Genomic DNA, 1,103,999 nt, shown 5'->3' on the forward strand with positions numbered 1-1,103,999 from the left:
GCTGAAATGTCACATCAAACTCTATTTACAGTCCCTCACTTTAGACTTTCCTATGACACTCTCAAAGTAATATCTGAATTTCCATTCCATCAATTCAAAGCAAAACAACCCCAAACGTTGAGTATATCAGATATGGGGATTAAAACTGCATATTGCTCATGTGCCTCCTAGTGATTTTGTCTAGAAGGGATTGGTCTGGTGCATGATTCTGACACATCTAATACCCAAGCTATAAAGTAACACTAACGGGTCTAAAGCATGCTCAGAAAAGTGTATCAAGGGTTTTTCGGTACGATATCTAACTACAGTCATGGCACTGCCCTTGCAAACTGTACTCCTTCCTGGTGTAAGTTATTCAGTAAGGCTGAAGTACTAACAGAAATGCTTTGTACCTCCTTCACACGAATGCCCAAGGTGCATACATTCATCACCTACAGCATTAACAGTGATTTAAGAAGTTATGAATCTCCTGGAAGCCCCCAGCTGTGCATATTCCTCCTCCCAGCTGCACTAACAGTTAGGTTATGGCAGTCATACGTGTTCTAAAGCAAATAAATGAAATTATCTGGGTTAAGAGCATTTTCAATAGCTTTTATTTAAAGTCTGATTGCTTCCCTGTTCCACGTTTGAGAACCAATCCCATATCCTGTAGCAGTAGGATATCTGCAAGGTGGCAAACTCTGGACTTCAAACTTTGAGTTGATACAGCCCTTGATGTCTGAGATAGTTACAGAAAGAAGCACAAAGGTTCCTGAGTAACGTTTTCCTTTGCAGAACATCGCTACTGCTCCTGGAATGACTGTTCAATCACAGTCCAATTGTGTCCAATTCTACACACTAATGTATGTCCAAACTTGTATCAGATGGAGTTAATCTGGTGGTCCGAGTATATTAAGTGATATAAGTAGCAATAAGAACTGCAAACTTGGATGAAGAGACTCAGTCTTGTGCTGCACCTTCCAGTGTATGCATGTAGGAAGTGAGGATGACATCAAGAAAACTGTAAAAAAGCTTGTGTCAACTGATATACCAATGGATTTTAAGTTACTCCAGACTGAGTTTATATTGCTGAATAGGGAGGACCAGGAAGGAATCAATACCCAGTTCTAACCTCAGATTTTCCTTACTGATTCGTACCCACACGGCCTATAGCCAGCCCTGTGTAAAGCAGCCTTATCTTAGAGGTTGCTGAAACGGTCCAGAGCACACAAATCAGCAATAAGGAATGTTCCCAGCTGCAGACACCACGGTTGGCATGTCGAGTTTTGTTATCAAACCTTTTCATCTTTCTAGGCTGGTAAATAGCTTCATTTCCAAGCTGCATTCAGGAATTACTGCAGAGAATCCAGAAAGAGGTGGGGTAAGAAAAGAAGAAGGCAAGTAGTTTTCTGTTAAGTAAGAGTGTTTTGAATTGACATTTTGAGTACAAAACCAAATGGCTTTCAGATGTAGCTTTATAAATTACCCAAAAGAGACCTAACAAAGCAATACAGACAACCAAGAGTCCTTGCTTGATTGTATTCCCTCATTTCCTGGTCCTCTTTTATTTAGCAGCACAGATGTAACAATAGTGTAGCTGTGGTACCACATTTCAGGTATGTGTCTGAACCAGGAATCAGCATCCAGCTCTTGCAGAGCAGCTTCTAGCCACTACTGGAAGATTGTATTGGGATTAATTTGGCTAGAGTAGAGTAATATCAAATCTCCAACACTAACCATCTTACACTGTCTTGTTACTGCTAAGTGTAAGCCATGCTGGCTGCAAGTATCTCAGGGTAGTGAAAATTCAAGTGTTATTTGCAAGTGCAAGAGTTTCAGAACAGGCAACGCAGTCACAAAGCAAACTCAGTGGGATTTAAAGTCCTGCCCTGAAGAGAAGAGTGTCCTGATTTCTTTCTTTGCTGATCATAGACTCCTTTTGTGACTTCTGGGCTTCCCTCATGGACTGAATGATCACACATCCTATTATGGATCCATTTATCTGTTCTTTCCTATATTTCGCTGTCATTTTTTATCCCATGGAAGGAAAGAAAGAGAGAGCAAAGCAGGGAAACTAGAAAGATCACTTCCTTACATTACTTGCAGTCCCTTCCTTTGCTTCTCTTCCCTTACCTCTGTTGGCACAAGGCTAAATTCTCCCTAGTGAAGAGTTAGGAGCCCTTTGGGGATCTACAAGGAGCTCTGCAGAGCTTGGAAGAAGATGTCGTCACAGCATCTTGCTGCATGTTCTTCATGTTCTTCATGCAGCAAGAAAATAAAATCAGAGGGAGCTGCCATAGTGCTGTACCTGGTTTGTCATTCTGCCTGGTGAAGTTTGCTCCTTCATGTCAAACCACAGAACTCCTATACAAGTCAGGACACGGTTTTATGTGGACACAGTGCTACAGAGGACAAACCTCTCCATACTGTTTCAGGTCAGCTCAGCCATCAAAGAGCTGCTTCTCATTGCAGACACATAGGACTGCTGCTTGACTATAAATGATGGGGTTTAAACCCCTTCCTGTTTCCCTCCTCTGCCTTCACCTCTGTGGTCTTATCTGGAACCATACAGTTGCACCACGCTGTGATAAAAGGTTACCATAATAAGAGACTGGCAAACCCCCATCACTGGCAGCATCACATGAGTGAGTCATTCTTGCTATAGGAGCCATTTCCTTTAAAGTGGAAAGAAAAAGAATACAATACAGAAATAAGGAACCAATCACTGAACTTGCCATAAATAACGTTTCCTCCTCCTTCTCTTTCAGCAGCTGACTTGCACTCTTTGCTTTCTCACTTTGCTGCCTAAGTTCCCAGCTCCTGATTCTAGCAATCTGTAAATGAACTGCAAAAGGAGCAGCGTGAGTCATACCAAGCCCAGACAAGCAGCAGCCTATGGGGAACCTTCTCTCACTCCAGAGAAGATTTTATTCCCTGGCTTTAAAAACTCAGTGCAATTAGAAGGGGAAAGGGAGAAAAAGCTCTTCCAAACACAATGTCAGTGTTTCCATTACTTCACAGGGAAACCATGTCTCCCTCTTATTTAAAAGATGATATATTAGTGCTTATTTTCCTGTCAGTCGTGTGTGAGAGAGGAAAGGGGAGGCAAAAGGGATAAGGATTTGCTGGCTTCTTTTGCCTACCTATGAAAATACCAAAAGCCTGCATCAGCTAAAAAGTGGGAAGCAGCTGGAATATATCTGGATAGAACATCTCAGCCAAGCAAACTCCATAATGGAAACTCCCTGCACTTAAGACATCCTGAGGTGGTTTAAAGTCCACAGCTCTGAAAGAGCCCTTCTGACTTCCTAAAGTGTGACATGAAATGGGTCTGTATTCAAAGGACAGTCAAAGGTTAAAAAGAAAGTTACCTGAGTGCAGAATGACTATCAGAACAGACTGTTCAACATTACAAAGAGCTATTTTCCATGCTCCCAAGCCTGATAAAAATAGCTGTCTAGAGTGCGGTGAGGATACAGGTTACATACCTACCTGCACTGATCAAATCTGAACGCCTTGTTTGTCAGTCACTAAGTATAACTTAAGGCTCTGGTTCTGTCCACTAATGAAAAGTGTTCTCTTACCCTTACTCCCCGTTACATGTGTATAACGTGCTGGAATATTTGGCACAAAACTATGGATGCAGATGTATGACAATATGTTGTCATACAACAAGTTTGTAGAGGATGCTGGTAAATAATACAGGCCCAGGTATACCAGAGCTCTGCAGCACCTTCAACCCCTCTTGGCTGCTAAGGCTCTGGAGAGCCACAAAAGTCAAGGCTGATGAACAAGAGGATCCAACAGGTCCACAAATATTTTCACACCAAATGTGAGGCTTCTCTTGAGTCTGAGGTTGCTGGTTATTTGTCCTTTTATTTCCAGAAGCATCTCTATTTGCCAAGAGAAAATGGTATAAATCTGAAATCTGAGTTGCAGCTTTATAAGTGACCCAATACCACCCCCTGTCACCACTGTCTTCAGCCACATGCTGCTATTTTCACCACTTCTCTCATCCCAGGTCTCCAGAGCAGCTTCCCTCACATCCCACTTTTGCGTGTGCTACTGCACATCCAAGGGGAAGCAGTTAGAGCCATAGATAATCCCCCCTGCGCTGTTTCTGTGTGGTGTGCCATGTGTAGCTGCAAATACACATTCATTACATTAGTGCCCAGGCAAAGGCAGAACTGCCTGCGAAGTTGTCACCTTTGTGAACATTTTCCTTCCCTTCTTTTATTAAACAGTGTAATGCTTAAATTCCCATCCCTATCTCTTCTCTCTCGTCATGTTCTGTTCAGCAAGAAATGTGGTTTTGTTTATAGATGCAAGGAATTAAATCCATGTCTCAAGCTTGACCCTGTCTGCCCCATTCCAGTAAATACCATTTCTCAGCCATTAGAAACAAAGAATGGAGAGATAAAGTCTTCCTCAAACAATGCTCAACAATCCTCTCTTTCATTCCCAAGTGGCTCCTGAAATCAGAGATGATGTCTCTCCTCTCAGGCCAGCAGCACCGGTGCCTTGTTCACTCTAGGAGGAGCAAGATTTTCACTCTCATGCTGTAAGTGATGTAGTCATGGAAGGGTGTCAGAGACTGAGACACACGTCCTTGCAATGTAATACTTCCTCCACAGCCATCCCAGTGGACACTATGCTATAGGAAAACACCTGGAAAGAGGGAAAAAATGCTTCTCATCAGCAGCTGGATTCAGACACTACCTGTGGCTCAATCTGCTGGCTGATTCAGCTTTCTTTTGTGGTTATAGTGAGGTAACCCTGGCTAAGACAGTGCACAGGGGGCTTTAAGCCATGTGCTCAGAAGAGTTAATCAGGCACAATATAAGCCATTGTACTCTGCTTACTTTAGATTAAGGAAAATCAAACTAGCTAATAGAAGAGGTTAAAGAATAGACATCGTGCTCATGAATGTGGCTATTGTCAGCACTCAACAAAATGTAACAGCCACATGGACAATGGCAGGGTAACTTTGGAAAATATTTGCCCTCCTATTCTTCTACTGAAGGGAAGGATCTGTATGTGGGATGCAGCACTTCTACATGCTGGGGTATCATGTCACTTCACCTTTCCAGGCTAAACCTGCCTCTAGGAAGAGATCCAAGCTTCTACTACCTGCACTAGTAGATCACCTCTACTCTCATTTCAACAGACATTCCAGGCCAAATACTGTAGTGCCACAGTTATCTTAAGGCAGTTTTCCAGGCCATGGGGACTACAATGGAAGTAGTAAAAAAGAGGATGATGAAGAAACAATAAAAGAAGAAGAGAATCTTAGAAAGGAAAGAACAAAGGAGGCACAGCATAGATAATGGAAATACTCAGTATTTCTGAGTATACTGAAACCTCTCCTGTTTTCTCTCTTCCAACAAATGAGCCAGAAATCATGTATTTCATAACCTTATGTTTACTGCACTCTCAATTTAAACTCCCAGTGATTTTTACTACAACTACATAGAGTCATCAGATGGAACATTACAGGAAACCTAGTTATTTTATTTTATACCATTTCTTATCCAGGACAAATTAGATGTTCTTTCCTTGTTGTTTTATTTCCAGAAGGTCTGCAGTTTTAAAGGAGAGCTTACAAAATATGGGAACTGGTATGGCACAAAAATGGGCATTAAAAGTCCGGAGGGTCTGAATGGTTATCCATGGGCTCAGCTCAAATCCTCTGGTGCTGGTGTGGGAACTATTGTATTCCCAGTTCCTCAGGAGCATTATTCAGATTTGTTTTCTTCAGGAAATGTATTTTCTTTCTTACACACACATATGCATATGTTTACTTGTGATGGCTGCCTCTTATCCTTTGTCCTTCCATTACTTTGTGTTACCTCCACCGTGTTCTTGAGAACACTCCAAGTCCCTGTGGCCCATTAAAGGCTGAAGTCTGCAAACTGATCTGTGGGAAGCTGTTCATGCTTAAGAGCAAACACATTCACTAGGAAATCTCTTGTTGAGCCATTAGCACCAGACCAGTTCCATGCAGAAATGTGTAATTAGTGCGGATAACTAATACTAGAAGCTGTTTCCCCGGCAGTTTGGGACGTTTTGAAAGGCATAACAAAGTTATAAAGCATGAAAAGACAAAGATGAAATGCTGTTTCAAATTACCAAATTCACTCTCCTTGAGGATGTGTACAAGGGAATAGCGACCCATTAAGAAACAAGAACCAGCTGAGTTTAAACACAACCCAAACATGTGAGTTTTCACTTAACAGTGGTGATTACACAATTATTGTTCTGTTGTATAAGTAGGCAAACTATGTTGCCTGCAAATAATCAAGTTAAAATCCTGAAGGTCCAGAGCTGTAAACATCATCCCCATTGGGAATCCAAAGTTCTTCCTGAAAGAAGCATGGATCTAATTAAAAATATCTAACATGATTAGGTTTTGTTACGGTAACATCTTTGCCAAATCTCCTTTATAAACCTTAGTTTTGTTTTTAATTAGAAACAAAAGCCCAAAATACCAAACTGCTCAACATTATTGCTGCCAGAAAGATGGGCATTATGGTGAAAGCCATTTTTTCCTGAATTAGGACAATTTCATTTTCACAGGGATTTGCTGCTTGAAATGGTAGACTTACAGTTAATTTGTATTTTTCCCAATCAAATGAACAAAACACATCCTGTCCGGTCTCATCTGACTCTTGTAAAGAGTAGCATGAATAAAGCAGATCAATTTTTGGTAGTTATAAGAAAACCTATTGTTTGCATCTCCTTTGTTACAGTCCATAAAGTTGTTCTAAGAACAAAGCCCTCGCTGAACATGGCATTCAGGGAGCCTTTATGTAGTGCAACCCCAGTGCGTTTACGTTCAGATGAATCTGGAGAGAACTAAAATGCACAATAGACATCAGAAGAAGTAGTATTTTGATTCCCCAGATGAAGAATTATTCTGCATATCACTGATATGCAAATAAAAGGTCTCCCAGTAACAACTGGCCTCGATTCAATAGCTTTTGCTTCAGAACAGTCAAAAAAATCCTTGAATGGTCTCGCTAATCCTAGTAGTAAAGCAGCACTTCATGATATTTAACAGTACTTTAGTGCATCAAAGTGATATAATATGCCTGCTGCATGCACATCTGAAGCAGAGAGGTGATACCTTATTTGGGCTTGAGTTCCCTTAACCTTATTCCTACAGCAGGAATCCAAAGCAAGCTACCAATGTCTCTTCAGAGAAGCAATGATGCAGACTGCAGACACTCTGTAGGATGGTCCCAGCAGGCTCAGCAGTTACACTTGGCAAAGAAGAGCTTCAACTCAGGCATTATCATAAAATCATCACTGACATCAGCTCAGAAAGCCGTGAGCTAACCCTCACCAGGTTCTCCTTACCTCTGATTAAAATCAACAGCAACTGGATACCTAAATAGCTTCTAGAAGTTACACAGACAGCTTAAAAATCAAAGCAGGCTGTGGGACAGCAAGAACTCACACAGCAGCATTCCCATTCCTCAATATTCTCTCTTCTCTAAACTGAGGAAAGGCAAGATTAAAATCCAACCTGGACTTGTCCAGTTTGTTAGACTCTCACTGACCTGGCCACTGATCCCAGGTTTGCTGCTGAAAGCAGAATCCAGGCTTTGGAGATTCAGACTGAATGATTTGCACAGTTCCCCTAAATATATCCATAAATAGAGCTTTAAAGAATCTGCAGTAGGACTCGTATAAGGAGTAAAGCCCAGGCTGACATAAATCTCAATGTGTTTCTTTCAGATGAGCCTAAAGAAGCTGGAGCATCGAGCCAAATCTGTTTAATCTGGAAATGATGCTGGAAATCTCATATAGTCAGGTTTCCTGAAAGATTTGTAGTACTTCCTTATTTTCATGTGGTCAGAAATTACTACAAGAAAAATGTCTTTTCATGCTATTTCAGTATTTCAGCTTTATATTTGGACCAAAATCAAAGCTGCTTTAATTTTATTTTCAACCAGCTCTAACCAGCCTGCAAGAAGAGGACTGCAATTAGATTTAGGTTGGTATGTCAGGAGTTGTTCCATAATCCTGAATATAATACTCATACGCTTTTTGACCTTTTTTCTTATTAATCAATCACATTTCCATTTTGCCAGCAAAGTTTTGAATCGGTATGGCCAAGGTAGTCCCCTCTTGTCAGGATATACACAAATATATTTTAGACTTCCAATTTAGCAGAGGAACCCTGCTTATGTGCTTCCTCCCATAGTTAACCATGTCCTTTGGCCATCTGAGGAGTCACCCTGGGCCTCCTGAGCTGCACACGACTAATAGCAACAGAGCAGTCTCTCTTCCTAGAGGGAACACAAAGCGTGAGTGCCTTGTGACTTGGAAGTAAATACTCTCCAATGCAGTTCTCTGGTGCCCATAGACTTCAGCAGGCCTTTTATCTGCCTGCTAATCAAAAGGGGTTGCTGCTTCTTCTGCTAAGTCCAAGAACTGAATGGCAGCAGTGACTTGCCAGTCCCGGATCTAACTCTAGGAAAGCTGCATTTTCCAACCCCACCAAAAGAAATGCTTGTCACATTATTCATACATGTGGTCTCTTACCATATGAGGAGGCAGGCTGAGAAAGGGAAAAGCCAATGTTAATATTTGCACAAACCAGCTCAGGCCAGAATCAGAACAAGTGAGACAGTGTGTCCTTGACTCTCACAGCAGAGACTGAGCAAGCAGAGCACACCCTTCAGCCAGCAGCTGAGGGGCTCCCAAGGATGAGTGCTCATGAGGCTCAATGGATATGTGAACCCTCAGTTCTGTGACCCTGCTGCAGAGACTATACAGAAAACGTGACATAAGGATGCCTCAGCAGTACCAGGATTCTGGCCCGTATCAGAAGCATGTTTCCCACTATCAAATATTGGAGGGAATCTCTTGGAGAAAAACTGAGAAAGTGCATGCTTTCTTGGAGTATCGTGTACAGTTCTGGTGTCCTCAACATAAAAAGGACATGGAGCTGTTGGAACAAGTCCAGAGGAGGCCACGAAGATGATCAGGGGACTGGAGCACCTCCTGTATGAAGACGGGCTGAGAAAGTTGGGGCTGTTCAGCCTGGAGAAGAGAAGGCTGCATGGAGACCTCAGAGCAGCCTTCCAGTATCTGAAGGGGGGCTGTAGGGATGCTGGGGAGGGACTCTTCATTAGGGACTGTAGTGATAGGACAAGGGGTAATGGGTTAAAACTTAAACAGGGGAAGTTTAGATTGGATATAAGGAGGAAATTATTTACTGTGAGGGTGGTGAGGCACTGGAATGGGTTGCCCAGGGAGGTTGTGAATGCTCCATCCCTGGCGGTGTTCAAGGCTAGGTTGGACAGAGCCTTGAGTTTCCTGGTTTAGTGTGAGGTGGATCACAAATAACATGGAATCACAGACTGGTACGGATTGGAAAGAACTTTACCATCTAGTTCCAACCCCTGCCATGGGCAGGAATGCAACACTAGGCCATGTTGCCCAAGGCTCTGTTCAACCTGGCCTTGAACACTGCCAGGGGTGGAGCATTTACCACTTCTTCAGGCAACCTGTTCCAGTGCCTCACCACCCTCACCCGAAACTAGAAACATCTGAAACTAGAAGCAATAGAGCAATTATCCCTCTGGCCTTGAGGAAAATGTACTACTCTATCTTGATTTAAGAGAGGGAAAAGGCTCTAGAAGTAAATCCATGGCAATGATAATCTAGAATTTGCCAAGATGCCCCAGAGAACATAGAATCACAGAATAGTTAGGGTTGGAAAGGACCTCTAAGATTATCAAGTTCCAACCACCCCTGCCATGGGCAGGGACACCTCGCACTAGATCATGTCACCCAAGGCTCTGTCCAACCTGATCTTGAGCACTGCCGGGGATGGAGCATTCACAACTTCCCTGGGCAACCCATTCCAGTGCCTCACCACCCTCACAGGAAAGAATTTTGAAGCCCAAGGAGTATTCACAGAATCACAGAATACCAGGTTGGAAGGGACCTCAAGGAACAGCTGGTCCAATCTTTCTTGTCAGAAGCATGACCTAGACTAGATGGCTCAGCACCCTGTCCAGCTGAATCTTGAAAGTGTCCAGAGTTGAGGAATCTACCTCTTCCCTGGGGAGATCATTCCAATGGCTAATTTTTCTTTTGTGACAAATTTTCCTCTTGGGAAAAATTCCCCAATCAGGACGTAGCCATCACCCCTTGCCTTTTCTATGTGCCTCCTTGGAAAAGGAGTTCCAGTTAATGAAGCACACAGCTTGGAAAAATCTGCTAGATTTTGTAAAAGATGTGTTGAAACAATTTGCCTTTCCTCGCAGTATTTCCAGTCAAAAAACTCTTTAGTGAGGAGGAGACCATTTTACAGTAGAAAGGCATTTGCCCATTCCGGAGGACTCCTGGAGATGAATCCAGAGAAGGGTGCAAACAAGTGACTCAGAACCAGGGGGAGTTTGGTCTGGCAAAGCAAGAGCTGAAAGAATGTGATAGTGATGCTTCACGTTCCAGCAAGGATGGACTGGAACAGATCATAAGCAGATGAGGAAAATATGGGTAAATAATATGAGGAAGAAGAAATTTAAGATTTAGGAAATCTTAGGAGAGGGTTAAGAAAAGATAGTGGAAGGGGGTTGTTTTCATATTAATCCGGTCCTCTAGCAGAGCAAGCCATTTGGCAATATGACATGGTGGCATAATATTTGGGGTAACATTCCTGAGTATAAATGTTAAGAAGGCAAAGAGCTTGGTTAAAAGAGGCTATTGGCACAAGAATTTAATCTTGATGAAATGGAGTTCAGCAGCCTTGCTCAAAGCTTTCAGTAATAAATGGCCATAAGCTGGGCAGTCATATGCTAAGGTTGGAAATAAGATGGATTTTAACCATCATAAAGTTCTGATGCAGCCTCCTCACAGGAGTAGTGGGACTCAGTCTTGACTTGAAAATCCACTTTGATGCATTTATGAATGCCATTAAGATACTGCTGACAGAGCCAGAAACTGGACACAACCTAGAAAGACCTTTTTATCCCTTTTCCCTAGTTCCTCCAACAGCATCATACCAGTCAGTCAACATCTATGTCCACTTCAGCACAGGGCTGCACTACACACATCCCAACTCCCCAGACTGAAGCAATTTCATAGCCACCAGCTAAATGAAAAGCAAAATGAGTTTTAGACGGAACACACTAGCTCTTCTTTGATGTTTGGGCTGTAGTGTCTAAAGGCCCATCATCCAACAGCCAGCACGGCTTTGTTTCAAACCTTCAATAAACCAAACTTTAGCAACACTTTGGAAACGTTTTACTGCAGGAAGGGCCAGTTGCAGATGTTACGCTGTTTCCACAGCTAGATTTCAATTGCTTCTTTCTCCAAAGGTCACAAATGTTTAGTTTCCCAGCCTTGTTCCTGCCCATCCCAGAAACTAGGATGATTTGTAAGATTTGGATCCATATACCCCTTTGGGCTCCAGCATTCCCCAGAAGGACTCTAGTGGAAGCTAAATGCTTCAAGACCATGCATAAACAAACCCTGCTTTTCTGGAGCGTGTTTACCATGGTCAGGCAGACTTCATTTTCCCTGAGATGAGCAGATTTTCTGCTGTCATCAAAGAGTTAATGAAAAGTGCCAGATTTCAGCTCCTAGCAGGGCCTTGTAGTTAATACTTCATGACACAAACGCTGGTCAAGCACATCTCTCATTTACACTGTGGCTAAGTCAGGAGCCAGATTTACTACCACAGGACATGCATTACAATAAAGTAAACTGCATCCAGGCTGAGATACATGGAAGCCAGCAAGAAGCAGAGGTAAAACACCATCCTCCTTACCTTAATCCTGGGGACAATTTCTCCTTTGCTGAACTGCTACCCAGGTCAGGCACAAACACCACATTCACTTGTCCCAACACAAGTGTGGGGTGTACCCAGAACAGGCTTAAGGACAAGGATTAAGAAAGCAGTGTCCTCATCAGGGTGAGCATAAAACATTAAAGGAGATGGCTATTTGAGATCATGCTATTTTTGTTTTATGTTCCCAGTGCTACACAACTGGCCTCGCTCTCTCTAGGCTTGTTCATGAGGAAGAGCCACAAAATTCTCTTCTTTGCTTTAAAGAACTTACACATGAGAACAACCCAGTAAGTCTCTGATTTTAGGAACATCAACAAATGAGTAACTTCCCAGCAAGGAGCTCCTGGGGCAGAGGGCTACCAGAACCCTGTTTCAAACACACCAGTAAGCCTCAGCTCAGAAGGGTTGAAAAGCTATCAATCAAGAGATAGAACACAGTGTTTTGCATGAAATCAAACAGCCCTGACCATAATCCTTTTTTTATGACCTGGAACACTTAACAGCTTTGCTCACTCTAGACACAGTTTGGGCGTGAGCCCGTTCTCAGTGCTTGCCCATCAAACAGCTCAGTCCTAAAGCCCACCAACCTCAGAGACTCACAGCCTGAGCACTTCTACACCTCAAAGCAGGCACTTGCCTCCTTCATGCATTTCAGGTGGGTCAGCCACAGACAGGGCTGAATCTGTTGTAGTCCAGTCCACAGCACTCCCAAAGTCTGTTCTTGCTAAGCCTGTCACCGATGCTTTTAGCCAGCACTGTCAGGTTAATAGCCAGTTATATATGGAGAAAGGAGGAGTCCTTTCTCCTTTTCTCCTGGTTCTGGAGGGCTTCAGCTCATCCCAAGCCAACTGATAGTTTGGTGAAACTTTTGTCAATAGCTCATACTAACCCTAACCCTAGCACTAACCCTAATCCTCAATTATTGGAGTTGCATGTGTAATCAAAGTCCCCTTAAGGCCTGAGGTTGGATTTGCTGCATGAAGGTTCTAATGCTGCTCTAAGCATGAAAAGATCTGGAAAGAAAATACTCATGTGCTTTCCTTATAGAAAAAGGGAATATTCTTGGGGATATAGGACCATCATCAATTTCAGAAAAAAAAAAAAAAAGGCAATTCAATTTTCATCAAAATCTGAAGAAAACATAAAACAATGTCTTTGCAAAACATGGGATATGGTACGTCAATATTTTAAAAGGCCTTTTCATGTTTTTATTATAACAAATTTTTCTGTTAGGAGGGGGATACTGAAAAGGAAACCCACCTAAGGATGTTTTTCATACTATCCCACTGATTTGAAAGGGTCAGATTTTCCCCCTACAGATTGGGTACTGGCATTAATTAAACTCCTTTCCAAGAAATACTGGACTCTTCTGTAGTTAGAGCTCTCAATTGACAGCAATTCCACACATCCCCAAGGCAATTCAGTGCCTCAGTCTCCTTAGGACATCTCTCACAACACATGCCCTAAAATTTCCTTTCCTGGGATTCAAATCATTCACTAGTATTCTTATTTATACTGCACATGGAGCACAGTTTAATCTCCTGCAGCTAACTTTTACGTATTTAAAGAACATTATGTCTCAGTTCTCCTTTCCACATTTAATAAACCGTTTATTTCAGTCTTACACCAAAGGTCATGGCTGTTTTTAAACCTTTGATCATTCTTGTTTTTCTCCCCCAGGGTTCCTCCAATTGCTCTTCATCTTCCTTCAAGTGCATTGCTATTTCTGAAGTCTTGCCCACCAGGAAGCAAGAAGCTCAGGATATGGGAAATCTGAAGACAGGGAGCAATGGGACAAATAAAAGCTCAGAACAAAACTGGATGAGGAGGATGTTTGCTCTTATTCTAGTACAACTTCAAAACCTCGGGAATATGAAGTAAAAGCTCAGGGTGCTTGTCTTATCTGAATATGTTTGCACATTCTTAGCACTGAGTTAACGCCTCTTTACCCAGAGTCCAGCTCTGTGAGTTTAAATTCTTTGAAGTCGACAGTAGACGAGGCCTGGCTAAGTCAAACTCTTACTTTTGGAAGCAAGTCTGTCCCCTTACTATTTCCCCTCCTCTCCACTTTCACTGGTTTAACAACGCAATTCATCTTTCCTGGTTTCTCATTCCTTACAAAAGTAGATGATGAGAGCAGGCATCACAGATTTTCTTTGCTGTAATGGGGTCAGGGGCAGTCAAGCAATGACACATAACATAGCATCAGGATTTATAAGCAAGCTGGATGAGTGTGACACAGATGAGACCCAAATAGAAAGGAATAGGGAACAACAGTAGGGCAAATGGTGTGATTATCTGGTTTTTACTCTCTTTTATAAGATACAAGCAATCCAGAAAAGCTTCAAGGTCAGAAACCTCTATCTAAAGCCAATATCATCATATTTCAGACTAGAAATAAAACACTAGGGCACTCCACTTTGGCCACAGAATGGGCTTCCTCTTGTTACTATTTGTTCCTCTTGTGAGAAGAGGAACCCCATTCTTCCTCCAAGGAGGCAGATAAATATTAGACAACAGAAAATGAAACCTTGTTTAAGGGTGAGGAAATTGCAGGCACCATTTCACAGCAGAGACTTACCCATTTACATGAGAAAAATTGTCAAACTGGATGACATTTCCACACAGCTACCATCCTGGGTCACAGGCACACTGAAGATCAAGCCCTGTTACATTTAAGCATCACATCGATCATACTGAGCTTGCACCACAGAAGAGGAAACAGGAAAACACACTTTTCACATCAAGTTCTGCTTTCCTTCTGCTAAAGCCATTTGCAGAGGCATCATTCACAGGCTTAGATCAGATTTTGTTTGGGTTTTAACGTAATCTAACATAACTATGACTGTTAAGTGTATGTATGCATACACACCCCTGCAGGAATGCTATTTACAGAGGAAGATTCATGTAAACAGTTATGCAGGCTCTAGTGATCTGGTTGTTCACCTTAACCAAGCAGCCTAAACACTTCTCCACCAGTCTGAGTTGTCTGAGCTCCTGATTTCTAAGTTTCCATTTGCTGTTCCCAAAATGTTGATTTAGTGACTGGAACTGCGAGAACTGATTCAGTTCTTCTGAGTCAGAGCAAAACTTGCCTTCAGACTAGCTTCTTGAGTCACCTTTCCTTTTCAGCTTCTCTGTGCCTGCACCCTGACCACACAAGTTCTTTCCAAGCTTTTCTCCTACTCATGTTTAACTCCAGTTTTAGTGGGCTCCTGTTCATCACGTCGAGCCAGGACCAGGTCACTCAAAGTGCTGTTCTTTTTCTCTCTGTGACTGTTTGCTTAAGCTGCCAAACCAAAAGGGCAGCCTAGTTTAACAACAGACTTACATTCAGCTGTTAAAAGCAACATGTTGACTTTCAGCTTTTGCTGAGCTAGCTGAAAGATAGATAGGTCAGGGGAAGAGCCAGGATTTGCTAGCCCTTGTGCCTGAGCTTTGTTCCCTAACTTCCCCATGTACCAGGGATTCACATTTTATGTAATAGAAAGTCAATGGACAGTTATTTTGTACAAGGAAAAATGAGATTAATTTCCATGTGGGTACCTGCAAATTAATACTTAGAGGCACACTGACATGGTCACGTTTCACACCCATTTGCACTTCTGCATAGGAAAAAGAAAATGGATACCAGACAGCAGAAAATTAAGCAGGTTATAGGTTATTTCTATGCATATTTATAAGATACACATTAGAAAAATGTAACTATCAATTATGACAAGTTGAACAGCAACAGTAATAAGGAAAACTTGCTTCTGTAAAATATTTGATGGGAATATGATAAGATTCATCAGTTCAAAATGAGATGCCATTTACATGAAAATGAAAGCAGCAGTATTTCTCACTAGGAAGCAGCATCTCTTACCTCCTTTCTTCTACACTACCATCATTAGCATTCATTACTTTTAGCTGTGCATCACAGACACAGAGGGAGCTCCACTGTTGAAACTCAGGTGAAGGAAATCATGCTTTTGCACAGTGTATCATTCCAAGTGCAACCACATAGCACGACACACATGAAAACTTCCCCTGCACCCCATCAAGTGGAGCCTGCTCTGCATTTTCCTCCTCCCAGAGGAAATACCAGTTCAATCCCAAAGAGCTCAGACATGAGGCAGCATTCAAGCAAGGCACAGCCTGTACCCCAGTAGCTCCAAGTGAACCCCTGTGGGTATCACCCCCTTATACCCCTTGGCACAGCAACAGCAAGGCAAAGCGCTTCCATACATAGACCAAGCATCAAATAAAAGGCTCCATAATGTTCTCTGCTGACAGCTATGTGCAAAAAGGCAGCCCATCATCCTTGCCCCGCCATCCTCCTGCAGCAGCTTCCCATGCAACCCTTGCATGTAGGACCCTCACGTGGGGATCCTGCCCATTCCCAGAATGCTCATGGCAGGTGGGGTGAGGTAACACCAGGGGAGCCTGGCATTTGAATATGGGTCCAGCTTATGTGTTCTGGTTGAGTTTGTTATGCTTTTCATGTATGGATAATGAAGTACTGTGTACCAGGGAGCTTGAGGCCAGGGAAAGTCCCAGGGATAAGCATTTACCCAAGTCACCCACACAGCTGGGAACAGTAGGAAAAGGGATTTTGGAAGAAGCAGGAGAGAAGCTGCCCTTCACATGTACTTTCTGTGGAAGAAAGAGCCACTTTGATTTATCTCTTAAGGTGTTCTAAGTCATGAAGTCAAGTGGGGACTGTGATGTGAAAGCTGAAGTGGAAGCACTAAGGAAAGCAAGCCTTGTGAGGGCACCCTGCTGTACTTTCTCCCATACTACTCCTGTATTTTGCCTTTAATCTTCCAAAACACAAGAATTTGAGGATTCTTTCTCTCAGTAGGCTGATGTATATCAGATCTTTAACACATAGTCATTTGACTGTGTCTCTGAAATAGAAGATTTCACATATGCAGGCATGCCTATTTCTGACATAGAAATCACATGCAAAGAGAAGATAGCCTCAGGTAAGAGTGCCTGTAGCTCCCAGTGACCCTGAAATCACTTCATCTGTGGAATAAGCTGCTGGAGCTCCTAGGACAGCACATCTGACAGGCATGAAATGCACCTCCAGACATTACACATTTAATCATTTACATTTCCTTGGGAAACTCCAAAGTATTTGGTTCTGAGCCTTTTGTGAAGGCAGCAGGACGTGGCATGAGTTTGGTCTGCACACAGGTCTGGTTATTATTGCTCAGGCCTGGCTGGTTGATGCTCTTTCTCCAGAAACTGCAGAAGCCTTGAAACTGTTCTACATTAGGAGAACTCCCTAGCTATATTTAAAGCTTTACTTATGATTTATACAGAATGTAATTAAACCTAAAGTGGAACCCTTCAGATAAATACAGGCCAAAAAACTGTTGCTATAAACATGCTGTGGGCTTTCTGCCTGCTAGTCTCTAGCCAAACTGCTTTGTTTGCACACTGGGATTCTTGAAAGCAGATGTACACTCACGATGCACATCCAACAGTCTTCACAGGGTGAACTGTGGATCCCTGTGGTATCAAACAGTGATCCTGAAACAGGGGTTTATCTTTATTTGTACATCCAAAAAGGGCAAGTTAAGCCACTGTGGCACTCCTCTACCCAAATTATTTCTTAGTGCTGCATATGCTATGGCAGAAGGTTTTTTGGTTCACTCCATGGCTACCTGAATGCCCTCTCTGCCCAGTAAGATCCCCACTGCCTACCCAAAGTAGTTGCTTAAGTTCAATGCAATAGATCAAAGTGTTTGTTTCTCATTGACTGTAACATAAGCCAGACTTAGACTAAATACCTACCTCCTAGATGAACAGGTTAATTCTACCTTGTGTGCCAAATATCTGCAGTTCGGGTCTCAAGCATTGGTAGAGAACCTATTTTGGGCTGAGGTGAGATGCACAGCCTATGCAAGATACAACCAGTGTGAAGCAAATGAACATGCAAACACGAACGAGCAATGCTAGAACAAATGCCAAAAATCTCACTGAATTTTGTAAAACTATCCATAAATGTATTTTGCATAATTGAAATAGTTGTAGAGATGCAATAACTTTTTATGATTACAAAGATTGTGCTTATCTTAGTTCCTCTACCTTCCTGTATGCATGGGGGACTTTTTAAGGGGAATGAATGAGGTAGATCTTTATCCTGAGCTGAAAGAGATGGAAACAGAGGCATTTGGACCTCCCGAAATACAGTGGACAACCCATCTTACAGCTTCTCCTCCTGACCTTTCCCAGTGAGTACCAAGACCACCCTGTAGACAGATGTGTTTTAAAAACGAAGACAGATGAGGTGGACGCAGATGAGACAGCACCTAGAAGTATTGGTAGATTTCACCTTTTAAAGTCCAGCCACCAATTTAAAAGGGCATTCTGTAGAACCCAATGTCAGAGACAAAGCTGGGGTCAGTCTTCCAGTCACAAGAGTCAGGCAGTTCTGTTGCATAAAAGCCTTGCTAAGACCTGGCTGCAAGTGGAATGAATATAAAGAGCATAAAAGTGGGGTGCCCCAAATATGCAAAACATGGATAACACCTTTTCTCTGAGATGTTCTGCCTTGGTCTTAGTGTTACAAGTAGAGCACAAATGAAAATTCTGCAACATGTTGCTAGTCTACATGGACAGAACAGTGAATTTCATAGATGTCCACAGGAGCACCTTGTGAAGAATACCTAATAGCACCCTTGTTTCCTTAGGATAGCCTTAGTTAACACAGGGGAGCTACAGACACAATTAAATGTACAGAAAGATTTCAGTCCTAAACGTTATCTTTGTTGTGAGCTGGTGGTGTTTAGCTCCTGCCCACAGTTGGTTTTGCTCACTTATTTTGAGGAATTTGGAGGAAAATCCCTTCAATCATTTTTCAGTTAGAAGAAACATCTTTATTGCCACATACTTCCTCCACACAAATGCCTCATAAACAGCTGGGACATGTAAGCAGAAATCTTGGCCAGGCAATAGCGTTGTCAGGGGTGTTTGGAGATGTTTGACATGGCTACAGTGAGTCAGTGTTTCTTTGCCCAAGCATTAAAAAGAAATTAATCACAAGACTGCCTTAAGTCACTAGATTTTTTTTCCCTTTAGCTTCTGGAATTGTAGGGTTTGCATGTTCAAGATTTTCTCTACATCTATAATGCCTAAAATCAGGAACAAAATGTTTGTGTTCAAATGCCATACGCCAACAGTTGAGTCTGTAAGGCAAAACCCAAATATTCAGTGTATGATAAAACATGGGAGCTGGGATCTTAAATACAGTTGGTAGAAGGCAAAATAAGTTAAATGAACTTCAGAATGCTATTCACACCCCATGCCCCCAAGTTTGAGTGCTTATTTAGTGGCTTAGTAATAAACTGTCACACCCATTCTGCCACACAGCCCATATTTAGAGACTATGAAAGACAGAGGGAAGAGTTACAGGAAATCCTTCTGCAGGGAAAACAGCATAGGGTTTATATCTGGCTGGGACAAGGACACTTGGCAACACCTTAAAGGATCCCCTAACTAGCGAGGGGAAAAATAGAGTAATAATGATGTTGACACAGTTGCAGTGTAGAGAAGCTTCCAGTGCAAATGACATTTTCATTATCATTCAGAGAAATGTTTTTTTTCTTGCTAGCTTTTACTAGTCAAACTCAACAGATTTTTCCCATCTTCCCTTCTAATCAGTGACTAGGAAGGTGCTTTGAGAGGGCTTAAAATTTCCATTTGCATTAAAAAAAGCTCTGAAAGATTTTTTTCTGCTAATAGCTGTGATATGAGTGTGAAGACCTAAGGATCTGGGGCATTTTACAGAGCCTCAGCTTCCGGGCCCGATAAGTGGCATGAAGAATTCAGCTGTTGTTACCACGAATCTGTGCTTCTTGGCCTATGTGCATCTGGAAGAAGAATCAGACATGTTGTCTGGGTGCATCCAAAAGGCAGAGTTATCAAAGTATAAAGTAAGCAGTTGTTCATTTTTAAAACAGTCTTATGATTTTTGGAACCTTCAGACTGGCAACATTTACATTTACGTTAAACCAATCTATTCTTTTTCCCTCTTTGTATTTTGCGATACTCCAGTATCAGAAACACTGCTCCAGTAGGTGCCAGGGACTAACACTGTTTGGGAATCTAAAAAATGCATTAAATTTGCATGACTGTGATTCCATTTATGTATAGGCTGTAGGATAAGCAGGTTTTCAGTATACAAAATTATAATAGCCTTCCCCTTTCCTACTCATGAAGATGCTGAGAAATATTGCCTTGGTCTTCCACTTTGGTTTTGTTAACAAGACTGATGTGTGGCATTTATTTGGGGAGTTTAGATTTGCTTATAGCCCAGCATATTTATGTCTTGCTTTAAAACTGCTTTCAATACACTGACCAAGTTTCCTTGTTAGTATATATATAACACCTGGAGTAAGACAGCTCTCGCTGAAAAGCCTTGTAATCATCAGACCCTTCATTAAGTTACCAGAGGATATGGCAAGTTCATAGGTGAAGATCTGAAGTCTTCACTCTTTTTAGGTACTCTAACCACTCTGTCTCTTATACTAGAGAAACACTACTTAAGTGAGGAAAGGGTTAATATGCTCATTTAAAGGCTAATTGGCCTCAGGCAATGGTATCAGAGGAAATTGTAGGAGTTTTACCTTTTTGATTTGCCAGTAGAGGACAAGGCTTAGCTTAAAAGGGAGTGGGAGAGCTGCCTCGTGGTTTGTGGTAAGAAAACTTACTGTGTAAGTTCAAGAAGAGCTGTATTATGGCATTCCTTCCCTGTAGACTAAAATGATGATTATGAATTTGGCTGGCTCCAGTTGACTGTGCCTTGGTTTACCCTATACCTTGTAGAAGTATGTCTATATGTTTTGTGCTGACATTTTAGTAGCCAGGAGGTGTAGAATGGCCTTCAGTCTGGAAAGTGCTGCTGGTTGAGAGGATGGTTGGGAGAGAAGAGGCTTTTCTGCTTCAGTTTGGAGTACTGGGAAGACCTTGGGTGCATCCTCAGTAGTTTTGTTGTCATGAAGCTGTCTTTTTTTGCCATTTTAGTAGGAGAAAAAGAATTAAAAGGAAGCAGGAGTCACAAATAGCATAATGATGTTAACTCTGGACTGCTGTGAAGAGGGGTAACTATGGGCAGTCTCATATCTGCAGCTCAAAAATAATGTAAGCTTGTGTATCTGTATATATCCTGTTTATATATGTCCTGATATGTCATATATGTCTAAACAGAAACACTGGCTGAGCTGTGATGAGTGTGTCAGAGCCCAGAGTCCACCATTAGGTTTTAACAGCCTTAACAAGCCTCAGCTGGGACACCTGGCAGGTACTCAGCCCAGGGCCCAGAAAGCCCATTTAAACTCAGGCCTGGACCCTCATATCTCCTGGAGTGAAGTTATAGATAGGTGTGCCTTCACCCTGTCTCTGGTTTTAGCTCCTCAATCGATTTTGGGTATAGAAAAGTAGGTTGGTCATCTCCTGGGGGTACTCTTTGTATGCATGTCTGTAGTTTATCTCCAGTCCTGGCTTTGGCTCTGCATCTTGGATGGACTTTGTGCCTATACTGTAGCTTTGTTTCCAGGTCTGTCTCTGCTTTTATTTCCTCTTGCTCCTGATGGGGCTCTATGGCATAACTGGTCCTTGTGTCCCTGATGAAGTGAAGGAAATGTGTGCTTTGTAGATGTATTCAGGGGACTTCTTGTCTAAGGTGATACGTTTAGTGTTTCATTATTTCGAAGCTATATAAGCTTTACAGTGTCTATCGTGGTGATGTAATGGTATATTTAATGTGGCTGCTCCTCACAGAAAACAACTCTTAGGCATTCTATTTTTCCTCTCTAGAGGCCTGAGGAAGCTGTTTTTATATGTTGCTCCTTTCTGCCTGTATTCTTCTTTTTCATTCTTTCCGCATTACATGAGACAGTAAGTGGGAATATAAAGCCAAATAATAGCAGTTTATTACTGATTTGTAACAGTTGTTCAGAAGCCTTTCCAGCTAGCACTGCAAACTGAGTATTTCTTTCCTTTAGTGATCTGAGAATGATTGAAGGAAAGCAATCTGATGTCTGAATTTCTTGCAAACATTCAAGTACTATGTACTGAAAGATGACATATGGAGAAGTATTTTTGTTCTTATCAGATAGGATTGGATTAATCAGTCATGTCTAGGTGATAATTATTGGTGCAAGCTTTTGCATTCTGCTTCCCTCAAAGCAAGTCTCTTTCCTTACTTTATGTTAGACTGTTTGTGATCCTTTTTTTCCTCCTACTTTGGGAAGATAGAGTAGAAATTTTGCTAGTCCTTACAGAAGAGAAGGGTTTGCTTTCTGTGCCTGCTACTTCTATTAGTATTTTGGATAAAATGAGTTGGGAACATCAGCTGTTACTATCCTTTCTAGAGTTATGATGCTGATAAGTTATCTTTTTTATGCTTTTGCAGGTATATCAGGGTATTGCTTATAGACAGGCTCAGATGGTGGTGTTAAAGGCTGGAAGATAATGTTATATATATTCATTTTAGACTTTGGAAGAGGAAATCCTGTGCTAACTTTAATTTTTGGGTCAGTCATAACTTGGCTTAGTCCTTTACCTCCTTTGGAGCCTCCACCAAACTACTGCTAGCTTGGTTAAGGGGTCGAGTGCATCCATCACAGTGATGTTGTAGGGTAGAGTGATGTATATGTGCCTTACTGCTCCAAGGTGTCATTTGAGGGATTTGTCTTTCCTCCCTCCAAAGCAACTCCTCCTACAAAGAAAGGAGGTGGCTACAGGGGGATGACAGCTTTCACTACATTTTTCTCATGGTAGAAAATGATGTGAAGTTTTCATCCGGAGTCAGAATCTCGTACTGAGTTTACATGTGCTGTGCATGAAGGTATCTATGCCTTTCTAGCAACCTATACAGGTGCAGAGTGTAAATCACCAAGTTCAGGTTATTCTTAACAGTTTCACTAGAACTGGTTGTGTTGAATCATGTTTCAATTGACTGGTGGTTCTACTGCTGTTGATGTGCATAAAATTAAGTACAGCAGTTCATTAAAGTGTGTGATTGTGATGTTGCCCTCTAAAACTATAGCACTATTGTTAATAAATGAAAAAGAAACTATGTCTGAACTTTTTTCTTTCAAAGAATATCTTTCCACAGTCTGTTTGACTCTCTGCTGACCTTAGCACAATGGATTAATTCAGCAGGTAAAGTGGCCGCTTTTCTTAGGCATGAATTTGCAACTGGTTTCAAAGCACAATAGTACATCAGCTTTCAGCTGTGCCATTTTGGGAGTATGAGCAACTCTCCCTGGGTTTGTATCAAAAGTCTCTAACCATTGAATTGCTTTTCACCTTTTGGTGCATTCTAAAGAGGTGGCAGAAGGCATAGCAGGCTGGTTGCTTTCTCTTGCTAGTCTGTCATCAAATATGTTCAAGTTAATGTTCTTCTGCTTGTTATCAGAAATTATCACCCAAGGTCACCTTTTAAATGATGACTTTTCAAGAAAGCATTGTGCTGTTAGAAATGTTCCCAGCTATAGCAGTAGCAGAGTGAAGGCTTGGAACTTTGGATTCCATATTTTTATAGTTCTCTGTTGGATAAAATGAAGTCTATATTAGACATCACTTAAAGGTATATATGCAATAAAATAAGGTACAATGACCATTCTCCTAGAGTTTAATTGAGCTTGAGGTAACACAGCTCTAAAGTTGAGCAGCTAACATCTAACATTTAGAACGTCAACTTTCACTGGAAGCCAGTCAGATTGCCCCTTAAGTGTTGCAGTCAAAACTCTTTGAAGAGTCTACAAAGCATCTGTGAGCCATGTGCTCCTTTCCATCTCTTCCTAGATGCTGTTTTACAAGGCAGCTGAATGTCAAGCAGCTATGCTTTATGATTTCAAGATCTTGGTGTCCGGAGCACTGGACTCAGGTGATAGATGTATCACAATGGGTAGTCAACACTGAATTTGGGAGAGGAAAATCAAGTGCTGTGTCGTGGCTGCCTGGGTTCATCTTTGCAGAGTCTTATTATCTAGCAGAAGTTGAAGGGTTGTGTGCTTTGCTTTATTATCAGTTGGAAAAACAGCCTGAGCACGTGCATTCCCTAAAGCATAAATATCTCCTTTCTGGTCTTTCTATTAGTCCTAAACCTTCAATGCCACAGCAGTTGCCAATTGGTCTTTCAAGTTCATGTTCTGATGACTCTTCAGCTCTGAATGAGGTTTGATTTCAGTTCAAAGAGTGATGTTCACTGCCATGAGGATTACTACTGTAAGCATTAAGCATTGAAAATAGTATTGGAATTATTTGAGGAGAGAACAGGATCCTCTTACACCTTTTACAACACTAGAAAGGAAGGATAGAGGCAAAAGGTTCTGCCTGGTAGCATTCTGCATAAGTGTTAAATGACAGCGTGTATGCAAGGTGACAGACTACAGCATCTGTCTTGTAAATGCACTGAAATTAAATGTTCTCTTTATTACAATACTACAGTTACTCTGACTGCAAAGAGTGAAATTAATATTCCTGGATGTGTAGTGACAGAACCAAACCAGAAATTGTTCTATTAACTTGGGCATTCAGTATTAATAAAGTACAGGCAACTGTCTCAAAAAGAGAGCACTGGCTTTGAATATAACTTTTATACCCCATGTTGTACCTTGTACATAAGTAAGATATATATGTATATATAATGTGCATATGTATCATGTATGTGTATATATACAATGTGCATTTTATATATATATATAGTTCTTGTTTTCTAGGGATGATGTGAAGGGGGTAGCATAACAGTAAATGTATTTTAACCTGGCAGCAGTGGCAGAAACCAAAGCTTTGATGCATCATTTAAAATGAACTTAATAAGCAGAATATGATGTAGTCTCATCCTACTGTGGTAAGAAGCTATGCTTACCATAGGATCTTATATGAAAGGGTGTGCATATCACACACTTGGAAAGTCCTGAATTTTATTACAAAGAGATGTGTGTGAGCAGTGGCTTATAACTCTTTCCAGGAGGAGCACAGTGTTTTCTATTGTTAATGTGCTGTGGTGGAGCCCTGTTATTTTGGCTGATATTTACTTTGTTTCTGTCATTATTTCAGTGGCAATTTTGGCACCACAAAGCCCATATGCAACTGATTATTATTTTTTAAATTATAAACATGAGAAGGTGAAAACGATTGTTTTTCAGGTTGTGGTTTCTCCTTCTCATCCAAGTATTTCTCGTTCAGGCTGCCCTCACAGGAATGCTCAAGGACACTCAATGCTGATGGCTGGAGTGCAGGAGGGTTCAGCCACATGCTGGCTTCCCTGCCTGTGAAAGATGCTCAGATAGGTTTGCTATCATCGCTCTCTGTTGAGAGGTTCCTGTGGCTACAGTTAGGGATACACATATGCTGCTAGAATCATGTGGGGTGAGAGGGGTTGCACATGTAAGATCTTTATTTATTTTTAAATGGCAGTTCAAAGACTGATGCTGGCAGCAAATCCACTCAGTTCTTTATGGACATACTAATAACAAGCTGTTTCCTGTGAAAACTCAAAGGCAAACTTGCCAGGAGGCAGTAGGGTGATGATCACCTAGAAGAAGACTCATAAGAAGTCTTTCAAATATGCTTGTCCATGTGAGATGAACACTTGTAATCTACCTGCCCAGGGGAACTGAAGAGACTTCTCAGAAGTTCAGAGACTTTCAAGGTTTATTCCAGAAAAGAGCAATCTCTAATCCCTGTGTCCCAGCTCTCTTGCCTGACACCTTTTCGTATACTTTTCCTCCTCCACATTGTCTCTTTTCCCCATGGCACATCTATATCCTCCCACAGCCTTGTGCACAAATTACTGTGTGCAGCTATGAGCTTACCTTCTGCCTTTGATTCACTGAGCTGCCACACAAATCACTCAAGAAGAGCTGTTTGGCTCAGGAAGCACTTTCCAGCACTCATCAGGTATTCATCCTGATATCTCAAAGAACATATTGCATCATCTAAGATGGCCTTGTAGAAATATGAAGGATAAGTCCAGTAGTTGAGGCTATTACTTGTAGGCTACTCTATGCTTTCCAGCTGCATGGTTTGGGAGGGTTTTGTGTAGGATTATGCCATAGAAGAGTTAGGGGGGTTTTGTAAAGACTAACTGTTGGCTCAGAATCATTACAAGTGCATAATTTCAGAGGGGGGGGGGGGAAATGGATACAATCAGGACTTAATAAAATTTATTTGACTTGAAAAATGTTGAATTTTGGATGGAAAAGCAGCCATGCTTCATGTGGTTTATGAAGATTCCTGTGCTACTTTGTCCCTGTTGAGTAATAGCTGAGATCTTGTTTTTGTAATTTGGTCTGGCCTATATACCTTTTGACCCACCAAACTCTGCCTTAAGATGCTCAATTTCTGTTAGCTTTCAGGCTAGAATCTGTTATAGCTCAGAACCCAATAACAACTGTGTGAATATTTGGAAAACTCAACTATGTTGTTATCATGCAAGGTTAGAACTATGTAAATGACTTTACTGGCTGCATAGGATTAGTGCATGTCTTGTTTTATGCGGTTACTGTAGAACGTCCCACCATAATAGATGGAGCATTGATTAAGGTCTGTCTGCTCTCCCTCTCATGCTATGAAAGGTTGCCTGAATTTCAGTGAAAGCTGAGGATATCTGGTGAGATTATGTGGTGGTTAAATAGAACTTCAGAAAAATGAGTGTCAGAGCATACCATCTGGTGAAGCGAAGTGCTGCTCTCCGTCCTTGCTGATATGAATTGCATTATGTGAATTGATGATGTGACTTCACTATTCCTTACTACATTAGTATGCTTGGGTTTTCATAGTAATTCAGAGTCACCTCAGTTTGGTGTCCATATCACCTTATGCTTTTTTTGTGATGTGCTCCTCCATACACACAGAATACCATGGGATGTCCCAGCCGTCTAGGCTTCCCTTTGACTCGTTTCTAAGTCAGGAATGTTAATGTGTGCTGTCTTCTCCTTTTTGGAAAGAAGATTCTATCTATCGCATGCCAAGTCTCCAGTTTTTACTGGCATGGATGAGGTATTTTCCATCTGCTATGATGCTTGTACTGATGTGAAAATGCGTTAATAGCTGCTGCTTCCACTGCTCACCGTTCAGATATTGTGAAGAACAAGGGCATATGCTTGTACTCAACAGGAAGTACTCCCTGGACTCCACCCCTGGCAAGTAATTAGAGGTGGTTAGTGGAAAAAAAGGATTGAACTATAAACTTTGGATTAGTGAGTGTTGAAAGACTTGTTTTTTCCATATGAAACCTGGCAGGATTTTCAGATGGACAATAATCACAAAAGAGTTCAGAGTTCCTGCATGTGGCAAGGGTCTCACTTCAGAAAGGTATCTTCCTCTGTTTTTCTCTGTTCAGCTGATGCTTCTTCCCTCTTTGAGATGGATAAACTGACATCCAACTGAATATGTTATCTACCCTAAGCTGGCTTATTTTTAGCAGCAGGTAGAGCCCTCAAAGGTGTCCAGACTTCCTACAGATAAACATTACCAAGGTTGGATTAATGTGAATTAGGTTAGTTTAAATTGAGTTTGAAACTGAGATTTGATGTTGAATGAGTGGTAGTTGGAATCAGCACCGAGGGTTTAAAGAGCTGTTTGCTAGGTTTCTGTTGTGAGTGATAGTCCTTAGTTCAGGTGTCATGTTGCGGCCAAATGATAAGCAAAACTGAGGAGAAAGAGGGGGATAATCAGAGAAGGGCTGTTCTTTATGGATCCCAAGTCAAAATATGAAGCAACAAATGTAAATGAAAGGATGTGACCCTGAGAACACCTGAGAATCTGAAGTCTGGATTGCAAGTATTCATGATTGGCACAGCCTTATTGGGAACTGGAGTTATGCTGGTGGCACATGAAACTGCTTGAAACTTGAGGGTTTTGGGGCCTCTTTTAATGGACAATCTTAAATGAGGGAGAAGTACCAATAAATGAGCTTCTTGCTTATGTGATGGGGACTATAGCTACTGGAGCTGGCTGTGCCAGTTTTGGTTCACTGGTGAATTCAGGGGCTTTTCATTTGTTTTGATTCTTGTGCACACTTAAATATGAGTCTATAAAACTAGGACTGTAAAACTTTTTGGACCACTGATTTGTTGTGAGGGAAATGGAAAGGCAGCTTTTTTAGGCAGCCTGATTTTCCTTTGTGTTATATCAGCTGTATAACAGTATGGTTCAGGTGAGCACCACAGAGGAATGGGGTTTTGGTGTTTTAGTGTGTTTCTAGGCCTAGCCCTGAATGGATGGAGGGATTGTGTCTGTACTTCAGTACCAGAAGAACAGGCTGGAGTTCTTAGGTGTGAAGGCTCAAGTTAGGTATTTCATACAAATTGGTGTAGTTAGCCATAATAATAACAGGCTTTTCCTACAGTTAGTGGAATAATGCCCAAAGCAATGCCTTATATATATTGTTCCAGACCAAGGGGAGGCATAACTCTGGTTCAGACTCCAGACTCCATATTTTGTTACTGGTTTTTCACACCCATATTTCCTTAGGAGGCAACGTAAATATAACTCAATCAATGCTTAATTTATTGCCCTTGAAACGGCGCTGGAGATCTGGCACTGAATCAAATGTGTGTGGAGGGACAGTGTTTTTATGCTTAACATGAGTGAAATAATACTTATATATGAAACAACAGGGAGAGAAGGGCTGGAGTTTCCATTAGCAACTTGATGATGTTTTTAAAAAGCTGTGCCTGGCAGATCCATCAGCTGCTGTTACAGCTTTCAGGAACTCTTAGTAGGAGTGCTAAAACATCCCAGTACTCTGACCCCAGAGCACACAGGGTAAGGAATTGGAGTTCCCTTGCTGTAATGAATAATTCATCCCCATCATCTTGCTGAGGGGAAAGTGGGAATAGCTGCAACAGCATGAAAGGATGCGTGGATATCAGTGTTTCTCGCTCTCCTGAATTTAGTGGAGGATGTTGATGGCAGTATGGAAGTAAGATTGGTTGAGAAATGTTTATATTCTCAGCATGTGACCAAGTCCTTCAGTTTCCAAAGGACAAAGCCACTAGTGACGAAGTCAAATGTGAGTAGGACCCTGTAACTATATTATGATTACTTATGAACTGATTGAAGTGCTCCTATGTGTCTCAAACTTCTGAAAAATCATCCCCGGATTCTTCACACCTACTTGTGTTAGAGAGAAAGCATTTATCACTACAGACATACTTCAATAGCAGCTTCAGAATCTGAGGACTGTTGGCATAACTCAGGTGGTCATTTTCAGATCTGGGGCAGAAACTGTAGTTGCATCCCTCTTGTTGCAATTTGGAACTACTGACTAGGAAGTGATGCAACACAAGTGTCTCATGGCTTAAAAGGAGCAAAGCCAGTAAATCAGCTTGGAATCTGGCCCTCGGATACTCAAAGTAATTAGTTGTGTCGAAGTGTATGGGCCTAGAAGCTGATCTTAACAAAACCGAAAATGATGCAGACTATTACACTAAAACAGGCATGGGTCCAAAACAAAGCTCTCTAATTGAGTTGCCTGAAGTTCTAAGTGTTAAAGCACTTAATTCTGATACAAGGTATATGTGTGCAGTCAGCCTCTCTACCTCCCATCTAGATCAAGACTTCCTCATTACTTTATATTTATGAAGTGTTTTGTGTAGAAGCCTTAACATCACCAAATCTCAACCAGTCATATGAAGCATTAAGAGCTTGATTTCTAACTCTTGGGTAGGAATCTTCTATGTACTCAACAGGTCCAACTAGGTTGGAGGACAACACCACCCAGGAGGAACAAGGATGCAGTCCAGTACCCAGGTAGAGATCCATAGTTTGCCTAGTTGGGTTAAATGTCTTGTGCTCCCCAGTGATCCAACTGGTAATTTTCACGTGTATTTCTTACTTGGTGAAACAACTGTGGGAACTTTCATATCCCCAGTATCCATCATAATCCTTGATTGTCAATGTGGGGAGCCTTGACCAGCAAAGACACACAGGTCTGCTTTGGTGAGATCTATACACTGGTACGTAAGCCAGGGTGTGTTTTTTAACTGCAAGAAACTCCAGGAAATGCTTGAACGTGTGTTTGAAGCACATATTTGAGCTGAAAACAAGGAAACAGGGAGTGAATTGATGCAAGCAGAAGCTAAAGAGAGAATTGATTTCCTTCTCTGTCTAGTTCTAGAGTAATCTGCCTTTGAAGTCTGTTGCAAAAATAAGCAAAGAGTTTACTGGAAAAATTGAATGCCAAAGAAAACAATGAGCAGTTCTCCTGAGCTGGGGATGAGCAGACTCTCTAAGGCTGCTGCTGTACAGTCTGAAGATTTAGGATTGGCACTACAGAATTAGTTTATCAGTTACTTGCTGATAACCATCACTACTGGTGGGACCCAAATGCCCCAGGCTAGTTCACACTTTCTAGAAGTAGCCTTAAAAGTTCAACCTGTGTGTGTGTGTCTTCAAGCAAAATGAGCTATGATCACAAAACATCTAATCAGAACAAACAAATACAGCTCAAAGGTCTTGGCCATCACATACGCAGTCTGAATTGCATGGCGGTTACAGGGAGTAGATAGCTGAAGTCCTTCCTGACAGACTTACTAAGATGTGTCTGGTTTTGGGAAAGGCATATGGGGTTTCTGATCAGAAGTGTATGAACAGGGAGAGATGTATTGAAACGAATAAGTCTTCTCACAAGTCTTTAGTATATTTTCTTCATGACAAATTAGTTCTGAGAGGGGAAAAAGCAGTGTCATTTATTTCTGCTTATGGGATTTGCAGTAGCTAGGAGAAGTATGCTAGTCCTTAGAGGAGTTATCCTGCTTTTCCCTGGGCCATCTCAATTATTTGGAATAGTGGATGCTGTGCAAGGAATTGCTGCATTATTTTCCAGATTTCCTTACTGCCCTTAAATCAGTTATGAAGCTTGCAGGTTACTCTTCTCTTTATTTAAATCTGGTTTATTATTTGTTTTAGGGAAGGGTAACTTATTCCTGTAATAGTCATTTAGAAAACTGATCCTTAGAGGTCAAAGAGCTCACCATGTCTCAGTATGGGTGTACTTAAGAGGTGCGTTTTGTGTGCCTGCTGAAGTGGTTGGTGATGCCAGGGCAAGGAGCCATCACCTGAGCAAGTGGAGTACCTTTAGGCTGTAAGAGAAACAGCACAAAATGGGAAGAGTCACATCTCTTGTTGCCAGTGAAGGCTGTGGAAGGCAGAAACAACTGCCTCTTATCTCACAATCAAACATTTTGAAGCACTTAAGGCAAAGTATTTATGCTACTGGACAGTTTGTTTAGTCAAGGGACCTTCTTTGATTCCTTTTCTCAAAAGAACTGGAGATGAGTGATGTGTATGTGCCTTAGCATAAATAAGAAACACATGACGACTCATGTCAGTTAGGATTAGCAATGCTTCATCCTGTTCTGAGCAATGTAAGGAAATATTGACGTGTGTGCACCAACAGAAAATAAACATCAATTAAAGGCAAAAACAAACTGCTTAACCTTACTTAGTTCAGTTTTATATAGGAAACCTCAAGAAAAGAAGACTCTATTTAAAGTCTGCAACTTGTGGTATTAAGGGTAATAACCTCCTCGAGGGGTAGACTAGCATGCGAACATCCATCTTCACTGGATTCTGAGAAGCAGTAGGAGTGACAGGAAAAATAAGTCTGTGGAAATCAGAATGTTTACAACGATTCCACTTCTAAGCAGTCTGCTTCCAGAACAGAAGTCACAGTAATCCAGCACCAGTATGAGACAGGGAGATTCAATAGCTGGATTAGCTATGGGATGGAGAAAGCAGGCTGCGCAGCTGGCTTGCGGTAGAACAGTGACAAATTGGGGAATTCCTAGAGGTGAAAACAGTTTGAATTTGGAGAGTATTGGAGGGAAATATTATATGAGCTTGTTTTACCTTTTTGTAGATGCTCGTGGCCTCAGCTGTGAGTGTGGTGGAGGGTTTTTAGCTAAACTCTGACTTCTACTTGTACAGAGGTCCCTATTCTGTGACCCTTCTGCCTCTGTTTCTTCAGCTGCGTTCACCAGCTCTAGCAGTACCTAATTGGGAATCTCTTGCAAACCACTTCCCATGAAAAATGCCTCTCAGGTGTTGAATTCAGGAATCCTTCCCCAAATTCAATCTCTTTGACTCAGTGCCTTCCCCAGTGAAGTTACTTCCAGTTACTTTGGGCTGAGGATCTTTCAAACAATGCAAATAATTTCTGGAAGGCTCTAGAAGATACTGGGCCAAGACAGTGAGGAAGTTATCCAAAAGGCCACCACCCAGGTTAGTCTGAAAGAGTGAACTCTCAGAAAGCTAAAGCTTTTACTGCTATCTCCTATGTCAGTTTATTAAGCACCCAGAACATTCTGTAACATGCTGCATGGGTACCAAACTAGTAAATGCATCTTTCATAAGCCATAGATGAAGTGACAGCTTTATCTTTGGCATCTTCTAAACACTAAATTCTTTCAGCTTTGAGGTTATTTCTTTTTATAACAGTCTTGATTTGTGTGTTTTACTTTTTGGAAGTGCCTTCAAAATATAAATGAAATATGTTAAATTTGGGGGTCAAACATTATTTTGGATTGACACAGTTTTAATCTGGCAAGAATGTGTTTGCTTTGCCAGACCACTTACTACTTTTATTCTCTGGAAATTCTACATTGATTCCTAAAATATACAAACCAATTTCGGTGTGCAAACTTTTCAGTCAATGCTGCAATTCTTGCTCTGATATTTAATACCTGAGATGTATTATGCTTTTATAGAGGTCTATTTTTCTTTACAGAAATTAGGCTTGAGCAATAGTCTAGTGTTCTTCCTCCAATGCTGCTAAGGCAATATGAAAACTTGTTCCCAAATTTTCTTGGGAGATGAGGTTGTTGTAAGTAAGCTGATGCTACAGTTTGAAAGCAGGATGGGTAGGGAGGATCTTTGGGTTGAAGTATGATTTCAGCCCTGCTCAGGTGGTTCATGTATGGTACTGTGTGGGTCTGTATTACTCAATAATGGCTTCCAATCCTATTGATTCACTAAAGCAAGCTGTAGTACTGAAGTATCTACAAGAACAACGAAGAGCAGGCAGAACTTGGTTCTGGTAGCAGTCCCCTGGGGCATGTGAGTGACCTGTTAGTTCCTAGCAGTACTGAAATCAGTAGAAGCTCTTTCTCTGGATTCAGCAGAAGCAGCGTATCTGGACAGTTTTGCATGAGATTTGGTGACTCAAGTGCATCCACATGTAGCACCCACCTCCTTTCTTCTGTCGGTGATTCTTGTTTGCCTGTTCCAAGTACTTTAGGCTTTCGTGCCTCTTCTTTTCCTTTGCTGTTAGGGGCATAGGAGCTCCTTGCAGGCTCTTGCAGAAATAATGTTTTACAAAGAAAAGGCAGCATCTGACACCACTAAAGGAGACAAAACAGACATGGTACTGATCAAAGAGGCCTTGCACTGTGTCAAGGACAAATACAAAGACAAATGCTGGTTTGTTCTAAAATAGAAAAATCCCCCAGCTCTGCAGAAGAGCTCTCATTTCTGCACCTTCCCAAGCTGTTTAGGATCTACAAGTGCTGAAGGCACCAAACACCCTTTCCATAGAGATCCTAGGAACTTTGCCTGACTGTGCTGCTCTCGCTTCTGAATGGCTTTTCTCCCTTTGCTTTCAGAGCATCTTCAGAACAGCTCTGCTTTGTTCACTGTGTAGAAGCTGGCTGTCTAAATTGTAGCTAAATCAAAAACATAGCTGATGATTTGGACAGATACAAGCTGTGTGGGATTCTTGCCAGCATTATGTTTGCTTTTGTGTTCATAAAAAGTAGTCCTGGGAGGCTTGCAAACCAGTAAGAATCTGACAAAGGCATGTGTTTTTATATAGGGTTTTCTTTTTTTAGCAAACTGATTTTTCCAGGCAGCCAGCTTCACGAGTTATTTCAGGCCATGTTCAGTTTCTTGCTTGTTGATCAGATGCACAACATGATAATGTCTTGAAAGAAAAAGGCTTATTTCTGGCCCCTGCAGATGGGTTGTAATTGGGTGCAAGTGATTACAACTGCAGTGTCCACCCTGGGCAATCCTTCCCTGTGTCTGCGTGGTGGATGTAAGTGCCCATGCTGGGAGCAGGCTGGGTGAATTGCTTAGGGTTTTGGTATGGGAGCAGTGACACTGGCAGTAGGACAAGTTGCTCCATGCCTTATTCACAAGAGTTCGTACATTGCTGAACACTGTTTTAAAGATGTATGTAATATTTTGATGGTCTCCTCTCAACAGCTTACTTTGAGCATATGGTTGATTTTAGGCACCTGAACACTCCTTCAGGGTTCAATATGATTGCATCTGAGCTTGGAGAAAGTAGGACTGTTACATGGGACTTAAACAACTTGAAGTTGAGTCATTATTTTATGTGTATTTCCCATGAGATTGTGGGCATGCAGCTTTTTCTCTGGCTCAGTTTTCTGGTGGTGAAAGTGGTGAGAGCATCTGATAGTTGCAACACACTAAATAGTGTATAAACCCAGCTTTCATAGGGGCTGCATGAAGGACGAACACAAATGGAACTGTGGGCAATCCCTGTGGTGTTGGGCCAAATTTAGTTCAAGTCTTGTAATGAGAAAGCAAACCTGGTATGCAAGATCCAACTTGCTGAGGCAGAGTAATGGATGGACTAACAGCTTTGGTAGAGACATCTTTGAACATATTGTGAACACAAGGTTGTAGTTCTTGGGGCCCTTGCATAAGGCGGCTGGCAAGGCAGGCAGTTGCATACTGGGAATTGAAGGTGGCAAGATGTTTCCTTGAAAGCACAGTAGGAGTAAAGTAAGGTGGATGCAGAAAAGAAAAGGAGGTGCATTTACCAGCAGCCCACTTTAACATTCTCTTGGAGGGGACTAGGTAATGAAGTTCCTTCTATATATGGATAGAATTTGGGGTTTTCTCCTGTGTGCCAAAGACCTGTAAAACCACCCTCATCACTAGCTCTCTTCTCAGTGACTTATTACCCATGCTGTTCCTGAGGGCTTTGAGTTTCCATGTGGACAACTAGAACTTCTGAGAGCAATTAATCCGTTCATTTAACAACTGTTCCCTTCTGCTTTCCTTTACCTTACAAGGCAAGGAGGCCTAAGCAGTATTAGGAAGATATGCTTCTCTGGGCAGATGGGCTCTAAAACTGCCATCTACCTTGGAGACTGATGGCATGCTCCAATAGGCAAGAAGGGTGATGTTAAAATTACATACTCAGTGCACCCAGGAGTTGATCGACAATGTCTGCTTTGATGTAATCCTTCACCCTCCAGTGGTCTTACTGTTCCCAGGATAGCAGATTGCTCTTACTTTTCATAATCATGAGGCATCTTGTCTATTCTGCCTGCTTGGTATGTTAGGAGTCACTGGTTTCTCTGCCTATGCCTAAGGCAGGTGCACAGGCAGAGTATCTCAGGTGCTTCACATTTGTACACCTGAGATAGTTTGTTATTTCAGGTTTAGTACTGCACTACTGTAGCTGTGTAGCTTTGGGATCAGAGCTAGTTTGGCTGGTGTGAAGCACAAGCATGATTGACAGGAAACTGGCTGGCTGAGGATGAAGACAGAGGCTTGTATAATAGTTATTGGCCAACAGCCACCAGGGATATGAGCAATATTATTTAAAGTTATGCTAGAGGTCCCTCCCATTAACTGGATTGAAGTATTTATAGGAGATAATATACTGAGATAGACAACATAAGTATTTGTCTTTATATCATATATCAGGTCAGTGGCAGAGTATGGAGAATTATTCTCCCCTGTGCTTCCACTCCTTCCCTATCAATGCTGAACTGCTGCTGACTGTGCTGCCTCCCAGCTAGATGTCTCTGCTCATCCAGTTCTGACAGTGAAAAGGGCAAGGAGTTGCAGGATGAAGCTCAGGCTACTAAGCTTGGTAGGGTGTGCTGCCCTGGGCAATTCCTCTCTGAATTTCCCTGTAAATTTGCTGTGCCTTTCAGCTGCGGAGCTAAAAACCCAGTGAAGGCACTTTCTTACTTGCATCAGTTTGACTTGAACCCTTCCAAAGCCTCACTCTTGTTTCCGAAGGCTACAATCTGCCTGAAGTTTGTATGCCTTCAATGTTGCACTTGTGAAGCTACAGCAAGGCTTTTACAGCAGTTCTGTTACTTCCCCAGCTGCTTCACTGTCCCAGCCCCCATGCCAGGTAATTCCATGTCTGCTGGCAGCACTCCTGGCTAGAGTTTATCTTTACTCCTACTTCCTCCCTTCTTCACTTCCTCCTTTTTAAAAGCAGTAATATTTGGATGGTAATTCCAGCCTCAAGGCTTGTATAAATTCATTAGAAGGCCTGCCTTTTGAAGTGGAATTAATACTTTGTTAAAGCTGTTTGTGTTCTGGGTCATGAACCATCTAATTGGAGGTCTGTGTACATCTGGGCTGTTCTAATTCAAGCTGATGCTGTGGAGCATGGAGGCAGAGGCATCAGCTCAGTGCACAGCACAGCCCCTCTCAGTGACCTCTAGCTTCTGTGCTCTATGCTGATTGCCGTCATCAGACCTCCAGAGAAGGAGCATGTGTCTGCTTGTATAGTCATTTCCTATACCCCAGTATCCTGTTAAGCCTCCTTGAGGCTTTTTCTGTTAAGACTTTTTTCTCTTAAGAGGCATGTTTTATAGGGTCTTTAATTTCTTGTCAGAAGCCTGTGTTAACAGTAACCCCCCATCTAGGGATGGAAGATGATCATCTTCCAGTGCTGTAGATCTTTGCCAGTTCCTTCAAATGCTATATTCCTGGCTCCTGATTGCATTCAGTAGGTACTATTGCACAGGATTTCTGCTTCTTAAGTACATGCTTCTGCTTTCCAAGCCTAAGTTCCCTGTTAATGCAAAAATGCAGCTGAATTTGAAGCTGCTTGTCTGGAGCTGATTCTGTGTTTTCCTGGTGAATCATGATCAGAAGTGAAGTGGGGACAATAGAGCTTTCCTTTATCTTACTGAAGCTAGAACCATGGACTTGCTATAGGTGTATTAGTTTGTTATTTCCAATTCTGACATCTGCTCTCAACCTCTTTAAACTCTAAAAACCTCACTATTAAGATGAGCTCCTTAAATGTCTTAGCACTGAAGGACTAAAGGGGTTTCTCCAAATTACCCAGCCTGTTATAGCCCCACAAATGGCAAGGCTTTACAAAATTATTCTGGATGCTAGAAAACATGTAGTAAATGCTCAAAAAAAGGCTCTGGATGGTTTTCTGGTAGTGCAGACATGGATATCTCAATTATGTGGCATGGATCTTTGTTTATTGCCACCATGTACGATGTGCTTCAAATATGAACTTGCTGTAATGCAACACAGTAAATAGGCAATAGGAGTAAACCTGGTTAGTTTATATTCCAATCCCTTATGCTAACCTGAGCTAAATAGATGCTTCTAATGAAAATTTATCTGAATTTTTAGAAGTCTGAACTCTGCAAAATGTAATTGTAGTGCTTTAGGGCAAGATCTTTCTACAGAAGCTGTTTGCGAGATGCTCAATGGCTGTGGCTGTAACTCCCAGCTCTGCAGTAGGCTTTTACATATCAGGTATGTAGCAAATAATATTTGGCTTTTTGGCATTGTTTTATATCCCCTTGAGATAGCCTAATGAATCAATTATTTTAGGGGAATGATTTTGGATTTCCTTCTTGTGGTAGCGTACCTTACCCAAGGCAGAAGATCATTCAATACACAAAGGACTTGTAGTACATCTGAACTTTTGTCCATAGTAGTAGAGCTGTTAGCAAGGCACTAGTAGCTGAACTTTTAGGTCTTAAACATTCAAAAGCATCTGATTTATGTGAGAAATCCAGAAATTCTGGAGAGAATGGAGAGCACTCAAGAGGAGGAAGATGTCTTTTAGGAGTGTCGCTTAGATATGAAAGAAGTAGAGGAGGTGGGTGCTAAAGTAAATCTGCTTTCCTGGCTCTTGATGTCTTGATGATGTGTTTGAGTTGTATGAATCACTTTTTTATGGCTTACTCCTGAACTAAAATGAAAATCCTTTGGGAAAAACTGTTCTTGATACTCATCTCAGGCTTTTATGAAATACTTCTGGGATTATTGCCCTTTAAAATTTAGGCAAACTGATGTTAGTATGCTCCCTTGTTTGGCTTCAGTTCTCAAACAGTAGAGCAGATCAACATTTTGAAGAAGAAAATGGAATTGACCGCAGCTACTCCCAGAGCTTGGCTTTAATCTACAAATAGTTCTGGTTGGCCTGGACTGCTTTTCTTTTTGCATGATTAAAAAACAATCCAGGTCTAGCTATCAACAGCAAAATCTACTATTCAAAATACAGAGGTATCTTAGGTCCCTATATAATGTGAGTCTTGGCAGTACCTTACTTTGATTAAATATGAATCAACCAGGAGGGTTTTTTCCCCTTTCTCAGCATCTCTCTTGGCAGAACCTCCATCTGTGGTTAGTGTTGGAGAGCCTGGCTGCTGTTCCAAGCTGAAAAGAATGCCCACCGCAGGTTATGGTGAATAGTTCTATTCATAAGTCATCTTGCCCTCCCCCTTCCTTCCTCCAGCAGTGCACTTTAAGTCCCCAGGATACTTGTGGAACCTTGGGCATAACATACTGAGTGGCGTGGAGAAGAGCACAGTACAGTCTGTCCTGAGGGATGGAAGCAGCACGTAGCTGCTGCTCATGGAGCACAGCAGGAAAGGAGTTCATGCATATCGTTCTTTATTTCCTTCTTGAGCATAACCCTGCTAGGTGCCTTCTCCAAAGTCTGATTCATTCAACTTAGGCAGTCCATTGGCCCAGCTTTTCTGCCCTAGCAGGCTGTGCAAGGAGCAGTCACATCCCCTTCTTCAGTCATGGAGCCTGTAGCTGAAGGAAATGCCTGCTGCGTGCCTCCTGTTACCTTGCTTGGGGCCCTATAAGAACTGCTGATCCTGGACCTGGGAAGGGGCTTCTCTAAGGACTTTTATATTGAAAAAGATTCTCTTTTTCTTCATACTGCCATGAAATGTAAATGTTGGAAGTCTTGGTAAACTCGCAAGCTGGTCTATTTTGTTTATTCTCATAGCAGAAGAGAAAATATGGGACATAGGAGGGAAAGCAAACAGGAGGTGGAGGGGAAAAGATACACAGGAGTAGAAAATACTTGTAAGAGGTGAAAATGGAAATAAAACTTCCTGAAACTAACTTTTATAGAGTTCTATAAGTAAACGTCAGTCCTGAAAAAGACTTTCATGGATTTTACTTTCTGACCAACCTTTTTTCACTGATGGAACAGCATTGTTGTACTGTGATGGAGGCCTTGTGCAGTCAGCTGCTACTCCATTCATACTGCTCTCATGTGTCCTTGTCCGGATCCACCAGGCTATGTTAACCTGTACCAGGGATTAGCTTTAGTCTGCCACACAGCTGCAGGCAGTATTTCAGTTCATTGCACTTCCTGCAGAGTGTAATCTTTCATGCTGGACACCTGAGTATCTTCTCAATTTGTGAGGCTTTGTCTATAACTTGTACCATCTTATGAATGATGGATACACTTAAAGTATCCATTGAGTGGAGTTTCTACAGAGCAAAACATCTACATTGAAGATAATTCTTCCCTTCCCTCTATTTAGAAGAAGAAAATATATTGTCATTAGTCAACAAGCAGCTGAGACCGACACTTGTACATGTGATCTTGGGGAATGCTGTAGTCTGCACTTTAGTAAGATGAACTGCTCTGAATTCTTTACTTGCAACTCATGAGTTTTTCTGTTTTCTGGGCACACAGAAGCCTGTTGTAATATTATTAGTGGATTTAAATGGTACTTCACTGGAAGTGCCATGTTTCTGTGCTACTCAACTTGTGTTTCAACAGGAAATAGTTCTAAACAAATCCCCAGAACTCCTTTCTAGGACAATGGAATTGGTGACTAAACTCATGTTATATTAGTTTGCTTCAATTAAAGAGTTCTTGTCAGAGGCTTGTCACTAACTGCAATGCTTTCTTATTTTTGTAGTTCAGAAGTGTGAATTAGGATTCATTAAGACCTTGATCAGTGGGTGTTGAACTCTTGCCCTCTAGGCTAGTTTTGGGGGTTGTATAAAAGTTGATCCAGTGGCAGTAACTGTTGCACACTGGGAAGCTAGATGTTGTCCTCCCCCTTGACTCTGAAGACAACCAGTTGATTTTATTCTTGTTGGCATCTCACTCTTTCACCTTAAACTAGGTAGATCAGCTGGTCTTGGGTACTTCACAGCTGCACATCTTAAATGCAAAGGGTGGTTATCCATGCTTTCCCAGATATTGCCTTGCTGCAATTACAATAAATGAAGCCAGAAGTAGTGAATGTGTCTGGAATCCAAAGTTGAGTTTATTTTAAAAGGTCTTACAGCTAAATGTGCCACCAAGATATGAAAAAAAAATCTGATACTAAACTTAAGGCTGGTGCCAAGGATTGCTTACCTCTGCACTGAACTTTAATCGCTGCTCGTCTGTCTGCTTTTGCCCTTTTCCAAGAGGTTCCTGGAAATGTGCAGCTAGTAAAATATCAGACTCCAGTTTTTTCTCTGCATGTGCACTGGACTGGTCTAATAAGGGACATGCTCTTCCTTTCAGTCCTCTGGAAGGATTCATTCTCTGATGGAAACTATCAAGGCTTTGAGCCTTGAGGTAGGTCCTGAAACATGTTGCTGAAGTCTCATGCCACTGACAGCTAGGCATGCTTGCTTGAAGGGCAGAATCTGTGCTGAACAGCCAGTTACTGGAGGAGAGAATTTCCTACATCACCTTGAGGAATCGCATTATACCTCATGGGTTGGGTTCTGGCTGCTTCTCCCTGTGCGGGCTGTCAAACACTGGAACAGGCTGTCCAGGGAAGCAGTGGAGTCACCACTCCTGGAGGTATTTAGCAGATGTGTAGATGGGGTGCTTAAAGACATGGTTTAGTGGTGGCCTTGGCAGTGCTGGGTTTATGGCTGCGTTCAACAATCTTAAAGGTCTTTTCCAACCTAAATGATTCTATGATTCTGTAACTAGGAACAATGGGGCTCTTACCTTGCAGTGTCATCCACCCTTTGTTCCTTCCAAAACTATTCCTTAGAAGAGAGATTGCTGTGTGTTGTTGCTGATTATGGGATTTGTTCCCCACTGGACATGAAGCACAGAAATCTTGAACCAGGAGCTGCCTAATTCTAAAGCAGGAGAAAGAAAAGCTAAGATGATAAAAATCAGTGTGGGCCAGAGCTTAAGCTGATTAGTTGGAGAGCTCTAAAGCAAGGATTCGTTGAGCTCATGTGGCCAAAGCTGGCAGAAGCAGTTGGGTACTGCTGAAAGAAATGTTGTTCTAGTTAGTGTAGTAGCAGCTTCATAAGTTGAAAGTCACTAAGGAAATAAGAAGCCTTGGCTCAAATGGGGAAGGCAGCATGTAAGGGTGCCTTTGTTCAGTCTCAATTTGTTTTCACTTGAGTTGCTGTTTCATCAGTGCTGTTCTTGAAACCTTGGCTGGTATCCAAGGAGGAAAGCTAAAAGTGATGGGGGAAGAGAGTCCTTCCAGAAAGCTTTGAAACAAAGCTGTTAGTAACCTAATGTTATGGCAGAGATAACAGGTTACCATAAGCAGTTTCCAGGTGTCTGGAATGTTGCATGTTAGGGCCTTTTTCATACATATTCCTAAACTTGCTTTGAGATGTCTCAAATCTTTAGTGTACAGTGTGGTCCCTTCAGGACTGCTTTAGGAGTGCAATGGTACTAAGCATATTTATGGCCAGTTATAAATCTCAGTGATTGTTTCTCCTAGAGCTGTAGAAGGAGAATAGAGATAAATGATTGCTCTTCCACAAAAGATCTCTTCTGCCAAAATTCTTGCTGTCAGCCTAGTCACCCTCTTATTTTGGGAAAACTACTTATCTGCATTACAGGAGCTTTCCATATATAGAGCTTTTCTTCAGCCCTGCTCTCTTACAGATCTATGTATTAGCTCTAACTCTGCTTAATACATCTGGGAGTAAAAAGAAGTATAGCTCATCTTAAAACAAAGCAAGGTTTTTAAGTTTGCATTGATCTGTGGATGCAGAGCACTTGGTGCTCTTAAATCTCTTGCAGACTATACTCATGTGGCTTGAGCCTGTATCTGTTTGTTCTCCAAGTGTAGATTTGGGCCACTTGGTTATCCAGGTTAGGGTCCAATCCAATGTAAACTGGTCATAGAAGGTCCCACTTCACTTTAACTGGGGATGAATCAGATCTCTGTTGCTTAGAGACACTCTTTAGAAGCAGGCGCTTGAGACAGCAGGCTTTGTAGGAGCTGAAAGACACTCCAGGCTTCAGATGAGAACTAAACTTTGCCTTTGCCTTCCTGATTTGATTTCTCAAACAGCTGCCTTTGTGCTGAGCAGGGGAAACTTTCAGATGCATCTTGGGTCTCTGGGTGGCCGAACACCCTTTTTCTGAATTGGAGTCAATTGCTTTTTCCATCCTTCCATTTATAGTCTGCAGATGGAGTGCTATCTCTCCTGAAGACTGACCCAGGTCCAGCCAGTTTCACAGCAGTAGGACTTCAGGTTCAGTCACCTGCACTTGAAAAACTTGCCCAGAGTTTCTGATAGATTCTGGGAATATTCGTTCTTGCAATAAGAACTTCTGTGGTTCTATTGCACGTTTCTGCTCTGCTCTTGGTCTCAACTTCCTGGCTATAATTTTTGAAGGAAAATCTGTCTTGTCAACTGCAGTAAGAAAAAGGGTTGTTCTTAAGCTAAAACTAAGCCTAAGATTTTTTTCCCATGTGCCAGCAGTACTGAGCCTGTCAGAGTTCAAGGGGTATCCAGATTACACTCTTAATTGTATAGTTTAGTCTTAGGCTGTCCTGCAAAGAGCAGGGAGTTGGACTTAATGATCCTTGGGGGTCCCTTTCAACTTGAGATACTATGATTCTGTTCTACAGGAATGTGTCCCCTGAGCCAAAAGAGGTCTTCACAACTTCCAATAATAAACTGTATGCACGGCTTGGTCTAAGGAAGCATGCAGTAGTCCTAGATAGATACTAGATTCAACTGGGCTGTGAAGCAATGTCCAAGGTAACTTACTTGCAAGAGACCACAGTAGCTTTTCCTATCCTATGCTCGCATGGTTGATGTAAGAATCTGAGCTTGGGTTTCAGGCAAGCATGAAGTTGTGTCTGCAGCTGTGATTCATTCTGCAATATATGTTTAGGCCACAGAGGGTAGCCCTTGTCTCTAAACAGAACACTGGAATTCTGTTTGTTCTCAGACCAGGTACAGAACAAATATCCATGTGCTATTCTGAAATGGAAAAGCCATGTAGTTTTGAGAAAAGAAAGCAAGTCCTGTTGCTCACCTTGAGTGAATGAAGAGGCAACATCTTGTCTACAGGCTGAAAGTGATGAGGGACTAAAGGAAGAAAAAAAGAAATTAAGTAAATGAATACTAACTGTTAATTTAAAATGCACTTAGAACAGCTCACTGGGACAGTGCCTACACAGAGTGCAAGTGTGGCAGCTCTAGTTCTGAAGCAGATTGAACATGGACAGAACTTGACTTGCCAGTCCAAGTTCCGCCTCTTGTAGGTAGTAATTTACACTACTTACACTTGTAAATAGTTATTTACAAGAGCAGAACTTGTCAATCCAAGTCAAGAATCAATACTGTCAGAATTAATAAAGCTACAAGAACTTATTGCTTTATTAATTCTAAATTAATAAAGCTAGGAGATGTAAGGCCATGTGTCCTTTATTCTTGTTATCTCAGAGTGACCTGTGCTGATGGTCACAGGAGTTTGTCATGGAATGAAGTGTAATGCACAGATCACTGGTTTAGGTACCTTGTGTGAGCCTCTGGAACTGGAGGCAACAATAAATTAACTCCATCAGCTTTCTGGTATACCAGAGCTGTGCTTTGTTCCCAAGTGCTGCACAGCTCAGAGGGCTACAGCTGGCTTTTCTTTGTTATTCCAGGATGCTTACTCAGTACAATTCAAGATAATTTTAACATCTGAAGTCACGTGTAGGCAGTCATGTCTATAAAACACCTCAATTTGGCCCAATGAAGTGTTCTCCTTTTTCACTATGGGTTTTTAAGAGGCCAGACAACACTGCTGCGTAACTGAACAAACTGTGCTATTGTAACTCAGCCTTATTTCTACTCTTCACCTTTAAAGCTGAGCAGTGAACTGCTTTCCCACCCTTCTGATCTCTTTGGTATCATGCTTGCCAATTGTGGGCATGCTGGAAACATGTGGGTAAGGACTTTTTAACCATACTGATGTGCAGAACATACATAGCACTTTACAGCTGGAATCCTGGCCAGCAAGGCAGTTGCTGATTGCTGTTGAAATAGAATTGCCAGTGAGAAGGTTATCATTAAGTCATGGCAAAAGAAATGGCATCAGACAATTGTGTGGCTTTGGGAGCTGCCCATGGAGAACACAGTGATGATTAAGAAAGTATAAATTGGCTAGCAAAGCCTGGGGAGGTGGATTAATACATAGTCTGGCCTTCCAAAGCTGACTAAAGCCTCAGGAAAACCATAATTGCTGCTGAGCACCAAGCAATAGTTCTTTAGTTTGGCCAAACCCATGTTTGTTCAAATTAGCACAACTCTGACTAGACACTGAGCAACTCTATGCTGTTCTTGCCTAGGCTTTTCTTTCCAGAGGCAAATGCCTGGGCTTGAAAGGAAGACAGAAGAGAGGCTTCACACAGTTTAAGCTCCAGGGAGCTCTTGTAAGAGGTCAGACAGAGATGGTACATATTGCAGGCTGTACATTTCCATGTATGGAACTTCATAACTTTTGTTAAAGCATTTTTTTAGCACAGTCCATCTCTATGTACTGAGGAAAAGGTGCTGACCTCTCCTCCTGGAGTATCCAGGGAGTGATCCTGCCACTTGTTTGGATGCTATGTTCTGAAGTTTATTTACTATCTCTGCAAAGAAACTGTCTCCTCCTTAGACTTTTCTTGCTCTGGTTTAATATGTAATTGTCACTTCTTAATAAGCTTTTACCTTATAATAACTCAAAAGCCGTTTAACACCGGGTTATGTTCCTTCACGAAGGTCCAGGCATTCAGTAACAAGAAGGACCTCAGTGCAGCATCAGTGCTGTCAGACAAAGGGTTTATTTCCAAGGGAGGATCTGAGGAAGAATCTTGCTTTTAGATTCAGTTTGAGTCCTGGTGTTGGGTGCATGTCTGGGCTTGGGAGGGACAGGGTATGGCAGGAAGGCATCTATGCTGTATTTCTTCACAAAATTGAGTGCAATAGGTGAAGAATTTGTTCAGAGGAGCTTGGATATTTCCTACTAACCTGAATTGTTGTGGAAAAATACTTATGGCTGCCAAACAGCTCCCACCCTAACAGGGGAAGAGAGAACTTGGTCTGCATTTAAGCTGTATCATGTTGTGATTTAAAGGAACATGGCTAAATAGCTGTCTCTCTTCAACCTGGCCTTGAACACTGTCAGGGGTGGAGCATTTACCACTTCTTCAGGAAACCTGTTCCAGTGCCTCACCACCCTCACCGTAAAGAACTTCTTCCAGCTTCTTCTAACTTCTTGGTAGATATAGCTCCTTTCTCTCCATTCCTGTCAATTTCTGTTCTTGCTGCAAGCTCTGCTTTTTAAACATAGATGAGTGTGACCTGTATTGTTTTTGAGGTGACATGGGCTGGAGTTAAGCCTAGTTATACCAGTCTAAAAATTATGGGAAGTACTTCCAAATTAATGAATCCAGGAAATATAAGACTAGATTTTGTGTGTGTGCAGAGAATAGCTGGATCTAAACTTGCCTTCAAGCAGTTTCATTGCTTCAGGTTAGAATTGCAGATGACAGTGTATGAGTGGGTAATAAGATAGATAAGGCAATCTGTTGGAAATGAAAGGGCCTGTACAGGTTGGTTCATAAGATTTCCACCATCATTTCCCTAATGTCACTCGCTCTACTCAGATGGCACTGATAGAAACCATGTAATACTGAGATCCCTTTTTTCCTGTTTTGCTATTTTTTCAGACCCAAATACCATATCCTAAGAAGGGCTCAGAGAGACAAAACTCCCCATCTGTGTGGATCAAACCAGTATTTGGCAACAACACTGACATACAGTGAAGGATTTCTTAAGAGCCAGGCTTCTGAAAAACAAGCTCCATTTCTGTTCAGTGCAGATACCTGCCTATGCTGTACACCGTGATGCACAATGGATGCAAACTGTTCCTGCCTGCTACTGAGTACTTTCTGCAACAAGAGCCAAATGGTCAGGATAAGTCACCAGTACCCTTATGTGTTCATGGCTAGTTGTTTGCTCAGGGTGCACGTCTTCAAACTAGCCTGCATTTATTTTGGGTTTTGCTTTTTCCTGTTGGGGTGAAAAATGAGGATGAGGGGCTTTGTTTTAGGGATAACAACCTCTTTAAAATAAGTCAAATATCTTCTTTTTGGTGCACTTTTACTTCTGTGGTGTTTAAACAGTGTCACTGCTTTACATGATTAATAACCATGAAATGACTTGCTCTTTCATCTTCTTCCCAGTGGTAGCACTATGTACACAGTGGAGTGTGTATTTTGGGAGTGTTTTCCACTCTGTTTGCTTTATTTAAAAGCAAATATGGTGCTACAAATAGAAGCTACAGAAGAAGGTAAGGAGTCTTTGCTTAGTTTCTGAGTGTGTCTGCTGGAGTTACTACTTTCTTCTGTGTGTGACAGTTTCACCCTTCTAACAAAACTAGGTTTTCACTTTCTCATAGGCATATGTCTGCCATAACAACATCCCTGTCATTAAGCTTCACCTTTTCCTTCTCTCTTCTTGCTATTTTACCTATGCTGACTGTAAATCAAAACCTACTACTTAAGTCAGGGAGTAATGCCATAACCCTCTAGATTTCTTTACTATTCCTACAAAGGAATATGAAACTAATTATTGTAAAATTGTGCAGATTTTCTCTTCCTAAGCAGGTTTTCTACTTCTATGCTCATTCTGTTATAGTTCTGTCACTGTTAATTTGTGTCTAAAAATCTGAGATGTAAAACATCAAATCTGATCCACACAATATGAGAACAAATGATGCTCCAGCTAGGAGAACCAGCCAGGAGAAAGTGGACCACTTGTCACTGGTTTTTCAGTGCTTTGCCTTGTGGCTATGAGCTTGCTTGAGTATTCAGTTCTTGCTCTACTGAGAAGAAATGAGAAACTGCACCCAGAAATGGACAAAGCTGTCACGTAATGTGTGGCTCTGTTCTCCAGTGGTGCACATTTGTCATATGTGAATGGCAGAGTTGAAAGCCTGGATTTCATCCCAAAAGACATCCTGTTTCCCCTTGTCTATGCTACTAATCTGATTATTATAGTGCCCTAATGACTTAGTTCCCATGCTCTGACTAGTTTAAGGTTGAAGAGAACTGTTCTCATAGCCTGAAGTCCACTCTGTTGCTACATGCAGTCTTCCAGTGACCAAAGACTCTAGCAATAACCAAGTATGAAGCAAGCATCAATTATAACCAGCCACAGAGCAGAAAAAAGATTTATTAAAGCAGATTCCTATGCTTACATGCTAAAGTATCCTAAAAGAAGGAGATATCCTAGAAAGAACTAGTCTGAGTGCAAGTGCTCCTTCACTGGGGCTGGTGCAGTTATATTTGTCTGTTAAAGTTTGCAAGTAGATAATTCATCCTTGCCTAGCCTCAGATATGGGGAGTTGCTACACAGAAGTGCCAACTGGGTAAAAATAATTACCTTTTTGCAGCTACCCTTTTGCACTGCAAAACTTTTCCATGGGGGAAACAAAGCTATCTTGGTGTTTTCCTTTAAGCAAACTCTATGGTCTGATCTCAAGCAGCATCCCACCAAAGAATAACACCTGCATCTTGCAGTGGCATGGTGGGAGGAGAGGTGGGGAGGCAGGATGAGGAAGAACAATGTTTAAAGAACTTGAGCTTCATTTCAGAGGGGGAAACAACCCATGTAACATGCAAAACCAATGAGTTTTAATATGTTTTTAAACATTTCCATCACCCCTTGATGTTTTCAGACATACCTTGGCAATAAAACAAAGCAAAAACAAACACAAACATCCAAGCTAGCCATTAGGCTGAAGCAGAAATTAATCACTAAAGGAGAAGGGTGGAAGTACAGAGTTTATATCAGTGAGGTTAAAGAACAGGCAGGCAGAACATGCAGCTGGAGGGGAATACATCCTGCTTTCACTCTGGCCTAATCACAAGCCAACACTAGCAATGGAAGCTTGTCAATGCCAGTAGCCAGCTACGGACAAGTGAGCTGCACAGATTCTATTGCGCCTCATGGGTGACAGCTGCTGGGAGGGGGGAGCTTAGGTGAGGTTTTAATGTCACCCTTCTCAAAGCTACTGCAGAAGTCACTTGCTGACTGAAGCTTCCTTCCACCCCTTGGTCGAAGGAGCAAGTACCAGTGTACTTTTTGATGTTTCTATTGTTTTGCTAGGCAGCAACTGATTCTAATTAGAACACATAAGGATATTATGTCCTTTGCACTGCTTTAGAAGAGGATTTTAGATCTGCGCTTGTCCCCTATTTCAGTTTAGTATAGAAGATAGCTGCATGTGGTCCTTTAAGATCAGCTATAATGCCTCAGGACAGAGAAACCATGAAAGCTGAAGTTACAGGGTGCATTCAGAAGGTTGAAACGTCACCCACTGTTAACTTTCTGCACACTTTCCTTGGGCTAAAAGCCTAATTTTTCTTTGATAACCACCTTAAACTTAGCTCATCCTCTTGATTTCAGTTAATAGCTTCTGGGTCTTCAGTAGCCTAATGGTCTTTTATGTCCTCAGAAGGTATTCCCCAAGCACAGATTCATGAATCAGCTCAATGTGCTTTCTCTTGCTTAGAAAAGTTGATAAGAGGAGGTGAAGAGGAACTCCTTAATCATCTATACCTTTATGGTTTTCTTTCAGCTATCTTATCAACCTCATGTCATGGTCTCCACTTTTAGAAGCAGTTTGAGGACAACATGGTGAGACAGTCCTGGTCACGATGTACTTACAGCCTAGACAGGATGGACAGAGTGTACAAGAAACTTCAGTAATTACTGAGGGCAATTCATTAGGCTAAGACTGGCCTAAGCCAGGTCATCAGAGCTCCTGTTCTATGTAGTTCTTAATACTGCATGCTGTTGGTGTGAGAGTCCACCTTGATCTGTTCTTAGAACACTGGCAGATTGAGCTCTAATAGATTCAGCAATGTTATTCTGCTCACGTTTTCTCTAGCTGTCCCTTAGCGAGAGATGTCCTGCCTTTCAAGAGCAGCTCAATATCCTTTGTCACTGCTGTCACAGTTAACAGACTGGCATCTTCATGCAAAGCTGTCTTCGGTAGGCTCAGAAGCCCTTCAGACTCCCTTCTAACAGCTGTGGATCTCCTTTAAAGCTTTCATCTGTAAGTGTCTGTGCTGAAACTTTACTGCTCAGCATCACCTGAGGCATTATTGGTAACACTAAGCGAAAGGCACTCCCTCAATTTTATTAGAACTGGAGTTCCAGGCTGATGAAAGCTTTATTTCCCAGATTGGAAAAAAACACCCATAGGATTTTCACCCACAGCCTGTGCTATATTTAGAATGTCTTAAATCACTCAAAGCTCTAGATTTGAAGGGGTTATTATAGAGTGTGTATGTATTTATACATGTGTTTGGTTTTTATTGTAGATGACTTAGTCAACAGGGGTTTTGTGGTTCTGTTTGGCAACGATGAAGTAATTGAAGTGCATTTTGAGGAATGATGGGGAAAGAATTGATGAGAGCCAACACTGAAAGAAATGGAGAAGGTTAGAGAGTTGCTGAGAATCACTTACTAATCTTTCTTCCTCTACTGCTCTTGTAAACCTCAGGCTTTACCTCACAAAGATGGAAGGCTTCCAAGGGAAAGAGAATCATTAGGATTACACCAAGCCCTATGGTCCTTACCGAAATACATTAAAAGCCAGAAGAATACCCAGACCGCCCAGGAAGGTTCTAAGCAGCTCCCACACTGACTCATCCAGAAAGATTCCCCCTTTGTCCTAAATTTTCCAGCCTGCCAGACAAATCGGTGCTTTGCAGGATATAAGTGTGTGTATCTCCATATGTATGTATGCCATAGCAACAGAATTCATAATGCTTTAAGGGTTTCCATGTCAGAAGGGTTTCCATCTAGATGAAGTGCAGTACTCCTTAGCAACAAAGAAATACAAGATCTTCACAGCATTGTCAACTCTCAATATTCAGTTTAATTCCCACAATATTGGAAATTTGGTTTCCTGAAGTCCTGGATGAGAATTTGTTTTTCTTTCCAGTCAAAAAATTTTTGTCAGCCAGGTTCTGTCCTGTGGGCATGAGGAACACGTAGTGACTTCCCTTTCTGCCAATGCCAGGTATTTGGGAGTGTACAATTCCCAGTTAGTATCTGCTTGTATGTGTATTTACAGTCTGCTTGATCAGCTTGGCAACTGGAAGTAAACCCACTGCTGTGACACATCTGTAACAGGCATGCGAAGTCTCTCCCAAGCTCTGCCAAGGAGAGAGTAGAACACCAGGTCACTAAGAAAGAACATGTGCTGCTATGGAGATCTGCAGTTGCTGGGCACAGTGGAGCAGCACGTAGGTGTTTGGGAAATAGGATTTTCCAGCAATAGGGAGGGTTGTAGGAAAACCAAGTGGAGTTCAAAATTCAGTTTGGATCTGACTCTGTTGTGATTAATTTACTACAAAAGCTGATGCTAGGGGTAGAAAGACTGGAGGAGCATTGTGCCAAACTCTTCCTTTTGAACTGCCATCAGGGAACCGATTGCATTTCAAAGTGCATCATTTTGCTTTCTATTAGCAGCCCAGAGCCAGTTCAGGACAGCCACTTTTAAATAACACCTTTCTTCAGGAGCACATGAGCATTAAAGGAGCTTCATGCACTGCTGGGGTGCAGAAGCTCTGCACAGAATTTATATGCCACTCACTATGCAGCCTAAACTTTGAGCACGCTGCAGTAAGTATGACTGAGAAGAAAGAACATGTAATTAAATTAAAGCTCTTATTCTGATGTGTGATAGGCAAGGCCTGTGTCCAAATATCAGTTTCAGGTTTTGAATTTTTGTGGTTTTTTGCCATGCAAGTTTTGTGTAATAACCCCGATATTTCGTATGTATAGCTACTGAGCTTGGCTTCTTGCATGGAAAACTGTGACAAACTCTTGCCTCAGACATACATAGTTAGACAATTAGTAGAAAGAAAGAAGGAGGGGAAGGTGGGGAAAGAAATAGGTGTGCTGAGCCCTGGAGCTTTCCTGTACTGGGTGTATAATATCTCCTTTCCTTAGCAACGGGGGACTTTACATACATAGATCCTTCTGAAATCTCCTTGTGTTTGTTAAGATATCACCTCTGCTCGAAGGGTTGTTTTTTAAATTAATAATTTGCTACTTTCTATTTATTCTGTGCATGCCAAAGGTTTGAGTCAGAGCTGTGCGGTCAGCTTCCCCTTAACTGGTTCTGATTAGAGGTTGAGTGATGGAGCAGGGAGTCTGGAACGGCTCCAACAGGATTCCATGATGTCTCGACTTTCAGGTAGTTAAAAATCCCAGACCTGAGGGTGTAGTTTATTGCAGTGGACTTCTACCTTGGCTTTGGAGCTGAGAAAGCAGAGTCTTCTGCATCCTTTTGATATTATATACTTAAAAGTAGAAAAGGTAAAACTAATTATAATTCTTTCTGGAGCTAATGGCATTATTTATCAGGAACACTATTACTAATCACAGTAGCACCACAAACTATAGCCATAATTTATATTAGTTTATGAATGGACACTGTCTGCCCTTTCATTTTTAAGATTACTCTCCCTCTATGACAGATTGTTTTATATCAGATGTTACCATAGTTCCCAGCGATGATCTGTTCTGGGAGGAAGTCTGGATGTGTTGAATAAGCTGATTGAATTATTGATTCCACTTAATTTCTCCCCTGAAATCACATATTTATTCTCGTGACTCTGCTTTTTATGCAGCTCATCACCTAACTCAGTGTGGCTGCAGACTGAAGGTTTGAAATGGAAAAACAGCAGAAAAGGAAAGTCTTCTGTATTTGTTCTGTCTAGAAGGTTGTATCCCTCTGTTTGTGTGTCTATATTTAATGTAAGTGGACTCAGGACCCTCTCCAGTGTTGAAAAGGCATTTTAGTAAAGAGGTTCATTGTTGTGAACGGATCATTAAGATTCAGATTTGATACTTTAAGGTTTAAAACTACCTCACTGTTAAAGTTTTGTTTAAAACAAAACTACAGAACAGTGCATGACAATTTGAGATCATAATTTTTCTTGCTGATGTTATTAACCATTTAAATTTTTTGATTTTACTGTTCAGCCAGTGCTCATCTACTCTTTGAATGTCACTAAGGAAAGTACTTTAGCACGTTCCCAGCTTTCAGCCTTTCATTTGAATTACTTCATGCTGAAATTAGACACGTGTTTCAAAGACTTGCTGAATTAGGACTCTAATCGGAACTTTATCTTCTCATACAAAAACTTTTCACTTCTGTGTAGATTTGTGTGCTGGCAAATCTAGCTGGAAGGGAATGGCCTAAATGTTAATGACTAAGGAGAATTCACAGGACCAAAGGCCATGTGTGGGATGTGTTCTGTAGAGTGAGACTGTCTGAAGGCTCTGAACATCCGATAGCTTTGGCTGCTACAAGTCTAAAAGCCTACAATTCTGGCCAAAGGCTTTAAATCGGTGAACTGATTTCAGGTTTTTACTTCACTTGATTTCAGCTCCCTGGGAGGGAATCACTGAATCTCACTTTTTATTCGTAGCAGTATTTTAGGTATTGATGTGCACAGCTTCTTAAAGCTAAGATGCACATATTTGTAAAGCTAAGCAGGACACTAATATCCATTCTTGTTACTGCATTTAAACACACAAAAAACTTTGTTTCTTAACAAGGACTGCCATGGCAGAACATGCTGGATACTTCCTCCATAGGCCCATTATAGATATTTACAAGGCCTGACCTGAAGACTGGGACCTCACAGTATTAAAGGCGTTTGACATGGAAATAACAGAGGTGGGCAGCTTATGGTATAGATGTATTCTAATAGTGCTTATGTTAAATGTTTGCATGACTATATTGATAATGTCTGATTGGAAATACACAAGTGGATTGCAACTCCAGAGCATTTTGGTGACAGTTTATACATTGCTCAAAAGAGCTTTCAGTACTTCATTCAGAACTTTCTACCTAGGGTGACCTAGGTAGAAACTGAAACTTGCCCATAATCATTATTTTGCTCATACCCTTAAAAGAGTTTAATTTCTGTTCTCCTTAATATTAGTTTGTAATTCAGCAGCTGTGCTGACATGTATGTGCTGGGAGAGCTTTGCTAGGTGGAGGGAGGTCTTTTTGGAGTCTGCTGTGCTGAGAATTCAGAACCACATCTGACCCAGCTGTGCCTCATACCCTGGGCAACAAGGAGAGGCAGAGCTGCTCCTTCTCCAGCCTCCTTGCAGAAAGAATGAAAGGCCCCTCTTTCCTTTTACTGATTGGAGAGAATTATGAGCTCATGGCCTGAGATGAAAAGGTATCTGCAGGCGATGCTGTGCCTGGACAGACCAGCATTTGAATAATGCCTTACTTGTTCGTAGTACATAACCCAGTTTGCATTCAATCTGGCTCTTTCACTGGAGCCAAAGAAGGTGGAACAAATATTCAGGGTCAGTCAACTATTGTGGCTTAAAAAATTCAGCTAAAGATCTGTGTCTAAAAACTCGCGTTCTCAAAATAAAACACATACTGGAACTCCTGCATAAAGTAAAAAGTACTTTGGAAGCCACAAGTCATTCACCCTCAGTGAAGCTGATGAATTTTCAAGGTCTTTTGCCTATGGATTCAAATTAAAATGGGAGACATTCAGGTTAGATGTAAGGAAGAAGTTCTTTACTGTGAGGGCTGTGAGGTGCTGGCACAGGTTGCACAGAGAAGTGGTAAATGCTCCATCCTTGGCAGTGTTCAAGGCCAGGTTGGACAGAGCCTCAGACAACATGATCTAGTGTGAGGTGTCCCTGCCCATAGCAGGAGGGTTGGAACTGTTTGACACTAAAGTCCTTTCCAACCCTAAGTATTCTATGTGGACATTTGCTGTTCTATTAAAATAATGTCTGAATCTGTCACTCCCAACCATCTGCCTGTCTGCGTTTATGTACAGGAAGGCCAGCATTAGTTTTAAAACTTGAGTTCTGTAACCTTGTGTAGTTACACCATCCTGACAAACTAGGAAACGTGTTCTCCAGCGCCTCAAGCATCAACATAAAATCCAACTGCTAAATATTTTGTAGCACTTAAATATTTGCCCCAGGCAACAAATATTTGGCAGACTTTTGGGGTTTTTGCCTTTTGTAGGCTACTCAGGCATTGCTCAGCTTCTGTATCAGGATAATATGCCAAACAATAATGAGTTTTTTCACTTTACAGAATTTATAGTGTGGCTGAAAGCCCTGCATAGAGCTTGCTAGCAATTACTTACTATCCATCACTGTTTCCTTTTTTTTTTTTTTCCTCCCCTGCCATCTTCTGTGGCTTAAATCAACTTGCATATTAAGAGAATCAAGCCTGGTCACCCTAATGGGTCTTTTATTAGGCACTGTTTTAGTGAGATGCGCTTCCAATAAGCTGGGATGAAGGTTGCCATTTACTGGCTTCTGGAAGCTGTGGCCCATGTCGGGCTTCCAAACAGGCATTAATTTTAGCAGAGAAATGAACACCGGACATTGGTTGTACAGAAATGTCTATCTCAGCTTGAGGCAGAGATAAAAGCAGGAGTTTGGGCATGGGAGATGATCTGAGGAGAAGAGTTCATAAAAAACCAGTCTTCGGTTTTCAGTTGTTTTGGTTTGCTTCATAAAGTCAGAAGCTATTATTTATAATGCATATGGATGTGCAGTTTCCAAGGGGAGTCATGACAGTGGAAGTTCTTAGTCAGGCATTTAGATGCTGTGGGGTCTTCTTGCAGGAGGTTTTCTACGGGAAATCAACAACCAAAAAGCAACCTTTCCCTCCAGCGCAGGAAGAGCTATTTATATAGATTGTTCTACCACCTTAAGCTTTGAAGGCCTATAAAAAGCACACAATATCAAGCTGATTATAGTTTTTTAACAGGTACTGTTGTTTGGCTATTTTATAGCCTTTGTGGCAAATGTAGCTTTACTTGCCTGAGCGGCATAAATACTGTCCAAGCTAGGAGTCAGACTGAGGACACATTGCTAAAGAGAAGCCCTGAGAGCTTTGTATGTGTGAGGTCCTAGAGAGTATGTGATTCTGACCACAAATGTTACTTTTAAAAGTTTAATTTTCTCAGTCAAAAATAATTTGGAATAAAGTAAATGGAATGATTTGCAGCAGTGTAGATAAAAATCCCATGGAACTCCTCTCTTCTGGATAAGAAGCTACTGATGCTTATCAAGAAATAATTAGCTTCATTTCCAGCTGGTATCTTTCCTGTTGAAAAACAATTACTATTGTTGACTTTCCAGCTTCTCTGTTGCTGCAGGGTAGCACACCCAGGATATAGTCTAGGAATCTGTTTGCCAGATTATCTGCTGGGTGATTGAAGTATTGTGGAAAACTGAATCAAGAAGGGGATGAAGAGAAATTAAAGAAATATCTATGTTTAGGGACAGGATAACACCTGAGAGGTATTGAAAAGCCTACTCAAAAAAACAGGGCATGAAAACTATTTAGGAGGTTTACAGGGAAGTAGATACTGCATGTGTTAAGAAAGAAAGTAGAGATACACTTGGAAAAAAAAACCTCTCTAAAAATACAGGATTTCTTTCTGGAAAAGACTTGTAGGGATAATTTTGATAATTCCATCAATTGTAATGCAGAAAACCAACCTCAGTTTGTAGCAGCAATTTAAAACGGGGCCAAGTTGTTGATTTGAGCAAGAGATCTTCAGTTCTTATCAAGCAAATGATCTGGGACACAGTCAGATGTGATGCTGAATATGATCTAAAGTAACCTGGTTAAGCACATTTGATAACAGCTTGTGTTTAGTTTGATACAGGGTCTTACTTGTACATGATGTCAAACAAGAGAAAATGAAGTGTAGATGGGGACAGTAGTGTAAGACTACAGCAAAACCTGCAGGTCTCTGGGCTCTGTTCTTAATGAATTGTCTCATTTCCAGTTTACAAATGGCAATCTAAAGCACAGATTTGAAATGATGTATAATGTCAGTCAAGTCAGTGGCATACCTGGATGAAAATCATCCTGTTGACTCCATGTACAATATGGTCTTCAGTAGGGCTTCATTTTTTCATAGCATATGCTATTCTGACCCCCAATCCTGAACAGAAATTATTGTTTAACACCATGTGCAGCTCTCAATATCCTCTGCTGCAATAATTCTCAACCTTTTGAAGTGTGTGGGATTATCTATGGTCTAGTGAGTAATTACTCTTCTTAAGACCTATCTTCTTTATCTCTGGGATGTGATTTTAGTTCTAAGGTTCAAATAAGGAAATTATCTACAGATTTAAGGATGTTCCACATCACAAGCATGTCAGACATGTGCCATAGTTACTTGTCACTTATTCTTCCTGATCTAAATATATATATAACTAGAAATACTGTTTGAACCTGAGAAGGTTTTATATTACAAAATGCTGTATTCTTGGACAGGGTTTGAACAGGTCTGTTCCAATAGCATTTCATAAGGAATTTTTCTTTCCTTGAAATATTTCTGGCAAGGTCTGTATGATGCTGGGAAGTTTTGCAACTGCCCTCTTTTCATGGCATTGCAAGAATTACTCATATGGAGACTGCTGTTCAGGTGGCACAGGAATGAGAAGATAAAATGCTAGAGAAAGAATTGAATAAAGGCAGGTGCAAATGTAATCTGTCAGATAACAGATGGCTTCATCACAGTTCTTAGCATGTGGTTACCACAGCAGGATATCAAGCTCTGCTCTCTTTGGAGAGGAAAAATCCATCAATTCCTACTCTGTTACTTCAGAGATTCTAATTTCAATGGCTTAAGTGTCTTGCGGAGTTGCAGTCTTTCAAGGTGTATTAATTGTGTTCTAAAGCTTCTGGAAGTGATACCAAAGAACCATGAGGAATAAGAAAAAGAAAAGAGGATCCTGTTTTGTGAAGTTGTTGGAAGTGTGTGATGATCTCATGGTGACAGCTTTTCTTAACCAAAGACTCATAAGCAACAGAAACCTACAAGCATGTGTAGTCTGGTACACATATACTCAGCTGGTTAAGTTAAATCTTATTGAAAACAGGCTCCTAGTACTTATGATATAAGAATATATATAATCCTGTTTAAAAGCAGAGTTGAGAGAAGTTATTTGAACTACAGAGGGTTTGGCTGGCAAACAGTAAAAGTCTAAGAACAAGCTGTTTCTTGCCTTTCTATTTTTATCACTGTTCACAGATGTGAATTTTCCATGAAAGGTTTTAATGAATCTTTCTCTTAAGCTACAGTTGCTGTAGTGTGAAAGCATTTGTGCTTGGTCAGCTTCACGCTGCTTACACTGGAGTGAATGTAAGGACATTTTAAAACTACACAGTACATCTGATTGATTTTAGACATTTATTTCTGACGTTTGCTGAGGTTTAGAACCACAGATGTTCCAACGGTAGAAAAAAACTTTAAATGTTTGTCTCAACCTGGAATAGAAACAGGTTGGGGGTTTAGGCCAATTAATAAATACGCTTGGTTTCAGTTAATTCTAGGTGCTTGTGATAAGCTTCATTAAGGCCTTTGGTAAACTGAGGAGCATACCTGTAACTTCTGCTACTAGTGTTATGGTATGAACCATATCAAAAAGGTGGACTGATTGGTAGTTTCTGCCTTTCCCATTTAAAGGTGTCTCAAGACATCTTTAGGTTTACAGAATTTTATGCCTTTACTGATGCTCCAAAGGCCCTAAAGCTTCATTTTGTGTCATCTGCTAAAGTGATACAGATAATTTTTATACTGAAGGTACATTCTGATACTGTGGCTGCTTCTCTGCTCTCAAAAATGTGCAGGACTGAGGCAAAATGGGAGTTGCAAATTCACTAGGTAGTTTAGGATACAGATGAAGTGCAGGTTTTTTGACTTCTGGTGATGATTCACAGGTATCTTGGTCTAGATATGAAGGGGGGAAGGGGAGAGATCTTAGCAGCCTCCTTTGTTGAAAAATACATGCTTACACTATGGAGAAGAACATGAAAACATTAGAAAGTTCAATGAAGACTAATATAAAGTCTTTCACCTGGATAAACATAATCCAAGAGTGCAGCACAGGCTGGGATCTACTAGGCTGGGGAGCAGCTGTGGAAAGGGACCTGAGCATCCTGGGGGACACTAGCTCAAGAGGAGTGAAGAGCGTGCAATTGCAGCAAGGGAAGCCAACAGGATGCTGGGGAACATCAACAAGGGCATCACCAGCAGAGATAAGTATGTCTCCATCACACTCTACTCAGCACTTGTCAGGCCAAACCTGGAATATGTGTTCAGTTTTGGTCTCTGTTATGCAAAAAACGGGGACAAACTGGAGAGTGTCCAGAGAAGGACCACAAAGATGATCCAAGCACTGACACCTGTGTGAGGAAAGACTGAGAAAGCTGGAACTGTTCAGCCTTGAGAAAAGAAAGCTCACGGGGGACCTTATTGCCATGTTCTAGGGTTTAAAGGCTACAAAGAAGATGAGCCTCTCTTTTGACAAGGAGTCACATGGAAAAGATGAGTTACTCCTGGGAAGATTACAGTTGAACACAGAAGGACAGCATTTCACAACGAGAACAGTCAGCCGCTGGAGCGATCTCTCTGAGGAAGTGGTGAACTCCCAGTGTCTGACACTGTTAACATTAGGCTGGAGAGGGTGTTGGGGCTTCTTGCCCATGCTGAGTTTTTATTGGAACAGACGGTGCTTGAGCTCCCTTCCAACCTGGTGTTCTGCGACGGCATGATGCAGCTACTGTACTAAGGTGGTGTGACCTCATGCTGCGCTGCCTGCCCGTGAGGACGGGTTTCAGCACCACGGGCGCGGACAGCGCCGGGCGGGGCGCGGGGCCCATCTCACCCCTCCTTTGCAGCTCTCACTAAAGGTGGATGTTGGATTAAACCTGGCCACAGGAGCTGTCCCCAAGAGCTCCATATGTGCAGCTCTGGAGTACCTGGGTTGTTCCTAGCTCAGTTATTCACTGCCTGCTTTCTGAATCGGCCCATGAGAAATTTAAGCTCCTTGTTTAAAAATACTGGTTGTAGGCCAAACCACCTCCTTCATCATAGGTGTGAATATGGGTCCGTGAGTCCAGCCTTTTCTTTGAAGCTCTTGCTTTGAATGAGAAGAATAAAGGACTTTTCTAAGGAAGAAAAGGACTGGTACTTGGAGCAACCTACTCTAGTGGAAGGTGTCGCTACTCGCAGCAGGAGGTTAGAACTGGATGAGCTTTAAGGTTCTTTCCAACTGACCTCTGGCTGTGATTCTGTGACTGAGATATGTAAAACTGTTTTGGCTAGGGGTGGAGAGACTCCAGCTTGCTCTTAGGACAAATCTTTGCAGCATTTTGCGGTACAGTTCTACTGTTCAGTGGCCTTGGGTAAAGTATGGCCACCTAGCTTGAAATGCAGTGATGTCTGAGGGCGGAGTAAGCAGTGCCTTCCATTAAGCAAGGGGAGTCTCAACAATCAGCTCTGTTTTTAATTATGAATTATCTTTTTTTCATGGGCTTCCCTATTTATGAAGGGCCTGGCACTACAAACAGGATTTTATATTGTTTCACTTTTGGACCTCACCAGGCCCAGCTGCAGAAGTTGTGTGATGTTCAGTGGTTTTGCCTCAGTGCAAAGTTCCAGCCCTCCTCTATGTCTCGTCCTTCCAATGCCTCCACTTCTTGCAGCACTGCAGTCCCGCTTTTGTGTGGTTGCTTCTTGTGTGGCCTCTCTTGCATAACAACTTAGTCAAAAGGTTGTAATTCACTTTTAGGTATAATTCCTATTTTGTACTGAGATTGCGGGCTTTAGGTTATTTTTCATTAGATCTGCTGTTTTCTGTCGTCTTTGGCAGAAGATGGGAGCTACGTGCTGTGCAAGTGAATCTTGAATTTTAGGTCTAAACTTTCTCTTGCATTCCAGGACACTCTGTTCCAAAATCATGAGGTTTTGGTTCTTTTTCGTTAATGTTAATTCTCAACATATGTCACTTTCTTCATGAAATCACAATAAAACATTGTAATGAGTTTGCTTTCCCATTTGATGGGGAATGAAACTAAACATGGCTGCTGGTTTCAACTGACAACTGTTGAAGAAAGACATTGTATTGGCTGTTCCCTGTAGCTGTAACGTCTGCAAACCTCTTAACTCTTAGTTGTATAGATAAGCTAATGAAACACACACCCAAACCAGTATGGGAATAGATTGTAACTGTCATTATGTCTCTGAGAGATGCTCTCTGAGCCTTACCCTTGGTTTGCCTTGTAAAAGTTAAGAAGCTGTATGTGAGAACAGAGAACATTCTTTCATTCTCTGCTCCTCTTTTAGAAGACGCTTATGGTTATTAGTGTATTCCAGTGGAGACATTTTTGTTTTCTTGAGTCCTGAACACCCTGTGACTGGTCAAACAGGAGGGTAACGCAGCCCTGGGATCTCATTCCAGCACAGTGAAAGCATGGGTAATTAACAACATGGTACTGAGATGGAAGTGTTTTGGTAATGCGCAGTGGTGCAGGTAAAGCTAAAGAATCTTGAAGTGGTAAACTGAGGCATTGACAGGAGATTTCAGGAACAGCCAGTGGTGGTATTCAAGACTATAATTCTTACAAAGCAGATTACATTTTGAATATGGTTTTGTGACTTAACCAAAATCATATGGTGGAGGGGTGTTTGTTTCTTAAACTTGTGAATGCAGATTTCTGGATTCCCATTCCTTTATGCCCTTCTGCTGATATGGAGAGCATCCTCTTTAGTCTGCTTTGACCCAAGAACACCAGCAGCCATGTTTCTCACCCTTCCCAGTCTAACAATTCCTGTTTTATGTGTGGTTCTACATGTCTGTAGGTTTTGTGTCTGTAGGTTCTAAAGCTGTGTTAGAAACCAAAATGGACTTGGCGCTGACGTGGTGCAGAAGAGGAGCTTTAATTAAAAAGCCTGAAGCAAAAATTCTTTGCTTGAGGAGGCTGGCAAGTGGGAAGGGAAATGAAATTAAGATTGAGTTTCATGGGGTTTCTTGTTTTTTCTACATAAAGGCAGGTTCAGGCCATTGAGCAGTGCCCTGGCAAGGGGATTTGCGACCAGGTAAGAAGGCCTGTGTCTGGCTGGATGCTAAGGAAGCATCTGTGTTGCAATTGGCCAAAGCAGCAGAACATGGAGTGTGCTTTTGAGGCAGAAGGGAAAAAAAGCTGACCAAACATCTTTTGGTGTAAGCGGATTGAAATCATAGGCATTGGGTACTTGAAGCAAATTTAGAGTATGTGAATTATTTGAGCTAGAACTTTCTGAACACTGAGCAAATGCTCCTGTGTCAGCCCAATTCCCTCTGACGGCAGGCAACTATTGTTTACTGTCTTCATTTCACTGACTGGAAAATTGAAATTTCAAGGGCTTCAACCTCAATAATCTTGCTATAAACTGGAACTAATTCTGGTTTTGTGGTGTTACTCCTCATTGGTGCTGATGTAGGTGAAATTTGACAGCAGCTTTCCTTTTTTTGCCAGAGAGAACTGGGACAGTTTACCCAAGCAGATGAATCTCCAAGAAACAATGGTGTGGTACCTGTTGATACTGGCAAATGTGCTCAAGTTGCATTCAAAATATGGACTCTTATTCTTTGAACTTACTCTGTACTTATTCTGCTGATGCAACCTCTGCCTGGGTGATTGCTGCTTGCTGGCTTCAGAAGTTAGCAGGGCTACAAAAGCATCTGTCAGCAAATAAAAAGCTGGGCTCTAAGGAAAGTGCTTTAAAACTACATCTGAAGCCTGCTGGAATTTGCATTAGATTCTTTTTTAGTTGCATCAGCTGGGACTATATTGTGATTGCTTGACACCATTTACTAATGCTGAATGGAATGCTAATTGAGAGGGGCTTTAATGGAGATGTCAGCTATTCAAAGGACAGCTTTGACAACTGCTGTCAAGTATTTTTGCAACAATTATTTCATGTGAATCTTTTAATGCAGACAAATTCCGAGGTGCTTTGCATTAATCTTTTTGGGGCAGGAAGAAAGAGTTGTGATTTGTTATTGCCTTCAATAATTTGAAACCTTCTAATGTTCTGTCTCTCATGATAAAAGTCCACTTTTGAGGTCTGCCAGGAGAAAGAAAAGCTCATCTTCTATGTGCAGGGAATTATGAAGCAATTGCTAATTCCATAATGCAGCCACTTAGTTTTTATTGAGTTCTTTTGCCCCTGTCACTGTTTAATATATTCTATCTGTGGTTAGAATTAGCAGCAGATAGGGGGTATGTGCACTTCTTTCATCAAGCATAATGTGAAATGAAATCTAGGGTACAACACATACTTAAATAAAGACATCAAGCACTAAAATCAATTTAACAAGTAGCTAATTGGAAATGGTGATAAAAATAGAAAACAAAATAACATCCACCACTCTCTGAACTTCCAATATCACTTCTAATGAGAAACACACTCAGAGCTTTGTAAAATTACAGTATTCAAGGACAACAAGTTAGCAAGTTTTTCTATGTAGAGCTGTGACTTGACCCGTAAAAAACTCCAGTTAACCCAGAGGCACTGGTTGAATAAGGTGTTGCTGAGTGCCTCTCTCTGAATGAAAATTCAGGGCCCTGAAGACATTTAGGAGTGTAATTTGCTCTTTTGAATGGTAAAAAAGGTGCTTAAGAATGCTGTCAGCTTCGGTTGTCATGCTGATGAAGACCTCAGTGACAAAAACAACAAAGGATCAGATGTAATCAGAGGGGAAACACTCAAGTAGTTTTTTACCTGTTTGCTCTAGTCCATGCTGTTCTTGCAGATATTTAATGTCCTTTTTATCATGGTTTACATAGTTATATCAGAGGATTTCAGTAGTATTAGATTCCTGCTTCCTATTATGGTTTAGTGGGAGGTGTCCCTGCCCATGGCAGGGTGGCTGGAACTAGACGATCTTAAGGTCCTTTCCAACCCTGACTGTTCTATGATTCTATAAGAGAAGTAAAAATTACTGTGAAGAAAACCCCAGGTTAGAGAATGAATGTTCTATCAGTATCAGCAGGAAGATGACTGTTCCTGTGCTTCTCCTGTGGGAATGAAAAGGTTAATACATTGGTACGTGGGGGTTGTTTATCACTTTAGTATTCATATAAAGGCAAAGCTTCGTTCTGGAAAGTGCTGTTTATTCAACATGCTCCAAGACATCAAATCATGGCTGTTCATTGGAGATCATTACTTTAAGTAGCAACTACTCCCCTATGTGGTGAACTTTCTTTTCCTGTCATGACAATGCAAAGCTTTTCCAGCAGAAAACTGCTAGCTCAGCATCTCCTATGTCATGCCAGTTACATACGTGTAATACTTCAGTCTCAATTTGTCTCAATTTTAGACTAAGACGTTTCTTCTCAGGAGTACCAAGAAAGTCCAGAAGATGAGCTCCTAAAACTTGCATTTTGTGTTTAAATTAGTATTCCAGTGCTTTATAATTAAAGGATGTATTTTGCAGACGGCATAGCCACAACCACCTTGGGCTCACATTCGATTTTTGGACAATCCCTATTCTTCCAGTGTATCCAGATCTAGTTCTGTTAAATCAGTGCAACGTTAGCTTAATTGACCTAACAAGGGGTACCCAGGGAAGCTGTGGCTGCCCCATCCCTGGCAGTGTTTAAGGCCAGTTTGGATGGGGCTTGGAGCAACCTGATCTAGTGGAAGATGCTCGTGCCCATGGCAGGCTCTTGGAACTGGATGAGCTTTAGGGTCCCTTCTTACTCAAACCAGGTTGGGATTCTGTGGTGTTGCAGGATTAGCTGAGGTGCTGTGAATTTGTCTTATGATTTCAGTAAGAACATGTTCTAGTAAGAGCAGTTGGAGGGCTGATATAATGGACTACTAGAAAACTGTTACTTCATGAACTGCTATTGCATGACAGCTTCTCTTGATTTGGATTGAGATACAGATAAGGCCCTTCCCTGTGATCTGGTGAAGCTGATGAGTCTTCTGGCCTCAAACACAACAGAAGACAAAATGGGAGAAATCCCTGCTTATTGCTTCACTTAAATGGAAGCGCAGTTATAAGCATTCAAGGAGCCATTATAGAGCTATATCCTTCATTGGCAAAGTTGAGCAAACCTTCTGTCATTAGCATTTGATCCTATAAGCATTTAAATGTCTTCCCTACTGGGAGGAACACAGTGCTGCTGTCTGGAATGGCATTATGCTAGGAAGATTTTATTTCCATTTTTGCCAGTGCTGGTTTTTTTTTCTTTTTATGCTGCAGTTTGGACTTTTTATGCCTCACTGATTAAATAGACTTTCTGTAAGAAAAATAGAAATTTATCCCCCATATCCTGAAAATCAAGTTTTTATAGCCACTTTTAATATATATCCAAATTAAATACTAGTGTTTAGAAGCTGTGAAGGTTTTTCACTGATGACTCCAGTGTCGCACAGTTTCACCAGGTCTGCAGCTACAGAATGCTTTCAGTATATGGGAAATGCTTTCTGATCAGCTCAGCTCCTCACCTCAGGGCTGAGATGTTGTAATGAGCCCAGAATCTTCTTTTCCCTGTTTATCTGTTCAGATGGGGAGAGCCAAAGGTCTTTGTGTAAATTCTGTTTCAGAAAACACTTGTTACTGTCAAAACAGTATTTTAAGACTTCAATTTATAATACAGCTTCAAAGAGAAAACTACACATTCTTAAAGGGAAAAAAACTTAGAGGTACTTACAAAACCAAGTCTTTGAGGTTAAGTGAAGATCTGTGATTTTAGTGTGCTGTATGCATTCTGACTACTGGCCTCGAAAGTCCTCAAGAATGGTTTAGTTGCAAAGACTTTTTTTCCCCTGCGTTTTCTCACTCTAAGAGGTCAGAGGATCAAATAAAAAGTTTACTGAAGTCCATTTCTCAGGAATTTGACTTCATTTTGTTTGTTCAACTTCTGTTCTTTGGCAATTCTTGAAGCTTTTTTTCTTATTTTTGTAGGCTTTTTTTTTTTTTTCTCTTGAGAAATGCAGGGGCTACAGTTGTGCTGAAATGGCAGCACAATAAAATAAAAGCTGGCTTTGACAATTCTCTTCATATGGTCAAAAGGCCTTTTCCTCCTTTCCTTATGGCCATATTTGGCTTGGAAGAACACAATTACTTCTTATTTTTCTGATTTGGGTGTTTTCTTGGTTGTGTGTTTGACCTTCTTTACTCTGAAAGGGGAAGAAAACCTCAGTAACTCTTCTCTGCTCATTTTGGATAGACAATAGCTTCTGTGTGTCAGGAATTCCAGATGAGGAGGACTGGCTGCGTTACTGACCTTCATACACTGCTGTAACTTTGTGAATTGCTGCCTATACAGTGTTGAGGCAACAGGGCTTTTCTTATTCCATTGTTTGAGTTTGGGAATGGAGGACTTAAAGGCTTTTATGCCTTCAGCAGAAAAGTTTCCAACCAATTTCATTTTCTCAGTGGCTTGGGATGTAATATAAGAAGCAAAAGCAAGTCTGAGCTGGTTTTAAGGGGAAGTGGGGAATGAAGTCGTGTGGCTGAGGAGCTCAAGGACTTCACAATGGAACAAGCTAGGAATTTATTGATGGTCAAAATGTTAAAGCTATCAGGACTATGTATCATCATACATGAAGGAGGTAAATGGATAAAGGGATACAGGGAGCTAGGAAAATAATAATGAATTCCAGAATGTAACCAGCAATAGTAGAGCCGTCTTCAATGACTGTAAGTGTAGAGTCCAAAAGGAGTGAGGAAAACCTACTACGGAGCTCAAGAAGTGTAACAGGAAAAAGACAAATGTGAAAAAATAAAGCTTCAACCAAGTTTGAAAGAAAGGGTGACGGGGGGGAAAGAGCAAAATATGAGAACAAAGACTAATAACTATGCAATGAGGGCTAATTACATGACCTGAAAATGTGAACGTAATTAACATTGAGTAGTAGACCCAAATTGTTGCTAAGGCATTGTGAATACTTATTACTAGGAGGAAATCACAAGTGGTCTGTAGTTGCAGAGGAAGAGCCATAGACTTGGTGTAGTATGCCTGTTAAAACACTCCCATTGAAGATGGGGGAATTGCCTCAGTACAGATTTGTAACATGCCTCTGACTTGCCAGTACAGCTGTTGATCTGCAAGTACACTAGTGATGGAGCTTTGAGAGTAACTTAACTACAAGAGCTTCCCATGGCTGTCTATGCCATCAGAGATGTCTGACCACTCTATGAAGATGGTGATTTCCATTCTGTTCCATTTATGGACTGGGATGCTGAATCAAAGGACAAAGCATTTTCAGAAATGTTACTGATTTTTAATGTCTTCAGGTTAGATTCTTATTTTAAGGTGAGTTTTCAAATTCAGTTATTTCTACTGAAGATGCTGAGCCAAGCAAACAGCCTGGAATTACTTCAGGCAGTGGGAGCTGAAGGCATACAATTCAGCCTTCCTGCCTGCTGTACCCCCCTCCAGTGGGGCTCTGTGGAGCTATTATACACTGTACTGCTTAAAGCGTTTCTCAGGCTTTTAATGTTCCTCAAGAAATACCAATCTGTCTCCAGCACTGCTCTCCCCTGGGGATTCTGACTGATGGAAGTGTCATATTTAGCAAGAAATCTAGTGTTTATTTCTGATGTTATTCAGCTGCTTTCTTTTCACTCTTTCACTTGTTTTCTGAACTGCTTTCCAACTACTCCACTTAATTAGGAGGATTAATACGTCCCAGTGACAGAGCCTTCTTTTCCTTGGGTTGTGTGCAATTAAAAATACACTGTCAAGAGGAAGGGTGGTCTTTATCGCTTAGACTGTAGGATTAGGCATTTGAAACACAATCTATTGTGTGACAAGTAACTTAGTGTCTTTGTTCCCCATCTATGAACACTGGATAATTATTCCCCTTTCCACCACTTTCTTTACTCCCTGGGAAGAGGTAGTCACTTTCCATGTGTTTAAGAGCTCTTGAGATGGATCTGCCATTTCAACAGTGCTGGGTCCTACTTTTGTAGGACACACTGAAAGCCATGAGCTGCTTGTTTTCTGCCTTTTGGGTTTCTTAATTTATGTTTCTTCTGTTTATTTTCCTTTTGTTGCCTTATTTAAGGAAACACATGGGTTGTCCCCACACACACCTCTTGTGCCAGGCAGATACTGAGCACTTTCAGCACCCCATAAGCCATTTCTCTAACATCGTTTTCCTTTGCTTTTCTGCATTCCTCAGTTTGTCACCTCTTCTTCTTTTAAAGTGTTTTCATCGTAGGAAGAGAGCCCTCCCCACTGTGATTGACACCTTTCTGTTTTGATTCAGCTTTTCCTTTTATAATCCTTTTTACACACCCTGATTGTGGCAGGGATTTTGGAGGTGGCACTGGCTTTAGTCTGCTCTTCACATTAATTTGCAACTTTTAAATGCTTTCTCCAATAGATCCAGGCTTAGATTCTGAATTAGGATTATGTGGGGCTGTTTTGTCAGTACCTTTAGCAAAACACTCATGACTGGATTAGGAAGGTTTAATTCTCCCTCACAAGTGCAGGCAAGTCTTCCCTGTATGCCTTCTACCCAAAGTTTGACTTCGCTGAAAACTCCTCAGCTTTTTGATGGCGAAAGGCATTACACTGAGTAAACTGTTCTGTGCATTTGAGATACAGAAACTGCAAAGCCATTGTACTGAAAAGGTTACCAGCACCGTAGGTGTTTTGCACAGCATTCAAGACTTGGGACTACACTGAAAATGCCATGTGTTTAAAGGAAAGAGTCTCCAGCAATATGTTAAATTTCTTACAAGAGCTGTGGAGGTCCTTTTTCCATTACAGCCCAGACGTGAGGGGAATAGATTATACAAGACCTCTAATTACCTTTCCTTAAGCTTCAGAAAGACCTGTAATGCCCTGGGGCAAAAAGCTTTCTCTTTCTCCTACTCAATGGGTTATTGTGCTGTTTCCCTCCAGCTGCTTGTCATTCTGGAGAAGTGCTGACTGGAAGGCGGCAGGTTTGCATTTGATAACTGACACTTATTGCTTGAGACAGACAAGGGGGTTAATTCTCCCTCCCTTGGGAAAGGTGATGTTTGTGAAAAAACACAGGCCAAGCTCCTGTCTGTCAGGGAGAGATGAGCTAATCTCTTCCCCCTGACACCCTGTGAAGCCGCAGGCTGTGCCACAACACCCCTGCTCTCTTGCCACCCGAAGTCGGAAGAGAACAACTGCAAAGATTGCTTTGGCACCCGTCCTGCCATCGCTTGCACTGATTTGCTCTGGTTCTTAGACTCCTTTGGGCTCATTTCTCAAGCTATGCTCTGTCTCTGTGGTCTCATGATGCTGAGCTAATGAGATTCACACCCCAGGACAAGCTGGGGGCAAGGGAATGTTCTTCACTAAATCCTCAGCGCTGGAAGAGATTTGAAATCAGCGCTTTAACTTCTTGATGTTCTCCTGCTGACTGGCCTCTGCTTTCCATAGAACTGAAGCAAGTTACAGTAGCTGCATGAAGTTGTTTAAAAACAACACCCCAAACCGAACTCATGCGGTTGGATTAGTTGTGTTTTACCTGTTTCTTTGGAGCAAGGTTCCTGGCTTCTGATCAAAGCCCTGTCACTCAGCCAGTGCTGTATGATGCATATCAATTTATTGTGACACAGGACAACAGCCTTTGGTATTGTGAGGTTTATTTTACTGCAAATGAAACCAACTTAAGGTATGATTAGTGCAGGTAAAATTAGGTATTGCCCTAAGACCATAGTGTGGTGGCTGGGAGTTCCCTTGAATTATAGCAATTTTTATTTCCTTTTATTTAATAGGAAATAAGGCAACTAAAAACTTGTTTTTCAGTGTGTGCCTGTAACAAATCTAGAGTATGGGTAGACCGTAATGAGCAGCTGTCTATGAAATCTCCTGATAAAGTCAAAAAGGTTCTTTAGAGATTCAGATACCGGTGCATCATCAGCACAGCAAGAGCTGCTGTTTACATCTCTTGATCTAGCTGGAATTGGTGTGCTTTCTGTGGGGTTTTTGTTCATACCTGGCTACTGTGTCTGTCACAAAGACTGTTTTTTCCTAAGCAGAAACAAGATGATGGTTATAAGGTGTTCTGCGTGGCAGACTGTGTGGTTACCAGCACTAGTCAGATACGGTTTTCCAGCAAAGCCTTTTACTCAAACACTTGATGAATCACTGAAAATACTTGTCTGAAGACGCATTTATTTTGAAGTAGAGCTTAAAATTAAGCATTTCAGTGGAAAGTCTTCAGGTTTCTCATTAAAGTTTCAACTTTGCTGAGGAAAGCCGATTTTTATGGAAAACAGTACAAAACGTTCACACTGAGCTTGGGTTAATTGTTGCATTTCTCATGTTTCTATGAAACAGTCAGAGCATAAATACTCACTCTTATTTCTGTGCCCTATTAATGAAAAGTATTTATTTTGCATGCCCACAACCCAGGACATAACACATGAAGCCTCTCAAAGTGACTTAGAACTTCAGGATAATTTCCAAGTAATAAGCTGGTTTTGAGATTACTCTCATAGAAAAGCTTGTGATAAAATCAGCTCCACACACTGCTAAATCTTGTCCTCACTTATATGGGATAACTTTCTGGGCATAGAGGTTTTCAAAACTAGATCAGCAAAACAATACAGGGATGTATGTGTCAGGAAGGGAATTACAAAGAGAAGTGGTATGGATTTATGCACCGGTACGTATACTAGGTCTGTTCACTGAAGATCACTTCACTGACCCAGTTTAAAGTATAGTCTAATGAGGAATTACATTACCACAAGTGAAGGTAAAAAACAAGCCCCAAGACTGCCTAGTACATTAGAAACAATGTACTGAGGGGGAGAAGAGGGTAACCCAAACTGAATTTACTAATGAAGAAATTGAACGCAGAGCTGCTCTCAAGCACTTTCTTCTTCTGATGAAAATAAATGGCCCATGAATCAACTTCGTTAGAACAGAATTAGGCATGAAGACTGTTGGGTTTCTGATGTGCTGGCGCTGTGGTGGAGTAGAGACTTCCCAGAATGTCTCCTGCTGGGAGAAAACTGGTTTAGTTGCCAAGGGGGGAAGAATGGCCCAGGAGGAAATGTAGTCCATGTGGATCTCATACGGAGATATATTTCTACAGAATGGGAGAACAGGCTTATGAAATGTGTTTAGTTCTGGTGCTTGTTTTTTTCTGTATTTCACAGCAAAGTTGGAATTAAACATTTTTCTTCAGGCCAGAGCTTAGAGACACAGTTTTCTTGTAAAATAAGGGACAAATCTTCAGAAAGCACTCACCTGCTGCTAGTAACGTCCTCATGTGTCACTCTTCACTGCAGCTCGCAAAAGAGATTAGTGCCATTGCCCACGTTTGTATAGGAGACACTGAGACTCCCACAAGCCCCTTGGTTGGTGTCTCTTCAACAGGCAACTGGAAAGCTGGGACTTAGGGAGTAAAGGGAGCTTATGCTTCCAGATGGACATGGAAAGCATAACAGGTAGAATTACAACCATCTAACTTCTTGAGAATGACTTTAACATTAGCTATGAGGGAAGGTGTAGGTGATTCCTGCTTTTGGATTCAAACTGTTTCATAACATTCCCATTCCAGAGCTCAGAGGGTATGCTAATTCTCATGCTATCCTGAGGCAGTGTTTAACCGCTGGACTCCTTTCAATTACATGTGATCCAGTAGTTGGTAAGTTTTAGGGTTTATGCCACAAAACAGGCTTAAGGACACCTTTTAGAGCAGTCTTTTTGACTGTCTTTTTCCAACTGGAGCGACTGAGGCTAAGAAGAATACACTGTTTTTATGTAGCAGATGGATGAGGCCAACTTGAAGATCTAATTACAAAGCAAAGGAAACAACTTCTGCTGTTCCCAAAGTACAACTGTTGTCTTTCCAATTGCCACATGTTCAAGCTGACATCAGTCCCTGTAAAAAAATACTGTGATGTCTCCTGAAATAGGAAGTTTCTGCTGCATTAATCCTGCCTTGCTTCAAGGAATCCAGCAGGTCAAGGCTTTGCATGAGTCCAGTAGATCTGTGAGGGTACCCTGAGATGTTAATGGCAAAGCAAGTTGCACCAAAGGTGGGGTACAGTTCATGGTTGCCAGCTGCAATGGCCTGGCCCAGCTCCCTGCGGAGAAAGCTGAAAGAATGAGAGGAAATCAGAAGGGAACTGGAAGAAGGGTGTGGAGAAAGAAACTAGGTTGGAAGTGGAAAGAAAACCAAAATGCCTTAATCAATGGATTGTCTGAGTAATTGTTTGCCTATTTATTCTTGGCCCTGGTTTAGATACCTACTTCAATTAAATTATATTTTCAGTATTTCTTATTTCTCTGTGGAGCAAAATCATCTTTTAAGAAACAAATTTTACTGCAAACATTTGCTGTGCTTGGAGTCTAAGAAAGGCAGAGAGGCATAAAGGTGGTGTTCCTCCCTTTACGCAGACCATAAGTTGGGCATTGACATAGGTGTAAGATTCTGGCTCAGTCTTCTCTTTTCCCTGAAAAGGTTCAAACCTGTATCTCCTGCATCCAAGCAGGTACGCAAATTCTTGGGCTTTAACTTATTTAAGTGGAAGAACCCAGTTTCTTCCTTGTGGAACAGGGAAGATCTGTTGAGCCTGTGAGTGTAGAAGCAGGTTACAACTGCCTTAAAAATGGGCAATGGACAGAGAAGGGCACTGAATCCCGATTGCTTCCTTGTGTGTTTGCTTTCCCTTCAGCTGGCTGTATACAAATATAAATGGGGAACAGGCTCTTTTATGTCCATGGGCATTTTTGTGGTTTTTCCCTTCAGTTGGCACCATTTGGTGAAGCTGACTAAATTCTGACTGATTTCTGAAGTTTTCAGTAGATGTAATGTTCACTAGGGATACAGTTTGCCATTGCTTACTTGCAGAAAGGAAAGAATAATTAAAGGCAGGTGGTGTCCAAATGGAAGACAGTCAAAAAAGACATTTCTGTAGGAAACTGGGACTTGGCAGGACAGGATCTGACTCCAGCTTTAGCAGGCTGGCTTCCTCCTGCATACCAGGGAACTTTGCTGTTGGCCCTGTAGTTGATCTACCTGATTGCATGCTACACACCTGATGGTGCGTATTTACTTATGAGGAGCCCCACAGCAGCTGACTAGCTTCTGAATGGATCCTGGTACACACTCTCTAGTCTGAGTGTGTGCCACGTAGTACTGTCAGATCAACAGGTTGGCTGTATGTGGCAATTGAGGATATGACACTGCACATCTGACCTATATGATGCAGCAGCAGGCCACTGAACCCGAAGTCCTTGTATTTAAGTGGCTACAGTATCGACAGATACAAGGATATGTATTTGGAACAGTTACCATTACCCAAACCAAGAGGTAAAAGCCACACGTACAAGACTGAACAAAGAACTGAGGAAGTAAGCAAGTAAGCAAAGTGTTTTCCAGGTCATCCCAGGTTCTGTGGTTGTGTGCATGTCCTCTACTGGTGTTTGGAAACAGGAGCTGTTTAAAATCAATGAAACTTCTTTTTGAAGGTGTGACACTTGTAGGGATGCTCTGCTAAAGTTATCTGTCTGTTCTCATCTCCAGGAGGGAGTGACTGATGGGATTTTATTGGTGATGCAGAGGATAGGTATGGAAACTACTCATCTCTTTCCAATTTTTTTTCCTTCAGTTGTTCTCAATGCTTTTTTTTAGTTTGAGCTGGCAGTCTGGGGGAAGGCATCAGAGAGCAGAGATACCTTAAAGGGAGCAAGAAACTCAGAGTTCAGCTGTTACTATCAGAAGGTCCTACAGAATTCATCACAGATTAAAATAATGGGATCAGAACAGTTGCAAAAGCTAAACACAGCAAGGTGTATGTGTGGCTTCTTGAACAAGCTCCCAGCAGTCTGCAGCCAGGTTATCCATTTCTATCAAATTCTCCTTAGAGGTGAATGCATCTAAGAGAGCCCTTAGGCTTCTGTTATTCTCCATTTTCACTGAAATAAGATCTGAAAATGAAAGGAAGTGAACTAGTGCAGAAGTACAGTTATGTTTTGGGTCACTGGGCACTCGGATGCTAGGAAAGACAAAGCATTTTCTTTGGAGAGGTTGGCAGAATGATTTACCTGTGTACAGCTCTGCTAGGGACAGAGGGGACAGTGGATCAGAAAACAAATGCAGATTTAATCTTCCTGGTTGGCACAGGCTGAGCCTGTCGGTACAGGAAGATGGAGGGGTACTTGGGGTTATTCTGGCTCATTCACAGCTACAAGGGGAATGTAAATAGTTCAAGCTCCTAAGAGAAATTGTTATCTCACCCTGAAATTAAATCTTCCATTCCAGCTTCCCAAGCCCTTGAACCTCTGGTGTATGTTTTTGCCACTGCAGCCCATGGGGAAATCCATTTTGCTGTTATTCTTTTCTGTCTTTCAGCCCTCTGAATTGTTTCTCCCATCTTACCCTGCCCTCTGCCTCTCTTCCAGCCTCTGCCAGCACCCTCAGGAAGACTAAGAGACTATTAAAGACACTGCTACAAAGAGCTCCCTGTGCAAACCCCCTCCAGCCACGTCTTATTACCAACCCCAGCACCACATTCATAGAGCAAGAACTGCTGCATCTGCTCTGCAGAGCCCCGTCAAAGGTCAGCTTCTAACAGGGGTGAACTCGTCTCCACCAGCACTTTTCTCTCCCCTCTGTGCTTCTGGCATTTCCTTCTGTCCCTGTTACCAAACACCTTTTCTTCCACCTCCCCTACCACACACCGTAAAACTGTTCTGTGTGTAGTCCCCATTCATTCATTGCCCCCTGGGGAATATGCTTCCCCATGAGGTCTCTGGAAACCTGCAGTAGAGCTTTGCTGCCTTTAAAACACTTTCTTTTCCATATTCCCCCCCCCTTCCTTCCTCTCCTCTTAAAGCCCATTGAAAAGATACATGTATGTATATTCCAGCTGTTTGAATCAAGTGTATGGCATGGTTTAGTTTTCACTTCATCCACAATTTATTAAATCATTCACTGGGCCCTTTGTTTTTTGAAAACTGCTTTTGCATTGGAAACAAAGGAAAATAAAAGGGGCAGAGGAGGAAATCTAAAGGGCTTCCAAGAGATCATATTCTGTCTCTTGAAGCTGTAGGCATCAACTGGGATGGTAATAGGGCCTTGTAGAGGTTTGGCAGTACCCCCAAGGGCGATGACCAGACTCAGGACTGTCTGAGGCTGAGCTCTGTGATGGGGAGGGCAGCAGCTAAGATAAGTCAGCTCAGGCTTCTCCTCCATTTCTCAAAGTAGTGTTGACCTTGGGTTTGAAACTATTGCATTTCATCTCTTCACTTTGAAACCTTTGGTATAACCTGTTTTATCTGGATTTTTAAGTCATCGTGCACGATCAGATACATTCAGTGCAAATTGAATAACATGTAATTGGATTGTTCTTCAAATAAAAAGCCAGGAATTGTGTTTATTTTGGCAGCAAGAAGGATGGTGGGCATACTTAGCCAAAAAGCCATAAAGAATGTTTGTGTGTATAGGAATGACAGATTTTCTGCTTCTCCTCAAGGGTTAGTGTGTTGAATTGGAACACACGGCAGCAAAGCCCTGCTTGCTGTGCATGCTGTTGCCCATTCAACATGATAGAATGGCTGAAGGCAGGAGTGGGTATTAGGGTGCTTAGCACTTTCCTAATCCCCACTAATTAAACTCCAGATGTCAAATAACAGCTGTTACCTTCAACTTACTCATTAGAAAGTTCAAGTTCAATTACTCTCATGTTTGCTCTTCCCTAGCTGCAATAAGGCTCAGTTTGGTATGTTGACATAATCCAACTTTTTAGCTTAGTACACTAAGAGATGTGCAGGTGTAGGGATAAAACTGAAACAGGGGTGGGTTGTTTATGAAGCTAATGGCCTGGTTTAGTCTCCATTGGCTATATAAAGACATCGGCTGAATAATTTTCTTGCAATTAAAATAAGCTTGTAATGTCTGGAAATCTAGAGCTTCCTTTGGGTATTTATGTCCCTGAGAGAGCAGCAGCCTTCAAGGGTCAAATGGAAATCACAGAACGTGCAATGGAAAGGGAAAAAGAAGTGTTTTGTTGTTGTTTCAGACTGAACTTTCTGACATGTCCTTATTTAAGCACTTAGAACCCATAAAGCTGTCTTTCAGTTTTAACTAGCCCAGCAGAGAGAGGAACCCGCTTTCTTTTACACTGGCAGCCAAATATTTTGGTGGCAGTTTAACCACTTTCCAGGAACAAACTTCTTCATCAGAGCTTGTTTCAGATGTGATTTGTTGTGTTTATGTATTGTACTTCCAGGCTGGAAACAAAAACCAAACAAGCTTGGAATTCAATCTGTTAGGAAGGGTATAAATAAAACTACATGCCTGGGGCCAGCTAAGAGATATCTAAGTGGCAGCGTCTATCTTTATCTAAAGGGGATATGTTCTACCCCACATAAGGGGACTTTACTAAAGAATTAAGGCTCTGTTTGGGGGCCAAGATTTGTCACTCCACCTGGCTTTAACACCTCCATACGTCCTTGTGCTGCCTCATCATTAACTGCTGTTTACAGCCAAATGCATGGGTGCTCTGCTCCCCTCCTGGTGCTGTCTCCCTCTAACTTGTCTCAGATGGGAATGCAAAGCACAGAGCTAAGTTTTGCTTCTTATAAAGCTACGTCAGCCTCCATATGGATCATGTCCTATATGAGCGTGTTTCCTATCTTGTGTGTGTCTGTCATTCTACTGCACTGGGGGGACCCCCAGGGAAGCTGGTTGCAGATGGGATGGATTGGTAGACATGGGTGTTTCTGATGAGATACGTGATCTTGGCAGTCCTGGGGTAATGATTCAACTTGATGATCTTACAGGTCTTTTCCAGCCTAGTTGATTCTATTCTATGATTCTATGAAAAGCTAGCATGGTAATTTCTTTAGAAGTTGTCAAAAGAAGCAATTTTCCACCATTTTTACTGCTGCCTTTAGCAGTAAATTCCACTGTATTCACTTTAAGTTTTGTCTAGACACAGATTTATGCCCTCTTGTTAAATCCTTGACCAACGTTTGCTGAACTCCCCTGTGGCTGTGCCTGAGATGCAGCAGTTCATTGATGCTGGGTATGATCATGGATGGTTACAGTGCAGCTCACTGGGATGTTTTGGCCTTTTTCTGTTCATACTTTGATTCAATTCACAGTGGATGTCTTGGGGAAGATTCTAATGTCCACTGGGAAGGAGGCATTCTTTCAATGACTTTCACTATATCAAAAAACCTCTAGCTTCTATAAGTTTACCTTCTGCTGTTAACACTAAGCAATATTCTGATTTGAGAGGACTAGTTGTTCATCTCTAAGCACTGATTGCAAGCTAAGGGAAAACATGCAACTGTTGAATTCAGCCACATCTGCTGAATGCTCTCAAATGATATATGGGATTATATAGCCCTTAAGAAGAAAAATTGCAAGTGTCCGTATAAAGGTTGTTTCCTTTCTGTGCCTTGAAGAGATTTTGCAACAGAGAAATAGATCTGTCTGAAGAAGTGCAGAACCTGGCTGTATGGTTTTATGTGTGTATTTAAGTGCCTGCTTGAGCCACCTATGTCTGAATCGGCCTTTGTCTAGAAGCTGTGTAGCAATGCAACAAGCCTGGGTCTTTGAGGGACCTGTAAGAGGGCCCATATGATTGTAAGCCCGAAGTAGGGTCATGTCTAACTGCTCTCAAATAGGGGCAGAAGCACATGGGTGCTTGCGAAGACCTTTGAGATGGGTCTTCAGTGGATGCAAGCAAAGAGGATGACCACTGGGCCTGTATACAGGGTGAGAGTCACAGTGATTCTGACTGCTTGGTGCTCCTTATCAACTGGGGAGAAACCAGACTGGAGCAGCTGCCTGAGATACAACTAGGGACATGAAAGGAAACCCTTTTGTTGTGCTCTGGATGCAACCTACTGGGATGAAAAGAAGGAAGTAGATAATCCCAAGTTTTGGCTATCTGTTAGTGAGGAGGTGTCTTAGTGTTTTAGTTCATATTTTAACTGACTGTGTTTTTAGCTTGGGAAGCTGTGGGTTTGCTCTATGGGGGAATAATTTAGATGGTGTTTCTTCAAGCAGCTGGCTGTGGGGAAATTTCTCCCCTGCAAAGGTGAAAACATGAACATGGCAAATACAACATACCAGGCCCTGCTGTAAAAATTGGGTACCACTGTTTACCCTCTGTTCCTCCATCCATGTCCTTGTGAGTAAGGGCTCCCATATTGGAAGTCAGACAGAAACGCTCCTGATTAACAGCTGACTAATCTTCAGCTGATAAAATCATTTAAACATAATCCCAAATGGCAAAGCTTATAAGTGATGGGTTCACGGCTTAGGTTCAAATGTTAAAGAAGGGGCCGGAAAAGGGGTTGTTGTTTTGATTCTGTTCTTCTCATTTGCTTTTAACTTCAGAAACGGTTGGCATGGAAAAAGAATTCTTCAAAGAACTGAAAATAGCAAATCTGAATAAGCAGAATATCTTGCAAATGAGATAGCACAAGCACACACAGTATCCTAGCAGTGGTGCCTCGAGAGGAGGAGCATCAGCAGTCACCTCCAAGGAATGAAGGCATTAATCTGGGGAGCAGAAAACAAAGAAAGAACATTGAAGCAGACACCTAAACATGACTCATTACACCATTTGTCTCAATTAGCACACTGAGACAAGGGCCTGATTATCTCGGTAACACTGGGTCATGTTATACCCTACAGCATGTGTCAAGGAGGAATTAGCCGGTCTGTAGTATCTAATGTCCTTCTTAGACAGTAGCTGAGTCATCACTGATGAAAGAGGAAATAAATCCTGAAGAGGAAAAGTGCTGAATTGATTAGGGCAAAGGAACAAGGCTCCCAGGCCAACCTCTGCCTTCAGAGTGACTCCCTGAAGCCCTGCGCAGGATGTTTAACCTCTGGGTGCCTCTGTTTCCACAAAATAAGATACACTATCTCTGCTTCACCCAAAAGGCTGCCTTTTGACTCTTGTTATTGAGCACAGTGTCTCATAGTCATCACTGGATATGTATCTCCCCATTCCAAAGAGGATCTGACATAAATTCTGAGTTAAAGCGGCAAAACTGACAGGAATTTAGTGGAAGCAAGGACAGGCGCCCTGGGAAGAGTACAGGGATGCTGTCCAGGAAGCTAGGGACCAGGTTAGGAAAGCTAAGGCCCGGTTAGAATTAAACTTGGCTAGGGATATTAAGGATAACAGGAAGGGATTCTACAGGTACATAGCAAATAAAAAACAGATTAGGGAGAATGTAAGCCCCCTCAGGAAGCTCTCAGGTGAACTAGCTACACAGGATTTGGAGAAGGCTGAGGTTCTGAATGACTTCTTTGCCTCAGTCTTCTCTGGCAAAGGCTCTGACCGCACCATCCAAGACTTGGAAGGCAGACGCAGGCACTATGAGAATGAAGACCTTGGGCCCACTGTAGGAGAGGAATTGGTTTGAGACCATCTTAAAAATCCGAACGTGCACAAGTCCATGGGTCCTGATGAAATCCATCCACGGGTCCTGAAGGAGCTGGGGAATGAAGTTGCTAAGCCAGGGCCATCATATTTGAAAAATCATGGCAGTCAGGTGAAGTTCCCGATGACTGGAAAAAGGGAAATATAACCCCCATTTTCAAGAAGGGGAAAATGGATGTCCTGGGGAATTACAGACCAGTCAGTCTCACCTCTGTGCCTGGCAAAATCTTCGAGCAGATTCTCCTGGAAGGCATGCTAAGGCACATGAAAAACAACAAGGTGCTTGGTGACAGCCAGCATGGCTTCACCAAGGGGAAATCCTGCCTGACCAATTTAGTGGCCTTCTATGATGGGGCTACAGAACTGATGGACAGCGGTAAAGCAGTTGATGTCATCTACCTGGACTTGTGTAAAGCGTTCGACACTGTCCCACACAACATCCTTGTCTCCAAATTGGAGAGACATCAATCTGATGAATGGACCACTTGGTGCATAAAGAACTGGCTGGATGGCCGCACACAAAGAGTTATGGACAATGGCTCAGTGTCCAGCTGGAGGTCAGTAACGAGTGGTGTCCCTTAGGGATCGGTGTTGGGACCGGTCTTGTTCAACATCTTCGTCGCTGCCATAGACAGTGGGATTGAGTGCGCCCTCAGCAAGTTTGCCGATGACACCAAGCTGTGTGGTTCGGTTGATCCACTGGAGGGAAGGAATGCCATCCAGAGGGACCTTGACACGCTGGTGAGGTGGGCTGATGCCAACCTCATGAAGTTTAACCATGGCAAGTGCAAGGTCCTACACCCGGGTTGGAGCAATCTCAGACACAGCTACAGGCTGGGCAGAGAAGAGATTCAGAGCAGCCCTGTGGAGAAGGACTTGGGGGTGCTGGTCAATGAGAAAATGAGCATGAGCCGGCTTCAGTGTGCGCTTGCAGCCCAGAAACCATCCGTATCCTGGGCTGCATCAAAAGGAGCGTGACCAGCATGTCGAAGGAGGTGATCCTGCCCCTTTATTCTGCTCTCGTAAGACCTCACTTGGAGTATTGTGTGCAGTTCTGGTGTCCTCAACATAAAAAGGACATGGAACTGTTGGAACAAGTCCAGAGGAGGCCACAAGGATGATCAGGGACTGGAGCACCTCCCGTATGAAGACAGGCTGAGAAAGTTCGGGCTGTTCAGCCTGGAGAAGAGAAGGCTGCATGGAGACCTCATAGCAGCCTTCCAGTATCTGAAGGGGGCATATAGGGATGCTGGGGATGAACTCTTCATTAGGGACTGTAGTGATAGGACAAGGGGTAATGGGTTAAAACTTAAACATGGGAAGTTTAGATTGGATATAAGGAAGAAGTTCTTTGCTGTAAGGGTGGTGAGGCACTGGAATAGGTTGCCCAGGGAGGTTGTGAATGCTCCATCCCTGGCAGTGTTTAAGGCCAGGTTGGACGAGGCCTTGGGTGATATGTTTTAGTGTGAGGTGTCCCTGCCCATGGCAGGGGGGTTGGAACTTGATGATCTTAAGGTGCTTTCCAACCCTAACTATTCTATGATTCTATGACTGGCCTTAGGTGCAAAGAAAGGATATGGGAAGAAGGCACAAATGACATCACTGGGGGTGGGGAGTACTAAAACCAGGAGGTTGTAAAAGTTTGACCATTAGACTATGAGACACTATGTTCAATAACAAGAGTCAAAGATCTTTGTTTCACAGTGATGGATCCAAAGGATGCTAAATGTGTACTACATGGGAACAGATGGCTCGTTTAATCCATGAGCCATTGATGTTGCAATACAATAATTAATGTTGTTGACCTGTGATTTGTATAAGAAACTTTGCCATTTCCAAGCCCTCTTCTGTGTCCTAGAATTGGTAGGGGCAGGGATATATGAGCTTTACTGGTTTTCTATTTAGTGGAGATCAATTTGTCTTTATGGAGGAGATTGAAAGGCGAGTTGTGCTTTTCAAGCTGAGAAGTGAGATGATGTTTCTTGTATAGCTAGGAAAAAATAAGTGATTGTATTTCAGCTGAGGCCAACGCTGATTTGGGAAAGGATTTTATTAGTGAGACAGACTTGCAGAGACAGCAAGGTGGCAGAAGCTGTGTTTGGTTTAGTACTTAAAGAAGGAGGGGCTGCTGTTGGTAGCGTTGCTTTTCTAGCATAGACTTTTAAAGACTCTGGTTTATCCTCTCTGTATCTATTCTCAGGGCCTTTTGGTCTGTGATAGCTTCAAGAGCTGGCAGAACCTTGCAGGCTGATTCACTGGTTACAATGAACAGAATGAAATGCTTTAAATTACAAGTTAGTTACTGGTGTTGGCATCAAAGTGATGTATCCATAAAAGTTAATATTTGCTTGCTGCATGCGTGGTGCAATTACAGATGTTGATGGCAGTTACAATGCAGCAGGGAGAAGAGAGCCACCTCTCCCGAAGCCCAGGCCTACCAACAGCCAGAAGAAAGGGAAGTAAGTATGAATGGAAATGCTAAAAGGGTAATTCAGCACCTCAACATGCCACTACTTTTCCCCCTGAGCCTTTTTCGCATGTAAGTTCCCTAAAAAGAGATTTAACAGCAAAGATTTGCTGTTGGCCTTTATACCATCTCTGTGATTCCCTCTTGAATCATTTTACTTCCGTCTTTCAGTGAGCAATGGTGATTCTGCCCCTCAGATTGTCTTACTAATGTCTGTTTGCAACACCTCATGTCTCACTTTTGAATTATTCCTTTTCCTTCTATAGTCCAGAATGTTTCCTCTTCCCTAAAAGACTCATCAGAAATCCTTTGTGTTTGCTTGCTTACCTGAGCCTTTGCCAGGTGTCCCCTCAAGATGCTGCTCTGTCCATTAAAGTTGCCACAATCTAGAAACAGGCCTGTCAGAAACTGTTCTCCAGTTATGTTTTCAGAGTATGCAAGCTCCTAAGGGGTCTTGCATCAGACCCAGACCTCACTCTCTTTGTGTAGTTTACTTTTCAATACAGCTTGTGTTTCTTCTGTTTCTTCCTTTTCTTTGCCCCAGCCTCTACCTTCCTTCCTCCTCCTCCTCTTCCTCAGCCTTGCCTTCCTTACACCTGAGAATACTTCTTTGGAACTCCTTTTGGAACTCCTTTACAAAGCAGTTATAGCTTGTTACAGGCTAAACAGGGAAAAGATTCCCCATAGCAGTGTGCAGTCAAGGGCACATGTTCAATGACCGCGCAAACAGACCCTATTTGCTCTTCTCGTGCTCCAAGAAAGACACGGAGCCAGTTCAGATCCACATCAGCAGAGAGGCAGAGCATAGCAACTTGTGCTCTGTGCCCTGTTACAACAGTTGCTATAACTCATACTCTTGAGTTGGAAACCGCCTCAGTCCATGCTGATGTGATAGTTCAACTATAAGGCAAGATTTTTAAATAGGGTTTGTTACACATATATTGTAACTTGGAATACATTGGCATTTCCCATTTCTGTGGTATATCCATAAAATTCTGGTCAAAGGCAACAAATCAGACTGGTGTGCCATCTTATTTCTTACTAAAGTGGTATAGTCAGAATATACCAAGACATACATAAGACAAGGTAAGTAATGGTTACACATCTGGATGAATGTTCATAGGCTTTGGATCTATCTGAAGTTTAGTCTGGTTTTTAGACTCTGTCTTGCTCTATATAAGAGACAGAATTGAGCTGATTACAGACTGTGATACTGTTATGGACATGCAGCTGCATCTTGCTCTGCAAATGTTCTCTACCACTCCCTTGCCAAAAAGTGACATAGGTAAGATGGGAAGCAGAAAGACCAGTGCTGGCAGAGACCGGCTGCACAGGCAACACATGTGGAACAAGCTGCTGTGCTGCTGCACAGGGTTCCATACGTGCCTGCAGGCTTTCTTTGTGGCTTCCTTCAGTTGATCTTTTTACACCACTGTTTCTATTCCTGCTGGGAAGGGGAATTTTCGTTGCTTACGGTGCAAACCCAAGGCAGCTTTCTGAATGAAATGGAGATGTTAGAAGGGAATCCAAAGGAACAGATCACAAAATGCTCTAATTTCCTCAGTAGTTGCCTGAAATGAAGAAGCCCTTTATTCAATGTTATTTTTAAAAGAAACAAGGCAGTTCCAGTGTGTTTTCCAGCTGATGACAAAGGGGGTGTCTCTGGGTGGTCAGCATGTGAGTAAGGTACTTTGCCTATACAAATAGCTAATGACCATCCCAGCTTAGGCATGGCTCTGAGTTTCCCTTTTGGTAGCAATGTGACCAAAAAGCCTGAGGTAGGTAGTGCATGCATGGAAGGTAATGATTTCCTGTGAGACAGTAATGTCTTTAACAGAAAAATATGTCAGGAGGGAGCAGATTGCTGCAGATAGCTGATAGATTTTGCAGGGATTACTGTTGTTAAAGCAAACACCTCAGACTGCTCCTTGGAAAAGGAGCTTCATGGTCAGAATCGTGCACTGTATACAAATGGATTCCGGGTACAACAATGCTGAGCACTTCCAGAAACTCCTGACTAATTTTTCCTTTAGGGAGGAAAATTTCTTAATGCCCAGATGTGACAAAGGGCAGGGAAGCCTGAACACATCTGCAGGGAATATAGCTGTAGCACAAAGCCAGCATGGTGCAGCAATGCTGAAGAGAAGCCCACTGATTCCTGAGTTTCAGGACACTGCTCTGGGAACATGGTGACAGTGAAACCCTGGTTTCTGACTGAATTTAGCTGCTCTTATTCTGCTTCAGCCCAAGCACAGCAGGTAGGGCAAGGCAAATTGCGAGCTGCTGCCTGGCTGTTGCTTTCTCACCAAATACAGCTGTGGAGCAAACTGAAAACAACCAACCAAAGGGTTAACTGAAGTTTATTACCCCTTAAGTTTCCTAGGAAAGAAATCTCCGCCTTAGCAACACCTAGATGTTGGAGGTTAGTAGGAAAGCTGTGCTTTCTTGCCTGTTTGCTCAGAGGGCAAGTGGGCTGGAAATTAAGAGCTGCTTTCTTCCAAAGCTGCCCTTGCACGCCTGGGTTGGTTGCTGCTTTCTGATTGTAAGTGGTCAACTACAGAAGAAACAGTGCTGAAGACTATGTGAGCTTCTGTCTTCTCTGCTCCTCCTTTTCATCCCCACCCTAACCCAGAGCTACAGATGGTTCTCCTGACACCTGCAACATTGCCTGCCTCAGTGCCTCTTCCTTGGAGCTCTTGATTAGCTGTAATGAGGCAATAGCTGAGAAATAATGAGAGAAATACTTTGTGGTGGTTGAGTTCCCCTCTCTTCCTCACAACACTCATAAAGCAGCTGCTGTGGCCGTTTGAGAAAGGGCAGTAAAGCCTTCAGCAAGGCAGTGAGGTTGTGGGTTTCCCGGGGGTAGCTCTGTGAGCATGGTGCCTTGTGTTGTCACTGCACAATGTCTTCAACAGAAGTAGCAGCAAACCAGCAGCATTAGTAATGAGTGAGACTTGAGAAGAGATAATGCTCTACCATCTGCCAGGGTATTCTTCAACTTAGTATGCTAAAGCAGTGCATCTTCTAGATAAGTGATCTGTTAAAAGCACCTAGGTAGGGCTTAAAGGTTCTAGTCGTAATAAGGATCAAAGCCTAAGACTTGAATCTTCTTTAATAATGTCTGTGCCTACAAGGATTTGCTGACACAGGAATTAATGACAGAGAGCATGGTTTTGAGTTCCCCTTTTCTTGTTTATGGTGTGAAGCCGAAAGGGTGAATATGGATCTACTTACATTTTTAGCAGTTTGTTTTGGAGCAGATGACTGCATTGATGCACTCATTTCTTCTACTGTAGTGCAAACAACTATAGTCTGAACTCACTGGTTTACAAATGGAAATGTTTGGGTAGCAGGCTTTCCTGGGAGACACTAAATCCAGGGTGGGAAAATATTGCGGCTTCAGGTTTCTTTTTTTAATGGAAAATAAGAAAATGAAACAAATCTGGCTGCACCCTGTGTCGGAGCTTGTAGCTGGCTTAGACATTCAGATCAACTTTGATCTGAGAACAAGATCAGACTCTTATTTCCTTCCCCAAAATAAATTAAAATGACAAGCAATGAAAAAATGGCGATTAGGAACACTGACTTCCAAAGGGAAGATGCTTTTGCTTTTTGAGGTCTTTTTAAAATTATTTCTATTTTGGTAATTAACAGTTTCAAAAATAGTTTTTATATTTTTATATTTTATTTTATATTATCTATATCTATTTTATGTTTATAATGTTTGTATTTATTTTTATTTATGTTTTATATATATTTATTACATGACAAATGAGGCTTGGTTCTTTTAAAGACACAAAATTAAAACAAACCTGAAATCATAATAAAAGAAGCTTAATAGCCTTCAGATGTGAAGCTTACAACAATTACTTTTTGGCCTCCTGAGACCAGGTTTCTCCCAGGGGTGATGTTGACTGGATATTCTGATCTGCACTGCTGGTGGGAATGCTGCCCTTTCTACCCTCACACACTGAAGACTGGGAATGAGCCACCAAAGCACCTCCAAACAAACCAAAAGCCCAAACCAGCAAAGGGAAATCACAAGCAAAATGGGGCTTCTCTTACTGTCAGTTGTGAAAATGGCCACAGTTCTTTGGCCTCCTGGAAGGGGGTTTTCCAAGTGGTTTCTTTTGTTTGACAGTTTCTTCCTGTTGGCAGCAACATCTTTCAAACTTACCCAGTCACCCGCTGCTGATGGTGTTTGCATGAAGTGCCAGTGCTTGGTTCTCAGAGCCAAGCTACAAATGCTGTCAGGACTTCTCTAATGAGCTGCACGCTCCACTTCATGCAAAGAGTCATTTTACTAACAGAAAAAGACTGATGGATGACTGGGACATCTTGATGAACTTGGTAGGTTTCCAAAGCTGCTCTTGGAAATGGAGCATTGTTGATTAAACCTATCTGGAAGAGTTCTCTCCCCTTGACTGGAATTGATGGGGAATGTCTGAGGAAGGGAAATGTCCCATTAACCTGTGGCTGCGTGGATGAAGTCAGACTCAAGTTATCCTCTTTTTACAAAACTGAATAGTGGTAACTCTGTCCCATTTAGGAGGGTGACCAAGTCACCAAATCTGTGTTCAGCTTTCTAGGTAGAGTCCATGCAGTTCTGATAGGAAAGACTTAATATCTTGGTAATTAAGATGCTTCCCTGAGATGTAACACTTTGAGCAGTAACTTGAACCTACTTCAGCACAATCCTTGGAGTGCAATAGACACTAATTTCTTAGCTGTTTCTTGGGGTTTATATTTTGTTATCTGAATGAAAATGTTTCTATTTCATCCTTACGTGGCATGAGAAGAGTCCCTCTGAAGTTTTACCTTTGCAATAAAATGCATTTAAACTTTCTTTTTCCAGTCAGCTTTTGTAATGAAATGTTCTGACGTTGCTGTAAGTTCCAGAACATGCTGCAGAGCACACGTGAGCAGGTGAGATGATGTGAATATGATGAGTAGTGCCCCATTGTCTGAATCAATGTCTTGCTAAGTCTGACACTCACTGCATTGACTGCAGGGGTAGTTCTTACCATGTTACTCTGATCTCTGATTTAGTTACTGGAACGCAAGCTCTTGTGCTTCTTTTCCATCTGTACTGGGACTGTCTCATATCCTGGGTTTGGAAGTTGGTGGCAGACATAAGTTATTCTGCTTCCAACGTCCCACTTGCATTCCCAGAGAAGTTTAAGTGTCAGTGAGATTTACATCCTCATTGCTGTAAGCAGCCTGCTGTCTTGTGCAGATGTGGCACTGACTTCTTTTAGCTCTGATGCTGTAATGTGTGAAGCATCTTCATGTTGGCCTGACTTTAGAACTGAGTAGGACTCTGAGAAATTTGCATTGACGTACATTGCCACTGCAAATAATTTCTGTTTGCCTCATGGAACAATGGCCCAAATCTGTGTCCTGTGCTAGAAATGAACAGAACATTTTGGAGGGTAACTTTGGGCTGACTTATTCTAAGTATTTGTAAGTTTTGGGATGTTTGGCAGGATAATTTTTGAGTGTTGCAACAGTATTGTTGGGTTTATCACCATTATTATGAAATAGGAAAAATTCTTAAGTATCTTACATAAAAGAAGTCAAAATAAATGGAGGTTTTCTGCTTAGACTTTTGCTGCTATAGTACAATCTATAACAAGTGAACAAGGGAACATCAGACTGCAAGGAGAAGAAAACTTAGAGAGAGAAAGATTCTTCCAGAAGTAAGAAAAGGATAACTAAATCAGGTCTGGAATATGGCTTAGGGTGCAAGATGCTCTTTCTGAACATATGGATCCAATTTAAATTGAGATGGAGTGAGCATCCCTTGCTGGAAAGTTGCATGTTCCTAATTGACTAACAGTGGAAATGGAGGTGAATGATTAAGGCAAGACTATTTTTTGCTTTAATAACTAAGAACATTCTGTTTGGGAGAAGAAGGTGTGCTGCACAGGCATGCCGGAGCATGCCTGCATTTCCGTTCTTGCAACATTTGGAGAAGGATTAGCAACCACAGGAGCCAGTATGGGGAAAGATGAAGTATTGTTGTCCCTTATAAAAGTATGTGGATTAGAAACCCAAAATAATCTTTTCTTGAGAAGTTTTAGGTTTGTTCCCCTCATATCCAAACAAGCGCATTATTTATGGGCAACGTAAATGGTTTAAGCTCTTGAACAGTATCAGCAATGAACAAGAAGAAAGATGAGTTCTGCTTCTCTGCGTTTGAATGGAGCCATTGTATAGGCATGACCCAACACCAGGCAGATCTCAGGCTCTGAGAGCTGCACTGCAAGTCATGGTAAGGGCAACCTTTGCTTAATCTTCACAAAAGTGACTGTGATAACCAGGACTTTTAAAGTAAAACTTCACTGGAAGTAATTTTTTCCATTTTTTACTCACTCCATTTTTGTGAGCACAAAACCTGGCTTAGTGTGCTCACTGCTGTACCCCTTGGGCTCAGCTCAATTTATGAACGAGAAAGATCACTTCATCTTTCTGTTTCCCAAAATGCATTATTTCGTCCATGTTTTTGCTCCATTCCCTGAAGTAGTTTGTTCTGCCTGATTACACTGGTGTCACAGCATGAGGTGGTAGGAAGTGCTGCAAAGAGCTGTGCTATCCATTTTCCCAATTGGAAGCTCACTCTAGTGTCACCGAGGTTTCCAGATGGCTTGTTTTACAACTTGTTCTGTTTGTCAGAGCTAACATTTCCTCCAGAATACACTGATTTTTCATTGCCAGCCTTTTGGTTTACAAGAAACTCAACTGGTTTTCACTGTCTCTCACGATGCTTTGCTGAGCCCTGTTACACAATTTGCAGACTCTTGTGCTTTACATTATACTATACTTGGTATAGTGCATCTCGCTGGTGAAGGCAGCTACCTGTATACATCTCAGTATAAATTCTGATGGTTTATCTTGCATCTTTGAGCAGATCTGCTGCAGCTCAGCCATACAGCTCAGGTGGCAGACCCAGTATTGATGGAGAAAACCCTTGCAGATTCTATGTAAGTCACTATTGCTACTTGAAACATAATGCTGTTTGCTCAGTGATACAGGGATTGGTGGCTGTGATACAGGGATTGGTGGCTGACACTAGCAAAGTGCCTGATCAAGTTGTTATTCAGTTTTTTTCTCTAACTGTGGAAGCAAACATGAGGCTGTGCAGCTTTTCTTCTTTTTGAAGTGGTTTACCCTGGCCAGCAGCTAAAGCCCACACAGCATTTGCTTGCTCTCCTTGAATGGGATGTAAGAGAGAATAAGACAAAAAAGTAAAACTTGTGGATTAAGACAGCTTCATAGGACAGAAAAGGAAGTGAAAATGACGCTAATGATTAAAGAATGCACAAAACTAGTGATACACAATGCAATGCTCACCTCCCACAAGCTGATGCCCAGCCAGTCCCCAGGCCAACTCTCCCCAGTTTTATTGTTCAGCACAATGCCAGATGGTCTGGAATATTCCTTGGATCAGTTGGGTTCAGCTGTCATGGCTGTGTCCCCCGCTCCATTTCCTTGTGCATCCCAGTCTAGTCATTGGTGGAGTGGTGTGAGGAGCAGAGAAGTCCTTGACTCTGTGTAAAATCTGCTCCGCAGCAATTGAAACATCCCTGGGATATCAACATTATTTTCATCCTAAATCCAAAACACAGCATGGTACCAGCTACCAGAAAATTATCTATCCCGGCCAAAAGCAGGACAATGAGATTTGTGGCTGCTGAGCGTAGAACTAGCTTGAGTAACATAACCAGTTCAATCAGAATCACCTCTTTAGTGTTGTCCTGATTTCAAATCAAATCTTGGCTTTTCATTTTTTCTGAAGTACGTACGGTGTGTATTCTATTTGTATGTTCTTGGCACACTTGTCATATGTTTGGGAAAAAGAAAACCCAGGCCTTAGACAAAACAACTTTCTTCTAAATGAAAACGGATCTCCTCTTCTTAATAAGCAAGCCACTGTTTAGTTTTGTGCACTTGATATTTGAATGACATGTAAAAGGAGATTGCACAACAAGCAGTGTTCTCAATTTGCAAATGAATCAACATCTTATTAAGAAATAAAACTTGTAAAAATCCAGTTAGTGTATTGATACACGCCAGTTTTTATTGCTGCAGTGTTGGTTTTGAGGAGCTGCTCGGACTAAAACCACAAGGAAAGTTCACTATTGTTTTCTATTTATGAGAAGCAACATAAGAGGAGGCTTCCTCATAGGAGAAATTCTCTGTTCTTTTTTTTTTACCTGCTCTGTCTTGGATGGTGTCAAAGACACTTTTCACACTTAGATTCTCACATGGAATAAGAATTAAAAAATATCTACTAGATGGATATGTCTTAGACTCTTGCTACAGTTAGAAATAGGATAAATTACTCCTCTCCTTTTATAACACATGAATTGTAATCTTGAGAAAGCTGACTTTGCATATCCAAGAGATCTTGATCTCACATTTGTAGGCAGGAGAGAAAGGATGGCCATAGGACCCTGGGGACTCTGCTGTCCCTTTCAACATGTAAATCTACAGCATAGGTCCTGCAGTTATTCTCAATGCTCTTAGTCAGCTTCCTACTTGTCTTGATTTACCCCAAATCTCTGACTCTTTCTACTCCTAAAATCAACAGTGACTAAATTTCTGCTAATCTGTGACAACAGCAACAAAGCTGGCAGCTCTTTCACAGCTAAGTATCTGCTTCACAGCTTCTCTATCTGATTCAGCAGCTGGACTTAAGAGTCCTTTACCTGCTGGGGAAAAACTTCAGGTGAAAGTGTTCCCTGTTCTACCCAGTACCTCTCTGTAAATTCTTCTGCCTGGCTTAAAGATTTGGATAGTCCTCTCTAGCAGCTCGTCTGTTGACCTCCCATTCCAAATGCTCCACTTGACATGGAATGTGATACAAATACGGGAACTGCTTCCTGTCCTTGCTCCAAGAAATATTTAGCTAGTGACACAAAGCAGAGCAAGACCATGAGGAGAAGCTGAGAGACTGCCAGCTGGTAATTAGTGACTGCTGTGGGAGCTTTGATTCCAGGGCTCCCATCCTTGTTCCCAATCCAAGAAAGCTGGGTCTTCATCCTAAGCCTTATTCACCACAAATGACTTGGGCTGTTGACTTCGACTTGGAGAGGCTGGCACTACCTGTTGCTGTCTGGGGTTTGTGTGAGATGGGATTCACCTGCATTGGTGTTCTCTAGGACACCATTCTGGAGATAAGGATCTCTTTTCAGTCCAGAATTAAACACTGGATTTTCTTCAGAGTCCACCTCTTTCCAAGTAATTTTGAATATCACCTGCTGTTCAACATACTGACTTCTTCCTGCCAAACACTGGGACCTCCTTTGTTACTGTAATAATTAATGAAGTGTTTGAATTTCTCAGTAATTCCTAATGGTTGGGCATAGGATCAAGAACCTGCCCTTATTTACCTAGTTCTTTGAGATTCTTGTTGTAACTGTGAAGGTTCTCGCATCAGCTGCAGCTAGAGACATGAATAGATTAGGGGTAAATTAAGTGTTGACATAAGTGGAATTGAAAAATTATAAATGAGTCAGAAGTGGGATTTAAAGTGATATTTTTCAGCTTGCTCAGAAGTTTGCCTGCTTTACTTGCTCTGAAATCCAGGTATAAGTCCCATTGGGTTTGATCCTAAAGAAGCATCTAATCTTGAATGCATTTTGCTTTGTGACACCCTTGTAAAGTAGGATTGATGCTGAGGTTTTCTGGGTGAGGAAGAGTGGCATGAAAAGACTGTGCATCACCTAAGATCACACAATTTCTGGTGGGGGATAAAATGTTGAATACCCATCTTTAGGTAGTACCTTAATCTTTAACCCCTTAATTTCTGGAGTCAAGCCTCTATATACGGGAGAAGAGTAATAAATGAAGGTTAAGAAAAGCTGAATGCTATACTAATGCCTTAGCTAAAGTTTTCCTCTGTTCCTATAGTCGTATTTAAATATTTCAAGTTGTTGTTGTGGTTTGGGTTTGGTTTTCTTCACAGTAATGTTTTTGTTAACAATTGGGATATCACTGGACTGATAACAAATACAAGCAACAAACATGTAACCAAGGTTGATGTTAAAATTCCATCTATCTCTACCCTGGTAAGAAAAGGTCTGTCTATGTCTTCAGTTATGCTTCATTACAATGAAGTGAGGTATTCCTATCTAACCTTCAGGGAAAACCTCCATCCTCTGCATCTGGGCAGTATCCCTGGGTCAGAGCTTGTGTATTCGCCCAGGCAGGATTACTCAGAGAGCCAGAGTGATTTATGGAGGCACAAGAGATTGCACTATTCTGAAAACCAGGTGCCACAAACTTGTTACCGGATGCACAGTCACACACAAACAATTGTTTAAATGCTAAATGAAACCTCATATCAAGGCCCAAAGCTCCCCATTTATGATCTGGCTGGAGCCCCAGCTGCATTTATGAGTGATTTCCTTGGCTTCACCATCCAGAAAGTGAATCTCCAGCTGTGTTTCTGGGGGAAAGATGTCCTGTATTGCCCCAGGAGTGCCATGCAGAGGTGGCAGGGGAGGAGGAAGCCATCCCAGCCTGGAGCACCAGGGACATGCAGAGGAAGTGGCTGCATACCACGTTTGAGGACATCATTTTAGAGGAGGAGCTGGCTAAAGCCCTGCAAGTATGAATTGGCCGAGGGCCACGCAGCAGCTAGGAATGACCTTAAATAGTAGTCTAGCTTGTGTTAGCCTGTGCTGCTGGAACGGGAGCTAAGAGCGTCCCGGCTGCTGACTCACCGGCTGCTGGGGTGAGAGCTGGCAAAGCCACGGCTTGCTCCGTGTGGAAGATGAATGCTGTGTTATTCATCACCATTCGGGATGTGATGTTGTAAGGTTTCTTGCAGGAATTGACATGTCCTGATTTCCATTGTATCAGAGCAAGGTGTTGTTGTTTCAGTGGAATAGAGGCCACTGGCTACTGACTTTAGCCAAAGCCAAATTCAGCTGAAATCTAGATCAGACTTTGGATGTGCTGCTAGGGTGTCTGATCTTCAGTGTGGATGTTGTCCTACCAACCGAGTGAGGGTTTAAACTTATACAGGGGAGATTTACATTAGATATAAGGAAGAAGCTCTTCCCTATGAGGGTGTTGAGGCGCTGGCACAGGGTGCCCAGAGAAGCTGTGGCTGCCCCATCCCTGGCAGTGTTCAAGGCCAGGTTGGACACAGGAGCTTGGAGCAAGCTGCTCCAGTGGAAGGGGTCCCTGCCCGTGGCAGGGGTTGGAGCTGGAGGAGCTTTAAAGTCCCTTCCAACCCAGACCAGGCTGGGATTCTATGACTCCCATTCATGCAGAAGGTTTGTGCTTTAGGGGCAGAGACTCATCTGTTTAAAAGGAAAGGGAAAAAAGCCTCATGTTTTGCAAAGTCCACAAACATGTGTCCTGGTTGTGGTGCTGGGAAGGCTGCCCCGGGCCGGCTCCAGCCACCTCCCTCAGGGCACAGCCAGGCATAAATGTGCATTGGCGGTGCTTCTATGGAAAGTGCTTTCAAAAGGGGCAAATCACCACCCCGGCAGTGAGGATGAGGGGAAGCGTGTGAGGAAGCAGCCCTGTGAACATCCAGCTCATTGAAGGAGGAGGTGGTATTTCCCTGCAGCCTAAGGAGACGACCCTGCGCTGGAGCAGGGGGATGCTTCCTGATAGAAACTTTGGGCCCACCACACTGACACAAGTGAAAAGCATAAGGAAGGAATAATGCCAGAGGGAGTCATTACAGACTGACCATCACCCTCTGTTCCCTGTCTCCCTGCATGGCTGGGACAGAAACAGGGGATTAAGAAGTGAAACTGAGCCTATAAAGAAGGGATGATGGGAGGATAAGGTGTTTTGATTTATTTCTTGCTTTCTAAACCTATTTTAATTGACAGTACCTTAAATTACTTTTTTCAAAAAGCCTGTTTTGCTTATGTCTGTAGTGGGGAAGCGATCTCACTCCCTTTATCTCGCCCCATAGGTTTTCTATCTTGTTTTCTTCTCCTGCCCTTTTGAGGAGAGGGAGTTTCTGTAGTCTCCTAACATTTAACCAGTATCTTTTCAGGAAGCACCAATGCCTCTGCATCAGCATCTCCATCAGAACAGCCACCTCTGCCCATGGTCTTGACAGCTGCTGCACCCCCCTGAGAGGTCTGTGAGAAGGTATGGTGCAGCTGGAAGCTGCGTAAGCGCAATTTACGCTTACTAATTCTAGATGGGAATATAATGTTACCTTAGGCTAATCATTTTAGAATAAATCATCTGAATCAGATACCTGCCTGGGTGGTCACCATAGTGATTTCAAAACAAACAATAGTAACCTGGAAATTATTGAGAGAACCTAAGGAAAATTAAGAGCTGGGTTGCAGTTTTGGAGAGCATTTAAGATTATGCCTACATGCTCTTTTGGGGGGAAACATGAGCTTGTTTATTGTAGCACCAAACTGACCAAAAGACACATGACTGTATCATAACCAAAAGTAGCAGACTATGATTTGTGCCTGATCTAATAGTTGCCACATCTCTGTAAAGCTCTTTGGTTAGGGCAAAAGTATGTACCTGCAAAAGCTCTGCCGCACCGCACTAGGTTCAAAGGGGCTTGTGGCTGCCTGCACCTGAACAACATAGAATAGTTAGGATTGGAAAGGACTTAAGACATCCAGTTCCAACCCCCCTGCCATGGGCAGGGACACCTCAATGCCTGACCATGTTGCCCAAGGCTCTGTCCAACCTGGCCTTGAACACCAACAGGGATGGATCATTCACAACTTCCTTGGACACTGTGCCCGTGCCTCATCACCCTCACAGTGAAGAACTTCTTCCTTATATCCAACCTGAACGTCACCTGTCTAATATAGGTAGAACAAACTCCTGCCTTCTGCTGGATACCATGTCAGCGTATCTAAAATGAATCCTGAGCTGCAGCTTATGGTTTGTCCCTGGGATGTCCTGGCATCCACATTGTTCAGTGGATGTTTAGCCCTCAAGCTGGTCAGGGAGCATCTTCCTAATTGGGTGTTTATGTATCTTTCATTCGAAAAGTCAGGCATGTCACTGACTGAGCTGCTTGAAATCATCATTTGGATTTAAGAGAAAAACAGTAAACATAATTAAATGGATATTAAAAGGAGTCTGAAGGAAGGAAAAGGACACAGGCATCTGTATAGCTCACTCTGCGGTATCTACGTCAACCAAGCCAGGAAAGCAGAGAGCTTTAAGTGATGATGTCTTTACATGAAGATGTGCAGTTAGCATCCTGTTGTGATAGCATAAGCAGCTGCTTCTAGCTTTGGCCATTCTCTGGAGTTCAGGCTCCACATGCAAACCAGCTGAACTCTGTCTGTGCACATCAAGGGGGGAACACTTGGACTGGCTTTCCTGCTCCAATCCGGAAAAATCAGCAAGTTCACAGTTCAGGAATGCTTCTAAGAAACCGCAACAAGAGAATATGAGGAACTGCAGACATGGAAAATCTGTGCACCACAGACCTAACTTCCCTGCAGAGAAGGGGAGAAAGGAGAAGGAGAGGGGAATGACCCAAAGAAGGAAAATCTCAGGGATCATCTCCCTTAAGGGCTCTTAAAGCAGCACATCATGTTGCTTCATATGGAGAGCATGGGATTTCCTGGTGGCACCTGGTGTAAGCTGGGACCATTCCCTCCCCTTGGTGTTTGTGAGCTGAGCTGAGTGTGATGCACATATGCGTGCAGTGCTGTAATGACTCTTGGGGCTCCATGACTGGTGATCTTCAGAGATGCAAGGCAAAATGGACTGTGTGCCGCAGACCTGACATTTTGTAAGGAGCTAGACCTTCAGTGTGTAATTTATTAAAACCCAAACAAACCCCAAAAGCAGAGACAAGAGGGAAAAACCTGCTGTTAAATTGTTGTATGTTGATATAACCATTTTTATGGGATCTCTTTCATCTTGCAAAGCAGATGGGTGTTATCATGAATGTGAGAAGATACGAGCTATAAAAGGCAATTAGCAGAAGAATGATTCGGGTTTTACAGATCCTGGATATGTGCTGGCTCTGAATGCTGCTTATGATTTTTCACTCCAGGTTTCTTTCCAAAATAGCCAGTGAGTTTGGATACTCAAAGGTGGGATGGTTGGTACGTATGTGCAGGTATATGCAGACAGAAAGCATGCTGTGCTTTAAAAAAAGAAAAATACAGATGTTTATACCTAGTGGGAAAGCTGCAATTCCTCAACATTTTACCAGATAAAGAACAGACCAAACAACAAAAGGAGCACCATAAAAGATTTTAAGAGCTATTTTTCTAATACCAGTCTCACTTAAACTTTGAATTATATCTTTATCCAGTCAGATGGTCCTAATAGAAAATTACACCATAGCATCAAACAACTCAGGGTTAATGGCTGTGAAGAGGATTTCTTACGTGACAAACGCATGGTTACAAAGGCTGATAATTGGTAACAAAAATTGTTGTGAAAATAATTTTTACTCTTTTCAGCATGGTGGTGTAAGTACCTACAAAGCACAGAGTCTTTCAGCTGGGATATGGGGAGGAATTCTCACCTGGGGCAAAATGATGCTTTGGGTTATAAAATGGCAAAATCTCATTTCATCAAGTGTTGTGTTTACATCGTGGCCTTTGAAAAGGGCTGTCCCAGCTTCGGCAATATTCTTTTCATAGCCCTCTTTCCCCAGCATTCCAAATAGCCCTGTATGCTTCCCAGAGCAACTTGGTATCTGCAAAATAGCATTGAGATTGATAGCCCTACTGGCTTCCTGTCTACAAAAGTAAACATGCAGGAGGTTCTTGCTCCCGCTAAAGAAGTCATGTTGCCTAGCTTAACAGTTTCACATGGTTGTATATCCAGACACCAGTACCCTAAAAGCCTGATTCTCCTGAAGAAAAGCATACTGCACATATTTGATTGTCTGACTCATAACACTGGTGCCAGGACAGCTTTTTGTTTCTATTTATTCACCATGGGAAACCTAAAGTACAAGTACATTGGATAAAGCCCGGCTCCAGTGAAGTCAAGGACAAGATTCTCATTGATTTCTGTAGGCAGAAAACTTCACTTCTGTGGTTTTGGTTGTACTTTAGCACTCATGGCTCAGGGCTAAAGTGACAAGCTGTTACCCACAGTGATGAGGAATTCCAGTGGCACTTCCTGACACAACTCATGTGTACAACAAACATCTGCTTCTATCCTGAAGAGCTTGTAGCAGATGAGGTAAGCTGGATTCAAAGGAGTGGGTAGTAAACAAACGTACTTGGACCCTGAGTCTGCTTGAAGCTCCCTTATGCCAGACCATAGGGGGCAAAAAGGTAAATGTGGCTGACCAGGGGTTGATTCGCTTTTAGCAGCACACAGAAGTTTGGTATCAACCAGTTTGGTAGAGCCATAGAATGGTTTGGATTGGAAGGGATGAAGCTGGTGCCCACCTGTCCCACAAGGAGAGGTCCTGTGCAGCAGCCCAGCTTTTGATGGTTCCTTCAGCGCTAAAATTGACCCTGGCTGGTGTAAGCTGCCCAGCACACACACTGCAGCAGCACCACTGTTACTCTAATTGTGCTATGGTACCTGATTTTCCTACTTGTCTACAGAAGTGAAAAGAATAATTTTGGGTTGTACTGTGGCGAGGGATCTGGATTTGGCTGTAGGTTTCTTATTAACACATTGCAAGGGATTGCTGGCTTTTCACGTGCTTTGTCAAGTACAAGTTCTGCTAAAGGAGCTTAAAAAAACCCCAAACCAAACCCCACAAAAAAAAAAACAAAACCAAAAAACAACCAAACCCAACACAAACTATTCATTTAGGAACATAAAATTTCAAGAAAAAAAGCTAAATATCTTGTAATGCTTAGCAACTGAGTTGAGAAATATCCACTGGTTAAAGAAAATAAGACTGACAGCTCCCCAGTGCACAACTAATCATTTGCTTTTAACAACAGAGGCTCCCAGGCAAACACAAAAGTGGAACAGGAAAGCAGGAGAAATGAAATGGTTCTTTGTCTTGTGGTTGATCTTGTTGCCCTTGCCGGGACACAGCAGTTCATCTGGGGAGAAAAACCCACTGGCCCACTTGGCATCCTGCAGCTCCTGGCATGTGTTAAACAGGTCGGTAGGTGGTCTGGCACAGCCCTCTTGGACGTGCTTTCTCACAAGGTTCCTTGCTTTGCAGGGAGAAAAACAGCTCACCAGAAGGGTCTTTTCCAGGGGGTTCAAACAGTTTCAGGGTACTTGCAGTGCTCTATTAAATACAAGCTGAACTTTAAGAATGGAAATGAGCTCTGTAAGGCTGCATAGTTATTTCAGTGCTGCGCCATGTAATTTCTATAGAAACTTTTGTGTTGTTTCAGTGATCTCTACAACCCCCTTAGTAGAGAAATTGTACATAAACCAAGATTTGTGAGTTCAGAAATTGTTAAATTTATCAGGTGAAATAATCTGCCTGAAGTTTGTAGCTGGGCTTATTAAGTATCACAGTGCTGCTCTCTGCCTTACAATCTATCAGTGTGTTTTGGCTCTGAAAGCTGTGACACCTTTCACTTGCTTGCTTCAAATCTCCTAGGGAATAGATTGTCCTGATAGTTAAAGCCTTTACTGCTTTGTTGTTTTTACTCTTATTATTGCAGGACTGTATTAATTTTTACATAAAGTATAGTTAAGTTCTTCACGATGGGGATGGTGAGGCGCTGGCACAGGGTGCCCAGAGAAGCTGTGGCTGCCCCATCCCTGGCAGTGCTCAAGGCCAGGTTGGACACAGGTACTTGGAGCAAGCTGCTCTAGTGGAAGGTGTCCCTGCCCGTGGCAGGGGTTGGAGCTGGATGAGCTTTAAGATCTCTTGCAACCCAAACTAGTGTATGAAAGTATGCCTGATTTACACTGATCTCTCGGAAGAACTTTCAGGTTTAAAGTGGAGAGTCAGATGGAAAAAGGTGGAAGGATGTGGAAAATTCAGGACATACTGGCCCAATTTGACACACTGTCATGATTTGAACATAGCCAGACAGCTTTCACTCACTCCCCCCCCAACTTCTTGCCCTCCCCCTACTCTCGGAGGGACAGAGGAGAATCAAAAAGAATGCAACTCCCACGGGTTGAGATAAGAACAGTTTAGTAACTAAGGTATAACACAAATCACTACTGCTGCCACCAATAATAGTAATGATAAAGGAAATACAAGGGAAGAGAATACACACCTCATCACCAGCGACGATAACTCCCCCCCCAGCCCGACCAAGCACCAACCAATACCTCCTCCAACCCTGCAGTCCCGCCCTTCCGGCTCTCCCAGTTACATCCGGGCATGACGTGCTGTGGTATGGAATACTCTTTGGTCACACCCCCTTCCTCCTGGCTTCCCCTCCTCCTTGGCAGAGCATGAGGCCCACAAAGTCCTTGGCCAAACCAAAACATCATTTTTATCAGCTTTGTTCCCAGCTGAAAGTCAAAACACAGCCCTGCACCAGCTACCAAGAAAGAGAAAAATGACTGCCACTGCTAAACCCAGGACACACACCTATTCTCTATCAGCTTAGTCTTATTTCTTAGTGTTTCTTTCTTTAGAAGTTGTTAGTATAAAAGCTGTTACTTGAAAGATAACAATTTTCTTCTACAATCTTTCACTAACATGCAGGGGAGGTGACACCAAGCCATGACTTCCGAGGTTGAGGCTGTGGGACATCATTGCAGTTGATAGTCACAACCTCAGCAGTGTTACTATTTATCAGCTGGATCAGCAAAAAAAGACCCAGGATGGAAGATTGTCCTACATTATGCTTAATCTGATGTGCATTTTCTTTCAACAGCTTACATTGCTGGAATTGCATGGAATACAGAGGGATTATGTGTGCCAATGATCTCATGACCTGGTACCTCTTTAAGTAGAAGTGATTCTATTTTGCTTGATAGAATTGTCCAGCTTTTTTTATTTTGAATATTTGAATTTACTTCAATTACCATCTAATTTGTAAAGTGCATAAACTATGTACACCCTTGCTGTGTCAACCCGGCCACTGCTGATTTTCTATGAACTGGCTTTAGACAGATTGTTCTCCTTCAGTGTTAAAGCGATCCATGGTTGAGGAGAGCCCTTCCCATTACGTGAGTTATATCAGCTGTTCTGTGAAATGAAGAAACAGGGCTTTAGATATCAAGGGAGCTTCACTGGGAAAAGTGTCAAGAACAACAAAGAGAAGCTTTTGAAGCTGTTGAGATGCCAAAATTCTGTCAACATCCCACTTCAAAATATCTAGACTTTAGTTTTCCCATGTCTCGTATCTTTGGAGAAGGCAATAACAGGTTGTCCAAGGAAGCTGTGAATGCTCCATCCCTGGCAGTGTTCAAGGCCAGGTTGGACAGAGTCTTGGGTAACATGGTCTAGTGTTGAAGTGTCCCTGCCCATGGCAGGGCGGCTGGAACTGAATGATCTTAAGGTCCTTTCCAACCCAAACCATTCTATGATTCTATGTGCTACTCACTAAGCTGAAAATGTCTAATTTGATAGTTTTTTAATAGAATGATGGTGCAGAGAATGAGCTTTGTGTCCCAATATCCAGCATAGTCATCTCCATGAAATCTGAAGGCCCAGACATTCATAGAATCATAGAATGCTTTGGGTGGGAAAGGACCTTAAGATCATGCAGTTCCAACCCCCTGCCATGGGCAGGGATGCCTCACAGTAGACCGTGTTGCCCAAGACTGTTCAATCTGGCCTTGAAAGCTGCCAGGGATGGAGCATTTACCACTTCTTTGGGCACCCTGTGCCAGCGCTTCACTACTCACAGTAAAGAACTTCCTCATATCTAACCTGAACATCCTTTATTTAATACCTTTACTACAGGTATTTTTAAACCATGGAAGTTTTCATGAGTTCCATCAATGAACATGAAGTCAAATCAACAGAATATTTTTGGAGATGTTCCCACTGCCTTTCCAGCCAAATGTACCCATTTTCCTGGTCTGGATCAGCCTCCTGATTCATAAAATGTTTGCGTCTGCTTGCCATTACTGCCTCCTTCTTCCTCGTGAATTCCATAGTGTCAGCGGCATGTCTGTCTGCCTGGTTTTTGTACAAGTAGATAACACGCTTCATTCCTTAAGAATCTGTTCCTAGGGAGGAAAGAAAAGTCACTCCCTTCCAAACAATTGTCAAGAGCTCCTAAGCCTTCTGGAGCATCACACAAAAGCAACTTAATCCTTCTCTCTGGAAATGTCATGTTGCCTTGATCCCTCTTAACAGGAATTTGTTAAGTTGTTGCTACAACATTTGCAACGATCATGCCCTATGTCATTGCCTCGTGCCACAAATCACATGCAGAGAGCTGTCGGGTGCAACAAAAACATATCCAGGATGAAATGGCTTAAGTGCTGCGTGAAAGATACAGTGCCATAATTCCACAATGTTCATTGGTTTTCCTCTGTGTGCTCCTGCTGGATCCTTTGAGACTGAATTAGGTCATGGATCTGTAGGGGGGGTGGAATTTGCTGTGTAGAGCAAAAAAGAAAAAGTAAGCAAAGTTTAGTGTAGTTTGGGCTTGATGCCTTCAGAAGGATTTGTTGAAAGCAGTTTTGCAGTGGGACCTTGTCTACAGCTGCAGAGCCAGCACTGCCTTGCTGCTGGGGCAGATCAGAAAACAAACTAAAGTCTTGTCTATCAGGGGATACATATTAAAGTTAAAGTCATTAAAGTTAATGCTCTTTTTTGCAGTGAATCCTCCTAAGGACATTCTCCTGAGTGCTTTCATGCAATTTCAGCTCATCTGCTTCCCAACTGGATAAGGTAAGCCTTATAATGGCTATGCAGAGCGGAGTAGACAGTCACGTACTTGTACAGCAGGAGCTCCAAGCTGGCAGATGCGCACCACCTCTGGTTGGTGTTAAAACAGCACTGAAACCCCAGGTGGTGCCAAGATGGATGTGTCAGCTTGGGTTTAGTGCTGAGCTGCCATAGCTGCAGATTTGCTGGCTTGTGTCCTGCCAGCATGGGTTGCAGGTGGAGGAGACATGTAGTTTGCTTGCACGAGACCTTGTATTTAAGCTGTTAGTAAAGCACAGGTTTTCTGTAGGAGAATAAAAGCAAAGAAGTAGTTCACTGAAGTTTTTGTGAACTTTTTCTTCCTCAAGGACAGTGGCTCTATCTCTTCCTTTGCTCAAGATGGGTGGTAGCTTACTTCCAAACATCCCTTTTCCCCCTGTGTTAGTAAAAACAGAAAGAGATGCAACTGAGAACCACTTCTCTCCATGGCACACGTATGTCACTGTGATAAGAGATCTTCCTTGAAGTGAACTATACTGATATAGACCCAGCTGAACAGCAGTGTTTGATTATAGGTTCATCTGAAGGTTCAGGTACCATTCAAGAGATGAAAAGTATTTTTGCCTCAACTGCATCATGTTCAGATACATTCTCCTAGAGTGAGAACCCTACTGAATACATCAGCTTTCCCCCAACAGCTTTTTCATTTAAGAAAGTGGTTTTCACATGTGCAACCCACTCACTTGTCAGTGGTGACTCTGTGACACCAGCTGTGTGACAATACGCATCCTATGGAGGGGACCACTGAAAATGGATGTAGAAGAAAGTGCTGCAGTTAGGTAGACAAGTGGTTTTGTACATGCACAGTTACAGATCATGAGTTGTCTCTCAGTGAGTTTATTCTGGAGGTGTATCTTCTCCACTAAAAGATACACAAAAGGTGCAAGAGCAGCCTTCATCTCTGTGCTGATGAACACATTCTTCATTAGAAGTGGTAAAGGAAACACATGTCCTTTATCACATTGCTGGGATGAGGTGGGAGGAGATCCAGTTCTTCTAACAGGGCTTTGAAGAAGAATTTGCTAAAGTGATTCCTCTGTCCATCCTGCCCATTGAGGACCTCTGGGATTTTCAGAGAGCTTGAGCCTTCTGTCAGAAGGACTTCTGCAGGGAATTAATATTGCTGTTTTCCATCTATACCTGCTAGATGCAGCAGCCACCATCACTGTGGGGAAAAACCCAAGCAACTTGTTTTTAAAGAGGATTACAGCAAAGAAGTTTATCCTTTCTCTTATAAAGTAACTGCTACTCAACCCTTTAAAGAGAGCTTTGTAGACAAGGAGTTCCCCATCTGGAGGAAAGATGTGGTGTGTGGATTCAGGTTTTCTGTTATAATAAGACAACCGTATATCTTCCGTTGTAGCTGACTTTTGCAGCTGAATCACAGAGCCAACTGTTTTGACTCAGAATCAAGATCTGATCAAGAATGGTGCATAATGTTCTTATAAATTTTCTCAAGGCTTTGTGGATAGATTATTGTGTCATCACAGAGAAAAGGCAGCCTGGAGGCCATATCTGCTATGGGAAACCCCAGGCAGTGCTTTCAAAATAGCAAGGGCAAATCAAAATGATGAACTAATGAGAGAAGGCTAGCTTGTTACTCAGCATGACTTCACCAAAATCAGCTGTGCTGTATCAGAGCAGAACTCTGGCCCTGAATACAGATACATTTGCAGCATACTTAGACTATAGGATGTCATACCCTTATAAAGTATAAATCCAAGCAGAGGTTTTTCTTGTAGATCTTCCACATATAAACAACCCATAAACACATGACTTCTCAATCTAATTCACCTAAGGAAAGATTAAGATCTGCCTCAGAGTTTCGTGTCTGTCTGTGCATTCACAGTCAGGCTCTGAGACATGAAAAGACTAAGTCTGTGTTTGGAAGCTGGAGTGTCTGTGCCTGAGAGCAGATGTTTCTGTGTGGATAATCACACAGCTTGGGAGAATTGTGTGTCCACTTCATTTGTCTCTGTGCTGTGTACACTACCAAACTGTGACATGAAAAAAGTGATTCCCTCATTTTCCATGAGGCCAGAATATGCATCCAGTGAGCAGTGCTCGATTAGCAGCATCTGGGTGTGTGATGCTTCAAGAAAAGCAGGACAGAAGGACACTTTAAAGCAAACAAAAGGTTGAAACAATCTGGCTCCAGGCAGCTACAAGGAGGAAGACTCAGGTTCCTGGTGTGGAAACACAGCCAACACATGCTCTAACCCTGGGCTGCATGACGTCGCACACCAGCTATGTAAAACAAGAACTCTTTCACACTTTAGTCCCCCCACAGCTATGGGGTGTTGCACTGGGCTAAGTGTTACTTGACTTTGATGTTCTCCAGACAGACCCCATATTTGTTCATGTTTACACATTTTGACAGGGAAGGAACAGCTCTGCTTAATATCCCCTGGGTTTCCTCACTGAGCTTTAAAGCACTGCACTGCAAATAATCAGCTCAGCAGGTCCTACGACAATTCGGTTCCTCCAGGCAGAGTCTGTGTCTGGCAGGGCGGTGGGTGAGAGCACAGATCCCTGACACAGAATGTTTCAGACCTACAGCCTCTCCTGGATGCAGATATTTGGAAAGCTCCCGTTCCCTCCAAATAGGGACAAGAAAGTGATGGAGAAGCTGTGATAGGCCAGTTTGTTTGCTCCCTCCTCCTCCTCCTTTCATTTACAACCTCTCTCCGCATGCTTCAGAAATACTTTTAACAGTAGCTGGACCCTGAGGAGCTTTCCCAACATACCAATAACAGGGATATACTGGAATCGCATGTACAGTCACTTGTATCCTGCCTTTGATAGTGTATGTGAATGTCACTAAACCCCAGGTTTGTGGAAAATTTGGTTTTCTGTAGTTGATGCTTTTTGACGCTGCACTTAATTCTGATTAGAGCCTTTGTACATAATAACTGGGATAGCGCTAATGTACTGAACAGCCTTGGTCTTATTTTGTCCTCAGTTGTATTGGTTTTGCTCAGTATTTGTCTTATTCTTACCCTGCTTTAATCTGTCATGTGCAGAAGACCTGGAAGATTGGGAGAAATCAAGGACTTGTAGATATCACTGATGAGGAAATGCAAGCAAAGAAAATTCAGTGATTTATCTATGTCTTGGGGGTAATCAGGACATTTATTACAAGTGTGTGTCCCTTCATCATTGTGATCATATTTAATATCCTATAACAAGGAGAAGCAAGAACCAAAAGTGAAACTGAAATTTTAAAAATCTGTATATGGAAAATGTATCATGCTTTCTTCTGGAGGACTTTCCATCTAAATCCTTGGAAGATGTGTTATCACTACAGGGAGTAGCAAAGAATTAGACAAGATAAGGCAAGGAATGTATCCACATGAAAAGGAGTGAAACTTTCCTCTTTCAAACAAGCAGTAAGCAGGCATATTTGAATCAGTGAATTCCAGCACTGGACTTCTCTTGAGCTTTCCAAGAACTTTGGGCTTTTCTTGATTTCTTCCCCTGAAGAACATTGGGTCACTTTAAACTGGAATCCAGCAAGTTGTAATTTTGTTTACATTCAGGATCAATGAGGTGAAATGCAGCAAGCCCAAACCTTCATTAAAAGGCAATTTCAGTGTCCAGTGTGCAGGAATGCAAAGAAGCAACTAGCATTGCTAGTGAATACACTGCAGAGCTGTTGGAATGACATGGGTCTACTTATGTCAAATAGTTGTATTCAAAAGAAGGCAATCTGTTCTTACTAGTATTTAGAAATACAGGACCAAGCTGAGAAGGGTAGAACCTTATTGCCTCTGAATAGGTATGGTAAGAAAGCAAACTGGCCTGCTGCTATGCAGTTCAATCAGTGTTTGGCTTTAAGGCCTGTTTTTTTGCTGTGAGGAAGATGAAATGAGAGTGCATTTTGAGCCTTCCTCTTCCCATCCCAAAGTTTGCTTCAGTCTGTTAATCAACTGTGATAAAAAACAAAGCCCAGGGCCAGAAAGCTAAATCCAGTACTTGTAGTGTTCTGTACTTGAACTGTGCATTTGGAGAAAGCCCCAATCTACTCAGTTCATGCGAGCATAGCGAATAAAGAGCTGACAGGCAGCTGAAACTCATTACACTCCATAACTGGGGTTGAATTTGACATGCACTGGGCATGAATGGACGAAAGAGCCTTCTCCCATCCTTTGGCATGAGATCAGAGGGTTGGATCAATCCTAAACAAGACACAAAGCACAGTGAGGCTAAGGGCTGCTGGGGAGCAGTGTGAGGAGGGTGTGCAGGCTATGTGTGAGAAGACACTGAAGTTCAGGAAGGACTTCTCGAGTAAACCATGAGAAACGAGGACACCACAGCGACTGGAGCAGACGAAACAGGTAGTCTGGATATCTCACAGTATACCAAGGAAATAAGTGGTGTTACAAGGTCCTGAACGTAGACTATATACAAAATGAGATCTTCAGCTGATGGAAATTGGCTGAACTCTATCTAAGCCAAGCTGAACTGTGTTGCTTTATATTTCATGAAGTTCTCTGTATTTGGCAGGGTAACAGTTTAGGCTCTCTGACTTAAGTGTGGATGGGTGGATGGAACAAAGTATGATTTCATTTAGTCAGTTGTTGTAAATATTTATGAACATAGCCATCATTGGTAGGGAATGCATGGTTACTCCGCATTAATAAGAATGAAAAGGGCAAACATGACTGAGGCTCACAAGGGCAGAACTGGGGCCAGTGAAATTTATATAAGGATCTGTTCTTTGCCAGATCTTAGTTGTCTTTCTGAAGCTCTAGATAGGTAGGTGAATAGCTCTGCAGAGGTGTAGATGTCCATTTCAAGATGAGAATTACTCCTGTGTTGATATTAATACTGAAACATCGAAGGAAGTGCTTTGGTTTGTTGAGGACAGAGGTTTGGTTTCAGTGATGTGTTTGTTCCCTGCTGGCTCTAATAACCCATATGCTTCATTCTGCCTTGTGCTTGGGGTCCCAGTGAGCCAGTATGTCGGTAATGAAATGGAGTTTGTGATGTGGGTTGTAGTCAGCTGAATGTGTGTCTGCAAGTTCAGGGTCTGACAGTTATCATGAGTCATAAGGAAAAAGTATCCTTTAACTTAAAGGCTGGGAAAGGTTGTTGGGTTTTTCCATTTTGAAAAGCTGAAACAATTTTTTTCCAGATATGTCCATTCCAAAGAAAGTTTCCTTCTACTTCTGCCTTGCCCAGGAGCCATGAATTCCATTGCAGACTAGCGAAGTGACGAGGGATTTGATTCGGATGAGACAACCTCCTGGGTGCAAGGAGATCTAGCTGCTTCTAGCTCTGTCACAGACACTATATGTAACCTTATTTGTGTCATCTGGTGTTTGTTTTGTTTTCTGTCTCTCACTGTACAAAATGCAATGTGGGTTTCAGGTAAAGAATTCTGGAAAAGCAATGAATAGTACTGATGTACGGTTCATTGTTTGTCAGGTTCAACTTTCAATCTTAGCCCTACCTTGTTCCAGAAAGGATTTTATTGTGCTTTGCTGTACTGGGGAGAATAAGGTGTGTATCATGGAATGATTTCTCCTTTATGAGACTATACAGGTATTTCCATCCTTCCCTCTGCTACTCTAATACTTTGATTATCTTACTGAAGGAAAAAAACTGCCACAAGAATCTGAGGTAGATAAAGCTCAAACCACATATCTTCACTTGCACAGTTCTAGCCTTAGCGACCTGATGTGTAGGCACAGATCCATTTATCAGACTCTTCTGGCTAGTACCTCTGCAAAACCAGATGTGTTCTGCTGTTTGGCTTGCTGTCCTCTGGCTTCCAAACTTGATTCTTGCAACAAGAGTCCAGAAAGAATGTCATCCCCACCTCCTTGTGCCCACCACCTTTTCCACAGCCATCTTCAAGCTTCCAGCCTGCCTTGATGGCACCTTCTTTAGCAGCATGTGCTTCCTGGAAATCTCTACTCATTGGTTATGCTTTAAGATGATGGGCTTGGCAAGGTCCTGGCCTGTGGAACTCAGTGGTAAACATTCTCACGAAAGGCTTACTGTCTGTCACAATAATTTGCTAATCTGTTTATAGCTGGGATTCTTCTGGAATGAAATCAGTCTCTCACATAGCCTTCGCATCCAAGTATCTCCAAGAAATAGACTTGATGCCTTTGATGACATCATTTTTCTTGCTGCTGCTGAAGTCAATGACATTGAGCAATACTCCTCCAGGACTTTTCCTACTTTGGAGCTCACAAAGTCTAAGAACAATTAAAAGGTTCTTACATCCCCCTTCATTATTGAATGGGAACCCTAAATTGAGGCTGGTTCAAGATTGTCTGTGGGAAACTGGTCTGTGATAGATGTTGACTGCATAGTGTAATTGAGAGCCAAAGCCATGTTTATAAAGTACCTTTGAAACCTCAGTGAGTTAGAGTCATTAAAGGGTGGCCATTAGCCCCTTAAATGATTGCACTGTTTCTGTTTTAGTGTGTTAAAAGTCCATGAAGACTCTGTAGTTAGAGAGCTTATGGATGTCATTTATGCCATAACTTTGGGGCTCTTCCAGCTGCTTTGAAAGGAGCCCACACTGAACTCATTGAGAATTCACTTCTCTGTCCTCATATATGCTAGCAAAACAAAGAACTAACTACTACATGTAGGCATAACTTCCAAGTAAGCTTCAAACTGGGCAGCATAAGTAGTGAGGACTATTAAAATACATGATAGAGTTTCATACTGGAGAGATACTGTGTTATGTTCCTACGGTCTCCAGCAGACTCTATCCCCCACTGCCACCTCTGCCTGCATTGTTAAGATGAAGGCAATATAACAAGTTGCACCCACATTTTGCTGTGCAGATGCATCACAAGAATACATTAGAGTGGATGAACAGTAGCCTTTTCAACAGAGATCATACAGCCGCAAAGCCAAAGATCATTGTTATTCTAGGGCAGGGCTAACTTAGAAGCCTCTATGAAGAAGTTCATGTTACAGGTCTCAAAAGAACTCAGTAACTGTCAATAGTTTCCCAGTCTTCGCTGTGGAAGGACTTTCAAAGTTTCTCATCAAAGTTATGCTACTTTGTTATATATATTTTTCACTGATATAAAGGGTTGAGTTTTGCAGATCTGAGCACAGCTTTTATAAATACATATTTATTAGGAGTCCCCAGGTCAACTGTCGTGTTCCTTTCTTGGTGTTTAAAGTCTGTTTGAATGTGCTCAGTAACTCCAGGGAAGTCACTACAGCCAATAAGGAATGATCATGGGAATGGAAAATCCCTCGTTGTCTTGGTGAGGGAACTCAGACAAGGCTGTGTAGTCGGCACAGAGCAGTTCTGCCTGCTCTGTGAAGGGACCTGCACAGAACACTTGTATCTGGCTCAGGTGCAGCCCAAAGCCCTAGCAAAAGGGGAAGCACAGGCCAAAAGTGACTTCAGAAAATACTTAATTTTCAAGGAATTTGGGGTATTTGGCAAGTATCTTTATCTTTTATTTCCTCTTTCTATTTGAAAGAGCCAGACATTTATACAGGACCTTTGGGTATGTCTGTACTGCAGGCCAGTGGTATAATACTAGTTTAACCTTGGCTCAGATATGTGCATATAAGCTCCTAGTTCTGGTAGCAGGACCTCTGTGGCACTCAAAGATGTCTTCAAAACTCCCCTGGGATTCTGAAACACACCTTCAGTCACATCTGTGTTGCGATAGAAACTTTATTTTCTATGCCTTCACGTTCATTGCTCCCTTTGCCATCTGGTCTGGATCTTGTTGGCACAAGCTTCTTTCACAGTTGTCAAACTGCAGTTTGTCTAGATTGCAAAACCACGTTGCATGTGTTTCAAAAGAGATACTCAAGAGGCTACAGCTGTGTGCAAAGCTGTATGTGATACATGGGTAGTTTATAAAGCAGGAGGAAAACATCTCTACAAGCTGTTTCTGAGCCTGTCCCTGGATTGTGAACTCAGGTTGAATGAGGAGACATGTGGCTTCACAGTACCTGGCTGGTGCAACAGCTGTACAGAGGGTCTGCTCCTCTACCTGTCATTTCCACTGCAGGGATGAGGAATGAAAGGATTTTGACTGCAAAGAGTGTAAAATGAATGAGGTAGGATGTTTCTCCAACTGATTTTTGCAGCAGTCTGCTGTCAATTGCACATGCTGAACAAGCTTATCCTGGACTTAAGGATCCAGGGGCTGCTGAGCGGGTTATGGTCCTGAGGATAAGAGAAACACTGAGCTCATTTCTTAGGTCTTCTTCCCTCTTTAATATTGTCATTTTGGATGTAATCCTTTGCTCCAAAGTAAACTTCTCCTGTAGCTGTTTCTCTGGATAATGCTTGTCATGATCTGGTGAGAGGGTTCGTCAGTTAAATCACAGTATGATCCTTCATGATTATCCAGGACTGGAAAGTCATAGTAAGAGCCAAGTGCTTTCTAATGTGGTGGTGTTCGCTGTCTCAGACTTGCATGGCATAGGTGATGTCATTTCATATCCTCTAACCACCTTGTCTGGAGAAATGGTTAGGTTTGCCTGATTGTTGTAATTGTCTTCACAATGGGTCTGTGATCAGGAACTTTCATCAGTTGTAAAACTAAATACATTACAGTCATTTTTACTAAGTCCTCAAAACCTCCTGTGCAGCTTGAATTTAGCAAGCAAAGGAAACCATTCAAATTATTCCCATAGTTTTCTGGGGAGAGCTGGGTCTCCTGCTGTGCTCAGCCTGGCTTCCAAAGCGAATTGACAGGGGGGCCTTTGGTGAAAGCTTGTAGAAGAGTCCAGACCATTGCTGTTTTCTCCAAGTAGACCTATTAACCTGTGAAGGAATCTGAGATTTGCACACCCTGAGTTAGGAGGGTCCCTGATGCGTGTTTTCAGTGATCGCATTGTTCATATTCTTGAGGTAAAACATACCCCGTTGACATATTGCGTCTCACCTTGTGTTTCCTGATACCGTATAGGAGGCTGCACTGATGTATTTCTGATGTCACATTCGACAACTCTTAGCAGCTTTCTTTCTCCAGGTGGAATGCAGTCTATTGAGACCATTGGCTTTTTACAGCGTGGCGAAACATTAACCTCTGCCTCTCCCCCAATCTAAGACATCAGACTTCTGACCTGCCAGTTAGGAGACATGGTCATTTACACCAGTCAAAACCTGAAAAAGCTATTTTGGACTTATACCCCTTTAAGAGCAGAATTTGCTCTTGAGCGCTCTCCTTCCTCTCAACCTTTTCCTGACTGGCTAAAACGTTGAAGTTTTGGTAGGCTCCCACATTAAATCCATATCAGCCTGGAGGGCAGGCAGTCCTGTACCACTGTGGTAAATATATCAACTCACTCTGAAATAGATATACCTTTTATCAGATTCTTCTTTAATGAGAGAAGAGATTTAATTTCATGGTTAAAAATTAAAATGAAATGAAAGACATGATACATGAGCAATGCCATTAGAATCTGTAGGAAAATGGGAATTTTCAGACCAGGTCTAGGCAGCAGTCTCTGAAATGGTTAATTATGGAACAGATAGCTCACTTTCAATGTTCCCCTGAGAAAAGGCTGACGAGCACAGTCTAGAACCTGGAGAGAAAATCCACTTTGTAGTAAGTGCATCACATACATTCTCACCTTGGCAAAGTCCATTGCACTTTAATGAAACATAAGGACTAGAACAAAAAGGGAAAGGGGAGAGCAGAGGTCTCTGTGCACCCTAATCAAGTACACACATTCATGTATGTAAGCCTGAACCACCACCAGTCCATGCAGAAGGATAATACCTGCTGTGTACCAGGCTGTGAGGTCGCCGCAGTGCAGGGAGGCTGAATCTGACCCTAGAAAACGCTGTTCAGGGACTCCCAGGCCTCTGCGAGCAAACCTTGTAGATTTAATTATCTTGGTCAACAAGAGTTTCTGGTGGTTTATTTTGCTTTGGTTTTCATATACAATGCAAGAAGTATCAATTCCCTGGACTGCTTTCACAAGAGAAACACAGAAGTCATCCATGGTCTGTTGGTCCCCTCAGTATAGTTTTTATACCCACTGAATCCTTTGCAGCCACTTTCTGCAAAGGACATGAGTGAAATTGGAAAACTCAGAACACTTTGTATGTTCCCTGCCCTTGTTACTGGGATGTTCAATTTTGTCTATGACGGCATGTAAAAAATGTATAATACTTTTTTTTCTCTTTTACTGAGGTTAATTTATTCATTTGTACCACAGTGTTGGAACAGGCACAGGTGCCAAGAGTGGCTTCCAGTATTATATCTGAGCAACTTCCTCAAGTGCCCATTAGCCTGGAGATGCAAATGGATTTACTGAGGCATTGCTTGGTATTCTGTCTGTACTACTTCTTTTTCTTCTGCATCTGAGATCCCCTCAGTCCATGTCTCTGCTGTCTGAGCCAGCTGTTGAAAATGGAGTCAAATATTGTAGTGTCCTTCCTGAACTATAACATGTCTTTAAACGTATATAGCTCATAACAGAGAGCCCCATAGAATAAAAAGGGCTTTTCTCCCAGTTCTCCCTAGTTCTCTTACTGTCACTGTCTGGCTGCCTGCTCAAGGGCTTCTTACCTTAATGTTTTTCAGTATTATAGGACTGTGACACCTCCTCTAAATAGAACATAGGGTTGCTTGTACCTACTCACACTCTTGACTAGTTAAAAATGCCTGCTAGGCCACCTAAACTGCATATTGAAATCAGTCATGTTGCACTCATGTTAGCATGGTGCTCTGTGTTAGTAGGAAAGTCCATGCTGCAAGGGTTAACAACCTGAGGTCTGGGAGCATGGATAGGAAGGTGGCACAAAGGGGAAAGAAGATTGCTGGCTTCATGAAGTCTTTTTCCTTGCATCCTCACCTAAAGGAAGAGCAGTCAGTGTTTTAAAAGGGTTGGTGTCATTCTCCAGTAGTATCCCAGTAAGGGCTGAGCATCCTCTGCCTACAGCAGGCAGTCTGTGGCTGCTTACAAAGAACTGAGATAATTCAGCTACCCTATGGGATACTCTAAATGCAAAGGAAGTTACTTGACAGCTTGTTTCAGCAGACAATATCACTGTTATTGCCAAATGTTTTCCTTCTGGCTTGCCTTAGATTGGGCAGATGGGGGAACACCCGCAGTGGATTAGAAACCAGTATTTGTCTGCAGGTACCACTGCCAGACAGAAACTCTTTTGCACCTCACAGAGTCCACACAATCTGCAGACTCTGAACAAGCCCAGTTGGGAAAGAGATGGATTTTTCACACTTGTTTCTCCAACTTTAATAATAATAAAAATATCCATGCAAGCTTGGGAAGGAAACATTCCAGTAACATTTTGCTTTTACTGACTGAAATTTCCCGTAAGATGGGCCTCTGGCTATAGAATGGAAAATGTGTCCTCACTCACTTCCCCCTCAGTACTGGGCGGACGTATAGAGTCTGGTTGCTTTGTGATTCTTGCCAGGGCTGCTGCAGTAGCTCTGTGCTGGTGAGTCCCGGGTGCCATGAAGTCAGAGCCACGAGGCTCCCCGTCACTGTAGGCGATGGAGTCGGTGGTTTGTTCCAGGCGATATTCCTAAGCCCTGTGTCACTTCATTACGCAGCAAATTGGGAGCAGACACTGGTAACAGAGGCAGAAGGAAACAAAAGGAAAGAAAAAGAGGAGTCATAACACTAACAGAGAAATATGTGTGAAGTCCCTAAGTGCTTCTGCACTGTGGCCAACTGCCAAGTTGAAACCTAAGATGCTTGATGTGTTGAATTCTGAGTTTTCCACCACAATGGCTTTTATATATATATATATATATATATGTTTTATTTTTATTTAGCAGCTGGTAGTGAGATACAAAGTTTATTGTGTAGCAGTTACCATGTTGAGGTTGTGGAAAACTACAGTAGGAGGACTGGCTATAATTGACTGGAATTCATGACACGAGTATCTTTTGTTGGCTTTACAAAATGGAATCACTTCCTAACTGTAATGAGAAGTCTTGGACATGAGTGTTTTGGGACACTAAAGCACTGGCTGTTACATGAGTACTGCTGATCCTCATTGCATAATGGTGGCTGTAAAAAGCTTTTAAAGAAGGAATAAAATATTTGGAATTTGATATGTATAGAGGTTGTGAGTCCTCTCACTGTTCTCTAGGCATCAGTTTCAGAATTTAGACTTGTGAGAAGCACTGCCTTTGTCAGAATAAATGCAGTTTAAAACAACAACAGTAGGAAAAACCCTCTCATAATGCAAATATTTGCCCTAAAAATTGCTTTATTTGAGAGAAACCTAACTACACTCTAATTAAACCAGGGCTGTTCTCGAGCTGACGGATTAAAGCAGAGGTTTACAGCAGGAAAGAGGCTTTTGTGTCTTGGCTGTTTTGAGAACAGGTACTAAATTATTGATACTGATGGTGCAAACCCCCTGAAATGTCTGGGTTTTGTGAATCATATATCCAGTTCACTTCAATTTTGTAAATTAAGTTTTGAAGGAGTATTTGCACAATACTGTCATGCAATACTCCAAAAATATGGTGATAAAAGAATTTTATTCAGAACAAAAACAGTATACTTGATTTCTATTGTTGTGTTGTCATATAAATAGCTTGCAAACAACCTTATTTCAATGTGGGATGATTTGTATTATTCTGCTGTGGCAGGTTTGCCTTGTTTGCTAGCTCTGAAAGGGAGATAACCTTAAATCTGAGCTAGGAAAGGTGGTTACAAGCAAGAGAGGAGGTTTAAACTGAGTTTATGCTTCTGTTGTTGACGTTAAGAGACCTCTGAACTCCTGAGGAAATAACAGGGTGCTCCTGTGCTTTAAAGAATGCAGGAAAGGCACTTGGTGTAAGGAGCAGTCAGTTACGCATTCTCCTGTCTAACCTGAGCATGTATTTTGCTTCTGTTGCGTTACCTGATGGACTCATTCTCAAGCTAGGGTTCACTATGCTGACCTACTGAAGATGTGAAGAATTGGTAAATAAGAAAGAATTGGTGTGAGCTCAGTTACAGACTTGCTTTTTTTTTTGTTAAATTTATGACTTGGATGCTGCTGACAAATCCACTCTGTCTTTTGGCTCCAACTGATTGCAAAGCTGGATTTCTAAAGACATAGAAGCAACGTAAGAAGTGAGCTAACCCATTTGAAGAAGCCTGGGATTCCAGCTGTGTTTAATAAAATCTGAGCTAGCTCTAGAGAATGTCAGTAAGCTAAATCCCATCTGCTTTGAGGTTTCCCTTTGGTCCCAGAAGAAGCCAAATGCAGGATATGAGGAGAGGTGCATAGGCTTCTACCGGAAATGCTGGGAAAAAGGCAAGGAAAAAGGCCTCCCCCTGCTCCTTTGGTCTGCTTTTATGATGTGAACTCACTAGTGACACAATGCAGCATGTTGAGCAATACATAAAGAGAGAGCAGGAAGAGCCTGTGTTCCCCTCACTGCCATCTAAATGGGACCATAGAATCATAGAGTAGTTAGAGTTGGAAAGGACCATAGGATCACCTAGTGCCAAACCCCTGCTACAGGCAGGAACACCTCACACTAGAGCAGGTTGCTCCAAGCCCCTGTGTCCAACCTGGCCTTGAACACTGCCAGGGATGGAACATTTACTACTTGTTTGGGCAACCAGTTCCAGTGCCTCACCACCCTCACAGTAAAGAACTTCTTCCCTATATCTAACCTGAATGATGAGCTCTGTGAAGAGGTAGCATCACCTCTCCCTTCTCCCATTGCTGTGCTATGTCCATAGACATTTCAGAATGGGCAGTGCCAGGAACTGGGCTGGTAGGTTAATGCTCCTGTCTCCTGTGCTTGGGTGCAAACTGGAGATGAGCAGCTACATCAGGCTGGACAACTCTGAAGACTCTTGTGTGTGAAGTAGGGTTAACCATGCAGATGGTCCCTGGCAGTCTTTACAACGTGGATATGATATCCCAGCTGATCAGGGGGCAATTCTGACCAACAACAGAGGAAAGGAACATGCTGACTAGCACTTTTCACTAAAAATCAGCAAGACTGGGGCTGGGGAGTGAAGAGGAAATTCTCACAAGTCTGTTTTTCCTCGACTGTATTTCCTTTTCTGCTATCAAGAACTGAGGGAATAATTACATAAATGTAGCTGTAAAAAACACTTTATGAGTACTTAAGAAAGCCAGAATTCTATTTCAAGTATGTGCATTTATCATGCCTATCAGCTCCCCTCCCCTCTGCTCCTGGGATACTGTTCTTGAACCTGAGGTTCAACATCCAAAGTTTGTTCTTCCTTGAAAATGAACATATTATTCCAACTCTCACACTCAAACACTTGGCTGGTCTGTCTGGCTTCTGTCTGTACTGTTCCACTGAACCTTTCACCTCTTCAGCTGATTGCGGAGGCTGGGAATCACAAAGCAAATGATGGGTTCTCCATCAGCCACATTCCTGACTTTCTTTAATGATTTTATCTGCTGCTCTTCCCCAAAAAGCTGGGTGGAGAAGTTACACATCCCTATTTGATAAGCTGTGACCACGATTTATTAGTTTAAAATGATTTTAGGATATGTTTTGAAGACCACAGAGACAAAAGTGTATAGAACCAACACAAACAGGTAGCTTTTAGTTGGTTTGGGATACTTCCTGTCCCCCCAGACACAGCTTGAAATTTCTAGTACTTGGACAGGCAGTGTTTCTCTGAAGTTTGGGGGATATTTTTGGTTTTGACTCCAAGGACAGTCACACAGGTCTCTTTCTCTCTTATGGGGGTGCTTTGGATAGAAATGGTTTCCCCCCCTCTCTCTTTTACGTCAGTGGAACAGGACTGTCTTCATAAAAACCAGACAAACTGTGCAAGATGGACACAGTCTATCTGCTTATCCTCAAGTGGGTCTTTTATGGATGCGTTTGATAGAACATTGATTACAATACTTATCATAAACACTAATCTGTCTATACGCTTGCTTACCTTCACTCAGAGGAATGCCAGTGATGATATACATGATAGGATGTTTATAAATGTGGCTGAACAGCAGCTTTATTTCATATCCAGAGGTACATCATTGAAGGTCCTTCTGCTGCATTTTCCTACAGTGTCTTCCTGTGTCAGAGTTTTACTTTAACATGAAGACAGCTTTCTGATTTAAGGTCAGACATGGTTACCTGGATAGCCAGTGAGTCTTGTCTCTCCAATAAGCAATTACTATTCACTCCACAGTGATTATCAAACCCACCACCTTCAACTCCATGGATCCAAATCCTTGTAAAGTTTCTCTTTTGTTTTGTGGGGGTGTATGTGTGTGTTTGCATGTGTACATTTGCTATGGGTTACCTGTTAACTAAACAGTCTGGGTACAGCTTTTAGAATGACTGCATTGCCTGAAGCATGAGTGACTAAACTGAGCTGTAATCTTCTTTCTTTGATTGTTTCCTCTCCTTAGAAATGAACTTTCCACTGCTTTCCTCAGAATAGAGACGTATTACAGCAGAACCAGGATGTTGTGTACTGTGTATTGATAGCTAAAAAATACCCTATTTGTCATGTAGGCTTCTGGCTGGGTATTAGAAAGGCTTGTGTGGAGACCTCATAGCAGCCTTCCAGTATCTGAAGGGGGCATATAGGGATGCTGGGGATGGACTCTTCATTAGGGACTGTAGTGATAAGACAAGGGGTAATGGCTTCAGACTTAAACAGGGGAAGTTTAGATTGGATATAAGGAGGAAATTCTTTCCTGTTAGGGTGGTGAGGCACTGGAATGGGTTGGTTGTGAATGCTCCATCCCTGGCAGTGTTCAAGGCCAGGTTGGACGAGGCCTTGGGTGATACGGTTTAGAGCGAGGTGTCCCTGTCCATGGCAGGGGGGTTTGAGCTTGATGATCTTAAGGTTCTTTCCAACCCTAACTACTCTATGATTTTATGACACTTGTGTTTGCTTTCTCATTCTGCTACTGCCATGTTTAATTTTGGTGTAGTTCCCTCTCAAAACAAGTGCTATACTCTTTGCCAAGCTTGTTTCATAAACTGAATTGGGTTTGGTATAGCTTATTGTGCCCTGGGGAAAGATTATATTAGTTGCAAGGTTCCATCTCATTCTTTTTCTGTGTAAGTGCTTTGACATTTTTGAATGAAACGTGCAGTTGGAACTAAAGATTGCTTGAACTCATGCAACCATTTCTCTGGCTTTTAGTTGTAGCATGACATGGCTCACACTGAATAGAGTCATTTAAGGAAGTAGTTAGCTTCCACAAGATCTTCTGGCTACATCTTCAGTCTCCTTTTTCCTAAGAAAGCAACTTTTATGTTTAGTAACAGCAGAGCTGTTGATGTGACAGTTGTACATTCCTGCACAGGGGTAGCCTCGTGCTTATGTGAGGTGAATGGTCCATTTCTGGTGGTCATTTGGCACCTCTTTTAATGACTGAACATGTTCTCTGGGAGCAACATCTCACCTGGGGAAGCTTATCTTCCAGGCACTTGTTACTACTTAGGGCTATTGCTGAGTTCAGGAGGGCACAGGAGATGAAGAACTGTCCACAGCTTCTTTGGTGGATGTGCAGGAGGTGCATGTGAGGTGTTAATGTGGCATAAATCATAACATTTGGGTAGCAAGTGCCATCAAATTCCTACCCAAAATTAAGTCACATTCTTATTAAACAAACCATACTTGATAGACCAAGCTAGAGACCAAGGGAACATTGCTATCACTCTGCAGATTGCTACCTTCTTCAGCTATCACATTCATTAGATGCCCCTATTTCTCTCTAAGGGAGTGAGGTAGAGAAGTCTTGTGGGTAATGTAGGTTGTCTTCCCCGTTTGTGATGACAGTTGAGTGAAATTGTACCATGTTTTCAAACAAAAGGTTACTTAGGTGTGCTCACTTCTGTTTGTGCTGTGTAACTACCCACTACCCTTCAGTCTTTATAAGCATTAGGAACCCACATCAGTGTAGGGCATATACTGACAATGGCTATGGTTATATTTGAACATGTTTCTGTAGACTGGATGAGTACTAAGGACTTTTGCTTTGCTGTTTTCATTACTTAAGCTGCAGTAGGGAAACTGTTCCTGAAAGACATTTAAGGATATGTTTAATATGATTAGCTGTAATTTTGACATTAATAATCTTAAAAACATGATTACAGTAAAGTGCATGGAAGTATTTAGGGATGGATAGAAGCATGTGCTTAAGTATTGTCATGCATGGAAGCACTTAGAGGATACAAACTGGTGTAGTACAGAATAAAACCTTTACAGCAGTTACTTTCCCTGTGTCATCTATGGATTAGCAACTTATGATTAATGGTAACATGCTGATAAATGCTTTATGCTATTCCACATAGGGACCTTGACTTTCGCAGTCCTCAGCAATTTGATATAGTCTTCCTTGTCACTCTTCCTACATAGTGAAAGCTATGTCTTGTCTCATAAACTTTTAATAAAGTCTACTGTAAGTATAATAAAACATGAAGGTGTTTATGAACATTGCAAGTCACTCTGTGTCACAAACATTCACATCAGCAATTTGAATGGAATATACTCATGTCCTACGTAGTTATTATTGTCTATTTACTTTTTTTTTCAGTGAAATTTTGATTTTTTTTTGGATAGAATTTTGAATCTGAATTATGTGTGGCATCACCAACAAATTCTTGTCTAGTGTGTATTATCAGTGTGTTGAAGTTTATCTTGTAAAGGACATTTATTTCATAGATCAGGAAGGGACATGATCAAGGTCACCTCTTCAGAGCAAGGCAGACCTTGCATTAGCACCCAGTTCAAATGGCTCCACTCTCAGGTATCCCTTAACAGGCACATCACTTCTTTTCATCAAAGTGATAAGAGACTTTGAAATAACTTTTTTAAACACCAACATCTGCTGCATTACCTCTTGTTTGTGATTAAGCCTGTGGCCTGTCCAGGTCATACAAATGCTGCCAGGGTACACTTAGCTCTTAAAAGAACAGTTAAAGAAGGGCTAAACGATATCTGTCACAAGTGTCTTCCTGTGTACAGGCTGTACGCAAAGTCAGTGGGTTTGCTCTCAAACAGCTGCTTCCTATTTCATTATTTAGGGAATGAATGCAACCCTGGGGAAATGGTCTGATAATAAGTTCAAATAATAGAGGAAATTTCCTTTTTGGAGATCATCTCTTAAAAATTCCAAAATTGACAAGTATGTTTTTGTAGTTTAGTGGTTGGTGTGGTACTTAATGAACATTTTTAATGGACATTATGGGGCTTCGACTTTACTATCTTTACATGTGCAGTTGATTCCACTGAAATTCTCAGTGGTGCTGATCTGTGCAGCAATTGCAAACTTGTACCTTCTGGTTCAAGCATTGGTCTATTTAGGTCAGACTTCCCCTGAGTTAAGAACAAGCTTCTTCATTCTCTGATACCAAAACACTGGACACTCTTCCTGCCTTTTTACATGGGTTGCAATTATGAGGATCAATCCAGCCTCAAAGCATGTCTTCAGCATGGTTGAACATGGTCATACCACTGCTCATAACGTTTGGGAAAGGATAGTCAATGTATGACTGTATAAATTAGATCTGAATAGAAGCACTGGACAAGTAGCCATAAGTGCTTGAAAACTCTTATTCTATTTGAGAGTTACCACATCAGGAAATGGAGGGTATTAGCACAGAGGCAACATGAATTGCTGCAAATAACAGATATTTAAAGCAAGAGTTTAGATATTTAGATATTTTCTGGGGAAGCTCAAGTGTCTTCTTATATTTTAGCATTGAGTGATTCTAAATAAATGTTCTCTTAGAAATCAAAGTCTGCTTGCATATGCTGGTCAAGTAAGAAGCGAAGAATGCACTGGGACAACGATTTGCTGCAAATTAATTGGAAATCAACTGAAAAGTAGCAGGTAAAATCATAGCCCAAGAGCCAAAGTTTTAGTAAGGTTGCCAGAATACTCAGTGTGAACTAAACTTAACTGACCTGTATCTGGCTACAGATGCAAAGGAATCAAGGCAATGCAGACGTAAAGACAAAAGTACTTGAACTCGATTCTGTGCCAGTGATGTCTGTTGAATACAGTCTCAAAAGACAGTAGATGGAAGTGTCATGGTTTAAGCCCAGCAGGTAACTCAGAACCACACAGCCGCTTGTTCACTTCCCTTCTTCCTCTTCCCGCTCCAGGAGGGATGGGGAGGAGAATAGAGAGAATTTAACTCCCACAGGTTGAGATAAGAGCAGTCCAGTAACTAAGGTATAACACAAAACCACTACTATTGCCACCAATAATAATAATGGTAAGGGAAATAACAAGGGAAGAGAGTACAACTGCTCACCACCCACCAACTGGTACCCAGCCCGAACTGAGCAGTGATCTGGGTATTCAGGATAACTCTTCCCAGTTTCTATCCTGGGCAAGACATGCTGCAGTATGGAATACTAATTTGGCTAGGTTGGTCAGGTGTCCTTTCTCTGCTTCCTCCCAGCTTCCCATGCCCCTCCTCACTGGCAGAGCATGAGACTAAAATGTCCTTGACCTGAGTAAGCATTACTTAGCAACAACTAAAAACATCAGTGTGTTATCAGTGTTGTTCTCAGGCTAAAGTCAAAAGCACAGCACTGCACCATTACTAATAAGGAGAAAAATGACTGCTACAGCTGAACCCAGGACAGTAGGGAAAGGATTAAATGATGTAGTAAAGAAGGATCAAATGTCTCTGGAAATTACTTGAGCCAAAAGCATCAGTTGTAAGAATGGAGCATGGAATGGGTTTTTAAAGTCATGTCTCTTTAAGGAGCAGTGCTGTGATATTATAGTTGCTGTTTCAGTCTTGATTTTTCTTCTTCCTCTCAACATTAAGTAAGAGAAGCTGTCCTCAGCAGGATACATTTCACTGGGTCTAAACTGGTGCTGTTTCTCAAGCTGGCTGGCTTGCTTGTCTCCACTCTGTGCTGCTTTTGAGCATTGTCCTACTCGATATTAGTTTCCTATGAGAAATTCTTTTCCTTCCAGCCACAGGCACTGAATACTTCTGGCTCCTAAAACTGTCCAAATCAAGTATCTGTTTCTCTGCCCCAAGGCAGTATCATCTGGCTGGCCATTTATGTCTCATATGTTATATTCCAGTGGCTCACTGCATTCCCAGCTGCATGTTATTGAAATCAGCTGCATTATGTGTGTACAAAGGACTTCTCAGGCTACACTACCAGTGGTGTGAATTCCCCCTCTGGTTCACGTCTTCACATTCAGGGCAGCTTCCACTCTCTCAAATATGCTGGTATGAAGCAGGTTATTCCTAGGACTGGGTGAACCAACACAGGTATGAAATGGGAACTAAGTCTGATTGCCTGTGGCATACAGTTTTGTCCCAAGATAATAATGAGCATAACTTTTCCTATTCATTATTTTCCAAAGTTGGTCTCTTTCATACTTTCATAAATAGCAAGATGCTCCTAGATTTGTCCATCTGTTATGATCTTCCATATATGTTTGAATTTTATCTCCAATATTATCTTAAAAGTGCATAAAACCACAGCAATAAATTCAAGAGCATGAAGTTTAGTGTTCATTTAATTTCTCTCTGTTCCTTTCATATAAAAAAATCAATTGCTACCTACATTTAGCTAATGAAAGATGATACCACAGGGCACAGAATCCAGCTTGTTAGAGACCACAACCTAAAGCTATCTTTCTGATTAAAATACATTTTCCTTGTTCTTTCATGTTATCATTTGCTTCTGAGTCAGTGTTTCGTTCAGTTGCAACAGAGGGTAATTAAAGATGGGTGAGCCCAAAAAGATAAAACAAGAACAGGCCTGAACTCTTACCTGAAGCTCACTTTATGTGGAATAATGTTTTTAAGTCAGGTAAGTGGGTGGAGAATTATTGGAGAAAAGAATTAGTTTAAATTTTGATTGAATAAACGTTGACAGAAAAGCTCCAAAACCAAATCCTGCAAGTGGCTTTCCACTATTCACACACAGTCTTGTTTTAGACTTGTAGGCATGGACAATGAAATAAAGTTTTTTGCAGATGTTTGTGGAAGGGCTGCTGAAGTAAGAGACAGTGAACAATTCAGTGCACAGGGAAGAGCTTTTTTTGAGGCAGATTTTGTTGCAAAACTTGTGTTATATCTCACATTAAATTTATGGCTTTGAGTTAATGTTTTAATTGAGTTTACCAGGACTACATAACTGGGGCAGAGCTCACCCAGACTGCTACCAGAACCACCTAGAGAGTATTCTGAGAATTACACATAAAAATGGGAGGCTTACAAGGGGCTATATACAGTAACCTCATTGTCTTTGAGACTGGTGGAGGTGCAGGTAATGATGGGACAAGGGGAATGAATTTAAGCTGAAAAAAAGGGAGATTGAGCTGAGCTCTTAGGCAGAAGCTCTTCCCTGTGAGGGTGCTGAGGCGCTGGCACAGGGTGCCCAGAGAAGCTGTGGCTGTCCCATCCCCGGCAGTGTTCAAGGCCAGGTTGGACACAGGGGCTTGGAGCAAGCTGTGGAAGGTGTCCCTGCCCATGGCAGGGGTTGGAGCTGGAGGAGCTTTAAGGTCCCTTCCAACACAAACCATTCTATGTACAGAACAAGATTTATTTTAAAGAATCATGGATCAAAGAGGATCCTATGCCTGTACCAGGGATTAGTTAACATTTCTGACCCTCTCTCCAAGAGAGGCTCGTTTCTTGTCCTGGGACATGCCTCTTATGAAACACAGCATGCAAAAAATAAACTCAGAGATTGGAAATGGGTGTTCGTGAATGGCTGATGCAGATACATCACTAATCTTAGTGAAACTCCTGCTCCCAGTGCTTCTTGAACCCTTCCGTAATCAGCTGGATGAGGGGATCTGTTTGGAAAAATAATTTGTAAAAACTTCAAAGAGTTTTTGTTTGGTTTTTGCTTGTTCTGTCAGTAACAGCTATTTGAAAATAACTAAAATCTGTGCCACGTGCTGTGGAAGAGCTCAGTGTGAGCTCAGTGATAGCACTAAACATGAGAGAATACACGTTATGTATGAAAGCCACAGCAAAGAAAGCTGAAGTAGCTCAGTGAACAGAGCAACTACTCTTTACGGTCTCAAGAATAATGATTCTCAAATGGTGATTCAGAATTTCAGGGTCAGGAATTCTCCTATCCTTGCCCCAGTGTGTTCCTGGCAGTGCTGTGCCTGTGAAGCAGCAAACAGTGATGTGTGAGTCCTGGAGCCTGAGAAAGGCCAGCTGGGTACAGAGACATTCAGAAAGAAACATCAGCAGCAAGGCCTGAGGTACCAGTTTTTATCTTTATGAGCATCCTTGCTTCTGAGAGAGATCCCTTTTCTTTCCTACTGGGCTGTCCCTTGGAAGCGGTGAGAAGCATTTTGTGTTCACTGTCTTTAGAAGTGTTTGGCTAACTCTTGCTTTCTTAATCTTCAAGCAGAAGGGTGATTTTATCCCTTATCCTAGAAGGCAGACATGAATGTTAAAGATTAATTTGCCTCTCTCACCCTGTGCCACCAACACCCCCAACAGAAAAAACCCAAATTAAACCCAAACCAATAGTGGGCTGAGGTACAGGCAAGAGAGAGGTAGGCTTTTAGTATCAGATAGGAGGGAAATGAGCGTTAATGGGTATCCTTTAACCTTTTTGCCACAAGCCTAGGTTCAAGGGTAGTCAGAGATAACAAACACCCTGAAAAGGTCCCAGATGAGCACTCTGGGTGTCACAGATAGCTCTGGCCTGGGAAGCAGGGAGAATGGGATGAAGGAGAGACCACAAGGCTCACAAAAGTGGTTGGATTATCTTGGCACACACGCAGCCACGTAATCTCTTTTTATCAGATCCAAGAAGAAAAGGAATCCCTCCTGTGCCATTTGCTTGGGCTTTTATATCCCCTGCTCTTTACAAAGAATCAGGCTAGGGCTCTGCTCATTAGACTTTCCTCTTGATTTCTCCACTCTTCTGCCTATGGCTTTTGAGAGAGCAGGAGTACAAAAGGAGGTGAAGGAGATCACAGGCTTGAAAATATGGGGATTTGCCAGTTCCTTATCTTGTGCACATCTGAATCCTTCAGCTGATCCAGTGGAATGAGGTCAATTTGCACCCACTGCATTTCAGCCCCATTATGTTTTGTAGGAGTTGAAATCCTGTGGGTGATTCCCCTGATTTTTATTGGAGTTTGCTACTCTTTCGCAATGTTAAAATAAAGGGGATGTGGGGATTAAAACTCCTGATAATTTACTTGCTGATGCCGTAAGGAAAATATTCTGCTTTCTGAGTCATTTGCCCTGAGCTGACTTTCTTCTTGAATGGTTCAGGGGTTTCCTTCTTTAGCCATAAATTGCATGCAAATTCTTAGTGTGTGTGTGCCTGGGGATGACAGTGTGTGTGTGTGTGAGTGTGCCTGTGTGTCTTTCAGAAGCGAAGCCAAAGAGAGGGGCTGTTCCTTTAAAGCAAAACTGGGGAAAAAAAAATGCCTTCAGGCGTCCTATTACAGTGGAATGAGCCAGGGATCGGGATTTGCAGCTCAGCTATATAAACCCAGCAGAATCTGGCTGATCTGACCAGTTTCCTTCACTGTCAAACGTTTCTGCCTCTCACACACTCACCTGCAAAATCAGAGCACGCAACTTCGCTGAGTTTTTGACAGGACAGCAGTGAAGTCAGAAGCCAGCAGCTGACTCTAACATCCTATTTATTTCATGGAGACTGCTCACAGCGGGATCTGAGCTCTGTCAGTCTGTAAGGTAAGTCCCTCCTGAATTAAACCCCCTTCTCCCACACAAGTTTGCAATGCCAGAGTGCTCTGTAATGACACTTATAGACACTGTCAGTCTGGATATGCATGGGTCTTATTAGGGGCTAGTTTTGAATTGGAGCACAGCTGTTTTTATTGTCTGGTGCAATAAGAAATGTCTCAGATCAATCTGATCCAATGAATGAATGAAGGATGAGTTAGTTGGATGCTGGACATTTACAGAAATAGAGGCAGAAACCTAGTTGACAGGAAAGGTAGAAAATCAGATTTGGGGTTTCCTCTTGGCTACTGAAGTGATGTAAACGTCTCCCTCATCCTTACCTCGTGTGCCAGACTAAATTCACTTGCAGTTCTTACACCTCCCAGGTAAACTCCTCTTCCTCTGCTGTTGTGTCTGACCCGAGAAGTCAGGCCCCTTCCCTTTGCAGTTCGCTGTCTGCACACTTCTTTGCGCTGGACCCTTTGTCACCTTCCTCCCTGCCCCCCTGCTGGGTTCCAGTTTCTTTTAGAGGTATAGTAACACCAGTCTGTAGTGGGGAGAAGACAAAGGAAGATTCAACTGGTATCTAATTACCACTGCTGAAACGGGAGGGGTCTGGGAGCCGGGTGGGTGCAATTCTCCATCCTCTTGGAAAAACGGAGACCCTTTATGATGTGCCTTAACTACTTGCTGCCTTGTGCACGGAGATTTTCTGCATGACTGTATCTGCACTTACCCGTTAGGCTCAAATTGGCTTAAAATAAAGAAGCGGATGGGGAGAAAGAAGGTGATCGCCCTCAGCTTCGTTTAGGAGTTAAGCACACTTACTCAAAACTTAATGTTACATCACCTCTGCAGGGCTGTCCCTGCCTGATTTGCTCTCTGGCTCCTAGAAGACAGAGGTCTGGGCAGCTATTCTAAACTTCGGAAAAGTATGTGTTATCCTATGCAAGAGAAGGTTGTGTTTAGATTGAAATGATGGGACATATCCTCCTGCACAGCTGAGACCTCATGAAATTAAGAAGTATGATAAAGATACTTATCAGATTTTCCTTCATGTAAAATATAGAAACCAGTGAGGTACATGTAACTGTGGACTGGGTAAAGCCTTATTTTCATGATGCTGTCTTTGGTTTTGTCTCCAAGTTAATTTTTTCTTTTAAAATCATATTAAGTAATGGGAATTCATTTTACACTCTCCCTGGTTATCATTATATGTGTTGGTGTTCTTTATTATGCTGGGGTTGTGCATTTGCTTTTCAAAGCTGTGAAATCTTAAAGGTGCTCTAGTCTGAAAATGAGTTTTCTTAATAGTTCAGGGACACTGGGGGCTTGTGACAGCCCTTTGAATCCCAGGGAAGACTGGCAGAAAAGTGTTGCGATGCCTTTTGGTTTCTTTTTTTTTACTTTTTTACTGCTATTGGGAACTTAAGAGGAAATGCTTGAGCAAATGAAATTGTTCAACCAAAATTGAATCCATCTCTCTGCAGTTCACCTTCTCTGGCAGTGAATTTTGAAGGTACTTGGAAGAGTTCTCAGGGTATTCCATTACAGCTATTGCACCTCTGCACCTTTACTCGAGAAAGGATGCACATCTAGGCTGAGCAGGACCACTGGCAGCTGGAAAGGGGCAGAATAAGGGGGCTGCTGTACAGGGAATGCTGTATGGGGGCTGCTTGCCCCCACCCTCACTGACCCTCTCACAGTCACTATCCTCAGCAAATTGTTACTTGTTTCCCATACTTTTTGCTCATTAATTTTAACCTCTGGCTCCTTTCAGCCCAGGGAAAATTCTTTGCAAGTTCCAGTCCTTAATCCTATGCCTACAATTACTTTATCAGTGTTTCCAAAGCTGTAAAAGAGCCAAAGGATCTGCTGAAAAGCATACAGCCTGCAGATGAGAATGTCATGTCTCATTTGGAGGGGAAGCTGATTTTCTGCTAAAGAAATCTCATCCAGGTACATTGGTGGTGATAGGCATGTGAAAAGAGAACCAGCCAGATCCAAACCTCCTTTTGAAATAACGATGCTTAATGAGGCTTAGAATTTACTTGGAATATCCCTAAACTCAGTTTAAAAGTCCACAAAATTATGAGTAACTGTGTTAGCTGGAGACTTTAGCTAATGCAAATTACATATGTATTTAATCCCAGTTCTTTAAGACTGGATCATTTCTCCTCAGTGTTCAGTTAAACTTAACTATTATGTTGCTAGAACAGCATTTCTGAAGGTGTTTGAAGTTCAGGTCAGGTGGCTTATTTTTCATATTACTACTTATTATAAAATATCTAAAAAAAACCCCAAACCTGCAAGGTATGAAGATGTTCTGACATGTTCTACTCTAAAGGGACTGTCAAAATCTGCTCTTGACTATTGTTTCACTTTTTGATAAGAAAATGAGACTAATGGCTGAGTCTGTGCTTCTTGGGACTTTTCTGTCCTTTTTAAGATTGAAGTAGAACTGAGAAGTGTGCATTTGAAACACTTGAGAAGTGATGTTGCTTTGGAGCCTGGGTTTTAACCCTTTCATCCTTTCTGGTGACACCATTTGAAATACTGGACTTCCTTGTACACTTCTCTGCTCCTTTCCTGGTACAACACAGCAGTACATCTGTTTGCCCAGCTTTGTAGGCTGTGTTCAGAGGTTTGGGTGGTGCTAACTGGCAGTGAAGTGTACTGGGGTGTATAATGATTGTCCGCTTTAAATTATGTCCCATATTAGCAAATCTATAAGGAAGAAACAGTGTTTATTCAGTTGTCTGCTTCCATTATTGAACCCTGGTACCTTCTACCTTGAATTTGGAATCTAGCTTGAATTTAGCATTTGGAAGTAAGTGTAAATGCAGAGGGTGGTGTCTGCTTTATCAGCAGTGACACACACATCTGTCCTACCCTATTTACTGAAACATGAGAAATGAGAGTGGTTAAAAATTACCCTAATTTTAAGCTTATGACTTGATATATTCATCCTTGGACACATGCCATCACAGTCTGCTAAGCTGAAGGACCATTGACAGTTTTAGGGTCCAGTTCCTCATAAAGCTCTAGTCCTAGGAATGGATGATTTACATCACTGGAACATAAGAAATCTCAGCTTTCCAATAATAACAAGGTATTTGTTTTGAATTGTGGCAGTTTGAGATATTGAGCTTTAAAACTGTGCTCTGGCTTACCAGTGTGCACTTTCTCAAGCTTCATTTCTGGCGTGAACTTAGCACACACTTCTCAAAGACTGCTCTCTGTTAGCAACCCCCACGGTTATAAACTATAGAAGCCTGAAACTACTGTAGAAGGTACTAGCTACCCTTGGTAGTTTTAAGGAAGTTGCTGATGTAATGTTGTGGAGGAATCTTTGTTATTGAAGAAGGAAACTATGGACGGTAGCAGCCACAGTGAATTAAGTTGAGTAGATATTGTCATCACCCAGGCTCAGAGATATGCAAAACTAGTGCAAGCAGTTGTAGGGCCAGTAAGTTCTGGACAGGAAACATTATAACTTGAAGTCAAGAGCTGAGAAATAAGGGATGTCATTAAGGAACTTATGCTGAATTTACATAAGATGTAATTTAATTCATTAAACTGTTTGATATCAAAGTGGACTTGCTGGCCATGACTTCTATTGGATTTCTGTAGGAGTTTATTAGAAGCTGATGATGTTGTTGCTATTGCAGCAGCATTTTAGGCCCTCATTGTATTAGAAACAGTGAATAGACATAATAAGCGATGCTCTCTGCCACAAACAACTTACAGTTGCTATTATTAGCTGTTCAAAACAGTTCTTTGTGTAGCGAAAAGAAAAAAGGAGGAGGAAGGCAGCTCATTGAGGAACAGGACTACTGGAGAGAAGGACAATGAACAACCCCAAGAGACAATCTTGAGCCATCCCCGTTTTCACTGAGCTGGGGGGTTTATACAAGTGTGAAACTTTCCCTAACTTGGCACTTACTGTCCACTCATGCGTTTGACCCTTTGTCCAAGCTGAGCTGAAGTTAAATGCCTTGCACATGTGGGAAAAGTTAAAACCTGGGCATTCTTCCAGGTAGTGAAATCTTTCTCTGTATGATGTAACTTACTGTGTGGAATGGTCAGGGTGGGGAGGAGGAGTCAGCATGGTGAGAGAACTGCCTGACAAGAGATGCTTCTTGATCCAACAGAAAGTGTTTGGGCATTGAAAGAAGGAATATAATATGGAGTCTTCTTCCTTTTCTGCCAAAAGGACAAAGTTTGAATAACTTAGTGTCTCCTTTTAACATTGACTGGAATGAAATACATGCCTTTATAACTAGGCATGGCCTTAATGTAATATTTTACTGGATTTCTATAAGCATCATTTATCTGTCTTCTATATACTGCACATCCTGTTGCTGACAAAACATCAACAGAAAAAAAATCTATAGCTTCAGTGACTATATCTGGATATAAACTTTAAGAAATACTAGTTAGTGTACATGATATCCCATAAAGTGCCCTTCACAAACAGAGGTCAGGTTTTGCTACTCAAGGGTCAATGAGAATAACTTTCCATTTCTGTTTTTGTTTGGCTTATGCATGAGTCAGTCATCAAAGATAAATTCATCGTGAGTAGCTCTTGTTGCAAGAAATGTCTCCAAATTCACATCCTTAATTGTCTTGCCACTGTAGTTTCAATTAAACTAAGGTGGGACGGTGCCAAGTTTTCAAAACCTCCAACTAGAGAGTGCCTGTATGCGAATAGCCTCTGGCATTTTGTATTCTTTGGGTAGCGGAGAACAACGTTGCCAAGTTTGCATTCAGTCATCCATCACATATTAGCCTACTGGAGGTCCATTCTTCCCTAGCAATAGGGGAGCTCTGCTTCCTACTTAGAAAGATTACTCACACAGAAAGCTCTTTCCCCATAAGCAGAACCACACAGGGAAGAGAAAGGAAGCTTTCTTCAGTTCACAGAAGTGCTCGGTTTCCAAACTCTCCACAAAAATGATATTGTTTCATGCCTAGAAAACATATTCTTTTTAGTAATTGAGTTGAAAGTGCAGGATGGTGGAACAGAAATCTTTAATACAGAATTTAAAAACAATTGCTTGAATCATAGGCACAACAAAGGGTTGTTGTAGCAGCCTGCCTCATCCCCATGCCAGGCTGTGGCATTGACTATATGTGTATAGATGTTGGCTGAAATTGGTGCCTGGGGAAATTTCACTGTAATGATTTTGCTTCAACTGCCTACTTGAGCATTTGCCTGTGCCTTATCCTCAGATGCACCAGAACATGATAAGCTCAGAAATCTAAAATTACAAAAGCTAATTTTCTCATGGGATTAAGATATTAACCATAATTTAATGTAAACTGTCTTGATTCTTCTTTAATTTTATGCTCTTTCATACCATTCAGTCAGCACAAAGCTAAAAAGGGACGTAAATATCTTCTTCAGAGCATACATAAAAGTTAAATTGAGATCGTTTCCCTGCTGGCCCATCAGAACAGGCTAAACAGTTATTTCCACCACTAAGGAACTCCTGCTAGAAAGGGATTAAAAAAAAATAAAATATTTATTTCCAGGAAAGGAGTTTTCACTTTTAGTTCCCAAGAAATCAAAAGAACTGGAAACAGATTTTGTCTACCAGTTTCAGGCTTGCCTCAAAGACAGGATGCTGAGCAAGCAGGTAAGTGCCAATTGCAAGCTCAATGCTCTTGTGACTGTGGTTTTCTGCCTTTTTGGTTTGATGAAAAGCCTTTAGTCAGACAGGAAGGTTTCACTTTCAGTATGTGTTGTACACTTCAGTACAAGTCCTTAGTGGTTATCCTCATTCTTGGCCTGGCATGATCTCATTTAGTCAGAAGTCAGTTTGTTAGGCTTTCAAAAGGAGCTCAGTGTCCACTTTGCACTGGCTCTTTGTTTTTACTGGTCCTTTTGGAAAGACAGCTTCTTTTGGATGTGCTGAATCCTCCTGAATAGTTTCCCTGTGCTGTGCGACAAAGGTCTATGCCAAGAAAGATATAAAGGTAGCTTATGATGTGTAGGCAATCCATTCCTCTTAGTAAGACACAGTGTAATGCATATTTTTCCTTTACTTGTGGCTTACACTTCCCTTCTGCATTGCTTGTACTACAGTAATTCACATCTGACTCAGAATGAATGCTGCATGCTGTAGCCTACAAGTCAAAAGAGAACAGGATGCATATTAAAGGAAAGGTCTCAGATGATTTTTCTTCCTGGCAATGTAAATAGCTTCCTGGAAAAAATGCTGGCATTTCCCATGGTGAGCACTCCTTACAAATGTCCTATCTATTTTCCCAGTTTGGTGGCCAAGTGCAATGTTTATAGGAGGATATACCATCTACAAGCCAGGGGATTTATATTTCCACTGCCAAGTGTTAATTATGATGTAGACTTATACACTTCATGGGTTAGCAAGTCAGTCACAGGGATCCAGCACTACCAGTGCTGCAGTTCCATGCTTGATGGAAAGAGTACAGGACCTAGAGAGAGCACTATTCTCGAATGCATTAACACGATTTGTACTTTGTCATTCTCAGGTGGTTATTTCATACACTGTTTATCTGCCTTAGCAGTACTACACTGGGATTTGTCAGGATTGCTGGTAGAAGTAAGGACATACAGTTTACTACCAGCCAGCCACGTGTCCCCTTTTCTATGCTTTCTCCAGCACTGGTCTGTAGGCTCTTGCATCTCAAGGTGCTCAGAGCCACTACCACATCTGTGCCAACGGAAACCCTATGCTTCTGGTGTTGTGATACGATGTCAGCACTGAGAAAGGTGACTTTGGACACAGAGTTCATTTGCTTTGGTTTGGATCCCTCTAGATTTGTAGGGGATTACATTTTCACATTACTAATCGTCCCTCTGTCACTATTCAAATGGGTGAAGTCTCCTCTGTAAGAACAGGGAATCGATCTTGAATTAATATAGTGCTTTCCAGGTTATGGCCTGACTCTCTCTTGTACTGTTTACGTTGCTCAGAACATGTGCAGGAATCCTTAAATGATGTTTGTTTCTGTGTGTATACGTAAACTTCACACTTGATGTAAGAGAAGTGCAACTTCTATAAACAGAAATATACCCGATAAACCCTATAATCCTATGAATTTGCCCTACGACACTCGTTAAAGTGGACCTTAGAGTAAATAAAAGTTGAGCCTATGTAGTCTAATTTCAGTGGTTTAACATGGGCAAAAAGCTTTTTCTGCTAACCCGAGCAATTATTTCACTTTGATACAGGGTGTTGAACATACTATAAGTAGAGCTGCTTGATGTTGTCTTAATTATATAGCAGAGAAATTCCTGTATGTAGAGGATGCTTTGTCCAGCTCCAATTTGGTTTGTGCTCATGTAGGTCAGGAGTATTGCTCATGGAGTAACATGAGGATAAAACCAGACTGGCAGAGAGGAAATTAGAACCCACCAAGCACTTTTCATGCATGGAGCAGCACTTCATTGTCTGCATTATTCCCTGTCTGCTTCACTCCAGCTTGCATTTCTGAGGGGATGGATTCTCCCATGCAGACTGCAAAGGCTGCCAGCCAAATTCTCATGTGACACAATTGCATTGATTTCACTGGAGATCTGTTGCTGGATAATTGAGCTCCACATCCCTTCTTGTATTCCATAGCTCAAATTGCTGCCAGCTAAGACTTTAGCTCAGACAGGTCTCAAGTCACTCTGGGTCAAGAGAAGGAGGTCAGAATGTTGTTGGTGGAGGTCTCTCAAGTCTCCCATTAGTGTAACAGTGCCCAATTTGTTGACATTTGAAGCAGCAGTGCAGATTTTTGTCTGAGTTCAGTCACCATCACAACTAATCACTTGCTCAGGGCTGTGTACATGCCTGTATTTTCCATTCCATTACATAAGTGCTTCTGCTTTACATCAGAGCACTGAGAAACACTTTTTAGGAACACTCTTCTCTCTTTTTCCACATGCCTTGCACTCAATTTGTTTCATATTTTGTGAATCTAATTTATCTTTTCCTTTGTCTTGCCAAGCCGTTGTTGATTTCAATCCATCTTCACTCTTCATTAGGTGTATTGTTCTACTATGAGTTTGCTACCCTACCCTAGGTTGCCAAAGATGCATACTGATGCTACCACATCTGACAGAACCAGGCCAAGCACATATCTAGCCTGGGGGCTATTACTGGAAGTCAGATTTCAAGGAACTCCTTCTGTGGTGTGGGGAGTTGGAAGAATGTGCACATTCCAGCACATTCCCAATGCTAGTACCAAGGACAGAGGAGCTCTGGAGGGGAGGAAAAGCCACCCAAGTAAACTAATAGTTGTTTTAAAAACAGAGAATTGCCTGGTGAAGGGTTACCCCTGTGCTTCCCCAGCTTCTTTTCAGATGATGACAAGACCGCTAATGACAGGAGGCAAGTAATAATATTTCTGGTTGTCAAGAACAGCACAGGCTTTTATGCCTGAGTTCTGAGATGATTTTAGAGATGTCATTTTTAGTGCTTGAATAGGTACATAGTTAAGTGAAATTAAAATTACAGACCATATGTAAATAGTCACAGTGAGTTCTGAAAGCATCCTGCTGACCAACATAATCTGTAGCAATTCATGATACTTAAACACTGTTATTCCAGATGAATATACATGTAAATTATTTGTGCTCTTAGTTGCAGCAAAGTCATTAAAACAGAAGAATTCCACATCACTTTTCTCTGTATGTGACTTTCATTCAGCTAAAATCACTTTAAATATGGAAAAATGTGATGTTGGATGTATGGAGCAGGGTTTTGGCTCACCTCTTCTTTCTGACCTTCAGAAGGAAATGTGAAAAACAGCTTCATGAGAGATGCTGTACAAAGCAATGTGGCCTCAGTGTGTTTAGCTTATTCACTTGTACACTATGTATTTGTTTAATATGTCAGTGTTTCATGGTTCTTTAAATACAAAGATCGTAATTTTTACTGCATAGTATTGACCAATATTTTTGTTAACCTTATTGATACGGCACCTATTCACGTATTCATATTGTATTTATTAAGAGCATTGGTGACTCTTTTCTTACATCTCATTATCTGTAGAATAGCTGGTATTTGTGAATCAGCTGTGAGACAAGTGAGACTATGGTCCTATTTCCAGAACTGGCTGCTGCTTTGTTCTCAGAAACTCTTGTTCAATATGAAAGGAGTAGGAAGTAAGCTCAGAACTCCTGAATTTCTGCTCTTCCCATCTCAGCACAAACCCATCTAGAACTTTATGAAATAGGCTTTGGAAAACCTATAGATGGTTTTGGAAGAAGCACTGTGGTGAAGGGTCTGGAAATGAAGCAGAACTTGCTTTGTGGCTTGAACGTAAGCTGTTGTGATTCATGCAAAAAAGCACCCAAACCTCATAGTTTGAAACTGCATCAGCAAATCCCTCAGACTAATTCAAAGTGAAGTCTCCAGTGTCTACCCAGAAAATAATGAGCTCCTGACAAAGTGTAACTTGGCAAAGAAACTTTCCAAAGACAAGTTTAGAAAACTGTAGCTCCTTTCCAGCCATAGAAGCTCTGTAGAACTTTTCCAGTCTTTGCTATGAGGAGGAAAAAGCCAAGAGACCAGGCGAATGCTTTTGCTATTAGGAAAGGCTTCATTAAAAGGGACAGTATGTACATAGGAGGCAAGAATGATTTCTGATGAGAGATTATGTGCAAAAGTGGCTTTTGCTGTGAAAGGGGATTTTTATATTGGAGAAGGCACTAATCTAGGTTTCAGTGTCTGTGGTAGCTCTGCTATGGACCTGATTCAATTCCACATTTAACAGTCCAAAGTTCTGCATGTGTCTTGAGAGACTAATGGGTAAAACTCACTTCTGAGCTGTAAATGTGAACAGGGGGGTTGGTGGGAAACTGTGCAAAAGGAAAGTGTGAACCTTTCTGCTTTCCATGGAGTCCTTCTGAGACAACCCATTTCTATAGTCCTGCTTCTGGATTTAGAACATGATGGTTTTTCTGAACCCATTGTCTTTGTTGCTGTTCACACCACTTGTGTCCTGCTGTTTCTAATCCAGTCTAGGCTGTATTTGCTAGTGGCTTTTTTCTTACAGCTCTATAAGCTACAGTAAGAGCAGAGGTTGCTTTGCAGATGGGAGGAAAAAAAGCACTTAGCAGATGCGTAGTCCTCTTTTTTCCTCTCAATTCTGCAGCAAATTGCTCTACTTGGCTGGCTGCTGTGCACCCTGCCATTAGTCTGAATGCAGCTCAAAAGCACCCCACTGACCTGCTTGTTTCATTCCTTTTTTCTGATTTCCCATTTCCAGAAATTGATGCTCAAGTGTCACAGCTCTTAAGAAAAAAACAAGCTCCAAGGACAGATTGAATCCCCTGTTCACTTGTACATCTCAGTCACTGGGAGCTGGACCAGATAGGATTGGTGCTAGATCTTCCATAGTTACCTCTTCTAATTCCATCTTTTCTAGTTTATATGTAACACATTTGAATAATGTGCCCCATGAAATAACTAGCTTGTTTTTTGTGGCTTCTATGAAACTCCATCTGTGGTTTGAGCTGGACGTAGTATTCTTTACATCCTGTCTGAAAGCATGAATCATTTCAATTGTATAACAGCAGAAGATGTTGCTACACAACGATGGATACAGCTCATCATGGAGGAATACTGTGTGTATGAATGATCCCTCTGAGTTCATAAAATGTCTGGAGACTGTTAGAGATGAAAGGGCATTCTGTAGATAGGAGACCATTAGCTGCACCCAGGAATTCTGTTTCAGTTGCACATTTTTCTCCAGTTTTCTGGTGTGTTTCTCTGTGGGTTTTGCTAACATTATCATTTATTTCCATGGATTCATTCCCATATTCCTGTGATTGGCTTGGCTGTGCTTTGGCTTCAGAATAAGTCTTCAATTTTCTAGTGTTACCCTAGCATTTCAGGCAGTCCTGTAGCTATCTGCATATTTGCTGCCCATCCCTGGTCAGACTTTCTTCTGCAGTGCAAAAGACATTTCCCTGTTGGTGAGTCTTTCTCCCTTACATTGCAGGAGAGACCAATTCAGTCCTTTGCTTTATACTTATGTATTTTCTAGCCTTTTTCTAGCACTCTTCAGGAAGACTTTTAATTCTAGAAACGAGGGTTTGACAATACTTTCTCTGTGAGCTCCTTGGAATACTGAATTCCCTGAGACGTGAGACGTACATTCTCCCTGTGAGGTTTTCCCAGTGGATAAACTGGGACACACCAAATGATTTATAAAATCATTTCAGTGCAGGATGTCTGACTTCCAGGCTTCAGTTCTAACCACAAGACCACACGATTAATCCTGAAGTTGTAAGCACTTTCTGGAGTCCCTGTTGAGAGTTTCTGTGGGAACTCCACAAGCCCAGCCCTAACAACACAGTTCTATTTAGCTTCATTTCTCTCATTATGGTTCAGAAGACTCAGAGATGACAGACTCTTGGTTGGGAAGCTTTTGTCTCAATTACTGCTGAGACGTAGTTGTTCTGGGCCTGGGGAATCCATTCACAGGGAGATCTCTTCATTTCTCACTTCCTGTAAGGTATCTTATGGTCTGCGCCTCACCGTTCCATTGAACAGATGAACATATTCTTTGTCTACACTATATACCAAACTTCATTTTGATTTTCCCATCAGTCAGCAGCAGTCTGACTCCCTACTAAATCCGTCTGGCAGTTTGTATTCCCAGTCTTTATGAAGGAGCCTACTGTCTAGAAAGATCCATCCTCACAGCACCACAACCCAAGGCTCTGGTAGAGCAGAAGTGAGCTGCATTGTTCCTTTGCCTGCCATCATCTTCCACATGTCCTTGCAGGACAAATCTGGAGGATATTGCTCCTTCTCTTATACTGCGGGAGTAGGAGGATCCAAATCAAACCAACATACAAGGCACTCTTGTAAATGTCACCTCATATATATATTAAAAACCTGACTCAAATGAACATTTATTTGGCTTTTTCAATTTAACATTCACAGACGAAAAGGAATAAGCCTAATATGTAAGAAACCCTGTGCATTTTATGCAGGATTTTAATTTCCCAGGCTTTGCACTTCTTAAGAAGCAGCACCATAATCCATGTGAGACATTACTTCAGCCAGCCTACTACCTCTTGCATCATTCCCTTGAACTAATTCAGCAGCATCCTTCTTACATGCTCTTATCCTTATTTTGCCTCACCCCAAAACTGTATTTTTTAAAAAGTAATACAGAGACATATTTTTAGCTGCTGTGAATCACTGGAGTGCCCCAGGTCAAATTCACCAGCTGGTCTAACATACTTTGTAGGAAAAGAGAATGTGGAGTTGGCTAATGCACCAGAGCAGTACAATCAGCAGTACTCGGTATCTGTCGTCTCTGCTCCCCCTCCCGGTCCCTCCTCAGCTCTTCTCTCTCTCTTTTCCCAGTCTTTCAAGCTATTTGTTTCCTTGCCAAGATGATTTCCAGCCAAACATGCTTGCAGAGTGTAGGGGGAGTGTTACTTATCTGTAGTTACGATACGTTTTTGTATTATAAGCAGAACTTGCCTTGCAAACAGAAGAACCAGTGTCCGCAAAGAAACTGGTAAGAAACAGGAAGGTAATTGGACAAGGAGTCAGATCTCAGTAAAACCCTCTTTGCCTCTTGGACTACTGTTTTGAAGTATTTTGCTACCAGAAAATTTAGTTTGGTGTATAACAGTGGTTTAAAATGCATTGGCATGTCTTCCTCATGGACACATCTCTACACTCTTACAAGTGTAAATGATCATAAGAGTCATTCTCTTCCTCCTTCTGTCCTGGGATGAAGGAGAGCATAAGCACTGTTGTTTCACTTTCATAAATGGAAGTCCAGCCTGGTCTGTGTTTTATCAGGAAAAGGAGGTTGAAGAAATGGTTGTGTGGGGTCTGTTTTCAAAAAGGCCGTTTTGCTCACAGCAAGCCCTAGCAGAGAAATCACTGGTTTCAAAGAGGTTTTCCTCAGAAGGTCTTTCAGGACAGGATGGATTTTTTTCTTGAGCAAAAGAACTCCTGAAACGCTGCTGACCATATTTTAGTTTTCTTCTTGCTGAGTGTTCAGACTTGAGCAAAGAATGGCATCTTTCAGTGGTAAAATGTGTTGGGAAAAAATCTTTCAGCCAGTTCTTGTCTGTTAATTTATCATCACCCAGTCACAGTTCTTTTGTGCTCTTTTTATAGAGCCAGCCTTTATATGTCTGTCTGGTTGTTTGGACATCCAGTGGAGAGGACAGAGAAACACTGAATGAAACAATGCAGAATGAGAGAAACTGAGTTAATTGTTTTTTCTAATATAGGGGATCACTGACACCACCAAGTAACTAATGTGAAATAATGTAATTCTGATCAGTACTGTTCTTTAACAACAGATACCTTAACGTTTATAAACATCTCTGAGTGCTTACAGATAAATCAGTGCAAACCAACTCAGGCTTTCCTGCTCTTAGACTTCCCAATATAAGCTGACCTTGGGTGTGTGTCCTGCAGGGGAAATTAGTAATGATGTAGTTATAACTCACTCTTTCCCTGCTGGTGTTCCTGCCACATCATAAGGGGTACTGCAAAGCATTACCAAAGTTGCTTGAGCTGCAGGGTGATAAATATTCTCAGCCTAAGGGCTAAATCAAATAAAACTTGTTTTATTTGGGGCACAGTTTACCTCCCCTGTAATGGCACAAAAGCCCAGTGTTTTGGTAGTGGATTTCACTCCTGCAGAATGTAGGTGCTGTGTGGTGAGAGGCAGAGGATGGCTTCTAGATGGCTTGTGCCACTGGGACAATGCACTGTGATACCTCAAGGTGCAATTTGCCCCGTGGATGTGTCTAACCAGTATCTGCCATGGTGCTGGGCTCTGTAGAAAATTTGAAAATAGACCAAGAAACTTTGTCGTGTCATGCGAGAACAATGAATCCCATTCTTGTGCCCCTTTCCCATCTTATTCCAAACTCCTTTTCCTGTCGGATAAAATGAAAAGAAAAAAACCCAACCCAAAACCCACCAATTTATTTATTCACTTCTCAAATCTGCCTCAGACTGTTTTTTAAAGGCCCTTCTTTTGTGAGTTTAATCAGATGCTTGATAACAGAAAAAGCGTTGCTAACTAACCCGGGGTACAAAAAGCCCCTTCAGAGGAACACATGACCTCACCCAGGATTACTCTATCACATGAATTCAGACTCCACCGCACACCCAAAATAAATGTTAAGCTCCATTTGCAGTGAAGTGCTTCATTCACCTCCATTCGCAGGGCATATGCTTTGCCAATGTCTTCTTCAGTCACTGGGATTAAACGTGTATGGAAATACAGCACAAGAGGCAGATTTTCCTGGTCACAAATAGCCTGCTGTGTGCTCAAAGGCTGCTGGCTGGACGGTGCCTTTGGGCCATTGCCCTCCTGGAACCAGTGAGCTCTGGCACAGGTTTGTAGTCATGGAGCAAATCTGGTTTTCACTCACAGCTCCTATTGTCTGTCTTGGTTTTGTTGGGTGCTGAGAGCCTTGGCAGCCAGGAGCTGCCTCTGGGAATGCTTGTGAACTTACACACAGCACTCCCCAAACTAACCCTTTGCCAGAAAGTGGCACGCAGCCCTCTAATACATACGAAGTGACACTAATATATTGCCTCTGTGCTGTCAGGGTCTCTAGCACCTAATAATGGGCAGCATCAACATCCTTAAGATATCATTTTTGTAGGCACTTTTCAGGAAGTGTGTGGATTTCCAGCCAGGTGCTTTGAAATCTCAGTCTGGGTGTAATAACAGCTTGTATTCTCTGTGAATGAAGAGGAAGACGTGGAGAGCAGTGCAGCTTCCCGCCCTGGCATGCTTTTGTTGGGCGAGGTGTAGCAACAAAAACTGTAGGGTGTCCAAGAAAAGTCAGAAAAGACAGGAAAGGCTGATGAAGCTTGCTGAAGTAAAATAAACTACAAAGGCAAGATCCTGCCAAGTCACAAGCTGGAGGCATATTTGGTATCAGCCACATTATCCATAGGCAGGAGCCCACAAGCATGCTGGAGGGCAACACATCTGCAGCTCAGGCTGAGATGTATCATTTGTTTCTAATTATGCACATTTAACAGTATATTACATGAGAGATTAAACACCCAGTTATGAGCATCGCCTGATTAATTCTGCATTACACATCAATGCTCTCAGCAATTATCTTAATTCATTTTGAACTCAGATCATTTTATTAATTCTGGTGGTATCAAATATGGGCTATTAAGAGCTTTTGATTCCTGTGTTTGGTAGGGGTCTCTTCCTGAGCCTGGTTGGCTCTATGTAACTTAAAGTAGTGCCACATTGGCTGCTTTTCCTATAAACAACTGTTTAAATAGCCTTTAAACTCTGATGCAGGCCAAGGGAAGCTGAAATACTCTAGGATTCAGCAGATGCCATTTCCTTCAGATCTGATCCTGTACATGTGAATTCTGCGTAACACTTGTGATACCTGTTGGTGGGACAACTGATGCTGCAAACCCTATTTTTTTGAGGTTTTCCAGTTGATATTTTGAGGGTTCAAGCATTTTGAGTGTATCACGTAACAATACATACTGTGCCTTTACATTTCTCCAAGGGACAGAAGGCTGCTTATAGCGTGACAGCCTGAATGTACAAGCTTGCGAAGCTTGCTGCAGGAAGCCACATGGAGGAGTTTGGTTTTTAATTTCCTCTGATGGTGGCTGGGCTCTGGAACAGCTCCAAAGGAAGCATTGAGTCTATTCTATAAATAATTGTGTAGGCATGGCCTTAACAAACGTATCTTAGACCCAGCAGCCCTAAACAGTATGGTAGTTGTTTCAGAGCAGCTCTGCTCTAGCCAGTTTGTATAATTTCCAAAGGCATCTCTTGTCCTTTTCACCATCAATCTTGTCTCCTGTCTATCTGTGGCTTATTTAGAAGGTGGCTGTGATTAAACCTTGTTAAGAACTTTAGCCACTTGGCCACTATTATTTAACACAATTAAGGCTTCCTCTAATGTGCGTAGTATATAGAAGCATTAAGAGACAACCTCTAGCATGAAGTTAGGCAGAAAAATTGATGGCAGAGAAGCTCTTTATAGGGGGAAACTGAAGAATCTCTCTTGAGGAACAATTGGAAACACAAAAAGAATGAAGTAATTAAGTTTAGTTACTTGCATTTTGTTTAGGGTGCAAATCTCCCTATTAGAAATCAGGATGATAATTCTCTTGGCTAAAGTCATGCCAGAAATTAGGAATGATCCTACTTCTCACAAGTCCCAGCACAGTGGCATTTCCACATACCTGGCTCTCCTCTGAGTTCATGCTCCTTTGCTCTTGATGGAATCAGGATAGCAGCAGCAGTGGGTTTAGAAAGAATTTCTTCACTTTTCTCCTTGCCCAGGTAACTACTAAAAAACATAAATCAAAAATGTCTTTAGGACTGCAACTGGAAGACACCTCTTGGTTGTTGAATTCCCTATCCTGTCAATGCAGACACCCCAAACATAATCTGTTTGGCACTTCTGATTGACTATCACATGTGTTCAGCAGCCGTTTTCTCCTAGCTGGCTTAATTTTTCCTTTAATTTATGAGATTTGTTCTTTGTATTCCATACTTTATTGATCAAAGGTGTTACTGCTACCAGAAGAACACCTCTTCTGATCTCTGAATTTTTGCTCTGCTTTGAAAAACAGCCAAACTTACTGTTTCATTGGGAAAGGTCTGTTCTCTCTCTGAGATCCTGAACAAGGATAGACCTAGAGAGATTTGCCATGGGTAAGAGTACAAAACTTTTGAGACAAAGTCGTTTATAATGGAATAATTATGCTAATTTAACTCAAAATAGTCACTGTGCAACAGAAGGTTTTGTCTCTCATGGGGCTCCTTTTTATGCTTATCATTCAGAATTTACCATAGCTCTTTCACATTTTTATGGATGTTGGCTTCAGTAGGTTATTTTTCCTTCTCCTTTTGTGGCACTGTCATGCTGATGGCTTTGAAATATGAGCCTTTGTTAATTCTAAATTGTACACAAAGCAATTAATTAAAATTCTTTCCAAACAGCCTTGGTAAAGCTTTGCTATGTTCAGTTTTTCAGCCAAGGTAGAATGGGCAGAGGCTAAAATGAAACCAGAGGGTTTTATTTAAAGGTGATTTGCAGTAGAATCTTGTGAACCAGTAACCAGACATCTTTCCTGAAACAAAAACATCATCTAAGAGCAGAAGCCAAAAATGATAACTGGAGTGAAGAGTTCGCCCTTAGCTGAGGGATGTTTAATGCAGGAACTCAGGGGCTAGATGGGGCAAAAAGTATCTATGTGTTTGTTTTAATTGCTGTTCTTTGAATCAGTCTGAGGTATAAATGTCATTGCAATTCTGGTGATCACCAGGATGCTGTAGGGTGCATCTATGGTAATCTGAAAGTTGTTTTGTGTTTATTGGTAATTCCAGTAGCATGGGCAAGGCCCTCAGAATGTGTGATGGGTGCATTCTGCACACGAAAACCCTGATTTGTGAGAGCTCAGAAATCAACTGTGAATTAACCATGCAAATCAGTGCCCTTCTCTGCATTTGGGTGCCTGTAGTTATAAGTGCTCTCCCTCCCATGAAGGGGGCTGCTATTAAACCTGCAGGGCAGGCACTAGATGAAACACAGGTGGCTTCAGGGTGTATACAGAGCTCTGAGTTGTGGGTGCTTATCCACATCAAGCATACACTGCCAGTTTGCCCTTAAATAAGAAGATTTTAAGTGTTAAAGGCAGACTTATGAAAAGGACAGTATGGTATCAGGGTCTGGTGCTGTAAGGTGCTAAAATGTCTCTGAGGGGTGTTTGTGTTTGAGCACCTCTGTGTTCAAACACTGTGATGGGACTCAACAGAGATGATCAGCTTAATAGGTCTTGCAGTGGGTAGAAAACTTAGGTCCAAATGCAGAGGCTCCTAGGAGCTTGAGTGTCTCCATGCCAGCTCTCTGTGTCTCAGTTTTCCATATTTAAAGTGGGGGAATGGCATTTGTCCATTATAATGACAAAATCCTTTTGGAGAAAAGGCTTTCTGCCACACCTACACCACACGTGGGTGTCATGGGGCCCTTGCTCTGGGGCTGTGGACATCACCAAATCACTTCCGTAACAGAAAGCGGATTTTATACGTGTACCAACTTGTATCTTTAGACATCACACTACTCTAGTTAGGAAAACATTGTTTAGAACTTCATTCCCAGTTGGTTCCTCTTTGCCTCCTTCTCCATGCATTTATACCAGACGGTACTTTCTCCTTCTTTTTTGCTGCTGTTGGATATCCACAGACAGCAAGATCTTTTTTGGTTAATGCTTTTCTTTCCTTTTAACTTCCAGCAAGAGGTTCAGTCGGCAAATCTGGAGCAGGGCAGGGTGGCAAAGGCCTTCAAATCAGTGCATGTGCATTTTGATGTTTATTAAGTGGGGCTGTCACTGAGTCTGGACTCGTTGCTGTTTATGGGTTTTCCAGACGTCGGATTTCTTACACAGAAAACTGCAGAGTGCATGCAGGATGCTTTCTCTTCATCAACTGGCCATAGAGGTAGAAACAAAGTTGTTTGAATATTAGAGGTAAGTCTCCACAGTGAAACTTGGAAGCTGGATGTGTTGCAGCTTGTCACACTGCATTTTAGCTGTTAGAAAGAGGGAATCAGTTTCTTTCTTTCTTCTTTGACAGTTACAACCCTCTTTTCCTCTCTTTATGAGGTCCATTAAAGACTATGAAGAAAAATTCTGAATTATGAGTATTTCCCTTTGGAGCTTCACATCTCAAGGACCTGTTTGCATCTGTGATGTCTAAGTGGTGTTGAAAGAATCACACTGTGCACATGTTCTCTGTGAACCTTGGGGAACACAATGGAGTTTTTGGAATTACTCTAGATTTGGCTGCCTTAAAATTCTTCTCCTTAGGATGAATACAATGTAAATAGAGAAGAAGAAAAAAAAAAAAGCAACAAGTTGGCTTTGATTATTTCTGCTGGAAAGAGTCAGTGCTGATGGTTTAGGACCGTTATGAATTTTTGCTCTCCACTGTGATTTAATCTAGTTTGACCTACACTGAGCATCCCTGCTGATTCCTTTTCCCTGTTGGAATTGGGAATGGAAAGAAAATGATTTTCTGTAGTTACGATTGTATGGAAATAGCAGTGAAAGATGAAGAGGTCAGAACTGTTTGTGTTTTTGCTTGCCATGTCAAAACTTTCACACTCCCTCAGTCTCATTGAGAACATTTCAATTTACTTCAGTCTTAATCCGTTTGTGTTTGAGAAGATGCCTGGAGGCTCAAGAGTCGCATGCTCTTGGCAAAGCTGCATTAGTGCTTTTCCTTTAAAAGGTTGCATCTTTTGAAAAGCCTTGTAAAAATGTGTTCTGACAGACAATTTCATTTTAGTAATCCTCTGTAAAAGCACTGCTTGTATTCCCTGTGGAAAATGCACATGTTCTCCCTGTCTGCAAAGAGGAAATATTCCAGGACAGAGCACATTCCTGACATCATTTATCTGTATGGCAATAGGTAAAGAGAAGAGCACCATGATGCCAGTGCCTACACAAGTGTGTTCCTGGGTACCATGGTCTTGAGGGAAGAGATGACCAGGTCATGTCTTGGTGGGAATTCTCAAACCATGAAGTTTCTTTACTCAACAGATCACACAAAACTCTTCTGGGATTTGCAATTAACAAACCTCAAAATGAACCTTTCTGTGGTTCCTGTAGAGGGCTGTGGCTCTCAGCCCTCTCTCTGGCAGTACCTGCTGCTTTAATGCAGATTTGAACAAGAGGTGCTTGAATCCAACAGATGCTGACAATAGTTGATCCCCTCCTGTAACGTTGGAAGTAACTGTTTAGAGAGGAATCGTTTCCTTTTTTATTTCCTGGTTTTCCTTCTCTGCCTTTTTAAAGTCTAATTTCCAAGTCATGACATGTATGGGGTGTCTGAGCAACTCCCATCAGCCTTCTGCCTGCTTTAAGAAGGACAGCTGAGATACTTTTTAGCACCTCCATTGCTCCATTGCTGCAATCTGCTTTGATTAAAATCGCAGGGTTCTTATCTGCATATTTATCACTCCACATACCCACAAATCACCTCACAGTTCTGCCACCTCTGAATTCGTGACAGAGACTTCAGTGGTTCACTAAGAATTTGTACTGTGCAAATATTAATTTAGTTTCTCACACCTGCTGCTTTACAACAAATGTGTCTTTAGGGGGGGAGGAAATTATTCCTATATTACCTTTGCTCAGTATTCCCCAGGAGTCAGGATTCCTGGGGGTTTTCAAGATGGATTGAAAATTTCTTATTAAGAAACACATTTCTAATTTAATGGAAATGTCCTGAAAAAGTTCTGATGTCTTGGGGTGGGAGGTGATGTCTAAACAAAAAAAAAATAACTAATACTTTTTCAGCTTTTGACAGCCAGACCGTGATGGGCTTTCAGGTCCTTGGATGAAAGGGCTGCAATGGAAGTGAAAATGATTCCTTTCCTTTGTGCTATTGACAGGCTATCTTATTTCTATCAGATAGTACCAAGAGCATTAGTAGCTAGTGATCAGGGTTTTAACAGGGTTTTTCTAGAAATGCTCTCTTTTCTTTTCTCTTTGGAAAAGTGTTTCTATAAAAGAAGGAAAATGTTTGTTTTTCTGATTCTGTATCAGCTTGTGCTGCATAGATGTTATAATTAGCTTCTCAAGTGATAGTCTCTAATTCTTGTAGCAGGCCAAAAACCTCTAAAGTGAATACTTATATGCTGTGAGCCAGCCAAGGTGGAGGAGTAGTGAGGATACAACAGTTCTGCCTGTGGCTAGGATGAAAAAACATGGATTATCTTCATACTCTTCTGACTGGAACTCAACTCTCCTTGCAAAGATCCCAAACTTTCAACACCACTGCTACCACACTGGCTGAGCCATTGCCAGATGCCCTTTTCCCATGTCACAATGATACAGAAAGCACATGTGTCAGAGACAGGGCCTGACACCTCTATCCTGAGCACCCAAACCAGTCGTTTCAGATACATCACTCATGAAGTTAACGTGCTGCAAGGAAGATCTTCCATAATTAAACAAACAAAAAGCGTTCTTAGGATGATAGCTGGTGCATCCAGTGTTAGTGGTCCAAGGTTTCATTACTCAGCCTGTACTTGCACAAGCTGTACTCAGGTTCTACTCAGATGGGTAAGGCTACCTAAGTGTTCTTGGAAACAAAGATAATGCACAGCAGACCTCAGATGACTCCAGGTGATATACTCTTGGATCTGTTTTTTGTCTGGTGCTGGCATGCAAGTCAGTAAGTGACAGGACTGCAAAATTCAGTCACTGCTGATCAAGGAAATTAAAGACATGTGAGAGGCCATAGCTCCTTCTGTTATCATTTATATAATAACAGGGATTATATAGGAACAAGAGAGAAGTAAAAGATAACTCTTGCCCAGTGAGGGTGATGGTTGTGGGAAGATGCCAGTGATCAGAATGGGAGAACATGAGCTCTAGACTTTATTGTTTTGCATAGAAAGAAGAGTATTTTGCAGATCAACCACCCAATCTCTCCAAGATTTTTGGAGCAGTCATGTTGTAGTCAGGACAGCAGGGGGGGCACAGTCCATTAACATGAGCAATATTCTGTATTATACAAACTGCTTGTCAAAACTGGACACATTCTGAGTCATACAAGGTTCCCAATCTACCTGAGAGATATGGTACAAACATCACCCATCTCCTTTCGCATGCATTACAGCAAGGTTAAACTCATTATAAGGGTAAACTTTTTCAAATTCCTGCTGCTAGACTTTTAGTTGCTTGTAAAGAGTCCAGGAGCTGATTCTGCAAAGCAGATATTGAGAGGATGTCTTCAGTTAGCAGGTTTAAAATACAACCTCCATGAACCATTCTGAGGGAAAGCAGAAGGAACAGTTGCTGTGGATCCCTTTTTTCTCTCTAACAACCTCTCCTGGGTGGTCCCTTGTGGTCTGAGCTGTTGTTTAGATACATTTGAGGAATGGGAGTTGGAGAGAAGGATGTCACCTTTGTTCTTCCAGCCAAAAATATGGCTAATGTACAAAATAATTGAAGGAAGGTGTCTCATTTTGTAGATCTCAGATCTAGGAATGGAGCTCAGCTAATCGGACAGGTCCTTGGCAGATCAGATGAGAATCTGGTCTGATTTAGCTCAGATATCACACTAGGTGTCAAAACACAGAGGTCAGATCAAATACTGGGGAATGCTTCTTCATAAATTTCAGCCAAGGTACATTAAGGCTTCTAGTATAATCCGTAGGCTGAGAGGTTTGGCTGACTCTAACGCAATGAGTTTCCAGTAGAAGTAATGGTGTTCATATTCCTTTCACCAATAGCGAAGGCAACAGTGACAGCAGCTCTTGTCAGAAGTAGGTTTTTCATTTTCCTGGCATAGTAACAAAACGACAGTTTGTACTGTCATGAAACGATGTGGAAACTAGCACCAGTCAGCAGAAAAACTACAATCAATTTTCTTGGTTTGGTCAAGGTCCAAGTTCTCGTAGGCTCGGATACTTAAAAAAGCCATGAGGAAATCGATGCTCGACTTCCACTAAAATTCAGTGAGAATTAGATGCAGATCTGCTTCCAGTTTGTTCCATTTTCCCTTGGTGGTGCATCTGTCAAGCAGACTGTCCCCTAAATAACTACTTGAGGATTAGGCACTGACTTTAGCTATGTGACCTCGTCTCAGAGCAATAAGTGGATAGCACATGGGATCTCATTGCATGGACAGCACTGAGCAAACCTCATGTGTGAGCTCGAGAGTAAAATCCCACTTCAGATACTGTCCTGAATATATTTCATGAACTTGAAACCTAATTTAGGGGTTGGCCTGAGTCACAGGTGAGACCTGGACCATGTCTGTCTCTGTTACTCTTTATTAGTGACCTTGTGATCTCTTCTGGTGCAGCCGAGGTTGATGCAGACATATTTGATCAAATGTGGTGTTAGAAATGGCTTAAAGCTGAATGCTTTTCCATGGCAAGAAAAAGCCTCCACTGCTGCTTGTTTACTCCTGATTTATTCCCCAATAAAAAGGGGTGAAGTTCACTTTTCATGAGCTCAGCATTGTCTAAAAAAAGCATTAACTTCAGTAAAGTGTCTGATGTATTATTGTCATCCTTTCACAAAGGCAGCTGGGGTAGCATGGAAAAATATTACCTCTGTGCTTTGGGGGAAGCAGAAGGGTGGAAGAAGCTGGTTTCTCATCTGACAAATTAATTATCATCAAAAGGGTGTTGTTTGGAGAACAAAAGTTTCCTGTATTACTGGCATATCACTAACTTACAACTAGTGAAAGCACAGTCACTGAGCTAATCGCTTAACTAAGCTGTTCTGGGAGTATAAGGGAAAACAAACACTAAGGTGACATTTATAAGGTGTGCTTGTTTAGCCAGTCCATTTGCTATTTCTGGTTCTCTACCTGCTGGAGGGTTGACCCTGAACACAAGTCAATAGCTGTCCTTCAGCTCCCCTGGTTCATATTTGAAAGGAACAGATACAGACTGAGGTGGAAGAGGAAGTATTGTAGCTAAGTGAAAGGAATGAGTTTCAGGAAGAGCTACTACAGTGCAGTCAGGTGCTTGTAGGCATAAGCAAACTATTGTATTATAGCTGACGAAATATCAGACAGTGGGAAATGCTGCCTAGTGAAAAGTTTGCTAAAAGGTGTTTTTACACCTGTATTGCTGTAAAGCTTCCTTGTCTGAAGGACTTAGATGATCAAATGATTTCTTTTCCTTCTCTTCCTCTCCCTTTTTTATGTATGAGTACACACTGCTGTTTCTTATAGTCTATCTCCTGTGTTGGAGTCTCCTGTTGTGTCTCACTACTTCTATGCTAAAATACTGGTACCTATGATATAAGCACTGACTGTAGACCCTTCAGCCAGCAGTGTTCTCCAGAGAACTCCATTTATCAATATGCTGTAGACAAATCATCAGTATACTGAAACTTGCTACTGGGCTACAAGCCCTGGAGCTCAGATTCCCAAGCAACTGGTGTAATTTAAAGCATATGGAAAAGGGCTGCAATGAGCTTTATGGTTGATATAACTTTTGACAATGTCTTGAACTTCTTTTGTTATCCAGCTTTCAATAACCTTCAAGCAGTGAACTAAGGAGTGAAGGAAATACAGACTTTTAATGTTATATACCTGAATTATGACAGAACACATTCATTTTACCTACCTCTGTCTGAAAATAGTTATTTTCAGTCGAGATGAGACTCAGAAAACTTCCATGCCCTAGTCTTCTGCTTGAGGCAGTTAAACCTTCCATAGTACACTATACTTGCTCTAAATGGGAAATAATAGTAGATTCCTTCCAGATTCATGTCTTGTGACATTTTGTTCGCAAGCACACTGAAATCCTGGAAAACAGGGTAATGTCTGTTGTTATAAATGAGAGCAAGCTTAGCAGCTCGGGTGAGGTGAAATGGTACGCTGAGTAACACCCCCATCCTTAAAGGTGTTCTTTAAGGGCACCAGCACGCATCGGTGTCATAGGCCTTTCAGTGTAGGGTGTAACTGTGGTTCATCCCTTACACTGCTCCTTCTTCTTCTAGGGAACAAGTCTGCCAGGAAAGGAAAGGATATCCAGTTTGGTTTGAACTGGCTCTCCAATTCCTGCTCCAGAATACAAAGGCCAAACATATATAGCACTCCACCAGCTTTGAAAAGGACCTAAACACTGCAATGGGACTCTCCACCCAGGTTTTAGCCTGTGCGATTTTGGCTTTGCTCTACCAGCATGCCAGTGGTGGACTCATCAAGCGAATTATCCGTCAGAAGAGGGAGACTGGGCTAAATGTGACCTTGCCAGAGGATAATCAGCCTGTGGTTTTTAACCACGTCTACAACATTAAGTTGCCTGTTGGCTCCCTTTGCTCTGTGGACCTGGATGCAGCGAGTGGCGACGCAGACCTGAAGGCGGAAATTGAGCCCGTCAAGAATTACGAGGAGCACACGGTGAATGAGGAGAACCAGATTGTCTTCACACACCGGATTAACATTCCCCGCCGAGCCTGCGGCTGTGCAGCTGCCCCAGACATTAAGGATCTGCTGAGCAGACTCGAGGAGCTGGAGGGGCTGGTCTCCTCCTTACGAGAGCAGTGTGCCAGCGGGGCTGGATGCTGTCCCAATTCCCAGGCAGTAGAAGGTAAGGCAGACTGGGGGGAGCTGCTCTTGGGGAAATTCTTGTGCTGGCTGTGAATCTTGTTTAGAGTAGATACTCAACTCTGTTTCAAGAATGAGCAAAAGTCAACCTGTTGAATTTGAAACGTAATCAAAATTAGGAACGTATTTGGCCAGCTTGCAAGATCCATTCATTCACAGTTTTGCTGGTTTATGAAACTGTGGGTCAGAAGTCTGCCTGGGCTGCTTTGTAGCTGTGGCATTGAGCATGTACAGTACTTGGGCATGGTGACAATCTGTGTTGGAGTTGAGATTAAAACTCATGCAGTTCAAGCTCTTGGCTCCACATTTTGTCCCCTTGAGTAAGCTGCCAAGGTAACTGTTCTCGTTTCCAAGTTTTCTTTAAGAGAGACTGATAAAAATACAGCTGGACATAAGGCAACAGACAAGCAGAAGTAGTCAGGGAAGCGGAAAAAAAGGTAAGGGCTTGGTCATACAAGAGAGAAACGTGGGTCTTCTCAGTATTAATTTGTCCCTCAGAGCACAGAGCTGGTCTCACAGCTTATGATACTGATGATACAATTGCTGCCTGGCTTTTTATATTCAGGAATGAGTTGGGGAATAATGATTCATGGTGCAAGCCCTAATGAAGCAGTCAGGAAAGCTGCTCAGTCAGTGGAAGAGGGATTTGGAGAAGGGCAGAGGAATCCAGCATCCTCATTTAACCAAGTAGTTGGCAGGGGCTCTTGCCTGGCATCAGTGTGAATTAAAACATCCCTGGTAAAGTGAATCTCACTGGAAAAAAAGGATTTATTGTCATTTAGAAGCTTTGGCAATACTGGAAATTATATCCTGTACAGAGCTAGGAGCATTAGGCCACTTTTAGGTGGTCTGTGCCACACTGGCCTAATGCATCCCAGAGCCAAGGGGAGTAACTGGTTTTCTGGATCATTGGTACAGGTCGCCTGGACACAACACCCTATTGCAGTGGACACGGCAACTACAGTATTGAGATCTGTGGCTGCGTTTGTGAGCCTGGCTGGAAAGGTCCCAACTGCTCTGAACCAGCCTGTCCACACAACTGCTTCAACCAGGGCCTCTGCATCCAGGGCAGATGCATCTGCAATGAAGGCTTCACGGGTGAGGACTGCAGCCAGGTCTCCTGCCCGGCTGACTGTAATGACCAAGGCAAGTGCATCGATGGCGTTTGTGTGTGCTTTGAGGGGTACACAGGCACAGACTGCAGCGAAGAGCTCTGCTCCCAGGGGTGCAGTGTGCATGGGAGGTGCGTGAACGGGCAATGCGTGTGCCATGAGGGCTTCTCAGGTGATGACTGCAGTGAGCCCCTCTGCCCCAACAACTGCCACAACCGCGGGCGCTGTGTGGATAGTGAATGCATCTGCGATGAGGGTTACACTGGTGAGGACTGCAGCGAGCTCATCTGCCCCAACGACTGCTTCGACCGCGGGCGCTGTGTCAATGGGACCTGCTTCTGTGAGGAGGGCTTCACCGGGGAGGACTGCGGCGAGCTGACCTGCCCCAACAACTGCAACGGCAACGGGCGCTGCGAGAACGGGCTGTGCGTCTGCTATGAGGGCTTTGTGGGGGATGACTGCAGCGAGAAGAGGTGTCCCAATGACTGCCACAACCGCGGGCGCTGCGTCAACGGGCGCTGTGTGTGCCATGAGGGGTACCTGGGTGAGGACTGCGGTGAGCTGCGGTGTCCCAACAACTGTCACAACCGCGGGCGCTGCATCAATGGGCAGTGCGTATGCAATGAAGGGTTCATTGGGGAGGACTGCGGGGAGCTGCGATGCCCCAGTGACTGCAACAACCGCGGGCGCTGCATCAACGGGCAGTGTGTGTGCCATGAAGGGTTCACTGGGGAGGACTGTGGCCAGCTGAGGTGCCCCAACGACTGCCACAAGAGAGGTCTCTGTGTCAATGGGCAGTGTGTGTGTGACGAAGGGTACACAGGGGAGGACTGTGGGGAGCTGCGGTGCCCTGAGGACTGCCACAACCGTGGACGCTGCGTGGAGGGGCGTTGTGAGTGTGACAATGGCTTCACAGGGGAGGACTGCGGCGAGCTGTCCTGCCCCAATGACTGCCACCAGCGCGGGCGCTGCATCAATGGGCGCTGCGTGTGCCATGAGGGCTTCAGGGGGGAGGACTGCCGAGAACAGTCCTGCCCCAATGACTGCAACAATGTGGGCCGCTGCGTCGACGGACGGTGTGTCTGTGAGGATGGTTACATGGGGGATGACTGCTCCGATGGTAGGTTGCAATGTCTCTTTTGAACTGCTTCCCCACAGTAATTCCCTGTGCCCTTCCAGCAGCTTTAGAAGCTCTATGAACCTTTTACATATAGCCAGGCCCTGTTGCCACTCTTATTTATCATCACCCAGGCAGCTGAATTGGAGAAATAACAACAGTAGCAAGATTTTAACTTCCTATATATAGTTTAGAGGTTACTGGTGATTTCTGGTGGTCAGCAAGCCAGCAGGCTGATAATGGTGATGCAGTTTGCTCCCATCACAATGCCACTGGAGCCAGCACTGGTTGTGGTTTGTCACCATGACCTTTCAATTCCTCATAGCACCTCTTGATGCTTAAAAAGCAAAATCATCTGAAAGAAACTGTTCTAGATGTGGAGAAAAGGAAGATGTATCCAGGGTCTTCTTACTAGGAATTCAGTCAAAAGAATATGGGCCCAATTTCAGCTAAAGAATAAGGTTTTGCAGGAATGAGATAATATAGACAATGGATGCCAGTGAAAAAGGAGCCTGGATATCAAACATCTCTTGCAGCCACATTCTGGTTCCCAGTCTCATGCTGGATGGATAAGAAAGAGGTTTTGATTTACAATGCCATCACTACTGTAGGCAGCTGAAAATGAAACACACAGCCCTGACAGCACTAACAGACCCACTCCAGGGGTTCAGTGACTTTGTTTTGAAGACAGATCTCTGAGCTGGAGCCCTGGTGGAGGCAGAGGGTGTAGTTAGTGGAGGCTGGGCACACATGGGAAATAATGTTGTCCCATCTGAGTGAACTCTGTGAGGCAACTATCATAATGGAACTGCCAGATGGTGCAAATATTGAAGTTCAGGCTTTCAGGATTATCACAGGGGCCTTGGCTGCCTCTCATTTTGGTCAGATAGATCTTTATAACGAAAGTAAATCTTGATTTTATATATATATAAACATATATATATGTGTGTGTGTGTGTGAATGTTAGACCCGATAAAAGCTTAGAGTAAAATCATCGAATCAGCTGGAGTGGAAACTTAGCTATGAAGCCACATGCTTCGTTTCCCAATACCACTGACTTTATGGAAATGAACAGAAAATTTTGGCAGCTAGATAATGACAGGCATTATGCTATAAATGAGGTAGTTTTCTTTAGTAGAGCCCAGGGGAGAAATTTTAGAACTAAGATCTTTGTAGAGTAATCAAAGAGTACTTTGGGGTTGGGAACATTATAAAAGACAATGAATACCCTTAAAAAGAAATCCCCATTTTTCATCTCCTCCTTCTGGAAGACTCCTAAGCCCCATTTTGTGCTCTTGCACTTGCAAACGTGGAGCATTCTATTGAAAGTATTTACAAAAATAATAATGTTTAACTTTACTTTGGAAAATCCATGCAAAACCCAGGACTTATAGCTATAAAACCATGTGTTGCTGGCAGTTAAATTGAACATCTGAATCCCTAGGGACCCAGCTATAGTCTTGTGCAGTAGCTATGAGAGGAGGAGCTGGAACACAGTCAGCCATAGGCTGTGTGCAAGTGTGAACATAGAAATTGGCCTTTTGGAAATGTCTGTAGTCTTCATCAGCTGAACATTCCTTTCTTCAAGCAGCTAATTTTTGGGACATGGCTTCCCTGTTTGCTAGATGATTCTCACAAACTGCTCCTGGGAAAATGGGGAACTGGGTAAGTCATTATTTTCTGAGCCTTGAAAACTTCTTATACGTTTGTTTTGGTTTTTCCCCTCCTTAGTGTCTCCTCCAACTGAGCTGACTGTGACGGACATAACAGATAAAACCGTCAATCTGGAATGGAAGCATGAGAATGTTGTCAATGAGTACCTCATCACCTATGTTCCTACTGGCAGTGGTGGCTTAGATATGCAGTTCACTGTGCCAGGAAACCAGACAGCTGCCACTATTCATGAACTGGAGCCGGGTGTGGAATACTTTATCCGTGTCTTTGCAATCCTTAAAAACAAGAAGAGTATTCCAGTCAGTGCCAGGGTAGCAACATGTGAGTTTTACACTCCCTGTATTCATTCTTTTGTCTATAATGTAATATGTATTTATTTGCATCTCTTTTGGGGGGTATTATTTCTTTTGTATTTTCCATTTTCAATTCATCTTCTGTTCTGGATAAAGCCAGCCTTCTACACTTTCATTTCCTATTATTTTCCAATGCCAATGACAGCATTCAAAGTTACAGCTCTCTCACTCTTTCACTGTCTGCGGTGCCTCCCAATAAATATCAGGGGGTCTTTGTAAATTAAGACCTTTGGCTCCTTCATAATTAGGTCCATTTTAAAAATCTGGTAATGCTTCCTTTAAAAACAGGAAAATGTAACAGTGTATAAAGAGGAATGTGAAATCACTTGATTCAAACTCTTTTGGTTGAAATGGAGGTTTTATTTGTTTTGTATCTCTGTGTGGTTTACCACAACTTACTTTCTATCTGCCTGTCCATTCATTTGTTGTTCATCTTCCTTATTGTACTGTGCACATCACAGTCATAGCTAAACACCCCAGCCTCAAAAGATGCTCTTTGACTTTTATCACTGTGCTCATTTCTAGAGATCTGGGACAGGATTCATGTCACCTGTCTTTTAATGCCCATACTAGACTTCCTTCAGGAGGGCAGAAAAAGAGATTTTTTAGGGCAAAATTCATTTTACTCTGACATCTAAACCAGGTCAGAGGAATGTCTCTCCAAAGACAGAACAACTGGCTATGAAGAGGGTTTAAACATCTCAGATGCAGATAAATATGAGGCAGATATTTATAGTCGTGGAAAGATGTTCCCCCTCCCAGGGTCCTCTTTAGGAGAATTTGTCACCAGGTAATGATATCCTTCTTTTCTGCCACAGATCTGCCGGCTCCAGAGGGTCTGAAATTCAAGTCTGTTAGAGAAACATCCGTCCAGGTGGAGTGGGATCCTCTAAACTTCTCATTTGATGGCTGGGAGCTCGTCTTCCGTAATATGGTAAGGCAGCATATGGTAAGAGGCCATATGAAGTGGAAGAGCCTGGATATTTTTGTGTTAATACTGAGTGTTCCATGTGTTACAGAAAAAGGATGATAATGGAGATATAACCAGCAGCTTGAAAAGGCCAGAGACATCTTATATGCAGCCAGGTTTGGCACCAGGACAACAGTATAATGTGTCCCTTCATATAGTGAAAAACAATACCAGGGGACCAGGACTATCCAAAGTGATAACCACAAGTAAGCACAACCTGTACTTGGTGTAGGGTCACCAATAAAACAACTGCTGTTTGCTGTAGGGAGTTTTTGTCAAAGAGAATGACAAGTTCTCTATACTGTAAATTGATAGACGGAAAAGAAGGAGTAGTGGAGCTGCTAATGAAGGATGCATGAAAGGAGATTAATTCCTTTCCAAATTACCTCTTTGAAGAGGAAATGATTTTTTTTTAGCTAGAAGGTAGTAAAGAGCATTTTTATTCTATTTCCCATTGTACATCAACCGCAAATAGAATTTCTTTCATCCTACTATTATTTGCATGGAGAAATTGGTTATAGGAGAGTCTCTATTGTGCAGGGGGAGAACCTCTTAGGTTCCTGCTTGTCTTTGCTTGGCAGCTTCTGATGTTAATGAATTTTGATGAACCTGCTTCTGATGAATTGATTCCATTTTGCATTTTCTTCTGCAGCTATGGAAAGTAAAGTGAGAAAGTAAATGAAGATAAGCTTCAGTTGGTAGAAACCACTCATTTTAATTTTGGATCAGAAATTGAAAGCACAAGAATGTGTAGGATTTTACTGGCAAGATTTCCTTAAAAACTACTTTTTTCTCTTTTTGTAACAGAGCTTGATGCCCCCAGCCAGATCGAGGCAAAAGATGTCACAGACACCACAGCTCTTATCACATGGTCCAAACCTTTGGCTGAAATTGAAGGCATAGAGCTCACTTATGGCCCCAAAGATATTCCAGGGGACAGGACAACCATTGACCTCTCTGAAGATGAAAACCAATATTCTATTGGAAACCTGAGGCCACACACAGAGTACGAAGTGACGCTCATCTCTCGTCGGGGGGACATGGAAAGCGATCCCGTGAAAGAAGTCTTTGTCACAGGTAAGAGTCTTGGATGCCAATTCCAACCTCTGGGAAGGTAATGTAATCACCATCAATCTTCCTGTGCCGTTTGTGTTGTGTTGCTTGAGTTGATGAGTTACTTCATCAATACAGAATCAGCAGTACTATTATGGAGGTATATGAAAGTGGAGAATGTTTTTCTGTGCCTTATATACCCTACTGGCTCAATGAAATATACTCCTCAAGTATCTAAATGTATTTTGAAAATGAGAATTATGCTATTAAGTCTCTTAAAAGCTTTTGCTCATCATACCCTGAATTTCCACTTCAGGAAAAAAATTCCTCTGGGTTACTTATCTTCTATGGTTTCTATTCCGTCTAAGACCTTATTTCTGTTTGTCTAAAGCATAACAGACTATCAGAAAACTGCTTTGTTTTCATACTACAGTTCTTCAAATGTTTTCTGTCATGCTTTTATAAATTTACTTTGCTCTTTAGTGATCCTGAGAATGATTTATGAAAGTGTGAATCCTTTAGCATGTCATCAAGGTCTGATGCATTAAGGGAGCTGAGTAAATGGTACATAGAAAATAACCTACCTTTTCATCCTGAAATGTAATTGTTCATCCAGAGCAGGATTTGAGTCTACTATAGGTGTGTACAGCAAAAGCCCATTGAAATTCTGTATAATATTCACCTTTTCTTTTAAGCTTTAGAGCTCCTTTCAGCTATGAATGCAAGATAATTACTGAACAGAAATCTAGAGATGATCAGCAGCCTTGATCCTTTTGAAAGCTGATGTATTTATGAGGAAGTATTTTCATCCAAATGTGTTTTTCCACAAGCCTATTTTGTAAAGAAAATAATTGCTAGAGTTGAAATTGTTATTTTTGTCTTAGGAGATAAAAGTTTAATTTCTTCCACTGATGTTTTCTCCACAGCCAGTGAGCTCTCCACTCCATGCTAAAAGAAATCTGGTTGATATAGTTAAGAATATAGTGGTATCATGTGAGATGGAACTTAACTTCAACTTGATGGATCATTCCACACTCTAAAAAGTACTGTTATAAAGGACTTCTGTCATAAGAGAATTATTCCTATTTATCTATTTATTGGTTTATTGATTACAGACTTGGATGCTCCAAAAAACCTGAAGCGGGTGTCACAGACAGACAGTAGCATTACTTTGGAGTGGAAGAACAGCCATGCAAATATTGATAACTACCGCATTAAGTTTGCTCCCATCTCTGGTGGAGACCATGCTGAGATCACAGTGCCAAAGGGCAACCAAGCAACAACCAGAGCTACACTCACAGGTAGGGGAATGGTGAGCTAGCCATTAATGTCATGCCACTGCCATAACCTAAGGCACAGTAGTGTAGTGCAAAAGTACCCTTTTGGTCACTATACATAAGAGGTACAAGCAGAGGTTGTGCATTTTGAGTACAGGCAAATATCACATGGATGTCTATGTGCTTTTCTTTGGCAAAAGTACCAAAAGTACCCAAGCTCTTGAAAATAAAAGCTATTTCTGATTATGCATTTGCACAGTGTCCAAAATATGATCTCAGTCATAATCTTTATATTTAAGCATGTACATGGAAAAAAATATATTAACATCAGGTCAGCTGGAGGGTCACCTGGAACCTCAATTCTCTGCATGCACAGGAAAGCATATATCTTAACTTGCATACATTCAGGCTTCTTTGTTTAAACAAATGCCTGTAGGCATATTCTGTGGACAGAAACTCATAGTTCTATTTCTCTTCACTTAGGGTTGAGGCCTGGAACTGAATATGGCATTGGTGTGACAGCAGTGAGACAGGACAGGGAAAGCGCTCCTGCTACTATTAATGCTGGCACTGGTGAGTAACTTGATCCCCTTTTGCTCTGGAGGGAGCAGCAAATCAAGTGGATAAGCCTCTGAGCTGTTGCTAGACACTCAGTATAGATGCTAATCTGTCAACTTTGCTTTTTTAACCTGTAGATCTTGATAACCCCAAGGACTTGGAAGTCAGTGACCCCACTGAAACAACCTTATCCCTTCGCTGGAGAAGACCAGTGGCCAAGTTTGATCGCTATCGCCTTATTTCTGTTAACCCCTCTGGAAAGAAGAGTGAAGTGGAGATTCCCGTGGACAGCACCTCTCATATCCTGCGAGGGCTGGATGCGGGGACAGAATACACCATCAGTCTGGTGGCGGAGAAAGGCAGACACAAAAGCAAACCCACAACTGTCAAGGGTTCTACTGGTGAGTGACAGCTTTTGATGAGTGCTGTGCACCAGGTCATTGGGCAATGACTAGCCCAAGTCTTTTTCACCTGATTTTGTAAGCCATGCCTGAGCAACTGCTTAGAAACATCAACTACCTACAGAGCAGACTTAGCTCTGTCTAACATGATAGGCTTAACTGAGGCATAGCTGTGCATTTCCCTGCCTACCATGTCTAGCTCCATGTTCTGAATGATTTCTTGCTTAACCTTTGGGAAGACTTGCAAAGAACACAGCTCTTTGTCCTGCATGAAATGCAGATGTTATCCTTTGTTTTAAATGAAGCTGTTCTTTGTGTATTATGTCTTGTAACTTGTTTTGTTTTCTACAGCCAAAACCAAAGAGGAAGAGCAACCAGAATGTATTTAACGTCACTTGTTTCTGCCTAATGAATTCTCTTCACAGCATGCCTCCACTCATCATGCTTCAGCAGGGTCAACAGGGCTCTGATTTTGCCTTTTTTCAGTTTTTGTCATCCAAAAGCTAGAAGGGCCTACAAATCTGGTCACAGTCACCATTTCCATGGAGACCATGACTGTTACGTTTGTCTACAAAGAAGGGGGCTATTTCTGTCATCTCCATTTGTACAAACCACTCCGACTAACCAGTATCAGTGGATTACTTACCGAACAAGGTTTTATTCTTTGTGAAGCATTTTAACCCAAAGTTTGTTGCACACAGAATTGTATCTTGGTGCAGAGCATAAATAAGTCCTGAATCTTTACATGCATTCGGGCTAAATTCTGTGAGGCGAAGCCTAAAGTGCTGCAAGTGAGCAGAGACAGTGAAATCAGGATCAGCTGACTGTTACTGTCCTTAGCAGGTATCAAAGTGTTCATCCTTTCTCCCAAAGACCATCTATGAGGTAAACATGTGACAGAAGTTATGGGCTTTACAAATTAATAACAGCTTAACAAATCAAAACTGGTTTCATATTCACTGGTGGTGTCCATGCAAGCACAACCTCCGAGCGCTTTATAGAGTCCACTTGTCCAGTACTGCAGAGAGGTTTATGGTAAGATGTAAACTACAGAAGACCATCAGTACTGAATTACTAGTTTGATGCAAGGCCTGTGTCCAGTGTTGGAAAAAATTAGGAAGCCTTGAGGTACACACATACAAAAGGAAGCTGAAGGTTTATGTGGCAAGAGTGAGGAGGCTTTGATTCTTCCCTAGTTACCAGACGTTTCCCTGTCTGTCTGAAGACTGAGTGGTATCGAAAGGAGTATGTATAGATGCTGAAATGGCAGAAACAACACGTTGTGGAATTTCACAGTCTGGCCTTTTCAGCACCAGCTTCCCAAGTCTCACAAGGTAGCTTCTTTTTTCTGATTTGATCTTGGAGTTCTTATAAATCCATTCATCTGGCCAGTGTATCTGTTTTACATCTTTACTCAGAGCAGTGGGTAGAAAGCTTCTTTCAGCCCCAGGGCTGAAGATCTTCTGTTGGTACCTTCTCTCCCCTCTTGCATTCTTCTCACTATCTTTTTTTTGTATATCAACCCTCCACACAGAGCTGAAATGTTCGGAGCTCATGAACAAGGAACATGTCCCAAAACCTTCCATAGTATAGGATGACAGCTTTCTGATGTTTCTGTCTTTTCTTATAGATGAAATGCAGCTCAAGTGACAAAGATTTTTGTAACTGATGTCAACAATTCTGTATTCAAGGGATGATAAGGATTATAAAGTGAACAGTTTGCTAAAGGTCATTTTATTGTACTGAAAAGGGAAGACTGAATATTTTGCACTGCCATTTGCTTGTCTCTTTCTTTGTAGCTTTATATTGTCAAACCCAAATGCAGTCAATGACTCCTTATCCAGAGGAGCTTCCTAGCTCTGGGAGCTTTCGTGCTCCAGAGGTCTCAGGGATGCAAGAGGATGCTCTGACGGACCTTGTGGTCTCAAGGATGACAGACCACAGCTTTAGTGTCTCCTGGTATGCAAATACAGGAGACACAATAAGTTCTGTGGTGGCATACAAGGATGTGCCACTGGCAGCTGAGCCCCCTGCAGAAACCTCCCTGCCCAGAGAATCCCTAGGTGCTTTGATTGATGGCCTCCAAGCTAACACTTCCTATAAAATCAAGGTATATGGACTGGCTGGAGAACAGCTCTCTTCTCTGGAAGCTGTAGCTACAACAGATACCTCCTTTCTGTTATTGACAAAAGTATCACAAACTAGGTTACTACCTGTTTGTTAGAGGTCCCACCCAGCATCGCACTAAGATTTTGGTTTAGAACTACTTCTGAAATCAAAGAACATGAGCCATTTTACTAGTCGGAGGGACTTTTCTGGCAGCATGTCTTGAGAATGTTTCATCAGATTAGTAACTAATTTGTAGGGTGAGCACGTAATCCTGCACTGAGGAAGCTGAGCAGCCAGAGTCCAGCTTTGTTCTTGCTCTGGTTTGGAACCCTGCCTTCATAGCACAATGTGAGTCCTGGAGGAGGATGGATGGTAATACATCAGCCATGAGAGGCCTGTGAAATAAATGAGTGGACATTAGAGAAACCAAGTGCCAACCTCAAATTCCTCTGCTGAAGGACCCAGATTGTGCAGCAATTGATGATGAATCATGGTTGTGATACTGTCTTGCATCTGGAAGTGAGCCGCACATAGGAGCATGGCTCGGAAAAGTAACTTTTCCATTCTGTTGAATGTTTTTAAGACAATTTATGCTGTTTACCAAAGAATGTTGTCTGCGCTGTGCTTCAGTCCCTCTTCCTCTCCTGGCTTCTACTCATCTTATATTGCGCCATCCATTCTTACGCAAACTCAAACATTAGGAAGAATGATTAGGTGAGGCAGTTCAATGGGAAACTGCAGTGCTGGCGACTGGCAAACTAAGTTTGCCAGTAAAGATTGTCCATTTATGCAGCTGATTCCTCTGCTGAAAATACCTGGAACCTGACTTTAGTTGGAGCTGCTGTAGTGTTTCTGGCTTATTACTTACTGCAATGCTTTCTTTATGAAGTTTAGAGGGGCAGAGGCACTTTAAGCCCACTTTAATCAGCTGCCTGGGAGAGGGGAAAGGTATTTAGCCAGAGAGATCTGAAAAGAACCAAAAAACTTTGATAAACCATCATATCTTACAGTGTGCTTGAGCTTATGAGAGACTCTGCAATGAAACTGGCTGACAGCTCCACTTGGAAAATAATATAAAATCCAAGAAGCAAGAAATAATACAGAATACTGTATTATGAATACTGAATCCCAAGGAACTGGGGAAATGTCCTGGCAGGACATTAGCATTCTTTTAAGTAAAATTGCCAGTGAAGCATTACAGTGGAATTCCTCAAAAGGCTATCAACAGCAGTACACATGTATTTAGGCCATATTCAGCTTGGAGATTTTAATAAGAGAATTAAACTAAGAAGTATACGAGTCTGAGAAAGAGCATATGTTTGTTGTCCATCCAGTTTCCCTTCTACATCGCTTTCAGCTCTTTGGCATCAATTATTCATTCATCTTGCCACCATGAATCACTCTATCTGGCTGTCATCCACTCACCTAGGGCTCCTAGAGCCCTCTTTTTCTACTCCCATGTATTCCCCTGGTTGTCAGTTCAAGTGTTTGAACTCCATTAGTCTTGTTATCCTACAGTTCAATGGTTTTACAGGTTTTCTGTTATCTGTTATAGTATTCCATGTGCTAAACAATGAACACTGATAATGTCTGTGGTATCAGAGAATTTTCTACGTATTCCTATAATTTTCATTTTCCTATCTGGTGTTTGTACAAAAAGCCACATATTCCTCTATTACACATGAACTTTATGTGGCGTACATGAGTGTTAGTACATGCATGTAGAGGGTAGACCACTCTCATCCACAAATTCATTTGTGGAGTCATTAAACCCAAGGTAATATTCAGAATGAGGTCTGAAATATAATCTGAGGTAATGTAGTTGCATATACTTAGATATGCTCCATGAGACAAGCTGTGCATGGCAACCTGCCATGTAGTTGGCAAAGGTGGCAGAATAAAATTAATCCACTTGTGACAGCAAACTTCAGAATTAAAGTGCCGTTTAGGTAGTTGGTACCTCAGTTTTTGTATAATACAGTTGAACAGCTTCTGTATTTTCCATTCACATTAGAGTAACCAAGTTCTTGTGTGGTTATACTACAACTGGATCTAGAAGAATGTCAGGAGGATGGTCTAGTAAAATGAGGGAAAATGGGAACCCGGTTTTGACTCTCACCGCACAGTTTTATGATAGATCCTCAGTATATCAGGAGTGTAATACCAGCCTTTTATTTTTGTATTCTATTTCTCTTGTATTCTTTGATGTTTTCCTTTTGTTTCCAAATCAGGGTGCATGCCAGTTTCCTAGTGGGACCATCCAGAGCATGAAGCTGTACCTACCAGGTACTGCTGCCCTGTCCTCCCCACTGGTCTGTTCACTCTACCTATGAATGCCTTCTGCAGAAACACTCCACAGTAAAGCCCAGCTGCCACTGTGAATGTCAAGTAGACAGCCTCAAGACTGAACAAGTACCAATGCACTTGCTTGATGCTTGATGGCTTTTAGCCTGTTCCCAGAATAGAAAAGAGCTGGTTGACATCTAATTGTGCACAAGCAGCTGAGAGTCTCAGGTGGCTAATGGTTCCTCACTGTGTCATCCTACTTCACTACATAAGCACAGTAACCCTAGTGCAGTCAGTTCTGACAGCTGGTTTACTGAGGAAGAGGGAATTACGCTAGTGGTTATATTGCAGGTAAGCTGGGGTGATGGTTTCTTCAGGTTACAGCATAGATAGGGCCTGTTTCAGATCATGTGCTGAGGTAATTTAAGGCAAGCCCTCACCTAAGTCAAGAATATCAATGATATATGTAAATATAAATCACTGCTTGCCTCACTCGCTTCTGCTTACCTTCCTGGAGGTGAGCAGAAAACGTTTTTACATCTGAATTTGACCTGAGAGTGTGCTTTCAAGGTAACATTTCTGCATTTAAGTTGACATACGTTTTTAATTGATCTTTCTCCTCTGAAAACTTCTTTTTTTTTCTGATACATGTGTGAATTTGGAGGCAGATATTGAATTCTGAGTATGTATTTGTGCTGATTTGATTGATGATGGAAGATGACTTCCTCTCTCTTAATTGAATGCAAGCGGAGCATGTAAGCAAGGAAGTCACTGAGGTGTGAAATTATGTGGTTTGCCACTAATGAGGAGATAATTCTGCATGTCAGAGAAATCACCTGCCTCTTGCCTTGCAGCTGTGATCAGGAGCACATTCTCTGTCACCTCCACTCTACTCAGATTCTCAGAATCTGACTGTGCTCCAGGATGTGCTCACAGACCATTCAGTATGCTGAAGGCCAAGCCTTTTTCCCTTCCATTCCTTTGGATCTCTTTAAAGAAAGATTGCTCATGTCCTTTCTGTCCTAGTGTTTAGGTAAGGATGAGTGTCCCCCTCCGTTTTATGAAAATCCTGTATATATTCAGATGAATCCCTCCTCCAAGACTATTTTTGCTTGGGTAGGATAAGATTTAGCATGCTTCTGCTGTGGCTGATTTCTCAGCCTGAACTTGGATCTGTTTGCAGTATTTGGCATGCATTCCACTTATGTTTTATATTAGAAGTAGCAACTTATGTGCTGTAGTAAAGATAAAAGGCATGTTTGAGAGGCTTAGTGTTCAAATCCTCACCAGTGTGAATTAGCAAAGTTCTTTAGAGGTAACCAGAGTGTACTGATTTACATCAACTGAGGGTGTGCCTGTTTCTCTGCTGGGACCCTTTCAGCTCACTGTGTAATGGTTGTTGCTCTGGATCTGCTAGTTAGTGTTATCGGGTGAGGATCACACTGTGCTTGGTGCTGCTACCTTTCCTTGTGGCTTGGATTCAGTCTCCAAAAAAGACAAACTCATCTGTGTTCTTAGAGCTATTTAACACAAAGCACACAAACTGTTTGTAGCAGATACTAGCTGGCTTTTGGTGTATTTGGGAGTTTATTATCAGGAAATTTTAACTTGTAATTTACCTGTGTTTAGCACTTCTAGTCACAACACCTGGAGAATCAATCAGCGAAACACCATTTAATCCCACCAGTCCTGTACCTACAGAGCTAAGCTATTTAACAAGCCCCAGCACTGATTCTCATGCTCTGCTTTTGGTGCCCACTGACCCTCCCATCTCAGAAGCCGCTGATGCTCTTCATGACCTTAACATAATACACAAGACTTTCAGTAGTCTCACCCTGTCTTGGGGAGCACAGGTTGAGGTTTGGATCAGTTCTTTATCACTCTGAAAGACCTGCCCAGTTTAAACAGAACACAGGAAATCTTTTTGCCCGGAAACCATTGTGAAACAGAATTTACCAGTCTCAGAGCAAGCACACAAAACCTCCATGGAAGCACTCAGAGTCAGCTCTCTTGGTCCCTGGAAACCCTAGCTACTACAGGTATTTTCTATGGATTTGTTAGCCAAATGTTTATTTTCTGCTTTGAAATACAGAACTTCATTTCATACTGCTGTCCCACTACAGAAATGCTGGGCTTTGTGAGTGATGCATCTTTCCTTAGTTGTTCTTTTCTTTCTTCCTTTTGCATGGGATAAACATCTTATTGCTATAGAATGAGAGCCTTGAGTGGTGCAGCATGGAAAATGCCTTTTAAGCTTTTAAGGTGATGTAGCATCAATTCTCTCCTTCAAATTGCATGTAACAAGAGATTTTGATGCATCTGCTATTTACAAGGCACATGGAAATAGCAAGATGCTGCAGGTTTTCTGCATTGTGGTTCAAGCACAAGAAAGATTGCAAGGATGTTGTGGATTGCAGCATTGGCATGGAAGTGGTGATGTCAGAGAAAAAAAAAGACTGTAACACATTGGGAGTATTCCTTTTATCCCTGTTACATAAATTTCATGAGGAAACAGGCCTATAGCTGTAGGGCTCACTTCAATAATAAAGTACCAGTGATTAAGGTCATATCTGGAGAACCTAGCTGGAGATTAATGACTTTACCTGCCCATCATCAAACCCAAATTCACAGCATGAGATAAAATATGTACATAGAAACACACAGATTATTTCACATGTACTGCAAGGCTAGAGCATCTAATTTCTCGTTGGTTGGTTCTCTCTTTTTTTCTTGTTTAAGCAAGAAACATCATCCCTTGATATTATTTGCCATGAAACAGTCATTGTTTCATCATCTATGTTGAATGCTTTATGGATGAGGCATTTGGAGGTTTCCAACAGTCCAAGTTGGTGCATGATCTTGTATGAGAATCACTTGTTCCCTAAAAAGCATGATGGGGTTGTGTGCACTTCCATTGCAGACATGCATGAGAAAGGAATGGGAGGAGAAGGGACTCTGCATCTTGGAGATGAATGAAACTGAGCACTCGTCAGAGTAATCTGAATTGCTTTTAAGCTGTAATGATTACTGCATTACTTATTATAATCAAGCTTTTACTTTTCATTTTCATTTGAAGGCAATGTGTTTGTTTGATTTGTTTCTATTGCCACCAATAGATCATTATTTCTGATATAGTTCTTTTCTGTCCTGCTTTCTTTTTTTCAGCTCAAGGCTGCTATTTCAGCAGGATGCATCTTTTACCTCTATGAGTATAATTTCTGTTCCTGATAAAGCAAACCAGCTCTGAATTCATGCTTGTATATTTTTGGTTGAACATCACTGTTATTTCATAAACAATTTCTTCTTTCCAACAGGATGGGAAAAGCTCATAAAAACTTTTGTGTTCCTGAGTAGCTATTTACAATAGCAAATTACTATACATTAGTGAATCTCACTGCAGATAACTGATTGTGATCTGTGAGTGCTCCACCTCTGAAAATACAGCCCCAGCTACATATATAAGGCTATGCAGCAGTCATACAATAAGCACTCTTTTTTTACAAGGGGGTAGTTTGTATGAGTAACGTTGCTGAGTCTAAATTTCACTTATTCCAGGGCCACTTTATCTTCTGCCTCAAAATAAGCATGAAGCTTAATGCTGCAGTTTACAACTGACAAATCAGATCCATTTCCCTCCATGCATTATCTTATAAATTGTTAGGCATTCAGATTGGGATGATTCAGATGGATTCTGTTCTTGTTATACAGCTGATGTGTCAACAGCACAAATAAATAACTGCTAAAATGTCATCGAAAACAAAGCCCAATGCTAGAACATATAGGAAGTTTTTCCATGCAGAAAAATCCAGGTGTTACTCTGTCATTTTCCCGTATGACTGCTAATTTGAAGGAATCAGTTGTATTTTCTAACAGAGGACTTTCTATTCTTGCTGAGAATATGACCTCAACTTTCAGCTTTAACAACATCAGAGTTAGCTCTGATGGTTCCCAACTTCCTCTGCCACCCTTGTGGTGGCTTATGAGAATGTTCATTTCTATGAATGCAGATTTCAGTTTTAGGTTAATATCAGTAACTCTGAAAATCCAAAGCGCTCTGCCCCAGGAAGGTCTTGTGGACAGAATACTGTAATAAAAGGAAGACAAATCCATTAAACAAAAGATATGCAGACATGGAAGAATTTTCCCCTTCTTTATACTTTTGGATTAGAAATAGTTTGCAAGAGTAAATAACATCCTTCATGTGGCCATAACTAAATCATAAACACTCGAATTCCAACTGTTAAACTCAACATCTTCCTACCTTTATAACTGGGTACAGTATTCACTTCATAATGACAAACACTGTGTTGTTACTTGTGCAGTACAGTAGTTATAGTAACACTTACTGGTCTCATAGTGAGTTCTAATTAATGTCGGCAAGACACTTGCAGCTGTAAGATGTTCTAAAAGCTGCTTTCTGTAAGCAGTCTTTCATCATTAATGTTGTTATTATTTATTCTTGCAGTTCTTTTCTTGCAGTTCTTTTCTTACAGTTCTTTTGTGCCATGTCTCTGAAGAGATTTTACAAGTTATCTGAGGCAGCTGAGAATGTAAATGTGTGTGTGCGGGTGCATCTTTATGTCACTGATTATAAGTGACATTCTTTAACGTGAACATCATTAAATAATATGTCATCACCACCAGTTTGTAATGTGAGTAACTGATTGACTCTCTGTCCTTATTCAGAGGAGGAACCTGAGCTTGGAAAATTATCAGTATCAGAGACTGGCTGGGATGGTTTCCAGCTCACCTGGACAGCAGATGACGGGGCATATGAGAACTTTATCATTCAGGTGCAGGAGTCTGAGAATCCCGAAGAAACCCGGAATATCACAGTCCCAGGTGGACTGCGCTTTATGAATGTCACAGGCCTCAAGGCCAACACACCTTATAACATCACACTTCACGGTGTGATTCGAGGCTACAGGACCAAACCCCTTTCTGTTGAGACCATGACAGGTATCTTTTCAAGTCACTCAGCCAGCCTGGTGGCTCCCTTTCTCTGCAGACAGGAATGGGAGCCAGAGCTATTGCAACTGCTTGGCAAAGCTTGCTCGCTTTGCATGGGGAGCACTGAACTCATTAAAGCTTGGCTGAACATCTCTGGCATGGAAGACTTTTCTGGCATTGGTCAGACTTTCCAATAAGAGTCTCAGTGCCCCCATGGAGCCTTTCACTTTTAGGAATGCTTTCCCCCCCACACCTCTGAATGGCTTGTTTTGTTCCCTTTACTTGCTTTTTGCTGGTTGACACTAACAGCAAACCCCAACTCACTGTTGTACATGCTTGCAAAAGCCCAGGTTGCCTTTTAAAATTGCAAAAATCCATTCATTACAGCCCAGAGAGTTAAAACCTAAGATCAGGTCTAGTTTTTACCCTTTGGAAGCTACCTGTGAAATGATGCACTAGTTTCCGTGTAAGGACAAACTTAGGTGTATAGTTTGTGCATCTAACTCAATGCAAGGCCAGACACCTTCTGTAAGTTCTCATATAAGAAAGAACACAAATTAAGTCCTACCAAAAGCAGTAGCATGTAATAAGCCATATAAGGTTGTTAAACAGCCTGGTTGGTCTGAAAAATTTACAATGCAAGAAGACCAAGTTCATCAGAACTGCCTTGGCATAAAACTGACCTGAGACAAGGAAGGTAAGCCCCACATTATGAAAAGGTTGCATGGAACTAATCATAAGCCACAAAAATCATTTTCTGGCTGATACTGTGAAAGATGTCAGTTTGAAATGAGGGCTTATCTTGAGCTTTGTGAGGGGTAAACACATACCTCTGTCTACCCTGTATGGCTCAGTGGCTCTTCCTACAAATAATTTTTGCTGGACAATATCTGATGCCTCTGGGCTTGCTTACAGACCTTTGCAGCCTCCTGTGATTGAGAGATAGCCAGATATGGCTCATATTTGATTTCTCCCAGCACAGAAGGGGACAAAAGTACACAATAAGAACCGAACAGAGTTAAAACATGAAACGCAGTAGAGCTTGCTTGTTTCAATAATGCTTTAAGCAGCCTGGCTTAGGTAGAAATGTGTCTGGCACAAGGCACTCCCCTTGGGCTGTGTCCTGCTGCAGAAGTCCTGTGCTTTGAGAGTCTTGAGTGTGAGCTGGTAGCAGATTGCCCATTGAAAACTGACAAATGCGGCTAGACAAAGGAGGGTACAGGGACAAACAAGAGAACAGACATCATGGGTGTCCTGCCTAACTATGCAATGTGCTCTCCTCTTATTAACTTCATAAAAGCCGCAGAAGATGCCCTGCTGATGTTTTCCCTTCCCTTTCTGGGTCATGCTCAGCACCCGGCTTTTCAAAACTGTCCCTTCTGGGGACTTCCAATTGTCAGAAATTTCAGAGTCTTCCTGTGACATCCGAGGGATGTCTGCAGAGAGGAAGAAACCCCAAGGCAGCAATCACTGTTCTGCATTTTGGCCCCAGCTCCAAAATTGCATGCCAGCTTTCATAGGCTTAAGCTAAAAGGGAAAATAAAAAAGCAAACAAAACACAACCTTTTCCTTTGGATAAAGAAAGAGCTCTAGGTTTAGCTTCTAAAACTGGAAGCTGACTTTTCCAAATGCCCTGGGGGCATTCAGAAAAGTTATTCTGCATCTGCTTTCATGCTCAGACCTCGAAGACACACGGCTGCTCCTGGAGAAAAAGGGAAATAGCCATAGCTATTTCCTTATTTAACATGTTGAGATGCTTTTTGATTTCTTCCCCTTAGTAACTGTCTGCTTGTAGCAAGCTTTTACCCAAACCCTGTTCTCCAGCGGCAGCTGGGAGTGCTGCCAGTGCGAGCAGAGAGAAGCACAGTGTTTCTGAGCAGGAGGAGGTCCAGGGCTGTTCCTTTCTGACCTATGTTGTTTCCCTTCTCAGGAGTGCACCCAGAAGTTGGTGAGCTAACAGTTTCCGACATTACTCCTGAAAGCTTCAACCTTTCCTGGACAACCACCCATGGGGACTTCGACGTCTTTACTATTGAAATTATTGATTCTAACAGGTTGCTGGAGCCCATGGAGCTCAACATCTCAGGCAACTCAAGAACTGCTCATATCTCAGGGCTTTCCCCCAGCACTGATTTCATTGTCTACCTCTATGGGATCTCTCATGATTTCCGCACACAGGCAATAAGCGCTGCAGCTACAACAGGTATACAAAACTACCTCAATGCTAACTCTAACTCTTCCTTACAGGTTGTGCCCCTTTCCCTGCCCTCAACTACCCCATCAGTCTACCCATTACCAAATCCTCTACCTCACTGTTTGAAACCTTCTACGGAAGACCTGCCGGAGATATTTTGAACTGTGAATGTTAATCCACTATCCCATCCAGCAAAGTCAGTCAATCACATTATGATGCAATTTCATTCACACAATAAGTTCAAACATTCAGGTTGGGGCAACCTCTGCCACAGCAAAATACATTTGCCGAGAGCCAAGTGGGAGATGACGCATTGTGTTAGCCTTGCATCATGTGTTTGCGTCTGTCACCCACTAGTCCTCTCAGATAAACTGATTTCTAGGTACAGCTTTTATCCTGATTCTTTAAATAGACTTCAGGCACATTTCAGACTGTGGCAGCAGAATCCTATAAGGTAGATGCATTGCCTGAATTCAGCCTCAGAATTCAGGTTGCATTGAGTGAGAGACTGAAAGAGCCCATTTGTCTTGATATTGGTGAAAGAAACAGGAAGGCATTTAGCTCTTGGCACACTGCACATCTTCAGGTTTTACAGTTGGCAGTTTTTCTAAAAAGGTGGGGACGTGAAACATTCAATGTGCTCTAGGTAGTAAGAGTATGAAAGTGGAAGGAGAAGAGTAAACTACAGGAACAGAAGGTGCATTCTCATAGTAGGTAGATGATAGTTCATGTTGTGATCATTTAAGTTTTGCCTGCTTCTATGACAGTTTTTCCTAAGATCATGTCAATTTATCATAGCAATGGATGAATGTGGCCTGTGACATTTAGCAGAATAGCAAATTTCAGTGATCAGCTAATACAGAGTTCCAGTTTCCAGCATCAGCAGATAGGTTACATGGGCAGGGCTGCTGGGGTAATGGTATGAACAACACTGAGAAACACAAAGCTAGATGATCTTTGTGACCCATAGCTCATGTGTATTCAGACTTCTATATTACTTCATTTTGTTGCTTTGGGTTTTAATGATTGCAATACATTTCCATTTGTTTTTCTTTCCATAGTAGAGGAACTTCTCCTTAGCAAACTCAGTGTATCAAATGCTACCTCAGACAGCATGTCACTGACGTGGGAAGCGCAGGACAATGCCTTTGACCATTTTATTCTAGAAGTCAGAAACTCTGACTTTCCTTTGGACTCCCTGGTGCACACAGTGCCAGGGGGCTCCCGACGCTATGTAGTCACCAACCTCAAAGCTGCCACTAATTACACTGTCCAACTCCATGGTGTAATTGATGGGCAAGGTGGTCAGACCTTGACAGCACTGGCAACCACAGGTATTTCACCTTCCAGGTTTGCTTTTTGCTCTTCTTTCTTTTGCTGTCCACCGAACTGCTCTAAAACATGGCTCCAACTCATCATCCTGCCTTTGGTAAATTATAGGGAGATCACTATGAGGGGAAGCTGATAAATGCTGGGCTTGAGGGTGCTTACAAAAAGATCTGAGACAATGGAAAAGGCTGAAGAAGTGCCCCCAGCATTAAGGGAGCCAGTAGTAAACCATGGTTGGTTTCCTTATATATACACTTACCTGCAAGTTCTGTGTATATATAATTGACTTGCTCCAGAAGGTCAATGTTTTTCACAGGGTATCTTTGCACTTGATCTGGAAAAAAGTTCTTGCTTATTCCATCCTCACATGCTTTGTTGTGGATGGGAAGCCTACATGTCTTTATCAGCCTGGAGAGGCACCTGCATGCCATTTTTAATCTTCATTCTTAAACCCAAATGTCTTCCATGACATTTGCATCTCTTGTTGGAGTTTCATGCAGCATGTTAAATGACCAACCAGAACTGCATGGAGTGGTCTGATGTTCTGATGTTCTTCTCTGCCTGATATTTTCATGTGTTCCCAGCAGAGAGCAGGGCTCAAGAAGCAGCTTCACCCTTTCTTGATGGTCAGTCCACCACTGTCACTTGCATTGTTGCCTTTGAGTCTCTAAGACCTGTCCTGTTTTGCTGGATGTCAGAGCTTTTCCTGTTGTGACGGTGATTCCAGGACAGCAGGAGGTCACTAGGACTTGCCTTTTGCATGTAGTGTTCTTTGGAGTCTGGGTGTCTTGATGTGAACGTGCCTGACGGTATGTAAGCAGCATGTGAAGGAATGTGGCCATTTCAAGATGAGATTGGAAAGGACTGGTTTGCCCTCTCTGACCTGCATGCAGGACTGATGGCTCCATGCTTGATTTCACTGGGTTTTGCACCCAAGCCTGTTTGCTTTGGGGATATTTTCTCATCTCCTCCCCTGTCTTCAGAAGTACCATGCTTACATGGTGACATCCTCACTGTCAGCCATGAAGGCATTGATGGTCACTGGTTGATAGCATGATGACAGCATGTGTCCTTAACTGGGGCCACTTGTATTCACCTGTTCCAAGTCAACCCCAGAGAAGAAGGTGGACTATTTGAAAGTCTTGCAATGAGGGATGGGAGTAAAAGTTGGAACATCTCGCAGCAGTTCATGTTTTAGTTAAGAAAAGGATTTCATTCTGTCACTGTTCTCTCTGTCAGTGGGATACAGCTTTCTTACTTTTCCCCCAGCATGAATCACTTGCATCATTATTTTCCTGTATCTCACTGCATTTCCCAAGGTGTTCTTGGTTCATACTTGATTGGCAACAGGAAAAAGAGAAAATCAGCCCAGAGAGCAGACATGGGATTCTCTGACCCCTGACTGCTGGGTTGTGTTTGTGCTCTCTCTGGGCTTTAATGAATCTTTAATGATTTTATGCTGAATGAAATAGCTTTAAAGCAGGATGGGCAAGCAGGTCTCCCCCTTCTATAGCCTGAAGGCCAAGTTTGTCTCCTGGCAGGGGGGATATGTGATTCTGAATCTCCTATAGCAGACAAAGAAAGTCTTTGTTTCTTAAGGAAGTGCTCTGACCACTGAACAGTCAGGAAGGAGAGCAACAGCAGTGTGGTGGAGTTATTTTTGGTCAGTCTATTAGATATTCTCTGATTGTGCCTAATCAGAGGATGAGGAACACCTTATCTGTGGAGTCCAGAGAGGTTTTGGCCTGAGATTAGTGCTGAGATAATAGCTGTTAGGATTAAAACCCCTCATAAACTTCAGGGTCCAAATAGAAAATGCATGTACAGCTCCAAGCAACAGAAATGCTAAACAGAAACTGAACTGGGATTTCAAGGATGCCTGGTTTGGACTCACCTAATTCCTGCCTGAATCCTACTTTATCTACTTTGGAGTTGTTGTGGGTTTGTATTCCCATCAAATTCCTCATGTGGAGTTTCTGCAATTTCTATGGTTTTACCATTTTATCATAGGACTATATATTGCTGGTGCTTCTGTAAATCAGGCCCACATTTCATTAGGAAAATTGAGTTTATTTAAGAAAATTAAATGAAAAAATCAAATTCAGCACTAATTTCGGTGGCTTCTTTCCAAAACCTTACGAAACAGCTCTTGCAATGCTCCTTTTTTTATTCTTCAACCACTGCAAAACAGAGCTGATACATTCAGCCTTAGCTTTAAGTTTCTATAGATCCCCACTGCTATCCCCCGGCCCCGCGGAGTAACGCTGTGTCTTCACCTATGTTCCTTTCTCCTTCAGAGGCTGAGCCACAGCTGGGCACACTCACCCTCACAAACGTTACCCCCGACAGCTTCAACCTCTCATGGACCACGAGAGATGGGCCTTTTGCCAAGTTTGTTATACACATTAGAGATTCCTATGCAGCACATGAACCCCAGGAGCTCACGGTGTCAGGAGGTGCTCGCAGCGCTCACATCTCAGGCCTGCTAGATTACACTGGCTATGACATTAACATTAAGGGGACCACCAGTGCAGGTGTTCACACAGAGCCCCTCACTGCTTTTGTCATGACAGGTACCTGCTTAAAGGTTTGGAGTCTATTCATTGGCCCATAAAAATAGATATTCCAGCATGGATAAAAAGAAAGACTCTCTACAGCACTGAATATCTTGTCCAGCAACAATGGTTTTATTTGCAAACTTATGCAAGGATGGGTCAGACCAGTCATGTTGACCTTAAAAAAAAATACCCAGGAGGAATACAAGTTTAAAGAGCCCTCTGGAGTCATAGAACCATAGAATCATGGAATGGTTTGGGTTGGAAAGGACCTTAAGATCATCTAGTTCCAACCCCCTGCCATGTCTAATAACCATTTCCCATGTTTAACACTTTAACTCCCGAAGTTTGAGGGGGCAGTTTACCTAATAATGCAGCATTTAAGTCTGAAGGATCCAGAGGGGACTGGGTTTTAGAACAGCTCCTGCCCTGTGATGTTATAGAATCACAGAATGCTCTGTGTTGGAAAGGACCTTCAGGTCATCCAGTTCCAACCCCCTGCCACAGACAGGGATGCCTCACACTAGACTGTGTTGCCCAAGGCTCTGTTCAACCTGGCCTTGAACACTGCCAGGGATGAAGCATTTACCACTTCTCTGGGCAACCTGTGCAAGGGCCTCACCAACCCCACAGTAAAGAACTTCTTCCTTATCTCCAACCTGTACTTCCCCTGTTTCAGTTTGAACCCATCACCCCTTGTCATATCGCTACAGTCCCTGATGAAGAGTCCCTCTCCAGCATCCTTGTCACCTCAACACACCCTTTATGTCTGAATATTTTGGTCAGATTTGAGTGGGATGGGCTGTACATCACATGCCTCCTAGATGACCAAATAAATGCCACAGAGTTCATCTCCTATATGTATTATGTGGCCAGTATGTGCTACGAGGGCTTGTCACATAGACATAAGGATGCCCTAAATAGGATTAATGGAGAAACTGAGGCCTTATTCACCTCTCTTCACTAACATGCAGTTGGAAACACCAGTTACAGCAGCAGCATCCTCACAGCATCTGGGTCGTGGCTTCCTGTGAAAGGCAATATCCAGGATCATTTTCCTTAAGGCAAATGGTTGTTTTACACCAGCTCCAATCTGCTCCCTCCTGACAGTCAGTCACATAGCCAGAAGGAAACAACTGCTTTCAACCCCCTGTTTTTTTGGTCCACCAGAGCCCAAATGCTTCCTTGCTGAAAATAAACCATGGACACTGGTATTTGGAGAGGAAGCTTCCCACAGCTAGGTAAACAGCAGAAGGATGTGCCAGCAGTTCACATAAATCTGCTGGGCTTAGAGTGTTGGTGTCACTCAACACCTATCCCAGGAAAGTAATTTCAGCTTACTATTTGTTTACCCACCCTCCCAAAGACCTAACCAAAATGTTGAATCTTTGGGACAGCTTGATTAGAAGTAAGTAAGCTGCACAAACGACTCCAAATTGAGTAAATTTGAGCTGAATCTCTGGCACCCAAATGTGTAAACATCAAAACATAAGGACTTCCAAATTATAAAGCTTCAGGAGGGAATTTTCATGCCAAGTTCTAACAGAGCATCAATTTCAGCTGTTATGAAATGTCAAAACCAAACCCAAAACCCTTTCCCAGTGAAAGTTCAGTGTTTAACCAACTGGTATTTTCTTAAGTGACTGAGATATGAATGACTGGGAGATGGGATGAGTTTAGCTCCTGAGCCAACACATCAAGGTTTGATTAATAATGTAGAGAAATACTAGTAATGCCTTGGATTCAGGATCATGACCAGGGCTTAGCAGCGCCACTTGATCTTCCTATCTATCTTACTTGTCAGACTTCGAGTGAGCAAAATGCATCTTGTGAGAATTTGGCCTCTTTCTTTAACTTGATGGGAAAGTTTTGAGGAGCTGATCCCCAGCTTTGACAAACACCATGCTGATGGGAAACACAAAAACACAGCTCACTGGAATTTCTTGAAGTTGTCAACAGACCCCACTAGCAGCTGCCTGGGAAGCTCTTTGGACACGTTAGCTCTGTTCTGCCATCGTTAGCCCCTGCCCTTTGCCAGTGCAAACCCTGGCTTCTCTCCCATCCCCAGCAAAACCCAAAATATTTAGTGCTTGCACTGGCTATGACCCTAACTGATTAATGTCCTGCTTCTGGCAACTCTGACCCTTCCACCACTGAAATGAAAAGCTGGAGATATTCATGTGAAGTAGAGAGTTAAAAAAGCAAAATATAGGAACCGTGAATGCCAAAGTTGAGGCTTTGTCCCTAAAACACCAATGGTAGAGACAAGTGGAAGGAAATGAAAGCTTTATGCATAGCATTTCTAAGCCAGTTTTGGTTATAACTGTCTTGCAGTGCATGTGTAACAGAAGAAATGAGCTTATACAGTGAGCTTGGAAGGAATTTCAATAGAGCTTGCGAATTAATGGTGCAGAGACACCCTTGATGAAAATTTAGCATCTAACTTCTGGAGGCTCCATTGAAAATCCTGGTCTTGTGGTCCTGGCTATGCACTTGTATTAAATCCATACTTTGGGGGAAAATGTGATTTATGTTTGGTGAAATCTGTGACACTTTCTAATTTGTAATGTTTTTCGCTTCTTGTGTGTGTGTGTTTTTGCACCTTCCCTTCTTTCAGAGGCCATGCCACAAGTGGAAAACCTAACTGTCTCTGACATTAACCCTTATGGGTTCACAGTGTCGTGGATGGCATCGGAGAATGCCTTTGACAACTTTCTAGTAGTCGTGGTGGATTCTGGCAAGCTGCTGGACCCACAGGAGTTCCTCCTTACGGGAGCCCAGCGGCAACTGAAGCTTAAAGGCCTTATAACTGGCATTGGCTATGAGGTTATGCTTTATGGTTTTGCCAAGGGGCACCAAACAAAGCCCCTAAGCACTGTGGCTGTTACAGGTATTTTAATGTGAACAAATCGTTCTCTTCCACCCTTTTTTTCTTGCTTTTCTTCTCACATGGAAGATGTCTCATGCAACCCATTTGCAAAGCAAACCTTGGCTTTTGCATCCTTTTCTGCATCATGGCTACACATAACTCCTTGTGATTGATAGGTTCACCAATGAAATTCTGTTCCTTTTAACTCGATGTTTCCCTTTTCCCTTTACGAGGTATCCTGTAGAGGCGCATGAAGTGGGTTGAGGGGTGAAAGTTCCCGGTGTGATCATGCAGGTTCTTCTAACTGGAGTCTTTAAAGATAAAGGGTTGCATGTGGGAGCTCGTCTTGTTAATAGCTACTGGGCACATCAGCATTCTCCTACTTGCAACCATCAGGACCTTCAGAAAGAGTCATGGATTTCTTGCCCGTGGCCTCCTTTCTATCACTCTCTGTGTGGGTTCCACCCAAAGACCATCAATGTGTGATCAGTGCCACCTTTAAGGTTGGCTGGCATTCTCTCTCCAGAAGCTCATGTGCTCACCTTCATCATAGCTGCTGTTTTCAGTAGCATTTGAGCTTTCTTGAACAATCATTTCAGACCTATTCTCTAGCCCCATAACCATCCAATCTCGTCTGCATGACACTGTCTATGCAGTAGTAAAGCTGGGGGTTACCTCATTGGAGGATCTTCTGTAGAAGAAAGAAGTGCTTTGGAGATGCTGTAAGACAGTAACGACTCCAGTAGCATTTATCTAGGTAATGATGCTTGACCATACCGCACTAAAGATATTTTGCAGGTAATGAATAGCTTACAGCTCCTGGGATCCTCTTGAATGGGTTCTTTCATTAGACAGTCTTGCATTTGGATTTAAGTGTGTGGTTTAAGGGATATGAGTTTTTGATTCCCCTTGCTGCTTCGGCATTTGTTTAATATTGAAGGGTCCATCTGCTCTGAAGCATCACAGATGCCAGAAGTGCATGAAAAAAGGGGTTTGCATGAAGCAAAAGACTCTTTGAAGTTGCTTCTGTATTGTCCTCCTAACAGAGAGAGATCTGACAACATTCAGACATGCCTTCTATAACAAGATCTTGGGTTTATTATACATGAAGGTTTCACAGAGGTAGCAAGGGAGAAATGCACCTGAAACTTACTATTAGCATGTGTAACTTTGCATGTCAGAGGCAAATGGTGTATGTCCATGCACTGGGTTTGCTGTTAGAGTGGAAGTTTGAATGAGCCTGCACACACTCACAAGTATCTTCTTCAGTATGTGTGTAACGCTAACAGTCTTTTTACTTGTTTTTTTTTTTCAATAGCTGGCAGATTGTTTCCCTTTCTTTGAGCTGTGGTTGGATTCTTGCAGTGTGCTACAGCCAGATCTTAAAGAGGTCTCTAATGAACTGATTAAAAAGTCATTTCTTTTCCCTACTGTTATCTTCTCCTTTTTTAGAAGCAGAACCCGAGGTCGACAACCTTCTGGTTTCAGATGCTACTCCAGATGGCTTCCGTCTGTCCTGGACTGCAGATGATGGGGTTTTCACCAGTTTTGTTCTCAAAATCAGGGATACCAAAAGGAAATCTGATCCACTGGAACTAATAGTACCAGGCCATGAGCGCACCCAGGATATAACAGGGCTGAAAGAGGGTACTGAATATGAGATTGAGCTCTATGGACTTAGCAGTGGACGACGTTCCCAACCCATAAATGCAGTAGCAACCACAGGTATTGTCTTTGTAGTAGGAAAAACATAACAAGTTCCTGCCTGTTTCTTTCAGCATCTCCTTTTCATAGCCTGCTTGAGCTGTTACAAATTGTCTCCTGCATGTCCCTTATCCAAGTTACTGGTTGAGTGTGGTGTAGTTAGTTGTAATCAGTCATCTCAGATTCCTTAGCTTCATCACTGTCTACTTAATGTGGTTTGATTTGATTACTTTTCAATATGGTTTGATTTAATTACTTTTATGATCTGGAATTAGGTAACAGATTATAGCAATTACAGCACAGGCTTTAAGGGACAAAAATATTGTCTCTGTATCAGCCTTTTTCTGTGATTCCTGACACTAATTACGTATCAGCACTGCACAACACTTTACGTCCTTAGAAAAGAGGTATTACAAAATGAATATACCAGAGCTATTAAGAAGTTTATTGATAGCTTGATCAGCAAAGGAGTAAGCACCATTAACTTAGATCTTAACAGGAGCAACATGTGCTTGATAATCCAGAATCAACTTGAGTTTCTTGCAGAATCAAAGCTTTGAACTCCCTCAGCAGAAGTTGCTATATATTCTCCTTCTTGTCTGTCAGAAACCCTGATGGGAATGAAGAAACATTGTAAACATAATTGTAAATGGCTTCTGTTTTAAGTTAGCCTAAGCCTATTTGTGCTCCTGAAAAACCTCCACCAGAGCAGAGCTTCATATTCTCAGTGTCAGGGAGAAGGATATTTTTGCTTTTGTAATGGGAATATTTTTTTCTTCCTTTATTTTTCTGTGAATACATGTGGATACTAGGCAAGTAAAAAGTTCTCAAGGCTTAGATTGAATTCTTTAGCTTAATTACACAAAATTCATAATTTGAAGCATTTGTTATTTTTGAACTAAGCTTTTCTTTTTGTTTCTCCCACCAAAATCGTGGTTTCATTTGGAAACATTTAAATCCAAAGCAAATGAAGCACATTCACTCTCTTAAAAATGCTCATCTGCTATGAAAGCACAGTAGTTTCAAGTCTACCTAATTTCATGGGGGGAATGAGAAAGGACCAGGTGAGTTCAGTGTGTGAGGAAGCCAAGAGAAATGCATAAAAGAGGCATTTGCCCAGTTGCAGCAGTGTACTCCAGACAACAGTAACTCAGCACTGAACAGCTTTTCCTGAAACACCATGGACTCATGATTCACTCTAATGTCTGTGGTGCCAGTTGTTAGCATGGAAAAGTGCATTTCTCACCAGCTCTACTGATTGCCATCACATCCCTTGAATAAACAACAAGGGCATGTTTAACCTCACCCGGACACTTACATGAAGCAGAACATGCATCCATCACAAGCCACCATTCTCCGGGCTCATGTGGGTTGTCTCATAATGGAGAGGGATGTTTAAAGTCAGCTGCACTTGTTAGCAACATGTCCCCATTTTCACTGACTTCCAGAATATTTATGGTAAACCACTAAGAGTTCCCATTTTCCTCATGACTACATTCTTCACTTCTTTCAGGGAGATTTAGCACACGTCACCTACTGAAACCAATAGCCCAGAAGATGTCTGTCAGATACAAATAGCCTGTGGATAATTGTTAATAGAGCTGGAGCCACAGAAATCCAGCTAAGTAATTTGAATCGCAGGTTACACCATGTTGGGAAGCTGGGACACTGAGACACCTAACTAATTTCTGTTCTTAGGAGTGGCTTATTACACAAATATATGTGTATTTATAGCATGTCCAGTCTGGTGGCAAATATTTCTGTCCCTGAAAGGTGTAGCTCACCCAGGCTTATATTCAGCCTTGCCTTATTCTTGCCTGTGTACAAGTTACAAAGAATCAATTGGTTAGAAAGTCTTCAGGTTTAGTAGAGGAGATAGTAAAATAACAGTTGGAACAAAGCTAGCAAATGGAGCAGCAAACCTAAACCAGACACTACCTGGAAATGAAGGCAGAAGCAGAATGTAGATTGAAAATCCTTCTCTGTACTTACCACTCCAGCTTCTCCATTTTTCCCCACCTGGGCATGTGCCCTTGTACACACAGATGTTGTCTTCAGGGATCAGGTTCAAGCAATCTTCCCACACCATCACAAGTAGTTCTTCCTCCATTGTTTACTTATATGTGAATACGCATACAAGTGAACAGGAGTTTCACCCCAGATCCTGATGACTACATTGTTAAAGGTTATCTTATTTGGGCTGATGATGGTACCCTACTCTGCATTTATCTGTTATTTTACCCTCATTGCTTCTGCTGTGGTTGAAATCATCAGTTATAAAAACACTATAGTGCAAGGCAGCATCATGCAGATCTGCCTGGCTCAAGGGAGTTTGTCCACTGCTGCTTTCAGAGGGACAGTCGATGTCTTTTGGAAATTCATGTGTATAATGTTTGCTAAGATGCAGTTCAGCCCTCACTGGGGACCCCAACCTGGCTATGTGCCACTTCGTGTCCTTGGTAGGAAATGTGGGTCTTATGCTGCTGCTTTCCTCTTCTTCTAATGGTGTTCTGCCACACCATGAAGTATTTTCCAGCTGAGAGGATCACCAAATACTCCACATGTTCTTTATACATGATAAAAGTCACCTGATGCTTCCTGTTGCTTAGGAGAACACACTCCTATAGCCTGTTAGGAATGGGAGAACAAGCTCCTGGAAAAAAATCCCCAAAGAATAGCAGCTACTCAGATTTCATGGGTGCTTCAGCAACCTCACAAGGAAGTTCTCTGTCTCTCATACAGCTGATGGGGAATGATGTTGGAGGGTAATACCCATTACCTGTGTCTGCCCAACAGATGAACTGGGGTTTTGTGAGTGACAAGACAGAAGCATGCTGGACATTTTTATGCCTGCTTAATTTTGGCTTTCAGGTACCTCCAGAAGATGGTTTCATTTGCTGATGTTTAACTTACCTGTGCTCAAAGCTACCGCTCATGTATCTCTGGCCCTCATTCCAGGACTGATGCTTGTTGTCATTGTCCACTGTACTTCCTTCGCTAGGTTTTCTTCCAGGAAAGTACCTGCAGTTGTGGCACTTGGGGATGTGGAACTCTCAAGTAGTCAAGGCTTTTCTTACTACTCTTTGTTATACAGTTTACCTGCTGCAGAAAACAAGTGTTAAGCACAAAGAAGTGTGCACAGCAGAATCCAAGTGGGATGGGTTGGGTACTTTATTTTCTGGGAAAGGCTGGAATTCTTCATATCTAAGAAAATTGAGTCCTGGTTCATCTCTTTGGTCTCCAGAGTCAACACTAGCACTTTTCACCAGTCACAAAGTGCACCTACAGTGTGAAGCGAAATCCATGCAATATTCACTTCTCTCTCCTTCCCAGTTTCTCTTTATGCTCCTCTGTTTCATTCAGACTGTATCTAAATCAGTAGCAATTTCATGTGCCGTGTACTTCTACCAACCCCACCCTACTTTCTTAGTTATCTTTAATTCTTTCCTTTTTTTGGCTTTTCCATGAGAGCAAACCCCTCAAACTCAACTTGCCTCATGAGCTCCAGATGAATAATTTACATTTCTCTTGAGAGCTCCGTTGTTTTTCTTTCCTTGCCTTTCACTTGATTTAGTGCCTTGCTGCTACAGCTTTGGGGACACATGGAACAAACAGCCTTTTGACTTCTTGCCCACAGGCACGTTCTTTCCAAGCTATTTCAAGCCCCGTCACTTTTTTTCTCCTCTTATCCCCTGCCCCTGCCCTCAACCTGCTCCACTGCTCTTAATGTGGCTCGATATCCCCTCTGTGCCTAATGGCCTACTGTGTGTGGGCTGTTGAATTTTTTTCACAACTGTCAGGGTTGTTCTGGTTACAGTCAAAAGAGCAGATTGGAAGTGAGATGCCCAAGGTGAACTTTGAAGTGGCAGGGCTCTTTACCGTGTCCTTCCAGAAGCACTTTCCATGCTTGTTTTACAGTAGCTGAATTAAGCCTTAAACTGGAATGTTTCACATTAAGCGTTGGTTTGCATATTAAGGTTGGGTCATTTTGGCAAAACTTGGGTTTTGTTTACCCAGCTTGCTGATCTAATTTGGATGGGCAATGTAGTGCTCAGGCTTATAAAAGGAGAGGATGTGTTGTATGACAAAGAGCTGCAGTGGAACCACAGAGTGCCTTCCTCATGATGGTTGTACTTGGGTGTCCCCTGGATGGATGTGCTTGAATGCACCTAAGAAAATCTTGGTCTCAGATAGAGATTCCAAGAAGAAAATCTTATCACTTCTGGTTTGAAGCCAACAGAAGTTACAGCCAGTCAGTGCTGGAGAGAATGGACCCTTGATGAACTCCTGCACCTGAGTCCTGGTCTTTTTTAGGCATCATATAGTAGAAACTTCATGCTCAAGCAGAGAGCTCTCCACTGCTAAGGGCTGCCATTTCTGTGCATCGCAGACAGGGCTCTGAGACCCAATGGAATGTCTAAAAATCATTCCAAGAAAACTGGGGTGGAAAAGTGCAATGACTCCTGGGTAATAGAAGGGCATTCCTGTAAGTATTCTTCCATACTCTTCTATCACATGGCAATCTCTGTTACTTCTATGTACGTGATATGTAAGCATACATCTGGCGTATTTTTAAGCTATGCATTACTGTAATGTTACTGAAAAAGGAGAACTTAGACCACATGGATAGTTGCTGTCAGCGTGTGATAAAACCATTAGCTGTTTGGTACTCCCTGCATTAGTGTTGTTCAGGACTGAATGTTGATAGCATCAGCTCTTGAAATAGAGGGCTAAGACAAATCAGTGTTCCAGCACTAAGGACTGATAAGCAAATGATTCAACTTTTCTTTCTATGTGGTGTGTTTGTTCTCTTCTCCACTGACAGTTGTTGGATCTCCCAAGGGAATTTCTTTCTCTGACGTCACGGAAAACTCGGCTACAGTCAGCTGGACACCCCCTCGCACCCGCGTAGAGAGCTACCGCATTTCCTATGTCCCTGTCACAGGAGGTGAGAAATGGGAGGAGGGACAGAGAGGGAAATGATAAAGGGAGAGCAGAAAGGGTTTCTTCTGTTGATATCCATCTCTCAGAGCAGCTCCAGATGATCTTAAATCTCTTTTTTCTTCAACTTGATGACCAGGACCATGGGTGTGCATGCACGGTCCCAATAGTCAACCTCTGTCTGAACATAGTCTCACATCCCATGGGCAAGACTTGTAAGTCTGCTCAGAGCTAGATGTTGGGTGATTGTACCCCTAATAGGGCCACATTCACAAAACTCTCTGTTCCTGCTGAGCCTCCTAAGTAAGGCTTTATTTCCAAATTGTCTCATTATTTTGCATGCACTTTATGAGCTAAGCGTATCTGAAAAGATGGCCCTTGGAAATAACAATCGTGATCCACGATTGTAAGTTTTCCAAGGCAGTGATTTTTCTTAGTACTCCCCAATGTTGTTTCATTCCAGCCATTATATCGCTGTTTTAGTGTTCAGCTTAAAAAACTTCCTATACTTAAACGGATTTTTAGCATAACTTAGGGACGTCTCTGAGAGGAAATAGCTAAGGAGCAAACACTGCAGACATCAGGACCATAAAAGACTTGCTGTTGACTCAGACAAGAAAACACATAAGCCTTTAGACAATGCAGTATGTAATCACACATGTAAATTTCAATATATAGTGATACCATCACAAAGGAAAAGGAGCAATCCACAAGCATAATGTTAGGCACCTAAGTGCCTTCCTGGAATAAATAGAGAATATGAAACAAATATATATTGTGTTCCCACCCACATACACAGCACCTCTTAAAATAACATATACTATATCTTGGTTTGAAATGAGGTGGGTGAAGAAGAAACTTCCAGCCCTTGCCAGAAACAAAGCAGATCTAAACAGCAAGGCCTGTCCTCAGAGGTGTAGGAACTTCCATGTACAAAGCGCTGTGTTTTCACCTTACATCTCATTTGTAAAATGAGATTTTTCTGAGCAGAAATGATGATTTTTTCTTACCATTGGCATACACTTGGAATGAATCAAACCAATGTCTTAGAGGTATGTGTTACAACAGCAATATTTTTTCCTGAGGCTGCCCTTTGACATTGGTGGTTGTAACCAAGTGGAGAAAATTCACCTCCTCCTGCACAAGTACATCCATGTTGGTCATAAGGTCTTTAACTTCGAACGCATCCTTCTAGCATTTACTGGATTACTGTGTCACTAATCCCTTGGCATTTGGCTTCCTCCTAGGTACTCCAAATGTTGTTACAGTCGACGGAAGCAAGACAAGGACCAAGTTGGTGAAGTTAGTCCCAGGTGTAGACTACAATGTTAGTATCATCTCTGTGAAAGGCTTTGAAGAGAGTGAACCCATCTCTGGCATTCTGAAAACAGGTAATATATAAGGAGGAAACTGGAGGTTTTCAAATCCATTGCCTGTGCTGTAGGAAAGACTCAGAAACTGGAGCTGTAGACCCACTGAGATCCCATTTTTGCTGTCCGCACAAACTAAAGGAAGATTTGTGGCCAGTGAGTCCAGAACCTGAAAGTTTGATCAGGATCCCATTTGATAACAGCTGAACCAACTTGCAGTGAGACAGAGACCATTCACGTATTTACAGTCCTAATACATCAGAAAGAAACAGTCTAATTAACACCATTTTACAGATGAGGTAGTGAAGGGCCAGCTCAGCTGACCAGTTCAGGCCGGTTTTGTTGTATACTCAAACTCCACATCTCCCACGTTCCAGACTGTTCTAAGCATAAAAGTAGTCTCTCTCATAATTTTTCTTCAAAACAGCTTTAAATATCCCTGCAGGAAATGAGGGTCCACCATGCTCCTGCTGACCCCATCCCACTGTCTCATTCATTCATTCTTTTTTGTGTGGGGGATAATAGATATTCAGAGAACTAAGGCAAGGAACAAGATGCTCAGTATTGGATAATATAGAATTATAGAATCATAGAATGGTTTGGGTTGGAAAGGACCTTAAGATCCTTAAATTTCAACTCCCTGCCATGGGCAGGGATGCCTCACACTAGATCATGTCACCCAAGACTCCATTCACACTGGTCTTGAGCACTGGCAGGGATGGAGCATTTATCACTTCTTTTGGGCAATCTGTTCCAGTGCCTCACCACCCTCACAGTAAAGAACTTCTTCCTCATATCTATCCTGAACTCCCCTATTTAAACCCATCATCCCCTATCATATCCCTTGATATAATGAAATTTGTAGCCCATTCCAGCTGTTCTGGAGGCAGATATCTATCCCAATTCAGGAAAAGCATAAACCTGTGTGCAAAATAGAGTCCCATAAGGAAGCAAAGCAAGATGTGTGGGGATTTTGGATGGTTGCTAGCTGTTTGATTGGTTTATTTTTACACATGAAGGGCAAGCTGGTGGAAGGTCACAGGGGCTATCAGTTATCACATTAGTTATTTTTCCCAGCTCTGTTTCCTGAGTTTACTTCAAAAAGCAGTCAGATTGCAGGGTGCTGAGAGAAATATGTCACCTCTGAGAGAGCCATTAAAATTGGTGATATCAAGACTGATCTGAGAACACAGTGATGTCTGTTCCCAGCGCTGATCTTTTCACACATTGACCTCCCTTTTCAGTGGAGGCATTTGACGTCTCTTTATAGGCACTGAAGTCTTTTCTGTGGAGCTCCACTATTCTGAAGGGGATTATAAAAGCTGCATCAAGCAGCACTGTTTGCACATTTTGTGCCATATATTTTCAACAGAGCATTGCACAGAGCTGAAGAGTGTTTGTCAAATTCCCTGAATCTGCTACTCTCTTTCTTGCAGCTTTGGACAGCCCATCAGGCCTAATAGTGGTGAACATCACAGACTCTGAGGCTCTGGCAACTTGGCAGCCAGCAATTGCTGCTGTGGATAATTACATTGTCTCCTATGCTTCTGAGGATGGTAAGAAGAGTTAGTGATGGGTCAGGGAGCTGACAGCATTACAGCCTTTGAGACCATCTCGTAAATGGGTGCAGCAGTGTGACACCAGGAAGATGGCATGAGGTGTTACTTGAAGGAGATGCTTCCTTGCTGGAAGCAGTTTAATAATGATGCTATTAGTTAAACATGCCTAATTGAGGCACAAACAGAGATAAGTGAATCTTGGAAAGAAAAGCTGGTGTTATTATTCATACGAACACTAGAGAGTGCTAATACTTTTAGATAAAGGACTCTAGTGTTAATTCACGTTCAGTATAGATACGACCAGAGAGATGTGCTCTGGGCTTTTACAGTTTTCACCTTGCTTGCAGCTAGTACGAAAAACATCAGAGTGGAGCAGGGGGCTGAGTACATCCTGACATGAGTGAACAATGCTGAGACCTCTTCTCTTTTGTGGTCTCTTCTTAGAACCAGAAGTTACTCAGATGGTATCAGGAAACACGGTGGAGTATGACCTGAAGGGCCTCCAACCTGCTACTGAGTATACGCTGAGTGTCCATGCGCTGAAGGACACACAGAAGAGCGAGACCCTCTCCACCCGGTTTACTACAGGTGCTGTGTCCCACCTCAGTGCAGGGAGACCTGCCGTCTCTTCTAGTCCCACTGGGCTTTCGTTTCTCGAATACCTGAAAGTCAACCAGCACATTGTGCCTTTTTTGTTAGAAAACTGGATTTTGATAGTATTTTCACCAACTTTTCTCTGGTGGAAGGCCGGTGTGATCCAGATGGAGGTTTTCTGTTGCTAGTTCTGCCGTGTCTCAAAGTAGGACTTCTTTGGGGTCCGAATGTTGGGGTACCAACGCTGAAGATATCCAGTTGGTTTCATACCGTGGCTTCCCATGAGCATCGATGAAATCATGGAGATTTCTCATTTTCTTGACTGGTCCCAGGGGGTTGACTAGAGAGCCAAGAACTAAGCCACACAAATTCAGTGTTATAATTCCAGTGGAGAAGGGAAGCTGTAGCCAGACCAAGTCTGAAAAGTTTTCCTATTCAAAAGAGGCATCATCAGAACCAGAGTTCTTTCCTGGGAATATGTAAATATTGATCTGTCTTGTAGGAAATAATAAAAGGCACAATATTGTTTCAAAAGACATTTCAATGCAGCTGCTTGCAAACTGAAGTGCTTGAGACAAGCCAATATTTTAACTTGGGTAAAGTGAATACCTTTATTTTAAAACCTTCAATGGGGAAATTACTTTTTTGTCACAAAATTTAGGTTGAAGTATTTTTCAACTTCGAATTTCTGTGGGGAAAAAGTTTGCTTTCCTGGCCTGTTTTAATATAGTGCCCTTAAAATAGCCTGTGTACTAAACTCCACATAGATGTGATTGTAATCAATCTGCTGTCTCCTTCAGGACTGGATGCTCCAAGAGATTTAAGTACTTCTGAGGTCCAGTCAGAAACAGCTGTGATAACCTGGAGGCCTCCACGTGCTCCTGTCACTGGTTATCTCCTGATCTACGAGTCCATTGATGGCAGAGTCAAGGTATAGCATTTGTAACCAAAGCAGAAGAACTGTGCCTCAAAACAGGGCAGTAAGGCTACTCTGAAGTGTCCAGCAATAGAATATAGTCATGTGCCTTAAGTTAAACGTGCTAAAATTCTAAGTACTTGTTTCAATGCTAGCTTGAACACAAATGCATTTAAAACCTGCTTAAGTACTTTCCTGTATTATATCCTGAAACAGAAGCTCAATTGCAGCCTGAGTTTTGACAGTTATCTCTCCACAGTACAGATAAAAGCACAAGCAACCATTTTGCCTCGTTCCAAACCAGTATCGTGGAATAAACCCATACCCCCCAGGGAATGCCATTCCTCTTTCTAGTCTCAGGAGAATCCATCCCTGTGGAAGCGAGATCTCTAAGGCAGGATGAATCACCTTTGAAAGTCCCTTGTGCTCTCCAATAATTGTATTATGTTTGTACATAACTAGATTACAGTGGATGCTTAAATAGAAATGAGGTGAACCCCAGCAAAATTGACAGACAATTCTGGTACATCAAGAAGGGTTCTGATTTTCAAGAAGGCAAATTGCTTAAGCAGACTTAAAGTCTTTTAAAGCTACAGAAAAACAGCCTTTCAAAGACTGGAGTATAATATTGCTTTGTTGTAAACAGTGATTCTTCTCTATTTTTTATGAGTTTCACAGGCATCTGTATAACGTATAGTTCAGGGCATGCAGACATTTATGCTAACTTGCTTTTAAACCACACAGCTTACACATTCTGATGGCCATGATAGTCATAAATATTTATTTCAAGTCAACTACTGAAGAAAGTGAGGTTGATACAAATCTTAGAGAAATAAAGCTTTTGTATTAAATAATTTAGATGGTTAAAATGACCCTAAATAATTACTACAAAAATAATGTGACAGACTAATCCATATAGCAGTACCAGTCATTCTAGTTTTCTCTCTGAGGTTTTCCTGCATTGTTTCTCCTCCCCATAGGAAGTCATCCTAAACCCTGAGACTACTTCCTACAGCCTGACAGAGCTGAGCCCATCTACCCAGTACACAGTGAGACTCCAGGCACTGAATGGATCCCTGAAGAGCAAAACGATCCAGACGATTTTCACCACAAGTAAGGACATTAAAGCCACTCACAGTGGAAATAATGCATGAGCTGAGCTCTGCAATAAGGAGACATAGACCTCATAGAAGATTTTCAATCCAATTGTCAGTATGCACTTCGTTTGCTTGTAGTGTCAGTGCAAAAGTCCCTGTTCCCCCCCAGCTGTGATCTGCTTTCCCCAGACTGGCAGGATGAAATTCTTTTCTTCGCATCCATCCACATTGCCTCTATTGTCCCCTCTCTGAGGAAACATCCTGTGTAAAACATCAAAGGGAACATTACTCTCAAATCCAAACTCACACTCTGATTTGCCTCTGTGTTGATGCATAGGAAGCTGTTAAAAAGATCAGTGTTTTGAGCTGAAAAGAAGCAAGCCACACACAGACACACACACGAATCAGTTCAGTCCAAGGAGATGAATTTTAGAGCAGGTTTTTTTTCTCCTTCCAAGATCAGTTTTCACAAAGCCACGTGGCATGTCTGTTCCAGCTCTGGCAGGACAGCTCTGCAGTGAGCTGAATGTAAGAATAGACTAGGTTCTCTGAAGGTCACTTTACAGCTGACATTCAAAGAGAGGTTGCTCAGTATTAACTGTGAAACCTTGCCTGTCATTAGTCACACTCTTCACAGTTTGCAGCCTTTCAGGAAGGACCTTCAGCCGTTTCCATTCTCCCTTCTGGTGCTTGTACCAACTTCAGCCCAAGGACGCACAGAAGTGCTAATAAAGATCACACAGCTCCAAGGCTGCTCACAGTCACTCCTTTGGTGGAACAGGATGAGCTCCACCAATAGGTGACAATCCACATCCAGACATAAGGGAAGAATTAAATCTGGGTTTATTTTAGTGATATTTAGCAGATTGACTATAAGCAGGACTGAATGGGGTGGCTTCACCCATGTGAACACAAGGCAGCCTCAGTCAGGTGGATATTTAAGCCTGGCCTTAATTCTAAACATACATTTGTGTGCTATTTAGTGAGAAGAAACACTGAAATAGCTCCCTGCAAAGTGATGCTTTTCTCCAAATCCCAAAGCTAATGCAACTTCTCTGTAGCTGAGCCACAGGCAGGGATCTGCATCATGCTGCAAAGGGAGCAACAGCCATTCTGTGGGCAGCCAGAGTCAAACACTCTACTGTGGACACATCACTTCATTAGACCATTGGCTGAAATAGTTAATGGCCTAAGTGAACTTGAAAAGAAAAGAAGAAAAGCTTTTTTGGGATTGATATTGTTCTGACTGCAATGATCCCACTGTAGTGGTTGTCAGAAAGAAATGATTAACAGTATTTCCCTGTACTTTCAACTGTTATTGTTTGCTTTCATTTTTAAAAGCCTCTATTTATAACATTTAATATTGTACTTGCTAGCAAAATATTCCCACTTTCTTTTAGGTTGTAGTCCTGTGTTTGTGTTTTCCCTTCCCATTTCTGTCATATAATGAGAAGTTGATAGATTTGGTTTTATCCAGAAGTTGCTCATGCCATTTAGATACTTAGCTGGAGGATGCAGAGGATGCATTCCCATCATAGCAGGAGTAGTTATCTGCATTCACAGCACTTCAAAAAGTGTAGGCAGATGTGCAAAATCATATTCAAAAGAAAAATTTCCATCATCTGCTGTTGACTGTGAATCTTTTCTATGTAGGAGGGGAATTACAAGCCCATTCCTGGGCTCTGTACCTGGCTGTGCCATTGACCTACGACAGATTTTCATGAGTCATCTGTATTCAACAAGTTCCTTGTAACTGCCGATTTCCTAAGGACTGCTTTCTCTCTTTCTGTGTGTGTGCAGCTGGTCTTCTCTATCCTTACCCTAAAGACTGCTCCCAGGCTCTCCTGAATGGAGAAACCTCCTCTGGGCTCTACACAATTTACCTGAATGGGGACAAGGCTCAGCCTCTGCAGGTCTTCTGTGACATGGGCGAGGATGGCGGTGGATGGATTGTGAGTAACAGGGAGAGGGCCCACACCACCTTTACATGCACCTGCCTGTGCTAAGAGCACCTGCTCATCTATGGGATCTCTCATAGTGCTCTACTGTCAGAGTAGGGCTGACTTGTCTATAAATTTGGGGAATTTAATCTTGGGTAGCACACGTGAGTGCCTAGAACAAGGTTACCAGATGTTCCTGTAGCTGGAGGAAAGAGAGGTGCTGCCACAGGATGGGTCACATCAGTGGTTTCAGTACTAGGAAAAGCACTGATCTCTATCCCCTGGCTATAAGGGGTGCTGAAATACCCAGCTTAGATCAGACAAATGCCTTCTAAAGAGCTAATTAGGTGACAGAAGGATAGACTGATTCTATTTGAATGAGGGAAGCAATGGAGGAGGTTAAAGCACAGGCCAGAGAAATATTGCTTCAGCAGCCTTGTGGTGTGATGGCCAGCCAGGCTTCCCAGGCCATTATACAAGGAACACAACCCACCCAGACAACAAATGAATGGAAATAAAAATGTCAGCTCTCTGTACTGACATCCTCAAATGTGAACATGCCAGAGGGACCTGAGGAACAGAAGGGAAGAAGGAGCTGGAGAAACACATGGCTAGAGGACTAGGGCATGTAGAAAGTCTTGGCTGAGAAATACAGAGATGCAATGGGCTGTTAAAAAAGCAGAAAGACCATATCATGAAGCCTGGGAACCCAACAGAGAAACTAGAGGCTTTAAAAAAACAAAGCAATCTTGGTACCATTCAGTAGCTGCAGTGAGACTGTTGCTTTGGTTGGTAAAGGCAGGGGAGCAGCAGTGCCAAGTTGTGCATTTGTAAAAGCCACATTCCTTTCTGTCAAAGGCAGTGTGTCCATAACACTTCTTGCATGTGGTGGTTGTAGGTGTTCCTGAGGCGTCAAAATGGGAAGGAAGATTTCTACAGGAACTGGAAGACTTACGTGGCTGGTTTTGGAGATCCTAAGGATGAATTCTGGATAGGTAAGTGGCAAGAATTTGTCGTTTTTAAAATAAAACATGAACACAGCCCAAAAGACCAGAAGCCACTTTGAACCCTGCATTTAGTTGTCAAAAGTCTGGGCAAAGGAGGTTAAGGAGAGCATGCTCTGAGTGAGATTGAAATTGCCAGGTCCATGCCAGTCCCTCTAGTCACAGCTCATAGATGTCATGGTTCTTGGCTCACTGTACATCCAAATCAGTGCTCACTGATGCTCTCTATAAGAAGTCAGAAGGTAATCTGAGAAGCAACTACAGACCTTCTTCTTCCTGTACTCCTAGGACACCCCAGCAGCAAAAGCATAAAACTCAAAGAAAAAAAGTGGGGAAAATAGCAGTAAAAAGCAATTTTTCAAAGCTTGTGCTACGTTGTTTTAGGTTGTAAGTGAATGACAGTAATGATCACACAGAGCAACTTTGCTTTTCCCAAAGGGCTACCTGCTACTGTGATCAGTCAGACTATTACCTATTTGGTTTTGTGCTGACATTACCCTATAGCAAAAATAGCTTTTCCCTCATTAGTGTTTATGCTCGGGCGTAACAGACCAGTGTAACTCTTTGATGGTACAGAAGTAAACACAGGGAGACAAATGAATTGTTCTTTTATGCCCACAGGTCTGGAGAACCTCCACAAAATCACTTCTCAGGGCCAGTATGAGCTGCGTGTGGATCTGCAGGACAAAGGTGAGACAGCTTATGCTGTCTATGACAGGTTCAGCGTTGGAGACTCCAAGACCAGATACCGCCTAAGAGTGGATGGCTACAGTGGCACAGCAGGTGAGGGGTATATTCTTGCCTTCTGATTTGCAATTTCCTCCCACTTGCCTCAAGATAACCGAATATTGCAGATCAGCATCACAGCAGGTACTTTATGTATGTTAGGTGCTTGAAAATAGGAACATATCAATATATTTTATGTTTCCATTCTAAATCCTCTAGTCATTTAGGTGTCACAGTTTATGGCATGCTTATGGCGGAATATAAACTAGTCTATTAAACAGCCATCTATCTCATTTGGTCAATGCTTGACTGTCATTTATACAGCTAATAATACTTGGCACAGCCTCCTGTCTTGTCAGTGGAATGTGCAGCAATGTCCTGCTATAACATGATTTGTAATCAAATTGTATGCCTTTTGTCATCATGCCGGGGCAAACCCTGCAGCCCTTATCAGGGCTTCAAAGGATTAAGGGATAAATTCAGCTTCACAGGATGTCTTAATAGGAGATAATTTCATGCTGCTAGGGGCATAAAACACCGCAGAGATATGTGTGTATGGGCTCTGCCCTGTGACCATCACACAGACTTTATGCACAGCCTATATGGATACAAAGTATATGCAGCAGTAGTAGAATTAATGTCTATTTGAGGCAAACACATTGGTGCAGAGCAGTAGTACTGCTACATCTAGTAAGATTCAGGCTTACTACTTCCTTTTCCTAAGCATTCAGGTCTAAGATTTATGGATAGAGCAACACAGATACTAAGACACGAATGAGAGCTCTGCTTCAGGCATACACTGAAAGCTGCTGCTGTGGCACCCACCTGTAAATGGGCACCCAGATCCTGGGAGTGGGAAGTCAGTGGCAGGCAGACAGCTCTCTGGCTGTGTTTCCAGCTAAGGAAAATGAGCAGTTTTATTGCATGGACCAGCTAAGTGAGGAGACTTCTTTGGTTGTGCGGATTCAGTCCTTTTGGAGGTCTCTTTGGCCCACACTGCCTTCTGTACAGAGCCAGAAGTGCAGAAACTGAGCTGCATAAAAATACTCCTAATAAGTTGAGGAGCATTGGCTGCAGAATTGTCACTCCCATGTCATCTAAAGTAGGCAAAATGCTGACCTTGCTTTCTTTTATCTTCCCCATCCAGGTGACTCCATGACGTACCATAATGGGAGGTCCTTCTCCACTTTTGACAAAGACAATGATTCTGCCATCACCAACTGTGCTTTGTCATACAAGGGAGCATTTTGGTACAAGAATTGTCACCGAGTCAATCTGATGGGCAGATACGGTGACAACAGCCACAGTCAGGTGAGTCTGGTGTTTAAAGTCTTCCATAATGCATTAAAAGAAGGGGTACTGCAATTACAGATATGTCTTCTTGTTCAGGTAGCAGGACATTAGAGCACCAACAAAGCCTTCTAGACCCAAGGATCATAGGGAAAGATATGGTCAGTTGCTCCCAAAACAGGAATTTAATGTCAACTGGTGAAACATGGGATGTTTTTGTATGATTTTCCAAGGGAATATCCCAAGTGTGGAGGGAGCAACTGTAGTTTTCAACTTGTGAAACAGAATGTTCTTCCTGCCACAAAAGTCAGGCAAAGAATTACAGCTCTGAGGGACAGAACATGGTTTGTTTATCCAGGCTGTGCATGCTGGTGGCCAGAGCCCTGTGCTTCCCTAAGCCCCTCCAATTTGTTGTACTTCTGTTCCCATTACAAAACAGCCCACAGTCTGAAACGAGAGCAGTAAAGGCTGACAACAGGAGAAGTGGATGTATAATCTCCCACACTCCATCTTTTCCTTTGCAGGGTGTTAACTGGTTCCACTGGAAGGGCCACGAATATTCCATCCAGTTTGCAGAGATGAAGCTGAGACCCTCCAGCTTCCGGAACCTGGAAGGAAGGAGAAAGAGAGCGTAAAACCCCAGAGGTGGCAATGGGGCTATGGGCATGGTGATGGGGGGAGGGATATTGAGTGTGGGTGTGGGCAGAGGTGTGGGGAGATCCTCTAGCATCACTGGGTGGTGGGGTGTGAGGAGCTGGTACTTGTACCAAAGCATCAGTGCCCCTTGGCCCAACAGAGGCTTCGGCAGCATTCCAAACAATAAGCCTTAAGCATCCCAGCTTTTCCAGCAGAGCGGCTCCAGTTGCCCACCAGTAATGTCCTCCACACCAAAGACAACGATCTCAAGGGTTGTCGGGTTGCTAATTCTTATCTTCTCAGAAAGCCTCTGGGATAAGGTTCTTCCACAGTCTGACTATCTCTTGGGTGGCCCAGGGGAGGGGAGGGAGAACAGCTTTGTACATTGGTAGTTTGTTTTAGAACCAGCCATACTTTACACACAGAAATGTGTACGATTAATTATCATTATTATTATTATTAGCTAGAATTGAAATTTGTTGGTCATTGGAAAGCCTGGTTTTATATATATATCAAGTACTAGAGAGAAGGAGGGGGTGGGAAGGGGAAAGCAGTATGGTTTTAAACTTAAGTGTAAGATTAATATTATTAATATAATGACAAAGTGATAATAATAATGATAATGATAATAATAAGCTAAATTTTGGTCATTTTGAAGAGAACCGTGCTTGGGAAACACAGCAGGACAGTGTCTGATTGTAAATTTTTTTTGTTTTTATAAATAAAAGCACAATTACTTCTAAATAAATTTCTACCTTTTTGTCATACATGTTGAGTTTGTGCATGGCCAGGGTATATTTGCTTAGATGGGGAAATAAAAGGAAGGCTGAGAGTGATGAGGCTGCTGTGCCGCTACTGAAATCTGTCCCTTTTGTGACTGATCGGTTGTAAGTATTCTGCTGGGTTTGTTACAGTGAAATGCTTGTAAGGAGTTGGTTTCTTAGAGAATATATTTCTTATTTTTCCTGCCCAAAAGCTTCTTACATGTTTTTTTTAAGCATTACTGACCAGTGCTTGCTCCATCTAGGTGGGAATAACTAACAAGAATACAAAGAAAATACAGATGTTGTTAGGTACCACTGGCAACTTTGAACACATGTAAATAAAGGGCTCTTTTTTTTTTTATATGAATGAAATCTATGTGTAGTTCCTCTGTATCATACTCTTCAGTTGAAGACAATAAAAGATCTGTTGTTTTAATCCAGTCTCTCTGCCCTACTTCAAGCTTGCACTTTTCAAACAGAACAAATGTTTCCACCTCCTCCTTGGGAGGTGGCTGGGAAAGAAGATGCTCTCAGTGAGAGCAGATGTGATCAGCTCTGTGAATAAGACTTACTGTGAAGTGGCAGCAATGAGGTAAGGTCAGACAGTGTTGATTCGACACAGGGTGTAAAAGGTGTGTGTGACTGGGAAACATCACTAAAAACCATCAAAATTATGAAGGAGGAAAGGAAAGAGGGAGGGAATTGCTTCCCCTCACCCTTAGCTCCTGCCTTCCTAATTATTTCTTGCTGTTATTAATTGTCATCCTTCCATTGGTGCAAATCTGAGCTTTAGCTGAGCAATAGCCCTTGGGAATGGTAATGTCCCAGGGCCACCTTGTTCATGGTCTTGACTCAGGTGTGCACTGGGACCAGCTTTACTGGGAGAGAGCCTCAGCGCAGCAGGAGTTGCTGTATGGAGACAGAGAAGGTGCTGAGGCAGGAGCACTAAAACCTGCTCTGCTTTATTAATGATCAGTCTCAGTAGATACATTTCATAAATGTCTCATTTCTGTAGGTATTTATAAAGCATCTCCAGGAACCATCTCACACAGTGTGCAGCTTTCATCACGAGGCAGACTTTAGGACCACAGAGTGAATGCTCAGGGATGGCACAGAGGATTTACTGTCTGAGAACAGAGAAGGCCATGCTGGGGAAGTGGGAGAAGTTCTTCTTCAGCCTGAGTAAAACATTGGAGGTTTTCTGTTCATGCAGTTTCTATTTCAGCATCTCTTTGGCAGTCCTGCTTGCTCTCCTCATCCACCACAAGCCAGGCTGCCGGCAGATGGCACAAGGAGCCTGTCTGCCTTGGTCAGTGCCTGCTCTGTTCGGCAGCGATTGGGAAGTCCTGTGGATATCCAGCATCTGCCATTCTTCACCATGGTCTTCTTGTGCACTGACATCCAACACTCTGAGCTTCCCAGCTGCTGTTGGCGTCCCTGCAGCAGTGGTCTTTGTTAGGAAAACTAACTGCAGGTCGTAAAGCATATCCCTGTGGTCTCACAGCAGGAACTTTGCAGGGACACTGTGAGAAGAAGCTTACTTTTGGCTTGCAAGAGCAGGAATAGGTTACGGCAAAAGCACATGTCAAAGGGGAACTTACTTCATCAGTATTATTCCATGTACTTTGAATTTCCTTCTCCTTTGCCACCCCTCCGAATGGAAGTTGTACTAGTGAATATTGTTCATTTTGCATAAGGAACACAAATGTCCCTTGACCTTCCAAAGCACTGGCAAGGGGCTGCAGCACTACATTAAAATTCATTCTCTGTAATTAATAGCCCTTCTTTGGTGTTTGGCAGTATAAAAGAGAGAAAATCCAGTAATGAAGAAATATGCTCCACTCTCAAGATGCTTTCAAAGTTATTAGGAAGTGGCACTAAATCTGTATAACTGGGTGCTTGAAAGCTCTTAGACTCTGTTTGCAGACATTCAGAGGAAGAATTGACATTTATGAAATCATTTCCCCATTCCAGTACCTTCACTAGGCTGAATGTGTCTGGCTGTGATGCCATTTAGCTTGGCAGAACCAAAGAGCGCTGCTGGAGAAGGGCTCAGCTTGGTACCTCACTCCAGAAAGGATGCAAGCACACTGCACAGAAGATGCTGTTTCCTGTAATTACTCACTGACAGATGCCCTGATTGATATCTTTCATGATTACTACTGCGGAAGAGAAACTGGCAACTCCTTGAAGTAACACACGCCAACCCTTGGGAGCTGACACAAGCTTGGTTCAGTACCAAGCAGCTCCACCGTGGGCCATTGTAAGGGATATTCACTTTCTGGTTTTTCTCTCCTCCCTTTCCTGATTATAACTTGTGAGAATAGCTCAAAAGCACTCCCAATTTTGAAATCTATTTATAAGCCTGCCAAGGGTGAATCAAATTGCTGACTGTTTGGTTATCCAACTTAAAAACCCAGAAGCCACCTTAGTACTGGTGTTAATATGATGAAGCAGTTTAGGAGAGGAAGGGTTTCCAAACTGTACAAACAGCAAGATTCAAGATTTTGAAGGCACTGAAGAAGTTATCTGGGGAAGTGAGTGGGATTTATGGGGTTAGGACTGTATCCATAAGAGGTATTTTTGAGACAAGTACATGGAAAGCATCTTATCCAGTGCCACAGTACCACTTCTCCTTCCTTTTGTCAGTGCACCAGCCAAGCCCTGCAGACCGTTATTCATACTGCAGTCCTAGCAAGATCTCAGACTTGAATTTCTTACTTAAGTTTCAGTGAGGTGAGTGCTTCAAGCTGGTTGGGCAAAAGACAGCTGAACAGATAGTATCAGAGCACTGAGGCTTAAGTTGATGGCTTTTAGGTTATTAAATTCTCTGGCTTTTTGTGGGATTTGGAGCACTAAATGATGTTTATTTCTGAATCCAGTTTTGAGTGTGCAGCCACCCTGACCAAATGGATCACTCCGGTATGATGTGGGAGATGAGAGATACTTGAAATTCTTCCATCTGCCTGAACCAGAGTAAGACCTTGATGTGGGCTCAGTTTGTTAATCAAGAGTCTAAATGGAACTATGATACCAGAGCATCGTGCCGAAGTGTTAGTGAATAAGTAGCCCAGATTGCTGCAGTGATTGAAGTGACAGAAGACACTTTCTATTTCCCATCTTTCCTGCACAAGGATGTCACTTCATTCAAAATCACAAGTTTAACTTGCTTTGCTTTAAGAGGAGTTGGCATAACTGGGGTTAAAGAGCATGTAAAACTAGGAATCCTTCATAAAGTGGTCCACTGGCTGGACCCATACCCATTTGGACTCAATCTTCAATAACTGAATCCAAAATTGCAGCCTTGAAAAACCTTCTCACAGCTGCCTTCTTTCTTTTTCCTTTTCCTTTCTTCCTTCCTTCTTTCTCCTTCCTCTTCTTAAAAATACAGAAGATATGAGCCCTTCAGCAGCTTTAATGCTCCAGTTGGGGTTCTCTGCTATTCCCCTGTATTGCCTTAGCATTTTCTTTGGAAAAAGTCTCCTTAGAAATCCTCCTGACTATAGCCTTTGTTTTATGTCTTTTTTTCCTGGGTATTTCCCCAGCACCATGTAAAGAAATCTCAACCTGGAGTATCTTAGCAACTTTGTATGGGTACAACATGTGTTTGCCTTGATAAACAAGGTGTGGTTTGTCCCCAAGAGACTGCAAGCAAATATCAGCAAATATGACTTCTGTTCATGGAAGGCTGACAGCCTCACTGTGAAAAAGCACATCTTAATCAGAGCTCCAATCTAGAGAATAACATGATCTCTCTGTGGTGAAGAAGCTGGTTTAGGCGAGAAGGAAAGACAGTTGATGATGTAAGAACACCTCTGGTTTTCTGGGTCATCCTCAGCTGCTCACAAACTGTTCCTGGCTCCAGCCCAAGAAGTTTAGGAGTAGTAACACTGATGATTGTATGGTTTTCACTTGACTGGCAACCTTGGTGAGGAATTTCCACTTGGTCGAGAATGAGTCTCCATCCGGGCTTATATCAATCATGTTCCTTCAGCAAAATGAATCAGTCCTATTTCATTTTGCAGTGGAAATGACATCCCAAGTGGAGGATGGAGCTGTAATACAACCACATGCAAGCATTTCAACACCCCTGCAATTTAAAGGAAGGTTTTCTAATAGTAGTAGGAGTTGGAAAAGAAATGCAGAGGAAGTTGTTGCATTATAGTTAAAAATGAGGCTGATATTCTACCCGAGTACATGATCTCTGTCTGTTTTTTATCCCTTTTACTCCTACGTTGAGACACATGCACACTGAAAAACCCACTGTCATTTTAGTCACCTTTAAATTATGGGGAACTCATGGTCTCACTGAGATATCTGATGGTATCCGATGAGTTACTCACTTGTGCCCTTTTAGCTGACATTGAGGATAGGGTAGGTTCCTTAGGGTAGAAGTCCCCCTTCAGGACCTCTGAAACTGCAAGTGTTTGGGCTCAGCTTTACAAAGGAGTCTTGCAATGTAGAAGGTCCAAGTCACATTCCTTAGTGCTGATACTTTGCTTCCCCAGCTTGGCTTCAGAAGAGGAATAGAGCAGATTTGGAACAGCAGCTATGGCTATGCCATACAGCATGAGATTGCAAACTGCCTCCCCGCTCCTGCTCTCCTCATTGCAGCTTTCAAGACTCAACCTCACACTTGTCCATCTCTGGGTATACAGAGGAGCCTCCAAAGCCCAGGTGCTGTGTGCAGAATGAACACTAGTCACAGTGTGTTGATGGTTTAGAGGTTTTTTGGTGTACAACATGTAACATAACTCAAAGGACTTCAGGACTTCCTGTGTTTGGGTTGCCGGAGGGAAAAATTCAAGCCTTGTGTGCCTCCAGCACTGGCAAAGCCACTTCAAAGGTGTCTCATTGCATGACACTGTCTCTGCCTGACACTGCTGAGGATGGATGCGTAGCGATGAAGTCAAAGGGCCTGATGATTTCACTCCTTCACCTCTTTGTCAGGTACTTTCCTCAGAGGAAATCATTCAGCTTCCTGTGTTTTTACTGTAAATTATGTGCTGCAAAGAGGAAAGACAGACAGATCAGGAGGGAAAAAAACCAAGAGACGGTGGTTTCAGTACAGATAACTCCTTTCACTGCCACTTTTGTGGCACCCTTTGCACCCCCCTTTTAACCTACAGAAAAGGTTAAACCTAACAGCTGAAAGTTTGTCTACTGCTTAAACTGAAACTACTTCAAGGACCCGAAGTGCCCATTTCCTCCCCACCCTCCCCCTGCCTCTTTACTTTTACTTTACTTAGTGCCTTGTCCTTCTATTTCTGTAACTGAGAGAGAGGAGAAATGATGTGGAAAGGACTGTTTGTTTGTCCTTTCTCCAAATGGAACACAAAAATATCCTGGCTCTATCATCAGAGATCACAACTGTTCAGATTTGTTCTCAAAGATAATTTCCACTCTTTCATCAAATCAATTGTAAAAATCTCAGCTTTAGGAAGAGTTGGGACTCTTTTATGAACAATATGTTCTAGGTTTCCATGCCAATAGGATGCTGCTTGTAAAGAAGGTGCTTAGCCAAAAAAGAAGCCATTTTCCCTAGAAAAAGGGTTTGATGGGGAGTTTTAAAGCAGCTTCCATGGAGATGTTTCAAGTGTGAGAGACCAAAGGAGTGCAACTAGCAGAGATAAACTGAAGTAAAACCTCCAACAAAACAACAAAATCCATCATACTCTGAGTATACGTACACCCTGAATGAGTAAAAATGAGATAGATCCCCCCCAGAGATGCCAATTTTTATGTATTTTAAGTGCAAACTCTGTGTGTCCTCTACCTTATAGTAACCAGACTACCTGGAAATAGCACACCCCATTGCAGTGCTGGCACATCAGCCTACTTAATTACAGATGCCTTTTTAATCAGTTCATCAGCCTAATGACACATGCAGCAGCTCTGTGTTTGACAGTCTCCCACTAAACCAAAGGAGTCTCCTCTGGAGCCTTGTGTGTGAGTTTATTCCAGCCATGGTTATACATGGATACCTGGGGTGTCTTAGAGGAGGGAATGGCTTTCACATTTGTGATTGCATCTGACCAGCCTGATCTTTGCTTTCCAAAAGGCTTTTCAAACACTCACAGCTCCAGTCACTGCTTTGAAATCTTCTCACTGAAATAATGGATTAAGGTCTCTCTGCTACAAAAGTGTCAGTGCCCCTGGGCAAAACTTCAGTTCCAAGCCCTGCTTCAATCCAAACCATCTCCCCTGTTGCAAACCTTTGTCATCTCACTTGGCTATGGAGCTGAAAAACAGCTCTTTGATAAGGATCTGCTTCCACGTGGTAGCAGGTGACCCTGTCTTTGCTGCAAGATGAAACAGGATTGCTCTGCATATGGAGCGCATCACTCACACGTACCGGTGCAGACAGAGGTGTGTCTGTGTTCGTGTCTCTGTGGTTTTGTAAGTGCAGTGGTTTTAGCTGTACTGCCTTACAATGGCCATCAGACCAAGGGAAGAATTCAGACAAGAAACTCCCCTTGTAAAATCCCATGTGCTGGAGAATGTAATAAGTCAATTTAGGTGACACATCCCTGGTCACTTCTGCACCTCCCACACTGCGGTGCTACAGGGTGCAGTCCCTTTAGCTTGTTTTCTTCCTGTTTGCCTTGCACAGGCTTGTGTGGGCTGCTGTGGGTTTGTAGAGGCCCTTGGGCTATGGCTCTGCAGGGCAGAAGTCTCTCCCCACCACTTCTGGTGCTGGGTTAACATCCTGCACCCTGCCAGCATGGGAGCTTCCAGATAGTTTCATCCTCCAGTGAGTCAGCTGTGCTCCTATAGAAAGTGAATAGATTGAGATGAGATATGCAGAAGATATGCTTCCCTGTGAGGGTGCTGAGGCGCTGGCACAGGGTGCCCAGAGAAGCTGTGGCTGCCCCATCCCTGGCAGTGTTCAAGGCCAGGTTGGACACAGGGGCTTGGAGCAAGCTGCTCCAGTGGAAGGGGTCCCTGCCCATGGCAGGGATTGGAGCTGGATGAGCTTTAAGGTCTCTTCCAACACAAACCATTCTAGGATTCTATGATACGTATGCATTTATGGGTATATGTATGCATATGTAGAAAATATCCATGTCTGTAGATGCATTTGCCCACAAATATTCATTTGTACTAAGATCTATTCATTGCACATTAAAGAGAGAGCAAGAAAGTGTGTGTGTACACATGAACAGCATGCACACACATAAACACACAGATTAGGCAAATATATAGATATAGATATAGATATAGATATAGATACAGATACAGATATAGATATAGATATAGATATAGATATAGATATAGATATAGATATAGATATAGATATAGATATAGATATAGATATAGGTATAGATTTAGATTTAGATATAGATACAGGTATAGGTATAGATTTAGATATATAGATAGAGATACAGATATAGAGATCTATAGATTAGATAAATATAGGTATAGAAATATATATATAGATTTAGATTTAGATATATAGAGATATATAGATACAGATTAAATTTAAATATAGATATATAGGTATAGACACAGATTACAGTTGTTTAAAGGCTGGGAGCATCACTGGTCCAGAGCCCTTGAAGTGCTATCGGCTCAGCATAATTGTCAGTACTTGCAGTTTACAAAGGGAACAGAAACCACTGAGTTTCAGGTGGCTGCAGGTACCAGGACCTCAGCATCAGCACTGGTGAGCTGGAAGCATCAGCCTGTTGCAGCCAAGTTGCACCAGCCCCACGCTACAGGCAAGCTCCAATGCTCCAGAACATTTTGATGGATCTCCCTTTCCACTGCTGTGTTAGGGTGTGATACAAGCACATTTGTTGCTCTTGTTACAGCATGTTTATGAGTAGGAGTGCCCTGATTCCTGTAGCAATTGGATCATTCACTTAGGTTCATGCTTCAAAGTGCGTTACAGAGAAAGAACCAGAGAAAGAACCAAAGAAAGAACCAAAGGGGTGCCTGGGAGGGATTCATCCCTAATCGGGGCTTGCTTCGTGTGCCTCAGGCCTGAGCAGGTGGGGAGGTAAGCAAAGCAAAGGAACAGTAACTGTGTACTTGCAGCTTTGTTTAATGTTCCTAGCAGGGAAGTTTCACCTCTCCCAGGGAAGGATTTTAACAGTCTGTTCTTTTATAGCTTCTCTCCTTGCTACAGTTCGACAATTCGCATCAAACTTCCCAGCTCAACAAAGCATTGATCTGGGAGGCTTTGCCACACAGCGGGTTCTGGAGAAGTCTCTTTGCTTTGTCTTAGTTGGACACTGAACAAACAGCACCTGATCATGTTACCTATGCAGGTACCCAGGGAACAGCAAAAGCAGAGACACGTGGCCCCTCTGAGATGAGAGACCAACTTTGCATCTAAATGGGAGGCAGTAAAAGTGAGTCTATCCCCTCAGCTCTATCACGAAGGCAACAAACCCAAAGGCACCTGCAACTGATGGGCTCTCTGGAGTTAGAACATGGCAAGAGTTGGCATGCTCAGCTATCTGCACAGTTAGTGCCCAAGTGAGAAGTGGTAACTTGTGTGTACATTTCATCAGACCATGGATCTGAAAGAGAAATAGCAAATAGGGTACACTTGGCTGCCAAGCGCCTTTTATTCCAACTGCAAAGCAAACAACACGTGACGAGAGTTTAAGGTTGCTGTGTCGAAGAAACCTCTGAGCTTTGCATATGTTATTGGCCAAAGAATCATCGGCTGCTGTATTTTCCAGTTAAAGGCTGCATGATCAGCTGCAAACCAGCTCTTGTGAGGGTCACATTTTCCAAAGGGCTGCAGGTACAGCAGGTTTTGGGGGCTCTGAGCTGCACCGAAGTGTTCTGGAAGAAAGATCACCTTGCCCTGGCCATCTAGAGATGTTAAAACCCTCACTGAGAATGCTATTTATCCAGTTTAGTCCTGAACTAAGTGTCTACATGTATACAGATTAGGAATCAGATGAAGAGTGTATGTAAAGTGAATATATGATAATAGTGTGAAAGTGAATATGTGACAACAGTGTGTGGTATTTCTGCTAGGAAATCACTTCTTTTTCAGATAAGTCAGTGTATAGTGATAGTTTTGAAGTCTTTTATTGATGATCTTTATATGTGAATGTATGTGGGTGTATCCCTTTTTTAATGTATATATACATATCACAGAAAGATGTTACCTATCTCCTGTAAACAGCTCAGCAAGAAATGTCCCATCAGCACAAATGTATCATGTGTGTGATCTTTCAGAGTTAGCAGCAGCGTCTAAAAGCAAGAACAGTCTGTGGAGTTTGATGTTTCAGTGCAAACATTTCACAGGAGACTCAGTTACTATTGCTGTTAATTCATAGAACCCCAGCTTGGTTTGGGTTGGAAGGGACCTTAAAGCTCCTCCAGCTCCAATCCCTGCCACAGGCAGAGACCCCTTCCACTGGAGCAGCTTGCTCCAAGCCCCTGTGTCCAACCTGGCCTTGAACACTGCCAGGGATGGGGCAGCCACAGCTTCTCTGGGCACTCTGTGCCAGCGCCTCAGCACCCTCACAGGGGAGAGCTTCTGCCTTGTATCTATTATGAACTTCCCCTGTTTAAGTTTGAACCCGTTAATCTTTTGCCATGCAGTACTTCCTAGATCATCTGGTTGAGAACATGCAGCTTTTTAGGGGGGACCATCGTGTGAGCATCCCATTTGTTGGAATAGGACCTTGGGACAATGAAGGCAGCGTACCCTGGTTACACCATCCCTTAGCACACGAGGGCATCTGCTTGCAGATGTTTTTGCACTGACAAATCAACTGAACGTCCAGGCTGCCTCGTTTCTCTGAAAAACAACCCCTCCTTCCTGGGAAGACAACTGATGTTGGGGCTCACACAGTCAGATAGGTCAACCCGCAGGAGTGGAGCTCTCTTTTGTGGTCCTCACAGCTTACCCCAGGAGAAGTCAATAGAGAAGCTGGAAGCTGGCAGACACTGGTGTTTGCAGTGGGCAAAGAGAGAAAATAATAAGGGCAGGCAGGCTGTCAAAGAGGATTTTTAGCAACCAGTACTTGTGTTAATACTCTGACCTAGTTTCTGAAAGACCTATATAAGGAAGAATATTCTCCACTGAGCAAGCAGCTAGTAAGCAATGCCAGCAATTAAGAGTTTGGAGTGCATCAGTTCTGAGATTCAGTTATCTCTTCCTGGAAAGAAATAAAGCACAGAAAACAAACACTCTTCAAAAAGCATTAATCCACTCCCCCTCCATTTCTAACAACAGCTTTGCACCTCAGCAGCGGTGTGAGTTGGCACTGTGAACCCAAAGACATTGCTGTGCTTGCCCACTTGTGGCTAAACTGCCAGATGAACTTCACGGGAAAGGAAAATTCCTCCCCTCAAGTTACCACAGCTTATTTTAATGGAGTTTCTGCAAACACACATCCCTTTGAACCACATGTAGCTACAACTGGTCTGGAGTGCAGCCTTGGCACCATGTTCTCTTTTTCTTTACCGTTTAAGCCTTAAGCCTACAACCTGTGTGGGTAGGTCCAAGTGGGGCAGAAAGGCCTCTTATGTCATCCAGGGTGCCTACTCTCTTGAAGCCACCCATGACTTTAAGAGCTTTTGTTTGCCCTTGGCCAGTGTGAGATGTTTCAAGGCTTCTTTCTTCAGTCAGGCTTACTTGCAGGGGCCTTCCCTTTGAATTCCAAGGGGGCTGAAGGTGCTCAGCAAATTATTAGGAAGTTTGTAAAGTCTGGATATCAGAAAGTAGGAAACCCAGAGCTGTTGCCCAAATCTGATCATTTGGGAGCAGTTCTCATATCTGGCAGAACTTGTTTCACTGCTTACATTGGTTTTAGCTGTGTGTACAACAATAAATGGTGTTATTTCTAATATGCTATGTTGAAGGCTACACAGTTAGTCCTCGTAAGAGGCACGAGATTATTTTGTATGTCACTATCCTTTCAAGAGATGCTTCATCTGTTGTAGTGTAAGAGATATTGTAGTGTTTCACTGATTCTTATAAAGAAATAAACATACCAGAAATTATACAGAAGTGCCTTCCCTTTTTGAGAGCACCAAGTGCTTTTCTATTGGTTGAAGTACATAAACATCAAAACAGCCTGCTCCTCAGCATGAGGATGCTTTTAAGACCACTGGGAGAAAGTAAAACCCCATTGTGGTTGGGAAGAGAGATGTTTTGTTTCATTAACCATGGAGTATCACTGATTCTATGACTTGCTTACTCTCTTAGGTGAATGCTTATGGAAGAAGACTTTCTTTTGCTTCCATAATTTCCTTTGTTTCTATAATTGGAAGAAAGCATAGCCAGATATAGATGTACTCCAGGGACATGTGAGGACTGGGGAGAGGGCAAAATAAGAGCTACTTACTGCTATTCTGTACTTTACATGTTTTCCTAATCTTACTTCTTCTTCTATTAAATATTTCTTCTTATTGAGAACTCTGCTATTAAACACTTCCCATTGGAATCTCTCAAACATACTGAGACAGCAGCCCCAAACAGACCTCCTCACTCCTGGGGATTTTCACTTTATCTGTGTCAAAACCCCATCACAGAGGCATGGAACACCCAATTCAATACATACAGCAAATCACTGCCAGAGCCAATAGCAACATCACCTTCCACTGCCATCCTCATTGCTTTAGCCATGCAAGCATCCGCTCTCGTCCTCAGCTCTCTCCTCCTTGAAGCATAGGGGTTGGAATGAGCTCAGCACGCAGACAGGGGACTGCCTGGATCCTTCCTATGATGCTGCTGTAATAGTTTCCACTGTGAAAAAAAGAAGAACGAGGATTCTAAAGCTTGCTTTTTTTTTCCCCAAAAATATATAAAATAGCAAGCCCCAGGGGAACATATGACACAAGCATCTCCCTCCTCCTATTCTTTCTGCATCATCTCGTACAACACATGCTGCCTGGTGGGAGGACTTCTGAGAGGAATTTGCCATAAGTGAAACTAACCACATTTATCATGCAGCTCCATAACCATTCACCTTATCAGTGTGTCAAGCCCCTCGGTGTAGCATGCTCACTGCTGTTACACACAGACAAGCTGTAGCACAGCAGTGCTACAACTGCCCCTTGCTAACCTTGCATAACATCTACCTGTTTATTAACTCTTTAAAGCCCTTGTGGGTTTCTGTAACAGTGCAAAACAAGAACTTGTTTTCCCTTGATTCTCAGAAAAACATAGAAAACCACAGAAAACCACACCAGGAGTCTGTCAGCCAGTTTCAAGTGTGTTCTCACTGCACCTGCCTCTATAGGGACTGGGGCACTGATGCAGATCAAAAGAAAAACTGACCTGGCACGAGCTGAAATGACACCAAAACCCATACCTCGGCTCTTTTAATGAGTAAATATTGTTTCATTTTAATTTTGCTTCATAATTTGCTGAAATTTCAATTAATCCACCAGATTTACTGCCATTCAAAGGCTGCATTCAAAGACACCTTGGGATTTCCTGCTTTTGGATAAGCCTCTTAAAGCAAAGCAGGGATGCTCAATGTCTCCCACAGGGTGTGGAGGGCTGCATCCTCCCCAGCTCTCCATGCTCTGGTCCGCCATGGGGACAGGCAGGGAGACCTATGCTACTTCCTCCCTGGAACTCCTGAAACAGATACATACAATAAGGCAGAAAAGTGTCCATTTCTCCGTCTTGACTGCAAAGTAAAGATGTAGGAAAGAGCACTATGAAATACTGAATGCTTGGAGGCAGCAAGCCAGAGAGGGATTTAGTTCTTTATCTAACAACTATAAGGGGCACCCCAGGAAAACAAACCTTTCAAAGCATTTAAGATAAATGAAAAGAACATTTGCTTTATACATAGTGGGATGAAATGATGGATCTCGTTGTCACAGTGCTCAAGTGTGCTCAGATAGGAATTAAATGATAACTTAGGTAATGCCCACTATATCTTGCCTGTTGCTTATACTTTCTCCCAAAGCATCTTTGACTTAATTACTGTGCTTGCAGGTGGTGTGTTGGGCTGGATGGAACTTGCTCTAACTCAGTACGGTGCTCTGACTCATTGCAGTGACCAGAGGCAGTGGGTGGTGACGTACCTGTTTCTTCATTAAACAGCTCTTGACAATCTGCATCCACCAGCTCCAGTTTTATTTTACACCTTTCTAGTGCCTAATTCTGCTGCTGCTGTTTCCAGCATATAAATGGAACTGCAGCTCTCTCCTTCTCCAGCTAATATGGAAAGGGCTGTTGAGCTCCTAATGAGCCCAGGTCATAAGTGATTGAATATCTGGTGGGTACTCCTCCTGTAAAAGTGAGACCCAGGGAGGGAATCTTAACTTGCAGTTTTCAGGAAATGGTTATCAGGTATTTTCCTACCCTTCCATTCGTTTTATGGTATTCTGGTTTGTGCGTACTATTTAATAATAATGATTTCTTGAGTACGGGAGAAGGTTGTTCAAATCTGTGGTCTGAATTACTCAGAGAGGGAGATCATATCTACACTCATTATGGTGTGCACTGTTACCTTAATCATACCTTAATGGATGAGGAAGGTCTCCATCACCTAGCTCAGGTTTTGGCATGAACAGAACCCATCAGAAGTTCAACGACTCTTGAATTGTCTAAACCGCTGTTTACCCTTGTCTAATTCCAGGGTTTCAGCACTCCAAAAATTTTTGGCATTTGTGGTTTTTGGAGTACAATTCATCTCAAATTCATGGTCTGGCTTGGCCAACCCAAAAGTGCCTTTTCCAATGAACTGATGACTCATTGAACAATTTTCTCCCACCTTTAGAGTCACACCATTTCATGGATGTGGATTCTTTGCTCAGAGAGATGGCTATCGCATCCGACTCCTCCATAGGAGTGTTGAAAGCTCAGGCTGTGGGCTGTGCAACTGTCTAGGACTAGCTTCTGTGGTAACTTGAGCACTTGTGCTACCTCCTCCTCTATTCTCTTTCAATTAATTTAGCAGATTTATTACCAGTCAAAGACTGCATTCGGCAAACTATTTCCCACGGTTAAGTTTACCAGATGTTGCAGTCGCCTTATGATTAGGATGTGCTTTGATTTGTGGGTCCATTATGTGCTTTGTCATTTCGCTTTCCACATGACTTACTTCCCTTCTGTTACACAGCTGTCAGGATAAACATTTAGATTTTAACATTATAAAAGAGGTAACACGTTTTCCCTTTGTGTGGAGAACCAGTGTCCAAACATCTTGTTTTAATAAGAAAAATGGTTCCCAAACCCAAAATTTCCCCATGAAATAAAGCACAGTCACCTGTGTCAGTCTGCTGCTCTGCTGGAGTGTTCACTGGAGGAGCTGCCTGACCTCTGCCTGCCTCCATCCCCAGTTGCCTGCAGAGATGGGTAGCTGCTCCTTGTGCCCATATCCTATGAAGCCTGCCCAGGATATGCGTTCAGCCATCTCCCCACACTGCTGCTTACTCTTCTTCAGAGGAGGTGTGAGCAGCAGCGCTGGGGCTGGGTCTTCCCCTCTCCTCCAAGCCATGCACCACATCCTCTGCCCACATAGTGTCTCACCACAGGTTGTACTGTCCAATGCCTGTGCATCACCCTGGCATAGGCTCTCCTGTCCCCACTGAGCTGCCTTTACCCCATTCATCTCTTATTCTCAGTTCCTCTTCTGTCCTGCAGTCATATGTGTGAATATCCTGCCCAGTTCTGGACCATATCCATACAGTCTCTTCATAGAATCATGGAATAGTTTGGGTTGCAAGGGACCTACAAAGGCCATCAAGTCCAGCACCCACTCCCTTACTCTGACATTCATCATGCACATTATGGCTATCCTATCTCCCCAGCAACCTCTTTCAGCCCTCTGTCACCCTCAAGCGCTTCATCAAGAAGGACTGAAAGCTTCTCCCTTGCTAGCAAGGCAGCCCAGTTTCTTGTTGCTTTAATACAGTCACTGACATTGCAGCAGCTCATCTGTGTGCCTGCATTGTGAATATTCATGACCCTCAGGTGGCCCTATACTGCTTTTCCAGGGCATTTGATGGTATTCCCAAGTGAGATGTAGCCATGGCAGAAGTATGGAGCCCTGCTCTAAGCCATGCCACGGCAGACTTGACTTCATGAAGAGCATCCTGTCCATTCCCATGGACAAACAATCTTTCAACCACCTAAGCCATCATCTATTTACAGCTCCTTACTTCTCCTACTTTTCCTATATTCTACCTACTTTACCTGCCCGTGAGGCCCTGATCCCTCTTCCCATGTCTTTATGCACCACCAACCAATCCTTATTGCAGAGGTGTCTCTTTGGGAAGCAACATAAATCGATCACTTTTCCAAGCATTATGAAATTCATCAGATTGGCAGCAAGGGAAACCTTCCTGAATTACTGAATGAAAGTGCTGACAGAGTTTGCTATCACTGGAGAACCACTGGTCATGCAAATATTACATCAGGAACTAGCTTCTGTGTCTGGGTTGTAATGCTGCCATTTAAGACTAACTTCTATTCAGAAACAAAAGTAATCCTAGAAAGTCCCTTTCCCCACCCCGAAGTGTAGCAAATGGAGATCAAAAGGCTATTTTTCCCCATAGTTTCAAGCTGAATAAATGCATTGAATAAATAAAATCATACCGAGTAGAGTGCTCCAAAACAAAATATCATTTAAATAGAAAAATAGTACCAAATCGCTGAACTTGTGGCTTTCAATGTTACTGAAGTGTAAGGATTGTTTTCATTTTCTGGGAAGTTGTATCAGAATGGTCATCTTTCTGAAAAATGGCTTTGCTTTTAAAGAAACAGTAGTTTTGAGACGAGGGGAATCCAATGGGATATTTCCAACTATCTGTGTGCTGTTTTGGACTCAAAAGAACAGAGCCCCTAAGTGGGAACTGACAGTATGACCTGCAGTATGACTGTTACAGTATGACCTGCAGTATGACAGCTCAGGTTGCTCTGAAGGTGGCTCTTAAGCCTGCACTGGCCAGATGCCACAGATTCATAGAATCACAGAACGGTTCAGATTGGAAAGGACCTCAAGATCATCCAGTTCCAACCGCCTGCCACGGGCAGGGACAACTCACATTAGACAGTGTCACCCAAGGCTCTGCCTAACCTGGCTTTGAAGAATATCCACAGTAAACCCCAAATATGCCACGGCACCCATAGGATCAAGGCTACCTTGTGCTTGGTGAGCACACTGGCATGTATGGAATCACAGAATAGTTAATGTTGGAAAGGGCCCTAAGATCATCCAGTTCCAACCCCCCTGCCATGGGCAGCGACACCTCACACTAAACCATATCATCCAAGGCTCTGTCCAACCTGACCTTGAACACTGCCAGGGATGGAGCATTCACAACTTCCCTTAGTAATCCATTCCAGTGCCTCATCACCCTAACAGGAAAGAATTTCCTCCTTATATCCAATCTAAACTTCCCCTGTTTAAGTTTCAACCCGTTACCCCTTGTCCTGTCACTACAGTCCCTAATGAAGAGTCCATCCCCAGCATCCCTATAGGCCCCCTTCAGACACTGGAAGGCTGCTATGAGGTCTCCAAGCAGCCTTCTCTTCTCCAGGCTGAACAGCCCCAACTTTCTCAGCCTCTCTTCATACAGCAGGTGCTTTAGCCCCTGATCATTCTCGTGGCCTCCTCTGGACTTGTTCCAACAGTTTCATGTCTTTTTTATGTTGAGGATGCCAGAACCGCATGCAATACTCCAAATGAGGTCTCACGAGAGTAGAGGGGCAGGATCAATCTATCTACTAGCAATCACTTGCTGAGACTCTCCCCCATATCTGGAGCACACCTGGGGATTCAGAAATGCTGTGGGTCCCCCAGAAGCCCCATCTCAGCGTCTCTGCTCCTGCTGGTCCTTCCTTTCCATCTCCCCAAAGCCAACTTGCTCCCTGAAGCACCATCCTTGATGCACCAGCACTTTAGAGCTTTGCTGCCCATCTCTGGGCTGCTCCAGGCAAGCGAGGGTAGGTAGTTCAACCACTTTTAGGCTGGAAGGCAGAGCCTTTAAAGATGAGAAAACCAGTGCTCCGAGCTTTTACTTCCTATCAGACTTTGCATCTCCTGTTCAGGCTGCACAAGACGGCTTTGTAATATGTAGAGCAACCAATACTGTGCGTTTCCATTGCTAGCTGTTACCACGACACAAGCAAGGCTCTGTCGAGGCTAAAAGGCTTCCTTAAATAAGTGCAATGATAATCCTGTCTAACTGCTTATTGCTGCTTTTATGTCTCGTTGCTAGTTTTTAGACTTTAAGGTCTTTGTGACTTTGCCTAATCTGATTTTTGGTAACAAAAACACTTATAGGAGTGTTGATAGTACAGCAAAGCAACGATAAACATGGCCACAGTATAGTGGCTTGGTTGTGCTGCCCCTCCTTCCCCCTAGATGAGTGGAAGACCTATATTTGGGTTGTGGCTAACCTATACCTGGGACGTCACAGCACAGCCCCTGCCCTTCTCACTTTATATTGACTAATAATAACAAAAACTACTTTGCGAGCTGTTTACCACCCACATGTATCAGTCCCCCCTAAAAAAGCCCCAGAGGAAATAACATGAACTAACAGGGTTTTTCTATTTATAAACAGAAAAAGAAACATGATTCCTAGTAGTAAAACAGGCAGATGTTTATCTGCTATGTCAGAAATGTTGAGTTGGTTTTTTGAAATTCCAGATGTGAAGTTTCCTCTGCTTGTGTCAAAGCTGTTTCACCTTCACTTGCAACCTACACCACTGCCTCCTCTATCTCATTATCTCCACCTCACTTCTTCCCTCATTCCTTACCTTGCCTAGCTACACACGAGAGGACTGTTCAGGCTCAACCAGCAGGACAGCAAAAACCCATTGACACAAGGGCTCATGGAGCTTTTTTGTTGGCCCATGAGGCTTCTGCAAAATGCTTAAGTTCATGGTAGAAACCCACTGCAGCTGCATGGATCTCACTTGTCTAGTGCATCTGGCAAATGCTTTGGAAAGAAACAGGGTCTCTGCTTTCTCCATCATCTGCCCCAAGTTGTCTGCCTGTAAAATGGTAGAAATCAGGTAGCCCTTTCTTGTAAAAGGTTTTGAGCTCTGGGGTGGAAGAAGTGTATTGAGCTCTGAGGTTCAGGTATTTTGCAATAGATGCAAAGGCATAAGCAGATTCTTTTGCTCAGCGCTGGCTTCAAACATTTCTCTTCCCAAAGCATTCACAGAAGGGGCAAACAAGTGCAGAGCAAGGGTTGGTGGCTTCCCTTGCAGAGCAGTCAACGGCTCCCCTCCCACCCTCTTTTTTTTGAGCTTTGGCCTAAGGAACTCCAGACAAAGTCATTATTGTCTCATCTAAAATCACCTTCCACTTTCAAGGGATGCTGACAGATGAGGTCAAAGGAGGTGATCCTGCCCCTCTACTCTGCTCTCGTGAGACCTCACCTGGAGTATTGTGTGCAGTTCTGGTGTCCTCAACATAAAAAGGACATGGAACTGTTGGAACAAGTCCAGAGGAGACCATGAGGATGATCAAGGGCTGGAGCACCTCCTGTATGAAGATAGGCTGAGAAAGTTGGGGCTGTTCAGCCTGGAGAAGAGAAGGCTGCTTCGAGACCTCATAGCAGCTTCCAGTATCTGAAGGGGGCATATAGGGATGCTGGGGATGGACTCTTCATTAGGGACTGTAGTGACAGGACAAGGGGTAATGGGTTAAAACTTAAACATGGGAAGTTTAGACTGGACATAAGGAGGAAGTTCTTCACTGTAAGGGTGGTGAGGCACTGGAATGGGTTACCAAGGAAAGCTGTGAATGCTCCATCCCTGGCGGTGTTCAAGGCCAGGTTGGACGAAGCCTTGGGTGACATGGTTTAGTGTGAGGTGTCGCTGCCCATGGCAGGGGGGTTGGAACTGGATGATCTTAACCCGAACTATTCTGTGATTCTATGATTCTATGGTGAGGCAGTATGTTCACACAGCTCCTACCCAGGTGAGTGTGCTGCTTCCCTCATGGAGCTGCTGGGAAAGTGGGACACAGCAGGTGCCATGGTCAGGCAGGATAGCTGCAGCAGAGACCAGACCTGAGACCTGATTTCCTTTCAGTCTGAGTTTTACCCACAGGCCAACCTCATCTGGAAAACAGGCAAAGCAAAACAAAACAAACCAGCATGTCGAGACATATCCTGAAACTGCCTCAGTACGTTTGACAGAGGCCACAGAGCAATAGGGCATTATTGCATCTGAGTGGGTGCCTCTAACTTTCTATTGTTTTCTGTGTTTCTATTCATTCGAAGCACTGTTTGAGGCTGCACTTTGCAGTTTCCCATCCTGCATGTTCTGAGAAACATCCTCTGTTGATCGTTTTCCTTGTTAAACCATAGCAGTGGCAGAGTAAGGAAATTATTTGGGCTCTAGAAAATAACTTTAAGATGAGAAATCGGAGGTATTTTGTTTATTTTCTTTATTAACTTTATATTATATATATTATGTATTATTGTATTTATTAGCTTTATTTATTCATTCGAACTGAACAAAGAAGAAAATTTGAACCTGCGTCCATATGGATTTAAGTGAAGAAAAGTTCTGACTAGTGGAAATGAGTTAATGACAGATGAGGTGAAAGAAAAAATCCCAGCACAAGGCTTTCCACTTTTCTATCTTTCTGTCCAATTCTCTGACAGGCCAGTAGAAACGAAAAGCGAATCCATGAGACTGAATTTAGTTAAACACTACCATGACACCTTGAAGGCAATGGCAGGTCCATCATGACTTGAAGTCTTTGAAATGAAAGCTAGCTGTCTTTTAAAATTAAATCTTCCAGTCTATTTGAATTTCTTTGTTCAGTAATGCTCAATAAGGTAATTTCTAAGGAATTCAGCAAGAGAATCAGTACTGATGTATCCTGGGTGACAGAATTGTCTCAGTAGGTGAGACACAGCCTTTGGTAATGTATCCAGCATAAATACATATATTTGCTTATATATCACTAAAAATGCATTAAGATTCAAGACAAACTGTCCACAGGATAATATGTCTGCAGTGCTACCCATTCTTCATCTTACTCCTATTTTAATTTATCTACTATTTGACTGTCATGAATTCAGGGCTGAAGCTATCTTTTATGTGCACAGCCCTTGCATAGCCTGAGCTACCAAGTGCTTGATGAGCTCCCTGTCCTGACTTAGAAATGATCCAAACTTTATTCTCTAGGGAATAAGCCACCTTTAATCAATGAGAACTAGACAAGAGTATCAGTATTTTCCCAGTCACTTTAAGCCCTGAGAAATAAAAGAGGTACACTTGTGTATGCTGTGCCTGCACCACAATTTCCCCCCATGACAAAGAAAAATCCTTGTTTTTCTTCTTCTGGGTATATGTTCAAGGCTGAAACTATACTAACACAACCAATACAAAGGCCAAAACCAAGCCCAAAGTTCAAGGGCAATAAACCAATCTATTTTCACTTAAAACAAACTGGGGATTCACACAGTGCAGAGAACTGTCTCACTGCAACCAAGTACCTGATAGCCAAGGCTGGTGTTGTCAACCATTATATTCCCAGTAGATAAAAGTGCATAGATAGCAATTCACAGTGCTTAAACTTCATGCTTATCTTTTTTTCAGACTCCATGAAACTTTCATAATGAAACCCCCCAAAACAAGGGGAAGTGTATGGTTTGGTCTGGAAACCGTGAGCAGTTCTGTGGTTTTGCTTAGGTTTAGACTGAAACTAGCCCAAAGTAGGTAGTTTCTTCTAGCTGAATTTCATCTAAAGATTTTGAATTCATTCATACCTGAAACTGAGAGCGAAATGTAGGGGGCATGAATCCACATACCTTAAAAGAAAGAAAAAGGGTGAAAACACAAGTCAGGTTTGCTGAGTTTAGCACGACTTCCAGTTGCTTTGCATGGTGTTGGCTGCTGACTTGTTAAACTGTGGACCCCATGACTCTTTGGCTATTTGTGAGTTGTCAACTTCTTGTATAGGTACCCATCTTTGAAGGCATGGCTAATGCTTGCCTTCTGGCATTCTTTCTGCTTTGCCCAAATAAGCTAGAAATCCACATGTAGGCTGGCAGGCCTCCAGCATGGAAAAATCTAAGGAAAAAGTATGGAGAAGTAGGATTGCTGGAACACCCCTTGCTATTTGCTACATGTTTGATGGTTTCTTTTGATTGTCATTTGGGCATTTCAGTGTCCAACTCTTCTATGTAGGGTGAAAAACCTGCTTTTCCAACAGGAAAACTGCTGTGTGTTGTATGCCCATGAAGGTACTAAGACATTTGCACAAAGACATCAAAGAAAGATATAAAGGAAATAGTGGGGGTGGGATTCAAGAACAGACAAAGTAAAATTTATCAGTTTGCATAAATTGAGACTGACATTGCTAAGATTCCTGGGTTACATTAATTCAAGAGAAGCTGAAGTAGAAATGATATGAATATCAATGGGGACTCTGATTGGAATTCAAGACAGAAACACCCAATTTAATTCCACGGAGAGCAAACAAAACAGGATCCATGGTGAGCAAGTCCTTCTTGTGGATAAGAAATGCAGCTTTGATAAAAACTTTGTGCGTTTTTAGGGTAACTGTTCTAGTGAAAATGCTGGCAGGTACAGTACTTTTCCAGACAGTTTTGTTTGTAAGGACAAAGAAGAACTGTCACTCAAGCCTGATGATACTGATTTTGCTTTTTCATTCTCCTGTCACTTCTACATCTTATCTGGGTTATGTAAATGAATAGGCAGTTTTTCCAGAGGTGATCATGCCCTGGCAGTCATAGCTGTTGTGACGCAGTGATGCCTTGATTTCCTTACCCTGCTGTTACCAGTCCTCCTGGATGCACCAAAATAAGATAGCTCTCAATCCCTGGATCATCTCTGGTTGACGATGGCCTTGTATAGTTTCACTCACAGACACGGTGCATTATGTTTATTTGGTGGCTGCTACCCTCGAAAGGGTGATACAAAAGGTAGGTGTGATCCTTCACATGAGCAACAATGATCAATCTCCCAGCCCTCTGCCTGCTAATGAGGGTCATAAATCACAAGCATGCCCAGTCACTTCCCTGCCTTCAGCTATCTGAAAGATATCTAGACCAAGCAAATTGTTTCTATAACATAGGCTGGGAACACAAACATTACCAAACTCATTCATCCCACTTGACTATTTTAAGCTAGACTGAATCACTTGCCAAGAAAGCACAGTCTAGTTAACAGTGATGCCTGCCTTAGAATTGGTCTGGGGAGCTGAGAAAGATTCCACCCAACACATTTATAAAGATCTTGCCCCTTTTCAGTGAGTAAAGCTTGTGAGAAGCCAAGCAGCTCTGAAAATCCACTGCAGAAAAATGCCCATGCTGAGCTGTATGTTCGCACAACTGTAGACCAGTGTAGCCATAAATTGCATAGGGCTGGGATCTTAACAGCTGTGTTTAGAGATGCTGATTGCAGCCAAGTGCTACCCAGCTCCAAAGAGGGAACTTGCGGTACTTCTATGGTGATTTTTGTCTTTAACTATGGTTGTGGGAGACTAGAAAGAAGCTACTGCTTGAAGGTGTTCCAACCCTGAAAGTTCAACACACTTCTTATGTACAGGGAACACAAATAATGTTGAAGCTTTTGATATATATCAGACCAACTAGCCTTTAGTTCAGGATTCCACTTCTTATTATGGCCAGTTATTTAAAGTTTCATATTCATACACAGAAAACCCCTTATTACTACAGCCTAACACTTCCAGAACAATGCCCCTATATCTATGTCCCCAAAGACAATTGAGCTCCCCTTTCCATTAAAGAGGCATTGCCATCCTTTCCAACACTATTGCTCATCAGCATCCCCCCATGCCTCACACTCGTCCTTAGATGGTGTGGGAGGGCCACACACAGATGCAGAAAGCTGCTCGAGTCTGATCCTATCCCACAGCTCAGACCCCACCTGATGTTTCTTTGCCTGGCTCATCACCATTATAATTTTCCAGGTTTTCTGGGTCAAAACATAGCCCCTTTTCCTGCATAGCAAGTCAGATCATACAACCTGAAGGCCCCTTTCAGACTTAAAACATGCAAATCTCCTACACCTATTAAACATAAGATCCTTTTCAGGATTGAACCTTGCTCAACCTACTGCATTTCTCTGTCAGCTCTGGCTATACCTGGATACAGCTGGATTCGGTGTGTCTCCTTCACACAACACATGGTCCTGGTGTGTTCTCTACGATGTTCATCCAAAGTCCAGCACAAGAAAATGGAGCCGTTCCCTTCCTTTCACTGGGTTTCGATGCTCATGGTTATTTTTTCCTGCTACCAAAATCCATTTATTAGAACTTGCTCCTGCTGACCCAAACCACCTCACAGATTTGCCAAGATATTCAGTTGTGTCCAGAGACTTCAAGAACCATATTCAGATGAGCAAATGCCCTTTTTCTCTCCCTTAATGAATTTGAAATTGATATAATCCTCTTATTTGTGATTGTAGACCCCAAAGTAGGCACCAGAGTCTGAATATGCTTCTAGGTGGCTCAGTTTTTTATTATGCTGCTTGAACCACACAGAAATAGCCTGGTTTTTGGTTCTCAAGAAATTATGAGAATATTATGAAAACAGAGTAACTGGAATTTCAGGTATCAGAAATCTCTGGATGTGCCTAAAAAATCATATGAATAACTGCTTTATTATTGAAGTTATTTAGCGATCCCGTTTCTTCCAGCTTTGTGATTCATGTGTCATCTTCTTCATCCTACTCCCAAGTCATTAATCAGAATACAAAGGGCTTTAATACCCAGAAAAGAGCTTTTCTATTTGGATTGACTCTTAGCAGCAAAGCTCCCTACTTTGAGAAGGATGCTGCATGGGAAGAGCAGTTACTGTTTGGGCAGACAACAACTCCTACTGAGCAAAAGCACTCTCTGACACATCTGTGGAAGTTACTGCACTTTTATTTGTACTGCTTTAATATTGCATTTTATTATCTGCCCTAATATCTCTGGTTTCTACCTGCTCTTCAAAAGAGATGGATGATGTATAACACCTACGGTAACAAAAGGTGATTTTCTCCCTATAGCAAATTTTCAGCTAATTTAATATAACTGTTTTTCTATTGACTTACAAGGCTGACTGATATAAATCTTTTGAACAAGGAAGATGGTTGCACAGCATGAATAAATGCTATTAGCTTCCCAAGGAGATACTACAGTGCAGCAGCAGCGGTAAGCTTTCCTTTTTCTTGTTTTGCTCCCATATGATATCTATTTTTATTCAATAATTTTATTTAAGAAACAAAATGAAAAAAAGAACATTGCTGTTTGTGGAACCTTTCCAATACGTTGCAGGAGCAGAAGGCTTGGATGGGAGATACACAGCATCTCAAAAGACTGTTTTGGGGTGACAGACATCATCACAACAGTGTTAGGAGTGTGATATCGGAATGTCATTTACTTCCTTCTGTGACCAAGTTTGGATTAGCACCACATTAGAATGCATTCTAATAAATGCAATTTAAAACAAACAATGTTGTCAGCTCTGGCCCAGGCACCCACCTCCCTTGGCTTGGGCTGAGATATGGAGTACCAACATCATGCTGAAGTGCAATAGGAGAGTGATTTATCTGAGGGAACTTAAAAGCCTCCAACAACAAGGTGATTCATGCTTTGAATGCTAATGGTTTTTTGCAGTAACTTCATTTTACTGATTTTGCATTTCCATATCAACTTCCATATCAACTGATTTACAAGCGTCTGCATGAGCTCACGTGTTTATATGTGAGCAATCAGGTGTGACTCAGCTGAAGTTAAATCAGCCTTTATGTAATGGGGTCTCTCTTTCAAGATAAGCTCAAGTCAACTTTCTAGATAAGACCCTTAAGTAGGATGGGACTACAAATCACTTGTTGTAATAAAATATAATGGTGCATCTTTGAGCTCTCTTAGGTCTTGAAAAGCTAAGGATGATGTTCTGGTAGCAAAGTAATGCATGTAAACATGGCTTTGATGAGAAAGGACCCAGTTTCCATCGAGGATAAAACCAGAAACTTCCAAAACTTCATTCCTGCACTTCACACCCCGGTGGCAGCTGGTACCTACGCATCTCTGAAGAACTGGCCATTAACCTCTTTCAGAAAGGTTTTCAGTTCTCACATACTTCAGCCAAGGATGAATTTCCACTGACTGTGTGGATGGGTTTTCAATTCTCAGCAAGTTTATTCAGAGCTTCCTTGCAGAAAAGGACTTGGGGGTGTTGGTCAATGAGAAACTGAACATGACCCAGCAGTATGTGCTTGCAGCCCAGAAACCAGCTATATCCTGGGCTGCATCAAAAGGAGCATGACCAGCAGGTCGAAGGAGGTGATCCTGCCCTCTGCTCTGCTTTTGTGGGACCTCACTTGCAGCACTGTGTGCGGTTCTGGGAGCATCAACTTAAGGACATGGAACTGTTGGAGCAAGTCCAGAGGGGGCCATGAGGGTGACCAGGGGCTAAAGCAACTCCTATATGAAGACAGGCTCAGAACATTGAGGCTGTTCAGCCTGGGAAAGCTGCGAGGAGACCTCATAGCAACCTTCCAGTATGTGAAGGGTGTCTACAAGGATGCTGGAAAGGGACTCTTCAATAGCAACTGTAGTGGTAGGACAAGGGGTGATGGTTTCAAACTGAAACAGCGAAAGTTCAGGTTAGGTGTAAGGAGCAAGTTCTTTACTGTGATGGTGGTGAAGCAGTGGCACAGAATATATCTTGCCTGTTTCCACGGTGATGAGAGATGCTCTGAAAAACACTACTTTGAAAATCTATAGAAGCCTTTGTAGTGCTGTGATTTTATTAAAGATAGCAGTAACAACAATAAAATCCCAAGACTCTGTAATGCCAGAGGTGTAAAGAAGAATTGGATTAAAATAGAAAGGTACTACCTCTGGTTTTGAAGTCCACAAGCCCAAATCAAAGGAAACTGGAGAATTACACCAACAAATACTTATTTTTCTGTTCTGATGTTCTTCTCAAGGCATCCCTAGTTACTCTCTACTGAAGGTAAGATGCTGAGCTAGATGAACCATGGCTAAAATCTTGTTTGGCCTCTCTGATGCCCTTTTATTACCAAAGCAAGAATAGCTGAGAAAAACGATGTTCCCAGTCATTTTGATCATGTTACACAAGAGGATACACATCTAATTGTCAAAGTTTTCAGAAACACCAGGAGTACCTTTCAAGTTTGACTGGCCAGAAGACAAGGAGTCATCTCACATCAAAAATGCAGGATTAGGAATGACTGCTCCTTCCATACTGGAAACAAGTAGGAATGTTTCCAGTTAAAGCAATCTCATTTCAGTTCTATGAGAAGTCCAGTGGCTGGATGATAGTCCCAGGCTAGGACAGAGGAGAGGCTTGTGAACAGGATAGAAATGAGCATTAATTTGCTAGCTGCAAATAAGCCAGGGCAGGAAGGTGAATACAGAGACCCTCTGCAGACACATCCTAACATCATCGCTTTTGGCCACTTTGATGTGGCCGCTTTCTTCCTATGCCTCTGCCTAGAAAATGCTTCCTACTTCAGAAACATCTTCCTGACACTCTTCTATGAAATTCTTCAAAGAAAATCCCACCTAACATCTCCAGACCTTCACAGGCACCAATCACTGAACTCAAAGCCTGGGTTACCTCTGAGCATAGAGCTCTGGAGATCACAGCTCTGGAACGCTGCTGGGAATAAGAAGAGATCACCCTGTGCAACAGAAAGGCAGAGCCCCAGCGTGATTCAGTGTACTGGACTGTAGCTGCACTGGGTAGAAAATGAAACAGGATTTGAACAGCTCTCTGTTTCACAGAAAGCCAGTGGTGGGGCGGGGGACGGCAGATCTGGGTAACTGTTCACCCTCTGACATCAGAAACCTCCAATGCAGCACTCGAGAACGCCGCTGATCAAGAACATGAAGCTCCTTCCCCTCTTCACAGCTGCATCCTGCTTCACGCCCCCAGGTCCCCCTTTTTTTGTACTACGAGCAATGAAGGTTTTTTTCCGGATCACATGAGCCAGGATGAAGGGGGAAAATCCTGCCAGGAAAAGAGATGGGCTGCAACTTGAACCTGATCAAGGGGAGATACAGAGCAGTACCCTGAGAGCTATATAAGAATGTGCTCGACGCGAGAGCAAACACCTTTTCAGGCGAAGGACTTGCATGAGTCAGCCATGCATGTGAAGGAAGACTCCGTTTCAAGGAGGCTTGGAGCCACTAACAGAACGTGTTTGTATTTCATCATTGCTACCCTTGCTGCGTTACTCATCTTTGCATTAGCCACCATCATGGTCTTAGTCGTTCAGAGGATGGTAAGATATTTCTTACTTTATTCATTCTCCCTTTCTACCCCTTTCTCTTTTTCCCCCCTCACCCATAGTGCCTTCCCAAAATTATCCTTTGGCCAGAAAACCAGCCACTGCCTCCTCTTATAAATGCACCCACATGAATTAGGAGAGGGGAAGACGAAACAAAGAGGGAAAGAAAAGAACTTTCAACTTTCTCCATGGGCAGTATTAATTTCTAGCACACAATTCCTCTTCTGTAAATGGAAGTAGAAAACTCACAGTCTGAGGTGCAAGCCACCCTCTATGCTGCCTAGTTAGGACAAGAGCTGGAGAGAAGATGTAGTGCCTCAGTGTTTGCTACCTGTTTCTACATGTGTCTCAGTTCACTTCTTTGGAGAATGACCACTTTTTGAGGTGGTCTGGTCTGGTTTCTAGAGTCTACATGCATTCCTTTGAAATACTGATGAATTTCAGTAATGGCTATTACAAGAGGCATCTCTGTGTGTGACACTGTGGATGCACCATGCTGTGGTGTGGCAGAACTCTCTTGAACTACCCAGGGCAGTGGATGTGGGCAAAGTAGCTCCCTTCTGCTCTCTTTTTTTGTAAGTGAGGCAAGATCTAACAGGGTCTCACAAAAACAGCTGTTATCTCTGCCTACAGACATCTTTTCCTTCTTAAAATGAGGAGAACGGCTCTCAAGTGCACCTGGGGTTGAATGAGGAATCAGTGAGAAGTTACAGCCAGAGAAGAGGCACAGGTGGTTGTGAATATAAAAAGCTCATTTCTAATCCTACCAGGAACATTGCCATGAACTTTACTGGGATGAAATGCCAGGTTAGACAATTTACAGGCTTTGAAATCTTACTGCAAATATCTAAGTGCTAAAGTACCATAACTATTCATAGAGTAAAAGCACCAGTGTGGGGCTGCTGGAGGAAGTTGGCCACAGAAAACAAAATATGATCTTTCAGCTCAGTGTTTTCTCTTACTAAATTAACTCTGTGCAATTTGTGTGCCTCTGTATGCACATTACCCAGAAATGAAACCATGAAGGCCTGACTGATATTTCTTTGTTGCACCTGAGAGGAGACATTTACCTGAAATCAGTGCTCTTCCAAAAGAGAAGCAGTTTGGGCACAGTGAAAATGAGACGTGAGGGTTTTCAAGTGACAAACAGTGGGACATTAAGGGAGATATTTAACATAACAGGCTGGATAATTACAGAATTGCCAAAGCTTCCCTATATAATGAGACTTTCATTTGTACTTATTATGAAGGTAAGCATTAAATTACCTTTCCATCAGGATAAACACAATTACACTATAGTTGCCAGAGGAACAATATTACTGAAAGAGTCAAGCTTTTCATTTAAAAGAGTAATGACATTATTGCAGCTGCTTTGGTAATGAGTTTGGCTGAAGGAGAAAGCAGGAAGCTGAGGTGTGGGAGGAACACAGTTAAATCAAGCATCAATTTTACACTGTGAGAGGAATTTGGCAGTAAAAGTATAACTTGTGTTCTTGCTCTCAGGGAGCTGAAAGACCCCCAGGTTCTCAAGCAGTATAGTCATTCTCCATCCATGACTGGTTTTAAACTTCCAGACCTGGGAGCAAGTGTTGGTTCTGTGAGACAGGTTCCTCAAGAAACTCCAGGGCTTACTCCAAAACTCCTTCAGCTCATGGTCACAATGTCAGTGTAAGGCTAGGCACAAACTCCTTTGGTAAATACAGTTGTGGCCGGGCTGAGCATTGTGCCATATTGACTTTAGTAGTTCCACGACATGGAGTCTGGATGGTTCTTGCACCTGGAGCCCTGTACACGTTGGGTCTTACTGATGTAGGGATTAGAACATCATCAATTGGCTTAATTTTCTTTGTAACTTCTAAAAAGAGGACCAACATTTTTTGTGATCAGTCTCTTGGGAAGATCTGTTTTACTGTCCAGATGTTGACAGCTGGATTATGTGAGTGGTTGACAGCTGGATTATGTGAGTGGTCCTTGACCACAGGGGCAATGGTGGCAACTTCATGCCCTCCCTATGCTGAGCTAGCAACTTTCCCTCTGTTCAAAGGAGTGTTAGGTTAATCGGTCTTAGAGACAATGCAGGCCCCTGTTACCCATGCCTCACGTACCACTGCATTAAGAGAAGGCTTCTGGTGGCAAGCAGTTCATACAGTCTCTTAGCCCCACTGCAGGTACATGCAAGTCAATGCTTGTCTTCCTTTTGATGAGTTTACATTTTCCTAGTTTAAGATGAAGGATGACGCATTAGAAAGGGAAAATCTAACCATGCAGAAACAAGGCAATGGCCTCATCCAATATCTGGGTGCTCTGAATAAAAGGAAATCCAACATGAAAGACCAAAACAAACAAAAAAAGCAACTATGATTCCAGAGCTGCTTCTCTGAATCAAACAGCACTGAAAATACACATTACCACCCTCACAAACACACCCCCATTTTCCAACACGCCAAGAACTTTCCTTTACGCCTTGTTTTCAGGACGGGTAGCACAGCACATTGATGTCAGACCTGGGAAGCGTCACTTTGGGGAAGTAAACTATGTTTCTTGAAACTACGTGCAGTGCTTAAATCAGTCCATTTCTTCAGCTTTCACCTGCAGAAATCCTTGGTCTCGGGCTATTCACTTGTCTAGATCTTTTACAAGTGACTATTTTTCTCTGGAATAAGAATAGCTGCTCTATGATGGTCAGTAGCCTTCATTTGGTTTCTTAACACTGTTATGAGAATGCTAATACATCCACCCTTCTGCCTGACGCATTTCACTGCTGCTGGATATAGGTATATATATGCACCTCTCTCTCTATATATACACACAGTATCACAGTATGTTAGAGATTGGAAGGGACCTCAAAAGATATGTGTAAATACATATACATGTATGTATATATACAGGTCTATGTATGTTTAATACATATATATGTATGTATATATACACATCTATGTATGTTTAATACATATACATGTATGTATATATACACATCTATGTATTTATACATATACACTTATATAGATATTTGTGTATAAAGAGGGATATATGCAAAATCAGTGAATAATTATGGGACAGAAAGCGCTAGACAAATGCCATTTTAAGATTCACAGACCTCAGCAAATCTTACACTGTGCTGCAAGGAATGCTCTATCAGACACTTAAGCCACCTACCTCTATGGACAAATTCTGTGTGAATGTCCAAAGTCTGCAATCTGGGACAGTCCATCACTGCTCTGGATCTTGTAGACTTCATATTTTTAACCTCCAAACTGAATGGGCAAATCTTTTCACCACCACTAAGGCACCAGGGTGGCAAATGCCAAGAGCCAGGGCAGTTACTTCCATTTGCTGATCTAGTTTTCAAAGATGCTGGAGTTAAAAATGTCAAACCGTTTTAGCAGTGGGACTGCTGTAACCAGAAATTGCTCCTACAGCACCTAGCACGATACAACCTATAGCACCTAGCGTGATAACAACGCTATCAGTGATTTATGTCTGCTGAAATATAACCTTGTCATGCACTGCCCCACTTGGTGCCTATTGGCCCCCTCTGGCGGGCAACCCTGACAAAAAGGAAAAGGTGAAAACCCCAAACACCAACTATCGCCCCGAAAGCAGATTTCCACTCACTGAACACCACAGGAAAACCACTGAGGCATTTTAGATAAGAAAATGCATTATTCCAACGCTTGCTGTTGGTGGTGTGTACAGTGACAGTCACCTGCTGCATGGAGGGGTGACTTTAATAGGGTTTGTCAGGACTGGAAAAACTGCATTTCACACAGGGCTCTGTTTCATAGAATCAGTGGGGTTGGAAAAGACCTTCAAGCCTATCAAGTCAAACTGTTCCCCAGCACTGCCAAGGCCACCACTAACCCATGGCACTGAGGCCTCGTCTCCACGCTGTGTGAACACTTGCAGGGAAGGTGCCTGCAGCCCTGCCCTGGGCAGCCTGTTCCAATGCCTGAGCACCCTCTGGGGAAGGAATTGCTCCTCAGCTCAATCTAAACCTGCCCTGGTGCAGCTTGAGGCCGTTTCCTCTTGTCCTATCCCTTGTTCCTTGCAAAAACATACCAGCCACTTCCAGTCTCCATCCTCTTGTGATGTGATGCTTGTTATGAGATCAGCTGTGGGGATGGTGCTCCACTTCCTGGCATTTTCAGTGTCAAGTTGCTACCTTTGCCTCTTGGACAACCACCTGAAGTGCCACCTCCTGCCTTCCCCCTCAGCCAGATGATGGTTGGAGGCTGAGCAAGAGACACAGGAGATCCTTGAGGCTCTTCAAGTAGCAAAACTTCCTTTGAGGGCAGCAGCCCAAAAAGCTTGTTCTCACAGAGCTGCTGAGTGGACATGCTCTTGGGAGAGCTCGGGACCTTGTTCAGCTGACCTCAGGCCAGTTTTTAGGGGGCTGTGATTTGGAGGTGTGTTTTCTTGGGCTTTCTAGAAGCAGATACATACTCCAGTATGTTAAATGGTTAAATGACTATTCAGGGTTCTAACACAGGACACGTCCCTTTAGCAGCACCAATCTGGCTCAGCCTAGGAAAAGTTCTTGTAAAATAAGGCAAAAGAAGAATGAAATAACTTTCACTGGCACCTGATTATAATTTTCTCTAACGAAGCAAACTCAAACTATGCTACTTGCTGAGAAAAGACTGAGATCCTTCAGCAGCAGCACCCAGCTCACTCCACACAGAGTGAAATTCATTGCCATGCCTGAGCTGGCACTGTAGAATTGACTTTCTCTGAGCTCCTGCTGCGTGCCACTTTGCATTCCAAATCACAGCATTACACGCAATATTTTTGCTGTCAGAAAAAGAAGAAATAGTGCCAGTAATCTTTCAAAGCAATCTGTAAAGCTCTATTTGAATATCTATTCAATTGTCACTAAAATATATTGCATTAGTATCTGCTGTTTCCACTCCCTGGGAGACTTCCCAGGTGAGAACACAATACATTAGTTCGTTTCTGTTGTCCTGACCCCAAAGCAAGCTGCGAGCCATCAGCCTTGTCCTGCAGGCCACCTCCAAGGGAGGTGCAAGATGAACACCTCATTGATGATAATGGTTCAATCAGTTTACCAAACACTTCTCTGCTGCCTGCTTTCATTTAGCGTAATGTACTTGGGGACAGTGTCTCCATGCAGAAATGCCTTCATCTCTCTGCAGAGGGCAGACATGCTCATACGTAGCATTGAGAAGCAAAGCTTCCCATTGCTGTGAGCGCATGTGAGAGGGACGTCCCAGTGCAAGAGTCCAAGACAGAAGCCGAGATGCTCCTTGGGAGCATTTTCAGCAGTCTGCTCTCAGTCCTACATTTGATGATATGTGTGCATAGGATCCATAAGAGTTTGCAAGGGAGGATGGCGTGTAAAGGACCAAAAAGCTTGGAAATGCCTGTTTTTCCAAACTGCAGCTTCAGGTTCTTATTCTTCTAACCCGAAGGCCTTCTTGCACAGTTTAGGAAGATAACCTGGAGAATTATTGTCTCAACAAATAACTTCTCCCCTGTCGTACATGGGTGTGGGGAGAGAAAATGAACAAATCATGTATTACAGATACCCACATCATGAAGCACCTATGCCATCTGTCTGCAGGACACAGCATTTTGGTATTAGACCAAAAGATAATGCTGCTTTGATGGAAGCAGATACAGCTTGACACTTCAGCCATGGTTAAAAACATAGCCATATTAGGCCAATGATTAATTAAAAGTATTCTTCAATACTGAAGGCTAGAACAATAACACAAATACACACAATTTGACTTCTCTCACTGTCCAGCCATCTTCCTTCTCTGTGTGTTATCCTATTTACACACAGAAATAGTGCTTATGAACCCCTATGAATTTGTCTCCCACCACATACATGGTGTGCCTCATTTCTCTAAGGAGATATTAATGTCCTGCTAAATCTGGTACCAGCTTCCCAAATTTCTTCATCTTGGGCATCTGTTCAGCCACTGAAACGGGCTCCCCAGGAGAGCGCTCACAGCACCAAGCTTGTCAGAGCTCAGGGAACATCTGGACAATGCTTTTAGTCATTTAGCTTAATTTTAGGTGGTCCTGTGAGGAGCAGAAAGTTGGACTGGGTGATCCTTCAGGGTCCCTTCCAACTTCAGATGTCATACGATTCCATGATTCCATGCTAAATAAGGCCTGGCCTCATTAGATTGCACAACTAGCCCAGGTAATTGGTATCCAGATAAGACAAGCTGGTTTAGGCTAGCCTGAGGAAAAACCTCTCCCTGATACTGAAGTCACCGTGGGACTGCCTGCATTAGTGAGTGCAGGAATATGACAGAGTTTCAAGCACTGAGGCACTCTCAGTATCTTTCCTCAGTATCTTTTCTTCCTGTTGGAAGAATTTCTTTGTTCCCTGAGGGCAATTGCAGGGTGTTTACAAGCTGTCAGTGACTTCACTGGTGTGGTGGTAATACGCAAGCGAGAGCAGGTTTCAGGGTTGTACGTTTGGATGGCAGAGAGGTGTGATGAAATAGAAGCAAGACCACAGATGAAGCCTACCGTATTTCTCACTTGGAGCTCATTTCCTGAGACGTTCTCAGTCCATGCTGACTGAGGACAACTGCCTATTCTGAATATTGGGTTTGCATCCCAGCAAGAAGTAGGAGGGAGGTGAAGCAGGACAACACCATCACTCTCCCACTTTGGGCTCTATCTACTTTCATCCAGCTACTGGCTTCCCGGGGGCAGATACTGACTTTCTAGGGTTACAAGTCCCATTCTGTTCTGCTCTCTCCAAGCTTTGCAAGCCACAGACTGAGGTTTTCAGGGCTTCAAAAACCCAACTGCACTGAGAGAATTGTTTTCTCTGTTAGAAATGTAGATTTTCTACATTAGAAAAAAGGGCTATGATGAGGTATGCCTGAGGGTGATCTTTGGAGGATCATCAGCGAGCTTCCCAGAGCTGTTTGCTCCACAGGAATCCCTCACTCACCTGTGAGGCTTTATAGGAGCCATAAGCTCTGTAGCAGCTGGCGCTGGCTCCCTGCACATCAGGCTCTGTATCGCCTACATGCCATGCAATAGGAACTATTACAATCCACTTTTAAAACAAGGTTGTACTTGAAGATGGATGCAACTCATGGAATAACCACCCCTTCCTTCTTCCTCTTTCAGGCAGCTGATCCTGCCACAGAGGGCATCGCAAAACCATTCAAGACAGGTAAGACACCTAAACAGTACATGTGATCTGTCTCATCTGTAAGGCAAATATTGCCCAGCATCCCAAATAAGCCAATTACTTACACCTTAACATTTCAGCCTTGGATAATCTTTTAATCTGAGACTCTTCTGTATTGGGCTTGTTTCATAGCTCACAAGTCTCAAGGCAGTCCCTATGTGTCCTTCCTGAGAACTTCACATTGTCCCTGACCATCATTTTTTTTCTGTTTTAAAATCCCTGTAACCTGGAGGGATTTTCTTTTCCCCAGGACATCCTAAGCACATGTTGCTTTCTCTCTATCAACTGAAGTAGCTCCTTACAACTTTATAAGTCTTTCTTAAGTTTTTTAGTGGTTTATATTGTATGCAAAGTTCCTCAGAAATAAAGTGGCTTCTGAGCACAGCCCTACTCTAATGCATCCCAAAAGGTGGAGCTTTGCAAATCCAGTGGGCTGCAAGGCATCAGCCTCTCTGCCCTTGGTCCCCCAAGATGGTGGGAAGTCACCAGTGCTGCAAGGTGGTACGGACCCCGGAGCAGATCCTCTCTCTTTAAACCAGTATAAACTCAGAGATGTCATCAGAACTGTGCTGGTTTTCATGGCTGTTTTACCACCTCTTAGGAGGAGATAGTGAAAGCTGTGGGTGTGGAGTCTACTCAGTGACAGAGGAGGGGTCACAGGTGCTGTATCTGTAGGTCAGTGTTTTTCAAAGCAAAGCACTGACCAGCGTTACTGGTATTCCCAGAACAGGGAGGAATGATCTCACAAATCCAAAAGTGCATTGCAATATGCATACATATATATGTATATATGTATGTATTTTATACCAGGCAACCTATGCCAATCGCTTTTTCTCCTCATCACTAACAGGCAAGTGTCAGGCAGGAGGAATGTGCTTTTCCCAGGAATGTACAAGATGCTGTTTTCATTAGCCATAAACCTTTCTATCTTCAGGTCAATATCAGTACAGACACCCTCTTGCTCTGAAAGCAGCTGTTAAATCTGAGACGATGCCATTAGTGAGAGACAAAGGAGGGAACTATAGAGAAACTCCACAAGACAGGAACAGCTGAAAGCCATTTGCAATGTGTATAAGGGCTCTATCAGCCTCCCCCTCGCTGCCTATCAGTCTTTATGTCTCTGGCAGGGTAATAGAGCACTGAAGAGTGAGGGAATTACAGCAGCCTTTTATTTTCCTCTTAAAATGTATCGAGCAGGGCTAATGGGTTAATATATCCCAGTGGGTAGTTTACTGAGGTCCCCTGGGCAGGGAGCTCTACCATGTGCTGCCAGGCACTGCTTGCTGACTTCTAAGCAAGAAGCTGGGGTGACCATTGCAAGTTCCCAACCAGCAGTTGTGGAATAGGAAGAAACAGAAGCATAAGAAATATTGCAGGGGACTGTGGTGAGGCTGAAGTTGCTGTAGATTTAGGTTTGGATTTGGGTCTGCCTCTCAGGCAGCCCTGATGCCTGCAGAGTGGTTTGGATGTATTTTGTACCTACCCTGCTCAAATCAGGACTTCCAAGCCCTGCACTGTAAAAACTGGCAAGCTAGCAAAGAGTTAGTGTTGCTGAGTTGCCAGCTGGGTGCTCAGCCTTGATCCAGGCCTGTGTTGGTACCTACTGGTGTGAAACATCTCAAAGATGCTAGTGGAGGATGCAGGACTGCGCTAGTGGGAACAGCCAGGGTTCACTAAGGCAGAGATTGCTTTGTAGCACAAAGGGATGGTGGTCCGAACACAGCTACATCTTGGAGTTAATTCTGTAATATTAAAGCAGGAAACCCACAATGACTTCATTTAGACCCCCAATGAGATTAAGTTGTATGAATAGCTAAATGCCAGTGGGCACTAAAGCAGATTTACAGGCTTACATTCCTGACTCATCAGTTAGTCCTCAATGGATGGGTTTGCAGGTATCCCCAAGCACGATGCAGCATCACCTAATTAAATGTCTATGTGAAAAACGGCACCAGTCTCCTCTGATCCTCTGTGCTGTTGTCAGTGGAGTACCTGAGCAACAGGGGGAAAGACTGAAAGTCATCAAGAATTCGTTTGCAAAATGTTCTTCCTGTGGAAAATATTTCTGTCATCCACATTTGGATGAGAGACAGAACTCATCCACATTTCATAAATATCAAATCATACATTAATATGGGCGAGACAGGTGTTACTGTTGGGTTCATTTTTTAGAGGGAAATCTAGGTCACAGAGAAATTTATGACCTGACAACATCTGGAGAGGTTCAGCCTTCATCAACTCCTCGCTGTCTTCTCCAAGCCTCATTTCCCTATAAATGTAATCCTGGCCTGATGGCTTTTCTTGTTATTTTGAGCTGCAAAGACAAAATACCAAGACATCTTCTTATTTATAAAAGGAAAACCCTGCAGCTACATAAACACACGCACACACACTGTTTATAGGTAATCCTTTTCTGGTGGTAAGGTCCATTGGCAGTTGGTGGGCAGAGCAGAAGGGAAACCCCACACCCCATTCACAGTTTCAATGGGAAATAGGTTCCCAAATGAAACTCTGGCTTTGAGAAAGTACTGCGATACAGTTGCTGTTCCCATCCTTGCTACCCTGGACAAAATCAGGCTAAAGCCAGTGAAGCAAACAAGCCCTTCCAGATTTCCAGCTCTATCTGAGTGCAGTTTGGCCTTCTGCAACTAAATCTGGTCTCTTGCAGCTTGGAATTGTCCCAGTGCAACACTAATGAAAATGGGGTTGTTAGTCACAAGTGCCATGATGGTGGGCTCTTCAGAAGTAGATATTTCATGTTTAGACTGTAGAGATTTTTGCCTTCTCAGCTTCAGTACACGTATGTGTTTATGTGCATATATGTGGAACTGTATGAGGTTCCGTCTGCTCTGAGGTGAGGGCAGATGAGCTGTTTCTCAGTTTGAAACATTTTGCCAAGCCTGGGCTTGCAGATGCTAGAAAGAGAGCACAGGCGACCTCTGGGGCCAGCATCCAGAGCAAACTGCAGCTAGGCAGATTCCAGGTAGTCATAAAAGGGGCTGTTTGCTTTCTTAATTCATAGTGAGATTATCAGCATTGCTACAAGATGCAGAATGTTAGATCTTCCATCTCTCCAATACTTAAAATGCAAGTTAGAGATTAATACATATATGGAGAGATTAACAGCTCATGAAATTATGTGGCCTTAGGCTACAGAAGCCTGAATAGTTTTGGCCTTTAACTCTACATGTTTTGCAGTATCGAGTGTGCAGTGATGAGATTGTGGGAGTGCTTCCTAAATTTGGAGGACAGAAAGGGATACTTTTAAAGTTTATGGTTTTTGGAAGAAGATAAAATTGGCAGTGAGTTCAGCTCCATTTCAATGCACAGGATCACAGTGACAGTCCTTGCGCTCTCAAGGACCAAAGGCACTTGGTACATATGTGACAGCATCACTCAGCTGGCACAGTCCATCGGTGCCAACAAGCAGCTGTTTGCAGAACACTGAACTGGAACGAGAGAGCTTAAGATAGCTACAGGGACTTCTTACAGCAGCTCCTGAGACATAGCATTAGGCAAGTTCTGCTAGCTCTAGCGTGCTGACAGAGATGTATGAAATCATCTTGCCTAATTTTACAAGCATTTAAATCAGTGGGGGGTATGGAGGAATTGAAAGCTGTTTGTTGCCAGCCCATAATTCTTTACTTCATAAAATAACTTCAGATTCTTGTTCTGCTTTTGTGCCTGCTCACACTCAGCCTCCAGCTAGATGTAACGTCACAGATACTGCAGAGGAATCCCATACTGAGAGATGACAGCTACTAAGACAAGCTTCGGAAATCTCATTTGAGGGGTTTTCCGTGTAAGGATAGCAAGTTTTTGCACTCTGGCCTGCCAGTTTCAGCTGCTGGTTTCACTGCCCTTTGTCTGTGCTCCCATTATACTCAACTGAAAGTTGGGAAAACTGATGCAGTGGGAAATTTCCCCAGGCATCACAGGGATGGTGGCATCAGGAGTGCAGCATCTCCTTGCACCTGGCTGGCAGTAGCCCATAGGTCCATGTGTCCCACAGACCTGGGGCTCCTCCTGGCTGGACAGGGTCCTGTTGTGTTTTGATGTTTCTTGTTCGTCTACAGGAAAGCTGGAGAGGGGCTTGGGACAAGGGCCTGTAGGGACAGGCCAAGGGGAATGGCTTGAACCTGCCCGAGGGGAGACTGAACTGAGCTCTTAGGCAGAAGCTCTTCCCTGTGAGGGTGCTGAGGCGCTGGCACAGGGTGCCCAGAGAAGCTGTGGCTGCCCCATCCCTGGCAGTGTTCAAGGCCAGGTTGGACACAGGGGCTTGGAGCAAGCTGCTCCAGTGGAAGGGGTCCCTGCCCGTGGCAGGGGTTGGAGCTGGAGGAGCTTTAAGGTCCCCTCAACCCTGTCCATTCCATGGTTCTATGATGAGGCTCCTTCTGTTTTGCACTGCAGCTGAGGCTGCAGCTCCTCTGAGTCCCATTTCAAAGTCCCCTTTGTCTCAGTGGGGAAAAGCTGCATTAAGCTCACAGAAATAGTCCGGGCCTTTTCCTCATGGTTGCACCCTCTGGATGCTCATCCTATTGTAAAGGGGTCAGGAAGACAAGAGTGAATTATCTCCTGGTACCTTCTTTAGGGCAAAAGAGTCTAAATGGCTTCCTACTAAGACTCCTTCCTTACTAGCAGGCTTCCTTAAAGCAGCCCGATCTACACTGTCAAACAACAAACCAGTGAGGTCTCCTTGGTATTTCATCCTAAATGTGGCTTTACTTTTCCTTTTTCTCTTGTTTTTTTTTTTTTTTAACCATATAATCCTATTGAGTTCAGTGGGATTACTTCAGATTTACAATTACTGATGCAAAGCAAATTAGAGGATGTGATTGAATACATGCATCAATCAGGCCTGAAACTGGAGTAATTTCAGTCTCTCCTGGCTGGTGCTGAAATGCTACTTTGCTACTTGAGAAATAAAACAAGACAATAGTTATTAGCTGCCTTAGCAAAGTGAGAGCAGGAAATGTCGCTATAAACCCATTTTTTCCCATAACTCGTCTTCTCAGAAACACAGCTGATGTCATCAAATAAATGCTTTAAACACACACACACAAAACTTGCTGACATCAATAAATGTAAGTACAGCTTTGGAAATGCAAAGCGCACCTAGCTCAGTGAGGGGTGAGTCTTGAGTGATGCCAAGACTCTCCCGAGACAGCTCATGACTGATGGAGCTCCTGGTTACATCAGGCTGCTGTAGAAGTTACTGTAATACAGGTGCTATTCCCATCCTTGCTACCCTGGAGTAAACCAGACTAAAGCCGACGAAACAAACAAGCCCTTCCAGATTTGCAGCTCTATCTGACTGCAGTTTGGCCTTCTGCAACTAAATCTGGTCTCTTGCAGCTTGGAATTGTCCCAGTGCAACACTAATGAAACTGGGGGTTGTTAGTCACAAGTGCCATGATGGTGGGCTCTTCAGAAGTAGATATTTCATATTTAGACTGTAGAGATTTTCCCCTTCTCAGCTTCAGTACACGTATGTAGAGCACTTTGCTTGCTTCATGAGACACTGCAAGGCTGCAGCTCCCAAAGGCTGCTTGAGCAGCAGGGGATTTTCTGCTTTATAGGGTGAACTCTCTAAATGCCACCGAGTTTCTGTCAAAGTACTCTCCCTTCTTGCAGGACACTTGTAGTGGGAGCGGGCTCAGGGCGCTGATTATGCATGACCAGAGACTGTCGTTACCACCCTAACAGCTTCAGTTGGAAATAAGGGACAGAAGGGTTTTCTCCTACCCTATGACATCTCTCCACATCACTACAACACTACATTGACATGACTAACATCAGGAAAGTAGGCTTTGGTTTTTCTCTGGGGATTTCCAGCATGGCCAAGGGACTTTGATATGTGACTTGCTCAATCTTGGAGTGCAGTGGGAACCTGTTTCCCTCTAAAGTGTTTAAACTGCTAAAAATAGAGACAGATTGCAATTCTTTCAAGGCATCCCCAGCCTTCTCCAACAGTGAGTGCAGAGGGTGCAACTTTACAAATCACCAACAAGGGGGACTTGAGGGGACCAGCTTCTCCCTGATCTATCCCTCCTGACCAAGAGCCTCTTAGAAATCTGGCCATGCAGATAATGCAAGCGTCTGGAGATCTGAATTATTTTTTTGACCCTTATTTTAAGGAATCCTTTGAAACTCAAGATCCTTGTCTCACTGCATTTAGTTGACTACTTCTCGTTCATGTAAGGAACATGAAATATGTTATCTGATGTCATGGAGTAGCACCAGGATATACTAGAACTTAGTTTGGTGTATTAACCCATCCTTCAGAAACGCTGAAGATGCGTGACTCTAATACTGATATTATCAACTGAGTCACAGGATCTCCACAGTCATTGTATACCATGGGAGAGAGAGCTGAAAGCACAGCCAGGAGATGTAAAGAAGAGCCAGAGCAATGAGAAATAACCATCCACCCTGTCTGGTTGCAAACACTGGGATATACACTGCTTTTCTGAGCCTGTAGCTTGTCCCTGTATCCATGTGCCTGTGGGCTGCACAGGACAGTGCAAACTGCTCTATACAATCACAAAATAACAGAGGAATAATCAGCTCTCCTGCATGCTATTCAAGCTGCTGTTGCTTGCTGCTTTGGAGCTGCTGCTGTGGGATTTGTCCATAGCACAGTTCTAGCAAATACATGAGATGCCAAATGCTGACAGCTTTTCACAGTACAAAACCAGCAGGAGTGGTCACTTAATCTGTTGTTTCCCTCAGGGAACACCTCCGAAGACTATTTAAGAATCCTACAGAATGTCCCGACCAAGGGAGCAGCTGCGTACATGAGAGGTCAGTGGGGAGCTCAGTGTTGGCAAGGAGAGGTCGCAGAGGTGGTTGAAGAGCAGGCTGTTTGCTATTCAAACTGGGCTTAGTGGCAAGCGGTTTTTTGACCAAATGGATAGGTAAAAACAGTCTTAGCGTTCCTGAAATGTGGGTGTCTTGGGTAAAGCCCCTGTGTGGCCACAGAAACTCCAGTTTTTAACTTGATAATGAAAAATCAATAAGTAGATACCTTCTGCACACAAACACATGAATACACCTCTGTTATTTCCATTCAAGTATTGCAGAAGGCCATTTTGACTGCATCTCCCTGGGTTTCCCAAGGGCTGTGTAGGTTCTTGGAACTCTCTAGCACCCCACTTCCATGTGTGAACTCCCAGTGGTCTGGCCAGGACCTTTTTTTTGGAGCTTCCTATGGGAAAACCACTGAATAGGTATCTGTTTATCAGGAAACACGCTGCTGCAGGTCACCTAAGGCTGAGTTCAGGTTAGTAGAGCTCAGCAGCTCATTTTAAAGTTTGTTTGCTTTCCTTTCTAGTGTCCAATCAAGTAAACAGTTCAAAACTGAGCTTGGTTGAGAAGGGCATTTGTGAAGACATCCAGTGCAAGAGAGAAGAGCTGGTGATAAAGAAACAAGGCCTCTACTTGATCTATTGCCACTTGAACTTTTATTTCCCCAGCTGGTCAAACAGTCCCACCGACCTCAAGATAGAGTTCCTTGTGAATGACCAAGTCAACAGGCAAACATTATCCACGTGGTGCGCCTCCGAAACGTGCCACAAAAAGACTTTTAAGACCTTGTTCCAGCTCCATTTGACACCCCTGAATGTGAAGGACCGAGTAGCAGTAACACTCAATCATCCTAAATTCTTGAATGAAGTTTTTCTTCCCAATGAAAACGTTCTTGGGGTCTTGAGGTACAGTGATGAAATGTGAGCAGCTCTCTGACTTCCCACTGCTGCCCAGATTGATCTTTCCCTGAACAACAGTAGTCTGCTTTTATTAGGCAACACCTTTAGGAACTTCGTGAGTATCCCAGGACAAACCCTAAAACACTGCAAAACCCACACCTGACAAATTCTTCTGGTGTGATCTGGGGTTGGATTGTTGTTGGACCACCCAGCATATAACCCACAATACCTGACAATGGTTCCTCAAAACAATACTGTGTAAACACAGATTTAAACATAACCAGATTATGGGAAGAATACACAATATTGAGACTTGTTGGCTAATGGACCATTGGCAAGGTGCCTGTGCTCAGGAGATGGGGGAATCTTTTTAACTGAATTTTATGATGTAGTATTTTGACATGGACTTACCAAAAAACTAACAATCAAAGCTTGTAATCTTTACAACAACCTTGCAACCATAACTCTGGAGTAGGTTTATGGATAGAATGTACAAAAGCAAAGACAATGATATTATTGACTTTCAAGCTAAAACTCTGGGACAAGACACAGAAGATAGGGGATTTACAGGATATTTCTGTGCTGCATCCTGCTATGGACTTTGTGCAATTTACTTCCAAGTGTCTTCCTTTTCACTATTTATCCATCTTTTCTATTTAAATATTAAGCTGTTTGGGCAGAGAGTTTGTATATGCACAATGCTCAGCCTCTGGTCTCCCCTGGGGTTGCTAGACCTTTTCATAACAAATATTAAAACAGTAATCTAGTTGCAGATCTAGCCACATAGCCAAGCTCATTACTGTATGTTTTCCTTGAATCCTGTCCTGCCTGTTTGACAGAACCCTGCATGACACCAGGCCACGCTGGTGTGGAAATACACCTCTAAAGCTTTCACCTTCTGAAAAGCCAAGATTTAGATCTGAGGTCCAGACTTTCCCAGAAACAATTTCAGGCCTGGCCCTCAGCCAGGAGCTGTGGAGTTTGTGCAGTCCAGAGGACAGATATTATCTGAGCTTCTTTGGCTTAGTGGAATCCTTAGATAATGAAGGATTAAAGAGTAATCTCAGGCTCTCTTAGTCTATGAATTGCAGTAACACAGGCGTGTATTTGAGATTTAATTTTTACAGTGTGAAGATAGGACCAAAAAGTTACAAAAGCTGGTACCAGTTCACTGTTTTCTCTTTTCCCTTCATCACTGAGATCTTAAGGCCTATTTTCACTAGTATGCAAGTTTTTCCCCTTGTGTTCTTGTATCTTCTTTCTGTGTCTAGAGCTCAGTGGACTGTTCACATCAAAACATTTAGTCACAGATTTAGTTTCTAGTTTCAGAAACACAGTGTCTTCTTATTCAAGCTTAGTTGATGCTGTCAACTGAGGTAATTTAGCTTGCATGAACACACTCAAAAATACTCCTAATAGCAGTAATCTGTTCATTGTGCTATGTCACCAGAAACTGATGGTACAGAGTGGTGAGATTTCATCCCATTGACCGGGTGACTTCAAAATACACAAGAAACTTTCAAAGGGTTCATTGCTAGAGACACTGGTTTTTGATACACATAGAATTCTAGAATGGTTAGGGTTGGAAAGGACAAAAATTCATTTTGCTATTAACATGCGGAAAAAAAGGAAACAAGAAAACTATATCAATGTTTTCTTTCTTGCTTTTCCCCTTACAGAAAAGGCTTATCTTGCCTATGACATTATAACCTCTACTGAGATCTTCTCACTTCCCTAGGCCCTATAAATTGTTCAAGTCTCTGAATAGGGTTTTTAACCTCTGTCTGCCTTCACCTCGATGCACACAATGGGTGCCCAGAGAAGTTTCAGCGAGCCCAGCAGCCAGGAATCATAACTCCTGAGTATAGAAAAGGCAGCTAATGAATGAAGGTATGCATTTACTCACATGCAACGACCTACTCCCTTTTCCTAACAGCTTGGAATTGAAAAAGAAAGACCATTCTTTAAAAAAAATAAAAATAAAAAAAGTCAGTGCTCTGGATAGGATGATTTTATTCTATTATTTTACCAGATGGAGAAAATCCTAACAAAGCAGTGCTAAGCTTCTCAGCCCCAGGCTTTTTAATAGCACAGGATAAAGCAACCTGGCCTCCACTCTGTTGTCTCTGAGAAATAAGAATAAATTATAGCCATAAAGAGAGACCATTAATAGTGTGCAATTTTGCCATCAGTTAGACAATGTTAAATTTCTTTCAGTGAAATAAGACCCTGAGCCAGCAGCAGCCTCCATGCTTCCTGGCAGGCTCCTCCAAGACACTTCACTCTTTCATCCTTTTGCCTTCTCTTACTTCCTAGTGTTTTGAAGCAGGTCATTTTGGACAAAAATCCTGTACTACAAAGGAGCCCAAGCTGACCCTTCACACACTGTGGGCCTTTCAGCAACATCAGCAGCAATTCACTTTGGGGAACAACCCATTTCCACGGTCTTATCTTTATATGCAGCTGATGAGCTTTTCTACAGGAGGGTCCTCACTCTTCTGAGGAGCACCTCAGCCTTAGAAACCCTGCTCTGGTTTCCCATCACAGGGCTCAGCCCATGAGAAAGGGGGCACTACTGAAAGCCCTGAAGTCATGGAAAAACTCTGAAAACCCCTCCCCTTGCCCTCAGATGTGGCAAACATGTGGCTTTCAGTGCGTATGCTCTATTGCTGACTTGACCAGAAACAGGAAGCATCGGCAATCTCTCAAGCTAGTCTGCTCTGCTGAGGTTTCTTGGCCCATTGCAGACACCAAAAAAGCTGCATTGTTAAATTGTTTTCTGCCTGGCTAAGGAGTATCTGTAGGTGTTAATGTATGCCATTATTTGGATATTGGTGAGTAGGAAAGAATGTGTGGTGTTGGCTTAATTCTGGCTGTTGTTAATTGCTATAGAATATTTTTCATAGGGACCTAAATGGAAGATAAGTCAATGCAGTTCACTTCCAGCCAAGCTCACCCGGGGGCAGCAAATCAAAATCAGATCTAGTTTAGTTTAGATGACAGAGTCGGATCCGAAGTTCACCCGAACTGTGAAGACTTTGAAACCAGGATTGCAATTAAAGTACACAAGGCTTGGTGACACCTCCCATGAAATTAGTCTGACCCCAAACTCCTCAAAGCTCAGATCTGAAAACCAGTCACAGCTTATCTGACACAGATTCATTATTTAGGCTGTGCAACTGCCTGCTGAGGGACTCGGGAGTTTTGCATTCACTTCAAGTCTGGTTTAGTTTCATTTCACTCTCTTCAGCACTTCCTACAGGCAGAAAATACCACAGCCACTGAGAGAGAAATCCTTCACTGTGCCATAGGCTAACCAGGGGCTCTGTGCTACCCAAAAAATGCACAGGAGCCCTATTTTAAAGATCCCATTCAGATCAATAGTGTATCAGCCTTCTTTTGCAAGGTAACTACCTGACTCAGCCGTCCTCTAATGCACTCAGATTCCTTTGGAGAGCAAACAGCATTCTGCAGAACCTTTGCCACTTGTTCATGCTCTTAAGTTACCATTATTATTCTTTGTAATGTAATAGCATTACAAAGATACAAAAATTACAAAGATACAAAAAATTTTTCTCTAAGTAAGAAAGAGAGCCCACAGCTCAACTAACCAACCAAAAAGTGAAATAAATAAGAAGCCTTTGCTTTTGGGGACCTCTAGCTGGACCTTACTCTCTCGTCTTCAAAGACTGGAAAAGGTACAACTTGTATTTGGTATGAATAGCAAGGAAAAAAACTCAAAGCAAATGCAGCTTCTGTCAGAGAAATAACTGTAAATTTTCAAAGTCTCACAAACAGTACTTGTGATACCAGGAATTGCTCTCAGTGACCTCAAAATGTCATCCAGCCTCTGCTTTTTATGCTTATAATAGGTTCAATTTCAAGAGACTATTATAGATTGTGAAGATACAGGGAAATATGTTTTGGAAGACAGCATTCTGCAGCCAGCCCCCCCAGCCCAGGAGCTCAGCTAAAGCAGTTTAAGTTCCGAGTTTCCCTTTTCACAACTAATCCCAGGAGCTTGAAGATTTGGGATGGAGGAAGTAGAGACGAAAGAAGTGATCCAGGTGCTTCCAAGGAGATTGGAAGTGGTGAGCACCCAGAGACCAACATTTGCATCAGGGCCACATGCAATCCCTCCACAACCAGCATCCCCTTTGGGCTGCAAAGAGCTCACTCCAGGAAGCAACCACCCTCCTCTGTTGTAAGATGAAGCTGTTGTACACCATGGGTAAAGTCATCAGTTCTTCCCAAGATGCTGTATTCCACAGTATTGGCACACACCATTTCCTTTCAACCATGTTGACAGAGCCTAAATTTAGTATCCCTATTTCTCTCTATAGCCTGTGTGACGCAAGAGCTTCCAGGAGATGAGTCAGAGAACCACAAATAGCTGTCTAGATAAAACAGTCAACTGCTGAATCTTTACACAGACCTGTCCTTGGAGTCCTCAGTTTTCATTCAGTTAACACAAAACCCCAAAACGGTTGGGGTTGGATGGGACCTCTTCAGATCCTGTAGTCCAACCCCCTTGCTAAAGCAGGTTCACCCAGAGTAGGTTTCACAAATCATGTCCAGGTGGGTTTTGAATACTTCCACAACCTCTCTGGGCAGCCCCGGATGCTCTAAGTACCCTGATCATCTTTGTAGCCCTCCACTGGACCTTCTCCTTGTCTCTCTTGTACTGAGGAGCCCAGAATTGGACACAGTGCTCCAGATGTGGCCTCACCAGGGCAGAGTAGAGGGTGAGGATAGAACAAGACAGGACCCAGTACTGACCCCAGAGGAACACTGGACTCCAACTAGATTGCACCATTGATCACAACCCTCTGAGCTCTGCCATTCAGCCAGTTCTCAATCCACTTCGCTGTGCACTCATCTAACTGACACTTCTGAGCTTACATCCATGAGGATGCTATGGGAGACAGTGTCAAAAGGCTTGCTGAAGTCAAGGTAGACAACATCCCCTGCTCTCTCTTGTCTAGCCAGCCAATCGATCCATCATACGCTATCAGATTGGTCAAGCAAAGATGATGAATTCAAGACAAATAAAAGATTATTTAATCTGTGGATTGATAATTTATGGACTCTTTCTACTAATAATTTATGGGCCCTTTCTACAGCTTCTCCAGCAAGATAAAACACAAATGGCAAGTAAAAAACTGATAATTTTAAGGATGTAAAAGGATAAGATTTGTTTGCTTAGGTTATTTTCGTTCCCAACTGCATCTATTGCTTTGCTTGGGCATGTCCAGACCTAACAGAGGGAAAGCAAGATTTTGGAATCAGGCACCAGTTCAGTACTTTGGGTTTGAAGTGACTGTTTTCTCACCTAAAACTGTTTAAATATTTGACAATTTAATTCCTTCCGCTTACGTATTTTTAATGTCCTTGGGTTTCTATGATTCTGCTTCTTCCTCCCTTTGCATCTATTTTTTAGGCTTTATTTCTGCATAAAAGCAGATAAGAAAAAGCAACCAAATTGTAAAGTAAAGGAGGGAAAAGGAAGGAAACCAAAGTAGCACGAAGAACTGGAAAAAAAACCTGAACCTGTTTCACAGTTAAATGAGCTCTACAGAAACTCTAACTCAAAGGGTGTTAGTGATGATTGGCATATGCAACAACCTGAAAATAGGTATTTCTACAGCTGACGCTTTAGAGAAAGAATAAGTTTAATGCTTAAAAATAAGAATTTTATGCGTTTTCTTAATACTTTCTATGAATGTAATTCCAGGGGCTTCAAGCAAGCTCCTGAAGCTTGACAGTGGTAGAAGAACATAGCTTTTGCCTCTGGCAAGCAGAATTGTGTGCAGTATAGCAGAACCTTTATATTTAAAGGGTATTTTTTCATGTATAAACCCGACTGTGTTGTGAGACAATTCACTGAGGGCTTTAGCAATGGACAATGAAAGGTTAAAATAATTATGTCATGTAAAATGAAATGTTTCTGTGTTAATTATTGCAGTTTAAATATGGGGGGCATCAGTTTTCCTCAATAAACACATCTGATTCATAACACAGTGGGGAGTGTGTCTTGTATTACCTACAGAGCATGTCTCCAGGTACATGTGTACAGAACTGATCCTGCAGCCTCGTCAAATCCAAACCTAATCCTTATGGGTGAGTTCACCTGGTGCTGGACCACAACAGCCCTTTCAACTGTGTGCTCAAGGCAGAGGTCTGTAGAGAGCATCCATCCTTCTTCAGCAGCAGGAGCCCCATAGCAGTTCCAGCAAACATGAACACATGGGTCTAGTTGACCTTTTACTTACTGAGGTCCTCAGGCTAGAGAAGTGGTTATGAAATTTGGCTGGGTTTTTCTTTTTTCTCAGATGAGAATGAAATGTCTGTACAGAGATATAGGAATTCCAACATTTTAGTTAAATGCTAATTTAAGTTTTGGAATTCAGTCCTGTAATGAGCTCAGTACTTTTGCTCTGACTCAGGGGAGCACTTCAGGGTAGACTTCACTTCAGTAGGTATTTAACTGCAACGAAGATGCTCTAAAAATACATGGCCACTTCAATACTTGAGTGTCTGTAAGCAGGAGCAGTCATAATGCATGAGTTTAAGTGTCTCAGTAATTCCGGGTCATGGCATTGTATGAACTATCAGTAATGTACGTTTATCTAGTGTCAACATTTTTAACAAGCACTTGAGCTTTTCCGCTTTTCCTTAGACTTTGATCCTTCATTACCTCATAGGTTTGGGGCTTTTGAAGCTCCAGATAACTTCAATTAAACTTAAAGGCTATAAAACGCAACAAGCAACAAGGACTTCAGTGCGCGTTTTGTTTAGGTATTGCATAGAGTCACTTAAAGCATAACAGGAATTTAAAGGCCAAAGATCAAAAAAAAAAAAAATTAAGCTGCCATTTTTTCCTCAAATTTTAAATAAAGTAAATAAAGGAAGCTATAGTAACTATAAGTTTGCATAAGAAAACGCAACAGATATGACTCATTTTACAACTTTTCCTCTGTTCTTTTATAAGCAGATAAGACAAAGTCACTTCCTTATTGTGAAAGATAAAGAAATTAGAAAATAGCTTTATAAATAATCCACCCCATGAGGTACATGCCATGTACAATTCTGAATGTCATTTTTCTTGCTTTACTGAAGTCTGAGATCTACCAGCAGTAGGACTCTAATGAAGCAAAATGATGATTTATTATAGCAGATTCACTAGGATGTTATTAATTGTCAAGAATTTTCATTAGCAGCACTGGCAGCTAGAAGACTGATTCTTTTGAAAAGGTGAAGTAAAGCCAGTTTATGTATTGCAGGGGAAAGCAGAACTGAGTCAAAACCAAGAGCCACTATCCTGATATCCACAGTGGCCAGCATCACTATGCCAGATAAAAGGGCAATATCTGTTCCTATAGAGTCACAAGTTAGGGTTGGAAAGGACCTTAAGATGATCCAGTTCCAACCCTGTGTCATGGGCAGGGATGCCTCACACTAGACCATGTTGCCCAAGGCCCTGTCCAACCTGGCCTTGAACACTGCCAGGGATGGGGCAGCCACAGCTTCTCTGGGCACCCTGTGCCAGAGCCTCAGCACCCTCACAGTAAAGAACTTCTTCCTTATCTCCAACCTGAACTTTGCCCTGTTTCAGTTTGAACCCATCACCCCTTGTTTTATCACTACAGTCTCTGAAGGAGAGTCTCTCTCTGGCATCCTTGTAAGCCCCCTTCAGATATTGGAAGGCTGCTGTGAGGTCCATATTATGCACCATCCCACCAGGAACTCCTGGAGACCACTGGGACCTCTGACTTTGGATTTTTCAGTTATTCTTAACATTCTGTACATATATGAGTACCCCATTGCTCTTAATGATCACATTAAAATCTTGTAACTCACAAACCTGCTTCAAGTGCTATAACCACAGACTGGTTATTCAGAAATATGAGGGGGAAATAAATCAGGGGTTTTAAATTTATACCCTCTACATCAGGGTAAGGCACTATTGACTGGTTTTCCTTAATGTGTTCCCAAAGTGGAAATTACTTACACATCCCCTCACTTGAGGTGTCATAGCTAATCTTGTTCAATCTACAGTCCATTTCACATGTTTTCTCTCCTGTTGCTATCAGAGCCACACACAAAAACAAAGTGGGTAAATACGGAGATGTGTAACTAAACTGAACACAGAGAAAACTAAAGAATGAAAGAGAAGAAAGTGTAACTAGGTGGGAATAAAATCACAACTTATACACTCCCCTACTGAATTTGTGAGCTAATTCAGGAAATCTGCTTTTATACACCTTAAAGCTTCCATAGAAACTATCTGGTTTTACCATACAAGCCAAGTCCTGTCGAATGGACATAATGAATGCATTGAACAACAGTAACAGCAACACATAATCCAAGAAATTAAACTCAAACCCACGCTTGTCCATTAACAAAAATTCTAGCTTTTATCAGGAAGGAAGATTTGGCCTTAATGGCTTTTAGATATTCTTATGCTACAGTTGATTTATCCTCCAAGATTATAAATATTCTGAGCCTTCTCAGATTGAATATGCATCCCTATTTGATGGGGACCTGTATCACTGAATACATAAGCTCACATCAGTCAAGATGCTATTGCTTTTAGGAAAGAAGTATGCTTCTCAACACTGCATCAGCATTTGCTCACCAGAGAATCAAAATGAATAGATTATGTTAAAGGCAAAGGCAATATGACATTAAAGAAATAGAAGTACATGTCGTTTTTCTCCTTTTTTTCACCAAAGCTTGCAGGGCTCAGCTCCACAAGGAAAACCAGTGTCCCAGAAAGTACAAGGCATACTTCTTTTAACAAAACCACATTTCTCCTCTCTTTTTTTTCCTCTGTGAAACACCAGTCTCACTGAAACATCCATCAGCAGAAGTTGCTAAAACCACAGTGGAATTTCTGGCCAAAACCACAGAAAGACCAAGACACTCTCACAAAATACCCATGGGATCTGGCTCTTCTCACAGGCAGGAGGACATCACAGCAAAGCCTTATGCCAGGTCCCTCTGATGGAGGAGTGCCCAGCAGACAGCCCCAGTCCCCAGTGCTATGCTCCCCGTTGCCACCACCACCACATATTTCTGTTAGTTAATACATGAAATTGATTGTGGCTCATAATATCCAGTTGTGGTATCCCTTGGCTGCAGAGTATACGGTTCATTGCTAATGACAAATTATGTCTGAAAATCCCCAAAGCATTAAACAAAGAGCTAAATACTGAAGATTGAATCTGGAAGCCAGGGCTCAGGATGGCCTAACACAACTCCCCTGCTGGAAGGGTTGGTAGTGCAAAAAGTACTAATTTCACCCAAGGCAACCAGAATGCCTTACCCCTGTATCAAAGGTCTAGTAAATGGGTTTCAGCTATTTGGTTTGGGATTTTGAAAGTAATGGGAGAAGCTCTCCATAGAGCCCTGGAGAACTGCAAATACTTGCAACACACTGGAGCAATTTTCAATCCAGATTCAGCATTTAGAGTCTACAGCTGCTGAGTCTTCTGGAAAATCCACCACTCTGTAAGTCTCCAAAGAATGCAGTACCCATCCCTTACAGATTTTGCATATCATCCCCTTGGAAGAACACCTGGAACAGCACTGAGAGTACCCACCCTCATTCAAATGCGTATTTTCCAGCTATGCCTCACTGTCTTCTTGACAGCAGGCTCTTACTGCTCTCTTAAAACAAAGAAATACCTGGAAAATATGTGCTAGGCCTTTTCTTTGCTATTTTCTTTCACCACACAGAAAGGCAGAAAGTACAAGGTATTGTCCAGCACTTCCTCTTTCCATGTCCTCAAGTACATTTCTCTCTATGCTGATTTGCTTTGTGCCAGTCACAGCCTTTGCTACCTTTCGCTCCAGCTTCTTATGTCAGGTAACTGAAAGGTATCCTGTCTCAATAACATAGGTAGACGAAACCCCTTGTGCAGAAGGGCACTGAGACACAGCTGCCTGCTTCCTACTAGGAGAAACTCTTTTGGGAGTTGAGGAAGGAAATAGTTTTGCATGTTGAAAAGAATAATCTATTCACTTGCCAGAGCTCAGGATGGAATCTGGCTGGGGTTTTCCAGGGAGTCCAAAAAAGTGAATGAACAGCTTGCTTAGAAATCCACTGACATTTGAATAGGAGCGTTTTAAAAACATCACATTCCTGTTTGTTCCCAGCACTTCCAATGACTCAGCAGAGCTATGCCTACACTGACCTGAGGGCAGGGTTTGTTTTGGGCTTGGTGATGGCATTGAGCAATCGAACTGTTGGATGCTGGTAGTACAACACTGTGGAAGGGTCAGGGTATGACAAATCCCACACCCCACAGGAGGCTGGGGCCATCCCAGGAAGGGACCAGTGATGCTGCTACAAGGCAGGCAGTGTGGCTGGCCAGGCTCACCTGTAGGCTGATGTTTTCCTGGCCCATGTTAAGGCTCACTTTTCCTTCTCACCCCTTAGCAGATCCCACACTGTATGCTGCTGCATGTTTCTGGGTTTTCTCAGTCCATGCACTGACAGCATAGGACAGCAAAGCTGGACTCAGGATCCAAGTGAAATCTACCTTCAGCTTGTAAATGCATACACTGCAATCTCTAGCGAGTCAAGGGCAACCATTTTAGGCCATCTCAATGTTCACAAGTCCTGCTTGAGGTATGTCCTTGCCCTCACCATCCTCCAAAAGCACTACAAAAAATGAACTACCATCTATGAGAACATTTGCCCATATCCTATCTGACGTTTATGTTTCCTGATCCACAATAAATTGTACCTAACATTACTTTAGTTCTGCATCATCAGATAGATGCTCCAAAATCACAGCCATGATGTCAACAGAGTAATGTATAACAATGACAGATGAATCTGTAGAAGACACAGAAGGCTTTAAAAGGCAAGTTTCCACTATTGTATATGTATGAACCACCCCCATGAGACACAGCCCCTGGGACTGAAGTGGTATAAGGCAGTTCCCACAGTAACATTGATCTGGATCCAAATACTATAGTACAAAAGCAGAACCAATTCAGAATGGCAGCTTAAACTTTGAATAGTTTGGAGAAATTTTAAACATCACATATCAGATTATGCTCTTCAACCACAAATGAAGAGATGTCCTCAAAGGACCAAATCATAAGGAAAAATTTTGGAAAGAAAGAAATTAAATTCTGTTAATCTCTGCTATTCTTCTTAGGCTGAAAGGTAAACAGCAGTGCATTCCTCTGCTCAGTGATGTTATTTAAACAGGATTTCTGATATACAGAATATTTCTATTTACTTGCAATAATTTGGTCTGGACATGTGGGGTAGCAGAAGTCAGGACTATATAATGAGATAGAAGGAATGGTCAAAAAAAATCTAACTTTATGCTGGGAAATAATTATCTGTATCATATAATGGAAAGTCTTTCAAACTCTCTTCTAGTTGTTCTCTAGAAAATAGTAATTAAAAACAGGTTTTAAGCAATCAGAAATGGTGAAAAGCTTCATAAGCTTCCCTTGGAACTCCTGGATGCCCTAAGCTTTGCAAACAACACCTATGCATTTATTCACATGCTCATTACAAACAGTACTCTCCTTGCCATTTGGTTTCCCTTTTTCTTCGCAGTTACCAAACATCAGGCAAAGTTGCCCAGCTCATACAATCATAGAATCATAGAATAGTTAGGGTTGGAGACTAACTTAAGGACACCTCACACTAAACCATGGCACTCAAGATTCCATCCAACTTGGCTTTGAGCACCGCCAGTGATTGAGCATTCACAGCTTCCTTGGGCAACCCATTCCAGTGCCTCGCCACCCTCACGGTAAAGAACTTCATCTGTTTCAGTTTGAACCCATCACCCCTTGTGATGCATATGTATTGAATTCTATACCTTGTCCTATCACTACAGTCCCTGATGAAGAGTCACCCTCCAGCATCCTTACAGCCTGGAAGCCTTCAGACACTGGAAGCTGCTCTGAGGTCTCCAAGCACCTTCTCTTCTCCAGCTGAACAGCCTCAGCTTTCTCAGCCTGTCTCCATATGGGAGGTGCTCCCTGCAACAGGAGGGCTGTGCTGTAGGGCTGCCCTGTAGGGCTTTATCCCATGGACCCTTACTACACAAGCTCCTGAAGAAGCCAAAGTCCAAAGCCTGCTCTCTTGAAGTTCAGGGCAGTGAGCTTGCTGCACGCTCTTCTCACTGTCCTGAGGATCTAGACCACAACCATCTCATGATCATTACAGCCAAGGCTGCCCTGGAGCGTCACGTTCCCAATCAGCCCCTGCCTGTTGGTGAGCATGAGGTCAAGCATGGCACCTCTCCTTGCTGGCTGCTCTATTACTTGCAGAAGGAAGTTGCCTTACACACAATCGAGGATCCTCCTGGATTGCTTGTGCCGGGCTGTACTGTCCCTCCAGCTGGTATCAGGATGGTTGAAGTCCCCCATGAGGACAAGGGCCTGTGAGCATGAGGCTATTCCTATCTGTTTATAGAGCACTTCATCCACAGAGTCCTCCTGATCAGGCGGTCTGTAACAGATCCTCACAGTAATGTCCCCCATTGCTGTTCTTCCTTGGACACTGACCCACAAATTCTCTGTTAAGTGCTCATGTGTCCTAAGACAGAGTTCCATACTCTCCAGCCTACCCCTAACATAAAAGGCAACTCCCCCTCCCTGCCTGCCTGACCTGTCTTTTCTAAAGAGCCTATAAACTTGTATTCCAACATTCCAGTCATAGGAACTGTGTTTCTGTGATTCCAGCAATGTAGTATTGAGCCATGCATGCACCTCTAATTCCTCTTGTTTATTCCCATACTATAGGCATTTGTACAGAGGCATCTGACCTGAGCTTCACACAAAGCCAACTCATTGGCTGGTGCAGCTGAAGTAGCTCTGCATCTCTCCAAGCATTTATTACAGGTGCTGGCAACTGACTGGGAGTGTTGGGGTGGATCGATGCTCCCCCTTTCCCAACGTATCTAGTTCAAAGCTGCTTTGACCAGCCTGGCAAGCCTCCTGCCAAAGGCTGGCCCCACCAGCCACCATTAGACCAGGCCTCCCAAGCTGAGTCCCATGATTAAAGTAACTAAACCCCTGCCTATGGTACCAGCACTCTGAACTCCAGAGCCCCTAATCACTCTCACAGGGCTCTGTAATCCTTCTTAATGACTCCCAGCTCAAGAACCACTTTGGTTTTACACCCTCACACAAAGTCCCCAGCCTCCCTGAGAGTCACAGTGCTGTGTGAAACCAACCCAATGCAACACATAATTGAATCTAGAAAACAGTTCTTTCCCAGACAACTCTTGGCTGCAACACAAGCTCAGCACATCTCTACTTTGTGGCAAGGCACTAATGAAGGCTTACAGTCTGACTTTCATTACAGTCAGGCCTGCATACACCAAGGACATGGAAAGGAGAGGAAAACCCCTAAATCTGCATCTTTCCCTTCACCTGATGAGCCAGATGCCACCACCCAGGGAATTTCTTTGGGACAGCTGGGATTTCTGTTATTAATAATGTTTATGGCTTTTCACAATTGCAAGGAAAGAACACTTTGCACCCTGTTGCCTGTACATGCTGACACAGTGAGTCAATTGGAGCCAGAAGGTTAAGTGGCAAATCTTAATATAGCAATGCAAGGCTCAAAAAGAGACCACGTAGGTTTCCTAATAAACCAACCAAAAACCAGGTTCATACAACAAATCATTTCAGTGAGGAATGGGAGGAAATCCCTCAAGGCAGACCACTGAGCAGTGATTTTATGGACATTTTATCAGGCACCAAGGTGTTGAAGCCTATCACAATTCAACAGCAAGGCTTTTCTGCCAACTTAAACACCATGCAGGAGAGGATACTGTGAATCTGTGATGGAAAGAGGCCTATGACCAAGTTTTCTGCAAGTGGAAGATGAAGAGCTGTGTAGTAACATTTGACGTTACTAGGTACTACTCTAAAGAAAAAGTGATGAGACAATGACTTCATATTATAAGATACAAACCAGCAATTGCTATTTACTCTGATAATAGGTGGTTCAAATATGTGGGTCAGTCTTTTTCAGGCTTTATTTTGTAACAGAAGAGACAATGATATAATCTTTACCAATTTCTTCTGAAACTGAGCAAGGAGCCCATTATGAAGAAAGTGGGGTGAGAAGCATCACAAGCCCAGGAGCTAAACCAATTTGTGTTACACTTTCCACACTCCTTTTGTATGCCTTGGCTTCTTGACAGGATCGACCAAAACAGCTTGCATAATCTAGCAGTAGAGTGACGTCCTCATGGTGCTGACGTTGCTTATTCCGTGTTCACATGTGTCTAAACATGCCTGTACAGCATGGAACGTCTGCTGCCTTCCACCATAGCCACAGTGCCCTGAAACAGCTTCTTCCCTTTTCAAAGGGCCCAATATATTAAATCAAGAAAAATCTTCACTTTTATTAAAGATGCAGAAGAATAGACAACAACTCACTTGACACTGCTTTTCATTAATATATTGTTTGTGCAAGACCTATTACATTTCCCATCATAGTTTCTTTCATTTGTGCCTGCACTGTGAACATTAAAGAGCCCTGCTCATGTTTCCTGCTACTCTTATTCTGCAGCACATAGATGTTGGGCTCTTTAATCAGAAAGAGAACTTTTGACAAAGCACTACCAGACGTTGCAACATGAATGGGGTCTTGCCAGGGATCTGAATCATCTGAGTCTTGGACCAATCCATCCTGGTTTTGGCAGGAAGGGAAGATTGGCTTTGAGAGAAAAAGCTTCAAGAAAAGAAATAACAAATATAGTAAAATAAATAATTTAGCACAGTCCTTGAGTCCAGATCTATGCTAAGCAGCTGAACATAGCTCAGCATGCCCCCACACTGCACATACCAAAAAGGAGGGTGAAAAAGCAAAAGGGTATTTCAGCTCTGGAGACACAGGTTTGCTGCCTTACCGGATCCTAGTGCCCCTTCTGAGCTGTCAGAAGAGGCTGGCCTTTTCCACGCTTGCTTTCCTGAGGAAGGGAGTTTGATCTGTGGGCAATCATGGATCTGGAAGCACTGCGGTAAGGACTGGGCTTCCCCTGCCCCAGTGAACACCCCAACCCACAGCACCTCAGCTCCACTATGCTGTTGGTGACAGTCCATTCCCACATCTTTCCTGGAAGCCTTCCAGGTCCTCACTCTCACGTGCCTGGGCTGCTGCCAGCCATATCTGGTATGTGGGTTCCTATGGCAGGGAAGTCCAATGGCCATCACACAGTTCACACGTTAGGTGAAGGCTTCTGCCTCCCTGGAGCTGTACCATCCTTGGGGAAGGCTGAGTGTGCGCTATGTGTGAATAACTCCCTTGACCCAAAAGAGGACTAAGTAACCCCCAGCCTTCTCAGCAGCTCTGCCCAACACACACTGCCAAAGGCGAGAAACCTCACTTGGTCTCTGGGGGTCCTCTGTGTGTGCCCATGGGTCTCTGCTAGCAAGCTATGCAGGCAAGTCTCCACTAAATCCATGCTTCAGGTGACTCACAACAGATGCTGTTACTCTTCCTTCTGCCTTCGCCATTTCTTCTCATGCTTGTCATATCATAATTAGAAAAATGAAATGATGACGTGTATAATGTTGCGTATTGCTGCCTACCCTGCGATCAGTATTGCTTCATTGTCATCCTTACTCTCTCTTTATGGCATGCGGCCATCTCTCCTCTTATGCTGAGCCAGAGTTAATCACTGCATCTTTATCTTAAAAGGACACCAAAATATCTCCCCAGAAAATCTCAGCTAAAGCAATTTATCTGGTATATAAACTCCTGTGCAATGATAACCAGACCCATCACAAACCAATAAACACAACTATGTGTTGAAAAAGTGAGTTTTGCTGGTCAATTCTCACAGTTAAGCAAAGCAAATCTGGAGGAAATTAACTCAGGAAATAGCAGGAATTTAGCACATTCCCCTTGTGCAATATCTGAGGAAAGAGAAACTTGATACTATAATTCTGCTATTTGAATTATAGAATCATAGACTGGTTTGTATTAGAAGGGACCTTAAAGCTCACCCAGCTCCAACCCCTGCCATGGGCAGGGACCCCTTCCACTGGAGCAGCTTGCTCCAAGCCCCTGTGTCCAACCTGGCCTTGAACACTGCCAGGGATGGGGCAGCCACAGCTTCTCTGGGCACCCTGTGCCAGCGCCTCAGCACCCTCACAGGGAAGATCTTCTGCCTAAGAGCTCAGCTCAGTCTCCCCTCGGGCAGGTTCAAGCCATTCCCCTTGCCCTGTCCCTACAGGCCCTTGTCCCAAGCCCCTCTCCAGGTTTCCTGCAGCCCCTTTAGGCACTGGAGCTGCTCTAAGGTCTCCCCTTCAGGAGCCTTCTCTTCTCCAGGCTGCCCCAGCCCAGCTCTCTCAGCCTGGCTCCAGAGCAGAGCTGTTCCAGCCCTCGCAGCATCTCCATGGCCTCCTCTGGTCTTGCTCCAACAGCTCCACATCCCTCTTGTGTTTCTGAATGTGGGACTGCTGGGGGGGTGGGGAGGGTTGTCTCATGATTTTTAACAACACCCCCTTCTTTAATTAATCTAAGTCCTTGTCTGAAAGAGCTGTATATGTATATGTGTGTTTTCCAGCTGAACTGGATCTTTGGGGAATCTAGCACTGGCCTGCTCAAATCAAGACTGTCACTAGCACTAGATCAGGCAGGCAGTGGCTTTCTCTAGCCAAGTTTCAACAGCTTGCCAGGGAAGGGATTCAGGCACCTCTCCAATGGCCCATTCCTGTGCTGGATCAAACGCTGAGTGAAAAAGGTCATCCAAACATCCAGCAACAAGTTTCTAAAATACAGTTGATGGCTGTGAATTACATCTGGCATTACCAAGGCTTTTTAGCTCCCTTTTGACAAACTAAACCAGCCCAGCTTTTTCAGGCTCTCCTCAGAGGTCATGTTGGTCAGGACCTTGAGCATCTTTGTGGACTGCATAAGAAGTAAAGAAGGAGGCAATGATCCCTTCTGTCTGGTATCCAGTGACAGGACACATGGGAATGGCTCAAAGTTGCACCAGGGGAGGTTTAGACTTGACATTAAGAAGCATTTCTTTACAGAGACTGTGAACACTGAACAGGCTTCCTGGAAGGTGATCAATGCCTCATGCCTATCAGTGTTTAAGAGGCATTTGGACAATGCCCTTAATAATAATTTGCTTTACTTTTCGATTAGTCCTGAAGCAGTCATGCAGTTGGACTAGATGATCCTTGTAAGGTCCCTTCCAAATGAAATGTCTATTCTATTCTAGTCTAATCTATCCTACCCTCCTGAGCCAAAAATGGACACCAGATGCATTCTCATAATGCCTCTTGGTCTGCTGGCCACTTTCCTCCTGACATTTCTCAAGATATAAAGAAACCATCTTGCTTTGCCTTCCATACCTAATTTGGTGTAACGAGGCCTGAGTCAAGTCTTCATCAAAAGCTGTAGAACACTCTTCATCACTGGATTGGGCACCTGGTTTATCAGCACTGCCACAAACCTGACATCACTGCCAGCTGCATGGGTTTGAATTTGTCTTCTCTGGATTCCGGTAGTTTCCTGTCCTTGAGACAAACGAAGAGAGCCACCCTACTGGGACTACGGAGAGCATTGTCTCCCACTGCATTCCTTTCAAGTGCCGGTATGCAGAAAGCAGCTCATTTTACATTCCTTTTGCCTTTGGCAGCTACAGAGCTCCCTGCAGCTGCAAAACCCACATCATTTGCCAAGGAGACGCAGAGGAGTTTCTCTGCATGGAGGTGGCCTCCTTGGCCGCCTCTGGACATGGTGGAGGAGGAGAGGAAACACTTTGCAGATAGTGTGTTGAGGCAGGCCATGGGACTTTCATCCTGCGTGGTCACATGTGTGGGATTCCCGGCTTTTACTCTTGGGTTTGTTCTTTTTTGGCAGCTTTGTAGTTGCCAAAGGAGAAAGGAATGTGAAATAAGCTCATTTCTACATACCTGCGCTTGAAAGGAATGCAGCAGGAAATCATTTTATGTTTTGTTGTTGCTTTTTGTTTCCCCCAGCTTCCTCTTCACACAAACAACATATATAGATAGAAGCAGGTATTTTTCACTGGAAATGTGAATAACAGTGCAGGAACATAAAGCTTTGACATATTTCTGGAACATTCCTGTCCTCCTTTACTATTCTTACATCATGGCTAAAGAACTTTATGAATCAAACAGGGTTGCTCCTCCTTCCAAGCGTCTGCTCCATCAACAATGTCAGCAAAATGAAAGTAGTCTTTCAACTAAAAGAAAAGATGAAATTGCAATATTTCCTATACATCTTCTGAGTTTATCCATGCTCTGATATGTGTTAATCATGGACTGCATCCTCACTGGACACCAGACAATGTCCTCGCACACTGTGCTCATTGGTTTGGTCTCCACAGCACTGCCCTCAGGAAATGTGAATGAGGAGCTGTCATGAAGTGTCCCCCCTGTAAAGTTCAGGTTGCTCACAGGGACATTTCTGAGGCACTGATGCTTCTGATTGAGTTTAAACATAACCCACCCTTTAGAGGGTGCTGAATGGTGGGCGACGAGTGTTGACACGGACTCGTGGCACTGTGAAGGCAGTTGAAGGGTGCTGTGACACTGACTTGAGACACCATACCATAGTCTCAAATGGTCTCAAAGCTAAAGTAACAAGATGCAACTTGCTTCAACACAAGATGGCAACCAAGAGGTCTTGGCACTCCTGGGCTCCCTCAGGAGCAGTGCAGGCTGCAGCTATGAAAGAAGGGAGCCAACACCATGCACAAGGCAGAAAAGGGCAGGTTTTTTTCTCAGATTTCTCAATAAAAGCCCTGTTGAGGACCACTACACAACAACCAGCACTTACTGGCATCAGCAGATGTACTGAGACAGTAAGCTGTGCAGCTCTCAAGGTGTAGACCTCACATCAAGAGGTTGTCCCCAGCTTTGCTTGCTGCAAGCACATACTGGAGGAGTCTTCATGCTGTTGCAGCATGCCAAGGGAAGCAGATCTGCTCCAAATGGTGTAGGGGAAAGTATAAAAGGTAAAGCAATCTAACTCTGCAAAATCTGATGTGTGTGGAGAACACCTGATCTCAGGCCTCAGCTTTCACAGATTAATATTCAGTAGTTTCTAATTTTGGCTTTTCTGAAACAAGGGAGGGGAGGCAAGAGGAGAGGTTAAGGATTAGAAGTCAGGGTGTTCACTGGGGTCTAGTCCAGTTCTCTCTGGCAACCTTAGAGAATATTCAGAATAGTTCAAAATTACAAATAGGAATTAAGATCCATAGAAAAGAACATCACAGGAGCATAAACATGACTGTACCATTGGGTTCATCTCACAAACATTCTGTTGGCTGCAACATATTCATTCTAAATTTATCATGGAAAAGCCTAAAATTCTGCTTCTATTTTTGGCACATCCCTTTTCTAAATGAATTAAATAAAGATACTGCACAGGAAAGTAATGCAACAACTCTTTGTGACCAGTGAAATCAAGCCAGAGCAGACAACTCCGGAAATGTGCATATTGTGAACAAAATACTTTTTGCATCACATCAAATGCTCTTTTTCTCATGGGAACTTTTCTCATGCTATGGCAGGCCTACTTTTTATTTCATCTCTGCTAAACAGAGAGGATGCTTGACATGTCCTTTCTGTGGGCAATATTCAAATGTTTCACTTTGTATTCTTCCAGCACAAACTGAAAAGCTGAAAGCTTTTTCCTGAATAGAATTCCTTAATTTGTGTAAGATTTAACTTCAGAGGAGTAGAGGTGTTTCTTTATAATTTTAACCAAAACAGAGAAAAGAACTTGATTAGATTTGTTTGAAATTAAGTCGAATTAAGTTGAAACAGGACCACCAAACATCATTAAAATGAACCTTATGGATGATTATCCTTGACAAAGGCAGTGCCATCCCTCCAAGAGCTTTTAGCTCGTTCACACAGAATTTCCTTCCAGAAGACAAATATTCCAGTCAGAAATAGTGTGGTCAGATCTGACACGGCTCGAAGTGAAGTGAAGTCAAGGGATGAATGTGCCGTGGGGCTGAAGTTTTGCATCTCACCCTCTTTGCACTAACCCAGTTCAGCTCTCTGAACTACCTAAGAGCAGGCTGTGCTGGGCCTCATTCTCTACTGCTCATTTTCTGTACCAGTTCCTGTTTTTCAGTTGGGTGTCAGATGAGCTGTACATTCCAGCACATGGCACAGGCAGCAAGTGTCCTGCCTGGAGCTAGGCACAATATTGACTCCAGTGAAGCTAACTCAGACTAACAGAAGGAATCATGAGCTAATTGATCTTAAGTTTCAAGTAAGTTCCCTTAACATTGCCAGCCTAATTTTCCTTTCAATTACTACCACCCCTCTGTCCTGGACAGTCCTCCTTCCTTTCCATCCTAGCACCTTGTTATTTCCATGTTATAACTGCACTGATATCAGTATAACCCTTCAGTGCTGAATGATTTGTGTGCACAGCATGAAACAACTGTTCGTCAAAAGCTCTTGCAATGGACCTGAGAGGCGATACATCCATTTTTTGAAGCTGGGTATTGAGGCAGAGACCACTGTGCAGCAAACAGATTTTAAACAGCATTTCAGCACTTAATTTCACTGTCAGGGGTCAAGCAGTTTTCAAAAGCAACTAAATATTCAACTTAAGAACCATTTTACATGAGTGTCACTGCATCAGCACCATGAGCAGCATCACATGAACATGGCTGGTTTCCCAATAACAATAAAAAAGAAGAATCCTCTAAAAAAGTTGTGTTGGTTCCTTTCTCTGCAATCATGTTAGACAGTGTAAGTTTTGTTATATGACCTAGGAAGACTTGGAAAGTATTCCCACACTACAGCAGCAACATTAAAAAGTGCAGAGATTAATCTAAGCAACACTGATATTATAGGTGAAAACAGTATTAGCAGTTAAGAAATGCTTATTACTGAAAAAAACCTACTTTAATAATAATGATAGCAATACTAGCAGTGATAGAAATACTAGACAGGCAGAGAGAGCTAAGCTGGTTCAGCCTGCAGAAGAAAACGCTCCTGAAGGGGAGACCTTAGAGCAGCTCCAGTGCCTAAAGGGGCTGCAGGAAACCTGGAGAGGGGCTTGGGACAAGGACCTGTAGGGACAGGCCAAGGGGAATGGCTTGAACCTGCCCGAGGGGAGACTGAGATGAGCTCTTAGGCAGAAGCTCTTCCCTGTGAGGGTGCTGAGGCGCTGGCACAGGGTGCCCAGAGAAGCTGTGGCTGCCCCATCCCTGGCAGTGTTCAAGGCCAGGTTGGACACAGGGGCTTGGAGCAAGCTGCTCCAGTGGAAGGGGTCCCAGCCCGTGGCAGGGGTTGGAGCTGGGTGAGCTTTAAGGTCCCTTCCAACCCAAACCAGTCTGATTCTATGATTCTATGATAATTGTAGTAATAATAATAAGTTCTGATGAATTCCTCGAGTGCTTCACAAATAATCCCAATACACATTTTTAAGCTGTATTTCATTCTCTGTCCTTTTCCTCCTCTGGAGAACATTTTTATATAGTATCAGTAGCAAGCTCTCAAAGAAGCCTAAAATCTTCTTTTAACCAGGCCCTACATCTGTGTTTATGCCTCATGCTGCTTGCATTCTCCACACTTCTTGTAATCATCACTGAGTTTTCCTAGAAAACCTCTAAATGGACATGCTGCTACAGAGATGCTGGAGGCACACATACATGACAGCACTTCATGCTGTTATTTCATGCAGTCTCTTCACTGGGAAGGGGGAATAAAAGCCCTTTGAGACCAAGTGCTCAGCAGCTTGAAGCACACAGAACTGTCTAGCCATTTCTGAAAGTCTTTGGAAAAGACCATGGTGCCTTACAAGACAATGCCCCAGCATGGAGGTGAATTGTGCACCCCAAGTGCATAAGCCAGCATTGGGCCTGCTAGGGACCCATAGTTATCCCAGCATGGGAGGGCTGCTCTTGGCTTCCAGGCTTGCTGCATAGCTGTGCCCTTGGCACTTCAGCAAGAGGTGGCTCATGGCACATCACTATGTGCGATGGGTGCCAGGGGTTGTGCAACCTCAGTGGTAGTGATTTCCAGGAGCAAGATTGACTTCCCTGCCATGACAGCAGCCACTACAATGAGAGCTATTCACCCTGTTTCTACTAGCAGGATGCTGTGAGCAGTCCAGCACAGTTCAAACCTATGAATGAGGAAAGAGATGGATGGCTTGGCACCTGTAAGAAGCCCTCTTTGCACTGCAGTTGAGACATGAGGCAGAACAGAGGTGCTGTAGCCTCCTGGATCATACCTATGGCAATTTCTCACCATTTGAGAAAAACATGGAGCAAAATGAAAGAACAAAGCAGACCTAGATGTGAGAGAAGTCCTTCTACCTTAGCTTGCTAATTTTCTCTCTACCAAAGGTCTGTAATTTCCATTAAATGCAATAGTTACTCATTCCTTGTACTGATATCATTTGACCACAAATGCCCTTTCATTACTCATTCTAAAAACCAGTGCTAGATAATTCATGAAGGGAGATTTTTCCCTTGAATCCCCAAGACTGGGTAGCTCCTGCAAAATCCAGAGGGCTCAGTGGTAAGACATCGTACCGGGAGTGACAGATTGAGGACTGAAGGATAGTGAAAGAACATTCAGCTGTCTAAAAAGATGTTACTGTAATGACCCAGAGGGTAGGAGGGAGGAACAGGAAAGTGAGGAATTTAGGAAGATGAGGGGAACGGTGTGACTTAAAAACCTGGTGGAACGCTCCAAGGAAAAACAAAATAGAAGAGCCTGCTAACCTAGGCAGGGAGGCAAGAATAGCTTCATGATGCAAGCTCATTCTTTTCTTGGTTCTATAGCAGATGTTAAAGCTTTCCATAAATATTCACCTACTATCAACTAAAGAGGAGAGTTTAAAGACTGATAATTACAAATAAATTACCATTAGTCCATCAGTTACAACCAGTATTATGCAAGTTGTACATGAGAAAGAGACTAGAACACAGGGCATCGTTATACTGAAAATTTAGGAGAAGCTATGGCATTCTTGCTTGATCCTCTTACGATAGCATAAAGGATAGAGAGAGGGTGTGTCAGTGCCAGTTCTCTCATTCAAAGTTGTTTTCAAAGTCTTGCACAACAAATCCTTTCCAAGTGCTTCAAACTGACTTCCTAAGCCTGTGTTGCTCAGATTTTCCAGGTATTTCTGAAAGTCCTGGTCTACATTCTTCAACTTGGTTGTTGTGAGACTGAAGGACAGAAAAGAGGAGGCTGGGGAAAAGAGGCTAAAATCCTTCTGCCCCCACCCTGTTTAATTTACCATGGCAGCTCTACAGCGCATTGGTAGTCCATCTGCACTTCCTTCCAACCACCCCTGGACCTGTCCCCTTCCCGCTTGAGGAGTTGGGTGCAATAGGGTCCACCACACAACTGAAAGGGTAATATATGTCCCTAGGAAGTCACTTCTGTGCCTGGAGGAGCAGGACATGCTTGGGTCTCGGGTGCCTTCCGGAAGGCAGCGTCACTGCTGTCTTATACTGTGGCCAGAATCCTTTTAAGTGTGTAAGTTAGAATCATAGAATGGTTAGGGTTGGAAAGGACCTTAAGATCACTGAGTTCCAACCCTCCTGCCATAGTCATATGTAGCAAGGGGCAATCGGATGAGCAACATAAAATATCTCAATCGTGTTTCTTCCCTCACACCCCAGGATGTTTTGGTGAATCAAATTATTTCCCCAAGCCTATAATCTTACCTTGCTTCTACTTTCAGATTACCAAAGCCAGAACTTTATTGATCAACATAAAACCAGAAGTGATTTGCCTTTAACAATAGAAGGGGAGGGAGTATCAGGAAACAGCCTTTCTTTATAAGAGACATGAACCCATGTGATATCCACCTCCGCTCTGGCATGCCTCCTGCAAGCCTACTTTCTCTACACTTAAAGACTCGGAAATGAAAGATTCTTCCTATTGTCAGTGGTAGTATGTTGATTTATAGGGCTCAAATTCCATAAGATTAGGTAATAAAACATTCCAGAGGCTGAACATTTTGGCAAGAATTATGTCATAATATTGATATGTAAGTAACAATGACTTTAAATGAAAGTATAAAAACAAGCTGGGAAATGATACGCGCTTATGGATAGGAGATGTATTACTAGATACAATTTTGTGATAAGGCACAGACTGTGTTATTTAGTTACTTCTCAGCATATTCCCCATATAATCCCCTTATAGAATCGTAGAATAGTTAGGGTTGAAAAGGACCTTAAAATCATCTAGTTCCACCCCCCTGCCATGGGCAGGGCTGCTTCACACTAGATCGAGGCTCAGTCCAACTATGTCAGAGAGGCCGCAAGTGGGAAAACCCAACAAACTGAATTTTGCTTTTCAGATAATTCTTTGATGTCAGTCTTTTAAAAAATGTGTCTTTTGTTGCTCGATTTCTGTATACGTCAACCTAGAACAACTTTTAGCAACGATAGATTACAGTTCATCTCTACAACAGCAGTGAGCTTATAATTAGTTCCAATCAGTCTTATCAGGTAGTCAAGGATTCAAAGTGTTAACTACGGTGTAGTCATATCCTGTGTGAAGAGATAGGGATCCTTCTAAAAGCCACCGCTGTAGTCCAGTAAACCCATTATTTCATCCACCGGAAATCTCAGCTCCAGTGCTCAGTGCAAATCATTTCAACTCTTTCCCAAAGGTCATTGACTCACTGGCTTTGCCCACACAACAGGACTGGGACATGAGGACTGTTGAATCACTCTTCCAGGCTCACGGACATACTGGCACACGATGGCTCTATCTCCCCATTTGCATGCCCACACTTGAACATCCCATCAGAGGATGGTGTGGTCTCAGCTCTTGCTCTGGCCTGCATGGTCATGGACTGAGAACACACCCACAAACCAGGAATGGTGTGTCTAGCAGAGGGCTCCTTATCCCACAAGTGAGATTCTGCCAGGAGATTCAAGAAGTGATGAGGGATATGGATCTGTTGACAAGTTTCAGGAATTGACTCATTAATTCCCTTGGCACTTGAGAAAGGCCCAATTAAGAAGCAGCAAACTTCTGACCTCAGAGAGCAGCCAGAAACATTAGCCTTACAGAGACTCCTAGCTGGAGCCTGCACATGAGGGTGGGCTGTTCCAACAAGTCTCCTTCCTCACCCACTCAAGATGTAATTCAACCCATGAAGCTGACAGAGCAATAATGTCTTTCAGAGAATTGCCTCATTAACCCCACCCCGGCAGCCTTTGCTTGTGCTGAGATGACTCCTCTCAATGTTCTTCCATCATCCCAAGCAGGCTTCAGGCTTCAGAGGTGCAACTTCATCTTAATTACACCACTACTTTTCCTAAAACCTGCCCAGTATCAAAGCACACTTTGTCTGGTGCATTCAAGCCTGCTGTAAGCTGGTTTCTTGAATGTGACAGACAATGTGACAGATCCACTTTTCCACCTAAGGCCCCCTAAACCTACATCCAAGTGGCTAACCAACTACAGGCCCTTCTGCAGACTGACCATGAGATGAGATTTGGCTATCATGTCTCCCACAGATCTAGTCTTCCCAGGCTGCTTTTGTTCTCCTGCCTCATCTACCCACAAAGCCAGATATGTTCATAGTTCAAGCCTATCTAGTGTCTACCTTAAGCACTCTTCCTCTTGTGATGGGAACCTCAGTGCTCAGTTTGTACCAGCACCAGGCTCATACAACCCCTCCACATAGTGACCTGGGAGTCAGGTGGTTCTGAAAGAGAGGTCCCATCTTATTATTACTCACTTTGTTAGTCTGCAGTTAGTTTTTGGAGCAGTTATTTTCTCCCTAGTCAGCATTTGGTGGTCAACCCTCTTCAAGAGCCATAAAGTTATGACTGTATGTAGTCCCAGGTTAATACATCTAGCCAGTGTAAGATGCAGGCATACTCTTGCTGTTTGATATACTTTTCCAACCAGTCATGGAGAGAACTAATTCCCAGTTCCCTAGAAAATTCCGATGATGAATCTCAAATCAAAACCTTAAATCAAAATACGAATCTCAGAGCAAACAACTGAAAGCAATTACATTGGAGGACATGCATGCAAACACATAACTGTCCTGATAGGAGACTTCCCTCTGTAAAAATGACACCTCAAAAAACCAGGGGGAATTTCACAGCTTTACTCAGGAATGCACCATTTTTTCCTTCGGGGAAGCTACAGCTTTGGTCAACTTTTTGGGGCATCACTCCAAGAAAAATAGACCTAATCTGTCCAGGAAAAATAGAATTGTTCCTGATACTTGTGTTTCACAGGTGTTAAGAGGCCCAGTGAGTTAATATTGACAGAGCACTTACTAGCCCTTCATAGTAAGAAGCCACATAAACACTCAAGGTAGATCACAGAATCCCAAAATCACCAGAGTTGAAGGCACCTCTGGAGATGATCCAGTGCAACCCACTGCCAAGGCAGGGCCACCCAGAGCAGGGCACATGGGAACGTGTCCATGGTGGGTTTGGGATGGCTCCAGAGAGGAAGACTCCACAGACCCCTGGGCAGCCTGTGCCAGGGCTCTGCCACCCTCACATGAAGTTCTTGCTCATGTTGAGGTGACACTTGTTGTGTGTTAGTTTATGGCCGTTGCTCCTCATCCTGTCGCTGGGCACCACTGGAAAGAGTCTAGCACCATCCTGCTGGCACCCTCCTTTGAGATACTGATCTGCATTGATGTGATCTGTTCTTTGGCTGCTCTTCTCCAGACTAACCAAGCCCAGCTCCCTCAATCTCTCCTTATCTGATTGATGCTCCAAGCCCCTGAGCATCCTTGCTGCATAAATCATAAATGCTGCATAAAGCTAATCTGAGTCTTATGGAAACTCTATAAAACTGTGATGATTTTGATCTTCTGTTCAGATTTTTCACAGATGTTTATGTTATCCCTTGAATGTGAATCTGTTCAGCACCAAATGCAACAAAACAAATGAAGGTTGTACCAGTCCCTCCTCGATCACATTCGTATCACTTCTGCATTTGAAGCCACAACAACGTTTTGCACAACATGAAACTAATATCCTCTCTCCCTCTGTAATTTCCCTTCTCCCACCTCAGCTCTCATCCTGCTATGAGATCGTGGTATAAGTATCATTCATCCACTGCCAGCGGAAGCTCATGAGTCCTTACAGACCTTACATAGTGTCTCTAGTTTTGATTTGCATCTTGAGTTCTAGGCTGAACCACCCTTATGAATCACAATGAAATTTATCATATATTAATTCAGCAAAGCAGCTTATATATTGTGGTTTCCAGGGACATAAAACAAGGTCAGCCCTTTATGGATAGATGGAAAACAACCTTAATGCTGTCTGACAACTAGTCTGAAATCGCCCATCAGATCATCTAGGCTAAACTAAAGAAGAGTTTTTGCAAAAGAGAAACATCGTCTTCCATGCATCCAAATACATCTCCACATACCAATCAAAAGGCCGACCCTGAGAGGTCAGTGTACCCCCAGCAATATCTGAACATCTCCTGTATGCCTGGAAACAGCCCTAGTGTTCTTTGATTGCCATTCAGTTAAAAGGGGGACAGACAAAAAGCTTTGAAACACAAAGAAATTTACTGTTTGGTGTATATTTAACATTCTCACCTTTACGAAGCAATATTTGGGCTCCAGTGCCATGAAATATTTGCTTTCATTAACAAATGTTTTTTACCAGAGCAGAATCTATAAACAATAAGGAATTACCGCACTGCAAGGCAAACACTATAAACTCAAGCCCGAGTGATATTTGTGCCTGCATCTTTTTGCAGTGTCAGCATAATAAGCTGCAATTGCTTGTCCATACTTCATATTTGACAGAAAAGTACTTGCAGTGGATTTGTAATCTCTGTGTCAATAGCAGGAAAATCCCTTTGGATTAATGAAAAGACCAATAAGATCATGCAGTCTCACACAAGGCTCCTGAAAGAGGGGGGGTTGAAATGTTGAGAGCACCCTAAAACCAACGTCATGTATAATCTTCATGCCTTTTCCAGCCTGCTTCCATCCTGAAACATGTATTTGCTTCACAGATTTAGAACTGTAAAACTGATCCGGGAGAACTTTCCTGTGCTATTTCTCACGATACATCCCATTTCTGAGAATATCAGTTTGAAGATCAGCTCCCAAAGAACAGACATGGAAAAGTGCATTTATTTCTTAATCCCTAATTTCATTTCAGGTAAGGTAAGAGTTTTGTGTGGGCAAGCAGGTTCTTCAGAACTGCAGCCAACAGAAAGGGTGCGTCGGAGGGAGGGGAAGAGCGATGCAAGCGAGGAGTCTCCCACGCCAAGCGCACGAGACGGCTGCCAGCAATCCATTTGAGGATACTCTTCCACAACCCACCTAGGGAAACCATAGAGGTATTACTCAAATGAAGAGACAAAGTGGGCTGAAAGACTCTCATCAGGAACTGTGTAATTAATACCAATCAAAATACGGAAGCAGGCTCAGCGTGGCCTCATTTGATGTGAGCACCCTTTCTCTGCTGGTCATAAAGGTGTATCCACGCCACCCTGCCGCTATAGCCTCCAGACCTGGCACAGTAACTCCACCTATTTCCTCCTGTTGGAGCCATGACAAGTCACCAGTATCAGGAAGTGATGGTGCAGTATTTCCAGAAGTGGCCCAGCACTGCCTGCTGTCTGCAGATGAAGATCTACCATGAGGCCATTTCCACAGGCATGGCCCAAATCTCCCTAACCCTGGTGCCAACGTACAGGGCAAACATATACAATTCTTCCCAAAACATTCCTTCAGTTTCCAGCAATTGGAGGCCCAGGACTTCCTGAGACACAAAGATCCTGAGTATTTAGATCCCACGGAGAACTCCTCTTCTATAAACCTATCTAACATGTGCTTGAATCAGTGGAAATTTTCAGCATCCACAATATCCTAAAGAAAGGAATTCTACAGCCAAAATGGGGTAGGGGGGTGTTGGTTTCTTTGGACCTCTCTTGCTGTTTTAGCTTTTTAGCAAGTGCTAGAACCATCCTATTAATAGGTTCAGGTGATGGTGGCCATAAAGACCTGTCAGTGAAAGCTAATCATAAAGTTTATGTTCTGGTTCCTGTGACATTCACAGCACCCGTTCTGAACCAAAGTGTAGAGGTTCACACCAGCAATACCACTTCTTGTACATTTGCTAATTACCTTCTCTCCATCCAAACAAATGCTTTTCAGTTGAGCCTTCAGCACCTCTCCAGGGATCCAAGGTGGTCAAGCATAGCCAAAGGCAAGTCTTGCCCCCAAGGTGCATGCTAAGGAGTCACGGCCCCATCACATGTATAACGTAAGGCTCTAAATGTTTCTCTTTTGCTCTCACACGTATCCTAGGAGAGCAGAGTCTGGCTCACTGGCTGGGGAAGGAGAGATCTGAAATAAGTGCAAGTGAAAGGTATTGTCCCTGTGGTTTATTTACCTTATGGGGCATAGCCCATAAAGACTCTGAACCGTAAAGCTACTAGAGAATGGCAGGAAGGACAAAATGTTTGACAACATAAGTGTGGGAGGAAGTGTTGTAAAGGAGGAATAAATACATCCCACTGTTCACTTCAAGAGAAAAGCAGAGCTGAATCAGCACTGGGAAATTGTCAGCGCATGCGGAGACACTGATTACTCTCAGATGCAAAAGCTAAAGTTCACTATCCACCACATGCACAAAGGGACACAGAGATCCTGAGGTCAATTTGGGCTGATGTCTCTTGTCTGTCTCTGCCCTAGGCCAGGACCTGATAGCTGGGATGTGGTTAAGTGTGACCATACTCACTTATGCAATGTGATACAAGTAGGGGTGATCCTTCCTTTTCACCACAGATAAAGTATCAGGATTAAAAGCATGGATTTAATTTGCTCTACCTTTTGTAGAGTTACCCCCTCTGTGGCTCCACATCCATCCCTCTGCTGCTGGACCACTGAGCCAAGTCTGGTATAGAACCTTTTCTTTGTGAACAGGTTTTTTAGCACTGGGGAAAGGCTGCATCTAAATCAAAAATACCTTGGAAAAGGTTTAGATCTAACACAAGCCTTCCAGCACAGAATCAATGAGGGTGGAGAAGCCCTTTAAGCTCATCCAGTCCAACCGTTCCCAGCACTGCCAAGGCCACCACTAACCCATGGCACTGAGGCCTCGTCTCCACGCTGTGTGAACACTTGCAGGGACGGTGACTGCAGCCCTGCCCTGGGCAGCCTGTTCCAATGCCTGAGCACCCTCTGGGGCAGGAATTGTCCCTCAGCTCCATCTAAACCTGCCCTGGTGCAGCTTGAGGCCGTTTCCTCTTGTCCCATCCCTCGTTCCTTGGGAGCAGAGCCCAGCCCCTCCTGGCTCCATCCTCCTGTCAGGCAGTTGGAGACAGCCATCAGGTCCCCCCTGAGCCTTCTCTTCTCCAGACTGAACCCCCCAGGTCCCTCAGCCTTTCCCCATCACACTTGTGCTCCAGGCCCTGCTCCAGCTCTGATGTCTGTCTCTGGACCTGCTCATAAACTTCCTTAGAGCACATCTGTAAGAGACCTCCCTAAAATCCTGCTTCATGATGCAAACAGCTCTTTCTCACTGAGCTTTTCTGAAACTCTCTGGCTTTTTCATCCTCGTTTTTCTTTCCTGTGAAAGTGTTCTTGCACCCTTTGGCGATGCTCCTGTGGCTAGGGGGAGCAGGAGCAAGGGCAGCATTGGAAATGGCACCCCAGTTCTGCTCAGCCCTGGCTCCCTTTGCCCTTCTGGCACACCAGCAGCATCCTGACCTTCCAGTTCAGCCACGGCTGGGGCTATGTTGGCAGACTCATTGTCTATGGGAGCAGAAAGCCTTGTCTGAAGAAACATGGGGCTTCCCTATAGGGGAAGAAGGTACTCCTACCCCCAGGTTTCTATGGCATGCGCTTCATCTGTCAGTGGCACCCCTAAACGTGAAGCCCTCTCTTAAACAAGAAACAGGTATTACTCACAAGCATGCCTTGGCAAGTCTGAGTCTTGAGGGTCTGAGAGTATCTTAAAGCAATACAGGCCAAGACCTTGAGCTGAAACTGTTTCACCTATGCTGGGAGAAATCTGGAGTCTGGAATAAGTGAGCTGCGGGGTCCCCTGATCCCATTGCTCACACCTGATAGCTTCTGGGCTGCATTGTTCCCAGAGAAGGCAACAAGAAAGGAAAAGACCAGCTGTGATGCACGAAGGGAATGACATGGTCATTCTTCCCCCAATCATTGCCATATAACCCTTTCCACAAAATAACCAGGAACTGCACTTTATAATCAGATTTTCTTCATTTGTTTGCCTTTGCCACATAGGAACAGGCATCACTGATGCTGCTGCATGTATCCTCAGCAACGTCTTAATGTTCAGACAGAGCTAACTGTGGTTTGCTTCCAATAGACTAACAGATAGAGCAGAGACATTGATGCAAAGCAGTCAACTGCTTCATTGGATCATTTGCTAGGGACTGTCAACAACAAGGAGAAAAACAAAGCCGTGGATCATGAAGGGAATACTATAGAGCCAGCTCCCTTGTATGCACTGATGGGAAAATGCCCAGCTAACCTGTCCCCACAACCCAAATGTATTCTTGCAAACCTTGAGCAAGGTGCCTCTCTGGAAACACATGGGAATGACCAGTGTCTCTATAAATACATCTTGTACTAGTCCAGGAGAAAAAACTTTTACATCTGACCTGACTGTAATTATTTCCTACTGATATTGCCTGTTCCCTGAACATCCTCATGAGTGAGAAGCAGAGTCCAGACTCTGCAACCATACACAGGTATGTTGTGTGCATCTCACTGGGGAAGCCCATCCTCAGCTGATGTGCACTGGTTTCATTCACAGATTTCAACTTACCTGTGCCAGTGCAGCCAAAAGGAGAGCATCTCTCTCTCTCAGTATCTTGTTTGAAGTTTGGCTAACAATACTTTTCTCAGCTCTCTGATGGGCCTAGGTTAGGCTATTACAAATGTAAATAATAAATGGTTTCTTTGGTTGAGCTTCCCTCCCTATCTCTGACTACTTCCTGATCCTGGGAAATTCACTGGAAGAAAACATAGGAGGAAAAGCAGAGAGCACTATGCCTAGGAAGGAATGAAGACAGTGAGGATTCCAGGTCACCAGGAATGGATTTCCAAGAGAACAACCTACATTGTGTTGCTGAGCTGAAACTTCACTCGTAAGTAAATGCTGAAAACACATCTGGTCAAATGTTGAGAGCTCTAGATGAGAGCTAGGGAGCCCTGTGCATGACCTCTTCTGCCTTCAAGAGAGATTTGAAGAGAGAGACTAAGGTGTTCTTAGCCTCTTGAAGACTAATGTAGACTAAGGTGATCTTCCCTTGTCAAGTGCCGCAAACTTATCCCTCAGTCTTCTAAAAGCTGTCCGTGTTACTCTATCCTGGGCTTGTCTTGGGCAAACCAGGTAGTTTCCCTGGTGAGAAATCTATCTACAGAGCAGAGGATGAGATCTTCCAGGGTATACATTCTGCAGGGACCATGCTGGATTTTGGTCTCTTTGCTCAATACATCGCATCAAAGTTCTTTTAGGAGACTTTGAACCCTTACGCTCCCCTTGTGCCATGCCACTTTACCCCGGTGCACTCCATACAAGAAGCCTGGTATAATGTAAAGCATCCTGTGTAACATTTACCTTTCTCTCAAAAACAGAGGGGTGAAGAAAGGTGACCTGAACACCACAAGAGACCAAAGCTCTGGTCTGTCTATATCTCACCTGGGGTCTTGCTGCTGGGAAAAGTCTCCCGGCAGCAGTAATAGGAGAAGCAGCTCAGCACAGCAACAAATGCGGTGCCCAGTGCATCTTAAAATTAGAGAAATTCCAGGTTGTCTATGATGTCGTTCTGAAAAGCACCATGGTTTGCAACAGCACACACAAGGGAATACACCAGGATTTGCCCTGGAAGGTTCTTCTGAAATCCCTAGCATGGTGCAGTTCCCATCCTGCAGTCCCTGCCTCCTCCACAGCCATGGGCTGGAGCCAAGGACATGGGAGCAGCATCGCTTTGGGCCATGACATTCCAGCAGCTTCTGACACCATCGGCTGGGAGTACCGCCCAGCTAATCATCTCACTCCATATGTGGAGGAGGGAAATGTGCTTACAGGACAGAGCCAAAGGAGGATTTCAGTACCAGATGTGGGAGGTCACAGCAGGGACACAGCGGCTGGAGGTGGGAACCGTCCTGCACACACCCACGCCTTCCCAGCATACGTCATCCCCTGGCAAGGGGCAACTTGAGGAGCTGGTCCCTGTCTCCTGATAGACCCAGCCCAACTGGGTAACATCTTCACGTAGCAACCAGCTATGTCCTACTTCTGATTATTGGTGGTCAGGAGTTGAGTAAGAGTCATGACTGACCTGAAAAGCCCCTCCTGACACATATCCATACCGACTATGCTAAGGCAAAACCCTCCCACAGCCCTTGTACACAAGGGAGGGAATAGTCTCTCTTCAAGGTGTTTCTGGTCATGCTAAGATGAGCCACTTATCCCTCTGCCTTCTCTCCAGCCCTGCTGTTCTCAGCAATCGCAGTCATCAGCATTTGAATTTATTGGATATCCATGTGGATATCCTGGTGTAGTAGAAATTTCCACACCACCAGCACCAGCTACAGTCTTTCCATGCCATATCTGAAAGACATGAGACTCCAGACACCCTAGCAAAACACCAAGCAAGAAGGATATGACAAAATCAAGAAGATCAACTTGCTGATTCCCCCTCTCCTCCCCATGGAAGGATGCTCTGTGCTTTGTCTTTCTAAGGAGAATCTCCCAGGATTCAGCTGGAAACAGTGAAGATGAAACATCAACCATCCTTAACAAAGTCAACAAAAATCACCTTGGAAACTCTTCAGAAATGTGTGAAATGGTCTTTCAATGCTCAATGACTTTTTCTCCATACTTACTGCAAGCTTAAAGTGTAAAATCACAGCTATAGCCTGATGTAGACAAAGAATGAATAAAAATGCAATATGCTAAGCATCTTCCGTGATAAAGACAGAAACGCCTGTAGTAACATCCTTGTGTACTTTATCCTTACTATATATATGATTCATCTTACTTGTCCTCAGACAAAAAGCCTTCATACACATCATACACAAGCATGCAGAAAGAACAAAGCAGAGAAAAGAAAGATAACTGCAGAAAGAAGAGAAACCTCAGCAGCACAGAGGTGGCATGCCCCAGCGATAACCTGCTTCTTTGGATGCTTAATTCCTTTCATGGATTTTCTTCTCTGTAGAAACATCTCAAAGTCCCACATATTTAACTTCACAGTAAATCATCTCCCCTCTTTAAAGCTTGTTAAAGTACAGAGGTGAGCTGGGTTGGTAACCCCTGCAGATGTCTCTAATAAATAGAAACTAGTCAAGGATCACAAGCTGGAACACATCTGATGTGAGCAGAAGAATGTACCCACCATTCAGGGCTGAAAACACCAGGGAGCCCAGGAGACATCTGAAAAGCACCATGACTGACAGCTCCATTCAAGGGGAAGATGAGACCTTTTTGGACACTGAAGATCATTCCCTGTTTTGCAGCCAGGGGATGGAAACATTCCAGGCAGGAGCACCCTGTGTGGTGCAGTGCAACCAAGGGGAGCAGAAGCCCAGTGCTGATCTGCAGACCTGGCTTTATTCTGGCTGCTCTGATTTATTCTGCTGAGCTGTCTTGGGCAAGTCACCTCCTGGCAAATAAAAGGCACGCTGTGCACAAGATACATTTACACTCTGTAGAGGAAAACCAGATTTTTTTCCTTCTTTTCTTGTGATTTTTAGGAACAAACTCTTCGTTTGGCTTCACAACCAGGCACATGGATCTGTTCCCATCACATCTCAGCTCCGAGCCCTCACTCCCCAAGGCTCCAGCTACCCATCATCTCCCAGCCAACGGTTTGCAGGTCATACACCACTGCAGGAAATCTCAGGCCAATGAAAGCTTTTTAAGAGCTCTTGAGCTGTTTTAACTCGGGATTCCACTGGAATTCCCTGGAAAATAAAACTCAATAAACCACAGGGGGGTTGCTAGTTTACAGATTGGAGATGTGTGGCTGGCTGCTTGTAAGCAATTAGACATTTGGTGGCACACACAACAAAGAGAAAATTAACTTTGACATTCATAGCCAAAATATTAGTATTAGGCTTTTTGGACTCTGCCCTAGAATAAACAACTGGGACCCCGGAGAGGGGGAGAAGTAAATTACATCTCTACACAGTACTTCCACAGAAATATGAGTTTTCTTTCTGCTTATCTTAGCAGCACCTTCCTGCTCATTATGGTTTTTAAACTGATGATGAACACAGCCATGGCTGCCCTGAAGTCAGGTCTGGGCACTGTAAAACCACACAGCAGTCCTTGTCCTGAAGGTTTTACAACCTCAATAAAAACAAACAAGGAATTAAAGAAGGAAAGAAATCAGTCACTAGCCTAAGGTCATGAAGGAGTTCTGCGGCTTGGCTCGGATTAGAGCACAAGTCCTTTGGTGCTTTAGCAGCTTTCTTGTCCTGCCTCCCTAAACCATATAGGGTTTCATTATTTCTTGCTTTCTCTTTCCTACTTTCTCTTCCCTTGACCTATTCCCAGTCCAATCTGCTGGCAAGGATTCCCATCCCCACTGCTGACAGCCATCCTTACTAACTAAATTATCCATTACTCAGAGCATGACTTTTAGCTTCCTAGCACATCAAGAGCAGCACTGGACTATTGTAAAGGATGACTTCCAGCAGCGTTATTGAAGTGTGAGTGATAAGAGGTGGCTGGAGTTTTATTGGGGGTTGGCGCAGACAGAATGGGATATGAGAAAGCATTTTTCTTTCTTTAATATTATTTTGCAATAACACGAATCTGAAATGTTTCTCATAGGGAGGTGGGGGAAACCTTGTTGCTTTTTCACTAAAAAACACGTAAGTTTCCACGCTGTTTCTCTACGCAGGGAAAAAGGAGAAGTTTCTGCACAGCAGTGTGTGCGTGCATTTATAAACCGAAGAAAGTTTCAGTTTTGGCAAGATCCATGTTTTCTTAGGGAAAAAAAAAATTACATTTCAACAATCTGGATAAGTCTGTATGTCACCATCTCCTCAGACAGCTCCTGCCAAGCCCTTCCTAAACCCTACCAAGGCCAAGGGATGGAGGGTGGGCTACTGCTGTGTGCCAGGGTGCGAGCATGCAACCAGCCTTTCCTGGCACAATGGAGCCCCTTCCTACTGGACATCGGCTGCTGCCGGAGCTTGTTTCCCCTACACCAGTTGCTGAGCAGCTCCTGAGGTTGCCGATAGGAAGCAGGTCCTTCAATCACAGATAGCAGCTACCAATAAACATGACATCACTTTTTTGCCAAGTGCAATAACGTCACAGCTTTTCCAAGACATGATAACAGGCTCCTTTGAAAGCACAGCTACAACAAGCTGGGAGATGATGAACCCCACAGCACCCTATTTTAGGCCTGACCCTGGATTGTTTGGTGCAAAAGGTACATTGACTGCAGCCTGCTGTGAATTCTGTTAAGACATAGGAATGAAGCAACTTTCCAGAGAACCAGACTCCTTCTTTGGGGTCCCTTGCGATACCCTCACACTCTCTATAAGTCCCTTCCTTTCTCTTCTTGGGGCTGTGCTGAAACTGCTGGGCTCCGGGACACCGCTCGCAATTGGCTGTTGCTCTCCCCCTACTTCTCACTTTCACTCCCATTGGTTTCATGTTCCCTTTGCCACGCGGAAAAGCTTTCAAGTTTATCCAGCCCAGCAGCAGGGCTTATCCTGGTTCCACCCACTGGGACTTTCCTAGCTTCCTTCTGCACAGAAGGGGGAAAAAAAGGCAGAGGGAGGCCAGCAGCAGGCATCTCGGGGAGCCCGGGGAGCCGCAGTGCTCCCTTTCCCTGAGCTAGGTTTCTATTGTAGGCGGTGCATTCCTTGGGAGGGAGGGTGTGTGTGTCGGTGCCTTCCCACACTCGGGGCAGCTCTTATTTAATGGGGGTCTCCATGCAGGGCAGACACCAGAGGAGATTTTGCCATGCCCAGTTCTCATCCAGGAGCAGCAGCAACTCACACACCGGGCACTGTCATGGACCGTGGGGCTGAGATAACCATGGAAGAAGCGGCTCCTGGGACCAACCCAGCTGCCAGGATGCACCTCCGGGAGGATTTGAGGAGGATACGGTGCGCAGTGCTGCTGTGCCTGCTCTCCGTGCTGGTCCTTGTGCTGCCCATCACCTACCTGCTGGTTGGACACCTCAGAGCACCCAGCTCCTGTGCTGGACAGGTAAGAGACTGACGGCTGATTTCTATCTTGCCACACTACGTCCCGCGTCTGCAGGGTTGGGTTTGTTTGGTTCTTTAATGCTCTTCATGAGTTTCTCATGTTTAAGGGAATGCAAGAAGCTCGCCGTTACATTCCTTCTTCCTTACTCAGAGCAAATCTGCCTGGGATGTTATTTTGGTTTGGTCTTTGTAGGCAGCGGTTTCTGTTCCTCTTAATTTCATTCAGGGCACAGCACAAGGCACAACTAAAAATCTTTCAGTGATGTGCTGTAGGAAACACTGAAGAAAAATGGCTAGTTGATGGAAATCAGTGCTTCTCCACTAATCTTAGCCAGATTTTGTCACTATGGCTCATCTTCTTCCCTTTTTTCATGTTAAGAAAGGATAATTCCCCTCCCAGTGTCCTATTTCAAGAAACATCTGCTGACTGTGTTGGTGATGTCAACGGGTCAGTGCTCATCATCCATCACTGGACATAGAGATACAGCTTTTGCTTATTATTAGTACAAACTCCTGCAGTGGCATGATTTGAGACAATTAGGGAGTCTAAATTTAATTTTCACATCCCAATTTTACTTCCATCAAAACTTTCTCTGGATCTAGGGATCTCCTCTGCTCATCTCCTTTGACAAACAGCTAAACTCACTTTGCTCCTATGCTGCTATGGTTGCCTCTAATGCTTTTCTATGCTGTCTGACTCCTCCTTGTGCCAGACTGCAAACAAGTGCCTATTTCCACAATAGGCTATGAATTTAGGAGGACTTCCCCATGCTAGTATGATGTGTATACACCTACAGGTCGGAAGAACTATGGTTTGAATTTCAGCTTCAGGTCTGAAATTCCCCCAGTAATTATCCTACTTGTTCTATGCTCACTTAGGAACCACAAAAAAGAAAGCTGTGTTAGTAAGTGGCCTTGAAGGCAGCTTTCTAACCTCACACACATTTAGCCTAAGGATGTTTGGAGAGCATGACAGCCTAACCCATGGCTGCACACATGCGCTCTGGGCTGCATGGGAATGAAGTCAAATGGGCTGGCACGAGCCTGCACAGCTTGCTTCTCGCACCCAAGTGATGCTGGCCTTAGGGTGCAGCATCTTCTGTGTTATTATTAAGCCTTTGTGCAGAGTTAAGAGGAGATGCATCAGGCCTGGGCAGTACCTAGGGCTGTTAAATCTGCCTATTTATTTCATGCATATGTGAAAGTGCACATTACTGCATTGACCCTCTTACTGCTACCACAAGGATGCTGGAAAGGGACTCTTCATCAGGGACTATAGTAATAGGACAAGGGGTGACGGGTTCAAAATGAAACAGGATAAGTTCAGGTTGGAGATAAGGAAGAAGTTCTTTACTGTGAGGGTGCTGAGGCGCTGGCACAGGGTGCCCAGAGAAGCTGTGGCTGCCCCATCCCTGGCAGTGCTCAAGGCCAGGTTGGACACAGGGGCTTGGAGCAAGCTGCTCCAGTGGAAGGGGTCCCTGCCCGTGGCAGGGGTTGGAGCTGGATGATCTTAAGGTCCTTTCCAAACCAAACCAATTTGTGATTCTGATTCAGGCCAGCTAGAGCAGGTGCACACAGAATGAAGAGGTGCTGCATTGCCCTGTGAGGTTGTACAGAGCAGAATAGTTCAGTTCCTGAAATGATCTTAGAGTGAAATAATAGCAAAATGTTAGCCTGTCTGATTGGACTAATGTGTTCCTGGCTCTTGACCTTGTTGGCAGAGTTACCAAAGTATTTCTGTGAGTGGGTTTGGCTCCTGCAGAGGAAAAGCACAATTTAAACCATTAGGTTTGCTCTAGACTGGGCTACAGCAGTGTGTTTTTCCATGCGGATGCACAGATTGTTAGTGCATAGTACTATCACAGTGATTCAAGGAGGTGATCAGATGATTTACAGCCTCTTGTGAGTCCCAGTGAGGAAGAGAATAATCACTGGGGCTGGCTGGCTGGCTGCCTGCTGCCTTCGTGCCAAGGCCGGAGGTGGAGCTGCAGTTCAGCTGGATCCTGCTTTCAGTTCACTGCTGGTGACTGTCACCAGGGCGGTCCAGCAGCAGAGTGCTGTGTCTGCCTATGAGACTTGCTGTTAATTCCCCATAGCGCTGTGTCATGCTAAGCCCAGGCACTCAGTCCTGCAGCTCAGCACAGCTGTAGGGAATTTCAGTCTATAGGAACACTTCCAGGCATAAAGGCTCATAGGAAGAAGACTTTTTGTATTTCATATTGCATCTTAAGTGTTACAACTGGATCGTTAAAGGATGCACTTTCCTCATGTGCCCCTTCGATAACTCAAATCAGAATGATAGAATCATATCATAGAATCATGGAACGGTTTGGGTTGAAGGGGCCTTAAGGCTCATCCAGCTCCAACTCCTGCCACGGGCAGGGACACCTTCCACTGGAGCAGCTTGCTCCAAGCCCCTGTGTCCAACCTGGCCTTGAACACTGCCAGGGATGGGGCAGCCACAGCTTCTCTGGGCACCCTGTGCCAGTGCCTCAGCACCTTCACAGGGAAGAGCTTCTGCCTAAGAGCTCAGCTCAGTCTCCTCTCTGATATCTAATATTTAATCTGATATTACTATTTGACCTAATACCTAATTATTCCAATCCTAATCCTACCTAGAAGGAGAAGATTGAGCCCAGGTGAATGTGTCAGAGCTCTCTGTGGCACTGGTTTTGTGGTGTGGATGCCCTGGGCATACTGGGAGCAAGTGGGCAGACCTAAATTTGCACCAGATGCATGTTCACCCACGGATCCTTGCATCAGCAACCTCACAAGAGTTCTCTTCTTGCCCAGGACCAAAGCTGAGCTCACACATGCCAGATTATCAACTTTGTGTTCATTGGGGCAGGGGGAAGGGGGGAACTCAGCAGAAGGTGAAAAGCAGAAGCCCATCCTCCCTGGAGCAAGGAGGAGTGGGAAGGGAGCTGGGAAAGGTTTCTACAATAGGGTTCTGCCTCTTGCATTTGCCTGCAGGGTGAGGCAGTTCATTCATCTCTGCCTCTGTGTGGGTGCACGTGGTGCCACGTTCTGCTTCCAAAGGGACACAAACTCACCTTTTCCTTGGGAAATGCCCCTTTCAGAAAAAAAGCAGGGCAAGTTATGTCATCACAGCAACACGGGTGAGCCGCTGGTTCTCTCTTTCTCATGGTATAATGCAACTTGCATGAATAATTGAAGTCTGCTGATGAGTTTCCTCCCTGGACACCTTCCAGGCTTACTATACTGCTTCCCTTTTGGAAAAAATAAATCACTTCATTTTGTTCTTCAGGGCAGAGCAAGGTGAGCAAATAGGGTGCTAGGGATCTTTAAGCAATGACACATGGCTGGTGTTATCAGCAGGAAATCTGTGAAAGGCTCTAATGATGCTTTTCCAGAGGAAGGTCTGGGAATGGTGTGTGTCCTTCCCCAAAGGGAAGCCAAGTTTCAGTCTGAGTGCACAGATCTACCATGGGAACAGCACAGAAGCCAGGAGAGCATCTTCTGGCTGTCTCAGTAACTCGCTCAGCTAGGCCAGCAAAGCAGAGCATCAAGTCCTGTGCTCTGGAGATGTTGGCAACTTGGGTTTATTTTCATGGCATCCTTGGCATGCCAGGATGACAAGGAGTGTAAAGGGAAATTCCAAAACCTGTTCAAAGGGTTGACAGGAACCTGTTGCCATGTCAGTCTTGCAATGGAGAAGGGAGCTGTTGCACTACAGGAGGGACTTTAAAGTCATAGAATAATAAAATCATAGACTGGTTTGTATTAGAAGAGACCTTAAAGCTCCTCCAGCTCCAATCCCTGCCACAGGCAGGGACCCCTTCCACTAGAGCAGCTTGCTCCAAGCCCCTGTGTCCAACCTGGCCTTGAACACTGCCAGGGATGGGGCAGCCACAGCTTCTCTGGGCACCCTGTGCCAGCGCCTCAGCACCCTCACAGGGAAGAGCTTCTGCCTAAGAGCTCAGCTCAGTCTCCCCTCGGGCAGGTTCAAGCCATTCCCCTTGGCCTGTCCCTACAGGCCCTTGAAGGGCATCAAAGAAAGTTCTTAGTGGCACAGGATGGGTCCCTACCAAAACTGCACAGCGCAGGCCATGCAGCATCTCTGGAGCTAGCAAAGCTCTGTGTGCATGTCCCACATATGACCTGTACAGACCCTGCCCGTAAAGCAATATTTTTTATCTAAAAAACAGATAGGATGGGGGCACTGGGGATATTTTGCTTATTAATCTCTCTGCCTGCAATACCAAGCTACTTTTCCCATGCAGTTCCCCACCGTATAGCCCCAGCCCTTCCTGGAGGTGCGAGAGGCAAAGCATGTGAGTGAGGATGTTCAGCCTTATTCTTATCAAATAGCACCATTAGAAAAGTAAGAACCCTAACTTTCCCAAGCAACAGAATGACTCCACACCTCGCAACACCCTGCTCTATCTACTGCACCATACTGCTCTTTAGCACCTCTGAATGCAGCTGTCTCCCCAGCTTTAAGTCAAAATCTTTTTCTTTATTAAAAAAAAGAACAAACCCAAAACCAAGAAAAACCCCAAAGTAACCCAGAATTCTTCCTGCTGTCATTCCCACTTTCCCATCATCTCTGTTTGTATTGCAACATCCAAGTTTATTTACAGTACTTCAGCGGAAGGTAGGCTTTACATATTTAAGCAGTCCCACTGAAGCTACATGATGAAGTGTAGGTTTGTGATTGATTTGCAGCTCATTGCGGTACTGAGCATCGTTAGAAAGTATGTCACTTCATAAATATGTAGGAAGTGTCACATAAATAATGGTGTAAATCAACTCATTCACATACACATCTGGCGAAAAGCAAGGGAGCAATGCTTCAGGGAAATCCTCCATGTATCTTGTGCTTCCCACCAAGGGAAGGACAAAGTCACCTGGCTATGACAGTGTCACATCACCTGGCTATGACTGTGTCCCATCTGAAGTAGTCATTTTTAAATGCCACAGCAAGCAGACAGGACCCTTGGTGGTGAAAGGGTTTAAAAGAGGATTTTCCCTGCTGTTTTCCTTCTCCATTTTATTCCATCACACTGGAATAACTGTTTGAGAAATGATGGTTTTCTGCAGGAGCACAGGGATGTTCCCTGCTAGTAAAACCTTAAAATATCTCTGGGCTTACCAGCGTGGCTGGCAGTCCCCAAACTTGGGCAGCCTGCGATTCTCCTCTCAAAACCAGTCTTCTTCCCCCAACCACTGTATATTGTCTATTTCCTACTTCTGTAGTACTTGAAGTTGTGCAAGATGCAGACACCAGGAGACAGCTTCATCATCCATGTGTTAATATTATTATATATGAAGTAATATGCATCAAATCATTGCCTGCAAGCTGAGCAGTGGCAGTTTGCTCTGTTTGATGTATTTATTGCAGCTGTTCATTAAACCCACTGTATCAGACCAATGTGCTGTTGACAAACATTGAGTAATGGGGTTCCTGACAGCCAACCCTGAGCTGGCTGCATATCCCAGACTGTGTTCTTTCTGCAGCCACACTGTTGACATAGACCTGCAATGAACTGTGCCCTGGGGAAAGGATAAGGGATGTTCCTCACACCTCAGGGAGTCCGGGTTCAGACTCAGCATCCCACAGCATCCTGCAGTTCAGAGCCATAAAAGAATTGGCACTTAGCAGGAAGGCACTGGCTGTGGCCAAGCATTACTCAGAAGGACCAGCCCTGTTAGGCATGCAGCAGACAGACAGCAGCTTCCCTTTGAACTGCTTGACCTAAACGTCAGAACCGCTTGGTGTGGTCCAGGGCCATGTCCTGCTGCTATGCAAATGCATGTTGGCACAGGGATGGGTTATGAGCAAACTGGGGCTCAGCTCTGGACCAAAATGTAAGAGGCAAGGAACTGTGAATCACCCTGCTGTCTCTTGGTAAAGCATCAGTGAGCTGCAGAGCTCACCCTCTGCCATCTGCACTCTCTGACAGGCTCAGCTCCTTTCCACCCTCCAAGGAGGCTGCCCAACATTCCAGACAGTCTTGAGACAGGGAGGAATTGCTCACATTGCTCTGCAGAGACTGAGGAGCAGGAGAGTCTCTAAGCAGCAGAGGTGCTCCAGCAGTGCTGGATGGAGTCACCATCCCAACGGAGGGCTAGCAATCACTAATTCACACCAGCCACTCTGCCAGACCTCTCCCAGTTGTGCCAAGGGCTCATCCAGCCTCTAAACAAGACTTGAGTTGAGCACAAGCATCACTACAGGAGCCCAGCTCCTGTCCCTGGCACCCTTTCAGAGACACGGGCAGCTTCAAACAGCAGAAAGCTCCTGCAATGAAGCAAAGCCTTGTCAGGGCTTGTCCTTCTACACAAAAACTCTAGCTGAACTCGGTAATGTTTCTGTAGCACATTCCATTTTCCGGGATAACACAAACAAGACGCTCTGCATCGGTGCTGTACACCCTGCAGCCTGGAACTAACAGTTGGAATCTCTTCTGCAGGTCACAGAAGAGAGGGGCTCTCGCTTTCTGAAGCAACGGGCAGTAGATACTGGTAAGTTTGCCTGTTCTTCCCCCCCCATCCTCAACACCTTTGTGTGCTGAGGTTTAGCAATCGCTGCCGCAGCACCCAAACCCCTCCCAAGCCAAACAAGCCAGGGCAGACAGAAACAACCCTTGGGACAAGATGCACGGAGATAACTGGGGCCATAGTGAAAGTGCGAGCCACTCCTAATCCCAGGATTGGGCAAGCTCTTTTTAATGCAGGCACAGATATCCCTGGCAGCTCTCTGGGATCAGCATAACATTTGGGAGCCCATGCACACAGCCCTCTGATCCATGGACACCACAGCTCCCCTCAGTTCACCCTCTAGAAAGATAGGTCTAACGAGCTCATCCATATGCATTTTATTACCTCAATGGTGTCAATAAACAACCTCAGCAAGTAACTCCTGACTCATATGCAGAAATGGAAAGGGGCTGCAAGGTTTCCTCAGCAGCACTGATCACCACTCACATCTCATTGACTTGAATAGCATCTAACATGCTTACTCACGACTTTTCCCTTTTTTCCCCTCAGTTACAGATACACTTTCCAGTGCTGAAAAGCCAAGAGCTCACCTGACAGGTAATGTTTGTTCAAAAATGAAGCATTTCCCATGAGTATTCCAGCAGATGTAACCTCAGTTTATATGGATCTGATAGGATCAGGTGTTACAAGGAAAACAACCATCAGCTCTGCTTTGCGGACCACAACAGATTGACTGCAGGCTGTGTTTGTAGGTAGTCGACAGGAGTGTTGTCGCATTTCCAAGGTGGAATGAGGCATCCCTGCCCATGGCAGAGGGTTTAGAACTAGATGATCTTAAGGTCCTTTCCAACACAAACCATTCTGTGATTCTATGTTTCTTCCACTGAAAGAACAGCTCTTGCAACTGTACTGAGATAAGTCCCTGGTATTTGAGTGATCTGCTGAATCCCTTAGAAAAGTCAGGGAAAGGAGCCCACATGGAGCAGTGAAGTGGGAAGAACTACCAGTTTTGGGAGAAAATCAGGTAAAATAAGATCAGTTTTAGACCTTATTTTTCTGCAAGATCTTTCTCAGGTCACACACACCATGTTGCCATCCAACCGCTCCTGTTTTCCACGGAAAAGGAAGGGTGAACACCTCCAAGCCCTTATCCTGTATTAGGAAGGTGCTGCTATGAAGCTCCATTGCAGGGTAGGCTGCAATATGTTTCTAAGGGGCTACTAGCACCTGCAAGGCCACCATCTCACCACCTCAGCTGTGAAGGTGTAGCTGTGACCGCACCAAGGACATTGTCCTGAGCCTTCTGTTGTCCTCACCAGCTCCCCCCATCTGGAAAATACAGGTATTATTTCCAGGAAAGAGCAAAAATTCATGGCTGGTTCCCATGTGATGGAGCGGAATGCTGAAAGGCTCTCCAGCTGCTCTGACTCAAAGCAACCTACAGCTCTCAAAACCTCACTACAGAAGCGACCCCAATGCCCTGTAGTTGTACCAAGGGAGCATGTTAGTAACTTGAAACGTGCAAGTGACATGATGCTTCACACAAGTTCACCTACGGGGTGAAATCAATCTGTATTCCAGAGGTGATTTCTTTCCCAGCGTAGTTTACTTTCCCTAATCCACAAGCTCCTTCCTTGATCCCATCCTCTTTCACATCCAGGTTGCTAGAGCTCCAAAACTGACCTGTCCTTATTCAGAATCATATCTTTGCTTAAGTACATGCTTGAAAGAGCAAAAGGACCATGTCTGCTAGTGTAAGTCTCTCCATTTCCCAACTCCCCCCATGCTAGGGAGAGGGGGCAGCCACATTTGGCCACACCAAGCATGAAAAGCAAAAGCTAAGGTGGTTCTGCATGAAGAGGCTGCAGTGCTATGTAGCCATCAGAGAACCTAATTTCCATGAACTTATCTTTGACCCTTTTTAGCCCAGTCTTATTACTAGTGCTGAATCCTGTGTCAATGAGCTCCCAAGCTTAGCAGTACATCGCAGTCAGGAAATACATCCTGTTGTTTCAGACTTGCTGCATGATGATTTCTTGAGTGCCCCCTTCTCTTCTCAGAAACTATGGCTCATGCATAGAAAGTGAAAAAGGAACTATTATACTTCAAGTTTATGGGACATTCCCCCACTGCAGGTATACTTTGCAAAGGGAAGGTGGAAGACTACAGACTCTCACTTGTAGGAAACCTCTTCCAGCTCTCTATTCCAACACATATATTCTGACACATATAGCTTTTTAGACATGTATAATCTGAAGGTGAGAAAAGGAGTGAGAGGAACAAGGACTAGACGCAGTACTTTCACAGCAATGCACCATTGAATTAACAATAGCAGAATGACTCAGTGTTTTCATTTCTGCTCTTTTATTATGAGCTTTTCACCTGCTTTTGGTCTTTTTAACACACACAGAGCATTTTGAACTTATCCAAACTGGCATCAAGATCTCTTCTTCCTGGGTAGCTATAGCTAGTGAAGAATACCTAGCTAGGACTTTTCTCATCCCCATTCTCTCCTGTGCAGTGACATGTATTTAGTGCTGACTGTGCTATGTCATCATCCCCTCTCTGACTTGTTTGGTTGCACTTTGGATCACAATACAGACCAATGCCTATTGCTTCTTGTCACCAGCCTGTGGCATGGTGCAGAAACCCCATTGAGGTACTTGGCTCCCACTTACTATGCTGCCAATGGCCCCCAGACGCTCCACTAAATCTGGTTACTTTCTGGTTCCAGTTATTAAACTCCCAGTGCACAACAGGAGACCCAGACTCTGGCCTCAGAGTCCAGTGTTCAGTATCAGTGAGAGCTTAGATACCCTGTGAGTTCAACAGTATGTCCCAAAACGTACCCAAAAGCTGCCAAGCAAAAGGGATTCTTCAGCAAGGGACTAAGCCAAAAGGGATTTGATGAATGGAGAAATAATTTCACATGTAAGAGATGCCAAAAGTTTATAGTGGATAGGAAAGTTGAAGGAACTATAGCAATGAGCCCCTTATTAAAAGCAGATTTCATTGAGTTCAAGAATTAGCATGATAGGAAGTATAGCTCCATCTATTTACAAAAGAAATGAAAACTACAAAGTACAAATGCTGCTAGAAAAGATGTGCTCTATTCAAAGGCATTTGAACAGGATTTTTTCCCCTGGATCAGGATTGAAAGCATAGGAAAAATTAATTAACTTGAAAATAGAGAGCATCAGTAGAGTGAAATTTATCCTAAAATGGAGGTTGTAGCTGTAAAACTTACAGTTGCCTAATTCAGAAGTTATGAAATCATGTACTTCACTTAAGCTGCCTGTTAGTTATAAAAGACATTGAAGAATTGGGTGTCACTCTACATGGAAAATAATATTTCACATGCATCTTCTTTTCGATTTCCCCTCAAAATTTCCAAGATGGAAAAGAGCCCAGGACATTTTCTGGGAATTTTCTGATCTTTTCTGATCCTTCCCATCTCAAACAATATTTCCTCTGCTACCAACAGATCTCTGAGATGTGTTACTCCAACCTCTTGTAAACCTTATAATGATCCAAATGCTACTTAAGCCTTTCCCAGGACTCAGACCTCTCTTTAGACACCCTGAGAAGTAGATGAGAATGGAGGCAGACCATTAGCACTTCCACTTTCTTTTATTCCTCTCTCTCTGTATCAGGAAAAGCTTCATTGCCTTTAACCCTTATAGTTCTTATAATACTGCTATAACTTAGCTTGGCTTGCTACCACAGTCCCTCCTACACAGAAATACTCCCCTCATGTACTTAGCCTGTTGGGGAAAGACCAGAAAGATTTGATACTCCAGCAGCACTGACAGGCAGGCTGAAAAACACCCATTATTCTGTTGTGCTACTCAGAGAATATGAAAGAAATCACACTCCTAACACCTTCTTGTCTCTTTAGGGATTACTGATTTCTAGAAGAGAGAGGGAAATAGATGCCACTGGGAGCTGAGCACGTTGCTTTTTCTGAATCTCATTTCACCCAGGATAAACCTAATGGTTATTGTCAAGAGAGTATCAGAGTAATCAGTATCCGCTTTCCATTTGCATCCCTGCCCATGCAAATGTGCCCCTTCCCCAAATACTAAATCAAAATAAACTTTAAACATTAACTCAAGCTCACGAAAAATGTCTCATTTCCTGGAAATCAGTTGCCTCAATCTTTCTCAGTGTTTAACTTTTCAGGTTCATTTTAATACCTGGCAGAACCTGAATGGTTTTTCTCCTCTTCCTGTCCAGTGCTTCAGCTGCTGTTTTATCACAATTATTTAATGTGGCAGAAAGTAAAGAGAAAACTCTACATTAAAAAATGAGTAAAAATAAGTCTAGGACTTATTCTCCTGGCTGTTGTGTGAGAGAAGCTGAAAGAGCGGAGGAGAGGCAAAGGAAATAGGGCAGCAGTTCCCCGATTCATCCTCTGAAACCCTTGCAACCAGGGGAGCAACCTCAGCCTGGATCAGACCGATGCTGAGGCCTGTCTTAGAGCTCTGCTTGTGATCAGCTAACCACAAGACTGGAAAAAGTCTGGAGAAGGCTGAGGCTGACAACAGCTTAGGGTTTTGTTCCAGCAAAGCATCAAAGGAAAGAAAGGAAAAGAAAGAAAGAGTTGAAAACAGTTCTAAATGTAATGGATTTGGGCCTCTTGAAGCACAGCAGGCTCTTACGAGCGCTTGACAAATTCAAATGACACCAGTAAACCAAAGGGAATTGTAAGCAAAATGTTTTGTTGAGAGCATTCATGAAGCTTGACACAAGGGCTAACAAAACCTAACATCCTTCAGAAGCAAAATGGCAGGAATAGAAGTGTCCCAGTGTTTGGTGACAGATCATGCTGATCATGGGGAAATATTTGCATGCACAGTAGTGTCTAAGAAACATAACTGCAATCCATAGCTACTGAAGAAAATGATGCTTTAATATTTCTTATTCCTGTCCTGAGCCATTAGCTACAGGCATGGTAACCATCTACAACTGCCCCAGCACTGGTTTCACTTAAATATAAGGTTTTTACTGTGTAAATAGGTAAGATAGCACCTTGGATGTGTAGGGTATTGCTCCAAAGTGCCATGAGACTCAGCCTTCAGGAAGGACAGTCTCATCATTCAGGATCTGCCCACAAGCAGGACATCCAGTCACAGCATAGTCCTTCAGGTAGCCTGTACTGGCCAAGATCTTCCAAAAGCATCCTTGACTTTAACTCCTGATTGCTCAGTCCGGATGCCGTATGAACACCCTCCAAAACCATCACTGGATAGGTGGCCTGCAGCCACTTCATCTCAGCTTTCAAGCTGTAAAATAAGAACATTTCTGTCCTAGCATTTTTATTACCCCATTTAAATAGTTCACCCTTTAAAGCAGACATCTCACATTGCGTCCTACAGCATATCCCTGGATAAAACAGACTAACCCACCCCTTCTTCATCTTTCTTCTTCCCACAGTGAAGAAACAAGACTTCACCACCACCACCACCACGGGAAACCATATGCCCATCCTGCAGTGGGAAGACAAGCGAGGCTTGGCCTTTACCAAGAACAACCTGAGTTACTCCAGCAACTCACTGGTGATACCTGTGTCTGGGGACTACTACGTCTATGCTCAGGTCACTTTCCGAGGGCCAATTGAAAATCACACTAAACCAATCTCTGTCACTCAGATCATCACCAAAGTCACTGACAGTTACCCTGTGCCCACCAATCTGCTGACTGGCACCAAGACCCTCAGTGAGAATGGAAATAACTGGTGCCAACCCATTTATCTGGGTGCTGTGGTCTCCTTAAAAGTAGGAGACAGACTAATGGTCAACGTTAGTGACATCAAGCTGGTGGATTACACCAAGGAGCATATAACATTCTTTGGTGCTTTTTTATTGTAGTCCCTGGCAGCAGCTGGTAGGGTCTTCCCATCAGGAAGATGGGAAGTGTGACCTTACTGAATCTTGGCTTTGTGGGTGTATGTTGGGGTGTGAACTCTGTGCTGTTATCCTTCTGTACTGTCACTTCTCTGCAGCTCTCTGCAGCCTTACATTAAGGGGGAGGGAAAGGTGAAGCTGTAGGCTGAATTGAAACAAGCAAAAATAGCTTAAAAAAAAAAAGGGAAAAAAAAAGCTAAAACAAAGTAGGATTGGTGGAAAAATACATGTTTTGAAAGTGAAAACTGAGAGCTCTTCAAAACTTTGTAAGATAAGAAGGAGCAGTCTGTATTTGTGGGTGGGATTATTGATTCAGAATATTGCCGCTAGGCTACATCACTAACTCCACCTCCAATGTATAAATTAAAACCACAGAAAAGTGGTTTTGAACTTTCTCCAGCACTTCCAGTATAGTTTTGCATGACAGTCTTCAGATTCTCAGTTCTAAAAGATAACTCCTTTCCATCATTTCCTTCTAGAACCATAGAGACAGATTGATATTTCTAAAAGGATTTGCTCAGTACTTTGCACTAACAAAGCTCAGATCATCCACTGCTTTATTAATCCCTTCAGTTTCCCTCTAAAGTGGATTTAAATTGTACCTTGTGCTTTGCAGAAGCTACTTTTGATTTCTTTTTCCCCCCAAGAACATTTTCTGTTTCAGCATGAAACCTATCCCTGCTGGGTCCTAACATTAGGAAAACAGAATAGACAAGGCACAGAGAGGCATGTAGCAAAAATTCCCACACTTTATAAATCAACCACTGAAATTCTGAGAGAAAACCTCTGCAACATTTTGCTTTCCCTTATGTTTTAATTCAAGGCAAGTGCAGCTAAAGAAATCACTGTCTTGGTGCTCCCCCTTGCAACCATTGCCAGTGCTGCGGCAGCCCCCTGACCACAGGAGACTCCCCAGCCTTTCCCTGAGTGAAAGCTGGCAACCAACAGTCAGTATACAAGGTTAGTTCCAAAGACACCATCATGGCATGCCATGGGCAGGTGTGGAGCTCAAGAATATTCACCTCCCCACCTCACGCTTTTCATAGACCCATTTTCACAAGCCTTGCTGTCTCTCAGGGAAATTCCCCAGCTTGTTTTCTCCCTCCACAATAAATAGATCACTGACAGCAACTCAAGTCATGTTCTCATAGACTTGGACTTGACACTCTAATCTGCTAAACGAGGTCTCACACGTGAGCATCTACAACCCAGTCATTCCTGCAATGACCAGATGCACTCTCTGCATCTTTTTTCTCTTTCCTTCCTCACCTCATTGGATTTCCTCCATTTCCCACTCTTTGGCCAGAAGCAACAACATGGTTTGATTGCCTCACTTTCACTCAAAGCCATGGTAGTGCCCACTGTTAGAGTCAAGGAGTCGCTGAGGTTGGGGAATACGTAGCACTGATTTGAGATGAAGAGCTTAAATGGGCAAAGAAGTTCTGTGATGGAGAGATCCCAGCTACAGAAAAGACCATGTGCAGCTGAAAGAGCAGAGAGACCAGGCTTCTTTGTCCACAGTGAGCCTCTTCCTAGCAGGAGTTAATGTATTGCTATAGAAAGACCTGTCTGAGCAGAAAAGTCAGTAGCACAGCTAAAGCACAGGGAAATAACAATGAAGGGGGAAGGAAAAATATGGTTTTGAAAGAAACTAAGAGCTCTTTAAAACCCCGTAAGCTAGGGAGGAACTTTGAGTGACTATAAAATCATGTGGTAAATCTCATAAATGGAGGATTAAAAACTGACCTGTCCGGGACAGGTGATTCTCAGCAACTAGATAGGAAAGCTTTTGTGAAGTATTACATAGGATGGATTTGGTTTAGATATTTGGGAAAAACTGAGGTGCAAATTCCATCTGGTTTGAGACAGTTACAGAAATTCAGAAATCTCTATTTCTACAAGTGAGATGAGACAGCATCCTTCTGAGGCCATAATGCTTGTACAGCAGATAACCACAAAAACTGTGTCTAAAGTCATCATCCCTTAATGTCTCATGCTCTGAATGATGGTAAATATGAGATCTGGGGGAGAGAAGAGGTGAACGCAGTATTTTGCAAATAGACTTCTATGGGGTATATACACACATATAGACATATATATGGAATATACATGTGTGTATAGATTCCATAGGAGTTCTGGGAAGCCCATTAGCAATAACAAGCCTTTCCTACCACAAGGCACATCATTTGTGTCCACTGTACACTAACAGTGCATTCCACAAGCAAAACGATGCCTGCTGCAATTCCATTACAGGTGAGACTTTCTTGAACCATATTCCATGACACCAGGATATTTATTGTAGACCTGTTAGAGCTGGCTTTTACACCCACATCAGCTTTTAGTACATTTAGCACACTAGCACATTTTAAATTACATATAGTAATATATTTGGCATTACTTGTTTTAAAGTGGTGCAAGCGTATTAATCCACACATCTACTCAAGTGGAAATCCTCTCTTTCTCTCTTTCTCCCCCCTCTGAGTGCTAATAATGTTTCTGTAATAATGACCAACAAATAGAACAAATATGCAGGGATTGATTCTGACCCTGTGGTACTTCAAATCCTCCTCCACAGAAGCCAATGGCTTAAAGTCAAAGTAAAGCCAACTAAATGAGGCAGAGAACGAGCTTAAAGGAAAATATCTCAGGCAGAATCCATGAAGTGGATGGTCAGATTTTTCCCAAAGCTAAATAAGGACTGAAGTGTTCTGAGAAGTTTGCATTTAGTGAATTAGAAAAATCATCTTTAATGCAAACCATTTCCAGAGAAGTGAAAATGCAGATGCATCAGCATTTTCGATTGAATGAGAGGACAATGCAATCTGGCCATGTGAACAAGTGACCTTTCTGTCTGTGGTCAGGACTGAAAACATGTTTTGGTTTGGGTGGATGTGAAACTAAAACAGTTGTAAGAAAAAAATCCAAGCTGGAGAAAAAGGGTAAAAGAGGCAGCTCATGTTAAATAAGTTAAAACCATGTGATTTCAGGGTTTGACCCTTTATATGTGTTTAGGAAACAGAACAAAACCATTGCAAGAAATTATTATGGTTTTTCATCTATGTGAAGCCTGCTCAGAATACTTCAGTTCTTGGGAACTTTCTCCTTCCTTAGTCTCCTTGATCCCCAAAAACCTAACACTAAATATAATGCAGATTAATTTTCAGTTCCACTTACCTACCATTCTCAAAAGAAAACTATTGATATATAAGCATTAACTTTCTCTCAGTACACATAAAGAAGTCCACGTAAATCAAACAATAAGATCACAGCTCCAATCTTATCAACATATACTTGTGCTGTACTTAGTCCCGAGCATGTGGCTAGAGGGGTATCATTGTCAAAGCAAGCTCAGTTTTCCTGTTTGGTGTATGGGAAGGATAAAAGTCTACATTGCTCAAATGAAAAGGGGATAAAATGTTTTACCTATGCCACCATCAACTACACCATTGTAGGAGCAACCCTCCAAATCAAGGAGCACTTATGTGGACCATATCCAGCACATGTATGTTGGCAGGATTAGGGTGTAGAGGTGTAAAGTTGAAGGTCATGTTCCTTAGCAAAACATAACCCAAATGATGAAAAGAATGCTGCTGGGATGAGTTTGGATGTAACAGTTCAGTAACTATTAGGAAAAGCACACCGGTAGAAAGGGAAGTTGGGGGAATCTAGTTTTTCACCTCTGTATGGTATAACTGACCACACTGTGCTGTATTTTATGTATCTCCTAAATAGCCCATCATTTCAGATGAGAAATGAGGAGAAAGTTCATTCTTTAGAAGAATCAGGAAATGTCAAGAATCTTTGCCCAGATGTGGGTATTAGATACCAGTATAGCATTTTGCTACTGTAAAGGATTTTATATGAGTGACTGTATTAATGCCTTGTGCTTCAGCACTGTTGTGTTTTTACCAGTAGAACTGACTTAGCCTCATGTTTCCAAGCTTTATGATAATAAAAATGCAAGTTAATTAATGTGACAATTTTTGATCCTGGTTTCAGAAACTCTAACCAAATGGCACAATTAAGAGGAGTGAGCCAGTAGGGCCAGATAATGGTGATATGAGACTTATTTCTTGTGTGTTAATGTGTGAATGATCCTTGTTTTATGCACTGATAGAGGTCGCTTACCAGAGTGAACTCTGAGTCAGTCTTTCCCCAGGGGCTGTATAGACAGAAGGCAAAGCCATAAAGGTTGAGCAGATTTCCTTTGCCAGTCCCTTTGCAGGGTGGGGAAAAGCTGATTCCTTCTTTTTGCTATTTCTTAGTCTATTTTCAAAAAACAAGTCCAAATGAAAAGCAATGATCATCAGAAACCGCATCATAGCTGCACCCACTGAGCACCCATGGGAGACAGGAACCATGGTATCGCCACCCTGCCAAAAAGCCAGGTTTGCCCTATCTATAACCATGCATAACAGCTCCTTGGCAGCTTAGCAATTGAATGCTTTCAGTTGTTCAGCTCCAGCCACAACAAAGCTAGGAAATCCTGGCCAGATGAGGGTCAAATGAAGGCAGCCAAGCTATGGACAGCCTTAGCCCTGTTTTAACTCAAACTTTGCTGTCCTTACTCTTTTAGAATAGTAGCAGCAATCACTGGCTATGTATTTCTTATCCTGGATGTTTTATCTTCAATTCCTCTGCTGCCAAGAATGCAAATTCTTTCATTACAGTAGCAAAATTGAGAAGTTTTCACCCAGATTTTGTATTTTCAAAATTTCTTTTGTTTTCCTGGCTGGAGCTCAGAGTGTCACATTTGAATTGCTTCAGAAGAGGTTTCTGATTAAAGGCTTAAGGCAGATTTTTACTTGAGAACTCTGACAGAGGACACGTTTACCCTGGTTTCCATCCACCTGCTAATGCAGCCTTTGTAGATTAGCCAAGATTTCATTAGAGAATAGGAATCAAACTACTTTCTATTGGAACACCAAAAAGATTGAGGGGGTTGAGGTTTTTTTATCCAATTGCAACCTCACATTTAAAAGAGCAGCAAAAGTAAACTACAATTTTCCAATTACTTTCTGTTTTAACTTGAGCTAAGCAAAATTCATTTGAATTATTGCCATTTTATTCTCTGCTTTGCACACCTAGGGTAATAGCTTAGCATCATCTTTGTGGTCTAAATAAAGTGGCACATACAGCCTTCCCCATCAAGCATTGTGCTTCATTTTGCCTACCTTTAACCATATAAAAGGTGTCTATTCTCAACAATTTTCTAGGCTCCCTCTCTAGCCAGGTAGTGGGAAGAATGTCACATTCCTGAAAGGCTACATAAGCTAGGAAAGGTGGGGATAACAGAAGTGCTTCTCTCCCAGGGCTGCAGAAGGATGCGAGTAGTCTTTTCTTAGCTAAATGCAAGTAAGATAATAGCAGCACTCGGTGAATGTAATCACTGCACTGCACTCACTCAGCTGGACAAAGCTGGCCAGCTACTGACAAGGCTGAATCTCTGTAGGGCTTAGCATTAGCAAATATACATGTGGACATGAATCCTGAGGGAAGGGAGAACCTCACTTTCATATGATTAAGTTGTTGCTCCATGAAATTAATCCTGCAGAGCAGAACACTACCCATGAGAGTTCCTTGCTCTCATCTTTTGGCCAAGATGCCCAACCACAGCTGGATGTGCTACTTGCTAGCTTTGTTCTTGTATGAAGACCCCTTTTCCCAGCTGGGCACAATTTCAATGTCACCATTAATATGTCCAGCTTTTAGGAAGAGCTCTGGCAGGGCATGGAGACTCACACTCAGCATCCATCAGCCAAGTTCTCAAAGGAAATGAGGACTCCACTCTTGGGTTTGTTTCTGAGGCCTGGTGCTAGATTCAGAACTGTACAAATAGCAGCCATATTTGTCAACAGCTCCAAACTCATTTTGCCTCAGAAGTGTTATTGCTAAATCCTTCAGAACAGTACAAAAGGCATTGCCCAAGAAGTAACAACCTGGTTCATTTAGCACCGTAAGTCAGGACTGTTTGGGGTTTTTGATGAATGAACTGAACTAGCTTTCCAGATGCTCTCATTCTTGCACAAAGAGACATCAAAAAGGCACTGAAAGTGATTGCTGCATATTTATTGATGGTGTACATATATGGTTGTTTTAATTTTATGTGAGAGAAACTGTAAAAACCATGGTATAAAGTTTTGCTGTATCATACTTAATAGCTATTTATTTTGGAGAATGATTTTGATGCTGACAATGAAGTTTCCAAATAGTTCTTTGAAGAACTTTGTCTTAAAGCAAAAAAAAAAATAAATAAAAGCATTTTATTTGTTTCATATTTATTCCTGAGTCTGTCTTTATTCTAATGAGCACCCACCAAGTGCTCATATTTACAGCTGGGAAGGGCAGATATTTACTCATGCCAGAGTGGTTGATGTGTGCTCTGTAATGCATGTTACAGAGGTTCTCAGATATGTAGGGTTTGGGTGTTTTTTATGTAAACTATTAATTGCATACAGAATACACACAGAACGTTATTTATCCTAATCCAAATAAGCCAAATTCATCTGAGGACATGTTTCAGGCATTTTCACAAACCTTCATTTTAAGGGCTTTAAAGAGAGAATTTGGGGCAATGGCATATGACTGAGAACTAGGGAAATGGGTTTGAAATTAAATATGGGAAGTTTGGGTTAGATATAAGGAAGTCCTTTCCTGTGAGAGTGCTGAGGCACCAGAACAGGCTGCCCAAAGAAGTCGTGAATGCTCCATCCCTGGCAGTGTTCAAGAACAGACCGAACTGAGCCTTGGGCAATATGGTCTAATGTGAGGTGTCCCTGCCCATTGTAGGGGGTTGGAACTGAATGATCAAGGTCCTTTCCAACCCAAACCATTCTGTGATTCTATGGTTCTCAGTTCCACACCAATTTAAAACCTTTTATCTAAGAAATAGATGAAGCTCATCTTCATTTTTAACAGTGCCAAACACCCTTAAACAACATCCATCTCTCTCCAAAGAGAGACTCTCAGTGCATCCCAAAAATGTTGTACCTTGCTTTAGAATAAAGACCTCCCATTTAATTCCTTTCTGCTCAACAATAAGAAGATTATTCAGTAAAACCTCACTGTGCTTCGACACTTTCTTAGCATTTCACATTGGAGCAGAATAATAAAATCAGAATATGTTCAGAATAGATTCAGAAAATACTTAAGTCTTCAGTTCCTAATTCTCACAACTGGATTCAATTCATCAACCCCTCAACTTGATATTTCTTAAAAATACAAAAGGAAAAAAAAAATCTGCATGCAGAGAACGAAGTGGAAGGAATCTATGAAGGCATCAGCAAGCAAAAAGCTGCCAGGACATGGTTATGTGAAAAAAATCACACAAATTAAAGGTTTGCTCACTCAACTTCCTTTCTCTCATCAGCACCTGAAAGCAAATGATGAAAAATGGCATTCTTTCTAAGTGCTGCCCATGCCCTGACCCTATATAGCAAGGTGACTTTGCTTCTTGAAGAAAAGGAAGTGGGACTTCTGGACTTAAATCAGGGGATTCTTTAAGACAAAACCAAGGAGATCTGAAACAACCTTTTCCTATAGCAGTGGGACTGTTCCTCTTTCCTACTGAGTTATCTAGTGGGAAGGTAAGAAAATATTACAGCGAGTGGAAAACTCCAGTATCTGCATACAGATCTCTATGTCCATTGAAATCAGACTCTGCTTTGTTTGCGTGTTATCAGGATTGTTCTCAGACTGAAGTTAAAAACACAGCACTGCACCAGCTACTACAAAGGAGAAAAATAACTTACAGCTGAACCCGGGATATTTTCCCATCAACTGCAGCTAATTCTCACATAGGCAAATCCATTATTCCTTACCCCAGCTTCTAAATTACAATCACAAATTCAAGAAGATATTTATGGCCATTCTTCCCAGAAAAGTCTTACACCACCACAGGGTTAATCTCCTAAGGGATAAGGCAAACTACCCTGCTACCAGCTCCTGCTGTACACTCCCCGGGAAAACCCAGAGGATTGAGCTACACTCCTTCTCCTTTACTTTCTATAACCCAAGTCAGATCCCTGCAGAGCAAGTGTGATGAGGAGACACCAGGCAGGTTCCAGTGGGGCTGGCCTATGTAATTTCTCCACCCTCCCTTTAAGCCTGTCCATTGCCAGGATGCAAACCTTCAAACACTAAAGCTGTCTCATAATAAAGGAGCTTATGCTCATCCTCCCATGAAGGACTGTGACCCCTCAACACCGTCTCTACTCTCTATGCCCTCTATTATCCCTTCAGAAGTAGCTGCATCTCCTAACTCCAGAAGTTCCCAAGGTCCCTCTGCTGACACACCGGACACCTTTCCCTTTGCAGCAGAGGATACAAATGAGACTATTTCACTTTCATCACACATTAAGGCCAGTCTAATGTCAGATTTGGTGCAAACAAATCAAAGCTCATTTATTTAGGTTTATGTTCACACGGCTTAAAAATCAGCAGAAAATAAATAACTTTAGTTCATGCTTCACAAAGCAGGTATCTGACAGCCTCTAGTGGCCCTAAAAATCACCACCCCAGCATCTGGGAATACTTCGGTAGTTTTCCCCAAACTGTCAAGTAAGCAACCATCTACAACTCAGAAGCAAAATTCTGCCATATTTTCATGCATTACTAGTACAGCAGTGCATTCAGATCAGGATTCAGCTCCAGAAACACCACATTGGCCAAACAAGAGGTGAAGAGACAGAAGATTCGTTCTCATGATAAAGACTGAAGATACTTAAAGATATAGGAAACACTCCAAAATATCAGCCCAACATCTATTGCAGCCAATACTTGAACGAGAGTGGCAGAAGATGCTGTTTAGAGAGAATAGGGTTCTGACAACTATTTGATTCATTTATCTCCTATCCTATTGCAGCCATACTTATATCTGCCATCGCAGGGTTTTCGGCGGTTACATCAGTATCTGTTCCCTTTAGTAACAAACTCATCGGTATCAGGTCCACAAAATGACTAATGACATTCTGAGCAAGCCTTATTTGTTCCTTCAGTTTCCTGAGGAAGATTCCTAAAATTCTTTCCCTGCTGTGTAAGGGAATCTTTACCTGATTCAACCTGAAGCTGAGGACAGCCTAGGAGCCTGGGGCTGCAGCACCAACCTGGAGCACAGGAGACATGCGATCAAGTTTGGGACAGGTTCTCCTTTCTGAACACGACAGTTGCCCGTCAGCACTTGTGCTTCTGGTTGTTTATCACTTAGCAATATGCACCACATGAAAGGAACCACATCAGAAGCCACACTTACACTCTCTCTTCACACATCCATGTGGGAGGACACAACCTGTGTGTCTTCTTGGCTACCAGAAGCCACAGGAATTAGCATAGATGCTAATCCACAGAGTGACTGGCTTACTGCACCACATGAGGCCATCCTGCAGTGAGCAGGGTGCACCCTGTCTCAAAGGAACATCTTTGCTTAAAAAGGTCACCAGTAAGTGCTAGCATACTAAATACTACTGAACAAATGTCACTTCTTTTTATCCTGCCATCTTCCCCATTCTTATAGGGCATCACAGAATCCCAGCCTGGTTTGTGTTGGAAGGGACCTTAAAGCTCCTCCAGCTTCAACCCCTGCCACGGGCAGGACCCCTTCCACTAGAACAGCTTGCTACAAGCCCTACTGTTATTAATCTCAGATCTGAGAGACAGAAAATAGCCATCAGACAGGGCATTGCTTGCCTGTTGCTGTTTTCCCCCTTGTGGGCTTTTCCATCTGACTCTTCATCAAAAGTAAGTGTTTCTTTTTTTTTCTCTCCCTTCTTCCCTATTCCCTCTGGGACAGTCACAGAACCAGGATCCCACCCTGCAGTTCTCTGAGAGCCATGCTCCATGGGTCAAGGAGGAGCACAACAGAAGGCTGCTATCTGCCACAGCACAGCCTTCCCACAGCAGGGACCTACAAGGAATTCCAGGAATAACAACAATAGGCTCAGGGAGCAGAGCAACATGTCCCACTCACTCTGTAGTCATCACTAATGATTACTTAATGTGGATAGGGTCCAGAGGAAACCTTTGGCTGAAGCCAAAGCACTAACTCAGAGTTACACACAACAGGAAATATCTCATAAGCATTAGTTGTTGCTTAAGTGTTTTTTACTGGGGCACTAAAGGGAGACAGAACTGAGTAAATGAAAGGAAAACAGATTAAAACATGACCATGAGCAGCCAGGTTCCCTCTATTTCCCCTATAGCCATCCCACAGAACATGCCTCAGTTTCCCTTCCATACCTTCAGGAACCAGCACATCCAGATACTTGAAGCTCACTGCACACCAAAGCACCTACTGCAGATCCCACTCACCGCCTGCAATAGCCAACTGCCAAGAGAGCCACTTCTTTCCCCACTCCCCCTTTTGTCTTCCCCTCCCATGCTCACACCTTCAGGCAGGGCTAATGGAGACAATTAGCTCTCATTAACACCTTCCTCCCTATGGCAAACATCAGCCCTCTTGCATGTGTCACTGCCTTGGGAGGACCCCTTCAACTCGACTCAGGCTCTGTCTGCATCTCTCTATGCTGCACCTCAGTTGACAAAACAACACCAAAATGCATAAGCACTCTCTTGGTGAGAGATTAAGCTCTCCTCAGCCTCCAAGCCATGGGCAGATTCCCATTTCTGTAATTTCTTTTCTACCTGCACTTTTGCTCTGATTTGGATGTGGTGAAAAAGAACCAGCCGTTAGGCTTCTGCAGCTTCCTTGTAAATTATGCCATTATCCCCATCCACAGATGTCAAATGACTTCCCCTTCACAAGTGAGTTCTGTGCTCCCATTTACTGCTTACATTGGGGAATATATTACTTGTAATTTAGTCTTTGTTTTCCCTGTCTACACAGGGAATGACCTAAAGCAGCAACAAACTACGATGACTTATACATGACAAAGAGAATTAGTTATTGGGAAGGACTTCCAAATACCACATGTGCACTGGTGCAGCCACCCAAAATCTTACTTGTTTTCTTAGGAATAACTCCTGTATTCCCAGAAAAGCAGGACGTTTCTGGCACTTCAGTAAGGGGAGGTACTGATTTAACTGGATTCAGTCCACATCAAGAGAGTATTCGAGGCTCATTAGCATATGTGTTCTCGTATCATTCCTATGAGGTAGGGAAAGTCCGGTTTTGCAAACAGGGAACCATGGAGACACTGAATGACTCGTCTGGAGTCACACAGGAAACCTGTGGTGGGGAAAGGAAAGGAAATCAGACAGCTCTTCCGAGGTAGTCCCCCTCTTGCCCCCTAACCTCCTCCCTGCCCTCCGGCACCCACTGAGGGGTTGTTGGTCAGGGGATAGTGGGAGCCCTCAACAGTCTCAGACAGTGGAGTTCCCCCTCCTACACTGGCTGAGGGGTGGACACCGGTGTCACCCTGCTCTGCAGCATGGCTGCAAGCTCTGTGTCATATGGGGCCAGCACAGAGCCTGGACCATCACTTGGGTTAGAACCATAGAACCAGCTAGGTTGGAAACCTTGAAGATCATGGAGTCCCACATACCGCTTTCCTGATAGCATCAGCAGTTGAAGCACACTTGGAGGTATGGAGTGGGAATTCTCCAGCCCTACTCCCAGGTTCCAGAATGGGGATGGGACTCACTGGCTCTGCGGCATACACAGTGCCCAAATACCCTAGGACTGCCTGTTGTCACTGGAAAATGCTCACTGCTGGGGGGAAATCCACTCCACTCAGGAATGCTCTCATGCTTGTCTCCATGCTTCTTTCTGCCCAGCTCATTGGCTGTCTCCAGAGGGAAATGAGACAATGCTGTCAATGTTCCTCATTGGAGGAAGGTATGCATCTCCTGATGGAAACATTGCATTGGTGAGAGGGGGAGGAAAGAAAGTAAATGAGCTTACAGAAGCAAGTTTTTTAGCTGCTTAAGTCTCAGTCTGGAAGGTTTCACATTGAGCAAGTACAGGGTGTCTCTGCTCTAGGATTAAAGTTATTGATCCAGTCCTGGCATCTCTCTTTGTTCCTGGACTTACTATCAGCCATGTAGGGCAAAAGTCTCTAATTAGGGACTGCAATTTACAGTCTTACTCCAGTCACCAGCAAGGAAGTCATCAGCATGCCAGCTAGCTGCAGAGGAGGCACATGGAGCCAGGCAAGCACCCAAAGCAGAAGTTTGGGCGCTTCCTTTGGAGAGGAGCAGCCTTTCAGAGGTCAGGGCTTTCCCAGCATTTCCCCTGGGCTCCCATAAAACCACTGGAGTCACACAGGCAGCAATAAATTCCACTTGCAGTTTCTTAGTAATAAACATCTGTCCCAGCTTCGAGATCTGTGGTGGCGCAAGTGAACTTTCAAGAGCCATTCATTACCTTGTAAAGTGGCTTGATTTACTTTTAACAGCTCATGTTGCATTCTGGTTACCCACTGCTGGTCCCCGAGGTCAAATTGCCATGGCAGGGCTTCCAAAGATGAAACTACCTTCAGCATGAACTGCCTTCAACCACTGTTCTAACAAGTAGGAGAGATGTGTGACAGTGAATAATTACCAGGGGCTGTTCAATAAAGCCGTGAGAATTCCCCTAAATAACTTTCCTATTAGCGTGATAAGTGCCTGCATGTCACCTATCCTTACCCAGAAGGGACACGCTGCTGGAGCACGTATGTGACTGTCATGCGGAGAGCAGCCCTAATCCCCTCCCAGACCTCATGCAATCCCATTGGCATCAGAGTTTTTCACACTGATGCAAATGACTTCATTCAGTCCATAGCTCCCTTCACTCTGCAAACTCCAGCTGCTGCTGTTGTCTGTCATGAGCATCCTGACACCCATCTGAGGAAACCACAGTGGTTTAGAGACAGTATTTAGTTCTAGATGGACTTCACCAGAGCATTATCTCGAGGCAAGACTGAGTTATACCCTTGGAACCAGTCATAGACACAGCTTATGGGACGAGAAATGCTGCCATGCAGCAAAAATGACCTCCTGTAAATATTTGGAGGCAAGGGAAGACTTGGCAACTTCTGCATTTAAATGATTTGGGAAAAGAGCTGAATTAGTGACCCAGCTTCTGCAATCTGCCAAACCAAACAGAAATAAACAGTGTTTAACCGGGCTTGCTCATAAACATTTTGCCCCCAGGGGAGCAGCCCCTGCAGCATCTCTGCTCCCGATGCACCATGGCCAGAAGAACACATTTGCCTCTTCAGAACATAATCAGAGAGGGAAAATCATTACAGAGGAGCCTGACTTCAGGCTTGTGGCAGGACAGAGTCACCTTCTGTCCCCTGGCAGGGACATATGCAGACTACACTCTGAATTTTCCAAGTAATATTTCCTTTCTGTTTAATAGGAAGGTTCAGGATTAAGTGTTTTAAGTATTTTTTCTCTCCTTGGTGGTTTTCTTTTATTTGCCCAATCTCCTTTAAAATAGAAACTATCTGAACACTGTCTGACTGAACCATAAATCCTGCACATATTCAGGATCATATTAAGACTGTTATTCTTTTGGGAATATTGGATATTAGACCGAAGATCTATTTTTGGCAAGATTTGCGTCAGAACAGACTGTTTAATGCACTGAGGAAAGCTTGGATGGTTGATGGAGGCTGGCTGCAGAATGTATGGATGCTGGCTCTGGACCACGGAGAAAGCCACCTGCACTGCAGCATCTGCCCTGACCACTGCACCACTTGCAGCTGGAGGAGATGCAGATGGAGAAAGTCTAGCCACTGAACACAGCTCTAAGGAGAATACTGCTGAGCCCCAGCTGTCAAAATGACATGGACAAAGTGGGAGGCAATTTAGAGGCTCAGCAGATGGTGCTGGAACAGACACGAGGATGTGGGAAGTATTCCCATTTTCTGCCTGGTTTTAGCTTAAACTGTCAACCTGTTCAAACACAAAAGCTCTTATCTAAGATCCCTCCTTGAGCAGCTCCTTGTTATCAGTTTTGAACTCAAATGTGGGTTCTTTGAAACTTTGAGGAACACATCCCTAGGGTGTCTGGAGTTTGATCCAGAGTCACTAAATAAACAAGGAGTGCTGAGGAAACCCAAGGACATGAAAACTTTGGAACCCCCTCTGTCCATCTCCTATGCACAGACAGACAACTCCCCTCAGTTACCCTGAGCACTGCAGACATTAACAGAACCTCTCCTCTTCCACCTCAGTGTATCCTATCAAGCACCTTTACCTATATTTTGTTAGGCAAAATTAAGGACTTCTATTCAAGCTGAAGCCAAGAAGCTCTGCATACTCTCCATAGCAAAGATGGAGGAGGTTAAGCACAGTAGAGAAATGCCTGGAAATGGGTGGGAGAAAGGAAATGCACCACTGTAGGCAAGACCTGGGAGCTGAAGCGCAAAGATGTGAAAGCCTCTTCCACTTTACAAGATAAACAAGAAGCAAAACAAAGAGCTGAATGTGAGTTCCTGCTTCTCCCTTGAGACCAATGTCCATGAGCTAAAGGTGATTTTCATTTTGGTCTGTTTGCTGGGGGTTTTCTTTCGGTTTCTTGAGATGGGCACTTTCATTCAGCAAAGAACAAGCAGTTAGCAATCGCGTCAGACTTCCAAAACTCAACTTCTCCTCATCCAACTGAATTGCAGGGCAGATGGAAAGGCAAAAGCAATTAGCTCTGGGAACCTGTGTGGCAGCACTGATGTGAAGCTCACTTGCTCCCTTGAGCAGAGAGCTGGAAGAGAGAAGCAGAGATGGAGGTGGCTAAAAGCCACCCACTGATTCCCAGGCAGCTGGATCCTGGTTTTCCCCATCTCTGGTGGCAGAAAGAGTGAGATCCTGCTGAATTCTGTAGCCAAAGTTACAGAAGAGCTTTTTCCCCTGGAAGTTACCTCTGAATCTCCCTGACATGCTCAGGGCTGGTTCTGTTCTGGTTTAGTTCCAACTTGACATTTCAAAGTTTGAGGCTTTAGGAAAATGTCATGTACATGAATAGGTACTGAAAACATCACAGTGCTGGAGTTCAAGAATCTTTTCCCCATCTCTGAAAGTATCAAGCAATCTCCACCTGCAGCTTACAGCATCTGTTTTCCCTCTTTCAAACCCAACTTCCAAGACTGCTAGGAAAAAAAACCCTAAAATATATACATCTTTCTGTATTTACTCCTCATGTGAAAGTCCTTGTAGCTTTGAAACATTTAACCTTCAAACATGGAAAGCTATTTAAGCAAGGAGCGAATGACAAGTTGAATTCTTCCAATGTAAGGGTTTTTTCTAAGCAAGCTTAATGATGGGAACTCTGAGACACTTGTGGTCTCAAAGTCTTGGTCAACCACACTTGAACTTGCACATTAGGGCAATTTCTGACATTTGGGTTTTCTACCTTCAAGTGAGATGAAAACCAAAAATACAAAAGTTCACTGAATAAAGACACCCAAGAATTTTTGACAAAAGGTGGAACATTTCCTTTGGGATGTTGATGTTTGAAATTGCCTCTTGCACAGACATTTCCTTAACTTAAAAGCAGTAATGTTACTCTAAAACATGATGCTCCCATGAAAAATACCCTATTCAATGAACCATGATATTTCATTTATTGTTCTGGGTGAAAAGGTTTTAGTCAGCATTTATTCAACCTAGAGTTCCACATCACATCCTAAACATTCATTAATGGCTTTCTTTCAATAAACATTTTCAAACCACTGCACAGAAGCACCTAACATGCCACAAAGAAATAAGATTGATAATTATAATGTACTGGGAATGCTCAAAATGTGTTTTGATACCACAGCATCCAGGTCATACTGAATGACAATGAACAAATATTACTAACCTCAAAGGTTATATTGTGGAGGAGGTCTTTGTTAGCTTCACACATCTTTGTCACTGATCACAAGCCACTTGATGACGCATGTTATTTGTCAGGTACAGAAGCTTACAACTGAGAGCCTGAACATCTAAAAAGTGAGATAAGTGATGAAGAATTGGGAAATTGTCAGGAGACATTACACAAATGTTAAAAAATCCCTAAACTTCTGATTTTTGCAAAGTACTTTCCACCAAAATATCTTGTAGGTCATCCAAAAGAGAAAAATAGGGAGAAACTTTTGGAAAAGCAATAGTGAAAGCACAGAAGGGAAACCCACCCAGAAAATTACCTGTTTTCTTCCGTTGCTTGTTTCGGGTTAAGCAGCATACATAGTCACGGCTATAAATTATAGAATCATAGAATAATTTGGGTTGGAAAGGGCCTTAAGATCATCATCCAATCCCCTACCATGGGCAGGGATAGACCATGTCAACCAAGGTTCTGATCAAACTGGCCTTGAACACTGCCAGGGATGGACCATTTATCACTTCTCTGGGCAACCTATGACAGCGCCTCAGCACCCTCACAGTAAAGAACTTCCTTATATCTAACCTGAACTTCCCCTCTTTCAAGCTTGAACCCATCACCTTTGTTCTACCACTACAGCCCCTGATGAAGAGTGTCTCTCCAGCATCCTTGTAGCCCCTTTCAGACACTGGAAGTTGTTCTGAGGTCTCCACGCAGCCTTCTCTGCTCCAGGAGAGCAGAGCCCCATCTTTCTCAGCCTATCTTCATACGGGAGTTGTTCCCGCCTGTTACCATCCCCATGGCCCTTCTCTCTACTTGCTCCAACAGCTCCATGTCCTTCTTATGTTGAGGACACCACCACTGTACACAGTTGAAATAGTGGTTAAAGCAATGAGAAAAGCATGACCTGAATAAAACCTGACAACTGGATTGATTCCAATCGCAGCAAAGTATTGACATAGGCTGTGAAGCTGGAAGTCTTTTCCCCCACTTGTTTAATAGCAATGTTAATATCTGCCTTGATATAGAAATAACTTCTCCAGCAGCCTGCTCACATGCAGGGGCCACCAAGCTTCACCAGAGTTTTCTTCTTTCCTTCACTGTGTTCATTTGAAGGCTGTAAGAGAGAGCTTCTCTCTTGACTGAAGCCTCTACAGAGCCATAAATTATTCCCCTCTCATGTTGCATTTGCCAAACCTGGTTGCTTTCATCTTGCAAAGGACAAGATGTTTGTTTAATTATTCCTGAGGGGTTTTTGTCTTAATGTGTTGCTGCAAGATGTTTCAGTGGAAACACAACTGTAGGAGAAGGAATGTTAGGGGAAACCTGGAAACTTTGTGTGCTTTTACTGTTTACGCTTATCCTTGTTCATCTCATTAATCTAATGGAGCAGGATGGTGTATGACAATAAGGAAACATCTCTCAGGTGGCTTTCCTCAGTGTGTTTGCCTAGCAGGCACACAGTAGTCTAGCAGACTTCTGCAGCCACTGCTGGGTATCACACGAAGTCAGAACACACCAAGGAAGTCATAGATCATAAAATTCTTTAGGGTGGAAAAGATCTTTAAGATCACCAAGTCGAACTATGAACCTAATAGTGCCAAGGCTACCAATAAACCATGTCCCTAAGCACCACATCTTTTAAACACCTCATGTATACAGTTTGTGAACACTTCTAGGGACAGTGACTCCACCACAGCCCTGGACAGCCTATTCCAATGCTTGACAACCCTTTCAGTGAAGAAACTGTTTCTAATCTCCAGCTTAAACTTCCCCTGGTGCACCTTGAGGCCATTGCATTGCTCAGGATGAGCGGCCAGAAGAACAGACATGTCCACTCACTGCCCCTTGGAACCCTAAAGAGGGCTGAGGATAGGACCTGCCTGCTGTCCCTTGAGGGGAGTCACTGGAGTCTGAGCCCATGCTTTCACCGTGTGCGGAACAGAGAAATGGTGTTATCTTTTGTTATCATTATTTTTATTTACAGCAATTCTTGCAGGTTTTCATTGATTTAAATGTCACAACAAAACCAAGATTAACTACCCTTTAGACTTTGGAAACCAGCCCATAACTTAAGATTCAGCCAATGCTGCATGCCAAGTCTATGGCACCTCTGTTGATATCTGGTTTTAAGTCAAACATCTAACCCTTGCTTACCTTCAGCCACATCTGGAAGGCCTGGTGTGGTCTTTCACTAACTGCTGGTGACTTACAGCCTAGGAAGTGGTAAAGGTAAGGAGCAAAAGCAAGGGGTTACAGAAGTCATCCATGCCAAAAGTTGATTAGCAATGGGGGCCTGTGACTTGCAGGTTCCATTTCCAATGCCACTTTCCAGATCTTCCATCTTCAGGATGTTCTTTGTTCTGTTACTTATGCACTGCTTATTCAAATGACCTCACTATAAATATTGCTGTGTAGGTAGCAGCAAGCCCAGCTTGCCCCATTGGCTATCCTGTTTCCTCAACAGTATAAATGTCAGGCAAATTATACACAAGAACCTTAAAATGAAACATTTCCAAGTCAACAGCAAAATATCTTCTGTCAATAGACCTCATAGCCTCTCCCTTCCTGTTACGTTCCACAAAGAGATTACTCATTCCTCACAAAGAGTACAACTGATTGCAAAGCCATCGTCATGTTTCCCATCCCATCCAAAACCAGGGAACTGCTGACATAGCTTGAGTCATCTTCCTCGCAGTTCTTGTCAAGCTTATGCTCCTCTGAGCTGAATCAAACCAGGAATTTGGTTCTAAACCTAGTCTGAACCCAAATGTCAGACAGTTGGGTGTCCTACTCAAAAAATAAGGATGGATGAACAGATGGATGCAGCTTTTCTCAGTAACTTATACCCCAGCCTCACACAAACTAGGTATTCCCAACAGCCTCTTGCAGCAAGTGAATTGCTCTTACAAGTCTTTGGGTCAATTGCATTTAAAAAAAAACATGTTGGACATTTCTATCAGGGTTAAATAAAAGCAGCTGCACAGCTGAAATTAGATCTAGGGCACCTATGAGCATAAAGCTAAGGTAAGAAAGCAAATTTTAACACAGTCCTCAAAAAAGCTCAATCAGTAATTCACCTCTAAAAGGCAGCCCAAAGCACAGAGACCTTGGATTCAAGTCAGGGACTCGAAATAAGTCCTGCTCACATCCATAACTTAAATCAGGATTTCTCATGAAAAAAAAGCTTTCTTTGGCACTGTTTTGAATTTCTGTGAGAAGTGGCAATTTTAAACACTGAATTGTACAAGCAAAGATTTCTCAAAACAAGTTTGTGTCTACTCATCTCTAGTGTTGACTCACAGTAAGTGACCAGTTTCCCTTGGCTTGGTCTGGCTCTTGCATTACTGCTATTACTTATGAGGCAAGAGTCTGAATAACTTCCAGATAAAATTCGCTGTGTATAACTAAATTTTTACCAACACTGAAGCAAAATATTTAGGATTTATCATACCTGTAACAACTCAAAGCTCTTTACTGAAACTCAGAGAAGGGAGAGAGATGGGCAGAAGAAACTTCTGATCAACTTGAGTATGCTTCTACTAAGTGTGGACAAGTGCTTGTGGTCTAGCCCAGAACACACCATCTAAAGTTTATCATTCCAAAGTAATAAAGACTTTTATTTCAGAGCATAGGTCTACAGCTCAGGAGTATATATGATCTCATAATACATGGATGATAAGATTTCCATTATCCATATATGAGGATTCCCATTTATTCTTGCCTGCACAAGGTCCCATCATTTGCTTAACCCTGTGATTCTAGCAGAGCCCTGAAGCACTGCTGGAATCTGCCATGTTTTCGGGTGAGGATGCATTAGAAGATCAGTGCACGCAGTGTTCCAAGGCCAAGCTGAGAGGTTTTGTGGTTTGCTTACTGATAATTGTATCACCAGTAATGGGTGGTTTCACACATGTAGTAACCAAAAAAAGGCTATCAGTTTATGGGAGCAGAGGATTTCCACCCTATATATGGCCAAGAGACTAACATCAGACACTCTGTGGTACACATTTCATTTCAAATTCAAAACCAAAGGCATATATTAGTTTCATAAAGCTATTCATTACAATTGCAGAGATTTAAGACTTCCTACAATGATATAATGGTGGACTGCAACAAATGAGCAATTAAGATGCACAGCATTGTATGTTGCAGCCTTAATTGTCCCAACACTATTAAAGACATGCACTTTATTTTTTAAAGGGGTAAAGATTTCCAATGACAGATGAATTGCAGCAACTTTCCACTCTCCTAAAAACCTTTGAAAATCCAGTGGATCAAGTGTTGGTTTAAAATTGTTTTCTTTGTTCAACTTTTGTTAGTTTAAAAACGTGTGTTAAGTCCATCCTGCTGCAGAAATGTGCTATTCTTCTGTGAAAATTTGCACCAGTTGGTTTTCTTTACGAGAAACTGGGAAAACTCTGCATGCAGTAAGTGACATTCACTGCAAAAAAGTCTAACACCCAACCCAGGATGGAGCAGACAGAGGACCACTGGCTCATGGATTCCATTCCATGGGGCATTGCCCTGGGGTTATTCCTTCCTGTGCTGGTTATGGGCTCGAGCTCAGTTCTGCTTCGGCATAAAGGTGGAAAATCACATTTCTTGTATACTTTAGGGAACTTATCCATAATTAAATGAAAAGGAACACCAAATAACCAAGCATGTGTCTGGTTTCTATCCTTTTATCATTAAGACAGCTCTTCTTGTTGCAGCCCTGTAGTAAAAAGGAAGCCAAGCTCCACTCAGTTGCTGTTCTGTAAATGCTTTACAAATACTAACAGATGCCAATGAAAAGCTTTAGAGATCCTTCCTTTGGGTTCCCTTTGTAAACAGCTTCTGGGAGGAATTCAGATATGGGACCAGCAGTGATGGGAATGCCCCTGGCTGATGAAGCCCAGTGGCTCATAGCCTGCAGAGAGGAAATGCAGGAAGGAAGAAGGGGCATGTGCTTTTCAGCTGATAGGAAGCCACATACACCTTCCCAGGAGGGATATAGAGGGGAACAAAAAACAAGGTGAAAGGTCCAGGAAAGAAAGAAGGATAGAAATGGCAGAGAAGCTTGCATTAGTAAGAGCTGACTGTGTTCTAATCAGAAAGCTGCCTTGTCCCAGTGACATCCGTACCCTGATGTGTAATTTCCATGTTCCTTGGAAATCAAGCAGTGAGTGAGATCGCCAGGGTCCAGGTTGCAGGAAAAAGCTCATGGAACATTTTAGATTCTTGCCCTAAATGAAATACCAGACTTGTTTAGCAAAGGAGGATGGGAATGAAATAAGTGAATATGTAGACAAGTATTTGGAGCTTCACAAACAAGAAAAACTGAAAGTAACCTGAAGGGAACTGATACATCTTAAACAAGGAGGCTATCTAGTGTGCCATTTAAAATATGTTCAAGTTTGGGTGTGTGACAACACTTGCATCATGCTTATTGCATGGTCAAACATCCACTTCTACACATAGCCTGGGAAGATTGGCTTGGCAGGCACTATGGATCCTGATCTCTGCACTCCCAGTGCTGCAGGACCTCAGCTGGTCCTTTACCAAAGGTATGTGCCAGTACATCTGCCGTGGTTTAGCCATGTTCCATGTCGTGGAACAGCCAGACAGCTTGTTCACCCACTCCCCCTGCTTCTTGCCCTCCCCCTACTCCTGGAGGGATGGAGAGGAGAATCAGAAAGAATGCAACTCCCATTGGTTGAGATAACAGTTTAGTAACTAAGGTATAACACAAATCACTACTGCTGCCACCAATAATAGTAATGATCAAGGAAATAACAAGGGAAAAGAATACAACACCTCAGCACCAGCCAATCAATAACTCGCCCCCCCCAGCCCGACCAGGCACCGACCGATACCTCCTCCAACCCTGCCATCCCAGCCCTTCCGGGTAACTCCCCGTTACATCCTGGGCATGACGTGCTGTGGTATGGAATACCTCTTTGGTCAGTTTGGGTCAGGTGTCCTGTCTCTGCTTCCTCCTGGCTTCCCCTCCTCCCTGGCAGAGCATGAGGCTCACAAAGTCCTTGGCCAAACCAAAACATCATTGTTATCAGTGCTGTTCCCAGGCCGAAAGTCAAAACACAGCACTGCACCAGGTACCAAGAAGGAGAAAAATTACTGCTATTGCTAAACCCAGGACAACATCAAATGTGCCTTCTACAAGTAGCCACACCCAGGGTCCAGACAAGTGGATGAAGTATCGTGTCATCCTTGAAGGAAACACCACCAAAAAGCTTCCAGTAAACATGCAATGACACAGAATGTCCCAACAAAAATCATCACTTTTCTTTCCCTTTCACTCAAAATAACTGTGTGGCTTCTGGACTTTTGAATTAACAACTGGCAAAAGAAGAACATGCATGAGCCACTGATCAAAGATCCCTCAGGTTTCCCATGAGCTATCCCCAGGGAAATGCAATCATGGAGATGTAGCTGTGCTCCTCACATAAGATGATCATCTGTGGTCATCATATGCTGACCACAGAGGAAAGCAAGTGTTAGGAAGCTGTGATATGGATCTACGTTGTAACATGATCTTAATCCTTCTACCCATGGGCTGCTTTTGGAGCTTAGGTGGGATTGTTTTCATAGCCATTGAACAGTTGCAACATCACTGAGTAATACAAGCTGCAATTTTACATGTCCCAGACACAACATCTGGACACAACAGAGGTTTTGGTGAAAGATCTTAGGAAAGGAGGAAGCACAGCATGATAGAAGTAATAATTCTTGTAATGGGGTCATTACTACAACAAGATTACAACACACCCCATCTGGAGATCATAACATTTAACCCTAGCTGAAGGAGGAAGGCAGACATGATGCCCGCCTGCAGCCGCGCATGTTCTAGGCCTGTGCTAAGGTCCTGCCGTCTGGGAAGAGACGTGCTAGAAGATGCATGGCTGGCCACGGTCCACTCTCCCTCAGCACATGGGTTCCCAGGCTGACATCCAGCTTACAGCAGACCCTGTGGTGAATTGCTGCTCTCTAACAGAAAGCTGAGGCTGGAAAGGTCCCCAGGCTTTGATGTGATTAATCCCCAGAATGGAGACACCGCGTTGCCTTAGCTTGGCCATGTTAGATTTAGAAGCATACTGGCATTTTCAGGTGCTGTTTTTGCATACTTGGCAAACTCAGGCAGCCACAGTCCCCTCAGACTGGGAAAACACGAGTGCATTTGTTAAACCAAGACACATAAAATAACTGATATTGGACCAGGTTTACAGATTGACAAGGGGGTGAATTTCCCAGACCTGCTCAGGAATGATGGACAAGATGCAAGTGAGGACATGCTCCATCACTCTGCAGGCTCAGGGAGAACGCCATGGCAGAAGGCATGGGACAGCAGTCTGGAATATCTTGGCAGGTATTAGTATTTCTTATCACAAATGTGTGGCAATGACTTAAAGAATCTGAAGTCTGATTTCCTGTGCCTTCAGCACTGGAACAACCCTAGGAGAACTGGGGTGTGGTGACACAGGGATTCAGAGCAGGCAGGATGGAATTTCCTCAAAGCTCCCCTTGACTGACACCGAAAACACAAAAGCTCCAAATCAGGGCGTCACTTTGACTTTGCTAAATGTCTGTATCAAAACAAGGACGGAAACAAACAATGTCTTTTAGCACTACATACAACTTCACAGAGCCCACAGGTGTGGTTTCTGCAGCTTGGGATAGCAGTGATTTGTGAACAAGAGCTATAACATCCATATAAATAAAGGGTTACAGACAAGGATGGGTGGCAGTCAGGGTTGTGGCCGGTGATGTCACAGCAGCTGTACCTTGTCTAAGCCCACAAGAAGGAAATATAAGCCGCAGCTGGAGCAGCTGTAAGGAGTCAGCTTTGCAAACCCTCTGAACTGCTCACTTCCTGAATGCATCCACCAGGGAGCCGGCACGGAAAGGGGAACCTGCAAAATCAGAAGCACAGCAGAGAGGGGGAAGACACGAAGCTGAGTCACAGCCATCTTTGCCAGAATTGTCTCTGCATGCTGCAACGGGCTTGGAAGAGTAACAGAATCGTAGAATCAAGCAGGTTGGAAAAGCCCTTTAATCGCATCCAGTCCAACTGTTCCCAGCACTGCCAAGGCCACCACTAACCCATGGCACTGAGGCCTCGTCTCCACGCTGTGTGAACACTTGCAGGGACGGTGCCTGCAGCCCTGCCCTGGGCAGCCTGTTCCAATGCCTGAGCACCCTCTGGGGCAGGAATTGTTCCTCAGCTCCATCTAAACCTGCCCTGGTGCAGCTTGAGGCCGGTTCCTCTTGTCCCATCCCTTGTTCCTTGGGAGCAGAGCCCAGCCCCTCCTGGCTCCATCCTCCTGTCAGGCAGTTGGAGGCAGCCATCAGGTCCCCCCTGAGCCCTCTCTTCTCCAGACTGAACCCCCCAGGTCCCTCAGCCCTTCCCCATCACACTTGTGCTCCAGGCCCTGCTCCAGCTCTGATGTCTGTCTCTAGACCTGCTCATAAACTTCCTTAGAGCACATCTGTAGGAGACCTCCCTAAAATCCTGCTTCATGATGCAAACAGCTCTTTCTCACTGAGCTTTTCTGAAACTCTCTGCCTTTTTCTTCCTCATTTTTCTCTCCTGTGAAAGTGTTCTTGCACCCTTTGGCAATGCCCCTGTGGCTAGGGGGAGCAGGAGCAAGGGCAGCATTGGAAATGGCACCCCAGTTCTGTTCAGCCCTGGCTCCCTTTGCCCTGATGGCACACCAGCAGCATCCTGACCCTCCAGATGCCCTTCTCTGGACCTGCTCCAGCACCCATAGTAGTAAGGGGCCCAGAACTAAACACAGAACATAGCCTGAGGGTTTGAAAGCAGGTTCAGATCATCCAGTTCCAACCCACTGCCAGGCTCTGATCAGCCTGGCCTTGAACACTGCTAAGGATGGCACATTTACCACTTCCCTGGGCAAACTGTGCAAGACACAGGCAGCAAGTGCCTTGCTACAGAGCCTTTGGGCTTGCTGAGGTACCAAGGGCTGCACTGCTCTCACTTCATCATTGGTCATCAGCTGAAAGACAGTCCCAAAACGCCTGTGGATGACCCCTGTTTGGCTTGCATCACCCTTCTTTTGCTTTAGTTTAGGTGAATTTCATTGAACCTCAGTTAAACTGGTCAAAACCAAGGAAGCTATAAGCCAGTTTGAAATGGGAGGTGGGAACTGACTCCGGAGAAGCAGCTGGAAATCGCAGATGTCTGGAAACTTTCAGAGCACCAACAAAGGTGGCTTTGGGGATGGTTAACAGTGTTCACCTAAAGCAGTTCACAGGGACATGCTGAGTGGGATCCAAGAGAAGGCAACAGCAACTGCTGAGTGAAATCCCACACTAGGTGTGCAGGACAACTACAGGATTGTCCCAAAGGGAAAAGGAGTAAATGTTCCATACCAAAGTGATGATGTCTGGTTTCCATTCCCACCTTTAAAGAAATTGATCTGAACACAGATGCACTATGCCAGCTACATAGGGTTATTACTTCCCATGATGTTTCACAGTAGTGTTTCTAGTGCTTGCTCCTGGCTACTGTGAGATGAAGTTAGTTAGATCAGACCTGTGCCAGTACAAATATCCCTATTTTATTTCCCAAGCCGTTGCAAAGCTCTCCTGAAGTTGCCCAAGACAAGGCAGCAATAGGAGCGCTCCAGGCCTTGCATCTGCTCAGCCTCCTGCTAAAAGCATGATCTTAGATGAAAGACTGATCCTTATCACCAGGATGTCTGATAACAGATAGGAAACAAACCAGTGCCAGATTTTCTCCTGAGAAGAGTGGTGGGGATAGCCTGTGTGCATTCCATCCACATTGCTAAGGTGGATGTATGCAGACATGAGGAATGCATTCAGGTGAGATATATCTAAATTTATACCAGTTTTACTCTCTGCAAACATTCTAGAGGCAGCTGTTTGGCCAGGTCTGTTTTAGGCAGGACAGTGTGCTGCATGAAGAAACCCCCCGTCATCCTTGCCAACTATTCACAAGCCATTCAATCTGATTTTTTCCAACTTAGCTTTGGATTTTACATCTATTTATACTACAAATTAAATACATCATATGTCATAAAGGAGGTAAACACCCTCAGTTAACTGCCATCTACTTTGAGAGTAAAACTGTGTTCTTAATTGAAACTTCCATACTGTTATCAGCAATGGTATCTCTCCTATCTCGACCGTTCTAGCACTAACTTTTGTTTTCCAGCATGACACATCTCACAAGCTCACCTTAAAAAGTCTCTTTTAAGAGGATATAATTTATTATTTGCTCAGCTCCCCAGTGTCTTGGTGGAAGAAAACCTTTCCTGCTCCTGCTTAGACAATCAAAGAAGTCTGGCTCACAGTTCAAAGCCAAAATTAGGATGCAAACAAAGCTTGCAGAGATCAGTGACCAGACACCCTGGAAAATTATCTTCACACCTTTGTTTAAGCAGACAAACCCAAACCCAGAGCACTCAGAATCGGTGCTCACACTGGCTGAGAAGGGAAAACGAAGTTGTTAACAAAGGCAACCGAGCAGTGGCCTCAGGAACTCATGCTCAGGGACCTGCTGCTGTGTGCATAATACCCACAGAGCAAGAAACCCAAGCCTGACCGAGAGCCTTGCTTGGTTTCCTGCCATCGTTTCACGCACCACTGGTTGAGTCACCAGGTGTTGGGATGCTGTGTGAGAAGACAGCTCAGCTCATCTACCAGCCTGGAGGGAGAAATGGAGATAACCTCTGAAGAAACATCTTCAGAAAGGAAGGCAAGATGCTGAAGGTGAATTAGAGACACAGAGATCACGTCATGAAAGCTTCACTCTGTCTACGCAGCACCAGGAGAAAGTGTGTGATGAGACAGTAGTGGTATTTCTGTTCTAACTATGGGATTGTGGAAGCAGGGTTGGCTAAACGTTTTACTTTCAAGAGTTGGTTTTGCACCTCTGCATATCCTTTGGAAGAAATGCATCTTTGCAAAACCAGTGTGAATTGATACCAAATTACAGCTTTCTGCTTCCACTGGTGGGAATGCGTTCACTTTCTGCCGGTACCATTCATAGCAGACAGGAACTTAATTCAGGCTTAATTTTCACTTTGGTATCAATAATTCACCTCCAAATCTGTCTAGATCTCAGCTAGCCTATTCCTACTGTTGGATGGATACCTACTGTTTGGGTTGTGTGGATGACTGTATGAATAAGTGTTTCTGCTCCCTGAATATGTGATGGAAACCATGTAAGGAAGCTACACTGAAATAGATGAGAGAATGGTAATTTATGTTAATATTTGTAAAGTATTTCCAATCTGCAAAGAGCACATCGCTGTGCTGCAGAAATACATGTTGCCTATCACAGAAAAACGCTGGTTTAGATTGTGCAGTTTGAGTACTGCATTTTCCTTCTTATCATAGAAAGGAGACAGGTGTGAGACACAAGAAGAATCACTGTTCTTGAATCTACACTCTTCTGTGTATTTCAAGGGAAAGCATTAGCAAACTTTCCCTCCACCCTCCTGGTCAACAGCTTGAGCATAGCAAGGTGTGAGCTATTCCCTGCAACTCTTTGAAGGAGTTTTCTTCCCTTCAGAAGAAAATTGGAATAGGTTTCTAAATATCCTTGAAATAAAGAACAACCAGTGAGGAGAAACAGACAGAGACGGCTTTCCTTGCAGATATATAGGCATATTCCAGGAAATTGAAACAATAAGAACAGAGAACTTTGCAAAAGCAGGGGTTGGAACTAGATGATCTTCCAGTACTAATCATTCTATGATTCTATGAATGCAGCCTTAGGTTTTGCAGTATTATACTTTGCTTCCACTGAAAACTGCATTTGTAAATGATTAAAATATGGGAAGAAATCAGGTAGGGCTGGTTGGCTGAAGGCAGCAGCAACACTGGGCTTTACACCTGAAAAGGTTGGCAGAAGGGGAACAATCAGAATAAAGGTTAGCCAAAGTTCAAAATAAAGAAGCTGAATATTGGTCTGGGAGCCTTATCCCAGCACAGTCCCAGTTCCCTTTCTGATGGTCATGACAGAGGTAACGCAGGAATGTAACTGGTCACTGTGGAGCCATAGAGCAAAAAAGCAGCATCTTGCCCACTGGAAGCTCCACCAGCATGTGGAGGAGGGTGCCCACAGCACAGTCAGCACTGAAGAGGGAAGAAGCTGTTAATCTTGCAGAAACGTCCATGGTAGGGGAAAAAAAGCAAGAGAACAAATGGTTTGAGCTGCTTCTGATGGTTTTGGTTTAAACAAGGGACAGGTTCATGGTGCAAGAGCAGCAGAAGAACAAGCTCTAAATCATGGTGGACATCATAAAAATATAAATGAAGAAAAAATGGTACAAAAGCTTAAGCAAAAAATTTCAGACTCATTAGGATGGGGTTTTCCATTTTCATCCATGGTACCACCTGGATCCTCAGAGCTAAAGAGGCAGTCATTTGTAGGGATGCTCACCTGCAAAGAGCATCTGAACTGACATTTCACTGCTCGCAGCCTCTGGGCATCTTAGCTCCACAGTTAAACAGCTCAGTGGAAGTGCAAAGTGGGGCATGGCCATTAAGAGAGTTATGAGCCAAGTGAATGGTGGATGCATCTTGTAATGAAAAGTGTATTGCTCTAATTGAGTTTCCTGGCTTTGACGTTACGGGGAGAAGTATTTCTCAATGTGTCAGCTTTACTGTCAAGCTGCAGCTGCACGTTCATTGTGAAGGCTCAAACTTGTCTTTGCACAGTAAGACTGAGAGCTATTTCTAGCTGGCATTCACACAGCACCATTCCCACAGTACCTGCTCCTACATCCTCCATCAGGGATGGAGGGAAAAAGTGGTTAACCCCTCATGCTAACCATGGTAAACTAGTTATTCCCATGCCAGCCACTTAAATCCCAAATGACTGCCTTAGATTTTCTAGTCTATTTGCTGTGGTTTAAGGTAGACAGAAGTGATGGGCAATAATAAAGAGGTGCTAAGTTTGGGGCAATTGCATGCTTACTTGAGCAGCAGAATCTTCTAGACCTTCCGAGTGTGGAAACTGCTCATTTACAACATTTCTTCTGGCTTTCTACTTCCAGTCAGGCTAAAATCAAAGTCTCGTGACAGGCTCCTTTCTGTTGTAACTGCTCATTTCATCAGAGTTAAATGGGGACGAGGATGGGCCATTACCGTGTTGGTTTTCGGCAGCATAACTTCCAGTTACAAGCAGAGGAGGGAAATGGAAACCAGCATCACACTGTTGTGCTCCTCACTGCGAGGTCTCCACGTCCCCAAAACTCACCCTGTCTCAGCATCAATTCCAAGGTATCTCCAAGGCAGCTATTAGCAAAACCCAGCTCAACCCCATTCCTATAAGGTCCCAGCTTTCTCTTTAGTCAGGGGCTGCATGCAGCTTAAGGAGGTTTCAAGCTGTTTTGGTTTTGAAGGGCTCTGTCCTGTCCTTCCCTGTCTTCTACAAAATCAGCATATCATCGTGCTTTTGTTTGCTTGGACATGATTCATTTCTACTGGAAATGGTGCATGTGCTGCAGGGCTTCTGTCTGCATGATCTTTTTCCAGGTATTTCTCCATTCTAATAAAATGAGGTCTCCCACAGTGATATTTTTAGCATCTATGGTACCCATCCCAGTAACCTTCATCATCAGAGCTCAGGGGAAAGCCCACAGCATAGGAATGGTTTGCTGCAGCAGTGATAGGAAAGAGACCTTCCACTCTACCTTCTAATACAAGCAGCATAGGGAAAGATTAGCTCTTCAGTGTGAAATCTGTGTACGTTACAGAAGCCACAAAAGGCCCTAAGTACCCCATAAAACAGGTTTCTGTTTTCCTAAGAGCTTGCTGCATCACTGATGGAAGAGGAGAAAGGAACAGGTCCCAGCTTGGGTGTTTAAGAAACCAGTGAGTCAGGTACCTTTGCTGCGCTGCTTGGGTATGGCCATAATCCAGGATACTGCTTTTCATCTGGAGCATTTGGTGAGTTCCTTCCTAACCCCACACTGCCTCCCCATCCTTCAGACATTTTCCTGTACATCTGAGGAATGTCAGAAAGCTACACTCAAACACAAACCCTTACAGAGATACTCAAAACACTCCCTTTGGAGCCTTCTTGCATGCAGGAGAAGATGCTCTCATGGAGAAGCCACACCGCTCCTGCCTCATTTGACATCCACAGCACATATCCACTCACAGAAACAGCTTTGAGCATAGCAAAAGTGGAATCTCTGCCAGCATAAACAGCACTCCAGCCTGTTTTGAACCCAATCCTCGCCACCCTCCATCACATGAGGGATGGCTACAGCCAAATGGAGGTGGTTTTGGTCTCTCTTTCCCAGCTATCCATGTCAGCATGGACCTGCACAGGAAAGCTGCATGCTGAGCTTTTCCCTGTGGCCAAGGGCAAAAGTCTAATGTGAATTAGTCAAGGAAAAGAAATCAGCAGTTGACAGTTTCTAACCCAGTGGAACCTATAGCTGTAAACCTTAAATAATTGCCACCTAACCTCATCCAGCTTGCTAGAGGCAACTGTTTTTTTCCTTTTGCTTTTAAAATAAGGTGAAACCACGAATATCTGGTATTGAAGCTTGGAATTTCAGACAAGGGCTTTACCAGTTTGTCTGGTCCAAAAGGCACAGTCAGGCTCAGAAATAAGAGTAGCCCTAACTGAGCAGCCTGATTTACATTGGATATTCGGAAGCTCTTCCCTGTGAGGGTGCTGAGGCGCTGGCACAGGGTGCCCAGAGAAGCTGTGGCTGCCCCATCCCTGGCAGTGTTCAAGGCCAGGTTGGACACAGGGGCTTGGAGCAAGCTGCTCCAGTGGAAGGGGTCCCTGCCCGTGGCAGGGGCTGGAGCTGGATGAGCTTTAAGGTCCCTTCCATCCCAAACCATTCCATGACTACAACTCAACATATCCTAATTTCTCTTTCAGATGTGGACTTTCTGCTCTAAGCTTAGACCAAACAAGAGGTGCTGAAACAGGACTGACCTTTCACTCTTTAACAAGCATTTTGCCAGGAGTGTATTGCTCTGCACTTTGTGACAGCAGAGCAAGAACTGAGTCAATTAAGTGACAAGCAAATTCTGAACATATAAATGGGAATAAGCCTACATGGGCTGTGTTGTCAGCACACTGGAAGGAGATAAGGCTCAGCTCCTTCGTGCAGGGATTTCATGAGGATTGATGATTTTAAACCCTGGCAATGCCTAGCAGCAGTAATTACATTTCACACCTTAGATGAATAGAAAATATCCTGCAATATCTCCTGGTTTCTCTGACAGGGTGAATATGGAGCTCTGCATTCCCCTGGGAAAGGACGTGCAGATCAGCGGGGAGAGAAAATATCAGTTTAGAATGCACGCAGGAGCTGAAATATCTCCACATTTTACCTATTTTTCTGAACAGTTCTGAGCTGGACAAATCAAAAATAAAAATTATAATAAATAAAAATCAATCCTTTCAAACCATGGCTGGGAAAAGTTCCAAAATATAAACAGAAAACCTTGAATCTGATCTTGTCCTTATTCACTTTTCCTGCAGACAGCCCCATGCATTTCAACTGGACAATGCTTTCTAAGTTGCACCACGGGTATCAGTGGACACTCCATCAGCAGGACATCAGAAGGACACTTCGCTTATGCATCCCAAGCATTAGTGTCAGGACCTTGGAACATAAAGGGACAGCTTCTCAGTCTGGTGGCTCTCTCTTGCTTACTGCAAATGACTTCAGCAGCCACCTACTAAATCATTTCAGAAATGCATGGAAATATTAAGCAACCAAAAAGCACTCCACATGCATAAGTAAACACAGATAAACATGTTTGGGGCTGAACGTCATTTGTACCCTTGCATTCCTGGTAAAAGTCCCCTGTCGTGTCTTTGGTTGTAAGTACCCAGAGAACAGGTAGAGGGGTCAAAGCTTAATCAGGAAATCACAGATTGGGTAGAAGGGAAACGCAACAAACAAGGTTTGTTCTGAGGTTAGGTTCATCACCAAGCCTTTGGGATCACTTCCCAGCACATCACGCCATTGTGACCTTCAAGACAACCACACGAGAAAGGGCTTTTGAGCCCTCTGAATCCTGAAATGACTGACTGATTACTCAGGCAGCATCCTCCTGGGCACATTACTCACTTTGTCACTCCTTCTGGTTTCTTTGCAGTCTCTCTGCAGCGTGGCACCGGAAGGCACCTCTGGATCAGGCCCATCTTCAATGCCATCGTGTTGCTGTCTGCTCAAAGGGCATGTTAGTCACTCGGGTACAGGAAGGATTAAGCTCAAGACTCTGCAGGACAGATTTATGCACACTGGAGTGCTTTTGCTCGTACAGGGGTTTTCTTTAATGATGCTTTGTTTTTTTTGGCTGTCCTTAGCAATTTCCACCCATTCATCCTTTCCCAGAAATCCACCTGCTACTAAATTTATCTCTTCTACACCTCTGTAAAGTCCCAGGGTCTCAAAGAGCAGGAATAAGCATTTTACCAGATATGCCATCCAGCCCATCTGTGGCATTGACGCAAAAGCGTTTCATGGATCCCGACTGGGACCAGCAATGACACTGCAGGGAGTATTCCTACTGCAGTTTGAAGTGGACCCACAACTGTTTGCACAACTGGATTCTGACACAGATGTTGCTTTCATGCAACTGGGAACCTCAGAGCTTCAGTGAATGGATATCTCCAGCTTGACAGGGACAAAGGAGCCTCCTGCCACCAAGCCCCATCACCATAGGAGACTGCAGGGCTGAGACTTGCTCTGGTACAGTGTGCTCTGGTGGCCTATCCCTAGAGACCTTCCCCTTCTCCTGACACCTCTCTTCCGCATGGCCCAAGAATGCTTCCAGCTAGCATCTTTGTTACTGGAAGGTGGGCAATGGGTACCAATTAACCAACTTCATTAATCATAGAATCATAGAATAGTTTGGGTTGGAAAGGACCTTAAGATCATCCAATGATCTAAATGATTCTTATCCATTTAAAAAGAGCTGGGATGAAGCTTTTCTGTGAGTTCTTGTCCTCCCTCCTGTCACTGCTCTGCCATCTTATTATCACCTTGCTGGCAGTAATATCACATAGAAAACTATCAGCTTGCACCAAACTCATTAAATCTCCCTTGAACTTTGACTTTCTTCATGGTATCTCTCACAACGAAGGTTGAGGGGAGGGACCTGCATAAAATCTGTCCATTCACACTCAGCAGCAGCCACAGAAAGCTTGAGCTCACTTCCCTCTTTAAGGTATCACAGTTTTGCAAGTAGAGAGGGCTTCTCAGGTGTTGTGGTCAGTTAAGCTTGGCAGCCTGATTTTCCTAATTGTCCTGAGATTTGGAACGACCCCAAGGATGCTGATGGCTTTTTGATTTGGCTCTCAGTACTGGCTCAGAAGCTCTAATGCTTTAACATGAAGCAGAGGTGGCTGAGTGTTTACGCATGTGGAACCTAAAAGGTTGATACACAAACAATTACTAATCTCAAGAGATAAAACACACATGGGATGTATCAATGCACACCAACTCTATTCATCAGCAGATCAATTATGTTAATAATGCTCATAAATCTTTCCTGTGACTCGTGTAACACACTGATGTGCAAGACCATTCATCTTGCATGAACGGGTGGAGCAATTAAACCTGATTTTGACCTTTTAGGGGGTATAAAACGTGGATAATTCCACCCCAAATTTTTTTCACTGTTTTGCCTTTCTTTTCTTTGTGTGGCATGCACCAGGAGAGAATTGCTCCCATCACCAAAGTGAGCATACACCGCTCACTCTTGGTATGTTTTGCATTACACTCAGCTGCGAGAAGGAGGTGACATATTCTCACTTTGGTGACTCACATGTGATGAGTTCTCTTTGAGAGGCACTTCTGCTTGCTGACAAGGCACTGCAGACTCATCCAACCCAGGCTGGGACCTCCATGCCTGTGCTGGGGAGCACGGTTGCCCATGCGCCCTCCCAACCCATAGGAACTCTCTTTACCTCCAGTGGGAGAACAAAGGTTGCATTGGACCAAACTTATTCCACACTCTGCCCTGAACCCAGGTAGGAATACGGTCCTGTCTTTGAGCTCCCTGTTAGCACAAGGTTCAGGACTGTGGAAAAATGGGAAGATCAGCCCAGACAAAGGAAATGCCCTGTTAATAGTGTAATTGACGCTGATTGATTGACTTATGAACAAAAAGCACTTGAGGAGAAAGCAGGTTCAGTTGAGGCTGGTTTGGTGGTGCTAACTTCGATCAGCATAACCAAAACAGCTCATGGGAGATATGGTAACTGCAGTGCTCAGAGAACAGGAGCAGTCAGGGGCACTGCGTCTCCCTGAAGAGACCTGGAGAACATAGAAGTGCCTCTTAGAGAAAGAGCTTTCCTGCAACTGGAGTACATAGAATCATAGAATCCCAGAATAGTTTGGTTTGGAAAGGACCTTAAGATCATCCAGTTCCAACCCCCCTGCCATGGGCAGGGACATCTCACACTAAACCATGTCACCCAAGCCTCTGCCCAACCTGGCCTTGAACACTGCCAGGGATGGAGCATTCACAACTTCCCTGGATAACCCATTCCAGTGCCTCACCACCCTTACAGTAAAGAACTTCTTCCTTCTATCCAAGCATATATTACATCCCAGCAGCCATACCTAAGAGAGAGGGTGTCAAATGGCTGTTTGGAAGTGCTTGTCATTATGAAGTAAATATCACCACCAGCACCAGGCAGCCCTTGTGCTGACATTCAGAAGTAAGCCCTGGGATGGAGGCAAGACTCTGCTCATAACTGTACCCTTCCAGGTCCACATTGGGCCACTTTGCTAGGAATCTTTTGCAGCAACATTCCAAAGGTTTGGTAGGATCTGTTGACATCCTGTACTGGTGAAATCTGCACAGAGCTGATGCCATTCTCACACTGCACCAACAGCACCTTGGAGTAACCTGCTCTAGTGGAAGGTGTTGCTGCCCATGGCAGGGGTTGGAACTGGATGAGCTTTGAGGTCCCTTCCAACCCAAACCAGGCTGGGACTGTGTGATTCTTCAACCTCAGCTTTATCAGCACTTCCTTAAAGTAGTCCTTAAAGCAGGACATGCTTAAAGGAGCAGATCTGGAGCAGACCTCTGCTCCCACAGCACTCAGTTTGCCTTCTTCAGCCCTCTGCCCTGGTTGTGTTGTTAATTTGGGATTTCCACTAAAGCACAGAGCTATACAAAACCAGATTGTTTGCTTTCCAGCTTAATAAATGACCCCCTTTTCCGAGATTGCTGTTTTGATTGGCCAAGTGGAAGCTGCTGTTTGAACAGCACGATGATTATCTGAAAACATGAAGTTCTTGAATAAACCATTCCAAGAGCGGCGAGGTCAGATCCGGTATCCCGGGCTATTTTTAAGTCTTTGTTTTAATTAACGCAGCTGAATTTCCATGTTAGCCCAGAAACACAGTGCTAGGTCTGGGGTATAAATGGAAATTAATCTACCTGCAGAAACAAACCAGTCTGAGATGCTTGGCTTCAGTTACCTACTGGAACCCGGACAAGGAGCCAGCCAGGAGGAAGGGCCTGAACAGCATGGCTAATGTGACCAACTGCTAAGCAAGCCAACTGCGATGACTACCTGTCTATAAGGGGAAAATGCTTTACCCAGACCAGAAAGAGGGTTGGAAACTCATCCTGCACACAGTTTGGCACCCTCTCTGTGGAGAAAAGGCCCATGCTTACCCCAAAGTTTTCTCCATTCCTGCTGCAAGCTTCTCTGGGTTTCGGAAGATGCAGTTAAAAAGTAGTTAAGAATAATACAGTATTTTCTTCCCCTGTGCTTGGCATTAGGTTTTGGATTTTCATTTTTCCCTACCACACTTTTCTCTGTGTATCCATGGCTTGGACTTTTAGCACCCAGAGGTGTCCGCTGACTTTCACTGAGATATTGAAAAAACATAGAATCATAGAATGGTTTGGGTTGGAAGGCACCTTCAAAGCTCATCCAGTCCAACCCCCTGCAATGAGCAGGGACATCTTCAACTGGATCAGGATGCCCAGAACCACATCCAGCCTGGCCTTGAATGTCTCTGGGAATGGTGCAACCACCACTTCTCTGGGCAAATTCATTCTTCCTCGCATCTAGAAGTTTGCAGCAGAAATGGAGCAGACTTTGCTGTAAGCACGGGCCTAGCACCCAAAGAGAGTGCCACGCTATGTGGAGATGTGTTTTTAATCCTCTTTTTGATGTGGGTAATACATTTGTTCCTTATAAAGAAGTGACCTCATCCTTGCCACTGCCATAAATGCTTTATGGGTGGGATACAGTGGTGGAGGCAGAGGCCATGCTTCCATTCAGAGGCAGTAAATGGAGAACAAGCAGTTGTACTCATGATCCTGTAATCATCATGGCCAGAATCCCCAAGCCCCAGCTCCTATACAGTCCCAAAACACAGGCTCACAGTCAAGTGCTAAAGCCTGGATGGAGTCCAAATTGCCCAACGAAATCCATACAAGCCACAAGGCTCTGCACTCCCTGACATTGATGAGTTCTTTTTGCCTTCCAAGCATGTGCAGTAGCTTCTTGCCTCAGTAATTTCTTCTATAGCTTTCAGTTGTATCTTGAAGTTAATTCAACCCTGTCTCCAGTGCCAGTGGACCTGATACAGCAGAGCTGCTGGGGTGGATGGATTAGGTACAGAGGTTTTTACCCACAGACATATGGAAGAATGCAAATGTATAAAACCCCTCTATCCAGCAGCTTCTCATAGGAAATGAATTCTAAGCATCCTTCAGCAAACAGCAGTATTGGCAAAACTCTTCAGAATAACATTTAATCTCCTTGGTACTTTGTCATTTCTTTTATCCCATTTCTCAATTTGATTGCTGTGGTTTTCTTACATAATAAGAATGATAATAAGGTGGCCAAGGACAAACAAAAGGTAGCTGGGTTTATTTCTATGAACAGCTATACTAATGGGCTCAAACATTGAGTGAAAGCAGATGACACCACAATTCTTAACTGCTATAGATTTAGTAATCCAGAGTCTACTGGGAGATGATTATTTGCCCTTGTAGGGAATTATTTATAAAGATTTATACCAAGGAGGAAATAATATCCTCCTGGAATTGATGTTTCTCTACTAGTATGCTGAAAAAACGAATTAAAATCATAATAACCTTTGAGACCTCTCTGTTGACAAAATCTGTACCAACTCAAGTTAACTCCCAGCTGTGCCCTTTTTCCCTCTCCCATCCAAGTCCTGCTGACACCCAGGATCCAAGCAAGGTGTTGCAGCAGCAGCACTTTAGGGCTTTTGAGCTGCTGGTGCTGGGGATCCTGCATGGATCGGGTTGGAGACCTGCAGCAGGGTCCATGCCATAGGGCAGTATGAGCCCTGGGAGTGAGCTGCTTCTTGCACAACGTGATGTGGGTATTTTTACCCCATCAGTTTCTCCACCAGGCAATGCTTCACCCGAACAAAACAGAGCATTGCTCCTGCCCGGAAAAACATCTCAGCTCATCAGATGTGGAGGAAATGGGGAAGTGAAGCTGCTTGAATAAGAGCACAGCAAGAGCAGAGCCAGGACAGGAGCTGGTGCCTCTTGCCCTGCTCCAGGAACCCGACTGTTGTGCCTATTTAGGAAACCTTCCACATGATCTGTCATGTCCTCCAGGTCTGGTTTGTCTCATGAGGAAGGAGAAGAGCAAGGATTAGAAAGGAAGGCTGTGTCTGCAGGGTGCTGCGTGGATCCACGTGGATAGAGCTGAGCACATTTGGCAGGATGGCCTCAGGGTACCAGCAGAGCATCGGTCCTGCACCAACTTGTGCATCAGTAGACTGTGCCAAATAGGAGAGGTCTTTGGGGATTTCTATAACTCAGGAGACATTGTCTGTTCCTTTTAGGGAAGATCTGAAGATCTCCCTGAATTCAGGGATAGCAGATCTCCTAAAGAGCTGTTATCCCTGAATTCCCTCACTCCTGGATGGGGAAGCTGGTCCTAGAGACATTACCTTTGACATAAGGCCACTTTGGATGCGGCTTGGAGCAACCTGCTCTAGTGGAAGTTGGCCCTTCCCATGGCAGGGGGTTGGAACTGGGTGAGCTTTAAAGTACTTTTAATTGGCTCCAAACCATTCTATCATTCTATGATTCTATGAGGTGGAAATCAGACAGCAGAGAGGAGAGGCTGAGTGTAAAACCTTGGTTGAGAAGCTAAATGTGTAGACAGCAAGAGGTGTTACCTAGTGATAATAAAATACAGACTTGGGGCAGACCAAGTGCAGCCCAGCCTCAAACTGAACAGCACAGACACCTCTCACAACACAGATCTCAGTCTTTTCACTCATCTTGCCACAGTCAGCTCCAGTGGTGAGACTCTTTGCTGGATCTCACTTACAGAGACAGCATCTGCTGTGCAGCGTGGGAATCTGTCTGATTTCTTCTTGATTAATAGTTGTTAATATTAATATTAATAGGTATTAATCCATTTTTCCTAGGAACACTTGAGTCAGGGACACTGGGAATATGTTTCAGGATCAGGCAGAAAGTCCTGGCTCTATCACTCTGCCAGAAACTGCTGCAGAAGCAAGAGAGGCATCATCAAGTGCTGCTACCTGCAAAGGAACTTTACAAAGGCAGAGCAAGAGCATGAGCAAGAGCAAGAGCTGGCCTATGCAGCAACAGCGGCTTTGACTCATCTGTTTCTCAGTGATCTTGAACAGCATCCCTGTGTTCCCCGTACTCTTCAGCAAGCATGCCCGGTGCATGTCTTGGGGTTGCACTTAATCCTGATTTCCTGCCAGATTTCCTGATTTTCCCATTTTTCCTCACATATAAATGAAACAGCGTGATTTCTCAGGCATCTCACGCCACAAAGCTTTAGCTGAGTCAAGCATCACAAGCTGTTTTCCCTGCCCATGGCAGGGGGCTGGAACTAGGTGATGTTAAAGTCCTTTACAACCCAAACCATTCTGTCAGTCTATGGTTCTGACCACCCCTTTTTGCAAGCCCTGTCGTTACCTCCATTGCACAGCACTGCACTCCTAGCCTCCACCAAGAGACAAGTGACTGCATGCAGCAGGCAAGCACCAGGTCTCATCTCCATGGTCACGCTCAGCATCATCACTGCTTATCTGGGGTCTACCTGAAATATCTGCAAAGCCTCCAGGTTTCTCACAGCTTTTCTGCACTTCCCAGCTCTGGTTGGGTAGAATTATGTGATGAGAAGCAGCTGATGGGGGCAACAGCACTGAGATTCCTCTGTGGTGCAACAGGCGCGCAGCTGGGAGCAGCATCTGCTCCATGGACCACTTTACCCACAGACCCGCTTCCTATTGCCATGTCCTTGTGTGAGAATGACCTTAACATCCTCGTCTAAGGGAGTCACTTGAAAGCAGCTTGCCTCAGTCAGGCCTTTGCTGGGGTTTTCAAAGGCTCACAGCCCACAACATGGGGATGCTGGAGATGTGCTAGGTGGTTCTGAAACCCCACTGTCACTCTGCTCTGGGATGCCAGCATTGCAGAAGCTTTGGCTGGCTGGGCTATCCACAAATCCACCGATTTCACCCTCTCATAGGAAAAGAAAACTTGATTTTAGCCCCATTTACAAAGCTGTAAAACCAAGCTAAGCGTGCTAAGGTCAAGGGAGCTGACTCTGGAGGCCAAAAATGACTGCGTAAAAGTCACATCAGGCCCATGCAGTAAACAGCCTGGCCTACAGCCACCCTGGGGTTTGTACAGCAGCCCAGAGAGGATTTTCCCTTAACATTCCATTAACAACCACATTCCTGGCCTGCTCTAAAAAACTCTCCCCATTTAAAGCAGTATCAATGATTCTTACTTCATTTGCCCTCAAAGCTGACAGACCACACCATCACTGCTTGCAAGATGATGTAGTACCCTTGAAGTCAATCAAATACAGAATCATAACTCTCAGGGGTCTAGACAGAACCCTGGCTAAGGATCTTCTTTCAAAGAATGGGACAAAATCTGATCAGAAACCACCAAAGATTTCAGTTCTATTAATTCTACCTCAATTTTTCACCCAGTAAAACTTCACTCAGTGGAAAACTCCCCATGAGTATGAATTCTGATGGGTTCTTTCCTCCTGCAAGAAATTACTTTTGAGGCTTTCTAGGTATTCTCACCCCACAAGAAAGTGGTAGGAGGCACATAAGTAAAGCCTTTAAGTAAAAGACACCCTGAGGCTGACACATCAGTCCTTGGATTATGCCCAGTACATGAGAGATGCTGGGTAACATTCACCCAATGGGTGGCTTATGATTGAGCTAAAATCAGCGACTGAGCCAGCTGCCAAGCACAGCCCTGGCCCATCCTGCACATAATAAATCCCTTGGCATCAATTTCCCACAGCTCCTTGTGATGGTGAGGCAGAGCTCAGCAAGGCGGAAACTTTCTCCAGTTCCCTACTAAACACATCCTAAACATTCTCTGGGCACCCTGTGCCAGCGCCTCAGCACCCTCACAGGGAAGAGCTTCTGCCTAAGAGCTCATCTCAGTCTCCCCTCGGGCAGGTTCAAGCCATTCCCCTTGGCCTGTCCCTACAGGCCCTTGTCCCAAGCCCCTCTCCAGCTTTCCTGCAGCCCCTTTAGGCACTGGAGCTGCTCTAAGGTCTCCCCTTCAGGAGCCTTCTCTTCTCCAGACTGCCCCAGCCCAGCTCTCTCAGCCTGGCTCCAGAGCAGAGCTGCTCCAGCCCTCGCAGCATCTCCATGGCCTCCTCTGGACTCACTGCAGCAGCTCCATGACCCTCTTGTGGAGGAGCATAACAAGAGACACTTCCCTTCCCACCCTGCTACTGTAGTCTCTCATTACTGGAAGCTCTGCTGTGCTTTACAAGCCATGGTTTATCATGGGAAAAGAATCTGCCGTCACAAACCCCCCCCAGAATACTCAGTGGTGAGCCAAAAATCCTATGCTCATTTGGCTGCCCTGCAGCGCTGTACCATGACTGTATCACAGAGGCGCTTCTTTCCTAAGGGAAGTGCACCACATGAGATGGGTTGCAAACATAGTGGTACCAGGCAAGGACTGTGGATAAATACCTTCTGTTGGGCTATTAAAGGATACCAAAACCGGTTTCTGTCAAAACCAGTTTCTCTCTTGAAGTCGGGAGCTCCAGTTCTTGGTGACAACAAATCCAGATGCTGGAATGCGGGGAGGAAGAGCATCTGCCTTGTGCTTTGCCATGGCATGCTCCAGGCAGCCCCTGCCAACACTAAATCCACCCTAGGGACTGGTGCATACTGGTGTGTACTGGTGTGCTTGCACCGATGCCCACAGAGAGTGAAAAACAAAACCACAGCTGCCAAAGAGCAGGCAAATTTCTGCTTCTAAAATTGCTCCAGGTCATGTGAAGGGGCAGTTTTACTTTTAGTTCATAACGTGAACGGGCTGAAAATCTGAAACCAGAAAGCGAGCAAAGAGGAGCAGAAGAGTGGGCAGCTCGGCAAAGAGAAGACACACTACACAAACCCTCCCCGTGCAGAAGAATAGATATTGTTAAGAAGCACCAGCACAGCAGCAAGAATACAGCAAAACATGAGGACTGTATACATTAAAACAAAATGCATCTAAGAGTTGGTGGTACTGGAAACACTGGTATCTAATGGGTGAAAGACTGGAGTTCCAGCAGCCATCCCAAAATCTCCTTGAAGAGACCGTGATCTGGGGGTCAGAAAGGCAAAGCAGGGCACAAATGTGATGTTAAACCCTACCTGAGCTCTGTGATGACAACTCAACCACAAGACAGCCAAGTAGCATTTGCCAAGAGCAAACTGGGTCACATAAGAACAGGCATCTGGCTGTGTGGGTATGAAGGAAGCAGATATATCCAGCCTGAGCAGGGCTTTCAGCACTGTTTTATACAGTTGCCTGTTTTGTACAGGTTTTAAGGCTCCCCTGCGTGCCAGCAGGCTGCTGGAGAAGATTCAGACGAGTCTTTGCAGCTCTGTCTGACGTGTTCACTCATTTATGCGCATCCAGAGGCGATGCTGGGGACAGTGATCTTGATCCTGTGGGCAAAGCACCTCAAAATACGCTTCCTTGCTAGCAATTAGCAAACAACAGGAGATGAAATACACCCCGAGGGAGCTCCTCTGTTGGCTCTGCTGCTGGTATTTGCTCAGAGTACCTGAGGATGAACCAAGCCAGGCTGGCACCACCGGCACACATCCGCCCTGGGACAAACCAACCACTGCTCTCTCCCTGGGGCTCCTACAAGCTCCCCATCCTCCTGAAGCCCTTCCCATGTCATGGTTGTTGGCTAACGCGATGTGTCTCTTCCCCCTCAGCAAGGATATCACCTTGCCACTTGGGAAGGGCACAGGGGAACACTTTGGGGGTGTTTTGCCATGAAATGCTTGCAGACACCTTCATCTATCCTCAGACTTGCAAATACCACAAGCAGTTATTCAGAAACAGAATTCTTACATCAACAGGCTGGATAAGGGAGGAAGAGCAAAGAAGGGAAGAGCATCACACCACTGCAAAGAGGTCAGGGAAGTGACAAGAACATTCCCACCTGAGGAATGCTTGATTCCACAGGACTTCCCCACCATTGATGCCAATAATAAAGCCTCTGGAAAACATGATGACAGCTTTGGCTCTGAAAAAAAGCTTTTCCTTGTGTTATTTATAGTCAAACATAATTGTCATTGCAAGAGACTCAGCAGCTCCTGCACACTAAGACCCCTCCATCCCTGCCTGCCAGACCTCTGGGGCAAAGCCATGTTTAGGCTTGCTCACATTTTGCTTACATCTTTATTAATCCTTTTACCAATGAGGCTCTCCTTGTGACAGCTCTACTGTCATTCACACTAAAGGTATCTTCAGGTCTACCTGCAGAACACACAGGTCAAAGGATGTGGTTGCAGCAGAGATGCACTGAAACGGACTCTGATGACATGAGGTCCCTCAAGAGCTTCACAAGTCAATGTTGTGTGGTTATGGGCTACATCAGAGGTTTCAATGGATAAGTTGCCTGCAGCCCAAGGGTTGACAACTCATTTTTAAGAGGTGTTTACACTTCTTGAGAAGGAGAAGCAGGAACCTGAGGAGTCTCATCTTCAGAAAAGTCTCATGTCAGCACTCAGGTACCTGCCCTGATCTTCTCAGTACCCCTGAGCACTGGGTGCTGTGCTTTGAGAAAACACAGCCTCGAGCAGGCTCATGCACAGTGCTGAGCACTTAGGACCATAATTTGCTGCTTAAAAGGGGACTGAGCTGTCTGCTCAGCCCAGATTTGGGGTTTCAAACAGTAGAGAACCTGTCCCTGGGCTCTTAATCCAGTTTATAGGCTCCTCATGAGTAGACCTGAGCCATTCTTGGAAGAAAAGCTTGACAGAAGCAGCCTTTCACCACTCCATCAGTAGAGACCATGTTCAAAGCTCAGGCCAATAAACCTGGATTGGAGAGAAAGTAAAACCTGCAATAGCCTCTCTCCAGATGGAGGGAAGGGTGATATCAGGGCAGCAGGAATGGCACAAACACCAAAACCCACTTGTCAGCTTGCTCTCTAGGTCAGGTACCTGGATGGGAGCTGAACACTCCTTGGCTCCAGTTGAACCAAGGCTGCTTGTGCCTTAAGAGCTGCCTCCTGGAGCCCTGTGAGAAGCAGCAGGTTGTGCCTTAATGCCATCAGTGCTATGAGCATCTTTTCCTTCTGCAGAGAAGGCACAGTGAGAGGAACCTAGTTGTCTCCCAGCAGCACTGTATCAGTATCATGCTGCTGAGATGAGCAGAGCTGTTCTCTCCCTATGTATATTTAGTCAAAAGAAAAACAGACCTGAACGTGGTTATTCTTCTTGAAAATGCTCTCTTCAGTAATTTACTGCCCATCTGTGACTCCAAAGTAAAATCTGTTCAGCTGTTGATGTAGCAGACTTCACAGCTAATCCTCAACGATTCCTGCCATTCTGTGCCTGAATTCTCCCTCTGGTTGGTCACATCAACAAATCATACATTATTTGTGCTTGAATTTGGTGAAGATTTTGCACAATGATGCATGAGATAGGAGAGGACTCAGCTGATGTAGTAGCTGTAGTTGTTCAGTGCAGTAAAAATGAATGAAGCAGAAAGAATAGTTAAGATAGATGTTTTGCCATCAAAAAACAACTTGTCTGATGTAGTGCATGGGTAGTGGCAGATGCATGGGTTAAAATCATGATGTGGTCGTGGAATCTCACACTCCAGCACTGGGAATATGAAGTGGAAGTAAGGGCCTGAGAAGTATTTGCTGCAAATAGACATGGTGAGCTCCATAGAAGAGCACATGTAGAACTGCATAGGTGCATCACTGACAGCAAGCAGAGATGTTCTCCTAGCCCAGGAGACCTCAGGCAGTGCAAGACCTGCAGAGACAGTGACACAGGACAACCTCTCCCTCTTGCCACTCACTTTTCTCTTTAGCTTAGCACCATCTAGAGGGTTCCATCTGTAAACCCAAGGTGTCAGCTCTACATTGGCAAAGGATGGCACCCATCTGGAACACCGGGTCTGGAGGCAGGGGGAACCAAACAACTGAAAGGAAAGCCTCCAAAGAGCAGTTTACTCCTCCAGATGCCTTCACTATCTGTTAAGGCACAAGGCTTGGGGTGGAATCATTGCTCTTGTCTTGGTGAGCTCTTGTGTGAAATGGAAAGATGGGGTCCTCCAGACAGGGTTGGGAGGGGGATTTGGGGATGAGCTCTAGAGGGGGATGCTCAGGGTTTGGGGGTTATTTTCTTTAGTTTAGTTCTTTCTTAACACCCACACATCTTATGACACACGCTCCTGCAGGCTCCAGTGACAAACCACGATGTGATGGGGAGTCCTCTGTGGTTTAGAACAGACATCATTCTCCATGTCCACACAAAACCTTGCCTTCCACTCCCACCACAAGCAGCATGCCGGGGCATCAGCTCAACCAAAGGTTTCTATGCAGCATTTTACAGTTTTCAGCCCCATGCATCAGAGCTCACTCAGATCTCTTGACGTGGAGCAGCAGAACAACCCCAAGGGCTCCCTCTGTACCATACACTGACCCTTCTCTTTCTTCTGCAGTGGCCCAGGCTGCTGCCTTTCAGTGCCGACAGAATCAATACCTGCTCTCCATCAACCACAGCTGACCACCCTTTTATAACCCCATAGCAAGGCCACCAAAACCAAAGTCTGATTTGCCTGAATCAGACTAATGTTGAGTTTGGAACAGGAAGCACATTGTCCTTCTCAAAGCAGAAGCTTTCAGAATCCACCTAACATCAAGATTAATGGAATCAGCAAGCATAAACCACAGCAAGGTTTTGCACAAAAATCTGCATTTTGTAAGTAAATGGCTGCAGTGACCCTGGGGACAAAAGCAAGCAGTGCTCTGGAGATGGAATGGTGGAAGGACCCTGGAGAAACCAAGGCCAATGCTTCTATCCCTATCTGCTAGGGGTATGTCAGCCTGCGTGCGATGGGACATGGTACAAGAAGGTTTGAAGGTCTGGCTGGGTAGGGAAGGACGTTCTCATCCCTGCAGAGCCCAGACAGAAGTAGGAAAGGAGAGGGAATGTCTTTTTCTTCCCCTGCTCCACACAAAGTTCACACTGCAGTGACCTTCTCCAGCTCAGCTTAGAGATCACAGCACAAGGTTTAAGCCCCAACACCTCAAACCCAGGTTCTCCATCAGCCACAAAGCTCCAAAGGTAGCTCCTCCAGCCAAGCTCAAATCACATAATGGCATGGTGGGTTCAGCCCTCAGTGCTGCTGCCCAAAACCAGTGCTCAGAGTGTTTCTCCATTTCAAGAGCCTCCTGTTACCCCATGTGTGTCCAAGTGCTACTGGAGCAACACGGCTATGGGAGGGAAGGAAGGAGGAAGCCAGCGGTGAAGAAATAAAACCACTGCAGATAAAGAGAGAAGGACAGGCTGACAGAAGAGAACGGCTTTGCTGAGCTGGGCAGAAAACAGTTTGAGTGGTTACCAGCAGTAAGGAAACCTCTTGTTTGAGGCAAGAGGTCTTGGGGGGATTTCTGCACAGTAAATGCTCAGCCTGTTGTATGGCCTTGGCGTGTGAAGGGGAAGCAAGGCTGGTGATGGAGTGGTCTGAAACACAGCCAGGACGCCAGACACAGTAACTAGCTCCTTTCCAGCCCATTAAATCCAGAGCTCTCTGTTTCCTCTGTTACTCTTGGACATAACCTGCCCTAGGTCCAGCATAATCCCCAGCTGTTCCTCCTCTGTCACAGGGATTACATCTCTTCTCCCTGCCTAAAGGGGAGATGTGCTGGTCCCCATCCCTCCCTGCCTGTGCTCCAGCATCCACAGTCTCTTAGAGCCGGGCTCCTTGCAAAAGGACTGTAACAGGCAGAATCTGCTTTACCTTCCCTTGCTGGGTTTTGCCTTTAAATGCTGTGGCTGCATTCCAGACCCTGGCAGGGAGGATGAGCCTTTGGAAGGGAGGCCAGACTGACCCTGGGGCAGTCAGAGGGGTGGGTGAATGCCTCCTCCTAAAGCACCACTTCCCCAGAGCTATGTCGCACCGTGACACTCCTCTTTATTTCAGCACCCTGCTAAGCACTGAACTTCATCACCACACACCCAGCTGGCAGTGAGGGATTGCTCTCCTTGTTGCCAACCTTCCCCAGCCTTATCCTGGCCCATTTTAAACACACAAATCACTGCGAGTTTGCAGAACACTCATGTGATACCCCCAAGAGCCGCTGCTCCTCCAGACCCTTCTGCTCCTCATCCCTGCACCAGGCTGCTCCCACATCACCCATCCATGCTGCTCGGGTGTTAGAGTTGTCAAAATGGAATCATTTTGGGCAGCAGACAAAGAAACCTCAGCTCAGGACAGATCTGCCCCATCAATACGTTTGACTGGCTCAGCTGAGTCACTCCTGGATGCTCCGGTGCAAACATGCCCAGAGCTGCACCCTGGCACGAGCACAATGCTCAAATCATGCCCTGTGGTCTCCTACCTCTGCCAGGGCACCCGCAGGGCAGATGTAGGGCTGAGCCATTTCCTTCGGCTCACATGTGCTGTGTGCAAGGGGAGGAAAGGGAACTGCGTGAATAATGGGTCCTATAAAATCTCTGGAGTACCTCCTTCCCCCTAAAACAACAGGATCTGGCTCCTTAATGGGGCGATGTGGTGAGGGGAAAATGGATGTCTCCCTTCGCTAATGCCTTAGTCAAGTGCTTATGAAGGTGAAGCAGAACCACAGCCATTGGCCTGCAGCAGGAGACCAGACATTCAGAGGCCCCACACAGAAAGATCAGGGCAGGCAGTTGTTTGTATTAGGGAGAGGAATCAGCTCCTCCTTTGAACAAAGCAATTGAGCCCCTTCTCTGCAGTTAAGTGCTGGGTGTTTCATTGCAATAAGGGGAGCCTGACCAGCAGGCAGGTTGGGCACACCAGCCCCTGAGCTGTGTTAGATGCAGGGGCTGCACCAGTGCGAAGGTCTGGATCCCCTGCTGCTGCCTTGAGCGATGCTTGGCCTTCGGTACCAAAACCTTTCTGGTACAACATCACACAAGAGGTAGATACCCAGTGGCAGGATGGGATGCACACAATGGAGGGATGCTGTAGCAGTGCATCCCTCACCTCATCCTCTAGGCTGCTCCACGCGCTCAGGAACTCCTGTCAGGCTTTGGCCTCTGTGCAAGGAGCTGGATGGTGAAGCACCCCTGACCATAACAGGAACTAAGGAGGCTAAGGAAGAGGAACTGACCAAACCAGGACTCCTGGTCCCTGAGTAAGGTGGGAAGCGATACCTGGGACAATCAGTCACCCCTTGAGAGCCTTCCTTTGATCATAACCCAAGTGGAACAGTACCATTGGTACTGAGTTTTGAGACATTTCTAGGAATTATTAAGTTGTGGCCAGGATGGAGATTAATGCCTAAACTCAATCACCTTGTGACCCTGCTAATAGCAGTCCAAAGTGAAGCCCTTTGAGCTCTACTGGACCACAGCGGGCACCGAGTGTCTTGTATGGTTTATTAGAGTCCTACTTCCACTTGTTCATCCAGCTGAGTGCAGGGTGAGCAATCACAGCCGTCCTCTCTGCCCCATGACATCTTCACACTGTTGTGTATGGACAGCTTGCCTTTCTGCATACTGCAGCCCCCTCCGGTCCCCATGCCATGAACCAGCTCCGGTGGGCGTTGAGCACAGAGCTCTGGATGAACTGGCACAGACAGGGCACGCTGCTCTGCTCCAGGTGCCCCCCTGCCACGGCCCGGGGCAGCCGCCCCGTCACCAGGAGCCGGACATAGCATCCACTGAAGAGCACCAGGAGCTGCTGGGCCATCGCCTGGAACAAGCAATGAAGGAGTCAGAGGACAAGTAATGACACATTAAATGCCATTTGCTTCCCCATTCAAGGACTGTCCTTCTCTGACAGAAACAGGAGCGAAGCCAACAGCATATATAACTGTCCCAGATCCCCGTCTGGTCAGCAGTGCTGGTGTGACATGACCCCACCAGTGGGTGGCCAAGCAGTCAGGCTGCTTGGGGACCTGCCTGCTCTGTCCCTGCCTCCGATTGCCTTGTTTTGCCTCTAGAGCTTCAACCTGCAGGGACATCACCTGCACCAAATTCACTTGGTAACACTGAGTGGAAAACTGTGAAATGAATCAAATCATCCCATCTGAAGCTTCTTGCTGAGCAGGAATGAGGCCACGTTTGCTGCTCAGCATGGCACAAGTCTTTGAAAGAACATTCATGGAGGAGACAAAGGCTGGGCACATCCAGGCCTCGTCCCCAGCCCGAACAGAGGCTCTGGGTCTCTGCACAGACCCCTGCCTTCCAGACAGGGACCCCGGCCACCAGCAAGGCAAAGCCCAATCCTTTAATTCCTTGAGGATTAAGCACTAGCTGCTCAGTACTCATTTACTACTCAGCACTGTTAGGGCTGGAGGCAGTGTGTCCAAGCTTCCAGGAGCTTCTACTAGTGATAAAGGAGGTGTTCCCCATGGCCAGGGGCTGCTGGGATGGGTTTTGGAATCAAAGGTGTCTGGAGATGCTATTTGGTACCTTTGCTCCTCAGGGAGGGATATTAGTTCTCCTTACCTCTGGTGGGCCCTCAGGAACAAGGTGGAGCAGCTCATTGCATGTCACAGGCTCCTTATTTACGTTCACCCCACTGGATAACAGAGGGGACTCCTCACGTGAAGCCTCCTCCTCCGTGCCCAGGTCAGGGGAAACCACTGCTTCCATAACCACACAGAGCTCATCCAGGCTGTGCCGCAGGGCCGGCTGGAACAGAAACAGATTTGGGGCCTCCAGAGCCAGGAAGGCAGTGGTGCCTTGAGGACAGCCTCTCTGGAGAAGAGAAGGCTGCATGGAGACCTCAGAGCAGCTTCCAGTATCTGAAGGGGGCATATAGGGATGCTGGGGAGGGACTCTTCATTAGGGACTGTAGTGATAGGAGAAGGGGTAACGGGTTAAAACTTAAACAGGGGAGGTTTAGATTGGATATAAGGAAGAAGTTCTTTCCTGTTAGGGTGGTGAGGCACTGGAATGGGTTGCCCAGGAGAGGTTGTGAATGCTCCATCCCTGGTAGCGTTCAAGGCCAGGTTGGACGAGGCCTTGGGTAATATGGTTTAGTGTGAGGTGTCCCTGCCCATGGCAGGGGGGTTGGAACTGGGTGATCTTAAGGTCCTTTCCAACCTGAACTATTCTATGATTCTATGATTTGCTCCTTCGTGCTCTTAACTCCTAGGAGTTACCCCAAGAGTAAAACACAGCAGCACTGCCCAAGAGCCATGGCCAGCGCTTGCAGCTGGATGCCTTCATCCCACATCCCTGCTGCCATCAGCTGCCTCTTCAGTGACTTCTCCCAGCACAATGGTCACAGCCTGGCATGGAAAAACCTGTCTTTAAAATAGTCTTTAAAAGCCAGATGAGTTATATCGGCCAATACGGGACATGACGTGTGACTGCTCACCTCCAACCTGCATCTGCAGCCATCCATGGTGATGGATGAGCCGCCTTGAGATTCTCAGACTGTTTGTACCCCCTTCACCTCTCATCCCACAACCCTCCAGTGCAGGAGAACGTGGGGTTTGTGTATTTATACAACCAAATGGAGGAAACAGTCCCTGAAGGCTGAGAGGACATCATTTTCATACAGCAAACCCAGCACTTACTCCTCAGGTATCTCATTCATTGCAGTAGGACAGGTCAAGGCATTACTTATTTCAAATTGCAACACGTGCTTTCCAGATTTGCCCTTGATTCTTGATGCCTTTCCTTCATTAAAGTCATACAGTTCATTACCCAGACACACAGCACCTAAACAAATTCCTGCTGAACTGGGCACCAACAGATGCAGCTGATCCAGCTCCCAGTCTGCCCAGCTCCCAGTTCACTGCAGGGGATGGCCAGGAGGACACTCAGACACTTGGTTCGCTTTGCCCAACTCCATCCCACCCAAGCTGGGGCATCAGAGTGCCCTGCACAGGTCACCATGAGAGCTCGAGCATCATTTACCTCCCGGGTCCTCTGCAGGTCCATGATGTGGGCTGATAAGGACTGGAGGCAGCGCTCCGGGCTGAAGTGCACAAACCACAGCTGGGATGGGTTGGTTAAGGAAGGAGTCTTTCCATGCTTCCCCCTCTGCAGCCCTCCCTGCGGATCATGGTATGGGTAGAACCGAGGTAGCTGGTGCTTGTGGGATGCCCAGGATACACTCAGGAGCCACATAACATCACTGGGCCAATTTTAAGCCAAGCTAAAGGGAAAGGGCAGAGGGGTGGTGGAGAAGGGGGAACATTGCCCCACATGGCAGCCAGTCCTTACACACCTTCTGCAGCCTAGTGCTGACACTGGGATAAACCAGGGCATTGCCCATTACTCATCTCAGAAGCCTTACATCTAAATATAGGGTCATGTTGACTTAGTTCCCCTAACCCCCTTCCTGATTTCTTTCCTTTTGTTCTAGGGGTTAATTCCATTTATTTTTTCCAAAATCAACTGAATCTTTGGGTTGTTTTCTGCTTTCAGGCAGTTCTGGGACTGGTAAGTGGAGGTTCATTGGATTAGTTCTCACTTACTGCAGTGTAAAACTATGGTGGTCTATAAAACCCATGAAGTTCAGGTTCTTTTAGTGTTTCCTCCCCATTCTGCACAAGTTCACTCCCACTGGCCCTCCTGCAGCATTCCCTGCTCCCATTTCTGACACTGTGCTTCAGCCTTGGTCCCCCTCCATTCATGCATCTCTGTATACATGGGGTAGTGTGAAGTCCACCAGCAAACCTGGGGGAGCATCTCTCACCTTCCTCTAACACTTCCACGCTGTCTTGAAACTCTTATTTCCCCTAAGCCTTTATCTAGTGCAGAAAAGGTATCTCTGAAAAGCACCAAATGAGCCCAGGGGTGGAGACTTCTGTTTGCTCTGTGTTGGTTTCTTGTTGTTGGGCGTTTTTTGCCAAAGGCCCATTGCTGTCACTCTGCTCATCTTCAGAATCATCACTGTCATGTGAGTACAATACACTTTCAGGAATAATTGTCTTGCCCAAAGGACTAATCCCACTTCAATCTTTTAGTTGTATTATTTTCAATTACCTCTGGGCATAGCTTAATCCCCATTTATAGAACAAAAAACCCCAATCTCTCATGTCATCCAATGGGAGAACAAATCCTAGACATCCCACCCCCTGGAAATCCTCATGGGTCATAATATCAACAAATAGCTCCATATCATCAGCTCCCCAGCAGGGACACAAACAGCTCCCTACAGAAAGGATACTTGTAGGATGCTGTGTGGCCCATCCAGGACATCTGTAATGCCCAGAATTAAACTGTGTTTGATAAAGACTTCATTGACAGCGGCCAGCCTCACGTCTGTGTTCACATTAATCTGTTAAAGAACACAAGAGAAGTTAACATGCTCTGCAGCAGAACTTGGGCCAGTGGTTTTGACCTCTAGAACCATGTTCTTGCTTCCATGCCACAGCAGTGCCCAAATAAAGGACTCCTGTCCTGCACCTCTGTGCACTCACACGTTTGCCAGGTTTTCCCTTAGAGGAATCATTGCAGAGCTGTCATTAGAGGCTTGCTTCAAAATCCATTCAGACCAGTGCAGAGACCCCTCTGGATTTTGGATCAAGCCTTCCCAATATTATTCTTCAGCTCACTCCTTAGAAATCTCCATACCCCTGTGATTCCTATGAATAAAAGTTGGACACTGACCAAGCAATAGCTGCTGCAGGTTGATTGCCTCTCGTGCTAACAGCATCTCCTCTTTTCCTTCTGCTGCCCAGTCTACCTTGGGTTAATGACATTATTGCAACTCCTATGGGTTAGGAGCTGCCTTTTTGTTCTGGACCTGCTGCAAGGCAGTGTGGTAGGGCCTGGACCACGACCCCATGGCTCCAGCACCACAAGTGCATGAAGCTCTTAAAGGCAATGGGAAGCCAAGAGCCACCATGAGAAGCAGGGCAGGAGCCAGCTCTGCTGGTGAGCTCCCTTGGTTTCCCACAAGCAATGGGAACATGAACCATGCCCTGCAAGGGCTGCTTTATCTCCAAGAAGGAGAGATTTTTGGCCATCCTGCCCAGCTCCCAGACCTACATTTAGGTATCACAACACCCATCGTGGCTGCATAACCTGATCTCCTAGTTTGATGTAAAGTCGTGCCTTCCTTCCCCAGATAACTACGTTCTCAACCCCCATCCCAGCACTCTGGTGGGAGGAAGCCCTGCTCCCTATGCCTACACACAAGCAGCACCCTCTCACCTTTCTCTGGCGATGGTCAATAACCAGGATCACAACGACAGTGACTGCTACAGCAGCCAGGGTCACCAGCACGCTGGCTTCCCAGTAGCGTCCGAAGGAGCACAGCTGGACTGTGGTGTAAATGTTTGTCCAGAGAGACATGTAGAAAACCTGTGAAAACCCAGAGAAACAGACACGAACCGTGACAGTGAGAAACGTCACAGAACCATGGAATGGTTTGGGTTGGAAGGGACCTTAAAGCTCCTCCAGCTCCAACCCCTGCCACAGGCAGAGACCCCTTCCACTGAAGCAGCTTGCTCCAAGCCCCTGTGTCCAACCTGGCCTTGAGCACTGCCAGGGATGGGGCAGCCACAGCTTCTCTGGGCACCCCACAACCACCCCCCCCCCACCCCCCAACCCCCCCACCCCAACACCCAACCCCCCAACCCCCCACACCCACCCACCCCACCCCCAACAACCCCACCCCCTCCGTGGCCTCCTCTAGGATTCTCTTCCCTCCTCAGGGGAAGAAGAAACATCCACCAGTCCCTCCTCACAGGGCAATAACTTGCCATAAATTGTCACATGAGATTTTCAGAAGGTGAAAAGGACAGAGCTGATTTTTTTTTCCATTAATAAATAGAGAAAAGAAAGGACTAGAAGGACTCTGCGCCCTAGTTTATTATAAAGTATTACCAGTCATCACAGAGTGAGCTGTTAAGGATGATTCATACCTAGGAAGGATTTCAACTGAGTTATTCCATTTAGATAAGAAACGCACTCACCAAGGTATATTGATAATACTTCTAACAGTCCCTTCATTTAGAAAGCTCCTGTGTCAAAACACTCTAGGAGGTGCAGACACTACTCGATCACAATAAATGGTGATGCTGACATTGAGGTCAAGGACTATGTTAAGGACTGGCAAACCTGGCCTTTGCACAAAGGCAGGCAGAATTGAATTCAACTGGCCTTTACTTCGGAGAACATATATTTGGGAAGGAGATTGCCTAGAAGCAAATAAGACATACACAGCACAGCATGTCACAGCATCACTGTGTTACAGCATCATTTTGCACTAATGTAATGTATTTACACTAAACAGGTACTAACCCATCAAAAAACTGAGCACCAGTTCCTGCCACATTAGGGAAATGAGGAGAAGACACATATAATGGCTATCCCAAAAGAATCAGTGCAGCTAAACGAAGGAGTCAGACTTTATCACATTCTCAGCACGCTGCAGAGTATTGGCCTTCCAGTAGATGCTAATGGTTGGGGTCTCTAGAGGAGCTTTGCTCACCAGAAGAAAACTAGAAAATCCCTCAGTAATCAAAAGGCTTACTGGTCCTTTGGTCTGAATTAGTGTCAGGACCAGAATCGCTACAGATGCTAAAAATCAAGTTAAAAAAAGAGCCTGTTGTAGGTACAACTACCTCGGTATAGGCTGGTTATTCAGCCATGCTTTGGTGGGAAGCATGTGGCTGGAGATGGTGCCTTAACCTCCATCCACAGAAAACCTGTGCACTGAGGTTTCCCAAGGAGACCCCTATAATGTGAAAACCAGCATCTCCTCTCCACCTAAGCCTTTCTCCTTCCTTGGGCACAAGAACCCAGCTGCATAGTACTTACCACAGCAATGGCTATCTGGAATGCCCTGGAGTTGTAGAACATGTACCGTCTCACTTCAGGCTTCAGAACAGCATCCTGGACCAACCTTCTCCACTGCTCCGCTGCCACCTGCTCAGGGAGCAAGCAGAAAACTGGACCCACACCATAGTTTTGGGCTCCAAATCTCATCAAAACCTAACCTGGGCAGTCATTATGGGCCAGGCTTCACTGCAGCTCAAACTGTGTCCCACAGCACACCTCCAATCTCATCCATACAGCTACCACAGACCAAAACAACAGACAAAGGACAGATTGTCCCAGGGATGCTCCAACCCCTCAGAGTGACTTTCAAGCAGCTCACTGTGTTGAATTAGTTTCTTCATGGTAGTTTAAGCCAAGATTACAGCTGATCAGCAGCCCATGGGGAATAGACTGGAGTGTAACTGAAACAAGTGACTGTCAGAACAAGAATAAAGCAGAGCTGTCTGTGATGTGGGTGCAGATGCAAATGATGCTGATCCCATTTGTGTTCACTCCTACAGGGACCCCGGGGGGATAACACATGAGGAGCTTACCTGAACCCCTAGGGACTGGAGTTTCTCTGCACAAAGCTCCATATCAAAGGAGGTAGCTGAGCAGTTGTTGTCCATGCTGAGCACCATGAGCACCTGCCCGTTGAAGGGTTCTGCAAGAGCCCAAAGGAGGCATGAGCATAGCTCTGGCAAGGGTTTTGTTCCCAGCACAAGACAAAGGGAAGGCTGAGGCATGCAGACCACCCCAACATGTTTCAAACAGACCCAGAATCCCCTTGGACATCTCTAAGGACTTCACAAGGAGCTTTGGAAGAAGCCTCATGTCCCCTGTAAAGAAACAGCCTACAGAAAGGGGGGACACCTCAAACGCATTCCATGAGCAAGGAGATAACACAACTCTGACCATCAGCAGGATAACACCTTGCCTCACTGGTTCCTAGCTGAAAGCACAACGAACACAAGCTGTTGGGTGTTCTGAGCTCCCTATCTCTTAGAGAGGTCCCCCACTGCCCACCCACCCCATCCATCACAAGCCTGAACAAAGCCTGAGCAATCAAAGTGCTTCTCAACCACCACATTGGCAGGGATGTGGCTCACACTGAGCTCCCTCCAGCATCCAGCTCCCTGCCCCAGCAGTGCTCCTGGGCAGCCTGGCTCTGCTCAGGGCCCTCAGCTCTGGTCTCAGCTAGGGCTGGGATCAAGGTTGTGCTCTAGAGACCCAGGAGCCTGGGAAGATGAGGAGAACCCGCCCTAGATTTGAAGAGCAGGTTGCTGGGAGCTGAGGCAGAGCCACCTGGGAGCAGCACGGGAGAGCTGCGATCTCCGGGCATCCCATCTGGCACACAGAGTTTACACAAGCAGGGCTGCACCAAGAGGAAGGGATGAAGGCTAAGGAAGTGCTTGCTCAGCCAAGCTCCTGTTTCACTGACGTTTCACCCGGCTTCACTTCCCCTTTGCAGATCCGGGGTCAGATCCGCAATGTGTCCCCTGGGGCTGCTCCCTGATGCTGCGCTGGCTGAAACTCAGCCTTTCTCTCCCACTTACATCCTTCATTCTCATCCTTTCTTCACTGCTTAGGAACAGGAGATGCCAAGTGAAACAAGGCAATTACATTACAGTAGAGGTGTGACTGCATCGAGCCAAGATGAGAAGGGCAGATGCATCTGACACCTCCAGGATAACAAGGTCCTGTGTCTGCTGAGGTTTATTTCATCTGAGCAGCGGAGGCAGTGAGTATAAAGCAAGAATTAAAACAAATGACCTCAGCCTTGGGCTTGACTGCCCTGTCCTCCTTTGGTCAGGATGCTCAGCACAAAGTCTAGCAAGTTGGGTGCCAAACTGAGACAGCAGAGATCTGAAGAGGGGTTCAGCTCTTTGGCCTCTTCTGGGCTGACAAAAGCTGCTTCACCCCTGCAAAGCCTGGGCACTAAGGAGGTGCCATGCACCCAGCAAGCAGAAAGGGTGCCCTGAATGGTGCAGAGAGGTGTCTGTGAGAACAGGCATTCAGAGCACTGCCTTCTACCTCTGCACAGCACCTCAGGCGGCTTTAGAAGCAGTGGTACAGGGAAACAGCAAATTGCTATGGGCAAAAGGAGCCACTTGGAAAGCACAAGTGATGTTTCCCAAAGGCTTCTAGAGAAGAGGGCTTCCAGGATCCTGGTTTTCTATAGGTGGATGTCCATTCATTCCTACATCTCGAGTTCCTCACTTACCTTTCACCCACTGCAGGGATCCTTCCTTTAAATCACTCTTACAGTAGAGGATGGAGGGCAGTGACCCGTTTTTCTCAGTTCCACCAGTTTGGCTTGTATGGGCCATGCTGAAGGTGCCTCTCCTGTGGGGACTGGGCTGTACTGTCACAAATCCAGCACTTTGTGCATCTGCCTTATCTTCCACGGCTAAGAAACACGGCGTCAGCCCCAAGGCAGGTGGCTTGTTCTGCTGGTTGGGGAGCAGATGGTGAAATCCTCATTCCCACTCCCACTGACGGCTTCCTTGAGATCCTGCTTTCCATGGGCAACAAGGCATCTTCCAGACCTGGAAAAGGGAGAAAGAACATCCCAGACCTTGCAGAGACAGCAGGGAAAGGGTAACAGCACACACTGCTTGGGTGTACTCCGCTCTTTGGACACCGCTCCCATGGGATGTTATCACCAGGTAGGTGTTGGCCAGCCATGAGTGCAGTATGCACAGCCTCACCTTTAGCTGCAATTACCTTTACGTTTTGTTAGTGGGTAGAGAAGTTACCCTTAAATGTGGCTTAAGTTATCCCAACATCCTTAAATATTCCTATCTTGTAAACAGTTAGTCAAGGAAGAGGCAGGATTTCTCCTTGTGAATCACAGAATCCCAGCCTGGTTTGTGTTGGAAAGCTCCTTAAAGCTGTTCCAGTCCCAATCCAATCCCATGGGCAGGGACCCCTTCCACTGGAGCAGCTTGCTCCAAGCCCCTGTGTCCAACCTGGCCTTGAACATTGCCAGGGATGGGGCATAACGATGAAGCCAAGAGGCTTTTTGCTCTTGCTTTCAGCAGGCACTGTCAGAAGCAGCAGAGCCATTTACATGCCCCATGCACCGACACTGGCGGATGATTCCCCACCACACACAGGACACAGGGCACACAAGGAAGACAAGCACACCCACCGAAGGCAGAGGCAAGCAGGAACCCTCACCCAGCAGCAGCAAAGCCCTCGAAGGTCTCTGCTTTCCTTTCCCCTCTCCTCTCCACCAGGGGCGGTGCCAGGAGCTGATGGGCACACGCAGCAGGCACGGTGCCCATGGGCTTTCCAGGCAAACACTGCTGACGCAGCCTCGAACCTCCTTTAACAGCCACCTGTGGGTGGTTATTAAGGCAAATGCTTGGAGGACTCTGCGGTTTATTCTTCAATTACCCAATTCCCATGGCTCTCCAAAGCTAGCATTTACATTTCAACCTCCGCTCGCCCTTACTTTAGCACCAGGTCCCTCGCAATGCTCATCCACTCTCCTTCCAAAAAGGATTGCTTTGGTTTTGGCTGCTGCTTGTCTTGGTTGGCTTAAATCAGGATAGACACCGATTGAAGGACTGTCAGAAAGGAAATTGAGGCAAGGGAACCATGGAATGGTTTGGGTTGGAGGGGACCTTAAAGCTCATTCAGTTCCAAGCCTTTGCCATAGGCAGGGACACCTTCCCCTAGAGCAGGCTGACAACACAGAAGGCCCCTTTGACTGTAGAAAAAGCCTGCAGAGGGCTGCAAACACACTTAAAGGAATCAGCCAAGGTGCACATCGCACAAGGGGTGTGTGCAGTGAGTGTGTGCACATGGGATGGGCACAGCTCCCATTCTACACCGTAGAGACAAGATTTCCCTTGCAGAGCATGGGCAGCCATGTTACAGAGCATCAAAAGGGGGATTCAGTGAATTTTCCCCTTTTTGCCTTCAATCCCCTCAGGTTAGCGTCAATCAGAAGGGAAAATGCAAAACAGGGCAGAAATCCCCATACAAAGCAGCAAAGAAGGGAGTGAAAAAACAAGGGAGACAAAGGGAAAACTAATCAAGCCTACCACCTCGTGCTGCTGTCATTACCTTCGAGATGAATCAAGGCGCTCTGGCTTAGACGTTGGAAGTGTTGAGTCTCTGAAGACAGTCCCAGGAAGCAAGAGCAGGATCAGGGCTCAGCCTGAAGGATGCAGCAGGGACAGGGCTCAGCCCTCCCCAGCCCACAGGAGGGGAGCAGCCTTCCCCAGCCAGGACAAGCTCATCAGGAAAAGCAGCTTTGCTTTCACCTCTTTGTGCAGCACAGACCTCGGTTGGCCTTGCACTGCAGAACAACCGCCCGTGTGTGGAAATGGGTCTGCCCCACATCCTCCCTGTGCTAGCACGAGGGGCATCCTCTCATCCCCTGCACTCTGTTTCTTTACCTCTTGTTACCCTTTATGCAATGCCAACATCTCTGGTGACCTTGCCTCCTTCAGGCCATGGATCTTCTTTATAGGACCCCTCCAAGCCCCAGCTAAACAGCAGAGAAGGATTCAGCAATACCTGCTCCACTTCCAGAGCAACCGGTGCAGGCTTACCTGATCCAGCTCAGCTCCCTCCTCCTCCTCACTGTCCTTTATCTGCTGCCATTCCCCTCTGCCCCATGCGGGGTCTCCAGCCCCACAGCCCCAGCCTGTGCTCTGGGTCACTCTCCTTGCTGCATCTCCTGGGCACCAGGGGCTAACCAGGCAGGGCTCACCAAGGCAAGGAGCCTGCACCTCCGCACTGCCTCTTATGAGCTGCAAGCACCAACTTGCAGCGTCTCCCTCGTGCATGTGACTTCTGCCCTGGGCTGGTTTCACAAGTGTGGTTTAACGCTTTACAGTGCTCCCCCACCAAAGCCACGGCCATGGGAGCAGATCCTGCCATGGGAGTTATCCTCATCTCCGCAGGGTTGGGGTCCAGAGCTGCACCCTAAAGGCAGTGAAGAGCTGAAGTGGCACAGGCAGAAGGCTTCTCCTCCTCCTCCATCAGCTGGGCAGGACTCTCAAGGTTGCATCAGATTGGTTGCTGCCAATAGAGCCAAAGCCAAGCATCAGTGCGAGGGCTGGAGAAATGAGGAGAGGTGAACAAAGACCTCAAGGCTGAGGACGGGTCACTGCGTATCCAGCAATAGGTGATGTTAAAGCACAGAGAAGCAGGAATAGCACAGGGGGTCAGAACTGCACCCTCCTCAAGCAGGAGGCTCTGCTGGCACAGAGGATGGGTGCGAGTTTCCTCTCTGGATGCTGGACTCAGAATGAAAACAGCAGGGTCAGAGAGAGCCCCCAGGACAGCTTCACGTGCTGGAGGAGTCATTTGTGTTCATGTGAAGAGACAACACTGAGAGACATTGCATGGAAAACGGCTCATCGGCCTGGGAATTCTGGTTTCATGGCTTGCCAAAAGCCAGGGGAGGCTGGGAATGAAGGGAATTGATGATCTCAGTGACTGCCGGCCTTGGCAAATGGCTTAACAAGAGAAGAAAGCAGCTGCTTGCAGTGCCTGTGTTCACTTCCCCGAGGAAACACAGCTCCCCTCTTGCAGGGGTGGATTTCAGACATTGCCGAGCCAGGCGTTCATTGCACCAGCAATGGGAATAGAACTGGCTCCAAAGCCGTTCAACCCACATGGGATCTCGTTACACTGGAAACTGGCACCTTGCATAGTACCACGGTCCAGGTATGGAGAAAATCAGATAAAGCTTCCTGCTGCTGCCTGCAGCTCAAATCCCCGCCCATGCAAAACCACAGGCTCTGCTGCAAATGCTCCCCATGAAAAGCTTTGGCTTCGGTTCCTCCCTTTCTCACCCACACAAAGATCCCAACGGAGGGAGAGTGTGAGGACCAAAGTGCTTCGAAAGAGCCCTGTCAGCTGGCTGCCAGGAAAGGCCCGAGGCAAAGCTCTGTGGGGGCAATAAACCTGAAAGCCACGTTCTTAAGCTCCTGCAGCGTGTACAGTGCACACCCCTGGTTCAGCAAGACGTGCGTGGATGGGCTGATCTCGGCATCCTCACCTCATCCCATAGCACAGGCAGAACGATCCTGCTCAACTGAGATGGGTGTAGGGGGGGGAAACTTACTCCAAGTTTAAAGCAATCCCTGTTTTGCTGCTCTGAAGCACCAAGGAGTCCACACTATCGAAGCTTTAGAAACCATTAGACTGACAAGCTTTGTCTCTGAAGGTTTTCAAAGCATCTGCTTCACACCTATCCGTGTAACAAAGGAGGAAGCTCCACGGCAGCTAACCCCCCCTGCACGGACAACAAGGGTTTCCAGTTGTTCTGCTGAGATGGTTTTCCATCTAAACACCTCCCTGAACTCACAGCTCTGGCCCAAAGGAGATGATGGGTCTGCAGGTTGGGCTCTAAGGAGCTAAGGTCTCCCAGCTTGACTCTCCTTGAGCTCAGCCATCACCAAGCCTCATTCTCAGGAACCTTTGCCATGTGTTTTCTGATCACCTTATTTGGGGCATAATCCTGATGCTTTTCTTTTGTTAGGTGAGATCCTACCAGGTTCCTTCTCAATCCAAGCAGGTGTCCGGTAGCCACAGGTCCCACAGAACAGTCGATAAAATATCCATTGGTTGATATATAACAATGAACACCATACCTTAGATTTGGGCTGGACAATGAGCTGCTATTGTACTTGTACATTGGCCTTTTGCTGTGTCTGTAACACTCCTAAGCCACCTGTTAATGCCCCTAGCAAAACTTCAGCGTAAGAAATTTAACCCTCTTAAAGCCAAGAGACAGAACTGTAATTAACAGCAAATACGAAGTCAAGCAGTAAATGAGAAAGGAATGTGGAGAGTGAGGTAAAGGCTCACAGGAATATGGATCAATTTGATGGCAAAACAGAGGGATGATGCTGGCAGGATCCCAGCGCAGACCGGAAATGCTTGTTTGACAAAGCCCATAGAATCAGCCTGGTTTGGGTTGGAAGGGACCTTAAAGCTCCTCCAGCTCCAACCCCTGCCACAGGCAGGGACCCCTTCCACTGGAGCAGCTTGCTCCAAGCCCCTGTGTCCAACCTGGCCTTGAACACTGCCAGGGATGGGGCAGCCACAGCTTCTCTGGGCACCCTGTGCCAGCGCCTCAGCACCCTCACAGGGAAGAGCTTCTGCCTAAGAGCTCAGCTCAGTCTCCCCTCTGGCAGGTTCAAGCCATTCCCCTTGGCCTGTCCCTACAGGCCCTAGTCCCAAGCCCCTCTCCAGGTTTACCAGCCCCTTTAGGTACTAGAAGGCTGCTATTAAGGTCTTCCCTGTTCAGAAAAGATGGTCTGCAAATGAGCTTTTCCCAAAACCAAAATGAGAGTCAATTAAATGAGGGTGAATTAAAACGCAGACTTCTGCACTCCAGGAAGCGCTGTGTGAGCTGTACACTCAGCTTGTGCTGGCTGGGGATTTGTGTTACACAAATCAGAGCCAAGGCAGCTTGAGGTTCCCACTGAGCTTCACCCACTGGATCCTACGAAGAAGCATGTCCTGACTTCCATTAACACATGGCAAAGCCATTTGCAAAGTCCCCCTCCCTTTCCTCGCTTGCCTATTTTCTGCTTGACCCTCTGATAACGAAGCGATGGGCTCCCACTGCAGCCGTCTCATGAGGGGACACTTCCACCTTCCTGTCGGATGAGAACTTCCCCTTCCCTCCAACACAACTCAGCTGCCAGAGCCAACAGTTATCGGGGGACAGAACCCAACCACATGGCCTTCATTCTCAGCTCCATCTCAAGCAGGACCCTTGTAACAATACATTGCACAGAAGTGACTTCATTTCCAACCCAAAACATCTTGAATCCGGGGGAGTTCACCCTGGTTTCAGAGTTTCTGCACTGGATATCGATTCCTTGGGTTTGGTTTCACCTTTCTTAGTTCATTGTTACACTTCCCCTCAGGGAGTCTTTTGCTGTTGGCTTCAGATCATTTCATAGAATCATAGAATACTTTGGGTTGGAAAGGACCTTAAGATCATCAAGTTCCAACCCCCCTGCCACGGGCAGGGACACCTCACACTAAACCATATTACCCAAGGCCTCGTCCAACCTAGCCTTGAACACTGCCAGGGATGGAGCATTCACAGCCTCCCTGGGCAACCCATTCCAGTGCCTCACCACCCTAACAGGAAAGAATTTCCTCCTTAGATCCAATCTAAACTTCTCCTGTTTAAGTTTTAACCCATTACCCCTTGTCCTGTCACTACAGTCCCTAATGAAGAGTCCATCCCCAGCAACCCTATATGCCCCCATTAATCAAGATCATTTTGAATTGTGATTCAGTCCTCTGCACTGTTTGTATCCGTTCCCAGTTTGCTCTCTGGACACATGTTGTAACTGTACACCCCATTCCATCGTGCTGCATTAATTAATATATTACACAGAACCTGATTCCAAGGAAAAATACATCCACCACTTGAATTGCTTTCCCAGAGTGACAGTGACCCCCGATGCCTCCTGTCCTCAGGGATAACTTCATCCTCTATCATCTTATCAAGGGGGTTGGAACTGCATGATCTTAAGGGCTTTTCCAACCCAAACCATGTATACTGCCATGTATCCTCTCTGGTCTGCTTTTTGCTGTCCAGCTCCTAAGACCATATTCTCTGTATGCACTACACAGGTTGATAGACTTCACTGGCTTGCAGTACTGGAAAGGCTGATAACATATCCTTTAGTCCTGCTTTATTCTGCATGTGGCTGGAGTTTCTCCCTGCTCACGTCCTGTGTGCGGCTCAGCAGCAGCCAGCACAGGCAGATCTCCTTTTGTTTTGATGAAACTGCATTTTCAGTGGGGAACGGCTCCATCACCTTTTATATACTCTTCCCCAGTGAGCTTTAATTAGGAGAACAAAGTGGGTGAAAGCCTTGTCTTGCCCTTCCCATCCCTTCCTGCACTCCTGTCACACACTCAGGGTTATGGTTTGTCAGACAGCTCAGCAACTCTGACAGATAGACAGTCGTTAAATATAAACCTTAATTTCCCAATATCCCTAAATTACACGTTTCAAATGAAAAATGACACTTGCTTAAGGCATAAAGTGAGGGGTTTGGGTTTTTTTTTTTCCCCCTTACTTCTGCCTTTTTCCTGTGAAGACTTAAAGTATTCTTCTTTTTTATTATGGTAATGTAAAAAGCTCTTTCTTGCATCTCAAATGAGAAGAGGGGAAGCTTGCTATGTGCCTTGGCTAATGATTCAGCTATTGATCCAGAAGATGCTTTATTAGATTGAGACAGCCAAATGTAATTTAATAGCTATTTATTTTCTATTCCTATGTCAGTCAGAGATACAATCTTTTCTGCATGAAATTAATACTTTCTACTTTCAACCTCAGAGAAAGATTACACTGCACCTTTCCTGGATTAGGCTGGGGAACTCGTTCAAGACAACACTGATCTTGAGGGGTCTGGATCATCTCTTAATACTTTGAAGCCAAAATCTCAGCTGGGATCAGTGGATTCTAGGCTTGTCTTTCTTATTAATGCAAGAACTAGTGGTGTTGGGTAAAAGAGGAAAAGATTCCAGATGAGGAAAATTAGCAGGTTTCATACAGGCAGAGGGAAGAGGAATCCTTTTACATAGTTACCTGTAACCTACAGATGGGACCGCATGATGCTACAGCAGAACAGCTAAGAGAGCATCTCCAGTACAGATCATGAGGAATTGTGTAGGGACCTCAAAGGCAGGAGAATAAGGAATTTAAGGTTGCCTAATTTGGACTTAAACGCTGGAACACCTTCAATGTCTCATTTACATATGATCTAGCAGCCTGCCACCACAAGGCAGAATAAGGAGTGGTTCCTTGACCTTCAGCAGCAGCCACAGGCCTGGGTAAACGTAGGGTCCCCTCTTGTGGTCCTGACACTGTCCAAATGGAGTTGCCAGGGGAGTTCCTGATGAAGCCCTGCCGTCACAACTGCTCCCCAGTTAAGGAAAGATTTTCCCCAGTTAAGTCCAGACTCCACACCTGGGGTTGTGAGCGATTCCCCACCTTTATTCCTCTGGACCCTGGAAATGAGGAAGGGAAAAGGGCGCAGGGGTATCTTTATAGTGGAAAATTACTGTCTCTGAAAGCAACAAACCCAAGTCAAACATCACACAAAATGCTTCTATAAAAATAATTGATGAATGATTGTTCTTATGTCATAGGAAGTCCCATGAATCAAAGGCAGAAGCAAGCACGCTCCCTTGCCATCGCACACAGAATAAATCTTCCAGCAGCAGCCCTGCCTTGCTCCTCAAAGGAGCACCCAGGCTGTTACTGACTGGGGAGGGACTGCCCTGCCACCACTGCACACACATTTCAACCCTCCTGCTCGTCACCAGCCCTTTCTCTCATGTTTTTGCACTAAACTACAACAAATGCTCAGGGGATCAAACCCATACTGGCTCCTAACTGACCAAAAGTTATCAAGCATCATCAGGCAGAGCAGAGGCGCTGGATCTAACAGGGATCAGAGGCCATGATTTCCCCTCACCCTGCTTCCCAAAGGGGTCCTGAGCTCTTTAACTCCTCTTCACCTCCTTGATTCAACAGACAACAGTGAGGAGATGCTGACCTTCAGCCCAGAGATGAGTGGGGATCAAGCCCTGTCAGCAGAGACAAGCCTTAGAAACTGATTTGTGGCTCCAAGCAGCACAGAAGTGTGTCCTGATTGTACCCCGTGCTGCCTGTTAAGCCATCCAGATGACACTCATGTTCTGGTGCCAATAAGCCATTTGCCCATCTGGTGCTGGTACAGATGACACACCTGCCCAGTGGTATTCTAAAAATGAGCAGTATTAACTCTATAAATACATAGATAATGTCTATATCTATGTATTTACTCCACAGAAATCAAGTCCAAACTGCTGCTGCTGAACATGGACGTGACTGGAGCTGAACAACACTGTGCAAATCCCAATCTGCCCCCCTGATCCCAGGAAAGTGCTTATTCACAAGCAGTTTTAGTCAGGAGAAATCAGCATTAGCAGCCACTCACTAGACATGGTACAAACAAGACAAGATAGGAGTCCTGAGTGCTTCTTACCTCCATGCAGCCCCAGGACTCTGAGCATGCTGGCAGTCAGCTGCTATTTCCAGGGATAAGAGCTCACATTCAGGGAATCAGACAGCAGTACATGTGCCCAAAGCAGCTTCTGGCCCTTTTGGAGGTACAGAGCAAGCTATGGCTTGGGTACACGGGCCACATCTACAAGGGATTATGGAGGCAGATCAATAGCAGGACAATTCAGTCAGATGTGTACTTGGGGCTCGCTCAAGGTTTACTCTTACCACAGAAAATCAGATTTGAGAGGCAAAAAGCCCCATGTCCAACTCCACACCTCTGTCAGTAGACTATTCCCTGCTGCATGTTTCTCTGGCCTAGTCTGGCTTATGCATGAAGGTAGGAGCAGGTCTCCCTTTCCCAGAGCACCACGGTGTAGTATGAATCTTAACTTAAAATAGAACATCTACACTGCAAAGAAAACCTTCCTGGACAGCAGTAACTGAAACAGTTTGGTTCAGACTTACAAAGCCAGGTACCTCTCAACAGTTCAGTTTCAGGGAAGTATTACAGAGAACTGATACTCTTGCAACACATTGAAACTTGTGCATCTTCTAAAGGCAGCATCTTCATTCACACCACCTTTGGCAAGAGGAGATCATCAGGGAAGGTTTTTTTTCCTTTAAGGATAGAAAGACCTCATTAAATGGAAATTTAGAAACCAGTATGAGGAACTGGGGCACGTACTGTGTGCTTTCTGGACAGTTATGTCTTCAAACAGGATGAGTCTGCTAATTACAGCCTGGAGCCAGGAGGACTTCTTGAGGAGCATCATGCTGGAGCCTGAGCACCTGCTCTCAACAGGAATCAATGTTTCTTCTTCAAAGGACAGACTAGATTTAGCAGGGCTGCAACCCCTCCATGAGGCCACATCACCTCTCTCCATTAGATTAGACTGATTAAAACAGCTTTGATCCTGTTCTCTTTGTACTGACCTGGCTTTTTCCCCCCAGTCTGGAATGTTTGACTTTGCAGGAGGCTTTTGCTTCGATTTTACAACCCATTTAATAGTTTGAACTGCTAAAGTGATCCTTCCAGGACTACATTAAACTAATATATTACAACAAGAGACACCATAGCAGCCTGCTATTCCACCACCCTGTGTGACTGCAGGCAGACATTGGCTTTTGTGGTATGATTTCCACCCATCCTGCTCTCCTCCCTCCCCAGCACAACTAAACTCTGGAGATCTGCAGGCTTTTTGGTACTACACTACCAGCCTGCGGGCAGACAGGATGTCCTGTCCGAGGAGCAGCACCAGGAAGGAGCTGCACAACTTGGGTCTGATCAGGTGCCGACTGAGGTGTCTTTCCTGCAAAAAGCCGTAAATTGGACTCAAAAAAATCAAACCTGCATTTAATATTCTGCAGGTGAGAGGGAGAGGATGAAATTGTTGAAAAATGAAACTTCTGCTGTGTAGCAGGATGCTGCAGGGTATGGTATGTCCTTGGTATAACAAGCAATGACCGGTGTTTGATCAATGGAAGGATAATTACTGCACAGTGCCTGGCTATCAAACTATCCCAGTGAACTGGCAGCATTTTATTTCCCCTAATGGACACAAGAACATTTGTTCCTGAAGGTTTTCAGAATGAGCTGGCAGGTAAAGCATCAGACTGAAGCCAAGAGGAGGCAGCTCTGTAATGGGTTTTTAACTTACCTGCTGTGACCAAAAGGTATTTGCTGTGTCTCATACTCTTTATCAACACTTGAGAGGCATTCTGGAGAGTCCACACTCCCATGAAACACGAAGACTCTCGAAACAAGTTAGCAGGAACAAGACTGACTAGAGACTTTGGAGTTAAGTAAGTGGTTTTACTTTCAAGTGTCATGGTATCAGACTTGTAACTCAAGCTTAACAGTAGAATATATAGAAGATAGTCAAGACAAGAGAAATTCAAGCACCTGAAAATTATCAGCCAGCACTGCACAGCCAGAGAATTATTCTGAACAAGGTTTAACCCCTCTACAAAGGTTGACACCACACTGAGAAATGCATTTTGGTCAAGAAAACAGTTACACAGGTCAAATGGTTACTGACACTGGCTCTCCATTTAAACCTGGCCAGCATCTCTCTCCCCTCTCTGCTTGCAGAACAGAAGCTCTCACTGAATGCCAGCCAGATCAAAAGGGAGCTTTAATGTGCCAACTCAAATATATATACAGTAACTTAGCACAGATTTGAGACGTGGCCATTTAATATCTGATTAAGCTCTAAAACAGTGTCAGGAGAGAAATTAACAGAACTCCACCAACGCACTGAAATAACTTAACACATTTACAAGAACAGTTAAGGTATGGCTAAAAGCTGTACATTCCACCTGAAGCTCAGCTGTTACTACCAGCCATTCCCAGTATGCTTACTCCTTCTCCCACAACTACCCATTGATGCGGTAATTCACATGGATTTCAGGTTTGATGTCACACACAAGAGACAAGAGCTGGGAGAGGACCACCTCCCGGTTCTTCTGGAAGTTCTGCTGGATGACGCTCATCTTTTCCTGGGTCTCTTTCTCAACTTCGGTGGTGCAGCTGCCGTGAGATCCAAGTGCCTACAAAACAGCAAAGATAAAGCTCACATGTGAGTAATGGAACAAGGAGAACATTATGCTTAGCTCTGTATTTTGCTCTTCTGACTGTCTCAGTGGTGCATCTCAACCACTCATCTTTGCTGAGGGAAGAACTACACTGAAAAAACAGCAACCAAAAAAGTACTGTCAGATTCTCTGCACAGATTTCCCACTGAACTTGTCCAATCTTGTGTTTTACACACAGCCCATGCCTTTTGTCCTCTTTTATTCATTACCTGTCAGTTTAGAGCATGAGCTTCTGTAGAATACCTGAAATAAAAGGTCCTGCTGTACTGGTTCCTGGAATTAGGAACCCCTGGGCACTGCTGTACTGGAGAGCTCCAGGAAAGTGACACCCATGATTTAGTTCAGGTGCAGCCTTCACATTATCCCATTGCTTCTACCCCATAAGAACCCTTATAAAAAGCTCTCCCTTCCTAACAGGACTGTGGGCCATGTGATACACACAGCAAAGAGACTCTCACAGCTTACAACACTCTTCTTGTCCTATAAGCAAGGGCAGAAAAGCAAATTCCCTTTATAAGTGGGGGGGAAAAAAGGCACAGAAGCAGCATGCTGAGACCAGCACCCTGGGACTGGCATTCAAAGAGCTCCCCTCTCTGGAAAAGGGTATACAAAACCAAACCAGCTGACAAGCAGTGAAGTCCACATTATTAGCCTGGAACTGCCTGGTATCACGTGCCTAATTGGGCATTACTGGGCCTATAAGGATGCTGTGGAGGGGCTCTTCATTCAGGACTGTAGTGATAGGACAAGGCGTAATGGGTTAAAACTTAAACAGGGGAAGTTTAGACTGGATATAAAGAAGATGTTCTTTCCTGTAAGGGTGGTGAGGCACTGGAATGAGTTGCCCAGGGAAGCTCTGAGTGCTCCATCCCTGGCAGTGTTCAAGGCCAGGCTGGACAGAGCCTTGGATGACCTGGTTTAGTGTGAGGTGTCCCTGCCCATGGCAGGGGGGTTGGAACTGGGTGATCTTAAGGTCCTTTCCAACCCAAACTATTCTATGATTCTATAATGAACCCAGATAACACGGGATTAATCCTGACCTCCTGCATGAAGGCAGAAGAACAGAGGAGGTGGGACTGTGCTGACCAGAACATGGCCAGAGGAAACACTGTCAGGGCATTTTCCAACTACTTCAGTGTTGACAGGGGCATACAGGCAATGGAAATCACCTCAGTTAGTAAAGGGTATCTGTTCCCCACCTTCCAGGAATGCCTCCACTTGCTCAGAAGGAAAACACACCTCTTGGGACACAGCAGGGAGCTGTGCTGAGTAGAATACAAGCCTTGCATCTGCTTCACCAAGAGAGCAGCATCTGTGAGGCTAGTGTTCTAGAAAACAGCCTGTCACAGGAGAAACTGAGCTTGGTCTTTTTTGATGCTGCTACATACAGCAGGTTTTGGGAGGCTGCCACCCATCCGGGCACCAGACAGTACATGAACTTATGAAGCTAACTCCCTGCCAGACACTAGCTCTGGCTGCTGAGATGGAACGCACCACGTTCTGATTCATTCCCACTGTTTTTTCCGTGGCACATGGCAGTGCATCAGAGGAAGGCAGTTAGGGAAGTACTCCTCCAGCAACATGTTCCACCCTGAGGGCTCCTCTCAGGGCAAGTAACCCCAAACACAAGACTAAAGGGGCTGGGTAGGTAACAGTGAATGAGGCAGAAAACAAACCGCTGCTTCCTTGGCCTTGAACTCCTTCTCCCTCTGCAGGCGGTACTGTTCAATCTCCGCCTGGGCTTCTTCTTTGGCCTGCTTCAGCCTCCGATTCTTTCCTGTTTGCAAAGAGCATGCCAAATGAAATACAGAAGAGAAAGTGTTTACAGTATTCCTCCTCCCAATGCACAGCAACCATGAGAGCATTCGCTATTCCAACAGCTCCTTCTGCAGGAGGCATTATGAACCTGAGGTTACCCCATGTGCCAACAAGCCATCTCCAAGCTCACCATGCAACAAGCTTCAGCCAGTGAGAGGGTCTATGGGCCAGTGGATGCACTGGACAATGGCAAGTCTGGCTTTGCTCAGGTGAGCATGCAACCCCTCTGAGTTGCAAAAAGGGCAGCAGAAAGCACATTAAGCCTTAAGCTTTGGCTCCGGCCAATTGTCCGACTCACAGAACTGGCCACGGCACCAACTTCCCCTCTTTTCAAAGCTATCATTACAGTAAGCTACCACAACCTACTCCTTGCAACGCTGTCAGGAATCGAGCTGCAAGGCAGGGGAGCTTCATTAAACCAAACAAGTATAGGTTTGAACCAGGAAACGTTTGGAAAGGTGGGATCTTTGTAACCGAATTTCTCTCACTCAGCAGAAAAAGCGAACTTGGATCCCCACGGAAAAGCTCGCTCAGCTCTATAAAATCTCTAACTATCAACAGGAAAACACACTGTATTCATCAAGAAGGCACAAAAAGGAGTTAAAAGGCAGGGAAGCCGCCGATAAGCACAAGCACACCAAGAGGCAGGCCCCGCTGCCATGGAGGTCGGGTCTCCATAGTGGTCTCCAGCCGCGGCACGGAGGCTCCTCACCACTGCCGGACTCGTGCCGAGCACCGGGGCCGAGCACCCGGAGCCGCCGACCCGCGCTCCGCTCCCGCGGCACCCGGCGCTGCCCTCGGGCTCCGCTCCACCGCCGCCAACCCTCCCCACAGCGGCCCTGCACCCACCGCCCCCCGGCTGGGCCGCGCCGAGACCTCCCCGCTCCGCGCCGAGACCTCCCCGCTCCGCGCCAGGCCCGAGAGGCCTGAGGCGGCCGCGCTGCGCTAGGCCCGGCCGGGCTCCCCCCCGCTCCGGCGCCGGGCCGGGCAGTACTCACGCTTGCGGGCCTCGGCCACCTTCTCTGCGGCGCGTTTCTCGGCCTGCAGCAGCTGCTGGATGCCCTGAGACTGGCTCGCCATGGCGGCACCTTCCCCGCCCGGCCCGGCCTGCCCTGCCCTGCTCCGCCGCAACAGCAACGCGTCAGGCGCGGCCCCGCCTCCTCCGGCCTGGCTGTGGGCGGGGTTCCCCGGCGGTGGAAGTAGGGAGTGTTTGTGCTCCTTGAGCAGGAAAGCGGGGTGAAAGCAGGGGGGAAATATCCATGAAATCCCTGCAGGGAGGCAATGTGGGAATGGGGAAAGGGACTGAAACCTGGAGAGGGGCCTGGGACAAGGGCCTGTAGGGACAGGCCAAGGGGAATGGCTTGAACCTGCCAGAGGGGAGACCGAGCTGAGCTCTTAGGCAGAAGCTCTTCCCTGTGAGGGTGCTGAGGCGCTGGCACAGGGTGCCCAGAGAAGCTGTGGCTGCCCCATCCCTGGCAGTGTTCAAGGCCAGGTTGGACACAGGGGCTTGGAGCAAGCTGCTCCAGTGGAAGGGGTCCCTGCCCGTGGCAGGGGTTGGAGCTGGAGGAGCTTTAAGGTCCCTTCCAACACAAACCAGGCTGGGATTCTGTTGTTTCGTGTTTTCAGTCGCTGGCCTCGCAGCAAACAGACGACTCAGGCTAGCCCGCTCTAGGGGCTCCCAGGCCCCCAGCTCCACACACACCCCCTTTTCACCCTGACCCCACTCCAGCACAACCCCTGGCCATCACATCCCAGGGAGCTGATTTCAAGCCCAGGATAAGGCTCCCCCAACATGTTAAGGGTATAAATGAGAGTTACTGATGAATAACATTGCTCTGCCAAAGCAGCAGAGCTGGGACAGGGGCTCACACTGCTGCAGGGAGGGATGGGGGGGCTGCTGTCACACCTCTTCCATCCCCTGTGGTGGAAGTACCAGGAGACAGTGATTCAAATGTGTATTTATAGCATGGAATAGGAATTATGAGTGTTTGCCAGGGTGACCTTCATCCAGGCCCAGTGATTAACTAAATGGGCTTAGCAGGCCTGGCCATTGAGTGGTAGATTTGCTTCAGTGAAGGAAAAATGGGGAGAAGAGCTCATAATTCTGAGGACTGAAGCATGGGCACAAAGGGGGCACGTTCAGCCAAGGGGATGAGGTTTCTGTTTCAGTACACACCACAGCTAAAAACACCCAGTGGGGCTCAGCTGGGGCAGGTCCAGGCTCCTTTACAACAGTAACACCCAGGTATGAGCATCTTCTCATCACTCTCCAAAGCTGGAGAGCCCCTGTCCTCACCTCAGACCTCTGCAAAAGCCACAGCATTCAGGTTTCCCACTGCCTCCTGCAGCCCTCAAATGATGCCCCTCAGTCCCGTTCCCATCTAGAAACCCATGGTTATCATCATCCCACCATCCTCATCAGCTGCTGCTGGTTTGCATCTGCTACTAAATAAAGCACTTGGGCTGAACCCACAAACAACCCTGCACAGGATGCTCTGAAGATCAAGCAGAGTTTGCAGCAGAGGGACTGAAACAAGTCCAGCTTTCCCATGTACTAACCCTGAGAGGGTTCTTTCTTTTCCTCCTGGGTGATTCTGATTTTCAGACTCACTGCTTCTGGCTGATAACGCTGCCCTTTTCACAGGGGGTTGGAACTGGGTGAGCTTTAAGGTCCCTTCCAACCCAAACCACTCTGGGATTCTATGATTTAAAGCAATCTTTTGTTTGGTTGTGTTGCCTTTCAGCTTCAGATTGCTCAAAAGCTAATTGAAACCTCCTGGCATGTGTCACATGAAGCCCATGTGGCTCTAAAGGCTTTTTGAGCAACTTCTCAATTCATTTCAACTCTCTTTCCAGAAAGGAACGAGCATCCTCCAGAGCTCCATGGGAATAAACCATTGTTTTTGGCTGCTTCCACGGGTCACAGTAATGCAAATGAAATGAAAAAGATTTGTTCATTTTCTTCCTTTCCCCTCCCAAAAAGCTTTTTTATCTCCTTGCAAGCCCTGAACACTGATTTTCACTTTGGAGTCGTATCTTTCATCTCTCTGTGTTTATTCCACACGGGGTCATAACTCTAAGCTTGTGATACACCAGTCTCTGAAACATCAGATGTTTCCAGAATCAGGAAGGAAAAATACAGATTGTCTGGTTTTTCTTTGGGTTCCAAGCACAGAACATAGGCCGGGTCTTCTGTTCCTGCAGTCATTAAGGATTCCAAGCCAGATCTTGTAAGAATGAGGTTTTAAACATTGTGTCTGGCTTCTTTTCAGACCAGGTAATTACATTTTTCCTCTCTAAATTCCTCTGCACTCTCAGTTGGGTACATTATTAATCTTTATGCTCTGACTTAGAATGCTGTGCGACTGCCTGCTCCTTTAAGCAGGTTTTGTGTGTGGAACGCCTGGGACCCGAACTGGTTTCTCTCTTCTGAGGTTTAATTCATTAACACAAATCACTTCGAGGCACTGAGATGGGGCAGATGTTGGGTACTGATAAATGATCATTGAAAGACTACCAGTGAATAATTATTAATTAGAATGCAGAGCTTGGGGGTTTTCTGAGCTTCACCCCTGAGCAGGGTCCTCCCTCCCTGCCACAGCCACATCTGCATTGCACTGAGCTGTGCTGCAGCCCTTTCTGCTGGGCTCCCACAGACTAATACAGCTCGTGAACAGGTTCCTCTAGCACTAACCAGCTGCTTTTGGAGCTTGGTACCAAAGTCATGGCTGTGCCACTGGGCTGTGCCAGAGCCCTGCTGCAAGGTAGCTTCTCCAGTAGGGCCCCATCCCCGGTACCCATCACACCTTTCCCTCACCACCTAAAGCAACAGAGCTCTCACTGTCATATGAATCAGTGCTGAGGCGCTGGCACAGGTTGCCCAGAGAAGCTGTGGCTGCCCCATCCCTGGCAGTGCTCAAGGCCAGGTTGGACACAGGGGCTTGGAGCAAGCTGCTCTAGTGGAAGGGGTGGAGCTAGATGAGCTTTAAGGTCCCTTCCAACACAAAGCAGTCTGGGGTTCCATGATTTTCCATAGGAGTCAGGAAAGGTGGCTGTTTATGTATCCTCCTGTTGTGATGACATTTCAGTGGACCTTATTAATTCCTCATGTACCAAAAGCAATCTCCATTGCTATTTCCTCAACATCTACTGGTGTCCATTCTCAAACAGGGGTCAAGTGTCCTTTGCAAGGGATGTGCCTGGGAAGTTTAATCCCTTGTTTGACGAGTGACTGAACACTGCTGGGATGTCCAATGACATTAAGCTACTAGGGGTCCCTGCATTAGGGGACACAGACATCATGGACTTGGCCACATCTGCACAGCATACAGGCTGTCTGGGCCTGTCTGTATCTTTTAGATACAACAGGAGAACAGAGCAGGTCCTGTTATACACTAATAAGTAGCTTCTTTGATGGGTCTCGCCAAAGCTTTGACTGCTGATGGCAACTACCGGTTCTTCCATCGTCTTCTGCAAGAAGACCATTACTCCTGCTCTACTAGGAAGAAACACAGCCCATTATATTCCCTACCATAAAAGATTTCTTAGCTTTTCAGTTCAGCTTTCTCTGCCCCAAATCACTATGTAATGGCACAGTATAGCCACTGCTTTCAAGTGGCTGAATTTCAGTGATGAAATAATCCCTGCGTACATAGATTGTTTGGTGCTTTGAAAGATGCTTAAATAAATAATACACTGCAGTATCAGACTCATTATTAATGTTGCTTGGAGATACCAAAACTTGTCTGAGGCCTCCAGTTAATTTGGAGGTTTATCACAGGCTCTAGAGGAATGACAATAAAACACTGCAGCAGTGTTGCCCACCAGCAGCGGAGCGCTGATGTGTTCCTAGGCCATGAAGGAAGATGTGGGTGCTGGGGGATCCTTCTCAAGCACTCACACAAAAGCAACGCTGAAAGCATCCAAGTGACAGCATCTGGGGCTCTAGCAAATATCCTGCTCACCTCTGGGGCTACACGTGATGTGCAACAAGAGTTGCAGATGTGCAGGTTCCTCACGGGGCTCCTCCTGTCAGTCAGCTACAGGATTCCTGCCTGCTAAATGAATCGGTTTCTCCATAAAGAGTCAGTGGAGCAACAGAGCCTTCACTGCAAAAGCTCAACCAAATGCTCTGAATCACCACCAGGAAGGGGAACCTTTCCTCACCACCAGCTCAGAGTTTGAACTCAGACAAAATATAGCTCCTTGAGTAAAGTTTCAGAAGTACATAAGCACCTACACATGCAAATAGCTACCTAGTGGAACTAATTTGTTTACAGCTTGCATGGATAAAGCTTAATAACTAGTTCTATATTTAGTCTGAATGCCTTTGGAAAATCTGAGCTTGTCATCCCTGTGGTTCCTGGCCCCATCCACTCATGTGGGGCTATGGGAAAAGGCCAACAATAAACTGACAACCAGCACAACCCTGATGCTTCTGACAAACAAGACCCAAAGGCTGCTGCTCTGCTTTGCAATGCCATATGCCCATTTTTAACTCAGTTATCAAAGGCACAGTTCACTGCAGAATCAAGTGTACCCAGTTTACCTGAATTACCCCCTCACTGCTCTTTCCTCTCCAGATCAAACCCCGGCTCCATCCTGCCTGTTTCCACTGTGATTTGCCAGACAGCTTGTAGCTGCAGGGGAAAAGCAAATCAATCTCTTTTTCCACCACCTCATCCATCAGCTTCATGCTTCACCCAGCATCAAGCCTTCTGTTGCCAAGATGAGTTCTCTAGAAGCTGGCCACCACCAAACAAGCCCTGGGCCATGTGGTTTGCCCCATACAGAGCTGCTAGAGCAGAAGCTGCACTGTATTCTGGGGAGGGCTACAGGAGCAAAGAGTGGGCTCTGTGGAATGAAATGGAAGTTCAGGGGGTTTCTGAACATTAATAGTGTGATTAACCTGAAACAGCCATGGTAACAAAGGGATTATCAAGAACCATAAATCATCTTACAGAGGTAGCCTGGGGAGGGGGGTTTGCATTGAAAGCAATGAGTCTGCCTACAGGACCAGAACTCTCAGCACAGAGCAGTACCCAGGAAAAAGCCAGACAGCACCTATTTGTGGGGATGGAGAAGATGGGGGAAAAGGCTGCTGGCTTTTCCATCTTTAAGATTTGGACACAGGTAATGTCACTCGTGTCCAAACCTTAAAGCCTTCACCCCAATTTCCTGCTCCTCCTCACCTCCATTTACTTGCCAGCCCTTTCCAGAAGGCTTTGGGATGAACTTTACAGGGCCTGGAGCCAGGATGAAGTGTGGCTGCGCTGGGCAGGAAGGACATAGGCAGGAGTGTGGCTCCTCCAGCACTGAGCAATCCAGAGCCTGCAAGACACACTGAGCTGCTGAGTGATGAGCTGGGCACTCCCTGCATCCCAAAGCCCCAAAATCGTAGAACCATAGAACAGCCAAGGTTGGAAAGGACCTTAAGCTCATCCAGTTCCATGGACTTGTTCATGCAGGTTTTCATATCCAGCCCTTTGAATGCAAACTGAGCTATTGCTAAAGGCTCAACCCAGCTGTGCCCAGCTGCCTTCCCACCAGCAGAAACAGGGGTCCAGCAGGGATCACCATGTTTGAAGAGCCATAAAGCATCGGATAACCAAATCTCACTCACTGTGAGCCACAGCTGGAAACTGAGCTCTCATTTCCTTTGAGGCACAAGGAAACAACTCCTTTGCATAGAATACGAATGGAATTCTTTGGACACACACAGGGAGGATGAGTTATTGTCTTGCTTTGGTGATTGCACCTTTTGTCCAGAGACCTTCATTAACCATCTGCTGGTGCATTACAGTGCTCATATCCAAGGAGTACACAGGAGCATGGCTATGAGGGGAACAAGTGTGTGCCTTAGCCTCTGGTCCAGGCTGCATTCCCTCTGATCAAGGAACATTTTAGGGGGTAATCTGCAAGTGCTGTCCACAGGCACAGACACAGCAGCAGAGAAACAGCCATTTGGTTTGGGGTTAGCACCCAGAGACTCTGCAACACCCAGACACCATCCACATGCAGGGAGGCATTGGCAGGGCTTACATGACACCAGCCCCAGGGCAGACCAGGACTTCACTTCCAGGTGTCTCCTAAATGCTCTTAAGCATAGCACATCTGTAGGAGAGTGCTCAGGTATTGCTATAGCTCAGGACCCCCCTGTTCATGCCCCTTCCATCACGTCTAATCTGCACTGGGAACAGCAGGTTACAGACCCCTGTGTAGCCCTTCTGCCCTGGCAGGTTCTTCAGAGCATAAGGAGTTACGCAGCTTCTCTGTGCTCCTTGTACCAAGGCTAAGAGTTAAGCAGGAATCTTTGTATAGACAGATGGGACAAGAAGTACCAAGTGCTGCAGTTAATAAATCAAAGCAAGTCTGCCATCCAGTTCAGTGGCTGGAGAGAAAGCTCACTGCTTTAGCTGGAGAGAAATACACAGCCAGTGAGAAAAATCAGACCCAAGCCAAGGAGATCACGAAGACATCCAGGGGTTGAGCCAGGGGAAGTTGGTATCACGCTGTGTGTTGACCTGTATTAATAGTGGCATCAGAGGAAGGACAGCCTATGACTTATTTGGGCTTTAAGAACCATTGGGAACAGCAACAAGGCCCCCTGCAGCCAGTTCACTACCCCTTTCTTCCCAGAGGAGACAGTTGAGGGCCAGGGGAATCCCAGAGCCTGTCACACATTGTGGTGGTGGAGTTAGGACATGGAAAGACTGAGACAGCATGTGAGAGAACTTGCCCTGCTCCCAGAGGTGAGGCTCAGCTCTGGAAGGACCATCCATTCCTTCCCAAAGCATCTTCTAGTTGAATTACTTCCAGTTCCTTAACAATTCAGCTGTGCTGCCATCCCCAGAGGCACTGAGTCACTGCAGCACTCTTCTGCCATTGATGAGCTTGCAGGTTTTATGGACGTGGAATCACCGAATGGACATAATGGCTTGCTGCTTCTTGGACGCACATAATGTAAAGGGCATAGCCTTAGCTCCAGTTTACCCAGCCCTGCCCTGCCCTGGCACCCTGTCCCAACAGACAGGGCTCCCTGCTCCCCGCTTTGCCACTGGGAACAGAGGATTCAAGGGGACCTGTTATTTTAGTTTGCCAGTGATGAGGCATATCATCCCAAGAGAGACACTACAAATTCATCCTGTAGGTAACATGATATATGAACCTAGGCAATTACTTTGAGCAGGGTGCAATCCATTAGAGCAGCACCAGCCCGTTGGCATGACAAGCAGAATCCTTGGAGCTGCAATGTAGCTCTGTATTCATCTCAACCTGACCCAGGCCCCCTCAGCATGGATCAACAAAACCTACTGATTTCAGTGGGGGTTCATGTGTAATCCCAAGGCAGAACCATGCTTATATAAAAACTTATTTGTTTACTGAGGGCTTTAAAAGCATCACTTGGGTTTTGCCAGGATGCACGAGCTTGCCCTTACCCCATGTAAAGCTCTTCTGGTGGATGGATCTTGTCACTCCTTTTGACATCAGTATACTAAGGCTTAGAAAGAAGCTAGGGACGGGGTTCAGTGCCTAGCTGTGATGACAGTGCTGGAATACTGCTGTTTGAGTGGGAGACCCTCTTAAAGCCATTGAAACTCCCACTCCTCAAACCCTTAGGATCTGGTCACAGACAGAAGTGGATACAAACCAAAGGGCTTCAGGAGTATTAGATGCCTTTGATAACCCCACATTGTCTTCACAAGTAGGTGCTGCAATAGTCAAACAATACAAGTCCAGGCTTTTAAAACCATTTGCACATCTATAAGTGACATTAAGTGCCACTTGGTGAGAATCCCACTTCTGGGGCTCTCAGAATAAAGTTCCTAACTCCTATTCACATACAAAGAGGTGAGAGCCAAACCCCCTTTGGCCTTTCCCACACTCCAGAGCTGCAGACTTGACTGTGCCTAAACCAACACCCGCTCTTAGTGGTACAGACACAGCTGAGATTGCTTATTCTGCCACAGAGAAGGGAATAAGGCACCTTTATTAAAGTCAAACCTCATTCACCAGGAATTACACCCTATATCAGCATCACTAAAACAATCAGGTGGTGGACACATGAAGTGAACCTGGAGGTGCAGAACTGCATCAATGCTCAGTCCATCAACTGCCTACAGGTGAGGGTGTTGTGCCTGGGCACACAGAGACAGGCACAAGGATGTGCAGTTGATTAATCCAGGGCTAATTTTGCTGCTCCTCCTGAAAAGATCCATCATTCTTAGACTTGCACAACACCTGCAGCATTGTGAAGTGGCAACAGCTTGCTTAGAGCAGGGATTAACACATGGCAGGTGACATCTCTATACAAGCGAAGCCTGAAACACCTTGTACCTTGCTAAATATCAGCCTTCACAGACTTCTACTTCTGGCCTTAGTAACCTTTATCCCCCAGACAACACTGATGAGTTGGCAGTGTGACAAGGCAGAACACTCAGCATGGGTAGGACTTGTATTGTTAGGCAAAGATGGATGGTGGGGTCATCCACTTCTGATTTAATGGGAGCTTCTGGGTTATGTATGTACCAAAGCAGCACAACCCAGGGGAGGTCAGGCATACATAAAAGGAGAGCTTCTTCCCAAGTTTTGCAGTGCATACATGAAGCATTAAGGACCAATCGCCCACCAGGATCTTTGGATGCTGCTGCAGTTTTAACAGGTAGTTAGTTACTTGTGGCACTTGGATGCTACTTTTACATAGTAATTCTCATAAGGCTTCCATAGGTAGAAAGCATCTAGCATCTAGCACTGCTAGAACTGACATCCTCTAGGTCTAACTGCCCATGCAATCACGGGTATCCTAAACTCCCTGGTGGCCATCATTCCAAGTGGAGGCACAGGAGGAGGGAATAGTTCCCAATTGTGTTTTCTGGGTAATCTCGGTGTAATTTACCTTTAATAAAAATTCTTGTCAAAGCCAAATATTTCCTATATAGAACATGTATATATACACACATACATCCCTTCCCTCCTCTCCCTCTAATTTAGAGGGTATGTGTAACCTGGGGCTGACACTGAACAAACGGCATCCAGCAGAGCGAGATGCCTTCTGCTCTTTACAACAGAGTCAGGCTTCTCTGGTTCAGTCCCTTTCCCGTGACTGATGACTGGCATTTAAACAAGCACACAGCATTTCCTAAAGCATTTTATCCACTTTAATTAAAACCTAACATTTATAGAGTGAGGCAGATGTGCGATACACCAAAAGAGAAGAACAGGCCCTCCTGGGTGACTGGTGCTGTTCTGCAGTAACAGGCAGATAATCACTGTTAAACTGGAATAAGTACTATTGATTGTTGTCTCTAATAGAGGATATGATTTTAAGGAACTTGCAGCACTGGCCTGTTCAAGCTCACTGTGCTTATTGATTGAGACTATGAAGACTAATCACATGTGAAAACACAAGCTTATTCATCATATACTGGCTATTCAAAAGGAGCATCCAGTACTGCCTGAATGAAATAAAGTACAAGGGCTGCTGGGGAAGGATTTTGTCACCATCCCACGACTACAGACTGCAACAGTTAGAATCCACATGCTGCTCCAGGCATTATCATCACCAGGCAGAGCTCTTCTGGGAAAAGAAGGGAAGAACAAAAGGGAAAGCCCATGCTTCCCACTAGAAACAGAAGGGAAGGGCAGAAGAGACTGAGCTGAGCTCTTAGGCAGAAGCTCTTCCCTGTGAGAGTGCTGAGGCGCTGGCACAGGGTGCCCAGAGAAGCTGTGGCTGCCCCATCCCTGGCAGTGTTCAAGGCCAGGCTGGACACAGGGGCTTAGAGCAAGCTGCTCCAGTGGAAGGTGTCCCTGCCTGTGGCAGGGGTTGGAGCTGGAGGAGCTTTAAGGTCCCTTCCAACACAAACCAGGCTGGGATTCTATGTCTTCTGGTGCTTGTGTAGATATACACCAAAGCACCAGTCTCAGCTAACAGGTTGCTGTGTACCATTTTATCCAGTTTCAAAGGGACAGAGTTTCCTCTTCAGTACAGAGTCTGGCTGTGGAAATGACTGCAGGCAAACACTGAGAACACAGACTTCACATTAGGATAACAGAAAATTTATGGAGCATCACCTCATTTCTTCTATACAGTATTTTAACTCTCCTTGTCTAGTAGCTACTACCATTATTCTAGCCCAGCCTCCAAAGTCTTCTGCACAACACCGCAGTTCATTGGTAACATCTCATTACTTTCTTTGCTGTATCATATTACATCCATGACCAGAGAAACTGCCCACAGCATCTCAGAATTAAGACTGCTGCTATAATAGCAACTGGTAGGGAGCAGCAAAAGAGGGCTGCTGGGCAAGGGAAGAGGAAGCATCCTTACCAAGGAAGATACAGTACCTGTACAATAGGAGCTCCAGGCTGGCCAGTGATCCAAAGCTCTCCAGCCAAGTCCAGAAGGCAAACAGTCAAGGAACCAACTCACAAACTCATCACACATAAGTCCAAATTAAATAAAGGGTTGAGCTTAAATACATGTCCTGAGCCAATGGGTGAAAGGCAGCAGGTGGAGAGCCCAGATAGAGCGGCTCATGGCAAATCAGAGCCACATGGAGCACAGGGAGGAGAGTAGCACAGTGAGGGAAGACTCTTCATCTGCACAGTCCCATACTTTGCCAGAGTGATGGAGGAGTTATTAAGCAAAATCAGCCCTTAAAGGGACCCCATTCCTGTGCTCCTTGCAATGAGGAGCATCAGTGACCCTTTGCTAGTGACCGTTACCATCTCTTTCACCAGATCCTCTTTAGTTTTCTCCTTGTCTCTGTTTTCTTCCACTTCACTGACAATTTCCCATCACAGCCTCATTGCAGATGCTTTTACTGAAGAGCACCTGCATGATTTAATGCCTTTCTGGTGCCTATTGAACCAAGCATCCTCCTTAAAGCAGCACTAAAATAGCCTTGCCTGTTCCTTGTCACATCATTAGCCATGTTGACTTCTGTGCTATTTTGATGCTATATAGCAAATAAAAGAGCCTCTTTGCTGTTCTGGTGCCACAATGCCATAGTGCTAGAGGTTGCCTGCTGCAATGTCCTGAAGGGACAACTTGGAGGTGAGCTCCTGTCTGCTGTGGATTGCTGCTTATAGCAACACCAAGAGAAAGAGAAGGTAAGAATCCGGTGCTTTGGGAAACCAGAAGCTCTGTGGTGGAGGAGGTTGGTAGTTAAATGTGCAACACTACAGCTAGTTTGGAGGACATGTTCCTGATCCATATGACCCAACTCGGGTTCTTGGAAGGCCAAAGGAAGTTCAATGGTGTTTGCAATGATGGTTTTGACAAAAGTACTCCTCTACAACTTGCTGCTGGCTCCCAGTCACCCATGTGAGAACAAGACACAGACAGCTCTGACAGTGTGAAAGGTTTCTTTTTGCCTTTCTGTTTCCAGCATCTCTTGTTATAATCCTTGCAAAGTTCCCTGTCTGCAGCAAAACAGTTCAGAACCTACAAGCTTGACATGCTACATCCTCCTGGCCTGTTTGTGGTTTTAGATGTATCCCAAAGGGATCTAAGTGACCACTTAAATGCTGTGGTTTGTACAAGGAAAGGGAAGGCATATCCTGAGCCAGCAAGGCTATGGACACTACAAGAAGCAAGCAGGATCAGTGGGAAGCCAAGGTGAGACTGAGCACTCTGCACTTCTATGTCCCTAATGGCTCAGAAAGCCCATCTGTGAGCTGCAGATGGGGAGCACCCCGTCTGAGGTGCCCTTGCAGCTCTAAGAGCTGCTTCTGAGCTGAAAGAGCAAAGGAAACAAGAATACACTCACACAGCGATGGAACCATCCAGCTGCACCAAGAGCTCATTTACACTCAACAGCCCTCTTGACACATCATCTTCTCCCAGGGAAATCCTGTGAGGGGAAGCAGGAACGAGCTCAGGTGGTGGGAGGCTCCAAACCCTAATGAGTATTTAATGGGAGAAGGCAGGCTGGAGGTTGTAAGAGGGGAGGGTAACAGCCAGCTACTCCCAGTAGGAGTGTGTTGGCTGTGTCTGCCTTGGGTTTTGTTGGCTGGAGGAGTTTGTTTTTGAGTGAGGTCTTCTTTAAGGGTAGCATCTTTCCAACACAGTGAGAAAATGTGGCTAGGGAAGGTGTTCTGTTACCATCTTACCTTTGCTGAAGCCCCAGCGCAGCACTGTGGTTCCCTTTACAACCCTCCTGTGTGCGCCCAAGGGAGGGGAGGATGTCAGGCACCTCCTGCCTTGCTCCCTGCCTCTCAGTTGGCAGCAGTTCTCCTTCCTCATCCTTGCAAGTTTTATTGCCAAGTTCCTATGCAAAGTAAAAAAAAGCCTCATTAATTGATGCTGAAAGTGCTCCTCTGTTGATGCTAAAATGTGGCAGCTGTGTAAGGGAGCGCAATGTTCTGTTTGGGCTAATGCCTTGTACGGGTACAAAATGACCCTGCAAGGTGCAGAGCAGGGAGAAATCAGGCCTGGAAAGGAAGGTGAATGGGCTGAGTTCTCCAAGTGTGTCAGTCTCAAAGCTGGGAAACAAGCCCAGACACCCGCAGTGTAAGTTTAATATCCAGCTACACATGCTAAGTGCCCTCTGCTTTCTCTTACAGAGCTCCAGAGAGCAGATCCAGAAGGACAACTGTGTCCCCTCTGGTTTGCTCTGCTACATCAGCATTGTGTGTACTCCATGGACATACAGAGCTTGGTTTCATGAGGCCTTTGGGGTTGCACTGTTCTGATCCTTTGGGTTCTGGTCCTCAGGCTGATCATCGGGTAGCTCTGATGCAGCCAAAGGTGCTGTTGTGGCTTATACCAGGTGAGATCGTCCTACACTTCTTCATGGCTACAACTGCGTCCTTCTGTCCATCCGCTGCAGCAGCATCTGACCCATAAAGCATCAGCTGAGAGCAAATCCTTGTGGAAGAGATCTAGGAGTTATGTTCAGACATGGTTAACAATTAGAGCAACACTAACCATGAGCTGGGTACCCAGATGCTCTGAAGAGGCCAGGACCTCCTGCCTCTGTGTGCAGCCTCCATGAAGGGGGGGAGAAGTTGCAAACTCTGGTTCTTCAGCTCTAGATATTACAACAGAAACCCACTGAGCTGGGGGATCGCAGGTAACACCACTGTGCAGAGAGCTCTGGGGTTTGCTGCTGAAACTCTTCAGCTGCTTTGCCTGGTGAGATTCTTCTGGGCTGCTGCCCCCAGAATGGGGCTGGACAAGAATTATATCTTCCATTGTTTGTGTTTCCTTTATTATGGAAGTCCCAAAGGTCACAGAAATGGCACCATTGCATTAAGTCTTGCACTGGGAGTGAGGATCTGATTGCTTCTCTGCTGCTTATGCTATGTAAAACTTGTTTTCCTCTGTCTGTGATGGGCTGTGCTGGAAAGCATAGAGTGTATAACTGCAGGATTTGTCAGCTAAAGTAGTGCTTACAATGTCCCCCCTTGCTGCATCCCATTACAGCCCTTCTCCCTGTTGTTTGTCTTATTCAGGCTACTATTAACTCAATTGCTTTAGCGAAGGCTCTGCTTTTACAGCACATCATCAAGTCAAAATATAGCAACAGCTGTTTGAGAGGCAGCAAAATTCATCTCCACTCTCTATTAGCTGGAGGCTGGCGGCCCACATGGGGAAGAAGGTAAAAAGCAATTCATAAATGAAAGCTGGGAAATTAAATGTTGTACCGCAGAGGAAGATTTAGACCACATAAGAATCCATTTACTGCAGTCGTCCCTGCTGTCATTCCTGATATCCAGCAAGGATGTGATGACTGGAAGATGCTGGCATGGAGGAGGCAATCTTCATTCAACTGCCCAGGTGAGCAGCTATTCAGGACTTCCTGTGTGTTCAGCTGTCTCAATACAGCTTAGGCTGAATGGACATATTCTTATTCCAGGCTAAATGAGATGTTTTTAATGTCAGCCACTAAATTATCTCATGTAATCTAGCTGCTGCCTCCTGCTGCAGCAGTGCCTCTGTGCTTGGAGAGATGGAATCATTTCCCTCTGACTGTCTTCAGAGCAGTGTGGTGGTGACCTTACCCTGAGGCTCCTTTCAAAGGTGCTCTGTAGCTGCCAGGAGCAGAGATCTCCTGCCCAGCCCAGGGGAGGGGATAGGATAGTCCAGGTGAGGGACTGGGATGCTGGGCTGAGACCTGTTGCTGGCTCTGCCACTGAATGTGGTGGGATCCTGTCCTCACTTAGCTTTGATTTAGCATGTACCAGATTTATTTAGGTGGGAATCTCATTAACAGTATGTAGGGCCAGAAACTGGATGGGATGGGCACCTTTACCTCAGGGTCAGGCTGGTGATGCAGGAATGGTTGCTAACTGTGCCCATGGACTGAAGCCAGCTTCCACCTTCAGTGTTTGACTCTTGATGTCAGAGGGAGAGAAGAGGCAGTATTAGGAGCAAGCCTGAGCCTTCTTTTCTCCCCTTCCCACATGGCAGCATTTCCCTCTTCTCTCGGAGCAAGTCACTGAATTGTTCCACGTGGAGCTGTGACTCCTGCAAGCCCTCCATCCACATGTGCCTCTGCAGGCAGCTCCTCATGCATCAGTGATGCAAGGACCATGGCCACTTCTAGGTGTTGCAATCACAGTCCCTGTTCTCAAAGATTTGCCTGCAGGGATCTCTCCCTTGTACCAGGGGAGCTGTGCTTTCCTTAGGATACAGGGAATCAGTTAACTGCTTCGTGGGTGGGAGCTTTGCTTGGAGCAAATCTGCTGGGTTCAGGGCTTCCAGGGCAAGATAATCCTGCTCTAGAGGAGAATAAATACCTTTAAAATTGTAATCAGAGTCACTGGGGAAATGTGACAGGATTTAAACAATGACATAACACGCTTGTGTCTGCTGTCTCTGCTAATGAGCATGAATTGAGAGCATTAGAGATCTATCCATGTGCATTAGCGTGTGTGAGTTGAGATCACAGGCATAATTAGTATCATCTCTGTTGGCAGCCAAGGCACTGACCTGGTTGGTTCAGTCACAAATCATAGAATCCCAGCCTGGTTTGTGTTGGAAGGGACCTTAAAGCTCCTCCATTCCCAACCCCTGCCATGGGCAGGGACCCCTTCCACTGGAGCAGCTTGCTCCAAGCCCCTGTGTCCAACCTGGCCTTGAACACTGCCAGGGATGGGGCAGCCACAGCTTCTCTGGGCACCCTGTGCCAGCGCCTCAGCACCCTCACAGGGAAGAGCTTCTGCCTCCTCTCCAACCTGAACTTCTCCTGTTTCAGTTTGAACCCATCACCCCCTGTCCTATCACTGCAGTCCCTGATGAAGAGTCCCTCTCCACCATCCTTGTAGCCCCCTTCAGACACTGGAAGCTGCTCTGAGGTCTCCACGCAGCTTCTCTTCTCCAGGTTGAACAGCACCAATGTTCTCAGCCTGGCTCCATACAGGAGCTGCTCCAGCCCCTGAGCATCCTCATGGCCTCCGCTGGACTTGTTCCAGCAGCTCCATGTCCTTATGCTGGGAACACCAGAACTGTACACAGTGAGGTCTCACCAGAGCAGAGCAGAATAAAGGGGCAGGATCCCCTCCTTCGACCTGCTGGTCACACTCCTTTTGATGCAGCCCAGCACATGGAGGGGCTCTGGGCTCAAGCGCTCACTGAAGCAGGGTCATGTTCAGTTTCTCATTGACCAGCACCCTCAGGTCCTCCTCTGCAGGCTGCTCTGGATCGCTTCACCCAGCCCGTAGCATGCTCTCCAATGCTTTGGCGTTCCACAGACATCAGCATGCCACCGTGCTGTTCCCCATCACCTCTCCAGGCCAGACCAGGCAGTGCCTGCACCTGCTTGTAGAGGGTTTCTCCTATTTGTCTCCTTAGGAGGAATCTAAGTGTGGTTTCTTCTCTGCTGGGGAGTTTCAGAAATGTGATGACAACTCTGAGACAGTTTTTTTCCCCATCTGTTTTCTATTGAGTATTTTTCACTTCAGGAGAACTTTCCACATTCTGAGCAGCTTTTTTTGTGAAAACCTATATTTGTTCTCCCAAATGCTTCATTTCTACAAGATAAGGGGGTTTGGAGCTGGAGGTGAACAATTGAAAGCCAGCAGAGGAGAGATCCAGGATTCAGGCTTGTTCTGGCTTCTCTTCCCATCCCTCCATGCTCCTGATTCCTCACTGTGGCCTTCCCAGTGAAGGAAGAGCCCCATCAGCAATGATGTTGCTGCTGGGCAGGAGCTGAGGCTGTGGCTGGCAGCCAGCGCTGCTCCCTGGGCTCCTCTGGCCTCTCTCAGCACCTCCCTGATGCTATGAAATCAATTCTGAGCAAGCAAATCAAACGGCTGATGTGATTGATTAGATGCCTTTGCCCGGCTGTGTTTAGTCAATGGCAGTGGGTATTTATTGCATTATGTACTACAAATCAATAGTGATTAGTACATCATTAACCTTTGCTTTTGATTGTCTTCTTGCAGTGTTGGACTCGCAGATAATCCCTCTCCAGCCCGGCAGAGATGGGCTTGTAGGCTGGAGAACATGAGTGTTGATCCTTCAATGAGGAGCATGACCCTGCAGCCCTATTACTACTTTAAGTGTACTTTAAACATGGTGTAAATCACCCCTACCAGGAGAGGTGCTTGTGGGAAGTTTCACTCACCTCCAGGCTCCCTCAGCAGAAGCTGGCGAGGGGATACAGGCCCTCATATATGTCACAGATCTCATACAGGCTAGGTGCAGATTGGACGGAGAACCAGTGAGGAGAAGAACTTGGGGCTATTGGTCAATCAGGAGCTCCCCATGACCCGGCTTCAGTGAGCCCTTGACCCCAGAACTGCCCGGTGTGCTGGGCTGCACCCCCAGAGCGTGAGCAGCAGCTCCGGGAGGGGATCCTGCCCCTCTGCTGTGCTCTGGGGAGACCTTAGAGCAGCTCCAGTGCCTAAAGGGGCTCCAGGAAACCTGGAGAGGGGCTTGGGACAAGGGCCTGTAGGGACAGGCCAAGGGGAATGGCTTGAACCTGCCCGAGGGGAGACTGAGCTGAGCTCTTAGGCAGAAGCTCTTCCCTGTGAGGGTGCTGAGGCGCTGGCACAGGGTGCCCAGAGAAGCTGTGGCTGCCCCATCCCTGGCAGTGCTCAAGGCCAGGTTGGACACAGGGGCTTGGAGCAAGCTGCTCCAGTGGAAGGGGTCCCTGCCTGTGGCAGGGGTTGGAGCTGGAGGAGCCTTAAGGTCCCTTCCAACCCAAACCAGGCTGGGATCTCAACCCTGTAACTGTGGCAATGGTTGAATAAGGAACAAAACTCAGCAGTGCAAAACCTCTGGTGTGGTGAATATGCATGAGGAAGAAAGGACTGCCCGGTGTTCTGGTGGCATTGGAGGTTGTCACAGCAGGAGTGAGCCATGTGGTTTGTGTTGCACTCACCATAGGACAAGGGACAGTCTCCATTACAATGGTGCACACAGAAGGAGACAGTCTCAGTGAGAAGCTCTAAGGAGTGACCCTCCTTTCTCTCCTGGTGGGTTTATTCCTGCACATCAGACCTTGAAGTTGAGTTATCCTGCTTGCAGAGCTGTGCTGTGATGCAAACCTGCAGGGAGAGCGTGTGCCACTGTGATCAGGCAGCTGGAATTCCACTGCTGCAGAAAATAATGGGAAGAGAACAGCCCATAAATCCTGCCCAGGCTTCCCCAACAGTAGATTTACATACACTTACTTGAATGAGATAAAGGTCTTCAAATTACATAGCTTCAAATTAGATTAGCTCTGTGTGAGTTTGTCAATCCTCGGGGAGAGTGAAGCCATGGAAGTTCTTGCCTGCTGGGAGGCTGAACTTGTGCAAATGAGCTCTGCAGAGCTCAGGTCTCTTTGGAAGCTGTCAGGTATATAGAGAGCGCTTCAGAAAGGGGCTGTGCTTCCCCCAGGTTCTTTTAGGTGCTCTTGAGCCACAGGGGTTGATGTAGTATGTGTGATGTGCTGCACTGGCTTAGGTGCCTCACCTGTAGCTCCAAGGGAGGTCAAGGCTCTGCAGTGCAGACACCCAGTATGAGGCAGTCCTTGTCTGAGGAGTAAGTGAAAGCCCTTGACTGAAAGGGGAAATGATGTACCCATGAGAAGGAGAATTCAGGAGTGAAGGCACCCACCATGTGCAAGGTAGACCCTAGAACATGTGTAAAGGCAACGCTAAGGATAGAGTCTGGGTCTCCCCTCTGTCAAAGCACCCTGCAACATCACATCCTCTTCTGCTGCCCAGCTCACCACTGGGAGAGGGTTAGATTTGCCTTAAGAGTTGATATAAGTAAGTCCAGTCTGGAGTGAGTTACTTGCACCCCTAAGGCTGGCTCCTTCTGCACGTGTTGTCTATGCCTCTGCTCTGGAGACTTCACCTCTTGCACCTCAGGTCCCTCATGAGCAGGCTCTGTGTCCTCTATACACAGAGTTGAACCACCAAGGTGCCCAAGTTGGAGCCCAGGCAATGCAAAGGCTGATCCTCAGCAAGGCTCTGCTCTGCCTGGCTGTAGCATCCAGGGCCACGTCGTGCCTTACAGATGATTTGTGCTGGGCATAAAAAAAGAGCCAGTGACGCTTGTTCAGGCATTCAGGAAGGGCTGGAGAGGGGAGGAGGACTGCAGCGTTGACACCCCCAGGCACTGCTGCAGGGTTACAGTGCTGTCAGCACGGTGGAGAAATCACTGCAGGCAAACCTGAGGGAAACTTCTTGATGTTGGGTTTTTCTCACCAGAAAACAGAGCTCTATCTAAAGCAAATGCTTTCCTAAAGTGTGGGTTTGGTTTAATCTGAATTGCTTTGGCTTTGGGGTTTAAGACGTGTCAAAGCATTCCAATGACACTAAAACAAAGTGTTTCTGTAATGATAGGTGAAACTCTTGCTCTCTGATTCCATTAACTTTTTAATCCAGGCAGTATCTAAAGGACTGATAACATCCTGTGATGTTCACCCTATGGAAACTCCAGTTTGGAGCAAAACTTCTCAGCTTTGGTAATCTCTTGCACAGTAGAAACCAACCAATTCTCACCCAGTTGAACCTGTTTCAGGCTGCCTTTGCTCAGTAACGGTCTCAGTGTGGCACTGAGCAATATGAGCATGAAGATTTGTAGATACCCAGATACAGGAGGATTTAAGAGGTGTCTGCATTACCTCCCTTTGCTCCCTGCTGGAACCATGCTCTGAAGTATCTCTTCTGGCTGCTGGCTGAACTTGGTTTGATTAAGCATGGCAGCACCCATAAATTGGAACATTTCTATTGGGAGTGGATTACGTTTATGCTCATAACTCAGGGTTTAGAGAATCACCTTTAAAATAGTGCTTTCTCACTGCTCTTTGGGCTGTTCTTTAAGTCCCCCTTCTGCCTGCTCCACCTGGGGCTGAAAAGATGGAGCGTGCAGCTTCCAGCACAGCAGGGAGCTTGTGTTGCATTGTGCTGGACTCAGCTTTAAGGCAAGACAATGGTGAGGTGGTGCTGGAACTCACCATACCCACGGCCTCTGTTAGAAAGCCCTCAGGATGCATTTTTCCTTGCATTGGTTATTTCTGTAGACCACTCAGCTGATTCTTGCCGATGCTGAGGGAAACTTGTCTGGAGCCAGGCTGAGAACATTGGGGCTATTCAACCTGGAGAAGAGAAGCTGTGTGGAGACCTCAGGGCAGCTTCCAGTATCTGAAGGGGCTACAAGGATGCTGGAGAGGGACTCTGCATCAGGGCCTATAGGGACAGGCCAAGGGGAATGGCTTGAACCTGCCAGAGGGGAGACTGAGCTGAGCTCTTAGGCAGAAGCTCTTCCCTGTGAGGGTGCTGAGGCGCTGGCACACGGTGCCCAGAGAAGCTGTGGCTGCCCCATCCCTGGCAGTGCTCAAGGCCAGGTTGGACACAGGGGCTTGGAGCAAGCTGCTCCAGTGGAAGGGGTCCCTGCCCGTGGCAGGGGTTGGAGCTGGAGGAGCTTTACGGTCCCTTCCAACACAAACCAGGCTGGGATTCAAACCAGACCAGCCAGCCAGGGACACAGGATAGGAAGCCAATCTGCTAAATAAGGATTTACCCCAGAGGCAGCCCTGTGTGCCAGCCATCTCCTAATGCTCTCTTAAGGAACCTGGCAGCACAGGCTGCTTCCTCTTCCTGACAGTTCAGCTCAGTCCTCCAGCTCTGCAGCAAGATGTTTCCAACCAGAATCACATTTTGTTGTCTTCTTGGTACAGTGCCTTTTAATTAGGAACACAGCTGCTCTGGAAACATGGAGCTCACTTTTCAAAGAGCACTCTGGAACGTGATTACAATGGATTAAAGCAGAAAGGTTGAGCAATTTATTCATGTGTGCTTAGAATGCAGTGGATTACCTCGTGCTGTAAAAATGATTTAAGAGAAAGAAGGAAAAACACCTTTTTGGCTCTTGCTGGCCTTAAGGCTGCCAGAGGGGAGATTGAGATGAGCTCTTATGCAGAAGTTCTTTCTTCCCTGTGAGGGTGCTGAGGGGCTGGCACAGGGTGCCCAGAGAAGCTGTGGCTGTCCCATACCTGGCAGTGTTCAAAGCCAGGTTCCTCATGTCAGTGTTGTGTGTGGTTCTGCTGGGTAGCATTGGATTCAACTTGTCTTAGGCTTGGGAAACTGGCTTTGTGACGATTCCTGGTTGAAATACGAGGGACCCAGAGGCAGCACTGGGAAGCTCTGGTCATTGAATACCTGCTGTGGCTGTGGTTTGAGCCACGCTGTGCTCTGCTGGAGCAGGGAGAACTGGATGTGCTGCTCCAGCCTGGAGCTGGTGTGGAGCAGGAGCAGCAATTGGTGCTGTTAACACACTTGGTGCCTTCTCGTAGGATAAAAAGGGGCTGGAGCTGCTCACATACGGCGCTTGTGGGAGCAGTAGTGGTTTGGAGGAGTCTTTGAGCAGGATGCTAAGCATGAAGATTGTGTTTGAGTGCAATTCAAAGCCAGGCAGTGCCTTGCTTGCCCTTATTTTGTTTGGCTGATGTAGGCGTGTTTTTGTTTGTACTCACTTTTCTCTCCTATATTGTCCCTTTTTCCACAGCAATGTTGACGGTTCCATCTGCTTATTTATCACCCCCGGTTAGAACCTGCATTTCAATTAGCAATCTGCTTTGTTTAGCTTCGTCTTCGACAAGGCATTGAAAGCTCCAACAAAGCTTTAGTACATAAAGCTACTTGTAATGCAACTGTTCCAGCTCTTCCATCGTATCCACGAACAGAATGGATTCTATTGCTATCAAGATTTAACTGATAAATTGGGTTTAATCCTCCTGTACTGTAGCGGATGGAAGGCACTTCAGTATCGACAGAAGGGTTTCAAATAGCTGCGATGGAAAATGGTCCTTGCTCCGGAGATGTAAAAGAAACTAAAACCTCGTGTGGTAGGAAATAATTCATCCAGCAATGAGAACAGCAGCCCTTGGGTTCCTGCGCTGACTTCTAATCCCGATCGTTCCCTTTTGGATGGGATGTCACAGGTTTAAGGAGGTGATCCTGCCCCTCTGCTCTGCTCTCACGAGACCTCACTTGGAGTATTTTGTGCAGTTCTGGTGTTCTCAACATAAAAAGGACATGGAACTGTTGGAACAAGTCCAGAGGAGGCCACGAGAATGAAGAGGGACTGCAGCACCTCCTGTATGAAGACAGGCTGAGAAAGTTGGGGCTGTTCAGCCTGGAGAAGAGAAGGCTGCGTGGAGACCTCAGAGCAGCCTTCCAGTATCTGAAGGGGGCCTAGGGATGTGGGGAGGGACACTTCATTAGGGACTGTAGTGACAGGACAAGGGGTAACGGGTTCAAACTTAAACAGGGGAAGTTTAGATTAGATATAAGGAAGAAGAAGTTCTTTCCTGTTAGGGTGCTGAGGCACTGGAATGGGTTGCCCAGGGAAGTTGTGAATGCTCCATCCCTGGCAGTGTTCAAGGCCAGGTTGGACAGAGCCTTGGGTGACATGGTTTAGTGTGAGGTGTCTCTGCCCATGGCAGGGGTTGGAACTTGATGATCTGAAGGTCCTTTCCAACCCTAACTGTTCTATGATTCTAGGTTAGGGGTGTGGAAGCAGGATGGAGAGTGGCCCAGCATACGGCAGATCCCAGGCAGGAATGTGGTCCCTTGACCCCCACTGGTCCATGCTGGGTTTGATCACTGGATCTAGCTCAGCAGGATCCCGCACAGGAGGGGCTTCTCCGGGTTGGATTTGCTGAGTGAAGGGGGTGAACTGGCAGGGAGCTGGGGCTGGACTCCAAGACCGACATCATAAATGCTTCAGCACCACCAGGATCGCTCTTACCTGTTGACTTGGGGTTAAAATGAAGCCTACGCTGAAGTTGCCATTGACCATAATGGGCTCACCGGGGCGATGAGCTGCGCGCAGGGCTCAGCTCGGGGGCAGCCGCGTTAATGAGCGGGAGCGCTAATGAGGGGCGGGGCTTGGGGGGGGGTGTGCAGTCCCGGGGCCGCTCTGTATAACCCGTCTCCTGGCAACGAAGGGGACGTCACTTCCTGGGGAGCCGCCGCGAGGAGCCGGCCAGCGCGCGGACAGGTGGAGGAGCGCGTTCGGCGCTGCTCGGGTCCCGGTCGGGTCCTCTCGGCTCCTCTCGGCTCTGGGCCGGTGCCGCTCGGGTCTGGTCGGGTCCCGCTCGGGTCCGCCCGGTGCCGCTCGGATCCGTTCGGGTCCCGTCGCGATGAGCGCGGAGCTGGACGGCGTCTCCGTGCACTCTTCCTCCTCCTCCTCGGGCTCCCTGGGCTCGGCGGCGGGGCCGGCTCCTCGCCCGCTCTCCACCAACGTGCGGCGGCTGCACCAGGCGCTGACGGCGCTGCTGAGCGAGGCGGAGCGGGAGCGCTTCATCCTCTGCCTCAATGCCTACCACGGCCGCCGCAACGTCTGCGACCTGGTGCGCTCCCTCCGAGCCCTCCTCGACGTGCCCCGCCGCCGGCAGCTCATGCCGCTGCTCCGGCTGGTCCTGCCGCGCTCCGACCAGCTCCTCTTCGACCAATACACGGCCGAGGGGCCCTACCTGCCGCCCCTCGTCCCGTCGCCGCCGGTGGTCCCCGGCGAGCTGCGCCAGGTCACCCTGCGGCGGAGCAAAGCCCACGAGGGTCTGGGCTTCAGCATCCGCGGCGGGGCCGAGCACGGCGTCGGGATCTACGTGTCCCTGGTGGAACCGGGCTCCTTGGCCGAGCGGGAGGGGCTGCGCGTCGGTGACCAGATCCTGGGTGTCAACGGCAGGTCCCTGGACAGGGTGACCCACGCCGAGGCGGTCAAGGTAAGCCGGCTCCGGGATGGGGTCTGGTGGCCGTGCCCGTTTCACCCCCGCGGTGCGCCCTGTCCCGCTCTACTCCCTGCCGGGCGCCCCGTCCAGCTTCGCCCCATCCATCCTCGGTGCCCGCTCTCCCGCCCCGTCCCATCCCGGCTCCGCTCTGTGGGAGCCGGCGGTGGAGCCTGCGGCTCCCGGTTCGCATCGTGCCGGAGGGATCGGGCCCGTCCCGCCGGGGAACGGGGCAGCAGCAGCGCGGGGAGCGCAGCCGGTGGAGGTACCGGTGTGTGCGGGCAGTAACGCGCTGCCGGGGCCGTCCTCTCCGAGCCAAGAGGTTCTCCTCTGTCACAGCATCTCTGGAGTGCAGCGGTGCTGCTTGCGTTTTCCTTTCAGTCCGGGAGGCTTGTGGAAGTTGGCAACCCGGGTGATCCAGGTCCTAAGGCGGGTGCTCGAGCTGCTAGACCGTGTTTTCTGCTCCAAAAGGTGGGCGAACTGAGGCAAGGAGGAGCGGAGCAGCCTCCCCAGGACAGCAGGAGCAGATTTTAGATCCCTTTCCAACTGTATCGGGGAGGGGGAGAACAGTTACACAACCGAGGTGCTCTTCCCGCTGCGCAGCGTTTCCCTGTGTTCCTGCTGCTTACATTGCATCAGGGTGCTATGGATGACAGCTTTCCTCTGAGGCTTGGTGTGGGAGCGCCGTTAACTGTGGGGTTTTCCCCTGGAACTCAGTGTTTTGAGATAAAGTCCGTGTTTGAGTGGCCCATCCCATTCCCAGGGACCATCTTGTGCCTGGTGGGCTCAGCTCAGGGCATTCCCATGGCACAGCAGCACCTGGCACAAACCTGTTAAGCTGAAGAATCAACTTGTAGGGCAGCAGTTTGTAAGGCAGAGCGTGGTGAGCCAGGGTCTGGGCTGAGCAGAGTTTTCCAGCTGTTTGTGCTTTAATTTTCCCATAATAAACTAAAGCACTGCTGTTTGCAGCCTGCTTCGTGTGGTGCATTCCTCTGACAGCGCATTCATCTTGCACGGCTTTGATCAGCATCTTCACAGCCAGCCTGTGTGGTCCCTGCCCTAGCTTTAAACCTGCACCACAGGCAAGGACATGTCTTCCAGGCTGGAAGCGAGTCCCTGCTAATCCTGGGACCAAAGAAAGGGTTTCATAGAATCCCAGACTCGTTTGAGTTGGAAGGGACCTTAAAGCTCATCCAGTTCCAACCCCTGCCACAGACAGGGACACCTTCCACTGGAGCAGCTTGCTCCAAGCCCCTGTGTCCAACGTGGCCTGATTTGTAGGAATCCCTTTGTTTTTTCCTTCCTAATGCTAAGACAAGAACAGTGTGAGAGCTTTTGGAAGTTTGTCTGCAATTTTGTGTCCTGAAGATTGCAAAAAAACACCCCAAACTGCTGTGTTTTGACTGTGGTTTTGGGATGGGTAGCAATGAGGTGTCGGGAGTGCTCTGGTCTGTTAAATGACTTCATCTCTAATTCATCCCAGTCTGCTGGGTAATTCACATCACTTTGTTTGTTCTCTATTGCAATATACATGATGTCTTTTAGGCACTATTAATACTGAGTGAAACTAAGTGCTTTCTGCGCAGAAATCATTCCTTTAGGATGTGGGTTGCCAAGGGTTTGCTCTGTGACATTGCAGGAAAGAAGGAAAGAGAAGCTTAGAAATGGTCTGCTTGTGAGCCGAACTTGTTTAAATGACAGCTCTGTCACTCACCCACTTGTGCTGGCATCTTGGAGAGCTCCTGCACTCTTGTCACCTATGGGAAGGGTTTATGACACACGCAGTGGTGGGAGAAAGACTTTCCTTGGGAAGAGTCACAGTGATTTACAGGGCAGCTCTGATAGTTCCTCCCTAGGGTTTAGAATAAGGCTAGCGTCCTTGTGTGCTGCACTGAGGAGTGGATTGCATTCAGTGATGCTAAAGGGCAGTCTTTGAATGATTTCCCTGGGGTTTAGAACCAAATACCTCGGCCTAATGATCTGGACATGATGCAGGGTGTCAGAGCTGCAGGGAGGAGAGGTGGTGATGCACAGGGTGGCTTGGCCCCAGGTTCTCTGCATCCCCTTCGAGCCTGGGAGCTCAGGCTCAGTGTAAGTGTTAACAGCTCCACAAAGGCCTCTGGCTGTGGTCTGGTCTCCTCGAGCGGGACAAACCCCACCATGTCCTGACACCCTCACTGATGTCTGTTGGTCTGCTCTGTAGTGGATCGACGGAGAGAGAAACAGGATGAAAGCAGCCGGGTTTGGCCCTGGAATTTCCATGAGGGGGAAAAAAAAAGGTGAGCAGAGGCTTTCTTAATAAAAAACCATGGCTGCGTAGCTCCCAAATGCTGCCTGCCTGCTTTAGATGGGGAGATACGAATTCTCCCTTGGTCAGAAGCTGTCTGGTTAAAGCACAGCTCCCGTTTCTGTGCATAGAGGATGCTCTGGCTCTCCATCTGTCTGAGCAGGAGCACGTTCCTGTGCTGCACTTCCATCTTGCTTGTCCTGCAGCAAGAAGCTGTCTGTCCAGGGCAGCATTGTTATTCATAATATGCAGAACATGCTGTTGTGAGAGGAGTTGTCAGAGCTTGCTCTTCAGGGCAACTGCAGTAGATGGGGAAGGCTTTGGCTTAGGCTGCTCCTGGCTGCATCGCACTGTTGTGAGCACCACAAACTTACTGAACTGGAGATCAACTTCGTGCCTGTCAGGGTGCTCAGCTGCAGGCATGAGGCAGCTCTGCAGATGGAGCATGAATGAATGCATCGTCTTGGCTTGTTTGTGTGATCTAAGAGCGTTCACACTAGGCATTGCGTTCATTGTACAAGTCGTGGTAGCTCACTTGCTGCTTTCTCATGCCTGGCCATGCAGCAGTACCCCAGCACTGCCCTCAAGGAGGAGAGAGGCACTAACTGTGGAGCAGGAGCAACGTCTATCTCTTCAGGCATTGCTCGGAGCCGTGATGTACCAAAGGTGGAATCCTGGCACGAGATGACAACGGCCACAACACTGTACAAAGATGCAGGTTGGGAGCTGCATCCCATCCCAGCCAACAGCTGATGTGTGCTTTGTCACTGCTGCAGTGGGGCTCACGGATGTTTTAGTGTAAATAAGTTAAAAAATGGAATTCTGCCTTAAATGAGAAGATTACCTAAGCACTCCAAACCCATTCACTTAATGACCAGCTTCTTAACCTTTATGTGAGCGGTGCAGTTTTATGCCTCGCCTGCTTCGTGCTCGCTGCTTCATCCAAATCAAAATGAAATGACTCCATTACAATTATAGCTCTATCATTCCAGCATTCGAGAGCGCACTTCAGTAATAGATCACTCTAATTTGAATTATGGGGTAAGTGGAGAAGTTTGTATTGGCTGTCACATATTTTTAGAGCTTGCTTGGCTTTCAGCAGCCTTTCTACGTAGCACAGGGTTGATACTGCAGCAGTTGTGCTGAAAGTTTGCCTTGATAAGCTGTAAAAGTAGTTAAAATCAAGGTGTTTGTGTGTTTAGACCATCAAAACGCTACACAGGGGGGTATTTGCCCTCTGCTGTGGGGTTTGCATTAAGCTCACACTCCCTTTCCCCTGACTTCTGTTGCTTTGCAGTAGGGTTTATGTCCTTTGCATCATTTAGGGTGGAAGGGGAGAAGAGAGTGTTGAAGTATCAACACTGATGGATCATTCCTGCTTGAGGATTTGGCTTCATGAGCAACACCAGCCTCAAAAGAGCTGCACTGACTCCATCATTTGCCCTGCTGTGTCTTTCTGTGCTGGCAGCAGGGCAAATCTGGATGGGCTTGATCAAAATCCCCTCAAGTAACTCATTTGTGTGCATTGGGCATTGAGCGTGGTTCTGTTCATCTGTGGTAGCTTGGTGAAATGGGTTTGTTCTGAAGGATGTGAGGGGGGTTGAGCCCACCCCATGGGGCTCTTCAGAGTGGCTTTGGAGAGAAGCTGCAGGGTTTGTGCATGGTGGGGCTGGGGGAAGCTTGCGATGAGGTTGGATGGGGCTTGGAGCAAGCTGCTCTAGAGGAAGGTGCCCCTGCCCGTGGCAGGGATTGGGACTGGATGAGCTTTAAGGTCCTTACTCAGAGGGTTTCACCCCTTCCAAACCAGCCTTGCCCTCTCCTGCTCGAAGTAGGCATTGAAAAATAATGAAAAGGAGATTAAAATTGGCTTTTTATTTTCTCCTATTCATTTGGACTTTGGTGGCAAACAAGGTGATCTCTTCCAGGGAGGTGATATTCCGTATGCTGTTGAAAGAGCTCCAGCTGCTTGTGGTACTGCTAAAAGACCAGTGAGAAATGACACAAGAGATGTGCAGCCTTGGAGGCGTATTTACAGTGCTTTTACTTTCCAGGCAGCTTAAAGAAGGCAAATCTCATTTCATTGTTTCTTGTGATGCCCAATGAATTGATTGTCATCATCTGAGGCTGCTGCCTTGCTGTAGTCAGTAATCACCACTGCTCTGTACAGTCATTGGAACAGCCTGTAGGAATGAATGCAGCTTAGTTTGGTTGGGTTTTAACCCTTCCCAGTACTTGGAGTTGTGGACCATCACACACAGTCATGGGATGAAGGAGGAGTGAAAGCAATGCATCACTGAAAGGATACCAGGCTTGTTCCTTTAAATGCCTGCTTGTTTGTGTCTGTATTTTTAGAAGTCACTGATCCAGAGGCTAAAACCTGTCCCCTTTCGAAGGGATCTCAGGTGGCTGGAGCATGGCAAAGAAGGATATGACCAGCATCTCCCTCAGTAGATACAGTGGTAATCTACTCCTTGGTCTCTGGGCCTGCTTAGAAACACAACCCCCTCCAAAACCTGCCCACAAAAAAGGCTGTGCAGCTTCAGATGCAGATGCTGTGCAGTGCCATGCACGATGCTCTGCCCTCCTGTCCTGCAGACAGTTCCCATTTTCAGTTCTGTAGCCAGCTGAGCTCAAAGGGAGAGGGTGGGAAGTGTGAAGTCACCAGAGTCTCCTAGGAAAAAAAGGAGGAAGGAAAAAGGTCATTCTGAAACCTGGAGACATCTGCATTTTAAATTGGTTTGAATGCTCCTTGAAGGGAAGGGCACATGGCAGTGACAGTGTAGATGGGACAAGTGATGCTCGTGGTTACAGAGGCAGATCTAATGACACAGAGTGGAGCAGGCTGGACCTCACCTGCACGTCGGGTGCCCCACAGCACGGCTGGGAAGTGATGCTCCATCCTCACTGTGAGCTAATCTGAGCTGATCAAGTTAATGCCATGTGCAGCTTAAAGTGGAGGGAACTTGCACCTACAGAGAGCATCTGTGGGAATGCAGGTTTAGCACTGGAGTTGGGAGCAGGTTGTATTTGCTGCTCTGCCACTCATTTCCCTTGGTGGGCAAGTTACTCAGTCATCTGTTTCCCTTCATTACACCAGCAAATCACAATCAGCCCTAATGAAATCAAATGACATTATACTGATGCAAAAGATGAGAATGAGGTCCTTAATCTCTCCTCTGCTCATAATGCAGGGATGATAGCACTTGGCATTGATATTGGCTTTTTCATGTTAGGGCATCCTTGAGTTCTTGTAGTGTTAATGTTATTTAGTGGGCTCCTTGTAGATAAACAGTTCTGCCTCAGTAGAGCAATTGATAAGATAACACAAAGGACAAAACCCTCTTTCCTTCCAGTGTCTACTGGAAGAAAACAGAAGTGTTACGTGCAGCATAACCGGGGAATCAAAGCATCTTTCACTCAGTTCCTCTGCCCCCAGGGAGGACGATGGATTTTGTTGACACCTTCCTCAATGCCACATCTGCTTGGAGAATCATTCAGCTCCAGATCCCCTCGCCCGAGCTGACAGCACATCTGCTAAAAGGATCTGGCTGTGTTTCCTTTGACTGGGTGCTCTGCGAATGCTCCCTGTCGTGGACCACCAAGTGCTCAGTAAACAGAGGTGAAACAGGGACCTGGGGAGCCTGGAGGAGTGCTGCTCCTGCTGGCTCCTTGTTCAGGAGCTGCAGCTGAGCCTCTGAGGGTGGGATGTGCTGGCAGGGCCTGGGTATCACAGGATGATGGAATGGCTTGGGTTGGAAGGGACCCCAGAGCTCATCCACTTCCAATCCCTTGCCATGGGCAGGGACACCTTCCACTAGAGCAGCTTGCTCCAAGCCCCGTATCCTTGATGCTTGGTCAAATGTCTTGCTCCTTTCCCCCCACTGATTCTTTCCAAGTTAGTTTTTCCACCAACTAACGAACCATCCCATGGTTCTTTATTATGGGTTGGTTTGTTGGGGGTCCTTGTGATGTTTTTCAGCATGGTTTGTGGTGGAGTGGAAAGAGAAGAGGACAGAGGAACCCAGGGCAATGCTTTGGTCAGGATTCCATTCATGCCCTACCACCCTTCTGAAAGCACCTAAACAGCTTTCCAAGCTTGGAATAATGGGATGCTTTCCTGCTCTGTTTTAAATTGTTCTAGGCTTGCTTATGGATATTCTGGGCAGTGACCAGCTTTGGGAGGGGTGGGAGGTTACAGAGCTCTTGTCTTGAGGTGGGAATGAGGAATGTCAGCAATTAGAGGGAGACAGCCTTGGAGCTAAGGTTTCATTTAACCTTTCCAGGTAAAAGGGACACTGGCTTCCCGATGCCTTGGGGCTAAATATGTGCAATCACCGTAATTATGCATCAATTTGCATTCATTTGCATAAGTGCCACTACTTGAAAGCCAAACTGCTGCCACCTTTGCCTTGGGAGAGGGGGAGAGGTTGGACTGTGCCTCCCACAGTTCCCATTAGTCTTCCTGACAAGGAGGACATCTCGCACCCTCCATCCCCTGTGCTGTGTCACCACCACTTCCCTCTCTGGTTCCTGTCACCCAGCATCCCATCTGGAGTGTCTCTGCTTCCCGTTATCCCTCCTGTTACTGATGTCTCTCTCCACCTGCCTCTGTGTCACCTTTGTCTTGTTCCACTTGTCTCTGTCCTCCCCATGCAGGGATGAGCTGTTTGCAGGTGTCAGTGCAGACCAGTCTCCTGGTTCCTGTGCACAGCAGCAGTTCCCTGCTCGTTATCAGGCAGGATGATGGGGATACGCTTGATCCAGGGCATCTTATTCACTGCAACACACTGATCATGGGCTGGGGAAAAGCTCTCCCTATGCATTTGTACTGCACTTGGCAAACTTGGCCTTAACCAAGGTGTGTAGTGGGAGCTGTAACAGCCTTGGATGTGTCCTGCGTGCAGAGGGTCCCTTTGGGGGCAGGTTGTGCTGCTGCCTGCTGTCTTCTGCTCCATCCTTCCTGCTGGCAGAGGAGCCATTCAGCTCATGTTGTCCAATTCACCTCCCTGTAGGTCTCAGTCCTCCCCCTGCAGCCCCCACTGTCTATAGCAGACACAGGCATCATTCCCATGGGCACTCGTATGAGTTTGCTTGGTGTAGCGAAGCCCACTGGCTTAGAACTACCTGGGTCCAGTAGAAGTCTGCTGGTGCCTAAAGGGGCTGCAGGAAAGCTGGAGAGGGGCTTGGGACAAGGGCCTGTAGGGACAGGCCAAGGGGAATGGCTTGAACCTGCCCGAGGGGAGACTGAGCTGAGCTCTTAGGCAGAAGCTCTTCCCTGTGAGGGTGCTGAGGCGCTGGCACAGGGTGCCCAGAGAAGCTGTGGCTGCCCCATCCCTGGCAGTGTTCAAGGCCAGGTTGGACACAGGGGCTTGGAGCAAGCTGCTCCAGTGGAAGGGGTCCCTGCCTGTGGCAGGGGTTGGAGCTGGAGGAACTTTAAGGTCCCTTCCAACACGAACCAGGCTGGGATTCTGTGATAGTGCAGGAAAGAGCGGTTAAACTTGTGCATCTGCATGGTGCTGGAGCGTGCTGCAAAAGCTCCCTCTGCCTCCCTCCTGTGGCATCTCTGCAGTTCTTTCCCCTTTGCAGCTTTTGGTTTTGGACTCTGTAAAGCATCACTCTGTGGGCACTTGGCGCAGGGTTGAGTGCTGCGCAGTGATTGATAACCTCCACACTGACCTTTGCGGCTTGCAAATGGAGCGAGTGCTTGGATGCCCATTATGTGAGCAGCCCAAGAAGCCAAAGAGCTCTGGCGAGGCTCTCACTGCCGGAAGAGAGCAGCTTGAGTCTGTAGCGAGGGGGAGGATGGCTCAGAGTTAATGCTTCTAGCATCAAACTGTGCTCTACCCACTAAGGGCACGCATTGGAATAGATTGCTCGTTTCATTAGCACTGAAGGTAAATGAGTGGGCTGCATCCCTACCAGAGGCACTTTTAGTTCAGGCTGCCAAAGGAATAGCGGGGATTAAGTGCCATTGATTTCTGACATCAGTGTTCCTACTGGGTGCCTTTTGGAAGGCCCAGAGGATGCTTTTACACCGCGTTCAACCCTTTGGCACCTTCAAAGCGGTAGGAACAAGGGGAGCATTATGAAGGTGGGAGGGTTAAGCCTTCAGTAATGCAGGCCATGCTGGGCAGGAATAGTTTGGCACCGGTGCTGCCAGGCTTCGTGTTAGGAAGGAACAAGGTGTGTTGGTTTGGTTTGGTGGGTATGTGAGATGTGTGTTTGCTTTTTTGACTGCTTGAAGCAATCTACTTCATTCCCGAAGTTCTTGCTAGCTAATTCCATAGAGTGTTGTTAGGGGATGGGTGGCCTCATGGAACCAACCTGCCCTTCTCTCTGGCTCTTGCTGCTTCTAATAGCATTTCTAGGCAGTCGGTGGCTGTTTCTCTGCTAAATGCTTTGGCACTGATCCCCATATTCAGCTGAATTCTTCCCTTCAGCTTGCCTTGGAGCAGTGCGTTTGCACGCCATGGGGTTAGCATTAAACCTTTCATAGCAGCCTTCAGATGTGTTATTGATGGGGAAGGCCAAATTCTGCCTGAGTTTGGAGCAGAACACAGCAGCTTGGAACTGGAGGAGCTTTAAGGTCCCTTCCAACACAAACCAGGCTGGGGGTCTATGAATTGTCATCTGTATGGATGGGCCCACTCTGCCCCACAGCAGTAAGTCCTTTGTGGGTGTCACTGTGCTCCCCTACCTGTGATCACCCAAAAGGTGCTGGCAAGGCAGCAGAGCCATGTCCTGAAGGGCTCCTAAGTGTAGGGAAGGCCTGTTTTGAGGTTCCATTACCTTCCTGCCCTAGCTCTTCAATAGGCATCAGCCATGGGGATGTGCTGAGGCAGGATGGAGCCAACCTTCATCAGCCTCCTGGTGCCCAGCATGGAGCCCTGCCTGCGCTCATCACTTCTCCTGTGCCTGGTAGAGTTGAAACCCCAGAAGCTTCTCTTTGGTCCCCACTTCCAGGATGGATCCTCATGGAAGGGAGGAACAGGATCCCTGCATCAGTCCCGAACAGATCCCTGTGTGTGCTCCTGACCCAGCTTTAGCTATTGAGGTTTTCCTTTGTTCCTTCCTTATTTAAGGTTGTGTTGTTCAGCAGCTGGCTTTGGGGGAGTCTATAAACATGTCCAGGTAAAGAATGGCTGGGATCAGTGCAAATGGAGGGGAAAAGGGTGGGAGTGCATGTCAGGATGCTGTGGTGTTTCTGTGGCAGGAGGAGGACTGTAACCGTGTACAGTTGGACGAATCACTGTGCATCCTCATCACTTACCTGTGCTTGATGGGGAGCTGCAGCCCCGTTCAGAGATGAGGCTGTTCATGGGACTGTCAGTGCTGTTTGCTGTCATGGTACCTAGGGAAGGAAATGCCATTATCCAGGCTTAAAACAGGTTTTGATGGAGTTGGCTCTAGTTTGAATGAATGGAGGATGTTTCGGGGGGAAGCTGAACCCCATCTCATAGGGGTCACCCTTGCACTGGTAGCTTGAGGGTAAGTGAGAAGCCTCCTTAATCCCAACTCATTGTGGTGGAGTTCAGATCATCCTAGGCCTGTCTGCAGGGCAGCTCATAGAATCATAGAACAGTTCGAGTTGGAAAGGACCTTAAGATCACCCAGTTCCAACCCCCCTGACATGGGCAGGGACACCTCACACTAAACCAGGTCACCCAAGGCCTCGTCCAGCCTGGCCTTGAACACTGCCAGGGATGGAGCATTCACAACCTCCCTGGACAACCCATTCCAGTGCCTCAGCACCCTAACAGTAAAGAACTTCTTCCTTATATCCAATCTAAACTTCCCCTGTTTAAGTTTTAACCCGTTACCCCTTGTCCTATCACTGCAGTCCCTAATGAAGAGTCCATCCCCAGCATCCCTATAGGCCCCCTTCAGATACTGGAAGGCTGCTATGATGAGCGTTGGGTCAAGCAATCCCAGCTGTGCCTTGCAGCACGGATGGATCCCTGCACTGTGTTAACCCTAGGCTGGACAATGGGCTCAGATACAGCTCCATCATCCCAGTGAGGCTTGGAACGATGCCATCAAGCCAGGATGTGCTGAGCACCTCTGTGAGAAGGGATTCCTGGTTGGCGATGTTTGAGGGACCAAGGGGACGGGGCCTGGCCTTAGTGAGCAGCTCAGGATGCTCGGGTGCTCTGTGCTTGATCTGATGGAGCTGTTGGTTTCACAACCCTTGTTTAAGCTCTCCAGGCACATGGTGACCTTGGGAGCATGTGACAAACCTGCAGCCAGATTCCTATCTGTGATGGAGATGCTGAACTGGGAATTGGCGAGCTGGATTCCCGCTGGCTCTGGCAGGGAGTGGTGCCAGTGCAGAACTGGGATCCAGCCAGCCCAGTGTTACTGATGGTTTTACTCTTCACCAAAGAGCTGCTGGGATTTGTTCTTCCTGGTCACGAGCTTTGCTCAGCAGCTTCTCTGCTCAGTGGGAAGAGGAGACCCTGTGGGATCAGTTCATCAAAAGGACATATACATGTGGGGAAAATAACCCCAAAGCACCGCCTGGGAGCAGATCCAGAGTTTAACATTCCAGAGGCCTTGGAGCGCTTACACTTGTCCCCAGGCAGGACTCCTACCTGTTCATTTAACTTTACTATAGTGCCTATGGCAGCTCCTCACAGTGAAGGCTGGAGGAGCAATTGCACATCACCTTATCTGGGCCCAGCATCATCTCTGTGCATGCTGCTTTAAATAGATGTGTATACTTAATAACTATTGTTCTCATTAATTGCTTGTGCTGGGGAAGGCAGCTGGTAATGGAATGGCAATAGAGGTTGGATTTCCCTAAAGCATCAGGATCTCTTCCAGTGGCAGAGTTTGGATTGAGGGGGAATCAGCAGTGGCAGCGCCTCAGCACCCTCACAGGGAACAGCTTCTTCCTTAGATCTAACTTGAGCTTCCTGTTTTCAGTTTGAACCCATCACCCCCTGTCCTATCACTGCAGTCACTGATGAAGAGTCCCTTTCCAGCACCCTTGTAGCCCCCTTCAGACACTGGAAGCTGCTCTGAGGTCTCCACGCAGCTCCTCTTCTCCAGGCTGAACAGCCCCAGTGTTCTCAGCCTGGCTCCATACAGGAGGAGCTCCAGCTCATGATCATCCTCATGGCCTCCTCTGGACTTGCTCCAGCAGCCCCATGTCCTTCTTGTGTTGTTTTCCTTATGTAGCTCACTCATTCAGCAGGTGGGTGCGGAGTAGCTTGAAATCGTTGCACCTGAAGGAAGAGCACAACCCCTCCAACCTGGAGTCCTGAGCCGGGCTGGCTTCCCCCTCCAGAGGCACTGACTCTGCTCTCTTTGGTTGCCTTCCAGGTGCTGAAGGGCTGCAAGAAGCTGAACCTGTCTGTGCACTCGGTGGGCCGCATCCCGGGGGGGTACGTCACCAACCACATCTACACGTGGGTGGACCCGCAGGGCCGCAGCGTGTCCCCCCCGGTGGGGCTGGCGCAGCACCAGCACAGCTCCCTGCGCAAGGACAGCGAGAAGAGGAGCCACCTCCAGCTCCTGCAGGAGGGGGATGAGAAGAAGGTGAGCCCAGGGAGGTGGCACGGCCTTGGGGGTCTCTCTGTGGTTGTTGCCGTGCGGGTGCCAACCGTTGCACTGCTCATTCCTGTGGTACCTCCATGGGGATAGCCTGTCTCTCCTTCTGGGTATACTGGGTACTGCTTTTACCCTTGGTCTGTAGCTTTCCCCCTGTCTCCCACAAGGAGTTATACGATCCCAGCCTCCTTTGTGTTGGAAGGGAGCTTAAAGCTCATCCAGTTCCAACCCCCTGCCATGGGCAGGGACATCTAATTCCCAGTACTCTTACTGTGTAACTGGTTTTACTATAAGTGAAGCCAGCACTTCAAGTTCAAGCTTCAATCCTGACTTGAGGCAGTGTTTCTTCTCCCTTGTGCTTCCCATGCCCAAACAGACCCAGAGTCTTGTAGATGTAGAGCAGCATTGCCTCTTGCACTGGAGGCAGAGGCTGGAGGGACAGACTCTCTCTGTGATGATGGATAGAGAGCCTGTTTGCCTTGTACGACCAGGACATGGTGTGGCCTCACTGGCGGTCATGGGATACTGGCATATGAGTGAGTGTTGTGCTTTTCCCAAAGGCACAATGTTGCTTGGAGCCTATTTCCATCCTGTTACCCTGAGATCTCTATGAGGGTGCTGAGGCGCTGGCACAGGGTGCCCAGAGAAGCTGTGGCTGCCCCATCCCTGGCAGTGTTCAAGGCCAGGTTGGACACAGGGGCTTGGAGCAAGCTGCTCCAGTGGAAGGGGTCCCTGCCTGTGGCAGAGTTTGGAGCTGGATGAGCTTTAAGGTCCCTTCCAACCCAAACCAGGCTGGGATCCTATGACTGTATGCCCAAAGCATCCTCATCTCTGCCTGGACGGGTCTGCAAGCTGGAGCTTTCCACCTCGGCCAGAGAGGAAATAAATCTAACCCAGGCTGAGGCAGTTTCTGATGTAAAATTCATGTGGGCCACAAGGGAGAAGGCCCCATTACTTTAAGGAAAAGAGAAGAGCGGCTGTGGCTGGCTTGCTGCTGTCCCCTACCCCTCCGTGTCACCTTGATACAGCAGGCAGCAGCTCTTTGAAGCTGGAGGTAGGTGTTTCTGTGCACATTGTTCCTTTAGTCCTTGCTGGGTATCAACATGAAATGCTTAGAAGCCTGTGTGTGTGCCCTGTACCTTGTGTGGCACCAGACAGCCCCTTCCCAACAGTCCCTGCAGAGATGGGATTCCACATGCCCTGGCTGTCCCTGGACACCTTGGCTGTGTATGGACCAGTTACCACCCCTGAGCACCCTCCTCTGGGCTGCTCCTCAGCTCCTCAGGGGTGCACAGGAAGAATCTACCTGATCTTTGCAAGTTAAAAGAGCTTTAATTACTGCAGCTGAATCTGCTTTGGAGGGAAATGAAGCCAAGTTGAATGAAGGCCACATTAAACTTTGAAGAGCATCCGTGCTGGGCTTGCCTGCTGTTGGATGCTCACACAATCAAGGTATAAGAGGTCCCCAGCTTCGAGTGGTCCCATTCTAGCTGAGCCAGGCTGTGGGACCCTGGCTCACTGACCCTTCCACTCCTTGCTCTGCCTTAAGCTTGCCTCCAAACCCAGCTCCTCCTCACAATCCTGCCCATTGGTGTCAGCGTGCAAGGCTCGGTGACAATAACCTTCACTCCTGAATTCCCATCTGCAGGACCTGCAAAACCCAGTGGATGCTACATCTTACATCATAGGATCATAGAATGGTTTGGGTTGGAAGGGACCTTAAAGCTCACTCAGCCCCAAGCCCTGTCATGGACAGGGACCCCTTCCACTGGAGCAGCTTGCTCCAAGCCCCTGTGTCCAACCTGGCCTTGAACACTGCCAGGGATGGGGCAGCCACAGCTTCTCTGGGCATCCTGTGCCAGCGCCTCAGCACCCTCACAGGGAAGAGCTTCTGCCTTATCTCCAACCTGAACTTCCCCTGTTTTCAGTTTGAGCCCATCACCCCTTGTCCTGTCCCTACAGCCTCTGATGAAGATGACGAAGGCCACCAGTCCCTTCTGTACCCAGAGGTGCCTTGTTTTGGTCCCCATGACCAAGCTTGCTGCAGTGAGGAGAGCCTGACCTGGCTGGTAGATTTGAGAGGTTATTTGCTGTGACTGCCCATGTCATTTGCTCAACTCCTGCTTCAGGGCATGAATTAGCTGAGCTGCTTTGTCCTGATGTACTGTGGACCATCAGGAGATGCAAATGTGTCCCAGAGCACAGGAACAGCCTGCCTCTAGTTTTTTCCCCTCTTTATTTGTATGTGTGGGGTTGTATCTGTTTAACTGTTGAAAGTGTGGTCACTCTATTCAAACATAATGTAAATAAATGCCACGTACCCCTGGTGAATTCAGCCCAGTCAACCACAATCGACAGGTACTGCTGTGATGAATTGGTATCTGGATAGCTTTACATTGTGAGCAAAGGGGTGGGATTAGTTGGTTATTTCCCCCCTTTTTTTCTAATTGATCTGATTGCCCTAGAATATGTATGCAAAAGCTTTCAAACAGGGAAAATACAGCAGAGATCAGACTTCAGCCCTGCAGCTGAAGTCATGTAAACCAGGGAGGTTTGAATGCATTGGGATGCTGCTGTAGTTAACCTGATGTTTCCGGCTTTACCAAGGTTAGATTCAAGGTTGGTGGAGGCACCTTGCCTGCATTAGGCTATAGAGGTATTCTGCCTGGCCACCTTTTCCTCCATACATCTGCTCTGTATGTGAAACAAGTTTGCTTATCTGTAGGCAGAAGCATTCATTATCAAAGGGCTTGAAATGGAAACTGCTGCTGCTGACGTGTGTGTGACGGGGTAACCGATCCGCCTGGTAGAGGAGGGATCCATGTACCTGCCCCGGGGCTGGCATATACCTGGTCCATGGATTTACACTGTGTTTTAACTGGGAATGCTGGGATTCTTTCACTGTCGAATGGAAGCCATTATGGGGATTTGGGAAGTTAGCAAAGCCCATTGGCTTTGCTTTCAATGTCCTGGTGTCCCCAACATAAGAAGGACACGCAGCTGTTGGAACAAGTCCAGAGGAGGCCATGTGGATGCTCAGGGGCTGGAGCAGCTCCTGTATGGAGAAAGGCTGAGAACATTGTTAACCTGGAGAAGAGAAGCTGCATGGAGACCTCAGAGCAGCTTCCAGTGTCTGAAGGGGGCTGCAAAGGATGCTGGAGAGGGACTCTTCATCAGGAGCTATAGTGATGTTTTTTTCATCATGGGAACGTGCAACAACTTACATACCTCCTTCATCACTCCATTCCCCTTAATTCTTGCTTAGAATCATAGAATGGTTTGGTTGGAAAGAACCTTAAGATCATCCAGTTCCAACCCCCTGCCATGGGCAGGGATGCCTCACAGGAGACCATGTTGCCCAAGGCTCTGTCCAGCCTGGCCTTGAACACTGCTGGGGATGGAGCATTCACCATGTGCTTGCCGTGGCGGGTTGAGCAGATGACTGTTCCCTCAGGTTTGCTCTGATTCATCTCCTCACTAAGGGCAGCCTTCCCTGTGGTCGGAATCAGTGGATCCAGAGCTTCCTCAGTGCCCATCTCCCCATAGGTGCAGTAGCCAGTGGTAGTGGCCAGTAATAAGCAGGATTTGTATGATCTGTCCAGTGAAGTCCTCTGATCTTTTTCACCACATCAGGGACCACTTGTGCTGTGAATTGTCCTTGATGTCCTTCTGGGATCGAGTGCTTATTCCATTAAAAGCACTTTGGAGACCATCAGCCAGCAGCAGCTTGTAGGTGCTGCTGAGCTGGGAGGAAAATGACCTGTGCAAAACGCTCTGCAAGCGTTGGGCTGCTAATTCCCTGTGAAACACCATTTCATCAGCTGGATCGTGGCTGTAATGTGCTTATTGCCAGGGGAGCTGCTTATTCCTGTAAGCTTTTGGTGCAGCAGAAGAAGGGAAAGATACACTAAGAGAGTGTGAGCATCCCCTTGCCTCCAGGCAGTTCTGTTTCCACAAGTAGCTGTTGTTATTAGAAAAGAAGACAAATTTGATCTATGGTAACACTGCGTGGCTTAAATGTTTGAGGCACTAATGGTGCCTACTTGAGCATGAAGGAGAAGAGATGCAGGAGAGATAAGGAAGGATTTCTTTCTATTAGATTCTAATGACATTTGCAGAGTGAAGTGACAGAGCTCACCACATCTCTCACTGTTTGCTTGCTGGGTTTGCTCAGCTTTACAGCAAGAAGAATGTTCAGTGTGCTCGGGGCTATGTGGTTTGTTCCCTGTGGTGACTGGGGTATGTGGCATGAGCCACTGGTCCCCCAGTTCACTGGATCCTTCTTTCTGGAGCAGCATCCCAGCAGACTTAGCCCAAAATGTGCTGCTTGGGTCAGAGCTCAGCTCAACCCATGCTGGTGGGCACCAGAGCATCTCCTTGTTATTGCAGGGATTCTATTGCAGGGAGGCATCTGCGCTCCTGGGGGTTGCTGCCAGTGGAACTGTGACATCCAGGTCCCCAGCATGGCCTCACACATCCTGCCCTGGATGGGAGGGTTGGTGTCGGGGAGGCAGTGATGGATGCAGCACCCCCAGCAGCCGCGATTGCTGCTCCCAGTGCCTCAGTTAACGGCTGTGAGCTGGCTCTGTGCTGCTGTGAGCTGTGCCTGCACGTTTGCAGGATGTCTAGACATCAGCCAGTGGGGTTTCCTTGGTGAGCAGGAGGAGGATGAGCCCTGCGAGCCTCCTTAAGTGTTGTTTGTGTTGTGTGGTAGCGCTAATGGCACGGCAAGAGCTGTCAGCATGGGCGAAGCCTTCCCATGCGCTCCGGCAGCTGTGTGCTGAGCCGTGCTGATGGAGAGTAATTCTTGTCTGGAAGTGCTTTTTCTAATGGTAAAATTGCATCTATCAACAGGTAATTGCATAAACCCAGAGAAATGAAATCCCGTGTAAAAACCAGCTCAGAGAAAATGCCTTCTTGATGGTGGCATTCATTTCCCCTCGATTCCCTGCTATAGGAGGTGGCAGATGCTTCAGCGTTGAAATTGAAATTAAAAGCATGACCTTGATCTTCCCAATGAGTCTGCTGTAGCCCGGGGCTGGACACAGCCCTGGTACTGTGGAGGGGAGGAGGTGGGGATGGGCAGCATCGGTGCTACAGTGAGCCTGGAAATACCTTCCCTTCTCAGCAGGGTACAGGGGGTGCCTTGCATGGGGGTCCTCAAGGATGCCAGAGGGTGCAGGTAGTGCTGTGCTTGGGACAAGTAGCACCACGGTGCCAACCCTACTGAGCACCACCTCTGCCCTATGCCCCGGCAGTAGGAACAGCCTCTTCCCTAGCAAACTGTGTGCAAAACAGCCTCCCCTCTTATCCCTAAGCCCTTAGCATGGAGTGACTCAGCCTTTGCTTCATCCTGCAAGCAGCTTATCTCTGCTTTGGCTCCTCAGGGCTTTCTCTCTGCTCCTCCTTGCTCCGCAGCCTGCTCAAGCCGAGCCCCCTGCCTGCAGCCCTCGCTTTATTCCTCAGCTCTTCCCTAATTCTGCAGTTTGTCAGCAAGCCAAATGCTCCCAGAGCTGTTTATTCCCTGGTCCCTGCTGCTGCTGCCACTCTTTTCCCAACAGCCCCAGTTGCTATTGTGATTTCCACAGGGTTTATTCCAGGTATCAGCTGATTAAGAAATGCAATTAAGCCTCAGCAACCCAACGTTGTGGCATTGCCGGCAGCGATGTGGGTTTAACTGGTGCTCAGGTTTATTCACATAGCTTTGGGTTGCTGGAAGGTCCTTTCAGCCTCTGGTCTTTGGGGCTGGATCGTTGCTTTCTGCTCCTCGCAGGCTGGGTTTGCTGGGATGTGTGTAAATGAACCAGGTCGGGCAGCAGCGCCTCGGGTTTGCAGGGAGTATCTCTTACTCCATCTGATGGTATTGGGGTGGGGAGAGCAGCTTCTCAGCTTACCAGCACCTTGGGATAGTGTTAAAGGGCAATGTAAATGCCTTCATGCAGAGCTACCGTCCTGTAGACTCCAGTGAAGTGTTGCAGTATGAGCTGGCTCTTCTGGGCAGGATAGGTGGAAATAACTGTCCTGGCATTATTAAATAGGGATCATAAAGCACATGGCTGCGTGGAGGAGCCCTGGGAGCCTTCTGTGCCTTCAGCTGAACCCACCCTGAGGCTGTGTACCTCTGAGCATCCTTTAGGCAGCCCCGAGTGGTTGTCTGGGCAACGGGGAGATGGGCAAGAGATGCACTGAGGCGCTGGCACAGGGTGCCCAGAGAAGCTGTGGCTGCCCCATCCCTGGCAGTGTTCAAGGCCAGGTTGGACACAGGGGCTTGGAGCAAGCTGCTCCAGTGGAAGGGGTCCCTGCCCACGGCAGGGGTTGGAGCTGGAGGAGCTTTAAGGTCCCTTCCAGCACAAACCAGGCTGGGATTGTATAAACCTTCTCTTCCCCTTCCTCTGCATTGAAGCAGGGTGGTTTTAAGCTCCATCTGGGGCTGTGGTTGTCTGGAGGTACCTGCAGAAGGGCTTTATCCCAGTGTGTGGGGAGCTGGGGGCACATAAATGACTGTTCCTGGTCCTCTGCAGGTGAATCTGGTCCTGAATGAAGGGAAATCCCTGGGCCTCATGATCCGAGGAGGGGCAGAGTATTCCCTGGGCATCTACATCACCGGTGTGGATAAAGGCTCTGAAGCAGAGAGCACTGGCTTAAAGGTAAGAACAACCCCACAGTGAGCTGGGATGGGAGACAGAGAGATTGAGTTTCATACATTGAGGATGCAGGGCCACATTAGCTGCAGTTCCTACCCCTTGTCCCAAGCCAAACAGGGATCTCGGTGGAGAGGTGAGAGTTGCTTTCCTGGAGCTGGATTTTCAGGGCAGGTTCTTTGGATGTTTTGGCTATTAAACCTTTAGGGAGCAAGGTGGTTGTGCAGAGAGGAAGCTTCTGAAGCAGGTTATACCTCGTCTTCTGCCTTAGCACAACCCCACACCTGGTTTCTCCCCTTTGAGACAGCTTGGGGGTGGTTTTGATGTAGACACCTGAGTGCAGCCTGGACTGGAAGTGAGGAAAGTCACTGCCACCTCCCTGAACTGGCAGGGAAGAGTTTGCTGTTAAAGATCCTGGTCCTGTGCCCTTCTCCTGCATCTCGCATCCAAAGCCCTGATGTTTGGAGCATGTGTTGAGCTGCTGTGGTGAGGGGAGGCCGAGCTGCCTGTGCCAGTGTCCTCCTGCAGCCCTGGATTCACAAGCATCATGTGCTAAAGGGCAGGAACAGCAGGATCACCCTCAGGGATAGAGCAAAGCTCACCTATCAGCAGCCTGGCTTGGTGTGACCTCCAGCTATGTCAGGCTCCCTCCATAGTCTAATAGCTTCCTACAGGGTGTCTGTGGGGTGGTTGGGTCCTTCTGAGGCTGCCCTGGTCCGGAGTTGGCTACAGAGACCTCTTGTAAAGCGCGATCTTGCATCTCCTTCATCCCACCATGTACACACATCATCTCCAAGCTCCTCCAGCTTTCCCACAGTACGAGGCCTCAGAACAGGATGGGACTGGGATCCCAGCTGTTCCTGAAGGGTCATTTGGGTTAAAATCATATATGTTCATGGGGTCACCAGTCAGATAAGCTGAAAGAGGAGCTGTTGGACTTGTGTATCTGTGCTGCTCATGAATGGGGCACATTGGAAACTCGGACACCTCAGGTTGCAGTGTTTCATCACTCAGGGTTTCTCTTCATGTATGGTTTTTCTCTCTGAATGATCCAATTCCCTACAGTCCCCTCTGTGCCCTTTTTGCTTCCTCCAGTGCAATCCCATGGGCTCTGAGGGGCGGTTCTTTCCCTGCTCCTTGTGTCAGTCCAGACTCAATAGATGTTAAACTCCTCTGGAATGGTGCTGGGCTGCTGAGCATTGGTGTTAATCCACTCTGATCCCCTCTCTGCATTGTGGTGGTCCATTTCCCCATGGATTGGCCCTGAAGGGTCTGGGGCTCAGCCTTCAGCTTTGCTCCAGTGGCCCCATAAAGTCAGTTAAAGCTGTCAAAGCTGACAGCATGAGGTGTGTGGACAGCGTGGGGCAGGGCTGTGATTTAGGCTGGAACAGACACAGTCTTGTCGCTCAGGTTGCTGTGGCAGATAACATTGCATCTGAGTGGGCACTGAGATCACCAGGGTTTGCTTTATAGACCAGGATCCATTGGTGGGGGTAATGTGACCAGTTCTAGACTTAATCATCCTCTGCTGGCTCCGGTTTCTTTCTCCTGAGTCTTCATGACACCAAAGGGAAATGCTGAGCTTGGAGGTTTGGATCAGTCCAAGTCTTAACCTCTCTCTCAGGTCCTCAGCAGGGAAATCATGGAATGCTTTGAGTGGGAAAATACCTTAGAGCCCATACAGCTCCAACCCCTGCCACGGGCAGGGACCCCTTCCACTGGAGCAGCTTGCTCCAAGCCCCTGTGTCCAACCTGGCCTTGAACACTGCCAGGGATGGGGCAGCCACAGCTTCTCTGGGCACCTTGTGCCAGCGCCTCAGCACCCTCACAGGGAAGAGCTTCTGCCTAAGAGCTCAGCTCAGTCTCCCCTCGGGCAGGTTCAAGCCATTCCCCTTGGCCTGTCCCTACAGGCCCTTGTCCCAAGCCCCTCTCCAGCTTTCCTGCAGCCCCTTTGGGCACTGGGGCTGCTCTAAGGAACCAACTCAATTCTGGTAACAATCAGTTGAAGCCATAAAACCCACAGAAGCTTTCGGTGCCTGGGAAGTCAACAGGAACTTCCCAATGACCCAGCAAGGCTGGGTTGAGTTCCCATTGAACAGTACCGCAATTCTTCCATTCCAGAGCGCAGCGAATGACCTGGAAATCACATTTACCCACCACTTCTTCCCTCCTGGTGCTATCACATCCCTTCCATCACCACCTGGAGCAGCAACCTCTGCCCAGCAGAACATTAAACATGGCAGGGGTTGGAGCTGGATGAGCTTTAAGGTCCCTTCCAACACAAACCAGTCTGGGATTCGATGAATCCATGATAAAAGGCCTTTCTTTATCTCCAGACCTCCCAGCAGCTCTAAGCTGACAGCCTGCAGCACACACAAACCCAGGTGGGAAATGTTGGTGCATATCAGAGATCACATCAAGCCTGGCATTCAGGAAAGCCCCATCCTGCTGGCACAGACACACACACACACACAGAGGGATAAAGCTGTGTGTTCTGCTGCTGTGACTCCTGTGTGTGCTGGTTTGCATTGAGACCGTGGCTGTGCTGAGCTCACAGGCGTGGGGTTTGAACCAAGGAAAGCAGCAGAAGCAGGGGCCTGGATCAGTGTGGGAGCAGTAACCATGAAATGAACAGAAAGAACTGGAGAAAAGCAATGCAACTGCTTCCTCTTTTCCTGCCTTTTCAGGCTTCTGGGCTGTAGGAGATGGAGCCTGGCACTGGCACAGGGTCTGTGATGGGAACAAACATCCCGTGACTCTGCAAAGTCACCCATGCAGCACACGGAGCAGCTCCAGCCAGTCCCTCTATTGCCAGCTCTGTTAGGGAGAAACAAATTGTCCTGTGCCTTTTATCATCTCTGTCTTTAATCCTCACGTCCCAGAGCACTGTCCCTGCTGCCTTTCACCATGACCTTGCACTGATGCATGCACTGACATCCCCAGGAGATGCAGGCAGAGTGGTGCAGGGTGGCCAACAAGGGGTAATGTATGGTCTGGGAGAGAAGGATGCTCTGCAGGGAGCCTCCAGCAGCAGCTCTCACTTCTTGGTGCCCTCAGAAACACTCAGCCATCTCCATAGGATGCTCCTTGTCCCTGCTGCCCAAGTGACCCTCTCCTATGGCAGGGTCCAAAACCCCTCGTGGAGCTTGGAGCAACCAGGCTGGGATTCTCTGATTCTGCCAGACTTTCAGTGAAAACCTTCTTGCATCTATGGCACCAAACCTGCATTTTTGAATGTTTTAATAACATGTTCCACGTTTCCCTTAAATTTTGATGAAAGGGCCTTCGATGTGGTGTCGAAAACCAGTCAAAACCAAGGCAGCTTCTCTGAGGCCCAAAAGCTCAGCTGGCTTTTGTCTGCCACAGAACCAGGGTCTGAGCATTGTGTCACAGAGGAGACCCAGCTCTGCCGATGCCCATTTGGGTACCACTGCATCTCCGTGGCCACAAGCAGAGCGTTTCAGGTGCCAGCAGAGAGCAGGCTGATCTCTGCACTCAGTCAAGCATTAAATATTCATACTCTTGGCCTTGGCTTCCTTCTGTTTATTCATGATGAGACTTGAGGTTCTGTCCCCCCTGAGGTTCACAGCAATGCCAGTGCAGGAGCTGACCTTGTTCTGCTCATCCCCATTTCTTCCTGCTTCATTCCTTTTGCAGGTCTGTTTTGTCAGGATGTGGGTCTTTAAGCCAATTTCTCCTCTTCTTGACCTTTACGTCAGAAATAGCAGCTTTCGGGTGGCTTGCTTTGAACAAACAACTCAACATTGAGGTCCCAGCACAAAGGCTGGGGTAAAAAGAGGCCGCCGCAATCAGTTTATGCCTATATATACACGAGTGAGTAAAAGAGAGACTGTAAATAGGAAGAGGTGAATGATTTTACGTCATTGGTTTTAGTCACAAAGCTGCCTCTCGAGAAGGGGCTCGTCTTTAGAGGTCTGCACGTAGGCAGGAAGCTATAAAAAGCCTCGTGGCTGCTTCGAGTCTGGGCAATGAGCTGAATAGGGAGCAATGCAGTGAGGATGTGCGTGGTTGCGGTGCGCAGATGGAGCCTGGAGGCGGTGTGGAGCGGTCCTTCAAACCGTGTCACCCTTATGGGGACAGGCGGTGCTTCAATGGGAGGCCAGCACAAACCAGTGCCTACCCCAGGAGCCAGCCTCCTCTGCTTGTTTGCTTCCATACAGAACCATTCAGATCCCATTTGGATCTGCTTTGATCCACATCCTTGTGCTGCAAGGTTTGGGGAAAAGAACATGTTTCCGACAGCACTGAGCCCACTGTTCCCTTGCCTTGCTCCCACATGAGGATCCTTCCAACAGGCTGTACTGGCCTCGTTGGATGTGAGTTATCTGCCCCAACCCTGGGGAAGCTCATTATAACCTCTTTAGTTTCCTGCAAGTCTTAATTTGGACATTTCCACTTTTTCTTGCCCATAGTTTCAATTTCTTAAGGTCTCCTTTTGGTAATTTCTTGTGCTAAAGGGAGACTCCTTCCACTTCAGTAGTACCCATAAGTAATTTAACCTCTCTCCTAGCACATTAGTAGCATTTAATAAGACTAGTGCTGGTGCCAAACCATTTGGCACCCCATTAGCCCCGTTATTCCCAGCTCAATTTGGTGTCATTTAACATTAATTCACTTTGAAAAGCTCTCACCCATTTCTCTGTGTGACTGAATTCCTCCCAGAGCCAATTCTGATCAGTTTAAAGGGATTTCAGGTGCTCACAACCCTTGCCTTGAGCCCATTACGTTCCTCTTGATTGCACCTCCCGTTCCCTTTGTCCCCAGGAAGAGAAGGAGGGGAGGCTGTCACTGGGCTGTGTTGTTTCTGCTCTCTGGTTCTTGTCAGCCACCTTTCACACGTCCTGTTCAGCCTTTGCCTTTCAGGGTAGATTTTTCCTTAGGAAATGAGAATAATCCCATTTTCAGAGCTGATGCTGTTCCCTTTCCTTTCCTGGCTGTTTTCTGCAGGGAGGGTTCTCGCCGCTGCTGAAGGAAGGCACAAGAAAGCCCAACAATGCTTATTTTGCACATCCCGACTCAAACACAGGTCCTAGGACTAACTCTGAGCCTGCTGCAGAGAATCACACAATGGAGTCATAGATTCCAGGCAATCTCTCCATCTCTTCTGTTACATTTCCATCGGGAGCTGGGTGCTCGGGGACAGGAATGTGCCTACAGCAAATAATGTGCCAGGGTCAACTTTTGCTTTCACAGATGGTTCTTTTGCGTCTTTGCAGTTTTGTGTTACCTTCCCAATTGTGCTTGACTTTGGGGGGGTAAGGGGATAAGGAGGGAGGGAAGTAATTATTATCTATGTTAATTAGCAAACCCGATCTTTTCCAGCTCCAACAGGAGCCTCTCATCAAGGTAGGTAGAGGTGCTCCTGTGCTGGGCGCTGTGCTGAGCACAGCTGGAGTCTGAAGGACAGATATGGATGAAGTAGCTTGTCCAGGGCCCCTCTGCTGTCCCTGTTATGGCTTGTCAGGTTCCTTTTGGGCCTCTCTTGAAAGGAGAAACCAAAGGAAGGCAATTAAATCTGTATAATGTGAACAAAATAAATAAGGACATTTTAATCCCTGATCTGGAAAACTATTAAAGATCCATACAATAACACTATCAAATCGGACTTGGATGTTCACTGTTTGATGCTGCAGTGAACCTGATGCTCCTCATTGAGCAGCAAAATCCACTCCAGCAGATTGCCCAGTGAATCAGAAAGACCTGGGGATTGATGCTGATTTTCCTCTTGGCAGTGGAGGCACTTGGGTCATTTCCTCTCCCCGTTGTGTTGGTGCTCAGCAGTTCTCAGGTTGTCAGCTTAGAGCCGACAGAGCTTGCAGGGAAGATGAGGAGTTTGTGGAGGCTGATGATGGGGATGTGGTCATTTGGGTCACTTGCCTTTCCCTGGGCTCCCTCCCATGTCTTGGTCTCTGTTACCAGCTCAGACTGCCTTTGGCTCCCTTTCTGCACTGAGAGCATGAGAGACTGAGCAGGGCTTGGTGAGGGCAAGCACTGCTAAGCAGCAGTTAGCCATCAGTGTGTTATCAGCCTTACACTCAGACTACAGCCACAACACAGCACTGGAACAGCCACTGGGAAGAAGATTAACCCTATCCCAACCATCAGGACACCGCCTTTGCTGGAGCAGTCATGGAATCACAGAATGGTTTTCTCTTGGGTTGGAAAGGACCTTAAAAATCATCGATTTCCAGCCCCCCGGCCATGGGCAGGCGATGGATCCCAGGTGCTTTATGCTGGTGGTGCTCCTGGTGTTCACTTTCACCCCAGCAAAGTCCTGGGTAGCACTGGGGAAAACTGGGTGACAGCAGAGTCACAGCCACCCCATAGACTTGGCTTCTCCCTGGAGTAAGGGAACTAATCCCAGTCCAGGAGTGAGCTGAGAGGGTGGTGTTGACTCTCCTTGTCGTTCTATTAGACTTAGGAATTCTCCCCATTCCCTCTCGTCTCCTCCTCCGAGAGGGAGGTGAGGGATTTAACTGATGCCTCATTCTGTTTGCACTGCAGCACAAAGGGAGTAAAACAGTTTTGACAGGGCTGAACAGAGCCTGTGCTTGAGCAAAGCTATGGAAGAGCAGTTTCAAAGAGGTGGCTGTGAGGAGCAGGTTGAATTGTGCTACGGGAGCGAGGAGGGCTGGCACTGAGAGCCCTAGAAACAAAGGGACAGAGGACATGGGATGCTCTATGAGTGCTGTGTCCTCAGTATGGCCAGGCTGTCAGGAAAGGCCCCACTGCAACATGAAAGCTCCTGGGAGGAGCTGGGAAGGAAATAGGAGGAGAGATGAAATCCATCTCTCTCATCTCCTACAGTACTGCTTGGAGGCTGAGGTGGGACACTCCAGTTGGACCCTCTCTCCAGCACACAGAGATCTGGGTTTGGGGCTTCCACAGATGGTCCCTGGCCTCCCACATCAAGAGGAGGGGTTGGGGCTGCAGGGTGAGATGTTCTCCAGGGGCTGTTACAACCGAGCTGGTCTGTAGATCCAGTTGATGGGGGAGTCTGGGCAGACTGGTCTGGTTTGGGGTCATTGACATGCTCCTCCAGGCTTCACTGGTCCTTCACTGGTCAGCTCAAGTGCCTGGTCTCCAGCCACCAGCACTTGGCCCATCTCCCTCACTGATGCCCCCAGTTGTTGTGTCCCCAGTTTGAGGTGGGGTGGATGGAGCAGCTCCTCCCTGGTGGGATCGGAAGCCGTGTCCCTAGCGGGAAAGCCCTTAGGCCATGGCATCCTCACCACATCCTCCCTCCGCAGGTTGGAGACCAGATCCTGGAGGTGAACGGGAGGAGCTTCCTCAGCATCCCCCATGACGAGGCCGTGAAGCTGCTCAAGTCTTCCCGCCACCTCATCATGACGGTGAAGGACATCGGGAGGCTGCCCCATGCCCGCACCACCGTGGATGAGACGAGGTGGATAGCGAGCTCCCAGGTTGGGGACACCCTCGTCTCCTCAGCAGGGTACGTGCTTGGAGCACCCCATGCAGGTTGGTTATCAACACAGAGCTGCTCTGTGATGGACACAGTCACCAAGGGGTGCGAGGAGCCCCAGGACCTGAAACGTGATGGGTATTGTGGAGCTCCAGTACCAGGAATGGTGGCAGCCTGATGGGATGCAGTGTGTGTGGGCACCCTGTCCATGGGAGCACCGTGGCTTCTCAGGCATGTGGCCCCCATATGTGGGGCTTAGAAGACAGCATCCCTGGTCTGGAAGGTGGATCAGGGCTTTAGGGCACACTGCTGCCCCTTCCCTGTTCCCTTACGGGCACAGAGAGGGAAGAACATCACAGATCTGGAGCCAGGCTCGATGCAGTGAGTGATGGGCACATGCTTCTCGGTGCTAACTGCTCTTCTCCCTCCTCGCAGGGCAGTGGGTGACCGTGCTGCGGAGGTGACAGCCAGGGTAAGAGATACAAGTTCTTCCTGGTGCCTTGCCAAAAGAAATCACCATTATTGTCCCCTGTTTTCCATGGGAGGGAGGGATTTGTGCTCCTGGCTTGACAGGGATGCTGGTCCTATGAGGTTTAACTGCCTCAAGCCTTTCTCCTCCCCACCTCATGTTGCCAGCTGTGTTTCTACCAGCAGTGACATGACCCCCTCTCCTGTGCCACTGGTGGGTCTGCAGGACATTGGTGCCTCCAGCCTGGGAATGGTCCCATTGACAGGCAAGGACCCCTGCAGCCCACAGAGGTGACTCTGATGCCTTCTGTGTGACGGCTGCCTCTGGGCCCTGCCAGCTCCTGGGACCATTCCCGCTTGCAAGCAGAGCTGCAGTGCCAGCAGGGCTCCTCTCAGCACCTCCCTGCAGAGCTCCTGTCTTTGAAATGGAAATGCAGCAGCGAGGTTTCGCAGGTGGCTCTCACTGATAACAGCTCTGTGCTGTTCCCTGCAGTGCTCACTCCTTGCAGTGTCTCCAGGATAGTCAGGGTCTTGGCTCCGTATCCCTCTGTGTGACTCTGTCTGGGAGGGGAGCAGCAAGGACCTCCCTTAGAAACCCCTGTCCAAGGCAGAAGCCTTTCATCCGCAGCCAGGCTGGTCTCTCCCTGGGCTCCTCTGGTTGCCAGCAGCTCTTTCTTCACCAGGCTCTGCTTTAAGCCTGCAGTGGGGGCAAATGTGCCTTTTCCACAAGATGGGAAGCTTGCCTTTCCTCCTGGCCCCATTTCCCCATCTCTGCCAGGAAGGGAGTGAACCCTGCTATTGAATCAAGAGCTGGCCAAGGGACAGCTTGTGAGCAGAGCCCTGCAGCTGCTTTGGTTATTCTGCATAGACTGGCTCTGAAGTTACAGGGACAAGTGACACTGAGTGCACAGCTATGCTGGTGAAGCCGTGGGGACACCTCTCTCTGGTCATTTTGGAAGCATTCCCCTTCCCTTCCCTTTGGCACAGGCAGTTGGGTGAGCGCAGCAGGCTGTAATGCTGGGGTAGGGCTGGCAGCAGAGCGAGGGGCAGTTCCTGTGCACCCCGGCTATCCTTGCTTCCCCCCTCTCAGCCGATTCCTTGGCATCCCAAGCCAAAGCCTCTCTCCCGTCTCCCGCAGCCCGTGTTCTATCGGGGCCTGGCCGGCTCGCAGGTGACACTGAGCACCATGGTGAACCAGACCCGTGTCATGCTGGAGGAGCAGGCACGGCACCTCCTCAATGAGCAGGAGCGGGCCACCATGGGATACTACCTGGATGAGTACAAGGAAGGCAACATCTCCGTGGATGCACTGGTCATGGCGCTCTTCGAGCTACTCAACACACACGCTAAGGTGAGGCCCACACCATGGTCCAGGATGGTTCCTTGTTCCCGGTGGACTGAGCAGAGCCATTGGCACAGCAGATAAATCTCCAAGGTTATCTGCTCAGAGACAATGGTGAGGGTGGAAGGCCAAATCAAGATGCAGGGCTCTATAGGGGATAGAGGCTGGTGTTCAGTAGCAGAGGAGCTTCTGGTAAAGTTTAGGACCAAACCTCCTCATGCACTATGTGCTATGGGTTGTGTTGTGTTGGAAGGGACCTTAAAGCTCACCCAGCTCCAACCCCTGCCACAGGCAGGGACCCCTTCCACTGGAGCAGCTTGCTCCAAGACCCTGTGTCCAACCTGGCCTTGAACACTGCCAGGGATGGGGCAGCCACAGCTTCTCTGGGCACCCTGTGCCGGCGCCTCACCAAAGGCCCCATTACCTGCCAGCACATCCCATTCCCAATGGTGGACAGTGTGGGAGGCCTCCCGTGCTCCAACCTGTCCTTGGTGCCTGTCTCCTGGCGCAGTTCTCGCTGCTTTCGGACGTGCGCGGCGTCATCTCCCCGCAAGACCTCGACCGCTTCGACAACCTGGTGCTGAAGAGGGAGATCGAGTGCATGAAGGCGCGGCAGCCCTCGGGGCCCTCCCTGGCCACCGACTCCTACTCCATGATGTCCTACAGCGACACCGTCTCCTCCTCCAGCAGCCACTTCACTGCCACCACCGTCAGCTCAGCCCGGGTGAGTCCCTGCAGCCCCCCCGTATCCCTGCAGGGCTGGAAAGGCTTCCACCTGCGGGAGGAATGGTGGATCCCTTCCCTGAGAGCTTACCCGGGTGTGATCTGTAGGTGCATTGGATGGTGCCAGGACATGTGCTTGGTACCTCCGTGCTCCTGAGGCCGCGATGTCACCGTCCTCTGCATGGGGGCTTGACGTAGTGCTGTCGCCTTGTCCCCTGTGCAATGCAAGCTGCATCCCCACAGGGGTCTCAGTGACTTGTTCCTCTGTGCCTGCTGCTATCCACCAGCTCTGGTGCCTGAATCACCTCCTTAAAGACGTTTGCTGCCTTCTCTGCATCCCAGCAGGGACCTCGGTGGCCTGGGCAAGCCCCTGCCCACTCTCCAGCACTGAGTGGCAGCTCTCCCACGTCTCCTTCCCTGCATGCACCTTCTGAGTTCCTGTAATCACCTCTAAGTGCACATTAATCTCCCGGCCATCAAATGCCTTTCACCATAAATGCATCAGCAACCTTGGAAATGAAAACCGTCATGAAAGGAGCGGATGCCAAGGGGCTTTCTGCTGGTTGGGTACAAGGAAACCAGCCCATGGCCAGGGAGAGTGGGAATGTGGTGCAGAAGGTGCAGGCAGGGTGTGAGCTGGGGGCATTCCTGGGTTGTCCCTGCCTGCCTGGGTCAGTCCAGCACCCCAAGAGGCCTTGGAGAGCTTCAGAGCTGGGCTTTTGTCCCATTGACTTCACAGACCCCATAGGATCAACCCTTGGGTGGTATGGTTTAGTGTGAGGTGTCTCTGCCCATGGTAGGGGGGTTGGAACTTGATGATCTTAAGGTCCTTTCCAACCCGAACTATTCGATGATTCTATGAAAGCCGTGTCCTCTGTTCACAATGGGTTACAGTGAGATGCTTTCTGGATCAAGAAAAACAAAGGTCTTGTTCCTGCTCCGTGACAGCAAGCATGGCTGCTTGGCCTGGTGTGTGAGCCGTGGTCCAGCCCTACCTGACACGCGAGCCCTGAGGTCAGGGATGGAGACCAGGATGCTGTGCTGGCATAGAGAAGAGCGTGTGTACACTGCTTTAAGGGCTTCCTTCAATCACCCCTCAAATAGAGCCATAGAACAGTATGGGTGTCCCTGGGTCTCACTCCAGGTCCTCCCTGGCAGCTGGCCACCTCTTTCCATGGGTGTAGAAACATGCCCTGCTCCAAGCTCTGCCTGGGGTGTTGGGAATGCTACTGCAGAGAGCATCACGGTGGATGGATGCTTGTCTTAGCTAGTGGGAGATATAAGAGGGGCAGAGCTCCCAAATGGTTTCTCCTGCCCTGAGCTGCTCTCCCTGCCCAGCACTGGCTGCAGCTGGATGTGGATCCTGCAGGATGGGTTTGGAGGGAGGAGGGATGCCTTGTGCTGGGGTTTGCTTGTCTCCCTCACTGCTCCTGCACCCCCCTGATGGTCTGTTTTGCTTTTGTGCTTGTTTCAATCTGCTTTTCCCCCTGCACGTCCCCAGGAGCGGCTCTTGTGGCTCATAGACCTGATGGAGGTAGGGGCTGCTGGAGTGCTGCGGTTGCCATAGCAGAGGGGATGAGTGTGTGTGTGGATGGGTGCTGGGAGGGAACAGGCTGTGCAGGGACCAGCATGTCAACAGGGACCGCATGAACAGTGCCTTGATTCATCCCTTAGCCCTGTTGAGCCATTCCAGTCCCTTTGCTCCAGCGCAGCTTAAGGCCTTGGTGCAGCAGAGCAAACAAGACTCAGCTCTGAGCCAGACCCAGTGTTCTGCTTGCACTGGAGCCCTGTGTGTCACTGGCAGCTCAAGGATGGGCTAATTTTAGGGCCAGCAGCATTGATGGACCCCACACTGCCCCTCCTGTTGCTGCCTGCCTCTACCTGCTGCTCTGCTGCCTTGCTGTATGGGCACCCTGGCTAAATACCAGCAGGATGCTCACATCCTGTCACACATAGAATCCCAGCCTGGTTTGGGTTGGGAGGGACCTTAAAGCTTCTCCAGTTCCAACCCCCTCTGGAAACAGCAGTGCTCTACAAGGGGATGCTGTGGTGTTCCCAGATGGAGTTTATCACAGGCACCGTGGTACACAGAGCTCTTTGCCTCCGTGACAATTGAGTTGTAGCAGCAATGATCAGGTGCAAGCTATCAATGAAAGCAGCATGAGCTTGTCATTGCTCACAGGCCAGGCAGCACTTCTTGGGCACTGCCTCCTGCCCAGCCCTCGTTGTTAGCATTGCCCCAGCTAAGATGCTGCCATTGGAAGGTGCCTTCTCCTCCAAGGGCCTGATGCCTTGCTTCCAGCTCCCTGAGGCTGCAGGATTGGGCCCCAGGAGGTAACCCAGTTTTGTTGCTAAACCCTTGTCTGTCTGTGGTCTCTTTGGTCTCTGTTCCACAAGAAGTACAAGTAAGGAGAGGCTGGCACTGGGCTGTTCCTGTCCCTGGGCAGTGAATCTCAAGCACAGGAATCCACAGCCTCTTTGGCAGTGATCTCTGTGTCCCCATAGGGAGAGCAGAATGAGAACAGAGGAACAGGGGGATCTTCCTCACTGATATCTCCTGTTATTGCTGCTCCAGCTCCTGGTGGCCTCTGACCCCTCCAGGACAGGCACAGCCATCCCATGGGGAGGGGTTCTCATGTGCTTGGCATGAAGAAGGCAGCGAGGTTGGAGACAGGGTGAAGCCACCACGTGGGTGCCATGGTCACCCTCAGAGCCCCCAGGGTGAGGTCTCTGTGCTCAGGCTGGGACAGGGAAGGGGCTCTGGGGCTCCTCCAGAACTGTGGATCTGTTCTGGGATGGGAGAGGGAAGGGGAGAGCAGAGGGGAGCTGGGCATGGAACGGTGCCATTGTTCCAAAGTGAACCCTGCAGGGTTCAGGCTGAGTGGCTCTGCAAAGGTCTCATTAGCACTAAGTGGAAAAGAAGGGATTCCTTGGAGCTGTGAGGTTAATGAAAGGTTGGGTTGTATTCCCCACGGAGCTGGGAGCTCCTCCATCCCATAAGCAGTGAATGGAAACTGGCTGGCTGAATGAAAGATGCTCTGACTGAGAGATGCTAACCAGCTCCATCACTCCTGCCCTGGGCTCTGAGATAGTAAGGGCCAAGGATTTGCATCTGAGGGGCTGGAAGAGCCTCACCTGCCTCCAGTTCCCATAAGAAACTGGAAAACAGGTTGGGTAAAGGAGCAGGGTCAGCGGGGGGGAGCAGCCTCCTCATTAATACCTCTCAGAGCAGTGGCACCGTAGCTCCAATGGCTCTTCCAAGGGAACTCCAAGCAAGCTGTCTTAAAAGAGCCAATGCATGAAAGCAAATGTGCCCAGCTTAAAAGCCATTGCACTGGGTAGCCCAGAGCTGTTGCTGTTGGATTCCTTTTGCTCCCAAAGTCCTCAGCATGGGGAGAGGAGGATCTGCTGCTTGCACAGCTCAGTGCCAGTGTCCCTGGGTGCCAAGGAGGGACAGAGCCAGGGCTGGGGCACAGTGTGTGGTGGATACTGGATGGAATCATCCTTGGCCAGAGGAAGCTTTCCCAAGCTCAGGCTTTACCTGTTGCTCTCTGAACAAGCCTTTTCCTTCAGTTCTCATTCTCCAGGGCTCTCTCCGAAGCCAGGGAGCTCCAAGTACTTCCCATCGATGGTTTTGCTGCTTCTCCAATGCTCTTCATTGTCTCCCGTGTCTATTCTGGGATGCTGACATCTCAGAGCACGGCAGCAGGCTCCAGCAGATGGGGGGATGCAGCTGCAGCAGCGCCTCAGCTGATCCCTTGTTTACCCTGCAGTAAATAACACACGGTTGAAAACAAGCTGTGCCTGTCCCATTCCAGCACCAGGGAGCAAACAGCCCTGGAACATGACGGGAATGATGCGCAGCGCCGCTCCGGATTGGGAAGTGCTGTGGGAGAAGGATGCTGAGCGTGGATTTGCTCGTCCAGGGCCTTGCAGGAGAAGCAGATGGAGCTGGGGATGGGAAAGGCAGCAGCAGAGCCTGGCTCTGGGCTAAAGTCAGGAGGAGCTGGGTTCAACCCTGGCTGCACACCCCAGGTCCTCCCATCCCTGCTGGTGCTCAGCCAAGGTGCCTGTCTGCTCCGCTTGACCACATCCATGTCCTCTCCTTGGGTCCATCCTGCTGACAACTGCCCCTGCGCAGGCAGACTGACAGATTCCCATCGCCCACCTTGCTTGCTGGAGCTGGGATGGGTTTGGAGCTGTGTTGGGACATTGCCTATTGCTTCCTAAAGGGAAAGCAGTGGCAGCAGGTTCTGCTTGCACCTCACTGCTCTGGTTTGCAAGGGAGGTTTTACACTTGTCTCTTGCCCTTCTCCCAGCAAAGATGCAGATATTGAACCTGCTGGGTCCAAACCAAACAGGAGCTCAGGTTTGGATTAAGAGGAGCACATCCTCTTTGCAGGTTCACAGCATGCTTTGAGCACGCTTCCTAGCTTGGGGGAGCCTGTATCCCAACAAAGCTGCTTTGCTTTGGATCCCAGCGGTTGCTTTGCTCAGATGATGTGTGGGTCTGCAGGGAACCTCCAAGGAAACAGAACCCTTTAGGTGAAAGACTGTCCTTGCATGGGGGGGGTGGTTTGGGTGAGCACTCTGCATGGTCCCCATTGTGCTGGCGCTGTGCTGGGTGCTCAGTGCTGCTCTAACCTGGTTTTCTCTTCCTCCTTTACCCTCTCAGAACACGTCGGAGTTGGAGGGAGGTGGAGATGGCCACCAGAGCAGCATCAACACGCTGCCGGATGTCTCCCTGGTAAGGCATCAGACTGGAGATGGAGGTAAAACGGTGATGCTGAGATTTGCCTCCACTTCTGTAGCTCTTTGCTTAATGAACACCCCATGGGTGTTATTGAAGCAACTTAATCAGACCGGTTTGGAAGGATTCTGGCTGGATAGCATCTGTGTAGAGCAGAAGTTGAGTGGTTTGTGCTCTGATCACCCTCATTTGTGAGTTGTGTTCTTGTCAATAAGGTCAGGAAGGGGTTTCTGTGAAGTCAGCTCATTTTTGCCATCGTCACAATGAGAAGGCAGACAGAGGGGGCTCTGAGCCTGGGGAACGTCCTAAACAGTGTCCTTGCTTTGGCAGGATGACCTCTCCTCCTTCCCGGATGAACCACCCAACTTCAAGCCTCCACCTCCTCCTTCAGCCCCGCAGATGCTTCAGGCCCCCTCCTCTGCCCAGCACAGGACCCAAGGGAAGGACAAGCCCAAGCGCCCTTCCTCCGAGTCCTCCCAGTCAGGCCTCTTCTTCATGGCCCCCCGGCACCCCACACCCCCCCCCAGCCACCCCGAGAAGGACACGGTCAGCATCACCTCCACGGCCACCGCATCCACCGAGGAGTCAGCCCCAAGCCCCATCTACGCCACCATCTCCCCAGCCCCGCACAGCTCCAGGAGGCAGATGGATGCTCAGCTCTCCTTGGTCAGCCAGCACCACATCGGGCCCTTCCCCAGGGTCCAGTCCCCAACCAGGCTGAAGAGCCTATCCCCGGAGGGGCCTGCATCTGGTGGGCTTCAGAGCCCCCCTTCCCCATCGCCTCCTCCTCCTCCATCCCACCCAGCACCCCCTCCTCCGGACAAGGGCAGCCCCCAGGCTGTGGCCAACCAGCACTTCATCATGGTGGAGGTGCACCAGCCCAACAGCGAGCCTGACGTCAATGAAGTGAGGCCCCTGCCCCAGGCCAGAGGTGGGTGATGCGTTATCAGCCATGGGGTGACAAAGGGAACCCTCTCTGGGGTGCTCCTCAGGGGAGAAGGGACAAATGGAAGGGGCAGGAAGGGGCTGGAGGGTAAGACCTGCATCAGACTGCTGGAGTGTGAGGCTTGGTTGAAGGGTTTCCCCATTCCCACTGGGAATGGGGGCTTCCAGTAAGTGCTGGTGAAGAGCTCTAGGGGAAAACATCCCCTTTTTGGTCCAAACTCCTGGTCAGTAGGGTGGGGGGAAAGCTTCAGAGCCTGGATCAGTGCTGTCATGCCCTGTTCTTTGGTTTGCGCTTCGCCATAGGTGAGTTTCCATTCAGAAAACAGCTTGTGGGGTCAGAATCCCAGCCTGGTTTGGGTTGAAGGGACCTTAAAGCTCCTCCAGCTCCAAACCCTGCCACGGGCAGGGACCCCTTCCACTGGAGCAGCTTGCTCCAAGCCCCTGTGTCCAACCTGGCCTTGAGCACTGCCAGGGATGGGGCAGCCACAGCTTCTCTGGGCACCCTGTGCCAGCGCCTCAGCACCCTCACAGGGAAGAGCTTCTGCCTAAGAGCTCAGCTCAGTCTCCCCTCAGGCAGGTTCAAGCCATTCCCCTTGGCCTGTCCCTACAGCAGGCCCTTGTCCCAAGCCCCTCTCCAGCTTTCCTGCAGCCCCTTTAGGCACTGGAGCTGCTCTAAGGTCTCCCCTTCAGGAGCCTTCTCTTCTCCAGGCTGCCCCAGCCCAGCTCTCTCAGCCTGGCTCCAGAGCAGAGCTGCTCCAGCCCTCGCAGCATCTCCATTACCGGCCGGTCCCGGCCCCCATGGGCTCTGCCCCCGCTGGGGCTGCGGCTGCGGTACCCCGGCAATGTCCCGTTCCCGTTCCCGTTCCCGTCCGTGCTCGGGGAGCGGTGCGGGTGCCGCTGTCGCCCCCCTGTGGCGCCGTCCTCCCACTGCAGCTCATTCACCTCGGGGCTATGGATGGGGCCGGGACCTGCTCTGAACTGAACGGGGTCGGACTCTGCCCGCAGGGTGGCAGCGGTGTGAGCCCAGCTCCGCCAAGCCCCGGGGGATGTCCCGCACCCGCTGCCCTCTGCGGTGCTCTCAGACCCTGTTCCCTGGTGCTCATCTCCATCTGCACCCACACTTCATCCTCAGAGGGGCGAATGCTCCTACCTGGCAGCTCCTCTTTGCTCGGGCCCGTCCCCATCTCCTCCCAGACCCTGGTGTGGAGAATGGGCCGCCTCCAACCTGCCTCCAGCAGCATCCCTAAACCCATGACCCCCTCATTCCATCCCAGTTCAGGATCTGGGTTGGATCCTTGAGACCCTTTGTTCCTTGGCACTCCCTGAGCACAGTGCTGCTGTTATCATAGAATCCCAGCCTGGTTTGGGTTGAAGGGGCCTTAAGGCTCATCCAGTTCCAACCCCTGCCACAGGCAGGGACCCCTTCCACTGGAGCAGCTTGCTCCAAGCCCCTGTGTCCAACCTGGCCTTGAGCACTGCCAGGGATGGGGCAGCCACAGCTTCTCTGGGCACCCTGTGCCAGCGCCTCAGCACCCTCACAGGGAAGAGCTTCTGCCTTATCTCCAACCTGAACCTCCCCTGTTTCAGTCTGAACCCATCACCCCTTGTCCTATCGCTACAGTCCCTGAGAGCCCCTCTCCAGCATCCTTGTAGCCCCCTTCAGACACTGGAAGCTTGGGAACATCCCTCCAAAGTCCAGGTCTAAATCCCAAGGGCCCTGCCCGGCGCTGGGAGCGGTTGGGATGTCCCTGCCCTGGGGACACCCTAACCCCACAACCTGCCTGGTGTCCCGCAGCCTCCACGCTGTCGCAGCTCTCGGACAGCGGGCAGACGCTGAGCGAGGACAGTGGGGTGGACATCGGCGACGTGGAGCTGAGCAGCAGGGACAAGGGCCAGCAGCTGCTCCCTGGGAAGAGCCGAAGCCTCCAGGAGCCCCGGAGCAGTGATGGGGCGGCAGAAGGAGCCTCCAAGCCGGTGAGGGTGGGTGCCCATGGGTGCTGGTGCAGGTGGTGGGAGGTGGGCATCGGGGCTGCCCCTGTTGTAGGCAGCACCCATTCTTCTGTGCTTCCATGCATTGACCTGCACATGGAATGCCAGGAGTCAAAGAGCATCTGCAGGCGGGGTGTCTGTGCATCTCCTGTGAGCCTTCCTTGGGGTGACCCTGCTTGTCATGGAGTGACCCTGGGCAGGATGGGAAGGGACAGGGGTGCCTATGTGGTGCTGGCAGGGGGAGGTGGGAGTACAGCAGCCATGGGGGAAATCACCCTATCACAGAATAGAAACCTTCATCTCCATCACATCCCCATCCCCTGCCAGGGGCATCCTTGGGATTGGGGATGCTCCATTCCATCCCCAACTCATCCCAATTCCACCCATATCCCACCCCCTGCTAGGGCCATCCTGGGGATTGGGGATGCTCCACCCCATCCCCATCCCCATCCCATCCCATGGGTGCCGGTCCCCCTCAGCAGCACTGCCCATCTCCCCCCAGCCGGGGCTGCTGGAGCCCACATCGTGCCTGATCCGTGTATCCAAGAGCGCTCCGACCCTGGGCATCGCCATTGAGGGGGGAGCGAACACGCGGCAGCCGCTGCCCCGCATCGTCACCATCCAGGTAGGACTCGGTGCACATCCTGCCCATCCCTCTCCTCCTGAGCACCCTCTGGGGCAGGAATTGTTCCTCATCCCCATCTAAACCCCCCCTGGCACAGCTTGAGGCTGTTTCCTCTTGTCCCATCCCTTGTTCCTTGAGAGAACGGGGGATTTTGGAGCTGTGCTTCCCCCCCATAGCATCTTCCCTTGTCGTCAGCATCATTCTGCTGCAGGGGGTTGCTGAGGGTTGCATTGGTGTCCCATGGAGCATCCCATATAGAGCATGGCCTGGGAGCCAAGGGTTTGCTGTGGATCCAGAGGGGTCTGACAGCCCTGAAAGCTTGGCTCTGGTGTCTCCAGATGGCTGGAAGCTCCCTTTTCCTGCTCAGATAGAGGGCTGGGAGAGGGGGAATGGTGGGGGATAGCTGGGGTGGATGCATGGCTGGGAATAACAGCTTCCTCTGCTGTCCACCTGGGGCAAAACTCAAGTCATTGACAGTAAAACAAAGCAGAGCCGGGTCCACCTTGGTTCTTCTTGGCCATTCCACTGGGACAAGCAAAACGGGAGCCAAATTTACCCCTTCTTTTGGAAGCATGAAATGTTCCTTGTTTCCCCCCCAAAACATCCCTGGGATGGGGAATGGGACCGGGATCTCACCACCTCTACCCTGCAGCGCGGGGGCTCAGCACACAACTGTGGGAAGCTGAAGGTGGGCCACGTCATCCTGGAGGTGAACGGCACGGGGCTGCGGGGCAAGGAGCACCGGGAAGCCGCCCGCATCATCGCCGAGGCCTTTAAGCTGAAGGAAAAGGACTACATTGATTTCTTGGTCACAGAATTCAACGTCGCCCTTTAGGGATCCAGGCTTTGGGATGGGGAGCATCCCGAAGAGGAGCGAAAGGCAGCGCCGAGGCGGGAAAGCTGCATTCCCACCCTGCAGAGCCCTCTCCTGCTGCGCCATCCCGCACGCACAGACACCCCCCAGCTTGTCCCCAAGTGTCCCCTCGCCTGCTGCAGACTCATGCCTGGGTCGGGCAGAAGCCAGTGCACATCCCATAACGTCTCTTGGATCGGGGGGGGGGCACTGCCCTTTGGGAATATCCTCTGGTTCTCCAGTGTGGTGGGAATGGGGCAGGAGAGCAGGGGAAGGTCCGGGTGTCCCCGCTGCCATGTGAGTGCCACACAAAGCACAAGGTGGGCCCGCGGCTCAGGCTGGAGGGGGTTTGGGGGGCCCCTGCTCCCTCGGGTGCTGGCCCAGGCGGGTGGCACGGCCATAGGTGGGGATGCAGAGGGAGCAACCGGAGGCCTTGTAAATCGCTGGCAGAGTCCTTGTGTTTCTATAGACAGAGCTTGTGCTTTACTTTTTCAATAAACCAGTCAGGACAGACAAAGGCTGGGATTGCGGGATTCCTCAGGGCTGGAATAGGGGGGCAGGAAGGGAATGGACAGGGGTGGCTATGGCGTGCTGGCAAGGGCAGGTGGGAGTGAGGCTACCCCATCCCCAGAAAGGGGTGCTCCATCCCCATCTCCTGCCAAGGGCCATCCCAGGGATTGGGGTGCTCCCATCCCATCTCATCCCCTGTCAGGGCCATGCTGGGAAATAGGGGTGCTCCATCCCATCCCATCCCATCCCATCCCATCCCATCCCATCCCATCCCATCCCATCCCATCCCATCCCATCCCATCCCATCCCATCCCATCCCATCCCTGTACCTATCCAACCCCCTGCCAGGGCCATCCCAGGCATTGGGGGTGCTCCATCCCATCCCGACCTATTCCCATTCCCATCCTCATCCCCGCCAGAGCCGTCCCGGGGCGGGTGTAGGAGTTCCCCACCAGGGGGTGCCGGGGCTGCATAAATTATGATAATGACAGCCCCTCTGATTGGTCTCCCGCCGCGGGCTATGCAAATACAGGAGAGGGCGGGGTTTATGCTAACGACCTTCAATTCCGTGCTCTGCGGCGCTCTCCTATTGGTGGGGAGCCGCCGATATGCTAATGAGGACAGAGGCCCCGCCCTCCCGCCGCCGGCTGCCCGCGCTATTGTCCCGCGGGGCGGGGCTGGGGGGAACGGCGGCGGGACCGGGACCGGGACCGCGATCGCGATCGTTGTCGCGATCGTGATCGCGGTGCGGAGCCGCCCCGCGTCGGGCGAGGAGCAGGCGGCCGGGCCCTCCCTGCAGGTGAGCAGCCGCGGGGCAGCTGTTGTGCGCGGGGGGCGGTGGTGCTCCTCCAGCGGTGCCCAGATGTGCTCCCCACATGTGTTCCGGGGGGCCGGGGCAGGGCGATGGGGCCGGCGCCGCTGCTCGATGTGCTCGCTCTGATCCCTGCAGGGCGCCTTCTGCAGCTGGAAGGAAGGAGGGGACCCGCGGGCACCGCTGGGATCACAGCTGGATGCGCAGCTGGGGGCCGCGGGGATGGGTTAGGCTGGAACTGGATGGGTTTTAGGGTCCCTTCCAACCCCAACCAGGCTGGGATTTGGTGCCGCTGCGCCGCTTCTGCCCACGTTGTCCGCGGGCCACCGGAGCCTTGGGAAACTTGTCAGAACTCTTCTTATTGCGGTGCTTCCTCCCCGCCCAGGGCTGGCTCTGCCGCCCGCAGGGCTCCGGAGCCTTGCCGAGGGTTTCATCAGGCTGCGAAGGGCGGCGCGGAGCCATGGCCGGGGCTCAGCCGCACGGAGGATGCGGGATGCGAGGCCGTGCCGCTGCCTGCGGCTCCTCCGAGGAAGTGGCCGCTGCCTCCAGCTTCAGTTCCTTGTTCTACTTAAAGGGCAGCTCTGTTCCGGTGGGTGCCGGCAGCGGGGCCCGGGTTTCTGTCGCTCTGCAGCAGCCATCCGGGCAGGGATGTTTAAAGGACCCCTTGGAGAGCACCCAAAGCCAGCTAATACGGGATCTCTGCTGCCGGCTCGTTCCAGACAGGGATTAAGGCCGCCATCAGCAGCCCCCAGCTCCTGTATATAAGGACAGGTTCAGCCCTGGATCTTGCCAGGCTATGCCGTGAGGACAAGGCTGTCCCCGTTGAGGACAGGACCGTGTGATGGGGACAGGAGGGTTCATGGAGCAGGCAGGCGGTGGGAAAGAACCGTGAGGCTTTGCTTCCTTGGAAGTGATGGAGAGATGCTGTTTCCACGGGGATTTGGTGCCTCTCCATGGGGATATGCTGGTGTGGAGGAGCCAGAGGGGTATGCCCCCCCCCAGGCAGAGGAATGGGGTGACCCATGGGGTTTCGGGCGATGGTGCAGTAACAGACACATGTGCTTTCAGAGGACAGAGAGGGTTTGTGAGGCTCTTCCTCACTAGGATGGTTTCTCCCATACTAAGCAAGCAGCTTCTCTGCCCTCTTTCATGCTCATAAACCAGGACTAAACTTGGAAAGAAAGGGTTTTTAAACCAGGAATTCCTCCCTCCTGGAGTACCAAGCTCCATCCTGATGCTGCTGTTCTGGCTTCCTTCAACCCCCCAACAGAGATGCTTTGGGTGGCAGCACGGATGTGTCTTAGACAAAAAGGGAGCTGAGGAGCAGGAAGGGGAGCATGGAGGTGCCACAGGAGACCCATGGGAAGTTGGATGCTGTCTGGAATTGAGTTTTGGATTGGAACGAGTGGTTTAGGAGACTAAAACACCCATTGCTTGCCTTGGGCGGAGGGGGTAACGCCTGTTTTGGGGTTCAGGGGGAGGCATTAAACCCCTCCTAGAGCAAGGGATGTCTATTTTAGGGCATAGGGAATACCATTCCCCATTGCCATGTGGATGGAAGTGGGCATTAGCACCCCCCGAACCCACCCGCACTACCCAGGGTTGACAAGGCAGCAAAGGCAGAGTGACAGCCCTGTCTGCCCCTTCCATGGCACCCAGCAAGCCCCGGGGCTGAGGATGTGACAGTCTCCTCGGCTTGTCACCACTAATGAAGCCAGGAGCCCTGATGGGGCTGTGTGCTCTGCATCACACATAGAATGAGTTGGGATGTCTCAGCCTTCATCAGTCCCATGGGATCAGAGTGGTGGAGGTTGAAGATGCCTGAAGAGAGGAGCAGGGATTAAGAGGTGAGGGCAGCAATGGGCAGAGGTAACCCCTCCTGCCTGCTGGGTGTGCTGAGACCTGGCAGCACTCAGCACTTCCAGTGCCTGAAGGGGCTGCAGGAAACCTGGAGAGGGGCTTGGGACAAGGGCCTGTAGGGACAGGCCAAGGGGAATGGCTTGAACCTGCCCGAGGGGAGACTGAGCTGAGCTCTTAGGCAGAAGCTCTTCCCTGTGAGGGTGCTGAGGCGCTGGCACAGGGTGCCCAGAGAAGCTGTGGCTGCCCCATCCCTGGCAGTGTTCAAGGCCAGGTTGGACACAGGGGCTTGGAGCAAGCTGCTCCAGTGGAAGGGGACCCTGCCCGTGGCAGGGGTTGGAGCTGGAGGAGCTTTAAGGTCCCTTCCAACACAAACCAGGCTGGGATTCTATGATCACCCTATTGCAAAATCCTGGCTTTCCCAGAGCAAGATACACAAACACACACGCTTGGATTGCTTGCATTCACTCTGTGGCTCCTGACGATGCATTCACACCACTTGTCCAGCTTTGCTGTGTTACCATAACAGCGCCTAACAAGATCCCAAGTTTTCCCCTTCCCGCTGTGACCATTGGTGGAGGCGCTTCCTGGGACAGTGATGAGTGTGGCTGGATGTGCCAGCAGACCCTGCCGCCTGTGGCTGTTGCGGGCAGAGCAGCTCTGGGGATGGGATGGAGAATTGGGGTCACAGCCCTTGGTGTGTGGGTAGGGCGTGATCCAGGCACCAGCCTGCCAAAACCAGGTAGGAAACAGTTTAACCCTCTGCCCTGAGACAACAGCACCCACCAGCCCCTTTCACCTCCCCCCCAGAGCTGGTGTTTTGGCTCCTCATCTCTTGGGGTGCTGTGGGGCTCGAGGTGGGGTGGGGGGCACTCGCTTTTCCAGGCAAGGCCTTGGGGCTGGAAACATCCCAGCTCCAATAGAGGCTAAAGCCAAAACCCCTCTTTAGCTCCTCTGAGCAGCCACAGAGCCTGGAGCATCCCATGGGTAGCTCCATCCCTGCTGGCAGCAGAAGCCATGCAGCCCCTCCATGGTGTGGAGGAAGGAGTTGCCCAGCCAGGGTGTGGGATAAAGCCTCATGCAAACACCCCAGCAGGCCTGCAAGCCCTTAGGGATGCTTTGGGGTTTGCTCCTTGCCCTGCAGAAGGATGCGGGCACAGCTGGGAGCGCGCTGCTGGTGCAAGGGTGATGCTGAGGACCTCCATGCTGGGTGGCACTGGCAAACAGCCCCCAAACCCTCACCAACAGCGGGATTTCAGCCATGGAATCAGTAGATCCGAGGCACTGCAGTGGGTTAGCAGTGTTTGCCCCCAGCATGTGGGTGCCATAGGTTGATTTCCTGCTCAGCAGCATCCTCCTGAACGCAGCCACCCCAGGCCCTGTGTGGCTTCATCAGCTCCATGCAGCCTCTCCACATGCTGCTAATTGCACACTAATGAGCTGGATTAATCTGCCTGGGAGGGAGCCAGGATGGGTTGTGCTACCTGGTTGTGGCCATGGGCCCACAGCCCTGGGGTTGGAGCAGCACCTCAGGGAGGGGTTGGGGGGGTTCTGCCTGGATTTAGGGGGGTGAATGCTGAATTTTGGGGCTGCTTGGTGTGAACATCTTGGTGTTTCATGTTGGTGTTTTATGGAGGCTGCAGCTGCTGCTGGTCCCAGGATCACCCCCACATTTTGCTCTGGCATCGTGCTCCGCATTGGTTTAAAACCCCAAAGGCTGGGATGGAAAGCACTGTGGGAACAGGGTTTGCCCTCCCTCGGGGCCTGATGGGGTTAAGAGCTCTGCAACCACCTGCAAGCTCACAGGAAGCTTCACTTCCTCCTTCTACAAAAGCCCTGCGGCTGCAGAGAGGTTTTGGGGTGCTCGGAGCAAGGCTGCTTTGGGGACCCTCAAAGGGGTCACGGTGATGAGCTCGTCTCATGGATAACGGTGCAGGTGAGTGCACCCCACCTGCAACCCCTATAGGGCAAAGCTGGGTTGTGAGGGGCTCAGAGGCAATGGTTGAAAACCCCGGGGCCTTTCCTGCTGCCTGCCCCGTGGTTGGGTTTTGGCACCCGGCATCACTCGAGATGCAGAGGGAGGGGTGGGATGAGGCTGAGCTCCTGCTTCTGGGTCACCAGTGGAGCGAGCGTGCCAGGCCTCTGCTGTCAGCCCTCTTGTGTCAGCCCTCCACAGCTGGGGGGGCAGCGGGGTGCTCCTGCTGATGGTCCCCAGGCTGTGGCTGCCCAACTGGGGTGATGCTCATAGGGTCATAGGATGGGCTGGGTCTCCCTGATACCCACCTTGGGGAGGGGGGATTGAAGCCTTTTGGAGTGGCCCAGAGAGGCTTCTTCCTCATGGGGGACCCCATTGTGGCCATGAGAGATGCAGCAGCTCCAGCTTTATGGTGGGATGCAGTTGGTGTCACCCCTCATGGCCTTGGGGAGGGGGTTGCCTTCCTCATGGGGACCATTGTGGCCATGGAGGATGCAGCAGCTCCAGCTTCACAGTGGGATGCAGTCGGACGTCACCCCCGTTGTTGGGGTTGCTGTTATCCCCAGGCGCTGGGGGAGAGGGGCAGCACCAGCAGCAGGGGGGGGGACACCCCAAGCATCCCCCTGTGTGGTGCTGAGCACCCTCCCTGTCCCTCAGCCCCGTCAGGGTGCAGCGGTGAGGATGTGACCTACATTCACGGCAATGATGTCCCCAGCCTGCCACAGCCAGGCCATGGAGCAGCACAAGTGATGGTGCCGCAGTGCCCGCGGGCCATGGCCAGCCCAGCACCATGGCTGCACCGCACACAAACACAGCTGAGGCGCTGGCACGGAGAGGAGGAGCAGCAGCAGCAGGAGGAGGAGGAGGAGGAGGAGGAAGACGACGGCTTCCAAAGGCAAATGGACGAGTATGGGGTCATTGGCCTGGGGGATGACGCCAGGAGCCCACCATGGGGTGAGTTGTCCCCTCCCCGCTGCCCACAGACCCTCCTGGGGTGTCACTGGAGCAGAGGGGGGCTGCAAGAGGCCCGGGGTGATGCAGCAGCCCCTCGGTGCTGGTGTTTTGCAGGCCATGGAGAGGACCTGGAGGAGAGCTCCCCAGTGCAGGGGGGTCGCTGGCACCCACAGCAGGACCTGGTGGAGGAGGATGAGGACCAAGGCAGCTCTGGTGGGGATGAGGGGCCCTGGGGGGCAGAGAGTGATGGGGACCCCTACCCCGAGCTCTCCTATGAGGGTCAATGGGGCTCGGGGCTCAGCAGCAGCCCTGAGGCGTTGCGGGGTCCCCGGGCTCTCTGCCATCCCCATGGCTGCAGCACGGATGGGGAGGACACCTCAGGGCTGTCTGATGGCCCTCCCACCCCATCTCAGTGGGGCTGGGGCACGGCTGAGGATGCTGGGGGGGGGCACAGGACCCCAGACCAGAGCATCTTGCTGCGCCGCTCCACCGAGGATCGTTGCGATGCCACCGGCACCAAGCGTGTGCCAAAGGTGGCACCCACCAGGGCCCCCCAAAGCCCCCCTGCACCTCGGGGGCCCAAAAAGGCAGCACCCCCCCGGCAGTCCCTGGGCCCCCGGTGGCAGCACAGTGGCAACAAGAAGGCGAGGGGTCCCTCGGGAACGGGCACCGGCTACGGCCGGGGGCGGCTCAACCACCCCCTGCCCGACCTCTCCAAGGTGGAGGCGCGGGTGAAGGTGACCCGGAGCTACCGGCCACCACGGGGCCGAGCCCTGCCCCGCGCCCCGGCACCCGGCATCGGCTCCAAGTCCCCGGCTGAGATCGTGCGGGAGGTGCTGCTGAGCAGCGGGGAGGGGGTCCCCCCGCAGCCCCCCCCCACCGCAGGGCTGCCGCACGGCTTCAGGTCCCCCGAGCAAGCCACCGAGCTGGTGCAGCAGCTGCAGGTAATACCAGCACCCCCAGTGCGGCCTTAATGGGAGGGGGGGCGGTGTTGGGGAAATGGCCCCCCCGTGTCTCTGGTAGGAGGTTTGGTGCTCATCACCCAGGCGGGGATGTGGGCAGCACTGGGGGATGGAGGCAGGGATGCTCGTGGTCCCCAAGCCCAGGGTGCTGGTACCCACACCCCAATGCCCGCTGGCACCGGGGTGCTCGTGGCTGGGGATGCACTGCTCCCCTAGGAGGGGATGGAAGTTCATTGGGGCCACATCTGCACCGGGTGGGATGGGGGTTTTGTGTTGGGTTTCTGCACCCCTATGGAAGCCCTCATTGTCCCAACATGGCTCCTTATGAGCCACATCCCCCTTTGCCCCTCCAAGCCCCCGTCCCCATGCTTGGAGGCCATCCCACGTGTCCCTTCCCTGCAGGACGACTACCACAAGCTGCTGACCAAGTACGCTGAGGCTGAGAACACCATTGACCGCCTGCGCCTGGGTGCCAGGGTGGGTGCCAGGGCTGGGGGGGGGGTGTCACTGCTCTGCTCTCCCCTCCCAAGGGTTGTGGGATCCCAGCCTGGTTTGGGTTGGAAGGGACCTTAAAGCTCCTCCAGCTCCAACCCCTGCCACGGGCAGGGACCCCTTCCACTGGAGCAGCTTGCTCCAAGCCCCTGTGTCCAACCTGGCCTTGAGCACTGCCAGGGATGGGGCAGCCACAGCTTCTCTGGGCACCCTGTGCCAGCGCCTCAGCACCCTCACAGGGAAGAGCTTCTGCCTAAGAGCTCAGCTCAGTCTCCCCTCTGGCAGGTTCAAGCCATTCCCCTTGGCCTGTCCCTGCAGGCCCTTGTCCCAAGCCCCTCTCCAGGTTTCCTGCAGCCCCTTTAGGCACTGGAGCTGCTCTAAGGTCTCCCCTTCAGGAGCCTTCTCTTCTCCAGGCTGCCCCAGCCCAGCTCTCTCAGCCTGGCTCCAGAGCAGAGCTGCTCCAGCCCTCACAGCATCTCCATGGCCTCCTCTGGCCTCTCTCCAACAGCTCCACGTCCCTCTTGTGCTGCTGCCCCATATCCACACACTGAGCTCCAAGCAGAGCGGAGCAGAGGGGCCGAATCCCCTCCATGCCCTGCTCCCACGCTTCTCTATTTGCTGCCTTCCTCCTCCTGGGGAGCTGCGGTTGAAGAAGCCCAGCCCAGGGATGGGGTTTGAGGCCTCCGCCGTGCCCCTGCCCTCCATGGCAGGGCCAACGCCACCCCGCTATGGCGGAGGGGCCGTCCCCAAGATGGTGGCTGGCAGCGTGTCCCCATGGCCCCTCCTGCCCTGTGCGCATGGGGAACCCAGGGCAGGGCTGCGCTGGGGGTGCTCCTGGGTGCTGAGGGCACAGGGCAGGATCTGACTCCAGTTAGGGTTAGGCTTAGGGTTAGGGTTAGGGCACGGCGGAATCTGACTCCTGTTCCCTCTCCCAGGTGAGCCTGTACTCGGACCCACCGCGGCCCAGCCGCAGCCTGGCCATGGGCTCCATGGCCTCCATGGGCTCCGGCACTCAGGTGCTGGCCCTCAGCATGGCGCAGGCCAGGACGGCGGCGTTCAGCACGGCCACAGTGTCCTCGCCGGGTGGAGGTGGGTTGGACCCTGTCCCATCCATCCCCCTCCTGCTTCTGAGGAGATTCTCAGCCGAGCCCCATAACCATGGCATGGAGGGACCCCCATCCCCTTGTCCTCGTGTTCTCATGCAGCACCAGCACCTCCCGAGCAGGGGGGAGCACCCCAGCCCTCTGCCAGCCCAGCACCCATGGGGGGCTGCCCCACTTGCCTGGGGACCTGCTGCTGCCCTGGGGGCCGGCTGACACGGACCCTGGCAGGGCAGGTCCAGAAGCTACAGGCCCAGGCAAGTGATGGGCACTGCAATGGGGCTGGTTTGCATTGGGGCTGCAGTGGGGTTTGTATTGGGGCTGCGGTGGGGTTTGCATTGGGGCTGCGGTGGGGTTTGTATTGGGCTGCGGTGGGGTTTGCATTGGGGCTGCAATGGGGTTTGTATTGGGCTGCGGTGGGGTTTGCATTGGGGCTGCAATGGGGTTTGTATTGGGGCTGCAATGGGGTTTGTGTTGGGGCTGCAATGGGGTTTGCGTTGTGGCTGCAGTGGGGTTTGTATTGGGGTGGGCTTTGCATTGGGGCTGCAGTGGGCTTTGCATTGGGGCTGCAGTGGGCTTTGCATTGGGGCTGCAGTGGGGTTTGTATTGCAGTGGGGTTTGCATTGGGGCCATGGTGGGGTTTGCATTGGGGCTGCGGTGGGGTTTGTATTGGGGCTGCAGTGGGGTTTGCATTGGGCCTGTGATGGGGTCTGTGGTCTGGGGCTGCATTGGGGTGCTGCATTGATGTGCTATGGTAGTGGGGTGCTGCACTGCGGTGCTGCAATAGGGGCTGCGGTGGTGGGTTGCCTGCAGTGTGGGGCTGCAGCAGGGCTGGTCTCATCCCTTTCCCTCCCTGCAGGTGGATTCCTTCGAAGGCTGGACCCAAGCAGGAAAGCCCACACCGCAGGAGCAGCTCCAGGTACATCAGCCCCTTCCCAGCACCCGCTTTGGGGATGCACCCATGGAACAGGAGGGTGGCAGGGACGGAGCTGTCAGGCTCGGATGTCTCCTCCCTTGTGCTGCAGCGCTTTGGGAAGCTGAGGGAAGCACAGGATGCTCTGGAGCAGGCGTACCTGGGAGCACGGCAGCACCCGGGATCCTTGGGGGACTTTGACCCTGACCGGTGAGCGCTTGCTCCTCTCCCGGTGCTGTGGGTCCGGTGCCTCCCAGCACTGATGCTCCGTGTCCTACAGTGCTGTGGAAAGGGACATTTTCCACCTGGGATTGCGCCTGGAGGAGCTGAAGGAGCGGCTGGAACCCGGGGCCAGGCAGCAGCTCCCCTCCAAGCACCTGGACCAGCCCCAATCCCCCCCAGCCCCTTCCCCATCACCAGCCGCCCGCTGCCCGCACCCCGAGGTGAGCTGGGCAGGGCTGGGGGGGCAAAGCTGATGGGGTGGGGATGGGGTCGGGGTCATGCTTCTGTTTTGCTGTGCCCTACAGAGCCCCATGGTGATGGATGGACCCCAGGGGACAGCGGGGGGCACTGAAGTGGTGACAGAGGGGTTGCCTCAAGCCCTCTGGCACAAGCAGCAACAAGCGGAGGAGGATTTTGGGGACCTGCTGGAGCAGTGAGTGTCCTGTCAGGGGTGCGGGCAGCGAGCGGCCCCCCAGAACCACCAGCTCCTGCCTGTGGGTGTGTCCCCCCCCCCAGGTACAAGCACTTCAAGTCCTTGCCGGAGTCGCTAAGCCTGGAGCAGCTGAGCCTGGCAGAGAGCAGGTCTCCAGGGGAGGCAGATGGAGCTGCAGCACGGGGTGGTGGCCCCAGCAAGGTCCCCTGCAGGACACGGTCACTGGAGGAGGGCTCTGACCTCGAAACCTCCCCCTTGTAAGTGCTGGGGGGGCCAGGTCCTCCAGACAGGGTGAGGGGGAGGTTTTGGGTCAGGTTTGAGGTGTCTGTTATTGACAGGCTTCAGGGTTAACAGCCAGGCTGCAGTGGGGCGTTTGCCCACATCTGGGCCTGCTCTGCCCCATCGCTCCTGCTCTGTCCTCTCCCTGCAGGCACCCTCTGGAGAGGAGAGCGGTGCCACTGTCCCCTAGGGAGCCCCCGTGGCCGGGGGGGGCACAGGGCCACCAGCCCCTTCCCACCACTGAGGAGCCACCATCCACAGCCATGACCCGCCTGGGGCTCCCCAGGGCACCCCAGGCACCCCTGTCTCGCCAGGGGGGCAATGCTGGCACCCAGCGCCGGCCCCACAAGGTGAGTCCTCATGTGCTGGGGTACCCCCAGACCCTGCTGGGGGTGCTCAGCACCGATCCTGCCCTCCCATCCCGCAGGAGCAGCGCATTGTGTCACCAGAGACGGACAGCGGCTTCGTGGGCTCGGAGGCCAGCAGGGTGTCACCCCCCGTGCACACCCCCGAGCACCGGCCCCCCAGCACTGGGTATGGCTCAGGGTCCCCACTGTCACTGGGGGGGTGTTGGGGACATGGGCTGTTGGCTCTTGTGGGGGATTTGGGGTGCTGAAGGGGAGCAGGGAAGGGATGCTGTGGGGGTGGAGATGTGCAGGGTGGCCCATGGCTGGGCCTCACGACCCATTCCATCCCCAGGAACCCTGGCTCACTGGGACCTTCCATCCCCATCCCTGCAACCCTCCATGCTCCATGGAAGAGAGAGGTGACACCGCTGCCCTCCGAGGCCACGGTGATGGGCACCACAGGAGGGACCTGCCGGCCCCCCAGCACCCCCTCACAGAGCAGCTCCCCCCGCCGCTGGGCTCAGAGCCCGAGCAGCGAGGCAGGACATGACCATGGTGGTGTTGGAAGTGAGTAGGCAGTGTTATTTGTCCCAAAGGATTGGGACCTGGGGGGCTCCTGCTCTATGGTGTTCCCCCTAAAACCCCTTGGGGTGCTGGCCTGAGGTTGTCTTCACCCTGCTGCTTGCTGTCCGTGGCTTCTTCGAGGGGGGACACCCCAACACCACCAACCTCATCTCATGATGTTCCCCCTTCTCCAGCTCGCACAGACTCAGAGGTGGAAGGCAGGAGCTGTGCCAGCACCGGTGCTCCCCCAGGCACCACCAGGGCCCCAGGCAGCCCCCCAGCATCCCCCAAAACACCGTCCTCAACCCCGCTGTCCCTGGACCCACCATCCATTGACCTGGCTCACTGTGATCTGCTGGGCTCCCGCTTGGAGCGCGAGTGAGTGTCTGTGTACCCCCAAACTGAGCTGAACCCCCCCGTGTGATGCAGGGAGCCCTCCAAGCGACGCTCCCAAAGGCATCAGCATCTTCTGGAGATGCTTCTGTCCTTCTTGGACAGCCTGGACCTAGATTGGGCTCATGGTGCATGGGGTGGCTGAGAATGACCCCCGCAGCCCAGTGAAGCCCTAAGCTTGCTTTTGGGGAGCATCACAGCATGTCCTGGCTGGTGCGGATGGGGGAGCAGCTCCATGCTCCCCAGCACTGCTTGGCTGGAGATGCCCTTCACCGTGGCCTCTGTCCCATGGCAGCCAGGCCATCCGGGAGCTGCAGGATGAGGTGTGGCGGCTGCGGCTGCGGCTGGAGGAGAGCCTGCGGCATTCCCACGGCTATCCCAAGGGAAAAGCCACCCCACGTGTCACCCTGGGCAGGAGGCAGCCGGTGACCAGTGCACCATCATCCGCCAAGGACACAGCACCTGTGGGGTAGGTGGCTGAAGGGACCCTGAGCTGGGTGGGAGGGTGGCAGCACCATAGCCTACGGGTGTGGGAACACTCCCATCCCATCCCCATCCCATCCCCATCCCATCCCATCCCATCCCTGCTGTGACTATGCAGAGGTTGAGCTGGGGGTGGTGGGCTGGGGGGATGATGCCTATGGGAGCACTGTGGTGTCTATGTGGTGACAGCAGCTCTGTCCCCTCCACAGGGAGCTGAGCCCCCCGGTGAGGGGCAGGGTGGCCCCCAGGGTGGCCCCCACAAGGAGGGGGAGGTCGGTGTCACTGCCACGGGACAGGCCAGAGCTGGACCTCAGTAAGTGGGACCCCACCAGCGTGGGGACAGTGTCCCAATGGGAGCATGGGGCTGGTGGGGCTGCAGGTCCTGGTGGCCCCCTGGGACCTGGTACCTGTGGGGCACTGGATTCCACCCTGCTCCCCTTTCGTTCACCCCAGCCTCCGAGTCAGACCCCTCTCCCACTGGACCCCGGGTCACCCCCTCCCCATGGAAGACCCCCCGGAGCCCCCCAGATGCGGTGACATTCTGGGGACAGCACACAGGTGGGTGTCACTGTGCTCAGCACTGGGGACTCAGGGTGTTCACCACCACACCGGGGTGCTCGCCGCCACACCGGGGTGCTCACGCTGTGTTTTGGCAGGGACACGGCACCAGGCAGGGGTGCCAGGAGCCAGCACAGCACCGTGGGAAGAGCCACGCACCCCTGAGTGCCCCCGGTGCCGCCGGAGCAGGGCTCCATTGGGTGAGTGACCCTGGAGCAGCCCCCAGCCCCTCCTGCCCTTCCCTAATGCAGCTCATGGAGCTGCTGATGACTTTAAATCATAGAATCACAGAATCCCAGCCTGGTTTGAGTTGAAGGAACCTTGAAGCTCCTCCAGCTCCAACCCCTGCCACAGGCAGGGACCCCTTCCACTGGAGCAGCTTGCTCCAAGCCCCTGTGTCCAACCTGGCCTTGAGCACTGCCAGGGATGGGGCAGCCACAGCTTCTCTGGGCACCCTGTGCCAGCGCCTCAGCACCCTCACAGGGAAGAGCTTCTGCCTTATCTCCAACCTGAACTTCCCCTGTTTCAGTTTGAACCCATCACCCCTTGTCCTATCGCTGCAGTCCCTGATGCAGAGCCCCTCTCCAGCATCCTTGTAGCCCCCTTCAGACACTGGAAGCTGCTCTGAGGTCTCCACACAGCTTCTCTTCTCCAGGCTCAACAGCCCCAGTGTTCTCAGCCTGGCTCCATACAGGAGCTGCTCCAGCCCCTGAGCATCCTCATGGCCTCCTCTGGACTTGCTCCAGCAGCTCCATGTCCTTATGCTGGAGACACCAGACCTGCACACAGTGCTGCAAGTGGGGTCTCAATTCATTAATTGAATTAATCCCTTCATTCATTCATTAGAGGTTCAGGAGCTGTGAGCCCACTCCCCATGGTCCGGGGCTCTCCCCACTCCTTGCTGCAGGCACTGGGAGCAGTGGGAACCTGTCCCAGGCCCTGTCCTTCAGCTGAAGGTTGTGGATGGCAGCACAGAGCCGGGCATTGCTGTGTCCCGTGGCTGCCTGGAGCTGAGCTCAGTGCATGCAGAGGGCTTTGCTGAGCCCCCTATTTTGCAGACCACCCCCCCCCCCCCCATTGCAGCTTGCAGGGGAAGGCTCTCTCCCCTGCCCCAGCTGCTCCTCCAGATGGTCTGCACCTCCCAAACCCCCTTGCTTGGTCTGTGGGGACATTCCTGGGCACACTGGCTCCTCTCTCCACAGCAGCACAGGCAGGTGATGCTGCGAGGCAGCCCCAGCACAGCACCCCGAGGAGGACATGCTGCCCTGCCTGCCAGGCACCCATGGGTGCCCCTTCATCTGATGGAGCCGTGCACGGTGGGTGACACGGGTGACACATGGCTTGTCCCTGCAATAGGGATGGGGTGTGGGGAGCAGGGATCACCCCTCAGACCCTTGGCACAGCACTGGCAGATTGCTTGGGGACAGAAGTGCTCCCCATGGGGCTCGTTTGTTCCCACCCAACCCAATGTGGCACTTGGGGGGCTCACATGGGGACATCGAACACCCCTGGGGGCATCTAACCACCTTCTCCCTACAGCAGAGCACGGCCCTGGTGCCACATCATCCCCAGGCTCCCACACTGGTCCCCGAGCCCAGAAGCTGGAGCAAGCTGGACTTTGGTACTTGGCCAGCCCCGGTGCCAGCGCTGCCATCAGCTGCCTGGCGCCAGTCCCCATCGTGCCTTATGCACCCTCTGTACTGTAAGGATGCTTTGGGGTGTGGGGGGGGACCAGGGTGAGGTCTAGGGTGAACCCCAGAGGGGCTGTGTACCTGGAATGGGTCATGCAGCCCCTGGCTCCGTTCAGGGTGGAGGGGGGACACGGGACTGCATGGGGTTGAGTATATGGAGGTGGGTGCTGGGGGTTGAAGATGTGTGAGATGGGGGAGAGGGATGAGAAACAAGGCAAAGGGGGGGCACAGGGAGCCCTGTGGGGGCACAACCCATGGAGCAAACCCAACCCCTTGTCCTCTTCTTCTTTGCAGCTACTGCTCCCCAGTGGTACCTACCTCACCCCACACTGTGGGGCAGTGTGGGGCAGAGCATCACCCCCATTCCCCTGCTGCTGGTCCCCACCGCTGCCTCCCACTGGAACTGGAGGAGCTGAACTGGTCCCTGAGCAGGGCCATGGCTGCTGCCCGGAGCGTGAGGGTCACCACCACCCGCATGAGCCGGGTGCTAGCGGCTGAGCTGAGCCAGGCACGGGGCCTGCGCCACTCCTGCCTCTTCTGAGCATCCTGCAGCGCCTCCTGCCCCTGCAGAAGGAGGAGGAGGATGGTGTCCCCTTCATCAGCATCCCTGCATGGCATGCTCCCTGCCACAGCTGGGGGCACTGGGGCTGGAGGCATCGCCGTGGGATCCTGGCTCCCATCTCCATCCTGCTTGCCTTAGACCTCCTGCATCACTTTGTCCATCTGTGCGCTTTCAGGACCAGCCACGCTGCAAGAGTTGAGGCAAGAGGTCCCCTGAGAGCTGCAGCATCCCATGGGATACAGCCCCACTGGGATCACACCATCCCATGGCACCAGTGGGGTGACCCCATGTCCCCCAGGGCAGACACCCTCCCTGAGAGGAGCTGCTCTGACATTGTGTAGGTCCTACCACAACACAGCCCCCAGCGGCAGCTGTGTTTACCTCTCCATAGGCAGAAATACATGCAATTCCCTAAGTGAGCCCCTTTCCCAGGCTTTAGGCTCTTTTGGGGGGGTCATACGCAGGCTTTGGTCTGGATGCCCCTCTCCACCCTCTGCTCTGCCCTTGGGGCTTGAACCCAGCTGGGTTTTCCCTGGAAAAATGTTTCTTTTTGTGATTTTATGTGGATTTTTTCTCCTTTAAGGTAGCTAGAACCAGCTCCATCACTCGGTAAGGGCTGATTGATGGTATAGCATGTGTGTGTGTATGTATATGTACCTATATAGAGATACAGGATGTCTAGATATGTATCTGTAGATATATCCAGATATGTGTCTATATAGTATATACAGATATGTTTCTGTATATAGCTATAGTATATATAGATATGTATCTAGAGCTACAGTATATATAGATATGCATCTATATATAGATACATATATACGTGTTCTGATTTTAATTTCAAGCATAATCCTTAGGGCATTTTTACGGGGTGTTTTTGGCCGCTCCTGGATGTGGCCACCCCCCCGTCTCATCCTGACAGAAACTGAGAAGGATTTGGGCTGTTCCTTGGCATTCCCAAGGGATCTGGGCTGCTGGAGCTGAAAACCACCCTGTGGGACCCACGCAGGGGCAGGATTGAGCCCAGCCAATCCCCCTGCTCCATCCTGAGCATCCCAGCCTGCAGGAGCCCCTGGCTTTGTTTATAGGTAGGACCTACCTGAAGTGCCCATGGTTGTGTTTTACTGTGGCTGTACAAAGCCCCCCCTTTGGAGGGGGGGGGATCACAAATGCCCCCCATGAGTTACTCGGGTTTAGAGCCTCTCCAAAGCCACTGAGCCCAGACCTTGCAACCAGCCCAGGTTGTGGTGATGGGCTGGGAATGGGGGTTCCCAATACTGTGGTTTGGGGTGGAGGGGGAGGGAATTGGGGCACACAGAGGGGCTTTTAAAGAGGGTTTCTATGTCTTTGGTTGCATCTGCTCATCCCTATGTCCCAAGTGTCCCAGCTGGGAAGCACACAGGGCCCATGCAGCCATATCCAGCTCTCCCAAAGGCACCAGCCAGGAGCAAAGATGATGTTTTTTAGCGTATCTCTGATTTTGTAAGGCCAAGCAGAGCCCTTTGGCTGCTATTTTGTACTGAGAGAATCACCTATTTTTGAACAAAATAAAGGCAGTTGGTTGCTTTGCGGCTTTGCCTTCCTTTCCCAAACCACTTCTTGGGCCAATTTCAGCATCACCGCACCAGGATCCTTCCCTTTGGAAGCGTTTGGGGGCGGGAGAGGAGATTTCCCTATCCCCTGAGCAAGCAGCACAGCACAGGCAGGTTGCACTAGGGATGGAGATCGCTTTTATTGAGTCACTCGAGTGCTTTAGTACAGAAGAACAGATATACAGAGATGATACATGTTTGTGCTTCAACACTTTCCAACATTTAGATTCCAGTAATTCCAAGGTAAACAAGGTCCAAGACAGACTAGATTCTTTTTTTTTTTTAAGTTTTCCTTTTTGATAAATTATTTTTTATATAAATAACTGTTAACAGAAAAAATAATAATAATAATAATGTCCAACATACAAGATCCTGAAGCATTTGCATTGCTAAAACCAAGGAACTCAAACAGGGCGGGAGGACCAAGGAGGAACCAACAAAGATCAGTGCAATGATACAGCCTTTGCCCTAAAAATATATATTTAACTTTATGGGCAAGGAATAGATGGGGAAGGAAAGGGGTTGAGGGGGGGGAACCACCAACGAGGCAAGAAAGAGAGATTTAAGGGAAGGAAAAGGGGGGTCACAGCCTTCAAGAACAAAACGATGGACCCCAAAATATTGCAGTGCACCTAACGGCAAGGGAAAAGGGAGGGGGGGGCAATAAAAACCAACTAAAAACCCGAGGTTTGGGTAAATCACTATACACCAAGCTTGTAAGAACATCACAGACACAGTCATTAATATACACAGAGTCTGGGGTGGGGGCCTCGGGGTGACGGCACGCTCAGGGATGCTTCATTCACCACGGGATGACACAAGGAGCCGGGCATGGGAGCGCCGACTTCCATGGGGATGGATGGAGAGGGAGATATATATGTAAAGATCCAGGGGTTCTGTCATATATATCTCTCTCTTTCTATATATATAGAGACCCAGAGAAGGGGGGGCTGCAGCAGGGCAGAGGAGCAGCCATACAAGCAAAACAGGCCCCATCTCCAGGTTTTGACCATTTTGGTCCCTTTTCACATGGGAATTGCCACAGCGTGAAGCATCTCGGGTGCAGCCTGATTACCCCCCCCCTTCCCCTCCATGCCAGATGTTGGCGTGCACATCTGGCAGGAGCACCCACCACCCCATAACAGGAAGAGCCCAGCCTTGCACAGAGGCTGGAGCCATGGGGGGGGGGGGGTGTTCAGCCATTATCCATCCACATGGAACCACATTCCCTGGAGGAGCGTTGGGAAAAAGGCCAGCAATGGGCTGATGGAGCACTCAGTGATGAGCCCCTGGGTGCTCCCAATAGCTGCAGCTACAAATAGAGAGAGAATTTGTGTTCTTTTCCTCTTTTCAACGCAACGCATCGGGTTTAATGTGTTCCTTTTGGGCTGTTGTCCCCTCCCTGTGGATAAAATGAGATTGGGAAAGCGCTGGGAGGGGAATAAGGGGGGGAATCAACACAAGAACAAGATCAAAAGCCGGGCCGGGGCCAGGGCCGGGTGCTGCTTGCACCCAGGGGGAAGGTTGGATTCGGCATCGAGTGGTGGCGGCGGCAGCGCTTCCTTTTAACTGCTGCTTTCCTCCTCTGTCTTATTGAGCTTCTTCAGCGTGTCCAGCAGTTTCTGTGGGGTGAGGATGTGCGTGGACCCTGCGGGGCAGAAGAAACGGAGCGGGAGCATCAGTGATGGCTTTGGGATGCTCCAGTGATGCTGTCCCCGGTTCATGTCCGTGCTGTCCCCGTTCCCGTTCCCCCACCCCGCCAAGCGAGGCCTTACCTGGTGGCCACAGCCCCGCACGCCAGTGGAAATGCTTGCGAGGAAATGTGTTGGGAAGGGTATAATGGGAAAGGAATGGAAAAGGAGACGTGGCAGAGGTGTATGGAGCAGGGTGGGATGAGGCAGGGGGTGACTGTGAAGCAGGGTTATGGTCAGTGGGGACGCTCCTGGACACTTTGGGGATGCCAAAAAGCCACAAGGGATGAGGGCAGGCAGCATGTACGGATCTTCTCCAGCCCCCAGGCTCTTCCCCTGCCTGCACAGAGCATCCTTGGGTCAAAAGGGTGGCTGGGAAGGGGATGGGTGGGAGAGGAGGAGGTAAAGGGCTCCTGCCTTCCGCTGCCCTTGCAGCCTGCCTGGATGCGTGCACACCAGCACATGGCTCATGGGAATGCCATGATGGGCCTCACCGGCAGCCTTGGAAAAGGGACCACAAGAGCAAACCTGAACTTTCCCATCAGGATTTCAGCCCCATCACACCCTGGAGCTGGGAGGAGGGGGGTCAACGGCAGCACCCAGTTGTTGCTGGAAGGGATGAGTGGGGCTGGAGCCAGCACAAGCACCGGGCACTGAACCTCCAGCCCCAGTGCTGGATGTGGGATGTGGGCAGCATCCCGGGATGCTCCGTTCCCCCTGCCTGACCCTGCGATGCTGCTGCTGGACCCTGACCCACCACCCCCAGCCCCTCCAGCCCTGGCAAAGGGGGAGCTCATGGCATGAAGGAGCCAGCCAGGACTGGCCAAGAGACATGGCAGAGGGATGATGGAGCGGCGCTGGATGCTTTTCCCCCTGATAGGAGGAACTTGCAAGCATTTTCCTATCGGAGAACCGAACAAATGAACCCCCCAGTAATAATAATTAAAGAAAGGAGGAAGAATCAAAGAAAACCCTTCAGGGAGGAAGAGTTTCTTTTTCATCAGTAAGCTGCCTTTACTTGGTTTCTCTGGCTCACTCCATTGCTGGAGCCTGATCCTCAAATGATACCCTAGTGGAGTCCCTGAAGTCGGGGTGCCTCAGGTCCATGAGAAATTTGGTGGGAGTGAGAATGTGAGTAGAACCTGCAGGAGAACAGAGCGGGGCTGACGGCTGCGCCCGGGCCCCCCCACACCCTGCAATGGCGTGAGGAGAGGAAGGACGCGGCTGCCACCCGGAGCATCGCAGGCGCATGCAGGGGATGGTCCCCGGAGAGAGGCAGGATGTGATGGGCAGCGGTGCTGGGCCCCGGGGGCTGCGGGAGGTGATGGAGAGGGGGCTGCTGCTCCCAAGGGAATACAAGGAGCGGGATGAGCTGCTGGCAAGAGGCTCTGCACCTCTGAGGTGGTGAGGGGCTCCTGCCCTACAAGATGTGTATCCAGCCGTGCTTCCCTGGTGGGATTTTAAGGGACCTAAAGCTCCTTGCTAACACCATGTCCTCCATGCCTGACCCACGGCTCCTCCAGGAGCTGAACACACATCCTGTCACACAGCTGTTGCAATGTGTGCTATGGGAAAACGCACCTCCTGATGCAGCGTGTGTGCAACCCAAAAATGCATCTCCTGTTGCCCACTGGTCACTGCGTGCAGTTGCACACCTCTACTGCGTGTTTCCTCCCTGTAACAACCCCACTGCCGATGGTGCAATGGGGCTGACAGGAGCAATTCAAGCTGCAAAACCTCCTTCCCATTCACCCAGCTCTGCTTGACCAAAACCAGCCGGGGAGAGGAAAACTGGGAGCCAAGGCAGTCCCTGGGGACAGAGGGGCGACACCGGGCGGCAGGAGGAACCCTTTCCACAGCATTCCAGCTCCCAGGGTGCTGTGGAGGCAGGAACAGGCGGGATGGAGGAGGTGGGATGAGCAGCCAGCCCGGCGGGCGCGGGGACAGGGCCCCACTCACCTATTAGCACTTCCCACTTGCCACTGGCTTGTGTCACCTCGTAGGCGCAGCGCATCTCGTTCATGCTCACACCGCCCAGGATGAAGATGATGAGGCGGGGACCACTCCGGTACTCGCCAGGGGCCTTGTTCTTGTGCCAGTGGCCATAGCGGGCACTAAAGAGAGGAAGAGGAGGGTGAAGGATGGGCATTAAGCATCCTAGAAACGCAGGACCCCCAGAGCACAGGCAGCAGCTCAGGGAGGGGATCCTGCCCCTCTGCTATGTGAAGGGGAGACCCCCCCTGCAGCCCTGATCCAGCTCTGGGGCACCAGCAAAAGAGGGACGTGGAGCTGTTGGAGCGAGGCCAGAGGAGGCCATGGAGATGCTGCGAGGGCTGGAGCAGCTCTGCTCTGGAGCCAGGCTGAGAGAGCTGGGCTGGGGCAGCCTGGAGAAGAGAAGGCTCCTGAAGGGGAGACCTTAGAGCAGCTCCAGTGCCTAAAGGGGCTGCAGGAAACCTGGAGAGGGGCTTGGGACAAGGGCCTGTAGGGACAGGCCAAGGGGAATGGCTTGAACCTGCCCGAGGGGAGACTGAGCTGAGCTCTTAGGCAGAAGCTCTTCCCTGTGAGGGTGCTGAGGCGCTGGCACAGGGTGCCCAGAGAAGCTGTGGCTGCCCCATCCCTGGCAGTGCTCAAGGCCAGGTTGGACACAGGGGCTTGGAGCAAGCTGCTCCAGTGGAAGGGGTCCCTGCCTGTGGCAGGGGTTGGAGCTGGAGGAGCTTTAAGGTCCCTTCCAACACAAACCAGGCTGGGATCCTATGGTTATGTCCCATGCTGCTGTCAGAGCAAGTTCAGCCACGAGTGCTGCTGCAGAGAGGGAAACCGAGGCAGAGGATGCCTGAATGACGGCAGAGCAGCTCGCAGGCGCACAGATGAGGGCTGGATGCTGTCAGTGATGCAGGGATCTGTGTCTGGGAGCGGGGGGTTCGGTACCCACCTGACAGCAGTGGTGCTGAAGGAGGCGGAGGAGCGGGTGGAGATGTACGGGTAGTGCTTGGTGTCCAGCTTGTCATCGATGGCATCCTGCGGGCAGAGAGATGGGGTCAGCGAGGGGCAGGCACAAACCCAAGAGGCCCCCCATAGGGCTGCACCCAATAGGATTGGCCCATTTAGGTCAGGATTCATCTGCATATATTTGCATAGGCTGAATTAATGGGACAATTTGCCTGCGCTCCAGTCATAGGGAGCACTTAGGGCGACAAGGGTGATGTGATGCTGTGGGGCAGCACAGCCTGCAGCACAGGGTAGGATTCCCCCCCCGGGTAAGGGCCCTGCTCCTGCTTTACTCAGTGGTGATGATGCAGCTGGTGAGATGCTGCTGCCTTCTGCAGTCCCCTCTGGTCCTGGGGATGAGATTTAGGGACTCCCTGGGCAAGAAGCCACCCCCAAAGGGCTTCCAGGTGAGCTTTTATGGGCTTGTGGGAATTGCTGGAGCTGCAGCTCTGCTTGGTGGTGGTGCCTTGGAGCAGAGGTGGCACTGACTGCATTGATGGCCCCTTCCCTATAGGGGGCCTATAGGGATGCTGGGGATGGACTCTTCATTAGGGACTGTAGTGATAGGACAAGGGGTAATGGGTTAAAACTTAAACAGGGGAAGTTTAGATTGGATATAAGGTGGAAGTTCTTTACTGTAAGGGTGCTGAGGCACTGGAATGGGTTTCCCAGGGAGGTTGTGAATGCTCCATCCCTGGCAGTGTTCAAGGCCAGGTTGGACGAGGCCTTGGGTGACCTGGTTTAGTGTGAGGTGTCCCTGCCCATGGCAGGGGGGTTGGAACTGGATGATCTTAAGGTCCTTTCCAACCCAAACTATTCTGTGATTCTGTGATTCTATTCTATTCCCCAAATGTGGCTTCAGGGTCTGTGTCTGAGCAAGTGGGATCTGTCCGTGCTGGGGAGCAGCTCTGGTGCCTGGGGTCCCCGGCCATATCCAGGGGCAGCTCCTGATGGGGCCATGCCTGTCCCCTGGCTTGGCTGGGACACACCTGTGATAAGGCCTCCCAACCGCGCCCATCACGGCCACAAGCAGCAAACAGGGCATGGAGCAGGGTGCCCAGAGAAGCTGTGGCTGCCCCATCCCTGGCAGTGCTCAAGGCCAGGTTGGACACAGGGGCTTGGAGCAAGCTGCTCCAGTGGAAGGGGTCCCTGCCCGTGGCAGGGGTTGGAGCTGGAGGAGCTTTAGGGTCCCTTCCAACACAAACCAGTCTGACTCCATGGAGAGGTCATGGTCCTCTGCAGCCCCTTCCCAGGCAGTGCTGGTGCTCCTGCTCCATCCCTGTCCTTGCTGCTCACCTCCATGATGTCCTTGATGACCGGGGTCCATCGGGACAGCTGGTAGGTCTGCTCACTGATCCGCTCCTTCCGCTCGGGCTTGCTCCGGCGGCGCAGGGTGGACTGGGCAGAGGGAGAGCACAGACACCCTGAGACTGGTGCGGGAGCTCACAGGGATGCTGGGGGTATCCCATAGGATAGGCACACCCCAAAGCACGCTGGGTGCTGCGCAAGGAGGACCATGGGCATTGGGAGGCGGACACTCACGTCTGTGATGATGGGCACCCCGAGGTGGGCCATGTTGGTGATGATCTCGCTGTCCTCAGCTGGGATCTGAGCGTGCTGGATCAGCTTGTTCAGGTTCTCCTCAGTGATACCTGGACATGAAACAGGGAGATAGTGTCCTCCTGAGAAATGCCTCCCCATGAGGGACACAGCCCCTCCATTGCCACCCAGCACAGTGGGACCGGTGGTGGTGGGGGATATGGGGCTTCTCCCTCCAGCATAAGCCTTCTAAAGGGTGACAGAAGCTTTTCCACGTGGCTTATGTTGGCTGAACCCTGAGCTGTTCGCCACCACTGCCCCTGTGTCCTCCTCACCGTTCTTCAGGAAGATGTAGAGCAAGATGATGCGGATCTTGTCATAGGTGCTGACATTCCCATCCAACAGGATGGGGACAATGGCCCTCATGGGGTCCTTGATCTTCTCCCCTTCCGCATCGGTGCCCATGGCCAGGTCCTGCAGATAACACACAGCATCCCTCAACCCACGGCTCAGTGCTGAGCTGTGGGGCAGGAGCTGCCAGCTCCAGCTGTCCCCAATGGGGATGTGGGGCCGGTGGTACCTGTTCGACTCGGCACAGCTTGTCCACCGTGCCCTGGTAGTGCTTCATGCAGTCCTCAGCCAGGTGAAGGTGGGTTGAGTACTGGGGAGACACCAGTGCTGCGGTCACCACCAGCGAAGGGTCCCTGTGCCACCACCCCAAGCCCCTGCTTATGGCCAGGGACCCTGCTCCATAGACGGGCTCTCTGCATGGACATCCCACCCTCCTCGTACCTTGCTGAGCTCCTTCTGGTACTGCGGCATCTTCTTCAGCATCTGGGACAGGTCTCTCATGGTAGTCTGCAAGGGAAGGAGCCACGGTCACTCACCCTGGGGGACCAGGAGCAGGCAGGGGGTGAGCTGGCATTGGCAGCTCTGCAAACTGCAGTGATGGGGGGAGAAACCCCCTGAGGACCCTCCTCTGCCCCCCAGGTGCGCTTGGTTGAGGCTGAGATGGAGCTTCCAGCTTCTGGCCACGTTTACATCCTGTTTCCACCACGGCCCCCTCATTGCCACCAGCTCAGGGAACCAGAGGCCCCCATACCAGGGGCAAACTGACCCCAAAGTCACCCCCTTTTTCCAAGCCTAGGACCCCAGAGCCATCTCCCCCCATCAGGAGACCTGAGCACCCTTTGCGGAGGTCCCCATCGAGTGTCCCCCATGCCCGTCCCCAGCCTGGCGGATGCAGTTGTCACCTTATCGCCTGTGTTCATCCTCTTGCTGGAAGAAAACTCCTTCAGGGAGCGGGTCACCTCCCTGGGGAGAGGAGGACAGCGCTGTCAGGGAGCAGGGACACCAACAGGGCTGCGTGGCAATGCCAGCAAGCAGGGACACTCACTGGGACACCTCGGCGATGTGCTTATGGCGCAGGGTGACCCACAGGTCGTCATCCTCATCCAGGAGAACCTCCTTAATCCGGGCTTCCCCAATGCCACTGGTCTCGTACCTGGGAAGAGGACAGGGAGCATCACAGTGGGGTCTGTAGGGATGCGATGTCCCCTTGGTGCCTGGGTTTGAAGGAGGTGGGGGACCAGGGTGCCCAGAGAAGCTGTGGCTGCCCCATCCCTGGCAGTGTTCAAGGCCAGGTTGGACACAGGGGCTTGGAGCAAGCTGCTCCAGTGGAAGGGGTCCCTGCCCATGGTAGGGGTTGGAGCTGGAGGAGCTTTAAGGTCCCTCCCAACCCAAACCAGGCTGGGATTCTATGACATGGGGCTCTTCTCGGCTCTGCCAGAAGCGGGGTGAAGTTGATTCAACTTCTCCCCTTCACCTGCTAAACGCTGTGAAGAAGCCATGGGTTGAAGGCAAGGAAAGCCCCTTTTGCATCACTGCTGCCCACCATTCCCTGCCACACTGCAGGTGGGAATGGTTTCTCTCAGCCAATGGCTTGTGATGGATGGAGGGATGAGCATCCTGCTGCCGCTCATGCCCTGGGTGGGACCATGGGGACTTTGGGGCCAGCAGCACCGCACTCACTTGTAGACATCATTCTCGATGGGCAGCAGGTCGTAGCTCATGGCTTGGAAAGTCAGTTCATGGAGCACCGGGGATGCAGGGTCAAAGCCACGGTCCAGGATGAGAAGCTGGGAACGAGCCTTGTCTGGACCCTGCAGAATGGGGGGAACCATCAGCAGTGGGGCCAGGGGCTACTCCAGCCCCAAGGCAGTTGCCAGGGACACTTTTGGGTCCCCACTTGGGGTCTGTGACTGCGACTGGGAGCTCCAGTGGGACTTTAGGAGTGAAGCATCACCCAAGCATCCTCCCCTCATCCCCGCTCACCTCGCCCATGGTGGGGTCATCAGCTTTGTAAGCATCCAGCTTGTCCTGGATGAGCTGTGCCAGCATGGCGTTGTCCTTGTAATCCCTGCGGGAAGCAGAGGGAGAGGTCAGCTCCCCAGGGCAGTGGCATGGGATGGGGAGGAGCTGCTGGTTTCCCTTTGCCATGGGAGAGGAGGCACCTCAGCAAGTTTTGTTGCCTATTCCCACCTCCCCTTGGAGTGCTCCACTTGGATTTCAGGATCCCAACCCATCTCCCAGAGCATCCTGTAGCACTCTGAGCACTGCATCCATCCCCATCTCCTCCATCCCCACACCGTCCTCAGCCACATCCATGTCCCATGCTCAGCATGGCCCCAGGTGGGGATGAGGATGTGTCCCCATGTCCATAGGGGGTGCAGTGGGTGCTGTCCTTACCCCCGGTACCGCACGGCCGGGTACTCCTTCAGCGTGGCGCAGAGCGTGGCGATCTGCTCCGCCAGGCGCTCCAGGATCGGGTTCTTCATCTGCGCCTTGTGGGGGCTGTAGAAGCTCTGGAAGGAGTCAGCTGAATCCAGGGAGTAAACCTGGGGGAGCAGCGGGAGCGGGGTCAGAGCGGGGGAGCAGCGCCGGTGGGTTTGGGCACTGGATTTAACCCCAGCTGAGCTCAGTGATGCTCGGAGCATCCTTTGGGCTTTCTGTGGTCCCCGGTGTCTTCCCCAGCATGGTCCTTACCCCCATGCAGGGTGAGCAGAGGCAGTCCTGCAGCAGTCGTTTGCCCCAAGTAGGGGCAGAGAGCTGGGGACACGCTGCTCCCCTGGTAAAGACCAGAAGCCGGTTTGGCTGTGTGTGGAGACCACAGAACCACAGAACCAATGGGGCTGGAAAAGCCCTTTAAGCTCATCCAGTCCAACCGTTCCCAGCACTGCCAAGGCCACCCCTAACCCATGGCACTGAGGCCTCGTCTCCACGCTGTGTGAACACTTGCAGGGACGGTGCCTGCAGCCCTGCCCTGGGCAGCCTGTTCCAATGCCTGAGCACCCTCTGGGGCAGGAATTGTTCCTCAGCTCCATCTAAACCTGCCCTGGTGCAGCTTGAGGCCGGTTCCTCTTGTCCCGTCCCTTGTTCCTTGGGAGCAGAGCCCAGCCCCTCCTGGCTCCATCCTCCTGTCAGGCAGTTGGAGGCAGCCATCAGGTCCCCCCTGAGCCTTCTCTTCTCCAGACTGAACCCCCCAGGTCCCTCAGCCCTTCCCCATCACACTTGTGCTCCAGGCCCTGCACCAGCTCCATTGCCCTTCTCTGGCCCCGCTCCAGCCCCTCAATGTCTCTCTTGCAGTGAGGGGTCCAGAACTGGACATGCCAAGAGCTCATCTTCCACCCGCTGCCCCCCCACAAACACTCAAGGGTTAATGGCACCAGCAGGTCCGGCACCATCTGTCCCTGCGGTCCCCCTCATCGCATCCATTCACCCAGGCGGGCTGGCTCCCTGCTAAATCCCCAACAGCAGCTCAGCCCCGACAAGTAATGAAAGCAGACAGGGAGGAAGGGCTGAGGAGCCAGCCTGCGGTGTGAGGCTGACACAGACCCGGAGGGGCTGGAGGAGGAGCCTGAGCATCCCCTGGCTGCCCCATCCCGGCCTCACCTGGGACTCGGAAGGGAGGAAGGCAATGTTGATCTCCGTCAGGGTCTTGATGACCTTGGCAGCACGGGACTTCACCAGCTCATTGAAGAGGGCATCGGGGCAGGCTGTGAGGGGAGGGAGAGGAGGAGCTCAGCATCCCTGCATCCTTGCGTGCCTTTAGTGCCAGGGACCTTCCCTCCCCTCTGGTACTCACAGTCAGTGAAGAAGACATGGGCAGCTCTGTACTTGGAGGTGGGGGGATCCTTGAAGTCGTTGATGAGGGAGTGGATGGACTGCAAGAGAGAAGGCACCGGCTGGGCTGGGCACGGGGGTGGCACCAGCATCCTCCCTCCCAGCATGAGGCACGCTCCAAGCCTCTGCTCCATTGCACCATTGGCCTCACTGGAGCCAAGATGCTCCCTATGGGCCCAGCACGGGCATCCCACTGCCTCCCCCAGCCCCATGCTGTGTATTCACCTTCTCAGAGGGGGTGATGAGGTACACGGCCTCCAGGCTGGGCAGCGGCTCCCGGCGCTTGTTGATGTCTTCCACAACTGGAGAGGGGGAAAACAAGGCCCATGGCAGGGATGGGCGAGGGCAGGAGCTGTTGGACATCCCACCACTGCCCTCCCAGCAGTCCCAGCCCCCGGGGCTGTGTGGAGGTACTGGTAAGCAGTGCATTTGTCCGTGTGCTCCCATCCTGCTGCTGCTTTGGGTTATTCTCACATCCCTCACCTGGAGGAGACCGCACGGGGTAGGGGATGCTTCGGTGGTACCCAGGCTGGGGCAAAACCTCCCAGTGCACAGCCTAGGGTGTTCTGCTGCTTTCTGAGTGCTGCAGGGAGCTATTTAGAGGCTGACATAAGATAACACCTTGTCTGGTCCTCAGGCTGAGATACCACCAGGGAATGAGGTGTCTGGGCTCCTCCGGCCCCAGCAGGTAAGGAGGGAGGCTGTGAACCATCAGGCTGGCACTAGGACAGTGGTCAATGAGCAACGGGAGGTAGCGCATCTCCATCCCAAGTGGGATGGGCATGGATGTACTGGCCTGTGCCACCCCAAGGTGTCTCTGGTGGTCCAAGAGGGAGGTTTTGCCCTTCCCGCAGTGAGGTTTGCTGGGCTGGGAGCTGGTTACTCACTTGTTATGCCCTCAGTCATGATGTCGGTCATCTTGCAGCAGGAGGAGAGCATCCGCATGCTGAGCTGGTCCACCACCAGCACCTGCAGAGAGGGCTGTGAGCTGGGGCACAGGGGGCAGCCACAAGCTCCCCTTTCCCATCCCTTCCCCATCTTTGTCCCATTCCTTCCTCATCCCTTGCCCATCCTGGGGGGCTCCCTGCCTGCACCTACTCCCTGCTTCCTCCTCCTCTCCTCTCCCCTCACAGGGGTTGATGCTCACCTTCCATTCTCCCTTCTTCTTCACTTTCCGGATCACATCGTGCATAATCTCTGCAAGGAAAGGAGCACAGGGCAGGGTGAGCACCCCAAGCCCCCCCTGTAGCACCCCAGGGCCCGCTAACAGCAGCATGGGAGGCGCTGAACCCCCAACCCATGGTGAGCCCCACTCCCCAGCACCTTTCCTAGGGATGGGGCAGGAGACGGGGATGGGTTTGGGGTACCCAGGGAGGGATGCTCACCCCCAGCCCTGTTTCTATCTCATGTTTGGCACTAACAGCAGAGCTCACACAAGTGGGGAGCTATGGGTTCACTGTGGGGAGGGGGGGGTCCCACCCCCCCCATGTCTCAGCCCTAATCTGAAGCACCAGGAAAACAACAAGGGCTTAAGAGCTCCTTTTAGAAACAAGACTCAAGCGGCCTCAGCCTGGTCCTTGTAATCCCCCAAATCCCATTTCACCTCCCGCGCTGGCCGGGTTTATGCAACCAACAGGGACAGCAGCAGCCGGGGGTCCCCCCGCACCCCTCGGCCCTATGGCCACCCTGCACCCATACACCATGGGGTGCCGGTGGGGCTGCTCCCTATGGGGTGCAGGTTAAGGCCATGTGAGGAGTGGGGTGCAGTGGGTGCCCCTTGGGGGGCTGGACTGCGGGATAGGGGGTTTCCAGTCACATGCACTGCCAAACATCTGCACTGGGGGGTCCCTGAAGGTCCCTTTTGTACCCCATGTATGAAGCATCACCCCTCGCACAGCAGGGATGTGCTGGGAACTGCCCTGCTGATCCTAAGGGAGAATCTGCATCCGTGTCCTCCCCATGGTGCTTCTCCCTGGCTTTCTGCCCTGGGCCTCTGCTTCCAGGACCAGGGACTGGAATGCCCAGTTAAACCCAGCTAAGGGATGTTTCTATGCTATTAAACACACGTGCTATGTGCAGCCCGCTACTGAGGCGTCACTGCCTTGGCTCCCCCAGTAAAGCTCTTTTTGGGTTTATAAAGTGTCTGCCCCCTTCTTCCAGTCTCTCTGAGGGGGAACAAGTGAGTGGCTGCGTGCTTCTGAGTTACCCCCAGGGATAAACCATGACACAAAGCTTTTGGAGGCAGCCGCTGCACATCATCTCCTTCCCAGTGACGTCTGCCTATGGGATGCTCCAGAAGGATGCTGGCCATCAACCTGGAGTCCTGCCTGCCCTTGGTCACATCCTTTAGCCTTTCCATCGGTAAAGGGGATGGAGATGGGCACAGCTGGGGTGGGAAAAGCTGCTGCACACCCATATGTGCTACCCATCCGAATCCAGGTCATCCACACAGCAAAAACGTGGAACGGGAATTGCTCTCCCCATAGGCAGGAGCCTGGCCCCATCCTGCGCTCTGGTCCTTCGCTGGTGCAGGAGCACAGTCGGGAAGCAGGGATGCCAGCCAGAGCATCCCTCCTCTTCCTTCCATTACTCACATTTGGCTCCTTCCCCGGAGCAAGGCTCCAGGAATAACAGAGCTGTTTACAAGGCAGCTCCCGCCCTCCATCCCACCCCAACAACCTCAACTGCAGACTATGTGGAGTGAAGCACAGGGGCCATGGTGGTGCCCCACTGAGGGTGACCAGGGTCAGGGTCTGGATGCCAAAAGGCTTCCTGCCCCTGTGATGGCTTTGCTCTAGGGCTGGGAGGGGAAGGAAAGAAGGAAGGAGGTTGGGAAAGAGCATCCTGGGGCCCATTGGTGCAAAGGCTCCATTGCTGAAGCAAGGAGGGGACAGCCCAGGACATGGGAGCCCCAGAGGTGTCATGGAAAGGGTGGAATGTGGGAATTCGGGGGTGCAAAGGAGATGGAGAAGGGTGCAGCCTATCCCTGGGGCTGTTCTGGCTCATGTGGCTGCTGGGCAGGATGTGAGCACATGGATGGAGGTACCCAGGCATCACCAAACAAGGACCCTGCATCTGCTGCTGGGTGGGAGATGAGCACATAGGGACGGATGAGGCACCAAGGGCTTGGCCAAGGCCAGATGTGAGAAGATACCAGACCTGTCCTTGAGCGGGGCAGTTCCTAAGCAGCATCCCTGGCACAAGCATATCCAGCCAGGAGAAAGGATGCCAGCACATACCGCGCTGTTGATGTCTTGATGCTATCAAGGATGAGCAATGCCAGGGAAAGCATCCTTAAGCCAATTCTTTATGGCCCCTTCCAACCCTAACCATTCTACGGTCCAATTCCACGCTCAAGAGAAGTTATAGGATCAGCAAGAGACCCTTCCATTCCCTGAGGTCCTCAAGTCAAGCCTGGCCACCTCTTGTGAACCATCAGCCTGGCACCAGGACAGTGGTCCATGATCAACGCGAGGTAGTGCATCTCCATCCCAAGCGGGATGCTCTTGTGTTCCCACATTAGCAGGTCAGATGTTGCTACCAGTGTCCCCAGGTTGTCTGGCCAGCCAGGGCTGTTGGACTCTAGCATCAGTGGGTGATGCTCACGGCCAAGCTTTTCACCTTCACCAGGGGAAAAAATGCATATGTGCATCTCATCCAGTGCCTTCAACACTTGGCTTGTCTGGACCTACCACACTACATCCGATTCCTTCAGGCTGGAATGATTTTAGTTCCAATATCTACCAAGAACAGACAATACAGACAGCTCCAGACTTATCCTCCAATGCAGAGACAACACCAGTGCCTATGGACAAGGAAGCACATCCCATCTGCCAATGGAGGACTGCGACACATGGCACGGAAATGACCCACTGCATCATTTCCAAGCAGGGCCAGAAGGTGGTGACACGGTGGCCTAGTAGGACCTGAGCCTGTACATCACTCCAAGAGGCTTAGCCCATGGTATTTATAGCAAGCTGGCTGGGCAACAGCAGCCAGCCCCATGTCTCCAACTGGTTGTGGGGGCAGAGGAACCAACCCTGCCATCGTCTGTGCCCACACAAAGCCTGTGCTGAGATGGACCCATCTGGGATGCCCCAATCCCGTTATCCTGCTTCAGAAAGAGCCTGGAACCAGTGGTGGAAGCAGTGGAATCACATCCACCAGGAGCACCATGATGGGTGAGGGATGCTGCAGGCAGGGACCACAGGAACCCAGAGTGAAGTTTGCTCAAGACCCACTTCTCTAAAGCTGTCGTGCTGCATCTCCAAGAGGAACATGTTTGGTTTGGGTTGACTTGGCAACTGCTTTTTGCTGGTTCATTAACTAATTGCTTAAGACAGTGTGAATGTTGCATAGACATAACCACAACTGAATGTAGTGGAGCACGGATCTACCTCTGAGCATCCTCAGCAGGGATCTCAAGGTGCCAGCGCTCCATCCTCAAGCAGTCCCCAGTAAACCAGGCTCCATGGAGCAGAGGATGGCAGGAAGGCAGCAACCCCATTGAGGACACAGAGGATAACTTCACTTACAGGAGGCAAAGCCTGGCTGGTGTCCTTCAGTGCAGGTAAGAGCCACCCCACGGGTGATCTGAGTCTGGAGAACACTGTGTCCATAACCCAAGGCTCACATATCTCCCCTGCAGCACTCTGTGTCCTCAACACCTTGCTGGAGGACACGTTCCTCACGTGGGAACCTGACAATGATGCAGCCCAGGTGCCATCCAGCTCCAGTAAGTCCAGAACCACCCAGGCTCAGCTTCACCCTTTCCTCCCCAGCCCTGGATGAGGCGATCTTTGCTATTTTCACCCACATTCCTCCTTTTCCTATTTGCTCTGCTCTTGTGAGGGATGCACCAAAACCATGGGAAACCTGCAGAGCCCAGAGGGGACAACAGGGACGTGGAGGTCTTGAACTCAGTAACACAGCCAGAAGGGAGGAAGGGAAATGGAATGCACGATCACCGCCATGAATGGCTCTCGCTGCCTGCACTGGGGAACTGCAGTGACGTTCACAAGGGTCTCCCTGTGGGACCACTCCTGGCACTGATTCCTCAGGTGTGCACAAGGATGTGGGAGCTGAGCAGGTCTGGGTCGAATCAATGGGGCACAGAGCACATCAGGTCCCCTCTGAAGGCATCACCCTTTAGTTACACTTGTCCTCTTCCACCGGGTGATTCCATCCCTGGGGGATGCTGTACCTGGATGCTTTGTGCCAAGAGGAGCTGCAGCAGGACAGCACACACGGGGTGTCAGTGTCCTGGAGGGGAGGTGACCCCCTCCCAGGGGTAAGTCACCCCTTCCTATGTGTGTGACCATGACTTTCTGAGCTGGCTCTTCTCTGCCTTGAACCAAGAGGGTCCAGCCGATGCGTGGCAAGGTCCGGATGATCTTTGCCACTCGCTTAGGGACACAACTGATGGGCTCCATCAGTGACCCTACAGCACACGTGTGTGTACACGTTCATACGGGAAACACGGAAGCCCCTACGTTAATGCACCTCCGGCTCCATCTATTTTTGCACTCTCCCAAGCACAAGAGCCAAGTCCCTTCCCGCACTGTGAGTTGGTGGACGCAGCATCTGCTTCTCAGCGTGCAACCAGAAGCCATGTGACAGTGATTCTCTTTTTAACCGTGTTGGTTTTGTGGGAAGAGGGAAGGAATCTCTCCTGGGATGCTTTTCCTCAGAGGGGCAGGAGAATCAGACCCTTCTCCCTTCTTTTGAGAGGGAAAGGGTCCGAGTTCCCTTCAACCTTCTTGCACAGGCAGACACCGGTGGGTGGATGCGATGCCAAAGCGAGGTTTGTCATTCCTGGTACCCTGCCATGGTCATGCGTGGACAAGTATCCCTCAGCCCTCCTTCCTTCCCTGCCCTTGGGACTCCCCGGAGCTGGGCACTGGGACAGGGCACAGAGGCCACCATGTGCAGGCAGGAGGATGCAATGTGCATCCCTGCAATGGTCCCACCAGCAGCAGCCAGCCCTGTGCCCTCTGCTGCCTCCTCTCCCTTGTCAGACCTGGCTCCGGGGCAGCACACAAGCCTTGAGCTGGGCATGGAGCATCCTCCATGGGCAGCATCTGTGCCCTTGGCACAGGGGTGGTGGGAGCTATGGGGTGCCCCATGCATCCTGGGGGAGTGACACACCAGCAGGTCCCCATGGCCCCTGCCTGTGCCTCATCCCTGTCCCTGGAGGTGCAGCAACTCCTGCGCAGCTCGGAAGGAGCCTGCATCCACAAGTCATCACGTCCCAATGTGGACCCTCGAGAGGTTCAGATGAGGACACTGGGTGGCACCATGGGTGCTGTGGGCCCATCAGACCTCATCCAGGCAGGATTTAACCATGGGGCTCCCCGGTGGGGCTCTGGCAGGCAGCACTCCAGCACAGGAGGCTGTAGAGCAAGGATGCTCCGTAGGAAGATCAGCTCCTGTCCTGGGGGAAAGGTGTTTTCCTGCTGTCTCCAGAAGGGAGCAGGGTTCTCCCTTATCCCAGGGCTGCTCTGCTGCTCCCATCTGTCCATGGCAGCATCGTGAGCAAAAGGAAGAAGCCCTTGGGGAGGTTTCTCTCCTCTTGCAGGGGCCCGGGGAGGGGTCAGATCCACTGTGGGCATCACTCCAGCTGCGTGTCTTGCACCAGCCCATGGCGGTGGCAGGCACTGTGCAGGTGTCACCCCTGCAGCAGGCCCGGCTTGGTGATGGTTCAGTGAAGTAAAACCCAGCCACCTCCTCCTCCTCCTCCTCCTCTCCACTGCAGGGTGCTGCAGGGGAGCAGGGACCAGCCTGGGCAGGGGAAGCTCAGGGCAAGGAGGCCCTGGGGCAAGAGAGGATGGGGAATGTGAATGCGATGGGGATCAGAGGAAGATGTGGGGATGGGGGGGGCTCAGAACAGGGATCAGCTCCATGCTTGGGTGAGGTTTTGCAAACCAGAACCAGAGCAAAGGGACTGGTTCTCAGTGGGGTCCTTGGGAGGTGGCTGCAGAGGGAGCAGAGGCACAACAGGAGGACGTGGTCCTTGGGCATCGCACTCAGCTCTGACCCCGGCTGAAGGAAAGCAAGTCCTGAAGGGATGCAGCCATCCCTGATGGATGCTGCGGGGGGGCGCAGGGACACCCCCAGCCCGCACCCCATGGCTCTATGGGGGGGACAATCTGGTTCTGCTCATCTCCTGCAACACTCACCCACCTCATCCCCCTTCCCACCTCTCCAGGGGCCTCCAAACCCTGCCGTGTCACCAGCTGGTCAGAGGAATAATCCAGGTCTGGAGGGAAGCCAGGGCAGAATGCAGTGATGGAGGGGGGGCCTGGCAGAGCGAGCCATGGCAACACAGCAGCATCCATCCAGATTTCCCTCCCTCCGTCCATGGGGGAGATACCCTGCCATGGGAGTCAGCCCCAGGCTTGGACCTCTTGCTCCTTAGGAGCATCTTCTGCAGGAAAGCCTTAGGGAATCCCTTTCGAGCAGGCTGGTGCAGTGGGGGAGAGCCGTGTGCCATCCGCATTGGTGCCCAGTGGGGGAGGTCCTGGTACCCTGCTCCTGACTCCAGCTGAAAACAGCACCTCAAGGCAGGACCGGACCCACCAAGGGCAGGAGCTTCCCATGGGAGCCCGAGGAGGGATGGGAGGGCTGGAGCCCGCAGGGTGCTCCTCAGGGGCCCCGTCCCTCACTCCTCTGCAGCATTTTGCCTGCACATCCCTGCTCCCTCCTTCCCAACACCCCCGCTTCCCTGATGCCCGGCTCCCAGTTACCGCTTCCAGTCTGGAATGAGATTTTTCAGGGAAGCACAGAGCAGTTGGTTACCCTGAAGGGAAGGATGGAGGCAGGTTTCCATGATGTGTGTGCGTGTGTGTTGCTCTCCCCCAGCCTATTCCAGCGCAGAGACAATGAATGGAATAAGGGACATGCAGAGGAGCTGGTCCCTGTCCCCTCTATCAGGAGGGCACTGGGAGAACCGGATGGGGCCTGGGAGTGGGTGGGTGGCAGGAGGCGAGGGGACCCCTCCTAAAGCAAACCCAGCAAAGAGCCAACCTCCCCCCTCCCCAAAGCTCATCCTGCAGCAGCGAAACAACCCCTTCCCTCGCCTTTTCCCTTTGGTTTTCCAGCCCGATGGGCTCAAACCCCCAGTGCAGCACCCCGGGGTGCCCATGAGGAGGAAGGAACAGCTCAACCCCCCCATCCTTGGGGCAGGGTGATGCCTGGGAACAAAGCAGGGCCATCCATCCAGGGGGATCCCCCCCCCCCCCTTTCCCATCGCATCACCACCCACCCGATCACACCACCAGCCCCGGCTGCACCATCCGCATCCCCACCGCGGGGATGTCACCCACAGCCACACACATACAACCCCCCCCCCCATCCCAGAATTACACCACAAACACCGCCCCCCCATCCCCCAAAAACACAGGAATCCGGGCCCGGATGCCACGGAAATAAATCCCGCAGGAGGAGCGGGGAGGGACGAGAGCGGCTTTTCATGGCTGCGGGGAGCACGGGGAAGTTTCACCGGTTCCTGCCCTTTTTTCCCTCGGTTTCAGCCCAATTTATGCATAAATACAAACAGGGGGGGCCGCTTTAATTTGCCCTTTGGAAGGGACCCCCCCATTCCCCCCCTGCTTCCAGCCTGGAGCGTTTTGGGAACCCCCCCCTCCTTCCCCCCTCCACCCCCCCCAATGGAGACGTTGCAAACAGCGGCTGCAGGAAGGAAGCGATCGCGGGGCCCGGAACCGCCGCAGGACCGGGACCCGAGGGGCAATGCCCGTGGGAAAGGGGGATTTAGGGGGGGGTAAGGGATTGGGGGGGGCGCACCCCGCCCCCGGGAACAAGGAAGCGGCGCCGCGGCCGGGAAAACACCGATATCCATAAGGAAAACCGCTGGAAGCGGGTTCGCTGCGGACAAAGCGAGAGGCCTGAACCAACGGCCCCCCCCCGGCCCTGCTCAGACCCCCCCCGAGAGGGGGGCGAGCGGCTCTTCCCCATCATGCGATCCCCCCTCGGCCTTTAGGAGCTGGGGGGGGGGGGCAGATTCAGGCGCTTTTCGCTTCCCTCTTCCCCCACCCTCCGTTTTCCACCCCCCCCCCCCTTGTCCCCTCCCCTCGGCACTGCAGAAAAAAACCCCAAACCCCCCAAAATGAATAAAAACGGGAGGGGGGGGGCAGCAAACCCCGATCGCACCGGGCCGCCCTGTCCCCACGTCCTGCCGCCTGCCCCATGGGGTGGGTCCCTTGTGTGCCCCCCCCCAAGGCAACGATGCCGTCCCCGGAGGGCCACACTGCGCACCCGCAATATCCCCCCACCCCCGGTAAAAGGGAGGGGGGGTCCAGAACCCCGTTACTGTGACACCCCCCTCCCTTCCTCCGCGGACCGGACACGGATCTTACTTTCTCCCACCACAGCCTTGAGTCCGATGGGGGCCATGGCTCCGGGGGGGGGTCCGCAGCGGCTGGGGCTGGGGGATGGATATGGGGGGGGGCACCCGCACGCACCGGAGCCGGGCGAGGCTGCGGGTGGCTGCGGCGGGAGGGGGGGGAAGAGCGAGGAGGGGGGGGGAGACCGCGGGGAAAGGGCGGGGCTTAACTGACCGCGCGCGCGGGGGGCGGGACTGCGTCACTTGGCCCCGCCCCTCTCTCGCCGCAGCGGAGCGCCCCCTGGCGCCGGCACAGCGAACAACAACGCGAACCGGGGTGGGGTGAAGAGGGGGAATGGGGAAGGAGGGGATGGGAGCGCATGGAGGGAGATGAGGGGATGTGTCCGGGTGTGTGCGCCATGGAGCACGGGATGGTTTGGGTTGAAGGGACCTCAAAGCTCCTCCAGCTCCAACCCCTGCCACGGGCAGGGACCCCTTCCACTGGAGCAGCTTGCTCCAAGCCCCTGTGTCCAACCTGGCCTTGAACACTGCCAGGGATGGGGCAGCCACAGCTTCTCTGGGCACCCTGTGCCAGCGCCTCAGCACCCTCACAGGGAAGAGCTTCTGCCTAAGAGCTCAGCTCAGTCTCCCCTCGGGCAGGTTCAAGCCATTCCCCTTGGCCTGTCCCTACAGGCCCTTGTCCCAAGCCCCTCTCCAGCTTTCCTGCAGCCCCTTTAGGCACTGGAGCTGCTCTAAGGTCTCCCCTTCAGGAGCCTTCTCTTCTCCAGGCTGCCCCAGCCCAGCTCTCTCAGCCTGGCTCCAGAGCAGAGCTGCTCCAGCCCTCGCAGCATCTCCATGGCCTCCTCTGGACCCTATATCTATATCTATATAGATGTATCTATACTTATATATCTATACCTATGTATCTATAACTGTATATATATCCATATACACAACTTATATTAATTTTTCATATGTATATATGCATGTCTATGTATGCCCCTACAGATATGCTCACCCCATCACTTAGAAATGAAGCAGGATGGGGGGTGCCCGTGGCCACAGGACAGCAAAGGCGAGTCCATGGGGACAGTACTGGGACAAGGTCCCGTGCTCCATCCCAGCCACGCGCACTCCCAGCCGCCCTGCGCTGTGCAGACGTGCGTCTGGATCCTTTGCTGTGAAACCTGTTCTCTCCAATGCTTCCTTTCAGCTCAGCTGGAGTGGAGTTTGTCAGAGCCCTGGACTCGGTGCCAAGCGCAGGCTATAAATACAGCAGCTATTTAAGAGCGAGGTATTTATTTGGCTTTCCCAGCGCCCCGTCAGTCTTCCTGCGAGGACGAGCATCGCTTGTGTGGGGCAAGGATACAGCACATGCAGGGAGCAGGGGCCGTCTGCTGGGGGTCCCATGATGGGGGTCCCTTCCTCAGGGATGCTCGGCCCAGGCACACGGTGGGGATGTGGTTGCCGCTCCCCTCACTCCATTCTGTGCTGGGTTGGTCCAAGTGATGTGAAGTGGGGTCTGGCGGGTGGGAGCTCTGCACGGAGCAGCATTGATGGTGTGGGATGTAACCCTGCCTAAGTGATGGAGGGAGCTGGGATAGGAGACAAGGATGGGTCTCAGGGGCAAGAGGTTGGAGGGAGCTGGTTTCCTGATGGACAAGTTTGAGGCTGTTTGTGGCACTGAGGGGGTGATGGAGGAGACACTTTACTCCTGGGGCCACATCCTGACCCCTCCTTGCTGATCCTCTCCTAAGGCATCTGGGCCTCAGAACGTGTCCCAAAGGAAGGTGGCTGCAGGGCCAGGCATTGCTTTCATCCCCATGAGCGGGGTAAATGGTCCCCAAGTGCTCCTGCTGGAGGCAGTGAGGGTGATGATTGCTCTGGGTGCGAGCAGGGCCCAGGCGTTGTGCTTTGGGTTTTCCCAGCTGTTCCCATTGCTCAGACATGGGCTTCATTTCCTTTCCCCAGTGCAAATGCCACAGCAGTGGCTGCAGTGACCCAGCACCAGGCCTTGTGTGATGTGATCCCTGCCCTGGGTCTGGAAGTGGGGCAGAACCTACAGGTCAGAAGCCCACACTTCACAGTAAGGGGCAGAGCCAGGGCTGCATCCCGGCCTGATCCATGCCAGGAATAACCCCAGAGGCCAGAAGGGTGAGACCATCATTCCCATGTTTATTGGTGTCTGCTGCTCCTTGGGGAAGCTGGCAGAACCTCCAGCCCCCCTGGGCTCCCCACAGCATCCTGCAAGCCTCATTTCCATGCCCCATTCCCATGCACATGCCATTCCCATTCCCATTCCACCCACAACGTGCCCTTTGCCAGTGTCCATTCAAATATCCCATGATCCTGGTGCCAGCACCCCATGCTGGTGCCTGTGCCCATGCCTGTTCCCACACCTCCTGCCCATGCTGGTGCCGCTGTCCAAGGCAGACAGGCTCTTTGCCATGCCCAAGCCATGCTGCTGCCCATTCCTGCACACCCTGCCCATGCCGGTGCCTGTCCCCAGACCCCATGCTGGTGTCCATGCTTGTGCCCATTCCCACTCTCCATGCCATACTGGTAACTGTCCCCAGACCCATGCTATGCCGGTGTCCATGCTGCTTCCCATTCCCATGCTTCACGCCTATGCCAGTGCCCATAGAATCATAGAATAGTTAGGGTTGGAAAGGACCTTAAGATCATCAAGTTCCAACCCCCCTGCCATGGGCAGGGACACCTCGCCCTAAACCATATTACATGCTGATGCTTATGCCAGTGCCCGTTCCCACACCCCATTCCAGTGTCCGTCCCATGCCGGTGTCCATGCCCATGCCATGCTGGCTCCCATTCCCACGGCCCATACCCATGCCCATGCTGTGCGGTGCAGTCAATGCTGTCGCACCCTCCGCAGTCTGCCTGCCTGCAGGCTCCCAGTTATCCCAGTCGCCACCAGCAGAGGGGAATGCTGATCCAGGAGACGGGAATGCTGATCCACAGCATCCTCCTGCTCCACCCGTGCCCGGCTTAGCGCAGCGGCTGCGATCCGCAGCCCCGCGGTGCCCCCCGTGCAGGCGGGTGGGTGCTGACCCATGGAGGGCTGTGCCCCCCCAGTGCTGCCCCACAGCCCCTGGCACCGGCTGCAGGGTCCTTTGCAGGGTCCCCAGGTGCCCCCCGTGCAAAGCAGGGATTTGAGCTGCCCCCTCCATCCCGTTGTGTGGCTGGGGCTGGATGCGCTTCACGGGCTCTGGCTCTGATGCAGGACCAACGGGCTGCAGCAGGTCTGAGCCAGCATTCCCTAATCGCCCTGTTGTGTGGGATCGCTGCTCCGGCACGGCAAATCCCGCTGGAGTCAGCGGGACTGAGGGTGCAACAGCCCATGGGGCACATCCCCACACACAGCACTGCTGATCCAAAGGGACAGGCAGAGCTGCTGCTGCTTTATCAGCACAAGGCGGGTTTACTGCTGCGATCACACGGCTGTTAATGGCACCCATACCGGTTCCGTGGAGGCCAGCAGCTCCAGGGCATGAGCAGGACACGTTCACACCCCTTTGACAGGAGCTTTTCCCTCTTGGCCCTCTCTGACCCCGCACCATAGCAGATCCATGAACAAGGAGGGGTCTTATTCACCTCTGAGGCCTTAGAGGTGAGCCCAGCTGGGTTTGAATGTGCCCATTCCCCATGGATGGGACCCGACCCTGGCTGCCAGGATCACTGCAGGGATGCAAGCATCTCCATCTGCAAAGAACACCCTGAAACCTGCATCTCCTGCCCTAAAGCACCCCCAAAACGATCAGGTTTCCTGGTGATGCAGGGAGGTGGAAACAGATCCTTGTCCCAGGGTCAATGAGAGTGAAAGGAAAACTCCACTGATTGCTCCTTATGACAGAGAAAGGGAAATAAACACCAGGCTGAAAGCTTTCTCCTGCAACATACCCCTGTGTTTAGTGCTTGCAGGAATTCAGCACGTGGTAGGTGATGGAGAACACCGTGTTCTGGGTGCTCTGCAGCTTTGCTGCTGAGAGGTCAGATTTACTCTGTGGTGCTGATGGCTGGGGTGATGCGTGGGTACCAAATCCAGAGGGACCAGCTGAAGCGGCAGATTCCGTTTGGCTGCTGTAAGCATGGAAATACTCGAAGGAATAAGCTTCTTATTCTTAAATGCTCCCTCACATACATGGATTGAGGCATCGAGAGCGACCAGGAGATGTGCTGGGTCCCCAGGATGGTGAAGGAGAGGTTTGAAGTACTCTGCTCATCATGGTGGATTTGTGCACCTGGAATGGTTCGGGTTGGAAGGGACCTTAAGGATCACCCGGGTCCAACCCCTGCCATGGGCTTGAGTCCAGAGGAGGCCATGGAGATGCTGCGAGGGCTGGAGCAGCTCTGCTCTGGAGCCAGGCTGAGAGAGCTGGGCTGGGGCAGCCTGGAGAAGAGAAGGCTCCTGAAGGGGAGACCTTAGAGCAGCTCCAGTGCCTAAAGGGGCTGCAGGAAAGCTGGAGAGGGGCTTGGGACAAGGGCCTGTAGGGACAGGCCAAGGGGAATGGCTTGAACCTGCCAGAGGGGAGACTGAGCTGAGCTCTTAGGCAGAAGCTCTTCCCTGTGAGGGTGCTGAGGCGCTGGCACAGGGTGCCCAGAGAAGCTGTGGCTGCCCCATGCTCAGTGTGCAGTGCTCCTGTGCTGACAGGGGTTGTTTAGGATTGGCTTAGCAAAGCTAAGGCTTATGCCATGTACTTGGTCTGGTTAGCAGGGCTGTGTGCAGTGCCTGAAGCATACTCCAGACAGTGCTTCTTTCAAAGGAATGATGCTTGGTTTCTGATTGTGAAGTTGGTACCATGGGTGGCTATTCCCTGTTTTGTTGTTTTTCTTCATTTGAGGGAGGTGGATGCATGTCCCCCACCTATAAAATGCCCTCGCCCCACTAGGGCTGACTTCTGAATGAATTCAGAGCCAGACTCCTCTGGGATCAGTGTTCAAAAGCCTCTGATGGAAAGATTTTCTATTTTCAAGGAGATTTTGCTGTAGCTCAAATTCCCAGGGGAATATCTTGGTCTCAGCAGTGTTTTGGCCAGGAAAACAACCTGCAAACAAGCCCAGTGCTCAGGGAAAAGCCTTCCGATGGGCACTGCACAGAGAAAAAGGTAAATCACAGAATCCCAGCCTGGTTTGGGTTGGAAGGGACCTTAAAGCTCACCCAGTTCCAATGGCAGGGACCCCTTCCACTGCAGCAGCTTGCTCCAAGCCCCTGTGTCCAACCTGGCCTTGAACACTGCCAGGGATGGGGCAGCCACAGCTTCTCTGGGCACCCTGTGCCAGTGGAAATGCTGGGATATAAACTGGAATAAATACTTCAGCACTGAAGGTTTTTGCCCTTTGAAGTGACTCGCAAGGGTAAGAACTTGTGTTCAGATGGAGAGGGCTGATGAGCGCTGGCAACCTCACAGGTGAGCCCAGCCCCTGGTCACAGTCTCCTCACTCCCATGGGTGCTGGGGCTGACACAGGTGACATCTGGGTGCTGTCCTGATGTCCTTTAGCCTCTTATTGAGTGTTTTGCCTTTAGCAGAGCCCAGCTTGCCTGGCAGCACCCAGAACCCTCCCTCCTCAGGAGGATGCTTGGCCCCAGGCTGGCAGCACCCTGCCATGGCTGCAGGGGGAAGGACCCCTGGTGTCCCCCTCAATGTGCTGGGCAGGGGATGGGCACATGGGAGCTGCAGGGAGTGGCGTGAGCAGCCTCCATCCCCTCCCCATCCCGGCTGCTGTGGCTGGCCAAGAGCTATTTCAGGCAGGATAAACAGGATGCCTCGCTTCGAGCTGGCCACCTCCACTCCTCCTTCCCACTGCCGGGTAAACAGCCCAGCCCAGGGAACGATTCCCTGTACAGCCTCCGAGCCAAGCAACCTGGCCACGGGTGAGCCACCAGCCAAGGCTGATGCTCTGGAAGCAGCCATGGACCTGTGGATGATCCCAAGGGATGGATCCATCTCGGCAGCGGCTCCCCGGAGCCACCCTGCAGCTGGGAACAGCCTGAACTTTCTGGCCACGCCACCACGTCTTCCCCCTTCCTCCTCCTCCTCCTCTTCCTCCCTCGGTCACACCGGGCTCCGTGCTGTGCCCATGGGCTGGGAATGATGCAGGCAAGGCCTTTCCTCCGGCCGGATCATGCCCAGGCAGCACCGGGGGATGCTGTGCGGGCTGTTTCCGCCGGTTGCTCTCGGGAGAGGAGCCGCAGCAACAGGAGAGGAAGGAGGAGCTTTCCCACCGCTTCCTCCAGCTCCTCGGCTGCTTCCCTCCGCTGGGCCTGAGAGCTCAGCCCGTGGATCCAGCATGTGCTGTACTGATGAAGCGTTACTGGTCCTGGTACCCCGCTTGGAGCGTGCCCTCCTGCTCCCCAGTGATGCCAGCCTGCTCCTGGCTCCCCCCACTATGGAAGAACGGTGCCAAACAGCGGTCCGAAATACGTGGTTCGGTCTCTGTGGGGAGTGGTTTAAGGCAACTTGAGTTTTCCCATCCCATTCTCCCGCATGACGAGGGAGAGGGGCCCTTCTCCTGCATCCCGCTCTGCCCCATCCCGCTCCCCCCTCCCCATGGCTGGGTGTGAGCGCAGGTAGCAGAGGGAGGAGCCGGTGTTGCAATCGCCCCATGGAGCAATGTGAGGGGCCCGGTGCCAAGCAGCCGGAGCTGGTTCGCCTGGCGCCGGCAGCCGTGGGAGCTGGCGCGGGGCCCTGCGATGCGGGCACACGGCATCAGGACCGGGCATGGTGGGGGTACAGCTCTTCCCCGTGCCCCAATGAGCTAATTAGAGCAGCTAATTACAAGGCGGGGCAGGGAGAGGAGCTTTTACAGGGGCATGTAGTGATAGGACAAAGGGGAACGGCTTGAAGCTGGAAGAGAGATTGAGAGGAGATGGTAGGAAGTTCTTTAGTGGTCGGCTGCTGAGATGGGGAGGGGATGGAGGCTGCTCACACCTTTCCCTGACGCTGAGATGTGCTCACTCCCTGCGCAGCGCACCCCGGTGGGCACTTCCCCCCCCCATCACCGTGCCAGGGTGCTGCCATGGGACCAAGCATCCTCCCGAGCAGGGAGGGTTCTGGGTGCTGCCAGGGCAAGCTGGGCTCTGCTAAAGGCAAAACACTCAATAGGAGGCTAAAGGGCATCAGGACAGCACCCAGATGTCACCTGTGTCAGCCTCAGCACCCATGGGAGCCAGGGGGCTGGGTCCTGGCTGCAGCTGGGCGCTGATGGAGCTGGGCTGGGCTTCGCCCTGAGGACGCCACCGCACATGAGCCCTCTCCGCACCCTGGAAGTCATTTCAAAGAGAAAATTGTTCCAAACCTGAGCTATTTATTGCAATTTTTGTATTCCCGTGTTTTTCCTGGCACAGGGTGCCCAGAGAAGCTGTGGCTGCCCCATCCCTGGCAGTGTTCAAGGCCAGGTTGGACACAGGGGCTTGGAGCAAGCTGCTCCAGTGGAAGGGGTCCCCGCCCGTGGCAGGGGTTGGAGCTGGAGGAGCTTTAAGGTCCCTTCCAACCCAAACCATTCCATGATCCTGGAACACGCTCGGGCCCCGCCGGCGCTGACGCGGTGCAAGGGGCGGTGCGGGGGGAGTGGCAGCGGCTCGGTGGGGCGCCGAGCTGCCTGGACCGCCCTGGGCGCTGCCTTCCTCCTCCTCCTCCTCCTCCTCGCCCGCCCCGGCCCGGCTCCGCTCGCCATGGGAGATGTGGTCTCCACGCACCTGGACGAGGGTCGCCGCCAGCACATCGCCGGTGAGCTCCCGACCCCGCTCCCCTCATCCCATTCGGGTTCTCCCCATCCCTCTCTTCAATCTCCCCCCTTTTCCCCGTGTACCCGCGAGCCCCCCGCCTCCTCTTCCCCTCTTTCCCACACTTCAAACTTCCTTATTTTTCTCGCCTCCTTTCTTTTTGCTTCCTCTTCCCACCACGTTGCATTTTCCCGGTGTTTTCGCCTATCCCATGGCTGGACGCATCCCGGAGCGGGGCGGGTGTGTGTGTGTGTGTGTGTGTGTTGGGGGGGGATATCCCGAGGTGCCTGTCTGCTTCCCAGATGAAGGGCTGGGTTGTGCCGAGGGTGTTTGTGTTGGCTCCGGTGTTCCTGCGCTGGAGCTTCCCCGGGCTGCGGGGAGGGAAGGCGGGGAGCCGGGCTCCGGATTGGTGCTGGCAAGCCGGGTCCTGTGCCGGGAAACCACTGTCAGCGTGGGATTCGCTGGGGCTGGGCCGGCAGATGAACTTTCTCCCCCTTAGCAGTGCTGGGGGATCCCTAGGGAAGCGGGATTTGGGCTTGGCTGCACCCTTGGGGTACCCCTGTGCATAGGCAGGGCTCGGCGTTGCCCCCACCCAGCGCTGTGGGACGGGGAAGGGTGACAATGTGCGCATTGAGGGCCCGGGCGTCGCTGCCCCCGGCACAGGATGTCTGCTCCGTGCCGACAGGGAATTGCCTGGGAATCGCCGGACGTGGAATTACGGCTTCTGTGCAGTGGGGCTGGGGCTGAGAGGGTGCCTGGGGTGTTCACTGGTGACCGACTTGACCCCTGTAAGTGGGGCCACCCCCCCTAAGCTGCTTTGCGTCACTTGTGCAGTGCTGCCCGGGGCTCCCCAACAGGCAGGACCTGACCTCCCAGCCCTTCCCTGCCGTGCTCCGGCTCCAGTCCCGGCTCCCCAGGCTGAAAACCCCATAGGCAGCCCCACAGGGAAGCCGCACCTTGGCCGGTGGCTTTGTGCTGGACCTTGTGCAGAGAGCTCAACGGCTGGGGTGTGCCGAGGGTTTGGAGGTGGCTCTGTCCTATCTTCCCTCTATCTCCACCATAAAGCCATGGGAGCGGCTCTGGAGTCCTTTATCCCCAAGGGCTGGCATTGATGGAAGCAGCGTGGGGCGGCTGTGGTGGCACCGGTGTGTGATGGGGCCCATGGGCCATGCCGTGCGGGCTGGTTGGCAGGAATGCTGCCGTGGTATGTGGCTCAGCAGGGCGCCAGCAGGTTTGTGAGCTTTGGAGGAGGGTTTGGAACTCGCTGTGGGGTTCGTGTGTTGCACAGTTGGAGCTCAATGGGGTTGCTCCAGCCCCGGCTCGGCCCTGCTGCTCACTGCATCGGGTCCAAAGCACATCCCGAAACTTCCTTTAGCTGTGCCTCGATCGCTCCCTGCCCAAGCCCCGTGATCTGAATCCCAAAGAATAACAAGGAATAACTATGCAGGAATCTGTGTCCGCTGGGCCAGAAATGACGTGTTTGAAGGTCAAGGTGGATGGTTGCAGCCTGGCAGGGAGTGAGCTGCACTGGGGGGATGCAGATGAGTTCTCATGGGGAGAACAGGATTCCAGGCAAATCGGATGATGGAGATGGGGCTGGTGCATGTCCTGTGCTGTGCTGCAGCTCCTGGGGTTCCAGGTGGGTAGGGGAGATCCTCCTGCACTGGGAAACCTCTCTGGGAGATACTGGAGGCACTGGGTTCACTGAGCACAGAGGCTCCTTGCTGGGTGAAAGCCCCAGAGCTGGGAGGAGCCAGAACCCACCAGGCAAGGCAGGACTTGCTGTCAGAATGCAAAGCAATGTGCAGGGAGAACTCTAGGCTTTCCTGCCTGGCTCAGCCTGTTCTCCTCCTGCTGCTCCTGCGGGTGCTGGGGATGGATCCATCCCCTCTCCAAGCAGCTTTTCCTGGTTGTCTGATCAACTCTGGGGAGCTCGGAGGAGCTTCCAGGCTGCTGTGGCCCCTGATTGCAGCAGGGATGGGGATACAGGGCTTGGCGATGCTCCCTGTGCTTGCAGCCCCTTCCACCAGCAGCAAGCCCTGGGCAGTGGGGACATGGGGAGAGCCTCATTCAGATCCCACTGGGAGCTGTGGGATGAGCGCTGCAGGTGGGCTAAGACAGGAGGGAGGTGGTGAGAAGCCTTCCCATGCTCTGCAGTGTGGTCTCCTCTGCACTGGCCCCTCTGATGTCAAACCTGCCTTCCCTGTGAGGGTGCTGAGGCGCTGGCACAGGGTGCCCAGAGAAGCTGTGGCTGCCCCATCCCTGGCAGTGCTCAAGGCCAGGTTGGACACAGGGGCTTGGAGCAAGCTGCTCCAGTGGAAGGGGTCCCTGCCCGTGGCAGGGGTTGGAGCTGGAGGAGCTTTAGGGTCCCTTCAACCCAAACCATCCCATAGTTCCATGGTTTTGATCCCCCACTGCTGGTGCTCTGCTGCACATCCCTGACTCCCTGCACTGTCCCAGTATCCCTGCACTGGGGCTGATGGGGCAGCCCAGGGGTGGGATCTACACTGGGGTGATTTTAAGGCAGTGCTGCTGCAGCTCCTGCATCCTTTTCTCTGGAGTCTCTGTGACCGCTAAGTGCTTCCTCCTGCTGCCCTGCTTGAGACATCGTCCTGGCCTGACTCACCCAGCTCTTTGCCAACACCCTTGGGCTGCCCTTCTCCTCCTCCTCTTCCTCCCAAATGTGGGTTAGGAGTTACTCCCAACTCAGGGCCTGTGCTCTCCTCCTTGCTCAGTGATGCCCAGCACAGGCACCATCCCTGGGGACACAAGGCTGGCAGGGATGGGATGGGTAAGCTGAGATGTCACTGCATGCCTTATGTTTGCACAGTGTCATAGAATCATAGAATCATAGAATAGTTTGGGTTGGAAAGGACCTCAAGATCATCAAGCTCCAACCCCCCTAAACCATCTCACCCAAGGCTCTGTCCAACCTGGCCTTGAACACTGCCAGGGATGGAGCATTCACAACCTCCCTGGACAACCCATTCCAGTGCCTCACCACCCTAACAGTAAAGAACTTCCTCCTTATATCCAATCTAAACTTCCCCTGTTTAAGTTTGAACCCATTACCCCTTGTCCTATCACTACAGTCCCTAATGAAGAGTCCATCCCCAGCATCCCTATAGGCCCCCTTCAGATACTGGAAGGCTGCTCTGAAGTCTCCTGTCCAGTGCAATGGGTGCCATCAGCAAGGCGCTGGGGGAAGCTCTTCCCTCGTGTGCCCCAGCCCCATGGCCCCCTTCTCCCGGGGGTGAGGTGGATCAAGGCAGGCAGGAGCTGGGTGTCTCTGCCCCTGGTCCTGGGAGAGCCCAGGGCTGCTGCAGGATGCTCCGAGTGGGATGGGGAGGTGGGTGGCAGCGCAGGGAGGGTCCCTGGGAGCTCACACCTTGCTCTGGCATTCCCAGGGAGTTGCCAGCTCCTTCATTACTGACTAAAGCAGCTGTGAACTTGGGGTGGGACCTGTGCAGATGCCAGCCCACACAGTGGTGGCATTGGTGACACCGAGCCTCAACCCCACAGCATTCCCCCTACAGCACCTGCCAGGCATCAGTGGCTGTGTATCCCTGATAGCATCCCAGCCTGGTTTGGGATGGAAGGGACCTTAAAGCTCCTCCATTCCCAACCCCTGCCATGGGCAGGGACCCCTTCCACTGGAGCAGCTTGCTCCAAGCCCCTGTGTCCAACCTGGCCTTGAACACTGCCAGGGATGGGGCAGCCACAGCTTCTCTGGGCACCCTGTGCCAGCGCCTCAGCACCCTCACAGGGAAGAGCTTCTGCCTTATCTCCAATCTGAACTTCCCTTGTTTCAGTTTGAACCCATCACCCCTTGTCCTATCACTGCAGTCCCTGATGAAGAGCCCCTCTCCAGCATCCTTGTAGCCCCCTTCAGACACTGGAAGCTGCTCTGAGGTCTCCACACCGCTTCTCCATCTCATGCCAATGAGGAGCATCCTTCTCCTCCCAGGAAGCTGTGTGCCAATGGGATGGGCTGCGGGGTCAGGTCTGGTGGTGCCAGCAAATGCCAAAGGCTGTGGAAACAGGTTCCCAGCAGTGGGAAGAGGTTTGCTGTGGCTTCCTTGTGCGTGACTCTCAGCTCCTAACCTGGCCACTCGTCAGCTCCTGGATGTGGTGGGCGCTGGGGCTGGTGTGAGGCTGGAACCCTCACCCTGCCGCAGGGGGACCAGAGAAGGGAGCTCCAATGGGTGCTGGTGTGTGTGTGGTGTCTCCTAACCATGCATGTCTCCGTTCCTCATGGAGTAACCATCTCCCTGGCACATCAGGGCTCCCTGCCAGGGCAAGGGCTGGTTGTGGCACGCCAGGGCTTTGCCTGCAGCTCTCATGTTGGGACACGGGGCTCGCCGGACCAACGTGTTGGGGCAGGGGACGTGGTCCTCGTGTGCTGGTGGCTTTCCCATAGGGGCAGGAGGAGGGAGCCCTCCCTGTGCTCAGCCTGACCTCCATACTGGGAGTTCCTCCCTCCCCAGCAAAGGGGGATAGGAGAGAAGGGATGGAGCAGCCTGAGGAGAAGGACTTGGGGGTGCTGGGAGAGGAGCAGCTCCCCATGACCCAGCTTCAGTGAGCGCTTGAGACCAGAACCCCCCCTGTGCTGGGCTGCACCCCCAGAGCGTGAGCAGCAGCTCAGGGAGGGGATCCTGCTCTAAGGGAGACCTCAGAGCAGTTCCATTGCCTAAAGGGGCTGCAGGAAAGCTGGAGAGGGGCTTGGGACAAGGGCCTGTAGGGACAGGACAAGGGGAATGGCTTGAACCTGCCCGAGGGCAGACTGAGCTGAGCTCTTAGGGCTGAGCTCATCGTAGGGCTCAGCTCTGTCCCACCCTTCTGGCCACCATCGGGCTCCTGCCCCCCTGCCCCAGCCCCACAGCAGGTTGCAACAAGCTCGACCCATGGCGCTGCCATGCTGGGGACAGCAGAGGTGCCACATGGGCATGGGGACAACCACTGAAACAAGCACTGAAGCACCCACAGTTGGGTGTACCCACAGCTCTGGTCCATGGGGACCCAATGAGTGCTGGGTGCTATGGACAGACCCTGTGTGCAGGAGCCTGGTGCCAGGCTGTGGGAAGGAGCTGTGTCAGAACCCCCCATCCTATTTCCAGCCCTCCTGGAGCACTGCAGGCTCTGTTTCACATCCTGCCCTGCCCTTGCTCCAGAGGAGCAGGGACATGGGGAAGCAGAACGCTGTCTGCTTGCAGGGTGAGCTCCTGCCTCCACCACCACCGCTGCGCCCTGTGCGTCTCGGCAGGGATGCAGGGATGCAGGGATGCAGGGATGCAGGGATGCTCATCCAGGCAGCTGGAGGTGAGGTGTGAAGGCAGGCGGGCTCCAGGTCTCCACACGAAGCTGAGCACCCCCCTTTGCCCCTGCAGGACCCAGCTCTGGTCCTGGAGAGCTCTGAGGCAGGAGGGGAGGAAGGGGCAGAGCAAAGCCGCTCATTCCAAGACCGCTTCCTGCAGCTCCTGGACCGGATGGGGAGGAAAGAGCAAGACTCCACCTTTTCCCCCCTTTCAAAGGGAAAGGGCAGCAGTGTTCAGTGCAGGTCCCAGCTCTGGCTGGTAGAGCACGGTGCCCTTCTCCATGCCCTGTTGCCCTGTGGGGCTCAGATCCCCTCTGCAATGGGAGTCCCCAGGATGGGATGTCCCCATGCAGCAGGGATGGATGGGACAGCTCAGGGCAGGCTCATCATAGATGTGTGATACCCCAGTGATGGGGTGACCTCAGTGCTGCAGTGGGGGGCAGGGGAGCAGGGCTGCCAGCTCCCAGGCACCCAAAGTGATGGCGGAGCTGCCATGGGAATCATCCCAAGTCCCTTACTCTGATCCCAGTGCATGCAGGGCATCACCTGAGGACAGAGCCCAGCCTTGGGAACATCCCAGCCTTGCCTAGGAGCCACATTGCTCTGCTGGCTGCTGCCCACACTCCCATAGCAATGAATCATAGAATTGTGGAATGGTTTGTGTTGGAAAGGCCCTTAAAGCATCTTCTACTTCCAACCCCCTGCCATGGGCACAAGAGCTTCTGCCTTATCTCCAACCTGTTCCAGTCTGAACCCATCACCCCCTGTCCTATCACTGCAGGCCCTGATGAAGATCCCCTCTCCAGCATCCTTGTAGCCCCCTTCAGACACTGGGCACTGCTCTGATGGAAGATGCTGGTGATGCTGCCAGCCCCATGGACCTGTGCATCACCCTCGATGGGGAGCCGGGAGCATCATGAGGGCACAGTTGTGGGGCATGCAGGACCCTGTGTCCTGCCGGGCACAGCAGCAGGGGCTGTGCAGAGCCCAGGGCAGGCTCAGGGCTGTTTTGTTCAAGCACCTCTTGGGTTTGGTTGGGTTTTTTGTCCGGACACATAAAGGGCTTTGTTTGGTCTCCTCCCGTGGTGTGGGATTGGGTTTCCCGCTGGCACTGAGCAGCTTGGAGGGTGCCAGGTCCAGCTCCTGTCTCTGGGGCTGGGCACAAGGGGCTTGTCCCTGCCAAGCACAGGAGCATTTGCTGGAGCATCCCAGAGATGTACCCACCCCCTGGTACCGGGAGCCTGTGGGACCCAGAGATGCCCAATTTCCATTGTAGAATAGAGCCTGGTTTGTGTTGGAAGGGACCTTAAAGCTCCTCCAGCTCCAACCCCTGCCACAGGCAGGGACCCCTTCCACTGGAGCAGCTTGCTCCAAGCCCCTGTGTCCAACCTGGCCTTGAGCACTGCCAGGGATGGGGCAGCCACAGCTTCTCTGGGCACCCTGTGCCAGCGCCTCAGCACCCTCACAGGGAAGAGCTTCTGCCTAAGAGCTCAGCTCAGTCTTCTTTCCCCCTGCTCTGGCCCCTTTGCCTTGGGTTTCAGCTCTTCTCCAGCCTGGCCGTGCACTGGTGGGACCCTGGGGGACAGGGGCCATGCATGGTGATGTCTGCAGCCGGGTCCAGCCAGGGTTTGGGGGTATCCAGCTTGAGCCAAGCTGCCCCATGGGAATGCTTCCTCTGCCCACAGCCACCTCCCTGCCTGTGGGATGTATCCTGACTGTCCTGCGAGTGCCATCGCATCCTCTGGTGGGCTTGACTCTGGGGTGGGTTTAGCCCAGCTGTGGTTGGTGCCTTTGTGGCTTTGGAGCATCACCACTGAAGCACCAATCAAAGGGAGGGGGATGAGGGACCAGGCAGGAATGGGAGGAAGGAGGGGGATCCTCTGCTGGGCTCCCTCCTGTTTGGGCAGGGAGGTTCAGCGCACACATCTCCTGCTGGGCTCCATCCAGCCCCAGCCAGCTCCTCCAGAGACGTGTCAAGGCCCCAGATGCTGTCTGTGACTCACGTGCACATTCCTCGCACGCAGCCTTGTTCCCAGGAAGCAGCGGGACACCAGCTGCAGGAAAACACAAATCCCTCATCCATGGGGCTGGAAGCGCTGCCTAGCCACGGGAATGGGGGTGATGCAGGGAGCTGACTCTGGTGGGGTTGGGCAGCAGGAGAAACAAGTGAAGGGCACCAGAGTGTGGGGTTTCTTGCCTGTTCCTGTGCTGAGGAGGTGCTGCTGAAGGTGCTGCTTCACTTTGGCCCCATGGATTTCATGCCTTAGATCCTGCCGCAGCCGTGCTGGGGCAGGTTTGTTTGCGCTGGGCTGGGAGCAGCATTGTGCAACCACCGCAACTGGGTGAGGTGTGGGGGGACCAGGAGGGTGCTGCCGGCATGGGGATGGACCCCCGTGGGACGAGCATCGCCACGAACGCAACCGGGATGCAGGCGGGATGCAGGATGCTGCAGGGGGCTGGTGCAGGCACCAGCAAAGAGCCGTGTCCCCAGCGGGTGCCCCAGCCCGGCGCTGGCACCGCGGCTGCTTCTGACTCATGTGGGGGCAGAGCCTTGTGATGCAGGGGCAGGGAGAGGATGAACCGGTTCAGGCCTGGGCCCATCTGGTTTCTCCTCCCAGGCTCTGCTGCCTCATCCCTTCCTGCTCAGCCCCTGTCCTGCCCACCCACCCTTCCCACAGCGGAGTGAGTCAGAGGGCAGCGGCTGGGATGGGATGGGGATGGGGATGGGGATGGGGATGGGGGGGGCAGGATGCCGCCCCGTTCCCATTTGTGCTTCCAGCTGTAGCTGGGAGTGTTCCCAATGGGGTTTGGAGCGTGCTGGAGGCAGGAGGTGATCCCCATCCTGCCGGGTCCTGCGGTGCTGAGCTGGAGCTCTGCTCCCGGTGTGCTCAGTTCAGATAACAGCCGGGGCAGAGCCACCCGGGGCTGGGTGGGGATGGGTTTGTATGAAGGGTGCATCTGGGTGCGGGCAGGGAAGAGGGGAACTGTCCCCATCCTCGCTCTCTTCCCTGATGTTTCTCCCTGTTTCTGTCTCTCCTGCTCTGCATGAGAGGGGATGCTCGGCGGGGCTGCGCCAGGCCCATGGGAAGGAGTTTGTGTTTCTGGGTGGGAACGAACTGGGATTCACATTCCCAAATTCGCTGTTTTGAGGTCTGCCTCAGCACCCCATCGCTGGCAAAGCTGGGTGCACACACCATGCCGTGCCATGCACCCCATTCTCGGTGTGCTGTGTACCCTCAGTGGGGGATGCCCAGACACATCGTCTGCACTGTGCCAGGATTCAGGATCCCGAGGGGCAGCGAGCAAAGCCCCAGGTGCAGGATTGCTGGAGCAGCCTGGCCACCCTTCATCCAGCCACTGACATCACCCCCCTTGTCATGGGCTTGTCCTTGTGGTGGGTCTTCCTTGCTGGACAAGCCATCTTCATTGTCTTGGGCCACCAGGAAGAACGGGAGCAGCTGGAGAATGGGATGTGAGGGGCAGGACGGGGATCAGTGTGGGTGCTTGGATGACTTTCCATGTGCTCCCCATGCTCCCTGCCATGCAGATAGGATGCTGGGACCCTCCTACCCCTGGGTATGGGGACCGCTGGCTGGGTGGTGACAGCCAGGGATGTCCTGGTGACAGCCCCCCTTGCACCCAGGAGCCGGTGGCCCGGTGGGAAAGGGCCCCTTTTGGCCTTGCTGCCTTCACCCATGTGAAAATCACAGCCGAGGGGCGAGCTGGCCAGGCCGGGGTCACCATGTGCCACCCCTGGGTGTCCCTGTGGGTGCCACCGGTTGTGCTGCTGCCCCAGCAACCTGCCTGTGCCCTGTAATCATTCACTGGCTGCATCAGTGATTAACTTCAGCCCCTGCCCCAGCAGCCCTGGCCGTGCCCTGCTGATGGGATGCTCGTTGCCACCAGCAGCATGGGGCAGGGTTAGATGGGGCTGAGGAACAATTCCTGCCCCAGAGGGTGCTCAGGCATTGGAACAGGCTGCCCAGGGCAGGGCTGCAGGCACCGTCCCTGCAAGTGTTCACACAGCGTGGAGACGAGGCCTCAGTGCCATGGGTTAGGGGTGGCCTTGGCAGTGCTGGGGTAAGGGTTGGATTTGATGCTCTTAAAGGGCTTTTCCCCCCTGTCTGATTCAAAGGCATCCAGCAAGGGGATGTGATTTCCTGGTCCTCCTGGGTGTCTGCTCCTCCACATCCCTTTGCACCACCCCATTGCTGAGGTGGCAATGAGGGGATGTGGGACACGGTGCGGGGGGAGCCAGGGCTGACTCAGGCTGTCCCATGGGCAATGAGCCAGCAAGCATCCATCATGCATGCGGGGGCCAGGGCTCTGCAGCCCCAGGCTCTGCCTCAATGGGGCTTTGTGTCCTCGGCTTTATCCTTCTTTATGTGCTGGAGCAGGAGGAAAATTCCCTGCCTCCGGTGAGGCATCCCTGCGGCATCCCACAAGGGTTGGTCATGCTCCCACCCGTCCCAGCCACAGAGACTGGGGGGGTCCTGGGGAGTTTGGGATGTCAAAGGCTCCCTCTGCCCTGGATGTGCAGGGTGATGGGGGTCTGGAAGGTGTGACAGGAGTGAGGGATGGGCTCTGAGGGTGGAAAGCGGGATGTGGGCTGCAGGGAGGGTGCGCATGGATGTTCCTGCTGGGATGTGTCCAACACTGGGCTCCAGCCTCTCCTGGGGGTGTGTGCATATGGGTGTGCATGTGGGGTATGTACCTGTGTGTGCATGGCTGTTCATGTACGTGCATGGGTGTGTGTTGATCCCCATCCTGCTCCCTGTCCTGTCCCTGTCCCTTGGGGCCCGGTGGCGCTCCCAGCACAGGGTGGGGAGCAGGGGGCAGCTCTGCATCCCCAGAGGCTGCCAGCCCCTTCCTGCAGGGTGCAGGGGGGTGAAGGCTGGTTTGGGTCCATCCTCCCTGCCTGTTTCCTCTTATGCTTTAACCCTTTGCTGCCCACCCAAGGTCCTGCCACATGAGGAGGAGGCAAAGGCCATCTCCATCCTTAGCTCCTCGGGTATCTCTGGAAGGGCACAAGGTGATGCTCATCTGAGGAACAGCAGCTTTGCCCAGTGCTGTGCAACTCATCCCAGTGCTGGGGGGGGCTGAGCTGGTCCCCAAACCCCGGGAGACACCAGGATTGAGCCATGTTCCGCTGGGCTCTGTCCCGGGTGGGATGTGCTGTGAAGCTGCAGATGGGTCATGGATGCATCTGGGGGATGCTGAAAGGCAAAACAAACGCTGCTGTTGGGTATGGGCCAGGCAAGCTGCAGCAGGACCTGCCGAGGCTCTGACCTCCCACTGCCAGAGCTGCTGATGCTGCTGGCCTTGGCCTGGGCTATTTAAAGCATCACTCTCATTTTCACATGGTTTTGAAGGGAATGAGGTGTTGAGCGCTGGTGCTCCAGAGCTCTGCAAGCAGCTGGGGTGGTTCTGTGAAGAGCTGCAGGCAGCACATCCCAGTGGCTGGAGGGAGGGATATATCAGGCTGCCCATGCTGCTCTCCAGGTGATAAGGGCTCTGGGCTGGACCTGGAGCTCATGGGCTGTGTTTTCCCCTTGGCTTTGCTCTGATGCTGGAGTTGGGGCTGGCTCTGCTCAAATGGGAGGCCAGGACAAGAGCTGGCTTCTGCCTGGAGATGTGCATGCGTGTGGCTGCTGATGGTGCTGGAGATGCTCCCAAGGCCAGGCTGCTGGACCAGCTTGGGCAGCTTCCTGTGGCTTCTGAGGGTGAAATCCACCTCCTGCCCTGGTTCAAAGGGACGGATGCTGGACCAGGGCTGCTCTGCCCAGGCTGTGACCTCTCCATAGGCGAGGGCTGCACGTGCCTTTGGGCTGCTTGAGGACTGCTGCCTTCCCACTGGGGCTGCTGTGCTGGCGATGCTTTGGGCTTGGTGACGGTGCTTGGGGCTCCATGAGGGCTGCGCTGGCAGGACCGGCTGGGGAGGCGTGCAGGAGCAGGGCCTGGATGGTTCCACCCAGACAACCCTCGGGCTCCTCTGTCCTCGGGTGGCATCGGGACAAGGGCAGACCTGCAGGTGCTGCTCTGCTGTGCCCTTGCGGGGCTGGTGGGTGATGGGGAGGCCGTGTGGGCCCCTGGAGATGTGACGGGGAGGGATGGAGCGGGGCTGGGGATGTGGAGCTGATGTGGCATAGAGTCATAGAGACATACAATCAAACAGGTTGGAAAAGCCCTTTAAGAGCATCAAATCCAACCGTTCCCCAACACTGCCAAGGCCACCCCTAACCCATGGCACTGAGGCCTCGTCTCCACGCTGTGTGAACACTTGCAGGGACGGTGCCTGCAGCCCTGCCCTGGGCAGCCTGTTCCAATGCCTGAGCACCCTCTGGGGCAGGAATTGTTCCTCAGCTCCATCTAAACCTGCCCTGGTGCAGCTTGAGGCCGGTTCCTCTTGTCCCATCCCTTGTTCCTTGGGAGCAGAGCCCAGCCCCTCCTGGCTCCATCCTCCTGTCAGGCAGTTGGAGGCAGCCATCAGGTCCCCCCTGAGCCTTCTCTTCTCCAGACTGAACCCCCCAGGTCCCTCATCCATTCCCATCACACTTGTGCTTCAGCCAGGCACAGAGGGCAGAGGATGGGAACCCCCTGCTGATGATGCCAATGGGTGCCCTGACCCCCCCATCCTGCAGCACCCTCGGAGCTGGCTCCTTCAGCTCCCATCCCTCTCTGAGCAGCTTTGGCTGCAGGTCCAGGAGGGACAGGAGCTGTGTCCCTTGGCACATCCCAGCCCATCACCAGCTTTGTGGTCCCAGGCAGGTGCCAGCGCCTGTCCCAGCGGGAGCTCCAGCACCCCTGCACTTCCTCAGCCTCCCATTCCCTCTTCCCACAGCCATGCCCAGCACTAAGCCATGCGTGGCTGCAGGCAGAGATAAAGGGGTCAGGAGCAGCTTTGTGCAGGCAGGGCAGGGGCAAGGCCCTGGGCATCCCAACCACCGGGTGAAGCCTTCCCTATGGGTGCTCAGGCACTGGAACCGGCTGCCCAGGGCAGTGCTGGAGCCCCCATCCCTGGGGTGTGCATCCCATGGTCCCTCTGCCCCCGTTGAGCTGGGCAAGGTTTGATCACTGCAAGTGTTTGAATCTGCTTCCGTGCCTGCAAGTCATCGGCTCCTGCTTCCCGTTGGCTTCAACCCCTTCAGCCGGGCCCTGGCTACCCAGGGACAGTGGGTGACCACGGAGCTCCTTTTTCCCATGATCCGAAGGGAAGCGAGCCCTCGGAACGGCCTTCCCAACGCGAGCTCTCGGCGTCGCTGCCCGGAGCCGCAGCACAGGCGCTGTTCCAGGGGGAAATGCCAAGCTCGGGGGTGAGGAATTTCCCTGCTGGGATGTGCAGGCGCCGCGCTCTTTGCCATGAGGAAGGGTTGTTTAACTGGGAAGGGTGATGCTGGATGTTTGCCTCCATCGCGGCGCATCCCCCCCCACCCCGGGACGGCTTTATCCCAGCGGTGTTTCGCTCTGGTCCCATGGGATGCGCAGCATCCCCTGCGGCAAACGGCTCCCTCCCTGCCCGCTGCTGGGATCTTGGCTCCGGTGAGCGCTGCCAGGGCCAGCGTGGGGGGTGTTTAGTCTGGGTTCGTGCCCCCAGCGCTGCGTGGCTCCTCCCCAGTGCCTTGGCACCGGCTCCAGCCGTCGGGAAGGGCTGGAGGAGGCTTGGATTCCTTCCTTTCACAGGCTCCAGGGCGAAGTTGAGAGCAGGGCTCAAAGGGGAGGCCAACGGCAGCCCTGGGGAAGCTGCGATGCGTTGGGGAGGGGTTGGTTTGGTGCAGGAGCTTCGTGGAGCTGGTGTGGGGAGAGGGGTGGGTGCTGCGTGGGGCAGGGGTTGCTCCATGGATCAGGGTCTGTATGGGGCAGGATGCTGCATGGGACAGGGGTTGCTCCATGGGGCAGGGTGTACATGGGGAGGGTATTCCATGGGACAGGGGTTTCTCTATGGGGCACAGTGTATGTGGGTCAGGGGTGCTGGCAAAGGCTGGGGGGATGCAGCCCCACTTTCCCCTGTGGCTGATGGCCCAGAAGGAACCTTGGGGCTGGGGGGTGATTGCAGTGTTCCTCCTGCCCCGGGCATCCGTGGGGCTGCTGGGGAAGGGGATGCTCTCCAGCACCATGGGGTGATGTGGGGGTCTCTGCCTCACACGGGGGTGGGGGCCCATGGGTCCTTTCTCCTTCTCATCTCCCAGCTGGAGCATCAGCGCTTCCCAGCCCCTCTGTAGGCTCGTCCCTATGGGCACAGTGGGGTTGGGTGGGGATGAACGATGCTTGGGGCTGGAAAAATGGTTGCCCCCAATCTCAGTGGACGAGGCACGGGAAGCCATCACCATCACCGGCATCAGCGGAATCCATGGCATCAGCGTGAAAAGGCCAACACAGATCAATGCTGCTGGCCCCATGCAGTGTCTGTGCCCATGGGGATGGTGTCCGGGGTGTGTGTGTGTGTGTGTGTGTGTGCAGAGGAGCCCCCCAAATCCACCCCTGCTAACGCAGCCTCACTGTCCCCCTGCAGAGAGGACGGGGAAGGTGCTGGGCGAGTTCTGCCGGTGCTATAAGGAGCAGTTTGGGGTCGCGCTCTTCAACAGCGTCCGCTATGAGATCGAAGGCAACGGGGGGCCGCAGGCTCAGCTGCTGCACCGCAAGGTAAGAGCTGGTGGGAGCTCCATCCCCATTCCCACTGTGCCTGGGAACGTCCCCTTTCCCCGTGCTGCTGGTCCAGCCCATCCCCGTGGCGTCGTGCACCGCCCGTGCAGCACAGGGGGCTCCCCAGGGTGGATTTTCTTCCCAATCCATGCAATGAGCGCACCCGGGCAAGGCTGGCTCTTGGCTGCAGCCCCTATGGAGGCTGGCAGCTCCTGGACCCCACTGTGCCCAGTGAAGCCCCAAGCGGGGTGTGCTGGGATGTTGTTGGGTGTGAAGGATGCTCCAAATGCCTGTGCAGGGCAGGAATCCCTTGCAGGCATCCCTGACCCCATAGGGAAGAGGAGCTTGTTCTGAGCTTCTGGGGACCTCGGGCCTCCTGCCTTGGGAAAGGTCTCCAAGCATCGTCCCTCCTTGGGATGCTGCAGCACCCAGGGATGGATCCTGCCCTCCCATCCGAAGGCGGATGCTCACCAGACGGGGCTGCTCATCAGCAGACGGGGTTTGGGGTCCCTCCATGGCCAGGGCAGTGGAGCTGCTGCCATGGGGGTGCTGTGGAAGCAGGAGGAGATGTGGTTGCACATGGGAATAGGATTCTGTGTTTGTGCAGGGCTCGAAGGGGGGCTTGGAGCAAGCTGCTCCAGTGGAAGGGGTCCCTGCCCGTGGCAGGGGTTGGAGCTGGGTGAGCTTTAAGGTCCCTTCCAACACAAACCATTCCATGGTTCTATGAAACAACCCCATAGAGGCCACCAGCACTCCGGGAGCTCCAGCACAGTTGTCCCTCCTCACACCTCCTCCTTGCCCCAGGCAGTCACCAAGGTGTCACCACCCAACCCTGGCATGCGTTTGGGACAGGCAGGTATGTGCCAAACAGCTGGGCTGGGCTGGGAGTGCCCTGTGCTGTCAGCACCATTGCTGCAGGGACTGGGAGCGATGGGGACCGGGACCAGGGTCTGGATGTGCAGGAAGGGCTCATAGGAGAAGAGAGCCTGGTCCTGGCACTGCTCTTCCGTGAGGCCCAGAGCATTTAAGCATCATCTGGTGCTGGGCTCTATGGGGTGGTTTCATAGAACCATGGAATGGTTTGGGTGGAAGGGACCTTAAAGCTCCTCCAGCTCCAACCCCTGCCACAGGCAGGGACCCCTTCCACTGGAGCAGCTTGCTCCAAGCCCCTGTGTCCAACCTGGCCTTGAACACTGCCAGGGATGGGGCAGCCACAGCTTCTCTGGGCACCCTGTGCCAGCGCCTCAGCACCCTCACAGGGAAGAGCTTCTGCCTTATCTCCAACCTGAGCTTCCCCTCTCTCATGGTTAAGTGTTCCCATGTCAAAGCTCAGCACCCCGTTGCATCCAGTCTCTAGGGCTCCACCTCCCTTGGGCAGTGCTTCTAAAGCTGCATCTCCTTGGATGAGCCACCCTGGGGAGATGCTGATGCTCTCCTGGAGCTGTCCCCATCCCTGCTGACAGCCTCAGGGTCCGGTTCTCATCCCCCCCGCTGCCCCCAGCCCTGCGGACTTTGTGCTTTCCTCCCCCTTCCAAAGCCTTTGGAAGCCCTGAGGAGCAGCGAGTGCCTCTGAGCTGCTCCCACAGCTCCCATTGCCCAGTGTGTGAGGTTGTGGGGCTGAGGGAAGGCAATGGGGCTCCTGCGAGCCAGGAGATGGACACAGCAGGGAGAGAGGAGGGAAAGGTCCTGAGCCCTGGCTGGTCCCTCCTGATGGCCACCATGGTGGATGTGGGTGGCCAAGGCAGCAGAGGCGCCGCTGCGCTCTCCCGTGCTCTTGGCTCTCGTTTATGTTCCTGGGATCATAAAAATTCCTGGCAGGAATTCTGGGCTTGCTCAGCCTGTGTTTGGAATGGAGCAAATGCTGCTGCTGTGTGAGCCAGAGGGGCTGCAGAGACAGCCCGCTCCTGACACTGATCCTCTGGGAAGTCCAGAGCGTTTGAGCATCGTCTGGTTCTGGGCTCTATGAGGTGGCTGCATGGAATCATGGAATGGTTTGGGTTGGAAGGGACCTTAAAGCTCATCCATTCCCAACCCTTTCCATGGGCAGGGACCCCTTCCACTGGAGCAGCTTGCTCCAAGCCCCTGTGTCCAACCTGGCCTTGAACACTGCCAGGGATGGGGCAGCCACAGCTTCTCTGGGCATGAATGGGACTGCTCGGTAATGGCCATCAAAGAGAAGGTCCCACCGGGGTGCAGGTCAGAGGCAAGCTGCAGGCAGCAGGAAGCAAGCTCTGCCCTGCCTTGGTCTCCATGTGGGACACGGAAGAGGCAAACTCCCAACACAAACCAGGCTGGGATCCCATGATTCAGGCACCAGAACTTGCAGTGCTCTCGGGCATGATCCAGAGGTGACCTTGGGCACTCTCAGCATGGAAACCCTGACCCCAAAAGGCTTTGCCGAGCTCCCTGCACCAGGCTGTGGCTATGGGATGGAGCTGCACCCCCTGTGCCACCCCACTGTGTTCTCCTCCCTGCAGGTGCCCCTTGAGGACCACGTCATTTACTCGGGCAACCTCTTCCACTACATCGAGGAGAACAAGAAGTGGAGGAACCGCTTCTGCGTGGTCCCACACAACTACGGCCTGGTCCTCTATGAGAACAAACTGGTGAGGGGCATCCCCCACCGCTGGTGGGCCCAGCCCCGGAGGGGGACACCCCATCATCACCCCCCATCATCCATCACCGTGTTTCTCTGCTCAGGCCTATGAGCGGGACCTGCCGCCCCGTCTGCTGATCAACAGCGCTGGCTACAAGATCCTCACCTCGGTGGACCAGTACCTGGAGCTGGTGAACAGCAGCCTGCCTGGTGAGTGCTCCTGGTGCCTAGGGGTGAGCAGGGATGCTGGGCATCCCTTGGGGACCTTTGGGAAGGGGTGGGTTTGGGATGTAGCATCCCTGAGGACATTATGGAAGCAGTAGTTTTGGGCTATAGCATCCCTCGGGACCTTCTGGAAGGGTGGGTTTGGGATGTAGCATCCCTAGGGACCTTATGGAAGTGGTAGTTCTGGGCTATAGCATCCCTGGGGACCTTCTGGAAGGGGTGGTTTTGAGGTGTAGCATCTCTGGGAGCCTTTGGAAGGGTGGGTTTGGGATGTAGCATCCCTGGGAGCCTTATGGAAGCAGTAGTTTTGGGCTATAGTATCCCTGGGGACCGTTGGAAGGATGGGTTTGGGATGTAGCATCCCTGGGGACCTTATGGAAATGGTAGTTCTGGGCTATAGCATCCCTGGGGACCTTCTGGAAGGGGTGGTTTTGAGGTGTAGCATCCCTGAGGACCCTTGGAAGGGTGGGTTTGGAGTGTAGCTTCCTTAGGGACCTTCTGGAAAGGGTGGTTTTGGGCTGTAGCATCCCTATGGACCTTCAAGAATGGGTGGTTTGGGGGTGTAGCATCTCTTTGGAGCTTCTATAAAGACTGATTTTGGGGTGTAGCATCCCTGGGGACCTTTGGGAAGGGTTTCCCACTAGAAATAATGATTTTCTTAACTTTTTTGTTAATTTTCACTTCTAATTTCCTGTTTGGGAGAATTTGTGCATCCTTTGAAATGGTTTTGGTAGAACTCACAGCCAAGGCACTGGGAAGGAGCTGAGGGGTGTTTTGTGTCGCTGCTGCACCCCCAGCCCTACATCCCCATCCCTGCTCTGCTCCTCACAGCATCCTCCCCTCTTTGTCAGGTGTGACACCCAAACTGGGGCAGACCCCCATCTTTAAGTGCCCCACGGATTTCCCCCTCATCCTCTGGCACCCCTATGCCCGGCACTATTACTTCTGTGTGATGACAGGCAAGGAGCAGGAGAAGTGGAAGGCGGTGTTCCAGGACTGCGTACGGCACTGCAACAATGGTGAGGGATGCTGGGGGGACAGCGTGGGGATGGTTTGGGTTGGAAGGGTCCTTAGACCCCATCCAGCTCCAACCCCTGCCACAGGCAGGGACCCCTTCCACTGGAGCAGCTTGCTCCAAGCCCCTGTGTCCAACCTGGCCTTGAACACTGCCAGGGATGGGGCAGCCACAGCTTCTCTGGGCACCCTGTGCCAGCGCCTCAGCACCCTCACAGGGAAGAGCTTCTGCCTAAGAGCTCAGCTCAGTCTCCCCTCGGGCAGGTTCAAGCCATTCCCCTTGGCCTGTCCCTACAGGCCCTTGTCCCAAGCCCCTCTCCAGGTTTATCAGCCCCTTTAGGCACTGGGAGCCTCTCCTCCTCCTCATCATGTGATGGGAACACCCCATGGGGTGCGCAGAGGTCCCAGGGATGCTCAGTGCTCATGGATTCTTGCATCTCCACAGCCTGGATTTCTCTTTGGGATGGTTCCTCCCTCCTGAGCCCCATTTCTGCCCCTCTTTGCTCTTGCAGATGCAGTTTCCAATTCCATGAAAGCTCTTGTTGTTCTCAAGCAATCCATTTAGCCTTTTCCCTATTGGAAGCTCTGGTTCTGCCTCTGGGTGTGATGAGGGTGGGAATTTTCACCTCCCTTTTGTCCAGCCTGGTTTCCCTGCAGCCTGGGTGCCCTTGGCTGCTCCAGGAATGCCCCTTGTCCTGTGTGATGCCTTTTGCCCTCCGCACTGGCTGTTATCCCTGTTCTAGCTGTGATTTGGGCAAAAAGTGGCTGCAGACTCGCACCCCTTCTCCAGTTTCCCCAGGAAAAGGGGGTTCTCCTGTGCTATGGGACAAAGTCCCAGCTCTGGAGGATGGGGTTTGGCCATAGAGCTCTGCTATGGCAGGAAGCCTTTACCATGGTGTTAAGCCCATACCATAGCGTGAAGCCCACACCGGGCTGTCCCACACAGGAGGTGATGCTGAGCCACGGATGGAGAAGCTCCAGGCCCCTCAATCTCCCACCAAGCACTGAGAAGGGCTCAGAGCTGACTTTCCCTGTGTTTTCTCCCCTCTGCCCCTTAGGAAAAGCTGCTTAGGCTTGAGTTCAATGTAATCATCTTAGGAAAATCTGTGTGATTGGAAGAGATCCGCAAACCAGCCCCGGCTCCATCTCCACAGCTTGCTGGGTGGTCCAGGGCCCTGCTCCGACCCTCCGCTGTCATCCCATGCTCTCGGGCCATGCGCCACTGGGCTCCTGCCCATCCATTGCCCCATCTCCTGCTCCTCCCCATAGGCTCCCAGCACCCAGGGGTGACTCACTCCCAGCATGTGCTTTCCTCTTCCTCCCCACATACTGCAGGGCCCCCTCCTTCCTCCAGCCCCCCCACCCTGGCTGCCCCATCCTGCTGGTGAGGGCCCCATAGAGCACAGGGGGTCACTGAGCCCCCTCATCCTGCCCAGCCCCTGCTCCCGGTCCCTCCCTGCCCTCTGTGTGCAAACTGGGACCCCCCCCAGCTACTGCTGCCCCCCACCTGGTCAGAGGCTTGGGATGGGGTCTCCCAGTCCTGGTGTGGGTCCGAAGGTACGGGGGACACAAGGGACCCCTCAAAAGTGGTCGGGTGCTGCAGCAGCTGCTCGCTCATCCCCATCCCCTTCATCCCTCGTATCCAGGCATCTCCGAGGAGTCCAAAGTGGAGGCTCCAGCCTTCACGGATGCAGTCCGCATGTACCGCCAGTCGAAGGAGCAGTATGGCACGTGGGACATGCTGTGTGGCAACGAGACCCAGGTGAGCCCCCTGCTCCCCCCCATGGCCCCAAGGCAGGGATGCGGGATGAGCAGGGCCCCCATAGCCTCCTGCCCTCGCAGGTCCTGAGCAACCTGGTGATGGAGGAGCTGCTTCCCGAGCTCAGGAGCGCCATCGGGCCCCGCCTGAAGGGCAAAGCGCAGGAGCGCCAGCGGACCTGGATCCAGGTATGGGGCTGCTGGGGGGCATCAGCGCCTGCACTGCCTCTGCTCTGTGCCAGAGCCAGCACAGCCGCCCGCATCCCTCTGTCCCCTAAGAAACCATCCTTACTCTTCACCATCCTTGTTCTCCACCTCCTTATTCTGCTCCATCCTCTTTCTCCACCATCCTCAATCTCCTCCGTCCCTATTCACGTGTACTTATTCTCCCGCGTCCTTATTCCCCGCCATCCTTTATTCTCCTCCATTCCTTATCCCACTCCATCCTTTATTCTTCCTGTTATCCCACTCCATCCTTTATTCCCTTCCAACATTTATCCCCCTCCAACCTTTATCCCCCTCCATACTTTATCCCCCTCCATTCTTTATTCCCTTCCATCCTTTATTCCCTTCCAACCTTTATCCCCCTTCCATCCTTTATTCCCCTCCATCCTTTATCACCCTTTCATCCTTTATTCCCCTCCATCCTTTATTTCACTCCATCCTTTATTCCCCTCCATCCTTTATTCCCCTCCATCCTTTATCCCCCTTCCATGCTTTCTTCCCCTCCACCCTTTATTCCCCTCCGTCCTTTATCGCCCTTCCATCCTTTATTCCCTTCCATCCTTTATTCCCCTCCATCCTTTTTTCCATTCCAACCTTTATCCCCCTCCATCCTTTATTCCCCTCCATCCTTTGTCCCCCTTCCATGCTTTATTCCCCTCCATCCTTTATTCCCTTCCGTCCTTTATCGCCCTTCCATCCTTTATTCCCCTCCGTCCTTTATTCCACCCCAACCTTTATCCCCCTCCATCCTTTATCCCCCCTCCATCCTTTATCCCCCTCCATCCTTTATCCCCTTGCATTCTTTATTTCCCTCCATCCTTTATTACCCTCCATCCTTTATTCCCCTCCATCCTTTATCCCACTTCCATGCTTTATTCCCCTCCATCCTTTATTCCCCTCCATCCTTTATTGCCTTCCACCTTTATTCCCCTCCATCCCTACTCTCCACGCTGTCTCCCTGCTGTCCCCACAGCAGCCCTGCCTGCACTGCCTGTCCCTGGGGTGGGGAAGCAGGCAGGAGGAAGCCCAGCCCTGGAGCAGAGCCCATCCTGGCTATATTTAGTGAGCCATTTTTAGAGCAGCACAAGCTAAATCCAGGCTGAACCCTTGCGAAAGACCGAGGGCTCTTTGGAAGCGCCTGTTAAATCCCTAAGAGCTGATGGGTAATTACCACCAGGCCTGGAATGCGCCTCTGGAGCAGCCCAAACCCGACCAAACGCTGCTGTTCCAGGAGCTGTGGTTGGAGCTGCAAAGCTGGGAAGCCCCAGGGAGATGGGGGGGAGTGGTAGAGGGGTGGCCCTGCCTTCTGCGTGTGCCTGCGAAGTGAGTGGGAAGCCTCAATGAGCAGCTTCAACCCCACCGTGGGGTGGGCTCCTGAGACCCCAGGGAGGGAACAGCCTTCAAATGGAGTCATGGGCTCATGCCTGGACCACCAGGCCCCATCCCTGCAGCATCCTCATCCCTGCAGCCCCCCATCCTTGCAGCCCCCTATCCCTGCATCTCCCCCATTCCTGCAGACCCCCATCCCTCCAGCCCACCCATCCCTCCATCACTCCAATCTCTGCAGCTCTCCATCCCTGCAGCCCCCCTATCCCTGCAGCATCCTCATCCCTCCATCACCACCACTCCTGCAACCCCACCATCGCTGCAGCTCCCCGCCATCTCTGCAGACCCCCTATTGCTGCAGCATCCTCATCCCTGCAGACCCCCATGCCTGCAGGTTCCTCATCCCTGCAGACCCCCATCCCTGCAACATCCTCATCCCTGCAGCATCCTCATCCCTGCAGCATCCTCATCCCTGCAGACCCCCATCCCTGCAGCCCCCTCCCAGACCTGCCTGGAGGTTAACAGAGGCAGATGCTCAGCTCTCTGCCCCTTGGGCACCACTTTGAACCATCTCTGCTCCATAGGAGCTTCGTTTCCCCCCGCTGGGGGGTCCCTGGTGTCAAAATCTCCTGTCAGCCTGTGACAAGGGGTCTGGTCAGGGCATGGTGAAGGCTTGGCAAGTCCTACAGGATTCTCATGCTGGAGGTGATGGGCAATAGAGAGCATGGGGAGGGGCTGCTGACCTCCCCATCTCGCCCTCTCCAGATCTCAGATGCTGTCTATAGGATGGTCTATGAGCAGACCAATGCCCAGTACGACGCAGCGATGGCCAAGTGCGAGCAGGAGCGGCCCCAGATGGAGAGCACTATCCGCACGGACATGGACCAGATCATCACCTCCAAGGAGCACTTGGCCAGCAAGATCCGAGGTACAGCCCTGCGGGGAGACAAGGATGTGGGCATGGATGCAGCTGTGTCCCTGGTTGTGGCACTGCCGCTGTTTCACCCAAGGTGTGGTGCTCCTGGGGTGCAGCATGGCCTGGAACCCTTGGGAGATGCCAGAAGGTGCTGGGATGCGCATCCCCATCAGCATTGTCCTAAGAGGTGGGGGACAGTGCGGGCGGTGGGTAGGAGAGGGTTCAGTGCAGTGGGCCCTTTGCATTAACAGCCTGCGTTATCCTGCAAGGATGGAACCCTTCTCCTGTAGGGCCTTGTGGAGAGGGGCATGTCCCCCTCTTTGGGGTGGGTTTAGAGCTGATCTGAAGGGCTGGAAGGAGCCTCACCGTGCTCACCCCTGCTTTCTGCCCAGCGTTTGTCCTCCCCAAAGCGGAGGTGTGCGTCCGTAACCACGTCCAGCCCTACATCCCCTCCATCCTGGAGGCCCTGATGACCCCCACGAGCCAGGGCTTTGCCGAGGTGCGGGAGGTGTTCTTCAAGGAGGTGACGGACATGAACATGAACATCGTCAATGAGGGCGGCCTGGAGAAGCTGGTGGAGGTGAGACCCTGCAGGCCAGAGGGCTTGGGGACGGCAGGGCCAGTCCTGCTGCACCCTCCGTGTGGGCAGCACTAGGGGATCGCAGGATGTACGTGGGGATGAAGCCCCTGTGCGTGTCCTGCCCTGCTGAGCCTGCCTTTGCCCCCAGTACATGGAGAAGCTTTCCCACCTGGCCTTCCACCCGGTCAAGATGCAGTCGTGCTATGAGAAGATGGAGCAGCTGAAACTGGAGGGTCTTCAGCAGCGCTTCGATGTCGCCAGCACGTCCGTCTTCAAGCAGAGGGCCCAGATCCACATGAGACAGGTGGGATGGGGACCGGGGTCCCCCTGTGTGCCCCTGGGCAGAGGCAGAGCAGAGCCCAGGCTGGTCCACCCTGGCTGCCCTGTCTCAAGGGCCTTCATGTCATTGGTACCCACCTAAGGCTGCGTGATGGGTCTGGCCATTCCCTTAGGTCTGGAGCCCAAGCACTGGGGCAGTGCATGGCAGCAGCATGGGGGGCATCCTTCTAGCTCAGCACCCAGACTGGAGCATCACAGCACAGTTGCCCCTTTGCCACCAAGCCCAGTGGCACCAGCAAACCCAGTAGCCCAGTTCTGGGGTCTAACCCAGGCAAACCTGGGGCGGGGTGTAGGGGAAGGGAGTGCAGCCCATCAGGGTGGAGGGATGGTCCCTTTGGGTCCTGGGTGCTGACCATCTGCCCCTGCTGACAGCAAATGGATGATGCTGTGCACACGTTCGAGACGCTGCTCCATCAGGAGCTGGGGAAGCTGCAGGGCAAGGACGACCTCTGCAAGTCCATCCAGCGCATCCTGGAGAGGGTGCTCAAGGTGAGGGCTGCAGATCCGGGCTTTGGTGGCGTTCAATGGCCTTGGGCCAAGGGAGGGGACCCTGCCCCCCTGCAGCCCTGATCCAGCTCTGGGGCAGCAGCACAAGAGGGACCTGGAGCTGTTGGAGCGAGTGCAGAGGAGGCCATGGAGATGCTGCGAGGGCTGGAGCAGCTCTGCTCTGGAGCCAGGCTGAGAGAGCTGGGCTGGGGCAGCCTGGAGAAGAGAAGGCTCCTGAAGGGGAGACCTTAGAGCAGCTCCAGTGCCTAAAGGGGCTGCAGGAAAGCTGGAGAGGGGCTTGGGACAAGGGCCTGTAGGGACAGGCCAAGGGGAATGGCTTGAACCTGCCCGAGGGGAGACTGAGCTGAGCTCTTAGGCAGAAGCTCTTCCCTGTGAGGGTGCTGAGGCGCTGGCACAGGGTGCCCAGAGAAGCTGTGGCTGCCCCATCCCTGGCAGTGTTCAAGGCCAGGTTGGACACAGGGGCTTGGAGCAAGCTGCTCCAGTGGAAGGGGTCCCTGCCTGTGGCAGGGGTTGGAGCTGGAGGAGCTTTAAGGTCCCCTCAACCCAAACCAGACTGGGATCCTATGAGCAGGATCTCACTGACCCATTGGCTCTTTCACCCCTCAGAAATACGACTACGACAGCAGCACCGTGCGGAAGAAGTTCTTCAGGGAGGCCCTGCTGCAGATCACCATCCCCTTCCTGCTGAAGAAGCTGGCGCCGACCTGCAAGGCGGTAAGAGGGTGAAGTGTGGGGTGAGGGGGCTGGAGCATCCCTCCCTCCTGCCCCCTGGCTGAGCGGCCTCTTTCCCCATGGCAGGAACTGGCCAAGTTTCAGGAGCTGATCTTCGAGGACTTTGCCAGCTTCATCCTGGTGGAGAACACTTACGAGGAGGTTGTGCTGCAGTCGGTGATGAAAGACATCATGCAAGGTAGAGCCCTGCAATGCCAGGGAGCTCCAGCACCCAGGGTGGGTGCTGGGTGTCGTCAGTGCAAGCCAAGCCTGGGGTCAGCATCGCCTGCAGGGTGCTGGGTACCAGAGGAGGGAGATCACAGAATCATATGGGTTGGAAGGGATCTTAAAGCTCCTCCAGCTCCAACCCCTGCCATGGGCAGGGACCCCTTCCACTGGAGCAGCTTGCTCCAAGCCCCTGTGTCCAACCTGGCCTTGAACACTGCCAGGGATGGGGCAGCCACAGCTTCTCTGGGAAGATAACCCCATGCAGAATGCTGGGAATGTACAAGGGAAGGTGGTCCTCAGCAGGGCGCTAGGGGAGGCTGCATGAGGATGGGTGACCCCATGCAGGATGCTGGTGGCATCTCCCCCTCTGCCCTTCCCACTGTCAGGGCTGAGTGGTGCGATGCTGAACTGGCTCCACACCGCCAAAGGGCTGCAGTGGGGTAGGTGCCTGGATTGGGTGGGCTCTGCCCCATGCCCACAGCCCCTGTGACCCCTCTCTCTGTGCCCGCAGCTGTGAAGGAGGCGGCCGTGCAGCGCAAGCACAACCTGTACCGCGATAGCGTCGTGATGCACAACAGCGACCCCAACCTGCACCTCCTGGGCGAGAGCATCCCCATCGACTGGGGGGACGAGCCCAGCGCGCAGCCCGAGGCCGAGCCGCAGGGGGACCGGCGCCGCAGGGCCAAGCAAGTGGTGTCGGTGATCCAGGATGACGACGGGCTCCTGCCCTACGCGGTGGGCGCCGAGGCGCTGCCGCAGCCCGGGTCCCCGCAGGCACCGGAGCTGGAGGAGCCAGCACCGGATGGGGTGGAGGAGATCCGGGAGGCGCTGGCCAAGGAGAGCCACGGGGGTGCTGGAGAGGTGGAGGAGCGGCTGAGGAACGGGACTGATGCCAAGCGGGAGAGCGGTGCCACCGAGGAGGTGGCGGTGGCAGCATCTGTCCCAGGGGATGTCCCCTCGCAGGGTGCAGCCAGTGATGGGGACAGGGTGCACCGCGCCACCGCGGCATCGCCTGTGCCTGCAGCTGATGTTGTGTCAGGGGCTGGGGATGCTGCAGCGGCATCAGCGGTCCCTGGAGCCGAGCTTCCATCAGGGGCTGAGGTGCAACCGGCTGCACCAGCATCACCCGTACCTGGAGCTGATACCCCATCAGGAGCCAGGGTGCAACCGGCTGCAGCAGCATCACCTGTGCCTGGAGCTGATAGCACACCAGGAGCCAGGGTGCAACCGGCTGCAGCAGCATCACCCGTGCCTGGAGCTGATAGCACACCAGGAGCCAGGGTGCAACCAGCTGCAGCAGCATCACCCATGCCTGGAGCTGATACCCCATCAGGAGCCAGGGTGCAGCACACCATGCCGGCATCACCCAAACCCAGAGCCGATGTCTCACCAGAGGCCAAGCTGCCCCATGGTACACCAGCATCACTTGGCACACCAGCATCACCTGCACCCGAAGCCAAGACCCCATCACCGTCCACCGGCTCAGTTTGCCATCAGCCCAGTGACAAGGAGACAGGCGAGGAGGTGGCTGCTACCCCCCCACAGCCCCCAGGCACGACAGAGAGCTGTGAGGGGGTGCAGACAGAGTTCTAGCCTGGCCCCCCCACCATGGACTGGCCCTGGTGATGCTGGGGGTTGGGATAGGGGGAACAGGACCTGCTGTGCTGCCGGGGATGGAAGGCAGTGCTGCGGGAAAGGGAGGGGATGGGAAACACCGAGACCTTATTGCCTACGGGGGGGGGACCCCGCTGCTGTGCGGGGCTGGCTACAGCCAAGTGGTCCTATTGGGTCAGACTGGGGGGGCCTCAGCCCAGGGTCCCCCCTGCACTCTGCTCTGTCCTTCTTCTGCCTTAGTTTCTTCTTTTCTAATGAGGAGATGCTTTATCTGCCCCCTGAGCACTGGGGCTGCCTGGGGGGGGCTGGCACTAGCCCTGCTGTGGATGGGTGCACGGGATGCTCCCGGCTGCCCCAGGGATCGGCCACTGGTCCCAGTTGAGGGTTTCCTGGGAATGCCCACCAGCAGTCCATCCGTGCCCTAGGGATGATGGAAAAGGTGATGACAGGGATACAGCAGCGCTGGGTGGCTTGCACTGCTCCTGATGGGGTGAGAGCTGGGGCAGGCGTGGGGTAACAGCAACCAGGCTAGGGTAACTGCATCCAAACTGGGGTAACAGCACCCAGCCTAGGGTAACTGCATCCAGACTGGGGTAACAGCACCCAGCCTAGGGTAACTGCATCCAAACTGGGGTAACGGCACCCAGCACCCATCCCTGGCTGCCCTCACTCACCCCAGGCCCTTCCAGCAGCTAAGTTCAGACTAAAAGCTCAGCAGTGAAGGTGATGCTCCCATGTCTCCAATGGGACTGGGCTGCCTGGATCCAGGCAGAGGAGGGATCCCAGCTCTTGCTTCCCAGTCCCATGCTCAGATGATGGCTCCAGCTCTAGAGCTCTGCCCAGCGCAGTGCTGGTGGGGCAGAGCTGGCATCCGCTGTGGGGCCGGGGACAGGCACAGCCCCATGCAGAGGTGCTGGTGGGGTTGACAGGACTCGTGTGTGTGTGTGTGCATGGAGCAGGGACCAGCACCCCAACACCCGCCTGTATTTTAGGTGCTGCTGTTTCTGCCTCTGAAGGGGGGTGGCCAGCCTGAACCCCCCCCCAAAGTGCCTTGCTTGGGGAACTTAAAACCTGTCTCTTCCAGGATATTTTATTAAGAAAGTTATACAAATGTTTAAAAATATGCTTATAATAATTAATAAAATGGAAAAGCTTTATTTAAAGCCAGAGGAAACTGTGCTCATTGCTGAACGCAGCCCTGGGGCTGTGCTGGAGGGGCAGGGATGGGAGAGTCCCCCCTGTGACTTTGGGGGTGACACATCCAACACAAGCCAGGAACTGAACCACTGAGGTGGTTTTATTAAAAGGGGTGTCCCGAAGCAGCAGCAAGAGGCCCTCAAACAGCAGCTTCCCCTCAGCACGGCCACAACTCGGGGGGTGCTCCCACCCCATCCCTGAAGCGCTGGGAGGGGGGGCCCAGCAGGACCCCCTGTTCTCCCTAGAAGGCACTGTGTGAAGAGGGGCTTGGTGCGGGGTAGCACTGGGCAGGAGGGTGCAGGGGTCCCATCCCTTATGTCCCCATCCCCATCACTGCACCGTTCCCATTGCAGCCAGGATGAACCTTGCAGTGGCAGGGGGAGGAAACACTCAGCACCCCCCCATCATCATCATCACCCAGCCAAAGCTCCCTGAGAGCTGGGGGCAGCCACCAATGAATGGTGGCCATGGGGCTCCCCTTCCCCAGCAATACCCACCCTGAGTTGGGCCAGTCCCTGGGTGCTGCGTCCTGCACAGCACAGGAGAGACCCGGCAAAGTGACAGCAGCAATTCCAGACAAAGAGCAGGAAGTGTGGAGCATCCCATGGGAAGTGACTAACCCCGACCGAGCAAGGGGTACACCACAAAATAGCCCAGTGTGGAGCCCACGATGGCCCCAAGGAAGATCCAAGCGTTGTAGGACATCACCGCCAGCATCACCATGTAGCCCAGCACCACCTGCACCACATGGAACAGCGTCTGACCAACGTGGTACTGAAACCACCTGTGGAAGAACCATAGAATCACAGCGGTTTGCATTGGAAAGGACCTTAAGATCATCCAGTTCCAACCCTCTGTAATCATAGAACCAACCAGGTTGGAAAAGACCTTTAGGATCACCAAGTCCAGCCATTCCCCAGTACTGCCAAGGCCACCACGAACCCATGGCACTCAGGGCCTCATCCACGTGGTTTGAGAAACCCCATAAGCAGGGGGTTGGGGCAGTTGGAAGCTTCCCCCCTATATCCCAGAGCATCCAGAGATGGGTTTGGGAAGTGGGGCAAGGGATGGGGGCTGCAAACAGCAGCGCGGGGGGAAATCCTGCTCCAAAGGATACTGGCAGTAAGAGCATCCTCAGGCGTGGTTTGGGATTAAATACAAGAGTTAAAACCCAGGGCTTGGCTCCAAGGGTGGGAAGGGAAAGCCTGGGTCAGCCTTGCTGGGGTGCCTGAGCCCATTCCCAAAGCACAGGGACCCTCCTGCACGATAGCTCCTGGGGGAATGTGATCCTTTACTAAGCTGAAACCATCCTGGATACCTCCCAAAGGACCAGCACGGGGCAGGATACCCCTGAGGCCACCTCCTGAGGCTGTCCCACCCCTCCCTGCGAGCTCAGCACTCCTGGGCTGGCTCTTTCCAGCCTCCCTCCCTCCCAGGGGCCCACATCCCCATCCCTGATGCCCCCACCCCAAGCAGGGTGCAAGGGGTCCCTGTGGTACCTGCCCTGCGTGGGGCTGGGGGCCCCCTCCTCCGGCTCCAGCAGCGGGTCCTGGCTGAGGCTGGGGGGCAGCTCCCGCAGCGCCCGCCGCAGCAGCACGGCTTTGCCCATCTTGATGGCTTCATAGAGCATGGAGAGGAGCAGGATCACCAGCACCGAGAGCACCATCCCTGCGGGAAACACCCATGGGCATGCACTGGTGTGGGGGGAGACGTGGTGGGAAACGGCACAAAGTGCTTGGGAATAGCGCTTGGACATTGCCCCATCCCTGGCAGTGCTCAAGGCCAGGTTGGACACAGGGGCGTGGAGCAAGCTGCTCCAGTGGAAGGGGTCCCTGCCTCTGGCAGGGGCTGGAGCTGGAGGAGCTTTGAGATCCCTTCCAAAACAAACCATTCTGCGATATCCATGGGATAAAGGGGAGGGAATAGGCTCCCAGGTTGGTGAAGCACTGGAAAATGGTGCATTTAGCCCAATTCCTCCCTCTAAATTCCTAGGGAGTATTTTTTTGGAGGGGGATTGCTCTGAAAAGAATCAGCATCTTTGCATCAACTCCACTAAAAAAACTGGGGGCTATAATGTGATGCTGGGATAATAAAAGGAAAACAACCAGAAATGGAAGCTGATCCAACACTGACCTGTGGGGGCTGGCAGGGCTGGGGGGGTGATTCCAACACCTCCCTGTCTGCTGCTCTTGGGTTGGGAGGATGGAGCCTGCAATGCCCTGAGCTCTGCCCTGAGCCCTGCACACAGTAAGTGCCCCAGGGTTAATGCTGTGGGGTCCTCTCTTCACTGCTCCTGACAGGAATGCAAAGCTGCTCCTCAGTTCTGTGCTCCACATCCATTCTTCTGGGTGGAGAGCACAGGCTGGGAGCGTGTGGATGGATGGATGGATGCATGGATGCATGGATAGATGGATGGATGGATGGATGGATGGATGGATGGATGGATGGATGGAGAGATGGATGCATGGATGGATGGATGGATGGATGGACGGACGGATGGGCAGATGGATGACAGATGGATACACGGATGGATACATGGATGGATGGATGGATGGATGGACGGATGGACGGACAGATGGACAGATGTATGGATGGACGGATGGATGCATGGACGGATGGATGCATGGATGGATGGATGGATGGACGCATGAATAGATGCATGGATGGATGCACAGACGGATGGATGAATGGATGGATGGATGCATGGATGGATGGATGGATGGACGGACAGTGTCTCCGGGCTGGCAGCCTACCTGCGGGGGTGTGGACACTCCAGAAGTCAAAGAGCAGCACTGCCGTATCCGAGAAGTAGAAGGACATCTGGAAGAGAGGACAAGGAACTGGCTTGGGGTGATGGGCACAGGGCTTGGGGCACCTGCGTCTTCAGCAGGTCTATGCAACATCCCCATTCCACCCCCCAGGGCTGAGCCCAGCTGGGGATTTACCCAATGCTGCAATCGGTTTTTCCACAGTTTCTGGAACAGGAAGAGGAACTTGAACTGAAAAAATAAAGAGTCATGCTGGGCAGGCTTAACTGTGCCCTTGACTTCCTGCACAGGTCCTGTGGGCATCTGGACTGGTGAGAAAAACCCAGCGAGCACTGCCAGGGATGGGGCAGCCACAGCTTCTCTGGGCACCCTGTGCCAGCGCCTCAGCACCCTCACAGGGAAGAGCTTCTGCCTAAGAGCTCAGCTCAGTCTCCCCTCGGGCAGGTTCAAGCCATTCCCCTTGGCCTGTCCCTACAGGCCCTTGTCCCAAGCCCCTCTCCAGCTTTCCTGCAGCCCCTTTAGGCACTGGAGCTGCTCTAAGGTCTCCCCTTCAGGAGCCTTCTCTTCTCCAGGCTGCCCCAGCCCAGCTCTCTCAGCCTGGCTCCAGAGCAGAGCTGCTCCAGCCCTCACAGCATCTCCATGGCCTCGCTCCAACAGCTCCATGTCCCGTTCTATGATTGTGAGAGATGAGCCAAGGCTTCCTTGGCCCAGATTTGAGAAGGGAAGGTCTGTGGGAAGCAGAGGCTGGTGGACACCATCCACAGCCTGATCACAGCCACCCTTTGCTTCCCTTTGCCTCCCAGGGGTTTCTCTGCCTAAGCACCCAGAGCCACAAGCACAACAGCCTGACCATGGGCTGGTCCAGGGACACCTCCATGGCAGAGCAGCATCAGTGCAAGCTGGGATCTACAAAGGCATCAACCCACCTTCCTTATCGCACTGAAACAGGAGGAGCAAGTATTGCTGTTGTGTAAAGAACCCTCCCACAGAGCTGGCACCGCGCTGCCAAGCCCTGCTTGGTTTCACCATCAGAAACCAGGGCTTTTGTGGGGTTTTTCTCCTCCCTTTGGTGAACCTCTCCAGGGATTGTCTGTGGGGCTTGTGCCCTCCCCTCTGCTGTTACCCCGTTACTGACACCAGCAGATGCAGCCAACAGGACTGGCCTTGGCCAGAAATACCATCCAACAACTGGGCGTCCACGCTACAACAGGCTCTAATTACACCCTTTGGTCACTCCTCACCCTTGCACATTACCGTATGTAATTGGCTCACAGCTTTAAGCAGCTTCCTTTGGCAACAGATTAATGATAATTAGATATAAATAAAGCTATTTCTCCTCTACAGGTTTCACCCCCAAGTCAGAAGCACCTTGTGAGAAGCAGGTATCTACTTCAGTGACAAGGGAACACAAGTGATGGGCAGAAGATCCCTTCTGCTGCCCCAGGTGTCCCAGCCTGGGGTGAAGCGAGGTCTTCAGGTACCCAGTGTGGCCGTGAGGCCAAAATACCTCTTGCCCAGCGAGATGCTACAAGAGACCTGGAGAGGGGCTTGGGACAAGGGCCTGTAGGGACAGGCCAAGGGGAATGGCTTGAACCTGCCTGAGGGGAGACTGAGCTGAGCTCTTAGGCAGAAGCTCTTCCCTGTGAGGGTGCTGAGGCGCTGGCACAGGGTGCCCAGAGAAGCTGTGGCTGCCCCATCCCTGGCAGTGTTCTAGGCCAGGTTGGACACAGGGGCTTGGAGCAAGCTGCTCCAGTGGAAGGGGTCCCTGCCTGTGGCAGGGGTTGGAGCTGGAGGAGCTTTAAGGTCCCTTCCAACACAAACCAGGCTGGGATGCTGTGAAAACACAAACCCAGGCTGCCCGGCACATCCCAACCTGCTGCTCCAGTCCAACTGGGACACCTGGCCCTGCACACTGGGATGAGCCTGTAGGAACTGCAGCTCATTGACCCCTGGCTTGCAGAGCAGTGTGGCAATAAGGACACTGCCACAGGGTGCCCAAGCTGCAGCCCCACGCTGGGGACACAGTGTCCTGGGGAGGATGCTCCAAGAGCTGCTGCGAGCCACCCCTTGGGACCTTGCAGGGGGCTGGTGGTAGGAAACCGGGGGGACCCAGTAGCCTTGAACATCACCCAGTGATGTTCAGCAAGGGCCCAAGTACTGGTACAGGCTGGGGGGGAACCGCTGGAGAGCAGCTCAGCTGAGAAGGACCTGGAACTGTTGGTGGATGATCAGTTAAGTTGACCATGAGCCAGCCCGTGCACCCCCAACAGCATCCTGGGGTGCATGGGGAGCAGTGTGGCAGCAGGTCAAGGGAGGTGATTCCTCCCCCTCTGCTGACCCTGGTGAGGCCACATCTGGAGAACTGCATCCAGTGCTGGGCTCCTCAGTACAAGACAGACAAGGAGCTGCTGGAGAGGGCCCAGTGAAGAGCACAAGGATGCTCAGGGGTCTGGAGCATCTCTCTGATGAGGAGAGATTGCAGGAGCTGGGCTTGGTTGGTCTGGAGGAGAGCAGCCAGAGAGGGGATCCCATCAGTGCAGATCAGTGTCTCAGAGGTGGGTGCCAGCAGGATGGTGCCAGACTCTTTCCAGTGGTGCCCAGTGACAGGACAAGGAGCAATGGCCATAAACTAACACACAGCAAGTGTCATCTCACCATGAGCAAGAACTTTCCATTGAGGGTGGCAGAGCCCTGGCACAGGCTGCCCAAGGGGGGTTGTGGAGTCTCCCTCTCTGGAGCCATCCCAAGCCCACCATGGACACGTTCCCATGTGCCCTGCTCTGGGTGGCCCTGCCCTGGCAGGGGTTGCACTGGATCATCTCCAGAGGTGCCTTCCACCATGAGCGATGCTGGGACTGGGGGATCCCACCTGAGCTCCGGGTGTGCAGTGAACCCAGCCGGGGCTGATGGCTCTGCTGGGAGTGCCTGGTGCGAGCCCAGCGCGGTGCCAGCTCCTCCATGGGAGATGCACGGGGCACGGAGGGCGATGGGTGAGGGGAAGGTGGCAGAGTGGAGATGGGGAGCTCCGGGGTGGGGATGCAGCAGCACGGGGCTGCGGGGCTCACACGGACCGGCCCCAAACCGACACCGACAGAGCTGCCGGCGGGCTCTGCTCCGGGCCCGCTCAGGCTCGGGGCCAAGGGGCACGGGGGAAGCTCGGTCCGGCAGCAGCCACTGCCCAGCGCCCGCCCGCAGCGGAGCGGAGCGGGGGTCCTGGGTGCTCCATGGGGCAGCCAGGGCCGCACCGGGAGGCCGCGGGCACACGCACCCCCCGCACACACCCGGCTCCCCCGTCCCGTCCCGTCCCCTCTCACCTGCATGGCGGCGGCGCCGGGCCTGGCCCGGAGCGGCTCGGCTCGGCCCGTTCTTGTACCCGTTCCCGTGCCCGTTCCCGTTCCCGGCCCGTCGCGGGCTCCTGACGCGCGGCGCGGGGCTTCCCGGGAGATGTAGTGCGGGGGGGGCGGGAGCGTGTGGGAGAGCGGGGCTGGGTGAGCATGGAGAGGAGAAGGCTCCTGAAGGGGAGACCTTAGAGCAGCTCCAGTGCCTAAAGGGGCTGCAGGAAACCTGGAGAGGGGCTTGGGACAAGGGCCTGTAGGGACAGGCCAAGGGGAATGGCTTGAACCTGCCCGAGGGGAGACTGAGCTGAGCTCTTAGGCAGAAGCTCTTCCCTGTGAGGGTGCTGAGGCGCTGGCACAGGGTGCCCAGAGAAGCTGTGGCTGCCCCATCCCTGGCAGTGTTCAAGGCCAGGTTGGACACAGGGGCTTGGAGCAAGCTGCTCCAGTGGAAGGGGTCCCTGCCTGTGGCAGGGGTTGGAGCTGGAGGAGCTTTAAGGTCCCTTCAACCCAAACCAGGCTGGGGTTCTATGGATCTGGCATTGCTTGAAGCACTCCATAGACAACTGTGCCCCCCTGACTGCTTCAGCTGCTGCTCTCCCCATCCCCTGTCCAGGCTGCCACTGCTCTGGAGGCATCGGCATCGATCCCCAGCCTCACTGGCACACAGCAGCAAGGGATGCAAGCTCTGCCTTAGCAGTCCCAGACCTGATGGGTGCTGAGGAAACGGCCGTGCAGGGCAAAGCCAGCTGAGACCCGGGGTTTGTACCAGCACCTAGGCTTGGGTGCCACACGTAAACCTCTGCCTGCCTGGGGCCAAGCAGCCCAGCCACAGTGGGGTGATAAGAGGCAAGAGAAACACTGCTGGGAACAGCAAACATAAAGTGATACCAGTGCTGCAGCACGGAGCCAAACAGCTCCAGCCCCTGCCCTTGCCTGAGCAGAGCCGTGCAGCAGCCTTGCTATAGCAGCCCTCTGCCCTTCACAGGAGCTGCAGACCCAAAACAGAGCCAGGACTTGGGGGGGTTTTGCCTTTTCTGCTCCTTTTTAGTACTTGATGGCTGGACAGGCTGGGAACAGGAGCAGAGAGCAGGCAGCAGCCAGGGCTGCTCCTCAGCCTGATGCATGGACTTGTGCACTAAGGCAAGGCAAAGCCCTTTTCCTCCCAAGCTGGCAGTGCTGTTGCTTGGTTTTCTCTTTAGCAAAGGGTTCCTGATGGTTTCAGTTTCACGAGCCTCCCCCATCACTCATCAATCAGCACCTTCTCGTATATATAATATATATATATATATAATTTATAGAGAAATGACTTTGTAAACAGCATTGTTCTACTCCAGAAGGGAAGCGCAGTCTGTGCCGTAACGCAGCTACAAACAGGTATCTCCGGGGAGCCCATCGTCACTCCCAGCCACCAGCATGGCCCCAGCAGGACAGTTCCTGGGTGGGGACGGCACCGGCTCAGTTTGGGTGTCACCGGTTTCAGCTGAAGCAAACTGGTCCCACTGTGAACCCAAACTGGTGCGAGGCGTCTCCGTTGTGGAACACGGCCAGGTCCCGCAGCGGCAGCAGGGACAGCTCCTCGCTGGCGAAGTGGAAGATGGTGTCGGTGATGGAGGAGTCGTTGTCCGGCTGAAATGAGCACAGGGGCAGCTGAGCAGCATCAAAACCTTGGTCTGGTGACCTGAGGGACCCTCATGGAGCACCCGCTGTGTCCCCCCGCTCATCTGGGTGCTCCTTGATGCACCCAATGGCCAGGTCTCCATCCCCAGCTTCTCCAGGGAGGTGGCCTCCCCTTTGTCACCATGAGACACCCCATTCCCTGCCATACCCCAGCCTGCTCCCTAAGATGGCACAACTCCTTGGTCCTAGGGAGAGGATGCTCTCCATCTCCATCCCCATCCCGCTGCAGGAAGCGGATGCTCCCCATCCCCATCCCACCGTAGGAAGCCTCCCCCGCCAGGTCTACCCCAACCCCTGGTGTGCAAACACGAGCCAAGGGGCAGATGCTGGGGAAGGGGCTCCCTCTGGATGTGCCTGCAGGAGGGCTCACCACGCAGCCCTGCAGGCTGGATGCATAGCTCTGCTCCCGGGAATCGGCCAGGAAGCGGATTTCCTTCTGGAGCTGGGGCTGGCCCTGCTCCGGGGCCGGTCTGCAGGAGTAGGAGACCTTCTGTGTGACCAGGCGGCTGTGCAGGCGCAGGAACCGGAGCTGCACTGCGCTGGCCCCTCTGTACTCCAGCTACGGGCAAGGAGAGAGGAACCGGGTAGTGGGAGCTGCATGGGTCTAGTGGAGGAATCTGTGCTCCCCATGCTTGAAAGCTGGGATCCAGCCATCTGCTGAAGCACTGGTTTGGGTATTCTTTGCACAGACAGCCGACCCCTGTGCCTGGGCATTGCACAGGAGACCCCCAGCCCCATGAGATGGGGTGTGCATCACTTCGGGCTGGGTACTCACCAGGAAGCCCCCAGGCAGGGTGCTGAACCACTCGAAGGTGTTCTCAGAGGTGTAAGTGCTCAGCCAAGCCTTGATGGGGACCTGGGGGCAGTGGGGACCAGGTCACGCTGTCCCAGCAGGGCAAGAAGCCAGCGATACCAAAGGTGTCCCTGCAGCCTGGTCCCACACCACGACCAGGGCCTGCTCCCTGTGACAGCAGCAGCCACCACGCAGTCCCTTCTCCAGCCCCAGCAACCTGTCCTCACTGGCCCCAAGAGGTAACATGGGGCTGGAGCCGCCCCATACCTGGTTGTGGACGGGGGCTATGCAGGTCTCACCCCCTGCTGTGAAGTTGCAGAAGGCCACCAGTGCGTCCTGGGGGCTGCCCTGGTTGGGGTCGATGTGGTATTGCCCTGGAGGGAGGCAGAGGGGAGCTCCTGGCACCAGGGCTTTGGCATGGGGAGGATGCCATGCGGTGCCATCCCACCTCAGCTCATGGGGTATCCCTGGCTGCAACCTCCATCCTCTTGGGATGCAGCCTGGCTGCTCCCCCATTCCTCCATGGATAAAACCCAATTGAGCTCATCCCCCACATCCTCATCCCCTGTTAATGCTGGTGAAACACTGCCTGGGTCTGGGGTCCCCCCGTGTGCACCCCGGTACCATCAGGAAGGTGAGGGTGGGCCAGCAGCAGCTCCTTGCAGGTGGCCGCTGGGTTGGCTTTGGTGCCGTTGGGATGCTCCACAAGGGCTTGCAGCTCCTGGCTCAGGGTGTCCAGCAGAGCCCAGACCGCAGTGTAGTTGAGGTGGTTGGAGGGATAAATGAGGTGCTAAAGGAAAAGGAAGGGACATAACCAAGCGGATGTTAGCCCCTTGCTCTTATTTGGGTGAGGAGCATCATCAGGAGCTCAGGGAGGAGTTGGGACATGCAGAGAATAAGAGTGGTGGGAGAGGGGTTAACCGTATCTGCTTGCTCTTTGTACAAGGGCCTTGGTCCTTGTGCACACAGGGCTTAGAAACAGTGGGACATGGGACACCATCACTGTCAGCCCCTTCCCTCCCTCGTGGCACCCATCAGAGCAGGGATGGGAGGCTTTGGTGGCACCACATGGGGATGGGAAGGCCTTGTCCCCATGCACTCACCCGTAGCTCCTCCCTGGACAGCATCAGCACGGGTCCGCTGGGGCCAGGGGGGCCGGGGGGGCCCTGTGTGACAGTGGCAACGCTGGTGACAATGGCTGCTGGCCCTGAGCCCACCGCCACGCTCACAGCCCCTCCGATGGTGCCATCCCCTTGCCATGGCACCCACAGCACTGCGGGAGCAAGGGGCCTGTGGTCTGGCACACGGGACATTGGGGACCCCACTTACTGGCAGCCCTGGTGCACCCCTGGGTCCCGGCAGCCCTGGGAAGCCTTTCAGCCCCTGCCAAAGGAGGAGGGAGGGAAGAGAAGCAAAGGGTGAGACGCTGCTGTGTGGAGCTGCACCCCAGGGTGCCCCATGGGGCCACCCCGCACCTCAGGGACAGGGCAGGAGGGGAGGGTGCCCATGGCAGGGCTGAGCCCAGCTCCAAGCCTCCCCTGTACTCACTTTGGGTCCAGACAAGCCCTGGAAGAGAAGGACAAGGCCCAGGGAAGCGGGAGGCAGGCGGGACCGAAGCCCCATCCCAGAGGGATGTGATCCCTTTTGGGGAGCAAACCCCAAACCCAATGGGAGGGTGAAGGACTCACCGGTGTCCCGGGGGTGCCAGGGTGTCCCCTTGTGCCGGGGGGGCCAGTGTCACCCTGCAAAGGCACCAGAGGAGGTCAGGGCATCCCCCAGCACGATGTTCTCCTACAACACAGCCCCTTTCCCAGGTGGATTTGGTATGGAAAGATGAGGAATTCACCCCAAACACCTCTTGGAGGTCCCCCTCCATCCTGCCCTTACCTGCTGTCCCTTGGGTCCTGGCCTTCCAGGGCTGCCCTGGGGTCCCAGCTTGCCCTAGGAGACAAAGGTGTCACACAGGGTGACAAGGGACCAAGGGGAGGGAGGAAAAGAGCAAACCCCTTCACGTACCTTGAAGCCATCGTCCCCTTGCTGGCCCAGCTCCCCCGCGCTGCCCTTCTCGCCCTGGGAGAGACAGGGAGAGCTTTGGTGGCAAGGAGAAGGATGGAAACCCCTCCAGGGACAGCAGGCAGGGGGAGGGCTCTGCCCCAAGGGAGCCCCATCAGAACCTTGCTCTAGTTCATCATCATCATCATCATCATCATCATCATCATCATCATCATCTAGTTACTCATCAAATCAGTGGTCATTCATTGGCTAGGCAGTGGAGACTTTGCTTGCTGCATGACCCTGGCAGGAGGGGAACATTTCCCAGGGCCAAACATCTCCTGGCCTCCAGCAAGCAGCTGGAAATGGGCAATTAATGATGAAAAACCCAAGCCCATCCTTTGCATTTGGTAGAATTCACCGTGTCCATAGCGGGGAAGGAGGGGGGTGATGGAGCATCTCCCTCTTCTGCTCAGCTGTGGGTCTGAAAGGCTTTTCTCCCAGACTGAAACAGCACTCAGGAAAAGCCTCAGAAGTTCCCCAAACCTGCCCAGCTCTGTCCTTGCTGATTGCCCTGGAGTGGATGAGGAGCTCTCAATGCACTTATTAAAGCTGTATTTATTACCAGGGGTTCATTCTCCTGATGGCTGTGAGGAGCTATGGGCCCCCAGGGACTGCCTGTCCCTGATTTACAGCCTGGCAGCTGATGGATGGGGCCATAAGGATGAGGTTGGCCTCTCTGGCCAAGGTTGGATCCATCAGCACATCAGTAAGCACAGAGTACGTGCTTGTGCTGTGTCAGCATCCGTGCTGAGAGCAGGGATTGAACTGCCTGCTGCTGCTTGCAGCTCCAGGAGGATGGAAGATGCTTTGGAGAGAGTCTAAAGGTCCCAACACCCATGGACCTGGTGGACAACCCCCGAAGATGCTGCAGTGATCAGGGTTCAGGAAGAGGGGACAAAGTGATGGCATCCAGCAGGTTAAATGCTGACCCCAGTGCTCAAGTGCCTGGTACATGTCACCTACCTTGGGTCCTTTCAGTCCAGGTTCTCCTTTCATGCCCTTCAGCCCTGGAATGCCCTAAGGGAGAAACAGTGTGGTTCTGCATCACCCTGCGCTGAGCTGCTCCCGTTGGCAAGGAGCAACCTCGCCGTGGCTGAGGATGGCACCAGGATGCTGGGAATTTCGGGCAGTTTTAGGAACTTGGAGGCAGCTTTAGAAGCTTCAGATTTAGAAACTCATGAGGCCAGGTTGGACACAGGGGCTTGGAGCAAGCTGCTCCAGTGGAAGGGGTCCCTGCCTGTGGCAGGGGTTGGAGCTGGAGGAGCTTTAAGGTCCCTTCCAACACAAACCAGGCTGGGATTCTGTGATGCACTGGAAGGAAAGTGTTTGGTATCCAGAGGAACTGATAGGCAATGATGCAATTTGCCTGAGTACACACACACTGTGTGTATCTGGGGTGAAACTGGGAAGAAGAAGGCAAGAGAAGGTGAATGAAGGATAGATGGATGGATGGATGGATGGATGAATGATGGATGGATGGATGGATGGATGGATGGATGAATGATGGATGGATGGATGGATGGATGGATGGATGGATGGATGGAACGCCTCAAAACCCGGCTCATTTTAAATGAGTCTCTCCTTTGGTTGTCCATGGAGATGGGTTGCACTGTGATACCTGGTGGGGGGGGGGATCTGGCACCCCAAAACCTCCCAACCTGATACTCACATGGGGTCCTTGGGGTCCCTGGGGTCCTTCCAGCCCCTTGTCCCCTGGGTGGCCCTGAAATGCAAAGGTAGAGGCCCCGGCTGGTGTGAGAGCAGGGCAGGAGGGATGCTCTGGTGCTTCCTGCAGGGAGAGCAGCCCATGGGAGTGCAGGAGACCCCCCTTGGGCTGGAAGGGGACACGGGGCCCTCCAGCCACATGATGCCAACCTACCTTGTGTCCCCGGGGTCCTCTCGGGGGCTGGGGGCCCGCCTTGCCTCGCTTGCCCTGTGAATAACAGAAGAAAGCCTCAAGGGAAGTCAAGCCTGTTAAAGGCACTAAGTCGGTTCCCCTTGCTCCCCTTCCAGGGATGCTGAGCCCCCAGCAAACCAGGACCCCTCTGCAAGGGCTCCAAGCATCAGCCTCCCCTCACCCTCCATGGGGACAGCGGTGCCATTACCCGTCTGCCAGCTTCTCCAGGGACTCCTTGGTGTCCTCCACGCCCCACATCACCCTGGGGGAAGAAAAGATGTGGGTCACCAGCGGCCTGGCCACGTCCTGGACCAGGGAAGAGGGGCTGCTATGGGACCCTGGCGATGGACACTAAGGCCACAGTGCAGAGCTGGCCAGTAAAGGGAAGTCCCCTGTGTCCCCCCCAAGGGCACCTAAGCCAGCATGGAGACAGACCTATAGGGCTGAACTGGGGAGATCTGCCAGCCCCTCACCCCAGAACCAGCCAAGGCATCCCAATGGTGTCCAAGGGCTCTGTGTTTGCCAGGCATGGATGAGCAGTGGCCTTTACAGTGGGGAAAACCAGGTCTCCTTAGGGTGATTCACGCTGGTTTCTCTCCATGGACCACAATGGGGTTGACCAGCTCATGGCCACCCCATACCTGGTGGCTGCTCCCCCTCAGTGCCATCTGCAGAGGAGGATTTTGGAGGTACCTTTTCTCCTTTGCGGCCTTTCCACCCTTCAGGACCGGCTTGTCCTGGGGACCCCTAAAAACCAAATGAGAAGGAAACCCCTCTGTAAGGATGCTGCAGCAGGGATGCCCCCCCTGCTCCAGTATACACAGGAGGATGCTCTAAGCTGAGAAGCAGAGCACGGATATTTCAGTGGGAGCAGGAGATGCTGCCCATGGGAGACATGGGCAGCATCCACTGCAGCAGCAGGGACATCCCAGCATCCCACTGCCTGTGCCAGGAGCCCAGCTCCATCCTGCTCCTCACCATTGGTCCTGGTACTCCTGGCTCGCCCGGCTCCCCTTTTGCACCTGCCAGGCCCTAGGAAGCAAACCAGGAATCAACCCAGTGCTGACCAGTAAGCTCCAGGGTTATCCACTGGGGCAGCACTTACCTCGGCGCCGCTCAGCCCTGTGGCTCCAGCTTCACCCGGTGGCCCTAGAGGACCCTGAGTTCATGTGGGGACAGAACAGGAGCCTGGCATCAACTCTGGGCTGTTTGTAAGGCAGGAGGGCAAGTACAAGGCTCTGCCTTGCCCCAGGGTCTGCAGTGGGGCTGTTCCCCCCAGGGACCGCATGCCAGGGATGTCCCCATGCAGAGATGCAGTTGCTGTTACCTGCGGGCCTGGCTGGCCCTTGGCACCCACCGATCCTCTGGCTCCTCGGTGCCCAGTGTATCCCCGCAGCCCGGGGGCACCCACCGGCCCCATGGCACCCGCTGCACCCTGCAGTGTACATACAGACCATGCACCCACTGTGCCCCAGCCCAAACCTGCCTAGAGCTGGGGCTGAGGAGCTGCACCTTGAGGGGCTTCACCCAACAATAGCCCCGTAAATGCTTGTATTCCTGGGGCTTATTCCATGTGCAACCTATCCCAGCAAAGTAATCATGCAAATTAACCACAAAACCATGGAATGGTTTGCGTTGGAAGGGACCTCAAAGCTCCTCCAGCTCCAACCCCTGCCACGGGCAGGGACCCCTTCCACTGGAGCAGCTTGCTCCAAGCCCCTGTGTCCAACCTGGCCTTGAGCACTGCCAGGGATGTTAAGGACTTGTCCTGCCTGGGCAGGGTGGCCCTGCAGCTTGGCAAAACAAGGATGCAAATGGGATTTATCCTGCAGCGGAGTGCAGGCATCACTAATACAGCTGTGGCTCTGTGCATGGCAGGGCTACAGCCACAAATGCATCCAAAGGCAGCTCCCCTGCCCTTACAGAATGGCTTTGGGGAAGTAGAGGAGGAGGAAGCCAAACACCCTGGCCCTGCCCCAGGCAGGCTCTGAGAGCCAGGCATTAACTGCACAATGGTGTGGCCCTTCTGCAGTGTTTAACAGCTCTATTAAAGTGCCTTTATGGAGCTTTGGCTCTGGGGAACGATGACTCAGTCACAAACCCATTGCAGAGCAGGACCTGCAGCAGAGCTCCCGTTGTGGCCATCCCCTGGGTGAGGCTCAGCCCCAGGCTCTGCGGCTCAAGGTGCCACCAAACCTCTTTCCCAGGGAGGTTTTGTATGGTCAGGGCCAGTACTCACCACTGAACCGGGTTTGCCGGCATCTCCCTTGGGTCCATCATCTCCAGCAGGTCCCTATGGTGATGGTGGGGGTATAGAATAAGCCTGACACCACCCTGTGCTTCCTGCTCGGGTGTTTTAACCCTTGTGCCATGTTCAACAGCCCAAGGCACATGCCCGGGCAGCACTTGAGCATTGAGCGTGCTTTGATGGCAGGGATGATTTTGGAGCATCTAAGCATCTCCTGGGAGTCAGTGCTAAGATGTGAGGCATTAAAACCCCTCTTTGCTCTTGACTCCTGGCCTGGCCAGCTACGGGGCAATAAATCCTTTGGATTTGGTTTGTATTGGAAGAGGTGAAGCATGAGGGAAGCCTTTGGCAGATCCCAGCTCTACAAGCGCCCAGGTATCAGTACCTCTGGTCCTGCAGCACCAGCGGGTCCAGGCATGCCCTGCGCTCCTGGATCTCCCTGGGGAAGAAGGAAGAACAGCTCTGTCCCCAGAAAACCCCTTCCTTGCCTTGTTGGCTTTGGATCTCAGGTAGGGGGGTCCCATAGGTCACCAGCCTGCCCAGGTCTGACCCAGCTCCTCCACCACAACCAGACCTTGGGCAAAGGGTGGGAAAGGATGCTTCACCCAGAGATGAGGGTTGGAGCCATCACCCCACGGTACCTTCACTCCTTTGGGACCATCGAGTCCAGGAGCACCTCGAAGACCGATCCCACCCTGTTCAGGGCATAAGCAAAGGAGCCCCATGGAGTCAACCCTGCCCAGGGCTCCCAGTTGTGTCCCCTGCCAGGTCCGTGCTTGGCCGGAAGGGGAGGAGGGACATGAAGTGACTCACAAACCGTCCTCTGGCTCCTGTGGGTCCCACATCCCCGGTGACACCAGCCTGGCCCTGGGACACAGAGGGAGATGTGCTCAGCATTGACCCAGACTGCCCAGCAAGGCACAGATGGCATCATGGGTCAGTTTGTGTTGGAAGGGACCCCAAAGCTCCTCCAGCTCCAACCCCTGCCACAGGCAGGGACCCCTTCCACTGGAGCAGCTTGCTCCAAGCCCCTGTGTCCAACCTGGCCTTGAACACTGCCAGGGATGGGGCAGCCACAGCTTCTCTGGGCACCCTGTGCCAGCGCCTCAGCACCCTCACAGGGAAGAGCTTCTGCCTAAGAGCTCAGCTCAGTCTCCCCTCGGGCAGGTTCAAGCCATTCCCCTTGGCCTGTCCCTACAGGCCCTTGTCCCAAGCCCCCTCCAGGTTTCCTGCAGCCCCTTTAGGCACTGGAGCTGCTCTAAGGTCTCCCCTTCAGGAGCCTTCTCTTCTCCAGGCTGCCCCAGCCCAGCTCTCTCAGCCTGGCTCCAGAGCAGAGCTGCTCCAGCCCTCGCAGCATCTCCATGGCCTCCTCTGGGTTCGCCCAAGTCCAGACTATCCTCATGTGCCAACAAGACCCAACATTGGAGTCCTGCCCATGAGACACAGAACTCCCTCATTACGGAGCTTTGCCAGTTCCCAGCACTTTCTATGCTGTGGGTGCCAGGCTTGGGTGCACTGGGAGCCTGGTGGGCTGAGGCAGCCCCTCTCTATGTACTTGCCAGCAAACCTTCGTGTCCCTTCTCTCCTTTATGGCCATGTCCTCCACGTTCCCCTGTAGCAGCTCCTGGTCCTGGTGCTCCAGGAAGGCCCCTGGGGCCAGCATCACCCTGCTCAGGGATGGAGACAGAGGTGCCACCACAGAGAAGAGGAAGGAATAGCAATAACACGAGCTTCTGCTTGGAGATGACGTTTCACCCTCTCACTGAGTGCCACAGACACGTTCTCCATAGGGTGCTCAGGTGATGCCAGGCCTGAGCCCTGCATCTCCATGGGTCCTCATCCATGGGGACACCCCTGTCCTGCTTCAGCCCCCACCATGCCAAATGGAGCAGTGAAGGCTGAGCAGGCTGTGGGTGCTCCTGAGCTGCTTCAAGGAGGGACAGAGATAGAGGCACTCACCTTCTGCCCCTGTGGTCCTGGCTCGCCCGTGTTTCCAGCACCCCCAGCATCACCCTGCCCGGAGGGGAAGTACAGCATCAGACCCAGCTCCTGCTTCCCAGCTCCATCCCAGGGGGGTTAAAAGCTGAACTCTGACTTCCAGGGCCTTCTCCACCCTCCCTTGGTTGGGATCTTGGTGCTGATGGCCCCACAGCTTTACCTGCACCAGGCGGTCACCTATAGCCACGACCCACAGTAGCCCAAAGAGCAAGTGAGGACACAGCAGCCAAGCAGCACCTCACCCAGCAAAGGGACCCCAAAGCATCAGCTCCCTCCTTCAGTGAGGCACCTCAGCCTGTCTGGGGCAGAGCTGCAGCCCTCCAAAGCTGCCGGCACTCAGCACTCACATACCTCCTTGCCTGGCTCTCCAGGTGTTCCCGGTGGCCCCTCGGGCCCATCTTCCCCTGGCTCCCCAGGGTCCCCTCTGATGCCTGGAGCTCCATCGGTTCCTGCCTCTCCCTGGGCAGGATGAAGACAACCACAATGATTCTGGCTCTGCCCATCATCATTTCCCACCACCCCAGATTGCCTTGCTCCTGGTACCCAAACCATGCCCAGCAACGTAAACCTATGAGCGTGGACCCCACACGGTCCTTGCCCACCCCTGCAGCAGCGGGGCCAGGCGAGCCCAGTGCCACCGGTATCACCCCAGCTCCCAGCAGGGACTGACCCGCTCGCCTTTGGGCCCCGGCTGCCCCTCTGCTCCCGGTGGTCCTGGTGGTCCCTGAGGAGGAAACACAGTGCCCAGCCCTGCCATGGGTTGTTCACTGAGCCCTTGGCTCAGTGTTAACCTTTTGGTTTCAGTGAGGATCAGAAACCTCCTCCCTCCATTCCCCATCATTGGAGAAGGTGCACAGGGAGAGATGGGTTGGAGCAGCCCCAGCCGAGGGGAGGATGTGGCTCCTCGGTGATGTACCTGCTCTCCATCCAGCCCGCTGACACCAGCATCCCCAGGCTGTCCCATGTCACCCTGCCAGAGGACACGGACATTAGGACAGGTCCCTCACAGACATTGCTGTCCTGGACACCCAGTGTCTGCAGGAGGGCTGGCAAGGCTCTTCTCGCACCTTGCACCACACATGTATCCCCATCCCAATGGGAAAAGCCAGTGGCCAAAGTGGGAGCAGTTCCCCTGTAGCCCTGGGGAGGATTCTGCACTTTGAGCAAGCAGAGCGAACCCAAGGCTCTCCCTGCCTGGGCAGATCCTGAGGAACCAAACCACCATCCTCATCCTTACCTTCTCTCCTCTCATCCCTGAAGCCCCTTCAGGTCCATTTGGACCTTCCCGGCCCTGTAGACAAACAACCCATGTCAGCAGTGAGGCTTTGCCTTCACTCAAGAGGCCCCTGCATCTCCCAAGCGTGGATCTGGGATGCCCCAGCACACCATGGGCAGAGAAGCCATGAACCAGCTTCCCTTCCTCTTCCCTTTGCTTCCTGCAGGAGCTTCAGCGAGCTCCAGCACAATTCCTGCACCCCATCCTACAGCTGAGGCAGGAGGTTGTATTGGGAACGATGGAAGGAGCCGCATCTGCACTCACCGGGTACCCAAACGGACCAGCAGCACCAGCAGCTCCAGGAGCCCCTGTTTCTCCTGCTGAGCCAGGCTTCCCGGGAATGCCGTCCAGGCCCCGTGTGCCAGGAATGCCCTGCAAGGCCAAAAGACCACTTAAGCACCCAAAACACAGCACAGGGTGCAGGGAGGGCAGTGCCAATGGGAGCCCCATGCCTAAAGGAGTCGGTCCACCATGGTACCACCTACATGTGGTGGGTGCTGGTGCCTCATCACTGTGGGTGCAGGAGGACACTTCTGTCCCCATCCCTGGTTGTCACCACCCAGCTACCCAATGCAGGGTCATTCTCTGCCCCACAACCAGCCCAGGGATGAAGCTGCCTCCAAAGGGGACACCTATCTTTCATCCCACCCAACTTCAGCCTGCAGAGCATCTCTGCAGCTACAGCTTTCCTACTTACAGGCAGCCCTGGAAGTCCTCGAGGACCTGGGTCTCCCATTCTGCCCTGAAACAAGAAGGGTGCTCAACAGCATGGCCATGGCAAAGGGACACAGGGGATCCTGAGCTGGGTGTCCTTGCACCATCCACGTGTGCCTGGGCCACCTCAGTCGTGTCTGTGCAGCATCAGGACAAACCCAGCCAGCAAGAAGCAGGACCAGGGTCCTGCAAAGGGTTCCAGGATCCATGCTGCCAGTGCTATAGGTAGCACATGGTGTGTAGTGCAGAGTGTTGCCCATCTACAGGCAGAGGGAGAGGAGCAAGACAGGCTTGGGAAGCACAAGAAGCCCTACCTGAGAGTCAGGAGGACCTCGTGGACCAGGGGGACCTGGCAGGGCCTGGGGAGGAAAGTGCCATCAGAGCCCCACACGCATCCCTGACTGCTCCCCTCTCCCCAGTGTGCAGCCCATTGATGCCTATGGCAGAGATTTCCCATTTCCCATCCTCAGCCCAGCAAAGGTGACTTTGCTCAGTGCTTCTCCAGCAGGATGGAGTTAACGGGGGTGGCAGCATCAGCATTCACCTTAGGGCCAGCTTTTCCTGGGAATCCCGGTGGGCCTTGGGCTCCCCTTTCTCCCTGTGAGGCGATAAGAGGTTTCCTTTGCTCCCTGTTTCCAAAGCCTGAACTCCCACCCCAGTGCATCCCCTCACTGCTGTGCTGGTGCTGGATCTCCCAGCCCTACCTTGTCCCCCCTGCGCCCTGGCCTCCCACGGTCACCAGCAGGTCCTGGGTAGCCCTGGGGAGAGCGTGGAGTTAGGAGGCAGCATCTCCAAGGGGTTGGGAGGAGGAGGATGCTGAGGCTGAGCCCAGGGAAAGGCAGGACCCCAGCACTGCAGGAGCCTTGGGAGCCACCCCGAGCCCTGCCGCTGCCTGGGGCTGTCACTTACGTAGGTGCCAACAGGTCCTTGCGGCCCCTCCAAGCCAGGCTTCCCAGGCAGCCCCTGCCAGGCAAGAGGAGGCATCAACAAACCTCTGCTCCCGGGATGCCCACAGGCATCTTCTTACCCTTGGTGTTCACATCTGAACTCCCAAGGTCCCCCCATGTGTCCCCATGGCAGCCAAGAGCCTCTCAGGGCTGTCCATCACCATCACTGCTCCAACCAGCCCCAGCTCTCACCTTTGGGCCCAGGGAACCTGGGTCTCCATCAGGTCCAGGTTTTCCCAGAGAGCCCTTTGGAAACATTTGGGAAGGAGGTGTCATGGAGGTGCTGAGATGAAACCAGCCCCACCAAGGCACCACTGCTGCCTCTGTGCTCAGGGTGGGCATCACTTGGTCCAGAGTGGGGTGGTGGGACCAGACTCTGCCATCATGGCCTGTCCTGGTGGCTCCTGCACAGCAGCACCCCATGGCTGGCTCTCTGCTGGGGTTGCCGCTAGGGAAGGTGACAATTCCACCCTTGGGATCATTGCGAAGCCCATCCAAGAATAGGCTCTAAGGGAGAAGCTCTTCCAGCTACAGGAGCTGCTCTGGGTCGCCAAAGACAAGGGACTGTCCTGCCTGAACCTGTACCACCATTTCCACCTGGGATGGAGGTAGCTTTGATCCCCTCCCAGGTTTTCTATGGGCTGCCATCCCCATGGAGACCCCGAGAACATGCAAAGTCCCTTGGACAGCCTGAATCTCTTGGGAAATGATCCTGCTCTGCCCCAGCTGTTTCTGCCATTGAGGCTTTTTAATGTGTATTAACGACGTTAAGACCAAGTCCTCTGGATGCCCTGATACCCTGCTCATTCCCAAGGTGGGAAAGTCTCATTTCCCCCACCAGTGGCACCAGCCCTATTGACTTCCCACCTAAGAAAATGCAGAGTTCATGCAGAAGGGACTTTATTGTGTCCTTACTATGGATCCAGGAGGTCCTGTGTGCCCATGGGGCCCCTGCAAGCCAGCAGAACCCTGCAGGAGAGGACAGAAGACGAGTGATGGAGGGAAAGCAGGAGGGATGGAAATGCTCTCTCCTGACATGGTCCAACACCAACCCAAACCAGAGAGGGAAGTGCCAGGGTTTATTTCCTTTTGCATTTCAGAACAAAGATTGACAGATACCAACAATCCTACAGAAAGGAGAACTTGCCTCCAGCCCAGGCTTTGTGCTGGCCCTGCTCTGGACAGCAGCACCAGGGATGAGAAGTCATTTTGCAATAGGACCATTCCTTCTCCTTCACCCCTTAGCACCATTCTCAGAAGGTCCCTGCCCTAGAGGAGCACCTTTTCCTGGTCTTGCTCCATCAGGGCCAAACACCTCTTGCCCTCCATCCCACCCAAATGCTTTTGAGGCACATCCCAAGGGGATTGAGCTGAGCAAGGGGATGCTCAGCAAGGGAATCAGCCATCCATGCAGCTCAACTCACCGGTGCTCCCCTCCTGCCCGAGCTGCCCATGGTCCCTGGGTGACCCTGCAGGACAAGCAGGTGATGATGAGGATGGGGAGGGAGCAGCAGCCTCTCCCAGTCCCACCACAGCGACCCAGTGCCTTGCCATCATGGCAAGGTGCAACACAGTGTCAAGCTCTTGACCCACATGGCCATGGGGATGATGGGGTTGGGATGTTCCCCCCATCCCCATTAGGCTCAGCTCCCCCTCTCGCTACAACCCACCGCTCCAGCCCTTGTCAAGTACAGAGTGTAGGATGGGAACCTGTGTACCAGGCTTTCCTTCTGTGCCTTCTGCTCCTGGGATGCCCCGCGAGCCCTGGAAGCAGAATCTCATCTCAGGAAAGCAGAGCCTATGGCAGGAATCATCCACCCCAGAGCCTCCCTCCAGTATTGCATAGTGGCACATCCGCAGTGGAATGGTCCCTAGGGTGCTGCTCTGTACTGAGCCATGGGTTCAGTAATGCACAGCTCATCCCCACACAGCTCCTCCCTGCTCCATCCCACCTTTGGATGCTATCGCTGGGAAATAACACGAGTGTGGGAGGAAACCCATTCCCATCACCTCGACCTTGCTTCCCCCCCTTGCCCCAGCTATTTATTCCTTCACCAAACACGACGCTGGATGACAGAGTCTGCTTTAAAAGCTGTTATTTCCTGCATTTCCTATGCTGGGTGTTAAGAGGGGAGTGGTGGTGTCAGAACACTCCATGCAGGCTGCAAAAGCTGCTTGTTCCCAGCTTATCCTGTGCAAATTCCTAAGCAGAGCCAGACGCTCTGAGCCAGCCCCATCCCAGGATGCTGCGTCCCAAGAACCAGCTTCCCTAACCCAGTGCTGATGGCACCACAGGGACATGGGTCATCTACTTACAGGCAGCCCCGGGACCCCAACCAGCCCACGCTGACCCACACGGCCCTGCAAAACAGGAGTGTTAAGAAAACCAGCTTCTACCAGCAATAAACCTGCAGATGTGGGGCAAAACTGGTGCCTGGAGGTGCTGTGGCTCAGCCCCAGCACAGCCCAAGCTGCACAGTGAGGGGTCTCCAAAGTGGTTTCAGTCTCCCACAGCCAAAGATGCTCCAAGATGCAGTGATGAGTACCAGAGCCCCATTACTTACCCGGGCTCCCCGTGGTCCTGGGGGTCCCCTGGGGCCATCAGGTCCTTGGCTTCCCTGAAATTCACACAGAGGGATACACAGTCATTTTAGGCAATGCTGCAGGCATCCTCCAGCATCTCCACCACCGTGAGCACCAAAGGGATCCATCCAACCACCTTGGCAGGTCAGTGCATGGCTGTTGTGTGTGCAGGGATACAGTCCATGGGATGCAGTGTGCCAAGAGGCTGGATCATGATGCTGTGCCCAGCCTGGAGCTGATGGGCAGGGTGGCCTCATCCCTGTCCTGCACCCCAGGATGGGCACAGCCCATGAGAACCAGGGCCCACAGTGAACACTGGCACTGACCTTGGGTCCCTCGCTGCTGTTCAGCCCCACTGGACCAATCTGCCCTTCTTCCCCCTGCCAGGAGAGAGGATAGGAGTCAGCACGTAAATGCAGCCCCTCTCCTCTGACTGCTGCCCCAGCCACCATCCATCCCTGCCTTGTGCAGGGTGGCTGGAAGTGACATCAGTTGAATGGCAACGTGACCTGGGGCACCAGTCGAGCTTCGGGTGGGGATGGGGGCTTCCCCTGACACCAGAGTTATCATAAAATCATGGTCTGGGTTGAAGGGACCTTAAAGCTCCTCCAGCTCCAACCCCTGCCACGGGCAGGGACCCCTTCCACTGGAGCAGCTTGCTCCAAGCCCCTGTGTCCAACCTGGCCTTGAACACTGCCAGGGATGGGGCAGCCACAGCTTCTCTGGGCACCCTGTGCCAGCGCCTCAGCACCCTCACAGGGAAGAGCTTCTGCCTAAGAGCTCAGCTCAGTCTCCCCTCGGGCAGGTTCAAGCCATTCCCCTTGGCCTGTCCCTACAGGCCCTTGTCCCAAGCCCCTCTCCAGGTTTCCTGCAGCCCCTTTAGGCACTGGAGCTGCTCTAAGGTCTCCCCTTCAGGAGCCTTATAAAACCGGCCAGGGGAGCTCATTGGGTCAGTGTGAGCCCAAAACATCCCAGTTGAATAGCTTTGGTTCCTGCTGATGGACTGAAAGGCAATTGAAGGGACTGGTGTGTGGACTCCCCTGCCTGCTCTGTTACAGCCCCAATCCCAGCTCCAGCCCGGTGCTGTGCGGCAGCAGAGGAGTCGAGCTGCATCCCCATCTCCCGGAGAGCTGGAGGATCTGCTTCTCGTCCTGAATAGCAAATGTGAGAGCAGATGGAGGCAGGCATCCCCAGCATCCCCTGAGGGGGAGGGCAGCACTCGCAGGGGGATGCTGTGGAGGGTGGGAAAATATCATCCCCCCTTTTCCTTCTTCTGGGAAGCTGGGAGCCACCGAGATGCGCAGCCAGCCTGGCTGAGGTTCCAGGCACAAAGACTGGTCTGTGCCTGGGCCTGTCCGTCCTGCACACAGAGCAGGGAAAGGCACTCTAAATGCAGTGCCTTGTTTCTGTGGGTCCCTGGTGCTGCTGAGCTTGGCTCCTGTGTCTGGTGATGGTCAGGGCTGAGAGCAGCAGCACAGACCTCAGAGCTGGGCAGGAGCCAGGGATGAGCATCAGGTCAGGAGAGCATCCCATGAGCTCCCAATATCCCTGTGCTGACCTGGAGCAGTGGGAACCCTGCAAAGGTGCTTGGGCAGAGGCAGCAGAATTGAGCTGCCCTTGGACCTGCTGGAAATCAATCCCCTGCCTAAAGCCACCCTCTCCTTGCACTGCTGGACCCACCAGCTCATTCCATAGAGCCATAGAATCACAGAACCAACCAGGTTGGAAAAGCCCTTTAAGAGCATCAAATCCAACCGTTCCCAGCACTGCCAAGGCCACCCCTAACCCATGGCACTGAGGCCTCGTCTCCACGCTGTGTGAACACTTGCAGGGACGGTGCCTGCAGCCCTGCCCTGGGCAGCCTGTTCCAATGCCTGAGCACCCTCTGGGGCAGGAATTGTTCCTCAGCTCCATCTAAACCTGCCCTGGTGCAGCTTGAGGCCGGTTCCTCTTGTCCCATCCCTTGTTCCTTGGGAGCAGGGCCCAGCCCCTCCTGGCTCCATCCTCCTGTCAGGCAGTTGGAGGCAGCCATCAGGTCCCCCCTGAGCCTTCTCCATCTGAACCCCCCAGGTCCCTCAGCCCTTCCCAATCACACTTGTGCTCCAGGCCCTGCACCAGCTCCAGTGCCCTTCTCTGGCCCCGCTCCAGCCCCTCAATGTCTCTCTTGTGAGGATCCAGAACTGAACACAGGATTCGAGGTGTGACCTCACCAGTGCCTCACATTGATGGGGTCAGTGATGGGGGTGCAGCTGGAGGGGTCTGGTGCAGCCAAGTCAAAGCTGTGTTGGTGTCAAGCACCCGATACCCCAGGGATGCCTTTGGAGCAAAGCTCCCCATGGCCAAACAGCACAAAGGGAGATGCTGTTAAAGGGCTCCCTTAGTCCACACCAGCTCCCACCACCCCAACCAGCACAGAAGGACCAGCACTGCTGCCTGTTGGGCTTTCAGCTGGGGACAGCACAGAGCCTTAAGCCCACAGGAGGAGGAAGAGGCAGAGCGGGGTGGCAGAGATGCCTGGGCTGCTGGAGGGGAGCAGGGGCTGGGAAAGAGGGAGTCTGGGCAGGCACCAAGGCACAGCATCCATCGCCCAGGTGAGGAGTGATGCGCCATGGGCATCCCTCAGGGCTGTCCCCTCCCCATACCAGCCTCAGCACCTACCTCTGGTCCCTGGGGCCCTGCTGCTCCTCGGGGGCCCGGGAAGCCCTGCAAACCGACCTGGCCCCGGATCCCTGGGGGTCCTTTTGCTCCCTGTGCTCCACATGGACCCTTGGAGGAATAAGACACAGCCAGGGCTTGAAACAGCCGCTTCCCAGGGCAGGAACCCCTGAGAGCCCATTGCTTGCTGCACACCCAGCCTTTGGCATGGGGCTGCTGTGGGTGAGCACCCCACAACCCTCCTAAGAGCATCCCTGAGGCAGTGGCTATGAGGCAATACATCACTTTTGGACAGCCAAAGCAAGCCAGAGCAGGGCAGGGGGATGCGTGGGTAGGACCATGCACAGCCTGAGCTGCCCAGCTCTTACAGCCCTCAGAAGCCTTCGAGTCCCTCAACAACCACAGCAGCCCCCATCCATCAGCTGGAACAGCAAAAGGGATGCCCCCACCAGCCCATGCATGTGGTACCTTGTGTCCTTTGGCTCCCAGGTCCCCCTTGGCTCCAACCGGACCTCGAGAGCCCTGCAGGAGCAGCAGAGAGGAGGATGCATCAGGAAACCCTGTTGTCCCCTCCTTGCAACCAAAGCGTGCTGTGACCTGGCTCTGGCCCCAGAGGAAGTCAGCTTTGCCCCACTTAGATCAGAGGGGGTTTCAGAGCTGGGAGCAGGTACATCTGCATCTCCTCATAGCAGGGGGGGTGTCAGGGTTCTGGTTCCTTCACCCCCAAACTCTTCGTGCCCCCAGTACCCTGTGCCAATGCCCCCCAGCTCCGTGCCTGCAGCAGCGGGTGGTGGCAGCACAGATACAGCACAAGGATGGCAAGCACCTTGTCCTCATTGCCATGGCCTTTAACACAGGCTAAAGCAGCCCCACTTCCCTCGTGCCTCAGACAGCATCTCAGGACACACTGCTGGGTCTGAAAGCTCCTTGTTACAAAGCGAGCCCCAGTGGCACTTGCCAGCTATTCAGAAGTCTAAACACAGGCAAAGGATTCGGAGCTGGTGCTTTGGGCTGCTCTAACACGGTGCTGCTGCATCCCAAGCAGGGCTGGCATGGGAGCATCACTCACCCGCTCTCCTTGGGTGCCTTTGGAACCTGGCAGGCCAATAAACCCCTTCAGAGAGACACAAAATGCAGGTTACAAAGGGAAACTCGTGGGGGTGATGCGCTGAGGGCTCAGCATATGAGAAGCAAATCAGGGAATGGTTTGGGTTGGAAAGGACTTTATGATGAGGGGCCATGCTCTGCTGGGATGCTGAAGGGGCAGGAGGGAGGAAGCTCAGGCTGCCCCAGCCTCCTTATCCATTGGAAAGGGCAGCCCAGCACCCATGGGTGCACCCAGTTGTGCACCAAGGAAGGGACAGGCAGGGTTAGCGCTGGGGCATCTCTGCTGGTAAACCCATAGGAAAGCAGCAAGTCGAGGTCGCTGCAAGCAGCACTTGGAGGAGCTGTGGGGTTTGGAGATGAGCAGCGTGGCCATAGGGACGGGGCATCACCCCCAGCCCTTGTGCCACAGGAAGCTGGGGGTGCAGGGGGGAGCAGAGCATCCTCCCGCCGTCAGGGAGCATCCTGCACCAAGCCACCCGCTCCCAAGGACTCACCACAGGCCCCTCCTGTCCCTGCTGTCCCCTCACCCCGGGGACACCGTCTGTGCCCTGCAGGAGGAGAGCTGGCATCAGGTCACAGGTGATGGGCAGAGAGATCCCATCCCCACCGCGTCCCCTCCCCGCCTGCTGGGGACCTGCAGGCTTCACTGGAGAGCTCTGCAGCCCTTGATCCCCTCCACATCAGGGGCCAGGACAGCTCAACCCCAGCTCTCAGGTCCCTCCGAGCCCAGGTTTCATCCCCACAAAGTCAAAGCGAGGCAGCAAGAAGCTCTTACAGGGTTTCCTTTGGGACCAGCAGATCCCTCCATCCCGGCCGGACCCTGTGAAGAAGCAAAGGCAATGGGAGGTTTGGGATGCTGCTCACTATCCCGCTCTGCAGATGAGACCCCAGCCCATAGGAACATACCCAGGGCCCCAGGAGCTGCCTGTCACACATCCCCATCATCCCACCCTAGCACCCTGCCCATGTAACACAAACCTTCCTATCCATTCCCACCAACCCAGGCGGCCACAAAGACCCTCGGGGACCAGGATTTCACACCCATTTGCAAGGCACACGGTGGGGGGCAAACCCAACAGCTCCTTCCTTGCTTAGCAAGCAAATGGAGGTACCCACAGCTTGGAGACAAGGGACAGCACCCACTTACCTGCGTGCCCCTGGGGCCAGGGGGGCCACGTCTGCCCTGCAAGCCCTGTGGTCCCTGCAAAGCAGCAGCGGTGAGGAGATGCTGTTAGAATCAAAGCCCTGCACCCATCATCCCAAATGTGATCACGGCCCCACTGGAGGAGACCCCAAGAGCTCACATCACCAAGAGGTTTGCTCATGTACGCACCTGTGGGCCGCGGGGGCCAGGCAAGCCAAAAGGACCCATTTCTCCCTATGGAGAGAGCAGGGATGGACAGGATGAGTGCAGTGGCTGGGACATCCCAAGTGGCAGAGGATGGGAGCCGGGGCAGACCCACCTGAGAGCCATTGACACCTTGGCAACCAATGGATCCTGGCTGGCCAGGATCTCCCTGCAACAGGAGAGCATGCTCGGCCCTGCAGCCACGTGCACCATGAGCAGGAGATGGGGTGGGACCTCCCAAGGCATCTCCCATGGGGTTTTCCCAATGTGCATGAGTTTTAACACCATTTATCCTCTGCCATTCCCTGCTCCCCATTACCAGGAGGCTGCTCTTTAAGCAGACACATCTCAGGTATAAATCAGCCCAAGGAGTGAAACCAAGCAGGACGTGGTGGCACATCCCAGCCATGGTGGCCTCTACATGGCAGCATCTCCCCCAGTTCAGCCAGCACCCATGACATGGCAATGGTTTGAAGTGAAAAGCTGTGACTTACCCTGGGGCCAGCAGGGCCTGGGGGACCCACTGAGCCACCTTCTCCCTGCAGCAGGACAGAAAGGATGCTGTTTGCCAGCCTGCTTTGTCCTCATCCTCTCCTTTTGGTCTTCACATCAAGCATCATCTACATGATGCCCCTTCATACAGCTCCCTGGCCATTCCCTGGCTTCCCTTGTCCCTTCATGTTGGAAGATGCTTCCATTCACCACCCCCAAACCACTTCAACTTCCCTTATACATCCTCTGCAGACCCTTTGGCTGCCTCCCATAGACATGGCAGCAGTTAAAGCTATCAGGGTGCTGAGAGCATCAACCCAGAGGCTGTCAGCCTGGAATTCAGCTCAGCTGAAGGTGGTGATGTAAAAGGAACCCTCATGCAATGTGCTCTGCAGTGGCTCATTCCATCACCAGTCAGAATGAGCTGGGATGCTCCTGTTATCAGCATGGAACGTGCCTGGCTGCTCTGGAGCAGTATCCCCATTAATAAGAGCCACCTCCAGGACAAAGATGCAGATGTTTAGTTCTAGGTCCAGCTCTTGGGGTTTAGTTTAGGTCCAGTTCTTGGGGTTCACTCTTTAGTAAGAGCAAACCAGAAAGGGGTGGCAATGGCAGGCAAAGCCAAGTCCCCATCTTTCCAATGGGGAGCAGCAGGTTCTTGCACCTCTTCAGAGGGGCTGGTGATACAGAGAAAGGAAAAGCACTCACCTCTGGCCCCACAGGGCCTTGGAAGCCCATCGCACCCTTCAGACCTGACATCCCCTGGGAGAAAAGCCGGGAGCAGGGGTCAGTGAGTCACCCTCCTGCCTTTGTCCCATCCCTTGCAGGAGGAGCAGGGAAAACACAGGCTGTGCCCAAAGGCAGGAGAACGTGGCCTGGAGCCAGGGATGGGGCTTGGGGCACATCAAAGCATCCACCAAGCAAAGGGGATGGAGGAAGGAGCAATCCCGGCGCGGTGGGGATGAGACATCCCCAGCATCCCTGTGAACTCACGTGAAGCCCGGCAGGACCTGGCAGCCCATTTTCTCCCTTCACCCCCTGGAAAAGCCAAGAGCAGGCAGAGGCATGGAGGAGAGCACGGCCTGGGGCTGGGGGCCATGGTAGGGAAGGGCACAGCAAGGCAGACACCCTCTCACCTTCACTCCCTTCTCTCCTTTCTCCCCAGCTGGTCCAGGGTCACCCAAGAAACCCTATACCGGGAACAACAAGGACATGTGAGCCCGAGCTGGACCATCAGGAGCCCAAACGTGGCTGCTGCGCTCCCCCAAAGGGATGCTGCAGGGGGATGGAACCCTCAAGCTTGTGCTGAATGAGGCACCCCCGAAGCGAAGCCTGGATTATCCCCAGCACAGGGCCACCCCATTGCGTGCCAAGCTGGTGCTGCACCACACCACATGTAACGGGGACAGGGATGGGGTGCCCATGGCAGCACTGTGGCAGGGCTATGGCCGTTTTGCCTGTGCCCTGGAGGGCACTGGGTGCCCTGAGCTTCACACTGAGGCAGTGGGGAAGGAAAAGAAAACCTCATGGGCCCATATGAGTGGTTCAATGCTTCCTGTGTCAGCAGCTGCCAAGTGCTCAAGCACGGAGAGGGAAAGAGATGCTCTGTATGGATGCTGGGATGATGCTCACAAGCATCACAAAGTATGGGCCAGAAAAGACAGATGATAAACCACATGGCACTGCTGTTTCAAAAGGAAGACTGTGGGTTTCAAACATCCCATAATGATCAGATTGAAGAGGAGCCGAAAATCTCCTCAAAATTATAACTAACACTTAGGGAGAAAAAAAGGTGACAAAACACCAGTATTTAGTCTTTCTATGGACATTTGACATCCTGGCTGCCAAGCCCCTGGAAACACAGTGATGTGGATACCAGGCACTGCTGGTGCAGTACCAACAGAGGCAGTAACACAGAGCTCTTGCTGTTGGCATCAAGTGCCCGCATGGGGACTGGGGCAGTGAGAGCTCGCTTACCTCTTCTCCCTTCTCCCCAGCCAGCCCCTGGTCACCCTGGAAGCCCTGCAGCCCCTGCAGAGAGGGAGGAAGGAGCAGAGCACTTGAGGGGCTGCCCAGTGCTTCCCATCCATACCCAGTTCCAGCCCCGCTGCACTGGGAGCTGCTGCCTTTTGCCCACAGCCACCCCAGCGCAGGCTGCAGGGGGCTGCTGAGAGCCCCAACCCTCCCAGCGTGGTCCAGTCCCTGCCACCATCCTCCATGCAGGCTTAGGGCTGCAGCTTCCCCATCCCAGCACTGGCACCCCATGGCCCTGCTCGCCCATGGCTCACCTGCTCTCCTGGCATCCCCCATGGCCCCGGTTTCCCATCCAAGCCAGGTTTGCCATCCAAGCCAGGGTGACCGGAGCGTCCTGGAGAGCCCTGGAGCCCGGCTTCACCCTGTGGGGGAAGAGCCCAGCACGGAGATGTGAAATATCCACTTGAGGATGACACCAGTAAGTGAAACACTGAGCCCTGCCTGCCCCTGCCTCCTCACAAGGGCATGGGGAGGGATGGCTGGGGGAGAAGCTTCGTGCATCCCAACACTGGGATGTGGATGCGCCCAGGATCTCCGACCAGAACCAGCAGGGAATGAAGCGGAAGGCCAGGAAGAAGTTGTGCATTAACTGGTCAAGTGAAAGCCTTCTCCATCTGCTTAGCACTGGAGCCAACACTCCAAGGAATATCTGATGCTTTCCCATACAGAATCAAAGAAGCCAAGCCTGTCTGTGTTGGAAGGGACCTTAAAGCTCCTCCAGCTCCAACCCCTGCCACAGGCAGGGACCCCTTCCACTGGAGCAGCTTGCTCCAAGCCCCTGTGTCCAACCTGGCCTTGAGCACTGCCAGGGATGGGGCAGCCACAGCTTCTCTGGGCACCCTGTGCCAGCGCCTCAGCACCCTCACAGGGAAGAGCTTCTGCCTAAGAGCTCAGCTCAGTCTCCCCTCGGGCAGGTTCAAGCCATTCCCCTTGGCCTCTCCCTACAGGACCCGATGAAGAGTCCCTCTCTGGCATCCAAAGGTGCAAGAGCCTAAGCAGATTTCTCTGGGCTGGGCATCCCCAGCTAAAGCTCAAGTGTAGGTTGTGTTTACCCCTTAGCTCACTGGCAATTGTAAATTAAGGCAGGTTAAAGCAGTCTGGAACAAAGAGATTTCCCTTCAAATCCCTTTGATTGCTTGGGTTTCTCAACAACTCAGGGACATTTGGGCCAAGTCCAAAACCTGGGCTTTGTTTTAGGTTATAAATTCAGAGTCTGAAGGGAGGTGCAGCTGCAAGTGAGGAATGTGGTTGTGAAAATACAGCAGCTTGTTTGGGGCAGGTTTTCTTTGCCATCTCCCTCCCCAAGGCCTTCAGCCTCTCAAGCAGCCATGCTCATCCCCATAGCTCATTGGTGGCCACGTATGTCTGAGGCACCAGCCCAAAAGGCAGCTTTTTTACCCCATTCCACATCCAGTCCTGGCTCTGGGGAATATTTCTTTGTGCCTTGCAATTGGGCAATATTGTTCTTTGCACCTTGCAGGAAGGAGACCTGGGTTGCACTGCACCTCAGGCTGTGCTCTGGGGCAGGGGAGCCTCAGTAGATGCAGAACACACCATGGGCAAACCCAACCCAACGTGCCCTCAGGGGCTGCTGCAGGTGGATTAAATCCCTCCTCCTCTTCCTCACCCCTGCTGTCATCACATCAGCATCCCCTGGTCAATGAGAGCAGAGAGCAGAGATCTGTTGGAGCCTCAACAGGCATCGAAGACCTCTTGGCCCAAGGTCTAGAACGTGAACCTCAACAAAACCCAGCCCAGGCTGGTCAAGAGCTGAGCACAAAACTGAGCTGAGTTTCCTGATTGGAAACCTGCCCCTTAGAGCCTTCAGGAGATGCCAAAGCAAGAGCAGGAGAGCAGGGGGATGGAGGCAGGGCTGTGGCCATGTCGCAGCCCCTCAACCCAAAGCCATCGGGCTTGCAGATGGACAGCGATGGGTGGAAAGAATTTGCTCCTTTCCATTCCTGTGCTAATCCCCCCCAAAACTGCTGATTCCCCTCCCAGATCCTGTTTATGTGAAGACTGAGAAGAGCTTTGGCACCTCTTGGTTGAGCTGCATTGATGGACTCCAGTGTTTACACTCCACCGGCTTCACAGAGCCACTGATGCCTTCCAGATGTTGGCAGCTGGTAAAACAGCATCCTTGGGGTGCATCCCTGCTGCAGGAGAGTGGGACAGGACACTGGGAGCAGGATGTGTGATGGAGAGCAGACACACAGTGCCTGAATTCACTCTAGCTTTTGTCATAGCTTTAGAGCTCAAAGATCCAACACAGCTGCCAGAACCGGCCCATGTCCTGCTCCTGATGCCTTCAGCATCAGTTCATGTAAACCCAGCCTTCCTTGGCTCCTCTTTTCAAGCCAGAGGGAAAGCAAGTCCAGTTATGGGGAGGAAGGCATGGTGACAATGATGGCAGGAGGAAAGGAAGGTCATTGCTGAGAGGGAGCCAAGAGAACCACGGTGCCGTGGGTAAGGTTAATGGGAGATGCTATGCAGGGTGGGAAACACTGGAAGGCTGAGGGAAGGTGGCTGCTCCAGCAGGGAGATGAAGAGCAGTGGGATGGGCTCTGCTGTCCCTTTGGAGCAGCCCAGCAGCAACCAGAACAAATGAGCAAGAGGCAGAGGGGTGCTGGGGGACACCAAGCTGTGCTGGGACAACTGTGGCAGCTTGTGTCCGGCTGCATGAGAGGGCAGGGAGTGATCTGAAGACAGGCTGAGAGCACTGGGGCTGTTCAGCCTGGAGAAGAGAAGCTGTGTGGAGACCTCAGAGCAGCTTCCAGTGTCTGAAGGGGGCTACAAGGATGCTCCAGAGGGACTCTTCATCAGGGACTGCCGTGATAGGACAAGGGGTGATGGGTTCAAACTGAAACAGGAGAGACTGAGCTGAGCTCTTAGGCAGAAGCTCTTCCCTGTGAGGGTGCTGAGGCGCTGGCACAGGGTGCCCAGAGAAGCTGTGGCTGCCCCATCCCTGGCAGTGTTCAAGGCCAGGTTGGACACAGGGGCTTGGAGCAAGCTGCTCCAGTGGAAGGGGTCCCTGCCCGCGGCAGGGGTTGGAGCTGGAGGAGCTTTAAGGTCCCTTCAACCCAAACCATTCCAGGATTTTACGGAATTCTGCCATGGGCTTGTGCTCCCACACGCTTCAAACCAGGCACCCGTTTCCTTGCCCGGCTCCCGAACAGGCACCAAACCTGCCCGTGCAGTTCTTCCTCACCCGGAGCTCCAGCGCTTGATCCAAGCGGGGCAGGGTCTCCGAGCATCCCCCAGCACAGCCTCACATTGAACCTCTCCAAACCAGGCTCTCCCCGCACCCCCTCCCCAGGACCCCACTCACCATGTACCCCCGGCGGCCTTTCTCCCCTGGCTCCCCTGGGTCTCCACAGGGTCCCTGTGCACAAACAGGGATCAAGTCACCAAACATCCCCCCCCCATCCTGCCCCATGCCGAGAGCAGCTCACGGAGCCCATCATGGGAGGACAACGTGCACAGAGGCAGCCTCACACAGGGCAGAGCAGAGGAATCGCATCCCTAAGCACACCCTGACCACTTCTGTGGGCTCTGTGGCCAGGGCTCATTTGGGGTGGTGACAGATCTGCTTCCCCCTTTTCTATGATGCCCTATGGAAGGTCAGGACAAGGAGTTTTGCCTTCCTTTCCTTTGCTTCATGCCATTGAGGGCAGCAGGGGTGATGGGGAGAAAGCATGACCCAGCATCCCGGGGGCTGCAGAGCCATCAGCCTGCAGCTGGCCCCACACAAGTGCTTCATCAGCCATTCCCTGGCTTGGTTTTGTGCCTCTGGGAGGGTTCCACATGATCCCCATCCAAACACAGGGCAGGAACCTGATTCCCTGGGGAAGATAAGCCAGCACCATTCAGCTGGCAGAGACAGAGGCTGTGTCTGCCAACACAACCCAGGGAGTCTGGTGTCATCCATCACCTGCCCTCTGGTGGGAAGCAGACAAGCAATGTGGCCTCTTTGAAACCCAATCCCAAAGCCCTTAATTGCAGCATTCAAGGAGCCACCAGAAAGAGACCCTTTGCAGAGCAGCCCAGTGCACGTGACTGGGGACATGGGCTCTATTCCCTGCCCAGAAAGGCAAACATCACTCAACTACACAGAGGACATGGGGATTTCTTACTTACAGGTGCCCCTGTTCTCCCTGGATGCCCTGGTGGCCCGGGGGCTCCGGGTTTCCTCTGGATCGAAAGAGGAACATTGGTAAAGTAGATCTCATTGTGAAAGGGGTTGGAGAGAAGAAAATGCAGCTGACCAAGCCAAGAGAAAACGCAAACCACAGGGTAAGGTACTTGGCAGCGGTACTCACCGGCCAGCCTGCGTGCAGGAGCTGGTAAAATGATGATTGCTGAAAGGAAAATGGGGAATAAAGCAAAATGTAATAAATAAATAAGTCCTAAATCCATTTTTGGTGCTTCAGAGTATGTTTCCCATTGCTTTGGAGGACACGGCAATGAAGCAGTCCTCTAATCCACTGATTCTTTTTATGCTATATGTATTCAAGTCACAGGAGAAGGCTTAATCTGAGGACAACGTGTAGGATATAAGGAACTACCTTGGCCTTATCAGCAAATTAAGACAAGAGAACTCACTTCTCAAGCCTGAGTTCAGCTCCCCATGGATGCCCACAACACGTGTAGATGTTGGTGTTGGTGAGCATGGGTACCACCACCCTTAGCCCAGGCTGGACTAAACCCAATTTGCACACTGCAGTTTGCCCCAGGTGGGAAACCTCACCCCAACCAGCCCCATTCAAAGCCCTGGCACAGTCGTGGCCGGGGGATTTCTCCTTGATGCTTCCATCAAGCAAATCTTTCAGGTACTTCTAATTGGTCAGAAGACCAGATGACCACAAAGAGGGGAAAAAGCCCACTCAAAAACCACAGGATAAGATAATCCAATCACAGTCACAGCTAATCCCATTGTACTTCCAAGCCAATGTAAAGGTCCTAAAATCTCATAGAGCAGCATCTTCTCCACACACTTCCAAGCCACGTTCCCCCAAGTTTTGGGTGATGGCAAGGAAACAAAATGATGTCTATCTCTACACATCTACAACACATACAATAGTTACGGTTGGAAGGGACCTTAAAGCTCCTCCAGCTCCAACCCCTGCCATGGTCAGGGACCCCTTCCACTGGAGCAGCTTGCTCCAAGCCCCTGTGTCCAACCTGGCCTTGAACACTGCCAGGGATGGGGCAGCCACAGCTTCTCTGGGCACCCTGTGCCAGCGCCTCAGCACCCTCACAGGGAAGAGCTTCTGCCTTATCTCCAACCTGAACTTCCCCTGTTCCAGTCTGAACCCATCACCCCTTGTCCTATCACTGCAGTCCCTGATGAAGAGCCCCTCTCCAGCATCCTTGTAGCCCCCATCTCCAGCACATCTCCTGCCCTCCCAAACCACAAGCCAGATGCTCAGGACTCAAACCCTATCTTTCCTCCACCTCCTCCCCACGGTGAGCCCAGACACATGGTCCAGGCAGGTCCCCCAGACCCTGCCTTGCATGAAAGGCAAAGAAAAGCCCCCCCTTGTTCATCATCCCAACCCCAAGTAGCTGAAGGGACAGAATTCCCACGTGCTCCCCAGCTTTAGGCTTGGGGGTGCTGGGAACACCCCTCTTGTCCCCCTTCCAAATATACCAGAAGGGAGAGAAGGGAAGGAGCCAAGGAACTCATTCTCCAAACTAAACACAGAGCTTTCAACATATGGGAATGCTCCTAATAATGAGCAGGGCACTGGGGGTGGATGACGGACGGATGGCGGATGGATGATGGATGGATGATGGATGGATGCATTGAACTGCTCAAACACCACACCAGGCACCTCTGTCCTTTCCAGCTGATCCCAGTTTGGTTACGAGGAGCAAATGGGTGCAGCCCTTCCCAGGGCCAGGCCATGGTCTTCCTGTCCAGCCAGTTCTCATTTCCCTCAAAAGCTGCTCAAACTGGACTTTAGGGGGTTGGAGCACGGCCAATGCTTCTGCCTTGTCTCAGGAATCCATGAACTCGGATTCACTCGGGACAGGATATTGTTTCATTAGGCTTCAAATAAAAAAATCCAGCCTTTGAAAGAGAGGAGGGGGTAAGAATCCCACCGGAGACGTGAACTCGTATTTCAGAGCTCCAGATGCCAAGGAGAGGGGAGAGAATCAACTGAACAACTGCCTTCTGCAACTGCAGCAGGAAATAGATAGCGCTTTGCTGCTGCAGCTCTCATTGGGAGAGTGGGGTGATGGGAGGAGGGATAGTGAGCAGGGGATGAAGGATGGGGAGCGATGCCCTATGGATCTGTCCCCCTGTGCAGGTCAGGGAAAACCCTTCAGACAGCTCTGCAGGTTATAGAATCACAGAACCCCAGCCTGGTTTGTGTTGGAAGGGACCTTAAAGCTCCTCCAGCTCCAACCCCTGCCACGGGCAGGGACCCCTTCCACTGGAGCAGCTTGCTCCAAGCCCCTGTGTCCAACCTGGCCTTGAGCACTGCCAGGGATGGGGCAGCCACAGCTTCTCTGGGCACCCCGTGCCAGCGCCTCAGCACCCTCACAGGGAAGAGCTTCTGCCTAAGAGCTCAGCTCAGTCTCCCCTCGGGCAGGTTCAAGCCATTCCCCTTGGCCTGTCCCTACAGGCCCTTGTCCCAAGCCCCTCTCCAGCTTTCCTGCAGCCCCTTTAGGCACTGGAGCTGCTCTAAGGTCTCCCCTTCAGGAGCCTTCTCTTCTCCAGGCTGAACCAGCCCAGCTCTCTCAGCCTGGCTCCAGAGCAGAGCTGCTCCAGCCCTCGCAGCATCTCCATGGCCTCCTCTGGACTCCAACAGCTCCATATCCCATTTGTTTTGCCCAGTTCCCATGGCTTGTTCCACCAGGATGGAGCAGAAGCAGCTACTGAGCATCCCTAGAGCTGTAACTGCTCTGGGACCGTCACTGATGTCCCCTGTTTCCCAGTCCATCACAGTGGGACTTACGTGAGTCCTTCCTATTACATCCCCCAGGCTGAGAGGTGGCTCTCTGACTTGCACATCCAAATGCAGCCCCCAGACCACAATCCCTCTGTTCACAACAGCAGCCCTGTTCCAAGCTGCCTTTTTCCACCCCATCTGACATGGGGGCTGCAGAAGCAGACCCCCCTTCCTCACAGCAGCCAGCATCAGCTTTCCCCTTGTGCTATCTCAACCCAGTTTAGCCAAGCCCAGCCCACATTTAGCGCTCCTGTTTCCTGCTGCCGGGGTCAATGGGGCTCAGACACAAAGCCCATTGAGGCTGTGGGTGCCCCTCACCTCCTTCCCCTCCAGATCGGCTCCTTGCCAGAAGGCCCGGGCCAGCATCCAGCATCCAGGCTTTGGGAGCCCTCCAGCTCCTTCCCAAACACAGAGCAGCCCCTCTGCTCCCTGAAGCATTCCCAGCACCTCAGCACCACTACACCAAAGGAATCGCGCTCCATGGCAGCATCCATGGGCATGAGCGCTGCTTCCAGTGGAAGGACAATGCCTGAGGCCCCTTTCCAACTGGAGGCAGGGAAAACCAGACAATTCTGAGTGAGTGTGCGGGACAAAGAGCATGAACAGCCTGAAAAGTGCTGCAACTGTGCCCTGACAACGGGACTATGGAGATGTCTGCCCCAAACACCCTGTGAGGAAGGAGATTGGCCTGGCACAGGCATAGGGGTGTGCTCTGGCACTGCTGGCTTCTTCCAGCTCGCTCTGTCCTACCCCTGTTTGCTCTGGTCCAGCACTGTGTGCATGCAATAGGTGTGTGAGCACTGGTAACAGCACAGCACCAGCTCTAGGGCAGCAGGAGGCCAGGAGAACAGGGAGGTCCTACAGGTCAAGCCTTCCAGTATCTGAAGGGGGCATATAGGGATGCTGGGGACGGACTCTTCATTAGGGACTGTAGTGACAGGACAAGGGGTGATGGGTTAAAACTGAAACAGGGGAAGTTTAGATTGGATATAAGGAGGGAATTCTTTCCTGTTAGGGTGCTGAGGCACTGGAATGGGTTCCCCAGGGAGGTTGTGAATGCTCCATCCCTGGCAGTGTTCAAGGCCAGGTTGGATGAGGCCTTGGGTAATATGGTTTAGAGCGAGGTGTCCCTGCCCATGGCAGGGGGGTTGGAACTTGATGATCTTAAGGTCCTTTCCAACCCTGACTATTCTATGATTCTATGATTCTCCCAGTGATCGGCTTTCCCGTGCTTCCCAGCAGGAATCTGATCTCTACAAGGGCAGGTGTTGATCTCCTGCAGCTGCTTTGATCCAATCCAGTGCCAAACTGAACAGGCAGGACTGGCCCAAGGGCTTCTGGTTGGTCAATCCAAGCTCAGGCCAGCACAGGACCACTGCCCAGCTTCTACCTGCAGCCAGCATCGTGGTGTAGTGCTGGCAGAGCAGAGATGCTCCCCACTGTATCCACTGGCCAGCACTGAAGGCATCTGCCCTGGAGCAAATGAATGGAGTCAGATGTCCTGCCCAAGGTCAGTAAAGCTTTTTGAGGGCTGCAGCATTGAGCCTGGCCCATTACTGTGCCCCTGGCACCACCTTGCTTTGCAAGCCAGTTCTCCCGGCCTGTGCTTGGAGCAGCTGGTATGATCTGGATGGGCTGCAGTGCCATCAGAGGGACACTGCAGATGCACAACACATCCCTGCTCCAGGGAGCTCCAGCCTTAGGTTGGTGAAGTGACTCAGGCATCAGTAACCCAGAGCCTGGAGGTACTGCCCTGCCTGGCCTACACAAGGCTCAAGGGGGGTTTGGAATGAAGCTAAATCACAGCAGTCACTATGAGGAACCTGGATGAGGATGCCTGGGTCCTTGCAGTGATTGCTCCCACAGTGCAGGGGGCTCTGCAGCACCCGAAGCACTGTCGCCACTGCAGCAGGGCTCAGGTGAGGAAGTATCACATCATGGAAGTAGCTGGATGGACACAAACCCTGTCAGCCAGAGCCATGGCATACAGCAGGGATGGGGCTTGGAGCAAGCTGCTCTAGTGGAAGATGGCCCTGCCTGTGGCAGGGGTTGGAACTGGAGGAGCTTTAAGGTCCCTGCCAACACAAACCAATCTGTGACTATGATATGGTGGAAAATAGGAGCAATGCTTCATAATCAGCAACACAGAGCAGGAGAGGAGCTGCTTTCTGCATGACTTAGGACCTTTTTTTCCCTGTTCTACAGAGGTAGAACATGAACAGGACATCTGTTCATCTATGAACATCTATGTAGCATCTACAGGGCATGAACCACGCTATGGAGGTCATGGATGTGCATGTAGACCACAGGGACTCAAGATCTCCCAGTTGGTCACAGGGGAATAGCTGTGTGAGTATAGGATGTAAATGAGGTGCACACTGATCCCATTTCACATCCACCTACAGAGCCATTCCCACCTGTATCCTTGGCACGTTCCCTCTATCCCAACAGATTAGGAACCTCAAACCATGGGGAACCCTTCCTCCCAGCTCTGATCCCAGCAGCGCAGGCGCTGGTGGGGATATGGACATGGAGCTCCCCATGTGCATGGCTGTGACTCACCGTGAAGCTCTGCCAGTCCTCCCTGGAGTTCCTCCAGAGCACGATGGTGGGAACACCGGGGATGCCCATGGGGCCCGGGTCACCAGGGAGCCCTGTGCGCCCCACGGCTCCGGGGTACCCCTGCGGAGACAAGGGCAGCTCCATAAAGCCAGTCAACACAGGCTGGACACTCAAATCGGCCTCCAAGTGGAGTCTGAACCTGGGCATGTTCCTGGGTTCAAACCAGCTCTTTAGGGCAAATAACCCTGGTGACAGGGAAAGCGAAAGGAATGAGCTGAGGTGCGCCCAGACCCATCTCAGTGCCACAGGCATTGAAGGCAATGCACACAGAAGTAGCACTGTGGGGCAATGGTTTTGCCCATCTACAGCTTGGGAAGGATGGAAACTCCCATCCATGCAAGGGTGGTTAGGAGCACTCATGCTGTTTTACTGGGGGGAAACTGAGGCACCACCCTTAATCTGAGCATCTCCAAGCATCTATCAGTGCACTGGGCAATGCTGCGTGCAGCAGGAGACCAAGCTGTGCCATGCAAGGTGCTGTGCACCAGGTTCCCAGAGCAGGAAGGACAGCCTGGGTCTGCCCAACACGGTGCTCAGGACATGTCCCTCCAAGAGGAGCTGGTGGATGCAGAAGGGGTGCACACCAGCATCCCTGCTCCAGGTGACCGGAGCTAAAGATGCTTCATTTCCCTGCTCTGCTGCCTTTGCAGAGCCATTAAGTGGCTTAGGGGAAGGACCACATCTTGTCCAGTCAGCTCAGTCCTGACCCTGGGCTTAATATACCCAGTAACACCAGTTCTTTCCTCTTCCAAATGCACATCAAGAAGTAGCTTCAGAATCCCCCAGTGCCCTCTTGATGAAAGCCACCCAAACCATCCATGTACTCACTGCAGCCCCTACACCCCGTGCTCTCCTGGGTACTTACTTTGTCTCCTTTGGGTCCCACCAGTCCACGCCTCCCAGGACAGCCCTGAAAGGCAAAGGAGAATAGCGGAGTCACCCCGAAGGGAGACCCTCACAACCAGGGGGTACCCCCCTGTGGCTGGGTGACCCCTGCTATGGCCATCGCTGCCCCAGGGAAGCAGGCACTGAGCTAAAGCAGCAGCACCAAGTCTCAAAGAAACACCTCAAAGAGCATCACCCTATTTGATGCTGCTTCCTTCCCACTCTCCTGCTTTGCTCATCATCCATCACAGAAGTGCCCACACCACAACTCCAGGGTGCAGGAGTGAATTTCCTGACCCCTGGTGTGGAAAGGGAAGGTGTTAGGAAACAATCCCATAAAGCTGGGTCAGGACCACACGCTCACACAGTAGTTTGGAGGAGAATGCAAACATCTGTGGCTTGTGTGAGATCTGACCCAGCCCCTCTCTAGGCAGAAGTGCACATAGAGCCAAGCAGTGACCCCACTTGAGGGCTCACCAAAGCATCTGTTCAGACAGGCACAGAGTGAGATGCAGATCCTGGCTTTGCCTGATAAAGAAATCCATCTGGAAGATGTCAGCCAGGCTGATAACACGGCAGGCTGCAGCACAGCATCTACTGCGTGTCTGCTGCAGACCTGCGGACCTGGTGGCTTCAATTACAGCTGCTTTTTGTTCTGAGCTTACAAACAGCTTTGTTCGAGCCTGGGAATCCACCGGAGTCACTCCTACCTAGCACAGACATGCTGCATCCCTGCTGCAGCCAGCCCTCACTGCCCTGTGCCAATGGGATGGGTATAAAGGCCAAGCTCCATGTCCAGAAGCAGCTCTGGCACTGGGGAATGCTGGTTTGTGTTGTGTCCCTGCCCATGGCAGGGGGCTGGAACTGGATGGACTTTAGGGTCCCTTCCAGCCCAAACCAGGCTGGGATCCTATGAAAATATATAAAACCATTTTCAGCTACTTCCCACTGGAGACTGGGATCCTCCGTGAAGTCTCACCTATTCTAAGTTTACCTTTTTCTTTTAATTCCCATTTTTCCATCCGCTATGATGGATGAGCAACCTGAGAACCAAAGCTTGTCTCAAGTCAATTCAAAACGCTCTGCTTTGAACCACCACAAATCTGGGGACATCGCAGTGGTAGAGAAGCGATGGACAGCGATGCCAGCAGGTGCATGGGCTGACACCTGGGGTTTGGTGTGAGGACAGGGTCTGGAGAGGTGGCTTGGCCCCACACTGAGCCCATCAGCCTGCCTCTGGGCAGGGCCACAGAGTCATAGGATGGTTGGGGTTGGAAGGAACCTGAAAGATCCAGGGTAACATGAAAGCCAACAATGTGGTTAAATGACTTGAGACCAATCTTTAGGGAAGGGGGACAATGGAATCATCTTCTCCTCTCCAATTGCTACTGAAGCTTCTTGAGGGACATCAGAAAACCTCCTTTAAGGGCCAGGCTATTGCACAACCCCATGTTGCCTGCACAGAGATTTCCCTGCCCGCTTCCCCATGGTGAGCACCCTGCACCCACCACCCACTCCGGAGGGGAAGCAGCACCACGAGCACCCATCCCAGCCCTCCAGCACTCACCGGCAGCCCCGGTGGTCCTGGCAGCCCTGGTGGTCCCGGCTTGACGTGACCCTGCTGCCCATGGGCCACCGGTGACACAGGGTGTCCCAGGCGCGCAGTGCTGTCCCCAGGCCCTGGTACGACAAGGCTGGCTGCTGATGGAGAATGCTGCAGGAGACCTTCTGCTGACCCTGACCCAAGGAGACCTTTGGGCACGTTTCCTCTGGGGGCAGCTCCCTGATGTGGCAATGGGGAGACCTTGGTGAAGGTGGAAGGCACGTCCAGGTCAGTGATGGCATCGCCGGGTTTGCCGGGCAGGAGCTGCTGCCGGGTGCCCACATCACCCATTTGCTTCTCTGTGGTGACATTCTCCTCCCAGGGGTTGGGGGCTCGCTCCTTCTTGGCTGCTCTCGGTGCTTTGATGGAGGAGCCTGGGTGGATGAAAACACCATCAGGTACCGGGCATCATGGTGAAAGACAGGCTGAGAACACTGGGGCTGTTCAGCCTGGAGAAGAGAAGCTGCATGGAGACCTCAGAGCAGCTTCCAGTGTCTGAAGGGGCTACAAGCATGCTCCAGAGGGACTCTTCATCAGGGACTGCAGTGATAGGACAAGGGGTAATGGGTTAAAACTGAAACAGGGGAAGTTCAGGTTGGAGATAAGGCAGAAGCTCTTCCCTGTGAGGATGCTGAGGCGCTGGCATAGGGTGCCCAGAGAAGCTGTGGCTGCCCCATCCCTGGCAGTGTTCAAGGCCAGGTTGGACACAGGGGCTTGGAGCAAGCTGCTCCAGTGGAAGGGGTCCCTGCCTGTGGCAGTGGTTGGAGCTGGACGAGCTTTAAGGTCCCTTCCAACACAAACCATTCCATAACTCTGGACTCACCGGAGCTACCAGGAACCCACGGGTTGGCCCTGCTGAGCCCGGGCCTGCCAGGGCCGGTGATTTTATTATAGGTGGAGTTCAACAGCTCAAAGCCTTCCTCCTCAATAGAAACGCTGCTCTCCTCCTCGTCAGCCCATGGCATCTCAGTGGCAGGGGGTGAAGTCAGGGCTCTCCCATCAGGGGGGATGTTGAAGGTGTCCTGGGCATCCTCCTGCATCCATGGGAGCCCCAGGGTTGAATCTGAATGGGTGAGTCTGGAGTCCTGGCAGGGAAGAAGGAAAATGTGAAATCTGATGTTTTCACCCGTTTTTTCCCCCTTCCCCATTCAGCACACTTGTGCTTCTTAACTTCCCCTGTGCAGGAATGCTGCTGTGGGGATGAGGTGGCCCATGGCTTGTGAGCTCCAGGGCAGCTCCTCCACCCCAGTTCAGCCACTGACACAAAACTCATCCTCCACAATGGACATGAGCCCACTGTCAGCGTGGGCCATGCCATCACCCATGAGCCTCCTCCTCACAGTGCCATTGCAATGACCCCCCCACGTTTTCTCTGCTCAAAGGGCATCACAAGAAAAGCCCATAGAGAAAACCAGGAGAGAAACCCAACCTTGAGAGCAATCACTAAAGCAAACCTATAGAGTTACACCAGGGATCAGGCCCCTTCAGCCTTTGATGCCTGTGCCTCTTCCAAGGGGGAACAGTACAGGCAGGTTGGAGGGGAGCTCCCACCATACATCTTCCCTTTGTCTCCAGGTGACACTTAAAATGGTCCCTGAAGCACAATGCAGGTCCCAAGGGATCCTTCAGCCCTACAACCACCCAGATACCGCCCAGGGATGGAGGAACACTGCGATGCTGGTAGAAGTGTCTATGCTCAAGGCAAAGGAGTGAAAAAGGAGTCAACCTGTAGAGAGACACCTGTACTTAAAATGCACATCATGCACCCAGCACCAGTGCAAGTGCCTCAGGCTGGGCTTGCACAGGGAGCCACATGTACACAGGTCCAGCACTGGGTTGATTGGCTGGGGGGTGTGGGGACCTTCACATCCTTTGGAGCAACTGGCAGCATCCCCATCAGCCCCACATCCCACCACCCCCCTCAGAGCTTGCTCCAGGCTCCCACTGAGCTCCATGGGACGTTGACAACCTGGTACCCTGTACCCATGGCACCGAGGAGAGCAGGTAGGACCTGAGCCCTGGCTGGGGGCTCCTTGGGGCTGGTGCCATGCAGCTCATGAGGAGATAGTCTGTGAGAAGTCACTAGAGGGAGATGCAGGCCCATGGTTGCCTTGCGGGGCTGCAGAAGGAGCAGGGAGGTACAAGGAGATACGAAGCATCCTTCCCATCCCAGCTTGAACCCATTGCTCTGGTCTTGCTCAGCACCATGGACCCAAGACACACATTTGCCTGGGAGCACCAAGGTGCGTTTGGATCAACAGGAAGTGGGAAAACCCAATAATTTCACTGCCAGAAGTGGTGATTCTGTAGGTAAGAACCCAATGGTACTGGTGGGACAGGGGAGATGGCTCCAAACAAACCCCACTTCTGGAGGGCCATGGGAGGCTGAGGAGATCCAAAGACACCAGGAGCTGCTGAAGCCTTTGCTCTGTTGCTGGGTGCCATCAGAGTGGAGATCGCCAACATCTTCCCATCCCAAGGGGGAAGCAAAAGTGAAAATTCTCATTTTTTTCAACTTTCAAATGTCAAGTTTGAGGAATTTCTTTTAAAAACAGCTGCAATTCCTTGCTCAATTGTACAGATTTGGGGGGGGTGGGGTGGGAATATCTTTGTTCTGTTTAATTTGCTATAATTGACTTTGATTTCAAGCCTTTCTGCATAACCAATTTTATAAGCTAAAACCCATCTCAAATTAGAAAAAAGGGTTGTTTTCTTTCCTTTAATATCAAAATGAAGTATTTTGGCCTTCTTTCCCTCCCCAAATCTACCCCAAACGCATCACCTAAAGTCCTAATAAGGGCAAATAAGCACCTTCCTAAAAAATTATCAGTGCCAACAACTCCTGCTGATGCCAGCCATGGTCACAACTCCAAAGAGCATCTCCACCCTCACACCCATAGCAGGAGGATGGCCAGGCCCTCAGTGCACCCATTTCTGTTGGTCCCTCTGATGCTCTGGTAGGTAAAGACATGAGGGATGCATCTAGGACTGTGTGCAGGTACCAGAGGAACCCACCCTGGGTCACACGCTGGTCTCAGTGTTACTGGTCCCTGTTTAATCCCTGCAGCTGCAACTTGAAGGAATGCTAATAAAGAATATAAAGTCATAATAACAATAAAATTTGAAAATGAATAAATAAGTGGAATGGGAGGAAACAGGAATATTCCCATTTCCTCAACTCTTAACAACAATTTTTCACCCCACTTGCATAAAGAGACCTGCCCCCCCCAAAGGGAGACGCAATGGTGACATGTTGGGGTTTCTCTGCTCCTCTGGCCAGTGCTATGTCCCAAGCCAAAGGAGCAGCATTCCTCTAGCACCAGGATTTTTGCTGATACCCCAAATGGCATTAACAACTACATCTTCAAAGAACAGTGTTTGCAGCAGTTAAATAGGCAAGAAGCAGCCTAGCACCAGGGAGGAGGGGTTGAGAATCCTGGGTTTGGGCTTTGTGGATGCTATCGCACCCATCAGTTGCATCCAGTGTTTGTCCCACTCAGCACTGCAAGTCCTCCCTGGAGGTCTCTGGGGAAAGAGGGGCAGTTTGGTCACTCTGGTCCTTGCTTTCCCACTTCCCATCTGTGTTTCCTTTGCTTTTTGTCTTTTCTGTCTCATCATGACCTGGCACAGGGTGCCCAGAGAAGCTGTGGCTGCCCCATCCCTGGCAGTGTTCAAGGCCAGGTTGGACACAGGGGCTTGTAACAAGCTGCTCCAGTGGAAGGGGTCCCTGCCTGTGGCAGGGGTTGGAGCTGGAGGAGCTTTAAGGTCCCTTCCAACACAAACCAGGCTGGGATCCTATGATAATCAGCCACTCCGTGTGGAGCACCACATCTTCCCAGCAGAACACCCTGTGGTTTAGTTTAAGCCATTCACAAATGTTAGAAAACAACCAAGGAATGAGCATCCCCTGTGACAGCATCCACACATCCCTGGAAACAAACCAGCGTAGCCCTGGGGCCATGTTCTCCTCCAACCCTACATCCTTTCTCCTGGACATAGTACCCAAATCCCAAGGAACCCCCAGACATCAGCTCACCAACCCCTCAGGCATGGCTTTTGCAACCCCAAAGTTGCAGGAATAGGGCCTAAAGCCATATAGGATGTGAGGAGGGTGAGAGCAGAGCTGCCAGGCACCAGCTTCACCCACGCAAGGTCACATCTGCAGTCCCCTGGGGCAGCACAGGCTCTCAGGAGGACAAGACAGGATCCTTCAGTGCTTTCCCATCACACACATAGTCAGGTACAGCCCTTCCCTCTCTTTGCACTTGGGCCCAAGGCAAAGCAAGGCTGTGAAGCCTGAGTTGAGGAAAGGCAGAAGCCTGCCCTTGCTACAAAAGGCTTTCTCCCTCTTGCAGCCCCTTAGCACACAGCAGAACCGTTTCTTTCCTTTTCCCTTGCTACACAGCACTACCGGTGTCAGGAGAGGGACCCAAGGGGTTGACGACAGACACCTCCCCACACATCACCCAGCCACTGCAGAGATGTCCAGCACCCTGGATCACATCAGTCTTCCCACACAGAGCAGGACCAGTGGATTCAATTACCTGAGGGTAAAACCTCCTTCAACGTAACATATAAGCCAGATTTCAAATCCAGTTAGGAGCCCCCCATCATCAGCTTCAACTAACGTGGTTTGTGGTCCTGTTCCTCTATAAGCTGTGAGCTGGTGGTGGTCAGTAAAGAGCTGTAACACAAACTCCAAATCAGCGTTTCTTTCCCCCCACTAAACTAATAACCCCTAACTTACTTTACAAACTCCTTTTGGGCAAGAAATCACAGAGCAGCAGCAAAAGCATCCCAGCCAAAGCTCAACTCCATCATTTGTATGCCTTAAAATCAGCTTAAAATCAGAGCAATCACATTCACTGATAAACCATCTTCCCACAGAGCATGAGAGGAGCCAAAGGGGACCCAAAGGTACCTGCAGGCAGCTGGGTTACCCCCTTTATCCCACCCCAGCATCGAGACCCACATCCACCTCTGGAGTGAGCTGCAGAGCATGGGGCACACCTGGAGACTGCACACCATCAGTTGAGGTGCCCTTGGCAGTACCATAACCCCTCAACACACAGACAAAGCTGATGCTTGGCCATAGTTCCACTCCATTTCACCTTCCCCATGGCTTGTCCAGGAGGAGTTTCTGGGTTGCCCAAGGAGCTTATTGCTCCTATTAACACACTGTGATTTCCTCCCTGAACAACAGTCCAGAGCTTGCATTATTTGTTAGCAAATAACAGCAAAACCAGGGCAGCTCCATAACCACTCACTCCAGCATCTGCCCACCAAATACATTTAGCCTTATTTGTAAGCCTCCAGCAGCTGGGATCCTCAAGAGGAGCATCTGAGGTGTGAAAGGGGCTGGAAATTCACCTTGGAGGGGAGGCAGAGAGGGTTAATTTATAACCCTCCATCCTCTTCCTGGCATGAAGCATCTTCCTGGATGCTTGGCGGTGAGGACCAGGCAACAGATGCTCCTCCTGCACCACACACAGCAGTTAAGCCCTCTGCAATCCCAGCTGCATGCTTCAGTTTGGGGTTTGGCACATAAGAAAACCAATAGAAATGAGAGCTGCTGGGGCAGGGACTTGGGCTATTTGTCAGCTTCAATTAAAATAGTATTGAAAATTGACTCCGTAGCTTCAGATTTTACTGTTTCCAGCCCATTTTGTAGGATGACCTCTTCAGCCAAAGGAAATTTCTTGTCTTTTTACTTGGAACCAACTTTTTCATTCACAAACAGACCCACAGCAATTCAGGACTTTAAGAAAGGGCTTTTCAATGTGGAAGTGGAAATGTTTCCTCTGAGGTGGAACAAAAACCAGGCTGCTGTGACCTGGGTACCAGGATGTGCTGCAGGCTCCCATCCTGAGCCACGCCAGGATGCAGGAAACACCATAAGAGGCATTTTCTCCTTTCATTTGATTAGGGACTAATGTCTTTTGGGGGAAATAGGGACCTTTCCTTTCCCAGCTCCATCTTGAGACTGGGGACATCAACACCATCTCCCAACCTAAACCCCCACGTGGGTGCCCACCAGGACCTGTGGTTGCAGGAGACCCATTCATTGGCTTCATGTCAGCCCTTCTCTAACCTGGAGCTTCCTTTTAGCCAAGGCCTTTGCTAATAATTAACACAAGTCAAGGAAATAAAAGCACCTGACAGAGGCAGAAAAGGCAGGGTTTGGGCACTGAATCAAAGCAGGGAGCTCGGGGAAGGAGCAGAGGGACAGGAGCAGCTCCAGGTTTCCCCACTGCAGGGATTCACCAGTTTCACAAAGGAAAGGATGGACAAGCTCAAGGCATGAGCTGCTGCAGCAAGGGGAAAAGCCCTGCTGGGTGATCTCACATTCCCTGCTCACACACAGAACAGGTCAAACAGAGCCAGCCACATGCACCCGCTCCTAAAAGGAGCACCAATGCACAGTATCCAGGTGGTTGCTGCCCCAGGAGCATCCCAGGGACTGATCCCCAGGGCTCCCATCCAGGAGGTGCTGGTTGGCTTTCCAGGACATTGTCTCATCTGCAGCACTGGCTGCTGCCATGGAGACTGGGCGCAGGGTTCCAGGGCTGCCACGTGAATGCCTGTAGCAAGAAAGCACTTAAAATCAATGGGCTGGTGCACAGAATCGTTTCTTAAAGTATTGCTTTTTGCTGGTAAAGAAAAGCCACCTGATGCCTAAAGACACCTTGAAAGTCCCAGGAGAAGATGCTATAAAAGGGTGCCATCGAATCCAGTCAGATGAATCAGCAATGGCATCTCTAAGAGAACCAGAAGGAAGGTTTCTATACACCACCCCTTCACCCCACAACCAGCAGCAGACATCCTCACTGCTGCTCCCCTAGAGATGCTGACATCCTTGTGCCTGAAGGCACAATAAAATGGGGTCTCTAATGCAAACCCAGCCTGCCCTGACATCACCATTCATCCTGCAAGCCAGGGCTCCAGCCCAGACCCTTGTATCTGGAAGGAGGCTTTGCACCAGGTTTGGAGCCTGTATCCATGTAGGTGCTCATGAGCATCACCATGGCTGAGCCGTGATGGACCAGTGCTCAGCCCCACAGAGCAAGCCCTGCTGCCAAGGGCTCCCACAGGCCTGAGGAGCCCCTGTGGGGAGAACATCAGCTCTGCTCCTCATTTATACACCCCAGACAAGCTCCTAAGAAGGGGACAAATATCATCAGGTAGGGAACTGCCTATAAACAAGATATCAGCATCACTCTGCTCCATGGGGTATTGCAGGGGCTGCATGATGAAGCCCATACACATCAATAGCCAGAAATGATTTGACAGTGTGTCACACAGCACAGCAGCTGCCTCAAAGGGAACAAGGGGAATATTTGCTCTCAGCACAGCAGTCCCTGGAGAGGATATAAAGACATGGCTGTGGTTTATGAGGTGAAATAAAGGATATAAGGCTTTTTCTTCCAAAAATATATAGTGAGTTTGTGTGGTTTTGACATTACAATTTGTTGCTTTGGGGTTTTGTTTTTATTAAAGAGAGGCTTGAAATATACCTTTAATGGTGGGGAAAGAAGCTAAAACCAAAGCACTTCTGCTTTCCAACCTGACCTGTATTTCTCCCTCCAACCAATTTTGATCCAAAGTGATAATTCCATTAAAATATGCTTTGCAACCACAGTATTGAGAAGTCTCAGCTATGGGCACTTGGAAGAGCACTTGGTGCCTCATCCTGGATGTCCTGAAGAAGACCATTACTGGTATCAGCATCACCCTGAGCCACGGGGCATTGCAGGGCAATTAAGCCCACAAAGCCCAAATAATTTGACAGGTGGAGGAGAGAGGGAAGCCTGGATTAGAAAGATTCTGGAGACCCTGCCTCATGGGACAGCTCTGCAAAGCTGAACCGGACAGTTCTTAAAGGGAAGTCACTTGTAGACAAGGTGACACAAAAGAAGGACCTGGAGCTCTTGGAGCCCAGAGGAGGCCATGGAGATGCTGCGAGGGCTGGAGCAGCTCTGCTCTGGAGCCAGGCTGAGAGAGCTGGGCTGGGGCAGCCTGGAGAAGAGAAGGCTCCTGAAGGGGAGACCTTAGAGCAGCTCCAGTGCCTAAAGGGGCTGCAGGAAACCTGGAGAGGGGCTTGGGACAAGGGCCTGTAGGGACAGGCCAAGGGGAATGGCTTGAACCTGCCCGAGGGGAGACTGAGCTGAGCTCTTAGGCAGAAGCTCTTCCCTGTGAGGGTGCTGAGGCGCTGGCACAGGGTGCCCAGAGAAGCTGTGGCTGCCCCATCCCTGGCAGTGCTCAAGGCCAGGTTGGACACAGGGGCTTGGAGCAAGCTGCTCCAGTGGAAGGGGTCCCTGCCCGTGGCAGGGGTTGGAGCTGGAGGAGCTTTAACGTCCCAACCTAAACCAGGCTGGGATAAGACATCCAAGCACAGATGGCATCAGGTGAGGAAGAGCACGGTGTGAAGCCTGAACCCTGCTTCCTCAAAAGACCAGGTACAAATGTTATTATCACCAAGTGCCCAGATCTTACAAACCACAACCTGTGAAGCACTGCACGGGCAGAAGCTGAAGCATTCATGTATTTAATAGGTGAAGCCAGCACAGAACAAGTCCATAGGCCACACAGCAGCCAGGGAATGCCGGGTCCAGCCCTGGCAGCCTGCACTGACATGGAACTGAATTCCTACACATTGCAGACAAGCAGTTCTTAATTCAACTTCACCATCTGGCATGGGAAAGGTCTGGACTGGAAACTCTCATCTGGTGAGCTCAGGGAAATGGGTCTTGAAGCTGTAGCAGTCTCTGAGACACAAGGAATCATGACTGAATTACTCTGGTTCTGTGTAAACAGAACAAAAAGCCAAGATCAATAGCATAGATGCTTGCTCCTTTAAGTAAGCCAAATTTAGAGAAGAACCAGCTGAGAAAGACAAACTGGAAACTGCTTTTAACAGCTCAGGAGTTGTCCAAAGGCATGACAGCGGAGGCAGAAGGATGCGGGTTGAAAACCCCCTGAAATCATTTATGGGAATGAGCACAAATTGAAAGCAGCCATTAAAAATGATGAAACAGAAGGAAAAAGGAATTAGCATGTGCTAAAAGCAATGCAGAGTCTATGATCTGCAGAAAATCAACTTGGAAAAGGAAAATACAGAAGTGTCTGACCCACACATCACTTGTTGCAGCATCCTCATCGCGGTACCCACACATCACTTGTTGCAGCATCCTCATCGCGGTCCCCTGCCACGTGGAAGTGTCCAAACCACCATCAGCAGTGTGGGAAGTCAAATCTCTGCCCAAGTTTCAGACAATGCAGATGACAACAAAATGCTTCCCATTCCAGCAGTGCCAAGGAGGAGGGGTTCCTCAATCCCCTCCTGATAAGACAAGCAAAGCAGCGTTAAAATAGCAGGCTCTCCCAAAGATGAGCACTGGTTTGTTCCAGTTTGGCTCAGAAAGCTGGGGGAGCTCCAGGGGACTGGGAAAAGGCTTTATGTTGTGCCAATACGAGGGAGAAAACGAAGGCAAACAGGGGGCCTCGAGTAATTACAGACCTCTTCCCTCACGTAGAACCCACGTTAATAACAGAGCAACTGATACGGGGCTCATTAATAGAGAAAGCAGATAACGTAATTAGCGCCATGGCTTTGCAAAGAGCTAACTTGGGATCTTGCCTGAGGGGATTACCAGTGCTTTGCTGATAAAGGTAACAGTGTTGATGTAATGAGCCTGGACTTCTGTAGGGCTTTGCTGGTCCTACAGGTTGATAGCATGACCCAAAACCTCAGCTGATGTCCTAAGTAGTGAATAGGTTAAAACCCAGCTTGGAGCATATGCGTCTATAGGAGCTCAGACAACCAGCATAACACACTGCCCTAGTTTCCAGCTAGGTCAGGTGAGGGAATGTGTATTTCAAAGCTTCAAAGTCTTCTCTCAGGAAACACATTTTTGTCAATAGAAGTCTTTCATTCAACAGACAAAGGTAAAATGTGATTTATAAACCTAAGATCAGAGGATGACAATTTAAACTGCTTTTCCCAGCACGTTTTAGCATCAGGCCCCTGGAAGATGGTCGTGAGGAAGTTGCAAATCAAGGCTGGACTCCTTGCTAAGCAAGCTGCATTGATTTAGAGGAATAATCACCAGGAAATCCTATGGGTTGTGTTCAGCAGTAGATCAGGTCATTGTTATACCTTTGGATCTGCAGCATCCACAGCAGGAGTCTATGGAAGAGAAGCCTCTTCTGGTGCTTCATTGCTCTGCACCAGCCGCTGCGTCCCCAGGGAGGTGCACAGGGCTGCAGCTCTCAGCTGAGGCATCACTGTCCTCCTCTATTTGCTTTGGGCCAGATGTGCAGGCTCTTGTGTGCTGGGAACATCTGCTCCATCAGAACTGGGGTAGTTCAGCACAATGAGCCCCACATCACTGCTCCATGGGAGCGAGGGGAGGAAATCTTGCTCATGAGTTTCAGGTTGGAAGCAAGCTGCTCTAGTGGAAGGTGTCCCTGCCTGTGGCAGAGGACTGGGACTGGATGGGCTTTAAGGTCCCTCCAACCCAAACCAGTCTGGGATTCTGTGGTGTATGACAAGCAGGTGCTGGATTTGGGAAGTGAATATGCTGTAAGCAAATAATAATAAACAAGAGAACTGATTTCTTGTTGAAGACACCTCAGCAGTGCCCTGTTTTCACAGAGGGGTTTTAGGGCTCCCTGGTATCCCACCCAGATGTGGCTGCCCCAGGCACACAGAACCAGCAGAAGGACATGAAACACTGGTGGGAAGTGTGATGCCCTGTGAAGCTGAGGATCAAGCCAAGCCCTTGCTGCAACACTGCTACCATAAGGCAAGCTGTAGGTCAGCAAGGGCAGAAGGTCAGATCATAAAGGGTTGCAGAGCAGCTGTAACTCACTACAGGATGCCTCAGGACTCGATTAGATGGAATAGCAGTTCATGGCTTTGACCCGGGATGGTGGTTAAACACTGCGGATCGAACCAGCACACTCCATCACATTTATCACACAGTGGATTTGAGGTGAAATAAATTATCCACAGACACCTTATCCTACCTAAGAAACTGGCTTCAGAAGTCTTCAGGTGGCTGAGATATACAGACACAGGCTTTGGGATGCTCTGATTTAAAGGAAGGATGCCCTGGTACTTCAACATTAATCAATCAAAGGTGCTAACAAGAAATTAGCAATTAAACCTCCATTTACTGTTCTCAAAAACTATCTGTAAGATGGGCCTTCCTCCTAAAGCTGAAGTAGAGCCAGGATTTCCTTTGCCATAAAAAATCCCAAGGTTTTTTCCTCTCTTCTTTGCATATGAATTCTCTTAATCATCAAAAGCATCACATTGTGATTTGCTTTATTCAGTTGGAATGTTTCTCAGTATGATCAAAAACTAGCAAAGTCCTGTCAAGGCAGATCTTTTACTCTGTACATTTGATATATTCAAACCTCAACAAGAAAAGAGCTTTTAGTTAAAACTCAGACTTGATGACAACAAAACCTCACTAGAAATACCTGTTTTGCCATCCAGGTCAGTGATGTCCAAGCTTGTTTTGCTCCATGTTCTCTGCTAGCACCAAGCATTGCCTGCATTGTGCCACATAGGAGTCTCCTGTTAAGCACAGGAGCAGAGACAAGCACATTCTCAACACACTTCTCGTTCATTTGGCCTTGTCCAAAGTTCTTCTCCAGGTTTCCTGTAGCCCCTTTAGGTACTGGAAGGCTGAATCTCAGCAGCAGTTTGAACTGCCTAAAGAATTAAACCTGTGAACTTTTGTCTCGTTGGAACCAGTGGGATTTCAGCTTTATCTGACTTTGGTTGAACGGCTTTAGGATCCCAGTTTAAATTGCTTTGGAAAAAGCCATTCAGTGGCGTAATCAGCTCAGCCCTTCTGCTCATGTTCAGTACAGGCAAAGGGAAGCCAAAAGGCAGGAGAAGGGGCTCAATACCATCCCTATCTCAAGCATTACTCATAAATTACAATCTTCCCCTCAAAATAACAAACCCACAAAAGGAAGAGACTGCAATTCAGGCATAATTTAGGCTGCCAGTAACAGCCAGCTAATCCAGTGCCTCCATCCACTTCTATCTTCCCCACCACCATCCTAGCCTTCTGTAATGCCTTAGCTCTAATCAGTAAAGAAGGAATTCCCTGATACACTGATTTACGAACAAAGGCATGGGAAGTGTAACTCCAAAGCATAGCTTGGAGGTGCCCCTGGGGCAGAGCTGGTCTGCTCTTCATTACTGTCACACTGCAACGCGTTAGCGGAGCATTTCTTTCTCTTAATAAATTCACACGCCAAAGGCCCTGAGGCCTCTCTGGTACTGATTAAGTGCTTGAAAACCAAACTTGTCCCAAATCCAGAATATCCTTATTCTTCCCCTGGGGGCCTGTGAATTTTACCACTTCTCTTGTTAGGGCAGCATCTCACCAACTCACACCCGGAGAAGAGCATCGAACAGGAAGAGATCCAACAGGATTTGAGGACTAATTGCAGGGAAGAGACCACCATCCAGACATGCTCAGGGGAGCGATTTTGCCGTCTCAATTCATTATCAGCATCACAAATCCAACCCACAAGCAGCCTCATCAGCACATCGGCAGCACGCTCATCTGTACTGCTGCAACCCTTTGTGTCACCCAGCCCCGGAGCAGGGTGCGAGCCCTGCTGCATGAGGCGACTTGGGCAGAAGTGATGCACAAGATACACAAAGGAGTACTAAGATGTAGCCAGACAGTTTAAGCCAGGAATGAGAACAGAGACCATCCCCAAACAGTTAACAGCAATGCCTGTGAGGGTGAGGGGAGAACACAGACTGTTCTGCTCACACACACACACGCAGATCTCATTTTACATTTGCTGGCAGCTTTCCCCCTCAGGATGTCTGTTTGCAAGGAACCGAACAACGAACCTTGGCCACAGATCCCAAATACAGCAGAAACATAAAGGATGTGCAGCACTCCCCGATGCATGCAGAGGAGCTGGAGCTCTGAGCTCCCACCGAGAGAGAGCAGCTCTGATAGGGAAGCAGCAGCCTCCAGTCCTATGAAGTGGGGAGCAGCCGCCCCACTCCCACCACCAGGCATGGAGCTATGCCAAGGAATTGTGGTGCTTTAACCCCCAGAATCACAACCACCTCCTCCCACTGCAGAGCCTGAGCCTTTCCCACCTCAACCACAGCAAGTTGGACAGAGCCTTGGGTGCCCTGGTTTAGTGTGAGGTGTCTCTGCCCATGGCAGGGGGGTTGGAACTGGGTGATCTTAAGGTCCTTTCTGACCCTAACTATTCTATGATTCTAAGCAGCAGCAGCAAGTCCTCCTCACACACCGTACCCCACACACATGGGCAGAAGCCGCAGTCATCAGCCTCCTGCTTTCTCCTGTACCATGCAGAGACCTGCCATCCTCACTGCTTCCTTCCCTCCAAGCAATTCCAGCCAGGCTCACAGGCAGATCCTGTGCACTCAGTGGCCTCATCCATCTCATCGCCGCCTTCCTCAAGCCACAACTCTTGGGCTCAGTGTAACTGCTCAGGAAGGTCACCTAAACACTTCCCTCGACCTCCAGCTCCAAGACACATCAATCTACACTCAAACCATTAACGAGAGACATGGCAAGAAAAATTAGTAGATGCCTTGATGGTGTTTTTGGGCTTTTTACCCAAATGGTTTCTGGAACAACTCATTTATCCAGGAGAGATTATGATGGTGAGACATACAGGGACATAGAGAGGAGTGTTCCCTGTACATACCCCTTGCAGCAGTGCAGAAGAGTCATACCTGAGCAGGTGAGTCCTGGATTTCATTGGTTTCTTTTGGCACCTAGACAGTTGGAGAGAGAAAGAGAAGCATCACTGCCTGAGGACCTGCTCTGATTTCAGCAGTGCTTCCTGTTGGCTCCAGAACTGAAACGCTCACTGCCTCCAATGGCACGGGAAACATCCAGGGAATGTGTACTGGGAACCAGGCATTCATAACAACGTGGGGGAATAACTTTTGATTAAAGCTCTCAAGTCTCTGGGTGGTTTTGCAGTTTCTTTTGGTTTTAAAGCCCATCAGTCCTGAGGAGGATCAAGGGATAGCAACCATCCTGTGGATTCCCACTTGCAGTCAATTCAATGATGCTTCAAACCACAAAGCTTTCTCCCTGCTGGGTAAGCCCCTGGAGATATTCAGGTGAGTGCTCCAGGCCTACAGAGCATAATATAATCTATTATATACATTAATATATACATGTTAATGTATATCACATTGTAGTATATATGTTATATATTAACATAATATAGACGCTAAAAGCAGGTTAAGAGGAATCCATCACCTTGCAGGCTTAGAGGACACACCTCTTAGCTTTTAAAGCATAGAATCAGACATTTATAGCTCTAGGGAGTGAATCCAACTTATCTTGAAGCTACAGCCAGCACATAAGGGATGACAGAATGGGAAAAGCTAGGGATCATTTTGGGATTGCTCATGGGATACACTTACTAGGAACTCTGACACACTGATCTTCCTTACATCAGGAAGCTTTGCCATCTAGCTGTGCTAGCAATAGGATCCCAGAGGAAGGAAACACTGGGTAGACCCAGACTGAGCAGATGCCATACCCCACACCCAGTTCTCTCCCCTGACACTGCCCTTTCCCATCAGCAATCCCAGCTTCTCATTAGACCACCAGAAAAGTGTATTACACATGGGAGGTTCATGCCAAGCACTGACATTAGGCACGTCCCTCTTTAGCAAGCCTTTTCCAGACAGCTACAAGCCCTTCAGGATACCCGGCCTAGGGAGATGAGAGATGAGATATCTCCCTGACCCAACTCCAGCTCCTGAGGTGCTTCATATCTCTGGGGTTTCACTGTGGGATGTGGGCTCATGGGCACACAGATACCTATGGAATAATTGCTGAACACCAAAATAGGAGCAAAATCCACAAAACCTCCATTGTCCAGCATTGCTGGCAAACAGGAGACAGCCTTTGATGGGACAATGCACCAAAGGGTTCAATCTTACTGAGACAGAGCAAGAATTTCAAAGCCATGTACAACTCCCAAGTAAAGCCTTCGCCCCCCCAAAAGCAAAGCTCCAGCTGCAGCATTACTCAACAGCTACTGACAGCTTCCCTGTGTTAAACACATGAGCACATACAATCATACACACACCCAGGCTTTCTTTGGCTCAGAAACTCTCCCTGTAACTCATCCTCCCTTTGCACCAAGCCCATCTATGACTTGAAGGGAGGGTTTAGGTGGTGAACGAAGAAACACCCTATGTGCTGGCCACCATCACCTCCTTGCATCACAACTCAAACTGGAGACCCAAGCGCTTCCAGGCTGTATTAACACCCTGGGCTGGTCCTTTCATTTGAATTGTGCTGCACCAAAGAGGAGCAATCCCAGTTTTGCAGCTGCCCTCATCCCTACCTCTGGCCAGGCTGTTGCAAGCTCCCATGGGGAACCGAAGCGGTTGAGGTTGAAGGAGGATGCACACGTTGGGTTGTAGCTGCGGCAGTGCTCACCGGCAGCTGCTGGGTCTCCCATCACAAAGGTCAGTTGCTGTAGAGCACCCTGGGGAGGAAGACACACAGAAACCATAGTTTACCCCTGTTGCCTCCAGAGCAGGAGGGTCTGGGGGGCTGTCTTCAGCCTCTCATAACCAGGGACTTCTTTAAAGGATAGTTTAGGCAATCAGTATTCACTGCCTGTCTTCAAGAGCTGGATGCAAAGGCTGAAAGCATCTTCTTCAGGCTGAACAACCCCAACTCTTGGATATCAACACAAAGCCATAAAAAATACTGGGAACCTGGCCTTTGAGTTTATCAGGCATTTTAACACTGCCACCTACTTTGAGCTGCTGGGAACCCTTTGCCTGTAAAGTCCCCAGAACAGGGACTTCACGTTCAACACAATGCATGGGACAAGTTCCTCACCACCTGCTTTGTAGGCTAACTGCACAGATGACTTCTGTACCTGGTACAAGTCATGGTCAACAAGGGAGGATGAGTGTAAGCCTGTAACCTAGAGGTCTCTCCTACTGACCTGACTGCTGCACTTGTGTTGCCCTGACCCAAAATCAAGCACTTTGCACAATTCGAAGTGTTCACAAAGCTCACCCTTCCCAATGAAAATAAATGGTGCATTAAGGAAGACAAAGCAAAGGATTCCTTCAGAGGGAGTTGCAACCCCACTTCATGCAGATAGAGCAGACCATGTCCTCCAATACAGCCCTGCCAAGCTTATCCAGCTCACCTTAAAGGGAATCTCAAAGGACTCGATCAGGCCTCCAACGATGATCAGCCCCTCAGTGTTCACTCCCATCCCAAAGTAGTTGGACCAGCTCACTCTGTCCACCAGCCGACAGTCCACGTGCAACTCCAGCCTCTCCAAGGAGATGCTGAGAGCAACCTGGTGCCAGTGCCCATCGCTGAGGAAGGAAACTGGGAACCTGCATGTCCCAGTGTAGGAAGGGAAGAGGCATAACATGAAACTTGAGTCCCACACCTTATGCAGGACAAGCCTTCACCCCTACCAGCTCCCAGGATCCCATTGTCCATCCTTAGTGCAGATGCAAAGGACAGAACTAGAGAAATTGAGTCTACCTGCTGTGACAAGTAAGCACCATCACTTCTCTTCCAGCATGAGGATGCTGTTTCTATTCAATGGATTTGGGCACATCTACAACCAGTTGAGGTGTCTGGGAAATTACTGGTATTTGGATCTCTCCCCACTTGATTTATCCCTTGAATCTTTCTGTTCTTTGCTTTGCTTGATGGATCTGCATTGTTTTGACAGTGCAGTTAGGCAGGGACTACCTATGCAGTCCCACCACTAGGTCTGAGGGGCTGTCACTCATGAGCGGACATGACCTTGATTCAGCTGAGGTGGGCTCAGAGCAGCGCCCAGAGTGGGAAACCTTGAGTCTGGCCTTGGGAGAAATAATGGAAGCATGGAAAGGCAGAAAGAGCCACCTGAGCTAGAACTTACTCATAGTGCCTCCTCCTTGTGGTGACAAAGACCAAGGCGTATGGGTTGATCCTGATCTGGAAGAGCACATGGCTCCGATGGCTGAGGATGGTCACAAGGCTGGTGTCCTCCTTCAGCGAGTACCTGAGCTTCATGAGCACGCTCAGCTCATCTGCAAAGCTAGTAGAAAGAAGTGACACATTGTGCAGTGTCTGCTGTGTCACCATGAGCTTCCTTCTAAGGACAAAACCCAGAATCAGAGCACAAACGAACTCGATGAGAGCAGGATAAAAGCAAAATGAGAGCAAACAATCATTCAGGGTATAGGGTCAGAGATTCAAAGAGCAGCAGGCAGGCCAAAATCAGCGCTGTCCATACAATCTCTATTAATCTCTCAGGTGCAAGCTCAGCACATGTCTGTGTGGCTGTACATGACTTCCCATGGGACTGATGCTTTGCCCATGGCTGAGACTGGATGGTGACCCAGTTACAAGAAGCTCTTCCATGCTGTCTTCTCTCACCGTGTCCTTGTCCAAAGAAAGCTGCAGCCCTACCTCAAGAACAGCAAAGCTCTGAACTTGTCTATACCTCCACAGACCAGTGCCTTGGTATCAAGCAATGCTGATGGAGGTGGCCGTGTTGTCTCTCTTGCTCTCTCCAGTTATGTGCTGGAGCAGAGATCTTCCCAATGGGAACACCAAGAAAACCTGTTCCTGGAAATGGTCAGTCAATGGTGTGCCAATGTCTTCCCTGCACACAGTCAAGAAAGATGGAAGAAGCACTGGGCTCCTAAGAGCTCAGAGTGGATGTGTTTTCTTCATGTCACGGAATAGGGTCTTAAAGTAACCCCTCAAACCAGCGTGAGTTGACTCTGAGCACCACCACTCAACCCCATCCTCTGAAGGCAGCCTACCTGTCTCCAAAAGCCTCTCTGGTGGGGATGTTGAGGGTAGCATACTGCCCAATCTCCAGGATGCTGCAGTTGGCTTCATCATGGCCAAAGGAGACATTGCTGAGGTCCTGTGCATGGGAAGTGATTTTGTCCAGCAAGTCCACTTCATCTGCGTGGAGAGAGAAGAAGAGAGATGCTCAGTAGCTGAGACACCCTCCCTACAGGGCTCTGCTCTGTCAGGCAACAGACAAAACCCCCAGGAAGCACAGAATGCAATTTGGAGAAACTAAAATAATCCACAAACTCAGTAAACTTGGATCAAAACAAGCATCCAAATAACCCCAGAAGCACCCAGGTGGTATTTCTGATACAGAACACGTGTTTCAAGGCTCGTGTCCCAAAGACATGAAGGGCCACTCCTACTCCAGCAACAGTGGTACCTTTATCCCCATATAGTTGGGATGCTCAGGACTGTAAAGCAGAGCCTGGGACACAGATGTCCTAAAACACAAGTCCTGGATCAGCTGGGTACAGAAAACCCTGCTCAGTCCTAAGGTTCCTTGTTGAAGTTTGCCTAATTTCAATGAAGAATTGGACCAAGGAGTGGGGTGAAGTTACCGTGTCCCTCACTGAGAGACGTGTCCCGAACAGGCAGGAAACTCCATCAGGAGCCGTGCATCACACAAACACCCCTTTGCCGTTAGGTGAAAGACCCAGTTTCAGAGCAGTGCTGTGAACACTCAAGATGGTTTGAACTGGGTGAGAGGCTATTTGGCAGCACCACCACTTCATCTCCTGAGGAGCTTTTAATTCCCTTGGTGAACAGAGACAATCCCTTTCCAAGCTCATTCATCAACTAAAGAATCCTTCAGCTACAGAAACACCATACAGAAAACTGTTTAAAGCCACAAGGTTTCTTGTTCCCCTCTATTAGCAAGAAAACTTGCAGCCATCTGGCTCTACCCAGACACACCATTTCTATCTTTGAGACATCTACATCCAGGTCCCTCCTTTCTTGTCAGCCCTATATGCTACTGGGCAGTGCAGCAATAGCTTGTCAGGGGTGGGGATGAGGAACAGACCCAGGGCAGCATCCCATGGGCCCAGCCTTGCAGGATGGGTATGGATCACTCCAGACCTGCAGTCCCTTTACTGGGAGGGCCTGGACAATCCCACTTGATGATCAGTCAACAGGAATCCTGCCAGTACCATCTGCACTAGCAGATGCCATCACTTGGGAGGCATCCAACCTCTACATTCACTCCAATTCCCACTGTTGATGAGGTGCAAGATTTATGTGAGGGCAGATGAACAGCCTCGGGCATGCTGCAGCCTGACAGGACATCTACACACCACATAGATCCATGGCTCTGCAAAGTAACAAGTCAATTGAAAGAGCAGCTTTGATCCAGTTCAGATGCTAATACAGTGGTCCAGACACCACCTCCTCAGCTAGTTTTACAAGGCAAAAAGCCCTGTACTGGTAAGGGAGGGAGAGGGGGGGAATGAGGTAATGCAGAAGACACAGCATTTTGGGGTGACTTGGGATTTCACCTGGTGTTTCCCCAGCTCCCCACATGGTCACAGCATCAACATGCGGGCAATGCCAAACTCATGAAGTTCAACGAGGCCAAGTACAAGCTCCTGCACCTGGGTAGGAGCAATCCCAGACACAGCTACAGGTTGGGCATAGAAGAGATTCAGAGCTGCCCTGCAGAGAAGGACTTGGGGGTACTGGTCAATGAGAAAATGAACATGAGCCGGCTTCAGTGGGCGCTTGCAGCCCAGAAACCAACCGTATCCTGGGCTGCATCAAAAGGAGTGTGACCAGCAGGTCGAAGGAGGTGATCCTGCCCCTTTACTCTGCTCTTGTGAGACCTCACCTGGAGCATTGTGTGCAGTTCTGGTGTCCTCAACATAAGAAGGACATGGAGCTGTTGGAGCAAGTCCAGAGGAGGCCATGAGGATGCTCAGGGGCTGGAGCACCTCCTGTATGGAGGTAGGCTTAAAATATTTGGGCTGCTGAGCCTGGAAAAGAGAAGCTGTGTGGAGACTTCAGAGCAGCTTCCAGTGTCTGAAGGGGGCTACAAGGATGCTGGAGAGGGGCTCTTCATCAGGGACTACAGTGATTGGACAAGGAGTGATGGGTTCAAACTGAAACAGAGGAGACTGAGCTGAGCTCTTAGGCAGAAGCTCTTCCCTGTGAGGGTGCTGAGGCGCTGGCACAGGGTGCCCAGAGAAGCTGTGGCTGCCCCATCCCTGGCAGTGCTCAAGGCCAGGTTGGACACAGGGGCTTGGAGCAAGCTGCTCCAGTGGAAGGGGTCCCTGCCCATGGCAGGGGTTGGGGCTGGAGGAGCTTTAAGGTCCCTTCCAACACAAGCCAGGCTGGGATTCTATGTTTCCAGGCAGATCTCTGCTTAGAACATCAATGTGCAGTAGCCTTTGGAAGCAGGAACACTGCACAAGAGTGGTACCAAGCCAGACAGGGTGCAGGGCTGAGCCCCTCAGAGACCTGAGCAGTCACAAACCCCAAAACAGCACTGAGCTGGCAGCATCTGTTGGTGTTACAAGTGATGTGCACACACAGGGTGGGGAATTGATCTTAGATCAAACACAGCTGACAGAGGGGGAGAAATCCATCAGGAATGTCCATCCTTTCTCATTCCCAGATAGTTTTGGGAGGCGATGTCCCAGCTGCCGACATCAGTGGATGTACCAAGACCTGCATGCTCCACCTCAAAGGGCTGCAGCCCTCATTACCCATCAGCTTTGCTGGTGATTACAGGCAGACGAGTGTGAATTCAATGGTTTCTCTTACATTACGGCTTTTCCTACACAAGCTGCATCTGGGAATGTAGCACTGCAATGGAAAGAAACTACTGCTTCATGGCCTTAACACACAACTAGAGCATTTGCTGAAAGCAAAACCCATGGTCCCTGACAAAACGTGGGGCTGGGGTTGGGTTAGGCATGTGCCTGGTGCTTTCCTATATAAAGCAGCAGAGTTTCCTCTCTCCGAGGCCTGAGAACTGGGGGTAGCAGGGCAGCGATCACAGGAGCTGGGCTACAAGGGGAGGTTTGAACAGCCAGGGCTGGTGTTTGCCTCTGGACCCCTCCCCAGTGCCAAGAGAAGAATCTGGCACAGAAACAAAACAGAATTAGGAGCAAAACTCATGAGATCTCTTCATGCCCAGGGAAGGCAATGGGTAGGAACCACAGCCCATCATAGCCAAAGGAGGGCTGTCCAAAGCATGGGCCACCAGAGCATGTACCTACCAGCCCAGGGAGAGACAGGCTGACCCCACTGTATGCCCAGAGCAGCCCCAGCTCTGGCAGAGGGGCCATGCACTGCTGTGGTCATCAGAGCCTGAACATCATGGGAGGCATTAGGCTGTGGTCCCATCCTTAGGAACACATTCCTGCTTGTTGGCATGCACATTGGGAGCAGCAGTGAGCGACCAGTGTGCTCCTACCTGCACCCTGGAGGCAACGCTGCCCAGGACCCGAGGCCAGGCTCACACCAAGCTGTGTTCACAGGCAGGCTGGGTTTACTTTGAGCTCCAGACATGGGTTCTTCCTTGCTCAACCTGCAGAAAACCCAGGCAGGGCTGCCCACGGTGCACATTCTGCATGCCAAACCAACTTTACCCTTCAACCTCAACCCAAAAGCCTGCTGGAAAGGAGATTCCTGGAGTTCAACGACTGCTGCCAAATTCAGCTTGCTCCAGGCTCCCAAAGCAGTGCAGGAATCTTCCCAGGCAGCCCAGTGCCAGGAGACTTGTGCACAGGCTTAGCAAGGACAAGCACTGGCCAGTGGGGCTGGAGCCCAGCATCCCAAGCTGAAGTTAACCTGAAGCTGAAGTTAACCATGAGGGTGCCAATCACATTTGGGTAGACATTTGCTTTCAAGGGAGGGGAGCACAACAGTGCAGAGGAAGACACCTATAAAAAGCTATTAGAAGTACACTATAAAGCTCCTGCATCCAACCACATGAATCCATTGTGGTACTGGGTGTTGTGACAGGTCTCTGCCTCCAATAGCCAACTGTGCCAGACTGACCCTGTGTGCCAGTGCAGGTGCCCCAGCAATGCTAAACCCTGACTGGAGGAGAAAACCAGCAGAGCCTTGCAGAGCTCAGCAAGAGAAGATGCATTCTGTGATGGTCACCAGTGTGCTCTGGACCATCACTACCTCCATTGCCTTGGTCTAAACACATTGGTGCACTTTAAAAGGTTATTTAAAAATCTCTGATTTCTTGATTGCTTCCTGGGGGAAGCTGAACAGAAAATCCCCCAAAATGTGTGGATCCCTTTTCAAAATGGAAAAAAGCACACAGAAAGAGGGATCGAAAACTTTACCCCACCACTCTGGGAAGTGATCAGCAAATTCTAGCCCAGATATTAAGCACACAAAAAGCATCAGCATTTCTAGCATAAAGGAGAAATGAAGGCAGAGCGCTCTGCTTATGCCCCTGCACTGTTGGGTGCTGGACTTTGCCAATGGACCTGCATCAGACCATAAGCTCTGAATTTTCAATACCAGGTTTCCTTGCCCTCATCAGTCTTGCAGCACCACAAAGTCAAAATTCCCAAGGGAAAAAAGGAGAAACAGGGAACATGGGCAATAGCCTGGTCAGATAACAACCACAAAGGTCCATCTATCCTTCAAAGAGGAGATGACACCACATTGCTTACCCCGGAAGGCCAATTTGGACCATGCTTGGCACACAGGCACCCATCAGCCAGGGCAGTGGAGAGGGAAGGTGGTGGGGAGCACCTAGGGCTGGGGAGCCCATTGCAGGCAACCCCAGGCACTGGTAACAGGGTTCACAGGCAGCCATAGACCAGGTCCAGGGTCCCCTATGGAGCACAGTGAAGGACAAAGAAAGACACGGACAGAAGCAGGTCTGGAAACAAGGCTACAGAATGGGTGCAAAGCCAAGAGACAGGACAGGAGACAAATGTACAAGAAACAAGATATACCCAGCACACGTCCATGGTCCATCCAGGAGATAAAGCCAGAGACAGAGCTGGAGGCACAAACCCTACACCAAAGCTCAGAAGAGAGCTGAGGATGCAGGGCTGAGCTTAAATGGGCTCCTGGAGTGCAGGTGTGAGTGGAGGTCCCAGGTGAGGCTGGTCAGAGCCATTAAGGCCCATTAGTGCTCTCAGGGGCACAGTAAGGTTCAACAGCAGTTCTCCATCACCACATCCAATCCCTAAGGCTTCATCCCAGAGGAAGATGTTCCATCGAGGGGATACCCCATGTTGCAAACACAACGAAGCAACCATCCATGCTTTCCTCTGGCTTGATGCACGTGTGAAGCTTATATTAGGCTTTAACTTCTCCCCAGAGGAGGGAAATGAGGGGAAAGGAAATGACATTAAACAACATAAACCATAACTGGAGCCCTGGGAGAGCTCGTAACTGGGTCTGTCAGACTGAGTCACTTCCCCTGGATGCAGCACCACTGGTTGGGACCTGAAATAACTGGGCTGGACAAGCCCAGAGGACAGCCCTGGTGCTTGCTGGCTGGGGAATGAAGCATATGAGCTAATGGGTCTTTTCTCCCTCTGATTTCTGAGTGCCTTATGAAAGACTCCTATTAGAGTCTGCCTAGGATCACAGGCCATGCGCTTGCAACTGAATTAGAGAGACTTGTACATCACAGTCATAACTGATATTAAAGGCTTTCTGTATTAAGTGATGGAAAAAGAGCACTTGATACTCGGGCAAGGGTTTCCTGGCACCTCAGACCACTGACACCACCGCAGTGATCCATAGCCAAGTATTCAAAATGAGGCAGCCCTCCAGAAACACTGAGGGTCCTCCACTTCCTTTGTGACAGTTCACATCTGAGGCATAGGAATGCCCAAAACCACATCAAGTCTGGGTCCCATGTGGTGCTGAACGGGCAGAGAATCATAAATGGTTGGGCTGGAAGGGACCCTAAAGCTCATCCAGCTCCAACCCCTGCCACGGGCAGGGACCCCTTCCACTGGAGCAGCTTGCTCCAAGCCCCTGTGTCCAACCTGGCCTTGAACACTGCCAGGGATGGGGCAGCCACAGCTTCTCTGGGCACCCTGTGCCAGCGCCTCAGCACCCTCACAGGGAAGAGCTTCTGCCTAAGAGCTCAGCTCAGTCTCCCCTCGGGCAGGTTCAAGCCATTCCCCTTGGCCTGTCCCTACAGGCCCTTGTCCCAAGCCCCTCTCCAGGTTTCTTGTTGGCTTCTTTAGGTATTTAAAGGCCACAACAAGGTCTTCCTGGAACCTTTTCCCTTCTCCATGCTGTTTGCAGGTCATGAGCCTTCCAGCAGCTCTTCCTGCTTCTCTTTCTATCCCTGTAAAGTAAATAATGCCCACAGCAGCCACCCATGTGTCTTCCTGGGCCACGTCCATTCTCTATTGTTCCCATTTCCCTTGTCACCTAACAACTTCTTGTTAAGGACAACACCACAAGCCACACAAGGCAAAGTTTAAGTTGAACACAGAGGCTTATGCAACAGGATTTCAACCTTCTCCTCCCTGCTCCGGAGAGCAGAGAGAATTTGGGCTCGACCCAGCTGCTGCAAGTTGAAGGGGATGGAGCCAAAGCAGGAAGAAAAAGCAAAAGCCCATTTCTCACAGAGAACATGGTACCTATTAGCGGAGAAGTGAATGCAACCACCCACCCACAGAGAGGACAGAGAATTTCAGGGGAGAGAAACCTTTTCAGATGAAAGAGCCAGCTGGGAGCATTGTTTGGACAGGAAAAATGGGAGCGAAGGCTTCTTTTCAGGCTCCATACATAGGTCTGCATGCGTGCTGCTGCTCCTTTGTACGGACCCAGCATGGGGGCTCTGCTGGGATGGGGCTTCTGGGGACAAAGCCCAGGGAGGAGGAAGGGCTGCGGAAGTCAAGGATGACCCTGAATAAGGATACGCTGGCTACAGGGAAAAGTAGGACAAGTGGAAGAAGAAGGGAGTCTGTGAGATGCCTTTTGGGAGACGAGCAATGGGAGGAGGGAAGTCAACAGTTGCTAAACACACAGTGGGGATTATGAAACCAGAGTGACCACAGGAGTGGGGAAGTGGGCTTGATGGGCATTTCAGCCTTCAGCTTCACCACCCTCACCAGGTCTTCCCTCTACAAATCCCAGTGCAAATCATGAGGATGCATGATAATCTCGTCCCATTAACTGAAAAGCATTTCCTGCCCTCATAGGGACAAGGAAACGTGTGTTTGCTTTGCAAACATGGAACTAATCAATATCCTGACAAATCCAAAGACCTTTTTGAAGGAGGTGCTGGGAGGGAAGCTCACAATGGCAGAGTGCTCTGCAGGGTTTATTGCCTTCACTTGGGTTGGTTTGTTAGAAGCCACTTCCTAAGGCATGTACTGAGATCCTGCAGAGCTCCTCAACCATCTCCTTCCTGAGCAGCCAAGAGAGTTAACATCAGCCCAGAGTTCTTAGTCTCTAGGAAACTGCTCTGGGATGCTATGCTTCTCCCCAGCCTTGCTCGCCCTTCAGTCCCAGGTCACACTCACACCCTGGTGTGTCTCCTATCCCCTGCTCTCCAAGGATCCTTCCCAGTTCCTTCTTTCTCTGCTCTGTGTATGCATGTCCTGTCCCCTCCTGGAGCATTGACAGCAAATGAATCAGACTGGTTTGGGTTGGAAGGGACCTTAGAGCTCATCCAGCTCCAACCCCTGCCATGGGCATGGACACCTTCTGCTAGAGCAGCTTGCTCCAAGCCCCATGCAGCCTGGCCTTGAACACTCCAAATGCTTTTGGGTTGAGTTTAATCCCTCACTTTACTCAAGCCTAACACAGTGGAACTGATATTGTATCTGTATTTAGGGCTTAATGGTTTTAGATAAAAGGGTGTTTTAAAGTGGATTTAAACCTGTGCAAATCCCTGCACAGCCACTCTTCAATCTGTCCAGGTCCAGTTCACAGAAATTCAAGTTCATTACTCAATTACAGTAAATCAGCATGAACCATGTTTGAATTGCTCCACAATGCCTACGCAGTGTGTTCTGTGGGATTCATCTATGAACAGCTACGAAACACTAGTAAAAGTTGTGTGACACTTGAGTGGGGACAAGTCCCAAACCATTGGCACTCGCTGTCACCAGTAAATGAGCTTCTCATTGTTGCTCCATTTGCCAAGTAAATTAAGAACAAATTCTACAAATGATCACACTCGAGGGGCTTGTTTCCAGCTCCAGCTTGCCAAGATCCTCCCTCTTTGTTGTTTTGTTTTGTTGGGCTGGAAGACAGTCACGTAAATATGGACAAAGCCACCAGAGAAAAGCAATCATAGAATCCCAGAATGGTTTGGGTTGGAAAGGACCTTAAAATCATCCAGTTCCACCCCTCTGCCATGGGCAGGGACACCTCACACTTGAGCATGCAGGCTCTGTCCAACCTGGCCTTGAACACTGCCAGGGATGGGGCATTTCCACAGCCAGAGATTGTACCCCTGGTTCTTGGCATCCTCTTGTGCTGATGAAGAGCACTGCACATCTGTGTGCACAAACCACCCCCAGCTCCCATGGCCATGGCTTGTCTGGATGTGATGGACTTCAAGGTCAAGAGCACAAGGAGGTCCCTGCAGCTCCCATCCCTGGCTTCAACAGCAGATGCTTGCAGGAGAGGAGAGGAGAGGAAAAGGGTGAGAACTGATTTAGTCCTTCCTGCCATTCAGCTCCTAACTACATTTTCTTGGGGGTTGGAACTGGATGACCTTAAGGTCCTTTCCAATCCAAACCATTCTATGATTCTGTTCTTCACCAAATGGCAAGGGGGAGCAGCAAAATCTGCACCAGAAGCACAAAAGTGCCATGAAGAGATAGAGATAAGGCAGAAACATTTCTTACAGAAGGAAAAGTCATTTCAGAGTTTGGGAATGATGCAGCAGTTTGATAGGAAATATCTCCCTTTGAAAGGCTTTGTTTCCTTCTTCTCCATTACAAGTTGAGCTTCACAAGCGTTTCTCCAGCTCCAACTCCCATTCTTTTAGAGCAATTATTCTCAAGTCTGGCAGAGGCTCAGCCTGAGTTATTATTGCGGCAACGTTGAAAGTGCCTCGAGTAACAAGAGGAACTGTGGAATCAGTATCTTCTGCTGCAGACATACACATCTGGGAGAGATTACAGCCTGAGAAAAATCAAAACAAACACGTCCAGGCAGCCTATCCTGGGAATTCCTTTCATTTCAGCAAATGAGGGCTCAGTGCTCCCCAAAACCAGAGCCTTCCTCTAAACTCCTTCACTAGTGATGGATTGGCTCCTCTGGTTTAGTCTAACTGTACATGTAACACCATCCAAGCCTGGAAAACCAAAGCTTAAACCTGATATCAGTGGCAACATGCAAGGCAAACCAGACCTAAGGCAATAAGCCCAGATGTTAGTTGCTGGTGAAAGGCAACCAGAAAGGGTCTGATCGTGTGCCAGGAGCCATCTGTCACTCCATGAACAAGCACACGCTGGCTCAGGGTCTCCACGACTCCTGTTCTCCCAGTTATAATGAAAGCGTCAAAACCCTGCAGGGAAGTAGCAGCTGGAAAGCAGTGAAAGGTCCTTTGTGCTTTCAGACCCAAGGGATGTCCTGTTCAAACAGCAGCTCTGCCTCACTGGGTCACACACTGGCACCCACAAGTGCAGCTTTGTTTCTGGTGGCAGTTAGAGCTGAACATCCACCCAACATCCATATGGGAGTCCTTGTGCTGTCCCCAGCTGTATACAGATGTCCTTGATGACAGATCCCGAGGAAGAGCTACAACTGAACACAACACGTTTCCTTAAGCATCCAAATGGATGCTGCTTCATAGAATCATAATTGGTTTGGGTTGGAAGGGACCTTAAAGCTCATCTGGTCCAAACCTTCTGCCTCTTCCACTAGACCACAACGTGCTCTATTCAAGCAGATCTACCGAGGCTTGCACTTCCATGTCCACATGACCATGGATAAATATTTCTTTCCTTTTGTGCAGGTGGAGAAACAAAGCAGAGCTAATGTTGGGAGGCTGTGAGGATACATTTATGAGGCAACTAGGATGCACATGCGCATATTCCAGCCAAGGGAAGGATTGGAGAATTAGCTTGCTCTGGAAGCTCTTGCCTGTCTTCTCCTGTGCCATTCTCCCTGCTCCCTCAAGACCTTGTGTACCAAGCAGGGGTCTCTTACAGCTACAGGAATAAACACTGCAGCTTTTCAGTCCCACATTTCAGTCCTTGCACTGACCAAACCAATTGCTGTTTGCTTCACTGCAGCCAAAGTGCCAGAGTGTGTTTTCCCTACCCTGCCTGATTTTCCCCTCTCAAACTCTGCTGCAGAGCTAGAGAGCAAAAGGGAAACATCCATTGATACCCAGAGAGCATCTTTCCAAAGCTTTCTCCTTTTGTGTGCTCAGAGCTCCTTTGCAGAGGTGCCTGCACCGCTCGTAACATCAAGCCCCATCCAGGAACCCCTTATGGGGCAGGATGCTCACTGGCATCTGCTTTCAGATGTAAAGCTCTTTCCAGCACACCAGCCTGCAGAGAAAACCTCAAAACATCACCCCTGATCCTGAAAGCCCAGGGTAAACACGGCAGCTCCATCCATGAAGCTGGATGCACACCAGCACTGCTTCTCTTCGGAGAGAAGCTGGCACTAAGGGAAGAAAGCTTGAGGGCAAAAGGCAGGAGACACACAGGGGACATGGGGCTGGACATGCTCCAGCACTGTGCCAAGCACAGCAGGCAGAGAGCCAGGGACCCAGCCAGTTCTGCTGCCTACAGCAATGGGATCGGGGATGCTTGTTCATGGATCCCATGGATCTGTTATTCATGGAAGAGGGTTGGAGACTCCAGGTTCCAAACTGCTGGCAAGGAAAGGTAAATCCTGTCTGCTTTCCCTCAACAGCATGGGGTCTACTACAGGAGAATCCCTATTGCACAAGCATCTGGCAAACCTCTTACCTCTGTCCAAACCCCTCTTAGCATCACCTTCATCCAGCAAGGCCAATTTTCCCCTTTAAAGAATGATCGCAGGTCAGCACATGGTTGATCTGAGCTAACATACAGCTGCTTCACGCTGCAGTTCATCACCTTGGAGATACTGGCCTTCCCTGAAACGGTTCCATGCAAGGTAGAAGGGGCACAGATGCTGCCCCACGAGCTGTGGGAGCTGGAGCTGCCTGAACTGAGCTTTGCCACTGTGCTTTGCTCTACCAGCTCCTGTTACTCAGCCTATGACTAATGGCCAAACCAAAATTAGTCCCAGTGCACTTAATTAAAGGGAAAGTTTTCACTGCAGGCAACTGCTTTGCAGGGGTCTATTTCTGCTGCCTTCCCTTTTAGATACGCTGCAGCGAGGGTCAGTGTCCAGGCTCTGATCTGGTGTTAAAACTCATCTGGTCAGGAACAAGGTTCTAGAGGTTGTAACCAGCTACCACGCACTGCCTGCCCCCAAGGACCTGCAGACACAGGGCAGGGATGAGCAAGAGAAAGAAGTACGAGAACCTCGTGCAGCAGCATCAGCACAGCCTGGGGCAGAGCAGGAGCTGCAGTCCTGGCCTTCCCTCCATGCTCCCTTCAGCGCAGCTCTCAAGAATAAAGAACAGCACACTAAAAGGAGTGTTTCCCAGTAACAAGCTGACATTTCACAGCCAAAAAAGTGCTCTGATTCTCACCTCGGGCAAAACATGTGCACGTCTGTGATTCATTCCACACTCGTGGCTGCCAATTTTCCTGCACAATCGAATTGTTGTGGTTTCTGCCTTTGCTCAACTCCTGAATGCTCCTCCAAGTTCTTTGCGTTCAGTGTTAAGCAGAGCTGTTCGCCTCCTGCGTCTCCCCTCCACTGATATCATTACACCCAAAGTACCTTTGGGTGCTGTGAGAAGTCAATGGCATGGTAAGGTGCTTGATGCAATGAGCAACTGCTGCCACACACACTGGGGCCTCCTGCAAGGACAGGGACCCTGAGATCCTCCAAGCAAAAAGAGCTCTTCTTCTCCTAAAGTCTTGTTTCACCAAAGCCTCCTGGGTCAGGCTGAGCTTATGGAATGGCTGAGCCACAGCTCAGAGGGCTCTGGGTAAACAAAGATAAACCAGGATTTCCTCCATGTGGAGAGAAGGTGTGAATCCCCAAACCCCACCATGGTGCCCTCTTTCCCCACCTCAGGAGGAGCTGATCCTCTCAGAGCTCCCTAAGCAGACATTCATCCCCTTCACCCACAATGGCTCCCTGACACCTCAAAGCTGACTTACATCCCATCCCTGCCTCACCATGGCCAGATCCTGGGTGAGGATGGGCATGGATCCTCCACTGGCAGTGAAGAAGCCTCCTGCAACTCTATTTGCAGATGAAGTCCGCAGAAGGACACGCTCAGCACATGAGCATGGGTCAGCCTCTACACTGGTCAGCCTCTACACCAGTCAGCCTTTATGGAAAAGCAGGATGTGGAGATCTCCACCCCTGTTTCCTCCCCAAGGCTTAAAATCCTCTTCCTCCCTGTGAAAAGCACCTTGTCCAAAGGCTGGCTCACATCCATCCCTGTGTCTTCTAATGCTGCAATGGAGCATCCTACCCTCCAATAATCATTTCCCAGCTCAAATTAAGTTTCCCTTTCTCTCTATTTCTTTACTAACCTAGAGAATTTCCCAGGGAGAAAACCAGAAAAAACCCAGAGGAAAATCTCTCTTTTCCCACCAAACCCCAGTTTTTGAGCCTTTAGCAGTCATCACAAGTAAAGCTGAAGAAGGCCGAGGTCACACACGCTCACCCATTCATGCTGCCTCTGCACAGCCCAGCTCAGACCAGGGTGTCAGTTTGGGAAGAGCCTCAGACATTGGGTTGATGAGACTTGTTTTAACAGCAGGGATGTAAAATTAAATGTGCTCTTCATTCCTCCTGCTGCCTTTGAGTGGGGGTAAACGCATCCATTAGAGAGGCACCGCTTCCCTCAACAGATCATATGGGGAAAATGATGAATTTGGGATGTGGGGGAGGTCTCGGGGTTAAATGAAATTTCTGGGAAGAAATCAGTGCCAAACAGAAAACTTTCCCCATGTTTAAGTAAAAAAAAAAAGAAGGAAAAGTGAGTCATGTTGAGCTAGCCCAGAAATGCCGGGTTTCAGCTCTGTCTGGGGAGGAGTCACCTTTTGCTTGTTGCCTTTTATTCAGTGTAAGTTAACTTTATGTAACTGAAACACAGAAAGCTGCTCTGACACTGAAAATTGAACTTAGTTTTTAAACCCCTGAGATGTCACAACATCCCCCCCAATAAAACCCCAACCAACCAACCAAGAGCTTTCTTTGTAAAACACAGGAAAACCAACAGTTTTGATGGGTTTGAATTCCACTCCCACATCCCAATTTAAAGACCCAGGTTCCCAAGCTCCATCGACCTCTTTTCTCATCCCATGCATCAAGTGACCGAGTGACACCTCTTCTAGTCACAGCTCAGCTTCAGGCTCCACCAAGTCCACTGCAGCCCATCAACAAAGGGAGCCCCATGTCATTGTGCTTAGCAGCAAACTGTTGATGGAGCTAAAGAGAAACCCTGGCTGGGGCGTGCAGGTCCTTGGGGAGCTACAGAAGCAGCTTGTTTGACTGGAGAAGGGGCTACAAAAGCAACAAATCCAGGCCATTGCTTCAAACACACCAGCAAACGTCAGCCAGAGATGTCACAATCTCCTGATCATTGCACCACGCTTTGAGCTGTCTTTGATATGGCAACTGTTGATGTTACAGGCTTCAAATTAAGACACCTTCTCTCCTACATGCTTAACCCACTTTCAGGTTTGAGATAAGGAGAGAAATGACTCATGCAAGCAGAACAACATGCATCCTTTTTGCTGTGGGAGAGCTTGATGCCCATCCCTCTTCTTGGCAATCAACTCTCCTATAGAGACAGGGGTGCAAGATGATGTAGCAAGACCTCACCATGCACAACCCCAGCAAAGAGAGGGACCTTCTCTGGGCTGTGCATGAGCCAGGGCTTGACCGGCACTAACACACACACTGCAGCAATGTTTGTACACTGGTGTTAAGAAAGAGAGTTAAAAAGGAAGAAATAGAGAAGCAGTTGGAGTGGGCTGGTTTCTGCTTAGCTCAAGCCCTCTCCAAGCAGGGAGGAAGGGGCAAGGACAATCTCGCACTGGTTCTGCACATCAGCCAGGATATGGCTGTTTTATCAGGCCATTTAACTCAGTTGCTTCCAGTCCTATTCTGTTTCCAATCAGCATCCTCTACCCGGTTGGCCTGAGCCCTGTGGGAATTCCAGTAAAGCCTGAAAGGAATATAAAAAATGAAACAAAAACACATTCAGGGAGACTAAAGTAGGGAAAAAGGCAACTGTGTGCTGTGAAAGGAGCAGGGTTCATTTCCTTGCATCTTACTGGGGGCAAAGAACCAGGGAAAGAGCTCAGGGGGGGCTCAGAACAGGGATGGGGCTCCCCAAGGCCAGCACCAGCAGGGACAGCACCTCCAAGAGAAGGAATTATTCCACTGCTTGGGGAGACATGTTTGTGCTGCTCACAGGTCACAAGCACAGAGCCTGCAAGGCAGAATACATCTGCCACCACACGCAGGGAGGAGCCCAGGCCAGGGCATCTCCTTCTGTAAGACTCACAAGCAGGAGCAAATCTTAGAGGATATTATGAGAGATTGCTTGGAAATCAGCTCTGCCATCCTTGCACCTCTTCAAAGATGCAAGTGTGGAATGGGGATCTCCAGGCTTCCTATCTCCATCTGAGAGAAGGGCTGAAAAGGGCTTCCTTGGGATAGAATCACAGAATCATCACGGAATGGTTTGTGTTGAAGGGGCCTTAAAGCTCCTCCAGCTCCAACCCCTGCCACAGGCAGGGACCCCTTCCACTGGAGCAGCTTGCTCCAAGCCCCTGTGTCCAACCTGGCCTTGAACACTGCCAGGGATGGGGCAGCCACAGCTTCTCTGGGCACCCTGTGCCAGCGCCTCAGCACCCTCACAGGGAAGAGCTTCTGCCTAAGAGCTCAGCTCAGTCTCCCCTCTGGCACGACAGCATTAGTCCATGTTCTACCAAGCTGCAGCGCAGCAGCACGGTATATTCACATGTGAACACAGGTTCACAATGTGCTTCTGCAAACTGCTTCTGGAGGGGGAAAATAAACATAGAAAATAATAAATAGATGAATAAACCTCACACAAGTTGTTTCAATTACACTCAGGAAGGCATTTCAGGACGAACGCCTCAACCATCCCCACTCACAGTGCTTTAGTTACACTGCAGAGCAGTCTGATGCCTTTCTGGAGATGCTAAGCCAGAAGTACTGTGGAGGACATTTAATGTGCTTCAACATGGAGAGTATCCTGTGGCCTGAAAATCCAACGTAAAACACACAGAGCCCATATGGAGTAGACACAAGGGCCTTGGACCTGCTGCTCTGTAAATCTGCCCTGGGTAGAGCACACTACTTGCTGACACAGACCAAGACTTAATGCTTCAGCTGCTGGACTCATTACCGTCTCTGAATCTCTCTTTAATTAAACTTTCTGAGCCTCATAGCTATAAAGAAAAGCTTGGAAAACCTGGCTGCCGATGGCCCAAGCACGGGAAGTTGAATGCAAAGGTTCAGAGGTGACTCTTTCAAAACTTCATCCCTCTTTTTTTAAGGCAAGAGTTTCTTATCCCATCCATAAAACTGGATTTGGTCCATCTCCACCCCTAGGAGGAAGCCATTGTCCATCCAGCATGTCCTAGCCCTGATGAAACCTTCCATCTCCCCACAGCACTATGACCATGTTGGTCTTGCAAGTCTCACATCAGTGCTCATGGTGGTCTCTACTCTCTCCTGCCCAGCCCCAAGGCCTCCTCCCTGACAGCAGCAAACACACTCATGGATTGGCCCCAGAGATGTAGGAAATCCCATCTGCAATGAGCCATGCTAGAGAGGGATGCTTCACCTTTCCCTGCAGAGACATTGAGAGTGGCTCTGGGTGAGGAATAGTCCCAGGAGGCCCCCCCCAGCTCACAGCAATTGCCATGATCCAACCTCTCTGCACCCAAAGCACCACCACCACCAGGGCTCCCAGCCACCCCTTGTGCTGCACCACCCATGGGAAGCATCTCGGGGACCTCCTGTGGGTGCAGGAACCATCCCCACCACTCCAGAGCCACCCATGGAGGACGGGGAACCTCTTTTCCCTTCCTGCCTGCATTGTCATGAGAGGAGCACAGCGTGGCAAGGGGACAAGTATCTGGGTGTCTGTGTTTGGTTTTGAAGGTCAGAGCACACAGCATCACGGCTGCTGGAGGCATCAGGAAGGGATTAACCACAACTAGCTGGTTTCCCCTTTGAAGTGGTTCCTAAAGAAGAACTCTTGATCTCCCTGATTGGGAGCCTGGCATGTACAGGAACTGAGCACTCTGGCTCAACTCTTCACCCATTGGAGTTGTCCTGGATCACTCCTTGCCTGTGACAGTCCAACCCTTGATAACTTCCAATGCATCCAACAAGCCCTACCACTGGATGCAGGGGCCTCCCCTCTTCTCTAAGTCTCTTCTAAGGGACCCCTTTTAGAGGTCTCCCCACCACCAACCAGGCACCACTCCAGGGCTACAAACACATCCCAAAAGGGTGAAGGGACGATGGAACCAAACCCCCAGCTGTGCCCTATGACTGCAGTCACACCAGCCCCACATGCCTGCCAGATGCTGCACGTTCTGGGAGGAGGGGAGGAGAGGTTGGAGGTCAAGGTCACAAGTGATGCCTGATTCGGTTCTTTGTGAAGGGGCTGAGCAGGGGGAGAGGGCGCGGGGAGGAAATACCAGCCTGTGCGTGTAAAAGCCATCCCGGGTGGGATTCACGGTCACGTCCGCACATGTTTGGCTCAGGAGAGGCAGGAAGCAGCAGGGCAAGGGGGTCCCTTGGCTGGAAGGAAGGGCTGGGAGAAGCTGGAGCAGCACAACACACAAGGGATGCTCCTTCCTGCATCACTTCAATGCCTCCGAGAGCTGGAACTGCCCAGTTTAGGAGCAGCATCCAGCTACTGATGGTTCCCCTCTCCTCCTTCCCTTCTCCATCAGAAGGAAATGCTGCTTTGGGATTGCAATTTCCACATCAACCAGGCTTGGAGCTCACTCCATGCCCTGGGACCTTCTGGAGTGTGTCAGCCCTGTCTCCCTTTCCCTTTGCCTGTGCAAGTGTCAGCTCCTTGTACTTGAAAGGAGGAAGCTGCAGTCTCTCATGTAACCCCAGACACTTCTTCCCAAGGCTCAAGACCACGCTAAACTAAACCAGGCAAAAATAAGAGCCCAGGCACAAAGGAACAGTTTGGGGAATGCCACTCACACCTCAGCAGGAAAACCACTCCAGGTGACCCTGGAGACATGACCCGGATCTAAATGGACCTGCTTGGAGCAGGAGCTGCGTTCCGTGATCACCAAATGTCTCTTCCAATATAAATTATGCTGTGACAATCTCCCACTCCTGCATGTGGGAGATAAACCTCCCCTGCGTGTCGTGCTGCTGCGTGTGATGTTAAACACACTTGCAGTATCTCAACAGCCATAAAACTGGATTTCTCACCAGCCCCGCTCTTCCTGAGAGCAGGAAGCAGCTACCCCTGTAACACCAGGAGTGCTGCTGGGGCACAGTCACACTCTGCCCACCCAGCACCATGGCTGCCTTGTATTAAGACAACAAAATATAAGATGTAGATCACTAAAGCACAAGAACCAAAGCTGTGACTTCCAAGCACTTCCTGGGATAAACCAACGGTTCCTGGCATAAACAGGACATTTTTGCTCCTTTAATTTAAATTTAGGTCATTTCTGCTCAATCTGCATCCATTAAATGGTCTCTGAGTATTACTGAAAGGGTGCTCAGGCATTGGAACAGGCTGCCCAGGGCAGGGCTGCAGGCACCGTCCCTGCAAGTGTTCACACAGCGTGGAGACGAGGCCTCAGTGCCATGGGTTAGTGGTGGCCTTGGCAGTGCTGGGAGTGGCTGGACTGTATCATCACTCCTTCCTTTACAGGTGGAATCCATGGGCAGAGAAACACAACAGTTATCACAGAGCCATGGTGGAGCAAGGAAACCAGGGAGCCCGAACCCTGCGCTGTATCACAGCCACCCAATCCCACTGCTTACTGGTTCAGTCCTGCCTTCAAAGCCCATGGACAGTTCATTTCCCAGGAATCACCCATCCTGAGGTTAGCTGTTGCATGTGGAGCCCCTCCACCAGCCACCTTGTGCATGGGAAGAGCACTCAGTGCTGGGGCACCAGGCACCAAGCATCCAGACCCTTCCACACCCAGGAAAGTACTCAGGGATACTGAGCCAGCTTCTCCCACCAAAACCATCCTAAATGAGCAGGTGTGAAAGATCCCAGATGCTGCTCTGCACCAAATCATCTTCCTCTCCTGGCTTTTATTCCCAGCAATGATATTCCCAGTTCGGACTGGTTGCAGCAACAACCATCAGCTATATCCTCCACAGCTGCCTATGGTATAGAGCAGGGATTATCCCTGCATCCACCATGGATGAGTTTGGGACTGAAGTGCTTTAAGATGTCTCTTCAATACATTACCTGCCTGCTTCTCCTATTTCTCCAAATCCCAATGGAAATATTTTGCCTATTGAAGTGTATCAACTTAGGGTACATCCATGTTCTGCAACTGGGGAAGCATCTCTGCATAATGCTAGTGGTGAGGATAATCAGATTTAATGACTAAAAGTTAAATAACTTTCTTTAGGTTCTTTTTTCCTTTAAGAAACAAGAAACTGTTATTTGAATGGTTTTCAAAGACCACAAACCATTAAGAAAACTGATAAACTTGGCCTTCTTTTACACTCTGGTGCAAGCAATTTCCTTGGGCTAAATCTGTTTGACCTGTGCCCAACCCCTGCACTTTGCCCACAGCAGCTTTAAGAGGGGATGAACTCTGCAGAGCTGCCCTATGGGGCCATGAAACACAACCAGGAACACCAGGTGTCACAGCAGCAGCTCCCATCCCCAATGCTGGGTCCCCACTGCTGAGCTGAGCTCTCAAACCCTCCCATAAGTGGGATCCTTAGAGCTGGATATGAGGCTTAACGGACACACCACAGTTCACAGCACCCTGGGAATGGGCTCACATCCCATGGGAACTTGCTTCAGCCTCACTCAACATCTCTGCTGTTGGCAGCAGCATCTCCTGCCTGCATGCTTTGGTGGCAGGAAGGTGACTGTGCCATTGAGTGGCAAATTCCCAGTCTCTGGGAAAAGCACCCACAGGAATTCCCCAGAGTGGTGCTGTGAGAGCTACATGAGCTCCAATGGTGAGATTTTCCTACATAACGTTTCCCCCTTAGAAAAAGAAGTAGCTTTGCCATTGGGAAAACAGAAACAGAGTATTTCTGCAGGCCAGTTCAACCCCGGGAAAACCAGTTCCAGCTTGAGTGGTATCAAACCCCCTCTCTTCAGGGGCTGTTTTGCCCTGCTCTGCTTCTCCCTCCCTGTCCCAGTCAAGCAGGGGAGTAAGGAGGAAAGCAGAATCCTTAATCCCAGGATCTAATGCAGCTCCACAAGACAACGGTTCACACCAAGCTCCCTCCATATGAAATATGATGGTCCATTTCCATTCATTCAAACTGTTTCACTTGGGAAGAGTGTTAGAATTCCTTCTCTTTTTTAATCCAGAATACCTCAGCGAGCTGCCTGGCTCTTTTAAACATCCCTGGTTTGGTTTGGTTTGGTTTGGTTTGGTTTGGTTTGGTTTGGTTTGGTTTGGTTTGGTTTATTTGCCAGCAGGTTTTCTCTGCTCTGAGCCAAGTCGGATGGGGCAGGGGTATTCCAGGGTCTGGTTGGCAAGGCAAGGGCATCAACCCAGGCTGGGATTCCTCAGGTTCACTGGAGCTTGTGGAGCATCAGGGGCTGGTGCCAGGTGGGGAGGGCTGGCCCCAGCTGCCCCAAAGGGTGAGCTTTGAAAGACTGCTGCAGCTGTTTGCAGAAGGTGCTTCATAGAATCCCAGCCTGGTTTGGGTTGGAGGGGACCTTAAAGCTCCTCCAGCTCCATCCCCTGCCATGGGCAGGGATCCCTTCCACTGGAGCAGCTTGCTCCAAGCCCCTGTGTCCAACCTGGCCTTGAGCACTGCCAGGGATGGGGCAGCCACAGCTTCTCTGGGCACCCTGTGCCAGCGCCTCAGCACCCTCACAGGGAAGAGCTTCTGCCTTATCTCCAACCTGAACTTCCCCTGTTTCAGTCTGAACCCATCACCCCTTGTCCTATCCCTCCAGTTCCTGATGAAGAGTCCCTCTCCAGCATCCCTATAGCCCCCTTCAGACACTGGAAGCTGCTCTGAGGTCTCCATGCAGCTTCTCTTCCTCAGACTGAACAGCCCCAGTGTTCTCACCTTGTCCAGAAAAGAAATCCTCCTCATCACAGCAGATCCCGATGCTCATCCCTGCACAGCTGCTGCAACCCATCCATGAAACCACTGCAGCAAATCCAATGAAGCAGACTGGTGACCACAGGGCAAGGGGCTGTTGCATCCCCCCAGCCAGCACCAAGGCCACGGGGTACCCTTGTCCCCACCAGGAAGGGGATCAGCACAGTGTGACCTCAGGTGGCCTTTAACCCCACATGAACTACACTGGTGGGAGGGACGGGGACCCAGGCAAAGTTCCATGTGGATAATTAGTGCTGCACTAATTGCCATCACTGTGGGACAGAGCCCCACTGTTAAGGTTGAGGTGCCCTAAACAGAAGCTGGGTTTTGCCACTGCGTTGCTCTTTTGAGTTCCTGGAGCAGGAAAGGCTGGGGAGGAGGATGCTGAAGTCTGAGAGAGGTTTTATTCCTAAAGGATGGCCAAAAGCAAGCAAAGCTTCTCAGCTCTGGCACAGTGGCTGCAGGTTGAATAAAGCCTTTGCACAATGCAGGAACAGTGGGGACAAGGAATCCCTTTGCCAGCAGCTGGAAAGCAGGATGTGCTTCCCTCTGCCAGTGTCACCATGTGCCCACAGCGAAGCACAGCCCACAGCAGCACCAGGTCCCACCAGGTCTCAGCTCACTGATACAACCCACAGCACAGGCAAGGATGTTCAGCCTCTTGCTGAGCTCTCTCATGCCCGCTGTGTGATGTGAAGGAGGGGACAGACCCAGCTTTGCCAGCCTGGTTTGCTTAAATATGGGGATTAAAGCACCAAAGAGTAACTGAAATGTTGCTGTGTGATGGGCTGGGGTAAAGAGCCATCTGCTCTCTTTTTTGATTAAAGGAATGATGTTTCTGTGCTCACATCTGCCCCCAGATCACTGATGGGGCCGACAGAGAGCTCCTTTCCCTGCCTGCCTTGGCAGGAGCTGCAGCACCATCACCCCTGCATCTCTCCCAGACTGATGCATCCCCATGCCCTGCAGAGCCAAGTCTCAACCCTGGACCCAGATGGGAGCATAAGGACCAAGCCCTCAGCATTCAACAGTCCCCACAAGCTACCCAGTACCCACCACCTCTCATAAGGGGCTCCTCTGCTTTCCTTCCCAAACAAGCCCCCAACTAAACCAAACCCCAGAGGAGTGGATGATCCTGTATGTCACAGTGATGAGGAAAGTGAGCTCCTCTCCTCAGAGGCTGAGCCATAACCGTTCACAGCTACCGGTAGTGGTACCACAGCCAGCATCCCTTGCCCACAAGAGGCTTAACACCATCCCCACGATGACTGCAGGGCTTGTGAGAGCGACGATTGATGTCATGTGTGTGTATGTATATATAGCATATCCTGAACTGACACAAAGAGCTCTGGCTTCCTCTGCAGGGGTGGAATGATGCTACGTCAGCCCCCGTGGCGCAGCCGGGACCTCAACCAGGAGCAGATGGTGGCTCCTCCTGCAAGGAATTAGGAGGCTTTGGGGAGCCTGCCCCAAGGTAAGGGGTGGGAAGAGCCACCCCGAGCTGCTTCTGGCGTCAAACCCTGTGTCTACCCCCATGGACCACTCCACCTCACTGAAGGCAAACCTCAATCCAGCTTAGCTTGGGCTTGAGCAGTCTGTGGGCACCAGGCTTTGCAGCAAGGCTTCTGTCAGTATTTCCATGGGACAGGCACTGGTTTAGGTGTAACAGCACACAGCTCAGTTCAAACTGCATTTTAATGCAGGCGTGATGGATGTACCACGCAACTCAGCTCCCTCATAGGTGTATGTGATTGCAAGCCTGCAGAATATCCACTAGACACCTCTCTAGAAAAGTCTTCCCCCAAGGAACGCAGTTATTCACCCTTGAAACCCTTTTCCCAGCACGTTAGAATCTAAATGTGATGATTTCCACCTATTACAGACAAAAAACCCGAGGTGCAAACAGCATCAGCATCCCTGGCTGCAGGGCAGGAAGGAGCACTTGAGTCCTTGTTTGCTCTGCACAGTGGCACATAGGGGGACATGGGCTGCTGAGCGCCAGAGCCAGCCCAGGGCAGGATCCAGACCTGCTGGCACAGAGAGAGTGGACACTCAAGGAATCATCAGGGAAAGGTTTTAGGAAATGAGGCTCCGTATGGCCCATTGCTCAGGGGAAGGTTCAAGACTTTTCAACTTGTTCTAACCAGGAAGGATTTCTCACGGGGGTGCTGCCAGGATTCAGGTCTGTGCTCCAGCTTACGGGAATACAAATGCCAAATGAGGAGAAGGACTTGGGGCTATTGGTCAATGAGAAGCTCCCCATGACCCAGCTTCAGTGAGCACTTGAGCCCAGACCCCTCCCTGTGTGTTGGGCTGCACCCCCAGAGCGTGAGCAGCAGCTCCGGGAGGGGATCCTGCCCCTCTGCTGTGCTCTGGGGAGACCTTGGAGCAGCTCCAGTGCCTAAAGGGGCTGCAGGAAACCTGGAGAGGGGCTTGGGACAAGGGCCTGTAGGGACAGGCCAAGGGGAATGGCTTGAACCTGCCCGAGGGGAGACTGAGCTGAGCTCTTAGGCAGAAGCTCTTCCCTGTGAGGGTGCTGAGGCGCTGGCACAGGGTCCCCAGAGAAGCTGTGGCTGCCCCATCCCTGGCAGTGCTCAAGGCCAGGTTGGACACAGGGGCTTGGAGCAAGCTGCTCCAGTGGAAGGGGTCTCTGCCTGTGGCAGGGGTTGGAGCTGGAGGAACTTTAAGGTCCCTCCCAACACAAACCAGGCTGGGATTCCATTGTCCCTCATTTGGCCATCTCCCCTTCCTTAAGGTTGCAGCCCTGTGGCAACCCCACATCCATCTTCCAGCCCCCTTTGGATGGACCCAAAACACAACAATCCCAGGCTGATTCTCCCCTCCATCCTCTGGTGCACAAAACCTTGGTTAAGAGGAGCACACGAAGGCCCTCTCTGATAAAAGCTCCATTGTACAGATACATTGGTGGGCTCTGTCCGGGGGTCCTGTGACTGCTGCAAGCCCCAAACCTTCAGTAGTTCATTCTCTGCCTTCATGGGGGCAAAGACCCACAGGGCAAGGCTGCACAGACGCTCTCTGTGATGGGGACAAAGGCAGTGACCCCTGTATTTATCCCAATTTGTAATGCACAATTTAGGGTCTTGGGGGGGGGGAAGAGGAAGAAGGATGGGGGAGGAGGGGGAAAGAATGATACCATATAACTGCCTAATTGAGGACTCCATAGCAATGTGCCTGCATTGTAGATGGTAGGAACAGTCCAAATCTGGTATTTCTGGATTTTTACTCAATTTGCCTTGAAATGAGTGATGATTAACATCCTTTTGTAAGTTTATATACACACACATGCACACACATGAATGTGAGCTCTATCCATAAAACACATGCTACTGTAGACACACAAACAGCATTAACATCACCGTCCAGGTCTCATTTTTGGCTATCTACATTGGGTTAGATGCTGAGTTTACCAAGTCCATCTTCATGACAAGCACACCATAGCATGAGCCACCAGGCTTGAGGAGCCTTGTGGCACAGCTCCACATGTCCCAGCACCACACCTCCAGGAGGAGCCCACTCTTAGCAAGCCTAGAGCAAGAAATGCCGTGTGCAGGAGCCAAGCGTTGCATTTTCAGATGCTTCCCTTAATTAAGCAGGTTTTAATTGGGAGACTCGAAGCTTTAATTACTGGCAAATTGTTCATGCACGTTCATTTGTGGGTCACATTCCCAGACGGGGGGTTTGGGTTGCTCTGGGGAAGTTTGTGTTGTGCGGGGCCGGGTTGCAGTTATTCACTTTATGGGGGGGAATAACCAGGTCCTGGGAGCCCCGAAGCCATTGGATTCCTGCTGCACCAAGGAGGTTTCCCTCTTTCCCCTCCTTCTCAACCCTGGAATGGTGCTGTGAGCTCAGCAAAGCTCTGGAGACACCAACTTTGTGCACACTGGTGCTGGCACATCATAGGGCATGGAAAGGGGATGCCCAGGGTATACCTTCTCTAGTGGAAGGTGTCCCTGCCCGTGGCTGGGGGTTGGAATGGGATGAGCTTTAAGGTCCCTTCCAACCCAAACCAGGCTGTGGTTCTGTGGGTCAGAAAGGGCTCATGTAACCCCAGAGCAACCCAAATTCATAGAGAATTGGTGACAGTGGCACCTTTCCCCCACCATCACAGACCCACAGCACCACAAGGGGCTCACCCAGGGATTGTTACAGCTCAAGCCATGAGAAATAGGTGCAAATTCAATGATGCATCCTTGGGAAGAGGCCACCCCACACGTTCCACTTTACACCCAGCTTACACAGCACCAGTGACCACGGGGAGCTCAGCTCCCACCCTTGGCCTTAGACCACCCCTAAAAATCATCCTCTCCATCATTTCCAGCTGCTGCTCTGTGTAATATGTGGATTCTGGTTCAATCAAAGGATGCGATTCAATGCAAACACCGTTGGCTTTAAGGGCATGGGTGTGCTCACAGAGTACAGCACACCAGGAATCCCCATTCCCAGCATGCTGGAGCCAATTCCCTCCCATTCCTGGCACTCCAGCCCTCCTGCGGTCATCAGTGAGCAGCTTTTGGTGACAGCTACAAACCCAACCAACACAACTACCCAGCTCCCTCTGGATGGATTCACCTCCTGCTTTTACAACCCCAAGCCCCCTCTGGGGCTTACGGGCTTAGAAACAGCGCTCTCCCAAGCTTGAGCCATGCAAAACTGCTCTTTCAACCTGACACAAGGCAGAAGATGGAGCCATCCCTGTGATAGCATCATTGCAGACATCATAGAATCATCACAGCCTGGTTTGGGTTGGAAGGGACCTTAAAGCTCCTCCAGTTCCAACCCCTGTCACAGGCAGGGGTCCCTTCCCCTAGAGCAGCTTGCTCCAAGCCCCTGTGTCCAACCTGGCCTTGAACACTTAATGCCAAGTGTTTGCTACCCTAACCCAAGCAAAGAACCAGGAGGCATCAACAACTGAATCCTAACTGAGCTGGAGTGAGGGAAAGAAGATTTGGATCCTAATTTCCTAATGGATCCATCTAAGAAATGAATCCTTTGTTTATTTCCAACTCTAAGGTGCCACAAATCCCCCACACTGTGCCCTGTGCAGGGCAATGTGCAACCTCAGCAAGGTCTCAGCAGCTTTAAACACCAGCTCCCATCTCAGGTCATCCTCTCCTCCCCTCTGGCACTCACCACTTCAGATCCTCCCCACTTGGCCCAGGCTCAGCAGCAAAGCCCCTGACCAGCCCCAGGTCACTGGTCCAGCTTGAGAGCCAAGCCCAGCTCCGGGATCAGGAAGCCCAACCAGCTCTGCAATCAACTGCCCCACGCTCCCCATCCGTCTCCTTGAAGCTTCACAGGCTTGCTCAGAGCAGAACTGCACCATCAGTAGGGACAGGCTGAAGAACAGGAGCTTCAACCCCCAATAACTGCTTTGTTCTAAGCCAAAGCCTGATAAAGCCACGTTTTTGGAGACCATGCCCCATTCACCAGCAGGATCTACAATAAAGCCTGAAAACCTGCCTGAACTCATGGCCTTTACCAGCCTGGGCAGCAGCGATCCAAGGGTAAAGTCAGATACCAGGATGATGCTCAGTCAAATCGTCCTCAGGGCTGCTCCCTGACTCAAAGGACATAAGAACATGTAACAGGCATGAAGCTTCCTCATGCTGGTAGAGCCAACGGGTACCTTCAGCTCTTCCCTTCCCTTCTGCCTGGCTGCAGACACCCCTCTCTGCCCTCTCCCTTCTGGCCCACACAGCCCAGCACCCTCACTGGAGTTTGCATTCCCAAACTCCTCAGTTCAACCCCAATCTTCTACCTTATCCCCACTTGGATTCTGTGCCAGATTCAGCCCCTGGAATGCAATTCCCAGCTCAGTTTCCCAGGCTGTGAACTGTTTCCAAGCCAAGGCTCAAGTGGCGTTAAGCTCTACTGAGATAAATCAGTGCTTTCCCTCTCAGACACATTCCCACTGATGCAGCTCTATTGAGGCTTCCAGCACACTGAAACACACATGGTTTGGGACAGGGGTTTGCACAGAAGCGTGGGGCCACCTCCTTGGATGCATTAGCACAATGTAAATGCAGTAATGAATGTCTTAGAAACAGCGCTTCTTTCAAAACAAGCATCCCTTTTTATAGTCACTTTATTATTCACCGTCCCACACACAGCCCAGCTCTTCCCAGTGAGAAGTCCCAGTCCGTGCACCATACTTTGGCAGCTTTGGTTGGGGTTTCATGAGCAAACAAGTCCTGAGCCTTGTTCTACTGCATGAGGGGCCTGGGCCCCATTGTGTCCATCCCAGGAGGGAGCTGCCCGGTCAGGATGGGACTTGGCAATCCCAAGGGTCTCAAGATAAGTTTCAGAGCAAATCTGAGGACATTCACTCAGTGAGCAGCAGCAGAGGGACACGGAGAGGTGCTGCAGTGCCCCAGCACAAGGACAACTCCAGCCGTGATGCACCAAAGCCCATCACAGAACCACAGAACCAACCAGCTTGGAGAAGCCCTTTAATCCCATCCAGTCCAACCCTTACCCCAGCACTGCCAAGGCCACCCCTAACCCATGGCACTGAGGCCTCGTCTCCACGCTGTGTGAACACTTGCAGGGACGGTGCCTGCAGCCCTGCCCTGGGCAGCCTGTTCCAATGCCTGAGCACCCTCTGGGGCAGGAATTGTTCCTCAGCTCCATCTAACCCTGCCCTGGTGCAGCTTGAGGCTGTTACCTCTTGTCCTATCACTTGTTATTTAGAAGAGACCAGCCACCTCCTGGCTCCATAACGTTATGTTACCCATCAGAGAACCCAAGCACAAGTCCCAGCAAGTCCGGCTGCTCCTCTTCCGCATGGAGAGAGCCCCCGCGCCCTTGCCCACATCGAGACCCCCCCCCAAAGAGCCCTTCCTTCCCTACCGGACCCCCGCTCCGCTCGCAGGGTCCCGGCAGCCCGCGGCGGGGGGGATGCCCCTCACCGGTGTGGGGGATGCAGCTTTTCCTCCCTCCCAGCACACACGTGGCCGCCCCCCGCACCGAGGGACCGCCGTCCCGAGCATCCCGTCCCCTCTTCTCCCAAGGGTCCCCCCCACCGGTGCGGCGGTGCCGTCCCTACCTGCGTGCATTCCGGAGCCCGGCTCGGGGGGCTCCAGCCCCGCGGGGCACAGCGGGAGGGCGCAGAGCAGCGCCAGCGCCAGCGCCCCGCAGCGCATCGTGCGCCCGGCGCCGGCCCCACCGCATCCCGGCCCGGCCCCGCCGCCGCCGCCGCGCCCGCCCCGCTCCGCCCCGGCCCGCCCGCGCCGCGGGGACCCCCGCACCCTGCTGGGGATGGGGAGCACCCCTTGCCCCCGCCCCTTCCCCAGGCTCCTGCGGGACCAGCGCTGCAGGGGTTAATGCGCGCTTCCATCACCCCAGTCGGACGCTGCAGGGCTTGGAGTGGGGCTCCCCCCCCATTCCCCTCCTATTCCCCTCCCCAGCGGAGCTGTACGGGTTAATACAGACACACACCGCTTGTATCCGGTACTGCAGCATGGATACCCCCCCCCCCCACCGCCATGTGCTGGTTTGGCATCCATAGGAGGAACCTCCCACCCCCCAAATAACGGTGTAAGTGTTTCTTCGGGGTGTTTGCCCCCCGAAGCTGTGTCCCAGGGGTGTGGTACAGGGGAGGCTGGAGCAGGGGATGCCTGATGCTGCTCCCACTGAGTGATGGGGTAATGGCAGCCTCATGGCGTGAGGGACCCCAGTTTGCTGTTAGAGCTGTATTGGCCCCCTGGGTTTAACCCCCTCTCCCTTTGCCCTGAGCCAGGGCCAGTTAACCCCCTTCTTGGCATTACATGGGTTACCTCGCACCTCAGCCAGGTCCTACCCAGCTCTCCCACCACTGCAGCCTCCTCTGGAGCCCCCAGCATCCCAGAGAAGACCCCCAGCAGTGAGTTTCCCCACTCACCACCCCAGAGAGCCCCGCACCAGTGCTGCCCCATGGCAGACCCTGCTCTCTGCTACGCTCTCAGCTCCCTGGTGTCACCAGTGTCACAGACCCTGTCACTGTGGCCACAAGCAGCAGGCAGGCTCGGTCCCTGTCTGTGCTGGTATTTTCTTTGCTGCAGTCACCCTAAGACCCCATAAGTACAGGCATCCTCAGCGAGAGGCAGACCTGCCTGTGGGTGAATATCCCCTGGCTGTTGCTTTGCTCAGCCAACACCACTCCACGCAGTGGGAAATGAGGCTCCTGAAGGTCCTGTCTTGAACGCCTTGATTCTGGGGAGCCGTGAGCCCAGTGGGATGCAAAACGTGCGACTCACCCCTCTCTGCCCATTTCCAGGCCCTTCGTTCCCCTGCCACGCACTGACTCCTTGCCAAGGAAATGAAGGTCAGAGACACCGAAGGAGTCATTTGCTTTGTCTTGAGGCCTTTATTTGTCGACAACATGTGACAGGGGGTTTGCTTTTCCTTTCTCAGGTGTTGCTGAATCCCATTGACTTCCACAGCGGTGACCTCCAGTCCCAGCAGCGCATCTCCTGTTGCATCTCTGGGCTCTGTCCTGCTGCAGGATGCTCAACTGCTGTCCTTTCACAGACCACAAGCTGCAGGAGGAGGCTTTTTAGGTCGGTCACCTGCAGAACGAAGTCTTTTAAACACTCTTCACTCCATGAGGAAGTAAAACCCCCATTGGCAAAGGCATTCATTTATTGTGCCACAGTCCTGTTGGCTCAGCTCAGCAGCATCTTTCTGAACATGTTGAATCCAGTAACACCACCACATCCACTCTGCTCCTCAGCCTCTTCCTACACCCCTGTGGGTATTCCAGACTCTGGGGCAGGAGCTGCTGGACAAGGACCGCGCCTCCTCCTCTTCCTCTGCTTGTGCCATGCGGGCCTGAGGAAAGGCTGCCAGAGACAGAGAAATAATAAAACCAGACACAGACAAAGCCAGGGCTGGGATATTCTGTTTCAGAGCAATGACACAAAGTGGAGATGGGGATAAAATGAATAAATTATGGTTACTGATACTGTTTGCTTTGAATGGACACAGCTCTGCTCCATCAGCACGTCCCAGGCTTCCTCCACGGGTGAAGGGCTCTACTCCGGTGTTCCCATCGGTTCCCTTGGGAGCTGCTTTGCTCAGCCCTCCCTTCCCAAAGACCCCCAGCAGCTCCTTCGTGCCGTTACCCACCTCAGATTTCACCCCACAAGTATTTGCACAGCCAGAGCCGCCCCTCTGCACCAGAGGTACCCCCCACCTCTCATCAGCTCTGTTCTTGCACCTTGCCTTTGGGTGAATGAACCTTTTCCAATGAACCGAAGTGTCTGCTGCTGAGATGCCCAGTTCCCAGAGTCACCTCACTGCCACCCTCCTGGGAGCCTGTGGGCTTAACAAAATCACACGGCAGTGATTGAAAACGGGTGGAATAACCTACAGGAGCTCAGGACACCTTGTCCTTGCTTCTGCACTCGCCTGCTGGGTGACCTGGGCAATGCAGTCCCTGTGAGGGGGCTCAGTTTGCTTTTTAAATCACATGAAGGTGCAAAACTTGCCTCTTCTGCAAAACAAACTGGGACAGCATTGAGGCTCATTATGATGGCCATGTACTTTTTGATACGGTGCTTTCTGCAGCCCAGCAAATACCAGGAGATCGACTTAGGGCTGACCAGGGATGAATTCATCACCTTGGAGGAGTCTACGGACATCGCCTGCAAATGTGGCTGGAATAGGGAATCAGGCAGATGACGCTGGGTTTTCATGCTCCAGGGAGTACAAAAGGTACCCGAGCACCTTGAGCTCCAGTGTGCTCAGTGTCTCACCCTGAGTTTTCTGCATCGTAAGACAAATACTGCAAGGGGAGATGAATCAGCCTTTTCCCATTGTTTTGTTTCCTTGTGAAGTCCGAAAAGCCTGAAAATGCTACCCCCTAATGGTAAAACAAGGTGTGGGGGTGCTGTCCTTGGGAACATCGATCCAGATGTTATCCATAGGGCTGGGAGTGGAGGGAAGGGAGGCAAGGTGCTAGCAAGGTGTGCCCCTGAGGGAAAGGGACTGCTGCTCACAGCAGCTTTGCATGAAGAGCTTTGCACTGGTCATGAGAACCAGTTATATACCAGTTATATACTGAAATAAATCCACTTTGTGAAGCTCAACAGGGTGGTTCAACCCCAGTGTCTTCAATGTGGGAGATGCTTTGAGCCTGGATCCTGCCTGCTCCTTCACCCCAGGATCCCTTCCAGGCTCTCCCTGGAGAAGCCGATGGGCACATTGATGCCTTGCTCTTGTGGACCAACAGAATAAAACTGAAATAAGGAGAAAGCAAGAAAAAACAAAGGCAAAAGCTGCCAAAAAGCTTTTAGGATTTGAAAACACATTCAGGGTTGTAAACTGGGTTTGGAGGTCGTCCGTGATACATGTCTGGAGGGGAGAGATTGCTCATCTCATCCTCCATGCAGATTCCAGCTCCCCAGATGGTTGAGTGGATGCCGTGGGGGTCAGGACACACACACTGATTCTCAAATCTTGGGCTGCTTTTCAAACCTGCCCTTCTTCACTGCTCAGACACATTCAAAAATCTCCATTTCTCATGTTTGGGATACCTCAAAACTCTAATAAAAGCCCTATTCTTCTCCCCATTGCTCCACTGGCATCCCACCAAACCCTGCACTACAGACCAGACTACAAGGCAAGGGAAGTTCTGCTGCAAACTTGTTTGATCTCAATCAAAACCATTTTCTTCCTATGTTACTTCCTGATGATCAGGAAGCGAAAGACCTTTTCCTTGCATTTCACACAATACCTGAAGCTCAGGTGGGACCTCGGGTGGTCCCATTACAAAAAAGATGCATCAAGAGAGAAGAAGAAGAGCTGAATGCTGCAGTAGACCTTGTGCTTTGAAGACTACTGAAAAATGCAGCAGTGTGATGGTCCTCCCTTCAACAGGGTTATACAGCTGCCATTCATTTTCCTCAGTACGTTTCCCAGAGTCTTTGGCATTCAAAGACATTGAAGTGTAGCACCAGCAGACCCTGATGAAGAAGGTGCATACAGTGGATTTTTCTGCTCCTTGCAAGGAATGAGTGTGGTTCTCCAGTTATCCAAAGAAATGAAAAGTTCCTTCCTCATGTACCAACAGCCCTTGGGTTTTTCTTAGAACTCCAGGATGCTTTGGGTTGAAGGGACCTTAAAGCTCATCCAGCTCCAACCCCTGCCACAGGCAGGGACACCTTCCACTAGAGCAGGTTGTTAAAAGTCCCATCCAGCCTGACCTGTCCAACCTTCTGCTCAGTGCAAGCCTCGGGAGTAGAAACTTCAAGGTACAGTCAAATAGTAACAGTATTCTTTATTCTATGAGTGCTACACCCTGGACACATGGCACCTCCTGACACCAATCCAGCCCCATTTGCCATGCCCAAGCCTACCTGAATTAGCACCCAGAATGCTTGTTGAGAATAGGTTTAAGGTATAATAATAGTTAATGCTAAAGGGAGCTACATGCCCAATAGTTTTGTGCATCAACAACCACCACCTGGAAGGAAACAACCACTGCCAGACTTTGTAATCCTCAGCTTATGCAATTTTGCTGCCTATTGGACTCCAGGAACTGTAATCGTAGAATCATAGACTCAGAGAATGGTTTGGGTTGGAAGGGACCTTAAAGCTCCTCCAGCTCCAACCCCTGCCACCGGCAGGGACACCTTCCACTGGAGCAGCTTGCTCCAAGCCCCTGTGTCCAACCTGGCCTTGAGCACTGCCAGGGATGGGGCAGCCACAGCTTCTCTGGGCACCCTGTGCCAGCGCCTCAGCACCCTCACAGGGAAGAGCTTCTGCCTAAGAGCTCAGCTCAGTCTCCTCTGTTTCAGTTTGAACCCATCACCCCTTGTCCTGTCACTACAGTCCCTGATGAAGAGTCCGTCTCTAGCAGCCTTGTAGCCCCCTTTAGATACTGGAAGGCTTCTGTGGTAACACAGCTATAATAATACATAAACTCCATGCTGGCACCACACTGCAAAAGCAAATCTGCAAGAACCTCCCTGCTCAGACCCAGCATCTATGAAGCCCCTATGGAAGCACACACAAGAGGTGGCCAATTTCTTCCAGCATCCCAATTTGGGCTCAGTTAGAGCCAGTGATCTCAGGGGCTCTCCCTCACTGTGGTGGCCAGGCCAAGCTGCCTCCCATGGCACTGGGGTGTCCCTGTCACCATGCACACTGCACACACCGTCTTGGAATTGGTCAGGTTTGGTTTTTTTTGCTAAGTTTTTATTTTAATTCAAGGACTTTGCTTCATACAAAATGTAATTGTAGAAACAACTGCAGAATTCAAAGTTTGGCTGATAAATGTTACTCAGGCAGCAAACTAGGCAATCACAGAACCTTATTTTTTCTTCAGTTTGTTTTTTCCCCCTTTTTTTTTTTGGGTAAAGTTCCACTTGTGTTGCATGGTTGGAACTTTCATCGTTTTTAACACTGTTTTTTTAAATATAAAGTTTTGCAACAAACCCCCAATTTATATCAAATATAATTAAAAATTAACAACTGATGAATACATTGTATCAAAAAAGTACGAAGATAAACATTTTCCATGCACATACTTTTTTATAGATATGTATATATGTATATATTTTACATGCAAACATTACTTAGTCAAAGTACAGCCACTACGAGACTGGTTTCTGGATGCAGAAAACTGATTGGTGCAATTCAAGTTTGGCAACTCACTATGAGGATTCTTGGAAATATCATGTATGCATTGAAGAGACAGCAGAGAGGCTGTAAAAAAAGGGGGGAAAGGGTTATGAACAACTGTGGTCAGGCTTGTCTGTCACTGGCATCGACCCCTACGAGGCAGGTGGAGGACTGGACAACTTGAGGTTCTTCTTCATGTTCTACCTAAGAATTGGAGTGACCCAAGGCCATGGGTTTTGGCTGTGCGCTTCCAGATGGTGTGTTACTGTGGGACTGGGGGGTTGAGTGTCTACAATGGTAGAGGAAGGGGAAAGACAAAGTTATTCCATATGGAAAGACACCTCTTTTGCTTTCCAGTTTGGGTACAATGTTTGCATGCACTGGCAGAGAAATTGTGGTTTCCCTCTCCTTTACTTCCTGGAGTAAAATAGGAACATTTTCATTAAAATCCCAAATAAAGTGTTTGTGCCTTCATATAAGGAAAATGTATAAAACATTTGGTCACAATCATGCTGAAGCCTGGAACAGGAAAATCCAGCAGATAAAGCTACAGAATGGATGAAGGTCTTTCGGGCTGTTGGTGGTTTGGATGTGTTTCTGAACGTGTCATCTTGTTGCATAGCCCTCCGTTTGCAAATCACAGCTGTTACCCACGGCAGCCCTCTGGCTACTGCACTTCCTTTATTCAAAGTGCACACAAATACAGAGACAGAGATATAGACAGGAGTTATCCTTTAGCAGAATCCAGGGATGAGATTAGCCAGAGATTATTATTTAGTAACGGAACAAAACAAAACAGAAAACCACAGAAGGAAACGAAAACAGGTTGAATTTACTCAACAGAAAAGCTACAGATGTGAAGAACCACCCTACAGCAGACTGCTCCCTGCCTGAGGCTGAAACACTTGCTGAGAGCATGAGAGCATTGTGGTAGCATCCCATACCCTCCAACCACCCCAGATACAAAAGGAATCCCCAGGGTCCAGCAGGGTCAACACCCATCCTAAGTTTCACAGTTCTGGGGCTTGATAGATCCTCTGAAAAAAATCATCTGTCCAACCCTCTCCTCTTCCCTATCATTGCTTTTAGAGGTGTGCTCATCTGGCACCTCCCACCCATTCTCTTTCAACCTTTTGTCAGCATACTACAGGTCCTTGTGCCCCAGATTAGCCCTACAATGGTTCATCAGATCCATGGACACAAGGTCCTGCCCAGGCTTTTCCTTCAGTGCTCCCTCCCCAGCAGCACGTCGTATTTGCCCTTTTCCCAAGGCTCAAAGTGCAGAAATCCACACGTGCACGAAAGAAATAAATCATCCAACACAAGAGTCATTGCGAGAACACAAAAATCTCATCCCTGAGAATCAGAGTTAGAGGTTTTGCTTTATATTATTATTATTTTAACCTTCTCTTAACAGGCAATAAACCCAAGACTCTCTCCAACTGCCCTCAACACAAGTTATGCATCATGGAACATGGCCAGAGCTCTCGCAGCCCGACTGCGACTTGACACGCAGTGTGAAGGACGCTGCTTCTCCTGCAAGAGAAGAGCTTCTCTGCAGATGCTGTACTTTTCCACCTGCATCTCTCCAGCAGGACCTAAACACTGCTCAATGAGAAAAGGCCGGGTTTGTTTGCTGCAACCACTCCCTTCCTACCCATAAAAGTATAGATAGATATATAAAAAAGAAGAAGAAATAAAAAGGCCAACAAAACCTAAACCAACTTCAAAGCATGTTTGCCTTCCCCACTGTAAGCTTCCAACCTGGTACTGGGATACCCAGCACCATGCCACAGGACCCCGGGGCCCTGCCCTCCCTCCCCTCCTGCTCCTCCCCACGCTCGCCTCAAGGGCTGATGCATCGAAGCGAGAGGTTGCATCGTCGCTGTGAAAGATTTCAAAGGTTAGGCACTTAGTAGTGAACAACTGGAGCATTCGGTAGAAACGGTGGGACCTGGAATGACAATTGGACTAATTCTCTACATAAAGAGTAATTTTTTTTCCTTTTTTTTCCTTTTTTTTTTTACTGTACAATTTACAAAAATGCACACAATGAAAAGTTAAAGTTCTATCTAATAGCTTGATATAAAACCAATAACATTTTCTTCTTCTCATCCCTAACCTTTTTCCTCCTTTTTTTTTTTTTTTGTCTGGGTTTGTCTTTTTTTAGTTGGTTTTTGTTTTTGTTTTTTTTGCTAAATCAAGCTTACATTGTAAACAAGACAAAACAGTGAGGGCGTGTTGCGGTCAACAGGAGAGAGGGACGGAAAGAGAAGTCTCAGCAGCAAGGAAACAGTCCTTACAAAGTAGCTCTCTTGTGGCTTTATCGTGTGTCAGTGTGAAGGACCCAACGTGGTGAGTGAAGTGAAAGAGATCCACATGGCAGCAGTGTCGGAGCAGAGTCCCGGCTGCCTCAATGCTCGGCAGCTCTGGAGCGTGGCACTGGCTCTGCTGACAAGGATTGCTGTGGCTGAACATCAAGTCCCAGTGGACTGTCCTTTGTTCTGGTCTGTGTTTCTCCTCTTCCAGTTTCGTGGGTAGATTCCTTCCTTCTTAGCGGTGAGCGGGATAAACCGCAGATATGAGCTTTGTTCATGTGTTTTGTCCATTTGCAACTCCCAGACTCCCACCCTGACCAGGGGCAAAAATAGAATGAGAAATCAAGTAAGAAACAGCCCAACAAAAGCCAGTGCCAATCTCAGGAAGGATCTGTCTGCTCTTCTGATGTGGAAGGTGAGGACCACTCTTCTCTTGGCTTCTCCCTTGCGTTGCAGACTTGGCATCTGGTGCTTGTCTCTGAACTAGACAAGGCAGTAGAGAGGCAACAGGGGGAGAGAGATGCACTCTGCACACTGCCTTCCCCCTAAGGAGGGAGCCTTCTGCCCCCATTTGTCTAGTGAAAAAAAAAAAAACAAAAAAAAACCCCAAAAAAAGAAAAACTAAAGAAAAATTGAGGAGAGAGGCTGCAGGAGTGTCTCCAGACCAGGGGGCAGAGAAGTTCTTGCAATGGGGGCTACCCCATGGGCCCCCTCCAGCCCTGGGCACCGCGCGCATCGGAGCGCACGGCCTTCCAGATGATAAAACTCATCGATTTTAAACACGCACACTTTGACGGGTTTTGCCACTCCGCTAGCACCAGTCATCCTCATCGGCTTCGTGGTAGTAGCTACGTCCTCTGGTGCCCGTCCCGGGGCCCGTGTTGAGACCCAGCGTGTAATGGTAACCATTGGGCACCCTGCGGATTTGGTGAGACTGGGAGGTCAAGGAGGAGACGTAAGAAGTCCTTGAGGACCGTCCCGAGTTGGTGGCCACGGCCTCCTCGAAGGTGAGCGTGTCCTCCGGCACCGCATGGTAGGGGCTGTCGGCGTCGTCGCGGTGGCCCAGGTAGGGGTCGGAGCCGATGCGGGCCACCACCGGCGGCTGCTGTTCGCCCCGCAGCAGCGCGTTGTGCTCGGACAAGCCGCGGCTCAGGCGTCCCGGGGAGAAGGTGGGCAGGACAGGTTGGAAAGTGGTGAAGTGCACGGGCGAGGAGTTAGCGGTCTTGTAAGTGATGCTGGGGCGTGGGGTGAGTGGAGTCTGTGGGAGCTGCCTCCGACCCCGGCATGGGGTACTAGCACCAGATGTCGACAGCAAGGGGCTCCCATTAACTGAACCACTGCCCTACATAAAAATTGGAACAAAGCAAAGCAGAAAATAAAAAAGGGAAACACCGGACAAACACAAAGGCAGGCAGGTACAGAACAGAAGGAGAAGCAACAGAAGGGAGAGACGAGTCACAAGAGGAAAGAAAAGCAAAAGAAAAAAGAGAGAGTTTAGACAAGCACAGTCAGGGGGAGGAGGTTCTCGAGAAGTAATTCAACACGAGATGTAAAGAGCTGGAGAACTCTGAGAGAGGTAAGTAGGAACAGAAACGATCAGAGCATTGATAGGACGCAAACTGGCACACAGCTCCGACAGAAGGGGACACTGTCCAGAGGGAAGGCACCCACACCACACAAGGGCTCGACATGCTCCTTACCTGGACTAGGCTGAAGCAGCTCAAAACCTAGAGATTTATTGTGGTTTGCAAACAGAGTGTGGCAAAACAGCACTTTTGGCTTTTGGGTGGATTTTTGCAGGATTTCCCCCATGAATGCTGGTGTTGGGGGTCATTTCCGTGGTTAAAATTGGATTATGTGGCAGGAGGATTTGGGAACAGGCTATTTTTTTGCTGGCTTGGGAATGAAATGCATTTTGATTAAATAGGCACTTTCTGAACCAACAACAAAATACCTTTTGGATGGGCTTTAACTAACAAGCTCCTTAAACAAAAAACATAGAATCATCATAGAGTCACAGACTGGTTTGGGTTGGAAAGGAATTTAAAGCTCACCCAGTTCTAACCCCCTGCCATGGGCAGGGAAAGTAAAATGTGTTTATCTTCTCCTCTTTAATATTACACATTTGATTTTCGAGGGGTAGAAGATTCTGGCAGCTACCTGTGTTACTAACAGGGAAATGTGGGAGTGAACTAAGCTACACTAAGTCAAAAAATGTTGTGATTGGGGAAGAACAGGCCCTTGTTTTCGCATTTCTGTTCCCCTTCTCCCAGGGCAGTACATGGAAAGTCCTGTGAGCACGTCTGAAAACCATCTCAGCCTTTCATGACCTAACATTTTGAGAGCAGACCTTTACTTTGTAAAGAGCAGCTTTTCCTCCCTATAGCAATATCAGGTTGTTGGTTATTGGGCTGTCAATCAGTGCTTGTTCTGCTCTGCCTGGCTTTGCCAGCACAGATTTCAGGGTGATCCCAGGAGTGCTGGAGGCTTGCAGCCCAGCAGCTGGATGGAGAAGCTATTTGAGCTGCTGGTGAAATGGGTCATAGAATCACAGACTTCCAGCCTGGTTTGTGTTGGAAGGGACCTTAAAGCTCCTCCAGCTCCAACCCCTGCCACAGGCAGGGACACCTTCCACTGGAGCAGCTTGCTCCAAGCCCCTGTGTCCAACCTGGCCTTGAGCACTGCCAGGGATGGGGCAGCCACAGCTTCTCTGGGCACCCTGTGCCAGCGCCTCAGCACCCTCACAGGGAAGAGCTTCTTCGTTATATCTAACTTGAACTTCCCCTGTTTGTCGTGCCATGTCTATCTGAAGAAGAGGTGATACCCACGATCAGAGCAGTGTGGTGTCACTCACTGTAGCCCTGCTCTCTGCAGACATCAGGGACTGACGCAGCTGCTGCTCATGCTGCTGGACCAATGACTTCTGTCTTTCTCAGCCTGGAAACCAAGTCTTTACCTTTTTACTCTTTCACCTTCTGCCTTCTCTGGCTTCCCCACATTGCACCCTTACTCTGCTACAGACAAGTATTCCCATCACAGGCACCTTCCACCTGACCAAGCTGCCTCTCACCACCAGCATCCCATGGTGATTGACATGATGGTGACCACCACCCAGTGACCTGCAACCTTACAGCACCAAGGGGAAGATGTTCAGCTTTTTCCAAAGGGCTGAGGTTGAGCACATCAAAATCGCAGTTCTTATGTGAAAAAAACCTGAACAATGCCAACAAAAAAAAAAAGCAGAAATAAGTTGGCTAAAAATCTGTATTTTTTTGTTTGCAAGGTTTCCAAGTTTCTTTTATCCAGCACCATTGTAAAAAATATGGTTAGATCTATATTCAAACTGTCCAAGAAGATCCTTCCGCTAAAACATTTTGAAATTCCAAGTAGTTTCATCTCATTTTTAAAAATGCTTTTCCCAGATTCACCCTGAAATGGGATTTCTATTGAACAATTTATCTGTATTGAAAAGGAAACCTGCCTTGAAAAGTGAAATAATTCATAGAAGATGACAACATTTCTATGTTATCAATATGTTATTATATCATTCTATGGTATTAAACTCAAGCACTGTGAGTTGACCCCAAACTGATGAAAAGTTCATGGCTTGGTTTTCTTGTCTCCTTCTTTTGTACTGAAAAAAACCTCTGAAGAGCTCCTCTTTGAACCTGCCCTGATTTTTGGCTTGGCTCTTCCTGGAATGGAGCCACCTTGTTGGCAGGGTGAAGCTCAAGCCAGCTTCCTCCAGGGACGTGGGGACATGCTGGGTCAGAGCTCCTGGGAGAAGCTGCTTCTCCCAAGGGGAGGGAGAGACTAACAAAGAAAATACTCCAGGGTTTTACATGTATCTTGTTATGGAGCCAAAATAACACAGGAAATGAACTGACAGCTTCTTGTAGACACTTTATGAAGACAAAAGGTCTTCAGCTCATTGGGACAGAAATGACCTGATGGCTTGGCTGGTATTTTTAATCTGCTTTTCTTTCCAGGACAAGCAGGGATCTATCAGCAGCTCCACTCAAAGCAGCTATCACGTGAGTGGATAAAAGGCATGGACCCCAAACCAACAGGCTTTCTCCTCCCTGCCTTACTAAACCCACACATGGGGCAACGCAGACTTCACTGGAACAGGTTTACAAAAGGCTGCTGATGCTCTAATGCTGAATGTCTATGAACTATGGAAAGGCTTCAGTTTTTTAGTGAAGATGTGATATTCAAAGTCCTGAGCATGCAAGAATGGAGAGGTGTCATACTGAAAATCAGTGGCATTTTCCTGCCTCTCAAAGCAGGGGGGAAAATGAAGAAATGGAAATAGAAACTCATCTGAAAAAAGAAACAGATGAAGGCCAACTGGGGGATGCAGCAGCCAGAAATGGAAAAGACCCACCGTGGGTGCATCAGAACCGGTCCTGGGTAAAAGCTGAACTTGAAGTTCTTAGATGCCTTTTCCAACTTAGCTGATTCTATGATTCTATCAGACCTTATCCTGGTGTCCTATCTCCTCCTGGGAGAGAATGATTGTGCAAAGCATGTCACATTCCCTGTGTCTCCAGAGCTGCATGGCAGCAGCCCCCAGGCACTCACGATAGCACAGAGCACCTGATGCTGCTAAAGACCTTGCAAGGAGAGAGAAAGGCATGGTACAGGGTAAGGAGACAAAAAGCTGCTTCGTTTTGCAGCTAATGGGACACTATAAAGCCTTGTCACTTAAACCATAGGATGGTTTGGGTTAGAAAGGAGCTTAAGCTCATTCAGTTCCAACCCCTGCCATGGGCAGGGACACCTTCCACTAGAGAAGCTTGCTCCAAGCCCCTGTGTCCAACCTGGCCTTGAACACTGCAGGGATAGGGCAGCCACAGCTTCTCTGGGCAAACCCTTCCCCTGGGCTCAAACTGATGAACACAGGATTTCCTCCTGCTCCCCAGGTGCTGATGTTGCTTCAGGGCTGATGGCATCACCCACCTCCTCCCCAGACACACCAGCTGCTAATGTGGGGAGACTTTGGAGAGTGGCCAAAGCCTCCCTCCCAGCACAGGCATTGTCTGTAACCCTGAGATGTTTGCGGGGAGCACCCTTCCACCCAGGTCCTGCCTATCCCTATATTCCTCCTCTCCCTTATGGGGATTCCTCCTCCCAGATGGATGTTAAATAGGTTAAAAGGGATTTTCCCCTCAATTTTCAGTAAATGAACCTGTTCCACAATACAGCTCTGAAGCCCACGCAACAGCAAGTGGAAAATGCTGCTAATATGAGCAAACTATGCTGAAGTCACAGCTTTGGCTGCCTGCAGACCCTATACTGCAGTACACTGGCTTGGCCAAGGGTTTCTTTGGCAGCCATCAAATGTTTGTGCAAGGGCAGCAGTAGGTGCTGGATTGATGCTGGCAGAGGAACATCCAGCTCAGTTGCCCACGTCCCATAGCACACTACTTGTCTCAGATACACTTTCTCCACCAGCATCAAGTACTGTGAGTTCTCGGGTCTCCCAGGCTTTGCTGAAACCATGAGCAAGGGTGTCCTTGGCAGTGAGATCTCTGCACAATGCCTTGAGTCACTCATTCTGTAGATGGCTTCTGAAGAGCCATCAAGTGACATTTCCATGCCTGTTTTGGGTGTGAAGGACCAAGCAAGACCTCAATGGCTTCATCTGCTGTTTCCTGACCTTCCTTCCTCATTCTGTCTCCTATGTTTTAAGCAAAATGTGGAAATGCGCATACATCCCTGGAAGACCTTAGAGCTCTTTTCCCACCCTGCATCTCCTCACCTGTCTGTGTGGACCTTGCTCTGGCCCTCCGTTGGGCGAGGTGGGCCTGCTCTGATCAGCAGACTTGGGCTGAGAACGGTCCCGGCTGCCGTAGCGGTCGCAGGAGTAGAAGCGCTGCTTTTCAGAGGAGGAGGAAGAGTGCTGCTTCCTCTCTTGGGACCGGCCCCGTTCGTGCTTCTTGTCCTTGGAAGAAGACTCCCCAGAATGGGCCACTGAAAGAACGTTTGTTGGGGGTCACCAACGTGGGAGGAGCTCCCAAGTGTGGGGCAAGCGGGACCCCAAATCACATTAGGTGACGGCTGTGCATCCTGGAGGGAGGAGGACAAGGGACAAACCCTGGTTTGCAAAGCACTTACCAGCTTGTCCATCGGCCAGCTGATGGGGGGACCTGTCCAAGGACTTCTGCTTCTTCTCTTTCCGCCGGTGGCAGCGGTGGTGGTGGTGGTGATGTACTTGCTCCGGTGGCATGCGCTCCAAGGAGTACTCGTAGAGGTGCATGGGGTGAGGACGCTGTGGGGTCAGCGTGGAGACGGAGCGCTTCATGGGGCTTGTGTCCGGGATGGGCTGCAAGGCAGACAGAGGGATATGGAGCAGGGTGAGAGCAGGAGCTGCACCGTGCTCAGAGGCTCGTTTCCCACCATGGGGAGGGTTAAACGGTAAGAGAAAGGGGAAGGGAGGGGAAGGAGAAAAATGGTTAATTGTGTATAACTGGGATGGGCAGAAGGATTTGTGCTACATTTGAGGAGCAAATAGGATCTCTATTTGCTGAAAGGGGCTTTACTTTTAGCAGAGTGCCAACCCATGGGGTGCAGAGCGATATGCAGCACTTCACACCAAACATAGCATCACAGGAGGCAGTGGTGGACCAGCAGGGGCATAGGGCAGCACAATAGCCAAGCATTTCACAAAGAGAATTCTCCAAGACTAGTTTCACCCAAAGCTGCTTCAGGGTCTCTGGTCATCCCAAAGCAACTCCAAAGAGGAAAGCAGGAAAGCGTTGCTGGGCATCAGAGGGAACAAGCTCAGGAATAAGTGGGCAAGATACAGGCCAAGCCACTGAGGAATTACTTCTATCTCCCTGCAATTGAGAACATCTCCCATTAAACATTTAAACCTTTCTTGTCCCACCATCACTCCCTGAGGCCCTCGGGGCTGGAACAAGTGGGATAGCATATATGTCCTCAAATTCTAACAGGATATCTCTGAAGACTACTTGGGCTTGCTATTTCTGTTTTCAAATCATTTGTGGCCAAACATCTGGACCTTAAGCATAGTAACACAGCTTCCCACTGACATTGCTGGACCCTGTCCCTGTGCCAGTGGCAGCTCCAGTCTCTGCTCCCTTCCCTTTAGGTTCAAGCCTTTATAAAGATGCTCTGCAGAAACAAGACAAGTGGGCTACAGACAGCTGTTCTCACAGTCTTTTCCTTCCCTACTACCTACTCACCAGCTGTGAAGCTCAGAAAAGGAGAACAATTCCTATGTATCCTCCTCTTTCACTCTGCTGGCCTCTGTCGTGGAGATAGGGCTTCACCCATCCTCTAAAGTATTCTCTGGGTCTATCCCTGCATCAAAGCTGTGTGGCAGAGGAAGGACCTCAGAGCACAGTGGTCCTGCCTGAGGGGGAAGGAGCTCAGAACATCCTCCAGTCCCTCAGCTCTTCCTCTTGTTTGAATTCACAACCCAATATATGCCTCCAGTGACCATTCTCGTAGAACATTTACTCTGTTAGCAGTAACCTTTCCAAAGAGCCCTGTATTATTTTTACTGTCTATGCTATTTTGTTTGCTTATCCCAAAACTCAGATCTCTGCTGTCCTGTGATATTTACACAATGCAAAGCTGGTTGTTTCACAGCTCTGTTCCTTATTTTCAGTGGAAAGAACTGTTGCAGAGGGATTATCTCGTGTGCAAAGGTACAGCCAGGCTGAAATTTTGTTTGATGCTCTGTCCCACACTACGAGTTGCCCAAATGTTGGTGCTTCCCACCAAAGATGCACTGCTAGAGACGGAAAGCTCTTCAGGCACTTCTGGGGTAGGGCAGCACTGTTGTGCTGCCCTTGTAGCCTCCCATGGCCCTTTCTGTGTGAGCAAGAAGTTACACTGAAGAGCTTCATGATTGTCCTCCTTGCTTACTGTTGAGCCTGAAGATGGAGGAAGGCAGAGGGGGCTGTAAACTGGATAGTCTGATGGGCAAAAAAGTGACAAGTGAGAATACTTCCAATCAAAAACACTTATCCATATTTCTGCAATCATTGGGTGTTGGACTAGATGACCTTGGAAGATCCCTTCCAACCCAAACTATTCCATGATCCTATATAGGATCTGCCAGGAAGAAGATGACAAACATTTCCCAGCAAAAAAAATAGCCAAATTGATAGAAATTAATGTTTTCTTTGGACCTGATTCTGTCCTTATTCCAGGGACAGAAGTCTCACTGCCACTAATGGGAAGTGGCAAAGCAATGAATACCCTTCTATAGCTCTTGACTCTTGTTACGTTAACAGGGCTCCCCCCACAAGACGCGGGAGACTACACCATGACCCTCCAGAGAGTCACTCATTGATTCTTCATTACCAACCCCATTGTTTTCACTTCCTAAATTCCTGTGCAACAAGGCAGAGAGAAACAAATACATAAGCAAACCAAACAAACGCCCTTTTACAGCGTGCAGCGTGCAACAGTGGATTGAGGGAACAGCAGCAAAGGGAGAAGAAAGAGCAGTTGAGTCGCTGTGACATTGGGCTCCAAATGAGAAAGGGGAAAAAAGTAAAGGGTTAAGGAAGGTTCATTATTTCTTAACAGGAATCAAATAGGATACAACTTAGTGGAAACTACATACTGCTAGGTAACTCCCCGGTGACCGTGCTTTGCTCCTCTGCAAACAATTCGGACAAGATGAGAGACATTATTTGAAGCAGCCCCACAGTACAGCCAGTGTCAGACATCACGGGAGATGGGCAGCAGACACGATGACAACAAGAGAGGGAGGAGGGCAACAAAGAGGTGAGATTGGGAGCATAGGAAGGTTTGGGGTTAAAAAGAGGAAGATAAAAAGACAAAGAAGTAACAGGCAAATGGAAAGGGAGACATCCAGAAACAGAGAGCATTACAAATAAGAGTTATAAGAAAGTCAAGATTTGGGGAGGGGAGCAGAAGCAGCATGTGAGAAGGGAAGGCGGAGGGCATGGAGGGGGAAGACACACAGAAAGTACATCAGTTATTCAGCTGAAGCTACAACCACCAAAACACTGTATTATTAAATGAGGTTAGATCTGCTCAGATATTAAAGGCCTGATTCATAAGATTAGACAGCTTTCACATGGGGCAGCTGGGGAACACCTACCATGCTCCCATGGGAGACGCTCACCCCTGCAAATGTCTGAGTGCAATGGAGAGGAGCTCCCCAAGGGGAGGCTGGTGCTGCTGGCATTGCTGCTGCCAACTGCCTTGCCTTGGAAGGGAAGATTCAATTTACGGTCTAGAATAAAGGACAACTTTGTTCTGGGAAGGGGGAAGGGAGGGAATACAGGTTTGCTTTGGGGTCTGTTTCTTTTATTAAACATGTTGAGTGGTGCTCCTGATAAGGCAGAGTCCCAGCTCTCATGCAAAGAGTGCAGTTTCTGAAGTCAAAGCTGACAGCTGATGAAGTGCAGTTTATGCCAGTCTGAGCACGTCAGCAGAAAGATGACATCCATTGGAACCATTGCTGGGAACGCAGTACACAGGCTTTTAGTTTTATCTTTCACATTCTGCTTCCCATAGCAGCAAAAACAGCCCACAAGCATGGGCTTCTCACCCCTGGCTGTATGAATCAGGCCCTTTGAATGAGAGACACACAGCTATGAGTGGTGAGATGTTCTGACACACAGGAGGCAGGATGTTGGCTGACAAGTGTCTGGGTCAACAAGCTAGCAATGAACATGTGAAATGCTCAGAAATGATCTGTGGAAACCATGACTTCCTATGCACTAAGTAGCCTTCACATGGTGCTGTAAAAGTCAACTCCAGTGATGAGATTTCTCTACAAGAAGTTAAACACGGGAAATCCTCAACGTTTTCCTGACCAAAGTCACAATACATACTGTAAGAAAATGAAAACCAGGGAGGATTCTTGGTGTCTCAGTTCAGCCTCCCAGGCACGGGCTCCCTGGTGTTGTTTGTACCTACTGCATGAACATGCACATCTCCAGGTTGCTTTATGACTATGCCTTGATTGTCTGGATAGATAGCACATGACAGTCAATGGAAAACACAGCTTCCAGGAATACAGGCTGGCAAACAGTATTGTCCCCAGTCAATCAGAATAGACACTCTTGGGTAGGTAGTCCTCAGTAAGCTACACAGGCAGAGGGATTTCTCTGGGTCACTTTTTGCTACAACCAGGGATGGGTAAAGCTGGGGACAGTGCTGTGTCTACACATGAATCCCTGCCATCCAAGCACGAAGGCTGGTTACCTGTCTCCAGGTTCAGCACATGTCTTTCAAAACAAGTATTGACAAGCAACTTCCAAGGGCACAGAAAGCAGAGAGAAGGCACTGAGCTCCTGCCCCACTCCTGGTCTCCCACCGCCGGTGGATCTCCCTTGCTCACCTGAGTTTCAGCGGCCAGGCGCGGCATGGAAGCTGCCCGTCCCTGGCTCTCCAGGCCTGGTTGGTGCTCTCCATTAGCAAGTGTGGGGCTGATTTCCCTCATTTCTACCACCTGATCAGAATAAGGAATGGTTTCAATCAACAAGAACACGAACATCAGCTTTGAAGGCATCATTTGAGCAGGCTGCTTCTAAGCTTGATTTAATTGTGAAGAGATGCTGATGTGGGAAAGAAAGTAAATTAAGAGCTATGGATCACCCATGTTACTCTGTTTACAGTACCCAGGTTATCCTTATTTACAGTGCCCAGGTTATCCTTATGTACAGTGCCCAGGTTTACACTATCTACAGTGGTGTCTTCAATGAGGACAACAGTGGGCCAAGCTCTTCCACCAGCCATGGCAATGAGTCCCAGCAACCCCTCATCTCAGATTGTACAGTGAGGACAATGGAATTGTGACAATGGGACAGATAGGAAGAGATAACCTTAACAAATCTATTACAGCAGACAATTCCATGCAAAGCGTGTCCATATGTACAGCTATCAGACTGTACAAGCTACTGATACCAGATTTGGGATTTCTCCAGTTCAAGCGAACTTGGGGTTTTAAGAGACACAGTAACACTTGTCTCAAGGGACAGACCTACTCTCTACTGTGTTTCACCCAGTTTTTCAAAACATTTTCTAAAATCTCTAAATATCTTTTCTAATATCTCCCACATCTCATCCTGTCTTCACACCTTCACCCTGTTTGCTCACCCGTTCAATGGGGATTTCTTCTGAGTGGCCTCGCTCAAAAGCTGGTGTCCTGGTTTCATAAAACACATCCTGGGTGCGCTGGGTCCCCCAGGAACTGGACTCTTTGATCCCACCTTCTGGGGCTGGCCTGTCAAAGGAAGAGAGGAAAAAAGATTAACTCTTCTGCATGGAGATTTTTCTCCCTTAATTGTGACGAGGGTAAAGCCCTCAGATACCCTTTGGGGTTTCTCTTGTGAAACCAGTTACAGGATAGGCACAGCTGATGGTGAAGCTATAAGGTCCCCTGGGTTTTGACATGGCTGCTTCCTATTCAACCTGAAGATCCCACAAGCAACAGGGAAATCAAACCAGACACCACATTTTTCTTCAGTTAACTAAGGAAAACAGCTTCTGCAGCTTAAGTTCTGAGGAAGAAGAATGAAGAATGTTGGAGGTCAGGCAAATTATGCATGCAAGGCCAGTTAGACATTGGTCAAGCACATCTGCAGCCATGCTAAGGCACATTCACTGAAGGTACAGTGGTACAGGGGGCTCTGGGTTTCAGTCTAGACACTGATGATGGTTTCCCCATCAGGGTTAATTAGGACATTTAAACTTCAGATGTCTACCACTAAAAATCCAAAGTGCCTGTGACCCAAGAAAAGTCACCTGAAAAAGAGAATGGATTAGGGATCACTGCTACTATAACTGTTTGGTAAGATCTCTGTGGAGGTATTAGTTTGCACAAAGATGAACCAGTTTGAAGAAGCTCTTGCTGTCACCCAGTGCCATAAGCTTCAGGGATGACTTTGTTCCCAAGGATCTTTTGATTCCCAATACCTTGCTACAGTGGTAGGTCAGGGTTTGCTTGGTTGTTTTACAATGCCCAAATCCCTGTAAACTCACACTTACAACGTGGAAAGCTCTCCAACTGAGATTCAGAGGAGAGCACTAAGAAAACCCAACACTAGCACCACATGGACAACTGCACCAGGCATTTTGATGGCCACCAGTGGCAAATTGTCCCAGCCATGGCATGGAGGGGCTCCTGGTCTTGGTATCCCCACCTCCAGAGCGACTTAACCAGCAGTGGTTGGGGTGGGTGGATACACCCAGTGTGCCCCTTCTCAGCTTTGGTGGGGAGGTCTCAAGATACTCACAAGGCACCCCCATTGTTGAGTGATGCTGAGCTCTTCTGGCGAAGGAAAGCCTTTGCATTGCTGAATGCTGCAGGTTGGGTTTGCTCCAAAGTGGCCTTCAGGGGGTGGAAGAGTGACACTGGTCCAGGCTGCGAAGCACAAGGAGAGGTCAGAAACAGAGCTCTGTATGGGAAGGATGGGCTGTGGTGCTCTTCCTAGTTAGTAAAAGGTCCGCTTTGTCACCCTGAGAGATCAGCCCAGCAGCAAGTCCACCCCAGCCTTCCCATAGTGTAAGAGGCTCTGAAGGACACTTGCTGCCCACAGAACTGCACAAGGGATTCCTGCAGTCCCCGCTCCCTCTAACAAAGCATCCTCCTGGTCACGAGAGCACAGCAGAGATTTTGTCCACTGATATGACCAAAGGGGCCGTGCAATTCATTGTGACACTAGCTGTGCTGTAGCCTTCCATCTGTGAGACAGACAGGAAACCAGCAGGACTATGATCCTGAAATCTATAGGTGTTTGTCACATCAGAAACCACTGGGATTTCAATCCCAAGATGATTGTGTGGAAATATTGTCAAGAAATTGTAAGAGTCATCAAATCTCTCAGATCCAAAATGAATCTGAAGAATTCCCTTTTTCATAAGTAACTTCAACTTTTTATAGCCAATATAAACACAGCTATATTGGACTCTTTGATCCCATCCTCTGGGGCTGGTCTGTCAGAAGAAAAAGAGCAAAAATTATTATATATGGGATTAATGGGTTTAAACTTAAACAGGGAAAGTTCAGATTAGATAAAAGGCTAGGGTTAGGGTGAGGGTGCTGAGACTCTGGCACAGGGTGCCCAGAGAAGCTGTGGCTGCCCCATCCCTGGCAGTGTTCAAGGCCAGGTTGGACACAGGGGCTTGGAGCAAGCTGCTCCAGTGGAAGGGGTCCCTGCTGTGGCAGGGGTTGGAGCTGGAGGAGCTTTAAGGTCTCTTCCAACCCAAGCCACTCTGGGATTCTGTATATCATCAGCTTTCAGTAACTCCTTGGTGTCCCAAAGAACTCTCTTGGTGCAGGCCACTTCTGAGAATCTGACTTAGACTGCCAGATGTCACTGGACATTTTGTGGAGCAGACTTTTCCAGCCATACAAGAGAAGAGGCTGCCCAGGAAGGAGGACCCCTTTTGGCTGAGTACCTGGCACAGGCCTCCAGGCGGCTGGTGGACTTGTTCCCTGCTGTTCTTATTCTGCTTATAGAAGTCAAATATCATCAGTGCTGCATACACCTTCCCCACGGTCATCTCATCAGCTGTCAGAGGATGGCCAAATGCAGCAGAGACATCCAGGCGAGGAACAGGATCAGAAGAGAAGAATAAGTCAATAAGCATGAGAAATAACAGCAAATGAGCATAATAGAGAAAGAAGAGGCGACATAAGAATAACGAAGCAAAATACACAGAAACATGGGGGAGAGAAAAAAAGGCCAAGAAAGGTTACAACAGACTTTTTCAGATCTTTGCCTGTTGCTGCCTTCCACATCTGAGGAGGATGGCCCCTATCTCCAGCTCTCTGGGGCAAAAGAGACTGTGTATTAAAAAACAGGCAGGAAAACTCTGTGCCATTGTAGGCATTGAAGCCAGAAGAATCACTAGATTAATACCAGATCCACAGCCAGCATTTTATCAACAAAGCAGCCTTATTCTTGTTTCTTTGAATTACAGTCGACTGGGGCATGATGGGCTAATATAGATTTAGAGAGTATTTCATCTTTCCAGATGTCTGTTTCCACCCTCACAGCTATGGGCTCCCAGCCCTTCCCTGCGCAGCAGTGGAGCACTTACTGTAGAGCAGGGAGTTGAAGCAGCAGATATACAGGCATCAAGAGGGGAGGAAAAGACTTAAGCAACCACTACCCACTGATTTGAACCTCCTCAGTTGCCTCATTCTTAATGAACAATACCTTCATTGCTCTGCACTGTTTCTCATTAATCAGGAATCCAGAGCCCATGTCTGGGCTAATCAAGATAATGGCAAAACTCAGCACATGTGCCCAGGACATCATCAGGTAACACAAATGCCTTTAACCTCAAAATACCTCACTTCTGATTCAGTAAGTTCTCAGCAAACTTCCATTTTCTTCTCCTGGTTTGCTGGAGCTCAGATGGTAGAAATTGTCCTGCAAGGCACATGCTGGAGGCAGACAGAGCTATGAAAAAGCTCTGGAAGAGGCCACACATTAAAAAAACCCTAAACCAAATAGTGCCAAGAAGGGAAAAACGCCCTGAGTACTGTAAAATCTACTGTAGCACAATGAAATGCATGCCTAGATGGGGCCTCAGCTTCCCTGCTCCTTTTGTGACCATGGCATGGAGGTGCAGGCTATGAACCCTGTGGAGAGGATACCAAGAAGCTGAAATGCCTTTAGTTTCTTTCCTGCATCCTCTAGCTGATTGTGCATCTCGATGGGGCCAGGGACAGAGCAGGCAAGGAGGGAGAAACCTACCCTGCATGGGATGGGTTGGGTGCTTGCTGAAGGACCACTTACGTTTGTGAGGAGGCACCAGCAAATCCAGAGTCTTCTGGGACAGGTTGGGCCAAACCAGCGAGATCTCCTTCCTCAGCTCCGCATCACACTGGTGCTGCTTAACACCACCTGCAGAACAGGAGAGGAGGGAAACAGGGACACAAAGAGGAGTGAGAACCCTTGTCCTGCCAGCACATTCCACTGCACAGCAAGCATGGGAGAGGACATTTCCTCCATTCCCATTTCTTGAGGACAGCAAGCTAGTGCCAATGCAGAGGATGCTACAGAGAGAATCAGTGACTTGCTCTGTGACAGAAGTGTGTGAAGGCAGCAGGACTATCACTGCTTCAGCCTGCTGACCCTCTGCAGTTATTTGGAGCTTAAACTTAAGCTCAGACCTACTCCACCTAAGTGCTCATATGGGGTGGTGGGTTCTGTCACCGGAAAGCAGCAGCAGCTCTCGAGGGTGACCTGGTCTGAGGTGCTGGACTATGAGCAATACCATGGTTGATTATAAACACTCTTCACAGTCTCTTCCTAAAGATTTCTTGGCCATGAGACATAAGGACCCTGTTCTGTGCCAGCAGCATCAAACAGCAGCCACATCGCAAGGTAAAACAGAAAGAGCAGAACACGGTGGCATTATTCAAATGGCCAAAGTGAGCTCTTAATACACAAGTGGAAAGTGATTAAAACACATGTAAGCCAAGAAGCCAGCTCCCAGATGACTGCACGGCACAGCAGGCAATTAAGTGCTTCATCTGAATGACAGAGATTAGTTTTCTAAGAGAAAGGTAATGGGAGGAGGTTCTGGGTTCCCTGCTATACAGTGGATTGTACTCCCACACAGAAACTCATTAGGGAGGGTTTATTAAGGGCCTGTTAATCCCACTAAAGACTCAATTAATTGTAACACATGGAAACTATTCAAACGAAGCCTATAACAACAAAGCAGGTCAAACCCTCCCACCCACAGCAGATAGAAACCTGAGACAGAATGCAGCACTATAAGCTGAGCTCTCTTTGGTTCCCGTCCAGTGTGCACCCAAAGAAAGGGGTGGGGAAGCCTTTTTGAGTTGGAAAAGGCTGTTTCAATTACCACTGCTGACAGGTAATGAGAAGCCTAAAGACTAAAGAAGACACACTCGCAGCATCCTTGTCTAGATGGAATATAACTGAAATAAGGTGCTGGCCCTTAAAATCCCAGGCAGTCTAAGTGCATCCTTAGGAATGAGTGTCTGATACTTGGTGTCACTCCCTAGGGGAGGCCCAGTGACCTCAAAATACTGTCTTCTTCAGCAGTGCCTGCCCAAAGTTGAATGGCTGACTTAAACTGCTTAGGAAAAGCACAACATCCTAACCCTGTGCTGCCTTTTGCTTGTAAGAGCATTGTTACCTCCTGTTAGCGTTCACATTATGTATAGGAGTGCTCTGGCCAGTCGTGCCTTGCTTCTGACCCCAGCCAGCCTGATTAAACAGTGTAACGACCCAGAGAAAAGGCCAATGTCTTTTATTACATTGCAATGTTTAATTGGGAAGTCAAGTAAATGCCTGATTAAACACTTATTTAAGTCTTATCACAAGGCAGAATGTGCAGGGCATTTGGAGTCACTGCTTGGCTGCCAGCGGGCAGCAACTGGTGAGGAAGGGCTGGTTTTCCCTCATGCTGGAATAGTGAGGAAAAGAGGTGTGGAAAGTCTCATTCCTCTTATACAGCAGTGAGCACACGCACAGGGCTTCTCCTCTGAGAGCCCTCAATGGGGATGGCCAAAGTTCTCCACGTCTCATCCACAGGGATGCTGTAAGCAGCCAGCCCAAAGGCAGAACAATGCTCCAGACCCCTCTGTTGCCTGTCCATGAGGCTCCCTTGTCCTCAGGTGCTGGCAAATGGCAGCCAGGCAATAGGAAGACAAGATATCCACCCAGGGCAGACCCCAAGCCAACAGGCACCTGGGGTTTGAGCCCACACGTGCTGTAGGACATCACCTCCCTCTCACCTGAGGCGAGCTTGATTTCCAGGGCAGTGCGGATCAGGGCCATCAGTGTGGACGTGAAGTGGACGGTTAAATCTTCAGGTGAGATCGGCATGTTCATCCGCACCAGGCGCTGCAGAGAGAGATGTGGTGGCTGTGAGCCTGGGCCAGGATTCCCCCCCTCCACCCCTTCCCTCCCATACTGCGAGACCATAGGAATAGCCAGGCTACAAGAGTGTTAACCTTTTGTGCACTGAGTTAAATGCATCTTCTGTATAGATGCCAGCTCTTCTCTGAGCTGTAATGGTGGCCTTAGTGTTTAAACAGCTATTTGCCAGCATTTGTACTGCAATCCTACAAACAGAGTTCTTCCAGAAGAAGCCTGTTTGATCCCATCCCATTTCACAGCCTGATACCCTGCTCCTAGCAGTTTCCAGTTACGTCTGCAGCCTTCAGATATGTGGCTGGTACCCATCTCCCCTGCCAAAGCAGCCTGCTCAGGAGGTATAACCCATGAAGCCACCTCCACCATCCTTTCCAATGCCAGTGACCTTCACCTGTATTCTGGTTCTACAACAGCAGCAACAGGAACAAAGAGGACTTGGAATCCTTGAATGAAGCAAGATGATGGATGATTTGTATCTGCCACTCAAGGATGCAGGTCCATCCAGAAAGTGAGGTGAGCTGGATGTGATAAAGGCACTTTCAATGACTGACAACAGGAGGCATGTGCGTGCCTCTACAGGAGCTGTGCAGTCTCTGGAGCAGCCCTGTGATGATGAATTTCGTACACAGCCTGAAGCACACTTGAAAACAAAGCTGGTGAGCCCTGTGGTGTGGCTCAAGTACTCCAGAGCAGTTTGGGCCTGGCTTTTAATAGGTAAAGGTGCGCAATATCCTTTTTATTGGAGACACTTGGGTTCTGTCTCTTACCTCCTTTCACTCTGGCACCCTATGAGCTCTGGAGGTCTCCTCCTTTCCTTCCAGTCAATGAGCTGCAGAGCTCCATCCAGACCTTACCCACTGGGGAGCAGCCTGGATTAGCAGAAGCAGGACTACAACCCCCCCCAGCTATGTTAGTTCAGTCTGAGCATGGCATAGTCCCCCAGAATAAGTATCTTCCAAAATCTCCAGAACTGAGAGCAATTCATTGCCCATCACCAGCCAGGACCACCTCTGACAGGGCAAATTCCTCACTCTGGTAAGCAATGGAGTACCTGGGATCGCTCTGGGAAGCTGTGGCTTCCTTACACCACTGGAAGCAGAGCAAGTAGATGCAGATGGGGAGAAACACTCTCCAAGCCTTCCGGATAACCTTAGCAACGCATTTAAAGGACTGATTTATTTTCCTCCAGTAACCTCATGTTTTCTCATTCTCTCAGCTTTCACGAGCTGCTTAGAAGCTTCCATGGCCAGAGCCACATCAGACAAGCCCCAGTGTTTCCGCTCTCCAAGGGTATGTGCAACCTGAGGAAGTCACTGGGTGTTAATCTGCCTGAGCAGAGCCTCGTAGCAGCCTGTAAACCCAACTGTTAGCTTAGCCTGGGCCCCTTGCTGGGGAGGGAATTTCATCCACATCTGAAAGCTGCTGCTTTGGGCTGTTAGTTTGATCCCTATCGCTGCACAGAAACCTTCTCTTTGTTTAACAACAGCTCAACATGCTGCTAAAGTAATTCAAGCACCTTCAGCAGCGGGCTACAGACTTACTGAGGCAGAGAGTGCACAGGCAAGGCCAGATCCCCCTTCGGCTCCATGCGCTGTTATACTATGTGGTGTCAGTGGCTGCAGATATCATTTAGAGGTGCAGCTTTGCTGGTTTAACCCTCCCTTCAGATACAACTGCAGCAGCTCAGGGGTGCCCTGTGCAACCCCTCTCACCCTCCTTACTGGCTGAGGAAGCTGGGTGGTAGGAGCACTGCTGCTGATGGGCAGGTTTGGGCTGGTGAAGCTGAGAGCAAAGATGGTCCTGGAGCAATAGGTGAGGTGAGAGGGAGGTTGCTCACTATTAGCCCCAATTCTTATGCCTGTGCTCTCCACAAAACCAAGCCAAGACTGGTGAAGTAAGACTTGGTCTATCAATGGGTTATAAGGGGCAGACTGAGGGCACAAGTCTGCTTCTGAAGTGAGCTGACGTTCAAGGAGCCAAGACCGCCTTAGTTATCTTCTTACATACCTTCAGATCTCACTGCATGCTGCAGGGACAAGAGGCTCTTGTAACAAACTGCCTCCTGAAGTCTGAGATAAGCCATTGTAATCTTACAGGTCCTTCTTAAAGCTTGCCCGGAGTTTATCTTCCATGTCTGACAAGCCTCAGATAGGGAAACCTAAGCCAAGACTCTCCTCCCTTTATAATTCAATGACAGTATCAAATGCTGGCAACGAAACAACATTTTTTTCTGTTCACTTGTGTTAAATGAAACAGGATTTTCATGCAGACCCTGCCCTCAGTACACAAAGTGTTACCAAAAACTTATATCATCAAGAGTCCCGAGGTACCACTTACAGAGTCCCACTGAATCCTACTATAGTGGGAGAGTTAAGGGATGGAGAGAGAAAGAAGATGCATGGAGGTGAAGAACAAGCAGATGAGAAGTAATTCCCCACAGGAGAGCTCTATCCTCACAAAAACTAGAGCCAATAAAACATTTTGGGCCTGAAACATCCCAGATCCTCCCAACTGACTTTTCAGACTGAATTCCCAAAGCACATGGATGCGGAACACAGACCACATCAAAGCTATATGCAACAACCCAGTATGCAAACTGGTCAAACAGGTCAACCCAGACACCTTTAGGTCATTGAAATTGCCAGTCATAGAATCATAGAATGGTTTGTATTTGAAGGGACTTTAAACCTCATCCAGTTCTAATCCCTGCCACGGGCAGGGACACCTTCCACTGGAGCAGGTTCCTCCAAGCCCCATCCAACCTGGCCTTGAGCACTGCCAGGGAAGGGTCTTACCAGTTCCTCATGCTTTGGAATAAGAAGCAAAAATCTGATTAAAAACCAAAATCTGATTTGGACAATTTTCCATCTTTTTAGACCCCAGAAGGAAAACATATGAGCCTGCTGATACATACGGATGTACCATACATATGGCAGGGGACCTGATGCTTCCCTGCACTAGTAAAAGGCTTGCATCACTTGGGGTGCCCTGGGAGTTGGCAGCCACAAACAGGAGGTGTTCAGGTGAATTAATGATTGGGGAACAGGAAAAGAAAAAGGTAAAAATCCCTCTCAGGTGTCCAGACCTTGCAGGGAAGCGCTTCTAGATCAGGTTAGGCTTGGTTTTACTGTGAAACTGGAACGCCAACGTGAAGCAGCCCTGCTCATTGCAGGGTTTGGACTAGACGACCTTTGTAGGTCCATTCCAACCCAAACTGTTCTATGATCTCCCTGCACCCGATACTGCTCCTTTTCCTCCCTTCATCTCCAATTTCCTCCTGGAGCATTGGAGGGAAGGCAGCAGGCAGCAGATGGAGTCCCCGCTCCTGTTTCCCAGCTGTGCTTGGGGAACTCTCCTCCTGCCCTTGATTTTAATGAGGTGGTTTGAGGCATTCCCCTCCCTCCTGAGCCAGTCATGGTGAGGGGAGCTTGTTACTGCTGCTGCAGGAGGAGGCCCCAGAGGCAGGAGCTGCAATGCTGTCTCCAGAGTCTCCTCATTAACTCAGTGCACAAAATGAAGTAGTAACCGATTACAGATGGGTTGAGGGAGGCAATGTGATTTACTCCCGTTACTTGTGTGGTCAGGAGGGGTGCAGACACCCCTCAGCTTCTTACAGTGATATAATTGCAAATAGGGACATCCCAAATGAGAAACCAAAGCTTTATGTCAAGCAGGATTGACAGAATTTACGTCCTTTCAGCATTTGGTTTCTGCTTAGAAACATCTTAATGTCTGAATAGGCAAAGAATGTGATAGAGAAATGAGGGGAAAATTCATCCTGGTGTGAAATGCCAGGATAAAAGGTTCCCTGCGGGCTCCCAGCCTGACCCAAAAAGTGAGCACTGAGCTATCTGCACTGTAGATTTTATTCACTGGCACATTTGTCTAATGTGAGCAGGAATAGGAGCATTCTGAATGTCGGGGACACCTATCTGGCACCCCAACGGATTTGAATTAGTAAGAGAACTGCAGCCTCTGGGACAAGAACTGCTCTGGGAATAACCCCCAAATGTGAATAAATCCGGGACAATGGAGCACTGCTTGTTGGAAACGAGGCTGAGTTTGGTGAATAAATTATTTGTTATGAATAATTCACCCTGACCTAGTTGTAACTGTTCTGCTCTCTTTTAACTCTTCTGCCGGCTTCGGGGAGGCTGGCCATGGCCTTCCTCTCTCCCACAGCCAACAAAGGAGCCAGGTTTGTGCCCCAAGGTATGGGCTCTCTCTCTAGCACACAACTGGACCATGGAGTGCTCATCCTACCTTCAGTAGGTGCAACCTTGCTCCTTGTCCAGCAAAAGCGTTGTATGATGCTAACTCTGTGCAGGAGTAGCAAGGTAGCAAATGGGCCTTTCAAACTCTTGTTTACCTTTCAGGGATGTAATCCAGATCCCAAAATCCATGTGGCAAGGTGAGGTACAGTCATGGATGGGGAGCTGCAAGATCACTCCCATCACATATCCAGGGCCATGTCAGGAGGTGTTTAAAGGAGAGCCAGAGCCCTCCTAATCCCTTCAACAAATCACTTTTGAAACAGGGTGTGCAAAGCTTTTCTTGACAGCTCCAAATCCACCACAAAATGAAGTCAAGATCCTCCCCCAGTTGCCATCATCACCCTGCAGACTCCTTGCCGGCTTTGCCCACATCTACTTGGACAGAGGTGGAGATACCCTGTCTGGCAATGCTGTCTTCTGTCCCCAGAGAGGGAGGTAAAAAGATGACTTTTAAGAGCAGTGGGGAAAGGCTTGGGTTATTGCATTTCCTAGCACCACTCTTCCTAAGAATCATGCCTAGGCTCCCAGAAAACCATCCTTGAACCTCACTCATGCTGATAATCTGCAAGGTATCTTGATGGCACAGTAATCTCAGAGAGATTTAGCAACATCATGGGCATTTCCTTGTCCCATTTTTCTTTAAAGATGCACACAAAGTGTGCAAAGGATGGACTGAGTCCAGGTAATGGCAAAGGCTGGCTGCCACTTTGCCTTTACAGCTACTGCTGAATAGCAGATAAAGCCCAGGACATTTCACTATGGACAAGCTGAGTCTAAGAGACCTCAATGTCTCAATACATGACTGTAAATGCAACAAACCTGCTCCCATGTAATCACAGAACCATAGAATGGTTTGTGTTGGAAGGGACCATAAAGCTCCTCCAGTTCCAATCCCCTGCCACAAGCAGGAACACCTTCCACTACAGCAGCTTCTCCAAGCCCTGTCCAACCTGGCCAACATCACTACTTTCATCTAAAAACGAAGAAGTGATCAAACCTGAAGACAACTGAATGAAGTCAAAGTGTTTTTCTTCCTCCTTTCAACACAGAGGATAGAAGAGATTTTCAAGTTCAGTTCCTTCCCCCTTTACCCCCTCCACCCTGTGCAGGATAGAGCTCTCCTGGTGCCCAAGCAGCTTGGCCATAGAACCCAACGCATGCACCTCCGGGCAAGCAGCAAGCCACACGCACAAAACTGCAGAGGCTGGTCACACTGACCAAGGAGAACAGTTGAGAGAGAGGAACCAGAAAACAACAGAAAGGAAGGACAGCAGCCAAGGAGGCCACGAGAGGGGAAAATCCAAACGAAATCACAGTGGGCACATACTGAGAAGGCAACATAGACAAAGACACAGGGCAAAACCTTTTCAGAGAGGACTGGGAATAATAAATATGGAAAGGAAAGGGGTGGATATGTGGGGCAAAAGAGCTTTTGCCAGACAGAACAGTAAAAAAGCCATTTGGCTCAGAGGGAGAGAGCAAAAATAACGCAGAGACAAAGTCCTGGCTGCTGTTGGCACTGACTGAGCTACGGTGCAGGATGAGGGGGTCTTTGTCACAGCCATGTCAATACATGACTGTATTGACAGCCTCAAGCTGGCTCTGTGTGGGCTGCACTCCCTCCCCAGGTCTCCCATCATTATGGTTCATACACAGACACCTTTCAGAGGGTTCATAAGTAGATGGGCAAAAATTAAAGATGTGTCAGAAAAGAAAAAAAAGCAGGAGTCTGTGTCTAGGTACCTAAATTCTGTGGATTTGTCCTGCAAAGACAGACAAATAAAACAAGGTACCAACTAACTCAGAGGGAAAAGACACATTCTCAGCTCCCCTGCCCAAAGCTAATCTGCAGCAAGAGTTGAACACAGCCACATAAAGGCACAGAAATACCATGCTATGAAAACCAGCAAAAGGCTTGTAAAAAACATCTATTTTAACACAAGATCTTTTTATCCCCCTTTATTTTCTTTGTTTCTAACTATACAAGATAGAGGAGGAAGAGCTTTAAGCTTCTGGTACTCATGTGTGACCATGGAGCAGATCTGTTTGCTGCAAACACCTGCTAAAGGTCACAGCTGCATTTGAAGTCAATAGGAACCCATGGGTGCTAAAAGAAGACATTGATTACTTGAAAAATCATTGGGTTTCTGTGTATAATTGGTACCTCTGTACAGATGTTTAGCTGTCCACTCTTCTGTCTGAAATAGCTGAGACCTGGGAGCTGGGTTTTTGATGTACCTGGGTTTCTCAAGCGTAGCTACAGCATGGTGGGTATGAACTGCTTGTAATAGAGAAGCACTTTTAAAGCACTTACCAATGTGGCCAGAAACAAATCAGAAGGAATACAGAAAAGACATCTAACTGGCTCACTCTAAGGTTATCTTTAATTTTCCTTTTTAAATCCTAACACACTGAGGAAGGGTCTTGTAGGAAGCTGTATCTGAACCTCTTCTTGCTACTAACTGCCCTCTATGTACCTAGACACATAAAGGCAGGCCCAGGTCTGGGTTTAGCTGGAGTTTCTCACAAAATCTTGCTTTCTTATGGCCTCAGTGAGAACCCAAGCACTACTGGAGGGGCTTTTGTTATCTGCATCCATCGCACCCAGAATGATGGGATGCAGTAATTGGGCTTGATGGTGGCTGAAATGCCATCAACAGCAACAAACTCCTGTTGAGTTTGATGGATGTTCAGTTATACCAATGCTAAATGCTTGTGGCAAAACTTTCCTTCTAAAACTATGGAGCTCCATGTGAAGAGCGTCCAAAGAAATAGACCCTACAAAGGCAGATTTCCAAGCACCATGATCAGCATGGCTTTAACTGGCAGGGTCTGGGTCCACTCCGTGATCTTGGCCCTGTGTTTCCACTACGTTCATGCAGACAGTGTCTGGAAAGCAGCAGCTTGCAGCCTTCTGGTTAGAATGCATTTCTTGTGATTCAATTAAAAAGTTTTCCACAATAAACAATAAGTTTGAGTGATTTCTTCATCTTCCTGGCTTCAGTGGGTTCTGTTCAAATAATTTCTTTCACAAAGGGTAATTCAGAAACCCTTCTGGTGTTTCCTCTGTTTAATGGCTTGCTAACTCCTACAGCACTGCCTACTCTGATTACTCCAATCTAATTAAAAGGGGGGAAAAACAACATACTACTGAAGGGCTAGTGAGAACTGAGAGTCAAAGCTTTAGGAAGATAAATGGGGATCATATTGTGGGGTAAATTGGTCATTAGCACCCTCCCTCCCCAAATTAGTATAAATGGAAGCAGAATGAGAGAGAAGAGAGAGAAACACTGACAGAGATAGCGGAGACATACTTATAAAGACAAAGTGATGTGCCATAATTTTAAAGAACAAAAAAAAAAAAGGTTACTAAAGAACAAAAAAAAATAAGAAAAGCAGATCATCCAAAATCCAGCCTGCTCAGAAAGCAGAGGAAGCACCAGCAAAGTCCAGGAGAACAACACTAATGCCACAGAAACCCAGCACCCACTTCAGCCACGGCACAAAAAGCTGGTGGTTTGGCAAGAGTTTCTTGGGGGTTGGTCTACCTTATAGGCAACACGAGCTGGGCATTTCTTTCCAAGGCCTAGAGGTGGGGACATGTGTCTCAGCATCTCATACATGTCTGTGTAACTGATGCGCCCGCTTGGAGTCAAAAGGAAGGAGGCAAAAGCAAGGGGACACAGAAATCAAACCAGACCGGGTGGAGGGGTGGGAAAAAAGAGGGAAGGGGATGGGGAAAAAAGGCAACACAACCAAGCAAATGAAAAGGAGGAGAGAGAAGGGAAAGCAGACAAGAAAACAGAGATCTGGTTAATCAGATTTCTCAGGAAAACAAAACCAAAGAGGTGGGTAAATAGGAAGGTTTCTCTGCTTCCGTTGCTGTGTTTCAATGCCCAACGTCTCCTTCTCGCTGCAGGGATGCCCCATGGCCAGAGCTGCACCTCGGCAATTGGGTCCCTGTGGGGAATGATTGATGTCTCTGCTTGGGGTGGAGAGGGTGTAGGGAGGGCTCGGTTTAGCTGGCTCTTTGCAGAGGTGGAGGATGCTTCCCATTCTGTATTCACCATGCCAGGGAAAGCTGGTAGGCAGAGTTATGGGACAGGGAGAGGTAGGGCTTGGAGAACCCATTCATCTTTCCTTTAGTTTGGTTTTCAGGTTAGCTTGTAAGCTATGAGAGAAGCAAAAAGCCAATCCTGGTGTGTCTGCTCAGGGGACAGACTGGGGCTGCTCTGACTCCAAGGCAAGGGTGCAGCTCTGCACAACCTCCAGCCTGAATCTGACAAAACCAGAGCCCAGCACTTGTTTTTCAGGAAGGGGGAGGAAAGGGGACCTGTTTCTCCTTTATGTGTGATGGGGCCCCTCTTCCATCAACCCAACATCACATGGTTGTTTCTACCACCATGACCAGCTGGCTGTCCTGCATTAGAGACAGCTGGGAACTGCAGGGATCTGGGAAAAGGCCCTTAGACCAGCCCATTACTCATGGCGTCTACCTTCAGTTGATGTTGGTGGCAAATAATATCCTACCCTGAAAAGCAAGGGACACAGAAACCACAAGGAATTCTCCTGCTCTGCTTCTTCTTTTTTTCTGGCTAATGAAACTGGGAGCATGACTATGACAATCCCATTTGGGTTTCCCAGGGAGCTGCCAGCTTATTACATTGTGCAAATCTGTGCTGCCTGTCATCTGAGGAGACTTAAGTATATTGTAACATGTTATTAATGTTTAACGTCTGTAAAAGCAGGACAGTATTATCGCCATACTAGGAAATAAACCAAGACCTAAGCACCTATCTGAAACCCCTTATCTCAAGCAGAACAGCTACAGAAGCAGGCACCAGCACACTGCCCTGACACAGGTCTCCATCCCTATGTTAAAGCATTGATGCAGGAGGGGGTGGAAGAGAGAACTTACCAAGCCAAAAACATCTATTCCTGTCCTTGGTAACTAATGTAGTTAAAATACCACCCAGGTTTTATAGCCCAGAGCTGATTTAAAGGCTTCTGAGAGACACAAATTGCAATAAGAGTCAATGGTTTCCCCCTGCCGCCTCTCTTCTGCCTCTGCTCGCTGGCAGGAGGTGGAGGGTCTCATACCTTTTCTGCAGTGCTTAATAACTCTAAATCCCCAAATCAAGTGTGGAAAACACTTGGGCTGGAGTGAAAGAGAAAAGCAAGCTCCATGCTGGCTCCTTCCATTTGTTGCTCCCTTTCTTCTGCTCTCCATGTACCGACTGCAAGATAATCCCTGTCTTTAACTGGGACCCCACTGAAGTCCAGTACCATGTTTTCTTGTAAGATCTGTCCTTAACTCCCACCTCATCTCCCAGGGACACTGTACTTTTCCTGTGCTATAAACAAGGAGGTTTCTCTGCATCTCCAAGACGTAATTTTCTGTCCAAGGCAACGTCTGGCTGTTGCACTGTAAAAAGCTCATCCCTTCATCTCTTCCCAGCCTAGGTAACCATCCCACCCTGCTGCCCTGTTAGACAGTGCCCCGATCAAACGTCTTTCCAGCTCAGGAAAGGGAGGGGCTCAAATGCTGATCATCCAACTGGAATGACAACACTTTAAAGCCCAAACACAATGGACAGCTCCCTGTAAAGCTTGGGAGGACATTTCTCTCCAGTGTGTATATATAGAAAGTGCTCTGGTGCTGTGCTGCTTTTCCCCAACACTTCCCACCTAGACCTGGCAGGATGGAAGCTAGAGGGTTCACTGTCTCATAAAGCTGCCTGTCTCCAGCCAGCTGGGGTGTGGGAGTAGATGGGGAAGAGATGCATCAAGGAACAAGGAGGCAATCAGTCAATCATTCCTTCTTTCAGGCAAGGGGTTAGTTATGTTACGGTTTCTTTTCTGTACTGGTTGCATTTGCACTGGGAGGGGAAGTCGTGGGGTGTAAAAAGAAACAAAAAGAGAACTGAAAATGCTGGAGGGAGTCTCTGAAGTTCCAAACCTTGTAGGCCACCCTATGAGGGCACTTCTTTCCTAAGCCCAGGGGTGGAGCAATAACACGTAACAAATTGTACATATCCTTATAATGAATCCGGCAACTGGAAAGAAAACATCAGATGTTATGACAGCAAAAAATCAGTGTTTCCCCAGGCAAACAGGAGAAGTTGGAAGAGCAAAACACACTGAAAAGCAAGGTTAGTCTGAGAGCAACTGGGCTTGCAATGAAGGAGGCATTTTAACACACACAGAGAAAGGAAGACCTTCCAACTGCTGAACAAAGTCTATATCCTGGCATTTTCTTTGTTGAAAACTTCAAGTCATGTCCAAGTCTTTCCAACCACTGCATCTGGTTACCTTTATCACTAATGTGCCCAACAAAACCAGAGCCTGCAGCACACAAACAGCCTGTTTAATGGGTTACTACTGGGATTCCAATTAGCTGGCTCAAAAGAGCTTGGGAACCATCACCTTCCACTGTTACCACCCACATAACTCCAGTGTTGTGCTCTGCTTTATGAGTAATAAGCTGAGTCCAGAAACTACCATCATGAGACCTGGCTTGGCCATTGGCACTGGGAAAACCTTTGTACCAGCAGGTGAAATCAGATACCTCGAGGTAGCTTTATTCTCAGTCTCATTAATTCCCAACAATATTTTAAGCTAATTTAACAGCAGGATTAGATTTCTTAATCTATTGTGAGCAACCAACTCATGTACAAAAAGAACTGCGCTGAACTTCAAGATGACCTCTCCTGAAAAATGAGATTATTTGGCCTCACTACGTTTATTTTGGTACATTATAGAAAGAAGGCTGGAATATTTTGGACTTCCTCCTTCAATATTACTGCGTTATTTGGAAGTGAAAAATTAAGGTCTATTCAAAATCTTCACAATCCACTCGAAACTATTAATTCGGAAAGAGATCAAATGGGACTGTGCAAGTGTTGGCTGCAGGCCTAATTGTGGTTATAAAAAGTACATTGATTTAAATGAGTCAAGAAGTTTACTGAAATTAGAGAATGGTTTTGTAAATTCAGTGTGTAGAAAATATGTATGGGCAGCTCCTCTAAGGGAGAGTCCATGGAGGGCCTTCAAACCAGCAGAGGTATTGTATCAGAAGGTTATGGCAGCAAATATTGTCAAATTATGACAAACAGGGATTCTTTCCCAGGTCAAATCCATTTGAGTTCTGTTTATTTTCATCAGCATCTCTTTATCTCAGATAGCTAAAGAAAAATGTCTATCCTGGGAGCTGAAATCATAGAATGGTTTGTGTTGGAAGGGACCTTAAAGCTCATCCAGTTCCAACCCCCTGCCATGGGCAGGGATGGATTCCACTAGAGCAGCTTGGTCCAAGCCCTATCCAACTTGGCCTTGAAATGCTAAAAGGAGATGGGCTGACATGGAAAACAAAAATTGGATCAACATTTTCTTTCAATGAATTTGATCGACCAGTGAACAAATGGCTGGATAAAAAAATGCTTCTTTTAAAACCCTGTTTCTTCAAGATGGGATGTGCTCCTGGGAGCTGTACCTTGAAAGATGAGTTATTAAGCTCAGTCCATGGAGAACTGTTGTGAAACACCATGGCCACAGCTTCACAGAAGTTCAGCCCAAATGATCAAAAAAGATCTCTGTGGCCTCAAACTGTGAATAGATTTCAGATTACCTTTAAATTGAGGATGTATTAGTCCATCTCATGCAAACACAAGTGATTTCAGTGGAACTGTTCACATGGAAAATCCACATGTGCATGTTTTAGGATCAAGCCTCGAGCGTCATGCATTGGCTGTCCTTTGATTCTCACTTCTGCCCCGGGTCCCTCTGCCAACATCAATAGCTTCACAACAAGCAAAATGGGAACAAGCTTAGAGAAAAACAGGATTAGGATCTTACTATATGACATACTCTGCATTAAATACTCTAGAAGTGAAAAGGTTTGGACTCTGTGTGACTCACGAAACACAGCGTCTGTGCTCAGAGTTAATAAGGCGAGCAAATCTTTCTGTAAGCTTAATGTTTCTGACTCTTATGGGTGGAAAGTTCCTGAGCACATAAAACATTAAAAAGCCACACTGATACTAAATTTTCCCCTTGCAGGTGTGCTACTCCTCCCACAGATGCTCACCAGAGCCAAGACTATTTATAAGGAGAGAACAGGCACTCCCAAGTTTTCAGGCTCATTGAGATTTTCTAATGGTAAAGATAGGACTGGATTTGCAAATAGGGGAAAAAAACACACTATTTACTGCCTGCCAAATACCCACAAAAGACTTGTCTGTGTTACAGAGCATGAGGTAACAAAAATCTGCCCAGAGATTACAAGCCGCCAGTATGTTTGCAGTATAAATGCAGGGTCATGGTATGGTTGGCTTTGAGCTAGTTAAAAATCACACACAGTGCAGAGAAATGCAGTTGGTTTAGAATGGGTTTACACTTAAATTTAGCCTAAATCAATTTAACTGAGACTTTAAAGTGGTTTAATTGCATCCTAGCAGGGAGTTTGTGATGCTGATTATACAAACACTTGCTGCATCTGTCTCTACTGAAGGGAGATGAAAAAGAGTAGAAAGATTGGAGGAGCTGGAGCAGCTTCATTGCAAATACAGAGTAGATTCATAGCGGAGTAAGTTTTGAGGAAGCAAATGGATACAGAATTAGTGGGGCTAAGTCTCCCAACAGGCAAATTCCCAAGATGGAGAATTGCAAGGAAACTACTGTGACTGACCATCCAGAAATACATCCAACAACCAGGACTGTTTTGCAGTAGCTTTCTCTGGGCAACAGAGAAAAGTAAAGTAAGTCTTGCTCTCGAAGTGGCCACTAACCAGAACCATTCTTTTAGTTTAATAAATCCCTTAAAATGCTTCAGCAGTGGCTCCTGGGTCTCCCATACGCTGGGATATTTCATCCCAGGCAAGCTGCATTCTCTGGCAATGTCTTTGAATAAGGAAAACAAAGAAGTAAAACCATAAACCCAAACAGCTCACCAACTGCTGTGAGAAAACCATTTCTTCCTTTAGCACACTCATCTATCAGGAACATTTTATCAGAGACTCACTGAGAACTGAAATGCTTCCAAAGCCAGGCTTCCTGCCTTTTCTTCTTTTTTCACATCTTATGTTCCAACTGCAAGTCCAAAAGCTGAAAATGTTATTTAGAAGAACAAAATTCCCTTGTACAATTTGCTGGCATTACAAGGAGGATTCCAAGATCCAAACACTGGGTTTGATAAGAAATATCTGTTTGAAAATCACAGGTTTTGAGCAAAACACCCTCATGTGGAGAAACTCCCTGCTGCCTCACAGGTGAGTGAACACAAATGATGAAGGCTGAGCTTGCAGCACTTGACTTGGATGCAAAGGAAGAGGGTACATCAACTCCTTTTAAGAGATGGGTAGCACCTTGAAAGCTTGAATTGTTTGAAGTTTTTTGTGTTCCTTAGGTCTCTTCACAGGATTTGTGAGAACCACTATTAAGGTGGCTCTCAACTAGGGGAGAAATGCTGCACAAATGAGGTATAACAAGGCTTGGTCTCTCTAATTACCTAAAGAGCTGCCAAGGGCAAGAGTTTCAGCACATTTTTATCTCCAAACTGGGATGCAGAAACCAAAGGCAATCAAAGCTCCTTTTGGAAATGCGAAACAGCTTTTCTACTTGGCCAGTTAGCCAAAATTATTTGAATCTACTCTATTAATTTTTGGCTCAGGGGTGGGGGTGGAGGGTGCATTTTGCTTTCATTTGTTGGTTCATGTCTATATAAAGGAAATGTCCTTGTAATGACACCAGATTTGTTCATCTCCAGTCTGCAATGAACTGAAGTTGGAGCATTTACCACCAACGTTACTCCAAGCTTTGGAGCCATCTTCCTTCTGGAGCTGTACTCACATTAAAACAGGCTGTTTGTGTGTATAGGTATGGTATTTACACACAACGGAGATGCCTTTCTCCATATATAACAGTGTACATACCAGGCAGCTGGGTCATATTCAGCCCAGACACGAACAAACTCATCCAAATGATGGGGCCCAAGGATGGAGGAATCTCTTGTCAGGTATTCAAAGTTGTCCATGATCACAGCCACAAACAGGTTTAACATCTGCAGAGAGGAAGCAATAATACAGTTAGAGAGACAAGAAAAGGGGAAAGTAAAGAAAGAAGGAGAAAGAAAGAAGAAAGGGAAAAAAGGAAAAAGAAGGGGGGAAAGGGAAGGAGGAGAAAAAAAAAAGAAGGGGGAAGAAAAGGGAGTGGGAAAAGAGAAGAAAAGCTGGAAGAGGAGCTGGAATGATTCCCTTAGCATCATTAGAATGATTTCCTTAGTGTGGTTTCTACAAGAAGCAGCTGCACGCTGGAGAATAAACTCTATAGACTTAGCACTGGGTACCTGGGCCACCTGTGGCCTCCTCTTCTGTGGCCATCACCAGCTCTGCAGCAAGCAGCAGGTCTGCCATGGTTTTTTGGCCTCAACCCCATCACTGGAAATGCCCTACAGCATGACCCATCCCAAAGTCCACTGACTCAGCACCTCTCCCCTGCCCCATCTTCGCTCTGCTCCAGCACAGACTAACTCATGGGCTGCAGTGACTGCAGCACCAACTGGTTGAACTGGGTGGACTCTTCCAGCGCTCTCATATCAGGACATATCAAAGCAAGAACAGCTAGGAGAAAAACTCTTCTTCAGCCTGGATATCCAATTTCAGACCCAGAACAACTGAAATTTTCAAAGATCCCCCAGAAAGACAAGGGGCAGGACACACAAAAGGCTCCTGTCCCTAATGGCCACTAATACAGAGCCTGGCAAATGCTTCTGGCATCTAAAGATTCTCCTCTTATTAAAGCCAATGGAAGAGTCACAAGGATTTCAACAGGAAAAGATCAAGCTACAGCCAGCAGAATGGAAGAGAAGGAAGGCAAGGGGGAAGGGATGCTCCTGTGCTGGATAAAGACCTGAATGGCACCTTTCTACCTTTGTTGTGTCTATTGTAGGGAGCCTGAGCTGCTGCTATGAGCGCTGCTCCCCTTCACCACACGGAGCAAGAAGAGCTGGGGTGAAGCCGTCTGAGAGTGTTCACCCAAGGATGAGCAGAATTAAACTGAATGCAAATATCCCTGGCTGGTCTGTCAATCGTTAGAAGGAAACCAGGCAGAGGAGTCTGGGGTTTGTGCAGTTTTAAACAATTCCTGTGGGACCTGGAGGGAGGAGGAGTCTTGGTGCTTGCTGGGACACACAATCCACCAAGTACAGGGAAGCACAGTTCATAATGAATCACCCCCAAATGCTAATCAGGGATTCCCCAGATCTTTAGTCCATCTATTTTCCAGAACACACCCCAAAAGAAAGTGGGGAGCAGAACCCAGTCCCCAGTCTATGCATGGCTACACTAGGGTCCCAAGGTGTCTTATACCATCTTCTTCAGCCCAAGTTGTAGAGCACAGAGCCAAGCACTGCCCAGCCCTGCTAGTGCCTCAGCTGCAAACAAGGCTTCTGCCCTGCAGCACTAAACATCCCTGCTGGGTCTGGGGACAAATCCAGTACTTTGTGCCACCCTGGTTCCAGGATGCTCGCAGGGGCTCTGGGCAGCACAGCCTAGACAAGTCCTAGGATTCTGTTGCAGTGCACTATACAGTACTGGACAGTGATGTCCAAACCAGCTCTCCATCATTAAATCAAAGGCTGGTTAGGGTTGGAACAGACCTTAAAGATCACCTAGTACCAATCCCTTGCTATAAGCAGGGTAATAGTAATAAGCTACTCAACAGCTGCAAGCACTACAACTACATGGACACATGGGCTGCTTGTACCCTACACACAACAGTACCCACATAGCATCAAGAGACAGCAAAACATCCTTTTCCATTGCTCCCAGCTCCAGCCATGGGTCAGTACAGTTTTCCCTTGTTTGCACAGAGCTATTTCTAAAATTCCCATATATTTTCAATTTTCAGTTTATATTTTTCATTTGTGTAAATGTCAGGAGGAAAATTTTGTTGAGCTGGACATTCACAAAGAGCCAGAAACAACATTTAAAACCGAATTCATTACCCAACCCTTCCCACTCTATGGCGTAACCATAAAAAATGTGATCTCCTGGCCAGGCTGAGGCTCTGTAATGCTTTAATCACTTGTGGGGAGCCACATGTTTTACTGCAATGAAGTGCTGAATGCTTTTGAAGAACTGAGTTACAGCCCTGTCCCATGCAGCCCAGCTGCTTGGCTTTCCCCTGCCTATTTTTGGAGCCTGCCCTCACTGCCTTTGCTCTTCATGCAAAGCTGTGTTGCACAGATGTGCTCCAGCCTCTAATTCTGCTACTACATGTGGAATAGGATGGATGATACAAGCCAGGGAGGGCGAGCCAGGAGGAGCTGTTTGTTTGTCTTTTAAAGAATGAGCTTTAGGAACAATAATGCCCGTGAAAATAACAATAAGGATGTCTGATGTCGGGGTAGGGATTTGCACAAGGAAAACAACTGGCTTTGAAATAGACTGCCAAAGGTATCAGCAAATGGAGCATTAACTTTGTATAAGGGACTCATGTTTTTTGATATATGCAGAAGAAATAAAGCATGGGATGTCAAAGGGGCAACAGCAGTAGGACAAAGGATCTCAGTAGGGAGCATTGAAGCTGCTCTATCTACACCCAGCATCAAGCTGCCACGTGTGCCTCTTTTTCCTGTCTTGGAAAGGTCTCTGATAACAGCAGGGATTAGCTGCTGGATCTCACCAGATCTCACCATTTTAAAGCACCAGCTCCAAGCACCAGAACTCACATTTTAAAGCAAAGCCACAGAACTGAATGTAGGCTTCATACCTTCTTTTTGATACATTCCAGAACTGACTTTCATCTCTTTCCCCTTAAAGTTTAATTGGGTCCCTGTCCCTGCTCTTCCATCCTTCTGTCCCAGTGGTGCAGAAAGTGAAACAAGGCCCTGGAGCAGAGAGCTTTTTATGCCTGTGACTGGAAAGACATTGGAACCTACTGGAGCTGAGACCCAGCCTGGTATTGATGACCACAAGCACAAATCAAGTACAGCAGCTCTGTCTGATTTCATGTCTAAAGCTTTTCTGGCACCACTGCAGAAGAAAATGATCATTGTATGTATGCGACAAACAGAACCCACTGCATCCAGTAAGTGTGATGCTCCCAGCTGCCTCCTGCAATCACTGATGATCCAAGGTTATCTTGGTCATTCTCACTGTACTCTGCCCAGTTTGCTTCCTCAAAGGAAATCAAGACAACCAGATTAATGCTTAATGACAGATATTAGACTCCCCTGTGAGAAGGAAGATAAACCCCTTTAATAACTAAATGATCTCTTTGGGGATTAAGGGGATTTTATCACCGGGATGATAAATGGGTTTTAGTGAAGCTCTCTTGTAATGTTGTATAAATCATAATTTGGGAGAAGTAGGAAGCAAGGGAATGAGGAGGGAAGGGCTGGAAGGGGGATGTCCACACCAGTACCCCCACTATGGGAGAGATTGGATCCAACTTACCAGGAAGGAGCAGAGGAAGATGAACGACACGAAGTAGAAATAGGCAAAGTCACTGCCACATTCGTTTTTGGTGAGGCCGGAGAGCGGGTCACAGGCTCTGTTGCTCAGGCACGACAGCATGATCTCATGCCAGGCTTCCCCTGTGGCACTCCTGCAGTTGGGAATGGCAGAGGGTGAGCTTATCCAGCCCCATCGTGGTTACACACCTGAAGCACATCCACCTTGTGGTATTACTGTGCTTAACTAAGTACATTAATGAAGTGGAAGGTTGTGTCCAGGTGGAAATACTGCATCTACATCAGGAATTTGAACTACCAGCCTGCTGATATGGAAATGAAAGGAGAAAAACATTTCCCCATATTACCAGGGGGTAGAAGAAACTCACCAGGCCAAGGCAGGCTGAGCTTTACTGGTTTTATGGAGAATAAAACCAGACTGATTTAAACATGTCCCATGCAGTGAAAGTAAACAGAGCTTAGATTTTTCCCTTTTGAAGCAGCTAACTTTTCTGTCCTTGTGCTGGCTGTAAACACAATGGAGATGATGGGAAATGAAACCCCCTTCTCCCCTTGAATTTCTTATTTCTCCCATATCAGGCAGATACAGAAATACCAGGATGATTTGGTTGGTCATAGTGACTTGGGTCTTATATTAAGCCTCTGCCTGGCTTGACATGGGTTGTCAAGGTGTTGAGTGTCCCTTTATGGAGATATTGGTGTACTGAAACAGATCTGCCCTATTCAGAGATGTTCCAGACCAACCTTTAATGCTAAGGAGGATGAAGGAGGAAAGGATACTTTACTCCACGTACCTGTCTTAGAGGATGCTTAAGTCTCAGCAGCTAAACTGATGCATGCAAAACCAAAGACTTATTTCTGTTCACATGCAAGTCATATGGTATTTTATCCTCTACTTACCTGAACAGAAGCATCAGGGCTTGGAGGAAGGTGCGGAAATTATTGTGCCTATTAATGGAGGTTTCATCATCTAGAGCAATGTTCCCAAATACCTGCCACAGAAAACAGAAGTGATTCAGGCCAAAACACATCCTCTTGTGGACATTGCCAATGAAGGTGGATCTAATGGAGCAGGACAAAAAGGCAGGGAAATAACTTGTCCTTTTTAAAGGATCTGAAAGTTAAAATTGTTTCTGTGCTGAAGGGGGGGGTAAAAATGTGTTGTAGAGATTAAATAGGGACAAAACCAAGGTTAATGTGCTTCATCTTCACACAGACCCTTTCCAACACCAGCTCCATCCCAGGTCAGGAGAACTTCCTTATTTGTTATTAGGATGGTGCAGAGCCTGAGCTGCTCCCTGCTCTCAGCCTCTTGATGTGCCTGTTCTCAGAAAGGGGCATGTTCTGCTCAAGGGAGACATGGCTGCCCACCAATGCCTTGCAGATGCTGTGCTGTGGCTCCTGTAGCTGGTTTTCCTGCTTGCCCTTTCCCTTTGTACACCCAGGGCCACGTTCAACACAAAACTTGGCAATGAGCATAGAAAACGTGGCTTCTTTTTCCCCATTTCTGAGGTACCTGACACCAGACAAGAGGAGCTTTTCCCTCTTCCTGTCAGTTGTTGATCTTCCTGTGGAGGCAATAACCCATTTGCATCCTGAACCAGCAGGACAAAACCAGGCTGATTATGGTCAGTATGAAAGCTCAACTTTTTACCTGCATGCCAATGATGGCATAGATGAAGAAGAGCATTGCAATGAGGAGACACACATAAGGCAAGGCCTGTGGAAAAGGAGAAGGCAACATTAATGACAACAGAAGAAAACATCAGCTGATAGCATTAAATTCCCTTTGATTTCTGGCATTCTTCCTTCAGATGAAGGAACTGGGAAGAAAACTATGAGGGTGCTGAGGTGCTGGCACAGGGTGCCCAGAGAAGCTGTGGCTGCCCCATCCCTGGCAGTGTTCAAGGCCAGGTTGGACACAGGGGCTTGGAGCAAGCTGCTCCAGTGGAAGGGGTCCCTGCCTGTGGCAGGGGTTGGAGCTGGAGGAGCTTTAAGGTCCCTTCCAGCACAAACCAGGCTGGGGTTCTGTGATTCTATGAATTCTGGCAGCCTTCAAAAGACAAACCCCAGGAGACACGTATTCATCGATCACAAAACAGTCTGGGCTTTCCAATGGCTCTCCATACATCCCTGCAAGCAGATCAGCAGTAACCAGGGAAAGCACAGTAAGAAGTTCCGCAGCAAGCACTGGAGCTACTGGCAACCACTGACACTTTCTATGTATGATTGTATGAACATTAATTTTTAATGACCTTGCTGTAAATTTAGTAGACAAGTTCCTGCTCTGAAACAGGCACAGATTGCAACCCCAGGAGAAGGAACAGACTGAGTTTCAGCAAGAAACCAGTGTAGGCTACAATGTAATGATGACAGTAACCAAGCTGAGAGTAACAGCTCCTTCCCACTCAAGCTAAATGAATGGGTAATTAATGCAGGGAAGTGTTTTCATTTCAGATTAAGTGATGTCCTTTCTGCACTGCATATGCCCCATAGCCAGAGATAAAACACAAGCTGTAGAAATGGGCTGCAAATGAGCCGAGAGCTGTTCAATACCCAACTTCGGGGCATGTGGGCTCTTATAGATCTGGAAAACAGCTAACACAAATCTAGGCAGAGGTTGAGAGCTAAGCTACTGTAAGGCAGTTATATGAGGGTCTCTTTGTTCAGAAGAGCCATATCCAGCTGCAGACACCCCTGTGCCACAAGTTAATGCCAGCCACAAGACTCTGAGGAGGGGTAGGGGTAAAGGAAACCTGGAAAAGCAACTGGCTCAACTTTAGAGCACAACCTCGGTTTTTAATCCTCCAAGTCATACAAACACAGCTCTGTGCTATGCAGCTTCACAGTTTATAGCATCAAAATGCACTGCCTTAGGGTTTGCCTCTATGAGGCACTGAAATCCAGTGAAAGCAATTTAACCTTGCACTTGCTGCAGCAAACAGCAGGCATGAAGGCACTTATCAATCATTTCCTTATGCAAATACTCAAGTCTCAAGACTTTGCCATGGGGATTTCGTAGAGTTTCAAGGGCAGCCAAAGCTTGCACACTTGCAAGTCTGCATCAGGAGCCATCCACCTTTCAGACTCAGCTTCCAAACTGCTCATCCCCTGATATATTCAGAGGATGTTCAGTTTGTACTAATTTGTACTGATTTCAATTTGTAGCTGATTTGTACTGATGTCAGTACAAATCAGTTAGCAATATTCCTCTAATTGCTTTGTAGAAGTGCAGATAGGCAGTTCCCTTGGCAAAGAGAAGCTCTTTGATACTCAGTGAAGGATGCTACAGACATGCCAAGCATCACCATCTCCCCCTGTCTCTTCCCTGCCTCCCACCTGCATAACACCCACCTTAAATGACTGCACAAATGTCCAGAGCAAGATGCGGATAGTGTAACCCTGCCGGAGGAGCTTGATAAGTCTGGCTGCCCTGAAGAGCCGCAGGAAGCTGAGGTTGATGAAGTTGTCCTGCGGAAAGTAAAGGGTTTGTGTCCTTCAGAAATTAACGCGATTGGAAACCACAGCCCGCAAAAAAGAAATTAAAATTACCAGCTTCACGATCTAAGCAGCAAATCGGCCACCAGAAAACCTTCCAAAAGAAACATTCGTCAGTGCAGATCACTCCACATGCAGCAAGTATGAGAAAATCCCTCTCCACAAGAGCCCTCCCCTCTGCTACTGGGTCAATGATGGAAAAGGAAAAGGCCTTTTCACGCTGTCCATGGAGGGCTTATTTTCTTTGAGCAAGGCAGATTTTCTCCCCATAAAGACTCAGGGAGAGGCAGTGGTGCCATATTATCATTTCATAAAGAATGAGGTTGTTTTGAAGTCTTGGTCAGTTCTCTTTCTACAATGAATTGAACTTAAGCCAAGACAGTTGCAAAGGAGTGGACGTATAACCTCTACCTTAACAAAGAAAGGCATCGTCCAGTGAAGATTAAAACATCCTTGAAGGAATGAGGATGTTTTCTAACCTGGAGGTTTTAAAGGTTTATACAACATGTGACTGGACAGGCTCATCAAGGAGAAATGGCACCAGCAAGACTGTTTGGAAGATGTATCAGTGGCAGCAAATCAATTGGGCGGATTGAGGGTTCAACAGCAGGAGGGGGCCTTAGGAACCTGCTGATTTTTTAGATTAATATTAAATGTGCCTTTGCAGGTGGATCAAAGAACTGCTGGGTACAGATTCCCATTTCCGTTGGGTTTGTATGATTCTCCCTACCCCACACCCCATTTTTATCTTTCCTTCAGGGAAAAGAGGTTTCTTGCCCCAATGAGCTAATCTAGAGAGGGTTCTTTCCAAAACAAAACATGCAAAAGCCAGATCCCTCTTGCCCTCCTATTTTAAGGAGCTTAAAAATATCCCCCCTTTCCATACTAATTCCAATTTGCTTATTTATGAATCTCTGTTCGCAGCCACTTATTTGACTGAGTAAGCTAAAGAGAAAGCATCCCACTTTAAACTATTGAGCAGTGGAGTGGAAAATATAATCATAAGGAGCTCCTGTTGGTAAAGATGAGCAAAAATAGTCTTTTCCTTGTATTACTGCTTAACCAGGAGATACCCAGTCATACTGAAATGACCCACATTTCTTGCTCATTTGGCTACAGAGCTCATGCTGAATTTGGGGGGGCTTGTTGGATCTATTCATATATTTAAATGCCAGCTCAGTTTTGGGGGCATTAGCATCGCATTCCACCAATCCCAGAGTTCAAGGAATCAGTCTCAGGCATGCACTCGGTTTCTCTCATTTTAAAAACACAAGCAGCTCAGAGTTAGGCACAGACCGTATATCAGACTCAGTCCTCAAATAAAGAGAAAAGAGAAAAGCACAGGTATGTTCAATGAAAGAGCAGACGACACTGAGCTCATTCAAGTCAGCAACAGAATTCAGCTCTGGCAGGCAAAAGACAAGCGAGGATTCCCCTGGGTTGTTCAAGGTCAGCAAAATAAGCATTAAAACTTCAACACTTGTCTCTTAGCTTCGGCTTCTGGTTCATTTTTCACATCCCTTCACAAAATGACACCTTAACAGGTAAGGGACATATAAGACCCAGGGGCAGAGCTGGACCATGGCTGGATAAATGGGTGCCATCACTAATTTGGTCCTTAGTAGCCTGTTTCCCCTGTGGCAGTGGCTGATAGACCAGATAGACCTTTGCAGGGCAAAGATTTAACCCAGAGCCCATTTAATGATGGAAGGTCTCCCCACTGGATCAGACCTTATGTGTAATGTTCATGGCACTTGGGTATCATGCCTGCAAGCCTGACAAATTACCTTCAGAGCAATGCTCAAGCCAGACCTAAGGTGCCTCCAAGGAGCATGTGCACACTCAGCATGTGCAGGATCTGTGTTTCTGTATATGAACCTGCCTTACCTCTCTTTTCCCTTGTTTTACTGCAGCTTAACAGGAAGAATATTGTTTTGTTCAGGCTTTGCTTTAATCCCATGACCACAGCTGACATGATGCTTAACATCAGCTTTGGTCTAGGCCAACTGCAGGTCATACTTAGCTCAGGCTACCCCTGTGTTACATGAGGCGTTATAGAGAATAGTGTCCATATATACAGTATGGAACAGGGGGCTCAAAACTGCACTTACATCTATAACTACCTACTTCCTGGGATTTGGAGGGACAAACAACCCATAACCTTTTCTTTCTTTCCCCAAACCCTCCCTGAGTTATGCAGTGCCATATCTTCAAGTGCAGCCAGAGCCTCAGCTCTGCTGGGCACCACTCACAACCCAGGAAAATCCAGTCACCAACATCTGCAGACTGATCGAAGGACTGTTCTCTGCGCTGTTTGTAGGGAGGCAAAGTTACACACGCTCATGATGGATGGAAGGGCTCCACGTGTGTAACCCTCAGCACACCAGGTAGAAAACCCATCCTTCGATACCTCAGCTATCCAGGCAGGTATTAGAACCGCATGCAGTTAAAGGGGAAACTCCACATTGCAATATTTCTTGTATATAACAGCAATTTGCATTAATTCTTCTCCCACTTAGCCACCACATTACACACAGATGACCATCCTCTGGGTTATCAAGGTGTTGCATTCCAGGTTTTAGTTTGCTTTGCTGTTGCACAGGTGCTAAAGGCTGTCTGGTGCTCATGAGAAGCACCATAGCTTTATGGTTTTATGATCCACCTGAGGACTGGCAAATCTCCTCCTGGCCTGTCACTATTTTCCTTAAAGAGAGAGCCCTGGTACCAAAGGCCCACAGTTACCCACCAGGCTCTGTGGTGATGGGCACAGCCACAGCTTCCCATGACCAAAGTATGACCAAAGCTCCGTTGAGAGATATCATTCCTGGAGCAAACTGCAAAGCAGGATGTAGCAGATAAAGAACTGGCCTTGATTGTTGTCCCACCGTGGGCAGACAGCCCCTTTGCCCTGTCTTAGGGTGTTTTCCATACTGAGAAGACACGAAGATGAGGATATGCAATCATTGCTCAGATCTGTTCTTCAGCAGAAGAGTGGTTTCCTCTCAAATGCTAGAGCTGTGCCCACCATCCGCAGGGATGCGGAACAAGCTCCATTCTGTACACCAGTGGCAAAGCACCAGCTCAGTAACATTTTGGATTCTGAAACCTGCAGCAGGAATGAGGGGTTTGTGCCGTGGCTGAACAAGCTCTGCAGGATGTATAAGGAGGGTCCATTACGTGGCAATGCATTTGGGAGAATTTGAGCTGCTCATCCCTGCTGTTTTCTCCAGCCCTGTTGCAGAACACAACCACCCCGTAGGCTTGAAACTTCAGTTTTCTGTCCTCAAAATGAAAGGCTCACCCAAAGTCACAAGGAGCTGTGGGAAGAGGAATCCAAGCAAGCCAAGAATGGGATCACTCAGGAAGCTTTGGCAGTTGTCTTCATCCAGCATCAACAAGAATTAACCTATTGTGCTAAGGAACTACTCTAGAGGAAATGGTTGTGTTCCCATTTAAATGTCCCTTGTCAGTACTGAAGAGGAGATCCTGAACCTTGCACAGGGTCTTGGCTTCCTCTGAAGCCTGGGGAAAGCCTTGCTGATTTTAAAAGGCTGAAGATGTTTGCCACACTGGTCTGTGTCTTGGGGACACTGCAGTTATAAGCATATCATATCGTGTCCTTTCATCCTGAGCCAGAAGTGATTTTGTGTGTGATGCCCAGATCTCTCCTCATTCCCTCCTATCTTTAAACTTTGGTGCTTCTGCTGCAGTCACTGTATGCTCCCATCATCAGCAGTGGAAGGAAGAAGGCAGCTCCAGAGGACAACTTGGTGCTCCAAAGATCCATCTTGGATCCTGAGTGATAGAGGGATCCTGGACCTGCACACATGACTAGAGAGACTGCAATCCTAACAAACCTTGGGATGAGCATTTAAATCTTTAACACAGCAACAAGGCCAAAATTTGGCCAAACTGAAATAAGCTGACTTTTTCCGGTATGTTTTCCCTGTGTGCAGCTGATGCCAGAGCACTCCTCTGTGCTGCCTGGACCAGGGGCACAGAAGATGAAGTCTCCAAAGACATCCTCTAAGCTTCCACACATCTGTAATGGTTCCAATTCTCAGATTATGCCAGGCCTTTGTCATCTATTTTCTATGCTACTTCCTAGCAGACAATTCCCTTTTGTGACCCTCCAGGAAGCACACATAGACCATATTTGCAGTCTGCCATAAAGATTCACTCTGCTTTACTTCTTAACAGCAACTGTGCAACAGGAAGACCAGATTTTAACACAGATCCGAGAGCTGTTGTCAGGTGGCCAAGCAAGTAGTTTTGATAAGCTTACGGTCTCATTTGTGTTATTAGCCACAGCCAAGACAATTATCTGTATTTTCTTAGATTGTATTTTTCTTCATTCATTCTGTTTTGCTTAATTTATGATTTTCAAAGAAAAAGGCCAGTATTGCCAAAGGCATCTTTAGAGCCAGGCACTAAATTCCCAGTGGGATCTGGTTGCCAGTGCTCTTCAGCCCTGTTCATAACAGGGCTTCTGAATTTTATTTCAGATCTTTGCTTTTGCATCCAGGGACTCTGTGTCCACTGTGGTGGCAAAATGCTTCTATATGCTGGTATCACAAAGAGTTTTCAAAGTCCCTCTTTCCTATGAGTTCTCTTTTGATTTGAGAGAAGCAAGTCTGTAATCACTTCAATCATTTTTTTTTGCCTTACCTTACAGTGTAAACCACAGGCTTAAAGTACCTGTAAGGCAGCCCTCTGAAAGGTGCTGCTTCCCTTTGCAGAAAGCTCACCCTAAAAGAAAACCAGTTTCTGAGAGCTGAATTTGGTTCCACCACTCACAAGAGGTAGGGTTTTCCAGCCAGACAATCTTCTTTACTCCAGGTCATCCAGCAGCATCCTTCCCTCCTATTCTCATTCAATTTTCCACCAAAATAAAGCAAGTGTCAGTCTCCCCTTTATCATTGCCAGGTGTAACAAAGAGCAGAGAACAGGCTATTGGTAACTGCATTTGCCTCACGTCACCAATTAGCCAAGGGGTAGAAGATGCAGGAAAGAAGCCAGTTTTGAGGCACGCTGCAGTGAGGCTTTTTTGTCACCAGTGCAATCGGAAATCTCATCAAAAACGAGTCAAATTAAAGAAAAACGAGAGAAAATAAAAGCAGAGAATTTAAAGAATTGCTTAAATTCAATGAAACCAACCGTGTCCTATATGTGATGTTGTCATGGATGGGGATTTTGCAAGGTTATTTACAAATTTATTGGGTTTTTTTGAGCAGCAGGTGCACAACATACAGACGGAGACATGGTTTTCGCATTGTATGTTGATTGGATGGCGTGATTCAGCAGGTAGATAAGGAAAATAAAGAACAAAACAGGAAACAAAAAGAGAAAATGAGTAATCAGGACAAGCAAAAAAGGAAACTCTGAAAATTTCACTGGAAAAGAAACTGTTGGGTTTTTAGGGGGGTGTTATTTTGTGATAGTTATATAAATCAAAAAATGCTTCAAACCAAAACAGGTTCTGGATCCTAAAGGGTAACACAGATAGTGCAGTAGATATTTGCATTTCACTTTGTAATGCAAATTGGGAGGCAATTCACAAACACTTGTCAGGATGGTTTTTGTATTTCCAGGCATAGAAATAGATGTCAGTTTGCTATATGCCCATTCAGACACCTCCTCCTTGGTGCCCCCTGTTATACCTCAGTTACTGAGAGGGTAAAAAACTGACATACGTGTTTTTGCCTAAGGAAATAAAAAAATATATATACATATCCCACAGCATTCACAAAGTAAATTACATATGACATGACTAGAAAATCAAAATAAAGCAGTTAATCAACATGTCTTTTCCTTTTATCTTTACTTTTCAGTGGGCTAAAGTACCGATGTAGCACAGCTGGTGGAAGCAGAGGTGAGACTGCCCAGGTCAGCAGGTTCATTTACCTTATATCTGGAAAATATAGTCATGGAGAAAAGTGGTGCTCCTGTAACTACGTGTGAGCCTGATCTCAAAGTCTTACCCAGATAGCATCCCCTCTCTGTAGGGAATCGCAGCTGTGAATGCCCCATCCCTGGCAGTTCTCAAGGCCAGGTTGGACGGGGCTTGGAGCAACCTGCCCTAGTGGAAGGTGTCCATGTCCATGGCAGGGGGTTGGAATTAGATGATTTTAAGGTCCTTTCCAACTCTAACCAGGCTGGGATTCTATGATTCATGTGTGGTTGTTGCAGGCACAGAAGCATTAAGTTCACACTGTGGGGGTCACCTGAGCGGGTGACCCCCACTTCTCAGCCTGCGTGGATGGGGAACAATGGGGCTGAATGCTTAGGGAAGGATGAATGGGGGGTGCCACCCAGCTATCCCCATGGTTGCTTGCCAGCCAAAGAGAGGTTGGAGCTGAGGAAGGCAAAGGGAGAAGAGGGCATCCTCTGCTGTGAAGAGAGCTCTGAGTTGTGGCAAGCAAAAACCTGGTCTCTGCTTTGTCTATTCTCAGCTTTGTAGAGCTCATAGAGCTGCTGCACCCCTGACCATGGACTGAGACAGGAAGCTGATGGAGTGGGGCTCAACATTAGCTACTGTGTTTTGTGCAGAGTCAATCTTCATCCTGACCCTTAGCTACTCCTCTACCCTACCTGGAAATCTAATGGGCAAAGAGAGTTTGAGCAGAGGCTATGGTATTGAAGACTTGGAGGCCACACAAGTGATCTGTGTTCTGTGACTGAGACACTCACCGGCTTGGTCCTGTCTTGGTCCCTGCTGTTTGCAAACAGTTTATTTACTGTCACTGCATCGGGTTTTCCAGCCCCTTTCTGCATTTTTTAATTGGTTCTCCATACCAGAAGTATGTAAGTGACTTAGGTGCACCTCTAGTTTAGCAAAACAGCAAGTTATACATTACAAAGTTGGATTAAAGTGTAACTCTTCCAGAATATTCGTGTATTGTGCCACTTCCCAGGTGGCAAAACAGTCCTGGATTTTCCCAGGCAACTTTGGGACCTCTTGGGTTTCCCCTGATGCACTGTGGGCCAGAATAACACGTGCTACAATCTATTGTGGAGCCAACAAAACAGAACCAGAGCAGGGTGCTGGATCGTTCTGATGGTTTTCCACCCTATATGCCCCAAGGGAAAACATGTGGAAAGGAGATGTGATAGCTATATGGAAATGCTGAAGAAGGGGAAGATTTAGAGACGTCAACGGCCTGAGACAGAGGACCAAGAGGTCAGGGGCTGGAGTGGTACCTGGGGACATAAGGATTTTATGTTTAAGACATGTTTGTGAGCAGCTTTGTATTGCACAGACTGCAGAGAAAGCTGTTAAACTACATTAGAAAGTTCTCTTAAAGGCTTGACTTAATGGATCTAGTATTCCAAAACTGAAAGCCTCTCCATTACTACCTGGGAGGATAATGGAAAGGAGAGTAGGTGGTTGGGAGCTTAACACTACTGGAGTTTACTGACTGGTTTTAGAGGTAATTCATACTACTCTTCAAAGGCATCCCCAAATTGCTGCTGCCTTTGATGCTGGAAAACAGAGACGTTACTGCCAAGCAGAGAACAGGCAACACTGATCCTGCTCTCTGCCTGCTGAGTAGCTGTACAAAGCAGGACTTTAACAAGAAGCATGTGGGCTTGGTGTTGTGAAGGAGACATCTTCCTAAAGGAGAAGATACCAACCTCTGAGAGACCACAGGCTCCCTTGCCACATGTGAGTTGGTTGTGATGCTTCTTCCCAAAGGAGGGGTGGAAGAGAACAGTCTCTGTTTGTAGCTGACTTGCAAATGTTTTCACTGAGTTTCAAATCAAGGCAAAAGTCTGGTGACCTGAGACTGGCAAGCGTGTCCCATGAAAGGGAGTGGGAAAAACCATCAGTGCAAGGATTTAAGCACTCAAAGAAGTGGTAGTTAGACCTTGTGTTTGATCTGGGTCACTTTATCCTGGCTGTAAGCTGTGCATTGAGAGCAAAAGGTAATCCAAAACCTACACAATAGGATTCACCAACCATTAAATGAGCACCATTCGTTTGGGGAGTAAAACTGGGGGGTGGTTGTGCTTTTTTTTGCACCAAAGAGGTTAGATTATAGTGCATTTTGTTAGAAACAGTAACATGGTCTTCACCACCAGCTGAATGTCCTGTAAAGAAGTCTGGGAGCATAGTTCTCAGCACACACAAAACAGATCAATAAGCAAATCCCAGGAACTGAGAAAAAAACATTATGGTAAAGTTCAAATTCATCACACAGAGGTACAGCATCCTTAGCTAAAACATGCGCTGGAAGAGGAGAGGAGCAGTTCATAGAATGGGAAGCACCAGGTTGTCAGGGCTTGAGTGAGACATTTGCTACCCACGTGGAAAAATCCTCTTGAATTTAACGTCTAGTTTGTACAGTTCATGTCATCTACAGGCCACATTAGCAGGGGCACAGCAGCCAGTGCAGGGCTGGCCAACAAACACTCTGGTGAAGCTGTTTGAATCATCGCCTCACAAAGCTTTAGTGCACAGAACAGAAATGCACCAAGCACACACTGCAGGCTGATGAGTTTTTGCCTGTTTCTATGTTCTGGTCACCCCTCTTATCACCTTCATTCAGCCTCGTGACCAAGATTGGGTAGGAGCCCCAAGGGGATAGATGTGTCTGTGTGCCCCGCAAAGCACCTCACGCTATAAACCAGCAGTCTTCAACAGAATCCTTTTGATCTTTTCCCTCTATTAAATTCAACAGGATTTTTCCATTAATAGGCAAAAATGGCTCGGGGTTAGAGTCATTTTCTGAACAAGAAAGAAAGGCTGCTTTCTAGCAGGGTCCCTAGCACTGTTGCGCTCATCAGAACTTTTTGCATGAGTCTTTGGGGCTGTGCTCATCTCCATGGAAAGAGTAGAGCTAATGGAACCAGGTTTTCAGGTCACCCAAAGACATCATCACACCGAGTCCCAGGGGCAACTCTAGGGAGTAAGACCGGTGGGGAGAAGGTGCAATGTCTTGACAGGGTACAGCTTGGTTTCTAAATGAAACAAATTGAGCAAAGCATACTTACCGCAATCTCTGTTACTAAAATATCAGTAATACTTCCCAACACGGTTACAAAATCAAAGACATTCCAGGCATCTCGGAAATAATTCTGCCAAATGAAAACACAAAGGGGATAAAGGGGATCCAGGGGTTATTTTTCTCTTTGCAACACGGGGGGGTGGGGGTGGGTAAATGCACATCATGAAATACAAGCATTTCACGAAGAGAGGAATCGGTTGAAAGTAAATGAGGAAGGCACATACCAGCACACCAAAGGCAATGATCTTCAGCACACATTCCATTGAAAACATGGACGTAAACACAATATTCAGGCATTTCAACATTTCTTCGTATGCTTCTGGAGCATCATAGAACTAAACCAGGATGGAAGAAAGGCTGTTACTGGAGGATCACTTACAGAATAAAAGCTTCCCCGCTGACCTGTCTGACTGCAAGACTCCTGCTCATTGTAGTGCCAGATCTTGTGCTCACTTTAAGCAAGACTCGGGGATACAACACAGTTACTCATACCACTCCAGAAACATACTGTTGCCTCCATGTTATCCTAATGGGGCAGCTAGAGAGAGCCCCAGGACTGGAGGACTGTTGCTGGCATACATCTCCCTGTAAGCACAACATGGACCAGGACAAGTGCAGAACTGTGTTTTGTTCCAGAAGACCCTGAGAATATGGTGACACTTTGACTGTGAAGACACTCTGGGCTAGACAAGAGGTAGAAGGGGAGATCATCCACTATATCCAGCCACCTGCATCTCTTCCTCTTAAGCACTGTGGATCACTCCCGAGAAGCCTGACACTGCTGCAAATTGTAGTTGTTTCCCTGGCATGGCTGGATTTTGAGCATCCTCAAGTGGCCCTGCTCTGCAGCAGGAAGCCCAGGTTGAGCTGGGAGTTCAGGACCAGCAGATCCAAGTTCCCATCCCACTGGCCACATACTGAAGGGGCTATGAGCCAAAACAGTGCTGAGTGGCGAAATCCCATTCTTAATATCTCATCACAACCAAACCACCTCCCTTTGGGGACTGAGGCATCTAAACATGACTACAAGGCATCTGAAAACAGCACCAGGCAAATGAGAAGGGGTAGCTGTTCCTGCTGATCACCCCCCAGCTCTTAGATCAAGAGTACAAAGCTTCTCCAGCAAACACCACATTCATTCACTCAGAATTTGAAAGATTCAGTAAGAGCCCACTAACCTTCATCATGAGGACAATGGTATTGAGTGCAATCATGACCATGATAAAATACTCAAAGGGAGGGGACACCACAAATTTCCACATCTTGTATTGAAAAGATTGCTTGTTCTGAGGCATGTAGCGGGTCAGTGGCTTGGCACTTATGGCAAAGTCTATGCAGGCCCTCTACAAAACAAAAAGGGGATGAAAAGAATACAGAAAAGGGCTGACATCCTCCATCAGTTGAGATACCAGATTGGGAGAGTGAGCAGAGCATTTAGTGGAGGATGGTATTTCTAAGCATTTCTCACACACGATGTGAGTACTGATGACTACTGTAAAATGCAGCCCAAGATGCCCAGATAGTGATAACTTTTGGCCATTTGTTAAAATATTAAACCCCCAAACACCCCTATGGTCCTCTGCAATCCCAGGAGACAGTTTTCCATCACAACCCAGCTCCTGGTAGGTCCTACTTAGAGAAAGGAGTTATGAATGCACAGGCTCACTTCAGAAAACACGTCCAATTCCTCCTGATGTGTAATTGTAGAAAGCAGAGGATCAGTAAAGTGTTATTTCTGCTTAAAAACTATTGGGAAACTCAGGTATGTTCTTACACACAGCAAAACCTCTGTAGCTAATAATGTTTCATTGAATGTGAACTGAACTCTACCAGGAAATTATCCAACAAGTATCACTGTGAACTCTCAAAGACCCCCCTTAGTTGGCTATTTCTGTTCATATCATCATAAGCATAACACAAGTTAAAAATTGATTTCTGCCCACAAGAACTTTTAATTCTGGAGTATTTTCTCAGCTTGGATTTAGGTAATAATTCATAAGTTACTGCAAAAATACTTTCTGCTCAGTTTAAGAATAACATGGGTAAAAAACCTTCTAAATGTTTTGCTTTATTTTGGACATACAGACAAACAATGCACTAAATAACAACTGATTAATAAGTCATCTCTTTTCATCAACACTCAGGTTCCAGTTTCAGAATGAATGAAAAGAGATGGGTTTTCATACAACAGGTCATTGAACCTGCAGGACCCCAGACAGATGTTGCAGATGCTAAACATCTGCGTGGGTTCAGGAGGAAACTGGGTACATCCATAAAGGAAAGATACACTAAAGAAATCCATGTCCAACTTGGGATGCTCCTGAGCCTTATATGTGCTTCCCCTGGTCTTACAGTCTTCTCAAGGCACCTGCTTTTGGCTGCTCTTAGGACATCATGTCAGCCAGGCACTAAAGAGCCTGGTGAGAGGAGCTTTCCTTAAGGAGTTGTAGCAACCATAGTTCAGTTTGATTTCTGGTGACTGGCTTCTAAAAGGCCAAAGATTTACCTCCTTTCACACCTACGTACTTGAGCTAACGTGCAAGTCTACCTTCGCTGTGAAGCAGAGGTGTGGTTCATAGGGACGTGTGACAGTGCTTGCTAATGTGAGGCACTGGGGGCTCTCCCTGGTTTTGTGCAGAAGCTGAAACAGTCTGTATTTGGTCTGTACACCACACACCCTCAGATAACAACTGCTCTAAAGCCCCTTAAGGCATGGGAGGGATGAGGAGTGGATTTGCACTAGGATCGAGGTGCTCTGAGCCCCCAGATTCAGAAGACACGGGTACCTCGTTTTTCTCAAGGCTGCACTCTGACATCACTTTATCTCCTTGCTCTTGGAAGGTGATGATGATTAACGCCACAAAGATGTTCACAAAGAAAAAAGGGAAGACAACAAAATACACAACGTAAAAGATAGACATTTCCATTCGGTAGCCAGGGCTGGGGCCCTGTTCCTCGTAGGTGGCATCCACCGAGTGCTTCAGCACACTGCAATCAAGCGCAAAGAGAGAAGGAAAGTCAATGAAATCAGTGTGAAGCACCAATGACACCCTGATAGCCACTCACTGGCCTTCACTCATGCAAAGGGTGTTCTCCATATGCTCAGGTCAAACTCATTCCCGTTGTTATAGCTGGGAAGAGGTTGTCCTTGAGGATATTTTTAGGGAAACCCTTTCTGGTTTCACCATTCTATCAGAATGATGGAGATTTGCTGTGTACAGATCCATTTATCTCCCTTGGCCAAGGGGAGAGGATACAGTTAGATCTGGCTTCTCTTTTCAGATCAACAGGGATGAAAAGTAAGGGTGGGAAAGGAAATGCAGTGATGATTTCCGAGTAGGGAACACACTGAGGGTCTAGAAAAGGAAGACTGGTGCTGTGTGCTTTATTCTTTCTTATGAAACAGTTGAACATGAAGGAAAGGGAAGTCCTGCCATGGAGAAACCCTGACCATGATTTGTACTCCATGTGTCACAGCAGAAAAGTGTGCCAAAATAAAGTCATATGCTGAACAATAAATGCAACTTTGGGACTGTCATACCCAGCATACTTTCAGCATAGGTCACAATACTTTTTCCCTCTCTTTTTCTTACATTTCCATTATCAGTTGGTACACTTGAGGAAAGCGTGCAAGTCCAGAACACTGGAGCAAGCAAGCTACTAAGTACTGAATACCACTTAAGCATCCTTGTACAAGCTCAGAGGAATGGCAAGGAAAGCGCAGGGCCCTGCTGCTGATTCACCCAGTAATCACACAAGGGGAAATAAAAGCTTAGCTGGGAAAATACTGTTCTTATTACACAGGTCACTGCTGCTTATGTGTCCCTCAGAGCTGTGGAAAGATACCATTTCCTCCATGATCACTGACCCTGGAGCCATGTGTACTCACGTTGGCCACCCCTCTCCTGTGGAGACAGTGAAGAGTGTGAGCAGAGCCCAGAGCACGTTGTCGTAGTGGAACTCGTATTTTTTCCATTCCCTGGGCTGTGCCTCCACCTCATTTTTTTCATAATCGAGGTACTGACCCCTAGGAAAAAGCAGCAATTCAAACTGAGAGAATTAAACCAAATCAGCCTCTTCATCTGACTCACGGAGCGTCATGGAAAAGCCCCAGGATCAGAGTGCAACTATGCCATGTATTAAAGACAAATAAAGAAACAGCCCCTTGGTTTGTAACAGATGTAAAGGGCATGTTCAAGGCATTTTGAGCCATGGGAACTGGACTAGGGTCTAAAAATGAATGAAGTAGTAATCAGGACATTCATTCATAAGGCAAAGCCAGCAATTAAGAGCATGCTGACCCCAAATTGTCTGACCCACAGAAAACTGTGCTGCTCGCTACGGAAAAGTCTCTGGTTCCTAATTCTGGGTTGGATCTGTCCTTATGGTCTAAGGATCCTGGCATCTGCAGAGTTCCCCTCCAGCCTACAACATACATTCTTCACTAATTTCACATTTCTCTCTGTAATTTCACATTCCTTTCTGTAACGTATTCATCTGCCATATTGCAAGCCAGAGCTGCAGCAACAGTCTCCACAGCTATTGCATACAGGGACGTAGTCCCACCAGGGATGTGTCCTTCACCTGTCAGGGAGCAGAACAGGGGTAACGAAGGCAGACCTGGGCAGTGCTGAGGATGTGGTTTGGGCACCAGTTAAAAAGGGAAGTGAGAAAGATGCATGTTGTGGTAATACAATGTGACTGTCTGTTGCATAGGACAAAACAGGACAGAGCTTTTAAGATATTCAAGTACTGTCTCCTTTTCCAGCTAATTAAGAGTGCTCTAACTTCCTACCAACTCATTTCTGATTATTTATTCATTCTGCTTTTCTAATTCATATGAGCCCAAAGAATCAAGGCAGCAGGTAGAAAGGAGTCACACCACCCCTTCAAAAACTCCTTAGCTTAAAATCACACCTAGTCCTCACTGGGGAAGCATCCTGCTCCCTTGCATCACTAAGCATCCACTAGATCAGAGCCAAGAGTGATGCAGCTTTTAAAACAACAAAAGGAAGAGCTCACCTCTAGGGTAATTGTGCTGAAGCACTGCTCTTACTTACAGGAGACTCATCAAGCTCAGCAGGTACCCAGCTGAAGCTTTGGGGCAGTCAGGGAGCTGCTGCTGCCAAAGCAAAATGAGGATACCCCCTGCAGACCCTGTCGTCAGCCATACCTGCAGTCCTTCTCCAGCTCCTTCGACTCATCAGTGCAGTAGAAGAACCTGCCTTTGAAGAGCTGCACAGCAATGACAGCAAAAATGAACATGAAGAGCATGTAAACGATGAGGATATTGAGGACATTCTTCAGGGAATTCACCACGCAGTCAAAGACAGCCTGGGGATGGAGGAGAGCAAGGTTAAGGGGCTGAAAAGAAGGAGAAGTGTATCTAATACCTTGGCATCTGGCATCTAATTGCACCCAGGGGTGATGACCCAACCTACAACCCATGGGTGTCTTTATGGACTTGGACACCAAGTGTTTGACCAAGAGTCATGCTTCAGCTGTGAGAAATAACACCACAAGCTTCCTACGTCTCCTGCTTTCTTGGTGAGTTTGACTGTGCCACTCAATTGTCTGGTGCCGCCCATAAGGTTTAAAGACAATCGCAGCTCACTGAGTTGCATCAGTCTTAAACAAAAGTGCCCCATCCCTGGCAGTGCTCAAGGCCAGGTTGGACACAGGGGCTTGGAGCAAGCTGCTCCAGTGGAAGGGGTCCCTGCCCGTGGCAGGGGTTAGAACTGGATGAGCTTTAAGGTCCCTTCCAACCAAAACTAGGTAATGGAAGTCATAGAATCATAGACAATTATGAAATATAAAATGCATTTCAGTTTAATTTACTCCCAGTTACCAACCAAGTTAAACCTCATCAAAGATGTGACTTGTTGACCATTATTTGAACTGTTGAATAATAAGGACAATATGCCAGATACAAACCAAATCCTTCGAATAACATTTCTCTTATGAACTGTCTTTCAAAACAAAGTGACTAATCCAGTCAGCGTATGTCACTTCTGAACTCCCTGCAAAGAACTTCTCAAATACCTTTATGGTGTGGTTATTGGTCACTGATTCATTGTCATTTGCAGTTTAATTTTAGTCTGAGATGTTTGTCATAATAATAGAAACGGAGCAGTTTTACTGCCTGATCATGGCTTTTGTACAATACTGCTCCTGTCTCTCTGAATGGAAGTGAGTAATTCACAAAATTGAGTTCCTGATGCAACTCAGAAATCCTGATTTAAAACACTGGAAGTATCTCTAAATCTCCCCATTAATCTTGTTGATTATTGCACACAAGACTGTGGTCAGGAAAAAAATGAATTACAGAATTGTGAAGACTTTTAGTCATAGAAATGTCAAGGTTGGAAAAGCCTTTAAGCTCATCCAGTCCAACCCTTACCCCAGCACTGCCAAGGCCACCCCTAACCCATGGCACTGAGGCCTCGTCTCCAGGCTGTGTGAACACTTGCAGGGACGGTGACTGCAGCCCTGCCCTGGGCAGCCTGTTCCAATGCCTGAGCACCCTCTGGGGCAGGAATTGTTCCTCAGCTCCATCTAACCCTGCCCTGGTGCAGCTTGAGGCTGTTTCCTCTTGTCCCATCCCTTGTTCCTTGGGAGCAGAGCCCAGCCCTCCTGGCTCCATCCTCCTGTCAGGCACTTGTAGGCAGCCATCAGGTCCTCCCTGAGCCTTCTCTTCTCCAGCCTGAACCCCCCAGGTCCCTCAGCCCTTCCCCATCACACTTGTGCTCCAGGCCCTGCACCAGCTCCATTGCCCTTCTCTGGCCCTGTTCCAGCACCTCAATGTCTCTCTTGTAGTGAGGAGCCCAGAACTGAACATGGTTCAGTTCACAAACCTTATGAATATGACTTCTGCTTCATATAAAGAGTTTTGAATGCTTCTCTAGAAGTGGTAAAATGACTCTGTAAAACGGCTTGAAAATAAGAAAGATGTTCAATGAAAAGCCTTCAGCACCCTGAGCTACTGTCAACAGGTTTATGACCTAAAAGCTGTACATTTCAAACTTCTAAACAACTAAAGACCATTGTTCAACATTACTTCTCCTTATCTATTGAGGTAAATATAGTATGCATAAAGCCACATAAAATCAAAATTATTTAAATCTGAATTTTGGGTGAGGACAAAAGTAAACCTATAGAACAGCTGATCCTGATTATTATGTGCCACTATGCAGCACCAGGATTTGTCAGACATAGTTTCACCATTGCAAATGCACCCGTTGCTTTTTTCCCCATCTCTCACAGAAAGAGCATGCAAGCAGTGATGTCACATGAAGATGCTCTCCAATAGATATTCAAGAGTTGCAGAAACTGAATTGAATCTTGTAGCTCCTTCCATTCTCTGCTTCCAGGGGCTGGCTGTGCCTCAAAGCATTTGTGAAATGGTGTTGAAGCAACCACAGGCCATTACTTTAGTTTTACTTTATAACACAGTGTCCTAGAGATGAAAGGGTACTGCTGCAAAACCCTGTGTTATATATCCTTTAACAGAAAAGATGAACAGAGTTGAAGTCTTCATACAGCAATGACACTTCTCTTTAGACAGACATCTTGCAATGTTAATGTGAAGTTCTCTAGGGAAAGCCAAACACTCCAAAATCCATTTTCTCCTGTATCATTTCTAGCATCACACTCATGAGCTGTAATTTAATTTATTTGCTTTTTTTCCTTTTTCCTTTTTTAGATGTTTGATTTTAATGTGGGTTCACAATAATTCATAATATTGCACACAGTGTTTGCAAAAGAAACAAGTGTTTGACATTTGCTAAACATCTGCATGGCTATTTTTATAAATCTGGCAAAGAGATTAATTGCAATGAAATAAAAAGAACAGAAATAACTTGGAATAAGTTTAGTCCATCAGCTTCCCCTCAGCTCAGTTGTAAACCTCCAGAGAAGGAAAGATTTGTGGTTATTCTCTAACCTTTAGTTTTGGCAGCCGTTTAATGGTCTTCAGAGGTCTTAGGACTCGCAGAACTCGTAGTGACTTGATCGTGTTGATGTCCTTGCCTTTGGTTCCTCTGCAAGGGATAAAAGGCACAAGAACAACAGAGGGAAAAGTTTGGTCCTCAGGTCATTAACTAAGCATCTATAGGTCCCCAGTGTGGCTTTGGTTGTGGAATTGATTTGGTTTGGGGCTTTTTTGCAGGTTTTGGTTGCTATCCTCAACACAAATGCAAACCATCCTAGTGAGGACTGCAGATGAACGCCCACTTGAGGCATGTTCATCACTTCACAGGAGGAAGGCTGTGGACAGGACATGGTCCCTGCAGCATCCACCCACACGTGCTCTCCAGCTTTCACTCCCTTCCCAGCTACTCACCGAACATCACCCAGGAACTGGTCACCTTCCTGCCCCAAATTCCCACCCAGTCAATGGGCAGAGCCAGGGCAGCAGCAGCCCTCAGCTGCAGCCACCAGGAGAAGAGGCTCAGTGCATCCATCCCAGCCCCAGGCAGGAGAAGTGGGGAAGTCACACTTGGCTCTCCTGCCTCCCAGGCACCTGGGTGGGGCAGAAGGATGTTCCTCTGTGTCCTTCTAGGGACGCTGTGTCTAGACAAGCAGAGACCAGAGTGGTGACTTCATGGTGAGGGACAGAGCTCTCCTGGGGACCAGAGCTGCTCCATGCTCATACTCTCATCCTCAAGTCTCTCTTAGAAGTCATGCTACCAAACCCATGCTGGAACATGTAATATGACAGCATATTACATGCCTGGAACAGTGCTAGGGAACTTCCCACTTAAACATGCAGGTGCTGTAAGTCACATTTTGGTTTTAGTTTTTTGTTAAACATGAGTGCAAGACTTGAGACCGTTCCTGTTGTTACCAGTAAGAGGTTTTTAGGGGAAGGACAGAGTTCCTTTCCTCATGCACTTCCAAGGTAAAATAAAAGAGACACGGTTATATCTCCTTCCAACCCAACAGCAAAACAATGACATTCCCCTTCATTTCTTATGGAGTGAAAAATGGGATGAAAATCTTTAACAGTTTTAATCATGACTAGAGGTTTGGGGCTGAGACTGTATTGAGGTAACACAGGTGTGAATGAATAACACGTGGAATAGATGTTGCTATACCTATTCTATGCTCTTCCAGTTTGCTAAACATTCCTCTTCTCCAACAGCAAAGCAATAGAAATGCAAGTAACCCAAGAGACCCACAGGAGATGTGCAGGTAGTGGACCACAAAGCTTTCCCCACCCTTCTAGCAGCCAGCTCTGTGCATGGTGTTAAGGGATAAGCACCAAGAGTGGAAGAAACCATCTAGTTCTATGGCTGTCTGACCTTGCTCAGCCCTGGAAGGTGCCCTTTTGCAATCTACCTACTACTAAAAGACTAATAACTCAATGCTAATATTGTGCTACTCAAAACTTGCACTGGATCTGAGTCTGCAACCTAGAAACACACATTCTTGCCTCCAACCTGGTCTCTTTCTCCAATTACCAGTCACTGCAGGTGACCTGAAATGCAATAAGCACTGAAAAAAAGGAATTTTTGGAGGGCCATGGGCTGCATCCCCATGACTTATACACAGAATACAAGCTGCCTTTGCACGATTTAATAGGAATGGAGGGTAGGGAAACAGGATGGAGGTTTACCTGTCCTCTCCCTATCTCATCTTTCAGGTCTGCTTTAGAACCATTTTAATCATGCCTGACTGCTGGCACAGCTGTACATCCAGGTGATTGAACTGATACTCATGGAGTCACAGGACTGATTTTATGCCACAAAGTAACTATTATATATTTAAAAGAAATCATTTTTCATTCTTATTACAAACACTTTAATCTGGTTGAGATGCAGCAGATACTGCAAACACAGCTTTTACTGACTTTCTCTTCAGGTTTCAGTGCAAATGAAGATCTGGCCCATGTTTGGCTTTGTCAACTGGCTTTCAACCAGCTTCTAGCAAACAATGATCCTGCATGGGCATTGCAGCCACCTCCTTGTCATCATAGCCTCCAGCTGAGCTGCCCAAACTGGAGCCCACCTACTCCTCAGGCAGCTGTGTCAGATCCTCAGTGATAACCTGGCTGCAAAACCATCTGTTCAGCCTCTTGAGAAGGACATTTGGTGGCAGGAGGGAAGGAGAAGTGGAAATAGGTAACCGGGAAGGAGATACCACCTAGCATGGCCAGCCAGCCTGTGCCCATGGCTGACGGTCACCCAGCCCATGTCCATCAACCTGGCTGCCCCTCCTGGTCCCTTCACCCTCTGGAAGACCAAGGAAATTACGTGAGTTTCTCCATGCTCCCCAGCCATTTGGAGTTCAACTACGTGGGGAAGCCAGGGGAGAGTGAAGAGGTGGAAACTAAGAGAAGTAATGGTGAGAGAAGAGTGAAGGGTTAAGGGACACGTGGTTGGGGCAGCAGGAGAAAAAAAGGAGGTGGGATACCTTGGCCCAGAGCTGTGTTCAATTGTTGATCATTTGTGGCCATGTTTCTGGTTTGCAGGTTAACACACAGAGCCCCAACTTAGCAGCACAGCACTGGCAGGTAGCAACTGAACTAATAAACTCAAGAGTCATCACCTGGGTTCAAACAGAACCACAGGATATTTTGCATGATGTCTTCCAGTGCTCCTGATTCCAGGAAACCTAAATACCTATCTTCTATACTGCCATGCATATGTGTTAAATAGCAACCGAACTAGTAAGGCCTCCTGGAAAGGAAGCTCAAGACAAGAACAGAGACACTTCTTGGCTCTGAAGGAGCAAGCTCGAGTCTCACAGAGCTGGCTCCAAGCCTGAAGCAACAACCTCTGTGGGCTTAATATATCTAGGAAGGATAAACAGACCCAATGGGGACTAATGGAGAGGTGGGACAGAGTGGGACAGAACAAATCCTCCCTCCTGGGTCTATGAGAGAAGCTATTTTTCCTTCACAACAGGATGCATGTGGATGACTGCACTGAGAGCCTGGAGGTGAACAGCAGACAGCTCCGGTTTTACTAAATTCCTTATGCCCGAATGAAGGTCATGAGGAAGGGTTGATTTATTATTTTTCCCCCTTTCGGGCACCTTAGCAAATAAAGAACACAGCCAGTTAAATGTTAATGGGATTTATGGTCTCAGTCACATATTGATCCTGAGAAATCATTCTGATTTCTTGCCACAGTGAGGTTCCTCTATAGCAGAACCTAGCAGTGAGGTTTCTTTTATAGGACTGGTACTCTAAACTGTAGTGATGCAAATCGCGTTTTAATTAAATGGATCTGCAGCTTCTCGAACCTATCAAATAAAACCCTAAGGGTTGTTTTCAGTGTTTTTAAGAACCCTTCTACCAATACAGATTTATAAACCACTCTAAAACAAAGCCAGATGTCCCACAAAATAAAAAGTCCAGATGGAACTAGTATTCAGTCAAAGGGTGTATTCAAGCACACATTTAACCAGAGTATTTCTCACAGCAGAAATACATTGCTCTGAAAGGAACAAGATCTTAGATGACTGCAGAATAATGACTGCAAAATTCAGAAGAGCCTCAGAAGAGATAAAGACAGACAGCAAACAGGAGCCCAGTGGCTTAAAACAAGAGAACACCACAAGGAAATAAATCGCATTAGGCCAGTTCTGGTTTTGCAGGGGGCAATTTGCTGCTATTTAAAACATTAAAAATATTTTAAAAGAGCTTGACATAGCCTTTTTTTTTTCCTTTAATAAATAAAAGATCTTATAAAAAATTAATAGCTCTTTAAAATGGAAGTTTCTTGTTTCTGTTGCTCCTGTCAGCACCTCTAATTTCACGTGACATGGATGTCACAGACTCATGCCATCAAATATTCAGTCAGGAGGAGTCACAACCTTGTGCAATTGCCTGAGATCTCCAGGGCAGAACGTGAATTCATAGACTCATAGAATGGTTTGGGTTGGAAGAAACCTTCAAAGCTCATCTATTCCAACCCCCCTGCCGTAAGCAGGGACATCTTTAACTAGATCAGGTTGCTCAGAACGTCATCCAGCCTGGCCTGGGATGTTTCCAGGGATGGAGCATCCACCACCTTTCTGGGCAACCTGTTTTAGTTAAAACCATCACCCCTTGTCCTGCTGCAACAGGCTCTGATAAAAAGCCTCTCCCCATCTTCCTTATAAGCCCCTTCTAAGTGCGGAGATGCCACAATAAGGTCTCCCCAGAGTCTTCTCAAGGCTGAACAATCCCAACTCTCTCAGCTTTAAATTCCTCCACCAAAGACTAAATGAGGTCACACAACTCTGCCCAAGCACAAAGCCAAGGTTTAAATGATCTGGTTTCCTAGATGGAGCAAAGAAACAAGTGCCCAGTTTCCTGGTCCACATCCTTATGCCCATTTCATTGCATCTCTGGCTTATCTGTTACAGAGGAGCCAACCCAGCTCCTGCCCTGCTTGGAATCACAGCATGAGAAGATGCAGCTCCTCCTCCTCTTCAATCCCCAAAGGAAATCTGTGCTGTACTGCACCAAAACCACCACTTCCACCTCCTTTCAGATGGTTAAACGCAACTTTTGCTACCTCCTCCTTTACAAATTGCCCCTGCCAACCTCTCAAAAAGCTCTCCACACTGTGTTTTCACGTCAGACTGTTCAATGTCAGAGGATGACAGCCTGATTCCCAGCTGAGTCACACTGCCCAGATTGCACAAAATTAGTCCTGAAGCTTCTAGCACTGTTAATGCAGTTTAGAGATGAAGTCTTCTAAGAATAAAATTGCTTCTTTCAACCTCATTATTAGGATTTTCCTGAATTGCAAGCTCCCATATTAACAATGAATCCACTAAGCCATCCCCTCAAATCTTTTCTGTGCAATATATCTGCTTATCATGGTTTCCGACTCTCTGGTCTAATTTTCTTTCTAGTCTGCTTCTATCCTCTGCTTCAGGAAAATTAGGATGAATGAGGTTTGTTAAGGGGAAATACATTTCACTGAATAATGAGTAATAAAGGCACAAAGGAGTCGATGCAATGGGTGTAACATGGTTTGTTTCCACAGTGGCAAGTGTGTGTACACACAGTTGACAGGCATAACAGTGCAGCAAGAGACAGGAATAACATATTACCCCATGAAACTCCTAGAGAGAGATTCCAGCAAGAAGAAGACAAAGAAAGAGCAGAGTCAATGACAAACAGAAAGGTAAAGCTATACAGTGTCCCCCATGCACATAGAGATATGGGCTGCCAGATATTCCCATCCCCTGTCCCACACCCACCAACTCCATCTTCATAAGAACAAGCAAGGAAGCAACAAGCTGGTTGTACAGGATATTGCCACACATCCCCCATGGTGCATCAGCCCTTTACCTGACAAGAGAGGGCAAGAATCTACCTCCCTCCTCCTTACATTCTGGGAGACAATAACCTTGGTTGTTTGGCAAATGCTGCTTGCTTTTCCAAAGAGCTGTGTGAGATTCTGTGCAGCTCAGCCACCTTTCTGTGGTGGAAAATGCAAAAAACACAGTCTCTTTTGACTGTTCATCAGCTGTTTCTATTGAACAAATACAGTTTACACCTGAGGCTGACAAATTTTGATGACAAATTTGCTAGCTTGCTTTAAGCTCCTCTAATTCTACTTCCCTAAAGACCAAAACATGTCTGTGTGTTTGTGGTATGTTTAGAAAAAGAAGGGAATTTCTGTTTGAAATACATTGTTAAATAGAAGACATTATTTTATTATCACCATCATTGGTATTACTGATGTTCTAGCATCTCACTGGGGGCCTTGTTTTAAAGTGTATTTACTGCTTTGAAGTACAGTCAAGCACAGAAGAGCTTCTAAACAGCTCCAGGCACAAAGCAGACTGATAGCTGCTTTGAGAGACTGAGATGGATTTTATGAACCTTGCAGCAACCACTGATACTATCTCATATGCCTAAACAAATAGTCTATTGCAATATTCCATATGGATGCATTTCCAGATGGAAGCTTTCAGGAAGCTCTGTTTTTCCTGCTTTTTCAGTGACATGCCTATTCAGGAAGAAGTTGATTCATATCACCTTCACTGGACACCAGTGAGGTCAAGAACACGCATGAATTAAATCCCACCCACTGAGTGGCAATCACGTATTCTTGCAAACAACCTGGTAACAGCCACATTAAATACATTTTTACAGTGACACTGGTGCTGAGTGATTGGCCTGGAGTGTTTACTAGGAAAAAAACTACTAATAAAATGGGGAAGATTACTCAGATTGCTCTCCAAAAGCTCTTTTTCAGGATTATCCAACTTCAGCAGGCTTGGCGCATCCGCCTGGTTTAACCAAACCATGCAGTTGAGCTAAGGAGGTGACTATTTTCATTTGAGCAGTCTGAGACTTGATAGTGTTCATAACTGAACTGGGGGAACAGACACAAATTATCTCGTATGAGTGACTGGATTCCTGCTCACAGGTTCGAGCAGAGACACTGCAGTGTTCTCAGAACTGGATGTCAGCACTCCCTGCCTGATGAAACATGGGCATGTAGAAGAGGTTACAGCCATAATAAAAACCACAGAAGTAATTCAGATTTCCCCAGGTCTCAGAAATAGGTTTGACTCACTTTAATCTAGGACACAATAAAGAGGCAGGCAGATTTAATGCATTGGCTTTCTGCAAATCCCTGCTCAATGCTTACTCAAAGAGCATGTAAAACAGAAGCAGCTAGGGGCAAAATATTATGAAACACAGTTGGGGATGTAACAAGTAATTTATTTAGAGGCCGATGAGGTGCTGGTAGATATTCATGGCCAATGCAAGCAATAGAAAACTTAAGCACAAAAAGACTCAGAAAGATTTAAAATTACTTATTTTAACTTGTCCCTAAGAAAATCTTGTTCAAAAAGAAGATGTTTTAAAGGCAAACCCTGCTGTCTGTTCTCGCAGCACATGGAGTTGCTCTGAAAGGCTCACAAAATGCCTCTTCTCCCAGTCTGTCTTGTAAGTTTGAATTCTTAACAGAAAAGGGTAATTCTCAGTGAATGATGGACTTGGGTAATATTGTTTTGCAAACTAATACTTGTGTCTAATACTATTGTTCTTTTCTACCTCTCTTCAATTTAGAGGAGCTCTGTAAATTTGCTATACTTCTTTTAGTAAGTTTTTGCTTGACTCAGTCTGATCACATCCATTTGTGCAAGATGTTGTGTTAATAAAACACATGTGCAGGGAAACCAAGCTACACACATATCTGGTCAATCTTAGAAAGCAGCCTCGTTTGGGATGTCAAATTTGAGGTAAGCAAGGCATTCACCAGTCCAGCAATTCCATCTCAAGATGATCTTGTTTACAAAGGAGCAGTCAGCTCCTCCGAAAATCAAATTTCCAATGAATAAGGACAAAGCCTTTGAAGAAGGGAGGGCAGAATTCCTTTGAGAAACTTGTATTGGACATGACTTGCTCCAAGATCTAAATTCTTTGGCGTAGGATTGGGCACAGAAAGCCCAGACCCCAATATCCCCGAAGTGTCACTCCTCAACCGGCTCACAAATCATACTGACAATGTCAATACCATCTCCTTCTGTCCATCAACTCCTTGGTGAAATTAGCTTAGGCTTTTTGTCCAGCATTTGCTATGAAGAACAGAAGATCTAAAATGAATAGAAGATCTCACAGCCTTCACGTGAAAAGAGCTTTGACACCTCAGAAAATGAAAAACTCAAGAAATACTCCAGGCCAACCTTCCCAAAAAGGTCCCAGTAAACTTTTTGCGCTGCAAGGGACATGGCAGTCCTTTTCATCAGCAGAGCACATAAAAGGATGTGGCTGGCTGCCTAAAAATTACTTGCAGTCAAGAATATACAAGATAATTCCACAGTTCCTTGACAAAGGTGAATGTTTTTTCTCATTAGCAAGTAAAACAATTCCTTCACCTTCTCTAATCATAATGTCAATAAACAAGTGAGTGCAATTTGCACATGGGCTGCTAAATGTTCATGTAATTACTCAAGGTTAATCTAGCAGAAGATTAAACTGGCCAAGTCTGTTTCCAGGTCATCTCCTAGAATGTCTCAGGAAAACATTTGCAATACAATTATTTCATAGGCAACAACTACACATGGAAAATTTCTTTCCATCTTCCAAATCTGAGCTCCCCAAGTTCTGAATAACCTGCATTGTTCTTCCTCTGCTCTCTTCATTTGAAAATGCTCAAAAGAAAAACTATCTTCATTTTTAAAAGGCAGTTTTTCTGTGACTGTTGCTCAAAATCCTCCATGGCACTAAATAATGCTCTATGTGCTTCTTTAATGTCCTAAGTAGAGAGCTGTGTTTCAGGGAGGGTGCAGTTAACCTGTGAAGTGAAACTCTCTGGAAATCAAAGTACCCTGAATGAGAGAGGAGGAGGAGAAACACCAAAGGTCTGTGAACCAGAAATATCGATGACTCTAGAAATAAGGTTGTAAAGAGTTCACAGACTTCTCAGCTGATTGTGTTAACCGTTCTGTTATAGTGAGGACAAGTTTTAAAACAACTGCCTGAAGACACTGGACTGCCACAAACTGTTCCCATGTGTCCTTGAAAAGAAGCTGGCCAAAGAGTCATAAAAATCTTTGGCTTAAGGTTTGAATGAACCCCTAAAGCTGGGAGAATTTTCAAGGGATTCTACAAAACAAATATAGGGAATTATTTTTTTGCTTTCCCCCAGCTCTGAGAAGATAAAGGACAGAAACTGAACATTTCACTGAGAAACGGAGCCACAAACACTGCACTTCAACTGGAGCTGTGCCCTAGTTCTGCCTCATCTGCAGCTTATTTCCTAGAAACTGGGATGCGAAGGAACATGTACTTACGAGAAGGCAAATGCCACCAAGGCCCCACTGACCACAATGAAGTCCAGGATATTCCACAGGTCACGGAAGTAAGAGCCAGGGTGGAGTAACAGCCCCAGGTCAATCATCTTCAGGAGAAACAGAGGAAAAGAGTTTTAATAAAACAAGTACCACATCAACACTACTGAGGAACAGAGGCATGTCCTAGATCAAATGACCCTTCACAAACTCTTCTACAGGGCTTTGCAGTAGCAGGACAGCATCTGGATACTTAGTCAAGCTGCTCATCTAATAGGCACTGAGTGCTCTGTCAAAACCAAAGCTGAAGGCAATAAACCATTACCAAAAACACTAGAGACAGCAGCCCTAACTGCTACACAGGACTCTCTGCATAGACATTAATCTCTGGTAGCAGCAGTCTGTGTGTGAAACATCCAGTTTGATTTCATTCTACCCCAATCCTACCGTATTAGTAGGAGTTAACAACTGGCAGAGGATATTGCACTTCTGCACAAGACTGAACCTGTCCTTGCAATGCTGCTGAAGGTCTTCTACAGTTGAGTCCTGAAGTGCATGCTAGGTTTTATGTCATTTTCTGAGAGCTCTACACTGCCCATGTAAGGTTGCTTTTCTCACATAGCTTCAATTCCTTTCACTGAACAAAGGAAATCCAGTTTTTATTCTGCATGTCTTTTGCACCTCGCTCTGATAGTAAAAACTAACTCCATCACTACCCCAAGAATAAATCCTTACTTTATTAGTATTGTGCTTTCTCAAAAGTTACCTCCCCATGGTCTTAGCAAAACTTATCACCCTACTGAGTAAAAAGATAAATCCTCAACTTTTGGAGACATGACAGACCAAGAATCAGTTGCCGTTAATATTCCTGGTCAGCATCAAAGGAAAAAGGAAGAATCAGACATGTCTCAGTAAAGTCTATCAGCTCCTGTGTCGTTAGCCATGCACAGACATTTCTGCATCAGACACATTTCTTATCCTCTTACACAACAACCTACTAAAGATATCCTTATTTGCCTTTATAAAATGGGGGATTAAAGAAGCCAGAAGAGCCACTTCAAAAAGGCATCTGTTGTGCACTGCCTAACCCAGGAACAGCATTTGGAAGTAAGGCTTTCCATCACCACCATTTCTCCAGGCACCTCAGGGATCTTTGCAGTGCTTCACCCTCTTTCTCCAGCTTCAGAGAAGCAGATATGTACATCTGAAAGGGGAGGTGAACCTTTCTGCTTGGAAACCTTCTTACCTTGATCACCATCTCAAAGGTAAAGACACCCGTAAATATATAATCCAAGTATTTCAGAGCCTAAATGGGAAAGAGAAACTCATGATTAGGGGAGATTACACATTGAAATAAGCTGCACATGAGCAAAGAGTCTGTTCTAGCAACAGTCTATTTGCTTTAATAAGTAAATATCTCATGGGAGGCTTTCAAACAGTTTAGGCACAAACTTGCATCATCTGATTTAAACAGCAACATGTTTTCCAGTCCTTGCCAGACTGCAGTGTGTATGCCCATGAGTTGCTTCAGTTCACCTGCACATATGGCAGTTTTAATAAGTCAAAACTGGATATTTGAAATAGAAATATTTCAATATCCTTTATAAAAGAGCTTATTCACCAGCATCTGCGTAGCAGCCTGGTTTTCCCTTCTGCTGTAGCTGATGATAGTGCTATTAAAGACCTTGGGAGAATAAGAGAGTGCTAAAATCCTTTCTGTAAAACTCATTCCTCAGTTATTAAGGATGAGGGACAGAGACTGCTCGCAGCTATTTCAGCTCATTATTGATATGGGAATTTGTGGATCCTCCTCTGGAAAAAGCTAGAACTAACCAGATACAGAAGCAGGAGGCCAGGCCAGGCAATTCCTGCTCTGACCTGGTCTGCCAGCCAGTGCTATGAACAATTCAGTTCCTTAATCTATTGAAGGGGTGGATGAACAGAGGCTTCTCAGCACATATCCTGGTAAACTCAATACCAGTCCATTCAAACACCCAGCCATCTCCTAAATTTCATATGGATGGGATGCACCTATTCACAGTCAGATTCGTATCATTATACAGAGTGAACGGATATTAGGTCAATATAAATATCACATGATACTGCAACTATTGACACTGAAGAGCCTCAAATCAGTCAACTGCATCTTGCAATTTCTATCATCTTCAGTTCTGTCGACTGTCAGTGGTCCATGCAGCTGTAACTAGCTCTGTGAATGTGCTTGAGAGACAGACACCCAGCTGTCTGCTTTATGAACGCTCCTGGGCAAGATGCTCTCATTTTCAAGGTGGCATACTCCTGCTTCTGCTTGTAACAGCACCCATCTATGAAGACGCTGAGTTTGGTTTGATATCCATGGACAAGGATATTTGCTACTAATTCTAAGATATTGCTGCCATGCTCCACCAAGATAAAAAGCCGTATCTGGCTTTACTTCCTCGGGCACTGCTCTGGCAGGAGAAGGGAATATTAGGGCAGTGTCAGCCCTGGCTTGTGACTAGGAAGCCTTTCCCGTTGCTGAATGATGTGTAAGATTTGCAGGTATCTTCCCTGTAAGTCACACCAGTCATAAAACCAGTGATTTCCAAGTTTTCATTTGGTTGAAGCAGTAGAAAAAGATGGGAATTGTGAACGTTTTGATAATGAAGCAAGCTAATCTGAGTGTGCAGAGCTCCAGTTCTGCACTTGCCAGTGCACCATGTTACCTTTTAGGGATTGGAATGGACATGCCTTGTGCAGAACTGCTGGGAGAAGCAGAACAACTTTGTTCTGGCCATGTTGCTTGGTACTCACATCATTCCTTGGTGACTCGGCTTGGACAGGGTCTTCTGCAGCCAGGGCAATGCTGCTGAGGGCTATAACTATGAGGATGACCATCTCGAAATAGCGCAGGTTGACAATGTAGTGGAAAAGGCGCCGAATCCTGCAAACAACAGAAGCACATAGGAGGACTATTGAAGGTCCCAGAATTCAAGGGCAGTGCTATGAAAGGCTGACAGAAGGACAACAATCATAAGGAATATCACCTAATATCAACATAATGAAATTAAAAAGTCTTCATAGAAATCACAGCATGGTTTGGGTTGGAAGAGACCTTAAAGCTCATCCAGTTCCAGTTCCTGTTACTATAATAGTAAGAAAATAGAAAATAGGATCAATGGCTTTAAACTTCAATTTGCAGCTGATCTATGGTGAGATTTCAAGTAAGACATTTAACATCGCTGCACTGCTCTATACCCATTCAGCAAAGCAATGACATCTATCTAATATCTATCTATCTATCTATCTGTCATCATAAGAGCATCGAGAGCTTTCAGGCATTCAGACTCAGTTTTACAAATTATGTTTATATATTCCCGCCCCCCTTTCATTTTGAACTCACAGACTAAAGTCCTGTGAGTTCAAAACTAGGTTTGAAATCCTTTTAATACCAATAAATCCCTTTAAAATTGAGATATACACTACACACTCTGAGACTCTTAGCTGAAACTGGCTTTGTGGCTATGAGTATTATTTCTACCAATCTCTCCCCTACCAAGTACCTCTGCCAGCAATTTATTCTAAGATAAATATGCCTTATAAGCTGCATAAATACTTTACGGTAATATATTTGATTGCTTTAACCTAATACTTTCCCCCTCATCAAATCGTGTCCAAGAAAAGTGACAAATGCTTCAATTTCCAAGAAATGCAGAACTCCTCACAGACTTCAGCTAATAACGCTTTCTGACCACTATTCACCAATACTAAGCAGCACAGAGAACTCTGCAACATATTTGCCAGCTGAATAAAGGACTTACATTCTGACCAAGAATCAAATTATAGGTACAACTCACCAGCAACCTTGTTATCTGGGAATGTAATTCAGTTCCTACATCACATTTTCTCTAAGCAAATATCTGAACAGTTAGAACTAATTTTTCACATTTACCGATATAGACTTTTTTTCTGAATTGCTAATGGATTCAGAAGGAAAAAGAGTTACAAATACCAAGGAAACAGATTAGAAACAAAACAAGATGAAGGAAAGTGCTTTTGTGGATCCCTGAACTCTGGTTATCAATCTGACAGGAGAAGATTATCATCTACATGCTCCACAAATCCATAGACGTGAAAGCCAACATTTTCAATAACATTTATAACTGTAATTCGTGCATCAAACTCAATTCATCGAAGGAATTACAAGTCCCTATTTTTAGATATTCATTGTTCATAACCAGCAGTGAGATGAAGGAGCATTTGTAAAGTGCCAGTGGTGCTTGAGGAATCATTTTAGATGCATGGCGATGGCACTTGAAAAGTAGCACACTGCATTTATGTTTCTCACACCAGTTTTGCCCACTGGCAAGACCCAAGTCACGCATCCCCAGCAAGGCTTGGAAGGGAGGGGGGTAGCAACAGCTACGGTGGAAACCTGCATTCTCCAGAAAGCTGAAAGCTAACTTCTCCCTTGAGAAGAACTAAAACACCTAAGAGGATCCAGTTGGATCTACATCTTGCCCAGAGGAAGAAAACCAAGGTGCTGACATTCCCGGAGCTTGGTCTTTACCTTGTTTTTTCTCCATGGTCTCTCCCAGCAAACTTTGTGTTTTCACTGCAAGACAGGGAACTATCTTGCAGTGCAGCTTTTGGGGAGAAAACTGGAGAAAACTGCAAGGTGACTGAAACAACTTACAAGCTCCTGGACTGTGATATTCAGAAGGTCATAACTGAAGGGGCATGTGGGAGAAAACAAGCAAACAATGAAACTGAAGTCTTCATAGAAATCACAGCCTGGTTTGTGTTGGAAGGGACCTTAAAGCTCCTCCAGCTCCAACCCCTGCCATGGGCAGGGACACCTTCCACTAGAGCAGCTTGCTCCAAGCCCCTGTGTCCAACCTGGCCTTGAGCACTGCCAGGGATAGGGCAGCCACAGCTTCTCTGCTCTTGCTGCTTCTCTGTCTTCCCAGTCCACTCCTCAGCTCAGACCCTTATGGGCTTGGGATCATTCGGCTTTCCACTCTGAAATGCTGCCTTCAGCAGACATTTTACAGCTAATGCTCATTTTTGGTGATCACTCCACAACAGAAAGACTTGTGCTACCAAGTATTAGGGAAATACAGTTTCCTTATCCAACGAGACAAGGGCCAATCTCTGTAATTCAAATTTGACCCAGTGAGAATAATTACACAGTGATTGCACCTAATCTAATGCTCTGCCTTCCCTTTGGCTGCCTTTTGCAGGACTTCCATGGATATGTTGCTTTACTGGAAATAGCACAATGCTATCACAAGTATCCCAAGGTCTACCTGAAGAAGTCAAAGGGTGGGTCTCTTGTGGATTTGAGACAGAAAGGACACGTACTGAGTCTTCAGTTCATTTCCTTTGGAGACAGGATTAGATTAGCAGTAGTTTGGGGTCATTCTCCCTCTCTAACAGCTGGCATTGAGTGATAGCCTCTAACTTCTCCCACTGATGAATTCCTTCTGTGTTCATAGCTGTATCGGCTTGGAGGGCTGTAGCCTAAACTATGTATGTGGCACTTGTTTCTAAAGAAAGTATTCAGCCTGCCCACTGTCCAGGGGTGCTGGACTGTAGATTCCACCAGAGAAGGATTTCTGATGTCAAAGACAAGTACACAGAGCAGCCTGTTCTCTTCCACCAGCTGCACAGGCAGCCAGGATGTCACAGTCCTGAAGAGCAGGGGGTGCAGGAGCACTCCTTGTTCTCTTGAATCAAGGTGCTAAAGGAAGGGCCTGAGTTCCCCTTAGGTGCCTGAGCATGCAGAGTACAACCTGAGACACCAAAATCAAGGATCTGCAACAGGTCTACTTGAGCCGGAGAGAGAATCACATCCGCTCCTAGCAGATCTCTGGGTTGGCAGAAGTTTCAAAGCCCTCTATCGCCCCAAGTTACTGCTTAAAATGACTCACAGGCCTTCATGCTACAATTATTACAACTCCTGCTGCTCTTGTCTAGTCCTGCAGCCTTCAGAGTGACATAGTCAGTATTTACAGGCTTTGAGTACAAAGCTCCCCATGAGGTACAGATGCCTGAAGCGGAAGAAATGCTGTAATCCCAACAGATCCCATGAGCAGTACTCTCAGCCTTGACAGATGAAAAATATTCATGTTTTCCCAGAAGCTGAAGGTTTTCAGAGATGTGAGGGTCCTAGTACAGTAAGAGCACAAATTCCAATTGAGGAACCTGCAGGAACCTGCTGACATCAAAAAAGGCCCCAAACATTACATCCTGGTAATATTTCTCCAAGTGATAGTCGATGCTCCCAGCTTTTATAGTGATACAACTGAGCAAATAACAGCCCACCTGGCCATCAGCAGGGTAGTTAGGAAGGGTCTGCCTAAAGCAGCATCTTTTCCTTATCCTACCAATATATTCCTGCAGAAAATCCCAGCTGAAAGACAGCAACTGGTCTGCAGCCTCCATAAGCTTTTATGTCATTTCCCAATGTGTTTGACTGGCAGAGATGAAGATCAAGCTGATGTTATTGCTCTGAATGCCCATGCCTGAAGTAGCCATAACCCATAAGTGGTATTATAGAGTCAGAGTACTTACGGATTTGTAGGACTTAGGATAAACATGGAACTGTAAGGCAAGATTGGTTTAGGCCCATTTTTTGTCAAGTCATCGACGTCTTTCTTCTCCTCTGCTTTACTTTCAAATTCAACGTTGTTCACTGAAATATGAATTTAAGGAAACAGAAACCAGAGAGTTAAAAACGTATCTTTACACAGCAGGCTGCCTGCAACAGCTGGATATGCAAACAGTGCAGCTGGGAAAGCAAACAGCCTTTGAAGACGTTGATTAAATGTGATGAACAATCATTTGATTATTATCACTGCTATTTACTACACTATGATATACACTGCAATTATCCTCCTTAACTGCTGCACTGATGAGCAATAGATCAGAAATGGCCAGGAAATGAAGATGCCCAGTGCTGACAAACAAAGAAGCCTTATACTCATTTCTACAAGAGCTGCCAAACTGGGGATGGAAATCCCATTCCAAATATCATACATTATTAGGGAGAGAGAAGCAGCTAGGAATCCTTGGAAAGAAAAAAGACAGTGAGTTTAACTAACTCCATAATCTCATATCTTCTCCCATAGATCAGCATTCATAAGCATATTGGCTTTTGAATGTGCAGAAGAGCAAATTCTTAGATCAGCTTCAATAATTTTGGGGTTAAATGCTGAACTTCCCAGCATTAGGAAGAGACTTTGAAGGGATTTCTTGGAACCCTTAGCCCTGCGCCTGTATAGTGCACCCCAGTTTTGGCAGAGCTCCCCATGTGTAAATGTGTCAAGCTCCATCTCACATCAGGTTTTTCATTACATGAACCTCTTCTAGATGTTAGTTCTGAATCTCACTTCCAAAGGTTAAAAATACATTCTCCAATTTCCATCATAAGTTTACTTGCTATGGGTTTATAAGATAATTTGCTTAATTTCCAATGTATGAACTGGAAAACATTTTATGCTACAAATTCTCTTGTTAGACAGATACTGACTTGTCTATTCATTCAAAGGACTTGGAATCCAAAAACCTCCACCCACTCATAATGTGTTAGGTGCAGGGTTTTATTACTTTTTGGTTTATTTTGCAACAAAATGACACTTCATTGTGTGTGAGTGACATGTTCAATAAACCGCTTATTGCATCTGAAGCCAGATACCAAGGAAATGGCCAGGAAGGAGAGAGGCTGATAAATTGTGATTGACAGACACTCAGTATTGCAATATAGTAAAATTATCACTTAAGAAAAAGAAGAAATTAGGATGGTGGGGGGGAGACCAGTCTTGTGTGGCTGATAACACAGTTAGAAAGCTCATAGAGAAGCCACCACCTTTTGGCTGTGCCTCTTGGAAAGCAGTGTCCTGACAGCCTGAAATCTAATGTGGACCTCTTGGATCTCATGCTGCAGTCCTTCTTGGCACCCCCAGGTCTCAAGACTTCCCAGGCTGTGCCTACACTGCCAGGGATGAGCCACAACCTGGTCAGAACAAGCTGGTGGCCGGGTGTTTGTAGTGCAGATCATGGGCACAGTGGTCTTGGATCATCTGTAAAACAGGCTAGATCCACACTGATAAACTCAGAGCATGGAGCTCTGGAGAAGGACAGGTGAGGGTGGATTTGCTGAAACTGAGACACAGAGGACTGCAAGAAGCTCTGAAATTACACAGCCTGCAGGAACCCAAAGCAGCACGGTCACCCGAGGGATGCTGTGGTAGCTGTGCCACCGCAAAAGACCTGCTGCTCCACGGGGGGCTCAGCCAATACACCAAGAAGTATGAATTTGGTCTGTGGGCTTGAATGCAATACCACTGCTTCCCATGCCCTTGTCTGAGGGGTCTGTGGCCCACCAGGGCTCTGGGGCACAAGAAGAACCATAAAATGGCACTGCTGGAGTCAGAGCTTGCAGCATGGCAGCAGAGGAAGGCAATAAAGCAGAGGAACTACTCCAGTGCTCACAAGGTCTGCTGCAGAGGTTGCTTGTTTTGCTGCACAGCTCTCAGTTACTACATTTTATTGTCTTTCTTGCTCCATCTCTTATGTAAAGACACATGGATGTGGTCTGGGTGAGCCATCTCCAGGGAACCTTATTTGGTCTTTTCCAGAACCACCAGGTGACCCAGGAACCCCTTTTGGGTTCCTGCAGGCTGCATGAATTGTAGAGCCTGTATCAGCAACTTCTCCTATGCACCTATTGCAAGGATGGCCAGGAGATCCCCTTCACCCATCATGTGCTGATAGCTCCTTGGAAAGTCACCTCTTTCCTGGCAACTTCTTAGCAAAAAGCAGGAGGACAGAGGCACTCACTTGGTATGACAGTGGTTTCCCCCGGCGGGGCAGTGATGGTGACAGGGATGTTCACAGTGGTGGTTTTGTCCAGCGGTGGCTGAATCATCCGTGTCACGTTCTTCTGGTTGTCAGCATCTTCTGGCTGCTCCGGCACCTTCTGCAGGTAGGTGCTGGGAAGGGTGTGCACAGGGACACTCACACTTCCACTAGCCTCAATCTCACACTTGTTCTCCCTAAGGTAGAAAAGCAGGTTTTGTTGGATATGGCCCAAGAAGGAGCCAGAGAACATATGCACCCTGGTGCTGCACCTCTTGCTAGGTTCCATAGACTATTTTCTCCATGGAAGTCCTTTGCAGGAAAGTCACAGGCTGCAGGACAACCTACTGATAGCACAGTATGTGACCTCATCCTCTGAACCAACATTAAGAGGAACCATGCCACTGAGCATCACTTTATTCAGTTTAATGAGACTCAGAACTGAGCTTCATAAGGAAGGACCAGACAGCACTTGCATGTAACAATGACATTAGCTTTCCAGCATCAGCTGGCTTCTGAATGAATCCTGACATTCTGCTGCTTAATGTTCTCCTGAGACCTTATTTTAAATATGGTGACTCTCTTTCCCAGTCCTAAACCCCTCTGTAATGTTGCTTTATGCAGCTGAACAGCTTCTGCATTCCTCTGCAGCAGTAGCTCTATTTCAGTGAGGAGGAAAGCGAGCTTGTGAATATGATCAAACTAAACAGTATGCAAAGTGTTTTGAAATCCATCTGAAAGGAGGATAATATAGACAGGAAAATTATTATCTCAGTGCCACTCACAGCTCTCCACGGTGACATGAATGCTATTCTAAAGGATCCCAGTGAAATTTCTTTTCCACCAGACTAATAAAGCTGAAAAGGCAATCTATCCTTCTTTATTAACTACTTTAAATGCTTCGCAAGTACAATTTTTCTCACTTGACTTACATAAGAATTAAACCAAATGGGGTACATCGGTGTTCTTAATGAAAGAAGCCACGTGCTGTAACAATCGGTGATGCAGCTGACAGGCTCATCATAAAACAGTAAAAAGAGAACCAAAGGACTATAAGCAAGGCTGGATGCTATTTAAATTATCTGTCCCACAGAAACTTCCTTGAAATTCTCTGCTCCATGTTATGTGTCCTAGAGGGTCTGATGGTATGTACATCAAGGATATTCCTTTACATAAACCTGGGCTATTCTATGGTCTGTCATGGACCAAAACCACCTTTGGGGGCCTCTGGCATTACTGACTGAAGCAAAACAGATCTGCAGGTTGTGGTGGTAGCTTGTGTGGGTGTGAGAACATCAGGGAACACCTTAGGAAGGGGAATAAGCAATTCCCTGAATCATGTCTGTGGTCTCGTGGCCCCTGAGCTGTCCCAAGGACAAGTCCAATCACACAGCACTCACTTACTTGGGCTGATGATTCCGGTGCTCCTTCTCTCCAGCTTCCCCCTCCTTCTCCCCGTTCTCCTTCTCCACTGATTCATAGGTTGACAGCGCCCTGTTCCTGAGCCTGTGCCGTCTGTGAGGCTCTTCTCCGTTCTCGCCCTTGGACCCGGGCTCCCCTTCCCGGTTCCCAGACCTCGACCCTCCCCGGTGTCGGGAACGTCGCTCGCTCCTGGCTCCGTTGATTGTCCCGTTGCCTTCCTTGCCTTGTCGGTCGGCAGAGTGCCGGTGAGGCCGGTGCCTGCGGTGCTCCTTCTCACCACCTTCATCCACCGAACCCCGGCGATGGTGCCTCTTTCCCCCTTCCTGACCCCTGTTCCGATCACTTTTCCCTTCCTTACTTCCCCCTTCCACCTCTTTGCTGCGGCTCCGGTGTTGCCTGTGCCGCTCCTCCTTGTTGTTGACACCAGGTTCCCCATTCTCATCTTTGGTCACATCACCCTTCTCTTGCTCTCCCAGTTTGTCCTTATCCCGATGCCGGTGGTGCTTTCGTGGAGCTTCTGCCCCATCACCAGAGCTGACTTTGGTCTGCTCCACCTCCTGCACATCCACAGGACTCAGCTTGCTGATGTTGTTCCTCCCTTCGCTCCTCGGCTCTACCACCAGTGGTCGATCCAAATGAGTCTTCATGTCCGGCCTGATGTGAAGGGTGGTGGCATAACGCACCCGTTCCTCTGGATCCAGCTCATTGTACAGCGCCTCGCAGCTGGCTCGGAAATTGTGCATCCGGATCTGGCTGGTCCTCTGCTCCCAAACAGACTTGGATTTGGAGGAGTTCTGCTGCTTGCTGAGGAGGGGAGGAAGGTGGAAAGTTAGTATCCAGCTTTGAACTTATTCCCTAAAAACAACCAAAAATACAAGAGGAATTTTTCAGCTGAGACGGAGAATTAGAGGGTTGAGCCAAAGAAATTATAGGAATGGAGAGAAAATGGCTGGCAGAAAACATGAGCAGGGAAAGCCAGCAGGATCATCAGTGTTAGTTTGCCCCCACACGCGTTAGGCATTATGGAACAAGCCCTCTGGAAAGGAGTTATCTTGGCTTCTAAAACAAGGTCATCCCCTTTGGAAGTGTCAGGTACAGCCTGAAGGGTTAAAGTCTCTGCACACATCATATAGCACAGCCAGCGCTTTGAAACCACCTACAAGGCTTCCCACAATTAACAACACCTCTGTCCCCACCTGGAAACATCTGGATGAACAAATCAGCAGTGAAGAAGGGAAATCAGATTGGCAGGAAGAGCAAGGAGAAATGAAATCTGTCCTGAGCATCAAAGCCTGAGCTGTTCTGTGTATTATGAAAAGACCCCAGTGATGGGGAGAGTCACACATAGGTGTAGATATGATGAGAGCACCTTTATCCCATGGAGAGACTAGCTCTTTTTTACGTCTGTCTCCTGTTATGCTGAAGATACCTCTATTGGCATTGCTTTAATGCTTTAATTCCTCAACACAGCTCTTGGTTTCTGACCACCACATGCAAATGGGTCATCTCCCTAAGCCAACACAGGCAGGAAAGGTTGTTTTGCTTTCCTTCTAAAGACTGCACGTCAAATTCTGCTTTTGCACAAACCCAAAGTAAACCCATTGGCTTCCAGGATGGACTTCTGCATTTAGCTGCATGGAGGTCCAGCACCCATTTTCTTCCTTAATGGAACTTCCTCTAACAAAGACAGGAAAACCATTCTCCTTCCACCAGCCTGCTCTGTTGTCTGCCTTTGCCACACATGCGTCTGAGCTCTGCAGCCGGAGGGGCTGCGTGGGACTCCAGCACTTAACACACACCCCACAAGGGAGGCAGACGCATTTTCCTGATACACTTTGTGGGCTCCCTTGACAATAGAAGAAAGCAGCTCCTGTGCGTGTATGTGCTGATTTGGACTGTCAGGGTCTGTCACTGTGCACAGACCCTGGGGGAAGCGGCGCTCATGTAGCACAGTGGGAGCTGTCAGAAAGGCTTCACATCTCAGAGCTCTGCTGGGGGATCACTTCTTTACCAAAGGTGCTGCTGCCTGGCTCTGCTAAAGAGGCAAAAACCTACTTAACTGCTCTCTGCAGACAGGAAGGGCACCCAGGCAGGTGTGAAGGCATTTGATTTAAACCAGAAATCACAGAGCTAACCACCAAACCCACAAATCTACATTCCCCATTCTCAAGAGGCACATTCTGGACTAATTTACCAGCAGCTGAGTGCCACGTTTACACCACAGCATAAGAACTGGTGTCAAAAATCACAGTTCTAAATGTAAATTATACCAGAAGGTACTGAGGACATAGCTTAGAGCCCCACACACCAAATATCACACATCAAAGGGAGAACAAGCCCATCATTAGGGAAGAGCACTCCCCAAGCTGTCCTAGTGACCCCTGACACAAAACTGAGCAACCTCATCATAGCATAATCTGCCATTTCTTTTTGGTTCTACATTATGCAAGATTATTATGTTATCACCCAGCAGCAGACTTACTTGGGTTTAGAAGGAAATAATGAGTAAACATGCAAAACCTCTGACTGCCCAGACCTGCTGCCCTGTGCAAGGATTTCCCATGAGGAACTGTATTTGCAGCCCATCATGGTCAGCACAGATGGGCACAGAGTTGAAGCTGCCTTAGACGGGCATCCCAGGTTATCCTGTGCATCCTCCAGGATGGGTGGGTACCTTTCTCTGCAGTGCTCCAGGTCTAGCACTGCTTAAACAAACGGGGCTGAAAAATGAACCTCCTCTTTAGCACACAGGCTCAGGTAACAAGACAGCTTGGGGACAGGTATGTTCATGCCCAAGTGCTGCCTTGGCACAAGCCACCAGATGCATTTTGCTCTTAGAGGATATTTCTCACTTCATAAAGAAAGTCCTTGGGGTGGGGACCGTCTTTTGGTCTGTGCTTTGAACAGCCAGAGTGAGCTGTTAACACTGAACCGATATCTAGGAATAACAAGTTAGAGCTGGGAAACTGCTCTTCTGCTGACTGAAGCCTTCAGTTGGTCTGCAAATCAAGAGCACAGAGAAGAGCACAACTGCCTGCTCCCCATCCCTTGTGCTCTATTTCCATGGGACAGGCACCACGCAGGGGTGGGATGCAAAGTCCCAGCCTCCATGATGGGACTCTCCAAAGTAAAACACACAATAAGCCACCAGGCAACATTCCTGGACACAGCCTCTCCATAAGTGCCTGCACTGAGCCCATCAAAGCCAAGATATAAAAGAAAATCTAAATCAGCCTGGATGTGGTGAGGAGGAAGGTTGAGGGTGCAAGGTTGGTACTCATCGCAGTGCGGAGGAGACGCTCAGAATCTGCTAGCTCTGACACAAGATGTATCATTTCAGGATGGGTTTTAGTTGTGTTTCAGTTGTGCCAAGAACATAAATCAGCCTTTAAACGATATCTGAGGTGCTAAAGCTTCCACTCTACCTCACTCATAACGAACTGAAAGGTGCTGACAGGTACATACACCACTAAGAAACTGGAGCAACCAAGTAATGCTCATATTAACAAAACCTATTTTGCCAAAATCCCTTCCTTAAAACAGGCACTGACATTATAGACTTGAATTTCTCAGCATCTAGAAATGAGATGCGTCCTTAAAGTTGACACAAGTAGCAGAGGTGACTGCCAAAAGACTACGACATAGAGCCACCCACTGCTTTGGCTACTGACTAGCTGAAGAGCAGGAGGTTCAGAAGTAATGCCTTCATCCTTTCTGCTTTCTATGTGAAAAGGCACCAAAAAAAGAAGTAAATCAGAAAATATCTGACGCACAGTAAAAATACTACCAGGAGAATGTGCAGCCTGCTGCAAGCTCATTATCCTATTCAAACCAGTCAAGAACATCAGGAGCAAGTGACATTGCACATAAAGTCTGCGGCAGGAAATGGAAGTAAAGCAATGGAGCAGGTTGGACCCTCTGGGGACAGAGTTTCAGAGTTTTGGGAGTCAAAGCAGCAGCAGCAAATGGAAGGAATGTGTTATCTCCCTGTCCAACCTAATCTGACTCTTGCTTTCTGCACGTTCTCACCACAACAGGGCATGGCCATATGTGACAGCTTCTCCTCTCTTGTTGCTCTGCTTTGCAGAGAAGAGCTTTTGAAGTTATTTAAGGCCCAACAGGATGTCACTTTGAAACAAAACCTGGTTTCATTACAACTGCTTATCTGTGAGGATATGGTGTCTATGCACACAACACAAAGTATTGCAGAAGAGATGGAAAAAAAGACAGGGCAAAATCATTTCCTCTGCTTCCTCTAGTGTTAGGTTCACATAATTATTGACCCTGTGTGAACTGGAGCAGACACAAACTGTCTCCAGTACAAGCATGATAAACTGCAGCACAGCTTATCCACAAACTGATAACAAATGAGCCTCTGTGATAACAAGTATTTATTCCAGAAGAGAAAACTATCTACTTATGAAGCCAACTCCTTATCTGAAATCCTGTTCACTGCTTGTGTCTTAAAATCCTTCTGAATCTATTCAGAAAGTGGCAATAATCACTTCTGATCTACAGACATAGTACAAAGATGAATGCTAATTCACATGATAATTACCCTATTTTCTGTCTATACAACGTTTGGAACTCTTTGAAGGCTATTGGCCATATACTCGGTTTTCAGTTCCTGTAAGCTTGAAATGCTGTAGCAGATATTACTGCTAATGTGCTTCCCTGAGTAGCTTCACTGCTTCTGCTTGGATTAAGAAGTCAGTAGTCAAATAACTCCTGCCTGGGGCTATAAATAAAACCATACAATTCATGTAGAATCAAATAAAATTCATATTAATGAATCAGTGACTAACGTTGGTCTTAAAAAAACGCAACCAGTCACTGTGTAGATTGTTCAAAAAAGGAAAGCGTATTTTTAGTCATATTCTAATCTTAGGGTATTCCTTAATGAGTAAAGATGTTGTTATCATAACCTTTTAAAGCACTGCTTCAGTTAATGGCACTTTGCTTCCCAGAACTACTGGTTTAATCAGCTACATAAATGCAATCCTTCAAATTTTGCTTTAGTAAATAATGAAAGCTGTCTCTGAACATCATAATTTGATGTTAAAAATACCTACATTTTAGATTGTGGGCATGAAAGAATATTTTCTGATTACAGATGAAAGGGGGTTTCTTGTTAAAATACAGTTTCAACCAAACATGCAATGCAAAAAAAAACCTTTCCTCTAAAATCGTATTTTCTGTTCATAAACTGGGAGAAGCTCTCTCCACATTTCAATTTTCCACTTGGAAAATACAAGGTAGCATTTTAGTTTGGGGTGGGCATGCACAAAGCAGAATGGTTTATCTCTGTTTGCTTTGATAACACAGGTTTTTTTCAGATGAACTCATCACCAGCATTTAAATCTGCTTTGCCAGTGACCCCAGGAGTTGCTGCTTGGATGCCTTGGCACCTTCTCTTCTTTATGAGCTCCATGTCCCAGCTGAGCTCTCCTGGGACATGTACTGCGCCGTCCCACCACGCTGGTGCAATGGTCTGCATCAGAAATGCCACCACCAAGAGCTGCTGCAGAAACCACTGCTCAGTCTTCTCCAATATTATCCTTCAATTCGATTCTATATATATATATCAGAATTTTTTATACTGAAGTTTCTTAGAAAAATAAAACACCAAACACATCTTCTTGCATAATATTTCTCTTAATATCTATTAGCTAGAAACTCTAGATTTTGAACATGGTCTAAGCCTAATACAATGCTGGCTGTGTATCACACCCTTATGTTCAGAAACTTGCTACTGAAATCTGAACTGCCTTTCAAAGAGATACCAAATTCTTTGATTGAGAAAGTCCACTAAATCATTGAACCCCAGCCTGGTTTGTGTTGGAAGGGACCTTAAAGCTCATCCAGTCCTAAACCCTGCCACAGGCAGTGACACCTTCCAATAAAGCAACTTGCTCCAAGCCCCTGTGTCCAACCTGGCCTTGGACACTGCCAGGGATGGGGCAGCCACAGATTCTCTGGGCACCCTGTGCCAGCGCCTCAGCACCCTCACAGGGAAGAGCTTCTGCCTAAGAGCTCAGCTCAGTCTCCCCTTGAGCAGGTTCAAGCCATTCCCCTTGGCTGTCCCTACAGGCTCTGATGAAGAGTCCCTCTCCAGCATCCCTGTAGCCCCCTTCAAATACTGGAATCTGCTCTGAGGTCTCCTTTGCAGGCTGAACAGCCCCAACTTTCTCAGCCTGTGAAATAAGCTGCAATAGCCCAGACCAGACTCTGTAGGGACTACAAGCATTCTGTAGTGATCCCACTGGGAACTCCAGACTTTTATGAAAACCCAGAACTAAACACATCAGGGAATGAAGTCACAACCCCCTTTTGCGCATGATGAGGATGAAAATGAAGCAGATAGGCCCAGACAGTGAATATAGAGAAGCAACCGATAGAGATCAAGAACAATTTGGGTTCTTGGATGGTGAATGACACATTCATTCTTGTAGAAGATATTGAACCTTTCTCATTTCCCTCCGTACGCTATCAGGTTGTCTACAGCTGGGTAGATGCAGCAGAGACGTGATGTGATGGTCTGGGTGGGAAAGAAAGAGCTGCTCAAAGAAAACCAAATTCTGTTCTGGCAAAAAAGATAATCTGTGGCCAATACTGGTGTTGAGCACTTCTGGAAATAAAATCCTCAGCTTGTGAAACACTGGGGTTTGCTTTATTTATCAATCTAGAAAATGCCTTAAGAATATGTCAAGTTTCATGTCCAAGCAATGACTGACACCTCTGGACCCAATTAGAAATAATAACCAATAGCAATGTAAAGAAAACCTCAAGTTACTGCACCACTTTGATTTCATCAGCAATTGCAATATAAGGATTTATATGTAAATTCAACATCCCAGAACTCTTAAATTCCTACTACTGGAAAAATACAACATAATTATTCACTTAGCTGTGTGTCATCCCCTATGTACATACAAATTAGTCACCAATTGCAGAATGTATCTTAGATAAATGCTGATCTTCTTCAACTAATAGAGCAGATCTGTATTTAACTACCTCTCCTCAGTGAATTAAACATGTATTTTGTACTGCTTGCACTGCTTGTTTCACAGATCTTATAGCTCGAAAGGCTGGAATTAGCACAAGAAAATTGCTTCACCTTGATTATTTAAAGAATTAGCTCTGATGTTTTGTCTTTAGTTTCTTAGCAATGTACAATTATTAATATTTTTAATAAGCAAAGGATAGGGGAATAAAGCCCAACACTTTGTATCTCAAAAGATTTCTGAGTGAGCTTTGTTCTTTCAAAACAAATGACCATGGCTTTGCAGATCCTGGTTCTTAATGATATTCAAGGCCCAAAGTATTTTCTGCTGTTTGAGAAACCCAAGGGAGAAAAAAGAACGGGAATATTTTTGCACCTTTTACAAGCTCTTTTCGATCAGCAAAACTGTTCAACTTCCATCTGTGCCCCAAAATCACACCATTTATCTATTCAGCACAATTACAGCAATAGCACTCCCAGTGGGTAGAAACAATGTGGTATAAAGGCATTCTGAACCTATGTTAATATTCACCCAGGGAATGGGAGTCCAGAGCACCTGCATGGCCCTAAGGGGAGCTGTTCCAATTTATCTATTTGGATAGAAAATAAACCCCCACATTTCTAACCCTTACATTTATACTGAGTAAACAAGAATTTCAGATGTCTTTACTCTGCAGGGAGCTTCTACTGCTGCTCTGTGATGGCTGGTACTTTCATACATTGTAATGGGGTACAGTGATTTATTTTATCAAAACAGGAGGTATTGCTGGAGAAATGCTCTTTAGATACCCACAGAGAAGAGAATGCATGCTCAGCTCATCTGTCAAAACCAGCTCTGGTTTGCATAGGAAATTACAAATTACTGCCCAGACGGTGTATAGAAATGTTAAAGAGGAGAAGAATCCTCAGTTACAGCTTTTCACAGTAAAAATTAATTCTGTTCAGAGACCAGATGTGAGTCATATCAGCAAAAAAGCCTCTATTTTACTGTCTCTATTGCTGGTGGGGAGTTAGCAACAGACCTCAATGGCAAATGCCTCCAAATGCAGGCAAATCTTCCTTCCAAGGGGATTTTAGTAGCTGTGGTTTGATTTCACGTTCTTAAAAGGCAGCTCTGTCTATGGAAGTTTGGAAAAGGAGCCAGATTCTCCATTCTTACAAGACTTCATTTCTTATTGGGCAAACATTGCCTCCGACCAGTTTAGTGCAACTTCTACTGGAGTGTTGGGGAGGATGCAGCTCAGCACCTCTCCCCCATCACCACCTTTAACCATCACCTTCCTCCTGCCAGGGGTAAGGCAGGATCAGAGGGAGCCAATAAATGCATTGCAAGAAATGAGCCAAAAGCTGCCTTGGTCTAGTTTATTCCCCTAAATTTTCACTGCCCCAACCCTGTGACATCTCAGGCCTTAGCACAGACAAGTCACACCTACTTTTGTTAGTTGGAAAAGTTCAGTCTTGGTCACAAGAAGCAAAGCTCACACATCATATCAACATATTTTTAATACAAACATGTCTAAGATCCACCAGTAGGTAAGGACCCTCAAAACACCCTGGGAGAAAGGAAGATGTCAGGGAGCTGGTAGAAAACATCTTTTGCTTCACTGTGCCTTTGGTAGCTGCTACGGTGCACATAAGACAAACCCACACATGTTTGAATTGCACTTACTTGTCTCTTCAAAAGCATTAAAGAAGAAAGATAACATCAAACGGTAAAGGTATAACCCAAAGCCAAGACACTGAGATGGGTTGATGAGAAGCTGATGATGATTTCTGTTGTATTAGTCAGCAGGAGAAATGATATTTTCTACAAACCTGCATTGGTGTCATAGCACACCCACGATTCACAGCAAAGCCAGCAAGATTTGTAGGTTAGGAAGGGGATAGAGTGTATGGAAGGTCTATCACCATGTTCGCTCAACCACAGGTACATAGGAGTTTACTGAGTGCCTCGTTTTTACCATATCTGTAGCTTTAAGCTCCAGCTCAAGGTCAGAGAGCACAGGCATACCCAGCGCTCTTATGAGTTTCCCAAAGATGCTTATGGAGAGTTTTCCAATTTGGTCTCACTTGGGCCCCATTTCCAGAAGTTTCTTTTATAATCCTCAAGCTTTCATTTGAAGAGCACATTCATAGTTGGCCTGCATTCTCCTATTGAACCATAAGTGCAAACACTGGTGGAACATCAAAGCCATCAGCCCAGTACATAATAAACACAGAGGACGAAAATACAAGAACAAGATGAACCACCAAATGAGGGCAGACAGGAGAAGAGGGAAAATAGTTAAGGAATAAACAAAGGAAAACAGTTAAGGGGATGGGAGAAAAATGAAGGGAGGAAAAAATCACAGTCAATGTTCAAAACACTACAGAGTTGCTCACGATCAAAACACAAGCATTATATGGCAATGTCGCACACCTTCCAGTCCTTCCACTGCATGTTGGTCTGGAGGCTTTCCACAATGATGGGAATGATTTTTGGGAAAAACAAGGAAGGGAAGTGAAGGTATCAGGAGAAGGGGAAAGAGGGAGGTTTATAAATATAGAGATAGAAATCCATGTACTGAATATTGTAACAGAGAGCAACTCACGGTGAATTTACGCTGGAGACTGACGAGCTGCGAGATACAGTACCTCGAGTTTGCTTTACAAAACTGCACATGCAAAAACAAAACAAACAAAGAAAACAAAAAGTGAGAAAACAAAAAGAAAACAGAAATCAAAATAAAGAGCAGAGGAACCATAAAAGACATTGGAGGAGACTCATACAGGCTGTGTCCTATCGAATGCAGACTGCAGCGTGCATATTGGTAGGAAACCAGGCAAGCTTCAGAAAGTGTGGAAGCCACAGACACACCACCTTCTAGTTAACAGGGAAACAACCAAAGAATCAAGAACAGAACCAAAAGGGGGTGGGGGAAATTAAAAGGTGAACCAAAAGCCACACAATGATATTAGGACTTTATGCCTCCATGTGCTATACTCACACAATCCAAGTCCTCCGTAGAAGTCATCTTTAGGGCCTCTGGGTAGAGGTCCTTGTAGAAACAGGTGATGGTCGCTATTACAGCTGTGCTGCAAATCATTATTTCCAAGTGGGAGCAGGATGCTAATTCCCACTCTGGCTCTGTGACATGAGGAAGAAGCCTTAGCACGGAGAAAAGCATGGGCTGGAGGGAGCAACCTGGGGCACGTCCAGAGAGCCCAAATCCACCTGAGCCCCAGCAGCTGCTTCTCCTCTGTCTCTACTTGGGATGTGCTCTTCAGAGGCACCTACCTCTCTCCTCTAACAGGCATGGGGATGTGATTGAGCTCAGACTGTTCAAATACAGCTCACTGTGCCTAAACCCCATAGGTCTCCTGGGCCTGACACATAGAATCATAGACTCATCGAATGGTTTAAAGGAGCCTGTTTCAGTTCACAAGAAATTCTGTAGATTCTCCTCTATCCAGTGTTTGTATAAACACCCTTGTATGTGTGCGTGGGTTCTAAATATGGAAATCACTGGATTGCACTGAAAGAGTTTATTCTTCCTTTGGCAGGGAATCTACCAAAAACCAGGATTTGAAATATCTTGATAGATCTTGGCTTGAGGTGCTAATTTTTGCATTGTTATAAGAAATACTCTTTATAAATCTACATCATTCAGAGAACCCTCTCCAAGGCTGGAAATAGAATCCCTTCACCTCCTGAATATGCCTTTCCCCTTGCAGCATTTTTTCTCCTGCTTCCATGAGGGTTTTCATCTGTTCACGACCAATACTAGCAAACCAGAAGGTTAATCTAAAATCTAACTTTTTTTGGATATACGTAGGTTTAAATATGCATTTACTTCAAATCCATGAATTATTCTGAACAGAAATGTTGGCCCAGATAAAGGTTATAATGCAACAATCCAAAGCCAAGAAGCCTGGAATGAATATAAGAGAAATTATGAAAGGCATCATAAAAGTTTTGCTTGGAGCAAATAATCTGCTGAACACTCAGGTAAAGTATTTTGTCTAAACTTTACTATTTCTACATTTGCAGTGCCAAATGAAATGGGAGCAGGACTCAAAGTGGAGTTGGCATGTCCTGCTTGTTTGCCAAAAAAACTATTGTCTCCAGGTTGCTCCAGCTGGGGACCCCTTTACTCTTTGGCTGCATGCTGAACCCCCAGGTTATCAGCTAAACCCTGCAGAGAACAAACCCTTGACTACATGAGTGTGTCAAGAGTAAGTAAGTAATTACTTGGGCAAAACAGGTGTAAAACTCGTGATGGAGGAGAATGCACTTGACCTCCCTAATTTATTTGCAAGTCAGCACCAACACTGTGCAATACCTGTGGAAATTTGGCTTAGAATTGCTGAAGGCACGAACTCAGCATCCCTTGGCAGGAGGCTTGAATGAACCTTTGTATCTGTCCCTGCCTCGTTTGGTGCAGTGCAGAATGAAGACCATGCCTGGATCTTGCCAAGTATCCTTGTAACCTGGCCAGCCTACGTTATGCAAGTCCTGCAGCACGCCAGGTTAGCTCCTCTGCTCCCACTGCTGGAGTCCGCTCTTTTGAAACCATAAATTTGACTGGATTTCTGCTGGAACTGCAGGGTGCAAAGCCACGTAGCACAGACAGCCTCCTTTTCCAATCAAAATGACACAAGTACTTGAGCTTTGCTCAGTGCTACTTACCATCCATGAGGGACAGAGTACAAGAGTGTCTTTAGGCGTAGCTGAGTCACTGTTACACTGACAGCAAAGGCAAAAAGGCAAACTAACAGGAGGAATCACAGTACCTCACACATCAACACACTTCAAGGTGGGGGGAAAGGAAGGGAAGAAATCACAAGCCAGCAAGAGAAAAAGAACACCTCTCCTAGTCTACACATCACCCAGCACACGATGTTTTATGGGTTGGGTGTTCAGACACATTTCTTGCTGGGTCCTGTTGGCTACCGACAATCCGACAGGGATCTGGAAACAGACAGCAGTATTCCCAAGACAGAAGGAAAATATAGAACCTCTGAGATGGAAAATGTCCTGGAAAAACAGAGCAGCTCCCCTCACCCACCCCTTTATCCCCAGACCTGTACAAAAGGGACAGACAACTCTGAGAGGTCACTATGAAATGATGTGCCACCTTAGTTGTTCTTGGCACTCTGCTGGTGAGTAGTCAACTTGCTCACATTAACAGGCAGTATCTACCTGTGGGTGTGCAACTAAAATGCAGACTGCTTTGAATAACCATGGGAGGGTCCAGCAGAAACCAGTCAGAGCCTGGAGAGAGGAAAAGGTCTTCAGAGGCTGGAAGGTTTTCCTGGGAAGCACGGGTAACTTTGGAAAACAGTAGTGGGCAACCCTATAGAATGCATTTAAATCTAGTGCCCTCAGTACACAAACTGTCTCCGCCACTGTCAACAAGGCTTCTTCCACTACATCTGGGAAGTTGTCCTCCCAACCAGAACTCACATCTGACACCCATACTTAAATATTTCTCTTGGGTATGGCTATGACTGTAACCCATTACCACATGGAATTAAAAAGAAACCCATGAGAAACAAACCAGTTTCACTCAGCATGACTTCAGGAAAATGACCTACAAATGGTTTAGCAGTTGCTAGCTGGTTTGATTGTTGTTTTAAGGCTTTTCCCAAGAAAATCTGAAGAGGCCACTGGAAAATACATGGGCTCTGGGTGCCACATGAGCTGCAACCAGTGTCCTCTCCAGCTGGCCTGCTGGCCCATGCTGGGCTGGGTGTGTTTATTGCAGCCCCTTTTGTACGTGCCATTGGTGCATCTCTGGCTGGAATAGAAAAGGTAGATAGGGAACACCAACAAGGGGAGTTCAGGCTTTGGGTTAGGCAAATACAGAAAGGCCGTGCTTATACTGGGGTCTTTGTGTGACCATGAAAATGAGCCCAGTGGGTCTCCTTTCCACCAGCACCTTTCCATTGGCATTGCAAAGTGGTTTGCACATCCACTGCATGTGTAACTGGCCCCCTTTTCCCTCCTCCTCCATTCTGGCCACCAAGGAAGCTGCACCAATGGCTTGCTCTAAGGACCTGTCCATCTGCAGTCATCGCGTTCAGGAGGCTGAAGAGGTTTAAATGCTGTATGGAACAGAGGGTTTTGAAGACAATGCTGGGCAAACTGAACAAACCCAGAAACTCACCTCCAGAAACAACAAAGCAAGGAAAATGCTAAACAGAAAACAAAATAAATCACAAAAATAAGAATGAAACAATGGGTTCAAATTAAAATGCAAAAACACACGTTAAACAGCTATTCTGGTTTAAACAAGGACAGAAACAACATCCCAGCCTAGGTTTTAAACCTGAAAAAAACACAAAACAAAAAGGCCCAAGGATAGAGTTCACCAGGCAGAAAAACAAACTCCACTGAGACAAATTTGTTCACATTGAGTCCCTTTGGTGGAGCAGAAGACAAACCATAGAAAACCTGGGAGATTGATGAAGTGAGAGCTACAAACCAAGCGCAGGTAGAACACTGTAATAAAGCACTTGGACTCAGTTGCAAGATAGATGATATCTCAATGCCTCTGTAATAATGAGTATATTATTAAAACAGATCCCCAAGACACTATAGAGCTTCACCATCTATCAACCACAAGACAATCTGTGGCTCATGCAACAGCCTACTGCAGGTGAAGGTTCCTCTTCAGACCCTCCAAGCAGGCTGACATGCTAAATAAGCAGACAGTTTCTTATGCTTAGGAAATGACATTTTGCAACTAATGCAATAACTTGAACATTTCCTGAAGGTCAGTTATGAAGAGAGGCTTGAATGGCAAAGGAGAGAAGAAGAACTGGTGGAGATAAACTGTAGGCACAGGAGCATATAAACAATGGGTTCAAAATGTAGGTGCACAGGAAAAACGCCAGCGGTAGAGGAGCAGATACAACATTACAGAGTATGGAATGGCCTGGAAGGAGGCTTAAGGGAAGATACAGACTCTTGGTCCTCAATGTAGGACTGACAAGGGAAAGAAGCAGAAAAGCAAGCACAGCCCCTCACTGGTGAGAAGGCAGAACGACCGATATGACTTTCCACCAGACTCAGCCCCAGGACGGCTTTATCACCTCTATGGGAGGAGGACAAACACACCAGGAACATGAACATCATGACTAAGGAAATGCAAGTCATGGTGCCCTCTGCTAACACCCGAGAGACCTGTTTTGATTGATGCAGGTAGAGAAAATATTGATGTTTTCTGAACATCGATCCATGCTGTTGATGCCTTTTTGTTACAGAAATTCATTTTCATATGTTATGAAAATAAAATCAAGTTATAAAACTACAAAATGATTCCTTAGGAGAAAATAAAAATATAAGCTGGAAGAGCAGGCCCATCTTTGCAGCAGGTCTTTGGTAGCTCAGTCCCAGATTTCACAGCCCCTGCTCACCAGTCACTGTGCGGTGCCCAACTTCTACATAGGTTTGCTTTTTGTGATGGTATTTCCATACACCAAAAATCCTGTTCCCAAGTGTGCCCAGCAACTGGATTCATTCTTGGCATGTCCAGCTCTGAATTGCATCAGAGATTTGACCTAACAAGTCTTGCCATCAACATGGCATTTACTCCATCTTCAGGACCTCTGTGCAGCATAAGAAATGAAATAACAGGGTACATTTGTCTGTCAACCATGGGTCCTATCATCGGCCCTACTATTCTGGATCTAAGGGATAGGTCCTGCAAGCCTGAAGGCTGTAGCTGCTAAGACCCTTTGGAGTTTGCTGTGGATGCATTAATGTATTAAGCAAATTGCTTTGGCATGCATTTGTTAAATAACTTTTGGATCATGAGCCAGTAATCCATCCATACACCTATTTCTGCCTCACAAAACACCTGACTTCTCTCTTGCCCTCTCTTCTATGTCATCGTCCATTTGGTCATCAACAGATTGACCTTAACACATTCATTTTTCACAACAGAGCCCTGCAAGCTTTGGGGGTGAACTTGGAAGCACCTCATTGGCACTGAGGCAGAGAAAGGAAGAAGTCACACAGTGGCTGTTAGATGATGTTTCCCATAGAGCATGCACGATGCTGCCATGGTTAGTAGATGTGAAAGTGACCAACTGCACCTTCAGATGTGCTCACCTGTAAAGCCTAATTACCTGCCTGTACAGATGTGGAGGGGGGGGGGGGGTGGTCTGGGCAGATACAGTGTGAGGAAAATAAGTAGAAATCCTCAATTTTGTACTCACTTTCGATTATGGTCACAAACCTGGCCCTGTGGTATTGAAAGCCAGGTGAAAGTCTGCTGAAAAACCATGGAATAAGGTTATTCTAAAGCTAACAATATGGTGTAAAATCTTATCTCCATTTTCTGCTTTATGAGAAATCTTCACATGCTTTTGATTAACACAGGAAGAAAATAAGCATCATCATCTTGCATTTTAAAATAACACTACCAGGAAATTCATCAAAGAACAAGAGCAAATATCCTCATTTGACTTCTTTTCAAGACTAGACAGGAAATCATTGTAAGAAAAAGATCACATTTAAACCCAACAGAGGCACAGAATAAATAGAAGCTGATTAAAGCAGTAATGGCAAAATAAAATGGTAAGAGGAATAAAATAGCCAAATGAATAATATCCTTTTTCTTCACATACAATGAACTGGCTTCATTTGGCCTATTGTCTTTGACAAAGTGAGTTAAACTCCCAGTAACAAGGGTCTCAAGAGCTTTACCCTGATGGAACAAACAGGGATCTTGCTGCATTTCAGATGCTTTGCAATAAAATTGAACAGGAAATTTCTTTTTCTATGCTTGAGCTTCCCCAGCCTTTGGAGGTCTCCCCTGCAAAAGGGATCTGTGAAACTTCAGAAGCTTTCAGTAAAATCTGAGGCACAACCTGATTTTTTTGATGCTGATTGTCCTGATGCTAAAATTCCAGAATTAAATGAACCCTTAAGAAGAACATATCTCTTGGTAAATCCATGCAAGGAAGGCAAGTATCAGACTCCAGGCCATAATCCCACACAGGCAGAACTCTGCACTGACCTCAGCAACATCTGGGACAAGTATTTCCACCAACACAGATTTTTGTTCACATCAGTTTAGATCCATATATATGAAAAAAGTGGTCCCCAAGTCAGTTTTTTTTTTTTAAGACTCTGGTATCACAGAGTCCGTGCTCATGTCCACATCCATGCGGAAAAGCCTGAACCTGAAAATGCAATTTGATGTTTCTCGCTACAAACTACTAACTGCTCACATAAGTGATTTTACTCAACCCAGCTCTCTTTCAAACAGCAAAAAGAGCATTCAACAGTATTTTTCAGTCTGATATTTAGGAGGATGCCTTAACACTTAAATTTTCAAAGCAGAAATCATTGAAAAATAGTTATTATGTGCAACATACCTCTTGTAATTGGAAATCCAAAGTGAATGGATTTGTTAACACTTCACCTGGTGAAATCTATCCTAGGACAGCTTAAAAACAAATCATCTAAAAACCAAGTTATTTATAGCAGGGCAAAAGATGAGGCATTACAAAGAAAACCAGACTTAAATACTGAATTAAATGCATGGTTAAGCGATCAGTTCTGAAGTATTCAGTCCACATAAAGCCCTGTCAGTAACAGATATAAAAGGGCTCACGGAAGACTATGGGATGCTCATGTTGAACAGACACATACTGACACTGAAATACAGAAACCAAACAATAAAGTTCCCAAGTATCAAAGTCATGCTTACGCAGCTATGGAGATGTTGGCTGCAGACATGGGGCTGACTTCTGCCACCTCCTTGGCCTTTTGCAGGGCGAGCTTTTGATTCGTGGCTTCCTCCATCTCCTCCTCATCCTGGTGCAGAAAACCAAGAGAAATCAGAGTTTGCATCATGCAAGGACAGTGACCAGAGCTCTCCAAGGCACGAGTCATATGTGAACATCACCACTCTGCTGTGAGAACAGTGGAAACTCATTAATATAAGTCATACTTCCATAACCTGTAGGGATGCCTGGGTAGGGTCTTGGTGCCAGCCACAGCGGGCTGAGATGAGAAATGCAAGGTTTGGTCAAGTGGTCAGTTAATTTTTACCAAGATTACATCTTCCTTGCAAAGCTTACCTCTCTTGGGTCTCCTCTTAGCACTGGGGAAGGAGGCTGTGGCAGAGCAGGGAGAGACCTGACCACAAGTGTGACATTTCTGGGGTGAGGTGAGCCCCATCACTCTAAAATCTAAGTCCCCATCGCTCCTTAAGCCTAAGTCTTATCGAAATGCATGAGACAGACTCCTAAATCCTTCATTACTTCTTCCCAGTGTGACTTTCAGAAAACAGTAAGTGTAATAAACAGCAGACTTGACTGGTCCTGCTCACACCAGCTTTACTCCAATAGTTCCACTTATTTCAGTTGAATCACTGAAGACTTACAGGGTGACAACAGAAAGAAGGAGCCGTATTCAAGCACAGTCTGTAGACTCAAGCACTATAACCATCAGAAAGATGGTTATAGTCATGTTTTCTGCATACACTGCATACACCCCAGATCATGTGGATTTTTAACCTCTGTTGGCACTGCAAGCTCCCTCAGAGTATAACTGTGATTTATTTCCTCCTACCCATTATAATGGCAAGAGAAACACTGTTCAAATTCAGAATACAGAGTCTCAAGCAATGAGATGAGGGCAAAAAGCAAAGAAACAACCTGGTTCATCTTCAATGGTGGTCTAGGCTAAACTTCCCTTGCACTTTCAAGGCAGTGCAATCAGTAAAACCATGGCAGGATAAACACAGACTCTCTGATGGCAATAGCAGCATCACACATACTCAGAGAATAACCACATGTCACAACGAGAGCAGTCACAGGCTCTGCTGTCAGATTTTATGAAATGCCATAGATCTATCTCTGCTCTTCAGTGGTAATGTTGTGAAAGAGTTATGCTTAAAATAATGAGAGCAGACAGCAAGGCATCTAGCGCTGAAACAGGAAATCATCCAGATTTATCTACCCTGAATACCATATGCATAAACCATTCTACCCTATGTAAGGAGCAGGAAAGGTCTTGATTCTATGTAAGCACTGCTCAGCAGTAACTGAAACATCCCCCTGTGATCAACACTGCAGCACAAATCCAAAACAACACCCCACACCAGCTTCTGTAAAGAAAATTGACTCTACCCCAGCCAAAGCCAGCACAAAGGGTATCTGCAGAACGTCAAGCGTTTGAGGAAGAAGACCTGCAATAAGAAGGCTTTTCTGATTTTCTTTTCATTCCACAGGTATGTTCAAGTTGTTTCATCTATGAGGACCCTCTAGCAGTGTTAAAATCACATACATTCAAAGGCTTTTGATTTTTCTTTCTCTGAACCTAAAGCACCAGGTGCAGTTTTATCTATCTCTTTAGAATCTGTAGCTTCTACTCCATTCATCCTGGTTCATCAATAATTCTGCTGGATTCCATATCTTGAAGTAGAAGGAGAAAATATCTGCTGTCATTACAAACGCAGCCATCCCTAACTCAGAACAAGCCCATTCTTTGGTAGATGACTGCTTAATAACATTTCTGTAGCTCCTTTCATCCAGAGATTGCAGATCACTACAAAAGTTAATTAACTTTTTGCCTAGTACTTACACTGCCAAGTCCCACTGGGGCGCAAGCTCTTGTTCTGCTTGGAATATACAAGGAAGTGATGCTGTATGACTGAAGCCAGCTCTGAGCTGTGATGGCAACATCCATCCATCCATCCTAGCAACAGCGAACTGTCACCATTATTATACAGGGGCAAGTGCATACAAAGACCCTACCTTAAGGACATCTCTCTTTGATGTTTGCTTTCTGTTTTCTAGAGCTCTAAATCCCCATTTCAATCACAGTTTATCACATGGTAAAACCCGCCTTCAGTGCTACCCATAATGATGTGCATAGTTAATACTGACCATTCGTTATTAAGTTCACCCAATGAAAGACACCTCTGCACTGGGAAGGAGGGCTCTTTACACCTTAAGACTCCTGGGTTTGTGCTCACTTCAGTCCATTATTTCTGGGTATTTCTCAACTTTGTAATATATTTTTAGTAAAATTCACACATCATTCCCATCCCTCATTGCATAGGTTTATGCTGCTTCCCCAGGGACTGCTGGCAGTGTGCTTAGTACTCTAGGATATTGAGGAAAATAAAGGGTCACTTGCGGTGACCTCCCATGCCAGTGTAAGGAGGATGAAGAACTGCTGTGTGTCACTGGAGACGATGTGGGAATGTCAGCAGAGAGGATTTTCAAAGCAAACTCTCGGGTGCATTTTTGATTCTACTATGAGTAAGTGAGCAGGAAGAAAACCCTGCCAATATATGGCAATAACTATAGGGTACATAGGCATATATATCCCCTGGCATATATATCTTATATGTATAGGCATATATATATCTGCCTATAAATACCTATATAATACTTAATTTCTACTGATTTCTCAGAACTGTCCTGAATCTATCTGGGCTGCCTACATATGGAGATGTATATATATATGCCTATATGTATACCTATATATAGAGGCCTATATATATAACTATACATGTATACATACTAACTATATATATACACATATATATACAACTACACATATATAACATAATAACTATATATATAGGCTTATATATACAGGCATATATATATTTAAATATCTCCATATATAGGCAGCCCAGACAGATTCAGGACAGTTCTGAGTGATCACTAGAAGTTAAGTTGGCAGATTAAATTAAGTCAGTGCTAATGAAGAGCCAGTACAGAAAGAGCAGGAGAGAGACCTGGGGAGGGAGAGGAGGAGGCTGGAGAGCAGATTATATAGATATTGAAAGCAAAGAAGGTGATTCTTTCTTTCCCCAAAATGAGTCATTCCAATGTCTGTTCCAGAACTCACAAGTACTTTGGACGATCAAGCTTAAGTTAAATATAGTTGCAACTCGGATAACTTCTGTTACAGGCCATAAGGCCCAGCTAAGGCTACTGAGAAATGTTCAAATGCCACAATAAAAGAAGTCCAAATTAGCATCCAGAACTGGAACTGTTGGTTGGAATGTTTCAGTCCTGCTGTTTAGCAGGAAACCTTTCTGTCTTTCCAAAACAGAGGCAGATGCAAACTGCCTGTGGTTTCCCCACATGATATGCAGCACTGATCACGATTAGTTTTACAACATAAATGTCAAGAAAGTCTCCTGAGATCAACTGACTCCTAAGTAAGTTATTTATATCTCCGGGCCATTCTGGGGTTTATATGATCATATTTACTTCGCAGTAAATCCCTCGTTCTGCAGGTATGCCATTCAATTGAAGTACTTTCATCTTTTCCCTCTTCTTTAGAAAGCCGTAGTGTTTTGGGGGGATCAGACATAAAATTAAAGCCAGAAAACCAAAAGTTTGTTCAAGAAGCTTTATGATTTGGCAATGCTGCAGAATCCATCAATATTTAATTATAGAATCATAGAATCAACGTGAACAAAGGCAGGTTCCTAACTGTCCCAGTCAGCTCCTGAAATATTCACAAGAAAGCACTTAAAGGATTAAGAAAGAAGTAGGATGAGCTTCATTATGGAAGACCCTTGCAGGCCCCAGTTCTCTCTCTCAGCACACGCAAGGTATGCCCCGAGATCTCCAGAACAGGCTGGGAGGATGCTGCCTCCAGGATGGAGGTTTCTGGGGGCTTTAGAAAGAATAGAAAGAGCTGAGGAGCAAGTGAAAAACCTCCCAGAGAAAACAGAGAGCGATTAAACACAGCCCTGAGATGTGTTATGAGAGAGGATGGATGCAGAACATGGTCTCAGAGACACAGGAACATTTACCATACACCTAAGAACCACAAGCCTTCTTGTATGGTCTGTGCTGGCTATCAGCTGTCAGGAAACAAGGCTCAGCTAAAGCTGGAAGCTGAAGCCAGTCATGCAGCTCCACAGCACGAAGGGAGAGCTGGAGCCTTGTTTTGTCTCTCAGCTGCAAAAACATGGATTTTAACAGAGGGGGGTTGGCTGCTTTGGTCTCAGCAGCTGGAGCGGGGTAGGAAACCCCTAGAAGTGTTCGCATCCCTGAACTGTGGAGTTGCATTGAGTATCTATGAACTACTGCACTTTTCTACAGCTCTAAAAGAGAAAACATATTTGCCTGCTGCTGTGTAAGCACATGGTTAGTGATCCTCTTAAGGAGTATATAAGCAAAGCTTGTAAAATACAAATGCTAAAGTGGGTATGGTGCTACTTTTGCCACTAACTTATGGCAGAGGGATGGAACTAGATGATCTTTAAGACTCCTTCCAACCCAACCCAGTCTGTGATTCTAGGATGGCAGCAGCACACCAATGGAGCGTGTGGGATTTTATCCACTCTGTGAGAACAAGCTAGAAATGTGCACACAAAACTTAATGCCTCGTAAATACAGCTGAGTGTGCCACAATGAGAAATCAAAAGTATGTAATAATACAAACTGCAGCACTTGCAATCCTTCCTGCTCCATACTGAGGCTAGAAGGTTTTCTCCATAGGGAATGCTCCAATATAAATCTGCACATAAAGTTACATCGGTGCCATTTCCATCTCTTGCCAGTACCTGGCTTTCTGCTGGTGCCTTGGATTTCTCCTGCGCCTGGTGAGAGGCAGGAAAATTATACCCTCTTCAGTGAGTATTCACAACAGCCTCCGCAAGTTGTGTTCCAGAGTTGATTAGAGAATGTTAATTCTTTGATTCATCCCAAAACTCAGCAAGGTATGAAGTATCAGCATGAGACAATCAAAGTTACAACACAACACTTGCATTTCCCCATGTCTAAGCTTCAGGTCAGCCAAAACCCTTTAACTGCTTCACCTCTGCTCTTGAAAACAGCAAATGCTACCAGTGCCTGTGCACCTCCATGCAGCAGCGAGGTGAGCAATGCCCACTGCCCACTCTGTGATAAAACAAAGCTGAAAACGTGAAATAGTTCAATTAAACAAGCTTGAAATGGAACAAATGTGAACAAGAATAAACCTCCAGGTCCTTCTATGCAACACAAACTGGTAAACAGAAACACCACGTGAACAGGCTCTAGAGGACATCCCAGGGTGCCTTGAAAGGTTGGCAATGTGGGTTTTAGATCAGCAACTGTGGTCTCAGTTTGAAGAAACAGAAATCTCATACATACCTTGGTCAGCTCTTGCGCATTTGCCAGATTGTCCACAGCAATAGCCAAGAAGACGTTCAGGAGAGTATCTTTTGGGGAGCAGCTAAGGAAAAACCCTTCACATAGCAGATGCAGTAAACTGTTCCCCTGCTGCTGCCACTACCCTTCTTTTCCCACTTATAATCATCAGTATATTACACACTGACCCCTTGCACCACTGCTTTGTCTTCATCTCTAACCCACCTCCTTCTGGAAGACAGCTCTGCAGGACAGTGGACGCTGGACACACATTTGTCTCTTTCCCAGCACAAATCCCTAATGAGGATACACACAGGGGCTTTACAACACTAGAGGTGCCAGTGGTATGAGACCATGTGGTGGTCCTGGAGACAGAAGGGACCCTTATTTTCATTCCAGAAAATCCACACCTCTGGTCCTGCTCATAGACAGGCACACACACACAGGATTTCACCTTCAGTTTTCCCCTCTTGTTTCAAAGAACAATCAGTGGAGCTCCTGGAAATCAGTCATTTTAAAGCCAACATTTGCATTATATATATATATATATATACAGCTATATAAAGGCATAGGGTACCATGATAAAGTTAAGCTCAGATCACTGCTGCATTTCATACTGGCAGGAGGACCCATCATGACTTATCACACTGAAGTTGATATCACAATTAGGCCTCCACAGACATCCCCTATCCTCAGTGCTGCAGCAGCCCACACAGCACAGCTACAGAAGAGCCTGTTAGAAGGATATCCATCTGAAGGTAATGAGTTCTGCTGAGAAACAGGCCTTTAGCCCAGACCAAATTGCATGTAGCCCAGTTAAAGAACTACAGTGTTACTCTAGCTTGGTTCTCTCTGTAAAATACTGCATTATACCACTAAGACATAACATTTGCTTACACTATTAATATTTTACTTTGATTTTTCCATCTAATGATTTCAGCTGTTACTTGTCTCTTCATATATATTGTTGTTATTCCAGCTATGTGTCTGCAATCCAGCACTAAAACAATTGTAAATCAGATACCTCTGCATGTGAAAGGAGAGCAAGCAAAGCAAAACCAAGTCTAAACTGCTTTCCAAGAAGAAACTGAAGGCTTTGAGCAACCTGCTCTAGTGGAAGGTGTCCCTTCCCATGGCAGGGTGCTGGAACTGGATAAGCCTTAGGGTCCGTTCCAACACAAACCAGACTGGAATTCTATGATCTTGCTTTTGTACATTACCTGGTGACAGGAGAGTCACTCCATAGCTGTGTAACACTATGACTGCTCCTCTAAAGATGAATGCACATGAGAATGAGGTTGATTTCATGAGTATTTCCCCAAAGCTTCAAGAGCAATGCGCTGCTGCAGTGTTTGTATTGCACTGTCCTCACCAGAGCCAAATCCCAGTCAGGGACCAGTTGCAGGTTCCTGTAAACTGAGCTAAAGGACTGCAGCAGTTTTACACAACTAACCCAGTTATTTCCTGCTGGTTTAATGTGCCCCCTGTTTTGGACCTGAGTTGGAAGCAATGCCCAAAGCAAGGCTGCAGGGAAGGCAGGACAGTGAGATGAGGTTGGTGTGCACGGGGGAGCCAGGCAATGGCTCCATGAGGGGAGGTGTGAGGTCTCAGGCTTCTGTCAAACCTGCAGTGAGATGCCAGGAAAGCTTCACCTCGGTGCCCCTCTGCTCTCCACCTCTCAGAAGGGTGCTGGAGGAGGCACCTGAGGTTTCCCTACAAGCAGAAGTGCAAGGCTGATTCACTGGCTGCAATTACCTCTGCTGAACAGGAGCCTGCCCAGCTCCATGTTCCAGCTCCATGCTCCAGCTGATCCCTATGCTCCAGCAAACTCCAAAGCAGCAAGCTGGCTGCAGAGCCATTGCCCCACATTGGCATAGCTTCAGGAGACTTCCTAGGGCAGCCAGGGACCAAAGCTGGCCCAAACAACCACCTCAAAGCCTCCTTATTTCCCTCTCAAGAGCATTTATCAAACATTATTCATCCAAGACTTCAGAATTAGATACATCTTCAATTTCCATTGAGATGAATGTCTCCAGAGCCTGAATGCCTATCAAAACTGGAGCCTCTGCTTGTGATAGTAGGAAGCAGGAGCTGTGTTTAATCTCTTAGGATGCATCTGCATCCTGACTGCCAAACCATGCAGGGAACGTGACACAGAGTTTCTCCAGGAAAAGGCCAGGTCATCCATCATATTTTTTTCCATGTCATATAAAATGGGAAGGAGGTTTTTATCGTGTGAAGATAATTCCTCTGGGTCAGAGGTGTAAAACGTGATGCTCATCAACTGCTCCTTCCTCCATTCGAGAAGGACAGCAGGGTGGGAGGACCTCAATTCCAGTGAACCCAGCAGACAAAGAACAAGAAAAAGGGAAAGATAATGCTGAAATTATCACTTTCCTCCTGCACTGAAATCAGAGCTCCATCAAATTCCATTTGCAGAGGTACCCATTTCCTTTTAACCAAGAGCTGGGAAGAGGAACCTGTCACTTGTGGGCTTGGGGTGCAGGCAGGAGGCTGAGGTACCACTGCCCATGGCGACACTGGTTGGGTCTTTTCCTCTGGGATGCTTCTAAGAAGTTGGAAATACTTCCAAGCCTCCTGCTCTGGGAATAAATGCCTCAGTAATAAAACTGTTTTCCTACCCTGCTTGCACACACATGCTGAAAATGTCTCCTGTACCATAACTGACCACTGGAAATAGAATTCATTAATTGTTTTAACAGATCAGGCTGGTTTGACCCATCCCCTAACAGACTTGGGTGTTTCTGCCCCCAGAAAGGTCCCTTGGTCCTTTCTGCAGAGTCTGGGGATTGCCAAACATTCCCCAAACTCCAGACCCTGGTCCAGGATGGATAACCTGGGTAGACCCATGGACCTCTGCTCAGCTGAGCCCAGTAGAGCTTCCCTGCATGGCAGCTAAGAGCACGAACAGCATGAGAAAGTCATCTGCTGCTTTGCATTTCAGGCTCCTTGGTAGGTTTGTGTAGTCTGAGGTTTTTTCCTCAACAGATGCATCCATTTATCAATTAAGTGGAACACGGTGAATACAAGCACAGTGTCATTTCCTAGAAAATCAGCCAAATCCTGCTGTTACTCTGATCATACTGCTTCCATTAAACCACTTCAGACAGACAGGTCTGGCTTCACACAGACTCTCCAACACTGGAAACATAACGTGAGAGTCTTTTGACTTAGAAAAACAAAGTTTCCGCATCTTTTCCTTGCAATAGTCCCTTGAAAGTACAAATGGATTCTAAGAAACAACTGAGAAGCAGGGGAAGCTGGCACCCACACTCCCTTATTCCACATAAAGAACACTCACAATGCCCCAGGCAGCTCTGAGAAAGGAAAGGAGTCCCTCGTGTTCAAAAGAGGTTTTGCAACCAAAACTGACATCACCAATGCCAACTCTCCAGCAAGATTTCATAGAATCTTAGAATCGTGGAACAGTTTGGGTTGGAAAGGACCTTAAGATCATCAAGTTCCAACCCCCTGCCTTGAGCAAGGACACCTCACACTAAACCATGTCACCCAAGGCTCTGTCCAGCCTGGCCTCGAACACCGCCAGGGATGGAACATTCACGGCTTCCCTGAGCAACCCATTCCAGTGCCTCACCACCCTTACAGTAAAGAACTTCTTCCTTATATCCAATCTAAACTTCCCCTGTTTAAGTTTTAACCCATTACCCCTTGTCTTGTCACTACAGTCCCTAATGAATAATCCATCCCCAGCATCCCTATAGGCCCTCTTCAGATACTGGAAGCTGCTCTGAGGTCTCCACGCAGCTTCTCTTCTCCAGGCTGAACAGCCCCAACTTTCTCAGCCTATCTTCATACAGGAGGTGCTCCAGCCCCTGATCATTCTCGTGGCCTCCTCTGGACTTGTTCCAACAGTTCCATGTCCTTTTTATGTTGAGGACACCAGAACTGCACACAGTACTCCAAGTGAGGTCTCACAAGAGCAGAGTAGAGGGGCAGGATCAAGTCCTTCGACCTGCTGTCACGCTCCTTGTGATGCAGCCCAGGATATGATTGGTATTTGATGCAGTTTACCTAAACCCTTAAATATGGTCTCACCAATGCTCAAAAACTGAAAGCAAAATTCTCCATACACAGCAGCCAAAGCGCCTTTTGCTGACCAGCATCCATAAAGGCTTGGACTGATTTAAGTGGTAGTGATACAAGAAAATAAAACCAAAAAGTCCCACTTAAGGAATTCAGCTGCAGTGGATGCTGTGTGGGGAGGGCTGGTGGCAAATTCACAGCTGAGAATTTAAGAGTTGCATTAAAAAAGGACATTATTAAAGCTTATTGGAGGGAGTTCTTTAAAGGCAGAGTGGGAAGAAGTTTGTGAAGCCCCAAGTAAGAGCAGAAAAAACACTTCACATTGATCTATAATTAAGCAGCTTGGACTGACCTCTCTATGCTGTCCACTGGGCTGTGGGAATCTCCTTGGGAAGGTGATCCCGAGGCTCAGACCTGTACCTCACCCTGTACCCCTCCCTGTCCTTAACGTGGCTGCAGCACTGCGGCATCACTGACATTAATGAGTATTTCCCTTCCTGCAAAAATGCAGGACTGCTCTTTTCTGGCAAGCTAAACTTGATTTCCAGATGCTCCTGGTTATGTTTTGACAGTTAATGACAACTTAAGTCCCTGGCAAGTCACACGGTTCAGCTTTCCCTCAGAGATAAATGACTGCCTGCTGCTTGCTCTCAGCATCAGAACTGCCGCTAGTGAAAAGCAGGGGTAGCACTGACCTTACTGAAACACTGTCTGAAATATCAGCACGAGCATAAACAGACCATGAAAAGATTTAACCCCTCATCCTCCACCACAAACCCCAGACTCAGTTTGTCCCTTCTGCCCATGGTGCCTAACGGCAAAATGGTCTGCATGTGATGCAGAAAGGCTTGTACAAACCCTCTGTGAAAGCAGCTGATGTTCAGTCCTGGGCCCCTCACAGCAAGAGAGACATTGAGGTTCTGGAGCGGGGCCAGAGAAGGGCAATGGAGTTGGTGCACGGCCTGGAGCACAAATGTGATGGGGAAGGGCTGAGGGACCTGGGGGGTTCAGATGGAGAAGAGAAAGCTCAGGGGGGACCTGATGGCTGTCTCCAACTGCCTGACAGGAGGATGGAGCCAGGAGGGGCTGGGCTCTGCTCCCAAGGAACAAGGGATGGGACAAGAGGAACCGGCCTCAAGCTGCACCAGGGCAGGTTTAGATGGAGCTGAGGAACAATTCCTGCCCCAGAGGGTGCTCAGGCATTGGAACAGGCTGCCCAGGGCAGGGCTGCAGGCACCGTCCCTGCAAGTGCTCACACAGCGTGGAGACGAGGCCCCAGTGCCATGGGTTAGTGGTGGCCTTGGCAGTGCTGGGGTAAGGGTTGGACTGGATGGGATTAAAGGGCTTTTCCAACCTGTCTGGTTCTGGGATTCTATTCTATGCTCTCAGACTAAGTTTCTACAATCTGGGCCAGGTCTCCAATTCTCAAACAGGGATGTAAATCTCCATAGAAATTAATAGATATGCTTTAGGTTTGTAACTCTGTTCACTAGAAACTGGTGAAAGCCTTCTTCCAGGACATTATAAAAGGGTTTCTGAGTGTTGCTTACTGTCAGCCAGGTTTCCTCTCTTTCTGTGTTTGTATAAAGTCACCTGCAGCAAACTTATCCCTGTCAGCAGGACTCAGAGAATTAAAGCATTGTACCTGACATATCCTCCTTGCTCAGCACACAGGAGCTGAGATAAAGATATGCAACCAGCATGTGACTGCGGGCAAGGGGGATGAGAGGGGCACTGGAGATGGTCCCAGGGAAGCAGCCAGAAAATTCACCCCCTGGATTATCTCAGCAGCAGGACAGCAGAAACACAGCATCCCAGCCTGGTTTGTGTTGGAAGGGACCTTAAAGCTCCTCCAGCTCCAACCCCTGCCATGGGCAGGGACCCCTTCCACTGGAGCAGCTTGCTCCAAGCCCCTGTGTCCAACCTGGCCTTGAACACTGCCAGGGATGGGGCAGCCACAGCTTCTCTGGGCACCCTGTGCCAGCGCCTCAGCACCCTCACAGGGAAGAGCTTCTGCCTAAGAGCTCAGCTCAGTCTCCCCTCGGGCAGGTTCAAGCCATTCCCCTTGGCCTGTCCCTACAGGCCCTTGTCCCAAGCCCCTCTCCAGGTTTCCTGAAGCCCCTTTAGGCACTGGAAACGGGAGGGAAAGCAAGACAGCTGCTGTCTGCCAGGAAGGTGCTTAGGGAGAACATGAGTAAGGTTTTGAATCACCACTTTGCCAGGGCAAGCAGAGGCAAATACCAAATTCATGGCAGTGGCAATAGGTGAACCAGGTCCTTACTCCCTCCTCTTGAGCATCCCCTGTTCTTTCTCTTTTTAATGAAAACTAAAGGATAAGCATGACCCCGCTTCTGAATTAAAGGTGCAAGAAGGGAGTTCTATCCTTTTCCTCAAAAGTGCTGGGTCTTAGCTGCTCTGAGGTAAGTATCTCTCTCAGCTCTGCTGTCAAGCCTGATTATAGCTTAATCTCATTTTCAAATGCCAAGCCATGAGGATTTAGAGATCTCCCTCCCTCCCAGCTCTCCATTGACCCACTTTTCCAAAGCCCTGTCTTTCTGAAGGGGGCACGAGGCGGATGTCTGAGCAGAGCTGTGGAGCCAGCCCCAGCATCACGTCTGCTCCGGCTCTGACAGCACACGCTAATGGGATAAATCCCTCAGAGACACGCTTGTGTGACAGGCACGGCTCGCACTCTGTCTGCTCCTCTGTTCCCTGCCTTCGTTCTCATGCTAATAGAGAGTTTTCAGGCAAAAGAGAGGGCTGGAGCTCTGCCATGTACTCCATGGGCACTGGTGTCTCATCTCAGGGTCGATAACAACTCTACATCTTTAGCATAAGTATTGCCCCCGATGTACACTTCCCTTTCTCCTAGGTACTCAGCCAATGCTGCCACCCAAACAGGGCTCCTAAGGAAAGATGAACGCTGGGATTGCCACTAACAAGGTTCACACTGCTGGGAATCCCTCCACAGAGCAGCACTGCTTAGTGTTCTTATCCCCATTACACAGAACAAGCAAACCAGCCAGGCTGCCTCACATACACAACAGGTTTTAAGGTTCCATTGTTAAGGATGCTCTGATTCAACAGAGCTTGTCACTGCAGCCAGCAAGCATCTTACACCAACGATTCTGTACTATTTAATGTGAGCAATGCTATGCAACATTGACCCACTATCAGCCTCCGTCATGAGACAGGAACTGAGCCATCACAATTGCCGAGCTCTCCTGGCTCTCCTTATACTCAGCCTCAGATCAAAGAAACCCTGCTCATTTTGGCATAAAACACAACCTCCCTTTCCAAATTCCATCTCTGACTGCTAAATTCTTGCCTCCTTAGGCCTCTCTGGAGACACAACACACGTCAGAGTGCTGCTGGTCCCAGAAGACACCCTGGGACATTTTTGTCCCAGTTTCCTGTTGCCCTCAAGAGATTTTCATGACTAAGCAGAACAAAACATCTTCAGACACTTCATGTGTCAGTTCTTGGAACACAACCAAATACAGAGCCCAGAAACCAAGATCTGGACTTAAGTTTTTAGCATTAATGTGGAGACAAGAGAATTTCAGGTGTTTGGAAGAACACAACTGGTTAAGCTGCTGTATGCAGACAAAGGCTCCAAGAGATTGGAGCCTGATGTACACACCAAACTAACTTCAGTTCTTCCTTCCGCTGACCTAGTGCAAACCTTCTTGGAAGGTTATTCAAGCTACACAGGTCCTGCTCTGATTTGACTTCGATCAATTTTCCCACAACACAGATTAACTCATAATAGGACAATCTTTAAGTAAACCACAAAAAATGAAATGAATGAAGACTATGCTCACACTGCCATCAGAAAAGTGACACCAACTTGGACAACTCACCTGTGCCTTTTACCCTGCAGAGAGCAAACTTACAGCAATCGTTTGGGTTTAAAAAGTCCGATGGTGTGAGAATTCAGACAAAATTAGGTATTTCTAGCACCCCATGAAGGGTGTATGGCCCACTGTGCCTTTAACACAAGACAACGTGTAAGGATACAGTTACCAAACAACGTCAGGACGATGAAGTAAATGGAGGAGAACATCCCCGAGCGAACGCCGCCCTGTGACTCTATCCCATGGTACATCACAGCATTCCAGTCTTCCCCTGTCAGGATCTGCACAGCAAAAGTTGAAAGAGAAGAAATGGTGAGTCATAGGAAAGACAAAGCCAGGAAGGTTTGGGGGAACTGAACTAAGCAGCTTGATGCAATCCAGGACTGGTTTCTAGGTGGAAAATGCATGAGCATGTTAGTGGGCAGGCTGCACTGTTGGACATCAAACTCCAGCCCTGGATGGCTTCACCCCAGGATGGATGCAGCTTTCTCCTCTGGCATGAGCTAAGGAGCAGGGATGATCACTGGTGAGGGACTCCCATTGTCCCATTCCTTCCTGCTCTTGGTTACGTGCCTGCTGCCCACCTCCAACCACAGGCTCTCATGCACAGCACTTCAACTCCAGCAAGACTTCCCACCTCTCCGTTTTTAAGTCATGTGGAGATACCAGGTTTCAACAGCTCCGTGCACAGCATCTCCCCCACAGACCTCCAAAACCTCTGACCACTAAGACCTGAGTGGAAACTCTGCCAGTATCAACTCCTTTCACTGACTTCATACAGCAAAGGTTTACTCAGCTCCTGCAGCTCTCTTCCACTATTCCTCTGTTCCTCAGGGCTGCAGACACACAGTCCTGGTACACACATGAACATTACTGCAAAAGCCATTCACTGGGCAGCAGAACCACTGCCAGGAGGTTGCACACAATAGATTCTTCTCCAGGTTTGGTGTTTGCTCAGGCCAGAGGGACCCTTCAGCCACTCAGATGGCCACAAACACAAAAACACCCTTAAGCAGAAACAATAACTGATGTGCATGAGTGAGGCTAAATGAGGGTAGCTTGAAGGGGACTCTGATCCTCCTCTGTGCTCACCTTGTATAGAGGTGAGCACAGCCTGGCTCTGCAGAGCTGTCCTGGCTGCAGGCTCTGCACACTGACCTGAGGCTAATGAGCAAACACATCAATAACAGCAAAACTGATCAGAGCAAGTGAAACGCCTAAGACTCAAATCACTGCCGTGGTACATGCTGATCTTGCACCATCTGAGTCCCCTGCCATTCCTGGTCTTCACCAGTGACTGCAACAGAGCAACATTTTGGGCACATCAACACTTCATCTACCTGCCATGGCAGTCAAGGGTAGTCACTCTCAGCATACTGTAAGATGCCTATTGGGTTGTGAAGCTCAAATTCCTAAATAGAAAGTTGTCTTTATATTTAGTAGAAGAAAATAAAATAAGAACCAAAAAAAGCCCAAAGCATGATGCATGTTGTAGTAACCAAGCCCCACGTGCATGCAGCACACTCAAAACAATGACACATTCCAAACTAGTCATCATCTGCTGACAGAGAGAAAAACTCTTGCTGCAGGGTTGGTGCTGCTGATGGCTGCAATAGGCTGTGAGTAAATCTATTCAAGGACATACAGTGCATACCCCAACTTGTATCCTAAATGCAAAATCTGGCCGCAAATAACTCAGAGACCACAGTTCAGAGCCCGAGCCTAACCCATAGCATTAGAACTACTCTGGATTTACATCAGAGATTAGGAACCAGAGCACTGGGCTTTCAATTCTGGCACTCAATTATGCAAAGCACTGTTCACAAACTTGCGTTCACATAATTCCCATGAATCCTCAATTGTTCCTGCTTTCTGTGAATAACCATAAAGTGATTTCTGTTTACACAAACATTCATGGAAAAGGAAAGCAGGGGCAATGTTTCTATGCCCTGCAGAAGACCAGGGCTTGCAGGTATCACAAACTACAACTTCACATAAGCAAGTCCAGGTGGTTAGTTTACTTATCACTCTGCAGAAGTCTGACTGGGCAAAGATGAGGATGCTCTAGTGCCCTGGCAAGAGGACAGATACTTTGACCTGGTGTCCTTCCCACTGCTCATGCTGTCAGCCATCAACTGGAGGAATTCCTTAAGCCATTATGTAGCAACCCTCAAGGATCAGAACACATGCAGTAGGTAAAAGGCTTTCTGCTCTATAAAGTCTCTGTTTATGGATGCTATAAGAACTTCTTGCTATAGTAGAGAAAGGATAACATTGCAAAAGGAGGGGGTGCAAGCAATGAGGAGTTTGGAGTGAGATGAAACCCAAACATCTTGTTTTTCCCTGGCCTCAAAACTGCTTTTGCTGCCCCAAATGAACATTCTGTGGAGTGCCTCTCATCAGTTAACACTTAGGCTTAGCTGAGGAGCCACCAGGTGATGGAATAAAAACAACTGTCAAGAGCTGCTGTGAAGCCTTAATGGACTAGTGAGCACATTAACAGTGGGAGACACTCAGCTGTGGAGGAATCATGCTGCACCATTCCAAAGGGCTGTCCTCAAAGAGAAATGCTTTCCTGAGGAAGGGCCTGAGTAAATGCAAAATCAGTATCAGACCTCTCAGGCAGGTCAGTGAGGGCAGCCGAAGCACTCAGACATCCAACCAAAACCACCTCTGCTTCCCAAACCTCAGCAGGGCACCCATCAGCAGAGCTGAGGTTTGGTCCCATCCTGCCACTATGACTCCTCACCTCCAGTGGTCACCGGTGATCTGCCTCTTAGCAGCCAGCAGCATGTGATTACTCACATAGCAGCTCTGAGGGAGGAGAGCATGTGTAGTTAACTGTCCTGGGTTTAGCAGTAGCAGTCAATTTTTCTCCTTAGTAGCTGGTGCAGTGCTGTGTTTTGACTTTCAGCCTGGGATCAGCGCTGATAACACTGATGTTTACTCTGACCAAGGACTTTGTGAGCCTCATGCTCTGCCAGGGAGGAGGGGAGGCCAGGAGGAAGGAGAGACAGGACACCTGACCCAGACTGACCAAAGAAGTATTCCATACCACAGCACGTCATGTCTGGGATGTAACTGGGAGTTACCCGGAAGGGCACTCTCTTCTCGGTCGGGCTCGTTTCGGTAGGTAGTATTGTATTCTCTTCCCTTGTTAATTCCTTTAGCATTAGTGGTAGCAGCAGTGGTTTGTGTTATACATTAGTTACTGGACTGCTCTTATCTCAACCCATGGCAGTTACATTCTTTTGATTCTCCTCCCCATTCCTTTGGATTGAAAGGAAGGAAAGAAGCGGGGGGGGGGAGTAGAAACTGTGTTGCTGACCGCGACATTAACACACTTCCTTCTGCTTTTTAGAGTCTCTGCACTTATGGATATTGCACACACTTCCAACTCGATTGCTGGAACAGGGAGATGCAACTAGTTATTTTTCATGTGTATGTACATCAGCATGGAATGGTTTGGGTTGGAAGAGACCTTAAAGCTCCTCCAGCTCCAACCCCTGCCATGGGCAGGGACCCCTTCCACTGGAGCAGCTTGCTCCAAGCCCCTGTGTCCAACCTGGCCTTGAACACTGCCAGGGATGGGGCAGCCACAGCTTCTCTGGGCACCCTGTGCCAGCGCCTCAGCACCCTCACAGGGAAGAGCTTCTGCCTAAGAGCTCAGCTCAGTCTCCCCTCGGGCAGGTTCAAGCCATTCCCCTTGGCCTGTCCCTACAGGCCCTTGTCCCAAGCCCCTCTCCAGGTTTCCTGGAGCCCCTTTAGGCACTGGAACTGCTCGAAGGTCTCCTCAGAACCTTCTCTTCTCCAGGCTGAACAAGCCCAGCTCTCTCAGCCTAGAGACAAACTACAGTTTGTTTGTATTTTGTCTATGCACAACTTGGCATTCAGCTCACAAAGACTTCCTTGGGAGGCAGAACCTGCAGAAAAACACATAATGCTCTTCAAAGGGCATCTAGGGAGAGCTGTGCTCAGCTGCACCCAGCACTGAGCTCAGCCAACTCCAGGTGACAAAAATACCCGGAGACGCGTGACAGGGGACTGTGACCCAGCCAGATCTGCTGAGATCAATGGGGCTATGGCAGGCTGCAGAACACTTTAAACCTTCTTCTCAAACAAAGACTCTCCAAAGAGGTTAGGAACAGACAGGCTGTATCTGGCTTTATTATGTTTGTTCAACGCATCAAATGCATTCACTGAATGATGCTATTCTGTTCATTAGAGCAGCAACTGAAGAAGCCCGCTTTGCTTCTTGCCCGAGTTTATGAAAACAAGGTTAGAAGAGAATTCAAAGCCCATATTGAAGAAACATTGACACATAATTTGCAGTTCAGTGGAGGAGGGGGAATGGACTGGGAGCAGAGCTTATCAAAAGGCTGCTCTGAGCTTATTCAGTGTTGACGGGTTTTGCAGGTTTTAGTTCATAGCTCTAAGTTTCTATACAAATGTCACCAAATGAACAGTGTTTTCCTTCATCCCACAACCACTGTGTTACAGGGGTGTTTGCCTCAGGGATAGAAAGGAAATGTTTCAGCTAAGTACTCTCTATAGTATTGTTCTATTCCCAAAAGCAAACTAAAACACGAACACTTCCAGAGGCTCATATCTGGAGCCTGACTCAGGATTGGTTCTGGCTTTGTGGCAATACCTTTACATTTCTATAAGCCCTTCTTTGATGAGTACCAAAAATACCATGCAAATACTAATCTACCATGATTTGCAATACCCTGTGAGGTTAGCACTTCCAAACCTGCTTCACTTCTGGAGAGAAGCAATACCCATAGGAAGGTCATGATGATCATAGAACATGTTTTCTTTTAGAGTCTTTTTCTGGTTTAATCAAAATATTTTCATCAATTCCTTGCTTCCCTCCTTTTTCTGCCCTCTTCTAGGGACATGACACTGAAATACATAATCCAAGCCTTGCTGAGACCTATGAAAGTTTGGATCTAAGGTCAAGACTACATCAAGAATAGGCCAATGCTATAAATGCCAGGTAGTCTTCCACAGAGCTGTGTTACACATGGAACAGGGTGCAGCACCCTCAGATCTTTGCTGAATCACCTGAAATATCTGGTTTAATACAGGCATGCAGAGAACAGCTGCAAAATCAGGCTCTTAAATCTGAGCAGTGCTGCTGCCAGAATTGCAGACTTCCTCCTGCCATCACACAAACCTGCCCAAGGCTGATGCCTCTTTCTGAGCTTCCCAATTGACCGTAATTCTTATCCAGCATTATTTTATCTTGAGCTGTTACACTGCAAAATGCTCCATTATTTCCTCACTGCCTGGAGCTAGCTCAGGCCTCTCTCCTCATTATATTATGGCAACCACAGGAGAAAGGGAAACAGGTCAACCACTGTCTAGGATTGCAGAAAGGACATTGATGCAGCAGGGCACATGCAAGTGCTGTCATCCCAGCATGCAGCCCCAGGCAGGGGCCTAAGAAGAGAACATGGGCACAAACAGACTTTAAGCCAGGCTCAGAAATGTCTATTTAACCAAATGCCTATTCTGTTCCAGTTTTCTTTAATTCACCATAAGCAGGAAGAGATGCCCAGGAATTCATTTTCTCCCAGGACAAGGTACAGCTTTACCTGGAATACTGTGAGGATGGCAGCAGGGAAGGTATCAAAATTCGTGGTTGGTGTTTCATCTTGGAAATTGAATCTAGAAAGAAGAAATAAACCCAAGAGCAGTAAGGGCCAAGCAGGTCTCTAATACCCTGTAAACTGAGTCAGGGAACAACATTTGTTCTACCTGGCAATAACACCCCGGGCAATCACAGAATCTCTGAGATGATACTTAACAAAACTATTAGCAGAAACTCAATTTCATTGCTGAAGAATACTTTGACATTCATTTTCACCCGCAATTAAAAGGAACAAGAGAAACCTCAAAGGATTTTGCAGAACGAATCACTCCAAGAGGTTTTTGGCTTTAAGTGTGGAATTCAAACCTGAAATTGCCCTTTTAGCAGATTATTTCATTTTAATATTTTAAAGATAAAACAGTAAATGTCTGAAAAAACAAACAGACAACAAACATTTTCTCATTTCAAAGCCCATGCTGCAGCTCAAATGGTAATATTTTGATATTTCTTGTTGCAAAATTCATCACAAACAACATTTCTAATGAGAAAAAAATCATCTTCAGCAGAACTGTGTTTTCCAGAAGAAAAATATTCCAAGTGAATAAATTCAGGGAAAAGAATTTGCCTTTTCCCTAATGGTAGCAAAAAATGCTGCCTCCCCAGCCCTGCTCCAGAGCTCTGGGTGCACATGGGGACCATGGAATGACACAGGAGCTTCAGTTAGGGTAACTAGAAAGAATTCAGCTCCAGGTAAAAGAGTAGAAGAGGATTTGCTTTCCTATAAACCAGCGACCACTTCTCAGCATCCTACGAAGTCTGACATCTGTACCCAGGATGTGAATCCTTCGTCCCTGCAGACCCTGCAGCATTCCATGTGCTTGCTTTCAGATTACCCCTGAAAGGATAACAATGAATTACACTTACTGTCCTCCAAACAGCTGCATCCCCAGCAAAGCAAACACCACAATGAAGAGGAAGAGCAGGAAAAGCAAACTGATGATGGACTTCATGGAGTTCAGTAAGGAGACCACCAGATTCCTCAGGGAATTCCAGTACCTGCATTGGAGATCAGAGCAGCAAGGAGAGAACATGAGAGGGAGAAGAGCCTCTAGTGAGAAACTAATACAATCTATTATTATAGAAAAGGAAAAGAATGGCCAGGAGTATCAGCATCTTTAAATGACTCCCCATGACTGGAAAATACAGCTCACTGAGGAGCAAAATCTCTTGTAAGATCTCAAGGGCAGAGATGGCCACCTCGGTGGACGTGTACCCATGCAGAGCAGTTGTATGCAGTGGCAGTGTTTGGTTTAATTCCTCAGTAACTCCTTTCTCGATGCAGATTTCAACCTTTCTGTATCTTCTCCTCCAGCATGGCAGCCAGCAGGGTTGTCCAACCAGGGATGTATCCATGTCATGAATGGGACAGCGAAAACCTCCCCTTGTAAGACACAAATCAGTTCATTTCCAGTGTGATGTCTTTGTGGTGCTCGTCCAGCTTGTCAGATGCCAATACCCAGAAGTGGACTTAAACTCCCACATGTTCAGACATCTATGATTTCTGTAAATGCTCCACACACGCATTCATGCACAATGAATCCATTCCATTCACGCACGATGCCTTCACTGTGGGGCAATTCAACCACATGGTTTAAGCATACAGGACCAAGCAACAGCTTCGGACAATGAAAACAGATCTGGGACATTAACTCCAACTTGGCAAGAGGGAATGGCTCAGCATGAATCCTGCCTGACACATGCAAGTCACCTCTGGCCAGATACTGAAGTTAGTTTGCTTTTATCCCTCCTGTCCCCTGAGATGGCTCCGGGCACACTCGCAGGCAGGCATGTCGAGTGACAACGTGCGGGAGGGTGCTCAGGAACAGCTCTTTCCTGGCTTTATTGCCCTGCTGGGAACAGGCAGGGAGCATTTATATTAGGAAAACTAATGAATCAGAAAATGCAGAAAGAGCTATCAGGCAGGGGAGCTCTTTGACAATCTCCTTTTGGACAGACAGGCAGAACAACAGGGCTGGAGCAGACAGGAGGGATCGAGTGATTTAGAGCCATTTACGTGTCCTCTGATAAAAGTTTTGAGACCATGGGGGAAGATTTTCCTCTCTTTTTGTGCAGTGACTTCCCTCTTCTCCACCACCCAGCACCAAGAGCTGCCATTTGGAGGTCACTCTCAGCAGCAGCAGCTCTAGCACCCTGGCCTGTATGTCCTCTGGCTGAAGTTTCAGGGACAGATGCATGCTAAGCTCCCTCCCACAGTGCAGCTGTGGGTATCCAGCAGAAGGAAACCCATGGATTCCTCCTCTCTGATGGGGAAAGAAGCTCAGAGCTTGAGTCAGAAGCACAGAAACACCATCCTTTCTCTTCATCTTTGTTTCGCTCCTCTTCAATCCCACAAGTGTAGCTGGGAGAACTGAACCACCCCATGTTTCTCTGTGCTGCGGATGACACTGACGCATGCATCCCAGGAGAAGCAGGATCTTACATCCCCATTGACCCATTCCAAGAAAAGTTAAGTCATCGTACAGTGACAGAGAGTTTCAGGTAAACTCTCAGGACCAAATCTAGTTAGGGTTAGCTCTTCAGCAAAAGGGGCTGAGCTTCTAGCATTGGAGATGGAGGAAGCGTTTGCTGCTCACATGGCTCTCCCCCGTTTGACCCACTGGCTTCAGGCAATGCCTGCCACAAAAGCAGCTAACACAACCGGGCATGAAATACATGGGGAGGCTCTGTCTCGCCCTGGAATAGCTCACCACCAAATCCTGCCTGACTACATAGAGCCAGGATATAAATAGGAGCTGCATTTCTGTAAGTGCCAGTCCCCATTCAGTTCTGTGATGACAAAGAGGAGAACATGTGAAGCTGTTTTCTTCTTGTCCTCTTTGCTGGATTTTAGCCCTTCTTTAGCTGTGTCCACTCATAGTGCAGCTTTCTGCCACGTTTCAGGCTGACTGTAATTTAACTTCTTAACTATTGCATCACTCTGCTCTCTGCAGTCACTGATTTGAGAGAGAGATGAATCAGAAGGTCTAATACCATCGATTATTCAAGGCATTGGAGTGGAACTGGCTTCTATTAAACACAAAGGAAAAAAAAAACAACAGGACATGGAATTTCAGAGGAAAGTTTCTATGGAAGAGATGGAAAAAGGAAAACTGCTGAGGGTCAGGATGTAAAATAAAGACTGTAATGAGAGCACATAGGCAGCAATCTGTGCCTTGTGCCACTGCTTTGGTCACTCTCCATGAATGATGCTAGGGCTGAGCTGGTCAGGCACTGGGGTAATGTGGCCCAGCAACAATGAGCTACCTCCATGTGAGCTGGGGGTGAGACATGGCTTCTGGTAATGAAATGAACACATTTGTCACGTCAGGTTCAAAAATAACATGGTGAGGTCAAGGGAACTTCAACATCAGTGGGGTGAGAGTTTCATTGGCTGTTCTAAGAAGGGGAATAGCACTCAGCTGGTTCCATGATGTGCTTTGCTAAGTTAAATCTCAGGCCTAAACCTTTATTATGTTGGCTAAAACCCTGAATAGTCAAAACTTGCAAGAAAGATCATTTTAGCATGTAAAAATGTCCAAAATTACTCAAAAGTACAACACACAGTCAGATACATTGAATCTCAGTAGCTCTGGATAAAATTAACTGTTGACTTGCTATGAATTTCCTACAAATCCTGGAGTTTTCCATAACCAGCAGTAGCTCACAGGTAAACTACAGTGATATTTGTGGGGCAAGCATCCACCTGTTTTGCTGAACATTCATAGAACTTCCCATTTCCAACTCCTTTGTCCCCCGGTACAAATAACACAGTGTTGCACACAGCTCTTGGTTCTATGTGATGGTTAGCAAATACAAACGAGCAAATCTTGCAGAGCTGACAAAACCCATGTGCCTGAAAAGCTGTGAAAGTACCTGGGTACTTTAAATTACTGTTGTTCTCAACTGTGATAACTTGTGTTCCATCAGTTTGAGATGGCTGGGTTTGCTTTGGAGGGAGGTGCTGTTCCACCTTTCGTTACTTTAAGCTAAGAAAAACTCAGGAAGTGATGGAAAGAGGGGAGATATGAGGAGGTAATGGTCTAAATGGTGTAAAAAAAAAAAAAGAGAGAAAAAGGTGGAAAACAACAGCAGCATCATCAATTTTCACACCATAATTTTGAAATCCTGAAGAAATTGCTCTAGATGGATTTCTAAATTGCTACTGCCAGCACATGTTAGTGCAATGCATGAGCATGAAGACAACTGAAAAGCTGGGGCAACCCAACTCTAGTGACAATTCAGCTTCTCAGGCTCAAGACTGAAAACCTCAGACATACCCAGAGCAGACAAAGCACAGGCAGCAGCAACACACTTGTGTGAACACAGTGGTTCAGGTGCCAGGATTTGGTATCTACCAATAATCAAGGGAGGTTGGTATCTCCTAAATACTTAAGGAACAGTTACTGGCTCAGCAGCAGAGAAGGACAGTGGGCAGCTTATGGAGCTTAGAAAACTGATAAACTTTTTTCTCTTATCACAAGAAATAAGGAATCAGCTTGTGAGATTTTTGTTTCAAGGAAGCCTAAAACCAAAGAAAAGAAGGATGCTGTCATGCTCATCACTGCACCGTGAAGTGGAGCGGAGTCTTCTACCCAAGGACAAACCTCTACGAGATCCTGGGGAAAGGGCTATTAAAAGTTCTTGTGGATGCCAACACAGGCTCAGGAACTCCTTAAACTGCCAGAAACATAGATAGCCCAGCCAAGGAAAGGGCACTTCTCTTCCTGCCCCCTATTAGGGCCAGTGCAGACGTACAATGTTAGGACTAACAAGAGTGTTATCCTGCTGATGATACAGGTTCCATATGATGCTAAAAGTCTAATCTGAGCAGAAGGGGAGATGGACTTACTTTGTTACTTTGAATATCCTCAGCAGTCGAAGCGCTCTCAGGACACTGATGCCAAATGAGGTACCTGGTTTCACTGCAGCCCAAATGACTTCAAATATACTTCCCACGATCACCTGCAACAAGAGTCCATTTTACATAAAGCAAAACTTCCGCTTAGTTCTTTGTGGTTCACCTGAGGAGGCTGATGACAGAGCAAGAATCAGCAATATCATGAGTTAGACAACACTAAAAGACCTTGTTCCAACTTCTTAAGGAACTTCTGTTTGAGGAGAGGGGCTTTGGACAAGGACCTGTAGGGACAGGCCAAGGGGAAGGCTTGAACCTGCCCGAGGGGAGACTGAGCTGAGCTCAGGCAGAAGCTCTTCCCTGTGAGGGTGCTGAGGCGCTGGCACAGGGTGCCCAGAGAAGCTGTGGCTGCCCCATCCCTGGCAGTGTTCAAGGCAAGGTTGGACACAGGGGCTTGGAGCAAGCTGCTCTAGTGGAAGGTGTCTCTGCCCGTGGCAGGGGTTGGAGCTGGAGGAGCTTTATGGTCCCTTCCAACACAAACCAGGCTGGCATTCTATGAACTTTTTGCATTTCAGTCTACAAAAGGGCAAGACCAAACACCAACACTTGATTTTCCCACCCAATGCAGTATAGTCAGTACAGCCTGCAGATGCCGGGGACACTGCCCCATCCTCCCCTTCCCATCTGAAACACCAGAAGTCTTTCACATACAGCAGTGCAGAAGCTGTGTATGAAGAGTTCATCCACAGTGCTCCACACCTGATACTAATGAAGCATCAGGTGTGGGCAAGATTACCCGAAACTTCTGGCAACTGAGAGTCTTTAGGAGAGCAATTAAGGTAATAGCTATTAAGAGATCCTGAAAATCTCTAGCACGTACAGCCCATCATCAGGTAGGCTCTCAGGTTATTAAAAAAATAGTCCTAAATTAAGGTGATTTTTAAGTTTTGTTTTGTTTCCTTGTTTTAATGTTGGCAGAGAATTAACTTCAAGTGATAAGGAAATCTCTGAAATCCCTTATTACAAAAAGCACAAAATAACCCCTAATGGGTTAAGCACAATTGCAAAGGACAATTATATCCACACAGGTTACCGCACAGTTAATAAGACAGGCATTTGGCTGCCAACTGCAGTTATTACTTGCATTAACCCAGCATTTCAGAGCTCCCATTGACCACGGTCCCCAGTTGCATGAAGCACCATAAACACGTTATCACCAGCCCCCTTGCAAGCAGCTGGCTTGTGTTGTGAGAGGGAGCCTTAATGGGAACTCAGTGCTGGAAGAGCTGTGTCTGAGTACCTGAGCAGTGCTGGGAGACTCAGCAGCTTGCAAACAAACCCTTCCTAAACAGAAACTTGGATGTTGTTTCAAAACTACAGCACTGCTTGTAGCTTCTCTGCAACAAATGCTGTACCCTCAGCTTCGAGAGAATGCAGAGGAAAGGCAAAGGCACAACAGCTGCTGCTCCAGTCCATCCCATCAGAAAAAGAAGGAGCTAAAACTTCTCTCCCACAGTCTTTCACTCTTGAGACTCCCTCATGAATCAGCAGAAACCTTTCCTGAGACACTCCATATGTGTCTCCTTTGATAATTCATTTTACTGTCATCTCCACACGGCCTCCTGGGAGCTTGTTTCACATGAGACCCCACTGGACTGTCGCTCCCAAGACTGGTGCCGCTGTGATTTGTTGTTTCACTTTTTGCATTTGAATGGTTTCATCTTGATGGTTTGTCAAACTAAACTGACTACAGATCCCTGTGATGTCCCAGCGGGGGTGATGTAGCTGAATTAATTCTGGAGGCTGGAAGGTGGGCGAGGAGGAAGAAGCATAGATAGAAGCTGGATCCCTATGGATTCCCTAAAGAAGGAAGACTTAGACCAACAGCTTTACCTCCTGGGAAACACTCAGCAAACCTTATTTCTAGTGCTTAACTCACAATAGCATGATGCAAAGCAGAGAGACCAATAGGTTCATTTCTTGCTTAGGGCAAGCTCTTAATTCTCCCATAACAGGAGGCTGGAACTAGATGAGCTTTAAGGTCCCTTCCATTCTAGGATTCTATAATACCTGTAGCCTTGGATTTAGGAATGGTCACTTACTGAAGGTAAGGACACTTCCTCTCCTCCATTGCCAGAGCAAACCTAAAGCAAGGAATTTTGCTCCATGGGGGAGAAGAATCACTCCCAGGGTTTTGGCAGATAAAGACTAGAAACAACAGACTAAATCTTGGAGAGAAGGACTGGATGATATGTACAATGATCTGTTTCCCTCTTGCCTGTGGCTGTATCATAAGCTTCACATCTGGTTTGCTAAAGAAACCTTCTAGACTGATTCCAGCTCTGGGATGCAATGCTCAGCCCACTCGAAAGGTAAGAAATGCTGACTTAACCTCTGTGAGGACACCTGACAGCCTAATAGCTTTCAATGACTAAATTAACATCTTCATGCAACATTCCATGTTAGACAGAGTCAAAACTGACCCCATCATTGACACTTCAATGCTGTAGTTCTAACATGAAGAGGAGAGCCTTTATTTCTGCAGTAAAAGGATGTTAATTATTACCTTTCTGTCACCTAATCATGTGTTTATACTGCTGCTTCTGGGCACTCATGTCTGAAAAGTGCTGCCTATGTATCTTGAGGTAAAGGCCATTAAATGGTTGACTGGGGAGGTAAGCAATAAGATGGGGGGGGGGGGGTTGTCTTTCAATCACCTCATTTAAATGGGAGAGAGAACCTCTCAGTTAATCAGAGCATTTACTGGTGCTGATGCTGCGAACACCCTCTAGCTTGATGAGGAAATGCAATCCCCAGCTGTCACACTTCTTCAAAAAGGATGATAACTAGGGGAAGCTTAATGTGTTTCATTGCAGCTCATTTATACAATGACAGCTTCCCACAGAAGGCACACACACAGCACCGTTTCCCATGGATTCCCACACTCACCCCTAAATGCCCAGCCCCACTGGATAAAGGGAAGACCACACGTTCGTCCACACAGACTTACCCCAAAGTCAAAGCAGTTGAATGAAGAGTGGAAGTAATTCCTTGGCCCCAGCCCATACATCTTCAAAGACATCTCCGTAAGGAACAGACCCAGAAAAACAAACTCTGCAAAATCTGCAAACAGGAGAAGAGATTAAATTAGTCCACAGGACCTCGGTAGGCAGATCTCACCATGTGGGGAACAAGGGGAATTGTTCATAACACTGACTGCCTCCTGCCAGGAGAAAATCCCTCTGGAATGGCAAACAGGACCCCGAGGACAGTTTCACATAATTATTTCTATACGCACCATGAGCTGTATTCAGTCTTCAGGAACTGTGAAGGCAGTGCTTCATGTGTACTCTGGAAAGGTGGTATGAGCATTAAATAACACCCTCATCATCTTTGTAAGGGAGTTTCAAAAGAAAGCTCTGGATCTAAAGGTCTCATTGCTAAAGGTCTCATTTAATTGCACAGATAATGCTTTGCAAATATGTGTTTGGGACTTCTGTACCTACACATGACAGGCACTTTCGGGAGCAGGGTGTAAGCTTTTGTAACATCCTCTCATGATAAAAATACCTTCAGATGCAATGGAACTGCTGCCTCTGAGAGCTCATATTCAGAGGTGTTGTGTCTACTGTTAGCACGTAACCACATTTATTTTTATTATGCCAGTATAACCATATAATTATGGAAGAACAAGTTTTGTTCCCTTCTGCTTCACATAGCACAGGCAAATAGGCTGTGAAGTTTTTGATGAGGAAATTTATCACCTATGATGAAACAAAGGGCAGAAAGAAAACATAGCTGGAGACTGCAATTTCCACATCAAGTTTTTAGGTCTTGAAGCTACAGAAAACACTGCCTTTGGCATTTTAAGTCATGCAAGTATAAACCTGGAGGCCAATAAGCAACAGCAACAATGGAATATTAAAAAACAAACATGAAAAGAGCAAAACCCCCTCTACATTACCAAAACAAACCAAATAGCGTAAGGTAAACCTCTCCCTCTAGAGAAACGATGAGGAAAAGAATCAGACTTCACAGAATGGAGATGAATCACATTGCTTAGTGCAGTACAGAAGGTTCTCAGTTGCTGGAGCTGCTTAGATGCTACAGGAAAGTTATCTTCTATAATTTCAGCTTTATTATTTCAGGAATAATAAGGACGGTACCAAACCTCTCTCAAAGGTGCTCACAGACATACAGGGGGCAACACATGCAAGAACACATGCAAGTGGCAAGGAGGAAGATTTCAGCTAGATAATCCTGAATTTCAAGTGCTTTGTACACCACCTGCAATATGTGGCTTCAGCTAATGAGCATAGGGAAAGGCATGAGGGAATACATGGCTTTTACTCCATGCAGGGCCTCGCACATTCATACTGAGTGTGGCTGGCCCAGGCCCATCTCACATTGCTGCTTGTCTTTTGGAATTGCTTGGGAAAAAATACAGCTTCAATTATCAAAAAATAAAAAGGGGTTTTAAATTTCAAATGAAAGGCAGTCATGGAATAGCATAGGCATAAAGAGAAGTGAAATCCAGGAAGCACTAATCAGATGAGAAAGGCTTTATTAACACTTCAGTGAGGAGCCTACAAGGACACTTCTGCCAACATTTGCAATAGAGAAGGAAATACAAGGAGAGTATTAATTATACTGTGCAACCTACTCCTCTTGAAAATAGGAGCAATATCATTAAAAGGAGCTATCAAAGGCAGCGTGCTCGGAGAAGCAAGATCCAACATCTGCATCATGCTACAACTTTCCTCTCCTTTCTGATATCAGATGCTCAATGAACAAACAGTTGTTTCCTACACAAGGGGTCCCAGTGTAGGGAGTTATCCACAGTTTCATTGGCAACCCATCTGACTAGGGCAGAGGGTGTGAGAAAGGGACCAGGAAACCAATGGCAGGCATAAAATGAGGTGGCTGACAAGTTCAGAAATACAAAACCACATAGTTTTAAAAAACTCATGTTCACTGGTATTGAATTCCCTTGCACTGAATTAAAAAGATCATAATTGTGAACTAAGAATGTTAAAATCCTGAATTATTAATAACTGGCCCCATAAACCTGAAGCTTAAGCTAGTTTCCAGGTCACATCCTGAACTTCCATTCTGCACTATATGTACTTTGGAAATGATAAGAAACAGAAGGCAAAACTCCCCCAATAAAGCATATGCATCTTCTCTGGATGTGAAAGACTTTCTGCTACTGCTGTCACCTATCTTATTAGCCCAGAGGGAAAGCTTGCCCAGCGTTTGTGCTGACAAGAATCTCTTCTTGCTGGGTAGTTATCGCTTACGTCTTCAGCTTCATGCTTGGCAGAGCTCAGCGAGCCCAACGGTGCTTATTGGAATGGCTTCAGTGGAAAGCCTCCCTATCACAAGATTTGACACTAAGCCAGTGCTTTGAAACTGGTGGCCTTGTTTAGTTAGCAGACAAAAGTTAAAATCATAGGGAGGGGTTGTAGATGAGACCTACAGAAAGTATTGTACATCCTCCTGCTGCTTCATCTCTCACTCTAGCACGGAGATTCTCATCCTCTAATCTGTTCACCAAACTCACCTTTAAGAGCTACATTCCAGGTACATCCCATAAGCTTCCACAGAGTAACAAAATACTAGGTAGGGGGAGTTTTACTGTTATTTTCACCAATAAATCTCAGTACGTTTTGCCAAGACAATTTTCATCGTTGCAAAAGAAGAAGAAGGAGGAAAGAAACAAGGATTAATGTTCAGTCACCCATCTGGTAGAAGTATGAACAAAACCCAGGTATCAACAAGCGCAATGTTCCATCATTGGACTGACACATCCTGCAAATACACATGCAAAACCAGGATATCATAGAAGAAAAGAAGCTAGCAAAGGTCCTTGCTAGTAAAACAAAACCAAGAAATATTTGATTGAAAAAAAACAACAGGACTCATTGGATACTCAGAACTTCCAAGAAACAACTCTCTTCTGTTACTCTTTAAAGAGCCACCCAGCTTGACCCTTCACAGCTGATGACTCCCATCTGGATCAGAGTTCAAACCAGACAGTGACAGCTCTATTTCGGCAGGTACCAGGTACTACAAATCACAGCACCGTGAGGACAAAGGGATGGAGGCAAGGAGGTGAGGAAAATATGAACACAGTGAACAACTTGGGCAGAGGGAATTGACTTGCAATGAATCAGCTTCTCCAGTGGCAGATCAGAAACACGATTTCTTCTGACATAGCCTTGCCTATATAATTGCAAATGAAATTTCATTGTTTGGACCTCCTGGTATTCAGACCCCACATGTAATTCAATCTGCCTTAAGCAGAAGCATTTTGTAATGTGATTTAAGGGAAAAAAGTTTGATACAAATACTCTTATTTCATTTCAAGTTTGTGCCACTGGCAAAGGCTGTGCTAGCATCTTTTTGTCCTGCACGTTTGAATTAGACAGTTAGCAGATCTTTTTTGTCAGTCACCCATGGATTAATTCCATTTCTGCCATGTCCCCAAGTCCATTGTCATTAGGAGTAGATGCTTTGGTTTTCTTTCCTCATCCTTCTCACACATTAAGCCAGCCATGAAGAGAACCTCAATGGAGTGCAACTTCCTCCTCTTAAACAAAGCAGACGTGGAACATTCAGCAGCCATAAAGAAATATGCTCACTCCAGGAAGCCTTTTTACTCACAGTTGCAAATGCTGCATATTTATATCTGGAGGGAGCTGGCTATCTATTTCAAAGGCAAACAAAACATCATCGAAAAGGCCTAATTGCACCAGGCACATGGTGCAGCACAACACACAGGGAAGACGTTCTCAGGCCAAAATGGCTAAAATACAGTTTTCAAATATTATATTTATCAGAAAGGAGACATTCTGGATCCTGGTTTTAGACAGTTGTAAATTTAGGAGCAAGCCCAGGGTCACTGTAATGTTAGCTTTAGAAACATTGAGAGTGCTGATTCAGGGAGGGCAGCCACAGCGGAAGGGAAGACCCATGAGAGGGCTTCCAAGTGAAGCCTTACTGAGCCTAAAACCTTCTCACCATGCACCCTAAAGCCCACCCTGTGAGCTCTGGTTCCCAACTGGAAAATACCTTAATCTTGCACTTCCACTGTGTGCCCACATTATGGATTTTGCCAGCTTGTTGCCCTCAGTTGAAGATGCATCTTTGCTGCTACAAGATCTTGGTGATGCTTTTTGAGTCTAGACTACAGAGTTGTCTTCTGACAGAAGTCTCTGCTTTCTGGGGACACTGGCAGTGGTAGAAATTAATGCATACAGACGACAAACATTAGTGGCTGCATCAAATATATACTTTCATAAGAAACTGCAGCTTATTCAACAGAAGGTCCATGCTTCAGTGAGCAAAACATGCCACGCGTCCATGTGTAGTATGGCAAAAAGTCATATTGCAATTTGGCACTGGAGTGTTTTCATACAGAGAAGGAAAATCTCTGATCTAATTCGGGGATAATTACAGGGCCATAAAGGATGTCCTGTTATTCATCACACCCCAAGAGTTCAAAGAATTTCTCATCACACCCCAAGAGTTCAAAGAATTTCTCATCAAATCTAAACTAAAGGAATCCTAAGCCTCTTCTAAAGCTCCTACAGCTCCTTTTCCAAAGCAGTTCCAGTACTATGGAATATCAAGCAGAGAAAGCTAATCAGAACAATTCAAGAACAGAAAATTTCAAAGAAAAGACCAAGGGAAAAATAAATCAGTGAGGACCCACAGGCTTCTGCCAACCGTTAAGCAAAATTAACCTGTAATGTAATTAGACTTCTCCCCAGAGAGACAGGTATAATTGAATTAAAGGTGCCTGGGTAGTTTCAGGGTTTAGTGGATCCTCCCAGACTTTCTCACCCTCGTCTCCCACATCTACAAGCTCACAAAACTCTTTATCAGTTCATTTCTAAGCACCTTACCTGAGACAACATAATTAGAATTGGCTACTTCTCTCTTGCTGTACACCAGACTAACCAAGTCCTGCTCCTGTATAGCAAAGTTCATTCATCATGGATTAACTTTAAAACCTTTTTTAAACTGTCACTCTTAGAGTTGAAAGATTTTGCCAAGTATTTCCAGAAGCTGTTTGAATTCCTTTGGTTTTGTGATATCTTCTTCTGCCTTCATCTAATAGATTTGTATGCAAATCTGGGGCAGGACAGGGCTTTCAAAGAGCACTCCCCAATGGGTTAAGCCACTTAGGGAGTGGAATGTGTTTACTTTGGGGTTAAGTCAGGCTGGCTGTCATTTAGAGCAGACAGAGATGAGTGGGGCCAAGTCCAGTCTTACCATGACCACAATAATAAAGCAACCAGTTAGTCCACACAAAATCCCACATCTCTTAAGGCATAAAATATTCCCTGCAATCAATGCTAAACTTTAAATGTAGGAAAGATTATGCTATGAAAACTCGATTTAGCTTAGATCTTAAGCAGAAGTTCTTCCCTGTGAGGGTGCTGAGGCGCTGGCACAGGGTGCCCAGAGAAGCTGTGGCTGCCCCATCCCTGGCAGTGCTCAAGGCCAGGTTGGACACAGGGGCTTGGAGCAAGCTGCTCCAGTGGAAGGGGTCCCTGCCCGCGGCAGGGCTTGGAGCTGGAGGAGCTGTAAGGGCCCTTCCAACACAAACCAGGCTGGGATTCCACAGTCCCCCAGGAAAGTGGGCAGAAACCTTTAGTTCATTACCCATGCAAGGGCAGGCTGGGAGGATGAGGAGGATTTAACTCCCAAGAGGTTCTCGTATGAACATTAAGTAGCATTTGCTGGCTTATGGATTTCTTTATGTTACTCACAAAGTGTTCCCACAACTGAGTTTGTAAGTCTGAAGCCTTTTTTTTGAGTTGAAAGACTTAAAACCAGTTTTTTTCTAACATTTACTCCTACTTCAAGAGAAAATCCTAAGCCTTAAACTTTAAATTATTCTGCCAGTGTAGCTTACTATCCTCTGTTAATCTTAGGAAATGAGTAAGCAAGAATGACTTCTGTGTAGTCTGTCTTTCTTTCTGGTCTAAATCTTGGCCAAAAAAAAAAAAAAAAGAAGGAAAAAGGAAAAATCAAAAACAAACAATAAACCCAGAGTTGAAAGAAGCACCTCTCATTAGTGCTCTAGTTACCTGGTGCCATTAATGTTTCAGCAAGCATTAACAGGAAGGTTTTGAACCCAGAGCAGCGAGTGTTCTTGAGCTTCTAGGTATACGAAACAAGGAGCACTCCCCAATGGGTTAAGCCACTTATGAAACAAAAACTTCAGATATTTGCTTTCTTATAATAAGGTAAAACCTAAGGATCTGGGGCTAGAAAATTTAGCTTTCTAATTGATACAGAAATCAAATAGATGTAGGTAGATAAGTCAAAATTATGGAGTTTAGACTGTTTGCAGTATTGGGGATCATAGTCTTCTGTTCTCTTGCTTCAGAAGTTTGACTAAACAAATTCTGAACTAGCCACATCTGAATATCAAGTGCTGAACAACAGATTGGTTCCTGGCCATTTTATAGTCAGAAGTGATCAATGCAATGGCTCTCTCTTCCAGAAACAAACCCTCCATCCCTTCCCTTCAGAAGGATGAACTTGCAGTGCCCCACTTCAAGCATCACCATATTCTTATCTTACTGATTTGTAACAGTTTTCCAGCTCTAGGAGTCACAACCTTCATTAAAATGGACAAAAACCTCTGTCCCTCACCCTCCACGGTTGTTAAAATGGGCTTCACAAACAAGTCTGCAACCTCAGTGTAACACTGAAGTTTAAAGGCTTTGGCTGCAGAAAGCTGCCTCTGTTTGTTATTGAGCATAGCACAAACAATATGCAATTTAAATAAAAATAATCATATTTCAGAAGCACTTACAGACTATCCGAAGACTGGACTGATAGGTGACCACAGGAAACAAGCTAAAATGAAAGCTTTTGCACAGATATAGTATAATCTCCTGTGTGGTATTACTATCATCACAGTTGCACATATTTTCACAGAAGGACATTGTGACATCTATCCCATCTAATCACACACCATTATAAGGAAGACATGATTATCAAACAAGACCTTCTGTAAAACTGCAACCTTTTAAAGAACATGACAGAGGTTGCCATAACTGCAGTGAAGTAGTGTATGATTCTATAAGCAAAGACAGACATTCTTATCTTCCAGATAGCACTGCCCACTGCATGTGCTGATACACCAAGGACTTCAGAGCTGGCAGAGCTTTAAGTGTGTCCACAGCAAAAGTCACCCATAGATGCAGATCAGCTGCACAGTGATATGAATTCTGCAGGACTCTGGGAAGATATCGATTAGACAGAGAAACCTGCCTTTACCCAAGTAGACAGCCATTCCCTCTCCTTTCATAAAGCCTGCTAAGGAACAGATCCTTCTGCCATGCTAATGGACGCATCTAAGTTTCAGATAACATTTAGGATAACATTCCCATCTCAAACAAGTATCATGTCCTGGCAAATTTATTCTGAATTGTACAACTTAATTACACTTGAGTTACTAGAAACATTCATTAACGCGTATCTGACCCTCATCTGAGGGAGGCATAGGAAGGTTAAAAACAGACCTCATGGTGATGTGACAGCGGTGCTCGGAGTGATCAAGAATGCAAGACCTTGGCAGAGGACAGATGGAGTCCCCGGTACTCACACAGCGCAGTGGTGAGCTTCTCTGGCTGGTCATAGTGCACCATCGCAACGCAGAGTGTGTTGAGGGCGACCACGCAGAGGACGATCCAGTAGAAGCTCTGAGCTTTCACCATGCGCCGGATGAAGAACCGGAACATCTTCTCTTTCCTCCTGAAGTAGGATGAGCTCTCGTTCTTCCCACTCTTCAAACTGGCACGGGCAAACGGAGACCCTGGCATAGAAAGAAGAGTCACCACACCACATCCCAGCCAGCAAAAAGCTGGAGGATGTTGCTGGGCACACAGATCTGCACCCAAGCACCAGAAACACAGCTGAGCAGAAAGCTGGGCACATTGACTATGGGCTGAGCAAGGGATTCCTGCTTGCAATGACATCATGAGGGATGAAGGCTGAGATTTTAGAACTTCATGAATGAATGCCCAGTATTAACATCTAAAGAAACCAGGCTTCCAACTCTATGAAGTAATCTTTAATATCCCAGTTTAACTCATAACTTTTGGGTTCCTGGTTGCCTGGAGGTACAGCAAGAACCTGGCACAGTGGTATCGCTGCCTGCAGTGTGGAGGGGCAGCTGGCAACAGGAAAGCTAGTCCCTATTTCCCCTACTCCAAGGACCAGGCAAAGACCCAGCCCTTACTACTGAATTGAGTAAAGTCTCCTTATTTCACACTCCAACTTCATGTATTTCTACAGCAGAGGGCTCAATGTGCCTCCCCACTTCATATTTTGGGCACAGTTACTCATTTGTACCAATTCTGCCTGTATCAGCTACATTTTGAGTCTGGTCTGAAACCCTGGAAGAGAGTCAAGTGTTTCAACAATAGGAAGCCGACAGAAAAAATGATTTCTAATGTAAGCTCTCCCCATGTGGCAGCAGGCACTCTTCAAACAGAAGATGAAAAGGCAATCTCCGGCCAGTGCTGAGGCAGGAGAAATCAGCACACGTTACTCAGACACGTGTATCCCTTGGAGTTCATCTGCAACAGCCACAGACCCTGTTGCCAGCAGGGAAAATCATGACTGCCACAGGCTGCCCACTACCTGTTTCCTGCTGTGCTGGCATACCTCAGAGACTATAAGCAAACCTTGCTTATAGATGGTTTGTGGCAAGATGTTTTGTTTCACTGGAACAAGCTGCCCATGGAAGTTGTGAATGCTCCATCCATGGAAGGATGGAAAGGAAGGTTGGAAGAGGCTTGAAGCAACACAGTCTAGTGGAAGGTGTCCCTGCCAGTGGCATGGGGCTGGAAACAGATGAGCTTTACGGTCCCTTCCAACCCAAACTGTACTATGATTCTAGGATAATATGCTATTGTCCGTCCCCATCATGGGAAGGACACTTCCCTATCATGGGAAGGAACTTCCCCAGTAAGTAGGGCAGAGCAGGATGCACATGGTCCTGTCTTGGACAAAGCACCACAAGGACAGATGACTTTCATGGGCTGCCGTTGGAGATATTCGAGTTACATGAGCAAGGTGTTTGAGCTGTGGCAGCTGAATTTTTGAGTGTACTCCCTTACATTGCAACACTTGGCAGTGGTGGGACTCTCACCCTGTTTTATCCTGCAATAACATCAAACACAGCACCCATAGAAAGGATGAAGCATCCAGATGTGACAGCAATGGGTTCTTCAAGCCTCACAGCTACACAAGAGCAGCTGTTCTGTGTTCCCAATAGAAAGCAAGCTCTCTGCTCCATGTCACATTTTGGCTATCCACCAACATGCCAAATGCAGAGCTGGCCCTGGCCAGGCTTTGAGCACGCTCCCTGTGGAAAAGCTCAGCGATGTTCTGGTGGTTTGATAATCCTCCCTTAGGCAGTTAAAAAAAAAACCCAAACCAACAAATCATACTACTCATCTATTGCTTTGAGAAAACAAGGTGAAATACAGGTTACAGTAATGGTTACACCATATTGTAATACTGTTATCAGGTAAAGACTTCTCAGATATTCAAGCCAGACTATACGCTCAGATCTGCATGGCCATGTCTGCTGTCATTTTGCCCCCTCTCTACTGGCTCTAATGATCTTCCAGAAAAGAAAAGCAGCAGTATTTAAATTGATCTCACATAGAAAACACCCACTTCTCCAACCTCCACTGTCTGGCAATTATGAATGTCCTGTGCCTGGTACAGTGTAGAGGGTGGGAAACCAGAAGGAGCCAGCATCTACTGCTGCATGCTTATTAGTGCGGAAAGAAAGGCTGAGAGTTGGAAGGAAAGAAAAGAATAAATGCTAAGAACAACTCCAGAGAACACACTGGGAAGTCTTTACCACTATAGAGCTTTATAATATAATTATAAGGCTCATTGAGGTACTTGTGTTTGAATTAAAGTGCAACGTATTCAGTCAACGGCCAGCAAGAGACCTGTCAGAGTCTCTACCACTCCGGTCTGCATCTTCACTCAGTAATCATATTGCTAGTTCTTCCGCAATCCTTATGCTCCCATCAGCAAAACATTACCAAAAACCATCCAAAAACCCCTCTCTCAGAAACATATTCTTTATGCATAATTGCCCATCTGATCTGATTGTTTATGTTATGCAGAGTTTCAGCCTTTTCAGGAGCCTGCGCAAGTATCTGCTTTATCCATTTTTTCTTTTCTGCCTTGTTCCATGAATCAAAGTCAAAAACACTTCTCCCAAGTGGGTGAACCACTTGCAGAAGGTGGAAAGCACTGCTGTTATTTTCCCTGCCATATGCTCCCGAGACAGTTCCCAGCTCTGCATCAGATTATCCACAAGTCCAGATGCTCCGTCATCCGTTGCCACCTGAAACGCTGAATTCCAAGATCTGTTTGTGTGGCATGGGTGCCCAGAGCCTGGAGGGACTTGGATGCAAATGCAAAGATCTCATGATTGTTGCCACAAATGTTCCAAAAATGACCACTCCTTGTTATCCATGCAGGCATCCGAGCTGCTCGGAATAAATCAGAGCAAAAATGCACACGGTTGCTGCATTTTTGTCTTCTTTCAGCCACAAACCTCTCATACAACTGTCAGTTTAGTCACAAAACCTGCAGCCTGCTCGGCCTGGGGGAACTGTGGTGGTTGAACAGTGGGTGATGGGGTCAGTAACATGCTCAGCAACATTCAATTCCTGCAACCAGGCCTTCGTTGGAACTACATACTCTTAAGGTCCTGTCCAACCCAAACTGTTCTGTGATTTAAAGGGTAAAAAAATACAATCCAGCAGCAGCTCAAATCTCTTAAAATGTTAATGCCAAATTTCCAAAGAGCAGTTGAGGCACTCATGCTTGCAAGCATATATGGACATGTACTCTCAAATGTACTGTTTGTGCTGCTCCGCTTATGCATCCAGGATTTGCTGCTTCGTGGTAACTGGGGTGCCAAGACATTTCTGTGGAAGATAATGAGAACATCTGCTGCTTCAGCAGCAGAACAAAATACAGACTCAAACAACAGGGACAGGAATAAGCAAACTAGCTAACTCTGAAGCACTCAGGAAGATGTATCCCCAGCCAGCAAGTAAAAGCCCATTACTGAAAGGTTTTTCTGTTGATGTCCTACCAGTTCCCCTTCTATGGGGTGCTCTGCACTCAGAGCCTACCTCTCCCCACAACTCCAGACCTGTTTCCTGCCTCTCCCCCAGCAGTGTCTCAGGAGTAATCTGGCTCTCTGCTAGCTGCAGCACCAGCAGCACCTCTGTAGCCTGACAGTGTCTTATTCACCAGAGCTGAAGATATCAAACTCACACCATCAGTGTTACACTATGCAGGATGCCACCATCTGTATTGGAGCTATGTGGGTAACTGCATGAACACGAGCGTGACATCTCCATATCTAGCTTTAAAAATGTAGAGAATTGCTTTAAGATCTTCTTATAAGGTAAGAACAAGAGAACTGGGGCCTCTGTCTGGCATTTCCCAGGAACCATTGACACAACAAAGGCTGCAAAACCACATGCTGTGCATTAGTGGCAGATGTGACTAAGTGTCCACTTCCTCTCCCCCCTTCAACAGCTGAGGCTTAGAAGCACCATTTGACATATTTGGGTTTAATTAGCATGAATGCGCATGTTCCAAGCAGAATCACACTATGGCCAACACAACACAGAGTCTCCAAGCGTTTAGGCAGGGCTCTTTAAAGGGTGCAGCATGCAATAGCTGAGCAGGGCAGCGTGGGGAGAGGGTGAAACCACAAAGCCTTTTGCTTTGGGAAGTTGAGTGTTGCTGCAGGAGCAGTGGTCATTCTCCTTCTTGAAACTGCAGCTTCTGGACGTGAGAAGTCGCTCAGAGGAAACATGACATGAACACGTTTAGGTGGAGATCTGAACCTCAGGGAATGCGAAGCCAGTACTCACCAACGGAGCAAATGTCTGTGAAATGGTCCTCACCTTCTTCAGCATGAATCAGGTCGTTTTTGCTCTTCTTTATCGCAGCTCTTTTCAACACTGTGTGCAAATTAAAGAGAAAAAGCCCCGTGAGCATTCAGAGTGGCTTCTCTCTCCCCCTCCCTTCACTCTCCAGGGACAGCATTTACTTCCCAATGCCAGCTCAAAGCTCTCACGCATGGGTAAGCTGGAGCAAACTAAGCGACCTACAACCTTGCAGGGCCTCTGCATGCTTCAGTTCCAGGGTCATTTGGTTTTTTTGACCTTCCAAATGTTGAAGGCTTGGTCATGCACGGATCAGCATCCTTACACTTCACCCCAGCAGATGCAGGAGGATGGGGCAGCCACTGCAGCTGCTGGACCATTCAGCACAGCAGAAAGGCTGGGCAGGGTCACTGAATCTTTCTGAGCCCCGGTGGGTTATGAGATGAGTGCTTCTATCCATTAAAAACATTAATGCTGTTTACAACGTGCACCATTAAGAAGTTACATTTACAGTGCTCAGATAGAGTTTACCGCAGAACAATGCCTCAAGGAGCAGAAATGCTGTGTCAAAAACAACTGCCACAAATCATCCTCTTAATAGCACCCAGTGTACGATTCCTTCCCTCTGGGGATGTCATAACCCGTTGAAAACACACTTTGTCCAACAGCATCTCTTGTGGGGAGGGGAAACAGCTACATCGTGTTACTCGACAGGGAAAGAGAACTGGAGGTTAAGGCTCGGAGAGATCTGCACCATTCACCCAGTGCACAAGGGGTAAGATGGACACTGGTCCCACGACCACCTACCTGTGAAACCTTGAGAACTAGCAGAAAAAAATACGTTGACACAGTTTGGTAACAGCTTGAAGACATACAGTAACTAAGCACCATTTGCTATCAGCAGTAAGACACCCCATGGTGTGGTGATACATACTGGTCAGATGGCACACACAGCAAACCACGCACTCTGCAGCGACTGCCCTGGGGGTAGGTTTGGACAAGAAGATCCCCTCACTCTACACAAAATTCCTGCCTTGGCAGAGAAACCAATGTGCTGCTTCCTCCACAGCTAAGGCAAGTGTTAGTGCTCCAAGGAAACACCCAGAACACCACTCAGTTTCAGAGGCTCAAAGAGGAGAGGATGCTCTCAACCTGTGATCTGGATCCCATTTTGTTTGCAAGAGGAGAGGATGCTCTGAACCTGTGATTTGGATCCCATTTTGTTTGCAAATAAACCTGCTTTTGCTCTTTTATTCCCCACTCAGCAGGAGGCTGAATCTTCAGTCCCAGCACTATCAGCTTTTGGGTCCTGCAGGCTGCATCTGTCTCCAGCAGGTCCAGGAGCAGTATTGGAACATAACCAGACCTGAGAATAAAGTTTTACAACACTCCCTGGTGTGAATTGAGCACCTTCCTCTTTATCTTCACCCCAGATAACTCCTGCCTGTGTTTAGCAATGAGGTCATGCTGTCTCTTCACACAACTTGGATGCAATGTGCCTCTGTTTCAGAGATGAAGATAATTTACCAGCATAGGTATGGGCTGCTCCTTAGCAGTTGACGTCAAGGCCAGGAACATTGCTGGGCTCCTTTAGCTTACTGGTATAGAGTGAACTTTAGTATACCTTGGTCTTTACTCCATGGCTTGCACCCACCTCTAGTTTGCTCACAGACTACTCTTCCAGACACCCATTTCACCTTGAGACTAACAGCTCTGGCTGCACCCACGTGCTGGACAAACTTGCACAACACACACACACCCCACGCACCCTCACACAAGCACAAAGATTTGCCAAGCACACCTCAGCCCTGACCTTCTGCAGCCCCAGCTCTTCCATCCCCAAGTCCTCCCCGAGCACAGGTCACCATGCTGGCCAAGGAGGACCAGCAGCAGGGAGCCTGGTGCCCAAGGAGCCGTGTGGCTTGGACTAAGGTGCAAAACCACTCGTGAAACACGGCTGGTGACCTGGGCACGTGGGGCTGTGGGGAAGAAGCACTGCCCCGCTGTGCCACCTAAGCCCCTGGTGATTTGCAATCCACTCACTGTTGTAGCTGCTGCCGCTGCTAGTCTCTGCCGGTGCGGTGCCTTGTTGAATCGGCCCTTCCGAGGCGGCCCTCCCTGACAGTGAATGGGAGGAGAAAAAAAAAGAGGAGGGAAAGGGAGGGGAGGGGAAAGGAGGAGACATGGGAGGACGAAAGATGGTCAGAAAAGGGAGAGGGAAGAATCTTTAACTGAACTTTGACTGGCTGTCGCATCCTAACAGCTCATCGGTCTGGAGGTGCAGGGAGAGCAGTCCCTGCAGCCTCGTTGCACCTGCATCCGAAGCTTTGGTACCTCCGGCCATCCTGCATTGCTAGGGTCACGCATCAGAAGGTAGGATCACCACACCCTGTTATGTCTTACTGCTTACAAGTAACAGGGGTCTTAGTCTCTCTGTCAGATCCAGTGGAAACCTCGGTTTAGAGCCCTGCCTTCTCTTGCTCAATGCATTTCTCTTCTGGCATCCGCTCTGCAGCCTACCCCCACCACAAACTGCACGCAGACAAAGCCAGCAGCTCTTGGTAGAGGCTGACCGGTCACACTGGTGTAGTCCCACAGGCAGAAAAGGGACCAACCGACCCCAAGGGCAGAACCCCATCCCAGGGTGGTGTGTCACATAACCTGCAACCTCAAAAAGACCTAACATGGGAAAAGGGACTCTTTAGCTCAACCTATGCCAAGTGCATGCAAGAGCGTGTTTCTCACACCCTACTGGTTACAATGGAAAGCCATGTCAGCATACACAGGTGAACCTTTCATGTATCACAGGAGGAAAAAACACACAGCAAAACAACCTACCGTCCAGAGGAGATTTCTCTTCTGCATTCCTGTCTTCCTCTGCCAGCATTACCTCCTCTGTAAAAGGAAAACAGCAAGGTTCAACTTCAGGTTTATCACACCCCCTCTTTAAAACCATCTGAGCTGGATGCAGCAGGCATCTGTGCCAGCTGCCACCAAGCTTACCCCATTGCACCACCGAGGTACAAGAAGTCTGTGGAGAAAGGGATAGCACAGAGTACTGTGTGTCTGACCCCATGTCCCTCTCGCACAGGCGAGGAGGTCAGACACACCTCTGGAAGACTGTAGCACTTCCTCCGTGATTGCTCTCTTCACAATCAGCCACCCACTCCAGTTTCTTTACCCAACTATCATCAGCAAGGGACTTCTGGACCAAAAACCTTCCTTCAGACCCAGGCAAGAGTGCAGGTCAGAGGATGCCATACCCAGCCACGCTGGAGACAGAGAACTGAATGACTGCTGCTCTTCTGTCTCCATGAAGAAGACTTAGACTCAACCCCTGAAAAACGGATCTCTGTCTCATGGCACAGGGTAACACAGGCAGGGATTGCTGCTGCCACATCCCAGGAAACAGAATATCACCAAATAGCCATCACATTGAATCTTTGTCACAATAAAATCCACAGCCAAGTTTCCATGGGCCAGCCCAGTTCAGGTTGTGTAAGACGTGCTAAAGCACAATGGTTGCTTTTCCATCCCTATGTAACTCATCTGCAAAATACAATTTTATGCTTTCCTAAAGGAAAAGAATCCAGAAAACCCTGAAAAGGAAACTTCCCCAAACTGACTCATTTTTATCTGTGTGAAAGACAAACAAATTTCCTGAGGTTTCACAATGCAAATGTCATCACCCGAGTCCATTGCAGTACGCACCACGCTGTGCCAATATTGAAACCTACAGTTGATACAGTCTGAACCACAGATTTGAGCTCACTGCTGGAAAATCATGTGAGGATTTTCTAAAGGACAATCTAAAGCAGAAGAAATATTGAGTTAGCAGCTGGTAAACTCTACACTTCCTTATGTTATTATAAATGACAAATTCTTTCACATGCGTGATGTAATTTGGGATCTTACTGAAAGATCTGACACTGTTTTCACACCACATTTTGCTTTAAAGTCCATTTAAGCCAGCCTGGATGGAAAACCGATTTCCAAAACAGAAATAATATAAACAAACCAGAGGCCAAACATCAAAGTGTGTAGCTGAAAACTCTATAGAAGAATACTAGAGGGATCAGCACTACAGCACAAGCCTTATATAATCTCTTTATTAATCATCTGGGAAAGAAAGTGAATGGTCCATTAATAAGACAGTAAATTGAGAAGGCTGAAAAATAATATCCAGGACTGAGGTAGAATGGAAAAATCAAGCAGAGGAGAACAAAAGTGCAGTTCTAGTGTCCTCTATATAAGAAGGACATGGAGCTGTTGGAGAAAGTCCAGAGGAGGCCACAAGGATGATCAGGGGCTGAAGCACCTCCTGTGTGGAGAAAGGCTGAAAAAATTGGGGCTGTTCACCTGGAGAAGAGAAGCTGCGTGGAGACCTCAGAGCAGCTTCCAGTGTCTGAAGGGGGCCACAAGGATGCTGAAGAGGGACTCTTCATTAGGGACTGTAGGGATAGGACCAGGGGTGATGGGTTCAAACTGAAACAGGGGAAGTTCAGGTTGGAGATAAGGCTGAAGGTCTTCCCTGTGAGGGTGCTGAGGCGCTGGCACAGGGTGCCCAGAGAAGTGGTAAATGTTTCCTCCCTGGCAGTGTTCAAGGCCAGGTTGGACAGAGCCTTGGGCAACATGGTTTAGAGTGAGGTGTCCCTGCCTGTGGCAGGGGGTTGGAATCGGATGATCTTAAGGTCCTTTCCAACCCAAACCATTCTATGAAAATAAGAAAGTACAAACTAGTGCAGCAGAGAGATGGAAGAAAGGAGAGCTGAGAGGGGGGGAAATGTCAGGTGAGCTAAAAATCTGCATTTTAAAAAGTATGAAATCCTTCCAAAACCCACAAGGCAGTACAATTCAGTTTTTTTTTTCTGAGGCTCATTAAGACAGGTCAGGAGAGAAATGGGCTTTTTTAGACACTTCCAAAGACTTCTCTCTGATACCAACACCTCAGAAACCAAGAGGTTCTTCCAAAGTCTTGCCTTAGGGAAAAGCTGTACTGGTGTTTGGAGGTTAAAAGTATCTAAGTACTTAAACAGCAATTAACAATGAATATGACAGCTCTAAAACACATAGAAGGGATGGGGGTCTGATATGGAGACCCCTTCCCAAAGGCAGATGGACAAAAGGGCTGTAGATGTGAAACAGAAAGCAAAATTGTGCTGGAAGAAGCATGAGTCTGAGGTGCTCTTACAGTGGACATTTTCCTATGGATTTTTTTAAAAGCCTGCACTGCTCACGAAGTGTGATTTTAAAAGCTCTGTGTCATATCTGAAAGTGATATACCCACATCACTACACAAGATTCTGCATAAAGAACAAGTCTAATTCCTAGTACTGGTAGAAGTGGTCACATAGATGTTTCTGTGCTCATTTGGATTCGGGGATCAGTTCAGTCCTCAGTACTTTGGGGTTCTTCATTTTGTGCTCCTCTGCACAATGCAGATATGGTTTCTCTCCTATTCTTCATACTAGCAAATCACAGTGAAAAGTCAAATCCATTTGGAGTGGGATGTATGTTCAGGTCTTGCAACAAAGAGCAAGCATGGGAAAGTGAACCCATCCCAAAGGAGCTCTTCTGCCACTCTGAGAAAGAAACACTGACTTTTAGACAGCATTTGGTAATTAAATAGATTAATGCAAGAGACTGCAGGGAGCAGACACACTGCATGCAGGTGAGCAATGAAAATAATGACCTGGCAAAGGTCAGAAGGCAGGCAGCTGCTCTTCAGGGACAGCCCCTGGGTGAGTGCAACCCAACAGGGCTGTGCCTGCATTGGGGAGATCCCCTCGAGAGCCAACACTCTCACTGGTCAATGTTCTGAGGGTTGCTGGTTTCAGTCACGTCTTGTCAAACACTAAAACACTGCAGGAAATAAAGAGCCTGTTCCCTTAGCTGGAAGCTCAGTCCTACACTTGATTTGTGTCAGTGCAGGAGGACAATCATTGCACTGGTTATAGTCAAAGATCTCTAAGTAGAAAAAGGAAATCTTGTTTTCCCGTTTCCAAGCAGCATTTTGTGTTGCATGCTCCTGTAACAATCTGTCATGACTCTCCATTGTCCTTTGGGCACCAGGAGAGGAACAATCCCGAGTCCTCAAATCACCCTGGGGACTGTGAACTGCATGGATACATAATCATCATGATTTGCAATGGTGTGCTCGTGCCATCTGATGTTCCAGTGTCACCTGTGTCCCCAGTGAGATGGTAAGGGGTTTAGCTGTACTGAGATTTCAGAAACCAGATTTATAAATGCCAGTGGCACCTCAGAATGTGTAAGGTGTGACAATCTGATACCAATGTATTCTCACCTACAAAGTTTACACACATTTGAGACAGCTCTGCAAACCAGCTGAGGCTTTGCCCCAGAATTCAGGCCCTGAGTTGATGCTCAAATGTATCTCCATCCATAAATAGGACTCAGCTTTACTTTTCACTTGAAATAAACAAACCCCAAGTTTCCTCTATGCAATTCCCTCAAACCCAACACTCTTCCACACCATTTCTCCCCAGTTCTCTCTCTTTGTAGTTACTTCTGTCTGTCTTGTCTCCTCTGGGAAACCAAAGTGGTTTTACCTTAGTGGGGCTTTACATGATTTTTAAAGCCTGCTATAAAGCCAGCTCAGCAGGTTGGTCATCATTGCTAGCTCTTGTTTCTAAAGCCACACAGCATGCTAAGCAGAGGATCAGAAGTTGTATTGCCTTTAGTCATCACTGCAACAAAGAATGGAAGAAGATAATTAGGACGCCTGGAAAACCTCCAAACAACAGTGCTTCTACGTTAGGAATAATATTCAACAAAGACAGTATCAGATCAGCATCTTTCCAGCCTCCAAACAAAGGCACAGGGGCTTCACGAGGATATCAGAGTGAGAGATGACCCAGCAGTAAGATTAATTGCTGGTCATTAAGTACTGACAACATACAACATGTTCCAGGACTGGAAATAAAGGCAAACCTTATACTGAGGAAGTGGCAAAGTGAACAATAAAGGAAAAGCAGCAGAGAGACACAGTGCCCCCTCCCTTTCTCTTTGGCATGGGGACATAGAACATTGTAGACTCTAAAGAATGAATTAAGAGAAATAACTCACATTCAACAGGCAACAGAAGTTCGAAAAAGGAAAGAACAATTGAATTTAACTGCTGAAGCCTCAGACTTGTTAAACAGAAGAAGTGAATAAAGGAAGAGCAGAAGAAGCCATCACCTTCACATGGAACTCAAATTTGTCTTTCAGGCAATATTCTCCCTTGCCTTCTCACTCATATTCCTGCCCTTTGTCACTGATTGCTGGTGCCTTCTCCCAGCTGTATCAGGGGGCTTGTTGCTCTGTTTCTATAGCAAGCTGAAACCTGGGGTTCATAAAGCTTTGTTGTGTCAAGGAATGGCATTCAGGTTACAGAATCAGTGCTGTGTGAAAGAGGTGGACTTGCAAAGGATTAAAATGCAAAAGACATGCAACTTGATTAGCTCTGAAGTGAAAGACTTCCAGTCTCTGAGCAAAGTGCTTTCAAAAATGATGCATGTCCTTGTTAGATAAGAGAAACATCTTCAAAAGGATATTTGTGGGCTTAAGCGTGCTTTGCTCTGTGCAGAGGTCTTCCAGCTCCCGGTTGGAAACGCAGCATGACAGCCTACTAGTTGCTACAAGTTTTGAGGAGTTTAATGGAGAAAGCAGCAGTGGCAAAGTCATTTGCATGGATTTCATTGCTTGGCTTCAGCCCTTTTTAATTCCTCGGAAAGGCACAGTTTCAAATTTACTTGGTACAGACTTTGCACAGAGCCCAACGAAAACACAAAACAAAGAGCAGAGGCTGTCCCAGCACACAGTGGGTGGAACAGGACAGGGTTTGCTCATCACTGGTAAGACTCTATTTGATACAGCCTGAACTGAGGAAGAGGTGTTTAGGGAAGAGAACTGTTAGCCCGTACCTTGAGGAACAACACAGTGCCAAGCATTGTCTTTTACCCATATATCAGCTGTCTTCCAGTGGTGGGAAGAGTTGGTCCCTTCAAAGAATTTACTAAGAAATAGACAGTTGACTTTATTCTTCAGGATTAAGATTAAAGGTCTGTTTCTACCTTATCCCTACAGTTCACTTCTAGACAATATAGAGAGTCAGTGTTTATGAGCTGGACATGGCAATTGCCATACAAATTTTTGACCTAAATTCTATGAGATGTAAGAGATTATGGGATTTGATCGTTGCTTCTGGCTTGCAACTCACGCTAGTTTTCATAGCAGTAAGATCTTCTGTCTTCTAAGATGCTTACAGATTTCTAAGTAGTTTAAGGTGGCATGACATTTCATACTGACACCCTCAAAAAGAAACCCCAAACCTCTACTGAGTTACAATTTTCCTTCACAGAACCCCAGAATCATCAGGGTTGGAAGTGACCCCTGGAGATCATCTGGTCCAACCCCCCTGCCAGGGCAGGGCTACCAAGAGCAGAGCACACGGGAACGTGTCCATGGTGGGTTTGGGACAGCTCCAGAGAGGGAGACTCCACAACCCCCTTGGGCAGCCTGTGCCAGGGCTCTGACACCCTCAGTGTAAAGTAGTTCTTGCTCATGTTGAGGTGACACTTGTGAGTTAGTTTATGGCCATTGCTCCTTGTCCTGTCACTGGGCACCACTGGAAAGGGTCTGTCACCATCATGCTGGCACCCACCTTTGAGATACTGGTCTGCACTGATGGGATCCCCTCTTAGGCTGCTCTTCTCCAGACTAACCAAGCTCAGCTCCCATAATCTCTCCTCATAAGAGAGACGCTCCAGACTCCTTGCTTAGTTAGTCTTGACCTCATGGTGTGGGAATTTTACATGAAATCACCTGTCACCTCATTTGAAAATACTTAAACCCTCCTGACTACCCTGTGTATCCAGTCTTCAACAGGCACCTGAGAAACAAGAGAAGCTAGAAACATCCTGCCTGGCCTCTCTATAATCCTAAGTGAAGAAAGTCAAATTCAAACTCTAAGGAAATTGGTCAGACTGTGGGTTGAGTTTTATCTTTCAAGTCATGCATGTCTAAATTCAGCACATTTATCTGTGTTATAATTTCCTCTTTCATTCTCCAAACCTTTCTTAAGGCAGCATTTGTTAAGCATTTTATCAATTCAGGCTTCCTGTATTAAGTACAACTCACACAAGTATTTGCAAATTAAGGTTGCCACTGTTTGAAACATGTTGGTATAAATCCCTCAAGCAGATAATGCTGCAGTGTTAAACAATCCACATTTAAAACAGCCTGAGCTATGTTTGCTTCCATTTCAACCACAACTCCACTTCTGGTGATTTATCAGTAGTGAGCTGGCACCAGAATCTGTCAGCTCTGCCAAGGTACCTGCTTGAAAACTTCACAAGCACTTTTCATCAATATTTTTCTTCCTCTTTATGCTCTTACCTTACCACAGGAAAAAATATTCAAGGTAACACTAGAAAAAAAGTAAAATGTATAATTCAGCTACTGAAGAGCCAGAATTTTCATTCTTACACCACAAATACGAGACAAGGCATTAGACCAGGACTGGAACGTACTCAAGTCAGCACTTAAGAGGTAGGAAACAAAGACCCCATTGTTTCATTCTGGAGGAGTGAAGTGTCTACAAATTCAGTATAAGAAAGGGTTGATAGTAAAAACGCTTCAAATTTTATCTGATTCACCTTTTTAATGCAATATGCACAGCAAGAGATAATGCAACATCATTCAGATTACAAGCAGTGGAGGCTGTGAGAAACATTAAAGACACTCAAGAGTGGTCAATAAATGATGAACAAAATGCTAAATTAAAATCATTGACAAATGGGAGGTACTGTACAGATGAAAGAGTGATTTTAGACACTCAACTCCTTTCCTTGGTCCTAAACTGGTTAGAGCCCTTGAGATAAAAACTTGAGAACTACCAAGAACAAGGAAACCTCCTTTCCAGCTCCAGCAACTACTGAGAATATGTAAACCATTACAGAGCAAAAGCTATCAAAGCATTAAACACCACTTTATGAATCACTATCATGCAGCTTTCCTACCTTGCATCAGAAATAAATTCGAAAAAATGAACAAACTGCTCAGGGAGGATATTACAAATATTAGAAGTCTGAAGATCCTTCCATAGGAAGGGAAGGGGTGGAGCAGCTGGGGTCTGAATCCTTTAGAGCAGGAAAATAAGATGAAACAAGGTAAACTAGAGAAAGCAGAGATACAAAAGAAATAAAAAGAAATAGGAAGTGCACTCCTGGGCTTATCCTCTCACTGCAGAAAGGCAACATTTAAAATCGAGGGCAGCACATACTGTTTGGTGGGTTGGTTTGGTTCTTTTTTGAGTCAAACCAACTGTTAACATGTGGAACTCCTTGCTACAAGATTCAATGAGGGAAGGAAACAGATATTTCGCATGGATAACAACATTATCCCCCACACAGTACTGGACAAGGAAGACTGTCTAGTTTGGAAATCCAAGATCATGTCCTGGCTGAAATCCTGGCCTCTGAAGCAGAAATGGGAAATCCCCATTGATGCCAGCCACAGGTTTCAGCTCCTGAATTCAACACTCAATTCTGTTTTGGTTAGCCTTGACAATACCTTCTGTATCCAAAGATTTACTAACACTGCTAAGCTGATTTTAATTATTGATATTATTCAGCTGTACTGGAAGCTTTCTTTATATTCCTGTTGTATTTTCAGCCTTGCTTTTTCAGACTGGTTTTATTATTCACTGATTCAGCTATTTTGCATACACTTTCCTATTCTAGAAAACCTTCTGGATCTTGTGTTATTAGACAAAGTAAAAAGATGGGCATTTTACAGCATACTAATGTGGTATTTATTCAGCACTGGCAATACAGAAATAGAATAGCCAGCCATTCCCACAGGGTGCAAAGCTGGAGCAGAGACTGGCTGTATGTTTCATAACTTCTCTACCTCAACTTTCAGACAAGTTCAGCTAATGACCTCTGCATGGCTCTTCTTGGTAGAACAGTCACCACACCTAAAGGAAGCAACCCTGCAAAGGAATTCTCATCTTTATTTTATGGATGGGGAGGCCAGGATTTAGAGAAATCATGAAAGCCTTAAAAGAAGGATTAAAAGCCTTAAAAGCTTTTGCCACCAGAGCCAAAGGAAAACCCCGGAGCACTGGATAAACCAGTAATTTGAATTTGAGGTAGCACAAAAGCGTTAAACACATGGGAAGATGAACTATAAATGGAAAGTGAATGATTCTTCTCTTTTAATCCTACCGAACCATAGAATGAAGTGTGGTCACCTAACTGAGGACAGTTGCTGTGGAACAGCCACAGTGAATAAAAGTCTGTCAATACAACTGGTACACAATTGACAGCCTGAATAGTGCTATGGGAAATGGTGGTTTCCAGACGCCAAACCAACTGCTGCTACTTCTTCCTGGTTTACATTTCAATGATTCAGCCTTTTTTGTCTCTGGCCAGGTTGTCAAAAGTCATGGTCACACCACTGCCCTCCAGGAAGGGACCTGCAGCAGGGAAGAGCCCTGCTCCCCAAGGAACATCAGCCACCAGATCCCTTCAGAGACAGCAGAAGCAAAGCAGCAAGAGCCACACGTAAATGCTCTTCCGAATACTGGCACCCAGCTTGTGCACATGAAACAGAAGCTGTAAATTCAAAGAACAGCTTACCCACAGAACAGCAGCAGGATGCTCTGTCTCCGGGCTTGTACACAGCTTAGGCATGCACAACGATTTGCTGTGACTGTACATTTACTTGCTTGCATGAGCACGTTTTAGCACATCTGGCCTCTAGCACCAATATGGGTTTCAAAACAAGCAATAATGTTGTATCTTTCAGTGTGGCACCAGCTCACAGGTTAGGACCAGTTCTGCTATCAGTTGATGTCAAGTGAGCCATTATATAATGTTGAACCTCAGTTTCCCCATTTGTAAAGAGCAAGGATGAAGCTGACGTGCCTAGAAAGGCACCTGAAAATTTATTTGAGGAACCATGGCTTCTTCCTCCCCCCATCAATGTTTTAAAAGCATTTTCACTTTACTCAGGTGTTTCAGCTTCTCAGAAAAGCAAGCAAGGAAGCAAATTAACCCCAGAAGATTCCTTGATGCTACATGAATGAATTGCGCTGTGCTCATGTCAGCTACTCCATGACACAGAAAAATTATTGGTAATCTTCACTGTCCGATAAAAAGGAAAAGCAAAGCATGCTATTTTTTGTTAAATTAGTGTGTTTGGGTCCTTGAAGTTGCTCACTGCTTGCAATAAAATGCAATGCTCAGTTATAACAGTTATAAAGCAACGTTAATGTGTACTGGGGCGAGTTCCATGGAACTGATCTCTATAGCTCATAAAACTGTATTTTGCCATCATAGCAAGAGAGGTTTATAAAACAGCTGTGGTGGAAAGTAAATAAAACACAAATGACTCATCCAAGGGAACAGTTTCCCCACTGTGGACACTTTGGGCACTGTATCACTTTTTATATCACACTGTATTAAGACAACTGGTTTGATCTCAGCTATAAAGAAAGACGGCTCAGCTCCTTTGGTTTTACTTAACAAAACTGATATCTTTTGCAATAACTTTAGTGTGAATGCTCAGAAACAAGCCCAACATATAACAAATGCTATCTGGGCCCTCTCGAGTCTTACGTTACCTTCAATACCGAGGACTAGTTCTCTGTCACCACCAGACTCTTCTTGCCACATGACACATTGAACAAGGATGGGAGATTTCTTGCCTTACCTGCTTTGAAGATCCACTCCAAGTATCCATTTAGTTCCCTTTCAATTTGCTGCTGTCTGCGGAGTTTCAGGAAAGCCCGACGATTTTCTACCCTCTCTCGTTCTTTGGCAAATTCACTATGGAGAGAGAATGAGAAAGCACATCACAAGTGGTCAGGGAAAACACACAGCCCTTCTTTTGTCTTTCAGGTTGTATCCATGAAGCTTGTGAAGTCGATGACAGCACTAGTGAGCGGACACCACAGCATGCCATGTGTTGTCATCCAACTTCTCTAGAAGCCCAGTATCAAGTCACAGTGACACCAGCACTTCTTGGGTGTTGGAAGATCTCTACTCTTCCCTGTTAGCCTTTCTTCAAGTTCTCCCATACTTAAGATGACTGACAAACACAACTCAAATGACAGCTACAAGTGAGGATAGGCACATTGGGGTCAAGTTGAAATAGCCCCAGTGCTCTGGATAAGGGGTAACAATGATCTCACTATTCCCTAAAAATCACATGGAAAACAAGTATCTCGATATCAGACCATTAGAACAGGACCATACAGGGAAATCAGAGAGGAAGGTTCACCATTGGATGAAAGAAGGTTCATTGCAAAAACCTCACCCGAGTCCATCCTACTGTCCAGTTTGAAATGATGCTAAAACAGTTCAGCCACCACCCTAAAACACCTATATTGGGAGTTTCCCCAAGCTAATCTATATCACCTCTGAAAAGTTTCTGATGTTTATCTACCATTTACGGAGCTCTGAACCAGCCTCTGCAACCCCTCGCTATAAGCACACACCGGAGCAACTCACACGGTACCTTAATCTATATAGTTAAATGTGGGATTGGGTTTTTGACCCCCATGAACAACAGTGGTTCACCCCTCTCATTTGGGATCTTGACTGCATCCTTCAAACCTTCAGTTAGCTGCTAGCTGTTGCAAACCTGGAGTCAGGCACTGCTCATGCCTAAAATCTCACCCAGTCACCAATTCATTACCCACACATGCTCCTCAAACACCAGTGAGAAGATGGGAGAAAGGAGGAAGAATAGGGGGAAAACAAACTGCACAGTGCCAGGGGCACCTTTATATTCACAGTCTACACTTCATCCTTCAAAGTTGACACTTTTGCTTTGCTTGGCAGGACTGTGTGAAAGGGGATTGTAGGAAGGGAATGTAGGAAGGGATTGTAGGAAGAACTTGGCTCAGCACTGTGACGCAGACCGGTACCAGCCACTGATGTGAGAGCTGCCATCAGCTGAGCTGTTACCTTGACTTTGGCAGCGCATCGCTGTCTCCTGACTCCCCTTTCCTGTCCCCCACCTGACAGGGCAGCCCATGACCCCATCCTTGAAAGGAAGGAAGATGAAACATCACTCTCAATTGACAGTTCCTCCTTGGCATTCAGCGTGTGTCTGCCAGATGAGTCGGAATCTTGCACGTGTCAGCTGGACCACTGATTTTCTCCCTTTTCTTTTTTAATGTACTCATTTCTGGTTCAGTGCCTGCTGGTTGGGGCCACAGACCTCCTCTCACTTTTGATTTCTCTCTGGAGCAGGAAGAATGAGATCAGACAGCACAAGGTGACAACATGCATTTAAATTGCCAGACATGGAGGGGACACAGTTCCTGCACTGCAGGCTCAAGTCGCCATGAACTTCCCAGAGCTGGGCTGTGCTGGGTGGGAGCAGGAGGCAACACGCAGTGTGGAGTTTCACAGAATCCCAGCCTGGTTTGTGTTGGAAGGGACCTTAAAGCTCCTCCAGCTCCAACCCCTGCCATGGGCAGGGACCCCTTCCACTGGAGCAGCTTGCTCCAAGCCCCTGTGTCCAACCTGGCCTTGAACACTGCCAGGGATGGGGCAGCCACAGCTTCTCTGGGCACCCTGTGCCAGCGTACCACCATTTCATGGCGTGCTTCATGAAGGACCAGAGCAGGCAGGAAGGGCAGCAGATAAGCCATGGCACCATTCCCTCATCCCTCTGGAGCAGGCCAGGGAGAACTTTCCCTTGCAAAGCCTTTCATCCTCTGCCAGCTCCTCTTTGGCCTAAGGAAAGTAACAGCTACCTAGAACTTTTCCCTTTAATCTCAACTTTAAACATGTAAGAAAACAAGGGAGAAACTGTGCAAAGTTGCAAACCTTCAGTAGTTTCTGTGCAGCTACGCACGCTTTCCGGGGGACATCAAAATGCCATATTTCATCTAAAAATATTTCAGCTGAAGTTTTCCTGTCAGTTCTAAAGGGAAACACAAAAAGTCCTACGGGAATGTTTGGTAGCACTGAGTTTCCTCCTTTATTTGGCAGAATTGCCACCAACTGCAAAAATCCTCTCAAATCACCAGAAGGAAACCTGAGCAGGAAATATGCTGGTCCTCTAGAACTTTGGCCAGCTCTGAAATGAATAATGATGTTCACCCATTTTCATACCTGGGTTTTGTCAACCTCCTGACGCTCCAAAAGCCTTCCAAAGCATTCATTTTTAGTACTGTCCGGATAGGCATTAAGAAGAGGAAAGCTGAAAGGTTGGTACTCCTACACACAGCGAACAGGAGACACTGCTTTGGAAGAAGCCACGCTCTGAGTAGATGACTATCATGCACTTAGTTACAACATGACAGTTGTGAATAACTGATTCTATAGAGACAGCAGGAACAAACAGAAACCAAAGGAAGGGCATTCATCATGGAAACCACACGCCATCTACTCAAGCCTAACATGCCACATTTTTCTTCTCAAGAGTGGTCGGTGCTTAAAGCCACCAGGAAGATGGATGGTTGTTGCTTATCACCTTGGTGGGTGGAAGGGTAAAATAAATCTTGGTGTAAGTATGCACTGAAATAGCCACTTCAGGCAAATCCAGGAGCACCTCCCCCAGCCACAAAAGAGACAAGGTCAACCCATGAGTAACCACCAGGGTTAGGAAAAGACTATAAACCAATGAAGTTCTTACAAGTACTTTATCCATGCTGGCCTTGAATTAAAAATACTGTCACAGCAACTGAAAAGGGAAAAATTAAACAACCTAAAAACATCATCCCCTGAGACACTGATTAACTTTCCTGTATGACAGCAGAGAGCTGAAACAGAGCATCATGTAATGTGCCTCCTGGTCTTGGGTTTCATGGCCCACTCCCAGGGTGACAGCAGGTCTGCTGCAAGGCTAATCACTGTTAAACCTCTGCAAGTCAAGTTTTCTGCTTGGAAAGCAGACAGCAATGCTTCCCACTCACAGAGAAGAAGCAGAGAGAGATGATACAGCATCACTGTCCTAGCTGCCACTAATGGGGCTGATGATTAGCAATTCCTAATAGCAACACAGGTAATTAGCTGCTCATTCAGGGTAATACCACTGGGCTACACATGATCTCATGAACCCTCAGATGTTAAAATGGGAGAACAGCCTTCAGCCACTGAATCTACAGCACTGTTCAGAGGGAGCTGAAAGCACAGATCTCAGAAGGACTCTGCCAGAGACTCCTGGAATGCAGATGCAAAGAACTTTTAGAATTTTAAGTCTGAAAAATAAATAAATAAAGGAAAAAAGAAAAAAAAAAAGAAAATTTAGGATTGGCTTTATCTTCAGTCCAAGTACATCAAAGGAATGAGTAAAGTTGCTCCGGGATGGCACATGATGCCCAGGGACATAGTCCTGCCTGGAGAAGTACAGCCCTCAGGAATGGAGAGGAGCCAGGTAACTCAAGTGGGTGAGCTGCTGGCGAAGGCACCTGCCAGCACTGCTGATGTTGAACTGAGTTACTCAAAAGCCCAAACTCAAGAATCCTCCAGGTGGAGAAACAAAATTGGCCAAGACAGAAGGTTTGATTTGTAAGCTTTGTTGCCTGGATGTGAAGCACAGCCCAAGAACAGATTTGATACCTGTCAGCAGCCCATGTCACTCAGGAGCAGTGAGGAACAGGCTGGAGGTAGAAGATGGAGTACAGCAGCTGCTGTGGCTGCCTGGCAAGATGGAAAAGCATCACCACACCTGCTGAAAGAGCAGCAGTGGTACAAAATCACTTGTGTTCTGCTCCTCTGGGGATGCTTGGATGGAAAGGGAAGTGTTCAAAGTTCCTGTTTCAATCCACTCCTTTTATATTCAGCAAGGAAGGACGCCCAAAAGAAACTTTGTGCCAATTATGCACATAACTCTCAGTAAGCTTGCAACAAGAGCAAGACTGAGGTAGGAATTTCCTTAAGAGGCTACAAAGGGACTGCAGAGATAAGAACATGCACTTGTAGCACCCAAACATATGACAATGGTGGATAAGAGAAGTAGTAATATGAACATAACACTATCTGCATTTTTCAGTAAATCCACATCTTCTGTGCTTTTGGCAGGTTTAACCACTTGCTCAGGCTGTATGCCACTTAGCAGGTCCTTCAGAGCGCCTTGTGCCTTCCTAGCACAAGAACTGCACACATTTCCAGGCCTCCCAGCATCCTGAGAGCATCCATATTCAAGCAGAAACAACTGCATTTTAAGGGGGGGAGTCCATTTCCTACCAGTTCCTTTGTTAATCAGCTGGGAGAAGGAAATGGGGAAAGAGCCTTCAGTTAACTTTTCCTTTCCCTCTCAGGTCTGTTTCTGATGCTGTGGTTTGCCACGTTGTCCTAATCCATCCAAATCCCAGCTGCTTGGGTGGAGGCAGTTACAATAACATGGAAGGCAGATTCCTGCTGAGCCAATCTTCCATGTGCTCCTACCATTCCATAGGTCCCTCAGTACTTGTGTGATTGAGTTTGCCCCCTCACACACACAGTCCTGCAAAGCACCTCGGGGCTTGGTTCACCAGGTCTGATCCAGTTAATGCTCCTAACATTTCATTCACTAGCTGCAGAAGCACCCATGTGTTTATAGAAAAACAGATTCTTGCTCCAGGGAAAGAATTTGTTCTATGGGGTTCCTATCTCTTTGTCTTCCTGGAGAACAATAAATCCTTTATAAGGGAGAAAGCAACGAAAAAGCCCAACACCTTTATGACTGTCACTGTTTATGCAACTATAGGCACAAAGCCTTGTCTGTGCTAAATATCTCATTTACCTTCTGGAAATGTATTTTGAGAGACAAAGGCACTGAGGGAGTCCAAGATGGAGAATGAGCAGGAGAAAGGGGGCGAGTGTGGAGTGGAAAGAGCGAAAAGCAAATGGCCAGTGTCCTGGATGTAGGCACAGGAAGAGTCTGGGACCCTGCAGAGCATCCTCACCCCTCCTGTTGGTGTTGCGGTGACTTAGGGCAATGCAGGGGGAGTCAGGACACCAGATAGGAAGGGGGGTATGTGAATCACAACAGCAAAGAGAAGGATCTGAGCAGGGACCATGGACATCATCTTTCCTTGATTCCTGCAGCATTTTGCTTCAGCAAAGGTGCATTGGCATAGAATCCCAGAGCAGTTTGGGTTGGAAGGGACCCTAAAGCTCCTGCAGTTCCAGCCCCCTGCCACAGGCAGGGACACCTTCCACTAGAGCAGCTTGCTCCAAACCCCTGTGTCCAACCTGGCCTTGAACACTGCCAGGGATGGGGCAGCCACAGCTTCTCTGGTTCTGTCACTAGGAAACCATCATCAACAGCAGCACCAGTGATTCTTTGAACTTTTAGGGGTTAAAGAACCCACCTCAGCTCACAACACAGCTCTGAGAGCCTGAAGGGGGCTGCTGGGGAGGCAGCAGCAGGAGAACAGCAACCCTGCGGGGATAACACCCTGCAGGCCAGCATCTCAAAGGCACCAACCTTTGGTGTTTCTAAGAAAAGGTCACCTAGTAGAGAAGAGGCAGCCACAGCAGGGGCTGAATTATTCACTGCAACACTCAGAAAGCAAGGGGCAAGAGGAAGAGATGGGGTGGGAGGGAGAGGAAAGGATAGAGAGCATCATTCCCTTCAGTACACTAATGTGATGAGTTGGAAATATACGTGGAGGATAGAATCAATTCTGGCTTTAGGAAAGAAAAAGACTAAATAAATCCAGGAGTAAATAGACAAACAGTACAATTTCCATATGGGAAGATGCAAACCCAAGAGGATGTGGCTCAGGTGTGTCCAGAGTCAGATGCTTGCACCCAGGAGGGCTGCAAACAAAATGAGATGAGCAAGGACATGGGTTTCTTTACCATAGCATCAGACATCTTCACCACAGAAAGGCCCAGGAAGACTTCAAGGATGAGTCAAGGTATGGTTATTCTCATTAACAGACAAACTCCTCAAGGGCAGAGAAACCTGCAGGTAAAACTAAAGCTAATTTGATGCCTCTGACTTACTGACCTGAAATGTGAAAAAAAAAATGCATGTATTGTTAAATCTCTGTTTTAAATACCTCTAAAATCTGGCCCATGCCACCACTGAATGTAAGATAGCACATTGACTATAAAGCCCATCTCGAACAAAAAAAGAACATGGAAATGAACCTTATTTGGGCAAGAAGAAAATCTGAGGGAATTGAAATAAAACATCCCAGGAGCACAGAGACATCACACCAGATATTGCTGGAATGAGATGAAACCAAGCAACTGATTAACCTGGAAAAACATCAGTAAGAATTTCTTTATGCCAGTGGCATTTAGTGCTTCCAAGATACTGTTTTCCTGGTGGTTTGCTCAGAGTTCTGAACCCTGTTATTAAACAAGGAAAGCCCAGCAAAGGACTAAGATTTCTTGGTGTAGAAGATGACAGAGCTCTGTGGTTCATCAGCTGTCCCATCAGCTGCATCACATCCCAAAGATACACAATGCTATATGTTTCTGTCTCACCTTGATCTACAGATAGTCAATATCACACTGGGCATGGCCTGAGGAGGCATGTCCATCTCTCCCAGACTAAGCTTAAACATACAGACCCAGCTGGCTCAGCTACTTAACCCATCCTTATATTCACAGTTTAGGACTGGCTCAATCAATCCTGCACAGCTACAGCTGCTTCTGCTTCCTCCTCATTGCTCTAAAGAGGGGGAAAATATAGCTCTCCTCAACCAGCTGATAGAGGATGAAAGTATCACTGAGAGACTGATCTCTCAGCACCGAGCCAGGCTTCACAGTCACTTTTATCACTGAACGTAGCAGGAAGATGCTTCAAATGCAAGGCAGATATGGGATACACCTTGTATTTCTAGAAAGAGAACAGCACAGAGGTGAAGCCTTCAATACATCTTCCTTCCATTCATCTTTATGTTCAGCTGGTGCTGATTTCACTTTGATTCCACCTAATCCGTCTTGAAATGCTGTGAGTGTCACAACTGGACAAATCTGGCTTGAAGGAGGTAACAACGAAGAGAGAAAAAGGATTAAAAAGCATCATTTATCTCACAGGATCAGCGTACCGCAATTGCTGGATGAACCTCTGGTTCTGTTCATCAAGTCTCCACCGCTGAGTCCAAAGCAGAGGCCCCAGGATATTAAAATTTAGGTCTCCTATGTATCATTCCTATACTGCAGACTTTAATTTTATTGCAGTGTAACAGAAGAGCAAATAAAAGTAGTCTGTCTCTCCTATGCTAACCAAAACCACAAAGGAGGCAAAGGATCCACATTCAATAGGACATTGAGCTTGGTGAGATGAAGCTCATGTGGATAGTCATTGATCCCTGACCCCTTCTGCAAGAAACACACACGGCTCCCACGTTTCCTGTTTGCAACAGTGGCTTTGTTAAAAAGGGGGATGAGCAAGGAACAACAGGAAAGAAAATAAGGCTTTTTGCCCTTTCTGCTCCTTTTTAAGCACAGGCTGGGGAAAGCCTAAAGGCAATGAGGAAGCAAGCAGAACCTCATCTCTTTTCATGATGCAGCTCTTTTGCTGCAAATAATTAACAGCAGCCAAAGTCAGATCACAGCAGGTAACAGTGAACTTGGAACGAATGAGCAGGGAAAATGAATTATTATCTCTGTAATGAGGGAGAAGGAGGACAGAAGAACTCTTTGCCATTATGACAAATTAATCAGCCTGATTTTGTTCCAGCCTCTGCACGTCTTCGCAGGCTGAAGTTTTATGATCTCAATCTGGCAAAATTCCTCAGGATGGGAAAACATGTCGGGGGCTCAGCAGAGCAAGTTACCGAGACAGCTGGTTCAGCGAGGTCTGGATGGGGCTCTGCATCCTCCCAGGGAGCTGCTCTAACAGCACAAAAGCCTCAGTGACCCAAGATACAACATTTAGAAACAGATATCCCCCAGGGAGACTAAAGCATACAACCAGGAGAGTGTTTAATGGGAGTCTGCCCAGGGAGCATCACCCCATGCTGAAGACTGCTCAAAACAGTGTGCAGCAGGGAAGAATTAAAGCACCATTCACCCTGACCCTGGTCTGCCTGCAAGGTGCCAGCACACTCTGTAGCTGTGTCCCTTGCCAGGCTCCTGCTGTCACAAAGATGCTGCATCCGTTCAAAACATCTCCCTGCAGCTCTTACACCAGGTGGTCTCATAGAACAAGAGGCAGGTGCGCATCTCAGGACAGAGCAGCTCTGGACCACATTATTATAGAATCAGACCAGTTTGTGTTGGAAGGGACCTTAAAGCTCATCCAGCTCCAACCCCTGCCACGGGCAGGGACACCTTCCACTGGAGCAGCTTGCTCCAAGCCCTTGTGTCCAACCTGGCCTAAATTATTACGGTAATACTTAAAAAGGGAAGATACAAACTGGCCACTGCAGTGCCTCTCCACACTTGGTTATCGCAGCCAGATGAGCAAACCTCAGGAAAGATCATTTCTCTTCACAGGCTGGTCTGGAAATACCTCAAGCTTCACCATAAATATTTGAGGACATGACAAGCAGCATTTTTCACACTTGAGAGAAACAGACTCAGTATTCAAATGCATCATTCACAGTGCACTGCCCTCTCTGGCCAGCACTCCCGCTGTCTCGCCACCCCCACCACTGCATGAAGCAGTGCCAAAAAGCACTTAGCCTTGAAATAAGTTAAATCATCTTTCTCACAGCATCCCATGGTAACGTTTATCCTCTTTGAACTGTTTTGATGGTTTGGATTACACAATCACAAATGTATTGTACAAAATCATCCAGCTCATTACCAGGCAAAATTAATACCCAGCTCAACACCCCAGCAGTAGAAAACTCCATAATCGCACCAGCCCTTGGGAGAAAACTGCTAGTTGGGCTGAGAGGATGCTGAGGGCTGGGAGGGAACAGCAGCAGAGTGAGGAAAAACAGCACTGGGAATCAGTGCTCAGGTAGGGAACACCGGGAAGCTCAGGTGTACACGGAGATGGCTGCGCAGGTGGCAGAGGGCTGCAGCAAGAAAGCAGTAAAACATGAGATGAAGAATAAATCTTGGTTAGGACTTCTCAGTTCAATGGAGGACACATGTGTTTCTGTTCCTCCTCTTCCTGCCCTGGGCAGATTCAAAGCACCTCTGTTACTCACCCCCCAAGAGATCATCTGGAAAAGCTGAAATAAATCCTGTAACAGTCTTACAATACCTAAAGGGGTCCTACAAGAAATTTGAAGGGGGACCTTTTGCAGGGGTCTGTAGGGACAGGCCAAGGGGAATGGCTTGAACCTGCCAGAGGGGAGACTGAGCTGAGCTCTTAGGCAGAAGCTCTTCCCTGTGAGGGTGCTGAGGCGCTGGCACAGGGTGCCCAGAGAAGCTGTGGCTGCCCCATCCCTGGCAGTGCTCAAGGCCAGGTTGGACACAGGGGCTTGGAGCAAGCTGCTCCAGTGGAAGGGGTCCCTGCCTGTGGCAGGGGTTGGAGCTGGAGGAGCTTTAAGCTCCCTTCCAACACAAACCAGGCTGGGATCGTGTGATTCCCTCTTCAATGTAAACTGCAGAACCATGTGCAGAGTTCAATAAAAAGTTTATCAGGATCATTGCAGGGCATTTTCTGGTCAGAATTGAAGCTAAACCCCATGACATCCTTAACAGCAAACAACCCTGTCTTTAGGGGGAACTGAAAGGCACCTGGGGTCAACCCTTGTTGTCACGACTTGGAGCCAGAACATTCCCATGATGCCACCAGAGACAGACAATCTTTTTCTATAGAAAGGTGGTATTCCCTATGATGGATTCCCTGTTGTTCCACTCTCTACTGGAAATCTTACAAAATGCCACCCCAGTTTCTGGGAAACACAGTGGCCCAGCTTTCTGGGACAAGGTTGGCATGGCTAGAACGGCTTCTGATGGTTATAACAGATGTAATGTCAAGGGCAGGTCTCTACTATGAACAAAACAGTTCATCCTTTGGGTGGATGATGGTGCAGCAGGTCTTCAGCCAGGTGTTTAAGCTCCTTTTTGGTCTTTTACAGTTTCCTTTCCCCCTTTTTTGTGTCTGTGACTGGGGAGGTATCAGGCTTGGGCAGTCCCCCCAACATGCTTCCCAGCACATGGAAGAGCAGAACTCCCCCTTGCATCTTCTCATCTTGATCAAGGGGCAGACCTCCACATGCAGAAGACAAGTGACTCTCCCAGACATCCTAATGCTATCAAAGGGGAGAGAAATCTCATGGTTCTGCAATCCTAACCCCACACAGTCCCATCTTCACTTGAATCAGCTGTGCCACTCAGTAAAGTTCCTCCAGAAAATCTGTGGTTTTCTGCTGTATTGGATCCTGCAGGGCTGTTGGGTTATATCAGCTTAAAGAGGGATCAAGTACCAGAGAGGGAAAACAGAAAGCAGGGGGAACACACAGTGAGGAGGAGAGAGGAAAATCCCCAGCAGGGGACACAAACCACATTACCACTCCACAGCAAACAGGGTGCTGTGTTCCTGCTGGAGAGCCCCACATCTATGAACAAGCAGAGGCAGTTCCTGGATTTTAGGAGCTGTTCCAATCACAGTTCAGTTGTGTGCCTATGACTGTGCAGTACCCCAGGAAAACTTCCAATCCCATTCACAGCAAGAGAACAGCACAATCTGTCTTAACTTGTGATGTGCAACCTAGTAATGGGGAGCTGCTACCAATTTCCCCAGCCAGAGCACCCACCTTTAGCACTGTGTACAGCACAGCGTCCACTGCAACATGCTTCTTTTGTAAAGACATAGGAAAGCCCAACATCCCTATTGCACCAGCAGAAATAAGATGTTGGGAATGTCCACAGCCCATGTCCTAGAATCACTGGGGAAATCAGGGTATTCAGCAGCACAAGCAGAGCCAAGCTCTGCTGACTGGCCCCTAGTGCTTGCATTAGTGAGGGGAAGGGAACAGAAGGCAGAGCTCACCATATGGAGGGGTGTTTAAACACTAGCCCATTTCAAGAGCACTGGCAGCGCTGTAATCAGCACACATGAAGAGGACACACTGTACATCAGGCAGAGGCTCATTCAATCTAAATTATGGAGTCAACATGCTTTTAATTACATCCTCAGCTTTCTGTCATACGATTGTAGCCCAGGATTAGGGGCTACCTTTATACCACACTTTCAGCAACACTTATGGATTTCCACATCTCCCCATCACCTCCTTGCCTTTGCTTTCATTATAATTCCAGAAGAATCAGTGGAGGAGAAAGGCTGCTTGCTCTTTATTTGAAACAGGTATCATCTCTTCGTAGCATTTGCAATGCAAATGCATCCACATTTTGCCAGCAGATGAGGCTTGGGTAAATCCACTTCAACTGCTCAAACAGATAAACCTGGGAGCTAAGCCTGCTCATCTGCCCAGTGTGGACATGGGTTCACAAATAACTCCAGAAAGCCAAAAAAATCCCATTTTCCAAGAGTTATGGCAAAGCTCCTTATAATCTACTGTAGTAGGAAGCTCAACAACTTATCATTTCAGATCATTCATTACTGCCATAATCTGTGATGGCATCTGCATACCTGCTTCAGAAATCTGTTGCTTTCTTATCACCCACTGAGGAACACAAATACGGGAGAGGAAATAGCTCAAAGCTAACAGCAACAAAAAATGCTCAGGTAAAAGCTTTTTGTGTGGCTTTACAAGGTGCAGACAGCGGCATCCTGAAGCTTAACCCTGATACTTACGGTGCATAGGGCAAAGTGTTGGAAAATAAAATACAACCTGAGCAACAGGGGTTTTGTGAAAGAAGACAGTAATGAGGATCACACACAGATTAGGAAACTAGTGACTCTATATCACTAAATCAACTTCATTTTATTGAAACAGGTATGTGGGATATTGCCAAGAGTCTCAGTTGCAGGAGCTACTGACAGTCACTGTGACACGGATAATAAAATGTCCTTGAGTGAAACTGTACCCTATGGAAGTCGTTTGCCAATGACTCTTTCTCCAGCAGAAATTTCTCTATATTCTACAGTGCTCTCTGAGCCTTTTGGTTAAAGAAAATAATTACAACAATCTCTGCTTTCAGAGGATCTTTCCATTCTCTGGTGCCTTCTTATCCCCTGTTCATTCAGACATACCCAGTTCCTGCCATTGCCCAATAAAGTCATCAGCCTGCTGGGATCAGCCTGCTGAGCAGTGTGGTCAGTGCCTGTGCTATGATGTTTATTCTCCTCAGCCTCATCCCAGAATTATTCCAGCCAAGGACATGAAACCACTATGCAAAACAGAATTTAGAAGCTTCCCTCTGAAGAAGATACCATCATCCTTACCACTAAGCAAGAAGAACCCCAGCGCACAAAGCTGCACTTTTAACAGAAGAAGAGACATTTAAGTTGGAACTAGATCATAGAATCATAGAATAGTTAGGGTGGAAAGGACCTTAAGATCATCCAGTTCCAACCCCCCTGCCATGGGCAGAGACACCTCACACTAAACCAGGTCACCCAAGGCTCTGTCCAACCTGGCCTTGAACACTGCCAGAGATGGAGCATTCACAACTTCCTTGGGCAACCCATTCCAGTGCCTCACCACCCTAACAGGAAAGAATATCCTCCTTATATCCAATCTAAACTTCCCCTGTTTAAGTTTTAACCCGTTACCCCTTGTCCTATCACTACAGTCCCTAATGAAGAGTCCCTCCCCAGCACCCTTATAGGCTGCCTTCAGATGCTGTAAGGCTGATATAAGGTCTCCACGCAGCCTTTTCTTCTCCAGGCTGAACAGCCCCAACTTTCTTTCCAACCCTATTTTTTGATTCTAGGATTGTATATAATATTCATGTTTTGCTCCAGGCAATGAGAGGCTTTCCAGAGAGCCAGGCAGAGGTCTTCAGCACAAAGGGAAAGGAGCCTGCAGGCTTCCAGAGTTTTGCTTTAAATCATAAGTATCATTTCAGCCTGTGTGGGCTGACTCCACTGCAGAAGAAGGAAGATGAATCCCTAAGGAACCATACTCAGCCCTGGCTCTGGTGCTCACTTTGAATCATACATCGGAAAGTATGGTCACAAAGATCTCCTTGACAAAGCCCCTGGTACAATAGGATGGCCAATGAATGCCTTTGATCATTTCTTGATCATGACCATTATTTCTGGACTGAAGGAACACCAAAGTTCATGAGACAGCTTCACCCATGACCCTCTCTTGTAGCAGCACATCTGCCAGTCCTCAAACAAAACTACACCGCTGCTTCCCTCCTCCTACCTCCAGCATGAGCTTTGAGGACAAGGAACCTAAACAAAACAATAAAACTGAGCAAGAATCTGTTCTTTGGAAAACATTTTTCCTTCTCTAATAACTTAAGAGAAAGAGCGAAGGTGCAGCACTGAAGGGCTTTTACCACTCAGAAACGTTAACTCCTTTCTCTCTTCCCATGCTGCCAAGAGCTAGAAATAAATCCAGACCTTTACTGATCTATGTAATCCAGATCACGTGGATGGGCTAAGGAGAAACTGTGTGCAAAACAAGGTACCAAAGTCTAAGAGCTTGCAAACCATTAAGATGATTCAGGTTGTTAATTCCAGATGAGATTTCCACAGATGCTGGGGACGGTCCAGCTAGGCTTCAAACCTGGCAGCCTGAGCTCTACAATGGCCCAAACCCAAAACTCATATGCAACAAACACCAAATCCTTGGCTGACCCCTGGGGTTTGAACATCAAGAGACCAACGTGTCCCCAAAATCCAGACATTGGCTTAAACAGCCAGAGATTCCAAACAAACAAACAACATGGCCAAAAGTAACTCTAAGCAACCAGACAAAACCCTGAGATATTTTCATTTTCTTCTGCTTGAGCTTCACCTTTCTCCATGCTGCTCAGCTACACCAAATGTACTATGAACCCTTTGATGTCCAGCTCCAGCACTGAAATATTTATACTCGCATCAGTGGGATCCAGGTGAGCTTTCAAGATGATGCAGGAGTAAGTGTTGGCTGCACAGGGTCAGATCAGTGTAATGGCAGGGAGCTCACTTAACTCTGGGGTCTGGATTTGAAATCATAGAATCTTCTGATGGTTTGTGTTGGAAGGGACCTTAAAGCTCCTCCAGCTCCAACCCCTGCCATGGGCAGGGACACCTTCCACTGGAGCAGCTTGCTCCAAACCCCTGTGTCCAACCTGGCCTTGAACACTGCCAGGGATGGGGCAGCCACAGCTTCTCTGGGCACCCTGTGCCAGCGCCTCAGCACCCTCACAGGGAAGAATCATCACAATCAATGATTTTTCACCAGCTTATCCCCTATCTGTGGCTCTACAGTCTTCTAAAACTACCCCACTGCAAGGAAGGGACAGGTAGGAAACGTGTGTAGGGAGACAATGTACAGTGTGATGTAGCACCCCAACTTCACTTTTTCAGCTACATCATCCCACAGTGCTAATTCCAACACATCTTCACTTCAAGGTGGAGACAAGCAAGTCATTAGGTGTCTTACCCTGATAAGACGCCCAGCACCAAGTTGAGCATGAAGAAAGAGCCAATGATGATGAGAGGGATGAAGTAAAGCCAGTTCCAGGTATTTCCTGCAGCATCATTTGTCTGGAATCAAGGAAAAAGGGAGAAAGAAAATCAGATATTAATTCACATTGGAAACAAAGTACTATATGGAAACTGCAGGGCAGAGGGCAGGGGAGATTCCCCTCACATTTCCAGAGGGCTGTCCACCACTGATGTCTGGTTAATTCTGTTATGCTCACCAGCTGAAATGCCAGCAAAAGGACTGGTGAACCAAGCTGACTGTCCCACCATCCACACCACAACTTGTCATCCATTCCAGTGAGAAGATTCTTCTATTCCTACAGCTCCAGACTGCTCCTGTTGCAGGGCTAAAACATGCTTTGAAGCAACCTACCTTTGGTGAGACTCTGGACATCAACCTGCTCCCTTCCCACCTCAACTCTGCGTTCCCATGCACTGCACATCAATGTCACATTCGCATCTGAACTGAGACCCGCAACAAGGGAAGGGAACCCACGGCCCTGCATTAATCTGTGCTGCAATTAAGGCAGAGCGTGGCTCCGTGCCCAGAATCTGTGCACACACGCAGAGCAGAAGACAAGGAGTCTGCGAGGAAAGGAGGCTTCTTCAGAGCGACTGCAATTCTACATCTGCTGACTCAGCACTTTGGGCTTCTGTCATCAAACCCTGTCTGAGGCTCCCTGAGTAAGCAGCAGCCTCGATGGAGGGGAGGGAAAGGCAGTTTAGTTTATGACAAAGTTTCTTTATTCATCAACCACAAGGGAGCTCTTTAAGGAAGTGCTGAAATGTAAAATGCCACGTTGCCATTTACTGAGCCCGAGTGCTGAGGAAAAAGCCAATTCTCCTCTTGTGAGTGAAGAATGCAGCAATTTGAGAATCTGCTGTCGGGTGGAAGGGAGGGGAAAAGAGAAGCAAAAAGAAAAGACAAGACCCAAAGACATTCTCCTCCTCCTCCCTCCTTCTGCAGAGGGTAAAGAACAGCAGGAACACAGAGCTCACCTACCTGCCCTATCACAGAGGCTGGCAGAGACCACAGAGAAGTGCTCTCAGACACCAGCTTGTAAAAAAATGCATTAATTCTAACTGCTATGGGTGCCTTTTACTTCTTATCTGTAGTGCTTTGGGGTCATTATTCCCAACCATATTTGCAAGGGTAATTCTGCTTGCAGAAGGATTCACAGAAAGAAGTGTTTGAAATGGGCTTTATTTCAACCAAGTGTGCACTTGATGCCACCTCAAAGAGGGCAGAAGTCACCTCATAAACAACCAAAACCAATGTGTGACATGGGGGACCGATGTCATAGCGTTACTTACAGGTTATAACATTTATAGCACTGATGCGAGTAAATACCTTTTGTGACATCTTTTAGAATTGTGCATATCTGCACCAATTCTTCCTCAAGGAACACGCTCCGGATCATACTCACAACAGGCATGGCTCCAAACAGCAAAAAATCTATGGAAATATCTATGCCAGTTGATCAGTGACTCACCTGAGAGGAACAGGGACTTACCAACCTCATCAAACCCACCCTCCCAATAAAGGGAAAACCAGCATGACAGATTAATCCGAAGGAAAAACAGATTGGGAAATGAGCGCAGAAAGACAGGGAAAACTGCACATCACAGCCTCTCATTATGGTTGTTTAATGCCTTTTTGCAATACCTGTCATCCCACCCAAGCTGTGCTACTTCTGCATTCTCTGTTTTGTCTTTCCATTCCCCCTCTCTCTTCCTTTAGCTATTTCCTTTCCTTGTTCTGCTGCACCACATCCCTATGAATGGATTCAGAGGAATCAAGGATGCTCGTCCTTAGTGCCTTTTCCACCAACACGTGGGAAAAGGGCCTGGTTCAGCTCCTGGGGTTACCAGAGCAAAAGCCATGGTTTTAAATTTAGAAGCTGTTCTTCAATTCCCATGTTGTTGCCAGAGGTGGCAGCTCTCACGTCTCCACTTGAAGCAAGCGCATCCCCATCCGCCAGGCTGGGATCTGCCATCAGCCAGGCAAGGGGGGCTTGAAAACCGACACACAAGGAAGAGCTAGAGGAAGGGAACAGATGGGAAAAGGGAAACCACATAAACATGCAAAGAGAGTGCAGCGGGTTCATTGCTGCCAAATGATCATTTATCGTTTATTTATTCATTTGAAGCCCAAACTTGGCGACACATCCACAATTCTATGCCACGATCAAAGCCCTTAGAAATGAAATGTGCTGAAATACAACTAATTAACCACCCTCCTCTCAGTGTTTGCTAGACTGTTTTATGCTCGGGGCACAAAAAGGCCTTGCTCTGTTTGCTCTGCCTCACACACAGGGATCCAAGACAAATCAGAGGGCAAAACACCAGGCAAAAAGGTCGACAGAAAAGCTCTCCTGATAAAGCAGAGCCTTCCCAGATGTGCAGCATCATTCCCAGTGCTCCCAAGCGAGCTCAAACCCCACCATAGTTTATGGCACAGGCTCTGCTATGGTGAGATGCTTCAATGAATCAATCCTGTTTGCTGCCAGGATACTGAATTCCTCTCTTCCAAGGAAAGCCTGGATTCCCACGGGCATCTCTGGCTGTGCTGAGCAGAGGCTGCAGCCCTCTGCCCATGGAGCCGCTGAGGCTTGGGCTGTGGCCTGGCTCCAGGCTTGATCATTAAGCAGGATGGGTGAAGAGATCAAATCAATGTCTATGTACAGTGTGTTACACTGCTGTACCGCCTGGCTGACTGTCAGCGCGACCTGATCCTAACCACAGGGAAGGAGGAGAAATGAAACACTTGTCCTCATGCACCCGAATTCCATGCACGCACAGTAAGGGCTTATGGGAGAGCTCTCTCACTGCCCAGGAGCTGAGTAACCCACAGGTCAGTAATAGCTACAGGGCTCTTCAGAAGCACCCCCTGAACAAACAGTGCCCACATGGAGCTGAAGCCTTGCTCCAGGAGTGTCCCAGCACAGTACCTCAGGCACACAAAGCCCTTATGAAACCTTATGAACTCTTCCCAAAAAGCCCAGCAGCCACGGCTCCCTTTTCCCAACCACTGCTCAACTCCAAGCCGCTTCCACCCCTGACCCAGCACTTGTGCCAAGGTGCACCCACTGCTCCTGCTGACAGCTGAGTCCTCCCTTTCCCTTCTTGGGGATCAGAAGTAGATGATCTCTAAGGTCCCTCCCAGCCCAAGCCATTCTATGAATTTGGTTTTGGGGGTGGTTTTTATTTTTGCTAAAAGCCTAGATCCCCAACAGCATCCTTCCAGCCTCCTCCGTGTGACTCTGCTCCATCATCCACCCAGGTACCCCTGCTCAGCAGGAGCCCTCAGGTCACAGCTGGATGCCAAAGGACAAACCTTTATACGTTGACACAATGCACAGTTGCCTTTAAGCACCTTCATGCAGCACCAAGCACATTGCCAGCATCTCCAAGCAGTGACAGCACAGCCACCTCTCTGCAGACGCAGAGACAGGGAAGTGAGAACTGTCGTCTGTAACAAACGCAGAAGCTAAAAGGCTCCTGTCACACAGGGAGATTAATGCCCTGAGCTCCAATACAGTCCAAGAGAACTGAGTGTACTCCAGCAAAGCACAAGATACTTCCCACAACCGAACCTTTTGTGGCTTGTCCAACACCAGAAAAAGGCCAGCATTAATTCTCACTTCAGTCTCTCAGACACAGGGAGCTCTCAGGCCACTGCTTCATTATATTAACAAGATGGCAGCTGCTTCAAATTATTAATTCATTTAAAGATATGTTTTGAAACAATTGACTTGAAAGCAGCCTACTGCTGCTTGCATTGTGCTGCAGGGACCAGAACTGCTTTTATATTACCTTTCATCTTCCCTGGCCATGGCCCATGTTCTGAGGCTTGTAAGGGGGGGCAAAGCCCTTGTGCCTGGCTGCCCTAAAATGAGTTCCTCTATTGCTGGAGCCTCTTGCAGCTCTGCTCCAGCCACCCCATCCCCTCACCATTAAGTGGTCTGTGAAGCCCTCCCTGCTCCAGCATCCTTCTCCCAGCTCATCCCCATCACAGCAGCACCACACCGGCTCTCCCAGGACCCTGCCTACTTCCAGCTCAGTGTTCCCAGCACCGGGGCATCACCAGTGAGACTCACAGCCAAATCCCATATGCTGCTGACTTCAGACGGGGCTGATCAAAGGGAGCAGGAGCTGGCTTGATAGGTGAAGGAGCATGTGGGTACTCTTCCGCCCTTCCTTGCCAGGGAGGATTCCATCAGCTAGTGGGGAGATACTGGGTTAATGATGACAGCCCCTGCAGAAGAAGCCCCAGCAGCCCCCAGGAAGTGAAGCCTGGGCTTTTTCTTTCCTGATCATGGTTTTCATCAGCGATGAGCTTGGGGTTCTGGAATCCCAAAGTAACAAGCACACAATCAAGTAGAATTTGGTTTACACAGGCAAGTGACTGCTTCCAGTCAATGAGTAGCAAATCAGGTTTCAGGGGCTTTCCAGGCTGCAAATTAGAGCAAGTCAAACAGAGAATAATCCCCAAAATCCTGCCCTCCTCTTTTCCCTAAGCAGACAGCTCAGCTGCCCCCAACCTTCTACCCTCTCTAGCTTCTGCAATACACCCTAAACCTATATTTCACCTAGGGAAAGGATAGGAGATTGCCACGTACACCCAGGCATGTGTGCCACTGTGCAGTGCCCAGCAAACTGGCGTACCAAGGCCATGCTGCAGTGGTGAAGCTGAGACCTGGTGGATCTGCAATCCAAAGCTGACAGCAATCCTAGCTGGTGCACATGGAAGACCTGCGACCTCTCTGCAATGCCTACAGGCCTCTTCAGCACATGCCAAGGGAGCCAGGCAGTGACACCACGTGTTTAAATCATACAATAGTTACGGTTGGAAAGGACCTTAAGATCATCCAGTTCCAATCCCCCTGCCATGGGTAGGGACAACTCACACTAAACCATGTCATCCAAGGCTCTGTCCAACCTGGCCTTGAACACTGCCAGGGATGGAGCATTCACAGCTTCCCTGGGCAACCCATTCCAGCGCCTCACCACCCTAATGGGAAAGAATTTCCTCCTTATATTCTATCTAAACTTCCCCTGTTTAAGTTTCAACCTGTAACCCCTTTGTTCTGTCACTACAGTCCCTAATGAAGAGTCTCTCCCCAGCATCCCTATAGTCCCCCCTCAGATACCAGAAGCTGCTATGAGGTCTCCATGCAGCCTTCTCTTCTCCAGGCTGAACAGCACCAACTTTCTCAGCCTGTCTTCATACTGGAAGTGATTCTTCAAATTGCCTATTAAACGCTGCTGAACATGATTGAATCATCTTGAGGAACACAAAAGCAACAACAAAGGCCTTTGCCATAGGAAAATATTGCATGGCATGTGGCAAGGACTGGATACCCTGACTGGAGACTGCTGTGCTGCACAAACATCTCACATTTCAGCTCCTGATTTCCAAGTTTCTGATGGAAACACCATTGTGCTATTTGTCCTTCTCCAAAAATCATCCACTTCTCCACTTGCAGTCCCTTTATTTCTGTACTGGGAGGAAGAGAGAGCTCAGGGATGCCCATACACAAGGCTACACCAGATCAGCTGTCACCACAAACCCACATGTGAACACATGGACTTTACGGTAAATATATAATTAATATAATTATACAGACTTCCTGATGACTTTGACTTGCACAGGGTAGGATGTCAGTGCAGGCCAGCTGCCCATGTAAGGCAGACTAAGCCCATGGCAGACCCCCACTGCACCCACTCCTCTGTGGGTGCTGTCACCACAAAGGAAACCCCTTCCTAATCACAGCTGGAGCTAAGCAAACACACCCATAGCTTCATGGCTCAGGGTTGAATTCCCTTAAGCTACTGCTATGGGTGGGCAGCCACCTCTCAAAGAGAGTAACTGTGAAGCAGCCTTCACCAAAGCTCTTCTACCAGTGCTTAAAGGCAGCCAAAATGCCTTTATAGGTGTTCTTCTGTTGACTTTGAAGCTTTAAATGAGACCTTAGGGGCAGCATCTACAGAAGGGTGAAGTCACCGACCATCCTTCCAAGCACCAGCACCAACCTGAGTACCAAATCCCAGAACAAGGTCTAGGCTGGTCCTGCCTGCAGATCTCCAGCTAAGCTTCCCTGGCTGTGCAAAGATGCTGCTTTAGAAACCCATTTAGAAACTCAAGCTGTTAGAAACCCATTTAGACTTACTGTTACTCTACGTTTTTTACCAGTGGAACAACAAACCAGCTCTCTTTGCCTCTGAACAAGGAGCCATTCTGCTGCTTGCATTCTTCTGTCACACACTTTTGACAGCAGTAGCAACTGGAGGCGATTGCCCCAGATCTCCAAGGAAGAAATTCTGCCACCACTTTCCTCAGCACATTGTCCATTAATGTGAAAAACAAGCAATTAATGAGCTAACACATAATCCTTGGGAAATGTTTCCAGAGTGGGGTTCAATAAAGCAGTGATATAATTTGACAGATCCAGCAAAGGCTGAATCACCACATCCCATTAGCCCTTTACTATGTTTTTAATCAAAACATGTAGTACACATAGAGTTTACTCACTTTAATCGAATCAATGGTAGGGCCTGACTTATTTGGGCCAATTAAAGTGTAATCTTCCTTTAGATAAGTGCTTTTGCATTGAGGAAAACTCTCAGCTGTCTTGGAGAGCTGAACTCTATTTACCCTTCATCTGATTTTTCACTATTTGCTCCTCACTGCTCCTGTTAATTAGCACCACTATTTCTGTTTGATTTATTTCTGTCTGCTCCTATTCTCAGGATTAGGTGAACATAGAAATTAATAAGAACAAAACCAAAAATAATGAAAGTGTGTACACTGAGCACATGGAGCTTTACCCAGCGCATTCTCTCTTGGCATTAACTCCATAGAACCATGGAATGCTTTGTGTTGGAAAGGACCTTAAAGCTCATCTAATTCTAACTCCTGCCATGGGTAGGGACACCTTCCACTAGAGCAGACTGCTCCAAGTCCCTTCCAACCTGGCCCTGAACACTGCCAGGGATGGGGCACATCTCTGCTCCCACCAAGCTCTTTATCAGAGACAGAGAGACCTTGCATGAGAAGGTGTAGAGGCAAAAGCCCAAATTTGCTGAAAAAAGCCATTGCAAGTTCAATCTGTGGAACCAGTGATGACCTAACTAGTCACAAAATAGCCACGGGTTCAAATTACATTTAAACCAGTCACTTCTCTCGGATGCTATACAGTCCCCATTACCATCATATCCCAAAGGGCTGATCTTCACTTCCGAGAAGTGCAAAGTGCTTTCACAGATAGAGAATGAGCTATGATGCATACGAACTTAACATCTCCCAAGTCCAAATCTAGCTCACATCTAATGTCCCTGAATTCATAGCTGTGGTCAAGTGTAGGCTTTGCCCATTCTAACTAAGAAATACTCATTATTTGCTCTGTATTTGTAAGCAAAATCCCTGGTGGAAAGCTTGGACCTCATTCTGCTGAAAACCCTGGAGAAAATACCTCTGCTCCAGACTCCATATGGTGGAGTGTAGCCCAATGTATTGTCATATTAGAGCACAAGACACTTGGTTCCCCCTTAAAAAGGTAACCTCAAGGCTAAAATCCATCAGGACATTGGATAGCTTCTTTGTATTTCAGGTTTCATTTTAAACAGCAATGACCACAAAAGGGAGCCAAAGGGATTACTTCTTAAAACAGTGCAACCTTCAGCAGTAAGTACAGGGGGCTAGGAGATAATGAGTGGCCTCAGTCTGTCATTCATAACAGAGGTAAGAGCCGAGTACAGCATCTTTCGTACCTCCCTGAGAAAGTTGAACTGAACATCTCATTCAATAGAGCTGTGGAATATTTTGTTTTCTATTCCAGTTACCAAAAGGTTTCAAAAATAATTACTTTTTGAAAATACTCATTTCTTTCCTTTATTCCCTACTTTTTTACCCCACATCTCTTTGGATTAACTGAAAACAGAAGAATTAAAATTTTAAAAAAACATAAAACTAATAAAAACCTAATAAATTTTTATCTTTTATGTTTTCTATAGCTGTTTTCACCCAGAAACACCCCCAAGCCCTGCACTAAGGACATCTCTATTGCTACCCACAGCTTTACAGAAGGTTAAACTGGGAGAAAGGAGAGTTGCTATCACATTTCCCAGCAGACCAGCAAGAGAAGTCCCATCTCTCAAGTCCTGAGCCATTTGCTGGCTTATACAAAACACCAGAATATGAAAGAAAAAGAGGCCTTTTATTTTTTCCTCCCAGTTTCAGTCTAAATACAAACTTGGCACAAAGTCAGCCCAATAACTTTGGTTACTGACTTTCAGATGTTACAGTCCATTTGCAGAGAGCATCTGTTGTTCAGCTCTGCAGGGGTAAGGCAGCCAGGGATAGGGGAGTGCTGGTGATTGACCCTTCTGACCCAAATTAAATTGGCAGAGAGGTGCATTTCCAGTTGATGCTCAGGGGTTGTACCCCCCACAGGATGGAGATGACAGAGCACCTGCCTGGTGTGCTCATCTGTGTGAAGGATAAAGCAAAAACGGGCTGGTTAATTAAATCAGTGGTCAGCCCAAATCACAGTCCCACACATGCTATGTACAATGAAACCGGGTTTGATTGGGGTTCGGATACCCCCCTGAGCATCCCTCCATCTCGAATCAGTGGGTTCGGGTTGTTAGAATAGGACATATGGACAGAATCACTGAATCAGCCTGGTTTGTGTTGGAAGGGACCTTAAAGCTCATCCAGCTCCAACCCCTGCCACGGGTAGGGACCCCTTCCACTGGAGCAGCTTGCTCCAAGCCCCTGTGTCCAACCTGGCCTTGAGCACTGCCAGGGATGGGGCAGCCACAGCTTCTCTGGGCACCCTGTGCCAGCGCCTCAGCACCCTCACAGGGAAGAGCTTCTGCCTCATATCTAAAGGGTGAATTAAAGAGGGAGTGAATTAAAATGGAGGGACTCCAGCCCAGGCAAGCTGCAGGGAAATTTGGAGCCAGGCTTCAACCCCTGTGGTTATATCTGCTCATATGTGCTTTGAGGAAAACTCCTCAGCTGGAGGATTCCACCTGTGGCTGTGAGATGGACAGGATCACAGGAAGCCCTAAGGTCCATATGAGGTCCAGCTAATAACTCAAGATTGGAAGGTCGCCTGATCTTCTACAGCACTGTAACTGTGCCTTCTGTGCCTTTATGGTAGGTCTCAAGTGGGGTTTGGATGCTAGGAGATATTTCATAGCAAAGGATGTGCTTTCCGGAGGGCCCTAGGGGGTGGGTTACCTGTTGTCTTGCGGGTGGTGATTGTAACAAAAGCATCTAAGGAGCCCACTGACCTCTGCTTTCTTCACACTGAACCTTGGCCAAAGGCAACCAAGTCCCAGGTTTACACCTGCTCAAACTGAAATCTTTGGGCGCTATAAAGTCCTGGCACATGTACGCTCAAATCAGTGTTTCTGGTATGATCCTCTCTCTTTACAGAAGGACTTTGAGTTATTCCACTCTTCCTTTTTACCTCCAGAATAGAGGGCAGTCCACTTCACTGCTGTAGTAACAATCTACCTTGTTCAAATCCCTCAGTTACTCCTTAGATCCACCCATAACTCCTGGTTCCCAAGTTGGCATCAGACGAAAAATACCTGAAAATCCTTCAAGTCTCTCAAAATGAAAATCAATGATGTTTTGAAATGAAGATAATCTTTCTGCCTCCAAAGAGAGGTCACTTTCATCCAGCCCCACAGCCACTTGCTGTTCAGAGGAGCAGAACACAGAGCTGTTCACTACCAGGATCAAAATCAAATCCCGAGTGTTTCATATTCTGCAAACTAAACTCACGTGCGACCACACACATATCCAACCTCTCCTGCAGACTCTAAAGCATTGGCAGCACCATCTATGGGTGAGACTTCAGGCCTGGCATTAGCTCTTATCCCCTGGCACTAAAAGCCCAGCCAAATCTGAACACGCTTGCGGTGTTAAGGCACCTTTTGGTGGTGGTGGTGGTGGTGGAAGCTGCATAAAAGCCTGTCCAGGGCAGGAGAACACAAAAGGCATCAGCCACAGAACTGATGTGTGAAGTGTGCCCATGCCTCACCACCATCACAGTAAGGAATCTCTTCCTTATATCTAACCTGAACCTCACCTGTTTCAGTTTCAAACCGGTAACCCTTGTCCTATCACTACAGTCACTAGCTTTTCTTTCCAATGACAAGAGGAAGAAAGTCCCAAATAAGAGAGGTGTAATTCTCTTGAGCACTGAAATGCAGGAGCCAGGCTTTCAGAGGAAAGCATCCAAATGCATAAAATCAACCCAAATACCATAAGACACTCAGTATAATCTTAGGAGCTAGCAGCATTTTAATTTGCTACAATGCTTCTAGCCCTGTATGAACACGTTTTAACTAGTTGTTGCATGCAATAATAATGCTAATTCAGCCAAGTTTAAATAGAAGCAAATCCATCCCTTTGTTTCCTCCTTTCTCCAGCCTTAAAGAGCTGGGGAGGTGGAAGAAAGCAAAAGCACTGAGGTTTTCTGCCTTGATGCAAAGGCTTATGGCACCAATAAATCAATACATAAATATGCTAACAGATTTCTTAATAAAAAATTCATTCTTTCCCCAGCTACTCTGGACTCACTCAGCTACTTTATTCATGAGCCTGCCTGGCACCGTGAAAGCTCTTTCCCTGTCAAAAAGCCATAGGCTGGCCAAGGGACTCTACCCATCTTCTTAAGCTTTATTTTTGCATCTCTCCTCCCCTTTCTTTTATTTTTAAACAGCTGTAGAGTTTAATTATTAGTGCAAACTTGGTCTCAACAATTCCTATTGGAAAGAGGTAACGCATGTCCACAGTTAAAGGAAAGTCGGACCAACGATGAAGGTACCCAGGAGAAAACACCCCCCAGCAGCCACACAGCTGGACACTGTGAACGCCATGGGGCAGGTACAGCACTGAAGCTGTCTGGAAGAGGCTTTTCGCATATATGAGCACCTTTTGCAAGGTCACATAGCAAGTCAATAGCATAATGACAAACAGAGCCCAGAAAGACCAAAGCTGTAACCAGAGGCACCCAAATCACAGAATCACAGAACTAACCAGGTTAGAAAAACCCTTTAATCCCATCCAGACCAACCGTTCCCAGCACTGCCAAGGCCACCACTAACCCATGGCACTGAGGCCTCGTCTCCACGCTGTGTGAACACTTGCAGGGACGGTGCCTGCAGCCCTGCCCTGGGCAGCCTGTTCCAATGCCTGAGCACCCTCTGGGGCAGGAATTGTTCCTCAGCTCCATCTAAACCTGCCCTGGTGCAGCTTGAGGCTGTTTCCTCTTGTCCCATCCCTTGTTCCTTGGGAGCAGAGCTCAGCCCCTCCTGGCTCCATCCTCCTGGCAGGCAGTTGGAGGGAGCCATCAGGTCCCCCCTGAGCCTTCTCTTCTCCAGACTGAACCCCCCAGCATCTTTGAACAACCCCAAAACTTCTGAGTTTGAGTTTCTAGCTGGAATCTTTAGATGAGACAGCAGACCAAGGCACTGCCTTGCTGATGTCCACAGCACTCACCCCAACAGTGCCCTGAAGGCATCCACATCAAGCCATTTATCTCAACGTCCTCAAAAACAATGTCTAATAAAGGGCAAACCTACCCTACCTGCATTCAGTATTCATCACAAATCTTAAAGCCAAAGAGCTAGTAAAACCACATAATTCACAGTTTCACCTAAATATGAGGCAAACTGAGATGTGGAGGGGCAACAAATCTCCGAGATAATATATGATTCAAACCAGCACCACAAGTGCTTCACATAGTTATCTTCAGGTTTCTCTTCTCTGAACACATAACTGAGTTCTGTTGTCCAAGAAGGGGGAGAAAGCACCATCAGGACCCCAAGCAAGGTTAGCGCAGAGGCTGGCACTGGGTTGTGCTGGGTTTGAGGAAGGGTTGCTCCTTGAAAAACAGGCACTGCTTCCAAGTTTGAAATTCGTGGAAACTGAGAGTGCTTTATGTGGCATTCATTGCTTGAGAAGGCTCATGTAAATCAAGTTACACTTGGAATAAATTCAAAGCTCTCTTGATGTCTTTTCTTCCACTGCAAAGCCAACCAACAAGGCTTTAGGTATCTGCTGTTTTTCATTGAAAAGCCAAAGCTGTTCCCAAATGTACTCCGAAAGTCGTAAGGAGGGAGAAACACACATGCTTATGTATACACACAGACTTGTGTATTTAGAGCTCTGTTCAGTTTAGTTGCTCATGGATACATGTGATGTTTAGATACAGGTGCATTCAGACTGAAAGTCGGGTTTTGTTAGTCTAAGTCAACTAGATGCAGAATAAACCCGTGGCCTGCAGCCACAGCCAGTGAGGCAGAACCAGTGACATGGACCAATTCCCAGACCACTGAAGCAATCCAATACTCAAATCACTTCCTGACTTCCAACATAGGAAATTGTGGGTCAATGCCCTAAATCATTGTGGATAATGACAGTTCTAAGAATAATCCACAGGCTTCCTTATCGTTTTAAATGAAGATCTAGGGTCTTCCTGTTTTTCCCACTGAGCATTGCTGGCAACAGCTTCCCAAGAAATTTTCAACAGCAGAAAACTGTTCCAATGAATTAAAGTCTTGATTCCATTGTATAAAATTATAACAAGAGGCTATTACATGCATGCATGCTTCAGCAGAGGACGAATTGAGCAGTGTCGATCTATTTACATTTGGCTGCATTCTCATTTTGTCCTCTAAGACTACCTCCAGCAGTATAGCTTCTCCTCTAGTTAATTATAAGCAGAAAACACACTTGTGAATACATCTAGAGCTCACACAACTAGCCGGAGCTGAGAACTCAGTCATGCAAACTTCAGAGCATGGCAGACCCCTAAGTCCAACATTCCTTTCATGGAATCCCAAACTGGTTTGTGTTGGAAGAGACCTTAAAGCTCCTCCAGCTCCAACCCCTGCCACAGGCAGGGACCCCTTCCACTGGAGCAGCTTGCTCCAAGCCCCTGTGTCCAACCTGGCCTTGAACACTGCCAGGGATGGGGCAGCCACAGCTTCTCTGGGCACCCTGTGCCAGCGCCTCAGCACCCTCACAGGGAAGAGCTTCTGCCTAAGAGCTCAGCTCAGTCTCCCCTCGGGCAGGTTCAAGCCATTCCCCTTGGCCTGTCCCTACAGGCCCTTGTCCCAAGCCCCTCTCCAGCTTTCCTGCAGCCCCTTTAGGCACTGGAGCTGCTCTAAGGTCTCCCCTTCAGGAGCCTTCTCTTCTCCAGGCTGCCCCAGCCCAGCTCTCTCAGCCTGGCTCCAGAGGAGAGCTGCTCCATCCCTCGCAGCACCTTCATGGCCTCCTCTAGCCTGGCTCCCACAGCTCCACATCTTTCTTCTGCTGGGGTCCAAGAGCTGAAAACAGTCCTTTGTCAATGCAAACCCTACTTCTCAGAACAGGAGTCCAAAGCTATTTTATCACCTCCATTTTCCTGTTTCAGGCAAAACAACCAAGAAACTAAACCAAAACCAGCTGGTCATGATCCTCTCTGCTCCATCTAAAGATGTTCCACAAGGTTTTATAAAAACATTTTAAATAGAAAAGGACTGTTTGCTGCAGGGGAAAAAAAGAAAAATCATAACCACAAGCCCTGCCAAATTGTTCCAAATTTGACTGAAAAGTGTCTGTGAAATCCCAAATTTAAGTGTGAAAATATTTACTACAGTGTAAATTCATTATGTCTGTAGAAAACTGAGGCTAGCTCAGAGCTGCACTCTGTATTCAAAGTGTTCAATGACAACCAACATACGGTTTTGCCTCAGGCCATGCTAACAAACAAACTAACCCTCAAATAAGCAAATACACTCCAGTTTTTTTCCTTGTGTCAACGAGCAGGTGACTTCACTGTTATTAAAACATGGTATCAAATGCTTCAAATTATACCTGCACTGTTTAGGAAACATCTGGTCAAAACAATGGGATCTACCCACATTTTTCATAGGCTCACAGAATGGTCTGGGTTGGAAATGACCTTAAAATCATCCAGTTCCAACCCCCTGGAATCCCCACCCTGAGCTGCTGCTCATGCTCTGGGGGTGCAGCCCAGCACAAGGGGGTGTTCTGAGTCAAGAACACACTGAAGCTGGGTCACGGGGAGTTTCTGATTGACCAATAGCCCAAGCCCTTCTCCTCAGGGCTGCTCTGGGTCAGTTCACCCAACCTGTAGCTGTGCCTGGGGTTGCCATGACCCAGGTACAGAATCTTGCACTTGGCCTTGTTGTACTTCATGAGGTTGGCATTGGCCACCTCTCAAGTGGGATAGAAGAGCTGTAAAATCAAAGTTTATTAAGGGTTCAAGGCCAGGTTGGATGGGGCTTGGAGCAACCTGCTCTAGTGGAAGGTGTCCCCTGGACTAGAAGACCTTTAAAGGTCCCTTCCAACACAAACCATTCCATGACTCTATAAAAAGAAGGAAGATCACTGGTGCTGACCCTGAAGGCAAGCAAAGGAGAACAATGACACCTTCTGCCAAAAACCAACTTCGACTTGTGCCTTGTTGCAGCACCCTCATGACATACCCCAACAGACTGACCACAGATTATCTCTGACCCCAGCAGACTCTTCCCTGTCTTCTCTGCTGCTGACACAGTACAGGAAAAAGCCCTGGTAGCACCCATCTGTAGAGTTCCCTAAGCTCAGCACCCCCAGAGTTGCATTGCACCCACACACCAAGCATCCTACTCATCTCATCACCAAGGTGTCTAGACCCAAGGCCACACCAATACAGTATTATGCCCCTTAAAGCAGGCTGCCTTCATTCCTCTCCTTCCACATTCCTTCCACAGGGCATGTGGTCTATAGATTTCTCCCACACACCCAGCCTCTTCTGTTAGAGAACCTCAGCCACAAGTATTTTGGGTTGCTGTAGGAACTAGAAGAGCAGATAGTCTTCACTTTTGGTTTCCTTAGAAGCATTCTGTTATTCTCTTCCACTCAAACCACAGATGCAGTAGTCATGGAATAAGCATACTCTTGAAAGCATGCAGCTGCCTTTTTCATCCTGTGGAGGAAAGCAATTGTTGGGCATGTAAGAGAGCTGCTTGTACCCTCAATGCTATCATGCTGTCAAGCTGCAAGTGAATTTCTTCATCTGGAGTTTTCATTTCTTGGCAAGCACTCATGATTAAGCTGTTGTTTGAGAGATTTTCATTTCTTTTCAGAGAGCAATTGCTTTGCTGAAGGGGCTCTTTAACTTGGATGATATATGTCATTCTCCTGCTGTATATCTTAAATGTCTCCTACTAAACCTGGAGGTGGCCACCCCACAGTCATTTTGAATATACCTTCACTGAGACACTAAAATAAAATGCAGAAGCCTCAGTGAGGCACTTAAATTCTTGCTCAGCTTTACACATCTGCTCAAGAGCTTTTCTGAACAGGGTGATCTGCTGAATCAGGGCTGAAATGCCACAGTCCCTTTAGCCTTAGAGAGAACATCCATGCGGGCAGAGGGTCAGACAGTCTGTGTTTCCAGACAGATGGAGACCCCAGCATGGTCAGAGACATGCATCGCACCCGTCTTGGCATCTAAATATTTCAAAGCCATTCTAGCACTAGCCATGTTGCACATTTTCTATCACAGTATCTTTGGATTTCTGCAAAACTTTCCAGACAAGGAAGCATGAAAAGCCTGCCATGCAGGAGCACTGCATCCCTAAAAGATCTGGGAGTTCAGCCCTTTGGCAAGCAGGTCCTCTGGCCCTCCAAAATCCAGGAGGGAAGCATGAATAAATGGATATTAGCTAAAGCAGAATTTAAACTGGTGTGAGACTGTTGTACTGACAGCTCATCATTCCACACAGGATCTGCCAGTTGCACAGATTCCTCCATTTACCATGTGCTATCCTATCACAGGGGCCAGCAGAGCAGTTCAGCCAGGCAGGGAAACTTGGGCTGCTGGCTCAGGGATTGTCAAGGGATTTTTCAGCTGAACGTTGCCATGACCCAGGCAACGTTCAGTGTTCTGTTGACGTGCACATCAACTTATTATACCACTATATTATATATATATATGACGAGGTATCATTAGGAGCAAATACTCCAAAACTTGGTATGAGGCTTCCCTCTAGGGAAATAGGGAACGAGAAATCCAGTCCACCTTCTTAACAGCAGGATGCTCAGGACAGTTTGGGCATAGCTTTGACCAGAAGACTCATTTTTCTACATAGTACTAAGCCTCTCTGCTATTCAAATAAAACACATGCTGTAACAACATAATGGGATGAAATAGGCTTAAGAGCAGCAGGAAACATGGGTGAAATCCACAGTTCTATAATCAGCTGGAAGAAGGTCCACACATCAACCTATTCAAGACCTCGGAAGAGGTAGAAACAGGACATGGGAGATGCACGGGCCACGTGCAGGCTCTGTCTGTTGGGATGGGTTTCATACATGGGGATTCTCTACCCAGAATTTCCAACATGGTTTTCTGCTCAATAGTTTGGCTGCTCTGTTCTGTGCTTTTCTTCAAGAGCTTGGTGAACCCTGTATCAGTCCCTGCCTTCTGAGTACTGACTCTGTGAGAGCATCAATAAAGAGCTTAGGCTCTTTCCTTGTTCTCCCCCAGCTATTCACTATCACACAGATCCTCACACAAAGCTGCTGCCAGGCTCTTGGCTGCCTGCTCCTAACCCTGCCGTTGCTGCCCAACTTCCCTGTAAGCAATTGATGATACTGGAACACAAGAAATCACCATTAGCTCGACAGCAGCAGTGAGACACTGACAATTATCTGTCACCTTTCTGTCTGATTCCTATTAGCAAATTAAAGCCATCCTAACTCAATAGTGAATGCAATTTAGCAATAACAACATTAGGGGGTTTCTCTTCTTTATGAAACTACAGGGAGGAAGAGAGCACAATTACATCCACGCAGCTCCACAGCACAGGAGCTCAGCTCCCATCTCCATCATTAATCCATGATACCAGTATATTACACACGCGCTGCTGGCTCCAGAACACAGCGCCTGGTCCTGGGCATCTCCCTTGGCTGTCAGTACGTTTCCAAGAGCAAACACGCTGTGACAGGAAGAGTTCAGTGCTGATGAACATCATGTCTCAAAGGTAATCTTTCCCCAAGACAGGGCTATGGGAAACTTTACACTATAGATATATAACGCAGCTGTTAGCAGATGCTGTGTGCTCTTGGCTCTGAGATGCTCTAAAAAGCCAAGAAGCCAGAATAGGCTCTTTGTGATAGACAAGGCTGTGGTGTCACATTTCTTCACACACTTCTAAGCATTGCCTGCTTTAACATTGTTATTTCTTTTCATTTGTCTGCTCCTCACTTCCTGCACTGCGCTGCGTTATCAGACCTCCAACTGGGCTATGCCTGCTTCTTTGAAGACCCTGGTAAACCTTGAGGCCCTGGCCACGTGCTGTGTTCCCAGAGAACATTTCAGCTCATGCTTAATTCTTTACTATGAGGGTGCTGAGGCGCTGGCACAGGGTGCCCAGAGAAGCTGTGGCTGCCCCATCCCTGGCAGTGCTTGAGGCCAGGTTGGACACAGGGGCTTGGAGCAAGCTGCTCCAGTGGAAGGTGCCCCTGCCCGTGGCAGGGGTTGGAGGTGGAGGAGCTTTAAGGTCCCTTCCAGCACAAACCAGGCTGGGATTCTGTGCAGCACAATAATGGAAAATCTAAGTGAAAAGAGAGCACCCTTGTTTTCAGGCTGCTCTTTTGCAGCTATTGATGCCAAGTGTGGTGTCAGTTCCCAGTCTCTTTTGCTGGTACTGCGCTCCCGCAACCCAGGGTCCTGAAGCCCCACATTCAACTGAAGCAATGCTTGTTCCTTGGACACAACAGAGAGCGCAGCGTAAAAGAAAGAAACCATATCAGAAATGTGTTGTGTGAATCAGAGTGGCAAAACAATACCTTTCTTTGTCCTTCTTCTTCCTGTCAACATAATGTAAGGAAAGCACTTCAGTCAATTTCCCCCCCTTTTCCTGTCTGCTCACAGTTTTGCTGGCTAAACAGTTTTGTTCCTCAATATGTTGATTCAGAACAAGGAGATCTAATACACACACAAACACAAAGAGTGATCATAGGAGCATGAACCCATCCTAAACCCCTTCAGCCACCAACATCAAAGGCTGCCAGCCCCAGGGCACACAAATATCACTGCAAACAAAACCTCATTTATGCTCATCCATCTCAGCATCTAGCAATTACGGATTTATGCCTTGGTGCACTGACTTCAGGCCACACCTAACAGACTGCAGACAACACACATCTTCCTAATACACATTAGGTGTTTTAGGCAGGTGAACAATTTCAAAGCCACCTTAACAGAGTCCCACAGGCTTTGCCATTGCATTTAGTGCTGTACCAAGGTAGGTACGACAGTCACATTAGGAAAGATGAGAGCATAACCTCAAAGGAAATCAGAGTCATGAGCAAAAGGACAGCAAAAAGCTGCTTAAATCATCTTGAAGCCTTATCTGGCTGGTTTAAGAGGTGCTTGAAAGTATGGGGGGTTGAAGGGTGGGCTCTTAAACCTAAGAGGAATTTCACAAGCAGGCAGCAAGCTAAGAGGAACCTTAATCCAAGGTTGATTATGCTGCCCATCATGATAATGATGCCAAAGGATGAAGGGATGTTGCTTTGTGTTATTTATTCCCCTTCTGCTTTATGTTGCGCATTCACCTGCACCCTTCCCTCTACCTTTCTGGAGAGTTTTGCACAGGAAACTATCTCTTGGTCCAGGCAGCCAGTGCTGCTCACATCCAATCTCCTCCTGTGAACATCACCTTTGATTCCTCAATTCATATTTGTGACTGATGAAGACCAAGTGTCAATGGCTTGATCTTTATAGATAAATGCTCCCAGAAATACATTGTGAACTCAACCAACCATGCCAGACAGATTCTTTTCTACCCCTACAAGCTCCAAAACATTCACCATCCCACCAACAAAACTGCCTCTGGGTTGTGCTGGAAATGGAACAACAATTACATCCAAACTTTCCATTGCTGTATCGTTATAGGAAACAAGAAATTCAAAGCCACAAAGGGGAATGAAAAATAGCAAGTGAATCATAAGCTATTTTAAATTCAGGGAGGGTAAAGTTCTAGTTGGGATCCAATTTTGGGTAGATTTATATTGTATTTGAACTGTTCATACCTACTTACAAGCATATTAGGTTAGGTCCAGTCCACAGTCTTGAAATACCCACTGGACACTAATATTTGTCAGTAGAAAACAGAAGAAACATGAAAATCTCTTGCCATTAAGATCAAAAGAGAGTGAGTGCATACTTTGACATTTCTCCTTTCCTGCAAGGAGTCCCTGTTTTGCAAAGCAAATTCCACCATGTAGCTTTGAACTCCTGTAGAGAAAAGATAAAAGGTGAAACCCCAGCTCTTTGAAAGTCAACATCAAGACTTTTGCCAGCTTCAGATGAATCACGTTTGACCCATGGTTTTCTGTAGGAGAACTGGGACCACAAACCACACTCCTCAGCTCCTTGGGAGCTCCTCATGCACCTCCACTGCAAAGGCATGAGTACACCTCATGAAGGGGTATATACCAGCTAGTTCAAACAGTGCTGTGTAATGACAGCAACAAGGAGCTCAAAGCCCTTCCTAATCCTCTGAGTATACAATGGAAAGCACTGAGCTCCAAGCTAACCACAGCTACAGTGCTAGGTCCACCGTAGCTATCCCACTGAAAGCTCCACCAGTGCATCTCCTCTCTGGTTACAGGCTTTGTAATGAATTCTACTTAGCAGAGTACAAGAATTCTTCCAGTTGGGGAATTCATGGGCAGGCACAAGACTTTTCAGGCTTTTCTCACTTTGTAGAACAAGGTGAGCTTCCCATGGCAATCAGGATTCAAGGCAGAAGAGTGTTTCATGACACACAATAAGGTTCTTGCATGGGAAAGACTGAGAATTACTGATATGGAAGAGGAAACCAGGAGCTGTACTATTGCCTCTTTAAAATACCTCCAAATAGCCTCTATCAGCAATATGCAATACATGAATGAATCACTGTCATTCACAAACATTAAGCACATAAACTAGATTTGGAGGAAGACCAGGACTGATGGTAATATTTAGCATATTAAAATACTTCATAGGGAAATAATGAATGAATTTACGTAATGGGCTCAAGAAATACTTTGATCACCTCTTACCACTTACCTCGGTAACACACAAGGTGGACACAGATGTCTCCCATTGCACCCAGTGTGATGCTCCTGGTGAACACTTATGACTGCAGAAAGTGCCTACACTGACAGAGCCTGTGCCAGCACCACCAAACCAGGACACACAATGGTCCCATCAGCCTGGTGCAGGGGCTGATCCACATGGGTGAGAGGCACAGCTCCTGTCAGTGAACCATTCTGAGGCTAAACTAGTCCCAGCTGCAGGAAAAGAAATCAGGTTTGTTACTTAAGGCATGCTGTATCAAGCAGCATCACTACCCACAGTGAGCTGGTGCTTTAGGTAGGTTTTTGCCCCCTAATTTCACAGTCCAAAAGATGCTTTGCCTGTACCTTCAGGGGACTCGGATCAGTCTGCATTGAGTCCTTCCACAGAGGAAAGCAGTTTAGTTACTCTATTTTCATGTATTCCCAGATCACGTTGAAGCCTTTGATTAACAGGAGGTAAATGCACTCCATTTGCTGGAGGAAAAGGTTTTTCCCTGTCCTCAGGACACGGCAACCTTCCCAAATCACTTGTTGCTACTTGGACCTTTTCTGAGTAGAAGGAGTTCCACAGCTGACAAATCTGCAGCTCATGAAGAGCTTGTTTGAAGCGATTGTTCTGATGCTGTTGTGCTGCTGATTCAGGAAAGAGGTTTCCCCAGCTGATTCTTAAAGCATTTTGCCCCATTGATGATTCAGTCTTTTTCCTTCAAGCACAGACCTCCTTCCAGATAAAGCTCTGTTAGAAAGCTTGCATTGGCCCTAATTAAACTGCAGCTCTGGGAAACTGTAAACAGTGGATCAGCAAATAAAAATCAGGGTAGAATTTGTGAGCTTGCATTCTCCCTGCCCTCCCAATTCCTCAGTTTATCATAGGAGGAGGAGTGAATATTTGCAAGGTTGATTTCCTATTGCAAAGGCTAGCTTTTGATGCTGTTTTTCTCTAAATCTGCAGGAAGGCTGCATCTGGACCGCATATAAAGTCATGTCAGTCCTTTGGAAATGACTGAATAATCCTTCACAACAAGCCTCTCCCTTTGGAAAGACCTGAGCTAAACCATCGAACTCGGGCCCAAGCTCCCTCTCACCTGAACATCACTTTACACCAAACTCTTCTGCTTGCCTGAAGCCACCATAAACCAACTTTTCAGTCTCAAAGGTGCTTTCAGGACAGAGCAAACTCTCTCCCTTAGTTAAATGAATGCTGAACTAGTAAAGCACAGCCTCATCCTGCCACTGACCCCAGCCACATCACTGAAAACCAAAAACCCCACAGCAAATGAAGTAGCAGGAAAAGAGGAGCAATAACAAAGCCCTATTGATGCAGAGCAATCAATCAATCACCATTTTGCAGAAGGAAATGAATGGCCCATTAAGGAAAGAGTCGTAACCTCAACTTCCCTCTAATGGGTCTTGGTCCTAGACTAGCTGGCATCAAAGGGATTTGAGCTCTAAGAAAGGACCCCATGTGGTCTGGCTGCTTTAACAGCAGGAAGGGAGAGGATTTGCACAAGCAAGGCAAGAAACCTACCCCAGCTGAACCCAGCACAAAGAGAGGGGTGAAGGAAGAGCTCTGCTACACCTGAGGAGAAGCAGCTTTCCCTGTCTTTTTAGTTGGTTAGTGAGAGAAAAAGCCCAAGTCTCTTTTCTTACTAACACATCACAGCTTGCATAGACCACATCTTGCCTCTTGCGACCCCGCAGCCGTTTGCAAACCTTAGTTAAGCAAAACACTGAAAGTAAGTTCACAGCTCAGCTCTGATAAGTGTCCTGCACCTGAGGGCTGCTGGTTTCCTTGAGGAAATTGGGATGGCACGGAAACAGGTTCCACCAGTGCAAAAATCTTCCTGTTCAACCGCCTTGTCTACAGCAGTACAGGATCCAAATGGTTATCAAAATTCCTTGAACAAGTAACAACCTAATACTCACCTGTTGTCTGAGTCTAAATATGCTGGTTTATTACAGTCCATAAACCAAGGAGAAGGACACTGACACATATTCACTTACCCTACCATTCAAGTTCTGGGTAGAAGAGGCAACACCTTCCGGCTTCTTCCCATACCAAACCATACGAGGTCCAGTTGGGACCCAGCTGATTCAGGCAGCATGACTCTGCAGCTGTGAACTGGTGCTGGGTGGACAAACTGGTTGCACTGCTGTTAGCTCTGCATAGTCTGCATCCTCAAACATCCACCAACACAGGATTTTCAGTCATTGCTGCAGCCTGGTTTGGGAGTTTGTTTCATTTCTAAATTTGATGAACTCAGAGTAGGCACAGAAGAAACCAGACAAAAGCCATGTGACCAGAAAACAGCAGAAGACTGAAGCTGTGAGCAACTTAAGGGCTGCACAGAGTGGATCTCCACCCATGGACCTTCTCCTTGGCTACTGACTTGCAAAAGCACATCCAGCTCCTCAGTAAGTGGAGCAGCATGGGAGGGATGACAAAGCATGAAGGGCAGGGCTGAAGGAGATGAGACAGAGACACTGCTGGCACCAGCTACATGGACAATGCCCAGCGATCCTGAAAGGACCTACCTTGTAGACCTGAAGGTCTACCTGACAGGAGGATGGAGCCAGGATGGGCTGGGCTCTGCTCCCAAGGAACAAGGGATGGGACAAGAGGAAACGGCCTCAAGCTGCACCGGGGCAGGTTTAGATGGAGCTCAGGAACAATTCCTGCCCCAGAGGGTGCTCAGGCATTGGAACAGGCTGCCCAGGGCAGGGCTGCAGGCACCGTCCCTGCAAGTGTTCACACAGCGTGGAGATGAGGCCTCAGTGCCATGGGTTAGTGGTGGCCTTGGCAGTGCTGGGAACGGTTGGACTGGATGAGCTTAAAGGGCTTTTCCAATCTGGTTAGTTCTGTGGTTCTATGGCACAACACACACCACTCACCCCCCACCCCTCAAGCTGACTGTCCAGAGACCCCCATGTCTGACACAGACATGAACCCTCCAAGCATTAAAACCTAAGCTGGGGTCTCAGACAGTGTTTGGCGTTATATATAACAAACACTTAACTACATCTCATCCAGGCGTCTGTTTCCAATTAACAGGTATCTAGAATGATACTATAATACTTTTCAAAGCAACCCCCAGAATCAATACCCCAATAGTAAGCTCTGTTTTTTTGCATGTGGAACAAAAGGCAGTTTGGAAGAAGATGACCTAATACACCACATATTGATTAATCAATTCCAGGCAGGATGCTAATGGGCTTTTCTTACAACGGTTGACATTAGAAGGAAGGAGCAGGACTGCTGAATGAGAATGGGAGAAACTGCTTGTGTGATGAAGTTTCAGGGTGAGGGAAGGGCATGCAGTGGGAAACAGGCCCTTCTAGAGATAGCTGTTAACTGGGCAGAGACTGGGAAGAAATGAAGAAACCGGGGCACAAATGGAGAAGGTATTAAATAGATATATTGGCTTCGAACACAGCAAAATTGTACCATAATTTGCTCTGGCTGATATAAATAATATCTTCCTGTTGTTACAGAAACCCTCACAGGAAGGTCTGTGGAAAAGCCCAGCATCTGTCTAGAGTCTATAATGAAGTAGACTAGTCAATTTGTAGTCCTAATGGCCAGTGAACTGGTCGGGAGGCATTATTGATGCCTACCTTAGTTATTTTCCCAAATTGACACTTCTGGCTAGGAGAGTGTGGTGTAATTCAGACTGTCTGTGCTCAGCTGTCAGATTGTCCTTCCTTCTACAATCAATGCAAAGAAGCAGCCAGCATGCTGCCCACCATCACTTGCTCTCTCCTTCCTGCTCTGTACCTCATCAAGTCCTTTATTACCATAGAAAATTAAGTCCAAATCAGCTGGACCTCCCTCCATACCCAAACCACAGCCCTTTACACCCACTGTAGGAACACGTGAAGAGCTAAGCAAATCATAAAGCTGGGGAGAACAGGTCTGCAACAGACACACAGGTCCCTTAGAGCTCCTGAAGAGCAGCTCTCATGCTTTGTGAGGGATATGGTACAGCTGCTGGAACCCAGATGAAGGGCTCTATTCCCAAACTGTTATAAGGGTTAGGTGCTTGCTTCTCAAGACAGGACACCTCAAATGTGTAGGTATGAATTACAGACACAGATGAGAGCACTGCACTGCCTGAAAGCCAATGGAGTCATTCAGTTGTTGCTAACTGGGTGAGGTTGCTCTACTCTTTTATGTTTCAAATTGTAATACTGAAAATAGCAAAACTGGCCAAGAGCTTTTGACCTTGACTGGTTGTGTCAGGCATGGCTCTGGCTGGCAGGAGGCACAGACAGCAAAGACCCTAGGTGTGGAAATTCAGCCTGGTGTATCCTCTCTACAGCCAACAGGGTCATGTCAGGTGTGAAGGTGACTGATAAGGCTTTGTAAAGCTGTACTGGAGTTGCCAAAACTAGCACCGGATCTCAGTGCTAACATCCAGCTGATGCTGTTCACTGGTGTGGATTGCAAGTTGGATCACAAAGGCTATACCCAGTCAACCTCTAAGTACAAAATATCAACAAGTCACTGGTGTTGCCACCCTATACTGTGCAATTTGGTAACTGATTATGGGGCATCATGAGAACATGCTCCTACTCACCCACCCTACAGCAGAGCACAGTAGCATCTTGGAGTAACACACATTAGCTCTTACATACAGCAGCACCATGCTGCCACAAGACAACGTGTTGCAGGTAAGCAAGTCTGCAGCCTCAAACCACATCAGTGGTTCACAGGCTCCTACAGGACCTACAGAAAAACCCTGAAGAAAAAAGGATAAATCATCCTAAAAAGCAGGATGAGGCGCTAACCAATAAGGGAAAAAAGCATAAACTAAGTTACTTTTTTCCAGAACAACCTTTTACAAACTACCACAACACATCACAGCACTCAGCAGTGGACTCACATTGTAGAGGATGTCGGTCCATCCCTCCATGGTGATGCACTGGAAGACGGTGAGAACAGCAAAGAGGATATTGTCAAAGTTGGTGATGCCATAGTTGGGTCCTTGCCAGTACTCCCTGCAGGTGGTCCCACTCTCACACTGCCTGGCAGGAGGCTCCTCTCCACAAGGGAAATCTCCCACCTCATCACCTGCAGAGAACAACAGGGGCAAAAGTTACCGGCTGAAGCCAGCCAAGCAGCTGGTGCTGCTGCATCCTCCTGGCACCACTGCCTGAGTGGAATTCAGGCTTCCTTGTGCCACTGTGGGAAAATAAAAGAGGTTAAACCCATGTAAGCACTTATATACTGCTCTGGGGTGATTCAATGGCAGGGTGGAGCAGAGTTATCCCTGAAGTACCCATAATTTCTAGTTTGCCCCAGTGTTCAGTCATGTCATACATGAGGAACGCCACAGAAAAACCCCACTGTGGTAAAAGCAAGGGGTTGGGAATGGTGCATACTTCAAACACTGTAAGCCGAACAGACATCCTCATACAGCAGAATTCAGTGCTAAATATCAGCCCTACCACATTAAATCAAAAAGGCAAATTCTACACCAGTGACTTAAGCAAGAGTGGCTTGTGGATATCCCCAAAACTGCTCAAACACAGATGTTAAACCGCAGCTGCATAGCTTCCTTGCAATGTATGACCACAGCAGTCTGTGAAGTGGACTAAGAGCTCCAGCCTCTTTGGAAGCTTCATATTCTGTCCCAAAAGGGCAGATTGCAGGTACTTGTCAGGGGAAGCATCCAGCCATCAGCTTGTCTGCAGCAGGGATGGAGTTTCTCTGATGAGCTTCATTTCAGACCCACAGAAGGCACAGGAGGAGGAGTCTCTCATAGTTAAGGACCACAGGGGATGGCCAAAATGGTGGGCAGCATCTTCCAGGCTCAGCTGTGAAGTGTTGCAGCCCTCCAGAGATGCTGAGAGCATCAACACAGAGCGTTTGGAAAACTAAAGTCCTGGGGTTTTCAAAGTAAATAAATATACTAAGTAATACTGCCGTTTACACAGAGATGCAATTCGGGAAATATTAAAGAGGTTTAAAAGTGACATGTTATGGTAATGGAGCAGCAAACGGCACAGAATCAGATTCACCAGGGGAAAACAAGATCAGCACTAACAATAATTAGGAATAATCATTCCATAGAGCAAAGCCTGCAGGAGGAAAACAAGACTGGCACTGTGGCTCCAGGAGATCTATACATATATATACATATATATATGTGTGTGTGTGTGACATGTTTTCCTGTTAACTCAACACCTTAATGCAGGGCATCTCTCTCCAGCTCCCGTATGGGCCACCACAGGCTTAGTGAGACAAGCAAAAAGAAAATACCAAATCTGATGCTTGCAGGCCATTTGTGAGTGTGTCTTAAAATAGGACCCAGTTTTATCTCTGTTTGGCCTTTTATTGCCAGGTAATGCTCTGAAAATGCAATGCACATCTACTGTGAAGGTCTCTCCTTTTTAAAAGGGAGACCAGAACTGGTCCCTGCTCCCATAGCTGGAAAAGACAGAGAAAAGGGGGGAGACTCAATGTAAAATGGGAAACAAACATGATGCCCTCCTCTGTTGGAATGGCTCTGGGGCACTTGGGCTCCAGAGCTGCAGAGGGTGGCTGCTTAAAAATAATCCAGCAGAACAGGTCAGCACAGAGGATGCAGGAAGGGGAAAAACAAGTCAGGCATGCACTGGAACATGCACTGGCATTAAATCTTACCCATTTTCCATTAAAATAGATAAATAATTCTACTAGCTCAGAACAACCTGTCAGGCTGAGTGGCAATGGCCTTAAATAACCCTTCTGCTGTGTTCCGATCCGCAGCATCCCTCTCTGTTGACGCTTATTACTGACCTACCCAAGGCTACTGGATTAGCAGGGCTGTAGCAACATTTGCTGTTGACACCTCTACCCTGTTCCCTTCATGATGCGCTGAAGGAACAGCTGGTACCTCTCATGTGGCTCCTGATTCCAGGAAAAATCCCAGGAGTTTGCTCACTTTGAGGATTTGGAACAGAAACAAGCGCGAACGGCTCCTCCACCAATCTGCTACTCTCTGACAGAGGCATCAGTTAATGAGGTTCACATTTCCACACTCAAGCCAGCCTTTGGAGCTCATGGTATCAGGCCTGTGCTTGTTAATGCACCTCTTTGAAGATGATGAGCACTTAGGTTTTAAAAGGCTCTGCTGATGGCTTTGTGGGATGTTGTGCTGCTCCGCTCACAAGGGACCACAGCGCCAGGAAACCTCACCACTCCCTGCCTTTCCAGAAACACCATCATGCTATTTCCCGCCGAGCAGGAGGAATCAATGCCCATCATTCATCCACCAACCAGCTCATACCCCTTGGGAAAAGCAGGGGCCAGTGCCTGTTTGTGAGGGTACCTTCCCTCACTTCCTGGTGAGTGGATTCAGGGGGAGGTGAGATCCTGCATCCTCCCACCGAGATGCTGGGTGTCGTAATGCAGAGATATTCAACACACACAACAGTTTGTCAGCTGCACTCCCAATTCCTAGCCCGAAGCCACCCAGCAAACAAGAGTCACTTAAGTACAACAGAAATCTGCTCTCAGTCCCCAAGCTTTGCACCTTGCACAGAGACCTCTCAGTCATCACTGATGCTGGAATGTTTCCTGCAGACAACACAGCTTTGTGATCTATTTTCTGCTTTTATATTAACTATTTTCTGGGAGAAGTTAAAAATAACCCCTCTTCTCTTTAGGCCAATGGCCAAATACAGCCCATAAGTCCCACTGGCAATAAGAGCCTCAGAGCTCAGCCTACAGCCACTACCCTTCTCTTTAGGCCAATGACCAAATAGAGCCCCTAGGTCCCACTGGCCATAAGAGCCTCAGAGCTCAGCCTACAGCCACTACTTGCAAATGAGGGGTGCAAAAAAAATCACCCACCTTAGCTGCAATTTAACACACCTGAAAATGCTCCTAGAAAATGCAGACCTGCTTGTAACTGCTTTCTCTCTGCCAAGAACACTTCTGCCTCCTACACACCTATATTGTCACTGTTGTTGTTCCTCTGTAATGGTTGCATGGCCCCAGAGGTCCTGTAGTGGGTTGAGACGTGTTCTGCTTGGCATGAACACACATCCCCCCTGCAAAAAGATAGTCATCTCCTACAAATCCAATCAGAAACTTCATTTCTTCCAGGAATGATAGAATCCCAGACTAGTTTGCGTTGGAAAGGACCTTAAAGCTCACCCAGTTCCAACCCGTTACCATGGGCAAGGACACCTTCCACTAGAGCAGCTTGCTCCAAGTCCCATCTGACCAAATCATACAATCTGGCTGTCCTTCACAAGTTGCATTATGTTTTTCTAACTAACAGAGGAAGCAAGAAAACAATTTCACCCTGCTTTTGTAAAGGGAATATATTAAACTGCTTCCACGTTGTTAGAAAGCACTGTGAAGGATGCCCAGAGATTTGGCAGGGATGTTGTTTTATTATCATTTGAATGCATATAAATAAATCAATATTAAGACCTATTAGTGATAATCACTGAAAATAAAAGACTGTGTTTAAAGACAGTCAATTGTACCTTAAATTGCAATCTTCTGGAGACAAGATCAGTTTTCAGCTGTGGACATCCCAGATAACCAACACATATTAGCACTACTATAAAGGAATATTTAAAGATTTGAGGAATTAGATGGCAAAATTTGGCTTTTTTGGTTTCAAACTGGAATGAATCCTGTGACGTGGCAACCAGTCCCAGCCCAGGGACTTGGAGCATCCTTCCTCTCCACCTCCATCATTTGGGGTTTATCCCTCATTCACATAAGGAGACATCTAATTTATTCTGCAGTGCCTGATTTCCCTTGTTTTTCTCTGTTTAAAGGACATTTTTTATCCTTTCTCCATGAAAAGGCTCCTTGCCTTCCATCTATTGCCTTTCAGGTTGCTCCTGTGCTTCTAATCTTACTATTTCACACCAAAGTTCTCATATCCATGCAGCATGCCCTAGAAACCTTGCAAGGAAGTTCAATGCTCAGCAGCTGTCATGGAGATAAACCCAATGAAAGTGGAAACAGACCAGTGAATCAGAAAAACCGACCCCAAAAAGCCTTAAACAAGCTGGAACAACAGGAATTTGGTTCTGTAGTTGTACTACAGATAAATTCTACCATGTAAGGAAGCCCTAAGCACCTTCCCCTCATTCTTGAGTAGACTGAGAGAAACCCACTCAGGGGTACCATGGTGGTACAGCAGAGAGAAGAATCTGTTCAAAACACGTAGGGTAAGCACAAAAGTCTGTTAAGTCTTGGAGTAGGTGAGTAAGGAGGGAGACAATGCAGTGAATGTGGAAAAAGGAAAAATAACATGAGAGCAGGGCAGAAAGCATCCTGATGAGGTGAAGGGGACTAGAAGCATCATGACGATGTGCTGGGAGGGGAGGAAAGCTTGAAGCTCACCCGTCTCATTAGAGAAGCAGGTTTTATGGAACTTCCCCATGTAAAACTCCAGCCCGATGATGGCAAACATCACAATGGCAAAGAAGAGGAGCAGCCCGATCTGAAGCAAGGGTACCATCGCCTTCATGATGGACTTGAGGACAACCTGCAAGCCTGTGGGGACAAGGAAAAACAGGTAATCAGTGAGGGAAGGAAAACAAGGGCTTAGGGGTGGGGTGAGGGAGGAGAGAGGGGCTCTCTAAGGGGAAGTTCAGGATTGGCAATACCAAGCAAAGCTGCTTTTCCCAGGGTGCTCTGAAAAAGATGCTACAGCCTCAGTGCACCCAAGATGTGAGAGAAACAATCAGGAGAGTTATCTTTTTCTGACCTCTTTTCTTCAGGTTGCAGATTCACGGAACCATGGAATGGTTTGGGTTGAAAGGGGCCTTAAAGCTCCTCCAGCTCCAACCCCTGCCACAGGCAGGGACCCCTTCCACTGGAGCAGCTTGCTCCAAGCCCTTGTGTCCAACCTGGCCTTGAACACTGCCAGGGATGGGGCAGCCACAGCTTCTCTGGGCACCCTGTGCCAGCGCCTCAGCACCCTCACAGGGAAGGAGAGTCGAAGTAAAGATGAGATTCAAGCCTCAGAGACACAAAAAGGACTTTTCCTGAAGCTGGTGGAGTCCCAGTGCTCAGCCTGGAGTGTGAGGAGGGCTGTAAGGCAGACCGTGCAGCAGTGGTCATGCCAGGGAGGGCAGGGAGCACTGAGCTACGCTGGAGCTGCCCCTGCTGCTGTGACACACAGAATAGCCATGATGCTGCTGTGCCTATCACACCCTAACTCTGGAGTAATACAACCCTGTCTCCAGGGCTATCCACCCATACATAGCTTTTCACTGGCACTAAAATTCATTTTCAATTAAACCCAGGGGAGATAAGCCTGGAGATGGAGGTTTCAGATAACATCAAACAGACACACAGAACAAAAAACCTTCAGTGATAAGCATCATCCGAAACATCCCTTAGTGACCTGTCCTAAGGTGTGGAGAATAAAGGATCATCATTGTCTTGCCACCCTGTACAACTCTACTGAGGTTAATACGGGTGCATGCAGAAAAAAAAAGCATAAAGGTCTGTTGGACAGTAATAACACTGAGAGTGTAGAAGAAAAGCAAATAAGACACTTGTGCTGCCTCCACTGCATCACTATAAAACAGGAGAGCAACTAATGGTCTGTGGGAAAATACTGCGCTGGTCCAGGACACGTCATTGGGTGTGAGAGCACGTCACCTTGGGGGAAACATGCAACCCACACCAGGACAGGGATACCCTTGAAGGGCCACCTTACTTCTCCAATGCCCTGTCACTACCACAGCACCATAAGTGCCTTGCACAAGCAAAAGGTCCATGAAAAAACCACCAGAAGCATCTCCTTATTAGAGATCCCATTAATAAATGACCCTTTCCCAAGGCTAGCCAAGGGCAAATACTGTGTGGGAATTCAGATTCAATCCTTGTCCATGAAAGGGTGCTGAGTTCAGGAAATTTGGGTGCTGTTACTGCAAAACATAACCCTTTGCTGGATTTCTACAGCACCAACATTTCAGTCCTGAAGCAGCCAGTACAGGGACAGAGCTGGTGGAGTAGAGGGAGCAGCCTGGCTGCCAAGGGGTTAATGCAGAGAGGAGCAGAGCATTCCATAGAGCAGCAGTTCCCTTTCACTGGCTCTTGCTGCAGGGAAAAACCTCTCTGTTCAACATTCAGAAATGAAATACCCTCAGAGTGGCTGGTGAAGAGTGACAAATAAGAAGGCATTAAGCAATGGGGTTGGGAGTCTGATGGCTTCAGGGCATCAGCAAGGCATGATGCAGCTCCTCACTGGAGCATTCAGACCCTTCATGTTAACACATACAGTATATCAAGTTGCTCATTGAGTAGGCAAGAACAAGTTCTATCCGTTCTTTGCCTTTGCTATTAAAGAGGCAAAATCCCCACTGCAAGATGCTCAGCTGGTAAAAACTGTGAGAAGATCCAAGCTCAGGGGCCTGAAAGCTGCAGAATTTGGGTCTCAGATCTTCACAGCCCAGAGAATTAATTCAACCCCAAGAGGCAAAGGAGTCTTAGGACAAATCCCCACCGCTTACCTGCAAGTTTGGAAGTGCAGTGCTGAAATCAGCTGGCTGTGTGCAAAATGAGATGGCAGGAAACCAGGGCATAGCAAGGGCAGGAGGCACAGACCACGGGGAAGCAGGGGGAGGAAATGTTGCTGAGAAAAGCATGTAACACCCCAAAAGCTACAGAGCCCCTGTGGCTGTAAGGTGATGTTATCATGACACTCACTTGGGATTCCTGACACGAGCTTCAGGGGTCGCAACACTCGGACGGCTCGCAGGGTCCGCAGGTCAAAATCAGTCCCAGCAGTTGCTAGAATCCTAAATGCAAAAGAGGAGAGAGGGGGAAAATTGACATTAAATACAAATTCCTCTTTCCAAAGCATGGGTAAGCGGTGAGTAAAACCTGGGAACATTCAAGCTGCTTTAAACTTTCCACCTGTGATCACACTGCAGATTGAGTCCACTGAAAACCATCAATCCGTGTGCTCTTCCAGAGCTGCTGAGCCTTGCTCAGACTATAAAAATTCACAATATCTGCTTGATATGAGGCCATTTATACACAGACAGCAGGCCTGGCTTGGGCCATTAAAGAGCAGCACCTTGTGCTTATAGGAAAGTATACACCATTTTCAGAAGGAATGTTATGCTAGAAATAAGCTTTTCCCTATAATGAATTCAGAAATCCCTCGAGTACTGATGTCTGGCATTTCCTAATATCTGAGGCAGTTCCTAGTTATACAATTTACTCTGTGTGTGCAACATTAATTTCTGTTCAGAGCAGCTTATTTGAGGAGAATATTGAGAGAGACGGGAGCAAGTGTTTCTTCTGATCTGCAGTAACCCTGGGTAGAAACATAGCCCCAAAACAGAACGATCCTTCAAAATGTAAGTGCTCTGCACAGAAAATGAAAGGGCTTCACTGTTCTAGGGCACAGCAAAGGAGGAAATCTTGTCACACAAGTCACAATGATGGAAACTCCTTAAGTGAAGAGCCTGCCAGGCACAGTACCCCATAGAGAGCAAGGCAAAACTGCCTTCATTAATTACCGCAGCACTTCCTATGATACTTTAACAAAACTATTCTTGATTTAAAACACAGGCCCCCTAACACACAGCCCAGAGCAAAAGGCCTCTCACCAGCTCCCTATCAACTGCACCATTTAAAGTGATTATAGCAACTGCCATGAGGTTTTGCCAGGTTTGTCCCCAGCTGGAAGTGGCCAAGCAACAAGCCCACCAGTGCGGTCTGCAAGTCCCAACCGCCTGGTACCCTGCATAAGAGATGCCACCACTTTGTTAACTACAACTGCTGAAAGCACTGCCTGGGCAGACCCAACCTTGACCATAATCAGACACTTTGCCAACCCTTCCCCAGGAGCTACTGCAGCAGGAGAGACCTGGAAACCTGGCTGGAAAGTGGGATTCCAGAGCTGCCATGGGCAGAGCTAGAGGGAGGATGCCAGGCTTGGGCAATGAATCCCAGGTAATTCTGTGGGGCTTAAGCATCCAGCACAGCAAGTGTCTCATACTGGAGCAGAAAGATGCTCTGCAAAGTGCAGAGCACCCACAATGTATATGCACCTCCCCAGGAACCCTTTCTCTTGGTTCCTGATAACTGGCTGATGAGCATCCAGCAAAGTGGCCAGTTGCCATAAAAAATACAAGAGAAAGCAGAGTTTTTCAAGAGGAGAGATACAGTTTTGCTCTGCAGCATGTATTACACAGGATGCCTGGCAAACTCGGCAGGGCAGGACGTGGCTACAGTCAGATAAAAACCCTGTCCTTGACTTACTGACTGACTTAGCACTGCTGCCAAGCATGGGGCAGGGAAGAGCAGGATCAGCATTGCTGTGCGGAAAGGGCCAGACTCCATCAGCAGGAGGTGCTGGAGATCAGGAAGAAAGCATGCTGAGATGCTGGATGGCAAGAGAGGCAGCAGCAAGCCAGGACCTGAGGAGCAGAGGATCTCTTCTGTAGGACACCTGTTCCTACAGTTTCACAACCAGAAAACTCACATTACATCAGCTCTGTCAGTGCAGTTTGAACATAAAGCAACAGGAGACATTTAAAACCAAGAACCATCACATGCAGAGAATTCTAATTCCATCTTCTGCACCCATGCCAGTGATTACATTCCTCTTCTTCCCTCCATCCTCACAACTTAATTGCTCACTTATACACCTCAGCAGTCTGGGAACAGCACACACTTCAAGTCAAAAGATAATCTTCAACATCCACCTTGGATGTTGCTACTAACAGCGCAATTACTTTCCAGTGAGCTAAGATGGATTTGTGCTTGTCATTAGGCAGAGCCCTGGTTCCTGGTGCTCGGTACTTCATCTTTCTCTTTCTAAATTCAGAAAGAAAATGGGAGTGAATGGAGGACACCATCAATTAGTCCCATGGTGCCAGTAACTTTCCGGTGGCTAGAGGTCTTCATTCCAGACTTGTCTTCCTAGATAGGCTTGATGCTAAAAACAGCCTGCTTCAACTGCACAACATCCCAATCTCTCCACCCAAATCAAGACCTCTAATCCTTCATTAACTCCCACATCACCAGCACGGTGATTCTCTTGCTAACCTGCACAGCCCAGTATCTCCCTCAGCTGGAGAGCTGGTCCAAGGATTCTATCAAATCACACTTGAATCGTGCAAGCCATCCATGACTGTACAGCTAAGTTGTCACTGCTACATCTACACATGTATCAGCCACTCCTGTAAAACAATACAGCCCTGGCCAGGTTTTGCCTAGAGAGAATAAAAACCACAGCTGCCTCCAAAAAAAGCCATGTTTGCGGGAAGGAACAGAAGGCCACGAGGTGCAATGATGGCTTTAGGTCTAAAAATTCACAGTTGAGCCTTGCAGGTAAATGAGAGAGGAGGTGAGAAAACCCAGGTGGGCATCCAACACATTTCATAGACTCACAATCATAGAATGGTTTAGGTTGGAGAGGACCTTAAGATCATCCAGTTCCAAACCCCCTGCCATGGACAGGGACACCTCATACTAGACCACACTACCAAGGCTTTGTCCAACCTGGCCTTGAACACTGCCAGGGATGGAGCATTCACCACATCTTTGGGGAACCTGTTCCCATGCCACACCACACTCAACAGGGAAGAACTTCTTCCTTGTATCTAACCTGAACTTCCTTAGGTGTCCCAGGGTGGAGATGGTGCCTTTTCTCACTGCAAAACCAAAGCTAATTTACAGCTGCTCAGAATTTCTATCCTCTAAGCCACTCAGACATGCATGGAAGAATGCCCCAGTGAGGGAGATATTTGCCTAAGTGGAATCTTTCTGGTTTACTTTCTACCCTACTCCAGCTGAAAGCTCACAGCAGCCACTGTGACTTAAGCCAGAGCAAGTCAGAAATGATCATTAAAAATGAGAGGAATAAAGAGATCAACTGAACTGGCTGACAAGCACGTCCTGGCAATCCCACCAAAGCATCCTTGGCTGCACAGCAAACAGCTGGGAACAAAGCAGAGGTGAGGGGTGAGCCAGTAATGGAAATCTGCAGTGAAAAGCAAAAAAAAAAACCAAAAACAAAAGAAACAAAAGTGCAAAAGAGAAGATTTTAGGAAAAAAAACTTCACAAAGATGAATAAATGGTTTGATCTATGGACCTTTTTGTATCTTAACAGGTTGTACAGGCACACAGAGTTGATAGGCTTAGGATGTTGTCTTTGATAGTGCTTCAAGTATTTAAGTGCAACAAAATCTCATTAGATAAGTTCTTCCATGTAATTTGACTTTTTACAAGCAGGATGGCTGACCATTAAACCATTCTTGTTCATAGAGAGCTGGAGCAGCTCTGCATTGGAGCCAGGCTGAGAGAGCTGGGCTGGTTCAGCCGGGAGAAGAGAAGGCTCCTGAAGGGGAGACCTTAGAGCAGCTCCAGTGCCTAAAGGGGCTGCAGGAAAGCTGGAAAGGGGCTTGGGACAAGGGCCTGTAGGGACAGGCCAAGGGGAATGGCTTGAACCTGCCAGAGGGGAGACTGAGCTGAGCTCTTAGGCAGAAGCTCTTCCCTGTGAGGGTGCTGAGGCGCTGGCACAGGGTGCCCAGAGAAGCTGTGGCTGCCCCATCCCTGGCAGTGTTCAAGGCCAGGTTGGACACAGGGGCTTGGAGCAAGCTGCTCCAGTGGAAGGTGTCCCTGCCCGTGGCAGGGGTTGGAGCTGGAGGAGCTTTAAGGTCCCTTTCAATACAAACCAGGCTGGGATGCTGTGCTGTGCTGCTGTGGAGGATCTGAGCACACATCTTGCCAGCCCAGCAGTGGCTCAGCACTGCTGCAGCCGTTCCTCACTTTCACAGTAACTTGGTTAAACACTTGCTTTCTGTATCACCACCTCCACTAACATGCTCTGACTGACATCTGTTTCCAGAGACCGAGACCGAATTTATGATAAATGCCTGATAACTTTTCTTCTAGCAAAGCCTGGAATGAATTATAAGAGCAGCTTATTCCTTTGGATATAAAAGAAAGCAAAGAATAAACGGGAAGTTCCTGTCCTGAATGTTATGCTAACATAAATAATTAGCAAGCAATCTCTTAAAGTGCCTCGGAGCTCAAGATTTCTGTGCAGTGGTTCAGCAAGACACATGCTGTCTTACAATACTGCACTTTTCAGAGCTACCAGATAACAAAGCTCCTTGCTGAAGCCCTGCCCAAAGAAAATGCCTTGAAACCTGTTTACGCTTAGCCCCAGATCTCTAAATCCTGAGGACTGGAGGAGGGAAAAGCTAATCCTGCTCCTCAGAATCACCCCCACCTTGTCCTCCTCCTGCCTTAACTGCCTTTTGTGGATTTCATAGAATTGTATTAATCCCAGCCTGGTTTGTGTTGGAAGGGACCTTAAAGCTCCTCCAGCTCCATCCCCTGCCACAGGCAGGGACCCCTTCCACTGGAGCAGCTTGCTCCAAGCCCCTGTGTCCAACCTGGCCTTGAGCACTGCCAGGGATGGGGCAGCCACAGCTTCTCTGGGCACCCTGTGCCAGCGCCTCAGCACCCTCACAGGGAAGAGCTTCTGCCTAAGAGCTCAGCTCAGTCTCCCCTCGGGCAGGTTCAAGCCATTCCCCTTGGCCTGTCCCTACAGGCCCTTGTCCCAAGCCCCTCTCCAGGTTTCTTGTAGCCCCTTTAGGTATTTTAAGACTATCATAAGGATTCATTCCAGTTCTTCCAGATGATCTCTTTGGGAGCAGGTGACAGAAGCATTTTGTATCTCCCCCAAGGCAGGAAGAGGAGCAGAAACAGAAACACAGATGTCCCAAGTGAGAACCAAGAAGAAATGATCAAAAATACAGGGTTTTCCATACATATCTCTGCTTGCAGGATCAACCACACCACGGGTCCAGCCTCAGCAAAGAGCAGCTGGTGAGGCCCCACTCATCACACACATGTATCTGCAGGTGATGAAGCACGTTTTCCTCCCAGTATCATCTCACTCTCTATAAATCACAACACAGGCAGCATGAGACATGTAGCAGTGACCTGGATCTGGCTGCAAGTCCAGTAGCTTCAGTGTGTCTGCCTGTTAGCAGATAAAGAACAGCTGCAGCAAAAAGCAGCAGGATTAATAACTAAGAATGATTAACACTTCCAAGGGGTTCTCACCACTGGACAACACCAGTGCCAGGGCAGGTCCTGCTAGAGTAGGAACCGCTGGCATAAATTGCAGGTATTTTTTATGTCACCTTGCTATTTATTACAAACTCTAGTCCTAGAAAGTGGAAACAGGGACTTTTTCCAGAAACCTTATCCCAACCCCCATTCCTGAGAACCAAATCAATCTCTTCAGTGGATTAGGAGAAAGGATAAATACCCACCAGACAGCTGCCCTCAAATAAAAGATAAAGGTAGCCAGCTGCACAGCAGCTCTCCTATGAAAAGCAACAGCAACCACCACTTCCTACCCACATACCGAACCCCAACTAATGCGGATACCTTGGCAGCATCAATCCCAAAACCTCTGATAGATGTACAGAAAACTCCAGTAAATCACCCCCATTCCCAGGGCCTGACTCTGGGCATAGGTTGACAATGTTGAACAAGCCCCAGTGACACCCAAGAAATGGGAACTAACAAGAAAAATGAATAAAACTAAGATCTTCATCAATACTGGCTGACGAGTTTAAAGACACTTCCCCCATCATCTATGGGCAGCCCATAAGACACATCTATCTGTGTCCCTTGCCCACCCAATCCTTCCTGATCACCCTACCCCAGGGGGTGAAGCAGATCCCTAACTCCCTGTGGATCTGTCACCACCACCAGGATCACTGTTGTGGTGCTCAGGGAAGCTGGCAACCCAAGGGGAAGACCTGCAAGGTCCTTGTGATCCCACACCACTGTGAGAACACTTGGGAATTTTACAGTAAAATGTAAATGAAAATAAATAATTCTTTTGAAAACAGAGATTCTATGGAAAATACTCTTCTCTCAAAAAAAAAAAAAAAAAAAAGCCCATAAAATTCTTTCTAAGAAGCTGGGCTTTTTATCTGGTGTTTTCCTTTCAAAAGCATATGCAGAACATTAAAAATTGATGAAGATATCTGTTCTCCATTTCTTTCCCTCCACCCAAAACTATTTGCCATGGAAGGCTGCTCTGCTGCTGCTTTCTGAGCATTTTAACCCCAAATCAGCACACAACACATTTCTGACTGAAGCTGGCAAGACTTTCCAGGACCAGGAATACCAACAGCACACCAACAACCACAGGGCAGCCACTGGCCTCACTGTGCACATCCCAGCCTTTGAATTAATGGTGCTTATCTGGAAACAACACCTTCCCCAGCATCCACCCTGCACAATGGCCAGGAGCTGTCTACCCATCCAGGAGATCCTGTGATGAGTGGAGGTGGCCACCAAGAGAGAGCTTCCTAACAGGGAAGCTTCTGCCCAAGTGAATGTGAGGGCTGGACTCAATGTTCCTGAGTGGAGGAAGGTTCAAGAATCACCTGCACAAGGTGAGCTCCAGTGGAGTCAGGCAGGGGGTGGAGGAGTTATAGGAGGAAAACAGCACATCCTGATGGATTAGGGAGGGGGAATAAGAAATAGGGTGTTACTGGAAACACTGCAAGAAGAAATATTAAGTCCTCATGGCACTGACCTCCAAGGACTACGGGAGCATCAACAGCAAAGAGAAACCACAGTGGAGAAGGAGGCACCATAATCTCTAGTGTGGCAAAAGAGCATCACTTGCCCCCATTCCCTCATATATACCAACCAGCAACAGATAACAATGCCTTGGCAGCAGATGAAGCCAATGAGCATGATTCACAGGGAAAAACCACACCAGCTGCACACACTAGAAGCCAAAGAACGATGTGGTAAGTGTTAGTAGTGGGTGTCTGTCTGCTGAGAGGCACCTCAGCTGCAGCACAAATCAAAATGGGTATTTTTCACCTTCTTCACTCCCTAATGCCTACTGAAGACATTGCTCAGTGTCAGGCTGGTGACATGGTCTGGCTGATTTCCTTATCTTGGACTTGAAGGTGGAGGAACCCAGACAAGGGGTGCCCATGAACCAGCCCCTTGGGTGCAGGCAGCATTGCCCAAGCCTGGCCTGTGCTCACACTGCAGCTACACGTTGTCAGTCCTGCTGCTCCCTCCTTCTCCCAGCCGCAGCACAAATCTGCATGAAAACGGTGACCGGAGGAGCTGGAAGGATGCCCCTTTTCTCTCAGTTTGATTTCATGGTGTGTGAGCTTTATCTTGGCTACCAAAGACAGAGCCAACACCAGGTCTGAGCCGGTAAGTAGATCTGGCATGCTAATTGCACCGTTTAATTTACGGCACTACCAGGTCCATCTGTTGGCTACATCACTCCACACTGGAGGCTTCCCCATCCCTTCCATACTCCCTCCCATGTGAAAGGGCTCAGCTTACCAGCTCTCTGCCTCTGCTTCAGATGACCAACACCAAGTCTAAGCATCTAATTGGATACCTCCATAATGCTTTCAACAACCTGGTCTTGTGGGAGGTATCCCTGCCCACGGCAGGAGGTTGGAATTAGGTGGTCTTCCAACTCAAACCAGCCTGTGATTCTATGATATTACATCTAAGCCAACTCCTTCACTTCAAATCACATCTACAACACAATGTCCTGGATCCCAGTCCTTAATGAAAGCCCATTCAGAGCAACTCAGTCTGATCCCCTTGCTCAGAAAAAAACATGTTGGGCTCATAATCAACTGTATTCTTCAATACAGCCTCTCTATGGTGAAGGGTGAACCTCTCTTTAGCTGTAACATGAAGAGAACAGAAGGCAAAATAAAATACACTGAGGGAATAACAATATTCAAGAGAACGGGGTTGCTCTGCTTCAGAGGCACAGACAATTCATTCCTTGGTCTCACTTTTAAGAGCCTTTTACAGCCAGCATTTAATTTGCCACCAGCCTTCCGCATACAGAGCTGCCCAGATATGAACACAACTCTTCCCCTCTTTTATGGCAAAAATGCTTGAGATTCCTGGGAGGAGATGAAGCAAAATGAGAGCAGAATTCCCCCTCCTAAAACCACCTGCAACCTACTTTCCTGACTGTAATTCCTGAGCCAGGTTCCAGGGAGAAGAGAAGGAGAGGAGCATCTGTAGACACTCCACTGCTCCAGCAAGACACACAACAACCAAGCAGAATGCGACTCCCAGACAAAACGAGTGAGGTTTTGCAGCGTGCAGGGAGCTGAGAGCTTGGCTTCTGCCCACGATAAAGGGAGATATACTGGTTATGAGGCAATTACTCAAATAAGCCCTTGCTGCTTCTAAGCAGGAGAGATGTGAACATGCCACACCACAGAGCAGAAAAGGAGGCTCATTCGCAATAAGCAATGGAAGAAAAAGCACGTGTCCAAAACATTTTAGTGAGCTCACACTGGGAAAACTGAGAACAGAGGAGTTAAAGCCATTCTGCACTTCACTGTGGCTGCAAAGTAGGTCATACCTTGAGCCTCACCACATTAACATTACAGAGGAGAGAAGAGGCTGCTTTCTGTCCTTGGAAATGGGCATCCCAGAATTGCAGATGTGCAGAGCAGGAGCTGGGAGCTCAAAGCGCTTTCCTGGAGAGGTGTCCCACAGTGCACCCCATGGGGCAGGCTATGAGGGGGGTTAACTCAGTAGCACACTGAGAGGTGAGGGGAATTTCAGGGTGAGCAAAAACGCTCCAAGTATTTTTACTTGGGGAAAGATGAGAGCAATGACTCATAGAATGGGTTGGAAGGGACCTTAAAAATCATCCAGTTCCAGCCCCCTGTTAGGGATTGCTTGCTTCATTTGTCAGGTTCTAAAATTAAGCATTCTGACTTTTAATGTGTTTTCCCTCTTAGTGCAAGTAATTCCTGTCAAGCCTGCAAATATTTCTGACTTGATTTAAACCTGACATTTTCCTGAAAAATACAACCCTCCACTTGCTGTGTGCATGAAAAATGCCACCCAAACTAGACACCACGTTTCACTGCCATGCAGAAGGTCTGAAACACGACTTTGGTTTGTACTAGCTGGTGGTTTGAAATTGGGCAAAGAACAGAGGACGCTGGGAAGGTTAATGGGGTCAATATTTCTGCCAGGTGGGCTAGCAGGGCAGCACATCACTGCAGGAGGCAAGAGGTCCAAATCACCAAAAACATATCTCAACCTTCCTTCCTTAGTGTACCCATGAAATGAGAGCCTCCTTGCCAGACCGCCCTGGGAATGGTGATGAAATCTGTGTTTTTTGGAACCAGAACCACATCACCCTCTGCATATGGCCCGTCCCCAGTTCAAGAGTTAATCAGAAAACGTCATCATTATCAAATTACACTGGTGTTTAAAAAGCAAGGCAAAATGGTTCAGAACAAGAGCTCAGCCTTGCCTCTTGGTGTGCTGAACTGGTGCTGCTGGAGAAGGACTGCGAGCAGCAGCCAGTGAGAGATGGAGCAAAAGAGAGGGAAAAGTATCTGTTAGGGTAGAAAGAAGACCTCTCGTTAGGTTACTGTTGTCTGGTGCTTCCTGTACTTCAGGCTTTGTTTTCCAAGCCATCAGCTGAACTATGCCCTAACTTCCAGAGGGAGTCCCGGGAGGGATGGCCTTCCCCTGAGCCCAGCCATTCCACCTTGCCACTACACTGCTGAATCCTGTAACACAGAATCATAGAACGGTTTGAGTTGGAAGAGACCTTGAGATCATCCAGTTCCAGCCCCCTGCCACAGGCAGGGTCACCTTCCACTAGAGCAGGTTGCTCTAGATTGTGGTAATGATCTAGAGATGGGCAGATAATGTGCAAGGATAAACACAGCATATAAAATGATAGCCAAGAACATTGATATAATAAATGGGAAGGTAGAGAACGGAGAGTTAGTTAATTCATGCTGCCACATTTGCGCAGTTTTTGTGTTCATTCTCCAGCACTCAGCTAGCCAAGTCTCACTGGCACAGCCAAACAGATGACAAAAACGGATCATCAGCATCATCCACACCTGGATGTACTTGTGTACTTGACCAACTTGAGACCCAAAAACACTCACAAACTGAACCAAGCCATCCTAGCTAGAAGCTTTAGCAGGATGTCAAGTGTCCCTGGGTTTTCCTACACCACAGCAAAATACTGGCAATCGACAGATTCCTGCTGCCATCACGACATCATTGCACCTCTATTCCTGCCTGCTACTCATCGCGTTCATCCTCCCAGCACAAGCACGTGCTACATCCAAGGAGTGACACTCGGTTCGTGCTGCCACTTGCATACTGTAGAGGAACACCATCCAGGTGGTAAAACCCAATTTACCAAAGCAGCATCAAAGGGGGTTAGTGGGTGCACAAGCACCCCCCACTCCTTCAGTACTTCCTTACAAAGGGAACAGCCACAGTCCCTCTGTGCAGGGAAAGACCCTTACTCTTCTGCTTTATCAGGTTTCTTCCCTTCAGATAGAGGTTGGCCAGGGAAATGGTTCCTAGCCATTGTTACACATAGTCACAGGAGTCTTCAAAAGGCTCCAATGACCCACAACCCCAACATTTTTCCACCTGCAGAAAGTGCCCTTTGCTCAGAAATGCAGCATTGCCAGTGGGCACACAAGTAAGCAGCCCCAAAATCAACAAGGTTCTATTAAAAGCCACAAGACCTTCTTTCTCTCTAAAACATATCAGGGCTCTCTATTTGTCTTGTGATTCTTCAGCTTTTCCAGGCAGCTGGGGTCATGTTTTCAAGCTTTAGTCTATGAGCCATGAAGATACACACTTCCAAATAAAAGCTGAAACACTCCTCTTGTCACAGGGATTAATATAAGGCACCAGATATCATCAGACTTGCCATGTAATAGCTCTTCTTCCATGTACTCCTCATTGTCACTCCCAAAAGATCTTACTCGCTCTTTCTTAGGATTTCTTGTATTTTTTTTGGCTAGAACTCTCACAGCAAACATGCAATGTTGTTCTAAGGAAAACACAGTTTGCCAAGACATCTAAAATATTGTGTATTCCCTCCATCTGCTTCTGCTAAATAAACCCAGGGCCTTATCTAATATAATGAGGAGATGTTGGCAATAATTGCACAGCCATCTGTACCATGCTTTAAACCTGTTGCAAGCTCGGCTGTGGACATGAGAAAGTCACAATTTATTCCTTCTATACTGAAAACAGAAATTGTAAACTTCCCCCCTTTTGTTTTTCAGGGTAATTTAGCCATATCAGCTCCTATGCTTGGAGAACAGTATATAATGAATGTGACAATTAAACCTCCTCTTTCCCCCCTATTGCGTATAGACGAAGCTCAAGTTCTGCAGCTGGCAAGGTTCAGAGCAAGCCCAGGCGAGTGCTGGTTGCAGCACAGCAGCTTCCAAGGGCTGTTTCTGCCCAGCATAGTGGCACCACGATGCAATACATCTCAGCAATGCCTCCGCACCATCAGAGATCTGCCTGTGCACAAGGCCTGCTGAGGAGGACGGTCCCAGAGGAGACTTAGCAGAAACTTTAAGGTTTCAATACAAACCTGAGCAGTGGTGCTCAGCTATTTTTACACAGGAGTCAAAAAACACTGAGGTCCTGGGGTAAAAAGAATTTGAGAAACACCTTGTTGCCTATGAAACCAAACTAGCAAGGTGCACCCAGGTACATGTTGGCTGGGAATCAAGATGCTCAGAGAATACAGCATAGCTGCTGCGTGCTCAGGAGGCAACATTCAATGACTACAAGGATCACCTCACCACCAGTCCAACACATGCCCATGATCATGCCCATCCTGCTTTTCTGCTTCTCCACCATCCATACTGTAGCTGCCCACTCTTCTGCTATTTTACCTACCCTTTTTCATCTACCAGGCATGATAACCCCCTTCCCAAAATGAATACGAGCGCACAGATGCACAGTCAGCAATGGGAGCAGGCAGTGCCACCAGGCCCCATAGAGCAGAGCGTGTGGGAAATCAGGGGCAGAGCAATGTCACTGGTGCATGAAAGAGACATCTTTGTAACAGGATAGGGGCATGTGCTTAGATTAATTCTTAGTTCAGATAACGGAGGCTTTTGCTCTCCACTGGGCAGATAAGAACTCTGGAATCACTGCAGATAAAAGCCAGGCAGTGTTTTCATCCTAAACTCAATGTTTCTGGGCTGTGTAAGCCAGCCGTTGAAAAATACATGCCCTGGGCTAAAACCCTAACATACCAGGTCCCAGCAAGCAGCAAATGCTTGTGTTTCACAGTTTTCCAGAGCAGTCCCTTTGAGCCTATCGGGCAGTTCCAAGCTGGACAAGCAGAGATGGAAGCTGCAGATTTCCAGGGGATGCTGCACTTGCATCAGTCATGGGTTTCAGAGCTTCATTTCACTCCACTGACCAGGCAGGCAAGTTTGCTCGTGGGCTGGAGCCATCTGAAATCCAGGCAGACAGCAGCATGCACCAGAGAAGACTGTTCATTGGCACCACTGGTCTGCTGCAGCAAGTTTTCTTTGTGAAAAGACAGACCTGAGTTACTGGGCAGGAGAGAGATCAGTGTGGAATTTCTTAGACAGCTGCAGAAGAGATGAGAAGCATCCCATGGTTCACAGCATCTTTCTGACAAGGAGAATATAGCACTGAGGGCTTTGGGATGTAGGCCAACAGCATCAGATGCTTTTTGTTGATGCAGCCTATTGCTGTGAAATGGTCCAGAAAACCCCCCTAGCTTTTCAGTACCAGAGTTAAGTGTTTCGTTAGGAGCTAAATCATTTCAGGCTTGCCTGTACAGCAACGGAGAAAAGCATAAGCAGAGGAAAAAAATCCAAAAGCAGTGGTGGCAGTCTCTGCTGTCCAAAGGGCATGGGTCAGGTTGAACAAGGAGTAGCAAGAGTGGCTTTAAGACCTGACAAATTTAATTACTGAGAGAGCAAGACAAGTCACCGTTTCACTCCACGCTGCTTTTTTTTCCTCTATAAAATACCCCTCCTACTTAAGCTGTGCTTTTTAGGAAGGAGATGCTTCACATTTTACTTGGTTTAAACCCTAAGGGGCTGGTGGTACCCAGCTCTGGTCGCTGCCCATTCAGTTCCTCTCCTGGTCTTGACATCCTGCTTCATTTAATCACCCAACTTGGTTGAGTTTTTCCCCAGAAATGCAGTGCTGAGGCTGCAGCCACCAGGGAAGCACCCCTGGGGTCTCCCTCAGACCTTTGAGCACTCTCCCACTCCGTTGGCATTACACTGAATTTGCACAGAGCAGCCCATCATTCAGATAGCATTCAGCTCCAACCAGGGAAGATGCAGGGAGATGCAGTGTGCTTTCCAGAGTAAGCATTTCTGACATTTGCTTAGTCATCTCCTTCTTTCCAGTTTGGTATGTCGAGTGATTCCTTCCTCCAGTAGTCCTGGAAACAGCAGAAGGAGGCAGCCCCAGATGTGCACGTAGCAGCTCCAGGCATGGGCTGCTGCTGTGAGGTGGCACTGGGCAGGAACTGGGCTTTGTCCCATCCTCATCACCACCAAGTCTATCTTCCCACAGCACACGGGTGAACAGCTTCATTTGCTAATTCCTCCATCAATCCTCAAGCCAGGGCACTGGGATGCTGACAGAGGGCTGGGAATAAAAGGCACCCAGACACCAAGGTCTGTGGAGACACCAGCAGGGAGAAGCACCTAAACAAAGTTTACGTCCTCCTTCCATCAGTGCCCCAGCTTGTTTGGGGACCTTTAGCAACTTTCTCTGCTTTCTTCCTGTTTCCATTCTGCTTTCCCCAACTTCCCTGGACCGCTCAGTCCATAGCCCAGGCCAGACACTGCCAGCAGCTCTGCAGCACTCAGCACCCAGCACAAGGGCATTGCCATTATGTTTGAGAGCTGTAAGCACTACCTCAATTAAAAGAAACAGCAGAAGAAAGCACAAAACACTGCATTCTGTAACTGCTACATTAAGAGCAGCCCTGACAAAATGCAAATAGAGGGCATCTTAGTGGCAATAATTGAAGCAAATCAAGAAGCACTGCTAGTTCTCAGAAAAAGCACTCAGCAAAAGGAGGGGGGGTTTGTGCTGAAGAATGCCTTTTTTCCACCAAAAAATGTTTGTTTTCAGGGAAACATCATTTTCAGTTTTCCAGTGGGAAATAATGAAACTTTTTGGTTTCGTTTTTACTTCAAATACGACTTGAGATTTTATTTAGATTTGGTTGGGTTTAACTGCAATGATACTGTAAAGCTTGGCTGAAAGCAGGCATTTCCACTTAAAATCAGGTTGAAACCTCCAAAGGGAAACTATCCTTTGAAACAAAAACTTCTGGAACCAGGAGTTTTCCTCCACTATTTCTCACTAGGGAAAAATCTGGATTTCCAGGCAGTCTTCCTTGGAGCCTGGAGGGAGCCTGCCCCCACCCCAGGTCAGCTCATACCCCCTTCCCATAGGATATGGAGTGGGGTCCGAGTATTTGACATGGAAACAATTGTGTGGCTGCATCTCCCTCGCCTTCAGAGCCATGTAGGAGAGCTGGGGCAGCAGGTCACCCCATGTGTGCTAGCAGTGCTCGTGCACAGCCACTGACCCCAGCTTGATGTCTCAGGGAATCCCACTCACCCCTTCATCTGCTGATGGCTCAGATAACTAGTTGCACTTTGATATCTATACGAGTGTACTGCTTGTCACAGCAGTCTGCAGTAAACCACATTTTGGCAGGCAAGGAAACTCCTTTGGTTTCTCGCAGCTTGCTGAGAAGCACAGATTCATGGCAGAGGAATTGGAACTAGATGATCTTAAGGTCCTTTCCAAACCTAACTATGCTATGATTCTATGTTGGCCTTTTTCTTTTGTTGAGAGATTCCCCAGTAGAATCCCAGCCTGGGTTGGGTTGGAAGAGATCTTAAAGCTCCTCCAGCTCCAACCCCTGCCATGGCCAAGGACCCCTTCCACTGGAGCAGCTTGCTCCAAGCCCCTGTGTCCAACCTGGCCTTGAACACTGCCAGGGATGGGGCAGCCACAGCTTCTCTGGGCACCCTGTGCCAGCGCCTCAGCACCCTCACAGGGAAGAGCTTCTGCCTAAGAGCTCAGCTCAGTCTCCCCTCGGGCAGGTTCAAGCCATTCCCCTTGGCCTGTCCCTACAGGCCCTTGTCCCAAGCCCCTCTCCAGCTTTCCTGCAGCCCCTTTAGGCACTGGAGCTGCTCTAAGGTCTCCCCTTCAGGAGCCTTCTCTTCTCCAGGCTGCCCCAGCCCAGCTCTCTCAGCCTGGCTCCAGAGCAGAGCTGCTCCAGCCCTCACAGCTTCTCCATGTCCTCCTCTAGCCTGGCTCCCACAGCTCCACGTCCCTCTTGTGCTGGGGCCACAGAGCCCAACTAGCTTGGCATGGTACAGTGGTAATGGCAGGAAAGCTCAGCCAGACACAAACTCAGATTGCTGAGAGAGAGCAGAGATTCAAGGTGGGCCTTTGGAACTACCATTGAATTAAGGAGGAGACTGGGAGCGAATGCAACATTGGGGGCAAGCAATACTGAATGCACACGTATCCTTGCCATTTCCATCCCAGTCCTCAACACCTCTGTCTGAGCCAGAAGCTCATCCTCACATCCTGTTTTTCCAGCTGAAGTAATTCCAAACTGACCTGACAGGTCTTCCCATCCCCCCAAGCCTCCTGGATTTTGGGCACAAGCTCTGCCAAAGACCACAGTGGTGAGCCCAAAACAAGGAGGAAGCTGAGACTACCAAATTCATTGCATCAGTGAGTGTCCCCGGAGCAAGATTTTAAACTCCTTTACATAGAAATGAAAGGCTGGACCTGCACACGCAGCTACATCCAACCCCTTGAATTCACAGTCACAAGAGCTGAACCTGCACGGTTCCCATCTCCCTGACCCAGCTGCAGGAAGGAAGACATTTTCCCCCCTTTTCATTTCCCTCTCATTACAATTTTCTCCCTTGTTACACGAATGAGACAGCAGAATTTTAATGCCTCTTATGTTCTGTGAAAGATAACAGCAATCGGTATCACTCTGACCTTTTCAGTGCTTTATAATTCCATCAGCTGTCCAGATCAACTCTTCCCTTCTCCGTGCTCAGCCAGGGTGAGCAGAGGAGAGGTGAGAGCACCACTGTTGCTCAGAGTGAAACAGCAAGGAGGCTTTCCTGGTGGGACAGGACCAGGAGCTGTCTTCTATAGTGTCAGCCCTTGGTATGGGATCAGCTAAGGGCAGAGGGCTGGAAGCAGGAGACTGATACAAACACACCAACCCCCCCACAAACACCAAAAACACAAACCCACAACCCAAAAGGGTCCCTGCTATGCATCCCATAGCTGATGGCATCAGGATGGGGAGGACAGCACAGTGCCCCAGGGAGGTCCCAGGGATGTGACTTTTGAAAGCTGAGGAAGACAGCAATAGAAAAGCAGCACAGCAAACAGATTCTCTTGGTCTCACCAGCTGGGAAATTAAGATACACTGAAGATAAAGTGAAGTCCCATGCCTCAACACAATGAGCACCACAAAGACCAGCTCAGATCCAAGCCCATAACCCCAGACTATTTCCCAAACACTAATTCAAGTGCTGTCACCTGCCTTCTGCTTTGATGCTCTAGGGCTTGCATCCTCCCCATCCAAGCAGGAACCTGTCATTCCCATCCCTGCACCTCCACAGTGACAGAAGGGACTGCTCAAAGAAGAGTGCTGACAGACCAGGCCACACAACGGCCCCAGTGGAGAAACTGCTTCCTGCACACATCAATCAGATCAAACCTCCTCTGTGCTCCAAATCCACAGCTCAATTCACATCAGGCCGTGGCACCTCAGCCGTGGACAGGACCATCCCTGAACACAAACACACACAGGATGGTGCATCTCCAACCAGGGTGCTTAGGCAGCACAAAGGGCTTCTCTCCCTTTTCCTTCCTCTTCCCCACTTGTTTAACCTGAAAACTTGTCTAACAAACTCCCCCCACTGCAGGGAGAAAATGGCTCTGGCTACCATAGGTGAGTGATAACCCAGCAGATTTTAATCCTTGCCTGTTATTGTATTGCCACCAGGAGTACATGGATTGAGATAAAAGGCTCACCAGCCCAGCCATAATGATATTAGAAAGGCAATTATCTCCTTTGCCACCCGACTTTGTGCTTTCTTTCTATAACGAAGTTTCCAGCTAATGTTTGCAGTGACAGGACCAGCCACCACTAATTCACTGGGAAATGTAGAAGCTAATTGTCTGTTCAGCACATGAGGAGCAGCAGATCAAGGCTATTTGAGAAGCAAAAGGAAGAAAGGAGCAGGGGAGCCTCCTGCTTCTTCTTCAAGGGAAGAAGAAAGGAGCAGGGGAGCTCTGAGCAGGAGCAGACGAGAGCTCCTGGCTGTTGATGATCTTGTGCCCCATCACAGAGCTGGTCCTAGAGCACCTTCAGGTTTTCAGCTATGGACATCAGCACCCCAAATCACAGCAGCATTCTCTCAAATACACATTTGCTTCAATGCACCTGCCCCATGGATCCTGCTCTTTCAGACTGTTTCAAACCATCAGGAGGGCTAAGGGGATGTTAAAATGAAGACATAGCACTTGTTGAGCCCAGTAACCAGCACTGGAGAGTAAGGAGAGTGCCATCCCATAATCACCAAAGTAGCTCACTGTGTTACCGGCTGTAGATGGCAGGTTACAAATGGAAAAGGAAACAGAGGCACAGAGCAGGAAAGGGACTTTTGTGTCCCCAGTGTCAACCCCATTCAACCCCACCCAAATGGCCTGTGTGTGTGAGATGGGGCCAAAGCTGCTTTCTGTCTATGAGCCATCCTCACTTGTGTTTCCAAGCACAGAAGCAACTTGAGGGCTCTTCTCCCCTAGACAATAAATTACCCATAATTGTATGAGCTAAGTATATTTTTAACCAAGCACACATTGTACAGATCCCAACACGAAGATGTTGGCTTAAATACGTTGGGTGCATTGTTTCATAGAGGGGTTTTTGTGCTCTGTACTATTACTGAGTAGAATGAAATTACCGTTTGAGATACTTAATTTTACTAATTATAATCTTTAGGGGAACATTTTGAAAAATTACTGTCTTTACCAATGCATAACTGACCATATGATGTCCTCTCTATTATTGCCACAAGAGTTTCTTCCCTCTTTCCAAATTGAGAGGTAAGACAGCACTTTACAAAAGCTCCCAGAAGGATGCGTTCCCACCAGCATCCCAACAGCTTGTGCTGTTTGTCTCATGCCATTGCAAAAGAGGATGTTTTTCTCCCTTAATGATAAGTGATGCTCTAATGACTTGGAAAAGTATCCAAAAAAGCCAAAACTGAAAACACATTTCAGCTGAGTTTCCTCAAAGCCAAAATTAGCACTAATTTTGAAAGGACTGAAAAATTGGTGTCTGTGGGCAATTCTTCCCTTCTTTCAGGGCTTTCCATTTTAAGATGGAACTATCCTAGTTCCTAGGATAAAACTAGGAAACTATCTTAGGTTTTGGTTTCAACTCTCAGAAACCATCCAGCACCCAAACATCTTCAGACACCACAGAAGAACCAGCATATAGATATTAGCCTACACCTCCACCACTGCTGTACTGGGCACCAGCAATAGAGTTTTCCCTGCCTCTTCCCACTCAATAGCACTCATGACCTACCCAGCAACATGGGGTTTAATTGTCCCCTTGTGCTATTATACATTGCAGCACCTCAGACTGCTGTGTGCCTACATCTTCACAATGATGTGCAGAGTTCTCACGCAGCATCAGATCTTGGCACCACCCCTCCCAACTCCTTCAAGGATATAGCACCCATCCCAGACAGCTTGTAACAGCTTCCTGTGCAGTGGTGACCCTCCTGAGGATGCCTGATGCAACAAGGAGATGTTTGGTGGAGTTTCTGCTCCCTGTGTGAAAGCTTCAGGTTTCGAGCAGCATCACAAGAGCAGGGCAGAGGGATGGAGGATTGCATTGCAGGAGGACGCAGCGGGAAGTAAGTGCCTGCTGCATCCCACACCTGGCCTTCCAGCAGCGTCTCCTGACAGCACACAGCTCCAGCAACAGCATCAACAGCTTTGCAGGATGCGATTCCCAAAACCCAGCCAGCTCATTCCAGAAAGTGCCTGGAAAGGAGCCTGCCACCGGCTGCACATAGAGATGGGGCACCTGGGAGAGGGGATGTGTCTGCAGGTTGTGCTTTATGAGGTCTAGAACCTTCAGCCTGTGAACAGCTCTCCCGAGGTAGTTGCTGGGTGCAGCTGCATGAGCCCAGATGAAGCAGAGGGGAAGAAGAAAAGGCAGCTAAAGTCAGTTGTTCAATCTACCTGACCTCACTGCTCAGCTCTGCTTGAAATGTGGCTGTTTAGAGCCCCATGTGCTTACAGAATACCTCTAATTCTTCATTTATCTAGGAGCTATGTCCCACTCATCATTTCCAAGGGGGCACCAGCAGCACAGGAATGGCAGAATAACAGAATTTAGCTGCTTCTCATCTGGGCAATGCAGAGCCCCCGGGCTCACTGGGAGCAGCACATGACCCCACCAGCTCCAGCCCTATCTCATCAAGCTCCACACTGACACCAGTACCAGACACTTGAAAGGCCCAGGGCTATGGAGCTGATGAGACTTCATCGAATTAAAAATGCATGTATTAAATTACTTCTATGAGAATCCTTATCCTCCAGCTCAATACCCAGGCAAAAGCCACAACGGAGCCAGTGCCTCCCCTGCAGCTCAGCCAGTTTCAGCTCCTGCACCACAACCACACCACAAACAAGTGGCAACCACATGCTGGGCTGTCTCCTCTGGGACAGGCTCTCCTCTCCCATCACTATCCCTGCAAGATGCTCTCCTCCAGCCAGGTTGAGCCACGGCAGCACTTTTCCATGCTCCCCACCTCAATGACAGATCGTCTTCCTTCACAACATCCAGCCTCTCGGTAGGGTGCAAGGTCAGCAAATCCTCCTCCGCAGCTCAGCCTGCCTTTGTCTGCAGCCCAGATAATGGGACTCATCTGTAGGCTTTCACGTCTTCCCTGGGCTGGGAAGATGAAGTCAAATTGTGCCTTCAAAATTCAAGCTGCCTTGTGCCAACTTTGCCAGTCAATAAACCCCTGCCTCCCCCCCTCACCCTGTGGTTTTCAGTGCAGCTATGGAGAGATCAGGCCAAAAGCACTTGTGGAAATCTCCCCCCACCATCTGTCACACAACTTGCTCTGAAACATGAGCATCCTTTAACCTGCTTTTACTTATATATTTAAGGAGAGAGAAAAACATCCCAGGCCAGCCTGTGTCAGCAATTAGGAACATGAAATATCTGGCAGGAGCAGCTTTATAATTAGAGCTTTACCCTGTCCTTCTCTCCATGCCAGCAAGAAGTCACTGAGGACCAGACACAACTGCAAGGTTGTGCTGCTCCCGGGGAGCCTCAGAGGACAAGCAGGCTGAAGCATTGAACCTGGCTCCATGCTCCCATCAGTCAGGAGAGCTGCCTGCACAGAGAGCACAAGCACTGCAGGCAGCACAAGGGATCTCTCTTTTTGCTTACCCAGAGCCTTTTACTCCTCCAACATTGGACAATCGCAGAATCCCAGCCTGGTTTGTGTTGGAAGGGACCTTAAAGCCCATCCAGCTCCAACCCCTGCCACGGGCAGGGACACCTTCCACTAGAGCAGCTTGCTCCAAGCCCCTGTGTCCAACCTGGCCTTGAACACTGCCAGGGATGGGGCAGCCACAGCTTCTCTATGCCAGTGCCTCATCCCTCTCATAGTGAAGAATTTCTTCCTAATGTCCAATCTAAATCTACCCTTTTTCAGTTTAAAGCCATTTTTACATCTTTAAAAGGCATAAAGGAGAACTGAAGGCAGATACACCTACACAGCACACACATATACAGCAGGGCTAATACAATTCCAGCTGCTGGGCTTGCAAGCCAGCACATCCTTACTGAAATCACTCTAAGTCATTACCCCTAAGCAAGTCAATGTGTTTGAGAAGCAGCTGCACCTATGTGCAGCATCTGACCCAAAAGGAACCCCGCAGACTGAGAAAGAGACCTGGGAAATTATAGAGTATGAGGGGACAGAGATGTCTCTGCCACAGCCAGAACCTCTGCCCAGCCCTGGCTGCCTCAGAGACAGGTAACAGCTTAGCACACAGTCTCTACCTTGCAGCAGTGTATATGTATATAACCTGTGTATACCGATGCAAGGTGAAAATGTATATATATATATATATATATATACACACAAAGACTACTAACTGCTAGTGTCTTTGGAAATTCCAAGCATTTGTGTTGTAAGTGGATTTCAATTAAAGCCATCCATAAAGAGAAAGGGCCCTTCTCTCCCTCTAAATCACAGCAGCACAGCAGAAGGAGTGGAAAATGCACTTTTAGACGCTGTAGCTCAGATGGTGGAGAGCACCATCCTCTTACACAGAGGGGAAGAAACTAATTAATTGATACAGGTCAAACCAGAACAAGACTCTCAATTATTCTACAGTAATTACCCTAATAAAAAATTTAAACACACATAAGGTAACATCGTAAGGTTTAGCCTCAATATTAGCAACAGGAGAAACTCATCTTCTGCAGCTGCCCAAGGGAATATTAAGAGTTGGCTACTGATATGCAGTCCCCCAGAAAGGTCTCCCTCAAGCAAACAGCCATTTGGGGCACACACACGTGTGAAATGCCTATTCTGTGTGCAAACACAGCTGTTGCTTGAGGAAAATAAAGTCTGTACACAGTATAATACAGCATTTTCAAGCCACACACAGTTTCCCTTACAAAAGAACTGGTGTGAATCCTAAATAAAGTGAGTTTCCCATTCAACACCCTCGGAGGATGAGAAAGAATCTTCTCATTCTCATTATAAACACTGGGAATGGAAGAGAGCTGAGCAAACTCTTTCTGGAAAATACTCTATTAAAGGAAAATGCACGTGGAGTGAAACCAAAAGTGCTGGCTAATTTGGGCTGAACACAGTAAATAGCCTCAGCCAAGAAAAATGAAGAGCTAAAGGAGTAATCAAACATTTCCTTTTGGTGTTTTCTAAATTAGGTGGCTCAAAATGGTGTTTTAACTCCAGTAATTCTCCATATGTCAGCATAAATGAGCTTTAATATATATACACACACCTGTATCAAAAAGTAAAATGGAGCAACACATCTTATTTTCACATCTTGGGAGAAAAATACAATGAGAAGAGTACCAAGGGGTCACCAAGTATGCTGGAGCTTGATTGCCCCAGATTGCTCAACAGACGTGGAACATAAGAAGACAAAACACCAGAATTCAGGCCCAGAGGGATGCCTTGAAGCCCCTGGACTGCTCAGTCCACCCCTGTGCCAGCCCATGCCTGGACCTTCACAGCTGGGTGAGCTGTACCATGGTGGCCAAGGCTTCAAGGTGACAGATAACTGAGAAAGATGCCCTCACTGCAACCCAGATTAGAAGCCAGTCTTACCTAAATTTCCCCATGGCCTAAATGATGGGACCAGTCTGCAAAGTTGCTTCATCTCTCCCACAACCCAAGTCTTTTCACCACATAGGCAGTAAACCCATTCTAGTGATCCTGCTCCTCGTGGGGACAGCCACAGCTCCAAACAGAAGAAATGGTGGCTTAAGAATTGCTAACCATACCTCCTCCATCCAGTTTCACTTGCTCTTCATGGATCTGGTTTCTCTCACCTGTTTTGTGTCTGCAATTCATCAGGAGCTAAGGTCTTAATAGAGAAAACGTGTAGAACAAGCCTTCAGCAGCTGTGAGTAATTGGTTTTGGAGTGGCTTAGCCTAGAGGAATGTGTCCCTAATAACCTTCCAGTTAGGTTCAGCTGTGTTTGCTGGTTCCCACATCACATATTTTGGTGCTGGAAAAAAGGTGGGATTGGGGAGAGAGGGGCCAAATTCGGAACCACACCAGAAAAGGACAAAGCGCGGATGCCACCCTTCTCCCCACAAGATCTCAATGTTGACATATTTGTTCAGGTCACAGGAGGCCAAATGTGTGTGTGTCCCAGCAAGCTCACGTCTGCCAAGACAGGGTCCTTGTTCCTAGGACATGAGAGCAGGGCTGAGTGGTTCTCAATGCCTCCTCTTGAAGCTGCTTCACTCGGTGCAGGTGAACCTGGGCAGGAAGCGGAAGGCAGATGGCCAACCCCAGCATGGGTGCTCAAAGCACCCACTGAGGGATCCTGGATGCTCCTGCGTCAACAGCTACTTATGTTGTTTCTGTAGAGTAGAAGAGCTACTCCACCAGAGGGGACTGAACGTGCCCGGCAGCCTGATGATTAGAGTACTCTTGAAAAATGCAACACTGCTTCTGGTTTCTGCCCTCAAATCAGGCAGAGGTTAGCTCAGAAGTTTGCTCTCCTGATCCCAAAATCTCTGAGCATGATGCTGCAAGGTGCTCTTGGGCAAGCCATGGCTTCACTTGGGCTGTTCCACTCTCAAACCATCAGGAAGGCTGTTAAGTAAGAGGTTACAGCTTCACCCCTACAACAGGACACCTATATTCCTCCTTACTAGACATACCATTTGATCAAACACCAAACCAGATCAGGTCAAAAAGAGTCTTTGAACAGAACAAGATGTTCTCATTTTGTTCCTCCAAGACACAAAACCTTCAGCTGTCTGTTCTGCTTGCCCAAACCAGAAACTACTGAATCTCCAAGCTGATCCAGAATGGGGAAAGGTCATTCTGCTCCATCATTCCTCCTATCAGCAACAACGCTGGAGATAGTTAGAAGGTGCATCCTGCAGAAGCACACTGCAGCACACAAGTGTATCACTTCAAAAGCTACTCAGCTGTATACTGGTGCCTTAATAGCTACACTGGGCTCACTCTTTTCAAAGGGAAATGAGATGAGCATTAGCACTGGTACATCTTCCCACCTTAGCTGATGATGGGTGAGCAGGTACAGATTGGAAGTGCTACTTTTGGACTCATGTATCCCCTGAGAGCCACAGTCCAGGGACTTCATGCCTGTTGGAAGCTCTGCCTTTGCTGTTACACAACCAGCAGCGAGCACTGCTCAGGACTGAGCTGGCTTTGCTGTTCTTTGTAAAGATGCTGCTGTCCGTGTTGAATTCCCTTCGGTACCTATGTAACAACCTACTGTGTGTTTTATACCCCCCTCAGTGCCTAAACCAAGGGGTCATGAATCTGTTAAAGCAGCCATTAAAATGGCAAACACAAATATTTTTCATGTTATAGAAGAACTCGTGAATTCCTGACAGACAACAGGTATGGGCAGCCAGGCTGGTGGGAGAGGGAATGTTTCCTATTAGGTCCTCTGGGAAAACCAAGCAGCTTTCAGGAATTTATTTGCCATTAAGATGTCTGCTTGAAAAATGAATAAATGAAGAAAGAAAAAATCCAATGTGTTTTCTTGCAGTTGTATCATTTGGCATAACAAAACATCTGCCTCCCTACACGCTGCTTAAACAGCCCTCACTGCTCAGCTCCAGCCCTGGGAATCTGTGCTTTTCATTCAGGCTCGGGTTTTGTGTTTCAGACAAAACAGCAGACATCAAATAAGAGCTACTCAAACCTCCTCCCCTTCCCAGGTCACTCTGCACCCCATCACCACCCCAAAGAGATACTCCTCCAACAGAGCCAGAGATCATTTTGGGCTTACTTCACACTGACACTTCGAGATCTCCTGCACCGCCCACCCTCCTGACATGCAGAGGCAAGTTTGCTCCCTGCAGAAGGAGCTGGGAACTGAAATGGCTTTAAGATGTGATGCAGTGGAGATGCAGAGCCTGCCTGTCCCTGCCTTGGGGCGGGAGCCAGACGCTCTCCCAGCCCATCAGCCAGGCAAGGATGGAGGCAGGCAGCCGCAGTAACCCCTCTTGCTGTGCTGGGATTTCCCAGCTTGGTTTCCAGCAGCACAGGACAGAGGCAAAGCTGGATTCCAAATGCCTGTAGCTGGGCCAGGGTGTTCATGCTGCCAGGCCAGAGTGAAAACCCTCTCTGGAATTAGGGATCAAAGACAGGAAGGGAATTGAGCAAGCACAAACTTTCCTATTGACTCCTGCAACTACTTCCACATGCAAAGACCCACAGCTAGCTCCCTCTTGAATTACAGAATAGAATCATAGAATAGTTTGGGTTAGAAGGGACCTTCAAAGGTCATCTAGTCCAACCCCCTGCAATGAGCAGGAAGAATCCTCTGCTCCTTAGCAAAGCTAAAGCTACTCAGTGCAGAGAGATGCTGGTGTGAGCTTTGAGGGCCAGCACAAACCTTTTGCTCCCCTTTCCTCCCATTGCCCCATGTTGCCAACACCGCAATGGGCCAACACCATAACAGGGCTTGGAGCAACCAGCTCTGGTGGAAGGTGTCCCTGACACCCACATGTAACACCTTTACTCCAAGCCCTATGGTGGCTTTGGACGGGACACCAAGAGGGATGCATTGAAAGACTTGAATCTGGGGCAGGGAGCAGCAGCAGAAACCAGACCATGGTCAGGGCAGCAGCAACTCTCTCCCCCAGTGGCTTCATGTAACAGAGGCGAATCATGCTGAGCTCGCAGGCTGCAGAGGAGGCAGCTCAGGAGCAGGAAGCGGGTTATAAAGCTTCCTCTGTCTCCAGGTGCAATTTAGCTAAATTATGTCACGGAGAGTAGGAAAAACATTACAATGAACTGCACGGCGACATTCATTCCCAAGGATGCCCGGGGCACAGGAAAGGAAAATATTGATTAGAACTGGCTGCAGGTTTTCTGGAAGAACAGTTTTCTGACAGAAAACGACAATTTGATTATATCAAAATTTTCGGCGAGAATGGGTCAAACTCATAAAAACTTCGTTTAGGAAAACAGTCACAATCTGTCTTATTGAATGTTCTCATTCTGAAACCACATTTTCTTTCATTTTAAGACTCACACCAAAAATTATTTCTAAAAACAGCAGAAAAATAGTTCTTTCTTCCCAAACCACCCGTTTTCGTTGCATTGGAAGAGCATATTTCAGCTCTCCAAACAAGAATTTTGCCATTGTGAAATATTTTTGCACAGTGGAAACTCCAGGTTCTGCCCTGACTTTGAACTGGTGTGAGCACTTTTTGCCCAAGAGGATGAATAGGGTGAAGTAATTGTACAGAATATTCATACTTATTTGAATACTTCAATTGGTATCAACTGTAATTGCGTCAATGAGAGTGGGTGAGGCTGGGGCTAGCTTAGGTGTGCTTCTATGCAAACATTTTCTCATACAGTAGTTATGGGATTTTGTCTATGTTGTGTGGGTTATTTTAAGCTATTGGGGAAAAGTCATGGCAAGATCCTGTTCCAGAAGACAGGAGATCCCCTGGCAAAACCCCTCCATCTCCAGCAGACCCAGCTGAGGATGCAGAGGGTGACCTGTCCCCATGATGGGTAGCAAGAATCGCCTTGGCTTTTCTGTGCAGGAGCATGCTATGGCAGCACTGGGGTCTCCATCTTCTATGTGTTGCCAAAAGCAGAGTAAAAAAATGCAGTCTTAATAGTAACAAAAATGAAGCAAAATTCCTGAGTCACAGAGTCACAGCAGTATTTATGCATCTAACTCCTATTGATGTCAAAGCAAGCCAGGAACCAAATCTCTCCTGGATCCAGCCCATGGATGTCATTTCTCACACCTGCTCTGTCCTCTCTGTTCTTTTCCCTGGTTTTCACTTTTTCTCTCCTCTCTCCTGTCATCACACAGTTTATTACATTCATCATCGCCTTTGCCTTGCTCCCTCTGGTACTCTGAAAGCATTCATTTCATTTCCAGTTCTCAGACATTAAAAGCATTTTATTCTGAATTCTGGTGCCTTCAGCACAGAAAATCAGCCTCAGCTGCACTTCGAAAGCACCAGCCCAATCTCATTATACACCTGCTCTTCATACACTATTAAGGCAGAGGGGGAAACCAAGCTGCTTTTCAAATAACCCTGTTCATTAACCACTTGCAGTTCAAAAGTTGAATGCAGAGAACGCACCACTGGGTACAAACCCCACTGCTCGCACTGCGTCCCTTCTGCTGTCTGGGTTATGGAGACAGCAGGGAGTGATGAAGTCTACGATGAATTTTTCTTCGCACTGTATTTTACAAGTGGCCATGGAGTGACCAACAAGAAGGGTGTGAGGGTGCTGAGGCGCTGGCACAGGGTGCCCAGAGAAGCTGTGGCTGCCCCATCCCTGGCAGTGTTCAAGGCCAGGTTGGACACAGGCTTGGAGCAAGCTGCTCCAGTGGAAGGGGTCCCTGCCTGTGGCAGGGGTTGGAGCTGGAGGAGCTTTAAGGTCCCTTCCAACACAAACCAGGCTGGGATTCTGTGGTCACGGAGGCAGAAGCATCCAGAGCAGAGGAGTCAGAGCAGACCCATATCCAGCCAAGATGCCATAAAGCCACCCCGTCATCTCATGTTCTTGTGGATCTCGCTGGGACAAAGTAGAAAACTCTTGCTCTGGTTGGAGACAATCATCCCACCTCAGGGATGTTGCTCTTCATGTGGCTCAGCTCAAACTGCCATTGAGACAGAACTAATTAACCAACCTGCTCTGCTTTGCCTGCAGCGAGCCAGGAGCAAGCTTCAGATCTGGGTTTGGGTGACCTTATTTTACCTCCTTTTGCTCCCCCTCAAAGACATGGTGCATTTGCCTACAGTTTCCCCCAACTTTAACTCCAGAAGGGGAACCACTGTCACAGTTAAGGGCAGTGATTTCTCATGTCAAAACGAAGGTATGCCTGCAATACTTTACACAAAGCAACGTGCCATACACACAGCCTCAGAAGCTCACCCTATGTTGCAGAATAAACGTATCCACCAACACCTCAATAAGCTTACACTGTAGATCCAGGCTCTGCAGTGAGTAAATCCCATGGAGCCATGCCCTGGGGTGGCTCTCACCCCACTCCTCAGAGGCTCACCACCACCGAGCATCATAAGCAGTTTATAATCTGAGCAATGTCAGCAGCACCACACTAAACCCACAGAGCCCTCCCTGCTTTGTTCGCCAGTGCTGAGTGTGAATTCCACAGCAATGCAAGCACTGGCCTGAGTAAAACCTGACTTAGCATGGCTCCAGGGAGGCAGACAGCACCTATGTTATCCATACAATAAACCCAGCCATTCAGATTGCTCAGCACTGGTATTTCCCTTGTGTGTGCATTAACACACACAAGCTGCTCAGCCCTTTGGTCCTTGCTTATCCCAGCAGCTTTACAGGTTGATTAGGATTTGGGGTATTTTTTAACCTTTATCCTGAAGTGAAAAAGCACCCAAGCAAAAGAAACCACCCTTCAATCATTAGACTGAGAACTATCAGGAGTGACTAACAAAGAGAAAAACAACAAATGAACTCCCAATACACACCAGCAGTGAACAATATAAGGTAGATCTTTGAAAAGACATCTTTTCATCACCCTTGGTGAGGCATCGCGCCATCCTTCTGATGCACCATTTCCCTTCTCTGACACACAAAACATCTGGGTGTAAGGTTTATTTTCACTAACAACCAACAAACTTCCATCATTAAAAATAACACAGGATAAAGCTAACCTGGGTGTATGGAGAGCAGCAGATGCTGCTGGGACCTCTGGGTCATACCCACGTTCCCCCCAGGTGTTGGTCCAAGCACAAGGCTGTGGCTTCACCAGCAGCTCCCACAGCACTTTGCAGTAGACAGCCTGGAGAGACATGAACTGCCTTGCCCAGGGCCATGTAACAAAGCCATTGGAAACCTGGGAGAAGTATCCCAGGGACACTTGGCTCCTTTCCCTGCATCTCTCCCACTGGATCAGTGCCTCATTCACTCCCAGCCCACGTTGCATCCCTCTGTGTCCCTTCAGGCTCCCTCTGTTCCTCGGGAAGGATGGGGGATAGGAGCCCTGCTCTGCAAACTGCTGAAGCACATGCTCAGAGTGGAGCTCAAGGGCTTTACAGGGAGCTACTGAGGAGCTCTTCGAGTGCAAGGGCCTCCCAAAATTATAAGGAGGTAAAGACTGATGCAGTGTACAACCACTGGAGTCTGTGAGGTCTCACACACCCTAAGAGCAGTAAGGGTCTGCTCAGCTCCCGTGTCCCTTCTCTCCATGGGGACACGAGTGAAGCTCTGCTGACATGGGAGAGCTCACCAGCTCCGGGTGGAGCCTTCAAACCAGGCAAAGATCAAAATCCCCCAGCCTGGGTCCTGCACCCATCTCCAAGCTCCCTCTACTGTTCCCAAGTGCTTGTTACAGTCCCCGAGTCCTGTTACTTTTTCCACCCGCAGCAGGACCACAGCAGAAATGATGTCCTAGTGCCACCGAAAGATATTTCCTCCTGTATCAGCACGATCAGCTGAACCAGGAGCAGGACACAGCAGCGAATACCTTTGGAGGCTTTATCTGGGATGGAGGTGATAAAATGAGGAAAAGCAGAAACCCCTGGGACAAAATAAGAAAGGGAGGAGGAAATCACCCTATTGCAAAGGGGTCAGATGTTCTGCTGGAAAGCAGGGAAAGCAACCACATTAAATAAGTGTCTGAGCTACAAATAACTGTCCCACTCAGGGTTTCTCTATTTCTCTGCTTCCTCCTAGGCGTTGTTCAATTCTTCTCTTACTTAAGCAGTAATATTGCCATCTGCAAATGCTGGAGGGGCACTGTCCTCCAGCAAATGCCCAGGGTGTCTCTCAGGGTTAGCATGAACTCTAGTTCTTCTCCTAGAAGAACTTCAGGTCCTTGATCTCAAACCCATCTCAGAGACTTGCTATAGCTATAGCCATCCTGTTCTGATCCTGAGAGACAGCAGAGGAAGGGACCAAGAGTGGCTATCCCTGTGATGAGCAGTGCTCCCAGCCTGCCTCAGCCCTGATTGTCCCAAAGACCAGACCCACTCAGCTCAGCTTTGTCCTGTCCATAGGGGAAGACATCACTGCAGTCCAGAAGAGCAGAGGGGTCCAGCCTGGCTTGTAGCAGGAGCAACAATAACCCACCAAGGTCCAGTGCAGCCTTCACAAAGATACTTGGCCAGATCAGAGTAACCTAAATTCCTGTGGTCAAGGGGAATGGCTTGAACCTGCCCAAGGGGAGACTGAGCTGAGCTCTTAGGCAGAAGCTCTTCCCTGTGAGGGTGCTGAGGCGCTGGCACAGGGTGCCCAGAGAAGCTGTGGCTGCCCCATCCCTGGCAGTGCTCAAGGCCAGGTTGGACACAGGGGCTTGGAGCAAGCTGCTCTAGTGGAAGGGGTCCCTGCCCGTGGCAGGGGTTGGAGCTGGAGGAGCTTTGAGGTCCCTTCCAACACAAACCAGTCTGAGTCTGTGATTTCTTGCAAACTCAACCCAAATGACACTGTCCCCAAGCAGTTTACAATCTGGCAGCTGGACCATCCTCATAAATTCCAATTGGTTTTTAGAGGCAATGAATGAAGGCAGTTAGTGTAGCTTAAAGACAAATGGATGTTTACATGGAGATTTATCTCCTGAGTGGGTTGCAACTGCGTCTTCAGTGTGGAGTGGCACAAAAGGAAGCCACAGGTTCATACTACTGAGGAGATTAAAGAGCCCTACTGCACAGCTTCCCCTGGCTACGCAGGCTTCTACCAGCGCCTGCCTCAACTGGGAAATGATTCATCTCAATCTCCGGAGGATTCTTCTGGTAATGGCTGCAGATCCACCTTGGCATGACAGAGCAAAACCAGCAGAAAACCAGTCTCGGCACTTCTGGTTTTTTCTTCCACCAAAAAGACAGTATTTTAGGACCGGGATATCAGAATCAAAGCTAAGGACAGTCCAGCTCCTTACACAGAGACCTTTTTAAACTGTTTTTAGCTGACAGTGATAAAGCTGCTGCCCATAGATTTATTGGTGAAATTTATGAGCCAGTGTGGAAAGCCACCAAAATGGGAGGAAACACAATCAATTCCAAATCTCAGGACAAAAAAGCGTGTTTTGGTGGGATTCAAAGGTGGTAAAGTCAGTAAGCCAGAGAGAAACAGCACGAAATAAATACATATAGCCCCTAATCCCCTAAGATACTTTGTCTGGAAGATACCAAGCACTGTGTTGCAAACTAAAAGCAATAACTGCTAAGGGACAACCAGGCCTTGTTACTGGACAAGTAAGAAATGAGGATGAAAGCAAGAAAAAAGCATGACAAGTTAAACACAAAAACATGTGTCATAGCATTTAGAAGGGGGGGGATAGGAAATACAGATTTTCTTGGCTACAGCTTTACTCACAATTGACCCAAATGAAGTAGGCTGTACTCGGGTCCCCTGCGTGATGGGTACGCTGCCTGGAGGACCAGGGACCAGGGATCACAGCTATTACACCCACCCCACCACCCCTCAGCATGCCCATAATGCTGCATGCACATCCCCAGCCTCTCTGGAAGGAGCCTGCTGGTTTTTCAAACTCCACCTTCACTCACAGTGCTACTGGGAGAGATTAAGGCACCAGGAAGAGGACTCAGCTGGATGCATACAGCCTGCCCTACCCTTACCAGTGCTGTTCATTCACATCACCATCTTCCAGTGTTCAACAACATACCCACACCTAGCAAGGTGTCATACACTAGCGCAGACCAAACAAGCTTTTCTGGTTTAGATGTGAGCCTTCCTCAAACTCCACCTCCAAAACAGGAATGGCAAACTCGTGAAGCATCTAACATCTGCATGTGAAGGAAAGAGCAGTGGTTGCCACCATCTCTGCCTAGACCTGCCTCCCTTTTGTCTAGCAGATAACTCTGGAGAGAGCATCCTCCTGCAATTGTGTGATGAGGGAGACGCACACCCCTGTCCTCTCACAGTCATCTGAGAGGCAAACCTCTGCCCCCAAACTAGCCTTGGCAAGTCCACAGGCCAATGACAAAGAGAAAAGAGAGGAACAAGGCTCCAAAATAGTTTCTGAGATGCTTATTTCCAGTTTCCCATATTTCATTTATGTGTGTGTGTATAGATTACAGGGCACAGATCGGTTTGCATTGGAAAGGACCTTTAAACTCATCTAGTTCTAGCCCCCCAGCATGAGCAGGGACACCTTCCACTAGACCAGGTTGTTCCAAGCCTCATCCAACCTGGATATAGATAGATCTCTCTCGCACACACATAATTTCTTTACATCAGCCCCTTGTTATTCAGCACCTGGGGAAAACGGAAGGTTTATTCTTTATTCTGAGTCATTTCTCAATTCTGCACAAGCACGAAGCCCAGCAGGACCTGATGTGCCGGATGTGCTGAGCTGCGCACAGACAGTGCTTCCTCTACAAAGGCTTCCTCCTCCTCCTCCTGAAATTCCACTGATAAATCACTAAAAAAGAATCATTTACTAAAGAAAAAGGAAATCTGAGGTCACAGTGAGAGAGTCATGATTCACAGAAAGGGCCAGGGCAGACGTGATGCTCCGGGTAGAGAACGCAAGGACTGAGCAAACATCACCTGAGCCATACATTATCAAGGAAACCATGCCAGCCCTGCTTTGCTAATCCAAACCATTTACCCTTATCCATGAGAGCAGAGCACCGATGGGGGAAGCTGGCAGGAGGCAGAGTTGGGTCCAAGAAAGAAATAAGAACCAGAACACCTGGCTACAGAAATGGTCTGAAACATCCAAAAATAATTAGCTCCTCAGCACAATTCCTTTATCCCTTGCTGCAGGACTGAACGAAAATGAATCAGTATTTAACCAGCAGCTTGGAGCCTTTGGTACAGAAACATTTTCAAGCTGGTAGGGGAGGGGCATAGCTCCAAATTTCTGCCAAGTTCTCAGGGGCTGGATTAAGAGAACAATAAAAATAAAATAAATTAGAAAATAACAGAAGGCCTGAACTTGGAATAACAGATCAAGAGAATTTATGGGAACTTGTTTAAGGTTGGGCTCAGTTTTGGTCCCAGCAATGGGTGATGCAGGGAAGTTGTTACTTCTGGCCTGATCCTCAGATAAAAAGTAATCCAAGGAGATCACAGCCTGGCAGGGTGGCTCAGAGCAGGACTGGGGACAAGGAGGATGGCCAGTGCCAAGCAGAGACTATGACAAAGGCCAACCCAGTGTCACTCAGTCCTGCTCGATGAGACCAGAGGCACCAAACTTTATACACAAAGGCATCACAGTGAGGAACATCACAGGCAGACAAGCGCTTTCTCCATACAGCACCATGCTGGTCCTGGGGGATTTGTACCTGGCAACCTGCAAAGCTCAAATTCGTTTTGGAAACACTTCCAGCAGGTTTCCAAAGCAGTCTGAGCCCTACAGCTGCTTGTCCTTCGTGTTGTCTGCCTTTATCAGAAGGCAACTGACCACAGTTACCTCTGCAAAGGCATTCTTTAAGTGAACCAACCCTCAAATTTTCCTCTATCCTAGACCTATTCCTATCCTTCACTCATGGAAGAGTCCTCCTATATCTACCACCAAAGCATGCTTCACCAGAGCATCCCCACCTGAAAAGAGCTGGCTGGGACAGGAGCACTCTAACTAAAACTAAAAATGAGTTTAAAAACCCAAAGAAAGGGAGAGGGAAGACCAAGGGGCAATTAACAGCAATGAATTTGTTTCCTTAACAGTTCCAACTCCATCAAGCATGAAAGCTGAGGATGCTCTCGGGGGAGGGAAGATTCTTGTCTCAAGGCAAACTGGCCTACTCACTCTATTTATAGACAGGCAGCATTTTAGCCCTGCTGCAGCTCAGCAGAGCCCACTTAGATGCTCTGCACATTATGCAAGTGCTCCAGAGCCAGGCTGGTCCCCTGGCCCAGCTCCGCCTGTGACTGGTTACCAAAAACATGAGGAGATGTCCCATGCAGGACATTCCATCCAGCACAGGGGTGTCAGAGCCAGTCCCCTACTGCTGGCACCATGCTGCAATGAGAGGACAACAGTGAGAAAGACAGAAGCACAGGACATCCCTCTTTTCCACTAGCATAAATTGGGCTTGGAAAAGCAACATAGTGCGGAAAACCAGCACCTGAGCTCTTCCTAAAACCCTTGGCTGGGAAGCATGTGGAACTGCAAGGAAAAGAAGGCAGGAAACAGGAATATTTGAAACCTCCTGTAATGAAGGGAATGACAACAAATTCTGATTTCTGGACTAAATATCACAGACTGGCTGTGCAGCAAAGGGCTGCCGGGGGACAGGATGGGGACATCTCCTCCTGCATGCTCTCCTGACATGTGGGGCTGCTGCAAGCAGGACTTTGGCCTTCAAGGTAATGCCTGTGCTTTTGGGACCAAAGCAGCCACTTTGGTCGTGAGACAAGAAGCTCCACAGGAGGCAGATGTCAAGCAGTCACCGCGACACAGCCAAATAAACTAAAACTCATCTTTCTTCTCCTTACCTTCTGAAAGCAAATTTAGCCTTCTAAAGAACTTTTGGCATTTGTCCTACCTCAGCAGTTAACAACAAGGGTAAAAAAGGGAGCCATCAATGGGAATTTAATCCTGGTCTTTTAGGACAGGGTCACATGTGTTGGTAAGGATAAATCTCAGGAGTCCAGCCTGCTCCTCATCCACAATCAACCAGCAGCAAAACAGCCTGAAATGAAGTCACCAAAGAAACCATTTAAATCTCAATGGGATAAATTACCAGGCAGTCAACTCCTGCAGAGAGAGGGGCACTGAACACACTGAGCAGCAGTTAGAACTCGGCTTGCTAAATGTGGTATAAAGCTTTCTAGGGATAATTCATCAAGATGCAGGTATTTCCTGGACGTCTCTCATCACCCCACCAGCTGCCTCATTACTTGTTCATCAACCTTGCTTGTTATTAACCTTTGAGAAACCAGTTAATAGTCCAAATCCAAATGCCAAAAGAGCTTGTCCTGCAATAACCATAAACTTTGGGCCAGAGGGGACAATCAGGGTGCATTAATCAGGAACTTGTTAACCTTGGTCTTCAGCACAAATGGAGCAACATTTGTAGTTCTATGAAGCGGCCACTGGACGAATCTGCAAGGAGTCAGCCTTCTCCATCATGGCTTATAATACCTGCAGACACCTTAAAATTTACTTTTTCTACATGGTCCCCAGCTAAATTCCTCCAGCATCACCACTGTGTGTCCAGTGGCATGGGATGCCAAGAGGCAGAAGGACAGCCACTTTTGCTGGGGCTGAACAGTGCCACAATATCCACTGGCCAAACCCACCAGCAGCACTTGAACACAGCCCTTCCCCTGAACCAGTCACCTTTGTTGGGAGCAGAAGCACCTCAGGCAGGGCAGAATGGTCCTCACTGGTAACACCCAGGCTATTAGCTTGGAGGGTGTCACACCCTGATGGTTTGGGTCCCACTGGCACAGCATCACATCCTGCAGTGTCAAACTATCCACTCCCTGGTGCCTTGGGCTCTGCTTCCAGACCCTCCAGCTGAACAAACAGCCCCAAAGCCTCCTACACATAATGAGCATAATTAAAGGGGGAAATGCGCTATGCTGCTGCTCACTACAGGCAAAGGGAAAGAGGAACATCTGAGGGCTCCATGGGAGACCCCTCTTTGCTGAAGGCCAAGAAATGGTTGAAGGAGGCATCAGGCTGGTGTTTCAAGCTGCGCCAGAGGGAAGCAGTGATCTGGCGCTTGTCAGGCTGCCTCAGACCCATGTTGGTGTCCTTATAGCAAACCTACAGGCAGGCTGGAGACTGGGATGGGTTGTAGGAAACACCTTGGAATTGTCCATGCATAAAAGGGTGGGAGCCTGGCTGCTTTTGTTCTGGCCTTGGGGTGGGAGATTCAAAGAAAACAAAAGCACAAGCATCAGCTCTGGGTGTGGGAAGGGGTACAGATGGCTGAGACTGACACTTCAGGGAGGAACGTGGGATCTTCACAGGCTCCTGAAATACTACCTTTGTCTGTCTAACAAGAACTGGGTGAGAGCTGAGCGTGTCCCAAAACAAAAGCTCCTAAAGAGAGTGCTAGTAGAGTCAGGGGAAGTTCTAATGTACCAGGTGAAAAGAAAATGAGGACCCAAGTCTGCAAACACATGGGCACATCACAGGTCACCTTCTAATATTTGACAGTCCATTGCTTCTGTTTGTGCCAGGTTCTGTCACAGGAGCACAGTGAACATGGCATCATCCTCACATAAGGATGGCACCAGGTGACAACCATCCATTGTTTATCCTCCCCCAGAGTGCAAAGTCCACTATTGACTTGAGGAGGAAGGAAGGGAACCTGAGGGGAGTTCAGTCATTCAGAGCAAGAGGCTCCATGCACAGGCTCTTGGAGGCATTTGGCAGTGTGTGCCTCAGTTTCCCTATGGGTACAAACAGGAGTCAGTGATAGCACTCTTCCAACTTGCAGAGAGTCTTGCCAGGCTGAGTTAATGGGTTCAGATATTCCAGAGAAGAAAGTTAAAAACATTGTCCTGTTCAAACTGGAATATATTTGTCATGTAGCTACAGCATCCTAAGAGAAGCTATTTTGCAGGAAACAAAGCTGTCCTCCATGTCTAGAGAGAAATGACCCTCTGTGGCAAGGTGGGCCATGGCAAAGCAGCAGTGTCAGTGTCTGTCCTCACTCCTTCCTACACAAGGGCGATAGCTTTTAATGTGAAAAATTAATGGAACAATACTGAATATCAAGGATAATGCCAAGTACATTGTCTGTAAGATACTGGCAATGCAGCTGCCTTCTCAGCAGCGCCCTGAGCTGCTCTAACAAGAAATCTCCAGATTGCCACTGCACCAGTGTTATCCTCCTGTGGACTAAGCACACCTTGAGTAGAAGGCAAGGCAACTGCCGCTTCCATCTGCGAAAGCTGGGTACAGGTCAGCTGGCATAGCCCAAGAAGGCTTCCTCCATCCACCTCCTTACCCCTTTCTCCCTAGCCTTGCTCAAGTGTTTCACATCTCATCAGGGAAGGCAGCAATGTCCACACATGAGCACAGGTTACTCAGGCTGGTCAAGCTAAAGTGACAGAGTCTGGTTATCTTATGGATACACACTACCTAGAAAGCAAGCAAAACAGCAAAATAAACCACTTCTTTTTTTGTTCTCTCCAAGATCAGCTGCTTTGGGAGAGGACATGAGTTTCCCCAGAACACTAAATGCGTTAGATTCCCTATAGATGTTAAAAGAGAGCCTCAGAGAGCCACTGAACCCAGTTATTCCAAGTCAGTCAAGTGGTTTCTGCAGACCAGCTCTGTCCCAGTGTGTCCATTGGCAGCATATGCCTTGGGGGTTTGAAGGTTATCATCTGCCAGTGAAGCCTATGACAATAATTTGGCTGTTTATCTGTGTCACCTGCCTGGGTTCTATCATACTATCTGGCTTCTGGTCTGCCATCCTGGTCCTCCTCATTCCAGGGGCTTTAACTTACCTTAAATCACTCCCAGCCTGCTCTCAGGGATTTGATTCACTACCATTTGGTGGTGCTAACGAGCTCACCATCGCACACAACATCCTCCTGTGCTCCTGCTACCGTACCAAACCTCAGGGCTCCACCAGCCAGGAGCTCAGAAAAGCCTCAGCTCCAAAAGTGAACTTTGCTTAGTTTCCATGCCCCATCTAATGTTGCCCAGTAGAGAAAGAAACGTACTTTAATGCCCCTTCTGGGTTGCATATGCACAGAGGATACCTACCGTGCTTATCCAGCATCAAGGAGAGCCAGGAGGACTCTATGCTCCCCAAGGCCATCAGCTCCAGGGCCAACATCTAAGATTACTAAGCAGTGTCTCTTAGGAACACAGGTCAGCCACAGGTCGTGTTCCCTTCCAGAAAACCCAATTATGCACCTAATAGGCAATTTTCTGCCATCTGGACATTCAGAGCTTGACCTGCGGTATACCAGACATCCCAGTGAAGTCAGTGTTTGGCACCAAGAGGGTGCTACCACTGCCTGGCACTACTGGAGAAGTGGATGCTGACGAGCACGACAGCGCAAATCAAATGAGCGTCAGAGCTTTCAGATGGGTACTCTCAGCCTGCTCAGCAAGCTCCCATCCTCTTTGCTTCAAGATGAATGTGGTTTGAGATACAGGTGTCAGGCAGAGCACAGAGTGGGAGTGCAGCCTATATTCTGTTCTTTTCTCTCCAGAGTTAGCATCAGCTCCCGACTTTCACGGGCAACCAATTTACGCTGCTAAATGTCATTTTGCAATCCTGCAAGCTGAACAGAGCCCAGAGCTTTTGGCCCTGGGAGAGTCAGTCCTTGGCACTCACACAGGATTTTCACCAGCAGTAGAGCACCTCAAGGTTGTTGCAGCAAAGATCAAGTCTACTTCAACATCAGGTGTTAGGGAAAGATGGCTATGAAAGCACCATTGACAACAAATGCTCCCCTCCTTTGGCTGCTGAAGTTACAATCAGAGTTCCCTGCAAAGAATCAGGACTCTGAATCAAAACTCCCTGCCCAGGCCCAGCAACTAAATATGGAAGCACTGCTCTAACAACGGGGCACAAAACATGTTGCTGATTTGATTTCATTACCTTTTGGAGAAGCTTAAAGTCCCACTAATCTCCTTCCCTTTTGGTAGCTGACAGATGACATCACTGAATCCCAGCCTGGTTTGTGTTTGAAGGGACCTTAAAGCTCCTCCAGCTCCAACCCCTGCCACAGGCAGGGACCCCTTCCACTGGAGCAGCTTGCTCCAAGCCCCTGTGTCCAACCTGGCCTTGAGCACTGCCAGGGATGGGGCAGCCACAGCTTCTCTGGGCACCCTGTGCCAGCGCCTCAGCACCCACACAGGGAAGAGCTTCTGCCTAAGAGCTCAGCTCAGTCTCCCTCTCTCAGGTTAAAGCCATTCCCCTTATCCTATCACTATGTGCCCTTATCAAAATTCCATCCTCTGATACCTTGTAGGCCCCCTTTAGGTAGTGGAAGACTATACAAAGGTGTGCTAATATAAAGACCCTAGAGAAGCAGAAAAGTTATGGGGATTTAATTATCCTGCTTTTTGACACTGAGGTAGAGCTGAGGACTTGGCAAGGGAGGTGAATGAGCGTGTGCATGGAAACTGGGATGACTGAGTACGTCTGAACAAGCAAGTAGGCTAGAGATGCTCATGCTACAACCGCAGTGCTACCTGCTCCCTGCTAATCTTTCCTCCCAGATTCAACACGGGCTCAGATTCAAGTTATGAATTGCAAAGGACCCAGAATCATTCTCAAGCAGGAGAAAAATACATATAAAAAGAAAACAGAAATCAGACATGGGAGACATGGGAAAGGGGGACCAGGGAACAGGAAGCCAAACACAGAACTATTTCCAGGAGCAATAACAGCCATATGGAAAAAGTTACCAAAGAGGATGAATTCTGCCTTCAATATGTTCAAAAAAGAAACTACATCAGACCCAGTCTGGGGGTGGCCAGATCCTTCAAAAGGGGAGGGGGAAATAAAGCTGCCACCCCAGCTTGAACTTGAACATTTGGTGTTTCATTTGCATCTTGGAATAAAGCAACTGTTATCATTCAAACTTTGCATTCTCCTCTTGGATCTCTGCCTTCCTGGGTCACATTTGTGGCTCTCACATAACCAGGAATCCCCCAGCTACAATATGCTTCTCCTGGCTCGGCCCTGAAACCAAATTCCAGAGCAGCTGACATGGAAATTTACCATCAAATAACTATTAAAGTTTCACCTCAGGCTGTAAAAACTGCTTTATGTGCTCTGCATGACAACTGTAAGCATGCACTCCTCTCACGTGCTCTGTGGCATGCTGCCACAGAGCTCCACACTGCAGTCTCCTCCGAGTTGGGAAATCAAGCTGGAGAAGTGTAGGGATGGTAATTGTAGCCCCAACCCTGCAAGTCTACAATTCCCTGCATATGGCCAGAGACTTGCTGACTGCACTGCAAACTGCAAAAACCCACCTGAACAAGCCACGGCGGTTTTCAATGATGAATTAATTTAGCTTCGTGATTCCCATCTCACCCAGGTCTCTCCCTCCATATCCAGTTTTATTATTGAAGGGCTGGGGGAAAGCAAAGTACAGCGGAGCCATGGAGGGTTGGCACAAGGATGAATCAGGGCAGAGTAACACGGTAGCACACCAGCTGCCCATGCACACTCATTTCTCACTCCGTGACTCACAGAGTGCCCCCTGAGGCAATTCTATCATGAGGAACTGCCCTATGGAGACCTTTCTCTCTGATGCCTCATCTTCTAATGCAGGTACATCATTCAAGTACTTAAAGCTAACTGGGATGAATCCAGGCTTTTCGCCGATTAATGGCAATTTCTTTATCTACTTTGCATCCCAACTTCATCGTCTTTCCTCCTTTCTATGCAAATCACCACCCACTTGCCTCCAAGGGTGGACAGCCTTTGCCAATACAAGCACCCAGCAGGGAATTAAAGCTAGAAACTATTAACCATCATTGGGTTTTTTCCATCACCATCAAGCTCAAAATCGTCTTCTATTCAAGCTACAAGTGGGCTGATGTATATCTTCTGCAGATGTCTGTGTTCAAGGAAAAGAGAAAAACAACAGCAACAAAATCCTCTTTTGGCTAATAAACAGAAAGTAATTGCAGTTGGTTTCTTTGCTGCAAAAGGAGCTGTGCTATTGATGGCATTGGCTGAGCATGCCCAATTTGTAACAGTGACTTGTATCATTAGCTTTACACTTTCCTGCTGAACCCCATTCACCGTGTAACCGCATCTCCCTTGGTGCTTTGCCCACCCGGCTCCTAGATGATGGCAGAGATTGTTATTCATTCCTGTGCCTTAGTAGATCACACAACACAATGAGATCAAGCTTCTTTTTCCAATTCCTACTCACTACATAACACAAGAAATACACATAATTAGACATTCTCCAGGTCAGCAATAGTCACAACTGCATGCCAGACTATGAGCCCCATGTATGAAATATAAGGGGACTTATTTTGCCCAGGATGCAACAGTGATTCGGCAGTAATGAGGAATCCAAAGTGATTTTGCCACAAGCAAGGTTAAACAACTGCTTCTCCCTTTCTCCTCTCCAAAGCAACTCGCTGATTAATTCGGAAGCAAGGTAAACAAGAAACAGTGATTATGTGCATAGGGCTGATGATTCAGCCAAAGCAGCAGATCAGCTTTTGAGTAACAGGCTACAAACATGCACTTGATTTTCTCAATGATGATTCTCCAGTGAGCTATGGAACAAGATGCCTTATATACGGCCACCAGTCAACAGCATGGTCCCAGTGTCAAGAGCTACTCGCATGACTACCAACCCAAAGAACCAACATGAAAGCTTAAACAGAAAAGTCCCATAGGGTATGACACATTCTAGGACCAAGTTTTTACATCCAGGCAGCAGTAAACACCAACCAGCTGGGATATTTCAACTAGCAATAGCAGGGCAGTGCCTAGGAGGCTGTGCTGTGTCAAAACGATCTTCTGGAAAAGTGAAAATGTATCAGGACACCTGCAGAACAGTGATATTTTGCCTGCATAACCAAACTGTGCAAAATGTAAATGGGTAATGCCAGGAAAACATGCTGGGGCAAGTTCTCCTATAAAGCCATAAACCCCTGAACCACCACAGGGAAGAAGGAAATTATGAAGGAAAGCATGTGTGCTTCTGGTTTATGCCTCATATTTTCATTCTGCCTCATCACAACCCTGATTTGATCATATCTGTTACTTGGATAAAGAGAAGATGGAATTGCTTTCTGTTGCATCAACAAAAAGCAGTGTGAAAGATAACTGCAAAGGCAGTGAGCCAGCTCCGAGGTAGCTGTAGGTCAATGTTGTTCTGCAGCACTCAACAAAACTGCATGGACTTGCAAAGAGTGATATTTTGACCTCCTCAGATCTGTGATGGGAGTGATCTGTACTTAGAGCAGATAGCTTGTGAGCCCTTAATATTCTACTCAGATTGCTGTATGTGGATGGGGAAACAGACTCTGAGACTGTTGCTGGGCAGCTGTGAGTTGTACAAGGACATCACTAGAATCAAAGGCATGCGAGTCCAGTAAATTCATCCCTATGTCCATAGTTTGTTCCCTATCTGACACGTTGAGCAGCACAGCCTGCTTTGCCTCCTTAAACTCACCTCCCACCAACACAATAGGTGTCTTCTAATAACACCTGCAAGGTTTATTGTATTAGCAGCAACCAAGTTGTTAACCAATCTAAGAAATATATCCACTCTACTTAAGCAAAGCAAAGCAGCAAGGGGGCTCCATGGTGTTGACAACTCTAACAGCAAATTAAGAAGCTAAAATAAAATGCACCATCAAGCAAGCAGCTGGAGTGAGGCCAGAAATCAGAAATAGATGTAAAGAAAAATGTATCGAGAAATCAGCTCCAAGCAGGCTCATTGAGCTCAATTACTAGAGATTAGAAAAGGAAATGGAAAAATTTATATTGTGAGGACACAATGCATTATGTGGCATCAATGATGGCTGCTCTGTTTATTGTCTCTCTCCTAACTATGTTTTTATAGCATGGGATTTGCAATACCAGATGAGAATGATACAGATACAGGAGGACAGCCTGCCACTTCCAGGAAGAATTCACAGCTTACGTCTGAGACATCAAACTAGAAGTGAAATGCAGGGGATGGGGTTTATGCCCATCACCCCAAGGACTGCCACGTGCTCACATCTCAGCACTCTACCCCACTTGCAAGGCTGGGGACAGGCTGAGGGAGCCAAAGAGTTTTCCAAAACAGTTCCGAAGAGGATGATTCTTCTACACTTCGAGCCAGTACAGTCCTGCCTTGAAACTGCTCTGCAGCCAAGAGTACTTCTTTTATTTAAAAAGAAAAGAAAACCAAGCAACTCATGGGCAGCCACGCAAGTCCAAACAAAGCAACAGGAAGGGAAACCCTACAGGAAGTCTGAGCAGCCCCAGTTACACGAGCTGGCAATGTTGCAACCCATGAGCAGAGCGAAGCTGAGGAGCAGCATCCACACTGAAGAGATTTGGGGCTGTATTATCCAGAAACATCCCAACCACCAAGCACTTGCTATCTCAGTGGTGTTGTAGAAGTGACCTGCAATGATGATTACCCCTTTTGAGCTCTGGAGGAGAGGAATGGGGTAGGCCCAGATGTATTTTTATATCCCTACTTTCCCCTTGTAGCCAGCCAAGTTACAGCACCTGGGAGCCGAGCCTCATAGCCTCCCTCTCAGGCAGGGTCAGGACTGGGAACCAGTCCATATCTCACTCTGAGCTGTCACTTACTGCAGCACAATATGGTAAACCAAACACGTGCTAGGCTGAAAACCAGCCAGGATGACGTGGGACTGAGTGCCAGATCAAACACAACTGAGTTCATCACTGCCCTGGTACAAACCATCACCCATCTGATGCTGTAACACTTTCCTTACCTTTGAACTGCAGTAAACGACTCTTCAACTCACAGGAACAGGCACGAGCTATGAGCTGAAGCTGCTGGGCATAACCTGGAAATATTTTAAGATAACAAATCCTCTTCAGCTGCAGTCCGTGGGACTCAGAAAGATGCCCACTAATCAGACAGAAAAACCCTGTTCTCTTGTGGCAAGCTGCTGCCAGCACGTAAGCGTTTGGTTGATGAGATGTAGAAACATGTGGAAAAAGAAAACAAAAGCCCCTGTTGTCTGCATATCACCAGACTCATTCACGTGGCTCAGCAGAGAGCTGGAGTAGCCAAATATTGCTCAATCTCCTTTCATGACACATAGACTTCCTACTTCAGATGCCCCAGAGGCAGGGAGGTTGGGAACATCACTGATGTCTGAAGGTCTTTGTGTTTCCAGCAGCATCCCACCTTCCCTACATGCCATTACCTTATGTGCCATAGACCTCCCAGGAAGGTCTCTGGTTTATTTCTGAAGGGAGCTACAAGAGATGTAAAAATAAAGTTTATTAAGGGTTCAAGGCCAGGTTGGACACAGGGGCTTGGAGCAAGCTGCTCCAGCGGAAGGGGTCCCTGCCCGTGGCAGGGGTTGGAGCTGGAGGAGTTTTAAAGTCCCTTCCAACCCGAACCATTTTAAGAAATTCAGAAGCCTGCATCTCCTGCCTAGGGAGCCAGGAACCAAGAGAGTTTGAAAGCAGCTGCCTTGATCTGCCATGAGTCCATGTAGAACCACTTGCTATGGCTCAAGCTCTCCTCAGCGTCTGGGAGAATTTGTTCTCAGTTCCTGGAATCCTTTGCCCAAAACCAAATCTCTTCCAGCAGAGCCTTGGCTTTGTAATTGCTCACTCGCAGTTTCCTATCAACCTTCCTGCTGCAGCTCTCTATTCCTCACATCTATTTCCCACTCTTATTCCGTGAGCTTAGGGGCTGCAAGTGAAGGAATTCAGCCACACAAGGGCACACGCTCCTCCTGAAACAAAACAGGACCATGTAAGGTACCCAGAAGGAGCATTTGCCCCTGGGCATGATCAGTCCCTATCCCATACCACAGTGCATGGCAGTGCTCAAAACAAGGTATCACCTGCACTCCAACATGGGGAGCATCACTGGAGGCCACCTTGAGCAGGACACGAGCCTTGTTCTCACTTTGCTTCACTATGATTTTCATTCAGCTTTCCCGTGGCAGAGATGGAGATGGATTGGGGAGCTGTAGGAAGAGCTCTGTCTCCAACTCCCTGCTTAAACTCACTTAATTTCTTCAAAATGTTTCCTTTTATTAAATTCCAGAGGATGAAAGAAAATATATTATGTGCTCTCACACAAACAAGAGTGAGGAGGCTGATCCCTGCCTGGGTGTGCTCATTTAGGGGACTTACTGGTATTTACATCTAGAAGTTTACTCCTTCAAGCAGTTTGCTCATTGGGGTCATATTCTTCAACAAAATTCATCTATTCCTCCAAACTGCTCTTGGAGGCCTCCAGTGCACTCAGGAGCTATCTAAAAAGCTTACAAAATAACTTTGTGCTCCAAGGATGTTTAGTTTCAAGTTAGGCATTTAAGTGAGTTTTATTGTATTGACATTCCCTATCCCTAAGGAAAAGCAAGGCCAAAAATACCACCTCAATGCTTTTGTGCTGTGCAGGTCCACATGCACCATCCAGCACGTGTCTACCTGCATGTCCCCGGGAGCTCACGGGCTACTGCAGCCTGGCAGGCATTTGCCCAGCCCACAAGCTGCTGGTCCTAGTCCAGCCCAGAGCAGCAGGGATGCAGAACCACCATCTGCTGGCTGCTTGGTGGCTTGCGTGAAGCAAGTGGGTTTGGTCCAGGTCCTGGCGGGCAGGTATCCATGTGTCTCAGACCCACTGCCTGTAAGGTGAAGGCTGGGTGGATGCCAGGCATGAGCAGAATGGGGTCCTCTGAGGTCTGCTGGCAGGAACACGGGCATCTGCCCCATGCTCGGATGCTGTGCTCCAAGTCTGGCACCTTGCTCTGAGATAGCCACAGCTTTGCATCCCTTTTGAGTGATGCAGTTTTCCCTTTGCATCCCTTTCTCATGCACACCAGGCCCATAAGACAACCAAGATGCTCTTTAGCCCCAAAGCCACAGTTATCCCAGCTCCCTTCCAATGGGAAGTTCAGGAAGGTGATGGAGGGTTTTCCAGAAAAGCAAGCAGCTGGGGCTTACACGACTATTTTTCTTAAGTAAAGGGAAGTTTTGTATTCTAGGAGGGCCATAGTCATGGGAGAGAAAACAAGAAGGTGGCGTAGGCCTGAAGCACCAAGGAAGGCATCAGGGTCCATCAGGAACAGGAGAGAAGCTGTCAAGGAGAAGGGGGCGATGAACACACTAGCAAAGGAGAATGCAAGCGAGCAAGGGTGGGTGCTGGAGATGCTGGGGAAGCTGCTGAAAAGGGTGAAGTAATGGAAAAAATATTAAGCAAAGTGGAATTTGGGGTGTGCAACTTGGGACTTGGTGAAGAAGCCCTGAATTTCAGAAGGGTAAGAGGGTAAACGCCTTTGGACAACCAACTTGGGGCACAAAAATCTCATGCTACCCAAGCAAGATACATCTAACAGTACCAGGGGACAAAGAGAGCTTCAGAAGGAGAGAGAAGAGTGTCAACCACAGAGGAGGGGCATTTGGGTCTAACAAAGCCAAAAGCAGTTCTGCACTGAGCCTCTAGGAGAACCACAGCCCCAGGAGACACTGAGGTGATGTGGGGAGGTGGGATCTTGGCCATAGCCAGCAGAAAGCCTTATCAGCTTTGACCAGCTCTCTGCAGAGTGTGGGCACCTCTGTGCAGGGCTTTGCGCTTTGCTGCTTGCAGCAGCACAGGCTGACAGCATCGGTCCCGAGTGGGTGGCGCAGCCTCATCCTTCATGAATGAAAACTTAAAAAAACATAGAAAATACAAGAAAGAATCACACCACCCACTAGCAGGTAGGCTATAAATACCATGGCAGGGGGTGTCTGCAGAGGAACTGGAGGTATTGACTTCGTGGTGTATTTACAGAGCTGCATATGTGACTTAATTACCATGTAGAGCCCCTTACTGAAGACGTTGAGCTCCACTGCGCAGGCCTGAGCTAACAGAATGGGGCTGGCTGTTCTGCTACAGCCATGCAGCCCCACAGCAGGGCAGGAAAACTATGAGCAAGCCCAGTTCCTTTTCCTAGACCACAGACAAAGAGTTGCATTTATGCTACACTGGCACCTACAGGCATCCCAGCCCTGGAGAGGCTTTGCAGTACTATAAACTGTGCTTTGGAAGATCCTGGCCAAACCCACAACACCCTAAATCCTTCCTCAAGCCTTTGAGATCTGAGCTGGAGAAAGCTGGTGCAGCTTGATGCTGACCTTCGCTTCACTATGGAACGTGCTGTGATTTGCAACAGCTACAGTAGGGCAGAATTCAAATATTTGGCACGCTTCAGCTGAGATCACCTACCTGATGTGCTCAGTAGGCAAAGACAAAAGAGGAATCCCAGCAGAATCCTTCACAGGAATCAATTTAGGGTGGAAAGTCAAAGTCATCACTGTGTGGCTTAATCAATGCCAGTGAGGGTCCAAATCTAGCCTGAGCTGCACATAAATCACAAGAGCAGCTCCTTTCTGGATCAACATACCCTATGTAACGGTGATGAGACCCTGATTCTTTAATTCCCTAAAGTGCCCCCCAAACCACCTATAATGCAGATTGCTGCAATGTGCATTTACAAAGCCAAGAAAAAAAATCACATAATAGCACAGATACCTTTCTGTTAAGAAAAATGTTTGGTTTGACTATTACAGAGAAAGAACATTGTTACCTAGAGAATGAGCCTAGAGGAAGAGCTGAAATAATGGGAGCTGCAGGCAGAGGAAGGGGAAAGGCAAGCTGGATGGCTCACAGAAGACAAAGCAGTCTCAGCCACAGGCAGAACCGGCTTGCAAGAGTCCCTGGAGTCACTTTTACCAATATCCTTAAATAGTAAGAGAGCCTTGTGGACTCCACAGAGTCTCAGCTATGCCCTGCAGCAGCAAAGCAAAGGGAGCAAGGAAATATGGTCCATCTCCCAGGAGGATGCATGGGTGCTCATCTGCCTCACATTTAGCCTGCGGGTGCCCCAGAAGAGCTCTGCTTCTCTGACACACAAGGTAGAACAACCTCAAGTTAGCAAGCAGAACAACAAGCTGGCTCAAAGCAAGGAAGTGCAGCACAACCAGAAGCAAAGGCTGAGTAGGGAGTGGGAGACCAGAAGGGACTAACCTAGCCCAAACCAGTGCCTGGAGCCATCAGAGAGATATCCTCACCTTCTGGCTCACTGGGGAGAACTGGGAGCCCCATGGGTATTACCTCAGTGCTCTGCAAACATGGTTATTTCATGGCATTGTGTGAATTACAAGAACCTACTTATGGGCTTATACACTCAGCACAGCCAAAGCTCTAGCAAGTCCCCAGACTCCTTTAAGGGGAAACAATTAAACAGCTCTAAAGCTACCTGTAGAAACATCTCTCTCCTGCACTATCTTCACATTTTAACTCACAGCATTAAGGTACTTGTATACTCCAGCTCACTGTTAAGTGCTAATGGGATGTAATTGTGATTTAGTCCTTTCTGAACACAGCACACCTTGCAACCCCAACTGCTCAGTTCTCCAGCTGCCTACAAAGGCTCATGTTGCCCTTCCTCAGTGGATGTGGTTGAAAAGAGAAAGCAAGGACTTTGCAAACAGAGGTGCCAGATGCCAAAACACAGGTTGCTGCTGCTCCCACTCAGACTGTGGAAGAGTCAAACCAAATGCACCATCCTTCAAATGGTCTTTCCAAGAGAGGGTTGAAAATGACAGAACATAAGAAGAGATGTATGCAGAATTCCCCAGCATTAAGCAGGCCAGTTCTTACAGTTTCACTGGTGTTATAAGACTGGGGGTGTTTATTCCTGTCATTCAACTTCTTTTATCAAGAATGACACTTCTTCAAGAACCTCTGATAAAATAATAATAATAAATATAATATAAATATAATTTAATATTCTATTTTTCCACATCTTTTTGGAAGAATGGGCATTCCATAAGGAGGCAGAGGTTGACCATGAAGCCTGGGTGGTTCACACAGAAACAGACAACTCAGTGGGAGCCCACAGAGCCAAGCTCTGAGGCCAGCTCTCAAAACAAACCAATACTTTAGAATTTACAATTAGAAAAATAAACCTTCTTCATAAGGACAGAAGAGGTGGAGTCTGTGCTTATTGCTACAGAGAAGCCAACCAAGAGATTACGCATTTCCTTGGGGCACACAGCCCCACATGAAGTCTCATTTTGCTCTGGATGCTCAGTCCCATGGCCTGTCCCAATCCATCCCATTCCTCTGACCAACATTTCAAGCACCTTTATCTCATACAAAATCAAAGCAATAAAAGCACTTTCAAATACTCTTGTCATTCAGACGTTTATCACAGTGGATGCTTAGGACCACACCATCAGGAGATCTATGGCAAAACCATGGTTGGGGCCAGCCTCAGCTGCTTTCAGTGCTTGGGTAGGTTGTCTTTTTGTACAGTTATACTTGGATTAACTCCCACACTAGCTCTACATGTGCCTCCTGTCACGGGAGGGGTCGCAGCTCCATCATCCTTATGGAAATCTTATGTTTAGATCCAGCACTGGCTGCATCATGCACAGATGCACAGCTAAAATGTCAGAGACCAATACACCTTGGTCTGAACTAGAGAACAAAACACAAGAGCCTTGTAATTCACATCCTCCATGGACTCAACCCAAAAGGGACGAACACAACTAACCAGTTCTCCAGAGCAACATTCTGACAATGCCAGATCCAAAAGGTAGCATCCCAGTCTCATTTTTCCAAACAAACTATTTCCTGAAGAGCAACAAGGTAGAGAATGAGGTTCCTCTTCAAAACCAAAACAAACCAACCTTCCCCTACACTCTGGCCCAGCTTGAACTGCATTTCTAGATCCTTTCCTCTAACTGAAAAAGAAAGGAAGGGGGAAAAAATTGCTTACCAAGATGATTAAATAAAATGTTAGCTATTCCAGCTACCCACTGGCTCTGGGTTTGACGTCAGTGCTGAATGCATTAACTATATTTGTCGCTCAAGATCTAAAAATATCTGGGGCATTAAAAAGAAATAGGGCAGTGCTGGGAGAACTGTAGGTCCTTAGGAAGCCTTTATGGGGTTCTTTGTAGCCCCAGTAGCTGCCCATGTTGTTGCACAGCCCATAGGGCTGAAAAGTTGCCACTGCTGAGTAGCCAAAGGGAAGGAAATGGGATGCTGCTTCATGTCTGCTGATAAGACTGCTGAATTGTCAAGAGTGCCCAAGGTGTTTGAAGCATTTTTCCCTCTTACCCAGCTTCCCAAAGTGATGAACATTGTAGAGCTGGTATGTTTGAACTGATAATCTGTGTTTTTAGGGCTAATAGAGGGAAGAAAACCCTCTTTAAATGATATAACGAACTATGTGTTGAGTTTAGAGCCAGCTCTGCTCTTTTCCTGTCTTTTTCAATGTTTTCCTTCTTTCAGCAGGCTCAGTCTGCTCTCAAAGGGTACTATAAACGCTATAGGTGCCATTTCAAAAGGAAAGGAGTCAAAGCAGAGCAAACATTTGAGTAAAGCCTAAAGAAGCTATTTACTTTTTGTTCCTTGTCAGAGAAAGCACCTGGTGAGTCAAATATCCTTCACCCCTTTTCACTGTTTGTTAAGAGTCAGGTTGCCACTTAAACAGAGAATTCCTATAGGGGTTGTTATGGAGTAGTAAATATCTAAGCAGGGAAATCAGCTGCAGAGAGTCTGGGTTATTGTGAGTTGCTCCAGTGTAGTTGCAATAGGACAAAAGGAAAGGGCCAGAAAACTTTGTCTACAAGGCAAAACCTAGAGGAAATAAGCCTAGGTTTTGTTTAAAGTTATGGAAAGCAATCCACATTGACAACTTTGAGGTTTACAGTTCTTATTTGTGCAGGCTCTTATCCAGAGAAGCCTATGAGCATGCATTTAACTACAGGAATAAATCCCACTGACTTAAGTATGTTACTAATGTTTCCCTGATTCAGGATGGAGCCAAGCATGTGCTCTGGACTTGTTACGGAGACCTTGCTCGGTGCATAGTGAATTATAAGACAGAGGAGCTCAAGGTACCTTTCTGCTGCTGTTTCTATGCCAGGTGAAGAGGAAGGTTTGTTTCACTAGCATTCTACAACAGGCTTACTTCTATGAGAATTTGCATGGGAAAAACAGTGGCAGGAAACAAAAACCAGAACATATGATCCTTGCACTTGGAGGGACCATTATAATAGTGTTGCTGGATACTAAAAGAACACAGAGACAATGATTCCACAAACTCTTATAGCCATAGTCCTGGTAATACAGCAATACAGCAAGGGATGGTGAGGAGCAGCTGATCCATGCACACAAATGCCATGGGGAGATTTCTTCCCCATGGGGCTGGGCAAGGCACAGAGCCTTGGGAGCCTTTCCCCTCCAGGGAGCCACTACTGGCTCCACAGCCTGAGTCCCAGGGATTTGTGCATCTACAGCCAGGTTCTAGACACAGGCTCCAGGGGGAAGTCAGTCAAACGTGTTATTAAGCACACATACCTGATGAATGACACAAAGCAGAGACCAGCAAGTCAAAATCAATTTCCTGGCTCTGTAAGCTAGCATGCAGTCAATGCAATGAGAAACACACCATCCATCCCCAGCCCTTGTATGACAACCCTTCATTTTGCCCAGGGGATTACAAGTCGATGTTGTATGGTGCACGCGCAGGCAAAACCCCACTGGGTTGTCCCTGGGAGACACAGCGCCCTCCCACAATACAGTTTCACCAGAGCAGGAACATCATCACGTCTGAACTGACTTATTAGTCCACAGTAACAGAGAACGAAGAGAATAGTGTTGAAATGTCAGCAGTGACAGGATGGAGAGCAAAATCTATTTCCACAAAACCATGGATGATTCAAGGTTGCAAACCACCTCATGTAGCAAGCTTTATTGGAAGGATAGACGGATAAAAGATCTTTATATCACCATCTGGAATATTTCATTTTGTAACAGCAACTGTGAGCCTGCAAACTGCTGAATCCCCTTAACCTGAGCCCTAGCAGAGCCATGGTTACCTCCTCCAGCAGAACTGCAGCTCATTCACCTCCTTCTGACACTTCTTCTTCTCTATTGTGCAATATTAACATATGCCCAATCTGTTGAGGGCTATGGAAGGAATTTCTCACTAAGAAAAGGTTAATAAACAAAGAAGTCCTGCAGTAACAATACAACCACTGTGTGAAAACTTAATTGGATTAGCAATACATCAAATATGCCAACACAGGGGCAAACCTGAAAAAGGATTGTTTAATCTCAGCCCTAGGTCATGGTTTCAACTACTGCCTTGCAACTGAGACTGCTTTGTAACCACGCTGAGACATTACAATATGTTGGAAATAAAAGCTGTTGGTAGCTGTCTTTTTTTTTAGAGCAAAAAGTTATTTCTTTAGGGATTTAAGCCACCCAGACAAATATCAACTGTAATTTTCTTTAGCAATGTATTTTAGGGAAGAAAGGCTTTTTTAACAAACAAATCCAATACTTATTCAGTGTCAGGCTGTTTGCAATTGGATTAGACTGATGAGCACAGGAATAAATCCACCAAACCAGGGACAGCAGAGAGAAGCTCTTGAGATCACCCACCTAAATCTCCATCATCCTCCATGAGATAACAGGGGACATTCAACCCAAAGTCCAACATTAGAAATCCCACATTTTCAAACCCAACTGGGAATTAGTTGATTTTTTTTCTTGGAAGTGTCACAGTGAATCAACGTACTCCAGGAAAGCTGCCAGCATTACCCAATGAAGTCTCACTAACGTTTAACTTCAGAGCAAAACTTCCATCCTCAGCTCAACTTCAGCGTGAGAAGCCCCTGTGGTACTCAATTTACAGCATTGCCTACAAGAACCCAACCTCACTTTGAAGCAGCATAGATTGTCTTCATCAAAGCAACTCATTTCAACAAAGGGGAGCAAGCTGCTAAAAAATGATTCTGGGTGTCTGGATTGTAATTAGGAAAAGCTTAAAAACAAACTGGAGCTGACACTGACAACCTGATGATGTACCATGGCTGTTCCTGCTTTAGTTACATAGATACTACACTGTATGGGCTTTTAGTGCATACAAGTTATGCCAAAGTGATACCATCTCAAGCAAAGGATACTTTAAAAGAAAAGCAACACAGAAAATGTCCTTCCCTTCCTGAGCACATGGAGAATTGCATATTTCATTGTGACCAGGAGGCAATGACAGGGTTTGGGGGGGTTTTTTGCTATTTCTGTGGTATATTCCATATCTGGGAAGGAAATCCATTTTGATGCTGCATTAGCAAAATGGCAGCTTCCCCTGGGAGAAACCATTCATGGTTACAAACACCAGAGAAGTGGCATTTCTCATCAAATCCCTCCTCTGAGAGCTGAGGAGTAGTGAGTGGTGGTAGGAAGATGCTGGTGAAATCTTGTGCGCTGGGCATGCGCTGGTCCCAAGTACACACGTACAGAATGGGCACAGCTCCCTGCAGACCAGTACAAATCTTTAACCACTCCGAAGCGTGGTGTAAGCATGACCTCTGCATGGTTTAAATGGTTTCATTGTCCCAAGGCATCGTGAAATGCCAGAGGGAACCCATTCCATAGCCTCATGCTCCAGAAGACTACCCCACAGCCACCAGAGCCTCTATCAATGTGTCAGGTCCTGTAGCAACATCCTACCAGCCTTGTTCCATTCAGAAACACCCAAGTGTTTTCTGCATGCTGGAGGGATGTCAGCAGGACCCCAGTGCATGAGATTCAAGATCCAGGTTTGTCAAAGCTGCAAAAGGTCAGGAACTGAGAAGCCTGAAGGCTCATCTACTTTGGGGCAGGGTAGGGAATGAGACTGCAGTGCTACAAGTATCTGATGCTGCTTTGGGCAGGCAGACAGATCCTACCATCCCTAATGCTGCCTGGCGCACACATACTCTGCCCCAAAGGAGATGATGCCATTCCCCCACAGATTCCCTCTGCTATTCTTTAACCCTCTCAGAATTAGTCCAGACTCATTCCTAAGCTCACTCTCATTTGTTTAGTTCAGTCCAGAGCAAACCTCACCTAGAGACAGCAAGGTCCCATTGGAACCTGCACAGCCCACACCAGGGCTGGTTTCACTATCTATGGTCCATCAGGGCTGCAGCATTTCATCTGCTGCCTCTTCTGCACAAGCACTACCCAGTGTTTGCCCAACCCATCCTGCCCTGGCCTTGCCCAGCACACTCCTCTTAGTGGACAGACCTTTAAAGACACTCAAAGCACAAATTCCTCAAGTCCAGCTGCTTATTAAGCAACAACGGCCAAACACGACCAACACTGGAAAGAAAAGACAGAGCAGGAGCAACAGGTTGCGTGCAGAAGGGAAAACGAGGTGGGAAACACCTGATCCTGACTGTGATTTAATAAGGCCAAATCAGGGAGAACCAGGATTTTCTCCTATGAGGGGTGTTGTGTGCCCGAACACTGCTGGGCACAATGAATGCCTCTCTGCACCAGCCACTGCTTCCCCTATAGCACATCCCCTGCATCCTCAGGCTGAGGAGAGGTGATCCAGTTCCCTCCAGGGACAGCATTGCCCTCCCTTTTGTCTCTGCACCAGTGGCCTGACCCCTTCCCTTCCCCTGGTCCATGGCCATTGCAGGATTGCTACCACTCCCCCCTTCTCCCAACCACATCTTCCTTTTCCATCTTACAGCCTCAATTATTGATGTCAGCAGTGGTGCAGAGGTACAGATAGAGGTAGAGAGCTGGGTGCAGAGACACTTCACAAAGCTGCTGCCTTTCTCCTAGCTGTGCAGGCATTGCCAGTCCCCAGGGCTGGGCTATAATGAGCTCTGGAGGCCACCACAGCATTTGTCCCCCATGCACCAGCCCCAGGAGGAAAGGAAACAGCAGGAGATCAGCTCTCTAATGGTGCAGGACACAGGCAGTGATCAAAAACTCCTGCTGAATATGGAGGAGAGGAGATTTATGCTCACACATAAAACATAAATGCTGTCACGCATCAATATTGATGATACTTTGCTCCCACAGACCCAGACCAAGGATAATTACATGCAATTTTTATGCTGCCTCTGACATACTTCAGTCTCTGAACATCAAAGCACTCGTAGGTAACACTACAAGATGCCAGGAGTAGTGTGGATCAAAATGGAGCTTGTGGAAAGAAGCAATGGGTGGCAAGGTGGGTAATTGCAGCAGCCTTTCAAGGCTGCAGATACTGCCTGTGGTTACAAAGAGAATAAAGTAGATGATCACAGGCCAGGCACAATTATTTGCCTTGTACAACTTCAGGGCCCTTGTTGAAGCCTGGAAGGGAAGGGCAAGCTGGCTGAGGACCTGGTAGGGTATCAGCAAAGATGTGTGTGACTGTGGAGCTAAGCAGAGGGAAACACCAGAGTACCAGGGAGAAGGAGCAGCATGCCTGACCTGGCACAGAGGGGTTAAGAGCAGGATGAGCTGGAAGCCAGATTCCCTCTCAGCTTCCCATCCCCAGCACATGAGCAGGGTTGGTGCCTCAAGGGAGCCCCGCTGAAAGCTTTTACTGAGCTGGCATGTTTCCACACCACCACCATCCCAGGGAGAGGCACACCCCCATCTTCAGACCGTAAATGCCTCTAAAGCAGAGGCTGGGAAGCATTTTCCACAGCTTTGGGAAGCAAAAGTAGGCTCTTCTTGTCAACACTGCTGATAAACAACCCCTTGCTTTCTCCAGGCCGGGAGAGCATCTCCACCTCTGGCTGCACGAAAGCAGGGATCACACACATCACCACTACGACATCCCACATGCTGCTCCACACAGCTAACTCCACCACACAACAGCTTCTGGGGGAGCACTGAGAGACATAATCAGGCACAGGTTGGACTGATTGCCCCTCCAACTGCTGGCCCTCTCTTCCTTTCCAGACATAGCAAATTGACAACCAGCAGCATCCAGATTTCTCCATCCCGGAGACATGGATATAAGCTGCATCCGTATTTGCAGCACATGGTGAAACTGAACGCACAATTTAACATTTTTTCCTTGAATGACAGTTTTAATGAAAGACAGTTCAGTGCTTAGAAAAATCAGCATAAATGATCAGTTGCTAATCTTGTTCTTCCAGTAACTCTGGGAAGTCAAAAATAGCCTAGGCAGAATAAACTGGGGGCTGCAAGCGGAGGTGGGGATGGAAGCGGGGGTATGTTTTGCTCCTCTTTCTGAAATCACATAGCAATTGCCACTGATTAAAAATCCCACTTTTTTTACAAAAAGCACAATTTGCTGTGCCACCAGTGTTGTGCAATACTCGAGGCTGTCTCTGGGCTCAGCAGAAGGAACTGATAAGCCACTTCCTGTGCATCTCACCAGTCTCCAGCCTTTCGCATCCCTAGCACAGCTTACAAGACCCCATAAATCCCTGCTGTCACACACAGCTGAATACACAGGGAGGACAACACAGCCTTCATCACAGCCTGAGAGGTCACCAGTGCTCAGGAACCGTAGCTCTGGGGAAATCCCTGAACCAGGAACTTTGCAGGATACGAACAGTGAGGAACAGGGAGAGATGAGCGGATGACACAGATCTTCTACCTCTAAATGGCTTTAAGGGATTGGCTGTAAGATGAAAGAGGGGAAACTGAGATCAGACATTAGGAAGACGTCTTCCCTGTGAGGGTGGTAAGAAGCTGTGGCTGCCCCATCCCTGGCAGTGTTCAAGGCCAGGTTGGACACAGGGGCTTGGAGCAAGCTGCTCCAGTGGAAGAGATTGGAACTGGATGAGCTTTAAAGTCCCTTTCAACCCAAACCAGGCTGGGGTTCTATGAAATAAGCACAAAGCTACAAGATCCCCAGTTCAAGACAAATACCAAGATGACACCTTTGCATTGACTGGATAGAGCTTTTGTGCATGCTTATAAGCACAGGGGTTACAGCACTTGTACTCTGTTCATTAATGCTTCAGGCTAAAGAGCACTTATTGTCCTCACCTCTTTAGCCCCAGACAGAACAGGAAAGAATGGCAGGTCCACAACAAAGAGCTGCACTGATCCCGTGAGAACCAACTCATTTCAGGGGCCCAGGACACTGCTCTGGTCCAGGCTGACGCAGCAGGTAACATACATCACATTACAAGGTTGGCAATACCTTTGCTTTGACTTCACTCTTTTTATCGGTCCTGTTCTACTCAGAATCTTACCCTGGCTCTGTCACCATGGTATCTGAGCTCCCAGTGGCAAAGTACTAATCTTTACAGCATGCAAAGGGACAATTCTGACACCAATATATGGTTTTTAACAGCTCCTGTCTTCATGAAAGTGCCTTTTTAGTACTTCATTTCTATACTTTTTTATGAGGCTATTTTCTTTATTAGTACATTTTTACAGCTTGTGCAACACCTCAAGCACCTCCAAGAAAGTACTTTATAAATAAAATTGTTAATAAAATTAAGGGTTTAACTTGAAGAAAAAACAGTTTGCAAAGTTCTTATTCACATGGCAACTGTTACATGCCCTTCTTATTTGTGCAGGTCCTTGTATAACCAGTGGGTTATTAGTTTTGATGCCTATACTTCTGGCAAAGCTGTTGGATTCTCAGCAGGTCCCTGCATTTCAGGTATATAACTAATAGGGCTTTTGGAGCTATTATATTTCTTGTTTTCTGTGTAATTCAGGTCTCAGTTCCAGAGCTATAACAGGTTTGGGGCTTTTTTCCCTTCCTTTTTATATCATCTTCTTTGAGGCTTTTTAAAATTTCATTGGTATCTGAGCCACCAATTATCTGCAGCCAACAGGACAGAGGAGAAATACAGCCCATCATGCCAGAAGGTCCTGGGGTATGCAAATGTGCTGCTCCTAAGGCTACTTTATTCTCACTTGCAGCAGAGAAACAGGAAAATTGGGAAAACTAAGGCTGGATGACCCTAGATCGCTAAGTTATCATTACACATGCAGCGATAGCGTAAATCAGGTATCACCAGACACTGCTCTGAACCTGCTTCCCTCCCTCCAACGTGCACTCCCAAATTAGGGGGGATTCAAGGCCTGGCTCAAATTAAACTGGTTCTATGAGGAAATTAAAACTGCTTCTATGAGGAAATACAGCTCTTATTTTGTTTCAGCCAGGAGACAAGGTCTTGAATAGTGAAGTCTCAAACTCAGCCACCTTCTTCAGCAGACAGGCCTGGGACTTCTGCTGTCTTCCCTGTATCACACAACATGCAACTTTCATGGTCCCCCATTACAGATAACAGCAGAGCCTTTGTTCTCTTTCCAAAGGGGCTTTATAAGCTTTTTCTATCAAATTAATAGCCACATCTATGTCACTATGGGAAAATACCAGGCAGTTTCAATCAAAAGTGATGCTACAGCATGGGAACAGCAACCTAAGGTTCAGAAACCAGCACACAATGCAACACCACAACAGCCCTGGAAAACTCAACTTCACCAACACCTCACACAAACACTGAGGTTTTACAGGCATCAGACACGTACCTAGCCCCAGGAAACCTGCATTCTCAAGAGACACGAGAAGCAAAGACCTAGACCAGGCATGTGCTGTTACCCTCTTCTCAACAAGAGGAGGAATTTAGGAGCAAATACATCTTTGGCCCCAGTGATGATGCCCCAGCCCAGACCCAAGCTGAGCCACTTCCTGCACCCAAGCTTCCACCAGCATCAACCTCTCCCTTCAGCACCCGCAGAAAGTCTGGTCATTCTCTGCCTTTTTTAAACCTTCCTTTCATTCACCTGCTCCCAGCACTACAATCAGGGTTTGAGCCACCCACCTGGTAGCTGATCTGAAGGTGGTTCAAGGCTTACAAACAAAACCTCTCCTGATAAACTCAGCGATGTTTCATTTTTCTCATCAGTGCTCCCAGGTACTCTCAAGAATTTACCTAAAGAAGGGCATTTGAGGGATCTTTCACCAGGATCCCTGCAGAAAGGGGGCAACTGCTGCATGCAGAAAACAAACTCTTCTCTGAAACTATCTCTGCATTTGGAGTCTCCTCATGGAGCTGAGATGGAATCACAGAATGGGTTGGGTTGGAAGGGACCTTGGAGCACATTCAGTTCAAATCCCCTCCACAGGCAGGAGCATCTTCCAGTGTTACTGCACCACAGGTGAGAAATTCCCCAGACAAATATGTATCTTGGGTTTCACAGGAGGTCAAATGGGAAGCGTGGCCAGGACAGCAGCATCCCATGTGTGGTGGCACCCTGGGAACAGTTCAATGCCTGAATGGAGGCAGCACGTTCCTTCTCCAGCAAACACTGGGCTTCTCTGTACTATTCTGCTGTGATGTTCTACTGCAGCTCCGAGTCCAAAAACTTCCAAGAACCTGAAGATTAATTTTCTTTGCTTCTCAGAATCCACCTTCCAAGCCCCATGATATGAGCCATCAGCAGATCATAAACGAAGACCTTTGCCCCATGGAACCTGTTTCCAGTGGTAGCCCACAACTGTTTGTCAGAAAACCCCCACTGTCAACACACATTGCATTAATCACTGTTACTCACAAAATAAAAACAGTTTCTTCCTGATCCCTCCAGGTAATTATATTTTGCCCTGAAGCGTACGATTTTATTATGTTTAGTTCCATTTGATTTCGAGCCTGAAGAAAGCCCATAAAGTCTGATAGGAGTGATAAAAGGAGATGATTCTCAAGCTCAGCCTTTTGCAAGTCAGCATCTGACCAAAGTTAAAATCATTCAAGCACAATAGGGGGGAGGAAAAAAAAAAGTCCTTCAGATTTTAATCTATTTGAAGAAGGCAGGAATGCTGGCTGAATCATGAACTCTGGGGAATATGAAAGCCTCCCGAAGGGAAGAGGCCTTTCTTGTCAATGTTCTTTAAAAAGAAAATAATGTTTCATGTGGGTGTGTGCTGTTGTTTTTTTCCTCTGTAGAGCAAGTGCCCCATCTTATTTCTCAAATGGTCTTTTCTTTGTTGATGCCTCATCTATTAATAATCCTACACTGGAAGGGGAAAAGAAAAAGCAAGCTTCTGTCAGACATACAAGCTGTTAGTCTGAGATGGACAAAAATAAACCAAAGCAGCACAATTAGCTGTAACACAGGTCAGTTGTCTGTAGTTGCTTAGTGGCTATAACTATAACCTTACTAAACTTTCCTTGTAAAGCATAGAGTTGGACATTGCTTTGGATCAGTAAGCGTCCTGAAGACCTGGAGTAAAGTAACCTTCTAAGGTTTCCTGAACTGTCCAACGCCACCTGCTACATTTACCCTCTATTTGGGTCCAAGAAAACATTTTGTTCTTAAAAACACAGAGGAACAAGTTTACACCTGTACAGTTTCTCTATGGGGGAACAAGATCACACTGTATGTATGAAGACATGACATCCAGGGAGCTGCGCCAGGTTCAAGTGCTTCTTAGAGGAGTGCTATAGGTTCTTCTATAACCTTCATCGCAAATGGGCTCTGAGCCTTTCAGAAATGGCAGTGATTTTCCCCACATCCCTCTTCCAACCTGGGCCAGGTTTACCTCCTCCCTTCCACAAACACAGTCCCTGGCTGCCAAAGTGGGCCGAAAAGCTGCAGGTTGGTCACAGGGGGTGGGAGCTGAGCCCAGGCTCTGATGATGCTCCACCCTCCATCCCCTCAACTGTGGGAGGTGGGCAGCATCTTCAGGGGGAGTCTGGGATGAGCTTAAATTTGCAGTTTCCCAAGTGAAGCCTTCATTTGTTTTCGCAGGTCTTCTCTAAACTGCGGCCCTTAGAAATGGAACAGAACTTGCTGCAAACGTCAGCCCAAAGCTTCGGTGGTGGGTATGTTAAAATGCCACTGGTGAGATCAGTCATACTTCTGAGAGGTGTGAAGTGTATCAGGGAAGCAGCCAACTACCTGCGTCACATTGCAGGAGACTTGATGGTGCCACCACATTTCCTGCGAAGGCACAGATGCCGTCTGAGCCCACAACAGACCTGCTTTCTTGCCTGCTCACACAGCAACTGCAGGAAGAGTCAGCATTACTGAGGCTCCAAAGACATTTCTCACAATGGCAGCCCCCAAAGAAGGCTTTAACCTGGGGACACGGAGGTGAGGAAGTGAGAATAACACAGACATGAGCTAAGAGTCCAAGGATCACCAGGGCAAAGCGAGGCAGTTCTCAAGATACTATCCCTTTACAAGGTCTCAGCTGCATTGCCAGCTCCATGAAGCACTGCAGGCTCCTTGGTCCCCAGGGCACAGCCCCAGCATTTTGGACTGCCTGTCCTCTTTGTCCTGATGGGCCACAGTATTCCTGCTCAGGGCAAAGCCACGATGATCAGCATCACTCTTTGACGTGAGTTCTGCTGCAATATTCCCTGTCTTCTTCTTCCCCCTATGTTACCCACCTGCAGGAAATCATATGAAGTAATTAAAACAGTTGTCTGTACTTTTCAGGTCCTTTCAAAGGTCACAGTCTGGCTTGCTGGGTTGGGGTTTTCCATTGTTTCCCCAAGTCTATTTGTCTTCCTTCTGCAGCAAACATGCCAGTATGACTCAGGTAGGTGAGCCTCAGTAAACATGTCGTGTTGTCTGGCAGGAGCAAACCACTGCACACAGAAAAAAGCAGAGGCTGCTCCTGTCACAGCAGCAGTGCTTGGGGGCAAAAGGCAAGTTTGGAACCATATCTTCTTTGGAGAAGACTAAAGAGAACATCTTAATTCCCAAATAGCACCACAGTCAAAGCCAAGCTGCTGCACGGCCCTCTGCAGCATTGGGTGCACCAAGCAGTGGGACCAAGCCTTCTTTTCTGGGGTACAGGACCCTTGGGGAACTCTGTGCCTGACAGTTGCTATGGGGATGGATGAGCTGTAGCCCCATGAGCCAACATAAGGGAAGGTGTCCAACAAGCAGCTTGGACTGGGGCTGCACCAACCTCATGAGCAGCAAGAACGTGATCCCCATCACCCCCTTGCACATGAGGAGACATTCATCACCTTCCCTGGCGAATGCCCAAAGCCTTCAGGCCATGCCAGAGAAAAATACAGGTGGGTTTACTCCCAAAGGCCTTCTAGGTGGGACAGGGATGGGACTGGCAACAGCTCCTTCATGGAAGGAAAGGGTGTGAATTACTCACCTGGAGTCAACACAGATCTAACGAGCCTGAACACCGCCAGCACAGCTCCTTTCCCACTGCTTCCAACACCCTTCTCTCACACATTTTTCCTCCCACATCATGCACTGTATTTCAGCCTTCACCAAGCCAGAGCTCGTGGTCCCTGAGCTTTCTCCACCAGGGAGTACAGAGGAGGAGGAACATGAGAACGCACATTTCCATGTGCTTCCCGGCCTTCCAGCTCAGAGTCTCAAACAGCAGCAGTAAACAATCAAAATATTATTTCAGAAGATAATGTCACCTATTGCCAAAGCCAGCATGAAATACATCCTACCTAGAGCCATTTCATCTCAGTGGTACGAACCCTCAGCTTGTTGCCAAGATCTAGAGCCCAGCCTGCGGTATATTAGCATAGGCTGCCTTATCTGCAGGGAAATAAACTCAGACCTGCTGAAAACACTTGAGTGGAATATCACCATAGAAACTAGGCAAGGAAATGGGTGAAGTGTCTCTCCCCAGCTAATTTCAACATGACAGCAACCAGAGAGACCAACCACTTTGGGCCGAGGTGGGGTAGGCGAGAAGGATGCCTGGAGCAGCGCCAGCCCGAGAGCAGATGTGTGTGGTGGGGAGATCCCCCACCCGCCCCACAGGCTTTATCTTTAGCTGCAGCAGGCTTCCTCCCCAGCCACCCACCACCCTCTGCAACACGGCATCCCCCGAGGTGCTGCCTGTGCACACCTCCGCACGCACCCACTGCGGTTGTGGAGCACGATGGGACTGTTCCCCTTGCATCTGCACATTTCAGTAGTGGAAAAAGGGAATGATCTGGGAGCAGATCACAGAGCCCCTGAACCTTCTACATACAGCACAAATACAGATCCATCCCCAGCCCGGAGACAAGCTTGTATACTACAAGGCCTGCTCTGGAGAGAATCCATCTTCAGCCACAGCCTGGACTAACTGCTTTGGAGAAAAGGCAGGAAACCCCAGTGTGCTTCCCACTCAGCTCCTTCCCTCCCTTCCAGGCCTGCGAGTGACATGAAACACAACCAAGATTCCATGTCTTTAATGCAGCACCAGCAGTGCTGAACAGTCTTGAGATGTGATACATGCAGGTCCTTAGTCTTGATAACTAAGCTCCCCAGCTCGTGTCCTCTGCGGGAAGTACAAACATCGTGCTTCCTTGCATGTGGGGTTTTTTTTATTACTATATTTAATAGTTACATGCAGTTTCTACTTGTGCTTCATAAGTAAGAAAAGGAGCCGCTGAATCACTGGCCTATCGTTTCTGATGTTTTACATCTCTCATGTCCCCATTTAGTCATCTCCTTTACATTAAATGACCCTAGGCTTTTCATTAATATTGCCTTAGCTCTACTGTTTTTCATCTTGACAACTTCTATTTCTACTCCATATACCCCGTTAGATGCAAGGATCAGAGTAGCAGCTCAGGAAAGGGTCTTTTGCTGATTTCGTGACACATTTTTTTTTATCTCACTGAAATGCTAACGTGTTTGTTACTATTTTCACTATTGACATGCACTGAGTAGATTTTCCACTCACCCTCCACAGCATCACCTGGATCTATCTCGCCCCCTCTTCCCTACAGTTACCACTCAGGGTGCAGTTAGCATACCAGAAACTCCAGTTATCCCTTCCACAACATAAGCTGTGTTTCTGAGGCTGTCAGCACTGCTGTCATCAGGCCCATCCTGCTAACTTGGTCCCCACCTCCTGAAATCCTCCAGTCTTGGCTAATGTCACTAATTACATGAGGCTTTGACCCTTGCATCTTCACAACCTGCTTTTCTGGATCATTAACAGATACATTATACATCAGTGTTAAACCAGATGCTGTTAGTGTTTCCTGCTAGCGGAGATGCAGCAATTACAGTCTTGCATACAAGCTTAATTTCTTCTGAATCCCATTCCCGAAATATAGATGTGTAGTGATTGTACTGGAGAAAGTAGCTATATTGTCTGGCAAACCAGAGATTAATGACTGACCTACATGATGAGATTGAGCCTGTAATTGGTTTCAGATCCAACTCATATTTATATAGGACCTAGTATAATGCAGTCCTGGATTGTCTATGGGCTCTTTGCACATGTAGATAAATAGGTTAATAAAATTAAATGGTGTGTAGTAATTTCTTAAATTAAAATACTTTGGACATGATGATTAGGAGCTAAGATAATCCATGATTGAGCCCTGCTTCTATTTAAAAACTCTAACAAGAAATTCACTGAAATTAAAAGTGCTTTTCAGATGCTTTGAATTCAGGAACACTGGAAGAAAGCCTTTCAGTTCAAACGTATCTGTATGTGCAGGGGGGTATTGTACCTATAGCTATAGACACACATATATAAAATCATACTTTTCCACTTAACAGTTCTAGAAGTGGCTCCTCTTTGGAAGATCCAGTGTGAAATGAAAGAAATTGTTGTATCCAACTGACTAAAACCTGAAAAATAACCACGGAAAGAAATTCTCAACAAGGTTTTGGGTTCCTCATCCTAAGTTAGATGAAACCTGCCCTGGTCCTTCTTGAGCCAATGGGTGAAACTGCTGGGACAAGCATGAGGAGGTAAAAGACCCTGAGAAATAAAGGTATGAATGTATCGAACCTCCCAGCTCAAAACAAGCAAACAAAACCAGATATAAATACACACTTTAGAGAAGAAATACCAGGTAGGTAAGCGTTTGGAAAGGGTAGACAGCCTCCTTTCCTGCCAGAGGGCTTCCAGGACTGGCCTGCAACTGGACCAGGGCCATCTTGGGCAGATTGTTCAATAGATGAGTGTACAAACAGGCTGTAAGACAATCCCGTCACTGTATAGCTCAGATCCTCAAAAAGACCAGACTAAAGGAAACAGGGATGCAGTGAGTTCAGGGTGGCAATTGGCAGGCGACGCACTCGGTCCAGGAAATGGTTGTGAGAACTGTGTGATCATTTTTCACTCAGCTCCAGTTCCTTTTCCCTCTGGGGGAGAGGCAGAGAGGACATCTTTGGCCTGGGAGAGGGGGTGGTTATTGAGGGCTTTTTTGCCTCAAAGATTGTTTCTCCCCTTCCTCACCAGAGCCCCATTTTATGAGCATGCAGCTCATAAAGAGCATTGAACCTTCAAAGCATTTTGTGAAAAACGAAATGAAGAGCAAGTTTCTTTCTTCTGAATTCATTGAAATCCATAGAAAACTAAGGACCCTTCCACATCACCCCAACACCCCCCATCAATACAGAGGCTGAAGACAATGAGGGAAAAGCAAAACAGAATGAAATGGTTGAGTACCTCTTCAGCAATTCATCTACCAGAAGGAACAGGGAGATCTGATGATAAAAACTGCCCTTCTTCTAAACCTCTTAGATTTGAGCTAATCAGTGCAGAGAGGTTTTTTAATCATTTTCCCAATGAAAACAGAGCAAATTAAAGGCATTGGTCCCTGTGAGGCAAGAGCCACCCATGCTTTTATCTCCAGGGAGCTCTGCTTAGAGATACATCATTCTAACTCTTGCGTGGATTGGGTACAGCTTCTAGTTGACTGCAGCCTTTTCTGATTGCCAGTGTTTGAAGACTGCTCAACCTTCTCTTTGTTATACAGAAGAACCTGTAACACTCTGTGTTTTCCAGGAAAATGCCGGTAGGACATTCTTAACCTCTCACAATTTCTTTTTTGTTCTCAGGCCTGAACTGTTTCAGTAGACCCCTCAGATGTTTTCAACTCAATTTAACAGCCAAGACCTGCCACCAGCAATGCCCATATGCTGCACCGAGGAATCAGTTTTCTTCTATGTGTTTTTCCTGGCATTACAGACTCCAGAAGACCAGAGACATGCTGCTGCTTTGTGTAACAGGATATTCTTCCTACTAACATGCTTCTTCCACAGAGGTTTCAAAACAGTCCAGCTGGACAGAATAACAGCATATTGGCTTTTTTTCCCCACATCATGCTAGACCCAGTCTTTCTATAGGACAGCCATTCAGGGCTTGATGCAAGGTTGCTATCAGAAACACTGTCTTAGTTTCCTTATTGTGCTGTATTTACTTTGTTCTGTTTCCCTGTCAGATTTAAGTACTTCTCATGCCCGCAGGCAGGTCCCTTCTAATTACAGGAATGCTCTGATCCAAATGAAGAACTTGAGAAAATAGTTTGCAAACCAATGTACTTTCCCAGGGAAAAAGCATCTGAGAGGAGCCCTGTTAGGTCAACCAAATATTTAGTTTGACCAGAATGCAACAGATTTATGATGTCTGAGTCATTTAATTAATTTTCATTTGCAGTTTAGATCAGTGCTATATCAAAGCATAAAGTCAAAGAGTATAATTTCAAATACATAAAATCAATATATCCAGGGGCATCTGAACCGAAGTACTTTGATTTTCTTCCTTCCCCATTTTTACATTGAAACTTTCATCTTTCAACAAAGGTGCTAACAGATTAAAAATTAATCTCATGTCTTCCTTATGGTATTGCTTCTTTCCCTGTGTGTGCTCTTAACCACGTCTACCTTTCTGGAGCACAAGGGGTGAAAGTAGCTTGTGCTGGAACAGATTTGAAGCAGCTCTTGCAAACACATCAGAACCAGAGTTTAGAACATGAGGATGAAGGAGGCCTTGTGTGCCCTAGCCCCTGAGGAATGGTTAAACCACAGCCAAGAGACTTCATGCTGCCTTTCGTAGGTGAGAGTCCCCATCCCTGGCAGTGCTCAAGACCAGGATGGATGAGGCTTGGAGCAAGCTGCTCTAATGGAAGGTGTCCCTGCCTGTAGTTGGGGGTTGGAGCTGGGTGAGCTTTAAGGTCCTTTCCAACACAAACCATCATAGGTTTCTATGATCTACAGCCTCCAGGACCACCTGAATAGTCTATCCAACACCAAAAACAACTCTTGTATCCAGTTTCCAACCCTCCCCTTCCAGCCTGTCTGGATGAACCAGACTGCAGAGCTCTCTACCAGGTTAAACAGGATTAAAGAAAACATATTAGTCCCAAATATCTTGAGCCTTTTCAGAGCAAGCACTCAGCATCTCTGCATGCTTTTCACTGTCCCACACACCAAGTTGCCATGTCCTTCTGTTGCTTTAGGTCAACATTTTCCCCTTCCCTTAAGGGTTTGTCGGACATCTTCTCTGGGCCAAGAAGCAGAAAGTACCACCTAGGCTGCAAGGAAAACTCCTCACAGACTAAAATCTGATGAAGGAGTCTGTAGAGCTCATTTAGAACAATCTCACAGAGTTCTCTGACTTCTTTTCAAGAAAAGTATTATAAATATTTAGTCCAAACTAACTGAAATAAATTGGAATACAGGAACACAAGATTCTCTGTGACTTTACCTTCATCCACGTAAGTGACGAGACTCTTTTGACGGCAATGACTTACACCAGGGAACAAGACCAGAATCACATCTGGTATTTCTGCCTGACTAGGAGTGCATTCAAGGCAAGAAAATTGCATCATCCAGGAGGAATAAGTGAATCGATTGTGGAAGAAACAGTCACTTTCAGGAAGGCAAACATAAAATCTCCAACACAGATACAAAAGGGCACCAGTGGTATTTGCCAGTCATCTATCCATTTTAAGTGGGTTCCCCCCTTTTTCTTTTTTGTGCTTTATTACAGGCCAGGAGGGGGTCAGCAAATCTCATTCAGGAGATATCAGAGATGATTCCTGCTGTGTTTGAGACCCCCAGATAACACCATTGTTCAAATACACAATGACCATAAAGAAATAAAGTCATTTTCTATCAGAAACTACATTTCCATTTCTTTACTTCATCTGTCAGGTTTCCAGATTTCCATAACAAGTGGCTCCCAGTGACAGCGCTGAGCCTTTGTAAGAGCCAGGGATTCTTCATCCAGGCTGCAATAGGTCATTTTTCTCATCATTCAGGGAGTAATTGGTTTTATGTAAAACCAAACTGTGCAGGTAAAACACCTTGGACATCATAATCATGATCCTAAACGTGTACAGCACCTCTCTTAGCAAATGATCCAGAGATATTTTACAAGCTGTAACAGTCCCATCACATGGATGCAACCACCGGGACGGATGGCAGGGAGCTATTTCACAATGTACAATGGTGCTCTGAAGACCCAGCCAGGAAGCTAAGAAGAAACCATATGCAATTAAAGGTGCAAGGAAGGCTTACAGAGGCAGATGCTAAGATGTGTCATTACCAGGATGCGAGGACTAAAAAAACCCAGTTCAGCTAGAAGTGCCATGTGGGCTCAGTGACCCTGCTGGGCTGGGGTCTCACTTTTATATCTGCTTTAAGAAGATCAGCAATGAACTTCACACCGAGCTCTAGAGGAGGAGGAGGAGGAATTTAGCATGCTCTGTACCCGCTCCTCTTCCTGCTCTTAAAAAAGCCAGCAGCTGCCTAAATCAAACATCAAGACGACTGCATTTTTGTTCTCAATTGCTTTATTACTATCCTACTACCTCCCTCCTTCATTTCCTCTCTTAGAAGGTAGGTAATAGTTACGTTTCTCTCCCATCTTTCATTAAATACTCGGTAATTATCTGTTTGCCAGCTGCTGTAAGCTCCTTGAGGAAAGATGTACAGAAGCTGGAAGCATGGCCATCTCCACCAGGCCTCAGGAAGACCTCAGAGGACATCTTTGTGGAGCCATGCTGACATGGTACTTCTCACACAAAGGATTTCAGTCTAGGAAAAAAAACTGCCTCATGTCTTAGTTACATGAAAGTCTCTAGTAAATATCATTAGTGGTGCAGAAATATTGGGGTAGGTGCTATGAGCAGAAAGGTGATTTCCACCCTCCAGAGCAAGTGGGTTTCTAAGGCACCTGCTTCAACCTGACGCAATACGCTTCCATTTTTACAGATGGGGAAAGGGAGAAAATTTGGCCCAAGGTCAGCTGTTATAATGGAGGAGTTCTTGCCTTGCAGCACCTCATTCATCTCATTTCATCAACCACTTAATCATCATTTAATCCAAGGATACTCATTCATTTTGGTTTCTCACAGCCCTGCGGGGAGTCTTTCACAGTGTCATCTGAGATATTTAAAGCTGGGCGCCTGGCAAGGACAGCTCCGAGGATGGCATCAGTTGTCTGCATCAAGTTCCTTGACCCTTACTTTGAAGAGCTCCTTTGCACCAGGGGAAAAAATAGAAGAGTGCTAAATGGCCCTTATGAAGATGAAACAGCCCAATGGCAGCACATTCATTTACTTAGATCATCAGGGCCATCTCACTTGTGATCCTAATCATGAGAGAGAGAAGTTAAATCTTCTCTGAAAACTTCTCTTAGAAGACTCAATGCAGATCTGCAGCCTCCAGAGATTCATGCAGAGACAGACTCCCAAGAGGTTATATTTAAATTCTAAAATATCTATGGTTGATTGGGTCAGTCCCTGCTCAATGACACACACTGATGGTTATTCAAGTTATTCTTGAAGATTCTGGCACCAACTAGTCATTATAAAATGGAGTAGCTTCATTAGCCCACAAGCAGGTTCAGATCTCTCCAATACTTTGCCCAGCCTTTCACATATTTAGAGACCCTGGGGTGTGATAGGGAGAAGTTGCGTGCATGGCTTTCTGCTCCTCATCCTTCTGCTTCAAATGATATGAAGGTGCAAAAAAGAAAAACAATCACAAGGTTCAACTTTATATAGAATAGATAGAATAATAGTATAAAAATTGACAAACTGAAAACAGTGCAAACCGTGAAAGAAGAAACAGGGAAGAGTCTGATTGTTAGCCTGTAAGAGTAATCATCCTAAAAATTGTGGAGATATATTCATGTTGCTAAGGCTCCTTTCAGACACCAGAGTCAATCCCTCATCTATAACCAAGAGAGCAATTTTAGAATTCAGCAAGATCAATCACAAAGCACCAGTGAAGTGGGAGAAAAGATTTTCCTGGAAGAGAGTGGATTGAAATTTCCAGAAGCTCAGTAGCAGCCATTGCTCCTCGGTTGCACATGAGTAACCAGCTTCAGACTTTTCTTCATTGTGCCATGGGCATTGAGAAACAGAAGCAAAACTGGCACACAGAAAGACATGAGTTACCTTCACCTATAGCTCCGTTTGAAGCATTTCTTCTCTTTTCATCAGCAAAAATCCTATCATAAGATGTTCCTAGAAGCCTCTATTCACAGCCAGAACAGGGTAGAACATATTTGCAACAAAAGATGACTGCATCTATCTGTTATTTGCTCCAAAAGGGTCAAGAATGACCTGCAAAATTGGCATGCTGTTTAGAGACTGAAAAAGCAACAGGGCTATTGCAAATCACACTGGTGTCTAGGACAAAGTCATCCAGATATGTGCTCCAGCCACACTCCCAATATCAAACTATTCCACAAAACCAATTAAAAGGGCTGAGAATTTATCAGGACATGAAGTGTATGCATATTTTTGGCTCTGACCAGCTTGACAGGGACAGTTTGAAGGACTTTATGGAATGAGGGGCTAGAAAGTCTGAATATCAGAGGTACAAAGGACTAGTTTATGGGACAGTAATTACTCTGAAGTAAAGGACGTTCATTTGAAGTTACTAGGGTTCAAGATATTTCATGAGTCATCCTGCACCCCCTTTGCAATGATACCATTTCAAAGAGATAGATTCAGATTTACGCAAGTGACGCTGGCATAGGACAGAGAAAATACTTTCTATGTTTTATGAGCATAAAGAGATCCATAAATTTTTAGTGAAAAAAGTTGTTACAAAAAGAAAATATTTTAGCTGTCAGTCTGACTCTCTCTACTGCTAAGAGAATAATTCAACAGGATACAGGAGCCCTGCAGACCCAAGCACCATTGCTGGGTGTTATGGGAGCAGCAGCTTGCAGGTCCCCACCAGCGATCATTGATGCTTTGCCTTCCCACAATGAATGTGTATGAATGGCACAGCCATGCCCCAACCTATGTACATCAGTCTGCACCAACGGAGAAGGACAAAGTGAGCACAGTGAGCTATGGGACAGGAGGGCCCATCTCTTCGCACTGTACAAATGTGACACTGTTCTACCTTCACCCCCTTGAACTGACTGTGGACCTGTGAGAAGCCAGTGGAACCTCTATCAGCAAATGCACCAACCAAGGCAGTCCCAAGCTGGTTGGGACCATTCCATACTGCAACATGATCAGAAAACCAACAAGATCTAAAACCCATTGAAGCTGGCACGAGTGTTAAAGATTTGCAACTTACAGCAAATTGCTCAAATGTAGACACAAAAACTCTGCCTTTCCCACTGGCAGAAGGAAATATCCTTTCCACAGATGCTTGACTCACCTGATAAAGGAGCTATGTAGGGGGTTAGAAAGGGTGTCAGCCACCGTACCATCACAGGAGAGTGCAGTAAAGATGAACTTGTTGAAAAATATGCACAAGAGAAACATTTTTGAGCTGGAAAGAGGAAGATCTCTAGGATCTCTAGGAGCTCCCTCACCTTCCCATCAAATCCTCATCTTTGTGCAGAACTCAACACAGCAAAGTCCTCAGAGCTGGAGGCTCTGCCATCACGTACTCAGAACTTGTGCTACAGAAGCAGCAGCACCACACAACTATTGAGCCCAAACCATTATAACACCTTCAGAAGGGCCAAGTAAAGGGAAGAAAAACTAAAATCTCTGCCTAGATTTGCACCAGAATCACACACATCCGTCAATCACACAAACCAGACCAAGTCAACTGGGGTTTGCATCTCCCCTTTGGAGTAAGAAGCATCGAAACATTAACATAAAACAACTGCAGTTTGCAGGGTCACATGGCTAAGAATGTGTTGCCTCTGCAAAGAAGGTCTCCAAAACAGCATTACACTTGCTGTTAAAACAAGATAGAGAACAGGATCCCACCTCAGCAAGAAAAGTGTAGCTATTTACTCCTAATGATTTCATTCCAAGAAAACTAGTTTGAATATCCTCTTAATGTTCCAGACAGCTTTCCCTATGCCTGCTAAGCACTTCTGCTTGAAACAAATATAATCGTAATTTAATTTTATATACACCAACAAAATGCAAATTACAGGAGCAATAGTCTGGAGTCTTCATCCTTTATCTCATCTGTATCCCAGTCTCCCCACTTGCAGACTAGGAATGTCTGCTCATGGATTTCCTTTTCTTTTTTTCCCCCAGCACGCAGCCAAATAACTTATGCCACACTGTGCTGCTTTCCTCCAATATAAATAATGTTCACTTAACAGTGCATGCATTAGAGAACTACGTTTCCATTGAGTTGTCATTTCCAGAAATATTGTGCTTTTGGGTAGAAATTTTCCATTCTTGGTCTCTGCTGAAAGGCAATTTTTCTCCCCACTTGTTTCCATCCTTTCGGTATGTGTTGCTCTTATTTTTAATTTTAAAGCCACAGCAGTATGTCCCAGTAACGAAGGCAGTGAAAGCACAGACTTTTTCCCAACCTGTAACTATGGCTTAATTTGGAGGATATTTTTAACCCTGGTGACAAACAGTTGCATTTTTGTGAGTGGGTCAGTAGTGTTACCATGCATCTTTCACTATCACGGGTACAAAGCACCAGGAATGGCACAGGGGAGACGACTCCAAAACTCCCAAGATTTCCACCTTGTGGTGGATGGGAAAGCAAGAAATTGACTATTGCCCAGGGGAACAGGTATCACATAATTTTATCCTTTATCAGTTTAGCCTCGTTTGCACAAAGGAAGGTGGGGCAAAGGGTGGTGGCAGATAGGGTTAATTTTCAGCACCACTCTATTCACATAACCTCAGCCTGGTTTGTGTTGAAAAGGACCTTAAGATCATCCAGCTCCAATGCCTGCCACAGGCAGGGACACCTTCCACTAGAGCAGCTTGCTCCAAGCCCCATCCAGCCTGGCCTTGAACACTGCCAGGGACGGAGCATTCACTTGGGCAACCTGTTCCAGTGCCTCACCAACATCACAGTAAAGAATTTCTTTCTTATATCCAACCTTAATCTCCCTTGTTTCAGTTTGAACCCATCACCCCTTGTCCTATCACTACAGTCCCTGATGAAGAGTCCCTCTCCAAGGGACATATTCACAGATGAACCTCTCCCCGCTTCTTGATTCCAACTGGTCAAAAGAGTAAACTTTTAAGGCAACTATAACCATGAATGTGCTTAACCTCTTAGGGGCTACAACCGATCTTGCAGAGCTGTGTCTCAAGTTCGTGTTGGACCATGTGATCCGAGAGCACTTGCCACCAGTGTGGCTGTGGACCCCAAAACACTGCAGTAACACTGGTGAAGATCAGCATGTCTTGCTGCAGGTTTTCGGAGAGCATCAGCAAGGATGTGCCAATGCCAGCCCACCCCATCCCCTCTGGCAGATGGGCACCAGCCAGCTCCCCTACATTATGCCATGCCACCAACACACTTTTGTCCTGTTGCAACAAGAAGTCCCACAGTGGCCTTTAAGTCCCAGGGCACAATCCTGTCTACAATAGCTCTGGCCCAAACAGGACTCTGGGAAGCTCTTTCACCAGGTAGCTCACAGCTCCTGACCAGGGACATAACCGAGGGGGTGAATAAGGGAAAAAGTGGAAAAAGGGGAAGGTGGAGAATGTCTTCCCTTAAAAAGGAGTAAATAAAGTAAGCATGTTTAGTTCAGACAATTCAGCTGAATTAATTTCAATTTAAACAAGTGAAATTAAACCACTTTCATAAAGAGGATTTTATTGAAAGTTTCCATGAGTTCTTTCTTGCTTTTTCCCTCCACAACTCACGTGAACACCAACTGCTTTTGTCAGCTTAAATAAACGTGAGAAGCCCTCCCATCACACAAAGACATGCTCTGCTTACGATTGCTTACTCCCCTGCTCCTCCTGGAAGGAGTACACTATCTAGGCCAGCAGCTTCATCCACTTTCCAGTCCTAAAAATAAATGGTGTTTGTTCCTTGCCCTTTTTGCTTCACAAGATCTCAGATGTTAAATATTCAAACAATCCACATATAGAAAACTGATTCATCTCAATTATTCTTGGGCATTTTCTTACTAAAGTACACCCATACCAAGTAAAGAAGTAATATCACTGAGGTTTTTTTTCCTCCAGAGTACAGCTATACTACCAACTTTAAAAATCACTTTTCACTAACAGATGGCAAACAGGACTAAATGATGAGATGAGTGATAGAAGGTTTCAGATGAGCATTCAGTGCAAGCTGCAGAAACTGTCATCTTTAAGCTAAAACGTCCACTAAGACGTTCTTTACCACCATCACCTACGTGATTTTTTGCTTCCTGTATGCGTCTACGCATCATGAGACCAGAAGCACACAAAGTTACCAACAGACTTAAAGGCAAACACTCCCACCTCTTTTTATTGTTTAAAGTTTTCTGCTTTGAAGTGAAGTTTTCTGGGTGTCTGAGCATCCTTCAGTAACTGATGAAGTGGCAGAGCCCCTTCCTAAATCAAGGAGGGCTGTAAGAAAACTCCACTGACTTTATGAGAATCCCTAGCAATCTTTCATTTTGAATTGGTGCCCTTAAAACTGACAGGGAATGAGCCCCTACAGGAGAAACGAGCCTGTCGCTGATCCCAAAAACATGCTTTGAAAGTATTAAGTGAAAATTAATGGTTACTTTTGTTTTTCATATTCTTATACTCCCCGTTCTGCTGTAAAATAAGAAGCATCAAAGTCCATCTCACAGGGGTGTTGTGAAAGTGAGTTAATGTTTGTGCGAAGCACTCATACTATAGCATTGAGGTCCATAAAAAAGGCCTAGAAGGAAATGAAGATTCCCATTTTCAGCCCACAGTTTAAATAGTGAGCTGTAAATAAGACCCAGTACTGTGCACTGAACAATAAAGATGGCAAATGACATTAGCACCATTCCTTCTGCAGCCTGAGACAAAGCTGGAGTCCAGCAGAGAAGCACGGGAGTGATCAAAGATCAGCACAGTGCAGACACGCTGCCAGACGGGGTTAATTCCAACATTTCCCCATTTCCAACAAATTGCTTACTGAGCAGAAAACGGTTTTAGGGCACCAAGTCTGCTTTGTGACAGGGCAGATCAGCCTGGAGACATACCATATGCCTGGAGAGATGCCCCTGCACCTGGGATTATCCCCACCAAGCATTTTTGTGCTCCCAAAAAGGCTATCACATCCCCATTCATAACACTGGTACAGCTAGGATGAGGCAGATGAGAAGCCTTCATCTCTACCATGCTGCATCCCACAGGCACTGAGAGCAACCAGAGCCGTGACACCACCCATCACATGCTGCACACACACATTGCAAAAGGCTCCAAGGCCAGGTGTGTCATGGACATGCAAGTTAATATTCGATAGTGAGGAGACCATCTGTACCCAGCAGCACAGCATGTACCATCACACCCAGCACCCGGGCTGATGCTCACCCATTCTGTGCACTCCACCACAGGCATCTCCCACCCCTCAGCTGATGAGCACAAGCAATGGCTTTCCATCCGGAATGGGCAGCTTGGAGCTGGCCAGCTCCTCAGGACAGGAAGATCCATAATGCACCAAACCACCCCAAAGACCTCAGCTTTGGTGTGTGACCCTTAAATTAACCCAAGCAGGTTGAAATCCAGTTTATGCAGGCTGGGCCATCACTCCAAACAGTGAGCACAGAGCAAACTGGGAGACTTATTAACAGAGAAGACGTTTCAGCAAAAGACTGCATCTTCAAGGATGCTCAGGCTGTCTGCTGGTCCCCATCTGCCCAGGAACAGAGTATCACAGCTGCACAAGGGGAGTTTTTGCTGACTAATTTTTGCTGAATTCCCACACACACAGTCCCCCCAGATTTAGGTCAACCACAACACTTGAGTAGCTCATGCCAAGTTTGCCAAAACGTTTGCTTGAAGGAAGGGAACATGGAGAACGTTTTGTATGTCAACATTGTTCAGTCAAAACCTTTCGAGTCTGGCCTTTTCTTCTTGGAGAGATGTTCCATTTTAATTTCCCAAATAAAACTGAAGTTTTTGAGAACATTAAAAGCTTAAAAATTTTTTTAATCCAGATAAGGCAAAAACATTACTCTTCATTTTACCTAATTGTCTTGTCTTTTTAATGTGCTTTTCATCTGAAACTTAGTTTTTTCAGTGCTCATGCATGGCACAGAACAATTTCCTTGATTTTTGAGAGCTACAAGCAAGTCAAAATAACAGCTATTCGGACAATCGAAGCAGTTACATCACATACATTTCCATACCTACCAGAAAGCTAAATTTAACTGCTTAATTATGGGGGGAAAGAGTGGAACAGTAAGAAAGGCACCTGGCAGCAACTAACCATATCTCTTTGCTCTGGGAGCAGCACTGGAGCCCCCTGAATAGTCTCTTCATCCTTTCATTTACCTGCTCAGCGCTGGAACAGGATGTCACATCTCAGTCTGTACATTTTGCCTCCATCTTAAATCTACATTTGAAGAGCTACAATCAGTCTAAAAAGGAGAAACCCAAGAGGTTTAATTACTTTTCTCCATGTTCGAGAGGCGCTCTCAAGTATAAGCGGGGTTCCTGGAATTGCAGCCCAGTGACAGAGAAAAAATTAACAGCAAGAGACAGGCTAAAAAAATCCCCCAGCTCCCGGATATCTGCCTGAACCACAGCTCGTTTCCAGGAACGCTGCGCTGTCAGTCTGGCTGGGGCTAGTCTCAAGCAACGCCCCTTCCATCTCCCTGCTGCAAGGTTACACTCCTGTTGAGCTCAGGGATTTAGTGAACCTCCTCACATACACATATACACACACAAACCAGCCTTGAGGCCGGATGAGGTGGGAAGTGGCAAGAGGTGGGTTTTGCAAGGCTGAATTTGCTTTAATCAGAGCACAAGGGAAGAGGATCTGCATCCAGCACAGACTGCAGCTTAGCTCCCGGCACTGCAGGAGCCGGCTACCTAACGCCTGAGCTGCAGCAACACCCGTTTGGGTGTCATGAAAGGCAGGCACAGTTATCCAACCTCGAATTCCAAAAGCAAAGCCTGAACCTTTTGGTAGTCATCATCTCCATGAAGTCACCTCTCTGGGGTCTAACGTACACCAAGCCCCAGATGACCCACAGGCTGCACGAGGAGGCAGGCAGCGGTGCCAAGGGAGGGCAGAGAGCCCAAGGATCTCAACATGCCATCTTAGATCTCAGTCCTGAGAGATGAAACGTGATGACACACTGCCTGAAGCCCTTTCACGGCATGCAGCTCTGTTGAAGGGTACCAGATCTACTCATTTTCTACCTGTCGCCCTACATCAATGCTTTAACTAAGGCAATGGATGCATCTTTTTAGCTGTACCTTGGAAGTCCTTCAGTCAAGGCACATGAGCAGCCATGTGCGTCCTCACCCCATTTCTGCCAGTGTTTTGGCTGTTTTGGTTTTGCTCAAGCCCCTCATTCCTAAAGAGGAAAGCAGACCTAAGTATGACCCATAGTTCCTGGGGAGGATGAGCATATAGTAACAGCCACTAATTTCCTACGAGCAAGAGGCAGTACTGAAGACTCGTAGGCTTTCCCTGAACCTCACAGAGACACCCATACACTGCCTAACACTTAGCTCAAACACCACGGGACTCTGCCTCGTGCCTGAGTCCCTCAGACCACTTGCTTGCAGCTGAGCTGCCCACACACCGTTTGGAAACACTGGCACAAGGCAGCTGGATTGCACAGATTCCTTCCTACAAACATTCCTGTGAAAAAAGCAAGGAGTCTCAAAGTATGATGGGAACTGCCCAGCAGGGATGTACACAAAGGCCTTGTCTGTATCCTGGTGAAGATACTCTGTCTCTCTTCCTTCGCCCAAGTCACTGTGGCTACTGCAGGCTCCTTCTCAGCCCTGTCTCAATCCAGTCATCCTACTGCCACCAGGCTTCATGTAAAGAGCTTTTCCTAGTATATTCACTGCAATCCCAGCTTCAATCATGCTTCCTACATGAGCGGCAGAGCCAAAGCGACACTACCACTGCCAGAAATGAGTTACATTGGGAGGCAAGGGGCTCTCTGCCCCCTTCAGCAGAGCCCTGAGCACCCATTGTATCACACCCCATGGATGTGACAGTGCATGTTGTTCTCTCAGTCCCTCCATCATACAAGGTCCTGGTCAGCCTCACAATGTGGTGTTCACATGGTTCACCTCCCCATGCCATGCACCCTACCTGTACCATTCCCACAGCAACATCAAGCCTCACTCTTTTGCAATCCTCTTTCGCCGGATCAGGATCCTCTTTCACAAACTGCATTTGTCTCAATCCTCTCATACCTCTGGAGCATCAGGCTGGGGAGATACCACCCCATAATGTCCAAAAGAGCTTGTTCACAAACCTCTCAGAAGTTGTTGTCAGCTTTCCCTTAGTGGAGGGTACAATTATTAAGGATGCTCCAACACATTCATCCTCTCAACACTCTTACACAGTTGGGCAGTGCTGTTATTTCTCATATGGGGCCAAGAGACACAGCCTGTGCAGGCAGTCATGCATTAAAGTTTATCTCCATTCACCCCACTTAGTGTCCAGCCCCTAGATAGTCCTTTTGTTCAGGACCAGAGAACACAGACCATTTGCCACACAATAACATAAGCTCATGGACACACTGCAATGTCAGCAGCAAGGAGTACCAGACACTCTAAGGTGTCAGGTATCTGGTGTGCAGTCAGAGTTGGATGACCAAGGCCTGAAGGAGCTCCTACAGCTGATAGTGGTGCTGGGGCAATCTGAAGCAAGCAGCCTAACTGTATTGCTGGGGCATCGTCTGAAACAAGGCAAGAGAATTACTCCCTCCTAACCCCACTGGCAGTGGGTTCACAGCACGATGTAGACCTTTTGCCACTGGTTCCTCAACAGCTAGGTCAGCTTCTCCAGAACTGATGAAAACAAAGATCAGGTTTGGTCCATATGCATGGCTGGAAAGAACAAGCAGAGCAAATGTCTGCAGCACCGAGGGCCCTGTTTTGCAAAGTCACTTCTCTTGATCCTATCCATATTTCAGAACATCTCCAGCTAAGCCCCATTAATGTAATTGATTTTTAATGGCATTCTCAAAGAAACGATGTGAGGATTTTAACAGGCTATTAGATAGAAATTAAACCTCACCCAAACTTTCCTCCTGAGGAACGAAGGCTTCCAAAGATGCAGGGGGGCTGTTCCATTCCTGCTAATGGACAAGGAGGTGCTACAGTGGCCTGGGGAAAAGGGACAGTGATTCCCCATATTCCACCTCACACAACATTGATTCAAACACTACTAGAGACAAAAGGTTTGTAAATACAGGGGGATTGGACTAGATGATCTTTTGAGGTCCCTTCCAATCTCTAACATACTGTGATACTGTGAAATACAAGGGAAGGGTTTTTCATCCTTCCCATATAAACAAGACCAGAGGGGAGCTCTAGAGGGACCAGAAGCAGAAATACTATTTGATGAGCTGGAGGTCTTCCAGGTTTCAAAGGGAAGAAAATAAAATATTGGTCCTGCTAGCTTTTGTTCTCTGGGCTCCTCCATGCCAAGCAGCATTGGCCGATTCCTCAGCTCAGGCCTTTGAAACCCAAGCAGCTGAATCTGGCAAGTGGTTATAGTCAATGGTTCCAGCGGTGCTGCTTTCCCAGCAACAAGTGAGGCTTGTGCAGCAGTAAAACATGACAGCCTCCATCCTCTTGTGGAAAGAGGCACCAGGCAAGGACTTCAGTCTCTCCCTTTTATCCATTCCCTGTATACACCATGAGCAGTACCTTCTCAACTACCCATGGTTCAAACAATTTAGAGCCATGATGCTACCCTGAACACTGACTTTGCCATGGGTGTCATTCCCCTTTCCCAATTCAGCCACTTCTGCTCCAGCAACAGTGAAGCCACTCCTTTTTTTTATTCTCTAGCAAATCAGTGACAATACTTCTGGCCATTTTGACTCAAAGGATGTCACCTCCCCCAAAGGTCCAATCTTTCCTCAGGTTAAAATCTGACAGACACCCACATTTGCAACTTCCCCTGTGTGGCACGCCATCGTTTTGACACATTCCCCGTGGTACACGAACACTGAGCTCCATGCAAGATTCTCCCACTCACTGTGAGTGAGCATCTGCATTTCTAGAAGATTATGCTGTTACCATCTATTTTACTTCTGATTCAAATTCTCCTCACTTGATTTCAACATTTTTAAAGACTTATTTTTACTTCTTTTGAGACATTTTAAACTCATTTCTTTTCAACACTGTCACCCAGCCGTTTTCACTCGTACATTACAAATCTGGGCAGCATTTCATCTTCATTTTTGAAGAGGTAGAAATGTGGACACAAACCAGAAAAGCAGTGGCCTAAAATCCTTTCTTAGCCAATGACATGGGGAGAACTGAAAAACAGGACACCCTAATCCCACTCCATTGCTCAATCTGCTAGGCAAGAGAACTGAAACTGTATTATCCTGAATCAGTCTCCTATACAGCATTATCTGCTGCTATAGACTCACATTCTTTCAGACATTCCAATTAAAGCAAGAAAATTGGATTGTGCTGAGCTTCCTTTGTCCTTTTCACCTCTTGTGAAAGCCAGGGGTTAACATAATTTTATACCTGTTTTAATTAGCTTTAGTGTTGGAACCAGAGAGGGTAAAAAAATAGTGGTTTTTATTAGAAAACTTAGTGGATCACGGAGTGCTCTCACCTTTTCCACAACTAGCAGCCAAGTTTGGTATTTCCAGATCTTCCTACATTATACCTAACCAATTTCAGTACTTTACCCATTACTAGAGGAAAAAGAAGTTAAAACTGTGCAAGAAGCTCAGGATTCACCCAGCCAATCCAGGCAAAGACAAAAGTTTGATCATGGAATTTCAGGAATTTGTAGTGCTTCTGCCCAAATAGTGTTTAAACAAGGCTGGGATTTGGCATCAGAAAACAAGACAGGTAAAACTTTTCATTACAGCACGTTTCTCAGGGTAGAGATAATCTGCATAGGTCAGTGATGTGGATGTTATCAGCTAACTGTTTATGGACTGATAAAGCATCACCTGGAGCACATGATTATGAGCTTTTAAGAAGAATGGGATTTAAAAGACATTTCAGGAATTTGCTGGACTTCAGTCTTTTTCCTGTAGCAATAGCAGCCAGGGTACGACAGCACACGTATTTATCAAACCAAGACCTGAGGCTTTCATCTCGTCTTTTCCCCAGACCTACTTCTGATGAACATCAAGAGAGCTGCTATCTGTGTACCAGCAAACACACCAGCCAACACCACGCATTCCTTCATGGTTCAGAAATAGCTCACTGCCACTTCACACAGCTTTTGACCACCACTCTTCACCCCATACTGGAGATCAGAAAAGCAGCAGAGATTTGTCTTTGGCATTGGGAGGGAGGTTTGTGAATAATCCTACCCAACATGAGAGCTTCCATGCCCAACTTCTGGCAGCTGGGTTTGCTTTCAGGTCTTACTGAAGTCTCATTCAGGACAGGGCCACCCTCTGACATGGTATTTTCACCTGCCAGAATCTTCTTCCCTGTTCCAAATCCTGCAAAGCCTGGAGACCACAGCTGAGGAGATACCTCTCCTCCCAAAGCAAGGCTAAGGGGATGTTCCACCATGGAAAGAGAGCAGTAGCACTTCAGCAGCACCTGGCTTGATGGTGCTGGACCTCACTCCTCTACAAAACCAGAACATCATTATCAAAGCAACATTTATATTATTAGAAACCACCTTGGATTCATTTTAAATGAGTGACAGTTTTCAAACCCAGCTCTTTACCTGAAGTTTAGGCTTGTGGCCTTTGAGGGCACACTTAATACTGCACTGGAGTATTGAAGTTTCTCTCTCAGCTGCAGTACAGCTTGCAACAAGATGTTTGATCTTTAAATCAGACATCAAGTGATGGAATACCACTACTCCTGTTGATATTGTTTCATGTAGAAAAAGACAAAGTTTAGCCTTGGCATATACTGCTGTATTTCACTGTAACAGACTGAATGGCTGCTCTGGAGTCATGTCTCCAGCATGATTCAGAAGAAATTACAAGATAAAGAAAAGGACAATTACGAAACAGCCTGTTCACATTTCCACCTCACTTATTTCAGGGAGCACCAGGAAAAGGACCTAATCATCCTCCTTCAAAAATCCATTTCCCCTCTGGTGAACTTGTAGATGATCTCTAGGCTCCTTTGGTTTCAAGATCCAAAACAGACCATTTCAGCTGAAGCAAATTCTTGCTGAGTCCCATGAGTTAATTACATTTCCATTAGTAAAGAAGTTCTAAAACTTCAATTTCTTTACTCATGCTTTTTGAATCTTGCCAAAATAGATAGAGAAACATGATTTCCTCTCTTTTCTTTATCGGTCTCACCCTTATGAGACTTCCCCCTTAATTTTAACTCTCTCAGCCTTTTCATTTCTCCTTAAAAGGGCATTTCTTCAACCTTTAATCATTTCCACAGCCTTCTTCCTAAGCTCTCATGCCCAAACTTTATTCAAGGATGATGGTTCAGGATGTTTGAGATGAACCAAGCCAAAAAGCAGTCCTATCTTCCTCTTTTTTTAATGGAAAATAAGCTCAGAGCTCCAATTTAAGTTTTTTTAAGTTCTTTTTGAACCAGAACCGAGCTACATTCAACTGAGTATTTCTGATTATCAGTTTAGTTCAAGAGCTCTTCAGGACAAGGACATTTTGTAGCTGAAAGTCTTAGTCTCCTCCAAATAGCTCATTTCTGTCCTTCACTCCATTACTTCTACATCTCCCCATGGATCAGCAACATGCTCTTAAACTCTTAGTCTGACACTGGGTGTTTCCTGTTTTGTAGACCCTTAAAGGGAATGTTTACATGTTTAATGATGCAAAGGAGGGAAGTCAGCTTCAGCCTTTCTCCAGAAACATCTGTAAGGAACAACCTTTGCAGTGAAGCACCTCTCCAACCTCCACTTCTGATCTTTTCCTTGCCTAAGTATTACACAGGCCAACAGGAACTGACTCTACTGAGCCAACAGCTAAATCCATTATTGGCTAAAACCTGGGGTTTAACTCAGGACTGACCTTAACTTCTTGCTCCAGAGGGATGCTTTTAAAAGTCTTCAGCTGATCATGAGAACCACCTACACATACACACACTCCCCTGTTGCCAGCTTTTGAAACCAAGGCACCTTCTCCAGCACTGACAGAATAAGAATATCTACTGGAAAAACCTGACCTGTTTCCTCAATATCCTGCCCTGAGATCCCTGAGCAGATATATTCAGACAAAAGAAAGGTGATTTTCCTGACCTCCAGCATACATGAAAATGGAGGAGGGAGGAGACACAAAGCCTTATATTCATTATCAGCCATTGATTTACTTAATGCTGACCAAGTCAGGAAGAAAAGATCTCTCATACGCATTTGAAGAGCACTTTTTAGGTGGCCATGCTCCTTTGTGAGGATCAGGACAGGTTTGACACCTGCCACACAAAGACTCCTTTCTCAGCCTAAGATGCCAGGCTTCCCCATGGCACAAAAGCAGCCTTCCCATGCAGCCAGGAGTTGACAAAAAGAACACTCTGCTTCATCCATCTTGCTGAACTCATTCACAGAGGATCCCTTCCCTCTACGCCAATTCAGTCAGATCCTTCAATGCAGGGATGTCAAGCACAGAGTCTAATCTTGGTGTTAAAATGCACCTCCAGGTACCCAAATGCCAGGAGCTGACCCTAGAGTCTGGTTACCTATGCAGAGACATTGAGCCACTCATCCTCCTGGTTCCACTGAGGCCTTGCCCTGGCTAGAACATCCCACACACCCTGTCGGTGGTACATCAAGAACAAAACAGAAGATCAGTATTCCACCCCGACTAAGGTTCCCTGATGTTTTCAGAGAGTCTTGACAAAGGCAATGGTCCCAAAGCACCTATGGGATGAGTTGCAGATCTAGGGATGCATGTGCTAATGTGACACTGTTGCTCCTGGCACTCGGGATTAGATTACAATTAAAACTAGGCTAATTTTCTAAATCCTCCTTCTTTTCAACAATAGCAGCCAGGTTCTTATCATCTCAGATGAGCAGGCACTTTGCTGTCAAAAGCTGGTCCCTTGGGAACTGGGACACAGCAGCCGAAGCAACATTTGAGAAACAAGAGCCTGAGAAATCCTGCCCACTCCACCTCATCTAATCATGAGACAGCACTCAACACCACACAGAGGACTTGCAGGTTTTGGGGTTGTTTAAAACAGAGAAGCAGTGAGAAAATGAACATTAAAGCACTTCATAGCTGCGATTTTATTTGTTCTTCTGGTTTTAAATTGCTAGTGTTCACACCCAGCTGTAACAGCAGATGGGTGTACAATGCTTTCCACCTTTAGAAAAGAGCAGTCAAGCAGATGCCCACACTACACAATTGCTAGGGCAGGATCAGACATTAAAAGCAGATCACAAGGTCCAGAGTCCTCTTCTCAACCTGCCATCTCCACAATTGCCTTTGCATGGTACATCTGGTTCCCTCACAAGAGATAATATTTCCCTGTCACCAGCCTCCCTTTGAGAGCCATAAAAAGCTAAAAATACTCTCTGGACTAATGATCCTACCTGGCTTTGATAAAGCTCTGGCTGTGAGGAGGAAGCATTCCTCCCTTTCACTTGGGATGGCCACATTTACTTTACAGCTGCCCAATGGCCCATGGGCCAGGGAGATGCAAGTACCCTCAGATGGTGTCTGACACTCTCCTCTGTGAACAAAAAGCTTCAAAGCAGCACAAGATGGAAATCTCAAGAAATACTTTTGTTTCCTCTCTCTTGGGACAAAAGCTATTTTTCTATGCCCCAACTTTGTGGCTTCTTGTCGCACAGTACCATCATTTATCACTTCACAGACCAGGTATTCAATACCTTGCAGCCACTTTTAATAAAGTAAGAGAGAAGAATGTCAATCTCATTATCTATTTGCCTTTGAGAAGTACTCTGACCTGAAACATTCAGTTTGCCACAACCAGAGCATAGCCATGCTTCCAGGATAACTTCTGCCAGTGAAGGGCTGTCCCCACCCGCGGGTCCTCTGAGAGTCTGTGACCATCTGTAGCCTTCCTCTAAGCACAGCCCGGAGTCCTCCTCTGCTCGGGAAAGTCTCCTTCTAATTTAGCAGCCAGCCACACAATTACACACCCACCCACTTAACTCAACCTGCCTCTCCCACCCGCACCAAAATCAGTGCACAAAAGCCACTACAAGTAACAACAGAAGACGTGAGCCCTGATTAACACTCCAGCAGTCTCAGCATGACCTGGGACCCCCTTTGATAGGTGAAACAAGCCCGGAGGGAAAGCAAGCTCCAGTCACAAAGATCCTGATGCCCCACTGGGCAAAACTGGTTGTAATAGCATATTAAAGAGAACAGGGACATCTGCCAAGGTGGGATTAGAGCCCAAAATTCCTTCTTCCCTGTCCAGCATCATCTCCTTTGAAGGAAACTGCTTTTTCAGCTCCCCAAGAGCCCAGATGGCCAAGGGACAGAAAATAGAAGAACTTCAAACTATTTTTGACTGTTGAAACTGAGACCTCACACACCCTCTTCCCTTCCAGTTACTAACCACTCATTTTCTCTGCCTCAAAAAAAGCCTGGTTACTTGCCTTCCTCTGTTACTGCCCCCATACACCAGCCAGATTGCCAGTTAACACTCGCTTTCAGGAAAGCAGGTAAATTCCCTTTGCCTTCTCCATTTTTTTTTATCTGATTTGATTGCAGAAGGTACCTTTAGCTTCTGAGCCAGGAAGCCTCCATCCATCACTGGAGCATAAAAGAAATTGAAAACGAGGATGAGCTCCATTAAAATCTATAGAGGCTTTGCTCTTGGCATGACTCATGCACAGTGCTAATAGCAATCAGCCTTAGTCCATCACCACCCATACTGTACAAAGAGGCTTACTTGTTTTCCTTGTGAAAACTAATCAAGACGACGCTTGTCTCTCAAAATATCCATTTTCCCAACTCCTGTTGCAGCCCAGCTTTGCTTTCTAGCATGCAAGTGCCAGAAGTTCCATGTCATAAAAGCAGATAGAAATCTGCATTTGTCTCCTTTATTCCCCAGGGGCTAGATCTAAAGCTTTTAAACAAAGCACTGAGCACACCGGCTAAAGTGATGTGGGCAGGGGGGTTTTATTTCATTTTAATTTTGCTTTTTTGAATTATTTTGCTCTATAATTATTTGCAGGTGGATGGATTGAGATGTTTTGGGGATCACACAAGTACCAGTCACACAGGACCCCATAATTCAGGCATCCTAATTTGAGATTTCAAATGCACAGGAACATGTGTGTGGAGAAAAAAAAGGCTAGAGACTATAGGCATCTATGTCTTTTATTTAATAATCCCAGCCCTCAACCAGACATCGACTTCTAAAATACCCCTGTGGTCACATCTCACCCCATCTAGGAGGTATGGCCACCCTGAAATGAAAAATAAGAGGCCCATAGAGGGTCCAAGAGGCCCTCTGCTGCACAGAACAGGCTGGATGGTTCCTATGCCTCCCCCTTTGACAGTCAGCAATGCAAGCAAGGCTGCTGCTGCTCCCCATACACTGTACCAGGAATAGCATCTCAGACTGCCCACATACTAAGATGATCCTGGTAACTAGAAAAGCTAACATCAAGGATGAACAGGTCTTTATTATGCTACTAAATGAGTTACCTTCCAATTTATTAGCATTACCAGGAACTAGGAGCACGTTTCTCAGTCATCCAGACAATCAGGATAATTCTAGCTTTTGTAATTTGTTCCCGACAGCCTGAGACATCAGTAACAGCACACAGACTTTGTGCACATCACTTGGCAGCTCCGGTCCTGGCACACACTGTCTCTGCCAGTCCCACCCAGAGATCCAGGCAACTGATCCAACTGGCTCAAGAAGCTACCAGGACTCTTTGAGAGTGTTTAGGCCAGGCTGATTGAAAGCCAAAAATCCTAACTCTGCTCATAAAGGACAGAGCATGATCCTTGCAAGTGCTCTAGTTATTTATACCAGGCTTTAGCAGCTCTTGGTGCTGGACAAACACTGCGCATGGTTGTGGTGTTTGCCTCCAAGAGGATATGATAGAACTAGGAAAGGATCAGAGCAACAGCATAGACCAGTGGTGCACAGAAAAGCCTCTCAGGTTAAAGGAGGTTTGGCAGCATAAATCTCTGACTGGGGAAATGCTGAAGATTCATAAACACCATAAGCATGCAGGAAAAGGAATGATTGTTCTCCAGATCTTACTATACAAAACCTAGAAAGGACCAACAGAAATCTCAGGTAGCTAGTGATGAAAAAAAGGGACAAGCAGCACCTTTTCTTGTAGTATGTAATTAAAATACGAGACATTACCCAGAATAAGATGAAGCCAGAGGTGTCAAAAGGCCCCAAAACACAACCAAGGACAGTCCCCTTGAGCCGCACAGTTTAAAAGCCATCAGACCCATAGTTTTATCTCAAAAACCCCTATACATCTGAATTTCAGGAATCAGGAAGATAAGAACTGGTTCATCCCTGCCTTGATCTCCATTCTTCTCCTTAGCAGTCACCATCTCCAGCTAGAGAAGAGGTTTGCAGTTTAACCCAGAACAGCCCTTCAGGCCCAGGACACCAGGAGAAATCTTCTCATGAACTCAAATACAGACATGTCTGAACCTCAGGGCCTTGAATACAGGCTCATAGCTCCATCCGCCACCCTCTGAGGGGTTTGGGTGTGGGGTGAACCTTGTCCCCAAGATTTCTGAGGTTTCCACCCTAAGACAGGTTGCAGCAACATAGTAAGAAGTCCCTTTGCTCCTACCTTGGGAATACTGCATTGAGAACATACAGCCCCAAGCCAGCTGAGGAACTGCACTTTTGTGTGATTTAGAGCTGCTAATGGGTGATGTCATCACTGGCCTGAATGCAACCCCATAGAAATGTGAAAAGAAAGCGAATAGGAGCTCTAAAACATAGTTGTCTTCACAATAGCAACAGGCACGTCGCAGCGGGGCAGCTTTCCTTGATATTCATCTACAACTGGAGGAGTTTACAAGAAACAACTGAAAAACATTACAAAGAAAATCTTTCAAGGAGCAGCAATCTCTTATTTTCCATGGCCTTTTTCAAGAGCGGATCAGCATGCTTCCTGGAAAGTAAAGGAGACAGGCTCCACGGCACTGTTGTGGAAAGAAACTGAGCAAGCGTTCTCTGGACAGCAAACCAAGCCATTTTGGGCCACTATCTGTTAGGTTCAAGCTTAGCTCAATAGGATATCGATCCTGGCTGCATGTAACACAGCCCTGATTTGTTCTCAGTTTAACAAGTTCTACTGCCTGATTTTTGATGAACAAAATGTCCATCACTGCAGGTAAATTAAAAATGCATTTATCAGCAATGCCAGTGTGCAGGCATTGAGCAGCAAAAAAAAGAGGGTTGGGAAAAACAGGAGGAAAGGGGCACTGAATGAACACTGTAATATTTACATAAGGGTATGTTCAATAAATGCAGAGCCTTCCCCCACTGCCTCCTCCAAAACACACCGAGACACTGGCTGTCCTTCTTCCTATGGAAACAGTTAAGGAGAGCAAAAGCTTCTCTTGGCTTTCATGGGGTTTAGCTACAAGCTGAAAATGAGATCAGGTTTTCCGACATTCACCATTTACCTTAATACAAATGTGCACTCAACAGGATTAGCAGGTACACAGCTCTGCGTGTGGTATCATGAGCTGCATTTTCATGATCTTTTGTGCCTACACATTAAAAAAGAGAAATCAAAATCCCTCTGTAACGTTGAAGATCAATGCAAAACTGAGCTTAAGAACTGAGCGCTCAGCACTGCCTGGGAAACATGAAGTAACGTTTTTAAGCAGAAATCTTGCACATATGGCAAAGGGAAGCTTTGGATAGAGTAGTAAAATGGTATTTCAAGAACTGATGTGCTACCTATCTATATTTATAAGAACATATTAAGTACTAGTTCAGCACCGTCCTTTTTTATTATTCCAGAATAAATTACAGAACCTGCCTGACCTTTTTTTGAAACACACAGATCAGAGTCTGTCTTCCACAGAAATGAAATTTAAGGTCCCACTTGTGTCACCACCTCAAACCCTGTCTCTGGAGAAACAGTCGGGTTTGTCAGGAGTAAACGTTCTTCAGCAGTCTCAGTGTGGAATGCCAGGATCACGTCTGTGTCCACTAATCTGCCTTGCTCAGCCTGCCCCTTGTTAGCTGAGCCAGGCAATAGGCAGATGAAAGGATTCCTGGCCAGTGAAGGAAGCCCAAGGAAGAGGAGCTCCTGCTTTCTAGCACAGAGCCACAGCAACACAGGAGTGAGCTAAGAACATAATAAGGATCTAGGAAATTCAGAGCAAACACAACAGGCTACAGAGAAAACACTAATTCCATTCCCCATGTGAAGCTGCAGATCTTTCAGTGTTATTTCTCTCCTATAGGTCCCTCCACCTCATTACTGGGTTTGGAAATACAGTCCCAGACACAGGAAAGCATTTATCTAACCAAGCACATGAGTAACCCTGTTATTTTCAGTAGCCCCACACACACACTCCCCAGACACCAAAAACTGGGCATGAACTCAAGTGTCTTGTAAATCCAGCCCTTGAATTATAGGATTAGAGGTCTGTGATTTCCTCAGTGGAGATGAGTCTTGTACTTAATGTCGGCCAGTTTATGCTTTGCCTTCCCTGCATTGCCTGCCTGGTGGGAAGTCCATGTACAAGACGATTTCAATACAGCCCAGCTAGCATCACCATTGGAAACCAGCAGCTTTGACGTTAACAGGATTGTACTTCAAAAGACTACGCATGTTTGCAGATGGCAACAGGGTTCCTATTCCAGCTGTCTAATCAAGCTGATAGTCCACAATTATGCTCTGAGATCAAACAGCTCTGCAAGCAGCACTCACAATAAAACCAGCACCAGTAAATGCTGGTGTCACACATATAAGCATCACACACTCAGTTGTGATTCCACAAACATGGGACATAAAGGAGGTTTCAGCTACTCTTGCAAAACTTTTACCATCTCAGTCATAGCAAGGCAGTTCAAAAGCCATATATCTGTTTTGATTCTTGACCTGTGTTTATGGAAAAAAACCTAACACATGCCTAAACAAATACCAATATGGCTGTAATTCAGACAGCTTTTACGTATAGCCTTAACTTTCAGTACAGAACTGCTGGAGTCAGCTGAATTCAAACGTGTACTTGAATGCTTTGCTGAAGGATAAATCAAGCCACATGCCAAAGTCCTTTCTAGAATTAGGGCCTTGACTTTCTTTTATTTAGTTGTTTTTAAACACACAAAAGGGCATAGTGCTCACTAGGAATCAGAACATACCATCAGTGCGAGTAATTGTAGCATCTGTGCTAATTCTCTTTTCATCTTGGTACCCCCTATGCTTCCAAGCATGTAAATCTGATTCTCCTTGTGACTCCACTGAAGTTTCTATTGATTAAACACCCAGCCCCAGCAGCAGGAGAATCAAGCCCTGCATATTTATTTTCTTCTCTCAATACAGAAAGAATTCCCTTTGGACTCTCAATTGTTATATCACAAGGTACACTGACTGCAAATAGAAATACAGTGATAATGTATCTAATGAATACATTATATATGTACACAAGCATTTTCCTGACAGCATCCTACTCTAGACCACTAACCAGACCAAAGAACAGAGATGTCCAGTGCACACAGTAGCAGAGGTGTGTGAAATGAGTTTGTATTAACAAGAGCTAGACTGCAGTTTTCTGGGGGAAAAACCAACTGCAATCCTTCCAAGATGAAGGCTGCAAGATCAGGACCTCACGCAGACCTTTGGAACATTTCCTCTGGAGCTTTAAAGCACAATTTGTAGACCATAAGTGTTACTTAATGTTTGTGTTTTCATTACCCACTAGCATTACCCTGTATTTATATAAACAGATACTAAAACTGTTGCAATGCATAGCAGAAAAATATTGTAAGCATTTCCAAGAAAGAAATTAGGGATATCATTTCAAGCCAAAGTATAAAACACACAGGTAGCATTTCCAGCTCCATCTGTAAGATGGTTTTAGAAAAGGGTTTTTTTATAGCAGACCAAAGTCATTCTTGCCCAAACTCCACTGATTTCAAAGTTGTAACAGCTTAAAAATGGGATGCATTTAATTTATTAACTCACTCCATGCTGACTTTCAAAGTCAGAAGACAGATTGATTTAAATCAGGTTCAAGTACCCAGTGGCAATTAGAACCTGCAAAGCTGGAGCAATGCTGGTAAACATCCAGATAAGATGCACGACAGCATATATGCAAATAACTATCGTCCAAGCCTCTTTGCAGGTGGTTCAAACAACACTTTAAAAGTGACTTATTCAGCACAATAGCCATTGTTTTAAAACAGTATGGTCAAAATGCAGTTTTCTTGGAGTTTCACTAAAAACACTGCCATACCAACCCATCGTAGAAAAACAACAACATGAATCCAAGCAAGAGTCCCCTTTAAACTCAGAGCAGGAGGAGGTCACTTACCCTGTGAGGACCACAACAAAATCCATCACGTTCCAACCGTTTCGGAGGTAAGAACCTTTATGAAAAACAAACCCCAGAGCGATGATTTTTATACCAGCTTCAAAGCAAAATATTCCAATAAAGTACGGTTCAGTGTCATCCTGAAAAAGAATAAAACCCAAAGGTGTCAAGGAGATATGTACAGTTCTGCACTGATAGCAAGAATCATACAAACAACTACACGCACTAACTTCCTGCCCTTTTCAGCTCTTTGAACAGAGGTGAAACCAAAAGGTTTTGATTTACTGAAACTAAACAGAGAAGAATCTTGTTACCATTTCTCTGCAGCGACAGGACAAAGGGTGATGGTTTAAACTTAAACAGGCAAAGCTCAGGTTAGATATAAGGAAGAAGTATTTTACTGTGAGGGTAGTGAGGTGTTAGAACAGGTTTTGCAAACAAGTGGTGAGTGCTCCGTCCCCAGCAGTGTTCAAGGCCATGTTGGACAGAGCCTTGAGTGACACAGCCTAGTGTGAGGCATCCCTGCTCATAGCAGGACCTTGGAACTGTATGATCTTAAGATCCTTTCCAACCCTAACTACTCTATGATGGTAAATTTGCTTTTTCACATTTTTCACAACTCTATCTGCCTTTATCCTGATTGTTTCACCCTGCTATTTCTATCTTTACTCAATATTCTGGAAGGAATTTTAATACTCAAATTTTGCTCTAAGGGCATATTTACACTCGAAATAATACATTTCTGTACTTAGTGACATGGAAGAAAACATGTGCTTTACAATTCATCCAGGAACCCAGAACAAGAGGGTATCTTGGGGAGTAGCAGTCAGCACAGCCAGCTTGCAAACACTGGCAGGAAATTATTTATCATTTATTCCATCAGTTCTTCCTTCACTTTCCTTCTTTCTCCTCCATTTTCTGGATTTCCACAGCTGCAGTGTCATCTGTTTTCTTTTCACTGTGTATCTGACTCAGGGAGAAAACCCCACTCCCTTCCATTAACAGCAGAAGCATCAGGTTTGTGTCTCAGGCCCTTGGTGCAGAATAAAGCAGATCACGGGATCACAACTTCAAAAGAATCAAGCTTAGTCTCTATGGTTTTATTAAACCACTTTTTCATCTGTAGCACCAGATCCTTAGTATTCAACTTTATTGTAAGAGTTTCAACCCAAAAGCAATCAATCTGGCACCTGGAACTAATTTCCAAATGTGCCTTAGATCCCCAATTTCAGCTGGAGGCAATGGAAGTCAAGCAGCCCTACCCTAAAGAAAGGAAGTTCCCAAATGAAGAGATTAGAAATCTTTGTTGCAGTGGCTTTAGCATCTCAAGCCATTAGAGTTGGGCTGCACTTTGATACACAGCTGTTTACATTTTGCAATTCTACTAATGACAAAGGTGAGTTTAGTTCTCCTACACAGAAAGAACATGAATGTGGAATCTTGCAGCCACAGAACAAAGAATTGGTTTTGATATAAAAATTTCTTTTACAAACATGGCAACACTTGCTAAACTCTGACCCAGCACTAGCAGACAGCCCTGTTCTTTAAGCATGGTACTTGTTACAGAAAGCCAGGTTTTTCCTACCTAGAAGACTAATATAATAGCATACCCCTCCAGAAGAGGCTTACACGCTTAGAACATCAATGTATATCCAACTCATCAAGTCAACCACAAAGCACTAACCACTGAAGGGGTTTCCAAACTGTTGGAAATTACTGCTTCTAAACAAGCTCTCTCATCAGTTTTGTTTCCTGCCCCACATCCCTACACACCTCAGTGACCCCAGCTCCTCCATACACTTCATCTGTCACCCTACATCATCCTCATTCCTCTCCACCTTTCCTTACCTCACAGCCCAGAAACTCCACTTTCCATTCCCCTGTGGCCAGGCAAGATGACCAGTCACCTGCAGACCACACACACTCTGCCTGGCAAGTGACTGTTGAGCTCACATTGTAGGCTTTTGGCTGAAATGGAGGGGGAAAAAAACAAGCCCCAAAGTATCTTCTCTTCCAGCCAGAGCTGTTTCTACAAATGGCAGCACCTCCAGGCCCTCTAATCACCCACAAACCCTGCTCAGAAGATACAGAGGCTATCACTGACAGACTGAGAAAGACCAACTACCCATCTCAGTGCTATTTACCCACAGGAAAAGAGGAACCAGGCAAGGCCATCAGACCTTTCATGACCTTCAACAGAAATCCTACAATAAGAGTCCTCCTCCAGCAGCTTCTTCATAACACAAATTAGAAGCATCCCAGGACTCCAACCCATTACAGAAAACAGGGAAGAAGAAAAAAGGGGTCAGAAATCAACATGTGTGATTTCAGTACCCTACTGCTCTTCTGCTTTCCCCCATACAAGCAAGAGCACTTTAATAGCCTTATCTGCCTACTCTTCAACCCCACAACATCTTCTAGTTCAACAAGCATATTAAATCTTTGCAAACAAAGACCTCCCAAACCATCCTATGCTTTCCTTCCCACAACTACTAGTATGCCTCTAAAAATAGCTCTTCTAACACATACAAAAATGTACCTTTACCCACCTACACCTCCTTTCATTACTCCCTCACTTCCTGGAAGCCTTATATCAACTCTGCTCCCAGTCGTTTGCTCAATCTAGGTCAGGTGCCTTGTGATTACAGCTCCCAGTTTTAAAGAGCCAGGCTTCAGGTACTCAAGGATTTGGTAGAATATGTTCTTCCCAAAGCTAGGACTCCACAAGAGCTCTTAGGAAGTGGGTCAAAGAAGGTCTTGTCAGCTCCTAGCTAAGCAGGAAGGCTCACAGATGGGCTTGAGTATTATTATAAAGAAAAATGTCATCTATAGGGTTGGGGAAATAAGAGGGGATAGAAAAAGGGTGTTTTCTAAAGCCTGTCTAAATTTACAGCAATTCAGCCTAAGAATCAGGGCAGTAACAACACAATGAAAAATAAACTTTATGCTCCATTCCATAGTGGGACCTGATGCTGAAAAAGGGGGATTGCATGACTTGTGTGATGGAGGGAACTGAGGGCAAGGACATGGGGGACATTGCTGCCAGATCAGCAATCTTGCTGCCAGGACATCCTGCAACCCCCTTCAGACAGGAGGCTGTGTTGCTGCTTGGGTTCAAGAGTAGGAAATCAGGTGATAATGAATATCAGTGTGCGTACTTGGAAGGAAGGAGAAGCTGGGCAGCAGCCAGAGCTGTGCCAGCAGGTTGTTTGCTGTGGACACAGCAAAGCTTGAGGCTGGGCCAAACACACATTTAATCAATATGTTTCAGATCAGAAACAACTTCTGAGTCTGGAAAGTCATTACTATTCGTAGTCCATGTCCTCGTGTCTTTCCTTGGCCTTTGATGTGATAGCCTTGATAGGTTTGAGTGTGTAAGGCATTGTTCATGCAAAAGTTAATATGAACAGCTCACATCCAACTGCACAAAGTGTCTGTGGATAGGATAAAGAAATAAATCCATTTTATTATTAAGTGCAAAAGCTGCCATTCTGAATATCTGAGAAAAATTATATTTTGTCCTCACCTTAAAAACACCCAGGGGAGCCAAACACTTAGAGCCCTGCAGTGGGGTGCAGAGGAACATCCTATAGATGTCTCTGTCAGGCTGGGGCAAGTCTATGGTCTACTGAAGCTTCTCAAGAAAAAGTGAGACATTAGGAAAGAGACATGGAGAAAATGACCATGTCTCAGCCTAAAGAGCCAAGAGCATCATGAGAATGAAGCATCCAAGAGCAGGGCCATTCAGGGCTTATGTGTGAAACTCCCTACATTTGGAGCTCTCACTAGCAGGCACTAGGCCACTCAGTACAACTCCCTCAGCAACTTTTCAGTTGGCATCACTCCACTGTGTATAAACAATGCATTATTTCTTAGGACAGAAGGAGGCTGACTTTGTAACCTATTGGCTAAGGCACTCAGCTGAGATGGACAATAGCAAGTTTGTAGTATCTGTTCCAGCAGATAATTACTGATGTGAAGTAAACTCTTCCAGCAGCCAAAGCATGTGAAAGTCCCAGCTCAGAGCAGGTGAGAAACTAGAGGGTAGGTCATTCTACAGCTAGCAGAAGAATTACCTTATTTCTCTTGTCTGAAGAGTAAGTCCTCGAAGCCAGTGCTCCAGATCACCACTAAATGCTTTGACCACCAATATGGTGTTTTTATCAGAGCCCTAGTTTTAACCAGCATTAACTCAATGTTTTTCTGTGCTGCAGTTACATACAGAAAATGGACAGAGAAAGATTACTCGCAATTCAGCCACTCCAACTCTTGAAATACTGCATCTACTGAGACATCACTTGCTCTTCCCATGTGCTTAATTAACCCTGCTTAACAAGTAACACGAGCACAGGAAACAGACAAGAGAGACTGCAGTGCAGGTTCATATCTTAGGTCTCTGGGGAGCTACGTAGAAGAATATTTTGAATAGAAGAGAAAAATCATGCAGTGTTTGCATGGACTCCTCCCTCTTTCTCTCAGCTTTAACCAATAGACAATCTTGAGGTTTTTGTCCTTGTATCTGTGCCACAAAGTATCTGGGCAGCTTTGGTTTCCCTTTAACACCTCTGCCTACATCTCCCAGTCATAAAAGGCTTGTGATGTGCATCTCATATCCTTAAGACGTGACTAACTCTTCAGTGATGAGCCCTCACTCCAATTTGGAGATTTTAATGAACCCAGGAGAAGGAAAGGTACATCCATCAATCATTAAGCCAAAAGCCAATTCCATTTCTGGCAAAGACAGCAATAGAGCCCCTGCTCTTCTTTATGGACTTATAATTTGGCTCAAAACCTGTAAATGTATGGGAATGTTGGTCAACTGTGATTTAGCATGGATTTGTAACATTTTCAGTGAAATAACTTACAGTTTGTGGAAGTGGCAGGAGGATTCTAAGGAGGTTTCACTTTGAAAACCAGGAGACAGTTTCTCATATTCACAATGCTTAATCTTTCCAGCATATGTTGAAAATAAAAAATATTACATTACTTGTAAAGATTCTCAGTGTTATTCTATGCTAAACCCCTTTAGAGTTACAAATGTACTGTAGCTAAAATAGCTTCAGAATATCTGGATCGAAGGCAATATTGCACAACGGTGTTTGGGACAAAAAACAGGGGTTAATTCGTCCTTCTTCACCAAGGCAGAGCCAACAAGGTGGACACTGTGCATTCAACTCATACAGTTACCTTGCACAATTTGGTGGTAATGCCAGTGCCCCCTTTGGAATGATTTGGGCAGGAACTGGAGGGGTGTGTGCAGTACTGGGTACTGTAGAATGCAATTAGTAGAGTGGGGAAAAAAAACAACAAAGAACCTCTAGGATCCACTTACAATTCTAGAGTTAGAGAGGAACATTGGAACAATGCGCTAACTATACCTACCACTCCTTCAAAATAACAGTTCACCAAAGGGTTACCAACCACAACATCCACAAAACTACTTTTCCCCTTCACTGGTTCCTGTTTTCAGAGCTATGGAAGACATTTCCCCAGCTCTGTCATCACCCTGAGTCTAAACTTCTGCCTGGCTAGTCAATCCCAAAGCACACAAAGACATGCTTAACGGCAGCAAGATCAACACACGTCCGTGTTCTACAGTTTTTCTTCATCTCTTCCCAAGTACAAAGAATTCAAACAGAAAGAGACTAAGCAAACACAATGCAGGTGGGCAGCCAGCATGAGCAGATACATTTCCAAACAGGCAGCATCAACTCGCTGACCCTGAAGCTCTTTCTAGATCTATCAGTTACACGTTCTTTCCTGTTTCTGCACAGTGAGATTGTGAGAGTTGCCCAGTGGTGTGGACCAAACATAGAAACTGTAGCAACCAGTATTCAGGGGCTCTGGCTTTTGGCAACAAGCTTAATATTACTTTGGTTTACATAATTTAATATCTACATGCAAAAGGCATGTGGGTTTGTATTTATTCATCCTTTGAACATGCGCCATGATTAATGCATTTAGGCATGAAAGATGTTCCAGACCATTAACAGCAGGAGAAAAATCAAACCAAATATTACCCATTTTTCCTACAGCGATGATAAATGGAAGAATGGTTTTGAAGCTATTCTCATATTTTCTTTTGAAATAAGGTAATTGGGCTCATTACCATAAAGCCTGTGGGTAAATTATTTTCTTCTCTAAGTTGGTTTCTTTTTTTGGAAGGGAAGTGTAATCATCTAAAGCCAAAGTTTGCTTTTGTAGGATCCTTGGTATGTGCTGTAACAGGAAGCTAGCTTAAAGACATGGGAACCTAAAAGGTTACTCTGTTCTAGCATTTCCTGGGAAAATATCACACAAGTTCATTTGATTCTACAGATGATTCTGAGCATTTGGCAGCTCCTTCTTGTCCTGGTTTATAAACAACCTAAGTTTGCTGCTCTTATGATCATAATTCTGCTCCTGCAATTGGGCAGGGCTAGAGTGATGAAGCATTCTTGTGGAGATGAGACATGCAGGTTAAAATTATACTGGTTGTCACTGTCTTATTTTGTCTGATTATCAGGTTAATGCCCATTTGTTTATACACGGATCTTTACAGTAGGTACAAGCACTCACAACACCAGGGGGCTGACTGCTTTTTGTACAGAAACAAGAAATTGAAATAAATAATACAACTCACCAATCTCTCTGACATAGGTGTCTTGTCTCCATCCGGCAAATGTTGTTCCAGAGCCAGCACAATACAGTTGGCTATGATTGTAGCTAAAATCATGTATTCAAATGGAGTAGGGACCAGAAGTTAAAGAAGACACTAGACAATGCATTTCTACCTAAACAGTTACATTAGTTGAGCATTCTGAGATTTCTTATCTTTTTTGAAGATACTTAGTCTCCTTGACTTCCTCGGCTCTTTCTGGGGTGTCTCTGGAAGGAAAGTAGGAAATTGCCTCTTTTCTTTGAGGGAGTTGGTGACTTATACAGAACCCAGTGTGCTCAAGGATTTTGGGAGCAAGAAAGTGGAAGGTCCAAAGGGAACAGAAAGTTATTAGTAACTGTTGGGTTTGCATGATATTGATAGGCTAAACTACCCCGAAATAGAGTCTACAGCTGAATGCCATCTGCTGAGTTGTTCTTCAGAAATTCCCTGTCATTTAACTGGAGCAGATAGTGTAAATAAGCGATGGGTTAAAAAAAGTTTGCTTTAAAGCATCTACGCAGGTCCAAAACATGAATTCCTGCTAGATTGCAATGCCCACTCCTGGGGAGAATCAAATCACCAGTGCCCTGTTGGGATGTATAAGGGAAACAATCTCATGGGGAAGAAGGCAAACACGACACCGGGTGCCCATCGTCTCTAGCCCTAGGCTGTGCTGAGCCCTCGCTGTCCCAGGGCGGGGCCCCAGGTCCGCTGGCACCGCGGACAGCTCCGCTCAGCACCGCGGACAGCGCCCGGACCCTGCCGCACCTCGCCCGCAGCTCCGGCGTGGGGAGCGACTGGCGGCTCCGCTACCCCCCTCCCCGAGCCCCAGCGCTACGGGTGCCCGCCCCACACCCCGCTAGGAGGAAGCAGCCGAGTGGCACAAGAGGCAGGAGAGGGCGAGACTGCGCCTGGCCTTGCGGGAAGGTGACGCTGTGGCTGCCACCGGAGCTTTGGAGCTGGTTTATTCCGACTTGAATGCAGGGAAGGAGAAACGGGTGAGGAAGTGCAGCAATCCCTGTGACTCTGTAATATGGACAGAAAAATCGCTGCGTGTGTGTGTACTCAGGGGTAAGATAAGAGCACTCACTCCACTGGTGTATATTTTTTCCCTCTTAGCCCCTCAAGAAGTGAACACTGGGGGAGCCTGAATGGGAGATGGCCTCTGTGGCAATGGGAAGTGTTGCTAGGAGGCTGGGAGGAGGCCCTGCTGCTGTTAGCTGAGGATTAATAGGTGTGTGATATCAAATGTAAAGAAAACAACCAGCTCCCTTGAGATACCAGTGTAATGCAGTCCCATACACACACACACACACACACACACCAGATCTACCTGCAGGTAACCTCAAATAGTCTGCTTCTCTTTTCTCAGGGCTTACAACCCCACTGTGTGCATCATTACAAGCAAAGCCCCCTTCCGAGGACAATCTCTGCAGCTCACTTGGCCTGGGATCTGGGTCTGAGACAGAAAGCATCTGTGCCTTTCACAGCCCAGCAGATGATCCTTCTCCTCACTTACTGCTTCCCCCCAACACAACCCTTTGGGTTTAATTTTTTTAGTACAGCCTGAGCTTAGGCTACGCACCTAGTGAGAGTGACAAGATTCATGTTGATTCTAACAGATTCAGGAGGTGATGTACTAAAAGACTCACTGCAATGATTGTATTAATGGGATTCACAAGGTATCTCAGCTCTCAACATCCCTACTACCAATGCAGCTTTAATGCTAAGGTGTCACCATCTTAATCCCACGTTCCTTCATCTATTCAGAGTGAGAAAGAAGGGTTGAAAGGCTCTAAGATGGAAATAGAAATGAGGGTTCAGTAGCATGAATCTCACAGAACCCTTTGCATTTGGCTTAAATTGTAGGTAATGTAGATCTTTGCAACTGTACATCTCACACCTAAAGGCACAGGGAAATGCACTTACATCTCCCACACACCCCTGGCAGAGCCAAAAACACACTCGGCCATTCCTACTGAAGCTATTTCCTACGATCCCCAGTTACACAGCTGTACATGATGTCGGACACACGGCTCCATGTCACACACACCCATCACACACCAGATCACACACGCGCGTCTACATTAGCACCAGACACTCAGCCTTAGCTGCCAGGGGGGGTCTCTTCCCCCCTGTCCTCTTCTCCCCCTCCCCACCTTGCCCACATCCCCTCCCTGAAAGGATATGGCCATTCTGTTATTCTCTTGGCATATTTCCGTATAACATTATCTTCACTGAAGATGAAGAGGGATCTGTTGACTGTGAAGCAGTTCTGTTTGACAGGGATGGGGTTGTAGAGAGCCATAGTCCTGGCCCTCTGAGCCATCGACTGCTTATACATCCTTTGGCCGGCTTGGGGGCCACCTTGCCGGCTGCTCCCTCTTCCAGCCCCGGCCGGCCCTCCGCCTCCATAGCGGGTTGGCAGATCATCCCCGAACCGAGCCATTCTCTCAGTGCACGGAGCCGGGCGCTACAATCCAAACTGGAAGCCGAGGCGAGAGGAAGACGCATCACAGCGCGCAGCACTTCTCCCTCCGGGGGCTTCGATTGCAGGATCGGGGTTGATCGCAGCGAAATATACAGATAGAGTTAAATATATATATATATATATATATGTATAGATATCTCCCTTTACCTTCCTCCAGCCCTTCCTCTTCCCCGCCGCTGTGGCTGCCCGGGGCCGGGCGGAAGGCGCCGGGGCTCCGCTCACCTCCCCGCACAGGTACCGTCTCTCCTGCCCGACCCCATCCCGGGGCGGCAGCGGCTCCGGCAGGGTCCCTTCTGCGGGGGGAGGCCGGTGGGGCTGGAAGGGGCCGCGCTGCTGCCGTGCCGGCCGCGGGAGCGCTCCGCCGTGCCCAGCCCAGCCCAGCCCGGCCCGGCACGGCCCGGCCCGGCCCGGCCCCGCCGCATGTGATGCCCGGAGCCAATCGGCCGCCGCGGCTCCGCCCGCCCAAGCACCGGCACCGGGAGGCGGGCGGGGAGGGAAGAAGGGAGGCAGGAGGGAGGGATGCAAGGAGGGAAGGATGGAGCCTGCCCGGCCGCCGCCGCCCACCCCGATAAATACGACCAAGACGCGGCCACTCCCCAGGGCCGCGGGGAAGGAGGGATGGATCCCCCCCCGCCTCTGCGCAGCTCTCCGCGGGAGCGCAAAGACCCCGGGGGAGGGCTCCGCCTTGGGGGGACCAGGCGAGGCGGCCCCCGCGCCTGCGCGCCGCTGCCCAGATGTGCATTGCCCAGCTGCTGCACCCATGGGTGTCCCCTCGGCACTGGGCATCGAGTTCCCCCCCCCATAAGAAGTCCTGGAGAACGCCGGGGGCTATGGGCTGGGGGGTGCTGTGTAATGGGGGTGCGGGGTAATGGGGGTGCTCAGCTCAGATCCAGTCCCCGGGGCCGCGGCAGGGATGGGGTGTGGGTGCACCCCCTGCACCAGCACCCGGGGATGGGGCGCTGCAGGGCTGTGTGCGGTCAGCCAGGTTCAGACCGGAGCTGTGCCCTTTCCTCAGACAACTTACTTTGTTTCTCCTTGGTTTGAATGACTCCTGCAGAGCACTTGGATACCTTTAATCCTGTATTTATGGACGAAATCCTTTAATCCTGTTTATTCCAGCACCCTCTGTTGCATCCATCCACCACGAGTCAGAAAGCTAACTCCTCCTTGTTCGCGGAGCGCTTCACGTCAACCGGCACTGCAGTAGCTGGTGAGGATCCGCTTTTGCATGTAGGCTAAATCTGGGATACAAACTATAAACTTCTAGAAAGGACCCTCCAGAGGAGTCAGGGCTGCCAACAGGGGGACATTTTCACTCCCCCACAGTAAGGAAACCCTGGACTCTGCTGCTAATGTGTTTTTTGCCTTAGTCATCCAAGCTGTCTCAGTTCAAAACCAACCCACCAACTAGGGAAGTCTGTAGCAATAACATCTGCTGAATTCAAGAGACAGTGAGAGGGCTGGCACTATCCACAAATGAGGGCTAGCAATAACCAAAGGGTGATTCTCCCGGAGAAACTGGCTCCTTACTCAGGGGTTTGGTATCTCTGAAGGACTTTCTCACACTGCAGCACAGCCCAAAGATACCCTCAGAAGCAGCAGTGGCTGCTGAGTTGAGCCAGGAGCAGCCATAAAGGAGGAGAAAGGTTCATCACATCCTGCTTCCTTGAGGGTCAGAGACAGCAACAGCCACCAACCACCCTGACACAGCCACAACCACCCAACTTCTGTAAACCCAGGGGACCAGGGCAGCAAGAAGCTGCTCCAGTCTGTAGGTTGCCTTCCCATGGCAATGCAATAAATGAAGACTTTCTCCCCAACCCCAGTACTGCATAATTTGCAGATTAAACTGAGTGCTGAAGTCCTTAGGAAAAACTTTGTCCACAGAAGGAAGCTGAAGTCTTTGGGAAATAAAGCCTCATGCCAGGATGCTCCAGCTCCCACTGGCTGAGTGTCCCTCACACACTCAACCAGACCCTGGGCAGAGATTAAACTGAGAGTGTTTCCTCCTGGGAGCCTTTCACCCCCAAGCACTGCCAAGCTGATCCAAGCAACTGGGGCAGCAGAGAGAGTCTTTACTTCATGGGGAGAGGAGGAGGGAACAGGGAGCTCACAGCTGAACAGGGCAGGGGAATGCTCCTCTCTAAAGTGTCCCTGAACCTGTTTTCATTTCCATCCTCACTGTGTTTTTTTCCTATAATGAATTTCTCTTCTCATCTGAAACTCAACTTTCCCCCACCTGATTTATTCAGTTGTCGAATATTTTCACTTCTCTGCTTCTGGTCACCGAATCTGATGCATTTTGTGGTCTTGTGTTTCTTCAGTGGGAAAATCTGGTTCTTTAATCTGCAGCCACTAGAAGGGAAAATGCCATTTTCAGTAATCCCCCACCTCTTCTGACAGAAATCAGCACCTGAAAACAAGGAATGCCTTGGTTTCCACAAACCTTTCTGTCTGCATCCTCCTGTGCTTACAAGGCAGAGGGTGGATGAACAACAAAACAGCTCTGAAAAGTCGAAACCAAAGCAGCGCTGTCTTTGACATCAGGTGGCATTGGGAGTCAGGTAAAACTCTGAGCCCCATATCCCCTTCCCTTATCCCAGAGCCATCAAACCATCCATCCTCTGCCAGGAGCAAGCTCCCCACCACGGCACTGCAGTGAAGACAGCAGACAGGGTGGTGACAGCGAGAAACCGATGTGAGCATGTCATGGGATGTTCTATTAACCCCCAGTTTGCCCTTTTCTCCATCTGTATGCTCAGGGCTTTGCTTTTTTTGCCTCCACACCATAGGGAAGATCACATACATCTTAAGCACTGAAAGCCTTAAAGACAAGAAAGCGATCGCAATTGCAAGGATTATTTAGCTCTGAGAAGGGAAGCATCAGGATTTAGTTGGGCTGTTTGAGATTAGGAAAAGAGCAGGGGAGTTAAGAGAAAACAAAAAGTTTAGAGGGCTGCAAAGGGCAAACATCTCTAATCCACCACGACAGGAGGACAAAGAGCATGTCATGGCGGATTCTAAATACGGATTCAGTCATGAGCAACTCCTCCTCATCAGCTCCAAAGACAGAGGTGAACAAACCACACCGCTCTCCAGCACTGCCTGCTTTGGCTTCAAGAAGAAGCCTTTGTCCTCCCCCAGCAGCTTTGCCAGGCAACCAGGCATTGCCCTGGACTTTCACCTCCATCCCAAGCTCCAAGCCAGAGGCAGGTGGCTGGGTTTAATGGAGCAGCACCTCCATCTGGAAAGGTGAAGCCCCCCAGCAAGGTGACAGGGTAGAGAAAATACTGCAGGTCTTTGCCTGTCCCATGACTGGGACACTTGGATGGCTGCAAGCACCAGTGGCACTGTTTATCTGCCCTGGCAACACAGCTCACAGGCATGCCCAGGGCAGTCTGGCTCTGCCTCAGGGGGCGAGGGTTCTGATTGAACCACAGAAGAAGTGGGCTTTCAGCTTGCTGTGCTCCAGAGGCATGAGCGCAGCATCCTCTATGAGGGACAGAGGCTAAAACTGGGGGATGCAATCCCAACATCCCTCACTGAACAGCTTGGGGGGGACACTTGCAGAAGCCACCACTTCAAGCCCATGCAACTTGAAGCTCTGGATCCAGGTTATTGCCAAAGCAAGCAGCTCCCAGGAGCATATTTCCTTCAAAAAACTCAACAAACCCCGCAGGCTGCACCTCACCTTCCAGCCCAGGGAAGGTCCACAGCTCCAGGCCAAGAAAAGCAGCTTCCCAAAACATTCCCAGCCAGCCATGTCCGCTCTCCTCACTCCCAAACACACATTCTGGACCAGCTGTGCTAGAGGAACAGCCTGCTGTGATGCAGGGAGAGAAAATTGTTAAAGACTGTGTTGGAGCCTGCCAGACAATGCAGAACGCATCGTGTCAAAGGCAACGAGGGGAGGGCAGCAAGGAAGTGCTCTGGTGCTTTTCATCAGGAATTGAAGGATACGAGAGTGAACAAAGGGAAAGAGAGGCCACATGAAGGTACAGCTCCTCTTAGGCATGTGTACGTTCTGTAACCACTGCCCAATTGCCCTCAGCTCTGTGCAAATACAGAGTGAAAGAGACCCTGCCTTCAGAGCCCATCAGTATCAATGGCAAAGCCCCTGGGCTGTACCAGCCTGGCACAGGATTTCATCTCTGCACAAAGGGATGCACAAGTGAGCACCACCCCAAGCCCACAGCACCACCCAGCTCTTCCAGCCCAGGAGATCACATCAAGCTTGGTATTTACAAGAGCTTAAACACTCAAAATGGAGGGAAGGGGAACTGAGGCACAGTGATTACAGAGCAGGTCATGGAGGGAAGTCAGGTACCGTGTGTCCCAGCTCAGCACCTTTTCCACATCACCTCTCCCCCTTGAGTGAACACCAGGAAACCAAGAGTGGTTGCACTTATTTTGTTTCCCTTGAACTTAAGTCCTTTGTAGATGGACCATGACATGAAACCCCGCAGCCATTCTTTGGCTGTGGAGGAAGGTAGTTGAAATTTGATGGTGTCTGTGCTTCACATCCCAGGTAGCCAAATAACCAGGCAGTCAGCTCAGGGAGTACTTCAACAAACAGGACCAATGTCTGAATAACACCACACTAGAAAATTCACAGCAATGAACAACTATGGAATCACAAGACACAGTGAAGAAAGGCTGTCCACGGGTTGAAGACATACAAGAAACCTTCTGCTTGGTGCCCAGTGTCCCCCTCACAGTGTTACTGCCCCGCATCTGAGCCCCAGCAATACCACAACAGTGTTTGCTCTGTAGAAAAGCAACCCCGTGATGATGGACAAAAAGTACTGTTAGTTTCAAATCAGGCATCGTATCTTTATTCTCTTTGCCATTTCTACACCACCAGTCTCCAAGACTGACCAGCCAGCAGGGAAAGGCAACAGGTTCACACCTTCTCTTCCATTGCTTTGGACCTCAATTCAACTGAGAACTTGCTCACCAGAGAGGGGGATTGGTGAGCTTTAGCCTGCCTGTCACTGCAGATCTGTTTGTGGTACCACAAGGATCAGACAGTTAATCCTCCTTAAGATTCAGGCCTGTTCTCTGCTTGGGCTCTTCTGAAAATCTGCTTGGATGCTTCTCAACACCCAGGTGTCAAAACACCCCTTCAAAGCTGACATCAGACACACTGGAGTAATGCACAGGATCAGCTCTACGTGAGCATCACTCTTGACACCCAAGAGTGAGAAGCATCATATGAACTGATAGAGCACCAAGACTTTATCAGTCCAGATGAGGAGCTGGATGGGTTGGCAAAGGAAAGTCAGAGAAGTTTGGGAATTCCACCAGTCACTTGCCCACAGGTTAATGCAAGCTGAAGACAGGCTGCTCCCAGGTTCTTCTCCACATAGACCCAGCAGTGTCTGTACTTGGCCCCCGCAGACATCTGCTGTGTATTATGCAAAGCTGCCAGCGCATCAGGTGCATGTCAAATCACTCTGCTAAAAGAATTACACTTTGCCTGGATTATTTTCAGCGTTATTAGTGCATACAGATCGATCAAGGACCAAGAGCTTGTCATCCTCTCAGTGATGGGCAGGAGAAGCTTGTCAGGCATAAGGAGAGAAATGAACATACATGGAAATGACTCCATGTCAGCTCCAAACAGCTGCCAAGTTTTGGGCTGAGGTGCTCAATGACAAGGTGTAGGAAGGCCCAAAGTCCTCTAAGGTTTTGAAGAACTTAAAACACTGAAGAACTACACTACACAAGGAGAGTATCACACTGCAGTGTCACCTTATTCCTCAATTGTAGGACGGCAGTTGCCATGAGAGTTCATATTCTAGAACTAAGGAAGATGATGGTTTCTTTTCTGGACACATACAGCTTCCATGGGTGTTTCTGCACCTAATACCTGCAAAAAGTTAGCTCTTGTATATGCAATATCAGTAATTAGGCACTTGTCTATGCAACTTATCTGAGGGAGGGCTTGTAGGGGAACTGATAACCTCTACAGTATTTCATGTAGGGAAAAGAAAGCTTTTGCCCTGGAACAGCTGGAAACAGCTGTCTGGAGAAGCTTATCCACCAGAAGGTATCACTATGGAGCAAAGAAGCAATATGGAGTAGCAACAGTGTCTAAAGTGCTGCAGCTGCAGTAAGTTAGAGATCTCACTTAGGAGATCCTGGTGAAGCCAGACCCAGGTCAGTGGCTGTTCACCTTACACATCACATCCTCCTGCAGAACCCTGTTGCAAGGAAATGTTCCTCGGAGTATCTTTGAATCCTTTCACCAGCACATCCCAAGTGTTTCCAGTTTCAAGACAGTTTCGGTCCTTTTAGCTTAGGAAAAGGACTAGGTTTTAGGGAGAGGCGGTCAGGTGATAGGAAACAAGGATCCATTTGTTAGATGGGGTCTTCAGTTCACATGGCACAACATAAAAGATGCATAGAAAAAGATGGACAGAGTTTCCCTTAAAACTGCGTATTTTGACTGAATGAAATTGCAGGCACATTCAGCCACATCAAGCAGAAGCAAAGCCAGGGCAGTGGTACCTTCCATCCCCAAACCCTGCAGCTGCAGGAGTTATTTGGTCAACATGCAGCAAGTAACATTGTCTCTTGGCAAAGAGCTGAATCGGAGTCAGGAGCCATGGGGTCCACCAAGGGTTTGCTACAAGTACTCTCAACAATCCTGAGCACATGGACATCCCTAAGGCCTTTCGACCCCTATTTCCTTATCTCGAAATGTCATCGAGATGTCCTTTGCTTCCTTTTCCCTGTTTCAGTTGTTATCTCTGTGATCCTGGCATGCTCCGCAGAATGCTCAGCTCAGCAAAGCCCCAAACCCACGTGGGAGCTCCAATCCACCTAACACACAAATTCAAGAGACAGGCTGAAGGTCTGATGAAGTGCTCAATGAGCTACAGTTAATGGGTGGATGCGCTGTTCCTCTGTGTAGGACCAGATCACGAACCATGCAGCAAGCAAGAATAATAGGCATTAAACAAAAGCCGTGCACACTCCACAGCCTCCTCAGCTCTAAAGGTTAATGCACACAAAAAGGGAGAAACACAATAAAAAGCTCTGGAGCTACAGATTAACTTTCACTCCTCAGAATCTATTATTGTTATTAAGGAAGAGACTGAAAGGCAGCAATAGGAGCTAGATGCCCTACTTCCACTGCCTTGCACTGGGAGTTGGGGTTTGGGTTTGTTTTATGCCTTTCAATACCTTCCCCATTATATTTTAACCAAACCTGCAGTGGAATGCAAATGACAACAACCTTGATAAGCAGCCTGAGGGCTAAGTAATCTTGACAGGCAGGGAATCCCCCAGGTTTAAAGCAGGTTGGTGCATTGCAATGCAGCTCCCCCTTACAAAAACTGCTCTTTTGTATCTGTTGGCAGGGCTGAGGGCAGCGAAAGCCTGCTCCAGGAGATAGCTCCATTTATAATGGTACATCTATTAGGCAACCAATCCGTTTAGCTTGGGTGCTCATTGTTTATTCAGCTAATGGTGAAAGTTATGTCCACACGCTCGTGTAAATTAAGTATTCAGCTATTTTACAGGCACAGTAAGTCGGTCAGCCTTAGCCTCAGTAATTAGGGCTTACTGTTTAATTAATCTCTTGTGGTCACACACACGATGCGGCAATCTCCATCACACTCTCCATTGGCTCACATGGTAAAGTGAAGAGAGGCTAAGGAAAAGGAGGAGTTAATCCTTTAAGCATATCACTTATCTTCGTTGTAGAATGTTAAATGGGATGGGATGGGGGGGGCTGCTCTCCCTCACTGGTGGGAGAAGATTCGGGTTAAAAGCCAGCAAAAAACACTCAGAACATTAGCTCATTGCCTGTGGTCCCATCACACCTACAGACAGGGGACAAAGTGAAGCCCACAGGGCCTCCCTCCTTGTAAACGGGAAGGAGAGAGCTGTTACGCCTTTGGCTTGAGAAGCTCTGAGCTAACAGGGCTACACTTCCTCCTTGCCACAAGCCTGCAGCATCTGAGCTGCAGTCTCCAGCAGTCGCAGCCCCAGGGTTGATGCCCCGATGCAGGAGGGTGATGCCTGGGAGCACCCATCCCTGGAAATGTCACGTCCTTGCCAGGAGCAGCAGCAGCAGCCCCAGGCACAGGCAGGGGCCACCTCTCCACTGGCTGCAGATGGGAGAGCAGGAAGGAGTCAGATCCCCATGAAGATGGAGGGGGAAGGGGCAGTGATGCCAAGGAGGTGAAGCTGGAAGCGCTGCGGAGCAAGGGGCGGTGAAGTGACAGGAGCACAGCGCTGCACCTGAGCTGGTGGTGGGCAGAAAGCCCAGCGAGGGTCTGACCTCAGACTGCCCAGAGCTGCTGGGAAGAAGGTGAGAAACTGACTCGGAGGAAAACCGCTCATCCGCAGCCTCAGCATCTTCCCCTGCGTGGCCCCAGGCTGCCAAGACCAGTAACACCCATGACAGCCATCACCCGTGACAGGCAGCCTTTGGGAGGACGAAATCTCCCATCACCGTCACACAGACCGAGGTTAACCCCGCAGGAGCCACCCCGCACCCGCGGGACCGCGGTGTCCGAGCCGGCCGCTGCTGGTTCCCTTCCCACGGTGGCCGCAGGAGCCGCTCGCCGCAGCCTCGGGATTTTTATCGGGCTCCAGCGCCCTCTGCTCCAGCGTGGCCAGAACTGAAGCTCCTCTCACCCCGCTCCGGTCCCAGCCGGGGCTGTGGGTGCCACCGACCCGCACACGGGTGCTCCTGCAGTCGCGTCACCCCTTTGCCATCCCGTTTGTCACCTCTGCCCGCACTCCTCAACCAGCACAATCCCCGGCACTCAACAAGGTGGCCTTATACATAGAGCAGGTTCCTGGTTTATGCAATACTTTGAAAGACTAAAGATTTGCAAGGGAAATCACTGGAGAAGGGTACAACCGCCCACCGAGCCTGGACACCAGCTCTGCAGGCATCAGGAGCATCTCTGCAGCCAGCTCCTCTCGTGGAGCACAAGACACAGCCTCACGGCTGGCACTGGGCTTTAGGCAGCCACTAGTGCCATGCTGCAGAGCTCCTCCATCCTCAGCACAGGCACACCTGGGTTCTTCAGGTATTTATGTCGACCCTTGGCCACCCCTTGCCAATGCACAGGAGCCCTGGGAGCAGGCAGGAGCAGAACATCCACTGCCCACCATGGGTCCTTCCTCCTGTGATGCTGATCTCAGGGAAGCCAGAGCCCTGCCAGGGCTGTTACCCCTGCAGAGGGGTCCAGCGTCCTCACCACGACCTGAGAGATGCTCTCCTCCTTCCCCGGGGTCAGGCACTGCAAGGAGCTGGTCTGCACCACACACAGATGCTCCCATAGCACAGAGCTGCTCCTGCAGCTCCTTTCCATGCTCATATGCCAGACTCTGCAAAGGGGCCAGACTAAACAAGCCAGTCTGTCTCCGAGGAGGGAAGCTGCTAGTGTGTATTCAGAAACACTTACAGCCAAAGCTCCCAAAGCAGCGAGTGTCCTCTGCTCTGCACAAAAGACGTTTCCTCTGGGAACAGGAGAGAAGCCATTGTTCCCTGTAGTGGGTCCATTCAGTCACCCATATGGGGAAGGGAGGATTTTCATCCATGAGCTGGTTTCCAGCACTGGAACCTGCTGTAACTGGGATATCATGTGCAAACTTTGACATTTCTTATATCTGTAAGGAAAGAGTTAACTCTTTTCCGAGCAGCTCCCAAACACACATGGGTGAAGCCACTAACTCAGGGATACCTGCTGGTGGTAACCATCTTCATCCAAATCTGCAACCCCCACTGCCCAGCTGCTCCCTAACCCTAAGTGGTTAGGCATCTCAAGCATCTCAAGCATCTCAAGTCTTTAAAGCTCCAAGTTTCCAACAGAAAATTTTCCTACATCTCTAAATACCCACCTCTGGTCATGCCTGAAGCTCCCCAACCCTTACAGTGTGAAGTGGATAAGCCACATGCTCACACTTTGAGCCAGCAAGAGTCATGGATCAGGCACTTGCCTTCTAATGTGATGAACAGGAGCTCCTGATGCTCTGAGCAATGGATACTGCAGAACAGAGTCACTGCCACCTCCTCCAACCCAGAAAGTCTAAGACCAGCCTCAAGGAGAAAGCACACAAGCTACACCCCAAGGAATAAGCATGACAGAAGCAGGTCAGAATCCAACAGTTAGATCCTGCTGGGTAGTTAGTGGGAAAAGTAGCACCTTCTTCCATATATCCCCCAGTTCCCCTTTGGGAATCTCTTTCTTAGGCACTTGCTTCTTCCCTTAATCCTGGTAGGTGCCCAGATGCTCTGTATGAGCTTCTAAAGCTCTAACAACAACAAACCAAGCTAAATAAAATGTTGCTGTATACATGGATAAATACCTATATGTTAAAGACCATACATATATAAATACAAATGTGCATTTAAATGTTTCTAGCATAGCACTGTATTGTGTCAGGCAAGGTCTTGTATGCTTCCCCCTCAGTACAGCTGGAGGGAGGGCAGCATTTCTCCTCCACAACAAGGCTATTTGGAGGAGAGACAATCAAAAATCCCAAGATGCTTCATGCCTGCTACACAGAGGCTTGAGAAAACAATAACAGGGCACAAACAGGCACTGGGGACACCACAGCATCACCAGTCTCTTCAGGCAGTGACACTACATGTAGCGTTAGGGCCAGCGGGTGAGCTGTAGAGAACACATGATAACACCCTGCTGTAATCACTCAGTATCAGCACACGAGGAGGTAGCATCTCAGGCACACAACTCTGATGATTTATGATGCACTCAGGGCTCTCCAAAGGCATTATTTATTTGCATTACCAAGAGGTCTTAATTATTCCTCCTCACATTAGAAGAGACACTGAGAGCTTCTGTAACGGAGAAGATCGTTTTAACCAGCAAACAGAGCACATGCCACAACAAACCATCTATCAGACAAAGCTGAAGAGTTCCTATTTCAAACCCTCACTGTATAGAGCTGCGTGTGCCTGACCGACACAGGCTGACCCATAAACCTCATGGAACAAAGCTGAGCAAGCTTCTCAGTGGGTACTGCTGCAGAAAAGGCTCAGCAATGCCAGAAAGCAGAACATCAGAGGAAGAAACATCAGCTAACAGCTTCAAATCCCAAGAACTGGCAAGAACAAGGGTCAAAAATCATAAATAAAGTCAAGCAAAGCAGATTTAGGACCAGGAGACCCATTTTCAGGTCTGAGTTTTGGCAGCAAAGGTAGCTAAGCGGTCAAAAGAGGGGCCTTGAAGGTATTTGGCAGCTTTTCACAGGCACTAAACCTCTTGGCAGCTTCTGGAAAACAAGCACACCGTAAACATCTCCAAAGCATCTCCATTCTTTTAAATTACTTTAAGGCAAAGTTTCAAGAAGTGTTTTTAGCCCAGTGGGATTCTCATAAGCACCTCAGCAATAGGCACCTAGCTCCTGATGAAGTCAGCACCTGACTCACTACAACGTGTTTATGGTCTCTAGGACCAGCTGAAAGCACGTTAGGACACGTGAGCTGATGGTGCTGCAGTTCCCTAAGGTGGCAGTGACACCAAAGACAACAAAGGCACTGATGGGAATCAACCAATTTGCTCAGGGACCATATCTGCTATTTCTAGGCTGGGGCAGTGCAGAGAATGATGTCCCATCACCAAAGACACAACACAGGACCCAGAGGTGACAATGGCACCTCAGCTGCTGATGGTGCCTTGCCCAAGAGCTCACTGGTAAAACTAATGTGGAGCTCCAAGTCTTTATCCCAAAGTTTGAGAGGCAAAACTTGGTATCATTAAGAAACCCTGTGTGAATCCCATGGGAGATCATACGTATTTTGGCTTGGAGCAACCTGCTCTAATGGAAGGTGTCCCTGCCTGTGGCAGAGGGTTGGAACTGGGTGAGCTTTAATGTCCCTTCCAACACAAACCAGTCCATGATTCAAGCCATGGTTGCGTTATTCACAGTGAGACACCATTCTTGGCTTTCTGGGATCAGGGATATCATCTATGGGCTTAAAACAACAGAAAATCTTTCATGATCTGAACAACAAAAAAAAAAACCCCAGTCTGTCTCCACTTGGAAGTTCCCCCCTCTCCATCTGCTGCAGGACTTGGACCTTTCATGGAGAAAGAAACCCACAAAACTCAGGGACAACTGGTACTGAACACCCAGCTGAGGAGGTTGGGCTGGGCAGAGACAAAGCCTTTCGTGCCCAGTTGTATGAGGTTTGCTTTACCATGTGATCATCAGATCAAGCACTTCCAAATGCTTCCTCAGTTAACTAATCCAAGACCTTTAGATGTAACCAGTACCGTTCCTTTCCCCAGGTCAGTGTTCTTCCATGGGCACAGCAACACAATGGCCTCTTCCTACCACTCCCCATGAGAGGCGAGTCCCCATGTCCCTGTCAAATGATGGTGCTCACTATTCAAGTTACTCCTTGGCAAAGTACGAATGTGCAGCCAGCATTTTAACTACTGGCATCTCTATGCATTGAACACAGTAATTAGAGCTCACAAGCGTTCAGGGGAGGGACACGTTTCCCTGCAGTGAATGGGGCATTCAGTATCCACTTGACATCAGCTCCTGAAAAGAGGAAATTAGAGGGATCATCACTTGGGTGGAGTAGAAACGTGCGTTAATGCCAGCGAGCAGGGTGGTCAGCTCAGCTCCCAGCACTGCTGCCATTCTGCATCCCCAGGCTCAGTTGCCTGAAGCTGCAGAGATCCCCACCCAGGACCTGGATCACCAGAAGGGCTTGGAGTGAAGTAAACTGAGCTCTTTAATCTTTGGGGCAATAAGGACAGAGGTAAAAGCAACGGGAGCTATTGTGGGAGCAGGACTTGACTTGCTGGGTGTTTGAGCTGAGCAAGGTTGATGGAACCTTCTGCATGGGCAGCAAGGTTGTGGCAGCAGCTTTAAAGCATCCTTGACAAGGTCACAACTCGCTTTTGTGGCCTGAGCTACGTGAGAACAAAGGGGAGTGGTACATCCTTGTGCTCATAGCTGCCAGGACCACCACCTGCTCTAAATAGCCCCTAGTCATTACAGGTTGGAGGGGACAACGGCCCAGCTGAGCCCCATTGAACCACCTCCTGGACAGAGCAGAGAGGGGGCTGCCCACCATTTCTGGGGAGGAAGAGCAGGCTGCACCAGTCTAGCAGGGAGCCACAGGCACACAGGTTGATGCCTCTATCAAAGACCCGTGCAGAGGAACAACACCTTCTCTTGCAGAAAGGGTGGCTCTCAAAAGCAAGGAGAGCCTGGAGGCAGGTTAATAAAGCCTGGCTTTCCACTCAGGTACTAACAGCAGCAGAGAGTATGAATGGGGATGAGTCACTGATTCACCCGATCCGAGAAAGTGAGAAAGGAGCACAACTGTTTTTTCCCACGTTGAGGTCTCACCTCCCTGCAGACGGGGAGCAGGCCCACAGGGTGGTTGCATAGAGCTCTGCTCTTCTCTCCCAGCTCCATCAGCCTCCCCTGCCAAATCAGCCTGCAAACACCAGGGCCAGCACCACACTCGCACTGCCAGGGACGGTCTCCATCCATCCATCCTCAGCCTTACTGAGCCCCTTGTTCATTTTATCCATAACCAGAACAAAACTTCAATAATTTAATCAGAAATCAGTTTCTTGCTTTAGTCCCAAGCAGCTGATAACACACAACAACCCAGCAGCCCAGCTCACTGCTTAGCACATTTCTCTTTACTGAGGGCCTTACTTTTCCTGGTTCAGTTTAATACAGGATTAGTTATTGGGAACGGCGGCATTTATTCACTGAGAAACAAACACATCAGGCTCATTTTGCTTTGCAAGCAGCATAAAAGCAAAAGAGCTCAATACTGTCTAAGAGAAGTGTTTGCACTCTTGGTGCTCCCTCCTTATCCCACCTCGGAGCTTTATAAACCCTCTCCTTGCACGAAGCCTACAAAAGAATGCATACAGGAGTCTGGGGGTTGCACAGATGAGCCCCAGATATCCTTGCAGCTCTGAGCAGCAGCTCCAAGAGCTGGAGGACCATTGTACTGCACCCCCATTCCTTCCCTTGCTGCCCTTTCCTCCTGAAGGCACAGCTGAATATAAAATGGATAAGGCTGCTGGGTTGTCAGGGGGCTGCAGGGTGCTGCCCGTGCAAGCAGCAAGGGTTTGGCATCTCAAATGTGGGGGGCCTTTCTCCTGGGACATAAATAAAACCAGCTTCTTAATGAGCTGCTTGGTATTGATTTCATTCTCATCCTATTAACTGCTTTGCCCTACATGTGTTTGCTGCACTCTGTAGGATTCCTTCTCCCCCACCCTGTATATGTACAAATGGCAGAGATAAAACAGCTTTGTTAGTCCTATCTACTCGTCAGGCACCAGTTGGTTTTGGGTTTTTTTTGCTTTAAAGTGCTCATAAAAGAGCCTCCTTGACAGCTTCCAGGCCTGCATCTCTCCAGCAGAGCTAAGATGCGTGAACCAACATCAAGAGCTCTGCTCCTTTTGAAAGAGAGGAGGAGAAGAAAAGGGAAGGAGCCCTCTGCAGAGCCCATAAAGAAACCCATCCTCTGGGTATCTCTCACCCCCAGCCTGGGGTGGGCGATGGGACCTGGAGGGGCCAGAAGTCAATCCCCAGAGCTAATGTTGTGCATCCATCCTTATTGTTGTGCCAAACAGTAACAACAGCTTGTCCTTAAACACTGAGCCCCAGCAGAGCCTGAGCAGCACAAGGTCAGGTCAGCCCATGGGGGAGCTGAGCTGCTGAAAGGCAAAGCAAAGACTCTTGCTTCCCCCTACATCACCAGATATGGGAGAAAGCCTCATGAGGGAGAGGAAGGAAAAAAGAATCAAGTTAGAGAGTGAAAATATGGGAAACTGGGAAAGAATAGAGAGGTGAGAGATTGAGGAGAGCAAGCAGAAACCCAGCCTTTTCCATAGCGCTAGAACTGAACACACTTGAAGGAGCTCAGTTTATGCTGCATCCTCTGCGGTTATTTGCGTCAGTAACGAGTTAATGAACTTGCAAAACCACACGGTCTTTGACCAAAAGAATTTGTAATCAGAATAAAGGCTTCCAACCAGAAAAGAAACCAACCAGAGGAAGACCATTCAGGCAAATGAACAGGGGAGGCAGGCAAAAATTAGGAGAAAAAGAGGAAAAAAAGCTATTGTCATCTCTTGATTTTGTTTTGGGGGATGTTGGAGCAGGAGACTGAAGGAATGAGAGCTGGTTCGGGAGCTCAGGGAAGATGCTCCCTGCAGAAATTAGAGCTGGCAGAGGTAAGGTGAGGATAACACCCAGCATGAGCACAGACAGGTTTCTCAGGGCTTTATAGCACTTTCCAAGCCTCCGAGTGTTTCAGATGGCTTTGATATTGAGCTGAAATCCCTGGAATTGCCAGAGCTCAAGCACAGGTGAATATTTATTTACTAGAGACAAACAAGTAAAACAGGCTGGGCAGAGAGGGGGGAGCACCAATGAGAAGGACTTGGGGGTGCTGGGAGAGGAGCAGCTCCCCATGACCCAGCTTCAGTGAGTGCTTGAGACCAGAACCCCCCCTGTGTGCGGGGCTGCACCCCCAGAGTGTGAGCAGCAGCTCCAGGAGGGGATCCTGCCCCTCTGCTGTGCTCTGGGAGACCTTGGAGCAGCTCCAGTGCCTAAAGGGGCTGCAGGAAAGCTGGAGAGGGGCTTGGGACAAGGGCCTGTAGGGACAGGCCAAGGGGAATGGCTTGAACCTGCCCGAGGGGAGACTGAGCTGAGCTCTTAGGCAGAAGCTCTTCCCTGTGAGGGTGCTGAGGCGCTGGCACAGGGTGCCCAGAGAAGCTGTGGCTGCCCCATCCCTGGCAGTGCTCAAGGCCAGGTTGGACACAGGGGCTTGGAGCAAGCTGCTCCAGTGGAAGGGGTCCCTGCCTGTGGCAGGGGTTGGAGCTGGAGGAGCTTTAAGCTCCCTTCCAACCCAAACCAATACAGGATTCCCGTCATCCAAGTCCTGGAACTGGCCTGAAATACAGCTGGATAAGACAAACAGCCTGACACTTGTTGGTCTCTTAACACCAAAGGCAATTACCTAAAAAGGTCAATGAAGAATAATCAATGTGTACACTGCATTTAACTATCTCTGGCACGAATTTATCTGCTATCTTCCAAATGCACAGTTGATAAGAGAAGATTTCTGGTAAAGCTTCACATTCGGATCCCTGTTGTTTTTCAAAGCAGAATTGACTTAGATCCTTTGCCCAGTTCTAGGCAGCGCTTTGATGTTTACAGTGACTTGAAAATTGTCACATGCGCCAAGCGAAGTGGAGCAGGGACTGGGAGCCCAAGAGGTGCCTGAGCTCTATTGCACAGCCCAGATTTCATTTCGCTTCAAGAAATAAGGCTCAGCACCATCAAAGCAGCGTGCCCTTCGGTCCAGCCATCAGCTGGAAGAACTCCTCGTAGGCATCATCGAAGCAGCATTTGCTGATGCTGCACCAGGATCTCGGTTCTGCAGATCTGTCGAGCAGGCACCGCTTGCTTCAACTGAATTAGCAAGCAAGGTCTGGACTGGTTAATTGGAATTATTTAGCCATAATGTTTTTGCACTTCTCGTCCTCTCCTCAGCGTAATGCTTCCTAAATTGAATTCCTTATGCAGCAAAATCCAATATGCAGCAAAACGCTTGTTGCCAGAGAAATAAAACTTTTTGGGTCTGGCTGATGGCAGCAGCTCCCTGTGACCCCTCTTCTGTCCCCATCCTCTGCCCAGCATCAGCAGAAGCGAGTTTCCTTTGATCCAGGTCCATGGGACAACGACTACACGAGCATCACACAGGCAGTGTGGCTGCAAGTAAGGCTCAGGACCAGGAGGTCCTCTTGGGCAGTTCCATCTTCCTTCCCATGCTGGAATTCTGGGGAAATCTGGGCATAACCAAGCCAAACATCCCCTGTCTGACCTTTTCCTGAGTGCAATTCATGAAGAATCATGGAGACAGTGAAAATAACTGGCAGAAAGTGATTTTGCACAGGCCAGCAGACCGGGAGAGCCAGGCACCATGCACCACAACGTGTATTTTTTACCCACAGGGGAAACCTCCACACTTGGAGCAGATGCAGCAACACCAAACAGCACCTTCATGCAACACAGAGGGTCTGGAAGCGCTTTTCCAACACACAGAGCTGCAATGCCAGCAAGCAGGGATGGCACAGGGACAGTCACCTTCCAGGCCCACAGAGACACCTCTTGCATAGAAGTGAGAGGCAGCAGCCTGCACAGAGCTGAAACTGCACAGAGAAACCATTTAAAGCATCACACCCCAACAGAGGTCACTGGGGCGCTGGCTTGTCTGTAATAGCAGATGCTGTGCTGCTGGGTCTCCTGCTATGGGAGAGCTGGACTGGGAGGTCTCTGTGTCCTGGGAGGCTGCTTAGCACAGAGATATACATCTACAGCAGCCAGAGCACTGGCTCTGGAGCACACCCAGCCTGGGGGTTACCACCACCTTTACCAGCAGATGCACTGCATGGAGACACAAGGATGGAGAGTCTGCAGGTCACTTGGATCTCTTTTCCCTTCTCTACCATAGGTTAATGATGCTTGCAGCTGTCCTTTCATAGAACCCCAGCCTGGTTTGGGTTGAAGGGATCGTAAAGCTCATTCAGTTCCCACCCCTGCCACGGGCAGGGACCCCTTCCACTGGAGCAGCTTGCTCCAAGCCCCTGTGTCCAACCTGGCCTTGAACACTTCCTTGGGCACTTTTGCATAAAGAATAACCCAAAACCATAAAACTGAAAGCACTTATCTGCAAAATCTGCTTTCCAGGCTAGTTTTAAAGGCCTGTGTTACACCACAGGCTTTCTTTACCTCCCCCATGTCTTTGTAAGTTTGGCCCCAGATCCTTGACTTTCTGTTCTTTGTCTTCTTATGGGAGCAAGAGGGTCTCCTCTCCTGGGCACACACAGGACCCAGCACAGCAGCACCCTCATTGGTAGTTAAGGACTTGGGGTGAGGTTTTCAAATGCCCATGGGTAAGTCAAAAGGACCACACAGTCCATTAGGAACCATTGCTCCCACTTAATTGATGGGGAGATGAGGCACAGAGATACCTCCCAGCTATGGAGAGGATGCAGAGAGGGCAGGGTGAGAGCATCCATGCCACTACTTAAGATGTACAAAGCCTTTAAATGGGGAGAGCAAGAGGCAAGGTGAGGGGTGAGCAGCTAAACACAACCAAGCCTGGGGCAGAGCTGGACAGGTTCATAGCCCATAGCTGAGTGATTTAGCAACAGCTGAGTTCAGGAAGGTGATTTATACCCAAGTGAAACACAGGGAGAGCTTCAGCAGAAAAAGCATCAGCACAAAGTTGCCTGAATCTGCTTTTATCTCCAATCTAAACCCAGCAGCTTGGCACTTCCCCATCCCAGTGCGCAGGGTGGGCGCTGCTGGTGCTGAGCATCACATCTCTGCCCACTGAGTCAGCAAGTCCTGCTCTCCCTGCACCCCGAGGCCCCCCCGGGTACCAACCCGAGCTGCTCCCCCCGAAGAGCTGCGGCTGCGTGGGGCCATTTGCACCGTGGGCAGAAAAGTGGCTCCAGGCACAGCAGGAGGGAGATGGAGGTGAGCGTCAGCAGAAATAACGCTCCCATGACACAAAAGTTGCTGAGCTCCCTCCAGCTCCCCTCCCCATCAAAGGGATCTTCACGATGCAAGGATCTCCTCACCCATTGACACCATCATTTCGCTGATGTCGCTCGCAGGCCACCTTTGCTGTTCACTGATTCCCAAGCAATTTATCCCAGTTCTTTTCCTCCAGCAGCTGCATCACTAGAGAGAAACCCTCTTCCCAGCAGAGGATATTTGTCTTACTGTGCCTGGGCAAAGCTTATCTGCTTCTTTGCTGCTCAGAATTGCATTTACAAGGCAGGACCAGGACAAAGCCAAGCACACTAATTGCTGTTGCTCAGGTGGAATATCTTCTACCAGCCCTCAGCCCTGGGGCTTTATACTTTATCTGGTACAAGGGAGTCACACAGAAAGCTTCTATTATTTACCCATCACAGCTATTTCATTGCCACTGTGTTTTCTGAAAGAAGGAAGAAAAACCCCAGTGATTTCTTACATCTTGTTCTGCTTTTCAAACCAGGATTGCTGATTCTTTCTCTAAGCTTATTACCCATCACAAATACATCACCATTTAAATCAACCTCATTCTGAAAACACAGGAAGCTCCTTCAGAAGACAGGGAAGCTCTTGATAACTGGGTGCTTTGTGAACTCAATGCAGCAGGCTCCAGGCAGTTCCCTTCCAGGCTCCCATGGGATTAGCATGGTGCACCCAGCAGAGAGGGCTTCTAGCCCCTAAATCTCTATATTTTCCCCCTTATCAACACCACAAATCCACATCTTACCTTTCCAGCTTACTTAGCCTCCCACTGACCCTGTGTTCATGCAGCAGAGCTCAGGTCAGACGCTCCACACCCAGCACTGGTGGCTTAAAGCATCCCCAGTAGAGCAGCAGCGTGGGATGGGAGTCAATCAGTCTGTAAAGACCAGCTGGTAGCATTTACCCTTTCTCCCCTTTCCTTAAGGAAGGGAAAACCATCCCAAATGCAAAACGCTTCCCAGCCACCTCCTCAATATCAGCTCAGCCCAAAATGCACTTGGCTCTCCCCAGGCTTAGAGGCGTTCATACCCTTTGCAAACCCACCCTCAGTGGTTAACTGGGCGCGTAGGATCCATATGTGTCCAACACTTTCTATTCCTGCAGTGGTATTAAAGACTTCTGTAGCCAGGGAAGTTGGCAATGGATCTCTCTTAAAATAGCCAGCCCTTCCCCTAATGTAGTCTCTTGTCATTCCTGTTAGATAGCAGAGCTCCAAGGATTTAAGCAGTCTTGGCTTACTGTGCCGATGCCTTGCTCCTGCCAGGTCAGCTGGGGAAGTTTGCTGTTAATGATGGATTTAATCCCAGCCAAACATCAGGCTGTGATGGCTTAATAAGAGCATTGGCAGCCCTAGGGCATAACCTGGTCCCAGGAGGTGTGGGCAGGGGGACAAGGGCTTTCATTTTAGGTACCCATTCCAGCATTCAGCTACGTGCTCCAGTGTTTAAAGGATGGCTACAGAGAAGATGGAGATTCCCTTTTTACAGGGAATATGAGTGGGGATGGGCACGAGTCGCTCCTGGGAGGATTCCGGCTGGACACAAAAGGAAAAGTGTTCCCAATGAGAACAGCCAGCCACTGGAATGATCTCCCTGGGGAAGTGATGGATTCCCCAATACTGGACACTTCAAAGCTTCAGCTGGACGTGGTGCTGGGACACCTTGTCTGGACTGGGGTTTTGTGAAGTCTGGATCACAGAATCCCAGCCTGGTTTGTCCTGGAAGGGACCTTAAAGCTCCTCCAGCTCCAACCCCTGCCACGGGCAGGGACCCCTTCCACTGGAGCAGCTTGCTCCAAGCCCCTGTGTCCAACCTGGCCTTGAGCACTGCCAGGGATGGGGCAGCCACAGCTTCTCTGTCACACACCCAGAGCTCCCCCCTCTACACCGGCTGTTTCGGGGAGGTCACTTCCAACCCTGCACTCTGGGATTCATGATTAAAACCCTTCAGGCCTCCTGCAGAAAGGAAGAAGAAGGAGAGGGAGAGGGAGAAGGAGAGGGAGGGGAGCTGCCAAACAACCCCCAGCTGTTTTGGCCACCTTTGCTGATGCTGAGCGTGTGTTGATTGGGGTGTAACATGGATGGAACACTCCCATTGCCTGTTTCCTTCCTGCCACTTCCCCACCCACCCCAGAGGGGCTGGGGAGCATTTATTCCTTACAAATACAAGCTTGCGGTCACAGGGGCATTTCCTTGCTGGGGTGGCTTTGATGCTGCAGTAAGAGCAGAGGTAACCAAGGGACCAGCTTGCAGGTGCATCCAGCAAGACAGTGTCCCCTGCAATGTCTTCTGCCACCAGCAAAGCAGGAGCCCCAGCAGTTGCTGAACACAGTCAATAGGTGCTGACTCCTTTAATGACTCTCCCATTGGATAAACAGAAATGAAAAGGCAAAGTTGAGCAGGAAAACTCAGGCATGGGCTGACCTTGTTCAGCCTCCCCCTCCAAGTCATCCATCCCACTGCTGCTTTCAGGCCCTGTTAAGCAGTATTTGCTTTGCTGGTCATGTAGCCCATCAGTGCTAATGCCTGGGGCAGGCAGGGGGTGTCACAGCCTCTCCCCTCGCCTGCTTCATCCCTCCCATCCCATCTGGGGCCTTTAAACCTGAAGCCGGGTGCGAGGCTCTGGTACCCAGGAGCCAGGATATCGGTGCCTTTTGCTGCCAACAGCAGCAGCACCCACGGCTTTTCATCCTGCCCAAAGCACTGGAAAGGAAATTAAAAGGGCGATAAGGGAGCTCTTTCAGCAGGGAGGGAATATTCGGTGCTATCGGTGAGATAAACGGATATCTCTCCCTGCTCTGGCAAAGGCTCAGGAATGAGATGTGGGGTGAAATCTGCTTTTATAGAGTTTCCATAACTCCTCCAGGCTGCAGGATAACCATCGCCCTCGTCACTGCTCAGGGAGGGAGCTCAGCGCTGTGGGACAAAGGGACAGAGGCTGTGGAGAGGAGGAGCCAGATCAGCTCCAGTATTTCAGGGTATTTTTATGGCTCTGCTGCCTTTTGGTGCCTTTCTAACACCCCCCGTGCCCAGCAGCCCCCAGAGACAGGAGCCAGCAGAGGGCTTGCATGAGCTGGATTTTATCCATCCATGGCTCATCCATTGGTCCCAGAGCAGGGGACTGGCCCCTGTATGATGCTCCCCTATGGCTATAGGGGCTGATGCCCACCAGGAGGAAGGTGTACTGGGGGTCACCAGCATTCCCTGGGGGCAATCCAGTGGGAACAAGAAGGGGAGTAGGGATGCTCCATGCATGGCAGGAGAGCAGCGTCTCCTCCATCTCTCTGAAATCAGGGTTTTGCCCTGTTGCCCTCCTGCCATCCACATGGGCAAGGATGAGATGCTGCAGGATGCTCGAGATGCCCCCACAGCTCAGCCCCAAATCCAGCATCCATCCATGCGGTCCCGCTCCTGGACACAGCTCTGTGACCATGGGGACACCCCAAAGCATCACTCGCCAAGTGCCCAAATCCCCATCACAAGGCCAAGGAGTGACTGAAGGTTTCCATGCACTTAGAGCAGAGCTAAGGGAAGCCCTGGCCCTGCACAGGGTGGATGTGAGGCCTCGTGTCCTGCTTGGCAGCAGCTAAACAGAAATGCTCCTGTGCTGGTAAGTGCCTGAGCAAGGCGACAACAGGCTGCTGGGGAGCGAAGCCTGGAGCAGGTGCTTGCACTGCAGTGAAAGAGGAGAACCGTCTCCATCAAACAAAGAGGATCAGAGCCACAGGCACCTCCCCTCCCTGGGCTTCCTAAGGAGCCAGCAATCAGTGACCAAGCAGCTTAAAACACTGACACTGACACTGTTTCATCCTTGGAGTGATGCAACTGAAGTGAAGCATCTTAACAAGTCACTGCCCCCAGCTGAGTGGGGGCAGCTTCACCCACGTACCCCAACCCCAGAGCCCCCCAGTGCACACCGGCTGTTCTGGGGGAGAAATGCCTGTTAGACACCCAGCCCTCCTCCAGCTCATCCTCACCTTTGGAATGTGGTGGGGCCTTAAATGCGGAGCTTTAATTGGCAGTGATTGGCACAGGAAAGCAAAGGCATCACTCAGCAGTGCTGGGGGTTACTGCGAGCAGCCCATGTTCAACCTCCACCCATGTGAGCATCCTCCTTGCACCCAGGACCAGCACTGTGTGACCCCATGAACACCCAAACCCACGTGTGTTTCCCACCCTCAACACCAGGAAAAGGGCTCATTTAGGGACATTACACTCAGAGATTGGATTTCTCTGGGGGTTTTCCATTTCTCACCTTCAATTAAAGCGGTTTATTCTCATCACAGTGTTTAATTATCCAATACTGGAATGAATTATTATAATTAGCCTGTAGTTAAATGGTCTCAATGTGCAAGGGCACGCGGGTGCCTTTGAGGGTCCTGCTCGCTTTCCCTGACAGCTCTGGCTCATCCCAATGGCACCCAATGCAATTCCAGCAGAAAAACTCAACATAGTCATAGAACCAACCAGGGTGGAGAAGCCCTTTAAGCTCATCCAGTCCAACCGTTCCCAGCACTGCCAAGGCCACCCCTAACCCATGGCACTGAGGCCTCGTCTCCACGCTGTGTGAACACTTGCAGGGACGGTGCCTGCAGCCCTGCCCTGTCCCATCAAACCAACTGAGCCTCGAGACATCACATCTGACCTCAAGCCTGAGGTGAGGGAGGATGAGGACGGACATCACTGGGTGACAAGAGGTGGGCAAGAGGTGCGAGGATGTGGCCAGACTCAGCCCTGCTCCTCCTGTCCCTGCTGGCATCAGGCTGGGCTTCTCCTGCTGCTCCTGTGAGCTATTGACCGGCAGTGACTCAGAGCTGGGTCCTGCTCCCGACACAGGTCAGCAGGGAGGGCATGCGCTGGCTGTGCTCAGTCCTGCTGCCTTGGCAGCCCCTACCCATGTCTGGAACTCTGGAAACACAGCGCCTGGGGGGAACCTCCCAGCACCACTTCCCTGGGTGCACCCCAACCCCAGCCCAGCCCCACAGCCCCTCCCGACAGCGCTTCCCAGCACAGGGAACATCCCAGGGTTTGCTCACAGGTAGATTCACAAGCAGGGGCTGGGCTCCCGGATAGAACAATGTTAAAACCAAAGAGCTGGAGGTGGAGCAGCTCTGCTCTGGAGCCAGGCTGAGAGAGCTGGGCTGGGGCAGCCTGGAGAAGAGAAGGCTCCTGAAGGGGAGACCTTAGAGCAGCTCCAGTGCCTAAAGGGGCTGCAGGAAAGCTGGAGAGGGGCTTGGGACAAGGGCCTGTAGGGACAGGCCAAGGGGAATGGCTTGAACCTGCCCGAGGGGAGACTGAGCTGAGCTCTTAGGCAGAAGCTCTTCCCTGTGAGGGTGCTGAGGCGCTGGCACAGGGTGCCCAGAGAAGCTGTGGCTGCCCCATCCCTGGCAGTGTTCAAGGCCAGGTTGGACACAGGGGCTTGGAGCAAGCTGCTCCAGTGGAAGGGTTCCCTACCTGTGGGAGGGGTTGGAGCTGGAGGAGCTTTAAGGTCCCTTCCAGCACAAACCAGGCTGGGATCCCATGAATTACACAACACATAAAACTCAGCTTCCCCATACCTCAAAGCAATGCTCAAGCTGCTTCTTCCTACCTTGAAGGTCCGCAGGGCTGGGGTTTAACTCCTTCTTCCACTCCCAAGCCCCCAGCTGGTGCCAGCCCCAGGCCCTGCACACAAAAACCCCCAAAATCCTTTTAAAACACTTTTTTTTTTTTTCCTTTTTTTTTTCCTTTTTTTTTTTTTTTATTGATTTCATTGAAAACAAAACAAGAAAAATGAGCGGAGCCAAAAGAGCGCTCCTGCGACGGCCGAAACAGCAACCGCAAATAATAATAATAAACATGACGGCATTATGAATGTTCTAGGAGAGATGAACGAAAGAAACTGGTACTGCCCTAATTACAGTATTTAAAGATATATGCAAAAAAACAGAAACAAAACAGAACAAAACTGAAGGTAATGACCTGCGCAGCCACCACACAAAAGGTGATGGCAAATTTTATTCACACTACAATACTAACCATTTAAAAAAAGGTTTCTTTTTTTTTTTCCTGCAGTTTTATACTAAAATCACTTTGTTCTTTTTATACAATTGATAAGTTTATATTCACGTGGTGAGCAAAAATCACACCAGAATCAGCACCGTTTTGTTGTGTGGTTTCTCTTTGTTGTCGTTTTGGTTTTTTTTTTGGGGGGGGGGGTTTCTTTTCTTTTTTCATGGGGTTTTGTTATTTTGTGGTTGTAGTTTTTTAACGCCAGTCCCCGATGTCCTGGTAAAAAATAACTCAAGTTTCTTGGAACCTCATAGCGGGTGGCTTAAAAACGAATCAAAGGTGCCCAGCGTTGAGGAAAGGGATGGGAGCAGACGAGCTGGTGGCATCTGGGATGTCCTCGCCTGCTCTTCGCCCTGGCGGCGGCTGCGAGCCGAGGTCCTCTAGAATACATTTATCATTCGCTTCGTGTTTATAAAAACAAGGAAAAACCTGAATTGCTGCAGAAGTTTAGTGTCTTGTACGATCCCCTTCGACCTTCCCTCTCTGCAACACCTCATGCGATGGGGCGAGGGGAATCCTTCCACGGAGACGGTAACAGGGCCCAGTGGTGCGGACGAGAGCTGGTTCCTGATGGAGAAAGCCCAAAGGGAGCCCAGGCTCAGGGGAAGCATCTCTGGTTGGCTCAGGGAGAGCCAGGGACCAAAGGGATTGTGAGGAGCATGGGTTTCCTCTTGTTGGAAGAGAAAGAAGCCGGTGGATTCGGGAACAAGGAGGGTATTTGCTAGAAATGCCCTCTAGCTCCTAAGGAAAGGCCCCACCACAATGTCCCGTGAGATGTGGGAGAAATCCATGATTAGAACCAACCAACCAACCAAAAAACCAACCAAACCAACAAAAGCCAACCAGCAGAACCTGCCCCGGGGCTGTGCCAAGCACCCCGAACGCCAGCACCTCCCTCCCTCTGCTTAGCAACAAAGTCCCATCAAGTACTCAAAGTTTATTCCAAGTGAACTGGAGATGACTTGGCATGAGCGATCCATTCCATGAACATTCCGAGGACGGGAGGCCCTCCCCTGGACAACACTTAGGAGCACACTAAGAGGAGGAGGCCAGGACAGCTTGCAGGGAGAAGAAAACTGCACCAGCCACCCCTCCACACTGTGAAACCCAGCAGCTTTGCAGGCCCAAGGAGGGGAGAACATCATCACGGAGGCGGGGTTTGCTTTTATTTATTCCTCAAGTAACAGTCGGTGGCACAGCCCTAAGTGTCACGAACTCTTGGCTTTCCTGGAGAGGGCTTTTTTTGTGTATGTTTTTTCATTTTTTTTTCTCTTTAAATGGAAATTCAGACAGTTTGTGAATCTATGGGGTTAAAAGGAGTCAGTCTCTGGGGAGCGGAGCCTCAAAAGGGGCTGGCTGCTGTGGCAGAGCTGGTGTCGGGGAGCCCGTTTTCCTGCGTGTCCTGGGACGAGGTGCTCGCCTGCCGCTGGGCCAGCGCTGAGCTCGAGTGTTTGCACTTGGGTGAACCGCACTGACAGCTGAAGAATTTGCCTTTGATGTCCCAGAACCTGTCTCCGTAGTCAAAGCTGCAAGAGAGAGATAGAGACGGGGTTACTGCAAAGCATCAGCACACAGGAGCAAAAGGGAGCACTGGAGCCAGAGGACAGGGTAGGCAATCCTCAGAGCTGGGGGGTTTGGAACGCTTCAAGGGATGGAGTGTGCTTGTGGTATCCCTTGGGACTGAAGGGATGGAGTGATCTTGTGTTCAGTTCTGGGACACCCACTGCAAGAGAGACATTGAGGTGCTAGAGTGGGGCCAGAGAAGAGCAACGGAGCTGGTGCAGGAGCACAGGTGTGATGGGGAAGGGCTGAGGGACCTGGGGGGTTCAGTCTGGAGAAGAGAAGGCTCAGGGGGGACCTGATCGCTCCCTACAACTGCCTGACAGGAGGATGGAGCCAGGAGGGGCTGGGCTCTGCTCCCAAGGAACAAGGGATGGGACAAGAGGAAACGGCCTCAAGCTGCACCAGGGCAGGTTTAGATGGAGCTGAGGAACAATTCCTGCCCCAGAGGGTGCTCAGGCATTGGAACAGGCTGCCCAGGGCAGGGCTGCAGGCACCGTCCCTGCAAGTGTTCACACAGCGTGGAGACGAGGCCTCAGTGCCATGGGTTAGTGGTGGCCTTGGCAGTGCTGGGAACGGCTGGACTAGATGGGATTAAAGGGCTTTTCCAACCTGGTCGATTCTATGATTCTACGACCCTGCTCAGCAGCAGCACTGCTTTCATTCCACCACACTCCATTCTCCCTGCAGCAAGGCACTGGCAGCTCCAGGACAGCACTTACCCGATTTCCTCTCCAGCTTCTATGTGCCTCGTGCTGAAGAAGGCGATCCTGGGAAAGCGGAGGTCCTGGTGCGACATGAACACTCGCACTGGGATGAGGTTGGGCTCACAGAGGTGGTTGATAAAGCGGCTGATGTTGCCATAGAAACGGGCATCGATGCAGTAAACCTCTCCATCCTAGGGGAGAAATGTGTCAGTAGCCATGAGGTGAGGCTGGGTTTAGTATCAGTGCGGTTTTTACAAGGGCCTGCAGGGACAGGCCAAGGGGAATGGCTTGAACCTGCCAGAGGGGAGACTGAGCTGAGCTCTTAGGCAGAAGCTCTTCCCTGTGAGGGTGCTGAGGCGCTGGCACAGGGTGCCCAGAGAAGCTGTGGCTGCCCCATCCCTGGCAGTGTTCAAGGCCAGGTTGGACACAGGGGCTTGGAACAAGCTGCTCCAGTGGAAGGGGTCCCTGCCCATGGCAGGGGTTGCAGCTGGAGGGAGCTTTAACCCCCATTTCAACCCAAACCATTCCATGACTCCATGGTTCTATGATTACTGCTACTTGTTAAAATAAAACGGACCAAATTATTGGCCATTCCACCAATATTCTGCAGAGTTTAAAGACAAACAACCAGGGCAGGACACCGACTGCGGGTTTAAAAGGACTAAACACACATTTTTAGATCCAACAGTACCCTGAACCCCCAGTTTTCTGCACAGCCCTCTGCCCACACCAGCCCAACACTCCTGTGGTCCATTGGCTCTCTCCACCCTGCCAAGCTAAAGCACCAGCTTGGCACAGTGGGATTGATGTCTGGTGCAGACAAACACCTTAGGGGAACAAGCTGCTGGATAGGGGAATAGCATCTGTTCTGTCCTCTAATTGAACATGACAGCGAGGAAACACAAAGCCGGAGCCTCAAGAAAACACAGGTTTTTGCAGATAAAAGTGCAAGGGAGAACACAGAAATTCCCTTTCCAGAGAGCAGTAATATTTTGTTTTCCCTGTAAAGAAAAGAACCTCCCTCAGGGCTTTTTTATTCCAGCAGAGAATGACTGTGCAAGGCAGAGGCTTTAATTACAGGAGCTAATTTCAGTTGCAAAGAGGCCAAAAGCAAAAGGCTCCATTAGCAGTGTTCAAGCTCCCTTTTGAGCAAGCACCGCAGCACTGTTAATGGACAAGTGGTGCCAGATCACACCACCCCACTGGGGCAGGAACCCAGGGAAGGTGTCCCAACGGCTGGGGAGGCATCACCCCACATGGTCCTGTAACACACACATGCTGTTATTCCGTGTTGCAATTATCAGGAATTCCCATCATCCCCTCTATTTCCTCCATGGAAATGCCTTGGCTGGTGAGGACAACATCACCCACTACCACATCTAGTGCCCATCTGGAAAGATCTGGGCTCTCCACCATGCAAGTCAAGATGTGCTTCTTGAGAAAGGATTCTGCTGCCTTGACTGACCCAGGCAGAGTCCTCACTGTGAAGCTGCTGAGGAGGAAGAGTCCCAAAGCAAAGTGCTTCCCACCTTGCCATGAGGGTATGGGGACAAAATCTGAAGGGTCAAGGCCCAACTAGAACTTCAATCTGGCTACTGCTGTGAAAGACAATTAAAACTGATACTATAAATACATTAGCAACAAAAGGAGGGCTAAGGAGAATCTCCATCCTTTACTGCATGTGAGGGAAACATAGTGACAAAGGATGAGAAAAAGATTGAGGTACCTAATGTCTTTTCTGCCTCAGTCTTTAATAGCAAGACCAGTTGTTCTTGGGTATCCAGCCCCTAAGATGAAAGAGACAGGGAGCAGAATGAAGCCCCCATAATCCAAAGGTCAGTGACCTGCCATGCCACTTAAGACACACACTGTGTATGGGAATGGATGGGATCCACTCAAGCGTGTTAAAGGAGCTGGTGGAAGCGCTCACCAAGGCATTTCCATCATTTCTCAGCAGTCCTGGCTCACTGGGGAGGTCCTGGTTGACTGGAGATTACCAAATGTGATGCCTATCTACAGGAAGGGCCAGAAGGAGGATCCAGAGAACTACAGGTCTGCCAGTCTGACCTCAGTGCTGAGGAAGATTATGGAGCAGATCATCCTGAGTGCCATCATGCTGTGCATACAGGATGACCAGGTGACCAAGCCCAGACAGCATGGGTTTATGAAAGGCAGGTCCTGCTTGCCTGACCCGATCTTCTTCTACGACAAGGCGACGCACTTAGTGGATGAGGGAAAGGCTGTGGATATTGTCTACCTGACTCTAGTGAAACCTTTGACACCATTTCCCACAGCATTCTCCTGGAGAAACTGGTTGCTCATGGCTTGGATGGCTGCACTGATCACTGGGTAAAAACCTGCCTGGATGGCCAGGCCCAAAGAGTGGGGTGAATGGAGTCACAAGTGGTGTTCCCCAGGCCTCAGACACCCTGAAAAAAGACAATGCTTGTGCCTTGGGTCTTCCTCTTTGCTTCACTGAAGGCTTCCTAAGAGCAAACCCAGAGGTTCTCCATCAAGGCAGGCAGCCAGGGGCTGATCTAAAGGCCATGCAAGGCCCAGGTGGGGTTTTGCTCTAAATGCACAAACCAGGATGAAGTCTCTGGTGCTTTTCAACTCCATAATCACAGTTTGACCCTGCTGTTTTCAGACTGACTACAACACTCATCCCTTGGCTTCTTTCACTTGTTCAGTGTGTTGCTTTAAAAAGAAAAAAAAGGCAAAAAAAATAAAGCAAAGCTTCCCTGTCAGTAGCTGATGACAGAAACAAGACGTCTTGGAAGCCACCGCGTTCCTCTGAGTCCCCAGCTCACCTCTCTCCTCCTTTCCCGAGCAAAGTCTGAAGTGATGGCTTTGATAAAAAACTTTAGATGGCACTTTTCAAAGCAGGGTTTCTGCTCTGAGATAGCTCTCCACAGAGCAGCACAGGGTAACTATCAGCAGAACAAGCCTCCAGCCCCTGCCAGGGTATGTGATGGATACCTTTTGAGTGAACCAGGCTTGCTTTTTCAGTCTTCCAACTCATCTTTTTATGAAGAACTCACAAAGCTGTCAGTCAGGACTGCAAGCGTGCATATACACACTGAGTGTCACAAACTGAACAACTCAACTCGGGATACCTGAACAGTTTTGACAGAAGAGCATCTTGCATCAGAACTGGTGTGGGCAGCACACAGCATGGTAGCCCAGCATTGCTTTAACAACCCCTAAGCCTTACCTCAACCCCTCTATATTTCGTGGCTCTCCTCTTTGCTGTGTGTCAAGATGGAGACAAATACTCTCTTTGCCCTTATGGAGAGGCAAGACCTTGGGTTTATCTCATTAGACACCTCCAGATACAGTACCTTGTTGTCAAGGTCAAAGAGGTAGGAGTCCTCTTCACGGACATCTGCCTCTGAGTCAGATATCAGCTCACCAACGTACCTGCAGACAGACAGGGAAGGCAGAGATAAGATGCTCATGCAATCATATGTTTGGGTTTAAACTTCTCTTTCTGAGAAGAGGGAAAGAAAGAGATACAGCCAAGCCACAGGTGGCAACCCCCAGCCTCACAGTGCAGGTCATCTCAGAGCCACGCAGGCAAACCAAGCTTTGCCAGCTTACAGCAGCTAAAATCTTGCTCCAAAGTCCATCTTTTCAGGGCAATGCTTTCAATATTAAAACTGGAGTCTTCCTTCCAATAAAATTTACTTTTCCTCCAAGGAATGTGTTTCCTTCTGCAAATCTCTTTGTTGTCCAAGATCAACACATTAATCCAATTCTCCTTCTGTTCAGACTCATGTCCTGGCTCTCCTGTACACTACTGCAGTGCTTGTGCTGTTCATATCCCAAAGCAAAATGGTTGTGTCTGTCCCTCCTGTATTTTCCAGGGTATTTTGATTGATTACATAGGCTACATACCTTATAAAGGTTTGAAGTCTTAGGTCTAACCTAACCTGGAAGGATCCCAACTTCTTTCTCTATCCCTCACAAGCCAGAATAAATCAGAACTGTGGTCCAGTAGCAACCACCTTGTTGTGAAACCAGGTGCAAGGCAGATTACAACCAGCTCCTCTGAGCACCAAAATGAATGTGCTGCTTGGCTTGGCTTGCTGAGAAGAACCAAATACACCCACCACCTTCCACACCCGACACAGACACTGGTTTTGCTGCTAACCCCCTTGTGCAGGAGTCCCCACTGCACTGGTGTTCCCACATTTGTCTCCCTGTCTCCATCGTAAGCAGTTTTGGACTGTCAAGGTTCAACATTTCCTGCCTTGACCTGCTTGCAATCGAAGTAAGAGACACAAGATGAGAGGTACAGAGGCAGAGGGAGGGTACGAGAAAGCAGCAACAGCACTGCAGTATCTAACTCTTCCTGGCCTGCACTGCAATGCTAATTAATTATAAGCAAAGGATTCACAATACGAATAAATGAATATTTTGCAGCATCAACATTATTCCATGATCAGTATCCATTATCCCAGCATTCCTCTGCAGCTCCCAAGGCATTTCCAAGTGTTAACCAACTGTATCCATTCCCCCTCTGGCTTGAGGCAGCATTTAACTGCAAGGCTGGGACAGAGGAGAGCCATAAAACATCAACCTGGAGAGGACCCAATCCATGACAAGGGATCATCTGGCTGCAATGTCCATATCTGAGGGATCTGGTCAGAGCAGGAGGCTGTCGCTGTGTGTGATCCTCCTCTTTGCCCCACTACACCTTGTTATTTATGAAGCACTACTGGAAATCACACGCCCAATGGTGACCTAAAGCAATAGCAAGATGATGGCCAGAGAGGAATTCATGTAGCGTGGCACAGTAGCCAGCAGCAGCTCAGAAACAGCTGAATAATGCTGCATGGAGAGTGCTCTACTCAGGGACAGCTACTCCAGGTTTACAACTCAGTGAAACTAAAAACCACAATAGAAACAGAAACCGTTGGTTTGATGTTCCTTTAAAGACTATTCCTGTAATTCATTTCCTTTCCAGGACTGCTTACAAATACAAACAGTTCCTTTATTTCCCAGATGGAAAGTTAGGGAGGGATGTGCAAGAGGTACATGTTCCTACACAATAAAAGAGCTTCAGTCCCTTCCTTTAAGAACTCCCCAGATCAAGCCAACATCCTTCTTCTCAGCAAGACATTGAGCATGGTGCTGGAAAGTAACTACACCTGAGCTTTACCCTGCCGCTCATCACTGCAAGACCACAGCTCACCCCATGCAAAAACTCAACAGCAGCAGGAAGGTCCCAGCATAGGCTCCAGGGTTTTCCATGCAGTGTGGAAAATGGGACACTTTGGGGCTCTCTCTGGCTGAAGGGGTGGCTAAAACACCTGGCTCAATGCAGATGGTATCTTATTAAAGCATCACTCTTTCATACAGAAATGAAACCACATAATAGGCATGCAGAGAAAGCAACAGACTAGATCCTCACAAGCCTCTACACTTTCTGCACTGCACTAATTCACAGCCTCTCTGCTCTGGAGCCAGGCTGAGAGAGCTGGGCTGGGTCAGCCTGGAGAAGAGAAAGCTCCTGGAGGGGAGACCTTAGAGCAGCTCCAGTGCCTAAAGGGGCTGAAGGAAAGCTGGAGAGGGGCTTGGGACAAGGGCCTGTAGGGACAGGCCAAGGGGAATGGCTTGAACCTGCCCGAGGGGAGACTGAGCTGAGCTCTTAGGCAGAAGCTCTTCCCTGTGAGGGTGCTGAGGCGCTGGCACAGGGTGCCCAGAGAAGCTGTGGCTGCCCCATCCCTGGCAGTGTTCAAGGCCAGGTTGGACACAGGGGCTTGGAGCAAGCTGCTCCAGTGGAAGGGGTTGGAACTGGATGAGCTTTGAGGTCCCTTCCAATACAAACCAGTCTGGAATAGCCCAGGAGCAGAAATGATTGCTGGAGTGATTACAGAGAAAAGTTGAAAGGTTTCTAAAGCACAAACCAGGCTGAAATGCTCCTTGTGTGTAAAAAAGGCATTTACACACAGAAACAGGACCAGCAGAGCTTCACAAAATGAGTGTTGCGAGAACTATTCCAGACCTGCTCCCCATGCAGGCAAACGTGAAAACTCATGGAATAAAGTCATCCTTACACCAATAGTATTATCATCCTTCCCAAGCAGAGGAAGAATGGCTGTATGAAGCCACTAGCTGCTCAGGGCTCTAATCCAGACTTTCAATGCAAAACCCTCTTCCACAGGAGCTGATCCCAGGAGCTGCTGTGTGCAAGCAGCCCCCAGACACCTCTGGCACAGGCACTTCTTTGCCAGAGATGAGGGAAAAAAGAAACCAAGTCTCTAGGGTGGCCATGAAGAACCAGAGGAAGGCCATCAGTGCAGCTGGAGGAGGAGAGGAGGACTGCGTGTTGGTGAGTTAATACTGTGTGTGTGTGAGAGTGACAGAGATAAGGAGGAACGTGCATGGGCAAGACACAAATTAGCTCAGCTTTTTAGTATGCAGCTTATTTAGATAATGAAGAAGATAATGTCAGCAGCTCCTGGCAAGGGTGAAGGGAAGAGTTAAGCGTGGTCATGGTATCTGCACCCCATCAGCAGTGATGTGCTCCACAATGCGTCTGTCTGTATCCATTACACTGTCAGGGCTGCCCTGTTTCCCTGGGCTGCCAGTTCACCACTGCCAATACCTCTTGTGTGTTTAGCATTCCAGTAGGATTTGGTAAAGTTGGTGCCTTTCCTCTTTGGGAGCAGTTTACTCGCAGGCTCTGGCTCATCTCTGGATGCTGAAAACCAGGACACTGGAAACTCTGGTCCCTGACAGAAAGCCCCACCTGAAGACAAACTTGGTACACTGCCCACAAACAGCAGTTTTAAGCTTTACCTCTGCACAAAACATGTTCTCATCTGGCAGCTCCAAACATGGAAGAAATACTTGGCCAATTCACTGCAGAACTGACTTAATTCTACAATGATCTTCCTCAATCCCCTGCCCCAATTCTATAAAGCACCAGTAACTACTTCTAGAAAACCCCAGCACCTATTTCCATGAAGGCCACGAGTTCAGCCTTCTTTAGAAGATGTTAACTCACTGGAGCATTGCAATGAAGAAAACACTTCCCAGAACATCTATAAAGCACACATAGCACTTTAAAGCCTGAAAACTGTGGGGCCCAATGGCAGGTTTTTTCCCTTGACATACATCTGAAACATTTTTGTTCTTAAATACTTTAGTGAATCAGAGCTGACACATGCTTAACACCAAGTGCTTTACTGTTCTGTTGAATAAGACCAAAGCCAGAGCTGTGACACTGGAAAACCTCTTGAGAAGTCAGTATTGAAACAGAAAAAGATCCCCTAGAAAGAAGTTGTTCCCAACTGCCTTGGCCTGAAATGTCCCCTTAGCCACAGCGAACATATGAGTTGAGCACATGTGCAGCACAACCCAAATGCATTCTCCCCTCACCACTTGTGTTTCAGAGGGGAAAGAGCTCAGCACAGATCCCATCGAGTCAGCAAAGGGTGGAGAAAGCTCCACACTATGAGGAGAAGGACAAACAGAGCAGGAACGGAGTCAGGAAACTCCATTCAAACTGGCTGAGGGCCAGATGCCAGTTTGACTGGTGTGAAAACCTCTCCTTAAAGAGCAGGAAACCAGCTCAGGAAGCAATGGGGGCTTGTGGGAGCTACCGAAAGCTGAGGAACTTACTCGCACACAAAGGTTCCCAGAGGAATGTCCTGCATCGTTCGCACACCCCAGCCCATCTTTTGTGTCCGATAAAGCTGCAATCGAGTCCTGGAAAGAGAAAAAGAAGCCACATTAATAGCAGCACTGTACAGAAAGATGATGAACTTTCATAGAGGGATAAACGAAAAAGGCAGCAACCTTCCATGACCACAAACTCAAAGCTGATTTTGATACCCAACCCCCAGTTCTCACACTGGCACCACTGAAGGAACTCTCCACTCCCACCACTGCTCTGAGCACCCGGGCAGATAATTCTTCATTAGGAGTGCGGTGAGACACTGGTAGCCCAGAGAAGCTGTGGCTGCCCCATCCCTGGCAGTGTTCAAGGCCAGGTTGGACACAGGGGCTTGGAGCAAGCTGCTCCAGTGGAAGGGGTCCCTGCCCGTGGCAGGGGCTGGAGCTGGAGGAGCTTTAAGGTCCCTTCCAACACAAACCAGGCTGGGGTTCTATGATGGAAACTGCCCGGGGACAAGGGATGGGCATCCATCACCCCTTTCTCCCTGCACAGCTGCACCCCTCAGGACTGGGGAGGGGGATGTGGGAGTGAATGCCCCATGTGGTTACACCACTGATGACTGACATGTAGGACACCAGACTCTCACCACCAGCATTTGTTTTTCCTTTCACACACTCAGAAGGCCAGGAAGGTGGAATGGGACTTGGCAGTGTAGCTCTGCAAGGAGGGTGCTGCAGGGGGAAGGCAGGGAGCTTATTAAGAACACCTTAAGTTAAGTGCTCTGATCCCTTTGCCCTCTGTAGAGGCCAGTGCATTTAGCAGCTCCATCATATCCAGCTCCCTGGCTGAAAGACAAGGAAGAAACGCTGCAACTTGAAACTTCTTGGTGTAATTGCTGCTCTGTGGAATTTTACTGATGGAGCTCATAGGCAGAGAAACAATCCTGTAAGTCACTGTGCCTCCTGCTCCGCCAGAACTTGAGTTAAGTGCAGGATGAGCAGTCTCCAGGGCTAGGGAAGGCCCATGCTGTCCAAGGGAACCAAAACCCACTCTCAGCAACACTGTTATCGGAATAAAGAGAAATCCAGGGTTCACCTTAACTTCACCCTGTTGCCCTTCCCAGCGCTCCTCTTCCCCAGCACTCCCTCCTGGCATCACCATCAGCTCAAACCAGGGGCTGCATGTTTTCTTGTATTTGCTCCCAGCTCCTGAAGCCTTCACCATGGCAAAGCATGACTCCATGAGAATGATCACTCTAAGAGTCTTATAACACTATTTCAGGCTTGAGGAAGCTCCCCCATGTTTTGCATCATCCATCACAGCACAGCACCAAGCTCAGGTTCAGGCTCTGCTATTGGGGATGACACAGGGAGCAGTGGGACCAGGACTCCGATCACAACTTCCCAGCTAGGCCAGATCCCCCTGCCAGATGGAAATGTGTGTGCTGCTGAGCAGAGTTAATTTGGAGCAAATCTGATCAAGGCAGCACTGAAACAGAGCAGGAACACCCATGTGTCACACTGCAGCCCAAATGCAGGAGGTTTCCTCCCCACAGACCTCAAGCACAGCTCTGCCAAGCACCTGACCACAGGCTTCCCAACACAGCCGCTCTCCCAGGCTCACGGTTGCGTTTCCAACACTTCCTGGCTTTCAGAAAACACTTTGGCAAGGCAAAAATACAACAGCAACCGCTCGAGGTGTGCAGCTCCTCAATCAACACCCACAGAGACACCGGAGCTCTGGAGCTCGGCAGGGAAAGCCAGGAGAGATAAAGCTCTGTGGAAACACAGCCAGCTTCTTCCTTGTTTTTAATACTGCAAAATGTCATTCAAACTACAAGGCTTGCAAATAAAAGTGTTGTCAGCACTACAAAAACTTTGCAGAAGTCTTTTTCCCAGTGGGATTCCTTTGGACTTAGTGCAGCAGCAAACTTCTCCATAGCAGAAGTCCAAAACACAACATTGACACTTTTAGCTTGGCACCAAAACAATAGCGGATGGTCTGCAGCACTGAGGCCAACGGGTTAGTCAGGTATCGATCATGAGGAGTCAGGCCAATAGCTGGAACTTCTGAGCCGCCAAATCTGGGCATGCTGGGCTATATAATATAGAATCATAGAATAACAAGACTGTTTTCAGTTAAAGCTCATCCAGCTCCAACCCCTGCCACGGGCAGGGACCCCTTCCACTGGAGCAGCTTGCTCCAAGCCCCTGTGTCCAACCTGGCCTTGAACACTGCCAGGGATGGGGCAGCCACAGCTTCTCCGAGCACCCTGTGCCAGCGCCTCAGCACCCTCACAGGGAAGAATGTCTAATCTAAATCTCCCCTCTTGCAGTTTAAAGGTGTTAAATACAGACTGCTAATTTACAAGTTCTAAATGAAGGCTTTGCAGTTCCTGCTGCTGTTATTTTCTTCACACATCTCCACCTGGGAAGTTACATTTAGGCTGCTCAAGCAACGCCACAAGTCATTTCCATGTTTTATGGTCAGGCTGATGAAAGAACACCACATTTTCAACATGACAGCAACAAGGGCATGGTGTAAATATTAACTGAGCTCAACAACCTGCTGCTGCTTCATTCCCACCGGCAGCACACAGGAACCCACATGCATCCCACCACTGTATGGTGGCACCTGCCCCAGCTTCTGCCTCCTGGGGTTTTTGTGGGTTTATGGGTGACGTGAGACTAGAGAGCCAGAAAGCTCACAGGTTTGGTGTTGGTCTTGCCAAGATAAGCCACGTTTGGATCCTCCTTCTCACCTGAGCCCATTCTGCACCACCCGGTTCCTACAGGTTCTCCAGCACGAGCACGCGTGATTGCACTCAAAGATCAGGGGCGGCTCAGCCATGTTGAATTCCGGCAGGAGTCGGCCATCCTGAAGAGGAGAGGCATTCCAGACTGGGTTAGTTGTTCATTCCTGCCACCCCTCCAAACCAGGGGCAGGCCAAGGGGCACAAATCCCCTGAGTGTCAAAGCAGGCCAGGGACCCTCAATGTGGAGCATGCCCCAACCTCCCTCAAACCAGCATCAGACCTCAACTTCTGCAGTGGCTCTGCTCTACCCCGACAGTGGTACCACCAACACCTGGAGATCATCATCACTATCACCAACAGCTGCCAAACAGCAAGAGACCATCTAGATTTCTGCTGCCTGGCATCACCCTATGCACCACCAGAAAAAACATCTTACAGAGCTGTGCAAAAACCCAGCGTGCATCCCATCATTATTATCATTTGCAGTGCTAGAGAGGAGAAGCAGATGCTTTGTCTGCCTCTGGAATAAAGCCTAAACATCCAGAGTACAAGGCCAGTACACCCAAGTTCTTTGAACCACATTATCTTCGCAAATAACACTCCCAAAAAAGCTACAATTCAATTATTAACCAACCCAAGACAGGATTAAGGAAGCGATAGAAGCAGTTCATCATAGTTAACAAATTTGGCTTTTAAGGCTTGAAAGATGTAATCACCTACTAACATGTAAATAAAATGACTACAGAGCAAAGAAAGATGCCAACAGCCCCCATGGGAGAAACTTGCAGAGATTCACGGAAGTTCTGATCTTAGCAGAACCTGTCCAAATGTTAACCTCAAACCCTCCCTGGAGCATTGAAGCACGGCTACCCAAACCAAACCAGGTTTCTGGCAATGCTGCAGTTAAAACATCCCTACTTTGCCTTCAGCCAGAAGGATCACAATGATAACAGATAAAAGCAAGCAAAAAAACCTCTCTACTACCCTGCGCTTGTTTACATACGACAGCTTTGTCTGTGCTGCTCTGAACTGGAAGCTGATTTCACACATGGATTATTCAATACACTCTAGCACATGGGTGTAATTAATGGTTCAGTTGGCATGTGAGTAACACAATAAATAACAGTAGAAAAGCTTTCCTGCTTATGTGTTTTGCTGTTATCACACACACCTCAAAGCTGAGACTACAACTTCAGGCATTTTATAACAAAGAGAGTTGTGCAAGGAACTGGCTTTAAAGTACTACTATATAAACCCCAAACTGTGCAGAGTTCAGCTCACAAACAGTGACCTAACCCACTAGCAGGTTCTGTGTCCTCACCTTATCATACCAGCAGCGCATACTGAGTTGGCCACACATGCAGTTACTGGAGGAGCAGTCATCTATACATACACAATACTGGAAGAGAAGAGAAGGGGTTAACTCCCCACCACACACACACAACTGAAAGAGCAACTTCTGTGACTGGATCAGAGAGGAAACCCCAAGTGTTCTTGCTGCAGCTCCTGAGTCAGAAAGATGAGTCTCATCAATTGAGCAGTGGTTTTACTCCATTATCTACGTGTGCAATTTCTGTGTGCTCTCACATTGAGCCACCCTCCTTTGTCATGAGAGGATTGTCCTCCTGTGTTACTAACCTTCCTGCATGCCCTATGAGCTGTGCTCCACACTTGGGTGGAGTCATTGAGGACAAGGACTCGTGCAAGGAGGGACAGGAGCTGGGAGATGATGCAACATGACATCTCAGTCCTTCTTCCCATATGTGTGCTCCAACTGGCTCCAGCATTCCCCAGGCCAATGCTATCCCACCACCAGCGGCTGCCCAACAAGGTTTGGGCATGGGACGTTCACTTCAGCCATCTGAGGGCTGTGCCCAGAGAGGGCTTTCCCTCACCCTACACTTCCCCACCTCTGCTCTCACAACCCAGGACTTCCAGTATCACACTGAAGACCTTGGCCTGGGTGCTGCAGTCAGCAGGAAGATGGCATGAGGAAGGTCTCCCAACAACTTACTAACTTTCCAGATACAGAACAGAGGAAAAGAATAAATGGGAGCCACATCATTCAGCACCAGCTACAGCACACAGCTGATCACAGAGATTAACTTAACTGCTGGAAAAGGTATAAGGCAGAATCCCATCTCTTAGAGAAAGAGCTGGAGTTTAGGACTACAGCCTTAGCTGGAATTTGATGGCCATATTAGGAGCAGACATTCCCATTTGAACATAAACCCCATTCTGAGATGCAGCACACCAGGACAGGATACCCACATGGCTACGCAAGGTGCCTCACCTGTAAATGGGTGATGTTTCTATCAATGTCCATTGGGGAGGTGACACAGTTCTGTGAAACGTATTTGTAGTTGCTAGGACAAGGCTCACTGTCCACAGAGTTGACACAGGGAATGGGGATCCGCTCATAACCCCGGGCGATGTCTCTGTCAGTGGGAGAAAGAGAACTGTCAGAGAGGAAAAGCTCCCCTGTAAAAGGGCCCATTCAGCTCCCATCCTGGGGCAGAATTACTGTCTCTGATCACTGAGCACTCAAAGCCTAAAGTAGTTCAGACCAGCAGAGAGTTCATTTTTGCACACCCCGTCTTACACATAGTTCTTTGTGCTTGTGAGTATTTCCATTTGGAGGATGAATTTACAAACCAGGGTCTGAATCAGCATGTGCTTAGCTCTTGCTAAGCTCAAACTGACCTTCACACCACTTTAAAAGGCTGAGCATGAACTTGCAGTCCTTTCTTAAACCAGGCCCTCAGCCTTCCTCATGGGGCTCTATTTCATGACCCCCAAGGCAAAGCCAGATGTATTCTCACCTGCTCACAACCTTCTCTATCTGGACAGGCTTCTCAGCAGATGATTCTTTGAGAGTCTTGTTCATCTGTAGGGCCACCCAGACCTGAGAGTTAAGGCTGGAGCACTGGAGTGGGGTCTCACCCTCCTTGTTCTTTAAAGTGACATCCGAGCCACGGGAAAGAAAGAGACTGCAAAAGAGCAAGACAGAGTAAGCATCTCCTGAGAGAAACTGTGCAAGGGGGAAACAAGCTGAATCACATCCTCCAGGAGCCCTTAAGGGGCAAGGAAGAATCTGTAGTAGTGAATAATCACCTGAGATCTCCTTATTAAGCATGGTCCAATGAATCCTTCTACGTGAAGGCACTGGCAGAAGCCACAGACTTGAGCTCTAGGCACTCATGAGAGCTCTGGGCAAACCTTGCCCTGCTTCAGGCATGACAGGTACTCTGTTGGTACCAGCCTAATTTCACACAGGCTTGAAACTCTCTCTGGCAGGGAAAGATATGGGGTAGAAATGAAAAAGTCCCACAGGAAACTGGTGCTAGACTTGGCCCTTGTTTGGACTCACTGGTTTTTGGTGAGTACCCAGGATGACTTTATTCATAGCAGTGATGGAGCAAAGGGAAAGCCCTCTTACCATATTATGCTATGCTAGTTATGGGGAGGAAAAAAGCAAGTTTTAATCAAGGATGCCTCAGGCCTTTCTGTTGGGAAGCCCAGGCTGAGCACAGGCCCCCAAACCTCTGCCCAAGACTCCAGCACCACTCCTTGTTTCTTGCTCTACTTTCCACCAGCTCTAGCAGCAGCTAGTATTTCAGACCCACTGCCCTAGGAACAGGGTAATGGAGAAACGAGCCCTCCATCACCCTCCTGCTTTGTGCTTAGACACCAAGGGCATTTCAAAGGATCTCCTGAGCTTGCCAGCCAGTAACCAGGCAGAAAGGAGTGACCAGGGGAAGGAAGAGGAGCAGCAGGGCTGGAGCTGTACTTACACTACACACTCATAGCGATTCTCTCTGGCTGCAATATGCAGGGGCGAGTCGCCGTGAATATTCACTGCATGTAAATCACACTTAGCAGCCAGCAGGATCTCTGCTATGTCAACACAGCCAGAAAAAGCAGCCCAGTGCAAACAGATATTTTCCTCCTGGGGGGAAAGAGAACAGAGCAGAGGCTGTTTAGTGCATTAAACCCCTATTGCTTTGGGATCCATCATCCTTAGCTCTACACCTGCAGCATGCAACATGTGGCTTGCAGTCTTTTTCCTTCTGAGTGGGACTGCCAGGGTGGGCAGGGAAATCTCTGCACAGACAAGCTTGGAGTTCTCACTCCAGCTGCCTCCAAGCACCAAGGATGGAGAGGCTGTACATAAAGTGGTCCATTGCCTACCTTAGACACACAGGCAAATCATCTGTCTCTAAGCTACAAACCAGTCTCAATCTATCCATGAGAGAGATGGCAGACATGAACCAACATGCTGGAAAAGGCTAGAAGCTGAGCTTCCCCAGCCCAGCCAACAGGAAAGGCAGCATGCCTCCAGTGCTACAGAACTAAAAAGAGCACAGCCCGAGCTGTAAGGACTATGAAGGTGCTAGAAAAGAGAACCACGAGCCACAGGGAGAACAATCAATCCAACTTCAGGCAGCTCTTAAATACTGAATGTACTCATCTCTCACTAGCAGCACTAGAAATAGCTGAACACTCATCTTTTTGATGGAGGTATTTTAAGCAATGATACTCTGTTTTCAGTTCCAGTGCAATTTGCAGCACACTTCGAACCCTTCCCCATGACAAGTTCTGAAGACATTGATTAAAGCAGTGCAGTGATAGTAATGATCAACTCTCATCTATTTCTTTTTAAGCAAAAATAAAGCAAATCTTGGAGTGATTGCAACTTAGATCCTTCCCTAAATGGCAGGCTATTGACAAGCACCATGGAGCAGAGAGGCCTTTTTCTATATAGCTTCTGCCTCCCAGTGTTGCAACATCTAGGTAAAGAAAACCCTATTCACATCACATACAGAAAAAATTCACCCTGTCGATTGCACACCACATGATGCTACACCTGGACTTGCTACTCTGCCTTGCACTAGCTACTGCTGAAGGTACTCCTTGCAACAGGATCACAATCAAAAGCATTTCTCCTGCTTGATGGTTCCCAGCACAATACCTGAAGGGGCCAACAAGAAATCTGGAGAGGGGCTTTGGACAAGGGATTGTAATGACAGCACAAGGGGGAATGGCTGTGAGCTGGCGGTGGGTGCATTGAAATGAGCTCTTAGGCAGAAGCTCTTCCCTGTGAGGGTGCTGAGGCGCTGGCACAGGGTGCCCAGAGAAGCTGTGGCTGCCCCATCCCTGGCAGTGCTCAAGGCCAGGTTGGACACAGGGGCTTGGAGCAAGCTGCTCCAGTGGAAGAGGTCCCTGCCCATGGCACGGGTTGGAGCTGGAGGAGGTTTAAAAGGTCCCTTCCAACACAAACCAGGCTGTGGTTCTGTGATGATTCTATGATAGTGGCTGATTTCTGAAATGGTTTCCAGGAAGGACCTTACATTGTCACGGATGTTGATGTCCGACCCCTTCGCAAGCAGCAGCTTCACCAGCTCAATATGCTTGTACTCAGTGGCCCAGATCATTGGCGTCCAGCCTCCGTCATCCTGAGGAGGGAAAGGGGAAGGGTGAGACATGCAGGATGGGCAAGAGGTCTCCTGCTGGCTTCACAATCCCCTTGGTAGCCACAGCAGGGTGCACCTTGCCTGGGAGCCACAGACCCCTTCCCTCCCTATGTTTGTCTCATCACTCTTCTTCAGTCTATGCTGTTGCAGTAAGAGATCCCTCAGGGTCCTGCAGAGCCCAGCACCATTTGAACCAACATGTCTCAGCAGGCTGGAGTTCATCTGTAGCTCAACACACTGGCAATGGATCTCCAGGTCATTCAAACACTGTCCAAAAGGCACAAGGAACATCCACCTTGGGTAAGAGCTATTGCAAAGCTCCCTGAGAAGCCCGGGCATGCTGGGGTTCCCCCAGAACCAGGAACCCTGATGCAGCGCTGCCTCACCCCATGGCAATGGAAAAGCTCTGTGATGGCAAGGACCAGGCTCAACCCATCCCACACCATGTCTATGATCCCACCATTCCCCTGCTAGGGAAGAGCACAGTGACTCCCTTGAACAACAGGCTCCGTCAGTAAACTCAGAGTCAAGGAGAAACTGCAAATCAAGGCATGTGCAAGGAAAGTTTCCATGGGACCAGTGGAGGGGATTCACCTTCTCTGATGGATCGGGATGCCTATGGCACTGTCACCACAGAATGTTCTTCAGGTGCCTCCCAGGACTGTCCTTGAGAAACACTGCTGAGACTTGAGTCCCTGACCTGAGCAAAGCAGCTCCTGCCCCTCGCAGAAGGAACTCACCTGGCAGTTGACATCCATCTTCCCGTTGGAGAGGAGGTACTGAACAACGTCGTAGTGCCCCTTCTTGGCAGCCAAGTGCAGACACGTGGAGCCCTCTGCATCCTGGACACAAGCACAGAACAAGCACTCAGAGGACATCTCTTCCCAGTGTTTCCCATGTCTTTACAACCCCAGTGATCCTCAGGAACACCAGAGAAGCTCCCACATAGAACAGAGGATCCAAAAACCCCCAGCTGCTGTGAAGGAGGCAAGAGAGCAGGAGCCAACGCCAGCACTGAGCAGAGGGAGCCTTACACAAAGCCCAGAGGTGCAACCCATGCAGAATAGGAGGCTGAGCGTACAAAGGCTGTGAGATGTCTTTCTGAAGCCTAGGGAAAGCAACAGCCCCAAATCCTGGCAGATTGATGCTCCCCTTCCCCAGCAAACCCCCTCCAACTCTTCTCCATGTGCTGGGGAGCCAGGGGAGGCAGAAATGCCTTAAAGAGGAGGTGTTTTCACTTTACATCAGAAAAGCAGCCTGGTCTCAACCCGAGATGTTCCATTCATACAGGGTTTTTTGCTGTATTTTATTAGCACAAGGCCTTATCCCAGCATCCAGATGCAGGGTAAAGGGGCATCCTGCTCCTGACAGACCAAGTCCCCAGCATGCCTGCAGCTGTCTGCTGAGATAGGAGATGAAAAACAGCCACAGGTTGAAAGGAAAAATGCCTCTGGGAGCTGAGCACACAGGATCTGGAGGAGATGGACAAGCTGTGAGTCACGACGGGGACACTCCCACACTAACACCAAAGATCGCGGTGGCTGGAGCCTGATTTTGATCAGGCCTTTATATCCCAAGAGCTTAGCACAGAGCAAGGCCCAGAGACCAGGAAATGAGGAGGAGGAAATGAAAGACTGAAAAGCAAAATGACTGCCTCCAGCCCAGCCCCTGGAAGAACCATGGGAGGCGAGAGCTTTCAGATGGAGCTGATTGGGGAGTGTGGCACAGGGCTAGGGAGCAACCCCCGGGCAAGGACGGGACATCTCGGGTCAGGTATTACAGTGTGGGCTTCTTGGGGTGAAGAAGGAGTTCCTACACCCTTACAAGTGCCACACCTGAGTAATACCACAGCTTCCCCCTTAGGCTAGCATGAGCCAAGTGCAGCTTCTCAACCCTGTGTAGAGCAGACACACATTAATGTATTTTTTACCTAAATGTCTAATTTAGATTAGATATCAGGAAAAAAATTCCTCCCTGTGAGGGTGCTGAGGCGCTGGCACAGGGTGCCCAGAGAAGCTGTGGCTGCCCCATCCCTGGCAGTGCTCAAGGCCAGGTTGGACACAGGGGCTTGGAGCAAGCTGCTCCAGTGGAAGGGGTCCCTGTCCATGGCAGAGGTTGGAGCTGGAGGAGCTTTAAGGTCTCTTCCAACCCAAACCAGGCTGGGATTCTAAGATTCTAGCATCAAGTTTCTGCAGGTTTTGTGTGGGCTTTTGCACCCCATCAACCCCTTCACCTGGGGTCTGAGAAGCCCCCCAGCACCCCTCAGCTCCCTGTGCTGGGTGCACACCACAGCAGCTCATGTCTGGATTTCTCATTGCAATGGCTGGAGCTGATTTTAAGCTGCAGTGTTGCTGCTTTCAAACAGATGACTAATTTGGTGTGAGAAACTAATTAACATAATAAACTAGTCTAGACTTCAGACGTGATCTCAGGCTTCTCATTTGCTGTTGCAAGCTCTCCTTTGCCTTCAGAAGAAAAAAACCCTTCTTTTCACTTCCTCAGGAATAAATCAGGCAAGAGGTATCTGGGTTGCTCCAAGACACTTGGGACAATGGTTAGCATGAACCTAGACATGCCTGTCCTATCTTTTCCCCCTTCTCAGCTCAGAACCAGGCTCTCATGGGTCTGTTTAAGGCTTGGGGTGGGCAGCACCTTGTGCAATCCTCCTTGTCCTAACAGCTCCCTCATGAAAAGAGCATCCCTGCCCAGCTGTACCCCCAGCAATAGCAGAGGATTGTGCCAACAGCAGCAGGTTGCAACAATAATTTCACATGGGAGGGCTCCTGAGCTCCAAATAGCATCTGATGTAGGGGACTAATACATGATCTGTGTATTTTCCAAGACTGCAACGTAACCAGAGCATGCTACAGGCAAACAGACAGCTGTGTTTTATTGTACTGCTTTAAATTAAAGGGTAGATTTTGAAGATGGGGTACAATTTTGCCACTGCAACGTGACTGCAAGAAACCACACGGCAGTCCTTTGGAAAGCAAAGCTTCCTCTGTCATTTCTGCTGGTTTGGCAAGCACCTAATTACCACCCCGTTTTAAAATGTCACCCCAAAAGTCTCATTATCAGAGTCTATAAAGAAAACTCCAAAGTCACTGCAGTGGATTTCAGTAGCCCCAGATGAACTCAAACACCTCCTACACTCGGTGCCACAGATTTCATGTACCCAGTAGCAGCACTTGCCCCAGACTGCTCACAGCCAGGATACTGCACCACTCCAGTGATACTACCAACAACCATGGCCTTGCCAAGCCTTCATGCCCAACACAAGCAAGTCCACCTCCCCTCTGCATATGCACTTCCACCCAAGACCTATCAAGAAAGAAATGGTGGACAAAGGCTTCTTCAGGACAAAAAGACAAGGAAACAACTGCTACCTTAGGATCTACAAGTGCTCCAGCCTTGATAAGGTATTTCACAGTTTCCAGATGGTTGTTTTCTGCTGCTTCCATCAGTGGGGTCCGCTGGTCTTCAGAGCAGGAGTCGATATTAGCACCAGCCTGTTAGGAGGCCAAGGCAGATACAAGGACAGTTACAATCACTGCTGGTGAGCAGAGGAAGGATGGGTAAGGAGTGATTTAGTAGCAAGTTTTTTAACTGAAATTTAGCCATATTGAGCAGGGGAGAAGAAAAGTAAAAGGAAATAAACCCAAGAAAGAAGACAGTGCAATTGCACCTGGTTTGGGAAGCAGCACGCAATGCCTGCCCTCCCCCCTGCCTTCTACAGCCAGTAACCAGGGCATAAGGAAGCCAACAACTGGTATTAAATAGCTCTTGTTATTAATGGATTTTGTACTGCTACTTTCTAGATATCATTTGGGAAAAATGAGCCTCCTCCTTTCTCCAGCAGCTTTGATTTCCCTGGTCTGTAATTTCTATGGACACAATGAACAAAGCAGCCAGCTCTTCTCTATGTCACAAGCAGTGAGAACAACTTGCTGATTGCAACAGAGGTAGAAGCTGTAAAAATACTCCTGGAGATTGTCTAGCTATTCCTGTGCAAGTCAATGGCAATGTTTCTGCAGAGGTCTCTGAGCATAGGTCAGTTCAGTTCTCAGTTGAGCATGGAGTGCCTTGAACCAAAATCTTATTCTTTTCCAAAGCACTCCTGTGTTGTGAGACCTGCCTGCTTTAACTCTTTAGCTTAGTGCAGGAACCCACTCAACACCTAAAACCAGATCTCTGAGATAAGCCAACTGCTGGCAGGTCACACATGCAGGTACACGTGTGAAGCACAGACCTGCTTACAGCAGTGACACCCTGACTCCGGTTCACCCCTTCCAGGTGCCTCCCATTGAATGCATGTGTTTCGATTACTTTAAAATAGCAAGAGCTACTGAAACCAGACCTGAGAAGAGGCATTTCAAGTTTAACAAGCTGGGGACATGCCCAGCCAAATCCTGTTCTACTGCAGTAGTCAGACATGAGGGGAGAGACAAGATGATGAAGGATTCTGGAAACAAACCAACTCCACTGATACTTAATTCAAGCTGTTTGTAGTAGCTCAAACATTTTACTCCATTTACTCATACAAGTCACTCTGTTGTCTTCACGTGCAGTAACCTGAGTGAGAGCAGCAGGGTAGGCCCATAGCTGCATCTTCAATCAGCACTTTGTAAGCCTCTGACTCCAGATGCTGAATTGCAACAACCCAGCAGGCTTGTTCTCAAAGCCATGGCATTGCTGCTTTCTCAAGAGCCCTTTAAGGTTTCCCAGTCACACAGGGTAAACAGAGCATCCTGCCAGTCACTCCAGGTGATAAATGGCAGTACAAAAAGGAAAAACTCTAACTTTTTAAACCCTTCTTTTTCCTTCATATCATTTTGGAGTGGATTCAACAAAAGCACCCCTATGTCTTTGACCATCTTCCGTCCATTAGAATCCGAATCTCAGACAAGCAGCTAAACTTGCATCTGCCCTTTTCTCCTTTCCACATGCAGGACCTTTACCCTGTAGAGGAAAATCCTGCTGGATTTACTAATGTTTTGACTGCAGGGAAGACAGAGGCTGGCTGCCAGGCTCCAGAGCCTACCTGCCTTTGTCACCAGGAGCCTCTTGGCAGCAGCTTGCAGATGCCCTGCAGCCTGCCTGCAGTCCGCCTGTGCTGGCACATCTGGCAGCTCACCACTGCTGGGTGTGATGGGCATGTAGGCTCCCACATGCTGCACAGTGCCCTACACTGAAGCTTCACACGCTTTTGTGATGTGGGCAGGAGATCAGAAACCACAGAAAACGGCTTGTATAGCAGAACAAGTGGAGACAGACCTGAATCAGCATATGGCAGATGTCCACATGGCCAGACTCGGCGGCAGCATGGAGAGGGGTTCTCTTATTCTGATGCTCCATTTTAAAGTTGGGGTCAATGCCGTCCACTGGAAAACAGAGCAGGGATGTGTTCAACCACCATTCAGAGATGAGAGAAAAGGGTAACAGAAGAACCAGGTCTCAACTAAATCCTTCTAAAGGATGGCTTCCTGGCCCATCCTCAGTCCTTCTCATGTCTCACTACCCATTCACACCAGAGAGCCCTCATGGCACCCATAGACATTCAACATGCAACAGCCCTCAAACCAAGAGCTTCAGAAGTTTAAGTCAATTTAAGTCATCACAATTTCTATACAGGCCTTCTCCTTCCACACAGGGCATCTCCCCATCCCTGGAAGTGTTCAAGGCCAGGTTGGACACAGGGGCTTGGAACAAGGTGCTCTAGTGGAAGGCCTGTGGCAGGGGTTGGAGCTGGAGTAGCTTTAAGATCCCTTCAAACCCAAACCAGTCTGGGATTCTATGATTCAGATTCACAGTTCACCATTTTTCAGTGCAACAAACCCAACAAACACTATACAAAGTTAAAAAGGAAAACAAAAAACTGCTTTGTTTAAAGCAAGAGAAGTTGGAAACACCAAAGAGTCAGAACTACCTGGCCTTTCTGTCTAATCACTAGTAAATGCAATTAATAGCAGTGATCCTCACTGCATTCTTGCAAACACAGGGCTACAAAGTGGATGGAGCTTCTCCAACTACCAGAAGCTGGGGATGTGACCAGAGACTCTCACAGCTGTGCAAAGACTGACAGATGATGATGACAGCCAGACAAAGATGTCTGGGCACGATAACATGTTCCATATGATGAGGCCGTAGTTATATATCAATGAGTAACACTTTTGTGCTATTGAAGACAAGAACAACGAAGCTAACACTTGTTAGATGAAAAAAAAAGAAGAATCTGATAAACGAAAAGAACAGAAAGCATCCAAAAATGTACTGCAAAGTACTGGAGTGGAAAGGAAATGATCCCAGGGAAACACTGTGTCCTTCAAAAGGGAGATTCCTCAGGAATATTTGTTGGTAAAAACAAGCTCAGCAGCTAAAAGTCATCTGGTGACAGACAACTATGTACCCCCTAAACAAACTCTTTGTATTGAAGGGGCTCTTCCTTTCTGCTCTCTTGCTGATGGGCTTCAGCATAAGCTGACTCCCGTCTTTTTACCTCCCTACTGGATGCAAGTACCTAACCATCCCATTGCATGGAGAGGAAAAGTTCTATCAGACTGGAAACATTACATCTAGGTGTTCTGGGGACAGAAAGAGCTTCTCTGGATAAAACTGTGCCCAAATGCAGAATCAAGCTGGGAGCAGGTCCACATTTCACAGAAAGATGAAGCCATTTCCAATGACACATCACTTGAAGAAATGGCTTTCTCCTCCAACTCCACTCACAAGGGGCAGTGGGGAAGATGACGTGCTGCCATGCTGGGAATTGGACTCTGGCAGCTGCCTGGCAGGAGCTGGGAGTACTGCCAGACACACAATGTCCTGGGAAGGAGCCACCTACCCAACATAAGCAGGACTTTTTGCAGCTCTCCTTGCCTCGCAGAGAAGTACAACTGCTTTGGATGGAACCGCAACTTCTTGGGCCTGCAGGAGTGGGAAAAAGAAGCACAATTAACACCCACTGAAGAACACTTTTGGCATTTCACCCCATCCCACTGCTAGCCCATGTGCATGACAAAGTCTGTTCCTATGGTACAGCTCCAGAGCACCAGCAAAACACACAACAAGGTTCCAGAAGGAGATCCAGTTATAATTGCAGCCGGCCTTGTTCTAATGAGAACTATTACCCACGACTGCTGCTCATCAACAGATTCTGGGTACTACAACTGTAAATGAGAATTCATCGTAGTTATAGCTATGGTTGGAGGGCAGTGAAAAACTAAACCCTCCAGGCAAATCACTGAGAGCCATAACTGTTCTGAATCAGTCATTTGTGGGGGGTGAGAAATGACTGAAGTGAACAAGAAAAGGTCCGAGTGGGACCAACATCCACAGAAGCTAAATCTCAGTCTTCTCTAGGTTAAGCAGCTTTGCTGGGAATTGGAGAGACATAATGGTCTGTTCTTACTTTTCCGAGTCCAGGGCAATCAGGGCACTTTCCAGAGTTTCTTTAACTGGTCCCTGGGTCAGGCTGGTAGAAGGCTTTGGGAATACTGAAGACCCAGCTATGTCAAACCCCTCAGCAGCTGAACTTTCTGGCTTGTCTTCCTCTGACAACCGCGTCCCAGTGCCACTGAAGAGATAAAATGAGAAACAGCCAAAGCACAACCATTAAAAACACCCAACAGTATGGATCTCATGCCAAAGAAGGGAAAGAAATGGATTTTAAATAAGTGTAAGTGAAATTGAAACACAAACCAATGTATTTTATGGCCTTTTCGGTAAGAACTTGCTCCAGGAATTTGCACTGCCTATGAGTATATTTTGATGTATTCTGTGCTACAGGAAACCAAGGAATGTGCGCAAACAAGGAACATAAAGGCCACCAGAAGAGATCAGACAGAAGCCAGACCACTGTTCAACACAGGGATGGCTGGTTTTTAATTCTACGTTTTCATCCTCTCTTTATACTTGTGCCAATTTGTGAGGGCAGGAGCTACACCTAGGTGGTGCCTCAATTCCCCTGTCACTTAGCAGACCTGGCAACATAAACTTATTCCACTCTTATTCCATTCCTAACAATAAGAGGAAGGGATGGTTTTAACTCCTGAACCCCTCCTATCTTCATAGCTCACCCTGTGGCCACTGCACTCTTCTCCAACATAGCAAGCAACACAGAACACACCTGCAGATTCCTGCAGCTGAGTCTGGCTTGTGAGAGAAGGAGCAGAAAGCACTTTGCTCCATGAGGAGCACCCAAATGCAAAGCATGGTCTGGCACAAGAGTTGAGATCACCGTGTGCTCCCAAGCTCACCTCCCTGTCGTGGTGTCAGCCCTTCCCTCCACAGCCGCTGGTTTCTGCTGCTCGTAGGTCAGGGACACCGTTGAGGTTGTGTCTGCTTTTGCTATTGTCACTTCCTTTGCCTTGGAGGCCTCTTCCCCGCAGTGTGGGCAGTAGCTCATGTCGTTGACCTGGGAGGCACAGTTCTTATGGAAACGGTGGGAGATGCTGCTCTCCGGCTGACACTCCATGAAAGTGCCCTAAAAGAACCACAGAGAAGAAATTCACACCTTGGTCACTTCGTGCCTTACCCCTTCCACATGCTTCATCCACAGATCTCTTAAACATTTCATTCACCACCACTCTTGTCCCTGGTGCTTCCAGTACAGTAAGCAAGCACTGCCACTTCTTTAGAAGAGAACAAAACCAAGTTAATGGGGAAAAAACTTGGTTAAGGACTGCAAAGCAAGTTCTTTAACTGTGCTTGGGGAACAGAAGCAAGAAGTTCCGATTTCCAGCTCTTTCATCTAACGCTTAAGTTCTCGCTTATGCTCCCAGAAGTGCCAGTGTACTGTAAGGATGCCCCAAAACTGGAAGAGAAAACTTCAGACCTGTGTGCCAAGCCAGCATTAACACTACCTGACCAAGCTGTGCATCAACCATTCCAGGACCTCCATGAGTACAAGTAAACCAGCTCTTAATCCCAGTGTAACCTCAAGTATGTGACTTCTCTGCTTGGCCCCTGTCTGCTGTTTAACCCCAACAACGTGGCTGACTGCTCCTTCAACAGACTTGTCCTAAAATTTTCCCTTTCCAGCAAAGTGTTTCAAACTGAACTGAAGGACCCCAGAACTCAGAGCCCTGTGATACCCATGCTACCTAAAGCCCTGCTGTGCTCTGTGCTTAGTGATGGACAGCACAGACAAACCCCCACCCAGGTTTACCTGTGAGCTATGGGAACTACATGAACCACAGCTTGTCACTGAGATGTACAAGTGTGTAAGAAAAGACTAGTTAAACCCCACTCTTCTCCTGAATTCATGGCCCTCCCAAGCAATCTAATTAACTCTGTACCAACTCTGCGAAATGCCTTGAAGGGTTTTGTGGATGTTAGCCTTTAAATGATCTTTGACTCAGCATGGAACCCCAGGATGGCTCCATTTACACAGCGATGTTTGAGCCTACTGTAGCATCTTTCATTGATTCATCTTCAAGAACACTGGCATCAGACAATTAATCCTCCTCACACCTGTGAGGCCCTAAATTGGCGTTTTTCAGCTTTAACAGGGAAACTGGGATGCTGACAAAGTACTGGACCATTAAAAGCCTCAGTGGCAGAGGTGGAAGAAGCAGATCTCAAACACTGCCTTGTTCCAGTGCCATCACTCAGGTTCCCACCTAAACCACCACAGGCAGGTGGGGGGACACTGATGTGTGCACACAGACTCATTTACAAACCAAGCTAATACAGTTTCCGATGCAATTGATCTGTACACAAAAAAAAACCCCAAACAATCCTTGTTCCAAAGAAATTCCTACGGCAAAACTTCCACTGTGTGAATTCCCAGTGAAAACCCTTCAGTAACACTCCTTGGGGTCTCCAGGAAGAGGAAGGTGACAATTGCAGCTAGACATTCCTGTTTGAAAACACCACCTGATGTGCTGTGGAACAAGGTGGAGCTGATGCCAGGAAGTCAGTAAACCCCTTTAGGTACCACTTCCACCTTCAGCTCTTCCAGCTACTGTGACAGGTACCCCCTTCCCTAGATTGAGAGCACGGACTTACTGCAGTGCAAAAGTATCCACAGCCAGGGCAACACTGGTGTTTCACCATCCTCCCTCTATGGTCCTCACACAGCACCAAAAGCTGGACTTTGTTAGACGGGCGCATCAGTTCATACTTAACCACATTGTTTGTGCATCGGCCCAGCTGGAACAGGAGAAATTAAAGGAAATGAAATTACTGGAGACCAAAACACTCTCTGTGCTTGTGCGGAGGAAGATCCTGCACACTGCCTTGGTGAGCCCTGGCTTGTTCACAGTAATTCAGACGTGTGCCAGATAGCATCAGCAGTGCAGCAGGAAGCTGGGAAAGCTGCTCTCACAGGAAGAAATGCATCATTTACTAACTAACATGCATGTGGACCCTGAGTCGTTTGTTCCTTGCAAGAAAAAAAGGGCTTTAACTGGAAATAGGCAGCAGCCAAGCAGCAGCAGCAGAAGGGGCAGTCCCAGGGGCCTGACTCACCCAGCACAGCTCTTGGCTCACCAGGAAGAGCTGGGTGTTGGTGACCACGAGAACAAGACCATATGCACTAAATCTTGTTACTGCTCAAAAGTTAAGGCACAGGAAGATAAAGGGAAAAGTAATTGCTCTTCATTGCCAGTGGAGTTATCACCTGTGCTGGCTCCAGCACTGGCCCCTGCCCACACCACAGGGGTGAACACTGAGAGCTCCGGGTGTTTTCTGAAGGGTTTCACCAATGTACAGCTCTGGGCTTAAAAAGCTGCCTTCTGCTCACTACCCTGTTCTGTTAAAGACAGTGGGCTGCATAACTGGGGTTCACTCTTCCCAACCAGTGTGTTACTCAGAAGCATCAGCTCTTCCTCCCGCTGCCCCTAGTCACACAACCACTACCTCTGCACATCCCAGTTGCCACCTGCATGACACAACACTGTCTGGGTTCTCCAAGTTCCCCCTGATAACAACCCTGGCTTCCCCAGGTGCTTGGCAAAGGACAGTTACAGAAATACAAACATGAAAGGCTGCTACAAGGACATATCCCTCCTGAAACCAGTGCACCATTTACTGTGTGTTCCCATAGAGCCCATGGGGAACACGGCGCCTGCTCATCACCAACAGCCTATCCAAGCTGAGGTTTCATTTGCTTTTTCTCAGCAAAACTAGACTTCCTCTCCAGTTTTTGTTTTAAACTCCTGCACAGTCAACACCCCTGCCAAAAGAGAGGATGGATTTTAACTTTGGCTCATCCTTCACTCCTCATATCTTTGATCCAACTTAACCCAAATTCCACTGCAAAGTCTACCTGTGGTTTGGACACCCTGGCTACACTTATCACTGAGACATCCAGAGCCCTGGGGCTGCAAGGGTGGCCAGAGAGGACCATGCTTTGATTTCTACTTAGGAGCTGAGGAAATGGGATTAACACGGGCAAAGCTGCATGTCCCAGTGAGGAAGTCCCTGCATCATCATGTCACACTGCATTACTTGTTAGAAACTCTAGCAAAGTACAAAATGATCAATTACCATTTTCAACCATCAGAGAGTGCAGCAGGGTGCTCAGCACCATTTCTAACATTCTCCAAGGACATGACAGTCTGGAGAACCCACTATTCATATGGATAATGTAACATCTATGAGTCACTTGTCCCACTATGAAAAAGAACCCAACATAAAGCATGGCATTTGCTATTCCTGTCTGATTTAACCAGGGTCAGAACTGTCAAACCACTACAGAGACAAGAAGAAACTCTTTCATATACCTTTAATTTTACATTTAGAAGCCCTGGGGTCCCCCTCTCCTGAGCGTCCAGAGCATTCTCTCTTTAATGAATCTATTTTGCCACGCTTTGGAAATTCCTTTCTCTATAGATATCACCAAGTACTAACAGAAGCAGAACTGGGCTGCCAATCCTTTATTGTTTCTTGATTTTTCCTTTCTCCCTCCATCCAGCTTTCTCCTGGGATCCTACAGGAGAACTAGGGATACTCTCACTCCTCATTCTACTACCAGGAAGTACCAGAGCACTGCAGTGTGACTGCAGCTCAGCTGAAGCTTAAAAGAAACCCAAGTACCACCCAGTAAAAGGAGGTTCTACCAAGACTGTTCCTGTCCTGCAGCCTCACTTTCCAGACTCTGCCACTTTCCCATCACTTCTGCCACTTACTTCCACACTTCTGGTACCAGCAGGCATCAAGTGGCACCTGGACCAAAAGGCATCGAGTGTGATCATTTCAGCCACCCAGACCTGGAGGGTTGCCTGCACAAGAAGCTTTATAACAGAAGCTTTCTGGGGGAGGAGGAGGAGGAGGGGGAGGAGGAGGAGGAGAGAGGAAGACTGGGGCAGAACAAGCTGGTGGGGAGCATGCCAAGTTCCCAAAACTCAAGAGCTGAAGGGCTGCATCAGCTCCTTGGTAGTCAAGGGAAACCAGCTCTGAGCTTCCTCTATTGGGTTTTCTCTCTGTGATCATGCTGATGTATTTTAGCTCACTTGGCCTGAAGTGTGGCTGTTCCATCAACCTAATCCAGCTGCACAGACCAGGACAAGCAGGAAGGATCCACCCAGAGCCTCTCCTACTGCAGATCACACCATCTCCTCCCTCTGAGCCTTCAACCCAGCCATGCAACACATGCAGAGTGCTGGAGCCCTCAGCTTAGCGAGCAGGGCAGCCCTGCTGTTGCCACACACCAATGGGTTCCCAGCCTAGCAGGCTCAGAGCCCCTGTGTGACCCAATACAATGTTCCTGGCACAGCTTTTTATTCTTTATGTCTTTGTCCTGAGCAGCAAAGTCTGTGAGAAGCTAGAAGACAGGCTCCTACCTCATTGTCCACACTCTCCGTGGCCATGCACTGGTTGTTGGCTAGCGTGGTGATCTCTCTGCTTTTGGGGGTTTCCATTCGACAGCTACAGAGGGGGACTTCCTGGAGCCCATCTACTTCCATTGCTTCAGGACCATTGGAAAGACCTAGAATACAGAAGACCAATAAATCAACTCTGAAACTCACTTCTAGGAGAAAGGATACAACCACCAAGCCCACCCATGTCCTGGGGCACTTTAGCATTCCACATCTGAAACACTCTCAAGGCATTATCCAAATCCTGTAAACCAGACCCGTTCTTACACCAGCTGGAGTTGGCAAAAGCATCCTGTTCTTTCCTACAGATGACTGTGCTGACATCATGAGTACTAAGTTACGAACAGTTTACTCAGAGAAAGGAAAAGCCATGATGAAGTGCAGATTCTTATCACTCTTCCCACCTGCCCCACAACACTGTGCCCTGGCACTGGAAAACTTGCTCGAAACGAGGCAGATATGGAAATCTAAGTGGTTAGGGGAGTGATAAATAGAGAAGATCAGGAAAGCACAAACTTCTATTTGCAGAGGCTTATTACACAGATGGGAAAACAGCATTCCTGGGATGATTTGGTCTCAGCCAACCAAAATTGATTTCTTTTGGACAGGGAACAAACCAGGGAAAAGAAAGCAGCAAGATGCTCCGATGTTCTTGCCTTCTCCTCATCTCTAGATCTCAGATTCTGGACATTTCTAAAGCTATTTAAAGGTGGCCAATGGCTTTTGAATGGGCTCACCACCAGGTGTGGGGGCACAGAGTAAATGTCCTTACAGTTCCTCTGGCTTCAACTAAGTCTCTGTCCTGCCAACAAAAGGTTTGCTCCTAGGCCTACACTCCTATTCTAATCCTATACAGTCGTACCATCTCTTTGCAGTATTTTCACTACAAAAGCAAACCCTCATGTATTTATTTGCCTCTGGATTGGGACACCCTGATGTGTCCCAAGCTTTCCCTATCACATCCCTATGATGGGATCAAGTCCCAGGCAGAAGGAAGCTCCTATTTCTTAAGCTTTTGAAAGGATTTATTTTGCTGCAAAGTGTCAAAGATTGACTTAACTCCTGAGGGAGACTCCTCTTTGGCTGCCCTGGCAATGGCAGCATTCCCCCCCAGCCAAGCACAAGCCGCTTTCATCCCATAAAGAGTTTCCTTTAGCCAACAACATGCAAGCTCAAGCCTAGGGAAGGGATGGGATATTTCAAGCTATACAAGCAGAGAAAGTCCTTGCAGTTTTCATGTAAAATCCTGTCAAGATCTTAAAGGTTTAAGAGCTTTTTCTAGGACCACAAATCACAAAGCTCATCCCTCGCCTTCCGAGCTTCATAATCTTTCTGACATGCAGAGGCTCTGGTGAAAGCATCCCTCATCCGCGCTGACCCTCCCGTGGTGGTGAACACTCCCACCTGCTCTTTGATGTGCCTCTATCAAAAGAGCCAGGCAACCTCTGAAAGCGAAAGAGCGATGGGGCGGGGGGATGCAGACTGAGGGATCCAGGCCAGCCAGGAGGAGCTGGATCCGCAGCGTTCAGCACTAAGAACAGCAGCTGGGAACCAGCACCCAGGAACCTGCATTAGCCCGTTCTCTTCCCAGTGCTGAGCAAGACTACTCAGGGGGCAATGGCAGTGATTTGGGGAGATGCCATATCAGCATTCTTCCAGGAATGGAGTTGTTGAGCAGGAAAGGAGGGCTGGGAGAGCACCTTGGAGCCCTTCATGGGCATCTTCCAAGCTCCACCCAAGCCTGGCTCCCCATCCTTGTCAACATCCCCATCTCTGTTTTCATCCCCATCTCTGTCTCCATTCCCATGCCCATTTCTGTCTCCATCAACATTGCCATCACTGTCTCTATCCCTATCCCTTGTCTCCGTCCCCATATCCATGCCTCCATCCCCACCTGTTTCCATCCAACCCCATTCCTGTCCCATCCCTGTCTCTGTCCCCATCCCCATCTCCATCCTCATCCCCATCCCTACCTCCATCCCTACCCCCAATCCTATCCCTCTCTACATCCCCATCCCCATTCCCATTCCCATTCTGGCTCCGCAGCCGCCAGGGGGCAGCCGGGCCCCGGTACGCCCGGTGGAACAAAGCCCCGGCCCCGGTCCTGGGGGTCCCGGTTCCTCGGAGGGGTGGGGGCTCGGTCCGGGGGGTCCCACTCACCTCCCGCCGGCGAGGAGAGGATCCCCTTCACCCGGAGATCCAGGGAATCCAGGGACACCTCCATGTACTCCATGCTGTTCTCCTGGCCAGGGCCCTCTCTGCCTCCCAAGGATGATTTATAGGCTTCGGCACCTTGATGGAAACACACACGTATTTACACTGCTAAAACCAAGGATTAACAGTAAAACACCCAACTGGCTGCCAGCATGTGCGGGTGTGAGAGCCATGTTTAAGCCAGTAGGCTGTATGCAGGCTCCTCAGAGAGGCCAAGAGTACAGATGCACATGGAATTATGGAAATACAACATCTGGGCACGATCGACCTCTTAATTCCTCCTGTCTGATCAGAGAGAATTCCCACTTCCACTGAGGCAGGTAACAACAAAAGAAGAATAAATGAGACAAGTTGTGCCTCTGAAAGGCACATCTGCCTGCTGCTATACTGCTTCAGCTGCAGAAGCTTAAATGGCACAAGAAGGAATGAAACTAGGGCTGAGGCATCCTCCTGCCTGCGCCCTGCTGCAAAGGGCTCCAGGTACCCTCCAGCCAGGCAGAGCCAACCAGCTCATCACGGATGTCACCAGGAGGATGAGCCAGGGGACATCCAGCTTAATGGGAGGGGAAAACCCGAAAAGCCAAGCTCTGGCTCTAAGTGAACAAAGCTGCTGCTTGGGAAGAGATTGTGTGTGGATCCCTCAGAGCCTTCATGGGAATTGTCAAACTCTCCGCGTTCCCTTGGCTTTGCCTTCCCTCCTGGTTTGCTTCTCCCACTCTGGCTTGCCCAAGAGACTTTTCCTAAGCCTGGAAGACTGGCTGCCACCTTCATTGAAGGGGCAGCGGTCCAGTCTGTATCTGATATGAAGAACTAGCTATTTGCTCTGAAAGAGATCAATGGCCTCTACTTTGTCTTTAGAAAGCGGCTGGTTTGGGAGGAAGAGGAGCGAGGCAGATGACAGCCAAACCCCAGGCACAGCCCAGAGACTGAAACGTGGTCCTTTAGCTACTTCTGGTTATTTTAGAAGTAGCCACAAACCTGCTGATAAAAAATGGCCTGATTGCAAAGAATTAGCAAGCACAGAATAAACCCTTTGATGGCAATGGATGTGTGAAACCTTCATAATGAAGCTGAAAGCACAGCTTCACTTCAGAGACTACCCACTTATTTTTACCCATGTCATTACCTTTCCTTATGAAGCATCCCTTCCAGCCTGCACTCCTGTTCTCCCCAGCCCACCACTCTCAGAAGACAAAGGCCACTGAAACCTCCTTCTGAGCACTGGGTAACTTGGGTCAGAGAAGAATGATCACCTGAACATCACCCACACCAAGAGACGGGCCAGAGAGGCAGCTCATTACAAATGCTGTGGTGCACACATAATCTGCACGTTCCATTCAGCTGGACAAACATCCATACAAAGCACCCGAGCATCACTGTTGGGTGGCTCTTCTTTTCCCTTCTGCATCTAATCACACTCTCTGAGCTCATGGGACATGAGTCCACATGGACATGAGTCCACAAGGTCTTTATTTTAGATACTCTTAGGTTAAAGGGAACACATAAATAAAAAGATATTCCTCCAGCATGACAAGGATAAAGCCACCTCGTGTTCTGCTGTCAGGGTAGATGCAAGTTCACACATGGGTTTGTCATACAGCCCAAAGGGAATCACAAAATCATAAAATCCTTTGGGTTGGAAAGGACCTCAAGATCAACTACTTCTAACTACCCTGCCATGGGCAGGGATGCTTCACCTTAAACCATGGTACCAAGGCTCTCTCCAACCTGCCCTTGAACACTGCCAGGGATGGAGCATTTCCCACTTGGGCAACCTGTTCCAGTACCTCTCCACCCTGCAGAGCAAGCTCTGCAGCCAGCCATTGCCCCATGGGCCTCAGGCCCTTACCCCTCCATGTGGAAGACTGATTTCTGTGCAATTCAGGACCAAAACACCATGAGTTACCTAGCACACTGGCTTGTTTCTTTCTATTCCTCCGTCTCCTCTTGCGGGTGGGTTTCAGCCACGGACTCTCCGTCTTTCCTTTCCTCTTCAGCAGCTTCTTCTTGACGCTGGACTCGGAGCTCTGAATAACCAGAGAGGCCACGTGCATGTAAGGCATGTTGGCAGCAGCGTCCCAGCAGCCCTTCGCGCCCATGCGGAAGAGCCTTCCCGCAGCTTGTGTTGTGTGCAAAGGCCTGAAGGGCTGGGGGTTTGCAATCAAGTGGTGCTGAGATGTCTTTACAGCGCCGAAAAGGAAACACAAGCACACGTGTGGGTGCATTTCCTGTCATTTCAAGAATGCTTCACTTTCTCTTCCATGTAGGTTCTTACACCACACTCATCGCAGTAGTAGCCGAGCACCTCGGCGCAGCAAGGCAAGTAACAGGCACACGCACACTTCTAGCTTCTCCCCACAAAAACGGTGGGGTTTTCCAACTCAAATATTCACATTGCTCCACAGTCGTGCTAGGAAATGCCAACCAAAACCCAACCTGCACCTGAAGAGCCACCTTACAGGGTTGGGATGGACCCAATGGAATCGAACGCTACAGCAGCAGATCAGCCCCTTCCCTGAGCAAGGAACAGGGCAGCACACACTAGTCATGCAGCACATCTTCAGACGTATTTACATATCTAAAGAGGTTTTCGGTTTGAAAAAGAAACAGTTGTCTGGGGTGGGTTTTCAAAGTCACCATCAGAATGGGTAACCAGGCACCCAACCCTGTAAGGCAGCGTTCAACACATCATCATAAAACCCACATTCCAATTGAACCCATCAGCTCCTGATGCTTATCCATCTCCCATCAAAGCCTATGAAAAACCTCCTGCTGCCATTAAGAGTGGCTGGATCAGGCCCTACCTGCATGGGAAGCCGATGCTGAACCATGCCCTGTTATCACAGGAGGCAATACAGTGGTGCTGAGCCCTGGCTCTCCAGGGCAGCTCTGCACCGTGTCTACACTGCCCCCAATAACTGTCCCCAAGCAAAGGCTCAGTTGTGCCCCGCCACGTGGCTTACACCCATTGCATCACTCTGCTTGGGGGGAGAGGTTTGCATTTGGGCCAGTCCCTGTCTGGGGAATCAAATGATTCACCAGAGATGTGAGCAGAGCAAAAACCACCCTCTGGGATGCGGAGATCTGACCTGGGAGCTGGGACTTGACTGCAAGCTCAAGCCTTGGTTCGAGCTAATGCTACAGACTGGCTTCAACTACCCAAAGAGAGGGTCAGGCTACACAGCTCCTGCTGCTCAGTCCTCTCTGGCTCCTGTAGTGTCAGAGCACAGGGCCCAGACCCTACAGAGCTCTGATTCACTTGGTAGAGTTGTTTCTACCTTCAGCAAAAACATCAAGAAAATGAAGCCAAGAATATTTTCAAGGTGACTGAAGAGTTGGGGTGCCTTAAATGCTGGCTCCTCAACTTGAGGTGCTGTGGAAAGGAGCACATTTTAAGTAAAGGGGAGGGTGAGAGACAGATACAACCAAAGAGCAACAACTGAGACTTAAAAACTAAAGATCAGGTTCTCTTCACCTGCTAAATACAAAGTACAAATCACCAGCAGCTCATTAAAGTCTTGCCCTAGTACGAGACAGACAACCTCATAGGGAGAGTCTCTCTCTGTGTGCTGTTTGCACACCTCCCCAGTAAGAGCTGCTCATCTGGTACCCTGAGGTGGCATCTCAGATCAGTGTGAATTTAAGCTCTGGGCTGGGCCAACGGGTTTGTGAACAATCCCACCTGAGCTCCACACAGAGCTGCAGGTTGTTGAGAAACCATTGCTGGCTCCTGCCTCATGCCAAGTCTGTATCTGAAGACTTGAAGCACCCTCAAGCACTCCTAATATTCAATGACTGAATTTCCAACACCTTGCTGGAAACACCCAAAAAAGCCCAATAATTAGCATCAGGAAGCAATGAACTTTATCACAGATCAGGGTTGAGCACCCTGTGGAAAACATTACTGTGTGGGGGTGGTTTCAGAGTGAGTTTTGTCAGAGACATGAAACCCCACAGCTTTGTGCTCTCACTCCTTTTGGCAGGGGAGCGAAGGGGAAATTAACAACAGGACAAAGGCTGAAAGACACAATCAGCAGCCAGGCTTACCAAGTCAGACTCATCTCCATCTTCCTCCTCCTCCAGAGACTCGACAGACTCTTGTTCTTCCTCAGACTCGCCATCGTCAATCTGCAACCACCATTTGCCCAAGAACAGAAAGAGTCAGTCAGGTCAGGGCTCTCAGAGCCAGGTTGGATGGGGCTTGGAGCAAGCTGCTCTAGTGGAAGGTGTCCCTGCCCGTGGCAGGGGTTGGAATTGGATGAGCTTTAAGGTCCCTTCCAACCCAAACCATTCAAGCATTCTATGATCCCCAGACCGCACTGCTGGGCCCCCCACCCTGCAGAGCATGCCCCCACCATGCTGCAGCACCCAGTCCCAGCCTGCATGTGAACTAACAGAACTTCTTTGCCAGGATGAGAACTCCAAGGCTGTTAATGCATGTCATGATACGGCCAGAAGGATGATACAGGGGAAAACAAAATTCAAGTCCAGAAGAAAGTTTTCCAACCAGATCTTAACTTCTCTGCTTATCCAAACCCAGCCTCACACCTACACTACGATGATTTGGGAAAATGAACTAAATCTATTTTAGTGCTTTAGCAGCCTGTTACAAGCAAGATTAAAAATACAACCTGGTTTGTGTTGGAAGGGGCCTTAAAGCTCCTCCAGCTCCAACCCCTGCCACAGGCAGGGACCCCTTCCACTGGAGCAGCTTGCTCCAAGCCCCTGTGTCCAACCTGGCCTTGAGCACTGCCAGGGATGGGGCAGCCACAGCTTCTCTGGGCACCCTGTGCCAGCGCCTCAGCACCCTCACAGGGAAGAGCTTCTGCCTAAGAGCTCAGCTCAGTCTCCCCTCGGGCAGGTTCAAGCCATTCCCCTTGGCCTCTCCATACAGGCCCTTGTCAAAAGCCCCTCTCCAGCTGTCTTGGCCTCTTTAGGCACTGGAAAGGAACATGTCTCTTACTGGTTCAGTGAATTCCATAACTAAATATGGTGGGGGTTCTGCACCTAGAGTGGACCACAGACTTATGCAGCAAAGCTGAAACTGGGGGTAGGCAGGGAGATTCTCAAAGGTGCAAGAGAGAGCAGGAAATGGTCCTCCAAAGGCCTGGCTACCACTGCTGTGCTTTCTGTCTTCTTGCAAGCTAAGAAAACCTAGAACTGCCTCAACTTCTGCCATTCCCATCCCACCTGCAGTGTCCTACCCACTCCTGCAAGTCCTGCACAGGGCATGTGAATACCTTTCTGGCATTGTCTGCATCACATACGCTGTCTTTAGAGGTCCTGTTATCATCTGCAGGAAACACAGCTGCCTGTTCTGCTCCATGATCATCGTCCTCTTCCAACTCATCAGAGTCTTCCTCTTCAGAGTCTACATCTAGGCTTTCCCCATTCACATGAGGGCTGGCATCACCCAGGTCCTTTTCACTCTGAAAGTTGTCCAAGCACATGAGCCACAAAGACAACATCAATTCAGAGGACAGAGCAGCCAAATCCATCCTAGACCTCTTCTGTGCTAGGAGCCTTCAAGCTACAAGGGGAAAGCTGGCTCTATGTCCCTCCAGAGCTCTTCTAAGCTGCCAGCAAAGCCAGCCAGAAAGCCTGCCATGTGTCACCTAACCCTGTGGATCCAGGAACCAAGGAACCATGAAGAGTCAGTCCAGACTCGTGTGGTTGTAACAAGACATTGAGCAGAGGAGAGCTGCTGGGCAGGCCCCTTCAGACAGACACCTGCAGTCCAATGCAAACATGGAAGGGCAGCTCTATCAAGGATGCAAGAAGGTTTCTAGGGAATGGAGAGGGATTTTCACTCCACTCCATGAAAGCCTAGCACTGTTCTTCCTGAATTCAAAGACCAAAACCTCAGGGCATGGGTTGCAGCGAAAGCAGGATCTGACCAGGAATGAGTCCCTGTCTAAACCTTTTTTAAGCAACCAGTTGTTTTGTTGTATAGCCTCAAGCAGTAACACCAGACAGTTATGGGCAGGATGCTGTTGCCAGAGAGAAGATGCAGATTCAGAATGGAAGCCAGCACATCCCTGAGCCTACACAGGGGTTGGTGCGCCGGGATAAGGGATGTGTATGGTGACAACAAACCATGCCCAGTGGGCTCAGCACTCCCCTTACCTTGACACCTGCAGAGGAATGAGTTATGCTCTTAAACATCTCAATCATTGTTCTCTGTTTTAACACTTTGGTCTTTTTCTTGGGAACCAGGCTATAGGTTCCCATTCTCCGTTTTTTCTTCCGAGATACTGCAGCAGCTGGAAAAGAGAAGCAAAAGAAGCCCAAAGTTTGCCCAGGAATGAGAAGAAGATGGGATAGAGAGTAGAGACTATACTGGGGGCAAGAGATTTCCCACTCCAACTGATTTATTTACAAGTCAGCCAAAAGATGACACACTCATATGTACAAACACACAAAGGGCTTTCTGCCAGTGCTGCAAAGCCACCCAGATTCTGAGTGTCCTCTCTACACTCCTCCTGGCCCCTACATCACCATACACAACATCAAATCCTTAACTTAGCCTGTGTTTGGCAACACTGCTGATGCTGTAGGAGGCTGAATAGAATTCAACTTGCTCAAATAGATACTGCAAGACTAATAATACCAACTTACAATGAAAGCAATTGCCTAGTAAGTGAGGAACACACAGGGAACAGGTATCTTAAATAAAGAGCTATAGCCATTTAACCTCCTTTCACACCTACTATGGAAGTTTGTTTGATTCTTTTCACTCCTTTGATTGGGTCTTAATTTGTTAAGCCTCCCTCCTGGCCTTCTAATCAAATCAGTCATCACACCTCACTGCCTGGTGCTGTCTTTGGTGAATACACATCAGAAGGATGCTTAGTGCAGTCTCTTTTAAGAACAGCATACAGCACGGAACAGCCAGCTTCAGCACCAGGGTTATTGTGTGCAGCTGTACAGCCTGTTCCTTGAGAGCATTTCTTCATCTTCCACTATGATGGAATCTCACCAAAAATCCCCTTTGGGAATTTAACCAAGAATCCCCTCTCTTGACCTGGTGCTGATGCTGCTGGGGATGCAGCCCAGGACATGACAGGCTGTAGTTAATGGTAAGCAGTTGTTGCAGTGATCCATGAAGCCCTCAAGAGCTGATAGAAACATTAGGAATATCATACAGAAAGATGGGATGAAAGTGGCTCCTCTAACAAAAACACTTTGCAGAAGAGCGATCTGCAGCGCGACAGAGCAACGTGCCTGCCCATGCTGCCTGGGATGGAGCTGCACCCGCTGAAACAAGGTGGCACAGGCAGGATCGAATGGCAGGAGCTCCCTGCGGAGTGGCAAAAGGGTGGACTTCACCTGGGAGGCCACTTTAACAGGGGAGTGACAGAACATACCCTGTACAACACCCCCAGGTGACCAGAAGGGATTCCAGAGCACACAAGCACCACAATTGCTGTGTGATGGCCACTTGCAGAGAAGTAGCCAAGTGACAGAGCAGCTGTCAAACAAGGTCTGAGGCAGCAGCAGCCCTACTGATGCCAGCAGGAAAGGAAAAACCGAGGGGAGTTCAGTGGGAAAAAGGTACTGACAGGTTTCAGTGCCTGTTAACCTGCCTCATCTTCCATTCACCCCCAGACACACGTTTGGAAAGAAGGTGCTGCTTGGGATTATAACTCTGCCCTTAACCGTGTCCTTCTCACCTGTCTGCGACTTCGTGGTGGCCACATAGCTCTGGTTCTGAGGTAGTGACTGGTGAAGGCCCGGGAGAGAGGGCAACGGCAGCGGCTTCCCAAACTCCAGGACGGTTTTGTTGCCTTCCTCCTTGGGTTCTTTTTGATCTCTGCTGTCTCTCCCATCTTTGGGGTCTTTACTTGCATGCTGGAAAACAAAATGCAGTTAAATTGAGCCTCTGCATCAAATAAAATTAAAATCAATAAACCCATTCCATTCCTTTCTCTCAAACGTAATCACTTTCAAAGACAGAACCACATATTCAGAGCAGAAGCACACAGCCTCTTCTCTAGCATGTGATGAGACTTTGCCTAAAGACTGCAAAACACCTGGGTGGAACTAGATGATCCTCAGGGTCCCTTCCAACCCAAACTATTCTGTGATAGTGTGATTCTATGACTAAATACACCCATTCTCTGAAACACATGAGGAGCACGGCTGTCACATCAGGCACACACAGCAGTCTTGCAGAGACCTTTTAGAAGAGCAGGAGGCAACAGGAAGGGATTTAATGCTTCCTTCTGACCAGTATTTGGTACAACCAAGTCATAGCAAAGGCTTCCAGCTCTAGCCTTGCCCGCAGCAGAACACAGGCAAAGAAGGTGCTTGCTTGACATTGCAGGTTCACCTCCAGTGCTGCCACTGCCACAGCAAAGACCTACCCAAGCTTACTTTAAACCAGACACTCCCAATTTAGCTGTTGCCACATCAAACACAGGGCAGGCCACAAGCTCCTCCTGAACACCAAGAGAACTTCACAGCAGTCACTGCAGCCCCTGTTGCTGAAGCCAGGCTCTTCGGCACCAACGCAGCTCGCAGCTGCTCTGGTCTAAGCACAAAGTCAATGCAGACTCATCCAGCACCTCTGGCTATGAAAGAGGTTCCTACAGCTCCACACATGCTGCACCTTTCATGGCAACCACTCTACTAACACAGGTGAAGGAAATGCTGCCACCCTGATTCGTATTTTACGCTGGATTTGTCCTCTCATGTATTAAACAGACGATGTAGGTCCATACATCCTCTCCATATATCTGTCCACTCAACTGCCACATAGAAGGCAAGTTTGGCAGAGATGCTCCAGAAAACCAAGAGCAGTTATTGCAGATCACAAGTTCTGCAGTGGCAATGTTTTAGTGCTGCTCCACTTGCAGGAGGATGCTTCTTATGGAGCTCCTGAAGCAGCAGCTGAAATACCAAAAGAGAATGAGGAATCCAGGCAAAAGAAAGGCAGGAATAAAGAGCAGCAAGCAAGAGAAACACTCTTGAAAGCCCAGGTTCAGACAGGCATTATTGGGCACTGCTTTGAAGTACTGTGACCTTGTGAACAAAGAGGGAAGCAACTGATTCTCCTAATTACAGCTCTGCCACGTGCACACTGCTGGCTCCATGCAGCCAGAAAAGCCGTGCTGATAAAATCAACCTGACCTGCAGGGAAAAGCCACCAAACTGCCAATGATTCCTGTTATCGTGCCCATAACTTCTGGCTGGATTGCCACAGCTGCTCTTAAAAGGCATCTAGTCTTGGATTAATGAGTTCAAAGATGACAAATCCACCACAGCCTTTGATATGCTGTCCCCATCTTTAATTGTTCTCACTGTCAAATGACTAAATGCATTATGCTCTTGCCACTGAATTAAAGAGCCCTGTATCATCAGAAACTCTCACTCCAAGGAGATAGTTATGGACTATGACCATAAATCATTCTTTTTTAAACTTTCACCTCAATAAGCTTAATAGAATGAGCAAAATAAGTGCCCACAGGACGATTTGCTGGACATTGGCTCACTTCCGAGCCTGCTCCCAGTTGTCCTACCCCTTACAAAATGTACGTCAGGAGTGCTGGGCACAACATGCCAATAATAGTCTCAACAATACTATTTATACCTCTTAAAAGTCCCTAGTTAGAGATGTGAAGGTTAACAGCAACTCTGGGCTGCAGGATTATTCTGAGAAGTCCCCTGGAACATCCATTGCTTTCCATTTTTAACTTAAAATGGGAAAAATGAGCTTGGGAGAGGCAGAGCTGACCCAGCGCTGCCTGCAACAAGTGCCCACAGGGCTGCAGTTTGGGGCCTTTAAGTGCAGGTTCTTGTAGCTGGTCTCTGCCAAAGTGTGTCCTTACTCCCAATCTGTGAGATTCCACATCCAGACCACGCCAGGCTGTTTGGGAGAGCATATTCCAATTTGAAAGGAACAAGTAGTATGTTATTAGCTTGGGGTTTTTCTCTCCCCCTGTAATTACAATATGGAAATAAATCTGAAATCTTCAACAGGGCTGCAGGACAAGTGGTAAATGGGACTTTTTCAGGGCAATTCTGGTAAAACACAGTTTTTAAATCAAATTAAGCCCTGGGAGATCTGGATTAGTTCTTGGAGCATATGCAGCAACGCTAAAGAACAAGAAGGCCTGCAGAGAGGTGTCCAGATCTCTCAGGAAGCTTGATGCTCTGGGAAGCTGAGCAGGGCAGAAGTAAAAACATCTCTCTCACACATACATGTGCATATAAATACATATATATGTACATATAAATTACTACATCTGAGGACTGTAATAAGAGGATCAACAAAGAGCTGAAAGCACTTCTATTCAGTTTTCTTCCCATTTTCTTCATTCATAGCTAAATAAAAGTTACCTCTTTGCTGTTCCTATTAAATTTTATTCTTACCCAAGTGGAGTGTTTAGGGGATGAAACTTTATTCTTCTCCCATTTCTCATGTCCCTGAATTCTGACAGTTCCATGGTTCGAGCCTGTAGGTGCAACCCAGCCTAGTCTCCTACACTGAGCTGTGATGCTCTGCTCTATCTGCTCCAAATTTAAACACTCCCACAAAAGAGGCTTTGTTAACTGCATACACTGGTCTGCTGGGAAATTTCTGCTTCCTTAAAATCCCATCGCACTGGCTAGGAGCCGGTTCAAGCGCATCAGGGCCCTTCCTCACAGAGATATGCTGCACCCTGAGGAGTAAGGAATTGGCTCCCGCTCTGCTGTGCTCTGGGGAGAACCCCCCTGCAGCCCTGATCCAGCTCTGGGGCAGCAGCACAAGAGGGATGTGGAGCTGTTGGAGAGAGTCCAGAGGAGGCCATCGAGATGCTGCGAGGGCTGGAGCAGCTCTGCTCTGGAGCCAGGCTGAGAGAGTTGGGCTGGGGCAGCCTGGAGAAGAGAAGGCTCCTGAAGGGGAGACCTTAGAGCAGCTCCAGTGCCTAAAGGGGCTGCAGGAAAGCTGGAGAGGGGCTTGGGACAAGGGCCTGTAGGGACAGGCCAAGGGGAATGGCTTGAACCTGCCCGAGGGGAGACTGAGATGAGCTCTTAGGCAGAAGCTCTTCCCTGTGAGGGTGCTGAGGCGCTGGCACAGGGTGCCCAGAGAAGCTGTGGCTGCCCCATCCCTGGCAGTGTTCAAGGCCAGGTTGGACACAGGGGCTTGGAGCAAGCTGCTCTATGGAAGGGGTCCCTGCCCATGGCAGGGGTTGGAGCTGGAGGAGCTTTAAGGTCCCTTGCCCCTGCTGGAGCCTGCCCAAGTGATGCACAGCTTTCAGTATCTGCAGGGCAGGGAATGCTGTCAGGACACTAACAAGCACAGGCAGTCTCTATTTTCAACAAAGCAGACTCCTACACTCAGGAATTGGATGAAGCTCGTCCTCCTTCGCTTAAACCAGCAGACGCTCAAGAGAGCAGAGGTGCTTTCATCTCACACCTACAGGGCTCCACTGCAAACTGCAAAATGAGAGGCGAGAAACTCTGTTCCTGACCCTAAATAAACTCCTGGGCTGTGCTCTCCTTGTCCAAACAGCCGTGGTCTTTGGCTTTTTTCCCCAATTACATTTAATAGCCAAGCACAGTTTTAGCTGCAGCTACAGAGAAGTACACTGAGGAGAATCCCGTGCAAAGGCAACTCCAGTTGCCAGTTTGAGCTCCCAAGTTGTGTTCCATGGTGTCCCAATCACCACACATGTGGGCCATTGGGGGCAAGAAAGGACCAAAAATCATAGAGAAAGAAACCATGGTACCAACATCTTCATTTCTGTCTCATCTGGTGTCAACACTCCCTATGCAAAAGGCTGTAAAGTCATTTATTTCATGTTGGGCATTGCAATGAATAGTCAGAGAAGCTGGAGACAGCCATTCCAAGGCTCAGGCCAACGTTTCCAGAGATTCTTGTGTCTGGAAGCAGCAAAACTTGGATCACAACTATGTCTGACACCATGGTGAGAGAAATAACCCAGAAACTTGCTTAGCCTGAGACAAGAACACAGTATTTGATGTGTTTATAAACATTAAACTCAAGTGCTTCCTACATTTTAATGGGATCAAGCATGTATCTGTTGTTGGCACAGAAGTCCCTGAGAGCAGCAGGGAGAAGTTACTAAAAACAAAGGAAGAAAGAATATCCCTCTCCAAAAGGAAAATCCAGAACAAACTAACCTTACTGACCTCGTGTTGGTCCAACAGGCTGCTCTTCCCACAGCCTAGCAATTAAGAGGGCTTTCAGTTCCCAAAGCAAGCAAGCTGGACACAACCAAAGGGAAACCAGCACAGAACATCACCCATGGGGCTGTGCCAGGACACCTGCAAGGTATTGCTTTGGAGCAGAGCAGCTCAGCAAGCCCCACATCATGGCCATTCGCTCTTTACACCTGAAACCATCACCAGCTTACACATACAAGCTCTTACTTCTCTTCTCTAAAGGACTTTCATCTCCAGCACAGTACAAGCTTGAAACCGAAGCCAAGTAGCCAGGAAGAGCAACACAGCAGCTGTCATGGAGCAACCCTCTTCTCTCCATCCAACATGCAGAGGGGTAACAAGATTTGTTCCGAGGCACTGCCTTTGAACAGCACAAAGCAGCAGCTCCCAGGGGGTATCTGCCTCTAACAACTGATACTTAAGCAAGAAGCATCAGTCTGCTATGAAAAATGGATCACTGGCAGATGATAGTGCCTGTCGGAGCTGCCATGGTGCTACTGTCCCTTTGCTGCTGCAGAATTACACTTCTCATGACTGAATTCCTGCATGGCTGTCAGGGGATCCTGACCCCTGCCCAAGCCTTACCTTGGAGCACCCAAAAGAAACCTGCACAGCTTTGGTCTTCTCTAGATGAGACAAGCTGCAAGGCTGATCCTCTTATTAATACCCTTTTATTTGCAGATTAACATGTGCCTTTAGAAGAGGGATGCTGGTGTGACTTGATCACAGCTGCACTGATCTGTGTGCACACATCTGCATAAAATCATAGTTCTGCAGGCTGCCAGGCAGACTGCACTTCAGCACAGACTAAACCAAGCTACAAACCTGCACTGACTTTCCAACTCCCTCTGCACCAAACCCTCTACCCAAGGAGTGGCAGTCTATGGCTTCATCACTCCTAAAGGAGAGTTCCTATAGGGGACATTTAACTGTGGCCAAGCTCACACATGTGGACTTCACACTTTCAGTCTCACTCTACCCATGCACATCTGGTTACCCCTCAGGAGAGCATCCTCCATGGGTGTACCTTCTGGGTTCAGACAAGCTGACAGCAGCACTTGCAATCAGAGTCCTCTGTTTCACTATGCCCTCTATCTCTATTCCCTCCCCTTCAAGAAGTCACTATCTCCATCACCATCCCATGAGCACCTCCCCTTTGTTTTCTGCCTATTAAAGACTGCAGCACAAACAGACACTTGCAAAGCACCTGCCTGGCCCCAGGAGATGAACACAAGGTGCTCTCAGGCCAGGAGCTCCAGCAGAGCAACCCACAGACCACATCAGCACATCACTGCAGCACTGCTGGGCACTGGCATGGAAAATTGTACTTCCAGTTATAGCAACCTGTGCTCAGAGAGGAAGCAGCTCACCAGTCCTGGGATCAGATAAGGAGTGGCAATGCTGCTTAAAGGTATAGTTTGATGAGTATTGGTTGAAACACCAACATTCACTCACTTAGGGGGCTGCAGCACCTCCCATATGAAGACAGGCTGAGAACATTGGGGCTGTTCAGCCTGAAGAAGAGAAGCTGCATGGAGACCTCAGAGAAGCTTTCAGTGTCTGAAGGGGGCCCCAAGGATGCTGGAGAGGGACTCTTCATCAGGGACTGCCGTGATAGGACAAGGGGTGGGGGGCTCAAACTGAAACAGGAGAGACTGAGCTGAGCTCTTAGGCAGAAGCTCTTCCCTGTGAGGGTGCTGAGGCGCTGGCACAGGGTGCCCAGAGAAGCTGTGGCTGCCCCATCCCTGGCAGTGTTCAAGGCCAGGTTGGACACAGGGGCTTGGAGCAAGCTGCTCCAGTGGAAGGGGTCCCTGCCCATGGCAGGGTTGGAGCTGGATAATCTTATGGTCCTTTTCAACCCAAACCAGTCTATGATTCTATGACAAGCAAAGCATCTCCTACTCCAAACTTATCCTTTCCTGTCCAGGCTTTGTCTCCCCCAGTTAAACTGGCACCGTGTTTTCTGTGCTCACTAGGAATTAGGCTGAGACAAGAACTTCATGGATTTCTGCACTAGCTCTTCTGATAGTTCAGTTCCCCCAACCCACTCCTCTGCACAGCACAAGAAAATACCACCAGAGACACACACCTCAAACTCCAGCCTCATGGTCACCAAGTAATGAATGAAGACAGAACCTGGATTCCCAATTCAGCCATCTGCTCCTCTTATCTCAAGACATACGGGATGCTTTCATCTCCTTTATCATCCCTTATCCCTTCCAGACACATCTTAGTGATGTGAAGGTGTCTTCTACCAAGCACAGGACACACTTACACATCCCTCTCAGTCTGTTGCCTTGCCCTGGAAACTTCTGGGTTCTCAATAGGGTTGTAAATGGACCAAAAGGTGCAGTGCTCGTGTTACTGCACTATTCAGCAGGGGAGCAGAAAGGGTGCTGTCAACAACCCTTCTGAGGTCTCTGCTCAAAAATCAACTTAACATGCAACAACATCAATTAAAATCATCACCTGTTTCAGACTCAGCTTCGATCCCAATTCAGGAAGCAACTCCTAAACAAAGAGAAAGCTGGTTACATTTGGGAGACAGTTATTTTCCTCCTTTCAAAACCCAATCCACGTGTGCAGGAAAACGCGGCCACGGTCCCCTTGCAGTGATTGCATTACAGAAAACAGCATTTTTTTGCCCCAGTGCATTACTGCAGGAGCCAGGGGGGAGGATGGACAAATGTTCCTGCCACTCTGCAGGCAACCAAACACCTTCCTCCCCTCCTGCTCCCAGGCAGCAAGAACAGTCTACCAAGAAAACAGCATTGCTCTGAAACGTATCAGTAAAGAACTGACTGTGCCCTGCCATCAGCTTCTGGGTGATTTCCACAAGGCATTTCCTGGAATCCAGCACCTGCTCTCCCAGTGGTTTTGAAGGGGAAGAGGTGTGAATGTGGAAGCTGGTGCATGAAACATTCCTGCACTCATGAGCCTCTTACAAGCAGCTCCACAAAGAACTAATCAGGACGGCAAAATGACAACTAGCAAGGACTCTGCTGCTCAAAAGAAACTAGCACATACGTTCCAGAGACAATGGGCAAAACCAAGGTAGTAATTATCAGGAGGGCTGAACAAACCAGATGTGTTATTGTCTTATAGAAATGAGATCCAATCTTGGGCTCACATTCAGATGCATTGAGTGGAGAACACGGGAACAGCCCCTTCTTACCACCCATTCACAAGCGTGAATGTTCTTTCTCTCCCTATTTTAAGCCCAAAGGAAATGGCCAGAGGTGCTGAGGACAGGCTGTGCATTCTTGAGCAGTCCAACAACTGCAGGCTTTGGGTTATGAAGCTGCTGGTAGTGTGTGAGCAAATAACCATCAACAGCATCATCACAGCCCCTCGTGTCCGTGAGCACCCGCAGAAGCAGCTTTCTAGAGACAAACCTTGAAGCCCAAGGGGTTGTGTACAAATATTCTTTTTGATGTATCATAAAATATGAATGAGGAAAACTCCCTCCTAACCCAGCAGTCATCTTTTAGAAGGGAATTGCCTATTTCAATTGCTCAGCCCCAAGGGAGCTCTCTCTGTCAAATTCCACAAGGGTCTGGGGGTTTGCCCAGCCTCATTTAAGTGCACGACAGGCTGCTGAAGGGAAGCTGTGAGGCTGCAAAGCCTTGTTTGGGTAAGAGACAGCCTTAGGAGGGACTTTCATCAGGCTGCATGTAACTGCATCTGGGCTTCCCCAGCCAGAAAACAGCAGTGTGTGAGAAGGAGAGAATTCAGACACAGCCAGGTGAAGGCAAGGGGAAACAGTGGTTTGGGAGAAGGGATGGGAAATCCTATGGCACGTGTGCTTTCTGCCCTGGTGCTGAGCTGGGTGCCCACCACGTCTCTAATCCTGACGTGCTCTTTGGACTCCCACCTGCATCCGAGCACAGGAGGTGCCACAGCTGAGGCCACCTCTCCCATCTGTGCCTGGCTACGTGCCACCCATCTCTGTTCTTCGTCCTCTCTTCCCCTGCTCCAGATCACAGCGAGTCACAGCTCTGAGACCTTCACATCGCATTGCTGCTGTGCTGCAACACGTGGGTGCCATCTGAGGAGCACCTGGCATTTGCTGGTCACCAACCTTTGCAGCAGCTTCCCATGTATTTGTGGGTGTCATTCACACTGCCAAGCAGGACTAACACTCCTTTCCCTCACCTTGGTGCAGGATACCTAAAGGCTGGTCTCTCTTCCATTAGTAGATATAGCACAATGAGAGGGTCTATGTTATTGTAGCTAAATATAAAGGGTCACAGGGCTGGAGACCAAGGGGCATCTGCCTGTTCCAGTGCCAAAAGAACCCCCAAAATAGGCAAAAGAACCAAACTTGGCCAACTACAAAGAAAGGCCCATTTCTGCTACACCCCACTGTAAAATGAATGCACCAGATGACTTCACATCTCCTTTTGTCTCCTAAAAACCAAGGCAGAGCTCTGTTTTATTAAGTGAGCCATCCCTAAGGATTCTGGAGTGAAGATGTGAACAAGTTGCATTACTGCAGCCAACACAGAGAGAGAGAAAACATCCTCTGGTTTACCACTATAATGCCATGGCAATGCAATCAAGTTGCCTACCATACCAGCTTCTTGACAGCTTCCAAGCTTAGGAGAAGCCCCAGTTTAACATGCTGTGATAATTTCTTCTGGGTCCAACTCAGAAGAAATCTAATTTGTTTCCCAAGCAGCAGATGGCTGATGAGCAACACAGCCAAGAGAGAAAGGCCATTGAGTGTCTCACATGTATCTATTGGAGAAGGTAACTGATCAATTATATATTTAGAAACACACTGGGGAAGAGAGCTGGTGGCGGCCATGTGGCTCTATTCCAGCACCTCTGCTCTCTGTCGGAAGAGACAAAATAAATATACATATTTATATAAAAATGAATATATATTACATATATATATATATATATATAGGAGCACTGTGTGCAGTTCTTGTGTCCTCAACTGCTCCAGCAGTCATGGAGCTGCTGGAGCAAGTCCAGAAGAGGCCACGAGGATGACCAGGGGCTGCAGCACCTCCCATATGAAGACAGGCTGTGAACATTGGGGCTGTTCAGCCTGGAGAAGAGAAGCTGCATGGAGACCTCAGAACAGCTTCCAGTGTCTGAAGGGGGCTACAAGGATGCTGGAGAGGGACTCTTCATCAGGGACTGCAGTGACAGGACAAGGGGTGATGGGTTCAAACTGAAACAGGAGAGACTGTGATGAGCTCTTAGGCAGAAGCTCTTCCCTGTGAGGGTGCTGAGGCGCTGGCACAGGGTGCCCAGAGAAGTGGTAAATGCTCTGTCCCTGGCAGCGTTCAAGGCCGGGCTGGACAGGGCCTGGCAACATGGTCTAGTGTGAGGCATCCCTGCCTGTGGCAGGGGGTTGGCACTAGATGATCTTACAGTCCTTTCTAACCCAAACCATTCTATGATTTTATGATGTATATTAAAACCCCCCTAACAATCCACTTGGTGGGAATTACAGGAATTACTCATGTTCCCATGCAGCACAGCATCCCTCTCATGCACTCAAAGCAAGCCACGAGCAGTTGCAGCAGCAGCACTGGCTGCTGGGCATATACATTACCAGGCTAGCGATGGGTTTAGGCATTGTCTTCCGTGCTCTGTGGACCTTGACTTCAGCGTTAGCAGCGGTGGCTTTTTTAGCATCCATGTCCTTACTGCCCTCCCCGAGCTTGGCTGGCATTGTGGCTTGCATCTGAGAAAAGGAGCCCACAGTTCTCCCTTTGCTTGCTCCTCCTGGCAGGGTTTTTGCAGCATGGCCGGTGAGAGAAGCAAAGGTGCTGGTAGTCCTTAGAGGCTGCTCCTGTGCCATCTGCTTGGTTAGAATATATCCATTGCTCCCTGTTACAGAAGTCTGTGTGAAGTCATTAGCTTTCAGATGGTTTTGCTTCCCAGTCTCACCATCTCGTTCAGAAATGCCATTTTCTGCTATCCTATTTAACTTAGTACTGGAGTCCTGCTGGCTCACTTTCGTATTGTCCTGAGTGGTTTTAGCTGGGTTTGGGTGGCCACCAGCTTCGCTGTGCTCACAGGAACCGTTGGTTTCACCATCTACTGCCATTTTTGGTTCCCCCGCTTGCTTTTCTGTAGCACTTTCATCTGCAGCCATGGCATTAAACCCTGGAGAAAGAGGGAGGAGGAGGAGGAGGAAGAGAGAAGGAAAAGGGTCACAAGCAGTATCGAAACTCCAAAGAGAAGGCACAGCTACTCACAGTGGCTCAGGAAGAACAACCCTTTCCTCCAGAAAGCTGCTTGCTATATATATATCTATGTAAATCCGTTTAGATTGCTCACTCACCTACCTGGCTTGCCTGGATCCTCAGTGAAAAGTGGGGTGTGTGCCTCACTTGCAAGCAGCGCACTCATTCTCACTTGCCTCAGCTGCAGATGTGGCCATTTATTCCCAAGTATGGATTTCTCAAGGTAAATATTACCTTTTGCTTTTCCAGTAACTACACTTCCTGGACCATCTGTCAACCCCCTGCACATCAAACAAAACACTGCCCAATCTTGCATTCAGATCTTGGGCAAAGCCCTTCAGAACGCCAGACAGACACAAGGGAAGTCGTGTGAGCTTTGGTGGCTCAGACACAGCTCAGCAGCCAAGCGGCTCTGCCACTACACAGCACACCCCAAAGAGGAACTCCCTGGCAATGCCAGCTCTCCTGGCAAGGTTATCCAGTGGCTCTTTTCCTGGGATGAAGCAGCACAGGAGCAGGATTCATGGTGTCATCTCAAGGCAACAGCCAGTGTAAACACAGGGGGAAGCGTGTGAAGTGCAATTCTAGGCTAAAGCAATGACAGGAGTCAAACGCAGCAAGGATTTTGCAGGCTCAAAGCTCACACCCAGGTAACACAGGAGTGCCCATGCAAAAATGGTTTTTCCCCCACTCCTTCCAAACGCTTCCATGCTCCCGTCATCAATGAGTTTGTCCCATCTGGGGTTTCAGACCTGAGCTGAAGAAAACCCAACTATGAACGCTGTGTACTTAGAATGGTTTGGGTTGGAAAGGACCTGAAGATCATCCAGTTCCATCTGTGTACTTGCAGAAGGGTTTCCAACATGACAAACCAGCAGCTCCCCAGGCAACCAGGAGTGATAACAATTCACTGGCACGCTCAGTGAAATGATTCAATCAACCTGCTGTTAGGGATCCCTTGTGTTGTTTCCCTTCCAGAGGCCACACGGCTATGAAGAGCACCACAAATCCCACCAGCAACAGCCTTGTCAAAGCAGGTAGGACTGATTACAACCAGCTTGAATCAAAGCAGTTTTCATGTACAGTACTCAGAAAGGCTCAAAGTGGAGGACAGCTCTGCAAGCCAGAGCAGCATACTGCTGTCAGCATCTCATTGCGTTCCACTCCTGAAGCCCAAACATTCCAGGAAAACAATACCCTGAATGTCTCTGCTGACCTGGCAAAACCTGATGCAAGGCTCAAGTGTGAAGCAGAACCAGGAGCCTGGATGCCAGGATGTCAAGTCCAACATACCTGGGCTGACTGTTAAATCCAAGCTCTGCAGGGCTTTGCTGCATGCCCAAGCACAAGCAGCTCAATGCAAACAGAAAGGAGGAGAAGCAGCGCTGTCACCAGAGCAGCCTGTGATTGCCTCTCACATGGACTTTGGTGGCTCAGAGCCTCTAAAAACAGCTCCAAAACGTCCAAGAAGAGTTCCAAAACCTCCTGAAAGAGCTCACCAGTGCCCACTGGAGCACATGCAGGGGGCAGAGGCAGAAACCCGCACTCCAGCAGGCAGTAACTAAGTGGTTCTCCAAGCACGATTCAAAGTCATCACCTCCATCTGCTGCCCTCTCACACCACCCAGACCACCTTCTGTGTACCGAAAGCTCTGATAAGCCACACAAGGGTTTGTTTTGGAGAGCAATGACTCCTGGAGAAGATAAAGCGCTGGGTTTTCACTGTTATTTAGCTACTTGAAAAGTCCTGAGCAGAGGGAGCCAAGAGTTGTGCCTTTATTCTTTCAATCCTCATTTCTCTTCCTGCATTTGGTGTCTTTAAAAGCCTCTGCTGTTGCCATTTAAACAATTATTTCAGCAAGGTCAGTGCCAGAATAAAACAACAAATGAGCTCCCTGACCACAGATGGAGGTTTCCAGTGCTCAGCACCAGGCCCCCATCCGAATTCTGTCTTCAATCTGTGTTGATTTAAACACTGCACACTCCCACCAGTGCGGTCAAATGACTTCAGTGGCTGACTATTAGATAAAGAGAATAAGCAGAGGGCAAGAATTGCTTTACCTGCCATGGAGGCAACCAAAACACGGTGCATTAGAGCACTGCCCTAAGGGAAAGAGTAACTGTGTTAGTCCAGACAAATCTGGGACGCTGAAATGAAAATCCCACGTACAGCTCCCACACACACTCTTCTGAAGTGTGCAAAGCACAGTGTGGCTGTGGAAGCACCATTAATCTCTTATGAACTGGCACCAGACCCCTAGATCCGCATGACTAGAGGTTTGCCTAAATAAAGATATTAAATTTCATAGTCCCTAAAGTGGCACAGAACTGGAGAACTTGACAGCAGTCACCAGGGGATGGGTTTGATCTAACAGGATGGTGCACCCACTCTGCCTTGTAAAGGGCTGCTCAGGTTGCCAGGCAAAATAAGGTCCAAGGGCTTCTACCTCCATAGAACCACAGAATGTTTTGTGTTGGAAAGGACCTCAAAGCTCCTCCAGCTCCAACCCCTGCCACAGGCAGAGACACCTTCCACTGGAGCAGCTTGCTCCAAGCCCCTGTGTCCAACCTGGCCTTGAACACTGCCAGGGATGGGGCAGCCACAGCTTCTCTGGGCACCCTGTGCCAGCGCCTCAGCACCCTCACAGGGAAGAGCTTCTGCCTTACGTCTAATCTGAACTTTTACTGTTTCAATTTGAACCCCTTCCCCCTTGTCCTATCAATACAGTTGCGATGAAGAGTCCTTCTCCAGCATCCTTGTAGGCCCCCTTCAGATACATCCCATTAAAGATACCCCCACAAAGAACGAGTTTAGATCAGGAGCTACGTTACTTAATAACATGTGGTAGCCTAAGTAAAGGAGTCTGGGTTTCACAACCAAAATCCTTACTCTGGTAACAGCAGAACAGGAGCTGCTCACCCAGGCTAGGCTATTGCTGCTCTTGACATGATGCTCTGCCTATAACACATGCTCCATCCTTGTGGAATGGGACAGGTCTGCAAGTCTGACCACGTTCAACAAGTCTTAGACACATGAAGTGCACGTTTACAACCAGTGCTGAATAGACACAATTCAATAGATATTTACACTTTTGCTGAAATACGGCCTACAGATGGAGACAGGAACACGAACTAGAGACAGCAGGAACCTCACAATGGAGAAACACCGACTACAACAGCCTACAGAAGCTCTTCAACTGTATCAGCCAGCCAAAGCTTCCTGCCATGACCTCCTCATCTCCCCTTCTTCATGATTAAACAAGATGAATCACTGCAAACCTGCCAAGATCTTCATTTCAAAGACACCTCACAGCAGTGAGTTCTCTTCTGGTCAACAGCTTTTCTGCTCTTGTGCTGCAAATGCAAGTGAGTAAAATCTGAAATCACTTCTCCAGAACTTCACAACTTGACAGCATTCCTTCCTTCCAAGCAGACCAGAACTACCTCTCCTCAGTATTCCCTTCTTTCCAAATCACTCACTGTTCTTTAATCTACAACCATTCGTTCCTTAACTACAACAACATGAAAGGTAGAAAGATAGAGCCTGTGTCCATGGAAGTGTAACTTCTTTTACTAGAAGCATCTTAGCGTTTTCAGAGCTCCCCTATGCATCCCCTACACCACATGCAGCAGGAAAACCTTGTCACATTCCCCACACTGCTGCCTGCATCCCAATCCAAGCATTTGGGATTAATTTGGGATGGGTAACTTGCCTAAGAGATTTATGTTCTGTTATGGTGCCTGTCCTCATATCTGAAATTCATAGAATCATCAAGTTGCTTGTGTTGGAAGGGACCTTAAAGTTCATTCAATTCCAATGTCACAGGCAGGGACATCTTCCATTAGAGTAGGTTGCTCCAAGCCCCATCCATCCTGGCCTTGGCATCCTACCTGGATACCAAGATGAAAGAAACTTCACTAAAGGTTTATCTCTTAGGAGCTGGCTACATTTTAGTAACACAAAATGTGTTTAAGACTCAGGAAATGCTGCAGCTCCACTGGCACTGTCACTGAGACTCCACATGACAAAGGATTATCAGTAATGTATTCAAACCACTTCTCAGAATTAACAGCTCAGTGGAGTGATGCAGAGTTTCCAGCCCTTCCACCCTTCCCCAGGTTCAAGCAGACCCTGTGCACGAGTTTTAGGCTTCAGCTTTCTTCTCAGTATCAGTATCAATCTCAGTATCTTCTCAGTGTCACAGTCATTCAAAATTGACTTCAAATCCCCATGAAGGGAACAAAATCATACAAAAGTGAGAAGCCAAGTCAGACAGGATGAGGCCACCTCAACTCATTTTAGGTGTCCAAAAGGTACCTCAAACTCCAGGGTGCCCCTAAGCCACCATTGCAACCAAGAAGATGCCAGCTCAGATAAGCACAGTCTGACTTCAGGCACCTGTCTTTGGCTAAGCTACCCCTGCCTGGACGTGCCTACCATGTGCAAGCAGAAACGAGCTGGACCAGCTCAGAGTCAGAATGATAACTTCAAAAAAAACCCTAAAGTAGGCAAAATGCCTACTTTATTAATTATTTAGGTATTTATTTTATTGATTTTAATGTAATTTAATTAATATTAGTATTTTTTTATTTCTTTATTGCTGGGCTCTGCCAGCCAGACTCCTGCAATGAGGGTTCCTCTGCACTGCTTCCAGCTCTTCCAGCAGAGCCAGGCCTGGCTCTGGTCCTGCCCTGGAGCTGGCCAGAGCTGGTTCAGCCTGCCAAAGCCTGCCTGTGGGCAGAACCTCTCTAGCAGACGTGCCACAGTCTCACCAGCCATCCCTGCCGCAGCCAAAGGGAACCCAATCACCGCTGCAGAGACCAAAGGGGACAAGCAGCCACTTTCCATGTGCAGGCCACCAGATGGATGAGCTCAAAACTCTCTGTTACTTTCAGAATGCAGCAAAACCTAAGTCTGAAATACAGATTTTTAAGTTCAGATCTCTCTCCTCAGTGAGACAAAGAATAATACACAAGCATTACAAGCCTTATACTCCAGGCCAAACTGCAATCATCACTGGGTCTGAGGGGAAAAGAACAAGAAGACAGAAAGAAAAAGAATATCCCAGAAGCAAAGACACTACTAAAACATGGAACTTTCCTACTTTTTGCTGAACATCTTGGTGCTGAGCACTGGTAGAGAGAAGACAACCTGAAAGAGACAAGCAACACAGGCTTGCAGGGTATGTTGCCTGTCTCCAGCAATTTACAGTGTCTCCAGCAAAGGCCCACAAGGCTTCAGCTGCTGCAAGAGAAACATCCACCTCTGAACTAAGCAAAGACTGAGCTTATATAGAAGTGTATGAAGTGCAGTACAAGTACTGCAGACATTTCCATATATCACACTTCACAGGTGTTTCACCTTAAGCACTTTGCAGATCATCTTTTAAAACACCACAGATACCCCTGGTTTTTGATTCAATAACCAACTGTCCTGTTGATCAACTTTGACAAGGGAGAAACGCACCTGGTTTGCAACCACTGTGTTACAGCAGTGCCCTCCCCTTCTCCTCAAAGCAAAAACATACATAAATATTCAAAGGAGAGAGAAGCCCAGCTGACATCAAAAGGATGCTGAAGAGATGGGGGCTGAATAGGGAGAACTGGTGGCTGGAGATCCTGCACCCATTGGGAGGGAAAGCAGCACCTCTACCATTGAAGCCAAAAAGTGGAGCAGTTCAAAGCCAGGAAATGAAGAGAACCATGTCTTCAGGGCAAAGTTCCTCCCTGAGGTGTGCCCAGCTCTGGGGCAGCAGCACAAGAGGGACATGGAGCTGTTGGAGTGAGGCCAGAGGAGGCCATGGAGATGCTGCGAGGGCTGGAGCAGCTCTGCTCTGGAGCCAGGCTGAGAGAGCTGGGCTGGGGCAGCCTGGAGAAGAGAAGGCTCCTGAAGGGGAGACCTTAGAGCAGCTCCAGTGCCTAAAGGGGCTGCAGGAAACCTGGAGAGGGGCTTGGGACAAGGGCCTGTAGGGACAGGCCAAGGGGAATGGCTTGAACCTGCCCGAGGGGAGACTGAGCTGAGCTCTTAGGCAGAAGCTCTTCCCTGTGAGGGTGCTGAGGCGCTGGCACAGGGTGCCCAGAGAAGCTGTGGCTGCCCCATCCCTGGCAGTGCTCAAGGCCAGGTTGGACACAGGGGCTTGGAGCAAGCTGCTCCAGTGGAAGGGGTCCCTGCCTGTGGCAGGGGTTGGAGCTGGGTGAGCTTTAAGGTCCCTTCCAACTGAAACAGGCTGGCTGGGATTCTCTGTGACTGATGGTCTCTTCTTCCACTGTCCCCTTTTTAAATCTATGAAGGCAGATGATATTCACCCAAGAGCCTGCCCTGTATTTCCAAAACATAAACACCACTGCTCCCAGTGCCCTGGAGCTGTCACCCTGGGGCAGTGTCACCCTGGGGCTGTGTCACCCTGGGCCAGTGTCACCCTGGGGCTGTGTCACCCTGGGCCAGTGTCACCCTGGGCCAGTGTCACCGCTGCCCTTCTGTCAAGAGTCAAAACAAGAAAACTAAAATAATAAAAACGAACAACTTCTGCGCTGAATGCTCAGTACTGAGACTGCAGAGGTCAGATAAACAGGATTCAGCATCTCTCTGGTGGGCTGGATCACATGAATACTGATGGTGACTCAAAGCAGTTTAACAGCCTGGGTGATACTAATTTGTTCCTTTGCCATGGGATCAGGTCCACAGGGTTATAGCACAGCAATGAGGCCCCAAGCCCATCTGTGACCATGGGATGCTCCAGCTCTGGAGCTGCCCAGCTGCAAGAGCGCTTCTGCTGCCGCAGCCTCCCTGAAGCAAGGGACATGAACACTGGGCGCACATCTGGGGGCACATCTAAGACACCTAAGCATCATTCTGCCCTGTCTGGTCTCCTGGCTGCCAGCCTCAGCAATCACAGCTGGGTAACAAAGGCCAGTGAAGAACAATGCATAGGGCACAACCACCACACAAACCATTGTCTTTTACATATGTGGTGTGCTCAGGAAGACAAGGCTAACATCTGAATGTTACCATAGGAATGGAGCCCATACAGTTCCCGTTGTAGCACCCTTCTTTCCTCAGTAGCAGAACAGGACAATAAGCTGAAGTGGTTGGAATCCAAGCACCTTGTGAAGCCTCAAGACTCTTCCTGCGCAGGAAGGGTTCTCAGCTTCCCTTTGATACACAGCATTTGCTTCCAGTCCACAGCACTGAAGACATGCAAGGTGCAGAAATGTCTCCCCACCCTCCTCCTGTTTTTTTACCTTCACAGACTCTCGACACTTACCTTAAGATCAACCAAGAGCTAAATAAACACCTTTATAGTCCTGAGCCAAGCAAGGCAAGGGATCAAAGCAAGAGTCTCCTCCCAGAGCAATGTGACCTCCCACTGGCACCTCAGACTTGGGCTCCTAGAGCAGAGGCCTGGTGCATGCATCTGTCAGCCACAGCACTCACGTGCTCCCAGTTAATATACAAGCACCGTGGCCACAGCTGATGCAGCATTCAGTATTTAGTCTGTTCTGAGCTTTACTAACTAAAGAAATGGCAAAACATTATGTTTGGAGAGAACAGAAAGGAAGAGCAATGCTGTACTACACACATCTGAATTAAGTCCAAAATTGTGTTGTTAGCTAAGACAAGGTATTCTGGTGGGGCCAGTTCAGTGCTTTTCTAATGCTCTATTATAGAAAAGAGAACAAAAATACACCAAATCCCTGCAGAGCTATCACAAGTAACTACTCAAGGAATAATAGAGCCATGGAAAGAAAGGAGGGGGCTGCAGAGATAAAGTGTGGTGGGTTTTTCTCTTCCCTAATCCCATTGACACATTTATTAAGCCCTCGGATTTGTGTGCATGCAACTCCCAGCCAGCCACACAGGAAAGACTTTGCCAAGTTAACATGTGCTGCATCCTGCAAATGAAAAGCAAGAAGAAACAATGCAGCAGCCACGAAGCATCCCACAACAGCACGAAGTGTGGAGGGCCCTAACCCCACCAACCACCCTGCAGCCGTCAGTGCCTGTTCTGGAACAAGAGAAACCCAGGGGAAAACAGAAAGTTCACTTGACTAGAGGGAGGAAAAGGGCCAGGTCATCATGTGGCAGGATCAGAGTTCAGTTCAAAGCAGTCATACACAGGAGGTTCAAAGTAACTCCTTTGTGCTTCACAGCCACACCAAAGCAGAAGTGAAAATCAGTCATCAGTCATTAAGGTGGGTGGTGATGGAAGGGCTGAAAAGCCAATATGCCATCTCCTGGGGGAGAACCCTGCTCAGACAAACACAGAACTGTTTGGGGCAGCACACCCAAGGGACAAAGCCCATCTCCACACCCCAGTTTTGTTCCCATCACAGGCAAGCCTCACCAGCAAGGTCTGGCCCTTGACCCAGGCAGGTGCTCACCTTCCTCTTTGTTGTTGGTGATATCTTTCAGCAGCTCAGTCTTCATGCAGGCGTCTTTCCTTGGCTCTGCCTTACTCAGCACTGTTCGCTAGGGGTGGGGAGGGAAGGGATGGGGAAGGGGGAGGGAAAGAAATGGGAAAGAAAGATCCCAGTTTAGCTCAATGTTCATACACAAGCTGCACTGAAGAGACAATCATGGACACATCCTGTTTACATCAGGGTAAACCTCGTTCTCCTAAGTAACGGGTGCCAGGAAACCACCGCCAAGGCACGGGTCACAGACATGAACTGGCAGCTCATCCCCACGAGGAGCAGAGGGGCTTCATGCTGCACCCGGGCCAGGACCTCACAGCTCAATGTGGTTCAGATGCAGCCAGACAGATTCTCTACGTCTTTGGGAATCCAGCTGAGTCTGGCTGTGCAGGCATGGACTGAAATGGTCATGAAAGGCACAACAGAATCCCAGCTTGGTTTGTATCGGAAGGGACCTTAAAGCTCTTCCAGTCCCAACCGCCTACCACGGGCAGGGACACCTTCCACTAGAGCAGGTTGCTGCAGGCCCCATCCAACCTGGCCTTGAAAACTTGATCATCCCAAGGAGGTGATCCTTATTCCCCCAAAACTTCTTAGGTTTTAGGTGCAGGGAGGCTGATCTATCAAACTTGTTCCACATCATTTAGCAACATTTACAGCCCATGGATGCTTTTGCTGTTTTGTTTTGGGGTTCTTCCCTAGTTCATTCAAACGTAACTTACAGACTGCAAACCCTCAGCAAGCTCCAGCTCATAATTCATAACATCCATGTGCATTAAAGCTAATGAGCTCTAGTTTTAATTCTACAGAAAGGAATTTGGGGTTTTTCCTCTCTTTTCTGTTATTTTCTTGTAAAAACAACACACCTGCTCAACTCCTGCCTTTCACACACCTGGAGTCACGCTGCTAGGTCAGGTTTGCAGCTTAAAACCCTCTCTTCCTCTTTTTGACACATCAAGACAAAAAGAGCTACCAAAACCAAAGGAAAAAGGTATTAAATCCCCCTCAAACACACAGAGAAGGGGTCCTTTGACATAGTGCTCAGAGGACAAGCTGGTCTGAAAGGTGAAGATGGTGAGCGTAGAGGTGCTGCGTCCTGGGGCCAGGCTGGGCAAAGGGCAAACTGCACACTGCCAGTGTTGCAGGAGAAGAATGAGCCCAGGTCAAGCCAAGTGCTGCAGGCCCGCACAGAGCAGATGGTGCCTGCAGCCCTGCAAATCACAAGGTATAAAGCACACAGAGTGATAAAGAAAGGGAAAGAAAACAACCTGCCCATCTCCTATAAGCAAGCAAAAAGAGATAAGACGCACACATGAAGCCCAGTTTATCAGCTCCAAGACCAGCCCCAGCAGCAGCTCTCCCTTCCCCACATGCTTCTGTCTGCATCTAACAGGAGGAGCTTTGATGTTGGCATTGCCATAACCAGCCACCCTTTCATCTGTGTTTCCTTGTCAACTCAGCTGCAATGCCAAGTGCTGGCAAGTGTGGGGTCTTCCTCCACCCTGATTTTGGCAGCCCCCAGCTCCATGCAAGGCAAGGACAGCTCATCCAGAACCACATCCACATCTGGCTCACCCAGGAGCATATCCCTGCCCCTCAGTGCCAGCAGCACCCCTCTATCATGCACCGAAATGCTGTTATCTACATAGCAACACAGCTGATGGAAGGAGGATGTAGCTGGGCACAGGGTCTCCACCGCCTGCTAAGGGCACCTTCAAGGATTGCACCTCTAGCAAGGAGGAATGTGGTTGCACATGGGTCCTGCCCCAGGCACAAGCAAACAGCAAACACAGGCAAGTCTAGATGCTCCCAGCAAGAGGCATTTTATGCCCTGAGCTCACCACCTTGAGACACAGACCAAAACTCAAACTGCAAGCATCTGAAACCTCAACCGGCCAGACAGCCTCAAACAAAACATACCTGCAGCACACAGTGCCCAATAGCTTCCACCCAGAAACCATCATGAAAACACAGCCCAGAGTCTGAACATAGATCAGCTTCTTTTTATATATATTTGCTAAGCCAATAATATATATCCTTGCTGCAAACATTTGCTCATAAAGCCTATCCCTCGTCTAGCCGGACTTCCTGTAAGCTGGGAATAACTTCATTTTCCTCATGGACTCATCCTGCTGCAAGACTAACGCAAAGAGATCTGCAGAGAGATGGGGCTCAAGCACAGCCCCATGGCTCCTACTCATGGGCACCCAGGCCCTTGCCACATGCAGCAGCAGCAAATGAAGGCCCTCAACCTATGAAGGGACCAGGGTGCTTTCCCAGCCTTTGCTGCAACAAAGAAAGGTTTTGCTACTTCTGCTGTTAAACTGACTCATTCTGGAAGCCCCAGGACTTGCAGCAGGTCACTGGAGCCATCTGACTCTAAGTCTGCCTTTCTTTTATCAGCAGTAACCCCACTCCACAAACCATCCACATTCTCCCTTCTTCAGAGGCGTTGCTGCTGCTCAGCCCATGATGCCTGAAGAAAAGCCACTGCTGGCACCCATCAGATCTCAGCAGACAACGACCACCCTCCCTCCTCACTGCAATGAGCAGGAGCTCCAGGCTGCCCTGGGGCCTGCCCAGCAGCAGGAGCTCTCCATGCCATGAAACCCATCCCCTTTAATCCTGGCAGAGTAGGTGGGTGCCAAGGCAAGGCTAACCCAATGGCACCTGATGGGCTCTCCTGCTCCTAGCTCACGGACACATCCCTCGCTAGCGGCGGCGGCGCCTGTACAACCTCCGTGCCTTGCTCTGCAACAGACAAAAAACTCAGCATCAAGGTAGAACATAATAATTACAAGTACAAAGCCAGCTGGGAAGGTTGAAGCCTTGATCCAAAGGAAGCTACAGGAAACCCCTGTGAAACACTCGACGCCTCTTCCACCCAGGCCAGCCTTTCCCCTCCTTGCTCCATCACCACTCCCAGCACCCAGGGGCACCCACCACCAAGGGCAGCGCTGCCCATTCATCCCCACCATCCCACGGCTCCACCCAGCCAACTCAGCAGCAACTTCACGGCAGTGTCAATACCTCCATGTGTGGGGGGGGTGTTGGGGTTTGGGGTGGGTTTTCCCTCCCTGAAATCAGAGCAAGCTGCCCTGGCTGCTCCCACTCCCCATGCCCCAGCCGTCGCTCGGATTGCCAGGGAAATCCTATACCCACCCTCCCGCCGGGAATGCCGGCTCCTGCAGCAGCCCCAACAAAGCCAACTGCCAAGCACACGCTGCTTCACAATAAAAGTCTCACTCTCGCCATTTATTTTTCCCTTTCCTCCTTCTCCCCTTTCCTGCAGCCGTCTGCCTCCATTCCCTCGTCCGCCTCCATTCCCTCCCCAGCCCCAGACTGATTATTAACCTTCGTGGCTGGAGAGCCTCCATCAGGAACAGACACCATCAGCAACGAAGCCTTAGCACCCCCCAACCCTTCCATTTTTAGGTTTCGAGGGGAAGAAAAGACTTTTTGCACCTTAGGAAGGACCCATTCTGGCTTTAAAAGCCATGAGGATCCAAGCAGAGGAGCTTGCGCTGGTTCAGTTCTAGCTCTGCTTCCTCTCCTCTGCGAGGTCTTTGGAGGGGATGGAGGACAGGTCAGACCGGCCAAGGAAAGGCTCTGCATTTCCAAACACAACCAGAAGCTACAGTGGTGCCTTTAAAACAAAAAGAGCCCACCAAAGGAAAAAAAAAAAAGAAAGACAAAAAGAACAAAGCTGGGAAACAGCAAGAGCTTTCTCAGCCTCCTCCTTGCCATTTTCACCGCCATCCGGGTGCCCTTCGCAAAGATCCAAACAGGTTTTATAGGCAAAGACAACGCACTCACAGCAAAACTCCAACGTATGGCAGCTTACCAAGCCCAAGAGACCAGTGCGCTGCCCCATGAAGCAGAGCTCTCTCCAGGCAGCGCAGCAAGAGCGGAGGTTGATGTGCAAAGATGTCTGCCTTCACCAGGGTCTTTTTATTCTTTGGTCTTAAAACTCACCCGTTGAGGAAGCCGGGGCTGTGCAGCAGTGCTGTGCTGATCGTGCAGCCACAGCAGGTTGAGCTGGCAGGGCCGGGAGCAGGAGGACCCCTCTGAAAAGCTGCTCGCTCCCACCCAGGACACCAACACATCTCCCTGCACACCAGTGGGATGGATGGGACAGATCCTGCCCGACCCACAACAGGCTTCAGCCTGGAGCTGGACACAACCAGGCAGCACAGCACTGGGGTATGTAACCCCAACACCATCCCCTCAACAAAGCTCCCACCAGCCCTGCAGCAGGGCAGGATCCCACCTTCCATGCAAGGTTTGCAATGCAAGGTGGGAGGCAAAGCCCTCAGACAATGATGCAACCCCAGCACCAACAGATTCCCACTGATCTCTTTCCTCTTCTAAAACAAAATAAGTAACACAACCCAAACCAACTTGCTCATAATAACCTCTACCTTAATTGAAGACAAACATTCAGAGTTAATTATATAGGAAGTAATGCCTAAGAAAATGCTTGTGGAAGGAGTGTTCCTTAGGCAGGCACGTGCAGGCTGCCCAATTCAGATCTCGGCTCTGCTTGGGTCCTGCAGTGCATGGGCAAGGCCTGGGATCACTGCTCATGGTGATGCTGACCACGGGCCTGTCACTGGAAGCAGCAGAAACATTTGATCTGGAGAAGGAAGGAAACACAGCCACCAGCACACCTGGCCTACAATGCAGTCCAATGCAGTCACCAGCCTCAAAGCTCCCCTTTTTCCTTAGGTTAAGGCCACTTCCTTATAAGCCCCATGCAATCATGTGAACATGGAATTTTATCTGCAGCTCACAACAAGCACTGCCCTCAGCCTGAAGTCTGTCCCCACATCCAGTTCCTTGCCGTTCCTTTGTCTCCTGAATTCCTTTCATCCAGACCCTTTCTAAGAGGCACGAAGCATTTCCTTCTCAACCCCCATGTCCTCGCTCCTCTTCCAGCCGCACAAATCAACTCCTGAAACGGGGAAGCGTTAAGAAACGAGGCGCAAGTCCCTGCATGCAACAGCCGGGAACAAGGAGACACGTGCATGGAACACAACAGGACTTAAAGTGGCTTCTCGGAAGGCAGCACAGCCCTCAATGGCGCGCAGGCTTCAGGCCAGGGGGGGTCACAGAGCCCAGGCCCTCCTGTAAAGAGGAGATTGATTTATGCTTCCTCATTGCTTGCACACTGGGAAGCGTCGTCCCCATCTAGCTGTGTCCCAGTAGAGTTAAAGCAACTTGTGTGTGCAGGCAAGTGTAAATCCAGAGCAGACAAAGGCATCTCCTCCTGCCACGGGCTGAGGTTAGCAAGGAGTACAGCTGCTGCCTGCCTTCTCCTACCACCCATGAGGGGAGGGGGGGAAGAAAACCCTAACGTGGAGACCAACAGTCATCACCACCTCCAGCAAAAGCAAACCAGCCATTTCAGAAACACCCGTTCCCCTGGAAGGCTCAGCCTGGATACAACCGGAGCTCCATGAGGAGCCTGGAGCAAACCCCCATCGAGGGGGCTCAGGCACCTCTTCAGCCTCCGCGCTCCTCTTCCTCCCACCCCTAAACCACCGCAGCCAAAAGCAGGTCCCTCTCCACCTGGGTCACCTCCAGCCATCGCGAGGCCAGCAGCGAGGCAGCGATGCCTGCGAGCTGGAGCAGTAGACACGGGAAAGGGGAAGGAAAAAAGAGACAAATAATCATAAGAATAAAACTTTCACCCTCGGGCCTGTCCCTCTAATAACTACAGCCAAACCTCACCAAGGCTTTACTCTCCTGGAGGGTGAGAAAGCGACACAGCGCTGCCCAGCACCCGAAGTCCTAGAGGTGGGAGATGCTCACACGCTCTCCTCCATGGCCTACGGGCTTCGTCCCCGGCGTGGGGCCTGGTTTTTCTGCTCTGTCATTAAGAGTGGAGCCTGGTCTTTTCCTTCAATCCCAAGAATTGCTCTGAATTAGATCATCTCCCTGGCTCACCTCCCCCTGCAGGCTGCTCCCGAGCATGCTCAGCGCGGCCGGCGCTGCCATTTCATAACCGCATTGTTTACAGGCACACGCTGACCTGCCATCTTTTGACAGGAGCAGGGGAACGGGAGCAGGCTCCCAACCCCGACCCCGGCCCCTCCTCACGGGGACCCACGTTTTGGGAGTGGGAAGTAGCAAAAGGCTGGCAAGCAGCAGCCTGTGGGCTCCTGGTCGTGGGTGTGATGCTCATCCCTTGCCTTTCTCTCCTTTCCCCTCCTGATCCAGGTCAAAATCCACCTGCTCTGGAGGGAGAAGTTAACCCCTTTGAGGGCTGGGGGCACTCGGGAGGAGAGGTCTCGCAGAGCTCGATGCAGATTGCCAGCCGTGATTTTCAGCTTCTTCGAATCACAAGCGTGCTTCGATGGCACCTAAAAATACAACCCCCAGCCCAGTCTGCCATCCTCTGTCAAGCCTTCCTCTGCGAGAGAAAGGCTTGGAAACACGGTATTTCCCCCGAATAAACAAGTTGGCTTAGACCCAACACTTACAGTTTTCTCCTTTAAATGCAAACCAAGAGTATTTTTGCAGGCACACAGGAAAATGAGGAGGGGAGGAGGGGAAAAGTTCCTCCTTTAACACCAAGAGCTCCATGAAAAGCCTTGCAAGGTGGCTCCGATCCCCTCCCCGTTCCAGTCCTCTCCCAGTCCTCACCCATCATACAGGTGAAAGCAGCCCTGACTTATGACGGAGAGAGAAAATGCCAGAAGAGCCGGAGGTTTCCTCATCCTTGGAACAAGGACAAGTTGTGAAAAGCTTCTTTTGCAAGAGGCACTGTGCTGCTCTGACACAGCATGGCAGCGGTGCGGAGAAGACACTTGCACGTCACATCTTAACCCCCACTGCATCGAGCCTTCTCCACCGCGTCCACCAGCCTTCCCCTCCTGATGGGGGCTGAAGGAAAGGGATAGACCCATTGCCTGTGTTGGGGGAAGGAAGCTGGTGTGATGGATCCCAGGATGTATTTTTGAACAGCTTGCTCTACACTCTTTCCTCTACATTTTGTCTTTCTTTTTAAGGCTCCTTCCCAATTAGCTCATACACTTTGTGAGCTTCGCTCCTGCTGCTTCCCTGACTACTGTAAATCCTGGCAGACAGCGCTGCCCATCCTCCTCCTCTGCCCCCCTACACCACCACACAGCAAAACCAGGCATCTCCTCCTCTACCCAAGAGACCCAGCAGCTCACACAGACACGGGGAGGGATGGACCCCCCAAAGCAAACACAAGACGACATAAGGGTCTCCTCTGCAGAGAGGGGTTGATGTCAAAGCTTGGAATTCACAGCAGTCCCAAATAAGTGGCTGGAAAGGGCAGCTAAGGAGTATAAATTGGAGGTTCATTTCCAAATCACTGCCATTCCATGGCACTGCAGGACCATATGGTGCACCGAGCCTCACGAGCAGGGAGCGTGCGCTGTCAGAGCCCCGAGCTGTTTGGCTTGAACCTAAAGCAAGGTAACTCTCCCACTGCGGCAGTTCCTCAACCACTGAGCTCCAGGAGCGGGAAAGGGAGAAGGAAAAACTCCAGGGAAAAGCAACAAAAGGCCAAGCAGCAGGCATCAAGCCAATCCTCCCACAAACCAACTGGCCTGGAAGGTGAAGCACCTTAAAACTCCTTGTTTACCTGCATGAAATAGCCCCCTGCCATAGCAAGGGATGCATGCAATCCTTCGTTAGGAGACAGCACCACATGGAGGAGGGTCAGGGGTCCAGACCCAGGACAATCACCGTAGCCTGACGCCACGTCGTGGGCCTGATCCTGTTCCTGCCAGCCCCAAGGGTTGTCTAACAGGGGGTGACAAGGAAAAAATACATCCCATGTGTGCTACAGAGCCCAGCTCTGTCCAAAGTGTTGTGGAGAGGAGGGGAAGGGCTTGTGCTGGCACTGAAAATTCAGTTAAATACATGAAGAGGAGAAAACCCAAGACCTGAAAGCCTCACTCTGGGGCTCTTAACCCTTGCTGAAAAGCAGCGCCAAGTCTAGCCCTTGGGTTTCTTTCTTGCCTCTAAAGTAGGTCAGGCTGTTCAGCGTCTCTCTGCAGATGCTTTCAAAGGGCATCAGCGCAGGAACAGAGCACTGGGGTGGTTTTGGCTGCTGTCACACCGGTGTCACCATCACAGGAGCACACACTGCACACCTCAGCATGGTTTTGCTTGCTTGTTTCCTCAGCCTCCATCAAAGCCAAAGCATGCTTTTTTCCCTTGGATAGGAGCTGATCAGGCAGCACATCAAGGCCTCTGCTCCTCACTGTGCAAATGAAATCTCGTTTCTCTCTTCCTGACTTCCTCCGATGCCTTTTCCTGTAGCACACATCTTCTGGATGACAAACAATGAGAGTATTTATAGTCCAGTGGAGACACGATGGATATTTAGATCTGGTATCACAGATTGCCCTGTAAGCTCCTTAATCTTTTAAACGCCACCTTCATGTCTCACTCCTCCATTGAAAATCCAATGTCGCGTCCTCATGGCAGCTTCGGGGGTCTCCCTTGAGCACAGCATGAGCTTGCCTGTGTTCTGCCCAGACCCCTCAAGGCTCTGGGACCTCCAGTGTCCCACCGAGGCCTGTGGCAGCCAACAGCACATGTAATACAAACGACAGCACAAGCACAACAACAAAGAGCACGGCAGGGCCAGGGGCTGAATTTTAGGCAACGTTTAAAATAAGCTGCAGACACGGGCCTCGTGCCATGAAATCAACCACAGAGGTTTGGGTTTAATCAGCTGTTCCCTCGGATCATGAGGGAACTGGTACCAACAAACAGGAGAAAAGAAGAAAGAAGGGAGCAACCACCCCAAAACAAAAAGGATTGTGTCGTCCTGGTAAAACAAAGTCCTCTCCTACCTCCACCCGAAGAAGAGAGCTTGATGCAAGCAGGGGTGTTCAAAGGAGACCTAGCGAGGAGGTGCCATGTGGCCACAGGGCCTCTCTTCCCCTTTTGGAGGTTCAGCCTTCGAGCAGCTCGGACACCCCAGGCTTTGCTCTTGTTGCTTACAAGAGCTGCAAGCAGGGAGGGCTCCTGGGAGGGATTTCCAGAAACTTCCCACTTTAAAAAATAAAGGCACCAAAGCCCCCCCAAGCGCAAACCCCCCAGAACCAGCCCCAGACCAGCCTCCCCACCCCACAAGGCAAATAAAAGACCACGTGGACGCAAGGAAACAAAGCCCAAGCATTCCCAGAGCCAGGCAATGCCGGATGCTGCAGTCCCCAAGAGCCCAGGGCCCAGTGCTGGGCAGCAGTGACCCAGCCAGCCTCCATCAGCCTGCTCCATCCTCCTCTGCCTGCTCCCCCGTGTGCCCCCCGCGCACGGGGCAGTTAAACCAATGTCCCTGGAAACAACTAAAGACTAACCCCAGCCATGATTCCCCACTCTGCCTTCCTCCTCTCCAAGGCTCCAGCTCCCCACCGGGAGAGAGCCAGCCTGCCTGCTCCAGGGAGCCGCTGTCTGCAAGAGCTGGGCCCTGCGGTACCTGCGGACATCTGTGGTCTTCTTCTGGTGAAGACTCAAAGAGTTGCATATTCCAGATCCTCATGAGCAGTGATTCAGTTTCTGCTCATGTGATAGAAGCTCCCTCTACAGAGTGAGCATGCCCAGAGGAGACCATTTCACTGCTCCCTCCAAGCTGCAGCCATTTCACAGAGAACCTGCCGGCTCCAGGGCGTCCATTGGAGCATGATCAGCCCGGGCATCCCGGGGACGCACCGGGAGCGCCGATCATCTGTCACCTCTCTGACAGGGTGCCAGGCCTCAAACCTGAGCGCTTGCCTGAAACAAAGAGAAAAGCCTTTTAAACCATGCAGCGAGGTGTTCTGTCTCGGTGGCCTTCAAGAGTAGCCCTCGCTCGCAGGGCAAGGAGAGGCAGGAGGGACAGGGAGGGATGCTCCCGTGATGATTTTGTTCTGCTTAATAAAGAGCCCGACCTCTGAGCAGTAAGATGAAGGCACATGGGTTAAACTGCGTCAATAATGCAGTGTCCAACTGCAAGGGCATTCGAGACCCAGTCTGCTGAGCTGAACAGGAGCTATTTGTAACTTTGGGGCTTAATAAGACAACCTGACCTGGTACAACCAACCTTAGAAGGGTATCACAAGCACAGTCGTTAAAGAAGAGGGGGAATGGGATGAGGGGGGAAAACCCCAGTGCAGGGATAGTTCACTCCTAGGTGCTCTGAGCTCAGCCTATGTCAAACCATATGATGCAGCTGGCCCAGGCGGGGAGGTGGGAAGAAAGAACTGGAGCTTCAAAATAAAAGCAGTTTGCCTCTGTTCCGCTCCACAATTGAGCCTCAGCTCTTGGCAAGCTCCAGGATCTGCTCAAGCTCCCAGTAAAACTGCCAGCGCCACTCGCAGAACATCTGCAAGCAGCCATGGGCTGGAAGGGGTTCAAGAGCAAGATGGGTGTTTACCGGAGGCAGGAGCTGGGTGCCTGCTGGAGAACCTCCCCCCGGAGCAGAGGCCAGGAGGAAGAGGAAGCTCAGAAAGGGCCGGTGGCACCACCCACGTGGTCCTGGCCAAAGGGAAACCCTTTGCAGAAGAGTGAGAGCACAAAAGGCAGTTCTCTTTAAGAGCATGTCCTGCCATGAGAGTGCTGCGGGCTGGGAACAGCTACGAGCCACACAGTCTCCATCCCAAGCAGTGAGTTCACCACCATGCCCAGGCACACTTGCAAAGTGGCAGCAGTTAAATGAGCACAAGAAATGGCTATGGAACTTCCTTGGCTATGAGGACACTTCTTCCCTCCACGCTCTGGAGAAGTTTCATACTAAACAGTTAAAACACACGGCTAAACTGAGATGACTGAGACTCACAGGGAAGGAATATCTGAGGTGACAGTATAAAGCAAGGATCTCTCTTTCACCCACTGGTGTTTTGTTTGATGTAAATCTCAAGTTTTAATATACACAAAATGAGATTTTCCTGGCTTTGCTATCACTCACTAAGAGGTGTAGGGGTAACTCATTCAAACTTGAAAATCCCCAAACAAAAGCAATTCCAGCTACACAGACACAAGTTGCATTACCCACTGCATCAAAAGGTAACTAGCTCAAACTAAAGATGGCTTTAAAACAGTCAACTCACTGCCCTTCCTTGCAGCATGAAATGACCACGCTCTCATCAAAACCCCAGGAATAAACCGAAAGCTATTAACCAGAGCAGTGTCAATGAACCACCACAGCCAACATCCCCTTTCAGAGGCAGAATAACCCCCGAGACCCGCACTGCAGCCTCGGCCTTGCCGCACATGCCCAAGGGCAGCGTTCCCCAGTGCATCTCAACACTAGGCACGTTTTCACTGCTGAGGTTAAACACACTCTGCAAGCAGAAGCTACCAGAGACGCTGTTCACATCTCACGGCCATCCTTGACAGCACTAAAAGCTGTTTAAAACCCACACAAAAAGCAAAGCTGATCAGGGCATCACAGCTGCTTCACCAGCCAACTGATGCAAAGCAGTCGGCATCAGACCAGCATCTCTGCACTGCATTTGCAGGGGATGCTTGTGTGTTCATTAACAAGACCTTCAATTTATGCCATCCAAAGAAAGAAGCTTCCAGGGCACAGTCACTCCTGTGCCCAAGCAGGGTCCATGGGCTGCTGGAGCGGTGCCTCCTGCCCCAGGGCCCCCAGCACCCATCTCCCCCATCTTGCAGGGGTTGGGAGCTGCACAGGCTCTTTTCTAACCGGCTGATTGCAGACCCGTCTCCAGGCTGGACAAGGAAGCTGGTTTGCTCATCATATAGGTTAAGAACATGCCCCATGAAGCTTTCCCCTTTAAGTGTCCCACGTACTCTCCAGCAGTTTACCCACCAGGCCAGAACGAGCCAGCAGAGCACACACCCCCCCGTCAACATCTTCTACAGGGACCATACAACCACAAGGCATTTCTACGCCGGAGCTCTCTGGTCTCCATTCTCTGACTCAAGGCTCAAATATCCCTTTCAGCAATCTCCCATTTCCAGGAGGAAGGCAGCAGCACAGGCACCTCCCTGCACAAAGGACACCGGGTCCCTCAGGACTCTTGCCTCATTCCCACGTTATGTATGGCATTTTCAGAGCTCCCTTGCAAAGGCAGCACAAACGGGAGACAAGGGGAGATTTCTCCTCCTATACGAAGAACAATATTTAGCCCTGCAAAATACAGGCAGTCTTCCTTATTTCCATCAGGCTCCTCTTCTTCCTGACCCTCGAGCTGCTCAATCTGAAGCTCCCTTGCAGCCTCCTCAGAAGCAATCCCACAAGCTGAAGGGGATGTTCAATAGAAAGAAGAACATTTCTGCTGCAATCCTGATTTGCTTCTGCACTGCCGTGAACAATTCCCCAGCTCCGCCACAAGCCATTCAAATGCCTCCCTTCCCTCCTCAGCCATTACGGACAATGTTTCTTAACCAGAACATCCCAGGACACACCGAGTGTCCTCAGCATCCTCCAAGGGATCCCGAATGTCCACCTCCAGGCTCAGGCAACAGCCTGGAAGGAGCAGGCAGTCAGTAACGCACACTTGGACTGACAGCTTTCGCCACCTTTCAAACTCGGCTTTTTTCCCTTTAAGTTTCCAAGCCTTCCTCCCCCTCCTCTCATCAGCAAAGTTGAAAACTGCTTTGACTTAATAGGAAACATGCAGTGTTCCCTGGGAGGCTGCACTGAGTACATGGCACACACCAGGAGGAAGGGAAAAATGGGGAAAAGAAAGAGACTGTGTTGCAACAGACCCTGGGATGCAAGCTCCCTGGGAGATGTTGCTATGTTTTGATAGGAATATGCATTGAGTATTTCATTTACAGGGCAATCCTAGCACTTTATTTAGAAGCATATTGGCCAGACAGCTGTAATTTAGAACATACTGTATTCCTAACAGTTCCCAATTAGAAACTCCTTCAGCTTTAACTTACAGTAACCACAGCTCCTTCTATTTTGGAAATCTGAAAACACCATTGCTCCCCTTCAGTCAGTTATCACATATCAAGAGCTTCTACTGTACTAACACAGCATTCCATCTCAGAAAGAGGAGCAGGCTCATCCCTTTAACCACCCTCACTGTTTGCTCCACAGAGAAGTGTCTTCCTGTTTGAGTTTGGGGACAGTGGGTGGGGTGGGAATCAGACCCATGTCAGCACAGAACCATCCTGCTTGTTCCCAGTCTTCTGCTCCCATCCGATCCCACTCCTGCTGCAACTGGAATGCCGGAGATGCTGCCAAGGAGCCTCACATGTTCAACATGTCCCTGTTCCTTGACCTCACACCTTCTTGGTTTTAAGGATTAGGGCATTCACGTGAAAACACGCACGTTCTTCACTGGAGGAGAATCAATGCTCCATGGTGCTTCTGTATCTCTCCCCAAACATGGACTCACCCATGAAGCACCGCAGTGCATGGCTCTACAAGGAATTCTGCTGACATTATGCAGTTTCTTCAAGGAACAGAAGGAGCAAACGAACTCTTTAAAAACAAAGCTCCATGCAAACAGCCCCAGTTGAGAAGAGAAATAAAGCGAGCATGAAGTGTGTACAGAACGGGCTCTAAAGAGGCTGCTTTTCAGCAACTGCCATAAGGTGGCAGTGGGTCTTTAAGGCTACCTTACACCTTTCACACAGCACAATAGGAAATAATCACACCAGTGGTTTTCCAGCATCTGAAACCGTTTAAGTCAAATCTCTTCATCAAGAGAACCAGATCATAGATGAAAACTTGGGGCTGAGATCGTCTCAACACCAGAAGCACACAAGGAGAAAAATCCACCAGGATCCATTCTGCAAAGCCATAAATGCAGCTCCCATCTGAGCCAGAGAAAATCCAACCCTGCTCCTTTCCATGTACAGTTACAATGCCATTTCTTTTACATAAACACCCTCCTTTGTGCATTCATCCAACCCTAAACAAGCCAGCATCCATTAACGGGTAAGAGAAGTTCTACATGACCAGTGAGCTGGGGCTCCAGCAGCCTTTTGTGCAGGGACCGTAAAAGCCACACCAGTAAGCAAACTGGTCACCAAGTGAGTGCAGGGCTGCCATAGGAAACAGGCTCAGGAAACGCCGAGTACACAAGAAACACAGAACCAGGCAATAAACAGGCGAGTTACTAGAGGTAGTGAAGTGACTCCTCATGCAGATTGACCCAACTGTGTGAGACCAGCACCTGGGGCACAGCAATAAAATATCAGTCCATGTTTTCTCGTTACCAGTTGCCCCTGAACTGCACTGAGAAGCAGCCAGAGGGGCCCTGAAGGAAGAGCTGATACACAGGCTACAGCTAGACCATGAGCAGAGTCCTGTTAATGAATGCAGTAACTTCACAATAGAGTATTCACAGCGCCCTAAGCACAGCAAACCTCTTGCCTTACCTTTCCTTACAGGCCAGGGTGGACACCCAGGAACACACCTCCCATAGGAGACACGGTCTGCGAGGGCCGAGCCTCACGGCCAGCATCTCCCCCCTGCTCCACACGAAGCCAGATCTTCCCCACACCTCACCCAGCCAAACCTCGAGAGCCAACGTAAATGTTTTATTGGCACTTCCCCATGCCGCCTGCTTGTACAACAACTGGAGTCAATCGGCTCACGCAGCACATACCTGCTGGCGCGGACACAGCCCTTGGGAAAAGCTAGCAACTACAGGCGGAATCCAACAGCCCGCGCCACAGGACCCCCTTTTCCTTCCCCCCAACCCACCATGCGGAGCCCCTGCAAGAAGCACACAGAAATGCCCCAGCCAAAGGAATAAACCCATCCCTATCCCCTCCTCTCCTTGCCAGTTTGGAGGACCTGGTGTGGCAAGGTTTGTCTGCAATCCTTGGAATGCAAACTAAGCCCGCAAAAGGGAGTTTGCATGTGACATTCTTTCACCCTCCCACAGTCACAGCTCTGGGTCCGTGCCCTGCAAGGCTTCCCATTAATAACAATTAGCGCCCGAGCACGCAGCCCACGACGGAGAGGCGATCACATGCCTCCCAACATGAAGGCAGCTCCGGGCAGTCCCTCGCTGCCAGCCCTGCCTGCTGTCACTGTACGTCACCTCCCCAACAGTAGACAGGGCCGTTCTTTCCATAGGTTCCCCAGCCAGTAAAGGTCAGTGGTTTACAAGCCCTCCCCGCTGAGCCGCAGGAAGCGGTTTGAAGCCATCTCGTGTCAGTGGTTAACTATGCTGCTTTTGAATCAATTCCAACTGGTTTTTACTTCCTCCGGTCTCCACGTTCCCCCGAGTCAGCTTGGGTTTGCCCTACCTCGGTCCCGGCTGCAGGGAGCTGCTGGGTCCTTCCAGATCCTGACTCCAGGCCTATCACTCCTCCAGCCACAAATCCATCTCACTCCATGGGTGCAGCCTCCACCCCGGAGCATGCTCAGTACGGGCTGATCTCCAGCCATTTCAGAGCTTTAATGAAATGTAAGCAGAAGGAAGTGTCATTAGCAAGAAGCAAAAAAAACCAGAAAGGTGCGGGATTCATCCCGATGCGGCCAACCTTCCCGTGCCCATCCTCTGTCAAGGAGGTGAAGCTCTTGCTGCAGGGATCACAGGCATTTTTAGGCAGCGAGCATCTCGGGTTAGAACAAAAGCCAGGAAAAGCCTGTCTCAAACAAGCCTTGTGCAAAGAAAAGGGAGCATTTCCAGTGCATATTTGTCACTCTGGGCCTTCCACACGTTGCAATATTTTCACAAAACCCCATTAATATTATTTTCTCCCCCCACCCCCCCCAATGGGCTTCAACTGAGCCTTTCAGCTCGCGATGCAAATAGTGCTCCCATCCATCTTAAAGCTAAACCTACCCTACTCTACCCTCCATCACCTTGAAGGTTATTTTAACTCCACCTGCAAGTGAAAAAGCAGGATGAAAGAGGGGAAAAGAGACTCAAGTACAACACACTTCACGTCTTGTTTTCCTAAGGAGCTGCATTGTAAGAGAGGTTTTCCACTACTCCATCACTACTCACCTCCTCAATGCAGTAAGACTGTTTCAAAGAGGAATTAGTAGAGGATTTTTATCCTTTCTAGTTTCCCAAACAACAACACTGCTGATGTCCACCGGGCTTTCTAACTGTGAGCGATCCGCACACGGAACATGACTGTTCCTTAAAACCCTGTATTTCCCTCTATCTCCTTTGTAGGACCCCAGCACATCCCCACCAGCTCACAGAACTACTGCAGAAAGCAGAGATAGCTGATGCACAAGTAAAGCTTTGCAGGCTAGGGCAAAACCTGGTTATTTAATCCCAAGGAAGGTTTAATGCATACCCTATTCCCCATGTCAGGCCGAGGCCAGAAAAACCTCTGCATGTTCAAATCCATTACTTTGTGGATGCTCGTTTCCCACTCACACATGGATCATACATGGGTGGACAGGGTCTGCTTCAATGCTCACGTTTGAATTCTTCAACGGAAGATGAAGAAATGAACTGAATGAAGTGACTTTATCAACACAGCACTTATGAACACATCAGGGTGAGGGATGAAGGCCGAATCCCAGCTCTTTCCCTGCGCCAAGCTTCCAAGGTAATCACAAAACCGCTGGGAGACTTTCTGTGCAGTACAGCAAGCCAAGCGAAAGTCCAGACTCCCGTCAGCCCACAGCACATTCATGTCAGATGCACTATGCACACAGCTCAGCCCGCTGTTCTCCCATCTCCTGCCTGATGAATTCAGCCCAGGCCCCAACATCAATCCACAGCTTCTTAGCAGATTATTTGGGGTACTGATCACATCTGGCTTCCCAGCAGCCCTTCCGCATCAGGCACTGGTGAGCTGCGTTTTACTAAAGCATTTTTGGAGCACAAAGGGACCCAGGGTAAATGAGAGTCATTTGGCTCAGGGAACATGTGCTCAGCTCCCCTCGGAGCTCTTGTGTGCTGGAGCATCTCCCCAAGCCCCAGGCTCTGCAGCAGGGATGTTGTTTAGGGACCCCATTATCAGCACAGGATGCTCTTCTCCCCACACCACATCAGGCAACTCTGAGATACCACACAGTGCCTTCATTAAGCACAGATTGGTAAACCCTGCTGATAAATTCTCTTCTCATCCCCTCCCTTGCCTTTAAATCGGAGGTGGTTTAAAATACTACTCAGACCATACAATCCTGAGGCATGTCTGCTGAATCTGGAGTGTTTGCATCTAGCACAGCTCAAGCATGTCAAATTTGTTTCCTTGGAAACAAAGACCCATTTGCAAGCATTGCCTTCTTCCTTTCTTTTTTAATGCAAGGAAGCCATCCATACCTGCAGCTCTTGCTGATACAAAGGAATTAAAGCAGATTCACTTCCCAAGAAGGTGGATAAGAGAATTATTAATGTATTTCACTAAGGAACAATTGGGCTTGCTGCACTAAGGGAAAACAGCACAGTTCATCACTGCTTAAAAACCCCTTTTTCCCTCAGTAGATACACACTTGAGGCATTTACAGTGTTTCCTTGGGGACAGGCAGGGAAAAAGCAGCAAAGCAGAGTCATTTGCTTACCCGGGGCTAGGTACACTGGTTCCAGTGGAGGAACAATCTAAAGGGGAAATCCTGTACTGCTCCTACCACATCACTCCAAAAGGTGCACTGGTGCAGCTCAAAACACATCTGCTTCCAACGCAGACTGCAGAGGCAACACCAGCTTAATGCAAAAGAAGCAATAACAACCTCTGGATAGGTTCTGCCAGTTGGAATCCCAACTTCTTCCCACTGAGGGCATGCGTTAGGGCTTAGTGGGAAGCAGCCTCTCAATGTAGCTGTAACTCTTCTCCCAGGGGCTGCTCACATCACACTGGAAGCAGTAAATCCTACAGTGATGACACACAACCTCTCTGAGAGGGCAAGGAAGAGGAGCGAGGGCAGCAAGTGTCAGAGCTGAGTTATCCATGGCCTCATTTGCAGAGGCAGGCAGTGCCTCCCCACTCCAGAGCCTTCATCAGGGATTACAAGAGCTCAGCACCTTTCAAACTCTGTCATGAATCAAAGAACAGTTTGGGTGGAAAGCACCTTAAAGCTCCTCCAGCTCCAACCCCTGCCACAGGCAGGGCCACCTTCCACTAAAGCAGCTTGCTCCAAGCCCCTGTGTCCAACCTGGCCTTGAGCACTGCCAGGGATGGGGCAGCCACAGCTTCTCTGGGCACCCTGTGCCAGCGCCTCAGCACCCTCACAGGGAAGAATATGACATAAAATGGACACATATGAGAACAGTAAATTAAATCATGGCTCCTTCACCATGGTGCACTCATGCAAAGTTCATTTCCTAACACGACTGGGCTGGGGCTGTGTTACAGTCTCTACTTCAGAAGACCACCTTCAGATCAAGGGAGCAGACCCAAACGTTCTCTTGTTCCTATTAGCATCACTGCATTAGAAAAAGCCAAGGGAGCTGCATGAACAGAAGCTGACAAGAATAACAAAAGCCTCCTTCCTCCACATGGACAAAGCCTTGCAATCCCCTGCAACTGGAGAATCCCAGAGTCATGGCTAGAGCCAGTGGTACAGCTGATGTGAGCCCTGAATGCTTCATACTTCTGGAATGAGGTCTTGGACTCCAACGTACCAGATGCTGCAATGAGGTTCAGAGCTTGCAGAGGTTCCAGAGAAGCTGTGGCTGCCCCATCCCTCCAGTGTTCAAGGCCAGGTTGGACACAGGGGCTTGGAGCAAGCTGCTCCAGTGGAAGGGGTCCCTGCCCGTGGCAGGGGTTGGAGCTGGATGGTCTTAAGGTCCTTTCCAGCCCAAACCTTTCTATGATTCTACAATAATAGTGAGTATGATAACGTCCACTTACTTGCCTCACAAGGAGGCAAAGAACTTAATTTTGTTAGCATTTTAAATTGATGGATTCAAAATACAGCAAAATACTAGAAAAAAAAAAAAAAAAAACAGAAAATGCTAAAATCTGATCAGTTTCAGTTTATGGCCACTGCTCCTCATCCTGTCATTGGGCACCACTGGAAAGTGTCTGGCACCATCCTGCTGGCACCCACCTCTGAGACACTGATCTGCACTGATGGGTTCCCCTCTCTGGCTGCTCTCCTCCAGACCAACCAAGCCCAGCTCCTGCAATCTCTCCTCATCAGAGAGATGCTCCAGACCCCGGAGCATCCTTGTGCTCTTCACTGGGCCCTCTCCAGCAGCTCCTGTCTTGTACTGAAGAGCCCAGAACTCCATCAAAAGCATCATGGACCTTTGAAAGCTTCTCCTCATGCAGCGTTATCCAGAGAAAAGAGAAGCAGAAGTGCCTGGTTCTGGTTTGGTAATACAGAACACAAAATAAAAACTCACAGACAGTAGGAAAAAGAACTAAATCTCAGTATTCTTCTTTTGCAACAGGAAGCCGAACGCTGGTTTTGATCACTCCTGGGCTTCAATGAAACAATGTCAAGCACTGCCCAAGTCAGCTTCCTGTGCTTGAGCAGCTTTGTATGACATGTGCTTGGTAGCTGCAAGCTCTGGAGTTTCACATGAAACTGATTAGTGGCTGGATCATCCCTGTCACCGACTTCAAGAGATGGCACCAAGACAGCTCCTTCCTGCGTGCCTCTGATTAACAACTCCTGCTGCACTTGGGGAACTGAATTTCAGCACTGCTTCCATGCACAAGCCAAGGAAAAGCAGCCAGACAGGATCTGGCCCTCCAAGAGGGATTTCCAGGATTCCCTGCTACTCAGCAGCTGACAATACACAGCTAAGACACAAGGAGTGTTGCACAGCATCACCACGGCACGTTGGTTGCAGTCTGTGGGATGACCCTTCCCCAATGGGCGAGTCAAGTGAAGAGCTGCTGCAGCACCTCTCAGACATCACTTGGCCCTTTCCCTGCCTCCTCGGTGCTTTCAGCTCTTGTGACAGACCAACACTGATGTGGGAGCTGCAGCTCTGGCCTGTCATAGCACCCAGGAGCCGCAAGGACTGGCCTTGCTCCCGGCACTCATCCTCCAAACAGCCCCAGTGGATATGAATGGGACTCCTTGGAATCAGGGAGTCAACCAGGTTGGAAAGGACCTTTAAGCTCATTAAGTCTGCCATTCCCCAGCACTGCCAAGGCCACCACTATGGATGCTCCAGGCCCGTCACCAGCTCTGTTGCCCTTCTCTGGACCCGCTCCGGCACCTCAATGCCTCTCTCAGTTTCCAGCCACAAACACCAGCCAGAAGAAGGGTTAAGGCTGGTTCCTCCCTGGCCCTGGACCTCTGCTCCCCTGCCCAGCTCACCCACTTGCTTTTGCAGAGGACATTTACAGCAATAACCTCCACCCCATTATGCCTTGCATTGTCACTGGCTTTCTTCCATCACGGATCATTAACAATCCCCATTTATCATCATGTAGCTATTCTCTCAATTAAAATGATAAAGGAAAATGCATTGAAGATGTAGAGGTTTGTTTCCTTTCTAAAAAAACCCCAAACTACTCCACAGAAAATTTGTGCTTTCTAGTAAAGGGGGAAAAAGTAAAGCATGGCTGAATTTGGAGCCTACCAACCTTGCACACTGCCTATTTTACATCTGACAACAGGGAGGCCTGAATGCTACCAAGTCACACACAGGTACTGGCACCACAAGCCTGCTCCATGTCACTTCCCAGCGAGGTGCTCATTTTAACACAACCTAAGCTGCCATGCAATCACAACAGCCCCAAAACAAAGGGCTGCTAAAATACCCAACCACCCTCATTTGTACCCTTAAAGCACGAAAAAGGCACCAAAACAGAGCTGCTTTTGCAGTGTGTTGGATTTAAAAGCAAAGAGCCCCCACACCCCATCATAAACCCACACAGGAGGGATATTTTTGACATACTCTGTATTATGAATGTGTCCCAAGGCACCGCAAGCCCCTTTGCCACCCGCTCCAGCATGCGTAACGTGAAGCCCTTCGTTTAAAGCAGAAGGAAAGGGGGCCCTGCCTTAGCAGGAGGAATTTAACAACTGGGAGAGGGAAAATGAAACCATAATCAATAAATGCTCATCAAGGCAAAGCACTGCTGCAGCCAAGGCCTTACCTGTGGGGTGGGAGAGCTGCAGCTGGAGCAGCACCCTCGGCACACAGGCTCCATGCTGCTGGAGCCACCGGCGCAGGGTGAAGTAGGCAGGAGCCAACCAGCTGCTCCGTGCTGCTGAGCCAGTTCAGAGGCATTTTGTCCATCCCAGTGGAGTGGGGGATCAACAGTAAAAGTCTCTGAAGGGCAAGCTGGTGTGATGCATGGAGTCATAGAATCAACCAGGTTGGAAAAGCCCTTTAATCCCATCCAGTCCAACTGTTCCCAGCACTGTCAAGGCCACCACTAACCCATGGCACTGAGGCTGTGTGAACACTTGCAGGGACGGTGCCTGCAGCCCTGCCCTGGGCAGCCTGTTCCAATGCCTGAGCACCCTCTGGGGCAGGAATTGTTCCTCAGCTCCATCTAAACCTGCCCTGGTGCAGCTTGAGGCCGGTTCCTCTTGTCCCATCCCTTGTTCCTTGGGAGCAGAGCCCAGCCCCTCCTGGCTCCATCCTCCTGTCAGGCAGTTGGAGGCAGCCATCAGGTCCCCCCTGAGCCTTCTCCAGACTGAACCCCCCAGGTCCCTCAGCCATTCCTTATCAGACCTGTTTGGCCGTGCTGGCTTTTAGATTCCCATCAAGGGTTTTGGGAGGGCTAAACCAGCACATCCATGTGCTCTGCACCACGGGAGGAGACGATGAGTGTGCTCAAAGGGAGCAACATCCTCCCGGTACACCATTGCCACAGCTCCATCCCACTGCAAGGGAAAGCAAGCAGCCGGGATGCTGCGCTGCTCCCAGAGCCTGGCAGGGGGAAGGAGGCAAATCCAGACCATTTTAAAGCTCTCTTGATCATTCCTTGGAATAAAATTAAGAAAAAGAACTCACGGAGCAATTAAAATGTGCAAACATTCTGCTTGCTGTTCCGACTGCCACCTTTAATGTTTCAAACAACATCCAAGGCCAATATTGTTGCTTAATTTAACATAACTGGATCCCGACTGCATTTCTAACAGATTAAACCACAGAAATATCCACATGTTTTAATGAGGATTTGGCACAACTCGGTGCCAGATTTTAGCAATATTTCTGGACTCCAAGTTCTTGCATTAGAGAAGAAGCCCCTTTGGTGCTGGACCTGCATTCCCTGCACTGAAGCTTTTTTGGATGTAAGTTGAATTGAACACCTAAATATTCAGTGCTGTCAGAATCTGAGCAACATCTGGGCAATTCTCTTTGCCTCCCAGAAGATTTTAGCCAGCTCTGCAGAGCCTCACTCATGTTGCTGAGGCAGAAAGGCTCCTCTTACATTTGCATGCTTCACCCTCGGTCTGTAGTTTCTATGCCAACAAGCACTTGTAACTCCTTCCCAAGTACATTTGGACGTGGGGGAGATGGAAGATCTGAAATGGGATAAAGATTCTTTCGTTTGAGGGTTAAGGTTAGGGGTTAGGGTTAGGTGGTTGTGGTGGTTTTTCCCCCAGATCTAACTCATCCATTCCTCCTGTATTGTGAGCTCTGGAAAGGCCCAATAGCCATCACCTCAGTCACAGCAACTCTTCCACCTGCTTCAAAACACAGCAGTGGCTTCCTAAGAGGAAAGTTGCTTCAGTCAATCTGAGGTGTAAAAACATATTCACATATATAAGAAAGCTGGGGCTGTTCAGCCTGGAGAAGAGAAGCTGCAGAGAGACCTCAGAGCAGCTTCCAGTGTCTGAAGGGGCTACAAGGATGCTGGAGAGGGGCTCTGCATCAGGGACTGCAGTGATAGGACAAGGGGTGACGGGTTCAGTCTGACACAGGGGAAGTTCAGGTTGGAGATAAGGCAGAAGCTCTTCCCTGTGAGGGTGCTGAGGCGCTGGCACAGGGTGCCCAGAGAAGCTGTGGCTTTTTCGTCTCTGTGGTTGCCTCTGTGCACCTACAAGGTGGAGCGCTGAGCACAAGCGTTCGCTATGAAATTGGTCTGGGGTAGGGAGGAAGGGGAGGCATCACTTTCAAAAACCTGGATGAAATTCAAACTGCTGAGGTCTGAGTGACAGCTCAGTAGTGGCCCTGTACACTGCAGTGAATAATGGACATATAAATTTGCATGGAGCTGTTGTCTGAAGAGACACATTGATTCTTTGGAGAGAAAACTGGAGTAATATATACTTACACATATATTATACATATATATATATATATAAATTTATCTGAGTATATAGAATCACAGAATCCCAGCCTGGTTTGTGTTGGAAGGGACCTTAAAGCTCCTCCAGCTCCAACCCCTGCCACAGGCAGGGACCCCTTCCACTGGAGCAGCTTGCTCCAAGCCCCTGTGTCCAACCTGGCCTTGAGCACTGCCAGGGATGGGGCAGCCACAGCTTCTCTGGGCACCCTGTGCCAGCGCCTCAGCACCCTCACAGGGAAGAGCTTCTGCCTAAGAGCTCAGCTCAGTCTCCCCTCGGGCAGGTTCAAGCCATTCCCCTTGGCCTGTCCTTACAGGCCCTTGTCCCAAGCCCCTCTCCAGGTTTCCTGCAGCCCCTTTAGGCACTGGAGCTGCTCTAAGGTCTCCCCTTCAGGAGCCTTCTCTTCTCCAGGCTGCCCCAGCCCAACTCTCTCAGCCTGGCTCCAGAGCAGAGCTGCTCCAGCCCTTGCAGCATCTCTGTGGCCTCCTCTGTGCTCGCCCCAACCTAACCACAAGAGCAGGAGAGGATACTCTTGAGGACCCCAATATGATAAACTTCTCTTACTTGAGCTAGATGGGGGATCCAAAGGAAGGCACACTGGGTGCCCTTAGCCCAAGCACAATGTTCATTGCACTGCTGTTCTGGCAGGGCACCAGTTCCTTCCCTCCCTGCACAACCATAGATGATGCTGCGCATCAGACAGCTGATTTCATCAGCAACTCAGGATTTGTTTTTCCAAACAGGGATGAGAATGAGATCCAGGAAGGGCAAAACCTCCCTCGGGAACAGGAGACAAAAGGACAAGATTAGCAGTATGGTGGTAGAGGCTAAAAACAACCTATGTATTTTAAAAAGCACTATTGTCTGACGGGACTAGTGACAGCCCCCAGAGAACAAGCAGAGTTACTCCTGCCAAGAGCCATCAACAGATCAGCAGCAAAGGCTACATCTGTAAAACTGCTCTCATTTGAGACAGGCCTATAGGTCAGTGCCTAGCACACGAAATGCCTTGAGCACAAAGAAGATGCCTCACAAGCTATCACCATTAACGTCCACTGCCCAGCCTCCGCTGTGCCTTAGGAAGGGGCAGCCTCCTTCTCTTACCCAGCTGCCATCCTCTGAGGTTCCCTGCCACGCTTTCACAACCTTTGCCATTTCAAGACCTCCTGGCAGCCACGCCAGCGAGCACGGAGTTGCTTTACACAGGGCTGTGTGACTGATCAATGCAGGCTTCTCCCTCCACGCCATGCACACGCAGCGCATGCTGCCTACGGATCAGGACCATAACTCCTGTAAATGAAAGAGTATTTTCACCTAGTGCCATGGGCTGTAGGGGTTTGTACTCGCTGGAAATACAGCTCCATCTGCGACTGAAGAGACTGAGCCTAAAATACACAACCAACAGCGGCTTTCGGCAGAGGGGGTGGTCAGTGGTGTGCTCTCTGTCTGGGGCAACTTCTTCCATGCTGTGCATGACAAGCCAAGTGCACCCACAGCCAGACACAGCAATGACTACCAGGTACAGAAGAAACAAACCCGGGTGGGTTTATGCTGCTGCCTACACCTACACCGCCCCTGGACCTCTCTCTGAGGAGGGAGAGCAAATCTAAATCAATCTTTGGCAGAAAGAAGCCTGTGGAGACTGATGTTAATGAATTCCCCTACCAGGGTTAAGGTGTTTAACAGCAAACAAAGGATTCTGTGTGCCCAGCAGAGCAGGTGAGACCTGAGGAGGATATTCACACACCTGCACTCACTCGAACCAGGAGAGCCTCCCTCCCTCCTCTGTGCTAAGGGACATTTGGGCCATGAACTGCAGTCCCTGGAGTTGGGTGGTACTGAACTACTTCCATTGTCCTTTTGCTTGAGATGGCAGCACAAAACTCTGGCTGGAAATCATAGAAGCATGGAATAATTTGTGTTAGAAGGGACCTTAAAGCTCACCCAGCTCCAACCCCTGCCATGGGCAGGGACCCCTTCCACTGGAGCAGCTTGCTCCAAGCCCCTGTGTCCAACCTGGCCTTGAACACTGCCAGGGATGGGGCAGGCACAAATGCAACAGAAGGTCACACACGCTCCTCCACTCATAGAATCATAGAATCATAGAATAGTTAGGGTTGGAAAGGACCTCAAGATCATCAAGCTCCAACCCCCTGCCATGGGCAGGGGCACCTCACTCTAAACCATATTACCCAAGGCCTCATCCAACCTGGCCTTGAACACTGCCAGGGATGGAGCATTCACAGCCTCCCTGGACAACCTATTCCAGTGCCTCACCACCCTAACAGGAAAGAATTTCCTCCTTATGGGTCCTTGTGCCAAGCCTTCTCCCAGTGGGTCTCTGATGGGATTCCTGCAGCAGCCAAGTAAGACAAATCACTATTAGCAGGACCGAGTGCTACAGACAGATCATGAAAATGAATTAACTCCCACCCTTCTCATCCATGACGGATTACACTGCCCCTTTGGAGCAATTCCACGTAAGGGCAGAGGGGATCATCCGTCAAATATGAGGAATTTATTGCCATGTGATTTCCTGTGTTGAAACACAGCCTGAAACTTTCACCAGCACCTCTGATAATGCTACAAGAGGAGGAACGAGCCAGGGCCACATCCAGGTCTGGTGCCAGCACTTTTTTGCTGAATACAATGGAAATGAGCTCCACCTCTGCTGCCCTGTGCCTGGATGAGCAACACTTACAGGGACATGAATCATGGAATCATAGAATCAACCAGGTTGGAAAAGCCCTTTAAGCTTATCCAGTCCAACCGTTCCCAGCACTGCCAAGGCTACCACTAACCCATGGCACTGAGGCCTCGTCTCCACGCTGTGTGAACACTTGCAGGGACGGTGCCTGCAGCCCTGCCCTGGGCAGCCTGTTCCAATGCCTGAGCACCCTCTGGGGCAGGAATTGTTCCTCAGCTCCATCTAAACCTGCCCTGGTGCAGCTTGAGGCCGGTTCCTCTTGTCCCATCCCTTGCTCCTTGGGAGCAGAGCCCAGCCCCTCCTGGCTCCATCCTCCTGTCAGGCAGTTGGAGGCAGCCATCAGGTCCCCCCTGAGCCTTCTCTTCCCTAGACTGAACCCCCAGGTCCCTCAGCCCTCCCCCATCACACTTGTGCTCCAGGCCCTGCACCAGCTCCAGTGCCCTTCTCTGGCCCCGCTCCAGGCCCTCAATGTCTCTTGTAGTGATGGGCAGCAAACCCTGTTCACTCCACAAGACTTGCTTTAACATTGTGCTGTCTCTCTTCACCCACCCTCAGTGTAATTCCCCACTGGAAGCAGGGCTCCAAGTTTCTATCTCTTTCTCAAAGCTTGCTGGAATGAAACTGGAAAGCGGGGTGGAGGACACGATCACCACTCCCCAGCACCACTGCAGCTCTGGAGCTGTGCCACTGCTCCCACCCCAGCTTCACCAGCGTGCCCGGCGTTCAGGAGCTGGAGTGTGCAGCCTGCTATAGAGAATAAATGTGTTAGCTGATAAAATATGAAACTCCCTTCCTCAACCAACGCACCCACAAAGCTCTAATTTAGCTCCGAGATTCATCACTGAATATTACATCACTTTGGAGCCTTTTTAGGAAGCATCCCAGCATCATCCCAAATTAATCAGGTAACTTTTGAGCCTTTTAAGGAAGCATTCCTGTGTTTTCCCAGATTCATCAGGTAACTGGTTTGTAGCCAGGCAAAGTTAAAAATAACCAAGAGCCAGGTGACTGTCAGTGAAAAACTCTTGGAGGGAAGAACTTGTTCCATCATACCTGTAAGGAAGCCCTTGCCCTTCATACAATGGCTTGGGTCGGAAGGGACCTTAAAGCTCCTCCAGCTCCAACCCCTGCCACGGGCAGGGACCCCTTCCACTGGAGCAGCTTGCTCCAAGCCCCTGTGTCCAACCTGGCCTTGAGCACTGCCAGGGATGGGGCAGCCACAGCTTCTCTGGACACCCTGTGCCAGCGCCTCAGCACCCTCATAGGGAAGAGCTTCTTCCTTATCTCCAACCTGAACTTCCCCTGTTTCAGTTTGAACCCATCACCCCTTGTCCTATCACTACAGTCCCTAATGAAGAGTCCCTCTCCAGCATCCTTGTGGCCCCCTTCAGACACTGGAAGCTGCTCTGAGGTCTCCACGCAGCCTTCTCTTCTCCAGGCTGAACAGCCCCAACTTTTTCAGCCTTTCTCCATACAGGAGCTGCTCCAGCCCCTGAGCATCCTCGTGGCCTCCTCTGGACTTGCTCCAACAGCTCCATGGCCTTCTTATGTTGGCGACACCAGAATTGCACACAGTGCTGCAAGTGGGGTCTCACCAGAACAAAGCAGAGGGGGAGAATCACATCCCCAAGCACTGATGTTCCTTCCCAGCAAACTCCCAAGGACAACACTCACCACTAATGCTGAATCACTTGAGGGCTTCCATTGCAGGCAGCCCATATTGCCAGCCAAATCCTAGAGCAGACTTGCACTATCTACCACAGCAGGCTTGACCCCATTTTCATACTGCAGAGCAAAAATATCCCAACAAACCCTCCTAATCCTGCAGGACACCGAGCAAACAGCACTCCAGGACTCCTTCAGTACCACCCGATTAAACACAAACATGCCCCTACAGTAGCTCAGTGATTTTAAACATTCACCATCTTTTCATTTCAGATTTAAGCACTTTGTCTGGCAACTGTCTGAAGGGCAAAATCATTACAGAAATAGGAGGACAATTCGTTTTCCTTTATTCTGGAAGAGGAGATTATTGGAATAAATAAAATAATCAGCTTAGAAAAGAGCACGGTTGACAACTTGTGAAAAACAAAGGGCTCCTTTTCATTTTCCTTTCCAAAGGGAAGATGTATTTGGATGGAGTTTGCAAGGGAAGTGCAGAAGCTCTGGAGTTAAATAACCTTGGGCTGCTAACTCCCAAACAACTCCCTGCACGTCACTTCAGGCTGTCACTTCAGACACTCCCAGAGCCACTTAGTTTTAATATATTTAATATAGAAACCTAGAACACCCCCAGAAAAGATACAAAACCTGCTTCCCAATCCCACTTTGTACAGAACTACATCTGAAGCAGCCTTAGTCCAAGTGGAAGAGATGCCCTGGGAGTGAGCACAGCCCCAGCACTAGGCACTGACCACAGCAGGTCACTGCCTTTAGGTTCCCCTTCCCCTCCAAATCTCTGCCCCCCATAAATCCACACTAAGTCCTCTGAGGCTAATGAGTTTATCTGGATTTCAAGCACTGTGGAAGATACTGGAACCAGTTTCAAATCAAGCCAAGGAAGGTTATATGCTAATGCTTGCTGATGAATGCACAAGAGAAGAGCTGTCTAATCAATGCCAGCCTGTAGCACTTGATGCTCAGCATCATGATTAACATGGTTAAAGGAGCATCAGACACACTATGACTTGCACATATAGCTACAAATCTAAATTAAGTTAAAGGCAAGGCATTTAACTCCCAGACCCCAAAACTGACTTCTCCCAGTGGGAGAAGTGAACAAGAGGAAAAGCAACCTTCCAGTTTGTATTAGCAAGAGATGAAGCTGTTGTTTGCTGAGCAAATCGGGGGGTATCTCTTTCTGAAGGACTCTTCTAATAAGCAGTGTGAGGAAACTGTGGTTCAAGGTTGCAACAGCTTCAAAAAAGAAAACAGGGATAATGAACTGATGGAGGCACAGATTCCCGGGAACACTAAGGGCTGTAACAGTACCAAGGAATCAAACTGATGATCTGGAAAATAAGATGAGATTAAGAATGATCAGGTTAGTGCGGGCTCCGGAAGGAGCAGAAGCAGAACACAGACTCCTGGGTTGCAGCGGATTGTTAAGGAGGTTTGGGATGAATAATTTCTGCTGTTCCATCATGTCCCAGTGATCCATGTCCCCAGTCACATAGTGCCCTGCACCCCTGCCGGGGAAGGAGCTCGCTTGTGCATCACAGAGCCATATCCTTAAACCAGCTCCAAGCCTGGTACCTGGATCCAGCACTTTTCCCTGTGAGGAACAGAGGGAAATGTGTGACTCGAGATGCTCCCTTTGCTACCTCAAGCAGTGGTTCTGTGGATTCTGGGTGCAGCCACATCGCTGCAGCTGGAGACAGTGCCAGTGCGTGTTCCAGCACTCCTGCCCTTCCCACAGCGAACAGACATTCCTTGTGTTCCCTTCAGCACCTGTACCCTTCCCACAGGGAACGGCCATTCCTTCTGCTCCCTTCAGCACCTGTACCCTTTCCAGAGGGAGCAGCCATTCCTTCTCTTTGCTTCTGGAGCTGTAAATCACTGTGGCAGCAAGTAGGTCACGGGCTAGATGATGCTTGAAGAATCACCTGCAGTTCATTTCCTCTTCTTTTCCTTCCTCCCCTCCCCTTGTTTTAAGGAGCTACCAAGGCCCCTGACCACCTCCTTCAATATCATCCTTCTCCTCCAGTCCTCTCCTCCTCCTCTGCCATGCTCACAGCCCCGGCTCCTGCATTCCTGTTCTCTTCCTGCTCTGTTTAATCCCATCTTTCAGCATAGGTAGATGCAGGTGTTTAAAGCAGAATTTCTCTTCCATCTTCCCTTTCTTCACAGACCCTGCTTTTCCAAGCAGAGCCTAACACACTGTGTTGCTTCACTAAAACTCAGAAACCCAAATGTATGTCCTATACACTGATCAATGCAGTACGCCTCATCCACCATAGGAATCCCAGCCTGGTTTGGGTTGGAAGGGACCTTAAAGCTCCTCCAGCTCCAACCCCTGCCACGGGCAGGGACCCCTTCCACTGGAGCAGCTTGCTCCAAGCCCCTGTGTCCAACCTGGCCTTGAACACTGCCAGGGATGGGGCAGCCACAGCTTCTCTGGGCACCCTGTGCCAGAGCCTCAGCACCCTCACAGGGAAGAGTTTCTTAATGTCTAATCTCAGTCTCCCCTCTCTCAGGTTGAAGCCATTGTGGAATGCTGTGAAATAATGTGGAATGTGGTTATTCTATTGACTTCACAGCCAGGTTAAAAAATGCAGCTCCTTCCCCTGAGTCTGTAAGTTCAGTCAGTAATCCTCAGGGAGATGGGGGGGAGGGAGTCCCCTTTGCCAACTGCTGCTTTCAGGATGCTCCGGTCCCTTCCCAGGACCACAGGAGATGCTGAAAGCCCCTTCCTGGCTTCAGCCTACATGCACAGGGAAGGCACAGAACAACAGGAGGGCACCACTAAAGGACACAAGGCAAGGCTGCAGCAGCAAGGAGGTAGCTGAGAGCATTAAGGATGAAGCTGAGATGCTGCCATGGGCTGGATTTCAAAGTGGCCAGGCAGGCAGGAGAGCCGGAGATAAAGCCTTTCTTCCAAGAGAGCCTCGTGGAAGCACGAAGGTGGAGGAACACAGAGTGTTACAGAAAACCCTGCTACAGCTTACAGCAGAACGAGGGCTCATCACAGCAAGTAATTACAAGGCTCCTATCATAATGGCTGGGTTTAAAGTCATTGCCAATTGACTACAGGTTGGCTGAAGCAGTTAGAAGGGAGAGAAGCAAAGACACCAGGCTTTGAAGCGGTCATCATTTGATCAGTAAAGCCTGGGACTTTGATGCAGTGTATTCCCCAGTGCAGTGACTTTCTCCTCCCTGTGGTTGCCAGGGCTGCAGAAGGGCTCTTTAGATGCACCTGCAAGATTCAGTTCCAGTTTGTTCTTTCTGTTTTGAACACAATCCTTGGCTGCTACGGTACCAAAGAGGTGAGCAAGTCCCAAACGCAGGTTTCAGTTCCTCCCTTGAACAAAGTTGCACTGATGGAGAGACAGAACTGGCCATACATCTAAATGTAAATGTAAATCGAAATCTAAACCTGAATCTAAGTGTAAAGATTGGAGCCTGTAAATTCAGGCAGTAAATCCTCCTGGAAAGCCCAAGTCACCCATCTCCATCAGGGCACACTGCAGTCCCCAGTGCTGCATTCCCCACATGCACCGCAGTCCACACGGTCCCATCCACACAGAGAGATGAGTTTAACACCCAAGGTCATGGTTTGGGGTGGGATCCACCTCTGCTCTCCCCAGATGACTCCAGCCACAGCACTGGCTGCTTCCTCCACCACTGATCCCCCTGTTCTCTGCAGGAAACAGCCCACAGCAGCCGCAGTCAAGCTCTGTGTCCTTGGCTGCTGGGGCTCACAGCAGAGCCTGCACCCACACTGGTGGGCTGTGAGCTGCCCAAGCAGAGGAACCAACACAGAATCCCAGCCTGGTTTGTGTTGGAAGGGGCCTTAAAGCTCCTCCAGCTCCAACCCCTGCCACAGGCAGGGACCCCTTCCACTGGAGCAGCTTGCTCCAAGCCCCTGTGTCCAACCTGGCCTTGAGCACTGCCAGGGATGGGACATTCAGCAGGGACTGAATGTGCAGAGCTGTCATTCACAGAGCCCATGAGCACATCCACAGACCTCAAACCAAACAGAAATGAAATCTGGTTGTAGCTACTTTTTCCTCTCGGACTCCTCAGTTCCAGGCTTGCTGGAGAGGAGCTGGATGCTCCAATCTGAAGGACACCAAAGGCATGGTAAGACCGGAGCGTGGTGCTCCATGCTAAGGGCTCTCCTCAGCTACTGAAAATAGCTCATTCACCCCATTTTTCTCTAAAATAAGAAGAGGAGGAGGGCTTTACTCTTTAGCACTGAGACAAAAGGCAGGACAGTAAGGAAACAGTCACCTCTGTCCTTTCACTGAGCCTCTCCCCATTTTCTAGTGCCAGAGATGCCTGCCGTGGTACTGGAGACCAAAAGAAAAAGTTTAAAGCTGACCCAAATCTATCATAGAGATGAACTTGATTCCCTTTCCCAGTGAGGTTGCTGGGAAAGACTGAGATGACATCCCCAGGCTCCCTGAAGTCACACACTGCAAAAGTGATCAACAGTGATGCCCTGCCCTATGGCACCTGGGGACAAGCCCCTTTCTCCAGCACATGGACCAGGTCTGGGGCCTCTGCGTCCTGCACTGGTAAAGCAGCTCCTCACCTACTTCAGGTTCAAGATGTATTTGTGCTATACCTTGATCATGCATTTTAAGGCTCAACTTTCTTGCTTTCACCTTTGCTTTTCTGAGAACTATTTCCCAACCCTTCAACCAAATGCACTTTAACCAGAATGTGATCGCTGTCCTCCAAACTGAATCCCCCTTGTCATGGTGACAGATACATCACTGGTGTAAGATAAAAATATGACACAGAAAACTGAGAAACTGAATCCCGACAGCCACGGTCCTCCAAGAGACAAGTCTTTGTTCCCACGACTTCCAAAACAGCATCCTGAAAACAACATCCCTCTCTGCACAGATTCATATTGCTGTATCTCTATCATTTTCCTTACACCCATCAAAACGAATATGTAATTAACCCACCCTCAATAGAAATTACAATGATTCTGAAACAGCAAGAAACAATCTCTGCATTTGGTAGCTAATTATTCCCCCTACGCACCCAGGCACCAATGTTCCCTAAACCCATCCAGGGAACAGACAAGCTGTGCCAGCCAGAGCTTCTGGAAAGGAGGGGAAAAGGAGGGACTAAGCAAAAACCCTCAATATTGGGGTGGTAAAATTGTCTTCCAATGCTCAGTACCTTGAGCTCAGCTAAGTCGACAGCACTGCCCTTCAGCAGTCACCCACCAGCAGCAGCACCCATCGCACGTGAGCTGACAGACACCACGGGATGGGTGCAGTGGGAGCCCCTGACATGTGCAAAACGATGGAGTTATTATTCCCTTCTTCACACCACTCCAAGGAAACATGGAGCCACTTCCCAATACATGCTGTTGGATATAAATTCAACACCAGGACCGCTGTCATAGCCATGCAACACAGGAATTGTCAGTAGCACAGGCAGAGTTGCACTATTATTCCTATTCCCTGCTTGAAGGAGGAAGGGTGTGCCCTTCTTCCACTGGGACACAGCCCTGGAGACCTGCTAGGAGCAACCTCCAGCAGCTCCAGCTCGAGGGGAGCGATTTATTCCACTTAGGTACATACCACTCACACCATGCCCTCCCTGCCCCCCCAGCCAGGCAAGTTCTGCTGACGGTTCACCTCCATTTCCTCCTCATCCCATAGGATTAGCTGGATGTTTCTAAGAGGGAAGGACGCAGGCTGTGGTTAGCCAGCACTGCCTCTCCCAGCCCAAGCTCGGCGCTGGCTGAGCAGCTGGAGACAAAGCAAAGCACCGGGTACTCCTGCTCCATGTCCTGGCAGCCCCAGGTTGGCTCTCTACCACTCTAAGTACATGGGAGCTCATCCAAAGCACCAAGCAGGTGGTAAATCACCTCCTCCTTCACCCACACCTTCAGAGGGCGAGTGGATAAAACGCTGTTCACTCCCTTGGAAGGAACAGAGGTTTTTCCTTCCTCCAGGATGCACCCACAAAGCAGAGACTTGGAAGGAAGGAGCTCGGGTTCACCTTGACGCAATCCGTGCGCCTGCAACACTTACCTCGCTGGTTTTTCCTCTCCTCAACACGTGAGAAGTGATGGTCCTTTCAAGCAAAGCCAAAACATCTCAACGATTATTCTCCTTCCCACCTCTGACACAGGTTTGCAGCTCCTCAGGCATGGGGAGGAGGGGGAGCAAAATCAAAACAAGGCACTATTATTCTGTAGGCAATCCAAGCTAATCCCTTCACGTTTTCTCCCCAACAAAAGCATTGAGAGATCAAGTCCCAGTGGGTTTTGATCACAACTACACAGGACTAAGGTGTTCTCAGCCCCCTGCTGCCAACAGAGCTCAACGTGCAGCAGGCCTCACCTCGTACAAGCATTTCACTCAACACGAAGCCACCCTGGTGCTCTACCCCAGCTCTAGAAAGTCAGCCCGTGCCCCAGTCTGGCCTTGCACGGAAATAGGATTACTTTGGCCTGGAGGAAAAGAAAAAAGAAACCACAACATGAAGGTCACCCATAAAATCATTACACAGCTCCCTCTACCCCAGCGCTTCCGAGAAAACAAAACCTGTATCAAACCCTCAACCTGCAAGGAGAAACACAAAAAGATAGGTACATTAATCCCATATACCTCCGTCAATTTTTTTCCTCGTGTCTTTAGAGCAGTTGTTTACTGCAGCCAACTGCAGAGAAATTACAGTAGCTTAACTCTCCAACTCCCTCTAAAGGATTAATCTTCCAGTGAGCATGCTCACGCGAGATCTTTCTGCAGCAGTTGCATCCATTTCATGAAATGAAGGGCTGCTGCAGACACGAGGAAATGCCATTTCAGGACGAGAGGCAAAGTGAAAGAGCCCCCCAGAACCAGGGCTCAGCCCTTCCTAGAGCTCTAGAAAGGCTCTTTGCCCAAGCCTCCACCTCCAAGGAGGTTTAAAGGTTTCACGTTCATGTGCCCTTTCAGGAAGAGGGGGGGGTCAGTGGCTTCCCTGCGACACACGTTTGAAATGGCTGAGCTTGGCTTCCCTCGCCAGGCTGGTTGGTGGACCCTTCACCCACCGGCCCTGAAGGCACAAACAGCAGCTTCTCGCTGGCAGATTGCTCTTTTGTGTCACTCCTTGGCTCCTCTTTGCTTTAAAGGAAAAACCTGGAAGATCATTTGGGGTGCAGGGGGGGAGGGGAGGGAAAACATTCCAATGAAGAGGAATAGCTTTAAAAACCTAGCTCCCAACTCGGTACCACAGGAGGTAACAGAGCCAGAGACATGTTTAACTCCACAGATTAAGGACCCATGCAAATGAGGATTTGCTATAGACAACAAATCCAGCGTCTGAACAAGGCTGTTCAAGTAATCGTGTCCATTCCCTCCAGGACCACTGCAGTTAAACTGCTCTGTTGGAGGGATTTCTCCCTTACCCCAAAACCAGGGTGAAAGCAAAGCTCCAAAATGAAGCACTAAATATTTATACTTTCCAATCAGATTCTTCCATTTCCCTCTTCCCCCATTCCCAGGGCTCTGCCTTCCCTTTCCCATTTATCTATTTTATGTCCTGGTGCTTAATTGCTCTTTGTAGCTGATGGAGACCCGAGCTCCCCCTCCCCCATGAAAGGCTCTGATTTCAAGTCTGAAGCCCTGCTTGAGCCCAGGACTCTTGGAGACCAGACTGCAGCCCCAGAGTGAGCACTGGGAACGCCGGAGCAGGCTCCAGCCCAAGGGCTGAGATCGCTCCTCGCATCCAGGCACCAGAGCTCACCCCAGCCGCTGCAAACACCTCAACATCTCTTCTTTACACGCACCAAGACCTGAATGCCTCTGATGCCAGGAAGCCCCCGTTTTTTGGGGAATCCACACAAAAAAGGCAGCGTGCCATGACAGTGTTAACTAAGGGCTATGTCTGCTCTTGAAAACGAACACTCACCATAGCGACAGGCTCCGTAAGGAGTGATAAAGCCTATGGTGACACTGGATATTTTGTTCTGTTGTCACCTAAATAGAATCACCCACAGAAAGGAAATCTCTGTTACCATGCGTTAAAATAGACGCTTTGTTTTATTTATAAAGCATCCAAACTGGTTGGTTTGGATGTGTCACAGCACAGGCTGTTCATCCACCCCTCCCCTGCTCTATCCTTTGGGACCTAGTGAATGATGCCTGCAGTCATCCTCCCCTCACCTCCCACTGATCTCAGGTGGTGCTGAGGATGCTCCAAACCCTGGGTGGAAGGTGTGGAGCCAGGGTGGGATCTGTCCTGCAAAGGAAAAGCCCAGGCTTTAGAGCATGGGCAAAAACCTTGACACAGGAAGATCATGTCCTGCACTTCCTCCTCCGTTGCAGGATTACACCTAAACATGAAGTTGGGATCGCAGATATGGAGTTATCCTGACCTGTCATTCCCAATTTGGACACCAGTCATACTCCCGGAGAGCTTCGCCTTTGAAGATTGACTGCTATTGATTCTTCTTCAAGCAAACAGCCCAAGCTGGCAATCAGTCAATAATAAGCAATTACTCGACGGCCTCTTATCTGCAGATGCCAGCCCAGACAGCTCGATGCCGAGAGGCGGCAGGTCAATAAATCAAAGCTGCTCTCCAATTTGAAAATATCATCATTTAACAACTCCCCCAGCCTTCAACCTGCCTGAGCAAGCAGCCAGGACACAGGGAGATTCCTGCAGAGCTGGGTGCTGGGGTACTGCTATTTTACTGAGCAGGAGATGGTGTGTGATGGGGTGAGAGCCACCTCCGACACTCCTCTTTTGTCATCAGGAGGATGAAACGTGCAGCAGGAGGAGGATGATGATGATGATGAGAGAGGAGGAAGCAATGCCCTCCTCCTTCAAACAGGTACTTTTAGGGAAGAAGCAGAACAGCCTTCCCTAAATGGCCTCCATTCCTGGCTCGCTTGGACCCACTTTGCTGTTCACTGGGACCCTCAGAATACCCAATGGAAGCATGTTTAACAGCACCATGACAGCAAACTGATGACCCCTTTCTGCTGTCCCTGCTGTGACCTCTGTACTCTGGGTATACAGTTAATCATCTCATCCCCAAAAAGGCACTGCTTTGCTTTTTCATGGACTAAATGTGATCCAAGTAGATGAGCCAAAGGCTCCTCTTGCACATTTCACTGTGACCCAAAGGTGATGCTGTGAAATCCAATGGTGCCAACATCGTGCAACAGAGAGAAAAATCAGCCTCTGCGGAAGACTTGTGTAGGCATTTTATGCTCCCAGTGCAGATTCCCATTAAAGACTCATTTGTACGAGAAGAGCTAAGAATTGCCTGTATTATTTGCAGGAGATGGAATGCAACCTCCTGTCTAGTGCTGGAACACTGCAACTAGACACTGGCACAGGGTGCCCAGAGAAGCTGTAGCTGCCCCATCCCTGGCAGTGTTCAAGGCCAGGTTGGACACAGGGGCTTGGAACAAGCTGCTCTAGTGGAAGGTGTCCCTGCCTGTGACAGGGATTGGGACTGGATGAGCTTTAAGGTCCCTTCCAACACAAACCAGGCTGTGTTTCTACTGCAGAACCTGAAACTCTTGTACCTTCACTTTCTATCAATGGGTTCTCACGTAAGTCATGGGAACAGCCTAGAAGTACCAACAGAACAGACAGTGCTGCACAAATCGTTCTGCCTCTGCTGCTAGAGGAGGAAGGAGACCTATAGGATGCTGCAGGCTCCATGTCAGGTGTTAACCATGGGCACAGAAGGAAGTAAACAGTGTACCAACAAGCTCCTCAAGCACAGGAAATCCAAGACCCTTGGAGACCATGAAGCCTTCTCTCATGCTGCAGAAGCGTCCCAGGTTCATGGAGCTTGGGGCAGCTCCACCACTGGACACAGCATAAATGCCACCCCATCTAGGCAGGCTGCAGGAGGTCTAAACAACCCCAGATAGATAAGAGGCGGCAGCGGCATGACTTGGGAATGTGCTACCAGCAGCTCACAAAGAACAGAGCACAGAGGCTTCTTGCTTCACTGAACATGACTACTGATCCCAGGAAGGAATGTATTTGTAGAAGGATGACCGAACCCCACAGATGGAGCCTCTCCAGTCACGCCAGCTTGAAAAGAAAACAGATTTTGAGCCCAGTATCTACACGAAAGGGGAGACCCACTGGAAGCAGGATCAGCCCCAGGCCTGGTACCCACGCTTCCCACTCCACGTGCCACAAAATGCAGGTCCCTGAGGACATGTCTTCCATGTCCTCAGTCTTCAACACCTCAGAGTTCTGGGAGGGAAGGTGAGGTGAATTACTTCGATTGTACTTGCCAGCTGGGTCAGACTTCTTGTGGAGGAGCTTACTGAGGCTTTCACCTCTAGCTACACACGGTGCTCTTTGTTCCTCCTTTCACCAGAGGCTGGGACAGCAGGAAGCTGTGGGAATGTAAACCCAAAATCTGAAAAGGATTTCTCTTCTTCTTACCCACAGAGCATCTGCAGGTGGCTTTTACACTGTCAGAGTAGTCTGCAGCATCGTGGTGAAGTGTGGAAGGAAACCCACGTCAGCACATCACACTGTATCACTGTCACCTTTACAGAAAAGCCACAAAATGCCAACCCAGCTGCCAGGACCCCACAAACCACACTGCAGAGCAACAACAGGTTCATGGGTCATGCTGCCTCTCAGTTATTTTCACACATACCTGCATTTTTGGGGATATAAAATACCCTTTTCTCCCCCTTCTAAACATGTAGATGAGCAGGGCCAGGAGCAGGTCAGTGGATCCATGCTGTAAGGACAGGCTGGTGGTAGAATAGCTCTAATGAGAAGTCTGCAAAGGAGCTGGAGTTGCTGAGCACTGATTTAGTTATTGCCCCACAAAGGAGAGCAACCACGCTGTCTGCAGTGGCCTGGCTTCAGTGCATACAGAGCCTCAGCCTAACCTGCCTTGTCACACTCCACAAAAGGAAAATAGTAAGGAAAACAAGCAACATTACACACCATCAATGTGGCAGTAACATAAGATTAGCTCTCATCTTCTATGATGGAAACAATGCCAGTTGCAAGACTATGAGATATCACAACCTGCTGTTCACCCTTCCCATCTCAAGCCGTGACCATATCTTACAAATGCTGGTGAGGTTCTGTTGGACTAGGTTTCCTCCTTTTAAACCATCATGTTAGCACCAGAATCCTGCTGCTTTGGGTCTTCAAAGTGTTACTAAAGCAAAAAAGGCTAGAAACCAGAGCACAGACCAACAGGGCTCCATAGCCCCACCAAGGATGTTAGCAAGGAGGTAGCAAGGGCGTAAAATGGGACCGAGAAACCTCCCTTAGAGCAGGCAGCTGCTATCTCCAACACTTCTGGTGGGTAGAGTGATAATTTAGCAAGCCCATCATCTTGGTAAGAAACCACAACAGCTCAGCCCCATGTCTGCTTCTTATCAGGAGCTCCACAACTGACCAAGGCATTGCTCCTCTTTAGGATCCATTTTGTCATGCCCAGCATGAACATGCCACTGCAGTCCAAGACCTCACAGCTGACTGTGGTGCAGAGAGGCAGGAATTAGGGACAGACTCTTCTGTAAAGGCAAAGCAAATCCCTGCTTGCATGTCTGGCAGGTTGCCTGTGCAGAAGGTGATGTGGTCAGAGTACCTCTCACTGGAGAATCCAATTTAGGTTAAATTCCACCACTCCATTGGGCAAGGTAGACAAAATGGGATCTAACTGCATCTTTCAGGGCTTATTAGGGTGGCCCATATGGCTGCAGTGAATATGGATGCTCTAGAAAACAATCCTCAAGGCAGACTGATTCTGGGACTTCTAGCATGGAGACACAACCCCAGAGATGTGTGCACAGTGCCCTAATTGTAAATACTACACACTGGAGTACAGGGAGGACAGGAAACAGCAGGCAACCCACTGTCAAAATCAGCCCATGGTGGTTGTGTTTGCTGCATCACGCTGTCTGCAGCACCAGCTTTGATACAGGAGAACTTCAGAACAGCTCAAAGGTCCCCACAGTTCACATACACAGGGATCTGGTTTGCCCTACACTGGTCACAAGGATGTGACTGACTCTGGTTTGCCTCTCGAGGTAACCAAGGGCTGTTTGAGGGGGTCCTATCTTCATTTAGCAAACCTGTCCCTCTGCACCCAGGCTTCCTATCACCTACCCCAGGGGCTTTCAACATTTGTCTGCCACCTACTTCCAGAAAGGCTCCGAGGAGTAGCTAAGAAAGACAAACCACTTGCAATAGACCTATTGCTATAGACATTTACACCCTGCTGGCATGGGACTAAGAACCACTCAGACAAAGGCAGCAGCAGAGAGGAAGTCCTGGAGGTGTCTGGCTTGAAGTATGAAAGCCAAAAAAACTGAGTAACCTTGTTTTTCAAAGCTTAAGCCAAGTTTAGTGAAGCTGATAAAGACAAAACTGCTCATGGGGGCTGATGAAAATGAGCATGATGGCTTGCAAAGGGACAACCAGCTGCAAGGATGAAGGCTCAAAGGTGAACTGCCCTCGCCTCTGGCTTCTAACACATATACAGGTTACCAACCAAGCACAAAGAGCGTGATTATTTATCCACCCTCTGATCTCAAATTCAAAGGTGGAGAAGATACATGAACTAGTGAGGATCACAGCACCGAGTACCAGCCCTGCCCAGGGACCAGAGGCCTGAGCCCCACGCTCCCAAACACACAGTGAGGATCCAGACCTCAAGAAAACTGAAAGGGTTTGGAGCAACTTCATCCAAAGGCCCTGACAGCCCAGGACTGTGATGGTGACCTTCCACCACAGCCAGGTATGGAGGCCCAGATGCCTCCCAGTGTGCCTGCCCACAGCTCTGGAACTCAGTCCCTCCTCTGTTGTGCTCAACCACACACCTTTCACCTGGCAGGCAAAGCAAAGGAGGGTGGGATGTGGTCCAGCCTCACATTGCCTGGATCTACGCTCCAGCTTTTTGACTCTGTGTTCCCAAAACAGCTTCTTCCCTTTTAAAAATCCCAAACACAGAGAAATGCAGACACATGGAATGAGAGACACTGGAACAGTAGAATGTAAAAAATAAGTGAATTAGTTCAAGGACCTGAGGAAGTTGGGGCTGTTCAGCCTGGAGAAGAGAAGCTGCGTGGAGACCTCAGAGCACCTTCCAGTGTCTGAAGGGGGCCACAAGGATGCTGGAGAGGGACTCTTCATCAGGGGCTGTAGCCATAGGACAAGGGGTGATGGGTTCAATCTGAAGGGAAGATTCAGGTTAGATGTAAGGCAGAAGTTCTCCCCGTGAGAGTGCTGAGGCGCTGGCACAGGGTACCCAGAGAAGCTGTGGCTGCCCCATCCCTGGCAGTGTTCAAGGCCAGGTTGGACACAGGGACTTGGAGCAAGCTGCTCCAGTGGAAGGGGTCCCTGCCCGTGGCAGGGGTTGGAGCTGGAGGAGCTTTAAGGCCCCTTCAACACAAACCAGGCTGGGATTCTATGATTCTATGACCTGATTACTGGTCCAGCCACAATTTTTGCATCTTTTAAGCTACACCTGACAGAGGCACCCTTTAGAGCATGACAGTTCTGCTGAGATGATTCCAAGCCTCTTCCAAGTCATACCAACATAAATATACTCCTATCAATATGGCTTGGGTCAACACCCTTATGTGATGTGCAGCACAGCCACATTTACACCAGCTTATATCAACACAGCTAAGCCCTGTCTGCATAGGAATTAGCTACACCAGTACAGAAGTGCGAACTTTAACTGGCTGTTAGTTAGTATTTGTAGAGGTTCAGTCTGTGTATGCTAAAAGATGTATGTAAATGAGCTCTCCCAATACAAAATTAATAGTATTTAATATTATTAATAGAATTAATAGCTTTCAACATGCATAGGAACTGCCACGATCATCCCGTCAATGGTTATTTCTACAAATCAAATGGCTCATGGCCAAAAACCTGCAACTGATGGTTAAAACACACCACCATCATCTTCCCGGCTTCTCTGCTCTGCTGAGGCGGGCTGTGAGGAGCACATCTCAGTGGGAGCCCTTAGCTGAGAGGTCTTCATGCCACAGAAGCAGCTTGCTGCACTCAACAGGGCTTCTTTTGCCAGCAAAACTGCACCCACACTCAACCATTAGAAGAGACCTGCACAGCCTTACCAAGAGGCATTCCCAGATGGAGGCATCCTACCTGCACATCCAGGGCTTAGATGTGCAACCCTATACCCAAGGCACAGCAGCATCTCAGCCACTACGTCACTGTCAAGCAGCTCTCCCTGTAACACTGAATGCTATACCATATTAATACTTATTACTCAGATGTGTGTTTGCAAGATTAAAACCTATCTGTCTAACCACGCTGTGTAATTACAGAGCAGAACACCCTGCAGCACACAGCTGAGCTCCTCTGCTGCCTGATCTGGACCTGCAATGTACCATTACAAGAGGCACCATAGGCTCATTCCTACATTGAGTTCACAGAACCCAAGACTTGGTTGCTCCAAGCCCCGTCCAACACTGCCAGGGATGGGGCAGCCACAGCTTCTCTGGGCACCCTGTGCCAGCGCCTCAGCACCCTCACAGGGAAGAGCTTCTGCCTAAGAGCTCAGCTCAGTCTCCCCTCTGGCAGGTTCAAGCCATTCCCTTGTCCTGTCCCTTGTTCAAAGCCCCTCTCCAGGTCTCTTGTCAGCCCCTTCAGCTATTGGAAGGCTGCTCTAAGGTCTCCCCAAGGCAACCAAATGGGCAAGTGGCTTTATTCTTGGAAATTCATTTGCAGAGGTGGCCTATGCCTAACAGCCCCTGGACAACAACACTGAAAGAGCAACCTGTTGAGACACACGTGGCTGAAAGCCTACACAACAGGTCACGTCATGTGGCAGAGGCAGAAAACCCTTTCATCCTGTCTCTGCTGCTCTGGTGCTGTAACACACAGGGATATCTACAGTTAACAGAAGCCATGGCCTACACTGGCCAACCCTTCCCAAAGCTCTGATAATGCAGTGAAAAACAGTTTGGGTTGATTTTCCTTCCACGCAATTTAACTTCTAGCACTCAGTCTAACACAATCCTTCCCACTCTAGTGCCCAGAACCAAGCAAAGCACATCTGCTGGAGCAAGGTTCCATGTTGAACCCGACTGACAGCAGCCCATGAGCATGTGCATCCTACCCAGGCTGAGCAAGAGACTGTAACCACATGGGTTTGTCACGTACAGAGGAAAAGGCATTGTGAATTCAGGCCAAAATGTTAAGGGCTTGGTCTCATTCAAAACCATAAAGCAGCTGACCAAACCAGCAGAGCAGAGCTTCCCCCAGTGTGTTTGCCCAGTAAGGCACAGCCACACCATGGCTGGGAGGAACCTGACCCAGTGATGGGCTCTCAGGGTGACAAAGTTGACGATGGAGGATGCTCGTGGAGGGCTCTGAGTCCCTTTTAGTCCCTTCCCTACTCTCCTCCACTCACCTGCACTCCGAAACTAGGCCTGAACCTCCAGCTCCAACTGCTCTGCTCTTGCACAGCCATGCAACCAAAAAAGGCATGTTCATCGAAGAGAGACTTTCCTACCCAGTGTTTTGCTCTAGAGAAGTCAGTGGCAGGGTGTCAAAGTGGATTTGCTTATTCAAAAGTGGATTTTTCCCAGCAAGGAGCACAGAATGTCCGTACAATAGACACCATATTGTAGTTTTCTCATGACTGCATAGACTGGAACAGGACACATTCACCTAATCTAAAAATGGAGAAAGAGAACACATGAAATATTACAGATCACACTTGCAAAGTCCAGTGCTGCTAACTCCAAAGAAGGGGTGCTGGACACTGGGAGTCCCACTTTGATCACAGAGAGCTCACATGTTACAAAGTGCTTCTAGAAGTTTTTGATTCCTCTTCATCACGCCCACCCATGATCTCAAGCAATGAAGCCAGAACCCAGAGCACATGAAACAGTGAACATCTGGACTGGTGTAACGTGCCATCTCTTACCAGTGAAGGCAAGCTGTACATTTAAAAACCAACATCCTGCATTTCTACACTTCCAGCTAAAGGCTTCCAGCACCAAGTCAAGCCTTAGAACTTCGTAAATATACTCCCTCTGTTTTACGGATGGGAAAAGCATCACAAGCCTACCCCAAGGAGACTGAGCTGAGCTCTTAGGCAGAAGCTCTTCCCTGTGAGGGTGCTGAGGCGCTGGCACAGGGTGCCCAGAGAAGCTGTGGCTGCCCCATCCCTGGCAGTGTTCAAGGCCAGGTTGGACACAGGGGCTTGGAGCAAGCTGCTCCAGTGGAAGGGGTCCCTGCCCGTGGCAGGGGTTGGAGCTGGAGGAGCTTTAAGGTCCCTTCCAACCCAAGCTGGTCTGTCCAGCACCAAGATGTCCAGCATGCCAGACACTGAGGGGCATGTGGGCATGAAGAGCCACCTTGCAGGGCTCACTTGATCCCAGTGAATTCACTGGACTCCCAAACACACCGATCCCAATCGGATCCAACACAACAGCTTCAGAGATGAGAGCAGCCACATGGGCACAGGCAGCACATGGCTGCTGCTGGCAGTAGGGCCACTGCCTCAGCAGACAAAGCACCATGATGGCTGTGCCAGCACAATTACCAGAGCTCCCATTTACTGGCATGTGACATGACTATAGATGTCGAGGGCACAGCAGCTCTTCAGCAGGGATGCATTCTAAACCTCATCATCAGGCTCCACCAACCAGTCCTTGAACTTCTCCTGTTTAAACTGTTGCCTGCCCCACACCCGTGGGGCTGGATCAGGTCCGAACACTCTAATGGAACACTCCTATGCAATCTTCTGTCTTGAGGAGGGTCAGTGCTGCAAACTCCTTGCACTTAAGTCCTATTATCTGTCCACATTAATTCTGCCTTCAGGGCATTTACAGGGCCTCAGCTCTCTGCTCATACAGCTCCACATTCACCAGCCCCAAAGCCAGATGTCTGCTAAGTAAGAGGAAAAAGAAAACAAAACCCACAGATTTACCTTACTTCAACTGCACAGTCAGTTTTTCCAGCACTCTCATCGTGCACAAGGCCCAGCACCTACTTCAGAAACTCTGGGAAACAAGCAGGTTCTGTTCTGTGCTTGCAAAGCACCATCTATACTTACAGGGCAATAAAAATTAGCTTAATTAATAATACATCAGCAAGAAAATGGTAATGAGCGCCCAGCAGGGAAAAGGGCTGTTGTCTAATCTCCTTGTGTGGACTCCTTGCTTTGGCAGCAATCAGCAACTGCATCAGCATTACCACCCCAGTGCAAGCTCAGATATCTGACTCACCAGGGAGCCAGGCAGGAGCCAGGCGCTTCCCAACGTCCACATTTCTCTTTTGAAGCTGTTGCATCAGGAGTGGCTCTTGGCAGCTCCAAACCAACTTCCACTTGTGGAGTTTTTGACATTTAAAGAAGAATTTAGACTATCCCTGGGCATCCAATGTTTAAATCTTAGAATCCCAGCCTGGTTTGGGTTGGAAGGGACCTTAAAGCTCCTCCAGTTCCAACCCCCTGCCAAACTTCCACTGGAGCAGCTTGCTCCAAGCCCCTGTGTCCAACCTGGCCTTGAGCACTGCCAGGGATGGGGCAGCCACAGCTTCTCTGGGCACCCTGTGCCAGCGCCTCAGCACCCTCACAGGGAAGAGCTTCTGCCTAAGAGCTCAGCTCAGTCTCCCCTCGGGCAGGTTCAAGCCATTCCCCTTGACCTGTCCCTACAGGCCCTTGTCCCAGGCCCCTCTCCAGGTTTCCTGCAGCCCCTTTAGGCACTGGAGCTGCTCTAAGGTCTCCCCTTCAGGAGCCTTCTCTTCTCCAGGCTGCCCCAGCCCAGCTCTCAGCCTGGCTCCAGAGCAGAGCTGCTCCAGCCCCTCTGATCACAAATACACACAGACAACAGAGCCTCCTGCAAGCAGCTCTTTGGTGATGTCTGCAAATTACACCAACAGAGCCTGCACCAGCATTAAGCTACTGACACAACCGTGCTGCTGGGCCACAATCACGCTGTGGGGGATCCGAATCAACCCTCCCTAGCCCTGGGAGCTGGCCAGGAACATCCAAGCTCTTTGTGTTCTGCCACCATCACTGAGCAGAGGCACCACGGGGTGTGCTGCTGCTGTCTGCGCTAGGTGCATTCCAGGGCACAGGATGGAAAACCCCTCTCCCAGCTGTTTTCCCTCCCAGCTGCAGTTGCAGGAGGCTGTGTTGGCAGGAGCCAGCACCCCAGGAGCTGGAGGCCGGGGCTCAGTGCTGCCAGGGCCGCTCTGCACTGGAGCCCATCCACGCTGGCGCCCGTTCATCAGGGCCTTGTGCCGCATGGGGAGGTGGTTTCCTGCAGCCAATGGAGAAGCCGCTCCTGCCTTTCATCGCGAGCGTGGCTGGAAACAAAGGCCCCGGGAAGAAAGGCTCCTTGGCTGCTACAGCTTCCCAGCGCTCGCCAAGCCTCAGAGCTCACAAATCACCCTCGTTCCTCCTCACCTCCTCCTCCGCAGCCCCTGGGATCACACCAGGACCTGTATTTAAGCCCCCATGGTGGCTGGGGGCGAGGGGGATCTTTATGTCGTATGTCATCGCTGATGGCAGCCTCGAGCCACAACTCCAGGACGAACAGCAGCAGCAATGTAACGTGCAATGTGTCACCAAGTAAAGCACCTGCATCTACATCTGAAGCCACAGGTAACATTTTAGTCTACAAAACACAGGGGCAGAGGGTAAATTATGGCTATAAAAGAGCCTCCATGAGGATAGTCTAGAGGTGTGGATTTGAAAAGGCATCAAACCAATCTGTTTTTAATAAAAGCCATAAATGGCTAAGACTAATGTCCTATCAACATCGAGCTCCGTGGTAAAAAGCATTAAACTCAAGAAATTCAACTCATTAGAAACCCAAGAATGTAACTATCACCAGCACAAAGGGTACTTTCAATAGGGAAGGAGACCATAAAACAAACAAAGAAATCCCCCAAGTGTGGGAGCTGGGCACAGAACACACTGTGTGCGACAGGCACCTGGCCTAATTACAAAACGAAGATGGGAAATACAACTTGCAGTGAGAGGAAAACCAAGTGGAAATCAGCAAGGCAGAATGCAATCCCGGGCTGGCTGTGTCCAAGGCTGCGAGCTGGGGCCTCTCCCCATGCACATCCTCACAAGGCAAAGCAGAGGCATCTTCACAAACGTGCTCAGCAGCAGTGTGCTTGCCCCCTGGTCCTGGGGATGTTGGTTAAAAGCCAGCATGGCTCTTCCCCACGGGATCTGCCACCACAGCAAGAGTAAATATTACATCAAATAGCACATCTCATCCGAAGGGCATCTTTAACAGAACATCCGTTGTTGCTCCTCAACGTGTGGTATGAAAGATTAAATATTCCAGATGTCATCCCCACGTCCTATAGGACATCTGCTTATAAACAGTCATCTTTGCATATTAAAGAGGCATTAAAGCACCAGTGTGAAACAATGCATCCCACCAATAGTGAGAAACACCCTTCCTAAGCCAAAGAACAAAAGGATTCCTAATGAATGGAATTCGACAATCCTTAACATTTACCACACAAGAGTTGACAAAAGCTATTACAAACACATTTGCAATTAAAAACCCCTCATGTCTTAGTTACCAGTTCAGCAGTGGTGTTTTACAAAGCCCTCTGGGTGTTGATTTCATCTATCAAATACTAGCAATGCTCCTCCATTAATAAATTAGTTCATAGAATCTCAGCCTGGTTTGTGTTGGAAGGGACCCTAAAGCTCATTCAGCTCCAACCCCTGCCACGGGCAGGGACACCTTCTACTATGCCAAGTTTCTGTTTAGATTCATTCTTTATGTTCCTGTGATCTGGAGGCTTACGTCCAAACTCACAGGCCAACAGGGTACTAGATAAAAGCAAACAAATCAGCTCATAGCCTGCATGCTAATGCTTTCATCTCCCAAATACAGATACTCTCCTTCCCACTGATAAAACCACATCTGACAGGGTGTAAATCTGCCACCTACCCCCTTGGACAGAAGAAATGCATGACAAGAAGTTCATTTCTCAGGTCCCAGAAACACAAGTGACTTAAACACCCATTTATTGTAGGCCCTGATGACCTCCAGGCTGGAGCTGCTATCCTGTCCAGCATTTGGGGGCTATCTCACAGCCTGCTGCCAGCCCCCAGCACCTTCCTGTGGGTCCCTTCCACGTGTCTGAAGCAAAACTCACAGGGAATGAAGTTCAGTCAAGGGCAGCATAAAACCATGCCTTGGGTAACCATGCCCCAGGAACTGAGATAATCTAGAGGATAAATTAAACTAAAGAAACAATAAGAAATCCATATGCCTTTGCTGCCCAGTCACGCCTGGGCTGAGCTATAATGCAGCATCAAAACTTTTGGTCAAAGGCCTTCAAGCATTTGCATTCACCAGGCACCCACCAACATCACATTTCAGTAAGCACCTCCTGGTACTGTGACAGATATACTTTCAATTCCCAAATCAACAGCTGGGTGAAGCGTGCAATTTGGAAACCCAATAACCCTTCCTACGTCATATCCACGTGCATGATTTTGGAGAGAAGCTGATTGTAGGTTCTGAACAGTCTGGGCTGGCAGAAAGAAACATCCCCAATGACCACTGAAGTTGGGTACAACATTTGGGTCATTTGCCTTCTGGCTTTGAGCCTTCAGGAGAAATTACTGACTAAAGCTTGCTCTGACACTGCAAGGAGTAGAAATGTGTGACTGGAGAGGAGGAAGGTAGCTGAGATTCAAGAAGCCAGGAGCCCAGGTTTGAAAAGGAAAAGAAGATGAGGAAAACAAAGGATTTCACTGCACTCAGTATTCAGAAGCATTAGCAGGTCACGGCCATTAGTCCAGGGTTCCTCTGTGCCAGTTAACATGCTAAAATCCATCTCCACATCAACACGTGAGTTGTCAAATTCATTACAAAGCATTCTGAACAACACAGACTGTTTCTCTCAACATAACCAAGACCAAAACACAGCACATTAATTCAGACACCTGCACTGCAATCCTCTCCCCACAGAGGTGCCCCTGCTCTCCTGCTGCATTCTCTTTGGCTGTAGGGACAGCTCAAGCATCACATCCATCCTGGCTGCCCTCATTCGCAGCAGCAAGGAGCGCCACGATCCTTCTCTTTCTAGCAACGTGACAAGCACAAGGAGACACATTTTGTTGCAGCATCACAAGCCTCTGGGCTTGGCTCAAACACTCTGCCCCAAATCACAGGCAATGAACCTGCTGTGTAGCCTTTGGGAACCGCTGTTGTCTCCTCTCACCTCAGTTTGCTCAGCTCCCCAGCTCTCTGCTGTTGGTTTTGAATGCTGCAGCCACAGCAAGCTCATACCCACCTCCTGGGTCAGATGCTGGCCTGGCTGACCCAAGAAGCTACAACCACTTCCATTAGTTTTATCCCTGTTTGCATCATTTTCCATTTCTCTGTAACAAATGGGAGAAGTCACTTACTTGGCTTTGTTTGGACTTTATCCATTCTGGCCTGGTTATCTTGTTCCGTATTTACTTCCTCCCCATCTGCAAGTGTCCTCCCTCTCCCTGTGCTGTCCCTGCAGGATCATCAGTGTATGCAAACAGAAGCAGACCTGAACTTCCTGCTCTACCCATCCACCATCTCCCTGTCCTGAACCAACACTGCTCTGAGACAACTCCCTTGGGAAGGAGATAGGATATGGAAAAGGATGGATTTAATATTTAACAGCCCACCTCCAACCCCAGGCCAGTCCCTCGCTCAGCCCTACACTGTGTTCGCAGTTTATGTCAGGCATGTGTCTGAATGAAGACTCCCTTGTGGAGCCAAACTATCCTACATGTAAACCTGAGCAGAGTGAGCTGATACGGAGGAAGACAGCAAGAGAATGGTGGGGATTGGGATGGGTATTAAGGAAAAAGGAATCTAATCAGAAGAACATTTCCCACCTGAAAAGAGGATCACAGAATAAGACTGGCTGGTGTTGGAAGGGAGCTTAAAGCTCTCTGGGCAACCTGTGCCAGGGCCTCATCACCTTCACAGAGAAAACTTCTGCCTAAGATCTCATCTCAGTCTCCCCTCCATCGGATTAAAGCCATTCCCTCTTTTTCTGTCGCTATATACCCTTGTCAAAAGTGCTTCTCCAGCTTTCTTGTAGGATACTCTGGATGACCTTCCTTGATGCTTTGCCTATGCTAGAGGTTTTTAATTAAAAGCAAGAAAGCCCTTCTATTTTAGACACAGCAATACAAGCATCAAGCACTTTCTAAGTACAGTTTATTCTGGGTTTCTGTGTGTTTCAGAGAGCTTGGCAGCCACGTTACCCAGCAGGCCTGCAACAAACTCTTCTACTCCAACCAGTCAGCAGCCATCACCAATGAGACGTGACTGCCCATGCACCAAGGACACACTCATACAACTTCTCCCTGACCCGCCTGAGGCACAGACAGGTAAGCGAGCCTTTCATAGAATCACAGACTGGTTTGGGTTGGAAAGGACCTTAAGATGATCCAGTTCCGACCCCCTGCGCCATGGTGACCTCTGGCATCCAAGGAAGCTAAGGAGAAGGAAATCTCCAGCACAAGTCTTGAAGTACTCAGAAAGCCACCTTGAACCTCTCAATGTGCTGCAAAAAAACATAACCCCCCTTCACCTCCTCTTCTGGAACACAGTAACCCAAACCATAGGCACCAGCTGTGCTCTTCTCCAAGCACTTTGTTAGGGAAAATCAAGACGAATAGGATCTGCTGCCATCCCCTCACAGCCCTGCTTCAGTGGGGGGATGTGGACCACATTCAGCAACCTCAGCAGGGGTCTTGCCAGGCAAGATAATAGAGCAAAGCCCCAGATTTGCATTTCAGATCAGCAGCAACACAACAGTACCCATCAAATCATCACCCTATCAGCTGCACATCTGGAAGTGGGACACCCCTGGGTACCAGCACATCCTCTGTGCCCACGGCAGCACATCCCTGCAGGATGCTAATGCCAACATCTGCTGTCTGTAGGTGAGTGTCCTGCCAGCACAGCTCCAAGCTCTTCTCCCATGGAAAAGCTGCCTCTTTGTTGTTGGGGTTTTTGCTGGTACTTGCATCTGTACCCGGACTTCTGCTGACACAGCACTGGTGGAGGGGAGAGCAATTTCTCTGCAGATAACTAAGTTGGCAAAACTTCTTAAAAGTAGACCAAGCCTCTGCTTTGGAAAGCAAAAAAAGAAGCTACTCTGGTCTAAAATCACCTCTAAACTAATACAGCTACATCCACAGCAAGGACTTTTATTGGTACGGCTATTTCAGCAAGGGAAAAATGAGAAATCCTCCTCTCCAGGCAGAATGATTATATTGGAAGAGCTTTCTTAAAAGGATAAACCAGGCCTTTGAGTCTGCCTTCACTGACAAAACGTTCTCCAGTCCGGTTGGCTCACAAACAAACACAACCGAAGGGCACTTTTCAGGCTTTCTCAACACTTCAGAAGCCACAGTTGCCCATTCTGTTATTATTTAAACTTTCTGTAGGTGGAAGAAAAGGGTGAGCTCCCAAAGGGCCTTAGCTAGCCCATAGCTCGCTCAGCATGTAAGAATTCATGGTAGGAAAGTCAGTCTTAGTCTCTGTTTGACACAGGGTAAAATGTGTAATTTTAACACCTTAACAAAGTAACCCTTGTGTGGATAAAGTTATAAAATCTCCTTTCTAGGTGTTGTGTATCAGAGAGGGGAAAAAATGTCTTTCTCACCACAGACACAGCTCAAGTGTGTTAAACCTGGTAGCCCAAAAGGTATTTAACACAACTGGGAACACACATACATTGCCTGTGCTCACGAGCTCATGTCAATGTAGTATCAACATACCTCACTGCGCTAAGGAGCCTCAGGAAAGCAGCCACCAAAGCTCGCAAAGGGGGAAAGATGATGGGGTTTAAAGTACTCTGAGTTTTCCTGCTGTAGCTTACTGAAACAGGCTCAGCACTAAAAGCAAAGCCCTCTCCTCACTGCAATCCCAGCTGGCAGGAGTAAATCAGAGAGGAGGAAGGGCAGGGCAGGCCTGAAAGAAGCACTGGATGTCATGTCACCTGCAAAACAGAAAGTGGGAAACTGAAGGAATCACCTATGTGCTCACTGCTTAAAGGCACCGCTCATTAGGTCCTGCCTTTCCCTATTATCACTCCTGCACTCAGTGGCCTATTACAGCAACCTCCTTCCAGCCAAGGGAGCCGTGAATAGGAAGCACTTTGACATGAGTGAATGTTGCCCCTTAATCCGGTCGGGAGTTCATTGAACAGGCGGAGGGCGGCTGACAGAGCTCCCGGCACCAGCTGGCGCAGGGGAGGAGAGCAAGGATCAAAGGCAGGGCAGAGCCTGAGCACCACCAGCCTGATCTGTGAGGCTGCTCGGCCTCTCGAGTCCTCGCTTTAAGAGGTGGGAGCTGCTGCAGTGCCATACTCCTTGGAGACCCAGCCTCAGCTGAGGGTGTGGAGCAGTGGGGAGACGTGTCCTCTATGTGGTTCACAACTTCACTTGAAAGATCAAAGCTGCATCTCCAGAAAAAAAAGATGTTACAGATCAGAACAGATAGGGAGGGGGAGAAAAATGATGAAAACTGCAGTGTGAGTTCTGAAGGGAACCACTTCATTCAAAGCCACACACACACCTTGCTTCCTGCTCAGCACCAGCCTTCTGGAGGAGAGCACGAGCCCCAGGGAAGGCAGCGTGGCTTGAAACCTCCCTTTTTAACCTCACAGCAAAGCATCATTTCAGGAAACACATAAACACAAGGTCAGCTGACTCTCCTCACTAAAGTGATGCAAACTGGAGTAGCAACATCAAATTCAATGAACCTGCACCATAAAAGTGGGTGAGGAAGACAAACTCAATTCCTTAAACTTTAATCTTTCATGCTGTACTTGCAGCAGGTCTAAAATACATAAAAGCCCCAAACCTGGCTATAAGACACCTGCTAAAGAAACTCAACAGCAAAACCAGGCTTCTCTGCAGCCACGCAGTTATTGCACCCAGTGACTGCAGCACAGCTACTCACCTGGCAGCTCGAAGCACAGAGATTACTCAGGGCAGCTTCCAAGGCAGCCAGAAAAGAATAACCACCCAAGTTTACAGCTCAGAACTGAGGAGGAACTTGGTGCTCAGAGAGATTCTCCCTCACCCATCAAACACTAAGATTTAGCAATAAGCTGGTCTACGGTTTTTGTCTTGCATGAACTGCCTGCCAGCAACTGTCTGCAGAGGTGGAGTGGACTCTCCCTGCAGACACACACACACAGCACTGTACCAACCTGCTCACTCCAACCCAGATCTGCTCGGAGCAAGTACACCCTCCCAGGCACACACCGCTGCACCTCCCTCAACCAAAGGCAATAATCCTTCGCTTCTGCTCCACCTTGCCCATGGCAGGACACTGCAGTTGTGGGATGCTCATCCCTGCTCTCCCCCACCAGCACTGGGGAAGCAAAGAGCAGGTCTGAATTCCAGCCTGATTTACACCAACTTCCTCCCCTCTGGCATCAGAAGGGTATAAGCAAAGGCAGATCCAGCCTCAGATTTACTGACTTTATGGGTGAGGGGAGGAATTAAACTCCAAACGAGGCACCGTTCCCTCCCCCATAATCCAGGGCAACATCTGTGGATATTAAGCCTGATTCCAAGAGCCTGTTCCTTGATGCTCTGCACAGCGAGCAGACCCCACCAGCACTCCTGGGAGATGCTTCCCAAAATAAAAGCTGTGCACCTGCACTAAGACCAACCTGTGCATTAAGCTGATGAGTTTCTCCTGAAAGCAATCACCCCGAGCAAGGCAGCGAAGGGAAAACTGGCGCCATCGGAGTACCTGAGGGCTGGCTCCTCTGTCCCACAGGAAGGTTAACACATGGTCCTCTTCAAAAGCACACAGGAATGGCAGCAGGATCAGGCCTTGGAAGCAGTTGTGATGGAACAGAACGCGTAAGGACAAAGCTCCCACCAGAGATGACAGGAATCTTGGCTGAGCAATAGACTCAAGCTGTCCTTGCAGTGCCTTGCACTGAACTGCTGATGCCACCTGTGTGGCCACGCCACAAACTTCATCCCACAGTGAGCAGAGGTTCCCTGCCACAGCACAACCTGCATGCCAGAGGGAAAGCCGGGAACGGCTGCAGCACAGCCTGGCATACGGACCAGGTCTGTCCCAGCTGAAAGAGATGCTGACTGGTACCTGCTACAGTTACAGAGCATCCACTTGTCCCGGCTCATGGCTGGTTTGTATATGACCATACACCTGCATTATAATCCCCTTTGTGCATATGCAGGCTCAGCGGGCAGCGTGCTGCAATCCGGTGTTTAACTGAGGGCAGACTTACAGAGTTTACATCCTCTAATGAAGCCAGAAGTTTCAGCCCAGCACACAGGAACACCACAAGCACAGCTCAGCTCCGTGTGCCACGTGTGGGATTTCACAGTGTTCGGGCTGCACGTTGGGCTCTTTGGGACACTCACAGATCTGGCTGATTATGGTTAACTGTTGTTACATGGCAAACTTCAATTTCCTGGGGGATTTGGGGAGGTTTTTTTCTCAAGCCTTGTACTCCGTGCATTTTAAACCATTATACTGACGATGAGAATAGATCGGGAAGATTCAGGCAGGGTATAAAGAAGTTCTTCCCTGTGAGGGTGCTGAGGCGCTGGCACAGGGTGCCCAGAGAAGCTGTGGCTGCCCCATCCCTGGCAGTGCTCAAGGCCAGGTTGGACACAGGGGCTTGGAGCAAGCTGCTCCAGTGGAAGGGGTCCCTGCCCGTGGCAGGGGTTGGAGCTGGAGGCGCTTTAAGGTCCCTCCAGCCCAGACCACTATGACCGGATGAATAACGGCTCTATGCGGGCCGGCACCCCCTGCCCGCTGCCGTGGAGCTGGGCCCGGGTCACACCGCTGCTCCACAGCAAGGCCAGCGGGCGGCTGCGGGGCTGCCGCAGGCCGGGTGGCAGCGAAGTCAAGCGGGGTCAGGCCGGGGAACGGCGGAACTACCCTGGGCCCGGGAGACTCGAGTTTTCTGAGGTAAAACTCCCCCGCCCGCAGCCCCGTCTCGTTCCAGTTCCCGGAGCGCCGGGCCCGCCGCGCAAGGCACATCCCGCTGCCGGCGCGGTGCCGCCGGGCTCCCCACGGCGGGTTCCGGGCGGGGCCGCTCCCGCAGCTCCTCCCGCCACGGGGCCGGGCCGGGGCCTCCCCAGCGCCGCCGCCGCCGCCGCGCCGGGCCCGGGACCCTGCATAGCTCATGCCTGCCCCCGCACGGCCGCGGGCCCGCCGCCCGGGACCATGCATAGCGCATACGCCGGCCCGGCCGCCGCCGCCGCGCCCGGCGGGCCCTGGACTCTGGATGGCGCCGCGCCAGCGCAGCCCGACGCCGCATGGGGGGCCCCGGAACATGCATGGCGGGATAGCCGCTCCCCCCCTCCGCCTCCGCCACACGCACTCGCTCCCATTGGGGGGAACCCCGGAATCTGTATGGCCCATACCACTGACTCACCGCGGAGGGGTGTAACTTATACAGAGTCCCGGGCCCCCCTACACACAATGGCAGCAGCTCCCACATTCTTCCCCTCAGAAGAGTTGGACTGAACCATGGGGCGGCGGGGGCACGGTCCCCCTCCCGGACTCCGACAGAACCCGCCTGGCCCTGGGCGATACCACTCCACGCTCCCCCATCTTCCTTCCCCCCGCCCGGGTAGATGGACGCCGCCGCTCTCACTCACCTCGGCATCCACTGTGGCCATGGCCGGAGCCCCGGAGCGTAGCCCCGCCCCCTCGGCGGCTCCTCACGCCTCGGCCCCGCCCCTTTCCCCTCATTCTTCTCAATGGAGAAGCTCCGCCGGCCACCGCGCATGCGTGCAGCAGCATGGCGGCCCCCATGGGGCTCCTCTGGCCGTACGCTGTAATGGCGGCGCCCGTCAGGAGGCAGCCGTACAGCTGCAACAGGGCTGGGGTGCGAACAGGGTCCCCCCGACACTCCCAAGCCTTGTGCTCGTTACTGTTGTACCAGGAGCCCCGAGGCGCGGCTGCAGCCCCTCACGCCGTGGGTTTCATCCCACCACCCACGGCAGCAACTCTGCCCATCCAGTGCTGCACAGTGAAGAGCAGGAGTTTGCCAATGCTCAGGAGCAGCCTGGCACCCAGAAACCTAGAGAAGATCCATGCAAGATCCAAGGAGGAGTCACAAAGTCCATCAACGCTCCTTGCAAAGAGCCCACCTTTGAAAATCCTCCTCTTGTGCAGCTTCTCCCACTTGTGTGTTACTTCCAGCCCAGGCCTTGGCAGCTCCTGGCTAAAGGCTGGGAAAGGGGGTGCCCTGAGGACCCTATAGAGGGGTTGCTCCCAGCCGCTTTCCTCCTCTCCCACAATCAAGTATCCACAGGAGCTGCTTCTATCCTCCCAGATCCCACACTCCTAATGGCAGGGCCTGTAAAGCCATAATTGCAAAGCAATCAGGTCTTTTACAGCTCTTCAGTAAAGCAGGAGATACTGCAAGGGGGGAGATAACCCCAGCGCTGGGGCTTTACTCCCTGGAGGAAAATAGAAGCCTTTGAGTGCCCTGGAAGCAATTTACACCTGGCAGTGTTCAAGGCCAGGTTGGACACAGGGGCTTGGAGCAAGCTGCTCCAGTGGAAGGGGTCCCTGCCTGTGGCAGGGGTTGGAGCTGGAGGAGCTTTAAGGTCCCTTCCAACCCAGACCAGGCTGTGACTCATTAAAAGGAACACCATTCCCTCCCTGCAGCCCCACACCAGCACCTCACTCCTCTCACTTTCATGTGCTTGTCACTGGAGCTCTCCCACTCCAGCACCTGAGCCCTGCTCGCAGCACCCATGGTGGGCCCTGGACACATCTGCTCCTGAAGGCTTCCCCACAGCCCCCTTGGTCTAGTGCAGGGGTTCCAGCAGGGATACCACCACGTGTCCCCACACACCCCATGGAGCCTCCTCACCCGGCACAGCTCCATAGGCACCCACAGGGCAGAAGACCATCACCACAGCAGAAGACAGAATCATAGAATCAACCAGGGTGGAGAAGCCCTTTAATCCCATCCAGTCCAACCCTTACCCCCGCACTGCCAAGGCCACCACTAACCCATGGCACTGAGGCCTCATCTCCACGCTGTGTGAACACTTGCAGGGACGGTGCCTGCAGCCCTGCCCTGGGCAGCCTGTTCCAATGCCTGAGCACCCTCTGGGGCAGGAATTGTTCCTCAGCTCCATCTAAACCTGCCCTGGTGCAGCTTGAGGCCGGTTCCTCTTGTCCCATCCCTTGTTCCTTGGGAGCAGAGCCCAGCCCCTCCTGGCTCCATCCTCCTGTCAGGCAGTTGGAGGCAGCGGTGAGGTCCCGCGCCCCAGCCCCGCCGCGCCACGCGTGCCGGCTGCGCTCACACCGCGAGGGGCCGCCCCACGCCACGGGCCAGGCCCAGAGCGCGGCTGCAGGCCCCGAACCCGCGGCCTCAACCTCGGCTCGGCTCCGCCCCACCCGGCCCCGAGCGCCGCGGTCAAAATAAGAGTCCCCGAGCCTGAGGCGGCCCCGCAGCACGCGTCAGGGCAGCGCTGCCCCATCAGCCCCTGATGAGACCATCCATTCACTAATCATTAATCAATTCATTAATCAATTTATTAACCAATTCATTAACACACACACCCCTGAGGGCCCCGCAGCGCTGGAGGCAACGTCCCTGCGGAGAGCCCGCTATGGGGCCTCCCGCTGTGTGGGGAGAGCCCCGGGCCGCGGCAGGGATGGAGCTGTGGTGGCGGCGCTGGGCGTCCTTCCCCCTGGGCTTCCCCCTCCATGGAGGGACCGTGCCCCCATGAAGAGCCACCAGCCCCTCGCAATGGTGCCGCTGGAGCCTTGGGCCCAGCACGGAGCAGTGTCCGCAGGAACGGCCCCGGCCTGCAGTGGGGATGCTCAGCTCGACACTGAGGGGGGAATCACCGAACCAGCATCCCTGCTCCCGCACCCCAGCGCTGGGGACAGGGTGGCCCCGGAGCAGGGCCCGGTGGGTGCTGTCTGCTGGAGCCGGGACAGACAAACCTCCCCTTGGGCATCAGGAAGGGGAGAGGCTCCCATAGGGAGCGGGAGTAACCGGGAATACACCACAGAGCCATGGCTCCTGTCCCCGCTCTGGGTTAGCCTCGTGTGTTGTTAACAGGAGCAGGGCGAGGACGGGATCTGCTTTGCCACCAAGCGCCCATTTCCCTGCAGAAGATCCCAGGAGGAGCCGCAGAATCCCCAGCGGCGAGGATCCGATGTGGATCCAGCGCGGATTAGATGTGGATGCAGCGCGGATCCGATGTGGATCCAGGGCGGATCGGATATGGATCCAGCGCGGAGCCGATGTGGATCCAGCGCGGAGCCGATGTGGATCCAGCGCGGAGCCGTGGCTCAGCCCCACCATGGCGGCGGCTCCCTCGGCTCCCGCAGCCGCGCTGACATCGCCCTCTCCCGCCCCGCGCCGGGACCGGCCTCCGCATCCCGGGATTCCTGCCAGCAGGAAGAGCGCGGCCCCGGCGCTTCCTCCGGCCGGACAGGGCTGCAGAGCCGGAGCTGGGCACGGGTTCATCCCCCCCGGTGCACTGGGGGGGAACTGGCTTGGCTTTGCCACTGGCTGTCACCGTGGCCTCTGACAGCAGGAGCCCCTCCTCGCCCGCCGCTCCCAGCCCGCAGCGCCCACACAGAGCCCATCCCGCCCCAACCCGAGCAAAAGCAGCCGCGGGCTTAAGAAAGATCTTTATTTACATTTTGCAGCTCTTGACATGGGGTGGTTTAAAACGGGGCTGGACGGGTACAATGGGAGGGGTCCACTGCAAAACCCCGTTACAAATCGCACCGAAGCCTGAGGTTGAACAGAGCCAGCAAATGCTGTATAAAACCCGCGCATCTGGAAAGGGAACCACAGGAGTAAAGAACCGCGGCCATTGGTGTGGGTACAAGAAGGGGCACCGAGTGTGGAGGGTTCTACCCCCCGGGTATCTCCCTGGGACATTCCTGCTGCAGAACGTTGGGAATGTCTAAAAGTAAGAGAATAAAACCCAACCGGAGCCCAGAGCACCCTTTGTCTCCCCTCTTGTGCTGGCTCAACAGGGAAGTTCCTAGCAGGCAGCATGTTGGTTCAGTGGAAAGCTGAAAGAGAGTCAGAAGAGCCTTTGCATCCCCTGTGTCCCCTTTCCCATCTCCCACAGGCAGTGGGACATCAGGTGCCAAAGCGGAGTTTAGCAGGACACAAACAGCAGTGAAGATGCCCAAAACATGGAAGCAGCACATGTGGAGAGTGGGACAAGGACAAAAAAGCAGCAGCAAAGGGAAAAAGGCAGATGGTATTTTTGGTATTTTCCATGGAATGCTGAGTTTGGAAACCATTGGCTCACTCGTGCCCCACCGCTTCCCCACTGCAGCACAACCAAACCCAGCTGCTTAAAAAGTAGAGCCAGGAATGTGAGTGAATCCCTGTGGGTTGGAGTTCTTTATAGCCAGAGCTGGGTTTGGGAAAAGGGCCTTTTTTCCCTCTTCATTCCTGCCTTTGGACTGGGGGAGGCTCAAAAGCCTCCAGGAGCTCCCCAGGACTTAGAGGTTGAAGCTGGAGAGGCTGCAGAGGAGGCAGACAGCAGCGAGGCTGATGTTCCTCTCGCAGGGGAACACAAACCTGGACACTGAGGTCTGCCCCGTTGTGTTCACCCAGTGCTTGTTACACCCCGAGCACTGGGGCCACCACTGCAGGCAGGTTGAAGAGCTGGACTAACCCCATCCACCAAAGGGGTCCATGACACATGAGCAAGGATGGGACCTGCTGTACCCTGGCCAGAGCCTCCCCACAGGCCTGAGAGGGGCATTTCTCTGCAGGAGCTGTGCGTGCCCAGCCCCAGCATCCAAACTGAGGATCACCATGAGGCTCAGCTCCAGCTCCTTCCTGCTCCCTCCACAGCAGAGATGGACACTCCTCACCAGCGAAGAATAACGATCTCCCTTGTTGCTTTGCCAAGGGGACTCCATGTACAGCAAGAGGTGCTGAAGGACCAGGTTGCAGTAAATGTGATTTGGGACAGCAAGCTCAAGAGCAGGGGAGCACTGCAGAGACAAGGGCACCACGGGAGCTCTGTGAGATACAACTGGCCTCTCCTTGCCATGGTCTCCACCTCGAGCGGTGCATTCCCAGCTGCAAAGGTTAAATGAGGAGGACAGACATGGCTGGGCGTGTAGGACATCCCCGTGGCTCTGGCCACAGTAAGCAAACAGCATCCCAGTTTTCCAGCAGAGGAACATGGGCTGGACATGACACCGGTAGCTCAGTTCCAGGGATGGAGAACAAGTCAGCCCAGGCTGACTCTCCTGGCCCCCAGCTGGGCCAGGAGCATGTGAGGCCAACCCAGCAGGGCTGGAAGCATTGACAGCTCCCTGGGGTTTGTCCAGAGGTGTGGAAGGTGTTTGGGTTGAGGAAAGGAGGGATACAAACTGCTGACAGCAAGGAAGGCCACGGGAGCTATGGGCTGAGCCAGGCACAACAGGTTCAGGTAACTGGGAGGAAGAGGAAGAGCGCTGTGAAGAGCTGCACCATCACAACCAAGCTCCTGCCTTTGACCCCCTGCATATCAAGAAGGCTTTTGCTGGCAGGCACAGACCAGCAGGCACAGGACAGAGACTTGAAGAAAGCTGTGCACAAGCATGAACTGAGCAGAGTGAAGCAGCATCCTCATGTCTGAGGCCCAGCTCACACCTCGAGCTACTCGCAGTGACAGTACTTAGTCAGCACCTGTGCACCTCAGCCATGGTGTCACCAAACTGTGCATGGGGAGGAACCTTCTTCCAGTTTTAACACGTTGATTCCAAATGGAATCAGAGGGCAGGGGCTGGGGGTGTCCAGCCCCTCCAGCCAGACCCTGGCTGCTCCATCTCCATCCTCCTGAAGGGAGAGCCTGTGCTCCCATCCCTCTCCTGTTGGACAGCAGAGAGAAGTGCCCAAGAGGGCCACTTGGACAAACCATGGCTTTGGGACACTGGACAGGCTGCACTGTGCTGGGTGTCAGCAGAAGTCACCATCTCCTGTGGCCAGAGTAAAAACGTGCCTCACTTTGTCACACCGCAGCACGATGCATCCCTGGGTTTGGCATGAAGAGGCACATGGATAAGCATCAGCAATGGATGAAAAAGCACAGCATTTCTCTTAGAATAATTTATTAAATACAGCATTAAAATTTGTATTTCTGAATTCAATCATTAAAAACAAAACATCATATATATATATTTTGGGGACAATGAATCATTCTATCACCAGCAGTGCGTGCTGTGCCAGCACTGCTCAGAACAGCACCTTCTCTACTCTATCCTTAAAGCAGTTCAACACTTAAAATGAACCAAACTAAAAGCATTTGCAAAGGAAGAGTGCAAAGCAGGCTTGTCCCCAGCTGCAGCGGGTGTGCGGGGCGGAGGGGAGGCTGTGCTGCTCCCCAGAGCCTTGTCACATACTGCCTGGAGTGAGACCAGCGCTCAGAGGGGCCCAAGCTCTGCTCCAGCTGTGCCCTAGGGTTGTGGTTTCCTCAGCTTGGGCAGTTGATGCTAAAAAAGCTTTAAAAAGGAGGTGAGGAGGAAGAAGCATGGAAAAAGCATGGTTTCCATCCATCAGCTTCACCCCTGACCTGCTGGGTCCAGGAGCGCAGCGCTTTCTGTTCCCACTCCTCATCTAGCTCAGCAGGCAAGTGGTCAACCAGCACCCAGAGAGCAGCGCCCAAGCCAAGCACCCTCGTGCCCTGGCTTGGCTGTGCTGCGTGCTCCTGTGAGACACGAGGCTGAGCCTCCAGGGAGGGTCATCCCAAAGGAAAGGGATTCCATGGGCAGGGACTCAGAGGTAGCATCAGACAGGACTTTTCTAACTTGATCATCATGGAATTCTGGCCTGCTGAAGGCAGCTGGGATGGAGCAGGCACCCTGCAGGGTGGGACACAGGGATCTGGGGTGTCCCATCACTGCAGCCTGATGAGTGCTGCTCATCCCAAGTGATGCAGCCTGCAGCGAGCCAGGATGGATTGTCTCTTACAGGGCTTCCCAGAGGAAAGTCACCCTTTGCTGAGAATGGCCAGAGGCTGGGTGGTGGGCACCCAAGGTAACACTGGGCTCCCTCCACAGCTCTGCAGGGCCTCCTGGGTTAGGAGTGAGTGCCCCAGCCTGCTCTCCCCCCCTCACAGACTGTGTGAGGACCAAAGGCTGCAGGTCCCTCACCCCACAGCACAGGTACAGGGAGGACTTTTGGCTCTTGAAGAGTCCCTGACCTTCCAAACCCGCTCACTCCAAGAAACCTCCTGTTTCAGCTACCCTTAGGCCCTATGAGGACAGGGTTCTCAAAACCACTTCTGGAGAGCACACGGCCCCTAAAGACAAGAGGAAAGTCCACCCAGCCCAGCCTTCACCTACAGTGGAGACATGCCAAGTCAGGAGCATTTCAGATAAGGCATCGCAGGTGCTTTGATAGTAAAGCAGTTAGTGTTGACTACAGTACTTTAAACACAGGCTGCTGCAGAGGCCACCCCTGGGGCTAAAGCAGTCCTCCAGCCCTTGGTGCAGCAGCAGGCGAGTTTCCCAGACCTCTCCTATGCACACACAGGCTGCTCTGGCTGCACTTTTTGGTTTTCCCACCCCCCTCCCTAGAAAGAGACTTAAAAAGCCCAGGCTGGGCCCTGCCATTTACCCCACCAAGCAGCCAGAGAGATAGAGACGCCTCGTGCTGTACCAGAGCTCGGGGTCGGCAGCTGAACCGTGGCACTGGGGTGGGCAGCACCAGCGGGACTCAGAGCAGGGGAGGTCAGTTGCCGTTGCTGATGCTGGAGTTGGCACTGCTGCAGCTCTGCTCGTAGGATGGAGGTGCCTCTGCAGGGAGAAGAAGGAATAAAGTGGTTGTGGTGGGTGTTGGGAGGGTCCCTTCACCCCGTGTGTGCTAACACGTGGCATGGGACTCTCTGACAGTAACTTCAAAGCTGTTGAGTTAAATTCTTCCCTGTGAGGGTGCTGAGGCGCTGGCACAGGGTGCCCAGAGAAGCTGTGGCTGCCCCATCCCTGGCAGTGCTCAAGGCCAGCTTGGACACAGGGGCTTGGAGCAAGCTGCTCCAGTGGAAGGGGTCCCTGCCTGTGGCAGGGGTTGGAGCTGGATGAGCCTTAAGGCCCCTTTCAACCCAAACCAGGCTGGGATTCTATGTAGTGCACAGGCAGGATTTGAGTCAGGCAGCCCCATGCCTGTCCCGATGCCTGCAGGGGTTAAAATCAGCACCTCCAAGTCCTGTCTGTTCCCTCTTCTTCACAAGCATCCTCACGTACCTCCATTACCTCCAGATCACAAGTGCCTCGTGCTCCCTGCACCCTGACCCATCTCACTCCCCCAGTGCTAACAGATGGGTTTATTCAGGTAGGACGGTGCTAGCAGACACCGCCGGTCTCTTCCACCCCAGCTGCCTGCAGAAGCACAGCTCCAGGAATCCATCACGCTGGGATTTCCCAAGCTTTTCCAGGCTGGGCAGTCTCGCAGCTCCCACCCTCACAGCTGCAGGCCCACTCCAGCTCAGACTGAAGATTCCAGTTACATCACTTTCCTGGCTCGGCTCCCGCCAGCCTCACCACAAGCCAAGGAGTTTTTCTCTCAGTGAGAGGCTGGAAGCTCAGTTAAGAACAGGGAGATCCTCTCACAACAACGAGCCCAGGGTAGGCACGGGTACACATGTGGGAATGGACAGCAGCTCTGACAGCTGTGAGAGGGGACTTCTCCAGAGGCTAAAGCAGGCAGAGAGATCTGGTGATCCCCTCTGCCATGACTGCGGGCTGACATCCCTGTATCCCCCCCAGCTCACAGCTAGCAGAGACTCTTGTGGTAGGAGATGTTTACTAGCACACTGACAGGCTGTTTGGGTCCTCACCATAGGGGTAGCCCCACGTGCTGTACTCCGGAGGCAGAATGAGGGAGCTGGCGGTGGGGACAGGCACCACGTTCCCCTCAGCATAGTAAGGGACAGTGGCCCCCGTTGACAGGCAGAGCGTGGGGTGGTTTGGGGAGCCCGTCTGCTCCGAGTCCACCCGTATCTCCTGGAAGCTCAGTCCTGGGGCGTAGCTAAAGGGCTGCTGCTGGGAATGGCTTTTGGTAGGGATGGAGACATTGTCCATGGAGTGGTAACCGCTGGCAGCCTCCTCTTCCTCCGGGGGGGCACTGGGTACCACTGCAGATGGGACGTGCTGGATGGGCCGGGAGGGGCTCAGGGGCACCCTGTTCACAGCAATGTTACCGATGTAAATGGGGAGCGTGACTGAAACCTCTGGAGACTTGAGGGACACCTGGAAGAGAAGGAAAAACAGTGGCATCCTCTTCACCATACACTGCACTGGGAAGGTTCACCTGGTGCAAGCGTCACCCACATCACCCACAGAGTTCAGCAGCTGAGCTCAACCCAGCCCACTGGAACTCCCAGGAGCACCGATGGACTCACCTGGATGTAGTAGTCGATATGGATGAGGCTACAGCCCTGCAGAATGGACTGGGGCAGCGCTGGAACGAGGATCTGCTCCTTCCACTCTGCACATTTCCAGGCTTTCACTCCTGAGCCTTCCACCTCTGCAATGGTCCTGAGGTCGTAAATCCAGCGCTTGGATTTATAAGCCACTTTCTGTACAGACAGGAGAAAACACAGCTAGCAGAAAGACTGCAGATGGTCTCAAGACAGACTGAGAGAGCTGGGCTGGGTGAGCCTGGAGAAGAGAAGGCTCCTGAAGGGGAGACCTTAGAGCAGCTCCAGTGCCTAAAGGGGCTGCAGGAAACCTGGAGAGGGGCTTGGGACAAGGGCCTGTAGGGACAGGCCAAGGGGAATGGCTTGAACCTGCCCGAGGGGAGACTGAGCTGAGCTCTTAGGCAGAAGCTCTTCCCTGTGAGGGTGCTGAGGCGCTGGCACAGGGTGCCCAGAGAAGCTGTGGCTGCCCCATCCCTGGCAGTGTTCAAGGCCAGGTTGGACACAGGGGCATGGAGCAAGCTGCTCTAGTAGAAGGTGTCCCTGCCTGTGGGAGGGGTTGGAACTGGGTGAGCTTTAAGGTCTTTTCCAACACAAACCCTGCTGGGATTCTGTCTTCCACAAACTTAAAAGTCAGGACACAAAACCACCCAACTGCTTTGTCAAACAAGCAGGAGCACAAACCTCACGTGCGTATTACAGAGCAGAAATACCCATCATTACCTGACAGACTGAGTCGGGACAAGCAAGACAAGTTCTACCACCTCTTTCCCCAGTAAGACAGGGAGAATCAGAGGTAGCCAGAGGCCTGAACTCCTCACTGTCCCCTCCCAGCCACACGCAGCAGCGACGCACAGTGGTGAGGGTGAGAACTACCCCAGTTTCACAGAGACCTCGGGGCGTGCAGTGCCAGCACAAGCCCAGCACCAGCCTTCAGATGCTCACCTGGAGCAGACTGGCTACCACAGCCCCTGTGTCCCGGCCCGACTTGTTCTCGATGTCGGTGCGGAGCTGGATGGCCTGGCCCACGATGTACCCTTTCAGATCCGAGGTGGCAGTCAGGATGATGTTACCGCTTTTCACTAGCTTGTAGTTGAACTTCTTGGTGACTGACATAGTGTTGGGCTGCTGCAGGACAGCAAAAGACAGAGATGTTGGCTCAAGAGACTCAGAGAACCCCCACGAAAACACTCAAGAGGTTGAAAACACACAAGCAGAAATATCTGGTCTAAAAGGATGCAAAGAACCAGCAACACAGCACTACCAGAGACAATAGCTCTCACTTCTCCATCTCCCCAGTTTTGCTGTCCTATTAGTTGCTCTTCCCTCCAAAGCAAGTTCCCCAAAGAAGGCTCTTCACAAGCACCTGGTGCTGTTGGCCAACCCCTCCCTCTGCATGCTGAAAATTCACCTAAAGCTTTTAAAACAACATATGGAGGACTCAAAAATCACTTGGAGCAGGGACTGACATCAAGGTAGGAGGGATCAGGAGTCCCTGTCCTGCTCTTGCACAGTCAGGGAGGTGTCCAACCCCACAATTACTCTCCAGACAGCACACAGGACACACAGACAAGTCCCAGCCATGCTCCTTGTTCTCACCTCAATGTCAGGGATGTCATTCAAGTTGAGAGGGCAGAGAATGTAGAAGATCTTGCTGCACTTGTAGTCCTTGGAGAAGCGAGGTGTGTCTATCACAGCCTTCACCTGATGCAGGACCTTGCCGAAAGGCCCTTCAAAGGACGTAGGAGCAGAGGCTGGAGTCGAGAGGGAAAGAAAAGGGACGTAAGGCTGAGCCAGGCCAAGTGTTTCTGGGCTGGAAGCACAGTCCCTTTAAACAGCTTTCCTCTTCTGAGGAGGTCTGCAAGGACCCGAGAGACAGAGCCCTTGGAAAATACAGCCCTTGGGGCTGAACACTTGAGGTCACTTGGGGACCTTGATGCAACCTCCTTGCAAGAAGAGCTCCTCTGCAAGTACAGGTGCCAGAGCACAGATCCTCTCTCCAAGCCACACGCCAGGGCCCCAGTGCACACCAGAGAGCCCACAGCGTCACGCTTGGAGAGGCATCAGCCCCAGCTCAGACCTGGCTTTGCACCAACACAGAAGGTGCCTGCTTGTCCAAGCTCCCTCTCGTGTCTTTGGGCCAAGCCACCTCTGCCATGCCCCCAGTCCTGCTCAGCACACCCCGAGAGGCTGCACAAGCCAAAGCTCCCATGGAAGTGCCTTCAGCCCTTTATCTACACCATACCTGGCAGCAGGAACTGGAAGGGGAAGTTGTGCTCTCCAGCTGTCAGGACCCCTGTGGGAAACAAGAGCAGAAGGTCAGTGGGGCAGGCTGTGGCCATGGGATGGTGTCACCCTCTGGTGAGTGAGGCCACCGGACAGGGACCACCACACAGCTTGTTCTGCCTGCAGCCCACTGGGCAGCTCCAGATCCAACGAGAGAGCCTGAGTCAACATGAGCCTCTGCGGCCACACAAGCCTCCTGGAGATGGGAGATGTCTCCATTCCCAATGACTGATCTCCATTGATACCCTATAACTAAGGTAGTTTGGGGCAGGGTTTAAGGGATCCCAGCACTGTAGCACATGATTAGCCCACTCTGCTGACACAGGGCATGGAGAAGGGATGCTCAGTGCTTATCGACCCTCAAGCAGGCTAAAGCCAGCTGGGAGGAAGGCGAGAAAGCACAGGCACTGTGTGAGGGTGGACGGGAGGTCTGGAGGGCATTGAGCTGCCTTAGCCACCCACCCAGCCCCATGCAGACTGCACAGTGCTCACGAGCTGGAACCAGAGGTCCCTCTCCCAGACCTAAACCCATGCCTGGTCCCAAGAAAGGACCTGCAATACCTCACCTCAGCACATGGCTAAAACAACAGCTACAGACTCAGACACCCCAACCCCATCCACCCTCCAGCACTCCCATCTGGACTCTGATTCCCTGCCAGGGCAGTGTGATGGCTGAACTGGACCTGCACTGCGATCTGGTGACATCAGGCACGTCCCAAAGTTGCCTTCAGTAAGAAAAGCACTGAAGTTCACCCACATCTGTTAACTACGTGCAAAGACAGGAACAGCAGTGCTGAGAGCAGACCTGGGCTCCCATCCAGCCAGGCTGGGTTGATGCTGCTTTGTAAGACCATTGCTGGAGGAACCAGGACTCTAGATCTGGCCAGCTCTTGTGTGGAGGAGGCAGCTTGCCCCTTGGCAACACTGGCACCACAGAGCTGACAGCACGTCCTGTTGTCAGGGGATAAAGTGACCTGGGACGGTGGGGGGGGGAAAAGAAAGGTAAAGCCATCCCATTGACACTGCTGCCCAGGGGAGCTGGTGTGTGACTTGGTGCATCCTTCACGTGATGAAGAACTGCAGCTCTGCCCCTTGCTCACTCAGCCATCCCTCAGGGACACCCCGGTCAGTGAGCACCCTGTCTGCAGAGCAAGGGCAGGCAGAGTAAACTGTAAGCTTCAGGGCAGGGCTGCAGTCACCGTCCCTGCAAGTGTTCACACAGCGTGGAGACGAGGCCTCAGTGCCATGGGTTAGTGGTGGCCTTGGCAGTGCTGGGAACGGTTGGACTGGATGGGATTAAAGGGCTTTTCCAACCCGGTTGGTTCTGTGATATGACAGACATCCCATCGGGTACCGCTGCAAAGGGAACATAGCAGAGAACCGAGGTGCGCGTTCATGTGCTTTGCCCTCCCTCACTGCATCCCCGCACCCAGGCCCCCTCCAGGCGAACCCGGATCACGGAGCCTGCACTGCAACACCCGCTCTTGTCACCAGGTGGAGACACGGAGCCGCCGCTGCCGCCCCGCCGGCGGGGCTGGGGCTGAGGCTGGGGCTGGGGACCTCCTCCCGTCCCTATGGGGAAGCCCCGCTCCGTTAACGGCAGCCGCTGCGGTGCCTTCGCGTGTTGGGGACAGGGTAAAGCCTGGCCAAGATGCCTCAAGGGCACCTGCCTTTTATTGGGCACCCTTCAACGTTACCCTTACTGCTGGAGAGCGGACTGACACACCGGAGCGCATCAACTCCCCTGAGCAGCTTCTGCACTGCAGTGAGGGGGCTCGCTCCATCGGGGAGCGAGAGGGAGCGAGTGCAGTTACTGCCGTGCAGAAGGGAGATGGGAGTCCCTGAGGGCACTGGCACTGAGTTTCCACTGAGACCTGGAGGCTTTCCAGCTCTCTGACCCGCAGATGAACACACAAACAGTGATTTCAAGCCTCCTGCTACGAGCATGAAACCCCACAGCCTTTCCAGGACCCTTAGGTAAGTCCAGACCCCATGAAGTGGAATTCCCTCTTCTGCACTATAGACAGCACGATCCAAGAAGTCATTCAGGCTGAGCTCCTGTCCAGCTCCTGTGCACCAACAGAAAACCAGCTGGAAGTGAACCTGTGAGCACCTGGCATTCAGAGTGTCTAACCCCCTGCAGAAACCCAGAGGTTCTAAGGTCACTCCCAACAGCAGCAAGCAAGGCACTCTTAATACACTCTCCCAGCAATACACATGGCCAGCATCACTCATACAGAATCCCAGCCTGGTTTGGGTTGAAGGGGCCTTAAGCTCACCCAGCTCCAACCCCTGCCATGGGCAGGGACCCCTTCCACTGGAGCAGCTTGCTCCAAGCCCCTGTGTCCAACCTGGCCTTGAACACTGCCAGGGATGGGGCAGCCACAGCTTCTCTGGGCACCCTGTGCCAGCGCCTCAGCACCCTCACAGGGAAGAGCTTCTGCCTAAGAGCTCAGCTCAGTCTCCCCTCGGGCAGGTTCAAGCCATTCCCCTTGGCCTGTCCCTACAGGCCCTTGTCCCAAGCCCCTCTCCAGGTTTCCTGCAGCCCCTTTAGGCACTGGAGCTGCTCTAAGGTCTCCCCTTCAGGAGCCTTCCCCTTCCCAGGCTGCCCCAGCCCAGCTCTCAGCCTGTTGGATGCAGTGTGGCTGTTGGAGCCACCGTAGGACTCGGTGGCACTGATGCAGTTTCCATGCAGGCAGCCCAGCCTCTGACGAAGTCACCAGATGAGAACTGCCCACAGGACAGCACAGAGCACCACAATAGCTCAGACCAAGCCTGAGCACCCCGAGACCACGCTCAGACCTGCTCTGACCCCATCTGCAGCCTACAAATCCCTCCTGCAGCTCCTGCCTGCAACAAGTTGCCCACGAGGCATGGAAGAGCCCATTCCTGCTCTTCACAGCCAGTGAGGAGTACTCTGGACTGCAGCCGTGCCCTCTCACAGCTCACACAGACCAAGGGTGCAGGAGCAATGGCACTCAGCCCACGGCCACCAGAGCCCAGACTTCAGCCCTGTTCTTCACTCCACTGAGCAAAGAGATGCTGCAGGCAATAAGCAATAGCTCTTGTTTTCAGACCTGCTCCTTCCAGCCCACAATCTCCTTATCCCAAAGGGAGAGAAGCATTTTTATGCCTTAAGATCCTCCACATACAGGGAATTCTCCAGCAGGCTGGACCAAGCACCCAGATCCTATACACTGGTACAGATACCACTACATGGGGGTTCGTTTGCTAGACAGCTAGCAAACAGGTTGGACTTGATGATCTCAAACGTCTTTTCCAACCTGGTTGATTCTATGACAACTCCCAGCTGAGCCCCTGCACTTCCTGCCCTTACTGCAAGCACAGAGCTGTTGGGGAGGTCGCTGGTGAAGGGGCTATCATGGGCAGCAGCATGCTCAGCCTGTGTCTGGCTGGGGACACCCTCAGCAGCCTGGAGTGGGCATTTCCAGAAGCCACTGGTGTGGAAGCAGAAAGCATTGGGGAGCTATTTACCACAGAATGGTTTGGGTTGGAAAGGACCTTAAGTTCCAGCTCCCTGCCACAGAACAGGACATTTAGTGTACCAGGAACTGCACATGCAAGCTGCCTTTGCAACAGACAGTGGCTGGCAGCAGGCAGAAGTGAGATGGTTTCCTTTGATGGACACCCCAGCATGCCCAGGAGGAGCAGCCTTTGTGAAAGCTCCTTTCCAAGCTGCTCCTGAACCAGCAGCGTTGCCAAACCAAGCCAGAGACTGCATGGGTGAGAGCAGGGCATCACTCGAGGGGTCTCTACAGCCCCATGGACCAGGCTGAAGGCTCCTGAGCCGTCTGTGAGCAAACACACTGTGAGGGGAATGGGCTGTGGCAGCCACTGCAGCCGCTCTGAGCCATCACCTCCCCATTCCCAGAAACCTGAACAAAGGCCACAGTGTGCTTGGCTGCAGAAAGGCTTTTCCTGGAGTTTACGTGCAGCTAAAAATACCTTGGGAAAGTCATTAGGCAGCAGAGGCAGCTGCAGCAGCAGAGCGCTGCGGCGGGGCCCTACCTGCTGCAGCCTTTCCTGCGATAGGAGCCGAGCCAGCAGCCAGCAGCGGCCCCCGCACGCACGGCCTCTGGAAACATCCTCCCTAAACATTCCTGCAGGGAAAGGAGCTGCTGCCCCAGACAGGCTGGCAAACAAAGCAACGCAGGCAGCAGGAGCAGCAGCAACAGCCAGCAGTGCGCAAGAGCAGTCCTAGAGCGCACAGCAGAGAGAGTGACCTTGGAGAGGTCCCCAAGTGCGGTGGGGAAATCCAACCTGGAAGCAAACAGACTCTCCCTTTCACAGCTCAGCTGCTCCCCTCCACACCGGGATGAGGGGTGGGTCACTAGTACTAGAGGACATGAAGGAGACCTGATAGCGTGGAGAAGGAACACCTTGATCCAGAGGAGTAACCCCAAGTCCTCTGCTGGGTCCCCAGGAGGTGACCGGGTGATGCCAGGCCCAGGGGTGCTCTGCTCCACAATCAGAGCCTGTAGAACATCACCAGTGATGGGGAGCACACCCCAGCCCAACACGAAACACCAGACCCCAGCAGTGCAGCACCATCCTGCAGCACTCAGGCACCTGTGGTCACCCTTGTGTGCAGTGCAGGGACAGAAACCCAGTGCTTTTCCCTAGGGTTTATGGGGTTTCTAGGCAAAACTCAAGCTGGCCTTGCCCCTGAGCCCACCCAGGGCTGGATGCACCATCCTCTCCCTGCAGACAGCTCTGCTGCAACCCACAAAGGTTTCCCTGCAAACCAGCACACCCCTGCTCAACCACAGGGAAAACATGACACCATCATAACCATCGTGGGTGAGGTGACCACATGTCTCTATTTACACTGTTAAATCCAAGTCGAGCTTACTCCACCACAGCTCAGGTGCTGAAAGGCTTTGTTCTGAGCAGCACAGAGCAAGTGGCCAGCCCTTCAAAGCCACTGTCTCCAAGAGCAAGGAGAAGGTACAGCTGAGGCTGGGTAAGGTCCTCTGGCAGCTTCTGCCCTGGCATGAGAGCAGGAACCTCCTGGGGCTCAGGAGGAACCAACCACACACACACAAGGATGCTGAGCCCTACCTGCTGCATCCTGCCTGGCTGGAAGCCACAGGCAGCTCTCCACAAGGCTGTGACACAGCCAGGACCTCCAGGTTGGTGGCAGCAGGGGGAAGGCACTGGAGAGGATCCAGAAGAGGGTTGGGAGATGCCTTGATCACTGATGCACAGACACAACAGGCTCAGCTGAGCCTTGTTACTCACCCCTGTGAACTCACACTCTGGTGTGCTGGGGGAGACAGCCCGGAGCTCCGAGCACACAGCAGGCTGCAGGCCAGGCAAGCACAGTGTGTGATACCACACACACCTCTGCTCACCACACTTCATCCATGGCCAGACTAGGGCGAAAGAGATGAATATTCCATGTACTGCTCCCCGTGTTCTCCAAAAAGGAGGATACCTTTTGTTCCAGAACCACAGCTAGGAGCCTGGAAGGTGTCTCTGCACCCCAGGCACAGGAGCCAGGAGTGGCTGAAATCACAGAATCCCAGCCTGGTTTGGGTTGGAAGGGACCTTAAAGCTCCTCCAGCTCCAACCCCTGCCACAGGCAGGGACCCCTTCCACTGGAGCAGCTTGCTCCAAGTGCCTGTGTCCAACCTGGCCTTGAACACTGCCAGGGATGGGGCAGCCACAGCTTCCCTGGGCACCCTGTGCCAGCGTCTCAGCACCCTCACAGGGAAGAGCTTCTGCCTAAGAGCTCAGCTCAGTCTCCCCTCTGGCAGGTTCAAGCCATTCCCCTTGGCCTGTGCCTACAGGCCCCTGTAACAGGGCTCCTGACCCGACCTCCACCCCTCCTGGCCAGTACCTGCCAAGCAGACGGCAGTGGCTCTGCTCCCTGCTGCTGCACATGCGGATGCTGGAGCAGGAACAAGCTGTGCCTTTGGAGCACACATATTTTCTGGTTCTTCTAGCAGAGGAACAGCAGGCCAGGCCATATGGCATTTTCTCTCTGGCTACTTAGCAAGTGATGCATTAACTGTGCTGGCCAAATCATGCAGTACAGGGAAGGTACCTGGTGCCTGCTGGTCCCCCTGCCGCTGCCTGTAGCAATAGTCTTCCTGCTGCCTAAAATCAGCCCTGTGTCTCCCATGGGGAAGGTGAGGTCCTCTGAAGATGCTGAGAGTGATGCCAGTGTTGGTGATGCACAGCTCAGGTGCTCTCCTCTCACTGTCCAGGCAGAGAGCAGGAAAGCAGCTGGTTTGTGGGTTCCACTTTGAGGTGGAGAAACAGGCAGCCCTGCGCCCACACTGTGCCACAGGACAGTGGTCCCCCAGGTACAGGAGGCACCATCACTCACTGCAGCCCTGCCCTCCTCATCCACCTTTGCAGCCCAGAAAATGGAATACTGGACGTAAAAGCAAGAAGATCAGAGCTCTTGCAGCCTGCAGGAGGCTGTATCAGGGATGCCAGACGGGAAGCATGAATTTTGGCTGTGCCAGGGCACTTCAGGCAATGCCCGGCCATTGCAGCTTCAGTGCGAGGACTCCAGCTCAGCCTCGGGTGGATGAGGCTCACACAGGATTACAGACTGCAGCAAATGAGGGGAAATGCACATGTTTGCTTGTGCCATCCCTGCAGCAGGCACAGGGGCCTCAGAGGGAGCCAGAAGAGTGCCCTGCCAGCAAGCACAGCCAAAGCTGCTGGGGAAGGCTCAGTGTTCAGCTCAGCTTAGCTCTGCTCAAACAAGAGCCGTCCTGCTCCTGAGCAGAGCTGGTGTCCGGCAGTGAGGGAGCAGGCCCCAGCTGGCTCCAGGCTCCTGTTCAAAGCAGCAGCTCACAATCCCAGCATCACTTGTGAAAGAAGGCACCTCTGGAGATGATCCAGTGCAACCCCTGCCAGGGCAGGGCCACCCAGAGCAGGACACACGGGAACGTGTCCATGGTGGGTTTGGGATGGCTCCAGAGAGGGAGACTCCACAGCCCCCTGGGCAGCCTGTGCCAGGGCTCTGCCACCCTCAATGGAAACAAGTTCTTCCTCATGGTGAGGTGACACTTGTTGTGTGTTAGTTTATGGCCATTGCTCCTCATCCTGTCATTGGGCACCACTGGAAAGAGTCTGGCACCATCCTGCTGGCACCCACCTCTGAGACACTGATCTGCACTGATGGGATCCCCTCTCTGGCTGCTCTCCTCCAGACCAACCAAGCCCAGCTCCTGCAATCTCTCCTCATCAGAGAGATGCTCCAGACCCCTGAGCATCCTTGTGGCCTTCACTGGGCCCTCTCCAGCAGCTCCTTGTCTGTCTTGTACTGAGAAGCACAGCACTGCATACAGTGCTCCAGATGTGGCCTCACCAGGGTCAGTAGAGAAGGAGGAATCACGTCCCTCGGTCTTGCTGCCACACTGCTCCCCACGCACCACAGGATCCTTTTGGCTCTACTGCTCCTAAATGCATCACCCAGGATTTGCATTCACACCAACACACAGTAGGTACAACCTTCAGTGCTCCAATGTGGTTAATGCAGCAGAGACACAGGCAGTGCAGTGAGAGGAAGAAAACACCCCAGAAAGCCCAGTGCTGAGCCTGGGGCTCTGCTGCTCAGAAATCCCTGTGCCAGCATTCCCAAGGGCCATTTTCAGGGAATTAGCAGGATCTGGCAGTACAGCAACGCTGCAAAAATCCTCCAAGGATTAACAGTGATCTATGCAGGCAAGAAACTGGGAAGTGCTGAGGAAGCTGCTGCGACCCAAGGCAACTGCAGCTCCTTCCACGTGGTTTTTCCTGGGCTGAACCTGTAGTTACTGCTGCTGCGGCCAGGAGCTGGCACCAGCACATCCTTAACAGTGCAGCAGTGTCCACGGGCACCCTTCAGCACTCACCATGGGCTGGGCAGGAGCATCCCTGCTGTCACCTCCACTGATCCCTGAGCACAGAACAACAGAGCAGTCTCCCAGTGCCAGCTCCGTGGTCACTGAGCTTTCACAGGTCAGTTGCAAGCCAGGATCCTGACCCTGTGCCAGCTCTTGGCTGTGAAGGTGCCGTGCCAGGAGGGCAGAGAACCCCCCCAGGGAGGAGGTGATGCACATCTGCCCCTCTTCAGCTCTTTGTGCAAGGAATGTGTGAGAGGAGCAGCCAGGAATTCCCTGCAGCGCCTTCCCACTGAGGAACAAGCTGGGAATTGCAGCCAGCTCCCTGCACAGCTCAGCTCAGGTGCAAGCAGGGTTTAAAGGGAATGAAAACCTTTGCATGCACAACACATCCACAGGGCAGGAGGTGTGTGTGCAGGGATGCAGGGGGTACAAGGAGAACAGCCCGTGTGGGTACCAGCACATAAAGGACTTGCTCCTCTGCCTGAATAAGGCCGTAGCTGCAGTAAGGGAGGGGAGAGGAGCAGGAGAGAGGCCCCACAGAGCTGAATTACTCCATTATATCGGATCAAAAGAGGCAGCTCTGTCAGAGAGCAGCACTGTGGGCACAAGTGGTGCTATTCTGTACTCAGTGCAACTGGTGCACTGTACTCCTGCACTGCTGACACCTACAGAAACCAACACCCCCCACACGTGCACGGTTCCCCCAACCCCTACTGCATTTCTGTGTAAAAGGGGAACCCAACAGAAACCAGCACCAGGAACAAAGTAAGAGATTGACAGAATGGTTTGGGTTGGGAGAGACCTTAAAGCTCACCCAGCTCCAACCCCTGCCACGGGCAGGGACCCCTTCCACTGGAGCAGCTTGCTCCAAGCCCCTGTGTCCAACCTGGCCTTGAGCACTGCCAGGGATGGGGCAGCCACAGCTTCTCTGGGCACCCTGTGCCAGCGCCTCAGCACCCTCAGAGGGAAGAGCTTCTGCCTAAGAGCTCAGCTCAGTCTCCCCTCTGGCAGGTTCAAGCCATTCCCCTTGGCCTGTACCTACAGGCCCTTGTCCCCAGCCCCTCTCCAGGTTTCCTGCAGCCCCTTTAGGCACTGGAGCTGCTCTAAGGTCTCCCCTTCAGGAGCCTTCTCTTCTCCAGGCTGCCCCAGCCCAGCTCTCTCAGCCTGGCTCCAGAGCAGAGCTGCTCCAGCCCTCGCAGCATCTCCATGGCCTCCTCTGCACTGTCTCCAGCAGCTCCACATCCTGCTGGGGTGCAGTCACACTGCTGCCTCACGCTGAGCTTTTCATCACCCTCCACCCCCAAGTCCTTCTCCTCAGGGCTGCTCCATCCAGGCTCCCCCAGCCCGTGTTTGTGCTGGGGATTGCCCCGGCCCAGGAGCAGCGCCTTGCCCTTGGCCTTGCTGAGCTCCAGGAGGTTTGCACTGTTCCAGCTCCCCGGTGTCAAGTGGGAAAAGCAAATCACACCTCAGCCTCCCCGGAGAGCCACCCATGAGCTCTGTGCCCTCCCTGCTGCCTCCAGCGCCTGCTCAGCCCCAGCCAAGGCCTTCCTGGAGCACAGACACTGCTCTGCTCGAGCAGGGCCAAGCACCAGGGACAAGCAGGGACACGAGCAGGGTTCTCTGCAGCAAAAGCACCCATCACCAACCTGCAGATGCTCAGAGCAAGGCTGAGTCCTCCTCACCGCACATGCTGCTCCAAGGTGGGGGATGAGAAGGGAAATTAAGGATGAGGCCAATGCCTTAAATAAGTGCCTTCTGTTGCAAAGCAGGCATCTGGGTTATTTCAGGGCCTGCCTCCTCTCTCATACAGCGTACACCCCTAAAATACCCCAAACCAGTGTGGAATACAGCAACAGCTGATGCTAGAGAGGACGAGGTGCCCCCTCACTTATTTCAGCGCAGAGGCACGTGGGTGAGGTACACAGTCATCCCTAGCTGCTTAAAGAGCAATCCAAGCCTCCCTCGCTCTGCAAACCCCTCTCCCCTTCCCCCCTTGTGTCCTCAAGAAGCACAGATCACTGATTTTCGGTTCCTGCTCAGGATGTGGGCAGGGAAGCAGCGAGGCAGGCTGGTTTCCAGGCTGAGCCTGCCTCCTGCACTCCTCCAGGTACATGAGCCACATGCCAGGGCAAGCCAGAGGTGCATTGGCTGCATGGCCTTGGGGAGACGAGGGAGCTCCCCTAACACGAGGTGATGCTATCAGGCTGGATGAGGCCTCTGCAAGAGGGATGGGGATGGTGCCACAGGGAGCGTGGCATCACCCTGCACCCCAGCTCCCCCCCAGCAGCTGCTGCTCCCCTTGATGCACAGGTTCAGAAACAGAGGTAACAGCATTGCTGTAAGGGGGAACCAGGAACTGCAGAGTCCTCTGAGCTCCCCCCTTCCTCCATTCATTTGCCATTTGTGCTGCTGGGAGGTGACACTGGGCAGCCCTGTGAGGGTGCTGAGGCGCTCATAGAGAAGCTATGGCTGCCCCATCCCTGGCAGTGTTCAAGGCCAGGTTGGACACAGGGGCTTGGAGCAAGCTGCTCCAGTGGAAGGGGTCCCTGCCTGTGGCAGGGGTTGGAGCTGGAGGAGCTTTAAGGTCCCTCCCAACACACACTGGTCTGTGATTGTATCTCCCTTTATGGATAAGATGCTCTCACAGCGCTCCTCCTCCTAACACATGGGGCCTCCCATGCCCCTGCCCTCCCTTCTGCCCTTAAGGTGTGAGGAGGAAGGGTTGGCACAGCCAGCCCTCACCTGAGGAACAGGCACATATTCACCCCGGGGGGTGACAGGACTGTCCCATATGCCACCACAGCACTTGCCCACTGTAATCTCTCCTTGTGGTGCTGCTTTTCACTGGTGGCTGTCAGATGCTGGCCAGGGAAAGAGCCATGGGCTGGCCCCATGTTCTATGCTCAAAATGCTTCTGACTCCATTAACTCACCTGGGCTCCTGCCATCACCCATCACGGAGCTCAACACCCTGAGCCCCAAGAGCCAGGAGTGTTTCCTGCCTCAGTTTCCCCTGCCCACCAGGTGTCAGACGTGCACCCAGGGAGCACCCAGGAGCACAGGGTGCAGGTCCCCAGAGGCAGCTCCCCTCAAACAGCTTCTCTGGCGGACACTGGAGCACCATTCCCTGTGGAATGCCCTTCCCTGGAGTCACAGGGAATGGGACAGCTTTGAGCAGAGCAGGCACCAAGGGAGGGTCCGCCCGTCCGGAGCTGCTTCACACTGGTCAGGAAAGGCCAGAGCAGCTGAGAGCTATTCCAGGGGAGCCTAAAAATGCTGTGGCTGAGTGAGTGCTGAGGCCCTGCCTGCACCAGGCCATTGCACGAGTCCCATAGCAAACCCCTGCCTGCTGCTGCTGTGCCGAGCCAGGCAGCACGCTGCCAGCAGCCCCTTGGAGCAGGCAGGCAGGCAGAGCCAGGCACATGCGGAGGCACAGACACAGAGAAGCAGCCTGGCTTCCTGCGGCCCCGCCAGCCCAGACATGCACCAGGGTCAGGCCAGGCTGGGACAGCAGTTATCTGGCTCCCCATGCTACAGGCTGGGGCACTGCCAGCCCCAAGGCTCTTATTTCCACTCCACACAGCCCAGTGTAACTGCAAGGGACAGCTTCAAACCCATCTCTGCTGGAGGACACGGGTCCAAAGGCAGATCCACGCTGTCCTCTACCATGTACATAGAATCATAGAATAGTTAGGGTTGGAAAGGACCTCAAGATCATCAAGTTCCAACCCCCCTGCCATGGGCAGGGACACCTCACACTAAACCATATTACCCAAGGCTTCGTCCAACCTGGCCTTGAACACCGCCAGGGATGGAGCATTCACAACCTCCCTGGGCAACCCATTCCAGTGCCTCAGCACCCTAACATGAAAGAATTTCCTCCTTATATCCAATCTAAACTTCCCCTGTTTCAGTTTTAACCCATTACCCCTTGTCCTATCACTACAGTCCCTAATGAAGAGTCCATCCCCAGCATCCCTATAGGCCCCAAGTATACACCCCACTACTTGCTCTGCTGTGTCATCACTGGGATCAGCCATCCTGCCTGAAGACAGACATGGGACAAGCACTGCAAGTCCAGGACAGTAACTCCTGCCCCGTGAGCACTGCCCTTGGTTACAATCTCATGCACAGACATGCCCACCTTGTCCATAGCTGCACCCCTGCAATGGGAGCCAGAGGCTGGCAGGTCCCAGTGGCTGTGTCCACTTTGACACAGAAAGCAGAAGAGCACATACAGGTCAGTGACCAGGTACCTGGTACAATGCCCCAGATTGATTGCTGGTAGCTGGGACCAGGCTTTGCCCCATAATTGCACTGTAGGTTTGCAACACCAGACAGTAACCACAGTACAACACACCTCAGCTTTCAAGCACAGGACTCTAGAGTCCTAAAGGACACGTTTTCCCTCCAATTTATTACATCTCTGATAAGTCATATAATATCTTAGACTAACAGAATGATTTGGGTTGGACCTTAAAGCCCATCCAGCTCCAACCCCTGCCACCTTCCACTGGAGCAGCTTGCTCCAAGCCCCTGTGTCCAACCTGGCCTTGAACACTGCCAGGGATGGGGCAGCCACAGCTTCTCTGGGCACCCTCACAAGGAAGAGCTTCTGCCTAAGAGCTCAGCTCAGTCTCCCCTCTGGCAGGTTCAAGCCGTTCCCCTTGTCCCTTACATGTCCTTACAAGTCCTCCACTGCCGTTTCTCTCCTCACTGGCCTGGAGCTGTGCCAGCTCTGGAAGCCCTCAGCCAGCCGGGTCTGTCCCATCACACCCCTGGCACAGACAGGGACAGCTCCAGCACAGAGCCCAGCCCTGCCCCGGGCACCCATTCAAGTCTCAGGCTGGCAGAGTCTCTAACAGTGGCAGTTCACAGATAGCAGCACTGCACCGGGTGATACACAGAGCCTCAGGCCAGAAATTAACAGCTAAAAGACTAGGGCTGCCCATGAACTGGAAAACCAGCTGGGAACACCAGCTTAGGCTGTCTGTGGAATTCAGAGCCATGAAAGGGTGTAGCCATTAATGTGTTTCCCTTGCATCCTTCCACACTGACCCTAGTTGCCAAGGGGATAGCTCCCAAGGGCCACCTCACAAGACCTGACTATCACACTCTCCCAGGGCTGCCCAACCAACGAAAAGCACATCCACCCTTCCCACTCCTACATCCTGCTTGGCTTTTGCCACTGCTCAGCTTTACCAGCACAGAACCCACCACAACACCACAGCTCTCCCTTGGATCTTTAAATAGAATCATAGAATCGTTAGGGTTGGAAAGGACCTTAAGATCATCCAGTTCCAACCCCCCTGCCATGGGCAGGGACACCTCGCTCTAAACCATATTACCCAAGGCCTCGTCCAACCTGGCCTTGAACACTGCCAGGGATGGAGCATTCACAACCTCCCTGGGCAACCCATTCCAGTGCCTCAGCACCCTAACAGGAAAGAATTTCCTCCTTATATCCAATCTAAACTTCCCCTGTTTACGTTTTAACCCATTACCCCTTGTCCTGTCACTACAGTCCCTAATGAAGAGTCCACCCCCAGCATCCCTATATGCCCCCTTCAGATACTGCTAGAAACAAAAGCTGGGAGGTGGGTTTTTCAGTGCAGTTGCAGGTTTAAACCTCTCCAGAACACCACAATCATTCACAGCCTGCAGCTCCCACCACAGCTCAGTGGCCTGCAGCACCTTACATCCTCTGAGACTTTGCTACCCTGGCATTCACAGCTGGGCTCTCTGCCTGTGCTCAGCACCACATCCAAACCCAGGCAGGAAGGTTTCTCATTGCCCTCCCTGGCAGCTCACCTGCAGCTGCAGCCCCTGGGCTGTGAGCCAGGCACAGGGCTGTCTCCCTTCCCCAGGCCTGGGAGCAAGCAGTGCTCCTGCCACTTGCTGTGAGGATGAGCTCAGTCTCCCCTCAATGCTAAAGCTCTGCTTGCAAAACTGCTGAGCTAGCAGGAACTGCCACTTCAGGTTTACCCATTTCCTGTTAGGGGATAAACCAGCAGTGGAGGGCTGAGCTCCTGCCACCCTTGGCTTTTGCTATGGTTCAGTTACTGCTACAGCCACTGCCTTTGGCAGGTGAACACTGGCCCGTCTTGATTTCAACAGAAGCCAGAGCACAGCATGAATTATTTGTGGTGAGCTGACCTATTTACCAGCAGAAAGACAGCATTCATTCCAGCCCAGAGTCCCCAGAGGCTGCTGGTGTCACTTTATCCCACAGGATAACACAACCCCACTGCTACCTCTGGGTATCTCGCCTCATGGGGTAACTTGTCCTAGGCTGCCATGTCTCTTGGAGGACAAGCAACAGCTCCACAGCCCTTTCAGTGCAACCTGCTCCTGGCCTGCAAGTGGGTTCTGCTGACCAGCTCTGATCAGTGTTTTGTGTCCATCAAAGCCAACACACATAGAAAGCAGAGCAGAGTGAGCCCACAAGGCCTTGAAACACTGCTGGCAGCTCAGTTTCAGGCAGAGCAGGCTCAGAGCATGCGAGCAGTGTTTGCAGAGTGGCTGCCAAGTTCTGCAGCTACTCAGGATGCTTCTCTGCACAGCTCCTTCTAAGCTATTCTCATCTCTAATACTGGCTCCCATCCTCTGTGCACAGTCCTAGGCAGCCTGTGAAGGGGTACTGCACATCGAGAAGATGCTGAAATCTTGGCACCTCATTTCTGTTGAGCATCTCACAATCACAGATCCCCACCACATCGCTGTGGACCTTACCTTTGTCTGCCAGAGACAGCGTGCTGTTAAAGTACTGCTCCTCCACAGTCCATGCTGTGTCATTGATCTTGTTAGATACCCCACAGGATCCAATGCAGCTCACCTTGATGGCTGTGGAGAAAAAGCACACCCGTAAGCTCTGGGAGAAAGCAAAACCTCGGGTTCAGACTTGCTTCAGGTAGTTGTGCAGGAGGAGGGCCTCATGAAACACACACAAGGTGCAAACACAGAGCAAAGGAATTGGGTCATGTTTTCATTCCATTTCAGTAGCATGTTTTCCCTTTACTCTCAACACTATTGCATGCTCCCTGCTACTCCAGTGCTATTCCCAGATATTATCACCTTAAGTCCTGGCCTCCTTGCACTGTGAAACCCTTAGCAGCAGTGATTCCAGCTCTCCAAGAGATAACCCTCTCTCTAGTTTGCTCCCAGATGAAGCAACATGCACGTCAGCCTCAGCACTCAGGCTCACAGCAAAGACTTTGAGTGGCTTCTTCCTCCTGTTAAGAGACTCAGGACTCACAGCAAAGCCACACAGCAAGGTCTGGAAGCACCTGAGATGCCATCTGATGGTCCCAAAGCAAGGAGGGTAAATTTGAGCTATGTTTGTGCCTTGCCTTGGGAAAGCCACCCCAGAGCCCACCCTGCAGAATGCCTTTCAGAAGAGGTACCCACTGTACCTTTTCAGTTAGTCTTGGCCAATTCACAGCAGGTTGAAATCATGCTCTGATGTTAACAATGGACCACAGAGACAAATGGGATGGCCTGGCCTTGCTTCACAGCAGATGATGCACAGCTTGCCCCCATACAGGGGGGATGCAGACAGACCGGTCACAGCACAAACCAGGCCTTCAGCTTTGTCCCAGCTGGACGTCTCCTGTCCTGATTGCCACCAGGTTCTGCAGCAGCTTCAATGGATCCCACAGAACTCCCTCACTGGATGTGCTGTGTGACTGCTCCTGCTGGCAGGAACTGCCAGACAGACTCTTCTCCTGTTTCACCCATCTGCTCCCCTCTATCCAAGCCGTGTCTCACAGGAAGCATCTCCCCGGGAGGCAGGAGGCCAATTCATGTTGGCTTCAGAGCTCTCCCCTTCCCCACACCTCCTCAGCCATGCGCCTCCCCAGACACCAAGGGCTGTGTGATGCTGCACACAACCACCTCAATAGCTCTCTAGAGCTCCTGCCTGGCTGGTACGACCTTGTTCCCCACACTGACTGAGGACAGGGTGGAAAGAAACCCAAACCCAGGCTTCTCTGCAGGGGGAATGGATAGTTCTTACCCCAGTGCCCTACTGGTGCTTTGCTGCATGCATTCAGGTGAAACAGGCTCCTCATCCCACAAAGAACAGCCTCCCCCTATCAGATCTCCTACTGTACCTTCCCAGCCTGATCATGACTGAACACCAGAGCCTGTTGCAGTCAAAGCGCTGTCTTATACTCAAGGGCAATGGATAAACAGCTCCAGATGCCAACTCTCATTAACACACAGCAACAGAGCAGCAACGCTGACTCAGCAGCTCTCCTGTGTGCGTCTGGGATGTGCATTGCCACTTCCAAGGCACTTCCAGGGGAGCACGGCCTCCAACTGGAGCTGCCCACATCACAGCATGTGGTCTGAGCAGACACCGGTCCCCTCTGGAAGCAAACCATCACCCCAAACCCCCCTGCAGGTCTGGGACATCCAACCCTCTCTTTTGCCAGATGGCAGAGCCAAAACCACGCAGGGCCTTCAGCACCAGAAGGAGCAGGGAATGGTACCCACACACTGGTACCAGATCACGTGTTCCCACCTCAGACACACTGCCGCATCTCTGCATTCACAACAAGCCTGTCCCACTTCAACTAAGCCCAGAACTTGGGTGGCTTAAGTCAAATCAAGCCCAGACTCAACTGCTCCACTCCCACATTTTCACACAGGAGATGAGAGCAAGAAAAACCCAACCAAGAACTGGAGAACATCCACAGAACATTCACATCCTTCAGGAGCAACAGGCTCCCCCTCAGGCTCCCTTCACCACAGGAGTTTATAGATCACCACCATCTGTTGCAACGCCCAGATACGGGGATGATGGTCTTGAATGTGAGCTTGCTGCATTGCGGTGCTGAGGCATTCCTGCTCCTGGGAGGCAGGTGGGAGGAATGTTCAGGCACATACATGTTAGAGACCATCTCCCTTCCCACAGCAGACATACTCAGCCAGCAAAGGCAGTGGGTTTGCAGTGGGACGTGCAGAGCCAGCCTTTGCCTGGTGGTCCCTGCTGCGATGGTGGAACCCCTGTAACCAGCATCAGGGCTGCACTTAACTGTGTCTCAAGGTCTCACTGCGTGTAGCAAGGAGTTGTCCATCCCAGGCACAGGAGCTGTCAGCTCCAGAGCTGCTCAGCTACCAGCATCCCAAACTGGTGTGGTCGCAGCCAGCCTGTGCCTATGGAAGAGGGACAGGTCCTGGAGGGAGAAGAGGTCTGGGGCTCTTGGGGGTCCCAGTCCTGACACCCTCTCCAGTGGCATTCCTGACCATCACAGACCCTGGGACTGCCAGTCCAGATGCATGAGGACAAGCAAAGAGCCAGACAGCAACATCACAAGCTGAAAAGCTTGAAGGCAGTTTCACACTAATGGAGAAACCCTCCCCTTTATGCTCTCCAGAGCTGCCAGTGTAGTGTTACCAGGCACACCAAGGTACAGGGCAAGCCTCAGAGCAGTTCAGGTGGCAGAGGATTTGCTATGGAGCATCTTCTCCAATCTATTTCAGAAACATGAGCTTCCTGCACTTCACTGGGGGAGAAATGGGGTGGACAACATATGCATTGCCCCATAGCTGAGAGAGGGGCTGTGGCTGGATACAGGGATCACCCCACAGGCTCCTGGAGGAGGCAGCAGATCCCCAGCTCTCCCCAGGGTGGGCAAAGCAGGGGGACAGCAGATCCAGAGCAGCCCAAGAGCCCCCCCATTTCATCGCCACAACCACAGAGCAAGGCAAGCAGGAAAGCCTGGCAGCTCCAGGGCTCTTGGTCCTCCAGGTTATCTTGAGAGGTGCCAGGTTGCACAGGTCAGAGCAGCAGCTCTGCTCTGGAGCCAGGCTGAGAGAGCTGGGCTGGGTCAGCCTGCAGAAGAGAAGGCTCCTGAAGGGGAGACCTTAGAGCAGCTCCACTGCCTAAAGGGGCTGCAGGAAAGCTGGAGAGGGGCTTGGGACAAGGGCCTGTAGGGACAGGCCAAGGGGAATGGCTTGAACCTGCCCGAGGGGAGACTGAGCTGAGCTCTTAGGCAGAAGCTCTTCCCTGTGAGGGTGCTGAGGCGCTGGCACAGGGTGCCCAGAGAAGCTGTGGCTGCCCCATCCCTGGCAGTGTTCAAGGCCAGGTTGGACACAGGGGCTTGGAGCAAGCTGCTCCAGTGGAAGGGGTCCCTGCCCGTGGCAGGGGTTGGAGCTGGAGGAGCTTTAAGGTCCCTTCCAACACAAACCAGGCTGGGGTTCTGTGATTTCTCTTACCTCTAACCAGGTGTTGGAGCAGCCTCACCATGAAATCCACAAGCATCCAACGGGCAGAGGAAGATACTGGGGACTCTCCCAAAGGCTCCTGTGCAGAGGCAGGAGGAGGGATCGGGGCAGTTGATGGCCACAGCTCAGGCAGGTGGAGCTGGGTCAGCTGCAAGCTAAAAACAGTGTCAGTGGGACAGCTCTGGGAAACCAGCACCACCAGAGCTGCCACTGGAGCCACCTGAGGGGCAAAGCTTCTCAGCACCAATGTCAGGAAGCAGAATGCACAGCCTGAGCCTTCCCAAGGAAACCTCTGTGCCAAGCTGCAGACAAAGCAAATGAGAAGTTTCTACATCCAAACAGGCCCGTTCCAGTTAAAAGGAACCCATAAACGCCTCTGGAATCCAGTGCTACCAGTGCCCAGGTTACCACGCTCCTGCTCCCTGTGTACCCAGGCTGCTCTGAATAAATACAGAGAAGGGAAGGGGAGGGAGGAGGCAAAGAGCAGCAAGCAGAGAAGAAATTATGAAGCCCTGCAGAAGGCAAGAGCCTTCTCCCCTGCAGTCCCGCAGGGATTTGGGAAGTGGGCAGCTTCACATCCAGCCAGATACATCCTTAGCAACGTACTACGTGCCATATGCTGGAAAGAAAAGGAGACAGTTGAGACCCATCCATCTCTGCACAAAGTAAAAATAGAGATGCCAGGAGCTGGGCACGTCTGCCGCCTTCCAAAGTGATTTGAGAAGAGCAGTCTTAGACCTCAAGTTACTGTTGCTGGTGACCCAGTGAGCTGGCCTCCTCGGGAGAGCTGGTATTGCAGCTGCTGGATGTGCACATCCCTGCTTCCAACACCCAGCCGTGTGCTGAGCAAGCAGAGTCCCACCAGCACAGTGAATGGGGCAGCAGGGCCAGCCCCGTCCAGCTTCAAGTCCCATCTACATCACACCCCCATTGCAGCAGGGACAGGCAACAGGCAGGGCAAGAGGGAAGGAGGCACCAACAGCCTGGTTGGTGGGGGGGCTCTGGGGTGGGGAGGGGAGCAGCAGAAGTGGTGGCTGTTGCACTGAGCAGCAGTTTACACAGGGCAAACGGACCAACCTGGCATTGTGGTGTGAGGCAGGGGGCTGGAACTGGATGATGTGAAGGTCCTTTCCAACCCAAACCATTGCCCTTCCACTGCAAGGACAGCCAAAGAGCTGGTGCTGAGCTCTGGACCAGCACCTGCAGCCAGCCCTGGGGCTTCACAAGCTGAAGCCCACTCGTATGTGGCCTCAGCCATGTCTGTTGGACACGGAGGCTCCAGGACCACAAGCGTGGGACGAGAGGGATGGCACAAAGCCACCCTCTGCCTGTGCCGTGACCTCCCACAGGACAGGGATGTGTATTCCCAATGGGCTCAGAGGTACCTGCAGACCTGAGAGGTGCTGTGGAAAACCTGTGCTCACCTGGAGCAGATAATGAGGGAGCACAGGGGGAGGAAGTGCTGGGGAGACAAGTGACTGCGCATCAGAGACTTGGTTCATAGAAACCAGCCACAGGAAGCCAGAGCCCCCCTTCCTCCTCCCTGTCCATCAGAGCTGGGGCAGGCAGGATCACCACATTGTAATTAGATTGCCTCAAGCTGCTGTGTGTATGCACAGACCTGCAGGGACTCAGCACCCCGTGAGCTGGGAACGGGATGCATTTCCCTGCCCCAGGGGCCAGAAACAGCCCCAGGAGAAGGGTGCCCCATTGCCCAGAGCCCCAGGCAGTGCCCAGTGCACGGTGCTGGGGCCCTGCCGTTCACAGAGCGATGGCTGGCACAGCAGCAGGGCCAGCTGAGCACAGAGCATCGCAGCTGCACCCTGGAGTGAAACCTGGCTTCAGAGATGACACCTTCTGGTACACCCCAAGAGCTCCTGGCCCGGGAAGCCCCTGCCCTCGATGTGATGGAGGTGATGTGTTTGGGGTTACACACACAGCCAGCAAAGCAGGACCAGATGGTGCTGGGAAAAGGGAAAGCCCATAGACAGAGGGAGCTACTCTCAACCAGTTGAGGAGACTGGGGGATTCCTAGAAAAGCTCCATGAGAAGGGGATGCTGAGGAAGCCAAAACCCCCCAGAGGGGCAAGGATGAGGCCTTTGCACTGACTGCCTTCACACAGAAACACCCCAGCAGCACCTCAGACACAAAGGGCTCATGTCTGCTAAGCAGGAAGGCTGGAAGCTCCCAAGATCTGCTACTCCCTCAGCACCCAGCCCTCACGCAAGAGTCTATGACACTACTTCATAATACTAATAACACTAACACTGTGACACTACCAATTAAACCAACAGCTCCTCATTAACCCTCAGCTGTCCCCATCCTTCTGGGGCCATCCTGTCAGCTCCTGAGACACAGAGACAGGAGGCAGTGAGGCAAGAGCAGAGCTTACACAGGCAGCTGGAGGCAGCGGAGGGTTCAGTGCAAGGTTAAGGATTGTCTGGGGAGGATTTTATCCTCTTCCTCCCCAAGAGCCCAGCACAGGGGCACGGAGGGCACTCGGCCTCTAGTGTGGAAGGAGAGGAGTCGTCCAGAGGAGTAGCTCACGCTTTCCATCTCAAGTCAAACCCAAGCTGCAGCCAGGCCCCCCAGTGACTTGTCTGGAGCTGACACACACTGAGCACATCTCCCAGCCCAGCAGCAGCCTCCAGCACACCAGGACTTGGCTGCTGCTCCCCATGACCCAGGGGGACATCCCACCTCCCGCAGTCCATCACACGGGTCACCCCAACACAGCTCTGCTCAGAGGCTCCAGTGAAGCACCAGTGAAACACTGCTGCAGTTTGACTGGTCTGTGCCCCTGTGCTGCTGCCCATGGGCAATGCTGCTGCCATGCACAAGGCCAGCTGGGGCTCAGGACCACCCCTCTGCAGTGCACAAGCTTTAGCATCATTCAGTGCCCAGGAGCAAGAGATGCTCAGCCATTCCTTCCCCAGGTTTGCACTGCCCCTCTGCACCCTGCAAGAAGAATCACTCACACCATGGAAGAGACAGTCCCTTCCTAGCCCTAACCTTCCAGCCCATCAACACCCATCCTAAGCACCACCAATGCCTATTCTCCTTGGCTATGGGACAGGGCTGTATTTGCCCGCTGCCAGGCTAAGGCAGGAGGACCCAGCCCCACACAACCTGCAGGAAGCCCAGACCTACCCAACACAGCCCCACACTGCGGGAAGGCTGGACACAGCCTGTAGAAACTCCGCCTGTAGCAACAACAAGGCAGTGCCAGCTCTGCCACAGGGACACAGTGACCCACAGCCATTATTTTGCCTACACATGAGTTATTTTAGCCAGAGTCCACACCAGCATGGGGAGGGGCACGTCCATGTAGGCAGTATCGACACAGGGAGGATGTTCTTCTAGCAGATGCTGGAGTCTGTACAAAAGCAGAGCAGCAAATTGTCTCTGAGCCCATCCCCAGGCAGGCTGGTCCTGCCCCTCTACAACCACTTTCTTCCATCGAGCTGAGACTAACAAGTTAACCTACATTTACCATTTTCTCCCCAAAACCAGGGGTCAACACACACCCCAGGAGAAGAAAGCAGGCTCTGGGGCTCCTCTTCAGAGCAACGTCCTGTTTAAACCTCTCTCCCTTGTAGAGCTGGCAGGTTTATTTATAGCAGCCCAGTGTTTCATGGCAGTGTGCTGATAGAACAGCGGCTGCCCTCAGAGGCAGGGGTCACCTCAAACATGTGGGATGAAATCCCGGGCTGAGCGTGTTCAACAAGCCCAGCTCTGCAGGTGTCAGGCTGGAGGTGCAAAACCCACCAGTGAACAAGGCCACGGGGGCTGTGGGAGGGGGACGGCCACAAAGCCTGTGCCTTGGATCTGCCACTCCTGCTGCCAAAGGCAACCGCAGCTCCTTAGCAACACACAGGGAACGAGGCAGCATCCACAGGCAGGGCATCGCGATGGGCTGCACCCATCCAGCCCTTCACCCCAGTCCCCACCATGCTGCTGATGCCACAACCCCCCCTCTGCTCACCAAACATGCTCTAAAGGGGCTGCCCCAGCAGCATCCCCTTTCTCCAGAACTGCCTTTTACAAAAAAAACAGGATTAGTTTGGCTGGGTTTTGGGGTTTTTTTAGCTTCAGACTGATGTTGGCCTGGGGCAGCCTGGAGAAGAGAAGGCTCCTGAAGGGGAGACCTTAGAGCAGCTCCAGTGCCTAAAGGGGCTGCAGGAAACCTGGAGAGGGGCTTGGGACAAGGGCCTGTAGGGACAGGCCAAGGGGAATGGCTTGAACCTGCCCGAGGGGAGACTGAGCTGAGCTCTTAGGCAGAAGCTCTTCCCTGTGAGGGTGCTGAGGCGCTGGCACAGGGTGCCCAGAGAAGCTGTGGCTGCCCCATCCCTGGCAGTGTTCAAGGCCAGGTTGGACACAGGGGCTTGGAGCAAGCTGCTCCAGTGGAAGGGGTCCCTGCCCGTGGCAGGGGTTGGAGCTGGAGGAGCTTTAAGGTCCCTCCCAACACAAACCAGGCTGGGGTTCTATGTTTTCTCCTGTGATACTCAGAGGGATGGATATCAGCAGAGGAGGCTGAGTGCTGGCGGTGCAGCTGAGGTGGGTGGCTGGCATGGAGATATTCCTAGTGAGTGTGAGATCTGCCTCTCTCTGCCAGTTACTCCCCAGTACAGATGGGACCGAGCTCCCATCAGAGCTTGCAGCAAGAGTCCCACACTGGCCCCAGAAGCTCTCAGCTCCCAGTGCTCTCAACTGCAAAGCAGCAGACACTGTCAGCTCGGTACAGAAACATCTCATATTTAGGTTCTCAGTGAGGTTCAGGAGACTTCTACTGACAACCCCTTAACAAGGCAGGTCCTAACTTCCTGCCGTCCTTCTCAGGGGACCTGGGCAACTTGAACTCACTTGTCATCCTTGGACAACCTGAATTTAAGCAAGTTATTCTCTTCAAAACAGAACAAGGCTGTACATACATAAGCCCTCAACATCTTCATCTGCAGTGTTTGGTTCCTAGAAGAGCCCTGTGAGAGGGCAATAAAAGTCCAGATGCCCAAATGCAGGCAGGCAAGTGGAGCAGAGCCAGCCACTCGCCCCGGCAGACAGGGATGCTAAGAGACACCAGGACCTGCCAGCACTCAGCACTGCAGCCAGCCAGGGACCACAGCCACCCTTCAGCTGCACTCAGACAGGAGAGGAACCTCGTTTTTTATAGCCTGCCCATACTGAAATAGGTTTCCACCCTGCACTTAGCAATACTTGAGGCCACAGCAGTGGAGATATTCCAGTACACTTGACTTGGGCCGTTAAAAAAAGGAAGAACCGGGCAAGAAACCCCACCGCAGCCGACCACAGTGCTGCAGGTCACTGCGTGCTGTAAGACCAGTCCACCCTGCAACAAACTGCCCCTTTAAACCTGCTAACAAACCGGATTGCTCCCTCCCAGCAAGTGCAGAGCCTCCTCCCAGCTGGCTGCCACAACGAGCCATGATGGAGGGGTCAGGCTGAGCTCCCTGCTGTGCTGGGAACACCTCTGCTTGCGATCTCCACCAGCTCCGCTCCGCTCTCCCCACACACCGGGGCAGGTTCAGCGGGCTCTGCCTCCCGACCCGGCCAGCCCCTCTGCAGGAGCATCACCCCTCCTGCCGGCAGATAAACAGCGACTGATCAGGTTTCTCCGCTTAACCACAAAGAGGTTGATTCACCGGAGCCTACTCCCTTTTCAGGCTCTCTCTAAATAAAGGCTTCAAAGAGTTCTGGAAATTCATGCTTAACAGGCTTACTGTAATACCCGGGCTCCAGTGGGCCAGACACTGCTGCGGGACTGAGTCAGGCTCATTTTCTTCTGGGACTCTCAGATACACTTGTCTGGGAGTTAAGGTTCGGACAAGTCCTGTTGGTCCATGCTCGCGTTGGCAGATCCTCACTGCCACCCACAACACAGCGCTCCTGGTCTCCTCAGCAACAGCCAGCCCTGCAGATGCTCAGGAAAGGGGGTGATGCTCCTCCTGCCCCTCCTGGGCATGAACCCCCCAGCACCCACTGCTTGTCCTCAGAGAGGAATCACAAGACACTCATAGAACGGGCTGGGTTGGATGGGACCTTGAAGCTCCTCCAGCTCCAACCCCTGCCATGGACAGGGACCCCTTCCACTGGAGCAGCTTGCTCCAAGCCCCTGTGTCCAACCTGGCCTTGAGCACTGCCCAAGTCAGCTCAGCACCCAACTGACCAGGAAAAGGCCTGTTACAGGCTGGACACCCCCCACCACATGCATCTGGGGCACACACAGTACTGCCATAACCAGGTGCCCTGAGCAAGCTTCTGCCTCCAAGGCACCAAGGACTAAAGCAGCAGGTTCAGGAGCGCTCAAGCATTCTGGAAACAACAGTTCTGATGTGAGGGATCAGAGCCTGCACATGAGGGAAGGACACAAGAGCACAGGGGACAAGCAACTGTGCATAGCTGCACTGAGGCCCATCACCCTGCTGCTCTAATCTCGGCGCTGAACTCGCAAGTCAGCAGCTAGAATTTGCTGAGACACCTCCAAATGATTTAATGCTGCTGCAGCCCCCAAGCACGAGCCCAGAGCCAGCTCGCCCCTCCTAGCAGAGGAGGTTTCAAGTGTCTTTTCCTTAGGAGCCTTATTTATAAGCAGTAAAACCACCCTGTACTTACTGACTCTTCTAGTCTGTGTACCAGCTTCTCCAGTGGGGAGGCAGGAGGTGCAGTGTGGCACAGAACAATGGGAGAACCCAGCCACATCCCCTCACTTGCTCTCCACTGAACATGTCACACACCACATCGAGCTCTCGAGCGCTGCTTCCACACGTCTCAGTTGTCAAGAAACCCCTCTGCCCCAGCATCTTCAAAGAAAGCAGCTAGAATCCACTTCATTCTGCATTAGAGCTGCTCCTATGATTTTCTCTGATGCCATTCAATACAAGCAGCTGGATTCTCTATTTATAGCAAGATCATCAGTTTGGAAAGACAACTTATGTTCTTGTTATTACCAGAGCAGCAGACAGATAACGAATCCCTGCTATGCTAGTACTACGACTCTTCATGGTAAGGCTGGACACCTGCAGAGGTCTGAGCAGATAGAAAATGAAGCATTTGGGACCAAGGGCTAAACCCCTGGACCTGACATTCAGTCCCATGTCGACACTCCCCATCAAAGCAGCACCACCCGATACCCACACACTGAGCTTTCCTCCCTGGAATGTTGCCTTCCAAGCCAGTTTTATTGAAGTCTTACTGCAGGAAGCATTTGGGATTCAGCTCAGGAGGGATGGACGCAAGCTGTTACCTCTGGCCAGAGCTGCTGGAGCCGGAACGACAGAGAGCACAGCTCCTCAGCAAGAACAAAGGATTGGAAGTTACAAGCATTAGTGCTCCAGAAATGATTCATGCTTCTTGGAAACAGCCTTTTTGCTGCAGATATCTGGCAAGATCTGGTTTTTAATCAAGATTAAGGTGCTCAGAGGTCAGGGTGTTTTCAAACTAGGTCTCCAAACAATCCTAGGCTGGCACTCAGCCTGACACCCTCATTTCGCCAAGGGGGTCAAAAGCAGCATCCACCCTCACCTCAGGACACCCCACATGTTCTCCACTTGACACTGGCACCCCATCAGCTCATTTTAACTGGCCATCAGGAGGAATTTGGGCTTGTAGAGTTGCTGTTCAAAAGGAACACGAGGAGACAGAAGCCTGCCCATCTCTGTTGGTCTGAAGCCATTTCACCTCCTGTATCAGATCCTGGACATGACCCAGGGACTCAGAGCACACACAGGAACAACTGTGCATAAGGGAAAAATCCTGCTGACTGGCAGCACTCTGGTCCTTTCTCATTTTCTCCTCTCCTAAGCAGTCTGCTCTTCGACACAAGAGATTCGAAGAGTGACAGGTTTTAAGAGCCGCACAAAGAGGTAATTAACTTCTGCAGCAATCCCTATTGCCAGACTTCAGAGGTCACAACAGTAGCCTAAAGGCTGTACGCTGGTTATCTGGGCAATCAGCCCTCAAGAAAAGAGGCACCAAACTAAACCCCAGCCCCCAGTGTGCCTGCCAGGCTGACCCAGGAGCAGCTGCCCTGCCAGGCAGAGCACCTTCCTACAGAGGCTGCCCATAGCAGCCTTGCAGCACAACCCAACTCACCCACTGACCTTCTTCTCTTGGAAGAGCCTGAGCATTCTCTTCTCCAGACAGCAGAGGACAATCTCCATGTCCATCATACTCTTCCTGGCCAAGACTTCACCAAGTCAAGTGACAGATACATGTCTTAAGATAACTTCCTCCTCTTTCCCAAGAATGACTTTCAGCAATAGGCATTCCCTGACACACCAGAGCAGAACATGCCCATCCATGCACCCACACCTCCCTTGGCAGAGGGGCTGCCCCAACCATCACCTTCCCTGGCTGCTCCAGCTTGCCCAGCCCTGCCTGTGAGGCCATGCTAAGGATGGGGACTTGCCTCCAGAGAAGAGGGATGGGAACACACAGTCTTCATCCTCCCTGCTGCCTACCTGACTCCAGCCCTGAAAGACAACCTGCATCTCCGACAGCTCTGCACTGCTCCAGGGAAGGGATAAGCACTCACACCCCATTTGTCACACTTGGAAGCAAATCAGACAGACAGAACTCTGCTCCACTTGTTCTCCCATTGTCTTAAACAAGAGATGTGAGGCCGCAGCATGTCTCCTGGCCACAGAAAGCAGCAAACAAGAGGTTTCTGGATGAGCACAAGTGGTGTACAAGTGGGGGAGCAGCAGAGAGAGGCACACACTGCAGAGACAGGAGACACAAAACAATCTCGTGATCCGTTATTGACTCCAGAGGACTTGGAGCTCTAGCAGCAAGCCAGCCAGGAGAGCAGAAATCCCTCTTTTGTTCCCCAGCCTCAGACAGACTTGGCCACACAGCTCCCTGCTGTCTCGCTCCAGACAATGAGAAAAGAAAGTTAATCCACTTCCCCTGCAGCAGGAGCCATCCAGCCTGCCGGGGAGATGCTGCAGAATACACGAGCATTCCTGAGCATCAGCACCAGCCTCATCCCGGCACCCGCCGCTGCCAGGGAATGCCAGACGGCTGGAGGACCTCACCAGGCACTGCCAGAGTTCCCAGGGATAGGGACAGCTTTGGATCTGCTCCTGCCTGCTGAGCCCTTTGGGCTCTGATCAGCTCTGCACTGCAGGCACCGCTCCCTTGCCACGCAGCACCCAGAGAAGAGACCAGCTGTGGGGTCCATCCTGCCCCAGTGATGTCCAGATGAGCACAGCAGTGTCAAACCCACCTTTACAGAAGGTAAACTTCTGACCCGGGACAGAGCAAGCTTCAGCCTGCTGACAGAGACCGAACCCATCCTTTCACCATCGCTTTCCCAAGCAGCCCAAGCCACGGCCCTTCTGCTGGAACAATGTTTTCCTCTGTATCAAGCCAAGTGGTAGAGAGGATCGTGGCCAACAAAGTCCTTCGGTGTCACCTCTTCCCCTCAGGAAGGGCACAGGTTACTCGCACACCAGACCCACCGTGCATGTGAACCAACCCCAAACTTCTCCCTGCTGCCCTTCGAGGGAAACAGAGGTGATCTTTTACTTTGGGCTCATGCCTCAGGACTCGAGTCACCTGCTTTTCAACCCCCTTGTCACCACCAGCTTTCTCGGCTCTCCACGTGAGAAGTGAGGATGTTTACTACACTGAAGATGAGAGAAGGAAATGAGGATTCACCAGCACTCTGCTCTGCAGAGGCAATGAGGTACCCAGGTACTTCTAGAGCACAAACAGACATCAGTACTTGTATCGGGAGCTTTGTAGGTCATGGGAGTGATTTTTAAAGTCAAGTCATCGTGGCATAAACTTGAACTGCTAAATACCAGAGAAGAGCAAAGTGCTGAAACCTGCTCCGGAAGGCACTTGCCGTTTCTTTTACCAGTGACACAGGAGAGGGCTGGTGCTTTACCATTACACTTTCGGACATGAGAGCCTGGCAGCGGGGCCGGAATAATCTGCATTGGCCCTGGCAGCCACAGAGCTGGGAGGAAAGTGCTCCAGCACCCCCAAGCAGCTCAAGCCTTTGTTCCAGCACACTCCCGCCAGCGGCCAGGGCTGCCGGCCCTGCTCTGAACACACTTATCTCCCTCCTCCCTCCCTTCCTCCCCCCAAATTACCTCCATCTCCAGCTGTCCCAGAGCCAGCTTCCTGTTCGGATTAATTATTCTTTGTGCACCCGTGTTTGATGATTTACCCAGCGAGCCAGGCACGACATGAGGAGTTCTGCCTTCCCATTAGCGCCTTCCCCCGAGGCTCACAAGTTCTCCGGGAAGGACCTGCACCCTGGCACAGCCAAGCGTGCCTCCCCATAAGGTCTGCTGGGTCACCACAGGCCACTTGTGACGTTGCTCCAAGGTCAGCTGCAGAAGGTGTGCTGCTGAGCAGCCTTTCCTGCTAGTCAGCAGGGCTGGCACGGAAGCCAGCGTAGGTGGGAGCGCTTGTGATCCCGAAAGGTGCGTCTCCAGTGAGGTTTTCCTATGACCCAAGATTTCCAGCGTGTTTAGCAAGGCAGAACAGAGCTTTGTTTGTACTGTCTGCCTTTCAGAAGGTGCAATTTTCAACAGCCATCAAAGGAGTTACCGTGTGAAGCACTCATCTACAGGCTTGTTTGCATCTGTGATCTCAAAAAGCCACAACGCTGAGAGAAGCCACCACACGGACTGGTCCAGCTCAGGCAATGGGAAGCACCAAGCCTCAGTGCTGGGGGCCAGACCTGCAATGGGGGAGGATTTGGTGTCTCCTCCTGGGAGCTGTTTCTTAGTCTGAGGAGTGATAGCTGATCACAGAAGGTGTAGGTGTACATACTAGATAAGACAAGTGGATGCCACCCACCTCTCCCCACGCTCCACCAGAAAGCCACAGCACGTCAGGGTTGTCCGATTCCTTTGCTGCTGAGCCCATGGAGCTCTCAACAGGGCTGAGCAGCCCCTTTAAGACCTCTTGCCAGCAGGTAGCTGCCTGCTGTCACACCAAGAAGGATGTTTCAGCAGCTACATGAGACTCCTCCTCCTCTGAGGGTGAGGCATTTCCTTCAGCCAGAAGGAAGAGGGTGCCCATCTGGGGGATCCCCATCCCCAGTGTGGCGGGACTAAACACCAGAGACTGTAAGATACAGAGCAGCAGGGAGGAGAGGTAGCAAAGAGCTCTGCAGATGCTGGTGTCCCAGCCCAATGTGACTTATTTGGGTAGATTCACGTATCGGTTACAGGAAGTTTCCACCCCAGCTGGTGAACCAATGTACAGGGATCTCAGCCCAAAACAGCTGCTCAGGTCACCTCTGCACAGAAGCAAAAGGAACAGCCACACAGAGCCCACCTCGGATTCCAGCTGGATGCTTCTGCCAGCATTCCTAGAGCCCTGCTCAGCTGCTCCTGCCTCTTACCAAGATCAAACACCAACAGCAAACCCCCTCCTGGCGTCAGGACCAATCCTTACACTGGGCCCCAACGTTTCACAGGGTCAAAGCAATGAGGAAGCAGAATGAAGGTCCAGAACAAAGAGATACATTCCTCCTACCCCACCACAACCAGCACACCAGGAAGCGAAGGAGATCTGGTGTGAAGGGGAACGTACAGTTCCTCTCCAACATGGGAGTTGTAGAGGCAACAGCAAGGTGGAACCGTGGCCAGCACAACTGAGCCCTCAGAAGCCAAACACTCGTCTTGCCCAAGAGGCGCCTTCAGGAACAGGCGTGGAAGTGAAGGGGATGGGCTGAGGATGGAAGTCAGCCACCCTTTGTTAATAACATCTTTGCTGGAAGAAGTACCTTTGGGAGTACCCTCCGAAACATGCAACTGTTTCGCTCCAACAGGAGTTGAAGAGGCTACAAGTCTGCACTTGTCCAGGATACTGTTTTCCTCGGGAAGATCCCAAAAAGCTCTTGCAGACAACTGGGGATGGTGCTCACAAAAGCAAGACACAGACAAGCATAGGCACCACCATCCAGGCTGACGTCTCTGCTCAAGAGAGACTTTGCATTTCACATTCTTTGGTCTTTCTTCCCCATAATAATTTCTTATAAAGGCAGAAGCAAGACAACCTCAGGGAAAACAGCAAATCAGCCCGCATTTCCACAGCACGGAGCACAACAACTAACTTGTAATGCAAATGACTTCTGCAGGCTGGGGCAGCAAAGTTCCTGGTTTGGAAGGTCTGAACCAGCTCCCATCACCCCCAGCCCATCCCTGTCCCTCTGCCCCGAGGGACCGCAGCAGCCACCATGGGGGGCTCACTTGGGAGCAACCCCGATACCTCCTGCACCATGAGCACAGTGGGGGCTGCTGCTGCCTGCCCCACCGCGGGCACCCCCTCCCCACACGCACAGGACCACAGGCACAGCCTGGACGCCTCCAAACCGGTGCTTCCACAACTCAAACCGCTCCAGTTCATTCCAGATGGAACGGAGCGGATGCTGGCCGTGGACTGTGGCTGCAAACGGGCGGGCACCCTTCCTGCTGGGGCATGGCACAGGGCACCCTCCCCGCTGGGGTATCACCCCTGCCATACAGATCACACACTCCAGAGCCGGGGCCCGCTGTTGAGGGACCGCTGGCACCGCGATGCCGCAGCCCAGGGAGGCCGCAGGGCGCCGGGGGAGGCTGGACACGGAGCCCGGCTCCTCCGGCCGCCTCCCGGTGCCACTAACCGGGGCACTGCCGGCTGCTGTGAAACAAGCTCTCCCCCGGAGGGTTTGCTGGGGCTTTAGGGGGTGGGGGGCTGCTGGGTTATGGGATGGGAGCAGAAAGTACGAGGAAGCGGAGGAGGAAATCATTCAGCAGGTTGCTGCTGCCGCTCCCCTGCCCGCAGCGCCCGCTCCCCACCGCCGGAGAACCGGCTCCTCCGCGCACCCCCCGCCCCGCCACCAGCCCCACGGCTGAGGGCAGCCCCCGGGACCGGCCCCCCGGGTACACCCCATGCGGGGAGCGGCGGGCAGGCCGCGGGCTCACCTCGGTACTGCAGCGAGCCCGAGAGCCGCACGGTGACGGTGCCCGCCAGCGGCTCGCCGGGGCCGTACACGACGCGGCTGTCGCCCAGGCGGATCTCGAAGAGCTGAACCTTCCCCATGGCCTCGCCGGCCCCCGCGGACCGGCCCTGCCCGGCCCTGCGCGCTCCGCCGGCAGCGGTACCTGCGCCCTTCGCCGCGCCGGCCCCCGATGTCCCTGCCCCGCCGGGCCGGCCCCTTCCCGCCCCGCACCGCCCCTTCCCGCCCCGGCCCCACAGCGCGGCCGAGCCGGGGCGGGCCCGGAGAGACGGGGCGGTTTGTGAGGGCCGGGCTGTGAGGGAAGGAGGCGGTTGTGGGTCTGGTGTGTGAGGGAAGGAGGCGGTTGTGGGGCCGGGCTGTGAGGGAAGGAGGCGGTTGTGGGTCTGGTGTGTGAGGGAAGGAGGCGGTTGTGGGGCCGAGCTGTGAGGGAAGGAGGCGGTTGTGGGTCTGGAGTGTGAGGGAAGGCGGCGGTCGTGGGGCCGGTCGTGGGTCTGGGGTGTGAGGGAAGGCGCTGGCTGCCCCAGCATGGGGCCATCTTTCCTCCTGGTGATCCCTGCTCTTTCTAATCCGATCTCCCCCTGTAATTCCCTGGCCCAGCTGTCAGCTCTCTCCCTCCTATTTTTATAACCCCAATCGCTTTAAGTGCCCGGTGAGAGGCAAATACAGGCGACCAGTGCTGGGGCTGAGGGCTGAGCTCCACGCTCCCCATGGATCAGTGGGGTGAAGGTGTCTGACCCAGCGGGGGGTGAGCAGCGGGCTCCCTCCGTCGCGCTCACCATGGCCCCCCCGCTCTACATCATGGAATAAACCCCACCTGCAAAACCCGCACCAAAGGCAGCGCCGGGGGAAGGCACCGCTGTGTGCACAGGCAGAACGAGTAAGTGTGCAAGGAAGGGCTGTTTGTCTGCAGAGCACACCCAGCTCGGGGCCGGCCCGGCAGGCAGACCGGCATCCATCCTCCCATGGACCTGCAGTGACACCAGCTCGGGCATGCGGGGGGCAGGACCCTCCGTGCTGCCTTACGGTGGGTGCTGAGATAGCAAACCCATCACAGAGCACCAGAGGAGTTGGTGTGCCTAGAGCACAGGGCTCCTGCCGGGCACTCCCTCCTCTGGTGCTGCAAGCTACCTCTTGTTTGCAGCCTGTGTGTAGTTACAGGCAGCATACACCTCGTTCCATGGCCTCCAGTAGCTCATCTCCTTGTACCCCATGCACCTCTCACCTTGTGCTGCCCTTTGCTTTTGTTTTGCCAGGCTACATGCACTGATTTCCTCCAGTCTCTTGTAACACCAGCCCACAGCAGCTTCCTTCAGTCCCTGTTTAGCTCTGACCCAACAAACTGGAGAGGGGCTCTTCATCAGGGACTGTAGAGATAGGACAAGGGGTGATGGCTTCAAACTGAAACAGGGGAAGCTGAGGTTGGATGTAAGGCAGAAGCTCTTCCGTGTGAGGGTGCTGAGGCGCTGGCACAGGGTGCCCAGAGAAGCTGTGGCTGCCCCATCCCTGGCAGTGCTCAAGGCCAGGTTGGACACGGGCTTGGAGCAAGCTGTTCTAGTGGAAGGGGTCCCTGCCCGTGGCAAGGGTTGGAGCTGGAGGAGCTTTGAGGTCCCTTCCAACCCAAACCAGGCTGGGATTCTATGATTTTATTAAGCACCTTTTCCCCATGGAAAGTGGCCAAAGACTCGGGGCTTCGTGCACTGCTGGGGCTACCCCAGAGGGACACCGCACATGCAACAGCTCAGGGTGAATAAAACCCTTCGCCAGGCTCCTCTCTCCGGATACAAAGGGGTTTGTGCACCTTGTTTACAGAAAAGTTAACTTTAAGCACAGCAAAAGTTGCTCACCCAAGGTCACAACGTCAGTGAAAAGGATTCCTCTGCCAGGAGCTGAACAAAGGCACCAGGCTCCAGCCATGCACGCTGTGGCACAGCTGCAGCACTGCAGGGCAGGCACTGTGTGCTTCACACAGGCACGGGAGCCCTTCTTGTGGCATGACCAGCGATGCCACAGCGTTAGTCCATCACCCAGACCACGGCCATGGTGTGCATGGTAGCTTGTAAGGCATAACTAGGTGGGTATAGAATCATAGAATCCCAGCCTGGTTTGTGTTGGAAGGGACCTTAAAGCTCATCGAGCTCCAACCCCTGCCATGGGTGTTTGAGAAACCACAAACGATGCACTTTCCTGTGATTTTGGATCATTGTTTTGCTTTAAAGAAATTGCTTTGAAAGGTTTGATGTGGTGGTGGGGGGAATCTCACTTCTGCCTGCTCTCCCTTCCTCCTTTTTTGCCTTAGTAAAAGGGAAACTTCTAAAGAGAAAAGAAAATCAACTGTCAACCCTGGGTTTAGAGTAAAATTTTCCTATCATATATTATCACGTTCCCCTCACTTCAAGGAATATGACATTTCTTGACAAAGAACATAGTAGTTATTAAAAAACCACCACAACACGTATCAGTACCCCACGCACTGTCACCTGAGTGTGCCCTGCCTGCAGCAGAGATGAGCTTCAACCATGGGCCCTGGGAGAGCGACCATGGGTGCCCTCACACAGGGATCGGCTGTAGCTGCAAGTTGTGTACTCCCCTCACATGTGTGGTTATAGCAAGCCGTCAAAGTTAAGTCACAGGCACTGTCTTGTGACTTAAATCCCTTCCTCTTTTGGCCTCCGAGGTGTCCTGCAGCAGCGCATGGTGACAAGGTGGTGGCACAGCCCCACCTGACCGTGCCTCAGTTTCCCCGTGCAGGACACCGTGATCCCGCCTGGCAGTGCCTGTGCTGAGCCAGGACCCGGGTGTCCTGAGGGAGAGGCACTGCGGAAATGCCCGAGCATAGCCCAGCCGTGACTGGCAGAGGCTGGGCGATGGGAATGCTGCCAGGTGAGGCTCAGCACGTTACCCCCGGGGCAGGGAGGAGCTGGCACCATCATTTCCACCCACTCGGTGCTCTGGGGAACCCCTGTGGCTGCTGGGCAGAGGGACCAGCCTCACACCCAGCCCCCTGCGGTCTCCTCTGTCACAGGGGATGAGGAGCCCTTCTCAAGTTTTCTTGCTTTTGCTGTTCCAACCTCCCCCCATCCTGCTGATGGGAGGATGTGATGGGGGCTTTACTCCTGGCTGGGTGAGCTCCCTGCACCCCGTGAGGCTGTGGCAGAGGAAAAAGGGAAGCAGCACAACCACAGCAAGTGGCCATCAGGTTTCAGTCTGGACATGAGGGACACATTTTACAATGAGGGTGGTAAAACACTGGCTGCCCAGAGAGATGGTGGATGCTCCATCCCTGAAGACACTGAAGGCCAGGCTAGATGTGGTTCTGGGCAACCTGATCTAGTTAAAGATGTTGCTGCTCATTGCAGGGAGTTGGAATAAATGAGCTTTGAAGGTGCCTTCCAACCCAAACCATTCTATGATTCTGAAGCTTCCCTTGGACTCAAACACACACCTTCACTGACAAGCCCATGGAAGGTTCACTGCTAATATACTATATACACCATTAATAACTATTCTATATACCTGTATATGTATAGAAAATCCATAATATTGATATATTTATGTTACATTTGTTACCTTTCCAGATCACTTCCCTGCCTCGCTGGGTACCTCGCTGCTCCTCAGCTGATTCTGTGGCCATTCAACCACGTCATCTGATACGACAGCAGCAACCATTACTCATTTGTTCCAGGCTGACACCTTTCACCAGCTCACCTGGGTTTGGTGGTGTTCAGCCACACCTTCCTGCACAGCCGCCCTTCACCCTGCAGGAGGCCACAAACCAAGGTCCCCAGCAACCTCCTGTGGGTTCATGGGCTTGGCTGTGGGCAGGTGAGGCAGCTTCCCGAGGGCACGTGCTGGGATTGGAGCCAAGTGTCCCATCAGTGGTGGATGAAGCTTTGGGATCTCAAATCCCAGAGCATTGCAGCAGCTCCTTGAACTGTGTCTGCCTTATACCAGCTCTCCCACAGTCCCACTCCTTGATCCTGATGAGATCAAAATGAGCCACACAACAGAGCCAGGCTCTGTGAGGAGGCAGGGGCAGCTTCAGACTCCATCCCAGGAACACTTTATGACCCTGTATCCTGAGGCAGTGTCCCAGGCCTCATGTGCAGACTCATGGAATGGTTTGTGTTGGAAGAGTCCCAACCCCTGCCACGGGCAGGGACCCCTTCCACTGGAGCAGCTTGCTCCAAGCCCCTGTGTCCAACCTGGCCTTGAACACTGCCAGGGATGGGGCAGCCACAGCTTCTCTGGGCACCCTGTGCCAGCGCCTCAGCACCCTCACAGGGAAGAGCTTCTGCCTAAGAGCTCAGCTCAGTCTCCCCTCGGGCAGGTTCAAGCCATTCCCCTTGCCCTGTCCCTGCAGGCCCTTGCCCAAAGCCCCTCTCCAGCAAATCAAAATGCCAAAGGGGCTGTAACAGCGTAACAAATACCATCCCCTTACCCTCATACCATGTGCCTGATTGTAGAATAACCTCACTGAGCCATCTCCACCAGACTTCCCTTCCCTCAGGGACAAACCCTATGTGGCCCTGGGCAGTTTGCTTCTGCTGACAACCCTTTTGCTGCTAACACCCACACTTGCCTTTTAGTCCAGCTTCGGGAGGCTTCAGCCACTGGTTCTTGTTCTGGCTTTCTCTGACATTAAGGAGTCCTTGAGTGCCAAGTAATTTCCCCTCGAGGTGGTACTTACACACCAGGATCAAGGCACCTCTCCATTTCTGTGATAAGCTGAGCAAGCTGAGCTTGTCAGGCCTCTCTCTGCATGGTGCTTTCTCCAGCCTTTGTGTTCCTGCGCTGCTTTGTGCCTCTGCAAACCCACGTTCTGGCATTTGTGTGTGGATGGGAATCTGTGTGCAGGAGCAGCTTCCCCCCCACACACACGTGCACACACAGGAGCTGAGGCATTAGGGGTTTATTTATCCTCAAATGCACATGGGGTACGCACAAGCCCTTTAGATCACATCATGAGGGACCAGGTGAGCGCCCACAGGTAACACACAGGGTGTTCCTGACCTGTTCTCCCCCATACGTTAACCCTCACTCCTCGGGAAGGGCTGATTCAGGGCCATTCCTCCCAAGCCATCTCCTCCCTTTCAGTCTTCCTCCCAAGCCATGAAGGAAGATGAAGACAGGGAGAGCCCCTACCTGAGCCAGTGACCCAGCTGGCACCCATCCTCTTCTTGTGGGTGCTACTGCTTTAATCTCCTAATGCCAGCCAGCACTTGGCAAGCCTCACTGAGTCCTTCGAGAGAGGCAAGGCATTCATTACTGTTATCATCATTCACATCCTGCTGCCTCGATTTCTGATCTCCTCCTCTGCTGAAAGAGCCTCTTGCTCAGTGCAGGACTGGGGAGGAGGATCTGGTGGGGGGATTCACGTCTTCCCTTCCCCACAGCATCCATGCACAGGCAGAGTGGTGAGGATGGTTTGCTGCGCTCACCTACAGGCTCTGGGAGCAGGAGGATTCACTCCCTCAGCCCCAGTGATCCCAGCAGGGCCTCACCTGAGAAAAGGGCCAAATTGAACCCCAAACCTGACTCTTATACCCCCAGCAGCAGGCAGAATTTTGCAGCTCTCCCTCACTGCAAAGCTCCACACAGTCGGGGTCAGGCTGACACAACATCAGGGCGGGCAGCAGCCACTGTTCAACACGTGTGAGCAGGGTGAGGTTCCCCCAGGCTCATGGGGACCCTTTTCAGAGCTGTGCTGCAGGCAGTACCCAGTGCCTGCTTCCCAGGAGATGCTCTGAGCAAGCGGAGGGTCCAACAGCAGCAGCAGCACTCACCCTGCCTGATCCCCACCCGTGGTGCAAGAGGTTTGGATCCTGTATTTGCCCTGACTCTACTCCTTTTTCCCCTGCACAGGTTCCTCTAACACCACAGCCTGGCTGCCCAGGACAGCAGTGCAATGCAACCCAGCCATCAGCTCTTCCACACTGGTGATGTTTGGTACCTTTCCTTGCAGTGGGGATCGCTGCCCCACTACAGACTCACCACTGGGGATGCAAAGTCCCATCAGCCACTCCCATGCAAGGTCCATGATCACACCTGCAGTACTTCCACCTAAATCCACTGAATTTCCCCCGGAAATGGGAGGGATGCACTTCCATGTTTGGATGTGGAGGAGATAGCTCCCAGCAGAGAGGCAGTGACAAACATCCATGGACAGAAGGCAGCAGTGGTGATATCCAAGACAGTACCACAGTAGCTAACTAGAGGAGTGGATTGCCATGCTGCTTGGAAGGTGGCTAGGGTTAATTTGTCCAACCAGCCCAGATGTCCCTCTTCCAGCTGATAAAAAGCTGTGGAGCGGACCCTGTCCTAGATGGCATGGCCTGAAATCACCAAGAAATCCCCCAGCCCTCCAGGAAGCTCATGAGCAGGGTCTGGAGAGAGATCATGCACCGAGGGTCATGCACCCAGCTTGAGAGCCCTGGGGTGCAGCCAGCACCTGGTGACAGAGCACCCGTCTGAACAAACCCCACCTCCATAGCATGAGCCCCTTCCCCACCACCAGGGCCTGGGTACGGGGCAGGACATCACACCAGCAGGGCTGATCCCAAGGACACCCCATGGGCTGGCCCAGAAACCAACCCAGACCCAGGCGTGCAGGGGAAGGAGTTAATGCCTCAGCACAAGCTGCTGCAGCAGCACTGCCCGAGGGCACCATCAGCACTGAAGGGTTTTCTCTGTGAAGTAATGCTTTCCAAAAGCATTTGCTGGCTGGCTGCATCCGGGTGGATGCTGCGTGGAAAAGCAGGGGGGAAATGGGCATCCCCTGTCACTGTACCTGACTGTTCTTTACTCCTGCCCATGGCTAAGATGTCCCGGGACTGACCCTCATCAGCTCTCCCTTCCCCTAGTCATTATTGATCTGGGGTTCTATGAGCTAATACGCAAGACCCAGAGGTCACTGGTCCAAGGCCAGCCAGACGTGTCACACAGCGGCTGAGTCACATCCGACAGCCCTGCCTTGGCCAGAGCAGGAGTCATTAAAGAGCCCTTCACTGCCACACCATGAGCAATGCCTGCCCCAGCCACACATGGGCACGGTGCTGCTGACACAAGGAGCTGATGGAGGCTTTGTCCATGCTACAACCATGTGCTGGACATCTCCTGCCAGATGAGCTGGTGGCAAGTAATGTGGTTGAAGAGTCTACAGCCCATTTACACCAGTGACCAGGCAACAACGATGCTTGCACAGCCAGTTACACCTGGGTGTGCAAATGCCCTGGGGAAGCAGCCAGCACCTCCCACCATGGGATAAGAGAAGGCAGAGAGCTGTCTGCCTCCACACCTCTTGCAACAGTGGGAGCTGAGTGTGATGAGCTTCTGCATGTCCATGTCTGCTACCCCTACACTGCTTCTGCAGGGCAACCTGGCAAGCTACTGTCACCCAGTGTACCCACTGGGACAGCAGGAGCTGAAGCCACTGTGCCACCCCAGGGACCTGTCCTGGCACAGGGCCGCGAAGAGGCTGGGGCAAGCAGCACAGCAGAGGTTGCAGCAAGAGCCTCCATCCCCCAGGGGAGGTACAAGGGTGCAGCCTGGCAGGGAAGAAGCACAGAGCACATCCCTTGGAGTTTAAACTGCAAGCCAACAGCAGGTCAGTGTGTTACAGCAGCACAACTGTCAGGGAGTGCTGAAAGGCAGCTCAGGGCAGACCAGCAGTGAGCTGTGTACAGACCTGATAGCATTTCCCTTCCACAAAAGTCTGAGGAGCTGGTGTAAAAAACCATGGGATCCTTGGCCGAGGACCAGGAGGGAAAAGACATGATATGTCTGATTTAATCCAGCCAGGACGGTTGTTAACAGTGTGCTTCAGTTCCCTGTGAGCACATGGGGGGCTGGAATCATCCCAGGCACAGTGTGGATCCATGTCCTGGATTAAGCTCCATGGAGAAGACAGAGTTATCCAAGCTAAACCTCTCCAGATTGATCTTATTTCATCTTCCTCCTCAGGGTGTTTCTCTTACAGATCAGCTGCTGCCAAAGCTTCCTGTACTTCCCCTGCACTATAACATCACATGTGTCTTTCCCCACCCTCCCTGGATTCTGTGAGCTTGGGCTGGTTTAGGATGAAACCAGTTCTTTCACTTGCAGCTCTGGGTCCCTACAGCACCACCTTCACACACTCCTCCCATGGGCAAATATTCCAAGCCCAGCCCTATCTACAGCTATTTTTGGAGTCCTCCTAGAACTTGCCTTGCATTGACATTTCAGCCCCTGAAAACACCTACTGTGATGTGAATTGAGGCCAACAGATGCACTGCATGCATTACCACAGCTATCAGGCTAGAGCAGCACCACAAGAGATCGCTTCATTTGGGTTTGAATCATGTCTCCACCAGACTTGTGTCTGACTGCAGCACAGCTACAGCTCAGCCGGCCCCTGCTTCTCTTAGCAAGCTCTGCCATTACAACTTCACCACTTATCTTCCTGGCAACAACCCAAGGACCCGCAGGAACTTAAATAGGCTTGAAAAAGAGAAAGGCACCATAGGAGAGGGGCTTGGGACAAGGGCCTGTAGGGACAGGCCAAGGGGAATGGCTTGAACCTGCCCGAGGGGAGACTGAGCTGAGCTCTTAGGCAGAAGCTCTTCCCTGTGAGGGTGCTGAGGCGCTGGCACAGGGTGCCCAGAGAAGCTGTGGCTGCCCCATCCCTGGCAGTGCTCAAGGCCAGGTTGGACACAGGGGCTTGGAGCAAGCTGCTCCAGTGGAAGGGGTCCCTGCCCATGGCAGGGGTTGGAGCTGGATGAGCTTTAAGGTCCCTTCCAACACAAACCAGGCTGGGATGATTCTATGGTTATGTCAATACAACCACACCATCCTCCGCAGGCACATCCCTGCCCATGGCATCCCACCACCAGCATCATTTCTCAGCAGTTCCAGAAAATAAGGATTTAAGAAGAAATTGAATTCTCCAGGCCCAGTTTGCTACTGCCTGCCCCCATGCACAGTGAGGGGGCTTCTTTGGTGTGAACACTTCATAATAGCCAAGTTTGTTTCCCAGCTCCTCACACGGGTGTCTGTGCACAAGGTACCTCCATGGGGGAGCTGACTCTGCCTATTTCAGCGTATGTTTCAAAAGGCAGCACAACAGAGACAGATACCAGTGAGGAACCTGGTCCTGCACTCACAAATACAACATCTGTATTCCCCCCTCAGCCTGAGGAGCCAGCTCCACTCCTCCTCACAGCATCCCCTCCCTCCTCTGCACCCGGCACGCAGCCGTGGGTACCACCAGCCTCCAAGGACCTCACACAGCAGAAGCATTGGCTAGGACTGCAAGGGACACCACAGGGGAGATTGTCCTACCCCATCCCAGCAGACACTGCCCTGTAGCACGTATCCCACACAGCCCCCCTCTCTCCCAACTGTATTTTCTCCTGTAGCCCTTTCTACTACCACCCACCAGGGTACAGCAAGGGCCAGGAGCACCCAAAGGTCCAAGAACCCAGAAGAAACACCACAGTTACAGGCAGGGTCTCCTCAGCAATGGCTCTGTCCCTCTGCTCCCAAACAGAACAGACCTAGACATGATAGAAACATTCAACCAGGAATGAAGAGCACCAGGAAAGGTCCCCACAACGAGGCAGATCTAAAAGCCAGAAAGTCAACCTGCGGTTCAGGATCAGTGAAGGCAACCAAGGTGAGACAGAGCCTGGTGATCTTCTGGCAGGCCTACAGTGATGAGGCACAGCAAGCTGGGAAATGAGCTCATGGTAACGGCTGGACGGTCACAAGAGAAGACCAGTACTCCTCAATACAGCTTAGACAGGGACTACTCTGGCAGAGCTTAAATGGACCCATGGGCTGGGGGTCCAGGTGAAGCTGGTCAGGGCCATTAAAGCCTATTAGTGCCCTGACACCCTGTGTAGGTCCTGCCCCCGTGCAGCCCCAGCCTGCAGTAGGGAGCTTTTGGTGGCTCATCTGGCCTTGTTCACCCACCATAGGCCTGAGTGCTCAGGAGGGGGTCTGGGTGCTGGGGGACATTAAGGACCTGTTTGTAAGGCTGCTCTATGGGTACCTGCAGGAGCTGGATTCCTTGCAGACCTTTCTCAAGCCACCCACTAGCCCTGCTGTGGCTTCACAGCTCTGCTCTGTGAGTCTTGTCTGAGCAAAGCAGCAGCCCCACTGCAGCAGGGAGCACAAGGAAGACCCTGTCCTACCCTCCCCAGCGTGCCAGGGAGCCTTTGCCCATCCCAGCATGGCTGGGATGAGCAGGGACAGTGCAGGGCTGATGGGAACAGGCAGCAGATCTGTTCTGCATTGCTCCAGCCTCTGCTGCTTTCTCTGCCAGGAGCAGAAGGGCAGGCCCATGGGCTCCGCTTACACCTGGGTGCAAGGTCCAGCTCAGCACTCATCCTCCCCCAGTGCTCCTCCAAATAAGCCCCTGGACTCTGGGTGCTGCCACTGATCCTCACATCACCCATGGCTGCTCGGTGCTGCACCATCCAGGCACAGAGCAGGCAGGAGAAGCTGCAGCTGCTGGGCCCTGCCATGGGAATGGGCTTTCCTGGGAAGTCTCCTTCCTCTATCTGCCCAGCAGCGAGTGGGCAGCAGGGCCCCAGCAGGCAGCAGGGCCCCTTCCCCATGCCATGTGGGCTGGTCACATAGATGGGAAAACCCACCCTGCATTGCCAGGTTATTGGCTGCATCACCCACTCAGCAACACTGCTGCACCCAGGTGTGCTGGGGGTCCTCAAATACCCCACCTGTGCTCAGGTTGGGCTGCTGGGGCTCTTCCATCCCATACTTTTAGGGACTAAACTGAGCTGAAAGCAGCCACTGCAAACCCAGCACCAGCCCAGTGGAGGCTGACCTGATAGCCGGGCTCCCAGGAGCAAGGCTCGGACCAGGAATGCTGCACAGGGCTGGTGGGAGACCAGGACCAAGCACTCCCCAGTCAAACCTCTCCCTACCTCATCTTCTGGCCCATTGGGTGCTGCTGCATTGTGCCTGTCCCTCTCCAGTTGTGGCTGCATTTCAGCAGCAGTGAATTGCTGGTAATGAACCTTTGAGACCAAAGATGCTCATATCCAAACCCAGAATGTGCTCACTGGCCTTTAAAGGCCAGACTAAGCTTCTGAGGGAACAGAACTTCAATTTTCTGTAGCTCTAATTTGAAACCACTTTAATGCTCATTAAGATAGAGAGACCCGAGCAGCTTGTGCAGGCTGGAGGACAGCGAGGGGAAGAAAGAAGTTATTATTGACATTTCAGTTTAGGTCTTTATTCTACCCAGAGCTCCCCACTTCTGGCCAGCAGCTTTGAGTAATGCTATTGTTAGCACCAGGATTGTAATTCTAATGTCCTTTTTATAGCTGGCTTGGGAAAAAGAAATCCTGAAGGCCTTGAATGATTTCAAAGTAATGGAATTTATAGTGATAAAAAGAGATCTGAACACAGAGAAACCTGCAAGCTCCTCTGCCGTTGCTCCCTGTCATGGGTGGTCACAATGCTCACCCTCCCTGGGTGTTCCCGTCTGCAGCAGGGTGCTCAGCGGTGGGGGGTGAAGGAAGGGACCACAGTGGATGCCTGGTCCTTGTGTGCCCCAGCTCGGCAGCACACTGGAGCCATCTGCCAGAACCACTTGGCCATCAGTCAGGTCACAGCCCTGGGAATGACTGCCCCAAGGGATAACACACGCCTGGGCAGCTCTGTGCTCCTGGCAGAGGGATGGGATGGGTATGGGAAAGAGCCCAAAGTCTCATGAGACCCCCCTACAGCCCTGATCCAGCTCTGGGGCAGCAGCACCAGAGGGACGTGGAGCTGTTGGAGTGAGGCCAGAGGAGGCCATGGAGATGCTGCGAGGGCTGGAGCAGCTCTGCTCTGGAGCCAGGCTGAGAGAGCTGGGCTGGGGCAGCCTGGAGAAGAGAAGGCTCCTGAAGGGGAGACCTTAGAGCAGCTCCAGTGCCTAAAGGGGCTGCAGGAAAGCTGGAGAGGGGCTTGGGACAAGGGCCTGTAGGGACAGGCCAAGGGGAATGGCTTGAACCTGCCCGAGGGGAGACTGAGCTGAGCTCTTAGGCAGAAGCTCTTCCCTGTGAGGGTGCTGAGGCGCTGGCACAGGGTGCCCAGAGAAGCTGTGGCTGCCCCATCCCTGGCAGTGTTCAAGGCCAGGTTGGACACAGGGGCTTGGAGCAAGCTGCTCCAGTGGAAGGGGTCCCTGCCCGTGGCAGGGGTTGGAGCTGGAGGAGCTTTAAGGTCCCTGCCAACCCAAACCAGGCTCTATTCTATGGTTATTTGCCGCTGTCTGTGAGTGCTGGTGTGGGCGCACAGCATCGGGTGAAGGTGGGGGCGTCTGTGCAGCGGGCGAAGGCTCAGGGTGGGCCTGGAGCAGGTGGGAGTTCAGAACAGGAGCTGGTGCTGAAGAACCCCCGGCACCGCTCACCCAAAGCTCTTTCAGGAACCAGATGCCACCCGCCCCGGCCGCTCGCTGTTACTCGCGGCTGCGCCTGCGGAGGGCAGCAATCCCCAGGGAAGCGCCTGCAGATCCCGATCCCTTCTCGCTCCCGTTCCCAGCGCCACCTCCCTGCGGTGCTTCCCCGGGAAAGCCCTGGGGATGGTTACCTGCAGTGGTCCCGGATGGAGCGATGCCACCGAGGGTCCCACCACTGCTCCCACGCATCCCGGTCCAGCCTGGAGCACTGGAGCACCTCCTCCCGGCACTGTGCAACCCTCGGATGGGGATGGACGAACTGTCCCCTCACCATGGTCTCAAGCGCCAGCCTGAGGGCTGTCTGAGCCCAGCAACCCACCCGCCTTCAACAGGGGTGAACACAGCAAGATTATAAGCAAAGCTGTTGTGGGAAGTTGCTGGTGTCCTCGTTTCGCCTGTGCTGCAGGCCCTGGGGGGGGGAATCACTCCTGCCTTAGGAAAAAGAAACCCAGGACATATGGTTTCTGGCCTGTTTTGACCTCAGAAAGTACAAGCAAGAGGATTTTTGTTCTGGCAAAGGAGAGGATGAGAGTGCCCAAGCACGCAGCAACTCCAGGGACTGGGCAGCAGCATCCCCAGAGAACAGCGGCCATGCCCTGCATCTCCCCTGGAGCCCCGCTGTCATTCCCTGCAGAGGAGGGTCCTTCCTCAGAGGGGAACTGCAGGGTGAGATCCAGGAACAGGTACCAAGTGTTTGAAGGTACCATGGTGCTGTGTCTGGTCAAAGACATTTGCAGTGTGGATTCACATGATCCCCCAGATTTAGCAGGGGCTGCACAACACAGTGTGATGAAAGCTGAAGTCCTTTAAGCCACTGGTACAGCCCAGGAAACAAACATGCATCTTCCTGCTCCAGATTTAGCACTTTATTGATTTTCCAGCTGCATCCATCAGTCATTGTCCCAGGGCTCAAATTACCCATTAAAGACATCATAGAAATGAGAGGAGAAGAAGACACTGTTGTGGTATTGATGAAAAACATTAAACATCCCAAACAGCAATTAATGGAAGGAAAATGTGTCCTTCTTAGGGAGCGGATGGCTTACATTTGCTCTTGAACAACTCAGAGACACCACGGGCTCCTGGATGCTTGCAGCACGGCCCCCAGCCCCTGCTCCACTGGCAGCGCCGTGACCCACAGGAGGAACTTGGAGATCTGCATTTCAGCTTGTCACCTGCTTCAGATCCAGAGATAAACATCAAGCCAGTTTCTAAATCCTCATGACTGCACTGGAGCGGACAAACAAGTCCAGAGGAGGCCATGGAGATGCTGCGAGGGCTGGAGCAGCTCTGCTCTGGAGCCAGGCTGAGAGAGCTGGGCTGGGGCAGCCTGGAGAAGAGAAGGCTCCTGAAGGGGAGACCTTAGAGCAGCTCCAGTGCCTAAAGGGGCTGCAGGAAAGCTGGAGAGGGGCTTGGGACAAGGGCCTGTAGGGACAGGCCAAGGGGAATGGCTTGAACCTGCCCGAGGGGAGACTGAGCTGAGCTCTTAGGCAGAAGCTCTTCCCTGTGAGGGTGCTGAGGCGCTGGCACAGGGTGCCCAGAGAAGCTGTGGCTGCCCCATCCCTGTCAGTGCTCAAGGCCAGGTTGGACACAGGGGCTTGGAGCAAGCTGCTCCAGTGGAAGGGGTCCCTGCCTGTGGCAGGGGTTGGAGCTGGAGGAGCTTTAAGCTCCCTTCCAGCACAAACCAGGCTGGGATTCCATGAAGCTGTCCCCTGTCTGTTCATGCTGCTGCTTCCCTTCACCTGCAGGTAACCCCTCATGGCTCCTTCCTGCTCAAGGTGTCCCTGCAGTCAGAGCTGTCTGCTGTGATTGCAGCTAGCTCCTCCCCACACCTGTAGCATGGAGTGTCCTGAAGGACCAGGCCATTGGAGATGCTGTTGACACCACATCATCATTCAAATACCCTACCTGGGGGCTTTACTCCATGAATACAATCTAAGACCCCTCCTGCAAAGCGACTCCCACCCCAGGAGCTGCACCGTGTCTCTCTGTTCAGCACAGGGTCCAGCAAGAGGTATCTCAGGCTCTCCTCCCTCACCCAAAAGTGTCCCCAGAGGGGAGGGCTGCTGCTCACGGTGCCCAGCGCTGGATGTGCTGACTCAGCAGCGCACACCCTGTGTAAACCCAGCCAGCTGCTGCCCCTGTTTGCTCAGCCCGCGCCTCTCTGTTTGCTTTCGGGGATCACGATGGAAGGAGATGGCCTTTCAGCACCGGGAAATGGGGAAAGGCAGCTCCAGGCAGCTTCCCCGAGGATCCTCCAGTGAGACCCCAAATGCAGTCCCCCCTGGAGCTCAAGGAGCTACAGAACAACGCACCCCTTACAGCCCAACCCGGCTGCCAAGAGCCAGGAGAACTATTTATTATCATTTCCTTGCAACAGAGAGATGGAATAAAGCACCCACCCTCCCCAGGTGCCACCAGCAGCAGCTTCCACATAGGGATCTCTGTACATCCCAGCACAAAGTCCATTGGGAAAACCTCAATCCAAGTTTAAAAAACCCCTCCCCACATACAACCTAAAACCAGGAATCAGAAAAAAAAGGGGTTGAGAAAACAGGTTGCCCCCTCCCTCCTGCTATAAAATATTTATATATTTATATATTCCTAAGGCAACATTTCACAAGACCAGAAGCAAGGCTCCTACAGGGGCTGAGCTTGCAGCCCAGGACACCGCAGAGCACACATCCCATGTGAGAAGCTAGTGTAGAAACCAAAGCCTCCACCCGCCCCATGCCTCAGTGGTCAGCATAGTCCTTGGTCTCCACCCCGGTCTCGTTGAGCACCGTGGTCCTCATGATGGCCTCGGTGACCGCGTAGGGGTCGCAGTTGGCCGCTGGCCGCCGGTCCTCGAAGTACCCGTACCCGTCCTGGCCGACCTGGCGCGGGATGCGGATGCTGGCGCCTCGGTTGGCCACGCCGGCGGAGAACTCGAAGATGTTGGAGGTCTCGTGGTGGCCGGTGAGGCGCCGGGAGTTGTCCCTGCCGCCCCGCGGGTCGTACACGCAGATGTGGTAGTCGTGCCGCTTGCTCAGCTTCTCGATGGCAGCTTCGATGTGCCTGCGGGAGAGGAGAACAGGGATGGGTTTGTCAGCTGGTCCGTTTTGGGGGTGTTCCTATGGCCAGGAAGGCTGGTACCCCCTCCTCTGTGCACCTCTGTGATGTGGGCACCCCAGGGGACACTCTGACATGACCCAGACATGGTCTAGGGTGAGGTGTCCCTGCCCGTGGCAGGGGTTGGAACTGGATGATCTTAAGGTTCTTTCCAACCCAAACCATTCCATGATTCTATGACAGGCCCGGCCCTGCCTGGTGCAGCCACCCAGGCACACAGACTTACATTCTACACCCCAAACATCCCAGGAACCCCCCCCAGGACTCACTTGAGGCCCCCTTCTCTCCGCATCTCCTCAGTGCTGTAGTTGGTGTGACACCCGGCGCCGTTCCAGTTCCCGGTCATCGGTTTGGGGTCCAGAGTAGCCACAACCCCAAAGTCCTCACAGACGCGGTGCAGGATGAACCGAGCCATCCAGAGGTGATCCCCCATCTCAATGCCTTCACACGGGCCCACCTGGAATTCCCACTGGAAGGAGCAAGCAAGTACTAGTGAGGATGGGCAGGTTTGTGCCTCCCCATTCATCACATCCCTACAACCCCTCAGGGAGAGCTGTCAGCCTGAGCAACAGCCGAGTTTTTCTCTTGGGTATCAGCAACAGGGACGGGAAGCATGGAGGTAAGCAACAGGACAGCTTTGACATGCAAAAAACTCGGAATAAACAGCTAAAACTAGAGCAAATCAGAAGGGTATTAATCCAAATGGAGGTAAATAAACACCACTCCTGCCTTCGAGGCTGGTGCTGGAGCTGCTGGCATGAAGAATCCCCCAACCCACACTGCAGAGGGCTAAGGAGGAGCCCGTGAGTCCCCCCAGGGCTGTTCTGTCCCGGCTGGAGCTGGGGTTGCGCCATCCACAGTGACTAAGCAGCGGGTGACGCATTCATGGCTGCTGCCATGGCCTGGCCAGATGGAGCCCGGGGTGCAGGAAGCAGCCAAGAAGGACCCTGGAGAAGCCTGGGCAAACAGCAGGGTCGTTAGAAGCCCTGGCCCAGATAAGCCCCCGCTTATCACCACTGCATCAGGAGAGCCCGCGGCTCACAGGCTGAGGGGCCACGGCGCGTCCGTCAGTCTGCCCACCCGCCTAATGCAATCAGGGGCTCCTCCAGCTAACTCCTGACTGACCCCAGGTCCCCCCGGCTGCTTCCCAAGGCCATATCCCACCCGATCTTCCCAGCTCCCGGGATGGAGGAGCAGGATGCACCCACTGCTCCATGTGCTCTTCCCGCAGCCCATCCTGGCTCCCACTGTCCCCTGCACCCCTGCTCCATGGTGAAGGAGAGCACAGGGAAGCACCCAGCTCCACACTGGCTGCCACCTCTGTGAGGAGCTCGCCTGCGCTGTGCCTCAGCTGTGATTTCACTTGCCTGCCCCCCAGAAAGCAGGGATTTGCATATCAGGGTGAGTTAGGAGGACATCAAACACAGACATTTTCATCCTATCATCCATGCAACTGTTCCCATCTAGACAAAACCTATGTGGGGAGTTCACTGGGTTTGGCATCCTAGAGGGGTTGCTGGGTTATTCCAGCCTCACAGTAACTCGTATCCATCACCATAAAGAGGGGCTGCACAGGGCCAGCCACACATACCTGGGAGGGCATCACCTCTGCATTGGTGCCACAGATCTTCACCCCTGCGTAGAGACATGCCTTGTAGTGGGACTCCACGATGTCACGCCCATACACCTTGTCTGCTCCAACCCCACAGTAATAGGGACCTGGAAAGGGAGAAGGAGTCACCACCAAAGTAAAGCTTTTGGCACCACCAGCAGCACCACAGCGTAATCCCACAGCTCCCAGGTACCAGCCACCATCTGCAGGGGGTTTATGGGAATTAAACAGTGTTTTCCTCCACGGTGCATCAAGCCCCTGACCCCTACTCCAGGAGTGTGAGCAATTCATCTCTGCAACCTCAGCCTTATCTAAGGCAGTTAAACAGGAATTGTAAAGCATCAACCGGGAGGTGGCTGGGAGATAAGGGCAGCCTGGTCTGCCCCGCAGCACTCCGGACCCTCTGAGCACATCAAGCAGCCGAGATTGTTTTGACAAGAGCCGGCACTGTTCATGGCTGTGGTTTTGTGCAGCTCCTCAAGCAGGTCAGGCCCAGATCTCCTCCCCGCCTGCGGCAAGGGAGATGTTGAAAGCAGCCGGTCCCCACAACAGGCTGATGATGCGGGTTGGGAAACCCCTGGCCCTGGCCCAGGCGGCAGCAGAGGCAATGGGGCTCGCTCCGGAGGGCTCCATGAGCCGGCCCTTTCCCAGCAGCCACGGCAGGAGTTGGCTTTCCCAGCCCTTGCCAAACAAGTGGTGCCGCTGGGCTGAGCTGTTTGTGCTCCACGGGGAGCCCGGCTGCTGCACGGCTCACGGGAGCTGAGGGCTCCCTGCAAACGGCTCCTAACCCCATCCCTTGCCAGCCACCACGGGGAAGCTGCACCGAGGATGGTGATGGGATGCTCACAGCCAGGGAGCAGGGTGGGAGCCAAGGGGAGCGCAGGGGTTGGGGAAGGGATGAACACTTACCCTGTGGGCCGGGGAAGCCGTTGTCGGGCCAGCCATAGGGGTGGCCGTTGATGCCCAGCAGTGTGTACTCCTGCTCCATCCCAAACCAGGGGTGGCTGTCCTTAACCAAGTCCATGATCTTCTTGCATGTGTGTCTCAGGTTGGTCTCTGGGAGCACAGAGGGCTGGGTTAGACCTGTGCTGTGGGCAGGCACACACCATGCTCTGCTCCATCCTACCTCACTCCACCACTGCCAAGTGCTTCTCACAGAAGCCTTAAGAGAACCAGTGAGGAAATCCCCTCTTCCTGCAAAGCTCCCTGCTCACCCAGCCCCTTCTTGCAGAGCTACTCCATCACCACAGCATCAGGCCACAGGCTGAGAGTGTGTAATTAGCCTGCTCCCCAAACCACCACCAGTGGTCCATGAACATCCTCCCCTTCTCACACACCAAGAGATCAGGAGCTATCCCCCAGCCCTGTCCTACAGGTATCTAGCAGATCTGGGAACAGGGATTATACATCTCCCATCACTACTTCACCCCCAGCTTCATCATCCTTCTCTTTCTCCAGCTCCAGGCTGGCTGGTGGAGTTCAGGGCAATCAGAGCTTTGCCAGGAAAGACACAGATAGCAGAGAACCATCCTAACACGGGACAACATGCCAGGATAGGGGAATGAGGACTCGGATCAAAACTGCAGCCTCCAGGCTGCAAATTCTGCCTTTAAATCACAGTAAAAGACCCCAAAGCAGATACAACACATGCCCATAGCGTGGGGCTGGAGAAGAGCAGCGACATCCCCCTTGCACTGATGGGAGAAGGGGGAAGGAAGTTATCACCTACCCAGAGCCCACAGAGTCCTTAATGCCCATGGAGACCCCCCTGGGAAGAGGTTGGTGCATCCCTTATCTGTGTGGCTCTGGGTTCAGCTCCTGCCTTGGCTGCAGCCCCAGGAGCTCCAGGGCCTGGGGGTCTCTTTACAAAGAGCTGCCATGGAGGAGCTGCCGGGCAGGAATCTCAGCCAAGGCTGTTCCCCCCTGGCCAAAAGCCGTGGTGCTGTCTGAGGAGGGACCAGCTCTGTGTTTCACCATCACTGCCCGCAGCCTCTCCTCTGCATCACCCCGCAGATGCCGTCTCCCCCCCTGATGCACCCAGCACGGACATGGCCCCGCTTCACTGGTAAATAACCGGTCGGTTGCTGACAGAACCCCCTCTGGGAGCCCCTCAGCACGTCCCTGTGCACCGTCTGCCTGTCCTGTCTGGGGCTTTATCAGAGGAACAGGACAGACACTGGGACTGCCGGCTTCTGCCTGCGGTGATAAGAGACCAAGAGCCAGCGCGCTCCGGGGCTGCTTGCGAAAGGTCAGCACCTTCTGCCTCCTTCTCTACAGCCGCCCATCAGCAAGGACAGCAGCCACAAACCCGGCACTTTAAAACTCCCATTGCTCCCCGGTTAACCCCAGCCCCAGAGCGGGATGTGCTCGGGCTCAAAAGCCAGGTGACGCCTTCAGCACACTTGAGCTGGCAAGCACCATGAGCTCCACAGCGCACTGCTCTTCTCCTCGCCCTACACCTCCAGAACAGGTTCCTGCAAGCAACCGCCACCACAGCACTTGAATTTCAGAGCCTCAGGCCAAGCTCCCAGTGCTGAGCTGCTCCCCAGGACCAGCGGTGCAGAGCGAGCAGCTCCTCGGGGGGATGGCACCCTAAACAGTAAGTGGGTGAGCCGGGGTGCGCGCTGGAGGTGCTCACCTGCGGGTTTCCTGTTGTACTTCAGCACTTCGCAGAGCACCAGCTTGTTGGGGTCCAGGCAGAAAGGGTCCCTGAACATGCGGACGGGCACCAGGAACATGTCGCTGTTGGAGCCCTCTGCCTGTGCCGTGCTGGAGCCATCGAAATTCCACTCAGGGACGTCTACGAGGCAGGAGGGAGACAGAGAGAGGAGTGGGATTGTGAAAAGGTATCACACATACGGACTGTGCCAAGTGGTGGTGGCTCAGACCCAGGGTGGAGAACCCAGAGGGCACTGGGTGCTGTGGGATGATGATGGCCAAAGGGTTTTCCTGCCCAGCAGTGCTCCTAAGCATCGGTGTGTTCACCCCCCCCCCCAGCACAACCAGGGGACAGGCAGGATCAGCCTCAGCCGCTTCACCTCCCTCCACCAAACCCCATCCAGATGCTGACACATCTCCATGCCTGTTTCCCTGGTGGAGAGGGGTGAGGACCTCATCATCCCCTTCCCACCCAGCGCTACTGGCACAGATTAAGCAAACCACAGCAACACACTAGATAGAACCCCATGAGACAACTGAAGTGGGTATCACCAGTGCCACACAACCAGGGAGAGCAAGTGCCAGCTCTCAGTGCCCCGAGCACCCCAGAACTTTTCCCCAGCCCAGAGGGACAAGCAGCGGCCTTACCTTCGATGCTCTTGGGCTCCTTGTCGAGGGTCCTGCTCTTGCAGCGCACGCCCTCGCCGCTGCCGTCGATCCAGACGTAGGTGACCTGCACCAGCCCGTCCTGGGGCAGCCGCACGTACTGCTCCCGCACCAGCTTGTTCAGCCTGGAGCTGTGCGACACCGACATGGCGACGGCCCTGCGGGAGCGTCCAGGTGAGCGCGGCATCACCCCCGCCCCGGCCCCACCCGTTAAAGAGCCTCCAAACCAACCCCCGAAACGAGCCCAGCACCCCCCCACCGAGCATCCCCCCGCGGGGATCGAACCCGCAGCCCCGCCGCTCACCGGCCCCAGCGCTGCCCACGCCCGCGCCCGCCGCGCTTTATAAGCACCCGCGGCCCGAGGCGAAGGGGGCGGGTGCGGCTCCGCCCCGGGAGGCTGCGGCACCGCAGGGGGACCCCGGGAGCAGCGTTCGGTGTTCGCTGGGCTTCCCATCCAAACACGGGAAACAGCGGGAAAACTGCCCTGGGAGGGTGCTGGGGCACTGGGTGCACAGAGAAGCTGTGGCTGCCCCATCCCTGGCAGTGTTCAAGGCCAGGTTGGACACAGGGGCTTGGAGCAAGCTGCTCCAGTGGAAGGGGTCCCTGCCCGTGGCAGGGGTTGGAGCTGGGTGAGCTTTAAGGTCCCTTCAACCCAAACCAGGCTGGGATTCTTTGATTGCTTATTAGAGCACTAACTAGCCCATGGTGAAAATCTCTATTCAAGTTCTTGGCTAATAACTTGTTATTTATAAAACATCGTGTATTATTCAGTGAGAATATAATTTACAGCCTCCTGCTCCCTCACTGCCTCATCCCCGCTCCTGGCACATTGTTTTTGTAGGGTCAGCTCCTGCATGCCAGTGGGGCTCTGCCTGGTGAGGCTGGCTCAGTGCATGCCCCCCTTGAAAGTCCCCCAAAAGCCTCAACGGGCCTATGCCCTGTGGAGTGCGATGCCTCGGGGTGGAGGAAGGTGTCTGGTGGCCCTGGGGACAGAGGCATCCACATCCCTAGGCCATGGGCACCCAGATCCATGGGGACAGCGGCAATTGCGTCCCTGGGGATGTGGGTATCCACATCCCTGGGCACAGGGATAACCACGTCCTTGGCAGCCCTACCACCACCCATATCCCCCTTACCCAACCCTGGACACCCCCAGGACAACTCCTGCCCACCCGCTCCAGCCCCTCACTGCTGCAGGGCTGCATTTGCCTCCTGGGTGCCTGTGCTTTGGAAGAACAAGAAACACAGGAGCAGAAATCACCCTTGCTACCGTACAGCGTTGAGCTAAAGTACAACTTTCACATTTGTAAGCACTGGGACACAGTTAAGTACCCTGAAAACCAAATGCTCTCCATGCTCAGCAATGGCTCTGGTCTGGTTTCCACTCAATACCCCTCAGCCGGGAATTGAAAGGGGTTATTTCAATCCAGCCCCAACGTGCAGCTCTGCGGCCGGTCCCAAAGCTCCCTCGGGTTAAACGGGGCGCTGCCTGCCCCGGTTTCCATCGGTGCGCCCCGGGGCTCGCTGCCTTTGGAGCAGAGGGATCCGCACCGCGCCCGCGCACAGCCCAGCGCAGCGCAAACACCCGGCGCCTCCCGGCTGTTATCACAGAGACCGCGGTGTTTTCCTTGTGGGAGGAGGGCAGGAGCCAAACAACCCCCAGCAAACGCGGCCGGGTGAGCGCACCGCGACCCTTCAGCCTCGGCCCGGGAGCGGTTTCCCAACGCTGCAGATGAGAAAGGGCTTTAAAGCAGAACCAGGCTCTGCGTTTTGCTGATTCCCCTGCTCCTTGAGGCAGACTCATGCTTGTGGCTGCCTGACTCACCCCCAGGAATGCTTTTCTGCAAAACACTGAAACATCTGCATCGGAGCAGTGCACAAATCCCCTTGACAGTCAATGTCCCCCCATCAGGACACCTCCTTGCTAGGCACAGACCCACAAACTGCCCCCATTGCACCTCCTCCCTGGGCGCTGACCCCAAACCTCCACCCCTGTTTTCCTTCTGAAGGTGTTTTGGTCCCACAGGCGGATAAAGAACCAGGAAGAAACCTGAAAGCATCTGGGATTGCACAAGAACCAGGAAATGAGATTGGCAGAGAGAGAAGCAAAACTTAATGAGCAATTTTGGTCCCCGGGTGCTGACATCAGTGGCAGTGGGCTGTGGGCAGGCTGGACGTCACCGTCACCATCACCAGCCCCTCTGCCCCTGCTGCTGCCTCCAGCTCTTGTGCCAAGGAGGTGGCACCCAGGGACGTGCCCGAGGGTCCCCAGAGCAGCAGTGGCAGAGCCATGTGTGTCTCCTCTGTGTCACCCTTGTGCCACCCAGGGCTCCTGTAGCTGGAGCTGGGGTGCAGCTCAGAAACAGCCACCTCCCTCCCTGGGGTATTTTAGGGACACATCCATGAATGCGGTTGCAGAGCTCACTGTTTCCTCATTCCTGTTTGGAAATCATCCCAGCACACGAGGAAGCGTACCCCTGGGTGTGCAGCCCAGCAGCAGCGCTTCCCAGAGCCGTTGCAACACGAGGGATGGAGCATCAGCAGCTCTGCCGGGTTCCTTGGCCTGATGCACACATCCCTGTCCTGCTGGAGCGCATGGGACTGGCCTCAGGGCTGGTGGAGCAGTGCTGATGGTGAGCTTTCATGGAAAGCAGGAAGGATGGAGATGGACCTGCATCCCCTGGGGAGCATCACAAACCCAACCCAGGGAGAACTGAGCCATCTCTCTGGGGCCTGATGGGTTCCATCCTCCCAGCAGACAGCAGGACCAGCACCAGTGTGTTCATGTGAGATGCCAGGGTTCACATCCCTAAGCTGGGTATTGGAGAGCCTCTTTTTATTGCCAGTGAAAGCCCCAGTTTCCCTCCTGGAATCACCCAGCTGGGCGGAAACACCCCAAAGCATGAGCGGGCTCAAACCCATGGAGAAACCAAGCAAGCTTCAGGCTGTGTTAACACTCACAGGTAACTGGGTTGGGGAGCAGAGCTCCTCTTTGAATGACTGAAACCACTGAGCACCAGTGTACCCAAATGGGGAAGCCAGAGCAAACATGATAAATCCCTCACCCGGTCAAAGCCCATCCGGCTCCAGGACGACAAACACGGGCTGTTTATGGCTGTTTGGGGAGCAGCCCGTGGGTGCATGGCCACATCCCATCCCTGCCCCAGCCCTGCAGCCGAGCAGCTCACCAGGCATGTGCTTGATGCCAAATTGTTTCATGTCAAGAGGGATTTCAGTGAGCACAAAAGGATTTCTGCCATGGAGTGCTGGGCATCTGCTCATTCAGGTTTTCTTGGGATCAGGTCTTGCCTCTCCTCAGTTTAATTCCAGCCGTTTCTATAGCATCACCTCTATGTTACACCAGTAACACCGGACACAATCCACGCCTAGATCCTTGAGCTCCTGAACAACATCTCATCCCCCAAGCCAGCCCGTGCTCTGCAATCAGCAGGTTCCTGCCCGCTCCCCTCAGCACCAGGTACAGTAAATATTAACCACCACAAGGCATCCGACTCGGAATCAGTGACTGGCCCAAGGTCAGCAGCCGGAGGAGCTGGAGGCAGAAGGGAGCAGTGATGTCCTTGTAGGAGTAAAAGGTGACACATTAAATCTCCAGAGGCCTTTGCTGGAGTTCATTCAGAGCTGTAACACAGCACTGGAGATAGCAAATGGCAGGAAGAGAAGCTGATTCTGCTTCATTGCTGCAGCACAGCCCAAACATCACCTCCACCACAGCAATGGAGATGCCATCCAGTGCCCACCGGGATCACCCAGCAGTTGCAGATGATGCTGCAGGATGCAGCAGGGCTGTTCCCTCTCCCAGCACTGTTGTTTGGGGTGATGACCATGGACCTGCAGCCAGTGATGCCCACAGAGCTCTCCGGGGGAGAACTGGCCAAGGCCTAAACACTCTCAGTTCTTATCTCTCTGACTTTGAGACTTTATCAGCCCAAGTGTTCTCCAGCCGTGCCAGAATACACCAAAGATGTTATTAAAGCCTTTGCTTTAATAGGAATAATAAAAGCCTTAGGAAATTTGCCAGGTTGGAACACTTTAGTAATACAACACTCTTTACCAAGAAAGGGTTAAATAGGGGCTAACTTACCTGCTGTGGTTCAACAGGGATTAACTTGCCTCCTGGGGTGACTTTTAACACCTTCACCCCAGCTACAACAAGGCAGAGATGGAGCTGGGGACCCTGCAGCCTTGGCTGTCAGATCCCTCCCCACACCAGCCTGGAGGCATCACTGGGAGGATCATCCCTGGGCCCAGCACAAAGCAGAGCTGCTGGGATGCAGAGCTTGTGTCCTGCTCCAGATCACCCTGCAGGGCTCAGGATGTGGCTCAGAGCCGAGGTTGTTAAAGCCCAGGAGCATCCCCCGGAGCCCTGGACCACGGAGCCCGGGCAGGAGCGTTTCCTCTCATAGGTTCAATGGGATCAGCCCGTGTCTGTGTCCTGCCCAGGCTGTTTGGTGGCGAGATTAGAGGGGAGGCAAAGAGCAGGGTCGGTGCAAACACCATAAAGGGATTAGAGAGGCCGAGGGGAGCGGGGGGGATGTTCCTGAGCGCTGCTGGGAGGAGGCAGTTTCAGAGCTGAGGAAACGCTGTGAAGAAAGGGCCTGTGGGGCAGCAGCTCGGAGGTGAGGGGCTGGGGGTGCTGCTGGGCACTGGGGTGCAGCAGGGGAGGACCAAGGGGGGGCAGGTCAGTGCTGGAGCAGAGAGCACCCAGCCCTGTGCTCAGGGAGGGCTGTGCTGGCGTTTCCCTGTCCCCAGTACACCCTCACTTTTACACCTTTCCTACAAAACAGCTGATCTGACAGCTTCCCTTTACAGTTGAGACATATTTAAGCAACAGCAAATCTCCTTATGTCTACATGTTTGCACCCAAACCACTTCCTCTTCATTCAAAGAGAATGATAGATCTTTTTATGTACATACACACACACATATGTCATAAAATCATAGATAATCCCAGCCTGGTGTGGGTTGCAAGGGACCTGAAAGCTCCTCCAGCTCCATCCCCTGCCACGGGGCTGCTCCTACCCCGAGGGGAGCCCAGGAGACCCCAGACCCTGATTTTCCTCCTCTGCTCCCCCTGGCTCAGCTGGGTGGGGAGGATGCTTCCCCCCCACTCCTCTTCCCAGCCTCCCCTGTGCAACATGGGAATAACACCTTGAAACAGCTCCTGGCCTGGGGCAGTGAGAACCTGCTCCAGGTCTCAGAGCACTGTGAAGCCAGTGACTGCCCTCCAGCATCGCAGCTCCAGTGTGGGCTGCCCATAGAAGCCCAGGCTCCCCCACAGCACAGGCAGTGCACTGGGGGCTGTCTGCTCAGCTCCAGGGGTAAGGTTGGGGTAAGGTTGATCTGAAGAGGCAGCAGAAAGGGCTCACAGAGCAGCGGCACTGGGTAAGGATGCCCTGAGCATCCCCATAGAGCCACTGAGCAATCCCACTCCTCCAGCCCACAGGCAGAATAAATCTGGGGATAAACCCTGAGCTGTGTTCATAGAAGCCCAGCCTGGTTTGGGTTGGAACGGACCTTCAGGTCATCCGGTTCAAGCCCCCTGCCATGGGCAGGGACACCTCACACTAAACCATGGCACCCAAGGCTCTGTCCGACCCGGCCTTGACGGGTTCCTCTGCAGGGATTTGGTTTGAATTTACCCTTAATCCCCCAGCAGCCACTTCAGGCTGCAGGAAAAGCAGCCAGGGGGGATGCAAGGGAATGTGTGGCACTGCCTGCCCTCGGGGAGCCAACGGGACAGGAGCCAGCAGCTGCAGTCTGCAGATGAGCAGCGCAGGAGCAGGAGCAGGGCTGGGCTCAGCTCCCCTCAGGGTCACCACAGCCCTGGGCTGACAGGGGCAGGCTGCTGCAGAGCCGCACACCAGGCATGGGGCCTGAGGGGTGCCTGGCCATGGAGAGGGACCAGTGCCTTGGGTGGGCTCTGAACCATGGGGGGAGCTTCTCATCCCGTTAGAGGAAGAAATCACAACTCAGATCCACTGAGATCCGCTCAGATCCATCCCTGTCCCACAAGGAGCTCACCCAGCTCCCAGCTTTTCCTGCAGCTCTTTGCTATAGGGACAGGACCAAAGGTCCCTTTGCCACCATGTGAAACCTTCCCCGGGCTCCAGCCGGGCTCCTGGGATGCAAAACTCCATCTGAAACGCATCCAAACACTGAATCACATCCAGACTGAGCAGGGACCCACCAGAGGTGAACCCCCACATGTGGCAGACGGGACGAGAAGCACCAGCAAGCGATGCACCCAAGCAGGATGGCAGCTGGCCGCAGCCTCCTCACCCAGCTGGTTTCCCAGCCCTGTATCCTGTTTGGCAACCCGAGTTTGCACTCTTACACACATGCAAAAGCTTTTTCACTTACCTTGCTCGCATCCAGCCCGGGCATTCAAACCCATGAGGCTTCCTTGGCTGGAGCCAAAGGAGATGCTTTCTGTGATGCTGGTGCTTTCCCAAAAGAGGTGCTTTTCTCTGCAGAAACACTGTCATCTCCTTGCAATCGTGTGCTTTCAAGAGCTGGAACTTTAAAGCAATTCAGCCTTTTTAAGGTGATTCCTACAGCTGCAGCGTTTGGCTTTAGATGCACAGAATAAGGCTGCCTTGGGCAGGGGCTGTGCAGTCTGAGGCCATTGATGCAGCTGGGGAGACATCTGGGGGCAGAAGCTTTGTTTTTAAAGGAAAACACCTTCTTGCCAGTTTGTTGGAGCCTTGTGCACAAAGAAAAGGCAAATCCTTTGCTCAGCAGGGTTGGAACTTGCAGCCTGCAGCTCATTTCATATCCTACAAAGGGAAAACCAGGAGGGCCTTTATGTGAACTTCAACCAAACCTGCCAGGCCAAGAAACTCCCTTGTTCTGGGGCAAAAGGCCCTCTAAGCCCTTCATTTTGGTCTCATTTAACCCATTTTAGAAGAAGATTGACACAAAAGGAATCACTTCTCTTCCCTAGCAGAGCATCCCATCCACGAGGGCTTTCACACCCTCCCAGCAGAGCTTAAACTGATCCAAGTGTGGTCTTCTGAAATACCACCCACCACCCTGGAGTCATCACCCCATGGCAGTGCTCATCCTGTGCCCCATGACGTGAGCCCCATCCAAACACATTGGAGACCAGAACAGCTTCTTTCATTACCCAAATCTTCAGAGCCTCTTCCATCATGGCCATGGGCTGGGCTGGGGATGCAGCCCCTCATGCTCACTTTGACTTTGAGATCAAAGAGACCATTGGGTTCAGGCTGTTTCCTGAGGGCTTCCCAGGGGAGGATCTTGTGTTGATGGTGTAGGAAGGGAAGAAAACAAAAGCCTCCTTCTCCCCATCTCCTGCTGCTCCTCTCACCTTTCCCTCCCAGCTCCACTGGCCCTGAGGTGTCTGGTGGGAGAGAGGATGAGATCCAAGCCTTGGGCCATGGCTGCTGCATGGGGTGTAGAGCATCCCAAGGCTGATCAAGCCACCAAGAGCTCTGTGTTCTTGCTCTGTGTCTTTTACTGGGCTCCCCAGGATGAGAGAGGGACATGGGCATCCTTGGACCACACAAGCTCCAGAGACCCCATCCCACCTCAACCACTCTGCAAGAAGGAAGCTTTCACAACAGCATCCAGCCAAGGCAGCAGCCACTGAATGCATTTGGAGGGGGATGAGCTGAGCTTTGGCATGGCACGTTCATTTAGGCTGTGGTTAGATTGTGTCGTGTCATAAACAGGAAGCACGTTTCCAAGTCACCAGCTAAAAATGCGGGTAAGTGGCCGTGGTTCTTGCTGGGCAAGCAGGCTCTGTCAGCACGGGCTGCCCACACACCGCATTGGTGCTGCCAGGATGCCAATGCTATGGATGAAACGGATCCTCAGCCCTGCACAGCGGGGAGAAGCTGAGGGCTTTCCCCAGGCCTGTGTCAGCAGCGCTTCCTCCCAGGGGTGACCACTGGAAATGCTCAGAAGGGCTCTGATACCATGAGAACACCCTCTCAATAGCTCATCATCCATCATCATCCATCATCTCAATATGCAAATAGGCTGGTATTCCCCTGCGGGAGGAAGGGCTCTGGGAAAACCAGGGAATCTGCAGAATGAAGCGTTTGTACCCAGGCTGAGAGCTTTCTGCTGAAGCACTGAGGAGTGGATCTCCATCCCCTGGGTGGGACCTGTCGGTAGCACCCCTGCTCCCATGTGTGCCGTGTGCTGCAGCACCAAGGAATCACAGAATCCCAGCCTGGTTTGTGTTGAAGGGACCTTAAAGCTCCTCCAGCTCCAACCCCTGCCACGGGCAGGGACCCCTTCCACTGGAGCAGCTTGCTCCAAGCCCCTGTGTCCAACCTGGCCTTGAGCACTGCCAGGGATGGGGCAGCCACAGCTTCTCTGGGCACCCTGTGCCAGCGCCTCAGCACCCTCATAATGAGGAATTTCTTTGTTGTCTCCAACCTGAGCATCCTCTGTTTCAATTCGAACCCATCACCTCCTGTCCTGTTGCTACAGGCCCTGATGAAGAGCCCCTCTCCAGCATCCTTGCAGGTCCCCTTCAGATACTGGAAGTGCATAGGGTGCAAACCTCAATGCAGTGCTCCATGCAGCATGAAACTACAGAGGGCAAAGCCCGATAGAACACTGCTGTATTTCACAAAGCCTGACACATGCTTTGGGTTTGGTGGCATCTGGAAAGAAATCACTGGCTTAATCCAACCCTTGAGCCCAGCTTCACCATGGGAAGGCTCCATCTGCCCAACTCCAAGACCCTTCCATCATTTACAGTCTTTACCAAGCTTCTCTCCCCCAGCAGCACCTCTGCTGTGCTCCCGGTGAGCTCAGATACCACAAGGAGCACAGGACCAGGACCTCCACATTGCCAAGTCATACAGGGGGACTTGGTGCCATGGTCTAATGGTCTGACCCTTTCCAGCCCTGATCAGTCTATGATTCCATGGTAGGGTTTTAGGCCTGGGCTCACCAGGGCTGCTCCAGAAGTTCATGATGCTCCACAGAAAACCAGCTCAGGTCAGACTCCTGGTTATTTGCCTGTCTCACTTGTGAGGGCAAGGACCCAGGCCACTGATGTGACACTGATGTGACACTGCACATGCTCCTGCAGCGGGCTCCCAGGCCGAGCCTGGCTGAGGCCCATCACAGCACCGCCAGCAGCCATTCTCTAAACAGCCAAGAGGATTTAGGACACCAGTAACAGGGTTATAAAGCCATTCCCTTGGTCATCACTGCAAGAACTCAGCCAGTGACCGAGCCCCATACAGCCTGCATGTGCGCCAGGAGTGAGGACCTGATGGCTCTCCCCTGACCCAAACAGAATCCCTCTCTAGGGAATATTACTGGAAACCACAGGCTGCTTCCGTGCATTTTTAGTGCAAGGATCTCACCTGATGGCCCTGTGAGAGGGTCAGCAGCCCCTCAGTGCTCACACATCCCCATCTCTGCAGAGCGGGCGATGCCGATTCACCTCCTTGGGTGGGTGAGGGATTAATCAGCCCTGGAATAGCCATATCCATGTGTGAACCCCCCGGTGATGGGTGCCCAACACCAACCACAGCCTGTAATGTTCCTGTGACATTCCTGTGACGTTCCCATGATGTTCCTGTGATGTTCCTGTGATGCTCCCATGACGTTCCTGCTGCGCTTCCCTCTCCCCTCTGCCCAGGCTCAGGCGATTCCCACTTCCCAATCTCAGCCCTCAGCTGCGCTTGGGGATGAACCAGAGCTTGGGGCTGAGGGGGGACCAAAGTCAGTTTAAATCAAGCTGGAAAAGGTGGTGCCAAGAGCTGGGAGCCTGCAAGCGGTCGCCCAAAGCCATTGGTGACTTTGTCTTTGCCCACAGCTGGAGACCAACAGTGTTTGCCTTGTGAGCCTTTAGCACTAGTGCTCTGCCTGGTTCCTTCATGGTGAGGGCCAGATGCAGTGAAGATGCAGCCATGGGCAGTGATAAACTGGATTGGACCAAGGAACAGTATAGCCGTGCTCCTTACAAATGCACAAATTCATCTCAGACAGGCATAAGAAAATCACCTTTAAATAGTAAAAGTTCATAACCATTTTCCTCACAGCAAGTGAATAGGGATCATATTCCCCAAAGGGTTTTTTCAAACCAAACATGTCAGGAATGGGATGACTTTACCGGATTTACTGCATACTCAGTAACCACTCAAACCAAGGAAGGGCAATAGGATTTGTGGTGTTGCTTAAGGTCAGTTTGGGGTTTAAAATGTAGCATGAGATACAGTCCCTTTGCAGGACTGAAGATACGTTTTAGTTCCTGATTATTTGCCCCATCTGTCTTTGTCTGAACAACTATGGGATGTAAAGCTGGTGGTCCAGGTGAATTACTGGCAGTTAGGTAGGAGCAGAAGGGTGAATGTTGACCTGCAGAAGGGTTTAGCATCAACATCATGAGAGTTATGCTCCCTGGTGGAATAAAGGGGCATTATCCTGACTGGTTCCTCCCCATCACTTGCTTCCCTGGGTTCAGAAAGATCAGGCTTCATCTTTTTGCTGGGCACTTTGGCAGATGCTGTGGTGGGGAGAGGAGCAGGCACCTTTCCCCCAGACATGTCCCCTTACTTATGCATCGCATCAGTAATGCAAAAGTATTTCTTCCTCTAAGTCAGAGCCCGAAACCAAGGTGCTGTTTGCTGCCACCCACATGCCTGTGTGAGGCAGGGCCCTGGGGCCTGCCTGGGTTTTGCAATAGGATTTATCCCATAGGAGTGTTACCACCAGCAGGGAACTGCAGCTTCCCCCTGAGCTTGCAAGGTGCGCTGTAGACACAAGTTCAGCCAAGCTGCACAGCAAGCCCTGGTAGGGCAGGCAGGGGATTAGCCAGAGAATTAACTGCGAGAGAGAAGCCAAGCCAGAAAGTGAGCCTCAGTCACTGGCACCCTGCCCTTGGTGCAGGTTTGCAGGATAAACACATTATTAGATGGGGCACATTGGAGCAGACCCCTGCAAGGGGCCTTCCTGCACCAACCGCTGCTCTAGAAACCTCCCGAGACCCTGCCTGGGGCCAGGGAGAGCCCATCCAGCTCCAGAAATGCTGCCCCCACAACTCCTCCTCCTCCATCCCATCAGCCCAGCTCCCAGCTCCCCAGTTCTGTCCCCATGAGCTCAGTCCCTTCCGCTCCCCCTGCTCCTGCTCCCTCCCCTCTTCCCTCCCCAGGTAACAGAGAGCAGCCAGGAGGAGCTGCTTGTCCTGGGGCTGCTGGGCTCCCAGGGCGCAGGCACCCACCTGCATAGGAAGGAGGTAAAGGGCTCTGTGTGCTGTATGGCTCTATGGCTGTATGAGCTCTATGGCTGTATGAGCTCTATGGCTGTATGAACTCTATGGCTGTATGAGCTCTATAAGCTCTATGGCTGTATGAACTCTATGGCTGTATGAGCTCTATAAGCTCTATGACTGTATGAACTCTATGGCTGTATGAACTCTATAAGCTCTATGACTGTATGAGCTCTATGGCTGTATGAGCTCTATGGCTGTATGAACTCTATGGCTGTATGAACTCTATAAGCTCTATGACTGTATGAACTCTATGGCTGTATGAGCTCTATAAGCTCTATGACTGTATGAGCTCTATGGCTGTATGAGCTCTATAAGCTCTATGGCTGTATGAGCTCTATAAGCTCTATGGCTGTATGAACTCTATGGCTGTATGAACTCTATAAGCTCTATGACTGTATGAACTCTATGGCTGTATGAGCTCTATAAGCTCTATGACTGTATGAGCTCTATGGCTGTATGAGCTCTATAAGCTCTATGACTGTATGAGCTCTATGGCTTTATGGCTGTATGAGCTCTATGGCTGTATGAGCTCTATAAGCTCTATGACTGTATGAGCTCTATGGCTTTATGGCTGTATGAACTCTATGGCTTTATGGCTGTATGAGCTCTATGACTGTATGAGCTCTATGGCTGTATGAGCTCTATAAGCTCTATGGCTGTATGAGCTCTATAAGATCTATGGCTGTATGAGCTCTATGGCTGTATGAGCTCTATAAGCTCTATGACTTATACTCTATGGCTACTCTATGGCTGTATGAACTCATGCTGTATAGCTCATGCTGTATGAACCTTATACTCTATGGCTGTATGAGCTCATACTATGCTGTATGAGTCTATGCTTATGGCTAAACATGCTGTATGAGCTCTAAGTCATGCTTATACTCATGGCTGTATGAGCTCATAAGCTCTAGGCTGTATGAACTCTATGCTGTATGACTCTATGCTTATATAAGCTCTATGACTGATACTCATGGCTATGGCTCATAAGCTATGCTGTATGAGCTCATAGTCTATGGCTGTATGAACTCTATGGCTGTATGAGCTCTATAAGCTCTATGACTCTATGAGCTCTATGGCTTTATGGCTGTATGAGCTCTATGGCTGTATGAGCTCTATAAGCTCTATGACTGTATGAGCTCTATGGCTTTATGGCTGTATGAACTCTATGGCTTTATGGCTGTATGAGCTCTATGGCTGTATGAGCTCTATAAGCTCTATGACTGTATGAGCTCTATGGCTTTATGACTGTATGAACTCTATGGCTGTATGAGCTCTATAAGCTCTATGACTGTATGAACTCTATGGCTTTATGGCTGTATGAGCTCTATGGCTGTATGAGCTCTATAAGCTCTATGGCTCTATAAGCTCTATGGCTCTATGAGCTCTATGGCTCTATGAGCTCTGTGAGCTCTATGGCTCTATGGGTTCTATGAGCTCTATGGCTCTATGGCTGTATGAGCTCTATGGCTGTATGAGCTCTATGGCGCTATGAGCTGTCTTCTCTGGAGTTTGGAGCCATTTCTTGTGTTGTGGCACTTCCCTTCCTCCCTGTGGGGTCACCGCTTCCCCTGCATGGGGGTGAGTTTGTCCAAGGGTGCTATGGCGGACCGGTGGGGTGAGAATGCAGAATCAGACCCAAACCCTGCAGGAAACCTCGGTTACCTCAGCACAGAGATGGAAGCCTCCCACCCTTGGCTACACCTTCGCTCAGCCCAGTTCACTGCAAATACCAAGTGGGAGGTGAGCCCCTCATGGGGGGCTGGGTGCAGGCTGCTGGGTTGCATCACTCACTCAGGTCTCTGTGCTCCACACCACTGATGCTGGATCCCGAGTTCTCCATCATCACCAGCTCCCATCACCAGGTGAGCTTCTTGGGCAGGATTTTCTCCACCAGAGCTGCAAAGCAACTTGAATAGCTGCAAATAAGCAAAGCCAAGCCTACAGCATCCAAACCAAGAGTCTGGTCTGCAGATTTGTGTTCCTCTGCGTAAAGGATGAGAGGACAAACATCTGTGCTGTAGAAGCAGCATCAAAGATGCTTTTCGCCACACTGGACCGTCCCTTACCCCACCAGCTCTCCCTCTGGGGTGGCTCCCATGCTGGGAAAGCCAAAACCAGCAGAGAGATGCAAGGCCTGTAAGAGAGTGGAGACAACCTACACACTGTGTCTGTAAAAGGGTTTATTGGAAGTAACCATGATGGTGTTTACAGGGATAAATCCAGCACATGATCAGCAGAGCGAGGCATCCCTGGCCCTTCATTCCCTACGGGTGCAGCAGTCAGGACATCTGCCTGCCCTGTCCAGGTCAGTCTGTCCCCATTCAGGTGCATCTGTTCAGCTTGTGCAATGGGGACAGTCCTACCCTGCAGCACTTCAGTGGTTAATTCAAACGCACTCGAGCAGGGAGCAGGGAGAACCCCCAGCTCCATGCCCTGCCTAGGACCAGGGCGGGCTCCACGCCAGGAAAACAAAGTCCCCACCACCCAGAAACACCTGCTGAACCTCCTGACACCTTCTGCATTTGTTGCTCTGATACCAGTGGGGTACCTGCATGCGCTGGGATGGGCAGTGGATGCCTTGGGAAATAGCCCCAGTGTCCCAGAGCTGGGGCACTTCTTTGCAGAGGGTTTATGCTATGCAATGTGCAGAAAGTGTTAACTGCTGCTCCTGCCTCTTTCCCCCAGGCCATCCAAGCACAAGGCACGAACTCCATCTCCCAAGCCAAAAGCTTCATCTCCCCTAAGAGTAGAGGTCTGCATCTGAGCTACTTCCCCAGCCTGCCTGGGGTAGAGGATTGGGCACCTCAAGAGCAGGGTTCAGCCGGCTTCCTTTTGACGTTTATCTTTGGAGGAGACAACTCACAGCCCCTCACGTGCCCCTCTGTGCTCACAGGGGTCTGGGGGCCTAATTCAGTGCAGGGGCAACTCCTGCCACGGCTGAGCCAACACCACAACAGGAACGATTTGCAAACAACTGAGCAGGAGGCAAATCCCAGCCTGGGTTGGGTTGAAGGGACCTTAAAGCTCCTCCAGCTCCATCCCCTCCCACAGGCAGGGACCCCTTCCACTGGAGCAGCTTGCTCCAAGCCCCTGTGTCCAACCTGGCCTTGAACACTGCCAGGGATGGGGCAGCCACAGCTTCTCTGGGCACCCTGTGCCAGCGCCTCAGCACCCTCACAGGGAAGAGCTTCTGCCTAAGAGCTCAGCTCAGTCTCCCCTCGGGCAGGTTCAAGCCATTCCCCTTGGCCTGTCCCTACATCCCTTGTCCCAGGCCCCTCCCCAGGTTTCCTGTAGCTTTAGGTATTAGAAGGCTAAAACGATGCACATCTGCAATGTATCTACATTTGTATCTGGTGGCTGCTTCTGGATAATGAATACATCATCTATTCCAGCTCCCTTCCCTACCTACTTCTGGGTAATGCCTCTGTGAGCCTGAGTCAGGTTTATAAATGTTTGGCAAGGAGAAAAACAGGCAGCACTTGAGCCAAACATTATGTTCAGCAAACAAGGTGGTTTTGCCATGGGCAGTGGCTGTGAGAGCTCAGTGTCAGCGCTCAGCGCTTCCCATCCCGCGTACCACTGCTACATGGGGCAGCAGGACACAACAACTGATTTCACCTCTAAAATCTCATTTCATGCCCAAAGAACAGACTGGAATAAAAGGGCAATATTTTATTCCCTTCCCATCTAGCTGCTCATTAGAAAGTCACTCTTACATTTGGCTCGACTGCTGGGAATGCTCCAAAGAAAGCTAATTACAAGGCCATTGCACTCGGTGGCTCAACTCCGAATCACCAGCTCAGTGCTTTCCCCCTTCCACCCTGGAGTAACTCATTAATAAGGGTGAAGAAAAGCACTGACAGACTCCCAGTGAATAAGACTTAATGGGAGCCAGCGTTTCCAAACTGTCCGGAGCCCTGGGTGTAAGTTCTCTTGGGAATGGTGGCAAACTGGACACCAAAGGTCTTCCAGTCGCTTTGGGAAATGCTTACCAGCCACAGAGCCCTCGAGTGGAAGGAGAGGAGCCTGAAACCATTTGGAGGCTTCCCAGGGTTGCCCACACAGGAGCAAGTTTCATTCTCCCCCCCAGGAATCTACTCATCCCTTTGGGAAGAAGCAGGAAAAGTCACTTTACTGTGGCGGGTGGTAAAAGCCTCATCCCACTGCTGTTGATCCCGCTGCTGGCTGAGGTGTTTCCGTCCTGGTTCCTCACCACGCAGGGACGGGTTCCCAGGAGGAAGGGGCTTGTTCCTTCTCATCACGCCAGGCTGGGTGGGGAGAAGCAAGCTGCAGGTTGCAGATCCCAGTGCCTGGAGGATGCCTCATGCCGGCTGCTGCGAGGTGGTAAGTGGGTGCAGACCTCGTGAGCGATGGGTGCCTCGGCTCCGTCAGCTCTCCCCACGCTCCCAGCGGATGCATCCTCACGCTTTCCGGATGATCCGCCCCGGTTTCCTCCAGTCCCTGTACCTCTCCCTGCGCACCGAGTGCACCAGCGGCCTGGAGAAGCTGGAGTGGTTTGATCTGGTGCTGCTGCTGCTGAGGAGCAAAGTGAGACAGGGTTAAACTGGTGTGGGGCAGAGCTGGGGCACATCTCCTGCATCTGGGCTGTAGGGACCCGAGTGAGCCTCTCCATGTCCCTGAAGCAGGGATGGGGACCTTCCTTGTCTCACCCACAGGAGGTCTTGGGTCACTGCTGAACTACAAGCGCACAACTGTGAGCTCAGAAGCCCATGAACAGCCTGTCAGAGCCACAGGGACCATCCCCTCCGGCCAGGTGGGTCACTGAAACCAAACCCCTTGGCTCTGAAACTTCCACTTCAAATACCTTTGAGCGGTTTCCCTTACACCCACCAAACCCAACAACGTGCCTTTCTTTGGGCTTCCGCCACCCTTTGTTACAGTCCGTGTTCCATCAGGGGGTTGTCCAGGGGGAGAACCAACCACACCACATGCAGAGATGCTCAGGACACTCCAGGCTGCAGGAGCAGTGAGGCTGGGTCCACCTCAGGCTCTTCTGGGATGCCTGAATGCTCAGCCCTACTTGCCCTGGGCATTTCCACTCTCCCCAGGAGCAGTGACTCGGGCTTTTCTTTCTTTCCTCCTGGCTAACACCTTCTCTACCTCTTTTTATATCTAGCTTTTGCTAGCCTGGCACAGCGAGCATGCTGTGAGCAAGTTCTGCTGCAGAGCAGGGGGTGATGGGGACACAGCGGAATCATAGAATCATAGAATAGTTAGGGTTGGAAAGGACCTTAAGATCATCAAGCTCCAACCCCCCTGCCATGGGCAGGGACACCTCACTCTAAACCATCTCACCCAAGGCCTTGTCCAACCTGGCCTTAAACACTGCCAGGGATGGACCATTCACAACCTCCCTGGACAACCCATTCCAGTGCCTCACCACCCTAACAGGAAAGAATTTCCTCCTTATATCCAATCTAAACTTCCCCTGTTTAAGTTTGAACCCATTACCCCTTGCCCTACCACTACAGTCCCTAATGAAGAGTCCCTCCCCAGCATCCCTATAGGCCCCCTTCAGATACTGGAAGGCTGCTATGAGGTCTCCACGCAGCCTTCTCTTCCCCAGGCTGAACAGCCCCAACTTTCTTAGCCTATCTCCATACAGGAGGTGCTCCAGTCCCCTGATCATCCTCATGGCCTCCTCTGGACTTGTTCCAACAGATCCATGTCCTTTTTACGTTGAGGACACCAGAACTGCACACAATGCTCCAGGTGAGATCTCACAAGAGCAGAATAAAGGGACAGGATCACCTCCTTCGACCTGCTGGTCACACTCCTTTTGATGCAGCCCAGGATACGGTTGGTTTCTGGGCTGCAAGTGCACACTGAAGCCGGCTCATGTTCATTTTCTCATGGACCAGCACCTCCAAGTCCTTCTCCGCAGCGCTGCTCTGAATCTCTTCTCTGCCCAGCCTGTAGCTGTGCCTGCAGCCGAACTCCTGCAGGGTGATTTCCCCTCCACATCCCTGCACAAGGGGCTGGGGCTGGCTCCTAGAGACCCCTTCCCGGCTCCTGCTCACTCATTCCCGCTGTGATCCCAGCGGTCAGTAAACACCGCCCAGGCTCCATCTCCCCCGTGCCCGTGCGCGGTGCGGGCAGGGCTCCCGGTGAGCGGAGCGATGTGGATGAATGGAGCCGGGCGTGGGGAGCGCCAGCCGCGCCGGGAGCGGAGGAAGGCAGCGCTGGGGGAAAGCTGTGAATGTGAGAAGAGCTGCGCTACAACAGCCTGCTACTACCGAGCGGCCCCGGCAGGAGGAAGGGCCCGGCCATCCCCGGCCGGCAGAGCGCTGCCGTGTCCTCATCAGCTCGCTGCTTGTGACTTCATTTCCTAATCGCTTTCCAAGTTAATTACTTGGACCGGGGGAGGCGGCAGCTCAGGCCCTGCGGCAGGAGACCGAGCCTCGCTCCACAGCTCCAGGCCGTGCTGGGAAGCAGAGTGGCCTTAATCCACCTCTTCCAAGGAGGTCTTGCTGGCGGCTCGGGTTTAAGCTCTCAAGGGAAGGGTTTGGGACAAGGCAAATCCTTCCTAAAGAGGCAGCAATCCATGGATCCCAGAGCACACCAGCCCCTCACTCTCGTTCCTCCCAGCTGCAGGTGGTACCCAGCCGGGCTGAGTGTGCCCAGGGGGAGCAGACATCACATTCCGGCACACGGGAATGAGCTCACCCGGGTGCCCCAGATCCGTACTCCCAATGTGGTGCAGGTGTGGGTGTACAGACACTTCCTGACGATTCAATCCAAGCTGATATCGCAGCTTTCTTTATGCTTTCGTGTTTGTGCTGCTTCAGCTGTGTGAGGACGGGCGATCCTGGAGCTGGGCTGCAGTGGAGGGATGGTCCCTGGTCCAGCGTTAAACCAACTGGTGCACTGGTCACTTGTGAGCTGGCTTTGTGCTGTGCTGCCCCTGGCCTAATGCGAGGCATGAGGAAGCTTTCCTGCACTGCTGAGCCACAGCTTGGACCCTGGAGAGCCAGACCACAAATGTGGCAATCACTTCTGGGCATTTTCTAAGCCTATGCTGATGGGTGAACAACTGGCTGTGCTCCTTGAGCACTGGAAACCTGCCCCCGGGGGCTCATCACTCAAGAAAGCTTCAGCATCATTGCATGAGCCCAGGCCACACCACATTCAGGGTGTCTGTACAGGACAATCTCATTTCCACCAAGAAGATCCCAGTTCATCCTGTAGTTTTCCAGTTGCTGGGCAAGGAGCTTCACTTGTTCATGGTGTAACCTGTGATGGACCCGTGCAGCACACCCAGACCTGGTGGCTCTGCTTTCCCAAGCTAGCTGGAATCGGGGGGGTTAAGGCAGGGACAGGCTGGGCACAGCTGATTGTGACCACAGGCAGGGCAGGCTGTGATCCAGTCGGATGGAGATGGCTGGGATGGCACAACTCATCCAGCTTGGTCCCACTTCCCCAGATGAGGCTGGGTTAGATGGCAACCCCTGGAGATGTCTAATGGGGTACCTAATTCCCTTAGGTCCCCTTAAAAGCCCCCATAATCAGTCCTGTGACACTAATCCTGGCTGTTTGGTGAAAATGCCTTGGTGGCCTTTAGTAAATACAAAGATTTCTTTAGGTTTTCTGCATTGCATCTGTTTTGCTAGCACTGGGGTACCTCAGACCTCAGTGTAAGTTACTGCCAATGCCTCCCTGCACTCCTCCCTGACAGCAGGGACTCTGCCTCTAACCTCAGCTATCAGCAGCCAGCTCTGTCGCCTTCAAGCTATTTCTGCTCCGGAGCTGTCTCCACCCATGGCTGCGTTCCCAGGGCTCATCATTCCACTTGTACCACACCAGGCAGTGCAAGGTGCACTCTGGCTTTGCTGGGCTGTAAAAGCAGCCAGTGCATTTAGCCCTGAGATGCAGACAGAGGCCGGTGTCTGCTGGCTGGTGTCTCCAGCAAGCCATAGCTGCGTCCTGGCTCCTGCTTCCTCTTGGTGCTCTCACCTACGTGCAGCACCAAGCACCGTGGGGCTGGAATTGCGGCAGGGATTGCTGCACATGAGAGGATTAGGATAAGGAGCTGTGAGCTCTGCATGCTGCTGCTGCTGTCAGACCCAGAGCAATCTGGGTCACGGGCATCTTTTCATGTCCAAAGGTACGAGATGTTGGTCTGTCATTGCCCAAGATCTGTCAGGAGGTGAATTTGGAGTGCGGGTCTCAATCACACAGCTGATGGAGAGCTGTCAATATCTTTCTTTCTAAGACCCCAACAATATAAAGACCAATTATTACAAGTGAACAAAGGATAAGCAGTATTTGCAGAAACATCTGAATTTTAAGGGTATGCAGTGCTTATCTTTAATGTCCTTGTTTCTCCAGCTCCTTCCTGTTGTTGGGCAGAAAACAAGGCAGGGATTAGTGTAGTGGGCACAGCCCAGAGAGTGGGAGGAGACGGTGAGATAGTGACATGCACGCTAGTGATTTAACATGAAACACTCGCGTTGTGAGGAGTCCCTGGAGGTTTGTGCCTCATTGATGAATATCACACATGAAGCGTAGCTCCTTTTGCTACCCACAGTTTTCTCTTCCAGGTATGCTGATGGGGAACCTGAGTCACAGGAAACATGCTGAGTTACAGCACATTTCCACACACAAAACCCCCCAAATCACAGGCATGTTGTCTGCAAGTGTGTCAAAGGCACAGTCTGTGCAGACAATACAGGCTCAAAAGATTAACAGACCTATAATCCTCCCTCTGTGGTTTGCACACAATGGATGATACCCAGACATACACAGCTATAAGGACTGAGGTACACACACAAAAGGCAATCTTCCCCTTCAAAGCACACCTGAGCTATTCCCCTTTTGGATGCATAAGAGGCATTAACTCACCTAGAAGACCAGACTGGACCCGCCTGCTTCTTTGGCTTGGCTATCTGCTTCTGGTACTCCATCCAGCCACTCACCAGCTCGTGAAGGATCATCACGTACAGGAGGAAAATAAGAATCCTGGGATCCATCCGTGGCACTTCGGGGTCTGCTTCATTGGGTCCAGGTGACATTGGATCGAGAGCAGGGGAGGGCAGCCGGAGGTCTGGGAGCTGGAGGGATGGGGAGGCTGCTGCTGGAGAGGAGCCTTTGCAGGCTGGGCTTTGTGCAGAGTGAATTAGCGCTGTCGGAGCCTCCCGGGGGATGAGAGGCTGGTGCCTGGGGCGTGGAGCGGCACAAACACAGCTGCAAGGGGCTACGGCCGCTTCCTCGCACGGGGAGGATCACATCTTGCGGGACTCCATCCCTCCCGTTCCCCTCTCACTCCTGCTTTGCCTGCATCACTCCGCAGCCATGAGCTCCCTGCACTGGGGTGGCAGGAGCAGCCCTGCGAGCGGCGCGGGGGGGGGAGCCGGCACCGGGAGCACCGTCTGCCTGCGAGGGATGGATTAAGCGCCCTCAGTGACTGGGGATCCACCGGCTGCCTCTCCCCTGTGGCTCAGGGTTTGGGCTGCACTGAGCCAGTGTTGATTGGGAGCGTTTCCAAGTATTCTATCACTGAGAAACCTTGTCTTCTGCTCACTTCTCTCACATTGATTTTGTTCTCCTCGTTATTATTCCTTACCTAAACCTTCGGATGCTGTAAAGCTCTGGTGGGGTATCCAGTGTGCAGGACAACCCTGCTGCACAGCTTCCAGTCTTTTCCTTACCAGAGCTCCTCTCCCAGCCCCTCGACCTCTTTTTGTTTAGCAATGTAGGATCGTGCTCCGCTGAGACCTTGTTGTGGCACCAAATCCTTTCAGCATCTCCCTTCCCCCATGGAGACCCCCAGGACATGAGGCAATACATGTGCCTGGTATTTCTAGCAGGACAAAAGCATAACCCACTGCTGCTTAGACACCTGTGTAAGTCAAGCAAAAATCACCCCAATTCTAAGACCATCTTGCTCAAAATTCAGGTTACTCCAGTGAAATTCTTCAATAAGTGAACAGTGAACCCGCAGCAATGATTTAATTACCAGGATCATCTAGAAGCAAGAAGGCTGATTGATCAACCTACCTTTGCTTAATGGAGTTGAAAGGGGCCTGTACCTAAAGGGGCTGCAGGGAACCTGGAGAGGGGCTTGGGACAAGGGCCTGTAGGGACAGGCCAAGGGGAATGGCTTGAACCTGCCCGAGGGGAGACTGAGCTGAGCTCTTAGGCAGAAGCTCTTCCCTGTGAGGGTGCTGAGGCGCTGGCACAGGGTGCCCAGAGAAGCTGTGGCTGCCCCATCCCTGGCAGTGCTCAAGGCCAGGTTGGACACAGGGGCTTGGAGCAAGCTGCTCCAGTGGAAGGGGTCCCTGCCCGTGGCAGGGGTTGGAGCTGGAGGAGCTTTAAGGTCCCTTCCAATACAAACCAGGCTGCACCAATTCAGCGCAGAGAAGGAGGTCCAGATGAGGGGCAGATCCAGCAACACCCATGATCTTCAGCTCCACAGTTCCTCCCATGTACACAGGGACCACTGAGCTTGCTCTCCACACAGAGCAGGGCTCAATGTGATGGTCACTGGGGTTCCTCAAGGATGTGACAGACACATAATACACAGTGTCACAGTAAATGTACCACAAGGAAGCTGCTTCCCACTAACTCAGTTTACATTACCTGTGGGTTTAACACCTGAGGTCAGAATTTTCTCATCAGCTTTTGCCCTTTGGGATATAACTGCAGACAAGTGTGCAGAAGTGAGAGATCTTGATAGTTGTCTATTAAGCACCATTTCAGTGTCCATTAGGGATGCTAATTGCACAGTACATCTGCATATGTAACAAACCCAAGTGTCCCAGTCAAATGTGCACCTCAAAGCATGGTGTGACTTTCCCTCAGCTAACAAATGTTCTTTCATTATGACTCCTGAAGTGTTGAGTAACTCTCTATATTGGGAGGAGAGGATCGCATGGATGGGAGTGAGCAAGTGAATGAAACCAGCGGGGTCTGGAGGTGTTCCAACAGCTACAAAAACCGGGATACTTGAGGTTCTCCACCAAAGGATAACGGAGCCGTTCCTATAGCAACAGAGGGAGTTGCCAGGCTGCAGGAGATGGGTTCTGATGCTTGGTACAAGTCATTCGTAGTGAGGGAGTTTAGACTAAAGACAACACTGATATTTGATACATATGCAATTAGCAGTGAGTAAAGAAAACGTGACTGCTTTGTTCCAGGGGAGAGCAAAAAAACAAGGAGAGAGATGATGGGGGTGAAGCCTCAGGGTAACTCACTGCACCTTGCTCCTAGTTTGCATGAGGGCTCCATCGAATGAATACAAACACATATATAAACATCTGCTGCTTGCTGGACATCACAGTCCTGTCTTCCTGCTGCTCCTTTCACCCCCTGCAGACTGCCTCTGCCCTTTTACCACCGTCAGTGCTCAAGCAAACATCTCCTAGGGCTGGTGAGTCTAAAAGACTTGAGGCTTATAAGTTCTTCAGTCTTAAAAAAAGTTATTTGAACTTCCACACACCACTTTTTGTTAAAAGTTTCACCAATTCATCCTTAACACTACATAAGGCAGAAAAGCCACGAGCTGCGAGTTACTGCCAGAGCCCACAGCTTTAACCCAGCACTTGGCTTCCAAACGGGTGGGTGACAGTCACAAGGAAGCTCTTTGACAAATGATTCAGGAAAGGAACTGGAAAGGCTGATTTTAGGGTGATTGCAGCCCAAGTTGGGAGGGCAGGGCAGGGTGGGAGGTGGATGTGGGGCTGTTCCCCCTTTGTCCCCAGCCTGCATTGGTGTGTGAATTCAGGCCAAGGGCACAGCCTCGGTGTTGCCCTGGACAGGTTTGGTGGGAGCAGAAGCACCTGTGTGGGTCCTTTGATTTGTGCAGATACTCTGACAGTAGAGACAAGCAGCAGTCAGCAAACCCAGTGGGGATTACCAAGGGTCTGGGACACCTAACACCTGGGCTGTGCACACCTTCACAGACTGGGTTGGGCTGGAAGGGACCTTAAAGCTCACCGAGCTCCAACCCCTGCCACGGGCAGGGACCCCTTCCACTGGAGCAGCTTGCTCCAAGCCCCTGTGTCCAACCTGGCCTTGAACACTGCCAGGGATGGGGCAGCCACAGCTTCTCTGGGCACCCTGTGCCAGCGCCTCAGCACCCTCACAGGGAAGAAGATAGTGAGAGACATCAGTACAAGAGAGATATGCCAATAAAATGCATATAACAAGGCTATCATGTACCATAGGCACCTGAGTGCTGAAGCAGACCTTACCTTCAGACCAGAGCCTTGATCTGCTTCTCAAGGTGTCCATCGTTCTGCAAATGGTTTTAATCAGGAGCCAGCATCCTCAGACACATCATGGCCCTCTCCTGCTGTTTCCAGACAACTCTGCAAAAGCAACAAATAGGTCAAATACGGATGAAGTCTGTGTGAAAGATGTAGCATGGGAAGAAGCTTCCCCTCAAGTGAGCAGGGAGCAGAACCTGGGGTGAGATCAGAGAGCCTGGAGCTCAGGTGGGCTCTGAAGAGCAAAGGCAAATGGAAAGCAGGCTCTGGAACACAAAGTTTAGTTGGGCAGAAGCCCTTGCAGGGGACACCTCTTTCCACTCCCAGTTTAAGCAGGCACAAAAGGAATGGTGACAAAGCTGGGCATTCATAAAACCTCATTCGGAAGCAGCAGAAGCAGCAGCATGTGCAGGTTTGTGATTCCTTTGTGAATCCAGGCTGGAAATGAGGCTCTCCGTCCAGGCAGTTGGGCTGGAATAAAAACCCAGAGTGCTTGAATAGTTACTGAGCCTTTCTTCCTGACTGCGGCAGCATTCCCATTCTTCTGGGCTGTGTGTTGTTGGAGCAAAGGCACTGAGGAACAGGACTATGTCATTCTGCTACTGAGTGCCTATTCCCCTCTCTGCTGGGTGATAATCTGGGCCTCTTTACTACTAAAGGGGTGGGTAGATGCGGGTCAGTGTTAATATTCATTGCAGCCCCAAGGGAAACACCAGTATCACTTCCTTCAGCCTCCTTGGAAGCACCCATCTCCTCATTCTTCCACCTGGAATGCAGCACAACAGACTGGAAACCCACCCTGCCAAGGCTCACCATTGACCCAGAGCTCACACAGTAAATCAGGGTTGACCTGAACGGTGTGTTTGACCTGTTGCATTTACTGGCTGTTTAGAAGGAACTTCTGAGCTTCACTGGAAAGGCAGTGACCTGCATTCCCCTTGTACAGGGCCCAAAGGCGGCAGGATTCCTCTAGCTAACAGGATGACCAAGGACTGGGAACACCAAACCTGCCCCACAAGTCAAACTGAAGGATCAGGCCAAGCAGCTCGTACAGCAGGCCATGGGGTCACTGCCCAAAATCCCTGTGGCATCCAGAAGATACAGGGACAACCCCAGGCTGCAGTCAGGCCACAAGCATCTGCAATGTGAAGTACCCCTACATAGACACAGTGTGAGTAAAGGTGGATCTGAGGTCTCAGGGTCTTCAAATACTTCAGACAGGACCCCATTAGCTGCAGGCATGCTTTCTGCATCTCCACACACTCTTGTCCTCAGCCAGAGCCCATGAGTGCTGTCCTGTTGGGACAGGCAAGATGGAAAACAGATTGCCTTCTCTGCCCTTTGTCCACTCGTCAAGGAACCTGCCTGTAAAAAGCCCTCTGTAATTACATGTTTAATCCCTATTGAGATTAAATCTCTATATCTGAGATGATGGTGCTCATTTGGAGCAGGCCACGGGCTGGTAACAAGCCCGGCTATGACCTACTGGACCAGATGTTTTGCTATTGCTGCCCAGGCTTTGTTTCACAGGTCAGTAATGACCCTGCCCCAGCAACTCTGGCATCTCCAATGGGGCTTCATGGGCAGTTCAGGGGAATAAACATCACTTGCAGACACATAGAATTCCATAGAATGGTTTGTGTTGGAAGGGACCTTAAAGCTCCTCCAGCTCCAACCCCTGCCATGGGCAGGGACCCCTTCCACTGGAGCAGCTTGCTCCAAGCCCCTGTGTCCAACCTGGCCTTGAGCACTGCGAGGGATGGGGCAGCCACAGCTTCTCTGGGCACCCTGTGCCAGCGCCTCAGCACCCTCACAGGGAAGAGCTTCTGCCTAAGAGCTCAGCTCAGTCTCCCCTGTTTCAGTTTGAACCCATCACCCCTTGTCCTATCTCTACAGTCCCTGATGAAGAGTCCCTCTCCAGCATCCTTGTAGCCCCCTTCAGACACTGGAAGCTGCTCTGAGGTCTCCACGCAGCTTCTCTTCTCCAGACTGAACAGCCCCAGTGTTTTCAGCCTGGAGAAACCTCATACAGGAGCTGCTCCAGCCCCTGACCATCCTCATGGCCTCCTCTGGACTTGCTGCAACAGCTCCATGGCCTTCTTATATTGAGGACACCAGAACTGCACACAGGGCTCTCCTTTCCCTCTCACTGACATCAGTGCTGCCTTCCTAAGCTCAGTAGTGGTCAAACCGATCTGGAACCAGAGGGGAATGAGCTGCAAATAGAGCCAGAAGAGAGCAGATCTCAGCAGATCTCGGCCTTCACAGCACACAGGAAAATGGATTTTCAGAGTTATAAAGAAAAAAGCAGCACTGCAGAATCTGTCAGCAGCTTCCACAGCCTCACACAAGCCCTCAGTGAATAAAAGACAACAGACGCTCTGGGGCACAGTTATTCAGAGGAGTTTGAATTGCTTCTACCTACAGATGCAGTTGGGAACGTGGCAATGGGAAACTTGCACGCTTCACCACCAGATTGCTTTGTATCAGATTGCTCATGACTCAACTCCAGGGCTTTATAAACATTTCACCTCTTTTCCTTCTGTTAACCCTGATCAGACAACACAGCTTTGGCACAGCAAACGGGTGCTAGTGGAGGGAAAACATACTATTACTAATAGTAATTGTGTCCCCAGTTCTGGACTGCTCTTGTAGGACAATACATAAGAACCAGCAAGGCTTTAGTGTGACTGGAGCTGGAGGACTGGTTACAGGGGTTATCTTTTTTACCTAATTGCATAGACTGACATTCAGAGCACCTGCAGGAGATAAAGGCACAGATACCCACTTCTTGGCTGCTGCCTTTAGCACAGATGCAGAAGCTGTGGTCAAATACTGATGCTTTTCCTCTTCCCTGAGCAGACCAGAGGCAGCAGCAATCTATAAGGTGAGATACCTTTGTCCCTTGTGCAATTGTTTTGCAAGAAAAGGAAGCTGGTTTCACTGCATCCACTTGTTCAGCTCTGTCCTTCCCATCCGAATTCCCTTGCAGGTCCAGCCGCCCCAAACCCACCCACACTGATGGTTTAATTGCTTTCTGTGAAGTTATCCTTCAAGCTGGACTGACGGTGGTATCTTCAGTGTGGTCTCTGCATGCTGATGGACACTCTATTCACTGCTGGTCCTTCTTGCACTCCGGAGGTATTAGCCAGGTTCAAAATTCCCCTACAAAGCAAGAAACTTCCCAAAATCAGTGTCTCCTGCCAGAAAAAATATGATTATTAGGTAGTGAAGATGGTGAAGATGAAGACAATGGAGCTGGAGATGATGGCAGTAAGTGCCAGGCACTCAAGAGCAAGAAGCAGAGAAGAAAGGACCTGGGAAAGAGCAGTGAATGCAGAGGATACTCCTGAATGGCAAAGCCTTGAGTAACCAGAGAGCAGCAACCCTGTCCTCTACACTGAGAGTAACCTGAACCTGGGTGGAGCTGCCCTTAATCCAGGTTTTGCACCCACCTGAAGCTGTGAGAAGCTGATTTGCCCCTTGTTGTTAATGCTGAACCTGGCTGGTGGAGGGAGAGTGATGCGAGGACACCCAGAGCATGTCTGTGGGTTCACAGCTTGGGCTGGTCCCTGAGTGCTGCTGGGCTCAGCCCTTCCTGACATAACAGCCTGACGGGGAAATGAAGGGGAGAAAGCAAGTGGGGACTGCAGAGGTTCTGTGGTCACAGTGGGATCTACCAGAGCTGCAAACTGCAGAGTACTTACTCCTAGAGAGCTGCTCCACCAGGACCTCTCTCCAGAGAGAGCTGGATTATAATGGCATTTATATGCCAGGAGAGGCTTGTACCAAAGAAAACATAACGCAGCATCTGTGTGTCACCCATCACAATTGCAATAAGGGTCAGAAAGTCTCTAAACCACCCTGTGGTGCTGACTCTTTCTCCACAGAGTTCTGCTGCAGGTCACCTACAGCCACCACCTCCCTTTACCTGAGACACAACTCCAGCTTAAGGAGTTCTACACTAGAAGTATAGACACCTGCAGGCAAAATCGGTGTAATTGTCCATCCTCAAATGGATTAACTGTTCTGAAAAAGCAATTAACAAGATTGTCCATGACACTTCATTTTCTGTGCCAAATGCAGCTCTTCCAGTCAAAGCCAGGCAAATCCCAAGGAAGCTGGGCAAGGGGATCCTTGCTTACAGGGGAAGCCACATACCAAGTGCCCATTCATGCACAACTCATCAGAGTTAACCTAAAGGCAACTGTAAAGCCTGAACCATGCAGCAGCTCCACCAGAACTCTCCCAAGAGGAGAGTGATAATTCACTTTGCTGCTGTGCAGCTTCTGCTCCAGACTTAGACACTCCTTTTAGATGTCCATCTTCCCTCCAGCCATCTGCATCACAGCCCATTGCTCCCCACCACTTCTCCATGGATCCACTGCCCACAGCACTAAGAGCAGGGTGTTCTGCCAACAAGCAGATGTTCTTGAGCATTCAGCCTTGTAAAGATACAGGACAATGCCTTTCAGCTGCTGGATCCCCACCTCTCATTATCCTGTAAGTCACAACCTTTCAGAGCTGCCCTTACAAGGGTCCCAGCTGTGGCTCTTGTGGGAGCATTTGGGAAATACGGGCTGGAAACCAGAAGCTGGCACCCAGGGCTCTCCAAGAGGGTGATTTCAGGGCTATTCTGTTTCACCCGTTCAGGTGCAACCCAGGCAAGAGCAGGAGTTGCAGGCTGTCAGCATACAGCCCTCTTTTTGAAGAAGAGGCTTCCTCTTGTAGGTGGAAATTGGTGCCATGAAGTTTTCTCCCTGCACCACTAAGGATCCTACTGAGGCCATGGCACAACCAAAGGCTTCTTCAAAAGAAAGACTTCTGAATGCTCTGTCCTAATGGGAGCTATTCCCTACCTGCCAGGCTCCTTGTTCTCCTTGTTCCTTGTTCTATGATTCTCCTTTCACTGCTTCAGAGCAAAGGAGGTCTGAAAAAGTATCTGAACCTCATGAAATGACTCCTAAAGGCACTGGGTGGACACATGTGGTCCCTTGTCAAAACACCAAGGTTTAAGTGCCTAAATTGGATGGATCTCAGTGGGGAAATCAGGCACCTGAGCAGTAGAGAATGCTAAATGCTCATGTTCTTGTTGAGCAACTTCCAGCCAAGCAGGACCTGGTAGATGGTCACCAAGGCACTGAATCAGCATCAACAAGCATCACACCAGTGTCTTCGTTCTGCCTGCCAGGCTGTGGGGTGGCTCTGCAGGCAGGGAAGGTGCTGCTGT

General features: G+C 48.5%; 15 protein-coding genes and 1 long non-coding RNA gene across 53 annotated transcripts; 6 read left to right on the forward strand and 10 right to left on the reverse strand.

The window, feature by feature from the left end:
- The first annotated feature begins 108,445 nt into the window (after positions 1–108,445).
- TNC (tenascin C) lies at positions 108,446–195,027 on the forward strand. 6 transcript variants are annotated; one of them, XM_061352949.1, is made up of 27 exons: positions 123,822–124,136; positions 148,634–149,226; positions 150,162–151,475; positions 153,204–153,467; positions 154,318–154,433; positions 154,519–154,675; positions 155,277–155,546; positions 156,638–156,823; positions 157,283–157,372; positions 157,495–157,758; positions 166,840–167,112; positions 169,034–169,306; positions 170,362–170,631; positions 172,924–173,199; positions 175,799–176,071; positions 177,503–177,775; positions 182,580–182,702; positions 183,943–184,086; positions 185,502–185,621; positions 186,069–186,212; positions 187,019–187,149; positions 188,115–188,247; positions 190,032–190,183; positions 191,070–191,166; positions 191,797–191,958; positions 193,049–193,212; positions 193,716–195,027. In XM_061352949.1, the coding sequence occupies exons 2-27, from the start codon at positions 148,764–148,766 to the stop codon at positions 193,824–193,826; spliced, it is 6,243 nt and encodes a 2,080-aa protein (XP_061208933.1). In that variant the 5' UTR covers positions 123,822–124,136; positions 148,634–148,763; the 3' UTR covers positions 193,827–195,027. The 6 variants fall into 6 exon arrangements, with proteins under 6 accessions (XP_061208928.1, XP_061208933.1, XP_061208927.1 ...); XM_061352944.1 differs by lacking the exons at positions 123,822–124,136; positions 170,362–170,631; positions 172,924–173,199; positions 175,799–176,071 and adding an exon at positions 108,446–108,585; XM_061352943.1 differs by lacking the exons at positions 170,362–170,631; positions 172,924–173,199; positions 175,799–176,071 and having other exon boundaries at positions 123,851–124,136.
- Positions 154,894–156,347, reverse strand: LOC133212003 (uncharacterized). The gene is made up of 2 exons (XR_009725353.1): positions 156,205–156,347; positions 154,894–155,121 (listed from the first exon to the last, which is right to left on the reverse strand). It is a non-coding gene; the product is annotated as an uncharacterized LOC133212003 (long non-coding RNA).
- A 26,293-nt stretch (positions 195,028–221,320) lies between the features above and the next one.
- Positions 221,321–237,359, forward strand: TNFSF8 (TNF superfamily member 8). The gene is made up of 4 exons (XM_061352317.1): positions 221,321–221,790; positions 228,919–228,964; positions 235,715–235,786; positions 236,316–237,359. The coding sequence occupies exons 1-4, from the start codon at positions 221,596–221,598 to the stop codon at positions 236,711–236,713; spliced, it is 711 nt and encodes a 236-aa protein (XP_061208301.1). The 5' UTR covers positions 221,321–221,595; the 3' UTR covers positions 236,714–237,359.
- Positions 237,360–273,392: 36,033 nt separating this feature from the next.
- Positions 273,393–286,359, forward strand: TNFSF15 (TNF superfamily member 15). The gene is made up of 4 exons (XM_061352318.1): positions 273,393–273,896; positions 280,333–280,384; positions 280,910–280,957; positions 285,797–286,359. Exons 1-4 carry the CDS (start codon positions 273,648–273,650, stop codon positions 286,228–286,230), a joined length of 783 nt encoding a protein of 260 aa, XP_061208302.1. The 5' UTR covers positions 273,393–273,647; the 3' UTR covers positions 286,231–286,359.
- A 47,551-nt stretch (positions 286,360–333,910) lies between these two features.
- TMEM268 (transmembrane protein 268) lies at positions 333,911–344,864 on the reverse strand. Of its 2 annotated transcripts, XM_061352936.1 has the most exons (9): positions 344,847–344,864; positions 342,503–342,827; positions 340,833–340,942; positions 340,279–340,386; positions 338,668–338,817; positions 337,679–337,789; positions 336,421–336,501; positions 334,999–335,184; positions 333,911–334,240 (listed from the first exon to the last, which is right to left on the reverse strand). In XM_061352936.1, exons 2-9 carry the CDS (start codon positions 342,606–342,608, stop codon positions 334,007–334,009), a joined length of 1,086 nt encoding a protein of 361 aa, XP_061208920.1. In that variant the 5' UTR covers positions 342,609–342,827; positions 344,847–344,864; the 3' UTR covers positions 333,911–334,006. The 2 variants fall into 2 exon arrangements, with proteins under 2 accessions (XP_061208920.1, XP_061208921.1); XM_061352937.1 differs by lacking the exons at positions 336,421–336,501; positions 337,679–337,789.
- An 8,269-nt stretch (positions 344,865–353,133) lies between these two features.
- On the reverse strand, positions 353,134–356,879 carry ATP6V1G1 (ATPase H+ transporting V1 subunit G1). Its single transcript, XM_061352939.1, has 3 exons — positions 356,746–356,879; positions 355,606–355,706; positions 353,134–353,884 (listed from the first exon to the last, which is right to left on the reverse strand). The coding sequence occupies exons 1-3, from the start codon at positions 356,825–356,827 to the stop codon at positions 353,711–353,713; spliced, it is 357 nt and encodes a 118-aa protein (XP_061208923.1). The 5' UTR covers positions 356,828–356,879; the 3' UTR covers positions 353,134–353,710.
- Positions 356,880–379,114: 22,235 nt separating this feature from the next.
- Positions 379,115–417,697, forward strand: WHRN (whirlin). Of its 4 annotated transcripts, none has more exons than XM_061352953.1 (13): positions 379,115–379,917; positions 391,532–391,747; positions 398,281–398,406; positions 405,672–405,874; positions 406,280–406,316; positions 407,451–407,663; positions 408,166–408,378; positions 409,879–409,911; positions 413,053–413,124; positions 413,458–414,058; positions 415,868–416,052; positions 416,564–416,686; positions 417,339–417,697. In XM_061352953.1, the coding sequence occupies exons 1-13, from the start codon at positions 379,336–379,338 to the stop codon at positions 417,519–417,521; spliced, it is 2,787 nt and encodes a 928-aa protein (XP_061208937.1). In that variant the 5' UTR covers positions 379,115–379,335; the 3' UTR covers positions 417,522–417,697. The 4 variants fall into 4 exon arrangements, with proteins under 4 accessions (XP_061208937.1, XP_061208939.1, XP_061208938.1 ...); XM_061352954.1 differs by having other exon boundaries at positions 379,117–379,917; positions 415,868–416,046; XM_061352955.1 differs by lacking the exon at positions 409,879–409,911 and having other exon boundaries at positions 379,116–379,917.
- Positions 417,698–422,435: 4,738 nt separating this feature from the next.
- Positions 422,436–432,671, forward strand: AKNA (AT-hook transcription factor). Its single transcript, XM_061352942.1, has 22 exons — positions 422,436–422,653; positions 423,350–423,646; positions 423,761–424,590; positions 425,011–425,085; positions 426,036–426,189; positions 426,306–426,457; positions 427,060–427,119; positions 427,226–427,323; positions 427,394–427,556; positions 427,641–427,768; positions 427,852–428,025; positions 428,199–428,397; positions 428,475–428,581; positions 428,747–428,961; positions 429,153–429,336; positions 429,647–429,820; positions 430,044–430,147; positions 430,288–430,392; positions 430,491–430,592; positions 431,595–431,708; positions 431,932–432,094; positions 432,378–432,671. The coding sequence occupies exons 1-22, from the start codon at positions 422,638–422,640 to the stop codon at positions 432,622–432,624; spliced, it is 3,861 nt and encodes a 1,286-aa protein (XP_061208926.1). The 5' UTR covers positions 422,436–422,637; the 3' UTR covers positions 432,625–432,671.
- A 1,681-nt stretch (positions 432,672–434,352) lies between these two features.
- On the reverse strand, positions 434,353–454,157 carry LOC133211995 (syntaxin-binding protein 1). 2 transcript variants are annotated; one of them, XM_061352940.1, is made up of 20 exons: positions 454,012–454,157; positions 445,785–445,834; positions 445,525–445,606; positions 444,863–444,939; positions 444,600–444,678; positions 444,407–444,510; positions 443,204–443,352; positions 442,790–442,874; positions 442,487–442,617; positions 441,852–441,959; positions 441,709–441,769; positions 441,248–441,313; positions 441,036–441,116; positions 440,791–440,929; positions 440,459–440,568; positions 440,213–440,314; positions 438,861–438,946; positions 437,888–438,042; positions 436,947–437,070; positions 434,353–435,885 (listed from the first exon to the last, which is right to left on the reverse strand). In XM_061352940.1, exons 1-19 carry the CDS (start codon positions 454,046–454,048, stop codon positions 436,961–436,963), a joined length of 1,812 nt encoding a protein of 603 aa, XP_061208924.1. In that variant the 5' UTR covers positions 454,049–454,157; the 3' UTR covers positions 434,353–435,885; positions 436,947–436,960. The 2 variants fall into 2 exon arrangements, with proteins under 2 accessions (XP_061208924.1, XP_061208925.1); XM_061352941.1 differs by lacking the exon at positions 436,947–437,070.
- A 7,328-nt stretch (positions 454,158–461,485) lies between these two features.
- NIBAN2 (niban apoptosis regulator 2) lies at positions 461,486–488,875 on the forward strand. Its single transcript, XM_061352952.1, has 14 exons — positions 461,486–461,723; positions 475,543–475,673; positions 478,151–478,279; positions 478,374–478,479; positions 479,346–479,513; positions 481,155–481,270; positions 481,351–481,455; positions 483,583–483,745; positions 484,126–484,313; positions 484,462–484,617; positions 485,025–485,141; positions 485,766–485,873; positions 485,958–486,069; positions 486,610–488,875. The coding sequence occupies exons 1-14, from the start codon at positions 461,501–461,503 to the stop codon at positions 487,689–487,691; spliced, it is 2,904 nt and encodes a 967-aa protein (XP_061208936.1). The 5' UTR covers positions 461,486–461,500; the 3' UTR covers positions 487,692–488,875.
- Positions 488,876–488,991: 116 nt separating this feature from the next.
- On the reverse strand, positions 488,992–495,125 carry SLC31A2 (solute carrier family 31 member 2). Its single transcript, XM_061352958.1, has 4 exons — positions 494,992–495,125; positions 491,663–491,729; positions 490,409–490,577; positions 488,992–489,693 (listed from the first exon to the last, which is right to left on the reverse strand). The coding sequence occupies exons 1-4, from the start codon at positions 494,995–494,997 to the stop codon at positions 489,525–489,527; spliced, it is 411 nt and encodes a 136-aa protein (XP_061208942.1). The 5' UTR covers positions 494,998–495,125; the 3' UTR covers positions 488,992–489,524.
- A 1,172-nt stretch (positions 495,126–496,297) lies between these two features.
- On the reverse strand, positions 496,298–576,320 carry LOC133212006 (collagen alpha-1(I) chain-like). The gene is made up of 69 exons (XM_061352989.1): positions 576,182–576,320; positions 548,754–548,901; positions 547,862–548,020; positions 547,127–547,322; positions 546,302–546,445; positions 544,662–544,703; positions 531,729–531,990; positions 530,870–531,279; positions 529,283–529,327; positions 528,358–528,477; positions 523,156–523,194; positions 522,974–523,027; positions 522,165–522,218; positions 519,091–519,198; positions 518,780–518,833; positions 517,939–517,992; positions 517,796–517,840; positions 517,511–517,564; positions 516,805–516,849; positions 516,426–516,479; positions 516,296–516,340; positions 516,110–516,163; positions 515,738–515,782; positions 515,457–515,510; positions 514,925–514,969; positions 514,324–514,377; positions 513,859–513,966; positions 511,527–511,580; positions 511,182–511,235; positions 510,934–510,978; positions 510,328–510,381; positions 510,042–510,086; positions 509,533–509,586; positions 508,810–508,863; positions 508,580–508,633; positions 508,375–508,428; positions 508,215–508,268; positions 507,985–508,029; positions 507,654–507,698; positions 507,221–507,328; positions 506,918–506,971; positions 506,597–506,650; positions 506,351–506,404; positions 506,032–506,139; positions 505,642–505,695; positions 505,242–505,349; positions 504,496–504,549; positions 504,324–504,377; positions 504,068–504,121; positions 503,674–503,727; positions 502,762–502,869; positions 502,540–502,593; positions 502,413–502,466; positions 502,128–502,181; positions 501,643–501,696; positions 501,417–501,470; positions 501,207–501,260; positions 500,501–500,554; positions 499,499–499,552; positions 499,370–499,423; positions 499,171–499,224; positions 499,031–499,048; positions 498,812–498,865; positions 498,586–498,648; positions 498,107–498,272; positions 497,750–497,856; positions 497,465–497,545; positions 497,060–497,248; positions 496,298–496,638 (listed from the first exon to the last, which is right to left on the reverse strand). Exons 1-69 carry the CDS (start codon positions 576,276–576,278, stop codon positions 496,489–496,491), a joined length of 5,433 nt encoding a protein of 1,810 aa, XP_061208973.1. The 5' UTR covers positions 576,279–576,320; the 3' UTR covers positions 496,298–496,488.
- Positions 576,321–577,457: 1,137 nt separating this feature from the next.
- On the reverse strand, positions 577,458–874,101 carry CACNA1B (calcium voltage-gated channel subunit alpha1 B). 12 transcript variants are annotated; one of them, XM_061352960.1, is made up of 49 exons: positions 873,999–874,101; positions 872,673–873,027; positions 870,466–870,571; positions 863,844–863,983; positions 772,978–773,069; positions 770,659–770,811; positions 766,187–766,374; positions 741,108–741,211; positions 726,446–726,561; positions 716,561–716,617; positions 715,766–715,840; positions 713,708–713,797; positions 709,384–709,593; positions 701,764–701,876; positions 698,748–698,860; positions 694,763–694,894; positions 693,843–693,915; positions 688,406–688,523; positions 680,324–680,391; positions 674,917–675,023; positions 667,804–667,866; positions 658,192–659,013; positions 656,770–656,984; positions 654,502–654,622; positions 650,740–650,869; positions 649,193–649,252; positions 647,950–648,056; positions 639,137–639,233; positions 636,368–636,528; positions 635,084–635,221; positions 633,981–634,182; positions 632,373–632,537; positions 631,419–631,529; positions 631,181–631,264; positions 622,043–622,159; positions 620,343–620,408; positions 619,589–619,680; positions 618,672–618,822; positions 615,147–615,274; positions 608,766–608,862; positions 600,802–600,910; positions 598,826–598,933; positions 597,477–597,589; positions 596,312–596,439; positions 595,173–595,299; positions 594,415–594,525; positions 590,178–590,385; positions 589,822–590,033; positions 581,444–585,399 (listed from the first exon to the last, which is right to left on the reverse strand). In XM_061352960.1, exons 2-49 carry the CDS (start codon positions 872,930–872,932, stop codon positions 584,869–584,871), a joined length of 7,089 nt encoding a protein of 2,362 aa, XP_061208944.1. In that variant the 5' UTR covers positions 872,933–873,027; positions 873,999–874,101; the 3' UTR covers positions 581,444–584,868. The 12 variants fall into 12 exon arrangements, with proteins under 12 accessions (XP_061208953.1, XP_061208944.1, XP_061208943.1 ...); XM_061352959.1 differs by lacking the exon at positions 873,999–874,101 and adding an exon at positions 873,197–873,399; XM_061352969.1 differs by lacking the exons at positions 581,444–585,399; positions 873,999–874,101 and adding an exon at positions 577,458–577,955 and having other exon boundaries at positions 872,673–873,399.
- Positions 874,102–897,784: 23,683 nt separating this feature from the next.
- EHMT1 (euchromatic histone lysine methyltransferase 1) lies at positions 897,785–1,012,713 on the reverse strand. Of its 15 annotated transcripts, XM_061352978.1 has the most exons (29): positions 991,642–991,765; positions 991,375–991,484; positions 957,519–957,606; positions 948,501–949,057; positions 945,398–945,439; positions 938,431–938,608; positions 936,884–937,020; positions 935,998–936,186; positions 934,805–934,885; positions 932,664–932,937; positions 930,704–930,835; positions 928,508–928,653; positions 925,731–925,874; positions 923,978–924,204; positions 923,131–923,295; positions 922,564–922,646; positions 920,997–921,103; positions 919,109–919,231; positions 916,463–916,564; positions 915,600–915,704; positions 914,043–914,197; positions 913,071–913,238; positions 912,542–912,686; positions 911,570–911,647; positions 910,255–910,370; positions 907,499–907,585; positions 903,208–903,286; positions 899,882–900,057; positions 897,785–899,125 (listed from the first exon to the last, which is right to left on the reverse strand). In XM_061352978.1, exons 3-29 carry the CDS (start codon positions 957,562–957,564, stop codon positions 898,942–898,944), a joined length of 4,026 nt encoding a protein of 1,341 aa, XP_061208962.1. In that variant the 5' UTR covers positions 957,565–957,606; positions 991,375–991,484; positions 991,642–991,765; the 3' UTR covers positions 897,785–898,941. The 15 variants fall into 15 exon arrangements, with proteins under 15 accessions (XP_061208962.1, XP_061208958.1, XP_061208964.1 ...); XM_061352974.1 differs by lacking the exons at positions 991,375–991,484; positions 991,642–991,765 and adding an exon at positions 1,012,653–1,012,713; XM_061352980.1 differs by lacking the exon at positions 991,375–991,484 and having other exon boundaries at positions 991,642–991,702.
- Positions 1,012,714–1,018,084: 5,371 nt separating this feature from the next.
- Positions 1,018,085–1,054,964, reverse strand: ARRDC1 (arrestin domain containing 1). Its single transcript, XM_061352990.1, has 8 exons — positions 1,054,735–1,054,964; positions 1,038,289–1,038,399; positions 1,023,649–1,023,699; positions 1,023,003–1,023,157; positions 1,022,349–1,022,531; positions 1,021,389–1,021,565; positions 1,020,825–1,021,236; positions 1,018,085–1,019,787 (listed from the first exon to the last, which is right to left on the reverse strand). The coding sequence occupies exons 1-8, from the start codon at positions 1,054,850–1,054,852 to the stop codon at positions 1,019,723–1,019,725; spliced, it is 1,272 nt and encodes a 423-aa protein (XP_061208974.1). The 5' UTR covers positions 1,054,853–1,054,964; the 3' UTR covers positions 1,018,085–1,019,722.
- A 14,562-nt stretch (positions 1,054,965–1,069,526) lies between these two features.
- On the reverse strand, positions 1,069,527–1,075,582 carry LOC133212008 (glutamine synthetase). 3 transcript variants are annotated; one of them, XM_061352993.1, is made up of 7 exons: positions 1,075,560–1,075,582; positions 1,075,238–1,075,413; positions 1,074,570–1,074,731; positions 1,072,841–1,072,987; positions 1,071,911–1,072,038; positions 1,070,589–1,070,788; positions 1,069,527–1,070,265 (listed from the first exon to the last, which is right to left on the reverse strand). In XM_061352993.1, the coding sequence occupies exons 2-7, from the start codon at positions 1,075,401–1,075,403 to the stop codon at positions 1,069,944–1,069,946; spliced, it is 1,125 nt and encodes a 374-aa protein (XP_061208977.1). In that variant the 5' UTR covers positions 1,075,404–1,075,413; positions 1,075,560–1,075,582; the 3' UTR covers positions 1,069,527–1,069,943. The 3 variants fall into 3 exon arrangements, with proteins under 3 accessions (XP_061208977.1, XP_061208976.1, XP_061208975.1); XM_061352992.1 differs by lacking the exon at positions 1,075,560–1,075,582 and adding an exon at positions 1,075,541–1,075,559; XM_061352991.1 differs by lacking the exon at positions 1,075,560–1,075,582 and having other exon boundaries at positions 1,075,238–1,075,442.
- Between the last annotated feature and the right edge of the window lie 28,417 nt (positions 1,075,583–1,103,999).

Source organism: Neopsephotus bourkii, unplaced genomic scaffold (genome assembly GCF_033783945.1).
Source record: "Neopsephotus bourkii isolate Nb327-2 ecotype Australia unplaced genomic scaffold, CSIRO-AGI_Nbou_v1 NB_659, whole genome shotgun sequence".
Taxonomy (NCBI): domain Eukaryota; kingdom Metazoa; phylum Chordata; class Aves; order Psittaciformes; family Psittacidae; genus Neopsephotus; species Neopsephotus bourkii.

What these genes read in the sequence shown, in the direction of transcription:
- TNC (XM_061352949.1), top strand. Translation starts at nt 148,764, where the DNA reads ATGGGACTCTCCACCCAGGTTTTAGCCTGTGCGATTTTGGCTTTGCTC. An exon ending in AAGCGCTGCAGCTACAACAG is followed by an intron (nt 169,307 to 170,361) that starts GTATACAAAACT and finishes TTTCCATAGTAG; the next exon opens with AGGAACTTCTCCTTAGCAAA. An exon ending in AAGCACTGTGGCTGTTACAG is followed by an intron (nt 176,072 to 177,502) that starts GTATTTTAATGT and finishes CTCCTTTTTTAG; the next exon opens with AAGCAGAACCCGAGGTCGAC.
- TNFSF8 (XM_061352317.1), top strand. Translation starts at nt 221,596, where the DNA reads ATGTGCTCGACGCGAGAGCAAACACCTTTTCAGGCGAAGGACTTGCAT. An exon ending in TCTTAGTCGTTCAGAGGATG is followed by an intron (nt 221,791 to 228,918) that starts GTAAGATATTTC and finishes TTCCTCTTTCAG; the next exon opens with GCAGCTGATCCTGCCACAGA. An exon ending in CGCAAAACCATTCAAGACAG is followed by an intron (nt 228,965 to 235,714) that starts GTAAGACACCTA and finishes TGTTTCCCTCAG; the next exon opens with GGAACACCTCCGAAGACTAT.
- TNFSF15 (XM_061352318.1), top strand. Translation starts at nt 273,648, where the DNA reads ATGCCCAGTTCTCATCCAGGAGCAGCAGCAACTCACACACCGGGCACT. An exon ending in CCAGCTCCTGTGCTGGACAG is followed by an intron (nt 273,897 to 280,332) that starts GTAAGAGACTGA and finishes TCTCTTCTGCAG; the next exon opens with GTCACAGAAGAGAGGGGCTC. An exon ending in GCAACGGGCAGTAGATACTG is followed by an intron (nt 280,385 to 280,909) that starts GTAAGTTTGCCT and finishes TTTTCCCCTCAG; the next exon opens with TTACAGATACACTTTCCAGT.
- TMEM268 (XM_061352936.1), bottom strand. Translation starts at nt 342,608, where the DNA reads ATGGCCCATACAAGCCAAACTGGTGGAACTGAGAAAAACGGGTCACTG. An exon ending in ATCCCTGCAGTGGGTGAAAG is followed by an intron (nt 340,943 to 342,502) that starts GTAAGTGAGGAA and finishes GGGCTCTTGCAG; the next exon opens with AACCCTTCAACGGGCAGGTG. An exon ending in TCCAGATAGCCATTGCTGTG is followed by an intron (nt 338,818 to 340,278) that starts GTAAGTACTATG and finishes GGGTTTTCACAG; the next exon opens with GTTTTCTACATGTCTCTCTG.
- ATP6V1G1 (XM_061352939.1), bottom strand. Translation starts at nt 356,827, where the DNA reads ATGGCGAGCCAGTCTCAGGGCATCCAGCAGCTGCTGCAGGCCGAGAAA. An exon ending in GGTGGCCGAGGCCCGCAAGC is followed by an intron (nt 355,707 to 356,745) that starts GTGAGTACTGCC and finishes CTTTGCAAACAG; the next exon opens with GAAAGAATCGGAGGCTGAAG. An exon ending in TCAAGGCCAAGGAAGCAGCG is followed by an intron (nt 353,885 to 355,605) that starts GTTTGTTTTCTG and finishes GCTGTTTTGTAG; the next exon opens with GCACTTGGATCTCACGGCAG.
- WHRN (XM_061352953.1), top strand. Translation starts at nt 379,336, where the DNA reads ATGAGCGCGGAGCTGGACGGCGTCTCCGTGCACTCTTCCTCCTCCTCC. An exon ending in TACTCAACACACACGCTAAG is followed by an intron (nt 407,664 to 408,165) that starts GTGAGGCCCACA and finishes CTCCTGGCGCAG; the next exon opens with TTCTCGCTGCTTTCGGACGT. An exon ending in GCCCCTGCCCCAGGCCAGAG is followed by an intron (nt 414,059 to 415,867) that starts GTGGGTGATGCG and finishes GGTGTCCCGCAG; the next exon opens with CCTCCACGCTGTCGCAGCTC.
- AKNA (XM_061352942.1), top strand. An exon ending in CGCCAGGAGCCCACCATGGG is followed by an intron (nt 423,647 to 423,760) that starts GTGAGTTGTCCC and finishes GGTGTTTTGCAG; the next exon opens with GCCATGGAGAGGACCTGGAG. An exon ending in CCCGCTGCCCGCACCCCGAG is followed by an intron (nt 427,557 to 427,640) that starts GTGAGCTGGGCA and finishes TGTGCCCTACAG; the next exon opens with AGCCCCATGGTGATGGATGG.
- LOC133211995 (XM_061352940.1), bottom strand. Translation starts at nt 454,048, where the DNA reads ATGGCCCCCATCGGACTCAAGGCTGTGGTGGGAGAAA. An exon ending in CACATCGCCGAGGTGTCCCA is followed by an intron (nt 441,770 to 441,851) that starts GTGAGTGTCCCT and finishes TCCTCTCCCCAG; the next exon opens with GGAGGTGACCCGCTCCCTGA. An exon ending in CTACATCTTCCTGAAGAACG is followed by an intron (nt 440,569 to 440,790) that starts GTGAGGAGGACA and finishes TTTCATGTCCAG; the next exon opens with GTATCACTGAGGAGAACCTG.
- NIBAN2 (XM_061352952.1), top strand. Translation starts at nt 461,501, where the DNA reads ATGATCCTGGAACACGCTCGGGCCCCGCCGGCGCTGACGCGGTGCAAG. An exon ending in GGTGAACAGCAGCCTGCCTG is followed by an intron (nt 478,480 to 479,345) that starts GTGAGTGCTCCT and finishes CCTCTTTGTCAG; the next exon opens with GTGTGACACCCAAACTGGGG. An exon ending in TGGCGCCGACCTGCAAGGCG is followed by an intron (nt 485,874 to 485,957) that starts GTAAGAGGGTGA and finishes TCCCCATGGCAG; the next exon opens with GAACTGGCCAAGTTTCAGGA.
- SLC31A2 (XM_061352958.1), bottom strand. An exon ending in GAGTGTCCACACCCCCGCAG is followed by an intron (nt 490,578 to 491,662) that starts GTAGGCTGCCAG and finishes TGTTTCCCGCAG; the next exon opens with GGATGGTGCTCTCGGTGCTG. An exon ending in CCCAGCCCCACGCAGGGCAG is followed by an intron (nt 489,694 to 490,408) that starts GTACCACAGGGA and finishes GTTCTTCCACAG; the next exon opens with GTGGTTTCAGTACCACGTTG.
- LOC133212006 (XM_061352989.1), bottom strand. Translation starts at nt 576,278, where the DNA reads ATGCGCTGCGGGGCGCTGGCGCTGGCGCTGCTCTGCGCCCTCCCGCTG. An exon ending in TGGGAGCCAAAGGACACAAG is followed by an intron (nt 513,967 to 514,323) that starts GTACCACATGCA and finishes TATTCCTCCAAG; the next exon opens with GGTCCATGTGGAGCACAGGG. An exon ending in CAGGGCGCAGGGGGGACAAG is followed by an intron (nt 508,269 to 508,374) that starts GTAGGGCTGGGA and finishes ATCGCCTCACAG; the next exon opens with GGAGAAAGGGGAGCCCAAGG.
- CACNA1B (XM_061352960.1), bottom strand. Translation starts at nt 872,932, where the DNA reads ATGGCTCGGTTCGGGGATGATCTGCCAACCCGCTATGGAGGCGGAGGG. An exon ending in CACCTATGTCAGAGAGATTG is followed by an intron (nt 863,984 to 870,465) that starts GTGAGTTGTATT and finishes ATTCTTTTTCAG; the next exon opens with GATGACACTGAACCGTACTT. An exon ending in ATGCCATCATTGGCATGCAG is followed by an intron (nt 619,681 to 620,342) that starts GTAAAAAGTTGA and finishes TTTCTGTGGCAG; the next exon opens with GTATTTGGGAACATTGCTCT.
- EHMT1 (XM_061352972.1), bottom strand. Translation starts at nt 967,080, where the DNA reads ATGAGGATCTGGAATATGCAACTCTTTGAGTCTTCACCAGAAGAAGAC. An exon ending in ATTCCTCTGCAGGTGTCAAG is followed by an intron (nt 936,187 to 936,883) that starts GTAAGGGGAGTG and finishes GACAACTTTCAG; the next exon opens with AGTGAAAAGGACCTGGGTGA. An exon ending in CGGAGAGTGTGGACAATGAG is followed by an intron (nt 925,875 to 928,507) that starts GTAGGAGCCTGT and finishes CTCCTGTTCCAG; the next exon opens with CTGGGCCGATGCACAAACAA.
- ARRDC1 (XM_061352990.1), bottom strand. Translation starts at nt 1,054,852, where the DNA reads ATGGGGAAGGTTCAGCTCTTCGAGATCCGCCTGGGCGACAGCCGCGTC. An exon ending in CTTCCAGTTCCTGCTGCCAG is followed by an intron (nt 1,023,158 to 1,023,648) that starts GTATGGTGTAGA and finishes TCTCGACTCCAG; the next exon opens with CCTCTGCTCCTACGTCCTTT. An exon ending in TGGTAGCCAGTCTGCTCCAG is followed by an intron (nt 1,021,566 to 1,022,348) that starts GTGAGCATCTGA and finishes CTGTCTGTACAG; the next exon opens with AAAGTGGCTTATAAATCCAA.
- LOC133212008 (XM_061352991.1), bottom strand. Translation starts at nt 1,075,442, where the DNA reads ATGCCGCGCTCACCTGGACGCTCCCGCAGGGCCGTCGCCATGTCGGTG. An exon ending in CGGCTTCCCCGGCCCACAGG is followed by an intron (nt 1,072,039 to 1,072,840) that starts GTAAGTGTTCAT and finishes CTCCCTTTCCAG; the next exon opens with GTCCCTATTACTGTGGGGTT. An exon ending in CGGAGAGAAGGGGGCCTCAA is followed by an intron (nt 1,070,266 to 1,070,588) that starts GTGAGTCCTGGG and finishes CCTCTCCCGCAG; the next exon opens with GCACATCGAAGCTGCCATCG.